The following is a 1,153,433-nucleotide window of genomic DNA, read 5'->3' as shown; positions in this document are numbered from 1 at the left end:
TAAAGGCTTACATTCAAGAAATATTTGCAAGTTATAATAAGCAGAACTAAATGATGGGATGTATAGAGAGGGAAGGGAGAATCTAAATTGACTTCCAGATACCTAAGTTGGATGCTCAAGTGTATTTAGGTTCATGATTTGTGATCAGAATGCAGAGAAGCAGCAAGTTTGTGAAGATATAGAGGGAGGATAGAGTCTTGATGCAAATAATGAATTCAGATTTGAATATACTAAGTTTGAAGAGTTAGTGAAACTTCAAAAGGAGAGTGCAAAAGACTCCAGGAGTCTTAAGTTCAAAGAGGCTATGTGAACTTAAGACAAAATTGTGGGGCTCACCAGCATTTAGATAGTCATGTTCAACAAAAACTTTAATGAAACTGACCAAATAGAGCCTGAAGAGAAAAAGATCAGCAAATCAAGGCCAGAGGTAGGTAGGGTGGGGTAAGAGGGGTGTTATGTGGTTCACAAAGAGGACTGTGAAGAATAGTTAGAGAGATAGAAGGGAACCAAAAACATCAAGAATCAGGGAAGCCAAGGCAAGAGAAGGAACTAAAGGGAATGAGGATTCAACAATGCCAATGCAGCAGAAAGTTTAAGATACCCACTTGTGTAGGTCTATGGTATTTAGCAACAAAGAGGCCAAAAGCAGCCTCAGTAATCACAACTGCAGGGAAGTGATGGGAAGAAAATCCAGATGGCTACGGGTTGAAGAGTTGAGCGGGAAGAGAGGAAATGGTGACATAGCAATCTCCAACCAAGTGCTTGGCTGAGAAAAGAAGGAGAAAGGAATACTTGATTAAAGGGAAGATTGTAATTTTTAGTATGTAGGAGACATGAGCATGTTTATAGACTGTTGGAAAAGAGCCAGATTCATGGATAGGTAAATGTTGTAGGATGGAGAGGAGATCATTGATGGAGCACAGTGGGTTCCAGATGATATGGGTATGAACCGGCCCTTAAATGCCATCTCCTTATCTGTGGTTTGAGGAAAGAGTGAGCTAGATTACAAAAATAAACACACATATACATGGAGAAGCCCAAAACTGAAAAACAGTATATTGGTAGCCCCCATTCTTCAAAGTAAGAGGAGCTGAGATCATCATCAGAATATGAGGGGGATAGAAATTGGTGTGGTTTGAGGCAACTGCTGAAGGTTTAGGATGACAAGTAAAGGGAATAGGAGAAGAAACTGTCAAAGGGATTGACTTTAAAGGGTTAAAGACCATGAATTTATAGGGCATCCATAGTTAACAATTGTGTGATATTTGGGGCTCATAGAGCTGAAAGGGAAGGGTAAATAGAATAAGAATGTTGGTAAAGAAGGGCTTTCAATGACCAGTCACTTTAATTCTTCAGTCCTCTTTTATTTTTTTTACTTTAGGATGGTGTTATAGACAAATCTCTGAAAATAGCCTGTGTCATATTTTCTAAAATGTCCACTATCTGAGACTTTTAATTTTATAGTATCCTTAATTATTTCAGCTTACTGTGAAAAGGAAGAATAATTAAAGTTTTCTAATAATAGGGAATTGTCCCCTCCAAATCCATAGGTCCCAAAATAGTGCATAAATAATAGAATCTTAGTGCATCTAAAGAGTGCATTTCTTTCCAGCAAACCTCCAAAAATCTGAATAGAGAATTTTGAAGATATGCATATGCATACTGTTGTATATATTTGACACAGTACAGACCTTTCATTGGAAAACTAAATAGTATTCATGCTGTGTAGTTTTCATAATTGTTTTCTTTTTGTATTATTGACAAGAGAAGCAAATCTACTTACTCTGTATTCATAGGAATGGAAATTAGTATTGGAAATAAGCAATTAAAATCCCCCCCAAACTACATTAAAGATGAATTACAATATTTTAAAAATACCATATGGAGAGGACAAAATCTGATATTGAGCCAGGAAGAAAATGATCATAAAGGTCCAGGATTCAAGGACAAGCTTTTCCTGCTCCTTCACTCTCTGCAAGGTACAGGATTTCCACACATATGGTGTTAGAATCTTTCACTCTTCTACAACCCCTGGTGCAGGACCATATGTGCTGCAATCCACAAGCACAACAGGATGAGATGGGAATTATCTGCCAGTTTTTCCTTGGAGTTCCATTGTGTTAAGGAGTTTTATAACTTGCCCTTATTATTATAATTCATTGAATTAATTACAGAAACTTTTAAATACTTGAAATCTTCCCACTGCCCTAGCCTCATATATGACTGATAGTTGTTCAAGCCTGTGCCCAAGATCACCACTGTAATCCATTTGGGCCTCTGACCTAATCTCATGGAAAATTCAATCAGCTAGTTGATTAAGCACTAAATTATACTTTTCTCTGGCTGGCTTTGCTCTTGTTTCCACTTCAAAAGTGCTGTAATTGCTGACTTCTCTCCCCAACCCTTCTCCATTTTGATTAGTTTTGAAACGTTGAGAGTAGCATCTTGATATGTCAAATTTCCAGTTCTGAATTTTTCTTTTTTATTTAGCATAGTTTTTTTTTTTTTTAACACAGCAAGAATAAATAAGAGGTTAGAGATAGCTCTCACAGCATTGCTTTAGTTTCACCAACTTTATGAGTTGTTGACATGTAGGGCAAGATTTCTCAACCCTGGTACTATTTATATTTGGGGTCACATAATTCTTTGTTGTGGGAGGTTTTCCTGTGCCTTGTAGAATGTTTTCCAGCATCCCTTGCTCTATTGCCTAGATGCCAGTGGTTACTCCCCTGTAGTTTGTGCAATCAAAACTGTCCCCAGATATTGCTAAATATTCCCTGGATGGCAAAATTGTCCTTGGTTTAAAACCACTGATCTAGGAATGGAGTATCTTTGGAAACCTCATAATATACACCCACACCAACAAACTCATTCCTCTTTGAAGAGCAAATAGCAATAGGGGGAGCAAAATATTAATCCTTATCACAGTATTTTATGAGTGAGTAGAAAAGACTTAGATTCTGAGAAAATGTGTGTGTGTGTGTATGTGTGTGTGTGTGTGTGTCCAAAGAAACTGAAGAATTCCAGAAGTTAGAAACTAAGGGAAAAATTGACACTGAGTAGGAACAAAGGATAGAAAGGATGACTTGGGGGCATTGAAAACAAATTTCTCTGTCCAGATTTTTCTCATTTCTGTCTTATTTGAACTAATCAGTAAAAATTGATCAACACTTATCTCTCTTCTCTTCCCAACACTTAGTCCATTACCAAATCCTATTGACTTTATCTCTCAGATATCTCTTAACCTCACCAACTAGTTTCCATCTCCATTACCAACTACCTAGTCCAAATTATCACCATCCCTTGTCTAGACCACTCCAATATCACCTTCTTGTCCTCTGGATTCCAATCTGGCCCTGCTCCAATTCCTTCTCTATGCTGCAGTCAACATGATATTTTCAAAAATCCCAATCCAACATGGTCCCACACTGTTTTACATCCCTCAATGTGTCCCATTTTTTATGTTATGTTAATCACCATACATCTTTTTTTTTCTTTTTTCTTTCTTTCCCTTTCTTTTCCCCCATTTCAAGTCTCTTCTGATTTGTTTCGTGTATATTTTTCTGGGGACGTTGTTACCCTGTTAGCATTTTGTTCTCTCATTCATCTATTTTCCTCTGGACAAAATGACAAGATGAAAAAATCCACCTCAGCAAAAAGAACAAGAGGCAGTACTGACTGCCAGGGACCTAATCAATACAGACATTAGTACGATGTCGGACCTAAGGTTCAGAATGATGATTTTAAAGATACTAGCTGGGCTTGAGAAAAGCATGGAAGATATTAGAGAAACCCTTTCTGGAGAAATAAAAGAACTAAAATCTAACCAAGTCGAAATAAAAAAGACTGTTAATGAGGTGCAATATAAAATGGAGGCTCTAACTGCTAGGATAAATGAGGCAGAAGAGAGAATTAGTGATATAGAAGAACAAATGGTGGAAAATAAAGAAGCTGAGAAAAAGAGAGATAAACAACTACTGGATCACGAGGACAGAATTTGAGAGATAAATGATACCATAATACGAAACAATATTAGAATAATTGGGATCCCAGAAGAAGATGCAAGCTGTCCCATTGTTTATAAGATTAAAAGCAAACTCCTCAATGTGGCCAACAAATTCCTAGATGAATTCTTCTTCAGCCTGATAGCCTAACATATTCCCATTTCATTCATCAAGCTCCCTCTTTACCTGCATATTTGAACATTCTATTCCCTCTGTTCTGAATGTACTTCCGTCTCCTTTTCTTACTCATTCTTCAAATCTTAGCTGTAACTGAGTATGAATTTCATTACTAATGGTCTCCTCTTATTAGATACTTGCTCCATGAGAGCAGGGAGAGATCTGTTCTGTTTTGGCCTACCTTGTACCTCCAAAGACCAGCAGCATAGTGCAACCTACAGTATCCAATAAATATTTGTTTCATCATCAAGTGAAGAAATAGATAAGCAAATTCTCTTGCAGAGAAATCTATTAAGAGCTTTGATGGGGCTACACCTTCAAATGTATCATCCTATTCCACTAAATAAACAAATGTTACTCATTCAGTCTGATTGCTACATGATCAGTTCATATGGCAACTGAGCTGTGAGCTCTTGGTGGGTAAGCACTCTATCTTAAATATTTTTGTTTTTTTCTCTAAGGGCCTCACTAAGTGCCAAGAGCTGAATAAATTCATATGAAAAATGAACAAATGAATGAATGAATGAATGAAAATTCTTTACAATTAAAAAAAAGAAAATTCTATATCATAAACTCCACAAATGCAGGAGAGTCAGGTCTAAACTTACACATATCATAGCACTAAAGAGTCCTGTTTTTTTTTTTATGTTATGTTAATCACCATACATTACATCATTAGTTTTTGGTGTAGTGTTCCATGATTCATTGTTTGCCAATAACACCCAGTGCTCCATTCAGTATGTGCCCTCTTTAATACCCATCACCAGTCTTACCCATCCCCCCAACACCTTCCCCTATAGAACCCTCAGATTGTTTCTCAGAGTTCATATTCTCTCATGGCTCATCTTCCCCTCCGATTTCCCCCACCTTCATTTTTCCCTTCTACTATCTTCTTCTTCTTTTTTTTTTTATATATATAATGTATTATTGGTTCAAGAGATACAGGTCTGTGATTCAACAGTCTTATACAATTCACAGTGCTCACCATAGCAGATACACTCGCCAATGTCTATCACCCGCAGCCACCTCATCCCTCCCAATCCCTCCAGCAACTTTCAGTTTGCTTCCTGAGATTAAGAATTCCTCATATCAGTGAGGTCATATGATACATGTCTTTCCCTGGTTGACTTATTTCGCTCAGCATGATAGCCTCCAGTTCCATCCATGTCATTGCAAATGGCAAGATGTCATTCCTTTTGATGGCTGCATAATATTCCATTGTATATATATACCATTTCTTTTTTTTTAAGATCTTATTTATTTAATTGACAGAGAGAATGAGAGAGGTAACATAAGCAGGGGGAGTGAGAGAGGGAAGAAGCAGGCTTCCCGCCGAGCAGGGAGCCTGATGTAGGGCTCGATCCCAGGACCCTGAGATCACTACCCGAGCTGAAGGCAGTTGCCCAACCAACTGAGCCACACAGACGCCCCAATACCACATCTTCTTTATCCATTCATCTGTCGAAGGACATCTTGGCTCCTACCATAGTTGGACACTGCTGATACAAACATCAGGATGCAAGTACCCTTTGGATCCCTGCATTTGTATCTTTGGGGTAAATACCCAGTAGTGCAATTGCTGGGTCATAGGGTAGCTATTTTCAATTTTTTGAGGAACCTCCTTACTGTTTTCCAGAATGGTTGCACCAGCTTGCATTCTCACCAAAAGTGTAGCAGAGTTCCCCTTTCAGTGCATCCCCATCAAGATCTGTAATTTCCTGACTTGTTAGGTTAAAGAGATACAGATCTGTGATTCATTCTGACTGTTGTGAGGGGGTATCTCATTGAGGATTTGATTTGGATTTCCCTGATGCTGAGTGATGTTGAGCACTTTTTCATGTGTCTGTTGGCCATTTGGATGTCTCCTTTGGAAAAATGTATGTTCATGTCTTCTGCCCATTTCTTCTTTGGATCATTTGTTCTTTGGGTGTTGAGTTTCATATGTTCTTTATAGATTTTGGATACTAGCCCTTTATCTGATATGTCATTTGCAAATATCTTCTCCCATTCTGTTGGTTGTCTTTTGGTTTTGTTGACTGTTTCCTTTGCTGTGCAAAAGCTTTTTATCTTGATCAAGTCCCAATAGTTCATCTTTGCCCTTCCTTCCCTTGACTTTGGCGATGTTTCTAGGAAGAAGTTGCTGCGGCTGAGGTTGAAGAGGTTGCTGTTTGTGTTCTCCTTTAGGATTTTGATGGACTCCTGTCTCATGTTTAGGTCTTTCAGCCATTTTGAGTCTATTTTTGTGTGTGGTGTAAGGAAATGGTCCAGTTTCATTCTTCTGCATCTGGCTGTCCAATTTTCCCAACACCATTTGTTGAGGAGACTGTCTTTTTTCCATGGGACATTATTTCCTGCTTTGTCTAAGATGAGTTGACCATAGAGTTGAGGGTCCATTTCTCAGGTCTGTAGTCCGTTCCATTGATCTATGTGTCTGTTTTTGTGCCAGTACCATACTGTCTTGATGATTAGAGCTTTGTAATAGAACTTGAAGATGGAATTGTGATGCCGCCAGCTTTGCTTTTCTTTTTCAACATTCCTGACTATTCAGGGTTTCTTCTGGTTCCATACAAATTTTAGGATTATTTGTTCCATTTCTATGAAAAAAGTGGATGGAATTTTGATAGGGATTGCATTAAATGTGTAGATAGTTCTAGGTAGCATTGACATCTTCACAATATTTGTTCTTCCAATCCATGAGCATGGAACATTTTTGAATTTCTTTGTACCTTCCTCAATTACTTTCTTGAGTATTTCATAGTTTTCTGAGTACAGATACTTTGCCTCTTTGGTTAGATTTATTCCTAGGTATCTTATGGTTTTGGGTTCAATTGGAAATGGGATCGACTTCTTAATTTCTCTTTCTTCTGTCTTGTTGTTGCTCTATAGGAATGCCACTGATATCTGTGCATTGATTTTATATCCTGCCACTTCACTGAATTCCTAAATGAGTTCTAGCAGTTCTGGGGTGGAGTCTTTTGGGTTTTCCACATAAAGTATCATATCATCTCCAACGAGTGAGAATTTGACTTCCTCTTTGCTGTTTTGGATGCCTTTTATTTCTTTTTGTTGTCTGATTGCTGTGGCTAGGACTTCTAATACTATGTTGAATAGCAGTGGCGATAGTGGACATCCCTGCCATGTTCCTGACCTTAGAGGGTAAGCTCTCAGTTTTTCCCCCTTGAGAATGATATTTGCTGTGGGTTTTTCATAGATGGCTTTATTGATATTGAAGTATGGACCCTCTATCCCTATACTCTGAATAGTTTTAATCAAGAAAGGATGCTGTACTTTGTCAAATGCTATTTTGGCATCCTTTGATAGGATCATATGGTTCTTGTTTTTTCTTTTATTAATGTATTGTATCACATTGATTGATTTGCAGATGTTGAACCAACCTTGCAGCCCAGGGATAAATCCCGCTTGGTCGTGGTGAATAATCCGTTTAATGCACTTCTGGATCCTACTGGCTAGTATTTTGGGCAGAATTTTTGCATCCATATTCATCAGGGATATTGGTCTGTAATTCTCCTTTTTGATGGGGTCTTTGTCTGGTTTTGGGATGAAGGTAATGGTGGGCTCATAAAACGAGTTTGGAAGTTTTCTTTCCATTTCTATTTTTTGGAACAGTTTCAGAAGAATAGGTAAAATTCTTCTTTAAATATTTGGTAGAATTCCCCTGGGAAGCCATCTGGCCCTGGGCTCTTGTTTGTTGGGAGATTTTTGATTTTTGATTATTCAATTTCCTTAGTGGTTATAGATCTTGTTCAGGTTTTCTCTTTCTTCCTGGTTCAGTTTGGTAGTTGATACATCTCTAAGAATGCATCCATTTCTTCCAGGTTATCTAATTTGCTGGCATAGAGTTGCTCATAATATGTTCTTATAATTGTTTGTATTTCTTTGGTATTGGTTGTGATCTCTCCTCTTTCATTCAGGATTTTGTTGATTTGGGTTATTTCGCTTTTCATTTTGAGAAGTCTGCCCAGGGGTTTATCAATCTTGTTAATTCTTTCAAAGAACCAGCTCCTAGTTTCGTTGATCTGTTCTACTGTTCTTTTGGTTTCTAGTTCATTGATTTCTGCTCTGATCTTTATTATTTCTCTTCTCCTGCTGGGTTTAGGCTTTATTTACTCTTTTTTCTCTAGCTCCTTTAGGTGTAGGGTTAGGTTGTGTATTTGAGACCTTTCTTCCTTCTTGAGAAATGCTTGTATTGCTATATACTTTCCTCTTAGACCTGCCTTTGCTGCATCCCAAAGATTTTGAACAGTTGTGTTTTCATTTTCATTGGTTTCCATGAATTTTTTAAATTCTTCTTTAATTTCCTGGTTGACTCATTCATTCTTTAGTAGGATGCTCTTTAGCCTCCATGTATTTGAGTTCTTTCTGACTTTCCTCTTGTGATTGAGTTCTAGGTTCAAAGCATTGTGGTCTGAAAATATGCAGGGGATGATCCCAAACTTTTGGTACCAGTTGAGACTTGATTTGTGACCTAGGATATCTATTCTGGAGAATGTTCCATGGGCACTAGAGAAGAATGTGTATTCTGTTGCTTTGGGATGGAATGTTCTGAATATATCTGTGAAATCCATTTGGTCCAGTGTTTCATTTAAAGTCTTTATTTCCTTTTTGATCTTTTGCTTAGATGATCTGTCCATTTCAGTCAGGGGAGTGTTGAAGTCCCCCACTATATTGTATTGTTGTCAATGTGTTTCTTTGTTTTTGTTATTAATTGGCTCATATAATTGGCTGCTCCCATGTTAGGGGCATAGATATTTACAACTGTTAGATCTTCTTGCTGGATAGACCCTTTAAGTAAGATATAGTGTCCTTCGTCATCTCTTATTACAGTCTTTGGTTTAAAATCTAATTTGTCTGATATAAGGACTGCCACCCCAACTTTCTTTTGGTGTCCTTTAACATGGTAAATTGTTTTCCACTCCTCACTTTCAATCTGGGGGTGTCTTTATGTCTAAAATGAGTCTCTTACAGACAGCATATTGATGGGTCTTGTTTTTTTTATCCAATCTGATAACCTGTGTCTTTTGATTGGGGCATTTAGCCCATTTACATTCAGAGTACCTATTAAAAGATAGGCATCTAGTGCCACTGTATTGCCTGTAAGGTGATTGTTACTGTATATTGTCTGTGTTCCTTTCTGGTCTATGTTACTTTTAGGTTCTCTCTTTGCTTAAAGGACCCCTTTCAAGATTTCTTGTTGGGCTGGTTTTGTGTTTGCAAATCCTTTAGTTTTTGTTTGTCCTGGAAGCTTTTTATCTCTCCTTCTATTTTCAATGACAGCCTAGCTGGATATAGTATTCTTGGCTGCATATTTTTCTCATTTAGTGTTCTGAAAATATCATGCCAGTCCTTTCTGGCCTGCCAGGTCTCTGTGGGTAGGTCTTTTGGCAATCTAATATTTCTGTTATTATAAGTCACAGATCTCTTGTCTCCAGCAGCCTTAAGATTTTCTCTTTGCCTCTGAGACTCATAAGTCTTACAATTAGATGTCTTTGTGTTGACATATTTTTATTGATTTTGAGAGTGGTTCTCTGTGCCTCCTGGATTTTGATGCCTGTTTCTTTCTCCAAATTAGGGAAATTCTCTGCTATAATTTATTCCAATATACCTTCTGCCTCTCTCTCTCTTTCTTCTTTTTCTGGGATCCCAATTATTCTAATATTGTTTCTTCTTATGGTATCACTTATCTCTCGAATTCTGCCCTCATGATCCAGTAGTTTTTTATCTCTCTTTTTCTCAGCTTCTTTATTTTCCATCATTTCGTCTTCTAATCACTAATTCTCTCTCCTGCCCCATTTATCCTAGCAGTTAGAACCTCCATTTTTTATTACAGCTCATTATAGCCTTTTTGATTTTGAGTTGGTTAGATTTAGTTCTCTTATTTCTCCAGAAAGGGTTTCTTAATATCTTCCATGGTTTTTTCAAGCCCAGCTAGTATCTTTACAATCATCATTCTGAACTCTAGTTCCGATATCTTACTAATGTCCATATTGATTAGGTCACTGGCAGTCAGTACTGCCTCTTGTTCTTTTTTTTTTTTTTTTGAGGTGATTTTTTTTCTGTCTTGTCATTTGTCCAAAGAGAACAGATGAATGAGAAAACAAAATTCTAACAGGGTAACAACGTCCCCAGAAAAATATACACTAAACAAGTCAGAAGAGACCTTCCAGAAGGTGGTTGTTTTCTGTTCAGAGAGTTGCTGCTATTCTTTTCTTCGATCTCCTATTGAGTTTGTAGGTGTTCAGAATGGTTTGCTCTCTAGCTAGCTGAATTCCTGGGACCAGATGAAATTTCAGTTTCCTACTCCTCAGCCATTGTGCTCCTCCCTCCTGTGTCCTAAGGTGTTTCAAAATTTATTTATTAAGCTTTTTTATTTCTTCATTTTCTCCTTTATTGTGCATATGTCAAACACTCATTCCTGAGCAAAAGTTAGCTTGAAGGTCAAAAGAACGTAGCTGAGACTTGAATGAACTGATAAATTAGAGGGAATTTGGGTGCCTGGGTGGCTCAGTCTTTGGATGTCTGCCTTTGGCTCAGGTCACGATCTCAGGATCCTGGGATTGAGCCCTGCATGGGGCTCCCTGCTCCGTGGGAAGCCTGCTTCTCCATCTCCCACTCCCCCTGCTTGTGTTCCTGCTCTCGCTATATCTCTCTGTCAAATAAATACATAAAATCTTTTAAAAAAATTAGACGGATTTTATTGAAAGCTCTTTCCCACAGGTAGAATTTTGAAGTGCTTGGTAGACCTTAACTTGTTGAGAACAATGCAAATTTCATCTCTGTTAGCCTAGTGTATAGGCTTAGATCCCTAGTAAAAAGTAAACAAAGGAAATCCCAAGATGGCCTGAAGCTGAGCGTGTCCTATGGCAAAGATTTGGAAATGCAATGGAATTTGGGCTCTAGTCCAGAGAACCTTTTTCTTTTATCCTTGATTTTCATGATACTAATGATGATGAAGATAATAATGATGACAACTGACATTTTAGAACACACTTAACTAAGTTCTGAGCTTGGCAGTTTGCCACTTTATATACATTATCTTACTTAGTCTTCATGGCTACTCTAGAAGGTATAATTATTAAGGGTTAGGAAATGAGGCTCAGAAAGATTAATTCATGGTCCAAATACATATTCTGTTTCTGTCTCCCTACATTGGAGCATGAGAGAAAAGAGGGTGATCATAGAGGCATAGTTGCCAATTTTATAAACTATGGTTTTAAGATTATACCAAAACTATAGTTCATTTGGATTATGTACAACCATTGCCAGTATCTGTTGGCAGTGTGTGTGTGTGTTTGTGTGTGTGTGTGTGAGTTAACACTAATGCTGCACAAAGATGAAACGTATTTCAATTTTATAAATTGCTTTCATATGTATTATCTCATTTGAAGCTTTATCTCTATCCTATATCTGTAAGTGTATCTTCATTTTCCAGTTGAGGATGCAAATACTCAATTCAAGTTTTATAGCCAGCCCTTCAACAAAAGTTTTGGGACTATGAGTTCAATGCTTTATTCATGATAGTGTTTGAGAAGTTTCTTTATCAAGATGAGGAGAGAGGAAAGCAAGTGCTACCCAGGCCAGGGGAGCGATCTGTTATGGAGAAAGCCTTTAGCATTATGTGGAATTTTTAGGGTTTGGGGATAAGCTATGTTGAGTGAAGAGGGCATTGGCTTCATGTAGAGCTGAAAACAAGCTAATGACTGAGATAGAGGAAGCAGCTTATTAGCATTAATGGTTTCCTGAGGAAGCTTTGGACCCAGGGAAGTTATTTCTAAATCAGCTGTGGCTTGGAGACTTGGATTAGAAGGTTAGGATTAAGGTGGAAAAGTCAGTTAAAATTGTATTAACATGTATGTGGAAAAGGAGTAAATGTTACATAATATAACACTATTTTTTTCTTTCCAAGTGTATCTATTCCACAGAATTTTAAAGTAGAATACTACCTATAAAAATAATAGCTAACATTTAAGTTTCTAGAATGTTCCAATCACAATTCTAAACACAACATAAATATTAATTCATTTAATCCTTGCAACACCTGCATAATGTTTGCTGTGATGGTTAGGGAGAAGTATTGCTTGGGTACAAGCTCTGCCTCTGCCTCTTATTATCTGTGTGACCTTGGACAAGTTATTGAACATCTCAGTTACTTGATTTTCACATCAGATAATAATAGAAACTATTGGGTTGCATGGGTGGCTCAGTTGGTTAAGCAACTGTCCTCGGCTCAGGTCATGATCCTGGAGTCCCAGGATCAAGTCCCACATTGTGCTCCCTTCTCAGCAGGGAGCCTGCTTCTTCCTCTGATGCTCCCCCCTCTCATGTGCTCTCTCTCTCTCTTTCTCTCAAATAAATAAATAAAATTTTTCAAAAATAATAGAAACTATCTTCGAATGTTGTTTTGAACAATAAAGACTAAATATATGGAAAAGGATTTTTGGGGAGGAGCAAGATGGCAGAGAAGTAGGAGACCTAAATTTCATCTGGTGTCAGGATTCAGCTGGATAGGGACCAAACCATTCTGAACACCTGCAAACTCAATAGGAGATCAAAGAAAAGAATAGCAGCAACTCTCTGAACAGAAAAGCAACCACTTTCTGGAAAGTAGGACGTGCGGAGAAGTGAATCTGAGGCGATATTCAGGAAGATAGACAGCAGGGGGAGGGTGCCTCTGTCAGCCACTACTGGCAAGTGATAGAGCAGTGGAGCACAAAATCAGAACTTTTAGAAGTCTGCTTGGTTGAGGGACGTCGCTCCAGTGGCTAAGCAGGGGTAGAAACCTCACTGGGACAGTGTGGTCTCAGGACCCTCAGGGTCACAGAAAGACCAGGGGTGCCTGAGTGTGGCAGAGCTCCCAGGGATCAGAGCAGGGAAGCTGGCTGCAGAGACGGAGCTGAGGAATGGGCTCTTAGCTCAGGGTTGCCATAAACTGTTATCTGTGGCACAGTCAGGCCACTGCTCTTCCACCAGGGACCCAGCAAGCCGTAAATCCAGGGAGACTCCCCTTCCTCCCCTGGGAGGAGCGGTGTGGGAGTGCAATGCAGGGATCTGCTGCGTTTGGAGACTCCCAACGGGGTCATGTGCCAGAGATAGAAATGATCAGTCACAGGCTGGGTGAGCACAGAATGCGGCTTGAGACCAGGGAGATGGGAGTGATTGATTTTCTCTGGGGCCGCACTGAGGAGTGGGGTCCCGAGTTCTCAGCTCCACTGGGGCCAAGAATGGGAAGCCGCCATTTTCACTATCATCCTCCAAACCTGTAGAGGAAGCTTGAAGGGAACAAAAGCTCCTGAGAGCAAACCCAAGCAAATTACTTACCTGGGTCCCCGGCAAGGGAGGGGCAATTCCACCTCAGGCAAAGACAACTGAGAACCATGGCAACAGGCCCCTCCTCCAGAAGATCAGCAAGAACAGCCAGCCAAGACCAAGTTTACCGATCAATGAGAACAGCAGAATGCCAGCACTAGGCGAATACAGCACATAGAATTCATGGCTTTCCCCCCTCTGATTCTTTAGTCTTTCAAAGTTATTTTTTTTTCTTTTCCTTTTTATTTTTTTTTGAATTTTTCTTTTTCCCTTTTCAACCAACATCTTATCAATCCTGTTCTTAAAAATCTTTTTTAATTTTCATTTTTAGAGTCATATTCTATCCCTTTGTAGTAGTTAACATTATTTTGGTATATATATAAGTTGTTCCATCTTTAAAATTTTGGGATACAGTTTCTCCTAACAGGCCAAAATATGCCCTAAATCTCTAGTGTATGACTTTGTTATAGTCTCCTGCCTGACCACATTCTCTCCTTTTTTTTTTTTTAATTTCTCTTCTTTCTTTTTTCAACCAACTTCTTATCTTAAATTCCTTTTATAAAGTATTTTATAATTTTCATCTTTATAGTCATATTACATCCCTTCATCATATTTACCCTATTTTTGTACATATATAAGCATTTCCTGCTTTAAAATTTGGGGAGGCAGTTTCTTCTAACAGACCAATATACAACCAAAATCTAGTGTGTGACAGTGATCTATTCACCAGACTGATCATATTTGATCATATTCTTTTCTTTTTATCTTTATCTTTTCCTTTGTTTTTTTTTTTTCTTTTTCCCTTATTTCCCTTTCTTTTCCCCTGGTTTCAGGTCTTCTCTGATTTGTTTAGCTTATATTTTTCTGAGGCCATTGTTATATTGTTAGCATTTTGTTCTCTCATTCGTATCCTTCCTCTGGACAAAATAAGAAGATGGAAAAAATCACCTCATAAAAAAGAACAAGAGGCAGTACCAACTACCAGGGACCAAATCAATATGGACAAGAGTAAGATGTCAGAACTAGAGTTCAGAATGATGATTTTAAAGATACTAGCTGGGCTTGAAAACAGCATGGAAGATATTAGAGAAACCCTTTCTAGAGAAATAAAAGAACTAAAATCTAACCAAGTCGAAATCAAAAAGGATATTAATGAGGTGTAATAAAAAACGGACGCTCTAACTGCTAGGATAAAAGAGGCAGAAGAGAGAATTAGTGACATAGAAGACCAAATGATGGGGAAAAAAAGAAGTTGAGAAAAAGAGAGCTAAACAACTACTGGATCACGCAGGCAGAATTCGAGAGATAAGTGATACCATTAGATGAAACAATATTAGAATAATTGGGATACCAGAAGAAGAAGAAAGAGAGAGAGAGGCAGAAAATTGGAGAAAATTATAGCAGAGAACTTCCCTAATTTGGAGAAAGAAACAGGCATCAAAATCCAGGAGGCACAGAGAACTGCTCTCAAAATCAATAAAAATAGGTCACCACCTGACATCTAATAGTAAAACTTACGAGTCTCAGAGACAAAGAGAAAATCCTGAAAGCAGTTTGGGAGAAGAGATCTGTAACCTACAATGGTAGAAACATTAGACTGACAACACACCTATCCACAGAGACCTGGCAGGCCAGAAAGGACTGGCATGATATTTTCAGAACACTAAATGAGAAAAATATGCAGCCAAGAATACTATATCCAGCTAGGCTGTCATTGAAAATAGAAGGAGAGATAAAAAGCTTCCAGGACAAACAAAAACTAAAGGATTTGCAAACACAAAACCAGCCCTACAAGAAAACTTGAAAGGGGTCATCTAAGCAAAGAGAGATCCTAAGCTAACATAGACCAGAAAGGAACACAGACAATATACATTAACAGTCACCTTACAGGCAACACAATAGCACTAAATTCATATCTTTCAGTAGTTACTCTGAATGTAAATGGGCTAAATGCCCCAATCAAAAGGCACAGAGTATCAGATTGGATAAAAAAAACAAGATCCATCGATATGCTCTCTGCACAGACTCATTTTAGACCAAAGACACCTCCAGATTGAAAGTGAGGGGGTGGAGAACAATTTACCATGCTAATGGACAACAAAAGAAAGCTGGGTGGCAGGCCTTATAACAGACAAATTAGATTTTAAACAAAGACTATAATAAGAGATGTAGAAGGACACTCTACCTTATTTAAAGGTTCTGTCCAACCATAAGATCTCACAGTTGTAAATATCTATGCCCCTAAGATGGGAGCAGCCAATTATATAAGCCAATTAATAACAAAAGCAAACAAACACATTGAAACAATACAATAATAGTAGGGGACATTAACAACCCCCTTGATGAAATGGACAGATCATCTAAGCAAAAGATCGACAAGGAAATATGCCACATTGGAAGAAATGGACTTCACAGATATATTCAGAACATTCCATCCCAAAGCAACAGAATACACATTCTTCTATAGTGCCCATGGAACATTCTCCAGAATAGATCACATCCTAGGTCACAAATCAAGTCTCACCAGTACCAAAAGATTGGGATCATTCCCTGCCTATTTTCAGACCATAATTCTTTGAAACTAGAACTCAATCACAAGAGGAAAGTCGGAAAGAACTCAAATACATGGAGGCTAAAGAGCATCCTACTAAAGAATGAATGGGTCAACAAGGAAATTAAAGAAGAATTAAAGAAAATTTCATGGAAACCAATGAAAATGAAAATACAACTGTTCAAAATCTTTGGGATGCAGCAAAGGCAGTCCTGAGAGGAAAACATATAGCAATACAAGCCTTTCTCAAGAAATAAAAAAAGGTCTCAAATAAACAACCTAACCCTACACGTAAAAGAGCTGGAGAAAAAACAGCAAATAAAGCCTAAATCCAGCAGGAGGAGAGACATAATAAAGATCAGAGCAGAAATCAATGAAATAGAAACCAAAAGAACAGAGAACAGATCAACGAAACTAGGAGCTTGTTCTTTGAAAGAATTAACAAGATTGATAAACCCCTGGCCAGACTTATCCAAAAGAAAGGAGAAACGACCCAAATAACTAAAATCATGAATGAAAGAGGAGAGATCACAACCAACACCAGAGAAACACAGACAATGATAAGAACATATGAGCAACTATAAACCAGAAAATTAGATATTCTGGAAGAAATGGATGCATTCCTAGAGATGTATCAACTACCAAAACTGAACCAGAAAGAAATAGAAAACCTGAACGGACCTATAACCACTAAGAAAATTGAAGCAGTGATCAAAAATCTCCCAACAAACAAAAGCCCAGGGCCAGATGGCTTCCCAGGGGAATTCTACCAAACATTTAAAGAAGAATTAATACCCATTCTTCCGAAACCTTTCCAAAAAATAGAAATGGAAGGAAAACTTCCAAACTCGTTTTATGATCCCACCATTACCTTCATCCCCAAACCAGACAAAGACCCCATGAAAAAGGAGAATTACAAACCAATATCCCTGATAAACATACATGCAAAAATTCTCACCAAAATACTAGCCAATAGGATCCAACAGTACATTAAAATAATTATTCACCCTGATCAAGTGGGATTTATCCCTGGGCTGCAAGGTTGTTTCAACATCCGCAAATCAATCAAAGTGATACAATATCTTAACAAAAGAAAGAACAAGAACCACATGATCCTCTCAATAGATGCAGAAAAAGCATTTGACAAAGTACAGCATCCTTTCTTGATCAAAACCCTTCAGACTATAGGGATAGAGGGTACATACCTCAATATCATAAAAGCCATCTATGAAAAACCCACAGCGAATATCATTCTCAATGGGGAAAACTGAGAGGTTTCCCCCTAAGGTCAGGAACACAGCAGGGATGTCCACTATCACCACTGCTAGTCAACATAGTACTAGAAGCCCTTGCCACAGCAATCATATAACAACAGAAACATAAAATGCACCCAAATTGGCAATGAAGAAGTGAAACTCTCACTGCTCACAGATGATATAATACTTTATGTGGAAAACCCAAAAGACTCCAACCCCAAACTGCTAGAACTCATACAGGAGTTCAGTAAAGTGGCAGGATATACAATCAATGCACAGAAATCAGTGGCATTCCTATACACCAACAACAAGACAGAAGAGAGACAAATCAAGGAGTCGATCCCATTTACAATTGCACCCAAAACCATAAGATACCTAGGAATAAATCTAACCAAAGAGGCAAAGAATCTGTACTCAGAAAACTATAAAATACTCATTAAAGAAATTGAGGAAGACACATAGAAATGGAAACACTTTCCATGATCATAGATTGGAAGAACAAATATTTCAAAGATGTCAATGCTACCTAGAACAATCTACACATTTAATGCAATCCCTATCAAAATTCCATCCACTTTTTTCATAGAAATGAAATAAATAATCCTAAAATTTCTATGGAACTAGAGAAGACCCCAAATAGCCAGAGGAATGCTGAAAAAGAAGAGCAAAGCTGTCGGCATCACAATCCTGGACTTCCAGCTCTATTACAATGCTGTCATCATCAAGACAGTATGGTACTGCCCCAAAAACAGACACATCGATCAATGGAACAGAAAAGAGAGCCCAGAATTGCACCCTCAACTCTATGGTCAATTAATCTTCGACAAAGCAGGCAAGAATGTCCAATGGAAAAAAGACAGTCTCTTCCACAAATGGTGTTGGGAAAATTGGACAGCCACATGCAGAAAAATGAAACTGGACCATTTTCTTACACCACACACAAAAATAGACTCCAAATGGTTGAAAAACCTAAATATGAGAAAGGAGTCCTTCAAAATCCTAAAGGAGAACACAGGCAGCAACCTCTTTGACCTCAGTCGCAGTAACTTCTTCCTAGAAACATCACCAAGGGAAGCAAGGGCAAAAATGAACTATTGGGACTTCACCAAGATAAAAAACTTTTGCACAGCAAAAGAAACAGTCAACAAAACAAGAAGACAACCGACACAATGGGAGAAGATATTTGCTAATGACATATCAGATAAAGGACTAGTATTCAAAATCTATATAGAACTTATCAAACTCAACACCTAAAGAACAAATGATCCAATCAAGAAATGAGCAGAAGACATGAACTGACATGTTTCCAAAGAAGACATCCAAATGGCCAACAGACACATGAAAAAGTGCTCAACATTGCTCGGCATCAGGGAAATCCAAATCAAAGCCTCAATGAGAAAGCACCTCACACCAGTCATAATGGCTAAAATTAGGAAGTAAGGAAATTACAGATTTTGGCGGGGATGCGGAGAATGGGGTACCCTCCTACACTGTTGGTGGGAATGCAAGCTAGTGAAGCCACTCTGGAAAACAGTATGCAGGTTCTTCAGTAATTTGAAAATCGAGCTACCATATGATCCAGCAATTGCACTACTGGGTATTTACTCCAAAGAGACAAATGTAGGGATCTGAAGGGGTATGTGTACCCCGATATTTTTATCAGTAATATTCACAATAGCCAAACTATGGAAAGAGCCAAGATATCCATCAACAGATGAATGGATAAAGAAGAGGTGGTATATGTATACACTGGAATATTATGCAAACATCAAAATGAATGAGATCCTGCCACTTGCAACGACGTGGATGGAACTGGAGGATATTTTGCTGAGCAAAATAAGTCAGTTACGGAAATACATGTATCATATGACCTCACTGATATGAGGAATTCTTAATCTCAGGAAACAAACTGGGGGTTGCTGGAGTGGTGGGGGGTGGGAGGGATTGGGTGGCTGGGTGATAGACATTGGGAGGGTATGTGCTATCGTGAGCACTGTGAATTGTGTAAGCCTGATTCATCACAGACCTGTACCTCTGAAACAAATAATACATTATATGTTAAAAAATTAAGAAGTAGATAGTAGGAAGGGAAAAATGAAGGGGGGGAATTGGAGGGGGAGGCAAACCATAAGAGTATAGACTCTGAGAAACAAACTGAGGGTTCTAGAGGGGAGGGCAGTGGGGGTTGGGTTAGCCTGGTGATGGGTATTAAAGAGGGCATGTATTGAATGGAGCACTGGGTGTTATACACAAACAATAACTCATGGAACCCTACATCAAAAACTAATGATGTAATGTATGGTGATTAACATAATATAATAAAATATAAAAAATAAAATCTTAAGAAAAATAAATATATGTAAAATATTTGAAACCGTTCCTGATACACATAAGGTGCTATATAATTATTTGCTCTTATTACTCTATTTTCCTCATTTACAGATGAGGAAATAGAGGCATAGAGAAGTAATTGTCTCAATGTCACACTATTAGAAAGTACCCAAGCTGGGACTTGAATCAGGCATGTCACTCCAGGGATTAAACTTTAACTAAAATTCTCTTTTGCAATGTTTTATGTTATTGCCATACCTAGTGATGTGGTTATATCTCTAGATTTTATCAAAGAATTCTAAGATCTAGGCTTTTCTTTTGGAGAGCAGTGATAAACAGAATAATGCCCCCCCCAAGAGTTTTGCTTCTTAATCCCTGAAATATATATGTTATATTGTATGACAAAGGGATCACCTAAACTTTCTTAAAGGGATATTGTTACCTTGCATTCACAATGCAACCAAGTCCTGACAATGACCCCAGTGGTCTGGCCTCCATTACATTTCTGCCCCCAATTTTTACAACTCTCCCCCTTCCTTCTTACTCTACTCCAGCCACCTTGCTGCTCCCATTCCCTAATGCTCTTTGCCCCAGTTAAACACACGACTTACTTCTTCACTTCAGTCCCTGTGGCAATCACTATTCTATGAGTTCAAAAACACCCATTTCCGGGTGGAGCAAGATGGCGGAGGAGTAGGAGACCTAGATTTCGTCTGGTCTCAGGAATTCAGCTGAATAGGGATCAAACCATTCTGAACACCTACGAACTCAACAGGAGATCGAACAGGAGAGTAGCAACAACACTCTGAATAGAGAAGCGACCACTTACTGGAAGGTAGGGCGTGCGAAGAAGTGAATCCGAGGCGATATTCGGGAGGATAGACGGCGGGGGAGGGGCCTCCGCCGGCTGCTTCTGGCAAGTGATAGAGCCGCGGAGCACAAAATCGGACCTTTTAGAAGTTGGCTCGGCGGAGGGACGTCGCTGCACTGGCTAAGCGGGGGGTGGAATACTCCCGGGACAGTGTGGACTCAGGACCCTTGGGGTCACAGAGAGACCGGGGGTGCCTGAGTGTGCCAGAGGTCCCAGGTATCAGAGCGGGGAAGCCAGCTGCAGAGACGGAGCAGAGTTGCGGGCTCTCAGCTCGGGGTTGCCATAAACTGTGATCTGCGGCCCAGTTGGGGCACGGCTCCCCCAGCAGGGACCCAACAAGCAGCAGATCTGGGGAGACTCCCCTTCCTTCCCGGGGAGGAGCGGTGCGGGAACGCACTGCAGGGATCTGCTGGGTTTGGAGACTCCGTGCGGGGTCGGGTGCCAGAGATAGCAATGCTCGATCACAGGCCGGGTGAACACGGAGTGCGGCCGGAGACCGGGGACACGGAAGTGACTGCTTTTCTCTGGGGGCACACTGAGGAGCGGGGCCCTGAGTTCTCAGCTCCTCCGGGCGGAGATTGGGAGGCCACCATTTCTGCCCAGGTCCTCCAAAGCTGTACCGAGAGCTTGCAGGGAACAAAAACTCCTGAGAGCAAACCAGAGCAGCTTCCTTAGCCCGGACCGACAAGGGCGGGGCAATTCCGCCTCCGGCAAAGACATTTGGAAACCACAGCAACAGGCCCCTCCCCCAGAAGATCAGCACAAACAGCCAGCAAGCCAAGACCAAGTTGATCGATCAAGGAGAATGGGAGAACTCCAGCGCCAGGGGAATACTGCACATAGATTCATGTTTTTTTTTTTTCTTTTACCATGATTCATTATTTCATCAAAGTTAATTTTTGTTGACTGTTTTTTTTTTATTTTTCTTTTTCCATTTTTCAACCAACATCTTATCAATCCCTTTAAAAAAAAAAACATTTTTTATTTTTCATTTTTAGAGTCATATTTTATCCCTTCATAGTAGTTACCCTTATTTTTGGCATATATATATATATAAGTTGTTCTCTCTTTAAAATTTTGAGCTACAGTTTCTTCTAACAGATCAAAATATACCCTAAATCACTAGTGTATAGCTTTGTTCTAGTCTCCTGCCTGATCACATTCTCTCCCTTTTTCCTTTTTTTTTCTTTTTTTTCTTAAATCTTCTTTCTTTTTTCAAACAACTTATCTTACCAAGTCCTTTTATAAAATCTTTTATAATTTTCATCTTTACAGTCATCTTCCATCCCTTCATTGTATCAACCCTTATTTTGTACATATATGTCTTTCTTCCTTTAAAATTTTAGGAGGCACTTTTTTCTAACAGACCAAAATACGCCCAAAATCTAGTGTGTGGCACTGATCTATGCACTAGCCTGATCATATTTGATCATATTCTGCTTTTTTTGTATTGTTTTGTTTTTGTTTTTACCTTTTTTTTCTTTTTTTTTCTTTTTCTCTTTCTTTTTTCTTTCTTTCCCTTTCTTTTCCCCTGGTTTCAGGTCTTTTCTGATTTGTATACAGTATATTTGCTGGGGACGTTGTAAACCTGTTAGCATTTTGTTCTCTCATTCATCTATTCTCCTCTGGACAAAATGACAAGACGAAAGAAATCACCACAGCAAAAAGAACAAGAAGTAGTACCGTCAGCCAGGGACCTACTCAATACGGACATTAGTACGATGTCGGACCTAGAGTGCAGAATCATGACTTTAAAGATACTAGCTGGGCTTGAAAAAAGTGTGGAAGTTATTAGAGAAACCCTTTCTGGAGAAATAAAAGAACTAAAATCTAACCAAATCGAAATCAAAAAGGCTATTAATGAGGTGCAATCAAAAATGGGGGCACTAAATGCTAGGATAAATGAGGCAGAAGAGAGAATCAGCGATATAGAAGACCAAATGATGGAAAATAAAGAGGCTGAGAAAAAGAGAGAGAAACAACTACAGGATCACGAGGGCAGAATTCGAGAGATAAGTGATACGATAAGATGAAACAACATTAGAATAATTGGGATCCCAGAAGAAGAAGAGAGAGAGAGAGGGGCAGAAGGTATATTGGAGCAAATTATAGCAGAGAACTTCCCTAATGTGAGGAAGGAAACAGGCATTAAAATCCAGGAGGCACAGAGAACCCCTCTCAAAATTAATAATAATAGGTCAACACCCCGACATCTAATAGTAAAACTTACGAGTCTCAGAGACAAAGAGAAAATCCTGAAAGCAGCTCGGGAGAAGAGATATGTAACCTACAATGGTAGAAACATTAGATTGGCAACAGACCTATCCACAGAGACCAGGCAGGCCAGAAAGGACTGGCAAGATATCTTCAGAGCACTAAACGAGAAAAATATGCAGCCAAGAATACTATATCCAGCTAGGCTATCACTGAAAATAGAAGGAGAGATAAAAAGCTTCCAGAACAAACAAAAACTAAAGGAATTTGCAAACACGAAACCAGCCCTCCAAGAAATATTGAAAGGGGTCCTCTAAGCAAAGAGAGAACCTAAAAGCAGCAAAGAGCAGAAACGAACACATACAACAGACAGTTAACAGTCACCTTACAGGTAATACAATGGCACTAAATTCATACCTTTCAATAGTTACCCTGAATGTAAATGGGCTAAATGCCCCAATCAAAAGACACAGGCTATCAGATTGGATTAAAAAACAAGACCCATCAATATGCTGTCTGCAAGAGACTCATTTTAGACCCAAAGACACCCCCAGATTGAAAGTGAGGGGGTGGAAAACCATTTTCCATGCTAATGGACACCAAAAGAAAGCTGGGGTGACAATCCTTATATCAGACAAACTAGATTTTAAAACAAAGACTGTAATAAGAGATGAGGAAGGACACTATATCCTACTTAAAGGGTCTATCCAACAAGAAGATCTAACAATTGTAAATATCTATGCCCCGAACATGGGAGCAGCCAATTATATAAGGCAATTAATAACAAAAGCAAAGAAACACATTGACAACAATACAATAATAGTGGGGGATTTTAAAACCCCCCTGACTGAAATGGACAGATCATCTAAGGAAAAGATCAACAAGGAAATAAAGACTTTAAATGACACACTGGACCAAATGGACTTCACAGACATATTGAGAACATTCCATCCCAAAGCAACGGAATACACATTCTTCTCTAGTGCCCATGGAACATTCTCCAGAATTGATCACATCTTAGGTCACAAATCAGGTCTCGATCGGTACCAAAAGATTGGGATCATTCCCTGCATATTTTCAGAACACAATGCTTTGAAACTAGAACTCAACCACAAGAGGAAAGTCGGAAAGAACTCAAATACATGGAGGCTAAAGAGCATCCTACTAAAGAATGAATGGGTCGTCAACCAAGAAATTAAAGAAGAATTAAAAAAATTCATGGAAACCAATGAAAATGAAAACACAACTGTTCAAAATCTTTGGGATACAGCAAAGGCAGTCCTGAGAGGAAAGTATATAGCAATACAAGCCTTTCTCAAGAAACAAGAAAGGTCTCAAATACACAACCTAACCCTACACCTAAAGGAGCTGGAGAAAGAACAGCAAAGAAAGCCTAAACCCAGCAGGAGAAGAGAAATCATAAAGATCAGAGCAGAAATCAATGAACTAGAAACCAAAAGAACAGTAGAACAGATCAACGAAACTAGGAGCTGGTTCTTTGAAAGAATTAACAAGATTGATAAACCCCTGGCCAGACTGATCAAAAAGAAAAGAGAAATGACCCAAATCAACAAAATCATGAATGAAAGAGGAGAGATCCCAACCAACCCCAAAGAAATACAAACAATTATAAGAACATATTATGAGCAACTCTATGCCAGCAAATTAGATAACCTGGAAGAAATGGGTGCATTCCTAGAGATGTATCAACTACCAAAATTGAACCAGGAAGAAATAGAAAACCTGAACAGACCTATAACCACTAAGGAAATTAAAGTAGTATTCAAAAATCTCCCAACAAACAAAAGCCCAGGGCCAGATGGCTTCCCAGGGGAATTCTATCAGACATTTCAAGAAGAATTAATACCTATTCTCCTGAAACTGTTCCAAAAAATAGAAATGGAAGGGAAACTTCCAAACTCATTTTATGAGGCCAGCATTACCTTGATCCCAAAACCAGACAAAGACCCCATCAAAAAGGAGAATTACAGACCAATATCCTTGATGAACATGGATGCAAAAATTCTCACCAAAATACTAGCCAATAGGATCCAACAGTACATTAAAAGGATTATTCACCATGACCAAGTGGGATTTATTCCTGGGCTGCAAGGCTGGTTCAACATCCGCAAATCAATCAACGTGATACAATACATTAACAAAAGAAAGAGCAAGAATCATATGATCCTCTCAATAGATGCAGAAAAAGCATTTGATAAAGTACAACAGCCTTTCTTGATCAAAACTCTTCAGAGTATAGGGATAGAGGGTACATACCTCAATATCATAAAAGCCATCTATGAAAAACCTACAGCAAACATTATTCTCAATGGGGAAAGGCTGAGAGCTTTTCCCCTAAGGTCAGGAACACGGCAGGGATGTCCACTCTCACCACTGCTATTCAACATAGTATTAGAAGTCCTAGCCACAGCAATCAGGCAACAAAAAGAAATCAAAGGCATCCAAATCGGCAAAGAGGAAGTCAAACTCTCACTCTTTGCAGATGATATGATACTGTATGTGGAAAACCCAAAAGACTCCACCGAAAACTGCTAGAACTCATACAGGAATTCAGTAAAGTAGCAGGATATAAAATCAATGCACAGAAATCAGTGGCATTCCTATACACCAACAAAAAGACAGAAGAGAGACAAATCAAGGAGTCTATACCATTTACAATTGCACCCAAAACCATTAGATACCTAGGAATAAATCTAAGCAAAGAGGCAAAGGATCTGTACTCAGAAAACTATAAAATACTCATGAGAGAAATTGAAGAAGACACAAAGAAATGGAAAAACGTTCCATGCTCATGGATTGGGAGAATCAACATTGTGAAGATGTCAATGCTACCTAGACCAATCTACACATTCAATGCAATCCCCATCAAAATACCATCCACTTTTTTCAAAGAAATGGAACAAATAATCCTAAAATTTGTATGGAACCAGAAGAGACCCAGAATAGCCAGAGGAATACTGAAAAAGAAAAGCAAAGCTGGCGGCATCACAATTCCGGACTTCCAGCTCTATTACAAAGCTGTCATCATCAAGACAGTATGGTACTGGCACAAAAACAGACACATAGATCAATGGAACAGAATCGAGAGCCCAGAAATGGACCCTCAACTCTATGGTCAACTTATTTTTGACAAAGCAGGAAAGAATGTCCAATGGCAGAAAGACAGTCTCTTCAACAAATGGTGTTGGGAAAATTGGACAGCCACATGCAGAAGAATGAAACTGGACCATTTCCTTACACCACACACAAAAATAGACTCCAAATGGTTGAAAGACCTAAACGTGAGACAGGAGTCCATCCAAATCCTAAAGGAGAACACAGGTAGCACCCTTTTCGTCCTTAGCCGCAGCAACTTCTTCCTAGAAACATCGCCAAAGGCACGGGAAGCCAGGGCAAAAATGAACTATTGGGATTTCATCAAGATAAAAAGTTTTTGCACAGCAAAAGAAACAGTCCACAAAACCAAAAGACAACCGACAGAATGGGAGAAAATATTTGCAAATGACATATCAGATAAAGGGCTAGTATCCAAAATCTATAAAGAACTTATCAAACTCAACACCCAAAGAACAAATAATCCAATCAAGAAATGGGCAGAAGACATGAACAGACATTTCTCCAAAGAAGACATCCAAATGGCCAACAGGCACATGAAAAAGTGCTCAACATCGCTCGGCATCAGGGAAATCCAAATCAAAACCTCAATGAGATACCTCCTCACACCCGTCAGAATGGCTAAAATTAACAAGTCAGGGAACGACAGATGTTGGCGGGGATGTGGAGAAAGGGGAACCCTCCTACACTGTTGGTGGGAATGCAAGCTGGTGCAACCCCTCTGGAAAACAGTATGGAGGTTCCTCAAACAGTTGAAATTAGAGCTACCGTTCGATCCAGCAATTGCACTACTGGGTATTTACCACAAAGATACAAATGTAGGGACCCGAAGGGGTACGTGTACCCCAATGTTTATAGCAGCAATGTCCACAATAGCCAAACTGTGGAAAGAGCCAAGATGCCCATCGACAGATGAATGGATAAAGAAGAAGTGGTATATATACACAATGGAATATTATGCAGCCATCAAAAGGAATGAGATCTTGCCATTTGCAACGACGTGGATGGAACTGGAGGGTGTTATGCTGAGTGAAATAAGTCAATCAGAGAAAGACATGTATCACATGACCTCACTGATATGAGGAATTCTTAATCTCAGGAAAGAAACTGAGTGTTACTGGAGTGGTTGGGGGTGGGAGGGATGGGGTTGCTGGGTGATAGACATTGGGGAGGGTATGTGCTATGGTGAGCGCTGTGAATTGTGCAAGACTGTTGAATCACAGATCTGTACTTCTGAAACAAATAACGCAACATTTTAAGAAAAAAGAAAAAGAAGAAGATAACAGGAGAGGAAGAAAAGGGGAGTATGTCAGAGGGGGAGACGAACCATGAGAGATGATGGACTCTGAAAAACAAACTGAGGGTTCTAGAGGGGAGGGGGTTAGGGGGATAGGTTAGCCTGGTGATGGGTATTGAGGAGGGCACGTTCTGCATGGAGCACTGGGTGTTATGAACAAACAATGAATCATGGAACACTGCACCAAAAACTAATGATGTAATATATGGTGATTAACATAACAATAAAAAATTAAAAAAAAAACAAAAAAACACCCGTTTCCTTTTTCATATGGACACATGGCTGGACTACATTTCCCAGCCTCCCTTGCAGTTAGGAGTGAACATGTGACTGAATTCTGATCAATGGGTAAATAGATGCATATTTCTTCCAGACTGGCCCATAAAAACTTCCCCAGAATACCCTTTCTCTTTTTACTCATCCTCCAGCTGAATGGAAAGTAATCTGAAGGCCTTGAAGAGGGCAAAGCCAGAAGATAGAAGAGTGTGGGCCCCTCGATAACCACAAGGAAGGAGTAGCCACACTGGAATTGTTTTGTTCAAGAAATAAAATCTTGGGTTGAAAGAAAAATAAAATGAGAATCTTACCCTTGCTACCTGGATGACATGATTGTAAACATAAGGGTCCTTAAATGTGGAAGAAGGAGGCAAAAGAATCAGTGTGAGAATGATAAGATGTGACCCAGGCTCAATCACCCATTGCAGGCTTTGAAGATGAAGGAAGGGGCCATCAGCCAAGCAATATGGACAGCCTCTAGAAGCTGGAAAGATTCTCCATTAAGACCTCCAGAAAGGAGCATGGCCCGCCAACACCTTGATTTTAGCCCAGTGAGACCTATTTTGGACTTCTGACCCCCAGAATTGTTAAGAAAAAATCTGTGTTATCTTAAGCAACTAGGTTGTAGCAATTTGTTATAGCAGCAATAGAAAACTGATATATAGAAGGCTGTATTGGAAAGAAAAGGATGCAGGGACTCTACCTTATGAAGAAGACTAACCACTACCATCTCATGGTATGGAAGACAAAAATATGAATGAAAGATAAGTGAGCAAATCTAAGATTTGTATTTTAGGATTGTTTTGTTTTCTTTTATTTTGCTTTGGTATTTGGTATTTTTTGGCCTAATAGGAATAAAACTGTAAGATCTCAGTTATAGTAACACTGTAGTCTATAAAGTATTTTCTCTTCTACTACCACATTTCATCTTTGTGGCTCTAGGTCTTCAAGGTTGATAGATACACTGTGGAAGAGTGAGAGATGATGATTTGGGGGTTAACAGACCCAAGTTAAAATCCTGTCTCCACCCCTTCATTGCTGCTGTCCAGCATGCAATGGGGCCTCTCTGAGCTGTAGTTTCTTCATCAGTAACAGAATAGTACCACTCCTTTGAAAGGGAAAATGGAGATCCCACCTCTGAGGGTACCTGTCATTCAGTAAGGTATAAGTAAATTTTTTTTTCTATCTGCATTTTACAAATGGGGATATTGAAATCAAAGAGAGGAATAACTTGAATGAATTAGTCAACTAGTTGATGACAAAGACTATCTAGTTGTTTCCCTTAAATGACTTTTTAAAGTATTCTGCTATAATCCATAACTTGATAAACTAATCTGATTGCATTAATCAATTTATTTATAATTTATACCCTGCCTTCTTCCAACAAGAATTAGAAATGACTTGATCAAATCTAATGCCTGCAGAAGGTATCTTGGTCAACCTCTTCAGCAATGCTGCCAATAGGCTCACCATCCCAGCAAAGGCACAACAGTCCTGTTATCTGATGGGTCATTCCTAAACCAAATAAATGTTGCTGATTGGTGTGGCCACTCAATCTGGGGGCAAATTCATGAATCTTCTGACTTCACCATCCAGTGTTTGTGCTATTTTCTGATGGAACGTATTTTGGAGAATATGCTAGCAGAAATCCAATAGGGAGAGCTAACTATTCTTACAACCCAAGATAAGTTCAAAACAGGGCCCTGAGTAGAGGTACAATTGAAATAATGGCAATGACTGGTAAATAGTTAAGCTGCCTACCTCACTCAGGAAATGTATTTTGAAAAATATTTTACAGAACATTCTTAATATCCTGTTAAGTTTAATAATACCAAAGTATTCATAAGGCTTGGAAAAATAAATATTCAAGTCAGTAGCTTAACAAGCTACTCCTCAGAGTGAGTTCAGATTTAGTAGGGCCTGTTTTGGGCCAAATTAAGGAATTAGGAATTGGGGAACTCATTCAGTTCTAATATTATAACTATAAACAAAGTTAGCTCAAATTGTAACCTGAAGTGGTCTGAAATGTATATAGAAACACATTCATTTGTTTAGTTTTTTTTTTTAATAATTATATTTTGAGTGATAGCCACTGTATTAGACACAAATCAGTACATAACCTCATAGGTCCATTATGGGATACATGCTATTTCCATGAATAATTGTATTGAAGGTGGGAAATCATAAGTATATTAAGAATGGCACAGAAAAAACACATGGAAGTTCAAGGATATAGCACATTTAGTTAGAAAAATGAGGAAAGGAATGTTGGAAGAGTTGTTCTAAGTTAAACTTTGAGGAATAAATAAGAATTACCTTTGAAGTGATAGGCTAGTGGAAGAATGAAGTGTGAATATATGTTGTGTATGTGTATGAGTGAAAGAATAGGGTGGTACTTTTCAAGTGAGAAAAGCATGGAAGATATCCTAGTTTGTTTATTCAATCAAAAATATTTATGATGTTGATCCTGTGTGTTCTGCTCATTATGGGGACAGAGAGATGAGTAGGACAGATGGAATCTCTACCTTCACAGTAGGTAGTAAAAGTTGCCCATGGATATGGTCCATTAAAAGAAAAAAGCCATAAAATATATCAGTACCAGAAAAAAGCCTAAATGGGCTCTTGAATGAAATAATCATTCTTTTAAGTTCACTTCACTATATGAAAAGGCTGTATTTATGGTTGACTGTTCCAAGTAAACACATCACTTCCAGACAGATTCCACTACAACAGGTGAGGTTTGTAGTTTATTTTACATTCTTGGGAAGAAACCAAGGGAGCATTTATTTCCCCACTTTTATTAAATAGAATAAAAAAAGAGACAATAAAAAGTCCCCAGTAATGGCTAGGATAAATGCCTTCATTCCATAAAAAAACAAGCATATATATTAGTCATATTGAGCTTATTGTGTGTTTTGAGTATATTAACTTACTTAATACATGCAAAATATACAGTGGCCACCATTGTTATTATGCCCATTTTGCAGATAAAAAAATTAAGGTATAGAAGAATTAGGTGATTCATCCAAGGCCAAGTAGTTTTATATCTAGTTAGCAGCTGAGCCAAGAGATAGACAAATCTGGAGTGGACTAGCTCCAGAATCCATGTTCTCAACTAGTCTAAACTGTTTCTGGTATCATGTTACTCATTTCTAGAAATTTCCTGAATAAGCTGAAAATTGAGATGGTATTAGAAGTTGCTTGTGCTTCTCTCTGCCTAACGTTTCTCCTAAAATTCTCTTAAGTGGTAGCATTCATTTTTGGATGTATTTCGGGGGCCTGCACATATGTGTCTGAGAATGGTACTCACATCTGAAGACAGAAGATGGGAGTCCTTACAATATTGCAAGGTTTCTGAATTTAGCACGCAGTGCTTGGCCATCTGGGGCTTTGTGATTTCTTTAGTGGGAGTTCAGCGGGTCAAATCTCTACCACCAAGCAAGGCCCATACACTCCAAAAGTATGTACTCAGCCCTCCCATGGCATGCAAATAGAAATCCCCTGCTGGGTTTAACACTCTTTCTTTGCTCTCTAATCAGCAAAAATTCCCTATTTCACAAGTCAGTATTTGTTCATGCATTTCCAGAGACCTAGGAGGAAGGATATTATGCAGAGAACACGCCCAAGCATACAACTGGATAGATTAAAAGATCCAAATGGATACCCAGTGTACTCACATAAATACATAAAAAGCCAAACTAGAGCACTAAGTGGTGGCACTTATTGTAAAATGGCACTGAATACTGCCATTTCTTCTATTTCTAAACCAATTTAGATTTCAGGGCTCATTTGCAGCACTGGTTCTATTGCCATCCATAACCCAGGAGACTCTTGCATTCTTTTCTTCACATATATTAGTCTTTTTCGTAGTCCTTTTACAGGCATAAAACTTTTTAACTAACTTATTCTCAAATCTGTCCTACACTGAGCCACTTTCTGAGTTTCTCATTGCAAAGGCAGAGGAAAGAGAAAAGCACCAAACTAATTCTAATCTATCCTGAAACATAACCTTGGGGAATGTGTTCGTGAACACCTGGAGATGTTTGGATGTTGTTAGCCTCACTCAAGGAAGCTGCCCCACAGGTAAAGACAAATACCAAAAGTAATGGAGGGAAGAAAAAAGATGGAGTGTTCACTGACCACCAGCTGGAAGCCAGATATCTCTACACAGGATGGTGACCATCTTGGGTGAGCCTTTGATGTGTGTTCTTTCCACAAAGTTAGAGCACTTGAAGAATGGCACAAATAATTATTTCAGCAATGAACAAAAGATTGTAACTAAATGCCAATTCTCATTATGAGCTAAGACAAAAGATTCTGAGATTCAATCCTGAAACTTCAGACCTCTGATCTCCATGCTTGCACAAAAGCTGGTGTGCAGCAGTTATTTGAATACATGGTCCAGAAGGGATAGGGAGATTTTATATAGAAATACATTTTAAAATATTTTTATGTTTTTTATACTTACAAATAGTTTTGAATGAAAAAGACAAATGTATTTTTATAAGAAATCACTAATTTCTGTGCTAAATTATTCCACATTATATTTTAAGATTGGATGGTGAGGAGGTTGAATGGAAGGGTAGAACACCATTGTTTTCATCATTGAATAGAAAAGTGAAAATTTGAAACTAACACACAGGGAAAGTTTAATAGTCGTGTTTGTATTTATAGATGCTTTGATATCCTTGTAGAGTATCTTGCAAACAGTAGGCACTGAATAAATGGTTTCTAAATGCTTATTGAGTTAAAGTCAAAGAACAAAGAAAAGATTGACAAAAATTTACACATTTCCAAGCACACTAAGAACCATTTGGATGTGCAAGCAGGCCACAAATATGGTACCAGTTGTGATGTAGCAGAGAGGAAGTCACTGGACTTGAGCCAGGAAGACTAGCTTTGAGTCTCTACCTACATTTGCTAGCTATGTCACCTTAGATGAGACAACTAGCTATGCCAATATCCTCATCTGTAATTGGGGTCACTTCTTTCAGACAACGACGGTTTAAAAAGTTGCTGAGGTTTTAAAATAATGTGTGCCATAATTCTTTATAAAGTTTTTTTGTCCTAAATGAATATAATAGATACATTACTGGTTAAACAAGTGTTTTTTGGAGCTTTTGTTTTTGTTTTAATTACTCCATGGAACCCTAGTCTTCTGAAGAATACTTTAAAGGAAACCAGATTGGCGGGAGGGAAAGATGGGGAAGGAGCTGGTAGAGAAGTCTGCCTTTCCAAGTCCCATCCTTTCATGTAGAATAGGTTTACTTTTATGTATTTTATATGCTTTGGACTTCCACATAATATTTTAAAAGAAAAAATAGTTTTACTGATTAAAAACAAAATTGAAGACCACTAAATTCATTCCATTTATTTGGTTTGGAACTGTGAAAACAGGAAATGTCCATGAATAGGAGAAAGGATAAAAAATTTGTAGTGGATGGCTCAGTCGGTTAAGTATTGACTCTTGATTTCAGCTCACATCATGATCTCAGGGTTGCGAGATTGAGCCTCATGTCAGGCCCTGCATTGGGCGTGGAGCCTGTTTAAGATTTTCTCTCTCCTTCCCCCCTCCCCCTCCCCGTATCCACGCTCTTGCTCTTTTCTCTCTCTAAAAAAAAAAAAAAAAAATGTAGTGTAGTCTTACAATGGATTACTACTCATCCTTAAAAAGAAATGAACTATATATACACACAACACATGGATAAATCTTAAAAACATTATGTTGAACTAAAAGAAGACAGACACAAAAGAGAACACTTTTTTAAAATTTAATTTATATAATGATAATTATATGTTTAGGCATCTTTCTACAAGATGCTGTCGACTGAAAGAAGCATAAAGGAACTTTCTGGGATGATAGAAATGTTATTTATCTTGATCTGGCAGCTGGTGACCCAGATATATATATGTAAATTTTTTTAATTTTTTTTAAAGATTTATTTATTTATTTTGAGAGAGTGAGAATGAGAGAGAGAGAGAGAGTACATGAGAGGGGGGAGGTTTGGAGGGAGAAGCGGGCTCCTCGCCGAGCAGGGAGTCCGATGTGGGACTCGATCCCGGGACTCCAGGATCATGACCTGAGCCAAAGGCAGTTGCTTAACCAACTGAGCCACCCAGGCACCCATATATGTAAATTTTTTTAAAGTGTGAGCTATACATTTAAGATTTGTGCAAGTCATTCTATGCAAATAATGGCATGATTTTAAAAAGTAGGCACAACCAATTGTTTCTCTGGTCATTGTCAAAAAGAAGGGAAATGGAATCAGATGAGTTCCAGAGATATAAAGAGGAAACAGTAAAAATGTATCCATTTCTCTATGATACAGTATGTCTTCTCACTCTCAACCCCTAAACTCATACACTCACACACACAATGTACATACCCATAAATACATTTCTCCATTAATCTTGTTTTTTTATCCCTTTTCTCATTTTTGTCTTTCCAGAATCTACTAAGTTGGTAACTGTTATAAAAGTCTTTCATTGAATAACGATCTTTATCTTTCAAGTAGTTTTATGTTCCTGACCCATCCCATAACAATCTCTGTTCTTAGATTCATTAGCATACCAAAAAAAAGATTTCTAGTTCCAGAAAAGAATCTTTTCCTAGAAAATTATTTTACTTATAACTCTGATACAGAAATCTATATCTAAGCTTAGATGCTTTAATATAAAATAATCATTAACACTTTATGAAGCCCTAATTATGGACAAGGTACTATTCTAAGAAATCTATATGGACTATTTAATATTTTCAACAAATCTATGAGGTAAATACAGATGAAAAAAGCCTGAGACACAAAGCGGTTATGTAACTTGCCTAAGTTTACAACAGTTAAGTTAGTCAGGAAGCTGGAAAAGGGACATTGGAACACTGGCTCCCACCTCTCAGTAGCCATGTGGGTCAAGACAAGCTCCAGAATGAAGCAGACAGAGTGTATTCACTTTAGCTATAAATTCCCTCTGAGACGCCCAGCGAACAGCTAGATGCCCTACTGTTGTGTCCTTTCTGGTGATTTTTTTTTTTTCAAAGACTTATCAAACCTATTATCTCAATTGGACAGGAGTTCCCGATAATGCTATCAGGCAAGAGACCAGTAAATTTTCCTGAAAAGCAATGTAGCGATCAACAAAGAAATAGAAAACATTCATGGGCCTGGGTAGGCCAATAGAAGTGACACCAGTGTGCTTTAACTTTTAGAGCAAAATGAAAACTTCATGATTCCTCAACCAGCTTTGCAGTATTGAACCCAATATCAGGCACAGACTGGCAAGTGCTTAATAAATGTGTGATATACAGGGATCTAAGTCACAGCAAATATCATTATGCCTTGATTAGTTTCCTAGGGCTGTCACACAAAGTACCATAAACTGGGTGACTTAAAACAACAGAAAGTTATTGTCTTGTTGTTCTAGAGGCTAGAAGTCTGAAGTTAAGGTGTCTGTGGGTCATGCTCTTTCAGAAACCTCTAGGAGAAGATCTTTCTTGACTCTTCAAGTTCCCTTGACTTGTAGCTACAGCACGTCAATCACTGCTTCTGCTGTCACATAGTGTTGGCCCTATGTATCTATGTCTTCACATCACCCTCCCCACACCCCCTTTTAAGAACTCTAGGTGTATTAAAGTATGGTCCTACCCTAATAATCTTACCCTAACTTGATTAGATCTGCAAAGTTTCTGTTTCTAAATAAGGTCACATTCACTGGTACCAGGGATCAGGATTTCAACATTTCTTTCTGGAGGACACAATTCAGCCCTTAAGATGCCTGAGCCACCCTGGTTCCACTGTTCTCCCAGACTCCATTTCTTGGTTATAGCCGACTTTTCCACATCTGTCTTCCTCTTCCCATCCCCTTTGCTCCAATTTGCAAAGGCTTTTGAGCCTGTGTTATTGTGATTTATAGGAAACACATATTTGGTCATTCAAATGTATATTTCTTTTTTTAAGATTATTATTTTAGAGAGAGAGAGAGCATGCTTACTCACATGAGCACTTGAATGGGGGGGGAGAGAGAGAGAATCTCTAGCAGACTCCCCACTGAGCATGGAGCCTGATGTGGGGCTTGATCTCACAACCCCAAGATCATTACCTGAGCAGAAACCAAGCGTCAGAGGGTCAATTGACTGAGCCACCCAGGCATACTTCAAATGTATATTTCTCATATTTGGTCTTCATCCACAGTTCCTGGCTCAGAGCTCCTAAAACCCTTGGAATTACCAAAGTGAAGAGAGTGACAAATGTGTCTTTTGCTATGTTAATGATGTGACTTTTAGAGCCCTTGGAAGGATGAGAGTAGGTTGCCAGGGGAGCAAACCATGTGATTAGAGGGTTGGAATCCCACCCCCTCACTTCTGGGGAGGGGAGAGAAGCTGGAGATTGAATCAATCACCAATGGCCACAGATTTAGACAATCATGCCTATGTAATGAAGCCTTCATAAAAATCCAAAGGACCGGGTTCAGAGAGCTTCCCAGTTGGTGAATGCCTGGAAATTTGGGGAGAGTGGTCTGCTTGGAGGGAGCACAGAAGCTCCTCGTCCTTTATCTACACCTTGCTCTATGCATTTCTTCTATCTGCATTCCTGAATTATAACCAGTGATCTAGTAAGTGTAATGTTTGTCTGAATTCTATGAATCATGCTAGCAAATTAACTGAACCCAAGGAAGGGGTCGTGGGAAACTCTGATTTATATAGCCAGTAGGTCAGAAGCACAGTTAACAATCTGGGCTTGCAACTAGCATCTGAAGTGTGTGTTGGGGGAGAGGGGTGGCAGTCTGGTAGGACTGACCCTTTAAACTATGGAATCTGACACTATTTCTGGGTAGATAGTGTCAGAATTGAGTTGAATGGTAGGACAAATTGCTGATGTCAGATAATTGCTTGTGGGTGTGGGGAACCCCCTTAAAAAATTGAAATTGATGTGGGATGCTCCAATGGGTGGGGCTGGTGGCCCAGGTAGTGAAAGAACTCACCCAAGGCAGAACAAAAGAGATAGAAGTTTATTGAATACACCAGAAGGGAGAGGCAGACAGGACAGCAAAGGAGAGACTGTTTGCAACCACGCAGTTGTAAGGGGCCACAATTAAAGAGCAGAGTGAGGAAGTATAGGAAATATAGAATTTTCCCTTTTTTGGTAATCTTAGGAACTGTGCCTAGTTGTAATTAGTTAGGGCCTATGGTTATTTCAAGGTGGATTGTTTAATGATCCTGTTTGCATTCAGCTTGGTGGTTGCTGTGGGTCCTTTTACCTTACTCAGGTTTCCATTGCTCAAGGTTGTTACCTAAAAAGCAGCCTTGACAACTGGGTCCAGAACCTCTTTTTAGAGCCATACCCCACAAACCCTGTCTGTTCATTGACAATACTATCATTGCTTCATCTCTCTCTTGAGTAATCATCTCTGGGAAAGGACTTTTGAAACAGTCTTTTCTCTTCCCTCTGCACTACATTCACATTCCTTGTAAAACTCCAGGCTATACAGAGTCTTTGATATCAATTTAGCATGAGTTTATCTTTACAAATGAATATTCCACAACACAATATTTAATGTCACTGGGCTGCCTTCTACCATGAAGTTGCCAGCCAATTCCCACCAAGTCAGTGTCAGAATGTGAAATTTGTGACTAATAAAATGAAATAGATGAAAGGAGAATGCTGAGTTATAGGAGGGATGGGCTTATATATGAATATCATTAGCTGATCCTTAAAGAGCATTTATGTGATTACATGAATACAGAAATGCAATGCAGTATTTTAGAATTTCACTCTTCACTGGGATGCTATGAAGCAGATGGACTGTGTGACTGATGATTCAATAATTGCTCTCATTAAAAATGTTCACACTTTTAATTTCTTCACAGCCCCCACCCCCATCTCATTCTGTGAAGAGTTGAGGAATGAAATGGTTTTGTCCTTGTCGGCAAATAGATAATAATTGAGTTACTTTGATTTCCTGGGGTGCCCCTACCCCATCTTTGGGATCCTGATTGACAGCTTAGAAGCCTGGTAAAATGTTGGAGCCAGCCTCCACTTTCTCAAAGACTAGAGATATCACAGGATGATCTTCCTTTAGTCTTCCTCATCTCCCACAACAGCCTCCCTCACACACAGTATGTGCTTGTGTCTTCCCAGGTGCTACACCGCAAATATCAGGCATGGGAAGATTAGCTGACAACTTTGAATTCAAGTTTTGGAAGTCTGTCCACTCCTAGATATAGCCAAGAATAAATCAGAGTGCATGGGATGTAGGAGGCAAATAGTAGGAGTCAACAGCTGCAGCAGTGATGGTGAGATGGACACCAGAGCTCAAACTCAATAACACAGTTATTACTGTGTGTCTGTAGAAACCACAGCATCTGCAGATTAGTAGAGTGGCTTCTGGCTGGAAAGGGTTTAGCACTGGAGGGACCAACTAAAAATGGATGAAATTTTTTTCTCTTCATATTCATTTATTTATTACTATTCATTCATCAGGAAAAAAGAGCATTATCCACTAGCAAGAGATCTAGGTTCTAGTCTGAATCATGCCACTAAGTAGCTGTGTATCCTTGGGTGGTTACTTTACCTCTCTGGACCTCCTTATCCTCAGGGCCCAGCTCTACAGCTTTATGATTATATGAACTATTGACTGTCTAATAAGTGAAAGGTGTAATGGAACAGGACTAGACCTTCTTAAGAAGTATATGGTCTCTGTGGGAGAGATAAAGCATAGATGCATGTAGAGAAAAATAACATCATAGAAACCATTTGGCTTCCCTCACCCCAAAGGCTAGGTGTGATGATGACTGCTTTGAGTTCAGGGAGAGAAGAGAAAGCCCTTGGGATTAATGAGGGCTCAGAGTGGTGCTCTTTGGGGCAGGGATTTGAGAAATAGAGAAGAGGTAAAAGGGCATACTGTGGGGAAAAATAGTATAGACAAATATTCAGGCATTAGAATGTGTCAGATATCTTAGGACAGATAATGAATGAGCACGTTGACTTTTACAAAAGTTTCTTGAGGTTAATTTGGCTTGTTATGGGGCATTGACAAGCTCCCAATGTTGGGGGCATGCTAAGCCTCTTCCCCAATTTCCCCAAGATCTCTATCCAGGATTGAATGGAGTTGGGTTCACAAGAAGGAAAGTCTTAAATGCTACATTAAAAAAAGAACAGAATGTGTAAGCATCACAGTGTTACTGAGAATTGGTGAGGGAAGAGTAACACATGATAAGTGGAGATATGAGATGTTTAACAAGGGAGTTCAAGATCAGAGGAAGCCAGACTAAAGGCAAAGAGGCTGCCCGAGGAAGCCAGATACAATAAAAGCTGTAACCAGGGCAGGGCAGAGAGGGGGAAAGGAGGGAGGGATTTGATTCTCCAGCAACATATTCCTATTTGAAACTTTTGCTTCCCCTTTTATATTGAGCATTATATTTTTTTAAAGATTTATTTATTTATTTGAGAGAGCGAGAATGAGAGAGAGAGAGAGAGAGAGAGTACATGGGGGGGGGGGGTTAGAGGGAGAAGCAGGCTTCTCGCTGAGCAGGGAGCCCGAAGCGGGACTCCAGGATCATGACCTGAGCCGAAGGCAATCACTTAGCCAACTGAGCCACCCAGGCGCCCTGAGCATTATGTTTGTAATCACATGCTCAGTGTCTGTTTTTCCTACTAGAATATAAGCTCCCCACAGGGCATGATTGTGTCTGCCTTTTTAGAACCATGTATCTCCTGTACCCAGCATGGTAGCTGACCCAGTGGAAATACTCAAAAAACACTTGGGAAACAAATGAATACACGAAGAAACACTGTGAAGGAAAGAACAACAAAATTTGGAGTCAAAACTTCTTTGTTTGGTAAAGGGAAACATGATGACAGAAATTGGGAGAAGTAGAAACAGCAATGTTGGAAGAAAAATGATGCTGCAGATGAATTTGAAGTGATATTGGAATATCCATGTAGAAATGTTCAGAAGGTCATTGGAAATATTGGGTTATATGCTGAGAAAACTGCCAGTGTGTCCTCCTTTAATATAGAAAATTGAGCTGGTTGTCTGAAATCCTTTGATTTCTAAATTCCATTTGGCAGAGACTACATTGAGGTCATGAATCCAAATTTTTAAAAAATGTACAAAAACTAGGAAGAACAGTTACATTTTTCCTCCCCATCCTAGTCCTATGTCAGAAATTTAATATCTACTTTCATGCCATTTTTACTTTTAAGAGAGACTTTTGGTAAATTAAAAACCTGTGGGTTTTTTTTTCTTTTTAATATACTTAATTGAATTGGAAAAATCCATTGTATAAATTAAAAGAAAATATATTATATTAGAGGATGCTTTTTATTTGTTAGAGATATTAATATCTCCTTTTAGTTGGGATGGATTTGTGCCCATCTCTGGATGCCAAAGGAAGATCAATGGTGAAAGATCTTAAGCTTTGATATCATACTGATCTAAACTTCAATTCTGTGTCCATCATTTTTTACTGAGTTGCTTAACTGTTCTGGACCTCACTTTTCTCATCCATAAATTGGAGTTTCTATTACCCACCTGACAGATTTTGTGAATGTGAAATATATACAGTTTTGGGTTGAGCAGTGACCTCCCAAAACATTTTTCCATGTCTCAGAACCTGTGACTGTGACCTGATTTGGAAAAAAGTTCTTGCAGATGTAAGGATCTCAAGATGAGATCATCCTGAATTTTTTGGAGAGCCCTAAATTCAATAACAAATGTTATAGTAATAGACACACAGACACAGTGAGAGGAAGCCATGTAGAGAGGGAGGCAGAGATCAGGGTGATGTTGTCAGCCACCAGAAGCCAGACAGGGCAAGGAAAGATTCTTCCATAGAACTTCCAGAGGGAGCAAGGCCCTGCCAACACCTTGATTTCAGACTTGGGCTCCAGAACTGTGAGAGAATAAAGACCAGTTGTTTTAAGCCACCAGTTTGTGGCAATTTGTTACAGCAGTCCTGGAAAACTAATATACACACACTAATATACACACTTACTCTGTCTACATATATGCTCCATAACTGCTAGTTCTTATCCCTCATTCTTATTGAAACCACCACACCCTGAGCCTTCTCGTATAAAAGTAAGATAAAATGACTGCTGGAAACATTTCAATGGAGGAATTAAGAAAATATCTGTGTGCCATACTGGTATCATAAGTGTGAAGGGGTAATTATGAGACACATAAGGAGAACAAAGAAGAGAATGATAGCAGAGGAAGGAAGAAAATTAAGATGAAGAAATGAGAGAAAACAAAGAGGGAAAAACAAAACTCCCTCTCCTCCCTCCACCAGCTCTTAGAGTCCTTCATGGTAGGTATTCAGTAGAAACCAGAAGGAAATAAGAGGAGACATATTAAAGTGAGGAGAACCACAGATATTTCAATTGTGCCCTCGCGGCATTTCAGAGCTGCTATGCCATCAATCTTGTCAGGTTAGAGGGACTGAGATATGGGGCTATTGTCAAGTGCAACTTTCATTAAAACCAAGGCCTGTTGGCTCCTAATTTTCAATCCACTAAATGTACAGTTTCTGCTTGATCTCCAACAAACATCACTCATTCTCCCCTGTTTTGCTCAGCTGTCAGATGGAAAGTTAAAAGAAATATTAGGTATAATATAAGAAACTACAATAATCACAGCAGTCATAATCCCTGCTGTAACACTATATTTTTCTGAGTACATTAGTGACTTGTCATTTCTAAAGAGCATTTATTTAAAAGTAAAGTCATTTTCTATGCATCAGTGGCCCACATTCAAAAATAAAAATAAAAAACTCAAGTTTCCAAGTATAAGCCATTTGAAAATATTATTATAAATAATCATATGGCATGGAGGGCATATTAGGAATAGAAAGAATAACCTCTTCTTGCAGTCCAAACAAATATGTAATACAACTGGAATAATGAAGTCTACCAAATACCAGGTGATTGTAGGCACTCCTAAAATTTCTCCAGAAAAAAAAAATTCTTGTGCCCTTGATAATCACAGACTCTCTCAGTCTCTCATCTGCTCAGTCCCAGCAGTGGTACAATAGCTCTAGGACAATTGTATTAAGTCCTGAAAGAAAGGCTATGGTCACTTGCCCCATAGTCAATAGTCATCCTGATAAGGTGACACAAAAACCTGCTACATATATCTGTGATTTATTGAAATGAATTGAATCAGGGTCTTGTTTGGGTTTGTTTGTTACTGTAGGCTGGGAATCCAGAAAAATACTTTCTTCCCTGTACACTCTGCCTCTGCCTCTAGATAAAGAGACCAACACTGTGTTTCTAAAGATACTGGAAAGTGATTAAACACTAAGACCCAGGACCTCAGAAGACCTGAGTACAGATCCAGTGACCATCTTGTATTTGAATGGAACATGTAAATTTCTGCAGTGGCCACAACAGCTGTAAGCCAGGAGTAGCTCCAATATCTTGGGACATCAAAGCTCCTGGGCTTTTCTACAACCTAATTCAATGGGACATGTCTTTGAACACAAGACTCTGATGATCTTGGCAAATGGGGAGTTGAAATGGAATTCTCTGGAATTAGAAAAATAAAGAACTGTGAAAGGTCTCACACTTGTAAAACAAAATTCGTAACTAAAAGTGGCCTCAAGGATGGAATTAAGTGAAAATTTGCCCAGTGCTGTTCAGTAGTTTGCTATTTAGTTATACCAGATTCTGTTTGTGAGAAATTTCCAATTACATTAACACACTGTTCTCCAGCAGAATAGATGACCTGGACAACTGTCATCCCATCCCACAGTACCTCAGGGAAAATTCCTGCCAGCTCCACCCTCTTCCTGACATTCAGATGACTAGAATTAATCAGCTCTGGTGTGGGACACGTGGAATAACACAGGTTAAAAGGTTATCAAACCTTGCCATGCATCTGAGCAGATTGCCAGCACTTTGGGGGAAGAGGACAGCCTTAACCCTCTGATAAGGGAGTTGGGCAAGGAAAGCCAGATGACCCTGAGGTAGTCAGAGATGAAAGGGGCCCAGGTCCTCCACCCTCACTGAAGTGTTTTTCCTGAAGAGAAAACCTTAAAACATTAAAAAAATAAAAGTATACATTTCCATCAGAGAGCAGAAGAGAGGAGTGACTTGTTTTTCACTAATGTCTTTCCCATGCAGGGGTCTGTAAGCTCCCTTTCAAGCCCTATGGAGGGTTTCTCAGAGTCCAGGGACACTAAACTGTGGGCAAAAGTTTGCACATTTTTGTCAGGAAAGGATCTATAAACTTATGACCCCAAAGAGTTTAAGAACCATTGGGGTAGTGAGGGGAGATCAATTATTTCCCCTCACTGGGCAGTATTTATTAACACAAGTCCTAAAAGGAATAGCTTTCAGTAATATAACTCCAGTTCTGTGCCTCTATGTAAAAGGAGGTGAAAGCAGGGGTCCTAGACTACCTGTTAAAGTTGTCATGTCTTGTGACTCTGTGCCTGCCAGGAGCTGTGCACTATGAAAACTTCCTCACTGTGGAAATGGCCTCACTATGAAAACTCACTTCACTGTATTTTCATGACCATCCTGTGAGGGAACTGTTTGTATTCCCTGGAAAAAGAAACTCAGAAACAGAGAGGTTTGGTAACTTACCTCAGATCATGCAGTTAGGGATAAGTAAGTCCAGCATTTGGATCCATGTTTGTGGGTTCTAAAGCCTGTAATAGTTCTTAGAACTCTTATATGTTGGTTTCATAGGCTCTTGCATTCCTGCTCAAATGGATTTCAGATTCCTCCCATGGGGGTGTTCATAGGTATACATTGAATATTTTTAATATATCCTCATGATTTCAAATCCAGAAAGGAAAAGGAAAGGTATTCTGGTTAGTGACAGTAAGAGTGACTGTGCCTATTCTAACATGTCATATTGTTCACTTTAGCTCAACTTCAAAGAGGGGATAAATGTAGCTAGAGGGCACAGAGTGTGGGTTCCTGCAACATCTCAGGGTGGCTGAATACCAGCTATAGCTCTGTCACTATCTTGTGCTATGTTTTGGGCCTGTCATCTTTCTTGGAACTATGTCATCATCTGCCAAATGGGGGCAATGACCCACCTCCCAAGACAGTGGAAAGGGTCAGATTAGATCATTAATTTAAGAAATACTCTTAAGGTTAAAACTAGAACTATCCTAAAACTTAGCAATTGCACTACTAGGTATTTACTCAAAGAATACAAAAATACCAATTCAAAGGGATACATACATCCCAATGTATAACAGCATTATCTGCAATAGCCAAATTATGTAAATAGCCCAAGCATCTATCATTGATGAATGAATAAATTAGATGTGATATATATATAATGGACTATTACTCAGCTATAAAAAGAACAAAATCTTGCCATTTGCAATGACACGGATGGAGCTAGAGAGTATAATGCTAAGTGAAATAAGTCAGTCAGGGAAAAACAAATACCATATGATTTCACTCCTATGTGGAATTTAAAAAACAAAACAAATGAGCAAAGGGGGGGAAACAGAGAGAGAGAGGCAAACCAAGAAACAGACGCTCAACTATAGAGAACAAATTAATAGTTACCAGAAGGGAGGTGGGTCAGGGAATGGATTAAATAGGTGATTAAAGAGTGCACTTGTGATGAGCACTGGGTGTGGTAGGGAAGTGTTGAATCACTGCACTGTACACCTAAAACTAATATTACACCCTGTTAGCTAACTAGAATTTTAATAAATTTTATTTACTTAAATTTATATTAAATAAATTTAATACAATACAAAAAAACTTAAGATATACTCTGGATGTAACACTGAAGGTAAGCTAAGATGTATAAACGTTTTACACAGGCACATTATAGAATATTTCTGTTACTTGATTTCAAAACAGTAAGCTCTTTAAGGGCAAAATTCCTATCTGATTTGCATTTGTCTCCACAGTGCCTTTAACCTCATAAGAGTTCAGTAAGTATGAACCAAGGAAACAGTTAATTCATTCAAATCTATCAGGAGGTCAAAATGCCATCAGATATGCAACGTGTGTATGTGTGGGGGTCAAAATTTTATATTTGTGTTGTGGAAGAATAATTAGCAAATAGAATGAGTTAATGAATCCTGTTTCTGTGTAACTATTTGCAGAACTCACAATTTAATTAAGGGCTCTGCCTTGATTAGGAATATTAGCATGCAATGTCCACAATAGCCAAACTATGGAAAGAGCCTAGATGTCCATCAACAGATGAATGGATAAAGATGATGTGGTATAGATACACACTGGAATATTATGCAGCCATCAAAAAATGAAATCTTGCCATTTGCAATGACATGGATAGAACCAGAGGGTATTATGTTAAGCGAAATACATCAATCAGAGAAAGACAATTATCATATGATCTTAGTGATAGGCAGAATTTAAGAAACAAGGCAGAGAATCATAGCGGAAGAGAGTAAAAAATGAAACAAGATGAAACCAGAGAGGGAGACAAATCATAAGAGACTCTTAATCTCAGGAAACAAACTGAGGGTTGCTGGAGTGGAGGGGGGTGGGAGGGATGGAGTGGCTGGGTGATAGACATTGGAGAGGGTATGTGCTATGGTGAACACTGTGAATTGTGTAAGACTGATGAATCACAGACCTGTACCCCTGAAACAAATAATACATTATATGTTAGTAAAAAATAAAAAATAATTGGAAACTATAAAAAATAAAATAAAATAGTTTTTAAAAAGGAATATTGGCATGAAAAGTATCTGTTGCTACTTGTGAAATTCAAGGCTTGTTGGAAAGCAGACAACTTAGTAGTCACAATCAAAGTTTTTTACTTAAAAAGACTACCTTCTGAACTCTTCAACAGAATACTAGTCTCAAAGGTGTATAGGCAGATAATTTTGAAACACGTATACAATGTTTCTTTCATAGAGATTTAGCACATTAAGACTTGGATAAGCTTTAAAGATGAATCCCATTTAATTTCGTTTAACCTAGGATTATTTGGTCCTAGAGTTCATCTTTTCCCCTATCCCCTCCCCTTTTTAAGAATCATATACACTTACATGCCACTGAATAAATTTGGGGAAATGCTGATTTGGAAATAGAAGAATAAACAGAACTAGTTCATGCTTAAGCTAATTGCTGTTACATAATTATGGATATTGATTCAAACTTACATTGTAGAGTTTCATTATAACCAAATACTTTGTGAGCAAAGAAGAATATTTAATCAAAATATGGTGAAGACACCTTATATAAAAATATACTTGCGGAGGGCGGAGCAAGATGGCAGAGGAGTAGGAGGTCTGGATTTTGTCTGGTCTCCAGAATTCAGCTGGATAGGTATCGAACCATTCTGAACACCTACAAACTCAACAGGAGATTGAAGAGAAGAATAGCAACAACTCTCTGAACAGAAAATCGACCACTTTCTGGAAGGTAGGACGTGCGGAGAAGTGAATCTGAGGGGATATTCAGGAGGATAGACGGTGGGGGAGGGGGCCTCTGTTGGCCACTTCTGGCAAGTGATAGAGCCATGGAGCACAAAATTGTAACTTTTAGAAATCGGCTCCGCTGAGGGACGTCGCTCCAGTGGCTAAGTGGGGGATGGAAGCTCACAGGACAATGTGGTCTCAGGACCCTCGGGGTCACAGGCAAAAGACTGGGGATGCCTAAGTGCGGCAGAGTTCCCAGGGATTGGAACAGGGAAGCCGGCTGCAGAGACGGAGCCGAGGGGTGGGTTCTCAGCTTGGGGTTGCCATAAACCGTGATCCGTGGCCCAGTTGGGCCACTGCTCCTTCAGCAGGAACCCAACAAGTGGCAGATTCGGGGAGACTCCTCTTCTTCCCCTGAGGGGGAGCGGCATGGGAGTGCACTGCAGGGATCTGTTGGGTTTGGAGACTCCACACCCAGTCAGGTGCCAGAGATAGAAACGCTCGGTCACAGGCTGGGTGAGCACAGAGTGCGGCCAGAGACTGGGGAGAAGGTAGTGATTGACTGTTTTCTCGGGGGGTGCACTGAGGAGCAGGGCCCTGAGTTCTTGGCTCCTCTGGGGCGGAGATTGGGAGGCCACCATTTTCACTCTCATCCTCCAAAGCTGTACCAAAAGCTTGTAGGGAACAAAAGCTCCCGAGAGCAAACCCGATTACTTAGCCCGGACCAGGCAAGGGTGGGGCAATTCTGCCTCCAGCAAAGACATTTGGGAACCATGGCAACAGGCCCCTCCCCAGATGATCAGCAAGAGCAGCCAGCCAAGAACAAGTTTACAGAACAATCAGAACGGCACAACTCCAGCGCTAGGGGAATACTGCACATAGAATTCATGGCTTTTTTACCATGATTCTTTAGACTTTCAAAGTTAATTTTTTTAACGGTCTTTTTTTTTTGAATTTTTCTTTTTCCGTTTTTTAACCAAAATCTTATCAATCCCTTTTTTAAAAAATACATTTTTATTTTTCATTTTTAGAGTCATATTCTATCCCTTCAGAGTAGTTATCCTTATCCTTATCCTATATATATATATATATTGTTCTCTCTTTAAATCAATAAAGATAGGTCAACACCCTGACATCTAATAGTAAAACTTATGAGTCTCAGACACAAAGAGAAAATCCTGAAAGCAGCTCGGGAAAAGAGATATGTAACCTACAATGGTAGAAACATTAGATTGGCAACAGACCTATCCACAGAGACCTGGCAGGCCAGAAAGGACTGGCATGATATCTTCAGAGCACTAAACGAGAAAAATATGTAGCCAAGAATACTATATCCAGCTAGGCTCATTGAAAATAGAGGAGAGATGAAAAGCTTCCAGGACAAACAAAACCTAAAGGAATTTGCAAACACGAAACCAGCCCAACAAGAAATCTTGAAAGGGGTCCTCTAAGCAAAGAGAGAGCCTAAAACCAGCATAGATCAGAAAGGAACACAGACAATAGACAGTCACAGTCACCTTAGAGGCAATACAATGGCACTAAATTCGTATCTTTCCATAGTTACCCTGAATGTAAATGGGCTAAATGCCCCAATCAAAAGACACAGGCTATCAGATTGGATTAAAAAACAAGACCCATCAATATGCTGTCTGCAAGAGACTCATTTTAGACCCAAAGACACCCCCAGATTGAAAGTGAGGGGGTGGAAAACCATTTACCATGCTAATGGACATCAAAAGAAAGCTGGGGTGGCAATCCTTACATCAGACAAATTAGATTTTAAACCAAAGAGTGTAATAAGAGATGAGGAAGGACACTATATCCTACTTAAAGGGTCTATCCAAAAAGAAGATCTAACAATTGTAAATATCTATGCCCCTAATATGGGAGCAGCCAATTATATAAGCCAATTAATAACAAAAGCAAAGAAACACATTGACAACAATACAATAATAGTGGGGGACTTTAACACCCCCCCTGACTGAAATGGACAGATCATCTAAGCAAGAGATCAACAAGGAAATAAAGACTTTAAATGAAACACTGGACCAAATGGACTTCACAGACATATTCAGAACATTCCATCCCAAAGGAACAGAATACACATTCTTTAGTGCCCATGGAACATTTTCCAGAATAGATCACATCCTAGGTCACAAATCAAGTCTCAACTGGTACCAAAAGATGGGGATTATTCCCTGCATATTTTCAGACCACAGTGCTTTGAAACTAGAACTCATTCACAAGAGGAAAGCTGGAAAGAACTCAAATACATGGAGGCTAAAGAGCATCCTACTCCCAAAGAATGAATAGGTCAACGAGGAAATTAAAGAAGAATTAAAAAATTCATGGAAACCAATGAAAATGAAAACACAACTGTTCAAAATCTTTGGGATGCAGCAAAGGCAGGTCTAAGAGGAAAGTATATAGCAATACAAGCCTTTCTCAAGACACAAGAAAGGTCTCAAATACACAACCTAACCCTACATCTAAAGGAGCTAGAGAAAAACAGCAAATAAAGCCTAAACCCAATAGGAGAAGAGAAATAATAAAATCAGAGCAGAAATCAATGAAATAGAAACCAAAAGAACAGTAGAACAGGTCAACGGAACTAGGAGCTAGTTCTTTGAAAGAATTAAGAAGATTGATAAACCCCTGGCCAGACTGATCAAAAAGAAAAGAGAAATGACCCAAATCAACAAAATCATGAATGAAAGAGGAGAGATCACAACCAATACCAAAGAAATACAAACAATTATAAGAACATATTATGAGCAACTCTATGCCAGCAAATTAGATAACCTGGAAGAAATGGATGCATTCCTAGAGATGTATCAACTACCAAAACTGAACCAGGAAGAAATAGAAAACCTGAACAGACCTATAACCACTAAGGAAATTGAAGCAGTGATCAAAAATCTCCCAACAAACAAAAGCCCAGGGCCAGATGGCTTCCCAGGGGAATTCTATCAGACATTTAAAGAAGAATAATACCTATTCTCCTGAAACTGTCCCAAAAAATAGAAATGGAAGGAAAACTTCCAAACTCATTTTATGAGGCCACCATTACCTTGATCCCCAAACCAAAGACCCCATCAAAAAGGAGAATTACAGACCAATATCCTTGATGAGCATGGATGCAAAAATTCTCACTGGAACACTAGCCAATAGGATCTAGGAGTGCATTAAACGGATTATTCACCACGACCAAGTGGGATTTATCCCTGGGCTGCAAGTTTGGTTCAACATCTGCAAATCAAGCAACGTGGTACATTAACAAAAGAAAGAACAGGAATCATATGATCTTATCAATAGATGCAGAAAAGCATTTGAAAAACACAGCATCCTTTCTTGATCAAAACTACTCAGAGTATAGGGATAGAGGTTACATACCTCAATATCATAAAAGCCATCTATGAAAAACCCACAGTGAGTATCATTTTCAATGGGGAAAAACTGATAGCTTTCCCCCTGAGGTCAGGAACACGGCAGGGATGTCCACTATCACCACTGCTTTTCAGCATAATATTAGAAGTCCTAGCCAGAGCAATCAGACAACAAAAAGAAAGCAAAGGCATCCAAATCGGCAAAGAAGAAGTCAAACTCTCACTGTTTGCAGATGATACGATACTTATGTGGAAATATCAAAAGAGTCCATCCCAAAACTCCTAGCACTCATACAGGAATTCAGTAAAGTTGCAGGATATAAAATCAATGCACAGAAATCAGTGGCATTCCTATATACCAACAGCAAGACAGAAGAGAGAGAAATTAAGGAGGTGATCCCATTTACAATTGCACCCAAAACCATAAGATACCTAGGAATAAATCTAACCAAAGAGGCAAAGGATCTGTACTCAGAAAACTATAAAATACTCATGAAAGAAATTGAGGAAGACACAAAGAAATGGAAAAACGTTCCATGCTCATGGATTGGAAGAACAAATATTGTGAAGATGTCAATGCTACCTAGAGCAATCTACACATTCAATGCAATCCCCATCAAAATATCATCCCCTTTTTTCAAAGAAATGGAACAAAGAATCCTAAAATTTGTATGGAACCAGAAAAGACCTCGAATAGCCAGAGGAATATTTAAAAAGAAAAGCAGAGTTGGTGGCATCATAATTCCAGACTTCCAGGTCTATTTCAAAGCTGTCATCATCAAGACAGTATGGTACTGGCACAAAAACAGACACATAGATCAATGGAACAGAATAGAGGGCCCAGAAATGGACCCCTAACTCTATGGTGTACTAATCTTTGACAAAGCAGGAAAGAATGTCCAATGGAAAAAGACAGTCTCTTCCACAAATGGTGTTGTGAAAATTGGACAGCCACATGCAGAAGAGTCAAACTGGACCATTTCCCTACACCACACACAAAAATCGACTCCAAATGGTTGAAAGACCTAAACGTGAGACAGGAGTCCACCAAAATCCTGAAGGAGAACACAGGCAGTAACCTCTTCGACTTCAGCCACAGCAACTTCTTCCCAGCAACATTGCCAAAGGCAAGGGAAGCAAGGGCAAAAATGAACTCTTGGGATTTCATCAAGATAAAAAGCTTTTGCACAGGATTAGAAACAGTCAACAAAACCAAAAGACAATTGACACAATGGGAGAAAATATTTGCAAATGACATATCAGATAAAGGCTAGTATCCAAAATCTATAAAGAACTTATCAAACTCAACACCGAAAGAACAAATAATCCAATCAAGAAATGGGCAGAAGACATGAACACACTTTTTTTCCAAAGAAGACATCTAAATGGCCAACAGACACATGAAATAGTGCTCAACATCTCTCGGCATCAGGAAAATCCAAAATCAAAACCTCAATGAGATACCACCTCACAGCAGTGAGAATGGGTAAAATTAACAAGTCAGGAAATGACAGATGTTGGCAGGGATGCAGAGAAAGGGGAACCCTCCTACACTGTTGGTGGGAACGCAAGCTGGTGCAGCCACTCTGGAAAACGGTATGGAGGTTCCTCAAAAAGTTGAAAATAGAGCTACTATACAATCCAGCAATTGCACTACTGGGTATTTACCCCAAGGATACAAACATAGGGATCTGAAGGGGTACATGCACCCCAATGTTTATAGCAGCAACGTCCACAATAGCCAAACTCTGGAAAGAGCTAAGATGTCCATCGACAGATGAATGGATAAAGAAGTTGTGGTATATATATACATTGGAATATTATGCAACTATCAAAGGGAATGAAATCTTTCCATTTGTAATGACGTGGATAGAACTGGAGGGTGTTATGCTGAGTGAAATAAGTGAATCAGAGAAAGACATGTATTATAGGATCTCACTGGTATGAGGAATTCTTAATCTCAGGAAACAAACTAAGGATTGCTGGAGTGGGGGTGGGGTGGGCAGAATGGGGTGGCTGGGTGATAGACATTGGGGGAGGGTATGTGCTATGGTGAATCTGTTGAATCACAGATTTGTACCTCTGAAACAAATAATGCAATATATGTTAAGAAAAAAAAAAGAAGAAGATAGCAGGAGGGGAAGAATGAAAGGGGGGGAAATCAGAGGGAGAGACGAACCATGAGAGACGATGGGACTCTGAAAAACAAACTGAAGTTTCTAAAGGGGAGGGGGTGGGGAGGTGGTTAGCCTGGTTTGTGTATTAAATAGGGCATGTTCTGCGTGGAGCACTGGGTGTTATGCACAAACAATGAATCATGGAACACTACATCAATAACTAATGATGTAATGTATGGTAATTTACATAATAAAAAAAATTTAAAGGAAAAAAAATAAAATTGTTCATTGTTAAAAAAAAAAACCTGAATTCTATTCCTTAAACCAATAGTACACTGTATGTTAACTAACTAGAATTTCAATCAAAATTTGAAAAAAAATATCCTTGGAGTACACAAGACATTGTACTCCTTTAATTAACATGTAAAGAGTAAATAAACATAAAATGTCAAAAACCTCAGAGTGAAAATTAACAATTGAAAGGAAACACAAATATGATTTAAACATGTCCCATAATAAAAGAAATGTAAATTAAGACTACAATGAGATAACATTTTTATTTACTAGATTGTCAAAATCAGAAACTACGATAATATATGTATTGGCAAGAATGTGGGATAATGATGGTTCCATTCATGTTTTAGGGGAATATAAATTAGCATAATTCCTATAAAGGACAATGGAGTAATAATTATAAAAATTAAAAATGTACGCCTCCCTTTGACAGAGCAATTACCCTTCTGGGACTTCAATCTATATTAGTCTAAGAACATGTGTATAAAGAAGTTTGTATAAAGAAATTCACTGCATTATTGTTCATAACAACAAAGGTTTGGGAAAAAACAAACAAAACTAAATGTCCACAAACTAGTTAAATAAATTATTGTAAAGCCATCCAATTGAATCCCATGAAGGGATGGAACAAGGCAGCTTTCTATACACAAATATGAAATGATATGCTAAGTGACAAAATGCAGAATGGTGGCTATGTATGTGCCATGTGCTTATTATTTAGGGACAGAATATCTTTGGAAGTTTGCATAGAACTCTGGTAGAAACAGTTGCTTCAGAAGACAAGGAAGTGGACAGAGGTAGGAGGAAGGCTTACTTTTCACTGTATATCAATTTGAACTTGTAAAATGACTTTTGATCATATATATTATTAAGTATTCAAATAAAATACATTAATTCAGCTTAAAAAGAAAAGGAAAATGAACACAAACATACAAATATGTGCCATTCATGGACATATGATTGACTTCAAAATCAACCAAAGGATAACTTCTTAATGAGGTTCCACTGTATACAATAGGTATAGGAAAAACAGCAACACCATTCTCCTGAGTATTTGCAAAATGAAAGAATTGGCCAGAAAATTCTTGCACACTTGTCCTGTGGAATGATGCCCTCAAATGTGATAATCCTTGTCAGTTTGTCTTCAAATGTCAGACACATACAACTCATCAACATCACTATCATTCTTTAATTGTATGTTAGTAACAAATCATTTAGGAGGTCTAAGAATAATGGTAAATCATCTTCACTCTGAAGAGTGAAATCTCTCAGAAGAGAAACTACCAAAATAACCAGGCCCCAAAACTGAAATCATGGAAAGCTCCATTTTTGTAGAGTTGAAAAGAATAAAGGGACCTTTTTCAAACGTGACACCTTTCACCTCTCTTTCCCACTTGTTCACTGGAAGTGAATTTACTATGAACTAGATATGGCAGTCATTGATATGAAAGAGATTATAGTACTATTAGCTCTAGACACCTGAGAGGAAAATGTTCTCCCTTTTTCTTTTTCTTCCTTTCTTCCTTCCTCTCTTTCTTTCTTTTCTTTTTCTTTCTCTCTTTCTTTCTCTCTTTCTTTCTTTCTTTCTTTCTTTCTTTCTTTCTTTCTTTCTTTCTTTCTTTCTTTCTTTCTTTCTTTCTTTCTTTCTCTTTCTTTCTTTCTTCTTTCTCTTTCTTTCTTTCTTTCTTTCTTTCTTTCTTTCTTTCTTTCTTTCTTTCTTTCTTTCTTTCTTCTTTCTTTTCTTTCTTTCTTTTCCTTTTTTCTGTTTCTTTTTCTTTCTTTTTTTTCTTTCTTTCTTTCTCTTCCTTTTCCCTCTTTTTTCCCTATAGAATTGTTCATTATAGAAGGGAGTCTAATGTAAATTCCTAGTAGTAAAATTATATGACTCAAAGAAGCAATTTTTTCTTTAGTTTTGTTGCAAACAGAGACAAATAAATTCAATAAGGAAAAACACCCAGTAGCTTTGGGGTATGCAATCTTTTAAGGCTGGCAGATTTGCCTGTATTTGAAGACCAACTTAATGGGCATAAAGGTCAATTTGCTCAGATAGCTATAATTAATGGAGAGCAAACAGTGATTTTGTTAGACCTCGTGGAAATGACTGGGCTCTGCAAGATTTCTTTTTATTACATGTAATTTCATCTCTCAAGGCAAAGGACAACAATATGTATATAAACATATGTGTACAGCAATACTTTTTTTTGTAACATTGATCTCATTTAGAGACAACTGAAAGCCTTACTGAAAATGGATCCATTTAGTCTAGTTCAGGTAAATTCCAACTATATCTTGACTGAAATAATACAACATTCAGTAGCTCTGCCTGTGAGGTTTTTCTCTCTTAGGGACAGTTACCTATATATTGCTATTTGAAGAAACTGACTAAAGCTTATATAGACAGAGAAAGAGTAAGAAAAGAAGATGAGTTTATAATTTAGCATTACAAACTCATTATTAGACTAAAGCAAATACTAATGTAATTCCTTTATAATAAAAGCCCAATGATATGACTTAATGAGTAATGAGTGAAAAAGTTGGATGCTTTTTTCTCTTCCATCTGAAATACGTAAAGTTTGGTAAGGGCCAGATAATGTGGTTCAGTGTAAATGGTGTTGGATTTGCACCCATGACACTGGATTATCATCTCAATTCTGCCATTTGGTAGCTAAATGACCTTAAACAATAATTGGAATTTGTTGGCGTCCATTTGTTCATGACCTAAAAGAATTTGACTAGATGATCCTTAAAGTTTGTTCAGCTATAAAATTCTAAGATTCTTATTAAAATTGGCCAGTGAGGTTTGCATGCCAGCAAATCACAGCAAGAAGATGGATACGCTATTACAGGCTCATTTGAAGGTTGCAGCATCAGAGAAGTTGTGCAGTAGTATATCAATCCTTTGATTCTGTGTATAAAGTTTGGAGTTCTTAGCACCAAGTTAGAGCTAAACTGAAGGTTTAGCAAAGTGGTATTTATAACATTTGTAGATTAAAGGAAAGAAAGCATCAAACTGTATATGTTGAATGATTTCATTTAAACCTGGTTTTTTAGAGAAAGTAATTCATCACTTCTTTCATTCTACAGCATTCCCCTCTTATGCATTACCTCTGAGAAGGGGTCACCTGTCTCCAAGCCTGTGTTAGATCAAATGAAGGCACGGATTCTTGCCAAGTGATTTATGGAGGGAAAACCTACAATGGAGTGAAGAAAGCAGGGTAAGGAAAGCAGGAAAAGCAGATCTGTTTCCTGGAGGACCGGTGTTAACACATATTCTAATCCAGATTTTTACAAAATAAAACTAAAGTGTCCTTATATTAATCCCATACTTTCCATCAGTTTCTGAACTATCCATTCCAGGTTGAATACTCAACCCCTTGATTTTACACAATACTCCAGAATACTTCCTAGTAGCTACTGGGTTAGACACAGGCCTGGAAGAAACAGAGAAACCTCATGCTTTCTCTGCTGCTAATCAAACCCCACTAAGAAATGTGAATTCCCTCAGGCTGAGTTTAAGACCCCACTCTGTAGATATGAGGGAATAGATAATAACCGGTGCTTTTAATTAAGCTAAGAATGATTTGAGGCTTAAAGTCAAAGCCTTTACATAATAATTCATAGAAAATGGGCTTTTGGGGAGAAGTATTCATATCAGAAACTCAATTTGTCCATCTGGAGAATGACGGTTGTAAAAATTAAAAATAAAGAATATGACACACAACCACTGAAATGTTGTTACAGGGTTGTAGGGCTGTAAGAAGGAGGTCAACTACCTTTCAGGAGGACTCAGAGGGTACTATACTATGTAACAGCATCTTGGCACCATCTGGAGGCCTGTCCCATAGTCTTACTGGCCCAGAAACATAAATTGTCAGCATGCCAAAAGTGAGTACTTATCTCAGGAGTAGGTACTTTGACTAAGCTCTCACTGCTGGTAGGAAAGTCCAGAATGTCTGTTGATTTCTATGTACTGAAAGCCATAAATGACAGGGCTGGGAAACTCAGGGTTGCACCACTCTCTCCTTGTAACATTTTAGAAGCCATTTGATAATTACATTGCTCTGTGAGCATGGAAGCAAAGTGAAGGAGCTACTAAAAAGAAACTCTGACTCTGTTGATGCCCTGTCCCATGTCCCCAAGGGTCACCTCTGAATGTCCCCTGTACCTGTGGTGGACAGTTTCAGCTATACCATGGACAGCTTCCCACTTTAAATGCCTGCTTCTCTATACTTTTCTGCTTGAAGGCATCCTTTATGCTTACAAGCTTGCTCAGCTATAAGCTAGAACAACACGAAGGGCCAAGGAGTTAATGCTGCCCTGGGTACAGGCTTCAGCAGAGACTAAATGGGAGTCCAGGGATTATGCCTCAGGCTACTTCTCCTGCTGCGGTTCAGTTCTGAGGGAGTATTCTATAAGATTTCTCAGAAAGTCCCCAGCATGGAACGCCAGTTATCCACATTGCTAGCTTGCTCATTATTTCACTCTGTTGGCTTTTCTCCCCTGTAGGCTTCCCAGAAAAGAAATGCAATCTGAATTTCAGATAAATAAATGAATGTGTATACATATATGTGTGTGTATATATGTGTATATTCACATATATATATGCGTAGAGAGATCTATATATCTAGCTATATATCTGTATATTTTTATCTCTATATCCATATAGTAGATATGTATATCTATCATCTACCTATCATTTGTCATCTATAATCTATCATCTATCTCTTTTTCGTCTATCTTTCATCCATCACCTACTTACTATTTATCATCTATCTCTCTGTCTCTCATCTATCATCTATCTATAATTTATCTATCTATTTATCATCTATCTATCTATCTATCATCTATCTATCTATCATCTATCTATCTATCTATCTATCTATCATCCATCTATCATCTACTTATCGAGATAGAGAAAGAGTGAGGGCAGCAATGACAAATAAGGTGGGACAAAATGTCAACCTAGCTGAATCTGGTGAGGAATAATGAGTGTCCTGGGGCACCTGGGTGGCTCAGTCATTTAAGTGTGCCTTTAGCTCAGGTCATGATCTCGGGATCCTGGGATTGAGCCCTGAGTTGGGTTCCCTGGTCAGAGGGGAGTCTGCTTCTCTCTCTCCGTCTGCCTCTCCCCCGGCTCATGCTCTTTCTCTCTCAAATAAATAAATAAAATCTTTAAAAAATAAAAAAAAGATGAATGTCCTTTATATTAGTCTTGCAACTTTAAGTTGCAAAATCCAAGTTAAAGTAGTGAGGGCTTGTCTAACAATTTAGGAACCTCCTGATCTAGTTCAGTCCTTCATTTACAGATGAGGAAACTGATGACCAAAGGACATGCTTGAGGACCAATTGCCACATATGAATGGCTCTTAAAATATTCAACTTCAGCACAAAGGTATTGCATTTCAAAATAAAATACCTTAAGTTTACATGATACATAAATCATAACATCAGTAATGCTGGTCCCCTCTGTGCAAATAACATAGTTAATTCTCTCTGTATATTTTTAAAACATCAAATTTTATTTTGTTCAGAAACTTTAGACCTGTTTAGAGCTTATGTTTTTCACCTCACAAATAAACTTCCCTACTAATGTTGTGCCCAGTTATTTATTTTGGATACACTAGAATTGTAATATAACTGCCTTAGGATATATTTAGGTTCCCCAGAGGGGATAGAGAGGGTGGGCATTCTCTACCTCCTACAGCCGTTTGAAGGAGTAGGTTCACAGGTGTGGAAGTAGGTAGGACGAGAGTTACCTTTCCGCTCTTCTTCAGGGCATCTCTCTATGCTAAAGAGATTTTCTTTCTTTCTTTCCTTTCTGATTTCTGTTTGCTTTCTTTTTTCTTTTTTTAATAGCTTTGAAGGAATGTAAAATTTCTGTGGTAGCTGAGAGCAAAAACAGAAAGATCCATTTGCATATAGATGTTTCAGCTTGCAACTGCATAATCCCGAGAGAGGCCTTGTTTAAATGGGCAGGCAGGCTGGCATGAGGCTGCCGGGTTCCTAATGAAAACTAAATTGAAACTTGGGAAATATTTGCCTTGGAGGTGGCCAAGCTTTTTAGAGTATCAATTTAAATCTGAAAGATGCAGGCTGTCCTGTGCCAAATTGCCCCTCACTCTTTAAAAGTCCTAAGACAGAGGGTCGAGGAGAAATGGAGAGAAAACAATGAATGACTAGGTATAACCTGAGTTAATCAATGTGCTTCTTTTACTTAGAAATTCTGCCTGAAGTTTCAAAACAGTGAGCAGGTGGGAAAGTGGGGAAGAACAGAGAGGAGAACACAGAGGCTCCATTTATTCTTGAAGGTACTATTCCCGGGTAACTGGGTGAGCCAAGCCTTTTGAGACAACAGGTAATCCATTTATAGGCTAAAGACTTCAGATTGAATGTTCCCTCTGAACTTGACCGTAGGCTAAGCAGATAAGAACAAGTCTGAAAACAAGATAATGTGGAAAGAAAAGAGATTACAAAAAGGTCAAAAGATTAGCTGGGGGATAAGTGGAAATCAGAGGAAAATAAGGGAAAGGTTAGAAACTGATACCAGGCAAAGAAGATAAATCAAGTTAGCAAGTGGAGAAAGTGAATATAGGAGGAGAATAAGAAATGAGATCAGGGCAATTGGCCACAGGATAAGAGAAGAATACATATTAAAACTGAAAGTGCAAGAAAACAAAAGAGCTGACAATGTGGATGAAGGAAATAAAATAAAAATATCAAACTGCATATCTCTAAGGCTTCCATGTCTGAATCTAAAGAGAATTGGTATGTCAAAGATTTTCTGTATATCTTTCCCAGAAAACAAAAACAAAAACAACCTAGTATCTCCTTGTTATTACCCAGAACATTGCTTTCCTTTGATTAACCTTTACTTCATAATCTTTCTGATTCACCTTCTGGAACTGGGTATGATATCCTCATTTATTAGCTAAAACATCACAGGACTGGATCAAGCTTTTGATAAATTAATATCTGAAAGAAGACTTTAGTGTAAGTATGAGAAAGATAATAAGACTTCTCCAACACATGTATGCACACAAACACACCCATGCACACATACTTGCAAGCTCGCTATATAGAGTATTTGTGATAGAGTATATGCTATCCTCAGGAAGGACAACAGATGTATCCTACAGGGACATACATTATAAATAACATTTACTGACTGCCTACTATGATATTTGAGGTTGATGCTGATGTGGTGGACTTGATTGGCAGTTTTTGTCCTCTCATTGCTTATACACTAGTGTGACAATAAATAATTATGTGATGAGATATAACTTTTAGAGGAAAACAAAAAAATAGAAGTGACAGGAAATAAAATTTGCTATCTATAGTATCTCCTCTAAGAAGGGTAAAACCTCAGACATGGAAGAACTTTTGTTTACTTAGCTTAAGGACTGTATTAAGTGATATGGATACCAGATTACAGAAGCTAAATTATTCTGTGTATGAAATGGGCAGAGATAGTGGTCCTGAGGGAAGATACTGGAATAGTGTGAGATGGGGGAACCTCACTGGAAACAGGAGTCTATAAGATTGAAAACCAAACAGGGTCCTAGAGGACTAAGAAGAAAATACATACTATGTAATATAAATCCCCTTTTGCTGCTCTTTAGCAGAATCTCTAGGAGAGCATCCATCCACTATTTTGCCAAGGTCTTGTGAAGATTTTCTTTCAGGAATGAAAAGAATTGCTGAATTCTGCCCAGGGTTGCCTACCCATAAGGCTGTATATGTTATGCAAAAAGAAAAAATAAAAATAAAGAAGATATGACAAGCTCGAGACTTATTTATTCTGTACCTACTCTGTCACAGGCCATAGGAATGTCAGGGCACTGGGGTTAAAATAAAAACTGAGCCTGCCCCTGTGCTCAAAAGGACATATGGGACCATAGGACCAATGAGACTTGAGTAGAAAATATTTGATCTCTTTCCATCCATCATTCATGGATCCAAGACCTCTTAAAGCAATCTAAAACAAACGAGCACAACTCAATGAAAACAAGTAGAGAATCTAAGTATCCACAGCTAAATACATTGTGTGCTAACCGCATGTCAGATGCTATGCTGAACACTTTACATGCAACATCTCATTTGAGCCTCACAACCAGTTTTGAGGTAGGTATTTCTAATATTTTAATTGTATAGATGAAGAAACTGAAACTTAAAAGTACTAAGTAAGTTTCCAAAATCATAACTATTAAGTGGCAAATCTGAGGCAAAGCCCACGTGCTTTAAAAAGATCGTAGCCATTCCTTAGAATTCAAGGTATTTTCTTACTCTTTTTAAAAAAGATTTTATTTATTTGACAGAGAGAGAAATAGCCAGAGAAGGAACACAAGCAGGGGGAGTGGGAGAGAGAGAAACAGGCTTCCCGCTGAGCAGGGAGCCCTATGCAGGGCTTGATCCCAGGACACTGGGATCATGACCCGAACCCAAGGCAGACAATTTGCGGGGCTCCATGCTGGGACCCTGGGATCATGACCGAAGCTGAAGGCAGACACTTATGACTGAGCCACCCAGGTACCCCAAGAATTCAAAGTATTATCTTAAAAATGAAAACTGCTTTAGTTAGTTTTTATCTACCAAGGTCCTCCTCCTTGGGAAAAGCACTCATTTTAATTTTTTTTTAAAGATTTCATTTATTTGACAGAGAGAGACACAGCGGGAGAGGGAACACAAGCAGGGGGAGTGGGAGAGGGAGAAGCAGGCTCCCTGCTGAGCAGAGAGCCCCATGCGGGACTCGATCCCAGGATCCTGAGATCATGACCTGAGCTGAAGGCAGACAATTAACGACTGAGCCACCCAGGTGCCCCAGAAAAGCACTCATTTTAACTGACAACTCCACTTGAAAATCATGAGGGCAATGTCTACGTTGTAATTATGAAGTATTTTTTTTAAATATGTTTAATCATGCAAGTGCATGACTGTTGGTTGGGATCCTACCAAGAGTGTCAATTAGATTTTCACTTAGGGGTTTTGGTGCAGAGTTGACACAGAAAATCATTGTAATCAACAATGCAAATTCAGTCCTAAACATCAAGGATTGTGTGTTTGTATGGCACATGACCTCAGGATATGATTAAATTTGGCTTTTTTGTTTGTAAAAATATCATTTCTGTATTTGTGACAAAATATTCACATATTGCTTGTACCTAAGAGGAAAAAGGAAGGAAAGAAAGAATGAAAGAAGGAAGGAAAGAAGGAAAGTAAATGGATTTATTTGTATTGGAGGCTCCTTGCCTTCTGTTTGACTAGTTTCCTTGGTGTACCTTCATCCTTGTCATTGACCCCAAGTGACTCTAAGCCCAGGCCAGATTTCTCATGTCAGAGATGTCAAGAATTTTCTAAAAAGTATTTATAGTCAAACTAGGCAATTAAAGGCAAGATGAAATTTATGTATAAAATGACATCCTCCTATAAAAAATAGAAACCAGCAGAACAGAAACCCTTTTTCTTAGGCATTTTATTTTATTTTATTTTTTTCTAAAGATTTTATTTATTTATTTGACAGAGAGAGACAGCGAGAGAGGGAATACAAGCAGGGGGAGTGGGAGAGGGAGAAGCAGGCTTCTCGCTGAGCAGAGAACCCGACATGGGGCTTGATCCCAGGACCCTGGGACCATGACCCGAGCCGAAGGCAGATGCTTAACCAACTGAGCCACCCAGGTGCCCCTTTCTTAGGCATTTTAATGACTATTGGACTAAAATCACTCATTACTCTCAGGCACACTGCATTTTGGTTGACCTTGTGGAATGTCTATTTGATGGTTTTCAAAATTACTTATCCATGCAGTTTTGGCATCTCTGTACTGTGTTAGCAATCCCAGTTTTGTATTAGACTTTACTTTAATCTTGTCTAGGTTCTGAATTTCCTCTCTTCTTTCTCATCAAAATATGTAAGCAAGTACAAAGGAGTAATTGAGGGCTGTCAAGTAATCGTAATATTTTAAAATGTTTATCCTAAATCATGCATATGCTTGTATAAGATGCAGAAGCTAGGTAGTGGTTATCTACCTGAAGTCCTGGCATCACTCAGAAATTCTTTAACGTAGTGATGAAAATCCTTATAAAAAGTTTGGGAAACAGTAAAACAATGGAATGTTTACCACCATTAGGTGAGTATAATTTGGATTTTGCTTTATCTTACCAATGATTAAAAAAAGGCATCAGTGTCTGTTCAGGGATGAAATTCATTTGTCTCTAAATTTTCTATCCTTTCTAGTAATATTAGTTTCTTTAAATATTTATTAAGTGGTTGATTACCATTTGTGCTTGGTACTGTACTTTCTGTTCATATATGATCTCATATAATACTCATAGAAAATCTATGAACTAGGAATGAATATTTCCATTTCATGGATACACCCAGAGAGATTAAGCAACTTGCCTGAAGCCCCACAGCTAGGAAGTGGCAGATCTGGGATATGGATATATAGGTCTGTTTGACTCTAAAGCCTGACGCCTAATCTGCACTGCCTGCTCAGAACAGCCCAGGAACTAGCCAGAGAGGCCTGATATCCTAACATCAATTCCTGCTACTTGTAATAAGAATGCTATTATCTTTGTTTGAGGACAAGACCCTGCTCCAGGTCATGTGGTCTGGGTGGGACCAAACTCCCCCCCCCCCACTGTTTCCTGGGGAAGGTACAAGACGCAGACAGGACCAGTTAGAATATTCCATGCCCCTGGCCATAATGATTGGATGTGGTGCTACCTGGGGTCACTATATGGGCAGAGTCTACCCATAAAGAAGCTAATATGCTGAGAGGAAAGAAATAGAAAGAATGATAGACCTAGGAATAATATTTGAGCCTCTACAACCAGTCATACCTTAGACCCTTCAACTTTTCAGTTTAAGGGCAAATAGATTCTGTGCTTATTTTTGTTTTCCTTAAGCCAATTTGAATTGGGGTTCACTTACAATTGAAAAAAAAAAGCCTGATGAAGAGAACACATATTTCTCACTTGGTAATGAAACAACATTGGCAAGAGACATCATGGAACAATCTGGAATCTTTTCCTCCAGTCTTTTACACTTCCCTAACTTCTGACCCTTTACCAAAGCTCTAGTGATGCACCTTTTTCAGCTTGGTGTTATAATCAAAGGTGACATTTTGAAGTTTGCTCCCTGTTCCTTTATTCCCTGTCAAAGTCCTTTAGTACATGCTATTTTCCTGCCTTTGACTATTTTGTTTTATTCTCCTTACTGACACTTGGATCAGCAACGAAGATGGGGTCCAGGTCAAGGATATTTGTAATAATCAGACCTAGAAGTTTGTCAATGAATAGCCAGGGAAGATTTTTTTAGAAGTATTTTGTCATAATAATTTCATGAAGCAATTAATAAATTTGTGACAATAAAAAAATCTTTGGATAATTAGCAAGTTATATTACATATACATATGACCTCTTAAAATAGTTTTATTCAAATGACCAGAAAATTCAGATTGTATTTTTGAAAGGCAAAGATTTGCTTTAGAGTCCACATATAGATGCCTCTGTCCTCTAATTTAGCTAAATGCTCAATAAATGTTTATTGAATTGGATGATAAAACTAAGTCTCATCTCCTTGTCCATAGCTAAGTTAAGGTATCAGAATCCCCAGACTAACAAGAATATGGCATTTGTCAAAGTACAGAATTTGTTCTGAACCTAGGTTCATTTTTTATATTGTGTTATTTACTTTTTTTTCCCCCTGGCTATTGAATTGTACGAGTTCCTTGTATATTTTTTATGTTAACCCTTTATCACATATGTAGTTTACAAATATTTTTCACAGGTTGCCTCTTCATTTTGTTGATGGTTTCCTTTGCCATGCAGAAGCTTTTTAGTTTGATGTGGCATCACTTGTTTATTTTCACTCTGTTGCCTTTGATTTTGGTGTCATATCCAAAAAATCACTGACAGGATGAATGCCAATGACCTTACCCCTCCTATGTTTTCTTCTGGGAGTTTTACAATTTCTGTTGTTACATACAAGTCTTTTGAGTTGATTCTCATGTATGGCATAAGATAGTGCTTCAGTTTCATTCTTTTGCATGTGAATGTCATTTATGGAAGATGTTATTCCTTCCATTGTATCATTTTGGTATCTCTGTTGAAATTAATTGGCCATATATGCTTATATTTATTTCTGGGCTCTGTATTCTCTTTCATTGATCTATGTGTCTGTTTTTATGCCAACACCGTACTGTTTTGATTATTATAGCTTTGTAATGTGGTTTTAAATCAGGAAGTATGATGCCTCCGTCTAACTTTTTTCTTTCTAAAAATTGCATTGGCTATTTTGAGTCTTCTTTGGTTCCATATGAATTTTAGGATTGTTTATTATATTTTTATGAAAAATACCACTGGGATTTTGTTAGAGATTGCATTGAATCTGTATATCACTTTAGATACTGTGGACATTTTAACAATTTTAATTCTTCTAAACAATGAACACAGGATATCTTTCCATTTATTGTGACTACTTCAATTTTTTCGTCAGCATTTTATAGTTTTCAGCATACAGATCTTTCACACCCTTCCCTTGATTAAATTTATTCCTAAAGATTTTATTCCTTTTGATGCTATTGCAAATGAATTGTTTTCTTATTTTCTTTTCCTGACAATTTGTTGTTAGTGTATAAAAATGCAACTGATTTTTGCATATTGATTCTGTATCTTGTAACTTTACTGAATTCCTTAATTAGTTCAAATGTTCTAACAGTTTGTTTGTTGTCGGAATTTTTAGGGTATTCTAGATATAACATGTCATCTGCAAATGGGGGATAATTTTACTTTTCCTTTCTGACTTGTATATGTTTTGTTCTTTGTATATTCTTTTTTTTTAGACTACTTAAAAATTTTTATTATAGCTGAATATACTTGAAATTTGCCGTTTTCCCCATTCAGGTGTATAGTTCAGTGGCATGTATATTCTTTTTCTTGCTTAATTGCTCTGGCTAGGACTCTCAGCACTAGGTTGAATAAAAGTTGTGAGAGTGGGTATCATTGTCTTGTTTCTGATCTTACAGGAAAAGCTTTCAGGTTTTCACTGTTGAGTATGATGTTGGCTGTGGGTTTGTCATATGTGGTCTTTATTAGTTTGAGGTACCTTCCAACAATACCTAATTGTTGTAAGTTTTTATCATGAAAGGATATTTAATTTTTTCAAATTCTTTTTCTGTATCTATTGGGACAGTCATACTATTTTTATCCTTCATTTTGTTAATGTGATCTAGCACTTTCTAGTTTCTGTAATGTAAATACTTCCACCATGGCTGATTTCAAGCTATTAGCAGTTTATTGACTGGCTTGCAAATTTCCTGAAAATTCAGTCTTTAGCTTTTGTAAATCAGTATGAGATTACTGATCAACTCCCACTCATCCTGGAATAGGGCGTCTCTTAAAAAAATCATAGGGAAGGCTCTGGCTTGATTTGAGGGATTTACTATAATTTTAGACCAATTATCATGGCTAGGCATGTGGGTAACTACAATTACTCATCTTGGATCTTGTGACTTCCCCTTACTGCCTACGAAGGTATCTTGGTTTACTTGGGCTGTTATAACAAAAACAACAAAAATATAGACTGGTGGCTTAAACAACAACTTATTTCTACAATTCTGGAGACTGGAAATTCTAGTTTAGGGTGCCAGCATGGTTGGATTCCACCAAGGGCCTGCCTCCTAGTTTGTAGACACCTGTCTTTTCACTGTATCCTCACATAATGGAGAGAGAGAGAGATCATCCTTCTTGTGTCTTTTCTTATAAGGGCATTAATCCCATTCATGAGGGTTCCATCCTCATGACCTAATACTTCCCAAGGGCCCCACCTTTGTATACCATTACATTGAGGATTAGGCTTTAAATATGGATTTTTATGGAACACAAACCTTCAGTCCATAGAAGTAAACACTCAGACTGGCAACTGCTCCAGGTTCACGTACCTGATATCAGTGAGCAACAAAAACATTTTGTCTGAATGTCCAAACAAAAAGAAATTAGATTGGACAGACAAAATCCAATGATGTGCTATATAATCCCAGAGAGAAAGACAAAATATACAAACAGTTATAAAGAATATATGAGCGTGACCATAAAAATTGCGAAGAAGAATTGAGGGAAGGTATTTTAAGAATCCATTTCTTAGTATAGAAAACAGAGGAGAAAATAGAAGGACATTACTTACCTGCATGAATTAGATTTTAAAAAAACCTTGAGCAGGTACTTATTCTTTACAATGAAATGTGGTTATAGACCCGGTGTTTTCTTCTCATGAAAATGATACTAGGGAAAACATGTAGAATAGAAGTACACATTAAATATATTGCTTGTTTAAGGACTGCCTAGGTTGTGAATATGAGTTTTTCAATTAGCACAAATACAGGTGTATTTTATTTTAATTTAATTTTTTAAAATTTAAATTCAATCAATTAACATATAATGTATTATTAGTTTCAGAGGTAGAGGTCAGTGAGTCATCAGTCTTTATTTATTTATTAAAGATTTTATTTATTTATTTATTTATTTATTTATTTATTTATCTATCTATTTATTTGACAGAGAGAGAGAGAGCACAAGCAGGGAGAGTGGCGGGCAGAGGGAGAAGCAGACCCCTCCAGCTGAGTAGGGAGGCCAGCTCAGGGCTCAATCCCAGGACTAAAGGATCATGATCTGAGCGGAAGGCAGATGCTTAACTGACTGAGCCATCCAAGCACCCCATCAGTCATTTAAAAAAAAAAAAAAGATTTTATTTACTTGACAGAGAGAGAGAGCACAAACAGGCAGAGCAGTAGGCAGAGAGGAAGGGAGAAGCAGGCTCCCCACTGAGCAGGGAGCCCAATACAGAGCTCGAGCCCAGGACTCAGGGATTACGACCTGAGCCTAAGGCAGATGCTTAACTGACTGAGCCACCCAGGTGCCCATTTTTTTCTATTTTTTTCCATCGGTCTTACATAAATCCCAGTCCTCAGTACATCATGTGCTCTCCTTAATGTCCATCACCAAGTTACTCCATCCCCCCACACCCTCCCCTCTGAAATCCTCATTTATTTCCTATGATTAAGAGTCTTTTATGGTTTGTCTCCCTCTCTGATTATGTCCTGTGTTATTTTTACCTCTCTTCCCCTATGATCCTCTGTTTTGTTTCTTAAATTCCACATATGAGTGAGATCATATGATAAGTGTCTTTCTCTGATTCACTTATTTCACTTAGCATTAAACCCTCTAGTTCCATTCACATCATTGAAAATGGCAAGATGTCATTTTTTTTTGATGGCTGAGTAATATTGCATTGTATATATATACCACATCTTCTTTATCCATTCACCTGTTGATGGACATCTGGGCTTTTTCCATAGTTTGGCTGTTGTGGACATTGCTGCTATAAACATTGGGGTGCAGGTGCCCCTTCAGAACACTATATTTGAATCTTTGGGGTAAATAACCAGTAGTGCAATTGCTGGGTCATAGGGCAGCTCTATTTTCAACTTTTTGAGAAACCTCCATACTGTTTTTCAGAGTGGCTGCACTAACTTGCATTCTCACTGACAGTGCAAGAGGGTTCCCCTTTCTCTGCATTCTTGCCAACATCTGTCATTTCCTGCTTGTTAATTTTAGCCATTCCAACTGGTGTGAGGTGGTACTTCATTGTGGTTTTGATTTGTATTTCCCTGATGACAAGTGATGCAGAACATTTTTTCATGTGTCTGTTGGCCATTTGGATGTCTTCTTTGAAGAAATGTCTGTTCTGTCTTCTGCCCCATTCTTGATTGGATTATTAGTTCTTTGGGTGTTGAGTTTGATAAGTTCCTTATAGATTTTGGATACTAGCCCTTCATCTGATAGGACATTTACAAATATCTTCTCCCATTCTGTTAGTTGTCTTTTAGTTTTATCGACTATTTCCTTTTCTATGCAAGAGCTTTTTATCTTGATGAAGTCCCCACAGTTCATTTTTGCATTTGTTTCCCTTTCCTTTGGAGATGTGTCCAGCAAGAAGTTGCTGCGACCAAGGTCACAGAGGTTACTGCCTCTGTTCTCCTCTAGGGTTTTGATGGATTCCTGTCTCATATTTCTGTCTTTCATCCATTTTGAGTCTATTTTGTATATGGTGTAAGGAAATGGTTCAGTTTCATTCTTCTGCATATGGCTGTCCAATTTTCCCAACACCATTTGTTGAAGAGACGGTCTTTTTTCCATTGGATTTTCTTTCCTGCTTTGTTGAAGATTAGTTGACAATAGAGTTGAGGGTCCATTCCCGGGCTCTCTGTTCTGTTCCATTGATCTACGTGTCTGTTTTCCTTTGGTTATTTGGGGTCTTTTCTGGTTCCATACAAATTTTAAGATTATGTATTCCATTTCTGTGAAAAAAGTTGATGGTATTTTGATGGGGATTGCATTGAATGTATAGATTGCTCTAGGTAGCTTAGACATTTTAACAATATTTGTTCTTCCAATCCATGAGCATGGAACGTCTTCCATTTTTTTTGTGTCTTCCTCAATTTCTTTCATGAGTATTCTATAGTTTTCCGAGTACAAATACTTTGCCTCTTTGGTTAGATTTATTCCTAGGTATTTTATAGTTTTGGATGCAATTGTAAATAGGATCAAGTCATTAATTTCTTTCTTCTGTCTCATTGTTGGTGTATAGAAATGCAACTGATTTCTGTGCATTGATTTTATATCCTGCTACTTTGCTGAATTCCCGTATGAGTTCCAGTAATTTAGGGGTCGAATCTTTTTGTTCTTCCACATAGAGTATCGTGTCATGTGCGAAGAGTGAGAGTTTGACTTCTTTGCTGATTTGGATGCCTTTTATTTCTTTTTGTTGTCTGATTGCTGAGGCTAGGAATTCTAGTACTATGTTGAACAACAGTGGTGAGAGTGGACATCCCTATCATGTTTCTGACCTTAGGGGAAAAGCTCTCAGTTTTTCCTCACTGAGAATGATATTCAATGTGGGCTTTTCATTTATGGCTTTTATGATATTGAGGTATGTATCCTCTATCTCTATGCTGTGAAGAATTTTAATCAAGAAAAGATGCCGTACTTAGGCAAATGCTTTTTCTACATCTACTGAGGGGATCATATGATTCTTGTCCTTTCGTTTATTAATGTAGTGTACCACATTGATTGATTTGCAAATGTTGAACCACCTTGCAGCCCAGGGATAAATCCAACTTAGTTGTGGTGAATAATCCTTTTGATGTATTGTTGGATCCTACTGGCTAGTATTTTGGTGAGTATTTTGGCATCCATGTTCATCAGGGATATTAGTCTCTAATTCACCTTTTTGGTGGGGTCTTTGCCTGGTTTGGGGATCAAGGTAATACTGCCTTCATAGAAAGGGTTCGGAAGTTTTGCTTCCATTTCTATTTTTTGAAACAGCTTCAGAAGAATAGGTGTTAATTCTTCTTTAAATGTTTGGTAGAATTACCCTGGGAAGCCATCTGGCCCTGGACCCTTATTGGGAGATTTTTGATTACTGCTTCAATTTCCTTGCTGGTTATGGGTCTGTTCAGGTTTTCTATTTCTTCTTGGTTCAGTTTTGGTAGTTGATACATCTCTAGGAATGCATCCATTTCTTCCAGATTGCCTAAGTTGTTGGCATATAGTTGCTCATAATATGTTCTTATAATTGTTTGTACTTCTTGGGTGTTGGGTGTGATCTCTCCTCTTTCATTCATGATTTTATTTATTTGAGCCCTTTCTTTTTTCTTTTTGATAAGTCTAGGTTTATCAATCTTATTAATTCTTTCAAAGAACCAACTCCTAGTTTCGTTGATCTGTTCTACTGTTCTTTTGGTTTCTATTTCATTGATTTCTGCTCTGATCTTTATTATTTCTCTTCTGCTGCTGGGTTTGGGTTTTATTTGCTGTTTTTCTCCAGCTTCTTTAGATGTAAAGTTAGGTTGTATATTTGAGACCTTTCTTATTTCTTGGGAAAGTCTTGTATTGCTGTAAACTCCCCTCTTAGGACTGACTTTGCTGCATCCCAAAGGTTTTAAACAGTTATGTTTTCATTTTCATTTGTTTCTGTGAACTTTTAAATTTCCTCTTTAATTTCCTGGTTGACCCATTCAATTCTTTAGTAGGATGCTCTTCAGTGGAATGCTCTGATATATCTGTGAAGTCTATCTGGTCCAGTGTGTCATTCAAAGCTCTTGTTTCCTTGTTGATCTTCTGCTTAGATGATCTGTCCATCGCAGTGAGTGGGGTGTTAAAGTCCCCTACTATTATTGTATTATTATCAATGTGTTTCCTCAATTTTTTTTAATTCATTTATATAATTGGCTGCTCCCATGTTAGGTCATAAATATTTACAAAAGTTAGTTCTTGTGGATAGACCCTTTAATGATGATATAGTGTCCTTCCTCTTCTCTTATTACAATCTTTGGTTTAAAATCTGTCTCACATAAGGATTGCCACCCCAGCATTTTTTTTTGACATCCATTAGCATGATAAAAGATTTTCAATCCCCTCGCTTTAAATCTGGACGTGTCTTTGGGTCTAAAATGAGTCTTGCAGACAACATATCTATGCTATGTGTCTTGCTTTTTTCTCCAATCTGACACCCCATTTCTTTTGATTGGGGCATTTAGCCCATTTACATTCAGAGTAACTATTGAAAGGTATAAATTTAGTGTCACTGTATTACCTGTAAAGTCACTGTTTCTGTATATTGTCCCTTTTCCTTTCTGGTCTGTTACTTTTGGACTCTCTCTTCACTTAAAAGATCCCTTTTAATATTTCTTACAGGATTGGTTTAGTGATCACAAAAAATTCTTTTAGTCTCTGCTTTCCTAGAAGCTTTTTATCTCTCCTTCTATTTTGAATGACATCCTAGCTGGATAAACTATTCTTGGCTGCATATTTTTCTCATTTAGCACTCTGAATATATCATGCCAGTCTTTTCTGGCCTGTCCGGTCTTTTTTTTTTTTTTTTTAAAGATTTTATTTATTTATTTGAGACAGAGAGAATGAGAGAGAGAGAGAGAGAGAGAGAGCGAGCACATGAGAGGGGGGAGGGTCAGAGGGAGAAGCAGAATCCCTGCCGAGCAGGGAGCCTGATGCGGGACTCGATCCAGGGACTCCAGGATCATGACCTGAGCCAAAGGCAGTTGCTTAACCAACTGAGCCACCCAGGCGCCCCTGCCCGGTCTTTATGGATAGGTCTGCTGCCAGTCTGTTTTTACCATTGTAGGTTATAGACCTCTTGTCCTGAGCTGCTTTCAGGATTTTCTCTTTGTCTCTGAGACTTGCAAAACCCACTATTATATATTGGGGTGTTGAACTATTTTTATTGATTTTGAGGGGGCTCTCTGTGCCTCCTGGACTTGGATGCCTGTTTCCTTCCTCAGATTAGGGAAGATCTCTGCTATAATTTGCCCCACAATACCTTCTGAACCCCACCCCTTTTCTTTCCTCTTCTGGGATTCCAATTATTCCAATATTGTTTCACTTTATGGTATCACTTATCTCTTGAATTCTCCCCTCATGATCCAGTAGTTATTTATCTCTTTTTCTCAGCTTCTTTATTCTCCATCACTTTGTCTTCTATATCACAAATTCTTTCTTCTGCCTCATTTATCCTAGCAGTCAGAGCCTCCATTTTTATTGCATCTCATTAACAACATTTTTGATTTCAACTTCATTAGATTTTAGTTCTCCATTTCTCCAGAGAGATTCTCTAGTGTCTTCTATGCTTTTTTAAGCCCAGTTAGTATCTTTATTATTATTATTATTATATTCAGTTAGCCCCTGTATCATTAGTTTTTGATGTGGTGTTCAGTGATTCATTAGTTGCATATAATACCCAGTGCTCATCACAACATGTGACCTCCTTGGCACCCATCACCCGGTTACCCCATCCCCCCACCCCTTCCCTCTGAAACCCTCAGTTTGTTTCCTGGGGTCCCCATAGTCTCTCATAGTTCATCTCCCTCTCTGATTTCTCCCCCTTCAGTTTTCCTACCTTTCCCTTATGGTCCTCTGTGCTATTGCTTATGTTCTACATATGAGTGAAACTGTATGATAATTGTCTTTCTCTGCTTGACTTATTTCACTAACATAACCCCCTCCAGTTTCATCCATGGTGATGCAAATTGTGGGTATTCATCATTTATGAAGGCTGAATAATATTCCATTGTATATATGTACCACATCCTCTTTATCCATTTATCTCTTGAAGGGTATCTTGGCTCCTTCCACAGCTTGGCTACTGTGAACATTGCTGCTATGAACATTGGGGTGCATGTGCCCCTTCTTTTCACTACATCTGTATCTTTGGGGTAATTACCTAGAAGTGCAATTGCTGGGTCACAGGGTAGCTCTATTTTTAACATCTTGAGCAACCTCCACATTGTTTTCCAGAGTGGCTGTACCAGCTTGCATTCCCACCAACAGTTTAAGAGGGTTCCCCTTTCTCCACATCCTTGCCAACATTTGTTGTTTCCTGTTTTGTTAATTTTTGCCATTCTAACTGGTGTAAGGTGGTATCTTATTGTGATTTTAATTTGAATTTACCTGATGGCTAGCGATGTTGAGCATTTTTTCATGTGTCTGTTAGCCACTTGTATGTCTCCTTTGGAGAAATGTCTGTTCATGTCTTCTGTCCATTTTTTGACTGGGCTATTTGTTTTTTTGAGTGTTGAGTTTGAGAAGTTCTTTATAGGTCTTGGATATCCAGCTAGTATCTTTATAATTGTTACTCTGAACTCTAGTTCCAACATCTTACTTATATCCATACTGATTAGGTCCCCGGCAGTAGGTACTTCCTCTTATTCTCTTTTTTGAGATGAGGTTTTCCAGAAAAGAATAGATGAATGAGAGAACACACAGAGCAATACACTATATCCTGTGTATATTTTGTTTGGTTTGTTAGAAGAAACTACATCTCAAAATTGTAAAGAAAGAAAAACTTATATATATATATATATATATATATATACACAAAAATAAAATTAAATACAATGAAAGGATAGAATGTAACTCTAAATCTTAAAATTTAAAAAGACTTCAACAAAACAAAAAAAAAAGAAGAAGATGAAAAACAGAATATGATCAGATAGGTGAACAGAACAGAGCCACACACTAGATTCTGGGTGTATTTTGATCTGTTTGTTAGAAATAACTTCACCCCAAAATTGTAAAGAAAGAAAAAGTTATATACGTACAAAAATAAAATTAAATAAATGAAAGGGTAGAATGTAACAGTAAAACTAAAAATTAAAAAAGATTTTTTAAAAAAAAGTTGATAAAATAAGAAATTGGTTGAAAAAAGAAAGAGAATATAAATTAAAATTGAAAGACTAAAGAATCATGGGAAAACCAAAACAAAACAAAACATGAATTCTATATACTATTTTCCCCTAGCACTGGAGTTTTGCAGTTCTGTGTGATCCATAAAGTTGGTCTTGGTGGGATGTTCTTGCTGATCTTCTGGGGGAGGGGCCTGTTGTGTTGATTCTCAAGTGTATTTGCCCCAGGCAGAATTGCACTGCCCTTGCCGAGGTCCAGGTTAAGTAATCCGCTCTGGATTGCTCTATGTGGTTTTGTTCCCTGAAGGCTTTCCGCTCCACTTTAGAGGATGAAAATGAAAATGGTGGCCTCTCAATCTCTAGTTGCAGAGCTGAAAGCTCAGGGCCCCACTCCTCAGTGAGCCTTCAGAGAAAAGCAGTCAATCAGTCTTGTAACCCTCCTCTCTGTCCTCACTTTGGGCTCACTCAGCCTATGACAGAGTGTTTCTATCTCAGGCACACAACCCCGTTTTGAATCTCCAAGCCCTGCAAACTCCTGCAGTGCATACCGCACCACTCCTGGGGTAGGGAGGGGGTCTCGTCAGGGCTCTGCGGCTCGCTGGGCCACATCTTGGAAAGCAGTACCCCAACTGTGCTGAGGTTCACAGTATATGGGAATCCTGAGCTGAGAACCCACTCCTGGGCTCCCCAATTGCAGTTGGCTTCCTTGCTGTGATGCCTGGGAACTCTGCCGCACTCAGGCACCCCAGTCTTCCTGTGACCCTGGGGATCCTGAGACCACACTGTTCCACCTGGGACTCTTCACCACCTGAGCGGCTTTCAGGCAGGGACATCCCTCACCAGAGCAGACTTCTAAAAGTTCTGATTCTGTGCTCCACTACTATTACCACTCTGGTAGCTGGCTTATATAGGCTCCCACCCCCCGAGGTTGATCTTCCCATATATTGCCTTGGATTCATTTCTCCACACCTCCTACCTTGAAGAAAATGGTTGCTTTTCTATTTGTAGAGTTGCAGCTACTCTTTTCTTGGATCTCCAGTTGAGTCCACAGGTATTCAGAATGATCTGATAGCTATCTTGCTGAATTCCTGGGACCAGACCAAACTAAGGTCTCCTACTCCTCCATCATCTTGGACTCCCACAGGTGTATTTTAAATGCTCCATCCCCTGCAGTTCTGTCACTATCATCTCTACCTTTGATGCTCTGTTTTGATCATTTTTTGGCTCCAGAAAGGATTTTCTTTTTTTTCTGTTGTTTTATATTTTGCTTCTTTGATATAGGGCTTGACTGCTATGTTGCAAAAGCACACGTCCCAAGTTTAAGGAAAAACAAACAATGCTCAACACCTACATATTTGGCCTCATTCAACAATTTCTTTCCTTACAATTAATCCAAAGAGAGTTGAGATGTCTTGCTTCCTCTATTCATCAAGGTGATTGTCAATTGAAAAGGAGGAAAATAACAAAAAAGCTAACTCTTCAGAAGATCAAAAAAAAAAAAAAAAGCCAGGGAGAGAGGGAACTCTTTAGAAAGCATTTGCAATTTAAAGTGCATTTTAAATTATCCTGGTAGAATGTCCAGTGTTTCATGTATTACAGGTCAAAGAATACAAAGAACATTATTGAGCATTTTCTTTATTTTTGTGTGTGTATCAGCTTGGGTTTAGACTGCTCTGAAAACCTTTGCTGGCACCCAAAGTAGAGAAAAAGCAAAGATGTTCATTGCATTGTTATGTATAAAAGGAAACAATTACAAACAATTTAAATATCCAAATATATAGGATGTTTTAAATAAATAAATTATGGTGTATCCACTGAATAAAAATTAGGCAGACACTTAAAGCAGTGTTTCTGAAAACTTAAAAAATAGTCAGTAAATACTGTTTTATATTAAGTAAAACAAATCACTCAATATACATGAATGTTCATAATAGTTTTATTATTAATACAAAAAAACCTGGAAATAATCCAAATGTTTCTTAGAATGTGAATGGATAAACAAGATTGTGGTAGATTCATATAATGGGAACACTATGCAATAATAAAAAGAGCAAACTACTAATACATGAACAAATCTCAAAAACGTTATGTTGAGTGAATAAAAGCCAGAAACAAAAAATTATATACTCTGTTTCCATATATTAATTTCTAGAATAGGCAAAACTAACCTACGTGAACAAAGAACAGATCAGTGCTAATCTGAAGCATTGGTTATGAGGGACTCACTGCAAAGGGACACAAGGAACTACGTTGGGTGGTATAAATGTTCTATATCTTGATACTAATGGTGTTACACTGGAGTATTATTTGTCAAAAATCATCAAGTTGTATACTTAAATTTTATGCACCTTATTATATAATTAACCCCAATGTTGATTTAAAACTGATATGTAGTACAATTCAATGATGTGAAATAAATAAGAAACTATGCATAGAAAAATACTATGAAGAATATTAATTAGTGTTAAAACATTTACATTCACTATGTCTAGGTATGGAATTAACAGCAATTTTTTCTCCTAGGTGACTGTTTTATTCAATCTTTACTAGATGCATATATTATATTTTCAATTTTATATATCTATATACTATATCTATCTATCTATCCACCTGTTTTTTTTGTCCCCTGTTTTTTTTTGTCCATCTGTTTCCCCATCCTCCCATCCACCTACCTTTTTTTACCTTCTTAAATTATTACTGTCATGTAGAACTGCAGTAATATATATATATGTGTGTGTGTGTGTGTGTGTGTATGCTTTAAGGCCCCTAGCATTATAACCATCTTGCTTTTGATGAGTTAACTTGAGGATGCCTTCTCAATTAGTTTTGTTCGTATACCTTCTTTTGCCCCTCCCTGATTTGGGCAGTCAGTCCAGAGAAAATAAAATTGTTGATGTCTTTAAAAAGAGTCAGGCTCAAGATGTCCATCAACAGATGAATGGATAAAGAAGATGTGGTGTATATATATACAATGGAATATTATGCAGCCATCAAAAAGAATGAGATCTTGCCATTTGCAACGACATGGATGGAACGGGAGAGTGTTATGCTGAGCGAAATAAGTCAGAGAAAGACATGTATCATATGACCTCACTGATACGAGGAATTCTTAATCTCAGGAAACAAACGGAGGGTTGCTGGAGTGGTGGGGGGGTGGGAGGGATGGGGTGACTGGGTGATAGACATTGGGGAGGGTATATGCTATGGTGAGTGCTGTGAAGTGTGCAAGACTGTTGAATCACAGATCTGTACCTCTGAAACAAATAATACATTATATGTTAAAAAAGAGAAGAAGAAGAAGATAGCAGGAGGGGAAGAATGAAGGGGGGGGGAAATCAGAAGGGGAGACGAACCATGAGACGATGGACTCTGAAAAACAAACTGAGGGTTCTAGAGGGGAGGGGGTGGGAGGATGGGTTAGCCTGGTGATGGGTATTAAAGAGGGCATGTACTGCATGGATCACTGGGTGTTATGCACAAACAATGAATCATGGAACACTACATCAAAAACTAATGATGTAATGTATGGGGATTAACATAACATAAAAAAAAAAGAGCCAGGTTCATTGACTGATTAGAATGCTTTGATCATTCATTTTGTCAGGATCAAAGAATAGGTACTATTGATTACCTAGTGTTCTATGTGGACCTGTGTGTGTGACACAAAAATTACTTGAATAGCATTGACTGTTGTCTCTGGAATCTCAAAGAAAATGGAGGTGATTCTCCTGGAAGGCTGCCTTTCTAAGCAAGAACAAAATAACATCAACTCCAATAACCAAAAAAGGGATCTAAAAGAATAATAATATTAATAATAAAATGTCTTGGTACTTACACATTTACAAAACACTTTTACCCATAATAATTTCTGTGAGGTAATAATCCTGTGAGGTAGAGAGGAGAAAATTGTATACCTGCTTTTCAGATGAAGACAGTGAAGCTTGAGAGAACGGTCACATATTTAGATGACAGGACCACCATGCAAGTCCAGGACTCCTCAAGTAGTATTGCCTCTATTTGCTTCAGTGAATTTTTAAATGTCCCCTTTCTTCTATCCCTAGATGGCCATTCATGGAAACTTTCCCTTCTTCTGGGTTGAATAAAAGGGAAAAGGTCCTTTTTAGTAAATCTGATTGTTGCTATTATTAAGACTTTCTCTGTTTTCCTCTTCATTTGAAGTTGGGGAGAATAAAATGTCTCTTATAGCTTACAAATATTTTTTGGGCCACATCCATAAAATTCACTAAAATCTGAAGACTTGAGTACATAAAGACAACAAAACTGGCTTGACCATGTTTTCCTTCTCTGGCCTAAGTGTCAATATTCTGGATCCAACAGAAACTTTACTGATTTGTGAGTGTGGGTTATTGGCAAATGAGTAGAAATAGTGGTAGTGCAGCTATACACACAATTTCAGTGAAGGCATTTAAACCAAAGCATTTCCTGATTTGGATAAAGAAATAAATTTTCATTCTTGGCTTTACAACTTACTCTGTAATCAATTAGTTTTAGGATACAGAAAGTTTCTTCCACAAAACCTTTTGTTCCCCAGGAAAATGCTTTTGGTTGCCAGGTAAATTAGTGCCAAAAAGACATATTTTACCAAAACATTTATTTTATAGATTTCATGTTTACATATCCAGAAACCTGATTACTTTTCTTATTGGCATGAACACTTCTTTCTCATTTAAAACAAAAGCAAAAACTTTTATCTGAGTTCCCCATAAGAAAGTAATTGAAAACATTTCAAAGAAGGTAGTTACTCTTTCACTATCATATAGGCTAAAATGCAATGAAATACCAATGCTATCTAGCAGAGTGGAATCCTAAACCAACTCATGTAGGTTTATGATTTTAATTAACTAACTTCACTTTTTCCAAAAATAATGAAATCAAAGGTGCCAAAATCATCTGATGAAGAGAAGGAAATAGTATTTCTGAATCATTAAAGAATGCCAAGAGAAACTGCCTATGGGCAATTGGCTTAATCTAAGAGTTAATCTTTTTCTGCCTGAAGTTTCACTGAGCAGATGTTCCATTTTTCTCATTTTTCTTATCTTTTTGATATATGGCTTAAAAACATCCAGGGGAAAATTTAAAATTTCATGAAGGATGATGGTTTAGGACCCTTTTATATCTACCAGAATTTTCTTCTTCAGGCAGATTATTCAATAGGAATTCATGTTTGAAAATAATTGTAAACCCTGAGAATCCATGTGCTTAAAAATAAAGAACTCGTTCGAGCAATGTGTAGAACACAATAGACTCTAGGGAGAAAGGTTGTTTGCAATGTAGTTGCTCCGAGTTTTGAAATAATTTTTTTGTCCCCTGCTTTTTTTTTTTTTTTTGTATGTTGGGGCAATTCCTATCAATCACATTAACTCCTTCTTTTATTTTAATTCCAAATTTAATTAATGAATCAAATATATTTTACTTGCTTAGGGTAGTCAAAGGGAAGTTCATCCAACATGCACTTTCTTCTGCCTACCTACATTGTTACTATAATGTAAAACTGGAGTAAAATGTAAAAATGCAGAAAGAACGAGAAAAGAACCTGGTTAGCAGCATGGTGACTAAGGCCCTAGCAGACCAGTTGGAAGTATGATAATGCAGAATTTACTCATTCATTCATTCATTCAACTATACCTGGCACTTAAAATTATTAAAGTCAGAATACTGTTGTTTTGCAAATGACAAGATCTGGCTCTTGTTTCAGTTGTTAAAATTATTAGTCAGAAAACTGCTGTTTGGATGTTGACAAGGTCTTGGTCTCTCTATTATTATTTTCAGGTCATTCTCTGGTATTTTTTAATGTATTGGACAAACATCCAATCAGTCAAGAAAATCGATCCCTTCTACCATCCCGACATGACCATCATCACAATCATACTTAATTTTGTTATGTAGGATACTGTTTTAAAACAAGTAGAGAGCTCTCTGCCACCCAACACCCTCTCCCCCAAGGTAAAAAAGCACCAAATCAATGTAAGAATGGACACCTTTCATACAAGTAGGCTGGGTAAGGTTCTCAAATCCAATTTGTGGGTGAGTAGACATTGGTGGGGGGTAGCGAATGAGAGGTCCTGTTCAAGATGTGCAAGTTCTGATTTCTGCCTGATATACCCTTATAGAACAGACCTGTCTCGGACTGCCCACACCTCTCATTCCAAGAGAGAAAGTGTAGCTCAATTATTAAGAACATGGGCTCTGGAGTCAGAAAAGCCTGGGTTTCATTAATTCCCAGGCTCTGCCACTTAATAATCGCATGAGCTTGGATATGTTACTTTAATTTTCTAAGTTAATGCCCTAATATGTAAACTGGGAAAAATAATAGTACCTGCCTTAGAGTGTTATTATAATCAAACAATTAATAAGACACCTAGCATAAACATGCTCAGAATGATTATTGTTATTAAAATATTTTCATAGACTGTTTAAAATAATAAAAAATGAATGGAAATATTTATCTTCTATATCCTAAAAAGTATATATTTAGCTATATTTCTATATAGATATAGATATTGATATCAGTATATCTCTCTATATATCTCCATATAGAGATATATCTCTTTATATTGATATCTATATCTATAGAGATACACCGATATCAATATATAGATATGCAAACTAAACATGTATGTATAATTTTTTAAAAATTTTTTATTGTTATGTTAATCACCATACATTACATCATTAGTTTTTGATGTAGTGTTCCATGATTCATTGTTTGTGCATAACGTCCAGTGTTCCACGCAGAATGTGCCCTCTTTAATACCCATCACCAGGCTAACCCATCCCCCCACCGTCCTCCCCTCCAGAACCCTCAATTTGTTTTTCAGAGTCCATCGTCTCTCATGGTTCATCTCCCTCTGACTTACTCCCCTTCATTCTTCCCCTCCTGCTATTTTCTTCTTCTTTTTTTTTCTTAACATATATTGCATTATTTGTTTCAGAAGTACAGATCTGTGATTGAATAGTCTTGCACAATTCACAGCACTCACCATAGCACATACCCTACCCAATGTCTATCACCCAGCCACCCCCTCCCTCCCAAGCCCCACCACTCCAGCAACCCTCCGTTTGTTTCCTGAGATTAAGAATTCCTCATATCATTGAGGTCATATGATACATGTCTTTCTCTGATTGACTTATTTCACTCAGCATAACACCCTCCAGTTCCATCCATGTCGTTGTAAATGGCAAGATCTCATTCCTTTTTAGGGCTGCACAATATTCCATTGTGTATATATACCACTTCTTCTTTATCCATTCATCTGTCAATGGACATCTTGGCTCCTTCCACAGTTTGGCTATTGTGGACATTGCTGCTATAAACATCGGAGTGCATGTACCCCTTTGGATCCCTACATTTGTATCTTTGTGGTAAATACCCAATAGTGCAATTGCTGGATCCTATGGTAGCTCTATTTTCAACTGTTTGAGGAATCTCCATACTGTTTTCCAGAGTGGTTGCACCAGCTTGCATTCCCACCAACACTGTAGAAGGCTTCCCCTTCTCTGCATCCCCGCCAACATCGGTCATTTCCTGACTTGTTAACTTTAACCATTCTGACAGGTGTGAGGTGGTATCTCATTGAGGTTTTGATTTTGGATTTCCCTGATGCCAAGCGATGTTGAGCACTTTTTCATGTGTCTGTTGGCCATTTGGATGTCTTCTTTGGAAAAATGACCGTTCGTGTCTTCTGACCATTTCTTGATTAGATTATTTGTTCTTTGGTTGTTGAGTTTGATAAGTTCTTTGTAGATTTTGGATACTAGCCCTTTATCTGATATGTCATTTGCAAATATCTTCTCCTATTCTGTCTGTTGTCTTTTGGTTTTGTGGACTGTTTCTTATGCTGTGCAAAAGCTTTTTATTGTGATGAAATCCCAATAGTTCAGTTTTGCCCTTCTTCCCTTGCCTTTGGTGATGTTTCTAGGAAGAAGTTCCTGTGGCTGAGGTCAAAGAGATTGCTACCTGTGTTCTCCTTTAGGATTTTGTTGGACTCCTGTCTCACGTTTAGGTCTTTCACCAATTTGGAGTCTATTTTTGTGTGTGGTGTAAGGAAATGGTCCAGTTTCATTCTTCTGCATGTGGCTGTCCAATTTTCCCAACACCATTTGTTGAAGAGACTGTCTTTTTTCCATTTGACAATCTTTGTCAAAGATGAGTTGACCATGGAGTTGAGGGTCCATTTCTGGGCTCTCTATTCTGTTCCATTGATCTATGTGTCGGTTTTTGTGCCAGTACCACACTGTCTTGATGATGACATCTTTGTAATAAAGCTGGAAGTCCGGAATTGTGATGCCACCAACTTTGCTTTTATTTTCAATATTCCTCTGGCATTTGGGGTGTCTTCTGATTCCATACAAATTTTAGGATTATTTGTTCTATTTCTTTAAAAAAAGTGGATGGTATTTTGATGGGGGTTGCATTGAATGTGTAGATTGCTCTAAGTAGCATTGACATCTTCACAATGTTTGTTCTTCTAATCCATGATCATGGAAAGTTTTTCCATTTCTTTGTGTCTTCCTCAATTTCTTTCATGAGTATTTTATAATTTTCTGAGTACAAATCCTTTGCCTCTTTGTTTAAATTTATTCCTAGGTATCTTATGGTTTTGGGTGCAACTGTAAACGGGATCGACTCCTTGATTTGTCTCTCTTCTCTCTTGTTGTTGGTGTATAGGAATGCCACTGATTTCCGTGCATTGATTTTATATCTTGCTACTTTACTGAATTCCTGTATGAGTTCTAGCAGTTTTGGGGTGGAGTCCTTTGGGTTTTCCACATATAGTATCATATCATCCACAAAGAGTGAGAGTTTGACTTCCTCTTTGCTAATTTGGATGCCTTTGAAATCTTTTTGTTGTCTGATTTCTGTGGCTAGGACTTCTAATACTATGTTGAATAGCAGTGGTGATAGTGTACATCCCTGCTGCGTTCCTGACCTTAGGGGGAAAGCTCTCAGCTTTTCCCCATTGAGAAGGATATTCACTGTAGGTTTTTCATAGATGGCTTTTATGATATTGAGATATGTACCCTGTATCTCTATACTCTGAAGAGTTTTGATAAAGAAAGGATGCTGTACATTGTCAAATGCTTTTTCTGCATCTATTGAGAGGATCATATGATTCTTGTTCTTTCTTTTGTTAATGTATTGTATCACGTTGATTGATTTGTGGATGTTGAACCAACCTTGCAGCCCAGGGATAAATCCCACTTGTTCATGGTGAATATCCTTTTAATGTACTGTTGCATCCTATTGGCTAGTATTTTGGTGAGAATTTTTGCATCCATGTTCATCAAGGACATTGGTCTGTAATTATCCTTTTTGATGGAGTCTTTGGTTTTGTGATCAAGGTAAAGTTGGCCTCATAAAATGAGTTTGGAAGTTTTCCTTCCATTTCTATTTTGTAGAACAGTGTCAGGAGAATAGGTTTTAATTCTTCTTTAAATGTTTGGTAGAATTCCCCTGAGAAGACATATCACCCTGGGCTTTTGTTTGTTGGGAGATTTTTAATCACTGCTTCAATTTCCTTAGTGGTTTATAGGTCTGTTCAGGTTTTCTATTTCTTCCTGGTTCAGTTTTGGTAGTTGATAGAGCTCTAGGAATGCACCCATTTCTTCCAGGTTATGTAATTTGCTGGCATAGAATTGCTCATAATGTGTTCTGATAATTGTTTGTATTTCTTTGGTGTTGGTTGTGATCTCTCCTCTTTCATTCATGATTTTGTTGATTTGGGTCCTTTCTCTTTTCTTTTTGATAAGTCTGGCCAGGGGTTTATCAATCTTGTTAATTCTCTCAAAGAAGCAGCTTCTAGTTCCGTTGACCTGTTCTACTGTTCTTTTGGTTTCTATTTCATCGATTTGTGCTCTGATCTTTATTATTTCTCTTCTCCTGGTGGGTTTAGGCTTTATTTGCTGTTTTTTCTCTAGCTCCTTTAGGTGTAGGGTTAGGTTGTGTATTTGAGACCTTTCTTGTGTCTTGAGAAAGGATTGTATTGCTGTATACTTTCCTCTTAGGACTGCCCTTGCTGCATCCCAAAGATTTTGAACAGTTCTGTTTTCATTTTCATTGGTTTCCATGAATTTTTAAATTCTTCTTTAATTTCTGGTTGACCCATTCATTCTTTGGTAGGATGCTCTTTAGCCTCCATGTATTTGAGTTCTTTCCGACTTTCCTCTGGTGATTGAGTTCTAGGTTCAAAGCATTGTTGTCTGAAAATATGCAGGGAATAATCCCAATCTTTTGGTATCAGTTGAGACTTGATTTGTGACCTAGGATGTGATCAATTCTGGAGAATGTTCCATGGGCACTAGAGAAGAATGTGTATTCTGTTGCTTTGGGATGGAATGTTCTCAATATGTCTGTGAAGTCCATTTGGTCCAGTGTTTCATTTAAAGTCTTTATTTCCTTGTTGATCTTTTGCTTGGGTGATCTGTCCATTTCAGTCAGGGGGGTTTTAAAATCCCCCACTATTATTGTATTGTTGTCAATGTGTTTCTTTGCTTTTGTTATTAATTGCCTTATATAATTGGCTGCTCCCATGGTCGGGGCATAGATATTTACAATTGTTAGATCTTCTTGTTGGATAGACCCTTTAAGTAGGATATAGTGTCCTTCCTCATCTCTTATTACAGTCTTTGTTTTAAAATCTAGTTTGTCTGATATAAGGATTGCCACCCCAGCTTTCTTTTGGTGTCCATTAGCATGGTAAATGATTTTCCACCACTCACTTTCAATCTGGGGGTGTCTTTGGGTCTAAAATGAATCTCTTGCAGACAGCATATCGATGGGTCTTGCCTTTTCATCCAATCTGATAACTTGTGTCTTTTGATTGGGGCCTTTAGTCCATTTACTTTCAGGGTAACTATTGAAAGATATGAATTTAGTGCCATTGTAATGCCTTTAAGGTGACTATTACTGTATATTGTCTGTGTTCCTTTCTGATCTATGCTGCTTTTAGGCTCTCTCTTTGTTTAGAGCACCCCTTTCAATATTTCTTGCAGGGCTGGTTCCGTGTTTGCAAATCCTTTAGTTTTTGTTTGTCCTGGAAGCTTTTTATCTCTCCTTCTATTTTCAATGACAGCCTAGCTGCATATAGTATTCTTGGCTGCATATTTTTTTCGTTTAGTTCTCTGGAGATATCATGCCAGTCCTTTCTGGCCTGCCAGGTCTCTGTGGATAGGTCTGTTGCCAATCTAATACTTTTACCATTGTAGTTTACATATCTCTTCTCCTGAGCTGCTTTCAGGATTTTCTCTTTGTCTCTGAGACTCGTAAGTTTTACTCTTAGATGTCGGGGTGTTGACCTATTTTATTGATTTTGAGAGGGGTTCTCTGTGCCTCCTAGATTTTGATGCCTGTTTCCTTCCCTACATTAGGGAAGTTCTCTGCTATAATTTGCTCCAATATACCTTCTGCCCCTCTCTCTCTTTCTTCTTCTTCTGGGATCCCAATTATTCTAATGTTGTTTCATCTTTCTGTATCAGTTATCTCTCGAATTCTGTCCTCGTGATCCTGTAGTTGTTTATCTCTCTTTTTCTCAGCTTCTTTATTTTCCATCATTTGGTCTTCTAAATCGCTGATTCTCTCTTCTGCCTCATTTATCCTAGCAGTTAGTGCCCCCATTTTTGATTGCACCTCATTAATAGTCTTTTTGATTTCAACTTGGTTAGATTTTAGTTCTTTTATTTTTCCAGAAAGGGTTTCTCTAATAACTTCCACGCTTTTTTCAAGCCCAGCTAGTATCTTTAAAGTCATGATTCTGAACTCTAGGTCTGACATTGTACTAATGTCCGTATTGAGTATGTCCCTGGCAGACGGTACTACCTCTTGTTCTTTTACTAAGATGATTTTTTTCGCCTTGTCATTTTGTCCAGAGGAGACTAGATGAATGAGAGTACAAAATGCTAACAGGTTAACAACGTCTCCAGCAAATATACTCTATACAAATCAGAAAAGACCTGAAACCAGGGGAAAAGAAAGGGAAAGAAAGAAAAAAGAAAGAGAGAAAAAAAGAAAAAGATGTCTATCACCCAGCCACCCCATCCCTCCCACCCCCACCACTCCAGCAATGCTGTTTGTTTCCTGAGATTAAGAATTCCTCATATCAGTGAGGTCATATGATACATGTCTTTCTCTGATTGACTTATTTTGCTCAGCATAATACCCTCCAGTTCCAACCACATCATTGCAAATGGCAAGATCACATTCGTTTTGATGGCTGCATAATATTCCATTGTGTATATATATATATATATATATACCACATCTTCTTTACCCATTCATTTGTCGATGGATATCTTGGCTCTTTCAACAGTGTGGCTATTGTGGACATTGCTGTTATAAACATCAGGGTGCATGTACCCCTTTGGATCCCTACCTTTGTATCTTTGGGGTAAATACCCAATAGTGCAATTGCTGGGTTGTATGATAGCTTTTTGAGGAACTGGCTTGCAGTCTGGCTGCTCTTGCTGATCTTCTGCGGGAGGGGCCTGTTGCCATGGTTCCCAGATGTCTTTGTGGAGGCGGAATTCCCCCACCATTGCCAGGTCCCAGCTAAGTAATCTGCTCGGGTTTGCGCTCCGGAACTTTTGTTCCCTGCAAGCTTTCCATACAGCTTGAGAGGATGAGTGTGAAAATGGAGGCCTCCCAATCTCTGCTCCAGAGGGGTCGAGAACTCGGGGCCCCACTCCTCAGTGCACCCCCAGAGAAAAGCAGTCAATCACTCCCGTCTCTGTGGTTTCTGGCCGCACTCCGTGCTTACCCGGCCTGTGACCGAGCATTTCTATCTCTGGTACTCGACGCTGTGTGGAGTCTCCAGACCCAGCAGATCCCTCTAATGCACTCCCGTGCTGCTCCTCCTGGGGGAGGAAGGAGAGTGTCCCCGGATCTGCCGCTTGTTGGGTCCCTGCTGGAGGCGCAGTGGCCCAACTGGGCCACGGATCACAGTTTAGAGCAACCCCGAGCTGAGAGCCCGCGCCTCAGCTCCCTCTCTGCAGCCGGCTTCCCCGCTCTGATCCCTGGGAGCTCTGCCGCACTCAGGCACCCCCGGTCTTTCTGTGACCCCCAGGGTCTTGAGACCACACTGTCCCGCGAGGTTTCCTCCCCAGCTTAGCCACTGGAATGACATCCCTCAGCGAAGCCGACTTCTAAAAGTTCTGATTTTTGTGCTCCGCGGTTCTATCACTTGTCAGAAGCGGCTGACAGAGGCCCCCCCCCACCGTCTATCCTCCCGAATATCACCTCGGATTCACTTCTCCACACGTCCTACCTTCCAGTAAGTGGTCGCTTCTCTCTTCAGGGAGTTGTTGCTACTCTCTTCTTCGATCTCCTGTTGAGTTCGTAGGTGTTCAGAATGGTTTGATCCCTATTCAGCTGAATTCCTGAGACCAGAGGAAATCCAGGTCTCCTACTCCTCCACCATCTTGCTCCGTCCCCCTGTATGTATAATTTTTAAATGGAAGTATCTTTATTGCTTTTAGTAAGTGATCATTGCAGTGACATTCAAATAATACAGAGAAAGTAATTCATATGCTGTCTGCACAGAGAGCAGAGACGGATGAGAAAATGCTCTAATCATCACCAGAGGAAACTGAATGAGGCCTCTGGACTCTCTGCTTCCAGTCACTTCACAAATAAGAGGGACCTCTGAGGACCTGCGGTGTGAGAACTGGACAAATACAACCAAAGACTACAGAAGCTAATTTATTATAATAAAGTGTAAGCACTGTTTGTACCGTACATGCTGCCAGGCCCCATTTTCTGATGACTACATAATTGTTCACAGCATTGTTTGAGGATTATTTGTTTTAAGGATCCATGGAATACTGCCGAGTCTGTGAAAAACTCTAGATTAAAGAACTGCCAGAGGGCCATTCCCTAAGATCCTAGACAATATTAGAGCTTTTGAAATATTGTCATCAAAGATATCACTAACTAAAACACAAGGAATTTTAGCCCTGAAATTTTTATGATGTATCATAATTTTCTCTCATGGACTTTTTTTGTTCCCTTCGCACTTAGGAGTTTGCCCCCATCCTTTGCTTATCAAAACATCCACAAACTGTGGAGTGTATTCACTGTTCAAAAGAAGGCTAGGGAAAGGACTCACTTCTCTAATCATGTCCCAGAAGTTGTCCCCTGTACACTGCGAAAGAAAAGGTTGACCTTACTGTACCTCGTCCCTGTCTACATGTAGAGCCTTGGTTTAATGGAGGGAGAGCTTGTGCCAAGACTGTTTCTTTGTTTGATATACTAAGAATTGTTACATAAGAATGGTGGCACTTACACTGAGGTGGGAAAATTTCTCAAATGAGAGCGAAACTGTTGTGGAAAAATAAAAATTCAGACCAGTGAGAGACCAAGTGACCCTTGGAGAAATAGGAGAACTCGATTTATTTTATGCCGGTGGACCCAGATGATCTCATGCTCGAAGTTCTGGGCCCTGGGCAACGGGGTTATAGGGCTTTTTATACGGGACTGCAGGCAGGTAGGATCCAAGGGCTGTGCTGACTGCTGGTAGGTGGGTTTAAACCTGGTGAGGGGGGCTTCTTTAGGCGGGGACAGTAGTGCAGGGAGCCTGTGGTGGGAAGCCTGTTTACAGAAGCAGAAACACCTGGTTATCTCTTGCTCCCAGTAGGGCTTCTGGTGGTCTCCAGCTTATTGTTAGTAACTTTCCATCTTCTGGGGCCTCCTGGCCTGGGCCTGCTCTGGGTAATTTTCCTCTTCAAAACCACGGCAGTGCATTTCGTATACATACTAGATACTCAATGAATATTTTTTGAATAGATAATGAGCAATTGATTATATACTATGGGGTTGAGGGGGAATAAGGAAAAATAAGGAGGTTTCAAAGGATTTTCATATGCTAAAGAGTACCTACAAGATACAGGTGGCCTTGCCATTGTCTAGTTAAGGTTGTTTTTCCCTGTAGTAAGGCATTATTAAACATTAAGATAGTTGGCTCTACTCAATCTTCATAATACATAGATACATAGTATCAATGTTCAGACAGCGCCTGCCCAGTTGTCGGGAAAGCAGTGATTATTAGCAATGAGGAAGGAAGAAGAAAAAAGAGCACATATTTTTCTCCCCAGGGGAAATGTCTTTGAGAAACCAAGCAATGTGTAGGGCCTTAGTCCAGAGTGTTGTGACTCGGCAAAGGGCTATCGTCACAGCAGGAAGTTGAGGCAGAAGTCCAGGCAGTGTGGACCAGGCCCAGAATACAGAGGGAAAGAAAGGACTACCATTTGGTCAGGCCCCAGGTACCCAGCACTCATACCAGGCATACCAGATTCTGAATTTATGGCTAAACAGCTATTTTCATGCCCCTCCTGCTAGCAAAACCAGGACTCCGCACATACTGCCTGCTTTGGTTCAGGAAGTAGGTGGGGTTTTCTGCAGGTGTAAAGGCACAGTCAAAAAGGAAGAGGGTAAATGGCTTTGACAGACACAAACCAACACCCTTACTATGGTACTGATTTGAAGTATCCTTTTATAAGGTCCATTTGAGGGCAGTTGCATGGCCAGAAATGGAAGTGATATGGAATGATGTTTTCTTCAGTCTAGATAACAAATTGGCTACCCTGAGACTTGCAAAATCACCTGCTTGGGATTTATGTCAATGTGTTCTCCTCCCATTAAAAAACAAAGGAAAAAAAAAGAGTATAGAGGGTTTTTAAAAAATATTTTATTTCTGACCTGAGACATGCCCACAGTATCTAGAAGGATGACCAAGTGATAGGCAGTTACAACAGATCATGTATTAGTTTAATAGTCTTAAATATAGCTGGATCTAGCTGGACAAGGTACAACAAATTAATAAACATGTAGAGATACAATGAGATTTTAAACCTGAACAATGACTTCTACCATTGTATATTAGTGTGACTTTAAATCTCAAAGTAAAGAGCCCACAACTGAGATGCACCTGGGGAAATTTTTCCATTGTGTAAGGGCAACTGAGATACAAGCTTAGCTCCAATCTTAGAAATCCAAATCCCAGAGACTTTGGTTGCATGTGGCAGATCAGGAGGTCCCTAGGAAGGCCGCTGGGGACATTTCTCATGCTGTGAAACTACTGTATAGGAGCCAATGAATACAGATGCAAGGATGTCCTTGAGGTTTATATTTTATTTGATTCCCTACTCTGGCTGGAAGTATGCCTAATGGTGACAACTTCAGATACTAAGACTGCCTTTGGGAGGGATGGGGTAAGGAGAGAGGGAGATGTGAGCCTATATAGACTTTTCCAGGGACCATTAGAGGCATCAGGGCAGACGAGGCCTGAGGCTAGGTGTGTGGCATGCTGAGTTCAGAGCAGTGTTAAAACGTTACTCCTATTTTCTTTCTCTTTCTATTAGTCAACTCAGGCTATCATAATAATATACCACCAGCTGTGTGGCTTAAATAACATACATTTATTTTCTCACAGTCTTGGATGTTGGGAGTCAAAGATTAAGAAGCTGGAAGACTCCATCCCTGTTGTGAGCTTGGTCAGTCTTTATGTTGCCTTTCCTCTCTGTGGATGTGGAGGCAGAGCTCTGGTGTCTCTTCCTCTCTTGTAAGGACACCAGTCCTATAGGATCAGGGCCCTATTCTTATGACTCTTTTAACTTTAATTACCTCCTTAAAGGCAATATCTTTTATTTTTCTTTAAATTTCTTATTGTTATGTTAATCACCATACATCACATCATTAGTTTTTGATGTAGTGTTTCATGATTCATTGTTGGTACATAACACCCAGTGCTCCATGCAGAACGTGCCCTCTTTAATACCCATCACCAGGCTAGCCCATCCCCCGAATCCCCTCCCCTCTAGAACCTTCAGTTTGTTTCACAGAGTCCATCGTACCTCATGGTTCGTCTCCCCCTCCAGTTTCCCACCCTTCATTCTTCCCCTCCTGCTATCTTCTTCTTCCTTTTTTTTCTTTTTAACATATAATGTATTCTTTGTTTCAGATGTACAGGTCTGTGATTCAACAGTCTTGCACAATTCACAGTGCTCACCATAGCACATACCCTCCCCAGTGTCTATCACCCAGCCATTCCATCCCTCCCACCCCACCCCCACTCCAGCAACCCTTAGTTTGTTTCCTGAGATTAAGAATTCCTCATACCAGTGAGGTCCTATGTTACATGTCTTTCTCTGATTCACTTATTTCACTCAGCATAACACCCTCCAGTTCCATCCATGTCGTTGCAAATGGCAAGATTTCATTCCTTTTAACAGCTGCATAATATTCCATTGTATATGGAATGGAATGGTCTTTCAACCATTTTGAGTCTATTTTGTGTGTGGTGTAAGGAAATGGTCCAGTTTCATTCTTCTGCATGTGGCTGTCCAATTTTCACAACACCATTTTTTGAAGAGACTGTCTTTTTGCCGTTGGATAGTCTTTCTTGGTTTATCGAAGATGAGTTGACCATAGAGTTGAGGGTGCATTTCTGGGCTCTTTATTCTGTTCCATTGATCTATGTGTCTGTTTTTGTGCCAGTACCATACTGTCTTGATGATGACAGCTTTGTAATAGAGCTGGAAGTCTGGAATTGTGATGTCGCCAGCTTTGCTTTTCTTTTTCAACATTCCTCTGGCTATTCAGGGTCTTTTCTGGTTCCATACAAATTTTAGGATTATTTGTTCCATTTCTTTGCAAAAAGTGGATGGTATATTGATGGCGATTGCATTGAATGTGTAGATTGCTCTAGGCAGCACTGACATCTTCACAATATTTGTTCTTCCAATCCATGAGCATGGAACGTTTTTCCATTTCTTTGTGTCTTCCTCAATTTCTTTCATGAGTATTTTATAGTTTTCTGAGTACAGATCCTTTGCCTCTTTGGTTAGATTTATTCCTAGGTATCTTATGGTTTTGGGTGCAATTGTAAATGGGATCAACCCCTTAATTTCTCTTTCTTCTGTCTTGTTGTTGGTATATAGGATTGCCACTGATTTCTGTGCATTGATTTTATATCCTGCTACTTCACAGAATTCCTGTATGAGTTATAGCAATTTTGGAATGGAGTCTTTTGGGTTTTCCACATACAGTATCATATCATCTGGAAACAGTGAGAGTTTGACTTCTTCTTTGCCAATTTGGATGCCTTTTATTTCTTTTTGTTGTCTGATTGCTGTGGCTAGGACTTCTAATGCTATGTTGAATAGCAGTGGTGATCGTGGACATTCCTGCTGCGTTCCTAACCTTAGGGGAAAGTTCTGTTTTTCCCCATTGAGAATGATATTCGCTGTGGGTTTTTCATAGATGGCTTTTATGATATTGAGGTATATACCCTCTATCCCTATACTTGGAAGAGTTTTGATTAAGAAAGGATGTTGTACTTTGTCAAATGCTTTTTCTGCATCTATTGAGAGGATCATATGGTTCTTGTTCTTTCTTTTGTTAATAATATTGTATAACGTTGATTGATTTGCAGATGTTGAACCAACCTTGCAGCCCAGGGATAAATCCCACTTGGTCGTGGTGAATAATCCTTTTAATGTACTGTTGGATCCTATTGCCTAGTATTTTGGGGAGAATTTTTGCATCCATGTTCATCAAGGATATTGGTCTGTAATTCTCCTTTTGGATGGGGTCTTTGGTTTGGGGGTCAAGGTAATGGTGGTCTCATAAAACGAGTTTGGAAGTTTTCCTTCCATTTTTATTTTTTGGAACAGTTTCAGAAGAATAGGTATTAATTCTTCTTTAAATGTTTGGTAGAATTCCCCTGAGAAGCCATGTCACCCTGGGCTTTTGTTTGTTGGGAGATTTTTGCTCACTGCTTCAATTTCCTTAGTGGTTATAGGTCTGTTGAGGTTTTCTATTTCTTCCTGGTTAAGTTTTGGTAGTTGATACATCTCTAGGAGTGCATCCATTTCTTCCAGGTTTTCTAATTTGCTGGCATAGAGTTGCTCATAGTATGTTCTTATAATTGTTTTTATTTCTTTGGTGTTGGTTGTGATCTCTCCTCTTTCATTCAAAATTTTGTTGATTTGGGTCATTTCTCTTTTCTTTTTGAGACGTCTGGCCAGGGGCTTATCAATCTTGTTAATTCTTTCAAAGAACTAACTCCTAGTTTTGTTGATCTGTTCTACTGATCTTTTGGTTTCTATTTCATTGATTTCTTCTCTGATCTTTATTATTTCTCTTCTTCTGCTGGGTTTAGGCTTTATTTGCTCTTCTTTCTCCAGCTCCTTTAGGTGTAGGGTTAGGTTGTGTATTTGAGACCTTTCCTGTGTCTTGAGAAAGGCTTGTATTGCTATATACTTTCCTCTTAGGACTGCCTTTGCTGCATCCCAAAGATTTTGAACAGTTCTGTTTTCATTTTCATTGGTTTCCATGAAGTTTTTTAATTCTTCTTTAATTTCCTGGTTAACCCATTCATTCTTTAGTAGGATGCTCTTTAGCTTCCATGTATTTGAATTCAAGGTACCTTCTGCCCCTCTCTCCATTTCTTCTTCTTCTGGGATCCTAATTCTAATGTTATTTCATCTTATGGTATTGCTTATCTCTCGAATTCTGCCATCATGATCCAGTAGTTTTTTATCTCTCCTTTTCTCAGCTTCTTTATTTTCCATCATTTGGTCTTCTATATCGTTGATTCTCTCTTCTTCTTCATTATCCTAGCAGTTAGTGCCCCCATTTTTTATTGCACCTCATTAATAGCCTTTTTGATTTTGACTTGGTTAGATTTTAGTTCTTTTATTTCTCCAGAAAGCATTTCTCTAATAACTTCCATGCTTTTGTCAAGCCCAGCTAGTATCTTTAAAATCATGATTCTGAACTCTAGGTCTGACATTGTACTAATTTCTGTATTGAGTATGTCCCTGGTAGACGGTAGTACCTCTTTTTCTTTTTGTTGAGGTGATTTTTTTCTTCTTGTCATTTTGTCCAGAGGAGAATAGATGAATGAGAGAACAAAATGTTAACAGGGTAATAACGTCTGCAGAAAGTATAAAGAAATCAGAAAAGACCTGAAACCAGGGGAAAAGAAAGGGAAAGAAAGAAAAAAAGAGAGAGAGAGAAAAAAAGAAAAAGATAAAAACAAACAAAAACAGAACAAAACAAAAAACACAGAATATGATCAAATATGATCAGGTTGGTGCATAGATTAGTGCCACACACTAGATTTTGGGTGTATTTTGGTCTGTTGGAAGAAAGTGCCTCCCAAAATTTTAAAGAAAGAAAGAGTTATATATGTACAAAATCAGGGTTGATACGATGAAGAGATGGAATATGACTGTAAAGATGAAAAGTATAAAAAATTTTATAAAAAGAATTGATAAGTTGTTTCAAAAAAGAAAGAAGAGGATTTAAAAAAAAGAAAGAAAAAGAAAAACAAAAGTAGTTGGGAGATGACTGCTGTGGGAAAAACTATAAATTAATTCTAAGAGGGTAATCCCAGATGGAACTTGAAGCAATAATAATAATAATAGTAATGGCTTACATGTACATTTTTCTCAAAACACCATCATATAGATTTTTTTATTTTATTTTTATGACAATTATGAGAGGTAAGTTGGAAAAAATATTATCCTGCTTGCCAGTCAAGAAACCTTAGTGGGTGATAAGGAGGGTGCAAAGTGACTTGCCTAAGTAAGTCTGAGAATTCAGAGGAGCTGGGATCTCCATACAAACCCTGCCATGTATGTTCCAGGCCTTCTCCATCACTTGTCCTTTCCTCTGCAAGCTGCCAGTAAAACACTTTTCAAGATGCCCTACAATACTCAACAGGACAAATATCTATAGCAATCCCAGGACACCAGCAGTTACTTAAAATAAGTGATATGAAGTCATGCCCCAAAAGGTTGAGGCTCTGTAAGTTATTTCATTCTTGGTATAATTTCATTCTCAAAATATTTTCTGGGCATGGTTCCTCAAGTAAATGGAGGAAAAATACCCTGGAGGAAGATAAAACCTTTAGTTTGAAATCTATTGTATTTTTCTTTAAAGTAAAAATGAGCAAAGTTCAGACAGAAACAGGAAAATTGAGCACCTGGCGTGAGGGTGAGAGCTCTCTTATAAGGAATCTTTAGATGATTGGTATCCCAACAGGCCCATTGCCAATAAGATATGGTTTGGAATATTCCCAAGAACAAGTTGCAGCCTTTCTGGGATTTTATGGGACATACATCTGTGAAAACAGCTGCTTTCAGTTTTTTCCTAATCTCTACTCAGCATGATTGGTCCATCCTTCTTCCTCCCCTCCCCTCTGCTTCATTGATCACTGAGCAGCACTAGGGGATAGACACACGTGGATTCTGGAAAAAAGAAAACGAGGAAGATAAACCAGTGGTTCTCTGGATGCTTGTGGCAGGGGCAACAGGAGGTTTCTTCTGGTTGCCAGCCCATATTCCTGTGATCTTATATCACAGACCTATAGATTCTGCTCTGTTACAATGGGCTAGACTTATATTCTATTGCAGTAGTTTCTCTTTCCTTTCCTTAAATTTTTGTTTTGTTTTGCTTTACTTTCATTCATTTGCTGTTAATAAGAACATTTGGCAAACTGCCAGTTTAAGAATGATCTACCAACCCAACCATTTGAGGCACTGAAATATTATCACTTGCGAGATTGCATTGGATCTGCATGCTGAGAACTGCATGTTGCTCAGCTCTTTGTTATGTGGATACATATCTATGGATTTGTCTTGGGTAGAGAAATCTGTGGAAAGGGGAGTTGGACTGTATTTTAAATCCATAGTTGTGGTTACTTTTCAAATAATAGCATTCACCAGACCTACAATATCCTTGGCAATTACATTTCACATTAAATTGCTGCTCTATGTATAGGCTTGCTCAGAAACAGTCCACTATATTACTTAATTAAATGCCGTCTAGAAATAGAGCTGAGGGAAGAGGAGCTGAGTGAAAAATAAAAGCTGCTATTTATTGAGCATCAGCCATGGGCCAGGTCCTTAGCTAGTCATTTTATATCCACTACCTCAAATCATGCTCGCGTCCATTCTGCTGGTGAACATTATCATCCTTGTTACACCAAAGAGAAAACTGAAGCTTAGATGGACCAAACATCATGCTCAAGATTACCCAGTGTCTGGAAGCAGGATTTGGGACTACCAAAGGCAGTCATTTGGACCAGACATTACACTTCTGCCCCCAGAAGTGCTTCTTAACTTTCCAGGCAGCATTTGCTGGTCTATGGTCATTCCATCAAGTGGGATCTTAACTATCCAGTAGCTTTGGGCAAGCAGTTTGTTCACACCAACTTCACTAACTGCCTCTGAAATACTTGTAAACTTTGTTCACCATTTCTACAATGCAAATGAAATAATTAATCAGTAAAAGTCTTTGAAAAGCAAGCTGTAATTAAAATTTCAGACAGCTGACTTTCACAGCAATGCTTTGTCATTCTTATCCCAGAGCATGTAACCAGTGGGGAATGGCTGTCCTGGAATTGCAGATAAACTGTGGTTCTGAGAATGGAATTGAAGTCCATTATCAACTCTTAGAATACTCTGTTCCTTATGAGAAAGATTACAGATTGATTCTATCTGCCCTATAACCTACTTTTTTAACATTTTAAAATAACTTGTTACACAAATACAACAATATTGATGGAATGCAAAAAAAGAGTTGGGGGGAGAAAATTACCCACAATCCTGACACATTTTTAAAAGATCTAGTTTCATTTCTCTCTATTCCCTTCCAGCGCTGGTCCATATCTATAATTTTTAGTGTAAAACTCTAGTAGTGGTATAATTTTGTATTCTACTTATGTTTTTCAATAAACATTAAATCAGAAGCTTTTTCCATGTTTCAAACTCTTCAACTGCCATAGCAATGGAATGGCAGTGCCCACTTCTAGCCGAGGCCAGGCCCTGGGCAGTGTCCAGGCCCCAGGAGGGCAATATGAATAGCTCTTCAGAAGGGCACTTGGTTCTTTTCTTCCCATTATGTTTTGATCTATTCATGTTGAGAAATATGACAATAGTTCATTCATTTTAACCTCTATGAAGTAGTTCATAGTATGACTATACCACAGTTTACCCATATCCAGGGAAGAATCTGGGCAGACAGGGAGGTCTGGGTCTGCCAAGGGAAATGATTCAGTACTCAGTGCTTGGATGAAGAATCAGCTGCTGGAGTCTGAAAGCTTTGTAAAAGGGTGTTGCTATAGAGTTGAAGAGGGAAACAAAGGAAGCACCCCATAAGCAAGCCAGCTTGGAAGTCCAACATGGTGCTGTGCCAATTAAAGGAGGTGTTTTAAGAAGAGGGTCCAGGTAGAGCTGGGATAAAGTTTTCTGGTTGCCAGCCCATATGTGATTGTGTAGTGATTCCTTAGCCTTGAGGTCCATGCAAATCATTACAAGCTAGGACAGTCATACATTATTGATTTATTTTATTGTATTGATTTATTTTTGCAATATCTGTCCTCCCCAAGGTTACTGTATCCTTGTTTCTTACTAAAACATCTTGATTATAAAATATTAAAAAACAGGGGCACATGGGTGACTCAGTAAGTTGGGCATCCAACTCTTGATTTCCACTTGGTTCGGGTAGTGATCTCTGATCTTGGGTTCATGGGATCAACCTGTGTTGGGCTCTGCACTCACTGGAAAGTCTGCTTCTCTCCTTCTGCCCCTCCCCCTGTTCACGCTTTCTCTCTAAAGTAAATAAATAAGTCTTTAAAAAATGTTTAAAAATATTCAAAGAATTAAAAGAATAGCATAGCAAACACCCATGTACTCAACCACTTAGCCTGATCAAATTTTAAAATGTATTTACTTGAGATATTTTTAAGCACTAAAACATCATAGATACACTTGAATCTACCTGTATGCTCATCCCTAATCCCATTCACTTCCATCCATTCCAAAAATAGTTAATATTCAGAAGTTACTATCTTTCTCATAGACAATTTTAGAATATAGCATGTATGTATCTAAATAATACATTATTTTGCAAATTTCATGCTATATACAAATAATATCATACCATTTGTGTCCTTCTGCAACTTTCTTCTTTTGCTCCATGTTATGTTTTGATATTTAACCTTGTGGCTCTGATTCATTCATTTTAACTGTTGTGTAACATTCTACTATATGAATATACTGTAGTCATTTTTTCCTTTTTTTTTTTTAGATGGACACTTAAGTTGTTTTGGGTTTTTGCTATTCACAACAATGTTATAATTAATTTTTTTTTGGTATGTCTCCTTGTGAACATATATGACCTCGCATTGCTGGGTTAAAGCAATTATTTGATAATGATAAATTGCTTTCCAAAATGTTTGTATTCCTCCACATCTTCATCAATTCCTGGCATTAGCAAACTTTCAAACCTTTGCTGGTACGATTGACGTGATATAGTATGCAGCTCATTTTGGTGTATCAACCAACATTTTCTTTTTCACTAGTAAGTTTGAGCATCTTTTCATGAGTTTATTTTAAATTCTGATGTCTTCTGTGAAGACCTTGTTTATATCTTCTTTTTCCTTCTTTTCCATCAGGTTGTTTGATGTTTATAGTTAATTAATAAGAGTTCCTAAATCTGAATACTTGTTTTTATCAATTATAATAATTGCAAGTATCTCCTTTTGGTCTGTTCCTTGTCTTTTAATATTATAGAGACTTAGAGGAGAAATTCTGAAGTCAACATTGGCAGTCTTTTTTATTTCTTTAATCATTATTGTGTTTTAATGACTTGTTTAAGAAATTTTCTCTCTACCTGAGATTAGAAAACAATGTTTTCTTCTATTTTCTTTTATTAAATGCTAGTTTTTTATTTAGATCTTTAATCCACCTGGAACTTAAATGTGTCTATGGTGTGAAATAAATATTTAGTTCTTATTTTTTCATGTAGACTGTCAATTTTACACCATCTAGTACCCTGTGATCAGAGCTTCTTACCCTGTTCCACTAGCCCATTCTCCATTCATGCTTCAAAACCATACTTTCTTCATTACTAGAGCTTTAAAATATGCCCTAACATATGGCACAAAGTCTCCCCAACCTTGTCTATCAAAAGTATCTTAGCTTTTTTTGATTGTTTTTGATCTTTTGTTCTTCTACGTTAGTTTATGGTCATGTGAATATAAACATCACTTGCCTCTTTCTTTCCAAATCTCATACCTCCTACTTCTTTTTATTTTTATTACGTTATGTTAATCATGACACATTACATCATTAATTTTTGATGTAGTGTTCCATGATTCATTGTTCGATATAACACCCAGTCCTCCATGCAGAATGTGCCCTCTTTAATACCTATCACCAGGCTAACCCATCCCTCCTACTTCTTTACTCTGTTTTACTGAATTTCCCAGGATCTCCTATACAATATTAAATAAAATCATCAGTAGTGAACATTCTCATGTTGGGACCATGCCTACAGTTTTGGTGTTAAATATATGGTATTTGATGTAAGATTTCAGTAAATATTTTTTATCTAAAGATATTCTCTTCTAGTTTTAGTTTCCTTAGAGTTTCTTTTAATTAAGTATGGATGTTGAATTGTATTGAATGTCATTTATTAATTTATTATAATTATATGAAAAATTTCTTTTAATTTCTATTAACTTATTTTTTGAAGTGGTATTATATTTTTATAATTAGGAAAAACCTATATCTGGAAATATAGTATTTAATATACTGCTATATTCTCTTTGCCAATTTTTTTTTAAGATTTTATTTATTCAGTTGTCAGAGAAAGAGAGCACAAGCAGGGGGAACACAGACAGAGGGAGAAGCAGGCTCCCTGCTGAGAAGAGGGAGACTGATGCAGGGCCAATCCCAGAGTCCTGGGATTATGACCTGAGCTGAAGGCAGATGCTTCACTGACTGAGCCACCCAGACGTCCCTCTTTGCTAATTTTTTCATTCGTTTTTTTAATTTATAGTTGAGATTGGTGTCTAGTTTTTTGTTTAATATTGTGTTTTAATTTAATTTTATTTTTCTTTTACCATATTTGTCTGGTTTTGTTATCAAAGTTATACAAGTCATATAGCTTTCTCTATTTTTCTATATCTAATACAATTTTGTAGAGTTGAGATTTTTCTGTTGAAGGAAGATTTAGTAGAACATTACCAAAAATTTTCAGAAGAAATTTTTAGGAGAAGAATGTGTAATCCACTGGTCCAAGAACAGTTTGGAGTAGAATTTTCAGTTACTGATTTCAATCTTAATAATGGTAATTGATTTGTAGAATTTTTTTCCTAAGTAATTTTTTATAGTATTTCTAGAAAGTAATTTCAGAAAAGTTTAGGAAGTTCTTATTAGCTTTCAAGTTTGTTGGAATAAATTTGTTTATAATGTTCTCTTTTTATCATCTTTGTTGTAACTATAGCTCTTTTTTTTTCAGTCCTGGGATTATTTATTTGTGACTATTTTTTATTTCTTGATGATTTGCTAAAACTTTCTTCTACTATATCATAAATGTTACAATGCTATGTATCACACTAAGTCGGTTTGCTTTTTTTTACTATGTGTCATTACTAGACAATACATTTTTAAAAAGGAACTATGGGGTCAAACTAATGACTTTTAAATATGTCAGTGTTTAATATGAATAACTGGAGGCAGAGTTTCATGTATATATTTCTTAAATATATTTAACTATGGAAAACATTACTTTTAGATCCATTTCATGTGGCTAGCATTCCATGGAAACTTTAGGAAAATCTTATACTGGCTAAATCCTTTTGTAAATGAGGAAACTCACCATAGACCCAAAGAAGTTACATGGCTTGACTAGAGCCATTTGATGTATGTCTTCATTGAAGCAATCAGCTCATAAAAGCAGAAATGAATCAATGCAACATTCATAGTTTAAGAAACTGATCACCAACTAGTATAGTTCTTATTTGTCATAAATCTTTTTATAAAATGTTGGGAACAATCATTGTAAAAGCTTTGGTTTTTCAAAATATTAAATTGCAATAATTTAGGACAAGAAGAAACTTTATTATTTAAAGTGGCTTAGCAATGGTGATATTAACTCCACTCATTACTTATAAGATGAGATTCTTTAATAATTGGAGTGGGGAAGGGCAGCCCCCCAATTATATTTACCCTATCACAACATATGGCCCCCAATCATCACCACAGTGAGTCACCATTTTTAATAGTAAGGTATTTTATCACTCAGGTGTGTTGAGGCCAAAAAACATTGCAGATCACAGTTTTTTAATGAAATAAGGATAATGGAGAAGGTAATAGCCAAAATAGAATTGCAATAATAATAAAGATTTCCAATACTGAGTGCAAAAACGCAGTGATACGTACATAAATGCATGTATTAAATTAATACTTAAAAACTCAAAATCAGGATGCCTGGGTGGCTCAGTTGGTTAAGTGTCTGCCTTTGGCTCAGGTCATGATCCCAGGGTCCTGGGATCGAGTCCCACATCGGGCTTCTTGTTCAGTGGGGAGTTTGCTTCTCCCTCTGCCTGCAGCTTCCCCTGCTTGTGTTCTCTCTCTCTCTGACAAGTAAATAAATAAAATCATAAAACAAACAAACAAAAAAACAACTCAAAATATTCATGTTGTTAATAAAATCTATATGAGGATACCCCAAAATAAATGACTTGCTAAAAGACTAGCATATCATTTGTTTGGAGACATAGTATAGAAAATTTTCCAATGAAAAAGTTTATCAAAGGGGCGCCTGGGTGGCTCAGTCAGTTAAGCATCTGCCTTTGGCTCAGGATGTGATCCCAGGGTCTTGGGATTAAACCCTGCATAGGGTTTGCTGCTCAGCTGGTGGCAGGGGTGGGTGTCTGGTTCTCCCTCACCCTCTGCCCCTCCTCCCTACTTGTGTTCTCTCTCTCTCTCTCAAATTAATAAATAAAATCTTTTAAAAAATCTTTAAAAAAAAGTTTATCATGAGGAGCAAGAACATGGGAATATTTTATGTAAAATATAATATTACCCTGCTATTTCTGTAAAAAATCTGTGTAGGAATAATGGTGGTCTTACAGTGTTGTTTTGTTTTGTTTTGTTTTGATTCTGTGTCATTATCTACCAGTCTTGCTATTTACTTCCAAGATTTTTATAAGAGTATCATTACCAGTGAACACCCATGATAGCCTTTCTACATTTTTATGTGAGAACTTTAAAAGAAGGTTAAAATGATTCTTCCATTTGAAACACAATTCTAGTGCTTCCAGTGTTGCCTTCATAGTATAGGTGACATAGCAAATGCCAGCAAAGCAGGAGACAGGCAGAAAAAGTTATTACCACCAGTAACGTGTTTCAACTCAGGCTTTGAGATGTCCTTGGAAAAGAGCCTTTACTCTTCTTACCTTTGGAACTAGTCCAACATCCAGAAGGCTACAGCCATAAGAACAAAACCACTCAGAAAAGAGCAGACATGCTCTATTTGATATTTAGATATCAAAGACCATCATTTCCAAACCAAACTTGGCATGCATAATCTGATAAATGTAAATGAACTGAGGGACCCATATAGGGAATATTTGAAGCTGAAACCTACCTGAGAAAGCAAATGACTTTAAATACTCAGGTCTGAGTAGAGCTTTCTTACAGAGTTCTGGTTCTTTTGTTCTTAGTTGTGAACTTTTAACCTATTCACTACCCTTGATTTAAATGGTGAGCACTTTAGTGAAATGTCTTACTTTTAACAGCCTATAAAGTACTATGCAAACTTACATAAGGAAATGTACACATGTATTGCTGAAGGTTAAACTGAGTACAGTTTTGCAATATGGTCTAAGTGCCCCCTCCCATCCTGTGGCTATTTAATGGAAATAGTCCTGTTCAGGGACATTTCCAAATAAATATTAAATGAACTAGTAAAAAAGCTAAACATAAATAGTTAGTGGACAACATTAACCTAACAACATGGATACTATAAAAATCCATCTGTTCCAGAATAATAGTTGAAAGTACCAAGATAAAAAAGTGGAGCAGTATACTGTCTGGAATTATTGTCTTTTTTCATCATTGCTTTTCCTTTTATTTTAAAACTGTTTTTTCAAAAAAATAAATTGTAAAGTAAGAAGAATAAGACCAAACTTTACCCATTACATAGAAGTTAGATTTTTATTTATATTTACTTGATTCTTTTTTTTCTTTAAGAAACAAAGCTTTACAAATACAATGAAACTCATTCTAATTCTCTCTTCAACCCCCCCCCCCTTCCCAGTCAACATTGCTTTTCTCTTGTCTTTCTTTTTGGTTTCTTCTAATAAAATCTGGGGGTTGGGTGATGTTGGAGAGGGCTTTCTGGTAGGTGAATAATGAAAGACATTCTGTAAGAGTTGAGAAGAGAAGGAATTTGTTAAGCGAAGAGGTGCAGGTGTAAAATTTGGAAGTACTGAAAGTGGAGGAAACCTTTTTACAAATGAAGCAGGTTTTCTTTTACTTCCTTTTATGCTTTCCTATTTTTATATGTTATCATTCCCTAAGGCTGTAAGCCATGCTTATGCTTCCTTAAATAAATCTCACAAGAGAAAAGCCAAGTGCATCAAAATCACCAGGCATTGATGCCTGTCTGTAAAATATAATCACACACTAATCATGGAGTATAGATTTTCTTTCTCTCCCAAGGCAAGATGCTCCCTGGCACCTGTGGAGGTTAGTGAGCCCCAGAATGAATGATCTGTTTTTGACAGTCCTTTCATACATAAAAGCTCATTGACAAGTCACCTAGGCACACAATTTAACAATAAATTGGCATTTATGTTGGCTGTGAAATTGTACATCCAGAAAGCCAAGAAGTGCTTCTTCTACCACACCCAAGTTTGTTCTTGCCCTAAAAAATCTAACTTTGTTGTCCAATATAGTATCATTGGCCACATATGGGTATTTAAGTTAAAATGAATTAAAATTAAAAATCCAGTTCCTAGTCATGAGTGTGATTAGTAACTAGTCATACCAGTTATAGTTCAAGCATTCAGTAGCATATATGTGACCAGTGGCTACCATATTGGACAACACAGATATAGAACATTTCCACCATTGCAGAAAATTCTACTGGACAGCACTGGTCCAGGATGCAGTAGCTGGTAACATTATTCTCTATATGATTGAGTAAGAGTCCTCTACATGCATAGTTCTTTTCGGAAATGGGTGGATTAAGGTAATGATTAACCTTCTAGTCTTGAGGGCCTTCTGTGGATGAGAATAATTCTTTGCTGCTAAACATATCTGAAACACAAAATTTCTCACGCACAATAGTTAACACATGGTAGGTACTCAATGAAAGTTAGTCCCTGTCTCTACAGGGCCCAGGTAGGAGACAAAATCCATGCTAGTCATAAGGACATGGAGAACTTAATATAAAGAATCATTAGCAAGGTATAAATTTGTTGACTAAGTAAGTAGGGTAGCATGGAGACAGCAACTCCAGGAACTAGTTTTTCTTGCTTGGATTGAGAGTGATGATAGAGGTTATAATTAGCAAATCTTAGAAACTTAGAGGGAGGGAATGTGATGGGAGATGGGTAGAAAGCAGATTGCAGAGGACCAGAAGGGGAAGAGAGCAAGCACTGAGAAACATGGAAGAAGGCTGAAAGCTAACATGACAAAAAGACTAGAAATATGGGTGTGTGATGTTTAATTTTAAATATTTACAGTTTGTTTGTTTTTATTCTTTTTTTAATTGATTCACAGTTCTTGATGAAAATCTTCACATCATTGGTAAGTTCACTTGCTGGTGTTTTGTGGATGGGAGTTGTATGTTTTGGTGAAAATTACAGAAAAAGGGCTGTTTGCTTATGTGGGTCAATAACAAGGATTTTTTTCTCCCCTCAATCTGTGACTTGTATTTAATTTTATATTTTGGTATTAGATGGGACATGAGGGAAGAAATATGGAAAACACTGGTAGAGTGCTGGGAAACCCTATGTGGTTTATTTATAGGATAGAAGTGAGAGTCCTCTAAAAGGAAGTCAACCCAAGGACAGGAGTCAAGCTAACCCAAATAATAGTCTCTCATTGTCAGGGCTATGTGGTGTGTGTGTGTGTGTGTGTGTGTGTGTGTGTGTGTGTGTAGAGTGCCATTTTGAATAAAAAGAAATATAACTTTCATTTACTAAGTACCTGATACTGCATTTAATCTTCACCACAACTCACTCATACATATGCATGTATAAAATAAAACAAGATATATATATCTCCAAGGCTACCCAGTTAAGAAATAGATTTGGACCAAACTAGGTAAGTGTGATTCTAAACAGACACTTGTATACAACACCTGCAGGATGGTGTCTGCCTCTTGGATTTGCACTTGCAGGTGAAAGCCAGAACTAGCAAACTTTGTGGAATTTTTTTTTTGAGATTTTATTTATTTATTTGAGAGAGAGAGAGAGAGGGACAGAGCAAGAAAGAGCAAAAGAGAGCATGAGTATAGGGAGGAGAAGCAAGGGGAGAGGGAGAGCAGACTACCCACTGAGCAAGGAGCCTGATGCGGGGCTTGATCCTGGGACTCTGGGATCATGACCTGAGCTGAAGGCAGATGCTTAACCAACTGAGCCACCCAGGTGCCCCTGAACCATGTATTATAGATGACAACATGGTCCTACTTTAAACCCCAGCTAATGTGGCCTCTAATATTTCATTAACTTTACAAACCCTTTCCATTGCAGAGCAAGATCTTTTTTAAAAGTAATAACAATATCAACCATTTTGCTTAAAAAATAACAGTAACCAAAAAAATGAATACATAAGTCTTTCCTCATGGTCTATTGACTACTGTAGTAGAGGCTTGGCCCTCATCATCTCCCTGCCCTAAGTATCCCGGGTCATTTTATGCCATGAACTTGGAAACTCTACTTCATTATGTCCTTGGAACAGTTCCGCCCTCCTACCTGGAGATTTTCTCCTCCTCCAGCTGACCATATGGTGGCGCTTTGGTGAGCCTGCTGCTGTCTGTCCTCTGCACATGGCTATTAAAACAGTGCTCTTGCAAAAGGAGAGTGAGGAGGTATTTTTATACTTTTCTTTCTATCTAGTGAGCATTTGGTTATACTATATGCTATATTATTTATGTGCATATATATAGTATGCATAGTTTTGGCCATACTATATATTGTATGGCCACACTAGCTGGGGTTTAAAGTAGGGTCATGTTATCATTGATACATAGGGAGAAGATATTAGCTCACTCATTTAAGAGGATTTTTAAATAAGGGTTTTCTTTGTACATCAAATGAACAAAACCCATCCTCTCCCAGTGTTCTATAATTCTGTATGGGGAAAAAGTAATTATGAAATGAAGAGAAAGAAATGATGCATGTTTTTTATTTATTTTTTTAAAAGATTTTATTTATTTAATTGACAGAGAGAGAGAGACAGAGAGAGAAGGAACACAAGCGGGGGGAGTGGGAGACGGAGAAGCAGGCCTCCCGCCGAGCAGGGAGCCCGATGCGGGGCTCGATCCCAGGATCCTGGGATCATGACCAGAGCCGAAGGCAGTTGCCTAACCAACTGAGCCACCCAGGCGCCCCGATGCATGTTTTTTAATAGGTATGGAGTTCTGAGGCTCATAATAAGTATTATCATAATAATTCATAATCTCTCTTATTCTACAAACATTGATTAGGCACCTGCTATAATAATAAAAATTATTTATTAAATTTCTACTACGTGATTGGCATTTTGCATTTGCCACTTCTAATTTGCAAAACAACTCTATAAGGAAGATAGCATTATTCCTATTTCACAAATTAAGAGACTGGGGTTCAAATGATTGACATAATTGATTTAACATAGTACAATTTGCAAGGAACCAGGCCCAGATTTGAACTGCTATCTGGATGACTTCAAATAAAATATTCTTGTTTCTGTACTCGGCCATCTTTCTTCATGCCACACACATTGCAAGGTGGGTCATAAATATGGAACACATCCGTGAACGCATGCAGACTGGTGGAGAAACTAAGCCATGGGAACTCTCATTGTTATATATTCTTCTTCGTTGTTAGTTTCTTTCTCCACAGTACTTCAGAAGGTCAGCTGGAAAAGACACACCATACACCTTCTCCATCTTTCCCTCTCCAAAGTGACCACCTAAACAAAGTAACAGAGTGCTATTGGAAATACTAAATGAAATAGATTTCTTTTCCGCTCTCATCCCTTAAATTTTTGTTTTTAAGTGTAATCATACCCTCTGCAGATTTGCCAACTGTAATCTGTAACATGGAAGATAAGCTAATGAGGATCTCAAAGAACATAATTCCCAGACCCATTCAGGATGGCATTTTAGAGCAAGGGCTATTTTCTTTTGTCCAGCGCTAGGACTGAGATCAGACCTAGGTTGCAAGTAGAAAAGCAAAAGCAAGCCTTCCCATGCACACAGTGTTTGATTCTAATAAGGGTCAGAACTTTGCAAACCAGATCCCATCCTTTGGTGGGTTGGAAGTAAACACATGGATTAAAACTATGAAACATGTCCTTTGTTTCATCAGAGTGGTCATGAGTCATCCCTACCCTGAGGATTTCAGTTGTTAAAAGCCATAATTCTGAGTTAAGGAAAACTGATGCTGGACCTCAGGGTGACTGATGCTAGCCATCTTTGGACATGGGTTTTCTTGAGAATATTTCTGATATTGACTTGCCAATGACTTGTTGTGTGACCCTGGATAAGTTATTTCCTTTTAAAATATCTCTCTGTATAATAGGAAATAATCATTCTTGCTCTTTGAATTATATATCTGATATATATTATAATAATATATTATGTTTAATTATATATGTATATAAAATATGTGTATTTTATATATAATTACATACATATACACACACTCAAGGTTTAAAATGTTTTAAAGATAACTTTTAAAATTAAGTATTCATTTACAATGTTCTGGACATTGAACTAGGCATAATGCTCACATAATTTCAGTGATTCTCCACAAGGTCTCTATAAGGGTATTATCACCACCGCCCTCATTCTATAGATGCAGAAATTAGGTAACTTGCCACAACCCACCCTGGTTATAAGTGGTCATGTCAGGACCACTTTATCTACATTCATAGCTCATGTTCACATTTTAAATTCACAGAATTCTGTGATTAATAAAATAAACTTACTAGATTGTAAACTATTCATATTTGTATCTCCTAGAGCATCTTGCAGAATATTGGCACCTGGAAGGAATTCAGCAAGTTTCCTTTTATAATTCATAAATATGAATGAAAGAATAGATAAGAAAGTAAGTTATTGTTATTGTTATCATTAATATATTTTTATTAATAATATAATAGAAAAAGCTAGATTCCCTAGCAGCTATGGTGAATTATATATCATTATATACATAGACCTAGAGAATATTGATTAACTACATTATGTATTTTTTCCCAAAATGAAGAGAAAAATCACAGTGAAATTCTACATGGAAAATAATAGCAGTGTCATAATCCAAGAAGATGTTTTTGGATTTGCAACTGAGCAGTCCTAATATATCTTAATATTTTATGTTTTATTGAGTTTTTAATTTTAATTCCAGTATAGTTCATATACAGTGTTATAATAGTTTCAGGTGTACAATACAGGTGATTCAACAATTCTTTTTTTTTTTTTAAGATTTATTTATTTATTTATTTGAGAGAGAGAGCATGAGCAGGGAGAGGGGCAGAGGAAGAGGGAAGTGGAAAAGCATCTCAACAAGACTCCTTGCCAAGTGTGGAACCTGACATGGGGCTAGATTCCAAGACCCTGAGATCATGACCTGAGCTGAAACCAAGATTTGGACACTCAACCTACTGAGCCACCTGTGTGACCCAGTGATTCAACAATTCTATATATTACTCAGTGCCCATCATGATAAGTTTACTCTTTAATCCCATTTACCTATTTCACCCATCCTCCCACCCACCTCCTCTCTGGTAACCATCAGTTTGTTCTCCAGAGTTAAGAGTCTTTCTCTCTCTCTCTCTTTTTTTCCTTTGTTTATTGTTTTGTTTCTTAAATTCCACATATGAGTGAAAACTTTCTTTCTTTCTCTGACTGACTTATTTCACTTAACATTATACTCTCTAGCTCTATGCACGTGATTGCAAATGACAAGATTTCACTCCTTTTAATACCTGAGAAATAGTCCATTGTATGTATATATACCACCTCTTCTTTATCCATTCATCAGGCAATGGACATTTGTGCTCTTTCTATAGTTTGGCTATTACTGATAATGCTGATATAAACATTGAGGTTCATGTACCCCTTTGAGTCTGCATTTTGTATCCTTGTGTAAATAACATAGTAGTGCAATTGCTGGATTGTAGGGTAGTTCTATTTTTAGCTTTTTGAGGAAACTGCATATTGTTTTCCACAGTGGCTGCACCAGTTTGCATTCCCACCAACAGTGCAAGAGTGTTCCTTTTTCTCCACATCCTCACCAACACCTGTTGTTTCTTGTGTTTCTGATTTTAGTCATTCTGACTAGGGTGAGGTAATATCTCATTGTAGTTTTGGTTTGTATTTCCCTGGTAATGAGTGATGTTGAATATCTTTTCATATATCTGTTGGCCATTTGTATATCTTCTTTGGGAGAAATGTCTATTCATTTCTTCTAATATTTTAAAACTTGGTCTCTTAGGATTCATTAGAATAATGAACCCTGTACTCACATTGCATAAATGATAATTTTGCAGTGTAATATCTTACTACATTTTATGGAATATGAGAGGCTTACATTTTGTTTTTATGCCTGTAATTATTTGTGAATCTTGTCCCATGACACTAAATTCTGGAACCTCTTTACAAACCAAATTTCAAATATATTTAAAAGAAAAGAAGTATCCAATATTTAGGGCAGTTAGTAGAAGTACACACACAGGCACATGAGTTAATGGAAGTGCATTTGTGTGTGTATGTGTGTGTATATGTGTCTACATATATATATGAATGAAATCATATTACCTGTTTTTTTTTAAATCATGTACCTGTTTCCTGAGTCTAATCTATGGAGTTCAAACATGGGGAGGGAGAAGAGAAGGAGTCCAAACTGCATACTTTCTATAATTGAGATATTGGTAAAAATATGCTTTGCATGAGCAAATAAGCCATCTGTATACCCAAGGATTCCTGAGTCCACATGTGCACTATACATGCATATATTTGTCTGTTAGTTACTATGTCATGAAAATAAAGGAATAGCCAGCATTTCTTTCAATTTAGAGGGGATATTTTGGATAACAAAAGTTAGAATAAAGATTATGTGACATATGTAAAATTCACTTTGGGAAATCTGAGGAGCACCTCCAAAACAGGGAGTCACCTCCTATGGGTGACTAAAACTAAGATGGCCCATAGTGATAAGACATCATGTAAAATCACAAGAGCATATTTCGACAAAAGTTAATCTCAAATGGGAAATCTGTATGGTGGGTTCCAGAACAGGTTAGCAGAATATATTTATTTACTGTCCATCAGGTAATTTTCTTCCTAAGCTCTGTTGTAGTTTTGAAGAAATTGAAGTCCATGATTTAACAGATTTTACTATTTTATAAATAAATAAACAAATAAATAAAATGATTCTTCAATAGGTACAGTTTTGAAGCTATTTGGTTAGATCAATTCTTTGTTCACTTTGGAATCATTTTGCTATTTATTTCCTCTCTTTGTTGCAGGAATAGAACTTTCTTATCCTAGGAAAATATAGAAAAAAAATTTTTTATCGCTCCCAGCACTGATATGAACCCCTGTCAAATGAGCATTTATACATCTGCACCAGAACCCTGCTACTGAAAGTCAACCAATCAGTGATAGCCCTGCTTCTGACAGGCAATCATCAAAAGTTACATGTACTCCAGAGATCCCAATTCTGGGCTAAAGGCCAACAAACCTCAACCAGACTCTTCTGAAAGATCACTCACCAGTTCTGAACACCACACTTCCCAACACACTCTATTTGATCAGCAGTTTGTTTTGATGCCCTATGTCCTGCAACCACAGACCTGCCTTCTCTAGCAAGCAACAAATTCAGCTTCTTGCTTCTGGTATTGTGGTGGGGGCTCACCTCTTCTTCATTCTTTGACAGCAGTGACTTTCCAAATGAGGGGATACAGGAAGGAAAGTTCATCCCTCTCCTCTTATCACTAAAAATTTGTTTCTGGTACAAGCTCTCCCTCAACATTAAACTAACCTTAATACACAGTTGTGTGCATCTTAATTTACTACTTACTGGTCTGCATTCCTTCTCTTTCCAAAAATGAGATACATGTACTACTTGTTGTTTGGGAGATTATTTTGCTGGTACACAGACCAAACCTAAAAATTTTTGTGTGTGTGCAATGTTTAATGTGTATTTGAAAGAAAATGTAAAACTAGCATATAAAACCAGTGATTTCAGGAATATTATCACTTAAGTCGAAGCAAACATAAGATGCAAATTTAAATCTGAAACCGTTTAAAGTATTGAATAAAAAAATAAAGATGACTGATATGGTAAAATAATGATGTTAGTATACAAATATTTGAAGTTTGAGTAACTTGCACTGCATATTATAAGCTCTTTGAGGAAAGACACTAGCCTCACTACTTTTGCCTAACACAATGTCTAGTACATAGAAAGTGTTTGGTAAATATTTATCAACTGAATGAGTAGAATTCCAGATAAGCCTAAGAGTAATCAAGAACAGCCACAACAAGAGCCACTGTAATATTAGATAGTGATGGCCACAGGAGGTAAGGGTAAATATAGTTCAATATCATGCTCTTCAAGAAGTCTTGAGGATTCATGCCTAGAATGACCTTCTCGAAATTCAGATTTCTCTGAAAACCCTTAGCATTTGTCTTCATTACCCATTTGACATTTAAGTATATTCTCTTTTATATTAACAGAAAGAACTTACAGTTGTTTGGCATTTTAGTTCACAAAACAATTTCACATATATTATTGATTAGATTGTTTTAGCAACTTGATGAGATAGGCAGGGCATGCTTTCCTATTCTATGAGAAAACTAGGGCTCATGGAGGTTAAATGACTTATTCACCTTGAACAAATACATATTAAGCACTTATCCTGTGCAAGGCTCAAGTGGCTGGAAATTCTGCAGGAAGCCATTGGGCTTTTGGCCTTTCATTTTGCAGAGTTGTGTAGGTGTTGACTATGTCTAAATTTTGGATTTGCTTTGTGATTGGTATGGCCATAATTTTTCCCAATAGTATATAAAAACTAAGGTTAAAATTTTTAACTCTATAGAACTCCTTCAAACATAGGGAAAAGACTCCGTGTTTCAAGAAACCAATTTAAATAATAACAGAACCAATATCTTAACTCTTTATGTAGCTAATACTTTTCCTTCTAGTCCTATTTCATTAGAGAGTTTTAGTTTAGGAATTGTTGAATTTTAGTAGATTTTTTTTGGATATCATTTGCATGTTTATACTTTTTTTTCTTTTATTTGTTGATACAGTGAATTATATTGATAGATTTCCTGATTTGGGGCCATGATTAAAATCCCAGAACAAATGTTTTTAGTCACTCTATCTTTCCACACATCTATGTACATTCTATTTGGTTGTATCTCATTTATTATTTTTATATCTATATTCATGAGTGAGATTGGTCTATAAATTCGTTATTTTATACTCTTTGTAGTAGGTTTTACAGTTTATGAGGTCATAAAATTAATTGAGCAGCCCACCATCTTTACCTACAAGCTGTAAAGTAAAAGGTAAGCTCTTCAAGAACAAAGACCTTATTTCATTTAATATTGTATCCTACAGCCTAAAACAGTAACTGATATACACTAAGCACTTGATAAATATTAGTATAAGGTACCAAGAAAGAAAGGAACAAGGAACAGGAGGGAGAATGAGAGACCCTGTGAATTAGCTATGAGGTTATCAGTTGCTATTTTTTATAGAAAATATTTACACTCCTTCAGCCTCTTCTGTATTTACCTGGTCTACTTAAGTTTTCTAATTCTTCTTTATTTATCTGGGTTATCTATATTGCCTATTTTCTTTATATTTTAAAGTTTGTTGCCATAGAGTTTCATGTAGTGTTCTCTTATATACTCAAATTTATTCTTTTTCTAGATGTGGTTATGTCTCCTTTCTCATCCATAATCTTGTGGCTTTTCAACTATTCTCTTTCTTCCCTTCCCCCTTGAATTTGGATTAGAAGATATTTACCTCTTTTCAGTTGTCAGAGAACTAGCTTTTGTATTTACTTATCTCTTCTACTACTTTCATTTTGTTTGTTTTCTAGTCCATTACTGTCATACTGCATAAGTTAATTCTCTTTTCCTGCTCTGTTTTGGTAGATTTTGTTGTTTTACATTTTTTAAGATGAATGTTAACTTTCCTTAATTTCATTCTTTCTTTTTAAATATGAAGTCATTTAAGGTTATAGCTTTTGCCATGAGTATTGCTTTTGCTTTTTCCCATAAGTTTTAGTGTTTAAGTTTAAGTGTACTGTTTTCCATAAGTATTAGTATAAAGTGCTTTCTTGGGACTTGGGAAAAGATGGTGGGGGAGTAGGGACCCTATTCCAACCGGTCCCCTGAATTGAGCTAGATATCCACCAGACTACTCTGAACACCCATGAAATCAGCCTGAGATGTAAGATATATCTGGATCTCTACAAACGGAATATCGCACATGGTTGGTTTTGAGCTATGAAGCAGGGAGCCGTGATTCCACAGGCAGATATTAGAAGATAAATGGAAGGGGAGGGAGCCATAAGGATACTGCACTGCTGGTTCTGAAAGCCTCCTGTTCTGGGGATGGGGCACAGACTCACAGACCATCAGCAGTGGGGAAAGGACTTTAGGGCAGCCCCCTGGACTGAAACCTGGAGTGGTGGGGCCATGCATGTGAACTGGGGACAGCTGGCAGTTTTAGAAGCACAAAGGGCAGAGATGTGCCCCTACCTGGAAGCCAGGACTGGGAGTATTGCTGAGGGGCTCACAACCCAGGACGCTGCAGTTTTTAGCAGCATAGACAGAAACAGAGATAGTGTGGGCAGGAGAGGTCACTGAAGAACAGACTGTGATCTCTCTGTTCTGAGGCAGAGGGTTGGAAATGATCTCTTCTGCTCTGACTCTCAGAAGAGACACAGAAAACCACTGGGGAAAGCCACCAGAGAACAAAAGCCCCCAAAACCCAGTTTTCACTGAGCCCATTCCTCCCCCACAGGAGGCAGGGTAACTCTGCCCAAACAGGGTTGCCTGAGTAATAGTGCAGCAGGCCCCTCCCCCAGACAACAGGATGGGAGAACAAGAGGCCGACAACCCTAAGGTCCCTATAAAACAGTTGCATCTTGCTTGGGTTGTGATCAATAATTTGGACTCTGTACATTCCCTTAACCACCTCTCAACAGAATGACTAGGAGGAGGAACCCCCAAAATAGGAAAGACTCAGAGACTGTGACTTCTGCCACAGATTTACAAATGGATACAGATATAAGCAAGAAGTCAGAAATGGACTTCAGGGTAACAGTTATGAAGATGATAGCTAGAATGGAGAAATCGATTAATGGCAACATGGAGTCTCTAAGAGCAGAAATGAAAGCTGAAATGGCAGAACTTAAAAATGATATCAGTGAGATCCAATCTAATCTAGATACTCTATCAGCTAGGGTAAATGAGACAGAAGAACGAATTAGTGATCTAGAAGACCAATTGATAGAAAAGAAGGAAAAAGGAAGATTGGGAGAAACAGCTCAAAATCCATGAAAACAGAATTAGAGAAATAAATGACACCATGAAACATTCCAATGTCAGAATTATTGGGATCCCTGAGGGGGTGGAGAGAGAGAGAGGGCTAGAAGATATATTTGAGCAAATCATAGCTGAGAACTTCCCTAATCTGGAGAATGAAACAAACATTCATGTCCTAGAGGCAGAGAGGACCCTTCCCAAGATCAAGGAAACAGAACAACACCCTGACATGTAATAGTAAAACTCACAAATCTTAGAACTAAGGAAACCATCTTAAGGGCAGTCAGGGGGAAGAAATTCCTTATATACAGAAGGAGGAACATCAAAATAACATCAGACCTATCCACAGAGACCTGGCAAGCCAGAAAGGGCTGGCAAGACATATTCAGGGTAGTAATGAGAAGAACACGCAACCAAGAATACTTTATCTGGCAAGGCTGTCATTTAGAATGGATGGAGAGATGCAGAGCTTTCACGACCGGCAGAAACTGAAAGAATATGTGACCACTAAGCCAGCTCTGCAAGAAATATTAAGGGGGGGTTCTATAAAAGATGAAAGATCCCAAGAGTGATATAGAACATAAATTTACAGAGACAATCTATAGAAACAAGGACTTCACAGGTAACATGATGACAATAAATTCATATCTTTCAATAATAATTCTCAAAGCGAACGGCCTAAATGCTCCCATAATACAGAACCCTCTTACACTGTTGGTGGGAATGCAAGTTAGTGGGAATGCAATCCAGTCACTGGAAAACAGTGTGGAGTTTCCTCAAAAAATTAAAAATAGAGCTACCTTATGACCCAGTAATTCCATTACTGGGTATTTACCCCAAAGACACATATGTAGTGAAAAGAAGGGCCATATGCACCCCAATGCTTATAGCAGCAATGTCTGCAATAGCCAAACTGTGGAAAGAGCTGAGATATCCTTCAATAGATGAATGGATAAAGAAGATGTGGTCCATATACACAGTGGAATATTACTCAGCCACCAGAAAGAATGAATACCCAACTTTTGCGTCAACATGGATGGGACTGTAGGAGATTATGCTAAGTGAAATAAGTCAAAGAGAGAAAGTCAATTATCATATGGTTTCACTTATTTGTGGAACATAAGGAATAGCATGGAGGACATTAGGAGAAGGAAGGGAAAAATGAAGGGGGGTAATCAGAGGGGGAGTTGAACCATGAGAGACTATGGGGACCCCAGGAAACAAACTGAGGGTTTTAGAGGGGAGAGGTGTGGGGGGATGGGTTGGCTCAGTGATGGGTATTAAGGAGTGCATGGAGCATTGGGTGGTATATGAAAACAATGAATCCTGGAACACTACATCAAAAACTAATAATGTGCTGTATGGTGATTAACATAACATAGTAAAAATAAATTAAAAAAATTAAAAAACATAAAGTGCTTTCTTTTTCATTCTTTCCAGATATAATAAAATTTTAGTTTTACTTCCTATTTAAGCCAAAGGTCATATAGGAAAATCATTAATTATTTCAAAGAGGATAATATTTTACCATTACATTTTTTTGTTTTTCTATCAGATGATTTTCAGAGTATGGCAATTATGATAAAAAATTTTATTGAATGCTCACTTTGGCAGGACATATACTAAAATTTGAATGATAAAGAAAAGATTAGCATGACCCCTGCACAAAGATGACAGTCAAAATTGTGCAGTGTTCTGTATTTTTTTAACAACATGAGAAACAAGTGATGGCGAGTTGCAGAGAAAGGGGAAATCTCTTGCATTTTTGGTGGGAATGCAAACTGGTGCAGCCACTATGGAAAACAGTATGGAGGTTCCTGGAAAAGTAAAAAATAGAACTACCTTACAATCCAGCAATTGTACTATTAGGTCTTTACCCAAAGGATACAAAAATGCAGATTCAAAGGGGTACATGAACCCCAATGTTTATAGCAGCATTATCAATAATAGCCAAACTATGGAAAAAGCACAAATGTACATTGACTGATGAATGGATAAAGAAGAGGTGGTATATATATACAATGGAATATACCCAGCCATCAAAAGGAGTGAAATCTTGCCATTTGCAATCATATAGAGCTAGAGTGTATTATGCTAAGCAAAATAAGTCAGTCAGAGAAAGATAAATACCTTAAGAAATAAAATAGATTACCATATGAGAAGGGGAAAAAAAAGGGAAACAAACCATAAGAGACTCTTAATGATAGAGAACAACCTGAGGCTTGATGGAGGAGAGGCGGTCAGGGGATAGGCTAAATGGGTGATGGGTATTAAGGATGGCACTTGCGTTGAGCACTGGTGTTAAATATAACTAATGAATCACTGAATTCTACTCCTGAAACCAATATTATACTATATGTTAACTAACTAGAATTTAAATAAAAATTTGAAAAGAAAAAAAATTTATTGAAGTCTTATTTGTATCCAAATATGTATTTGATTTTTATAAATTTCTATTGAATGTAACAAAATATTCTCTTTTCCCTAAATATGAGATTCAACACACCAATTAAATGAAGTTAATCAAATATATTATTAAATTTCTCTATGTCCTTCTTAATATTTTGTCTACTTGATCTGCCTGATTCTAAAAAATATGTGAAAATATGCCATCTTTTTTTATTTTTTACTGATTCTCTTGACTCACCATTAGTTTTTGCTTTATTTCTTTAACTTTTGTGTTGTTTGATATCTACAGAGTTATGATTGTTTTTCCTGCTTCATAAATCATACCTTTTATTATTATGTAATATCTCTTTTTGCTATATATATAGGGATTTTAATTTTAAAGCTAATTTTAGTCTGATATTGCCCTTCCTGCTTTGTTTTTATTTATATTTGGTTAGTCATATGTCTATCCCTTTATTTCCAAACTTAGCTATTCACTTTAACTGTGTTTCTTATTAAATAATTTCTTATTTAAATAATAAATGGCTTGAATTTGCTTTTTACTCCAGTCTAATATTCTCTGATCTTTATTGGGAGAATTCAGTCTTTTATGTTTGCATAATGGTATACTTGATTTTATTCAATACTCTGTACTTCATTATTTATTTAAATTTTTTATTTTTCTCATGTTTATTTGAATAACTTTATTAATTGCTTCTTCCTCCTTATTACCTAAGAATTTCCAGTATAATTTTATCTTTCATAAATGGTCACCTTCCTTTTCCTCATACCCATAATTATACCCACATTTATTTAATATTATATGAAAACAAGATCATAACTGTTTCCCTAATTAAGGCTCTTCCTCTAACCCCATCTGGACACCATATGAGAGTTCTGGAATGTTTTTGTTTTACTCCTCTTTCTCCCATCCAAACTTCTTCTCAAATAATTTAATACTTTTAGTTTCACATGATTATTAGAATTTTTCTATCAGTATCCCTTTTTTATTTTAAAAACTCTTTTTAATCCCTCAATGTACAAATTCCCAGAGTGCCTATCATTATTCAGTTATATTTAATTATAAATCTATTACCAAATTCTTTTCTCATCAACTTTACCTCTTCTTCCATTTCAACTATCATGAGGTTCAGATTTATTATCCTCTGGTTTGAGTCCTTGTTTCCTCAGATGGGGTATATGTTTGATGTTATCTCTGCAAATAACATTCTTATAGGCTTTTAAGGAATAATATCTTGTCACATATCCAGTCCTTTACTGTAAAGCATCTGTAGATATTATTCCACAATCTTGTAGCTTTGGAATTGCATGAATTCATGACCAATCTGATTCCTTTGTCTCTGTATATTACTTGTGTCTGTCTGGATGCATTAAATATTTATTTGTCTTCATCACTGGAGTCCAGTAACTTGATAAGGACACATCTTGGTTTAAGTACTATCTCAAATGTCTGATCTGGAACTTGATGAGCTGTTCAAATCTTCCGGCCCAGGTCTTCAACTCAGGGAAACTTTCTTCAATCATGTGTTCAATCATTGTCTTTTCCATTTGTCTCATCCATTTTTTCTCATAAATCTATTTTCCAAAATATACATATTTCCCCCCATATTTCTGTAGCATTTTTGTTTTCCTTTTCCCCTCTATAACTTAACATATTCTTCCACCTGATCTTCCAAGGCACCAATTTGGGCATCTATAATGCTGACTTTCTCTTTCACTTCATCTATTCAATTTTCAAATTAAAAAAGGCATGTAGTTTTAGTGCCAGGAATTACACTGAGTGCTATATTCAGATCTCTTTACATATTCTTCTCCTTTTAGATCTAACTTTAAAAGAAGCAGTTCTATTTCTTTAGCAGTTTTTTCTGATTTTTTTCTTTGTTTATTCTACTCTCTGACTTATATGCCCTTTTACCAAATGTCATTTCTGTATTTGCTTATTTGGCCACTTTATGTGGGAGTGCTCCTGAAAGTTCTGGAAGGTACAGTCATCCTGCCTGATGACTCATTGTACATACAGCTGACTGTGCATTTCTCCTGTCTCAGTGCTCAAAGGCAGAGCTTCTCTGCTCTTATTGTCAGAGGTAGAGATGAGTAAAACCCAAATGTTCACCTCTTCACATCCTTAGGGTCAGGGAAACCCTGAAGTTCAGAGAGCTGAAATGGACTTTCTTTCTAGGAAGGGCTGTTTTCTGATGCTTGCTTTGGGCGTTTGTACTGAGCCCTAGAATGCTGACCCAAAGGGGAGGGAGTATGAAAACAGGTTTTGGCTCACCCCTGCCTATTGGCCTGCAAGAAGTGCCTGAGCTGGAGTCAGAGCCCTGAATGGAAGGATGTGGGATGCCTCAAGCCACCATTCTCCCAGAGTTCTCTCTAATTTTCTCTTTTAGGGCAGTAATTTTGAAAGTTTGTCAACTTAAACATATTACTAGTCCTTCCTTCACTACTAATTGATAATGAAAGTTTGGACTAGTCACCTACATCTTTGGGCCTCTGAGTGCCCATTATTGAAATAATTAGTCTTCTTTGAGTCTAAGACAGCCTCCTCCTTCCAGTGTGTTAGTTGGCTCAATTGTGTAAGTGCCATATATTCAAGTGAGAATTGCCAGTCCCTGTATCAACTCTGAGTAAGAAAATTATTTTGGAGTAAAACTTGGCAAAACAAGATCTTGAGCTGCCAACAAATTATTCTGCAAGATTTCAAAACATTAAGTTTTTGCATTCATTCTCAAAGTCAAGCCAATTTTGCTTAAAGGAACACTATTGTTTGAGTTGAAAAAAAATCAAACCTAAATTGTGGTTATGCATCTGGCATTTCTAATATAAGTATGAAAGCAATATATTTGCCTGTTTTTTTGCTAAATCACACAGGCTGCAAAAAATATATACACATATGGGATTTCTTTCCACATTCAGAAAGTTAAATTCAAATTCCAACTGTGGAGACTTGTTCCTGAGAAGTATGAGGGACAAATGCCTAAGAATTTTTACAGTACTACTTTTGTAGAGATAGCTTGTCCCTTTTTCTTTTTCAGCTTTACCCTTTATTTTTTATTGCTCCTTTTAGGTTATATTTATTTAACAAAATTCAGTTATTGAAGAAGTTACAAACCTAAATACCAGGTGCACCCTCTAAATGCTCATATAGAGCATTTTAGTAATCTCTTTGACTCCTGTATGCTCTCTTTGCCTGAAGTGTTCTTCCTGTCTCCTTCCTGTTCCTATAATTCAAAGGTATAATGGCATTTCAGTTTCCAGTATTCTTTTGATTCCAGCAGCCATGGATGTGGGGCTAGGGGTTTGGAAACTTAGAAACCTCACATACAGAATTATAGATGAATCAATTCTACTAGCCACTTTAGAGCCCCTTGTATTTATTATAGTTATATGTGTAAACTTTTATTCTCCTCTCCTAGATTATAAGCAGCTTGAGGGTGGGATCTGTGTCTCTGTCATCTGTGATCTCCTAAAGGAATAGGATTAGTCCCCCATACAATAGATGTTTATTAGTTTGCATCAAAGTGATTTGAGTTACTAAATGTTTTTTCTACTTAATCTCTTGTTTATTTTTAATTATATACTTGAGCACACATGAACTAAGATTAAATTCCCCCAACCCAATTAAAGTTAGTTGAACAAAGCTCCATTTCCATGATTCCCACTTAGAAGATATAATGCCAGAATCCAAAGATAGTGGTAGGTAGAAGCCACTCTTCCACAAATGCACTTTAAAAATGCATACCATCACTTCCAGTATTACTTCATTACTGGGTGTTCACAAACAAGCATTAACCTTTCTCTGCTGAAAAGTGGGAAACTATACTAAAAGTCAAAGAATCAAGCCAAATTGTATGATGATTTTCCTTGATCTGGAATGTACAAGCATTTCTTGATTCAAAGTTTTGGGGATTCCTTTTCTTTCTTTCTCTCTTTTTCTCTTTCTTTCTTTCTTTCTTTCTCTTTCTTTCTTTCTTTTCTTTCTCTTTTTCTTTCTTTCTTTCTTTCTTTCTTTCTTTCTTCTTCTTTCTTTCTTTCTTTCTTTCTTTCTTTCTTTCTTCTTTCTTCTTTCTTTCTTTCCTTTCTTTCTTTCTTTTTTTTCTTCTTTCTTTTTTCTTCTTTCTCTCTTTTCTTTCTTTCTTTTTTTTTCCTTTCTTTCTTTTTTCTTTTTTCTTTCTTCTTTCTTTCTTTCTTTTTCTTTTTCTCTTTCTTTCTTTCTTCTTTCTTTCTTCTTCTTCTTTCTTTTCTTTCTCCTTTCTTTCTTCTTCTCTTTCTTTTTCCTCATTCCTTATCTCCTGATGTCCAGACTAGAATAGACAGATATTGGTAATTGTATGCACTTTATTCCTGCTCTTGCTTCTGAGCAATTGTGCTGGAGAGGCAAATAAAGGATTAGAGGGTAACTCTCTGGGGGCAGCGGAAATACACATCAATCTGCTGCCACTGCAGGGTAATATGGATGATGTAAAGCCTGGGCAGCCAAAGATCACAGCATATTGTTCTTCTGGAAGAAAGGGGCCATCTTGAGGAAAAGTAACAATAACAACAATTTTGTTCTCATCTGTGGCTGTCCCGCAGCCTCTCACTCCTGAACCCACTGCACACACACACAATATGCATGTGCACACACAGACACAGAAACAGAGCAAAATATGGGATCTTAAGAATTACAATAAGCTGTTGATTATCAGATTGCTGTAAAATGGCAACTTATACCATTTCATCATGGCCAGACTAGAATAGGTTTGGCAAGAAAGGCTTTGTTCTTAATTTCAGGAGGTTGGCTTTCTGCAAAATCCCCTGCCTCTTTTATTCTTGCTGTTTGCTGTTGCAGAAGAGATTTCCTCCTAGCTTTTTCCCTGTGTGGCTCACAGCAATTATGGAGGATTCACTGGGTCTGTTACCAGCAGGAATGTTAGCCAAATTAGTGAGTGAGAACTCTGGAAAAAGAATTTCCTGGGGATTTTCAGAAGTGGTCTTTGGATTTGTTTTGTTTTTATTGTTGTTCCTCTTGAGGAAAGAAAAAAGCAGCAGCCCCTGGAAAAGATGGGGAGGTGAAGGCCTGCCCCTCTTTTCTCTTCCCCTCACCTGACTTTGGAGCATATGAAAGATCAGTGCTGAGAGTGTGAAGAAGTGGGGAGAACACTGCTGGTGTCCCAGTAATTGTGGAAACAAAACACATGTGAATTTTCTGGAGAGGTCTGAAAACTGGAGCATGGGTCCCATTGAGCTAAGGTGGAAAAAGGAGAGGAAACCTACGGGACAAGACGTTTCCTTGTCTGTTTGGCATCATGAATTAAGCAGAGGACATTTAACTAATTTGTGTTTTGTTTATTTTGTTTCATTTTGTAGGTATATATATGTATTTGGTTTGGGGTTTCAGCTTCTACATATTCTCTTCAGACATAGCATTTTTTAGCTTGTTTTCTAAACACCAAAAGCTATAAAAGCTGCTTAAAAGCATAAACCTTAGAGGTGAAAGACCTGGGTTTAAATTACAAGCCTGCCATTTACTAGCTGTTTGACCACTGGTCCTGGAGTCACAAATAGCTGATTTCAGTCCTGACTCAGCCACTTACTAGTTGAGTGACCCTAGGCAAGTTGCTTAAACTTCCTAAGCATGAATTTCCTCATGTGTAAATTGGAGATAACAATAGTACCTAATAATAGGATTGTGTAAGGATTTAATTAAATAATGCATGTGCACTTATAGAACTTTCAGAACTGAGACATATAAAATAAATGTTCAGTAAACATTAACATTTTAAAACTTATTCTATGAGCTTAACTATGCATAAATGACTGGGGAGAAAATTTGCTGTCTATTATAGTATTTATTCTGAGTGACACTTGATTGTTGCTATGTCAAGTGAAGTGCGACACCTCACTTCTCCATGCCCTAAAGCACATGCATGTGCAAACACACACACACACACACACACACACACACACACACACACACACACACACACAAACATACCCCATAAATTTGAACCTTTATAGCAGAGATGCAAACACATGGATTACACCTGTAAGTAACAGGCAATGGTGGTAATTTCAGTTATTGAACCTAAGCTGAATCAAAACTATTTCCTAAAATTCTAATCTAGAATAATAAACATTGCCATAGATGCCTTCCTTCACCAAGCATTTGTACCTGAAGAAGTCAAATGTACTGTTCTCATCTTTTGTCAAATTTTGGCAGCCTCATACCAAACACTAATTAATAGATGACATTCGAACACCTTCATTGTGATTCTTGGAAGCCCAACTGTGTGATAATTTACCCATGTTTGAAAAAAGATAGAATAAAAGAAACACTTTTCTTTAAAGATTTTATTTATTTATTTGACAGAGAGAGAGATACAGTGAGAGAGGGAACACAAGCAGGGGGAGGGGGAAAGAGAGAAGCAGGCTTCCTGCGGAGCAAGGAGCCCAATGTGGGGCTCGATCTCAGGACCCTGGGATCATGACCTGAGCCGAAGGCAGATGCTTAACAACTGAGCCACACAGGTGCCCCTAAAAGGAACTCTTGAAGACCTCTCATTGCTCAGGTGTCCTGGCAAATGTTTTGTTTTTGTTTTTGTTTTTTTTTTAAGATTTATTTATTTATTATTTGAGAGAGGGAGTGGGGAGGGGCAGAGGGAGAGAGACAATCTTCAGTCAGGCTCCCTGCTGAGCTCAGAGCCCCATGCATGGCTTGATTTCACAGACCTGAGATCATGACCTGAGCCAAAAATCAAGAGTGGGTCGCTTAACTCACTGTGCCCCCCAGGCGCTCCCCTGGCAAACCATTTAAATTAGGTTTAAATCACTAATGGTGACATTTCTGTTCAAGCATAATGAAGTACGTCTGTACATACATGAAGCTCCAGGAGGCAAGAGCCCTCACACAACATGGAAACTTTGGTCAGGTTTTCCCAGGAAACCACACAATGCTCATGGGCCACAGGGAATACCTTTAGATTTTCACAGGTAAAACTGCTTCAGAATGGTGAACTTCTTTGCCATTCATATAATCGATTTTAGCCAATTCTTCTTGCCCTCTTTTACTCCCCAAAAGGGGCTATGGTTGTAAAAGTCAGAAGTGTCTAAACAAGAGGAGGAAGACATGGTAGTATGGAGAGGGGGCATAGGATCAGAGGAGAGAGAGAATGAAAGAGAACCGGAAACCATATTGCAATGGTTTAAAACTGCTTTCTCTTAAAATCTGTCAGTGATCAAAAAGTCTCTGATTAATTTTTACAGTTCCCATTCATTTCTTGCAAATACAGCTAACAGCAGATGCTCACTGATGCCTATTTCAGGCTGGCATATGACCCCTGCTTCTTTGTTAGTATCTGATATACAAGGACAATGGCACTGAGCATAGAATTTACATGGCTAGTAAGTTTATTACCCAAAATAATGTCAGCTTTTTCAACTGTGGTTGCAAGAGATCAATGAATTGCTGTGAACAATTGACAAAAGCAGAGTTTGAGTTTTAAGAGTTGTTTATAGCACACTCTATGGAAGGCATGGCTGAACTATGGACAGAGGAGGAAACATGAACTCTGAAAGAAATAACCACAAAGATGTTTTATAGTTTATTTTCATAGTAGACTCAATATTGTTCAATGGCGTGCCTTGTGGAACTAAACTCCTCAAGCTAACTTAGCACATATGCACTTTTTAATACATCCATACAAATATAATTCTGACAACTCAAGTGGTACATGAGGAGACGTGCCACACAGATTTCCTTTCAAGGAGAGACTGGTTGCTCAGCTGTGGGGAGTGTGGTCAGCCAGCAGCCTCCAGCTGTCAGCTCCTTCAGGGTGAATCTCAGCTACAAAAAGCCTCCCCACCCAAGGTCAGAGCCTACACTTGGTGACTGAAGGTGTGCGTGCATGAGCGTGTGCATGTGTGTGTGTGAGCGTGTGCATGTGTGTGTGTGTGTGTGTTAGGGAAAGGGAGAGTATAAAGATTTAGCTATTTTGGTCCAAAATGCATAGGGACATTTCTGACAAGCAGTATGTGTTCTAGATGAACCCCTTCCCCTCCCTGGCCTAGGTTGGCTCAGGCTTTTTGAAGCTGCATGACAGTTTGTCCTATCTCTCTGCCCAACTGTGCTTCCTCCTAACTTTCACAGGTGTTGATCCCTAATAAACACCTTGCACCCCAAACTCCATGTCAGCATCTGCTTTTAGAGATCCTAATTTGTGCCTAGACATGGCTGCAATTTCTCACTGGAACACTGGTTTTCATTTTCTCTTCTCCAGAATCTAAAGGGCCCTTAGGGCTCTATGATACATAGCTTGAAGCCACTGCACTAAGATCAGAAGTAGAAGTAATATGGATTCCACAACTGGTGGAATTTGATATTACTTTAGTGAGGGCAGCGTGAGTCCATACAGGATTAAGTGAGGGCTGGGAAATTCATCTTCCAACTTCTTGAGGATTTATAGTAGAATATGGAGCTGGGGATGAAAATAGGGTGTGAACAACATAACCCCTGACTTTAAGAGGAGCGTAGCCTAGGAGAGGTTAAGAGACTAAGCAGACCAAATTATCTTTAGCAAAAGAAAAAAAAAAGTATAGGATTGGGGGAAACAGTGAACAGAACATAGACAGGAGACATAGTGGAGGACAGATGGGGGACAAAGAGGAGAAAGATGAATTCACACTGGCTTAGCATACAATGACATCAGATAATTCATCAGAGGACAGAGTTTTCTCTTTAGCCAATTGTCATATTAGTGTTTTGAGACTAGGTTATATTTCTAAGAAAACTCATTAAACATTGCATATAAAATGGATAAAGTAAGGAAAAAAGGAAGAAAAAAGGAGACTCTCAGTCTCCTTAAAGAGTTTGTGGTGACTTTCCATCTAATTTTCTTGTGTTTCCTCAGTTACTACCTCTTTCTTAGGCTCCCCTTCACATTTTTAAACCTTAGCATGGATTGCTTACTTCCACCCAAATGTGTTAAGTGTTCATTCTGGTCAGGAGAACCAGCCCTTTGCATTTGATCCTTTCAGTCTGGGCAGATGGGAGCAGGGCTGCCCAACCAGTGCAGTCAGAGATTTGGATGAAATCCACTTGACTGCTGGGGTCCTTATATTGTATCAGAGTGCATGCTAGCCAATGTGACATAAGAATATATACAAATTAAATGCAGACATGAGGGCATATCAAAGAAAAGAATCAGCAAAACTGTAGTACTGAGGTTGTTAGGTAAGTGAATTGACTCAAAAGAATTTAATTTAGAAATAAGTCTGCTTGAGGGAAAGTAGCTTAAGTAGTAAATACAGAGAAAGGAGGCAGAAGAGCCAAGAAAGATTAAGAAGTTAGATGAGAATAAACAGATAGGGAAAATCTTAAGAATTATTAATGAATAAAAAGGTAGGAAAAATAAGAAAGGATAATAGACAACCACTTTTATTGCTAGAGGCTTTAATTTTTAGTGTACTTCAACCTATTTTCTCACTTTTTTCTTACAACATCCTATGAAAACTGGAGAAGTAATTTTTTCCTTCATTTTTAAATGAGGATACTGAGGTTTGGAGAGGATCAAAAGTCCATTTTTATAAATTGCACCACTAGTTAGTGAAAACGCTGGGATCTGTGTCCCATTCCCTTGTTTAGATCTCTTCTCATTAGACCTTGATTAATGTCTTCTGGGACTAAGGAAAGTGAATACCGAGGTGCCAGGACCTCAATTCTTTATACAACCCAAAGAAAACTTGAAAGAAAATAAAGAACTTTGTCCTTAGAAACAAGCCATCTGTTACAAAGCAGAGCAAAACAGCCAGGCATTCGTGAGCCTCACATCAGTCCTGCCAGGGTCTGGCTGGGCAGCCTCTGTTGCAAGCTGTTTAATCTCTAATTCCTGTAAATCAGGAACAGTATCAACTGGCTGATAAAGAGTTTGGAGAAGTTTAGGGCAAAGTAAATGCAACAACAACCACCAGCTTAGCTTTAGCCAAGACCAGCTCTGTAAATTCTTTCTCTTTCTGGTTTTTTTTTTTTAAGATTTTATTTATTTATTTGAGAGAAAGAATGAGAGAGAGAGCACATGAGAGGGGGAGGGTCAGAGGGAGAAGCAGACTCCCTGCCGAGCAGGGAGCCCGATGCGGGACTCGATCCCGGAACTCCAGGATCATGACCTGAGCCGAAGGCAGTCGCTTAACCAACTGAGCCTCCCAGGTGCCCAAATTCTTTCTCTTTCTGGGGCAGATAAGATCCTTTGAGGTTTATCATTAGCCCAATGCCTATACTAACAAGATGAGTATTCATGCTTTTCAGGCCGTGATGTTTAGATTTTTTCTTTTCCAATTAACAAAGATGATCATTTTCATTTCAAAAGAAATGCATATTAAAATCAGAGCTAGTTCTTACTTTGGTTTGCCTCACATTTTATTAATCCCTTATAATGCATCATCGACCATATCAAGGAATGATGACAATGCATCTCTTTTATTCCTTTCTCTTTTTAACTCTTGTTTCATCCATCCATTTCTTTTTATTTTTAACTGTGGAAGGCAAAGTTATAAAAATGCTCCTTTGAAATTATTAAGAAGACATCATGATAGATCATTTTTGAAAGCCTTGTATTTTACCACAACAATAGCAGAACTCAAAGATGGGTGCTTTGTGATAAACAGATATGATGTGTTTTATAAAGTGGCAAGCAAAATTGCACCCTTGAGTGCCAGGCATGGCCCTGCTGCAAGGACTTTGCAGTTCCTTCCCTCTGCCTGAACACCTTTACCATAAATATGTATCTCTCTTGATTCTTCAAGATCCTTCAAGATTTCACTCAAATCACACATCCTAGTTAAGCCTTCCTTAACAACCCTATTTAAGATTCAGATTTCCCCTAGTATGCTGTACTCCCTTTTTATACTTAATTTTTTTCCCAAACAAATCATTGACTTCTAACATCCTCTATATTCAATTATAAGCTAGAGTCAATCGACTGGAGTGATTGAGAACATGGACTCTGCAGCGAGTCTGCCTGGGTTCAACTTCTTACTTATTTTAGAGCCTCTTACTAGTTCTAAAATTGTGGACAAACTATTAAAAATTATCTGGAAAATGATAAATAACAGTAAATATCTCATCATGCTACTGTGGAGATTAGATTAATGCCTGGCACATAATAAGCCCTATATAGAGGTGAGCAATTAAACACTTATTTCCTGCCATTAGAACATATATTCCATGAAGGTGGCTGATTTTATCTCTTATTCACTAATATATCCCCAGTGACTAGTTTCTGGCACATAGTAAGTGCTCAACAAATATTTAGTGAACAAATGAATGAAGGAAAGAAAAATACATGGAAATGCAGCCAGTCCTTTTTGTACACAGGGATGAAAATCTACAGTTAAATCATATTTGGCTGCACCCAAAGACACAAGTTTGGTTAACTTTAATTTCTTGCTTATCCTCAAATTTTTACATTTAAAGATCTTCAGTGTGTGCCAGGTAGAGAATTGACATATTAAACTTTTCTTCTTCATCCAGATGTTCTTGTATTCAGGTTTGCAAGGGGAAAAAAGTTATATTGGGTGAAAGTTTCAGAATCTGTGATTCCCACAATTTCCTCAAGCATAGAAACTCTTTCTTGTTGTGTACCTAAGAAAATTACTCATCAGTGGGAGCACAGCTTCACCAGGAAAGGGAAGGTGTAAGGATTGTCTAACAAGAACAGGGTGAGGAAATCAGGACAGAAGGGCCATGGTTCCAGAAAAGTATTTAGGTGGAAGTTAAGCAAGGGGAATAAGGGCAGGTACCCCCTGGATATAACTGGTGTTGCAAGATAATGTTTTGATATATTAATCAATGTGTTTCCCCTTCCCAGGCTCCTTCTCTGAAATATTACCAAAGAAAATACCAAAAGAAAAAAAAAGAAGTCAAAGCTCAACTTTTGAGTATCAAAATAAACTTGTAAATATTGTGGCAGAGAGTGGTGTAAGAAAAAAAGAGGTATGAGTTTCAAAAGTTTTGGTTTTGGTTTCCAAAACTCATAGCCCTGAGGGACACAGGCCATAAAGTTTATGCACTAAGTAATAGATGGGAAAGAATACCAAGTTGGCAAGACCTAGTTTTCCTCATCCCATCTTGCCCCCACCCGAGCAAGGTTAATTTTCTCCAGGCTGCATGAGAGACTTAAACAAGGGGAAAGCAAGATTTTATACACCTGGGTGTCTATGAGAAGGAGTGTTGTGCCTCTGCTCTCTTCTCTCCAGCTGAGACCAGAGGCCAGGACTTTAGAAACCCAGTTATGTTAAGGAGGTCTGATGGTAGCATCAATGAGCATTTTGCTTGCTAATTGGAGTGGAAAAAGGCAGGTAACCTTGGCTGTCTCCTCTGTGCCATGCAGAACAGGTGAGATGAATATACAGACTCTTGTTCAGTATTAAATAAGCTTACAATGTTTCTGTGTCCTAGGCATGGTGTGAGGATCCTTGGAACTTTCACCACATGCCTGAAAGCAGTTTGAATTCAGCCGAAAGAGCAGTCTGAGGGCTTTGCCGTCTGAAGAGGAAAATGTATTATTTATGTCTTTTATTTTCTGTATTCTGATGTTTTGACATCAGAGGTCATGCTGACCCTGGAGGGACTTATCTCTCCCAGGGTTAGCCAATTTCTAGAGATAGTAAACAACTTGCTAGTCTAACTAGCCAGTTTTGTTTTGTTTTGTTTTGTTTTTTAAATGCAAACCAACCAATTCAGAGCCCACTCTCAAATACCTTCCTTATTGGATCCTCACACTCCAGGCCACTATCTACCTACCCTAATCACTCCAGAGGCAGGTACCGCCAACTTATATCCCAGAACCCACTGAAATTACTTAAACTAGCCAATCCTAAGTCTGTTTTACCTACCTTGACTAACACAGAAACCACAGTAGAGTCTCTTACCCATGTTTCCTACCTTCCCCTGCCTCCTGATGACCCTGGTGCTTTCCCATGTGGCACCCCATGGCACATGGCATGCCCTTTCCTCTTGGAATCTGTGAGTATAACAAACTATAATGGCAGTCACGTCTGGATCTGTTGGTCTTACCATAACTAAGTAATAATATAACCTAAGTTAAAAGAGGGAGTATATTGTAGATCAACAAACAGAAACCAGAATTATAAGGCCAGTGGACACATGAAGGCAGGGGACTACTCTCTCCCCTGATATATGCACCACCGAAGCCTTCTAAAACAGAGCCACAACCTGGGAAATGAAGAAAATATCTTGAGTTGATGAAGAAAGTCCCAAAATCAATGAAATAATCCTGTATTTATTATAAAAAAGCTGAGATAAATCTGAATTGGCTGAGATTTAGTTTTAACCACCCACCAGAACATACGTCTAAAACAGAAATTAGTTTAAGTTGTAGAAAAGTTAAAAAAAAATTATATTTCCTGTGACTACAAGCTTATAGACTATAATTTGGTTACCGGAATGGGTAGAAAAAAGATTTGGCATAGAAATGAAGAATGCAGTTTACTGAAGAAGTTGGCAAACTATGGCCCATGGGCCAAGTACAACCCTGTTTTTGTAAATAAAGTTTTGTTGGAACAGAGTTACATTCATTCATATATGTATTTTCTATGGTTGATTTCCAACTACAAAGGCAGAGTTGAATAGTTGTGAGAGAGACTATATGTCCCACTAAGTCTCAAATATTTACTATTTGGCCCTTTACAAAAAAAGTTTACCCTGAACTAGAGTACAACCTCAGCAAAGGCTAAATTAATCTTGTGAATGAACTCTTCTGACATAAGATTGTTCAAATTTCTCCTATTGAGAAGAGGCTTGGCCTCAAAACCTGGGGTAGGTGGCCCAGTTTCAGGGGTTATGAGAAATATGAGTAATAGGAACAGCAAATAGGTGGCACATCATTACAGTTGCCCTCAGATCTCCTCGTGTAATTTTGTTCATGTGTTGGGTGTCTATCTACACTTGATGATTTGATTTTATATCTGGAATGTATATGTTTTGAGTTACCTCTGGGCAGTCCTATCTGTGAATGAAAGTGGTTATAGTGATTGGGTAATCTCATTCCCAGAGTTCCAGTCCTCCAAGGATAAGAACACAGAATGGGGAATGGGGTGGTGTAGGTCTTAGTTTTAATTTGGTCACACTTTCTGTTCAAGCCATCTAAACTGGTGGGGTTCTCAATCGGAGGTGATAATTCATCTCTGTATCTCAGGGAGCATTTGGCTATATCTGGAGACATTTTTGGCTTTGACAACTGGTTGAGGGCTGGTACTATAAGCAGGGTATAGGCAGGGGGCACTATAGGTGGACAGAGGAAAAAGATGCTGCTAGACACCCTACAGGGCACAGAATAGCTCCACACAATGAAGTCTTACCCTGAATCAGGAGCTCATAGTGATATTAGCACTCCCATATTCATTGAAGCATTATTCACAATAGCCATGATATGGATACAATTTATATGTCCATTGACAGGTGAATGAATTTAAAAATATGGTATATACAGGGGCACCTGGGTGGCTCAGTCGTTAAGCATCTGCCTTCAGGATCAGATTGTGATCCCAGGGTCCTGGGATCAAGTCCTGCATCGGGCTCCCTGCTCGGCAGGAAGCCTGCTTCTCCCTCTCCCACTGCCCCTGCTTGTGTTCCCTCTCTCGCTGTGTCTCTCTCTGTCAAATAAATAATTAAAAATCTTTAAAAAAATAAATAAATAAAATATGATATATATATATATAAAATAGAATATTATTTAACTTTAAAAAATAAGGAAATCCCTTAGCCTGTAACAACATGGATGAACCTTGAGGGCATTATGATAAGTAAAATAAGTCAGCCAAAGAAGGATACATACAGCATGATTCCATTTATATGAGGTTTCAAAAATAGTCAAACTCACAGAAACAAAGAATAGAATGGTGGTTATCAGGTGCTGCAGGAGAGGAAATGGGGAGTTGCTAATCAACATGTATAGAATTTCAGTTATTCAAGATGAATAAGTTCTAGAGATCTGTTGTGCAAGAGAGCTATTGTGCCTATAGTTAACAACACTGTATTGTACATTTAAAAGTCTGTTAAAAAGGTAGATCTCATGTTAAGTGTGCTGGCCATAATAAAATCTTTTTAAAAATTGGCTAGTCTAAAATGTCAATAGTGCTGAGGTTGAGAAAAACTGATTTAGACTTTTTGGAGTTAAATTTCTATCAGCTACATATGTGTTCCACCTCACACCAGTTTTTCCAAGATAAAATGAGATTATTATGTAAAAGATCCCATATAATAGATGCTATTCTCAGTATTCATTAGAAATACTAATTTACTATAATAATATTTGCTGTAAAATGCTAAGTATTCCTGTCATCTTAATAGGTCACAACTGATCCTTTCCAGATTATTCCATTTTACTGAATCTAGTACTAATACTGAAATTAATCATGTTGTAAGCTGGTTCAGGGAACATTCCTTTGTTTTAACATTTACCGCATTACATTAGTTATGCATCTCCTTATGTACACTATCTTTCTCCTTGAGAGTCTGGATTATACCTCACTTCCATGGTGCCAGCCCAAATTCAACACTCAATATATGGTAGAAGTAGGTTATTTGAAATGTCCAGTTACAGATGGATGTGAATTGTTGAAAAGCATTGTATCACTTAAGAATGCTTTCAACTGCAAGTGCCCCAAAATTGATTGGACCCAAAGGAAGGGAGGGGTTAATATCATTCTTTAGCAAGAAGTCCAAGTCTGGAAGCAGGTGTCAGCACTAACATGTCTTGGTTCTTTGGTTTTCCCCTAATTCTGGTCTTTTCTCTTTAGTTCCAGGTACTTTGCTGAAGGTAGAAAGTAGAGGGAAGTGAGGACTGTTGCTTGGACTATATCCATACTTTAATTTCAGTAAACAGTAACTTTCCTAAAAGTGTCTTTGGTTCAATTCTGCATGTATATCTTAGTCTGGAAGTAGGTTACATACAAACTCTTCTCAAAAAAAAAAAAAAAAGGCTGTGAAAGGGAGCACGTGTGATTCCAGTCTCTATGCTAGAATGTGAAAGGGAGGAGGGTGCTGAGAGTGGCTTTAGGGAAACCATCCACACTGTATTTCTTGGGTATTCAGACCATAGTAGTCCATTTTGAAATAAACCTGATATTCATGGAGCTGGGAATTAAAAAGAGAAGGAAGACATTTAAAGTAGTTACAGAGCCAAGAAATGATATGGACTTTCTAGTTAAAGATGAGAACTTCTTTAATTTTTATCTTCTCTCTAAATATAAAATGAATCCCAAAAGATTTCCTGTAACATGTAACACGTTTGCCTACATGTTACATAGCAATATACCAAGAACAAAGAAATTTCGATTTCAGGTTTTAAAAATTATTGGTATATTTATAACCTATTATTTTAAATGAAATCAATTATAAAGAAGGAATAGCAGACCTTTGTTATTTGGGGGGACTCCAGTATATAATTCCTATTCCCATTTGGGAGATAACACCCAATGATACAGTAGTGGGAGACATGGTGTCTTTCCTTGCATCATAGAACATAAACAGAAAAGTTTCCTTCTTCCTGTGGTTTCATAGCAGGGCACAGCAGCCACAAGACCTGGTCTCTGCCAGCTGGTTCCTCCGTGGGACTTGAGTTCCTTTGCAAAAGGAGAGGTGGGATTTATTTGTAGTAGCTGTGAGAGTGACCAGCAGCAGTGGGTCTCTGCGAAAGCGCAGGGCTGTTCTTGCCAGACAGTTTCTATTAAAATATCCTTGATGCACATGTTGTGCTCTTTCTGAAAAATTTCTTTTTCCTTTTTAAAAAATATCTTAAGTCAGTTGTAGGTTTGCAAACAAGAATCCTGGCTGATAGCATAACTATTGGTAGCGATATATACTTCTGCTTGCAAAGTTGAAGATCAAATTGTTTGTGTAAGTGTACGACAAAAATAAGTTTGCATCTTATGTTTTTTTCTCCTTGCAAACTAAAGGTAAGATTGTTAATCTAAAGTAGACAAAAAGCGCTCGAAAGAAGAAAGGAAATATAAATAGTCTCCAATCTGGCATTTTGGAATTTGAGGCTTATATACTGTGAGCAAAACAAACTCCTCCTGCTTCTATGAATTCTTTGTACATTTTCCCCTTAATTCCTTATCAAGCAATGGGTTTGTCTATTAACCAAGACCATACACAAAATATATTTCCCCGGTTCCTTTATTAAATTTTTGCTTTGTGATTACCAGTTGAGAAGTTAACAAGAACAGAATCGCCTGCCCAAGCATAGCAAATACATAAAAACGAAAGAACAACATTGATAAAGCTAGTAGAGATGAAGCTGGAGTCTCATGAATCAAAACTAGCACACACGATGATAGTGGAAATATCCACATCTGATTTGCTCACATATAGTTATTTAGATAACAAATCACACACTCCTGGATAAGGAGCCTCCAATTTGATTTCAGTTGCGTAGTGCAAGTAAATATGAAATGACTGCCAGCACAACAGACATAAATCTTTACTATCTCATGTTCATCAGTCTCCGCATTGGCAAAAATGGGAGTGAAAAGGCATTTTGTCCCACCTTGTTTAGTACACAATTACGTGGTTTAAAGAAGATAAGAATTCCAAATTGTTAGAACGATAACATTACTCATGGTTCTCTGAGGACCTAAAGTATTCCCTCTCCCCCAAATGTAGGTATGCACAGCAAAATAGAACCAGTAGGAATGAAAAATGTTAATTGTTTCATGTTCTTTAATTTTGAGCTTAATGGCACAGGCTGTGTGCCACTGAGCAAAATACTCATTTGCAGAAAAAAGCTGTTGCGTGACACATTTCTGATTAAGGACAATTTAAACTAATTCTAAGAAAACTCATACATACTGCACATGCCATAAAATAAGCAATCCACTTAGAAACAAAATGAACACGTATGAGCAATGTGGGTGAATTACAATTGCCCTGGGAGTCTTGGTTTTACTTTTCCTTGCCCTTGTAGGTTTACATGATTGCGCTAGCAAAGATATTGACAAATGGATATAGTTGTGTGGTTAGGCCTCGTGGGTTTAAAGAAGTGGTATTGCTGTGAAAACACTCAGCTGTCTGAGTAACAGGAATTGTCCATGGGTGCATTTGCTAGCTAGTTCACAATTTCTGCATTGATCTCTGCTAACCGGAGTGCCTCTCACTAGCACCTATCTATGTCCTTGGCCCTAAGCAACAAGGCTTGCCACATAATCAGTTGTGCCATGACGATTTTCAGCCACTCAGAGTTTCTTCTCCCTTCTCTGTTGTAAACTCATCTGTTTTCTAAACCTTCCCAGAGCAAGTCCAATCCATTCACATTGTTCCTTTGGGCATATCTTTGCTTGAGATGGCAGTGGGCGGAGGGAAAGACTTGCTGCTATTTTATGAATGTGTCTTGATCCTGTCTTTTCCAGTTGATGAGAAATTCCTTGAGGACAGGGCCCATTTCTTCTTTCTTCCCTTGGTGACACAGCAGAAATACAGAGCACATAGACCATTAGGGAAGAAGCTCAGTAATGCCCTCCTCTTCATTCCATAAGATTCTCCTAATAGGAAGAAAGTTCTTGTCCTCTAGGAAAGTGCTTAACTCTAGGCAATCTAAATATCCACTCCAGGATGTAGATCGTTGCCTTCCTAATGTTGAAACTATTAGCATTCAGTCACATTCCAGAAACACATAGAAGACATATGATTAATACTTCTGCTTCTACTGGCTTCCAAAATAATATACTGAGGAGAATAGGAAATGTTTTAGTTGCATAAATGAGGTAAGAATATTACAAAGCAAGAGGAACTGGCATCCACTGGGTGGGGGTTAGGTTCAGGGATAGGATTGTGATATGATCATATTGACTTCTTTAGTGACATTCCTGTAGATGATGGCTGAACAAAAGTAACTGACTCATGCAAGGCAGACTTTTCTAAGTCCCCTCTGCCATATTGTTTAGAGTAGATAGCTGGTCATGGTTTTTGTTTTGTTTTGTTTTTGTTTTTTTCATTATTTAGTGTAGAGAAGTTTCACATTCCTTTTAGAAACAGAGAGAGGGACTGGAAGAGGTGAACTAGTGTTAGAGGAGGGAGCAGGCTAGAGAGCAGAGGTATGACGGTGTGCTGTTGTCACTGAGGCTTCACCAATCATCTCAGCAAGAATGAGAAGGCCAGGTTGGGCAAAAGGGACAATGGTGGGGTCTACCTGCTAAAAGATGCAGCGCTTAGTCAGCTTCAAGCATCCACACCTCATGATCCACATCCACATGACAAGAGCTGCATGGGGTCTCTGCCTTCAGTGTCATCCCCAAATCACTGAACATTTACTCAAAATTCTGATGATCCAAGCTTCATACTAGGGGCTAAGAATGCGGAGATTAACATAGGGTCAGTCCTCCAAAAGCAATAATGTGTATAGGTTCAGAGCTGAGATTCTGGGGCCACAATACTGGATTTGAAACCTGGCTGAGGTTTCAAACTTCAAACTTACTGGCTGAGAAATCTTGGGCAACTTATTTAACCAATCTATGCCTCAGTTTCCTCATCTGTAAGATCAGATAGTTATTATTATAAAGATTTCTCATAAGGATTAACTTGAGTTAATATAGAAAAGCAGTTAGAATAAAATGCTAGCAACATAGAAGCAATATATCAATATTTTTAGCCAGCTGTAATCTGGTAGGGAAGATAGATATGTTACTAGAGAGCTTCACCATGAGGAGGTTGAAGCCAAATCCCTGAAGTCTGGAGGGACACACCATTAACAACAAATTAAGTGACAAACAGGTTTAGCAGCAATGGTTGTGGATCACATAATTATGACACAAAATAGGTGCTTTAATAGACTTAATTTCCAGAAGCTCTTGAATCACACATGTGTGGTTTTGGAGGGGCTTGGCCCTGTATGCCTTCCAAGGACAACTCTGGTCAGAGAGAAGATAGTGAGGACTGAGGGAAAAGCGTGGGGAAGGTTGCCTCCAGTTCCTGATTTTGGGTCTACACAGGAGAAGAAGCAGTTATTATTTCCTCCCTTATGTGTGTACTTGACAGTAGGGAAGGATTTCTCATACTCGCTTATCACTTCGTGACTATTTCTATTGCAATAAATATCAACAGATATGAAATGTCTAAGAAAGAAAAAGGAAGGAATTGTCATTATTAAATTTCCTCAATGACTCCCTAATGCCTGGCAGCCTAGGTGGCTATAGTGTGACAAGAACTGAGCTGTAGAACCAGCTCAGATCTCCACACTGCTATGGCAAGAGGTCATGTAAGTTGGGCTGGTTTCCTCCAAAGGACGAGAAATGTGGCCAGCACACATGGTGCCATTGCCTGATCATGAAAATGTTTCTGTTGTTTATGAGCTAATCTGAACTGTTCACAAATGAAAACACTATTGGTCCTCTGAGTCTGGCTTTTCTTTCTCATGTCTTCTCTCCTTTTCAAGACAGCCAGCTTTCCAATGCATTTCACATCCTAGATAAGACCCTTGCTGCAGGGATAAGATAGCAGACATCAGGGCTCACTGATGGTGTCAGTTATGACCCAATCAAAACCACCGCTCTGTGTCCCGTCCAACAGAGATATGACATTTATATTAATATTTGACTAAGTTTCTCAATTAGTGATTGATGAACGAAACCTCATTTTCATAGTGAGGTGATGTAATTTTCCTCTTTGGATGATGTTTGCACTGTAAATCTTTTAAAGGGCAGGAATGCTACATTCTTAATGTGTAATAATATCTCAAAGTGGGACTGTACTGGAAAGAACACTTTTTTAATAGAGTCTGAGAAATAGTGCATTTCATATAAAAATAGTGCAGTCCACATACAATTTAAAAATACATTGGGCGGGAGCCTGTCAGATAACTAGTTACTGGAGGAGTGGGAAGTGATTACCTTTGCAAGGGTGTTTGGGCCCTTTCAAAGCCCTCATGCATGGTTCCTTGTGTTAAGGTGTGGCTGTCATCTGGTAAATAAGGTGTTAGGGAGTCCTGGACTTTTAGATTATAAATACCTTATAAATAATTAGATGTCCTTTCTCTCTAACACCTCATAATTCCCATAGCCTAGCTGTGGAAATAGATTTCATTTTATTTATTATTAAAAATAGTATTTTCATTTAATGGCAACTTTAAAAATCAAGTTTTCATTTTGGCCAACTAATTGTCATTTTAAACCAGTTTTAATGGGTCAGAATCCTAAGCAAGGGATCACTATTTGGAAAAACTTTCTTCAACAAGAAACGGACCCAATTTTTACTTAACTGAAAAAAAAAAATCATTTTCTATTTGCCTTGATTAAATTTTCCTTTAACTTGAGTCTTAAAAATAACATTTATACTGCTGGGCTTGCAAACATTTTCTAGATTTTCTTGGTAACATTTATATATATTATTCCACTACTTGTGCAGCCACAGAAGTGATCTGTTTTTCCTTTGGGCTTTCTCCCCACTTCAACTTCAGCCAAAAATGAAGTGCTAATCCCACATTTTGGGCAGACATCTTGCCTATTTCTAAAAACCTCAACCAGCAGCTAACATTATCAGAGAGCTTTTAAAATGCCTCTACAGGCATAGGCTATGTAGTCGGAAATGGATTGTGAAAAATCCAGAAATACCAAGGGCTGTTTTCCTCTCCATGTTGGAAAGTGCGTGTGCTTAGAGCACAGATGAGGAAGGTCTCTTTTCTCAGCTCTCTACCAGCATCATGACACATTAGGCCTTAATCTTGGTAAACATTTGTCTACTGTTACCTAAATGTAGAGACAAACGAGCAAACAAACAAACAAAACCCCTGAATATGTGTGCTCTTAGCAAAATGTAACTTCTCTATTCTATGTTGCCTTAGGTCAAGAACACTCTCTCTGTACCACATTCCACCCTTTCCTCATGGAGTTTACAAATTGTGTTTTCAAACATAAGAGAATTTCTACACAATGGAAAGTGAAGTTCAAGTCTTATAGAAATAACCTAAGGGCACCCAAATGATAACAGAGGCTATTAATTCAGAACTCTAAAGTAAGTAGTCAGCTTGTGTTTGGTAAGGAATCAAAGGCAGGCAGGGAACAGAGAAGGCTTGATAGTGAAAAAAAAAGGGGGGTGGGGAGAAGTCCTCAGGCATGCCCTGGTTGGAGTTTGTTGGCCTGTAAAACTGGAAGCAGCTAACTAGAAGCAGGCATCTTATGCGATTGGCTGGGGAGCATATTTGACTTTCTCTGGTTGGTCCTGCATTGGAAGGATGGAGTGGAGGAGGGATAGGGAAGTATACAGTCATTCATTGACCAAGTCCTGACCATTCCAAAACAATTGCTATAGATGTTATATGTTGACTTCCTGGGTATGTTATATGGATCAGAGTTTATTGTCATACATGGTCTGGCTATTGTCTATGTATTCAGTCTGTGGGTCTATGTAAAGGAAATACTCATCTACCAGTGAAGGTTGAGAACTGCGTCATCCTTTAAGGTAGCCAGTGGACTTCTGTGGCTATTGAACATTTGAAATGTAGCTAATCTGAAATGAGATGTGCTTTAAATGTACAAATACGCACTGAATTTCAAAGCCTCCATATAAAAAAAAAGAAAAAAAAAGAACTCAATAATGATGTTTTTAATATTGAGTGCAAGTTAAAATAATATTGGGGATATATTCAGTTAAATAGATTATATTATTAAGATTAATTTAACCTCTTTCATTTTGCTTTCTTTTTTAGTGTGGACAGGAAATAATTTTAAATTTCATATGTGGGTCATGTCTGTGGTTTGACTTGACATATTAAAGTCTCAGTGAGACTTGAGTGTGAGGGTGATGTTTTCCCTGGAAAATCCTTTACAAATCCTCACATATTATACGTATTCCATAACCAGAGCAGAGCAGCTCATAATGAGAAGGCACTTTTTTGGACTCAGGAGATGAGGAAAGAAGACTTATCTATTCAAAATAATGCTATTTAAAAATTTCATAGGTTTGACTCTATATATCTTTGAGAAGAGGCTGCACATTAGTTTAGGAAATCCTTTTAATGTACTCTTTGTGTTATATAAATACCAAATAATAGAAGAGAGGGATTGAATGGAGGAATTCTTAGCCGGCATTAAAAACTAAAAAGGTTGCTTACTGAATTGATAAGATTATTGTGGTATAAATTTTTTTTTCTCTTCTCTAGAGAAAGAAGCTAGCAGCCAAACATGAGAACAGGACCCTGGGATTCAGGAAGGACATAGCACAGTGTCCATATTTCTGTATGGCAGTCAACTGGGTGATAAGGAAGAAGCTATCCCTAGGGGAACCCTTATGATGGGACTTGAGAATTAAATCTAATAACCAGTTTTAAGCTCTTTTTCCCTTTTGCTTTGGAATTCCTTTTTTAATATGGTCAAGTCTATAGCAAATCGAAGCATTGGGGTTGGGATTGGCACATATTCAAGGAATGAAAGGAAAGACTTGTAGGGGAGGAAAAATTATTTTTCTTCTACCCTTTTGGTTCTTTGCTGAGACCCTCCTCCCTCTCTGTAATAAAAGACAGATTAATAGAAGAAAAACAGGCAGAAGTTTAATAATATGTATAACTCCTCCATTTACATGGGAGAGACCCATGGAAATTAACTCTGAAATAGCCCAAGCCACCACCTTGAATATCATTTTCAGCTAAAGACAAAAGAAGATGTTGGGGGTGGGAAAGCTAGTTATAGGAGGTTATCAGGCAAATCAAAGTAAACAAGGGTCTAGTTGTTATGCAGATTTAAGTTCTTGACTTCCCCATTGAGTTTCTAGAGTTCTTCCTGGTACAGAAAGAAAGACACCATTATTTCCCTTATAAATTCAAATAGCTCTTACAAAAGGGTTTTCTACTTGGTTTTCAGATCTTCTCCCTTGTCTGCTGAATTTTTTATTGTTGTTTTTGTCTTTTTTGTTTTTTTAATAACTATCTCAAAATAATCCTTATGCCAAAGAAGCATATTTTGGAGTGGTATATTCTACTCTCCTTCAGATTGCATACACATTTTGGATGGATAAAGCACATTCATCAAATCCTCTACTTTCATCCATGTGCTTTGTAGTATGTTTGTTCAAAAACAAGCATCTAAAAGAAGACACCCAATTTTAATACCATAAAACTATTATCCACTATTGTCTTCCATGAATCTTTTTTCTATTGGCTCAAGAAGGCAAAACTGCAGCAAGTCTCAAAGGGTTCATACTGTTGAATGGGTTGCTGTAGATTAAAAATAGCACAGCAGTTTATCTTTGGCTGCTGGGGTATTGGTTTACTTTTCTCACAGAAACAGACTTTAATTACAGAGCAAAGAATAAACTGGACTTGATTGCTCCTTGGAAAGACTGATATTTTGGTCTCTCCCACAAAATACTTATTGATGTTGATGTAAGGGAAAGAGAAGAGTCAGAATACAAAGGAGCTTTGTGTTGCCAGCAGTTGGGAAAGCATCTTTTGTCTTTCCAACTTAACAGTTTTGATATGGAAGTCAGCACGAGAGAATAAATATCAAACACAACATTGTCATTTTTCACAATCTCTTTTGTGACTGTACTTTAGAAGACACTCACAGTGAGACAATTGAAGTTTTTTGAGCTTCTGGAGGAAAAAGAAAAACTGACCACATCCCAAATTTATGCTTAGGAAAAAAATGTCATTTACAATTTTAGCTGCATTTTCCACATGTGTTGAAAGACAGATGATGATTTAACATCCAAAAAGAAGAGAAAAGCCCTCATTCAGAATAATTGGTGACATGTAAACCCCACTGTGAATGCAGTTTGTGTTTAATTAAAATGCATATGCAGTGCTATATTTCAAAAGAAGAGAAAGTGTTGGGTATTCAGGACTAAAAATGTCAGGAATTCTTTTCCCACCCCATGAAGGGTTTCATAACAATTCCTTAGAGTAATATTTATTTTAAGTAGGTAAACATATGCTATTAGCTAGATAAATAAGGTAGATGGCAAAGGATAACATATAAAAAGAAAGAGATCCATCTGAAAACAATTCTTAAGTGCACAGGTAAAGGGATAACATTAGGAGCAACCATCAAAGGGGCAGTGAAAATGGAAAGATTTTCATTAAGAAATATACCTAGCTAGAAATATTTTCAGATTTTGGTTACAAATGGCAGCTTCGTAGTTTCTTGGCTTCAGGTCTTACATTTTTCTGTATTGTCACAGCAAGTCCCAACAAGATGGAGTGGAGAGAGAGAGAGTGAGAGAGAGATAGAGAGAGAGGAAAAAAATATTTTATTGATTCCACAGAATACAAAAGCAGGACATTTTATTTGTACATTATTTTACAAAATGAGAGAAAAATGAAATCGAGCAATATTTAAGAAAATAAAAAGGCAATGTGAAAAATTTCTGAAGTCCTATTTCTTAGCATTCCTCAAAAGAGTGTGATATGAGTAGGGAGATATAAGGACTTCAAAACATGAATTCACTCCTAGTCAGTTTAAGCTAGTTCTTGGCACCCTCAAACCCTCATCATTCTCAAGTGTGCAGAAGGAATGCTTTAAATAACTCATGAAAATGGCAAAGTAGAATTTCAGATTTCAAAACATTTCAGTGCAGAGCAACCCAAAGGAACAGCAACAAAATCATCATTCTCTAATAGTATTCCCCACCCACCCCCTCACCCCGGGTCTGTGGCAGCATGGTAGGACACAATACAAAGCAAATGGAACGTACATATTCCTGCTTTTTAAAGACTGCACTGATAGTTACTTCCTTTTTAAATTGTGGTACTGAGTCAAGTGTCCTTTTATGGACTGACAAAATAAAACTCTGAAAATAAATGAAGTTACTTTTATAAATGGTAGGACAGTAGCAATATCCCATGGTAAAACCCATTTCAATGAAAAATTCCTAATAGGAAACTTGCTAGTGTTAGAATTATATTCAACTAGTTTTTAACCTACAAGTCATTATGATTATTCAGCATGAGCTCCAGAGATATTATTTATTTAAAAGTAGGTTAAAAAAATATTGAGATACTGGGTTCACTGCTTTAGAATAAATTGAGAAAATGGCATTCAACAAACATAGTATTGATTGTCTAACTTTCCTAGGTCAACTGATCTCAGAGTGTGATTCCCAGATTCTGTCCGTCATTCCCAAAGATTGGGTGGGAAATCTATAAGGAAAAGACAGGACTGTCATGCTGGGAAGGTAACTTGAATTCTCACTTTCTGGAATAGTGCCATGGGATTGAATTCACAGATGCTATGGTACTGTTATGATTAGTCAACTCCCTAGGTCACAGTGGCTCAAATTCTGCCACTGGCATTTTAACCTGTGCCCCAGCTGTTTTATATGTCATCTTGCCACCTGTGCACTCAGACCAAAACAGAGGGGATGGCTAGAAGCCATAACATTGATGGCCAAGGTCAAAAAAGTCATGAAATTTCACTGGGCTGCCAGTGGAAAGGGTTCCTATCTCTGAACTCATCTCAAAACAATAACTACATTCTCATTAAGGAGTTATAACTATACCCTTAAAATAAGCACCCTCTTACAATAGACTAGCTATGATGCCAGTCACTAGCTTAACAAATGTGATCTCTTTTAATCTGTAAGTAGTATTAACTACCTGAAAAGACTCATTTGCTATAATTCCTAGAATTTTGTATATTTAAATCTGTGACCTAAACAATAGATTGTAGAAGCTTAGATGAGATACCTGATCAGATCAGAGCAAATAATTTCTCTCTGATTCAACACTGTATAATTTATACAATCATTTCTTTATGATATGTGGTAAATGGGGAAAAATATAAAGGAAGATCAAATTGGGAGGTGCTTATTTTAACTTGTGCTATGGTCAAGAAGAGGTCTCTTTTATCTCAAATCTTATGTGTGAAACTGTGGAACATAATAATAAGAGAAAGGATCTTGGAATCTGATCAAAATATGAAAACATTTGTGTTTTCTCATATGAGACTAACTAGCAAAATTGGGTCAGTTGTAACACATTCAATAGGAATAAGGTAAGTAACTGAAATTCATCAGCTGCATTATCTTAGGGTCTATGCCAAAGTCCAAGAACAGAGAACTTGTCTTTAATGGCAATAAACATTATAACTACTAGAATTAAAGATTATTGAATTTCCAGAAAAAAATAGAAAAGTCTTTCTTAAAAGTGGCAAAGTTATGATGGAGGTCTCCTAGAACTTGATTGAGTCATTTGTCTCACTGGACCTCAACTTCCATATTTATAAAGCAAAGTAAATCATCCAGTTGGGCTCTAAGTTTCTTTTTAGCACAGAGAGCCCTTGATCCAAGATATTCCCAGTTGCCAACACAGTATCATATTACAAAGATAACAATAAGCACAGTTAAGATATTAAGATAATACTAATGCTTTATCTCCTTGTGACTTGGCCATTATCTCTGCTCTTACAGTGGAGACATAGCATTCTGTTTGTGTGTCATAAAAAACTACTAGTTGGTACTTCCTATGACATAAAATTGGAATCTTTAAAGGACATCTCCTAAGTATTTATCCTTGGTAAATAAAACAGATCTTGGCATAAACACCTATTTGTTGTCAAAGTAGGTATGAAATCTTTTAGTGAAAAGTCAATGGTCTAGGAACTGGTTTGGATTCCATAGGCTAAACTAGAAGATGGTTTTATTTCACTGGTACTTAATATCCTTAATTAAAATTTGGATTACTCTGTAGTTGGAATACTTATCAATATATTAAGTGCATGTGAAATCATGCTGAGAATGTGCAAAGATTTCAGCAGAGCCTAATTTCTATTTCACTCCATGAATTCCTCTTTTTGTTGAAATTCTATGAAACTTCTAAATTGTGCCTACCTCCTATAGCACAGTTAGCATGTCTTCATGGGAATAGAAGGGATACCAGACCTATCCCTGCCCTTCAAAGCTAAAAAATACCAAAGCCAAAATGAAGTTGGATAAGGTGTGAGCAGTAATGAGACTGAGATAAATATTGTGTGTTGCTGTCCAGTGTAACTGAATGGTATACTGGTAGATATAAGCAACTAGATTTCTTGAAGTTGCAAGCACAGTTGCATTTGCCAAGCTTATTGGGGGAAAGGAAATGAATGCATTTTTAAATGAGACTTTCAATGACCATTTCTGGTGAATTCCATAACCTCATATACCATGAATTTAAGCCAATGAGGACTAAAATTTCTACCTATGCAAACTCTACATTCTACATTCTTCTTGGACTCAGGGCAAGTCTTTTTGCCTTCTTCAAAAAAGAAAAGAAAAAAAGCAACCTATTAACTGGACTCGGAGAATAAATCAGGATCCGATTATGTAGTTTAACTGGCAAATTAATTCATGAATTTTCCAACATTTTTAAAAAGACATGTGTTGAACTGCTGAACTCCTGCCCCTGGCAGAGCTTTTAGGGTCCTTTTGAGATATGCAGATACAGAGAGAAAACATGTAAAATAATGACAAGCATTTTCAAGATATTTAATGATATTTGCTCTCAGAATTCTATTAATTTAAGAGAATGACTTGCAACTGTTACTGCATTAAGAAACTTGGCAAATGCTACAGCACTGACACAAAAAAAAGGAAGCCATTCATGGAATGTGTATATGTATTTGTGACTATTCTTATTTATTTTGTTGTGATTTACAGTTCCCAGAAATTTGCCTCCTTTCTTCCTCCATGTTGAAGAAGGAAGTATACACACATGGCATTGCATTTCTGACAATTGGTATTCCCCTGAAGAGCTAGCCCTGACTAAAAAGGAGATGCTAATTCCTAGGAAAGCTGTTAATGAATCCTTAGCAACTGCCTTATGGATATCCCAAAGATTAGTTTTTTTCTTGGCAGTATTCATCATTCTTTGCTTGAGGGCTAAGCAGGATAATTCTTAATTGTGAGAGAGAGACCTGAGCATTGTAAATGCTTCTCATGTCTTACTCCAGATGCACTAAATGCCAAGAGTCATTATGACTACCCAACATACACCAGATCTAAACTCTCCTTAGAAATCTGTTTGAAGACCACTGTAAATAGATGAAACTTCAGGAATGATCTTCAGGTTATCCTGGGAAGGCTGCTATGCTAAGCTTTCTCTTAAGATGCTTCTACTGATATTATAAAACGTGAGAAATTTTAAATGCCTCCTCTCCCTAGGGCCTTTTGCAATATGCTTCATATTGTTAAAAGTAATTGCTCTTTGTCTGGCTGTTTGTGACTAAGTTAAAAATAAAGCAATGGCACTTCCTTTACTGACCCACTGGCTGAACCATCTCACCCTTCCACCTAGGAAGGGTAACAGAAGAGTTATAACCAGACTATCTGTTCATCAAGACACAGATATGTGTTGTCCTGAGGTCCAGCAAAGACTCCTGTGATGACCATACATTTTTGGAAACTGAATCGGTAAGCCAGAAATTAATTAGGGAAGGGGGAACACATGAAGACAGGGATCAGTTTAAGTTCATCTGAGCTCAGTAAAATGAATTGACAGCTATCAAAAGATTAGGGTTTCAAATAAAATTCTGGTTTTTAGTTAATAATAATGTACCGATGTTAGTTTCTCACTAGTGCTAGTGGTATGTATGAATCAGTATAGTGTAATTTCTATGAGACACTGTGTTCTGTATGCTGTGCTATATGTCACACTTCTGGCAAATATACTATGGTTACATAAGATGTTAACAGTGGGGAAAACTGAGTGAGGGGTATAGAAGAAATCTATGTGCTATCTTTGCAACTTTTCTATAAATATAAATTTGTTCCAAAATTTAAAAAAAATATTTTTTAAAAAAATGCCGTCTAAACTCATTCTTTTTAACTCACGATGCCCTCTTTTTCTTCCCATTCTTTCTTTTCCCCACTTGACCCTGCTCCCCAGCTTCTTCTTCCCTCTCCAGACTTGTAGCTCAACCTATTTTCCATCTGGGATTGCTGCAGAGGCTCAAAACCCAACCCATTCCCTTCTGAGTGCCAGTTTCTCAAAAACACTACACTTCTAGCCCTGTGCTCTCTCTTGCTTGCTTTCTTTTATGTGTTTTCTCTCCTTGTTTATTTTTTAAATTGTGAAGGTCTTTATAGTTTACAGAGCAACTTCCCATGCATTTTGTCTTTTGATGCTCATAATATCCAAGTGAGTTGGTCTTAATTATGATTATTCCTTCATATTTTTAAAATTTTAATTCCAGTGTAGTTGACATACAGTGTTATATTGGCTTCAGGGATATAATCCAGTGATTCAACAGTTCCATACATTACTCAGTGCTCATCATGATAAGTGTACTCTTAATCTTTTCACCTATTTCACCCATCCTCCCACCCACCTCCCCTCTGGTAATCATCACTTTGTTCTCTATAGTAAAGAGTCTGATTTTTGGTTTCTCTCTCTCTTTTTTTTTTTTTGTTCCTTTGTTTTGTTACTTACATTTCACATAGAAGTGACATCATGTGGTATTTGCCTTTCTCTGACAGGCTTATTTTGTTTAGTATTATACTCTCTAGCTCCACCCATGTGGTTGCAAATGGCAAGAATTCATCCTGTTTTATGGTTGAATAATATTCCATTGTATATATATATATATATATATATATATAACATTTCTTCTTTATCCATTCATCTATTGAGGGACACTTGGGTTGCTTCCATAATTTGGCTATTGTAAATAATGTTGCAATAAACATAGGGATGCATACATCCCTTCAGTTTAGTGTTTCCACATTCTTTGGGTGAATACCCAGTAGTATGATTATTCGATTGTAGGCTAGGCTAGCTCTATTTTTAATTTTTTGAGGAATCTCCATATGGTCTCAACAGTTTGCTTTCCCACCAATAGTGCCCAAGGTTTCCTTTTTCTCTACATCTTTGCCAACACTTGTTGTTTCTTGAGGTTTTTGTTTTAGCCATTATGAAAGAGGTAAGGTGATATTTCATAGTGGTTATGATTTTCAGTTCCCTATAATGAGTGACATTGAGCATCTTTTCATGTGTCTCTTGACCATTTGCATGTCTTTGGGGAAATGTCTCTTCATGTCTTCTGTCCATTTTTTAATTGGGTTATTTGATTTTTGCTGTTGAGTTTATAAATTCTTTATGTATTTTGGATACTAGCCCTTTATCAGGTACGTCATTTGCAAACGTCTTCTCCCATTCTTCTCCCATTAGTTTTGTTGGTTGTTTCCTGTGTGGAAGCTTTTTAATTTGATATAGTCCAAATAGTTTATTTTTGCTTTGGTTTCCCTTGCTTCCAGAGACATAATCCAGAAGATGTTACCATCAGTACCAAAGAAATTACTGCCTATGCTCTCCTTTAGGATTTTTATGGTTTAGGTTTCATATTTAGGTTATGAACCCATTTTGATTTTATTTTTGTATATGATATAAGAAAGTGGTCCAGGTTTATTCTTTCTATGTAGCCGTCTAGTTTTCCTAACACCATTTGTAGAAGAGACTGATTTTTTCCATTACATATTCTTGTCAAAGAATAATTGTCGAAGATTAACTGTGGGTTTATTTCTGGACTTTCTATTCTGTTCTGTTGATCTATGTGTCTATTTTTGTGCCAGTATCATACTATTTTGATTACTATAACTTTGTAATATAACCTGAGGCCTAGGATTGTGATCCCTTCAATTTTGCTTTTCTTTTTCAATATTGATTTGGCTATATGGGTCTTTTGTGGTTCTGTACAAATTTTAGGATTGTTTGTTCTAGTTCTGTGAAAAAATGCTGTTAGTATTTTTTTTTGAATTTGTGATATTTTATTTATTTTTTTCCACTGGACTTTCTTTCCTGCTTTGTTGAAGATGAGTTGACCATAGACTTCAGGGTCTATTTCTGGGCTCTCTATTCTGTTCCATTGATCTATGTGTCTGTTTTTGTGCCAGTACCATATGTCTTGATGATGACAGCTTTGTAATACAGCTTGAAGTCTGGGAATTGTGATGCCGCCAGCTTTGCTTTTCTTTTTGAACATTCCTCTGGCTACTCAGGGTCTTTTCTGGTTCCATACAAATTTTAGGATTATTTGTTCCATTTCTTTGAAAAAAGTGGATGGTATTTTGATGGGGATTGCATTGAATGTGTAGATTGCTCTAGGTAGCATTGACATCTTCACAATGTTTGTTCTTCCAATCCATGAGCATGGAACATTTTTCCATTTCTTTGTGTCCTCCTCAATTTCTTTCATGACTGTTTTATAGTTTTCAAGTATAGATACTTTTCCTCTTTGGTTAGATTTATTCCTAGGTATCTTATGGTTTTGGGTGCAATTGTAAATGGGATCGACTCCTTAATTTCTCTGTCTTCTGTCTTGTTGTTGTTGATGTATAGGAATGCCACTGATTTCTGTGCATTGATTTTATATCCTGCCACTCTACTGAATTCCTGTATGAGTTCTAGCAGTTTTGGGGTGGAGTCTTTTGAGTTTTCCACATAAAGTATTATATCATTTGCAAAGAGTGAGAGTTTGACTTCGTCTTTGCTGATTTGGATGCCTTTAATTTCTTTTTGTTGTCTGATTGCTGTGGCTAGGACTTCTAGTACTATGTTGAATAGCAGTGGTAATAGTGGACATCCCTGCTACATTCCTGACCTTAGGGGGGAAGCTCTCAGCTTTTCCCCATTGAGAATGATATTCGCTGTGGGTTTTTCATAGATGGCTTTTATGATATTGAGGTATGTGCCAACTATCTCTGTACCCTGAAGAGTTTTGATAAAGAAAGGATGCTGTACTCTGTCAAATGCTTTTTCTGCATCTATTGAGAGGATCATATGGTTCTTGTTCTTTCTTTTATGAATGTATTGTATCACATTGATTGATTTGTGGGTGTTGAACCAACCTTGCAGCCCAGGGATAAATCCTACTTGGTCGTGGTGAATAATCCTTTTAATGTACTATTGGATCCTATTGGCTAGTGTTTCAGTGAGAATTTTTGCATCCATGCTCATCAAGGATATTGGTCTGTAATTCTCCTTTTTGATGGGGTCTTTGTCTGGTTTGGGGATCAAGGTAATGGTGGCCTCATAAAATGAGTTTGGAAGTTTTCCTTCCATTTCTATTTTTTGGAACAGTTTCAGAAGAATAGGTATTAATTCTTCATTAAATGTTTGGTAGGATTCCCCTGGAAGCCATCTAGCCCTGGGTTTTTGCTTGTTGGGAGATTTTTAATGACGGCTTCAATTTCCTTAGTGGTTATAGGCCTGTTCAGGTTTTCTATTTCTTCCTGGTTCAATGTTTGTAGTTGATACATCTCTAGGAATGCATCCATTTCTTCCAGGTTATCTAATTTGCTGGCATAGAGTTGCTCATACTATGTTCTTATAATTGTTTGTATTTCTTTGGTGTTGGTTGTGATCTCTCCTCTTTCATTCATGATTTTGTGGATTTGGGTCCTTTCTCTTTACATTTTGATAAGTCTGGCCAGGGGTTTATCAATCTTGTTAAATCTTTCAAAGAACCAGCTCCTAGTTCCGTTGGTCTGTTCTACTGTTCTTTTACTTTCTATTTCGTTGATTTCTGCTCTGATCTTTATTATTTCTCTTCTCCTCCTGGGTTTAGGCTTTATTTGCTGCTCTTTCTCCAGCTCCTTTAGATGTAGGGTTGGGTTGTGTATTTGAGACCTTTCTTGTGTCTTGAGAAAGGCTTGTATTGCTATATACTTTCCTCTTAGGACTGCCTTTGCTGCATCCCAAAGATTTTGAACAGTTCTGTTTTCATTTTCATTGATCTCCATGAATTTTTTAAATTCTTCTTTAATTTCCTGATTGACCCATTCATTCTTTAGTAAGATGCTCTTTAGCCTCCATGTATTTGAGTTCTTTCCAACTTTCCTCTTGTGACTGAGTTCTAGTTTCAAAGAACTGTGGTCTGAAAATATGCAGGGAATGATCCCAATCTTTTGGTACCGGCTGAGGCCTGATTTGTGACCTAGGATGTGATCTATTCTGGAGAATGTTCCATGGACACTAGAGAAGAATGTGTATTCTGGTGCATTGAGATGGATTGTTCTGAATATATCTGTGAAGTCCATTTGGTCCAGTGTTTCATTTAAAGTCTTTATTTCCTTGTTGATCTTTTGCTTAGATGATCTGTCCATTTCAGTCAGGGGGGTGTATTCAAGTCCCCCACTATTATTGTATTGTTGTTGATGTATTTCTTTGCTTTTTTATTAATTGGCTTATATAATTGGCTGCACCCACATTAGGGGCATAGATATTTACAATTGTTAGATCTTCTTGTTGGATAGACCCTCTAAGTAGGATATAGTGTCCTTCTTCATCTCTTATTACAGTCTTTGGTTTAAAATCTAATTTGTGTGATATAAGGATTGCCACCCCAGCTTTCTTTTGGTGTCCATTAGCATGGAAAATGGTTTTCCACCCCTTCACTTTCAATATGGGGGCATCTTTGGGTCTTAAATGAGTCTCTTGCAGACAGCATATCGATGGGTCTTGTTTTTTTTTTATCCAATCTGATAGACTGTGTCTTTTGATTGGGGCATTTAGCCCATTTACCTTCAGGGTAACTATTGAAAGATATGAATTTAGTGCCATTGTATTGCCTGGAAGGTGACTATTACTGTATATTGTCTGTGTTCCTTTCTGGTTTATGTTGCTTTTAGGCACTGTCTTTGCTTAGAGGACCCCTTTCAAGATTTCTTGTAGGGCTGGTTTTGTGTTTGCAAATTCCTTTAGTTTTTGTTTGTTCTGGAAGCTTTTTATCTCTCCTTCTATTTTCAACGACAGCCTAGCTGGATATAGTATTCTTGGCTGCATATTTTTCTAATTTACTGCTCTGAATATATCATGACAGTCCTTTCTGGCCTGCCATGTCTCTGTGGAGAGATCTGTTGCCAATCTAATGTTTCTACTATTGTAGGTTACATATCTCTTGTCCCAAGCTGCTCTCAGGATTTTCTCTTGTCTCTGAGACTCGTAAGTTTTACTATTAGATGTCGGGGTGTTGATATTTTTATTGATTTTGAGAGGGGTTCTCTGTCCCTCCTGGATATTGATGCATGTTTCCTTCCCCAAATTAGGGAAGTCTCTGCTATACTTTGCTCCAATATACTTTCTGCCCCTCTCTCTCTTCTTCTTCTGGGATCCTAATTATTCTAATCTTGTTTCATCTTCTGGTATCCCTTATCTCTCGAATTCTGCCCTCGTGATCCAGTAGTTGTTTATCTCTCTCTTTCTCAACGTCTTTATTTTCCATCATTTGGTCTTCTATATCACTAATTCTCTCTTCTGCCTCATTTATCTTAGCAGTTAGTGCTCCCATTTTTGATTGCACCTCATTAATAGCCTTTTTGATTTCGACTTGGTTAGATTTTAGTTCTTTTATTTCTCCAGAAAGGGTTTCTCTAATAACTTCCATGCTTGTTCCAAGCCCAGCTGGTATCTTTAACATCATTATTCTGAACTCTGGTTCTGACATTGTACTAATGTCCATATTGATTAGGTCCCTGGCAGTCCGTACTGCGTCTTGTTCTTTTTATTGAGGTGAGTTTTTCCATCTTGTCATTTTGTCCAGAGGAGACTAGATGAATGAGAGAACAAAATGCTAACAGGGTAACATCATCCCCAGAAAATATACACTAAAGAAAGTGGAAAAGACCTGAAACCAGGGGAAAAGAAAGGAAAAGAAATAAAAAAGAAAAAAAAAGAAAAAGATAAAAACAAAACAAAACAAAAAACCAGAATATGATCAAATATGATCAGGCTGGTCCATAGATCAGTGCCACACACTAGATTTGGGTGTATTTTGGTCTGTTAGAAGAAAGTGCCTCCCAAAATTTTAAAGAAAGAAAAACTTATATATGCGCAAAAATACAGGTTAATATGATGAAGGGGTGGAATATGACTGTAAAGATGAAAATTATAAAAGATTTTATAAAAGGAATTGATAAGGTAAAAAGTTGATTGAAAAAAGAAAGAAGAGGATTTTTTAATAAAAAAAAAGGAGAGGATGTGTTCAGGCAGGAGACTAGAACAAAGCCATACACTAGAGATGTAGGGTATATTTTGATCTGTTTAAAGAATCTGTATCTCAAAATTTTAAAGAGAGAACCATATATATATATATATATATATATATATATATATATATATATATATATATAGACCAATAATAAGGGTAACTACTATGAAGGGATAGAATATGACTCTAAAAATGAAAAATAAAAAATAATTTTAAAAAAGTGATTGATTAAGATGTTGATTGAAAAAGGGAAAAAGAAAAATTTAAAAAAAAAGACATTTAAAAAATTAACTTTGGAAGCCTAAAGAATCATGGTTAAAAAGCCATGAATTCTATGTGCAGTATTCCCCTAGCGCTGGAGTTCTGCCGTTTTCATTGATCAGTAAACTTGGTCTTGGCTGGCTGTTCTTGCTGATCTTCTGGGGGAGGGTCCTGTTGCTCTGATTCCCAAATGTCTTTGCTGGAGGCGGAATTGTCCCGCCCTTGCCAGGTCCAGGCTAAGTAATCTGCTCAGGTTTGCTCTCGGGAGCTTTTGTTCCCTGCAAGCTTTCCATACAGCTTGGGAGGATGAGGGTGAAATGGTGGCCTCCCAATGTCCTCCCCGGAGAAGGTGAGAACTTGGGGCCCCGCTCCTCAGTGAGCCCCCAGAGAAAAGCAGTCACTCACTCCCATCTCCCCGGTCTCCAGCCACACTCCTTGCTCACCTGGCCTGTGACCTAGTATTTCTATCCCTGGCAAACAGCACCGTGTGGAGTCTCCAAACCCAGCAGATCCCTGCAATGTGCTCCTGCACCGCTCCTCCCAGGGGAGGAAGGGGAGTCTCCCCCGATCTGCTGCTTGTTGGGTCCCTGCTGGAAGAGCTGTGGTCCGACTGTGCCACGGATCATGGTTTAATGCAATCCTGAGCTGATATCCTGCTCCTTGGCTCCGTCTCTGCAGCCAGCTTCCCTGCTCTGATACCTGGGAGCTCTGCCACACTCAGGCACCCCCAGTCTTTCTGTGACCCCGAGGGTCCTGAGACCACACTGTCCCAGTGAGGGTTCCACTCCTGGCTTAGCCAATGGAGCAATGTCTCTCAGGAGAGCTGACTTCTAAAAGTTCTGATTTTGTGCTCCGCGGCTCTATCACTTGCCAGAAGCGGCCGGCGGAGGCCCCCTCCCCTGCCATCTATCCTCCCAAATATCACCTCGGATTCACTTCTCTGCACGTCCTACCTTCCAGAAAGTGGTCACTTTTCTGTTCAGAGAGTTATTGCTATTCATTTCTTCGGTCTCCTCTTGAGTTAGTAGGTGTTCAAAATGGTTTGATCCCTATCAAGGTGAATTCCTGGAACCAGACAAAATCCAGTTGTCCTACTCCTCTGGCATCTTGCTCCACCCCCTACTGTTGGTATTTTGATAAGCATCAGAGTAAATCTGTAGATTGTTTTGGTTAGTATAGATATTTTAATAATATTTGTTCTTCCAATCCATGAGCATGAAATGTCTCTCCATTTTTTTGTGTTCTGTTCAATTTCTTTCATCAGTGTTTTATAGTTTTTAGAATACAGGTCTTTCACCTCTTTGGAAAGGTATTTTATTGTTTTGGGTGCAATTGTAAATAAGATTGTTTCTTAGTTTCTAGGTATTTTATTGTTTTGGGTGTAATTGTAAATGGGATTGTTTCTTAGTTTCTCTTTCTGCTGCTTCTTTATTAGTATATAGAAATGCAACAGATTTCTGTACATTAATTTTGTATTCTGTGACCTTACTGAATTCCTTTATCCATTCCAGTAGTGTCTTAGTGAAGTCTTTAGCATTTTCTATATATAACATCATGTCATCTGCAAATAAAGGAAGTTTCACTTCTTCCTTACCAATGTGGAAGGCTTTAATTTCTTTTTGTTGTCTGATTGCTCTGGCTAGGACTACCAGTACTACTCTACTACCGTGAGATTAGACATCTTTGTCTTGCTCTGGACCTGAGGGAAAAAGCTCTCAGTTTTTCCCCTTTAAGTATGATTAGCTGTGGGTTTTTCATAGAAGGCCTTTATTATGTTGAAGCACGTACCTCTTAAACATATTTGTTGAGGGTTTTATCATGAATGGATGTTATACTTTGTCAAATGCTTTTTCTGAAGCTATTGCAATAATCATATGGTTTTTATCCTTTCTCTTATTGATGCAATTTATCATGTTAATTGATTGGCAGTTATTGAACCACCATAGCATTCCAGGAATAAATCTCACTTGATTATGGTGAATGCTTTTTTAAATGTATCATTGGATTTGATTTGCTAATATTTTGTTGAGGATTTTTGCATGTATGTTCATCAGAGATATTGGTCTGTAATTCTATTTTGTTGTGCAGTCTTTATCTGGTTTTGGTATCAGGGTAATTCTGGCCTCATAGAATGAATTTGGAACTTTTTCTTCCTCTTCTATTTTTTTAGAATAATTTGAGAAGAATAGGTATTAACTCTTCTTTAAATGTTTGGTAGAATTCACCTGTAAAGCTGTCTGGTCCTGGAATTTTGTTTGTTGGGTGTTTTTTGATTACTGATTCAGTTTCTTTGCTGGTAATCAATGCTCAAATTTTCTCTTTCTTCCTACTTCAGTTTTGGTAGATTTTTTGTTTGTTTATTTGTTTGAGTTTTGTTTGTTTATTTTTTTGTTGGTTATGTGTTTTTGGGAACTTATCGATTTCTTCTAGGTTGTCCAATTTGTTGGCACATAGTTTTTCATAATATTCTCTTACATTTGTTTGTATTTTTGCAGTGCTGGTTATTATTTCTTCTCTATCACTTGTAATTTTGTTTATTTGAGTCCTTTTTTTTAATGAGTCTGGCTAGAGTTTTATCAATTTTGTTGATATTTTCAAAGCATGAGCTCCGGGTTTCATTGATCTGTTTTATTGTTTGTTTTTTAGTTTCTGCATCCCAAAGATTTTGGACTGTTGTGTTTTCATTTTCATTTCTGTCCATGTAATTCTTGATTTCTTGTTTGATTTTTTGATTGACTCATTCATCAGTTAGTAGCATGTTATTTTGCCCTCATGTATTTGTGCTTTTTCTGGATGTTTTCTTGTGGTTGATTTCTAGTTTCATAGCACTGTCATTAGAAAAGATGCATGGTGTTGACTTTGATTTTTAAAAATGTGTTGAGACTTGTTTTGTGGTTTAATATGTGATTGATTCTGGAGAGTGCTCCATATACACTTGAAAAATATGTGTATTCTGCTGTTTTAGGGTGGAATGTTCTGATCCATCTGGTCCAGCGTGTCATTCAAAGCCACTGTTTCCTTGTTGATTTTCTGTTCAGATGTTTTGTTCATTGATGTAAGTGGGGTGTTAAAGTCCGTTACTCTGATTGTGTTATGATTGATTAATTCCTTTATGTTTGTTATTAACTGTTTCATGTATTTGGGTGTTCCCATGTTGGGTGCATAAATATTTGCAATTGTTATATCTTCTTGTTGGATTTCCCTCTTATTTCAATATAGTGTCCTTCTTTGCCACTTGTTACAGTCTGTTTTAAAGTCTTTTTGTTCAGTATAAGTATTGCTACCTTGAGTTTCCTTTCACATCCGTTTGCATGGTAAATATTTCTTCATCTTCTCATTTTCAATCTGCAGGTGTATTTATATGTGAAGTGATTCCCTTGTAAGCAGCATACAGATGGGTCTTTTTTTTTTAATCAATTTTATCACCTTTTTGATTGTCTTTTGATTGGAGCATTTAGCCATTTACATTTAAAGTAGTTAATGATAGGTATGCATTTATTGCCATTTTGTTACTTGTTCTGTGGCTGTTTTTGTAGTTCTTCTCTGGTCTTTTCTTCTCTTGCTCTCTTCTCTCACGGTTTGCTGGCTTTCTTTAGTGGTATACTTGGATTCCTTTCTTCTTAATTCTCCTTATTACTGGTTTCTGATTTGTGGTTACCATTTGGTTTGTATGTAACATTTTCTGCATATAGAAGTCTATATAAAATTGATGGTCATTTACATTTGAACTCATTTTTTCTCTCTCCCCTCGTGTTTTAGATATATGGTGTCATATTTTACATTTTTTTTATTTTGTGAGTCCCTTGACTGATTTTTGCAAATATACTTAATTTTACTGCTTCTTTGCTTCCTACTTTTTGTACTCCTATTTATGGTGTTTATTTTCCATTCAAAGAGTCCCTTTTAACCTTTCTGTTAGGGTTGGTTTAGTGGTGGTGAACTCCTTTAGTTTTTGTTTGTCTGGGAAATCTTTATCTCTCCTTCTGTTTTGAAAAATACCCTTGCTGGATAGAATATTCTTGGCTGCAGATTTTTTCTTTTCAGCACTTTAAATATATCATGCCACTCCCTTCTTATCTGCTGAAAGTCATCTGATAACCTTATGGGGTTTCCCTTTTATGTAACTGTCTTCTTTACTCTTGTTGTTTCTAAATTTTGTCTTTATCCCTGCTTTTGTCATTTTAGTTACTATGTGTTTTGGTGTGGCCCTCCTTGGGTTGATTTTATTGGGAGATCCCTATGCCTCCTGGATCTGGCTATCTGTTTCCTTCTCCAGATTAGGGAAGTTTCCAGATATTATGTATTCAAATAAAATTTCTGTCTCTTCTTCTGGGATCCCTGTAATACAAATGTTATTATGCTTGAGAAGTCTCTGATTTCCCTTATTCTCATTTTGCATATATTTTTTTTCCTCTCAGTTGCTCAGCTTGATTCAATTCAACATAATTGATTGATTTGATATAATTTAATGAAGTTAAACTCAATTTCAAGTACTGTGTTCTTCATCTTTTGTTCTTTTTTTTTATCTCTTTTAGGGTCTCACTGATGTCTTCCACTATTTTTTCAAGTCCAGTCGTCTTTATGATTGTCACTTTAAATTCTCTATTAGGCATATTACTTATCTCTTTCACTTAGATCTTTTGCTGTGATTGTGTCCTGTTCTTTCATTTGGAACATATTCCTCTGTCTCCTCATTTTGTCTGACTCTTTGTGTTTGTCTTTCTGTGTTAGGGAAGTCAGCTATGTCCCTTGCTCTTAGAAGTAATGGCCTTATGAAGAAGAGGTCCTGTAGTGCCCTGCAGTGCAATGTTCCCTATTTGCCAGAACCTGGTGCTTCACAGGGTGTTTCCTATGTGTGTTTGCTGCACCCTGTTGTTGCATCTTGGACAATTTTTCCTTCAGTTCAGTCATCTACAGTGGCTCTTTTTGCTCATTTTGTGCTGTGTTTGGTTCTTGTGTGTTCATAGATCAATCCAGGTACACCTTGGGTTTGAGTTTAGTCAGACCATGTATTTGCCAGAGATACCATAGAAAAAAAAACCCCAAACAAACAAACCTGCAGGTGCTTTCCCTCTGTTGTCCCCTGAGAAGCTGTCGTTGGTGGGAACTCCTTTAGTTCAGACCAACTGTCTGCCCCCAGCCCACTACTGGGACCACCATCTGACTGGTGTGTGTGTGTGTGTGTGTGTGTGTGTGTTTCCGTTTCCCCAGGGCAGGAGCCATGTTGCAGTGGTGTTGGCCCCTATAAGGGCTGCTTGCACACTGCTAGTCTTGTGACTTAAGTTTGAATGGGCTCGGCCAAGAGTATATTGGAGTGGGGCAGGGCAGTGCTTGCAAGGTCTGTGTGCTACTGAGAAGTGTTGGGCAGCTGCTGCCAGGACTGGGCCAGCAGAAGTAGGGTGTGCAATTTTAACAAGATTCCCACTGGTCCGGTACCAAGGCACACAAAGTGTAAGGGTAGGGAGACAAGGTTTTGGCGAGGTTTGTGCTGGTCTTCCGGTGGAGGGGACTGCGGCAAACATGACTGGAAAGAGCATATCTGCCAAAGCGATGGTAGAATGGGGGAAGGGGACTTTGTGCAAGCAAGTTAGGTCGTGAGTGTTTGTACTAAGTTAGTCCCTGCAGGTGGCCCTGTGTTTATGCTAGGGGGCAGAGGAGGGAAATGACACCTGCAAGCTCCTTTGTTCCTGGAGGTGTCTCCCTGTGAATCTTGCCCCTCTGGAACATGCCCTGAGTTGAATGAATAACTGTCCCTCCCATATATCCCAGGCATTTTTCAAACTGCTGCTTCTAAACTTGTCTCCACAGGTTGTTTGTCATTCTGTCTCTTTAAGGATGAGGACTCTACTTCTTATTGCCCTCCAGGCTCTCCCAGGGCTGAGTCCACTGATTTTTAAAGTTCAGACTTTAAGTCCTGCTCGTTGTAAGAACTCACAAAATTCAGCCCCTCTAGTTTTCAAAGACAAATGTTATGGGGATTCATCTTCCCTATGGGAGCTTCCCTTTATGATGGTCTGTTTCTCTCCCTTCTCTGTGCCTATAGCTCTCTCCCCACCACAGACATTGAGGTCTGGTTAGTTTTCCACTGTGTCTCCACACTCCTACACTCTTTAATGTGGCTCCTTCTGTACACTTAGTTGTGGAATTTGTTCGCCAGTCTTTGGGCATTTTCTGGGATCTTTACACTGATGTGAGTGTTTTCTAACTGTATCTGTGGGATGAGGTGAACTTAGGGTCCTCCTACTCTGTTATCTTCCCAACTTTAAGTGTGGTCCTAATTATTAATAAATGAAAATGGAAATAATGGAGTTTCAGAGAAGCTAAATGATGTAAGTGACTTGTTCAACATCATCCATTATCAACAACAAGTCAGGACTTAAATTTAGAAATCTTAACTTTCAGTTGTAACACATTGCCTAGAAGTTAACTAATGATTTTATTTCTTCTATATATCCTGTTATTTTTTGAAATTTGGGAGGAATTTTACAAGAAAAAAAATCACTCAGAGTCGCAACTCTTTTTCCTTTTTTTAGAGCAGACTACCACATGCAACATCTCATTTGAATGTGTCTGGAGTCTTGGAAGCTTGACTACCTATATTCTACAAATGGACACTGAAAGCTTGTTTGGAGGTTCTACAGAGAAGTACTGCTACTCATGTAAGTTTCTCCTCTATCAGGGAAGGTCCTCCTATTCAACCAAACTAGCTCACATGTTCCAGAAGAACACACAGAGTGACAAGGGAGGAAGAGGACTCCGCTTAGCTAGCCAGGTCAGCCTAATCAACTTGCACTCAATGGAGTGACAGATATTGCAGCCAGATCACCCTCACATCCATTAATCTCTTATCTTGATATGGAACACAATATAATGACAAGTAGATAAAAAACAAGATTTAATGAAGTTAAAGATAAATTTAATTCATTTGAATGCTAAAGTGAAGTCAGATTATTTAATTGAATGTAATATTCATAAAAGGATTGAATTGGGAAGGCTGTAATCATCATCTAATTGACATACACCTCACCTCACAGTTGAGGAAACTTGAGGCAAAGAAAAATGATATGAATTCATTAACCTATTTTAAACTTTCCACACAAACTGAGGCACACAAGAAGACTAATTTTTTTTATTTTTTTATTGTTATGTTAATCACCATATATTACATAATTTGTTTTGGTGTAGTGTTCCATGATTCATTGTTTGTTCATAACACCCAGTGCTCCATGCAGAATGTGCCCTCTTTAATACCCATCACCAGGCTAACCCATCCCCCTACCTCCTCCCTTCTAGAAACCTCAGTTTGTTTTTCAGAGTCCATCATCTCTCCTGTTTCGTCTCCCCCTCTGACTTACTCCCCTTCATTCTTCCTCTCCTGCTATCTTCTTCTTTTTCTTTTTTCTTAAAATATGTTGCGTTATTTGTTTCAGAAGTACAGATCTGTGATTCAACAGTCTTACACAATTCACAGCGCTCACTGTAGCACATATCTTCCCCAATGTCTATCACCCAGCCACCCCATCCCTCCCACCCCCGACCACTCCAGCAACCCTCAGTTTGTTCCTGAGATTAAGAATTCCTCATATCAGTGAGGTCATATGATACATGTCTTTCTCTGATTGACTTATTTCACTCAGCATAACACCCTCCAGTTCCATCCATGTCGTTGTAAATGGCAAGATCTCATTCCTTTTGATGGCTGCATAATATTCCATTGTGTATATATACCACATCACAAGAAGACTAATTTGCAGGCCACCTTGAACCTACCTGCTACTGAATTCTGTCCAATGGAATATAGGCATAAATTCTGTACATTCCTAACTGTGGGATGTCTTATACAATCTTCTACTCTTTCTATGTCCCAAGGCTGTGCAGCTGGAAGGGAAGTTGTCCTCCACTTCAGGAAAGCTGGAAATGTGGATGAGAAATCAGTTCTTTTTACATTAAACCTTTGGAATCGCGGATAGCATAACCTAGCTTATCTTGACTAACAAATAAACCAACTGCTCTAGCTACTGAGTAGGTTTTATATACTTATTCAGATAGTAAATTATTTGCTGCTGGTGTTGATATTAGCCAGGTGCCTCCAGTTGAGTCATTGACCTTTACAAAACCCATCTGTGTCAACATAGACCTAACACTAGAAATATTCCTTTTTTATTGTTGTTCTTCATGTAACTGTGGATGAACTCACTCCATTCAAATTTTCAGAAATCCATATGAAAAGGCCTAGAAGTATTGGTGGGGAAAGAAATGGGATGGGGTCCAGGGAACAGAGATGCTTGAATGTGACCAACTGTATTATTTGAATAGCTTTACAGTGAAAATGTATTCATGCAAAACTTTACAAACAGAAAGAAATTTAGAAATTTCCAGGTCAGCATAACTACTCATGCAACTCAGTCTTTTAATACCTATTGAAATCCTATCAACCCTTTAAGGCTCATTCAAATGCCACCCCCTGCTTTGATGGTTTTCCTTATCCTTCCTAAAGGGAATGCTATTTCCTTCCTCTGAATACCTAAAGAACTAGGTCGTTGCTTATTTATACAGTGCCTTTGTATTTGTCTTGTATTTTAGTTATATGGGCACAAATTCTATTTCCTTTATTAAATGGAACTTTTCTGAAAAGTAGAAACTATCCTGTATTTCATGTAATTTATCAGAAAAATTATACCAAAATAAAAATCAGGAGATTTCTGGAATGGCAGAGTGAATAACTTGGTAAATCATCTCTCCAAAAAACATTGATGAAACTAGAAAGGACAATAGGGGCACCCGGGTGGCTTAGTCAGTTGAGCATCCATCTCTTGATTTCAGCTCAGGTTGTGAACTCAGGGTCCTGGGATTGAGCCCAGTGTCGGGAAGCTCCACACTTGGTGTGGAGTCTGCTTGCCCTTCTCCCTTCCCTTGTTTGCTCTCTCTTTTTCTCAAACAAACTAGAAAAGATTATTAAAAACAACCATTTCAGGACTTCAGGCATACAACAAACTAAGGAGCATTTATTTGAGTATAGCTACTAAATCCCAGGCAAGAACAATGGGAATCTGTGGTGTAAGGCTGCTCTCATTCCTCAGCTACCACCACCACTTCCAGCTCCACAGCCATCACAGTTCTATTATGACTAACAAATCCATGAGAATCAACAACTTTACTGCTAGAGGAAGTGGGCATCACTTGAAGCTAAGTGTGGCAAATGCCAAGCCCCAGAAACAACCCAAGTGCCTATTGATAGATAGACAAATACATGGTGGTATTTTCATATAGTGGAATATTACTTAGCAATTAAAAGGAATGATCCACTGACACATGTGGCAACATGGCTGGACCTCAAAATTATCGTATTAAGTAAAAGAAGACAGACAAAATTGTGCATACTGTGTGGTTATATTTATGTAAAATTCTGATATGCAAACAAATCTGTCATGACAAAAACAATTCAATGGGGATGGCAGTAGAGAAGGGGAAGGGAGGGATTACAAGAGACGTGAGAAAATTTTTGTTCACTATCTTATTATGGTGATGGTTCCACAGGTGAATACCTTTGCCAAAACTTAAGAAATTGTACACTTAAAATATGTGAAGTCAATTGTATGTCAATTATACATTAATATAGATCTTTTAAAATTTGTCTTACCCCATAATTGTTGAGTTACATCAACCTCCTAAAAACGTGTTACGTATATCATATGGCTCCGTTCATTATTGATACATAACTTTAAGTCCCAATGCATACAAAAAGCCTACAAGAAGCATGAATTTAGAGGAAACAGAATCATTGTACTTAAGAAATAGTGATTCCATGATTTATAAATGTAAAAATAGAGTGTTAGAACTAAAGCTTGACTACATAGTCTAACCTTTTATATTATACTTCAGAGTGCACTCAGAGACAAAGAGACCTGGTTGAGGTCAATATATAGCCAACTGAGGACTTGAAGACAGGTTTCTTTGCTGTAAGATAATGGAAAACATAGGAATTAAATATTGACTTTATCATTCATTTGGGACATTTCTGTTCAGAAGAACCACATGACAAGAACCACAATAAAAATATCAATTCTTCCTCAACTGTCATTGGCTTCCAAAAAATGGAAACAAAACCAAACCTGTATTTTAAGATGTTATCTTCCATTTAAACATTCTTTTGCCTTTTCATGTTATTGTTTTCATATAGTTTAAATCTTTGCAGAAGGTTTTTTAATCTCTGCCAGCCAAAACCAGCTGTATTTGCTAGTGAGGGTGGAGATAGAAACAATATTTACTAGCAAAACCAAGATCAGACTTGAGAAGGAAAAAATATCAATTGGCAACAATGGAAAGAAGAGGATTTGCTAATGTAGAATAGTTTTTGAACTCTGACACTTATTTTACCCTTGGCCAAGAAGGTCCAAATTCATACTTCAAGAAGGCAGGGGCCATCTTGTGTTCATTTCTAAAGGATGGCTAAAAAGAGGTACAGGGAGGAATGCTTCCCCTTGTTCTTAAATTGAGGCATCAATAATGATCTATTCTTTTCCATGCATAGTGGGAAATGCATAGGCACTGAAGTTAGGGGAAAAAAAAGCGGAACTCAACTCCTGTGTCCTCCACTTACAGATAATTTTCTAATTCATGATTTCCTCGCCCAGAAAATGGGTCTACTTTATATGGGAACTGTAAAGAAATTCAGAAATAACGTATGTAAATTCCATTTTACAAAGCCAGGCTGATATAAGTGACGTGTGGATACTCAATAAATGATTAACTGTTACTATTTATTATTTTGAAACTTAGCACACAACCATGAAATAAAGCTACTGCTGGGTGGAGGGATGTACCTACTGCACTTGGCAACCCTTTTTAATCACACAGGAGCTGCTGATATTTGCCCCTCAGTTTCCAGCTGTTTCCTTCTGCTATACCTGATGCAGTATAAGAAAACTTCTCTGCAGGTTTCTGCAGAGGCAGCCAGCACTTAGGTTGCGAATCTTTTCTTAAGTTGGGTGAGAAATTCTCCCTTTCATGCCTGGAAGGACATGTTGCTCTCTCAAACACAGGCAAGAATTTAGCTGACTTTGAGACCTTGATTAACTCATTTAATTAATTTTTCCTTCATAAATTAATAATAAATTTTACATAAGTATAGTTATTTCCTCCATTGCATTTCCTCAGCCTTACATTAATTTTTTTGTCATGGTAATTATCACAATGTGTTATGGTTATTAGCTTATGCTGCTACTAGTATATCCACCAACTGAATTTTGAGTTTCTCAAGAACAAGGAATATCTACTTCCTTTGTGTACTCTCAGCATATAACACGATGATTGCACATAGCTGAAACTCTATAAATGTTTGTGGAGTGAGACGTCAGAAATCTTAACTATACTAGTTCAAATCAGTTTTTTCTCCTTTAGAATATTAGAAGTGTCTAAAGTTTTTATGGACTACAATAACAAACACAGTGTTCCAGTGGCTTCCTTTAATAAAATGGAGCACATTTAAAAGTTGGAAAATGATTTCTTACTGGTTTGATTTTAGACCTGAAAAAGTATATCTACTTTTTTAAGGAAGGATACACAAAGATGTGCTAGGATCACAGTTTGAAATGATAGAATACTATACAGTTAAATAGCACGTTGGACTAGTATGTGTGTTTGTTGGAGTAAGGGGGGAGATCTCCCAATATTAGCTTGGGAAACAGAAGAACTGTCAAGAATGATTAATCTATCACATGTAAGCCACATCTTATTCCCAAATAGAACAAATATTATTCCCAGATAGGTTCTATTCAAGATACAAAGATACAACTTTGTGAAGTATGTACTTGGTTACATAGCAACCCATCTGAGGATCTCACAAAAATTAATTGTATTTATTTTAATGAGGTATGTCTTCTTAAGGGCTCTTTTCAGTTCAGAACTTTATAAAACAAAAGAGGTTTAGCTAAAAATGCTTGAATCTACCTACTGGGATCCTCTAATAAATAAACAGTTAACTTTAGTGTAACTAATTTAGTGAGGAGTCTGAATTCATTACTGCGTAGGAATAAAATGATTTCATTCTGTTAATAATGGCTACTAACTATCCTCAGTCACAGTCTCCTTTCAGCTGGTAGAAAATTCCCTTGACAACCTCTCACTCAATTCTATTTTTTTGCCTCTTTCAATTGGTAGAGGAAACTCCTTTGGGATTTTTAAGATTGTGTCTTGTTTGTTTTCATACTTTCTATACTTTATTATAACATACTATTCCATACTATATTTCATAGTTCATTATTTCATACTTTATTATATGCAGTTTAACTACCTTTATATTTTTCTCCCCCATCCCCATCTCCCCATCTGCACAGGACAAATACATGCTTTTGGGGTCTTGGTGGGTGTATAATGTGTTGGGTTCACCTTGAACTCCCACCTCTATCTACTCACTTTGACCTCTCCCTCCTCTGCAGGCCCTGCTTGGGGCAGGTGTGTAGAATGAGGGAGCTGGGAGGCAGGGCCTCCTTCAACATTACTACCAGTGTCAGAAACTATTGGAAAGCTACTCCTGCACTATAAAGCTTGAAGAATCTAAAAACTTCCCTGCCTCCCTTGTAGCTGGAGTACCAAAGTGATCCAATTCTCGTTGATGAGATATAAGTTTTTGATGAGACTTTTTAAAAAAGATTTTATGTATTTGGGAAAGAGAGTGAGTGAGAGAGCACAAGCAGGGGCAACTGAGGAGGGGAGGGAGAAGCAGGCTCCCCACTGAGCAGGGAGCCTGATGTGGAGCTAGATCCCAGGACCCTGAAATCATGACCTGAGTCAAGGCAGATGCTTAACCAACTGAGCCACCTAGGTGCCCCTGTGATGGGACTTCTGAGAACACTTTAATTTTCCTAATAAAAGTAACAAATTTGGCGGTCTTCTCTCCACCCTAGACTTCTTCCTTCCTTAAATGTGGACTGGATGCCTGAAGTTGTGACAGCCACCTTACACCCATGAGGGAAGCTGAGAGAATTTCAGAACCACTGAGATAAGGAACCAAGGCCAGCAGCAACTTCCCACTGGATACTTGTTAGACGAGAAACACAAATCTCTATTTGTTAAGGCCATTGAAATGTAGGCTTTGTATTGCAGCCAAACACATTTCTAACTGATATGCTGCCCATGGTTATGGTACAGTTTTTTGTTCATAACCCTGATCTGCCCATCCATGGCTTTGTATGGAAAGGAGACATCACCAATCATCCCTGCAGCTGCCTTACTTTTAGAAGTTCCCCCTGGGTTTTGGTAGCCCCTTAAGAACTTTGTCCATACCTGCCAGCTAATTTCCATCAAATGGCATTATGCTTCATTCCTCAATTGTCTGTGCCTCTGCCATTTTATGTGATATTTCCCTCATCATATGCGCCTTCAGTGACCTCCCCATCCTGGAGGCCGCAAGCACTGCAGAATCCCAGTTTCTGTACCTCTGGAGCATCTAGAACTAAAGACAGTTGATCCTGGCCCCCCTCTACACATAGCCACTTCACAGCCATACCATCTCTCTTGTGCTCTGATGGAAAGCAGGCTTATGATTAGCAAGCTCCAGAGGCTAAATGGATATGCAGGCTGCTGATTAAACATTAGTCTCCTTGCATTTGTGTGAGCGATTTTCCTGGGGCCTTTCTCATGTGGTTCCATCCCCCACACAAGGAAGTTAGGGAAAGAAATATCCTTTCTTCATTGATATTGCACGCCTTCTCTCTACTTGTAAGGGAGCTCCATAATTCTCTCTCAGCCCCCTTCTTATATCTACCAAAGTAGGAGAAACGGGGGTCAGGGGGTGGCAGGTCTGAACTGACATCTGTCAGCAAATTGTCAAGATAAGACTGGCCCCATGAAGGGGATGGTCTCTGAATTTATACTATATACAATTTAGTGGTTCCATTTTCAGCTGTGTGCCTTAGTCACCAGTTCTAACACTTGGTATTTGATACCATAATAAGTATTCAGAGTATATTATACATGTTTTCTGTATCCGGATCTCTGCTTTCATTGCCAACACTGCTCCACATCCTATTGCATTTTTCTTATATCAGAGATGATCTGCTAATTAAAATAAAAAATTCTCATTCTACTTGTCTTCAGTTGGCTAGATATTCAGTTTTAAGTGTGCATCACCTTCATGCTTTATAGAGAGAGGATTAACTAACTGTAAGCCCTGCTCCTGCCAGCTATATCATGAACCCATAATACACTACTTCATTGCAAACATGCCTTCTTAATGTCAGCTGTGAAAAGTCTTCTGTGATATGCCCACTGCAGCCTCAATAGAAAGGGTATTTGTAGACTTCCTCGTCTTTAGGTATCCTAAGGATATATTTCAGGATACATGCAACCTGGAAGCCTCTTTAACCTTAAGTTCTTTCTCATTTATTTATTTTTAGTTATTTATTTGCTTGGTTCCCTTAAAATTTTGTTTTTAGAAATCTGTTTTATTTATACCCAAGTCCAAATACAGTCATCTCAGATAAAAAGAAAAGCAGCAACTCTTGGTATTTTGTGCTTTGAGAGAGACTATGAAAGCTTATAACTGACTCACTATCTTTTTCCTACCGAACACCAAGAGGTCTAAAGTTCTACCACAATTTGTTCTTTTGTTCCTTTTTTTTGGCTAAATGTCCTTCAAGAATTTCCAATTAAAATGCAACTGCTCTTGGGAAAATTAGACATTAAGCTTTTATTATTAGACACCTTAACAAGGCCTTGAGAACTTGAGACCTAACACTGTTACATGAGGCTGAGGGTGAACAGCAGAGAAGTGATGGAAGCAGAAGTTTGAAGGTGCCACATTCAAGTGTTGAAGGTAACATGTTCAAGTTTTGACACCTCATGGATTACTGAGAGTCCAATCAACTTCTCAGTATCTTCACACAATCTAATGTATTTATGTGTTCAAAAATAATCCATATGTGAATTCTTTGATCAACTAATTTATTTCAATTTAATTTAATTCTTCAAATATTTGTTAGGAATATTTTATGTGCCAATGAGCATGACAAGTTCTGAGAAGATAAGGAAAATAGGTGTCCTGCCCTCAAGAAAATCACAAATAGAAGAGACAGACATTCAAAAAAGCCTAATATTAACATACAAGGCAGACCAAAGTAAATGCCAAATAAAGATAGTGACAGCAAGCTATGGGGAAGGGGAAAAAAGCTGTTTATTCTCTTTGACAGATCAGAAAGACACTCAGCAGAAGTGATGGCATTTGATTTCAGCTCTGATTGATTAGTAGATAGGGAATGGGGAAAGAATATTCTAGGCTGAGGCAACAACATGGAGGCAAGGATTGGAGGTTTAAAAGCCTATTCCTTTTCTAAGAATGAGCTGTTATCTGGTATGACTTCTGTTCTGAGTATACAGAAAGATGTGGTGAGAGAGATCATTCATTCAATCAATAATACTTGGGTGTTTTTATACATATGTTTATGGCATTTGGCTATGAAATGACACATATACATAATGAATATATATAAAATGTAAGTTATAGAGCAACAGATACACACATACACACACATACATCCATACACATACACCTCACCACAGCACTGTCTTCCTTTCTTACAACTTTCTGTAGCACAGTAGATATCTCTCTTCATCTTTTGAACTTCTATAAGAAAAAAAAAATAAGGAAAGTGAGCAGGTGGCTAGGAGTGACCTAGAGTGGGCTCACAACCAGGGCCACAATGTGTTCCAGAGAGATTAACATGAGAAATAGCTGAATCAATGGGCTGGAGAACTCTTTTTCCCTCTTTGAGGGGAGCTTTGCAAAAGTTCTGGAGAGACACACACCAAAGTAGATGCTACTAAGTCAACCCTGTAATACAGTCAGTTAATAAAAATCTAATGCTCTGCTGAGTACCACCCATTGGGCTCAATGATGGGGACAGATGGTAAATAGAGACTAGAGTCATGTTAGGGAAAAACATATGTGAATCAATAACAATAGTGAGTAAGAGCAATGGTTAAAAGGCAAGTTACTCTACAAGCCCAAAGAGTCTTTCATCCTGCTTGTGAAGGCCAGGAAAAACTTTATAGCAAGGTTGACAGGCCAACTGAGTTTTGAAGAACAAAAAAGGCCAAGAAGGAGGAGAGGTCATTGCGTATACTCCTGTCACAACCTTGCATACATGCAGAGGAAGAAATTGCATGGCTTATTTGAGGAAGTAGTTTAGGACAGCTGAAGTGATAGAAAAGAGATGTGTGAAGAGAGAAATAGGATAAGAAATGGGTGGGGGCCAAATCTTGAAGAACTGTATATGACATACAAATAATTAATTTTATTGTATAGAAAATGGACTTCATTAGGGGGCTTTAAATAAGGTATTTATGTGAGCAGAGTTAACTTTTAGAAAGCACTCACTGACAGTCTTGCGGATAATAGATTGAAGAAATCACATTGGGGAGAAACATGAGTTTACTTGAACCAATGGAGTATCAGAGGAAATAAATAAAGGATCAGATTCAAGAAACACTTGAGAGGTAGAATAGATAGAAGGTAAGGACCAATTATATGGTGGGGAAAGTTTGAAGAATAGAGAGAGGTTTAGAATGGCTCTTTTTATTTTTTAACTAAAAAAAAAAAAAACAAAAACACCCTAGAGAACCAACTTCTAGATGTATCTCTGAATCTATCTTTTTCTAAGAGGGTTTGTGTGGTTTTCTCCATTTCATCTTGAATCCTAGTTTAACATTTCTAGTTTAACATTTCTCCACTCTAACATTTCTCCACTTCCACACGAGAGGTAGAAAAGTGTATAATTCTTCATTCCCGCTAAATGCCAATTTTGTGAGGGCCAGGATAACTTTATAATAAATGTATACAAACTCCTCCATATGTATGTGTCAGGATCACTGAGGAAAACAGCCAGAAAATTCATTAAGTCAGTAGAGGGATTTTAAATTAAGGAACTAATTACAAAGGTGTCATATGATCAAAGAAAATGTTACCAATAGTAAGAAGTCATTGCTAGTTGTAAGAGTGAAGGAACAAGGGCAAAGGATCTAGACTGCCTACTTGGAGTTAGACTATGCTGGGGAGCTGCCCTACCAAGGAATAGACAGCCCATTTGGAGCTGGCATAGAGAGGACATTAAGCCACTGCTGATGGAGCCACCCAAAACAGAGACGAAGAAATATCCTGGATACTCCCTTTGTTTTTAGCTTCTCATTTTCTGCCAAGGCCTTTTTCTCTCTGTATCTGGGAGCTGGTTGTTTAGGGAAGGTAAGAAATGCAATTCACAGAGAACAGCTTCCTATATGAAGGTTAGAAAGAGAGGTCAAGGGATACATCTCAGAAGCAAATAGATAACTAAATGGCACATGTATGGATGTGAGTTTATTTACCTTTAGGTAAAATAATATACTACATACATAAAAAGACATATAGATTATATGATCTCAGATATAGATACTGCATGCAAGTATAAATATTTTATTAATATTTATTTTATTTATCTACTACATAAATTCAGAAGAGGATCAGATTTTCAAAATTTGAAATATTTTATACAATGATCTTTGTGAGTCAGTTAGAAATTATTTTCTTTATAATTTAATCCAGTTTTTATCCTCCTAGTTCTCTTAGTAGAAATTGTATGGACTCATTTCCTGTATTATGTAAGTGCTGAAGGACAAATATTCTCTCTTTCTTTACTTACACCCCTGAGCACCCAGCACAGGGCTCTGTGCATGAGGTTACTAAATAAATACTGTTTGCTAATGAATTCATAGAAGTCGAGCTTGCAAGGTGACAGTTTATTTTATTTCTTGTTTCCATTTGCTTTTCTTTCCCCAGCAGTTCTCAGTAACCTTAGAAATGTATTCAATGTGAAGAGTTGCAACACTAGGTTAATTTGTGGCAAAATGAATATGTTTTCCCTTCATCAAGCTACATTTACTTTAAAGTCCATAAAATAGTTTTATTCATTGCTGTTAATTGCAGAACTCCTGGTAATCTGCCAAGGATAATGACGTTTCCCTCTTTTGATCAATGCTCTGCTATAGAACAACTGGTTCAGACCCTCGCTGAGAAAAGAAAAAACTTATTAAACGGATTACAACACATTTGTTGTTTGTTGAGTACCAAACTGAGCTGAGATCAGAGAGTGTGATAATGTCATGATTCATTTTTTAACTCAGAAATAAAGAAACACTCAAATACATCATGACTGTGAAAGTTCTTCTTTACCCATGTATTTTTTCCTTAATGTTCTAGCATCTCATCTTAAACCAGCTTGGCTTAGTATTTCCTTTGACTTGTATTTCCATTTGAACTGAAGGGTGATAGTTAAATCCAGAGTCACAGATTCATTCTTCAGACAGAAGACTTGGAGGAGTGAAGGAGGCTTTGGTAAACAAGACGCATGGCCCAGCTAAAGAAAGCAACTGCTTCTCAGCATTATTGCGCCCTAGGCAACAAATTACACCAGCTGTATACCTGCTCTAAATGCTGGGAATACAACAGTGAACAGACAAAATTCCCTGCCTTATTTGAGTTTTATACTTCAGTAGTAAGAGATAGGTAACAAATAAGTGAATACATAATAAGTTGAATGAAGACAAGTGCTGAGGAATTAAGCAAAGTATAGTAAAGTTATACCCAGATGCTGGGGGAGAGGATTTTGCAATTAGGGTGGAAAGTGACATGGGATGAATTACCAGTGGGATGTGAGCCCTCAACCCATGTGGCTATTTGGAAGGAAAGAACAGATCATTCAGGTTAGGGAAAATAGCAAGTTCAAAATGCCCTCAGGTAGTGGTTCTCAGAGTTTGCTGGACATTGGACTTACCTGGGCATCGAAAAATTACTGATACTGGCTCCAACTCCCAAACATTCTGATTTAGTTAGGTTGGGCTCATCAAATAACCTGAAACTCAAGTGTCTCAAAACCTCCCCATGTAACTTTAATATGCAACAAACTGTGGGAACCCTTGCCCTAAGGCTTTAGCCAGTTAGTGTCATGCAGAATTGCAGGATAGTAGCCCACAGGCTTCTGACCTTTCCAAGAATGGTCAGAAAGCCTGTTTTGTTTTGTTTTGTTTTTTAATCTGAAAAGCTAGTTAAAACTACCCCCGAGACAAATCCAGCCTATTGGCTATGAGTTTGCAATTTCTGACTAAATGGAGTGAGTCCACAGATTGTCCCAAATAAGAGTGTCAAGGTGCAAAATGTATGGCAGCTTTAAGAGGGACAAATGTGGAGATGGAGGAAGGCCTAGCTTATGCTCTCCAAAAGCCTGACCCAACAGTGGAACATTGCCACTTGATCTTACCTTAGGAGTGTGTCTCTGCTCTCTGCTATCTCTCTATATCTCCTCAACTCATTTTGACTTGGGTCTCAAGCTAGGCATCTGGTTTTGGCTGCCCTTTTTGGCTTGGGTGGGTGTCATTGATAAAACTGCCCTCATTGGAATCAGTTACATATTTTAGTAGTATCTACCATTTACCCCTTACATGAAAAAATCAGATTACAAAAAAACAACATGCAATAGAATCTCATTTTAAATAATATGTCCATATAGATATCTTAATAGATAGATACAGCAGTCTGGAAGGATATACCAAATGTTATTGTATTTACCATTGAAAGGCAGAATCTATGCATGGTTGAACTCTCTATTTCTGTCAATACAGAATGTGATTTTTTAAATATGAACTTATTTATAGAATCCAGAATATTTTCACATATTGGGCACTCCTAGACAGAAAGGAGTTGTGTTCTTAGTCATTCATATGAAAGACAGAGGGGGAGAGAAGAAAGAGAGAACCTGACACCTGACACATTGTAAGTGCCAGATAAATATATATAAAATGAATGAATGGAATAAACAAAGCAGTTTTAAGCAAAAACTTCTTTATATTTAAGTGCATTATAAGCACAAGCCTGTGCCAGAGTTCAGTGAAAAATCTTTTTAAATATTTAAACTAACCAACTATCTAATACCAAAAATGGGAAGGGGGCACAAAGGAGGGATTGAGAGGTGAAGGTGGAGCAGGACATAGACATTCTTTTTTTTTTTTTTAAGGTTTTATATATGTATTTGTCAGAGAGAGAGAGCGAGAAAGAGCACAAGCAGGGGGGAGGAGCAGGCAGAGGGAAACGTAGGCTCTCTGCTGAGCCCAATGCAAGACTCCATCCCAGGATCCTGGGATCATGACCTAAGCCAAAGCCAGACGCTTAACTGACTGAGCCACCCAGGCATCCCAAGGACATAGACATTGTCAATGGTCTTTCTGCATTTTTTTCCAAAGTGCAAGTTTGCATTAATTTCCTAGAATATCCATTGCTCTCTGTCCAGGTGAACTACTCACTGCTGCTTACTTTATTCTAAATTATAACTCTGACAATGAGGTATCAGTGAAAAATATAAACATGGTCTATTTTTGCATAATTTAAAGATGGATTACATTTTAAAATGTTAATGTATTATTTGTATCCTATCTACTTGGGAAGTGGGAATTTAGGTAGCAGATTTATGTTTTTTGTGATGAACACTGGCTATAAAATACAGTATTGCCTCTCAGTGGGCTGAAAATATTTTCTTCCCCCTTAACCTTATCAGCATTTCCTGGACAGACAAGAAGCTATAGATAAGAGGTGTGATGCTTATTCAGCACAGAGTCCCAGATTGTTAGAGCTGGGAATGTCCTTCAGATTTGCCTTGCCCAGTGATTCACAAACTTTATTTTAGCAGTGGGACCATTTTTCCCCAGAAGATATTTGACTATAGTGTCTCTGCATAAAGCATATAAATGCAGCATGGCTTTAGTTCAAATAGAGACCTGGAGATTTCTTCTTGTTTCTTCGGATGACGTGAAGGACTAGATTAGAACCCTAGGGCTCCTCAGAGCAGTTTTAATAACCGCTGAGCTAGTCCAACTCCACATTCTACAGATATTGAAACTAAGCCCTGGAAAGACTCTGACTCATATTATCTGTCAAGTTAATGTGCAGAAAAACCACCTCTTGAATGTTTAATAGTGATGATGAGTGGATTCTTAATGGCCTTATCCAGTTTGTGGATTAGTCTTGCCATCTGTTTCATCTCTTCTTCTCTAAGGCTGCCTGCCCTGTGGCTATTTCACATTCATTAATAGTTCCAGCAGTGATCCAGTAAAAGGAAAAGAAGATTGAAAACTCAAATCCCTTATTAGATCTTATCTAGATGAGGAAAGATTGAAACTAATGAACATGGCAAGACTGTTTGTTCTGGCTGGGTCTTGAGTACTGTCAACTCTGTTCCTCAACTGTTTCAATACTTCTTCCTACAGGCATGTGTTTCTCCTCACCCCAACGTTAGCCAGACTTGCCTCCTGACCAAACATGAAATTTAGGACTAAGTTTCTTGCCCAAAGCAGCTAATTTCAATATCAAACTCAGTCTTGCTTAGATTGAGACTCTAGCTGTCACCAAGCTCCTTCTGGGTTCTCTCTCCTCTTGTTTAGAAATTTTGATGATTTCAGCATCCCTGCTATACAGCTTGTCTTTCTGAATTGTGATGCAAACAAACCTTTCTGTTGAAGTGTGTGGGACCGTGTTTTTGTTTTGTTTTGTTTTGATTTGGTTTGGTTTTCTTTTGCTTGGTTTTGGCTTTCTATCACAACTTGATCTCCATTACCAGTTTCTGGATTCAGCTCTCTGGGACTGACTTGTTTTACATTGAGGAAATGACCTCTGGGTCCTTGGCTAATCCTAGAGCATGACTACCCACTGCCTCTGCTATAAGCCTAATGAGAACTTCATGATGCCTCATTTTAGCAGAGTTCCTGACTTTGCTGCTACCAAATTAGAACTAGTGGCCATAGCTCATACCTGCAGGCTTAGAAACAAAACCAGCAGCTCCACACACCCAATATCATTTTTGTGAGTTGAAAATGGCAACCTCAAGAGAAACTTAATAAAAGTGTCAGCTGAAAAAAAAAGTATCAGCTGTGTGCAAAACTTATTGCTAGATATTTTTCTACATGCATATTCCTTTATCTAAGCCATTCATTCCTTTCTTTACTTAATTTCCTATGTTTACACACATATATATGAATATGAGATGAATATATTTATACATTCATATATATTTGAATAAGTTTGAATATAGCTTTAGCTACTCTAACAGAGACCAAATAACAGTGGCTTAAATAAAGGATTTTCCTCTTTTAAAAATTAGGCCTTAAAATTGTACACATTTCCTGTCTTTGCCAGTTATTAACTGGAACACTTGTAGGATCCTCTCTCCTGTAAGACCCTAAGACATAGTGTTGGTTTACTGACAAACAATGAACTTTTCAGAGTGTGCCATAGTCTACTCCTATATATAAAGTCACTTAAACTGCCTTACCCCAAATAGCTCTCTTTCACTCAAGCATAGCTAATACATTTGTTATTTTCCTTTGGTAGATTTTATGCTCCTTGGAAGTGGGAATTTTGTCTTCTATAATTTACCTCAAAAGGTCTTTGGATGTGTAGATGGTGATTATTAGCTATTTGCTATTACCATGAAGGACAGAACAAGGAGAAATAGCTTCAAGGGAAAGTAGATAATGAGATAAGTTGGTCAGACATTAGAGTCACTTATTGAGGGAGCATGCTGAATTGTCTTCCTAGAAATATTTTAAGTAGAGCATAAAGACTGGTTTTGAAGCAGTTCTCCCTCAATATAAGTGCCTAAATTTTGAAATAAATTGTTTTCTATAATTTGGATTAATTTAGCTGTACGGTTTACCCCTTCATTAGCAAAGAGCACATAATTCTGGTTATAAAATGTCATTGCCCTTGTCTCAGTTTGGATCTTTCCATCCTCTATTCTCTTGGGGTGAACTTCTAGGAATCCTCTACCATGATTCACAGACATTATACCATTTTTACTCACCCATTCATTCAGTTAATATATATTGAAGGCTCACTATGCCATAGGCACTAGATATTGACTGCATAACTGTGAAAAGAGGAGGATAATCTCTGATGGTGAGACTCTGGTTACTGGTGGACTCTAGTGACCCAAATAGTTCCCCAACCTGCCAAATCTTAATGAACCACACAACCTCTGAAGTTCAGGCAAATGAATCCCATGTACCTTCTAACATGGGAAAAATCTCAAATTCCTTATATTCCTACAACTAATGTAGCTATCAAAAACCCAACTCTAAATTCTGATCCTATATCCTTCCTATACTCATCTACATGTCTGAGTGCTCAGATCCTTCTCTCCACTGGAGATTGTCTGGATAGAGTCTGATCCCCAAGGTCATAGCGGATGCATGTTTTGTCATCTTCTTTCCTCTGTCTTACTAGCAGGAGAAGATTAGGAGTGGGACAGATACTCAGAGGTATGTGGGGCTTGGTCATTATGCACATTCTCAAAGATAAGTGCTGGCCCTCATGTCCCATCTCCCTGATTTAACATCCCTGAAAGTCAACATCACCTGAGAATCCTAAGGGATTTATGACTCTGCAGTTTTATGATTGCCTCCATCCTTTTAACACCTAGGTACCAGATGCCTCTTAAACCTACTGTTAATCTTTGTGACCACCATAGAAAGAATTATCTTTATACTACTGATGAGGAACTGAGACTCAGAGAATCTCAGAGGGGTTATCTGCTAACACTTAACCTCCAAATTTCAGTGTCTTGACATAGCATAATATTCTTTCTTTCTTTCTTTTCTTTTCTTTTTTTTTTAAACAGTAGCCCAACATGGTGTTCCTGGTCAGGTAATCCTTCAGACAGCAACTAGAGGGTTCAGGATAGAAGTAACTTTGAGAACTCTCCAGCTGGTTAATAGGGAAAGAGAATGCAGAATTATATGTGGTACACATCACTTTTTCCACATTCCATTGGCTAGAATATAGTCATATGACTATACCTAAATATAAGGAAGGGTGGGAAATATAGTCTAGTGAGAACAAGAGAAAATGAAAAGGTTTGGTGAACAACTAGCCAGTCTCTAGCACCGTACATTCTGTATACTGTATACATACTGTATACCCAAGGTATATAGTGAATATGTAGTGAGAGTAGGATTCATACCTTCTGACCTGGGACCTAATTATGTATTTGTGTGCTTGTGCAGCAGAATATCAGGAGTACCTTGCCAAAGGCAAGTAGTTTCTTGGAAAAAAGATGGCCAATCCTTTTATTGGGATCTAGGAAGTACACTGGAGTCAAGGACAGCTCTATCATTCTATCTGCACATGGAAGTGATGAAGACCTTCTTAGAGACTAAAGAAGGAATTAGGAGCTTGGAGGTATTCCTATTATTCTGCCAGGAAACATAGCAATTCTACTTAGAGTCAGCTTTTGTCATTCAAAGGCAGTTGAACTATGACTGGGTAGAACAACCTGCAGAAGGGAAACTCCTGACCGTGTGCTTTATTGAAAAATCTGTGAGGGGCGCCTGGGTGGCCCAGTTGGTTAAGCAACTGCCTTCGGCTCAGGTCATGATCCTGGAGTCCCAGGATCGAGTCCCACATCGGGCTCCCTGCTCGGCAAGGGGCCTGCTTCTCCCTCTAACCCTCCCCACTCTCATGTACTCTCTCTCTCTCATTCTCACTCTCTCAAAATAAATAAATAAATCTTAAAAAAAAAGAAAAATCTGTGAACTCTTCTGAAAGTCCTGTGGCCTCTAACCATATCACTTCTGAGTTCCTTAAGTGCCCACAAAGGCCTGAGGATGCTAATGAAGGAATACAACTCCAGCTAGGAGAAGACTCTAGCTCAGAAAACAGCCCATCAACAAAAAGAGGCTAAGTCAGTTGTGGCAATGGACCAAAAGCTATGAGCTGCAGGGTACAGAAAGCAGAAAACAAATGCATTTAGGATGATTATAAGGGCCTACTCTGAAAAGAATTTGCATCTAGAAACATTGAGAAATACTTGGGAGACATAGTGAGATTTCAAGGGAATAATATTTGGCTACTGTGGGATATCATTCTTGACTTCTCTTTTTCTTTCTACATAAATTTCACATTATTTCTGATTTGCTTATAAGTGGGTATCAGTCCAGTAGACCGTCTGGAGACCAGAGTTCTCCAGGTTTGGGGAAATAGCATAGACTCAAAGAAGTGAGTCATGCCTGTAAAACAACTTGGACTCCAGGTGTTGTGGGCCTCATGGATACAAGTGTTGCAAGAAAGTAAATACCACAGGAGCATCTGAAACCAATTTATGAGAGTTAATTTTGAAAAGTATATAGTCTGGGAGAGAAAGACCTCCACAATGCTCTTCTTATTTTATGTTCATGAATTCCAACTTGCCTCTTAAGGCAATACACTAAGTTTTGTTTAAAAGTAAAACTCTCAACTGGTATTTTTATGGTAAATTTTTTTCCCTTCTGAAGCTTTCATTTTTGTACTTGTCTGTATCTGTATGGAAAATATACCTGCACTTCTCTATGTTTTTTTTTCTATTCTTTGTCCATTCTATGCTATTAAATTTCTTTGAGGAGCAGAGTGACATCTCATTTTCTGATGCCTGGTAGTTGTATTGTCCTTAGCACCCCACTTTGCAGTTGGAGACGAGCCCATGATAACCCCAGCTACACAGAGTATATGGCTGTCTTCCCGGCCAGGAGTGCCTAAACTTTTCCCAAAAATGGTTCGGTTTGTCTTTAATTAAAACTTAAAGCATGAGCTTCGTGGCTCTGGCAAGGGCTCTCAGATGAGAACCTGCCTCACACAGATTTGTCTCACTGCAATCTGCCTCACAGCAGGCCCCTTAGAAGGCTGCCATCGGATTCTGGGATAAGAGAAAGCTTGCAAGCTCACAGAGCCACAAAAAAAGGCAGTTAACGGCCAGAGTACCTGCAGCTCCTTTCAGTTCATTAACTAAAGCTAACTTGGGGATCATTACCAGAGGGAGACTGATTTGGCAGCTGTCAGCACAGAGGACAGAGATACTGGGCTGAGTGCAGGCCACATGGACCCAAGGCCCTCCACCTATTCACTCACTCCCTCACCTCAAAGCTCAGCCACAGCTTGTGAATAAATTCTCTCTGTCTTTACCCACCACTCACCTTTATTCCAAAGTAGAACTACATTTTGATCTAAAGCTCTCATAGGACCTTTAACAACATTAAAAAGCCAACTAGCCTATTAACCAATAATTATTTATTATTCCCACTTTCTACCAAAGGTGCTAGGGACAGAAAGGAAGTAAAAGACATTGCCCACAAAGGGCTTTCAAGCTAGTTGTTGAAGTGAGCCCATAATGAATAAGATGTTATTATATACAAAAGTATAAAAAATATATGAATGTATATGTAAAATTATATGGAGCAAATCATAAAAATTTAGAATATTGACTAATATACAGAGTAAACAAAGAACAAGACCAGTTCAAGAGAGGAAAGCTACTCAAATGGTCTTATTACTATTTTGTCTTCCACCAGATTATCTAATAAAAGCTCCCCTGTTTAAAAAATTTCAAGCATGTACAAAGCATAGACATTTACAGTTAAAATACATCCTGATTTCTTCCACTATTTATTTAATGCATATTAGTGGTTCCCAATTAATCAGTAGAGGAGTCTAAGAAATTCTTAGATATTATAGAATCTGCAATTCCATATTGTAGAATCTCCAATTCCATATTGCTGGTAGACAGAATAAATACCTTATTATTTTTCAAATATTTGGTGATGCTGATATAATCAATTAGTTGCCAACCCTTAAGGGGAGTTGTTGAACCCATAGTAGTTCTTCATCATTTTATGATTCCTGTTTCGGTCAATGGAACTAATTCACAACTTCTATATATGAAATACTAAATTTAACCCAAATTCTGACTATTGGAGATTCATTTGTCATTTTCTTAAAGCTTTGCCTCTGAAGTGCAGAGTTATATTCTGAATATTTCCAACTTGTAAGTTTCAGGTGGTTAGTGCCTAATTGAGAAATATTTTCTTTTTTAAGTTATCTGTCTTATTAGGTGGCTGCATGGAGCAATTGTGATAAAAGAAAAAAATTTACTCATTCATGAAAATTTTTGTTTTCACTGGTAAGCTTTCTTTATTGTTCAGAAGGATATTATTATCAACTGTAGCCTCTTACTTCTTCACAAGCTGTTTAAGTTATTCATCTTGTTTAGAAACTATTAAGAAGTGCCTAATAATAAGAATTACCATGTATAGATCATTTATCACATATTACTTAACATATTATATGTTTCAATCTTTTATCAATCTCCTTATATAATTACTATTTATCTCTACATTATGGAAGAGAAAACAGAATCTCAGAGTTAATTAACTAATAATATCTGACCAAGGCAGAATCTGAACACAGATATAATCAACTCCAGAAATCACATTCTTTTCATTGTAATAAAATGTAATTTGAGACAGTTTGAGCCTACCTAAATCCAGTATGTTTCTGCCACTTATATAGTGATAGAAAATGCATATATTTATGCAAAAGAGGAGGAAATGCTTTATTGTGTTCAGGGCCTATATTAGGCATGATTCTTCCTCATATCTTTCTGCTGCCTTCCTTCATTCTTCCATGTTCATTTAGAGAGCTCCTCTATGTGCCAGAAATGGGAATTCAATACTGTGCAACAGGCAATTTCTGCCCTCACTCTCATGTGCCTCGGGCATGAATGGGAGCCAGTGTAAAGGCAATTTAATATAAGTGAAATAATGGATAAAGTGAGATAAGTTCAGGGCATCATAGGTTATTAGAAAGAAGAACCTAACAATCTTGGAAAGAAGAGGGAATCAGTCATTAAAAAAGAGTAGGTCCAAATGTGTAAGACTGTTGAATCACAGACCTGTACCTCTGAAACAAATAACACATTATATGTTTAAAAAAAAAAAAAGAAGATAGCAGGAAGGGAAGAATGAAGGGGGGGAAATCAGAGGGGGAGACGAACCATGAGGTACGATGGACTCTGAAAAACAAACTGAGGGTTCTAGAGGGGAGGGGGGTGGGAGGATGGGTTAGCCTGGTGATGGGTATTAAAGAGGGCACATTCTGCGTGGAGCACTGGGTGTTATACGCAAACAATGAATCATGGAACACCACATCAAAAAACTAATGATGTAATGTATGATGATTAACATAACATAATAAAAAAATACAAAAAAATATTTCTCTTTAAAAAAAAAGAAAATCAGAGTAGGTCCACATAATTTTACCTTTTACACTAGTCATGGGAGTGGCTGAGGGTTAGAGCATCTGATTTAGTCTTTTCATTGAAATGAAAAAGAAATATTCCACATAATCTAATCTTTTTAATTTTGCCACCATTAAAGCAGTCTTCAATTGAAGCAGCTAGTGAAAGTTTTGGGGACCTTTAATACTTTGGATATATTTGCAGAGGTATCCAATCTGGAGCATGGGCTGTGATCACTGTGATCTCGATGTTCCTTATTGCAATATCCAGTCCATACTCACAGCCAACACCATGGTCTGGGCCACCACATCTCCTGCCTGAGCCGTGACAAAAGCCCCTGAACTGGTTTCCCTGTCATCTGTCTTTTCCTTTTCTGGTATATTTTCTACCCAGAAGGGTCATCTTTAAAAAACAAAACAGGGCACCTGGGTGGCTCAGTTGGTTAAGCGACTGCCTTCGGCTCAGGTCATGATCCTGGAGTCCCGGGATCGAGTACCGCATCGGGCTCCCTGCTCAGCAGGGAGTCTGCTTCTCCCTCTGACCCTCTTCCCTCTCGTGCTTTCTATCTCTCATCCTCTCTCTCTCAAATAAATAAATAAAATCTTTAAAAAAATAAAAAAGTAAAAAAACAAAACAAAAAACATACAACAACAACAACAAAAATGAAAACATTTAATTGTGTTGCTCCTCTGTTTAATGGGCTTACTATTACCCAAAATAAAAGCCCAGACTCCTTATGTTAATAAGATCCTTCACAACCTGGCACTTCCTTCCATAAGTCCCATGCTTTGGCTCTTCATTGCTTCTTGACCATAACTCCCTTCTCTCTGTCTAACACATTCTCCTTTCAAGACTCTCCTGACTCCCCTAGAGCCAAGGTGGTCACATCTTTCTTAATGTCACCATGGGATCTGATACCACCTTTATCATAGGACTAATATCTCTTTGCTATAATCTCTTGACTCCATATATGTCTTCTCTGCTAGACTGTGAATCCCTCTAAGGCAGAAAATAAATACTGTGCACATTGTCCACAGTTGTGTCCTAAGTGGCTAGCCTAAAACCAGGTTTGTAGACAATACCTTACATGTATCTGTCATTTATTCATAAAAACAGCCAATATTTACTGAGAAATTACTATGAAAATTTCTGTTATCCTGTGTTTTCCATGCATTGTTTTTGTTTTTCCTTACAATCTCTCTCTTGATTAGGCAGTACAAATACTCCTACTTTTATAAGGTAGAAAATTGAGGTTTATATTTGATATATAATCTACCCAAAGTTAAATGGAGGGAAAGTGGGAGATCTGAACTTCTCCTAATCACTGCAGTATATTGTTGGATAAATGAATGAGTGCATGCATACATGAATGAATGAATGAGTGAATGAATGAATTGAAAAAAGTATGTTCCTCTTGATTAAATCTCTGGTTATACTAGAAATTGGGATAAAATTATTCTCAAGTTTTTTGTTAAGTCTCCTCTCATAAGTATTCTGAGCAAGTATTAAAAAACTCATTTCAGATAAACAATGGACAAGACATTTAAATAAATGGATATCTAAACAAAAAACATTTAATAATCATAGGTTTTAAAGGGAGGAATGTTTTCAGAGTTCAGGTATTATGATTGCAAGATACAAACCAGGAACCAGGAGCCAGAATCCTGTAGTCTTCTTGCTATGTGACTTTGGTCAAATTTTTCAGTTTCTCCAGGCTTCTGTTTTCTCAGAGACACAATTAATCCAATGAAATTCAACAGGTCTTTATTGATTGGCAATCAGGCCTGAGAAGTTTGTGCAGATGATCTCCAAGTTGGCTCTTACACCTCCTAACCAGTAACACCAAACTTCCCTCTTCAATTCTCAGATGAGGACCTGGGGTCCCAGGAGGCAGGTGCTTTGGCATAATTAACATGACTAATTAATAGCAGAAAACAGGTTATCATCATTTCATATCACTAATGTACTATGAGCTACCCCCTGCCCCACACACATACACTGAGGACTGTAAATTGTGGGAATTTATCACCTATTAACCTCAGCAATGTCCAGAATGATCTCTGCCTAATTTAAGAAATGTGGAATATTTGATAAAATTTCAAAAAGAACTCCAGGAAATGAGAAAATGGTGTCATAATATTACCCATTAAAACAAATGAAAGTTCCATTTTCTCAAGAGAAAAAAGCCAGCATAACACAAGTTGAATTCCCGTTTTGCTCCATACTAGCCATGTGGCCTGTTCTTCTGTATCAATTTCTTTACATCTAAAATAAGATGTTTTTACTCTCAAATGAGACAATGTATATAAAAGTCTTCTGTAAACATATAAAGCACTTAAACATATTTGCTGCTATTAACTGAAGGTTAACTAAGGGAGGTTGTGATGCTTCTCCATTTTCTAAGACAATGAAACTGTATTAAATAGTAGAACAATTTCATTTTGACAAAAAAGATCACCTTTCTTGATAATAAGAGCTTTTAGATGTTGGCAGAGTGTGGGGACAATAAGGTATGTTAAAGCAATATTTTGTTAGAGGAATTTGAAGAATTTAAATATATAGTTTGTTCCTTGAAGCAGCAAGAAGGAATAGATGATCTCTGATAAGGAATGCCCAAGAGTACCAAAGTGTATTTGTGAGATTCAATTTCTTTTGTTTTAAATGAGAAAGAGAAAAAAAAAATCATGGTAATACTAGTTTCAAATATTTCAGAACTGCCAAAAGTCCTTGTGTGGATGTGGTGATCACATGCATATATATATATTTTTTAAGATTTTCCATGTGGTCAGGAAAGTAGTTTGATCTTTTCTGCACAACTGGGTTCTTTGGGTGAGGGCAAAGACCCTCAAAGCAGTTTATTCTGTAATGGGAAGGAAAATAACCCAGAGAGCAGAGATGGTTCCACGTTGCGGTGCTCAGCTCCTGACAACACACTTAGGGGCTCAGAGACAATGTGTATTAACTGTATCGCCTTTCTTCTCTCCAAAGAGCAATTTGGGGAATGAAAGTTGGCATTTGCAAGACGTTAAAAGAAAAAGAAAATTGGTACCCTGCTGTGAATTTGTTTTTGTGCCTCTTTTATGTTTCCAAACAACAGCCTGTGGGTTTATTCAATATAATTGTGAACTGTATTTATAAGAGGTTAAATGAGAGAGAAGTTTCTTAAGTTAAAAAGTATGTGAGGGACCCAAGACATGGGCAGCATTTTTTAGTGCAAACTTTGCTCTTTCAGCACTTTAGATTGGTCCGTTATATATAAACTATTTTAGTAATCCATATACAATAGCTACATTATGTATATGTTAATGGCATTAAGATAAAATGAAAGAGAGAAGAGTTCTGTTTGGTCAACTCTTCATGTTACAAAAGGACTGTGAGACCACCCAGTATTATGGATTGTCATTTGCCAGAGAACAATTGGGGCTGTCTGTTTATTATCAGGAGAAATCAGTTCTCTTTGAGTGCTCTGTAGCACCAAGCACAACATCAACACCTGAAAGATAGGCAATGCATTGCTCTTGAATTGAAATAAATCAAATAAAATCCATCTGATTATGGCTTTGTTTACCCACATGGAAAGCCAACTGTGTCTCTCAAACAGCGTTTGGCTCCTATTTTTTTTTTTTAATTTTATTATGTTATATTAATCACCATACATTACATCATTAGTTTTTGATGTAGTGTTCCATGATTCATTGTTTGCGTATAATACCCAGTGCTCCATTCAGTACGTGCCCTCTTTAATGCCCACCACCAGGCTAACCCATCCCTCTACCCTCCTCCCCTCTAGAACCCTCAGTTTGTTTCTCAAGAGTCCAGAGTCTCTCACGGTTCGTCTTCCCCTCCGATTCCACCCCCTTCATTTTTCCCTTCCTACTAACTTTTTTTTAACATATAATGTATTATTTATTTCAGAGGTACAGGTCTGTGATTCAACAGTCTTACACAATTCACAGCACTCACCATAGCACATACCCTCCCCAATGTCTATCACCCAGCCACCCCATCCCTCCCACCCCCCACCCCTCCAGCAATGCTCAGTTTGTTACCTGAGATTAAGAATTCCTCATATCAGTGTACACACACACACACACACACACACACACACACACACACACACACACACACACAGAGGAATATTATGCAGCCATCAAAAGGAATGAAATCTTGCCATTTGCAATGACGTAGATGGAACTGGAGGGTATTATGCTGAGCGAAATAAGTCAATCAGAGAAAGACATGTATCATATGATCTCACTGATATGGCTCCTATTTAATAACAAAGAAGCTTGACCAGTCTTCCTGCGTCAGAGCACAGTCATTGCCTACAGGTACCCTGCCTATTCATGTACTAACTGCTTGACCTTGGTAACTTACTTCTCCCTCAATTTCTTTACCAGTAAAATAGAAATCTTTAGAGTGCTTACCTGAGTGAGTTGAAAGGATTAAATGAGATAATTCATGCAAAACTTTTGGGAGACTGTCTATCCTATAGCAATTGTGCAATGAATAAGTGTTAGTCCTAGAGAAAGTCTTAGCTAACTAATTTTAAGTGTGAATGTGAATAAATACAAAAGTGTATATATTCACTCTTACTACAAATGTTTATTGAGAGCTTATTATGGGGTAAGCATGGCTGTTTTCACAACAGAAACAGAGATGAACAAGACAAATGATAAATAGCATGTGTCACAAAGAAAATGAAAGAGAGATGTGGTAAAGAATGGCTGGAATGGGAGTTGGGGTGTGGAATCTGGTGTAGGGGTGCAGAAGGGACTCTGAGGGGTGATACTTGAGCACAGAAGAGAAGATGCTAGTTTATACCTCAGCACCACTGATATTTTGGGTGGGGCAATTAAATCTTTCTTCTGGGGACTCTCCCATGGATTACAGGATGTTCGGCATCCTCCCTGGCCTGTTTGACACCGGAAAGATATCTCCAGGCACTGTCTAGTGTCTCCCTGGAGGCTAAAATCCTCCTCCCCCACCCCTGTTGGGAATTACAGGACTAGTGAATGGACAAGGAAGACAGTAGTTTTATGTGAAATAAAAAATGTTAGGGGAGATTTTGATAGTTCTTCCTAAGCAATATTTCTAAGGCATTGCAGGCTAATCAGTTGACATTGCCACCCACCTCCTGACCAGAATATAATGTCTGGATATGTAAATAATGAGGTTGCAACTTCCTAGGCCACCCACCTCAAGTGTCACTTATGATTCCTCTTCTAAGCCCCAAGGCCTGTATCTTCATTTTTCTACTCAGAAAATGAAGCTATTTTTATGTAGTTTTTATTCCACCATGTAAGATGTGTAATACTGAACTGTATTCCTAATAGGATAAGTCTTTGAAATGAAAGTAAACCAGCATTTCTTTAAACTAATAAAAGTTAACACATGATGTATTTCATTAGGTAAGCATTATATTTATTGTATGTGAAAAGTGAACTGAAAATCGTCTCTTTTGAGTTCTCAATGATGAAAGGTTGTCATGCAGCTTTGACTTGGCAAATCTATCTAAAATTTACAGATATAAGTTAGGTTACAAGGGTGGGGGAGAGCTATGAACAAAGTATATCAATAGTAACCCTTCTGAAATGCTTCCCAATCTTTATACAATATTAGCAAATAATGTATCATTTAGAGTATACGTGATTTACAACTCCCGAGGCCTCATGATTAAGAGGTGTTTTATTTGTTGAGAAATGAATAACTCAACAAGACATTTCTAAATCATTTTTAAAAGAATAACCAAAAAGAGGACTAGCAGCTGAATGGATATAACCTTAATCAAGATCAACTCTAAAGTAACCCTGATGGCTTAAGTTCTCCCTTCATCTTAAACCATCATTTCTTCCTTAGACATAGCAACACATGCACTAAAAATGACTTTCTTGAAGTATTTATATTCTGAGCAGAAAATGCCTCAGAATATCTTCTAGATACATAATGAAGTAGAAAAAGACCTGGGTAGCTAATCTTAAGGAATACGTTTAGGAAATTTGATCAGTGTTCTGCTTTCTTTCCAGCTTTGTAGGATTTTGATTTTTTTTAATTTACCTGTGAATTTTTTCTAGATTAGAATTAGTGGCTGGCTTTAATCCCATTGTAAGATGGTGATGCTAGAGTATTCAGGCATCCACAATATGATAGAACTAAGTCAATACTCTGGAAATTTCTGTCTTTAAGTCATAGTTAGAAAATTGTCTACTTTACTCAGATTCATCCTGTTAGGACTTGCTAATGTTTCAGATGCTATGACTTATACTGGGTCACTTGGAAGTCCTTCAACAGATAATTTCTGCTTAGCACACATATCAGGTATTTGAATTTTTTACTCTTCATCATTCAACCCATATGCTTCAGAATAATAACTAAAAATAATACTTTACTAACAATGTCTTTTAGCTGTGGGAATTTATTTCTTCAGAAGCGGAAATTTCAAGAGAGGAAGGATAATTGAACCCAAGAATAGATTACCATGGGAATCTCTCCATTCCTGAGGAACATAAAGAAAAGAAAATGCAGCCATCTGCTAGATGAGCTAGACATAGTCCTGTCTGGACTGGGTGGTCTCTTGGGCTCCCTTTCAGCTCTAGGTATCTATGATTTTTTTGTAGAGGCAAAATGAATGCCATGGATTTTTTTTAATAGTGTGAATCTGTCTTTTCTCTTAAAAATCTTCATTGGTTTTATTAAATTACAAAGTTAACACATGCCTATTTCAAAAAGAATGTGAAAATTCACCCCCGACCCCAATCCAATTTCATTCCTCAGATAAAGGTTAGCAGCATGGAAGGTATCCTTCCAGGATTTTTTCCATGTATGTACGAAAGCATTTTATGAATACATCTATATATTCTAAAGAAACTACATATATTTCTATTAGTAGACATATCTTTAAATCTACATAAATAGATTCTTTTTTTTTGATAAAAATATAACTTCTTCAAAACTCCCCTCCGAAGGATTTCCTCTGTTCTAACTTACATGTTTCTTGTTCTTTTCATTCCTCTCAACCTCTATATTCTGTACCACTGAATATCAAAAAACCCTTCTGAGAAAGATGACTCCAATGGAGGGTGGGATGGGGAAGATGCAGAGAAGCCAAGATGATAGTCTTCTTCAGTAGGCATATACCAAGTATATATGTTGTGTGTGTGTCCATGTGTATCCATAAATCTATATCATCTATATTTGTAAAGTTTATACATCCTAATTTATACAAGATATAGAGTGGAATCACTCTAAAGATATACCTCTATTTTTATTTATTTTTTTTGATTTTTAATTTAAATTCAATTAGCCAACATATAGTACATCTTAGTTTCAGATGTTCAATAATTTATCAGTTGCGTATAACACTCATTGCTCATCACATCACATATCCTACTTAACGCCCATCACCCGATTACCCCATCCCCCAACCCCCCTCCCCTCTAGCAACCTTCAGTTTGTTCCCTATAGTTAAGGGTCTCTCATGTTTTTTCTCCCTCTCTGATGACTTCCCTTTCAGTTTTCCTTCCCTTATCCTGTGATCCTTTACACTCTTTATTATATTCCACATATGAGTAAAACCATATGACAATTGTCATTGTATACAGCCATGCCATCCTGAACGCACACAATCTTGTCTGTTATGCCTCTATTTTAAATGTAACTTTCTTCAAAGGAACCCAAGAAGCTCCTGTAATATATTTTGTTGTGATCTTCCCTTATAAGCATCACATAGCATCTTGCCATTCTCCAAGAAGTTTACTTATCTGGGAGGGGAGTAGGGTATGGGCGTTGCTCTGGAGTGAACTAGAAATTGATGTCTTAGTTCAGGGAGGAGTCAGAAAGAGAAGAGAAGTGTAAGGAAGCTATGAATGGAATCAATTTCAGCAAAGTGTAGAACCAGGAAACGAGACAGAGCAGAACAAAGTTACTTCTTAATCCTGCTTACTGATTACTTACTTCTCTGTCTCATCTCCCATTTTCTGTCCTTTGTTCAAACCTTTTTTTTTTCCCCAGAAACTCTTTCATTATTAACTCACCTCTCCCTCCACCCATCCTAATATCCAAATGTAATGCTTTTGGGTTCTTACAGCATGCTATGCTTTCCTCTATCACAACAATTATCACTTTATACCATTGTTTGAATTTTTTTTTTTAACTACAAACTAAAATTCTTCAAGGCAGTCTTTTATTTCTACATCCCCAGCACACCAAGCACAGCCTGGTATATAGTAGATGCTCACCATATGTCAAAGAGATGAATGAAAGATTGATGATTTATTACACTATTAGGTTACTGAGACTGTTATTAATAGATTATTAACATCATCTTAGCATCAATGAGTATCCTTACCCAAGACACTGATGTATTACATTAATCTCAATTATTTTCTAATATCTTTTTATTTAATTTTTTATTGTTATGTTAATCACCATATATTACATCATTTGTTTTGGTGTAGTGTTCCATGATTCATTGTTTGTTCATAACACCCAGTGCTCCATGCAGAATGTGCCCTCTTTAATACCCATCACCAGGCTAACCCATCCCCCTACCCTCCTCCTCTCTAGAAACCTCAGTTTGTTTTTCAGAGTCCATCATCTCTCCTGGTTCTTCTCCCCCTCTAACTTACTCCCCTTCATTCTTCCTCTCCTGCTAACTTCTTCTTTTTCTTTTTTCTTAAAATATGTTGCGTTATTTGTTTCAGAAGTACAGATCTGTGATTCAACAGTCTTGCACAATTCACAGAGCTCACCGTAGCACATACCCTCCCCAATGTCTATCACCCAGCCACCCCATCCCTCCCACCCCGACCACTCCAGCAACCCTCAGTTTGTTCCTGAGATTAAGAATTCCTCATATCAGTGAGGTCATATGATACATGTCTTTCTCTGATTGACTTATTTCACTAAGCATAACACCCTCCAGTTCCATCCACGTCGTTGCAAATGGCAAGATCTCATTCATTTGATGGCTGCATAATATTCCATTGTGTATATCTACCACTTCTTCTTTATCCATTCATCTGTCAATGGACATCTTGGCTCTTTCCACAGTTTGGCTATTGTGGACATTGCTGCTATAAACATTGGGGTGCACGTACCCCTTCGGGTCCCTACATTTGTATCTTTGGGGTAAATACCCAGTAGTGCAATTGCTGGATCGAATGGTAGCTCTAATTTCAACTGTTTGAGGAACCTCCATACTGTTTTCCAGAGTGGTTGCACCAGCTTGCATTCCCACCAACAGTGTAGGAGGGTTCCCCTTTCTCCACATCCCCACCAACATCTGTCGTTCCCTGACTTGTTAATTTTAGCCATTCTGACGGGTGTGCGGTGGTATCTCATTGAGGTTTTGATTTGGATTTCCCTGATGCCGAGCGATGTTGAGCACTTTTTCATGTGTCTGTTGGCCATTTGGATGTCTTCTTTGGAAAAATGTCTGTTCATGTCTTCTGCCCATTTCTTGATTGGATTATTTGTTCTTTGGGTGTTGAGTTTGATAAGTTCTTTATAGATTTTGGATACTAGCCCTTTATCTGATATGTCATTTGCAAATATTTTCTCCCATTCTGTCGGTTGTCTTTTGGTTTTGTGGACTGTTTCTTTTGCTGTGCAAAAGCTTTTTATCTTGATGCAATCCCAATAGTTCATTTTTGCCCTGGCTTCCCGTGCCTTTGGTGATGTTTCTAGGAAGAAGTTGCTGCGGCTGAGGTCGAAGAGGTTGATACCTGTGTTCTCCTTTAGGATTTTGATGGACTCCTGTCTCACATTGAGGTTTTTCAACCATTTGGAGTCTATTTTTGTGTGTGGTGTAAGGAAATGGTCCAGTTTCATTCTTCTGCATGTGGCTGTCCAATTTTCCCAACACCATTTGTTGAAGAGACTGTCTTTTTTCCATTGACATTCTTTCCTGCTTTGTCAAAGATAAGTTGACCATAGAGTTGAGGGTCCATTTCTGGGCTCTCGATTCTGTTCCATTGATCGATGTGTCTGTTTTTGTGCCAGTACCATACTGTCTTGATGATGACAGCTTTGTAATAGAGCTGGAAGTCCGGAATTGTGATTTCGCCAGCTTTGCTTTTCTTTTTCAACATTCCTCTGGCTATTCGGGGTCTCTTCTGGTTCCATACAAATTTTAGGATTATTTGTTCCATTTCTTTGAAAAAAGTGGATGGTATTTTGATGGGGATTGCATTGAATGTGTAGATTGCTCTAGGTAACATTGACATCTTCACAATGTTGGTTCTCCCAATCCATGAACATGGAATGTTTTTCCATTTCTTTGTGTCTTCTTCAATTTCTTTCCTGAGTATTTTATAGTTTTCTGAGTACAGATCCTTTGCCTCTTTGGTTAAATTTATTCCTAGGTATCTTATGGTTTTGGGTGCAATTGTGAATGGGATCGACTCCTTGATTTGTCTCTCTTCTGTCTTGTTGTTGGTGTATATGAATGCCACTGATTTCTGTGCATTGATTTTATAGCCTGCTACTTGACTGAATTCCTGTATGAGTTCTAGCAGTTTTGGGGTGGAGACTTTTGGGTTTTCCACATAAAGTATCATATCATCTGCAAAGAGTGAGAGTTTGACTTCCTCTCTGCCGATTTGGATGCCTTTGATTTCTTTTTGTTGTCTGATTGCTGTGGCTAGGACTTCTACTACGATGTTGAATAGCAGTGGTGAGAGTGGACATCCCTGCCGCGTTCCTGACCTTAGGGGAAAAGCTCTCAGCTTTTCCCCATTGAGAATGATATTCGCTGTAGGTTTTTCATAGATGGCTTTTATGATATTGATGTATGTACCCTCTATCCCTATACTCTGAAGAGTTTTGATCAAGAAAGGATGCTGTACTTTGTCAAATGCTTTTTCTGCATCTATTGAGAGGATCATATGATTCTTGTTCTTTCTTTTGTTAATGTACTTTATCATGTTGATTGATTTGTGGATGTTGAACCAGCCTTGCAACCCAGGGATAAATCCCACTTGGTCATGGTGAATAATCCTTTTAATGTACTGTTGGATCCTATTGGCTAGTATTTTGGTGAGAATTTTTGCATCCATGTTCATCAAGGATATTGGCCTGTAATTCTCCTTTTTGATGGGATCTTTATCTGGTTTTGGGATCAAGGTAATGGTGGCCTCATAAAATGAGTTTGGAAGTTTTCCTTCCATTTCTATTTTTTGGAACAGTTTCAGGAGAATAGGTATTAATTCTTCTTTAAATGTCTGGTAGAATTCCCCTGGGAAGCCATCTGGCCCTGGGCTTTTGTTTCTTGGCAGATTTTTGATGACTGCTTCAATTTCCTTAGTGGTTATAGGTCTGTTCAGGTTTTCTATTTCTTCCTGGTTCAGTTTTGGTAGTTGATACATCTCTAGGAATGCACCCATTTCTTCCAGGTTATCTAATTTGCTGGCATAGAGTTGCTTATAATATGTTCTTATAATTGTTTGTATTTCTTTGGTGTTGCTTGTGATCTCTCCTCTTTCATTCATGATTTTGTTGATTTGGGTCATTTCTCTTTTCTTTTTGATCAGTCTGGCCAAGGGTTTATCAATCTTGTTAATACTTTCAAAGAACCAGCTCCTAGTTTCGTTGATCTGTTCTACTGTTCTTTTGGTTTCTATTTCATTGATTTCTGCTCTGATCTTTATTATTTCTCTTCTCCTGCTGGGTTTAGGCTTTATTTGCTGTTCTTTCTCCAGCTCCTTTAGGTGTAGGGTTAGGTTGTGTATTTGAGACCTTTCTTGTTTCTTGAGAAAGGCTTGTATTGCTATATACTTTCCTCTCAGGACTGCCTTTGCTGTATCCCAAAGATTTTGGACAGTTGTGTTTTCATTTTCATTGGTTTCCATGAATTTTTTAAATTGTTCTTTAATTTCCTGGTTGACCCATTCATTCTTTAGTAGGATGCTCTTTAGCCTCCATGTATTTGAGTTCTTTCTGACCTTCCTCTTGTGACTGAGTTCTAGTTTCAAAGCATTGTGGTCTGAAAATATGCAGGGAATGATCCCAATCTTTTGGTACCGGTTGAGACCTGATTTGTGACCTAGGATGTGATCAATTCTGTAGAATGTTCCATGGGCACTAGAGAAGAATGTGTATTCCGTTGCTTTGGGATGGAATGTTCTGAATATATCTGTGAAGTCCATTTGGTCCAGTGTGTCATTTAAAGTCTTTATTTCCTTGTTGATCTTTTGCTTAGATGATCTGTCCATTTCAGTCAGGGGGGTGTTAAAGTCCCCCACTATTATTGTATTGTTGTCAATATGTTTCTTTGCTTTTGTATTAATTGCCTTATATAATTGGCTGCTCCCATGTTCGGGGCATAGATATTTACAATTGTTAGATCTTCTTGTTGGATAGACCCTTTAAGTAGGATATAGTGTCCTTCCTCATCTCTTATTACAGTCTTTGTTTTAAAATGTAGTTTGTCTGATATCAGGATTGCCACCCCAGCTTTCTTTTGGTGTCCATTAGCATGGTAAATGGTTTTCCACCCCCTCACTTTCAATCTGGGGGTGTCTTTGGGTCTAAAATGAGTCTCTTGCAGACAGCATATTGATGGGTCTTGTTTTTTAATCCAATCTAATAGCCTGTGTCTTTTGATTGGGGCATTTAGCCTATTTACATTCAGGGTAACTATTGAAAGGTGTGAATTTAGTGCCATTGTATGGCCTATAAGGTGACTGTGAATGTATGTTGTCTGTGTTCCTTTCTGATCTGTGCTCCTTTTAGTCTCTCTCTTTGCTTAGAGGAGCCCTTTCAATATTTCTTGGAGGGCTGGTTTCGTGTTTGCAAATTCCTTTAGTTTTTGTTTGTTCTGGAAGCTTTTTATCTCTCCTTCTATTTTCAATGACAGCCTAGCTGTATATAATATTCTTGGCTGCATATTTTTCTCGTTTAGTGCTCTGAAGATATCTTGCCAGTCCTTTCTGGCCTGCCAGGTCTCTGTGGATAGGTCTGTTGCCAATCTAATATTTTCACCATTGTAGGTTACATATCTCTTCTCCTGAGCTGCTTTCAGGATTTTCTCTTTGTCTCTGAGACTCGTAAGTTTTACTATTAGATGTCGGGTGTTGACCTATTATTATTGATTTTGAGAGGGGTTCTCTGTGCCTCCTGGATTTTAATGCCTGTTTCCTTCTTCACATTAGGGAAGTTCTCTGCTATTATTTGCTCCAGTATACCTTCTGCCCCTCTCTCTCTTTCGTCTTCTTCTGGGATCCCAATTATTCTAATGTTGTTTCGTCTTATCGTATCACTTATCTCTCGAATTCTGCCCTCGTGATCCTGTAGTTGTTTCTCCCTCTTTTTCTCAGCCTGTTTATTTTCCATCATGTGATCTTCTATATCACTGATTCTCTCTTCTGCCTCATTTATCCTAGCAGTTAGTGCCCCCATTTTTGATTGCACCTCATCAATAGCCTTTTTGATTTCGACTTGGTTAGATTTTAGTTCTTTTATTTCTCCAGAGAGGGTTTCTCTAATAACTTCCACGCTTTTTTCAAGCCCAGCTAGTATCTTTAAAGTCATGATTCTGAACTCTAGGTCCGACATCATACTAATGTCCGTACTGAGTAGGTCCCTGGCTGACGACACTACCTCTTGTTCTTTTTGCTGAGGTGATTTTTTTCGTCTTGTCATTTTGTCCAGAGGAGAATAGATGAATGAGAGAACAAAATGCTAACAGGGTTACAACGTCCCCAGCAAATATACTGTATACAAATCAGAAAAGACCTGAAACCAGGGGAAAAGAAAGGGAAAGAAAGGAAAAAGAAAGAGAAAAAAAAAGAATAAAAAAGATAAAAACAAAAACAGAACAATACAAAAAAAGCAGAATGTGATCAAATATGATCAGGCTAGTGCATAGATCAGTGCCACACACTAGATTTTGGGTTATTTTGGTCTGTTAGAACAATGTGCCTCCTAAAATTTTAAAGGAAGAAAGACATATATGTACAAAATAAGGGTTGATACAATGAAGGGATAGAAGATGAGTGTAAAGCTGAAAATTATAAAAGATTTTATAAAAGGACTTGATGATAAGTTGTTTGAAAAAAGAAAGAAGATTTAAAAAAAAAAAGAAAAAAGGGAGAGAATGTGATCAGGCAGGAGACTAGAACAGAGCCATACACTAGTGAATTAGGGTATATTTTTATCTGTTAGAAGAAACTGTATCTCAAAATTTTAAAGAGAGAACAACTTATGTACATATGCCAAAAATAAGGGTAACTAATATGAAGGGATAAAATATGACTCTAAAAATGAAAAATAAAAAATGTTTTTTTTTAAAAAAAGAGATTGATAAGATGTTGGTTGAAAAAGTGAAAAAGAAAAAAAAACATTAAACAAAAATTAACTTTGATGAACTAATGAATCATGGTAAATAAAAGCCGTGAATTCTATGTGCAGTATTCCCCTAGCGCTGGAGTTCTCCCGTTCTCCTTGATCGGTAAACTTGGTCTTGGCTTGCTGGCTCTTCGTGCTGATCTTCTGGGGGAGGGGCCTGTTGCTGTGGTTTCCAAATGTCTTTGCCGGAGGCTGAATTGCCCCACCCTTGTCGGTCCGGGCTAAGCAAGCTGCTCGGGTTTGATCTCAGGAGCTTTTGTTCCCTGCAAGCTCTCCGTACAGCCTTGGAGGACCAGGGCAAAAATGGTGGCCTCCCAATCTCCACCCGGAGGAGCCGAGAACTCGGGGTCCCGCTCCTCAGTGCGCCCCCAGAGAAAAGCAGTCACTCCCTTGTCCCCGGTCTCCGGCCGCTCTCCGTGCTCACCCGGCCTGTGACCGAGCGTTGCTATCTCTGGCACCCGACCCCGTGTGGAGTCTCCAAACCCAGCAGATCCCTGCGGTGCGCTCCCGCACCACTCCTCCCAGGGGCGAGAGGGGAGTCTCCCCCGCTTGTTGGGTCCCTGCTGCAGGAGCAGTGGCCCGACGGGGCCTCGGATCACAGTTTATGGCAACCCCGAGCTGAGAGCCCGCGCCTCAGCTCCGTCTCTGCAGCCGGCTTCCCCGCTCCAATACCTGGGAGCTCTGGCACACTCAGGCTCCCCCAGTCTTTCTGTGACCCCAAGGGTCCTGAGACCACACTGTCCCGGGAGGACTCCACCCCCTGTTTAGCCACTGCAGCGACGTCCCTCAGTGGAGCCGACTTCTAACAGTTCCGATTTTGTGCTCTGGGGCTCTATCACTTGCCAGAAGCGGCCCGCAGAGGCCCCTCCCCAGCCGTCTATCCTACCGAATATCGCCTCAGATTCACTTCTCCGCACGTCCTACCTTCCAGTAAGTGGTCGCTTCTCTGTTCAGATAGCTGTTGCTAATCTCCTCTTTGATCTCCTGTTGAGTTCGTAGGTGTTCAGAATGGTTTGATCCCTATTCAGCTGAATTCCTGAGACCAGATGAAATCTAGGTCTCCTACTCCTCCGCCATCTTGCTCCGCCCCTCCCTATTTTCTAATATCTTAAACCAGAAAACACTTAACAACTTTCTATTAAGCTTGGTCAAAATTATTGAAAAGAACAAAAATTGAGAGAGACCATGTCTTAGTCTATTTGGGCTGCTATAACAAAATGTCACAGACTGGGTATCATATGAACAACAGAAATTTATTTCTCACAGTTCTGGAGGCTGGAAATCTGAGATCAGAGTGCCAGCATGGTTGCATGAGTGTTCTCTTTTGGTTGTAGACTTTTTATATCTTCAGATGGCAGAAGGGGCTATGGAATTTTGTGAGATTTTTCTGATAAAAGCACTAATCTCATTAAATGAGGGCTCCATCCTCATGATCTAATCACCTCTCCAAAACTCCATCTTCTAAAACCATCATATTGGGATGTCACCATGTGAATTTTAAGGGGACATAAACATTTAGACCATAGCAGACCATCATGTGGAAAAATATGGCCATCATAAATCTGCAAACTTATTTAAATGTCTATTAAGTTATTTTTTCTTTCTCTTTCATTCACTATAGATATTTATATCAAAGCAAATATGACCTTCTTTTCTTTCTTTATAAATCAAATGGTTGGATAACTTTTTTTCCTTCCCTGTATATTCACTATTTGGAAAGACGGTTATATTTGCACATTAAGGTGCAAGTGATTTTCTCCAGAGTCCGAAATGTATCACTGGTGCAAGGACAAGAGCTATCACCATTACTATGCCTGTGGGGTGAATAGATTGAGGCCAATATTGACCTTCTAATAAGACAGCTTGGACTCTCACCCAGAAGTTCCTTAAAAACTATTTGGACAGCAATGAGTAGTGCACTAAGATTTGTATTTTCTGCTTCATATTTCTAATGTTCAAAATGCATTTTATTTAAATAATATTTCTTAGCATCTCAATGGCATCCATAGCAACACATATTTATTTCTCTTATTATTAGAGTTACTTTTTTCTCTTTTTCTCTTCTCAGCTATGAAGTAAAAACTCTTTTCTCTTTTCCTAAGTTGGATGCATTCTAAGTTTTACCTGGAAATTGTCAGAACACAAAGACAAAAACACAGGAGAAAGAAACCTTTATCAGTGAAACAAACCAACTAGCGATATATTAAAAAAAAAAAAATCTTTCTTCAACTTGGAAAGCCTACTTCAGCACAAGAATTGCCCTGAGGCACTCCTAGCTGTGCCATCAATTAGGCCCTGAAAATATGTCAAATGTCCTTGTAACCTCTTATCTGGGTGTGCAGTCTGCCTTACCTAGCATTTGTACTATCCTGCAGCAATGGCTAGCTCAATACTTTGGGCTTTTTCAAGGGAGACTGAACTGACACCCTGTCTTATACCAGCTCCTTCCCATAAACACACAGCTCTTTCTCTATATAGAGCAGAATGGAGCCACGTCTTCCTGACCAGTTCTCAGAAATGGAATAGTCATTGCTTCAGTCCTAATGTTTTCTGTGTGCATTTCTTTTACTATATGGCGCAGAACTGAAAACCTCATGTTTAATATGGTGCACAGAAAAAGACTATATGAAGTTAATTTCCCTTTATATCAAACATTCATCTAAGTGCACTGAATATAAAGCAATTGCTCCTGCTCACTGCAGTCTCATTTTTAAATAGTTGGAAAATGGGAACATCAGCTTTAAAATAGAGAATTTTTATGTGAGTGGTGATAGCTTGTATTTTTTTTTTCCATTTTCAACATTTGATCTCAACTGCTGACTGATTTTTAGTGGTGAGCTCATTAAAATCAAGATTACAATTGTTATTTCAGGTTGCTGGGAAAGCAGGTGCTGAGGTCAATGATATCTTGTTCTTTCATATGTCATAGCCCAAAGAGCAGAGGAGACTGGGACTCCATTCTCTTCCTTCTATGTTCTTCTATTTCTGCCAAACAGCCTCTTGTCTCGATCCAGGTAGGCCAGGAAATTTTTCATGTAACTGTAGCCTTTCATGTATGTAAAACATATTAGAAACTGAGTATCTCTAAGTAGACTTGCAGCTCTTCCTTTGTTTTTGGAGTAATCACATCTTATATTTCTGTGATGAATGTCTGAAGCAATAATGAAAGAATATAATACTCTAAGTTCATAGTTTACATTCTCTCCCTCCCTCCAGCCTTACTTAGATACGTTCATCATGGAAACCTTATATTGTTTCCTAGAGGCTGCTCACAGTGATTTACCGTGGAAATGTATTGTCATGCCTGGAATCTTAGCATGTTCTCCTAGACTCTATACCAGGAAATATCTGCTGGTTAACAGAAATTCTAAACTAGCCATGCTCAATACTGTTGGGTGAAAGATATTATCAACACATTTGACAAGCTTGGGCAAGAGCAAGTTCTGCAAACATTTTCCTTTCAGCAAAAATCTGAGGGCATTCATTGATTTTAGTCCCCAGACATAAGTGATCCTTAAGAGACTTAATCACAGAATACTTGTAATGGCTACTGATTGATTACATGATTGCCTTTTGAGGTGTCTTCCCAGTCCATGAGCCATTCCCTCTTCCCTAAGAACTAATTCACCACCAATACTGTCACTTATTTACTTAGAGTTTCCTAGAAGCCATGTTCATACTGCAGGAGCTTGACTGAAAAGGACTGGGCCAGGGTTGATTATCTGAACAGATCTGTGACAATTAAATTATCTTTTTGGGAACTGGAGTTGGAAGACAAAAGGATTAGAGATTGGAAGATCAATAAAGTTAAAGAGTTGCAAAAACAAAGTCTACAAAATGCTATTTCTTAGTCCAAATTTGCCCTAGTACTTCAACCTTCTGGAAGACCTGATTATTCTCCTTTTTCTTGGACAACATAAGATAACTTGTTGTGGTGTACGTGAAGATGTGCCTCTTATAACCCTCTTCAAGAAAGGACTTGGTGCCCTAACTTCTGGGAATGTTCTTGGTTCCCTCAGGATTTGCCTGGGCTGCAAAGAGCTGCCTTATTCCAAAGCTTGCCCCTATCCATTTCTGATCACTGTGCAAGAGATAAAATCTCAGACATTTAGGTCTACTATAGGAAAATCCAGATAGGCTATATAGGTTCCAAACTCCTTATGAGTTTGACCAAGGTTTTCCCAGGTCCACCTCACTCTGACCATTCCTGCTTCCACAGGCTTGGATCCCTAATCAATTTCCAAATGTCAAATTCCATCTCAAACTCCATCTGCTTCTGGGTAATCCAACATGCAGCACTCAGTAGATAACCTATAATCCCTTTTTATTCTTAAACTAAATTGAGTGGTCTGTTGCTCACAACCAAGAGTGTTAATTAAGACATTCAATATTCATATAGTGAGCAGCATAGATGATCAGCAGGGATATGTAAGAATTTAAGAACATCCCAAATATGTGGATGCTAAAAGATTTTAAAATTTTCCCTTAGAACAGGAGATGATTTTTAAATTTGATTGAATTTGTACAATCCAGTTGGAATTACGTTAGCTTTTCTTTATAATCCCTTACTCTTTGGAGAACATTTTCACAAAGAATAACTATGTTATCTTTATAAACCTTCCATCTAACACATTTACTAGATATAGAAAATGCTTAGTAAATGTTTCTTGAATAAATGAATAAAATCTGACTACTATTTCATTTAGTCAGACTGTTTTAACAGAAGAATGTCAACTACACTGATTTTTAGTGATAATATTTGTGCCAGCTAACTATTTCATACCTCACTTCCCTGTTGCCACCTCTTACCCCCATTCTTTTATCCTGCTCCTTTCCTCTGGTCCACATGTTCACTGTTCCTCTTCTCTCTTATTCTTCTGCCACTCCTAGAATCTTTGTTGCATGGCAAAGACACCCTTCATATCCTCAGTCTACTAGTCTTCTTCCTGAATATTCCCCTGCCTTCGCCCTCCCCTGGGGATGATGTCATACCTCTTACAGCTCTCTGCCCCTTACCTTGCCTGTCAAGATAGAGGCAACTCTGATACGAAGCAAAAATATTCATGTTTGTTGATATCATGTGATCTTTATAAATCATTATACATGTCATATCATGTTCAGTGTGACCAAGGCAAAATATTTAGAAAGATTCTAGTATTTGAAATTCTAGCTTTACATGCAAAAGGGTGTTCAGATCTGGATGAGTTATATATCAAAATTGGAAAAAATAATTCCAATGAGTCAAAGATAATTCTGACAACGAAAGGAATATATAGGCAACTTTATGTATTCCAAGTGTGAAAGATTTTAACAAAGGAAATTACACTATCAGTTGAGGGAACACAGAAGAGTAAGGTCAGGAAGTACCAGAGAGTATCTTAGTCCTGAAGCAGAAGATTCTCAGTAGCTCACCTAGAAGCCATTGCAGATATTAAGAATCTCTGAGATGGTGGAACCAGAAAAGACCCCAAATAGCCAAAGTAATGTTGAGAAAGAAAACCAAAGCTGGAGGCATCCCAATTCCAGACTTCAATCTGTATTAAAAAGCTGTGATCATCAAGACCGTATGTTACTGGCACAAAAACAAACACATAGATCAGTGGAACAGAATTGAGAGCCCAAAAATGGACCCTCAACTCTATGGTCAACTAACTTTTGACAAAGCAGGAAAGAATGTCCAATGGAAAAAAGACAGTCTCTTCAACAAACAGTGTTGGGAAAATTGGACAGCCACATACAAAAGAATGAAACTAGATCACTTTCTTACACCATATACAAAAATAAATTCAAAATGGATGAAAGACATGAGACAGGAATCTATCAAAATCCTAGAGGAGAACACAGACAGCAACCTCTTCCAATTTGGCTGCAGAAGCTTCTTTCTATACCTGTCTCCAGAGGCAAGGGAAACAAAAGAAAGAATGAACTATTGGGACTCCATCAGGATAAAAAGCTTTTGCACAGCAAAGGGAACAGTCAACAAAACTAAAAGGCAACCTATGGAATGGGAGAAGATATTTGCAAATGATGTAGTAGATAACGGGTTAGTATCCAAAATCTATAAAGAACTTATCAAACTGAACACCCCTCAAAAAGTCAAGAAATGGGCAGAAGACATGAAAAGACATTTCTCCAAAGAAGACATACAAAAGGCTATTGGGCACATCAACATCACTCAGCATCAGGGAAATAGAAATCAAAACCACAATGAGATACCATCTTACATTAGTCAGAATGGCTAAAATTAGCAACTCAAGAAACCACAGATGTTGGTGAGGATGTGGAGAAAGGGGAACCCTCTTATACTGTTGGTGGGAATGCAAACTGGTGCAGCCACCTGGAGGACAGTAGGGAGTTTCCTCAAAAAGTTAAAAATAAAACTACCCTACAACCCAGTAATTGCAACACTAGGTATTTATCCAAAAGATACAAAAACAGTGACTTGAAGGGGCACATGCACCCCAATGTTTATAACAGTAACATCCACAATAGCCAAAATATAGAAAGAGCCCGGATATCTATTGACAGATGAATGGATAAAAAAGAAGTGATATATATATATATATTCTTTTCTAACACCTTCCAATTCTTATATAAGCATTTCATATTGGCTAACTGGAACCTGTTACAATTAGGGGAAGGGGATTCCAGGAAATGTAGTTTATGACTCCTCTGCTGCAATGCAGTAGTGAATTAGAAGTAGCCAGTGATGATGCCAAGTTGCCCATTGGGCACATTTCCCACTGGGCCTCGGGAAAACTGAACACATTTCCAAGCTAAAAGAGGCATCAACTTAGCCATAATTAATCCAGGCCAAAAGTTAAAGTTTTATTCCTTCCTTTAGCCAAATTACATAGCAGAAATAGATTTGGGGCCCCAGAGAATAAAATCCACTCAAACAAACATCATATTACCAGAATCAAACAATTAATGTAGGCAATGTGAGGCGTGAGAAAGAAGCAATTTTTTTTATACTAAAATATCCCTGTTCTCTTTTTAGAACTTTATATAGCATGTGCCACTCCTCAATCTTTTTACTATTTCTGAATTGCACTAAAACATTAATTAAATGAATGCAGCAATCAATCCTGGCAGGTTTTCCCTTGGAGTAGAGTAGAACTTAATTTATTTCTACTTAATTACCTCATTTCAGCCTTGCCATGTTTATTAATAATGAATATCTGTTCCTTTTAAAATGGCATTGATCACCAATTTCCACTGCTGCCTAGGAGACCTGACATGACAAATGTCCAGGGCTGGGTTCAGAGTTATTGTTTAACTTGATATACTTACAGCATAATCAATATGTTAGGCAATCCATAGTGCATATGTATCAAACAAGTTAGCAGTACAGTACAAGAGCACATTGTTTCTGTTCTCCAGCGTATTTTGTTGAACCCTGAAGTTGAACTTAACTTTCATGAACTTGCAAAACTAATGCATTTACATTCATTGTGCCATTTCCTCTCTCCTTTTCTTTCTCTAGGTCTTTTTTCCATGCAGTGAATGCCAAGACTAATTGGCCCATTTTCAGTTTAAGAGAAATCACCCCAATTGATGTTTCTAGCCATCTTTTTAACCATGTTAAATGGTTAGAAACAGGTGAGGTAAAAGGCATTTACTGCTTCCTGCGAGTGAGTGGTGTAAACTGTATTGATCTGCTATGAAGGGCTTGCAGTAGCAAAACACTCAGCATGTTATTTAATTATTTAACGTGTGAATACCTATTTGATGTATTTTTTTTTACTTGTATCCAAACACTTGTAACATAATTTTACTCTTTTGTTTGGCTCCCCCAAATCCTTCTTTTTTATGTTTTGCCACAAGCAGTACCCAGATCTCGTCTATGATGTTGCTCAGGTTCCATATTTAAAAGCTAAAGTGATAAGGAGAAAAAAATAAAAGGAAAAGGAAAGGCTAATGAACATGCACCTAAATTTATAATTAAGTCATAAGAAGTAAAACAGACTCAGTGTTTCAAAGCTGATGCCGAAGAGCAAGGCCTAGGAAAACCACTTCTCCAGGGAGGACTGTTGCCCTCTGCCTCTTTCCCATTATAGAGTAGAAGTCTCTTTCTTTACAACAGTTTGTCTGGAAACCTTCAGAGACACAGCGCACAGGCCACATGGATGTAAATGATAATTATCTCTGCTTGCTAAAAGCTTTAATTGGTTGAGAGAGAAAATTGGGGTAGAGATGTCTCAGGATATGAGAATATAATTAAGGACAGATAGTATAGAAAAGAGGCTCAAGTTGGTTGACCTGAGAAGAAAAGACATGAAAGGTGATTTTCCTGCTATTCTGTTAAGTCAGGAGGAATTGAGGTTAGAATTCAAATGTCACATTCCTACTTAGATAAACAATTATAGACATTAATATTTTAAGAGAACACTCTGATAACAGCATCTAATGAATTTGGGAAACTAGGGCTGTTTTTCTAGGTAAACTATTTCTGAAATAATATAAAGGGTAATTTATCTTGTAAAACATAAAGAATGCAGAGGTAAATACCTCCTTCCAACTCCTACTCCTCATTTAGTGGAGGTAACCTCTGCTAATCATTTCATATATAAACTTTTAGTTCTGTTCTAAATTTCACATAAATGATACCATTTCATATTTCCCTGCGATTTGCTTTTCTTACTTAGGATGTCTTGGAGATTTTTTCCATGTTACACACATCGTTTCTCTAAGGAATTACCTAGTGTTTCATAGGGTGCACATGACAATTTCAAGTTTCCTCTCTGATTAATGTCTAGGCTATTTTCAACATATTTTTGCCATTAAAAATAATTAGTCAATTAATATTTTGGGATATGGATATCTGTGCTTACATAAAAGTGTTTCTATGTGAGATCCTCTTAGAAATAGAACATCTGAGTAAATGTTTTCATGTATTTAAATTTTTTTTAGTTTTTATTTTTTTATTTAAATTCAATTAGCCAAGGTATAGTACATCATTAGTTTTTCATATAATGTTCAATGATTCATTAATTGAATATAACACAGTGCTCATCATAGCACATGCTCTCTTTAATTCCCATCATCATTTTTTTAAAGATTTTATTTATTTATGTATTTAAGAGAGAGAGAGAAAGCATGAGAGAAGTGAGGGTCACAGGGAGAAGCAGACTTCCCGTGAAGCAGGGAGCCTGATGCAGGACTTGATCCAGGGACTCTGGGATCATGACCTGAGCTGAAGGCAGATGCTTAACCGACTGAGCCACCCAGGCATCCTCATGTATTTTAAATTTTAAAAGATGGTGCCAAATTCCTCCAAGTGGATGTTAAATTTCTGCACTACCACAAAAATATTGTGAGAGTGTTGTTCACACCATTCTCACCAACACAGGATAGTATCAGTTTAAAAAAACTTTTGCTCACCTGAATAACACAAAATTTTTTTAAAAGATTTTATTCATTTATTTGACACAGAGAGAGACAGGGAGAGAGGGAACACAAGCAGCGGAAGTGGGAGAAGGAGGAGCAGGCTTCCCGCTGAGCAGGGAGCCCGCCTGATATGTGGGGCTTGATCCCCAGACCGTAGGATCATGACCTGAGCTGAAGGCAGACGCTTAATGACTGAGCCACCCAGGTGCCCTGACACAAAATTTGATTGCTATTTTAATTTGTTTTTCCCAATGAAGGAAATTTAATTTTTTAATATGCTTTTTAAATATGCTTACTCACGTTTAATTTTTAAATATGCTTATTAGTCACTTATGCATCTTCTATCCAGAATTTCCTGGTCACATACTTAGCACATTTTTCTGTTTTGTTGGATGTGATTTTTCCTAAATTAAAAGACTATATTTTTCAGGTAATTTTATGAATATTCCACCATCTCTCTACTGATTTGAAGTGTTACTTTTATCATATTCTATTTCTAATTTTTCATTTGTTCATTAATCCGTTGCCTATTTTCTAGTTAATTATTATAAGTACATAAGAATTCTATTGAATTTTTTTCAGAGGTACAGGTCTGTGATTCAACAGTCTTACACAATTCACAGTGCTCACCTTAGCACTGTGTCTATCACATGTCTGTCACCCAGCCACCCCATCCCTCCCACCCCCGACCACTCCAGCAACTCCCTGAAACAAATAATACATTATATGTTAAAAAAAAGAAAAAGAAGAAGATAGCAGGAAGAGAAAAATGAAGGGGGATGGAATCAGAGGGGGAGACAAACCATGAGAGACTATGGACTCTGAGAAACAAACTGAGGGTTCTAGAGGGGAGGGGGTGGGGGAATGGGTTAGCCTGGTGATGGGTATTGAGGAGGGCACGTTCTGCATGGAGCACTGGGTGTTATGAACAAACAATGAATCATGGAACACTGCATCAAAAACTAATGATGTAATATATGGTGATTAACATAACAATAAAAAAATTAAAAAAAAAAGGGCATGTACTGAATGGAGCTCTGGGTGTTATACGCAAACAATGAATCATGGAATACTACATTAAAAACTAATGATGTAATGTATGGGCATTAACATAACATAATAAAAAAAAAGAATTCTATTGATTTTTTAAATGTTAATTTTATACACAGACACTTAAATTTTCATTATTTTTCAGATGATTCTCTTGGATTTTCTAAGTAGAAAATCAGAGACTGGTTGCTTTCATTGCATTATTTTTAACTCTATTATTTTTTCTTATTGCATTGAGGAAGGCTTACAAGACTATATCTGATAGGAGAGATGATAGTGACATCCTTGCCTTTTTCTTGCCTTTTATTGAAATGGTTCTAATATTAGCTCATTAAGTAAAACATTTACTAGTTTCTGGTAGGTAGCACTTAATCTGGCCAAGGACCTTTCTTATTGTTCCTAGAAGGATGTTGTTCGCTTATTATCTGAAATGCATATTAATTATTATTTGATGCTTTTCAGCATTTACTGAGATAGTCACCTAGATTTTCTTCTTTAAAAGGTTAATGTTGTGATTTGTGGTGAAAAAAATACTTTTCTAATCCTGAAATGTCTTTAGAAGATTCATAACTTGGTAATAATTCATTATCCTTTTATTATAATGTTACATTTAATTTGCTAATATTTATAGTTTTTGAATCTTTGTTTATAATTGAGAATGACTTATAGTTTTTGTGTGCCTGTGTGTGTGCAAATATTTATTTATTCTTGGTATGAAGGCAACGCTAACATTATTTGTGAAAATGTTCTTTTCACATATCTTGAAATGGTATTTTACAAAGTTGTCTGATTAGAGACATCCTTTTGTGCATTTGTTAACAATGCAAATTCCCTTGGGGTGCCTGGGTGGCTCAGTGGATTAAGCATCTGCCTTCATCTAGGGTCATGATCCTGGAGTCCTGGGATCACACCCCACGCCTCCTGCATTGAGCTCTCTGCTCAGTGGGGAGTCTCCTTCTCCCTCTCCCTCTGCCCCTCCACCACTTGTGTTCTCTGTCTCTCTCTCTCTCCCATAAATAAATAAATAAAATCTTAAAAAAAAAGGCAATACAAATTCCCTTGCATTTTCCCTGAGGATTGCAATTCAGTAAATCTGAGGTGAAACCCAGGAATATGCATTTTAACAAAATCTTTAAAGATTTTTGTTAGTTGGCTAATTTGGGAAATATTACTTTTAGAAATATTTAAACAGCATGGGTTATATATTTCTTGAAGTTTTGAGAATTTTCATCTATAATTTTAGCCAGATACTTTGGAAATTGATACTTAGATCTTTTTCTCTTCCCAAACTCCAGCAATATGGAACGACTGGAAAAAAATTAAGACATTAGCCCATAAAGACAAAGAAAGAAAAAGAAGACATAGAAACACAATTGTGTAGCTATAAAGGAAGATGATGTGTGAGTGATAATTAACTTATCAGTCCTAGAAAAACTAAGTCCTAAGGCAACAATAGGGAAAGCAGAGAAGCAAATTATGTCACAGAAATCACCCAAAGCTCAGGAATAAGCAATACATTAGTTAAATTAGTGAAAGTGTGAGACAGAGATGGCTTAACAAACAAAGACTGATCAAAAGTCTATTCAAGAAGTAATTAAACCTTCAGATCTCTTTGCCAATTTTGAATAAAGAGGTGACTATCTTCCCTATCCACACATAAGATGGGAAGTTTATTCCCTGGAGAGAGGAAAACAGAGATCTTTGGACAAAAAGACTCAGAAAAGTTGAGGTTAGGAGCCATGTACTAAAACTAGGAGATTATATAAATGTTTCTATAACGAATATTAGAAACGACCAAACATTTTGCCCACTTGGTGCTCAGTGACTGATACTGAAAATATCAGTTGCTGGGGAATCTGAATAGCAAAAGAGAAAAGACCTGCAATATAAACCTCAGAAGTTCTCTTATAAAACAATACAGCCAGGGACCCCCCCAGGTGGTGCATTTGGTCAAGGGGCAGGCTCTTGGTTTTGGCTCAGGTCCAATCTCGGGGTTCTGGGATTGAGCCACACACTCAGGGCTCTATGCTCAATGCAGAGTCTGCTTTCAGGATTCTCTCTCTCCCTCTACACCCCACCCCCACTCAGTGTGCTCTCTCTAAAGTAAATAAATAAATCTTTAAAATAAATAAATGTAACAGCATAGCCAGATCACCCCATGGTGAAGATTATAGTCACTCAAAGACTCTTACATGTAGAAATCTCCCCCCTTTTTTTAAGATTGATTTATTTATTTTGGGGGGGGAGAGGAGCAGACAGAGAGAAGCTCAAGCAGGCTCCCAACCAAACTCCCACACAGGCCTTGATCTCATGACCCTGAAATCATGACCTGAGCCAAAATCAAGAGTTGGCCACTTAATCGATTGAGCCACCCAAGCACATCCCAGAAATCTTTTTAATAGCAACTCTTAAATATGAACAGTAAGCCAGGGATCACCATATAGGTCAGAAGAACTTTTAGTAAGAGCAAAAGGAGCCAAAACAAGCAAAGAGAAAAAAAAAAGAATACCAAATAAAACAGAGACTATACAAGGAGAACAAAATATAAAAATGAAATAAAGCAAATAAACAATTGCTAATAGTTTTAAAAAGGTAAGGGAAGTGAATGTAAACCTTAAAAAAAAAGGCTGCAATGAAAATGCCATACACAAAAATATGAAAAGAAGTTCTTGGAAATTAAAAATAAAATAAAGAAATGGAAAAATCAATAGAAGAGTTAGAAGTTAAAGCTAAGAAAAACATCTCTCAGAAACTAGAATGAAAGGACAAGAGATGGACAGTTGGAAAAACTGTCTAGGAGATACAATTTGAATATTAAGAAATTATAAAAAGAAAGAACAGAGGTAAAAGAAGGGAAGAAATCAAAGAAATGATAAGAAAATTGAATTGAAGACATAAATAAATTTCCAGATTGAAGGCCACCACATCATGAACTTTGACAACACTGTAGATGAAGAAAACATCATACAAGTTGAGAGAGAAAGAGAAGGAAAAGGGGGAGGTCAGAGGTGGTGGAGGCAGAGGAGGGGAGGAGAGGAGAGGAGAGGAAGGAATGAGATTTCATAAAACAGGAATGAAAATGAGAATAGTGTTGGACTTCTCAACATCCACTCTAAAAGAAGCCAGGAGACAATGGAGAAATCCATTTAGGGTTCTGAAGGGAAATGACTTTTAAACTAGAATTCCAAACTCAGTCAAACATGATGGCTTGAGGGCTTGAATAAATTTGAGAAAGTATAAAAACAAACAGTGTAAAGATATAACCATTATCATTGTTTTAATGTGTTCCTTTCCCCTCTTTGTCTTTAATGCTTCCTGTGCGTTTTGGAGTGAGATATACCTGGTTTGCATACTAACCTAAATACTACTAGCTGTGGATCTTGGATGACTTTTTGAACTTCCCCAAGCCTCTCTTTTCTACTCTGTTAAATGGAAATACTACTCAGTAATCTAAATTTTATCACACATATTTATTTTTTTATTTTTTAAAAAGATTTTATTTATTCATTTGAGATGCAGAGAAACAGAGAGAGAGAGAGAGCATGAGCAGGGGGAGAGGGAGAAGCAGGCTTCCCGCTGAGCCAGAAGCCTGATGTGGGGCTCGATCCCAGGACCCTGGGATCATGACCCGAGCCGAAGGCAGTCGTTTAACCATCTGAGCCACCCAGGTGCCCCAGTCACACATATTTATAACAAGCCAATCACCAGTTAAATTAGCCCAACTCCTATTCATATTTAAAAACCCCACTTAAGTGTATCTTATTCCAGGAAGATATGCTGATGAAAACTCACTGACACACATATGATCAATGTGTGGACAGGCAACGAGGCAACCAGAGCCCCTGACACAGTGCCTGGCTCATGCCTGTGTTCCGTACATATAAACTACTACTATTACTGGTATTTTTAACATTGAATATACAGTTTTATGTCTTGCCTTACTTTTACTTAAAGGCTCAAAAATAAGTACTTCCCCATCTTAGTTTGAAGTAGAACAAATTTAAAGAATTTGAAGCAGGAAAATGAGGTATAAATGAAGACTTTTACCCATCTTTGAAACCTGGTTCCAGAATTTTAATATGGAATGACTTTCTCAGTGTTTGAAAGCTTAGGCTAGGAAAGCCTACAAATAAAGAACTTCTAATTGAAAGGCATCATAGATCTTCATTAGTCCATCTCATTCTCAATGAGAAATACCTTCTATAGCATTAATGACAAAAAATCACTTGGGCTAGGTGTGGCCACCTCCAGTGACAGGGACCTCAATACTAGCTATTTTTGCTAGAGGAGCTGTGCTCTTTTCTGTACCTTTCCAAAGGACCAGAGCTGTGTGTGGTTCCAATGTAAACTGACAATAAAAGAGACGAATTAGCATAACTGACTGTTTCAGTTATGAAGATTAAATAGCCTTTTATTGCAGATGTTTGCCAAGGAAAATGCTCCCCAGTGGAAGACTCTAAGCAGTTAAGATAGATTTGATGAGGGTTTTAATTGCTGTTATGCAACTGGTAATGGAAAGGTTTTATTAAATGTCATGCAAGAGTCAATCGATAGTTTAGAAGAAAAAAGCTTCTCTCTGATATAGACCTCAGGCTTTTCCAACAGTAGTTTATCAGCAGGGGCAGTTCCATCAGCAACCTCAAATATTTATCAAGTACCCAGTATGCATATGACAATATCATAAATGTTTCGGAGACTGTTGGGGATTAGAAAAAAATAAGCCCATGCTGCAGAGGATCTAATGATTTGAAGCAACCAAAAAGCTACTGTGGAAACCAAAATACATGTGTATGCATTTGTATATACATGTATATGCATTCTACTTAAAAGCAATTCAATATGTACCTCAAGAATCAGAATAAGAGATATAAGATCAAATACGTACAGAAATAACACTTTCTTTGCAAAATGACATACCATAAAGATTTTTGTTCATTTATTTGTTTTCTTAGTAGCATAATGGAAACAAAAAATCAAACATTTGGCTGGAATGCAGAACACTTGGGCCCTAATCTATTGTTAACTACCTATACCTGGAGAACTTTTTAACAGCGTCCTAGTGTTCATCTGTAAAATGGGGCTTCGGGTAAAGTTTTGAGGACTTCTGCTAGCTCTAAGATCCATCATTTCCATGAAGGCGTAAGCAACCCCAGTGTATGCATCTAATAATTCATGTTATAAAATTATTCTACACAAGTCTTAGAAGTCCATTCATTGCATAAAATACATGCATACTAACATAAAAACCACATTTTCCAGAAAATGCATATATTTAAAAACTAAAATAGATAAATCATAGTTGGTATTACCCAGATCCCCAAACTTCTGCAAGGTTTTCTAAAACAATTTTTATCAAATTCAACATACAGTCAAGCTTGTCTCTTCCTATTGGTGTCACACTCTCATAACTGCTCAATGAGCTATGTGGATAAATTAAAAAGTATGTTGCTTTTGTAAGAGTTGATCCTTCCTAGAACAGGTGGTAATCGAGCATGAATCATCTTGTGCCATTCTGTAGTTTTGTGATCTATCAAGACCAAATCAGCAACTTGACTTCTGAAAAGAAGTGACTGAAATTGGAGGAGATTATTGGATTTAGAGTGGGAAGACCTGTGTTCAAGGCCTAACTCCATCTTTCTTTAACTCTGTGACCTGGGGAAGTTGTCTACCTCTCTGTTTGCCCAATTTAAAGGGCATGAGTATCAGCATTATTGAAGATGAGATAATCTACAGATTTCTATACTGCAATTAATCATACATGTGTAGGCTATCACTTTTACAATTTTAAATAAACATTCAGGTTTTTTCCAGAATCAAAAGGATTTTTTTTGAACTCTTATTCCACGGTAAGCATTATGCTAGGCATTCTTACAAAGAACCTCTCATTTAATCCATAAAGGTTGCATTAAATTTTGCATCCAGGTTAAATATTGAATTGATGTAGAATAATTTATGAGAATTTAGTGACAATGAAGGCAATGGTGAGTGGGTTACTGCTTGCAGGAGGAACCTGCTGTAGCTTCCCACTTTAAGTATTTGCCATGAATAGCAGTTTTGGAAATGAAGGAGAAAATGTTGTGCGTGGATTGAGTCACGGTTTAGTTGGCAGGAATATGATAAGATGTCACTTCATTCTCAACCCATTCTCTAGCCCTCAAGGTCTAGCATATACCTAAAGGCCATCTACCAACAGCTATATTTATACATAGCTGTTAGAGGGCTGTGTTAGAGCCATCGTCTATGGAAAGGACATCAGAACGAAAGGAGATGCAAAAAGTAAGTAAAGGAAACCCTGCTGTGTGCTTTTGGATCAATTATTTAGCAAATGTAGTGTACTTTACCTTCAGAGTATAGTAAACATGGCATTTCTTTTCTGAAAGATGAAATATCAATGAAGGGAAAGGTTCAGGTATGCCTACTATGTGCCAGGCACTTCATTAGAAACAAAGCAATTTATATACAGTATTTTGTTTTGTCCCCTCTACACCTGTAAGAGGGAGTGATGACTAATTTCTCACCTTACAGGTAATGGTACTAAGGTTTAGGAATATTAAGTCATGCAGCTAACAATAGTAGGATTTAAACATAAGTCTCCTTTATAATACCAAATCCAAGATTATTTCTGGGGATACTTTCAGGTTGCCAGTGGAATGACTTTTCATCCATTAACGGACTATCATTTTGGTTCTACTTTACAAGTAGGTAAGGAGTTGCCTAATTTTCCCTTTAAAGGGACTCCTCTCAAGGGACTATTCTCCTCTCAACTGTGTTGCTTCCTATAACTGCACATTTAGAATTTCATTGAAATTTGGCTTAAAGCTGGTTCCCTCTGTTAAAAAAAATTCCCCAAGAAAAGCCAACAGTCTGTTAGCAGCCTCAGGATGTGTGGCAGATTAGATTATTGTTCTATTCTTCATGCCCTCCCTGTGTTAGTATTATACATTTATACACTTTGCCATGTGACCCTGCAGTTCTGCCTCCTTTTTACCCTATTGCCTTGATGTTAAATTGGGCCATAAAACTTTTTTTGGCCAATGAAATGTGGAAGAAGTGCTAGTGTGCCAGCTCCAGGCCAAGACCATCAAAGATATGGAATATTCCCACTTGTCCTGTCATGCTCCTGCCTTTCATCCTGAAAAGAACATGCCTGGGTATCCAAAGAAGAAGAGAGACATATGGAGCATACTTGAACCCAATGTGCTGCTTAAAGCAGAGCTGTGCCTAGCCCAGCATCGATCAATTGATCCACAGACTCAGAATAAATGTTTTTTAAGGAAGCTACTGAGTTTGGGGTATATTAGCATTATCATTGCAATAGTTAAACAGCACTGTGTATAAATTAATGGGGCCTCATTTAAAGGAAAGTTTTGGTAGGTAAGAGAGTAAAGAGAACAGGATGCTGGCCATCTTCTGGTGAAGGAGGTTTGGAAGAAGTCAAAGAATATAATTAGGTAGGAAAAAGAAACAAAAGAGAGCCCAAGAAATGACAATGTGCACATTAGGTCTTTAGAGAGTTGTGGGTAAGAGACCAGGTACCTATTGTGTGACTTGGTGCATGGATGTCTTCCTTGAGACCTTTACTGACAAAAAAAGATCCTCTTCTGGTATGAAAATAATGGAGAGGGACAGAGCCATTCAACTATTCAGGCAAACCTGTTCTTACACACTCTGGAACTGGTAACTTACACTCCAAGTTCAGGGGCAAAAAGAATGTAATAGATTAGAGAACCTCCTCATTCAATCCCCTGTCCTGTAGCTAAAATTATGGTGCCATTGAGTAAAGCATCATGTCTGAAAATTAGTTTTGTGTATAAAGAGAAGGTGCAAAAATCAGGGAAAGTAGGGGATTTTTTTTCCCTCTGAAATGACTTAATTTCTGTAGTGCTCTAATAAGCATGTTTTGCTTGATGGGCTGATGTCTGGCTGCCTTATGTGTGTTTGTTTCTCTGCGGCTCTTCAGACCCACATTAGCACTTCAGATAATGGCTGTGGAATAATTGCCATTACACAGATGTCATTTGGTCAGATGCCACTCTTCTTTCTGCTTCCCAAACATCTGATCTCCACAATATCACACATTGTCATTCAGGTGTGAAGAAGCAGGATTTCTGAAGCTCATCTTTTTTTCCAAAACACACTTCTTAAAACTCTATGGAGAAAAACTAGTAGTCTGTTTACAAAGTACTGGCTAAATTAATCATCTATTATCCTCATAAAGAACTACCAGATCACCATAAAATATGATAATGCAGATCTATATTTACTGATTTGAACATATATACATAATCCAATTGATTAGTGAAAGCTCATTGATAAACAAGCATATGTAGTATGATTCTATTTTAATTACACAAGTGTGTATGTGTGTATATGGGTAGGATAGAATACAAACTAATATCTATTCAAAGTCAACAGCCTTAAAGGTGCCAAGATTTTATTAGTAGTTACATCTGAGTGATGGGATTATATGGGATTTAAATTGTAAGTTTATACTTTTATTTATCTTCCTTTTATAATGAATACTACTTTCTATAACCAAAAGAATAAATATATTTTGTTTTCAAAAAGTAAACAAAGGGCATGTCTAACTTTTTATAAAATTTCTGATGTATTTTTCCAATATAATATTTCATTATTCAAAATAATGTAAACCTGCTATTTTTCTTCATTTTGACCAGAGGGGAGGTAAATTTTCATAAATGGACTAAGATGAATTGTGGAGCTTTGGAAAGGCCACTTAGACACCTGCTACTTATGCAGATAGACACTAAAATATGCTTTGTCAGGTTAAATTCAAATACCTTTTCCTAGAAGTACAAAACACAGTCAATCATTCATTCAATGAACATATTCAACATCTAGAGCAGGGCACTGTTCTTTGTGCTGGAGAAAAAGAGGAGGTCCACAGGAGTAGTAATAATAACACTCTATGGGAGGGGAAGAGCAAGGTGGTGGAGTAGTAGGAGACCTGGATTTTGTCTGGTCCCAGGAATTCAGCTGGATAGGGATCAAACCATTCTGAACACCTACAAACTCAACAGGAGATCGAAGAAAAGAATAGCAACAACTCTCTGAACAGAAAAGTGACCACTTTCTGGAAGGTAGGACGTGCAGAGAAGTGAATCTGAGGCAATATTCGGAAGGATAGACAGCGGGGGAGGGGGGCCTCTGTTGGCCGCTTCTGGCAAGTGATAGAGCAGCCGAACACAAAATCGGAACTTTTAGAAGTCGGTTCCGCTAAGGGACATCTCTCCAGTGGCTAAGCGGGGGGTGGAACCCTCATGGGACAGTGTGGTCACAGGACCCTCAGGGTCACAGAAAGACCTGGGGTGCCTGAGTGTGGCAGAGCTTCCAGGTATTGGAGCGGAGAAGCTGGCTGCAGAGATGGAGCCAAGGAGCGGGCTCTCAGCTTGGGGTTGCCATAAACTGTGATCCGTGGCACAGTCAGGCCACTGCTCCTCCAGCAGGGACCCAACAAGCAGCAGATCTGGGGAGACTCCCCTTTCTCCCCTGGGAGGAGTGCGCAGGAGTGCACCACAAGGATCTACTGGGTTTGGAGACTCCACACAGGGTTGGGTGCCAGAGATAGAAACGCTCAGTCGCAGGCCTGGTGAGCTTGGAGTGCGGCTGGAGACCAAGGAGACGGGAGTGATTGACTGCTTTTCTCTGGGGCTCACTGAGGAGCGGGGCCCCGAGTTCTCGGCTCATCTGGGGTGGAGATTGGGAGGCCGCCATTTTCACTCTTGTCCTCCAAAGCTGTACTGAAAGTTTGCAGGGAACAAAAGCTCCCAAGAGCAAATCTGAACAGATTACTTAGCCCGGACCCGGCAAGGGCAGGGCAATTCCGCCTCCACCAAAGACATTAGGGAACCACGGCAACAGGCCCCACCCCCAGAAGATCAGCAAGAGCAGCCAGCCAAGACCAAGTTTACCAATCAATGAGAATGGCAGAACTCCAGCGCTAGGGGAATACTGCACATAGAATTCATGGCTATTTTACCATGATTCTTTAGTCTTTCAAAGTTAATTTTTTTAACTGTCTTTTTTTTCTTTAATTTTTCTTTTTCCCTTTTTCAATCAACATCTTATCAATCCCTTTTTTAAAAATATTTTTTATTTTTCATTTTTAGAGTCATGTTCTATCCCTTCATAGTAGTTACCCTTATTTTTGGTATATATATATATATATATATATATATATAGTTCTCTCTTTAAAATTTCGAGATACGGTTTTTTCTAACAGATCAAATATACCTTAAATCTCTAGTGTATAGCTTTGTTCTAGTCTCCTGCTTGATCACATTCTCTCCCTTTTTTTTTTAATCCTCTTCTTTCTTTTTTCTTTTTTTTTAAAGATTTTATTTATTTATTTCACAGAGAGATAGACAGAAGAGCACAAGCAGAGGGAATGGCAGAGGGAGAGGGAGAAGCAGGCTCTGCATTGAGCAGGGAGCCTGATGAGGGACTCGATCCCAGAACTCTGGGATCATGACCTGAGCTGAAGGCAGACGCTTATCTATCTGAGCCACCCAGGCGCCCTCTCTTCTTTCGTTTTTCAACCAACTTCTTATCTTATCAATTCCTTTTATAAAATTTTTATAATTTTCATCTTTACAATCATCTTCCATCCCTTCATCGTATTAACCCTCATTTACATATATATATGTGTTTTTCTTTCTTTAAAATTTTGGGAGGCATTTTCTTCTAACAGACCAAAATATGCCCAAAATCTAGTGTGTGGCACTGATCTATGCACCAGCCTGATCATATTTGATCATATTCTGTTTTTTTTCCTTTTGTTTTGTATTTGTTTGTTTTTATCTTTTTCTTTTTCTTTTTTCTTTCTTTCCCTTTCTTTTCCCCTGGGTCAGGTCTTTTCTGATTTGTTTAGTGTATATTTTCTGGGGACATTGTTATCCTGTTAGGATTTTGTTCTCTCATTCATCTATTCTCTGGACAAAATGACAAGAAGAAAAAATATCACCTCAACAAAAAGAACAAGATGCTGTACTGACTGCCAGGGACCTAATCAATACGGACATTAGTAAGATGTTGGAACTAGAGTTCAGAATGATGATTTTAAAGATACCAGCTGGACTTGAGAAAAGCATGAAAGTTATTAGAGAAACCTTTTCTGGAGAAATAAAAGAACTAAAATCTAACCAGTTGAAATCAAAAGGGCTACTAATGAGGTGCAATAAAAAATGGAGGCTCTAACTGCTAGGATAAATGAGGCAGAAGAGAGAATTAGTGATATAGAAGACCAAATGATGGACAATAAAGAAGCTGAGGAAAAGAGAGATCGATAACTACTGGATCATGAGGGCAGAATTCGAGAGATAAGCGATACCATAAGATGAAACAACATTAGAATAATTGGGATCCCATAAGAAGAAGAAAGAGAGAGAGGGGCAGAAGGTATATTGGAGCAAATTATAGCAGAGAATTTCCCTAATTTGGGGAAGGAAGCAGGCATCAAAATCCAGGAGGCACAGAGAACCCCTCTCAAAATCAGTAAAAATAGGTCAACATCCCGACATCTAATAGTAAAACTTACGAGTCTCAGAGACAAAGAGAAAATCCTGAAAGCAGCTCAGAAGAGATCTGTAACTTACAATGGTGGAAATATTAGATTGGTAACAGACCTATCCACAGAGACCTGGCAGGCCAGAAAGGACTGGCATGATATATTTAGAGAAGTAAATGAGAAAAATATGCAGCCAAGAATATTATATCCAGCTAGGCTGTCATTGAAAATAGAAGGAGAGATAAAAAGTTTCCAAGACAAACAAAAACTAAAGGAATTTGCAAACATGAAACCAGCCCTACAGGAAATCTTGAAAGGGGTCCTCTAAGCCAAGAGAGAGCCTAAAAGCAACATAGACCAGAAAGGAACACAGACAATATACAGTGATAGTCACCTTCCAGGCAATACAATGGCACTAAATTCGTATCTTTCAATAGTTACCCTGAATGTAAATGGGCTAAATGCCCCAATCAAAAGACACAGGCTATCAGATTGGATAAAAAAAAAAAGACCCATCAATATGCTTTCTGCAAGAGACTCATTTTAGATGTCATCATTAAGATAATATGGTACTGGCACTAAAACAGACATATAGATCAATGGAACAGAATAAAGAGCCCAGAAATGGACCCACAACTCTATGGTCAACTAATCTTTGACAAAGCAGGAATGGATGTCCAATGGAAAAAAGACCATCTCTTCAACAAATGGTGTTGGGAAAATTGGACAGCCACATGCAGAAGAATGAACCTGGACCATTTCCTCCACCACACACAAAAATAGACTCAAAATGGTTGAAAGATCTAAATGCGAGACAGGACTCCATCAAAATCCTAATGGAGAACACAGGCAGCAACCTCTTTGACCTTAGCCACAGCAACTTCTTCCTAGAAACATCACCAAAGGCAAGGGAAGCAAGGGCAAAAATGAACTCTTAGGATTTCATCAAGATAAAAAGCTTTGCACAGCAAAAGAAACAGTCCACAAAACCAAAAGACAACCGACAAAATGAGAGAAGATATTTGCAAATGACATATCAGATAAAGGGCTAGTATCCAAAATCTATAAAGAACTTCTTAAAGTCAACACCCAAAGAACAAATGATCCAATCAAGAAATGGATAGAAGACGTGAACAGACATTTTTCCAAAGAAGACATCCAAATGGCCAATGGACACATGAAAAAGTGCTCAACATCGCTTGGCATCAGGGAAATCCAAATCAAAACCTCAATGTGATATCACCTCACACCAGTCAGAATGGCTAAAATTAACAAGTCAGGAAACGACAGATGTTGGTGGGGATGTGGAGAAAGGGGAATCCTCCTACACTGTTGGTGGGAATGCAAGCTGGTGCAGCCACTCTGGAAAACAGTATGGAGGTCCTTCAAAAAGTTGAAAATAGAGCTACTCTATGACCCAGCAATTGCACTACTGGGTATTTACCCCAAAGATGCAAGTGTAGGGATCTGAAGGGGTACATGCACCCCGATGTTTATAGCAGCAATGTGCACAATAGCCAAACTGTGGAAAGAGCCAATATGTCCATCGACAGAAGAATGGATAAAGAAGATGTGGTATATGTATATATACACACAATGGAATATTATGCAGCCCCACCAAAAGGAATGAGATCTTGCCATTTGCAATGACTTGGGTGGAACTGGAGGGTATTATGCTGAGTGAAATAAGTCAGTCAGAGAAAGATATGTATCATATGACCTCACTGACATGAGGAATTCTTAATATCAGGAAACAAACAGGGTTGCTGGAATGGTGGGGGGTGGGAGGGATGCGGTGGATGATAGACATTGGGGAGGGTATGTGCTATGGTGAGTGCTGTGAATTGTGCAAGACTGTTGAATCACAGATATGTGCCTCTGAAACAAATAATACATTCTATGTTAAAAGAAAAAAGAAGAAGAAGAATATAGCAAGAGGGGAAGAATGAAGTGGGCAAAATTGGAGGGAGAGATGAACCATGAGAGAGGATGGACTCTGAAAAACAAACAGGGTTCTGGAGGGGAGGGGGTTGGGGGATGGGTTAGCCTGATGATGGGTATTAAAGAGGACACATTCTGCATGGAGCACTGGGTATTATATGCAAACAATGAATCATGGAACACTACATAAAAAACTAATGATGTAATATATGGTGATTAACATAACATAATAATAATAATAATAATAATAATAAAATACTCTGTTTGCTTTCCAACATTCATTCCATGCATTATCACTTATGATCCTCATAGCATGAAGTGAAACAGACCTAAGAATGATGACTTTTCAGATGAATGAACTGAGGCTCGGATATGTAAAATGGCTTGTGCACATCTGCACAAAACCACCTTTCTCCAAATTTAGTAGTCCTGTCCCTAGTCCCTTAGTCTAGTGCTCTTGGCATTTCAAACTTCATAAAAAAATGGGAATCTTTTTTAATTTTAATTTTATTTTCTTTCTAGCTATAGTTGCCTTTCCTCTTAAGGGATATTGGTGTCTAATCAACTTGGATCGGTCACCTGGAATTGGATTACCCCTTCAGCTGGATGACACTGGCAAAAGCTGGCTGGTCATTAATATTTTATGAATTAAGAGTATCTCGACCACAGGCTGAGAGTGATTAGGGGAAGAGGGCAGAAACCAGGGTGGCAGAGCTGAGCAGTGATCCCCTGGAAACCAGTGGCAGCATGGATACCTTGGAAACAGTGACCATGTTTGCTGCTTCCCCAGGATCTAGTCCACCCCAGAGATTCATGTAAACTGGTCCAAGCAATCTCCTTCCCTTGGCCAGTAATCTGTTTAGGAAGTGACAATTCTTTTTATTTTTAATTAATTAATTTTTTTATTATGTTCAGTTAACCACTGTAGAGTACATCATTAGTTTTTGATATAGTGTTCAATGATTCATTAGTTGCATATAACACCCAGAGTTCATCACAGCACATGCCCCCCTTAATGCCCATCACCCTGTTACCCTATCCCCCCAACTCCCCTCCCCTCTGAAACCCAGGGTCCATAGTCTCTCATGGTTCCTCTCCCTCTCTGATTTCTCCCCCTTCAGTTTTCCCTCCCTTCCCCCATGGTCCTCTGTGCTATTGCTTATGTTTCACATATGAGTGAAACCATATGATAATTGTCTTTCTCTGCTTGACTTATTTCACTTAGGATAATCCCCTCTAGTTCCATCCATGTTGTTGCAAATGGTGGGTATTCATACTTTCTGATGACTGAATAATATTGCATTGTATATATGTGCCACATCTTCTTTATCCATTCATCTGTTGAAGGGCATCTCAGCTCCTTCCACAGTTTGGCTATTGTAAACATTGGTGATATGAACATTGGGGTGCATGTGTCCCTTCTTTTCACTACATCTGTATCTTTGGGGCAAATACCTAGTAGTGAAATTGCTGGGTCGTAGGGCAGCTCTATTTTTAACATCTTGAAGAACCTCCGTACTGTTTTCCAGAGTGGCTGTACCAGCTTGCATTCTCACCAGAAATGTAAGAGGGTTCTCCTTTCTCCACATCCTTGTCAACATTTGTTGTTTCCTGTTTTGTTAATTTTTGCCATTCTAACTGATGTAAGGTAGTGTCTCAATGTGGTTTTGATTTGTATTTCCCCAATGGCTGATGATGTTGAGCATTTTTTCATTTGTCTGTTAGCCATTTGTATGTCTTCTTTGGAGAAGTGTCTGTTCATGTCTTCTGTCCATTTTTTGATTGGGTTATTGTTTTTTGGGTGTGCAGTTTGAGAAGTTCTTTATAGATCTTGGATATCAGCCCTGTGTCTGTAGTATCATGTGCAAATATCTTCTCCCATTCTGTGGGTTTCCTCTTCATTTTGTTGACTGTTTCCTTTGCTGTACAGAAGATTTTTATCTTGATAAAGTCCTAAAAGTTCATTTTTGCTTTTGTTTCCCTTGCCTTGTGTCTTGAAAGAAGTTGCTGTGTCTTGAAAGAAGTTGCTGTGTCCGAAGTCAAAGAGGTTACTGCCTATGTTCTCCTCTAGGGTTTTGATGGATTCCTGTCTCACACTGAGGTCTTTCATCCATTTTGAGTTTATCTTTGTGTATGGTGTAAGAGAATGGTCTGGTTTCATTCTTCTGTATATAGCTGTCCAATTTTCCTAACACCATTTGTTGAAGAGACTGTCTTTTGTCCATTGGAAATTTTTTCTGATTTGTCAAAGATTAGTTGACCATAGAGTTGAGGGTCCATTTCTGGAGTCTCTATTCTCTTCCATTGATTAATGTGTCTGTTTTTGTGCCAGTACCATGCTATCTTGGTGATCACAGCTTTACAATATAGCTTGAAGTCAGGCAACGTGATTCCCCCAGCTCTGTTTTTCTTTTTCAAACATTTCCTTGGTGATTCAGGGACTTTTCTGGTTCCATACAAATTTTAGGATTGTTTGTTCCAGCTCCTTGAAAAATGCCAATGGCATTTTAATAGGGATGGCATTGAGAGTGTGGATTGATCCAGGAAGTAACAATTGTAAGGAGTAAGATTGAAGGGGAAATCTCCTGGGAGACTTCTAACACATGTTTCTTTTACCTAGAAAGCAGATACAAAGAATAAATTGTCCTTAATTGGGGGTTAGATTGGCATATTCCAACCCAATCTGGGACCACAGAGAGGAGGAGATTCAGATCCACCTAGTGCTGTGCATGACAATTCTGTGGACAGCAGGAAAAACTCTCTCCCTTGGACTTTCCCTATCATCTCTTCCCTTCCTCTGTTCCCATTGTTTTCTCATCATCTCTCCTCTTCACCAAGGTCTGTCCTTTTCTTGGCCTCATCTTCCTGACAGATGGAGAGAACAAACAAGTGAAGTTACTTCTGTCTGGCTGTGCTTTGAGATGGAGTTTGGCTGGATTGAGCATCTAATCAACAACCTTTCTTCTTCCCACTCAGTCCCTGCCACCATTTCTGACTACTACAACTTCCATGTTGATGAGAAAATTAAAGCCTTAACTTCTAAATTTCTCAGCTTTATGACTTTTAGTTTCTGAAATTTGCATTTCCATTCCATTTCAACTACACAAAGTTGAATAAACTTATCACTCCAAAGGCACTCCACTCTCACTCTTGGCATTCCAGAAGTCCATGATTCCAACCCGACTTCCTTATCAACTTCACACCTGAGGTTTTTCCTGATTCATTCATGCCTCAGCTTCCTTTTGCCTTTCTTGGATCCTTTAATGAACTTCAATTCAGCGATTTCAACATTATTGCATTGACTGCTTTAGAACTTCCTGTTCCTTTGCTCTTCATTTATGTCCTCTCTCTCTCAATCCCCCACCCTGGGAGACAATCATAATTGTTTCTCTACTCCTAGATTCTGAGCTTCACTGGAGAAACTTAAATAACAACCAAATGAATCAGTATGAAATGGACCCTACCACATCCCCACAGCAGCTGTTGCAAACATTTTCCCACGTTTTTCAGGACTCTGATCTTACTTCTTTTTTTTTTTTTAAGATCTTTATTTATTTATTTGATAGAGAGAGAGATAGCCACAGCAGGAACACAAGCAGGGAGAGTGGGAGAGGGAGAAGCAGGCTTCCCGTGGAGTGGAGAGCCCGATGCAGGACTTGATCCCAGGACCCTGGAATCATGACCTGAGCCGAAGGCAGACGCTTAACGACTGAGCCACCCAGGCACCCCGATCTTACTTCTTCTTAAAGCAAAGTTTCCTAAATGTTAATGGGCAAACACATTTCCTGGGAAACTTTGTTAAAATGAAATTTCAACATGTGTTGCTGAAATTATTGGTTTAAAAACCTTTCTTTTGAGTAGGAATTTCTTTCTTCTGCTTTCTCTGGAACTTTGGGGAAAAAAAGATTTTTCTTTTGTCTTAAATCTTCAGTCTTATCTCCACTATCTCCTTTCCCTCAGCCCACAAGCATATTCACATCTAGCAAATAGGAACTTTCACTAACTCCACTATTCCCTAAGGCAGCATTCCCCAAAATGTGCCCTATAGAACAAAGTCTTTCAAGGTATAGTATTTGATGCAAAAACTGTATTCTAGGTCAAATACATTTGGAAATGCTAGGTTAAACATAGTTCAAAAATTTTCTTGATGACAATATTTGCTAGATGTATTTGCCTAAGCACCATCTCTGGAATTAATTTAGTAAATACTCCTCTAGAACTACCAACCTAATTACCCCTTCCTTTCAAGGCATAACTTCTCCAAACCATAGTTTTCATGGATTGCCTCACATCCTTCAGCCCCTATTCAGTTCATAAGCCCTTTCATGTCAGCTTTTGCTCATTATTCAAATGAAACTAATCTTCGAATAAAATTAGCTATTGAACACATTCCCTTTTACTACAGATTTTTAAATTACATATGCCTGTATGTAACAAAAGCATCTGGGGGAGTAAGAAGATAAAATTACTCATAATCCCAAGACCCAGATATAATTATGGTTAACATTGTTTTACAAATCCTTCCAACCTTCTGTCCTTACATGTATATTTATGCATACACACACACCCCATATACTTATATACAGTATATATGTACAGATATACATATGTATGTTTGTGTGTGTATACATATAAATAAGCATGCATGTGTTTGTATCTGTATACATACACACATTATGTGTCTGAATAGTACATGTACAACAAAGTAAACATTTTTCTCTTAACAGGTGCTATCACAACTTCTTTAAGGGAGAGGATAATTTCTAGTTTTGAAAACGGCTATAGTAAGTACTTGGAGTAGAAAGTGAGTTCCTGTGGGGGGAGGAAGCTGCCTTCTATAATAGCGGGGGAGGTATTTACACTTCCCTTCAGACTTTGGGATGGGTCATGGTGATGAGAAGGGAGAGAGAAGAATTGTGGAGAGTGTAAAACTGTATGGTATGTGGTATTGTATTCTCTCTTGAACTTTTGAACATCTAAGAATGCTTTAAGCAGCTTTTTTTTCCCCTTAAGAATGGGTGGAGGAACTGAGTTTCTTGTCTAGATTCACACGGTACAGCACATGAGAGAGCAAGAGCCCAGACACAGAGAAGTATATAAAGACAAAATCCCCCATATAATGTATGTGTTCTTGGGAAAGATCTGAATATCCATAGATGGTAGAATTCGAGGTTTAAAGCTGAGGTTATTTGTATGCTTGAAAACAAAGGAACAGCCACCCCTGACAATGGGAAGATAAAACATATATTTGGGCATTATATACTGTATATTGCATATTATTTTGCAAAAAAAATGATATGAAACATTTCAATTTGTTTTGTATTCTGAAAACCAGGTTTTCAGTTTTATTGTATGGAACAGCCATTTATTTTTCAACAACACAGTCTTAATATGTGAGTGTGATTTTATGTGTTACTGTGTTTTCTTTTGGTAAATGGTTTTGATAAAACCATTAAAAATCTGACCACATTATATCAGCTTTGATAAACTTGAATTTAGGGCTTGAAAGCACTAACACATCAGTCTCAGGTCTTATAGTGATGCCTCAGCACTAGAGTACAGCTCCCTCCACCCCTTCCATCTTTTCAGCCTAATTTCTTCCCATCTGTCCCTTTCTTTCTCCCATTCTTTCCCTAAACTAAAGAGATCTCAAAACAGCATACACTATAAGCTCTAGGCACACTCAAGTTCTTGGCAACTCCAAAATGGCAAAGCTTTTCACTACCCCTTGCATTCTTGTTGTCTGGAATGCCTGTCTCCTTAAGATCAAATTCAACCACTATCTGCTTGAGGAAGCCTTTTCTCAATCCCTCCAGTCAGAATGAATTGTTCAATTTTCTCAGCTTCTCCAGCATATTATTTATATCTCTATTATAGCAGTAATCATGTTTCCTTTTAATTATTTGTTTACATGCTTTCTCATGGCCTAGAGGTAGGAGAGATGATTCAATATTATAAAATATGAACACATTCTGAATCTATTTATGATTACTAATAACTATAATTCCAAAGCTAAGTTGATGATTATGATATGCTAGTATATGGAGCAATAGTACTCTGCCCCAACTAGTGTACCTGCACATATGTGCATATGTTTTCTTTCTCTCTTTTGCTTTCTTCTTAGTTAATAAGGTAACACTTTAAGAGGGCCTGTTATGCCAGGCATTTTCCTTTCATGTGATGTCTAGCATAGGGAATCTCAAACATCAACATACATATAAACCACTGGGGTATTTTGTTAAAATGCAAATACTGATACGGTAGATCTGGAATGAGTCCTGAGAGTCTGCATTTCTAAGAAGCTCCCAAAAGATGCCAATGTGACTGATCTGTAGGCTCTGGAAAACATGTTTCCATTGCTGTTTATTGAATTAGTTCTAAGACCTGGCAGAAAATTTATACATGAAAAGTTTATATCTTGGATGAGGTTTGGGCTCTAAAACCAGCCAACACTGTATACAGTTAAAATTATCTTTGAAAGTATTGTAGGAAGTTGCCCTGGTGGAGAAAGGGACAGTTTTCTCAGTAAGTTCCATATAATATCAGCTTGATCCTTCAGTGTTTGACAACTGACAAAGGATCAGTAAAATGCACATAATTAACTGGTTCCATCAAGACTGTGCTCCCAGACCTGACAATCCAACCTTCTGTGTCTAGCTAATATTTAAAGCTAGAAAAATGATTCCTAATCAATATGGAATGAAGAGTTTACTGACTTATCTGCAGAAATTTGATAATCCTTTGGTTGAGCATCATGTGAAGGAGTTGGTTTACATATAGAGAACATGTTGTACAAAAATAAATTACTGATAAATAGGTAAACGAATAAATGAATACATATGTTTAAACACCAGAATCACAATGTTCACTCTCTGAGAGGCAAGTGGGAACCAAGATTGTTGTGGGAAAAATACCTTTAACTTCCCATTTCATACCCAATTTTGGGTATAGATTCACTGAGTAGAATGGCAAGCAGAACTCACTCTAGGTTAATTGTTGTATTCTTTCTCTTTCTATTTTGACTGAAAGGGTATAGTTAAATATGTATAAATTATATATGCATGTAGTTCCAAGGTTCTCAAAATATCAGTGCCAAACAGATGTAAACTTTTTATGTATTCCTGCCATCTATAGATTGAGATCAAAAGTTCAGGATTTCTTAGACAGCCTGTAAGTCAAGGCCTGCAAAGCAGTGGAGTGAATTTGGGAAGCCTGTCATAGAATATTGAATAACATAATAAACATATTTCTGCTGAAATCCATAAACCTGTCATTTTCAGTTCCCAGTGATAAGCCAATATGAGAAAGTCTACATGATTTTTTCATAATTCCTTATCCTTTTTATGGACTATTTCCTGATAAAAGAACTGGATAGCTTTTCAATCTTTACTGTCATTTGGCTCCTGTTCTCCCCTTAGGGTACAGTTGATCATGAGTATTCAGCAATTCTGGAATACTCATTTTGACTTTACAAACAGCAGTGAAATTGAAAGATTTTATTTCACTCTAATTGAGCCCAATGAACTTTTTCAGGCATGTGATTAAAGACTAGGCAATAATCAATTTTCCTATAATCTACTTTCACACTTATGTCTTGCTACTACCTGTATCACTCTACACAAATTAATAGAATTTTTTAAAAAGAAAATACTTCTAAAATAAAATGCAAGATTAGTCCCTCTTACTTCCCAGTCTCAGAATCAAACTGGACCAACAACCTGCTCTTCATGTCTCTGAGCATGTTAATCCTGCCTCCTACCTAAGGGTGCTCTGGGAGTTGATTGAAAATATTAAGATATGAAAACACACTGTAACTATAATAAACAACTCAGCAATATGCCTTCTAAGGTGGACAGATTCTTGGTCGGCAGCTCTAATTATTGCAATCACTTTTAGGTGTTCTAATGCACTCAGCTGAATTATGCACCACACTGCTTCTGAATGACACAGCCATTTCTGACTCCATTAATATGGAAGATTTCAGCCAAATGCTCTTAAACGATAGCTTCTCTTTATTTGTAATTTCAGACTCTATTGATTTCCTTCTGTTCCCTTCATTATGATTTCAATTGATTACCTTGGCAACTGCAATAACAATGATTGCACTTGACACTGTCTGAGACTCTTGAGATGGTATTTGAATAGGAATGGTATAATTTGGGGGAAAGTGCCTGCAAGAACCTGTCATTAACAGTACACTTACACTTTACTTTTATTGACTTTCCTCTCTTTTGAGTAGGCCCTTGTCACAGAGTTGGCTGTTAATAGGGCTACTGTAGTAGTTCAGATCTGCAGCTCTTCACAGGATAAAAAATTCTTATTATGAAAGAGAATGGGGGTGGACTTGTATGTGTGTATATACACACACACACACACACACACACACACACACACACACAAGAATACACACATGGATATATCGTGTGTGTGTATGTGTGTGTGTGTGTGTGTGTGTGTGTGTGTGTGTGTGTGTGTGTGTGTGTGTGTGTAGCTGTTGCCATTTTGCCAATGCTGCCAGCTCTGCGATTTGCCATTCAGGTCAACCTACCAGCTGGGATGGGCATTTGGTGGTGGTTGAACTTTTAGGACATCGGAGCTCAAATTAAAGACTCTAGCCAAGATTTGATAATGGATTCTGTACAATGTCTTTATTAGGCTCTTAAGAAAGAAGGAAACAAACAAATTTGTTTTATGTCATTGTCACACCACAGAATTTAAAATTCAAAGGCTCAGCTGTGGATTGCAAGCTGCAAATTTTATGCAAGCTTTTAGGTCTCCACTTTAGCTCAGCTGGCCCTTCCTTAAAGACTGTTTTATCCATGAGATTCCTGGAGAATATCTGCTATGCAACAAGAGGGCATCTATAGTCAGACTTTAAGTTTCTTTCTTCCAGTGTTGGTTTAATTAAGTAGCCACCCATTTATCCTGTTGATAATAGCACAAGGTTTCTGGGACAGGAGGAGATACTTGCCAAGTTGTAAGGCTACACATGAATGTGGAGGCTATGGTCCATTCATTCTTTGGAAAAGATATAATACTCTGAGTCCTACCAAAATGTTTGGCTTATTTATATGAGGTTTGCCTGGTAACCTTAACTATGGTGGGAAGAATTATGAATTAGAGCTCCATACTGTAATTTTTAGGCTCATCTCTATCATGGACCATGAGGCATTTTGCAGGTTAATTTATATCTCTAGACCTCATTTTACTCACTTGTCAAACAAAAGGATTGGATCTGATGATGCCTAAGGCCCTTCCTAACAATATATATTTTTTAAAGATTTTATTCATTTGAGAGAGAGAGAAAGCACAGAGTGAGAGTGAGAAGGAGAAGCAGACTCCCCACTGAGCAGGGAGCCTGATGTGGGGCTTGATCCCAGGACCCTGAGATCATGACCTGAGCTGAAGGCAGACACTTAACCAGCTGAGCTGGCCAGGCACCTCCTAACAATATTTTTATACAACATTTGACAAGTAACTTGGTGAGCCAGCTTATTACATATGTGTCAATGAATTTAAATAGGGGAGGAAGTGCCTGGCATAAAATATGCTTAGTGTTTGCAGAATCTGCAGATTTAGAAACAAACAAACAAACAAACAAATAGCAAAGAGATTTCCTGAGTTCAAGCTATTTTCTTTTCCTCTTCAAAATCATTCATCCTTGCCCATCTGTATAGCTCCATTGCCTCTGTTGGGGTGAAAGCTAATTAGATTTGATCAACTATTTCCTGTTTGGAAGACACAAGATTCTAGTTCCATCTTTATAATCAGTTCTTGGTTTGCTACAACTAAAGAACTGGGCAGGGAAAGACTGTGACATTGCCAATTCCACATTGGAGAGTGGTCAAATACACTTTTCAGGGTCATACAGCTAGATCAGCAGAGACTGTAATGACAAGTCCTAAGGAGACACTGTAAAAGTCAGTCCGTTCAGATGCTATGTGTCGACTGTATATATCTTTTGTTATGGAATGTGAGAAAAGAGAGGAAAATGGGTAAAGGGTAGTGTCTAAAGAAAAAGACAAAGGAAGAGGAAAAGGGGAGAAGGCAGACTCTGGGAGACTGATTACATCAGATTTAGCCACAGGTTCTCCTTTCTGTGAAGTCTGTTTTTTCACAGAACTGTAGATTCTCATTTGGTTTTGACATGGCCCATCCCTCATCACTGCCAGAAACAAAATCAGTGTCTTCTGGATGAAAAGTCTTCATGTTTACCATGTTTAAGGATGCCAATCATTATCAGCCTCAATATTCAGACTCACTTGTCAGTTGATAATCATAATGCCAGCAGTCCTAAAAAGGAATCTGGAGTAAACAGGGGATGGATGACAGTTTAACTCCTTGACAACACTGAAGAGTCAAGGGAAAGTATAATTTTAATCACAGAAGCCAGATGTGAAAGGAGCTTCCCCTTTTTCTTTAACAAGCCTGCTCATTTCTCATTGTCACCTAACACAACCCCAAATGTGAGGATCTTGGCTGTTAAGAAAGGGTTGGTGACAACCACTTTATATGGAAACACTGCAAGAAGATTGGGAGAAAAGAAAGAGATTCATGACCTTTGCAACTTTTGGTAATTGCTTCCTTTCTAAACTGAAAGGCCAACTTAAAATGAAGAAGACTCCAGAACAGAAGTAACTAGACTATACCAGGACAACCCTGGATAATGTTATTAGTTTACAGAGGTTTCATATACAATATCCCATTTGATTCTCATATTCTCTTATGTCAATGAGGAAACAGACTGTTTGGTGGAGTTTATGAAGATAGTGAGAGACAAAAGTTAGGAATTGAAAGCAAATATTACATCAAGTTAGAATATTTTTTCCATTATAAGAAAATTTCCTTCTTGAGAACCAAGTACTGTATTTAGAAGTACCCTATCTGGGAGATCATGCCAGTGTAAAATGGGATGTGCTTGTGAAGCAGCTGAGGTGGCTTTGGCTTTGGTTAATCACTGATTTTTGGATCTCAGAGGCTGTGGTTGCTAGAAGCGAGGGCTTTTCTTGGCACCACTTTCGAGACCCTACAATAAAGCCTGGGATCTTTCCCCTGCTGTCAGTGCCTCTGTGTTGGCGTGGCATAGCCCCCAACGGCTAACAGAACTGGGAGACTGGAACAGAACTCTGGAAAAAGCAGATTTTCCTTGTGATGGTGCCCCTTTGTAATGGTTGCTTGTTTCCTCATTCCACTGCCAGGCAATGTGTCCTTTCATGAGGGCATTTGAAGGAGATGCTTTTTTGTTTAGTGATTTTCTGCACCAGCAGTTTCCTCATTTAGAGAATGAAATGGATATACCTCACCTTGGGAAGGGATGTTCTAGAATCTGTTCCTTTTCTGTGAGTGGCCAGGTGGCAGGGACACTGCAGACATGGAATAAAAGAGGGTACTTCTTTGCAGAGGAGAAAAGGGTCTCGGTGAAGAGTGTCAAGTCCAGGGGATGGTTTTGGCCACCTTTTCCCAGAACTAGAATTAAAATAGCCAACTTGGTCTGCCAGGACTGTGGCAAAGAAACCTATAGAATGCATAGTCAACAATGTGGTTTGTACTAGGGATTTTTTTTTTTTAATGCTTGTCAATAGGCATCCTTGGTATTTATTAAAGTGCCACTTGAATAAAAATTTAGTAGAACAGCTTAAGCTAGGGACCATGATGAATATATTAGTGAAGATTTTGACAATCCAGGGACTAAACCAAAAAGGAAGAAACCACATGAGAGCAGCATAAACCTGATTTAAAGTTCACTGGAACATGGGGATGATTGCATTGGATGACAGTTGTTAGGCATGATTGTGCACATAAAACAATATACTCTTTTCAAGTGCATTGTATATTAAGAGACTGCAGGTTTTGCGGTCCAAATGTTGACTTGACACAAGATAATTCTGGATTCAAATGCCAGTTCTGCCGCTCCAAACTGTGTGTGTGGTCTTGGAAGAGTCATTTAACCTTTCTGAGTCCTAGTTTCTTCACATATAAAATGGGTATTATGGTACTGATTTGTAAGTATATAAAATACTTGGTAAGTGGAAGTTATCTTTGTCACTATTATTTAACTAAAAAAAATTCTGTATTGATTGTATTAGCATTACTTTTTTGTTTGGTCACTTATTTTCTCTGGTCACTTATTCTACATACAATTCTAAAGTTCATCAGTTTGCTTATAAATATGCACTTAATATAACTGATAGTAGAGAACAAGATCAGGACATGGCCTCCTTTCATTAGGAATACCAATATACAATGGCATAATGTACCAGAGTTTGTAGTTACTTGGTTGGAGATGTATGATTTGCAATTCGTCTGATTGCTATCAGTTCCCTGACACTGAGGTTAATCTCTAGATTCTCAACTGCCCTAGCATATATTACCTGTTCTATAGTATTGAGCCCTTGTTCATACAACATCTCCCATGTTTTTTGTTTTTGTTTTTGTTTTGTTTTGTTTTGTTTTTAGTTATTTTGAAAAGAAGATTTGGCTAAGAATCTATATAAAGTCCTTCCATCTTTTGTGATTTCTTTTCAAATTGGTGTTTCCTCCTAGATGCATCTCAGGTCAGTCATATTCTTCATTAGTTGTTTGCAAAAGCACAGATTTCAACAGTGAATCATGGAACACTACATCAAAAACTAATAATGGAATGTATGGTGATTAACATAACAATAAAAAATAAAAAACTAATGATGTAATGTATGGTGATTAACATAACAATAAAATTTTTTTAAAAAGCACAGATTTCTACTCACTAACAGTGGGGATAAAATTAATGGTAATAACAAACAGTTATATGTATAGTTCTTACCATTCATGCAGCATTGTTCTAAGCACTTTAAACATGCTAACTTATTAATTCTCACAGCAGTGGATGCTCCATTATTATCTTCAATAACTGATAAATAGTTCCATTCTTGGGCCAGAGCAAGAGAGGTCTCTGTCTTGGGCTCTGTGCTTTAGTGGGCCCTGCTCTGGCCCTTCTTTAGTTGTGCCCCTCCTCTTGGACAGAAATGGGGCCAAGAGGACATGCCTAACTGGATGGTTTAGGGATGGCCAAGAGATAGCTGCTTATGGCAGTCACAGAAAAAACTCGCACTCATGGAACAGTCATGTAAACATTTTACCCTCATCGTAAAGGAAGAGTGTGGTGGAAGAAAGAAGTGTGTGTTACAGGCTGTCTCAGTGTCATCATGTTCTGATATGATGTCCTGAGAATTCTAAACACTCATTTTATCTTCCTGGGTTAATAGAACATATAACAATGTGCTACCTTGATTTATGGCCTTAAATGAGCATATGGTATATAGGCTTCCATTTGTACTCTTTTCCCAGGCAGCACAAATGTTAGAGGTAAGTCTATACATGGGGAAATCAAAGCACATAAAAGTCAAATGATTTGTTCAATGTCACAGAGCAAGAAAGAGGCAGAGCTGTTATTTGAATATAGGCACTCTGGCTCCGGAATCTGAGTCTTCACACTATGCTATTATTGCATTGAGTTTAAGGAATCTACAGATAAAATATTGGCAAGCCCTCTTATCCTCACGTCTTATCACCCCCAAGCAATGGTCCTTCAAGAAGATCCAAGATTTTTGTGCTATTGAGGGAGACACAGCATGGCAGCCTGTACAGCCATTGTTAGTCTGCCTTCACAGAGACCCACCATCCCCTGGGACTGATTCAGGAGCTAGGTGAGGAGCAAGGGATAGGCAAAGACATAGGCTGAATTAAGCAGTGGAGGAAATATTTTCAGCCATCAAAGAAATTAGGATGCTGAGTGAAATTTGGTTGAGGGAAAATTAAGAATTCCATTATAAAAAGGAAAAAACACTGGTATGGTAGGATAGACTTGAATTTTGAAGTCAGACCTGTATTTAAATCTTTTTTTTTTTCTATTTATTTGTTGAATGACTTTGGCATGTTATTGAAGTTCATCAGACCTTTTTTCTCTCATAAAAATGGAGAGGACAGAAATCCCATATAAATTAGAGAAGTCCATGTAAAATTATAGCCCAGTACCTCACACAAAGAAGGCACTCCAATAATGGAGCTTTGAATAATAACAGAAATACCAGCAGTAGTAAAATTAAAAGTAGAAATGATAATAATGATAGTAGCTAATGTTCATACAGAGTTTACCACATGCCAGATACTCTGTGAAGCACTTTATATATTTTAGCTCCTTTGTCCTCATAAGAAAACAATGAGAGACTTTCCTTTACAAATGAAGAAACTGAGGCATCAGGAGGCTAAGTAACTTGCTCAAAGTCACTGGGATGATAAAGTGGTAGAGACAAGATTCTAAACCAGGGGGTCAGCAAACTTTCACTGTAAAGAATCAGATAGTAAGTATTTTAGGGTTTGTGGGCCAGAGCATCTCTACCAGAGCTATACCACTCTGCCCTTGTATGGTGAAAGAAGCCATGAACAATACAGAAACAAATGAACATGATTGTGTTCCAATAAAACTTTATTGATGAACACCAAAATTCGAATTTTATTTTCACATGTCATGAAATACTATTGTTCTGATATTTTTTCTCAACCATCAGATTGTAGGCCATACAAAAATTGTCAGTGGGTGCATTTGGCCCATAGGCCATCATTTGCTGTTTTCTGTTCTAATCAAACAGTCTCACGCAGTCCCTTGTCTAAGGGAGTTTAGCATGTTGACTGCCTAGCTACAGAATTTGCAATAATAGGAAGGTCTAGAAGGGACAGTGGGTTGTTTCCAGATAGCTGAAGTCTCATTTTAAGGATAAAGATGCTATCTGGCTTTGAGAGCTCTTTTAACAGACATGCTGGTTATGTAAAAGTAAGGTATAAATTCGATCGGAGAAGCATTCACTCCTTTGTGTAACAGTGCAGTGTTCTCCTTGGGTTGGTGTGATGTTTACTAAATTAAGATTTCTCCTGATCCCCACAGGGCCTCCTAGGTGCAGAAGTGGGCTTTGGGGGAAGCAAGAAGGAACAATATGCTGGGAGGGAAATGTCTTCTAAACCATATTGGAACACATGTTTCTAAAATTAAGACTGAGACTAGATGGAGAGGCTTGATTAGTTCTTAGGGCAGAATTATGCCTGTTCTGTGGAGTTAAGAGTAGTTGGAGATGCTGGTAGCACCCTGTCACCTCTCCCACCCACTTCCCTGACTCACTGACTGATCATTTCAACCATTGTTCTGTGTATGAAAGCAGTCACTCTTTTCTTTCTAAGGTGGAAGAAAATAAAAACAACAACAACAAAATAAAAATAAAATAAAATAATAAAATAAAATAAAAAAGGAAATAACTAGAGAGAAGGAAAGAACTTTAAGTCACTCTGTCCACTGAGTTTTCTTCAGACCTGGTGTCAGGGCTTATGTTTAGGGATACACTTCAGGACAGGATTTGAACATATTTAGGTATGCATCCAAAGTACACCTAAGATCATATTTAATATCCTTTTCTTTCTGAGTTTCTTAGAGAAAGCCCCATTCCTTCAATTCAGAAAGAGAACATTATATTTCACTTATTGCCCTAGAAGTTTTCCACAGGGAAAAGTTGGTGCTTCAGTGGAAAACAGTGCATTATCTAGATCACTCCTTTTAGGGCTCTGTGATTCTGACTCTAGGGTAGCTATGTTACAAATCTATGTTATAGAAAGCTAATAACAATGAAACATCATTGCTGTCTAGAGACAAGCAAATTCGATCCAGTGGTGATACAACCAACTTCTCTCCTCCACTGAGCAGGAGTTGGTTTTGCCCCCATTTGCACACTGCTTTCACTATGTCTGGTCTATAAATGCATGTGTCCTTTGGGTTCTCCTTTGAACTGGTTGTAACATCTGAACAATTCCCTTAGTAAAGAGTTAAAATCCTTAACACATGGACATTTTATATCTACATAACAGTTTTGATTTGATTTTTACTTTTTTTTTTTAAATTACCCTTTTATGCTTTCTAGTTTGCAGATTAGGAGTCACTCTTGGCAAGGACCTCTGTCACCAGAATCACCTACTAAGATGTCGATAAATAATGTGCTTTTCTTTCAAATTTCTACAGTCTAATCTCATCCCAAAGTTGTATTAAATTTTATGTTAACCCATTTCAGAACTCTGGGGAATGGAGAATAACAGTGTCTTTCTGGATTGGAGAAATATATTTGAATAGCCCAGAGGCATTGTGTTCTGCATAACAGCATAAAGGCAACAATTACAGCGTTCCAACACCTTTCCTTCTCTATTACCTCCAGCTAATAAGCTTTGCAGAATCAAGGTTCGTTCTTCCCTGAGAGCTTGAAATAAATGTTCTCCTTTTATGTTGTTCTACGCAATCCTCTTAGAAATCGGCAGGTAAATATCATACCTGTTGTGGGCTTTTGCAGACCAAAATAATTGACCAAAGAAACAAAGTTTTAAAAAAGTGAAAACTGTACACTTCTATGAGAACATTAATGCAAACTGTTCTTTCTGCTTGACTGGCTAGAATGGAGCCTGATGTAGAAAGAGCATAACTCTATTACTTGATGATGGTTGCTTGGTATAATGCACTCTCTCTTGAAATAGGTTTAAGAAGCTAATAGAATTAGTTGATTATAATTAGGGTTGAGGGGACAGCAGATGAAGTTGGCACAATAAATTATCTCATTTAGTGAGGCAGGCTTTGCCGGCTGCTTCTCTGGTCATGCATTGTGTCCCCCTGGGCCTTGAGCTAGGCATCCCAATCCACAGCATCACAGCTCTTCTAAAAGTCATCCACTACATGCAATTTTCTGGAATATTATGTGAGTTACCTTGTCCCACTTTATTAGGGAATGGATCCCTAATGGATGGATTATTTCTAATCAATTAGTAAGCATAATGTGACAGCAATGTGCTTAAAGTTGTTGGCAGAGACAGAGAGAGAAGTATATGCATGACAGCATCTGGCCTCATAGAGCCAGCTGGAGAGAGAAAGCTAACCAACCTATCACAATTATTGAGTAAAAAAAATGATTATTTACCTGAGATACTGATTTTAAGTATAACAGCCATGTATAGAAGAATGGTAATGAGGGGGGCAGAGCAAGATGGCGGAGGAGTAGGAGACCTAGATTTCGTCTGGTCTCAGGAATTCAGCTGAATAGGGATCAAACCATTCGGAACACCTATGAACTCAACAAGAGATCGAAGAAGAGAGTAGCAACAACTCTCTGAACAAAGAAGCGACCACTTACTGGAAGGTAGGACGTGTGGAGAAGTGAATCCGAGGCGATATTCGGGAAGATAGACGGCGGGGGAGGGGGCCTCCGTCGGCCACTTCTGGCAAGTGCTAGAGCTGCAGAGCACAAAATTGGAACTTTTAGAAGTCGGTTCCGTTGAGGGACGTCACTCCAGTGGCTAAGCGGGAGGTGGAAACCTCGCGGGACAGTGTGGACTCAGGATGCTCGGGATCACAGAAAGACCAGGGGTGCCTGAGTGCAGCAGAACTCCCAGGTATCGGAGTAGGGAAGCCGGCTGCAGAGACAGAGCCGAAGCGCGGGCTCTCAGCTCGGGGTGGCCATAAACTGTGATCCGCGGCCCAGTTGGGCCACTGCGCCTCCAGCAGTTACCCAAGAAGCAGCAGAGCCGGGGAGACTCCCCTCCCTCCCCCAGGAGGAGCGGCGCGGGAGTGCACCGCAAGGATCTGCTGGGTTTGGAGACTCCAAACAGGGTCGGGTGCCGGAGATAGAAATGCTCGGTAACATGCCGGGTGAGCATGGAGTGCGACCGGAGACTGGGGAGACGGGAGTGATTGACTGCTTTGCTCTGGGGGCGCACTGAGGAGCGGGGCCCCGAGTTCTCAGCTTCTCCGGGCAGAGAGTGGGAGGCCACCATTTTCACCCTGGTCCTCCAAAGCTGTACCGAGAGCTTGCAGGGAACAAAAGCTCCTGAGAGCAAACCCGAGCAGCTTGCTTAGCCCTTACCGACAAGGGCGGGTCAATGCTGCCTACGGCAAAGACATTTGGGAACCACGGCAAAAGGACCATCCCCCAGAAGATCAGCACGAATGGCCAGCAAGCCAGGACCAAGTTTACCGATCAAGGAGAACAGGAGAACTCCAGCGCTAGGGGAATACTGCACATAGAATTCATGGCTTTTTTACCATGATTCATTAGTTTTTCACAGTTAATTTTTTAACGGTTTTTTTTTTTGAATTTTTCTTTTTCCCTTTTTCAACCAACATCTTATCAATCCCCTTTAAAAAAAACATTTTTTATTTTTCATTTTTAGAGCCATATTTTATCCCTTCATAGTAGTTACCCTTATTTTTGGCATATATATATATATATATATATATACGTTCTTCTCTCTTTAAAATTTTGATATACAGTTTCTTCTAACAGATCAAAATATACCCTAAATCAATAGTGTATGGCTTTGTTCTAGTCTCCTGCCTGATCACAGTCTCTTCCATTTTTTTTCCTAAATCTTCTTCTTTCTTCTTTCAATTAATTTCTTATCTTATCAATTCCTTTTATAAAACCTTTTATAATTTTCATCTCTTTCAAACAACTTCTTATCTTATCAATTCCTTTTATAAAACCTTTTATAATTTTCATCTTTACAGTCATCTTCTATCCCTTCATTGTATCAACCCTTATTTTGTACATATATAAGTCTTTCTTCCTTTAAAACTTTAAGAGGCACTTTCTTCTAACAGACCAAAATACACCCAAAATATAGTGTGTGGCACTGATCTATGCACTAGCCTGATCATATTTGATCATATTCTGTTTTATTTGTTTTGTTCTGTTTTTGTTTGTTTTTATCTTTTTCTTTTTCTTTTTTTTTTTCTCTTTCTTTTTTCTTTCTTTCCCTTTCTTTTCCCCTGGTTTCAGGTCTTTTCTGATTTGTAGAGAGTATATTTGCTGGGGACGTTGTTAAGCAGTTAGCATTTTGTTCTCTCATTCATCTATTCTCCTCTGGACAAAATGACAAGGTGAAAAAAATCATCTCAGCAAAAAGAACAAGAGGTAGTACCGTCTGCCAGGGACCTACTCAATACGGACATTAGTAAAATGTCGGACCTAGACTTCAGAATCATGACAAAGATACTAGCTGGGCTTAAAAAAAAAAGCGTGGAAGTTATTAGAGAAACCCTTTCTGGAGAAATAAAAGAACTAAAATCTAACCCAGTTGAAATCAAAAAGACTATTAATGAGATGCAATCAAAAATGGGGGCACTAACTGCTAGGATAAATGAGGCAGAAGAGAGAATCAGTGATATAGAAGACCAAATGATGGAAAATAAAGAGGCTGAGAAAAAGAGAGAGAAAGAACTATAGGATCACAAGGGCAGAATTCAAGAGATAAGCGATACGATAAGACAAAACAACATTAGAATAATTGGGATCCCAGAAGAAGAAGAAAGAGAGAGAGGGGCAGAAGGTATATTGGAGCAAATTATAGCAGAGAACTTCCCTAATGTGGGGAAGGAAACAGGCATCAAAATCCAGGAGGCACAGAGAACCCCTCTCAAAATCCATAAAAATAGGTCAACAACCCGACATCTAATAGTAAAACTTACGAGTCTCAGAGACAAAGAGAAAATCTTGAAAGCAGCTCGGATGAAGAGATATGTAACCTACAATGGTAGAAACATTAGATTGGCAACAGACCTATCCACAGAGACCTGGCAGGCCAGAAAGGACTGGCATGATATCTTCAGAGCACTAAATGAAAAAAATATGCAGCCAAGAATACTATATCCAACTAGACTGTCATTGAAAATAGAAGAAGTAAAAAGCTTCCAGGACAAACAAAAACTAAAGGAATTTGCAAACACGAAACCAGCCCTCCAAGAAATATTGAAAGGGGTCCTCTAAGCAAAGAGAGAGCCTAAAAGAAGCATAGATCAGAAAGGAACACAGACAATCTACAGTCACAGTCACCTTACAGGCAATACAATGGCACTAAATTCCTATCTTTCAATAGTTACCCTGAATGTAAATGGGCTAAATGCCCCAATCAAAAGACACAGGATTAAAAAACAAGACCCATCAATATGCTGTCTGCAAGAGACTCATGTTAGACCCAAAGACACCCCCAGATTGAAAGTGAGGGGGTGGAAAACCATTTACCATGCTAATGGACACCAAAAGAAAGCTGGGGTGGCAATTCTTATATCAGACAAATTAGATTTTAAAACAAAGACTGTGATAAGAGATGAAGAAGGACACTATATTTCACTTAAAGTGTCTATCGAACAAGAAGATCTAACAATTGAAAATATCTATGCCCCTAACATGGGAGCAGACAATTATATAAGGCAATTAATAACAAAAGCAAAGAAACACATTGACAACAATACAATAATAGTGGGAGACTTTAACACCCCCCTGACTGAAATGGACAGATCATCTAAGCAAAAGATCAACAAAGAAATGAAGACTTTAAATGACACACTGGACCAAATGGACTTCACAGACATATTCAGAACATTCCATCCCAAAGCAACAGAATACACATTCTTCTCTAGTGCCCATGGAACATTCTACAGAATTGATCACATCCTAGGTCACAAATCAGGTCTCAACCGGTACCAAAAGATTGGGATTATTCCCTGCATATTTTCAGACCACAATGCATTAAAACTAGAACTCAATCATAAGAGGAAAGTTGGAAAGAACTCAAATACATGGAAGCTAAAGAGCATCCTACTAAAGAATGAATGGATCAACCAGGAAATTAAAGAAGAATTAAAAAAATTCATGGAAACCAAAGAAAATGAAAACAGAACTGTTCAAAATCTATGGGATACAGCAAAGGCAGTCCTGAGAGGAAAGTATATAGCAATACAAGCCTTTCTCAAGACACAAGAAAGGTCTCAAATACAAACCTCACCCTACACCTAAAGGAGCTGGAGAAAGAACAGCAAATAAAGCCTAAACCCAGCAGGAGAAGAGAAATAATAAAGATCAGAGCAGAAATCAATGAACTAGAAACCAAAAGAACAGTAGAACAGATCAACGAAACTAGGAGTTGGTTCTTTGAAAGAATTAACAAGATTGATAAACCCCTGGCCAGACTGATCAAAAAGAAAAGAGAAATGACCCAAATCAACAAAATCATGAATGAAAGAGGAGAGATCACAACCAACACCAAAGAAATACAAACAACTATCAGAACACATTATGAGCAACTCTATGCCAGCAAATTAGATAACCTGGAAGAAATGGGTGCATTCCTAGAGATGTATCAACTACCAAAATTGAACCAGGAAGAAATAGAAAACCTGAACAGACCTATAACCACTAAGGAAATTGAAGCAGTCATCAAAAATCTCCCAACAAACAAAAGCCCAGGGCCAGATGGTTTCCCAGGGGATTTCTATCAAACATTTCAAGAAGAATTAATACCTATTTTCCTGAAACTGTTCCAGAAAATAGAAATGGAAGGAAAACTTCCAAACTCATCTTATGAGGCCACCATTACCTTAAGCCCAAAACCAGGCAAAGACCCCATCAAAAAGGAGAATTACAGACCAATATCCTTGATGAACATGGATGCAAAAATTCTCACCAAAATACTAGCCAATAGGATCCAACAGTACATTAAAAGAATTATTCACCATGACCAGTTGGGATTTATCCCCGGGCTGCAAGGTTGGTTCAACATCCGCAAATCAATCAACGTGATACAATACATTAACAAAAGAAAGAACAATAGTCATATGATCCTCTCAATAGATGCAGAAAAAGCATTTGACAAAGTACAGCATCCTTTCTTGATCAAACCTCTTCAGAGTATAGGGATAGAGGGTACATACCTCAATATCATAAAAGCCATCTATGAAAAACCTACAGCGACTATCACTCTCAAAAGCTGAGAGCTTTTCCTCTAAAGTCAGGAATGTGGCAGGGATGTCCACTATCACCACTGCTGCTATTCAACATAGTATTAGAAGTCCTAGCCACAGCAATCAGACAACAAAAAGAAATCAAAGGCATCCAAATCGGCAAAGAAGAAGTCAAACTCTCACTCTTTGGAGATGATATGATACTGTATGTGGAAAACCCAAAAGTCTCCACCCCAAAACTGCTAGAACTTATACAGGAATTCAGTAAAGTAGCAGGATATAAAATCAATGCACAGAAATCAGTGGCATTCCTATACACCAACAAGACAGAAGAGAGAGAAATCAAGGAGTCGATCCCATTTACAATTGCATCCAAAACCATAAAATACCTAGGAATAAATTTAACCAAAGAGGCAAAGGATCTGTACTCAGAAAACTATAAAATACTCATGAAAGAAATTGAGGAAGACACACAGAAATGGAAAAACGTTCCATGCTCATGGATTGGAAGAACAAACATTGTGAAGATGTCAGTGCTACCTAGAGCAATCTACACATTCAATGCAATCCCCATCAAAATACCATCCACTTTTTTCAAAGAAATGGAACAAATAATCCTAAAATTTGTATGGAACCAAAAGAGACCCCGAATAGCCAGAGGAATATTGAAAAAGAAAAGCAAAGCTGGTGGCATCACAATTCTGGACTTCCAGCTCTATTACAAAGCTGTCATCATCAAGACAATATGGTAGTGGCACAAACAGACACATAGATCAATGGAACAGAATCGAGAGCCCAGAAATGGACCCTCAACTCTATGGTCAACTAATCTTTGACAAACCAGAAAAGAATGTCCAATGGAATAAAGACAGTCTCTTCAACAAATGGTATTGGGAAAATTGGACAGCCACATGCAGAAGAATGAAACTGGACCATTTCCTTACACCACACACAAAAGTAGACTCCAAATGGTTGAAAGACCTATACGCGAGACAGGAGTCCATCAAAGTCCTAAAAGAGAACACAGGTATCAACCTCTTCGACCTCAGCCGCAGCAACTTCTTCCTAGAAACATCGCCAAAGGCAAGAGAAGCAAAGGCAAAAATGAACTATTGGGACCTCATGAAGATAAAAAGCTTTTGCACAGCAAAAGAAACAGTCCACAAAACCAAAAGACAACCGACACAATGGGAGAAAATATTTGCAAATGACATATCAGATAAAGGGCTAGTATCCAAAATCTATAAAGAATTTATCAAACTCAACACCCAAAGAACAAATAATCCAATCAAGAAATGGGCAGAAGACACGAACAGACATTTTTCCAAAGAAGACATCCAAATGGCCAACAGACACGTGAAAAAGTGCTCAACATCGCTCGGCATCAGGGAAATCCAAATCAAAACCTCAATGAGATACCACCTCACACCCGTCAGAATGGCTAAAATTAACAAGTCAGGGAACGACAGATGTTGGTGGGGATGTGGAGAAAGGGGAACCCTCCTACACTGTTGGTGGGAATGCAAGCTGGTGCAACCCCTCTGGAAAACAGTATGGAGGTTCCTAAACATTTGAAAATATAGCTACCATATAATCCAACAATTGCATTACTGGGTATTTACCCCAAAGATACAAATGTAGGGATCCGAAGTGGTATGTGCACCCCAATGTTTATAGCAGCAATGTCCACAATAGCCAAACTGTGGAAAGAGCCAAGATGTCCATCGACAGATGAATGGATAAAGAAGTGGTATATATACACAATGGAATATTATGCAGCCATAAAAAGGAATGAGATCTTGCCATTTGCAACGACATGAATTGAACTGGAGGATGTTATGCTGTGAAATAAGTCAATCAGAGAAAGACTTGTATGATATGACCTCGCCGATATGAGGAATTTTTAACCTCAGGAAACAAACTGAGGGTTTCTGGAGTGGTGGGGGGTGTGAGGAATGGGGTGGCTGGGTGATAGACATTGGGGAGTGTATGTGCTATGGTGAGCGCTGTGAATTGTGCAAGACTGTTGAATCACAGATCTGTATTTCTGAAACAAATAATGCAATATATGTTAAGAAGAAAAAAGAAGAAGATAGCAGAAGGGGAAGAATGAAAGGGAGTAAGTCGAAGGGGGAGACGAAACTTGAGAGATGATGGACTCTGAAAAACAAACTGAGGTTTCTAGAGGGGAGGGGGGTCGGGGGATGGATTAGCCTGGTGATGGGTATTAAAGAGGGCACGTTCTGTGTGGAACACTGGGGGTTATGCACAAACAATGAATCATGGATCACTACATCAAAAACTAATGATGTAATGTATGGTGATTAACATAACAATAAAAAATAAAAAAATAACAATAAAAAATTTAAATAAAAGAATGGTAATGAAGAATTGCTTCAGAGAGAAATGAAATTTGAGCTAGACATTGCGTGCTATGAAAGTTGGATATTACAGGTAGAGTATACAGGGTGAACAAAAGCAGGAAGGTGACAATAGCATAGCACATACAGAATTTGGAGGGAAGTGGATCCAATAGCATAGCACATACAGAATTTGGAGGGAAGTCGATCTAATTACTAGGAAGAATGCAGTTTATGGAGTAGTAGGAGGTAAGTTTGAGTTAGAGACGGTGGGAATGGGGATCTCAGATGACAAGGAGAGATGGACAATGGAGTCTGGATTCAGTACAAAAGCCAATCAAGGTCATTTTGGGATTGGAAGTGGCAACAACATAAGGAAAGGGTGACTTACACAGGAAGGGTTGAAAGGTAAAGTCCATAAAGGGAGTAAAAAAGGTAAGCCGTGACTAGAGCCTTGTCTGGGGATAGCATCACTGGAATAAAAGAATAGAAAATCTATGCATCACTGAACATTACATCAAAAACTAATGATGTACTATACCTTGACTAATTGAATTTAAATAAAAAAAGAATAGAAAATCTAATACATATTTTAAGGAACTAAAAATAAGACTTTAATTCAATAGGATAAACATTTATTATATATATCTTGTAAAAGGCACTATGAAAAGCATTGCAGGAAACATTAAGAGGAACAAGGCTATGTTTTATGAATTTAAAATCTGGGATTTGAGTTACAGGTATATAGCAGTGAGTACTAAACGAGACAGTTCCATACATGCTTCTCAAAAAAATATTTAAGGTATTCAAAGAGGGTAAGTGTTTATTTTATCTAAGGAATTTTGGCAGGGTTTCATGAAGACTCACTAGGACTGTGAAAAATGGAGATCAAGAAAAGCTAGAAACATCATGGGCATGGCACACTTGAAAAATTGAGACAGATTTGGAATTTAGGGTGTTAAGACTGGTTCAGGGAGGAGGATTGGTGGGCATATAGATAAGAAATGTGAGAGGTACAAAATTATGAAAGATCTAAATTGTAGGAGAAAATTTAGACTTTATCAGGAAGACAATGGGGGAGTCATAAAAGTTTTTTGAACAGAGAATTTTTTTGGGGGGCAGAGAAATTAATTGATCAAATCTATCCATGATAAAAATAACTCTGAGCATGCATTGAAGATTGATTGTGGGAAAGAATTGGAGGAGAGATTTATGATGAAGAGGTCACTTGACATAAGATTCACTGGGGGTTGTAAACATGAGAGGCTATGGACCCTGAGAAACAAACTGAGGGTTCTAGAGGGGAGGGGTGGGGCATGGGTTAGCCTGGTGATGGGTATTAAAGAGGGCATGTATTGAATGGAGCACTGGGTGTTATATGCAAACAATGAATCATGGAACACTACATCAAAAACTAATGATGTAATGTATGGTGATCAACATAACATAATAAAATAAAATTTAAAAAAATAGTCACAATAAAATAAGCAATTTAAGAATCCCTGCAGAGGTAGACTTTTAAAAGCCTAAGTATTAATTGGACATAAAATTGAGTGGCAAGGAGGCATCCATCTAACTAAGATTTCTTGTTTGTGTAAGCAAGTGGGTGGTAACATCTGGAACTGAAATGGGGAATATGGAACTAAAGCAGCTTTGGGAAGTATGATAACAAATATTCTATTGTGGGCATACTGAGTTTGAGGTGCTGATAGGCCATTGTTATGGAAATGTCTAAAGGGAACATAAAATACTTGCTTGGAAAAGTCAAAGCTATAGATGTAGAATGAGTTTCATCCACAGAAGTGTCAGCATTGAATCTGGCATTTAATGAGTTTACTTCAGAATAAGAATGTAGAAGACATTGGTTAAGGATTGTACCTTAGCCTATGGAATAATAGCATTTAGTAGACAAAAAAGAAGGAGAGGCCATTGAAGGAGTTAAGAATTAAAGAGAGAACCAAGGGTAGTCATATTATTAAGACCAGATGTTGACAAGCTTTCTAGTTGAAGAGGTTGGTCATATATACTGAGAAATATCACTGGATTTAGTAATCAGGAAACCCATGATGATGTTAGTGGAGTAGAGTCCTAAGTAAACCTGTGAAGGTGAAAATCAAGTTGTGCCAAGTGACAAAATTGGAAAGCAAAGCAAGAAAGTCATTGAGGGATCAATTATTCTTTGAAGTGTTTAGCACTGAAAAGGAGAAAGGGGACCATGCTAACTTGTGGAGGCAATAGAGTTGGCAAGAAGAACTCAGAATAACTTCATACGAAGTTATGAAGGGGCAGAAAATGGAAAGGCGAGATTGAAGATAAAGAAGGGATGTGAGGATAATTGATGGAAAAATAGGTAAGAATACTATCAAAGCAATCTTGAGGGGTTATTTTTCTTCTTAGACATTGTTAGACTAAGCTCATTTATTTTTGTAACAAGGTTATTGGACTCTTGGATGAAGTTACGTAAATTGTGTACAGGGAGCAAGAGCTGTGTGCTGCCTGTGACTCACAGTTTGAACCCAATTAATTCAGTTTTATATTTTCTGAATTTACCTCATTGCCTCAGACTTGGCTTCTCTCCCTCAAATAACAGTCTACTGGGCAGTCTATTGGACTGTATGGTTGGCTTTCAATTTTATTTTAATACCCAAAACCGCCTCTGAGGTCACTTTGAACTCCATAGTCTTCAAGTTAGCTAATTCCCTCTCTAGCCCTTTTCCCAGCAAAGATCTCCATGAACATACTCAAAGCCAGGTTTGTCTTGGAGGTAATTGTAGAGCTTAAGAGTCGATGTTGAAATGACTGAGAATTAGAGATTCCATACCTAAGCTGGATGATCCTTGGGCAAGAATCCCTCCAACTCTGAAATACTGGAGTTCTTTTGGGAAAGAGATCTGATTAGAGGAAGAGTTGGTCTTCAGTTCTGCTGAGACTGATCTGATTGTGGAACATCCAAGTACAGATGTTTTGGAAATATGGTATCGGGGCCATAAGAAGCCTCTAATTTATTTTCTATTAATAAAAATTACTCTATTAGCCACCCCTAAAATTAATTCATAAATATATATACATACATACAAATATGACCTATGGGCAGACATCCTCCCTCCCTCTGTTCCTTTTCTCTTATATGTATATCCACACATATGAAATATGGAGGGAGATGTGAATGGAACTAAGGACAATATATAACTACCTAGGTATTTATGTATATATGTACATATATGTATGTATATAGGTTGGTATATATTATCTTCTTTAAGGACTTGTTTTCATATCTATTCATCCTTTTTATATGTGACCAAATTAGTTTAAGCTTCTAAAGTGTAGGCATTGTGTGTTTGCATAATTCCCTCTGAGCAAAAAGTATTGTGTTCAGTTAATTATTTCTGGTGATGGTGATGAGTTGCTTCCAAAACAATTTCATGTAAGCTCAGTCTTACTGTACTTGATTTAAATGTATAAGTTCTTCAATAGACGACAGCTTCCCACTGAGAGGTGTACGGCCTACATCATCTACAACAGGCAGGCTGAAGCAGAACCTCTTAGAAGGTGGTGGGAGGTGCTTAGATTACCATATAAGACATAACTTTTCATCACCAGGGGATTTCATTTTATTTATTTATTTTTATTGTTTCTTAAATTTTTATTTAAATTCCAGTTAATTAACATACAGTGTGTTTCAGGTGTACAATATAGTGATTCAGTACTTCCATACAGCATCCGGTGCTCATCACAAGAAATGCGCTCCCTAATCCCCATCACCTATTTTACCCACCCACCCCCCAATTCCTCATCTTCATTTAAAATGAAGGGGACTTCATTTTAAAATAACCCAAGCCTTAAAACATCTTTTGGCATTTTATTGCCTTCGTTGCCACTTATTGCCCTAAGTGTCAGCCATGAGGAATATTCACTCCAACAAAGGACTGTGGAGCGTTGACTGAAATGGAGCAAAATCATAGGGTAAACTAAAGGTTTTCTATTTGTACAAGTGTTGAATTAGTACATCTAAGAGGTTTCAAGGTAGGCAAAAAACATCAAATCCAGAAACAGAAAATCTCCCCAGACAGGTTTTGTTAGCAGAAAAATGTACCATTTACTCTAGTGAAAGGTCTTGTCTCTAAGGAGCAACTTGACCATCTTTCCCCAAAGACCATGTGGAATTTATAGACTAAGCAGACAAAATAAGAATTTAGAAATGGCATTCCCACCACATGCCTGCTGTTTATTGACTTGATTTTTAGCTTTGAGCAAGTTGTTTAACCTCATTGTGTGTTTGGTTCCTCATCTGGAAACAAAAAAGAACTAAAAATACTCTCCTCACTGGGGAGTTATATGGATTAACTAATTAATGATTGAAAATTTCTATATAAATGCTAAGTAGTTTTCCTATTCTTGCAGCAGGAGACTACTGTGTGTGCTGGGTGATGCTGCATGTGTCCTTTTGTTACTCAGTCCTCCCTGGGGGACTACCTGTTGATGCCCTCACCTGGGCCACTGGCTGGCCCTTAGACTATCAGGACAGGGCTCCACTACTTGTAGCCTTAGGAGCAATGTTGTGAAACTCAGCCCTCTTGCCAATGCTTCCAAACTTCTCCACTTTCAGAAAGCACAGCTATGCCTCTGACCAGGACTGCCACAGAGAAGAGCCCAGTAGAACATCATCAGCATTTGTATCCATCCCCAGATGCCTTCACTCCTCTGAGAAAATAACCACAAAATAGGTTGGTTTGTTACCTGTTTCCAAATACATGATTGTTGTGTATACAGTACACACACACACACACACACACACACACACACACACACACACACACACAGACTTCCCACACCTGGCAATACTTGTATGTGCAAGTTGGCACCTTATAACTCATAGAAACAGTCACAGGTACTTATGAGGGAAACCATAGAATAGTTAATCCAAAAGGTCAGAAACTCCTAACAATATTAACGTTTAGACTGGGGAGGTATTACATGATTCTTTTAGTAATTTATGTTTTGCTTGCACTACTGTTAAAGTTTGCTTGCTTTCCTTGAGTACATATTAGCCATCAGGTCCCCAGCCTTCCTTTTTCAAGTCTGTGCTCAATCTATTTTCCTTGCTTCAAACACTTTCCTCACTCTTTCCCCCTCCTCCCATTCACCTTATTCTTTCTTGGAGATCTAGCTCAAGTATTTCTTCTAGAATCCCATCCCTGACTCACAGACTTCAGTATTTCCCACCTTCATGTTGCTTTAACACTGAGTACTGTTCATTTGGTTTTTAATATCTTCCACCTTATATTGCTATTTGCCTTTTGAAAATGCATCCCAGATGTTAACAAGTCTCTTGGCAGTTTTAGAGCTAAATAGCATCAATTTTAAACTTCATTTAACACCTAGTGGAAATTCAGGATTTCCTCAAAGTCTTTTAGAGGTTACATTTTATATGGACTATGGGTTTGTTTCCCTTTTGAAATATTTCAGGTTATAGATCATCTTATTGCCCCAGAGTACTGTCTTTGTTCTGTCTTGGGTGCACCTAAATATAAGATTCAATTCCTTCTCAGTTTCCACAGAGTCTTCCTTACTCAATGAAAGCATTCATAAGTGGTAGCCATTACTGACAAACTGAGGATAATGGGGGGGGGGGACATTTCATGGCAAAGCAAAAAGCTTCAGATAGCACGTGGGAGATCCCAGTTCCTCAGCAGCATCCCTCCAAGCTAGGAACTTTTATTGACTGGGTTGTGCCCTTCACTCTCATACTCCCTTCCTGGGACCTCTTGTTCCCCTGCCACTCCTTTCTCCCCTTTCTTTTCACAGCAGAACAAACTTTCTCTCACTTTCTCAAGCAGAGTATCTAAGCCATCATTTTTGTCATTTGTCTCCTGAATATTTCTGCCACCAAAGTCTTACTTTCTCTCCCAAAATATCAAGACGTTTTCATCTAAAAGATAGTTCCTTTCCAAAGGAAATTTCATGCCAGCAGTTATTCCACATCGCTACCTGTGACCTCCTCACCCCACCTCTATCTAATTACATTATCAGCTCTTCTAGGCCAGACCACTTTTCTTCCTATTTTTATATTTGTAATTCTCAGTACAGCCTCGGGTCAGTTAAGGCTGATAGATGACAGTGATGTCTACTGGATGCAAAGTCCTTTGCTTAGTATTGTGGGGAATACAGAGGTGAATCTGATTCTGTGCTCCAGAAGCTCACAGTCTAATATAAGAGTTAAGAATTTAGGCATGATGATGATGATGATGATGATGATGATATTGGTGGCCATATCAAGAGAATCAAGGAAATGGGAAAGGAACTGTGTTCTGTCAAGCTGGGAAGTATTGAAAGTTGCCTTGGATAGACAACCCATTACATGAATATTTGCACATGGATAATTAGAAGTAAATTGTACTTGGTAGTAGATCTATAGAGTTGTCTTCACAGGCCAGGATTTCACAGGCAAATAGCAAGCACAGACTTGCAGATTTCACATAAGGAAAATCTGTTGGTCAAATGTTAGTTAAGCAATTGGTTATTTTTTTGTTAGAGTTTAACATTTTCTATCATTTAAAAATATTACATTTTATATCTATATTTTAAAAATTATTTTAAATTTAGACATACTATTCAATGTTAAGATTATAAGCTCCAAAGGCACCCAGGTGGTTCATTCGGTTAAGCATCTGCTTTCAGCTCAGGTCATGATCCCAGGGTCTTGGGATCAAGACTCACGTCAGACTCCCTGGTCAGCTGGGCATCTGCTTCACCCTCTCCCTCTGCTTGCTGCTCCTCCTGCTTGTACTTTCTCTCTCTCTCTGTCAAATAAATAAATAAATAAAATCTTAAAAGATTATAAACTCCTAAGTATCACTCTGTTTAAGAAATAAAACATTAGGGGTGCCTGGGTGGCTCAGTTGGTTGAGCGACTGCCTTCGGCTCAGGTCATGATCCTGGAGTCCCAGGATCGAGTCCCGCATCGGGCTCCCTGCTCAGCGGGGAGTCTGCTTCTCCCTCTGACCCTCCCCCCCTCATGTGCTCTCTCTCTCTCTCTCTCTCTCATTCTCGCTCTCTCAAATAAATAAATAAATAAAATCTTTAAAAAAAAAGAAATAAAACATTAATGATACAGTCGAAGTCCTCTGGGTGCCTGTCCTTCATCCTAATCTCATTCCTATCAGAGAGAACTAATCTGGGACACTTTAATTTCTTAATTGTGCTTTCCCAGGTCACACTATAGTAAAAACTTGTACCAGGCCTTCCTGGAGGCGACTTGTGGTCACAAATTCTCAGAGCTTTTATTTAGCCCCTATTACCCAGGCCAAGATGGATTCTTAGTTTGTTTTCCTCTACCAGTGGGCAGATTTTTTTACAAGTCAACCCTTTTATTGAGGGTGGGACCCTTCATGGGTTCTGGCTTTGTAATGAGTTGTCCATGCCAATTTTCTGCCATGTGTGGGCTGGAATCCTGCCTTATCTCCTGGGACTGATTGGGCCATTAGAACGTAAGCCTCCTGGTTACTTATCCTCTCCATTCCTGGCTCTCTTTCTCCCTCCATAGGGAGGCAGAAGCTTTGTTTTTTGTTCATTTCTGATTTCTAGCTCCTTGTTCATTTCTGGCCTCTGGTAATTTCCTTTTCTTTCTTATAGCTTAGCTCTGCATTTAAAAGGATGCTTGTATTTTTATTCAGGGTTTTTAAGTCTCCCATATTGTCAAAAATATAAGTGTCCATGTAGGTTTTTCCAATTCAGTGGTTTACTTTATGACTCCCAAGAGGAACAAGTTTGTTTGCCATTGTACTTCTATCATTTACCAAGTTGGAGCCACCAGCCTTCTATACATTTCTCAGCTACATCAAGCACTTTCCTACTTTGCTGTTTTCTCTATCTAGAACACTATTTCCCAGAAGCTGGCTTATGATATTTTAGGTTTCAGTTTAAATGGTTTTTCAACACAGGGGCTCTTGATGATCACTCTATCCAAAGTGGTCCATCAATGAGGTATCTTTATCCACTTATTTTACAATACATTCCCTTATTTCAAAGTATTTTCTCTTTGAATAGAATAAATTTTTCTATTTATTCATTTAATATCATTTCCACCTTCCATATTAAGGTCTTTGAAAGCAGGCACTTGAATGTCTGATTTACTATGGTATAACGTATATGCCTGGAACAGCAATTAGTACACAGAAGGCTTTCAGTAAATATTTATTATCTTGGTTGCTGCATGCATTCTTTCATTACGTATAGGTCACATAAGATTTAGCTATGGAAGACTTCATATTTTCTTCTGTGTTTTAAAAAATCTTTTTGGAAGGTAGAGTTTTGGAACAATTTGAGATTGTCAAGCAACCCAGCAACAAGACAAGCAAGTAGAATCATACTGAGTGAATGAATGAATGAATGAGTAAAAGAATTCTTATTTAAGTAAAGAATTCTGCCATATACTATTTTATGGTGGTTAATCTGCTTAACCCGGCATCTTCCTTGTAAAAGTAATTTGGCACCATTGTAGATGATCAAGCACTAATAGCTATAGGGCAGAAACATTTGGCATCCTCTCAGAAAGTGAAGTCCTGAAGGGCAATGAAGTAGAAAATCTATGAATGAAGGAGAAAACATTTCAGGTACATTAAACACGGAAGTCAAACATGAAAGAAAAAAAATCAAGGTCATGAGAAAAGGTTGAGAATCATTGACTTTCCAGTTTGTCAATTCATTCAACAGGTATTTTTGAGTACCTGTAATATGTGCTAGCACTGGGGGTCAGCATGATAAAGACAAGCATAGGCATTTATTTCATCATGGTCTTACCCTTGAACCACAGTGGTTCCACCTAGACTGCATATTAGAATTGTCTGGTGACTTTAGAAAATCTTCATGCCCAGGCTGAATTTCAGATTAACTAAATCAGAATCAGAATTGGGTGGGGCCTGAGCATCAGTATTTTTTATAGTTCTGCAGGGGAGTTCAAAGTGCAGCCAAAGTGAAGAGTTACTGCTCTACCACATTCCTACCAAATGATCATCTACCCTGAGCTTAGATGATTCTGCGCCTGAAGCTTCGAGAAGAGAGGGATTGTCAATTGCAACGACATGGACAGAACTAGACGGTATTATGCTAAGTAAAATAAGTCGGTCAGAGAAAGCCAAATAACATACAATTTCACTTATATGTGGAATTTAAGAAACAAAACAGATGAACATGGGGAAGGGAAGGAAAAATAAAATAAGATGAAAACAGAGAGGGTGACAAACCATAAGAGATGCTGAACTTTAGGATATAAAAAAGGTTGCTGGAGGAGAAGTGGGTGGGAGGATGGGGTAACTGGGTGATGGACATTAAGGAGGGTACCTGATGTAATGAACACTGGATGTTATATTCAACTGATGAATCACTAAATTCTACCCCAGTAACTAATAATACAGTATATGTTAACTAAATTGTTTAAATAGAAAAGAAAAATTAAGAAAAGAGGCATTTTACCTATTTCCTTGCATTATTATGTTCACAACATTGAGTATAGAGCCTGAGAACTGGTGAGCACTAAACAATTATTGATTGAATGAGTGGACATCTCAATGCACTCCAAAAGCAATATATGCAACATGGAGAGTACCGATCAATAAAAAAGACTTTCTGTATTATTAGAGAGGTATGTTGTCCTCAGTTCTGATTTCCATATAAAGGTAGTTTTCCCAAACATACCCCTGGACTCTCATCCCCATCTACTGAGGAGGCAGATGGTTTCTCTGATTGATACATTTGGGTAGAATAAATGGGCATGATTGATTCAGCCTTGACTTTCCTCCTCTTAGGGTGAGAGTTGGGAACACAGAAATATATGTTCCTCCTTTCTATGGGAGCACCGACCTTGTAAGGAGGCCTCCCTATCTAATGTTCTCTGGGACAAGAAATCTGCCTAATTCTGAGGTTAGCTTTCACACTAAGAGCATCCTTCCAGTTGAACTCCATCATTAATAAGGATAATACTTTGATCTTTATCTGCCAGTCCTTCATTGTTCTTCTCAAAAACCTCAGGACTCGGGTGCCTGGGTGGCTCAGTTGGTTAAGTGACTGCCTTCGGCTCAGGTCATGATCCTGGAGTCCCAGGTTCGAGTCCTGCATCGGGCTCCCTGCTGAGCAGGGAGTCTGCTTGTCCCTCTGACCCTCCCCCCCATGAACTCTTTCTATCTCATTCTCTCTCTCTCTAATAAATAAATAAATGAATAAAATATTTAAAAAAAACCCTCAGGACTCAAGTAGGAAAGGAGGGTGCTATTTATTATAGCCCTATCAAAATTTCAAATACTTACAATACTTACAATTCGATGATCTGCCGTCGAACACATTATAATCTCTGGTGTTCATGATACATTTTGGACATAAAAGAGAAAAATGCACTTCCACCTGACAACCTCTTGAATATATTTTTAAGTATTTTATTTATTTATCTGAGAGAGAGAGAATGAGAGAGAGAGAGCACATGAGAGGGGGGAGGGTCAGAGGGAGAAGCAGACTCCCCGCTGAGCAGGGAGCCCGATGTGGGACTTGATCCAGGGACTCCAGGATCATGACCTGAGCCGAAGGCAGTCACTTAACCAACTGAGCCATCCAGGCGCCCCCAACCTCTTGAATATTTAATGATATGGCTGTCATGCCCACCCCTCTTGAGCTTTTTATTTTTTTTCTTTATAAAGGTATATTATTCCAATTATTTCAGATCCTTCAATAACATTTTTTTGGGTGCCTCTCACAATCTGATCTCCTCATGAGGCATTTTGCTTTATGTCTATTCTTCAACTGTGATGCCCAGAAATTAATCTAAGTCTTCCTTCAATATGTTTTTATTTATTCTTGAGTAAGTTTGCCTTTTTAAAAAGCCAGATTGGAAAAACCAACTATGTACATCTCCATTTTTTTGTGTCTGTATGTTTGTATGCTTGCTTATTTTCCTAAATAAAATGTAAAAGATCAAGCTATTGTCCCGTATAACTGATGATTCAAAAATGTTTTTTTCCATTGTAAATTGAAGGCATTCATTCAACTCAACTTGAAGAAATAAAAACATGAGAAATTTTATCAGATCAACATTCACTTGAAATAGATTGAAACTAAAATGAAAAAAATATGTTTGCAGGCTCTAGGGGAGCCTGGGTGGCTCAGTCGGTTTAAGCAGCTGCCTTCTGCTCCGGTCATGATCCCAGAGTCCTGGGATCAAACCCCTCGTCGGGCTTCCTGCTCAGTGGAGAGCCTGCTTCTCCCTCTCCCTCTGCCTGCCTCTCTGCCTACTTGTGTTCTCTCTCGCTCTCTGTCAAATAAATAAATAAAATCTTTAAAAAAAATATGTTTGCAGGCTCTTAATACTTTTTAAAGTAGATAAATGATAGATGACAGATAGATGATAGGTAGATGACAGATATACTTAGCTATGTTACCTCCAATGCTATCCATACATATCTTTCCATAAAAAATAAAATATAAATTTATTCAAATAGAAATATAAGCAGGTCCAACTATATGAGATTAGTGAATAGAAGCAGAAGAATAAAATAACTCAAGATTTCTCTTAGAAAGAATACAAAAACCAAAAACATGGGCAAATGCTTGTACCCTGCAGCAAAAGATCACTTAAACAGGTGAGTCTGTCTACTTACTTCATGAACACTTATCAGTGTGAGCCCACAGTTTTGACAGCAGTGCCTGATCAGAATGAAAAAAGATTAGCAGAGATGAATAAATAAATAAATAAATAAGGAGCTGATACTATACTATTATTTCATGAGTCATGGGGAAGAACTCAAGGAGGAAATATAGTGAAGTTTTCATTATATGTTGGTGCAAACTAAATCTTCCTATTCATGCGTGTCCCTTTCTATACCTAAAGATGGCTGAGATTTGGCAAACAAAATTATCTTGCTGAAATATACAGCAATTTCCCAACACTGGAATTCAATATAGCCCAACAGAGTGACAAATTGTAGGCCCAGAGAGAAGTATTGCTGAGTCCAGCCATGAAATTTCACACAGGAAAGGAATTCACATCTGTTCTTAAATGACAATAAACCAGAAAGATAGAAGATTGAGTCAGGAGGCTCTGCAAATGTTATGGCTGTTAAAGTACATGGAGACTTAAAGGCATTCCCCTCTCTAAGTGTAGACATCAGTCTAGTAATCCATTCAGCAAGAAAACAAGCTAACAAGCAGTTTATGCTATCTGAATTGTGTTTTCTAAACATAAAGGGGTGAAGATTGTGGTGATGGTTCACTTTGAAAGATTCAGAATCTGTTTCCATAAACATCTTTGAGTGCTTTGTGCCAGGACCTGTGCAAGGTGTTTGATATCTCTTACCCTACTTGTTATTCACTGTGAGCAATTCTGAAAATATCTGCAAATAAGATGGTTCTTTTAAATGATGCAGTCAAAATAGAGAACACACATGTCATAGTAAGCACTAACATGAATAAAATATTATGGGTAATAATGAAATGAAACCCACATTAAACAAATATATGGTGAAACGTACTTTGGAATAATGATATAATTTTGAACCAGTTAAAGTAAAAATGAAAGTAATGAACTAAATTTCTTTTCCCCCCTGCTTCTACATTCTCTATTTCTTTTCCCACTTCTTTCTTGCCAATCTTTCTGATTTTTCAAGTCTTTTCCAAGGGTTTTTTTCCCCAGAAAGGACTTTGAAGGAGAAGATCCTAGCATCCGATAATAGATTAGTTATGAGAAGGAAAATACGCAATAATGTATCAAGTTCACTCTCTGATTCCATAAATTAAACTTCTCTACCTTTCAGAAAAGAGCAGGAATGATAGACCAAGAACTCATGAGGAAGCAGGGAGAAAACAGAAAGGCAGGAGGAAACAAATACCTCATGCTTGCTTTGTTCTTTTCCATAGTGCTGTGTGCCCGTCTCATTATTTCTTTCTTTTAAAACCTTACATTCTTCCCAATTCTCTTAATTTGTTAAAGTAGAAGGTCTTCATAGACTCAATTTACCTGATATGTAGAAATTGCAAAGACATACCTTTACAATTACATTTACAACACATAAGTATGCAAATATATCTTCTCTATCACTTATTCTGAAGTGTCTAAAATTAAAACCAATAAAAGAGGTCATCTATATAGTAAAATACTAGGTAGTTATTAATTAAAATAAAAACATATACTCCTGTCACATGACCACAATACATTGTCAAGGTAAAAATACAGATACAAAACAGTATGAAAATATGATCTTATTTTTATGCATATGTTTTTTATTTAAGTATATAATTTTTATAACAAAATAATTGGGAAGGATATACATGAAAATGCAGTGATTATATCTGAGTGATAGGTATCTGGACAATTTAAATTTTCTTCTTCATACTTTTCTGAATTATTCAGGTTTTTTTAAGGTTTATGACATATACGTTTTGAAACACACAAAAAAATTGGACAAAATCAGAAGTACATGGCTGAGCTGGGACTTGAACCCAGGCATGCTGTTCTGAAGCCCCTGATATATTCCATTATAATACAGGGGCCTCCAATCTAACCACACACGATAAGGAGGAAAAAAAGATGTAACAACAATAGAAGGCTGGAGAAAGAAGGGATAGAAATGAAGAAATGAGGAAAGAAGTCTGACAACAGAAACCAAAAATAAATTCTTTAGTCATTTGCAATTCTCTCTTTTGTTATTGTAGCTAGCCAAAAATAAGAGTAATGCCCAAACTAATTGAGATAATAGATTTATTATTTTTTTATCTATTTATCTATTTCCCTATCTATTATTTATTACAATTATCTAATAGGGACAGCTATTACTTATGCACTGTCTAAATTGTTACAAAACATGCCTCTGCAGTCTAATATGATGAGATGATGCAAACATAGGGGTGTGTGTGTGTGTGTGTGTGTGTGTGTGTGTGTGTGTGTGTTTAACATACAGGAAAGCATGTATAGCTAGAGTAGTTATCAGAAAAGAAATATCACAGATTATCCTGAAATAAATACTTTTTGCTCACATCTCTGAAAACAATCTTTAAATATATTTCATACACACATTTTCTTTCCTTCAGAATCAGAGAGAACAGGCTCACTCACACCTAGGGTATTACACCAGACTTCCTGAATATATATATTTTTCCCCTAAAATGATTTTTATACAGATTAAATTTTTTTGAAAGATTTTATTTATTTGTCAGAGGGAGAGAGTGAACAAGCAGGGGGAGTGGCAGGCAAAGGGAGAAGCAGGCTCCCTGCTGAACAAGGGACTCACTACCAGGGCCTTGGAATCATGACCTGAGCCAAAGACAGAGACACTTAACCAATTGAGCCATCCTAATTCTTATACAGACTAAAGTCAGAGATCAACAGAGCAAAATGTATCTGTATAGATTTTAAGATAGTCACAACTTGGAAAAGTTATTAAAATGTATTAAATATTTCTAGTGTGACTTTTAAAAATGGAGTTAAATTTACTTGTACACATACAATGGTATTAAAATGATCAAAAATCACTTCCATTTTCCTTCCTACACATGTATTTGTTCTATGATGTCTTCAGGTCTATTTCCTTTCCAGTCATCCTCAGATGCTCCTACATTGTACTTCCTAAGCTGTTTCAAGTCAGCCCATGGAACTGTTCAGTGGAGCTCTATTTCCCTGTTGGCAAAATGTGCTTGGGGTATGTGATGGTGAGTGCTGTGAATTGTGCAAGACTGTTGAATCATAGATCTGTACTTCTGAAACAAATAATGCAACATATGTTAAGAAAAAAGAAAAAGAAGAAGATAGCAGTAGGGGAAGAATGAAGGGGAGTAAGTCGGAGGGGAAGACGAACCATGAGAGATGATGGACTCTGAAAAACAAACTGAGGGTTCTAGAGGGGAGGAAGGTGGGGGGATGGGTTAGCCTGGTGATGGGTATTAAAGAGGGCACATTCTGCGTGGAGCACTGGGTGTTATGCACAAACAATGAATCATGGAACACTACATCAAAAACTAATGATGGAATGTATGGTGATTAACATAACAATAAAAAATGTGCTTGGCTTCACAATTTCAAAAAGTTGTCAACTAAAGGGAGGACAACTAATATCTTTGGTTAGAACATGAAATTCTCAGTGTTATTATAACAAAAATATGTTTCTTCCTTCTGATACAAGGAATTATAGATTACAATAGAATTCTATTCAGCAAGTAGCTTATTGAGTATCAATAACTATATGGTGAATAAAAACGCAGAAAGCCATTTTTAATGTAACTGGAATATAGCAAATCTAGAGTCTAAAGATAATTTTATTATTTTATTATTAGATAATTTCATTTTCCAAGTTTTTACCTATTGCTATGTCAATTTTGATCAGATAAATAACATGTAGACAGTGTAACATCTCCAAGCCAGGTGTTCAAAAGAAGCTATATGAGATATTCAGGAAGACTTTATTAGGAAAGTGGGTACTTTTTACATCTTCATTACTTAATTCTCATTTTTATAATATTTTATAAAGTTTAGAATGTATTCACATATATGTTAAATATACATTATATGTTTATATTTACAAGAATATCAATATATTTGGGTTGTGTGTTCAAGCGTGTTCAAGTATGTAAACAATTGCTCTAAGAAATAAGACCCATGCACAGAAGAAGAAAAGAAATAGTTTAGCCACACTGGTCCAATAGGCTTCAAGTAGTAGAGAAATTATTTGGGAAAAGAAACAAAAAAGTCACCTGAAAGAAAAGCTCTATCAATGCAGGACAGAAATTTTCCCAAAATAGCTGAATGAAGGAAATGGTAAATTACAATACTAATAAAACTTTTAAAATTCAGGCTAGGGAGTCAGCAAGCCTACTTTTCTATTTAGAGCAGTTCAAAATCCTTCACCTAATAGAACTGTAAGAAAACTGGTTACAGAATTTTTGAAAAGGAAGTTACAATATGTTTGGTTAATTGTTTTGCTTTGCTGCATTGACTGAGAAATCACTATAGACATTGCAACAAATTTAAAATTCCAGGAAGGTCCTTGTAGACATTAATACTACCTCACAGTTATGGCTGAGTTCAATGGTGTCCCCCCTCCACTTGCCTAAAAGAGTAACTATCTCTCCAAAAGGCAAATTTCATATGAGAAAAGTAGAGGATGCAGTGGGGAAAGGGGTTGTGGGGTTTGGGGTGGGGGAAGCAACATGCTGCAAGAACAACCAGATTAAGCAGGAATGTCACTTTGATCATATTAGGAGGCTAGAGAAGAAAGGAAGAGCACCAGGGACATTGTGAAATGGGCTTTGGGCATCAGGAAACTAAGGATGGGTTTTCACTTCCAAGTCAAATAATCCAGGAAATAGCAAAATCAGAAAAGGCAGAAAATTTGCTTATGAAGTATAAAGTCCTGCAGATGCAGAATGCTAAGGCAGACCAGCTAACTGGTCAAGGACCTAGCAAGATGGAAGGGCCAGTCACTCTATTAGAAATATAGATGTAAAATATTTCATTAGAAACCCAGGCATTAACAGTATTTGGAAACTCTCCAATATAGAAGGGATGCACCAAACTGACTGGCCTTGGTGAAGCTGAAAAGTCAAATTCTACACTCACATGCTGGCATGTATTTTCTCTTTAAGTCAATGTCTTAGGCTTTAACAGCTGAAACCAAGTCATTTTAAAAATACAATAAAAGCTGGAGCTATAAAGACTGTGGAAAGTTACTTAACAGCATGAGCTAAAGATAACCAGGAATTTGCCACTGGGAACTATTTAATGCTTTTGATGGAGCTGCAGCATATAGGGCCTAAGGTAATTGATGTACAGAAAGAACAAGCTAATAAATACTAGTTCTAGAATTTCTATGATTTAAGGGGGATGGGAGTGTTAAGTTGATGGATAAGTCCCACAATGCTTTTCTTTTATAAGGTCTGCTAAGCCTAGTTGGCAATCATATTTCAAATCCATTCATAAGGTCCCTTTAGAAGAATAAAAAGCAAGTGTCATGTGTCTGGATACTCACTAAAAAATAGAACAGAGGTTGTGTATATATGCTTAACATTAAGAAATGTGTTAAACTAAAATTCTGGTGAATCCATTTAGCATGGTTTTTCCTTCTCACAAAGGTAGACTGTTTCTAACCTGAAGCTTTAAAATGGCCTTTAATTCTAATTAATAGAAACTGAATAACAAAGGGGAGGTCCTTGGACAGGGAATAGGGAAATAAAGATGGAAGTTACTAATCTTTCTGGACCCTGTTTTTTCTTATTTTGTTTTTGTGTTAGTTTATTTTTTTATTTTTTTAATTTTATTATTATATTTTTTAACTAGGAAGGTAAGATAGTTTTGAACATGTTATAATCCTGAAATTGAGGGCATAAACTCACTAACAAAAAACTACCCCTAAATCAGATTAGCAGTGCACTGGTTAGCTATTTCTACATAACAAACTATGTTAAAACTCAGTGGCTTAAAGCAATGGCTTAAAGTAATAACCCTTTATTATTTCTGGTTCTAGAAGTCAGCAAGGATGTGCTGCTGATCTGAGCTGGGTGCAGTGAATCACGGCTGGGCTGCTTGTGTCTGCAGTAAAGTGGCAGGTCAGCTGGAGACTGGGGCCTCCAGAATGGTTTTTCACATTCCAGAGGCTGTCTCAGGCTTTATCTCAGCATGGTGGCAAGTTCAGTGAGAAAACTAGAGTGGGAGGCTCAATGTCTCTTGAAGCTTAGACTGGGAACTGGCTCATCATGACTTCTGCCACATTTTATGGATCAAAGAAAGTCAAGGCCTTGACTCAATCTGGACTTAAATCATAACTGAGATTCAGAGGTAGAAGAAAGGAGTCCCTGTGGGAGTGGCAGCAAAGTCTTTAACAGAAGATGTGGATATAGGGAGGGTGGAAAATGGAAGGATTTTTGCAATCAATCTACTAAAGAAACAATGAGGACCTGTAAACCTAGTCTATATATTATTATATTAGCATTTTATAACAAGAAAGAGTAGACATTCTCTTGTCTTAAACTTATCTAGGCCCAGTGGGCAGCTGATGATTAAAGACATAATTAATCATTATGGACCTATATTGCTTGGATTTGAGTCTTGGCTTTAAAATTTAATATCTGTATAATCTTGGGAAAATGTCTTATCTCCCAATGCCTAAATAGTCTCATCTATACAATAGGAATGATAACAGTACTTTCATCAAAATGTTGGTGGGAGGATTAACTAATGTCTAGAACCTGGCACACAGTTATTTAATAAATGTATGGTATTTTGTCATTAATGTTGATAGGAAAATATTAACAAAGATACAAACTACAAGAATGGGGAAGTCCAGTGGATTTGTAGCAGGGCTTGCAAGTGATCAGGCTAAGCATCAATATTTGTGAAGTAAAATATAGTATCAGGCACATACCTACTATGTAGCGTAGGTTTTAAGTATCTCTAAATTATTTTACTGGAATCTCATTGAATTCTTCTAACAATAAATCAGCAAAGTACACAAATGCTCTGTACTTACTTCACTTAAAAAAATGGGATTCTGAATTCATTTTAGTGCATTTTAAAGAAAGGCTTTATCAAAGAAATCTATAAGTATAGCAGCACTTTCCAGATAGGACCGGAGGGAAATATTCTAAATCAGGGCTTTCATGGAATCAGAGAGAAATGTTCCTATTCCTTCTTTCCCCAAATCTCACTTTCAGTTCTTTCACTCATTACCCAGTAAAGCCATAAAGGAAACAGGTCAAAATTCCTGCAATCTCAAGTTCATGTATCATAAAAAGAACATATTCTCCCCATCAGTAGAAAAAGGAGGCAAAGCCAGGCTTCTAACTACAGATCACAGCTAAGGAGTATCTATCAAGCACCTATCACTTGAAAGAAGGATGGCGGAGTTTCTTTGAGATGAGAATAAAGGAGAAATCTGGAAAAAGAAGAATGCCAACTCACCAGAGAAACCAATTATGCTTCCAAACAGCCAAAACATAAGCATATGCCTGTGTGCCCAGGGCTTAAAAGAAATCAGAGAGTCTTGAAAGAAAATCAGACTTTGGATCTAAAGGAAATCATCTTCTTTGTATATCCTGCACACAGTTTTTTTTTTTTTTTTTAAACTCAATAGAATTTGCATGAACCATTTCAATTCATTCTCCTTGCACAGAAACAGCATATTTAGCAGCATGCTGACATTTTAGTGGAAGAAGAGGAATTTGATATATGCCTTTTGGTCTCCTTTAGTAGAATGGACCACTCTCACAAACTTTGCTTTTGAGCTTCAGGGAGAAAGAAGTTAATACTTATTGAGCACTTGATATGCAGCAAGAAACTGCCAAATGCTTTCACATATGGTCTGTCACTCAACTCTCACTACTATCCTACAAAGTATTAACCCCATTTTACAGATGAGAAGACAAGCTCAAGAGAGCATATGACTTGGCCAGAGTCATGGAGCAAGCATCTGCTGGACCCAAACCATACTGAGTGCTTGCCAATTTTTATAAAGAGGTAAATAGCAAGCATGCAGGTCACCTCTTCCATCCCCATCTTTTATCCCTCTTTTGGGATACTTCCTGAAAACAGCTATATTTCACCTCTACTGCATCTATGTTCATTCATACTGCACAAATGCCCCAGGCAAAGAGATTTAGCAAAATTCTCAAATCAATTGCCAAAATGCTCCCACCCCCACACACAAAAGCTCACAAAAAAGCACATGCACACATGCATGCACATACTGAATGAAATTAAGAAGTTGGGAGGTAAAGGGAGGTAAAAATGAAGATCTATGCATGACAGAGATTTGAATATAAATAAAACTTAGCTTACATCTTTTGTGTTCATCACTGTTTGTCAGAGACCTATTTTCTTTTTTTTATTATTATTATGTTATGTTAATCACCATATATTACATCATTAGTTTTTGATGTAGTGTTCCATGATTCATTATTTGCATATAACACCCAGTGCCCCATGCAGAGCATGCCCTCTTTAATACCCATCACCAGGCTAACCCATCCTCCCACCCCACTCCCCTCCAGAACCCTCAGTTTGTTTTTCAGAGTCCATCGTGTCAGAGACCTATTTTCAGTGATTAGTTTACTGTCCTGTAGGGGGAGGGCCCATGAAAGGCATACATGAAAGACCAAAATGAGCCTTGTTGTTCCTTCAGTTGCAGGGATAGACAGTGAACCAATTAAAATGAAGTGCTAGCATATAAATCTCAAATGGAGATTAGCCCATGGATTTTAAATTTCCTTTAAGACACAGATATCTTATAAATGAGTTTTACGTACTTCTATCCTTTAAGGAAATTCAGGTGGTTAAATTCTGATTGCCAGATTTGCAACTCTGAAGTTGAAGCCTCTGTAGAAAAACAGTCCTTAGGTAACTAATAGATTATGAGATGGGCAAATGTGGGCAACAGGTGGATCCAAATGTAACCTTGTATTATTCACTATTGTATAGATGAGACTATTATTTCTCCAAAAATTTCTGGGAAGCCTCTAAGCCTCATGAGCAGGATCTGTGAATTAGGCATAGGGCTAAATGTCCAACATAGGTTATCTCATTTAATTTGGTTCTGTGTTTTATGCTCATGTTCACAAGGAGCTAAGAAGAGGGTGGTTTGGAAAAGCAAGTGTGCTGGTATTTGCCTGTTTGAACTCAAAAACTGAGTTGAGAGCAAAGCAGAGTGGTGCTTATGGTAGTTGAGAAGAGCTCTGTGACACTAATGTCATGGTTTGAGTCAATACAGACACTTGAGAGAATAGATGCTCTGTGGCCTTGTCTCTTGGTAACTCATTTTTATTCATAGAAAAAGAAAGAAGCCATAGGCTGCAGAAGTAGAGGTTACAGCTGAAGTCAAGTAACATACTTACAGTTCAAGTTTGATTTCTTATTTCCCTGAACAGGCAGTAAAGAATACCAACATTTGTTGGTCTAAAAACTAACTGAAACTACTTACTGAAGTGAAGATTGGAAATCATAGCAAATGTTTTTAAAGAAAGAATCAGGAAGAGAACCTGCCTGGTGAGGGAACCTTTGTTTCTTACAGGACAAAGGCCTAGGCCAGTGTAAGTCTCCAACTCTTGATTCTCTAGCCCCTTGGCCAGCTTTCTCTCCTGCTACCCAAAAGATCAGATATCTCTGGTAGAGTTTGTTTGGCAACAACCTGTTTTGGGAGGAAATTCAGATTTGCTGCCAAGGTATACCCAGGAAGACATGGCCACTGAGCTCATTCTGCCAAGCAAACAAAGCTGTAGCTCAAACACCACTGTGACTCTCTCAGACCTCCTCGGTGATGGATAAAAGCCTCATAACCAAAAATTAGGTTTTTCCCAATCAGTTAGCATTTGACTCACATTAGCAAAGACCTCTCACAGTGCAGTGATATGCTTGTTGATCAGGAAAGAAGTATCTGTATTTATTTAATGGCTGTTCAGTTGGTATTATTTCAAGAGGATTTCATTTTTATATTGCATAAACTGCAAGTAATGGCTATCTAACACATTTATTTTCAATCCTATTCAGTGTTAGTGGGACATATCAAATGGACAGGCTCGGGGAGCAAACAGGAGCTCTCACAGTAGAGTGAAGTTGCAGATATCCCCTCGGTTTATGGCCTCCAGGGCTGCCAGGTGCCCCTGGTGTTACTGTGGAGAGAAAAATGTGCAAGCCTGTCAGTTGTGCTACAAATTGAATGAGTGTACTTATTTTGGAAGAGGAAATTCTTAGGGCTTACCAGATTGCCAAGGAATCTTAGATTCATCTCCATCCTTTGTTTTACAAAGGATATTATAAAGATATTTTCTGTGCCAAACCCTTTTATTTTCTTTCCATTTTTCTAAATCCTGGCAATCCTTTAAGGCCTCGATTCTATTTTACCCCCTCTCAGTGAAAACTTTCCTCAGTGCTCCAATCCAGAGCAGTTGCTTCTTCTTCCAAACTCCTCTGGCTCTAAGAGGAAAAATATAATAGTGATTAAATCATGGTGTAGGCCTGAATTCAGCTGTGATTCATACTGGCCGTGTGGTGTTGGCGGTTACCTCTTACCTCTGATTCCTGATTTCCTCACCCATAATTCTAGTCCAATAATATTTTACCTCATTGAACAGTTACGAAGATTAAATTAAAAGTGTCATGGGTAAAGACCTGACTCATAAACTCTCAAGCAATTTATCATATCCTCTTTAACGTGGTTATTTACTATATATTTTGTATGTTCTTTATCTTAAGGAGATTCTTAGCTCTATCAAGATCACATGTCTTGGGGCGCCTGGGTGGCTCCATCCGTGAAACATCTGCCTTTGGCTCAGGTCATGATCCCAGGGTCCTGGGATCGAGCTCCGCATCGGGCTCCCTGCTCGGCGGGAGGCCTGCTTCTCCCTCTCCCACTCCCCCTACTTGTGTTCTCGCTCTCACTGTGTCTCTCTCTGTCAAATAAATAAATAAAATCTTAAAAAAAAATCATGTGTCTTATTGACTTGTGTTTATATCCTCTACCACCTATTTTAGTGTTTTTCAAATCTTAGCTGCCCAGGCAGTGTAGACTGACGGCTTGATGTTTCAATCGATGGAAATGGCTTTAGCAGAAAAAACAAAATAAAACAAAACAGAGCTATATCCTAGAGATAGATGTATCCTATAAACATATGCACTCTCATTTTGGTTAGTGTCTGTGGCTATGGTGTATACATAGAGTGGAAAAGGAAAAAAAAATTACTCAGCAGTTTAAATGGCTTTTGTCACAACTGTGGCAGAAGGGGGAAGGGAAGATTTCTAAAGTGAAGAAAAGGAAAATGTTGTAGATGAAAGGGTCTAGTATGTCTTGAGGAAGTAGTTTCAATACAGATTTTTCTGGTTCATTCAAACCAATGTAAGCTAGACAAATAAGCCCTCCCTTATATCCCAGGAGATTTCCTGGGATATAAGGGGGAGTGGAGACCAGCATGTTCCTTCATATTTGAGTAAACTAGTGTCAGGGACTAGAGGAGAGATGGTTCTGCTAGAGTGAAGCTATAAGAGTGTGTGGCAAGCAGTAGTAATTCATTACCATGTTGATTACAAAACCAACAAGTTGCAAGGAATGAGACACTTGACCTATGATAGTGGCTAAGCTAAGATCTTTTTGTTATATCTGGGAATGTGACTAGCAAAAACACAGTCATGTGACTGTTCAGTGAAACATCCTACATTGGACACAGGATATTTATTTAACTGGTACTGAAACATGGCCAACCTCATACTTGGACAACTTGGTCTTATGCTTGAGCTCCTTATGACTTTTTCATTTGTACTTTGTACATCTACAGCCACTGCCTCCCCCTGCTGTCTTCTAGAGTGCTCCCTCTCTTGTGGAATGGTTGTATCACATCCACTCCTTCCACAAGCAATGCTTTGTGCACCTAATAGGAGCCAAGTGTTATGTTAAGTAATAGAGTTGCACAGATAAAATACATAGTCCCTGCTCTCAGGAAACAGTTCAGTCTACCAGGCAAGGCAGACAAGAAGAATCAATTACAAGCAGTATGATAAAATGCAACAACAGCGCTATACATGACACTCTGTGGGAGTAGGAACACCTAACCCACACAGCTGCGGGAATGAGAGCTCAGAGAAGCCTCTTCAAACAAGTTCCTCTAAATGGAGTTGGATAAGATGAGACGGTGTTGGCCAAGGAAGGCAGAAAGAAAAGCATTCTACATAGGGACTGTACATACCAATCCAGGAAGGTGTGAGGGCACACTCCAGTCTGAAATTCACTGGATACATTTTTATGATTACTCCCATTAGAAAGACCTCAGGATTGGAAATTCTGAGGCTGTTTGTTTAAAGATATACATTACCAAATCCCTTTCTAGAAGAACACGCCTTTTTACACCCCCACCAACAATGTATGAGAGAGTCGGCCTCTATACCCTCAATTGTGGTACTTTAGATGTGGCATTATCTCTAGCTGGAACACATGAGAAATCTGGACTCTTTCATTTTCTCCTCTCTGTGAGAAAAGATTAAAGCTGAGCAGAAAAGCAGCCCTAGATGCTATCCAAAATGGTTGGGAAAATATGTGGTAGATAGAAGCAAACTGTCTACTGAAAATAGAAAAATACAATATTCACATTAAAAAAAATTAGTTGCCATCTGTCCTTTCAACAATAAACTAAAAGATACACAAAGTGATAGTTAAAATTGCTATTTTTATTTGGTGGCTGGTTTGATTTTCTTTATGATAATGTCCAAATAATGGGAAAACAGAAATGCCAAACATCAGCATTTCCACAGCAGCCAAAATGTCCAGTTAAGACCCTCTGCAAAGCAAAACAGCATAATAGGTGGATCTGACATTTACAGAGGGTTTTCGTTCCCATCATTAGATAGATGACTCCAACACAATGATAATAAGTCCTTATCTCCCAATCATATTTTAATAGAACAGATTTGCTAGACTCATGAACATGAATAGACTCTTGGCAGTGCAGGTTATTTTAATGGACACATCACTTTAAGCTAAACCTTCTCCATCTGCTCAGCTCTCTAATTACCAATGCATAAAGTACATAATTCACAATTACATCATAAAAATAAGATCTACATTATATCAACTCATGTCAAAGCTTTTCAATCCATGCTATTTGGCATCTGTTGCAGTATTAATATTTGCTCCCTTCCAACAAATCAGAGACAAACACAACACTTTCTCAATTAGGAAATTCTGAAAAAAATTACATGTTTGCAAGAGAAAAGGGAATTCTCTATCATACCATTTCCTTTTATAATTTTGCCATATTGTTTGATATTGCTTACTTGTACTATAATCAGGGAGTCCTGCAGAGTCTAATCCCTTTCTGAGTTGGGTCCTCACAACTTTCCTTAAAGACACTAGAAACCAATTTAAAGTCACAAAAAGCCAAACTTTGTACGTACTGTAATGATAAAATTATTTTTCAGTAATATTTCAGTAATATTAAAATATTAATATTTTCCAATAAGAAATACATTTATTATTATATTTCACTTTAGAAACATAAATGATATAATTAAGAATATAGAGAAACAATTAATTATAGTTATATATAAATGTATATAAATGTTTTCTTACCCCAGGGCTAACTGGGACTGCTTTGGGGATCTATTAGAAGGAAGGTTACTGAGGGAGAGGTGAGAGAATGGGAAAATGGTAGATGGGTCAGCCCATCCACGTGCCTCCCCTTCTCCTACCCAATGATGATCATTGTAAGACACAGAGAGTTTGAGAGTGTTAAGTGCTTCAGACTGCAGAAAAGAGAACTCCCAGTTCAAGGGATCCAGAAGCCTTTCTTTGGTATAAATTAGAGTGGTACCACTCAAGCAAATAAGGCTAGAGAATGTTGACCTAGAGGCTAGCTTTGGTACCAACAGTGAAAACACTGTTAAGATTGTTATATTAATTCTCTCAAATGAATCACTCAGGAGAGAATAGCACCTTGTAGATGTGGGGAATATCCCATCAACCAGATATGCGACAAGTTTTTGGTCCCTCGTCTGTCTTCCCATAATACTTTATACCTATCTCCTATAACACTTCCTGTTATAATCATTTGCTTACATTCTGTCTTTCCAATTAGACTGGGAGAACCACTAGTTCAGTATTATTGGCCAAATTGTGTCTATTCCATTAATGCTATTGTTAACTTTTTTATTAACCAGTACTTAGGATTGAATGAGAACTGAGTCAATTAACAGCATCTCATCACTTTTCTAGTATTATGTTTTACAAGGTAAGGAGATTCTAATATGCGTTGCGCTGGGTTCAGTTCTGCCGATTCCTATCATGTTTGTTCTGAACTCCTATAATGTTTGTTCTGAAGACTTTATTCTACTTTTCAGAAAGGAAAAACAAAAACAAAAGATTTCTAATCCTTTGCATGCATTTTTAAATTTAACACAGTGACTGGTAAAGCTATGATTAAAGACTAGGTTTCCCAAGTCCATTTTTGGGTCCACACTGATTCCCAAGGATTCAAGACAGGGTGACCTCAGACTTACTTCTGCCATGCTCTGAAAGAAGCTCCCAGAACCTTTTTTCTGAAATCTCAGTTGTAGATATACAATGTACTGTCAACAATAACTGGACATCATGCTGAAAGAAGTTATACTTTAATAAATTAAAATGTATTACTGATTATATATTTAATATAAACTGCAAAATGTCCTTTTATCTTTTATGGTAAATGGATGATTGACTCTCACTTTCCATAACTACTGGGCATTATTTTGATTAAAAAATAGCCTCAAATATTTAATAAAATACCATTCAAGATATGATGCCTGCCTATGAAAGAATTAATATAACCTTGTATCAAAAACTGTTTTGATAGATAATCTCTCTGTGGAAATTTAGCTCAGATTACTCCAGCTGGCATTTCAGCTTCAGCAACATGGCCAGAACCCAATTTCTGCTATCACCCGCTATATCCCCAAACATGTTCTCTATGTAAATAGCTACTTGCTGTTCTCTGACTACATTCTAGTTAGATTTATTTCTCTTTGCTCATGCTGTTCCCTCTGAACATCTCCTTAATCCTTTCCTCCCTGCTTGCATCCTTAATCTCCATCTCTCAGAATCCACCCGTCTTTTCAAGCCCTATTCCAATATCATCTGTTTTTCAAGACTTCCTCCCCATGGACATGATCTCTCACTTCATTGATCCTTTAGGGCTGTTTATAATGGAATAATTCTTTTATCCCCTCTACTAATTAGTAAGTCCCTGGACTATAGAGACAATACTATAACATTTAAAATTTTCTACAGTTCCCAACATAGCATCTGACACATACACAGTGCTAAAGAAATCTTTACCGAATAGACTGAACCCCTTGAAGGGGAAGACCACATATTGGAGGCCCTCCACAGCCTCAGCATCTAGCATAGTGTTAGCCTAAAGTTGGTGCTTAGGAAATGATGGTTGAATTAATTGAATCATAAAAAACCGATGCAGACATTCTACTTCCCTATTCACAAACACCAGAAGAAAAGATCTGAGGATCTATTTTTAAAAAATTGTGTGGTCTCTTTAAGAGGAATCCTTACCATCTCAGAAGGTTACAGTGTCACTCGGCTCAGAACACAGAGCGATCATATCAATATTAATAAGCTCAGTGAAGGGCCACTGGCTTCAGTGCAATTTTGACACCCTGCAACCTGACTAATAAAATAAAAACTAATTCTAAAAATAATTTACCTCCTGGAGACCTTAAAATGGATTTTACTAATGAAGGGGAAAAAAAAAACTAGCATGGATCTTTCCTTTTTGATAGGTAAATCAAATGTTATAACAGACTATAAGTCTAAAATGACATGTTCTAAACTGCTGAAATCTCTTTTTAGAAGACATTTTACACACTTTTCATCCAATGTCTACAAGTTGAGCCATTTTCTTTTTTTTCTTTTTTTTCTTTTTTTTATTAATTTTTTTATTGTTATGTTAATCACCATATATTACATCATTAGTTTTTGGTGCAGTGTTCCATGATTCATTGTTTGTTCATAACACCCAGTGCTCCATGCAGAACGTGCCCTCCTCAATACCCATCACCAGGCTAACCCATCCCCCTACCCCCTCCCCTCTAGAGCCCTCAGTTTGTTTTTCAGAGTCCATCATCTCTCATGGTTTGTAAGTTGAGCCATTTTAATAGCCAATTAAGGGATGGAAAGATGAAGTGGGGAAAATGAGGAAAGCCAAGAAATTAAGCTTGGTTTTGATTTAGTCCCTTTTAGCTTCATTCAGTAGAAGTTATCGTCCAATCAGCAGATTACCGTGTGAAAGATTATAGAATGGCACATATATAACCAAAATATGGGACTTTTAACTTATACAGATAGCACTTTTTTTAAATTTACAAATCATGGATTTCTTCATCTCATGAAGTTACTAAAAGTCTCATATCATGCTCTAAAAATATAACTTCTTTATGGAATCATAAAATGTTGTCTCTGAAAAGCACTTTGAACATAATAGCTCTTCTCCACTGCCCTTCCTACCTTTCATGCTGAGGAGGCTAAAATCTAGAGGGGTGAAATTCTCAAGGCCCCAAGAAGTTAGTGAAACTCCAGAAATAAGAATCTAAATCCCTGTCTAGCTTATTGTTTTCTGTTTTGTTTTGCTGTATTTTATTTTATTTCTGTACTACTTTGGCTCTAAATCAATTCATATACAAAAATATATTGGTTGTATACAAGAATGATTTAGTATAATCAAGGAAGGAGACCTAAATATTTAAGTAAAAATACGAATGTGCCCTATATTTCTGGAAAACATATAAGAACTTTATTCATTCATTCCGTCTATTCATTTAGTAAAAAATTATTGAGTATTTACTTGCTAGATACCAGGAATAGAAAAAAGGATAAAACAGACTCCATTTTCCCCATATTTGCATATACATATATGTAATATGTATAATCTGACTCATAGTGAGGAAAAGACTAAGGAACGTTTTTGCATGCTAAAAGCTTTTAAATGTCTTTGCTATCTATATAGGACTTTTGAATGTGCATACTATGTTCTGGGATCAGTCTCTTAGGTATGAAAAACCACCAACTCTCCGTGTCAACAAGAAATAACCAATGTAATCAAGGAGGCTAGCACAAACAATATATATGCTTCCTTCGTGCTGACACACCTTGTCACAGTATCTTCTGTCTCTTCCACCATAATTAAATCTACCAATGCAAACAGACTGCTTTCAGCTGCAGGTTGAGGTGCTCACTAATAGAGGCACAAACACCTGTACAGACTGTTTTTTGGAGCCATGAAAAGACTGCCTTCAAATCCATGATTAATTTCCTCTGCAAGGAAACATGTTAGTCTCAGAGAGTGCTCCTGCTGCTAAATTAACTTCTGACCCTTCCTACGTCCTTCTCAATGACTCTTGGAAAGTTTTGGGTTTCTTCAATGAAATAAATAGCTTGAGAATGAAATCACATCACCATGGGCCACCTTTGAAAACTATTGAGGGCAGTACATAGCTTGGGCCATCCAGCCCCTCATGCCTTTGTCATTGAAACCTTGATGCAGAGTGGGCCTGGGCAGCATTCCAAGTGAGCTTTTTATTGAATATACTTCTCTTTTATCTGCTTGTAACTTACCTTGTTCTTTGTACTGACTCCCACTCTCCTGGGGATCCATGGGTGTTTATTGTGCCACTGGTTGTATCACTAATTGTTTGACTATGGGCCTCTTAAATATGGCTGGTTTATGTTTCTTCTCCATGAAATGTCTTTTGCTTTGTCCATTTTGTATATTAATGTCTCCAGGACTCTCAGAACTGAGTGGAGAAGCTTAGGGACAGTTGGATACTTGGGGAAATTGAGCTACAGTAAACGTAAATATAGGTGACCAAATTCCCCACTGAAATGGCTTCTGAGAGAGGCATCTGAACGGTTCCTAGGAAAAAGAGGGAGGCTTTGGCTCAATCCTCCTGAAGACTGGGCAATTTGACACACTTTGATAGCCCTCTGCAAGGCATGCAGAAAATCTTGTCCTCTCTTTGCTGTCCTCTCTTCACCATCGACCTTTAATCACCTTTGACCCAGACTATTTTCAAAATTCCCAGAAGCCTCCTGAGACTAGTATTTATTTTGCAGCTCTCATGAGGTTTCTATGTACCCAGTGATCATCTCCATTAATAATGGGTGTCAGCCCATTCATGAATTAATCACATCAGACTGAGGAATATGCTCAGATAAAATCTGATGGCTTCCCCATTTCCCTGATGAAATATTCATGACATAAATGTTTCACCTTTATAAATCATGGTTACTCTATTGATTTTTTTTCTTTCACATTTTCCAAACAAGCTCATAAATTTTTTTTTAAATGTGGATCAGAGAAAACATGAATGAATAGTTGGATGTACTTCTCAATTACATGCATTTCTAGTTTTACCACTGCCTTCAGCTTATATTAGCAGAATGAGATACCATATTGAAAATGGATCTTCCAAACCTAATGGATATGGAGGTTGATTTCTTAGTAAAAAAAGTTATCTATCATAATGGTTTAATTTAAATTAAAAGATTAATTTAAAACTGAAAATTTGGTTACTTGGGGTCTTGACAATGAAATGTTACTTATGAATGTATATGCATTCATAATTGTTAGTATGCATATTTATTTGACTTTCTTCTTTGTAATCCTTGTTGGAGGTGACACATGGGAAATGAATGGGGAAGGAAAATGTTTCTGTATATAGTGCTGCACAAAACAAACCACTCTGAAACTTAGTGACTTAAAACCACAATTTATTACAGATTCTGTGATTTCAGTAGTTTTAGTTGGGTTGTTCTTTTGCTTCATGTGGGGTCAACTAGAATCACTCACTAGCATTCGTTTACATGTATGGTCCATGTGACCTTTCCATTGACTAGTTACTCACAGCATAGTCGTCTCATGCATGGGGACCTGCGTCTTTTCCATGGCCACTGGCTTGTAAGAGGAGAAAGTGGGAACTGTTCATCTATTTAATGTCTGACCTCAGAAGTCCCAAATATCACTTTTACCACACTATCTTGGTCACAACAAGTCAGAGGTCCTATATAGACTCAAGAGGAGAGGAAGGGTAAGATGGAATGCATGTATAAGAAAGGAAAAATTGCTATTGGCCATCTTTAGAGACTACAACAGAAAGTATACTATACTGTTCATATAGGTAGATGGCCCACAAATTATTTGTATTTCCTCAGAAAACTATAAAATATTTTTGTCAGGAAACTCTTCTTCCAAGAATAAAGGACCTTTTGGCACATGATTGAAATAAAATCTATGTGGTGACCAAGGCACATTATTATCTGTGTGTATTCCTCCTTTACTACCTACTAACAATCAACTCAAATGTCAGGCCATGCACAAGGTACAGATAGAGTGTGATTAAACTTTTCTCGACTTATAAAAGAGGCAAAAGAGTCTGTGCAGGCTGTGCCTGTTTGCGCGTGTGTGTATACTCTCCAGAAAGTCTCAGGTAAGGCTCTGTTGCATCAAATGTGACAATGTAACTATTGGACAACAGCACTCTGCTTCTGCAGCTAGGACTAGAAGGAATACTATCTAGTTATGCAAAAAAAAAAAAAAATTCAATATACAAGTAGCTTCCAAATACATGAAAAAAACAAGCCACTTAATGGTCCAAGGGTTAAAAAGGGTTGATAACTGTAAGAAAAGCTGGGTTGATAACTATAAGAAAAGCTGGGTTGATAACTAAGAAAAACAGTTCTGCATCATTAAAACCCTTAAGAGTTGTATTTTCCCTGCTCTCAACAGTTGCCCAAAGCTTTCATTTCTCCTCTTTCTCATTCTTACCCTCATCAACAAATCACCTTATAAATCTTACTAACTTGCTAACATGTAAATTTTCTTACTAACATGTAAATGACTAATAAGATTGAATATGTTATAGTTCTAGAATAATTTGTATCTAACATGAGACCAAAGATTATGATATGAATGCATTTCTTTTATGTTTGACCATCAATTTGCAGAAGTAAAAAACCGTAACACTGGTGCTCTTAACTTCCAAAAGCTGAGTCTAGTATATCTCTAGGCCATTTCATTTCCTTTCACCCCTACCTGTCCTTGTTGAGTTCTCTGAAAATGCAAAGTACGGACAATGACATAAGCAAAATATAATTAGAAAAGCAATCTGTTGGTAAAAGAAGTAAAATGCTTTCCAAAATGAAGCACTGTACCATGTAGAGAATTTGGGCATTATCCATTGTTTTAGAGGACCCATGCCATGGTTCCTCACCATTAGCCTTGATATTGGAAGAAAGTAATTTCCATTTTTTTTTGACCTCTAAACTAACTGAACTCTTTGCAGTACCAAATAATGCTGCTTAGAGGAGTTTTCAGGACCTAATAATGTAATGCTTTGAAATAAGGAGTTTCATATATTATTGTAAGCATTCCTTATTTTTGCTTATAAATGACTTTTTTTATATTTTGGATAAGGAAAAAATAGAAAAAAGTCAGTCATCATGAATAAATCAGCAGTGAGAGATGATTGAATTCTGTTTTGTCTTCTCTTTCTTTCTAGCCTTGACAAGCACAGTGTGTGGCTGCCATTAAAGAAAACATGTCATGGAACCAGCTATTCTAAGCACCAGAAAAGGGGATGGCGTGTGCTCTTGGTAGCCATACTGGTGCTGAGTGGCAAATGGGGAAGTTCAGGACATGAACTATGTTCCTAGGAGAATGTGTATGAATGTGAGGAAATACAGAAGGGCCCATGCGTCTAACAAAAGAGGTAGCAGTGGTTAAGTATGCTGCTGTTATTTACACAAACTTGTGGTTTTCTCTTTGCTGAAAGTAAATCCATGTCAAGTACTGTGCTAAGCAATTCACATAGGTTACTTCACTTAATCCTTATGACAACTTAATGAGGTCAATATTATTATGATACTTATATTAATAATGAGGACTCTTCAATAAGCAAATTAATTTGGCCAATGTATACAAATAACAAATAGCTGAGGTGGGATTTGATTGAAACCTAACAAATCAAACTCTGAACCCAGTATCATTTTTTAGATACTATTTATATACAGTAAAAGTCATCCTTTTTGGTGCGCAGATCTATGAGTTTTGGCATGTGTACACAATCATGTAACAGTCCACTTAAGATACATAACAGTCTCATCACCTCCCCAAATTCCCTCATGTCCCTTGTAGTCAACACCATTTTTTGCCTTGCCCAGCTCCTGGCAACGACTGATCTGTCTCCTTTCTTTCAGTTTTCACTTTTCCAGAATGTCATCAATGGAATCATAAAGCATGTAGCTTTTTGAGTGTGGCCTCTTTCATTTAGCGTAATGCACCAAGGGTTAACCATGTTGTTGCAGAAATCAGCAGTTTATCCATTTTTATTGCCAAGTATCTTCATTCAATGATGTACACCGATATGTTTATCTGTTCATCTATTGAACATTGGAGCTGTTTCTGGTTTTTCAGATCATAATATCTAAACCATGATGAAATCCTACCTCTTCACAACCAGAAATATTTCTTAATTATGATAGCCAATGTCACCATTGATATCCTTTTTAAGTATTCTCTCTTGGGTTCTCTGAGAACTTTTGCCTAGAGCTGGAAAGAAACACCAAATCTGCTGTGGTTCAAGCACAGTTCCACAATGTTAGGTTCTCTCTCATGCAGAAGTGCCATTATATTTTCATTATTACAATCGTGCTGTACCTGTCACCTAGAAAGTGCTTAAAACTGGATGGAATGAATAAAGAAGCAAATGAATACGAAATAAATTATCCAAATTAATTTTCCTAGCACAGGAGATAGAGGAGATGGTAGTAAAATTTGGATTGGCAATTCAACTTTGCTGTAGAAATATAGAGTTTAATAAATGATTCATAATGTAGTAAGAAACATTAATATGGGATTCTATAAGTCCATAGTATTTTTTTCCCTACACTGTGCCAACACCATTATTTGAAAAGTGGGAAAAATGCTGTGATTGTTGATTTGATTTCACAACATCAAATAATCACCTTGACTGCATTTTTTTCTCAGTTTTAAGCATGTTTTATATAATTAACTGGTAATTCACTTGAATTGACCAAATCAGCCATTGCTTTGACATTGATACTCTTCCAAACATTTGTTTTCCTATGATAACATAGCTTCAGGATATTCCTACCCAAACAAGTTGAATTCAGGTTTCAGAAACCCTATTCCTTTTAGTAAGGCAATTTACTTACTGCATTAAATCTATTGCAGTAAAAAATAACACTTTTTGACTAAATTCAACTTTGTGGTACCGTTTTCTTTGCTATCTCCTCTTTACAAATGATGTACTACAGTATCCACAGACCCAGTGCATTGACAAAGCACAGGTCTAAGAGTCAGAAAATTTTGGTTCCCTTCCATGTTCTGTCATTTATCAGCAATGTGACTCTTGGCTAGTTTTAAAACCTCTCTGAGGTTTATTGTTTTTTATCTATTAGATGAAGGTAACAACTCCTCTGCTTTTGACTTGGGAATATTGTGAGGCTCAAAGGAGATCATGTAGATGAATACCTCTTATAGTCTGTGTAATGAGCAAGTGTGTCACCAATATTTAGGGTCATCCTTGTTCTAGGGCCAAGATTTTTCTTGCATTCAACCTCTTTCCTGACCATCAAGTCTGCTTACACTCTATTAGAGGGCTTATGAGTATTCTGGGCTCTTTAAAATGGGCAAAGTTTTCTCAAAAGGCAGTAGACATGGAGCTTAGTAAAACCTTGTGGTTTTGATGAGTTTCTTTCTCAGAACCTGAGGAAGGCCCTGACTTCAGTGACCATACAAACTGCTACCCAGGTGATGAGCAGGACTCCCTGGAATGGTGATAGGCTCTGCAGACTTTATTATTTTGGCTCAGTTCCCAATGAGATTTCTGCATAGTCCATACTCAGTGCTGGACAAGGTTCATCTTACTTCTCTCCAAATGCCCCATTCACACCCCTGTCAGGCCAGATCCTCTCTGAGGTCACACCCCCACTACTGTGCTATAGTCTCTTTAAAGCCATGGATAGATAGCCTGTGTGTCTTTTTGTAATTAGTTCTTCACTTTTCATTTTCAAATATATGTTTTGAAACAATCTGGATATCTCTAACTGATTAAGATAAAAGTCCTATACAATGTAGCAGAAAAAAAGAAAATGTAATGATGAAGATTTCAAGACGATATCTTACCAAAAGTGTAAAGCTCTATACTAAATGATTCTTATTGAATATATCCACTCTAACTTTGACAGTTTTCTGACAACTCTGATGGTGAAATTACAGATGAAAAATATGAGAACTTATGAGAAAAATATGGTAAGGGGGACTGAGGTTGTGAGTGAACCACAGAAGTCTTTGAAAATATTTTTACTGCAGTAAATATATACTAAATAAAGAATAGTTCAGTAATATTTTACATATCTAAAATTAATACAAATTGAAAGTATAACTAATTTCCTACTCTGTTTTTGTCCACTGGTAACTTTGCAACATATTCGTGTCATAACAACTTTTATGAAATGCTTATAAATTTGTTTTGCTTAGTTGTAGATAATATGCATACTGCAGCATATAGTAGATATTTACCCATTCAACTCTGTTCTAATAACCCTGTGTTTTACCTTATTGCACAACTGCCTTATAGCTTACATTCTGCAAATACTTGTTTACCATCCAGTGGATGTACCCATGGAAGAACTGGCAGGCAAAAGTGAGATGGGAGACTTTTGCTAGAGGGCAAAACCTGGAAGCATTTGGCTTCTCAGCAACAGCAGAAATAAGGTTTTAAGTATCCAGTGCATAATTTTGTGAGTGTTGAGAATTTGGTGGGATATTGATTTCATTGGCATGATCTGTGGCTATGATGGTGTGGGGGTTCTGGAGCCAGTTGTTTTGGCAGCAGCTTCTTGATCCTCTGATGGACCTGAGCTCAGAAGGAGTGTGGGCTAGAGTCCATTGTTGAGGCAGTGGCTTCCCGGTTCTTCAACTTCCTGATCATTCCTGACCGTCTTTATTGTGGCAGTGGCAACAGCTCTTTTGGTGGGTCAGTTCTGCAGTGATGTTTTTCACATTTAATCTTGGAACCCTTGCTTGGAGCTTAATCCTTAGGCCCGTCCACCTTTTTTAAACTAATCAGTTTTGTGGATTAAATCATTTTGCATTTGAACCCTGATCTACACATAAATTAAAATGTATTGGTACAATTATTCTCCAATTGTTATACCTTTCTTATTTGTGATTTGAAATTATTGACTCTCTTCTCAGGAGTTCCATTGACCATCCCAAAGGCACATAGTAACTTGTATACTTAAGATGGAAAGAGACTGATGCAATCTTTCTCTAGTAAGTTCACTTTTATTTCTTAAATACTGTTCTGATAGTTGGGTTACTTATAATATCTGCTCTGTTTATTATAACTTCAAGACAGAGCACACTGAAACTTTGCAGAATTGAGCTCATTTTCCATCTGCCCCTTCTTCATTAGTTATGATCCCCACTATTTAAGCAGGCAACTGGAATGACTTCTAAAAGGAAAATCATTCTTCATGTTTTAATATCTTTCAAGTCTGTGCTGCAGAAACTTTGCCTACTTTTTCAGCCCATTTTCCTTCTAATCATCCCCAAATTAAATGGTTTGAGATTAGAGCATATACAAAACTAAATTGTTCTGAATCTGGAAAAGCTACTCAGAGGCAAATACACATATGCTAAAACATGGTATGAGTAACAATCTTGTATGAGGAAGAGTTGTCATTAACTTTATGGTTGGATTTTTGATCAAAGTGATCAAAATATATTGATTTTCCTCTTCTAGAGAAAATATCACAGAAACACTTGTGAGAGTATTTTTTAATTTAAATTTATCCCAAGTCCATGTATTGATTTAACTCCTAAAAAATCAAAACTAATACATTTTGTTGTATGTTTTCTTTTAATTTATTTCCAATTTTATTTGGACAAAACTTAAAGACAAATTTTTCTCTCATTTCTTCTACCAATGTTCTTGGATATTGTTGATAAAATGGTCATAATACATGTTTATACTTTTACCACATTCTTCTGCCTATTTTCCCTCATTTCAAAAAGATCTGCTATGAACAAAGACTTGGGAGAGAGCAAGAGAAAAAGAAGGAGGGGGAAAGGGAGAAGGAGAGAGAGAGAAGGAGAAAACCTTTCATTTTTTCCCCAAGATAATGGAATAATACAGGCATAGAACTCACAAATTGTTGGCTAAAGACTACTAAAAACATTCTACCTACCGCCATTGCCCTTGAGAATGCACTTTATGTCTGGTGTTCAACAGTCTGGCATTTTAAGTTGTACATTAAAGCTTATAAAACATATTTGGCAGTTTGCTTTGGATTAACTTTGACTGCTTTTTTCTATATCTGGATTTGGGAAAAGGAAAAGAGGGGAAGGAGTTGGCTGGGAAAAGAGTGGCAAGAAAAGTTGAAACATACAAAGCAAAGAACTTCCTCAGAGGGACATGGGTCTGGTTTCAGCCACTAGTTCCTCTACACTGAGCCCATCTAAGAGCATGGACCTAACTTGATTGTCCTAGTCAGGGAGTTGTCTTCACTGCTGAAGGGCTCATCTGGGATTCCCACCGAATGGGACATCAAATGAGGCCAGGATTTAGCCTTGCATGACTGAGGGAAGACAGTATCTTACCCTTGCCACCTTCATTCTTATCCTTAGAAATGCTGTGGGAATTTAAGGAGGTGATGTTTGCAAAGCATTTTAAGCCCTTAAAAGAAAGTTCAAATCTCTCTAGTAATAAAAATGTTGTTGCTATAAATCCTGAACTAGACACAGTTATAAAATTTCAACCTCAGCCAGATTTGGGATTTCAGTGTATTTTAGATACACCAGATAAAGAAAATACTAGCCCTTCTACAGAAAGAGAATGCTGATGTGTGATTTTTTTTTTTTTTCAGACAGGCCTAAGCCCAGGAGAAAGAGTGAGGGAAGCAAACTGAATGAAGAAAAACAGAAAATATAATGCAAAACATAATACCATTCAAAATAGAAACAAAACCCTTGAAGGTTTTAGGAATTAGCAAAGAGTACACATGATCTCTGATGAGAGGGGAATGCAAGTCTTTTAAATACATAGAAGTACTGATTAAGAGGGGACATTGCATACTCTTGAGTGGGACAACTTGATATATGTTAGATATTCTGATGAATCTGTCAGCTGCATGCAACTCCAAAGGAATTTCAGCTTGATATCTTTTGAGGAATCCAATAGAGTTATTTTTAATATGTATGAAAGGGGAAAAAGTCACCTTTGAAAATGTAAAACAAAGGGGGCACTTGTTTTATCAATTACTAAAACATATTATAAAACATTTGTAGTAAAAATCATGCATGCACTGGTGCAAGGACAAGCAAATAGATTTTTGGAAAAGAATAGAGAATTCAGTGAAAAAATCACATATATAGAGAAATACAATACATGAGTGAGTTGCAACACATACATAAAACTGGTAATCTTTCTCAATAGATGATAGATAATAAGTAGGTAGATAGATAGATAATTTGCAAACTAACACAGGAATCCAGGGCTCTAGGATTAAGGATTTAGAATTACATCTAATGTGAAAGATAAATATCCTAGAAGATAATGGAGGATGATTTCAAAAGCAAAACAAATGATTAATTTTAACACACTAAAATTAAAGATTTCAAGGATCAAATATGTAAGTTACAGATTTGGAGAAGTTATTTGCAATGTCAAAAGTTTATAAGGAACTTACATATATCATTTAAAAAAATCTGAAAATCATCAAGTAAAAGGTGAGAACCAGAAAGAATAATGTGCAAAAGATATAAACAGGTCAATAAATAAATAAAAATCTTTAAAAGGGGGTGGGGCACCTGGGTGGCTCAGTCAGTTGAGCATCTGCCTTTAGGTCAGGTCATGATCCCAGCATCCTGGGATCCAGTCCACATGGGCTCCTTGCTCAGCAGGGAGCCTTCTTCTCCCTCTGCCTGTCGCTACCCTTGCTTGTACTCTTTCTCTCTCTTTCTTTCTCTCTGACAAGTAAATAAATAATACTCTTAAAAAAAAAGATATAGAGTTGAGGGTCCATATCTGGACTCTCTATTCTGTTCCATTGGTCTGTATGTCTGTTTTTGTGCCAGTACCATGCTGTCTTGGTGATCACTGCTTTGTAAGATAGCTTGAAATCAGGCAATGGTGATGTTCCCACCTTTGTTTTTCTTTTTCAAAATTTCCTGGAGATTCGGGCTCTTTTCTGATTCCATACAAATTTTAGGATTGTTTGTTCCAGCACCTTGAAAAATGTCATTAGAATTGTGATTGGGATGGCGTTGAGGGATTGCTCTGGGCAGCATAGACATTTTAACAATGGTTATTCTTCCGATCCATGATCATGGACTGTTTTTCCATCTTTTTGTGTCTTCTTTAATTTCTTTCATGAGTGTTCTGTAGTTCCTAGAGTGTAGATCCTTTACCTCTTTGGTTAGGTTTATTCCAAGATATCTTATGGTTTTTGGTGCTATTGTAAATGGAATCAATTCTCTAATTTCTCTTTCTACAGTTACATTGTTAGTGTATAAGAAAGCAACTGACTTCTGTGCATTGATTTTGTATCCTGCCACATTACTGAATTGGTGTATGAGTTCTAGTAATTTGGGGGTGGAGTCTTTTGGATTTTCCACATAAAGTATTATGTTATCTGTGACGAGAGTTTGACTTCTTCTTTGCCAATTTGAATGCATTTTATTTCTTTTTGTTGTCTGATTGCTGTTGCTAGGACTTCTATGGTCAAATAATCTTCAACAAAGCAGGAAAAATATGCAATGGAAAAAGACAGTCTCTTCAATAAATGGTGCTGGGAAAATTGGACAGCTATATACAGAAAAATGAAACTCAACCATTCCCTAACACCATACACAAAGATAAACCCAAAATGGATGAAAGACCTCAATGTGAGACAGGAATCCATCAAAATCCTAGAGGAAAACATATGCAGTAACCTCTTCGACATCAGCCACAGCACCTCCTTTAAGACATGTCTCCAAAGGCAAGGGAAACAAAAGCAAAAATGAACTTTTGGGACTTCATCAAGATAAAAAGCTTTTGCACAGCAAAGGAAACAGTCAACAAAACAAAGAAACAACCCACAGAATGGGAGAAGATATTTGCAAATGACACTACAGACAAAGGGCTGATTTCCAAGATCTATAAAGAACTTCTCAAACTCAACACCCAAAAAACAAATAACCAGTCAAAAAATGGGCAGAAAACATGAACAGACAGTTTTCCAAAGAAGACATACAAATGGCCAACAGACACATGAAAAAATATTCATCATCATTAGCCATCAGGGAAATTCAAATCCAAACCACATTGAGATACCACCTTACACCAGTTAGAACGGCAAAAACTGACAAGGCTAGAACCAACAAATGTTGGAGAGGTTGTGGAGAGAGGGGAACCCTCTTACACTGTTGGTGGGAATGCAAGTTGGTACAGCCACTTTGGAAAACAGTGTGGAGGTTCCTCAAAAAATAAAAAAATAGAGCTACCCTATGACCCAGCAAATGCATTACTGGGTATTTACCCCAAAGACACAGATGTAATGAAAAGAAGGGCCATATGCACCCCAATGTTCATAGCAGCAATGTCCACAATAGCCAAACTGTGGAAGGATCTGAGATGCCCTTCAACAGATGAATGGATAAAGAAGATGTGGTCCATATATACAATGGAATATTAGCCATCAGAAAGGATGAATATCCAACTTTTTCATCAACATGGATGGGACTGGAGGAGATTATGTTAAGTGAAATAAGTCAATCAGAGAAAGTAAATTATCATATGGTTTCACTTATTTATTTGTGGAACATAAAGAATAGCATGGAGGACATTAGGAGAAGGAAGGGAAAAATGAAGGGGGCGAAATCGGAGGGGGAGATGAACCATGAGAGACTATGGACTCTGGGAAACAAACTGAGGGTTTTAAAGGGGAAGGGGCTGGGGGCATGGGTTAGCCTGGTGATCGGTATTAAGGAGGGCACATATTACATGGAACACTGGGTGTTATACACAAACAATGAATCATGGAAACTACATCAAAAACTAATGATGTATGGTATGGGGACTAACTTAACATAATAAAATAATAAAATAAAATAAAATAAAATAAAATAAAATAAAATAAAATAAAATAAACCAAAAAAAAATAAAATGAATCAAACTCCAGTTAGTATGCCTTATGATCCTGCAACACACCTCCATACATATATGGAAAAGCAGACAACGTATGTAAGGACATTTAAATGTGGCATGTTTTTAGAGAGTAGGGAGTTGGAAGCAATCAAGTTGTCTATATTTGGGGGACTAGATAAGTAAAACATGGTGAATTCACCCAGTGAAATGCTTTGGGGTACTTAGAAGCAACCAAAAAGTTGTATACATAGCACCAGACAGATCTTAAAACAAAACAAAACAAAACAAAACAAAAACAACAATGCTGAGTGAATCTAGAAAGCAACAATAAGAATTAGTGCATAATTCCATTTGTATCCATTAAAAATATACATATCTCATATTTTTAAGAATATATATAACTAAAAAAAGAATATATATAACTCGAAGAATACATACCAAACATGCTTGAATAGTTGCCTATTTATTGGTGACATGGGAAATAGGAGCAAGAATTGGAAACAGCAGGAAAGGAAAGAAGAAGGAAGGAAGGAAGGAAGGAAGGAAGGAAGGAAGGAAGGAAGGAAGGAAGGAAGGAAAAACAAACCAGTCCTTGCATGGACCTATGATGACAGTATGCCATGATTTCTTCAACTCTCTGTAGGAAAGGCTAAAACAAACAAAAAGCACATACAAAAACCAAGATCAAAACCAAAAACAAAACAACCCTCAAAAAATGCTAACACCTGGGTATTAGTCTTTGCTCCTTCCCCCAGGCAGCACCACTGAGCTATTTTTCCCTAAGGTTCTCCCATGCTCCAGAAGCTCCGTGGCTCATATAACCCCCAGAGGTGTTGATAGGGAGGAAGGGAAGTTACTCTCAGATGCTCTGCCTTAGATAAGGCCGTTTCCCTCCTGGCCATTTTCTATCCACCCACCTCCTTTAGTTAGGGGAGGGATGAGTCAGATGGAGAAGGAGTGTACAACAAACTGGATGTTTTAATTTATTTAACTATGTGTGTTTTCCCCTGGCCAAGTGGTTATAAAACTAACACTAGATGATCCCAGTGGGAGCATGGTTCTAAGGGAGGAAAGCAGTTGATGTCTCATATTCTGCCATAATAAACACTTCACATCACCCTCTTATGTTGCTTATTATAAAAACCAGCATACCCTTGTAGAAACAAAGGGAAATTTTGCCACTTGGAGGGTCATCCAAAATGCTGTTTGGAAAGTAAACCTCCCAGGCACATTCTCAGAATAAGTTTATTTACTGCTCTGTAGCTATCAATAACAAAGACAATTAAATTAGCTAGGTCAAAAGCCCATTTGAACTGAAGAACTCTATTATAAAATTAAAGTTTGTGGAAGGCGGCACTCACCAGCCCTTCCACATGAAATTGATGGAGATGCTCTTTGGGTTCGTTAAAATTCAGAAAGAATTCATAGCTTTCATGTTGGAAAATATTACTCTGAAAGAGTGCACAGACTCTAAAATACTTCACCCATGTAAATGAGGACTAGTTTCATTGTTTTATTTTAGATATTGTAGGGGCGGTTGTTTTTTGTTTTGTTTTGTTTTGTTTTTAAGAATCAATAGAGAGAGATGGGGCTCCTGGGTGGCCCAGTCATTAAGCATCTGCCTTTGGCTCAGGTCATGATCCCAGGATCCTGGGATTGAGCCCCACATTGGGCTCCTTGCTCAGCTGCTCAGCAGGAAGCCTGCTTCTCCCTCTCCCCCTTCTTCTGTTCCCTCTTTCGCTGTGTCTCTCTCTGTCAGATAAATAAATAAAATCTTAAAAAAAAAAAAGAATCAATAGAGGGAAACTTGGGAGGAGTGTAGATAACTTCTCAGAGAAGCATATTCTGACTGCTCACAGATGGTATGTAATTTGTTTCATCAAAGCCAAAACAGTCAATAAGTCAAGATGTGGCTTTAGTTGCATCTCAGAATAAACACTGGATTTCTTCATTAACTGATCAAATACAAAGTTCAAATGGGACTGCAATGTTCTTTTGTGTGGGGGAAAAATAATGGATTACAACAAATATCTCAGTTTTGGAGGCCACACCAAGCACAGAGGTTAGTAAGACATTTTCTTTGTCAACCTCCAATCACTCTGTCATACTCACAATGGAGCCTGCATTTCATTAGGCCTCTTTATGAGTCAAGAAAAGAAAACATGTCCTGGTATCTAGTAGCCCTCATTGCAGGTTGACAAGTGCATTCCAGCCTGGGTTTCTTTTTTCTCTGATGTTGGTGATCTGACACCCTTATTACAAATTCCTCCTTCCTTCCTTTCTTCCTTCCTTCCTTCCTTCCTTTCTTTCTCTTTCTTTCTTTCTTTCTTTCTTTCTTTCTTTTTCTTTCTTTCTTTCTTTCTTTCTTTCTTTCTTTCTTTCTTTCTTTCTTTCTTTCTTTCTTTCTTTCTTTCTTTCTTTCTTTCTTTCTTTCTTTCTTTCTTTCTTTCTTTCTTTCTTTCTTTCTTTTCTTTCTTTCTTTCTTTCTTTCTTTCTTCCTTCCTTCCTTCCTTCCTTCCTTCCTTCCTTCCTTCCTTCCTTCCTTCCTTCCTTTCTTTCTTTCTTTCTTTCTTTCTTTCTTTCTTTCTTTCTTTCTTTCTTTCTTTCTTTCTTTCTTTCTTTCTTTCTTTCTTTCTTTTTCTTCTTTCCTTTCTTCCTTTCTTCTTTCTTCTTTCCTTTCTCTCTCTCTCTCTCTTTCTTTCTTTCCTTCCTTCATTCATTTCTCTGTCATATTTTCCTCCCCCCTTTCTCTCCTTTCCTTCCTGTTTTTTTTTTCTTTCTCTCAATTAATACAACGAAATTTTTATGGCCTTTTTCTTTTAGTAACAGTTTAACTTCCAAAGAATTAATTAAACATTTATATCTAACCTAGATACTAAACCAGTTCTCCTTGGTTCTCCTTGATAAATACTAAACCAGCATTTCCAGTTGCTTCTTGGAGTCTCTACCTAGCTACTTCATATTCAACAATTCCAATACTGGTTATATTATCAGTCTTCTCAAATATGCCTCTCTTTTAAACTCCCTCTCCTTCATTTTCTGTCCACCCACTGTCCCAATCTGGAACCATGGGACTTTTCCTATTTTCTCACACTCACCATTTTCTCAAGCATACCAAACACTTAAAATTAGGCAACCTGGATCCATACCCTACCTCCAGCACTCTGTGTTTTTCTGACAAGTTACATAAAATCCCTAGCTTCATTTGCCGCATGTCCATCATAATGGTACCAACTTCCTAGCGTTTTAAGACTAAAATAAGATACCCCATGTAAAACATCACACAGTGCCTGACATGTAGTAATGATTGATAAATGTGAGCTAGTTCTATTTTCCTCCAATTGCCTTTTAAATATGTTTCATCCACTTGCTATTGCCTTTAGGCTTTTATCATCCCTTACCAAAATGTAGCTTCCTATCTGGTCTTTGCCCACCTGAAAAATCCCCATTTTGTCTGCTCACTGTCCTACTGCTTCTAAAATCCTAATTACTATGTAATTGTAATGCTCTAGAGCATTAGTTGTGTTACCATAGTCTCCAGATTGTAGTATAAACCTTTAATGACGGTATATAAGGGACTTCACACTGGCTCCACCTATTATCTGGCCTCATCTGCCACTTCTTTCCCAATTAGCTCCAGTCACAGAGAACCTCTGTAGTCCCAACAGCAGGTCATACTCTTTTGTGCTTCCCTGTCATTACACTTCTTCTTCCTGTAATGTCCCCCTGACCCCGTCCCCATATAACACACTGCATAATCCAGCTACATCCTTAATCACCTACTTTAGGAAGCCTTCTTTAACTTCTGTAAGCAGGGTGAGCCTCATCCTTCTCCACATTCCTATAACCCTTTGCACCTGCCACTATAGCACTAGGCATATTGCATGTGATGATTTGTTTTCAAAGTGATTATAAAGGCAGGTTTGTACAAGAGAGGAAAGAAGGTACTTTTTCTTTAATTTAATGATTCTCTTTCCCTGACCTCCTGTCTCATCTAGGCACACTCTACCCCCCGAGGATCTTCTATGTCTGTTTCTCTCAATAGCCTTAAAGTTCCTGCCATGATTCTACCAAGAATTCCAACGGGGATAATGAGTTCAGTGATGTTCCTTCAATAATTTATCACATGCACTCCTTTACCAATTTATCACCACTCCTATTAGAACTTGGTAAATTCTGGCCTTCATTTATTTCACTCAAAGATAAAACTATCCAGTAATGGTCAAGGGAATTTAGAAAAGTAAATAATAAGTTAAGAAACACATAAATATGAATTTCTTTATTATTCATAAAGAATGAAATAACTATTGCTCTTTAATAAGAATAAGGTATATGGTATGATACTTCAAATTTTCCAAAGCATTTCTGTACACATTCAATCTTCTCAACCACTCTCTGGTATACAGGGAAAATATTATTATCTCTACCCTATTGATGAAGAAATTGAGGCTCAGAGAGGGTAAATGCTTTTTCAAGATTATAGAGCTAGTGAATAACAAATCCAAGAAACCACATTATCTGCTTAATAGTGTACTGTTCTTTGCATATTTTTTATATTGCCATTTATATATTTCTTCTGTTGGATGCCATGCCATCATTTAGAAAATTCACAAGAATTATATGTGTTAGTAAATGTTTTGTTAAAAATTTCAGAGAACCTTTAAAAAACTATTCACATATTTTTAAATTGGGTTTTTATTTCATGATAATAAAAACATATGATCATGGTAAGAAATTTGAAAAACACAAAAATTTTTAAAAGAAATAAAAAATAAAGTATTAATTTTTACACATAGGAACAAACATTGTTAATTTTTTTAGTTAATTTCCTTCCAGTCTTTTTTCTGTGCTTGATTTATTTGCTTGTTTTACATTGCTATGGTCACATTTGTGTTTAATATTTTATTCTGCTCCTTTCATGTATTTTGTCATGAATATCCTCCCATATTTTGAGAAAGATGGGATTATGAACATTATAAATGTCTAAGAACATTCCATCTTATATCTTTGCCAGAATTTAGTGAAACAGTTTCTTATTTTTGGTCATTTTTCATTATTTTTTGTTATCCTTTGATTACTGTACTTTTTTTCTCATTTAGCCTGGATATCACATCCCCAGATGAAGATCAAATATTAAATAGACTTTATTTATAACCTATGTGCCAGGGTAACAAAATTTAATCTTGAAGTTACTAGAAATAGTTGGTGCTCTATAGAAATCAGAGCATTTGAGTATAACGATATCATGCCATTCCAGACAGGGTAAGTCAAGCTAGCATTAAAACTTAACTTTATTTGAACCTCTTTCAGAACCAGTAGATCACATCAATAAGCTACTCTTGGGATTTCCGGAGGACATGGAAGGCATAGCTCAGATTCAGATTAGATTTTCCAGACCCATCTTCCAAATGGCAATGTGTCCCATGAATCCATAGATGCTTCCTTTTGGCTTTCTGAATATTAATTAAAAGTTAACCATGAAAGGGAATAGACAGTCAAAGAATATCAGACTGGAAGGGACCTTAGAGAATATCTAGTTCAAGGAATTGAAACTATGTGGCAGTTAGAATGCCTGGGTTTGAGGGGCACTGTGGTGGCTCAGTCTGTTAAGTGTCTGACTCATGATTTCTGCTCAGGTCATGATCACATGGGTCTTGAGATCAAGCTCCACATCCAGCTCTGCATTCAGTGGGGAGTCTGCTTGAGATTCTCTCCCTCTGACCCCCACACATGCTCCCCCCGACAAGTCTCTCTCTTTCTCTCAAATAAATAAATACATCTTTTAGACGGACTCAGTTTGAATCCTAGGCTTTTTGATTAGCTGTTTAAACTGAGACAGATTCTTTAATTTCCCTGTGCCTCCATGGTCTAATCTACAAAATGGTGGTAATAAGGGTGTCTGCTTTATAGGACTACTGTGAGAATTAAATGTGGTAACTCATGTAAAGTTACTAGAACATTGTTTGACTAATACTAAAACCCTCAATAAATATTAGAAAAAAATATCATTTGTATCACTTCATTTATGGAATCAGTGATGGAGACCAGGATCAATAACCCAGGTCCAACTATTTTTACATTAAACCAAACTTAACAGAAATGTATTGACCATTTATTTTATAGACATCTCAGCTTGGATTGGGAGAAAATTATTGCAGTATGGTTTGACAAAGTTTTCTATTTTTTAAACTTGATCTCTTCAATTGAGCTCTTCCCAGAATTTGTAAACCCTTGTGTATTACAGAGGAAATTGAATCAATAAATTTCTGATTCACTTACCCTTAACTCATCAAACCATCATTAGAGTTGTTTGATGTCTGGGGAAGCCTTACGTGCCTCCATGTGTGGAGGTGTGCATGTCTTCTCCTTTTAAACCAATAAATCATTTCTGCCAACCATAAATAGCAATGAAATGTCAAAAGATAGAAGCAGCTCTAAACTCAAAATGTTTGAAAACCAAGTGAGCTTATTCTGGGCAATTCACATTCTCTCAGTCTGACTTAACAACCCTTGATTTTAATCGATAAGCATTTCTATTCCAGAATGTGTGCACTTTCTTCCAACTAATATTTATTGAGTGTTTGCTATGTGTCAGACACTACTCTGTCAAAAAGGAAGATATTAAGAACTTTTTTTTCAAGTTGTTTGTGGACATCCTCTGAGTTGACACTGGGACTCTTCTGGCTGGAAAAATTATTTTCAAATGGCATTTGAGATGGAGGGGTTTTTCAGTGACTCAGTTTTGACTTCATGTTCTTTGGTCTTGGTTCTTTCAACTAATTTCTTCATGGCTTTGGCCTCACCAGTCATACACCAATTTGAAATCTACCTTTCCATCTTCGACCAGACCCTCTTTTCATTTTGACCTTCTTTATACCACTGGTTGTGATATCCGTTCAAAATTGTCACTGCTCAGGGCGCTAATGTCTCAGTTCTTCAGTTTTAACATTAACTACTGCTAGCAGAATGGATACTTTTAGATTCAGTACTCATACATCTGGAATAGAGACTAGAAAGGAATAACAGAAAGCATGGTAGGCAGACATGCACCAGAAATAACAAGTGAGGAAGGACTAGAGGGACCATCTGGTTTCTCAAAGAAGAATGAGCAGAGGAGACCCTAAGGATATTCCTAGAACTGGTTGTTAGTGCTTTGCTCAAGTCTGAACTGGCCACAAGTCTAAGAATACAGTCAAAATGAGAGGTTTATGATTCTTCTAAGGCTATGAGCAGACTAGTTTACCCCCAGAGTTATGTGGCCTGAGAAATATCAGTGTTTTTCACAGATGTGACTTTGGAATCCTTTATATTTGTTTGAAGTCTTATTTAGCTTTTCTAAGCCTCAGTTTTAGCTATGGAATTAGGATTTAACTTATAGGACTTTTTTAAGTATTAAGTGTGGGGTTTTTTTTGTGTTTTTTGTGGGGTTTTTTTTGCATATGGCTCATTTAAAACAATTTTCAATTAATGTTAGCTATTAGTACTATATTTATACTAATACCATATTTTATTTTCCTTAGAGTAATAAAATGCCTAAATGAATCCTAAATAATGAAGGAGACTCTGAAGAAGGAAAAAAAACTATCTATTTTGTGTATAGAGGCCAGCATCATTTATTTGAATTTTTACTTACTAAGCCATGGAGATAGGTAGACACATCCATAGTTAACTTCTAAGCAGGGAGAAAACATAAACAAACATATAAATAAATAAATGAAATGAATTAAAATGCTGAACCAAACCAGAGAGTCTGATTAGTAGCAGCATTCAGACTGAGGTCAGCCTTTCAACCTGCATGCTGCTAAGAAACGCATCTCTGCTAGCAGTGAATTAAAACATCAAGGAAGAGGCAGAACTCAAATGGGCAGTGCCTGGTGGAACTGTGCTGAAAACCTGACATAAATAAATAACAACATTGCCTTTTAAAGACTTTGAAATAACTAACAGAATGTGCCAAGAAAGATAGAAATTTACTCTCTGCTCACTCTGGATGCAAATGTAACCTCACTGTGGTAAGAATGGTTTCTGTTTAGTTGGAGAGGTTTGGGAGGGGAACGGGGGATCCCATCTAGGGTTTTAGTTTCTTATATTACTTCTTTTTTGAAATGGTGGGAGTTTATAATAAACACTTTGATATTATGTTGGAGATAACAGGCCACCCACTGACTCAATGAAGTTAAGATTTAAAATAACCTGAGCTGTGGTATAGGGCTGTAGCAGAGATCCCAAAACAAGGTGCAATTTTGATGCAATACATGCTAAGAGAAACATAAGCATCTGATACATTTATGACTATGAAGATTTTTAAGTTCCTCTGCAGCCACATTTTTTTCTAAATATGGCTATGAACATATCATATATACCCATATATTTATGTGTATGTCTATAAATACTTATAAATAGTATATACAAATAAAATTCCTATGTACCAAAGTAATAAATATTGCTTATAGAAAGTGCAGAAAAGTTGGATAAAATTCAAACTGTGGAGAGTGTTTGGAAGCAAAACCTCTTTTAGCCAGTATTCAGTGTTAGATGACAGAAAATGCTCTAACAAGTTTAAATAGAAAGGCATTTAATATAAGAAAATAGGTACTCATAGAAACCTTGCAGAACCTAGAGGATCAGGCTTGAGGCTGTGTTTCTAGGAACAACTTCCAGAGCAATACCATGGAACTGGCTGATAAAAGAGCAAATAACTCTGTTGCCATTAATAATCTAGAGCAAGACCCAGAAGTTAGAACATTTGAAATCCCTCACTAAATCTCTTGTCCTTGGGAATAATCCATCTTTGCTATGATAAACCTGCCCAAAATGCCTGACTTCTACCCTGCATCTCAACTCCATGCTAGACCGTGAGCCATATGCTTCCTTAGAAGATCCAACTTTTCCATGACAGTGCTGGTACAGAAGGAGCAGAAGCAACAGAAGATCAGCTTCATAAGAGTCATTTTCTGACTTTGAAATCTCATGCACGTACTTCTGAGTGATGGGTCCTAACCCACATCCAGAACTACAGCAGCAAGGGAGTCTGCGAAGTGCCCTAGACTTACCACACAGAAGGCACGCTAGAAAGATGTGTTGGTTCACAATCTTGGAGGCTCCCTGAGTGAAATCTGAAACAGCCCCATACATGGAGAGCGAGGAGAGACTAAAGAGAGAGGCAGAGCACTTAGATTGGCAGATGGCAATTTTAATAAGCAACGAAACTTACATACAAGGCTTGTTTTGGATGGCCTTAAGATAAATGGATCTCCACACCCATCCACCAGAATCTTAAATGTTAGAAGTCTTAAAAGGGTTCAGTCACATACAGTGTCCAGATGGTCTCAACAACACATTGTTCTCTCAAGACTACGTCCTTGAAAAAGGTTTCCACTTGGGAAGAGTAGGCAGGGCATACAACCAAGGACAGGAGAGGAGCCTCCAATTGCTTGGGTCCAGCTTGCATGTCAACTGGCAATTACATTCTCTCAATTACCTCTTTCAGTAAGATGCTGAAATAGATATGGGGAGAAGTAATCCACTGGATCTGCCACAGTGCCGGTCCAGACAGAGGAAACAGCAATAACAAAAACAGGAAGGCATAAAACTACATATCACATTCAATAAGAAAGAAGTTCTTGCATGGCTTGGATAAAAAGTGGATATCAGGAAATTGTGGGAGAATTCACATTAGGGAGGGTGAATCGGATTATGAAAGCAAATTTGTGGCCTACAAAAAGACTTTGGATTTTATCTAGTAGGCTCTTAATTACCATTTTATCTAATAGATTCATACTTTAGACATTTATATACCACCTGTATAACTTTTGTCACCACCATATACTATTATTCATTTTTTTTCTTAAAGTGATTTTAAATAAAGTGTTTTTATTTACCCTTATTCTCATAATGTCCATGAAATCACAGATTTGATGTGCTAGCTATATATTTTTTCCTAATACAAATTGCAATAAGAGCAAAGCTTTTTTTTTTTTTAAGATTTTATTTATTTATTTGACAGAGAGAGACACAGTGAGAGAAGGAACACAAGCAGGAGGAGTGGGAGAGGGAGAAGCGAAGCAGGCTTCCCACAGAGCAGGGAGCCCGATGTGGGGCTCGATCCCAAGACCCTGGGATCATGACCTGAGCCGAAGGCAGACGCTTAACGACTGAGCCACCCAGGCGCCCCAAGAGCAAAGCTTTTTAATGAAAAAAATACACATCACCTAAAACTGTCTTCTGTGTCACAAAATTTATGAGTGCCACAGTTTGAAAAACACAAGTATAGACAGTGAGAAACACTGACAGCCTTATAAACAAGGATGTGGCAAAATCAGATATGTATTTAAAAGATGACAATGAATAGAATGAACTAGATGTAAGTTTAAAGGCATGAGTCTGTGTAAAAGTGGAATATTCTTGGAATCAGGGTAATTTTAGAGGAATGAAAGGAGAAAACTGAGTAAAGGAGTTTCAGAACTGGAATAGAAGGCATTTAGTGACTGACAGATTTAGGACTTCAGAATGATGGAGGAGTTTATATTGACTGTAAAATGGTAGCTTACCTAACAGCTAACCAGTGATGGTGTTATATTAAGGTGAGATAGTGAAAAGCAAAAAATCTGATTTTAGAATATGTATTTGAGAATTCCAGTTGGACATGTTAAATTTTGAAATGCTTTTGGGATATAACTACAAATAAACCCCTTGATAACCATCAATGTGTGTCTAGGGTTCATAAAAACAGTTCTGAGATACAGTTAAGTTTGTGGAGTCATTGACCTATGTGCACGTGGTTTAGTCAGAGTATAGGAGGGGACATAAGCTTTCAATGAGAAATGAACACTGTTGAATTTAAAAGTATTATAGAAGTAGGGGAACCATCAAGGGAGACTAAAGAAGAGCTCAGAGAGTGATCCATAAGCCATTGAAGAGGAGTTTTCAATAACTGTTGACAAGATCAAATGTCAAAAAGTGAAACTGGATGGTATTTTGATGGGGATTGCATTGAATGTGTAGATTGCTCTAGGTAGCATTGACATCTTCACAATGTTTGTTCTTCCAATCCATGAGCATGGAATGTTTTTCCATTTCTTTGTGTCTTCCTCAATTTCTTTCATGAGTATTTTATAGTTTTCTGAGTACAGATCCTTTGCCTCTTTGGTTAAATTTATTCCTAGGTATCTTATGGTTTTGGGTGCAATTGTAAATGCGATGAACTCCTTGATTTGTCTCTCTTCTGTCTTGCTGTTGGTGTATAGGAATGCCACTGATTTCTGTGCATTGATTTTATATCCTGCCACTTGATTGAATTCCTGTATGAGTTCTAGCAGTTTTGGGGTGGAGTCTTTTAGATTTTCCACATAAAGTATCATATCATCTGCAAAAAGTGAGAGTTTGACTTCCTCCTTGCCGATTTGGATGCCTTTGATTTCTTTTTGTGGTCATTAGGATTTTGATGTTCTATAATTGAGCAATTTGCATAGAGGTGTCAGAGCAGAAGTTATACTGTACTGAGCTATCAATTAGGATGTAAGCAAATGGAGATTGTAAATTTAGAACACTAATTCTCAACCAGGCATGATTTTGCCCTCCAGTAGACATTTGGCAATGTCTGGGGACATTTTTGGTTATCACAACTAGGGAAGTGTTACTGACATTTAGCAGGTGAAGGCTAGGAATGCTAAACATTCTATAATGCACAGGACAACTCCCACAGCAAAAAATTACTTGGCTTAAAATGTCAATAGTGCCAAAGTTGAGAAATCCTGCTTTAGACAGACTTCAAAGTCTGGTTGTGCAAAGAGAAGGATGGTGGCTTGTTAGGGAGGAAGAATCAAACATTTTCTTAGAAAGGAGATTTGAGCCTAAGAGAAAGGAGAAGGTGAGGGAGAGAGAAAGAAAATACAGTTTGTCAAGTAAAATTCGATAGAGATAGGAGAGAATATATTCCAAAGCACAATTGAGGGATAAAGCTTAGAGAGCAGAAGGGATTTCCACAACTCCCTCTTCCCTTCAAAGATAAGAAGGAAGACAAAGAATAGACAAAAATATGGATATAGATAAGTGGTACATGAGGGAGTATTAGGGCAGTTTATGGCTGGGAAATAGGAAGCTAAGTTATTTTCAGGAGAGAGGGGGAAGAATGTAGAAAATGATAAATAGAACAGACCTTAAAAAAGATAGTAAAATTTGGAGCAGTGAAAGGTGGGACTGCAAATAGAACAAAAGAGAGATGTATAAGTGATTCTTAGGCAGCACTAAAGAATAAGTTGAGTTTTGAAATTACAAATTTGTAAGGGAATTGACTTACATTTTCTCAGGCAACACTCAACAACCCAAGAACAGTATCAGAGAAAACAGATGTTTTGGGGTTGTGGGGATACAGGCTTTCCAGAAAAGTGAATTTACCAGAGGAAGATTCTGGTAGACATGTGGTTAAATATGTTTTTGAAATGATTGTCCCTGCCCCAAGTCATGTCTTAAATGTAGTTGTATGCTCCCAAATATCTAGGCTAGTAAATGACCATTGATTCATTTAAAATAATCCTTTGGGGGCTTCTGGGTAGCTTAGTCAGTTAAATGTTCAACTCTTGATTTCAGCTCAAGTGTCGATCTCAGGGTCATGAGTTCAAGCCCTGAGTTGGGCTCCACACTGGGCATGGAAACTACTTAAGAATAAAATTTTGGGGGGTCAGGAATAATATTTCTTGCTAATCACTCTTCAACAACAGTTTTAATTCCTTTTTCTTTTTTGTCACCTGCATAGATGCTAAATAAATCAGGGATAATTGGATGAGGAAGCTGATAATTTAAACAGAATTTAGTTAGAATGTCCTTTCATACAATATTCATCTTTGGTCCGTATTTATTTTATTATATTTTAATTTTGCAGAGATTCAGATTCCCTTCTTATTTCTAATTTCTTCAGTGTGTCTTAATTCTTTATGGCTGATTTGCTTATTTTATTCCCAGTGCTTCATTTGCTCTTTGTCCATATTCTCTAGGCTCTTTTGGGCTCTGGATTTTACATTGCATGACCTATTAATGATATAGCTCATTTTGTGGTGAATCCTATATCCTTAAGACATTTACAAAAACAGCCAACAAATCCTCAGTTGTAATTAGGTCAAATAATTCTAGAAAATTTCTTTTGTTGACTGATTCTATGGACTCATCATGGCCTTTTAGTGCTTTTTTTTTTCCTGGCACACAGATAATTACTTCTATTACCATCCTCAAATAACAATGCTTTTCTTCTCCACTCTTTGTCTGGAGCTGCCCATTAGCTCACTGACATCAGAGTTTCTAAAATGTTGTTTTTTGTCCACAATTTATTTACCCCAGAAATTTCAGCTGAGTTGCAAGCATCTGGTTTTCAGCTCAGGTCAGCTATTTTCTAATCCAGATCCCTTATCTTTTCAGATAAGCATTTTGGAAGTTCAAATGCATTCTAGATTGTGTGGAGAGGAGTCAATTTGGAGGTATAAGTTTATAAACTGATTGGGATACCATCTTTTTTTTTCTTAAGTGCTGATTTATGTTGATTTAGTATCAATGAATTTGCTTGGATATCTATCTTGCTCTATTCAGGCCATAAGATATTTAGGTCACTCAGCTCCAGAATTTGCTTCTAATAGATTTAAGCCAATCCTCTTGTCTCTACCACTGGCTGCAAGGAATGATTGGGATGAAAACTTAACGCAGTCAGCCCAGTGAGATGCAAAGCGATATTTGCTTGGGTCTCAGGAAAAGGGTTTCTACTTTATTCCTTTGGATCTAATAAAAGAGCAGCTTTCTTTCGGTTTCTGAATAAGGAATTATAGTGGTTGGGAACAGACACTCTGGAGACAAATTTCCTGGGTTTAAATCATGGCTACTGCAATTACATGACTTTGGGCAAGTTATTTAATTTCTCTGTTCCTCAGTGTTCTTACGTGTAAAATGGGAATATTAATCATTCCTAATTATAGAGTTGTTTCCGAAGACTACACAAGCTAATGCTTCTTAAGCACTGAAAACAGTGTCTGGTACATAGTAAGCACTATTACAAAAAATAAATGTAGTTCTAGAAATCTGCTTGCAGCTATCTTAGAAGCAGTCATTCTCAGAAAGAGGAATAAGGAAGGTAGAGACGAGAGAGAGAAAGTTAGGACTTCAGTGACAGCATTAACTCTTCTGGAGTCTAACCCTGGGCTTTTCAGTTATATGAGTCATAAAGTATGTCTTTAGTGATTAAACCTGTTTGAGTTGAGCTTTCTGTTACTTAAAATCTGAGTATTTCTTCCAAACCAGTGAAATGCCCCCAGCTTTAATTTAACAAACACTATTAAGTATCTATTAGTCTTGGGATATAAAGGTAAGTAAGGCAGATACACTGTCACACATTCAATAACTATTTATTGAGTTCCTATGGTGTATAAGGCAATCTGTAGTTATTCAGGGTATCTAACATGCATCTAAATAATTATAATGCAAGATAGTATGTTATAAACTCTTTAAGACAGATATAGATAAGTTGCCCTGGAATTCAGAGAACTCATGTGTAGATAGAATCTTCTTGAGGCAATACCATTTCTAGGACTCCTAAAACAGTAGCATACTTTCTAAATGTTGTTCATCTATTCATTCATCCAAGGAATATTCATTGAATACTGACTTTATGCCAGACTTGTGCTAGGAGCTAGAGATGAAATATTGAACAAAATTAGACATGATCCTTGTTCTCATGGAGCATCAGTGGAGTGGGGGGAAAGTAATTAATCAAAGAATCACACAATAATTTACAAATACAACTGGGATAGGTAATATAAAGTCTGCAGAGTTCCAACAGTATAAGATACAAGAAATGTGAAGATCATATAGAGATTATCTTTGTTTCATAGATGAGAGAACATCTCAAAAAGACTATATTGCTCAATCTAGTTGGTGTCAGCACCAGAACGGAATCCAGTACCCTTGAAACCTTACCTACTGCTTTCTCCATTACATCAAATATCATACTCTTAGATGACATTACACATTTTGATTTGAAATGATCCTATACCAGTCATGTTTCCTAGTAAGGATTTTGTTCTCAGAAGACATAGTATCTATCACTCATGACCAATTAAAATAAAAAAATTTAAGAAAATTATTTCATTAACCATGTCTTTGCAGTAAGATGGCAATGCCATTAGGCTAGAATAAGATATTTTGTAGCCGCATAAGAAGGTTTAAGCTCTGGGGGTGGGGGAAGAACATCTGTAATACATTTTCAGTACTAAATTAATGTCATTTCCAGTTGTGCTGGCCAGATTCATTGCCTTTTCTTGACAGACTGACAAAGAATGAAAACCAACCCAAATTATGCCTACTGGAGGTCATGCGTGGCTTAACCGGACTCTTTGGTTGAAGTGTTGACATGTGGCAATTTTGTAGAAACAAATGATCATTATAAGGGGCATGATAGTCAACACAAATAGGATGCAATTAGCATGTGTCACTACTGGCTTCTGGTGGAAACATCTTAATAGACAACAAATAATAAAGGTCAGTGTATTGAGACCAGCTCAGTTAATTAGTTTCTTGTTGTTTCTGGGAAAGAAAGTAAACTATTTCAATCTTGTTTTTCCTCTTCTTTCAACAGATATCACTACCTCCCATGGGAAGAATTGGGGTCCCTTGTTTCTCTTTGGCTCCTCACTTCTGTAAGGAGAGCTCTAAAATATGTTCTTACAGTTTTACCACTTTCTTTGCAAAATAGGTTTTGTTTTTTATTGCATTTTTCATGCTCAAGGTATCCCAAAGCAATTTACAGTAATGAGTTTCAAATCTGGATTGATGGTATCTCAGTAGGCAATCATGTTAGCCATTACATATTCAAGGCCTAGTTTACACCCAGCCCTGAAATTAAAATCTTTCTCGTCACAAGAGGCAATGTCTCCTGGGTGATTTGGGTAATTCTATACTCTCTATCCCTCCCTTCCTCTCTCTGTCTCTGTCTCTGACTCTGTCTGTTTCTCCTTTTTTTCTCAACCTACTTGCTCAGTATAGAACACCTGCATTGATAGTTATCAGGTGGAGGTAAAAGGATACAATGTGTATCACTCTCACAGGGATATTTGATGATTAAAGAAATTAATTTGGAAAATGCTTGGGATATCTTGGAAAAAAAGTTGATACAAAGAACCGTGTGAATGCAGCTTGCAGTTGTTCTGCAACTCAATGCTACCAGCAAGGATGAGCTTGCCTCCAAGAGACCTACAAATTCAATGTCACTTCCCTTGAACACTCTATGCCTGGATTAATAACTACTCTTAGTCCTCCCGGACAAACTCTGCAAACCTCCTATCATAATCTTTTGTGATATTTATTGTGTTTATTTGCCTGTTTATACCTCACAGTAGACTGAACTCTATAACAGCAGCAAGCTTGTCTAACTTGTTCTTTGTTTAAAGAGCAGTGCTTACTACATTGCCTGACCTATAGTAGTTGCTAATAAGTATTAGTGAGAAGGAAGAATAAAGAAAAGATGGAAGGGAGAAGAAAGGAGCAAAAGTGGAAGAGAAGGAAGGAAAAGATGTAGAGAGTCAGGAAAGAAAGAGCAGTTTTATGTACATACTAGAATAATTTATTATTGGTCTGATTCACTGTAACCAATCTAGAATAATCAGGTTGTAAAGGACAATAAAATGTAACTGGTTTACCTTCTTCTTAATGCAGGAATCTCATCTGTCACAACTCTGATGAAAAGTCATTCAGCCTTTGCTCAAACTCCACAACTTGACCAAAGTACCCTTTGATATTTTTGAAAAGCTTGATTATCAGACAGTTTTTCTCCATAATTGTACAATTTATCTTCTGCACTTTTGTGTATTTGTCCCAGTTTGTGCTTCTAGCATTCAGCAAAGTAATTCAACCCCTTTTTATTCATGAGATCCCTCAGATAATTTAAAGGTCTTCCTTTAAAGAATCCTAGATCTACCCTGATCACCAACCTGGTCATTGTCTTCTAGGCATCCTCTGGTTTCTCTTGAGTAATGATGGCACCTGTCATTGTGAAGAATGTTATAGATGTGCCTTCATCCTACAGAACATATAGTATTATTCTCTGCACTGATCAAGATCATCTAGTTCTATTTACACAGCACTTATTTGTTGGTTCCTTTGAAGCTTCTGGTTCTCTAAAACTTCAGATCATTTTTACATTAATTTTTTGTGAATCCATGAATTCTGTGATCCTTATTTTCAATACAAGGTGATTTTGCTTGTTTTTTATTTTTATTTTGTTTGTATTTATTTTTAAAAACCTTAGAATTTCCCCTTTGATACTATTTTTATTTCATCTTCGTTACTTGAACTTATCATTTGTGATTATCAGTGTTTAAAAATGTCCTGATTTGATCTTTCATTCATTTCCTGTTAGTGTTAGAACATGACAGGATATAAATAAAAAAGAGTGCCAGGCTTCATGCAAGACTTCAAAAATACAGAGTTAAATAAGAAAATGTCTACCACAAGAAAATTAGACATTTCTAGACAAAAAAAATAAGTAAATAAAATCAATGACTTAGAAGTCTATATGTAAGTGCAAAGCACTAAGAAAATATAAAGAAAAGCCATCTAAGTGAGCTATTGGTGAGAAGACAAAAGGCTTCCTGGAAGAAGTGATAGTTGAAATGAATCCTGAAAGATGTATATGAGTTAGCTAAAGGAAAAAGAAAGGACAAGAAAACTTTAGGCCCAGTGAATAACATAGGCAATAGCTTGAAAGCATGAGTGCAAAAGACATAGTCCCTCATCTACTCTATTAGCTTTCCCTTTCATCTTTGTCTCTATCACAAATTTAAAACACACACGCTTTTTAAAAATCATCATCCAAGTTATTGATGACATATTTAATATATGTTTGTGCTGGCACTTGCATACCATGGTATGGTAAGAAAACGATTCATGTGGGACAGATTGACATTCTCTTATAACCTCTATATTTCTAGAACTTACTTTCTCTAGGCCCTAGACTCTCCAAATCAGTGAAAAAGGTTATAGCCCAAGAGAAAATAGGAAAGGTTTTTATTCTAATATTCATGTAGCTAGGAAAAAGAAAAAAATTGGGGACAGTTGTCCTGGCAATCTTTACTTTTCAGAAACTGGGTTTGTGCATGGGAAAAAAAATTGCCAGCAACCAGAGTCTGTCACAAACAGACCACTAGTCTTGAATTCAAGAAGCTATCAGATTACACTACTGGGTATTTACCCCAAAGACACAGATGTAATGAAAAGAAGGGCCATATGCACCCCAATTTTCATAGCAGCAGTGTCCACAATAGCCAAACTGTGGAAAGAGCTGAGATGCCCTTCAACAGACTAATGGATAAAGAAGATGTGGTCCATATATACAATGGAATATTACTCAGCCATCAGAAAGGATGAATACCCAACTTTCACATCAACATGGATGAGACTGGAGGAGATTATGCTAAGTGAAATAAGTCAAGCATAGAAAGTCAATTATCATATGGTTTCACTTATTTGTGGAACATAAGGAATAGCATGGAGGACATTAGGAGAAGGAAGGGAAAAATGAAGGGGGGTAATCGGAGGGAGAGTTGAACCATGAGAGACTATGGGGACCCCAGGAAACAAACTGAGGGTTCTAGAGGGGAGGAGGTGGGGGATGGGTTAGCCCAGTGATGGGTATTAAGGAGGGCACGTACTTCATGGAGCACTGGGTGTTATAGGCAAACAATGAATCATGGAACACTACATCAAAAACTAATGATACACTGAGTGGTGACTAACAAAACATAATGAAATAAAATTTTTTAAAAAAGAAGCTACAGATTGACCCACTGTAATCGACTAAGCAATAACTTTCACAGAGTTTCAACCTGTATTAGAGTAACATCAACTCTGATGAAAGCAGAACATAACAAAATGAAATTTCAATGTTTGATCCAATAGAATTCAACACTCACAGTCTGATAACAGTTCCAGCTCAATGGGCAGTTCTTTACCTAATGATTTAGGGATGCAGGTCCCAAACATCTTCATGTTACACTCATTGTAATAATGTGGCTTTCAAGGTCTTCATGTTCATGTTCATCAGACTAGTGGAAGGGGAAAGAAAAGATGGAGAAAGAACATTCACTTTCTTAAATCCTTTGTCCTGAGAGTGAAACATATTTCTGCTCACATCCCATGGATAAAATCAGCCATGTGACCCTCTCACTGGTTGGCTGTTTTCTTGTTCTCTGGAAAGAAAAGCCCATGTTTTTGTGTCTTACTTCAGTTGCAAGCTTCACCAGAAGCGCCATAAACTATATAGGGATCTAATTATTTTTATATATTTTAAACACATTCTCTTGTGTTTCAACTACTTTAAAATATTTAAAAATCAACTGAGGAGAATATCAGCTATTTACCCAGCACCCAGAAATTATTTCATTAGCTCAATGAAACCCTCTCTTGTAATTATTAATTTATTAACATTAATTAGTCAATTCTCATCAACACAAAAATTTTTTAAAAAGATTTTATTTATTCATTTGGGAGAGAGAAAGCACATGTAGGGGGGAGGCACAGAGGGAGAGGGAGAAGCTGACTAAACATGGAGCCTGACTTGGGGCTCAATCCCAGGACCCCAGGATCATGACCTGAGCCAAAGGCAGATGCTTAACCAACTGAGCCACCCAGGTGTCCCTCACCAATATACAATTTAAAGTATTACTTCAAAATAATTTGTTGGGGGTGCCTCGGAGACTCAGTTAAGCATCTGCCTTCGGCTCAGGTCATGATCCTGGGGTCCTAGGTGTCAGGCTCCCTGCTCAGTCTGTCTGCTTTTCCCTCTCCTTTTAATCCTCCTCCCTGCATTCTCTCTCTCTTTCCCAAATGAATAAATAAATAAAATATTTTTAAAAATAATAATAATAATTGTTAATGATTATCAAGCTCACAAAAATGACTTTCTGAAAATCTAATCACCCTGGAGACATTTGTTATTGCCAGAAAGAAACTGGTTTAAAAAAAAACAGGAATATTATAACATTGCTGTGAGATATACAACATACACTAAGCTTTCGTTCAACACCATAATCAAAATATTTGGTAAAAGAATTTAACAGGTTATGCATATGTTAACTATATTATCACCAAGTGGATAATATTTTATATTGTTATAAAGATATCAAGAATATCCACTTTGTCAAATGTTTTGCTAAAGGGAAGCGACTCTATTTATAAGCTTACCTTGATCTGTTTCACTCCTAATCCTATTTTAATACAAACAAACAAACAGAAAAAAAAACAAAAAAAAATGTGTGCCATGCCTTTGTGGGAATAGATTTTTAACTTGTGCTGTCTCCTAGTGAGAATCAAGTTTTTGCCAAAGTGCTCAGAAATTATTTATTGCATTTCAAAAATTATTCTGGAAAGCAAGAAGCTATACCAGCCTGAGATAGCCTGGAATCTATCAGCTATAGAGTTGAAGACCTTTAGGGATCTCATGAAGCTGTCTTTAAAAAATCCTGTAAAATGGAATAGCCATGGCTTTCATATTTCCCATTTCTCAGAGTTATTAAGGCATAGGAAGAAAAAGAAAGAAAGTTATAGGGAAGGGAGGAAAAAGGACTTCATACTAGGTATCCTAGGGGCAGAGATATGGTAGCATGTCATCATAATTATTCAAATTTTTGTCTACCTAGAGGCATCCTCAAAGGTTCTATCCCTTGAGGAGAAAATAGCTTTGTTCACCTTTTGCACACTGGAAGAAATGCATGATTATCTCTCTGCAAAGGCATATTATAAACAGATATATCCTTAGTCTTTTCCTTCTGGGAAACTACCAATAGAACTAATCTGATAAGAATTGAACAAGCATATTTCTATGGCAGCAACAAAATGGAAAAAATATAGAGTTCTTGATATTCTGTCAAGGTACTTTTGTGGCAACTTGTGGGAAGGTAGAGATGGTTTCCATTTCTTGGGTTATTTTAAAATGCCAGAAATATAAGGCTGATATTAGGAAAATGGAAAATGAACAAAATGTCTTCTTTCCATTTCTTTACTTTGATTGCTACTCTTATCTAGAGCTCTTTGGGGATATTTGCAGTTTGGATTCTTGAATGATTTGATTCAGAATTTTTCTCTTAAGAATACTTTTCTGGAAATGCATGGAAGCAAAACACCTTGGTTTGAGTCCTCTTGACTCTTTCATTGATTCTCAGTAGGACACACCATGTGATTATTAACTTTAGTGAATTTCAGATGCCTCAACTGCAAAACAGAGATGATGATATTGATATACCTCACAGAGCTGTACAAAACTTAAATAAGATAAGCTATTAGAAAACACAAAGGTGTTACCTTTTAGGAATATCTCCAGAAATAGGGAAATCTTACTGTTTCCATGTAATGTTCAAGTAAGCAGAAGCCTTCCCTCTGAAACGAAGGCCAGTATACAGTTAGAATTAAGAAAATCACTCTAGTTACATACCTAGTTTCTTTAGGAAGGATACTTGTCTTTTATGTTCATAGTTATTACTGTTGGTCCTCCAAAAACAGAAGCAAATTAGATCAATGACTAGAGTTTGGAGCCTAGTGGTATGGAGAAGCATAAATGACACAATGGCTTGTGTCCAGCAGCTGTCATTTCCAAACTGATGCATTGTTATCAGTGCTGGAAAAAAACCACACGACATCTACTGACACTGATTAAAGCTGATTTTCCCCTGAAATGCTCTCTCACATCTATTGCACAGTAATGAGTCATACCCAATGTCAGCCTTTCACTTTCTGACAGTCTAAGTACACATCCTTGGATAGGCTCCAGCCAGGCTGACATCTGAAATATAACGAACAATGCCATTCTAAATTGCCAATGAATGTAAAAATAAATGTGTGAGGAGCCATATGGAACTTGCTATCCTACTGGATGCTACAGTACATTGTTGAGCATTACTTAGCAGTGGGAACTGTGTACAGTAACGGATGGATGACATAATTCTCAGTGTGATGGCAGTTTGAGCAAAAAAGGCAACTTCTGAAATAACAATCATATAAAAATGTCCACGTGTACTTCCAGACCATAGGAGTACCCTGCCAACTTCTGTGATATATAGCCTGTGCAGGATGAAAGAAGATCTCTAGGTAGCTGCCTTTTGAGTCAAATCACCTGCCACCCAGGCAGTTTCTTCTCTGGGCTAACCAGTAAGCTAAACACTCACCAGGCAGTTCATACCCTCAAGAATCCCATTCTGCTTAGAAGAAGCCAGACTTAAACATATTATCACAATAGGATACAAAAAGTACGTTATCTGAGAAGTGTCAGTGGTGCAATGGAAGTGAAACAGCTGAGTTTCATGAGGTCATATGAGAGGAAGAATAGGAAGAAGAAGAGATTGACAGAGGAAACAATAGTCAAAGGCTTTGGACATGGAATATTTTAGTGGGGAGACAAGGGAAAGGGGGATTTGTGGCAGAGAGTGCACCATATGTAGAGGCAAGGTGGGGGGAAGTATGGCCTCTGTGCATGGCAGCCAGGAGTCTGGATGGCTGCAGCTGGAGGGGCCCATGAGGAAGGAGTGAGAGCTGAGGCAGAGCAGGAGCTGATCACAAACAGGTTTCAAGAGCTACAAATAATAAAGCAAATATAATGGAATTTTGAGGTATTTCCAAAAATTACCAAGCATACAGAAATGCTGGTTAGCCCACAAAAATGTACCTTGGCTAACTCATATTGTCCAGTGAGACTTTTCACTTTTCTAAGTATTTCATGTGTCACCGGAGCCTCCTGGTTCCTGGGGACCCAAAGACGTTCCCTTGGCAGGGATAACACAGAAACCCATGGAATGAGTGATTTGGTAGAACTTCATCAAGAAGAGTAAGATAATGTCCATCAATTAGGAGACTGGTTAAGTATGTTAGGGTACATTTAAAAGGTAGTACTCATTGCAGTTAAAATGAATGAGGTAGTTCTTTACACACTGACTTGGAAAGATGATCAAAGCATGTTACTAAGTGAAAAAATAAATTTAAAAATGTGTACAAAGTATTGTAGGAAATGCACCACAATATTACTATTGCTCTGTCTAAGGAGTATGCTTGAGTAAGACGGAAATTTTATTTTATTTTATATTTTATTTTATTTTATTATTATGTTATGTTAATCACCATACATTACATCATTAGTTTTTGATGTAGTGTTCCATGATTCATTGTTTGAGTATAACACCCAGTGCTCCACGCAGAACGTGCCCTCTTTAATACCCATCACCAGGCTAACCCATCCCCCCACCCCCCTCCCCTCTAGAACCCTCAGTTTGTTTTTCAGAGTCCATAGTCTCTCATGGTTCATCTCCCCCAAGAGGGAACCCCTTCATTTTTCCCCTCCTGCTATCTTCTTTTTTTTTACATATACTTTATATATTTTTGTTTGTTTATTTGTTTTACAATGAGCTTATATTACTTTACAATTTTCAACTCCCAACCCCCCCAAACATAAGAGAACAAACAGTATAGAAAGAGAAGCCAAAAAGATAAAGATGAGATATTCACAAAAAAACCTCTGCTTGGAATTCTTTTGATGATATAACTCCAACCAATCACTCAACAAACTACTTGGCTAATGATTTTTTATCAACTTGATTTAATGGTTGGCTAAATTAATCCTACTGCCTGGTTGTTTTGGATCCAGAGAAATAAAGCACATCTTTCTTTTATCTCATAGCTTTATTTTCTTTAGGTGCAGCTAGGTTTCTCTTAGTCATTTTTCCTATAATAGAACTTTACTGATAGACTGCTCATTTTTCAAATTTACATTTTAAAAAAATTAAGGAAATTGAAGTAAGGATGGAGGATAGATTCTGATGCCTTATGAATTAAAGTGTTACAAGTCCGCTGGGGAAGATTTCCTGAGTGTTGACTATGAGTTAAATTGCTTCACAAATATTCCTCAAACTAAGCCTCCTAGCAAACTTTGGTATATGTATTTTAGTCTCTGTTTTAAAAATAAAGAGGGATTAAGTAATGAATTAAGATAACACCTAGCAGGGGCGCCTTGGTGGTTCTATCAGTTAAGCATCTGACTTCAGTTCAGGTTGTGATCTCAGGGTCCTGGGATAAAGCCCTGAGTCTAGTTCCCTGCTCTTTGGGGAGTCTGCTTTTTCCTCTCCTTCTGCCCCCACCCCCACATATTCCCTGTCTTTCTCTCAAATAATAAATAAATAAATAAATAAATAAATAAATAAATAAAATCTTGAAAAAAAAAGATAACACCAAGTTTTGGGGTTTTAAAATAGGTCTACTTAAAAACACGTAGGCATACATTTCATCAATATGAAAACTGGTTCTAAAGATATTCATAATATGTATTAACCCAAGATATCTCAATAGTCAAAATAATTTAGGAAGGAAAAAGATGCCCATGTAAATACAATAAACAGGCTACAAAGGATGTGTCCAATCCCATTCTCCACTGAAGTCTGTTCCTCCTTCATTCCTTGGCTTCTTTTCGGTACAACATAAAATGATGTCTTGAACTGCATTAGAATGGACCATTTATGCGCAGATATTAATATTTTGGTCATGGATTTTCAGGGCAACCCTCTACCTTCCAGAAGCTCTCAGGCATCTTCAGGCTGCATCCTTGGGGACCCACATTAGGTGACTCTAAGTCTTTGCTTCTTTGATTCTCTTGTTTCATTTGTCTCCTTTTAATAGTTAACAGCCAATTTGGGTTTGAAATGGTTCGGTTCACTGCAGAGATTAAAGAATAATTTTGTTTACTCTTAATTCAAATGAACTCTGGAGGCTTGTTAGTTATTTCAGGCCTAAGGCCCTGCTCCAGGAAAGAAACAGAAGATTGTTTTCAGACTCTGAAAACTATTAAAGCACAGAACCGGTGTCCTCCCATTCTTTCAATTCTCTTCCTTCTATCCAACCATCAGTAACTTAGTCAGGCTCAAAAGTATTGTTCGTGGTTAAAACAGTTCAATTGGAGTGAAGGAATTTCTTGGGAGGAAGGGATTTGAATTATATGGAAGAAAAGGAGGGTGGAAACCCTTAGGACCCCAAAAACAATAGCTATGGACTGTACAGAACAAATTTTCAAAAGTGACACTGTGGGACATCATGAGGCCAGACTAATATTAGAGATTAATGAGATGCTTCACCAAAAGGAATTTATGGTCTTGAATTTACTGAAATTCCCTTGAAAATCTCTTTGAAGAATGCCACCTTGAAACCTTCTCTCATTTATTACGACGAAGTTCCTTTTTCTTCCAGTGCTTAATGCGCAGCCATTATCTCTAGCACTGGAACAAACTGAAGTGTCTTTACTTGAGTGTCACATGAAGACATTAACTCTCATTTGGCATCCATGTTGTATGAGAAACACATCCCACGGAATCCTATACTTACTCTTTATATGGGAAGATGCTTTCACTCTGAAAGCAGACAGGAAATGAAACCCACTAAGGGAATAGATGATGCCTCTTCTGGAGAACAGCTCATCGAGTGTAATAACTGGCAGAACTGCCTCTGAGATTTAATGTTTAAAAAACATATTATGAAAAATGTAAAACATATACAAGAGTAGAAAAAGTATAAGAAACCCTCATCACCCTGTTAAAACAATTGCCAGCTGCCTGACAATGCTCTTTAAGTTGATATCTTCACATTTTTCTTTGAATAAGTATATGCAGGTGAATTTTTAAAATTTAAATTTGTGAGTGAAATACATTCATCAGCCTGCATTTTAATCATTGAAAAAAATAACTGTGTTGTGATCATATGTGAATCTCAAGCCTGTGAACCAGGTCATACCAATTTTAGTAACATCTATAGGTTTTCTACACATATAGTATCTTGAAGCTGGACATAGTGAGGAACCCAAGCTGAATTTCCCCAGATGCTAAGAACATAAAAGGAGCGTATGTAAAGGGATGTCCCAAGACAATTAACTTTAAATAAAGGGGAAAATCACTGTAGCAAGATGATTTATCCCCTCTCTCCTGACACTATTTACTCCATTCTCTATCATTAAAAGGAGTGCAAAGGAGAAGAGGGTTTTATTTTTTTTTCTTTTCTCTCTCTATGAGCATAATTTGAAAAGTGGATTTTGAGCTAGGGTAGAAATGCCCATGTCCTTGTGGTCTCAGTGTTCAGCTGGACACTTAATCTGTGGCCCAGATGAGTCTTTTCCATTTTTAAAGTTATCCTAACCCTCTCATCAACCTAAATCCACTGGAAAAATAATGTTGAAGTAGCTGTTAATATAGTTTGTAGAAAATATCTTATAAAACACTGGCAGCACAAGAATTTGAATTTGAGAACTCTCTCAATATTCCAATATGTTCTATTTTGAATAGTCAGTGAGCTTTCCTCTTGCTTTGTTGGGGTGCAACTCTGCCCTTTAGAAATTGGATTCCATTCATCTCTATGCTGTACTTTTATTATTCGATTCTGGGATTTTTCTAAAAATGGTTAAATATGTGTTTTTATAATACTGAAGTTCTGTTATGAATGGTTTTAACTATATTTCCTAGGCTGACTAAGACAGGGTAGGGATTCTTTACCAAGGGAAAGCCATCAAGCTTATGGCTTCAAGTGAGCAGAAAAGAAAATAATAATAATAAAGAGAAAATGCACAAAGCATTCATAGGTTAATACACCTACAAAACATAACCACTTCACCAGTTCTCAATGTGTAACTTGCAGAATGTCTATAGAGATCAATATTGCTGGATTGATAATTCATAAAGAATGGAGATATCTTAGTTCAATCAGCCATGTGTTCTTTCTATGCAAAAATGAAAACAACCCTCATAACCATGTGCCTAAGACCTTAAACACATTTACTGAAATGGAGCAGAAACAGCCAGGCCCAGAGCCTCCAGAGCAGCTGGATTAGAATGGGAAAGTCTTCTGCATTGAGATAATATAGCTAAGCCATCAAAATGGCAAGGTTTGAATGGAAAAATGCACATCATTATCAGGAAAATAAAACAAAAAAATCCCCCCAAAAAACATAGCACATGCAACCCTAATAAATGTAAATGTATGTGTTTATAAATCTTAAATGTACCCTAGTATACCAATAAATTATGTACTATGAAACAAATGTAAAAGAATAACATAAATAAAAATATAAATTAAAATGCTTATATTTTCTTCCCAATGGAGTACGTTGAGCAACACCCTGGAAGAATGTACCTTACCTTGCTCTTCCCTGTTGTAAGGAATTCTTTTCTGCTCAAATACAGCATGCCCTCTAGCTTTCTAGACAGTTCCCTTATTAACCATATCACTTGATTAAGGAGATATTGAAATCTGTGGCTCAAAATTTTGCAATAGGTAGAAGTTTAAGCTACTATATTATCTTCATGAATTTGTTTTGCTAGCTAAAAGTAGCCCTCTGAACAAAGTAGACACATCTCAGATGTGTGTATTCAAAACAGTATCATTCAAAAAGGACAGTTTTTAGGACTTGGGGACTCTGAGTAGCTTCTGCCCCTTTACTCAGACAAAAGGAAGAAGGATGGAAAGCCCACATGTTGAAGAACATCAAATATCTTTGTCTTACCTGAGCTCTGTTTTTTTCCCCCTCAGTGCAGCTACCATGATTTCCCTACATTCATTAGGCATCTTTTCTAGAAAATAGCCAATATTGCTTCAAGGAGTTCCTGATTACTCACATCAAAGCCCCTTTCCTTCACCTTCTTAAAACCACCACAGAACCCCTCTTAATGGTTCTATGTTCTGCCTCTATTCAGGCTTGAGTGGAGACTAACTGAAATGGAAGGATTAAAGTATCTCATGCCTTTCATTCTAGAGAGATGGTTGCATTTTTAGTTCCCTTCTTTCAAAAGGAACTGGAATGTTTGAAATTGAAATATTGTAATAGATGGTATAATTTTAGTTCACTGCTTTTTTTCCATCAGGTTAAAAATATCTTCCAAATAATTTTCCTCTCATTGGATTTTCTTAGTCTCAGATTCTCTCAAACCCAAATTTGGAGGCTTTTATTAGTTGATAGTGTCTTCTTACTATTAATCATGCTCTTTGATATATACTAAATTTGACTTCATTTACTGAGAGATTGATACCAATGACCTTAGAATGAATAAAAATCATAATCATATTTAATACTGAAGCCTGGTTATCGTGCTAGCTGCATAATAATAACCTGACCGATTTACTGATGCATTTTGAATGAATTATATTAGAGATTTTTTCTTTTTGTTTTTCTGATTCTTATTAAAAAACCCCATACAAATGCCTATGGCAGACTACTAAAACATGTTACCAAAACATTTTGGTTGATGTTCCTTGTGGGGTGGAAGAGGGCAGGTGAATAGGGCACTAAGGAAGAGCACTACCGACATTCCTGGGAAAATGAAGCCACCTCATTTTATTATTTTGGCAATCCCTGTTCAATGACATTAAATGTCATTTAGGCACTTAAAATGTGCTGGGCACTCTGTTAGGAGCTGGATACAGAGACTGGAAGAGCTAACATGCTGGTATGAAAGAGACACACAGATAATAGATAAATTCTGAACAAGGCCACACAAATACTGTTAAAGGTGCATGGAGAGTGTTATGAGAGCCCAGGAAAGCATCACCCATCCTAGCCTGGCAGGGAGTGAGGAGGTTTTCTGAGGAGAGATGGCAGGTGAAAAGAGTAGGGCTTCCTAGAGAATGTGGCAGAGAGAAGAATACCAAGGACACAGAACCTGAAACACTATCATATGTTTCCAGAACATAAATTCCTCTCCCCTCAGCTCTCCTATTGGCCAGTTGTGGAGGAACATAAAGCAAGAGCTTACCTGGTTGTAGCAGGGGTTCTAAGTTCCAGAACTGGCTTGTTAGAATAAGTACTGTGTATGATCTCCCACAGCCACCAGGAGACAAGGCCAAAGCCAGGTCTAATTGCTCAGACTCAGCATTACTAAAGAAGTCCAGAGAAGAGACACTACAACCTCCTTTCCAAAACTTTGCCCTTTATTCCCATGGCAGGCAACATAGGTTCTCTCACTTCAGCTACATGTACATCCATACCCCATCTTCAAACAAAGCCCTGAGACATGTTAATGCTACTTCACTGACTTTTCTGAAGGAAGTCTCCTCGGGGTGTGCACTATACTTCTTCATGTGTCCATTCCATTTCCTGTTTGTTTAAGACAGAGGTTTCTCTAATTTATTCCTAAAAACAAATTTCTTATATTTTTCTATAGAAGTTTGCAGATAACTATGCACAGTAAACCATATTTCTCATTCATTTTTAAATTTTGCTTTCTGAATAAAGAGGTTTGGAGTCCATGGTGGGTCAGAACTTCATAAAAACCCTGGCTTTTACTCACAAATTTAAAATTTCAAACGCTTTGAAGCTTACACCTCAGTTTTTGTCTATTATATTTGTATACTTTTTTTACTCCTTAATAGTGCTGAGATATTTATTATAATTACACAAAGTATATGAAAACTGGAAACACTCCATGGTGTTGGAAACTGGGAATTCTGACCCAGTACTGCATGATGAGTCTTAGATCTGACCTGGCCAGTTTGGGAAGCTCCTCTGTCAGCAAAATTTGTGTGCCAAGTGAGAACGAGAGGCTTGGTGCTGTTTTCAGAGGACTTTAGTCTGTTTTCAGAATGTGACATTCACCTTTAAAGCATATCTATGAGGTCACCAATGGGCTCATATTGTAAATCTCATCTAGAAGCTAGAGATTTTAATGACTAAGGCATTTGCCCAAAGATAAGTGAATTGAATGCAATGGGAAGGAATTGGATAAATATTTTAGATTTGCAACACCCTGCATTTGTGTGTTTAATTTTTCTTATTACTTGCCATCCGCATAAAAGTACTACATTATATTCATCTGAAATTACAATTTTAATTATTGTCCTTAGTCAAAAGAGATTGAGTGAGATGGGTACCTACTAGGTCTTAGAGGTTGAGTCTACAATATCCATTCTGCCTTCAAAAGCCTATCATGAGGATCAGAATCACCTTGTCAGTCATTGGTTTAGAAATAGAAATATGATCTATTCTTGGCCAATGAGACATGAAGGAAACCATTATGGGAGGGTCTCAGAAATATTTTCTTCCTTCTAAATAGTAAACATAGAGGAAGATCTTCCTTTTATACTTGCTCTGGACATTGTAGTATCTGCACACAAAGGCCCAGAATAACTGGAGCCCTCTTGCTGTCAGCCTGGGGTTGAAGCACACACAGAAAAGAGGGAAGAGCCCAGGGTGTTAGAGAAGCAGAGACAAAGATTTCACAGCTCCCTTCTAAATATATTCTATCCCAAGCTTGTAATGTGAGCTATTCATTTTTCTTTCTGTTCAAGCTGGGATTAATTTTCTGTTTCTTAGAAATGTGAGAACATCTTTTCTGATTAAAACAGACTTTAGATCTTGAAACTGATCCTCAATTAACTGTCTACCATCACTTGGAACTGTCAGAGGAAAGATACAAAGAGAGAACAAGCCCAGGTAGATGTATGCTAGATGATCTAAGGTGGAGTATGTGGCAGATTCCTTTTGTCCAGACAAGCAGCACACATAAATAGCCTCCTTTCCTATTCCTTATACATCAGTAGTTATTATGTATAGTTCTATGGGCCCCTGGGCAGTCTGGTAATATCAACAGACCACTTCCAGATAAATATTTTTACATTAATAAAAAACATGTAATTACAAATATTATATTGCAGTAGTTATCAAAATATGTTTAAAAAGCTAAATTTTAGTGTATATTACATATACTTCTTCATCAATGTTTTACATGAAAGATTTGCTGCCAAAAGTCACATTGCTGCTATAATTCCACAGTAGTAAATAAAAATATTTTGAGATATCTGCAAACATAAAATGATGTAAAAAAATTTGCATTTCCTATTTTATCATGGTCACAGAATTTGTTACTACTTCTGTGGATTATTACCTTCAACTCATAACTGAAGAAAATATTTCATTTCGGTTATAATTAGTGAAATAATATACTGATTTTATTATCTAATTTCATAAGCCCTTTAAATTCTATCCAAGGATCACTTGCTTAGGAACCTCTGTTCTTACCTTTAAAAAAATATTCTGATTCACCTTGAAAGCAGTCTTTTTCTGCTTTGCTGATTGGGCCTGCATATATAACATTAGAACCACAGCTTTGTATTCTAGAACTGTATCAAATAAAAATTAGGATTGTTACCACCTCGACTCTTGCACATTTATGTTTTAAAAAAATCCCCTTGTTACTTTTTCTTAGCTAATTATGACGTTGGCTGGGGGTTTTCTAGACATTTACAAAAAAAAAAGAGAGAGTTTTTTGCTGTTATTCAGGGAGAAAATTCCAATTTTTCAAAACTATTTTTTTTTCTGTATGATCTAATATTGGAAAGTTACATGAATCTTACTTGGAAATAAGCTCTTTGATTAGGTGTTATTGCTAATCTTGGCTAGAACAAAATAAAAAAGGTGAAATTTGTTATCTGCTAAAATGTCCATCCTGACAATCATGATTTCTATTTCACTGATCCAAACTTCAAATGTAATTCACTAAAAATCATTTATAGTTTTGCTCTGCATTTAATCAATAATCCAAAAAGTGAGAAAACATATTTTATGATTTAGTAGAGCTCTCTCACAAAGTTCTATATTTAACTTAAGTAGAAAAAAACAATTTGATACTAAAAAGATAGATATCCCCTGCCCTCAATCCAAACTCCCATTGCCAAAGCACTTCAGTTGGGGTCTCTCTTTCAGTGCATTCCAGTGAACTTTGCAAAATATTTGCATCTTCTTATTTCAAATAGAATTTGATGTACAAAAAATGGTGGCTTCTTTTTATTGGGGAGTAGGCCAGATAAATTGGAAATATGGAATTTGAGCTACAGGATTTAGAGGGCAAATATATGTATATACGTATACATATATGCATATATATGTATATATATAAATATACGTGGTAAATGTATGTATTTGGCAAATATATATATGTATTTGGAAAAATATATATGGCAAATATATATTCTATTATGTGTATGTGTGTGGATAGATAAACAGATAAGCCAATTAACCTTGAACAATCTTGTGATTCAGCAGCTCTCTAAGCTCCCACTCTTTATAAAAGTAGATGCATTTTTAACAATAAGATTCATTTAAAATGATCTGTCTGATGTTTAAATGTTGTCCATCAGTGTAACTTTTTTATTAATTGAACTTGCGTTGTTAGTAGGAGCTGCAAGAAACTACTGGAGGATAGTCTCCCTGGGGTTTTTATTTGATCAAGTCTTCATCATTTCCTGAAATGGCTAAGCCTCATTAGTAGGTACTACTCCTTCCAAAAGAAACTGCCCTGTTTCTTCACCTAGAGCTTATCAGACTTCGATAATGATTGATGTGGAGGAAAGTACTGGGCATTAGCATTAGAGATATCATTAGAGGCAAGATTGTATCATTAAAAATTATTACATCCAGAATGAAGATGAGGGTAAAAGAGGAATAAAAGAGGTAACAGGCTGGTTAAAAGGAAACAAAAAATTGGGTGGGGCGCCTGGGTGGCTCAGTTGGTTGGGCGACTGCCTTCGGCTCGGGTCATGATCCTGGAGTCTGGGGATCGAGTCCCACATCGGAGTCCTTGCTGAGCAGGGAGTCTGCTTCTCCCTCTGACCCTCCCCCCTCTCATGTACTCTCTCTCTCTCATTCTCGCTCTCTCAAATAAATAAATAAATCTTAAAAAAAAATTGGGTGAAGTGGAAGCCTTAAAATTTCAAACTTCTTTCTCAAAAGACTATGAATTCAATTGGTTCCTTTTTTTTTTTTAGGTCAAGATTGATATACTCAAGATTGGCTCTGAGAAAAAAGACATAAAATTTGATTCTCTTTATCAAGTATTTATTCATTTGTGTATTTCTTTTTAAAATAATTTTTATTATAAAAATATTATGTGGAGAACTTCCTCAGTCTAATAAAGGACATCTATGAAAAAAACCCACAGCTAACATCACATTTAATAGTAAGAAAATTAATATTTTCCCCTAAGATCATGAACAAGACACTTATTGCCACATCTGTTAAATATTGTACTACAAGTACAGGGCAATAAGACATGAAAAAGATATAAAAGGCATCCAGATTGGAAATGAAGCAAAACTATATTCACAGATAACATGATTTTGTATATAGAAAATCCTAAGAAATCCACTAAAAAACTATTAGAACTAACAAACAAGTTCAGCAAGTTTGCACGATACAAAAGCAATGTACAAAAATCAACTGTATTTCTATACAATAGCAATAAAACTCTGAAAGTAAATAACTAAGAAAATAATTTCATTTATAACGCATAAAAGCATAAAACATAAAAGCATAAAATCAGAACTCAGAAAATTACCAAACATTGCTGAATAAAATGAAAGAAGATGAAATAAATGGAAAGATATCTCATGTTCATGGATTAGAAGATTTAATATTGTTAAGAAGAAATACTCTCCAATTTTATCTACAGTTTCAGTGTGATCCCTATCAAAATCCCAGCTGGACTTTTTATAGAAATTAACAAGCTGATCCTAAATGTATATAAAAATTCAAGGGACCAAGAATGGCCAAGCAATATTAAGAAAGAACAGAGTAAGAGGAATCACACTTCTCAATTTTAAAATGTACTACAAAGCTACAGTAATCAAGACATAGTGGCATTAGCATAAGGATAAACGTATAGATCAGTTGACTACAACTGAGAATCCAAATATAAAAGTATTTGTGGTCAATTGATTTCAACAATGTTGCCATGATTATTAAGTGAAAAAAAAATAGTCTTTCCCACAAATAATGCTGAACAACTGATATCCACAGGCAAAAGAATGCAACTGGACCTCATCACACACAAAAATTAACTCAAAATGGATCATAGACCTATGTAAGACCTAAAATTATAAAACTCTTAGAAGAAAACAGAGTAAGTCTTCATAAATTTGGGGAAGGCAAAGGCTTCTAAGAACATGAAAAGCATAAAAGAAAGAAACAGATGAATCAGACTCCATAAAAATTAAAAATGTTTGAGCAAGATGGCAATGTAGAAATTTCTAATACTTATCCCCTCCCAGAAACAGCAATCTGAACCACTATCTGCATGGCAAAACAAAACAAAACAAAATCTCTGCAAGTGCTAAGGATTCCAGGTGAAGGATTACAGCACCAGGGAGGAGGATAGAAATAAGAAAAGACGGTAAAGAAGGTAGGAAAGAAAGATTCACATTATCTCCATCACCCCTCCCTCAAGCTGAGGCAGGCCAGTGAAGAGAAAGATCCCTTCTCCATGGGGAAAGGACCATAAAATAAGCACCCCACTTCACCACTGACCCCAGTACCACACCCACATCAGCTCCCACAGACCCAGTAGACTGCTGTGAACATGGAGTCATGATCCACCCAAATGGCAGTCCAGCAACTCTTGGACCTAGACTGTAGACTGGCTTACATGGATCCAGGCTCTTGGTCTATCCCAGTGCCAGGCCAGCCCCTGTAACCTCAGTCTCCAGGCCTCACAGACCCAACATCCATGCTGGCCCCCATGGGGTCAGGCTGCAGGCTGACTCCTGTAGCCTCAAACTCCAGGCTCACTCTAGTGTCAAGTTGGCCCCATTCATTCTCTAAGACCAAAAACAAAAACAAAACAAAGGAACTAGTATTATTTACTATTCTTTGTACATTCTCTCCATTTACTTCATTTTATGCCTTTGATCATGCTGTTAGCTTGAAGCACCCACGCTCAACTCCACATAGCCAAGTCTTATTTACACCTCAAAGTTTATCTTAAATGTTACCTATTTCAGGAAACTTCCAAGGCAAGAGTGGGGGCTTTTTCATCTCTGAACACCTCCAATACTTTATTGCTATCTTTTTATGGCATTTACCGCCTTGTATTATAGTTATTTTTCAGCCTGTTCTATTCATGTCTTCTCAGTTCCCAATAATTAATATAGTAGCTAAGGGGCTTTATTTTGCCTGAGATAATTCTGTCACTTCCAATGTTCTCCTATTGACAGTTCATTCTTTTTTTTAAAAAACTTTTATATAATTTATTGAACTTACAATTGCCTCAAGAAGAAAATTCACATGAAAATTAAAAATGACAAAACAATAAGATTTATTCACTGCAAAGTTATAACAGGGTAGGATCTGGACCAATTACATTTTGAATTCCTTTAAATAATTATTCTAAAATCTACATTTAAAATTTCTTTGATATGATCCTATATAGGCTTTTCTTTTGGAATGGTTTAGTTACTTCTGAATTTGACAGTTCATTCTTGTTTATTCTATGAAAGAATGTCTTTTGTTTTTTAATGTATTTATTCATATTTTCTGTCAGTTCGTCTACTGTGCCTTTTATTAATTATATAATAGCATGCAAACGAGTTTCATGTTTTGACCTATCAAAAGCAAATGTGGGATGAAACCAGTTGAATTTTCTTTGGGAAGCTTATTTTGTCCCAAAGAATCTTGTTGAGGTGAGTGATGAAATTCCAAAGAGGAATGTAGAACTAGGAGGGAAAAACAGTTCCCATTGTTCAATGCCTTAGACTAGAGTGAAGAATCACAGGGATGGTTTTCATCTGCTGCCTTCTGAACTGAGGAATGAGTTTTAAAGTATTTGCATATATTAGACAGAAGCAGAAGAGCTTCCAGCTTCTAGCAGTGCTTCTTCCAACTAAAATGAATTCATAGAAAAGCAGACTGGCAGCATTTGCATTTCAGATTGACTAGCAGTCTTCTAGAAATTTGTTCAGCTGGTCAGTTGTTACTGATGGCTTAAGACAACAATATATTGTCAAGGAGGACTTATTACAATTAAACTCAAGCATCCCACCCCCACCATGACACCTAGATCATGACCATAATCTGGATTTATAGTACAGCTTTCGAACTGGGAATAATCTAGCTTCAAATAAAATGTCTAGGTAACTTAAGAAAAATATTTCTTTCCATTTTGTAGTAATATAAACTTTTCATCCAAGTTCCATAAAACTCAAATCCTTCTACTTCTGTGCCAATCCATAGTTGAGAAAACTTGAGTTTTAAAGATTGGAAATGTACTGAGTTAATTTCCCTGACACTAACTGGCTGTTTGCATGTCCATTAGGTTTACTTCCCAAAGGTACTGTGAGTTCAAAATCACTTGTGCCCTGTAAATATAATCAGCAAGTGTCACTGGGGCATGAAAAAGTCCAGGACTACAAAAATGAATATGCTGTAGGCTAGGGAATTTTATTTTGCATTTTATTTGCATTATTCTCCCATTGGAGAATAAACTCCACTGGGAAGACTAGTATGAGAATTTTGTCCTATTTCATTTTCTTGGGATGCTTAAACCCATTAGATGCATTTAATCACAGCAGTTGTTGCTGACACATCTCAAGGTATAATCAAATGAACTGGTGTTTCAAAGTTAGTAGATACTGACTGAGGACAGACTTTACCAAAGGGGTCAGTTTTCTGTGATGGGAAAGAGGAAGGTGGGTTCCAGCTTTCCACAAATCACTATTTCACTAGTGTAGCAGGTTCAATCATGGGAAGCTGTTACTTTGTGTTTTTTTTTTTTAATTTTTTATTCTTATGTTAATCACCATACATTACGTCATTAGTTTTTGATGTAGTGTTCCATGATTCATTGTTTGTGTATAAAACCCAGTGCTCCATGCAGAACGCGCTCTCTTTAATACCCGTCACCAGGCTACCCCATCCTCCAACCCCCCTCCCCTCTAGAATGCTCAGTTTGTTTTTCAGAGTCCATCATCCTTAATGGTTCTTCTCCCCCTCTGATTTCCCCCTCTTCATTCTTCCCCTCCTACTATATTCATCATCTTCTTCTTTTTTTTTACATTGTATTTATTTGTTTCAGAGGTACAGATCTGTGATTCAACAGTCTTGCATAATTCACAGCACACTCCATAGTACATACCCTCCCCAATGTCTATCACCCAGCCACCCCATGCCTCCCACCCACCACCACTCCAGCAACCCTCAGTTTGGTTCCTGAGATTAAGAATTCCTCATATCAGTGAGGTCATATGATACATGTCTTTCTCTGATTGACTTATTTCATTCAGCATAACACCCTCCAGTTCCATCCACGTTGTTGCAAATGGCAAGATCTCATTCCTTTTGATGGCTGCATAATATTCCATTGTATATATACTACTTCTTTATCCATTCATTTGTCGATGCACATATTGGCTCTTTCCACAGTTTGGCTATTGTGGACATAGCTGCTATAAACATCGGGGTGCATGTACACCTTCGGAACCCTATATTTGTATCTTTAGGGTAAAACCCAGTAGTGCAATTGCTGGTAGATCTATTTTCAACTTTTTGAGGAACTTCCATACTGTGTTTCAGAGTGGCTGCACCAGCTTGCATTCCCACCAACAGTGTAGGAGGGTTCCATATTCTCTGCATCCCTGCCAACATCTGTCATGTCCTGACTTTTTAAATTTTAGCCATTCTGACTGGTGTGAGGTGATATCTCAGTGAGGTTTTGATTTGGATTTCCCTGATGCCGAGCAATGTGGAGCACTTTTTCAGGTGTCTGTTGGCCATTTGGATGTCTTCTTTGGAAAAATGTCTGTTCATGTCTTCTGCCCATTTCTTGATTGGATCATTTGTTCTTTGGGTGTTGACTTTAAGAAGTTCTTTTTAGATTTTGGATACTAGCCCTTTATCTGATATGTGATTTGTAAATATCTTCTCCTATTCTGTCGGTTGTCTTTTGGTTTTGTTGACTGTTTCTTTTGCTGTGCAAAAGCTTTTTATCTTGATGAGGTCCCAATAGTTCATTTTTGCCCTTGCTTCCCTTGCCTTTGACGATGTTTCTAGGAAGAAGTTGCTGTGGCTGAGGTCGAAGATGTTGCTGCCTGTGTTCACCTTTAGGATTTTGATGGACTCCTGTCTCACATTTAGGTCTTTCAACCATTTTGAGTCTATTTTTGTCTGTGGTGTAAGGAAATGGTTCAGTGTCATTCTTCTGCATGTGGCTGTCCAATTTTCCCAACACCATTTGTTGTAGAGACTGTCTTTTTTCCACTGGACATTCTTTCCTGGTTCGTCGAAGATTAGTTGGCCATAGACTTCAGGGTCCATTTCTGGGCTCTCTATTCTGTTCCATTGATCTATATGTCTGTTTTTCTGCCAGTACCATACTGTCTTGATGATGACAGCTTTGTAATAGACCTGGAAGCCCGGAGTTGTGATGCCATCAGTTTTGCTATTCTTTTTCAACATTCCTCTGGTTATTCGGGGTCTTTTCTGGTCCCATACAAATTTTAGGATTACCTGATCTATTTCTTGAAAAAAGTGGATGGTGTTTTCATGGGGATTGCATTAAATGTGTAGATTGCTCTAGGTAGCATTGACATCTTCACAATATTTGTTCTTCCAATCCATGAACATGGAACATTTTTCCATTTCTTTGTGTCTTCCTCAATTTCTTTCATGAGTATTTTATAGTTTTCTGAGTACAGATTCTTTGCCTCTTTGGTTAGATTTATTCCTAGGTATCTTATGGTTTTGGGTGCGATTGTAAATGGGATTGACTCCTTACTTTCTCTTTCTTCTGTCTTATTGTTGGTGTATAGGTATGCCACTGATTTCTGTGCATTGATTTTATATCCTGCCACTTGACTGAATTCCTGTATGAGTTCTAGCAGTTTTGGGGTGGAGTCTTTTGGGTTTTCCACATAAAGTATCATATTATCTGCAAAGAGTGAGAGTTTGACTTCTTTGCTGATTTGGATGCCTTTTATTTCTTTTTGTTGTCTGACTGCTGTGGCTAGGACTTCTAATACTATGATGAATAACAGCGGTGATAGTGGACATCCCTGCCGTGTTCCTGACCTTAGGGGGAAAGATCTCAATTTTTCCCCATTGAGAATAATATTCACTGTGGGTTTTTCATAGATGGCTTTTATGATATTGAGATGTGTACACTCTATGCCTATACTCTGAAGAGTTTTGATCAAGAAAGGATGTACTTTGTCAAATGCTTTTTCTGCATCTATTGAGAGGACCATATGATTCTTGTTCTTTCTTTTAATGTATCGTATCACGTTGATTGATTTGCAGATGTTCAACTAACCTTGCAAGCCAGGGATAAATCCCACTTGGTCGTGGTGAATAATCCTTTTAATGTACTGTTGGATCCTATTGGGTAGTATTTCAGTGAGAATTTTTGCATCCATGTTCATCAGGGATATTGGTCTGTAATTCTCCTTTTTGATGGGGTCTTTGTCTGGATTGGGATCAAGTTAATGCTGGCCTCATAATATGAGTTTGGAAGTTTTCCTTCCATTTCTATTTTTTGGAACAGTTTCAGGAGAATAGGTATTAATTCTTCTTGAAATGTTTGGTAGAATTCCCCTGAGAAGCCATGTCGCCCTGGGCTTTTGTTTGTTGGGAGATTTTTGATGACTGTTTCAATTTCCTTAGTGGTTATAGGTCTGTTCAGGTTTTCTATTTCTTCCTGGTTTAGTTTTGGTAGTTGATACATCTCTAGGAATGCATCCATTTCTTCCAGGTTATCTAATTTGCTGGCATAGAGTTGTTCATAATATGTTCTTATAATTGTTTGTATTTCTTTGGTGTTGGTTGTGATCTCTCTTTCATTCATGATTTTGTTGATTTGGGTCATTTCTCTTTTCTTTTTGAGAAGTCTGGCCAGGGTTTTATCAATCTTGTTAAATCTTTCAAAGAACCAGCTCTGAGTTTCATTGATCTGTTCTACTGTTCTTTTGGTTTCTATTTCTGCTCTGATCTTTATTATTTCTCTTCTCTTGCTGGGTTTAGGCTTTATTTGCTGTTCTTTCTCCAAGCCTTGAGGTGTAAGGTTAGGTTGTGTATTTGAGACCTTTCTTGTATCTTGAGAAAGCCTTGTATTGCTATATACTTTCCTCTTAGGGATACAGGCTTTGCTGTATCCCAAAGATTTTGAACAGTTGTTTTTTCATTTTCATTGGTCTCCATGAATTTTTTTAATTCTTCTTTAATTTCCCATTCATTCTTTAGTAGGATGCTCTTTAGCCTCAATGTATTTGAGTTCTTTCTGACTTTCCTCTTGTGATTGAGTTCTAGCATCAAAGCATTGTGGTCTGAAAATATGCAGGGAATAATCCCAATCTTTGGTACTGGTTGTGACATAATTTGTGACCTAGGTTGTTATCTATTCTGGAGAATGTTCCATGGACACTAGAGAAGAATGTGTATTCTGGTGCTTTGGGATCGAATGTTCTGAATATATCTGTGAAGTCCATTTGGTCCAGTGTGTCATTTAGTCTTTATTTCCTTGTTGATCTTTTGCTTAGATGATTTGTCCATTTCAGCGAAGGGGATGTTAAATTCGCCCACTATTATTGTATTGTTGTTGATGTGTTTCTCTGCTTTTGTTTTTAATTGCCTTATATAATTGTCTGCTCTCATGTTAGGGGAATAGATATTTACAATTGTTAGATCTTCTTGTTGGATAGACCCTTTAAGTAGGATATAGTGTCCTTCCTCATCTCTTATTATAGTCTTTGATTTAAAATCTTATTTGTCTGATATAAGGATTGCCACTCCAGCTTTCTTTTGGTGTCCATTAGCATGGTAAATGGTTTTGCACCTTCCCACTTCAAATCTGGGGGTGTCTTTGGGTCTAAAATGAGTCTCTTGCAGACAGTATACTGATGGGTCTTGCTTTTTAATCCAATCTGATAGGCTGTGTCTTTTGATTGGGGCATTTAGCCCATTTACATTCAGGGTAACTATTGAAAGATAGGAATTTAGTGCCATTGTATTGCCTGGAAGGTGACTGTGACTGTCTATTTTCTGTGTTCCTTTCTGTTCTATTTTACTTTTAGGCTCTCTCTTTACTTAGAGGACCCCTTTGAAGTTTTCTTGTAGGGCTGGTTTTGTGTTTGCAAATTCCTTTAATTTTTGTTTGTCCTGGAAGCTTTTATCTCTCTTTCTATATTTAATGACAGCCTAGCTGTATATAGTATTCTTGGCTGCATATTTTTCTCATTTAGTGCTCTGAATATATCATGCCAGTCCTTTCTGGCCTGCCAGGTCTCTGTGGACAGATCTGTTGCCAGTCTAATGTTTCTACCATTGTAGGTTACATATCTCTTCTCCCGAGCTGCTTTTGGGAATTTCTCTTTGTTTCTGAGACTCGTAAGTTTTACTATTAGATGTCGGGGTGTTGACCTATATTTATTGATTTTGAGAGGGGTTCTCTGTGCCTCCTGGATTTTGATGCCTGTTTCCTCCCCCAAATTAGGGAAGTTCTCTGCTATAATTTGCTCCAATATACCTTCTGCCTCTCTCTCTCTTTCTTCTTCTTCTGGGATCCCAATTATTCTAATGTTGTTTCATCTTATTGTATCATTTATCTCTCGAATTCTGCCCTCGTGATCCAGTAGTTGTTTATCTCTCTTTTTGTCAGCTTCTTTATTTTCCATCATTTGGTCTTCTATATCACTAATTCTCTCTTCTGCCTCATTTATCCTAGCAGTGAGAGCCTCCATCTTTGAATGCACCTCATTAATAGCCTTTTTGATTTCGACTTGGTTAGATTTTAGTTTTTTTTATTTCTCCAGAAAGGGTTTCTCTAAAATCTTCCATGCTTTTTTCAAGCCCAGCTAGTATCTTTCAAATAATCATTCTGAACTCTAGTTCTGACATCATACTAATGTCTGTATTGAGTATGTCCCCGACGGGCAGTACTACCTCTTGTTCTTTTTGTTGAGGTGATTTTTTCTGTCTTGTCATTTTGTCCAGAGGACAAGAGGTGAATGAGAGAACAAAATGCTTACAGGGTAAAAACATCCCCAGAAAATATACTCTAAAGAAATCAGAAAAGACCTGAAACTGGGGGAAAAGAAAGGGAAAGAAAGAAAAAAAGAAAAAGAAAAAGATAAAAACAAACAAAAACTGAACAAAGCAAAAAAACAGAATATGGTCAAATATATCAGGCTGGTGCATAGATCAGTGCCACACACTAGATTTTGGGTGTATTTTGGTCTGTTAGAAGAAAGTGCTTCCCAAAATTTTAAAGAAAGAAAAACTTATATATGTACAAAATAAGGGTTAATACAATGAAGGGATGGAATATGACTGTAAAGATGAAAATTATAAAAGATTTTTTAAAAGGAATTGATCAGATAAGAAGTTGGTTGAAAAAAGAAAGAAGAGGATTTTAAAAAAAAGAAAAAAGTAAAAAAAGGGGAGAGAATGTGATCAGGCAGGAGACTAGAACAAAGCCATACACTAGAGATTTAGGGTATATTTTGATCTGTTAGAAGAAACTGTATCTCAAAATTTTAAAGAGACAACTTATATATATATGCCAAAAATAACAGTAAATTCTATGAAGGGATAGAATATGACTCTAAAACCGAAAAATAAAAATGTTTTTTAAAAAAGGGATTGATGAAATGTTGGTTCAGAAAGGGAAAAAGAAAAATTAAAAAAAAAAGAAAAAGTTAAAAAAAATTAACTTTGAAAGACTAAACAGTCATGGTAAAGTAGCCATGAATTCTATGTGCAGTTTTCCCCCAGCGCTGGAGCTCTGCCATTCTCATTGATTGGTAAACTTGGCTGGCTGCTCTTGCTGATCTTCTGGGGGAGGGCCTGTTGCCATTGTTCCTAAATGTCTTTGCTGGAGGCGGAATTGCCCCGCCCTTGCTGGGTCCAGGCTAAGTAATCTGCTGGGGTTTACTCTCGGGAGCTTCTGTTTCCTGCAAGCTTTCCATACAGCTTTGGAGGAGGAGAGTGAAAATGGTGGCCTCCCAATCTCCGCCCTGGAGGAATCGAGAACTCGGGGCCCCGCTCCTCAGTGAGCCCCAGAGAAAAGCAGTCATTCTCTCCTGTCTCCCTGGTCCCCAGCTGCACTCCATGCTCACCCGGCCTGTGACTGAGCATTTCTATCTCTAGCACCTGACCACGCCTGGAGTCTCCAAACACAGCAGATTCTTGTGGTGCACTCCCGCACCACTCTTCCCGGGGAATGAAGGGGAGTCTCCTCGGATCTGCAGCTTGTTGTATCCCTGCTTCCAGAAAGTGGTCGCTTTTCTGTTCAGAGTTGTTGCTTTTCTTTTCTTTGATCTCCTGTTGAGTTTGTAGGTGTTCAGAATGGTTTGATCCCTATCCAGCTGAATTCCTGGGACCAGACATAATCCAAGGCCCCTACTCCTCCACCATCTTGCTCCTCCCACCTAGTTTGTGCTTTTTTTGTTCTTTATAAAATTATTCTGGAAAAAGACAAACTTTTCCAAGAGAAATAACCAAGGAGTTCACTTTTCCTCCATGGATTTAACATAACCTTGAGATTCTCTATAGTTCTGAATTCAAGCTTCTTTATATTGCTGTGGAAAAAAAATGAAGTTCAGATCAATATTGTCCAAGCTCAAACTCAAACCAACCCATTTGGCAAGTTTATTTAAACACTTGGTTAGTCTAGAAAAACATAGTACAGGTAAGTTACTTGTCCAAAAGTTTCCAAATGAGGCAGACCATCAGAATTCCTTGGAGAGGTTAGATAAAACATTCAGATTCCTAGGCTCCACCACAGCCTTAGAGATTCAAATTTCAAGGGGTGGGCTGATGAATCTGCATGTGTAAAAATCACCCTCAAAAGATTCTGATTTGCAGGTAGTTCCGAGGATTAATGAAGTAAACACTCTTTTTTAGCTACTGGTCCAAGGATGTTGTGGAATTACCTCAATGTTTTTATATTTCCTTAAATTTTGATTAGTTTATCACTTTTACTGCTCATGCAGGAAGTAAAATATGGTAAGTAATAAGTTTCCTAGTTCAGTAAATTGATTGCTGCCCCCTACTCCCTAATAGTCCACAACACTGCCATCATTTTCTGACATTCCAAAAATACACTTTTTATCTGATTATAGTGGCATACCTAAGCATAATTAAAATATTGAAATTCTTCTCTTACCCCCATGGTGAGTTGCTCAAAATTGGATTATTTTATGCTCCTAGAACATATTTTATAGTTGATAAAAGAAAGAATAAAAAAATGGGATATAATTTTATGTGGTAATAAATGCTATAGTAATAATAATAATAAAGCAAGATAAGGAGATACAAAATGATAGTGATGGCAAGATTCAGGGAAGGCTTTTCTGATGAGGAGACATTTCAGATAAGAAAACAGTATCTGCTATATATTTTACAACTGGAATAAACATTAGTTGAATGAGTGGGTGATGGGAAAGGTAAGAATGGTAAGGTCTCATGAAAATCTAAGGTATGAGCCTATACAGCAATACAATCTTGATATGTCCTGGGAATGTCAAGAAGACAAGTATGGCTGAAGATGCAACAGCAGAGTGAATTAGGTGGCCAGTGGTAGGACATAAGCTATGAGAGGTAGGCTGGGGCTCAACAAAGTGGGGCCTTGTAGGTCATGATAGAGTTGGGACTTTATTCTATGGACCAGTGGAAAATTACTGGAGAACTTTAGTCAGAGAGGTGATATGATTTGATTTATGTTGTATAGAGATCACTGAGGCTGCTGTGAAGAAAATGGATTGTGGTATCCAAAAGTAAAAGCAGAGAGATCAAACAAGAGGCCATTAGAGTGTTCCAGGACAGGGTGGAGGCTGCAAACTTGGTGAGAAGGATTCAAATTCTCAATATAATTAGAAGGCAGACCAATAGGCCGTGTTAATCAATTGCCTATGAAGTGGAGAGGAAAGAAGAGAGTCACTGACTAACATCTATATATTTGGCTTGAGAAACTGGGTAGATGGTACAACCTGGTGAAGTCAGGAAGACTAAGGAGAAGTAGGGTGAGGAGGGTGAGGAACCAAGGGTTCTGTCTTGGACTTACAAGACTAAGATGTCATCAGGCTTCAGGTTAGATTTTAAGCCAGGCAGTTGGATTCACCAGTCTGAAGCTCAGAACTCTGGCTGGATAGAGAGGTTGAAAGTCATCAGCATGGTACATATCTGAATTGGCCTTGCTGCCTCCTGCTTGCTTCTCTGCTTTCTTTCCTCTGATCTCCATAATTATTCCCATTTTTCTTTTTTACTATCATCCTCCACCCTCCTTTGCCCCCTTCTTTGTCCTAGGATAACTGGCCTCATTTTGTCTCTCTATATTTTTTCACCATGGTATTTGTTACTTCCAGCTTAGAAATACGTGTTTCCACCAGAAGATGTTAACTCTACTGTTTAACTTAAGTCACTACCCACTCTCTGGTCTTTAATGTTTTCATTGGTAAAACACAGGATTGGGCAAATGTCAGTGGATGAGGAAACAGTGGGATGCCCAGAACTGTATCCTGCTTTAACCGTTAGATCTGATTTCTGATTCCATCATTGTTGTAGATAATGATGTTTAGATAAGATCCCATTCAACAAAAGTGTCTATGAATAGAAATGGAAGTGTGGAATCCACTGGCTTAAAATGACAAATGATCTTTAAGTTACTTTTTGTCAGTTTTCTATGTAAATTTTGTGGGCCAAGGAAATACAAGCAGAAGTGATTATGGTTTAGGCCTAAAATTAAGCCTCAATATTATCTTCTGGTCTTGACATCTGGTAAGCTCAGCAGAACTCCAAATGGCCTTATCACAAGTTCCTTTCCCCCTCTGCTTCCTTGAATAGCCAAATCATCCTTCTTATCAAAGGGGCCAAGGGCAGTCCTTTTGTAGCAAATTTCAATTCCTTGCCAGGAATTATTCAAATAAGCCAATGACATCCTCCTGTGGGAACCAGGGGTACCTCATCCTCTTGACAGAACAAAGTCTACCTGCCATAGCCTTGCTTGCTCACTCTGTTCCTGAGTACAACCCTCATGTGACTCTGCATCATGTTCAGTGTCCTCCCCTGAGCAGTGGTTATATATGACTAATAAACTGCTGTTGATTTTATCTGTCCAGTGTCAGGGGTCACATACTCAGCCATTTCCATAACCCTGTGGTGGGAATCCCTCCCTCAACAATGGGTGAGTAGGAAGCATTTCAAACAGTGATGTAGGACACATCTGTGTGGAAATTGTAAAAGCCAGTGTGTGCTTTTTACTGCTTTCCGTTTTCACTAGACATCATAATGTCCAAGACAGGGGCTGCTCCTTCAGCGTGGGCCTAATTAAAGAGTTGGAGACAACCCTAACACACAGACAGAAGTGAGGAACTAAACTTACTTGGTATAAACCCCGAGAATTTGGAGTATTTGTTACTTCAGAGTAATTTAGAATAACTCAACATTACTTAGCCTAAGCTAAGTTGAAACAGGCTTGTGATGGGAGTAGAGGGTAATGACAAATAGGGAGCTTGTAGGTGCTAGGATACCAAAGAGAAGAGGAAATGAATTGTTTTAGTTCTGTATCCAATACAGCTAGTTTATATTCCTTGTTTCTTTTTTTTAATCTCTCTCACAACATTATAGGACCAATAATTTTTTTAAGGATTTTATTTATTTATTTGAGAGAAAGCGTGGCAGAGGGAGAGGGAGAAGCAATGTGGGGCTTGATCCCAGGACCCTGGGATCATGACCTGAGCCAAAGGCAGATGCTTAACTAGCTGAGCCACTCAGGTGTCCCTTTTAGGGCCAATAATTATCTCTCATCTTCGACAAGGTTAAGAACTTGCTCAGCATCAACCGTTTAGGGTGGGATTTCTCAACCTCAGCACTACTGACATTGGGAACTGGATAGTTCTTTTTTGCAGGGAGGTAAGGGAAGCACGCCCTCCTGTGCATTGTAGGATGATCTCTTCCCAGAGGCACTTCCCCAGTCATGACAATTACAAATGCCTCCAGACATTGCCAAATGTCTCCTGGGGGACTAACTTGAGCCTGATTGAGAACTTCTGCAGTAGAGTCATAGACTTGAATTTAAAAACAAGTCTATCTGGCTCAAATGTCTCTGCCCTTTCTCTTAGGCCCTGTAGACAACTCTGAGGATATGCAAAGGAATAAGACTTGGTCCCTTTTGACCTAGCCTGGCACCTACCTTGCCAGTTCAGTGGATCAGGAAAGGAGATGGATTCTTACTTCCCTCAGTGACTTACCAGAACAGTTATTCTGGCATTAAGCAGCACAGCTCACAGTGTGTAAAAGCTCCATATCCTATTACCAAAGAGCAGAGCCATTCATCCCCACAGAGGATGTTCCTAATAAATTATAGGTCTGAGCGAGAAAGTGATGAGCCTGAAGAAAGGTCATGATGAGTCTCTCTTTACTGCTATTAAGAAAAATAAAACTGTGGTTAACCACATGGACCATATGGGGAATAAATCAAGGAAACTTAAATATGTACTAGGAGAAATTTCTGAGGCCAGGAAATGCAGCACAAGCTTGCTCTTCTGCCAACCTGTTAAAAGACTTGTGCTTGACTCATGGTGAACTGTGTCCATGGCTGGCGGCCAGGAGACTTCTGGTGAGGTCGAGTGCATGAAAGGAACAAATGTACACTGGGCAGACTCCTGCCTGCTCATTAATGTGCAGAAATAACACTTTAACCAGTTGGGGCTTGGAGAGGCAGGCTGAGTCTCCAAACACTTTAGTCACTACAAAATCAAATGGTCACATCTTCCTCATGCTCTGAGGAGAAACCATAGGCAGCTCCTGTCTTTGGAACCCTAGGATGGTGTCCTGTTCTGTTCTATACAGAAAAGGAGAGATTCCACTTTCCTATAGCTATTAATCAAGCTGATGTGTCTCTTCTTCATGAAGATGGCTTCTTCAACTTTTGCCAAAACTCTGCTTTCCTTAGAACAAATGCTTATAGGAAAGGAAAACTCCACAGTCCATTATCATGTCCCCTCTTGGATACTTCTTTTTTCTGTCAATCCAAGTGCCAAAGCCCAATTTCCCTTTCCTCCTGCAACCAAAGAACAAATGTCCTCTGTAAAACACCCTAGGCACACAGACCACAAGGGGCCACCAGCACAGCAGTCATTTAAACTTAACTCTTCTTTAGATTTAGCTAGTACTACCCTGGTTACAATTAATCTGCAGATCAAGGAAATGGGTTAGAACTGTCCTCCTCCATTTTCAGACTCCTCCCTTCAAATTCCTGGATAGAATGATTTTCCCTTGTCCCTCAGTTACTCAGTTCACTGTAATTCATTTAGTTGACAAGTTGGTGAGAGGAACATTGCACAGAATATGACTTGCTCAGCTATTTACTTTGAAGAGTAATTCAAATTCATCATGACTTGTATCTGTTGAGGGGGAGGGGAAGTCTTAAAAATTTAAGACTAACATAGAATCATGTATCATGACTTTATTTTTCCTGAAGAAAACAGCTGACATTCTCCTGGGAAATTGTTCAGTGCTTGGTGAAGGACTTTGGATAAACAGAATCAAGACAGGGTGACATAATATTTGAGGTTCCCACTACAGCATCATAGCTGACAGCAAAATTCCTAGGTTGCTCAGCCATGTGTTTTTGATAGTTTGCATTTTGGTTAACTGTTATTGCTTAGATGTGTGCATATAAATGTACAGAATTTCAGCTGTCTCAAGTTCTCTGCTTTGAGGATATGCTTAATCCTCTTTAAGGAGAAGTGATTTTTATTATTTTAGAGTTGGTCTTCTATAGTATAATAGTTTCCATTCATGTGTGTGGCATTTGCTATGGGTGAGCAGTGTAGGCTCTGGGTTGGTAAGAAGGGGTTTCTGAAGAGGTTCTTATTGCTTGAGCAGCCTCCGTCCTGGGATAAAAGAAAAGAAACATTCTCAAACCTTGGAAATTCATCTTTGTTTAGAGCAATTGCACCAAACATATGGGTCTTTAAAGGATGCCTGAGGTTCTAATGTGCTTATCTGAGTGTTGAATATGGATGTAGTATTTTTCTCTGAGCCCTAGTTTTTAGAGGGTTCATAGAGTTTCTTTCACCAGTAGTTGAAAAACTTTCTTGAGGGCTTCTCCTTTTTTTGTTTGTTTGCTTGCTTTTTGTTCCATTTGGTTTTTTATTCTTTGTTTCAGAGTGACTTTCTCCTCTACCCTTGAGTGCATAACATCTCTTTGAATTTCCTGCCACAACAACTGTTTCAATAAAAGGAATGAAAAGCAGGAAGAGCCTTGGATTTATTTTCTTGGATTGAATTCGGTGAGATTGGACGGCAGTACCTAAATTTATTGATCTATTGCAACATATCTTCCCATGTCTACATGGCAAAAGTCATTTAGTAAAGAGAAGCCAATCCATTGTTTTTTGTTTTGTTTCTTTTTCTTTTTGTTATGTATTAACAAATTTACTGCCAATCTCAGATTGGCTATATATACAACAGAGCAATCATATTGAAATCAATCATTAAGATGGCCTATAAAGTGGGTGCCTGGTTAAGTGTCCAACTCTTGATCTCAGCTCAGGTCTTGATTTCAGGGTCATGAGTTCAAGCCCTGCATTGAAAAAAAACAAAAACAAAAACAAAAAACAAATGGCCTATAAAAACGTTTTGCATATATAATTTTTGACCTGATTTTTTAATGCATCAGAATTCATTTTTTTCAAGAATGTTTTGATTATATTAATGGTGGCAAAATATATTTACAGCAAAGATTTATCTTCAAATTCCTTTCTTTTTGCCTCCTAGTTTCTGGAGCAGGTAAGTGTGAGTTTAGGGAAGTCCCTTGCTAACTATGATTTTTTTTTTTATGACTATGATTTTTTTTTTAATCCAAATAGAGCAAACTCTTTTTTCTTGCTTCAAGCATGGTTCAGTCTCTCCATGAGACAAATCTTACCTCCAGAGATAGTTTTGAATGACATATAATGGCTCTACACTGAAACAGATGCAATAGCATTCACATATTCAGAATTTAGAGCAGTTTGGCACAAAATAGATGTTCAATAAATATTTGTTGAATGAGTAAAATGTTAATTGATAAAATGATGAGGCTCCTCTACATGAGAACAAAATTGAATTTTCTGAATATCCCTAGATAACCTTGAAAGTATAGAATTAACAGATTTGAGGAAGGATGAACAATTCAGAGGTCTTACTTTTAATAGTTAGTCACATTTCCCCTTTCACTTTCATCATCCTAATTTCAGTTTTATCATCATAATCATCCAGAAGTGATCTTAGGATCAAAGCAGGTAGGAATTCATTGTACATTGGCTATTACTTTTTATTTAAACAATATGAAATGTCACCACTAGTCTCTAAATGCACTATGTATTATTTTCATATGTTAATACAGGCAGAGAAAAAGAAAACCCTAGAATTGCTTTTCAGAAGTTTGCTGTAACCACATTCCCGTATCCCAAGATTTTAAGTTATTCTATGCTAGATTTTAATACCACAGGTAGGTTAAGGAGGCAAACAGTAATGAAACTGATACATGATTTGGTGTAGAACTGTTATAGATTACTGATTTGCTAATTGTCTAAATGCTTTAACAAATGAGAAATACCCCACCAAAAATATTGATGTATTATGATTTTGACTACCTGAAATACGTCACAAAATCACCACCAAGCTGAGAAGTTATTCTAATACATAAAAATAGACTAAATTACCAAGCGGAATTTTTTGTCTCTATTTCTAAATTCAGTCAACAACAATAGTCAGTCTTTTGGCATTAGCATGCCCTTGAATGATTCTTTGATTGATTGCAATAATGATTTTCCTAACAAGTTAAAATTGATTTCATAATACAAGTATTGCTACGCATGTTTTTCAGGAGCAGAACTTGGAACAAAAGTTTATAACATCATGTTATGTATTGAACACTTGCAGTATGAGTTAACTAAAGGGTAAATGTATCCACTGGAACCCATGAGTTGAATATTTTTTGCTTTAAGGGTCAGAGAGTACTTCTTAAATGACATAGCTTCTGGTTTGTGAGTGTACATAATCATCAACAAATATTTATCAAACATCTACCTTGTACCATTGACTCTTTGCATTACAGATATAGCAGAGAACATAACAGAACAAAATACCTATTATCATGGAGAAGGCTGTGTAGGGACACACAGACCTCCAAAGGGAATTTTACCATGAGTGAGATGGGAAAACATTTGAGGGTTTGAAAGAAGAGTAATAGGACTTGATTAATATTTCAAAAGGATCCTCCACTGTGTGAAAAATAAATATAGAGAAGCAAGGGTGCAAGAAGGGAGACCAGTTAAGAGGCCATTGAACTAATCCAGCTAGAGATGATAGTGGATTAGAGTAGGTTAGCAGTGGATATGGGCAATGGGGTTGAATTCTGGATAAACAGAATTTTGAAGGTAGAGCCAAATAACTGGTTTTGCTGATAAGTTTGATATGTGGTATGGCATGACACAAAGGATGTGCACCAGAGAAAAAGGAAAAACTGAGTGTCATTTGTCCAAATGAATAAAAGTACAGGAGAAGAGAGTAGGGGAGGGAAGATGGAGATCTCAGTTTTGGACTTGCTATGCTTGGCATACTTGTTAGACAGCAAATATTATACACAGCAAGGCTTTTCTGGTTTATTCATTTACCAAACAAATATTTCTTGAGCACCTACTATGTTCTAGGCATTGGGTATGTAGAGGAAAACAAAAATAGACAGGCACTTTGCACATACATTGAAGTTAGGGCTAATTCAGAAATCTGTCATTAAACAAGGAATCATGCAGATAAATGTAAAGTTACAATTATGAAAAAAATGATACGTATAAAAGGTACATAATATAGACAATAGGGCTTTGACTTAGGTTGGATTAAGAAGGCTTTTCTGAAGAAGTGAAGGTTGAAATGAGATCTTAAGAACAACTAAAACACATCATGTTCTAAATGAAAACCTGTTTGTGTGATGAACCACCAACAGTTAATTAAAGGCAGGGTCCAGGATGTGGTGGAAATTCAGGAATTTAGGACGACAGAAGTTCCAAGCAAAGAAAATGGAAACAAATGGGAAAAAGAATGGTATGAAAGAAGAACCCATAGAACAGGGAATATGAGGAAAAAAAGGGATTCAGAGTGAAACTTCAGACCTTTCTCCGCTTCCAGTTCACTGGAGGGAAAAGTCACTTAATATAGTGCAGCAAAAGAGCTAATTAATTAGATCATCCACCAGCAAGGGAATGCTCAGCATTTGTGTGAGTGGAATTATAACATCACTAAGTCTTAAATTTTACACACCATATTTATTGGCAGTTTGTCTTAAATTTCCTTCCCTGTCATCTTTTATTACAAAAGATAGCATTTACATTTTATTTGACATACTGCAAATATGACAACTATTCACAAGAATTTGTTTTTTTAAAAAATGCCAGAGTCAGCTTTTTAGTGATTATTATTTTATTGCAATCACATTTCACTGTCATTTATTGTCTTTACAAAATTGAATTCTGATAAAAATGAGAAAGGAAATGACTTGAAGAGGAACACCTGTCCTATCTACAAAGGTAAGTATCTAGTAATAAGGAGAGCAAAAGACCTTAAAGAACTCCAAGATGAGTTAGAAATTCTGTCAGCCTCTCTATCCTTTTTGGGTCCCAGTAAACACAAAAAAGAGATACAAACAATATTGATTGAGGGAAAGAATTATCATTCTCATGATTTCTTGCTAGCTGCCAACACTCATCCCAGATAACTATAGTGCATAAAGAAGAGGTAACAGATTCGGCAGTCCCTGATTATCTCTGTGAATTTTGAACTTCAAGACCCTATTTCTTCCCTGAAGCCATAGATTCTGTCCATAAGTAGTAGATCGAGTGGATTAGCTGAAGGAGAAATGGAATCCATGATGACAACTGGAAGCTTCAGACAGTCCTGACCTCTTTCCATATATGTCTATTTGCCTTTCATCAAACCTACTCTGTAACACTAGGAGACTCACCACTGCCTCCTACTGAGAAAGAATCTCAGACTTCTCTGGCCTGGCATTTTTTGTAGTGCAATCATCCTCCTGGTGTCCCTGCCAGCTTCCTTCCACCCATCCTAGAATCAAATTTAAGATAATAAGAAATACTAAAATGTATGCAAGAGATATCAATAGTGTAAGCTTTTGGCTAATGTAGTTGTTCTGTACTTTTTCTATTTTACTGTGTTGGTACAAAAATCTTTGAAATAAGTCATAGCCCATCTGATAGCCTTAACCTCAGGGCACCAAGGACAAAAAAGGCTCACAGTTTACATATCTAAATACCAGGACAAGTCCAGAGTCTGCTGATTTACCTGAGGCTCTTGAAAGGAATATCTTGGGGTTAATTCTGCTCAAATTGAGATTTAATTTGAGGATTTTCTTCTCTTATTCAACTTTGAAAATATGCAAAGAAAAAAAAATACTGTATTGATCATTTACTATTCCATCATTCCTGAGTTTGCTATTTTCAAAGCACAAATCCACAATATTTAAGCAGAGCTTAAAGTGCCTTCATACATTGTCAACAATCCCGAAATCAAAACTCTGATACAACTACAAAATGTCTTCCCTTAAGTTTTTTTTTAACTGATACGGTTTTTGTTGTTCTTACTTTTCTTAAAAAAAAACACACAGTTTTGTGGTGCATGGGTGGCTCAGTCAGTTGAGTGTCTGACTCTTGATTTCCGCTCAGGCCAGGCTCTCAGGGTGGTGAGACCAAGCCCTGTGTCAGGCTCTGAACTCAGTAGGGAGTCTGCTTGGGATTCTCTTTCTCCCTCTACCTCTCCCTCTGCCCCTTCCCCTGCTTGCATGCACTCTCTCCTTTTCTCTCTCTCTAAATAAAAAAAATCTTTTTTAAAGTAACACAATTCAGAAGAATTTATCATTATAATAATAATTGGAGCACCTTTATAGTCTTGTGTACCTGTTGCTAGACTATTGTATACATGGCAAGCTTTTTTATTCAAATTTCTTCCATCACTTATCTACTCCATTTGTACTGCTGGTAGAGTCTTACTCTTAAAGCCATATGCATGTTACTCTCAGAATTGCAGATAAATGCCATCAGAACAAAAAATGATGCAGTGAACGGGGTCTTGGTTGCACAAAAGACGTAGAAGACATTCAGAAAGACATCTTAAGGGAACAGCACTTTCAGAAGAAAGTTGGTGGTTTTCCCAAAGCACTAGATACTTAAGATAAATTTGAGTTCAGTCAGCTACTGCAATTTCAGTTCCTTGGCATTCCAAGGGCATTTTGGTATAGTCTTATCAGATTTTGTTATGGTGAAGGACTTATGTCTGCTCATTACCTAATTATCAGTGACTAAACAACTTTGAATAATCAATCTGCTACTCCATTTTATACAGATAATTTCAAAAATAAAACCAAGAATTTATGAGTTGAGACCAGAAGGAAGAGATCATGTATGGATTCGTTCCACATAGGAAAGCCTTACAACTTCAATAATAAGCTATAAGCTGATACTGGTAAAAGTGGAAATCATCCTCTGAAAGGCTCCTTTAATTAACCAAGCAGTCGGTTTCTATAAATAGAAATATTCACCATAGTCTGTGGCATGTGTGAGGAAGATCACCCCAATTCAAAAGAGAAGAGTCCAAAAGTTAGATTCTGAATGCCTGTGTTTTTATGGCATTTGTTACATGGCTGTTTATATATCCTCTTTGAGCTATTAAATTGCTATGAGTTCCCTTAATTCTCCTTCATGGTGATCACTGAAAAGAATATCTGAATTTATTTATTTATTTTTTTTTAAAGATTTTATTTATTTATTCATGAGAGACAGAGGGAGAGAGAGAGAGAGAGAGAAGCAGAGGGAGAAGCAGGCTCCCAAGGAGCAGGGAGCCCGATGCGGGACTCGATCCCAGGACCCTGGGATCATGACCTGAGCCGAAGGCAGACGCTTAACCATCTGAGCCACCCAGGCGCCCAAGAATATCTGAATTTAATTACTGGGAAACTTAAGGTTTATTTTAGATTACAGTATTTATACTGGTATCTGATTTGGAACGTTGAGCCTGTCCCTTTATTCTGCCCTTGGGCACAGACCATGCAGGAAGATCAGATGATGTCATCTAGGGGCTGACAGATATCAGAACCTAATATATCAGCTCTAAAAGCTCTCGAAGATATTATTTATTTCATGTCCACCTTGAAAAGGAACAAATAAATAGTCTTGAGCACCCCAATAAATGGTGGACATTTCTTTCTCTTACCTGCATGGTACTTTTCTTATGTTCAGCTCACTCAGCACATTTAACAACCTGCTGGATACTCTTTATCTGCATTCCTCATTTCCTCAGCTACAAAATAAATTCCCTCAGGGCCAGAACTGTATCCTACCCAACTCCATCCAAAGTTGGATTTTTATTAGCCTCAACTCTCATTCTCACAACTTATATATGTTACCCAAGTTAGATCTCTGAATTTGATTTCTGCCTAGGTAAAAAGACAGCTCACTGAGTAGCTTGTAGGGATTAAATAAAACCATGTAAAAGGAAAAGCACTTTATAAATTAATGTACAGATGATAGTTGTTAATATTACTGAGTGTTGATGGATAGTTCATTAATCGAAGGGCTGGAAGGAGATAAACAATCTCCCAAGGAGATATTTGTGACACAGGGAGCAAAGCTTTGGGCATGAGATTGGCAATTTGACATGTAGTGTCTGCACTAAATGCTGCCCCCTGCCCTTTGATTTGACCAGTATTTCAACTCTAAACTGTGATGGAGTTTTTTGTTGGCAGCAAAACCTACTCCTGCTGCTACAGCTGGAATGGAAAGAAGTCAATTTCCATTGCATTCATTATTGGCATGAAAGAGCTTACTCTGTGATTCCTTCTTATTCATTTTGCCAAAATGACGCCAGATCTCAGGGTGAGCAACCAAATCATTAAAGGTATTTCATGATTTCCAGAGACTTATTTGGCCTGGTTGGTTCTCTACTGGTAGATTTATTCTGTTTCTACTGGTTAAATCATATTATTGGCCAAAGTAGCTTGGGATATGCCCAACTATCCTGTTTTTCCATGAAGTCTCCCTGGGCTGGTCCATCCACCCCACAGAGCCTCTCAGAGTCTGAAAAGAGCCAGAGCATTTCTGCTTTTTGAGTATATGATGACATAATACCAATATATAATAATAAAAAAATGAAGAAATGCAAAACAGGATTACAAATATTTTGTAGTATATTTTAAAAGTTTATATTTACTAAATTAATCTTTTTATCACAAGATAATATGATGCCATATAATTGTTATTTATTAGATAGGTATGGCATTCTTTTTTTAACCCTTGTTGGTAATTTGTTTAAGAAAGATTATGTTACATTTTCTAGCCCATCACATGGATGAACAAGTCAGCTGGAAGTTCATCTCACTCTTTAAAAAAGAACACAAAAAAAGGACATTTCTTTTTTCTGCCTTAGAATATTATCTTCAGCATTCAAGGGTTTAAGGAATCTAGCCTAAGGGAAAAGCCATTTATCTCTGAGGATGGAGAGAGGAAAGACAAAAGGACATTTGACCTTCATGATGTTATGAACTACTGAATTATCCTACTCAACCAGATACTTTCTGTTGTTACTTAACCCCATTCCAATTTTTCTGAGCTGTTCTCTTTATAGCTGGAGGAAAAGCACCTGGAAACAGCATTTCCCAGACTCCCTTGCCAGCTGGGTTTTGGTAGCTTCTGTCAATGGCAAGACACCTGCAAAGACTAGATGGAGGGAAAAAAGAAGACAGAAGTCATTCTTTCTGTTTCTGGTTTTAGCATTAAAGCAATAAGAGACTACAGGCAAATATTGTTTTCTATACAAACAGCAAGCAAACAAAGGTGGCTGGAGATTCCAGCAACATCCAAGGGGGCCACAAACTCCTGACTCTGGACTTGTCAGTAGCAACAATGGTCCAACAGCAGTAGTGGTGCTCAGGCAGCGTCATCTGCAAGAACACCCAAGAGGTCACCCTTTTGCTTCTCTAGTCCTTCCCATACCTTAGTGATCAACTTCTTACATTAAAGTCTCTGCTTGAAAAATCTAGAGTGATTTATATTTTCCTCTCTAGATGCTGATACACCATATAAAGAATTGCTTTCCCTCCAGACCTCTTGGTATAAGAAATAGTGAATTTTTCTTATTGTAGAACTACTTAAGTAAGGTAAAAACATCTTAATTGAAGCTCTGGGACCCATAGTATGTAAAGGAAAGGGAACTTGTTGAGCCACTACTCTATGCCAAGCTTTGGAAAATATTTGGCCTACCCTGTCGCATTTTTTAATAGAATAATTTTATTTAACTTGACATATGTATTTTTCTCCTGTTGTATTGTAATCTTTTTGAGGACATAGATTCTGTATTTATCCACTTTTGTTATTCACCATTCCTTGATCAGTGACTTGCCCAGAGCAGGTTCAATTTATTCTTGGATATTTTGAAACCAAACCAAATGCATGATGCACAATTTTCATTTTCCTTTATTTTGAAGGACTTGATGTTTCTTTTCACATTTTCCAACTTCACCAATAGTCAAAGCAAATTAGCAGCTACAACTCTGCCTGAGCCCATGTGAAATAAATATCTGGGAAGCTTCTTATCTATAGGTTATTTATTTTAACATAAGCGGTATCTATTTTTGAGGCAAAAACTAAAAAGCTACTTAATCAAATTCTGAGTTGCTGAACCAGGCTTAGCAGAACTGATGGCTCTTTAAACAACGCAGCTTTCCCTTTAATGGGTCTTCATTAAGCACTCCCTATGCTTTCCAAGTGTTCCAAATGAATGAAGTAAAGCGGATGAGCAACTAGTATATTGGCCGATTTCCCTTTGGACAGTTTCTCTTTCCCCACCCTCTCCACACTTGCCAAATCTCACTAGGCAGCCTGCTGTGGCAGAAACCTGGTTACCAGAGAGGTGTGGATGATGGGTTTTCAACAGTTATAAGTCAGCAGAGGAGAAATGTGAATGCTTCAGAAAATCAGCCATCTGGCCTTGGAATGAGAATGTAGGGAAGATTCAGAAGGCAAATCAAGAAAGGAGAGAAGAAAGGCACTGCTGGGGCTCTGGGGAGGAGGGTGCAGGCTCAGGGACAGGGGTTTCTAATGTGATTTCCCTCGGCTCCTAGATGAAGGGGGATCAGGCACTACTGAGCAAGGAGGCTGGGGGTGGGAAGACACTGGGAGAGCTAACTTTCCATGCTAAGCTGCTTAAGGAGGATGTCAGTGAGGATTCGGAGGCTGGGAGGGAGCCTGTGCAGAGGGGCTGGAGCTTAAAATTGGCTTCCTTTGCTACCTGAGAACTGGAGAGAGTCAAATAAAAGACTAAATGGAATGCTTATATTTTCAACTTAATTGAAATGAATGTTATTATAGAAACTGTGGGAGATGCAGAAAATTAGAAGTCTCACCAGCCAATCCTCTGTCATCCCACCCCCCAAACGTGACCAGTGCCAACATCAAGGTGCACATCTCTCCATTGCTCTTCTCTGCCAGGGTTTGCATTTGGTAATGATACTATTTGTACAACTTTGCAATTCTATTGTTTTTACTGAGTGTTATTTTGTAATCATTTTCCCTATTTTTTCATATCATGATTTGTGTTATTATGATTATTCATATTACTACATCAAATATCTGAACTCCTAACCCATCCATTTACCTATAGTTATATATTTATGCTGTTTCCAGTGTTATTTTTTTATAAATAATGCTGCCATGAATATTAAATGTAAAGTTTATTTGGTGTTTCAGATTATTTCCTTAGGATAGAGTCATACATGTAGATTGAGTGAATAGACAAACATTTTTAAGTCTGTTGACATATTGAATGGATATTTAATTCTGAAAAACTTCTACATGCCTTTGCAAATGAAATACTTTCATCAATCATTATCATTTCAAGAATATATTGCCCCTCTTCTCCCTTATTCTTCTTCAGGTGGTGTAGAATATCATAAAAATTCTAGGTCTCTTTGCCCCCAGAAAAAAAATGAAATAAAGATATAGATTATAGCTATATCACTTGAGTATGCATCTAAGACTACTAGGCTTTTGTAGTGAATAATGACATTTCTGCCCCCACCAGTCAAATTATTCAATAAGACTAGTTCATTATTGTGGGGCTGAACAATTAATGTTGAATGTGACACAGAGGAAGCATGTAAGAGATCTTAATAAGATTAATGTTACATCTGCAAGTAGCTGCCACCAGATGAGCAATTAGGGCTTTGTAGGTTTCCATAGGTAAGCGTTCCATGAAAAACAAAGAAATAGTATTAACAGATGCTATGAATTAAATGCTTGTTCCTCCTACCCCAATTCATATGTGGCATCCCTAAGCCCATGTGATGGTATTGGGAGGTGGTGAGTAATTAGGTTTAGATGACCTTATTGAGGATGGAGCTCCCATGATGAGATTAATGCCCTTAACAAGAAGAGGAGCCCAGAGCCCTTGCTCTCCCTGCCATGTAATGACATAGCAAAAAGGCAGACATCTGCAAACCCGGAGAGGGTTCCCACCAGGCACCAAATTTGCTGGCACCTTAATCTCAGATGTCCAGGTTCCAGAACTGTGAGAAATATTTGTTGTTTAAACAACCCAGTCTATGGTATTTTGTTATAGCAGTCCAAACTGACTAAAATAACATCATATTGATCCAGTTATAACTCCTTGAACTTTATTAACTGCCCAAAGATTTCATTTGTTTCCAATTATAAATATAATTTCACAAGTCAAATCATAGTAAGAAATATTTTCAAGTGCACCTGGGTGGCTCAGTTGGTTAAACGTCTGCCTTCGGCTCAGGTCTTGATCCCAGGGTCCTGGGATGGAGCCCCACATTGGGCTCCCTGCTCGATGGGGAGCCTGCTTCTCCCTCTCCCTCTGCCTGCTGTCCTCCCTGCTTGTGCTCTCTGTCAAATAAATAAATAAAATCTTTAAAAAAAGGATATATTTTCAAAAGAAATACAGAATTCTTGCTCCTCTTTCTCTCAATTACCTCACATTACTTCTCACAATAAGCAGTTTAGTCATATCCATCAAAGTCAATAGCATGTAATGATTTTTCTTATATATTATGAGACAGTAATTAAAAATGAAAATTTCCTCTTTTCTCTGTCTCCCATTTCTGTACTTTTTCCATTCTGGTGATCTTACCACTTTTAAGAGTAGCATAGGGCTGGGGAGTTTTCATAGTAATAAGCCTTAATCACTTGTTTTACATATAGGGGGATTGTGGCATGGGTAAAGAAGGAACTTAATGAATCCAAGATTGGAAATGAAAAATTCACCTCTGATTCCACTGTCCACTCTTCTCCCAACCTGCTTTTCTATCTTTCAAGAAACAGATTACTTACACCAGCTATGTTTCTTGTTCCTTACTCTTTTCTTCTGCCTATTAAATGCTTATGAAAAAGAAAATCATATTTTTTAAATGAGGAAGTCACTACTTCCAAGAAAACTAACCTAAATAATGTATGTTCCCTAAAAAGCTACATATGAAATGAAATAGTTCTAATTTATTACCACTGTTAATACTTAGAGAGAAAATAATAGCCTGAAACCTATCAGTCTTTTTTATTTTTTTAAGATTTTTATTTACTTATTTGAAAGGGAGAGAGAGAGAGATAGCACAAGCTGGGGGGGTGGGAGAAGGCAGAGGGAGAAAGAGAAGCATATTCCCTGCTGAGCAGGGAGCTGGAGGACATGGGGTTTGATCCCAGGCCCCTGAGATCATGACCTGAGCCAAAGGCAGACACTTAACCAACTGAGCCATCCAGGCACACCTGAACTTTTCAGTCTTAAGTTGAATGTAGCTCTGAACTGTTGGACTCAAGTCTCACTGAAACCATGATTAGACATATATAAAACAACAAAATTTGCTTCCTATAAAGCAAGTGTTTTAATCAATAAATATATTTATTAATGATAAGATACTGTCGACCACCACAAAATTGTACAATAGGCTAATCTTATCTTTAGTAATAAAATAATTTTAATTATTGCATTGCATTTCTATAGAAAACTCCATGTCAGGAGGAGGAGAACATCCTTGTAAAGTCTCTTATTAACCCAGTTTTAACAAGAAATGCAAAATGGAAGGTAATCAGCCTTTGTGTGCAGCATTATGATGATGGTAATCGAAACCATGCAATCACATAGATATTTTGCTCTTTATAACTAGCTCTGAATAATCAGTGATTTTCAATGGCAGAAAAGTGGCTATTTCAAATTGCAAAACTAGAAAAGTATTGTGATGTTTACATTTAACCCAGATATATTCTCTTTGATGGTATTTATAAGGAACAAAATTTCAATGAGAGGGAAGAGAACAAGGGCTGTTTTTAATATTTCACATTAGTTGAGCATTTGGTTCAGACTTGTAAAAGTACATTACTACTCACATGGTTTTGCCAAATTACTTTTTAAAAGCATTACCTTAAGAATGATACCCCTCAAACATTGACTGGGCTGTTTCATATTCCCCACTATGGCTTAAAATATGTCAACTACCAGATACAGATGGGGAAAAGCACAAGATTTTCAGTCCTCTTTAGTATAAGGTAGCATATAGTTTGGCCTCACTTCACCATTTCAGGAAAACAATGTGCTCATGGTATTCACATTTATTTACAACACAATTTATATCATTCTTACCTCCTTTATCAGGCATTCTTTTTTTTAAATTTTATTTTATTATATTATGTTAGTCACCATACAATACATCATTAGTTTTTGATGCAGTGTTCCATGATTCATTGTTTTTGTATAACATCCAGTGCTCCATGCAGGCATTCTTCACCAAAGGGATAGGTGGCTGGACCTCAAATATCTGAGAAGAGCAACATATAATATGGATGGAGGTGAGAATAGTTTCATGAAGAAAAATTTGATAACATTCACCAAATTCTCACAGTGATATAAAAACTTGAATTGTCCTATAGATCCCTGACCTTGCTAAGGCTTTCTTTTTTATTCAGTCAGATTCCTTCTAGTTCTCTAAGTCCTACATCCAAGATGTTTAAAAGGTACATCTTCCTCGTGGACTATCCCAAAGCTCCTTGATGTAGCACTACAGATAAGATTGGTCTTTCTAAAGAATATTGACTTTCTAAAGATTAAACAAATCTTTACTCTTTCTTACTGGGAAAGTACTGAATGACCCCAGACTTTATATAATCCATTCCTAAAATTCCAACAGCCATTATCAGGTTTTTTAAATCACCTATAGCTCACAAAAATAAGGAAAACCATATTTAATTAAAGACTAACTGGCACACTTTAAAGAGTTTCAAATGGAATATGAAGAAGGAAGTGATTAAAACCTGCAAAGTTTGAATGATCTCAATGGAAAGAACACCAATGAGAGAAGTTTCTGGGAATACATAAAGGAAAATAATTGGAAAGAAGAGCAGGAAAAATTCTTATTGCATTATATATTTCTATATACCAGTGGGTGAAGCTGAATAATAAACAAAGGACCTAGAAATTGTGCAGCAGAAAGCCCTCCTTGAGAATTCTTAGTCCAAACAGGAGATTCCCATGTACAAGAAGCCAACAAAATGGAAAATCAAGTGGAATGCTGAGGTTCAAATCAACAGTGAGGGAATGGGTAGGATTACTACTCCTTATAGGGCTATAAACAGGTGTGTAGATGTGGAACAAGAAACCTGGGGACCGGAACATGAGAATGAAAACAAGTTCAAGCAGAGATTTTCAAGGATCAGGCAGATGTAAAAAATATCAAGGTCTGACATTTTAAAAATCTCCTTTATTTCATTTTACTCATTTAACAAACATATTTAAAACAAGATTTAAAACCATTTCTTAAGTAATGACAGTTAATATTCCATAAAACTAGTATTTATGTACACTATACTTTGGGGAATTAGCATTTTTGGCCTATGAACTAGCAGAAGCAATTTAATGGTTAAGAAGGCAAACTCTGAAATCAGAATGTCTGAATTTGAGTCTGCTCTCAAACTGAATTTTGATATAATCTTACACTTCTATTTTAAACATTTTGCATCTCAGTGTTCTTATCTATAAAATGAGGCTCATAATAGCATTTTCTCATAATGTTATAAAGGTTAAATGGCATAAAACCTGTAAAGCACCCAGCACAATGCTGGGACCATGGTATACTGTCAGTAAATGTTAGTTGTTTTCATCATCATCTTCATCCTCATTACTATGAGTGAATTGGTCTGGCTTAGAAAACTGGAAGAAGAATATAACATATTGGTCATGATAAGCCAGAATTTTCATAAGGTGACAACCTCCTAATTCCAGTGGCTTAAATATGTACCAATAAGAGAAATCTGTATATTCTAGTCACTCAGGGGCCCACACTGATGGAAGTTCCATTTTGTCATATATTTCCATGATTGTTGACCCAGGAAAAGAGGGGATGGGAAAATCACACATGGTAATTAAAGCCTCTAACCAAAAGTGACATCACTTCCTTCAGTTCACATGTTATTGGCCAAAGCAAGTCACATTCTTACATTCAACTTCGATCCTTGCCAGGCACACTATACCTTCCTTGTTTTCATAGTACCTATTGACAGCTTAGCACCTACATTGCTCTTCATTAGGCTGCCCATCATATTTATATCATGTGTACATATATATCACTTATTCTGACCAACTTTTTTTAAGAGAGAAGTTCTAACTCTAAAATTCTAACACTGTGTGATCTTTAAAAGCTTTTATGGTCCTAAAGTAGTATGATTATAAATCTTTCCATTGTGCACTTTAGGCCAAAACGTACCCTTTTGTTTATTTGCAAAGAGACCATTAGTGTCAACTCCCATTCTTTGGTAATGGTGGATGAGGAAGAAGGACTATGGAAGAAACAAAGCTGGGGTATAAAGCCAAAAGTTTTAAAAACTGAAGTATAAAATATGTTCTTATTTAGAACAAACAACTAAGCCAGAAGAACATAAATGTTGCAAAGACCCCACCAGTTCCTTGACTCCATCTATTTGAAAGAGGTGTTTCAGAGTTGGCCAACGTATATAGCAGTCCATCTAGATGAGTGATTTACACTGGGGTGCTTGCTAAAAATGCAGATTCCTAAGTCTCAACGTCAGATCTGCTGAATTGGTTTCTATGCTGTGTTAGCAAATTCTCTGGGACATGGTAGGTACTCAATAAATAGTAGATATCTTTATTATTAGCAGGTAAAAATATTAAACATTATATCTTTTTAAAAAGAAAAGAATAAAAAGAAAACACATGGCAGGACTTTTACTGTCTCCAAAGGCAATATCAAGGCAGCTGGAGCAGAAAATCAGGTGTGAAGCCTCTGATGAGGGTGGTGGTGAAGGTAATGAAGATAAAGGAGGGGTCTTGATAATATGAGTGAACAAGAGGAAGAATAAAGCAATGAAGTCAGGCACCTCCAAGTTCTTGAGCCTGGGTGATAAACAGGAGGTAATTCAATTTTCAGAAGAATAACGAAGGCATCAAATGTTACAAAAGGTCAGAAAGTTAGCAGAGCCACGTGGTCAACCCAGAACATTTGGGATATATGGGACCAATGTTTTGTATAAAAAAAATGATGGTAATTTGTGACAGACATGATATGGGACTGGGGGATAGTAAGGCATGCTAAAGGTAACATTGAGATTTCAAGGCAGTGTGGCAAGGATGGATGATGTTTAATTTGCCGGAGAAAAAAAATTAGTAGGAGTTGGATAAACTTTATTTTTCTGGTAGTGGAAACGATACTTCAAATCCACTTAAATTCTGGTGTCTCTGGCTTATTTTGTTATAAAAAGAGTTTATACTATAGTTTATTATTCAAAGCCAGAGTTTAATGTTGCACACAGGTGATAATTTGGTCAGGACACCCCTGCTGGCTCAAAGTACTTCTACATGTTCCGTGACACTTCCTTTTCATCCTCCTCTGCCTCTTCCTACTTAATATCCACCCCCACTCCATGATTCACTTGGGTTTTGCAACAAATCCCTCCTGACAAGCCCACAAATCTTCCCAGACTTAGTGCAAAGTCATGGAGCTGAACTAACCTCCCCCATTCTTGTTTAGAGTTTTGTGTTGTTCTTTCAGGTGTGCAGGAAGGAGGCATCCTGAGCAACAGGATTAAAAATCTTATAGAGAAAGACACCTAGAAGGGTACCTGGCTCTGCCACAGGACCCAGAGAGCTGTTCACACCCACAGGAATGACAATGACAGGTCTCTGAGAGGTCCTGGGGGCAGGCACTCAGCAGAAAGCACACAGCTTGATATGCAGATGCCGATTTGAGCCTGCAGCCTGGCTTGTGTTTTGATTTCAGGACTCAGCAATTTGGATGAGAAAGTCATAAATAGGAAATGAATATGGAACACAAAACAGCCTATTTGTAATAAACTGTCACCTATCTTTTGAGAGTCAAGTTTTTAAGAGGTGAAATGTGACAGTAGTTGCAAGTTAGAAATCTGCAAAAGTTTGCATGTAAGGCCTTGGGACATAACTGTTGGGGGAAATTGTCCTAAGAATGGTGGGATTCTACATCTGTCTTTTTCTAACTGATTCTTTTCTTAAGGATACCGCTATCTTTGCTGTAGATAGGATTTGGGGTTGTGTCAAGCAGCCAGGTGTATCCTCAAGGAAAAAAGGAATGGACAGCTGGAGAATCCTGCTTCAGAAATTCCCAGCAGCGTTAATGAGGAAGTCAGCCACACACCTCCTGCAAGGAGGCAAGCCTCCTCCCATCAGGTGCATTGTCCATAAAGGCTAGAGAAATGTCTTTGATAAAATTCAAAGAGCCTTAAGAATTATAATAAAAGAAGAGCACCAGTTCAAAAATTTTCATGAGTATGAGATCTACCATGGGAATGTATTACAGAAACATATTCCCAGCCCCTGAGATTTTGACACAGCTGGTTTGGGGTGGTCCTAGGAATCTGCATTTTTTAATAAGTACCCAGGTGATTCTGAAAAAGAGAATACAATACTTACACTTAGAAAAACACTAAATTAGGAAAAAATGTAGAGAAAGGGGAAGAATCACCCTATCTTCCTTCCTCCCACAGATAATTACTGGACCCTTGCTATGATCTAGGCACTTTGCTACGATAGGGATACGATGGTATATTCCTTTCCTAGGCCAGACATAACAAATTACCAGAAATAGGGTGGCTTAAAATAACAGAAGTTTATTCTCTCACAGTTCAGGAGGCTAGGAGTCCAAAATCAAAGTGTCAGCAGGTTGTTTCCTTCTGGACACTCTGGGGGAGAAAATGTTCTATGCCCCTCTCCTAGCTTCTGGTGGTTGGCTGGGAGTCCTTGGTGTTCCTTAGCTTGTGGATGCATCCTTCCAATCTCTGCTTGTATCTTCACATCTGCTTCTTTTCTGTGTCTCTATGTGTATTTTTCTCTGTCTCTTATAAAGATACTAGCCTTGGATTTGGAATCCACCCTAATCCAGTATGATCTCATCTTAATCCTTACTTTAAGACCTTATTTTATACAGAAGATCACATTCAGAGGTTCTGGGAGGAAATGAATTAGGAGGGAGCACTATTCAACCCACTACATATAGCAAAAATAAAATTGGTCTCTCCCTTCAAAGAACTTATAGGCCAGTTAGGGAGAGAGATGTTAAGCAAGTATTCACTCAAGGAAATCTAAAAGTTCAACTGTGAAAATGCTATAAAGCAGGGGTGCATAAGCCATGTGTAATTCATCAATAAAGAGCTACTTTATTTGTCTTTATATTAACTTTCTAAATAGTATTCTGTTACTAAGGATGCAAAATATAAGAACTATAAAGTATGATCACTGCCCTCAAGAGGTTGATAGTATATTTGGGGTGATGCAACAGCTATGCATAAAGTGTTCAAAGAAGCACCAGGTACTGAAAGATTGGTAAATAGTTTTAATTTGAGCAGGAGCGAAAGGATTTATGGTTGTAACAAGGCCTAATTTGGGCAGACTAGCTGTGACCGGGTGCTGGACAAACCTGTCTGTTATTCAATTTCACTGTGAGAACTCTATTGTTTCCTCCTATTTCTTCTTATTTCCTGCTTATAATTAGACAGATTCCTTTTACGGTTCTTAATTTTGACTCTAGGTCTTCTTTCCTTTCTCCTCAGGCCTGTCTTCCAGCATTTTCTACTATTCACTCCCCTCATTTAGAAGCCTTTTACGGGCCATTTATGTCAGTCCTGGAAAACTCTTGCTCAATTCTCTTCTGATCTTCAAGTGGGAACTTGTAATCCCCCGGTATCCCAAGATCCCTTGGTGATAAATAGTGGGTGGGTCTGAATCCAGGCACTGGGAAACCTATAAGAAAATTGTTTCTTGAGCAGATTTAGGGACATAAAATCAGACCACATATGTTGAAAGCACTAAATAACCAAAGGAAACAAAGGCCTCATTTTGATCACTGCTTTTAGAAATAACAGAATCTTGGTTACCCAAGAATTGCTTTACAGTGAGCCAGACTGACCAGTGCTTTGTCTGAATGTTCCACAGTGAACCTGCCTATCAAGACTTTTTATAGAGAAATTCCTGCCTCTGACTCTAAACTGGCAATTTCTTCCCTGGGCTGTTTAATGCAGCCTGGTATTGTTATGCTAATGCAGCCTCCCTTAATACTGAGGTGACTTAAAGAATCCCAAGATGTGTGGGGGTAGCATTCTAGAGACCAATTAATAATATTTTCTGGAGTGGAGAAATCATCAATCTATTTAGCAACTAACCAACTTTTAGTGCTTCATAGACTAAGGAAAGATAAATAGTAGGAGGTAGATCTTGGCGGGGGAAATGAGGCCCTCAAGCATCAGTAGTTACCCAGCAATAATATAAGGAAGGTAACTCTTCAAGAAAATTATGTAGTATGGAATATTATGCAGCCATCAAAAGGAATGAGATCTTGCCATTTGCAACGACGTGGATGGAACTGGAGGGTGTTATGCTGAGTGAAATAAGTCAATCAGAGAAAGACATGTATCACATGACCTCACTGATATGAGGAATTCTTAATCTCAGGAAAGAAACTGAGTGTTACTGGAGTGGTTGGGGGTGGGAGGGATGGGGTGGCTGGGTGATAGACATTGGGGAGGGTATGTGCTACGGTGAGCGCTGTGAATTGTGCAAGACTGTTGAATCACAGTTCTGTACTTCTGAAACAAATAACGCAACATATTTTAAGAAAAAAGAAAAAGAAGAAGATAACAGGAGAGGAAGAAAAGGGGAGTATGTCAGAGGGGGAGACGAACCATGAGAGATGATGGACTCTGAAAAACAAACTGAGGGTTCTAGAGGGGAGGGGGGTAGGGGGATGGGTTAGCCTGGTGATGGGTATTGAGGAGGGCACGTTCTGCATGGAGCACTGGGTGTTATGAACAAACAATGAATCATGGAACACTGTACCAAAAACTAATGATGTAATATATGGTGATTAACATAACAATAAAAAAATTTAAAAAAAAAGAAAAGAAAATTATGTAGTAACGCATGTCTCTTTAACTGTCCAAGGAAAAGGAATTCCTAGTCAACTCATTCCAGAATTCACCTCTATCATCAGCAAGAATATCCCTATGCAAATATATAGATGCAAAGCCATTTTCAGACTTTATAGGTCCTACTTCCCCACCATATGAAACATATTTAAATGTACCTACAGTCTCATTAAATATATACTTTTGGAGTAAAGATTTTAGAAAACAAATTTATTAATTTGCTTTCAAAAATATGTGACTATAAGTCACTCTTTTATCGTTTACTTTAATTTCTCAGAAGTTATCACACATGCTCTGAGATGCTTGTAAAATGTTTTCAAGCACAATAAAACATAATAATGAGTGAAGTTGACATATGTTTTATTTTGTAGACATGGAAGTAAACATCAAGAATTTAGATTTTGCTACTTTGCTTTTGTATTTAGAGTCAATTTTTTTGAAGGATTTAAGCATTTCAGTAAGACCTTGAGAAGATTAGTAATGAGGGTGCAAGTTAGTATTGGATGCAATAGTCAGAATAGACCTGGATGGGTGCCCTGGTTTCTCTTAGCTTGATATGACTCTAGCCATTATGATTTTCTACTATATGATCCTGTTCCTATTTAATGTTTTCCAAAGAACCTCTGATTGTAACTTGACCCCTCAATAACTTTCCTACATAGACAAAAATGTGCTGAGCAATTAAGTCCAATATTGTAAGTAATAAATGTGTGTGCATATAAATAATTGTAATCTGTAAAATGTATTGAATAGTTATTATATGTCAAGCACAACTATGCACTTTATTCATTTTATTTTTCTTCCTCTAATTTATGTCTTTGTACTTTATGAAAATAACTGTTTAGCAGGGAAAGAGAAGAAAGAGTAGAAGAGATAAAAATTAGAGAAATAGAAAAATAGAAGACAGTAGAGCAGAGTGGCTCAGCACTGGATTTTGAGAGAAAGGGAGTAGAGGTTTTACTCCTAGCTCCTCCTTCACTTAATTCAGTACAACCTTAGGCAAGTTATTTAACCCATCTGAACTTTGGTTTCATTATCCACAAAATGGAATTAAAAGTAGTACCTGTTTCAGCAAATTCTTGTGAAAACTAAAGGATTCAATATTCTAAGAAGAAGGAGCAACAAATAATGAATACTTGATATCACAATGAAACCTACCTGAAAATGTAAACTGATTTGGGATCTCCTTGAGCCATAGTACTGAACATTCCCAAGACCAGTGGAGGTTCAAATAAACAAATTCTCCTTGGGTATTATGATGCAATGCAACCTATGAAGAGGAAAAGTTTGACAGCGTTAGGACATGGGCAGAGTCTGAATTTTCCAATACTCTTAACACCTCATTTTATTTCTGTTGCTTTGAAGTTAAAACATTTTTCTTACTCGTTTGAGTATACAAAACATTAAATAAAGGAGGAAAAACACTCTCCATGACTTACACATTCTAGAGGTCACAGAATCTTCAAAGTTTCTACATTGTGGACCAGCTGCCCTTCCATCTCCCAATACAGAACAGATTTCAGTCCCAAATTCACAACAGTCCTTTCATGTCCTTCATTAAAGGATTTTTGCATGATAGCAACTCCAGCTTCATTTCTCTTCTTTCTCTTTTGGCCAATATCTTATCTGGCAGCATTATCAGTTAAATATTCATTGGTCAAATTAGAATTCAGCCAAATGCCTTCCTATTTAAAATGGCTGGGTGAATATAGTGATCATTTGTCAATGTCCCCTTCTGAATTGTTAGTGAGACAGACTTGCACACGTTATTTGAGGCAGAAAATGAACAGTTTCAGTTGCTATAGTTACAGCTAGGGGATGGGGTAGTTGTTTACAAGTTGTCTTTGTTTTTAGACTCCACGCATGTGCACATGGTGTACATCTACATATGCATGCACACACGTGCTTGTATATTTAAGGCTAGATATTCTGGAAAAGTACCCATTTCAATTCTGTCTGTTCCAATATCTCCATTAACCCCTTTATCTTTGTTAATTTAGCACAATTTTCTATTCAGCAGTTATGATTTCACATATATCACAAAATATCACAGATATATTATGGCTACTATCCTCAGATGGTCTGAGAATTAATAGATATTTGCCTACGTTGAAAATTCATTTCTCAATATCATGGTTTATTTTCTTATTCTTAAAGAATATCTGTTTAAACAACAAAATAACCCCAAAAAAAGGAGCCTGAGGAGAGTAGCGGTTTATCAATTTGCTAGATTCCTTAAACTCCTTCCTAGGCAGAGTTCCTTTTTTTAAAATTCAATTTAATGAACATATACTGTATTGTTAGTTTCAGAGGTAGAATTTAGTGATTCATCAGTTGCTTATAACACCCAGTGCTCATTATTCAAGCGTCCTCCTTAATGCCCGTCACCCACACACCTCCCCTCCAACAACCCTGTTTGTTTCCTAAAGTTAGGAGTCTCCATAGTTTGCTAGGCAGAGTTCTTAATTGCAGACAACAGAAACTGAGTCTGGAAGACTTAGGAGAAAAGAGACTTTATTAAAAATATGAGGAGCTCCCCGAGACTCAGGGAAGGGCTAGACAATCAGGGCCAATCCTAAATATTTAGAAACAATACCCTAAATCACTCCACAGATCAGTCTAATAAAAAACCTGCCACCATCAAGCTTTAGATACTCCAGTTTGTGTCTCTGCCTTTTGAGCACTCAACTTTACTGCAACCACAATTGTCTGCCATTCTGATGCCAAAATTTTGTAGGAGGCATTGCAGTCTTTTAATTATGGCAATCGCAGCTGATGCCAGCTTTACCATTATGTTGCTCACCTTCGTGTGTATCTGACTGGAGGAGCTAGATCATTTTACTGCACCCTAGCTGGGAGGAGAACGTGGAAAATGAGTTGTCTGGCTTTTACAAGGAAAAGGCAGTACTCAAAAGTCCTCAAAAAAGTGTAGGGCTTCAAAAGATGCTAGAAAGCAGGGAAACATAATAAATGACCACTATAAATACAATCTGATATCTATATAATGGTCTTTTAGTTAAAGCAAACTTGTAGTTAAAATAGTCATTTAAGTCAATGAGCTAATTAATTCAAACAGGGAAGAAACTCTCCACACTTCTATCCAAGACCAAGTCTTCTCAGCTACTATGTCCATCTTCTCTCACCTACTCAAGACCATTGCTCCAAAAGCATATTAGGAGCTTTATTTTTTCTACCAGATTATTTTCAATAGAATATAAATATGCTGTTATTTCTCTGATCTTAAAAACAGGAAACAAAACACCTTTCTATCTTGTCTCTCTAGTCACTGCCTCTGATAAGTTTTGGAGCAAACTCCCAGAAAAAGTCGTCCATCTGTGATTGTTCATTCATCTTGTTTATTCCTTCTTTAACTCCCTCCAGTTGTGTTTTGGTCTCCACCACTCTATAGAAATGGTTCTTGTTGAATTCATGAATGAATTCCCATTGCTAAACCCAGTTGCTGGCCAACCCCCATTCCTCTTTATACTTGAACTACTAGAGGCATACAACAGATCACTGTCTCTCCTTGAACAACATATTAATTTGCCTTCCAGTTCATATTTTTCTGGGATTTTTTCCTACTTCATCGGTCACTTTTTCTCAGTCTCCTTGTCCAGATCTTATCAAAACTCTAATGTCTAACCAGTGGAGTCCCTAGGGCTTCTTCTCTTCTCTGTTGACACACTCTCTTATCCAGTCCTATATGATGTATTTATGAAAATACCATCTGTACACTGAAGATCGCTATATTTATAGCTCTAGAATTTTCTTCTCTGTATGCTAGACTCATATATACAACAATGTTTTCTTAAAAGAATAGACTTTAAGGTATTCAAGTGTACCTGATCAAAAAGAGCTCTTGATTCCTAACTTCTATACTTCCTCTTTCTTATCTTAGAAAATACAACCAACTGCTTAGGTCAAAACTGCTTAGGTTGGTGGGTGGAGCAAGATGGCAGAGAGGTAGGAGACCTGGATTTCGTCTGGTCTCAGGAATTCAGCTGAATAGGGATCAAACCATTCTGAACACCTACAAACTCAACAGGAGATTGAAGAGAAGAATAGCAACAACTCTCTGAACAGAAAAGCGACCACTTACTGGAAGGTAGGACGTGCAGAGAAGTGAATCTGAGGTGGTATTTGGGAGGATAGATGGCGGGGTGGGGGACTCCGTCGGTGCTTCTGGCAAGTGATAGAGCAGCGGAGCACAAAATCGGAACTTTTAGAAGTCTGCTCTGCTGAGGAACGTCGCTCCAGTGGCTAAGCGGGGGGTGGAACCCTCTCTGGGACAGTGTGGTCTCAGGACCCTCGGGGTCACAGAAAGACCGGGGGTGCCTGACTGCGGCAGAGCTCCCAGGTATCAGAGCAGGGAAGCCGGCTGCAGAGATGGAGCCCAGGCGCGGGCTCTCAGCTCAGGGTTGCCATAAACTGTGATCTGCGGCCCAGTCGGGGCACTGCTCCTCCAGAAAGGACCCAACAGGTGGCAGATCCAGGGAGACTCCCTTTCCTCCCCCAGGAGGAGCAGCGTGGGAGCGCACCACAGGGATCTGCTGGGTTTGGAGACTCCACACTGAGTCAGGTGCCAGAGATAGAAATGCTCGGTCACAGGCCGGGTGAGCACGGAGTGCGGCCGGAGACCAGGGGGGACACGGGAGTGACTGACTGCTTTACTCTGGGGGTGCACTGAGGAGCAGGGCCCCAAGTTCTTGGCTCCTCCGGGGAGAGATTGGGAGGCCACCATTTTCACTCTTGTCCTCCAAACCTGCATGGAAAGCTTGCAGGGAACAAAATCTCCCGAAAGCAAACCGGAGCAGATTGCTTAGCCTGGACCGGCAGAGGCGGGCAATTCCACCTCCGGCAAAGACAGTTGGGAACCATGGCAACAGGCCCCTCCCCCAGAAGAACAGCACGAACAGCCAGCCAAGACCAAGTTTACCGATCAAGGAGAACGGGAGAACTCCAGCACTAGGGGTATACTGCTCATAGAATTCATGGCTTTTTTACCATGATTCATTAGTTTTTCAAAGTTAATTTTTTTAACTGTTTTTTTTGAAAATTTTTTTCCCTTTTTCAACCAACATCTTATCAATCCCTTTTTGAAAAAAGAAACATTTTTATTTTTCATTTTTAGAGTCATATTCTATCCCTTCATAGTAGATACCCTTATTTTGGGGCATATATATATATGAGTTCTTCTCTCGTTAAAATTTTAAGATAGTTTCTTCTAAAAGATCAAAACATACCCTAAATCACTAGTGTATGGCTTTGTTCTAGTCTCCTGCCTGATCACATTCTCTCCTTTTTTTTTCTTTTTTTTTTTAAATCTTCTTCTTTCTTTTTTCAAACAACTTCTTATCAATTCCTTTTATAAAATCTTTAATAATTTTCATCTTTACAGTCATCTTCCACCCCTTCATTGTATCAACCCTTATTTTCTACATAAGTCTTTCTTTCTTTAAAATTTTAGGAGGCATGTTCTTCTAACAGACCAAAAACACCCAAAATCTAGTGTGCGGCACTGATCTATGCAATACCCTGATCATATTTGATCATATTCTGTTTTTTTTTGTTTTGTTCTGTTTTTGTTTGTTTTTATCTTTATCTTTTTCTTTTTCTTCTCCCTTTCGTTTTTTTTCTTTCCCTTTCTTTTCCCCTGGTTTAAGGTCTTTTCTGATTTGTTTAGAGTATATTTCCTGGGGACATTGTTAACCTGTTAGCATTTTATGCTCTCATTCATCTATTCTCCTCTGGACAAAATGACAAGACGAAAAAATCACCTCAGCAAAAAGAACAAGAGGTAGTACTGTCTGCCAGGGACCTACTCAATACGGACATTAGTACGATGTCAGACTTAGAGTTCAGAATCATGATTTTAAAGATACTAGCTGGGCTTGAAAAAAGCAGGGAAGTCATTAGAGAAACACTTCCTGGAGAAATAAAAGAACTAAAATCTAACCAAATCGAAATCAAAAAGGCTGTTAATGAGGTGCAATCAAGGGGCGCCTGGGTGGCTCAGTTGGTTAAGCGACTGCCTTCGGCTCAGGTCATGATCCTGGAGTCCCGGGATCGGGTCCCGCATCAGGCTCCCTGCTCGGCAGGGAGTCTGCTTCTCCCTCAGACCCTCTCCCCTCTCATGCTCTCTCTCTACTCATTCTCTCTCTCAAATAAATAAATAAAGTCTTTAAAAAAAAATGAGGTGCAATCAAAAATGGGGGCACTAACTGCTAGGGTAAATGAGGCAGAGGAGAGAACCAATGATATAGAAGACCAAATGATGGAAAATAAAGAAGCTGAGAAAAAGAGAGATAAACAACTATTGAATCACGAGGGCAGAATTCGAGAGATAAGCGATACCATAAGACGAAACAACATTACAATAATTGGGATCCCAGATGAAGAAGAAAGAGAGAGAGGGGCAGAAGGTATATTGGAGCAAATTATAGCAGAGAACTTCCCTAATGTGGGTAAGGAAACAGGCATCAAAATCCAGGAGGCACAGAGAACCCCTCTCAAAATCCATAAAAATAGGTCAACACCCTGACATCTAATAGTAAAACTTATGAGTCTCAGAGACAAAGAGAAAATCTTGAAAGCAGCTCAGGAGAAGAGATATGTAACCTATAATGGTAGAAACATTAGATTGGCAACAGACCTATCCACAGAGACCTGGAAGGTCAGAAAGGACTGGCATGGTATATTCAGAGAACTAAACGAGAAAAATATGCAGCCAAGGATACTATATTCAGCTAGGTTGTCATTGAAAATTGAAGGAGAGATAAAAAGCTTCCAGGACAAACAAAAACTAAATGAATTTGCAAACACAAAACCAGCCCTCCAAGAAATATTGAAAGGGGTCCTCTAAGCAAATAGAGAGCCTAAAAGCAGCATAGACCAGAAAGGAACACAGACAATATACAGTAACAGTCACCTTACAGGCAATACAATGGCACTAAATTCCTATCTTTCAATAGTTACCCTAAATGTAAATGGGCTAAATACTGCAATCAAAAGACACAGGCTACCAGAATGGATTAAAAAACAAGACCCATCGATATGCTGTCTGCAAAGGACTCATTTTAGACCCAAAGACACCCCCAGATTGAAAGTGAGGGGGTGGAAAATGATTTACCATGCTAATGGACACCAAAAGAAAGCTGGGGTGGCAATCCTTATATCACACAAATTAGATTTTAAACAAAAGATGTGTAATAAGAGATGAGGAAGGACACTATATCCTACTTAAAGGGTCTATCCAACAAGAAGATCTAAGAATTGTAAATATCTATGCCCCTAACATGGGAGCAGCCAATTATATAAGTCAATTAATAACAAAAGCAAAGAAACACATTGACAACAATATAATAATAGTGGGGGACTTTAACATCCCCTGACTGAATTGGACAGATCATCTAAGCAAAAGATCAACAAGGAAATAAAGGCTTTAAATGACACACTGGACCAAATGGACTTCACAGACATATTCAGAACATTCCATCCCAAAGCAATGGAATACACATTCTTCTCGAGTGCCCATGGAACATTCTCCAGAATCGATCACATCCTAGGTCACAAATCAGGTCTCAACCGGTACCAAAAGATTAGGATTATTCCCTGCATATTTTCAGACCCCAGTGCTTTGAAACTAGAACTCAATCACAAGAGGAGTGTCAGAAAGAACTCAAATACATGGAGGCTAAAGAGCATCCTACTAAAGAATGAATGGGTCAACCAGAAAATTAAAGAACAATTAAAAAAATTCATGGAAACCAATTAAAATGAAAACACACTGTTCAAAATCTTTGGGATGCAGCAAAGGCAGTCCTAAGAGGAAAATATATAGCAATACAAGCCTTTCTCAAGAAACAAGAAAGGTCTCAAATACACAACCTAACCCTACACCTAAAGGAGCTAGAGAAAAACAGCAAATAAAGCCTAAACCCAGCAGGAGAAGCGAAATAATAAAGATGACAGTAGAAATCAATGATATAGAAACCAAAAGAACCATAGAACAGATCAATGAAACTAGGAGCTGGTTCTTTGAAAGAATTAACAAGATTGATAAACCCCTGGCCAGACTTCTCAAAAAGAAAAGAGAAAGGACCCAAATCAACAAAATCATGAATGAAAGAGGAGAGATCACAACCAACACCAAAGAAATACAAACAATTATAAGAACATATTATGAGCAACTCTATGCCAGCAAATTGGATAACCTGGAAGAAATGGAAGCATTCCTAGAGATGTATCAACTACCAAAACTGAGCCAGGAAGAAATAGAAAACCTGAACAGACCTATAGCCACTAAGGAAATTGAAGGAGTCATCAAAAATCTCCCAACAAACAAGAGCCCAGAGCCAGATGGCTTCCCAGGGGAATTCTACCAAACATTTAAAGAAGAATTAATACCTATTCTTCTGAAACTGTTCCAAAAAATAGAAATGGAAGGAAAACTTCCAAACTCATCTTATGAGACCACCATTACCTTGATCCCAAAACCAGACAAAGACCCCATCAAAAACGAAAATTACAGACCAATATCCTTGATGAACATGGATGCAGAAATTCTCCCCAAAATACTAGCCAATAGGATCCAACAGTACATTAAAAGGATTATTCACCACGACCACGTGGAATTTATCCCTGGGTTGCAAGGTTGGTTCACCATCTGCAAATCAAACACTGTGATACAATTCATTAATAAAAGAAAGAACAAGAACCACATGATCCTCTCAATAGATGCAGATAAAGCATTGGACAAAGTACAGCATCCTTTCTTGATCAAAGCTCTTCAGAATATAGGGATAGAGGGTACATACCTCAATATCATAAAAGCCATCTATGAAAAACCCACAGCGAATATCTTTCGCAATGGGGGAAAACTGAGAGCTTTCCCCCAAGGTCAGGAACACAGCAGGGATGTCCACTATCACCACTGCTATTCAACATAGTATTAGATGTCCTAGCCACAGCATTCAGACAAAAAGAAGTCAAAGGCATACAAATCAGTAAAGAAGCCAAACTCTCACTGTTTGCAGATGATATGATACTTTATGTGGAAAATCTAAAAGACTTCACCCCAAAACTGCTAGAACTCATACAGGAATTCAGTAATGTGGCAGGATATAAAATCAATGCACAGAAATCAGTGGCATTCCTATACACCAACAATAAGACAGAAGAAAGAAAAATTAAGGAGTCGATCTCATTTACAATTGCACTCAAAACCATAAGATACCTAGAAATAAATCTAACCAAAGAGACAATAATATGTACTCAGAAAAGTATAAAATACTCATGAAAGCAATTGAGGAAGACACAAAGAAACAGAAAAACATTCCATGCTCATGGATTGGAAGAACAAATATTGTGAAGATGTTAATGCTACCTAGAGCAATCTACACATTCAGTGCAATCCCTATCAAAATACCATCCACTTTTTTCAAAGAAATAGAAAAAATAATCCTAAAATTTGTATGGAACCAGAAAAGACTCCGAATAGCCAGAGGAATGCTGAAAAAGAAAAGCAAAGCTGGTGGCATCACAATTCCGGACTCTAGCTCTATTACAAAGCTGTCATCATCAAGACAGTATGGTACTGGCACAAAAACAGACACATCGATCAATGGAACAGAATAGAGAGCCCAGAAATGGACCCTCAACTTTATGGTCAGTTTATCTTCGACAAAGCAGGAAAGAATTTCCAATGGAAAAAAGACAGTCTCTTCAACAAATGGTGCTGGGAAAATTGGACAGCCACATGTAGAAGAATGAAACTGGACCATTTCCTTACACCACACACAAAAATGGACTCAAAATGGTTGAAAGACCTAAATGTGAGACAGGAATCCATCAAAGTCCTAAAGGAGAACACAGGCAGCAACCTTTTCGACCTAAGCCACAGCAACTTCTTCCTAGAAACATTGCCAAAGGCAAGGGAAACAAGGGCAAAAATGAATTCTTGGGACCTCATCAAGATAAAAGGCTTTTGCACAGCAAAAAGAAACAGTCAACAAAACCAAAAGACAACCAACAGAATGGGAGAAGATATTTGCAAATGACATATCAGATAAAGGGCTAGTCTCCAAAATCTATAAAGAACTTCTTAAAGTCAACAGCCAAAGAACAAATGATCCAATCAAAAATGGGCAGAAGACATGAACAGACATTTTTCCAAAGAAGACATCCAAATGTCCAACAGACACATGAAAAAGTGGTCAACATCACTCAGCATCAGGGAAATGCAAATCAAAACCTCAATGAGATATCACCTCACACCAGTCGGAATGCCTAAAATTAACAAGTCAGGAAACGACAGATGTTGTTGGGGAAGCAGAGAAATGGAAGCCCTCCTACACTGTTGGTGGGAATGCAAGCTGGTGCAGCCACTCTGGAAAACAGTATGGATGTTCTTCAAAAAGTTGAAAATAGAGCAACCCTGTGACCCAGCAATTGCACTACTGGGTATTTACCCCAAAGATACAAATGTAGGGATCTGAAGGGGTATGTGCACCCCGATGTTTATAGCAGCAATGACCACTATAGTCAAACTGTGGAAAGAGCCAAGATGTCCATTGACAGATGAATGCATAAAGAAGAAGTGGTATATATATATACTTGGAATATTATGCAGCCATCAAAAGGAATGAAATCTTGCCATTTGCAATGACATCGATGGAACTGGAGGGTATTATGCTAAGCGAAATAAGTCAATCAGAGAAAGACATGTATCATATGATCTGACTGATATGAGGATTTCTGAATCTCAGCTAACATACTGAAGGTTGCTAGAGTGGTGGTGGTTGGGAGGAATGGGATGGCCGGGTGATAGACATTGGGGTGTGTATGTGCTATGATGAGTGCTGTGATTTGTGTTTAATCATAGACCTGTACCTCTGAAACAAATAATACATTCTATGTTTAAAAAAAAAGAAGAAGAAGATAGCAGGAAGGGAAAAATGAAGGGGGTGAAATCAGAGTGGGAGACGAACCATGAGAGACTATAGACTCAGAAACAAACTGGGGGTTCTAGAGGGAATGGGGTTGGGGGGATGGGTTAGCCTGGTGATGGGTATTAAAGAGGGCACATTATGCATGGAGCACTGGGTGTTATACACAAACAGTGAATCATGGAACACTACATCAAAAACTAATGATGTAATGTATGGTGATTAACATAAAATAATAAAAAAATAATAAAAAAGAAGAAAAAAAAATGTGCTTTATCTAGTGCTTCATATAGAAGAGACTTGATTGGCCTCTTTGCCCTCCTTGGGAAATACCAAATTGACAAGAGATTGACTACCTAACTCTCCTGGATTTCAAAGAAGCTTTTTCATGCAAAGATATAGGAAATAAGGAAAAGTAACCCACACCATGTCAGTAAATATTTTTCTTAAATTACAGAGGTAGAATTCGTATAATCCCACTTTAAATTAAAATTCTAGTTTATACCCTCTCCATCCTTATTGTATCTTTGTAGCTTCATTTGCTTTTGGGTTAGGAAATTGTAGCAAATAGCAGATGGGAGAGAATCTGCCATTTTTCACTGTGCCCCTAGTGGAGAGTGATGACAGCTATGCTCTTGGTCCCCAGTGGAAACTCCCTTGATAAATGTCAATGAAGTTATCTTTTACTTCCCAGAGAGGAGGTGATATTGTGAACCTGCCACTGTGATCATTAATACTTAACAAGACCTCCTCTTCTTTTTCCAAGAACAGCCCTGGGGACAATTCACAAGGCTTTGTAATGGGGAAAGAAATTAACCTTTTGTAGAGAAGCTAGCTGGTCCACTAGGGAATTCATTATGCAGCGTCTGGCCAGAGAAAGAGTCTCTGTAATCTCTTCAGCAAACAAGTTCTTAATTCAATATTTGAGGTGATAACATATCTTCTTATATTTGTAGTTGTATTGAATCTGCCCCTGCCCTAAGGGACACTGGGACAGGAACACCAGAGAGTCTCCAAACTGGTCCATATTGACCTGTCAAATGTACCAGCCAAGCAGGGGGCACTGACTGAGTCCCTAGGTAAAGTGGTAGGTGCCGCAGGGAATGCACAAATGAGTGAAGCCTGGCAGGAGTGTCCTCTTTCTCCCATGACAGCCTTCATGACAAATAACAATGCTGTGAATGAATCGTCCCTACCCAGACACTGACGTATATGGACCATGCATTTCCATGAAAATATGCAATAATGTGGAAAGAAGTACAAACTTCCCTGAAGCTCTTTATAGACTTAAAGAAGTTTAAATCCTGTGACTGGCACAGCAATCAAATGATGCTGATGAGGATGATGAGGATGACGATAATGAGGATGATGATTTTGATTAGCTAATTCAGCCCTGGTCACAATCAGTCCTGGGAAGAAAAAAGGGGGGGAAGAAAACTAGCAGATATCAAATATCTATCTTACACTGGGATTTCACAGAGAAATCTTATTTGATAAATTCTGTAATCCAATGAAATGCATATTATCACCCTCACTTTATAAGTAAAGGAAATGAGAGGGCTTAGAGAGGTTAAATGACTTGTCAAAGCCCACACCTCAGAAAATTGGAGGTGTTAAGAGTCAGAGGTAAACAGTCTTATCTTCCCATTGTTCTTCAACTTGATTTTCAAAAAGAAATCTAACTAGGTATAAAGAACTTCCAAAGGTATTTAACATAAACAGATGTTTACATTTCTTTAGAAAGGGTTTCATAAGAAGTTGGCTGCTCGCAGTCAAGCTAGAAATTTGACTTGATATACCGAGAAATTAAGCCTACTCTGCCAAGAAAACCCCAAATCTCCTAGTAGCCTCTTCACTTAAAAAGAAATATAGATCTTATATAATGATATATATGAGATGAGAAAATTAAACTTTCCTTAGATTTTTTTTAATTTATGTTTTTATTGAAGTAATACATGTGCCAGATTTCAACATCAAATAATGCTGCAAGTTTTATAACAAAAGCTAGCAGTTTCTGTTCCAGTCCCTGCACTTTTGCTCTCCAAAAGAACCACTTCTAATTCTTATAGCTCTTCTGCTGTTCACCTTATCACTATGCAGCACCGTTTACTGTTACTTTTCATTGTTTTATTTTAGACATTATCTGTTGCACATGATGTGCATAATACCACACACACACACACACACACACACACACACACACACACACACACACTTCCACTCCTAAATTTATATTAATTTACTTAGGAGAAATTACTGAGATACACTGTACTCAGAAGTGTTCTAGGTAATGTGGGAATAAAATAGTTGCCAAAATAGACCAAGTCCTCACCCTCATTGGCGTTATATATCATTGAGAGAGACAGACAGAAACAAACAAATACAGATATGCACTATCAGGTAGACACCAGCTATGGGAGAAATAGCTGGCTGAGGGAATAAATAGACAATGGCAGGTGAGGTGTAATAGTTTCAATAAAATTATTTTTGTTTAAATCAAAGCTCAGCATTTACATTATTTTGACTATGTAGATTTATTTTACACTCTGCCATATGTATTATGATTACATTTCAATTCTCGTAAAATTTGTTTCTCCTGATATTCATCACTGCTTTGTCAAGAGAATTCATTCAATTCATTCATATCAATTCATTCAAAAACAAATATCTATCTATATCTCCAATCTGTTATATATGTGTACATACACATACACACACATACATACACACATAAACACATATATAATCATCTATCTAAATACACACACATAATACTATACACAAAAAGTGAGGAAAACAAAAGCAAAGTTTATTAAGAGATGAGATATATTCCCTTAAAAAGGTTTCCATGAAGAAGCTGAAGATCCTAAATATTCTGGACCTATGCAGTTTACAATCCTTGCTATGTCTGTTTTGTGGACTCAAACTTCGCTTCAAGTGAGCTGTCCTCGGAACATAACTGAGAGGCAGAGAATGATACAAAGGATAGTAAAAAGCTCTTTTGGTTGCAAATTTAGAACTATAGTATCAATACTAAAAACTGATATTTTCTTTTTTAAAATTTAATTTAATTTTATTATGTGATGTTAGTCACTGTACAATACATCATTAGTTTTTGATGTAGTGATCCCTGATTCATTGTTTTTGTATAACACCCAGTGCTCCATGCAGTATGGGCCCTACTTAATACCCATCACCGGGCTAACCTATCCCCCCAACACCTTCCCCTCTAAAACCTTCAGTTTGTTTCCCGGGGTCCCCATAGTCTCTCATGGTTCAACTCTCCCTCCGACTTCCCCCCCTTCATTTTTCCCTTCCTTCTCCTAATGTCCTCCATGCTATTACTTATGTCCCACAAATAAGTGAAACCATATGATATTTGAAATCCTCTGCTTGATTTATTTCACAGCATAATCTCCTACAGTCCCATCTGTGTTGACCCAAATTTGGGTATTCATTCTTTCTTATGGCTGAGTAATATTCCATTGTATATATGGATCACATCTTTATCCATTCATCTGTTGAAGGGGATCTCAGCTCTTTCCACAGTTTGTCTATTGTGGACATTGCTGCTATAAACATTGGGGTGCATATGGCCCTTCTTTTCACTACATCTGTGTCTTTGGGGTAAATACCTAATAATGCAATTGCTGGGTCATAGGGTAGTTCTATTTTTCATTTTTTGAGGAACCTCCACACTGTTTTCCAAAGTGGCTGTATCGACTTGCATTCCCATCAACAGCGTAAGAGGGTTCCCCTTTCTCCACAACCTCTCCAAAATTTGTTGGTTCTTGCCTTGTCAATTTTTGCCATTCTAACTGGTGTAAGGTGGTATCTCAATGTGGTTTGGATTTGAATTTCCCTGATGGCTAATGATGATGAATATTTTTTCATGTGTCTGTTAGCCATTTGTAAGTCTTCTTTGGAAAACTGTTCATGTCTTCTGCCCATATTTTGACTGGGTTATTTGTTTTTTGGGTGTTGAGTTTGAGAAGTTCTTTATAGATCTTGGATATCAGCCCTTTGTCTGTAGTATTATTTGCAAATATCTTCTCCCATTCTGTGAGTAGCCTCTTTGTTTTGTTGAGTGTTTCTTTTGCTGTGCAGAAGCTTTTTATCTTGATGAAGTCCCAAAAGTTCATTTTTGCTTTTGTTTCCCTTGCCTTTGGAGATGTGTCTTGAAAAAAGTTGCTGTGGCCGATGTCGAAGAGGTTACTGCATATGATTTCCTCTACGATTTTGATGGATTCCTGTCTCACATTGAGGTCTTTCATCCATTTTGGGTTTATCTTTGTGTATGGTGTTAGGGAATGGTTGAGTTTCATTTTTCTGTATATAGCTGTCCAATTTTCCCAGCACCATTTATTGAAGAGATTGTCTTTTTTCAATTGCATATTTTTTCCTGCTTTGTCAAAGATTATTTGACCATAGAGTTGAGGGTCCAGATCTGGGCACTCTATTCTGTTCCATTGGTCTATATGTTTGTTTTTGTGCCAGTACCATGTTGTCTTGGTGATCACTGCTTTGTAATATAGCTTGAAATCAGGCAACGTGATGCCCCCCAACTTTGTTTTTCTTTTTCAACATTTTCTTGTCTTTTCTGATTCCACACAACTTTTAGGATTGTTTGATCCAGCACTTTGAAAAATGTTATTAGAATTTTGATAGGGATGGCATTGAAGGTGTAGATTGCTCTCGGTAGCATAGACATTTTAACATGTTTATTCTTCCGATCCATGAGCATGGAATGTTTTTCCATCTTTTTGTGTCTTCTTCAATTTCTTTCATGAGTGTTCTGTAGTTCCTGAGTATAGATCCTTTACCTTTTTGGTTAGGTTTATTCCGAGGTATCTTATGGTTTTTGGTGCTATTGTAAATAGAATCATTTTTCTAATTTCTCTTTCTACAGTTGAAAGTTAGTGTATAAGAAAGCAACTGATTTCTGTGCATTGATTTTTGTATCCTGCCTCATTACTGAACTGCTCCATGAGTTCTACTAATTTGGGGGTGGAGTCTTTGGGTTTTCCACATAAAGTATCATGTCATCTGTGAAGAGAGAGAGTTTAACTTCTTCTTTGCCAAGTTGAATACATTTTATTTCTTTTTGTTGTCTGGGTCCTATTGCTAGGACTTCTAGTACTATGTTGAACAATAGTGGCGAGAGTGGGCATCCTGGATGTGTTCCTGATCTTAAGGGAAAGGCTCTCGAATCTTTTCCCCATTGAGGATGATATTCGCTGTGGGTTTTTCATAGATGGATTTTATGAACTTGAGGAATGTTCCTTCTATCCCTATACTCTGAAGAGTTTTACTCAGGAAAGGATGCTGTATTTTGTCAAATGCCTTTTCTGCATCAGTTGAGAGGACTATATGATTCTTCTCCCTTTTTCTTACTAATGTGTTCTATCACATTGATTGATTTGTAAATGTTGAACAATGCTTGCATCCTGGGGATAAATCCCACTTGGTCGTGGTGGATGATCCTTTTAATGTATTGTTGGATCCTATTAGCTAGGATTTTGTTGAGAATTTTGGAATCCATATTCATCAGGGATATCGGTCTGAAATTCTCCTTTTTGATGGGGTCTTTGCCTGGTTTGGGGATTAAGGTAATGCTAGCCTCATAGAATGAGTCTGGAAGCTTTCCTTCTGTTTCTATTTTTTTGATACAGCTTCAGGAGAATAGGTATTATTTCTTCTTTGAATGTTTGGTAGAATTCCCAAGGAATCCATCAGGCCCTGGACTCTTGTTTTTTGGGAGGTTTTTGATCACTGCTTCAATCTCGTTTCTGGTTATTGGCCTATTCATGCTGTCATTTTCTCCCTGTTTCAGTCTTGGTAGTTTGTAGGTTTCCAGGAAGGCTTCTATTTCTTCGAGGTTGCTTAATTTATTGGCATATAGTTGTTGATAATAATTTCTAATAATTGTTTCTTTTTCCTTGGTGTTAGTCGTGATCTCTCCCCTTTCATTTATAATTTTATTAATTTGGGTCCTTTTTCTTTCTTTTGCACATGTCTGGCCAGTGGTTTATCGATCTTATTAATTCTTTCAAAGAATGAGCATCTAGTTTTGTTGATCTGATCTACTGTGATTTTGGTTTCTAATTCATTGATCTCTGCTCTAATCTTAATTATTTCTCTTCTAATCCATGGCTTAGGCATCGTTTGTTGCTTTTTCTCTAGTTCTTTAAGGTGTAAAGTTAGTTGGTGAATTCAGGATTTTTCTATTTTTTTGAGTGAGGCCTGGATGGCTATGTATTTTCCCCTTAGGACCGCTTTTGCAGTATCCCATAGGTTTTGGACCAATGTGTTTTCATTCTCATTGATTTCCATAAATTGTTTAAGTTCTTCTTTGATTTCCTGGTTGACCCATTCTTGAGCTGAGTGGTCTTTAGCTTCCAAGTGTTTGAATTCCTTCCAAATTTTTTCTTGTGATTGAGTTAAAGCTTTAAAGCATTATGGTCTGAGAAGATGCAGGGAATAATCTCAATCTTTTGGTATTGGTTGAGACCTGATTTGTGACCCAGTATGTGGTCTATTCTGGAGTAAGTTCCATGTGCACTCAAGAAGAATGAGTATTCTGTTGTTTTAAGGTGGAATGTTCTGTATATATCTATGAGGTCCATCTGGTCCAGTGTGTCATTCAAAGCTCTTGTTTCTTTGTTGATTTTCTGCTTAGATGATCTGTCTTTTGCTGAGAGTGGAGTATTGAGGTCTCCTACAATTGACTATCAATATGACTCTTTATTTTGGTTAACATTTGGCTTATGTCGATGGCTGCTCCTATGTTGGGGCATAGATATTTACAATTGTTAGATCTTCTTGTGGGATAGACCCTTTAAGAATGATATAGCGTCCTTCTATGTCTCTAACTACAGTCTTTAGCTTAAAATCTAATTTGTCTGATATAAGAATTGCTACTCCAGCTTTCTTTTGAGGTCCGTTGGCATGGAAGATGGATCTCCATCCTTTCACTTTCAGTCTGGATGTATCTTTAGGTTCAAAATGAGTGTCTTGTAGACAGCATATGGATGGGTCCTGTCTTTTTATCCAATCTGCAACCCTGTGCCATTTTGTGGGAGCATTTAGGCCATTCACGTTGAGAGTGATTATTGAAAGATATGAATTTATGGTCATCATGTTGCCTGTGAACACCTTGTTTCTATAGATTGTCTCTGTAAATTTTGTTCTATATCCCTCTTGGGGTCTTTCTCCTTTTATAGAACCCCCTTTGATATTTCTTGCAGGGCCAGCTTAGTGGTCACATATTCTTTCAGTTTCTGCCAGTCTCGGTATCTCCGCATCTCTCCAACCATTCTAAATGACAGCCTTGCCAGAGAAAGTATTCTTGGCTGCATGTTCTTCTCACTTAGTGCCCTGAATATGTCTTGCCAGCCCTTTCTGGCTTGTCAGGTCTCTGTGGATAGGTCTGACATTATTCTGATGTTCCTCCCTCTGTATGTAAGGGATTTCTTCCCCCTAACTGACCTTAAGATGGTTTCCTTGGTTCTAAGATTTGTGAGTTTTCTATTACATGCTGGGGGGTTGGCCTGTTTTCCTTGATCTTGGGAGGGGTCCTCTCTGCCTCTAGGACATGAACGTTTTGTTCATTCCCCAGATCAGGGAAGTTCTCAGCTATGATTTGCTCAAATATAACTTCTAGTCCTCTCTCTCTCTCCACCTCCTCAGGAATCCCAATAATTCTGACATTGGAACATTTCATAGTGTCACTTATTACTCTGATTCTGTTTTCATGGATTTTGAGTTGTTTCTCCCTGGTCTCCTTTTTTTCCTTCTTTTCTATTAGTTGGTCTTCTAGATCACTAATTCGTTTTTCTGCTTTTCTTACCCTAGCTGTTAGATTATCTAGATTAGATTGGATCTCATTGATAGCATTTTTAAGTTCTGCCAGTTCAGCTTTCATTTCTGCTCTTAGAGACTCTATGTTGCCATTAATCAATTTCTCCATTCTAGCTATTGTCTTCACAACTGCTACCCTGAAGTCCATTTCTGACATCTTGGTTATGTCTGTATCCATTTGTAAATCTGTGGCAGAAGTCACTGTCTCTGAGTCTTTCCTATTTTGAGGGTTCCTCCTCCTAGTCATTCTGTTGAGGGGTGGTTGAAGGGAATGTACAGAGTCCAAATTATTGACCACAACCCAAGCAAGATGCACCTGTTTTATAGGGACCTTAGGGTTGTTGGCCTCTTGTTCTCACAGCCTGTTGTCTGGGGGAGGGGCCTGAAGCACTGTTACTCAGGCAACCTTGTTTGGGCAGAGTTGCCCTGCCTCCTGTCGGGGGGGGGGGGATGGGCTCAGTGAAAACTGGTTTTTTGGGGCTTTTGTTCTCTGGCTGCTTTCCCTGGTGGCTTTCTGTGTCTCTTTTGAGAGTCAGAGCAGAAGGCACTTTTTTCAACCTTCTGCCTCAGAACAGAGGGATCGCAGTCTGTTCTTCAGTGAGCTCTCCAGGCCACACTATCTCCATTTCTATCTGTGCTGCTATAAAGTACAGCATCCTGGGTTGTGTGCCCCTCAGCAATTCTCCCAGTCCTTGCCTCCAGGCAGGGCATGGGGGCACATCTCTGCCCTTTGTGCTTCTAAAACTGCCAGCCACCCCCAGTTCACACAGATGGACTTGCTTCTCCAGGTTTCAGTCTGAGGAACTGCCCTAAAGTCCTTTCCCACATTACCAGTCTGCGAATCTGTGCCCTGTCCCCAGCGCGGGAGGCTATCACTCACCAGAGGTGCAGGACCCCAAACAGCTCGCTCGCCCTTCCCTTTATCTTCTGATATGTGCCCGTAGAATCACGGCTCCCCACTTCATACCTCGAAACCAACTGCCTGCAATATTCTGTTTGTAGAAATCCAGATATATCTTCTTACATCTCAGGCTGATTTCGTGGATGTTCAGAGTGGTCTAGTAGATGTCCAGCTCAATTCTGGGGACCAGTTGGAATAGGGTCCCCTACTCTGCTGCCATCTTTACCCTCTCCCTAAAAACTGATATTTTCATCTCCATCTCTCACTTTCTTATGTCTTATTTATCCCTTAATCTGGACTCAGGAAGAGTTGCTATTATTGGGCCCTTCAAACACCAAAGTATCTGATTAGATAAGAAATAACACAATGTGTACTGTAGTAATACTGAAGGAATGCCACAGGGGGAATAGTCTTGTTCCTAAAGATATGAATAGGGTGGACTCTTGTTACATGGTATCATTGCTCTAGTCTGCATCCCCTTCAGTAGAATGAGATGCTGAGATTCTATTTGGCCCTCTTGCTCCCCTTGCATAAACAATTTAAATGATGTAGAGCAGAAGACTAGTAACATCATCCATCAATACCCTGAGACACATTGCCTATTCAAGTAGACTTTTCTATTCTAAAACAAAGGTGGGGGGTTAAGGAGACATGGATACTATGTACTATTCTTTGTTCACTTAACCCAAATATAAATGTGTATCTTTCATATCCATTGATTCCTGTATGTGGGTTTAGGAAGACTGGGATGCGGAAGAGAAGTATTTACTACTGGTTTCCCCAAAAGTCAGTCCTGGAATCAGTACTGTAAGAACAAGAAAAAGATCTTTGGAAAGAAGTCAATATTTATAGAAAAATGTATCAACATCATCTTTGTGGGAAACATAAGATATTATTTTTATCTTGAATTACTTATGGATGGAGTATCATACTGTTTTTAATGTTTATGACCTGCAAAGATTTTAATACAACTAGATTATGTTTTTCCTGTCTTTAATTCCTCTAGCCAAACCAGGGACCCACTTTAACAGCTTGACTGTTCTGTCTCTGATAATAAATGGGGGGAAAATGGCACCCTGATGTATATATTCCAGACCTAGGTCAAGAATCAGTTTTGGGGTGCCTTGGTGGCTCAGTCAGTTAAGCGTCTGCCTTCAGCTCAGGTCATGTTCCCAGGGTCCTGGGACTGAGCCCCGCATTGGGATCCCTGCTCAGTGGGAAGCCTGCTTCTCCCTCTCACACTCCCCTTGCTTGTGTTCCCTCTTTCACTGTTTCTCTCTCTGTCAAATAAATAAATAAAATCTTTAAAAAAAAAGAATCAGTTTCTGAGTGGGAGCCTGAGATCCAGACCCTAAATTATCGGTGATATCAATGAAGTAACAAACTCCTGAAAATCCTCCAATCTTGAGGCATAGATTTCATCCAACAGGACCTCTGCTCTGCACAACTCTAGAGAGAACCATTTTATTGTAGGCTGTGTAAAAGGGGCTCCAGATGCCAAACTCATAACTGGTGCCCCCTGATGTTATTAGGTGAGGGTATTAACAGTTACAATCTTTTTGTTTGAGGGATACAGAGGTGATAAAGTTCTGAAAACCCAAAACATGGCAACAAAAGTTAATAATACTATATTGCATATTTGAGACTTGCTAAAAGAGTAAATCTTATTATAAGAAAAAAATTCTGTAATTATGCATAGTGATGCATATTAACTAGACTTATTGTGGTGATCATTTTGCAATATATACAAGCATCAAATCATTGTGTTGTACACCTGAAACTAATACACTGTTTTATGTCAATTATACCTTGGTTTAAAAAACAAAAAGTTGTGAAAGATTTTGATCTTAGTTGAAATCAGCTGGACTGGGAAACAGAACTGATTTTAACAAGCTGTGGAACCCTGATTTAATAACTTCTCTGGGCTTCAGTGAGCTCCTCTATAGAATGAGGGAGTTCGTAGAGTAGATGACGAGGACCTCCAGGGTTCAGTTCTAAGCTTCATAGTCTTCAGTATATATCTTACAAATCATTGTTCATGAGCTCACTGTCATTTTATGAATTCAACAATATGTCAAAGGCAGGAAGAAGTCTCTTTCCAATTCCCACCCAGAGCTTCTACTTTGCCTCTTGTGATGTTATGATTTCTAGAAATATATATCTGGTCACTCAGATGATCAAAATATATTTCTCATGTGTATTTGGTCTTTGCCCACAGTTCCTGGCTCACAACCTCCAAAATACTTGGAATTTCTTTAATGATGAAAGCAATGGGAACATCTTTTGTCATCATATTTGGTTCTTGTTCTCGGTTCCTGAAATACCTTTGGAGCCATAAAGGTGAAATAGTGTCTCATTATTCATGACAAGGCCCTTTCTACCACAACTGGGTTTATGTTAATGAGGTAACTTTTGGAAAGTACCTAAGAATGGGGGCTGCTTGCTAGGGGGACCAACCCTGAAGAAAGGAGTGGAACTTTCAATCCCACCCCCTGATTTCCAGGGAGAGGGGCTGGAGGTTGAATCAATCACTAATGGCCAATGATTCGGTCCATCATGCTTCTGGAATGAAGCCTCCATAAAAACCCAAAAGGCGGGGTTTGGAGAGCTTCCAGGTTGGTGAACACTTGAGGATCTGTGTAGAGCTGCACGTTTAGCTTCCATGAGCTCTCCCTACACCTTGCCCTATGCATGTCTTCCATCAAGCTGTTCCTGAGTTATATCTTTTCATAATAAATGCCAATATAGTGAGAAAAATGTTTCTCTGAGTTCTGTGAGCCACTCTCGCAAATTAATTGAACCTGAGGAGTGGGTAGTTGTAACCTCCAATCTATAGCTGGTCAGTTGGAAACCCAGGTGACAACCTTGACTTGTGATTAGTGTCTGAAGTAGGGAAGTGTGGGGTGGGGCTGGTCAGCAGTCTTCTAGGACTGAGCTCTTCACCTGTGGGAGATGGTGTTTATCTCTAGCCTTAATCTGGTGTCAGAGCATTGTTCATTGGTGTAGAGAAATCTTCCCCCCACCATACCACAGTAAACTTGGGTGCTGGACACTTACCTCCCTTCACAGCTTTCACCTCCAGTATGATCCCACAGGAAAGTACAGGTCCAGAGTTGGCCAGACCCCAGGGCTGTGGACTGAAGGAAAGCCAATCTCAAAATAAGTTTGTAAATTTTTTATTCTTTGTTTTACTGAGGACTATAGCCTAGGAAATAACCTTTTAGATTGCTCTGAAGAACTTAGAAGCTTATTAACTACAGGGGATTACAAGAAAGCAGAAAGTGTATACATTCTTGGAAGCAGTTCTTCAAATACTTGTGAGTCACAGGTATAATTTATTATCATTGTAAAAATTAAGTTTTACTTACTGATTTCCACATAGATGTGAGAAACACCATTAAGTCATCTTAATACATTATTTTTTATTGTATCTGATTGTTTAAAAATATTGCTTGTATGCCTCCACTCAACTGGTTTTCCAGTTCTTCCTGATTTTGATTTCTCCTTGAGGTCACTTGAGACAGTCACAGAAGGCTGACATCAGTCAAATACTGCAGTTCTAGTGCACAGGGCTGAGGTGGGGATGGGATGGGGCAGGGAGGTGCTGGGAGTATTGATACTAGAGGACTAACACCAAACACTGTATTGGGAAGGAAAGGGCTGACTGGCTAATTCATCAATGCATTGCAGAAAAGGGTTGCGGAAGGACAGTGGACAGTGTACTCAGCAACAGAGCCAAATTTGGGGGAAAATGGAAACTATGAGAAAATAGAGAAAGAAGCAAGAAAATATAATACAAAATACAATGGGCACCAGTGGAGACATGCTGCCAAAGTCTGCAGTAGGTATTCAGCTTTTCCAGCATGCATTGTTAACAGCTGGGTTCACTTAAAGTAACAAGGATGGAAAGACTGTATTGCATAGGTCTGTTTCCTTAGGACACCTGAGAGGACTGGGAGAGACAGAAAATACCCCAGGGGCTGGTTACAGACAGATCACCCAGAGAAACAGGCCTGAATGGAAGCACTGGCCCACATTCCTCAACATCTCATTTGGATGCTCTGTTTTTTCACTGTCCCATTAATCACTGAGAGGAATGATTGACCATACTATAACACGGTGGAGGAAAAATGTCTATACCTTGATCAGTCCCTCCTTGATGCAGGCCTTTGAATGAAACAGGGTCTGGCAGAATGCCTATTCTCTCTAGCTTCTTGTCCTCAGTGCTTTTGGTTTAGTGGCCCGAACCTGGATTTTGCCCCTTTTCAGCTTCTTTGGATTATGTCTCAGTTAAACCACCTACCTTGCTCTCCCCAGGTATGATCTCTTGGATCAATTCATATCAGCTAAGATTGATGTGTTTAATTTTATGTTTTGTCTCTCCAACTAGTTTATAAATTCCTTTAGTAAGAGAAAACTTCTCATGGTCACCACTGAATCTCTAGCACCTAGCACAGTATAGAGGGCAATCATGTTTATTGCATATAGAAATGCACCAGGCTTTATGCTTTGCAATTCTGCCCTTCCTCTGATTATTCCAGAGTCTAAGAGTACCAATTTATTCCAGAACTTTTAATACCTTTTTGTCTGGGAAGTGAAATGACCAGAGCCTTTTCCATCCACTTTTCTAAAGGAAACCTAGTTAATAATAACAATTAAATAACAATTGTAGCATTTTAAAAGCTTCCATACCAGAAATACATCACATCATTACTTGGTTAACTTTTCATAGATAAACATACAGACTTTATCAGACTATGGGGTTCAGGTAACAAATCCTCATGACAAATCCCAAAGGATCAGGAAGGGGAGTTTTAAAAAACATATAGATGTTTGGGCTCCACTTTTAGAGATCCTGAATTAATTAGTTCAAGGAAGAGCCACAATATTCCTGTTAAGTCACCACATTCTGGGATGCCTGGGTAGCTAAGTTAGTTAAGCATCTGCCTTTGGCTCAGGTCATGATTCCAGGGTCCTGGGATTGAGTCCTGCTTTGGGCTCCTTGCTTATCAGGGAGTCTGCTTGTGCATGCTCTCTCTCTCTGACAAATAAAATCTTAAAAAAAGTCACCAGATTCTATGGGCGCCTGGGTGGCTCAGTTGGTTAAGCGACTGCCTTCGGCTCAGGTCATGATCCTGGAGCCCCGGGATCGAGTCCCACATCGGGCTCCCTGCTCAACAGGGAGTCTGCTTCTTCCTCTGACCCTCTTCCCTCTCGTGCTCTCTATCTCTCATTCTCTCTCTCTCTCAAATAAATAAATAAAATCTTTAAAAAAATTTTTTTAAAGTCACCAGATTTTAATTAGCAGCCATGATTAGGATCCTCATGACTCAGCAGAGATGGGTCTCAGCTTCCATGTCTGAGTCATTGGTAACCTCAGGAGTAAAGTGTGTCAAGTGAGTTTTATCAGCCTTCACCATAGCACAGACCCTATCAACACACACTAGAATAACTGGAGCCCAGCCAGGGTTAGGCATGAACTCTTTCTTAGACTCAAGATCTATAACATGAGGCATGACCATAACTGATAAAACATATTCTGATCCAACAATTTCTGTGACTTCATCACAACCCTGAGGGGTAGAAATGGAGGTTTTGAGTCACTTGTCCAAATTTGTCCCAGTAAGTGGTACAGCTGGAATCACCAACCAGGTGTGTCTGACTCCAATGCCAGTGCTTAGTTTTCTATAAGAGGGAACAGAAGCCCCATAGAAGTAAAGACTTCAGAAAACAAACTGGGTAGGCATCTGTATATTCTGAGTCACAGCCATGCCATCAGGCTCCCATGCCAGTGCCACTGCCCCTGACATTCATGGCCCAGTCAGATCTCCTATGAGAAAGTATCCTTATCCCAGGAATTTTCCCCTGGGTCAGTGATCTCTTCCAGCATGGCCCAGGAGAACCTGCCAAGGGATTAAGTTTGGAAGTTCTGGGCTTGAAGAGACTTGGCCACCATTTGTTTTTGTAATGCCCAGCTATAAGCAACAGAGTTTATAGTTACAGATGAATCTTTCCCCTTATTGCAAATGGTTTTGATTTAATGATAACATTTTCCAAGCAATTGATCCATAACGAGGATTACTGCCTGTGGGTATTTAATACAGGAAGAAGAAATGGGCCCACTTCACCATGCAAATGGCTGCCACAAACCCTACAGCAGGAGGGCTGAGTGACGCTACAGTAGCACTGTCTGTGTTGGTATAAAGGTGATGGCAGATAGAGCCTCACTCTGTTGTCTAGCCAGGGCTCAACCAAGTCTTGTTGGATAACTTTTTTCATAATTGACTCTTGTTAAAAAACAAAATTTAACTGAGTAAATTTGAAAATCTAATTGGCTTTGTTAAGTGATTCATGAATGGGGCAGCATCCCTTCTAGCAAGTAGAGGGGAGTACCAAGGAGTTATACAAATGAGAGGTTTTTGTAGAAAGGTAGGTGGGGCAAGGAGTTAATAGCAAAAGAAAGGCTTGTTTCAGGCAAGGTCACCTTCCCTTAGGGGGGTTGGAAAGGGATCTTACCAGTCATCTTTTGGGGGGGGGGGTGGAAAGGGTCCATGTGACAGATTACCTCATTGATATTGATCAGAAACTCCTGACTTTTAAGACTACATTTTGGGGAGAGGTTGAAACTCCAATTAAGTTTGGTATTAAGTTCTGGTTTGGTGACTTGGCCTAAGTGATGCAACCTGGGCCTGTGGTTTTCTTTTTAACACTCAAAAGCCAAAATCCATTAGGCAGGGCCTGAAAACAGTTGGCAAGTTTACAAATGGCATCAGAAGTGATAGCGTCAAGGCAAGGATGAGCAGTGAAGGGGGCCTGGATGGGTGGGGGATGCAGGAGGCATTTGAAGTTCAGATATGGACTAAATGGTAACTCTGGAACTGGGGATTTTTTTATGTGATCTCATTTAATCTTTATGTCAGCTCTCTGGGGTAGATGTTACTATTATGCCTATTTTTTGAGGAAACTGATACATCCAAGGTGCAGAGGAACACTTCTCAAGGAACAAATAAGAGGGAAAGCACAAATTCCAATGTAGGTTTGTCTGGTCTTGAAGCCCAGGTGGATCCTGTCTCTCTGCTTATGGGAAGGGTGGCCTCAGGTACTCACCTGAATCATTCTGCCTTCTATAGTAGTAGCACATCCCCTTTCTCACCTCTAAATTTCTTCTTGTCTTCCTATCTCTATGCCCAGGGTCAATTCCTCAAGTGTCCCATATAAAGTTCCTAGCTGGAGGGTTAGGATAGGTCATTTGCACCCTAGTGAGAGTTTGTCTGTGATTTCTATTTCCTGGAGGTACTGGCAGGCCGGCCATCTCTAATTCTATGTGGGGAGAAGCCACTCCTCCCTGCCAGAATGGAATAGCGGGGAGGAATTTGGAAGGCAAGATATATTTTCTGGAGTTTCTAAGTAAGAGCTCAAGGTGCTTAAACCTATCTCAGGTGATGAGCCTTTCAGGAATGGTGGTGTAGAATTGTGATCAGAGAGGGGTTAGGGAATGAGAAAGAGGATGATAAAATCTTGAGGTACTGGGGCACTTCCTGTTGCTCCCTCCAGCCACAACTACAGGTTCTCTGTTCCTGACCCCACCCTTTACCCCTTGCATCATTGATCTTCCTCACAAACACTGACATGGCACTTACCTGGTATCAAGTAATGTGCTGAACACTTTGCACACATCAGCTCACCTGATCCTCATCTCAACCCCATGAGGTAGCTCATGTTATTATCCCCATTTTGCAGATGAGAACACTGAGGTAGAGACTAAGGAACTTGCCAAAATTCAAGTAGCAGAATTGGGATGTGAACAGGAAGCCTATCTCTTGAGTCCAGCCCTCCCCTGGGTCACATTGCCTCTTGTAATCAGCAGGTTTTCTGAGGTCAAGGAATTCTGCTATTTTCCAATGTTTTTGAATTCTCAGTATTCCCCTGGTGTTCTGCACAAACTGCATCATCCACACCCACCCCTTGCTCTATCTTCTTCACACACAGGTTATTTGTCCCAGATTGTTCCTGTCACTGGCTCTCAGCAGTCTGTGGGATTCTAACCTATTTGATTGTTCCTGAACTGTTTTTTTTTTAAGTGGTATTTTCTATTTGGAAAGAGAAATTCAAAAGGTCCCAAGAGTTGCCTTAAAGAACATTACAAAAACATCTGAGCTTCGTCCCAAGTAGCTGATAGTAGAGTCTGCAATCTGTAGTTGACATGTTAGACATTACTTTTTGTCCCCCTTGTGTTGAGATGCAACTTTGTGAATGTTTTTGGATAGTGTCCTTTTTATTTATAGTGGTAATACCAACCTTCCAAGTACAAAATTTTGCAAAGTTTGTGCAGTCACCTAACATCCTCAGGGTGCTCTAACTTGGAGCCCTGGCAGCAGTGCTGCCCAGGTAGTCCAGGCTGAGGTTGATACTGGATACTTGTCTCGGTGGCCACAAGTGTGAAGAGCCAAAGGGAAATGACCAAATATGTCCTGGGTGTGTTGAGGACTCATACCTCAGGAGGCAAAGCCATCATCAAGTTCAGGAGAAGAAAGGTGTCCAGAATCAAGAAATGAAAGAAAAGAAACTGTTAGATGCTGGATTAGAATAATATGTGGAAAGCCTGGGCAGGGAAGATCCAGAACAATAAGCTTTCATGGAATACGGCACTCTTCATTGTGTCAGTCACAAGGGGTGTGTATGTGTGCATACACATGCATATGCTAGAATGGAGGCACAAGTTTATGATAAACACTAACCATATATTAAGTCCAGCTTCAAGTAAGATCACAGGGTCCTGGGATCTAGCCCCACGTGGGACTCCCTGCTCATCGGGGAGCCTGCTTCTTCCTCTTCTGCCCCTCCACCCTGCTCATGCTTACCCTCTCTCTCTCTGTCTCAAATAAATAAAGAAAATCTTAAAAAAAAAAAAAAGAAAGAAAATTGTGGCAAGGCCAGCTTTTCAGAATTATGTCAGCAGTTGGATAGGGAATGATATCTGCTGCCCAAAGTAAAGTCAGAAAAGGAAAGTCTGTAGGTCACAGGCACCACTTACCCAGCCTTGCTCAGAAATTTTGTAGTCAGTACACAGACACATGCACATAGAGGGTCCTTGCTCTCACTGGCCAGGGACAAATGGGAACCTAAAAACTACAGTTGCTGTTCAAAGCTCATCTTGCACATGTTTGATCAGAAGAAAGACTCCCTGCTGTCTTTGGAGGAAGGCTGAGTACAACCACCCAGGGGGCCTTGAGGATCTAAGGCTCACAAGAAAAAGAGAGGACAAGGCTCTGCTGTAGCAACAGCCAAATTGGGAAGGAGCTTAGCACACAATTACTCAAACGTCCCAGAGGCCAGAGAGGTCTGGAGAAACAAGGGATACATGTCAAAATCTTACCCTTGACCTTCAAATCCCTTCCCAAATCTTATTATCTTCTATCTCTGAAACTCCCCTTTATCTATCACTCTCTCACATTACATTAATTTGTCTATATCACTGGCTAATGATTGCAATTTGCCCCGTTTTCTCTTCTTTTGTCATGATTGCCTGTCCTTTATGTCTCCTTAATCTTCATGTAACCTAGATGTCAACTGGGACCCTTTCTCCTAAAGATATCTAGACTTGCTTGATTCAATTCCAGGATGTAAAGAATTCAAAGCCCTCCCAAAATGTCTGGTGAATCCTCCATGGCCTGCTGAAGATCACTCATGACAAAATAACAAGGGAGACTTGCTTCTTGCCAGGCCCTAAATTAATTAGTTGCCTCTTTTCTTACAGATGTGAACAAATATTGGGCACCTGGGTGGCTCAGATGGTTAAGCATCTGCCTTCGGCTCAGGTCATGATCCCAGGGTCCTGGGATCGAGTCCCACATCGGGCTCCTTGCTCAGCAGGGAGTCTGCTTCTCCCTCTCCCTCTGCCTCTCCCCCTGCTTGTTCTCTCTCTGTCTCTCTCGCAAATGAATAAATAAAATCTTAAAAAAAATTAAAAAAAAGATCTCTGAGGTAGACTCAAAGTGTTTTTGTTTTTTCAATTTTTCCAACAAAGTATCTTTTATTTTTGACTTGAGTATATCAAGTAATAAGATATATTCTATGCTGACTTGTTAGGTTTCTGCTAGGAAAGTTTCTTTGTTTCAAATATTCTAACAGCTGAGGCTTATTTCCCCTACATTAGGAGAAGCAGACAAAAAGATTGCAGTAACAGCAAAGCCATGAGCTTTTCTCCTTTCCTTCCAAGGAACAAGGTGAGAGAGTCCATTTTTAAGTCAAGATGACTGAAAGAAGAACGTCCAATCCCAGTTCTTCCTTGCTCTCTATGGACTTCTCATTTACTAAAAGAACTATTACAAAATGGTAAATATGAATAATATTTTGGGAAAGAAACAAGATTTTAAAAATAAACTTATAGAATCTCTCTCTCTTTCTTTTCCCTTATAAGGAATACAAATTATCACACTGTTTGGTGCTTCAAGGACAAGTAGCAATAATTTATCGAGTCCTGGGGCACCTGGGTGGCTCAGTTGGTTAAGCGACTGCCTTCGGCTCAGGTCATGTTCTCGGGGTCCTGGGATCAAGCCCCGCATCGGCCTGGCAGGGAGCCTGCTTCTCCCTCTCCCACTCCCCCTGCTTGTGTTCACTCTCTCGCTGTCTCTCTCTCTCTGTCAAATAAATAAATAAAATCTTTTTTAAAATTAATTTATCAAGTCCATCATTTTTTCAGATTAAACAGGGGTTTTCATATGGCTGAGTTTCAAGTTTCTTGACCTTTATGGCAAGATTTATCCAGGCCCTTGGCTTCTCTCTCTTTAGCACTGGTACCTGTAAATAGCAACTCGAATTCTTTTGTTTTCAACTTGAAGAGAGAAATTTAGAACACCCGTGAATTTCCACACAAGATTTTCTCACATGACAGAGAACATGGTCTTCTACCACATTCTAACACCCTTACCTTTCTTTCTCTCCCTTTTTTTCCTCTTTTCTTCCTATATGAATTGCTATCTGGGAACTCCTAGTTCTTTGCTTTCTATTATGAAAAGTATTCCCCAGTTCTTTCCCCAGACTCTAGTACCCAATACCTCATGATCCGTAGCAGAAGCAAGAGTCCTGTACTTAATGTTACCCAACCTCCTTAGGAGGTGATGAGGGTTTGAACTAGAAAAATTTGTCTATTGCAGTAATTTTGCTCCTGGATCTTTCAACTTTTTGCTCTTTTACTTCAGTTTTGAAGGTAAATCTTCTAGTTGATCTTCAGGGTCTAAAACTTGCTGTGGACCCTGTCCAGGGGATTTACTTGCTGCAGAAGTTTCCCTGGTTCAGGCTCAGGATTTCAGTAAACCCACATGAGTATTTGGTGCCAAGGCATAGCAATGGTGTCATTTTTTGTCATAATGTTACTACATCCTGGGTAGACCCAGAAGCCTCTCAGTTGTCTCTGGAGCTGCAGCTTTTCTTAATTGAGAAAAATTAAAGTCTTTCAGTACTTCTCTGACATAGCTGGATGCAAGAAAGTGCTACTGGACCAGGAAATGTATTAAAATATATTTTAATAGAACCACTTCCAAGAAGCTATGTACAACTGTAATAAGAATATGAAAGAAGTACAGAAGCTGGAAGTGAGAAAGGAGGTGAGAAAGACCACAGAAGAGGGTCTTTGTGTAGGTCTTGTAGGGAGTAATGAAAGATGGGCCTTGAAGGGCAGATGTCTTTCAAAAATTTCTACTGCCTTTGACCTTGGGCTTACCTCTCCCTTTCCATCTTACAGACTTTCTGTAAAAGTGGAGATTCCAACTCAGTTATGCAGGAAGTGGAGAATATCTCCCTGCTTTAGCATGAATCATTCATTTATTACAAGTCAGGATGCACTGAGCTGTTCTATGGACAAGGTATAGTACTGGACACTGTCGCTTGTACAAGTATGAACAAGCTCATCCCTAACCTGTAGGAGCTTACAGTCTAGCGGAAAGACAGAAAACCAAACAACTATAATATAAGATGTATTGCAGTAGATGGGAAAATAGATGGTACAGTAGTCCAGAGCAATTCTTACCAAGGAAAAATTCTTACCAAGGAAATCAGGGAAACATAGCAGAAGAAGTGATTTTTCATCTGGACCTTAAGGAGTATATACATTTCAAAATGCTTGCAAGGGTGAGAAGGGCATTCAGGAGAGAAAGAGCTATGAAAGCATAAAAAGGAACAGCATTTTTAGAAAGACTAAGATGTTGGATATGCAAGAATATAGGGTGTGCAGAAGGATCTTATTAGATAAATCTGAAAAGTTATTTTGGAACTTGATGAAGGTCTAAATAGTTTAGACTCTTTCCTTTGATCCAGGGGAGAGTCATCTAAGGTGTTTAGGCTGAACATGAAAAGAACTGTTACAAGAAATCATCCTGGCAGCAGTGTGAACTGGAGGGCATTATACCAGAGACAGAGACAGCAGAGACTATTTCATTCAGCAAGTAAGAACTATCAAGAGAATCCAAGAATTCATGAGGACCTGAGCTGAAACTGTGGTCGTGGAAAGGAAGAGAAAGGGGACAGGGGAAAGCACATTGTTGTAATAAGCTGATTGGGCTCAAGGACATGGTAGAATATAGAAGACAAAGGAGGATTCTTGTACTCTCTAGAAAAGCTCTCAGGATTGGGAAAATGGAGGCTGGCTTTTCCTATACTGAGGACGTTTTCCCTATGCTGATGTCCTAATACTGAAGACATTTGAATGCTCTGTTCCTAACATCTGAGTTTGATAATTATCTTAGAACTACTTTCACTTATTAGATCCGTGTATAACTCATCAATACCTTCTGTCCCCACTGTTCATCCAATGTGCCATTGTCTTTACCAAGGCAAAAAAGAAAAAAAAAAAAGAAGCATTACCAGTCCTTCCTTTCTGACACTCAGATTTTTCATATCAGTCAAGTGATTACATATGTGCAGTGTTTTACATGGTACAAAAATAATTTCATACAACTCAAAAGAAAGGGGAGGGGTGTAGAGTCAGGGAAAGGGGATATGGGAGGGCAGGGAGAGAGATACAAGGCACTCTTTCTTAATGGATAGTTCTGCTAAGCAGAGGAAAGATCCAATTTGGACCATCAGCCAAGCCTAAAATATCCTCCTGCCCAGCACCTGGCCTCCTTGGCTCTTTTCAACTGTTACTGGGAATTTTGGAAGCATAATTTGGCTGTTATGTTCTTTGGAGAGCTCTGCCTGGGGTCAGGTCCCAGCCGTCATCACTGGCTGAAATGGAATGTGGAAGGATAATACCCTCAGTGGAAAATACCAGCAGGGATTTGTGTAATAGTGTTCAAATTTTTTTAAAAGAATAAGTAAAGGCAAGAAATAATATCCTCATGGACTCAGCCAACATAGTACATAATCACCTGGAGAAAGATCATCCTTACAGGGGCTCACACATTATTTGAATTTTCAGTTTAATTTAGAGGGTTCTGAGGGAAACTAAGGTAGGCTGGAATATAGACTCACATATTGTCTTGATCTTTGAAAGAAAAACCATAGTGGGTGTGAGATTACCTCAAATAGGACTCTGCTGAGAATGATATATCATACCAGAGGGAGGATTGAAAATGCTCTTTATTGAGCAAAATATTCTTATCCCCTGTTTTCCATGTCCTTCTCTAGGTATTACATCTCTAGGTGAATATCATTCTCAAATTTACTGAGCCTGAGAATCATCTGGATTGGATATTCTGACTCAGTTGATCTGAAGAGGGGACCAAGAATCTGCATTTTCAACAAGGATTTTTGATTAGTCTGTACCCTCTTTGTAGCTCATTGTCCTCTATTTGTCAGCTGATGGTGGCTCTACCATAAGTTCCTCTTCTATGTCCTCCTGACTTTCCCTGAGATAGAGGACAGTGAGTTTGAGTAGGATACAATCTTTTCCAAGGCTAGAAAGCATACCTCCAAATAGGGGCACATTTTTGAGCTCCTTGAATTCCATATCTGCTTGCAGCAGGGAATGTAAAAAGAAGAGTTTAAGATTGCACGATTCAAATAAGGGTGATCATCATTTCTCCTGGGGTAATAGGCTCCCTTTGGAGAAAGAAATTACAAATTACTAATAGTTCATATGGCAGAAAATTGCAAATTCCAAGCAAAATAAATATGTTTTTCCATTTCTAGAGTTTGCAATTGACTATAATGTAGGAGGGTACAGTATTAATAGGCAGCTATCAAATAGAACAGTGATGTTAAATTACATAATCAATTCAATGTTCTGGGTCAGTTAACAAAAAAAAGTCTGTTCTCTCACTGCCACTAATTTAGAGCTTTCAGTATCCTATTCACAAGTCTTTTTTTTTTTTAACTTCTGGGAAAGATTTGGTATATCGTATTCTTCCATAAACATCTATAACAGCTGTGTAAGGGATCCCAGACTAGCTGACCTTTCTCCTTTTGCAGTCTGAGGGTGGAAATAAGAACATAATCACCCATGATGAGCTGGCTGAGCATAGTTGGACCAACCCATCGAACACAGCTTTGACTTTTCACAGGGCTGATCTCTCCTGCCTCCCAGTACACTTCAAGAGGTAGTGTACAGGATATTTGGCCACATGTTGTGTGTGTGTATGCATGTGTGCAAATGTACATGTTCATATACATATGCATCTGAGTGGCTGGCTAAGAGAAATAAAGACATTGAAACTAGTCATTACTTAGCTCTGGAATTAAAGGTTTCTATTGGAAAGCCTTCTCATTCTTTTGCTCCAGACAGTGGTAAAATGCCATGTTCTTTCTCAAGTAGCAATAGCACGTGGGCTTTCTCTCACATGCCAACTGATTGGTAAGTGGTTATCTGAAGCCTTGAGTTAAGAAGAATTATGAGAATGAAACAGGCTTAGCCAGAAAGATTGATCATTGGTCCATTCTATCACTCCAGAGGAGGCTGTGTAGTGTGCTTTATATCCTTGGGAAAGGGTTGTTTATATATATATATATCACAAAATGTCAGGATTTAAGGAGTGAGACGGGATAGGCAGAAGCCTTTGGGACATAATCTGAACTCTGGTTTCCATGTTCAAAATAGCTAGAAATTACTTGGACAGCCACAGCTGAGATCTGAGCCACAGCTGAAAGTAAACTGAGGTCACAGTGGGTTCATAATTGGTTTAGAGCAGTGAAATCCAACCCCCAAGTAAGCAGATGAAGGGAAAATAATTGATAGATTATTAAATACATCTTTTTGTAATGAGAGTTTGAATGTATATTCATTAATATTCACAAATTTGAACAAAAGTACTTGCAGTGGAATCAAAAGTGGGGGGCATGGCTGTGACATACTCAAACACCCTGTTCAGTTTGAGTTCAGGTTCAAAACTGTGGTAGACTTAAGAGAACTTAACCATCGCAATCCATCATTCTGGAAGGCATAGGGGCAGAAAAATCCATTTGGTGCTTTGACCACATTTTCAATTCTGAAAGTTTCCCAAGTGAAACAAGCCATGGTAGGATCAACAAGGAGAATGGTATAATAATATTGCCTTTAGCAGTTGGGGGGGGGGAAATAAGCGTTTTTGTAAGAGTAAAGACTTTTGGAAAGAATTTGCTCCTACGATATGCTTGTTTGTTTGGGACCTAATCCTTGGCAATCCTGTTGGTGGAGAGTCAAAGAACGACTCCTTGAACTCTGTTATAAAAGATAATAGTATCTACTATATTGCAAAGTAGATGCCATTTCTCTTTAATACAGACGAGGAAATTGAATTTCAGAATTAGATTAATGTGCCCATTCACACAAAGCTGCTGACTAGCATGGCCATATGCTCTTCTTCAGTGTATGAATGAAGAAAAGAAATTCTGGTGTTTTCCCCCCTTTTGCCCACTTAACAGCACATTTTCTTTTCTGCCTTTGAAGTTACCCCAATGAGACCATCTCTTCAACAGGTGAAAGCCTTCTTTGAAGAATTTTGTGTTTACATTTTACAAGAAGGCACAAGACTCTCCTTTGAACTATCCCTCTCCCATTCCATCTGTTTGCTGTCTCATCGACTACAGTGTAACCATTTTTGAAAAGTTTGCCCTCACTACCCAGGAGAAAAGAAAGATCTTTCTAGAATTCTTTGGCCTGTGAGGGGAATTTTAGGGGTAACTAATCAGGTGGCTGCTGGTCTCTGTACAGTATTAATTTTGGTCCATCAAGTTGTCACTCATGGCTTCTTGTAAACTTGATGTAGAGGGTCAGGGTGGGTAGGTGGTTACCTAGTGGACAAGGGAGGCCTCAGCTCAAGGCTGAGAGATGGACAAGCAGCTTACTGTTAAGCAGGGGTTGATTGGATGGTTCCACTGAGCTATGTTACCTCCTAGGCTGGTGGTTCTCCTAGGCTGGTGCACACTCTGCACTTCTGCCTGGGTTTGAATGATCTGTTTCCTTGCTGATAAAATTAAGGTCATAATAACTCTTCCTTTAAAAGATTGTTGGCAAGAATAAATGAGATAAAACCTCCAAAGCCCTTAGCCCGGTGCCGGGCATAAAGTAAATTATCAATAAATAGTGATTCCATGGCTTGTATTTGACCAAGACTATGGTGGTTTATGCCTACCATGGCACAATTTTTCAATGTCAGAAGCATCATGATTTAGACAATAAATTATATGGACATCCTACTATTGAATGCTAGCTATTATTATTACTAAAAGATATCATCCATTTCAAATGTAAGTGACCCAGAATTGGGTGAGGGGAGAGAAGATAGGAAAACTGAGGTCAGTTGGATGCTGGCAATTTCAGAAGAAGTTTCTATGGACAGCTGTTTGGAGCTACTGAGATAATAAAAATTCTAGATTCTAAGATTCTTTCTCCCTTCTTGCATTCTCATGCAGATCTGAAAAACTTCAGCCTGTGGAAGGAAGAAACACAGGTGTAGAGTGTAGTATCTGTCCACCTGCACTTGTGCCACATCGCCAAGAAGAACAGGGTCTGAAATAAGGGGGAAGTCAGAGGAGGACCTAAGCTTCCTTTCTGACTCTCACTTCCTGTCTGCTCAGTTATTTCCCTCACTTTCTTATTAAGTTTCATTTCTACAGTATAAAATAGCACAGTTTTAATCTTGGTTTTCATTTTCTGTGATCTAACCAGTTGACCTGTTGACTTTCTGCCTTTTAGCTCATCCTAAGCTTAATCACTGTTTAAGTCTGTCTTTATCTGTCTTCCCAGGAGAAAAAAAAAAAAAAAGGTCCCTTGCCCTGAAAAGTAACCACTTTTAAGAATTAGAACACCTAGATCTTCAAATATGAAGGACCCTTTATGATGGCCCTACCAAAGGGGACTCTTTGTTCTTAAGGGCTCAGCTGCAATGTTGAATAATTAATTTGACCACAGCATCATCCCACTCACTTCTAGAGCTAACTCCAGATGGAACTTGCCTTGCTGCCTTGCTCAACACCCCACCCCTTCATTGCTATTGCTCTTGCTTACACTGCCCTGCCCTTCCTAGGGCTGGAATACAAGACATATCCTTGCATTTCCTTTGTAGTAGCCCAAGTCCAACATAGACTTGGCTAGAAGGTTGGCAGCCTCTAAACCAGGAACTGATCAAGTGGCTGATCTGACTCACAAGATGTAAGGTATCCTAGTCCACAAGGGGCAGAAGGCTCAAAAGGACATTTCCCTTTCTTTCTTTTTCTTTCTTTCTTTCTTTCTTTCTTTCTTTCTTTCTTTCTTTCTTTCTTTCTTTCTTTCTTTCTTTCTTTCTTTCTTTCTTTCTTTCTTTCTTTCTTCTTTCTTTCTCTTTCTTCTTTCTTTTGCATAGGGGTTAAGAATTCAGATACTATAGTAAGATCACCTGGGTTCAAAGCCTAATTCTACTACCTACTACCTGTATACCTTGGGGCAAGGTATTTAAATTCCCTATGCCTTAATTTTTTCATCTATAAGCTGATGACAACAATCATATTTACTGATATTTTAAAGGGTTCTAGGTAATATATGTAAAGTACTTAGCATAGTACCTAGCACAGGGTGTTTAAGACCCTGTAGTTATTATCGCTATCATCATCTTGATTTTTAATTTAGAGTTAGACTCCTTTAAAGTACACTTACATGACTAATGTAGTATGTGTGTGTGTATATATATATATATATATATACTATATATATATATATATATCTAGGAATATAGATACCACAAATAGATAATTTTTAAGACATCTAAGTCAGCAGTATGCTGAGTAAGTACATATAAGGACAAAGGTCCTGTTTTGCCTGAGATTTTGAGTGAGTCATTAAATTTTACTGCCTTTGTTTTCCATCTGTAATCATGAATACACATGTTTAATCCTTAAAACAACTCTGTAATATAGATATTATTTACATTCTCTCTTTAAGAAAAAAAGTGGGGAAGGAGGTTTTAGGGAGGGTAAGTAACAGGTCTAAGGTTACATAGCCAATATGTAGTAGGATTTGAACTGCGGTGGTCTCTTTCCAGAGATAGTGGTGTTGACAAAGCTACTAGATTCTTCACAAGTGACTGCAAATGTATACCAATATGGATAAAACAATTGTAATTTCATATATCCTCATAAAACTTCTCTTTTTCACTTTTCTTCCTTAAAATTAAAATACTTCCATTGTGAATGTTAGGGAAGAAAATATTATTGGCTTCATCTTAGACATGGGAAGAATAAGGGAGCAGGGTTCAATGACCTGCTCAGGTCCTAAAATATGGGGTCCCTCCTATGGTCACAGACCATAGAAACTGACTCTTATTTGGACCTCAGTATATGTTTGTGGAATACATGAATGAATTAAAATTCTTTTACATCTTTTTCATCTTTTGATCTTCATAGCAGATATTAACATATCAATTTGAGAAATGAGGGACATGAATCTTAAAGAAGGTCAGGATCTTGCTCAAAGTCACAAAACTAATTAATAAAAGAAATAGGGCTAGACTCCAATCCCACTTGCTTGCAACACTGCACAGATAGCTTTTTCTGCTTATCTTCTTGGTCCTGCAACATACAAACCAGAACACAGACAAAGCTGGGCAGGAAGTAGTTCTTAGGACTGCTCTCTAAGACATTTTACTCTTCCCCTTGGAGTCTGTCACACCCTCTATTTTAGGTTATTCTCTCTTTTTTCTGGATGACTGTTCAAATCCATGGCAGGCAAGCAGATGCTCCCCAATAATGCCAGCAGAGGTCTGGTGCCTCCATTATGTTTTGTTAGGCAAGTGTCTTGTTCTGTGACAATCTGCAGAGAACACACACTATAAATCAGAAGTCTACAGAAAGTTCAGGAATGAGAGAAATCTCTGGCAGACCTGAGGGTCTGAGAGCCCATTTTTAATCCCTACAGGAAACAAAACAAAAATAAACAAAACTGTGGCCTTAAACACACATTTCTTTCTCTCTCTGAGGAACTTGTCTGTATTGTTTGTTTGTCACTTAATATATTATTCTTTGTACTGGCTGAATTCCAGGAGGATGGGTCCAGTCCCTATTAATTTTGTAGGATAAGGAAAAATACGAGATAGGAAGGAACAGGCTGACTTAGAGAATTCAGGAGATGAGGAAGCTAACTAAACTGGACAGTCAGCATAGGATAATGATTAAGCAGGTGAATTCCAGTGTCAGAGTACTTGAGTTCAAATCTTGATTCCACCACTTATCAACACATGGGAAGCTTCACTGTAGAAGGTGATAGATTTAGTTTGAAACATCTTGAATATTAATAGTTAGTAGAATCCTAGGTCCTGCGGTTCTATGGTGGTTAGAAAGGCAGGTTGTAGAGATGGCACCTGGCATTACATTAAGAAGAACTAATATTCATGGTGTACTTATCTTGTACTTAGCACTTGTTCAGTGTTCCATGTGTTACATCATAGTGTTTTATTCTTTCCATTTACTAGATTCTTAGGTGTCCTCCAAAGGGCCACATTTTCTCAGACTCAATGTTCCTCTTTCTCTTTGCCGTGATACTTATTTTGCCATAATCTTGCCCTAACTACCTAAATAGAACCTACTAGGCTTAAGGTTGAGCAGCAAAAGGAGTGTTTATTTTTGATGGGAAATAAGAACAGCTTAGAAAACAGAAACATTTTCACCTAAAAAAAAATTATGAAAGAAAGCAGAAAGAAAATTTTTCTTGCTAATTATATGCTCAATATGCTCAGATTTTACCAGTGTCTGGTAAGAGGTGTTAGATAAGTATTACACCTGCATTTTGCTAGCTTGAAGCCTGAAGATAGTGATACCTTATAAAGTGCCTTAGGGTGTTAAGTCCCCACAGAGGTACCAGACCTCCCACAGAAACTTCTATGTGGATACATGAAGATGTGTTTTACCACCACAATATCTTTGCCAGCTTCAGGTGCCATCCTTGAATATAGATTCTCACCAATTGCTCCATTCACTGGGCTCTAATATTTCAAAATGCAGGGGAAGACTGGGAGGGGGTCATCCAAGAAGGGTAAAATAAGGTCAATACTTATGAGTTATGTTCTATCAGGTAGAATTGCTCAGTCATATAGCATCTTAAAGTTCACTGAGTTACTGAGATTACACACACAGCCTGTCTTGCCTGAGCACACAAACACTATCTAAGTGATGCTACCAGTCTAAATTCAAGTTCTGGAACACCTGGGATAACAACTCAGGCCCTTCCTGGGTTCTGAGTCTGTCTCAGTGTACCACCCTTTTTTCTTGATGAGTGCTCTTTCTGGGGTTTTAGAAGACCCTAGTAAAAATTGTCTTTTAATATATCCCCCTATTCTTGCCCAGGGCTCTATATAAGCTTTTTTTTAAAAGTCTGAATTTGAATCATACAGATAATATATGAGTCCCCTTCCCATTCTCTCTGGAGGCTCTTTAGGTCCAATATTTGCATAAGAGATACTGAAAAGGTAGAGAAAAGAGGGCAATGCATAGCTCTACCTGCCAGCTGTGATCTACCCAAGACACTATCTCAAATCGGTGCAAAGAATAAAAGAATTAAAAAAGGAAGATTCAGAATCTAAACAACATAGCAAATCACTGTGTGAATAAAAATACAGGGTGTTGTCAGTCAGTATTCACTGCTAGCCTGTATAACTCTGGAATAGTGTTGATCTATCTGTCTCTCTGTTCAACTAAGATTCTCTTTAGCCACATCACTGCTTCCTTGAACACGAACAGCTTTCCTATAGACCATGCTAACTTGATAAAAGAACATGGACGAGTAATGACATCACGGTTATTTTCCCTGAGCCCCTACCCAGCATCTAGTACTGAGAATACTCCCTACTGGACAGCTTGGTTCCACAACATGCTCTTTAAGTGTGGGGAGGAGTTTCATTTGACAGAGAGCATCTGTTCACAGTAGATTTGCAATGCACAGATGGAATCTGATAGGGACACAGTTGGAGATAACCCCAGGGTGGTGACCCCCCAACAGCTGCTGCACTGCAAAACTAAAATTACACAAGGCACAGCTTTCACAGACCTAGTGCCCCCTTCCATAATTATTTCTATCAGACAAAGTTATAGGCCAAATTATGTCCTCCCAAAATTCATATGGGGAAATCCCAGTCCCCAGGACTTTAGAAAGTAACTGTGCTTGGAGACAGGGTCTTTAAAGAGGGGATTGAAATAAAATGAAGCCATTATGGTGGGGGTCTAATCCAATATGACTGCTACCTTTATAAGAAAAGGAAGACACACCAGGGGCACAGAGGGACAACCATGTGAGAACAAAGCAGTGAGAAAGTGATCATTTACAAGCCAAGGAGAAACAGATACTTCCATTATGGTCTTCAGGTGAAACTAACCTCAATCTTGGACTACCAGCCTCTAAAGCCATGGGAAGAAAAATTTCTGTTGTTTGAATCACTCATTCTGTGGTATTTTGCTAAGACAGCTCTAGAAAACTAATACCACTTCAAACCAAGCTATAAATGAAGCATAAACAGATTTTTGCAAATGTAGCTCCCCAGAAAATTCCTTAGATCTCAAGTCTTATCAGATTGCTTCCCAACCCTAGGTTACCTACTGTAATTCCTTCCTATAAATAACTACTCTAATCATCATAGTTACTATGAGTGGATTGCATAACTCCATGCAAACTGTCTCTCCCAATTTGAGACACTCTGCTTTTCCTCTGGGGCCATTCTTGTATTCTTCTTTTATTTTTTCTTTAAATTTTATTATTGTTATGTTAATCACCACACATTATATCATTAGTTTGTGATATAGTGTTCCATGATTCATTGTTTGTGCATAACACACACTGCTCCACGCAGAACGAGCCCTCTTTAATGCCCATCACCAGGCTAACCCATCCTCCCACCTCCCTCCCCTCTAGAACTCTCAGTTTGTTTTTCAGAGTCCATCATCCCTCATGGTTCCTCTCCCCCTCCGATTTACATCCCTTCATTCTTCCCCTCCTGCTATCTTCTTCTTCTTTTTTTTCCTAAACATATAGTGCATTATTTGTTTCAGAGGTACAGATCTGTGATTCAACAGTCTTGCACAATTCACAGCACTCATCATAGCACATACCCTACCCAATGTCTATCACCCAGCCACCCCATCACTTCCACCCATCACTCCAGCAACACTCAGTTTGTTTCCTGAGATTCAGAATTCCTCATATCAGTGAGGTCATATGATACATGTCTTTCTCTGACTGACATATTTCACTCAGCATAACACCATCCAGTTCCATCCATGTCGTTGCAAATGGCAAGGTCTCATTCCTTTTGATGGCTCCATAAAATTCCATTGTGTATATATACCACTTCTTCTTTATCCATTCATCTGTCGATGGACATCTTGGCTCTTACCACAGTTTGGTTATTGTGGACATTGCTACTATAAACATCGGGGTGCCCATAGCCTTTTGGATCTCTACATTTGTATCTTTGGGGTAAATACCCAGTAGTGCAATTGCTAGATTGTATGGTAGCTCTATTTTCAACTTTTTGAGGAACCTGCATACTGTTTTCCAGAGTGGTTGCACCAGCTTGCATTCCCACCAACAGTGTAGGAGGGTTACCCTTTCTCTGCATCCCCACCAACATCTGTCCTTTCCTGACTTGTTAATTTTAGCCATTCTGACTGGTGTGAGGTGGTATCTCATTGAGGTTTTGATTTGCATTTCCCTGATGCCGAGTGATGTTGAGCATTTTTTCATGTATCTGTTGCCATTTGGATGTCTTCTTTGGAAAAATGTTTGTTCGTGTAATCTGCCCATTTCTTGATTGGATTATTTGTTCTTTGGGAGTTGAGTTTCATAAGTTCTTTATAGATTTTGGATACTAGCCCTTTATCTGATATGTCATTTGCAAATATATTCTCCCATTCTGTCGGTTGTCTTATGGTTTTGTTGACTGTTTCTTTGGCTGTGCAAAAGTTTTTTATCTTGATGAGGTCCCAATAATTCATTTTTGCCCTTGCTTCCCTTGCCTTTGGCGATGTTTCTAGGAAGAAGTTGCTGTGGCTTAGGTCGAAGAGGTTGCTGCCTGTGTTCTCCTTTAGGATTTTGATGGATTCCTGTCTCACATTTAGGTCTTTCAACCATTTTGAGTCCATTTTTGTGTGTGGTGTAAGGAAATGGTCCAGTTTCATTCTTCTACATGTGGCTGTCCAATTTTGCCAACACCATTTGTTGAAGAGACTGTCTTTTTTCCATTGGACATTCTTTCTTGGTTTGTCAAAGATTAGTTGACCATAGAGTTGAGGGTCCATTTCTGGGCTCTCTATTCTGTTCCATTGATCTATGTGTCTGTTTTTGTGCCAGTACCATACTGTCTTGATGGTGAGAGCTTAGTAATAGAGCTGGAAGTCCGGAATTGTGATGCCACCAGCTTTGCATTTCTTTTTTAACATTCCTCTGGCTATTCGGGGTCTTTTTTGGTTCCATACAAATTTTAGGATTATTTGTTCCATTTCTTTGAAAAAAGTGGATGGCATTTTGATGGGCATTGCATTGAATGTGTAGATTGCTCTAGGTAGCATTGCCATTTGTTCTTCCAATCCATGAGCATGGAACGTTTTTCTGTTTCTTTGTGTCTTCCTCAATTTCTCTCATGAGTATTTCATAGTTTTCTGAGTACATATTATTGTCTCTTTGGTTAGATTTATTTCTAGGTATCTTATGGTTTTGGGTGCAATTGTAAATGGGATCCACTCCTTAATTTCTCTCTTTTCTGACTTGTTGTTGGTGTATAGGAATGCCACAGATTTCTGTACATTGATTTTATATCCTGCCACTTTACTGAATTCCTGTATGAGTTCTAGCAGTTTTGAGGTGGAGTCTTTTGGGTTTTCCACATAAAGTAACACGTCATCTGCAAACAGTGAGAGTTTGACATCTTCTTTGCTGATTTGGATGCCTTTGATTTCTTTTGGTTGTCTGATTGCTGTGGCTAGGACTTCTAATACTATGTTGAATAGCAGTGGTGATAGTGGACATCCCTGCCGCTTTCCTGGCCTTAGGGAGAAAGCTCTCAGTTTTTGTCAAATGCATTTTCTGCATCTATTGAGAGGATCATATGATTCTTGTTCTTTCTTTTGTTAATGTATTGTATCACGTTGATTGATTTGTGGATGTTGAACCAACCTTACAGCCCAGGGGTAAATCCCACTTAGTCGTGGTGAATAATCCTTTTAAGGTACTGTTGGATCCTATTGGCTAGTATTTTGGTGAGAATTTCTGCATCCATGTTCATCAAGGATATTGGTTTGTAATTCTCCTTTTTGATGGGGTCTTTGTCAGGCCATTAAGGTAATGGTGGCCTAATAAAATGAGTTTGGAAGTTTTCATTCCATTTCTATTTTTTGGAACAGTTTCAGGAGAATAGGTATTAATTCTTCTTTAAATGTTTGGTAGAATTCCCCTGGGAAACCATCTGGCCCTGGGCTTTTGTTTGTTGGGAGATTTTTGAATACTACTTTAATTTCCTTAGTGGCTATAGGTCTGTTCAGGTTTTCTATTTCTTCCTGGTTCAGTTTTGGTAGTTGATACATCTCTAGGAATGCATCCATTTCTTCCAGGTTATCTAATTTGCTGGCATAGAGTTGCTCATAATATTGTTTTTATTTCTTTGGTGTTGGTTGTGATCTCTCCTCTTTCATTCATGATTTTGTTGATTTGGGTCATTTCTCTTTTCTTTTTGAGAAGTCTGGCCAGGGGTTTATCAATCTCACTAATTCTTTCAAAGAACCAGCTCCTAGTTTCCTTGATCTGTTCTATTGTTCTTTTGGTTTCTATTTCATTGATATCTGCTCTGATCTTTATTATTTCTCTTCTCCTGCTGGGTTTAGGCTTTATTTGCTTTTTTTTCCCTCTAGCTCCTTTAGCTGTAGGGTTAGGTTGTGTATTTGAGACCTTTCTTGTTTCTTGAGAAAGGCTTGTATCGCTATATACTTTCCTCTTAGGACTGCCTTTGCTGTATCCCAAAGATTTTGAACAGTTCTGTTTTCATTTTAATTGGTTTCCATGAATTTTTTAATTGTTCTTTAATTTCCTGGTTGACCCATTCATTCTTTAGTAGGATGCTCTTTAGCCTCCATGTATTTGAGTTCTTTCCGACTTTCCTCTTGTGATTGAGTTCTAGTTTCAAAGCATTGTGGTCTGAAAATATGCAGGGAATGATCCCAATCTTTTGGTACTGGTTGAGAACTAATTTGTGACCTAGGATGTGATCTATTCTGGAGAATGTTCCATGGGCACTAGAGAAGAATGTGTATTCCGTTGCTTTGAGATGGAATGTTCTGAATATGTCTGTGAAGTCCATTTGGTCCAGTGTGTCATTTAAAGCCTTTATTTCCTTGTTGATCTTTGTTTAGATGACCTGTCCATTTTAGTGAAGGGGGTGTTAAACTCCCCCACTATTATTGTATTGTTGTCAATGTGTTTCTTTGCTTTTGTTATTAATTGCCTTATATAACTGGCTGCTCCCATGTTAGGGGCATAGTTATTTACAATTCTTAGATCTTCTTGTTGGATCGACCCTTTAAGTAGGATATAGTGTCCTTTCTCATCTCTCATTACAGTCTTTGGTTTAAAATCTAATTTGTCTGATATAAGGATTGCCACCCCCGCTTTCTTTTGGTGTCCATTAGCATGGTAAATTGTTCTCCACCACCTCACTTTCAATCTGGCTGTGTCTTTGTGTCTACAATGGATCTTGCAGACAGTATATCGATGGGTCTTGTTTTTTTTATCCATCCTGATAGCCTGTGTCTTTTGATTGGGGCATTTAGCCCGTTTACATTCAGGGTAACTATTGAAAGATATGAATTTAGTACCATTGTATTGCCTATAAGGTGACTGTTACTGTATATTGTCTCTGTTCCTTTCCAGTCTATGTTACTTTGAGGCTCTCTCTTTGCTTAGAGGACCCCTTTGAAGATTTCTTGTAGGGCTGGTTTCGTGTTTGCAAATGCCTTTAGTTTTTGTTTGTCTTGGAAGCTTTTTATCTCTCCTTCTATTTTCAATGACAGCCTAGCTGGATATAGTATTCTTGGCTGCATATTTTTCTCATTTAGTGCTCTGAAGATATCATGCCAGTCCTTTCTGGCCCCCAGGTCTCTGTGGATAGGTCTGTTGCCAATCTAATGTTTCTACCATTATAGGTTACATATCTGTTCTCCCGAGCTGCTTTCAGGATTTTCTCTTTGTCTCTGAGACTCGTAAGTTTCACTATTAGATGTTGACCTATTTTTATTGATTTTTGAGAGGGGTTCTCTTTGCCTCCTGGATTTTGATGCCTGTTTTCTTCCCCACATTACTGCAGTTCTCTGTTATAATTTGCTCCAATATACCTTCTGCCCCTCTGTCTCTTTCTTCTTCTTCTGGGATCCCAATTCTAAAGTTGTTTCGTCTTATGGTATCGCTTATCTCTCGAATTCTGCCCTTGTGATTCAGTAGTTTTTTATCTCTCTTTTTCTCAGCTTCTTTATTTTCCATCATTTGGTCTTCTATATCGCTGATTCTCTCTTCTGCCTCATTTGTCCTAGTAGTTAGTGCCCCCATTTTTGACTGCACCTCATTAATAGCCTTTTTGATTTCAACTTGGTTGATTTTAGTTCTTTTATTTCTCAGAAAGGTTTCTCTAATATCTTCCATGCTTTTTTCAATCCCAGCTAGTATCTTTAAAATCATCATTCTGAACTCTAGCTCCGACATCGTACTAATGTCCGTATTGAATAAGTCCATGGTAGACGGTACTACCTCTTTTTCTTTTTGTTGAGGTGATTTTTTCCATCTTGTCACTTTGTCCAGAGGAGAATAGGTGAATGAGAGAACAAAATGCTAACAGGGTAACAACGTCCCCAGAAAATATACTCTATACAAATCAGAAAAGACCTGAAACCAGGGGAAACGAAAGGGAAAGAAAGAAAAAAGTAAGAGAGAAAAAAAAGAAAAAGAAAAAGATAAAGATAAAAACAAACAAAAACAAAACAAACAAAACAACAGAGTATGATCAAATATGATCAGGCTGGTGCATAGATCAGTGCCACACACTAGATTTTGGGTGTTTTTCGTCTGTTAGAAGAAAGTGTCTCCCAAAATTTTAAAGAAAGAAAGACTTATATAGGTGCAAAATAAGGGTTGATACGATGAAGGGATGGAATATGACTGTAAAGATGAAAATTATAAAAAATTTTATAAAAGGAATTGATAAGAAGTTGTTTGAAAAAAGAAAGAAGAGGATTTAAAAAAAAGAAAGAAAGAAGAAAAAAGAAAAAAGGGGAGAGAATATGATCAGGCAGGAGACTAGAACAGAGCCATACACTAGAGGTATATTTTGGTCTATTAGAAGAAACTGTATCTCAAAATTTTAAAGAGATAACAACTTATATATATGCCAAAAATAAGGGTAACTATTGTGAAGGGATAGAATATGACTCTAAAAATGAAAAACAAAAATGTTTTTTTTAAAGGAATTGATAAGACGTTGGCTGAAAAAGGGAAAAAGGAAAATTCAAAAAAAAATTAACTTTGAAAGACTAAAGAATCATGGTAAAAAAGCCATGAATTCTATGTGCAGTATTCCCCTAGCGCTGGAGTTTTGCAGTTCTCATTGATCGGTAAACGTGGTCTTGGCTGGCTGTTCTTGCTGAATTTCTGGGGAAGGGGCCTGTTGCCGTGGTTCCCAAATGTCTTTGCCAGAGGCAGAATTGCCCCACCCTTGCCAGGTCCAGGCTAAGTAATCTGCTCGGGTTTGCTCTCAGGAGCTTTTGTTCCCTGCAAGCTTTCCCTACAGCTTTGGAGGACGAGAGTGAAATTGGCAGCCTCCCCTCTCTGCCCCAGCGGAGCCAAGAACTCGGGGCCCAGCTCCTCAGTGCACCCCCAGAGAAAACCAGTCAATCACTCCCATCTCCCCGGTCTCCAGCCGCACTCTGTGCTCACCCGGCCTGTGACCAAGCTTTTCTATCTCTGGCACGCGACCTGGTGTGGAGTCTCCAACCCCAGCAGATCCCTGTGGTGTGCTCCCATGCCACTCCTCCCAGGTGAGGAAGGGGAGTCTCCCCAGATCTGCCGCTTGTTGGGTCCCTGCTGGAGGAGCAGTGGCCGGACTGTGTTGCCAATCATAGTTTATGGCAACCCCTAGCTGATAGCCCATGCCTTGACTCCATCTCTGCAGCTGGCTTCCCTGCTCTGATACCCAGGAGCTCTGCCACACTCAGGCACCCCCAGTCTTTCTGTGACCCCGAGTGTCCTGAGACTACACTGTTTTCGCGAGGCTTGCACCCCCCTGCTTAGCCACTGCAGTGATGTCCCTCAGCGGAGCCGATTTCTAAAAGTTCCGATTTTGTGCTCTGCTGCTCTATCACTTGCCAGAAGCAGCGGATGGAGACCCCCTGCCCCGCCGTCTATCCTCCGGAATATCGCCTCAGATTCACTTCTCTGCATGTCCTACCTTCCAGAAAGTGGTCGCTTTTCTGTTCAGAGTTGCTCCTATTCTTTTCTTTTATCTTCTGTTTAGTTCATAGGTGTTCAGAATGGTTTGATCCCTATCCAGCTGAATTCATGAGACCAGACTGTCTCCTACTCCTCCCCCATCTTGCTCCACCCCCCCCTTAAATCCCCCCGTTCTTGTATCCTAACCTAGTGATACTTTTTAAGCATTCATGGTCTGTGCAGTTTTTCTACCCTACACTAGTTGTGGTATCTGTTCAGATTCCTGAACCAGACAAATCTGGCCCTATAGTTTAGTAGTTGCATTATCTTAAGTGTGTCGCTTTACCTTTCAAAAAAGTTCAGCTTTTTTCATCTGCAAAAAGGCATGATAGTAGACATTTCATTGTCTACTATCATGTAGTAGACATGTAAAACAATGGATGTAAAATGCTTGTCTTAGAGCACAGCACATTGTGACCACTCAACCAATGTTCAGGTTGTATGTTGATCCTTATTACCATTACTGTAGGAAGCTGCTGTTCCCTTCTGAAATTTTCTGATTTGCTTTTGTTGAATGCCTCAGCCCTTTTGCAGTATATAAAGCAATTTCTGTGATGTGGGGTATTTTCTCACCAGTCTCTATTTTATTGTTAGTCCCCATAGAGGTAAAATTGCTGTTTTCCACAGTATTTTAAATTGACGTTCCTTGGAAGGCCAATTTCATTCCCTTCCAAAAGCATAAAGAGGATGGGAGGAACATTTAAAAGGTGATGGTTATGTTTGTGTTTATGGCATAGATTGTGATGATGGTGTCATGGATATATACTTACCTCCAAACTCATCAGGTTGTATGCATTAAATATGTACAGTTTTTTGTATGTCAACCATACCTCAATAAATTGATTAAAAAATGAAAGAAAGCACAGGATGGGACAGAGCAGGTGTGGGACAAGTCTTTTTACCTTTTGGCAATTACCTCAAAAACATGTTCTTTATTTAGATAAAGCATTAGAATGTTCAACAATAACCCTCGGTCACAAATATCAAATGTTGGGAACAAAACATTCTTAAAAAACACCTCAGAAAAAGACTGTATTCAGCACTACAGTTTAAATATGTTATATGATGATCTTTATTATCAATTTAATGGCTGACATGCATAGACTTTTCTCTATGGAGGTGTGGGTTCTTCACAATCACAAAGACTCAGTTTTAAAAAAGAGGAAATTAAAACATTTTAAGAGCATGAACCATATGCTTTACCTTGTGCTATTTATTTTTCATGCCAGCCTTTTAAGATAATTTTATTTCCGTTTTACAGATGAGAAAATTGAGACTCAGGGAAGCTAAATAACTAATGTCATACAATGCTGCATTTAATGCTAATTAATTAACTCTGGAATTTTTATGAGCACCTTGAAATTTATTCTAACACAATTAAATGGTGAGTAGGTAGGTAGGAGGAAGGAGAGAACTTTCTTATAAGAGAAACCTCTCATTTAAAAAAAAATTGAAAAGATATGTAAACAAAATTGAAAAAATAAAGATTTTCTCTAATCCTACCACCTAGAGATCATCACTTCTAGCATTTTCATTGATTAAACAATAATTGTGATTTTTATAGGAAGCCCTCAGCCATTCATACTAATACAGAGGAGAGGAAAGGTGGAGAATATAAAAAGCATTTCTGTGTTAACCTTTTTGATCATGTTCTGCATGGGATAATTACTAAAATTACTTTTCCCTTCCTAACTGATCCCAATTCAAGGCAGAGTCCCAGAAGCATTTTGGTGACAGAGGATTAAACATGTGCTGTGGCTAATCCAAGAAGTGGAGACTCTACATGTGGATAATTAAGATCTGACAGCAGAACGAAAGCTCACACATTGTTGTGGTATGGGGGCTTTTCAGCATTTCAGATGCTTTCTCCTCAGAGCAATCTTGAAAGCAGATTCAACTCAATTTACTAGGTATTCACTGGGAGACTGATTTGCTCTGCAGTGTGCTAGAATGTCCAGGAAACAGTCCCTGATTGTAAGGGAAATATAATCTAGTGGAGACAAGTATGCATCCCACTAAATTTAATAATAGTGATAATGATAATTATAAGATAAAATTCTTGAACACTCACACACCCAAGGCCTAGCTCTGTTCTAAACTCCTTAAATGCATTAACTCATTTAATCTTCATATAAAGCATCAAGTCATAAGGAGAAATATTGTGCACTTAAAGGAGAAGGAATAGTTTATCTTGATTGGGAGCTTCAGGGACTATTGTCACAGGTGGAAGGTTATAGGCTAAAGGGACTATGTTTCCAAACCTGATCTCATAACACCTGTGGTTGTGGGCTGGAGTCCTCTGGCTACATCTATTTGTTCCTCTTCTTTCCAGCATGGGTGACTGTCGGGCTCACAATGTGTCCCCTCTAGGAAAGTTATCCCCCCCACATAGAGAGGAACTTTCCATGCCATGCCTCTGAGACCACATACACCACTGTCTTTCTGGAAAAAGCTTATTTATTTATTTATTTATTTATATTATGTTATATTAGTCACCATACAATACATCATTAGTTTTTGATGGAAAAATCTAATTTAGACCAGGTTTTGACACTAAACCCAGCTGGACCATTTAGATCCTTCCACTAGATTATTTGAACCAAAATTAAGGGGAAAGTATCAGTCTTTCTTTGGTGGTAGGAACTGAGAAATGTGAAGTTTGAGAACTCTTGGTACCTGCTTGTGGTGACCATGAAAATAGGCCACTCAGTTCTCCTGGTTTGGAGATTAACTGACCCAGAGCCCAAGCTCCTGGCTTTGTGTTCACTGCCCTGTTCACATGTAAGCCACACTTCTCATGGGTCAACAATTGAGCTTGGCAGCCATAGGGACACAGACTCACTTCTGAGGTAGGCAACTTTGCCTCCTGTCTCAGTACTGCTCACCAGCATATCTGAAACTTTTCTAGAACCACATGCAGCACATCCAACACTCCTTCCTAGCCCCTCTCCTTTATAGGGGTCAGATCTATATCATATCCCTGCCCTTCTGATTCCCCCCCCTTATTATCCTCTGGCTTTTTCACCAATGAATATCTTGCACATTTGATCTTGTCTTGGCATCTGCTTCTCTGAGGAAGTGAATTAACCTTGGGTTTTTCTTTTTATGTGGTCTTTAAGTATGGAAAGGGATTATACAAAGGGGCAGATTATCCTGGGTGGGATTACACAACCAAAGGTGTGATTCACTGGCCATCCTTACTGTAATGATCTAATACAGCTAGTAACAGAGAAGAGTTACCTGCATTTCCCATAAACTGCAATTTATAGGAAGGTGGTTTTACATACTGCCTTTTGGGGAAAAACTACCCCCAGGTACCAGATAGAAACAAAAATTGTTCTGCAAACAGTTATAAGTATAAAAAATTTTTAGAAAAAAACCTTATTTTTATCTAGTTGGCTCATTGAAATCATCCTTCACTGGCTAGGATTGGTATTTCTAAGTCTTACCTAACCTTTGAGTGCAAAATGGAGCAAGAAAGGCCAACTGAAGCTTTTGGTAATGTTGACTAAGTGGTACTTTTCAATGTGAATTACACCCTGTGGGGAGCTCTACATTTAGGAAGTCACTTGTAAGACTATCCCACAGAAAGAAGGTGGGAAGAAGTTTAGCAGGGTTCTAATATTAAAAGAAGTGGGGGGTGGGAGAGTTAGGGAAGGCCCTGTGTTACTGTTTGTTCAAAAATTAAGCACATAAAATTATGTTTCCCTTTCAGGAACTCTGCTATGGATTACACAGTCTTGGGTCATACTTCTTCCTCTTTATCTTCTTAAATTACTCTTAGAATGCATCATGTTGCTTGAGGAATTGAAAAGGCATCCTTATTTGGTATATTTGCACCTGCTACCTTTTCTTTAAGAATACTGCCTCTCTAATGGTAGGGAAAGGGACTGGAAATAAGTGGGCTTTTCTTTCAGAAGACTTAGATGGAGTCTTGATTCTTTCATCCAGTCTCTTGAACCCCATTTAAATATGTGGGATCTTTAGTTGAATTATGTACCTTACAAACATTGTGGTCATTGCACAGTGTATGTTGTAAATTGGCATGTACTCATCATTACATTTTTTTTTTTCTGTTGCCACCCAAAGCACATGGAGAAAGAGAGAGAAGGAGAGAAAAAGAGAGATTCCATGTTGGGTAGGAGCAGACTGACAATTCCTCTACTCCAAGAGGAGCAAATTGAGAAATGGTATTACAATCTTGAAGCATCTCAATGACTCAAACCCTTCAAACTCACTTAGAAGCTTATAAACAAGGTTCCTAGTCCATACTCTATCAGAACAAAGGGAGCAGTTTAGACAAGACTAACCGCCTTCCTTCCCTAGATATGCTGCTCCACATGTGCTTGGCCCCCAGGGTCAACTTCCTGAAGCTCACATTATTGGATATGCTCCATGGTGACACCTTAAGTGGGCAACATAAAACCTTACTTGTCATTAGCCTTGATTCTAACCTCCAGGCATTATTTCATCTCAGGAAAAGGCTTTAAATATTTGCTTGAGTTATATAACTACATATATCTGAGAAAATCATAATTAATTTCTATCTAAGCTACATCAGCACCAAGTCAGAAGGTGACTAAAGCCCCCATCCCCTCCTCTGTACCACTTTTAATTCAAGGGGAAAAGTCACTTTCCTTTCTACAAATTGAGTTGATTAGCTAAGGTTTCATAGTGAGTGGGCAAGTCAGGGTAACTCAAAAACTCAAGCTCATCTCCTGGGCAGTAACAAAGGTTACACCAGCCATAAAAATCCCAAGGCATTTGCACCTACAGTTAATGAGGCTGTGGATCAGGTGAAGCTGCAAATCCCAACAGATGACAAGCTACAAATTGGGTTAGCTCCCTCTGGCCTCCTGGAGAAAGAGAATGGGGCTCCTGTGAGAACATGCTAGCTGATACTAATGACTGATTATGTTAGTGAGGGAATGAAGTTCAGTCCAGAAAATCAGCCTTTGCCAGAGGGCTGCCTCTCTCCTCTTTGTCACATCAACCATCACCCCACACCTTCTAAAACCCTATAATTGGGAGCTTACAATCTATCTGTATCTTGGATTAAGTTTTGCTTTTTTGTTGTGACACCCACTAACTATGGCATGCATTCAAAGTCATTCTTAGTCTATTCCCAGTCCTTTTTCCCCACCTTCGCTATCTCCAGTTTGCTTGTTCCTCCTTTTGTTCAGATAAGCAAGCAACTGGACTCCATAGTATTCTACCCATGCCTTCACTCTTTTTTTCCTCTGCTCAGAATGTTTTCTTGACATTTATTCACCTGAAATCATGTATTCATCTTCAAGATATAGCATTCATCTTCATGAATTCCTTACCTTTCTTCTCTCTAATAGATGGAAATAATCTCTCCTTCTATGCCACTCAAAATTTGCATATATGTATCCATAGAGATTTATACTTACAATTAAAAAAAGCTATTTTATCTACATCAGAAGTTCCTTGAGGGTCAGGTGCAAATCTCTTTCATATATACATTGCACTTTTCTGATTCTCTCCCTACACACAAACCTGATGTAGGTGGTAGCCTAAAGATGTAGAATCAGTATGCAGGAACTGGGAGTCTCATACTACATTATAACCAAGAGAAAAATAGAACAAAATTCCAGATATCGAACTGTGCTGGTTAAAATTTTTTGTCAAATGGGCAAGCTTATGGTACCCACTTGTTTGGTCAAACACTAGTCATGTTGTTGCTGTGAAGGTGTTTTATAGTTGTAATTAACACCTACAATCAACTGGCTTTAAGTAAAGAAGATTGTCCTTGATTATGTCCATGGGCCTCATTCAATCAGTTGAAAGCCTTAATGCAGAAAACTTTTTTCTGGAGAAATAATTCTGCATTAAGACAGTAACAGAGAGAAATGCTATGGGGGGGGGAGCAAGATGGTGGAGGTGTAGGAGACCTGGATTTCCTCTGGTCCCAGGAATTCAGCTGGATAGGGATCAAACCATTCTGAACACCTACAAACTCAACAGGAGATCAAAGAAAAGAATAGCAACAACTCTCTGAACAGAAAAGCGAACACTTTCTGGAAGGTAGGACATGCAGAGAAGTGAATCCAAGGTGATATTTGGGAGGATAGACAGTGGGGGAGGGGGCCTCTGTCCGCTGCTTCTGGCAAGTGATAGAGCAGCGGAGCACAAATATGGAACTTTTAGAAGTTGGCTCTGATGAGGGTCGTCGCTCCAGTGCCTAAGTGGGGGGTGGAACGCTTGCTGGGGTAGTGTGGTCTCAGGACCCTCGGGGTCACAGAAAGAACGGGGGTGTCTAAGTGCAGCAGAGCTCCCGGGTATCAGAGTGGGGAAGCCGGATACAGAGACAGAGCCGAGAAGTGGGCTCTCAGCTCGGGGTTGCCATAAACCGTGATCTGCGGCACAGTCAGGCCACTGCTCTTCCAGCAAGGACCCAACAAGTGGCAGATCTGGGGAGATTCCTCTTCGTTCCCTGGGAGGAGTGGCACGGGAGTACACTGCAGGGATCTGCTGGGTTTGGAGATGCCACATGGGGTCGGGTGCCACATATAGAAACAGTCGGTCACAGGACGGGTGAGCACAGAGTACAGCTGGAGACTGGGGAGACGGGAGTGAGTGACTGCCTTTCTCTGGGGGTGCACTGAGGAGTGGGGCCCCCAGTTCTCGGCTCCACCGGGGTGGAGATTGGGAGGCCGCCATTTTCACTCTCATCCTCCAAAGCTGTACGGAAAGCTTGCAGGGAACAAAAGCTCCCGAGAGCAAAACCGAGTTGATTACTTAGCCCGGACCAGGCAAGGGCGGGGCAATTCCACCTCCGGCAAAGACACATGGGAACCACAGCAATGGGCCTCCCCCCCAGAAGTTCAGCAAGAACAGCCAGCCAAGACCAAGTTTACCAATCAATGAGAACAGCAGAACTCCAGCAATAGAGGAATACTGCACATTGAATTCATGGCCTTTTTACCATGATTCTTTAGTCTTTCAAAGTTAATTTTTTTAACTCTTTATTTTTTTGAATTTTTCTTTTTCCCTTTTTCAACCAACATCTTATCAATCCCTTTTTTAAAAATCTTTTTTATTTTTCATTTATAGAGTCATGTTCTCTCCCTTCATAGTAGTTACCCTTATTTTTGGCATATATATATATATATATATATATATATATATATATATATATATGTATGTATGTATATGTCGTTCTCTCTTTAAAATTTTGAGATACAGTTTCTTCTAACAGATCAAAATATATCCTAAATCTCTAGTGTATGGCTTTGTTCTAGTCACCTTCCTGATCACATTCTCTCCCTTTTTTTTCTTTTTTCTTTTTTAAATCCTCTTCTTTCTTTTTTCAAACAACTTCTTATCTTATCAATTCCGTTTATAAAATCTTTTGTAATTTTCATCATTACAGTAAGATTCCATCCCTTCATATTAACCCTTATTTTTGTACATATATAAGTTTTTCTTTCTTTAAAATTTTGGGAGCCACTTTCTTCTAACAGACCAAAATACACCCAAAATCTAGTGTGTGGCACTGATCTATCCACCAGCCTGATCATATTTGATCATATTCTGTTTCTGTTTTTTTTCTTTTGTTCTGTTTTTCTTTGCTTTTGTCTTTGTCTTTTTCTTTTTTTTCTCTCTCTCTTTTATCTTTCTTTCCCTTTCTTTTCCCCCAGTTTCAGGTCTTTTCTAATTTGTTTAGTGTATATTTTCTGGGAACGTTGTTACACTGTTAGCATTTTGTTCTCTCATTCATCTAGTCTCCTCTGGACAAAGTGATAAGATGGAAAAAACAACCTCAACAAAAAGTACAAGAGGCAGTACTGACTGCCAGGGACATACTCAATATGGACATTAGTACGATTTCGGAAATAGAGTTCAGAATGATGATTTGAAAGATACCAGCTGGGCTTGAAAAAAGCATGGAAGTTATTAGAGAAACGCTTTGTGGAGAAATAAAAGAACTAAAATCTAAACAAGTCGAAATCAAAAAGGCTATTAATGAGGTGCAATAAAAATGGAGGCTCTAAATGCTAGGATAAATGAGGCAAAAGAGAGAATTAGTGATATAGAAGACCAAATGATGAAAAATAAAAAAGCTGAGAAAAAGAGAGATAAACAACTACTGGATCACAAGGGCAGAATTCGAGAGATAAGCAATACCATAAGACAAAACAACATTAAAATAATTGGGATCCCAGAAGAAGAAGAAAGGGGGGGGGGCAGAAGGTATATTGGAGCAAATTATAGCAGAGAACTTCCCTAATGTGGGGAAGGAAACAGGCATCAAAATCCAGGAGGCACAGAGAATCCCTCTCAAAATCAATAAATATAGGTCAACACCCCAACATCTAATAGTAAAACTTACAAGTCTCAGAGACAAAGAGAAAATCCTGAAAGCAGCTTGGGAGAAGAGATATGTAACCTACAATGGTAGAAACATTAGACTGGCAACAGATCTGTCCACAGAGACCTGGGGGCCAGAAAGGACTGGCATCATATATTCAGAGCTCTAAATGAGAAAAATATGGAGCCAAGAACACTATATCCAGCTAGGCTGTCATTGAAAATAGAAGGAGAGATAAAAAGCTTCCAAGACAAACAAAAACTAAAGGCATTTGCAAACACAAAACCAGCCCTACAAGAAATCTTGAAAGGGATCCTCTAAGCAAAGAGAGAGCCTAAAAGCAGCATAGATCAGAAAGGAACACAGAAAATATAGAGTAACAGTCACCTTAGAGACAATACAATGGCACTAAATTCATATCTTTCAATAGTTACCCTGAATGTAAATGGGCTAAATGCCCCAATCAAAAGACACAGGCTATCAGATTGGATAAAAAAAACAAGACCCATCAATATGCTATCTGCAAGAGACTCACTTTACACCCAAAGACACCCCCAGATTTGAAGTGGGAAGGTGCAAAACCATTTACCATGCTAATGGACACCAAAGGAAAAAGCTCAAGGAAAGCTGGGGTGGCAATCCTTATATCAGACAAATTAGATTTTAAACAAAAGACTGTAATAAGAGTGAAGAAGGACACTATATCCTACTTAAAGAGTCTATCCAACAAGAAGATCTAACAGTTGTAAATATCCATGCCCCTAACATGGGAGCAGCCAATTATATAAGGCAATTAATAAGAAAAGCAAAGAAACACATCAACAACAATACAATAATAGTGGGGGACTTTAATAACTCTCTCACTGAAATGGACAGATCATCTAAACAAAAGATCAGCAAGGAAATAAAGGCTTTAAATGACACACTGGACCAAATGGACTTCAAAAATATATTCAGAATATTCCATCCCAAAGCAACAGAATACACATTCTTCTCTAGTGCCCATGGAACACTCTCTAGAACCAATCACATTCTAGGTCACAAATCAGTCTCAACCGGTACCAAGAGATTGGGATCATTCCCTGCATATTTTCAGACCACAATGCTTTGAAACTAGAACTCAATCACAAGAGGAAAGTCAGAAAGAACTCAAATACATGGAGGCTAAAGAGCATCCTACCTAAAGAATGAATGGGTCAACCAGGAAATTAAAGAACAATTAAAAAAATTCATGGAAACCAATTAAAATGAAAACACAACTGTTCAAAATCTTTGGGACGCAGCAAAGGGAATACTAAGAGGAAAGTATATAGCGATACAAGCCTTTCTCAAGAAACAAGAAAGGTCTCAAATACACAACCTAACCCTACACCTAAAGGAGCTAGAGAAAAAAAAGCAAATAAAGCCTATACCCAGCAGGAGAAGTGAAATAATAAAGATGAGAGTAGAAATCAATGATATAGAAACCAAAAGAACCATAGAACAGATCAATGAAACTAGGAGCTGGTTCTTTGAAAGAATTAACAAGATTGATAAACCCCTGGCCAGACTTCTCAAAAAGAAAAGAGAAATGACCCAAATCAACAAAATCATGAATGAAAGAGGAGAGATCACAACCAATACCAAAGAAATACAAACAATTATAAGAACATATTATGAGCAACTCTATGCCAGCAAATTGGATAACCTGGAAGAAATGGATGCATTCCTAGAGATGTATCAACTACCAAAACTGAACCAGGAAGAAATAGAAAACCTGAACAGACCTATAACCACTAAGGAAATTAAAGTAGTATTCAAAAATCTCCCAACAAACAAAAGCCCAGGGCCAGATGGCTTCCCAGGGGAATTCTACCAAACATTTAAAGAAGAATTAATACCTATTCTTCTGAAACTGTTCCAAAAAATAGAAATGGAAGGAAAACTTCCAAACTCATTTTATTAGACCACCATTACCTTAATGGCCTGACAAAGACCCCATCAAAAAGGAGAATTACAGACCAATATCCTTGATGAACATGGATGCAGAAATTCTCACCAAAATACTAGCCAATAGGATCCAACAGTACCTTAAAAGGATTATTCACCACGACCAAGTGGGATTTACCCCTGGGCTGTAAGGTTGGTTCAACATCCACAAATCAATCAACGTGATACAATACATTAACAAAAGAAAGAACAAGAATCATATGATCCTCTCAATAGATGCAGAAAATGCATTTGACAAAGTACAGCATCTTTTCTTGATTAAATTCTTCTGAGTATAGGCATAGAGGGTACATACCTCAATATCATAAAAGCCATCTGTGAAAAACCTACAGCAAATATCATTCTCAAATGGGAAAAATTGAGAGCTTTGCCCCAAGGTCAGGAAGAGGGCAGGGATGTCCACTATCATCACTGCTTTCAACATAGTATTAGAAGTCCCAGCCACAGCAATCAGACAACCAAAAGAAATCAAAGGCATCCAAATCAGCAAAGAAGAAGTCAAACTCTCACTCTTTGCAGATGATATGATACTTTATGTGGAAAATCCAAAAGACTCCCCCCAAAACTGCTAGAACTCATACAGGAATTCAGTAAAGTGGCAGGATATAAAATCAATGTACAGAAATCTGTGGCATTCCTATACACCAACAACAAGACAGAAGAGAGACAAATCAAGGAGTCTATCCCATTTACAATTGCACCCAAAACCATAAAATACCTAGGAATAAATCTAACCAAAGAGGCAAAGAATCCGTACTCAGAAAACTTTAAAATACTCATGAAAGCAATTGAGGAAGACACAAAGAAATGGGAAAATCTTCCATGCTCATGGATTGGAAGAACAAATATTGTGAAGATTTCAATGCTATCTAGACCAATCGACACATTCAATGCAATCCCCATCAAAATACCATCCACTTTTTTCAAAGAATGGAACAAATAATCCTAAAATTTGTATGGAACCAGAAAAGACCCTGAGTAGCCAGAGGAATGTTGAAAAAGAAAAGCAAAGCTGGCGGCATCACAATTCCAGACTTCAAGCTCTATTACAGAGCTGTCATCATTAAGACAGTATGGTACTGGCACAAAAACGGACACATAGATCAAAGGAACAGAATAAAGAGCCCAGAAATGGACCCTCAACTCTATGGTCAACTAATCTTCGACAAAGAAGGAAAGAATGTCCAACGGAAAAAAGACAATCTGCACTTTCACCAACAAATGGTGTTGGCAAAATTGGACAGCCACATGCAGAAGAATGACACTGGACCATTTCCTTACACCACAGACAAAAATAGATTCAAAATGTTTGAAAGACCTAAATGTGAGACAGGAATCCATCAACATCCTCAAGGAGAACACAGGCAGCAACCTCTTCGACTTCAGCCACAGCAACTTCTTCCTAGAAACATCGCCAAAGGCAAGGGAAGCAAGGGCAAAAATGAACTATTGGGACTTCATCATGATAAAAAGCTTTTGCACAATAAAAGAAACAGTCAACAAAACCAAAAGACAACCAACAGAATGGGAGAAGATATTTGCAAATGACATATCAGATAAAGGGCTAGTCTCCAAAATCTATAAAGAACTTCTTAAAGTCAACACCCAAAGAACAAATGATCCAATCAAAAATGGGCAGAAGTCATGAACAGACATTTTTCCAAAGAAGACATCCAAATGGCCAATAGACACATGAAAAGTGCTCAACATCACTCGGCATCAGGGAAATACAAATCAAAACCTCAATGCGATATCTCCTCACACCAGTCAGAATGGCTAAAATTAACAAGTCAGGAAATGACAGATGGTGGCAGGGATGCAGAGAAAGTGGAACCCTCCTACACTGTTGGTGGGAATGCAAGCTGGTGCAGCCACTCTGGAAAACAGTATGGAGGTTCACTCATTCCAGGATTGGGCAATTTTGAATACCTGGGTTTGAGATATCTGTCTTGTCTCCATTGCTTACTTTTGCATACCTTCACTCTAATCCCTATGTGCATGCCCACACATACACACCTCACTTATAATCTGACTTCAACCTAAGATGCTACAAAATTCCCTCTCTGTAGAAAAATTTATAAATATATCCCCCATTTGTTATCTAACTGAGCTCTTTGCCTTTAAGCAGGATATTTGGCCCTTGCATCACAAAGCCAGCATTCTAAAAGAAGTAGCCAATCCCCACTTCTGTTAATAGTAGAAAGTATTAAATCACTTTTTGCTTTTTTAAAAGCTGATTCAGTAATAAGTCAGTTATTTTTAGTTCATGATTTAGTCTAATCAGTTTCCTCCAACTTTCTTTCTCCCCCACAATCTCCTCTAACCTTGCCCAGATTTTTAAACAGCTTTGCCAACGGCCCAGTGATGATGCTGGAGAGGAACAGGTTTATTTCTTGGTTTTATCTCTTCTCAGTCATTGATGATGCCCTGGCTCAGCATGTGTTTTACCCCTGGGGATGCCCAAATATATCCTTCAGAAGTTAGTGACTGAGCAGGTTGTAGATGTTCATTCAATATTCACTCATTTCTCTGATGTTGGCAATCTTTTGTTAATTGCAGCTGTGTCCTCCTTCAGTCTCCAGCTTGGGTAGTGTACTCCTACATTCTGATGTGGAGTCTTCCCTGGCACAGCCAAAGGAATCCCCAAATATGATCACAGGCTGTCTCTCAACAAATTCTATGCTCCTGGGTACAATGAAACTCTCTGTGTTTCTTATTAACCTAAGGAAAATAAAAGATGCTAATCTTAGGCCTCTCTGATGCCAAAATTTGCCTGCCACCATCTCTGTTGATCTCTATCATGACTAGGGCAGTGTTGTGAGAAATATTTGCCAACTTCAGCTCTTAAAAAGTAAGAAAACAATCAAAAAACAAAACTCAAAACATTCCATAAGAGAAGCAGGACACCAATCTCCCTACTTCAGCAGTACCCAAACTTCTGGAATATCTTTTATCCTCAGTATCTTCAATTTGTACAGAAAAGTGGTATTAGGCAAGAAACATTCCTTGGTGGCTTCCTTTCTTCTTATACTCTTTGCACTTTCACCTCTGCAGCTCAGAGGATTTATTAGTAGAGGTGGGGACAAAATAATGTTACCCTGCTGGTATCTCTGAACAAATCACTTCTGATTCACATCATGATGTCTTTTAAACTTAGAAGCTTGGAATGTAACTTCTCTGTGGGGGCTCTCTCTACTGTGAAGATGCTCCTTTATCTGCCAAATGGGCAGGGGTTTGAATATGGTGAGTCAGGCTAAAGTAGCATGGCAGTGTATCACTTGAAATATTATTTTGCCCATGTGTACAACTATATAACTCAGAGATCCTAATTTCTCCAGGCTTCAAGGGCCTCTCTCCCTTTAATACACAAATCATAGGGAACTAAGTCATGTGGCTGCAGCTTTTATTATGTTTCTATCCCTGTGTATTTATGTGCATTTCCCAGGAAATTCATCCATTTGTCAGAAGCATTTTCCATCTTTGCAGACAATTCTTACTCCGAACTACTACCATTTCCCTGCAAGTCTCTTCTGCCATCTTCCCCAAATGCTGAAATATAATGGAAAGAGTTCCTTCCCTTATTTTCCAAAGACATATCTAAAACCAGGTAATAATACTTTACAACTCAGAATTACGAAGCAGAAAGACCATGTTCCTCTGAATACTACACATCAGTGTACCTACACTCCCCAGGCCATGCTCCTCCATATAGTTATTCCATTAACTATGTCTCTCCCCAGTCTATACCATACAATCTCTACATTGCGGACGCCAGTCTACTCTACAAGCTGAGCCAGAAATGTGTAATGACAGATGATATTTCTTTCCCACACACATAAATTCAAAGTGGCTCTTCTTTAGGTAGTAGTTCAGGGACCCAGACTCTTCTACTTGAGACTCTGCCATCTTCATCATATGCCTTCCAAGGATATTGTGCTCATCTGCACTGAGCCAAAGAAAGGGGTAAAAGTACAGAGGATCCGATTTGTGAGTTCTTTACACATCAAGCCTGAAACATAACTTTCTTTGATCTTCCTCTGGCTAGAACTCAGTCACATAGCCACACCTACCTACAAGGAAATCTGGCAGACTTAACCTAAGCATATGTTCAGGAAGAAAAGGAAGTAGACTTGGTGAGCAAGGAATCAGTTTCAAAGAAAAAAAAAATTAGCCCATCTTGTCTCCAGTAGGCAGTGACTATCAAGCAACACAGTTTAGAGACAACAACTCTCCTCACAGCTAAGAAAAGGTTTTACCTGATTATACTCTTCATGTATTCCAGAATAAGAGCTTGGCTTTACATTTGAAACCTGAAAAGCCCAATAGAGTAAACAAATAAACAAAAAAATAAACAAAACAAATAAAAAAAATCTGCTCCCCCAGGGGGAATTTTTTTCTTCTCTCTAGAATACTAGAAATATACACGTTTTCAGCAGTATTGGTATCCAGTTTCAAATAATACCATTACAATTATGTCTATGAATAGATATGTTTACCTTTTCACTATTTATAGCTAGAGGGCAATGACTTCTATTTTCTTCTGTGGCTGAAAGTAGCTTCTCCTTTCCTTTATAAATAGGTCTTTTAGAACTACAAGCTTAGTTTTCTGAAACTGGGATACAGGAATAAAACTGAGACAAGGGTCATAATGCTCTTTGACTAGGGAGTAACTTTAAGACATTTATATGTGCTTAGAACATAAAGTTAGCACAATCATTTATAATGAGAAAATCATCCCTGAACGGATATATACATTACAACTTAGATGACTACATTCAATTTTCTACAACAAACATATTCTAACAAATACATTTTCCTCTAACAACATAAAGAGAGTAAATACAATATCCAATAACAAATATAAAAAGCATTTTTGCAGTAATTGTAGCCTCAAGGTTAAGGATTATATTCTATAAGAAATAACAATAAAACATTTACTTAAAGAGCAGAATGTTACAGGAGAGTGTCTGGTCATACTTGGCAAACAAACTGGCTATAAACTCAATCTCATATTGTCAAGATATAGGTGATGCTTATATGTGCCTCCATCAGGATATTCATGCACTCAGTTCTTTGCATTCTCAAAGGTATGTGTGTCATCTATCTTCTTATCTCCTAAAAATTTCTAATTAAAATTGACTTGTGGTTAATGGTTTCAATACAAAATGTTTTTTTTTTAAATTGCTGAATGCAAAATTGAAAGCCTATAATTTTCTGCTAGTATACTTCCTTTTTAGAAAAGATCTCTAAGATATAGTCACTGCAATTATTGAACAATATGCTACAGACTTGCTGAAAAGTGAAAGTTAAGCTATTTCCTTGATCTATCTTTATGTTTATTCTATATGTGTATTATCTATGCTCAAAGTATGTGTATGTACAGATACATGTGAGTGCATGTGTGTATGCATGTGAGACTCATCAACTAGTCAGGATTCTTCACTGCAAATAACAGAAATTGACTTTGGGTAGCATAAGCAAAAATAATTTGTGGGGAGATTTTATCTGGCTCATAAACAGATGGAAAGTCTGGAGAACTAAACTTACAAATAGGAAAAAATCAAGGGAAGAAGATTGCCGGTCCTCATAATATGCAAAAATATACTATAAGAAAAGTTTGATTAGGACACCACACCCACTACTGCTGCTTGCCACTACTGGTATTTCTTCTCTTGCCAGCATGGAACATTAACCATGATCTCTGAATGAACCTTGTTTCCTGCTTGACTTAGTTTGGATTACCTACCTACACTCAAACTTCTAAGTTTCAGAGAGACCCACTGTCTAAGCTTTTTGGTTCCTGGGGGCTGAAAGGCAAATCCCTACTACTGTATAAGACAGCTGATGGTGGATTCTCCAAACCTAGGAAGAAGTTTAAAGGTGAGTTGTCGGGCACCTGGGTGGCTCAGTTGGTTAAGCGACTGCCTTCGGCTCAGGTCATGATCCTGGAGTCCCAGGATCGAGTCCCACATCGGGCTCCCTGCTCAGCAGGGAGTCTGCTTCTCCCTCTGACCCTCTTCCCTCTCGTGCTGTCTGTCTCTCATTCTCTGTTCCTCAAATAAATAAATAAAATCTTTAAAAAATATAAATAAATGTGAGTTGTCAAAGCAAAGGCAGTTTGTGTCCAATATAATGAATTGTAATGAGGAATGGACTCCATTTTTTTTTTTAATTTGGATATACTTGATGCTATTACATTAGTTTTAGGTGTACAACACAGTGATTCACCTTCTCTGTCTTATCCTATGCTCAGCACAAATGTAGCTACCATTTGTCACCATACGACACTATTACAATACCATTGACTATATTCCATATGCTGTGTCTTTTATTCCCATGACTTATTTGTTCTAGAACAAGAAGCCTCTATCTCCCATTCCTCTTCACCCATTTTGCCCATCTCCCTACCTTTTTCCTCTGACAACCATCAGTTTGTTCTCTATATTCATAAGTCTAATTCTGCTTTTTATTTTTTTGTGTGTTTATTTTTTGGTTATGCTTTTTAGATTCCACATATAAATAAAAACTATATGATATTTGTCTCTGTCTTATTTCACTTAGCATAATACTCTCTAGGTCCATTCATGTTGTTGCAAATGGCAAGATCTCATCTTTTTTAAGACTGAGTAATATTCCATTACATAAAAATATTATATTATGCTATATTATATTATATTATATTATATTATATTATATTATATTATATTATATATTATTTTATACACACACACCAGTTTTTTATCCATTCATCTATCAATGGACACTTGGGCTGATTCCATATCTTAGCTATTGTAAATAATGCTGCAATAAATACAGGGATGCATACATCTTTTCAAATTAGTGTTTTCATTTTCTTTGGGTAATACCCAGTAGTGGAATTACCGGATCGTATGGTATTTCTATTTTTAACTTTTTGATGAACTTCCATATTGTTTTCCATAGCAGCTGCACCAATTTCCATTCTCACCAACAGAGTGCAAGATTTCCTTTTTCTACATTTAAAATATATACTGTCACATTTTACATATTTTTATTAATAATTTTCTTTGTTTTGTTTTAAGGTGATTTTATTTTGTTTATTTTTTGGTAGATGTTAGAAGCTCTTTTTTTATTTTAATTGCAGTATAGTTAACATACAGGGTTATATTAGATTCAGGTGTACAATATAGTTATTCAACAATTCTATATATCACCTAGTGTTCAACACAAGTGCACTTCGTAATCCCCATCACCAATTCCCCCATCCCCCCACCCACCTTGCCTTTGGTAACCATCAGTTTGTTCTCAGTCATTAAGAGTCTGTTTCTTATTTTGTCTCTCTCTCTATCTCTTTTTCCTCACTTATTTGTTTTGTTTCTTAAATTCCACATATGAGTGAAATCATAGAATATTTGTCTTTCTCTGACATATTTCTACATAGCATTATAATCTACCTCCATCGATGTCATTGCAAATGGCAGGGTTTCATCCTTGCTACAGCAGAATAATATTCCATCATACCACTTTTTCTTTATCCATTAATCTATCAATGGACACTTGGGCTGCTTCCATAATTTGGCTATTGAAAATACTGTTGCTGTAAAGATAGGGGTGCATGTACCCCTATGAATTAGTGTTTTTGTATTTTCTGGGTAAATAAGCAGTAGCAATTACTGGACCAACTGGTTCAATTTTTAATTTTTTGAGGAAACTCCATACTGTTTTCCATAGTGGATGCGAGAGTTTGCATTCCCACCAATAGTGCAAGAGGGTTCCTTTTTCTCCACATCCTTAGCAACACTTGTTCATTCATGTATTCTTATGTGTAGTTATGGCCTTTTTTCCCGCTTAAAGATATCCTTTTATCAATTCTAATTAGGCCAGTTTCGTGGTGATAAATTCCTTTAACTTCTGTTTGGGAAATTCTTCATCTCTTCTTCAATTCCCAGTGATAATCTTACTCAGTAGAATATTCTTAGTTGTAGGTTTTTTCCTTTCAACAATATGAATGTATCATGCCACTTTGTTCTGACCTGCAAAGTTTCTCCTGAAAAATTAGCTGAAAACCTTATGGGGTTTCTCTTGTACTGCTTTTAAATTCTCTCTTTATCTTTAATCTTTGACATTTGAATTATTATGTTTCATGTCATGGACATTTTTTTGGGTCCATTGTATTTGAAACTCTCTGTTTCCTAAAACTAGATGTCTATTTCTTTTTTTTTAAGATTTTATTTATTTATTAATGAGAGATAGAGAGAGAGAGAGAGAGAGGCAGAGGGAGAAGCAGGCACCCAAGGAGCAGGGAGCCAGATGCGAGACTCGATCCCAGGACCCTGGGATCATGACCTGAGCTGAAGGCAGACACTTAACCATCTGAGCCACCCAGGCGCCCTAGATGTCTATTTCTTTTCCTAGGTTATGGAAGTTCTCAGCTATTATTTCTTCAAATAAGTTTTCTGCCCCTTTCTCTCTCTCTTCTCCATGTGGGAACCCTATAGTGTGTGAATGTTTGTTTGATGTTATCCAAGAGATCCCTTAGTCTATTCTAATTTTAAAAAATGTTTATTTTTTGCTGTTGAGCTTGGGTGCTTTCTATTACCCTGTCTTCTGGATAACTAATCCATTTTCTTCATTCACTAATCTGTTGATTTCCACTAGTGTATTTTTCATTTCAGTTATTGTATTCTTCAAATTATATTGGATTTTTTATATTTTCCATCTCTTAGTTAAAGGTCTCACTGAGTACATCCACTGTTCTTTCCAGCATATGAGCACTTTTACCATCATTACTTTAAACTCTTTATCAGGCATATTGCTTATCTCCATCTCAGTTCTTTTTCTGGGGTTTTGTCTTGTTCTTTCTTTTGGAGCATATTCCTCTGTCTCCCCATTTTTCTTAATGTGTTTGTTTCTATGAAATAACTGAAACAACTACTTCTCCTAGACTTAAAGGAATGATCTTGTGTAGTTGTCATTTGTGCAGGCTAAGTATCCTTGGTGCCTTTTGCTGGCAGACTGGAACTGTGGCTGGCATGGGCTGGGGGTCAGGGGCTATGAGGGGCTACCCTGGTGGGATGGCTGGAGCTTGGGTAGGCATGAGCCTGTGTGGTCTTAAGGTTCTCTCTGCAGAAAGTGCCCTGCTAGGACAACTAAATCTGAAGTGGGTGCAAGTGGGGGAGTTCCAGACTCTCTGCCAGAGGGTGTCGGGTATAGCAGCCGAGGCAGACAGGGTGTGAGCAGGGGCATTCTGGGGAGCTGTGAGCAGGGAGCACCCTGACAGGACATCTGTAGCTAAAGTGGGCATGGGCAGGAGTGGTTCCAGGGTTCTCCATACAGAGGGTACCCTGGAAGGACAGCTAAAGCTGTAGTGGGCATAGGCTGGTGCAATCTTTGGGCTCTCTGTGCAAAAGGTGCCCTGGCAAGACAGCTGAAGGTGTTGTGGGTGCAAGCTGAGGTGTCCCAAAGCTCTTCATACTAAGGGTACTCTGACAGGAAAACTGAAGCAGAAGTAAGTACAAGCCAGGGCATTCCAGGATGCTCAGCATCCTGGCAGGGGGTGCCCTGGCAGGACTGCTTGAGCTAAAGTGGGTGTCAGCCAGGAGGTCCCAGAGCACTCCTCATTGGGGGTCCCCTAGCAAGCTGTCAGAAGCTGAAGTGGTACGTGCCCGCAGTGTTCTGGGGTGCTTTGTGCCTGTATTGCCTTGGCACAAAGACTATAACTATAGTGTGCACTGGCAGGGGTGCCCTGGTTTGTATTGCACTGGGGCCTCCTTGGTGTTACAGCTTGGATAGTGTGGGTTATAGGCCCTGGGCTCACTGAAGCAGCAGGATGGTTAGGGTTCCAGGACCCTACTCCTGTCATATTATCATGGTGGACGGGGAGCATAAACTGAGGTTTTCACCAGTCCCTCTGACCCAGAGAGAGTTCCAGCAATACCCATTCCCCCCCACCCCACAACCTACCCCCCCCAACCCCCACCACCAACCCAGTCATTCAGCAGAGTTACAGGGCTGGCTTTTTTTTTTTTTTTTAATAAGGTTAGTTGCTTTTATAAATCACAGCTTTTTTTCCTATGACCCAGTGTTTCTGGGGCTGGTGTGGGCTAGGGACTTGGTGCTTGCTGAGGTGACAGCTGGCTATGGTGTCTGGACCTGATCCTATCTTCCCTTTCAAGGCAGAAGGGGAGTATAAACTGTGGTACTAGCTAGTCCCTTGAATCCAGGGAGAGTTCCAGCAGTTCCTCCACCATTTGGTGGAGTTCTAGGCCTGGATCTTTTATAAACTAGTTGCTCTATTAAATTGTGACTTTCCTTATGTCCTAGCATAGAGGAATCAGTTCATGGTCTCTCAGTACTATCCCTTCCTGCTGCAGTTCATAGTTTTGGGGTTGGGGTTCCCTTCATTACCATGTCTCTGCTTCTTTTGCCATTCTTTCTGTCTTTTGTTGTGCAGAAACTATTCAGTCAGTCTTCAGTTCTTCAGGAGGAACTGGTCTATGAATAGCTATAAAATTGGTGTGTCCATGGAAGTGAGTTCAGGGCCATCCTAGATCAGAACCTTGACTCCATTTTTGGATGTCTGATTTCTGACAGGTTTTAAGCCTCTCTTCACCTTCTCCCTTTTGTGCCTCACATCTGGACAAACAGATAAGAAATCTTGGATACTACTTCCTTTGGTGCCAGCAGGAGATTAGAACCACACAGCCCCTGCCATGTGGGAACTCTCACTCTGGACCATCTCCTAAACACAGTAAAAATCCAGGCCTATCTCCTTTCCTTGCCCTCTCAAGCCATTTCAGACCTACTTGAGAGGAATGCCCTCCTCTCCCAGTGACCTCAGTTATGTTAGTAATAAACCTTGTCATAACTTCTTGGTGTGTGGTTGTATCATGTCATGACATCTCAACTCAACCTAGGTGAGGGTCCATCTGCCTCTACAGGTGACCATAATATGGACTCAAAAAATGGTAAATAAAAAAAATGAATCCTTAAAATACTGGTTAATATTTTTACAAGATTTCTTTAGGTAATAAGCATCCCAAGTGCATTGGAAAGAGCAACTATAATTCAAACAGATTTCTCAAAATTAGCTCTTTTCATAATGCAAGGAGAGACAGCTCCAATATTACTTTAAAGATGAAAATATTCCAATATTCCTTTGCCTGGTGGCTAGATCTGAGCCTTTTTGGGACTATGGACAAAATAGACATGTTTTCCTGAATGAATAGGAATGAGCTCTTCCATGTGGATGGTGACTTAATTTGTATTCTTAGATAAGTTGATTTAATAGAGCATGTGAAGATGAAAGGAACCATGAGTGAACATCCAGGCTACCCATTCTTAACTTAGCTCCCCTTCCAGCATCCATGACTAATCTAACACCTTTTACCAAGTGGCGAATCACCTTCTGCTAGAATATTTCCAGTAAAGGTTAGTTCTTCTTTGGACAACTCTGATTTATACAAAATCCTTTCATCTATTGCTCCACCTTGACCTCCTAGCTCTATTCATTATGACTGCCTAGAGCCATCTGATACATCTTCCTTGTATTCAGAAGCCCCACTTTGATTTACCCAGTTTCTGATCTGTTCACCTATGCCCTCTCTTTCACCTAGACATATCAACTGAACACTGCAGAGTCACATCGACATCCATACTATCCATTAACCAAAGGCATCACAAGAAAATACAGAAGACCAAATGATGAATTTCTTTTTTGCAATGATGAGCTGTCCATGTGTGCTCTTTCATTTTAGTAATTGTGATGAGGGAAAGCCCTTTATGTGCTGCTCAGAACTGATGGTTGATTTATGCTCCAGCACCAGTAGGCATATTGAGTATATTACATCCTGCTTTTACTGGCAAGGAAAACCCATTTATTTGCTCATGCTATAATAACACAGCCTTCTTTCTTAGTTTATGCTGACAGAAGCAGGCTGAATGCACCTTGGGTTCTAAAGCACCCTATTTATAGCTTCACTGCCAAATAAGCTCTATTTATTACAATGCTGCATTCGCAGGTTATCATTCTGTGTCTGAGAAGGCAGGTACAGATGTATGCAAGGGGCCTTCCTGGCTGAGGCAGGAGAGGGAAATCTTGGGGCTGTCTAGTCCTTGGCTACCTTCTGAGGTTACGTTGGAAAATATTTTTGAGGTTAAACAAAAGTCCTATGTACTACAGAAATAATAGATCTGACACTGAATTGAAGCACAGAGACTAGGTAGTCTGTGGGTCCACCCAAAGGAGTTTTCACAGATCAAGGGCTCCTAGTTTTATTACAGACCCTATCTTAACATAAAAACTTGATTTTTATTACAGGTGCACTTCTGAATAAAATGTTTTATTTTTTGTTTGTTTTTGTTTTTGTTTTTGTTTTTTAAGAACAAACCATGATTTGCTGTTTCCTTGAATTTATTTGATTCTTTTAAGGAGACATCATTTTGAAAGCTTACAGAAAATTCATCTTGCAGAAACCTTTTATTTTTGCATATCTTCCAGTGATTTGGTTAGAGAGAGGGAGAGCTTGAATGAAAAGTCCTAAGAAATATTTACTGGGTTTCTAAAAACCCAGGAGAGGTTCAAAAACAAAGAAAACAATTTAAAAAGTATCATCCAGAAGCAAACTGGAAAAAAGCCTGTGTATATACTAGTCTGTTAGAGACATAGAGGACGATTGGCAGAGAGATTGAGAACCCTGTGCAATGGGAGGCAGCAGGGAGAAGAAATACCCTTTACCTGGGCTTCAGTGAAGTCCCATGACTCATCTGGCTATAAGGACTAATCCAACATTCTGGCCTTCAAAACTTTGTCTTCACTTACTTTATCTATTAAAATTCCCTCTTCCTAGATTTTATCTATTAAAATACTGTCCATTTTTCAAGTATCACAGCAATACTGGGAAAGAGAGTATTTGCACAAGACGGACATGTTCAATTAAGAGATTCGAATCTGAGTTGGATGTTCAGTATGACAAGGCAAACTTTTCTTTTTTATTATTATTTTTTATTTGAGTAAAAGTATATATATTTTTTATTTAAGCATATGGCACTCAGTGTTAAATTAGTTTTAGGTACACATAGTGATTCAACAACTCTATACATCATGCTTTCTTCACAAGTGTAGCTATCATCAGTCACCATACAATGCTATTACAATACCATTGACTATATTCTCTCTTTTGTACCTTTTATTTCCCTGACTTACCTAACTTATTTATTCTGTAACTGGAAGCCGGTATCTCCCACTATTCTTCACCCATTTTGCCCAACCCCTCAGGCTCCTCCCCTTTGGCAGCCTTCAGTTTGTTTTTCATATTTATAGGTCTAATTTTGCTGTTTATTTAGTCATTTATTTTGTTTTAATGGGATCCACATATAAATGAAATCATATGGTACTTGTCTTTCTCTGACTTATTTCATTTAGCATGAGACTATCTGGATTTATCCATGTTGCTGCAAATGGCAAGATCTCATCCTTTTTTATGACTGCATAAAGCTCCATTGTACTTATATACCACATCTTCTTGATCCATTTATCTATCCAGGGAAACTTGGGTTGTTTCCATATCTTAGCTTCTATAAATAATGCTACAAAAATATAGGGGTCCATATACTTTTCTGAATTAGAGTTTTCATTTTCTTTGTGTTAATACCCAGTATTGGAATTGTTGGGTCATATGGTATTCTTATTTTTAATTTTTTGACAAAACTCCATACCATTTTTCCACAGTGGTAGTATAAATTTGTATCCCACCAACAGTGCATGAGAGTTCCTTTTAGTCCATATCATCACCAACACTTGTTATTTCTTGTCTTTTTGATACTGACCATTCTGACTGGTGTAAAGTAATATTTCATTATGGTTTTTATTTGCATTTCTTTGATGATCAGTGATGTTGAGCATCTTTTCACATGACAGTTGACCATCTGTCTTCTCTGGAAAAATCTGTTCAGATCTTCTGCCCATTGTTTAATTGGATGGTGTATGTGTGTTTGTGTGTTTTGGTGTTGAGTAATAGACATTCTTTATATATTTACCAAACATATTATTTGCAAATGTTTTCTCCCATTTAGAAGGTTGCCTTTTTGCTTTGTTCATGGCTTCCTTTGCTTTGCAAAAGCTTTGTGTTTTGATTTGGTCCCAAAAGTTTATTTTTGCTTTTGTTTCCCTTGCTTCAGGAGACATATCTAGAAAAATGTTCTAAAGCTGATGTCAAAAGAAATTGCTTCCTATATTCTCTTTTAGGAATTTTAAGGACCTAGGTCTCACATTTAGGTTTTTAACTGATTTTGAGTTTACTTTTGTGTATGGTGTAAGAAAGTGGTCCAGTTTTATTCTTTTGCATGTAGCTATTCAGTTTTCCCAGCACCATTTATTGAAGAGCCTTCCTTTTCCTCATTGTATGTTCTTGCCTCCTTTGTTGTAGACTAATTGACTGTATAAATGTGGGTTTATTTCAGGGATACCTAGTCTGTTCCACTAATCTGTCTATTTTTGTGCCAGCACCATACTGTTTTGATTACTATACTTTGTAGTATATCTTGAAATTTAGAATTGTGATATCTTCAGTTTTGTTCTTTCTCAGGATTGCTTTGGCTTTTGGGGGTTTTGTGGTTCCATACAAATTTTTGTGTTATTTGTTCTACTTCTGAGAAACGCTGTTGGTATTTTGATGGGTATTGCATTAAATCTGTAGATTGCTTTGGGTAGTATGAACATTTTAACAATATAAATTTCTCCAATTCATGAACATGGAATGTTTCCATCTGTTTGCATCACCTTCAATTTCTTTCATCAATGTTTCATAGTTTTCAGAGTACAGGTCTTTAACTCCTTGATTGAATTTATTCTTAAATATTTTATTCTTTTTGGTGCAATTATAAATGGAATTGTTTTAATTTCTCTTTCTGCTACTTTGTTATTACTGTATAGAAACATGACCAATTTCTGGATATTAATTTTGTATCCTGCAACTTTATTTAATTCATTTATTACTTCTAATAGCTTTTTTGGTCGAGTTCTCAGCGTTTTCTATGTATAGTATCATGTCATATGCAAATAGTGACAGTTTAACTTCTTCCTTTAAAGTCCCCCGATATTATTATATTACCATTGATTTCTCTCTTATGTCCATTAATATTTACTTTATGTATTTAGATGCTCCCATATTGGCTGCATAGATATTTATAATGGTTATAGCCTCTTGTTAGATTGTTTTCTTTATCATTATGTAATTCCCTTCTTTTTCTCTTATTACAGTCCTCGTTTTAATGTATATTTTATCTGATATAAATATAGCTACCCTGTTTTATTTTTCACTTGCATTTACATGATAGATGTTTTTCCCCTCTCTTCATTTTTAGTCTCTGGATGTCTTTAAGTCTGAAGTGAGTCTCTTATAGGCAGTATATAGATGGGTTTTGATTTTTTTTATTAAGTTCAATTAGCCAACATCATTAGTTTTTGATGTAGTGTTCAATGATTCATTAGTTGCATATAACACACAGTGCTCATCACATCACATGGCCTCCTTAATACCCATCACCCAGTTACCCCATTTCCCCACTCCCCTCCCTTCTGCAACCCTCAGTCCAGAGTCTTTCATGGTTTGTCTCCCTCTCTGATTTCTTCCCGTTCAGTTTTCCCTCCCTTCCCATTTGATCCTCTGCGTTCTTCCTTATATTCCACATATGAGTGAAACCATATGGTAATTGTCTTTCTCTGCTTATTTCACTTAGCATAATACCCCCCAGTTCCAACCATGTCAGTGCAAATGGTAGGTATTCATCAAGTTTTTGTTTTTTTATGCATTTTGCCATCCTATGTCTTTTGATCATAACACTAAACCATTTACATTTAAAGTAATTATTTTTTAAAAGATTTTATTTACTTGACAGGGAGAGAAAGAGAGAGATAGCATAAGCAGGGGGAGCAGCAGACAGGGGGAGAGGGAGAAGCAGGCTCCCCACTGAGTAGAGAACCCAACATGGGGCTAGATCTCAGGACTCTGGGCCAAAGACAGATGCTTAACTGACTGAGCCCCCCAGGCGCCCCTAAAGTAATTATTGATAGGTATGTACTTATTGTAATTTTGTTAAATGTTTTCTGGTTGTTTTCATAGTTCTCCTCTCTTCCCTTCTGTGCTTACTCTCTTTCTTTGTGTTTGAGGAGTTTCTGTAGTGTTATGTTTGACTTTCTCTTTACCTTTTGTGTATCTCTTGTAGGGTTTGTTATTACAATGAAGTTCATATACACCATCGTAAGTATATAGCAATCTATATTAAGGTGACACTCATTTAAGTTTGAACACATTCTAAAAAATTCCTTTTTTACTTCCTCTTCTATGTTTTATGGGTATGTTGTCATATTTTACATCTCTTTATTCATAATATTCTTTTTTTAAGATTTTTATTTATTTATTCATGTGAGAGTAAGTGAGAGAGAGAGAGGCAGAGGGAGAAGTAAACTCCTTGCTGAGCAGGGAGCCCAACACGGGACTCGATCTCAGGACTCTGGGATCATGCCCTGAGCTGAGGGCAGACACTTAACCATCTGAGCCACCCAGGCGCCCATATTCATATTCTTATGTGTAATTTTCCACTTAATGAAGTTCCATTAACATTTCTTATGAGGCTGATTTAGTGGTGATAAACTCCTTTAATTTTTGTTTGTGTGGGAAATTCTGTATCTCCACTTTAATTCTGAATGATAATGTTGTTGGGTAGAATATTCTTGGTTGTAGGTTTTTAACCTTTCAGCACTTTAAACATATTATGCAACTTTCTTCTGGCTTGCAAAATTTCTGCTGAAAAATCAGCTGAAACCCTTATGGAGTTTTCCTTGTACATAACTTTTTGCTCTTCTCTTGTGGCTTTTAAATTCTCTCATCTTTAACCTTTGGTGTTTTAATTATTATGTTTCATAGTGTGGACTTCTTTTGGGGTCCATTGTGTTTGGAACTCTCTCCTCTTCCTGAAACTGGATGTCTATTTCCTTCTCTAGGTTAGAGAAGTTCTCAGCTATTATTTCTTCAAATAAGTTTTCTCCCCTTTCTCTCTCTCTTTTTGTGAGACCCCTATAATGTGAATGTTTTTTTGCTTGGTGTTGTCCAAGAGATCCCTTAATGTATCATTATTTTAAAAATTCTTTTTAGAAAAAAAATCTGTTTGCTGTTGAGCTTGGGTTGTTGAGCTTTCCATTAACCCTATCTTCTGGATTGCTCATCTGTTCTGCATTTTCTAATCTATTGATTCCCTGTAATGTGTTTTTCATTTCAATTATTGTATTCAATTATTGTATTCTTGAACTCTGGTTCTTTTTAATATTTTCTATCTCTTTGTTGAAGTTTTCAGTGAGTTCTCCCACTCTTCTATCAAGCCCATTGAACATTTTATAATTATTACTTTAAATTCCTTATCAGGAATATTGCTTATCTCCTTTTCATTTAGTTCTATATCTGAGGTTTTATCTTAATTTTTCTTTGGAGCTTATTCTTCTGTCTCTCCATTTTGTTTGACTTTCTGTTTTTGTTTCTATGGATTAGGCTGGACAGCTACTTCTCTAAACCTGAGAAGTAGTGTTGTGTATGGTCATCCCCTTTGTAAACTGGATGTGCTTTGTGACCTTTGTTAGCTGGCTGGAACCTTGACTTTTATGAGTTGTGAGTCATGGGGCACCCCATGGTGGAGTTGCCCTGGTAGGATGGCCAGAGTTTAAGTGGGTATGTGCTGGTACAGTCCTAAGACTCTCTATGCAGAGGCTGTCTGACAGGACAGCTGTAGCGAAAGTGTAACAAGTTGAGGGGTCTCATGATTCTCCACATAGTAGGTGCCCTGGCAGGACAATAAAGCTGACATTGATGCAGACTGTTGTACTCCCTGGGCTCTCCACATGGTGGTTACCTGGCAGGATGCCCTAAAGCTAAAGTGAGTGGGTGCAGACTTGGGTTGTTCCCTTTGTTCTACATGGAGAGAACACTCTGTAGGAGAGCATAAACTGAAGTGGGTGTAAGCTGAGATGTTCCAGGCCTCTCCATGCAGGGGATGCCCTGGCAGAGCAGCCTTAGCTGAAGTGGGTGGAAGCCAGTGTATTCTCTGGGTTTTCCATGCAGAGGTTTCCATGGCAGAACAGCTGCAGCTGAAATCAGTGAAGTGGAGGTGGGGGAAGTCCCAGTGGTAGATATACAGAGGACACCTTGGCAGGATTCCTAAGGCTGAAGTGGGTTTAAAACAAGGTGTTCCAAAACTTTCCCATAAAGGGTATCCTGACAGGGTGGATAGAGTCAAAGTTGGATTTGGACTGGAGGGTCCTGGGGAGCTTCATGCAGGGAGTGCTCTAGTGAGACAGCTAAAGCTAAAGTAGGCTTGGGCTAGTGTGGTCCCTCTGCTCTCAGTACAAATGGTGTCCTGGCAAGACAATGGATGCCAGCTAGGGTGTCTTGGGACTCTTTACACCCAGGGTGCCCTATAGGGCCACTGAAGCTGGAGTGGGTGTAAGCCAGGGTGTCCTGGGGTGCCCCATGCTGTGGATGCCCTGGTGGCTAGAACCAATGCAGACACAAGCCAGGGGTTCATGGACAAGATAAATATTTCTGACTTCATGTTCTGCATTCGCAGTTCCATACCATATTTTATTTAAAGCTCTCTGAAAGTTCTTGTCACCTTCAGCCCTATATTAGTTATCTTAGTTCTCTTATTACATAAAAAGTACCTTTAAGGGAATTACTGCATTTAACTCATCGTTGCAGCCTTAGCTGAGCTAAAAGTCTGATAAATAGGACTTGCCCAATTGATATCTATTGTCAAATTCAATGCAATTTAAAAAAAAAAAAACTTTTCCGGGGAAGTTAATAATGCTATCAATGAGATCCAATCTAATCTAGATAATCTAACAGCTAGGGTTAGTGAGGCAGAAGAATGAATTAGTGATCTAGAAGACCAATTGATAGAAAAAAGGAAAGAGAGGAGGACAGGGAGAAACAACTCAAAATCCATGAAAACAGAATCAGAGAAACAAGTGACACCATGAAACGTTCCAATGTCAGAATTACTGGGATCCCTGAGGGGGTGGAGAGAGAGAGAGAGGACTAGAAGATATATTTGAGCAAATCAAAGCTGAGAACTTCCCTGATCTGGGGGATGAATAAAACGTTCGTGTTCTAAAGGCCCAAGGGACCCCTCCCAACATCAAGGAAAACAGGCCAACCCCCTGGCATGTAATAGAAAACTCATAAATCATAGAACCAAGGAAACCATCTCAAGGGCAGTTAGGGTGAAGAGATTCCTTATGTACAGAGGGAGGAATATCAGAATAACATCAGACCTATCCACAGAGACCTGGCAAACCAGAAAGGGCTGGTAAGACATATTCAGGGCACTAAATGAGAAAAACATGCAGCCAAGAATACTTTCTCTGGCAAGGCTGTCATTTAGAATGGATGGAGAGATGCAGAGCTTCCAAGACCGGCAGAAAATGAAAGAATATGTGACCACTAAGCTGGCCCTGCAAGAAATATTAAAGGGGGTTCTATAAAAGGAGAAAGACCCCAAGAGGGATATAGAACAAAATTTACAGAGAAAATCTATAGAAACAAGGTGTTCACAGGCAACATGATGACCATAAATTCATATCTTTCAATAATCAGTCCCAATGTGAACGGCCTAAATGCTCCCATAAAAAGGCACAGGGTTGCAGATTGGATAAAAAGAAAGGACCCATCTGTATGCTATCTACAAGAGACTACAAGAGAGGGAGAGATATGGCTGGACTCCAAGAGAAGCCTTAAATTCACTTATCCAATAAGAAAGGGGGTGAAAATGGGGTTAGTTAAACCTGGGTTTCTGTCTCCTAAGGCACAGTGGTTGTGCTCACTAGTGCACCTAGTGAACCTAAAGATGCATCCAGACTGAAAATGAAGGGTTGGAGATCCATCTTCCATGCCAACGGACCTCAAAAGAAAGCTGATAGCAATTCTTATATCAGACAAATTAGATTTTAAGCTAAAGACTGTAGTTAGAGACACAGAAGGATGCTATATCATTCTTAAAGGGTCTATCCAACAAGAAGATCTAACAATTGTAAATATCTATGCCCCAACATGGGAGCAGCCATCTACATAAGCCAACTGTTAACCAAAATAAAAAGTCATATTGATAGTCAATTGTAGGAGACCTCAATACTCCACTCTCAGCAAAAGACCGATCATCTAAGCAGAAAATCACAAAGAAACAAGAGCTTTGAATGACACACTGGACCAGAGGGACCTCAGATATATACAGAACATTCCACAGAATACTCATTCTTCTCGAGTACACGTGGAACTTTCTCCACAATAAACCATATACTGGGTCACAAATCAGGTCTCAACCAATACCAAAAGATTGCTATTATTCCCTCCATCTTCTCAGACCATAATGCTTTAAAGCTGGAACTCAATCACAAGAAAATTTGGAAGGAATTCAAACACTTGGAAGCTAAAGACCACTCAGCTCAAGAATGTTTGGGTCAACCAGGAAATCAAAGAAGAACTTAGAAAGGGCGGAGCAAGATGGCGGAGGAGTAGGAGACCTAGATTTTGTCTGGTCTCAGGAATTCAGCTGAATAGGGATCAAACCATTCTGAACACCTACGAACTCAACAGGAGATCGAACAGGAGAGTAGCAACAACTCTCTGAACAGAGAAGCGACCACTTACTGGAAGGTAGGACGTGCGGAGAAGTGAATCCGAGGCGATATTCGGGAGGATAGACGGCGGGGGAGGGGCCTCCGCCGGCCGCTTCTGGCAAGTGCTAGAGCCGCGGAGCACAAAATCGGACCTTTTAAAAGTTGGCTCGGCAGAGGGACGCCGCTGCAGTGGCTAAGCGGGGGGTGGAATCCTCCCGGGACAGTGTGGTCTCAGGACCCTTGGGGTCACAGAGAGACCGGGGGTGCCTGAGTGCGGCAGAGCTGCCAGGTGTCGGGGCGGGGGAAGCCGGCTGCAGATACGGACCAGAGTCGCGGGCTCTCAGCTCGGGGTTGCCATAAACTGTGATCTGCGGCCCAGTCGGGGCACGGCTCCCCCAGCAAGGACCCAACAAGCAGCAGATCCGGGGAGACTCCCCTTCCTTCCCGGGGAGGAGCGGTGCGGGAACGCACTGCAGGGATCTGCTGGGTTTGGAGACTCCGAGCGGGGTCGGGTGCCAGAGATAGCAACGCTCGATCACAGGCCGGGTGAGCACGGAGTGCGGCCGGAGACCGGGGACACGGGAGTGACTGCTTTTCTCTGGGGGCGCACTGAGGAGTGGGGCCCCGAGTTCTCGGCTCCTCCGGGTGGAGACTGGGAGGCCGCCATTTTCGCCCTGGTCCTCCAAAGCTGTACCGAGAGCTTGCAGGGAACAAAAGCTCCTGAGAGCAAACTGGAGCAGCTTCCTTAGCCCGGACCGACAAGGGCGGGGCAATTCCGCCTCCGGCAAAGACATTTGGAAACCACAGCAACAGGCCCCTCCCCCAGAAGATCAACACAAAGAGTCAGCAAGCCAAGACCAAGTTGATCGATCAAGGAGAATAGGAGAACTCCAGCGCTAGGGGAATACTGCACATAGATTCATGGCTTCTTTTTTTTTTTTTTTTTTTTTTTTTTTTTACCATGATTCATTATTTCATCAAAGTTAATTTTTGTTGACTTTTTTTTATTTTTCTTTTTCCCTTTTTCAACCAACATCTTATAAATCCCTTTTTAAAAAAAAAAAAAAAATTTATTTTTTTTTTCATTTTTAGAGTCATATTTTATCCCTTCATAGTAGTTATCCTTGTTTTTGGCATATATATATAAGTTGTTCTCTCTTTAAAATTTTGAGGTACAGTTTCTTCTAACAGATCAAAATATACCCTAAACCACTAGTGTATGGCTTTGTTCTAGTCTCCTGCCTGATCACATTCTCTCCCTTTTTCCTTTTTTTTTTTTTCCTTAAATCTTCTTTCTTTTTTCAAACAACTTATCTTACCAAGTCCTTTTATAAAATCTTTTATAATTTTCATCTTTACAGTCATCTTCCATCCCTTCATTGTATCAACCCTTATTTTGTACATATATGCCTTTCTTCCTTTAAAATTTTAGGAGGCACTTTTTTCTAACAGACCAAAATACGCCCAAAATCTAGTGTGTGGCACTGATCTATGCACTAGCCTGATCATATTTGATCATAATCTGCCTTTTTTGAATTGTTTTGTTTTTGTTTTTATCTTTTTTTTTTTCTTTTTTTTTTCTTTTTCTCTTTCTTTTTTCTTTCTTTCCCTTTCTTTTCCCCTGGTTTCAGGTCTTTTCTGATTTGTATACAGTATATTTGCTGGGGACGTTGTAAACCTGTTAGCCTTTTGTTCTCTCATTCATCTATTCTCCTCTGGACAAAATGACAAGACGAAAGAAATCACCTCAGCAAAAAGAACAAGAGGTAGTACCGTCAGCCAGGGACCTACTCAATACGGACATTAGTACGATGTCGGACCTAGAGTTCAGAATCATGACTTTAAAGATACTAGCTGGGCTTGAAAAAAGCGTGGAAGTTATTAGAGAAACCCTTTCTGGAGAAATAAAAGAACTAAAATCTAACCAAATCGAAATCAAAAAGGCTATTGATGAGGTGCAATCAAAAATGGGGGCACTAAATGCTAGGATAAATGAGGCAGAAGAGAGAATCAGCGATATAGAAGACCAAATGATGGAAAATAAAGAGGCTGAGAAAAAGAGAGAGAAACAACTACAGGATCACGAGGGCAGAATTCGAGAGATAAGTGATACGATAAGACGAAACAACATTAGAATAATTGGGATCCCAGAAGAAGAAGAGAGAGAGAGAGGGGCAGAAGGTATATTGGAGCAAATTATAGCAGAGAACTTCCCTAATGTGAGGAAGGAAACAGGCATTAAAATCCAGGAGGCACAGAGAACCCCTCTCAAAATCAATAAAAATAGGTCAACACCCCGACATCTAATAGTAAAACTTACGAGTCTCAGAGACAAAGAGAAAATCCTGAAAGCAGCTCGGGAGAAGAGATATGTAACCTACAATGGTAGAAACATTAGATTGGCAACAGACCTATCCACAGAGACCTGGCAGGCCAGAAAGGACTGGCAAGATATCTTCAGAGCACTAAACGAGAAAAATATGCAGCCAAGAATACTATATCCAGCTAGGCTGTCATTGAAAATAGAAGGAGAGATAAAAAGCTTCCAGAACAAACAAAAACTAAAGGAATTTGCAAACACGAAACCAGCCCTCCAAGAAATATTGAGAGGGGTCCTCTAAGCAAAGAGAGAACCTAAAAACAGCAAAGAGCAGAAACGAACACAGACAACAGACAGTTAACAGTCACCTTACAGGTAATACAATGGCACTAAATTCATACCTTTCAATAGTTACCCTGAATGTAAATGGGCTAAATGCCCCAATCAAAAGACACAGGCTATCAGATTGGATTAAAAAAACAAGACCCATCAATATGCTGTCTGCAAGAGACTCATTTTACACCCAAAGACACCCCCAGATTGAAAGTGAGGGGGTGGAAAACCATTTACCATGCTAATGGACGCCAAAAGAAAGCTGGGGTGGCAATCCTTATATCAGACAAACTAGATTTTAAAACAAAGACTGTAATAAGAGATGAGGAAGGACACTATATCCTACTTAAAGGGTCTATCCAACAAGAAGATCTAACAATTGTAAATATCTATGCCCCGAACATGGGAGCAGCCAATTTTATAAGGCGATTAATAACAAAAGCAAAGAAACACATTGACAACAATACAATAATAGTGGGGGACTTTAACACCCCCCCTGACTGAAATGGACAGATCATCTAAGCAAAAGATCAACAAGGAAATAAAGACTTTAAATGACACACTGGACCAAATGGACTTCACAGACATATTCAGAACATTCCATCCCAAAGCAACGGAATACACATTCTTCTCTAGTGCCCATGGAACATTCTCCAGAATTGATCACATCTTAGGTCACAAATCAGGTCTCAATCGGTACCAAAAGATTGGGATCATTCCCTGCATATTTTCAGACCACAATGCTTTGAAACTAGAACTCAACCACAAGAGGAAAGTCGGAAAGAACTCAAATACATGGAGGCTAAAGAGCATCCTACTAAAGAATGAATGGGTCAACCAAGAAATTAAAGAAGAATTAAAAAAATTCATGGAAACCAATGAAAATGAAAACACAACTGTTCAAAATCTTTGGGATACAGCAAAGGCAGTCCTGAGAGGAAAGTATATAGCAATACAAGCCTTTCTCAAGAAACAAGAAAGGTCTCAAATACACAACCTAACCCTACACCTAAAGGAGCTGGAGAAAGAACAGCAAAGAAAGCCTAAACCCAGCAGGAGAAGAGAAATCATAAAGATCAGAGCAGAAATCAATGAACTAGAAAGCAAAAGAACAGTAGAACAGATCAACGAAACTAGGAGCTGGTTCTTTGAAAGAATTAACAAGATTGATAAACCCCTGGCCAGACTGATCAAAAAGAAAAGAGAAATGACCCAAATCAACAAAATCATGAATGAAAGAGGAGAGATCACAAGCAACACCAAAGAAATACAAACAATTATAAGAACATATTATGAGCAACTCTATGCCAGCAAATTAGATAACCTGGAAGAAATGGGTGCATTCCTAGAGATGTATCAACTACCAAAATTGAACCAGGAAGAAATAGAAAACCTGAACAGACCTATAACCACTAAGGAAATTGAAACAGTCATCAAAAATCTCCCAAGAAACAAAAGCCCAGGGCCAGATGGCTTCCCAGGGGAATTCTATCAGACCTTTCAAGAAGAATTAATACCTATTCTCCTGAAACTGTTCCAAAAAATAGAAATGGAAGGGAAACTTCCAAACTCATTTTATGAGGCCAGCATTACCTTGATCCCAAAACCAGACAAAGACCCCATCAAAAAAGAGAATTACAGACCAATATCCTTGATGAACATGGATGCAAAAATTCTCACCAAAATACTAGCCAATAGGATCCAAAAGTACATTAAAAGGATTATTCACCATGACCAAGTGGGATTTATCCCTGGGCTGCAAGGCTGGTTCAACATCCGCAAATCAATCAACGTGATACAATACATTAACAAAAGAAAGAACAAGAATCATATGATCCTCTCAATAGATGCAGAAAAAGCATTTGACAAAGTACAACATCCTTTCTTGATCAAAACTCTTCAGAGTATAGGGATAGAGGGTACATACCTCAATATCATAAAAGCCATCTATGAAAAACCTACAGCGAATATCATTCTCAATGGGGAAAGGCTGAGAGCTTTTCCCCTAAGGTCAGGAACGCGGCAGGGATGTCCACTCTCACCACTGCTATTCAACATAGTATTAGAAGTCCTAGCCACAGCAATCAGACAACAAAAAGAAATCAAAGGCATCCAAATCGGCAAAGAGGAAGTCAAACTCTCACTCTTTGCAGATGATATGATACTGTATGTGGAAAACCCAAAAGACTCCACCCCAAAACTGCTAGAACTCATACAGGAATTCAGTAAAGTAGCAGGCTATAAAATCAATGCACAGAAATCAGTGGCATTCCTATACACCAACAACAAGACAGAAGAGAGACAAATCAAGGAGTCTATCCCATTTACAATTGCACCCAAAACGATTAGATACCTAGGAATAAATCTAACCAAAGAGGCAAAGGATCTGTACTCAGAAAACTATAAAATACTCAGGAAAGAAATTGAAGAAGACACAAAGAAATGGAAAAAACGTTCCATGCTCATGGATTGGGAGAATCAACATTGTGAAGATGTCAATATAGAAGCACTTCTGAATTTATTGCAACACCGACTATAAAAAAAGCAAAAGCCATAAACACTTAGAATAGATGAAAATACATTTATGCTTTACTGTTTTAAAGAAAATAAATCTATTTCAAAACATGCAAAAAAAAAAAAAAAAAAAAAAAAAAAAAAAAAAGATGTCAATGCTACCTAGAGCAATCTACACATTCAATGCAATCCCCATCAAAATACCATCCACTTTTTTCAAAGAAATGGAACAAATAATCCTAAAATTTGTATGGAACCAGAAGAGACCCAGAATAGCCAGAGGAATACTGAAAAAGAAAAGCAAAGCTGGCGGCATCACAATTCCGGACTTCCAGCTCTATTACAAAGCTGTCATCATCAAGACAGTATGGTACTGGCACAAAAACAGACACATAGATCAATGGAACAGAATTGAGAGCCCAGAAATGGACCCTCAACTTTATGGTCAACTTATTTTTGACAAAGCAGGAAAGAATGTCCAATGGCAAAAAGACAGTCTCTTCAACAAATGGTGTTGGGAAAATTGGACAGCCACATGCAGAAGAATGAAACTGGACCATTTCCTTACACCACACACAAAAATAGACTCCAAATGGTTGAAAGACCTAAACGTGAGACAGGAGTCCATCCAAATCCTAAAGGAGAACACAGGTAGCAACCTTTTCGACCTTAGCCGCAGCAACTTCTTCCTAGAAACATCGCCAAAGGCAGGGGAAGCCAGGGCAAAAATGAACTATTGGGATTTCATCAAGATAAAAAGCTTCTGCACAGCAAAAGAAACAGTCCACAAAACCAAAAGACAACCGACAGAATGGGAGAAAATATTTGCAAATGACATATCAGATAAAGGGCTAGTATCCAAAATCTATAAAGAACTTATCAAACTCAACACCCAAAGAACAAATAATCCAATCAAGAAATGGGCAGAAGACATGAACAGACATTTCTCCAAAGAAGACATCCAAATGGCCAACAGGCACATGAAAAAGTGCTCAACATCGCTTGGCATCAGGGAAATCCAAATCAAAACCTCAATGAGATACCACCTCACACCCGTCAGAATGGCTAAAATTAACAAGTCAGGGAACGACAGATGTTGGCGGGGATGTGGAGAAAGGGGAACCCTCCTACACTGTTGGTGGGAATGCAAGCTGGTGCAACCCCTCTGGAAAACAGTATGGAGGTTCCTCAAACAGTTGAAATTAGAGCTACCGTTCGATCCAGCAATTGCACTACTGGGTATTTACCACAAAGATACAAATGTAGGGACCCGAAGGGGTACGTGTACCCCAATGTTTATAGCAGCAATGTCCACCATAGCCAAACTGTGGAAAGAGCCAAGATGCCCATCGACAGATGAATGGATAAAGAAGATGTGGTATATATACACAATGGAATATTATGCAGCCATCAAAAGGAATGAGATCTTGCCATTTGCAACGACGTGGATGGAACTGGAGGGTGTTATGCTGAGTGAAATAAGTCAATCAGAGAAAGACATGTATCACATGACCTCACTGATATGAGGAATTCTTAATCTCAGGAAACAACTGAGTGTTACTGGAGTGGTTGGGGGTGGGAGGGATGGGGTGGCTGGGTGATAGATATTGGGGAGGGTATGTGCTACGGTGAGCTCTGTGAATTGTGCAAGACTGTTGAATCACAGATCTGTACTTCTGAAACAAATAATGCAACATATTTTAAGAAAAAAGAAAAAGAAGAAGATAACAGGAGAGGAAGAAAAGGGGAGTATGTCAGAGGGGGAGACGAACCATGAGAGATGATGGACTCTGAAAAACAAACTGAGGGTTCTAGAGGGGAGGGGGGTAGGGGGATGGGTTAGCCTGGTGATGGGTATTGAGGAGGGCACGTTCTGCATGGAGCACTGGGTGTTATGAACAAACAATGAATCATGGAACACTGCACCAAAAACTAATGATGTAATATATGGTGATTAACATAACAATAAAAAATTAAAAAAAAAAAAAAAAAAAAAAGAAGAACTTAAACAATTCATGGAAACCAATGAGAATGAAGACACATCGGTCCAAAACCTATGGGATACTGCAAAGTTGGTCCTAAGGGGGAAATACATAGCCATCCAAGCCTCACTCAAAAAAAAAAAAAAAAAATCCACCAACTAACGCTATACCTTAAAGAACTAGAGAAAAAGCAACAAATGATGCCTAAGCCACGCATTAGAAGAGAAATACTCAAGATTAGAGCAGATATCAATAAATTAGAAACCAGAAACACAGTAGATCAGATCAACAAAACTAGAAGCTGGTGCTTTGAAAGTATTAATAAGATCGATAAACCACTGGCCAGACTTATCCAAAAGAAAAGAGAAAGAACCTAAATTAATAAAATTATGAATGAAAGGGGAGAGATCACGACTAACACTAAGGAAATAGAAACAATTTTTAGAAAATTATTATCAACAACTATACGCCAATAAACTAAACAACCTGGATGAAATAGATGCCTTCCTGGAAACCTATAAACTCCCAAGACTGAAACAAGAAGAAATTGACAACTTGAATAGGCCAATAACCAGTAACGAGATTGAAGCAGTGATCAAAAACCTCCCAAAAAACAAGAGCCCAGGGCCTGAGGATTCCCTGGGGAATTCTACCAAACATTCAAAGAAGAAATAATATCTATTCTCCTGAAGTTGTATCAAAAAAATAGAAACAGAAGGAAAGTTTCCAGACTCATTCTATGAGGTCAGCATTACCTTAATCCCCAAACCAGGCAAAGACCCCATCAAAAAGGAAAATTGCAGACTGATATCCCTGATGAATATGGATTCCAAAATCCTCAACAAGATCCTAGCTGACAGGCTCCAACAATACATGAAAAGGATCATCCACCATGACCAAGTGGGATTTATCCCTGGGATGGAAGGGTGGTTCACCATTTGCAAATCAATCAGTGTGATAGAACACATTAATAAGAGGGGAGAGAAGAACCATATGGTCCTCACAATTGATGCAGAAAAAGAATTTGACAAAATACAGCATCCTTTCCTGAGTAAAACTCTTCAGAGTATAGGGATAGAAGGGACATTCCTCAAGTTCATAAACTCTATCTATGAAAAACCCACAGTGAATATCATCCTCAATGGGGAAAAGCTGAGAGCCTTTCCCTTAAGATCAGGAACATGTCAAGGATGCCCACTTTCTCCACTATTGTTCAACATAGTACTAGAAGTTTTAACAACAGCAATCAGAGAACAGAAACAAAAAGATATTCAAATTGGCAAAGAAGTAGTCAAACTCTCTTTGCAGATGATATGATATTTTATGTGGAAAATCCAAAGACTCCACCCTCAAATTAGTAGAACTCATACCACAATTCAGTAATGTGGCAGGATACCAAATCCACGGAAATCAGTTGCTTTCTTATACACTAACAATGCAACTGTAGAAAGAGAAATTAGAGAAACAATGCCATTTACAATAACACCAAAACCCGTAAGATAACTCGGAATAAACCTAACCAAAGAGGTAAAGAATCTATACTTTAGGAACTACAGAACACTCATGAAAGAAATTGAAGAAGACACAAAAAATGGAAAAACATTCCATGCCCATGGATGGAGAGAATAAATGTTGTTAAAATGTCTATGCTACCCAGAGCAATCTATACCTTCAACGCCATCCCAATCAAAATTCCAATGACAATTTTCAAAGGGGTGGAACAAACAATCCTAAAATTTGTATGGAATCAGAAAAGACCCCAAATTGCCAAGGAAATGTTGAAAAAGAAAAACAAAGTCTGGGGGCATCACATTGCCTGATTTCACGCTATAATACAAAGCAGTGATCACCAAGACAACATGGTACTGGCACAAAAACAAACACATAGACCAGTGGAACAGATTAGAGAGTCCAGATCTGGACCCTCAACTCTATGGTCAAGTAATCTTTGACAAAGCAGGAAAAAATATGCAATGGAAAAAAGACAATCTGTTTAATAAATTGTGCTGGGAAAATTAGACAGCTATATACAGAAGAATGAAACTCGACCATTCTCTAACGCCATACACAAAGATAAACTCAAAATGGATGAAAGACCTCAATGTGAGACGGGAATCTATCAAATCCTAGAGGACAACATAGACAGTAACCTCTTTGACATTGGCCACAGCAACTTCTTTCAAGACATATCTCCAAAGGCAAGGGAAACAAAAGGGAAAATGAACTTTTGGGACTTCATCAATATAAAAATCTGCACAGCAAAGGGAACACTCAACAAAACAAAGAGGCAACCCACAGAATGGGAGAAGATATTTGCAAATGACACTACAAACAAGGGCTGATATCCAAGATCTATAAAAACTTCTCAAACTCAACACCCAAAAAACAAATAATCAAGTCAGTAAATGGGCAGAAGACATGAACAGACACTTTTCCAAAGAAGACATACAAATGGTTAAGGGACACATGAAAAAATGTTCATCATCATTAGCCATCAGGGAAATTCAAATCAAAACCACACTGAGATATGAACTTACACCAGTTAGAATGGCAAAAATTGGCAAGGCAAGAACAAACAAATGTTGGAGAGGTTGTGGAGAAAGGGGAACCCTCTTACACTGTTGGTGGGAATGGAAGTTGGTATAGCCACTTTGGAAAACAGCGTGGAGGTTCCTCAAAAAATAAAAAATAGAGCTACCCTATCACCCATCAAGTGCATTACTGGGTATTTACCCCAAAGACACAGATCTAGTGAAAAAAAGGGCCATATGCACCCCGAGTTTCATAGCAGCAATATCCACAATAGCCAAACTGAGGAAGGAGCCAAGATCCCCTTCAATAGATGAATGGATAAAGAAGATGTGGTCCATATATACAATGGAATATTACTCAGCCATCAGAAAGGATGAATATCCAACTTTTGCATCAACATGCATTGGACTGGAGGAGATTATGCTAAATGAAATAAGTCAAGCAGAGAAAGTCAATTATCATATGGTTTCACTTATTTGTGGAACATAAGGAATAGCATGGAGGACATTAGGAGAAGGAAGGGAAAAATGAAGGGGGTAGAATCAGAGGGGGAGACAAACTATGAGAGACTAAGGGCTCTGAGAAACAAACTGAGGATTTTAGAGGGGAGGGGGTGGGGGGATGGGTTAGCTTGTTGATGGGTATTAAGGAGGGCACATACTGCCTGGAGCACTGGGTGTTATATGAAAACAATGATTCATGGATCACTACATCAAAAACTAATGATGTATTGTATAGTGACTAACATAACATAATTAAATTAAATTAAATTAAAAAAACATCTTCAGGGTACTTTCTATAGCAGATAATCCGACTGATTTAAATGTGGCAATGTCTATCCCTTATGATGTGATTATCTAGTGATATTTTTAAATCTTCATTTTCCATTCTACTGGGATTAAATTAAAAATAAGTGGGGGATAGACCGTCAGTGTATCCTTGAGGTTTTTGGTGAGGATCTACAATATATGGGTAGAAGATAAGGAAGGTATCAGATGAATGTATAATCACAGTTACAAACCTGAATCATTCCATAACAATTACTTCAACTATCCATGGGTTTCACTATAGGGAATAATAGCAGAATGAGAATCTGGGCACCACTTTACTAAAAGCTACAGAGTTGAGAGCCCCAGTCAAAGGCTGGGTAAAAAGCCTAGTGCCTTTTACCTTCCTTTCCCCTCTACCTCCTGCCAGTTTACATCTACTTCTTTGGGACTGGCATATTCAGATGTGTTTAAAGAGGGAGAGGGAGAGATATGGCTGGACTCCAAGAGAAGCCTTAAATTCACTTATCCAATAAGAAAGGGGGTGAAAATGGGGTTAGTTAGACCTGGGTTTCTGTCTCCTAAGGCACAGTGGTTGTGCTCACTAGTGCTCATGGACCTGAAGAAACTTTTTATGTAATAAGAGAACTAAGACAACAAATACAAGGCTGAATATGACTAGAGCCTTAAGAGAGGTGAAAGTAGAGTATAATACAATGTAGGGTGAGGTCAGAAAGGTTTATTATGGAATAATTACTAGGGTGCACAGCCATTACCAAGTTAGCAACACTTTATCACCTATCATGGGCTGGAAATGATGGGCAGAGTTTAGGCTCATTGTGGGGAAGGGAATGAACTTTGTCCTCCTTTGCAGATGATAGTTTTGTGATTATGACAATTCTGAGCAAGAGGTTTTGGCCTTTCCATTTGTTCATCATGACATTTGTGTTTATGAATACATTCCATGGCACCTGATTACTTTCATGATGAGGGACAACTCCTCAACATATAGCCCTTCTATCATTGCTAGCACTGTCTTTCCCCATGCAACCCTTATGCCAAAGCCTTACCATTCCCTTAACCTGATGTGTTGATCTTTGCCCTTTGGCACACTATTCTTTTTGCCTAAAATGTCCTCCCTTCTCTTTGCCTAAAATTTGCTCCCCAAACTTGTCCAACTGATTGAATCCTACTCATCTTTCAAGATGCAATGCAACTTTGCAGAGGACAAGATGTCTTAAGCCGATATTCCTGGGTAGAATTGAGTTATTCCACTTATAGTTATTTCATATTGCTCTGTTTCAATCATGTGTTGTTAAAAGGCTTCCTTCTTAGTCTGGAAGCATCTTGAGGATAGGGACCCTATGTGATTTTCAAAGTCCATTAAATGAGAGTCACTTTCCTAGTGTTAGGGAAAGGAGATGAGAGTTTGCTAATCGTTAAGTGTTGAATAAATGAAAAAAATGGAAGAAGCAAATAGTCCAGAGGACCATGCACGTGACTTTATCAATAGTCACAGCCCCTTCTTAATAGCATCTTGAAGAGAATGCAGTTGGAATGTCAAGATAGTCTTTGTTAGGTTAGAACATATTTTTTAAGTTCAGAATATTTCAAAGAGGGAGTATAAGAATTATATGGTCTTACCCAATATATTCCAAGTGTTACAGATTCCAAATGTTACAGATTACCATGTTGGTATAGATGAGCAGAAATTCAGCCCTTTTATGTTTTATTTTCATTACTAGAAGCAACAAAAATATTCTTAGCTATTTACTTTGTCCTTATTCTACACCATCCCTTTTACTCCTCACAAAAACTTTGTAAGAGAGGTGCTGTCTCTATTTTATAGTGGAGGTAAGAGGCTTTGAAAAATTAGGTCAATTGCCCAAGTCATGTAGCTATTAAGTGGAGAAGCCTAGATTTACTCCTTGGTTGACCTGCTCTAAACTCCATGTTCCCTAGATGTAATGATTGTTTTTTTGAAAATGAAACACAGTTCCACAGTGTTCCCTCTAGGCTTGTTTCCCTCAAACTTGAATTTCATTCTTTCTTGGTGATTGAGTCCAACATATTCCAGGTGGTTACTGTCTTTTTTAATGACAAAGAGACATTTTTTAGTGATAAAAATGTCGATGTATGTTCCCATTCATGAAACTTTAGGCTACAATAATCCTAGAATCTGGATCTCAATAATATCTGAGTCCTCTGATTATTTTTCACATGAGAAAATGAGATTCAGAGATTATGTGACTTGTCCAGATTACAAAGTGGGTAGCAGAGCTGAGATTAGAATCTAAACCTCAGGATTTCCATTTTGTGATTCCTTACATTTCAGTATACTGGGTTCTTCTTGCAGTCTGCAATGCCTTCTTCAGTGAATGACCTTCAGCAAGATCTTATGTGATCTTTCTGTGCCAGAGCATAATTAGTGCTCCAAGAAGGTTGCAGTGGTCCACTTCTCAATATTGTGAGAACAATAATTAATAGCTATAAAACAGTCCACAATACATAGCATTATATAAACACAAATGTGGTGCAAGCAAGTCTATTTCACAGTAATTAACTTGGCATCCAATAAGTGAGAAATCAGTAGAGCAATTCCTGAATGACTTTGCATAAATGACCATTTCTTCTGTATCTTAAGAGTATCCCACAGTCAGGAAAAAAGATCAAACTTTGCATATGAGTGTATCACAAGATGTTTTGTAGGTGACTATTATTTTCTTCAATATTGTTCTCCAAGAGACATGTGCCTTCTTAATGGAAAAGTGGAAATGCTGAGTTTTATCAACAATGAGCATAAATCCTCCATGGATCATAACTTTTATGCATATTGTGTTAATTATTTCTAATTTATATAATAAACCTGGGGGACAGATAATTTCATCTTCATTTTATAGATGAGAAGTGCAAGGCTGAGAAGATTAAGTAACTTGATTAGGACCAGTTCAGCTAATAAATGATGAAGGTGGATTTTAACCTGTCTGTTTGGTTCTGGGTTTTGCTTTCCTTCTTGTTATATGACATTGTCATAATCAATAGGCTTTGCATCTTCAGTTGTTTTTCCAAGAATAATATAAATTGAGCACTGATCCATTCATACTCTCATGCTTGTCTGGCTTGGTAGCCAATGATCCACTCTTTCAACTTGCTGGATAGGCTAGCACCACAATCTAGGACCATGAGACACACTAAAATCCTTCTAACTTACATGCAGTTCAAAGCCAAGACTTTACTAACTTTAGTTGTCCAATTCAGAGTAAAAGTCATTATATCTCACCTACCTTTTATATTTCCAGTCCAAGTAGGAAAAAAAATATGTAATAAAGATCTGGAAAGACTAAAACAAATTTGGCTGCACCAAAATTAAAAATAATTATTTCTGCACCAAATATTTCTTTGATTTTATGTGCGTTATTTTATAACTCCTTTTAAAAATGTTTTCTAGTCATTTTTTTTAAATCATGATTCTTCCAAAAACAATTTAACTGTTTAATGGCTAAATGGTAATGGATTACACATGGTAGTATGGTGTGTGTGTGCATGTATATGTACATGTGTATAAAATTTTACATACATGTAATTTCGCATATATATGTATTTTTCTTTCATCTTTCTCTAGTTTTGGAAATTTAGGCTGTTTCCACTTTTATTTTGCTATTATAAATAATTATAAAATCTACAATTTCAGGGGTGCCCGAGTGACTCAGTTGGTTAAGGGTCTGCCTTTGCCTCGGGTCATGTTATTGGGGTTCTTGGATCAAACCCCATGTCTGGTTCCCTGCTCAGTAGAGAGTCTGCTCCTTCCGCTTCCTCTGCTCTTCTCCTCTGACTCATGCTCTCTCTCTCTCAAATAAATAAAATCTTTAAAAAAATCTACAATTTCAGATTTCATAGACCCTGCTTACTAATTCATTTCCTTAGAAATTGGAAAAGCCTTTTAAAAACAAAGTTAAATACTTCACAGATTAAAATTTTTATAATTATATTTTAATTTATTGAAATTCTCTTAGTTTACGAAGCTTAATCTAATGTCTAAGTAAAAGAGCCCTAAACTAATTATTAGGGAGTTATTATTTTCTTTTTCAAAATATACATTTAATTTTTGAGTAATTTATTTTATTTTATTTTATTTTATTTTATTTCATTTTATTTTATTATGTTATGTTAATCACCATACATTACATCATTAGTTTTTAATGCAGTGTTCCATGATTCATTGTTTGCGTATAATACCCAGTGCTCCATTCAATATGTGCCCTCTTTAATACCCATCACCAGGCTAAACCATCCATCCACACCTTCCCCTCTAGAACCCTCAGTTTGTTTCTCAGAGTCCGTAGTCTCTCATGGTTTGTCTCCTCTATTTTCCACCTTACATTTTTCCCTTCCTACGATCTTCTTCTTTTTTTTTTAACATATAATGTATTATTTGTTTCAGAGGTACAGGTCTGTGATTCAACAGTCTTACACAATTCATACCACTAACCATAGCACATTCCCTCCCAATTTCTATCACATAGCTACCCCATCCCTCCCACCACTCAAGCAACCCTGTTTGTTTCCTGAGATTAAGAATTCCTCATATCAGTGAGATCATATGATACATGTCTTACTCTGATTGACTTATTTTGCTCAGCATAATACCCTCCAGTTCCATCCATGTCATTGCAAATGGCAAGATTACATTCCTTTTGGTGGCTGCATAATATTCCATTGTGTGTGTGTGTGTGTGTGTGTGTGTGTGTGTGTGTGTGTGTGTGTGTACACCACTTCTTCTTTATCCACTCATCTGTCAATGGACATCTTGGCTCTTTCCATAGTTTGGCTATTGTGGACATTGCTGCTATAAACATCGGGCTGCACGTACCCCTTCAGATCCCTACATTTGTATCTTTGAGGTAAATACCCAGTCGTGCAATTGCTAGATTGTATGGTAGCTCTATTTTCAACTTTTTGAGGAACCTGCATACTGTTTTCCAGAGTGGCTGCACCAGCTTGCATTCCCACCAACAGTGTAGGAGGGTTCCCCTTTCTCTGCACCCCTGCCAACATCTATCGTTTCCTGACTTGTTAATTTTAGCCATTCTGACTGGTGTGAGGTGGTATCTCATTGAGGTTTTGATTTGGATTTCCCTGATGCTGAGCGATATTGAGCACTTTTTCATGAGTCTGTTGGCCATTTGGATATCTTCTTTGGGAAAATGTCTGTTTATGTCTTCTGCCCATTTCTTGATTGGATCATTTGTTCTTTGGTGTTGAGTTTGATAAGTTCTTATAGATTTTGGATACTAGCCCTTTATCTGATATGTCATTTGCAAATATCTTCTCCTATTCTGTCAGTTGTCTTTTGGTTTTGTTGACTATTTCTTTTGCTGTGCAAAAGCTTTTTATCTTGATGAAGTCCCAATAGTTCATTTTTGCCCTTGCTTCCCTTGCCTTTGGTGATGTTTCTAGGAAGAAGTTGCTACGGCTGAGGTCGAAGAGGTTACTGCCTGTGTTCTCCTTTAGGATTTTGATGGATTCCTGTCTCACATTTAGGTCTTTCACCCATTTTGAGTCTGTTTTTGTGTTTGGTGTAGGAAATGGCCCAGTTTCATTCTCATGTGCGTGGCTGTCCAATTTTTGCAACGCTACTTGTTGAAGAGACTGTCTTTTTTCCATTGGACATTCTTTCCTGGTTTGTCAAAGATAAGTTGACCATAGAGTTGAGGGTCCATTTCTGGTCTCTCTATTCTGTTCCATTGATCGATGTGTCTGTTTTTGTGCCAGTAACATACTGTCTTGATGATGACACCTTTGTATAGAGCTTGAAGTCTGGAATTGTGATGCCACCAGTTTTGCTTTTCAACATTCCTCTGGCTATTCGGGGTCTTTTCTGGTTCCATACATATTTTAGGATTATTTGTTCCATTTCTTTGAAAAAAGTGGATGGTATTTTGATAGGGATTGCATTAAATGTGTAGATTGCTCTAGGTAGCATTGACATCTTCACAATATTTGTTCTAGCAATCCATGAGCATGGAAAGTGTTTCCATTTCTATGTGTCTTCCTCAATTTCTTTCATGAGTATTTTATAGTTTTCTGAGTACAGATTCTTTGCCTCTTTGGTTAGATTTATTCCTAGGTATCTTATGGTTTTGGGTGCAGTTGTAAATGGGATCGACTCCTTAGTTTCTCTTCTGTCTTGTTGTTGGTGTACAGAAAAGCCACTGATTTCTGTGTATTTATTTTATATCCTGTCACTTTACTGAATTCCTGTATGAGTTCTAGCAGTTTTGGGGTGGACTCTTTTGGGTTTTCCACATGCAGTATCATATCATCTGCAAAGAGTGAGAGTTTGACTTCCTCCTTGCCAATTTGGATGCCTTTGATTTCTTTCTGTTGTCTGATTGCTGTGGCTAGGAATTCTAATACTATGTTGAATAGCAGTGGTGATAGTGGACATCACTGACGCATTCCTGACCTTAGGGGGAAAGCTCTCAGTTCTTCCCCATTGAGAATGATATTCGCTGTAGGTTTTTCATAGATGGCTTTTATGATATTGAGGTATGTACCCTCTATCCCTATACTCTGAAGAGTTTTGATCAAGAAAGGATGCTGTACACTGTCAAATGCTTTTTCTGCATCTATTGAGAATATCATATGGTTCTTGTTCTTTCTTTTATTAATGTATTGTATCACATTGATTGATTTGCGGATGTTGAACCAACCTTGCAAGCCAGGGATAAATCCCACTTGGTCATGGTGAATAATCCTTTTAATGTACTGTTGGATCCTATTGGCTAGTATTTTGGTGAGAATTTTTACATCCATGATCATCAAGGAGATTGGTCTGTAATTCTCCTTTTTGATGGGGTCTTTGTCTGTTTTGGGGATCAAGGTAATGGTGGCCTAATAAAACGAGTTTGGAAGTTTTCCTTCCATTTCTGTTTTTTGGAACAGTTTCAGAAGAATAGGTATTAATTCTTCCTTAAATGTTTGGTAGAATTCCCCTGGGAAGCCATCTGGCCCTGGGCTTTTTTTTTGTTGGGAGATTTTTGATGACTGCTTCAATTTCCTTTTTGGTTTATAGGTCTGTTCAGGTTTTCTATTTCTTCCTGGTTCAGTTTTGGTAGTTGATACATCTCTAGGAATATATCCATTTCTTCCAGGTTATCTAATTTGCTGGCATAGATTTGCTTATAATATGTTCTTATAATTGTTTATATTTCTTTGGTGTTGGTTGTGATCTCTCCTCTTTCATTCATGATTTTATTTATTTGGGTCATTTCTCTTTTCTTTTTGAGAAGTCTGGCTAGGGGTTTATCAATCTTGTTAATTCTTCAAAGAAGCAGCTCCTAGTTTCCTTGATCTGTTCTACTGTTCTTTTGGTTTCTATTTCATTGGTTTCTGCTCTGATCTTTATTATTTCTCTTCTCCTGCTGGGTTTAGGCTTTATTTGCTTTTTTTTGTCTAGCTCCTTTAGGCTAGGTTATGTATTTGAGACCTTTCTTGTTTCTTGAGAAAGCCTTGTATCGCTATATACTTTCCTCTTAGACCTGCCTTTGCTGCATCCCAAAGATTTTGAATAGTTGTGTTTTCATTTTCATTGGTTTCCATGAATTTTTTTAATTCTTCTTTAATTTCCTGGTTGACCCATTCATTCTTTAGTCAGATGCCATTTAGCCTCCATGTATTTGAGTTCTTTCTGACTTTCCTCTTGTGATTGAGTTCTAGTTTCAAAGCATTTTGGTCCAAAATTATGCAGGGAATGATCTCATCTTTTGGTACTAGTTGAGACCTGTTTTGTGACCTAGGATGTGATCTATTCTGGATATTGTTCCATGGGCACTATAGAAGAATGTATATTCTGGTGCTTTGGGATAGAATGTTCTGAATATATCCATCCAAAATGTCCATTTTGTCCAGTGTTTCATTTAAAGCCTTTATTTCCTTGTTGATCTTTTGTTTAGATGATCTGTCCATTTCAGTGAGGGTCTGTTAAAGTCCCCTATTATTATTGTATTGTTGTCAATGTTTTTCTTTGCCTTTGGTATTAATTGGCTTATATAATTGGCTGCTCCCATGTTATTGGCATAGATATTTACAATTGTTAGATCTTCTTGTTGGATAGACCCTTTACATAGGATATAGTGTCCTTCCTCATCTCTTATAGTCTTTGGTTTAAAATCTAATTTGTCTGATATAAGGATTGCCACCCCAGCTTTCTTTTGGTGTCCATTAGCATGGTAAATCATTTTCCACCCCCTGACTTTCAATCTGGAGGTGTCTTTGGGTCTAAAATGAGACTCTTGCAGACAGCATATCGATGGGTCTTGTTTTTTTTTTTTTTTTTTTTATCCAGTCTGATAGCCTGTGTCTTTTGATTGGGGCATTTAGCCCATTTACATTCAGGGTAAATATTGAAAGATATGAATTTAGTGCCATTGTATTGCCTGTAAGGTGACTGTTACTCTATATTTTCTGTGTTCCTTTCTAATCTATGCTGCTTTTAGGCTCTCTCTTTGCTTAGAGGATCCCTTTCAAGATTTCTTGTAGGGCTGGTTTCATGTTTGCAAATTCCTTTAGTTTTTGTTTGCCCTGGAAACTTTTTCTCTCTCCTTCTATTTTCAGTGACAGCCTAGCTGGATATAGTGTTCTTGGCTGCATATTTTTCTCATTTAGTGCTCTGAATATATCATGTCAGTCCTTTCTTGCCTGCCAGGTCTCTGTGGGTAGGTCTGTTGCCAATGTAATGTTTCTACCATTTGTAGGTTACAGATCTCTTCTCCCAAGCTCTTTTCAGGATTTTCTCTTTGTCTCTGAGATTTGTAAGGTTTACTATTAGATGTCAGCGTGTTTTCCTATTTTTATTGATTTTGATTTGTTTTTATTGATTTCTGTGCCTCCTGGATTTTCATGCCTGTTTCCTTCCCCAAATTAGGGAAGTTCCCTGCTATAATTGGCTCCAATATACCTTCTGCCCTTCTCTCTCTTTCTTCTTCTTCTGTGATCCCAATTATTCTAATATTGTTCCATCTTATGGTTTCACTTATCTCTCTTATTTTGCCCTCATGATCCAGCAGTTGTTTATCTCTCTTTTTTTCTCAGCTTCTTTATTTTCCATCATTTGGTCTTCTATATCATTAATTCTCTCTTCTGCCTCCTTTATCCTAGCAGTTACAGCCTACATTTTTTATTGCACCTCATTAATAACCTTTTTGATTTTGACTTGGTTAGATTTTAGTTCTTTTATTTTCAGAAAGGGTTTCTCTAATATCTTTTTCATGGTTTTCTCAAGCCTGGCTAGTATCTTTATAATCATCATTCTGAACTCTAGTTCCAACATCATACTAATGTCCGTATTGATTAGGTCCCTGGCAGTCGATATTGCCTCTTGTTTTTTTTGTTGATGTGATTTTTTCCATCATGTCATTTTGTCCAGAGGAGAATAGGTGAATGAGAGAACAAAATGCTAACAGGGTAACAATGACCCCAGAGAAATATATATTAAATAAATCAGAAGAGAACTGAAACCAGGGGAAAAGAAAGGGAAAGAAAAAGAAAAAAAAAGAAAAAAAGAAAAAGATTAAAAAAAAACAGAATATGATCAAATATGATCAGGCTGGTGCATAGATCAGTGCCACACACTAGATTTGGGCATATTTTGGTCTGTTAGAAGAAAGTGCCTCCCAAAATTTTCAAGAAAGAAAAAGTTATTTATGTACAAAAATAAGGGTAAATACGATGAAGGGATGGAATATGACTGTACAGATGAGAATTATAAAAGATTTTACAAAAGGAATTGATAAGATGTTGGTTGAAAAAAGAAAGAAGAGGAATTAAAAAAAAAAGGGAGAGAATGTGATCAGGCAGGAGACTAGAACAAAGCCATACACTAGATATTTAGGGTATATTTTGGTCTGTTAGATGAAACTGTATCCCAAAATTTTAAAGAGAGAACACTATATATATATATATATATATATATATACCAAAAATAAGGTTAACTACTATGAAGGGATAGAATATGACGTGAAAAATGAAAAATAAAAAATATTTTTATAAAAGCGATTGATAAGATGTTGGTTGAAAAAGGGAAAAAGAAAAATTGAAAAAAAAAGAAAAAGAAAATTAAAAAATTAACTTTGAAAGACTGAAGAATCAGGGGGGAAAAGCCATGAATTCTATGTGCTGTATTCCCCTAGTGCTGGATTTCTGCCATTGTCATTGATTGGTAAACTTGTTCTTGGCTGGCTGTTCTTGCTGATCTTCTGCGGGAGTGGCCTATTGCAGTGGTTCTCAAATGTCTTTGTCACAGGTGGAATTGCCCTGCCCTTGCCCAGGGCCAGGCTAAGTAATCTGCTGGGGCTTGCTCTCAGGAGCTTTTGTTCCCTGCAAGCTTTCTGTACAGCTTTGGAGGATGAGAGTGAAAATGGCGGCCTCCCAATCTCTGCCCTGGAGGAGCTTAGAACTCGGGGCCCACTCCTGAGTGAGTCCCCAGAGAAAAGCAATCACTCCTGTCTCCCCGGTCTCTGGCTGTACTCCGTGCTCACCCGGCCTGTGACTGAGAATTTCTATCTCTGGCACACAACCCCGTGTGGAGTCTCCAAACCCAGCAGGTTCCTGCAGTTTACTCCCACACCGCTCCTCCCAGGGGAAGAAGGGGAGTCTCCCTGGATCTGCCGCTTGTTGGGTCCCTACTGGAAGAGCAGTGGCCCGACTATATCATGGATCATGGTTTATGGCAACCCCAAGCTGAGAGCCCACTCCTCAGCTCTGTCTGTGTAGCCAGCATCCCAGCTTTTATACTTGGGAGCTCTGCTGCACTCAGGCACCCCTGGTCTTTCTGTGACCCCGAGGGTCCTGAGACCACACTGTCCCAGCAAGGGTCCACCCCTGCTTAGCCACTGGAGTGACGTCCCTCAGCGGAGCAGACTTCTAAAAGTTCCGATTTTGTGCTCCGCTGCTCTATCGCTTGTCAGTAATGGCTGATGGAGGCTCCCTCCCCCCACGGTCTGTCTTCCCGAATAGTGCCTCGGATTCACTTACCTGCATGTCCTACCTTCCAGAAAGTGTTCGCTTTTCTGTTTAGAGAGTTACTGCTATTCTTTTCTTCGATCTCCTGTTGAGCTCGTAGGTGTTCAGAATGGTTTGATCCCTATCTATCTGAATTCCTGGGACCAGATGAAATTTAGGTCTCCTACTCCTCCACCATCTTATTTCTTCCCCCCTAATTTTTGAGCAATTTTAGTTTGACAGCAAAATTGAACATAGTACAGAAAAGCTCCTGCCCCCCAAAAGCATAATTTCACTTACTATTAACATTTCACATCAGAGTGTTGCATAGTTTAAAATCTATGAACTCACATTAACACCGAAGTTACCCGAGGTCAGTAGTTTACAGTAGGGATCACTCTGCATTGTACATTCTGTGTGTTTTGACAAAAAGTATAATGACATATATCCACCAGTATAGCATGATACAGAATAATTTCAATGCCCTAAAAATCCCGTGAAATTTATTTATTCATTCCCCTGCCTCACAAAACCATTGATGTTTTTACTTAGAACTTTATAGTTTTGATTTTTCCAGAATGTCATTTAATTAAAGTCATACAGTATGTACTATGTGCAGATTTGATTCCATCACTTAGTAGTATGTATTTAAGGTTCCTCTTTGACTTTCCATGGCTTCACAGATCCTTTTTTTTTTTTTTTAACTGAGTAATAATTCATTGTCTGGTTGTATCAAAGTTTATTTTTACTTTCATCTGCTGAAATGTATCTTGATTACCTGTAAGATCTGGCAAATATGAATAAAGCTGCTGGTAACATCTCTGTACAGGTTTTGTGTGGACATAATCTTTAAGCTCCTTTGGGTAATTACCAAGGAGCATGATTGCTGGATTGTATGGTAAGAGTGGGTTTAGCTCTGTAAAAAACTGCCAAAATGTCCTCCAGTGCAGCTGTATCTCTTTGCATTCTCAGGAGCAATGAGCGACTGTTCATGTTTCTCCAATACTCACTAGCATTCAGAGTTTTCAGTGTTTTGAGTTTTTGCCCTTCTAAGAGGTGTGTGCTGGTATTTACAATTCATAATGACAAATGATATTGTGCATATTTTCATAGGCTTGTCTGCCATCTCTCTTGGATGAGATCCTTTTGGCCATTTTTTAATAGATTATTTCATTTTTTTAATTGTTTATTGTTTACTGTTTAGTTTTTAGGTTTTTTAAAAATCTTGGAGATCAACATACAGTGTTATATTAGTTTCAAGTGTATAACATAATGATTCAACAATTCTATACATTACTGAGTGCACATCACAATAAGTGTAGTCACCATTTGTCACCAAAACATATTATTACAATCACATTGACCATATTTCCTAAACTGTACTTTTCATCTCCATGACTTATTTACTTTGTAACTGGAGCTTTGTAGCTCAAAATCCACTTTAACTGTATCACCCATTCTCCTTATCTACCTCCCCTCTGACAACCACCAGTTTCTTTTCTGTATTTAAGAGTCTGTGTTTTGGTCTTTTTGTATTTGTTCATTTTTTTCTTAAATGCCACATATGAATGAAATAATATATTTGTTTTTGATTGACTTATCTCACTTAGCATTATACCTTCTAGGCCCATCCATGTTGTTGCAAATGGCAAGATCTCATTCTTTTCTATGGCTGAGTAGTATTCCATCACACACACACACACACACACACACACACACACACACACAGAGACACACACACACCCCATCTTTATCCATTCATCTATCAATGGATGGATTGGATTGGATTGCCTCTGTATCTTGGCTATTGTAAATAACCAATATTGTAAACTGTAAATAATGTTACAATAAACATAGTGCTGCATATAGTTTTTTTGAATTAGGGTTTTGGTTTTCTTTGGGTAAATACCCAGTAGTGGGATTACTGGATCATTTGGTATTTCTATTTTTAATTTTTTGAGAAAACTCCATACTGTTTTTCACAGTGGTTGTACCTGTTTGCATTCCCACCGACAGTGCACAAGGTTCCTTTTTCTTCACATCCTCACCAATACTTGTTATTTCTTGTGTTTTTGATTCTGGTTATTCTGACAGGTGTAAGGTGATATCTCATTGTGGTTTCGATTTGCATTTCCCTGATGATTAGTGATGTTGAGCATGTTTTCATATGGTCTGTGGACCATCTGTACATTTTCTTTGGGAAAATGTCTTTAAAAAAAAGGAAAATGTCTATTCAGGTCCTCTGTCCATTTTTTTTTTTTTATTTTATTTTTTGTGTTTGTTTTTATTATGTTAATCACCATTCAGTACATCATTAGTTCTTGATGTAGTTTTCCATGACTCATTGTGTATAACACCCAGTGCTCCATGCAGTACTTGCCCTCCTTAATACCCATCACTGGGCTCACCCATTCCCCACCCCTGTCCCCTCTAGAACCCTGTTTGTTTCTCAGAGTCCGTAGTCTCTCATGGTTCAACTCTCCCTCCGATTTCCCCCCCTTCATTTTTCCCTTCCTTCTCCTAATGTCCTCCATGCTATTCCTTATGTTCCACAAATAAGTGAAACCATATGATAATTGACTTTCTCTGCTTGACTTATTTCACTTAGCATAATCTCCTCCAGTCCCATCCATGTTAATGAAAACTTGGGTATTCATCCTTTCTGATCCTCTGCCCATTTTTAATCAGATTATTTGCTTTTTTGGCATTGAGTTGTAGAAGTTCTTTATATATTTTGGATATTACACTTTTATCAGATATATCACTTGCAAATATCTTCTCCCATTCAATAGGTGGCCTTTTTGTTTTGTCAGTGGTTTTCTTTACTGGGCAAAAGTTTTTTATTTTGGTGTAAGTAGTTACTTACTTACACCAAAAGTAGTTTGGTAGTTAAGTTTCAGTAGTTGCTTTTGCTTTTGTTTCCCTTGCCTGAGGAGATACATATAGAAAATGTTTCTATAGCTAATATCAAAGAAATTATTGCCTATGTGTTCCTCTAAAAGTTTTATGGTGTCAGGTCTCACATTGAGGTTTTTAATCCATTTTGAGTTTATTTTTGTGTATGGTATAAGAAACTGGCCCAGTTTCATTCTTTTGCATGTAGCTGTCCAATTTTCCCAGAACCATTTATTAAAGATATTGTCTTTTCCTCATTGTATATTCATTGAATCTGAAATTGCTTTGGGTGGTATGGACATATTAACAATATTGGTTCTTCCAATCCATTAGCATGGAATATCTTTACATTTGTTTGTGTCATCTTCAATTTCACAGTGTTTTATAGTTTTCAGAGTATAGGTCTTTCAATTCTTTGGTTAATTATATTTCTAGGTATTTTATTCTTTTTGGTGTAATTGTAAATGGGGTTGTTTCCTTAATTTCCCTTTATACTATATTGTTATTAGTGTATAGAAATGCAACAGCTTTCTGTATATTAATTTTGTATATTGCAACTTTACTAATCATTGATCAGTTCTAGTGTTTTGGGGAGTTTTTGGGGTTTTGTATACACAGTATCATGTCACTTACAGGTAGTTAACAGGTTTACTTCTTCCTTGCCAATACAGATGCATTTTATTTCTTTTTCTTGTCTGATTGCTGCATTTAGGACTTCCAGTACTATGTTAAGTCAAAGTGGTGAGAGTGGATATCTTTGTCTTGTTCCTGATCTTAAGGAAAAGCTTTCCGTTTTTCATTACTGAGTATGATATTAGCTGTGGGTTTTTCATGTATAGCATTTGTTATTTCAAGGTATGTTCCCTCTAAATCTACTTTGTAGAACTTTTTTTATCATAAATGAATATTGTACTTTGTCTAATGCTTTTTTCTCCATCTCTGAGATAATGATATGTATTTCATCCTTTCTCTTAAGGTAATGTATCACAGTGATTAATTTGCAAATATTGAAGCATCCTTGCATCTGTGGAATAAATCCCATTCAATATGGTGCATGAATTCAGTTTGCCAGTATCTTGTTGAGGATTTTTGCATCAATGTTCATCGGAGATATTGGCCTATAGTTTTGTTGTTATCATTGTTATTGTTGTTGTTTGTAGTGTACTTGCCTGGTTTTGGCATCAGGATAATGCTGGCCTCATAGAATCTTGGAAGCTTTCCTTATTCTTTTATCTTTTGGAATAGTTTGAGGAGAGTAGGTATTGTCTTTAAATGTTTGGTAGAATTTACCTGTGAAGCCATCTGGTCCTGGACTTTTGTTAGGATTTTTGTTTGTTTATTATTATTACTGATTCAATTTCATTGCTAGTAATTGTTCTGTTCAGATTTTTTATTTCTTCCTGATTCAGTTTTGGTAGCCTATATGCTTTTTAGGAATTTATTCATTTCTTCTAGTTTGTCCAATTTATCATACAATTTTTCATAATATTCTCTTATAATCCTCTGTATGTGGTGTTGTTATTTCTCCTCCCTCATTTCTGATTTTATTTGAGTCCTCTCTCTTTTTTTATTGATGAGTCTGGCTAAATGTTTATCAATTTTGTTTATTTTTTTGAAGAACAAGCTCCTGGTTCCATTGATCTGTTTCTCTCTCTCTCTTTCTGTCTTTATTTCTGCTCCTATCTTTATTTCCTTCCTTCCACTGCCTTTGGGCTTTGTTTGTTCTTCTTTTTCTAGGTCCTTTGGGTATAAGTTTAGGTTGTTTGAGATTTTTCTTACTTCTTGAGGTAGGCCTGTATTGCTATAAACTTCCCTCTTAGAACCGCTTTTGCTGCATCCCAAAGATTTTGGATCATTGTGTTTTCATTTTCATTTGTCTCCATGTATTTTTTTAGTAAGTTATTATTAACTAGCAATATCTACATGTGTGTTTATGTGTAAAATTAGCCATTTTGTCATCTTTGGCAAATCAGACATCTGATTAAAATAAGGCATTACAGTGATTAAAATTACAAACATGATTTGCCTTGAACTTTTTGTCCTGTTTTCTGGTTAAGGATTGTGTGCTTACACAAACAAATAATAGGGTGATCATATCTGCAAATTAAAGGTCAATTAGGTGGAGGAAAAATGAGGGAGAAAAAAATAGTCTAGTTGTCTATTCAAGGGTTTCCAAAATAATGTATGGATAATAAATTATTTCATTCCTTATTTCCATGACAACAAGTAGTTTTAATACTACCAAACATACCTGTGCTTTGCCTTACCTTAACTCAACAGGTTGACTTGCAGTCAGTTATTGTTCCCATCATATTCATTTGTATTTGGCAAGGTGGCAGCCACCTTAAACCCTCCTTGTTTTGACAACCCTCCTATGATTTCCTATCCATAACTGTGATCCTAGAATGATCACTTAACCCAAGTCGTATCACTAAGAGTCAAAAACCCTCCATTCCATTCAAAAACTTCTATTTGTGCTGTTGGGAAAGTAAACTCTTCTACGTGTTTTCCTTGTGGTGAAGCTTCCAGGGACCACAAAGGTTGCTTAAAACTGACACTAAGAAAGTCGAATCAGGCTGGGAGATATCACCTGAGCCCCAAACATCACTGTACTTAATAATTAGGAATGTATTCCTACTTTTCAAGTATGAGCCCACTCCTAATCTTTTAGTATGTGAGCCAATAAACACTTTCCTTTCATTGTAAGCCAAATTGAATCAGACTTCCTTCCCTCACAATTCAAAGTCCTAACTTCATAAATCCTTTACTTTCCTTCATAGCACTTTTCCGAGTACAATTTTATTATTTCTTTAATTCCAGTCTCTCTCCCTAGACTGTAGTCTCCTTGTGAGCAACAGCATCTCATGTACCAATAGCTGCATTCCCAAAGCCTAGAGCAGTTCTGACTCTTAATATCGACTAACTGAATAAACAACTCAAGCCAAGTATTTTCTTAGTTTCCAAAAAGCTTAAGAGTTAACATTATGGAGCTATTTTTATGTGCATGAGAGATAGCTGTTTTTCAATACTTATAGGCTGAAATCCACTCAAATTTACAAAGTATATGTAATCATTTTCTATAGAGTTAGAAATTGCCCATGAACTCTAGTTCGAATGATACCAAGGCCTCCTTTTTCCTGTGTGAATTGGGCAAACTAGTTTTCTAAATCTTACTTTGCTTACCAGTGAAAAGTGCTCACCTCAAGGCAGGCAATCATAAATGTCAGCCTCTTGGTAAGTTTAATTACTATTAGTACAAAGGAACTAACCAGATAACCAGAGAGAAAAGGGAACATATATAGTCAGTTCAAAACCAAACTGCTTGAGTGGACAAAAGCAAAGGCCAGGGCTGCATAACACTGACATTTTTATTAGAATTCATTTGTAACAAATGGAACTTGTGTCAGCAAAGAACTGATTTTCATACAGACTTCTTTCGCCACCAATGTAACGAAGTAAGAAAATAAAAAGCACGCCTTTCATTCTGTAAAACATTTACGCGTACTACTAATTAGAGGTAATTGTATTTTTTTAACAAGCCATTTTACAAGTTATTTTTTTAAAGTTTTCAGTCTATGCATCCAAAACGAGAGCAAAGAACACAACTGTTATTATCTTTGTAAAGACACTCCAAGCTTGAATGGCAAAGCCACATAGCAGATGGATAGAATGGATCTGTAGCCTTCTGATCTCTGCTGGAGTATCAGGGCACCCATAAACCCAAAGGAAACCAAAACCCAAAAAGAAAAAAATAAAAGGGAATTAAAAATAAAAAGGAGGGACTAAAACAAAGCAAACCCAAAAATAAACAGGAAAGAAAAAAATCTCTGTTACTGAAGAATTTTTTCTCTTCCTGTGTCTATGTTGTGTTATTTACATACACACAAATGAATTTCTGAAGCAGTTTCTTACAGATGGGTTCAAGTAATAACATTATTGGGTGTAGAATCAATAGGGCAGTGCATAGTACAAAGGTATAGAAAGTGCAAAGTTCCCTAGAGGCCCTTCCCTCCCCTGGCTGTCCTTGCCGTTGTCTAACCATGCAAATCATTTTTAAAAAAGAGCTAAAATAAAGTTCTGTACAAATCACTTTTTATATATTTTGATTTTTTTTTACCATTGTAACTAATTACAAAATTATACATAACTACACGTACATAGGTAAATAATAGCACCGTACTGGTTATGATGATGAAAATAATTAGAAACTTGAAAGTTTATGGTAATGGTAGATAAAGATGTTTACCTGGGAAAATCAAACTAGAATGGTTGTACAGAAAATCACAGAGTAGAATGCACATCAATGACAGGAAGGGAGTTAGTTCTCGGAACAGCGCCTAAACAATAAGCTCTCTGAATAGTCTCTGCCTCGTTTGTATGGTATGCATCCCATTAATTTTCTTCTTGTGATTATTCTCCTCTTTCCCTTTGCCAAATGGGCAGTTTTTATTTCAGGGAGAGAAACTGCTCATTGGTCAGTCATTCTGGTGTGTAATATACACCATCAGATTCTACATGTCTAACGTGGCATGTCTGCAAGTCTGTCTGACCCCCTTTGTTTCACTAAATGAAAATCACAGCACTCAGTAATCTGGCACTTGGATAAATCTCCAAAAGATACAAACTAAAAGATAATAACAACAGATCCACATAATGCACATTCTTCTCTGGTTCTGATGTAGGTTAGAGAGTCTCATTCTGAGGTAGCCTTCTAGATACTTTTTTTTTAAACATTATTTCTTTTTTCTTTTTTTTCTTACTTTTTTTTTTTTTTACAAAAGTGCTCAAATATGATGCTTGCAAGTGTTTGGTCTCTTGGATTTCATTCTGCTAGTGATGGTAAAATGTGGAAAACAAAATCGTTTTATGCTGAACATCAAAGAAGCTAAAATTAAACCAAAATGTTATATCTATACCAAAACTCTTTAAGAGTTCCTTGGATATTTTGAGGGTTCTTTAAAATCATATAAGATATGGCAAACTCATGCCGTTTTCCATGGCTTCCTATAGCAATTATGTTGGAAAATTTGGGATTATGTTGGAAAATAGATAATTGTTTAATTTCCCCTTTTAGAAAAATCCTAATGGATTAGTAAATATAGTCCAAGGTTGACAATGATATTTGTCACTACAACAAGTTTGGTGCAGTTACTGAATGTTCCAGAACAGATTTGGCAGGGATTCTAAATAAAACAAGTAGCTTTTCTTGATGTCGGCAACCATGAAAGGAAGGGCCCTGATTATCCAAGTGCTTTGGGCTGGTACAATCACTAACATCCCCGACTTAGTTGAAAACTAGGAATGCATATTATTCAAAGAGTTTTTGTACATGTGGTAAACAGATAATGCTTTAATTGGAAGAGTAACATATAAGAACAACTAATGAAAATATGAACCAAAAGCTAAAAAGAAATGCTATTAAAATAGGCATCAATTATAAGGCACTCTAAATGCATAACTAAAACCAAAAGAAAACAAAGTACAGCACTTCCCAGTTGTGCTGTATGCCACAAAATGTTTCTGACTGAACAGAGTAACATGAGTTTGGCTTTGCCCCTGTTACATATCATAAATGCAAATTTCATAGCACATACTATAGACAATATACGATTGAATACATTGTTTTCTTAAACAACTTGATAGCTGATATATTACAACATTCTCCCCTCCTAAAGGGATATGCACTGACCTTTCCCACATGCACACCTCTTAGATATTTAGTAATTTTTTTTATTGCACTAGAGTGTTAGAAATATTGAACTTTGTTGGAAGCCTGGCTAACAAAAGGATATTTGTGAATATGAGTAGGTGGGCGGGAGGAGACTGGATAGGAAATTAGGGGGTGAGGCCTGACAATCACTGATGTGCATTCCTCATTTCCCTTAAAATTAAAATTTTATGATATTAAGAAATACCCATATGTCATAAAATTAATAATAAATTGTAAAAGATGTTTATAATAGGTTCTCTACCTAAAAACAACAAAAAAACAACTAAAACCCCAAAACTAATTCATGGAAGAACTGAATGATAGCTATATCTATCTTTTTGTGTGGACACACTGTCTATATATACATAGACACCCCTGTAAAATATGGATATATATGTATATATGTTAGCAGCAACTTTATACTTTGCGCCTCCCTGTTGATTCCAAAAACAAAACAAAACAAAACAAAAAAGTTCTCTTTGACTATTTGAAGAGAATGGGTACTTTCTCACCAACCAAAACTGAACAGAAGTGTGAAAGTAATATCTGACAAGACGGATACTGTAGATTAAGAATATTGCACAAAAATGTGCAAATTTTCAAATTATTTGATATTTCTACAGCAAGATATTACAGATAACAGTTCTACAGCTTAAAAAAACCTACAATTTGGAAATAAAAAATGAAGAGTTATGTAACTTTTTTAAAATTCACTTTATCGAATGATACATTTGTTAAAAAAAAGTTTACACAGTTAAAAATGAAGCACAGGTCAGCAGTATCTTTACAATACTAAAAAACTAAATCAAAGACTTTCTTTTTAAACATTTCCCCCCAAACCCCCCCCTTAAAATGTTATTATGAGCAGTATGGTGGGAAGGGGTGATGTCGCAGCAGAGTCCATTTGTCACAAGAAGCCACGCCAGCAAACATCTTGCACTGAACTGCAGGACTCTGGCAATTTTTCCTCACACTTAACAAGCAATCCTGAACAAGATGGTGGTTCTTTGCTGTGATTCCTTCTTCCCTTTATTTTGAATCCTTGAGGTATCTGTAAAAATCCTTCAGATGCCTCACCAGTCAGGATTCTCTTTATTATTTTTTCAGGTTAGATTATTAAACTGTGAATTCTTGGTCCACCCAGAAGAGTTTGTTTTTATTTTGTTTTGTGTGTAATAGTCCCACTAAGTGGTAGTTAGCTAGAAGTTAAGAAGGACTTCTCAAGTGCCCTGTATGGCTCAGAAGAGACTCCGTGGATACTGAAGGGCCTGCAGTAAGAACCCAAAGTGGGTTAGGGGTTTCTACGTTGCATAGTGATCAAAGCTGCCCAAGTACTCCAGTGCGGCTCGGTAGCAGAACTGGTACTGGTCCTGCAGGAGACCAAGCATGGGAAGAAAGAGGAGAAGGGGCCATGAGTCCATTTTAATAGAAAGATGAAAATCAATATTCAAAAACAGATGTTACATCTGGATGGGGGCAAAATCACTACTCTCATCAATTAAGTCAATCCAATACCAATCCGTTTCAGTGAGCAAAGAATGATCAGCCATGCGGGGTGTTTGTTAACTTCACCAATCGATTTGACTAAAATCGTCTCCTAATTCCAAAGTAGTAACAGCTAGAGTGAACACTATCTTCCAGGCAAGTGTGAGTTGTTCTCCAAGTAGTACCAAACAATTACCACCACTGAACATGGGAATGTATCACTGTTGTCTTTTACAACTATCTATTTGTGATAACTTATTCTCAGTTTGCATATTAAGGAGAGACTGATCCAGACACACGCTGTTTTGAGGAAAGCCTGGATTCATTTATCTTCTGGGCTCTTGCCAAAAGAATTTGAATAAAAAGGATCTTATCAGATAGTAGACCTTACTACGTGCAATCAGAATTACCTACCACCATTTCTGATGTTGTTATTCAACTAAGTGTGAGGAACAGTAGGTACACAAAGCCACTTAAAAAGGGTTCTGGACTTTCAAGTTTTTCATCCTCTGGAAATGGCATCCCGAGACTGGATGTCTATATAAAAAAATAGCCATGTCGTTTGGCCTAATTCAGTGTGATTGCTAGTTATCTGTTATAGAAAGGCCCACATTAAAAAAATAACTTGAAACATGTCCTTTTTCAGATAGGGAAGAACACTGTCATATTGGAATAAGTTGGGGCATTGTTGGAGAGAGAGAAAAAAATAGAGTTTTTGCCGCAAAAGAAACTTATCTTTAGTAGCCAATGGGGCTGAAAGTAGATAGTTTCTATTTTGCTTAAATGTGCATTTTTTACAATAAAAATGGTAATGCAAAATAAATGGAGTTTGCTTTCCTATGTTGTCACAGTAAGCTGCTTGGCTAAGTGTTAAGGGTTTTTAAATGTCCAATTTCTCTCTTCCACCCCCAACACCCATTAAGTTTGTCAGGCCAACATCACGCTTTGAGTATTGCAAGCCAAATACTTGTGCTATTTTGAAATCACAGTTTGGAAGATATCGTGGGCAATGAATTTAGGAATACATATAGAATATATTTAGTGGCCTTTTGAGGAACAAAAACACTCACTCATCTTATCCTTAGAAATGAACAGTCAATAGGCCAGACTGTCTAAATCACAAAAGATGAGAATTTCATGATCAGTTATTGGAGTAAAAAATGGGGTATTAATCTCTCTAGGACTTATCCAGGATCCAAATATTTAAAATGACCATAGGAGAACAGAGAAGTAAAATGGGCTGAGGGTCTGTTATGTATCAGGCAATGTGCTTTATAAAGTGGTCAAATAGCGATAATTTATCATGGTTCAACCTAATATATAATCTAACATAACTTCCAAAGCAACTGTAAGACTTTGAAATTGTCACTCCCATATACAGAGGGGAAAAAAGGAGTTTCAAAATATTGAACAATTTGATGGTTTTCCTACAGTATTTTCCTGTATTTTGCTCTGGTGTTGAGAGTCTCTGGGCTCTAAGAGGTTCTGGTTAGTAAAATCTATATTTGGCTCTTGAGACATGATAAATTCATAGAGATTTTTCTCACCTCTGTCTGTACCATGGCTGGTCGTTGTGTTCTTAACATTTTGACAGTCTGGAAGATATCTACAACTCCTTCATATCTCATTCTTTCCAAAACAATGCTTAACGTTATGAAGACTCCAGTTCTTCCAACGCCCGCACTGCCATAATAACAAAGACAGCATTACAGGATGTGACACTCAGAGTCTTGACCACATTCGCTTGGAAGTAAACATATATGCACCCGCTTCCATATTACACCAGGTTCTTCAACAGCAATGTTCAGGAAAATGTGGTATTGGGCTCACGAAATGACTACTCTTGGGATAATGTGTCATGGTAAAATGTGAGCATGAATGTGGAATAATTAAGATTAAGTCCAATACAGTAGAATGCCTTTTCAACTGGGATTCTACTCCATTTTGGAAAGATGTAGGAAACATAAATATTGCAAAATAAATAGATTCAGAGAAGGATAAATAAAGTATAGGTTAATACTCTTCATGGAGATCCTGCAATTGTAGACCTTGCCTTCTAAGTATTTTTAAAGTATGGAATACCAGATAAGGTGAGATAAACTCGACCTCTTCAAGTTTTCTAGTGTATTATTTACTTCTTGTGGTCACAATCTATGCAGGATGATTCATCACTTAGAAAGGGTATAGACTATTCAGATTGAGACGTCAGTTTTGATATGAGAAAACAGATTCTGTGACAGGTTTTTTGATATGGGATCCTTATTCAGTAATTAGAAGGGTCGGTGAATATTTTATATTTACAAACTGTGTAAATGTATATACATTTGTTCTCTCTCCTGAAACTGAAAACTTTTAACAGATTCTCAAAAGGGTCTCTAACCTTTAAAAAAAAATGCATGAGCCTCACTGAGCTTATCTACTACTTTTAGATGTTCAGCAGCTAAAACACCAGGATTCTTTCTACCACATTAGCAAGGTTTTGAGTTTGTTTTCTTTATTGTTTTAAGATAATTCCAGAATGTTCACTGCAGCAAGAGGAGAAAATTAATTCATAGCTTTTGTGGTCTTAAAAAGTAGGAAAGCATCTGGAGGTTTAGGTAATGAGGAGAAGAGTGAATAATCTGAAGAATCCCTACATTTTTGGATCCTAATTAAATGACATGTGTAACGCTTGGGTACAGGCTGTAGAAAATGGATGGATTCATTTACTTAGGGAAATAGCTGACAGGCATATATAAATAGTGTGTCCCTTTACAAATTGGGTTTTCTAAAGAGCCCAAACAGAATTGTTAAGTGAGGCTTTAAAATCCATGGGCAGTCTTTACAAAGTGCCTGAGGATGTCCAGGGGCAGTGAAGGTTCTCTGTTAAGATGGAGTAGATGACCTTGAAGGTCCCTTTCAACCTTAAAAGTCTCTCTTACTCCTGAGAAGCTGTGATTTATGATATTTTTTCTTTTCTTTTTTTTTTCTGAATGGCCCAGGTATTCCCAACTCTATATTTAACCTTGATTTGATTGTTCAAATGTATTGAAATACAGGGTTTCTGGCTTTCTACTAGGTGTTTTCAAGAAAATAACAGACACTGGCCTTATCACTTCTGAATTTGTTGACTTTACGATGCTAGTTTAATAAGTTATAAATAAAGTTAATATTTTAAGGATATACCCAGATAAGAGAAACTATCTAGAAGTCATGTGTATATATGTGTGTGCATGAGATAATAGGACACAGTTAAAATCCATATACTAAAGGAGTATTTAAATCATTCTGTGACAGCAAAAGCAATGGGAAGTAACACACATTTATAAACTTATGGGGAAATGTCTAAAGTTAAATGTATATATTAAATATATTCTTTTTTATAGCTTATGCTAGAAAAGTTTGAATTAGCATTTGGGCAAATTATGTCGAAAGTGAAGGGGAATATCCAGGTAATTTCAGTCCAGTCTATACCATCTACTTTGTCTGAATATTTGAGTCCATATGTTGTTCCCTACATGATCTTTGGTTGTCTAGAGTAACCAAACTCAACACAAAGCAAATGTGAATAAAGAAGGTCTGCTACTCACAGAATATATCATCCCTGGGGAACATGATGCACTCAAAAGGATCTTAGAGAGATTCTAAGATTCTGTTATAGAGCTACATGATGACAGATGTGAGGCTAGAATTCAGCTACCTTAAAGCCGGAGTTGAATATTTCTCCTATTTTGAGAGCTTGTCTCCCCTTTCACTAAGAATCGTAGTTTGGAATCTTTCTGTCTTTCTCTTTTTCTTTTTCTTTCCTCCCTTCTTTCCTTCCTTTTTTCTTTTTTTTTTTTTGAAGCAAAGTAAAATTTTAAACTCTCAAGATTTTGACCACAAAGAGATTAGAAACTGAGACTTCAAATTGCTAGAATCTGAAAATATATTAGTGTAAATAAAATTATTTACAAAAGGAATAAAAAATTCCTTTTGCTGGAAGGTTTCTGCATAACAACTTCCCAAAGCACTAGATTTATGGTGAGTGTCCTTTCTGAATCTTTTATTTGCTATTTCTATTAACTTCAATGACTTGAATTATAAAATGCTGTGGAAACTATTGAAAATAATTAACTTGAAGGTGCTTCATTTTCTGATATAGCAACAATTTTCAGGTAAATTGCAATTTTAACCGAGGTACCATTCTAATCATTTACTGACTGGCAAGAATTAGTATTGTCATTAAGGCTGGATAACTATTTATGGTTTTCCTAAAAAGACAACCACAGGAGGTAGATACAGAAAGACAGTTATCATTGTAATGCCATGGAAGTAAAACAAGTAAGAGATGATTAACTGAACAAATTTTCCCTAGCAGATGTACCAACAATTCCTGTTAAGGTAAACTAGGAAAGAGGGATGCCTGGCTTTCTCAGTCAGTTAAGCGTTTGCGTTCGGCTCAGGTCATGATCCCAGGGTCCTGAGATCGAGTCCCATATCTGGCTCCCTGCTCAGGGAGGAGTCTGCTTCTCCCTCTCCATCCACCTCTCCCCCTGCTCATGCTTTCTCTCTCTCTCTCTCTCTTGCTCTTGCTCAAATAAATAAATAAAATCTTAAAAAAAAAAAAGGTAAACTAGGCAAGGAAAAACAGTTTTGTCTTTGTTACAAGAGGTAAAATTTGGGGATAAAAATTTTACCTCTGGTTATTTTCATTTTATGGAAAGAAAGAGAAATGAGTCCTTGCTTAAGATTTTACAATATATTTCTGAGAATAAAATATTAATTATGCAGATTCACTCCAATAAGCCTGTACTGACAATGAATAGACAACAATGCACATTTTCAAAGTTATTAGGACATTAATCACAAATGGAAACTCATCATTCTTGATTCTTCACTCACCTGCAATGGACTGAAATGGGCCCGTCTTGGCCAAACTGCTCTTTTGTTTTATGGACTTGGCCAATGAAGTCAATAAATCCTTCTCCAGACTTTGGCACTCCTTGCTCTGGCCAGTCGGTGAACTGGAACTGCCTCACTGTTCGGGACTGACCGTCCTTTAGAGAGAAAGCCACATACCCAGCCACAAAGAAGGATGCCAGGAGGATTCAGCCAGTGCACAGACCACAGCAGCAAGAATGATTTTTTTTTTCCAGAAAGAAAAAAGGCGGGGCGTAAGAAGAAATTAGAAACATGTTTAACTAGAAACTCAGTTCATGTATGTCTTATCTGTTATTAACACTGTCTACAGTCACATATATTTAAATTGCAAATTTATTCTGGAATGCCCAAGTAAAAACCTGGGTTCTTATAAAGAGCCATCTAGTTCCCATATTAGTAAATGCTTCCGAGAACCAAAATTTGCCTTCAAAACCAAAGTGGAACATATATACTCTATTTCAAAAATTTCAGAAGCCAATAATTTAATATTGAAAAGAGCATCCAGGCATGTCATCCAGACCAGAGATTTTGCTATTGTCGTGATAACTTCACATCCACCGTGCTGGCTTATTTCTAGCACTGTCAAGTGAAAAATAGTGACGCTGAGAGGATCTGACACAAACTGGGTAGCTGTTAACCCAGATGCCCTACATGTCTCAGGGGCATACAATTTCTAGCCATGGCAGCCTCCACAGCATGTGCTATGCAACTATGCTGTTGAGTAGGAAGTGAGGTGTCCCTCAAGGAGAGGAAAGAGATTATTAGCAAATAAACACCCTATTCTGAAAAGGACTCTTCTGGCTGACCACAGGAATTAAGGGACTCATGGTGGGGCTTAACAGACAGACCAAACAGTGGAAAGAAAACAAGCTGGATAGAGGAGGAGTCTTTTCTAAAGTGATTGGGCAAAACTGCTCTGACTCATGAAGTATAAATGGTTTGAGAAGGAGCTACTAATGTGCTTCTGACTCCTTCTAGAACAGTGTTTTCAGAAGCACAACAAAAGCAGAAGGGACCCTCTGTTTACAGAAATAGGAGTAACAATTATGCCCACCCACCAACTTTCTTTTTTTAATCCACTGAGAGGGAAAGAATCCAAATTCCAAGCTTAGAGAGACTGATCCTATTTGAAGAGGCCCTGCTCCTAGTTAAGGCTTCAACTTGTTCCTCCTTTCCATTTTTGTAACACCTCTTTCCCCTTTAAAGGCCTTTTGGATATGGGTGTGTATGTTCCCAAGATTCTGGTCAAGTAGACGAGACACAATCTTTTTCATTCAGTCATATTGAGAGGAAGGGATGGTTTAGCTCAACTAGTCTTGTTTCCACAGGAACAGGGCATATTCCTGACTGTCATCTTTTGATAAAGCAGGGAGATCACATTAACTTTGTGAGAACACTCAGGAATATGAAAATAACTGCTTGACCCCATTACTAACACGGATGGTTACCACGGAAGCATGATTTACTTCCCTTCGTTTCTGGAGAAGGCTTGGGAAGCACAGGAAGGAAGCCAAAGGCAGATATGTCCTCCTCTACATATGTCAGGGATTTCACTTCTGACCGCAGTTGCTTTTAGCAGCAAGAAGAGGTCATGTGCACAAACCCTTACTATTTGGAGGAGAGACCAGCTGACTCCATTTAAAGGTTACCTGTTTAACAAAACTGCATTCCAAGCGCCAGCTTGCTTTCTAAACTGAAAGTTAAGATTAGAAACACACTAGGAACACAAACAGCATATGCTATGGCAGCTAAGAAAATTATAAAATCTCAGGGAGCCTTTTTTAATAAAAAGAATGTGAACAAGTTCTTCAATATTTCTTTTGCTTTTTGCGATCAGATTTAATTTGGGCAAGTGAGGAGTAGTAAAGAAGGTGTCTCTGCTATTTGCAGAGACTGGCCCCTAGTCTTTATCATCAGAAATCATTGGTGAGTTTCCCTGGAATGTACTTAAGATTTTTCACTCACATATATATCTTCAAATTCTGAAAGGGCACTTTTTTTTTTTTTTAAACAATGGGATGTGTCACCAAGGCATGCTTACTTGGGCAACTCAAAAATGAGCCCGATAGACTTAACTGCTACCTTGAGTACGGTCACCTTCAGAGTAGTTAAGATTTCAGACTTTCTGGGATTAACAGGTCTGTCACCTGGGCCAACCAGCCTGCTAACCAATTTCTCCTTCACTTTAGGTCAACAGCCAGGGCACAGCTTTGGGGATTAGCAGACAATCTCTAAACATGAGTATTGGTCGGAAAAGCTCCTTCCCAGAAAAAACAATGGATCAAGTAAATAGCTCTATCCTGGAGTTTTATTCAACCCACCTACTGTGACAGTTCCAAAAACAAAGCAGGGCTTTGGACTGACCCCATTCTCTCCTAAGATGTGTTTGTAGTCATGGTTTGAAAGTGGCCAAAGGCAAGGATATTAAAGTTTATGCATAGAACATCTTACATCAGGGCTGAACCTTGGACTCAGCAATCTAGATAAGAAATGCGGAATGAAAATTAGCCAACAAGGGTCATGGGTGCACAGCTCTCATGGACAGACACATTAGCACACTGAGGAATAAACCATGCCAGGAATCAAATTATAATGTGCAAAGCTTGTCAGAGTCTTCTAAAGAATGCCATTTGCTCTGCAGTTTTAAAATCATACCAAATTAACCTCCAAGCCCACATGACCTAAAGGGCTTTGCAAAACAACAACATATTTACAGCCTCAAGTAATGAAGAAGTCAAAAAGCTCCAAAGAGAATGAGCTGAGAAAGTGAATGTAAGCACAGCCAACCAATCAGTAAATGCTTCCCAGGACACACACTTACCAAGTATATCCCAAGTTGGGCTGCCAGATGTTATGTTTGAATGGAAGCCAACCCTGGGTTTGTGAGAACACTTGCCAGACAGAGGAAAAGTTACTCTTATTTTAAAAAACAAAACAGTCCTCCAAGATCAGTTATTCTTTTCACTTTGGGAATATTGTCACTCGGCAAATGTTTCTCCCAGAGATGCATTTTAGACTGCTTTTCAGCTAATGTTTAAGAACATAAGATTGGTCAACTTACCCTAGCATCTGTGACCTTGAATTCTCTTAGGATATATTGTGGCATGTTGTACTCAGCCATTGGATCTACAACAAAGTACTGGTATCTTGCAGATCGTTCTGCTGGCCAGTATTGGTGACATTTCTCCTAAAACGAGAGAAGATTAATGGCAAACTATACAAAGTACAAATTAAATTTTATCTAGCATCTATCAATCTATATATTTAATTTCTTTCTCTCATTAATAAAAGTTCAAAATTCAAGGCCATTCCAATTGCATGTGATCCGTTTTCTTTTGGAAACCATAAGTTCCTTGAGAATAGGAAAATCAAATGGTTTAATATTTGCTCATGATATCAAGCACACTACTGGCATACAGTAGCTTATTAATAGACAACAATTGAATTGAATATTTTGAAAGGGTAAGTGTCTTCATACCTACAAGTTCTCCAAATAATAACATCGGTCCTTGGATGTAATGCTGGCCCTGTTAACCACGCATTGAACCACCAGAATAGACTTGCATCACTGTGTTATGGAATGGACAGAACCATCAAGTGTGAATGCAGAAAGAAAATTCTATATTGATATGGTCCAGTCTCCCTTGTCAGCTGAGGAAACTGGAGCCCAAGCAGTTTTAATGATTTGGCTAAATCTTGCAGAGAGTCAACTATGAATAGTCAGGATAGTCAAGTTACTTTCCTAGTTTGGCATTTTTTGCTCTCTACATTTATACAAGGAAGAGAGAAAGAAAATATCTTCAGCAAACATAGCAAAATGCTTACATCTATCGAATCTAAGTGGTAGGTCCTTAGGTATCTCTAATACTATTTTATGTATTTTTCAGAATAATCATTTTCAAAAAGTAGATCTAAGATGACCAGATTATATATATCCTTGGAAAAACTATGTAACTTTCTAACACCCTATTCAATATGGGGTGGAGGAAGGTCAGGTAAGAATTTGCCTCACACATAAAAGAAAGTCAAGTTTCTTCACACAGAGAAATGATGGCACATTTGCTCATGAAACTCCAGCTTGTCCAGCATGAAAGGAAAAAAGACTATGCCAAGAGTCGGGACCTAAGTCAAACAGGGACATCTACTTCTTTGCTCCTATGATCATGCTGCACTGGAAACAAAATACTAGATCTTTTTTCAAAGCACACAAATTAAAGAACTTGATGTGGCTTTGCAAGCTAAAAACCAACACAAGAGTAATGAATGGCCCATAATGTGTCTGGTAAACTCCACATCTCCAAGAAATGATGCTGGCCCTTGGGTTATTAAAATGAAATCGTCATTTCTTCATGGAGTGAATGTCTTATAAAAAAACACTCACTCTGCCCATCTCACGCAGCTTGGTGAGCATCACGACAATGGTGGAATTGTGTTCCCAGAGCATTCGCCAGAAGTCTTCAGTGGTCTCTGCCAAGGGCCCCTGGGTAGCAATGTAGGCTTTCTGTTGTCTGAATTACAGAGAATAAAAGTAGCATGTTAAAGTAATCAGAGAACATGCAAAGGTTCACATTTGATACGTAAACATCAAACCCACTAATGAAAACTGAAAACATAACATCAGGGCAATTGCAGTAAATCTCCATTAAGACTGTGTAATCAAATGAGAATATTTAATACATTTGGGGTCTTTGCAAAAGAAATTGTTTTGTTAATATTATGATGTATGTCTTTATCATTATTATTTAAATTTTAGTGCAACACTAATAACTCAGTTCCATGTATCATACAAATCACTTAAACAGTGGTGTCTTCATTTTGTAGATAGGACTCTTACACAATCTATGAAATTTATGAAATATGGTGTAAAACAGCTTCCTCATTAACTCCTTCCACAACCAAATGACTTCTGAGGAAGAATGCAGAAGGCCAGATTAAAGATTCCATGACTGCTTCTTCTTACTCCTACCAAAAATAATAAAAAACAAATACTGGGCGCCTGGGTGGCTCAGTTGGTTAAGCAACTGCCTTCGGCTCAGGTCATGATCCTGGAGTCCCTGGATCGAGTCCCACATCAGGCTTCCTGCTCGGCAGGGAGTCTGCTTCTCCCTCTGACCCTCCCCCCTCTCATGTGCTCTCTTTCTGTCTCAAATAAATAAATAAAATCTTAAAAAAAAAAATACCAAAGGACTGAATGCTGACCTATGCAGAAAGAAGATGCTTTGAATTGAGATGAAATTCATTCTGGCTGTGAAACTAGGGCACATGTAAATATCAAGGCTTTGGACTGTCATGGGAGTAAGAGTATATACCTGTATCCATCAATAAAACTGGCATTGATGTAATCAGATCCTTCTACTCCTCGGATAGGCTGCAGGCATACCCTTGTGGATTCATATGGCATAATATTAACAAGGCGATTTTTGAATTTATTACATGGAAGATTGGCACTGATGAATCTTGAGGTGTGAGCTTTAGAGCTGGCTAGACGCTGTTGAATAGAAAAAAAGAAAAAAATCTGACAAAGATAATTTTAGCCTACAGTTAGATGCAATGTACTCAAGATTTCCTCTTTAGATATAAAGCTTGTGTTTACTTCAAAGCAAAGGACTCTTCAAATTGCACTGCTTTTCACTTCTACCTAATGATTCCATATAGTGTACTGAATTTTTAAATATGTTTTGAGAGTATGATCTCTCAATTTAAATTAGGGTACAAAAGAGCTCGAGGTATTGTTAGGAAGCAAAGAACAGAAAAGGGAAAGAGGAAGAAAGTGTTTTATAGTCAGACACCTGAGAAGGTCAAGTGAATCTTGTTAACTTCAGAATTTGAAAGGTTAAGAAAGTGAGGGCACTACTCAAAGACAATCCCAGAATGACTTGCTCCTGAATTACCACATCACATCCAATATCATACCTTAAATTCGAGCTCCATTCCTGTGACATTCTCTCCTGTTTCTATTTGTGTCAGCTTTTGAATATAGGCATACAAGTTTCTAGCTGGCACTTCGGTATTTCCACAAGTCACTGCTTCTAACAGTGCATCATGGATAAAGATGTATTGGTCTTCTGTTTGAACCATGTAATTCCTCTGGGCTCTCATTAAAGTTACATGGCCATAAATATCTACAGTTTTTTCATGCTTTATTCTTTCTAACATGGCATCTATTACGATGAAACAACCAGTCCGGCCAACTCCCGCACTATAAGAAAAACAAAGAGAAAAGAAAAGTCCAAATAAATCTATCAGGAAACCAAAACATAAAAATTATTTTAATTCTTACTAAGTAGGTTTTAAACCCATTAATTCTTTTCAACTAGCTATTGGGATTATTTCAGAGCACTCTAAAATAAAAAGTATTATCAAGTCACTATAACCAGAGGATAAGGAATCAAATACCAAGTAAAATTAATTTGGTTTCAAAATGTAAAAACATTAAATCTATAATTACTGTGGTCATTGATCATGTAACACAAAGTAGACATTATTTTGAAACTGTTATAAAAAAACACAAACATTTAGGTTGTTTATATTAGAAGATATTTTTAAAAAATTGTTTAAGATCTAATTAGGCTATATCTTTTTGTAAAACTTCTCCATCTATTTCAGTTCAATTTGTGAAATAAAAATGAGAAAATCACTCAGTCTGAAACATTTCATATTCTAAAACCCAGCAAGGAAGTTTTAAAATCAACTTAGTGGGAAATAGATAATTAAAATATTAAAATGTTGCACACTGAAAAAGGTACAGGATATTTTCAATGAAAATAATTTCCTACTAAAAAAATAATCACTAGAGAGTAGGTGTATTTTTTGTTTTTACTCCCTTCTCTTCCAAAGTTGAATGTATTTTGAAATTCTAGGTGAAATTTAAGTTTTCTATGTGGAAAAATAAAAGCCTTAATCTTTGTTATTGAAGAAGCTCTGAGCTTTTTTTTAAACTCCATTACTTTGGGACTTACGGGACATTTTCCAGTTGGTGGAACCCAATTCAAACAAGAGAAGGTGAGAGAGTGAGCAAAACCCAAAGACAAGATCTGCTGTTCCAAGGAGACAATCTAATTTACTGAACTGGATTACAGTCATGTGGTTGAAACACTGGAATTTCCTCAAGTGTTGAAAAGAATACTAACAAAATAACACATCTGTGCTCTTAAATCTCTAGGTAAGCCTTTTTTGTCTCTTATCAAACTCTTAAGAGTGAGTCTGTTTATGTGTCAAGTATGGTTGAATCCAAAATATTTTTCTCCTCCTGATCGTCAATATTTACCTGGCTGGGAAACATGTAATCAACAGGAATAGGTATCCATCACCACCACAGACACTAAGCAACAGACAGTCTCCTTCATTAGCTACATGCCACTGTTTCCTGTCATTTGTGTATCTATGTGTTCATTTATTTATCCATCTGTCCATTGACATATCCTTCTCTTCATTCAATGAACAGCACTTTGTTAAGTAATATAGGGGGTACAACATTAAAGATGACTTACATCATACCTTTAAAGAGTTCAGCATCTATCAATGAGGTAAAAGTTTACTTAACTATTTATACTAAAATACAAGGAGAAGGAGAAGAAGAAGAAGAAGCAGAAGCAGCAGCAGCAGAAGAAGAAGAAGCAGAAGCAGCAGCAGCAGCAGCAGCAGCAGCAGAAGAAGAAGAAGAAGAAGAAGAAGAAGAAGAAGAAGAAGAAGAAGAAGAAGAAGAAGAAGAAGGAGGAGGAGGAGGAGGAGGAGGAGGAGGACGAGGAGGCAGAGGAGGAGGAGTGGGAGGAGGGGGAAGAGGAGGAGGAGGAGTGGGAGGAGGGGGAGGAGGAGGAGGAGGAAGAGATATGTCAGTTTTGTGGATGATGTGGCATTTGAACTAGGACTTGAAGGACAGGAAGGATGGGGGAATCATGGAGGCTAGAATAGCAAAACAGAAACAATGACTTTTGTAGTCATACTGTTGGCTCTGGGAGTTACATGTGAAACTTTTCATTGACCTAGTGAGGCACTTGTACAAGGAATGTACCAGAACTCCAAATAGATGAGTTTAGTGAGCACTAGGGTGTCTGACACAACTGAAATGACATTTCTCTCTAGTGCCAAGTGGCCACAAGGTATTAAGTAAGCATTTTGTAACAAATAATACCCTCATTTAACTACTGAGCAGTGCAGATCAAATCTAGCTTCCACAAAGTGACATGACATTGAGATGTAATGCAAAAACCCATTGAGACAAAGAGTCTTTGAAGTGACAGAACATTTTTTAGTACACAATTAGAAACCTGATGCACCAAGGTCCACATCTAGTTTGTTCTACTAGTAAACCTGTGAGATGGGGAGTTTTCCATGACATTCCCATCCCCCCAGTCTCTCACCCACCAGGCAGAATTAATCAACCTCTGTTCCAGATCACTTAAGTCGAGCATCAAATACCACCCCAGTACAGTCTCAGTTATATCGCATTATTAATTAGCCTTGTGGGTCTGTCATCCACAAATCATGGTGCATAACCTGAAAGCAGGAACTATATTTTCTATTATCTTTGTGTGTCCTGCACCAACCATGTAGCTGGTGTTCAATAATGTTTGTGAAATAAGAAAATAAATCAATGATTGGCATCAGAGACCTTATGTAATGAGCAGCCCATCCATGTTCAGTAAGCCTACTGATGAAGCAGGACTCTTCAGTTAATGAAACAGGACTGAGGAAGCAGGAATCTTCAGTTAATGAAAGAAATCCCACATTTGACAAAGGCTCAGAATTGTGCAGAGAATGCCTGAAGACTACTCCACGGTGGTGGGTAGGGACTGGAAAATGCTTTGCGTGGCCTCCATGTCTTCGTCTTCTGATCTGGGAAGTAGCCCCCCACATTGGGGAGGTTCTAAGACTACGAGTAATACCTTTTTCTCTTTTTCTGTGTTGTTTTCCTTAATTGTCTTCATCCCAATTTTGCATTGTTTTTAATTGGATACAACTTCATGCAGTTCTTTATAGTGGAAACCATGCCATAAGCCTCATAACTGAGCCCTAAATATCAAGTCAATTCTAGATAATGGCAGGGATATTTCCCCAAAATATGCATCAGGGACCATTCTCAAAAGTCTGGATGATGCATAGATCTATATTCAGACAGAAAGATATCAAAGAATCTTGGAAAATTGGTAGGAATGACTCTAGTTTCAAACAGTAGCAACCTCTTCAAGGTGGTAATGAAAGAAAAAATATGTGCCTGAGTCTAAATTACAAGCTGTGGAAGAAAAGAAAGAAGAGAGTCTGACTTGTGCCAAACGCATTTTTTTCTCCCCCAATTCAAAATACTGTTAAGTGCCCAATCTTGTGTATTCATATGTAAGATAGGGAAGGAGCTGACCCTTTTAACTTACATGTTACCGCTTCTTTAGGAGGAAGAGTTCTTGGGGGGTTTTAAATGTTAGAAGTGTCTCTTAGCTTGAAGTAAGATCATGAAGTTCAAGATACGTTTTCCAGATAGAAATGGCTGGGTGTCCTAGAGAAAGTCACTTAACCTCTTCCTTGCTCTCCTGTTTTTCTTAAATCGAGATAATGGTAATTAACTCTAGTTAATTACCTAGTAAGTCTGAAGGCTGAATTAAACATACCGAGTGTTTTGCAAACCCAAAGGAAGAGGCAGTTACTTTGTAGGTACAAACTGCATTTTAAAATTCTACCTCTGAAGCTGACAAAAGGAATAGTTAATGTTAATGCTGAGAAAATTATGAGAGAATCACTGCAGGATCATTTAAGATTAGGCTTTCAAAAATCTTGCTTTAATCTACCCCCTCAAGCTGTTCTCCCCTTTCTCCTCATATTTCCAATAAATAATACCTTACATTAAAAGAACTTTCTGCTTTCACATATATTGTCATGGCAAATGAGATGGCAATAAACCGCTTTCCCACCATAGTGCCTGGCTCCTGGGAGGTATTCAGCAAAGGTCTGTCAGTTCCCTTTTCCCTTCTATGATTTATAACATTTGGAAGCTGCCCTGAAGTCCTCCAGCTCATGGTAAATGGACAAAAAGGGACTCAAATGGAGGTTGCACGGTGCTAAACTTTAGCACCACATTCCATGGCACTATCTTTGCTTCATACTTCTTTCTGCCAGTTGGGTCAGTGAAAAAAAAAAAAGGCACCTTTCTTGTAGCCCAGCCCTTTAGAACACTCCTTTAGCAGTGTTCAACAATCCTGAATGCAAGTTCCTTGAAAAGCTTTTCTTCCTGTGCTACTGAGTATGGGAAACAACAGATACTCCCCTTGCGGTTGAAGGTAGGAAGGGAAGTGATTAAATAATGATCTCCAATACAAAATCACCTTAAACATGCAGCACATGGAATGAGCCAAGAGGAACTGTGACTCACATGTAATGGTTCCATTGAGTCTGTGACAGGGTAGAATTTCTAGCAAGTTGGAAACTAAGACAAAACTCTAAATGCCATCTTCAGAAATCCACCAGCATCCCTTTAGACTGTGCCTCAGTAAGTGATATGTTTTTCTGTTTAATGCTTATACTGATTATCCTCATGCTTCTCTGGATTTTTTCCATTTGTATCTCTTTCTCTAATTCACACACCTCAGCCAGCTGTCAAAATGTAGATAATGTCCCCAAAGTTCTGTCCTCCTTTGTCTCATTCCCCTTCATGATTCAGCAATAATTTTCAAAAAAAAAATGATTCCTAAAGCGATAGCCCTTTCTCTGAGCATAAGTGGAGACCTATATTTCAAGTTGCCCTCAAGTTTCTCTAGAAATAAATAGATTCCAAGATTAATCAGCATCTTCTCTGCTCAAATCTGCTCTTCCCTCTCCCTCATTCCTTACTATTTGGTTCTAAAATATAAGAATCGGTTTGGATTGTTTTTCCCTCCTTCCCTGCACAATAATAAATTATAAATTCTTGTGCTTTTGACCTCTATAAATTTTATTCATCTATCAATGGTGTGCTGGAGCTGGCGAAAGCCAATTGTTAAATTCTCAGAAATTTTGCTCAAATAAACATTAAAAATAAAGGCTATGCTCAAAACACAGTGCTCTTAATTATTTTACATTTATATTCTTGAGCCGAAACTATTATATAATGGTGTGCTACTGAGCATCTCTCCCGAGATTTGCATTCAGTGATGTCACATTTCTACCTTGAAATCAGATATGGTGGGGGGACGTACACCAAGGAAACTGGCAAATACTTGTATTTCCCCTACAGAGCTGGTTGTGACACATTACCAGCACACATTGACTGTCCTAATTCATCCCTGGCCACCAGCCAGGGACAGACAGGAAAGTGCTCATTACTTTGTTTTTCCATCTATATACTCTCGTAAGACTCTGCAGGCTATTATCCCACAAATATTTACTGAGTGCCTACCATGTGCTAAGACATCGATGAAGTGGTGAGCAAAACCAACAGAATCCTTTCCTCGTGGAGACTGCAGTTTAGCAGGAGAATTAGATAGTAAGTAATCATATGAATAAGTAGATAATTTTAAATCTCCAACCACTGTTACGAAGTAAATGTACAATGTGCTGGCTAAGCACTTTTGAGGAAACGTCATTTAAACTGATACCTGTTATGGACTGAATTGTGTCCTCTCAAAATCCATATGTTAAAACCTTAACCCCCAGCTCGACTGTATTTGGTGAGAGGCTTCAGGGAGGTAATTAAGGTTAAATAAGGTCATAATGGTGAGGCCCTTACCCAGTCAGACTGGTATCTTTATAAGAATAAGAAGAGACACAAGAGAACCATACACAAGTAAAACAGTTATTTTAAAGAATTGCTGTTGACACAGTTATACAATTAATAAAGATGTTATAAACAACCCTTAAAAAGGAAAATAAATATGCGGAATCCGCCCTTTTTCCCACACTGCCTTCCAGCCACACTGGCTTTCATTTAATTTCTCAAATAGGCTAAGCTATTTTCTATGCCAGGGCCTTTTCTTGAGATATTCTCTCCTAGAAAGCTTTTCCTTCTTTACTCAGCAAACCATTCCTTGTCCTTTAGATATTGTGTGCATCTGCTACGGCTGGGTGCCATAAAAAACAGAAATTTATTTTCTGTAAGTTTAGGAGACCAGAAGTCCAAGATTAAGGTGCCATCAGGGTTGGTTTCTGGTGAGACCTTTTTTCTTGGCTTAAGATAACAGCCTTTTAGTTGTGTCTTCATGTGGTGTTCCCCCTGTGCATGTGCAGAGAGAGAGACCTCTGTCTCCAAATACAGTTACATTGGGGGAGGGTTAAGCCTTTACGAATTTTGAGGGGATACAATTCAGTCCATAACAGATATCAATTTAAATCAATTGAAATTCTTCAGAAGTGCTTTGCCTGCATGCTAGACATGTACCTCACAGCAGTTGTTGGAATTTATAACTATATATTTACTCATCGGATTATTTGGTACCTAATTCTCTTGCTAAACTGTAATCTCCATGATGATGGAATCTCCTGTTGGTTTCACTCACCATTTCACTGATGTCTTAGCACATGGTAGGCACTCAGTAAATATTTGTGGGATAATAGCCTCACCAACTCTTGAGTTTTTTATTAGGATACATCTATTGGTTTGCTGGAATATGTCTTTGAATAATGTTTTATGTAAAATATGCATGATGCCTTGTATATCTGAGAATGTTTATTTGCCTTTACCTAGTTAAAACTGCGTGGTTCTCAGGCGATAATTTTTATTATAAGAGTCATAGCTTTCCCCAACTCTAGTCAAATTACACATATTTAAAGCTTTCCTAGCTCTGGGCCTTTGCTTATGCAGGCCCTCCCTCCTCCTTATCAGGTCTACGTGTTGATATCTACCTTCCTTTAAGACACCTTTCACATGCTGTATCCTCGGCCAAGACTCTCCCCCTGGTTTACTCCTCCTTGGATCCCTATGGAAATGTATACTTCTCTTTCAGCAACTGCCTTACCTCGTATTTGTTTTCTGGTTATTATCTTTATGCCAGTTGACAATCTCCTTGAGGGGAAGAACAACAGCTTCCTTGTCTCTACTGTGTTTGACAATTTCTCATGGCAATTTCCATGCCAGGGAAATAGGAAGTCTTCAACTTGAGTTGCAAAATTTTAAAAATATAAGTTTAAAAATATGAAGCTGTTTCTTTTGGATCAATGAAATATACAGGAACATTCTTCAAAGCCCTCTGGCATGGGAATATTACTTTGATACATGTTTACAGAGATAAAGGGAGTTCTTAAAATTTGATGAGATGGAAGCAACCTGTGTTTATGCTCTACTCCAGTTGCTCAGAAATAACAAACCTCAGGCACGACTTTTTTCTTAAGAAACTGCATGTTGAAAATTCAGAGCTTTTAGAAGTATGCCAGCCTACTTTTGTTTGAATTTCCAAGTTCCCACAACAGCACATATTTTACTTCCTTCTCCAATTTGCTCTATTTTTCACCCATCAGTATCTGAGTGCAGTGCACCTCTCAAAATGAAGGATTGTAGTTCTAAAAGCAAATGCATTTTTCTTTGATCCTGAAAAACTCAGCTTTCCATAGCAGCAATAATGACGGAACCCTATTTAGTGCTGTTTGTTTTTCATCATTTCAACAGCCTTCAACCTGAAACATGATAAGAACAGCAAAACTGATAAACCACCCTTATTTTTATCTGTTTTCTGTCGGAGTAGTTGCCAAGCATAGAGACAGATTTTTCTAAATATCTTAAAAAAAAAGTGCATAACCTCATGCTTCAGGCTGAGGCCAGCACAATTCAGTACATTTATTATGTTACAGAACATTCCAGCAAAAATGAAAGAGGGCAGAACTGTTAAATCAAGTCTAGCATTAGGTTGGTCCCTGTTTCCCCTGAACTAAATCCAACTTTCTAAGCTACCTTCCAATGAGGACAATGATGCCACCAAAGCAAACCAAATTACTGACACGATTTTGCCTTAAAAACAACAATAGCAAGAACAATAAGAAACGGTTTCAGTCAGTGATAAACATTTCAGTGTTCAAAAGCTGAAGGACCATGCAACCCATTGAGCAAGTACGTCTACTAGGAAATTGTTATTACTTCAATATTATCATTCATCCAGTTACAACATTTGTTTTCAATTTCTAAAAACATGATTGAGTTAGTCCCACGAGTTGAAATATGCTTAATGTCCCGTGATGCGATACGGTAGTAATGTGCAAAAGGAAAACATGAAGAGGCATAAGGGGGCTGTTTTGTACTAAAATCATTCTGGGGATGTGCTTAAAAGTTGGCTTTTCTGATTAATCTGGTGGAGTGTTAATGCTGACCCTTTACTGATACTTCAATGATCTGGCAAAAAAAAAAAGACAATAGAATTAGGAGATTTTACAGATCACTTAGTTGGATGCAAAGTCAGTAAAATATGAACCAAAAATCTTGGTGAGCATTTTGTACATATATCAGCTCATAATTAGATTGGATATTATAGTTCGGCTACAACAAAAATGGCATTTACAAACTGCAAAAACACAAAAAAGGACACCTATGAGAATGGATTGAATTTTATGATTAAGGTTTGCAAGATTAATCAGATAACTGTCCTGATAAAACTGTGATGTGATCATGATATGGCTGTCATTATAAAACTCTTCTTTCATTTTTTGTTAAAAATTAAATTTTAACTTAACATTCAACTATACTGGGCACCTCTAGAGTATTTAGCACTCTCTACAGAAAACTGGCCCAGAAGTATTTTAGTATCACATCCTCTGGCATCTCTTTTACCTAGAATGACCAGAGAAATTATGCAAATTTCTTTGATGTAAATATTCATCTGCTTGATTTACTTTTATATATTATAAAATAAAAATTAAATATTTTGAACAAATTGTCAATTAAATTTTTCCATGCTATTAAACACAGACTAAAAGCCTAGGTATTACAGCTGTTTGGGGGGACAATTTTGTAGTGTTCATTAAAATTTCAAGTGCACATATTCTTTAACACAGCACCTCTTGTTCTAGAACTCTGTCACTGAGGCATATGTACACATATGCACAGAGAGTCTTAGAGAAGCAGCAGCATTATTTGGAATAAGAAGTTAATTAGGTAAAACAATTACCATGACTAAGGAAATCGTTAAATAAACTATAATATATACATTCCAGGAATACCAGTTAAAAGAATGAGATAAATCCACATACTGGCAAAAAAAAAAAAATGTCTAAAACACTGTTGAACCCACCTATGTTGCAGACCAATAGATACATCATGATGACACTTACATTTAAAAAAAAAAAGACCATATAACAAGATTACCTATTTTTATATGCATACATGTTGATGAATAGGACTTGATCTGCAAAAATATACAGATTATTACAATAGTTGCCTCTTAGTGGAGAGTGGCATTGGTTCTGGTGTTGTAAGGGGATACTTTCACTTTAGTTGAAGTACTCAATTTTTAAAATTTAATTTAATTTTATTATTTTACTTTATTTTTAGAGAGAGAGAGAGAGAGAGAGAGAGAGAGAGAGCATGTGGGGGGAGGGGCAAAGGGAGGGGGAGAGAGAATCTTAAGCAGGTTTCATGCCCAATATGGAGTCCAACATGGGGCTCCATATCATGACCCTGAAATCATGACCTGAGCCGAAATCAAGAGTCGGTTGCTTAGCCAACTGAGCCACTCAATTTTTTTTTTAAACAAGGACAACATAATGGAATTTAGTAATATGGAATAATGAAAAAAAGTTGCCATTGTAAAAATATTAAAGATCAATATACAGTTGAGTTCCCAAAGAGATAAAGAAGGTGGAATCTTATACACTCTAGCTCAGGAATATGGCCCAGAGATGGATTCTCAGGAGAAGTCTGGGCAACGTTGGCAACTCCTTATAGCCAGGAATTGGTCCTGCCATCCAGCATAGGCTTTTAAGTTGCGGGTTTCAGAAAGAGGGGGATAGAGAAGACAGCATAGAGAAGAGAATACTTAGTAAGGAGTTAGAATAAGCAAAAGTTAGGATCCAATAACCCAGAACTTGATCACTCTAGAAAGAAAAAGTGCATTGCCTTCTTGGGTGGCATCCTCTGATGATCAAAAGTTCATACTTCATCAACAGAGAAGCAGCAGAAACTAAGCACAGGGAAACTGACATAAGGATCTTAGTCTAGAATGTTGAGAGGTTAAGGGTAACCTAGCCAGATCCTGTTGGGACATTTTCCATTTGGACATTTTCCATATTTTTCCATTATTGCCTGAGGGGGACTTTTTATTTTTTTTAATTTTTTTAAAGATTTTATTTATTTATTTGAAAGAGAGAGAATGAGAGAGAGCACATGAGAGGGGGGAGGGTCAGAGGGACAAGCAGACTCCCTGCCGAGCAGGGAGCCCGATGCGGGACTCGATCCCGGGACTCCAGGATCATGACCTGAGCCGGAGGCAGTCGCTTAACCAACTGAGCCACCCAGGCGCCCTGAGGGGGACTTTTTAAAAAAGTAAATATACAAAAAACAAAATCCACATAGGCCAAATCCTATTTTTTCTTTCAATTATGTTTACTCAAAAATCCTCCAAAGACTTCTGTATGATCTTGATTCTGTCCCAACATTATCTGCTAAACACATTCCCTATTATTCTTATAATGTGGTGCTCAAGATAAATTAGAAGGCTAATATGTTTATATAAAGAACCCTGAATATGCCATAGCAGGTCTTATTTTACAGATGGATAGAGGCCATTAGGCACAGGCAGAAACCTACTCAGCTGGCCCTGATAATTGGTAATTGACTTGAATCTGAATGAGGTCAATTGAATGAAGCTATGGAAGTATATGGAACTGTATCATTTTCACAGAGATTTTCTTTGTAAATTGCCTATCAGTTCAGTTCATATTCTCAATTCTTTTCATAATGACACAAAATTATCTACATTTTGAAAGTGGATACAACCATTAACCAGGCCTGCCAAGTAAAGCTGCACAGGTTGTGTACTGCTCAACCCAAAGAAGGTTACAATCATGTCAACTACAATATGTAAAACCTTATTCAGTGAACACAGAAGGTTTACCATAGCAACATAAATGCCATTATTCCTGACTCAGCTTAAGCAGAGTCAAAGAGAAGAGTTAGGGGAAGGAAATTGTAAGATATCAAACTTTAGCAATTGAACTTTATTTCAATCATTGGGGAAACATGTCAATGTTTTCCCATAAGGGCAAGCTTTCAGGTTTTTTGTTTTTGCTTTTCAAAGATGCTATTATGTTCATTTAAACATAAATGGTCTAACGGTTTTAAAGGCTCTAAATCAGAGGTTACAAACTGGTATCTCTGTGTTTCATTTGGTCCTTTTGTTTAGGACCTTTTGTTTGATTCCCACAAGCTTTTTTTTGTAAGGCAGTAAGAATCTCAATCTCACTACAATTAATCTACCTACTGCTTTATACAGGGTCTGTCTCACTTATTTATAACCTCCTGCAGGCCCCCAGCAGACCTTTGTGTTGTGTCCCTATGGGTCTGATCTGGCTTCCTAAACTCACAGGTTTCTGAATTACTGCATCAGTATTTCTCCTTACCTCTTCAAAATCATCTGCCTACTTGGATTTTTCAAAGGAGGAAACTGAGACCTAGAGAGGGTTAAGAATTTGACCAAGATCATGTGGCTATTAGAGCAGAGCTGAGAGTTGAGGCTTGTGTCTATGTCTTCTTTTTCCCAGACTCATGCTTCTTGCAGTGGGGGTTTACTGGAAACAGATGACAGTTTTCCTTAGAGCTCTCAGATGGACACTAGGTCCATGATTCTAACAATTTAGGCTATAAGAATATTGGTCTAAAAGAGATATGCTGTGCTTGTAACTGTCCTTTATTTATGAAACATTAGATTCCCCCACTCTATTCAACTGCCCCAAGAGAAATGCATTAAGTGGCTTTGAAGCACTGCAAAATAGATCTTTGTGTACCTGGCTATGTATTAACTAGTTATACTGACGTCAGCTCTATCTGTTCCAGACAGATGGATGACTTTCAGTAACCATAGTAGTCATAACTGATGACTACTTAATTAGTGCAAATGAGTATTAAGTGTATTTAGAATGACATACTGGTCACGTTTGGCGATGTGAGTGGGGAGGACAGGGTTTGCGTCTAATGCAGAGTAATACCAGAAGATGGAGAACACAGTCACAAGACTGGGACAACAAATAGATGAAAATATTCAATAATTCAATTCAATATATACAAAATGAGAACTTCCTCTTCTATGTATCAATCACCAGGCACTGTACCACTAGGCATTGATGCACACATTCCTACTCTGAAACAAATAATACATTATATTTAAAAAAAAAAAAGAAAATATTAGGAAGGGAAAAATGAAGGGGGGCAAATCGGAGGGGGAGACGAACCAGGAGAGACGATGGACACTGAGGGTTCTAGAGGGGAGGGGGTGGGGGGATGGGTTAGCCTGGTGACGGGTATTAAAGAGGGCACGTTCTGCGTGGAGCACTGGGTGTTATGCACAAACAATGAATCATGGAACACTACATCAAAAACTAATGATGTAATGTATGGTGATTAACATAACATAATAAAATTAAAAAAAAAAAATCCCTGGATTCTGCCCTAGAGATTCCAATTCAGTAGGTGTGGAGTAGAACTCAAGATTGTGCATTTCCAACAAGCTCCAAAGTGTTGCTGTTGCTGCCAGTCCATGGGCCATAGGATACAGAAATAATACTCTTCTCATATTTTTATAAGTAAATGGGGGCAAGAAATGTATCAAATACACTCCTAATTATCTATGCTCATGTATATAAGTGTGTTTATATACACACACACACATATATATATATATAAATTAAAAAAAATCTTGGGGCACCTGGGTGTCTCAGTCAGTTAAGTGTCTGCCCTCAGCTCAGGTCAGGATCCCAGGGTCCTGAGATTGAGCCCTGCATCAGGCTCCCTGCTCAGCGGGAAGCTTGCTTCTCCCTCTCCCTCTGCCTCTGCCTCTCCCCCCTGCTCGAGCTCTCTCTCTTTCCCTCTCTCACACTTTCTCTCAAATAAATAAAAATAAATACATAAAATCTTTTAAAAAATAAAGTGACCTTTAAAATAAAAATCATCACCTGGTCATTCAAGTAGGTTTTTTGACCTAACCACCTTAAAATTTCAATGCAAAAGGGAGACAGTGAAGTTTGTTCTCAAAAACATATGGTCCATTTTTTTAAGACCAAAAACTTTACTATGTCCAGATACCTGCACATATATGGAATTATATTGTAATAAAACTCAGATGTCAAAAGCCCACCTTGCAAGTTTTCTTTGTGAGAAACCACCCCAATATGAGCAAATCAGATACCATGTAATAAGACCCAAAAGTATTTTTCCAAAGACAGAAAGAAAAATATCCAAACAGCAGAACCTTGATTGGAAAGACACAATACAAAGATAACAGAACTATTTTTAAGCTACATTTTATGACTGGGGGCACAACAAAATAGTTTGAAACAGAAAGTTTTCATGCTGATTACATGAAATCAAAATACACACTGTTCAAAGGCAGCTAACATTAAAAAAAATGCAGCCTAGTTTATGCAATGAATTTCAGTGTTCTTTCAGTCTGGGAATATTTCAAAATACATCGCAGGTACAGCTGGGAAAACTCAGTGATACCCCTGTCCAGATCTCAGCTATTAGGTTATAAAAATATTTTCACATTTCCTACAGATGTCTAGATTCCTTTCTTTGCTAGTAATTTTAATTCAGAACTCATTATTGACAGCTGTATGTTCTGATAGAACCTAATTGCTCTTTTACCAGACTCAGCTGCAAGTGGGCTGATTTCCTTCCCCTTATAGAGTATATTACACATAAACACAGGCAGGAAAAAAAATAACCAATTAACTAAATACGTGTGTATAAAATGATTCATTGAGAGCACTGATCAAGTAATGTATCTAGTGGCAACATAGGTCAAAGGAAATTACAGCACTTACTGTTTATGGTATTAATTATATGGAAATATTCATAAGCATTAAAATATATAGATGATGAGTGGCAGCATCTGAGAATCTGCTCCTTTATTGATCAGTATGGGAGTTTTGACCTGCTCTGTTGTCAACCTGGGCCAGCTCAACCCTCCTTAAGCAACCTGGTGTTTCCTGCTCCCAGAAGGTCACCATATTGATGCCAAATTTAGTGCAGACACCTAATGGGCACAGCTCACTGCAGCTCAGAAATCCTGGGCTCAACCCATCCTCCTGCTGCAGCCTCCCCAGTAAATGAGACCACAGGCACACACTGCGGCAAGGGGCTGAAAATTTACCCCTTCATTAAAGAGACTTCTAACTTACTATATTTAAGTAATTGATAAGGCATTTAATCTACTGAAGAATTAATAACATCTGACATCCCATGTGCATAGAACCCGAGATGCCTGCCATACCCAACACCTGTCAGAAGGAATCTGACATGCTGTGGGATTATTTTTGCTGGGCACCAACTCTTCCTTGCTCTCCAATCATGGCCATGGATGAGCTGCTTTCCCTAACTTTGCAGGAAAAGGAGTACAAATTCATTGATGTCAAAGCTACTTCCTTTGGAAGAGTCTCCTCAAAGGCAATGCCTCATTTTAGCAGCTTCCCAAGAGATACAGGAACAGCTTGGCAATGCTCATTCCATCACATGCCTCAGCAACCTCACACACGGAGTTTAGGCCAATTTTGGGAACCCAAGCTGTCTTCCTTAGTGGACTGGAACCCTCTGTAGAGGGGCAAACCCTGGGCTGGATTCAGCAGAGACCATATGAGCAGCAAATAATACTGCATTTGAGAAGAGCAATAGCTTGTTTTATTTCCTGTCTGTGTTCTGGAAGTGGAGGGAATGTAGCGATCAGGGATGGGCAAATTGCTCCTTAGTAAGGAACCCATTCAAGGAAAATAAACTTTTTCTTAACATCAGGGACACTATATGGTGCTTCCCTTTCTGGGGGCACTAAGTGCTTCTCTTTGCAGACTTAATCTACCTCATATAGGGAGGAAGATATTGGGAATGGGATGCTTATTACCCTGATAATTCTCAGGGTTACAGCATACATTTCCATTAATACCAGACATAATGGTAATTAGAATGCAAGCCCCAGACTCAACATTTACACAGCCTCACATATAATGAATGTAAAGTATCCTACAGGGCTTGGTGCCCACAAAATCTGGTCCATAGCCTACCTCCAGCCTCTCTCCCAACCAACTAACAAGAGAAGCCATTTATTTGACATTTTAAGAATAATGTTACTGCCTTTTTATTATTATTTTTTTACCTATACAACACAGATTATGCCATTTAGAATTTTTGCATGGCTTCGCTCCTGGTATTGTTTTGGATAATGACACTTCCACTCATGTTCACTTATCCATAAAGTATTTATTGTCTTTTTCATGTGTAGTATATATCCAGGGGAGAAAGAGGCAATGCTGAACTCCTAGATACCATTTCTGACCTCATCTCTAATGGTCGGATGTTACAGTCCAGGGAAGAAATTCAGTTTTTGCCTGTGGAAGTTAATACTCACCACCCTTAAGAAGCCCATTTTTTTTTTTCTTAAAAGGTTACTTTTTACTGATTAAAATAATTTAAACATAATTGAAGTCTTGGCTGAGTTGGTGAAATGGACTATTTTGTTTTCACGTAAGTGTGACAGGGAAAGCAGTGATGTGATATGCTTGTTTTATGAGTCAGTTTGGTAAGTGGAAAGAACATGGACTTTAGAGATTCAACATCTGGCTCTTTCACTTGCTAGCTGTGTGATGTTGGGTCATGTATTTATCCACCCTGAGCCTCAGTTTTCTCATCTATAAAATTTAAACCCATTCCTAAAGGTTGCTACAAGGTTATTGTTGGCAAAAAAAAAATGCCTTTTAATTAATATATTCTTGATAAATGTTGATTTCCTTACTATTTTTTTCCTATGAATTAAGGACCTAGAGTTTAATATTTTAATTCATTGGCTAATGGCAGAGTAGATAATGCAACTTTTCTATCCTTGCATGGTTTGTTTTAAAGACTTATACTAATGAACTAATGAAACTAATATTCCATTTTATTTCCTTATTTCTATCTTTTATGGATAAAACAATGTCATATACAAGTGAATCAGATTTTAGACTTGAAAGGGATATTGGAGATGATCTAATCCAGTGGTTCTCAAAGTGCTACCCTTGACCAATAGCATCATTTTGTAATTTGTTAGAAATGCAGATTTGGGGGCCCGACCTTGACCTACAGAATCAGAAACTCTGGAGCCCAGAAACAACCTGAGTTTCAATGTGCCCCTCAGGTGATCCTGATGCATGCTAAAGTTTGAGAACCACCTCCAAGCCCATCCCTTAAGTTTAACAGATGGAGAGATTGATTCAAAAGGGTGCATGCACTCCAATGTTTATAGAAACAATGTCCACCACAACCAAAATATGGAAAGAACCCCGATGTCCATCAACAGATGAATGGATAAAGAAGAAGTGGTATATATATATATATATAATCAGCCATAAAAAAGAATGTAATCTTGTCATTTGCAATGACATGGATGGAGCTAGAGAGTATTATGTTAAGTGAAATAAGTCAGTCAGAGAAAGACAAATACCATATGATTTCACGCATATGTGGAATTTAAGAAACAGAACAAACAAATAAGCAAAAAAAAAAAAAAGGAAAGAAAGAGAGAGGCAAACCAAGAAACAAACTGATGGTTATCAGAGGGGAAATGAGCGGGGTGATGGTTAAAATAGGTGATGGGAATTAAGGAATCACTTGATGTGATGAGCACTGGGTGATGTATGGACGTGTTGAATCACTATATTGTACACTTGGACCTAATACTGCACTTTGTGTTAACTAACTGGAATTTGAATAAAAACTTAAAAAAAAAAAAACAACAGGAATGCCAAGGGGGGGAGGGATAGAGTTCCATATTTAAATAAGTTTCAGAAATTCCCTCTTGAAAGTTCACAATAGAAATGAGTACTTTATAAGATTGAGGAACTCTGTTGTAAAGTAATTTAACTTAGTTTAAGCCATACCCTACTTGACTATAGAAAAAACTCCCCACATAACATTTATTAACAACTCAGGACAGGTATGCACATACATTAATTAATGAGATAGTCTGAATTTTGTTTCTATACTTCTTATAGAGTACAGAATGGGTACGAAAATCATTCGTTGGATTATGTGTACCAAAAACTGTTTGGGAAATGCTCACCATTTGGATTTGCAAAATTGCTATTTTTATTTTTCTTTTGTTCTCTTTTTTTCTAAATCAGGTAGCTAATAATTTCGGAATTATTTCCTTTCACATATTAAAATAAGGAAGCTTTAAACAGGGGAGTGTGAAGCATTGGATGTTAAATATCAGTGATGGGCTTATGATTAATTGAGCCTTTAAAAAATAACATTTAATTTTAAAATAAATGCATTGAATAAAAAATAGTTGTCTGCAAGTCAAAATTTGCTAAGTACAGTTTTGGAAACAAGCTTTCCAAAGAGGGAGATGGTTTCAGTAGTCTGGAATCATTTCAAAACTTGGTACCTTTAATGGAAAGATATGCCACACTCAGATTGGAAGAACTAATATTGTTAAACGTCTATTCTACCTAAAGCAATCTACAGCTTCAATGTGATCTCTATCAAAATATCAACATTTTTTTCACAGAACTAGAACAAATAATACTACAATTTGTATGGAACCAGAAACATCCCAAATAGTCAAAGCAATCTTGAGAAAAAAGAACAAAGCCAGTAGTATCACAATTCTAGGTTTCAAGATATACAAAAAAGCTGTAGATCAAAACAGTATGATACTGGCACAAAATGAGACACACAGACCAGTGGAACAGAACAAGGAGCCCAGAAATAAATCCACATTTATATGGCCAATTAATCTATCACAAAAGAAGCAAGAATTACAATGAGAAAGACAGTCTCTTCAACAAATGGTGCTGGGAAAACTGGACAGCTATGTACAAAAGGAGAAAGGTGGGCCACTTTCTTACACCATACACATAAATGAACTCAGAATGGATTAAAGACCTAAATGTGAGACTTGAAACCACAAAAGTCCTGGAAGAAGAAAATAGGCAGTAATCTCCATGACATCAGCCATAGAAACATTTTTCAAGAAATGTCTCCTGAGGCAAGGGAAACAAAAACAAAAATAAACTGTTGAGACTACATCAAAATAAAAAGGTTTTGCACAGTGAAGGAAACCATCAACAAAACAAAAAAGCAACCTAATGAATGGGGAAAATATTTTCAAATGATATATCTGATAAAAGGTTAATATCCAAAATATGTAAAGAACTTTTACCACTCAACTCCCCCCAAAAAGCAATAATAATCCAATTAAAAATGAGCAGAGGAACTGAGTAGACATTTTTTCAAAGAAGACACCCAAATGGCCAACAGACATATGAAAAAATGTTCAATATCACTAATCATCAGGGACATGCAGATCAAAATAACAATGAGATATCACTTCACATCTGTCAGAATGACAAGAATCAAAAAGATAGGAAAGGACAAGTGTTGGTGAGGATGTGGAAAAAAAGGAACCCTTATGCAGGGTTGGTGGGAATGCAAACTGGTGCAACTATTGTGGAAAACAGTGTGGAACTTCCTCAAAAAATTAAAAATAGAAATGCCATATGATCCAGTAATTCCACTACTGGGTATTTACCCTAAGAAAACAAACAAACAAAAACTAATTTGAAAAGATATATGCAGCCCTATGTTTATTGCAGCATTATTTACAACAGCCATATGGAAGCAACCCAAATGTCCATTGATAGATGAATGGATGAAGAAGAGGTCACACACACACACACACACACACACACACACACACACACACACACACACACGAATATTACTCAGCCCTAAAAAAGAATGGAATTTTGCCATTTGCAACAATATGAATGGACCTTGAGGGTATAATAAGTCAAATAAGCCAGACAGTGAAAAATAAATACCCTAAGATTTCACTCATATATGGAATTAAAGAAACAAGACAAATGAACAAAGTAAAAAGAAACAAACAAAAAACCAAACCAAACCAAACCAAAACAAAACAAAAAAACCCAGACTCTTAAATAGAGGGAACAAACAGGTGGTAGACAAAAGGTAGGTGGGTGGAAACATGGGTTAAATAGATAAGGAAGAAAAGGTACAAATTTCCGGTTCCAAAGTAAGTAAGTCATGGAGATGAAAGGTACACCATGGAGAATATGGTCAATAAGACTGTAGAAATGATGTTTGGTTACAGATGATGACTAGACTCACTGTGGTGAGCACCAGGTAATGTCTAGAACTGTTACACTACTATGTTGTCCATCTGAAACTAAAATTACACTGTTAATCATACATCAGTAATTATAATATTAAAACAATGATGCTGTAAAGATGTTAGACTTAAAGAAGCAGTGCAAGATCATGGTGGCATGGGACACAGAGTCCAGGCGTCCTTCCCTAGGAGCTGAGCAAGTGGTAAGGAATACCCTTTACATTAAGTATGTTCATGGAAATTGAACATTTACCTGAGAAAAGGCTGCCCAGGTTATTAAATCTCAAATGTTGAGTGGCAGTTATGTAATGAGTTTCTTTTAAAAAATAGAAAATGAACTGCCATTTATATAAACACTGCTTGAAATGTTGATAACTGAAGGTGGGTGATGGGTGCTTAGGGGTTCATTATATATTCTCTCTGCACCCGGGTATGTTTGAAATGTTACACTAAAAAAATTTAGGAAAAACAGACTATTTTTCTCCCTACAATAAAGCTCTTTCCAAGTGCAGGTTCCCTCAGGGGGAAAAATAACAAAGAAGATGTAGTTTAGAACCATTACCCGAGTTCCAATAGCTAAGATTGGACCTAAGTTTCTTATGTCCTAGCCAAACTGTGATATGATGCAGCTTTAAAAAGAGACTGTGGACAGTAGTGATAATTCCAGAGGTGCTACTTGATGAGATTATCTATATGGAAATGTAGACAGTATTCAGCAAAAGGTGTGAAGTTCACCTTAGAAACTGCTGTACCTTTGCATGCTATGTATGCCATGAAGATTCATTCTAAAAATGACTTACATGCAGACTTATCATTTCAAATTTTTAAAATGTATTTATTCCTAAGCCTTTGGGAAATATAAACACAACAACAAAGGCATATATACACTGCTCTTCTAACTGATACATTCACAGAGTTTCTTACTGAATTCCAGGAAAGATATTGCTAAGCTTGTGGCTTTACTATTGTACCCTACAAATCAGTAAGTTTGAGTTTAATTGAACCAAGATAACAAGTGAATTTCAGGCTGTAGTACATCAGAGAAAATAATCTGAAGCCAAGTCAATCGTTTCCAGACACACAAAAGAGGGATGAAATGTTAGCCAATAGGTTATAAGGAATTTTGTGGTTTGTAACATGATTGGTTATGGTTTTTCAAATCAAAGTAGTGAGCAAGAGTCCAGACCAAGCAAGACTCTTCGCCCAAATGATTAGAATTCGAGCTGGTTTAAGGTTGACAATGTGAGACTTTTAATTGATTATTTATTATTATTATTTTTTAAACTTTTCAACCCCCTTTGTTCATTTCTCCCACTGCCCCCCCCTTGCTTCTGGCAACCACCAATCTATTTTCTGTATCTATGAGCTTGTTTTTTGGTGTGTGTGTGTGTGTGTGTGTGTGTGTGTGTGTGTGTGTGTGTGTGTGTGTGTTTTAGATTCCACATATGAGAGATCACACAGTACTTGTTTTTCTACAGTGACTGTTCACCTGTGAACCCAAGTTGGGACTGAATTTGAAGGTAGAGAAAACATCTTTCATAAAACCAAAATACCTAATCATCATCATCATCATCACCAAGAACTGTTTAATCTACCAAATTTTATGCAGTTTTTCCATGTAGAAAAGATGCCTTTGGCAAAGGACCAGATTGTTCTTTACCTTCCTAGAGGAATAGATAGGCAGGCAAGTGATTTGCACAAGATTTCATAATTTTAGGGCAGTCCAATATCTCTTATTTTTCTAGATGTGTAATTTTCATTTCTTAGCTTGAAAGACAAATATGGAGTGAAAGTCATGGAATTCTGAGTAGTTCTTATTAGCATATACTTACAGTAAAATCTTTAAGATCTAAGAGCTTCATTTGTTGCCTTGCATTTTTAAATTCCCTACTATGTATGAACTACTCTAAGAAGTTTGATTTTCACTAGGGTTCTAAGACATATGTGAAACATGCCTCATATTTTGCCTCAATCTATGGTCCTCTTTTGTCCACATTAAAATCTAACAACTTTGGCTCTTGATAAAATTTAAAGGCTTACTACTGTGACCTACTGAGGTTGCATCTTTCATATATTTATTTTCTATATTCACATATAGTATTCAAATTGAGCTTAGTTTCAAAGCATAGTGTAATAAAAAACCCAGCATTCTCAATCTGTATCAGGCAATGGGTAGGTCAAATTGTGTTAACAGCCTAGCCTCAGTGGCAAAAGGAGGTTCTGCTTGCTTAGCCCTGCTCTTTATGGCTAGAGACCATGGCAATGAGGTGAAAAAGTACAGATAGAAAAAGGCATTCCAACCCACATCTCTTCCATACAGATCTGGGGGCAGTTATGGATCCAAAAGGAAAAAACAAATCAGGAAATTTAAAAAAAAAAAGGTGATGATAGCCAAAATTTAGGTAGCAATTCTGGAAGATATTAAATGGCCTTTTTTTCTGCTTTCTTATTTCATAGATTGGCAAAGAACCTGTGTTTTGGGTTATACACAGGGTTTTGTTTTTCTTCTCCCGTCCTGTGAAGGAAATTCACAGTGCACCTAGCCAGGCTAGTAAGAGCAGAACAGCGGAAATCAACAGGACTCCGCAGGGTCATCGGTGTCCTATTCAGGCTGAAAAGGTTTGATAGGGTAACATTGTGGGGGGGGTGGTCTGGGGGCTTAGTAGAGTTTTAAGACCTCCTTCCACCCCCCCCCACCTCAGGTATGTTCTATGCCAAAAAGAGACTTCCTGTTTGCTTAATTTATCATCATTTAGTTTATCTTCAGCACAGAAACCATTTATACATGCAGGAATTTATTTCAAGATTCTCTTCTGATTTTGGTGTTACTTCATACATTTCTGCAAGAAATTATCTCAGCAGCTGTACTTTCTTTAGAAACACAAATGTACTTTATTAATGCTACTTATCAAAGCAAAGTATTTAAAAATACTTGCTAAACATTTGTTTATTTACATAAAAGATTTCAGAGTTTTGCACAGCTAGATTTAGGGCATATAACAAACACTGTGAGTGTGTGAAAGAAATATAAGTGATTCCAGCAGATGGCATGGTCAGAAGCAAGAAAAAGCACAAATTCAAATTGAGAAGCCTGAATGGCTATAATTATAACACATTTACAGTAGAATGGAGAAGGTCATTTACATTATGTTAAGAAATATAGGGGCAGATTCTTATCTTATGTAAGTGTGTTACACAAAATGGGGATTTGGCACATGGGTGACTATCAGACAATATACCACACACAGTTTTTATTTCGATTCCAGCAGAAAAACAATATTGACAAATTTCTTTCTCTCTGCTTCCTACTTTATTCAATAGAAGAGGTAACAATAGCATCTGCTGTACTTGGCTGGAGCCTGGGATGAGGAAATTGTGGATGATGAGCCTCCCAGGCATATGGCCACTAAAAAGCTCACACTACAGCCATGGCACAGCCAGGCTGGAGCTCCAGGGGAGCTGCAGACACATAAGGCTGCAGTCCGAACCAGGGCAGGGCTGCCAAACCAGCATGTAAAGTCATTTTTAGTGGCCTGAGTGGTTTTCACCATCATGGCTCCAGGCATTACTGCGAAGTAAGAGGAATTTATCTCTAACATTCTCTCCCTCTCCCTGTGGCATCCCTCTACCATTTTCTGCTGCGCTGGCCTTACGGACCACCTGGGTGCCGGGCACATCCAGGCTGCTGCCCAGCTACCCCCAACCTTCTTTCAATTAGTCATGGTCTTAAAGATCTGTGACACTTAATTGGCTCTAATGCATCAAAATTACCTATTCTGACCATCTTAGTTTCAAACATAATGGGTCCCTGCTGTTATATAGGTGCTTTCTGGCTATTTTCCTAATTCAGCCAGAAAATGTTAAGGGACTCCTTAATCAAATTAACCGGATCAAAATTAAAAGGACTATAATGCAGTGGGAAATATATTGGAAGAGTCAGAAGACTTGAGTCCAGAAAGAGTCTATGGGAAAATTGTCAACCTCCTTGGGCCTCATTTTATTTTCTTATCTCTGAAATTAAAGAGATGGAGTGGAAAAGGGAAGGGGAGGTGGGGAGGTAGAGAGGAAGAAGGCAAGAGAGAGAGAAAAGAGAGAGAAGGAAAGGGGAAGGAGGATTTATTTGGGAAGCTTGAGATGTCCCTTCCGGGTCTATGATTCACTGTGAATGAATCATATTCCTGGAATTTTTTATTTTAAAAAGAAGCCTATGAACTCTAATAATTCCTAAATTACAGAAAGATGTAAAGAAATTATTTTTGAAATAAGACGAAATGGGATTAAAGAATATAAATTTCTCCTACCACAGATGTTGATATTTCAGAAAAAGAATCAGGTAGCAGTTACGAAACAAATTGCATAGACTTTCCCTCTACTTTTTTTTTAAACCTATTTCATGTATCAACAACAACAACAACAAACCCTCTGTATTTTAGTGTGGGCCTGGGGATTTTACTCCTTAGGAGGAACATTTACTGTGAACTTAGCCAGGCTGGCAGGAATGGAGAGAAGAGCTCTATGTGTCCAGTAAATAAGGTTCATTGACATAGAACTCAGTGCCGGGATAAATGAAGTCACACATCATTTGTTGCTTCTCCTATCATGAAGTAGAATCTGTTTCATTACCCCCTGAATCCTGGATGGCCCCTGCCTTGCTTTGAGCAAAAGAGTGTGGTGAAAGTGATGATGTGTGACTTCCAAGTTTTGGCCTCAAAAGGCCTCAGAAGCTTCTCCTTTGATTCCCCAGAACTCTGAGACCACCAGACCAGGATGCAGTATCATGGGGAGGGGGACAAGCTAGCTTTCCCAGGCCTTCCAGCTGGCTGCAAAGGACAGCTCAGGAGAGGCCAGCAGAAGACCACTTCCTGGCCCCAAGTCAACCCACAGAACTGTGAGAAATAACAGATTGTGGTGGTTTTAAGCCAGTAAGTTTGGGTTGGTATTTATAAGCAGTGGTGGTTGACTGATAGCTATACCCTCCATCTCAGAAAGGTCACCAATTCCTAAGGCACACAGCTATAACAGAAACAGAAATATGGTCACAACTTTTTTTTTTTTAAGATCCAATGCTCAAAACCAACCCAATCTGAGACAAATGAAAAAACCAGATAAATGGAAAAGAAATATTTTCTCAAAAAGATCATAATTCTCAAAATCCTTTCTTTTCAGGTGTTAAAAGGAATTTGAGCAAGTAGATGTTCAGCTTTTCTTATCAGAATGGAAGAACTACAGGGGGCGCCTGAGTGGCTCAGCCGTTAAGCATCTGTGTTCGACTCAAGTCATAATCCCACGGTCCTGGGACTGAGCCCCTCATCGGGCTCCCTGCTCCGCGGGAAGCCTGCTTCTCCCTCTACCCCCTGCTTGTGTTCCCTCTCTCACTGTCTCTCTCTTTGTCAAATAAATCAATAAAATCTTAAGAAAAAAAAAAAAAAGAATGGAAGAGCTACAGTTAACCCTGCCCCATCTCATCTAGTCAATTTAGATATATCAATGAAAGTCTTAACCACTGTCCCTCTCTTGGGGGACTGAAAGGTGGAGAAGGATTCTTTTTGTGGGTGGGAAAAGTATGGAGGGAGGTGGGATGGAGAAAGAGAGAAAAAGAGAGAGACAGCTCAAGCTCTTTGGAAGAAGGACTACAAAAAATAAATAAATGAAAGTGTTTAATTATTTCACAAGAAACTTATCTTCAACAAACTCTTTGATTTAAAAATAGAATGTGCTGTCCCAGAATATATACCCCCCAAAAAATCAAAGAGCAAGGGATTTTTAGGGCCTTTATGTTTGGGCAGGGGGTCTTGCATTATGACTCACTTGTCTTCCATCCATCTAATCTTTTATCTTTGGCTTCCACTAGAGACTGAAAAAGGGGACAGCTACTAAGTCATATGCCACTTAAAGGCATTCCTAAGGCTTAATGTTTTGAACTTCCAGAATGCTAGACATCCATACCAAGCATGAATATGAAGCAATGTGACTAATACACTAGCAAAAACAAAACAAAACAAAACAAAAAAACAGCACTTGTCAGACCCAAAGACCATGGCCCTTAGAAGTAGCCACCTTGGGAGGCTGAAGATTTATTACTGCTGCATTAATTTGCCGCCATGGAGCAAAAGTACTTTTTGGAACTCCTTTTTGTCAGTAGAGTTAAGAGCCTGTCACCTGTTCTTTTGTATTCCCTAATGGTGGCATATATTCATCCTTGAGGTTGGATTATTTATTTATTTACTTTTTTAAGTGCCAAGAGATATGTAGCGTCAAGTCTTGAGTTTGTATGGTTTGGGTGGCCAAGGTAGAGGGTATTGTTGGCTGATTTTTCAAGCAATGAATCTAGCTCACTGTATGCTCTAAAAAGGGATTCTTAAGGGAAGTCTCATAAAGAAGTCTTCTCAATGTTTAAAATGAGGATGCCATTCAAAGAAGTGTTTTCAAGCTTTAAAGCTTTGAGGTGGGCTATCATTTGGATGCATACATTCTGCACCATCAAAGATCAGTTTAACTGCCATATAGCAATGGTTCAGCCAGGGGTGAATTTGCTCCCAAGGGGACATTTGGCAATGTCTGAGGGCATTTTTGATTGTCACAATCCTTGGGGCATGCTACTGGCATCTGGTGGGCAGAGGCCAAGGATGCTGAGAAGCATCCTTCAATGCACAGGGCAGTCTCCCACAACAAAAATTATATGACCCAAATATCAATGGTGTTGAGGTTGAAAAGCTTGTTTTATAGTAACAATGTATTTTAACAAGATTTTTAAAGTGCAATGAAATAATTACTACATGTAGTATTACGTGTTTTTAAAGTGTTAAATTTTATTTACTTATTTATTTATTTATTTTTTAAAGATTTTATTTATTTATTTATTTGAGAGAGAGAGAGAATGAGAGATAGAGAGCACGAGAGGGAAGAGGGTCAGAGGGAGAAGCAGACTCCCCGTCGAGCAGGGAGCCCGATGCGGGACTCGATCCCGGGACTCCAGGATCATGACCTGAGCCGAAGGCAGTCGCTTAACTGACTGAGCCACCAAATTTTAAAGCGTTAAATAGTTGCCACTCACCTAGGTTAACATATGTATATACACACACCCATACGTTTTCTACTCTTCTAAGTTACAAATTACATACAAAATCCACACTTCAGAAAAATGTGATAATGTGATAATGTTCTTTGCTGTTTGATAGTAAGAGAACCAATTTAAATAAGCCAACTTTTATGTAAGGTAAAACAATGACAACAAAAACATCTATTAGTATGAATATTTATTGACTTCTTTCTATGTGGCAGGTACCTGGCTAATTGTCACTTTACACATATCATCTTATTTAATCTTTATACACAATACTGTGAGGGACATACTATTATCCTTACCTTACTGATCAGGAAATTGAAGTTTAGAAAGGTTAAATAAATTGCAGTGAACAGTGCAGCTGGGATTTGAGCTCTAGTAAGCTGATTTCAAATGATTTTTAATCCTAACCACCATTTAATGCTGTCCCCAAAGGGGATTTTGGACCTGCTAAAAGCCATCTCTGTTGTGGGCAGGGGACAGTTCTGCTCTCATTTGTATAACATAAATTGGGCAAAATAGAAAACAGCAGTATGGTGTAGACAAAGAGGAGAGGACCTTGAATCATAAAACATGGGTTCTCAATCAGACTTTCTACTTACTAGTTGGGTATATGGTCTTCAGCAAGTCATTTAACTTCTCAGAGTCTCAATTTCCTTATCTGTAGTGTGGAGATGGTAATAATATACCCCTACTATTTTTGCTGTAAAGACTAAATAAAATAGATGATGGAAAGATGCTCTGTCAATGGCCACTTCCCTACACAAAAGTAACTTGGTTGTTATTCTTGGGCATGAGATGGAAATGGAGAGGTTACAGTTTCCCAGGTGCCCTTGCAGGGATTCTCAGGACCCACCCCTGATACCCGACACTGACTTTAGTTGTTTCTTACAATACTCTCCTCTAGGAAATTTTCCATTTCATCAGGTAGCCGGAATTCTCCCCCTAGTACCCCAAACACCTTCTGTGCAAGTTTTATATTTTATACCTACTGAAGCCATTATGAAATTCCTTTTGTTTTCTTTGGGTTCAATTACTCTTAAATTATTTCACTGCATCTAAGACAGCTTTCTCCTATAGGACTGTGTCATCAAACTATTGAAGATCTGACCTCCTGATTTATATCACCATGTTGTTTCATAAACTAAGAATTTGCTCTGTATGCCCAATTATTAGTATATAAGAACAGAACCTACACAATAGCTTCAATGTGGTATAATTACTTCTCCTCACCTTAAAATGTTTCCATAAATAAGGATACAATTTGTATATTCCACTCATTTTCTTATCGAGAGATGTTGGTATTTTTAACCATCCAGTCTTTCAACTACAGAAGGCTAGGTTCTCTTATTAATTTATACATGAAAATGAATCCCAGGTTTAAGGAAAATATGGGTCTATGGTTTGCACTTGTCAGCATCTCAAAAACTATCATATACTTTGGCAATACTTGTGGTCTCTGCTCTAAAGAGATATTTGAATGGAACATTGGGGAAAATAAAGGATGGAATTTAGAATAAGTGGTTAAAATGCATTAAACAATTTTCCATAGCACTTTAAGCTCCTTTGGATCACAAAGTCTTATATTTTTATGATCATATGCAACATTTTCCAAAATGTTTTTACCTGGTTTCCAAAACCTTTTTACCTTGAAAAGGCTATTTTTGTCAATATTAGTCTGATATTAGAAGTAAATGATTATGTTGTAAATATGATCTAAGTAGTTTCTTGGTTGTGCTTTCACCTATAAAGTCAAAAAGTATTAACAAAGTTGGATCTTATGAATCTTTCTAACCCCAAATTATCATTTGATTTTTATCAGACCACACTTAGTGGTCCATTGATGCTTCCAAAACATTATTAATCTACATCTAGCCCTCAGTTTCTATTCCTTGTGGTTTTATTTTTTAAGATTTTATTTATTTTTTTGTGGGGATGAGAGAGAGAGGGTGCAAGTGGGGGGGGCAGAGGGAGAGGGAAAAGCGGACTCCCCGCTCAGCAGGGAGCCTGATGCGGGGCTCAATCCCAGGACCCCAGATCATGACCTGAGCTGAAGGCAGACACTTAACTGACTGAGCCACCCAGGCACCCTTATTCTTTCTGGTTTTAAAGACTGGTTTGATTCTACGATGTACATGACTTTAATTATCCTTAAGGTCTATTTTACTCTTCTTGGAATCTTCTCATTTAGAAGGCAGATTTAGGGGGTCTTGATCTATCCCTTCCTTCATATTTATTCACAAATAAATTTCTCCTATAAAGATAATATATTCCCTTCATCCTAAAAAGGGTTAACCATGACTCAGAGTTAGTACCATGGGTAAAGGGTTTATAATTGACACATTGAAATTATGGCTTCACCCCAATTTATTCATTCTTAAAAAGCGAATTCAAATCAGTTGTCATATTGCTTTGGCACTAGTAAAATATAAACCACAAATTCTTCTATAGAACAACATAAAGAATGGGGCTTAATATGGAGAAAAGGGAAAAAGACTTCTTTGTTTTCTAAGAGGAAGAGTGAAACAATATAGGGAAATGTAACATATGACCTCTATGAAAATCAAAACTTAATAAATAGCTTGAAAGTTCTGTCCCTTAGTTTCTTTCAAAATCAAAATTTAGAAGTAAGGAGAAAAATACTGCATGTCTCTATTCATGTACTGCATAGATATATGTGAAGAGGTCATGGCAAATATCCATCTGACAACCATTCAGTTAACAAATACATATTAAGGAGGTAAGTGTAAGGAACTAAGGTAGTCTCTGCAACAAGAAAAGTCAGAACTAGATATGATGATGAGTAAACAGGTCGAGGACTTTGAAATGGGCCAAATTTACAAACTCCCTGTGCCTAATGCTCCTCACAAATAAAACATACTGTTTTGTGGATTAAACGAGTGATCCCTTAAGTGCTGAGTGATATTGGAAAACGGTGATGGCTCAGTAATGGGTAGCCACTGTGACTATTCTAAAATGATTAAGGGGTAGAAAAGACTCACATACTAACAGTTACCCTTGCTACAGAATGAGTAAAATAAAGGCTAGAAGATGGCCATGTGATGTGGGAGCAGAAAGAAAGGAGTGGCTCATTTTGACCAGGTCATCAGGATAGGCTTAAAAAGTGCAATGTCTTCCAAGTGGTGGCCAAAGATGGAGGTGAGGACCAGCAAGTGATCTTGAGGCTGGAAAACTCACTTGGTCGATGGGCACAGGCAGCCTAGGGCACACAGCGGCCATCACTACGGCACAGGCTCAGGCTCACTTGGTCGATGGGCACAGGCAGCCTAGGGCACACGGTGGCCATCACTAGTGACATGAGCTCAGGCGAGGAAGTTGGTCTTCCTTGGGCTCTGTTTCTTCTTGTGTAAAATGGGAAAATAAGGTTCCTACCTCTGAAGATGATTCATATATAAAAAACATTAACACATGTAAAACACTTAGAATAGGGCCTGTCCAGTTGAGAAGAAAGAGTATTTGCTGTCGATTAAGGGTACAGGATGTTTAACTATTATTATGGATAAAAAACAGGGAGCTGTGTCTATCTTTAATCATGGAATGGAGAGCATATGAAAAAGGACATAAAAGAGTTGTAGAAAAGGGGACTCAGAAATAGGTATAAGAAAGATGAAGGCAAAAAAAAAAAAAAAGAAAGAAAGACAAAGGCAATTTAAAACAATTAAATTCTCATAAGAAATACCAGAAAAATACAGTCTCATGTTAAACAAACAAACAAACAAAAAACAGTTCAGCCCTGAAATGATCTTACTGTTTCTATAAAAGCTTCTAAAACACCACATGGAATTCAATTAACTTCAGAAAGCAATTATTGAGCGCCTACTATGATGTAAGAGCTTGGATACAAATGTGCATAATCCCATTGGCCATGCCCTTTGGGATTTCAAGGCATATGTGATCTGTACACATTTAATATTCTAAGTGTGAACCTATTTTATGAGATCTCAAAGAATACAGTGTTTAATTCTTTCTGCAGGAAGAGGAATGGGAAATGAGTTTAAAAGAATTTTCCAGAATTTCAACTCAGATATTTACAATATGAAGCAATCCCTATAAATGGATGAGTTGAGCCGTGTGTAAAACAATAGGGATTGGGAAGGTTTGGAAAACTGGATACTGCATTCCAGCTTAAAGGCATTCAAGTTCAAATTAAAAAAAAAATTACCATGGATGTAAACAAAACCATCTGAGGTCAGTTTGCAACCTTTGCAATACACACGGCAAGTGTTACTTGTGTTACTTGAGGTGGATTAGGAAACAGGATTGAACATCAGCAGGTGGAGAGGGGAACACGTGAAATTCTAGAGTGTATAAATATCATTTACCAAGAGACAGAGATGAAAGTATTTGGAATGTGTAGCTAGCAGTAGGTGGCTAAGAGAGGGAACAATGAGGCATGAGGGAGACATCAGCCTAGATTATAAAGGGCCAGGAACACAATGCTAAGTTCAAACACCATCTTGATGGCATCAAGAACCACCTCATTAATTTCCTTAACGGTATCCTCTTAAGGATGCATCCTTAACAGTATCCTCTTAAGAGTTCAGTGGTTTCTCAGGTCTTCAAGAACACAGATTTGTTATTATAAATGATTCTATCTCAGAGGAAATGAGAAAATGTTCTCTGTCACTGGAGAAAATCTGACGGAACTACCATGATGGAAAACATCTAACTTTTTAAAAATCTGTTAGATTAAATACTGTATATTTAGAAACATCTGTTTATTCATAGGATACACAGCTCAGTCGCATAGATTATATCCAAGTTAATGTTGATTATTTTCTCTTGAGTGTAAATATATATATATATATATACAGCTTTTAAAACTTATTCAATAATTAATATGCTAATAATTATTTGACATTGTTCTAAGGGCTTTATCATTTCATATTATTTCACTTCATCTTCATGAAACTCTTACTGCTGTGGAGAGATCACCCCACTTACAGGTAAAGAAATACGGGATAGCAGATAGGAGGTAACTTGCCCAAAGTCACACAGCCCATAAGCAAACAATCCAGCATTTCACTCAGGCAGTCTCTCCCCAGCGTGTGTGCTCTTAATGTGGAGTTTATAGGCTCTGTATGAACTGGTTGATAGCTAGAGCTGGTCTTTCTTCCTAGGCCTGTAGAACCATTCTTCTAGAAATATGGTAGACCCTAGCCTTGTCTGTGATTACCACTAGGCTATCCTCCTAGCTCTTTCTTACTATTGACTGTTAGAATTTCTCTTATTCATAGTAGCTCTTTTTAGTCCTGGCACATTTATCACCAGACAGAACTACTGGAGGAACATGAATCTTCTCTTTTTCTGCCCCCTCCCCCCTCTGTTTGTACTACTACCAGACTTCATTTAAAACTTCCTTCATTCTCACAGGATCTGTTTGGCAGAAGGCTTGGGTTTGACTTCGTCACTACTTCTTCAGAACAGAGGGAAAAAAAGTCAAATCCATCATAGGAGAAATCACAACATGAAATACAGTATTTACTAAATTCCAGAGTATTTGTGTGATTATTTACAACAGGGTCATGATTACCGTCATTGATAACTCTGTTACTTGTCAATTGTGGGTTTCTGCAAAGTTTCTTCCTGCTTAGAGATGATTTCTAAACTAGCATTTCTTGGGTTCCACACAAGCAGTTTTTGTCTGCAGTGACTTTTCTCTGCCACTCCATCAGAAAAATTGTGCTCTGAGGTTTTAACATACACTGTATCCATGTCAGTGATTCATGCTGATTTGCATGGTAACAGTGTGGACATGGCCAGGATTTCTCACAGACACATGAGATAACTTATGGGTGAGCACAGATCATTTCTCAGAGCTCAGTTTATGCTGCATCTTTCCCTCATTGTTTCAAAGTCACTAATAAATTTCTTCTACTGATATACCTACTTTTCTGTTTAATACAAAGCTTCTCCAGAGCCTCAGGCACAGCACTTCCAAATGTCAACTGCTATTAGCTCTGCACATTCATCTTTGTTTCCTTATTTCTCCGAAGTTTTCTGTATCTCTCAGAGGTGAGTCCAGGTGGCTTGACATAAGATCGGGGTGCGGGGGTATAGGAGTGTATGTATATTCTCAAAATAATGCATATAGCTATTTATCTCATCTCTCCTTCTTGCCTGCAAACTTTTCTGGACCCAACTAAGTATCTAGCATAAAGTCTTACACCTTGCTTAAGATCAACAGAGCATAAATTGTGTTTTTAAATTATCAGTCAATCAATCACTCCATCGAGGATCCCAGGTCCTCCACTTTAATTTACAGGAACGGGAAGCATATTTTGAGACAGGGAACATGCTGTATTTCAAACTGTAATGCAAATACAATGTTTTGTGAAAACGTCCAAGTTAGGTTTACTTCATTTTTATCTGTATTTATATATATCTCAATGTGTGTGTGTGTGCTTGTGTATATATCACTGTATGTGTATTTCTGTGTGAACTGCATTTTCGCCTTTAGGAATATGAGGGCAACCTTTCTTCAGTGAGCCCAAACTTCCTGTTTCCCTATCCTGCAGCCAAAATTCATGTGAAAACATTTCATGTGTGATCTTCATAATCAAGTGGAGCTGGTGCCAAGCAGGGGTGGGGACATGTCACCAAGCACAGTGACTCTGACATATGCGAAGAAGGATATATGACAGAGTATACCGACTGGTCAAACTAGTGCCTGCCGAAACCAACAGGCAGGAGAACCAGAAATCTGCTGTCAAGATGCAAGAGCATTGGCTCAAATTAAGAAAAATAATTTCTAGTGTTTCAGAACCATGCAAAACACTGCAACATAGTGTCAGTTCCAGAGAAGTAAGTACTAGATTATAAAACATGAGCCAGACTATGTCTGGCTTCCTAGCTCTCAGTACTTGAACCAAACCCTGTAGCTTCTCTTCTGCTCTCTTCTCTTGATCCGACATACCTTTAAGAACATCAAACAGAGAAAAGCATGGGAGAGTGCTTTGGAATTTGTAAAATACTCTATAAATATAATGTGGTGTTATTAGTTTTTGTCGGGGAAAAATTGTTGGGAAAGAGAAATAAAACATCTCCTTGTTCAAAACCTGCTAGGCTGCTGTTTAACAATTACCACTGTAGCATGGGTTAGTCAGGTGAATTTTACTGCTTTTATTCTGCTCTATCTGTTGTCCCCATCTTTTTGTAAAAACAGAGGCATTTTTAGGATCCACTGTATTATGCTCAAGTATAATATAGGATATGAAAGAGTTATACTATTAAGTGATGATAGAAGTGGTTTATGATAGATGCTTTCTTTTTTTCATATATACTTACCCACAGCAATTTTACTTGTCTGTGGAAAAAAATCATATTCTCTCATATTTGAAGTACCCAATTTACAAAGAACTATTATGGATTATATGAATTATACGTTTGTATAGTAATATATAGAATCTGATTAGGTATCTTTAGTAATATGTTTGTAATGATACTTGAGAGGAACTAAGGAAGTGGTAAGAAATCAGTTAAATAGTAAAAATGTATAAACACATTTATAGTAGAATCTGAGTGGTGACATAAAGATTGTTACTCAGCATTAAGTAAAAAATAATCATAAATTATACAACATTTCAAAAGAAATACAGGCTTATTACCTCCAAGTACATAAAATAAATTCTTCCAAAATATAGGTCTTTATATTATATTAAATTTTTAAAACTCAGATTAGTATAGTTTCTATATGTGACTTGATAATACTAATATGTAGAAGGTATCTAAAAGCTGTTATAGTTAGGGGCACCTGGATAGCTCAATCAGTTAAGCGTTTGCCTTTGGCTCAGGTCATGATCCCAGGGTTCTGGGATCGAACCCCACGTCGGGCTCTCTACTCAGTGGCAGCCTGCTTCTCCCTCTCCCTGTCACTCCCCCGATTGTACTCTCTCTCTGTCAAATAAATAAATAAAATCTTAAAAAAAAAAAAGCTTTTATATTTATAGTATTATTTTGTTCGGCAATTTTCTTTCCTATATATAGTAAAAAGGTTGTATCAGCCCAAGCCACAAGAACTTGTCAAGCAATTCCTCTATCTTTCTATCTATCTATCTATCTATCTATCTATCTATCTATCTATCTATCTATCATCTATCTATCTCATTTCTAAAGAATATTCCTCACACAGATGAAACTTGAACCAAATCACAAGATTGATTCTTAACTCTTTTCTGTTTCATCTATTTATTGCCATGTGCACACTTAATTTTGTGTTTATATGTTTATTTATTTTTACTCCAAAGAGAAAATAGCATGAACCATACATAGTTGCTTATCGCCTCCAGAGAGGCATATTCATCTATATCAAATCCTTTCTACAAATGTTAGTATGGACCTCATTTGACTAAAAACCACCTGTATTATTTATAAAGAGATCTATTATCCCAGAGAATCAAAAAGTTGGAAGGAGAATATCCAATGAGGAACAATTTAGCTTTCTGTTTCCTCTTGGACCTTCTGACTATGAGAAAAACAAATGCTCTCAGTGGTTCTTACCTGCAGTGTACAACCATGGGACCTGCATCAGGAGGGTTACAGGTTTTGACTCTCCGTAAGAAAGCTAGAAAAGGTGTAGGGTGCTCTGGAACGCCGTGATCAGGCCAGGCAGTGAACTGGAATTGTCTTACTTCTCTCTTCTCGCTTGACCCATTCTGTGAAGCAGGAAGACTGGGTAAGATTCTGTGTTCTTAGCCTCAGATTGTAGTGATGAGTAGTAACATGGAAATATGCTATCTTAATTCCTTCCCCTACCCTATGACCTTTGGGAAGATGCACTCTTTGGAACTATCAACACTAAGCTATTTGTAAATGACAACTATTTGCTCAGGAAGATAAACATTCTTAGGTGAGAAGCATTATATTTTTTAGGTATAACTATCAGGAGTGCACCTGTTGTAATTTGCAGAAAGAACTAGCTCTTCTTCATCTATTCTTCATTTGCGGAAACTTCTGTTCAGAGTGAGAGTTCCGTATTTACTTATAAATCACTGGACAAGGAGAAAAATTGCTGAGTGATAATGGAAGAATTATTTCATTCTTCACCGTTGCCAGTGGAATCAAGATTAAAGTCTTAAGATATTTGATTTCTCAAAAGATGCTTTCTTTAAGTAATGGAAAGGGGAAACGGAGGGGGAAAAAATAAAAGGCAAACCTTGTAAAGTGCAAATGTCCGCACACAGTACGTGGCCAGTTCCACCGTATCGAGCAGCGTCACTTGCACCAACCCGTGGGTTTCTGTGCCTCTACTGGGCCAGTACTGGTCACACTTCACCTAGGAGAAACAAGTGACACATTCAGGGCAGATGCTCATCAATTTCTCTATTTGCCTCACTCGGAGTTGCTGTTGAAGGAAAACAGCTTTTTGGTGTTTCATTTTATGTTGATCTTTTTCTGGCATGTATTCTTGTTATCCCATATATGTAAATTACTGCTCTAATGCCAATATAAACCGCATTTTTCAAACTGGTAGGAATACTAAGCAGTAACAGATTCGATTTTCCTGGAGAAAAATAAATTGCAGATTGTTGCTGAGTAAAATAAAGAAAGCGGTATTTGAAACTTTAGAGTACTTGAAAAGAAAACACAAATTTGAAAGAGGGCACTTATTGAATGGAGCACTGGGTGTTATATGCAAACAATGAATCATGGAACACTACATCAAAAACTAATGATATAATGTATGGTGATTAACATAACATAATAAAAAATAAATAAAAAAGAAAACACAAGTTTGTTCTGGGATATATGTCATGAATCGCATCAGGAGGATTATGCTCAGCCATTTAAATGACATGGTGAGACAGTTAGTATTCACCCATCAAGGTTTAAAAGGCACAAACTAGTTCACCATCTTGAACTATCACAATTTCCAAATACACTTGTTTAAAGAAAACTAGAAATGATTTGTGAATCTATCAAAGTATAATAAACAACATGGCATTGTAAAAAATACAAGATAAATGGTATTTGCATCCAAAACAAATTAAATTGGTAATGTGTAGTGGAAAAAGAGCTGTGTGTTCTTTAAAACCGGTCTCAGAAGGTCATACAATAGTGCAAAGTTAAAATAATTTAAAATTCATTCATTTCAGATGAATAATCTACAATTTCTATGTGGAGTTGAACAAAAGCACATAAAAAGTATTCAAGTCAAGTAGTTTAACATGCAACAGAAAAATAATTCCAAGTCTGGAATACATTTCAAACTTACTAGGTACTGTGGGTATTAAAAAGCATAATAAAAAATGATAAACACAACACTATATTTTCTAGTAAGGTCATAGATAAGAATATATTTACCCTTTCTATCTCAGATTAAAAGAAAAGATGGGAATAATTCTTAACTGAAATGCATTTCTCTAGGTAAAGAAATCTAGTACCATTTTATATTAGGAATCACACCGTGTAGTTGAAAAAGAAAGATTCGAAAGTCATAATCTCTAGATTTAAACAAAAGCAATGAGGCATTATTATCATAGACACTAGAATTTTTTGGTCCAGTGAATAGAATTGCTAGATAATTATTTGCTTTTATGTTGAATATAAATATTAGTAGCATTCTGTGAATAATATTGTAATTTTCTCTTTCACAGACATAGCATCTGCTCTTCAAAGGACTCAGGCTCTTTCAATCTAGATAGTGGGCCTTCTGAAAAGGCAGAGGTTTTATTCTCTATCCAATTTCCTAGACAACAAAAAGGAGAAAACCACTGTAATGTACAGTTATACAGTAAAGTGGAGGTTGAATTTTTTTTTTTTTTAAAGATTTTATTTATTTATTTGAGAGAGACAGAATGAAAGATAGCACGAGAGGGAAGAGGGTCAGAGGGAGAAGCAGACTCCCTGCTGAGCAGGGAGCCCGATGCGGGACTCGATCCCGGGACTCTGGGATCATGACCTGAGCCGAAGGCAGTCGCCTAACCAACTGAGCCACCCAGGCGCCCAAGTGGAGGTTGAATTTACAAGGTTTGACTCTCATGCCTTTATTTCAATGGTGAAACCACACAAACACCTATTTTATAAAAAACAAACAAGAGTGGTTCAAGAAAGATGGGCAATTTGTGTCTTAATTGGATTTTTAAACATACTTACATGTTTTCTAGATGCATAATATATTCTTCTATGTTTATATTTCTATGATATGATCTACTTAAAGAACAATAACACAAGGGAAAGACAATTCTCTAAGGAGAATATTGATATAGCATGACCCTGACTGAGTACCTCTTATGTTCTCTGATCATCCATTAAAACCTAAGTTGTATGTGGGTGGAATTAGCAGAGGGTACCACCTGAATACAGCCAACACTACTTAAGTAGCCATGATTCAGATTGAAAGAAAATCACAAAAATTATGCCAAAGGCTCTGATTTAAACCATAAAATAGATGTCAAGTTGATGTCTCGCTGCAAAGGACAAAAGTAACTTTGGAGACCTCTTACTGCAACATTTGAGAGGATGTCAGCAATGTGTTTAGTTAAAAAATGAAGAGAGAAACTCAACTCATTATTTAACAGTTTCAGCTGGATGGCAACCCTTTCAAATAAAGATCAACAGTTCAAATCCCATAGGGACAAATATCACTATGATAGACACAAAAACAGCAGGTTGATGCAATGAAATGATCTATAAGGTCAGTACGATGCACTGAACCAAATTCAATGCAATTATATTTCAAAGCTGGGAATTGATTATCATCAGACCTTTTGGTGAGATAAGACAAAGGAAATGAAAGATAGGACCATAAGCCAGCTTTTATGTGACCTCTGGAAGAGTTGTTTCATTATTTAGTGACTTTCCATCAACAACTCCACTCCATCCCTAAGACATAGCAAAAACTGAAGTTACACTAATTATTCTCATACTTCAAGTATTAAGTTTAAAACTGCAACTCTTATTGACTTATACTCTGACTCCTTTAGGAAAAAAGAATACTGGAAAACATTACTTTAAGGAGTGAATGTTGTGAACATTTTTAGCTAAAAGAAGGGGGAAAGAAAGCTTTTGTACTCAGTTGAAATAATGTACTTGAATCTTACTCTTTATGAAAAAAACAAAAAACAGAAAAACAAAAAACACCAAAAAAACCAACTCAGACAAAAACCCTGCTCTAAAATGTTTCAAACTCAACAGCAAAAAACTGGAAGCAATTTTTTCAAGCAAGTATACTTAAACACTGTTGTTTTCCCTCAAGAAATATTTCACAAAGGGAGTTTATGAAAAAATAAGTATTTTACTGTATGTACACATGCACACATATGGTCTCAGCAGCAGAATTGGAAGCTTTCCACAGGCTTCTCGGAACAGCAATAGCAATCCACTCTTCCCTTCATTAGTAAGTACCTGGGCACTCTCTTCTCTCTCTCATTCTCTGAGTAGCCCACACGCTTTCATCTGCTTTCTAAGGGTTACATTTAAGGGCTCAGATTTACTGACATTCTTTTAAGTCCTTCATTTTTAGCCATACACTAAACAAACGATTTCTGATTTCAACATTAGAAAGCAATTGGGAAGTATAGTGAGTGAGTGAGAACAAGGGCACAGGAGAACAGTTAGAAATTATTTTTTTTCTAATTATCCAATGCAAATGAACTTGCTTCATCGTCTCTCTTGAAATGTTTTTTACTTGGACAATAGCCCCTCCCTCCACCTTTTCTTCTTTTCCCCTGGGAGAAAATCTCAGAAGATATTTCTAGAGAGAGTTACCACTTTTAGGCTTTGTGCACAGAGACTAGTGTAGGAGGCTCCCCTCTGAGCATCTAAGAACTAGAAGGCAGCAGCTCCTGAACACAAATACTGATGCTTGCCTTTTCCTCTTTGATTCTGAAGTGACTGACTACATCTTCAGGGCTGATGCATAGAAGGTTGGGCAGTCTAACTGGATGGCTGGTAAACTGCTTCTCTATTTTTAGGACCAAAGTCCAGCAGCCTCATTTGTTAAATGGGTACAATATCTCCAGCATGATATTGTAACATAATATCATGGCTATCATAAGGCTCAAAAACCATGCACCTGAATCTCTAAACCCAATAGGCATTCAATAGGCAACAGCTATTACTAGTTCTCAGTTAGACTATGTTCCCAATTTTTTATGATTGTTGTTCTAAATAATGTAATCATTCTAAATGTGAACAAAAGAAACATGTTATTAATCCCCATGGATATGTATTTAGGAGTTGCTAAGTCTTAGAAACTGTGAGGACACCAACGTGAAATGAGATGCAGTCCTGCCCCCAATCCATCAGCTTTACTGACTAAATATAGAGGTACGTTTTCATCTGCTGGTTCTTCAAATACATAGTTGTGAGATTTTCAAATAACTCCCTTACTCTACCTGGGTCCTAGTCAGATGTGAGAAGAGAATGATTTAGTGTCTGAGGGGGAAAAGGAGAGAAGCAGAACATGATACCCAGGCTGTGGTTTAGAAACCTTACCCGGTAACTCAATTTGAGGCCTAACCTAAATAAGACAGTTCAGATTTCTGGCCAAATTTGGAGGAGATACTTACTTTTATTATTACAAAGTGATTACCCTTATATGGTAGCTTAATTTCTTCATAATTATGGAAAAAACAAGCTGACCATCACTAAATGTATGCTATGGAATTAATTTATATCCCCTCTTTCATGGCAACCTATTAAAAGCAAATTGATGGAATGATAAAACTTGTCATTGGAAATATCATGTAGGATTTATCCAGTAGGTCTGCTGACTGTGCTTCGGAGAAATGCTTTCTATCTAGTTCGAGTTTGACTTCCATATGGCTTATCTTGGAAGTGCTTGGCACATCACAGATATTCAACAACTGGAGGCCAACTTTATAATCAACTATACTGTGGTCTGCATTGACTTATTTTTAAATTGCCCAAAACTTTCTTAAAGCAAAACCTTTTCATTTCAATTTAACAGAGACTCATTGAGCATGGCAGCAGCATGGCGAAGCAACAGAATTCCAAAGTATGGGGCGTCTGGGTGGCTCAGTCAGTTAAGTGTCTGCCTCCGGCTCAGGTCATGATATCAGGGTCCTGGGTTTGAGCCCTGCGTCAGGCTCTCTGCTCAGCGGGGAGTCTGCTTCTCCCGCTCCTCCCCACTTGTTCGTGATCTCTGTCGCAATCTCTGTCTCTCTCTCTCAAATAAATAAATAAAATCTTCAAAAAAAAAAAAAGAATTCCAAATGTAATAAACCAATACCTTCAAAGGGTCCCAGCGTCACTGATGCGAAATCCACTTGCTATATGGTACTTCGAAAAGTTTGCCTGGGGCCAGATAATTTATCCAAAGGACTTAGAATAAACAATAAATGATAGACAGGAAAGCATAACTGTTGCTGAAAGTAACTGGAAATTGGTATCTACTATGTTTGGTCAGAAGAACCTTTTATAAGGAGCGAATAGAAAGTACGCTAACATTAGATAATACAAGTCAAAGTTGGTATTGGGACTATGGGAATGTTAATATACGCTCATCAATGCACATTTAATAAGGGAGAACATAATAAAAGGAAGTTTCAGAAAATTATTAGGATATATTTTAGTGGGTGGATAAATTATATGCTGAACTGTTTGTATAGGTTGGCAGTTTTAAAGACCAGCTTAATACTTGATTATTCAAAAATAAGTATGGAGATCATCTCAATGATTCTATTGTCTTTCAGTGATAATGTCATTCTTTTCACTCAACTAACATTTGGCCATATCTATTTTCAAATGGCAAAAGGGTAGTCTGGTTTGTGTATTTCCCTTCTTCATTTTCTTTTTGTTGACCACTACATAGTGGAGATCAAGTACAATGGAATACCTGAAATGAGAGCAATATTAAAGCATTTGACTACCAGTGCAGTAATAGCTTTTCATAAATAAAACCAGAAAGTTGAAAAATATTATTCTCTAAATAAACCAAATTATTCATTATAAAAATGCTTATTAGTTCATTGAACCATTTGAACACTTCAAAAAATCGATATTTCCTTCTGTTTGATGTGTGCTATAGACTAAAATTTTGTGTCCCCCCCCCAAATTTATAGGTGGAAATTTAATCCCCAGTGTGATGGTATGAGGAGCTGGCCTTGGGGAATTGATTGGGTCTAGGGTGCAGTCCTCCTGAATAGGCTTCATGCCTTACAACAAACTCCAGAGAGCTCTCTCCCTCCTTCTACCATGTGGGGATACAAAAGGAAGACAGTTTTCTGTGAACCAGGAAGTGGATCCTCACCAGATACCAAATCTGTTGGCTTCTGGATCTTATACTTCCCAGTTTCCAGAATTGTGAGAAGTAGATTTCTGTTGTTTATAAGCCACCCAGGCTATGGCAACAGACTAGGACAATGTGCCCACCAGAAGTTCATATAGGGACGTGCACTACACTTTTCTAATGACATCCCCCATTAAATTGATAGTCATTACATCTCAGGTTTCTGGCACTTTGTTGTAACCCGAGGAAAACTCTATGAAGTACCTCTTTATCCTGGCGAGGCAGCACTTAAATATCAGCTCTTCCCACATAGCTGTGGTCCTTAGATTTTGCACCTCAGCGCCAATCACAGCTGGCAGCGGCTGGGTGCTCTAAATAGCCCTGTGGGCATCTCGGTGTCTGCCTGGATTTGCTCAGTGGTTGCCTATGTCCCAGCAACACTCCTGTGTCACTGTTACTGAGCGGTATATTAGATGATTTAAAGTTTCAATGAAAAGATAGTTTCTGTACACCAGTAGTTCAATACATTTTAGCATTTTAACAACTAGTACATTTATACTGGTGCAGAGCAGCTGAACCTCAGCTTTGCCTGAAACAGAGATTGATCCACACTTCTTAAAATTTTAGAAGTGACCTCACCAGCCTGGGAGTGCTACAAACATGAATGTGGACAATGAGAGGGGCTTTGCACAAAGTTGCCAAGAGCAAAATCGCATCTCTTCCTCCCAGACCAGCTCTTTCATAGGCCAGGATGCCTCTCATTCACTTTCCTGAGAATGTTTGTTTGGGGCCAGAATCGGTAGGCTGCCCTTCTAAATCGAGGAGATGAGGGTAGGGGAAAGAAGGTAGAAAATGTGAGAAACTAACAAACAGTAAGAAATTGGTGGGATTCTTTCTCTTTTATCTGACATTGTGTCTGTTGACAAGAGAAAACCAAGAGTGTGGAACTTGCTAGATAAGGACCCAAACATCTTTTAGGTTGCCAATATGAGCATCATTCTTTTTGTTGCCAGTGTCCTATTTACATTAAGTATCCACCACTTTTCAGAAACAATCCCATACATCATGCAGACTCCAAAGGCAATGTTTGTGCTGCCGTTTCTACAGTTGCTTAAGGAAAAAGCAGTTTCTGTTGCCGTAGATAGGCAGTGCTTTAGGCTGCAGTTTGAGAAATTAAATGTTTAAGGCCTTCGGCGCTTCCAGTTCTATTTGGAAAAGGACACAGACCTGGCATTTGGAAAGCATTTGCTCTCCATTAAACTTACCGAACCTTGACAAACCAGAGAGGCCAAGAATTAGTCTGCCGCTGGCCAAGGCTGGGCCTTCCAAAACCGATAACGACAATGAAAACAATAACACTACCATTTATAATCTTCAACAGGATTCTGCCAACTTCTAACCCAAAAGGACCTCACAATATGAAAAGAATCTCAAGATGTGTTTTACAGGAAAACAAGAAAACATTTGATCAGAATGTCCTTTGCCTAGAATTGTCCTCTTGGCCATAGAACCAAATGTGAACATGTCTCACCTTCCCTCTGTATTGGGGGAAATATACTAAGGAGACGTTCATGGACAGGGGAGGACATCGGAGGTGGAGGGAGTGATCATTAGGTCAGAAGTGCTCCACCCATCAAATATCAAGTCTCTGTATTCTTATTCCCTAAATTATTAATACAATGTTGTTAACACCAGCCGAGTCCCTTAGGCCTTGACAGCATCTATCTTCCATTCATCAGCACAAACAACAAAATTCAGTGGAGCAAGGAATTTCCCCTGCTATGACCTATGATAAACTAAAGTCATGATGTACAAAACATTTGACCTGCTCTAGCAATGTATACCATCAACTGAGTTGCATAATTTTCTATTTGGGAACAGAAAATGGGATTTAGATGGTCTGGAAACCAAGTGTAGAATTCCTCACTTCTAACCCTATGCTTATACCACTAATCAATGTGGCCCACACTGAATGGCAGTTCAAATCATGTCCCTTTTGTTGAGGGTCAAAATTTCACTCCTTATCCTCAACATTTATAGCACTAATCAAAGCACAATACCACAATAATAGCACCTTAAGTGATTCAACTCCCATTAGAAAGCTTGCAAGACAACAGAAACATCAGTGAGCCTCAACCATGGGCAGTGAGTAAGGGCAAGCTGGTGAGGACAAAAGAAAGTCAGCTATCCCTTAACCTTGGTTAAGCTGTTTCAGCTTGTAGCTCTAATCAAGGCTGTTGAAGAATTTGTTAAGCATGAGGATTACACATTCCCTCTGTCTTGTATTCCTTAGGATGGGAAACAAAGTAGAAGAGGAACAGCCAAAGGAAATAGATGAAGGGGGGGAAAGAAATAGACAATCGCTCACAAAATAATAGAGGTTCCTGGGCCAGGAGTCACCATGGCAAATCCTACCTTGGAAACTCCAATGGTTCAAACCAGGCTGCCAACCATGTGTCTTACTTGCCCACAAATAACACCCTTGGAGTGGAAATCCCAGCTGTATACATTTACTCTCCTACTAGTGCTTCATTTTTTCCGAAAATTTTCTTCCCTCCATGTGGTTGCCCAAACCAATTCATGTGCTTACTGGCATGTTATGAAACATGGAAACAATTAGAGACCACATTCTAGGGCACAAGAGAATGACTCGCTACAGAATCAATGAACTATGCAGAACTTGAGAGGATTTGGCAAAAAAGATGGAAATTGTAGAATAAGACCTACTAACAGTATCTCATGTCACACAGCACATTCTACAAGGCTTTAAACTGATCTGTGTGTTTTCAGGCAGCAATCGTACTTTACTTTCAAAGTCTAGTTTATAGCCTTATATTTTGTTTTGTTTCTTTATTTATCCAAATGAAACTCAGAAATATTCAATGTACACATTCTCTCTTCAGGGTTTGATAGCTGAAAGCACACACTATGCAAACAGTCTTCTCAGTTAAGTTTAGAATTCTTGTAAGGCCACATTTGAGGGGGAGTGTTTGAAATCAAAGAACTTAAGTTTCCAAAAGACCAATTTGAGTCCTAAGTCATCACACTTGGAAGGGCTTCTTTAGCAAAGGAAATGCTAAGAATGGTCAGTTCTTTAACAAAAGGCTAGTGAAACTTCTAATACATGTTAATGAACCCAAGAGCCTTTTGTGTGAGTGAGCTGTTCTAACTTGGCAAAGGTTTAAGCACTGCTGCTTTATCATCCAAAGGCCTGAGTGAGAGGCAAAGCACAAAGCTAGAAAACACAGGACATAGGTACTAAGGGGGCAATTCCCTAGCACCGTCAAGTAAGTAAGAGAATGGGGAGGGGTAATGCAAAACTGAATCAAAAGTAAACGTGCTATCAAGAATATATTATCTTTAGTGACAATTATTACTACATGTAATTCATGTTGATATTATTATTTTCATATTCTATTGCTTCAAGATATGGTTGCAGTGGAAGCTGCAGTCAGAATGTCCTTGTGGTCCATGTGCAGACTGATTAACAATTCCCTGCAACAGTGTCTCGATTCTGGAGATTCTGTCCTGGGGAAGGCAAGTGCAAAAGAAGCCCATGTTGTGAGCTCTGTTTGGTCACAGTACATGGGTGTTACACTGGGAACAGTGGGCAGAATTCATCATGAGCAATGACTCTATGAGGCTGGTCAGGATTCACTGTCAGCCACAGAGAAACAAACACATTGCATTTGGGAACAAAAACTGAATTATTTGAGAGCCACTTTAGGGGAAACTGAGATTGTACTGGTACATCTTCCCAGCTCTCTGTCTCAACCAAACCCTAACAGATGAGACTCCTTACCTTGGTTAATACCCACAATAATCCTATGTAATTTAAAAAGGACAAATGAGACTTTCAGTCTCATTTCAGGAATCCTAGTAACATGTTCACTGTCAAACACCTAGTAAGCACTATAGCTGGGATCTAAACCCACACATCTGACTGCAAGGCACCCCTATTTAGGACTGTGTCATATAATTCCCTTCTCTTTGATGGTGGTATCCCCAGGCAGTCTTGTGAAATATCATCTGTCCTCTCTTCCCTTTCCTCTTCGATCTCCCCCATCACCAAATCTCCAGTCAACATGTACTCCTGCATACAAGTATTCTGTAGTACACAGAAGTGTTTACACACACATGCACACAAACACACATACACACACTTTATTTTTCTATATACCAAGGGGTGTGTGTGTGAATATTATTTCAAGAATCTGAGCCTTCTTCCAAATAATGACACTTCAGGCTTCAGCCCTTGGAGAGGTGATTTGTTTCAACCACCTGGACCACCTCTCTTTATGGGGGAGACTACAAGCAGTCCCTAAATAAAGCCAGACTAGTTCAAACATCTGCTTTGAAATTGAAAATTCACTGAGTCCCCAGATCAGCCCACATAACCCACAGAGTTCTTAAAGTATAAAGCTATATATTTCAGTAACAATTAACCACTATTTAGATAAACTCAATCCAAGTTCTTAGTTGTGAATCCAGGAACGCCTGGCACCCTAGACTTTAGGTGAAAGAGCAACTGGATAGGGAAAAGTGAGGTGGGAGGATGTGAGGGAGAAGATGGAAGAGCAGGTGAGATAATTTGGGGGACCAGTGCTTTGCTAGATTTCTCCGTTGCATTTGGTCATTCATTCTCAAGCATTTTGGACTGGGGAATGAAGGGCTTTGGGGCCTTGTGGGCCAGGGCTCATTTGTATGTTCAGATTGATGACATTGAGACCCCTCAATATTGACTTATGCAGGTCATCACAAGTTTGGGTACAGACTGAACCACCACAGAATAAAAATCACAAGACAGCATTTTAATTGGCCTCCTTAGGCCATTTAACAACGGAGAAAGCTAACTTGCAAGAGCAAAAAGTAATTAATGAAGGGAGCAAACAGAGGTTCATTTAGTAACTTCAAAATAAGTTCCTCTGTCTGAGGTGGGGAAAAAAAGGTAGCCTGCAACATAAAGATAAACTGTAGGTATTTAAGTCACAATGCCTTCCGCCAAGAACTGCTCATTACCATCAGATGTTGTGGTGGCAGTGGGGCCAGTTAGAACTAACTTTATTATTAGAAGCAATTAGGGAGAAAAGGGGCAGAATTTCATTGGGTTATTTCAAAACAAGTTTCTGTGCACGGTTTAATGAAGGCCTGCAGTGTCAAGATAAAATGTGTGTTTTACTGAAAACAGCTTTTGCAAATGACTGCTTGTTACCAGCAGTATCTCCAGGCAGAGCAGTCTGGGTAGGTTGGATTTACATGCATGCTGTAATAGAATAGTTCAGCTGTCTCAGCTTCACAGAAGTGTTAACAGGCAATATGGCCTGATGGTTAAGCACGTGTGTTCTGGAGCCAGACTGCCTGTCTTCAAATCCTCACTCTGACCTTGAGAGCAGAATGACCTTGAGTGACCTCAGGAATGTTCTAGGCTTCGTTGATTCATATGTAAACTGGAGATCATAGTAGTGTTTATCTCACAGGATTGTTGTGAAATATCAGTGTGTCTAATATGTGTTAGATGTTGCATTATGAAGAGTTATATCCCAGAAACAATTGGGTGGGGGGTTATTTTTACAGGACTTGGTATATGGTGGTTACCCTGAGTACAGATCAATAATGGATCTATTTACATATTTTTAATGAGGTTTTCATGTAAAGAATGACAATGATATTTGTCTTCACAGTCATACAGTTTTCATCTAAATTCTTTTCAGATGGTATTTCAGTATTTCTATAAAATTCACATGTTATAAACAGGTTTGATTGCGCTTTGGGTTTGCTGAACCAGTTGTGTACCATATCCTTTACTTCCACCTTTAAAGTAATGGCTGGGACTTTTTATATTTCCCTGAGTCTGAGCTTTCCCCTTATGAATTCCCTGCACAGCCTTCAACTCTTCCCTCATCTACATACCTGGGCTAAAAGAAACTGCCATGTATCGAGCTTAGGAGACCATTTAAAAAAACTCAACCGTCCCACAAAAAATGGGGAGTTGGGCTTTGGCTTCCTTCTAAATATCTTTTTGAGACTACTGTGACCACAGTAAAAGAGACCTCTCACCAGTGGTCTCAAACTCTGCCCGAATGTCCTACTCTTCAGTGAGAGTGTGTGCTGCCTTCAGTGATTTTTCAGAGACTCCTTCATTAAATTCTCAAGGTTAAAGACTGATTTTCATCAGATGGCTACAATATTTGCATATTCAGTTGGGAATATGGCATACTGCTTACCCATTATGTTTTAGTTTTGCAAATCAATAACATTTAACTAATGTGCCATGCACCATAATATTGGACCCATATGATGAATAAAATCCCCTTCTTAGACCTTAACAAGCAATGACTCTGTTATTAAAATCTATTCACTTTGGAAAAGGCTAAAGTAGCAAAATGTCCTCTACACATTTATGTGTTTTCTCAGCTGTGTATTAACCCACATCATTTTTCTGGCTGCCCTAACTTAATTTATGGTAATTTGAATAATTTATATAAGAGCCTCTTTCACAGAATTTTAGATCTTACCCTGCAGATTATGAGAAAGAAAAAATTAAAAATACTGACAAGTATATATTGGTGGGATTCTCCCCCAAAGTCTGTATGTTCTTGTTCAATGTGAATTTTTGAAAGAGGTTCAAGCTAATATTTATTTTCTCTAACCAAACTGTCCACTTTTTTGAGTGTGTATATATATATATATATATATATATATATATATATATATTTGACAATCACATTGTAATGAGAGAATTTCCTTCTTGAAAGACTCAGTGTTAAAGAATGGTTTTATCAGAGTTGTTGATGCCCATTCACAATTTGTTCCTGTTGGAAAGTCAAAGCTTAAGGAAAGGGTAGATTCTGAAAAGAATAAAATATGCAGCATAGGGACTACCTGAGGAAAGGTCTGAAGAGGGAGAAGGTAGATATTCTTACCCTGGATCGTTCTTCTAGTTTTGTCATCATAACAACTGTTGCACTCCGTTGCTCCCATATCATTCTCCAAAAGTCCCCAAATGTTTCAGGGAGAGATCCCTGTGTTGCAATATAGGCGTTTTGTTTCCTATAGCCATCTATGTAGTTGGCATTCACATAGTCACTTCCTGGGATGCCTGTAAAACAAGAAGTGTTATTCCATGAGGTGAACCTATCACAAGAGGAAATAGCCTGGGATCTGGCCTGAGGGCAATGTTATATTATTGTTCCACAGTATGCTAGAGGAATCACAATATATTAAATTTTGGGTCTTAAGCAAGATAGTCTCATTGGGACTATCACATTAAAGAAATAGGTGTTCCAGGTGTTGGATCTCTGTAATATGACAAGGTAGATACCAAAGAAAGAAAAATATAACTGATTATCCATAGGGTGCTATTTTTCTCACATCCTGTCTATTTTCTCCACTGCATCAGTAAAATACAGCACGCAAAGGAGGACAGAAATTTATCTGGTCACATTCCTCACTCATGCTATTCCAATTGCCAGACAAAAATGAAATAAAATAATGCCTGAATCTGAAAACTCAGTGTAGGAGGGAGCATGTGTAACGGTGAGAAATTCTTCACAAATTTAGCTAACAGGGAACTCATTTGTAAACTCATTTAATCCTTACAACAACTCTATGAAATATATCCTGTCAGGATCTTCCTTTAACAAAGGAGAAAACTGAGGTGTATCGAGATGAAAGCACTTGCTCTAACTGGTGGAGTCTGGTTTAATGATAGTCAGTCTGTCTGCTACGTCTGTCTTAGACTCTGCAGAGATTGCTTCTTGTTTAAACCTCACAGTACTGTTGTACCACATGTTCCTTTCCTTGGATTATGACGATGGCCTCTTATTTGCTTATCCCACTCTACTTTTGTCCTTTGCAGTCTGCTTTTCATCTAGCATGAGAGCAATTTCTAAGAAAACATTTCAGACCCTGTAACTTCTTTCCTTCAAACCCAACAATGGGTTTCCCTTTTACTTCCAGAAAATCCAAACTCTCAACAATACTTACAAAGCTCCACACTTTTCCAAACACATCTCATTCCATTCACCTCCCTGCCTTCTAAACTCTAGACACTGGTCCAGCTTCCATTGGTAGAAAACACTGCTCTCCTACCTGAGTGCCATCCCACACCTTAGAACACACTCTGTGTCTCCATCCCATTGTAAAATGCTCAGCCTATATCTCAGAAAGCCTGCCATTGATACTCCTAGACCTCAGAATTCCCTTGACTTTATGTTACTTATTACACACTGTAATTATATACTTGCTTGTTAACACAGTTATCACCTGCTTTGACCTCTAGACCAGGTCTCTGTTATTAACCCTTGCTATCTCTAGGGACAAAAAGAAATTTGCCCCAGTTTTGACATCTAGTAAGTAGCAGAGCTTGAACTTGATGCTGATATTCTGATTGAAAGTCTCATTCAGCGTGACACCTTTAAGAGGAAAACAGATAAATTTGAGCTTCTTCCAAGGAGAGTGACCAGAGTGGTTAAGGAAATCAAAGCTGTTCTGTATGAGAAAGGAATACATAGTACAGCTTGGCAGAGGAAAATGTAGGGGTTGGGGATGAGAGCTGCCTGTGAGGATCTGAAGAGAGGTTTAGGTTTACTCTGTTGGGATCCAAGTTTTTCCATTCTGAATGATGTAACTACAGAGAGAAGAATTTCATCTCCAATAACATAAGCATTTTCAAATTGTCAGAATCAAAAAGAGAATAGATTTCCTTGGGATGTAATGAGTTGCCTACCCCTGGAGGGGAACAAGCACTTTACATGGATACTGGCAAGATATGAGAGGTAGCACTAGAACCTGTACATGGCCCCTTCTTGCCCTGGGAAAATATGAGTCCTGGAGCTATGAGGAAAAAAAAGAGAATACTTTCTTTATAATAGAACATATGTTCCCAAGCTAAAATTGTTATATTTCACTGATTGCCACTTGCAATTACTTTGACTGCTTTTCTGATCCCAGTTGTAAAACTGATCCTCTCAAAAAAATAATGAAAGTCAGATGGGAACTAGTGGGCTCCAAGATGAACACATGCATATGGAATACCACCAGCATCAGTGAAAAGCTTTTTGAGTAAAAACTGAAATGCACGGTTGGTTGTAACACTATTCATCTATTACAGCTACTCAAGAAGCAGTTGGGGTTCTGGCAGCTCTTTGTTGATAAAGATTCTATTCCTCCAGACACCAAATTACTGTAGATTCAAAAGAGAGTTTAAATAAAGTCCTCAGGTTACGGCCATTGGGAAGTACATACAACCTCATGTCCATAGGATTTGGTTCTGAGCCAACAATGAACCAATTTTATAATACAGGAAAAGCCCACTTTTGAAATTTTAATTTAACAGTTAACATTAAAGAATTGATAAAAAAAAGGGTTCTGGCTAAAGACATCCATCAGCTACCAATATACAGAAAAGCTTTTCCAAGCAAGTTTTTGGAACTTTGGATTAATGACTCAGAAAAGCATCAGCAAGGCATTGTGCCACCTCCCCCTTATCAAGAATAACAACTATATCGGAATAATGTGTGAGAGGACAGAGGAGATGGACAGGAGACTCACATCTAAAGGAAGGGAATCAACACAGCTCAACATTCTTATGTAAATTTTAATCATTGATTACATAATGAATTGTTTTTGATATACTGCTTAAGTTTGAATAATAAATTATGATTATTTTTTAGCGGGGGTATAAGGGTGGGATGCTACTTAATAATGCTTACACTTCCCAGGGATAAAAATACAAAACATCTGCCTGAAAAATACTAGGCACTTGGGATCTGTACTGTATCACCAAATGCTTTAAGAATTTAAGAATCTGTATCACCAAATGCTTTAAGAATTTGATATTTTGAAAAGAAAGTTAAAAGGAAAAATTCAATACCTAGTAGAGTTAATTATTAGGCTAATGTTTACATCTTGAAAATAATGCTGAGGATCCTTTTCTATTTTGACACTCATCTGTAAGGAGGTAGTGCCTGGAATGAACACCTCCTTCCAGGAAATCCCTTTATATACTCTGGCCAAAAGGCATTCCAAGTAAGTCTTCTCCCATACAACCTTTACAGGATGGGGATGTGAGAGATGACTATGTTCTACAGAAGCTCTAAGATCTAATGTATCTGTATTTCATACAACCCAAACAACAAGCTGTGTAGAAAGATGAATGAGAAAAGATTTTAGGAAGGGTGGTGTTTTGCCCTTTTAAAAACATTAGCCCCAGACTGGAAATTAAATTGAACAGAAGTGTGTTTCAAGTAGATGAGATCTCAGTTTTCTGTGTGACATATTTAGAAGGAGTTTACAACCAATCTTGTGAGAAAAACAACATGGTGGCTTTCCAAGTGTTTTGGTGCCATGAAAGTTTTCTTCCGTAGCTTGTGACTGCAATGTTTCTGCTGGGAGGCTGAATCTACAAAATCCTTTCACTTTTTTTGGGGTGACCTTCTTCAAGTAATGCATATTTGTTTATTTAATTTTCAATCCCCTGCCTTATCCAGAAGATGATTTGCATCTGCTAATGCAACACTAATCAGAGTGCACTACTAATCCAAGAAAAGTGTGTGAGAATTAATTGAACTCCTCTGGGGCTATGATGGATGGAAATCTAACTTAACACGCAGTACTGAAAGAATATAGAATTACTATAAATTAGCTGATGCTTTTAATTTTTGGAGTCAAGGAGACCTTTGTCCAATACTATGATGATAATGGTGCTTTTTGCTTTTTTTTGTGGGTGTTGCTTATTAAAACAATGAAAGCATAAGAAAGATATCTGCCTTTAGCTCATCATAAGCAAATACCTTAGGTCTGGGTCTGCTGTAGGAACTGTCTTTCTTGGAGTCAGTTGGTCTTAATGTCTTTGTTCAAGAACAGCTTACTACCTTTATAAAAGTAAGTTTCATGATTTCCCATGTATTATTTCATGTGTACTCTCCACTTACCAATAGTCATGTAAACAGTTCCAAGACCCATAATTATCATTCTAATATTATAAGTGAGAAAAATGAGGCTAGATCTTGAATTCATATTATACCTATATGCCCCTTTCCTGTGTTACAATGAACTATTCTTTCTTGTGGTGCATACAAATATTACTTACATGCTTTATACTGGATTTTGTGTTTGGGTCAAAGAAAACTTGGAGCTATAAGACACAAACCTTCAAGACCAACAGAGATTGTGATGAGGTGAATGGTTGGTAGAGCTGTGCTTCTGTGTCCTTCAGGCATAGCAAGACACAGCAACAGCTATTCAAACAGAATTAGGACAGTTTTAGGCTCTCATTTCATTTGCTGGGAATTGCTGGTTATAACTTTCAGTGGAAAGTAAGTCTATGCATGGATTTTGGGCTCGGCTGTTCTTTTAATTTTTTGCAAAGCTTTGGAAATGTATCATGAATTCAACATGCAAGGACAATGCCATTTTTCTTCACCTAAGCATAGGATTAATAGAACAGGGGCTTCATGACATTGGTCCCACATGTGTTTGAATATTAACAGAAGGAGAGAAATCCTTGGAAAGATGAAGCTACTCTGAAAGAATATTCGTGATGAATAAATAATTCATGCTGAAGAAGGCTTTAAAACCTTGAAAGCATGTTGAACTGCCAAAGAATATACTATCTGAGCTGTTTTGTCATGACTAGGTTAACATATTTTTTTTTCCCTGTTAACTTGAGGAGAACTAATTGGGTCATATGGGTCTATTAAAACAAAACAAAAAACAAGGGACGCCTCAGCGGTTCAGTTAGTTAAGCATCCAACTCTTGATTTCAACTCAGGCTGTGATTTCAGGGGTGTGAGACTGAGCCCTATGTCGGGCTCTGTGCTGGGCATGGAACCTGCTTAAGATTCTCTCTCTTCCTCTCTTTCTGCCCCCCTTAAAAAAACAAAACAAAATAAAACAAAACAAATAAAAAACCCAAACAAACAAACAAACAAACAAACAAAAAAAACAACTTGCCTTGATCTCAATTTTTCCGGTCAGGAGATAATTTGATTTGAAAAGATTTCTCTTGTTGAGGGGTATTCAGAATTATAAAAGAATTATTTTATTAATGTGAAATTAAGTAATTATAATGGGTATATGAGTACTTCTGTATCACTCTATTCTGTAGGAACAGTCACAATGTGCCTTTTAAAGTCTTGAAATAACACTAAGCACTTGCTAAAAATTGAGAGAAATTGGCCAGGAAGCTGGGACTCCTATCTAGGGCTGCTGGTAGTATGCTCTTTGACATTTGGGCAGTTGTTCAACTCGTCCAGACCTCTGATTGCTTATCTGCTAAACAAAGCGTGTTGGACAAATTGATTCCCTCAAGTCCTTTTGAGTTCTAAAATAAGATGTCTCTCTGTGGTATTCTTAACCTTCTTGGATTCAGAAATCTCTGTGAAGTTATTTTAAGATAGAGGCTTTTTGTCTCTCAGATTACGCAGGAACAGGCTCTGATGCTCCTTTAAGCTGATTCTTATTGCTTCTACCTCTTATGTGCAGAGATGAGATTTTTTTGGTGTGACTGATACTTCCAATCTTGATTAGAATGTGGTGGGGTAAAAAGCAACAAATTCTAAAACAAGGCATGGGACTAGACTGGTAGGTGGTCTATTCATGGAAAGAAGCTGGCCCTGGGTTGTGGAGGTGAGAATGAAGAAGAGGCAGCATTTCAGGGAAGGCAGAATCCCTTCCCTACTCTAGTGGACATATTGCTGCTGTACCACAGAGCTGGAGATGGATCTTCAGCTGAGTGGCTGACTCTGTCTTGACTCACAGCATGGTACCAAAACCCAGGTACTCTTATTTCTTTTCACTACTACAAATCCTTCGTGAAGTCTGTGTCCAAAAAAAAAAAAAAATGCTTTGTGGTCAACCAGTTTATTTATAGAAGTACTTAAGACCCAATGGAGCACAAAAGCTACCTTTTACTTAATAAACGATGTCTCCTCCAACACACACACACACACACACACACACACACACACACACATCCACACCCACACACCATCCCTAACAACAATGAATTGATTAAGACCCAGATTACAGTTTTTACAACCCACAATGAAGAAAAAAAATGTTAACTTTATTGCTGACACCGGCAAAACTAGAGAAGAGAAAATAGAAAAACGAAATCCAATAATAATTTATAGTAAATCTATTTAATTCCAAATGACACAGACCTTGTTTTGCCTTCACTTGTACCATGACAGCCACCCACAGCCACATCAGAACTAGCAAAATGAAGGATTCTGTTGGCAACACAGCAGAGAAAAGCAAATGCTTCTTGCAAAGGTACAGTGTATTATCTGACTTGGTGTCCCCAGAGGTACCACACATTAGCAAACTGCCTTCCCTGTTTCTATGGTACATAGGACAATTATTTTACAAGCATGCCTTATTCTGTGGGCTCATCATGACAATGAATTAATGGGGGAATGGGTAATTTTCAAAGAGTTTGTGAAGCCAGGCTCTGTCCTCTCAAGGTTCTGAGTCCTCTTCCCCTTGGTTTTCCATTTCTCGGCACTGCTGATGCTGAAGAGGCTGGGTTAAAAGAGTAGTTACAGAGGACGATGTGGGTGATTGAATTGTCATTGAATGCATTTCAAGGTTAGCTACACATGTTGGGAATTATCAGCACCTGTGATGGAGGGGACTCATTTCTGGTTAGGGAACACTCTGCTCTGAAATAAAGCAAAGCTTGGGCCATACAGCATCACAGAGTTTTGGTCTACCATGCTTATATTAATAAGGATGACATTATTATAGGGCTTTATTCAACAGTGAGGTAGTCTGAATCAAAGAATATGGTAAAAGGAATTCTGTCTGTAGGAAACTCGCAGAGCCCCAGTCTCCTCACAGATCCTAAAATATGAGCAGCATTTTCATAATGTTCTTAGCCAACACCCCTATGAGAATTTAATGAGTGAATGCATTTGAAACTTCTAAAATACCAGTGGGTATCAGTTATTGTTATGATCAGTGTAATAAACAGTAATGAAATAGACTACTCATTTCTAAATACTCTACTGATGAAAAGTTATTCCAAATCTGGAAGGCCCCTTTGCATTTTTTATTTGAAAAATGGAGAGGACAAAAATAATTATTTTATGACTTCCCAGTGATATACAACCTGTGATTATACTTTAACAACAGAACCACAACACAAATGATGTAGGTTTCTCTACAGCCTAAGCAATAAAGTGTAGATTCATTAGCATAATCTTTAGAGCTGTACCATAAAAATGAAAAAAAAATTCCCAGTAACTAAAGACAATGGAGATAAAAATAAACTCATGGACTTTTTGATTTAACTTTTTGATTGGCTTCCTGGGAACAGAGTAGAGAAAACCAACACAGCCAGCCATCCCTTAATTTTTTTTTCTCTTTTCTGGATAAGAAGCACCACAAGTACAGGCTGAGGTAGGAACCAGGGAATAACTTATCTCTACACCACTTGCTTGGCTACATGCAAGAGGAAGATGCCATTTAAATAGCTTTAATTAGTCTTTAGGCAGGCTGCGAGCACCTTGTGAATTTTCAAGTTTCCAAAGGCTAAGTCCTCTCTAGCTCTCTATTTAAGACAAATTAAGCTATAAAAATTTGACTGTGCCCTGCTCCTCAAAAAGAAATGCTTTTATTAAAAAAAGTAAAATAAAAAGACCACCTGAAATAAGAGGATTAAACTTTGTCATGCTTGTAAACAATTAACTTGAAAAGTGAAGAACTGGACATATTAAAAAAACAAAACTGCTAAATCAATGATTGATGTTCAGAGCAATGTGAAGAAAATAAACTCAACCATAGTTGGAAGAGATTTAGACAAGTTTTAGTTTTTTTCTTAGATGGGGCATACAGTCTAACAAAATTCCTTCACTAATTTAAATAGAATTTCAAGAGCAAAATAAAACAAACACCAGGTGCCCACAAATTAGTCATTAGAGTTTGAGGGAAGGGGAGACTGAGAAAGTACAAGAACCAAGAGGAAGGAAAAAGAATTATATTTATTGAACTGGTGTGAGAAATTGCACATGGCGGCTATTAAAGGGATTTGCTGCTGGGGAAAATGATTTAAATTCTTTGATGTTAGAGTTTCATATACAACATTTATATTTACAATAATATAATTCACATTTTATTAGAAAATGTTAGAGAGATTGTATTATTTCCCTGTGTTTTTGTTCATTTTGTTTTTACTTATTGAAAAAATATCAGGTGATTCTAGGGAAAAAAAAACAGTTAACTCACAGCACGGGAATGATGTGAATGGAAGACTACATTATCACGTGCTGACAGCTGTGTGAAACGAATCAGTAGTCACCGAAAAGTGCAGTAGAGAAGCTAAGGCGCCACTTAAATGGGAAGCACTGGTGTGGTGGTAAAAGCTGAATTAACAATAGAGGGGAATACCAGTAGTTTCTTCTCTTTACTTTAAACAAAAATATGAATTATCTTAGGGGCAGTGATTTCCTGTGAGTCACTTTCTCATTTGAAAGGTGCTAAATTGCCCATCTCATAAATAAACGAGCTGTTGTAACATCATCTGTATTATTTACTGTTGGATTTTTTTGAATTGCTCCTATTATGCAAATCAAACAGATGATATATTTTGTATTTCCATTTAAAAGAACATATTCTCCCCCTGTTGAAATTTGTAATGCTATTATGAGTCTGGTTTCCATTTATCAAGCACCAATATATTTTTTTTCTTCACAGAGTACTCCAACTACATGCAACTTTCTCATTTGGATATTATTAATTTTTCCATAGATCATATACAAAAGAAATCCCATCTGAGGACAAAAGGACATATTAATAGTAATAATAGAATTCATAATAACAGCACTGATAATTTTCATAGTTTCCAATATTTATTACGCATTTTCTTTATGCCACTCTCCCAAAAACTTTATATGTATTAATTCATTAAATTGTCCTAATCATTCTAGGAGGTAGGTACTATCATTAACCCTATGGCACAGATGAGGAAACTGAGGCATAAACTCTTCAGAAGCAAGAAGAGCCTAGGATGATTTAATAGAAAAGAAGTTCTTGAGAAGCATATGGGCCCTTGCAAGGACGTATCCATTAAAGAGAAAAAGTGAATACATATATTTTTGTTTTGAAACTTTAAGTATATTCCCCCAAAACCAGAAAAAAAACTGTATTTCACTAAGCTTCTCTCATTAGATTAACAAGCACTAGTGTTACAGAATGCATATGACATGATGTGGGTTATTCTTTGTCATTTCTTTTTTTTAAGATTTTTTTACTTATTAAGAGAGAAAGAGAGCACAAGTGCAGGATGGGGAGAGGGGCAGAGGTAGAGAGAGAATCTCAAACAGACTCCCTGCTGAGTGCAGAGCTGGACTCTAGGCTCAATCTCACAACCCTGAGATCATGACCTGCCAAAATCAAGAGTGGGATGCTTAACCAAGTGAGCCATCCAGGCATTCCTATTCTTTGTCATTTATAACTCTTTCATAGATAAAACCATTTAAATCTGGCTTGGTAGAAGACACACACACACAGGCTAATAGTTCTATTTGGTGTAAACCCTCTAGCTTAAATGTGGGGTTTTTTGTTTGTTTCTTTGTTTTAGAAGAACGAATCTTTTAATGTCCAAAATTTAATATTTATCTAATAAATATTGCTCAGTATCTACTGATTTCTAGAATTAGAATAAACTTTCAGGATTTTAGGAAGAGCAGGAAGGGTCTTATGCATTCTCATTCTGCTCTCAAACAGAACAAAACACACTAAGTCAGGGGTTTCTAAATTGATGAATAGGCTTACAAAAGGCTTCTGTGTCCTTAAACTCTTTGAAATTAGTGTACAAATAAATTGGGTAAGTGCCTTTTGTTTTCAAGTGGGGTTTAAAATGCTCATCAGGTTCTAAAAAGGATCTAGCTTCCCCAAAGTGTTAACTGTACTAAGTGACATGCGGAAGATCACAGAACAGTTTAACTTAGAATTTAGTTTTCAGTCTTCTGTCTTCTTATTCAGTGTTCTTCCTAATAGAACTTTAAAAATAATATTAAACAAACAAAAAAATCCACCTGAAAGCATTTATATGTCATTTATTCTTTGGAAAACTTCACTTTGACTAGAGTCTAAGAGCACAATTGAAGACTTCTAGTTCTCAGATTTCCAACATAAGTGTTCGAAAATGTATATTTCAAAATTCCTAGATAGTCTTCCCAGCCAAAAAGCTATCATTTTTGAATTAGGCATGACATATATAGGAGCAGTCATTATGTCTTCAACAGCTGCTATAGTTCTGAGTGGCCAGTTTGAGAGAATAACAGTCCTGAGTCCTACTGACTCATATGAGAATTTTGGCTCTGTCACCAACTACTAGCTACTAATTATAAACAAGTTACTTGACTTTTTTTTTAAAGATTCCATTTAGTTATTTATTAGAGAGAGGGAGAGTGGGCGAGAGAGAGTGAGAGAGAGAGAGTGAGCAAGGGTACAAGCAGGGGGAGCTGCAGGCAGAGGGAAAAACAGGTTCCCCGCTGAGCAAGGAGCCTGACGCGGGACCCGATCCCAGGGCACTGGGATCATGACCTGAGCTGAAGGCAGATGCTTAACCGACTGAGCCACCCAGTTGTCCCAAGTTACTTGATTTTTAAAAGTTTAACAATTTTGGGGCACCTGGGTGGCTCAGATGGTTAAGCGTCTGCCTTCAGCTTAGGTTGTGATGCCAGGGTCCTGGGATCAAGCCCCATGTTGGGCTCCCAGCTCAGCGGAGAGTCTGCTTCTTCTTCTGCCTCTGTCTCTCTCCCCTGCTCATGCTCTGTCTATCCGTCTCTCTCTCTCTCAAATGAATAAATGAATAAATAAAATCTTTAAAAAAAGTTTAACAGTCTCTTCATCTATAAAATTGACAATAACAACTAACTTTTGAGGTTGTTCTGAACATTACAGATATCTATTCATGATTTCATACATGATATAAAATCTATGACATGTTGCCCAACACACTATAGGTACCCAGATAATGATATCTATTCTAACTTTTTGTCTTTATTGTTGACATAAAAAGTAGGGTTTTAAATTTTGCTTTATATTTAGTCCTGGCCAAAGATTTTTTTAAAGATTTTATTTGTTTGAGAGACAAAGAGTGTGAGAGTGAGAGCACAAGCAGGAAGGATAGAGGGAGAGGGAGAAGCAGACTCCCCCACTGAGCAGGGAGCCTGACACGGGGCTCGATCCCAGGACCCTGGGATCATGACCTGAGCTAAAGGCAGACACTTAACTGACTGAGCCACACAGGTGCCCCATGGGCAATGTTTTTTTAAAATTCCATTTGAATATGCCTTTTAAAGTGAAATGAAATGTTAATTATGATCCTACTAATAGAAATAGAATACTGGCGGGGCGCCTGGGTGGCTCAGTTGGTTAAGCAACTGCCTTTGGCTCAGGTCATGATCTTGGAGTCCTGGGATCGAGTCCCACATCGGGCTCCCTGCTCAGCAGGGAGTCTGCTTCTCCCTCTGACCCTCCTCCCTCTCATGCTCTCTGTCTCTCATTCTCTCTCTCGCAAATAAATAAAATCTTAAAAAAAGAAAAGAAATAGAATACTGGCAGCAGTGAAGAGTAATTACATTTTGGGGGAAAAACACCTTTTTTTATCTAGGACTGAAATAATTAGATTAAAGCTATGCTAGTTATTAGACATTACAATAAATAATCTTCCATTTATTGATATTCCTGAGTTTATAAGAAGTTGAAGATACAGACAAAGATACTGAGGTAAGTAGACCACCTTTGGAATCAGTTAGAGATAGATGCACTTGACCTTACTTCTGCAACTAAAGCATTTGGAACACTGATAATTTCCCATATTGTGTCATTGCCTCAGATTAATTATGCCATAAAATAAGAAATGAAATACTAAAATGTAATGTTCACATTATCCGTAGGTTAGACCAATGATAAAATGGATTTTTAGGCAAAATGATAAGTCTGGGTATTTGGATTCAAGCTAGTGACTCAGTCACAGACACATTGCCCATCAGTAGGAAAGCAGTGTGAATGAGGTGGGCCCATGCAAGCATGAGCTGAGGAATCAGAAAAGCTCACTTCCAATTTGAGCTCTATTATATATGATGGGACTGTGTGTGTGTGTGTGTGTGTGTGTGTGTGTGTGTGTGTGTGTGTATTATATAGCAAAATAATATAGTGTACAGTAAATGATATAATTGATAAGAAAGCTACATAGAGCTAATTCATATAAGTCAGAAGTAAAAGAGATTTCACTCATACGTGGAATTTAAAAAAAATAAAACAAATGAATAAACAAATAAAAAGCAGAATCAGACCAATAAATACAGAGGAAAAAAATGGTCGTTGCCAGAGGGAAGGGGGGTGAGAGGATGGGCAAAATGGGTGAAGAGGAATGGACGATACAGGTTTCCAGTTATGGGATAAATAAGTCATGGGAATAAAGGGCACAGCATAAGGAATATGGTCAATGATATTTTAATAGCATTGTATGGGGACAGATGGAGGCTACACTTGTGGTGAGCTCAGCATAATTTACAGAGAAGTTGAATCAGCTGCATAACACTTATGTTGTATACTTGAAACTAATGTAACATTGTATGTCAACTATACTCAAATTAAAAAAAAGAAAGGTTTCAGCTAGGAATTGACACTCAGAGAAGATGAGATTACATGACTAGGAAGTGACAGAGCTGTGACCCAAACCCAGATTTCCTTGCTCTTCTCATCTTTTGGTTTATCCATTTGTTTTTTCTCACTTTAGTAAAAGTAATGAGCAACTTTGGATTCTATAAGATTAAACATATAATTATATATTATTTTATGTACATATAAGTATTAGTTTCCATTTAGTCTTTGACAATATTTAGCTTACACTATGAAAATAAATCCTATCACCTCTCTTCCTCAGGAATTACTGATGTCTCTTATGGACAGCTTAAACATGGAGGGGAGGCCAACAGTAACTGGATTGGTCAAAAATTTGTGTTTCCATAGTGCTTGCACTATAATTTAAAAAAATGTAAGCATTTCTGTAGTTTAAACTCTCTTGAATTAAACTCTCTTGAATTTATTCTACATTTTCCCCAACATAAAATGACTGTAATTTGGAAACATGTCATGAAGTATCACTATTTTCATAGAATTCAATAAGCACACTCGTGCTGACACACAATTCCCCATTCTTTAGTTTATTTCCCCTGCCATTGCTCAGCGGAAGTAGTGTAAAGGTTTTGCTATAGGAAACAAAGATAAACATAATACGAATCACTGTGGCAACTTCCAGTTTTCCTTTATTGTCTGTCAGACCACTCTGCAAAGTAAACATGAAGAGGGGCCAGCGCCATGGAGAACAGCAGCAAAAATGTCCAAACTAAAATCTTCAACCAAAGTCTTTTAAGTTATCACCACAGGTGGAACCCAAAACAAGCATGTTAAATTTTATAAATTGTGCATGAAGTGTCTTAACATTTAAATCCTCTTGAAAAATCTGGCTCTGTGTTATCAAAGCTCCCTTTATGTGAGAAGCCCCAGTTGGCGGTTCTGTGGTTCCTGTTGCCAGCATTCCTTTTCTGTGCTTAAGATATAGGATGATCGTTTACCCCCTTAAATATCTGCTGAGTAGGGCTTAGTCTAAGATAAAACTCTGTTCATGGTTGTAATCTAGATTAAAGCTCTCTATATAGCCTATAAACTTCAATTAAATGCTTCTAACCTTTTGCATAAGACTTAAAATCGAAAGACTTTTGGTTTCTAGGTCAGCTCTAGATTTAGGGTATATTTGTGAGCATAGAGCTATAAAAAGGCAGGTTTTCATCTGATTCAAGTGCTTTTGCTTTTGTACTGTAAAAATAGCATAGGAATGAAATGTACATAGTTTCCATCTATCATAATAAAGGGACAAGGAGGAATATTCCTTTCCTTCGACATACTTTACTGTTCAGATGGAGGAAAATAACAGGTTAAGGAAAATAATGATAAAGTGGGCAAAAGTACACGGACATGGTAATACTGAACGACCTAATTCCGAGTGGAAACAATGCTCCAATATAGCAAAAGCAGACTGACAAGTTCTCCAGCCAAGATCATGCCAAATAGGTTCTCAATTTACATTCATTTAATTTCTCTAACTTACCTGTTTCACTAATGGAAAAAAGATTTCTCTCCTCCACTTGTGACTTGGTTTAGTTTCTTATTAACTATGGAGTTGATTTAGGAGACTTGAGACAAGAAATTGCTATTTATTTATTTTTTTTACATTTTAAAGCGGGAAATACAAAGATAAAATGTAAATGTTATATTGTAATCCTCCACATATACCAATTACAGTTTTCAAACAAGACTTGAAGCAATTACCTGTTTGACACCATCTTGTTTGAAGAACTAGCATTGGTGAAACTTTGATAAACCTGATCAATTTTTTCCCATATGGAAAAAGGTTAACTCTTGAGCTCCTAGTACCTTCAATAGGTTCAAAAAGGAATTATAACATCTTCCAACATCAAAAGTAAAATTGATTGTGAGAATTGTACAAAATATATCTATGCCACATAACACCATTTTGAAGAAAGGGGGCTGCGGGTATGGGCTTGTTCAAATGCTGAAAGATAGTTCTTCCCATAAACTGGAAATAAATGTATCGGTTGCCTTGTGTGCTTACTGGGAAAGACTTTAAGTAGTGTCTCACTTTCAAATTAAATTTGGTACTAAATGAAGCATGTAGGACTTGTAGGACCTTATCAGAGTTATGAGATAAAGTGGTAGTCATCACAGATTTGAGAAGCAAGAAAAAAGTGAAAGATACTTGAACGATTGTAGATGAAAATGTTTGAACTGCTAGGTTCTAAAGAGGACCGGGTCTGAAGCTGGTATTATTTAATGTTTAATAAAATATCTGGAAGAGGGTAAGCAGTGAACTTTCAAGTATGAAAAGGCCACAGAGCTTTTCTAAAGGATGCCAATGAGGATGAAGTGGTATGTGGCAGTGGGTGGTCCAGGTTAGCTATTAGGACAGAAGGAAGGATTTAAGTGACATTGTAAACTCTTTTCTAAGGACAGAAATGTGCCACCATAGCCAAAAAACAAAAACTAACAAAATACTGAGTGTTGAACATGAGCTCCTAATTGATTTTAATATGCCATGTGAAGGGATTTATTACTGGAAGGGGATGAATGGAAAATACTCTCTTCATGAATCCTTACAAGAAGCTAGTTATAATAGAGGTGTAATCCCCATCTTTTAGGAGCAATCATTCCTTCTGGAATGCACTCCTTGCTACAATTGTGAGAGACAGATTACCAATGAGTCCACAAATTACCTGTACCAGACATTTCCAATATGCGTAATTTTAATTAATCACCACACCACCAACTCCTAACCTTTAGACTGTCCCTCGTGGCTATCCAGGTTTATTTACAAACAACCCACCCCGCCGCCATTTAAAAATAATAGTCGATGAGCATCTTCTGACAATCACTTGTTTATTTATAACCTTCAGCAACCATCATAAAATGGGCAACCTCGATTTGCTTCCCCTCTATAAACATCAATTACATTATGAAGTCTTCCACCTAGAGTCAAGGCAAGAAGCTAATGAGAGATGCTTCTGTGTTATATGGTGTTAGGGATTTTGTGTGCCCAAATATACATAGTATATTTGTATGAGAAAGAAAATGTGAGAATAAGTGATACTGGAATCTTAATTAACTATGTCCATAGATAGCGAAAAACCTAGCTAAAAATATATTTTCATGCACACTCTTAAATTCATGAAAATAAAAGTGTAAATAATGTCTGAATTTCCTTACCTTCTATTGCTGATAGGAGAACCCGGGAATGATCATATGCGATTACATTTGCATATCTATTCTTTGGTTTGTTTACTTCCAAGTTTGAATGTTCCCATGTGAACTGCTGGCCAGGGTCAATTGACTTTAAAAGAAAAACAGCACATAGACACACACAAAATCAATACTTGATAACACGGATTATAGGCATTTATCACAAGTAACAAACATGATTTAAAACGAAAAGTCTGAAGCCACACTTCACCAAAGATGACCCTAGCTATGAAGCTGAACAGTAATATAACTAGCATAACACGAAATGATTAATCATAGTAAAAAACAGCGATAGTCACCAACACTGATTCAAATGAGAAAAATCAATATAGATGTTCTGTGAATATTGGAAAGGCAGGGCTTTAAAAATTGTTTTACTTTTCCATTTCCTTCTCTGCAGCTGGAGTTTACAAATTATCTGGTTCAATATTCCTTCTGGTTCTATGAACATTATTTTATCTTGATTATTCTCCCTACTCTTTCCTGTCAGGACCTAGCCTCACCCTCACATTTACTGGTCATTCACCAGCTTCACTGGACACAGGCTTTGCTGTTCTTTCTTTGCCTATGGGCTTACAACCTGATGGCAACTTAAAATTGTGTCTGTTTCTCCACAACACACTATGACCAGTATCACAAGGCAATTTGTACAATTCAAATAGTTAAGAATAATGGTAAAGAAGGGAAGTTGGTTAAATCTAATAATCATCTTCAAATACCAATTCATGACCCAAAGCAAATAGGATCTACTTGCTTTTCTATTTATTTCCTATTTATTATTGCATTATATTTACAAAGTTTGTTCCTTTTTATTCTTTATTTTAAACTTATTTTTTTCTGATTTTTAGTGACTTTTCTTGATGCCTTCATTCAAACCATTATTCAATAATCTAAAGTAAATATTGTACAGATATAAAATAATATATACATTTTTTATAGTTAAAGCAGAACCATTATTTTGAGACTGAATTCTGGATTTGATTACAAATCTCCAAGGGACTTTTTAATTTCCTACAATGTTAAGGAAATCAAAACATCTTTTCTTTGATCATATGACACTGACACTTTTTTAAGACAATTTCATGGTATATGGAGACATCAGTTCAGTAATTACATAAACATGATTTCAAATGATTAAAGTCAAGATTTCAGAAATAATGATAAATTGGGTTTATATACAGGTAAAATTCTTTTTTTTTTAAAGATTTATTTATTTATTTGAGAGAGAGAGAATGAGAGAGAGAGAGTACATGAGAGGGGGGAGGGTCAGAGGGAGAAGCAGGCTCCCTTACTGAGCAGGGAGCCCGATGTGGGACTCGATCCCGGGACTCTGGGATCATGACCTGAGCCGAAGGCAGTCGCTTAACCAACTGAGCCACCCAGGCGCCCCAGGTAAAATTCTTTAAAAAAGTAAAGATACTATGTTATGTTAATAGAATTTTTAGCAGTTGTTTTTGATCCTGGGCATTTACCATGCTTCAATATGTATTTGTAGACCTGGAAAGTAAAACATATCAAACTGCTGTTACTTATTAAAGATGTGTATATTTTGTGTTTAATAGGAATGGTAAAGAGTCAACCCATTAACCATCATGAATAGCCTCCAAACATACTAAAATTCTCAGCAGGATAGATTGCAGTCTCTAATTTACTAAGGATTATAAAACCCTTTTTCTTTTCTTAGCCTCTGCTAACCTATATATAACTAGTCTGTCACTGAACAATATTCAGCAAAATAATTTTCCATGCTTTAGAGTCTAAAGGATAATATAATTAGGGGTCTTTCTAGTTTGTTCTTCCAGGGAAGCTCATCATCTCCCCTGTGGAATGTACTTCTCTCCAAGTATCCGGTGAGCTGAAACATGCAGATGCCTGGGTGGAAGACTTCAAGTTAACCTTGAACTTTCTCCACACAAAGCGGCTTTATTTGGTGAGCAAACCCTACCTTAACATATTTTTAAATCAGTCCCAAATCTACCAGCTCACTGCCACTCCCTAAATCCAATCCTTAAGTATCTGATGTTTGCTTTAACTCTTTGAACTCTCACTCTAATGCACTCTTCATACCAAAGTAGTATTTCTGAAGCTCTGCTCTGGACAGGTTAGGTTCCTGCTTAAGAACTTCCACTGGCTCTGAGTGACCTACAGCTTAGATTCTAAAGTCTTTAGCCACAGTCCTACTTATACATCTTTAATCATCTTTGCATCTACAAAGATGGTTCAATAAATCATGGTTCAATAGGTTTCCTTAAATGAATTCAATTGATGAATAGATGTTGTTGAGAAGAGTTCATAAAAAGAAATCGTGGAGTCATTCTTCCATGTAACATGGGAGTTAAAGAACAGACTATGGAAACTGCAGTGTACAGTGTGCTAAACTAATACTTTAGCACTCATTATCATATGGCTTAATAGTAAAGTATGTGATCCTGAAATTACAACTACCAGTGATATTCCACTTTATACTGAGGAGCATTGCTGAGTACGTAAGCTTCTTACACATTATTCTCTAAAATATCCCAAGAAGCTCCTAGGCTCACTGATGTACGGTGCTTTGGCAAAAGATATTATTTCTTCTGATGGCCCTGTTCTTCAGACTAAGATCACTCACAGATGTGTAAAGTGGCATGCATTTAATTAGACTAATGAAATTATATCTCTCAACACAGATACTGTTAACTCATGTCTATTTTCACTCTTGCCACATATTCCCAGCCTTCTATATGCTTGATATGATACCTACATTGAAGAGTTTAAAAACCAGTCATAGAAACATGAATTTTATGTCACATGTGTTAATATGTTTAAGCTTAAAGGATGACACATGAGAAGAAGACCTGTAGTAATAGGATAATTATAATAGCTGCCGGGTCATGCACTATCCTGTTTAATTTTCACAAGTGTTATGAAGTACATATTGTTATTTTCCAGACAAAGAACTGAAGTAAAGAAAGATTAATTCAATAAATCTTACTAAGGGCCTTCTCTGTGGCACTATGCGATTTGGTGGTTAAGTAATTTGCTCACACAGCTAGACTCATACATTCACCCTCAAACCCAGGTCTGTGTGATATCAAAGCCCAGCTGATGATTAACAGCTGGTAATTACCAAGCCATGATGCTACTTATCCTGAAGGCCACTGAAAAACGAGGAAGCCCAACACTTAAATGTAACTATTCTTTATCTTGCCAGTCCGAAATGTATTTCTTCCCAGCTGATCATCCTCTGTCATTCTGGGGCAATTACATAAGAAATCAAGTTTTAGAAATGAGGGTGGCTTCACATGGATGATAAAACAGATGGGATGCAGCTTACATTTATACTCGTTTTACACAGATCAAACAAACATTGATTAAATAATGCTAAACTGTCTTTGTGCAACACATACTCATCTATCTGTATCTATCTGTCTGACTGAACGTTTAACAATACACAACATAGGTCATTATTTTGGAGTTTGTCAGAAAGCTGAGAGCAGTAAACTCAGTAAGGAATAACAACTACTGAAAGTAGGTGAGGTATAAGATGACTTTTTTATTGAGAAACAATAAAACTGGTTGAGGAAAATCAAATTTCAATTCTCCATGTTAATGAAGCAAAGTTATCATGGATGAGTAAGACCCTAATTCTCAAAACACACCTTTTTTTTTAAATTTATTGATTCACTTATTTGAGACAGAGAGAGAGAGAGAGAGCACTAGTAGGAGGGGCAGGGAGAGAGAACCTCAAGCAAACGCCCCGCTGAGCATGGAGCCCCATGCGAGGCTCAATCTCACAGCCCTGATATTAGGACCTGAGCAGAAACCAAGACTCAGATACTTAACTGACTGTGTTTTTCTTAGTGCAGGTGATGGTACAGTTGCTTTCCCTCTTTGTGTTCTGGTATTTCTTGCTGAGATCCTCTTAAGGAAGAATAAAATGGCCAACATGGAGAAAGAACAACGCAGGTGTGGAGAAATTGATTTCCACTCTAATCTCATATTTTTGGCCAACCCACCATGACCATGTATCTTCCTACTATAAAGTTAAACTGACCCAACATTATTCAAAACAATTTGAAATAAGCACCCTTGTTCCTAGTGGATTCAATTTCTTCCTGCTGTTGGCATGTGGTTTTCTTCAGCCTGACTCTCTTCTCATCCTTTCAACTCTATTTATCCAAACAACTTTTGGTGAGATATCCCCTCCTTCCCAGAACTCAATCCCAAATTCTACCCTCACGAGCTGGAATCCTGGCCAGGTTTTCTGTAGCTGCCCTGGAGGAAAGTTTGCAAGTTGGAAATAAAGCAAGCTAGATGTATTCACTCCAAATTTGATTAGTAGACTTTTTAAAAAAATAAGCTATATGGCATTTGTACATTGCATTGTCACAGAATTTGTAAACAAGAATGCTACTTCCTGTTTCCTTTTGTTTCAACAAGGCCCTTGAATGTACTGGATGAAGAGTACGTAGCACCTAAACTTTCCCTACATGTCAAACTATATTACTTTGCTTCCCTACCTGCACACGGGACACATGACACACTCCCCCTCCATCCCCAATACCTATGACTGAATCATTCTAATACTAACAGATCTTCAGCTCAATGGTATTGCCTTACTGAGAACAGTGACCAAAGAAAAACCTCCCTGTAATTTAAAGAAGGGAAAATCTTGAGTAGACAGCAACTAATGTCAAATACTTTGCATTTATGTAGTCTTTAACTTGATGGTCTGAAAGTTCTAATTTTTTTTTAAACAAATAGAACTTTGTCTTAAAATAGGTAAGTGGGAAAAAATAGATAAGTGGAAAAATAAACTACCTATAACTGATGGATTTATAATTTTGCACTATATTCTTGATAAAGTCAGATTTAAAATATATTTTATATCCGATAGTTATAATAACACTTATATAACATTTACTGTGTTTTCTTTGTGCTTCGCATATATCAACTAATTTTATCTTCACAAAGAGCCTAGAAGTACCATTGTGATCACCATTCTCCAAATGAGGAAACTGAGATGCAGAGAAATTAAATAACTTTCTCAGGGTCAAACAGCTAGTAAACTCTGTTGGGGGCCCAGGTATTCTGGACCCCAGTCTGAATGCCTGGCTGCCATATTATGCTTCTTTTCTGGCCAAGTTTGAGATTTCTGGATTGTTTTACATAGGTCTTTCCATTATGCTTCTGAAATACAATGAGAGGTTTGGAAACAAAAATCTCTATGGTGCTTCTAATTTATATTTATAATTCTAAACTCAAAACAAGGGAGTGCTCATAAATTTGCACATCACATTACAGTCATTGATTAAAACTGCATCCAGAGAGTGACCTTTTTTGATAAAGCTGAAGTCATCAACTTAAAGCAAGTCCTTTCAATATGGTTCTGCAAAATTTCAACTTCTCTACCAAGAAGAAAAATATAATCCACATGTGCAAGCTCTCTACAATACTCGTTGTTGTGTGTCCCACTTCTCTTCACTCCACCAAGAGAAAAACTTCAAACCATTCCCTTTAGAAACTCATCAAAGAGAAACCACAAAAAAGCTATATCCTGTTTTTGTGTGTTTTAAAACAACAAAAATTTAATTATATGGAAGGAATAGACCAGCTACTTGACTAGGCAAACTATGGGTCAGACTAACCATCATTTTTACTGGGAATTGAACTTTCAATGACCTTAACCTCCAGAAAAACCCTATTGTTCCACAGAGTTCCTAATCAGTAGGCTCATTTAGTCCTTAGTGTGGTTTGAACCCAAATACTTTCAAGCCTTTTCTGAGGTTTAGAAGAGCAATCTGCCATTGACTATATTTCTGCAATGAAGCCTTTTTAAATTCTCATTCATTCATATTCTCTCTCTTCCAGATTGAAAATGGTAAATTAATATGTATCCATTTGAAAAAGACCCACGTTTGCATAGTTGAGAAGGGCTATATTTTGCACAATTAGCAAAGGCCTGCAATTGGTATAATGAGTACTTTCTTCAAAGAGAAGAACATGCTTTCAGTTGAATCCAATGATACTTTAAGAAGAGGAATGTGAAGAAGGAGTGGAAAGTATGATCATGAGCAAAGTCTGGAGGTCAGAGCCCCTGCATCCCAGGTGCTGGCTTCCTCTTTGCCCATGGTTAGCTTTGGCAGTCTGCTCTGTTCCCTTTTTCTATTAATGTCTTCCCAGATTGGTGCCCTCATCTCCTCTCTTCTCCTTTACCCAAATGGTTATCAAAACTTCCTAAGTCTTTTCCTATAAAAGCATCTCTGATCTAGGCCACAATTAGAATCTGAAGGACTGAAAAAGGGACTTTTCAAGACTCTCAATGTTAACTAATGAATGCATTTGGGAGTTCTCTATCTTTAAGTGGAAAGATGAACAATTTATAAATGTGTAACACTTGCAAAGTCATTAAAAATATTTCAACCAGGTATTTTTATATACAATTAATTTTTTTCTTCAAATAAGTCATAAAATTGTATTACCTTATCTGTTGTCTAGTGGTTTGATTTGCAATCCCAATTATAGTATATTACGTAACAAATACTTATAGAGAAGTACTTGAAGTAATAATTTATTTACATTAGAATTGATATGTAGAGAAGCAAAAAGGAGATACTATACTCATTGTAAACCATTCAGCCATATGAGATGAATAAATATTTGAGGCAACCAGTTGATGAATATTTTTTTTTCTAGATTATATCTTGGCACTAAGAATGAGTTAGCTTATTTTCTTTGAGAATTCCATTTACTCCTAGAAGTATATTTAACTTTGTAGTAATTTACCATAAATTCAAAATGACAATAAAACAGTAAGGCAACAACAACAACAACAAATACCAGATTCTTTTTCAATTCAGTAGACAATGCTATGTGATCTCTGGAATGCAGATAAGCTATTTTACTACTTTTAATGTGTGACTGGAAAAAAATGATTTTTGACAGAACTTTTCAAATGAGAGTTCAGAAGAGAACATACAACTTTAAGATCTGAAGATTTAAAAGGCCAGATTTTTTATTATGCTCTTTTTTTTAATGTGCCTCAACATTTTCCTAGATAGTACTGAATGCAGAAAAGAAAAATTCCTAGTTCCTAAAGGCAATGTTCTAGAAGAATGACGGCAGTGATACCTTTAATCCTAATGTTTTAGTTTTTCCCTATTTATCTCCTAGATCAAATTAAAGTGTGTAATAAGAAAGCGATAGAATTATAGTTGATGTTCTTAAAGACTAGAGCTTCATGGATAATCATTTTTACAAATAGAATTCACAGACTAGGATTTCTGATGTTACTTGGAAAAGCAACAATAATTAAAAGATTTCCAGACAGTTTGGGGCAAGAAAAGGTTATTAAAATTTTATTAAATTGCTCTGATTAAAGAGATAAAGTTGATTGAATTGATAGAAAGTAATTACAGTGTTTATAAAAAGAACTGTGTATAGGTAACAAATAAAATTATCTATTGATTACAATCTATGCACAGCATTAAACTGAATAAATTCACAGTGGCATCCTTTCTTTTCTGTGAACAGCACGGCACTAGATTCTGGCACCAAATTAACAAGATGAATGCATTAATTCCTCACCACTCTGTAAATGCTGCCACGTTTGTATTGACCCAAAAGTATTAAGTAAAATAATACAAGTAAAACACCTGATGCAAAGTTCTCGGTGAAAGAATGGTGGATGTTTTCCTTTTCCTGCCTCCATCCACTGACTTGTGTGAGAACATCCTGATTTAAGACAATCTCAGTGTCCAAGGAATGTCTGCTTTCTCCCTGATGCTAAGTGGATCAATCTCCTTTGACACTGAAGCATAAAACTAACGCAAGTGCCCAGTTAATCTAGGCAAAGAAATCACTTCTGTCCTCCCACTTGCTATTTAACATTATGTCCATCTATATCGTTTGGAAACTGATCTACTTTTCTGGGGCAGATAACAACAACTACCACCAAAAACAGAACACAAATAACCACATATATATCTCAGGTTTCCATTTCATTTGAGACCTGACCATTCAGAAATACAGTGTAAAAGTAGATTCAAAAACAAAACTAACTGGGGTGCCTGGGTGGCCCTTTCGGTTAAGCATCTGATTCTTGGTTTCGGCTCAGGTCCTGGCCTCAGAGTTGTGAGATCGAGCCCCATGTAGGACTCTGCCCTCAGCGTGGAGTCTGCTTGAGTTTTTCTCTCTCTCTGCCCTTCCCCCCATGCTCTCTCTCTCTCTAAAATGTATAAATCTTTTAAAAAATTTAAAAAATTGATGAATGAAGAGTGTTTTTGTAATTGTTTTGTGCCTTCTATTTTAACAGCATTTTATAAGTAATAATATAAGGAAGACGAATCATCATCTTGTTTTTTTAGCGTTTGATCAGTTGAGTTTTAAGTGATACAATAATTTTTCTTTATCAACTATGCTGATTTCTAACCTAATTTTAAAACACTATTCTTTCCCTCATTTTACTCTACCTAGCGTACGCAAATGTATTTTAGTCTTTCAGTGTTACCTTGTTGCTATTTAATTAAAAATTTGTTAAAACTTTGTTTCCTCTCCCATTTTTATTTTCGGATGGGAGAGGAAAATCAGGTGAGTTTCCAAACTGAAATATGAATAAACATTTGTTAATGTTCAATCAATGCCTTTCACATCTTATTTCCTTATCAAAGAATAAAAGTTTTAATGAAAAAACATGACACTTCCTCCAAATCTGTGACGGAATACAGAAAATCCCAAGTAATCACTTAAAAAAATTCCCCTACCTCATTCCATCCCCAAATGTATTTAGTGTAACTATCCAGTTGAAACACGCTGAGTTTCTACCTGTGTCTTTTGTTCAGTGTGTCTTTACATATATGTATGTATTTTTACACATATACATACTAAAAACCCCTTGCTGTTAATATTATTACTCCTTACAGGTAAGGACACAGTATACTGTACTAAATATAGGCTTCGAATTAAAGAAGACACACAGGTTGAACATTACTACTTATACCCATGGTGTTCAAGTAGCTTAGAAAGTATTACAACCTAAAGTGTCATGTTTATTTTCTTCCATGTTACATGTGGCAAGCAAACTAGAAAGGCTAGAACAAATTAACACAATCTAGAGTTTTAGAGTTTATTTCTAAAAGATTAATTTCAGAGATTAATTTGTTTTGTTAAAATGTATATTTGCTTTATAATGTAAAATTAGACTAATCCAGATAAAATATATTAGAAAAATGTCTGTACTTTGATAATTTTATATACTTTACCTTTGGGGAAAAAATGGAATCACTTGAGGATATCACTAAGGGGTTATAATTCATTTGGTGTTGTATACTCAGTGTTTGGCACATAGTTGATTTTAGTCTTTTTTTTTTAAATTTTTTATTGTTATGTTAATCACCATATATTACATCATTTGTTTTGGTGTAGTGTTCCATGATTCATTGTTTGTTCATTACACCCAGTGCTCCATGCAGAATGTGCCCTCTTTAATACCCATCACCAGGCTAACCCATCCCCCTACCCTCCTCCCCTCTAGAAACCTCAGTTTGTTTTTCAGAGTCCATCATCTCTCCTGGTTCGTCTCCCCCTCTGACTTACTCCCCTTCATTCTTCCTCTCCTGCTATCTTCTTCTTTTTCTTTTTTCTTAAAATATGTTGCGTTATTTGTTTCAGAAGTACAGATCTGTGATTCAACAGTCTTACACAATTCGGCATATAGTTGATTTTAAAATGTATTTATAGAATGAATGACTGAAATGCATTACAGGCGGGATATATAGCAACAGTGACTTTTACCCCAGAACCTCAAAAATAGTTAAATAAGTTTCCCTGCTGAACATGTGACTATTAAGTAAACATATATTTGAATAGATCAGAGATATATAAAATGTTTTTAAATAGTCCAAATGGCTCCTAGGCTCATACTTGTCTGTAACCTGATTCATGATAAGAGCCATCTTGGACTTTGGCACATTTGAAATTCTTTCTAAGTGAACAGGTATAATAGCCTTCCATGCTATGATTTCCAACTTTCATATATCCACTCACTACTCTGAAGTATCACATAGGGACTGTTTGCCAGGAAACAATCCTGTATACATCATATTACCAAATGTTCTGGATATACTACCTATGTGCGCATACTGTTAACCATTTTAATACAGTGGGTTTTTCCTTCATTTTAGGGGGATGTTTGTTTTAACAAACGTGCTCCTCAGTGGTCTCAGGGCCACTTGTTGGCCCTTGTGGGGAGAATTGGGAGGGTCTGATCAGATGGAAGGTTAAACAGCCCAGGATTCAGCTCTGGCATAGGGTTTAAGTCAGGATAGGGGGCTTATATCCCAGTTTACACTTTTGTCCCAATTTCATTATCAAAGTGCCATCTTTCAAAGTGTCCCAATTTGGGTGATAAATTAGAAGGTTAGAGTAGACTCTAACTTCCTTGTATACATAATCTATATCTTGGGGTCTGGGTGAGCTTCAAGATACAGTGACATAACCATCACAGCCAAGTGAGCATGTATACACAGAAAGAGAATAAGAGACAGACAGATACTAAGTTCATTTACAAACTCTATCACATGGACAGGTGGGTGGGGGAAAGTAAAGATAGCAATTTCTGCAGAGCAACACCTGTCTCCACTTATCTATTCTGCTGCTGTAAGAGTGGAATAAATCCTGAATGTGACAAGGTGGTTGGCCTGACACATTGATTCACCTTGTTCCACTTTTCTATGGAGCTGCACAGAAGAGAGAGAAAGGAAGAGAACAGAACATGTGACTCTTAACACACATTTACCCTGTTATGTATAAAACTAGCAATTTGGCTTCTTCAAATTATATTTTTTTTTCTTTTTTCTGGGGCAGGGTGGAGGCTGGAAGGAATGTGGTGGTGCAGAAGCTGGTTGGATGTGTGTTCAGTTATGGAGGAAAAGTGCAAAGTTAACTGATTTTATGCATTGATAATTCTATAGAAAAAATCTTTAATCTTTTGTCTAATTCACATTTTATATTTTAAAATTATTGCTGAAATATTAAGTAGAATTATCTCATAATTTCTTTCTTTTTTTTAACACTCTGGAAATGGAACCATGGACTTACTCTGTTGCTTGAGTATTACACAATTCAATCATCAAACATGTCTTCAAGTATAATATGTTCTAAAGTATTAGAACATATATTAAAATACGCCTGCATTAACATAGCTAAAGGAAAGCTAGGTCGGTCAAGAGGAGACAAAGTAACTCGTAGACACACAGAAAATGGAACATCAGAAAGGTTGATGAGCATGATTACCTGATCCTCTGAGAGAGACAATAGCACCCAGTCATTAGAGCTTGACAACATGGCCATGGACATCACAAACCTAATGAAAGTGAGGTCTTTGGGACCCAATTACCTCTCACATTTACAAAGGTAAGGATCAGGCCTTGGAGTAAAGTGACCACCATATCAAGGTACTTTCATGGTCTGGAGGCCTGGCCTGTGATCTCTTTGCCTCCCCATCTGACTCACCTTCATCCTACCATGCAACTTCTTCAAATTCATCATCTCCTAGGATTAGACTCTGGCCATTCTGTCAGGCACTAAACTCTGCCTAAAAGCCTTGAAAGTGAAAGATATGTCTTTCTCCTGGACAAATGTATAGAGTAGCCACTACAGAACCATGATAATAGTGGGGGGAAGAAAGGAAATAACCTTATTATTTTCAGAGACTGGTTAAATGACTTGGATAATGAAAAACCTATGAAGCTATTGAAACTATGTATCTACTGACATAAAGACATCCACTTTTATTGTTAAATTAAAATGGCATTATTAAAATATATACTTATATTTTAACATATTATATATACTATATTATATATATAGATATTTATAGATATATATATGAACATATATATATACACACACATATGTACATAAACCTAGAATATTATATATCAATGCTACTAACACTTATCTCTGAGATGCAGAGATTGATAATGTTTAATTAAACAAGGATGCCATTAGACTGAGGGGGGATTTAATGTTGTGGTAGCCTATGGAAGCAAATCAAAATCTAAGCCTGTAAATGCCTCAAGATTACAAAATCAAAACTAGTCATAGCCAACTAAGCTTTAAGCTACAGTCAATCAATAATTTCCCTTCTTTGCTTCCAGACTTCCCTTATATGAGTTTTTGCCCTGGCTCCTGTTGGTAGAGTGCTCCTAAACATTTCTGGTGTGGTGCTGCCCAATTTGAATCAATTTTTGCTAAGATAAACTCTTAAAAAGTTTAACATGGCTCAGTTTATCTTTTTTTTAAAGATTTTATTTTTTTAAGTAATCTCTACATGCAATGTGGGGCTCAGACCTACACCCCGAGACTAAGAGTCGCATGCTCTACCGACTGAGCCAGCTAGGTGCCCCTCAGTTTATCTTTTAACAATAATTATTTTAATATTTTACACTTGTTATCTGTGTTCTTTAATTTTTCAATTTGTGAACATTGTACTACTTTCCAAAAATGAGGGCAAACGGGAGCTGCAGGACACTTCCCAACTGCACATTTGACTTCTTGTCATGTTAGATGCAGAGGATGCAGATTATAGGATTCAACACTCTGGAGGATATTTTGTGAAATCCATGTCAAGGTTTGCAACTGTCTTTTCTGGCTAGAGACAAAGCTCAGTGTAGATTTATGACCAGGAAAAAATATTGAAAGAGCCAACGCTAAATTAGATTGTCTCCCTCTAACCTCATCAAAGAATGGGACTGTGAAGTAATCAGGTTACATTACTTCTGATTTTGATGATAATGATGATGATAATGATGAGTGCATCATCATTATGCACTGAGTCTCATGTACAGTGATCCTTAAAACAAATTTAGGTAGATACTCTTATCTCCACATTACAAATAAAGAAATTGAGGCCTAGAAGAGTTAAGACACTTTCCACAAATCATGCTGGTAGTTCATAAAGCTGTGGAACTGGGATGTGAGTCCAGAGTTCTCTGACTTTGGAGTCTGAGCTCTTAACTACTACACTCTAATGCATGTATATTAAATTACAACTTTAAATTTACTTTCATAAAGTTCAATTCCTTATTTCAAAACTGTGAACAAAAAGGAAAATAGATTAAAGACCAGATGTCTCTGTCAGTTTGGTTTAATGATACATTAATCCCACAGTACTTTCTACTTTCCACTTTCAATTTTTCTTTTTTGAAAATGAAAGCCAAGCTCTAACTTTCTATATGGCTAGATTTTAACATGCTTCTTATTAAAATAAAAAGAGTGGGATCTTAAGTATAATCTTTACCCTATGTAATTGGGACCAATTAGGACAGGGATTTCAATCTCTTTCATTTCCACCCTCCCAACCATACCCCCTCTCCTACCCCCATTCCCATACCCACAAATTTTGCAGGAAAAGAGAGAAAGCTGATATGCATTCATTTCTTGGAACTGAATAGTCACAATGGAGCAAAGGATAGAGTAGTATTGACAGAAACCACTGAGAATGGTGAGAGACCAATAACTCATGAATAACAAGTCTGCACTAACAGTTTTAATGACTATCCTAATGGTTTAATGGATGGCACTTTAATAGGATTTCTAGTACAATCCTTCTGAAAGCTTGTCTTCAATAAATCTGTCATTAACAAAGAGCTGAATTGCTTCACCACATAACTATAGTTTACTGAATCTGAACATAACAAGATTATGGCAGTTGTCATCCTGTATTACCAACCTGGTCTCAAATATTCTGTTCACTATTGTGAGAGAGACAGCTACATACTCAAAATGTAGGTTGCCAGTGAAAGAGGCATATTTATAGTAAGGGGATGCAGTAGGCATTTAACAAAATACAACAGAAAGCTCACAATCATCAGTTTATGTGCACAAAGACAAAAGTAGAAACAGTAACTGTAATCCAAACACATAGGTGTTTGTGACCACTGAAACTTGAAAGACTCATTGGAGTTCTTTTTGAAATAACTCATTGAATGTTTGGGATAATGAGGTTTGGAATGCCCATGGCACTTTCTACATTTGTCTCAGATTTGTTTATGTTGTCTCATTTCCTATACTGAATTAAAGTTCTTTAAAGTCAGGGATTGCCATATTGTGTTCTTCAGTGTACTTGCCATCTCAATATAAATGTTGAACTGGCTACAGTCAGTCCTAGTGAATATTCCTAAATTCCAACACTTGCCCCCCCCTTTTTAAAGATTATATTTACTTATTTATTTAGAGAGAGAGCACGAGTAGGGGGAGGGGCAGAGGGAGAGGAGAGAGAGAGAATTTCAAGCACTTTTTGTGCTGAGCACGGAGCCTAACGTGGGGCTCGATCTCACGACACTGAGATCATGACCTGAGCCAAAATCAAGAGTTGACACTTAACTGAGTGAGCCACCCAAGTGCCCCCCATTGGCTCCCTTTTGATCTGCCCAAGTCAGAGGTTCTCAATTTTGACTTTTTCCCACTGGAATACCTCTTGTCTGGAGAGAACTTTCTTATCCTTTCTGTTTTTCTAAATCCTACCCTTCTTTCAAGGTTCAGCTCAAATTACATTGTTCTAATGCACTCCTACCTAGAGACCTCTCCCACACTCTTCCAAATGTACCCACCACCATATGGCATAGTGTGGACCATCCATTTCACAGCTAGGTTTAGTCTTGTAACATTTCCTCCTTTAAGGTTATTTAAAATCATTTTAGCTTTTCTTTTCATTTGGTAATTCCTTAATTCCCCAACTTTATTGTAAATTCCTGAACAAAATACAGTCTACTATATATCTTTGTAGTCTATAAAACCATTAGCCCAGTCCAGATGCAAGTAACACATATAGATACTATTTTAACAATTTCAGATTTTTGTCTCATTTTCCATGAAAGTCTTTTGAAATTGGGAAACTCATTTCTTCTGTAATTATACTTTCACCCCCTGATTAATAATGCTGAGTCTTAAAATATATACAAAATTTTGAACCTGATGATAACCGACTGATGCATTTCAGATTATCTTCTCTAATAACGTTGTAAATTCATTGGCTTTACTGCAATTTATATTGATTATCAAGACTACTGAAAATAACCCAGTGGCTAAGCTATAATTCATTAAGCTTTCACAAATTGAATAAGGCCTAGAATATGTTAGAAGAAAAAAAATATCCCTTCTCAGAGCCAAGGTTGGAAAAATTTGAATTGACATACCCTTACTAAGGGAATCTGTGTATGTCTATTTACAAGTAATATTATATAAAAATTACTTTCTTTTTTCAAAATTGAAAATATTATCAATCAAGCTATCCAATAAATGTAAATGGAATTTTATTCTGGAAAATAAATATAATTATATTTGAGTTTATTTAAAATATCTTTTGTTTTTTAAGAATAATCATTAGATTATAGCTCTGCTTTTTTTACACAGCATAAATCTTATTTATTCCAATTTGAGGGTATACTTTGATAATTTAATGAGATAGCAAACAAAATACAAAGAAGCCAAACAATCTTATAAAGAGCAATATGGGTAAAGTAACAAATATAAAAATGTGTTCTAACAAACTTCTTTTATCAATATAAATATTAAAATACAAGTAGATTACCTTAACCAACAATTTATAATAAGGGAAGAACAGACAGAAAGCGATCTGTATGATATTTGAGGATCTCATATTTCTTTCTGGAGGTACATATTTCATCCAGATAGAAAATTTTGTTTGAAATTATTTTTTTAGTGTTCAATGATTCATTAGTTGAAATTATAACCCAAAATACTATGCTTGATACCTGCTATCACAGCCTAGCCAAAAATTCAGAAGTTCTGCCACAGAAACATAATAAAGAACAAATGTTCCCTTAATCTTAACACACATTCAAGTAACAGAATATGAGAAAGAAAAATATGAGTTTTCTCTAAAATGAGTCCAAAAACCTACAAGTTTTAAGGATTTCTTTTTCTGTCCAAGAAATTAGCAAATTTAGACTTTGAAGAACAGATTTTAGATAGCTGCTAGAACTCTAACTGGATTTCTAAATCACTGAATTTATTGAATATTAGAAAACCAAAAAAATCTCATCATGGTGAATATAACAAATACAAACTAAAATCCAAGTTGCATCACACTGGAGTAAAACTTATAGCTGCATGATATCGGAACCCTGACAAAGTCCAGTTTGGCAGATTTGGCCTAATGTTTAGAGCGAAAAACTGAAGGAAATTTTAGGCTCAGAATTCAAGAGCAAGGATTATTATGTATTATTCATCTTTGTACCCCCCAACGCCTAGCAAAGTACCCAGCACATAGTAAGAATTCAGTAAAGGTTTGTTGCATGAGATGAACAGAATACAAAGCTGGGAAAGAAAAGAGACCTCTAAAGAAACAGACATTCATGTTCTTGGAAAATTTTTTTAGACGTAGCCAATTTTTAGAATTGTGCTCAGGGATATTTGGAAGAAAAGAGCAGCTTTGTCTCACAGAGTTCATTTGTTTATTCTCTAATGAAAATTATAATCCTTGGTCTGTGGCTTCACAATTGGTTGCTGTGGAATGATTATAGATCAAAAACAAAAAGATTACATCCCTTTTCAAGAACAAATGAGTAGCAAGAGCAGATGAAGTCTGGAGGAAACAAAGATGTTTTTTCATGCAAATATTTTAATGATAAAACTGCAGAGAGATAAATACTGAAACTACTAGTCTTTGTAAAAATTGCTAAATTTTTAGCTTTGAGGAAAGGTGATTTTTCTTCCCTTTAAAGCTGACTCTGAGAAATGAATATTCCAGATCATTTTTCTTCATAGACTGAGTAGAGGAAAAGTGAGTTCTGCAACCAGCATTCTTCCACTCCTTCGTTTCAAGCGGGGTAGTGAATGGCTTCCTTATCTGTGCCCAGAATCCTTGTCAGGAAGCTTGATTTCCTGCACTGTTCTAATGATATACTTTCCAAGGGAGGCTCACCAAGGAAAGCCAAAGTTGGATTCCCTACCTAGATGGAGAACCATTGTCCATCAAGTTGTAGCTTCCCTGTGCCCATAGGACCTCTCTTCCCACAGGACCTCTCCTGCAGTACAGTAATATTATAACCTACTGAAGCACCTTTATTCATAGGTTGGTAAATGATGATACTTCGATATTTCGATATCATGTTACGCTTGGGAAGAGAGAGAAGCGAAGAGCAAATCAGATTCCTGCTTCATTTTTGAAACATTCCTACATTCATTTGAGAAAAGTTAGCATGCTAGTCACAAGGATACCCCAAAAAAAATGATGCATTCCTTGTCCTGAAGAAGATTTGATTATTATAGTGGAAGACTCACAAGTAAAACAATGAAGACTGCAATCCTTTGTATTATCAGGGACTCAAGTACAGCAAAAAGCAAATCAAACCTGCCCCATAGTGACAGACACCTGTCTTGTCTTAATTTTGGCCTTCCACACTCAAGCTACCCCCAACTCTGACACTTCTGTCTTCAAACAACTCCCCAGTGTCATTGGTTCCCTCCATCAGTTGTTTAAAAACAATGCAAACAAAAGAAATATAAATCTTCACCAAAAAGGAGGGGGGAAAAAGCCTAGTGGTCTCCTTGAGTCTTTATAAAATACCCATTTAATGTTCAAATACAAAGTAAATCTACTGAATTGTACACCTTAAAATGGTGAATTTTATAATACATGAATTGTATCTTGATAAAGTGATAAGAAAAACATACAGAAATATATCACATAAATTATTTTTTGCTAGGAAACATTGTTCTTTTCAATAAATAGAAATTGACTTCTATCACAATCATTGACAGCTACCTAAATTTCTAGTACTGTTTTTGATTTGGATTCTCATATAGGAAGCAAAACTTCTTTGATGTTTCTAAATAACCTAACTTTGACATGGATGACTACAGTTTTATTTTCAGAAAACTTTCCCCTTTATTCATCAGTTTGTTTTTGTCTAGGAAGTCTACCTAAAAAACATCAGCTTTTGCATGATGTTAGATGTGAAGCTAGCTGAATGACTTCAGCCACATCTCATTTAGCCGTATCACTTAACTTCCTAGAAAAAAATGTCTTCTCTTTAGCAAAACATCAGGGCGGACTACATTCAAAGATTTTAGGAATCCTCAAATATAACTCCACAGTGGAAACTTTATGACACTGATTCCAAACCTCTGAAACTTTAGGACAGTTTTTTTTTTTTTTTTCTTTTGTAGGATAATGGGAGAATCCTTGAGCTGTGACAGGGAGGATCAATATGGAAGGAATAGAAAAGGAACAAAAAAGGAAATCAATGCCCAGTTGCACAGCAACACCCAACAACTCCAATACTTAGGCTGAAAATTTTTATTTTTCTCATGTCTCAGCTGATGACAATGAGGTCAATTAATTACCATGGGGGGAAAACGAGACTGAGTTCTCCTACCTTTGCTAATGCAGCACCCTAACTGCTCTTAATACAAAGGGAGGCAGCATTTCACTGTTCATTAACCATCCTAATTACGGTTTCTCAATCACTTCAGCCATGTCTGCACTCCCGAGTTATAGAACACCAATAGAAGAGATTGGACTTAAGCTTAGGAGGAGGGGGTAGAGGCATTACCGCAGTGGGAAAACAAAAAGGGAAACCGGGCCTCAGAACCTCATCTTTATAACCTGTACTTTTAGTTGTGTTTTATAATAATCAGAGAATCAGAATTCCAGGCTTAGAGAAAGAATCTAAAAAGGTTACCTAGTGCAATCTGATGCTTAAAATTCTGCCTCGTCAATCCAGCTTATTATATGCCACTTGACATACTGTTCAATTTCACAGAAATCAAAGCTAGAGCTAAAACAAACAAAACAACAACAATGGACCCTGAAACTAATGGAAAGAAATATAAGTAGGCAAAGAGTTTGTATATTCCTGCCATCTTGAAATAGGGCAAACTTCTAATTGTGAAGTAACAGCTTCTATCTTTTCAAATCATTTAGCAGCTTTTATATGAAATTAAATTGCAGAAACTTGAAAGAGGATTTTGCATAGATGAAAGAATGTTTTAAAAATCCTAAGGCAAAATGACACTTTACATCAGTTTAATGTATTTATGAAGCTTAATTTATTGTAGTGAATAAGTTTTCCTTTCATCATGGGTCTTACCTAAATGAAGTCAGAATTTGGTGATATGCAGAGAGGAGGGCATTTTGCCAACATAGGTCTTCACTTCTTTTAATCTTTAGGTTTAAACAAGTACGTAGACTCTGGTCTATAGTTTAAAATGTCAAGACAAGAACAAGTCAATATTAACTACTCTCTCGGAGAGTTAAGACTGGGTCTTTATACCTTCCAATCCTTCCAACACCTGCTTCTGATTTCTCCCCACTTTATTTTCCGAAGGAATTGGTCAAGATCAGAAAACAAATGCCGTCACTATTATGTAGGAAAATTTATAGAGTCAACTTGGTGGATTGATGATTTCTAGTCCATTAGAGTGCAGTGTTAGTTTTTTGTTTTCAGGTATAAACTGTAACCTTTCATCATTTTTAAACTTGATAATTTAAAAAATAATAAAATAATAAAGAACATGAAGGGGGAGGCTGGTTAAAAAGGTTCTTACCCAGAGGAAACCAAGTCCTTTTTTGTTGTTCAAAAATGTCCATGATATTGAAAAACAAAAATAAAATTATATCAATCAGAAATTCGGGCCAATATGTCTTATTTGGGATCAGAAAATACTCATAAATATTATGTAACCACTTTAATAGATAATGGCATAAAATGTCTTTTATTTTAAGACCATAATGAAAATGGTTGTGGAAAGAACCATCAAAGAGAACTATTTATAGTGGTCAGAACATGACTCTGAAACAAAGCCATGTGGGTTCATATCCCAGTTCTGCCACCCACTTACCAGCTGTATGACCTTGGACAAGTTACTTAACTTCCCTGTGTTTCAGTTCAGTCCCTTCTGTTGTAACACAGGGATACTAATAGTACTTACTTGGCAGGACTGAATGAGTTAATGTATGTAACATGTTGTGAAGAATGCCTGGCACATGGTAAGTGCGATACACATTTGCTATCATTATTATCTCTGCAAAGCTCTTTCTTTAAACTGTGAAGCCCTACAGAAAAGCTAGGTAATATTATCACCATAATATTAAAAATGTTATGTAGTTTAATACCAAAGAAGAACATATGAAGGAATATTTTGCAGATAGGAGTAGAGGGGAGGGGTGAGGAAGGGGGAAAGTGGGGAGGTGGGGAAAAGAGAGAGAGGGGAGGCAATAAGGGAGACAGAGGGGTGGGGGAGAGGGGCTGAGGAGGGGAGGAGATGGGGGAGGGGATGAAGGGGGAGGAAGAAAGAGATGAGGGGGAGTGGATGAAGGGATTTAGAATGAATTAAATCAAGAATCTCCATAAGCCTCTAGCTAGAGTTTGGATGACAGATGAATGCCCACTATTAAGGAAACATACTAAGCAAGTGAGAAATAATGCAGTTCTGATTATGCCGCATGCTTGAACTTTTTAGTTAAAGCCAAATACACCAAATGCTGTGTCTGTGATGACTAAAAGACTAATGTTCGCAAGGCATTGCTAAATCCACAAATTCATGTAATGTATTAATGCTTACATCTTACTCTTATCCTCTCTGTACTCCCCAACATGGTGGCATGCCCAAGAATTATTTTTTTTATGTAGAACGACCAACAGTTTAGCCACAGTAGAAAAATCATGGCAAATAATACCACCACTACATTTTTTACATCTATAAATAAATAAATAAAGGCATTTTTATTATGTTGTGCAGCAATAGGCTCTCCTTGCCCCACTCCCTTTCTGCAGCATTGCTCAAATTCTCCCCAAAGCTGTGCTCACAAGTGCCATAGAAATAGCTGCATTCATCTGATCTCTGGGGGTACTTACAGCTTTAAGAGTAGAGGCAGGAAATCATCTCCATAACTTGAGAGGCCTTTTAAGATCACCTAGAACAGACTCCTTTGTGTTACAACTTTTCAAGAGTGTAATCACCTTTCCTGCCTCACCACTGAGCAGCAGGATCCCAATGTTGCAGTGACAGGCACAGAACACACTGGGGTCCTCTGAATAAGCCATGACCCTTCTCATCTCCATGCCTTTGCACGTGCATCTCCCCCAGCCTGGGATCTTACAATCCTAGCAAACTTCAGTGAGTCCAACTTGCATGCTCTCTGGGAAATCTCTCTTCAGTACTGTCCCTTCTTCAACTTTCCCCTCCCACCATCACCCACTATGTCCTATAATTACTGTTTTTTTTTCTTCTGTTTTTCCTAGGAGACTATGGACTTATTTAGGGCAGAACTTATTTCTTGACTTTTTTTTCTCTTACTTTCCAATAAGTGTTTATCAAACAGATGAAAGCATTCCAACTGCTTCTCTTATAAATAAGGAAACTGAGTTCAGGAGAGTTAAACAGCTTGTCTAGGGGCATTCAGATTCACAGCAGAGACCCGAGGCAGGTTCTACTCCTCAGGAAAAATGAGCTTTTCTGGGTACTTCATGCGGATTTAGTTTCCAGAAATTCTATTTCATACAAAATATGAAAAGAATATACAGGCATCATAACCATCTTCCATCTTTATCACTGCTCACCTTCTCCTAATTGCTTTCATAGAGCCTATTTTTGGAAAAAGAAGAAGGGACTATTATACAAATAAAACAACTTGTGAAAAAAATGCAATGTTATTAAATGACCGACGGGTAGGTCATGAGTTTAAAGTTCACAGTACTGAGGGCCACTTCTGTTTCCTATGTGCCTGCTTTGTACAGAAAGGCAAAGAAGCCAGGCGCCTGACATATAGTCATCGTCGTAACAAACTCAGGAGTAGATGCTAATATTCTCATCTTAAGTAAGCGAGAACCAAGGCCACAAGAGGTGAAGTCACTGGTTCAGGGTCAAGCAACACAGGAATTAATTGGCAGAGTCCGAATATGAGCTTTGTTTTCCTTGATTTCCAGTGCTCTCCCCAGCATCTGATACTATTTCCCTCTACATGCATATAGCACTCTGGCCCTAAAACTCCAACTCCATTTTAAAATCAAAATAAAACTCAAAAAATAGCCTCTTTTTTAGTTCTTGTTACAGTCTCTTTGAAGTTGAAAGCTTGTTTTGGAACTAGAAATACTTCAGGATTAATTGTTTCCTGAGAGCTTTGAGCTCCACATGGGAGTAGGTGGAAAGACGATTTGGACAATGTCCAGTGATGGTCAAGGCTCAATTAGTGATGGTGAACTTGTGTGAGAACAGGGATTGAGAAATAAAACTGGAGTTATAGGGACATTCCCTCAAGATGAGTATGACTCCCAGAAGAAAATAAATAAATAAATAAAAGTTTCAAGTATAAAAGATAGGGAATTTAACATTGGTAAGGAAAATATTTGAGATTTTAAAAAAAGCGGGCACAAGGATATTTTAAATGTTCAAATGAAAACAAGCTTTGAAACTTGAAAATTTGGTTTGGTTGCAATTTGAGTTCTAATAAGTACAGAAGTTCAAAAAGAATAAACGATTATAAACACACAGACACACCCTGGTTTGGGATGTGTTTCTTCTAAGGTGAGCTGCAGTTTCATTGTGTCCTACTAGGTTTGTTTACAAGATGCAGAATGGCAGCCAGCTGAGAAGGGACTCTGCACTTCTATATCTTACTTGGTGAGGCTGGTTCCTAGGTATGAACCAAAAAAACAAAAACTTCCCTCTCCCACTCCCCCTGCTTGTGTTCCCTCTCTTGCTATGTCTCTCTCTGTCAAATAAATAAATAAAATCTTTAAAAAACAAAAACAAAAACAAAACAAAGCAAAACAAACAAACAATCAAAAAAACCCACCTTCTCGGTTTCCCAACTGGCAGGCCCATCTTTACTATAAAAACTGTACCGGGAGTTTAATCAGTAGGTAGTTTTGCGTTAAATCTGAGGCATCTCTATTAAAATGTATTCACTTCTGTACTGTCTAAAGATAATAACAGTCTATTTTCTGAGAGAAAAGTTCTGAGAATAAGGCTTCACTGCTGATATATCAGGTGGGGTGTCAACTGAGAAAAGCAGCTCTTTTTACAGAAAGACATTCTTTGTTCTATTTGTTCTTCTTGTTGGTACTACCAATTGTGATCACAACAAAGAGCTTCTGTGAGCTGTAGATTTAGTGAGAAATCGATCCAGACACACACTTTGGTTAATCATCTGCTGCATGCCCAGCAGTGGGCTTGCTACCGTGTGGCCAACAGTACACTGAGAAGGCATAAACACCTGACCAGGAGAAGCTTATATTCTAACACAGGGAATGATCAGAAAAAAGAAAAAGCAACATAGTACATGCTAATTACAGTGCATTAAATTAGCAAGTTTTCATTTTTTTTCTTCTTTTAGTATTGCTTATTTTACTGAATTCAACCAAGTCCTGTGGATTTGACCAATGACAGGGATGGGAAGAGGCCGGGGATTCATTTAGTCTAAAACAGACTTTTTTTTCTTTCATATTTTAACTTCTCTGAAACTGATGTGCATCTTAAAAGTGATGGTATGTATTTGATGAAATAGCTACTAAGGTTACTAAGCATTTGTATCAGGGACTCTGCTAAGCATTTCATATGTATCAATTTATTTTTATTTACAGAGGAGGTAAGTACTATGATTACTTCCTTTGCAGAGATGAAAAAAGTAAAATAGAGAGGTTCAGTTATTCACGTACGGTCACGTAGCTTGATCCAGGGCCAACATTAAACAGCCTGACCCCAGCGCCTGTGCATGTGGCCACTGTGCCACACTATTCCCATTGTTAGCTCAATGAACAGAGGGCCCTGAATGGAAGTTGAGGGGTTTGGACCCAATCTGAAGCATGTACTTAAGGAAGTGGGTAATGCCTTTCTCACCCAAGCCCCCAATCCTAGAGTACCAGGAGATTCTACTTTGGAATAATAAACTTAGCCTTTCATTCCCATGAAGGAAGTTGGTTCATCGGGCCCAGAATAAAAAAAGTCATTACTACTTTTTATTTTATGAAGTCATTTTTTTCTCATTCCATTACACAAACTACTATAATTTGCTCAAAATTAAAAAAAATATTATCTCATGTGGCTCCTGTGTCAGCAATATTTAAAAATGAAAGCTTTTCCTTGGTCTATTCTACTCTTCAACTTTGCATAAAAAATGAAAACAGATCTTTGTCATCAATTACTTTCTTACTTCAGAAAGTTGCAGTGCATTCGAAGATGGGAAAAAAATTGTGTGTGTGTGTGTGTGTGTGTGTGGTTTCTTATTTGTATCTGTGTAATGCTGTAATGCATGTCCATCCTCATGAGTTTATGCATAAATTATAAACTAATTGAAAGCAGAAATGACAAGTGGTTTTGCATTATGAATGCTTGGAGGTTTATGAAACATTTAGTAATGAAGGCTTTAGGCCTACATTTAGGCCTCGCTCTGGCACACATGGTCAAATATACCAAGAGTCTATTCCTAGGGAAAATAGAAATATTCTTTTTTGTGGTTACTGGTTTGATGACAATTTGTCCTTTTATTTATTTTATTTTATTTTTTTTAAAGATTGTATTTATTTATTTGAGAGAGAGAGAATGAGAGATAGAGAGCATGAGAGGGAAGAGGGTCAGAGGGAGAAGCAGACTTCCCGCTGAGCAGGGAGCCCGATGTGGGACTCGATCCCGGGACTCCAGGATCATGACCTGAGCCGAAGGCAGTCGCTTAACCAACTGAGACACCCAGGCGCCCCGTCAATTTGTCCTTTTATAAAGAAATATAATACTTACCATTGGGAATGAAGAAACGGTCTATGGAGCAGAGAAATGTCACAGGAAGCATGTCAGGAAAACCACTGGGCTTTCTCAGGGATAGGCATGAAGTATAAATTGGTAACCATGACATTTTCATAGAAATTTTTAGTATAAATATTGATCTAGTGGAAGACTTAGGTTTCTGGACCCTGTAAATCAGGCCATCATAAGAAACAAACAGTAAAATATTTAGGTCTTTAGAGCAGGTGGATTAAGGTACAGTGTCCTTTTAACAATAAGAAGGAAATTTGTGGCCTGGCTCAGACATGTTCTAAGCACAGGTGTGAACTTGAGCAAGTCACTCCTTTCTCAACTCTTGTTCTTTACCTCTGAGAAGGAAAGGTTTAACCACATGCTCTCTGGGGTCTATTTCAGCTCTCAATACTTAAAAAGATGATGTAAGCAACATTTCTTAACATGTCTATATATATGTCTTGGCACTGTCTTGATATATTTCATTATTCATGAAAGAAATAATGTATCTTTTTCTGTTACCTGTCTCACTAGAGTCTTGTGAAGATTTTAGCCTTCTAGACAAAGGTGCCACATACATGCTGTTATTAAAACAGAAGGACAGCACACCGGTATCTGGAATGTTTCAGATAAGAGGTTCATTATCATCTGTACAGACAGGAGATGTGAAAGTGTTGCCATGAGCACAGGAAGAAAATCTCAGCCCATCTGGATGCTAACTGGTGGAGGACACTTGAGCGCTGAGATAAAAGATAATACACATCCACAGATGGCAGCAACAACGTTGGGACTGGGTTTTGTGGTGAGAACAAAATAGGTCAAAGGTAGGCCTTCTGAGAATCACAGTTTCTCACTCTGCTTTGATCCAACAGAAAGACTGCTCTTCAGACTAGTTTTAATGTATGTGTTTAAGATAACACTACTAAGAGAGATGTGATGATTAATTTGAAACTAGATGTTGGATAAATATTTATGTCTATTTGTAAGTCAGCTGTTAGGAACTTGGAAGAAAGTATGCAGTTGTGACTATATTTAAAAGGGTGCTATTTTTTTATTTTATTTTTTTAAAGATTTTATTTATTTATTTAAGACAGAGCAAGCACATAAATGAGAGAGCACAAGCAGGGGAAGCAGCAGAGGAAGAGGGAAAAGCAGATGTCCCACTGAGCAGGGAGTCTGATGCAGGGCTCGATCTCAGGACCCCAAGATCATAACCTGAGCTGAAAGCAGACGCTTAAATGTGACCCACCCAGGTGCCCATAGAAGGAGCTTATTATCTCAACTCAGGTATAAAATCTATGATGTACCTGAAGTACAGTATGGATATTGGGCATTATTTCTGTGGGGAATTGCAACTTGAAGACCAAATCGGGAGATGGTTTCACATCTTCTCTGACTTTGTAACTTTTCTTGCTAGTGACCACCGGGATGCCTCTGTGTTGAGGTCTTGACCAGTGCGGGTGGAGCGAATACAACCAGTCAACAGTGAACCAACTCTTTATAGAAAAGAACGGACTTACCTATGTAACTAAGAGAGCAGGCTGCTTCCATGCCATTCACTCTTCACAATACAAAGGATAGTGGAATCATTATGCAGAGGTGAGAGCATCTTCACTTCTAACAATGCTATTTGCATGCTTAAGTCATTTGAACATGGAAGAATTGATTTACCCTCCCCTAGTTGTTCTTCCTATTTCAGTTTCTCCTTTTTTCCCATTATATACATCGATGACAGATTAATTTTCCAAGAAACCACCATGCAAGTGTGCTCTGTATTCTCATCATACTGTGGAACACTTTTGGCATAGGACTGATTATATTTTATTATAATTTTCAATTGACATGTCTGTTCAGTGAGAGTATACTTAACACTATTAATTTATTAATAAATGCATAAAATCTTTCATTGGTTATGTAAAAATAGTGCAACTTTTCAACTGTCATTATTGAACCCCTTCTTTTACACACACACACACACACACACACACACACACAGTGTGTCCTGACATTCATACTCATATACACACATATTCCCTAATTCTCATAGCAACACATTTTACAGATGAGCAACTGTTATATTATTGTGCAAGGCCACAGCCATAACAAGTGTTCAAATCAGAATACATATTTGTCTGAGTCCAGAGCCCATATTCATATTTTTTCCACCATTCATCCACCCCATCCTTGCCAATGGTGAGTCTGACAATGAAAGTTCATTATAATTCTTGGCCCTCTTTGCTTGCCTGACTTCATCTCACTCAACTCTCCACAAGAAACAATTTGCTCCATCATAATAAGTGTCCTTAGTGCTTCCCCTGACTCTACATATACTTTATTATACAATCATATCACCAGGGTGTCTTGTTAAAATGCAGATTCTGATTCAGTAGGTTTGGGATAGTGCCTAAAATTCTGCATTTCTACAAGCTCCCAGTGATGCTAATGTTGCTGTTCTGTAGTCCACACTTTGGACATAAAAGTACAGAGCAGCCTTGAATGTGCCTTTGATCCTTCCCTCCACAAAATGCTCTTGCTCTTTTTCTTCCTAGTTCCAATACCAGTACCACCTTTTCTTCAATACCGTTCCCAGTTCCTCATCTTAATCTGACCTTTACTAAATCCCAACAGCATTCCATTAGTATTTGGGATTAGCAACTTGGTGTTCTTTTTACTATTTTTGCATGTATATATTTGATTTTGCATGGTAGATTTCCTAGAAGTAAAGGTTTTTTATAACTTTTATTCCTGCCAGAACTTAGCATAGTGCTTTTCTGTAGTGTTTTGGTAGATAATTGTTGGTTCTTCCTCCCAGCTCACAAGCTTCCTTCCATAATGACTTCCCTCTTTCCAACCCAAGGAAGGAGCAAGATCTATATGCATAGACTGTTAGCAGCTATGTCCTCATGTGTGTCTCCATAACAAAATGAGTCAACCAGAGTTCAGAGTTTGTTCTCTGGCATTTGGAATCTGAATGAAAAGAAAAATTTGGTCTCATTATTCAGGGGGATGCTCTGTTAATAGAAATATGATCAAAGGCCACATTTTCTATATGTGGGTGGAAGAAACAAAAGAAGTTGGCCTATACAAGGGGAAGAATGAGGTCAGTCCAGATAAAAACACAAAGATGAAAATTTCAAAGAGGATGTCAGGAAATCCAAACAACAGTTCTTGAAGCACACCTATATTGTTAGCCTTTGGATTTATAATAGATAATTTATAATAAATAAATTTATAATAAATAATTTATAGTAAATAAAGCGAACTCCTCCTTTTCCCCCCTTAAACAAACTGTAGGAGCTGCAGTTACTTACAATCAGTCTAATATAAATAGGATTTATGTATATGGTATTGATAATGATAATGCTGACTGTGATACGTGTCAAATGAATCTTATACTTTGGTTTATTTTCCATCTCAGGGGATGATAAAATGAAGACTGGAGGATGATGCTCTGTAAATATATTACCGTAAACCAATGATGTTTCTTAAATTAAAGTCTTCAGAGCACCTTCATCAAAGTCACCTGGACTGCTCTTTTAAAATGGACATTACCTGGGAGAAAATATTTGCAAATTATATATCTAATGAGTCACTACTCAAAATGTAGAAAAAACTCACACAACCCAATAGAAAAACAAAAACAAAATAAAAAAAAAATCCAAGCCAATTAAAAAATAGGCAGAGGATCTGAATGAACATTTTTCCATAGAAGACATACATATGGCCAACAGGTACATGAAAGGTGCTCAACATCACTAATTATCAGGGAAATGCAAATCAAAGTACAAAGAGGTATCACCTCATACCTCTTAGAATGTCATTAAAAAGACAAGAAATAAATATTGGCAAGAATGTAGAGAAAAGATAACCCTTGTGCACTGTTGGTGGGAATGTAAATTGAATAAGAGATATCTGCATCCCCATATCCATTGTGGCAGTACTTACAATAGCCAAAACATGGTAACAACTTAAGTGTCCATGGATGTCACATTTGTGACAACATGGATGCATCTTGAAGGCAATGTACTAAATGAAATAAGCCAGACAGAGAAAGATAAGTGCTGTATGATCTCACTTATATGTGGAATCTTAAAAAAAAAAAACAAACTCACAAAAATAGAGAACAGATTGGTGGCTGCCAGAGGTTGGGGTGGAGTAGGGGATAGGAGAAAAAGCGTAAAGGTGGTTAAAGGTACAAACTTCCAGTTATAAGATAAATAAGTCCTGGGGACATAACGTGCAACATGATGAAAATAGTTAACAATATTTTATTTTGAAAATTGCTAAGAAGGTAGATCTTAAAAGTTCCTATAAGAAAAATTTGTAATTATGTAAGGTGATAGATATTAACTAAACTAATTGTGGTAACCATTTTGTAATATATACACATATATCAAATAATTACATTGTATACCCCAAACTAGTATACAGTTATATGTCCGTTACATATCAATGAAACTGGGGAAAAATAAATAAAACAGACATTCCTGGTTGTCATGGCTGACCTACTGCATCAGCATTTCTGGTGTTGGGACCAGAAATCTGGATTTTAATTAGGCTTCCAAAAGATTCACAGTCATTAGCTAATTTGTTTGGTAAGACCTATACATACTATTCTGAATCTGTTCAAAGATTCACCAGCTCATGCGATGGCTTTGACAGATACCAAATGTCAAGAGAACTTTATTCCCTGCATTCTTGATGTCATCTTCAAATCCTGGCTCCTTAAATTCTAGTAAAACTTTACAGTCTCATATCAGAAAATGAAACCAGAATTATTTATAAATATTTTCAAGATGGAGTGCTCTTGCTACTAATTTCTCAGGTTCTTCTTCCAGCTGTCATTAAATCCAATGTCTGAGCCCAGTTTCCTTTACAATAAAGGAAGTTCTCACATGATCTAATAATGCTGGGCATATCTAAATCTGCTTCTTCCTATTCTGACCTCAGAATCAGTGTAAGCAGCCTCCATGTCTTTAACCTCTGTTTCAGTCTTAGAGTTAGAGTAACAAATTTAGGTTCATTCCTGTTGAGAGGTCTGAGTAATCATTAATTCACAGTGATTATGCCAAAATAATTAGATGTTTGAAGGTAATGTGCCTTGTCTTCTTCCATTTTCTTCACTAAAAACTAGTAAAAAAAATCTATTCAAATTTATATGGAAGATAACAAGTAAAATACAATTTTTTTTCAAAGTGTTGCTCTGTGGCCGAAAATATTATATAGAGGTCTTTATCTTATTATCACAGATGAATAAAACATTTAAATATCTCCTTCATGGCTGTTAAGGCACAGTAGAGTCAATTCATGCCCAGGGAGCTTTAATCACAGACCATCGTCATGATAAATGGTGAAAAGTCAGTGTGGGCTATCATGTCAACGGCTACTGGGGGAGTTTTTAATGGGAACATTGGCAGCATGCAGTTCATAACCGCTTTTAAGGAACACTTCTGATTTAAAGGCTACATGAGTATCATTACAGTATCTTTACATGTAGTATTCTAGAGAAATTCCATTTTAAAAGGAAGCTGGTTATTGTATTCAATGTATATAACAGATTTCTTGAGTGATGCAAATATTGTCAATGGTTTAAAGTTATATTGGTAGTGAGTGAATTACTGACTTTTAGGTTGAGCTATCAATTTTTAATTTTTTGTGACCCATTATATCATTCAAAATCAAGTATTAAAGTGGGGCCATAAAGAAAATATATCACATAACAAGAGAATAAGAAGAATCACGATAACAATAAAGAGCAGGTTGGAAAGGTAAAAGATTGCTAAGAGTTTTTTATGTTGCCCCAGGTAGCACATATCATCTGCCTTGTTTTCTTTTATTTAAAAACTCAATTTGCAGCCTCAAGCCCCAAACTAGAACCACAGAAACTGTTTTAAAAAATACTACATAATTTAAAAATAGCCATTATGACCAAGAAGAACAGGGAAGGAATAAGAAGCAGACCATTTGAGAAAATGACACAATTCATAATCCAATGTGAGTTTCCTAAAATTAAAAGTGTTCCTCTGAATGCTGGGAAGAGAATAAAAAAATATACAGTTTAGCCAATCAGAAAAATAAAGTCCCTTTGTGTCTTATTGAATATTTGACAAAGATGCTGGATATTCAAATTGAATAAAAAGGCTACCTGGATCTTAAGGGTGGAGGTCCATGGTGCTACAGATATGTTTTGCTTTACACACTAATTTAAAATAATGAAAAAGTGACAATTTGAAGACTTCAGAAAGTCCAATCAAATATCCAGATTGCCACAGGCCCCACTACTCCAGATTTTCTTACATGGATCTTCTTCACATACTTGAAACCCATAGAGCCACTTGAGGTTGGGGATCCTCTTAGCGGTTCTCACTGAAAGGGTAGAATGTTAGAACTGAGGGCGCCAGGATGCCTCAGTCAATTATGCGTCTGACTCTTGGTTTTGGCTCAGGCCATGATCTCATGGGTCCTCAGATGGAGTCCTGCAATGGACTCTATGCTCAGCAGGGAGTCTACTTAAAGATTCTCTCCCTCTGTCCCTCCCCCTATTTGTGCACTTCCTCGTGCATGTGCAATCTCTCTCTTTCTGAAATAAATAAATAATCTTTTAAAAAAAGAATCCTTTAAGCATGTTAGAACTGGTAGGGAACTGAGAGATCATCTAATCCAACAGCCTCATTTCAAGTTGATACAACAGGCACTTGTGGTGATGAGCATTACGTGTTGTATGTAAGTGATGAATCACTAAATTCTACACCTGAAACTAATAATACATTGTATGTTAACTAACCAGAATTTAAATAAAAACTTAAGAAAAAAAAAGTTGATACAACAGAAACCAAGAGGGGTAACAGGGATGTGTTTTAAGACTTTCCCATTAAGTAAATCAATAGAAACTCTTTATGGAATCAGGTACCCAACAATCTTTTGTTGTTTGGCACAATAAGACTTTAGTTGTACCTTTTAATCTTATGCTAAGTCAAATTTGACCTAAAAGAATAATGATGGTTTAGTTATCAATTCATGAGTTGGTTTTAGAATGAGTCCCTATTGCTGGGGAATATCAGAAATATCCAATTTTAAAACTTTCTACTTGATAAATACCACAATGTCCAAATGCACACAAATATACAAAAAGACTTTTCATTCACTTTCATCAAGAATTCACACAGAACTTATAGGGATTCTAGAATTTTAAGATACTATTCAGTTCACCATTGCTTCAAAAATAGGCAACTTTTCAGGAACATATTACTATCTTAATATTAATTCTGGCATTATTTTAAGACTGAAAGCTAAAATCATGCTCATATACGTTGTATACATAATTAAAGGGTTTTAAGGTCAAGGAAAACTAAGTATACAGAGAAATCGACTTATTCCCTGTCAACTCTCTTTTTCAGGGAGGCTTCTGGCCACGAATTAGTGTATTTAGCACCCATCTGGTATACAAGGAAGTTTATCAATTCAATATATTCTATGAACTAAAAACCAGAAAAGAAAAATCAACCTCATTAACACTGAATATCAGATATTCAACACATCTTAAAACTGCAACTACTATATTGATTTTACAGACACTTTTAAGTTGCCTATTTACTACCAAATTCTATATCTGATTCACAGTCATGTTTAAAAGAAAAAACACCAATGAAGTTAGTTTTTAAGAATAGAAGAGGAGGACAACTCTTGAAATTACTTGCAAGTATAAATGCACTGAAATACCTCATATTCCTGGGAAAACTTCAAGTTGTCATTTGCTTTCAACCTTTCAATGTGATCTGCAAGTTCCAAGATAGGAATTGGAGGATGGCTAGCCATACCTATTAAAAGGAAAGAAGAAACACATTTGAAAACAAATGCAAAACAATGGTGACTATTCCAAAATATAGAGAATACTATAGTTAGAAATGGCCTGAAAATATGTGAGTAGTAAAAATGTTTAATGTGAGGAAGCAGGCAGATAGTTTGGTTACTCAAAGCAGGACATGCTCGGGAAGGATGAATTTTGTAGCCAAATGAAAAGTCACCAAGCATAATCCCCAAACTAACACTCCTAGTGTAAAAGAAAGCGTTATTGTGCTATGAATCAATATGGTTAGAGTGGAGAAAACTGACAGTCAGACTTGATGTCAACTTCTGCTTTGAGTAATGACTGTTAGGTCATTTCAAACTCCTTCTCCTGCACTGTGTGAAATGGAAATTGTGTGGAATTAAATGGTGTAAAGTGAACTAAGAAAACAGACACTGAGAAAGACCTAAAAGGGAAAGAGTAGTAGCTTGATAGGAAACATAAAGTGACTTATGCATAATCAAGGGAAACTAACTTGAAGAATGAAGGTTACCAGGGTAACCGGAATCATCTGAACCTGCAAAGGAAATGATGATGTAAATAAAATAAAATAGAACGAATTTGTTAAAAAAATGAAATGGATAGTCTGATATACTTTTTTTAAAGGACTGATAAAAATGCTGCACGTTTTTACAGGATTCACTAGACATTGTGACTTGATTAAGATCGTTTAAATATTTCACAGACCTGGAGGTGACTGACATTCACATGCAAACATGGACACAAAGAATGACATGCACCACAGTTCATAGACGATAATCACTGATGACAAAATCAGACACCAAACTGAGTTTCAAAAATGTTTCCACTAGTAGCAGATTGTAGAGGTTGGGGTTGTGGCCTTCACCTGGACATTTATAAATGGCCACACTAACAGTTTTGTGGTATTTGCCCCAAGTCCCCATTTTTCAACCCCCAGCAAACCTACAATCTACTTCAGGTGTAAACATCTTTGTCCACAAATGGGAAATGAATGCAGAAGAGTGAGCAGATGGTGAAGGGACAAGGAGGGAAAGGGGATGGAAAAAGAAAGAAAGCAGTGACAGGGACAGCACATCTTAGTTCAGTCTGCCAGCTGAAGTGATATATTTCACAGATTCTGTTAAAAATAATCCACTACTAATTTTGGTGATTCCTGTGTCTTTCCAATGTTTTTGCACTTTTCATGTGATTTACATTTCATTTCTTTGTGATTAAATTTTTTAAAAGCACCATGAGAGAGCATCGCTGACTCATGTCTTATGGCTACAAATTCCAGCTGGCTAGAAAAACTTCAACTAGCATGCCCCCAGGGAAGCCTCTGAAGCTGAAAAAGAATGGGGGAGGAGCTCAAACTGGAGGTCAACTTGACATTCTGCTGTCCTGGGACTCTTTGGAAGGTACTAGGCTATGGAACGGTGACCATAAGTCAACAAGACGTGATTACTTTATGGGCATTTTAGAAATTGTGCCATTTATTGAAAGCCATCTAATAAGTTCCATTATCTCGAATGTCAAATTATCAATAGTTCTGGTAAGTTAAGTAAAAAACTATTTTGCTTCTTCCAAGCAATCCTTTTACTACAGTGTTATAATAGGTGGTGTTTTAGGGTTTATAGCTTCCAGTCAACTAAAATCTTAATGGAAGATCCCATAAAAATGAGTTGGCTTAGAAATAGAAACTCTTTGTTGCAGATATAATTATGTATTTGAATCAAAATGTTGGAGCCCATTTCTGGAACTTTTCCATAAAGATGGTAGAATTGAACTAATTTATATTCTGTGGAGGGAATAGGTGGGTGACAGTGGTCTAATAATTAAAGTGATCTTATCCAGATGAGGCACCCCCAATGACAAGAATGGAAATGCAAAGGCACAAGAGACTCTAGGCTTATCTGGAAATGGAAATGGACTGATGTAGACATCCATTACAGTGCTTTAACAGAGAAAATAAAGAGACAAAGATGTTTAGACCTTTCCGAGCGAATCGTGGGAGAGAGTTATTATCATATATGGACTGAGTGGTGGTTTGGCTAGAGAGGGAGGACACAGAGCCAATCAGGGAGGCGTAGGGGACTGAATTACTGCTCAAAGCTGCAAAAAGTAAAGCCAGTTGGAGATGGGAAAAGTATTAGTATAACAGCAGTAGAAGACCATAATAATCAACCAAAGATGTGATCAACATATTTACTTTGGAAGCTAATTATACAGAAATCCAAGTAAACCTATACTGACTTATTATCTTCTAAATCAGGATGTATATATCATATGCAAAAATAGCACAGCATTCAAGAATCATTGTTTAAGACACATCAATATGTATCATTTTCCATCACAATTCTAGGACAAGTAAAAATGGCAGAATGGATGTTTCATGGAAAGAGGAGGAGAATTTGTGGGATTCTGATGGTACAGGAGAAGGAATCCTAGACTAGAATATGGATAAGAGTTCTTCTGGTTTTGCCAACTACTAATAGGGACAAATCATCTTTTATCAAGAACCTCAATTTTTGGGGCGCCTGGGTGGCTCAGGTCATGATCCTGGAGTCCCGGGATCGAGCTTCCTGCTCAGCGGGGAGTCTGCTTCTCCCTCTGACCCTCTTCCCTCTCGTGCTTTCTATCTCTCATTCTCTCTCTCAAATAAATAAATAAAATCTTTAAAAAAAAAAGAACCTCAATTTTTTATCTGTAAAATAAAACTGCAGAGCCAGGTAACTTCTGGAGTCACTTCCTTCTTTATAACTTTCACTTCTACCTGCTGTACATAGGATGTCTAAGCATATGGAACAACAGAGAAGGGTCTCTTGGGCATGGTTCTCATGTAAGTGTTCTAAAAGTTACTGTACCTTTTCTTTGAGCTGTGGGGAGCATTTACTGTCTATAAACTAAAAAATCTATGCAGTGTAGTGATCACCTTTTTGAATTAAGTTCAACACCATTTTCTTTAGTAACCCAAAAACTATGATGTTATGTCATGTATTTGAAACAAACATCATCATAAAAATTATGCTACTTAATAAATTGGGGATGAAACTCTAACATGAAACTCTAGCTCATACCAGAAAATAATGACCAAGGAGATACGAAAAAATACTGTTATATAATTCCCCTCAAACTTCTCCATTGTCCAACATGGAAACAATTTTATATGATATAATCAAGCATGTTAGATTCTGAATAGAAAAGCAGACACTAAGAAAACTATGAAGTTGATGTCGCTGTAGTATTTTTTCAATCTTTTGTCTGGGCAACCTGGCTATTGCTCACAGTCTACAAACAATATTCTTATTAGACGAATGTTTTTACATTAGCATCACTTGAGATGTTTTAAAATTATTTTTTTCCAGACTGCACACCAGACCAATTAAGTCAGAATCTCTGAGGGTATGAACCAAGCATTGGTATTTTTTAAAGTTCCCCAGCAATGGCTCTCGGTCCAGTGGAAATTATGATGGGGGGACTGTAACTTGTGTATTTTTTCCACTCAAAAATTATATCAGGGTTTATGAGACCATAATCAGCTTTCTTTTGGTAATACTTTGAATCTGCTCTGATTCTCCATTTAGTGAGCTTTAGTACTTTAGGCATTATTAGTAGCAAAGTACTTCAAGTGCAGCTCACAGCTGATGAGGACTTGCCAGAGTCACGACCTTATCAGTTCAAAGCTACAAATGCACAACATAAGTGCATTTTAAAGGCACACGTTGAATCTGAACAGTGTTTTCATTTTGAAGCTATGATATCCACAATATACACTATCAACATGATAAATGGATGGATGTAGTCACTGAAATCTGCCTTAGGTTGGAGGAAAAACCATGATGACTACTTTTAATAGGGTACATATTTATGATAGTAATGTCATGAGGACTTCGTTATGAGAATGAAAACTTTAACATCATGGCATTTAAAGCTGAGAGGTGCCTTAGAGATCACTTAACCCAGCCTTTTCATTTTACACAAGAGGACTCTGAAGCCCAGAAAAGTTAAATGACTTTGTACATTAGTCCATCTAGTAAATAAAATCTTAAGTGGTTTTGGCATCTTTCCATTGTATTAATTCTGGAATGGCCGTTACAATCTTCTCAAGCAGGCGCAAAGTCTCCAGGGGCTGAAGGGGGCAGTTTGGTAAGGTAAATGACTGAAGATGACCAGATAGAGCATAGTGAACACTTTCACAAACAAAGTGCTCATACTCATTTCCTTGAAGCAAGCAATCTTCTATGGCCGGCTTTCATTTCCCTACTTTCAAAGGAGGCTCAAGAAAAAAAAAAGTATTATGTGAAAAATAAAAATAGGCATGAGATGAATGGCAATTCACATTCAGTCTCAAGGTTAGGGTCATGTTTAGGGCTGGTGTAGACTGTGGAGAACTTGCATAAGGGATAAACTCTTCAGCTCTAGTAGATATCTTCCAGGTAGAACTGCAGAGCCACGAGGTAAGAATTTTCAGGTTTTTAGTAGCAGCTGCAAACCCAGATTATGATGTGACATTTCCTCAGTTTTCACTGTTGCCTTAAAACTTTGTTGAAACTCAGTGGGAGTCAAAGAAAAGACCTCTGTAAGCCACACTTGGCTAACTAAATTGCTGCCTCTGTTTTAAAAGAGCAAAATGTTCTTTTGGTGTGTAGATTACAATCCAAGCAGGTGGAGAGTGACAGCATGCTTGTATCCACAAGACAGTGGGCTAGACATCAAGTGTTGTCTGGGGGAGGGTGACAATGTATACATCTCTCATGGGTCACCCTCTGCAAGTTCATTGATTTCCCCTCCCTTTCCACATTCTTTTTGTAAATTAGGAAAATGAAGCTCAGAGGGACTTGATCGAGGTCATCACTATTAGTAAAACTACTGGGGGATTTGATCCCAGACCCTGTCACTTCTTATTTAGGGCACTTTCATTATGCCATACTGTCTCTTACACCATTTAATGCCTGGGCAGAGGGGTGCCATGTACATAAATATGGGCCTGTGAAATGTTTGGACTATTTATGCCCTGACACAGGGATCATAAACCACCCTCAATTAGAGAAAATGTGTCAATAATAGCTTCATTTGGAGGTATGTCTGTTTCAGTGGTGGGGAATAGGGAAAACATGCTCCTACACACACCTGTATTTAACATTTTGTGAGTTTCCATGAAAACATGAACTAAAGGTATAATAAATTTAGGTATAAATTCAAAGCTATTTTAATTTAATTTAATCTAAAACCTATAGTATTATTTGGCAGATTTTTTAAAAACTCCAATTTATAATGTTTTTGCCTTCTAAATATTCTGTTTAATTTTACTAAGTAATCTAATCAACAGTATTTTCTAAGATCTATAGAGAAATATTTAGCAAATACTTGCTTCATTTTGGCAATTTTAAAATCTTGCATTTAATGCCAATAACCACTTTATAATTATTTTGCTAAGTAAAGCCTTTGAGGTAACTAATAGTGGTGGAACATCTTTATTTTGGGCGGTGTGTTGGAACATCTATTAGTTGATTTTTTCTATTAGGATATATGTGTGATAATTCAACAATACTCTCTTCACGGTTCTCCTTTCCAAAAAAACATGATAAAGTCTGGAGAACAATTTGTGGTCATGGAACAGGGAGAAAATAATTTGCTCATCAAATCAATGATGTAGCTCTGTCAAAAATGTTTTTAACTAAGTTAATAGTCACAGAGAGAAACTTAGTTTATAAAATATTGGTCAGATTTTAAAATAATTTATGTGCCATTTAGAATACTCTGAATGAAATACAAATACTCAATGTTTGCAATTTGTTTCAAAAATGAATAATGAATTAAAGACAAAAGAGAACATTGATTTACAAGATATAATTGCTACTTGGCAGAACAATAATGACAATTTGACTTAATCCATGACTAGGATCATCATTAAGGGAAAGATGTTCCAGAGCACATTTTCAGGTAAGCACTGGATAGCATAAATGAGACTCATTTTTATGGAGGATTTCTGAGAATGCAGAATTTGAAAAAAAAAAAAAGCATGTTTCTTTATGTCAGAAATTTACTATTTCTATTCAATGAACCAAGGTTTTTGAAATATACAAAGAACACATATGGTATTCTTAAGCAAGGTCATATATGTAAGTTTCTTATAGTACAAAATATGAAGGTAAGTATATATAAAAATGGATTTTGTTAGCATTGATCCCATTAATAGCACAAATGGATCAGAAAAGATGCCTCAAAAGCTTTTAAGGCCCATTCAGCTGCTGTGCAGACATTTCTGCTGCTGATACTGCTATTTCTGATATGATAACTTTTTACCAGTTTGTTACTGTTTTTCACAGCCCATCAATCACCTACCATCCATGTATGCTTTAGGGCAAAACATATTAAGGTCATCCTCAGAATGAAAATGAGGCTTTTATATTGTAACATCTGATCATCAATTTTTAAATTTCTTTTCTTAAAAGGTGGAAGCACAAAAACTGGAGTTTTTTGTTGTTTTTGTTTGAAGGTTTTTTTTGTGGGTTTTTTGGGGGGGTCGCAGAGAGAGGGGTGTGAGAAGGAGGTACAAATACTAGAAGAAACAATTTCACAGGAAAAAAAAATAAGAACTTTTCTGATGGAAACTGACAAGGCAACCAAAAGGCTGCAGAGAGGAAGAATTTCACAGGCACAGAGAAAGGTGGTGACTGGCTTACTACATGATGCTATTAGCTACATGTTCCCTTACACCTTTGTACTAGAAAGAAAGCTTATTTCTCTGAGATGCTGAAGTTCTAAATTTGCTTTGTTGGGAAAAAGTAGATATATGAACACATATCAGTAGCTTCTTTGGTTTTCTTATATATCATCATCTTTTGATGATGTTTTATTTATTTTAGTCTTCTGTCCAATGCTAGAGGCCAGGGCTCAGAGGGGCTGCCATACTGTAAGTAAAGGCTTTTTACAATATTTCAAAAAAAATCTGTAATTGGCAATCTCTATCAAAATGGTAAATGTGCCTACCCTAGGACCTTGTACTTGCATTTCCAGGAGTCTAATATTTCGAGGTAGCAACAAAGATGTGAAAAGATGTGTGCTCTCCGTACTGCTTACTGCAGTATTATTTGCAAGAGTGAAACATGGAAAATAGCTTCCATTAATAAGTAATGAGTCAATACATTTTGTGTCATCTGTAGAAGAGAATAGCATCAATACCACCGGCTGCTAAGAAGGAGATAAAACCTAATACACTAACTTGGAAAAAGGTCTATGTTTATGTAGTTAAATGTTAAAACAGGAAATTTTATGTATATCACCTGTCTGTCTATAGACCTGCTATACATTTTTATTAATTAAAGAATTGTATATACATGTGAAAAAGTCTGGAAGCATATCATGGAGCTGTATATGGTAACTATTCCTGAGGGGAAAATTTGGAGTAGTTATAGGGAATCTTTTACTTATATTTTAAATATGCCCCCCCAAAAAAGAAGAAAAATAAGAATTGGGGGGATAAAGAGTAATTTCTATTTTCTAAATGTGCTTTTTTCACCTTTTCCAATTTATGAAAATTTTCAAACATACAAAATATTTACTATAATGAACACCTGTGTAGCCACAACCTATGTACAACAATTCTTAACAAGATTATTTTCTATTTTACACAATTCCCCCAATAAATGTGTGTTGCTTTTGTAATTAAGAACAAGAATTATTTGAGGTACAGGTTATAAGAAGACTTGGAAACATTTTTTTACACACAAAAAGAACTTTCCTCCCAACCTAGGCTAATGGACACAGTTCACTTTGGTTTAACATGTAACTCATCTATCAACTCATCTTAGTGTACACCCAGCTACTGCTGTCCACAAAGATGTATGAGAATTAATAGAGGTTTATTTTAAAACCATCTTTTTTTAAAGATTTTATTTATTTTACTTAATAGAGAGAGAGAGAGAAACAGCGTGAGAGGAACACAAGCAGGGGAAGAGGGAGAGGGAGAAGCAGGCTTCTGGCCGAGCAGGGATCCCGATGCGGGGCTCGATCCCAGGATCCTGGGATCATGACCTGAGCTGAAGGCAGTCACTTAACGAACTGAGCCACCCAGGTGCCCCTAAAACCATCTTTTAATAAGTGAGTATTTTCCCTTCCTCTGTAGAGCTTACAGACTTGTAAAACTTGATTAGCAGTTAATAAATCTATCAAATTCTTCTACAACATCTCTCTCCTTTTCTCATTTTATTCAATTTTCCATTTGAAGTGATAAGTCTAACTTTAGCTAAATGATACCTTCTTATACACTTAGGACTCTAATTTTGTAGGTCATGGGTGATACAAACAATGGTACTTGAATTGCATATTTCATACTAGTTCTTACTGACCCGGTATACCAATAAATGATGACTAATTATTGCCAACTATCTATTTTTTAATTGTGTAGTTTAGGTTCTAAATATAAATTAGTTGAATACTGCCAACTCTAAGAGACAGTATTCTGGTTACTAAGCATATTCATGGGAAACACCTACAAGCAGAGTACTACCTGCTCTCCTGAGGGTGTTAGCCTTCCTCACCCTGTTCAGATGCTTGAATACAGCGTTTCACTAATACAGTGACTAGATTGTCATCCAAAATTTGGAAAGTGTGCTAAAGCAATGTTTTTCTTTTTCTCACAACCTTGCAAAGATCGTTCTACTGAAAACAACAGATTTCTCTGCCTTTACTTGGTGCCTTAGTGGAGAGACAGTGGACAGGAATCTGATGTTTCCTTTTCCTGACCCAGTGATAGGTATGTCTGTAGTACTGCAGTGAAGGGTATATTTCTTTGAAGTATTTAAACTTTCAGGATACTGTATTTATATGGAATTTGGAATATATTTTCAATACCTTTGGAGTATGGGGTAGAATTGAGGGAAAATCATCTGCCTCCTTATATTCTAGGCTCTTCAACAAGAAGAAATACTTAAAAAGTAAATAGTTTTTCCATTCCCAAGATATTTTTTTAAAACGAAAATAGAATTTATAGAATTAGTGAACTAAATGATGTGCTTTCTTTACCTTCTGAAATACCTTTCATTTCAAATGGAAGTCTTTGATATTTTATCTTTCTCAACAGATCCATCGGAAGTGGAAGTGAACTTGCTTTCATGAACAAGTTCAGGTGCTAGGGGCTGATACATGAATCACAGGTTTTTTATTTCATTGAAAGTCATTTGTTTGGAGTGAAGGTGTGGGTGGTTAATTCCCAACTTATGCATACCATTAATAAGAATTGTCAAAATTTATGTTTGTGGATAAACGATTTTACTTCCAAAGGTATGGTGTATATAAAAGCACATTTCAGACAGTAAGAGGGTTTAAAATCCAAAAATTAAGGAGCGTCATATCATTTGCTGTGCAACACCTAGTAAAGGGATCATTTTATTGCATCAGCCAGGAAAGCCATTGATTATTTGTGAACAAGAGGAGAGGAAAAAACACAAAAATGTTATTTGGTCAACAACCCTACCTATTATCCTACTGGCAAGTAATTAAGGCGATTTGTAGCCATTGCTTAGAATCTGTACTGGCTGAAGCAAATGGTCACATTATTATGAATTTCACATTAATAGCTGAGTCTATATTCTTTGTCAACTGGTGAAATTTTCAGGACAGCCGACCTGGGAGCTTGGGAGGTAAATAGACTGTTTCAACAAATCAAGCTCAAGTAGATTGCTTACCTGTGTTAAAAGGCACAACACAGTGCTTCCTCAGTGAGCAGATGTGCTAGGACCTTAGGACAATATCTCCTGTTCTATTTTCTTCCTCTATTAAACTCCTTTCTCCCTCTTTATTGATTTTGCCCACTTTATTTCATTACCCATTTGATGTAATAAGTCTAACCTTTGTTAAATGATACCTCCTATAAACTTAGGCCACTATTTCAGTTTTGTAAAGCTGTTGATGAGATAAGCAATGTCCCTTCAACTACAACATTCATTCTCCTTTCCATTTACTTCTGTGAAATTTAACAAGCTCTCTCCATAAATGGATCTCATATTCCCACATACACTGGGAAAATCTGATTCTTTATAAACTTTTTTTGATTTGACCATATTTGCAAAATTGCCCATAAAAGCAAGAAGTACTTAATAGATGGAGGTCTCTTGGTTGAAGTCATTTCTATTCCCTTCCTTGTTTGTAGTTGCCAGCACTCTGCTAATAATCCTTTCTACATAGTTCCCATTCATGCTTCCTATTTATTACTGGAAACATACTCTGTTGGTGCTGGAATAGATGAGGGAGAGCACTCTTACTGCTCTTTTTCTTCTGGGGCTATCTTTGACTTTCCATTCACCTTATTCTATGCTTCTGTCTCTACTAGAAGACCAAGGTTGTTTCCAATACAGATCACACTTCACATAAGAGCCAGAAGGGGCAGGGCAGAGCAGCAAAATAACAGTCGTTCTCTATTTCCACAATGTGCTGCTCTTGTAAAGAAATCCTGTAACACATCATCTATGTGTCTTTTAGGTCCTCTATACATTGGTTTGGCCAAATTGAAAAGTGCATGAATTCCTGGGTCCATTATTATGAAGTTGCCTATAGCCTAAAGAAGTAGTACGCTACTATTTCAGAAAGTGAACTGAGAAGGTTTATTACAGAAACTCAAATCATATCCAGTTGCCTTAATGGGATAGCTAGATAAAGACTCAATAAGGAACATCTACAAGACTACAACAATCCCAGAGGACTGCATAGGTTTGTTTAATCATCATCACACGTGCATAGTCCACATTTATCAGCCTCTTAAAAAAATACATATAGGAGATTTTTGGCTACATGAACATTTTCTTCTACCTTCATGCTGTTGGAGGTATATCTTTGCTTTTAAAAAAAACGATTTTTAAAAAGTCTAACCTCCTTTGAGATAGAACTTTAAAAATGACCCACATTTATGATGATGATTTGTATAGCCACTTTGAAAATGCCAGATGCTTCTTTCAACTGAATTGTTACTAGTTACTATGATACGTCTACATGTAAAAGAGAAAATATGCCAAACACAATACGTTGTATTCAAGTCAAAGTAATTCACTGCAAATGCGTAGTTTGACAAATTTGTAGTGTATCCTACTGTGAGTTAGGACGTCCATTTGACACATTTGCCAACAATTTGGTAACCAAATTTTAATCAGACTTTAGATCAGTTCTTTACTTTCTTAATTATCCTTAGGTATTATGACAGTGCCACTCAGTTTTATGTTTTTAGATCTCTTTACTACTTATGATTTTCCACTCATTTGGTATAAATAAAATTTACTTGAAAGAAAGCAAAATAGAGTTAGCCTCGAATGAATAATACTGTACAAAATGCCCCTCAGCAGGAATGACATGTTTGCTCTGTTGAAGCACTTAATGTCCTTGAAGAAACAAGTATATTTTTCTTATCCTCAATCACTTTATGTGCCTCCCCACAAGAAACCTAAATTGGCCACTTACATGCAGTATAGGTAATTTTTGAAAAGAAATTAATTTTTGCCTCACTTTGTTTCTTTCCCTCTTACTCCCCCCTTTCTTCAGTGAAACATAGACGCAAATTAATAGGAAAATACAAAATAAATCTATTCTTTCCCCATGGAATGAATGATGCAACACCCATCCATCCATTCATTCACTTTATGAGAAACTGAATTCTTGCCAGACAGATGTCATTAAAAATAATAAACTGTGTTAAAACCCCCAAATGGTAGGTATTCTTGCAAGACTATAGTTTTTCCAAAATTTGAAGATGAATTACACGTTTAGTCTTGTCTACTCCACCTCAGATTTGCAAAAAGAACTTTCCTTTCAAGACTTATGTATGGTGAATCTCAATAATATTACAATTAAAATCAAGATAAACAAAATTGTTCTAAATAAAGTGATGTATTTATCTCCCAAAACAATATCAGTTAGCCATAAAACTTTCAGTAAATACTGTATTATGGATAAGATGAGTCCTGCTTCTTACCTGGTGTTTGAAAATTAAGGCGCCTCAGTTCTACTGGGTCTGTTGGATGGTGTGAAGGGACCTCCTTACTGTTGGGTATGCTGCTCTTTCTAGAGTCAGACTCTGCCCTCTTCCTATAGGGAGAAAATAAAAATATAAGAATAAAATAAAAACACTTAAAAAGCAGAGAGTCATGCAGCCCCCTCTCCCTCCCAACTTTCTATTTTAAACCATTTGACAGACCAGCTTTGTGACCTTGTTCAGGTTACTTTTCTTCTCTTGGCCTAGACTGTTTCCTCAAGTCTAAAACTTTTATTTAAGTGAATGATCTCAAAGTCTGCTCTAGAATTAAATTCTTCATTGCCTCTGCCTTTAGGCTTTACGGGGGGTGTTGGAGAGATAAACTTGAGTCCTTGTTCAGCAAATCTCCTTTATCCACTGGTTCAATTTGTGAGGAACAGGACAGAGTACTACTAATAGCCAATACTAATAGAGTACCAATAGCCATGAATGTGGTTACCATAGAGAAAACCTCTGAAACTACTGAGCCTCAAGCTGAAGAGCTAAATCCATACCCCCTTTTTCCTTTTTCCAAGGTTTTATGACTAATGGCTACAAAGAGGACTGCATTGGATTTTCCCATAAGGCAGACAAATATAGTTTGTTCTAAGATTCCAAGTTAGCCTAACACCCAGAAGGAGAATTAGCACGATACAAGACCAACATCCCCTTTCTCTTTCAAATTAAAAAAAAAAAATAGTGTCGGCTGTTTGTAGTGTTAAGCTGTGATTAATATTTCATTAATGAAAGTCAATCACAGAAAGATCAGAGAAAAAGTAATTTCACCTACTGTGTATCACTTTTCCAATGATTATTCATGCCATAGGAACCATTAATAGTGCCTTGTTATAAGTAATTCTTCACACAATTCATTTCATCTTTGTTTTAATTACTATCTACCAGTTTTATTAAATACCTTTGTTTAGGGTGTGTAATATAATATTAAAAAGTGTCTATGCAAGAAAGGTCAGGGTTTTTTTTCATAAGATTTCTTTTTTTAAATTTTTTATTGTTATGTTAATCACCATACATTACATCATTAGTTCTTGATGTAGTGTTCCATGATTCATTGTTTGTGCATAACACCCAGTGCTACACGCAGAACGTGCCCTCCTTAATACCCATCACCAGGCTAACCCATCCCCCCACCCCCTCCCCTCTAGAAACCCTCAGTTTGTTTTTCAGAGTCCATGAGAGACAATGGACTTTCATAAGATTTCTTACTCATTTTTTTCAAACCCCTCAAACACAGAGTACTACCTATATTCTTTAAGGTTAAATTAGATCAAAAACTGAGGAAATGGAGGCCTTTTCAAGCAGTGCTTTATTCTGTATTTATTATTCAAATATGATTCCAACAATCTCTGGGCTGCAGTCATAATCCTAGCATCTCACCCTTTTTCAAAACAAAGACATTCTTCTTTGGGGAAAGGGGCACAGCGGTGTTGAGGAACACTCCCTTCTCCTTCTGATAGGACTGTCGCACAGCTCATTAGCGTTGCTGTGGCAATGGGATCTCATTCAGTGCCACCCAGGTCGTTCCATGGTTAGCCAGAGGGCTCCTGTTAAATAGCCTTTCTTTCCATCTCTGCTCATCTATATAAAATAAAACTAACCAGGGGATGAAGGGAAGATTGATGCAAAGGGAAAGCACACTTGATTTGCTCAAGTGCATGCCTTCGGCAAAACAGCGTTGATGGAATACATTTTCTTGGGTGAGTCCTGTTAGACAACTTCCTCTTTCAGAACCTTGGATTAACCTGTCTCAGGATTTCCCGTTTCTACCTAAGGTGTCAGGTATAGCCTGAGGACAGAATGTACTGCCAAGCTATACTACCAATCGGAGGTGAGCAGTGAATCTGAGGTGTGCCAAAAGTACTGGCACTTCCAGTTGTATGGAGTGGAAAATGGAAACAGAAAATCAGAGCTGAGGGCTGGCAAGAAAGATAGGAGAAGAAAGGGAAAGAGTGGCTTGGGAGGCCATGTATGTGAAAGAAGGACATGGTGACCAGTTTCAGAGTGGAAAATGTCCCTGTGTTTAGGCTGTGGGTATTTCCCTCACAGAGATTCATTTTACCACCAAAGATACAGAATCTAAATAGGCTAATGAAATGCCACCAACTGCTAGTCAGTCAGTCCCACGTGTAACAAACATATGCTTGGTTATTCTCACTTCAGGGAACCCTACGGGTCCTTCTAAGGTTTGTTTGTTTGTTTTTCCCCATACGAGTCAGCACAGATACATTTCTTTACTGATATACCAGACCTAATGATTCAAACCTGGATTTTATCCCTTCTCAAAATGTCTCCACTGTCATTCTTGCAGGATTATGGAACCAGATGGAGAAATTTCTGGGCAAGGAAACTAGGTCACTCCTGCAGGTATTGTGGGGCATACTCCTTATCTTCTTTTTCACTGAGGCCAGGCTGAGTGATGCTGAGACAAAGGGACAGAAAAGAATACTCTCTAAAGAAATTTAGTCTGTACTCTGGTGCTAGGAAAGGTGAACATCACATCTTCTTGCCCAGATGAATCTCAAAACCCAGAGCTTGGGGCTAAAATTGCAGTTTATAATTGTGATAAAGTAGGGGGGGTTCCCTGACATTTAATAACTAACTTCTTCCTCACTTTATCTATTCAAAGAAATGACCTCCAAAATCTCAGATTCTAAAAATCCTAACCATCTCAGAAAACCAGCTGTTTAAATTTTGTTTTGCTTAGTTTAGTTCTGGTGATCATAACATGGATAATTCTGGCTGCCCACACTTTTGTCACATTATTTTTAAACATAAATGTGCTAAAATGGTTGTTTTCCAACAGAAAGGATTCCTAAGAAATGTTTGCAGGATGAAGAGTTTGGTCATCATTGGCAATAATGATAAAGAGCTTCAAAAACAGAATTTACTGCCATACAGTATTAAGTGGCATATGATGGCTTAAATCGGGGCCAACATGAATTGACGCAGTCACATGTTTTTCCTAAGTTTTCAGAGGTCTCATTATTCTCATTTTCAATGAGAAAAAAGCAAAGAATAGTAACTTCAAAATGATTTGAATTTTGCCTTGCTGTTTTATTTTTTCTATTAAGATTATAAGGTCCTATTGTAAGTTTATTTCCTGCAGAGAGAGATATCTGCCACATGTAGGAGTTATATGGGTGAAAAGGAAATGCAAGGTTACATGACATTTCAGATATGGTGGAAACTGCTAGTAGTATAAAAACATGTGGTAGTTTGGAATGTGGATCACACACTGGGATCACAAAAATGCTACTCTGTGGTCTAAGGGGCTTTTTATTTTCATTTATTCTCACCTGCATCTCATCTAGGGAGAAAGTGGGAGGGAATCTACTTACTGAGAACAAAGATATTCAGACATATGGGCCAAGGCTTTTGGAAGACAGATATATTTATCTGAAACGCCTACTATTAATATTCAAAGAAGTCAGTTCAAACACTTTATGATTTTTTTTTAAGATTTTATTATTTATTTGACAGAGAGACAGTGAGAGAGGGAACACAAATAGGGGGAGTGTGAGAGGGAGAAGCAGACTTCCCACCGAGCAGGGAGCCCGATGTGGGGCTAGATCCCAGGACTCTGGGATCATGACCTGAATCGAAGGCAGACACTTAACAACTGAGCCACTCAGGTGCCCCAACACTATGATTCTAATGCCTTTAAGAATACAACCCCACTCTGCCACTACTGGTGTGTATCTTCTTGGGGAAGTCAACTATAATACTTATCAATCTCTTCATGTACAAAAGAGAAGAAGAAGGTTAGGACATGATGTCTAGGTTAAATGTTGTAATTCTTTAGAAGCTGAATTTGTTTTAATTTATATATTTTATAAAGAATAAAGTTATTGAAGGAAATTTCTAGTCCATTCATGTATACATTAGATGTATGCATTTGTAAAGTTACCCACATATGACTTAGATAATTCCAAAGCATACTACATAAAGTATCATTTAATTAAGAAAATTATAAACTCATTTTTAGTACCTTGAATATGCAATAAATGTTTAATTAGTGGTTCTGAAAAAAAAGAGAGCCAACTCTCTCATCTTAATGGAACCAGAGGCAGTGATAATATTATAAAATGTGGACAGTATTAAATGGGAAGGTAGATCTCTGAGTATATTAAGTGGGTTTAAAGTGTTTTATCTTTCAACTAAAAAACAAAACAAAAAATAAACCTACTTTGCATGTGTTTTTAGCTGGATTAATGACAACTAGTGATATTAAAAAAAAAAAAAAAAGACACCCTACCCAAGTGCTAAGTTTTCTATCAATGAAAGTAGCTTGCTGACCATTGTTTAGCTGATTTTAGGGAAAAAATACAGCCATGGTTCTCTAACTTCAGCATGTAGCCAAATCACGTGGGAGGGCTTACTAAACTGCAGACTGTTGCACCCACACCCAGAGTTTCTGATTCATTAGGTCTGGGGTAGGGAGTCCAAGAATTTCTACTTCTCTCAAGTTCCCAGGTGATGCTGATGTTTCTGCTGCTGGTCCAGGGAACAAGCATTGGAAACTACTGGAATACGGTTTTGGGGGGAAGGCAGTTGAGATGAGCACTGAGACCCTTTTCTTAGTTTAAGTTTTATCAGAAATTTGTATCTATTGATATAAATAGATAGATAGATAGAGAGAGAGAGAGAGAGAGAGATGATAGATATAAGTTAGAAAGATAGAAGGTCAGATTGGACGAGTCATTCAATAATCACAGAGATAGTGAGTCTTACCATTATTATTATTATTATTATTATCGCTATTACTACTACTATTGCTGCTTCTGCTATTATTAGTTGAGTCTGGAAGACATGGAAAGTAATTTGAAACTATGTAAGAGTTTTCACAAAGGCACAGCCACCAATATTTGCAGGATATGACAATGCCAGTAGTGTTCCCGTATCAGGAGGTGACCTCAGATCAAACTTAAAAATCAGTCTTAAGTAAAAACAAACAAAACAAAAAACGTTTTATGGGACACCTCACATTTCTGTTCTGTAGACACATTAACACATACAAAGGCTCATTAAAACAAAGTTCAGACTGGTTTCATTACCTTCTAAATTTGGATAATTTGTTATTTCTTTTTATATAGACAAACTAATTTATTTCCCCCAGAATCATTTTAATCATTTAAATATTTTATAAACTAAGCTTTGTCCATCTTCCACCTGCCAGGTAATACCTTTTATACCCAACCTCCACCCTCACCCCCTCTTCCAAAGGCTACTGGTATCTATTACTGAGCATTAAAGGGGTTTGTTCTCTATTCCTCACCTGTCAGGTTTACTGCTCCATTTTAATGCAGCAAAAAAAGAAAAAGAAAGGCTAAATGTTAGTTGGGCAGTGGTAACAAGAGTAACTATGACAACCAAGATTTAAGAAATACTGCTCACAAGCAGGGACACATTAAATGACACACATTAGGAAATGACAGTGTATCAAAACTTTAAAGGCTTCTAATAATGAATTAAATGGAGGACATGAGGGTACATAACTAACTAAAGCATTTTTTCTGTGTATATTAATGTCACATTCACTTTTATCCATCAACCTACATAATATTGCCACAATTATTTCCCAGAAAGTGTTTGATGGTAGAGATATACTATGTTTTTTACAATACATACAAGAAATTTGTTCATCTAAAACAAAATCTTCAGTTAAGAGGTATATTATTCCTCTAATGATATAAAATATCTGCAAATTGCATTGACCTGCACAAAAATGGGCACAATGGTATAATACACTATGAGGTAATAAAGTGGCAAAAATGATTTCTTCAAACTCCTTTTGACAAGTAAGATTATCATAATCTTTTTTGCCAATAAAAGATCAAACACATTTTCAGTTTTGGAAAAAGTAATACTCATCATTATAAGTCTACAGAGCATGACCCACCTATATTGCTGGGCTAATCCTGAAAGTCTTTTGTTACCAGCCACTGACATGACAGATATTTTCATAGTCAGAGAGATGCTGCTGTCTGTGAACACATCTAGCTCATGCTCATGTGATAATGTGGATTGTTTAGATAACTATGTTCTTTATGCAGAGAATATAACTTATACCTTAAAAAAATTAATCTAAATAATCTCCATGGTGAGGTGAATTGAGAAGTATTTGGTGAGTTCTCAAATCCAAAATAGAGATACTAAGTCTGGCTTAATGCCAATGAAATACATACCTGAGGTGCTAAAGAATCTGGCTTTAAGATAATCTGGTCTATCTCCTTTCAAAAATACAAAACCCACATTTAAATTGTACACACACACACACATACAAAGTGAATAATGAAAGTGATATCAAATACACTGGTTAATTCTTTGTATTCTTAAATTTAAAATAATTTACCTAGTGCCCCAGGTTTTAAAAATCCTAAATATATGTTTCTTACTTGTTCATTTAAAAAATATATTTATTTTTTGACAGAGAGAGAGACAGCGAGAGAGGGAACACAAGCAGGGGGAGTGGGAGAGGGAGAAGCAGGCTTCCCACGGAGCAGGGACCCCAATGTGGGGCTCGATCCCAGGACCCTGAGATCATGACCCGAGCGAAGGCAGACACTTAGTGACTGAGCCACCCAGGAGCCCATTTTTTTTTTTTTTAAGTAGGCTTCATGCCCAGCATAGAGCCCAACACGGAGCTTGAACTCATGACCATGAGATCGAAATGAGCTCAGATTAAGTTGGATGTTTAACCGACTGAGCCACCTAAGCACCACTAGCTTGCTCATTTCTAATCAAGGAGATCTTTAGGGGGTCAGTTGTAGGAGAATCTATTTCTTTGGATGGAAGAGAACTACTTAGTGAATTATCAGTTTTGTGTATTAAAAGGTTGAGTATTCTTACTGAACAAATGCATAGTTAGTGTGTGATTCACTCCTTCCACTGAAATGTCAGACCGACCACACACATGGGTATATATTTGGGGCAAGTATCTAATTTTGAAGGCTATGGGACTTGTAAATTTAAATTATAGGCTAAAGGTTTTATTACAGCTCTTGCCAGTCAACACGAAGGTGATATTGTATGATGGAGTAAACAAATGGAGGGGATTGAGTTTGGAGTTTGTTAATACTATTCAATTGGTATAAATTTGATTACTCAATATCCCTCTGTGCCATGCAGTCTACTAGGCATAAGGGATAACAGTGAAGAAATGACAGAGTCCTTGATATACAGTTTAGTGGGGGCAAGAAAGACAAGGATATGAGCAAGTCCAGTAATGTGGTGGTTCTGTGACATCGATAAACAGAAAGTGCTTTGAAGCGTATAGACGAGGGAACACCCTTAGGGCAGTCTGAACTGGTAGAGAGAACAGGGCAAGAGGAAGGCACCCAGAAAGGCTTTTTGTTTAGTAGGTGGCATCATAGATTACTTCTAAGGGATGTTTCAGAGTTAGCCAGGCCAAGAGAAGAGGCTGGGGAGTCAGAAGAAAGGCATTTCAGGTATATGGAAGGACCTACTCAGAGGCCAGAAGGCAGACTCAATCAGCATTGTCTAGTGTGGTTGGGCATGGCAACATACTTCTCCGTAGCATCTCAAAATATTCTGATCTGTGTTACTTTCTTTGATGACATCTTGGAAATATATGTAAAGTTGATACAAAAAGAGAAGACTAATGGGGCACAGTCCACAGAGAGTGGCTAATGTTTGAATAAGGGGAAAGCTTAAAAAGCTGAAGTTTGTGTTTTAGTCCCATCTGTCCCATGGCTTTCATACATGAACATCTGCAGGTGGGGATGGGAATTATTTACTCTGTCCACAACACCTATTTAGGTTAGACTATTACTGGTTAAGGATGTTAATTTTGTTTAGATAGTGTTTAGATCCTTCCAACCTCCTAATCCTTATTTCCTTTTCTTCCATAGCACATAATAAATATTTCTCATCCATCTTGAAATGCTTTTCCATTTAGTCAGGCTAACATTTTATTTTCAAATATCTTTTATATAAATAATTCCCAGACCATTCTAGAACTAATGACTAAAAAGCCTTACACATAGAACAAGTGTACAATGTAGATGGGTATCTAAGTGTTCATTTGCTTTATGGATTATTTTATTTTATTTTTTTGTGGGTTGGATGGATGAAGAACAACCTGGAGTCATATTTAAAAAACATACACACACTGGAGACAGAAATGTTATAGCAATAATTCTATTACTTGGGTTTTTATGTTGTCAGATTATAGAACATTATTATTAAAAAGGTTCAATTATCTCATCTACCTACTTACTTTATAAATGAGGAAACTGAGGCCCAGAGTGTTAGCATGACTTTCTACCCCAATTAGCTACCTAGTCACAGAGCTAGGACTCAGTTTCCCTGATTCCTGATTTTCTGATTAGTGTTTTTCTAATCCTTGCTACCATCCAATCTCTGTAATTTACATTTTGAACTTGTATATATCACATAAAGAGAACAAAATTAAAAAAATCATAGGGCAAGAGAATTCATCACACTAAAAACCTACCAATTATATTTTAATTTTCTTATGGTTCAGCAGTTATTTTAGGGGCCTTACAAAGCCTCAGTTGATGCTGTTTTGTCACTGATTATCAATATACATATTATAGGTTTACAAATTACTAGATTAAAACTAAAGTCAAATAAATATAATGCCAGATAAAAGAGTGCACTAGTTCCACATCAATATACTTAATAGGAATAAGTCTCAGTCTCTTCACACAGATCTATAAAATATGCTTCTTTATATGAACAAACCATCCATAGCTCTAGACCTACTCCTGAGGCAAGTAGTTTTGTAAGCAGGTATGTGTGATAAGTGGGATTATCAAGATAATGTGAGTTAATAATATTTAATAATAATGATAATAATGATATATTCAATTCCGAGTCATACCGATTACTTATGTATAACCTGAAAGGCACCTAAAAAGAGGGATGAAGTATTTATTATATAATTAACTTTGCTCAGAATCTAAGCTATAAAAGCCACTATTCATTGCCTACAGAAGATTTCCTCTTGAACTGCCTCATGATAATCAAGAAGGACATTGTTGGGTCTACTTGAATTTCAAGTCAGGAATGTTCTTTACTGCTGAAGCAAGCATTTCTATTTCAGAAATGCTTCATGGGCCTTCAGATGGTTGGCTAAATATACTTAGCATTCGAGGATGTCTGCATTTCCCAACAATTGCATTAGACGATGCTTACATATGCACACACTAAAATGCAACTCTATTTTAACAGAGGCATAAAATCTTTAAATGTGATGCCTCTTTTTGCAGGATTAGAAAAGAATATATAACCAAGTTGATTTGTCCTCAAGCACATGCACATGAGGCAAGGAACACTTAATTATAAATCTTTAAAAAATTATCAAGGTCATAATCCTATTTCCTCACATTTACATAACTCACAAATGCCATGCACATCTCTGTTAAGTGACATGACTTAATGATAACCAGATATGACTTAATGGTAGCCAGATATAGCCGAACGAAATACAACTTAAAAAAATACAGCAAGCATTTTGTTCATTTTGAATAATCACAAAATGTCATGTGCCATGGTCTAGAAATGCAACCATCAGCAAGCACTTTCTGATCTGACTTCCACAGTAGGATTTGGCCACCTAAATAAGTATCACAGAAAACAATGATAATTCTACTTTCAGTCTTTAATTATTATATTCCCTTCTGGTCATAAGTGTAGCACATGAACAGCACAGGGTACCAGTTCCTGCTTGGACCGACTCAGGATTTGTTATTGTTCTGGGGCATATGTGGGCACATTGTGCTTCCTGTCCTTACTCCTTACACAAGAGAGAGGCAACAAAATAAACACTGATAAACTATGGATTAGGATGGGGAGATTGAAACCATCATCTAAGAGAGAGTTTGGCCTTCAATTACTTGCTTTTTCAGCCATCTTATAGTATGGATATCTGAGTGATGGCAGTGATCAGGAAAAAAAAAATGATGGTATTTCTTTCCTTCTTCTTAAGTCTAAAATAGGATAGGCAATTTAATGGGTTATGGTTATGAACTTCTTTCTTTAATTTGTCTTTTCTTTTCAACCCTCTCTTTACACTGAAATAAAATGGAATACAGCCTGTTAAGAGAAAGTTTTGCAAAGGACAAGTGTCTTAAAGGATATTTTTTTAAGTTGAGAAGCGGTTATAAAAATAAATAAATAGGGCGCCTGGGTGGCTCAGTTGGTTAAGCGACTGCCTTCGGCTCAGGTCATGATCCTGGAGTCCCGGGATCGAGTCCCACATCGGGCTCCCTGCTCAGCAGGGAGTCTGCTTCTCCCTCTGACTCTCCTCCCTCTCATGCTGTCTCTCATTCTCTCTCTCTCAAATAAATAAATAAAATCCTTAAAAAATAAATAAATAAATAAATAAATAAATAAATAAATAAATAAAAAGACTATTCCAGGAATATAAGAAGAACATGCTTAACAAAAGAATACAGGTAGAAATAATTAATATAAGCCCAGTGAAGAGAGCTAGATAAATAGGAAAAAGAGCTAATGGAAATAAGATTATCAGATTAAGCATGTCAGCAAGAATCAAAATGAAGACATTCTCATCTGATTTTGAAAGTCAAAGTTATGGGGGGAGGCTATTTCATAGTAGTGGGAAGATATCATCTTCACAGTAGCATTCTGAAAGATGACATACTACAAAGAAAAATGGGAACATAGATTCAAGTTTCATAAAAAGAAAATTTGGATTGGAAGAAAAGAAAAAGTGATACAAAAGGAGATAATTCAGAATTTAGTCATTCTACATGTTTAAGAGAATGTATTATATATGTTAATTTTTATAATTTTACATATTTTAATATTATATATATTTTTAAGTCAGAAAGGAGTTATGGAAAGAATTACTAATGTACTCTTTCCAACTGACTGGGACTAGGGGAAAAATCTAGCTTACTATAAATGAGGCAGAAATGTAATTGAAAAAGGGTGGAAGATCAGAAAACATGGGGTAGATGTGGATTATCTGCATCCTAATTGTAGTCAAAGACACCAAATCGGATCAAAACCTGGGAGTATAAAGGCCAAGGTTGTGGTTTTAGTTTTTTAAAGGAAAATGGTACCTTATATCCCCTTCTTAGACACAAATAGAATTCACTATAGAATAAAGGTTATAGAAAGAAAAAATATCATTCTCTTCCACATTTTTCCTTCTTTTATCTTCAAATTTTAGCCACTTTCACTGTTTTGAGAAATAGCTACAGGAAAAAAATCTTAGCTCATGCACTCATTAGACATATGGAATGGGTATAAATGTGCAAATTTGTAACAGTATTTCTAAAACCATGTTGAAACTGAGCAATTAATCATCTAAAGCAATCAGATGCAAGCTTGGAATTATCTGCTTGTGAATGTACTCATGTCTTGCAAAGTGCCATGCAAAGTGCTCCTAATGCTTAAAGTAGCTCATAAGACCAAGGCTAGGATCCGTGAATGCTGGGCAAGAAAGTCCATACCACACTTGAATGGGATTTGAAACAGCACAATCTTTACATTTCATTCTAATCTAATGGAAACATCTTCCAATGATTATGGGGGCTACACTGAAGTATTTCATTAATAGCAACCACATAATGACCATAGAAGGATTACCAAGATTGCAACAGAGATACAAGGCAAACCTACCTTTTATAAAGAAGAATAGCTATGACAATGCAGATGATAAAGACCACTGCAAGGACAGGACCTACAACCCAGATCAAGCCTTCTTCTTCATCTGTGATGGGCTGTGGATCCAGATCCATTGATACAACGGGGTCGGAGTAGGGACTGGTTGCATACATCTTCTGAGGAAAAACAGAGTCTGTGTTACTTATAAACTAATGACTTTCTAGTGTGTGTCCATAGCATTAGAAGGAGCAAAACTTCCGAACTTAGTGGATGTGATGTTAAGTGTATGAAACAATGTCAGTGAAAAAGGAGATGAGGGAAAGGGATGAGAGAAGAGGTGGGAGAAAAGGGAGGAAGGAGGAAAAAGTAAAGAGATCTTGCAATGGAAATTTCCTTGTAGAGTGAAATATTTTCTAATCAAATCATTTTTGATGGTGTAAATTACTCTGTAGACACATTTTCATTGGGATCTATATATGACATATTAAATGATCTTATGAAGTATAAAGTAAAACAGTTAACCATTTACAAAATATTCAAAGAGCATTTACACTGTGCCAAGGTGTTATGTGTTGTGTGAAAATCAACAGAAATATGATAGCTCCAGCCCTAAAGACATTATCAGCCAGTTAAGGAGATCAAATTTAAAAAGTAAACATTTATAGGGAAAAATGTCAGTATTCAGGGAGGGGGAAATGGAGACATATAGGTCAAAGGGTACAAATTTTCAGTTATAAGAAGTTCTGAGGATCTAATGTACTGCATGGTGACTATGGTCAATAATACAGTATTATATACTTGGAAGTTGCTGAGAGTAGATCTTAAGTATTTTTCAGCACACACGCATACACACACACAAAGAGTTAACTATGTGAGCAGACGGATATGCTGCTTATCTTGATCTTGGCAACCATTCCACGATGTATATTGTACATCAAATCATCATGTTGTACACTTTAAATATATAATTATATTTGTTAACTTTCCCTAAATGAAGTTGGGAAAAATATATAGTTACTTGATGAAGGAATGGACTGAATACTATAAATTTTATTTTTATAACATCCTATGTCTCATTTCAGACTCTCTTAGAACAGTATTGTCTTGACTTTGCCCTCCCCGCTCCCCAGTGTAAGGTCCTAGCTTTTCTTTTTCCAATAGAGACAAATCCACAACTATGGGCTGCCCCATCTGTCCTGCCACTATCTTCTCATCTCTTCTCACTCCAGCTCTACCACTGATTCTGTTTTCTCATTTGTTTAATAGAATTGTCATTATTCAGTGCCTTCCAGACATCTTTTCCAGATTTGCCATAGTTGATTGAGCCTTATTTAAAACTCCTCCACTGGTTCTCCTACTTCTGTACTCAACTGGTCCCATTCTAATCTTGCCAACTGATCATGACCACCTCTGAATCCATCTTGTGCCAGCATTCTTAAGTTTTATTTTCTGCTAGTCATTTTCTCCCTTCTCTGGCAAGGGCATCCTTACCTTTAACTACCAACTTCTATGCAGATTACTTCCTGATTAATGTTTCTAAAGTCAGAAACTCTGCTAACTCCCAGACTTTCATTTCCAGTTATTGCTAGAGAGTCCTACATCTACCTGCAAGTTAAGAATTGCATGTGTTATTTCCCTGCTTGCTAGATATACCCTCCTTCCAACTTGCTAATTTTTCTCATCTTCTCAATACCTAGGAATGAAAAACTACTGATTTTATTTTGCCAATGACCCTCAGGTTGATCTACCCTCTTTCCAGTTTCATGGGTACCACTTTTCTTCAGGACCTCATTCATGCCCACCCAAAGCATACCTAGAATTTCTTTCTTCCTCTAACAGTCTCTAGGGCTGCTAGAGTTATTATCCTAAACTATAGCTGTAAAACCTTCAGGAGGCTCTCTGGTGATTCCTAAATAAACCCTAGACATCCTAGCAGGGATCTTAAGGGCCTCCATGATTTTGTTTTAAACTTCTGTATCACACACAACATTTTCCATCATACTGAGCTTCTGGCTACTATTCCCTAAATGTCCTATTCTCTCTCTTTAACCCTCTCACAAGTTCCACAACATTTGGCTCCTGTAATCTAACTGATCTCCAAGGCCCCACTTATACTGCCTCCAGTGAAGCTACCACTCCTTAACTGGAAATAATCAATCATTTCACAAAGTATAGGTAAAAACAACTTTTAAAATTTCAGGTAGTCCTTTATTCCTTATTTAATGGTATTCGCCCGGCTCTATTTGCCTTTTTTTATTTGTGCATATACCTTATTTTCTTTAACGAAACTATAAACTCCAGGAAGGTAAGGATTTATATACCGCTTGTGTCTGTACACTTAAAGTAGCTAGCACAGAGCTTTGCACTTAATGAGTTCCCAGCAAATCTTCGTCAAATAAAATAAAATGTTCATCTTTTCAAATGGCTGATCTTATCAAGACATGAGAGTGTATTCTCATCTCTCCATGATTAGGAAGTATATCTATTTTTTTCATCTGCATTTAAAGAATTAATTTAGGGCATATGTTCTGAATTTAAGTGCAGCAAGCTTAGTGGTCAATGTGGAGGGCCTATGCCCCACTAAATATTTGTATTCTATTCTTCTTTCCCACTTTCCCCACAGTACTTAGGAAGGAGACTGACTACATTTCCAGATTTTCGAATGTGTCAAAAGATAAAAAGTCAGTACATTTCCAACCTTCTCAGAAGCATCTAAAAAAAAAAGATATGTACAGTGTAAGGACTTGGCAAAGACACTAAATATCCAAGAAACATGATTCTTTATATAAGTGTAATTGTTTGTTTTGGTTTATACTTTCCCCTTTCTATCTTGTAGGTTACACTCAACTGTTTGGCAGACAAAAATAAACAAAACTCTGTGATTTGAAATTCTCTACCAAGGGCCTTAGAGATAATCATCTTGGTCAGCCGAGATACAAATCTAAGCAGTGGTTTTCCCAAAGCACACAGATTTCCAACCCAAATCAGGAAATAGAGACATAAGAAAGTGAAAAGAAAAGAAAACAAAACCATAAAGTGATACCAGCCTCATGAAAATAAAACTTGTTCAATGTGTGGGGGTAATAGCCTTTGGTCATTCTAAACCAGCCCTCTGATACTCTTAACATGAAGCAATAATGGACTAGGGAAAGCTCATGTTTTGAGGGGTGGGTCTTTTCTCTATGAAAATTATTAGCCTACCCTGGGAGTGGTTAGGTGCTTAACAACAATTATTCACAAAAATTTGAGGCTTACAAAATGACAGTATCACTGCCAACATTATATTCATTGGATACAAGTCTTTTTTATAAAGTAGATGCTAGCCTGAAAACATATACAACACATAAAGAGCATTGTTGAGAAAGATGATGGAGAAAAGGGACAATTCAGATAATTTATTTGGAAAAAGTCCTAATTACATAATTAATGAAACAGTGAAATGGCATACTAAGGGACGATGTAGACTCTTCATCATTGGTAATGCATTTAAACACTAGAAACATCTGGGAGAATTCAAACCAGAGTTTCTGACAGTGGTCATCAGCCTGCATGGTCTGCAGAGGCTGCTCTTCTTTGCTGAATTCTCTGATCTACCTCAGTGGTCTGAATGTGCTTTCTGAAACATCTTAAAGCTATGTAAGGAAAATTACTTCAAATATCTAAAAGTCATTAAAAATAAGAGAGAAAAAGATGATTTCTAACATTCTATTCCCTTGATGTTCTGCCTTAAAACCTTCAACTAAAAAGAGAAAGCATATCCATGCATTAAAATTCCAGGGAGCCCATCACTTTGTTTTCAAATGACATTCTGTGCACAAAGGTAAACCAGGCAGAAAGGCTGCCTTTGTGTTTTGATTTTCCATGGAGGAATTCCTTCAGTCATTTGAAGAGAAGCCCCACTATATGTGCTAACACCGGAGGTGAAGAAATCTTTGATACATCTCGGGTTTCCTCTATAAGGGAAGTGACTGGCTCAACTGAGCTGCCACGCCTGTCAGTTTTAGGTCCCTATTAGAAAGATACAGTTAGAATATGTATATTAAATGTTAATGTGAACTGCCACTTCAAAATCCACCCCCCCTTCACAGCTACAATTTCTCTTCCTCTCTCTCTTTTTTTAACATTCACAGCAACTGAAGCATAAAATGACATAAGAGCAAGATGAATTACATAAAAGAAGACAACTCATTATTTAGAGTACCTTAGGAATTCTCTGTTTTATTGAATTATTTTCTAACATTCTTGGCTTTTCACTGATAAAGTCATTGGTAAATTGCTATAATTAAAGAAGCTGGCTGTGCTTGCCTTGTTCCTAGACAGACCTTCCCTACGAATCTAGGTAGAGATTGTGGGCTCACCGGCAGTTGCAGGAGAATAAAACATAATCACCCTCAATCAGTATTTTTGAATACCTGGAAATACCCTATGTTTAATTGCAGAACTTGATAGTTTCTATTGTAATCAAATAAACTTCTCTGAGAACAGTCATTTTTAAAGGTTGACGAAGGTGCTTTTGAGCAGTGATGGGTACCACCCTCCTTTCCAGATGTGTCACATTGATGGTTCCAAGAACCATGTCCTATCAGTTCGGCACTTCATAAGCCAAAATGTCCACCTGAATTCCATATCATTAGAGACACAGCCTTGTTTATAATGAAATCTCAAGCAGATTACTCAGCAGTGTTTAAAGAGTAGGCAGCCTGTTGCTCCACTTAAGTTAATGATAGCTCATGAGAAATAATTAGGATGGATATATCTACATAGACCTATTCTGGTGAAAATATGTAAGAATACCAAAGGAAAGAGATGCCAGCACAATTAACTTACAGACTCTGCATGTTCCATCACTGCTAACACAAAGAAGACATATTCTTGACCACTTTGGAGTTGCTTGTTTGTAAATCCACCATAATGTTTGTCATCCCCCAGGGTGAACTCAGTGGGAAGGACATCAAAGTGAGCAGCAATATATGGCTTTAATTCAACTTCTCTCCCATATCGGATGCTTCTGCGTTTCCTAGATATCTCTTTAAGCAGCTTAAGGAAAAAAGTGGGAAACAGAAAAAGAAAAGAAATGTAAACAACAATAACCCAACTTAATGACTATTTAACGGGAGAAATTAATTCAGGACTGGGAACAACTCAACTACAGTTTGTCCACATTTCATGTACCATGTCAGCATCACTAAATCTCAGTTCTCTCTTTCAAATGCTTGTCTTGCTATTAAAGTAAGGTGTTAGACTGCTCTTGCAAGGCCCAGGCGATAAACACAGGACAATTAGACCCTTCCTTCGCTGATAGCTCATATCACTGTCTACCCCAATGAAATTTTCTCAAAGGGCAAGAGTACATTATAACCGAAGTAAAAAAAAGTCAGCTTGATTCACAAAAGCCTGTCATGCAGGCTTTATTATTGTTATTTATTAAATAAATAGTAACCTCAGATAAAGCCATCAATTATGATCAACTTTCAGAGAGGTTAGTACCATTTTAGATGGTTTTTAGTAGTGAGATCATTTATACAATACAAATATCCTCAAATCAGCAGAAATAGAATCCAATGACCAAGTTTTAATTGAAACATATTATATAGACATTGTCACTCATTTAACAATTTGTGGCTTGACTTGGTTTCTTGGCTCCTTAAATAATCTTTTGGTTATTCCTCACATTTATCATGACATCAACTTTTCTGGAGCTGAGAGTTCCCTGGAGAGGTTGAATTATCTTCTCAGGTGAAATAGAAAGGGTAGATAAGCATTAAATTTAATATTACCCTGAAGAAAACAAACACACACATGTACACAAAAATCCTTCACATATCTCTAAAAGAAAAAGGTAGAACTTATGTTTCAATATTCCTGTTTTGCCTTCACCTTTTTCATTAGAAAGTCACATTAATGATATTTTATGACAAATGATTTCAAAATAATGTTGAAGTTAGCTTTGTCTTCTCCCCTTAAATATATTGGTATTTCATAGGGCGTAACCAGGGGAAAAAGTTTACAGCAGACTGTGATGCCTTTTTTTTTCTTTTGGAATGAAACTTGTCTTCAATTCAATAAATAAAATTAAGGTACTAATGGAAACATTATGGTGAAATTATTTGCTACTCTTGTTATATAAGTGGAAATGATAAATCAAAAACCAAAGTAGTGGTATCTGCTTAGCTCCCAAGGCCAGGCTTCTGTGATAATGGTTGCAGATTCTATATACAGCAAACGTCAAATCCTTGTGTTAGGAACCTGACGGTATACTACCCAAGGTTGTAAATGAGCTCAGCTGGTCAGATGTAAATCAATAGGTAAACACTCTTTGGGTTATATAGATAATTTGTGCCCACATTGTTTTGAATCTAATTTCTAATGTTCTAGTATTTTCTTTAACTTTGAGTTTATTGATGCAAGAAAATTACATGAACTATAAGCTCTTTTATGGGAATCCCAGTAGACTGGGATTTGCTAAACAAACAAATTTGTTTAGCAAATTTGGGCTATCTGATGATACATTCAGGTAGGCTGATCAAATACGCACCAGTGAAGATGAAATAAAACAAGGCCAAAGACTTAGCACTATCTTTGAGTCCTGCTGTCAAGTTTAGGTTTACTTATAATAATGCTAATCACAATGATAGCTAATATTTATTAAGCATTTAGTTGAAGCACTGTTCTCAGAAGCCTAAATATTTATTAGTTCACTTACTCCTTATAATAAACCCTATAAGGTAGGCTATTATTATATCCCCATTTTATAAATGAGGACATGAATGTATAACAGAAGTGGCGATATATAATTGATATATATTACATGTAAGAGATTTTTCAAATTATATTTTTGTTTGCTTAATCATTATACAATATCAAGAAAACAAAATGCAACATTTAAGCTAAATTGATAATCTAAATTGTTTTAACTCAATCTATACTTAGACATATATAATTTTTGTGCATCTGTTCTCATTAATGTAGCTGAATGAGTACTTAGATTTCCTTTTCCAGGATACTTTTAACATGCTATTTTAAAAATTCTGATGCCAAATATTTAATAGTGTACTGGAAATTCATTATGAAGGTTATTATTGATATGTAGTAAACAATGAGCCATTACTTTAAGGACAAACGTACTGCAGATGAACTGAACAGCTTTTTGAAGTTGGTTAATCAGAAACATTTACCATCAGTTGTTTATGTGACTGTGTCCCCTCTTCCACTTCACTGATCAAACCCTACCTTGATTTTATCCATATTTCACATGTATGAAACTATCATAATTCATCCATATCACTGTCATCCCCATGAACACTTTTTGCTAGCGTTTCTTTAGAAGACTTGGAGGAAGTACCTTAGAATAAAATATTTGGGTTTTTTGGTGTTCCTTAGGTGCAGTGCAGCCATTCCTTAAGGTCAAACGTGGAATATCAACTCTGCCCCTGTGGGTTGCTCTAATCTCTGCAGGATGCTTCCTGTGTTATACTTTAATTGGTCAAGTATACTCAGATGTTACCAGAGTTACCCAGTATGTTGAAGTTACAACTACAAATGACCACATTATTTAGGAGCAAGCCTTTGAAGTAAATGCAATGAAAAGCTTATATTATAAAACCTACACTGAATTAAATATAACTAATATTTTATGAGTCATTCTGTCCAAAATTCAGTTTGACTATCAACGTCTACTCTGCCCAGTCTGACCTTGACAACAGAAGTTCCAGTGCATGAATTTATTATGTGGAGATTATCCCCAGACAAAGGATAAATGAGCTCAGAAGATAATATTGAGAGTGACTCTGTTTAGGAAGCCTCTTTCCATTTTTTATGGGCCTAGATGTGAGGCATACATGTGGAAATCCCCTTAGGCCACCATTATATTCAGTGATGCGGTTTCAACCATTTGAATTATAGGCCTTTCTAAAAAAATCACTTGGTCAAATACATTTAAGAGAGGAACACTGCTTTGTCAAAGCTGGCAGTACCAAGCTATAGATAAAATTACAACAATGCTTTTATTATCCATGATAGGGGGAAAAATGTCTGTAGGGATCAGAAACTGGATGAGTAAGCATAAAGTGAGGCCATAGACTAATTTCATTTGTTCCCCTACACAATAGTTACAAAATGTATGGGAGGTAATTCCAGAAGATATATCAAGGGCTTTAGTTTTTTATCAGAAATAATTTTCATTTTCCAGTCAATGCATATCTTATTTCTTCCACCATTAATTCTACAATGTGGTCTCAATTATATCAGTAAGAAAAGTTGGAAACAACCCATCCTGACCCCAAAATTTTGAATTAATAAATGTTCTTTATCAAACTATTATACAGATTAATGCACCACAACTTGTGGGATGATTAAAATGACCCGTTGTTATGGGAATCAGCAGCACAGACCCATAGAATTTAATTGCAGGAAAGTTCAATGTCATATAGCTCTATACTTTAATCCATTAGCATTGCTGTGCATTTTGGAGGTTAAAACCTGGCTATAAAAGAGAATCAGCTTCCTATTGCTAGTAAATGGTTCTACTTCTAGGAAAAGGTTATTATTTAAAAGTATTTGACATAATTTTTGGATTGGATTTTAATTCTTTGATAACTTGATTTTTGCTTTTTGTTTCTTGTTTTTAACAGGAGGAAAGTTTCATAGATTCTACAAGTTACCTTTGCATTTTAAAACCAATTCCAATGGAATTCAGTAATTTATTTGAGAGCTGATTAATTAATAAGTAAATATGACAATCTCAAGATTAACTGATTAGTCAGTTGTAAGTAAAAGCATGCCTTGCTTCAAAATGTTTAAAAAAGGGGCACCTAAAAAGAGAGAACATGATAAGATGAGCACTGGGTGATATACTCAACTAATGAATCATTGAACATTATATCAAAAACTAATGATGCACTATACTTTGGCTAATTGAATTTATTTTTTTTAAGATTTTATTTATTTATTCATGAAAGACAGAGAGAGAGAGAGAGAGAGAGAGGCAGAGGGAGAAGCAGGCTCCCAAGGAGCAGGGAGCCCGACACGGGACTTGATCCCAGGACCCCGGGATCATGACCTGAGCCGAAGGCAGATGCTCAACCATCTGAGAGCCACCCAGGCGCCCAAATTGAATTTAAATTTAAAAAAGGGGGGGCACCGGGTTGGCTCAGTCGGTTAAGTGTCTGCCTTCAGCTCAGGTCATGATCCCGGAGTGCCGGGATCAAGCCCCATGTTGGGCTCCCTGCTCAGCGGGGAGTCTGCTTCTCCCTCTCCCCTTCCTCCTGCTCTTTCTCTCTCTTTCTCTTTCAGATAAATAGATAAAATCTTTAAGAAAAAATGTTTACAAAAGACCAGCTGACATTTTGCATATTCAGATGGAAGATTACTATTCCTCTAACATAGAAAAATGATTTTATTCCTTCTTTATTAACAGAAAAAAATTATAACATAAATTACTTGACATTATTGAAATGATATACCATTTTACACCCCTCCAATGCTTATCTAATCATTAAAGAGTGACATAAAAGCACAATCCTAACCTTGAACTCATCTCCTCTTCTGAACTTGATCAAGTTTAACTCAGATAACTGAAGTGGGTGAAGATGAACCATATGTCTAGAGAGGATATATGTCTGCCAAAAGAAGCTAACAGCCCTTATCTGTCAGATCACAGTCTCCTTAGTGCAGACATGTATGAAATAAACATCTCTTCCCTGTAATGCAGCTAAGGAATTTCTTCTTTCTCCTGCTCTGTTTGCACTAATTTAAAGTAGAGGAAATACCTGGAAACAACAGGTTGGGCTATAACATGTGGCCTATGTTGTAAATAAACTCAACAAATTAAAATCTCATATGTCCCCAAATGGGGACCTTTTAATTTGCTTTCTGAAGTGATTCAAACCAGCATCATGTTTAAATAGCACAATCTTTCCTGTATTTGACTGAACCACAGCCATTAACTTGCTTGGCCCTTTGAGGATATGGCTTAACATTTCTGATCACAGTTTTCCCATCTAAATAGAATGTATAATATTTAGGTCTTTTTCTTCATACTATGTATTAGCTTCCAAAAAAAACCCCCCAAAACCAAAACAAATGTTCTTTTTGCAAAAAGAGTATTAATTAAAATGTACCTACTATTGTTGTAAGATTTCAGAAATTAAAATCATACGATTTGGTGTTTGCTGTGGATTTTGTTCTATGTTTATTTCTTGGCTCAAAATTTGGGGATATGTTTTGTTTGCCCCTGCAGTTAAATGCATTTTTGATTCTGAAATCCTACAAAATATAGAATATGGCAAATGTGCTAATCAGCATAATTCTCTGAGAAACTGGTCAAGAACGCATAGTAGGTCAGATGTTAAACTCTGGTGCAAATTGCAATTTAGCATTTGTAACAGCTTCGGCTACCTCTACACTAATGAAGCAGACCTTGGAGTTCATAGCAATGATGATTATTAAGTCTTTGCTGACAATTCACTTCACCTTCCACACCTTGCATCATGTTTTACAAGGGACAAGGGGCAAAATATTAAAGCCAACAAAGATTAGACAGGTTGCAAGTTTTACTGCAGCTAAATGTCTTTTAATTAAAGCAAAGAGTTCTCTGTTGGGGTCCCTAGAGGTTATCAGGCCCATAGTACTGAACCATCCAACCAGCTGACTAGCCAACCATATAGAAGTCAGCACCTTCCTCCCATACAGATGAAGAGTATGTTTAATAAATTAAATAACCAATGAAAGACACAGCCAAAAAACACATAGTTACCTCATCTAATTCCATTTCATCTGGACTCTCCCATGGCTTGATAAATTTCCCACGAGATTTCTTCAAAGGCACAATTATTATGTAGTAACCTCTGCACAAGAATGGACAAAAATAAGATTAGATCAAAGGGAAAAGAAAACGGATATGTCCTTAAATCTTCCACAGACCAGTGATTGAGAATGAAAGCAAATTATGGACTTGGAGTGACTTGTCCATCAATGAGAAATAACCACCTGTTTGCTCAGTTTTAAAAACAACATGGGTAGACATTTATGTGTGACTTCAATGATCTCGTATGGTAATACCACCATGGTTGACTGCTCTTTATTAGGTATTGTAAACAGAGCAGAAACAGTTTGTTAGGACCCTGGTGCTGGGCACATACAAGTTTAGTATACTGAAATCCAGCATCACAAGCTGCTGAACTAAGTATTTTCTATGACATCAATTTATAAGGGGATTTTATTTAAAGAAAATGTATAATAAAAATTACTCTTAGCTCGTAAAAATGCCTAGATGATGACGACAATGATTTCATTTATACTAAAATACTTTTTATTTGGACAAGAAATTAAACACATAAAAATTACCCACAACTTCACAACAGTTATATAATGATGTAATTGTTTTCTACCCATCAAATTGCAAACCTTAAGATAAATATTGCAGAAATTTGGAGACAATCACTATCTGAGAGCCTTCAAAATAGATCTCAAAAAATAAATGTATAAGAAGGGCAAAAGAAATTGACCACTCACATTAAGAATAGTCAACTAAAATTTAAGTAACTATAAAGGTATCTGTTCACAGGTAGATATGGGTTATTTGAAAAATCGTTTTGCAATTTCCACAAAATGTATATACCCTGCTCTTGTATTCATGGTTTATGACTCTGCTTGATTTTTGGTAGTAACTATAAAGAACTTTAAATGTATGTGTATAATAGCTAACACATCAATCACTTTCTACCTCTCAGGTATTGTATTAAATGTATACAGTCTCAAAAACTATATAAGGACAGGTAACAGACAAAAAGGTAAATCCAGAGAGATTAAATTATGACCCAAGTTAAAACATATAGTAAGGGGATACAAACTTATATATATCTTAACCTTGGCAAGAGTCCGGCTCTTTTTCTGTTTCATTTACTCTGTATTATAAAGTACTTTAAAAACTCCATTATTTTGTGGAGACTTGTGAAAATCAACACACACACACACACATTTTTAAAAGAGAAGGTTGCCACACAGGGAAAAGAGACCGCAGGATGGGCACTACCAACCTTGCATCACATTATATCACAGAGACCAACAGCACACACAGGAAGGCCTCTTTCTACTTATATCAAAACAAAACCTGCAATAAACTCAGTAAAACCTTGTGATAAAGATCTCTGTTTCCATAAACGGAGTCTAGAGCTGCACTGTCCAATATGGTAGCCACTAGTGAGACACATGGCTAGTCTGAACTGAAATGTGTTCGCAATGTTAAAGACATTAGATTTTTAAGACTTAGTATGAAAAGTAAATGTAAGATATCTTGGCAATACATTTTTAATAGTGACCATATGTTAAATGATAATATTCTGGCTATGTTAGGTAAAATAAAATATGCTATTAAAATTAACTTTACCCATTTTCTTGTACTTTTTACTGTAGTTGCTAGAAAATTGAAAATTTCTTTCACATGTGGCTTTCATGGTATTGAACAGTGCTATTTTAGAGTGTTTTGGTGAAGAATGTGGCATCTGGAGATACATCTGGCCCACAATTAAAGCTCTGTGACTAATTTGCTGTGTGATCTTGGGCTGATCATTTAACATCCCTTAATCTCAGTTGTATGCTCTGAAAAATGTGAGCACAGTGTGTGGCAGGTAGCACCAAACTGATGGAAGCCGCTATTGTTAGTACTGACCATAATCGTGGGAGAAATCCATCTGAACTGCGTTATTCAAGTAGGACTTAGTGACATTCCCTGAGATGCAAGTTCAGGAACTTGTCAAACATTTTTTCTCCCTAATCAAGAATTCAGGTCAAACCAGACAACTATACTGGAACCTTCTCTCCATGGTACTCTGAGCAACTAATCAACAGACTCCCAGAATCACATCACTGATCCAATCATTTTCTTTCCTACCAATAATCATGACGATCGAAGAGGATGAGAAGGAAGAGTTGGAGTGTGTGAAAGAGGCCAGTATCTTGTACTTTATGATCCAGAGTAAGCTTCCTCCTCTTCCTATCTTCCTACCACCTGAAGGATTTGCCAAACAAGTCCATCATGTTAAATGAGCCTGGAGAAGAATGACAGGGGCTGCAACTGAGCGTACAAAATAACACTGCAGATGTACTTGATAAACACACTCATTAGGGAACCTCTTGCTTTTCACTACCAATTGCACCAAGTCAGTACTGCTTCTCTTTGCCTAAAGTAATGATATTACACATTATTGAGAGCTCCCATTGTCCTCTTTCCGAATCTTGGAAATCAAGGTTAAGATGATGAATTCTATTAATTTTTCCTCTGCTTTCATACTTGAGTTACTATTCCTGTACATGAAAAAAGAATCCATTCTTTTCTTCTGCAGTACTCCCCAACTGTTCATTTAACTTGTGGCTGGGATAAGAATTGAACAGCCTCCCCCACAGCAAGTAATTAACAGTGTGTCTGGATATGCATGGCCTTTTCTGTCTCCTGATGTCCAAAGCATTCATTTAGCGCAGTCAAAGTGGAGCCACATCAAAGTAGCTCTCATTCATTGAAAGAAATCTGTCATAGGGCATTTGGAACTCCGTATTATAAGAAAGTCTGGCCTGGGACTAAATCCACACATTTTCACCCATGTTCTCTGCAACCATGGCTTTACAAACACCCATATCTTTGCCTTTCCTGAAACCTGGTTTTTCCCTGAAAATCCTGCTTCCCTCACAGGCTTCTCATGTGGTGGCTGTTTATTCATGCCCCTCCCCACCCACTCACCTCAGATGGAGGGCCTAGGGTTTCCCTCCTGGCTCACTGTTGCTTCTTCCAGGTATTTTTTCCTCCCCCCTTAAGCTAAAAACAAAAAGCAGGCCAAAAAACAAGCGCCTGTTTTTTTGAAGCTCATATATTTCAGCTACATTTTTATTATTTTATTATACTCTTCTCTCACTGATTTTTGTCATCTACAAACCTCTTCAGAAACCCCCTTCTCCCTCCCTCCCTCCCTCCCTCCCTCCCTTCCCTCCTTCTTTCCTTCTCTCTCTCTCTTTCTTTCTCTACCCCCTCTTTTTTTTCCCCCAGGGCCAATGGTCTTCCTTTTCTCCCAAACTCTGCCATCATCCTGGGTGATTTCAAGCTCCAGAGGGCACCATGCATCACCCAGGGCTCTCAGATCTTTGATTCTTCTTTTCTGGAGACTGCATCTTCCACTGTATATTAGCTAAAATCTGTAATTGCCCTTCTCTGTGCCTGAAGCCAAGAAGCTGCATATGGTTTGAGAAATAATGCACAGGGGAGAATGATTTTGTAAATTCATATTTGGCAACTTCAGGCCTTTGATGCTGCCTGGCCATCCCACCACAATTTCTCCAGGTACCTTATCCTTCCATTTTGTAAAACAAGTTTTTCATACTCTCTCCCCTGGCCTTGAAACTTAGACATCCTTACCTCCTCACTAGAAGATAGTTTTATGTTTATGTAAAGAGAAAATAAAAACATTCAGACTAAAACTCTCATCTTGCACCTACCAAACTATAAGGCTACTTGCATCTATATGTAACCACAATCTGTCCTTTGGGCACAGTAGAGGGACTGGTTCTATTTGTGAAGGCCAATCACTTTCTTGAATTGGTTCCCATCATCCACTCTCTTAGGAAGTTGACTATACGTCATACCCCCTCTCTCTCATATGTCTCAACTTCTCCCTCCCCTTTGGCTTCTATTAGCTCACAACCCTGTATAAATACCTGACATTTAAAAAACAAACAAACCACATCCCACTCCAGTCATCTTTCTTGCTCTATCCTACCCCTTACTACCTGATTTCTGAGGAGACCTGTGTTTCTTGCTGTTCTCCATTACCTCATCTTCTGCTCACTTTCCACCCAATTATATTCTAGGTTCTGCCTCATTAGCCCACCTCATTGCCCATGACAGGGTCCTCAGTGACTCTGGGAGGACTGCATCAAAAGGAGAGTTTTTGACTTTTGTCTTATGTGATCTCTTAGCAGAATTTGAAAATGTTAATGAGAGCTTTCATGAAACATTCTCAGCCATTTCTCTATACCCAACTCTTCTGGTTTTCCATTTACATCTCTCAACACATTAATCTTACTTCTTTAACAGGATTTATTACCCACTACCTTGCTATTAAATGGTAGAATCCCTCAAGTTCTGGCCAAAGACTCCCTCTTCTTCTTACATGGTCTCATTCTAGCTCAGGGCATCAGTTATCACCTAGATGCAAATTATCTGCTGATTCATATCTGCATCTCAGAATGCCCCCTTTGTATTCTTCAGGTTTATCCAATTCCAACTCCATTTCTTCATGTCTATGTCACAAAACTACCTCAAATTTACTGTGGTTAAAACAAAACAAAGGATATGCTTCCAAAATAAATCTCCCACCATTGCCCCATGATCCATTTGCTATAAATTTAGATATTATCACTGACAATTTGTTTTAACTCTTTCCCTCTCTCATATCTAGTGCACCACCAAGTCCTATTACTTCCAGACTCTATCTATAGTCCACTCGCTTCTTCATCCCAGCAGCCACCACTCCGGCCTCTTTCCATGTCTCAAGCTACCTTTGTCTCCCGACTTTCTCTCTTCTTTGAACGTAACCGCCTCTATTCCAGTCTCTGAAATTTTCATTTTGCAATAGACAATTGCAATAGACTGTACCACTTCCAGTTTTAAAACATTCCAATGGACTCTCATTGCTCTTAGTATAAAGGCCCCAAACCTCATAAGACTCAGCAACATCTTGCCTGAATCCATCTCTCTGTGCCCTTTGAGCTACACCCTGATGGGCTTTCAGTTTCTTTTTTTTTTTAATTTTATTTTATTATGTTAATCACCATACATTACAACATTAGTTTTTGATGTAGTTTTCCATGATTCTTGAATTTACTTTGGACTATTCTGTCATCAAACCCTTGATCATTCTGTTCTATCTGCCTAGACCCTTCTGTCACTTTCACAAGTCCAAAGTCCTCTCTTTCTTCAAAGAACAACTCACTTCTTACTTTCTAATTGAAATCTTTCCTGACCTCTCTGATTAGATCAATTTCCCCTATTATATGGTCTTAATGGACATTTTTACTCCATAATTTTCTTATACTATTTAAGACATGTATATTTAAAATGTACTGCTAACGCAAATGTACATATAACCTCACTGGAATTTTTTTTTTTTTTTATCTCTGCCACGTTATCACTGAGTTCTTTTTCCATTGAAAAGTGGAAGTGGGTGGGATAGGTGGCTTTTGGGAACTTATATGTCCCTTAAATCAGGCAGTCAAAACACTCGGAGCCCTTCTCTCCAAGAACTTTCAACTCTCAACCTCAATTCAGTGTTTGCTCCTTTCTCCAAACCAGGAATGACATGGCCAAATACTGTTTAGAGAAAACATACTTCTTTTTGCAGAAGTTCTTTTCTTTACAAGTGTAGTAATGATTCTTATTCTAATCTCATGGGATAATAAGAAAAAAAAAAGATGACTCAGATAGGAAAAGTGAAACGGGGAGCTAAGATGTACTCTACAAATTGAAATCAACCAAATTATATGAACTGAAAGAACTTGTTTAAAATGGAAAAAAAATGTTTTTGGGTATAGATCAGCTTCATATATGGATAAAATTAAAGTTTACACTATGCTTAGCTTATCTGACTCAAGCTTGAAGTTTAAGCTCAAAATACATTTTTTGACATAGACTTTAGCTATTAAACTAATAGAAAAATAAATAACTTCAGAATCAATATATCTGCAAATATTCTGACTACTTATAAAGTAAGCTGTGTTTTCCCAGTATATTAAATTTAATTAGATAGTTTAAATCTAACCTTCAGAATTTTAATTATATTAAGTAGAGTTTTACTAATTTTATTTAATATGTTATCACCAAGGGGCCCAGCTCCATATAATTATTTGGGAAGGCAAGCTCTGGTCTTTGTGGCAGTCCCTCTTCAAATTCAGCCAGTCTTTTTGTATTAGCAGAATGTATTAGCATTCTTAAACTCATTGTTTAACAAGGAGGTCAAAATCTGACTTAGAATTTAATGATGAATATCATTCCTTGCATAATTTCATATATATATATATGTATATATATATATATATATTCCATGGTTATTTGGGTATATTTTGTTTAAATCAAATTAATTTACCATAGAAAACCCAAAGCAGGTTAAATGATCTTTTCAGTCTCTGTGTTTAAATTAAGGTTTTCAATCGTTTTAGCTATGTGTTGTCAGACAAGTTAAAGTTACTTAATTGCTTAAAGCCTCATTTTCCTTTTTTATAAAATGGTGGCTGATAATGCTGGCCTCTTCCTTTATCTCTCATCTAAATTCTCATGACAATGTACTGATCTTATTGCTCCATAACACTTAACACATTTCCATGATCTATGACTGCACATGTACCTAATGACTCCTTGTTCTAAGGTTTGTTTGGGGCAGTTCTGTCCATTCTTACTTGTCCTTGAGTTCTTAATGGTTTATCAATTGTCCTAGAAAAAAAATGTCCTGGTCTGACCAACAAATTATGGTTCATATAAGTCATGGTTCAACATGTGGGCTTAGAGCCAGACTGCCTGGGTTCAAATCTTTCCTCTCTGGCTCTGCTCTCATGTGGCCAGGCCATGTTTACTCACCTTGAAACTTCCTCAGCCATAAAATGAGAAGCATCCTTCTTGTGAAGATTCCATTAGTTATTGTGTGCAGTGCCCTTGAGCAGCAACTAGTAAGCCCTCTGTCACTATCACAACTATTTAGTATCAACTTTATGATTGTGGCCCGGCTGCTTAGTATCTCTGAGCCTCACTTTATTCACCCATAAATGGCATGAATACCTACCCCAAAGGATTATTTTTTTTAAAGATTTTATTTATTTATTTGAGAGAGAGAGAATGAGAGATAGAGAGCACGAGAGGGAAGAGGGTCAGAGGGAGAAGCAGACTCCCTGCTGAGCAGGGAGCCCGATGCAGGACTCAATCCCGGGACTCCAGGATCATGACCTGAGCGGAAGGCAGTCGCTTAACCAACTGAGCCACCCAGGCGCCCAAGGCTTATTTTGAAACTTAAATAAAACATTCAAATGTCCAGCAAACTATAAAGCACTATACAATTTTACACCTTTACCACTGCAGTTGACAACCATGTGATGAGTGAATTATTTCTCATTAAACATTAAATAGATGATACATTAATACATTAAACTAGTAATAGTGTACACATTTTATGAAGCACCTTTGTAAGCTATGCTTCCAAGAATATCTTCTTTAAAAGAAGAAAAAGTAGGCCAACCTGAAAGCCAAATTAGTAAGACCAAAGACATTTAAAATTCATAAAATGCTCTTATTCATTTTTATTTTTCATAAATACAAAATGATTACTATGAAATTAACTTATATTGGGTAACTTCTGACAGCTTATCTCTTAGTGCAATCTGTGTGGTACATTTTTCCTTACCACTCAGAGTAAAATCCTGCTCTATAAAGTCAGGGAAGTTCCCTTCATCACAACTTGCTTCTGAAGAATGGTGAAGTTGCCAGATTTTCCCACTCGCATTCTGCCCCCTATATCTATCTATCCAAGTAGAAGCCTGAAGCACCACAAATTCCTGGTGGCAGAAATGTAGCCTTTCCCTGAGGGAGGTTCCCCACTTCTCCACACAAAAACCACTTATGAAAGAATACAGAAGCAATGAGCCTTGACTATGTCACATTTACAAGAGACAGATTTGTTTCCGGGTGGTGGGAGGTTGGGGGTAGGGATCAAGACTTCCCAATTACCTTGGCCAGAAATGAGAAAGCATGGTTTTTGTTGATAAAAACAGCCTTTAATCACCAAAATTTCATTTTACTAGAAAACAAATTAGAAAAATGTTTCTAAAGAACTTTCACCTAAATGCAAGTTAGCAACCCAGCCCACAGATCTGGTATCAATCCTGTTTTCTCTCATTTTTCCCCTGGCATACTGAACAAAAAGCTACATTCCTTTCTAATTTCTTAACTTGCCAACTGCTGCAAGTGGCACAGCATGGCACACAGCTGCCTGTAATAATGGACTGTGCCCAACGAAGACAGGATGGGTAGCTTTATGTTATTATCCCTTTAAAAAGTCCAATGTATATAGATTATTTAGCATTTTTATTTGTTTATTTTTTTCTAACAGGAGATTTGCTTTTCATTTCCTATGGTTCTGATACTCTTCCCACTCAAATACTTTCCTTGTTTTGTCTTTTGCTCTTTTCCACAGAGTGACTCGAATATATTTCTGGGAATCTTGAATTCATTTCTAGAACACATTTTTTCCCCACAGTCATTTGCTTTCTTTTTATGTTACAAAATGGTCTCTTCTCCTTGTCACCAAAGTTTTACCTCTTTTCCCTGACTCCCATTTCAAATATAGGAGGAGGAAGTACATAAATAAAACAAAGAGGAAAACTGAACAAGCTAAAGAAAAGCACTAAAAGATAGACTATATTCTACAATATTCTCGACTCATTCAGAAGTTGGAAAATGAACCAAAAATCTACCACCAAAGGGCTAAAATGCCTTTCTCAGTAATGTCTAACACATTCCACCAAGCCAGTTGGGTAAAGAGTCACTCAGTAAAGACATTTTTTCTTAAATCTTGAAAACTAGTAACAAATACTACAAATTATACTATATTATTTTCATCTTTCAATTGCTCTTTCCGTGAATAGACAGTTCATGTCTTTGTATGGTTTAAATTTATACTCCATATCTTTACCTGTTCTTTTTTTATTTGCAACTATTTTGCCTTTTCTAAATCTTTCCCACCCTCAAGACTCAGATTACATATTAGCTCCTTCTAGATGTCTCCCGGACACCCAAGCTGGGCTGGAACTCTGGCAGGACTTACTTACTCCATTATATTCACATGATCTATTTTTTACATCTGTTCTGCCACCATCACATAGGGCTTCATCTCAGTCATCTTTCTAGTCCCAGACCCAGCACTGGCAAGGTAGAGAACACCTGTTTGTCAGATGCCAGCTGAAATGTCTTCCTGGATGGCTTCCCCATCCAGGTGGGCAGATAACAAGTAATAGTCTTTCTCTTGCACCTGCAGTATCACATAGGCTGTCTTCTGCCTGAAACGGAATCTCTCCAACCCCACTCCCAGGAACCAGCTAGGCTCCTGTCATTCTTTAAGCCTCTGTTTTATTGTCACTTTCTCCGGAACCTTCCCCAAGCTACTAAACTGGGGTTGGGAGCTCCTCCTTTGGCCTCCCTTATCCAGCTAAGCTTTGGTATCCTAAAACTCCATTTCAACGGACTCTACTTGTCCACGTTCCCCAATTAACTATGTTGAGTAAGAGCAGTAAGAAAGTCAGCATTGTCTCTACTAAATCCCTAAAACATTGTCTGGCACTAGGATGGGAGATTAATACATATATCTATCTCCACAGATGATTTAAATACAAATGGATAAATATAATCTCACTTTCATATTAAATTCTGTTAGAATAAAAATTATACTAATATTCCATTCTCATTTTCCAGTTTTCTGAATGATACAAGAAGAAGAGGAGGCAAAAAAGGAGATCTGATTTCTCACTGAATTTATTTTAGTCATAATCTTTTGGAAATTCCACCATCTGGTAAAAATCCTCCAATTATTTCATCCAATAAATAAGAACAGAAGGTTTTCTCTGGAAGAATGGATTTTAGTTAAGTCAAAGTCACCAATTATTAGACTTTTCTAAATTTCAACCATGGCACTATATTAAAAACTTCTTGTTTATAGTTTTACTTTTTAATAATTGATTTTTTTTCTATCATCTTTTTAAAATTTTCTGGAGCTTTGGAAATTTCTGACTGTATACACCTTCTTGAAAAATCTTTTGCCATGAACTTGCCCTGGCTTGGTTCTCCACTTAACTTTGTAACAAATCCTACTGTGTGCTCTACCAGCTCTTTTCTTCCTGAGACATTTACTTTAACCTTTGCTTCATATCTTCACCCCACTGTCTCAGTGATTCTGTCTCTTTCCATAAATGCATTGCTGCTGTGTTAATGATTCTCAAATTTCTATCCATAATCCTAGTAATTTCTTTAAACCCACATCTCTAAGTAGGTATTTCACTGATACCTCATGTAAAACATACACAAAATTGAATTCAGTCATTTCCTCCTGACTTTTCATCCTCTAGGATGAATGGCAGTATCATTCTCTTTTGTCATCCAAACTCAACTCTCAGAGTCATCTACGACAATTTTCCTCTGCCTTGATCCCCCATTAAAGTGGTTACCAATTCCTACTACACTACTGCTCTCATCTGCCTCTGCATCCTATTTCCCTCATCACCATCTGATTTCAGAATCTTGTTATTTACCTAGAATCAACCAAATACGCAATGACATCCCAACACTTTTCTCTATGTTGCTCCAATATCCTTCCAACATATGCCTTCAGGAGCCATTTTCCCTAAGAACTGCCCTAATTATGTCACCAGATTGCTGATAAATGTGAAGGTCCCAACAATCCATAAAATATGTATAAACGTCTCATAGTTTATTCTGCACCTTCAAATCTTTCATAGCAAGTTTCATTTAAACATGATCATGTGGGATACAAGAAATGAGAAAGCAAGCAGATAACACAATCTCCAGCATGCAGCAGATACCCAATAAATATTTCCTAAAATGGAAAAAAAGAAAACTTAGGTATTATATAAATGATACATGCCACTCTCCTGCATAAACACATTTACTGAATTTCCACCGTCTACCGGATATAGTTCCAAGTTCTGAGTGCAACTTGGCTCTTTATACCTCTCTTACTTCTCTTGTTCAGGCCTTACAAGATAACTCGCTTCCTTTACTAATGAGCCCTTGCATATAATCTTTTCACTCTGTTTTTTTGTATGTGTCCTACTTGTCCTTTAACATTACATGAGAAACCTCCTTGACCCATTTCATTACCAGTTAGCTGCTCTTAAAATAGAGTCTAACTCCATCATTAGCATGTATTATATCTGTTTCTCTGTATCCCCCACTCTATGGTAGCTCTTTGGGGACAGAGTCAACATCTTCTTTTGTTCTCCATGGTCAACCACAATACTCATACTTAGCATACTGCAGTGAAAATATTTTTTTCTTTTACTGGCTAAAACCACCTAGCTATACTGATTATAAAATGTATTGGCTATAATCAACTATATATATACAACCAGTAAACTACTTAATTGACTGGATTTATTTTTCACTTCAGGCCCACTGGCCTCTACACTGTGCTCCATCCAAAACAGAAAATTTGCATTTTCCAACTTGTTTTTTCCAACATCATCCAGAACCTTAACTTTTGAAATGTCTCCTTTCAGCATACATATACAACAACAGTGTCAAGTACCATTTTTGCTTATCTTATTTCCCCAAGTTTCCTTTGGCTTCATAACACTTTGCAAGAATTCCTCTCCATTTATAATAAGACTTGCAAAGTATTAGAATTATTCAACTAGTTACCTTATTCTGTATACTATGACATAAACTCCTTTAGAGTAAGGATCGCATTCTATTTGTCTATTTCTACTAAGTTACATCATTCCTGGGACATAAAAAACACTCAATGTTAAATCAATGAGAATCTGTGTTATAATGAACATGACAACTGGGTGTAATAAGGCTTAAATAAAACTGAGAGCCTATGCAGAAGAAGCTTTTACTCCACATACAGCAATAGAATCTTTTATAACTTCTGTAATATTGAGGTTGAATTCTATTTTCTTGCTTACTTGCATTTGCATCCTTCAGCCCTAACCCTTCAATTGACTTACTTTATATTCTCATTTGCGGGTACTTCAGGAAGTTGCACAGTAATCATGCCATCCAGGTTGGTCTTCCCAATGAAGGCAGGCTTGGTACGTAGTACGTCTGGTGCAGTCTTTGCTGTTACCCTGTGTTGCAGCCCACCAGCACTGTTCCCACGATTGGTCAGCACAAATGAATATGACTTCTCAGGCTTCAAGTTGACAATTAACTTCTGGGTAGCCCGGCCATCGACTTCTTCTACCATTTTCCCATCATCATAAAGAATCTAGAAGATACAACCAATCGAAGAGATTTGGTTATCAGAGAGGCAATGTATGCTTTCTAAACTAATGTGCACTTGGTTATAGAATATGCATGTCAAATCAATTCTAATTTTGGGCCATTCCTAAGTGCTTAAGTGTTCATAAATTCTAGAGATTGAATGAATTCTTTTGTTCTTAGTGCATAATTATGTAATGTTTCTAAGTCTATAAAAAATACAGAAAGAAATGTACAATATTTTCAATATTTGATCTGTTGCTTGCATACAATCTCAATGGAAATTGTGCAGAAATGCCCTAGGTTTTCACTGTATTATCCACATCACCTTTTTTTCTAAATGCTTCTATTCCTGTTCCTAAGTACACTCTTGCCTTCAAATGTTTCTCTATTCTTTATTTTATAGACTTGCACTTCTTGGTAACATCTCTCAATATTTCTCAATTGCAAATTAAAGTTTAAAACATACAAAGAATTCAGGCCAATAAACAAATTTTTTAAATCCCAGGATACTGCATTTTCAAGATGTAGAAACCACATGAATTTCATTTTCTGGTGGAAAAACACAAGCACTAGCTTAGATGTAAAAAGTCTTGGAACTACAAGGTGACTGACAAGTAATACCACCCCTAGGTTTCAGCTCCCACCTCATCTTTCAAGTGGAAACCAAAAAGGAGAAAAGCAAGTGTGTGTGGCTGAAACAAAGTGGTGTGTATGCTTTCTGAATAACTTACTCAGGTAAACTGAATGTCTCCCCCCCGCCCCGTTTTACCCATGATATCTTAAAAATTAGAAAACAACTTACTTTGAAAGGCATGGCAGAATTATAATTTTCTGGAATTTCCCAAGACAACAGCACTGAAGTCTTCATTACTGCTTTGACATGAAAATTTTTTGCAAACACTGCTGGAAAAGGAAAAACAGTGTATTTACACTACTCCTAAAAACGTATGACCTGTCCTTTTCCACCATGGACCATCGGGCTTAAGCTAGAAGCCATCTACTTTGGTCAGAGAGAGAGAAGTGTGATTTGCCTACCTGTTTAGACCATTCATGTTACTACCTCATTCTCATAAAGATCTCTCTTTTCTCTTCAATTCAGTCACCTATATTGTATTTTCCTTACCTGAGAACATTGGGTTGCTGTCAGCCAGACTTGCTTGGCATTCTATAACCAAAATCTAAGGCATCCAAAACATATTAAGTTTTACATACTTTACCTTTTGGCTTTTGCTGAACCTATTAATATGAATGGTCCGATCAGTTATTTATAGCTTCAAAATACTGATTTCCAAAGACCGACATTCCTTTAAAGGAGGAAGGCCATAAGCAGACAAATCCTACCTTGATCCACAGGCAGTGTCCTGAACTGGACACTGGGACTATATGGCCCGGGCCCTTTGCTCGTGTGAGCACGTACTTTTACATCATATGTGGTATCTGGTTTTAAGCCACTGAGTGTCATAGTGGTATCAGCTGGAACAATAAGCTGCTCCATTGGAAGAAGAGGGATGTTGATATCCCTATACAGAAGAGTATACTTGGTGATGATGCCATTTCTCTCTGCCAGGACAGGTGGCTGCCAGGATAACTGGACAGAGGTTGAAGAGGTGCCTTCTGAGTGGAGGTTTTGAGGGAATCCAGTTGGGACTTCTTCTGGAACAGAAATCTCTTTCATTATCTCTTCCCCAAAGCCCACTTTGTTTCTGGCTGAGAGCCTGAAGATATATGATGCTCCTTTATGGATGTCTGTAGCTGTAAAGTGATCTTCTTTCTCAGAGAACTCAAGAGTAGTGAGTGGTTCCGTATCTTTCCGGCCAAATTTTAGACGATAACCCTGAAGAGGTCCGAATGTGTCCACAGGGGGGTGCCATTGAATGAGAGCAGTATTCATTTGAGTGTGGTTAATCACAAGACGGGGTTTCCCTGGAACTGGAGTACAGGGGAAGGAGTGGTAAGACCAACCTAGATAGACATTCATTCACATTTTAATCACTGCTGAGTGGGAACACCACTTCACAGGAATTCCCATTACATTATTTATTTTAAAAAAGACTTGGTCTATATACCTTTGTGGAAATATGCTTCTTCTCATCCTTAAATATTAAGGTAGGCTGAGAAACCAGAATTTGATAACAGATACAAGTAGGCTTACAAAATAATTTAAGGGAATTAAAAAAAATCTTGTATCAAACCTTCACACATATAAAGGTTCATGCCACAGAGAAATGAATCCAAGTAAAGATTAGCTAATTAGCTACAGCTAATAAGAATAATAATTATAGCATATTTAATTATTGGGTATATGCAATGTACTAGGCACTGTACTAAGAGCGTTAGATGTAGTATTTCATTTGATTTACATTTTTCACTCTTGACTACACACTCTGATTAGTTATTATCTTCATTTTCTATAATAAGAAAATGACACCCAGGGAGATAGAAAACTGCATAGTCAGGGGTATAATAAGTGAGAAAGCTGTGAGACAATTTGAATCCATAGCCCAAACACTTAACTATACTCTTATATTGCTTGTAAGGTTTTTTTTTTTCCTTAAGTAGTGCAAAAAAAATGTTGTTTTAAGTTATTATGGTTATAATTGTACTTTTTGTCTACACTTTTTACCTGGGGATAAACCATGACTAAGGAATGATTTTGACTAGTTGGTTGGCAGACAATAAACAAGCTTTTCTCTGAAAGAGATTATAAATCTGGATTCTCACACCTCCACCTTAGGCCCAGTATGAAGACAATATATGTGCAGACATCTAAAATATAAGCATTGTCTTCCTCAATACCCAAATCACCATTGATTAAGAAAGTTCTGAAATGGAAACACCAAAATAATCCTCTATGCGAATAACATCCACAACTCTAAATAATTTTTTGAATATTCACTAAAAAGCGATGAGCCAGTGTTCGTGCTAAGGAAATCGACAATGCCATTTCTTTCTCTGGGATTCACACCCCTTGGCTATAAATTCTCTCCTCCTTATTATAGCACCCCTATCTTAAGGGCAATAGGAGCTTGATGCTTTATGTAATATATCTCAGACTAATTAAGACACAATTATAAATACAGGTGTAGGAAATATATTTTCTTCATTTTGGGATTTAATTTCAGGGGTTTACACTTAGTTGTCTACATTTCAATAGAAGCTGGTTCCATAGCCAGTCAGCATGCCCCCACTGAACATATATCTCCTAAGGAGGGCATTAAATTAGATTGATACAATGCTATTCTTAAATTTAAAGAAAAAAAAAAGAAGGAAAAAAAAGCCCAGAAGACTTTGCCTTAAAGGAGTTTTGCCATCTGTAATCCTGCTGCTTGAGGCAGTTCCAGGTGGCAGGATGTAAGTGAGGCAAATCTTATGACATTTAGACAAATTTGGCAGTGAGCATGGCACCCAGGAGGGTACTCAACATCACAGCTGTTCTTTGCTTTATGCCTTTACATAGAGGTGTGTTCCTAAAAAGTTGTGGGAGAAGCGATTCGGGAGAAGTAAATCAAATCATAGTTTAAATGTTCCATGGGAGATTGTGATATAAAGGGATTGGAGGAGAATCCTTTTGTAATTATGTCTTAACTTATTGGTTTTACAATGTCAGGTCTTCCTTCATGCTGGCTTTTCCTAATGTGAGACGATCAAAGTAACTCTAAAGAGCATTAAGAAACTTTGTTCTTCAGAGGAGCAATCTGATATTTTGTAGCCATGCTGCTTTTCTTTTCTTTTCTGTTCCCCATCTTTTATGTGATTTGGCCTCTTCAGAATCCCCACAGCAAGGAGTGAGCAGGAGAAAATGGCAGAATAAAACAAAACAAAACAAAACAAAACAAAACCCAGAACTGTAAGTCATCAACTCAGTTCAAGATGGCAGCTCTTCTAAAAAGGTTTGTTGCTGAGAGAGGTTGAAGCTAATGAGTGACATCCCTGCCCATATGATCATCCCTCTGGACATTCATGGGACTTGCTCTTTAACGTCATTCATGTCTCAGCTCAAATAACTTTTTTCTAAAAGACCCTCTCCGATCACTCTTTCCAAACAGTCCCTAGGGGCTATCCTATCCTTAATGTCTACACACCTTTATTTTTCAACTTCTCACTTACTGATGCTTTATTATATACTCATTTGTCTACTTGTTAATTATCTATTTCTACTCAGAAAATAAGTTTCAGAAGGGAAGAATATTTCTGTTTTGTTAATTGTTGTATCCCCAGTACGTGAGTAGGTGCTCACGTACCTGTTGAATGACTGACTGAATAATTTGGGCAAAGTATGTCTTGATGTTTTTCTTCTGAACTGTATATCAAAAAACACAAAAGCTGACCACAGTCCACTTTTTTTTTCTGATAGAATTCACCATACCATTTGGAAAATTCGTATTATTGTCACCTGGAACATGTTCAAGGCACGTATATGCACAAATATGGTTACCTGCCCCAGTGGTGGACACCAGTTTGGGCTTGCTGCGAGCACCATCTCCTTTGGTGGTGTAGGCTGTGACAGTGAGGGAGTAGGAAGTTTCAGGCTGTAGCCCAGAAATAATCATGTCCTAAAATGACACAATAAAATGACACTGATTCAAAACACCACAAACACCCTGGGGGAAATTCAAAGCATCCATCCACAATCTATGCATGCTTAAATACTTCCTGTAGCCATGCCAAGCACTGGAAGTTTCATGCCTTGTTGTTCATGCTATGCTATGAATGATGTGTTTTCATGCTGACATTAAAGTGGGGTCTTCAGCCATCGTAAGAGGTAATCCTAAGAAGTAGTAGTTAAAAACATGAAACCAGAGGCCAGAACTCCTGAATTCTTGAATTTAAAACCTGCATCTTCTTATTTCCTAGTTTGGTGATCCAGGGCAGGTGCGTTAACCCCCTCTGTACCTCAGTTTCCCATGTGAAAGTTGGAATAATAGAAGGATTAAACGAGTTATATCACATAAACACTTACAACTATGCCTGGCTCATAGTGAGCAAACCATAAACCTGCAGTTATATTATGCCAGGACCTCTCAATATGCATCCTCTATAGCCTGGCCAACAGACCAGTGATGGGGCTAATGCCAATGCAGTCTGTTTTATCACCATGCTAGTATTTTGCCAAATGGCTGATCTGTTGAACCTAGATATCCTGACAGCCAGAGAAGTTTCTTAGGACTAGAGTAACATATTATTGGTTAATTATACAGACTATGAACTAAAATCATTACACACTAAGGAGAATTTTCTGGCGATTTGGAATAGGTCATAAACCAAAGAACAATATTTTTTTTTTTTTTACCACATCATCATGGAGTTGTGCTCAATTAATCCTATTTGGAAAATGTTAAATGTCACAAACTATTTATCAAAACTCTAGATTTCTCTTAATTAGGGCCCCCAAACTGTGACGGTTACAAAACTTAGATCTGTTCTTCCAAACTGGAGATTATAGGATTCTTTACATAGAGTAGTTATTAACTTCTGTTATTTTCTTTAGAGCTGCTACACACATGCCCACATCCTCCCACACAAACACATAGCTATAAAGATCCCTTTCAGATATTTGGCACAGCTATGTTTTCAAATTGAATATGGTTAGATTTAAGAAATAATACAATGTCATTGTCTTCCACATTTGAAGACAAAGCAAATGAGAGTTCATGGAATGGACTGGATTGTGTGGAGGACAGAAGGATTTTTCTGTGCAAGGCTGTAAGGGGCACCACTGAACTCAGTTGTTGAATCCAATCCCAAATATGACAGCTTTTGACAGTGTGCTTTTCTCAAAATAGTAGGAATATCATTAGAGTGGAAATTTAAGAATTTCAGATATCCTGAACAGCCATTGGAAATATTATTCTGCCAGATGAATGGGCTAAATTTGGGAGAGGGATTTTATTTTCAGGACCTTGGAATGGTTTCATTAATATTACAGAGGCTATAAAAACCATCCGAATCACCCAAGAGTAGCATTCTAAATTATAGCAGATATACTGGGTATTCCAGAAATTATGATGGGAAAATGATAACATTATTGTTTCCAAGGTCCCTCTCACATGCTACTGGATTTTTGCTGAAAGTAGGCAAGGCTGGGGGGCAGGGAAGCAGGGCTTGGTTCTACCACCAAATAGTGTGGCAAGAAATTTATATACTCTGAGCCTTATATAAGTCTTTTTCATTTATCAAATTGGGATTAACCACACATGCCCTTCCTCTTGCATAGGCTGTTCCAGGATAACACATGTAATGTAATTTGAAACTGGTCACCCTCTGCAGTGGTATAATCGCAGCTGGACACACCTCTATCTGCCTGGATCACATCATCTCTTGTGTTATATTTTCTTTCTTTAAACTGTGGCCATACTTCCTGGTGGTTTCGGTATCCTCTGTGAGGTAGTGAGGTAGTGTGGTATTGTGTCTACCATTCCTCAATCTCATTGCCTTCTAGCATATCTCCATTCAACTTCCTACCTGTTAAAAATCGGCATTCTTGGATGTTCTGAAACAGTTACTGGCCTGCTGTGTTTCTCTCTAGTCTTAAAAAAAAAAAAAAAAACACATTTCCAACCTTAAAGAATTTTTTTCTGTCTGAAACTCATTTCTAGCCCTGATTTCCCATCAGGGCTCCAGTTGCATGTACATTGAAAATATGTGCTGGACATTTTCCTTTGACTATCGATTGTTCCCTCAAGTTCAGCTTGACTAAAGCTCCAGTGTCATTTCCAGGAGTAAATTCCCCTCCTTGCTTCTATACTTTAATGAATGGTATAGCATATTCCAAACTTATGAGTGATCTTGATCTCTTTTTCTTCCTCAAATTCTTAGCGAGTTTTTGCCAGTTTTTCCTTTACCTAAAACTGTCCCTTTTTCATTTTTGCTGCCTCAACTTCATTGAATTTTTATTATTTTATGACATTAGCAAAAGAATTGTTTTTATTTGTTTCCCTGTTTACTATCTTCTTTCTCTCTAATCTATCCACTATGTCATTGGCTTTAAGCTGCAGGTAATGACCCATTTAAGTAGGTCATGAAATCAATTTACTTAGTCATGACCAGCATTTTAAAAAAGAAATAGGATATATTTTCATACAAAATATTAAATTTTATATGTGTGTAAGTAAGGTATTATTTTGTAAGACCTTTATTTTAAACATACGAACGCATTGGTCGTGACATATAATGCATTTCTTACTATGGATTACAGTAAAAGAAGTTTATAAAACAGTGTCAGTTCCATTAAAACTGATACCTTGCCCATCATATTTACCAATATTCTTAGTAAAAGCCCTGCATTTTAGCAAAAAGAAAAATATTTACTAAATGAAAGAATACCCTTACCAGCCTTTATCTTATTTCTATTTTTAATAATTTTCTATATCTCTCCAGTACTGAAGAGTTAAAAGGCAGTTCTTTAGTTTGACACTTTAGGTTTTCCCAACATTATATTAAATTTATGTCTTAGTCATACTTAGCACTAACTTACTAACCTGAACCCCTTCATTCATGTTGAATTGGCAAGCTCATGTCACTTGACTATATCATATTCTTGACCTGCCTCAATGATTATGTCCCACATACTCATCTTTAAAAAAAATTCCTACCTCCAACTTTCCAACACACACACACACACACACACACACACACACACACACACACACACACTTTTCCACTTCTTCAACCCTTACTTATTTTTTAAGTTCTCAACAAGGTTTCAAGACCTCTTCTACCTTCTTGGTCCGTGGCCTCTGAACTCACAGTTCTTACTGACAATGCCACCCATTTATTAATTAATTACACATTGCTTGAGGTCATAGCTTTTGTTGTATTTCATGGAACTTTTCCGAATTTTACATCTTCCTAGCCACCTATTGTAAGTGCTTCGAAGGCAGGTGTCACATCCTATATCCCCCAAGGAAACCTATACATAGTAATGAGGTCTCAATAAATAACATAATCCAGCCATTGAAATATTTTTAAAAATTCTTCCCTCAGTGACATATTTTCTGCCTCTTGGCATGACTCATTGAATTTATCTCAAATTTCTATGGCTACAACAGAATTGCCATTTCTTGATATAATTAGTACCGGAACTGCATGGTGTTATCCACTGAAGATGTAACCCTGGGATAGGATTTATGAGTGGCCTATATCACACAGCTTGATATCTCTTGTCTATGATGCCTCCACTTAAAGCATTCCTCCTTTAACTGTGTCACAGGGCAAAGTTAGTAGCAGCCATCAAAACAACATGAGCTCATGATATTTCTTATGCAATCAGTAACACCATGCCAATTTCACAAAACAAAAACCTAAATTAAAAGTATACCACATAGCGAAGATAATTTAAAAATAATTTGTTAGTTCATGCAGCCGAGCAAACTGTGATGACATTTCACAAATAAGTGAAAGAGGGGTAACAGAAAAAACAAGCATTTATAATCTCTTTTTGACAAAGCAGCCCAAAATTACTCACATGTTCAGTAGTATCATCAAATTCCCACTGATTGAGATTAAGAAGGTTGGGGAAGAGGAAAACAAAATAAAAAGAAATGAAGAGAAATCTGTAGCCTTATAATGGCAATGTTGCCTTCCTTAGATTAAACAAACAAACAAACAAAAAAACAGAACAAAAAAATAAGCAAGTGTGTACAATAAAATTCCAAAGAGTAGGTGTGTTATGCTTCCATCCTCACCCCGAACTGAGAGGTCAAAAGTAAATATGCTTTGTATTGTTATAATTAAAATCAGCTAATGCAATTTTTAACATGTGGTTCATTGGAATGAATCAATAAGGCATGACGTACAGCTAGTGTTTCTAATCATACAAAATTTATGACATTTATTTTGGCTTTTTCTCTATGTTATGCAATTAATTTATGTCACTAATTAGATTAACACCTTTCATAAAATATTGGAATCTTATAGCCCCAAGGAAGTCTTGCAAAATGCAGTGGAATTTCAATGAATATTAAGAGAACACACGAGGTGGGCAAAAGAACAACAATCAAAAACATACACATAATGAGGGGGAGATGAACCATGAGAGACTATGGACTCTGAGAAACAAACTGAGGGTTCTAGAGTGGGGGGGGTGGGGAGATGGGTTAGCCTAGTGATGGGTATTGAAGAGGGTACATACTGAATGGAGCACTGGATGTTATACACAAACAATGAATCATGGAACACTACATTAAAAACTAATGATGTAATGTATGGTGATGAACATAATAAAATAAAATAAAATAAAATAAACATACACATAAGGAAAATCGGCAAATTAATAAAGAAAAGCCAAAGTAGAAGAGAGGGGGAAAATTGTGTTGACATTTAAGGCATTTTGTATTATGTAATTCCATTAACCACCATCTTCCACAAAACACTGACAGAACTACAAGTTTATAATGTAAAATTATCTAGGACCTGACGGAGTACATCAAAACATCATGGCCATATCATTTTCTTTTTCATAATTTCAGACTTACAAAAGAAAACATAGGCTTTGATGGTTTTATTAATTTCATATTGTGAGTACTGTTTCACAGACAGTAGAGAATATTTAGAAAAAGCAAAGGACTATGAATCTAAAGACATAAGTTTAAGAAGTAGACTTTAAAACCATGGAACTGGATTTGGAGCTGACTAAGTGAACTCATCCAGGTCCCTTTAGTTAAAATGTTTCAAAACCAAAGGAAAAATAGCATTTTTGTGAGTTGATTATATTAAAACATTAGGGTCAATGTTTTCCTTACAGCCACAGGGACGTGGATTGCTCTTTTATTTGCACAGAGACAAGAATGCAAAATCTGGCAACCTGACATAATAGTTCTCACTTGGCTCACAGTCCTCCTCACTTTGACAACAAGAGAAGGAACTTTTTACTGAAATAAATTTCGGATTTTCCAAACCCCCTCCTTTTCCATGCCCAGCTACCGATTTGCTAGATAAGCATAGTACTCCCCTATTCATAACATCCCATCACTACTGGACCCAGTATAGTGAAGCTGTCCACAGGTTATATGTAACTCCCAGTAGAAGCTATTAATTGAAATCTTCCTCTTCTTTTCAGGTAACTACGTAGAATACAGGTGAATTTATTATGGTATTATCTTTGAAACCCTTTATACACACAAAAAAACCTGAAACATATAATGCTCTGCTTTAAACAACGGATTACAAAGCCAAGTGACTGCATGGTTGAAAATTACCACCCGAGGATCAATAGAATTTCTCACACACTCAACTGCTCTTCATACTTTTCTTAATGTGCCTTAACAGAGGGGATCCCATTTATTTCCTGGAAAACTCTAACTTTTCATTGTCATTACCTTCATTTTTCTGGGAAATGAAATAATTACTTCTGAATACATGGTTTGTTAAATAAGTACTAAATAAAATACTATCTGGGTAACTTTCCTCACATAAGAATGTCTATTCTTCAACAGAATAAGTCATATATTTAGAAGTTAGATCAATTTAATTTCAAGTAGTTCTAGCACAGCTGCTTAGAATTCTTGTTACTTTGATTAAAATCAATTCAATTTTTTTGAGGTCAGAAAGGCAAACTCAGATATAAATGTAGAGTTGAGTACCTGTATTTTAAGGAAACAATTACATGTTTTTAATTAGGTTTGAGTGTCATTTCATTACAACTCACTTCCTCACATGCTGTCAACTCTGACTGAGAAGGTAAATACACATCATGTGTTTTAAAAACTAGAATTTTGTACAGGATTTTTTAAATGTCAAAAAAATTAAAAAATGGGGGTCCATTTCAAGGTATAGACTAAAATAAATGCAATAAATAAATAAAAACATAGATATGTAATTTCAGAGGCTTACCTGTGCATCAGCCAGCATGACATCCTTCAGCATGGGCTGGCCCTTGGGCTCACCATTTTCCATCCTCACATAATGCACCTGGTATCCTCTTATCTGGCCATGCTGCTTATTGGGCACAGGTGAGCGCCATGAGACTTTAACAGATGTTGAGTTGACAGCCTCTACCTCGACTTTTCGAGGAGGACCACTAGGAACTGGAACAACATCATTGGATAAAAGAAAATTATAGGCACTTGACCCACCCAGTCAGAGTATTTTCTTTACTTAGGTTTAAAAAAAAAAATGGGCAGACCCACTATTGTTTCCTTTGTGGAGTACAAACATTTTCAAGCAATGAAAATGCTCAACCAATCTGCTCTACCTTTTAAGAAAAGATCAAAAAACATGACCAATGCCAAAAAAAAAAAAAAAATGGAAGAAAAAAAGAGTATCAGAGAAATAGAAAAACATGTAAAAAATGTACAAAAGCCAAGGAAGATGCTTTGAGGCTCAAAGCATTAAAGCACAAAGAGGAGTAGCATTGAAATAATAATAAAAACTGTTTGTTGATTGTTGTGTGTTTTTATAAAGATTTCTTTTTAGCAGAATAAAAAGATTCTTGATTATATCGGTTTTCTTCTTTTTTTCTCATATCAAAGGTTTTCCAAACAACAGATGCCAAAAATTGAATGTTGAGCATCAGTGTCTCTGAAATATGCAAGACAAAAAGGCAACAAGAAGATAAGAAGGCAGATTTGAAAAGTTAACTTCAAAATGTAAAAGAAGTGTCTAAAAAAGGCCAAGAAAAACGCAGAAGACTTTAGACGGAAGTACAGAGAACGGCCTGGATTACAAGGTCATAGGAGCAAACTGTTCTTTTAAAGGGAAGCAAATTATTGTGTTGAGATTGAAAAAAAAAAAAAGCCCAGGCTGCAGCAAAGATAGGTCTTTTGCAAAAATTACTGAAGTTACAGCGATGCTAGGTAAAAAAAAAAAAAAAAAAAAAAAATGAGCAGAGAAAAACTGATTACTGTTAGCCTATCAAAAGACAGCAGACCAAGATTGTGTCAGAAGGGTGCAAACTGACGTAGCAGAGGCAACATACCATCTTCATCAGTTCGAATCAACACGGAGAAGCTCTCGGGGCCAGGGCCGATGTCTGTGTGGGCTGTCACAGTGATGCGGTACTCAGTCCATTTTTCCAGCTGTTCCAAAAGGTATTTAGTAGTGTCCGAAGGAATGCCCAAAATTTCATGAGGTTTATCATCTTCCCCATCCACTGAGGTGTACTTGATGGAGTATTCAGTAATAATGCCATTCTGTTTTTCCACTGGTGGAGGTTGCCAACTTACCAAAATACTAGTGGAACTTGGGCTGGTACAACTAATGTCTTGAGGAGGAGCTGACGGCTCTTATTTTGGTAGTGAGTTAAAGGAGGGTTTGAGTGAAAGGACAGGAGTGGTTGGAAAAAAAAAAATGATAAAACAAAAGAAAAGGCAAAAATAAATAAACGAACAATAAGGGCAACAAAATGAAAACAAGGCTTTGAAACTTAAAATAAAATTTTAAATTTAGGTACCTTGGCTTAGTAACATGAATAAACCAAAAAATGAATAAATGACCAAAAATAATTGTTAAATAATGGGTGGGGGGAATATGTGAACATGAAACCTTGAGATAATAGAGCCTCAAATAAAATTACCTACCTGCAATTTAAATTCTTCTTCTAAACCAATCCCTCAGTATTCCCCAGCCCTACTGTACAGACTACCCAACTTTAAAAACACCTGTAAATATTGCAAGATTTATTACATGAGAGTCTGATGATGCTTCACAGATGCTGTTTCAAGCTTTCACTTCTACATTCTAGAATGAGGGTGATTCATAGACAGTATTCATTTGTGAAAAGGTTTTCAGATATAAAAAGTTGCAATAACTGTCAGATCCCTTTCACCAATTCCAATTAAAAAAAAGAAAAGAAAAGAAATAAAAGCCCATATAAAAGATCGTTCCCTCTGACTATGCGAAAAACTGAGTCAGCCTGACCAGTTTTAAGGAAAGGTGTTAATCTAGCATGGATTGTAGCCTGTATACAGTAAGCATGCAGAATCAATAAAGGATGAAAATGCATAGTCCAAGATTTACCTACCCGAGGGTAATGTCAGGCTTGTTGATTCTGACTGTAACTTGTACTTACCCTACGTCAGCTTTCAGCTTTTTAAAAAATTTATTATAACTCTTCTTGAGACACCATTGCTAGTAAAGAATTAGATTCCACCAACAAATTTTGGTAAAATCAATAATAATCATCTATCCCTTACAAAATGTCAGTAACACAGCCATTAAAAAGAACTGTTTAAAAAAAAATCCTGAGAACCACCTGTAAAATATATGACTTATGTGCAAAATTTCTTTCATTTTGTATGTAATTATTCATATAAAGTAGAATTTACATAAGAGTTAAGAGAGAAACTTTCTTATTGTCCATTCTAAAATAAAATGGTCACTTTCTGAGCAATTATTTTCCATCAAATTACCCAAACGTATCATTATTTGAGAAAATTAAAAAAGCAGTAAGAGCAATGAAACCATTATCGTAAATTATTTTTAAAGTTAATAATATATAATTCCTACGGGACAAATAAGAGGGATAAGATATATATACGTATATATATTTATTTATATTTATTTATTTTAAGGCAATTGATGTGGTAGAATGAGTAACTCATTTCTAATTTTGTGTTGTGAATATGTAGCTTGGGTATTTCCTTAGACCTTGTGGGTCTTAATATTATGTAGTGTCAGATGTATTCAATTGTTTACAGGATTATCAGTCTTTTTTAATTTACGTGTCTTGGGTTCTTCATGATTGTCAATCAAAATGAAAGCTCCCTGTACTGACGAAAAGGAAATTCTCATACAACAATCTTGAAAATTTGGAGTAAGATTTGCAAAATCACGAGAATATCTATCATCTTTATTGATTCTGACTACATGTTCTTATGTTTCAAATTATAAAACTATTTCATATGCATTATCATTATTCATAATAAATTGAGTTGTTCATGTAACAGTAAGGACTCATTTGTAATTCTTTTTAAAAAGCTGATTTGGTTTTTACTACATTGCTACTTTCAGACCTCCTATTCTGTGAGAATATATTCAACATCTCTTGAATGTCTTACTTTAATAAAATAAAAAGTAGGAAAGCTTTTGATGTGGTTATAAAATGTCCATTCTGTCTCTATGTATGTAAATAGGTAGGTATGTAGCATGCATGCAAAAAAGTCAGTATTGTAAACCATGCAAAACAGATATTGAAGCATGTCACATTTCTTTTAATTAAATGTCTGAGTTTAAGAGTTATCTTCTACAATATTACTTACTAGTCTGCCTGGAATTCAAAGGCAAATACAAAACTGCATTAATTTACATGCTTCATTTTTTAAAAGAAAGGGAATTTTATGGGAATAGACCATAATCACTAATGGATTAAGTAATAGGATCCTAATACTTTTTGTACCAACAGGCATGTTTTGAGAAAGAGAAAGAATATAACTTTTATTTTCAAAAAACCCTGAAAGATTTTAAATTTCTATAGAATATAGACTTGCTTATATGAAAGAAAATTCATTTTTTAGAAAATATAAATTTCATGTTTGCTGCTAGGTCTAATATTTAGGTCAGTGAGCATCCTCTTTACAAAATTCAATGTATTGAGATTACACATATGTACTGCATATATAACTATTAAAAATCACATATAAAATATAAAGTATCAAAAAAAAACCTAGGGAAATAACTCCATAAAACTGTTCAATTCAAAGTCAATGGTTGTTTAATAGACTAATTATAGAAACTTACTATTAAAGAGGAAACCATAGTATTATTATAAGTCACCAAACTTTCCATCAAAAATAAACTTCCATATAATACTTTACACAAAGCAATCTTCCCTGGACACAATGAACCCCCATTGTGATAAACACAACTATGCTCTAGGGCAACAGTTCCAAAAAGAAATTGAACCTGAGGAAACAAAATACAATTTAGGATTGCAAATGTACTTGTGATTATTCCATTGTTCCTAAATTTGCCCAAACACAGATTTTCTACGAATGTTCCAAATTTCCACATGTACTACTTGAGGAGTTAATAACAAAGTAGTCACAAGAGCTGAGTTCTTCTCTGAGTAGAAATAAATACATGAAATAAAAACCTGTTTGTTAGCAAAGTTAAAACCTGTGTGCTTAGGAGGCGCCTGGGCGGCTCAGTTGGCTAAACATCCGACTCTTGATTTTAGCTCAGGTCATGATCTCAGGTTCGTGAGATCCAGCCGCACATCCAGCTCTGTGTGGCTGTAGAGCTTGCTTAAGACTCTTTCTCTCCATTTGTCCCTTTCCCACCCCCCCGCTAAAATAAACAAACAAACAAATAAATAAATAAAAATAAACTTAAAAAAAAAACACCTGTGTGCCTAAAAAGCTTACAAGTTTGGTCTTTTTTACCTCTTTAGTTTGTTAAGCCCTCTTGTGATTATTTGGCAGTGTTTTCAACCAGAATATTGCTGGTTATAAATCATTACACAGGGCCTGATGGAACTTTCATTCATTTCCCTGACGGAAGTCTTCTAACTCCTCCGACTTCTTTCAGTTTAGGAAGGGAGAGAATGGGATCTGTTATTTGGACCAAGTTGGAAACCAACATAGGTCATGGTTGTAATCCCCAAAGTTGGATGCTTACTAGCATAGAAACTACTGACTGTCTAACTTACTAATTAGCCGATTTGTTTGTTGGCTGGGGAGTGGGGAAGGCTGCAACACCCCCTAACGAAAAAGGGCAGAAAGTAAGCAAAGAGAGACACCTACTTGACTGCATGGTTCTGGCTGATATTTCAGCTGTGGAAGCACCCAGGCCTTGAGGAGAGCGTGCGGCCAGACGGAAGTAGTACAAACTGTTGGGTTTCAGCCCTTGCAGTCTATAAGATGTCCCAGGCTCAATGGTAATCCGTTGCTGTGGATAAGTATCAAAAGAACTGGGTCATTTTCATTAAGATTCATGCAAATATTTTTAGCACACTGCCTGCAACCTCAGATGTCTGTCATTGGAGTTGTAAAGTCATCAAAATATCACAAACAGAATCAACAGTGAGTATCTAGGACTCTACCAGGGGAACTATACAAAGAAAATATCAGTGTTTAAAGGAAAATTCCTATAACGAAGGCAACCAGAACAATGGAAGCCAGAGATCTTTCTAATGATAATGCAGTGGACAAATGCATCAAGTAAGAGGGAGATTGAGGAATATTATGCAGCCATCAAAAGGAATGAGATCTTGCCATTGGCAACGACGTGGATGGATCTGGAGGGTGTTATGCTGAGTGAAATAAGTCAATCAGAGAAAGACATGTATCATATGACCTCACTGTATGAGGAATTCTTAATCTCAGGAACAAACTGAGGGTTGTTGGAGTGGTCGGGGGTGGGAGGGATGGGGTGGCTGCGTGATGGACATTGGGGAAGATATGTGCTACGGTGAGCGCTGTGAATTGTGCAAGACTGTTGAATCACAGATCTGTACTTCTGAAACAAATAACGCAACATATTTTAAGAAAAAAGAAAAAGAAGAAGATAGCAGGAGAGGAAGAATGAAGGGGAGTAAGTCAGAGGGGGAGACGAACCAGGAGAGATGATGGACTCTGAAAAACAAACTGAAGTTTCTGGAGGGGAGGAGGGTGGGGGGATGGGTTAGCCTGGTGATGGGTATTGAGGAGGGCACAGTCTGCATGGAGCACTGGGTGTTATGAACAAACAATGAATCATGGAACACTACACCAAAACAAATTATGTAATATACGGTGATTAACATAACAATAAAAAATTAAAAAAAAAAAAGAGGGAGATTGAGAGGCCACCACCCATAAGCATGTTGTACATTAAGGTGCATGTGTTGCTGAGACAAAGCCCACAACAGACACTGACACCTGCCCCTGATGGTGGAGTATGGCCAATGTGTGCCAATTTCAAGTGAAGAGATTGTCTTGCTCATCTCCCATGACCTTCTGCAATTTAAATTAGGGCAAAGAAGATGTGGCCAGAAGTAGCAACAGAAACCGGTGTACAGTTTCTATGACATTGCTACAAGAGATCTGATATTGCAAAGTTCTGATGGGATAAAAATCAGATGTTTGTTAGCTGGAAAATTTTTATGAAACCATACCATCACTCTAGACTGATTTAAAATCATTTTAAAACTTTCTTTCTTTGTGACTACAGAGCACGCAGCTAGAAAAAAAGTCACAAACTTTTCTGCAAATTTTAACATCATAAAAGGCTTTTGAAATAAGGTTTCTTTAATTGAATGTTGTAACTCGTACTCTTCATGCTTAAAATTTGACTTGCATTTTAGCAAAAATAGAGCTATGGGTAATCAATCTCAGATTGAACATTAGCCTGTAGTAAGCCTTAAAATACACACTATTATGTAATCTAGTAATGGCATAAATAATCTTAAGGCTTTTCAACGAATAGGGTTTGCTGTTCACACAAACAGAAATCATTCAAGGGGAATTCAAATATAAAACTAGAGAAAACATCCTGAGGGTATTCTGGCTCACAAATACAAAAGCTTTTAGAAATTTTAGATTTCCCAAATGGTATGTAAAAACGGAATCCCCAAAGAAACAACTGTAAAACAGAGTAGGTGCACCAACATTCAAGCACCTACATCTACAGCATTCTCAAAGGAGTGCCACTCTCTTGCAATGTTTTAATTTTATTTGTTTTTCAGCTGGGTAATGGCAAAGATTTAAAATAAATTAATGTTGAATTACGTCTTAATAAAAACATCAATAGTGGTAACATGAGTACTTTAAGTTATAGCAGAATTTCAATTATATACTTTTTGAGTGCTTTAATTCATATTGGCTTTGTTAGCTAACTCTAAAAGCATTGCATTTAGAACCTGGTCTTCGGAGATTCTGCTCAATTCAAACAGCTGTAAAGACAGAAGTTTATAGGAACATATTAATTTATTACAGTATTCAGAATGATATACCATAAGTTAACTGATAATATTTCATTTAGTATGTGAGTATAAAAAAAAAAGGTATTTCTGTTAGAAGTTAGGGGCTACCTAGCTTTGTAAAGATCTTTTTTAAGATAAAGAATACTAAGAGGTACAATAAAATGACTTGTGTGGATTGAGTTTTCACATGTAGTTTCACCAACATTTTGTCCTAATGTTCCAGCCTGGATGTCACAGTAACAAAAGAAATACATTCATTACTATCATATATTCCCATCCTGAAATTGTTAGATGCATCTTAGTACCGATTTCTATAGTTTATACAAAGTACACCACCCAAGAGGCAGTATATACCCTATTGGTTAAAAAGATAGATTCTGGAACCTGACTGCCTAGAGTTTCAAATCCCAGTTCTGCCATTCAGTAGTGTGAGATTTGGGGGAATCTCTTTTACCTTTTCTGTGCCTTCATTTTTTATATGTGAAATCGATTAAAAGTAAGAACTTACTCATGACACCACTGTAAGAACTGAATGAGTTAATATATGTGAAATCCTTACTATACCTCTTAATATATGCATTAGTTATATTGATTTGGTTTCTCTTTTCAGTAACTATCAATAATTGCCAGACTTTTTCATTTTACAATTATTTTATTTGCATAGCATACTCAAACATTATATATACTCTCATTCATATCAAATAACTCTTGGCATACAAATAAACATTTGCTGCAGGGCCTCTTTCTCTGAAACCAGTTTGGAAAAATTCATCCATCCAAAGCCTTGGAAGTCATTTAACTTAAGTACTATATGGCTTAATTACACTAGTGCAGAAGAGAAAGAAAGGAAGTCCCTAAGTCTCATGGGGTATATTCTTTTAGATACTTTCAGAAGAAGCTTGGAAGCCTGGAAATAGGGATAACAGCTGCTTTGTTGTTGGTGTTTGCCTCATTCTACCCCCAAAGGCTTGAAATCAATATTCTGTTTTTTTGGTCAAGTTCCTTTTTTGAGGAATAAATCTTTCCCACCAAAGTGCTCTATAGATATTTGACCTTTTGGCAGAACCTGGGCGAATACACAAAAGTAGAGTAGTGCCCCAGGATAGTGAATGATCAGAAGGTGAGAATCAGTCTTACCTCCTCGCCATGCTCCCCATCTTTGTAGACCAGTTCATAGTTGGCAATGGTGTCTGAACGTGGAGGTGTCCAAGACAGCAAAATACTTGTTTCAGACTCAGGTTCTGCTTTGAAGTTTAGTGGTTGCCCTGGTACTAAAAACAGGAAGGCAAAGGACTGAGTTCATCAACACCATGAGTATTCAAAACCCTTCCATTAGTGCATCTGTTTAAACCTCTCAAAACGTGTCCACATGTGTAGCTTAATGAAGAGCTAGGTCCTTAACATTGTTTATAGTCCATTTTTCCTCCTTCAAGGTATAAGAATATTTTTAACACTGCACTTGTTCTTCACTTGATCTTGGCCAAAAGGCCGAGAAGCGATGACACTGCACTTGTTCTTGATCAGTTTAAAATCTATACAAGATGGAGAATTATCAAACACAGAATAGAACATAAATCTGATAATAAATCTGATCTCATGAATAATGAGGTTATTTCATAATATTGTTGTACATAATAAGTGAGATGATTTATATAATACACTTGGAATCAATATTGTCTAAATCATAACAAGTGCTATATACATAAAATCCATTGTTATTTTACAACCGAGAACTTGTTCTCTAGCATTGCATTTAACTTTCAAAATTATTTCCGATTAGGTTTATAAAATCCCACCTTTATTCCATTAACAAAACCTACTGGTAAACCGGAATCACGTGGTATTTTTCTCACCAACCCCACATTTTGAAAAAGAGGTTAAAAAAAAAAAACTATCCCTTATAAATAATTACTTCTACTCCCTAATTGACTTTCTTTTTAAAAAGATTTTATTTATTTGTCAGAGAGCGAGTGACAGAGAGAGCACAAGCAGGGGGAATGGTAAGCAGAGGGAGAAGCAGGCTCCCCACTGAGCAAGGAGCCTGAAGTAGGACTGGATCACAGGACCCTCACTTGTCCCTAGTGAGATGGAGCTAAGTTACTACACAAATTAAAAAGTTTAGAGAATATGTTTATTATCAGACATACAGTAATTTAGCAGATGTCATGTATAATTCTCATATTAGTCATTAAAACCCATGCAATAGACAATTTGAAAGAGCTATGTGTCAGATGTATTAAAGAATGGGACATATATCCAGTTTAAAACACTTTACTCAAATTCTGTATTAGAAGAGGTTTTACTAACCCCAACCTCCTGGTTAACATCAAATCCCATTAGGTCCTCTATCCCTTATACATAAGGGTAATGTAGTTCAGGGCATCACTGACCCAGCTAACCTTACTTTGTCCTTGGCCAGTGTCTGTTCTGATCGGTTGGTGCCCAGGCCATGCTGGCCATTAACTATTCTGATCATTACCCCTGATACTGTGGCGCATCTTAAAGTGCTATAGCTGACCATATGCCCATATTCTCACAAGTATATTCTGTGTATATTTAATAAAAAACAAGAACAATAATACTTTATACTAGAGGGAAAAAAAAAACATGTGAAGTGTTTTTGGTGAATGGGCATAAACACTGAAAAACTTAGGAAAAATAATATACTTTGTAACTGATGTATGACTTCAATTTCTTTTTTTTAAGATTTTATTTATTTGAGAGAGAGAGAATGAGAGATAGAGAGCACGAGAAGGAAGAGGGTCAGAGGGAGAAGCAGACTCCCTGCTGAGCAGGTAGTCCAATGTGGGACTCGATCCCGGGACTCCAGGATCATGACCTGAGCAGAAGGCAGTCGCTTAACCAACTGAGCCACCCAGGCGCCCTCAATTTCTTAAACAATACTTGAAGCATCATTTTCCTTAGTAAGAAGATTTTGGAAATAAAAAATGTTTTTTTTTCTTTTTCTATAAAAGTCATCTCTCTGTAATATGACTAAAATAGTCTTTTATTTAAAAGGACATCAAAGTCTAAACAGATCTACCAGAACGGTTTCCAGTATTCCTATTTTATTCTTCTGTCTGGTGTGTTAACCTGTGTGTGTGTGTGTGTGTGTGTGTGTGTGTGTGTGTGGGCATGTGCGTGTATGTACCTTATGTGCAGGCATATAATTTCATGTTTGGACTGATGCATAAGGCAACCGATAGTCAGTTCTTCTTATTTTTAATTGCATTCATCATCTTTTTTCCTTTTTTATCACAGGCCTTGAGATACTCATTAATTTGATGGCTCTGTGAACATACTTTCTAAACAAGGTATCTTTTTTTTTTCTCTGTAAGTACTCGCCCAGTGAGAGACCTAACACAATCATCCAGATTGAGAAATGGAGACAAAAAAAGATCAAAGATCAAGAGCAAGGGTTGGTGGGGGGCGGGGGGAAGAGGGGAAAAATAAACAGGAAAATAGCAAAGCAAATAGAGAACGCATTAGTTCTAAACAGGAAATACCAAAAGCCTGGCAGGAGCAACAATGGAAGCCAAGAACAATCAGACAGATGGGGAAGTTATGATTGGATTTTAATATTCAGATGATTACAGGGGTTCTCAGCCTAAAAATACACACACATATGCATATGTGTGTGGTCACTTCTCTCTCTCTACTTTTGTTTCCTTTTTTTCTTTCTCCCAACTTCCACAAATCTGAGAAAGAAGAAATCCTTATGATAACTCCTGACTTAGACCAAACTGGAACACAGTATTGTCAAGAATTAAAAACATGGACAGAACTGAAGGGCTACTCTCAGGATTATAATTGCCTGTTATGTATTTCCTCCCTGCCTAATGCTAATAATAAATTGACATTGATTGAAAACATCTTGGGAATCTAATTAACTTTTTCTTATTTAACCTGTTTACTTTTTTTGCTTTTAATTTGTCTTGAACAAATTCCCAGTGGGTCTCAATGTTTCATCCTTGTTTAGTGAGATAAACTTCATCTGACCCTCCAATTCTATTAAGACACCTCTTCCTCTAAATAATGAATTAAACAAGTTCAAAGCTTCAGGGGGTGTACATTTCATTTTATTCTTGGACAAAATAAGTAGTGGTCAGATGACTTCAAATAATATATACAAGGTTCTCCTCCTTGGCTTCTATCTTGCCCTTCTTTTGAAGTGGTCTGGAGGGTAATTTAATTTACTAGATGTTAAACTTGTGATAGAAGTACAAATGCCCAGGGCACCTGGGTAGCTCAGTCAGTTAAGAGTCTACCCTCAGCTCAGGTCATGATCCCAGGGTCCTGAGATCCAATCCCACATCAGGCTCCCTGCTCAGCCTGCTTCTCCCTCTGCCCCTCCCCTCTGCTCCTGAGCTCTCTCACTCTCTCTCTCAAATAAATAAATAAAATCTTAAAAAAAAAAGAAATAAGAAATAAAAATGTCCAGAGGTATCAGGCAGATCACTTAGAGACCAGGTGGGGTATGGGGCCAATGGGAGAGTGCCTGGCCCACCTGAAGGAGTTGGTAGTATTCGGCACCAGCAGATTGCAGCTTTGTGGAATGTTGGTCAAAGCTTGCCTAAACTTCTGATTTTTCAACAGAAGTTGATAGTGAATCTTCTAGGTGAAATATTTCCATTTTTAACCATTGGAAATAATTGAATTAATTTAAATTAATTGAAAAACACGATAGGGGGCAAATTATGTCTACAGGCGAAATCCAGCAAATGGACCAGTGCTTTAAAAGACCTTTTTATTATATCAGGCTCTATGTTCATAAACACCTTAAGGTGCCACTACTTAGATCTCCCTGGGAATTGAAGATTCACTTAGAGATGCTTCCTCAGAGTCATTTAGCCATAGTTGAAACAACCACAATAAAACTGTGGCATCAAAGTAAAAGAAAAAAGCTGTGAAATTAATGGATTTATTTTTACATTCCTCAAACATAGTAGTCCTAATGATCATAATATATGTATATGAAGAAGCACTTTAGGGGGCTCCAAATGGTCTTATTTGTCTGTACTATTTGGAAACACAGGGAGTACTTCATGTTCTGTTAGACTTGTATATCAATTATGGTGGCTTCAGATTTTATTAACATTTATGTTTGTATTATCTACCCCCTCCTTCCCTCCTCTTTCTCTCTCTCTCTTCAAATGTTCTCACAGTCTTTACACCCCAACCTTACTGGCATTCTTTTATCTTCACTTCTTCTTTGCCTGTGTCTATTTTACTTTTATTTAAGAGCTTTTCTGTGTTATAGCATTTCCCTCACCAATTAACTGAACATAAATTTTATAGGAAACTCTGAGATTCTGGAAACTCATGGGAAAAATTTAAAAAGCCCATCCAGAAACTTCAGTGCAATCATTCTTCATTAGCAAGAGAGATGTGATATTATTGACCATAAACCAAATTTAGAATTTAGATGTGGGCAGAGGAAATGGAGGTAGAACTTATAATTTTTCCTTAAAACTATATTTAAGAAATGTTTGTATTCTGTAAAGTGGTGTCAACATTATGCTTTTCTTCTTGATAACTTAATGTCCACAAGGAAATACAAATATTAGCTATCAATTCTCTAAAATAAGATTATAAACCCATTGATGAATGTAAAGTATTTGAGTAGTACTACTATTATACTCCATATAAATACCTGAAGGCAACTCAAAGATAGAGAATAGAGAATGAATGAGAGCTGAAGGGAGTATCTGTATGTCATCTGAAATGCTGATAATATTAGAAGATATCAATACTTAAGTAAAATTAAGCAAATATCTCTAAAGAGATAGGGGTTAACATGTAGTAAATGGCTAGCCAACAATTTCGCTTAGCCATATTATAAATACGAAATATTATCAGAGAAAGTAGGAAACCTATTATTGTGAAAATACTTAGTTCTTTAATAAGGCACACTTTTGAAAATATATCTAGCATTTTAATAAATGATAACAATAATAAAAGCAACACCAGAATTAGTAAAACAAAACAACACCAGAGGAAGTAAAACAAAACAAAATTCAAAACAAGGAGTCTGATTTGTAAGTGCCAAAAATATATCATTGATAAAATAAGTATTTAATACACAAGCACCTGCACACATCTTACTCTCAATTGTCATTAAATATCGTGTGAAAAGTTAAATTTTATTAGAGTTGTATTTACATCCAGAGCTTCTTTACTAAGATTCCTTTTAGCTCCTTTGCCAAAATTATTTTAAGAATGAATTTAAATTGGACTCATAACTTGGGAAATTGGAAATCAGTCTTTTTCTAGTTTGCTTATTCAGGCCTGTTGACATATACTAATGAAATGCTTTAGTAAGTTCTGGAAACCTAAACCGTCATGTCTCTAAATGTCATAGTTTTTTTTTGTTGTTGTTGTTTTTACTTTTTATTTTTTTTTAAATAACAATTCTGCAATGCCCAGAATTTGGAGTAGAATTAGCTTCTTCAAGATAGCAGGAGAGGAAGAATGAAGGGGAGTAAGTCAGAGGGGGAGACGAACCAGGAGAGATGATGGACTCTGAAAAACAAACTGAGGGTTCTAGAGGGGAGGGGCTGGGGGGATGGGTTAGCCTGGTGATGGGTATTGAGGAGGGCACATTCTGCATGGAGCACTGGGTGTTATGAACAAACAATGAATCATGGAACAGTACACCAAAACAAATTATGTAATATATGGTGATTAACATAACAATAAAAAATTAAAAAAAAAGAATTAGCTTCTTCAAAAAGTTTAAAGTTGGTACTCAGTATTTATTTAGTAGATATACATAATTCTTTTCCTTCCAGAGGCCTATACTATTAATGTATACACATAGAAATCAAGAATCTTTTTCCAAGAATCTGTTAAATGCACAGAAAAATTAGAGGTCAGATATGTTTTCTAAAGAAAGAAAAAAAAAACAGACATTAGGATTTAATAGATTTAGAATGGCTCCAATTAGCATGAACATCAGGCAACATTTTAGGGCATTAGGTTTTAGATGTAATTCACTACATTCTTTATCAGTTTTATTTGTACTTCTTTTATACAATATAGTTACTGTATATTCTTATTATAATTATCTATACAAGAAAACTATATAAAAAGGCATCCTTTCAAAATGTGTATTCTAATAGCAGAAATCTTTTTCTAGCACAATATAAATTCTTCCCTTAACAATGGCATATATACTGCATTCTCCACATTTTTAAGGTAAATTAGTGGCAAGTGACTGTAATGCCAAGAGTTAAAGCTGTGGAAAAACTGGAAGATTAACCTGTGTTTCTAGAACATAATTATTTTAACCAAGATATTTTCATATCGAAAACCACTTAAAAATTACTTAATATTATCAACTGTATGAATAGTCATGATTAAGGGGAAATATTATTGACTATAAATAGATCATATATCGATTTTCTACATTATCAGAAATACATAATTGCTATCAATCCTCCATTTACATCTATATGTTAACAGTAATCTTAGATGAGATCAAAAGTTACAACTTCCCTCTTAAAGTCAATTTTTTACTACATACTCTTTTTTCAGAGTCCAATTTTAAACAAAAACAGGACTATTAGTGCCAGCGAATTAAAGATAAAAAATGAAATGAACTGCTTTCAGATATAGAAGACATAGAAATTTATATCTTTGTATATATGAAATTAAAATATACTTGAGAAATTTATATATCTTAGTAAATTTTCATAGGTTTGGGAAAGATAAAATTGCAGTGAAAATAATTATATCCTCAAATTTTCTATAGCCTCTCTAAGAGAATATCTCATAATGATTTTATGTTTTTCCCTAGCTATGATTCTAAGAAATAGTTAGCAAGAAAAAAAAGGAGCAGCTCAGCATTAATTATATTAGAACTAACATCACTGTATTTGGCAGGTGTCCACTAACATCAAATGGCCTTTGTTAATTAAGCCTAGGGAACAGATCAAATCATTGTGCTATTTTGGAAGGTTTTCTTAGCCTATTGATTTGGCAGGCACAAGTCATTATGTCATTATATATCTTCTCAGTCAATGGATATAGAAGTACAACTATTATACAAGGTTCTTGGAAATAATGTAAAAATATCACAGATTGGGCATTACTCTTCTAATGCATCTGTGACCCATTCATTCAGATTCTTCTAAGTTCAGAGTCCTTGGATCACATTAACTCAATATTCCCTGTTGTAGCACTGCCTTAACTGAGTTATGGCTTATGTCATATTATGTCCCTTGGTGATACAGAAAACCAAAATATGGTCTATTTGTAGGTCTATTTAAACATCAGTTCTATATCTATCAATAAACTGTGACCAAGATCATTATTGTCTGTCTTCTCTGTTCTGAATATAAAGATTCTCATTATTCCCAAGGATTCTTACAATTTGGTTGAATTTAGTTCCAGGAAGTATTTGGTGTCTAAGATACCTAAATCTTCCTGGTATCAGACAAAAAAAAGTTATAAAACATTATGGATTCTTATGTTTAAATATGTGGTTTGAAAACTTAACACCAAATTTGGCGATCAAGTATAATAACCTGTGAAAAGTGGTATACCTTTCACTACTTTCAGATAAGCTTATTTTTTTTTACATCTAAATGTTTTAATGCACTTTTGTACTAGGATAATATAATAGCTACCTCAAGTATTTCAAAGGTTAAATTACATATAATTCTTAAATAAAGATATGAATAAATGAATGACTGTGTTTACTGCCTCTATTTATTGAGCACCTGGTGGGCACAAAAATCTAGCAGGCACTGAAACTATCACAAAAGCAAATTATTAATTTGAAAATAATGATGCTTTAAAGTAGCTAGGGTACCTGGATTTAAATTCTGCTTTCCCACTTACCAACCTTATGACCGAAAAACAAGTTCCTGAATCTTCTTCAATCCTCAATTTACTCATTGGAAAATGGGGTAATTCCACATCTACCTAACTGGGTAGTTATATTGATACATGCAAAGTTCACAGCAGAGTATCCAGCATATGTAGCTGTTTTTATTATGATGATGATTATATATTACTTATTAAATTATAAAATGTTTCTATCCATTACCTAATTTATAGCACTGTTATGGGTTGAAGTGTAACCCACAAAATTTCATATATTGAATTCCTAACCCTTAGAATGTGACCTTATTTGGAAATAAGATTTTTGCAGATGTAATTATTTAAGATGAGGTCACTTGGTTGGGCCCTTATCCATTATGATGGAAATCCTTATGAAAAGGGGGAATTTGGACAGAGAGCCACACACACGGGAAGAACACAATGTGACAATGAAGGCAGAGATCAGGGTGATGCCTCTCCAAAGCAAGGAACAGCCAAGATTACTAGCAAAACAACAGAAACTAGGAGAGAGGCCTGGAAGACGCCCTGAGAAAGAACCAATTCCATGCACCTTGATCTCAGACTTCTAGCCACCAGAATGGAGAGACGGTAAATTCCTGTTCAAGCCACCAGTCTGTGGTATTTTGTTACAGCAGCTGTAGAAACCAAATACCACCTCTAAATTCTATAAGGTGGTTATTATTTTTGATGATGAGAAAACTGAAGTTCAGAGAAATGAAGTAACTTGTCCAAGGTTATAGAGCTAAAAATGCTAGACCAGGATTCAAACTCTGGTTATATTACTCCAAGACTAGGGATTTTTAAAATATCACCACTGAGGGGCACCTGGGTGGCTCAGTCAGTTAAGCATCTGACTAGTGATTTCAGCTCAGGTCCTGATCTCACGTGTGGTATGATTGAGCCCTGTGTCTGGGCTCCATGCTCAGCAGGGAGTCTGTTTGAGTTTCTCTCCCTCTGCCCCTCCCCACCTCTCTCTCTCCCTCTCTCTTCTCTCTTTCTCTCTCAAATAAATGAATCTTTAAAAAATATATCACCATTGAAAAATCAGAAAAACTAAAAGTGGATCACAGGTATATGTTCTTAATATATATTTTCTGTTATCTTTAAATAGTTAGAGAGCTGCTAAAATAGTGTAATAAAAAATAATCTCATAACAATTGACCAGTTTTAGTCAAGAAAAAGAACAAGATACACAGATTTCTACATTTTCCAATATGAGATATATAGAAAAATTAATCTACAGTGTTTTTCTGTATATTAATATAGCAAATAAGTACAGAAGAACTGCAAAAGCCAAGTAGGGAAAATATATGAATGTTTTTTAGTATAATTGTGATAAGGTATATTTTTTATAGCTATACTTCATATTATTAGACAAAATAATAAATCCACGAGCAAACAGCAAGAACACAACAACAGTATAAAAAATAAAACAAAGTCAGGCAGGCTGTAAATATGTTCTGAGATCTCCAGTAGCCAGGGAAAATAGGTAAACACCCTCAGTGACATGATTCATAAGACATGAAACATGAAAACAAGTTAGGGTTAAACATAGGTTTATCTAGTTCTGACACCTCAGAAAATTCATTCCCAAGGTTACCAATGAGTTATACCTACAGATTATAACTACTCTGTCTAATAATATGTTTCTTAATAATATGGTTTTTATGTAGATTCTCAGAACAAACCAATAGCATACTGCCAAAACACTGAGACTAACGCAAGTTATGAGGCACCAACACCTCATAGGAGTCAAATTAATAGCTCTCAGATGTTCAAGAATAAACTTTAGAAGAAAGTTGCTATGTCATATTCTCAACCTAAGGCAAAATTGATCACTCTGAATCAAAGACCAGAGGTCTTATATCCGCTTATGAAAATAAAACCACTGGAAAGGCCAAGTGTTTCTCCATAAAATAGTGTGATGTTCGCCCGAATGCCCAGTAAAATGAGTCACTGAGGCCCCAAAGTTTGATCTAGGATCTTGATAACTGTCTTTCTCCACCCATGAAGCCATACAAAGAAAAAAAAAGTCAAAAATCCATTAGGAGAGTATTTTTAGTGGGTAGTTGCTTGGAAAATAGAAGACATTTAAATGTGTAAGGCCCCCTGACAAATGGTTTTATTTTTAAGTTTATCTTGAACCACCCAATCTTTCATAAGTTAAATAATTTTGTAAGAGTATTCTATCAGAGTCACTAGTATAAAGCAAGATAGTTCTATTCTCAAAATGCTGCATGGAGGATGCACTCATCCATCTCATTCAGAAAAATCTTCAAGTCATTTGGGTACAAATTTTTTAAAAAAGATGCTAAATGCATCCCTCTACTTAAAAGTATTACTTAGTCTTTCAGTACCCATGCCTGTTCTGCTCCAGATGTCTTATCTCAACCTCTTATTTAGAAACTCTAAGTCTCAAAAATTAAAATTCATACTTATCTTTGTACTTTCTTTGTTTTCACCATTCACACCTCTTAGCACCTACTCCTTCCCTCCTTCCTTACTCTCCATCAGAACCAGACTTACCTCCTGTCTGAGTGATGACTTGTATGTCACTTGAAAGAGGACCATCTCCAATTGAGGTAAAAGCCAGAACTTTGACAGAATATGTTTTCTGGGGCACTAAGTTGCCAATAGTAGTGATTTGGCTGTCAGCTACATTATGCTTCATCCAGTTGTTGACGTGCTGAGTGGGATCCATTGTATAATAAACTCTGTATCCTTGGATCTGTCCATTTGGTTCTTCAGGTTCCTTCCACTGTACCAAAATGGTGGTTGAACTTAACATCCGCGCCTGCACATCCCGTGGGGCACTGGATGGTGCTTGTTCTGAGGTTTGCGTTAGCACAGGCTCACTGGGAGGTCCCCGCCCAATGTTATTGACAGCAACAACCCTGAATTCATAATCTGAGTAGGGACTTAGTCCAGCGACACTGTAGCGTGTCGTTGCCACCCCATCAATTTCTTTGTAAGGTTCCTCAGAATTTTTAGGTTTATGTTGAATGATGTAGTAAGAGACAGGCTCAGGATTCCCAGAGTCCCACGTCAATGTGATGCTTGTGGCTGTGCTCTCAGTCACTACAGGAGTTCCTGGAGGTTTGGGTAAGGCTTAGGGGGAGAAAAAAAGGACAATGAATACGCATCAGTTCTAAGATATTACAAAGATCCATAAACTCTACTAATAGAATAACAGAATTATGTTATCTACTGAAGATTTGACTAGATTAAATAACAAAAGATTGTTTTCTAAGTGGGTAGGATGTATAGTAAGATGCATAGGGGACAAATCTCCTTTTCTAGAAGCACATTTGGTCACTGTAATTTGAGGCTTGTATTCAAATCCACCAGTTATTAGTTATGTGATCCTGGATGCATTGCATAACCTTGCTTTAGTTTTCACATGTGGAAAATGGGAAGAGCTACCACTGGATTGTATTGTACAGCTGGGTAACCGTATTTCATGAGTTCGCTGTGAAGATTAATGAGCTATTCCAGTAATGCTCTCAGAATGTATCCAGCACCCTCAAAAAACATTAATTGCAATTATTACTATTATTTTAACCAAGAGTTTGGCCAATTAGCTTCTTGCTTCAGGAAATACATGATATAACTAAATACCAACATTGAAAATAACACAATTTGTTATATATTCAAATGGCATTAAATCACTATGGAAGAATAATTTCCATATTGTTTTCCAGTTATAAGACATAGATAATATTACTATAATTAAAAAAAAATATCTAGGAACACCTGAGTGGCTCAGATGGTTAAGCATTGATGCCTTTGGCTCAGGTCATGATCCTCAGGTCCTGGGATGGAGTCTGGCTCCCAGCTCAGCAAGGAGCCTGCTTCTCCCTCTCCCTCTCCCTCTTCCCCTCTCCCCACTCATGCTCTCTGTCTGACTGTCTCTGTCTCAAATGAATAAATAAAATCTTAAAAAAAATAATCTAACCAAGAATTTTAAGGTAAGAAAGAATAGTAAATTTCAAATTGACTAATTTTAAATTCATGTTTTTAGTTAATATTCAAAAATGTTGAACTAAATTAAAGCATATTCACAAATAACTTTTTAAAGCAGTTTACTATCATAATGTGCAGTCTATATTCAATATCAATAATACCTGAAATTATAGCTACCACCTAACTTTTGGGAGAAAACCCAGAATGTAACACTCATATGATCAGCCCTTTCATACTCTTTTTCCTTGTCAACATAAAGGCAAAAAGTATAATACTCTCTAGAATGGCAGCTTTTCAAGAGTTGCAAATTTGTACTTGATTACATGTGTATCTCTAATACCTAGAATACTGCCTAGCAGTGTTAACTGAATGAACACCTAACTCAATGAATGAGTTGTGATACATCCTCACTCTCTTCCACTTGCTCTTTTTGTTTTGATTTACTTTTCTGCCTACAGGATTCACCCTTATATTTATTTATTTTTGAGGTGGAGAGGGTAGGGAATGGCAAGAGCCTGGAAAACAAAGATAAGAAGTTGAACAAGATATTATTAGTTAATGGGATTCCTGATTTTGAATTCTTGAAGGTCTTCAGTAAACCTTCAAATATTTGAAACTGAAATAGTTATTATAAGAAAGGTGATTCAATATTTGCATATTACTCTAAGAACTATAGAATGATAATATTTAGCCAAGGGATTTTCTGAAAATAATAATAAAAAGACATTTGAACAAATGTTCAAATATACTGGACTGACATTTTTCAAAAAGTAGATGATCCAAATTTTCCCTAGAAGTATTTCTGAATTATTAAGGTAAGTAAAAATATTGCTAATTAAAGGTGTGCTTACTGATACTTAACAGACGTTAGCTTTGCTATCACATTTATTGTACAGTATAGGTTTTGTGCCTATACTGTATGGATAAGTGTAAGTATGCTTAATATAGTTATGGATATCCAATACAACATTACTATTTTAAATGACTAAAATGTTGACAATGGCATGTACTTTTGTTCTCATGTCACATTATTGCTTTTTATATTGCATATATTTGATATATATGCTTGGTGGGGGATATGACACCAATTACAACATGTGTGTTACATTTTTTAGGATCATACTTCCTGGAAAGCAAAGATAATTTGTGTTCATTTTTGCAATAGTTCCAGACATTTGCAAGAACCTAAAGTCATCTTCAGTCTGACCCTTTTTACAAAAGTGTTCAAGAATTCTATAAACACTTATAAAAACAATTGGTACCCCACACACTTACTTTTGTTTTCTTTGTTTTAAAAATATTTGTGATATTTGTAACTTTGGTTACATTTAGTGCACTTAAATAAAATAATATTTTTTGAGCACTTCATGTATAGAAGATAAGAGATAAAGTTAAAATAGAACATAATGCCACTTACATTTTGATTTTTAATGACAAGACCCATCAAAATTTTAAAACATCTATTAGTAGATCATGTTGATTTAATTCTCTCTTTCTTTTTCTTTTGCCTTCATGGATTTGAGCATTTATTAATACTTACTTGCATTTTTCTATCATGTACTCTCACCAGAGTTCTGGATTAATATGAAACCTGTTTGCATCAGTTCTATCATATTGGTTGATAGTGTCTAACGTTTCTCATTCTGCCTGGTTAGTGCTCCTGCCCAGCGTATTGTTAAATATACTGATGATTATCATTACTTAGGCTATCAGTCCTTTTAAGAATCTCCTTACCTAGATACGTGTATTTTAAACGATACCATAGATATGATTAGACTTTGACAACTGAACTCAGATGAATTGATTCATTTTAGAATTCCAAGGGTAGACTTTGTAGGGACATTAGTCAGGAGACTTGAATGTACCCAGACCCTCAAAGCAAAAACCATTAAGCGTACCTTTGACAGTGATCTGTGCTATTGCTTCAATGACACCCAGTGTTGACATAGCAACACAGGTGTAATTTGCTGACTGTCTCACATCATTCAGTTCTAGTACATTTCTTCCTATCGGCATATCATCTTCCGGTGTCAGATCTTCTGCCCCCAACATCCATTTCACATAAGGCATTGGTGACCCCACGGCCACACAGGTGATATTAACACTTCCACCTGGCATGATTTCATGGTTAGTAGGTGGGATAGAGAATCTTGGTGGGACACGGCGAACTGGAACAAAACACAAGGGAAAATGATAAAATAAAAGGCAAGATAAAGTGGCTTGTTAAACATATGACATGCACTGTACAAACACGATTAAACAATTGGAACATATTGTGGATTTTCCAAAAACAAAACAAAGAAAAACTATGGATAATACAGACCATACAAGTATGGTATGTGTATACACAGAAAAAAGTATTTAGTTTAGTCATTGGTATCTTAGACACATTCATACAAAAGTTGATTCAGACCTACAAGGGCCCCACAAAACAAAACAAACAAAACAAAAAAAACTATCCACAAACTAACAATACACAAAAATCATGCATAAGATAAACACAAAAACACATACATGCATGTATATAGCAAAGATCTTATGCATGCATGTATGTGCAGAAAAGGGGGCTGGAAGGTCACCAGCAGGTTTAAGTATCAAAACCAACTTCAGTGCTGTGCACTTCCAGTTGATGTGAATGTATGTGTGGGACCACATTGTCACATCCCAACCCTGGAAAACATCATCTAGAGGACACGAAAGTGCAATTTATTTGCTTTCAGACTCAGAGTGGATGCAGCCTCAAGACCTCCACTAACACTGGAACACACACGGAAATATATACACATATCAATTTATGCTCACAGAAGAAGAAACAAAGCCAATGCCAGTAGAGATACTGGATTGGGTCATGCAAGGCATGCACAAGATGAAGTCTCGAGGCCCGTGCTTAGGACAATGGGGAAATGGCTGGAATCCAAGACAACAATGACAAAAGAAGAAATAACAAGGTAACGGCACTAAACATAAAAGGAGGAGGTAAAATACAGTGACTGAAACAGGGATTTAAGTGATGATAAGGCTCAAAGAAGGAATACATTAGATTAAGCTAGGTTGTCAAAGATAAGAATTGCAAATTCAGGAAGGGAGCTGGGTATTTCACATTTAAGATTCCACTCAGTTCATATCTAAGGTAAAATGACATAGATGATGGTAACAAAATCGGGTAAGAGGCTTTTTATGCTTATATTCAATTGGAAGGACACTGGGTCTAAAACATACAATGAAACATGATATTGAGAGAAGAGGTCATATTAAAGCAATGCAACACAGAAAAAATTACCAAGCAATTATAGTTCAGTGTTCCTGCTTCAGATAATCTGCATGTTTATGTATGCTTAAGTACATGTGTCTTGGACAAGGAGAGGACAAGAGACAAATAGGCTTCATCTTGGGCTCTTATTGGCAAAACATTACACGAAGAGTATTTTAGATCAAGAGGTAATCATTAGGAGCATACCTTAAATATGGATAATAAAGTGATTTTTTAAATTATAAATAAGTCAATAAACAAACAACCTCATAACCCCAAGAAAATGATAAGTAAATAATTCTGTCTGTAAACTTTTTGGCTGTCATTAAGGTTGAGATAAACCTCCACTGATTCGAGAGGGCTTGCTGTGATGGCCTCACGGGTGAATGACAGGCAGAGGAGAAGAGAGAGCTAGGCATGCCTCCTGCAGCCAATTCACAGGTTACACAAAGCAAGCAGGAGCCACGGGAGGCTCTACGGTGTCAAAGAACATATCAAGAAAATAGAGGATAGTTTAGTCTTCATGCTTGGGATTAGGGGAACAACTACAAAAAGTCATTCTATGGGCAGCAGGCATCCTTGTAAGACAAAAATTAAGGTGAGGCAGGAGACGGGAAGAGTGGAGCAGGAAGGAAAGCAGGAACACTGACCGAGTTCATGGGACCTGAGAGAGTTAAGTGTTACCAGTTACCATGCACCCAGGTACATTCTCGCCCATCATGCACCACGGTTAGATACCACCAGCAAGCACTGGAAGCCATGGCCAGGGCATTCTCTGCTAAAACATACCATTAACCAAAAGAAGACCACAATGCAGCTACATTCATTTCATTTGTATTCTTTGTTATTGGTTTAATTAAGAGTTTTGTAAGGTGGGTAAAAAGTAAAAAACACACCAACCTTCTCGCAGCTCTGAGGGATGTAGGGGGTTTGATGCAGAACACAATGAAATGAGGAAAGGAGAAAAACAAGGGAAACACAGAGAGAGTAAAAAGGCCATATCAAGGCTTTCAACTGCTACTTGAATATCTTTATTTGCTCTAGTTAATCCTTCCTACCTCAGCTGAAAACGTTAGCAACGCCTCATGGACTAATACGGTATTAGAAACAATAGCTAGCATCATTTTGAAATTTTTCCATTGAAGAAGGTTCACATGCCTCATGCAGCAAAGGAGGTCACCGTTGTAAGAAAAAGGATCAAGGGGCTTTCAAGGAATTTGGAGAAGAAATGGTTTCTTCATATTCTCCCACCCCAGACTCCAGAGAAAGATAGGAGAGGAAAACAGCCCCACAGAAACAAAATTATCTCAAACAAAAATTTCAAAATCAAGCTAGGTATTTTCCTGAGGAAACCCATCTTATTGTAACTTAAAGCCCTTGCAGTCTTTAATCTATTCCCACCCCCACCCATGCCTTTTGTAGTTATTCACAGACACGTAGACCAGGAATAAGAGCATTTCCATTGAACAAAAAGCTATAGGAACGAGCTTTGGAAAACTCTGGGGAAGAAGAAATACTTCTTTCTAAATGAAATGAAAGGCAGAGCCATTCATAAGCTCAAAATGTAACCATTTATACTAGTTTATGAGAAAATATGAATGTATCCTTATAAGTCAATTCTTGTCCCAAGGACAACTAAGATTATTTGTTAAAAATACAATCAGGGTTCCAGGGCAATTGAAAATTAAACTTTTCAGAATATTAATAACTTTTTAAAATGTGTGCAAATATATGCATAGACATATGCACATACATAAAACCACCTGTTCATAAATTTTAAAAAGTATAAAAAGAAAGGAAATATAATTGTGTTATTTGCATGGGAGCACCTTTTCTTTTTGTTTGTTTTTTTGTTTTTAAGTTAGCAGCTTTATCCTTACAGCTCTGCAGCAGAGGTCTTGAAGACATAAACACTTTTATGCTTGGAGTTGCACAGAAAACTGATTAGTAGCACACCAAGCAATTATTTCAGGGTTTGATAAGGAAACAGAAGAGAAACAGCAACAGAAAAAAAAGAAGGAAAAGAAGAGAACTTCAAACAAATGCCAAGCATAGTTCAATCAATGCAGTAAAAGTAGAAATCGAGATGTAAAAATGCAAATATACTTACAAACTTCAAGCCTCAGGATAGGTTTTACTCAAAAGTCGTCATTTTTTTTTTTAACAATAGGGTTAAGATCTTTAATTCTCTATGTACTAAAATGCTTCAGCTACTGTAATTACTAGCATATCAGCTTGGTACCTACTGACATAACAACATAGATCTTGTGGGTCTCTCAACTCCCCCTGAGTCTTAATGAGGAAGCGATGCCAGGGTGACGTCATTCCTACCTCTGACATATAAATTGGCAGGGGCAGAATAGCGAGTGCCCGCGCTGTTGGTGGCAACACACTCATATTTTCCTTGGTCAGATTCTTCGCTCTGTTCGATCTGAAGGGCGCCTGTATGGATATAAAATATAGTGCCAAAGAGATGGTCAGAGAAAGCTTTCTCAGAGCAAAAAGCTAAACCTCTTAACAATATGAAAAGCCCTGCAAAGCGAAGGTCCGCTCAACGTCGATTCAATCTCTCGCTAAGGTGCACAGACAGAAAATGATGCGATGAGAAAAACATATAGAGATTATTTTTTTTTACATCATCAATGCTAGCATAAGAAAACAATTATCTCTTTTCCCAAGCAAGACTTCTAGTCATAATTAATATTCTCATTTCCTAGACTAATAAAATGAAGATGGGTGAGACTGCTTCAAGGAAGTATGGCTTTTAAATCAAACAAAAGATTAATTTTTGGTTTTGTTTTGTTTTGTTCCATTTTGTGGTACCAAAAGTGGCGCAAAATATAGGTATGCTCAAAAAAAACCAGGCCGGGTTTTCAAGAAAGTCTTCTGCTGAAGAAAGGCAAAAATACGCAGCAAGTACAAAAAGGCTGCACAAAGCAAAAAATTAAAATTAGTCATTATATATTATGAAAATATTACTTAAAGAAACAAAACTCCCTTAAGACATGCAGATTTTGAAGAAAAGAAAGACAGTTTGCCACGACTTACAATCATTTATTACATTTGCTGAAAAACAAAGAGCAGTTGAATTAGAAGGTTTTTAAAAAAGTTAAAAAGCACGGCCTATGCCAGTGAGAAAGAGCCAACCAACCACTGCTTGAGGACCTCGAGGCGGATCCCTTAAGACACCCATCAAAATCCACCAGTGGGATTAGCAGTGTGGTGTCACAAAGCCCCAAGAAAAATACAAAACAAGAATTCTAAAAGAAATGAACACTGAGTCAAAGTATGAAAAACCAGCAATATCACATACCACCAAGAATACTGAGCACCTTTTGTTTCCATAGCCTGAAGGACAGAAGATCCAAAAATCCAGAGGCGAGTAATCCAAGAAAAAAAGAAGTGGGGGGAAAAAACATTGCTGTCAGGTTGTAGGCGAGTGGGATCAGGTGGAAAGGGGAGTCATTCTTTGACTTTTAAGACAGTAAGAGAAAAAAGAATTGAAGAACAAAAGCAAAAACCTTTTGAAAGATAAAGACAAAAAGCAGATGTTCCAGGCTGTCTTCTGCATGTCTGCCACTGTTCTCCAGACCATCTTGGCTTTGGTCCAGAACAAGAACAGCTAAGGAAGAAAAAAATGATCTTTTTTTTTCTCCGATTGGACAAAAAAAAAAAAAAAGGAAAAAGAAGAAAAAAAAGAAAAAAAGGAAAAAGGAAGAAGAAGAAAAGGAAAAAAAGAGGGACAGATGGTACGCTGTGACTGGTCTGTGGTCTAGAGACCTGGATATGCTTTCTTTGAAGCATATCACAACTTAAATAATCATTTCCATAAAGAAAGAAATGAACAAAACAAAGAGAAAAGGAAAAGAAAAGGAAAACTCACAATATGAGAGTCACTGATCATAACCAAACAGTACAAAGGGAAAAAATAAAGTTGATGGACATATTATTGGAATGATGTTGAAAACAGGACAAAGATGGGAGTAATGAGAGGACAGAAAGAATGAGCAAGATCATTCTGTGAACGTTAGTTCAGCACTCTTACCTCTTATTGGTGTACCACCTGGGTGGATAATATGAATGCAAATAAGATTAGAAAGAAGAAGCATTAGTACGAGAAGGAGGAGGCTAGGGCTGGGGAGAAGAATTAAATTAGATTTACAGAATTAAATAAGGTCTTAAAAGAAACTTGAATTACTATACTGGTAAAACAGGAATATATTAGATAGTATTATTAGATTACAAAAGCAAGTTGCATTATACCACAGAGGGCAAAGACCACAATAGGCATCGCTGCCTCTCAGAGAAGCAACTGAGTTCTTAGGTCTGGGGTCATATCAGGTTAGAATCATATCTTATATGCCTCATATTCTTAAAAAAAATAAATAAAAACTAAACAATACTTTTTAAAGACATAGTTTAGGAAAAATACTGGCTAATCTATTTAAGTATATATATAGATATGCATATATATATATACTGTTGTAGGAAATACTAATGACTAACTAGAAACAAACACTGTTGATTGAATATCTTATGCTTCTCACTATGCTACATTTGTGTGATACAACTTGTGTACTATTTTATTTTTCTAGACAGTGTTCTTACAATAACAGTTCTGTGGATGTGTGCATGTGTGCGCCACTACCAAGATCTGGTGTCTACACTGACAGTTAGTAAAATGCATGCCATGCATTTTATTAATAATAATAAAAATAATAATAATATTCTGGATATGGAAATTAGTGGGGTGAAGTGCGCTTCAGAACTAAGCACTTACCAATAGATTCTGGAGATTTAAATACGGAGAGAAGAAAGACAGCATAAAAATATTATTATATTCCTTATAATTTGGTACAAATTTTTCAGAGTTAAAGCTTTATATACTAAATCATCTATGTTACATGTGAATAATTAATTCTTTATTTACAATAACAGAATGCTAATCTACACAATTCTGCTGACAACAAGCAAAAGAGGCAGTTAACAAGACGCTTTAACATCACAGGACAGGTCAAAAGCTGAGAATTCTGGGAAGACAGGCAGTTAAGTTAAACAACTTAGAATTCTATATCAATATTACTCCCAACGTCAAAGTAAACCGCTTATTACTACATGTCCCAGGGAAATCACCCAGGGACAGGCTCTAAAATTTAAGAAATTTAGAATTATCTCTATTTTTAATCTAAAGAGAGCAAAGGAATGAACCTGGGATGGGGATGGGAAAGGGACAAAAGGGCAGCAGGGAGAGAGAGGAGAAAGCAGCAAAAGCTGGAGTCTACACCAAAAGCAGACTTCTGTAGATCCAGTCACTGGAGGGTTCAAAACTCTTTAGTGTGGGCGCACACTACTGTGGCTTATGTGTAGAAAATGCTCACTCACAATAATATAATAATAAAATTAATCAAAATCCCCTCCTTTCATTGGTACTTGGTAAAGGGCTTTTGCAAAATACATCTCGTTACTCAGGAGATAACATTTCTGTGGTTTATGTATTAGTGAAAAGGAAGCAGATGTGACCAAACTTACTAAACTTTGGTACTTTGATGAGTTCAAATGCAGAAAAGACAGATAAAACACACTTTAATAAAACTGAATCATTTTAGTGTTTAATATGAATCTTTTGGTTTTTAATGGATACAATCATTGGAGCTCCTTGCAAGTTCTGAATGAAGTCCAATGTTGAAATAAATTTGTTCCAAAAGAAAACAGAGAAAGAAGAAAGAAAGAGGAGAAAATGGATCCATCAAATACTGCAAAAAGCAGTAAATTAAAGAATTATCAAAAATACAGTCACAGCAGTGAGCAATGAGGATTAAACAGAAGCTGCAAAACACAGAGAGAGAAAGACTCTGAAACAGGCTATGACATCACAAACATGGACAACACATTAAATAACAGAGAAAGAGAAGAGGGAGAAAAATCAATACCAAAAAATTAAAATAAAATAAAAATAAAAATAAAAATAAAGAAAGAGAAAGCTAAAAAAAAAAAATATCTTAAGAGTTAGTGGAAACAGTAACAAGACCCTACCTGATCGTAACTGCTTAATACGGCCATTGTTGTTGCTTGTGTCCACAGGTAAGAAATCTTTAAACCAAGTTATTTCTGGATCTGGATTCCCACTGGCTGCACAAAGCATGGTGGCAGTGCGTGTACGCTCGACCACCTTCAACTGTGGGCCCATGTCAATGGTAGGGAAGCCCCTGGGAATTTGATCCTCTGCAAGACAAAAGGTGATACAAACATTATGTTAACAAGTCAGACACTCAAGATTCAAGAGCTTTTGCCCACTAATCTTTCCCCTTACTTTACTCAGCATTTGTTGAGAAGCTAATACAAACCTGGCAACATTGCATTATCAGATTAGGATGTCACAATGTTGTTCCTGGCCAGAAGAATGCACCTTCTGTATAAGAGACCAATAACCTAACAAAGAGCTAAGGCACATGTGATAAAGACCATGATGAAAAAATGCATCTGGTTCTCTGGCATGATGGAGGGAAAAGAAATTACAGAATGTGTGCCTGAGAAGGTCAGTGAGTACCAAAGGAGGCTCTGAAATGGGCCTTTAAGAACAAGTGGAAGTATATTCCTCAGAGTAAGAGAGTATTTTCCTCTATTCCAAAGGCCTACACCATTTTCAGTCACTAAGAGCTGAAATTCCTAAATTTTGAATCCTCAGCTCATCCAAAGTTCACTTCTCCCTAACCTATATCAAAATTGTCCCAGATCAGGGTGCCTGGGTGGCTCTGTTGGTTAAGTGTCTGCCTTTGGCTCAGGTCACGGTCCCAAGGTGCCTGGGATTGAGCTCCGTGTCGGGCTCCCTGCTCGGCGGGAAGCCTGCTTCTCCCTCTCCCGCTCCCTCTGCTTGCGTTCTCTGTCTCTCTGTCAAATAAATAAATCTTTAAAAAAAAATGTCCTAGATCTTAGATCTTGCAAAATTAAAGTCCTCTTAAATCCCCTAAACATGATGATCCACATGACTAACTTGCATTACCAGATCTTCCAGCCAACATTAGAAAGGCATATCCTGTCTTGAAGAAATTTCAAATTTGAAGGAGTTTGAGTTACATGGGTGATGATGATTATCCAAATTAGAACTTGGCTGTTTGTTTGAAAACCATTAGGAAACATTTCAAATTCTCATTGGGTCTGGCATTAATTTAATCAACCCTCCTTCATTACCTCTGATTAATTTTCATGAGCCTCCAATTCCAAAATTACTCAAAAGCACAAACACCAGTGAGAAAAAAAATTAGGACTCACCAGATATGGCACCTCACTTTTCCTTGGCTGTAGCCTGCAATTTCTGGTATGATCCTATGAGTTTTGCTGAAGTCTGGGTTATAATTTCTAGGGAAAAGCCTCCATTTTGATGCTTCCACTGTGTTGTCAGTCAGATCTATGTGTTCTCTACTGTCTCCCTTCTATCATTATACGATAAACTCAAGCTCCTAAATCTAGCTAGCAAAATCCTTTTAAATCAGGCCCCATTTTTCTCTGCCTCTCATTAATGATATCCCCCACAGGCAAGTTTCTTCTCACACTGTAATTCTTAACCGTTTCCCAGACAAATCATGTTCACTAAGTACTCTGTGTCTCTGAAAAGCCATGCAGCCAAAATCACCTTCTTTGTAATAAAAAGCCTCTCAAATATATTTAATATTTTCCTCCTCAGAGCTATTGTATAGTAACTAAAATCCATTTTCTTGTACTTATTATCATCAGTTTATCTCCCTACACCATGTGTTCCTCCATGTCTCATTTGTATCCAAATCCCTTGCCATGATACTAGTCTGGATTACTTGACTTTTTTTTTTTTTTTTGAGAAAGAGAGACAGAGAGAGAGAATCTTAAGCATGTTCTACACCCAGCACATGAGCCTGATGCAGGGCTCGATCTCACAACCCTGAGATCATGACCTGAGCCAAAATCAAGAGTCGGACCCTTAACCAACTGAGCCACCCTGGAGTCCCTGGATTACTCAACTTTGAATAGAACCTCCAATGATTCCCAAGGTTAAATATAAATATATCCTAGTGATTAAAAACTGGAAAAAAAAGTTTTTCTACTACATATAGTAGAAAACTACTTCTGGTAAAGAGTTGATCAGAGAAATAGCTCAGGACTATAGAGAGAGATTTTGAATAAATGAAAGTTAAAATATTACCAAAGAATAAACCTCCCAATAAAGGGAAGGTTTCCCTCAACAACAGCTCCAGATTATTGTAAGAGAAATTGTGGGGCTAAGAGAACAGGGAAAAGTGTGGACCCTGGCTCTCCCGCAGGGAGATTTATGAAAGAACAATGGAAGCTACTAAGGCAAGTTGAGTTTGACATCTCAATTCACTAGAGAATATTTTCCTGTCCCACCAGCTAGTTACAGCTGGAGACTAAAAAAGTTATAAAAATAGTTCACTTCAATGAGCAACATTTTAATTAATTTGAAAGATATGACTGTTTTGAGGAAGCAGGAATACAATCTGTTTATTTGAATGCTTACACATCATCAGCCAAGCAGAAGTCTATGGTAGACAAGTGTCAGAAACAATAGTTAAGAATGAAATTTCAAGATGATATTTCAGGGCTCCAAGTTGGAAAGTTAAAAATTGCAAATGGAATAGAGCATTTTGTAAATTAGACTAATTTTGATTACCTACTCCATTTGAATTTCATCAGGCTGTTCTTTATGACTTTAAAGGTTTCATCAGTATGATGTATTTACATCTATAGCATTGTTCTACCGTTACTTAAAAAACAAAAGCATAAAGATCAATAGCCATTGTACCATACACATCACATTAAACATCTCACTTGGCAGCTATTGACAGAAAATGCTTCAAAGGAAAAAAATAATTCAAGTGCTCCAAAGTCAACTACACTGGCTTAGTTACCTAGAAATGAGTTTTTTTAAAAGCTCTTAGATTTTGTTATTTTCCATATTTAAAACCACCAATTTAGGTTAATAAAAAATCACCTTGAGATCCTTGAACTGATTCTGCATTTCCCAGGGCGTTGTATCTACCCCCAGGCCTTTGAATACTAGTTACATTAGCATACATTAACAATGACCTACTAGTCATTACTTTTCTTCTACAGGTTCATCTCTCTGAAGAACCAAGCCAATATTCAGTACCAAGTGGCAAGTGTCAAAGACTTAAGATTGTTGCCACTTACTAAAGGCTCTTACTAAAGAAATCTAGAATTAATAACCATTTATAAGAAATGAAGTCCTCACCTTGGGGAGAGCTGACAAAATTGACTTGTGCCCTACCCAAAGCAGTCTAATACATTTGCATGACCTTTCTTTTTCCTTCTTGGCTCATAAAGAACACTCCAGAGCTCCCTTTTCATATACACAAGTGCACAACAAAGATAATCTTTCTTGCATACTAATCGGACAGTGGATGTAAAGAGTGTTCCTTTCTTATTTTTAATAAGGGTAATTAAATTCTATCCATCCCCCCTTTGCACAGAATCTCTTTGAATGTACTTTCTTCATTAAATTTTCATGAGAAACATCACAATGTAACAGATTCAAATAGCCAGAACTCTTACACGTTGACAGTTGTGGCTTGTTTCCAGTTTGACTGTCAGGTATTTGGCAATAAAACTCAGTATTCAACATAAAACGAACTGTAGAAATAATGAAATTTCTAATTGGGCTGCTTATCTCAGTGGGTGTAGTTTAGAAGATGTTAATTGCTTTTTTTTCACCTTCTACATTTATTATTGATTTATATAAAACTGCCTTGGCCATTTGATAACATCAATTTTGACAGCTATCAATGTATACTACCAGGAACTTGGGGAAAAAAAAATCAATACCTTTTATATCTTAACCACATAAACTTTTACAGAAAAAAAAGCAGCTATCAAAAACTAACAAATTGTCAATATGTTAGCAGCTTTAAACTTTTACATGAGGTGAAAAGAAAAACATTTTGTCCTATTCATTAATGTGCTCATTAAGCTTTAAAGTGCCTTACTTATCACTGTTCCATATTAATATTCAATCATGCAGAATTAGCTATTAATTCATCAACAATTTAAATCAGACTTGACCTTCACAAAGCCATTTGGTTTGTCATTTTGAGAGGCCATTAAAGGGCAGATTACTACATACTTGTGCTTAGTGAATCATGGAAGTCGTACATATTTTGTTTGGAATGGCAGCTATAATAGACCTGGAAATATAGCACATTCTTTGAATCTGTTTGGTGTCTTAATGAAATATGCTGAAATGAAACATACAGTTCCATTAAGGAAAGGGAAACATGAATGTCAGCATTTTCCAGAGTTAACTCCCCACTTCTGCAGAACTTGTGTTAATAACCCCTGACCTACCCAGGACCTGAATGGAAGGTATGGGGAAATAGTCAGATACTGTTTTGTAGGGAGTCATGCTTTAGATATCTGTGAATGATCAAATAAAAGCTTTTGCATAATTTGCTCTGTTAAACTACTTTCATTGTTCATCCATAAACAATTTTTGATGTTTTTACTTGTGCTTCAATTCCGCAAACACTGAACCTTTCTTACTTGATAGGAAACCACAAAACTAAATTGCCTGCTAAAGCCACAGCCTCCTTCCAAGGTGGCCCAAGCAGTTCATCTTGCCAAATCTTGCTGAGACTCTGAATGAATTCAAATAGACAGGTGCTTTGACTCTGGTCCCAAATGATTTAAAGAAGTTTTCAATGAAGGATTATTTGCCATGGTGCTATGTTTCTAATTTATCATGTCAATTACATCAAAAGTATGCTTTTAAAAAAGCAGCATTAAAAGATTTGGCAAATACACCTGATAATTTAGTTATTATGGACAATGTAGAGGTTCTGATGAGAATGGTAGTGCAATCGAAATCAGAATCTGGAGGAACAGATAAGTAGTTTTTTTCTTAGAGAATTCAGCCCCCTGAATCACTTTTCTGAATACCAAACAATTCTCAGTGGCTCCTTGTTTGAAGCCCTCAACTGGTGTTATCAATCAACCCCTTAATAAGTCAATGAGTATACTTGAACTCATAAGCTCATGGAGGACTGGGCTCTGTGTTATTTCCTTTGTAACCATGACAGTGTACAATAAACATTTGCAAATACACACGTTTAGGGAGTTGTGGCAAACATTTCAGCACTCACTCATGTGGCATCTCTGAATTCCTACTGGGTTTATTTAATGCCATTCATTTAAACAGTTATTCATTCTTTTTTAACATTTTTTATTTAAATTCAATTAATTAACATATGATGAATTATTAGTTTCATAGATAGAGTTTAGCGATTCATCAGTCTTATATAACACCCAGTGCTCATTACATCACATGCCCTCCTTAATGTCCATCACCCAGTTACCCCATCACTCCACTCCCTCCCCTCCAGCAACCCTCAGTTGGTTTCCTATGATTGGGAGTCTTCTACGGTTTGTCTCCCTCTCTGGTTTTGTCTTATTTTATTTCTTCTTCTCTTCCACTATGATCCTCTATTCTGATTCTTAAATTCCATGTATCAAAGAGATCATATGATAATTGTCTTTCTCTGATTGAGTTATTTTGCTTAGCATAATACCCTCTAGTTCCATCCACATCATTGTGAACGGCAAACAGTTAATCATTCTTTAATGGTTTTGTGGCTAAATATGTGGCCTCCCCAATTTGGTTATAAGTCTAAGAGACATAAGACTATCTTATAACTTCTATTATTTATAGTGTCTTAAGTAGTATGAGACTTACAGACTCACCAAAATAGTCATTAATGGCTATTTATTTTTATAGACATAAGTTTTATTCAATTAGTAAACAATTTTCATTGGTTGAGATGTGCAATTCATGCCTGATTCCTTTTATAATTTAGTGCAGTTATTGCACTGGAAAAACACAATTCAGTGACTGCTTTATCTAATTCTATAGAAAGGCTCCCTCTATATACTGGTTGTAAATTCCTACAAGTCAAAACTGAAACCACATAACAAAAACATTACATGTAAACACAATGAAATTCAAAAGAATACAGAAAATATGTATTTATGCTGTTATGTCATCTTTAGAAAAATGAAATTATTGATGTTCAAACTAATGATAAAACCCAAATAAATCACTCAGTTGTCTGTTGAGGCAAATACTCAGGGTCATCTTTCACTGACAGGAGCAAAAATTTCTCAATGGCTAGATATCCTAAACTTTAGGCATTCACACTGTAATGAGAAGCTCCAAAGTTTAGTTTTTGTTTTGAAGGATGAAGGGATAAGGAGAGTTTTCATTAAATTAGAAAAGTCAAATGTTAGATGGATCATATAATGAATATTTTCTTAATTAAAGTGGTAGGCCCTTAAACATATTGAAAGGCATCTGATCTCTACCTGTTAAAGAAACAGTACTAATCTATGCCACACAAGGCCAGTATGTTTTTATACTTATGAAAAAATAAAAGTTCTCTTGAAAAGTTTAAATATGTTGGTGTTCAGGTTGTCATATAATAAAATATTTTCATATTTATGAAAATTGCATTAAATTAAAAGAAAAAGAGCTTTTGAACTATTAGTTTTAAGAATCTACTGGTTAGTCAATAGATGGCATCCTTCATTCTATAGATATACATGGAATGTCTCTGTTGTGCCAATTGTGGGCCAGGTACTGGGTACGAAATAATCCAGGGAATCTCAACACTGTTGTGATTTATTTGTATCTGCAGAATAATTAGATTCCTTGGGAGTGAGAATAGGACCCATCTCATAGATGGGAGGACTGAATGAGATAACGCATTAAATGTGGCTAGCACTGCCTGGGACTAGTGTCTGTCATTTCATAAAATATTAGCATATATACACTTACTCAATCCCAAGCTCCCACAATAGACAGAACAGAGTCATGTGACTCCAAGTACTGATATAACAAAAGCTGTAGCAATAAACTGTAAATGGGAAATATTCTATGCAAATCATTAAAAAAAACCCACAAGGATTATCTAGACATGCAAGTGAATTTAGAAAGCAGTATCTGTGTCAAGTAACATTTCAAAGCTCATAAAAGCCGTCATTTCTCCCTTTGAACGAGATTTTACATTCTTTGATTAATCAACAGTGGAAATAAAACAAATCCATATTGTCATATGATTTGTTCCCAAAAACGAACTAAAAAAAATAGCTCTAAATATTTGGGACAGAAAAGCTTTACTGTGAATGCCTGAAAACAATGAAACCATTTGAGCCTTTACTGGGGTTCCCTGAGATAAGCAAAGGTGTATCATAATTACCATCTTCTGCAAACACAAAACAAAGACTCAGCAAAATTAAATTACTTGTTCCAGATCATACCTACAGCAAAAATAAAAAAAAAATCTTTTAACTCTAGATTTGGTGTATTTTTACTTCATCATGATCCTCTATGCCAATAGCTGTCCTTTAAATAAATATTCATCATGAACAATGAGAGAACTCTTAATCAAAGTCAACCTATAATGGAAGGCACAACGAAAATAATTTGAATAGCTGGTCGTATTTTTTTTTTTTTTTGTCAGAAAGAGAGAGAGATCACAAGCAGGGGGTAGGGGCAGAGGGAGAAGCAGGCTCCCTGCTGAGCAAGGAGGCTGATGCAGGGCTCCATCCCAGGACCATGGGATCACGACCTGAGCCGAAGGCAGATGCTTAACCAACTGAGCCACCCAGCCATCCCTTTTTTAAAATTTTTTAAGCAGAAAAGACTAAAGTTCCATGGAATGTAATAATAATAATTTTAAAAACAGTCCTACATTTTTAAGAAAATCCACCTTTTGATGTATATCAATTGGCTTCTCATTTGTTTAGCATTGGTTCCAGGTAGAGAAATAAATCTGAGATGTAACATACATAGCCAATAAAATGTGCATGAGAAATGGAAGAGTGTGAAAAGTATGGTAAATATCAAATAATTTCCCTAGGGAGATCAAGTTCAGCACTGTGCCTATGTCATTAACCCTTCTATAATTTCTGTTTAATTAGCTAGGAAGGGCTATAAGTGGCAGGACTTTGGTTCTGAGCAGACACCAAAGGACAGTACACAGAGCAGAGAACTAGACATCAGTAGACTCAGCATATCAACCCTATGACCTTAGGCCACACAGAGGTCTCCACTGTAATAAGGGGCCAATAATGACCATCCCAAACAGCTTTGTCTGGGAGAGGAGACAGATCAGTGTCTCAGTGGTTAGAAGGCCGAGAGGTTACAAATACCGAGAGTATTTGCTACTTTGCTGATCAGGAAATGAGTTTTCAAATTATTATCTTTCAGAATAAACCAAAGTATCAGGCTACAAACAAGGACCATTTCTTTCCAGAATATAGTCCCTGAAGAGGGGAAAAGCATTTATTATTCCTTTTTTTTAAAGAAAACAATGTAAATAAAGCTTTTATTTTCACCATTCCAGATGGAAGCAGGGTATAATTTGTACTGTTTTGACATCATGACTGTATTCAAAATCAATCTTCCTGCAAGTGTATTGAATAAAGGACTGAAAACAGAAAAATAAAAAGAAAAGAAATAAAAGCTAAATCAACGTTTTCCAGCAAAGTTGGGCTCCTAAGCCATTATCAAAGTGATATTCATATGAATGAAATTGAAAAATTACGTATATAAATAAAGTGGTTTCTAATTATAAGTCAAAGGCTACTCTAAGTCAGAAAGAAATTATCTAAAGCAGGAGAAAACTGTCAGTTAATAAATAATATCCCAAATGGAATATTTAATAAATATAAGATCTGGCCCCCCAAAAGTAATTATGAACAAGATATGATGAATACTTAGTCCAAGTTCCTCTTTGCAAGTTATTATGTACAGATGGTATGCTTGTCTTAATATGGCTGTAAATCAATCAGAGAAGCTTTTATTTCACAGAGGATTTACGTATCTCTTAAGAGCAGTTACTGGGCACTAGCGTCTCCAATGATTTCTCATAGAATTATGCCATGCAAGAATAGAAAATTGAACACTGATAAGCTGATAGGAGCTTCATTAGCAGCTACTAAATATTCAGCATACTAACCAACTACTCACAGAGCATTCCAGAGCAAAGTCCATTTTCTGAACTATTCTTCACATGTTGAGGAGGTTGTAAGGCACTCTTGGCACAGAATAAAACAAACTTATGTAGAAGTAATGTATGCAATTATCCTATAAATCACAAAGCAATGTCTACATAGCAGAGCACAAACCCAGTTAGATTACAAATGTGGTAGCTGCAATGCCACATGCTTTAAGTCAGTTATTATTTATCTGTGTTTGGGTTCAGCAAGTGATCACACTCTTTGTGATCCAAAATTAGATGAATTCATGGGAATACGAAAATATCCTCTCCTACCTAACAGTATTAATTCTTGGATTTTAAAGCAAGTATTTAGGAGTCAGGGTGATGCTTTTATTCCCTTCCCTGTAATGCAAATATGATTAAGATAACAAAATCCAATGCCCACCCACTTTCACAAACCTCACTGCTTTCTATTAGTTTTATTAACAAGCTGGTATCATGATACCCTGTACATTATCAAAGTTTTTGCCATGTTTTGAATGATAAAATTAAAAAAAAAACTTTTTAACACAAATTTATATTTAAATCATACTATCAGTTGTTTTTGTTTCTGTTTTTAAGAAAAGAAAGGCAAAAATGAATGATGGTGCCGAAGTACAAAAATTTAGTTCCTGTTTCTTTAGAAAGAGAGATGCAAAGACAGAAATTGTAAACACAGAAAAAGAACTTTCTATGGGTTTGGCTCCTGTTTCCATTACTTGCCAGCCCTGTAAAAGTCAAAAATTCTAATGAGCTCAAATCAAACAAGGCCAAGAAAAACATTCATCCTGGCTGCTCCACTGTATTGTGGCGAATAGAAATGAAAATAAGATTTTTAAGCCATCAATTATTATATAAAAAAGAAAACTAGAATAAGTGTGTGTGGACTGGAATTGAAGGCATTGGTGTGAACTCGTGGTTTTAAAAATATACACACTGATACAGAAATGAATATAATTATAAATATAAGTTATATAAACTTACCAAACACACCTGTCCTATCTGTGTGAGTCCAGAGAAGCTAGAAGCAGCAATACCTGATAGCTACGGCCACACCAGATCTTAAATATGACTCTTTAAATACGACCCTTTAGTAAAAGGAAGGAGAGCTGCTTGGGGAAAGGACTGATTCCATTCAGTACCAGGACAAGAAAAAAGTACAGGATGTACCTGAAATATCCGTTACAGGGGAAAGTGCTCAAAGTGACAAGGACATGTTAAAAAAGCAAAGATGCCTGCTTGACGGGGCTCTCATCAGCCAAACGTAGGGCATTTTGAACCTCGAAATTTATATATGTATATATAAACAAATTATAATATATTAAAATAAAAAGACACGACTTCATACTGGTACAAATGAATAAATAGAAAAGTTTCAGGAGGAATGGTGTCTTTACGTATTCCCAAAGTAACCCCTCATAGGCATTTATTACAAAGAAAGGAAAAGAGTAACTTTACAATTGAGAAGACTCACAAAAACAACCTTAGGATAACAAAGTTGACATCAATAATGGACAAATCAAAATCATGTGTTGAGAGAAACATAAATCTCTTCCATGGTATTTGCTATAGGCTAAATATTTGTATCCCTCTAAAATTCATGTTTAATCCTAACACCCAACATGATGGTATTTGGAGGTGGGACCTTTGGGAAGTAATTAGCTTATGATGGGAGAGCCCATATGAATGGGATTAGTGCCCTCATGAAAGAGATACCAGTGAGTCTTGCCACTTCCATGTGAGGACACACATTCAAAAGAGGGCCCTCTATGAACAAGAAAGCAGGTCCCAACAGACACCAAATGTGCTAGCAACTTGATCTTGGACTTCCCAACTTCAATAACAATGAGAAATACATTTCTGCTTGTATGCCACCCAGTTTATGGCATTTGGTTATAGCAACCTGAACAGACTAAGAAAGTATTATTGCCAAAGATTCATAATCTAAAAATGATGAAAGTAAGCATCAGCAAAACCCAAAATGAAAACATTTTATGAGATAACAAACCTGTTATCTTCAAAGCTATCAAGATCAAGGATTGTCAAAGGAAACCTTGAGCGGCTTTTTCAGATTGACAGTTAAAGTCAAAGTATATTCTGAACTGGAGCTTCAAAGGACAATCAGAGCAACCTGAACAGGACACGTGGTAAAACCCAAATGGGAAAACTGCTGAAATGTAATCTGAGGATTACATGGTTATGCTGCATCAATATTTACTTCCTGATTTTGATGATTATATTGTAGTCAAGTAGGAGAATGCCCTTGTTTGGAGAAATAGAGGTATTTGAGGGTGATGGGTGTCATGTCATCAATTTAAACTCAAACAGTACAGGAAAAGTTCTTTGTATTTGTAATTTCCAGTTTCTTATAAGACTGGGATTGTTTCAAAATTCTAAAATTATATAAAAATAAATTGCTATAATTATATTATCATAAATAAATGAGATTTTACAAATCTTTAGGTTATTTTATTAATATCTCAGTTGTACAAGAGTTATCTCCGAGGCTTCCAAATAGCTGGATGTACTCAAGCAGTTTGTTCCAATTCTGAAGAATATTCCTAAATACATACTTCATTCGAGGCCCTCTTAAACATGAAGACTAGTTAACAGATATTTCTGCTGTTACGGATTTTATACCAATGATGATAATATCTTCTAGTATTATCTTTAAGTCTGGAAATATGTAAATGCCTTTAAAATTAAAACTTAACAAATATTTCACTATCGATGCTAAACAATGAACAAAATGGAGTGGTGATTCAAGAGCAAGGCAAGCTCATGAAAAGAAAATGCAGAGAAATCAATACTCTAAAAAATAATTTCAGATTTACAATTTTTGTTTAGAGAAGTGAAAATGTGAAGTGGATAGACTATTACTTTTCTCTGAAAGCATCTGACAAAGTTTAAGATAGAAGATGAACTTTGTTTCCTTCCAACTACAAGATCGTCCACTTGACTCAACACCCAGGAGTCTCAGAAATCCATGTGTTGTTTCTCAAGCCAGGCTTTTGAAATTTTTCAGGAGAAATCTGCCTCCCCCTCCAGGTCTTCACAGTTGTCCTCCTAGACCTACAACACTGTAAAGCAAAATGCTTGCCATTCTGTGCTCTTTGATCATTTAGGGAAGTGGGGCAACAGCAACAAGCACAAAAATAAAGTTATTCTGATATGTCTAAATTTTAGCTTTTCTCATAATTTTAAAGGCAAACTGGTAGGTATTTGTTCTATCTGAGGGAGAAGAGAGATTCTGAAAACAGGTGATGGCAGTTTTCTTCAAGGGCTATCTTGGAAAGTAAAAAGATCAAATCTTAAAACAAATATATAAAATGTTTTACTGTACAGAATGAAAACTATATGAGCATGTGAATAAACCTTTAAATATAACTTATGTTTCAAGAATGTGTTGTATATCTACAGAGGATAATTTCCCCTAAATGCAAATAATGTTCTGTTTTTATGCCAAAAGTGTGCTTCAATTTAACACCAAAGAATTACCAAATTAAACTACTTTATATTTGTCAGCACATGAGACTTTTTCTTAAGCCTCTAGAATCACAAGCTGTCAATGTATAGATTCTACCCAAAGAAATTTATAACTATGTTTTTTTTAATTTTTTGAATTTTCCTCCCTCTTTACATAAACTTACTAAAACAATACCATATTTATTTTTTAAGGTTTATTTATTTATTTAAGTTTTATTTATTTATTTATTTATTTATTTTAGTGAAAGGGAGAGAGAGAGAGAGAGAAAGAGAGAGCACATGCACACATGCATGGGGGGTGGAGGGGCAAAGGGAGAGGGAGAGAGAGAATCTCAAGCAGACTCCCTGCTGAGCCCAGAGCCTGAAGTGGGGCTGGATCCCACAACCCTGAGATCCTGATCTGAGCTGGAATCCAGTCAGATGCTTAACCAACTGAGCCACCCAGGTGCCCAAAAACAATATCATATGTAAATGCAAACATGAGGGGGCTCTCTCTCTCCCTCTCTCTCAAATAAATAAATAAAATCTTTTGTTTAAAGATTTATTTCAGAGAGAGAGAGAGAGAGCGTGCTCAAGTGCAAAGGGGGGCAGGGGCAGAGGTAAAGAAAGAGAAACAGACTCCCTCCTAGTGCAGAGCCTGATATGGGACTCAGTCCCAGGACCCTGAGATCATGACCTGACCCGAAATCAAGAGTCTGTGGCTTAATCGACTGAGCCCCCCAAGGCACCCCTAAATAAATAAAATCTTTAAAAAATAAATGCAAAATCTCTAAAAAAATGTAGAAATGTATTCAGTACATTTTGATATGTCAAAAATATTAACATGCTACCTAACAGGAAGTCAGACATTTAGAAAATAACCAGAGAGAAGAAAACCTACCAAAAATGACCAAAATCTCCACCAAAAATCCCATAACCTTTGCTGCTAGGAGAGGTATCAGGCCTCCATATACAAAATTCTAAAGGCTAGATTTTCTTCAATAGTAGGTTAAGCTCAGCAAATGACAAAAAGCGTTTTAGGCAAAGCCTGAGGGGATTACATAAAGGATTGTGGTCTTTTTCCTAAAAACAAATAGAAGGTAAAAAAAAGTTTTAGAGCTAGAGATAAGTGTGTGGGCACTTAAGTGCCTCCAGACTTATGTGTTAGGAGGGTATGTTACTTACCAAATTTCCATTTTGAAAAACATCCTTTTAACTACAGTGTGAAAAATGCATTGCATGGTGGGGGGTGGGGGGTACAGAAATGATGTAGGAAGGCCAATTTGATGAGATAAGGGCAAACCTATACCAGGTAAGTGGTGGAGCTTTATTGAAATACATAACTGACAAGTTTATTTATCATATAATTGGCAAATAAAACTGTAAGGTATTTAAAGTTACATTGTGGTGACTTGATATGTGCATATGTTGTGAGAGCTAAGAATAATTTGAGGGTTAATTTTACATGACTTGTTGATATTTTGAGGATGGAGAATCAGGGACAATTATCAGGGATGGTTTTCTAAAAATATGTGATGGATTCAAGAATACATTTCCAGTCCTGTCTCCCCTTTGGGAAAAATGTCACACATTTGAGGCACCTATGTAATAGATGACATGCACCCCTGAAGGCTGGACTCCGTCTATTCCTTACCAGGGTAGCTCTCCCAGGGTAGAGCACAGCACCGAGCACAAGTTATCTGCCAAATACTGACCCACAATTACTTTCAGGACCTGGCAGAGGGGGCTGGGAAATATACCATTTGCTTCCTTATATGCTTATCTCAGGGTGAAGGCAAGAAAGGACTGGCTCTGCCTGTACAAAAGTGAGCTCAACATTCTTGCTGTGGATGTGCCAGGGATTCCTTAAGCACCGGTCTAGAATGGTATCGAGATACCCAGAGATTTGTGTCCATTTTCCACCCCCACAGTTAATTCCCTCAATCTTAAGAGAGCTGAGTGTGTCAGGGTATTTTTCTCTCTAGCCAGAGAAGAATCTCACTAAACATCAGGTATCACAGTCAATGGCCTCCTGAATAAAAGGGAAAATAATCTGAGTTGTACTCCTATGAAGACATGCCGGGCACCTGGGTGGCTCTGTCGGTTAGGCGTCTGCCTTCGGCTCGGGTCGTGATCCCAGGGTCCTGGGATTGAGTCCCACATTGGGCTCCCTGCTCTGCGGGGAGCCTGCTTCTCCCTCTCCCTCTGCCTGCTTCTCTGCCTGCTTGTGTTCTCTATCTCTCTGTCAAATAAATAAATAAAATCTTAAAAAAAAAAAAAAGAATCTCCTTAAAGATAACTCATGGCTTTACATTTTAATATACTACATGCCAATTAAATAGGTACAAGTGTCCAATGACAAGATATTCAGTAGTGATACAATAAACCTTTTCCTTAACATCCTGAAAACAATCCAGAGTTGTTCATTTTCATTTAGTTACAATAGACTGACATATTGTTATAAATTTAGAAAACATACAATCTCACAATCTCTAATTCTTAACAAAGTGACAGCAGCTTGACAAGCGAAAAAGTTATCTGAGCCTTGAATTCACTGGCACAGGAAGCCCACATATACCACTGTTCTTTCCACAGCACAAGTGGATGGTTTTTATGTTTTACTGCAAGATTAATGCTGCTTCAACTGCTCAGTGATGATGGTGATGAGGCTGCTGAGTAAATAATCTGCATTCACTAAAGGAAGTAAAAACTTGTATTTCAGCTACTGATCCCTAAAATAACTAATGCCATTTTAAGTGCTTATTGTTATAAAGATAAAATAATATACCATATAGCTTTGTAAAATATACATGACAGGTTTCATGGGAAAATTATAATCAAATGGGCACATTTTATAGTTTCTCAGGAACTGACTCAGAAGAACATAAAATATAATCAAGAATGTTTACCCAGTGGGAAAAAGATATTTTCAATTTAGTTTTTTCTAATGACTATCATATCTGCCCCCCACCCTCTCTTCCCCTCCTCAGTGCTGATGACTTAGACATGAAAGCCTATAGACTTCCATTTGCTGAAAAGCTGTTGGGCACATCATATGAACTCCATTGTTTCTTTGGTAATAGCAGCAAAGTCACACAATAAAGCCAATCTCTCCAGCCCTACTACCAACCCTGACCTTGCTTCGCACCTCACAGCTCCCCAACCCTCCGCTGGTAATTTTCAGGTGACTCTTAGATATACGCCCTCCTCTCAAGACCTAATCTGCTTTCCTGAAACAGAGTTAAGTAGGGTTCTAGTAAAGACAAAAAATAAAACACAACAAAAACCCTTCCTGGGATGTTAGTTTTCCTGGTATGTTTTAATATGATAGAGATTTAAGAACGATCATAGTTTTGAAATGTTTATCTCTTCAGTTGTAAGAAAAAAAATTGCTGCGGAACATGTAAGGCTAAGTAAGTTGGCACACCCTTTCTTCCTTCACTGCCAAATATAATTTCTCTCTTCATATTTTGAAACATTTCCTGGCAGGGAGGATAATATTTATCTTAATACTTATATTCCACCCCCGTCAAGGAGCCTACTCTTTGTTCAGACATACAGTGACAGATTTCTGATCATTTCACTTTTAGTTATTCTATTCAACCCACAGCAGAGATCATCAGGGGGACTGGGTACTCCAGGATCCCTACTGTGTTAATGAGAAGAACTGTTTCCTTCTGGGTTAGTCTTCAAAAGGCAGATATTAAATGGAAAATTTCTCACTAAAATTATTTATAAATTACAGAACATGAGATAATTCTGAGAGGAACTGGGCCATTCTGATAAAATATGTAATACTAGACTAGACCCTAGAACAGAGTCAACTATCACAGATTTTATCACTGATTTTAAGAAAATAACCCTGCAGATCAACTAAAGTCAAATTCACACTTTTTGGTAGGTTTTCTGAAGTGCTTAACTGTTTTCAGTGACATTACCTCATTCAGTTACCAAAGTTCAGATATTGCAACTGATTGATCACAGTTAAGTGTTCACATGGTGTTTTATAGAGGCCTATGGTTTTAAATGTAACGAATGAGATAGATTCTTACTTTTAATCTCTTAATAGTTTTTCAGGTTCTAATTATTATATCTGTACTTTATGGCATAGATTGATAGTTCCTTAACTTCCTAGTAATCCTGTTTGAGAAGAGATCTGACATTTTTCATGCAAACTCAAGCTGAAATTATGGGTGCTCACTTGGTCCATCTCAATGTTGAGGGTGCTGGTCTATCCCAGCACATATTACTATGCTCCTTAGTTTTCTTACAGAGATGTACAAACTTGGCCTTAACACAGATTATTGTCAAAATATAAAACTCTCCTTAATCAGCCACCCAGTTTTGTTTTACTCTCTCCTTAGGGCTCTCAACCTCAAACTGATGGATAAAAATCTATCACAACTTGGCTAGACAAGCAGTAAGTATGGATAATTTGCTGAAATAATGCAATTTCATCCATTCCTTCACATAACATAAAAATAATCCTGTGATTATCTAGAGGATCACAAACTGGGATACCAGAACTATTTTCTATTGTTTGCTAGTAAACAAGCCTTACTGAATTGTCTTTATGTATAATTCCCCAGGTTACACTGAGGGACTTTAATAAGCGGCAGTCCTATGAAGCTGGAGAGAGTTAAACACGCATATGATGCAGAGGGTATTCTTTACAACATGACAGTGTCTTTATTTCTGAAGAACTATGGGAGAAATATTTTCCCCCTGGTTTCAGTCTCAGGAATAGTTATGATTTTTTGGAAGAAATGACTTCTTTCTTTTTTTTTTTTTTTAAAGATTTTATTTATTTATTTGAGAGAGAGAGAATGGGAGATAGAGAGCTTGAGAGGGAAGAGGGTCAGAGGGAGAAGCAGACTCCCCGCCGAGCAGGGAGCCCGATGCGGGACTCGATCCCGGGACTCCAGGATCACGACCTGAGCCGAAGGCAGTCGCTCAACCAACTGAGCCACCCAGGCGCCCAGAAATGACTTATTTCTATATTATAGACATTGTGGGTTGCTCTTTCTTACTTCCAGAGCTGTTAGGAGATTTAGAGCTAAAACTGTGGTCTACCTGAAGCACAGGCTTAGAAGCTCATGACCTGGGCTCTATGTTCCAAACTCTCTCTTTCACCATCACAGTGTTTTATCTCATCGTAGAGAAAATTTCTCTGTAAATTAATTTTATGTCCCTTTAAAGCAAGGTTATAATAGATGGACATGAATAAATATTGTAAATCCAATCTTTCAAAAACTACACAGTGAACAAAAGAGATGATGATCTCCAACATGTCAAGAGACATCCAAACAAATCAGTCTACATTGCCCACCACAGTCTGTGAGAAATGTTAAAGTTGCCTGCAGTTACGATAAACCAAAAACAAACTCATTAAAGTGAGCTTCTGAGGGAGTTATGGCATAAAACCTTTGATTTGGTGAATGCTAACTTGAAGAAAGGAATTAAGAAAGAAGAGATGGAGAGGGGTATGAAAGGACAGAATGACTTTAGTATTTTATTTGTCTTTCAGGTAAATCACTTTAATTAAAATATTCATTCCATGACAAAGCTGAATGAATATATCTCCTGAAGACATAGAATACACTCACATGTGTTTATATAAAGCACATTTTTATATTATCTGCAGAAAATCATATTCACATTTAGCAAATTTTAAGTGGCAGTACTATTTTTTCAATTTAGCAAACATCTTGAACACCTCTCAGATTCTCCACGTGAAACATTGTTTAACACTTGAGGGCTCCAAGACCAGTTCCTCAAAAGTCTTATAATATAATGGTGGGAACATGCATGTGAACAGAAGGAAATATATGAAAGAATAAATTGCTAAGGGAGCGGTGAATAATGAATTTTGCTAGAGATCAGAGGAGCCAGGCCTAACAGCATGAATAGAATTTTGACAAACATGAACGTACTAAGAGCCTTCAAGGTACAGGGAAATGATCGAGGTACAGGGAAATGATCGATGTACAGAGATTAAATAAGTGATATATTCAGGATGAGTGTGGCTACTGCTTGGGCACATTTGTTTGGGGATGGAGTCAGGAAGGCAGTGTAGCAAAGCATGTTGAAACAGGATGCAGAGATGGTCAGCTGGTCCCAATGGTGGGAACCCAGAAGGTAGTAGAGTTCATTTAGCAGGGACCATTGAGCTGAGTATTTTTTTAACAAAGGAAATAAGAGGAAACAGTTCACATCCTAAAACACAATCTTTGTCAAGAGAGTTTAGTGGTGGGGGACAAAGAGCAAGAATAGTTAGAAAGTTGCCATATTCATTTTAAGGCAAGATGATAGTCTTCGTTTGGATACAATTCCTGGGAAGAAAATGGAACAGATGAGTTAGCTACACAATGGAAGAATGTTCCACAGATTTAGGAAATATTCATTTTATTTAAGGGGAAAATGTGGTAAAAGTATGTCTCAAGTTTCTAGTTTCTCCTTGGTGAACAGTGGCGGTTGGGCATGGATGGATGTTACCAAATATAAGAGGTACAGGAAGACATAGGGAAAGCTCAATATTTGAAATATGGTTTTGGGTGTCAATCATTTGCAAGTAACATTGGAATCAGGTGAACAGATGAGATGACCCAGGGAAGAATTTACTGTGAGAGGAGTATAGGAAATAACCATATTTAAGGGGGTTTTCATGATGAAATAATTTCCTTTAGAAACTCTAATTTGTTGTATATGTATTTTACTCATTATATCATATGGAATATTTTTCCATACTGTGTCTATATATCAAGTACTCTGTTGGCAAATTTTTCAAGTATTTTTTTCATAGAGTAGTATCTTTGCTTATCCTATTACATAATCAAACAAATGTGATGCGTAATTACATTTTTTAAAGAATTTTAGACTTTAGATCATTGTAGATGTAGGTAAAAATATATATGAATATTTACCTTGTGGGGAGGGGCAAATGAGAAAAGAACACAAACTTGGAGAGAAAAGATGAAGTAAAACAAAATAAGTGAGAAATAGCTCCAAAGAAAAAAACTTAAAATAGGCAGTATAAAATTACTCAAATTGTAAATTAGCCAGGGAAAAAGAAAAAAAAAAAAACACCCTAATGTTAACTTATCAAGTCACTGTTTTTTTTTTAATCATTCCAAAAGAAAGAAGATCCTATTATTAGCTCTTGCTTTAACCCATGCAATCATCTAAAGAAGATGCCAATGTTTTAAACACTTCCATTTATCTATATTCAGAGCTCTATTCACGTACTAATTCCATATGAAGCATATGAAAGGAGATTAAAAAGGGCCAGTCAAGTCAGTATAGGAGTACAAGACTAATCAAACATCACTGGCAAATGTGAACAGAACAAAGCACAAAGCAAAAACTGTATTAGGGAATCATTCAGAGTTTAGGAAACAAACAGAAGGCCTCTTCACTTTTTATTGTGTTTCTAGGAATTTGAAAATTGAAGGTCCAATCTATGTTATTAAAAAAAATAATAGTTTTCTATACATAAGAATGTGTTCTTCATTTCCATGGACTTGTAGACTAGTCCAGTATTTAAAATAAGAGGCCTACATTCCAATATACACATAGTCAAGTCTCTAGTATTACTACATGTAATTTACATGCATATGGTATCTCCCATATCTGGGGTTTTGAGTATTGAATGATTTAACGTGCATATGATGCTTAAAGTAGATTTATCATATAGGGGATACTTAATATTTACCACGACTACTACAACATTGCATCAGGTAAAGAGCAAATCAAAAATATATTCTGTATTCTTTATTATAAGTAATGGCTCTGAAATATTTTAAGTCCACCTAACATGTCAATTGTTTAAATAACCTAATTGACAATGCATCTAGTAGACACACACAAACATACCTGCACTTACATGCATGCACATCCTCCAATATAATTTGTGGTAAGAATGGCACCACATTTAAGAAGAAATCATATTTTTCAATCACTTAACTACAACTAAATCCTTATAAAAGAGAAAATCAGAAATAAAGTATTATATAACTGATAATATAAAAGCCCATCATTATGATTTCTTGAAGGATATGCTGGCTACCATGGTCTACAGAGATGACTCTAAGAGTTACTGACAAAAATACCTAAGACATTCAGATTCAGTGTTCAACTGTTGTGTTAATTCAGACATGGATCAAGTCATTTCAGCTAGAGAACTGAGAACACAGGATCACAACAGCGGGGTGTGACAAGAATATTCCTTCCACATCCTGCCTTTGACAGTAAGCTTATCTATAGATGTCAAAACACTTAGTTCACCACTACAAATAGCACATATCAATTCTGCCTGGAAAGTAAGGTTGAATAAACTTGGTTCCTGGCATGTCCTTGACACCTAGATGGCGAAGTTCCTATAAAAACATAATCAGTAAGACTGTAACTTGGGGGTGATTTTGCTCAACAGATACCTTACTCCCTTTGAGCATTTCTTTTTTCTTTCTGAATTATTCAAAAGGTACTTTTCCAATAAGTCATAATCTCTTTCTTAAGTGATCCTAACTTCCATAAATCTTGGGTGTTAGGACTCCTAGAACATATTTTGTCATTATAATTTGTTTCAAATTCCAGAAGCCATGTAAGAAATTTTCTGCTCTATATGATTGTTCTACATCAAGGGACATTCAATATGGGAGTTGTGAGCATCTAAACCTATTTAATTATGCTCCATATCGCATCAATTTTTTTCAATAAGAAAAACTCTCATTACTAAGGCAAGAAAGGTAAGAAAGTATATTGCAGATCTTTTTTATCCCCCATTCCTTTCCTTCGGGCAGGAATGGGGATGGAGAATAATCTTCCTAAAAGATTTATAAGGATGCAAGCCTGACAGAACTGTCTAACAGCCTGAAAAACCAGTCATTATAAAAATGGCTTCAGATCCCAACCTGTGTGGGAGATGATATGATCATTTTCAATTACTTCATTATGAAAAAAAATCATTAACTGGATTTAACTGAAATTGCTAACATTTCTGCAAAATTCATAAATACGATAATTCAATTTTCAAAACATAGATGAAGATGATCCATAAAAAGTTGACTATGAATGCCACTCAAAGCAATCTCTCTTTGCTTGGAATGAACATGCACAGACTTCATTGATACATAATCAGCAGACTCAAACTCTGGAATAGATCAAACCAGAAATGGGATCCAGTCAGCCTGCTCCAAATTAAAAGAAGAGCATGTATTGAACTAAGCAAAGAAGTGTAGATAAAACAGTGTGCACTGGGATTTGGGTAGAACTTTCCTGATTATATTTCAGTTGTAGGTAAGACCTAAGTTGAAAACAACTGGTGGTTATACCCTATCCCTACCATTCATGTTAAGGAAAGTAATCCTTGAATTTGACTGTCAGATGATGGCACCAGATGCCTCCCTGCAGGACTTCTGAGAGTAACAGCACTGACCTACTAATTCCCAATAACCACAACCCCTGTAATACCCCAAATCTAATCCCTAATCTCTAGAAGAATGGGAGAAAAGGGAAAGTCGATAGGTATTTGGAAAGCACAAGGTTCTTTCTCTCTTGGCAAATCATGATATAGTCTGGGATATCAGCCAAAGGCAATGGTAGCAGATTTCTCTTCTCGCTGTGTCTGAGTTGACCAGGGTGAGATGGTTCTTTTTTAAATTTTTTATTATATATAGACATATATATATAAAATATATAAAATATATATATATATATATATATATATATTTGGAGAGGGAGAGAGTGGGGGAGGGGCAGAGTGAGAGGGAGAGAGAGAATCTTAAGCAGGCTCCACACCCAGCATGGAGTGTGATGCAGGGCTAATTCACTGCATAATGTCAGTAAGTAAATACATAGAATTGTCCTTCTCTAAGGAGAATGAACAATATTGGAGGCAAGAGAAAGCCAAACATGACCACAAGAATACTTACCCCAGCCTCTGCCCTTTATGGGAGGCTGAAAATGGCCATAAACTCTTAATTCTGAGTTGGTCAATCACTTGCTTTAGACAGTGGAACATTAGTAAACTGACACAAGCAATTATTTGGTATATGACTGAGCACGGGGGCTGCTCTTTTGAACCCTACGAACCATGTGAAAAAGACTTCGAGAGACATGTGACCCAATTGCCTCTGTTGTGAAAGCCAATAGCCTGCCAAACCCCAGACACATAAATGAGCATATTCTACATTACCTAGCCATAAGCTACCCTGCCACATAACTAGAGATTCATGACAGTCAGTGTAAATCAGTTAAGCTAGCCTAGACTACCACTAAAACACAGAATTTAGAGGATCATTAGAATGGCTTCCACGCTAATGTTCATGCAACCAAAAATGGGAGAAGAGGACTGAGGTGTACCTATATGACAGGCACATGGCTGGCACTGTAAAATATATGATCTCTTTTAATAGCCACAAAACCCTGTAAGAACTCTTATTCTTATAGATGTATTAATAAGCTCAGAGGAGCTGCATGACTGTTTTAGTAAGATATGACCTTGCCATTAGCCTGAAAATTCTACCCTCACTTAAGGAGACAGGGCATGCATACTATAAGAAAGGAGGAGGCAGGGCTCCTAAAGAATTCAGAAAGAAAAAAAAGATACCAAATTAGTCAAGATAGGGAGGATAACAAAAACAAAACCTGAATTAACAGGAAAGATTTTGAATTATGCTTTGAAAAACAGAAAGAAATCTAATGGTGGAAATGGGGGGAAAATCACTTTGTGTTTTCATATCATATAAATATATTTTAATATACAGAATTTTCAGATATAGAAAATAGAAAGTAGGGAAAAGTAAACTTCTTGGTCACCTAAATACAGTTATGAATAACCTTTGGTCAACATACAGAGTGTACTATGTGCAGAGTATTCAGAGAGGTATGTGAACAATCTACAAAAAGAGTAGCAGGTAGTTTTGTTTGACAAAGAAGCCACCCAAAGAGCAGTAGTGACACCTAATCTTTAATAGGTTAAAATATGGACATTAAGTGCCAGGCTACTGAATGGTGCACAGATTGAGATGGATTTAGATGGCTAGATACTGAGATATAATTTTATAATGACTCTGAGAAATAAAGTTAATCCTGGGATAGAAATTTATTCATTGTCCAGCAATCATACTTACTTTGACCTGTTGGAACAAGTACTGAAGAGGTCTCAAAGAAATATATGAAGGGCACTTAAGGGACTTTAAGTGAAATATAACACACCAACATTGGTATTTTTTTGCCTTTTCTATCATTTCTACAGGCTTGGTGTGGGGAGAGTAAGCTGACTCAGAATCAGTCTACCATCTTAAAACTGAAGTCTTTTTATACCTATGAGTACATGACTTATCAACTGAAAAATCCATTTGCTTGGAGATTACATACATACACACACACACACACACACACACACACACACACACACACACACACACATACACACTGTTGTTCCTTTAAAATAGTAGCTTTCAAGGCTCATTGTGAGCACCCCAGCACTACTTAGTATCCCTGATGGCCAACCTAATAGGACTGCACCTATGTGCATATATCACATGGGCAGGAACATCCTTCCGGCCACACCAAGCCATTGTGCCTCCTTGCAGTGCTCTAGGGACAATTATAAGACCAAAGAGTATTCTAAGAGAGGGGTTATGAGGCAAGGTAAGGTTAAAGGGGAAAGCTTCAACCCCCACACTGTAGTCAACAATCTTTTCTGCCAAGTGCATTCTCAGTTACATAGAGTATTAATACAGATTAGGTGTTTATGACACATACTTTTTAACAAGACTGCTCATTTAAATAATCCTTTGAGATACAAATGTAGTGATCTGAAGGGGTACATGCACCCGATGTTTACAGCAGCAATGTCCACAATAGCCAAACTATGGAAAGAGCCAAGATGTCCATCGACAGATGAATGGAGAAAGAAGATGTGGTATACACACACACACACACACACACACACACACACACACACACAAAATAGAATATTATGCAGCCATCAAAAGGAATGAAATCTTGCCATTTGCAACGACGTGGATGAAACTGGAAGGTATTATGCTGAGCGAAATAAGTCAATCAGAGAAAGATATGTATCATATGATCTCACTGATATGAGGACTTTTAATCTCAGGAAACAAACTGAGGGTTGCTGGATTGGGGGGGGGGAGGGATGGGGTGGCTGGGTGATAGACATTGGGGAGGGTATGTGCTATGGTGAGTGCCATGAATTGTGTAAGACTATTGAATCATAGACCTGTACCTCTGAAAGAAATAATACATTATATGTTAAAAAAATAAAAAAGAAGATAGTAGGAAGACAAAAATGAAGGGGGGGAAATTGGATGGGGAGGCGAACCAGGAGAGACTATGGACTCTGAGAAACAAACTGAGGGTTCTAGAGGGGAGGGGTGGGAGGATGGGTTAGCCTGGTGATGGCTATTAAAGAGGGCACGGACTGAAAGGAGCACTGGGTGTTATACGCAAACAATGAATCATGGAACACTACATCAACAACAAATGATGTAATGTATGGTGATTAACATAACATGATAAAATTTAAAAAATAAATAAAAAATCCTTTGAAAGAGGATTTTATTTTAGAAAAAATTTTGATTATGATTTACAGTTGAGTCTGATACTTGAGGTAGGATGAAGAATAAATAAAATATTTTATGGGGGAATCCTTAAAAACATAGCTTTCAATTTGCTAAATACTATTTTATCAAGAGAATACCATTTTCTCCTATTATAACATATTAAACTCCCAGAATAAAGACAGAAGTTCTCTTAAATTTAAGACTCAAAGAGGAAAATAGCAAACAAAAATCTTACTCCATACTTTAGTTTTGGTTAGCTGGGGGTTAAATGTAGATGTTACTCTGCTTATCTTCAGGAAGATTTTTATTTCCCCCTGGAGATTTTGATGTGAAATCCTAAATCCAAATTTCTCAGAGAAAGCACTGGTTTTGAATGGCAAGAGTATCATAAGCCTTACAGCCATCTGGTTTTGCATCATCTTCCTTTGGACACATCCCCCAAATGGGATTTTATTTATATTCCAGACACAACTTAGCATGTGGTTTCCTAGGCTCAGGCAGGGATAGTGAGGTAGCCAATGACAGCTGAAGTTAAGGGAAAGAATAATCCACTCGCTTCCCAGAGAGATAGTCTACACTGGCAGGGGAAACACGTGAGCAGAGTATTATAGATGGATGAAAAGTGGAGAACAAATACAAACATGGGGAAAAAAGCTCCACTTGACACAAGTCTAGGTCCATTCTAGACTTTTTATTGCCACATTTGGGACAGCATTGGAATACAGAAATGGGACAGGAAGATGCAGATCTGTGAAGACATCTTCATTTCTCATGTGGAACAGGGACAGATGGATGTAAAGAATGTGTCTTGGCTGATCTGGAAAGAGCATGCTACCCTTTGGGAAAACATCTGGGCTGTTACATTGTTTTGGAGAATAGAAGGCAAGAATTCCAAGCTCTCTCACCCTGCTTAAGACTTCTGTCATTCTTATACTACTCTGTCACTGAGAAAGCTAAAAATGTATTTGAAAGTCTCAACGAAATTAAAGGAATTTGAGTGTATATGTCTAGTTTCTTATGCTGCATTCAACTTTACTACGTGTAAAACATATGTCACAACTAAGTTGGGCCATGTTTGGTTACTCACTATGGGTCAAAATTGAAATTCTGTTGCAAAACATCCAAAATAAACATAAGCATAAATGTTTTTCTAACAGTCTGTGGCTGAATGTGTGATATATGCTACCAAAAAATAAAATAAAATAAAACAAAAAACAAAACACACACACAAAAACCAAAAAATTATGGGTGGCCAACCAACAGCTTCTAATCCATAGAAATAAGTTAGACAACATAAAAAGATATTTCAAGGCCACCAAAATAAACTGTATTAAAGTCAGAGATGAGCCAGAAAATACTAATTATGTCTGTGTATATACATATGTATTTTATATTTCCATAAGGTAAATATGCATTTAATTATTAACATAATCATGCATTTCCTTCCTGTATAAGAAATCACACTTTCATATATACAATGGTCTTCTATATTGGAGACTGTTTTCATTATGCACTCTCTTACATGTTCCACTTCTGGTTTAGAAGGTAGGAATTCAGTTTTGATAGGTATAAATAGGTAAGGGTCCAAGCTTGAGAAATCTGAAATTAAACCATTTAGATTAGTAAATAGTTGAAGGAGACAGTGTAGGTCACAGAGCTAAGCCTGCATCTGTCACTGACCATACAAAGGTAATCAGCCAAATGAGTTAGGAAGACAGGCCAACCAAATGTGTCAAGTTGACCTTTACCATCTCTCAATGCTCATACACTTTTAAGTTCTTACAATAAAGGAAATAATATATTGGTTGTTTCATATCTGCAAAGCCTACAGCAGAAGTTGATGATGATCAGGAAGTGGTTAGTGGTGTAGGAAAGGAGGAGCAGCAAAAGGAAGGGGCACCCACAATGGAGAGAGGCAATGGTGGACAAGAAGTGGACAGAGCAAGGCAGTTTGGTGTGTCAACAACTAAGGTATAAGGGAATGAACTGAAGATTTCTACCTTGATATTACTGAGGGGCTCTACGTAAGAAGGGTCATTACTCATGAGAGAGAACTTACTATATTGAAGAGTGTGCCCAAGACTAGCACAGTGCCTGATATGTTCTTGCAAACTCAGTACACACCATGGTTTATTATGAGAAGCCAAATGTTACCTACTAGTCCATTTTATTAAAAAAAATATTTCAGAAAAAATACACTGGGGTGCCTGGGTGGCTCAGTTAGTTAAGCAACTGCCTTCAGCTCAGGTCATGATCTCAGGGTCCTGGGATCGAGCTCCATGTCAGGCTCCCTGCTCAGCGGGGAGCCTGCTTCTCCGTCTCCCTCTGCCCCTCCCCCTGCTTGTGCTCTCTCTCTCTCTCTTTCTGTCAAATAAATAAAATCTTTAAAATAAACTATATACTCCATCTGTTTTCAACTTTTTGAGGAACCTCCATACTGTTTTCCAGAATGGCTGCACCAGCTTGCATTCTCACCAACAGTGTAGGAGGGTTCCCCTTTCTCTGCATCCTCACCAACATCTGTGGTTTACAACGATGTGGATGGAACTAAAGGGTATTATGTTAGGCGAAATCAGTCAATCAGAGAAAGACATGTATCATATGACGTCACTGATATGAGGAATTCTTAATCTCAGGAAACAAACTGAGGGTTGCTGGAGTGGTGGGTGGGAGGGATGGGGTGGCTGGGTGATAGACATTGGGGACGGTATGTGCTATGGTGAGCGCTGTGAATTGTGGAAGACTGTTGAATCACAGGCCTGCACCTCTGAAACAAATAATACATTATATGTTTAAAAAAAAGAAAAAAAGAAGATAGTAGGAAGGGAAAAATGAAGGGGGGAAATTGGAAGGAGAGATGAACCATGAGAGACTATGGACTCTGAGAAACAAACGGAGGGTTCTAGAGGGGAGGGGGTGAGAGGATGGGTTAGGCCTGGTGATGGGTATTAAAGAGGGCACGTTCTGCATGAAGCACTGGGTGTTATACGCAAACAATGAATCATGGAACGCTATATCAAAAACTCATGATGTAATGTAAGGTGATTAACATAATAAAATAAAATTAAAAAAATAAACCATATACTTATTTTTCCTTTAGTTATAAAGTTAAGCTTTAAATTCATAAATTTGTAAATAGGTAAATATATATTGGTAATATAATTGTGTGTATATACATATATATTTAGACAAGAAAGCCAGAAAAAGAAAGTAAACGTCACTGTCCCCTTACTTATGTTTACTATCATTTCTTTTATGCCGCCATATTAAATTTAGGAAACACTACAGTTTAAGTGTAGTTCCTGGAAAAGAAGAAAAAAAAGGTCAATTTAACTAATTTATTATTTTTGCCACAATAAATAAGTGAGACTGTGTCTCTTTTCCCAATTTTGAAATAATGGAATTTGTTTAAGATAATGTTAAAAATGACAGCAAACAGGTCACTCTTTCTTACTGAAGTTTGACTGATTTGAACTTTAACCACTGAATACTTATCATTTTCCCAAGATCAGTAATTAGCTATTCCTTTTGCAAATGGAGACAACATAAGGATGCCTCCCCTTCCTCCCTTGTATCTTCTCTCCTGTTTTTCATTCAGCCTTGCCATGAAGAATAAACGTGAGCTGAATCACATGTACTGTTTCCCTACAAGGGATTCATTGCAAAGTAGCAGTGACATATCTCTTTTGCTTTTCCTGCCTGTCGGGCTGTGTACAGGCACATGAGAGTCTGACAGAGCCAAGCCACAGTCTTGTGTCAGGTTCTCCATCAGGCACCTTCCAGAGAGGTTGAAGAGCCTGTATGTCTTCAGGCATGTTCTGATGGAGAACCCAAAAATGGTCTCTTAAATTGTGTCAGATTTTCATCTCTCTGAAGGGCACAGTAAAACAGTTTTCATGACAGGCCAAAAGCAGCTTTGAATCTAGCAAATCAGGTAGTTTGGGTTTTTGCATGAACCTTTCATCTAATCAAAAACATGTATTATTTTTGCTCTGGAGTGAGAGTTCAAAATAATTTTGTTATCAAAATAGGGTGAACTTCATTTATAACACTTTTTTATCTTACATATAATCATTACTTTGCTTACATGTGGTGATGAACTGAAATAAAATGGCAGATGGCCACAAGGTATGCTTGGAAGTTAAAAAAAAAATAATAAGTAAGAAAAGGTTCACGACATGGTATTTAATGATTTAGTAATAATATTCACAAAAGGTACAGCTGCTTTCAAAATCAGAAAGATAGGCCTGGGGTTATAAACAATCCAATAATTAACTCAAGCTTTTCCTTTTTCTATTAGTTTTAAGCCAAATTGCTTTTATTATCATTCAAGTGATATAATTAATCCCCAATTAATTTTCTTAAAATAAGAAAAAAATGACGAAAACATGTAATAATTCAAATGTTCATATTCTATCACTTACAATCAAATTATATTTAACACTTGGTTTGTCTCTTTAAGACTTGTTTAGGGGCAAAAACAACAACAAAAACAACAACAACAAAGATTTATTTAGGGGCTAGATTTATGCTTACTTTATTTGAATAGGGAAAAGAGAATTTATCATCCTTAAGTACCATATTTTGTGGATATCTATGATAAGGGCAATGTAAGACTCTCCAGTTATGAAGGACAAGAAGCCTAATGGATTTACTCTTCCATTTCCATACATAAAACCAGGTTTGAGATGGTCCCCGTGCCTGTTTCAGGCACAGTTGTAAGAAATGTGCTATGAAGTTGGCCTGCAAAGAAATCCCTCCACAACATTTCAAACTAATGCCTCTTCTGTCCATCAGTTCAGCTCTCACAGCTTTAATTTACAAGCCCTATGAGAAGTCAGCTTTAAAAAAATACCATTTTGACTTTCAAAGTACATTTCCAATGTAAATGGAAAGCTTCATAAGGTGTTTATCTATCCAGAGCAATTAACATGAATTTGTAGAATAGTATTTATTGACAACCTTTCTTTATCTCCAACAAAGTAACAGTGCGTTGATTGCATCTCTTTACTATCATTAACAAGAAATTCTTAGGAAAAGCCTATGTGCAGTAAGCAAGCAACAGAGCTGAATGTCAAGGGAGTAAACTCAAACCTGATGTTGCTTCTCTCTTCAGTGGTGGAAGGATTAGGTTTTAAGCATGCGTCAATTTGCATAACCCTAAAAAGAGTTATCCTTCTGCTTTCTGAGGATTTAATATAGGTTGTGCTGATTTTATAATCTCTCAATTCAACAAGTTATCATCTGTACATGTAGATAAACCAAGTTTAAAAGATGAGATGGATTTTTAAACTCCAAATAAATCATGTATTTGTATGTAACAGAGTTTAAAAACTTTGTTGATAAAACCAAATGCAAAATGGGGTAGGAGCAATTTAGGTGGATAGTGGTAAACTTAAATATATACACACACATACACACACATATAGATATATACGCAAACACACACTCAGTGCCACAGAGGCGCTTTCATACTGAGAGTAATCAACATATAATAATTAAATTGAACAAAATATACATATGTATTGAAGAGTATCTAAGACCAGAAAAGGGCTGAATAAAGTTATTCAATCAGTTGTTGTCAGATGATGAGGTGATTCTAAGCATGAATAAACTTTTGAGTTACTCCTCCTCTCAAACCATCAAAGAGCAATACCCTTCAAAGACTTTAAGCAGTGGTTTCTCAAAGTGATGCACTTTTTATGCTATGTCTGTAAAAAAGAGCTTAAAATATTGTTTAAAACAGGGTTATCCAATGCTTAAGAAGGAGATCTCTACTGGTAAATGGATCTGTATTTTCTGTTTACCATTGATAGGCTGAATTGAGAAGATAAATTTTTCAAGGCCCCTCGGCCGAAGTGCAAATAAAGATGCAAAAGTTCTTACACTCTATAGTCATGGTGATAGATACATGGATTCAAATTTTAAGAGTTTATTACTTTCATGAAGTCTTTAGGAGAGAATTCTTAGTCTTTTTCAGCCCAGGATTAGAAAGCAGAGTTGGCAGTGCTGTAAAAGGGAAGGGTGATAGTTGAAATGTCTAAGCATATATATTTTAATAATCAAATGCTTCCAATGTCTAACCTGGATGCTTGGCCAAAATACAACTGCTTTAAAAGCTGTGCATTCTGAAAAACTGCATATGTCAGGGCACTGAAATGCTGATACACCCAGTCGAGTTTGAAGTTAGCACATTTTCCTGAAGGACGTACCATTGAACTATAAAATCATGAATAACCTACACTAGAGAAAACTGCTGTCAGATGGAAAGAAAGTTAATTTACACATTTGAAGCAAGAAGATATTCAAGATGGAGTTAGATACCTGTGCTGGTGACAGTGGCAGAGAGCTCTGGATTTGCCCATTTTAGTTAAGTAGTAATAGAATTTCCTATAGCCATCAACCAAGTACAGGTTCTTAAAACTGAGTGAAATTACAGGTTGATAAAATAAAAGAGAAAAAGAAAAGAAAAGCAAAGCACTGAGGGCTCATTATCTGGGCTATCAATTCTCATTCCTCAATTTATTTAGTCTATCCAAACTTCAAGCTAAATCTGTACTCTAAAGGTTTTACATAATGGTATTACCTATATTATTCCTTGTACCTTTTTTCTGTAAGTTTTACATTTTAAATGTTCTCTGAAACCTTATCCCAAGGCTGTGTCTTGATTTTTCTTTTTTCATTCTGTTAATAATGTCTTTCGAAGTTTTTAATTTTGATGATATCCAAGTTACCAATGTTTTCTTGGACAAATTGTGGTTCTATGGTTGTATTTAAGCAGTATTTCCTAACCCAAATCAGATCCTTTCTTCCTGTTTTCCTTCAGAAGTTGTATTGTTTTATGCTTTTTAACATTTGGGGCTATAAGTTAATTTTTCTATCTGATGTAAGGTATGAGTTAAAGTTCATGTTTTTGTTGTTTTGTTTTTTAAGATTTATTTATTTTAGAGACAGAAAGAGAACAAGTGTGCAGCAGGGAGGAGCAGGGAGAAAGGGAGAGAGAATCTATGCTGACTGTGGAGCCAGATGCAAGCTCAATCCCACAACCTTGAGATCACAACCTGAGCAGAAACAAAGAGTGGGATGCTTAATTGACTGAGCCACTCTGGTGCCCCTGTTTTGTTGTTTTTAAATACGGATACTCACCTTTTTCTAGCACCATTTGTTGAAAAGATAGATGCATGGATGAACTAATGTATCCATGCCATGGAACACTATTCAGCAATAAAAGGAATGAACTATTTATACACATTACAACATGGATAAGTCTTGGAATAATTATGCTTAATGTATACCAGGCAAAAAGTGCACATATAATATGATCCCATCTCTATAAAATTCTAGACTAAAAACTGATCTATGGTGACAGAAAGATCAGTGTTTGCCTGGGGAGTGCTATGGGCCAAGCTAGGGGAGCAAGGGCCAAAATGGAGGGATTACAAATGTGGCAAATTACAAATGTGTTACAGGTGAACACATGTCAAAACATCACAAACTACATGTTTTAAATACTTGTAGCTTATATCAATTTTACCTCAAAGATACATGGGCACACATACAGTTATAAACACACACATATATGAAACATAAGTGTTTCAACAGATTCTTCTTTAACAGTTAACATTCAAAATCAAGTCCTGTCACATTGTTCTTGACAAGGTAAAAATCTCTGGAAAATTTTCTTTATGCAAATGCGTGGTTAGATGTGATTAGTTGTTTTGTGTGTTTGCTGATTTGGTAAAGAAACTGAAGGAATATTTTAAAAAATCTGAACAATCTAAGCAACATAAGTATTTATTATCCAGTTATATATACATACTTATTTTCCCCATATTCTAGTTAGACTATAAGTGTTTAAGGTTCGGAAAAATCATGAGATTAGCAAAATATAACAACTGGGTAAGTGAAAACCTTGGACAAAATTGGTCTCTAAAAGTATAATAGGTTCTTCACTGAGAAATGCCCTCCAACAAAGATAATTATGAAGCTAGTTGTAAAGACAGAAATAAAAAAAAAAGTCATCTAAGGGGGAAAGATCAGAATGTGGCCGGGAGGTCTGCTCCCCACTGGAGGAGCTTTGAGCTAAGCACAGTGGCTTGCAGCACAAGAAACCATGGTGACATGAACATGGAGGAATCTGGAGGAGAGTAGAGGCCAGGAGGATGTGAGAGCTTGCATGGCGAGATAGGACAGCTCCTCATACACGCATATTTATCCTGAGGTAACAGGGCTTTCTGTGATCACTCAACTGCTATTTTAACATATGACTGTTTCCTAGAGAAGAAATTTCATATACCACAGTTTTTGTGTGAGAACCACATTCGGTTGCCTAAGTAATAAGCTATTAATTCACTACCCATAAAAAGAATGAGATTCATTTTCTCATCAAATATTAAGCGCAGCACATTGCTTTAGACTTGAATTTGAAATGTAATTCCTAAGCATGGGTACTGTTCCAGGAAGCACTTTTCTCTCATATTTTTCTCCCCTTGAAATGTTATATTTTAAATCTACATTGCCACCACATAGGAAATACAAATGCTGTTTTAAACACACTGAGGAGACTATGATTGACCTAAGAAAAATTCTTTAAAAAAGGGTACATCAAACTATTTAGTCATCAAGAGTAAGGAAAAAAAAAACATATAGAGTATCCAGTTTCTATATTCTATGTTTTGTTTTCTTTTTCTTGTTCCTTTGAAACCATCCTAAAATATTTCACCTTTCTGGCTAATTGTTGTGCTTGGTTTCTAAAATGTTTATCATAAAAGATTGTGGAAGGTTAAAAACTGCAGTTTTATCATAATAGTATTAGTAGCAAAAGTATATCTCTTGAAACCATAGTACATCACAGAATAGAAAGTCTGTTCAAGTGTTGTTTGTATATAAAGAAAAAAACAAGAATACAAACTCTATGAGATTTCGAGTACCTTAGGACTAGTTTTGAAGGATTATAGATCATATATGTGAAGGTTATAAACCAGGGCTCCCGGAAAAGCTGGATACAGAATAAAATCACCAGTGTAACAGAAACTGAAAATACCTCCTCTGAAAAGAAATACACTGAATGTAAAACATATATCAAGTTCCATTTATAGACTGATGCATTCTCTTTGGCAGAGGCAGTTTTTAAAACTACTGTTACAAGCATATGAAATGGGGTATATGTAGGAGAATTGCTTGCTCTAGGGTTTAGGTGTATTTCTACTTCAAGAAGGAAGTCAGCCAAAAAAATCACTGTTTTGTTTTTTGGATTTTTTTTAAGATTTTATTTATTTATTTGAGAGAGAGAACGAGAGTGAGTGAGAGAGCATGAGCAGGGTCAGAGCCGCAGAGGGAGGAGAAGCAGGCTTCCCACTGAGCAGGGAGCCCCATGTGATGTGGGGCTGGATCCCAGGACTGAAATCATGACCTGAGTTGAAGGCAGACACTTAACTGACTGAGCCACTCAGGCGCCGCCCAAAGAATCACTGTTTAGACATCTGTAGCAATATTGGAGCCTCCCTGTTTTCTTCAGTCATGTTCCTAAAGAACAGAGACTCACCTGTTTGAGTCACAGTCCTTATCTTGCTGTTTGATTCTAGGAATAACAGCACATCAAATCTGATCAGTAAATCCTATAATTCTGATAATATCCTCACTGCAAAAAAGCTCAGTGAAGGACAGAAGTTGGCCCTAAGGTGAGCTCATTACAGCCACACTTTCATGTCTGACTGAGTCAGACAAGATTTGAAAGTACAGATGTGAGTAGATCACCAGCACCTCTCTACCTCCACACTAATTGGGCAGGTGCTGTCCAGTTAATCTTTGGATCCCCAGTGCCTAGCACAGAGCCCGAAATATGGTAGGTACTCAGCATATACTTACCAAATTAAAGGGGAATTTTAAAAAGTAAGCAATGTGGACTGCTACAAACTATACTTTTAAGTGGGAAAGTTAGGAAACATAGTTCCCGGCCCGCCTCTTGAAAATCCCAAAGAAAAGACACGGATGGTTAAATGTTGAGGTTGGAGTTCTCCAAAAGCCTCCAGCCTCAACACTGCCTTGGGTAGATGGTTCCAGTTATCTTAGTTCTGACTGCGGCTCCTGGTAAAATAACTTCATTCCTGCCCGGGGGACTTCTCCTCACCCCAAATGCTCTTTCTCAAAGTGTGTGTCCAAGTTTCTCCTCATATAAACTCTAGATAACCACCTCTTTCAAATACTACCTTCTTCATTAAGTCCTTCTTGTTTATCCTAGATGGAAGTAATTTCTCCCTCTTCCAAAGGAAATCAGTAGTTTTCCAGTAGTTTTTAAAGAGTGTTTTACATTGATGCAATAAAAAACTATGAGGAAAAAAAAATCACAAAACAATGCAGATATTTTTCATGATAAATTCATGATGAATTTCTTTGGCTTCTATACTGCTTTTATGTTTCATTCACTTCTATTCCTTCTGCCCTGAATATCGTCACTAGCCTGTAATCCTGTCCCCTCTCTTCATACAAGTATTCTTTAGGACCCAAATAAGGAGTCACATTCTCAAAGAAAAAAAAAAATATATATATATATATTTGCAAACGCACACACACAAACTTGTATTTCTTCCTTATCTCCAGTCCCAACTGAGTGAGGACCTCATGCTTCCATAATACTATGTTTGCATCTCCTTCTTCACTAAGGATGGTACAATTATCTGGGAAAATTACGTCTTCCCACTGCAATGGGATGGTGCCATCACAGAATTTTTCTAGCACTTTGCCAGGTATTTATATCTTAGTGGTTGTTCAACATTTTATGAATAAATGACCTCATTGTATTTATGTGGCATCTCCTGTATTGGACTGTGAGCTCTTTGAAGTCAAGAAACCCCTATTCAAGAGGTTTGGTACATGACAGGTATCCAAATGCCTGACCAATGAATGAATGAAATATATAACTTTAGGCTGGAAGTAACCACCAATATTTTTAATCCAATTCTCCTCTTTTACAAATGGGCTATAATGACCAAGGTAAGTTACAGGGCTTGGCCTCCTCTCTCAGACCAAAGTACCTCTCTTCAACCTCGAGGGTTCATTTTAACCCACCTAAATGATACTGTGAGTATCCTCCAACAAGGACTTGACATTTCCTTCCACCACAAGGGCTGCTATCCTTCAACACTTAAAACTCTAGAAGAAAGAGCTAAGATAGTGGAATTTACTATTCATGCAATCAGGATTTAGGCATGATCACGTCTTCAGATTCTAAGCACAGAATTCTTTGTTGTTTACTATGACATTTTTGAAAGAATGACTGAATTAATGAATAAATGATTAGATTAATCACATCTAAAGACTAAGACATTAAGCAGTTATCAATGTGACTAGATATTTAGAAATGAGACCTTTGTCTCATGGAAATTTGACAAAACTGGCTGCCGACCTTTTTCGTAAATTCTCCTAGGATATATAAGGGGCTGATAGTTACAGGCTATCCATTAAATTAGAAACAGGAGGATGCTATTTTCAAAACAGTGCCAACTGAACCATTAATAATAATTTTAAAATCCAATCAGCAAAATTTTTGATATACAAGTGTTCCAGTATATTGTAGGAATTCTAAATGACAATACAGAGCATTTATCCACATAATGCGGAGTTAGTATTGGGGTTTGAAAATCTCAAAGGCATTAAACTAGGGCCAGGAATTTCAGGAATAAAATGGAAGATCCCTCCCTTTCTCTCTGATAACTGTGACTTTAAGGCAATGTGACAGCATCTTGCACATTACCTGTCAATAGCAAAGATGGTGCCTTCATCTTCTCTGAAACCTTTCATTCCTATCACTCCTAAATCACCTATGAAGAAACTGGTAATTAGGCTGCTAGAGACATCTGGGCTAAACGGATTTCGAACCAAGTCGTTTTGAAAGTATGATTATTAACCTTTGGTAAAACACAAATAAGAGAACACAGCAGACTGATTCTCAGCTTGAGTAGAGAGGGAGAAAGGTCAGGGCTATATGTGTCAGGTAGATTTGATTTTTCTATACTGCTATTAGACACCATAGATTATTTTAACCTGATCGTAATCACTAATTCTAATGAGTTTTAAATTAAAAGCCAAATGAAAACGTCCATTATAAACCTGAGTTTTCCCCAAGTATTTTATTTTCAAGGCATATAAGGGCTTCTATTTTTTAATTAATTCAGAAGAAATACTGGTATATTAGGAAACTTCCATAAATGTTACTATATTATATTCCAAGTGCTACATACAGTAAATATGGTAATAGTTGCCTCCTGTTGAGCTTTTATGTTTCTTTAGCACAAATCTAATACTGTGAATGCAGCCGTACCAACACTGACAGTATTTCCATTGTATGGAAATATGCTTCCCAAGATTAAATCCGAAAACCTATCTAACTGTGGGCAAAATATGATCTTCGTTGGCAATATTTGACCTTCTCTATCAGAAACCGCCCCATCCTACTCCCAGAGGCCTCCTCTCCTAGACCAAAGCACCTCTTGTCAACCTCGAGGGTTCATTTTTACCCACCTAAATGATCCTGTGAGTATCCTCCCACAAGGACTTTTCCTTCTCTCACCCCAAGGATTGCTATCGCTTCAAGCCTTAAAAGTTCCAGAAGAAAGAGCTCTAATAGTGGAATTACAGGCAGCATGATAAATAAGTGGCAGAAGAAAGCCCACCCCACCCAGTGTTCCCCAAATTCGACCAGGCAGTCAGGTACTCTCCAATCTATTTGAAATTATGAACCTACAGAAATTAATGGTAAAATGAAAACGCCTCTGGTTCTCTGCTACAGACAGCAAAGAGAAGATCTTTAGTAACCTCTCCTTCAGAAAAGCTCTTTCTCTTTAAGGAACTGATATAACTTCCTATAAAACCTGAAGAAAAAAAAAGGGAGTTCCAATTATCACACGTTTCCCATCCCCGCCACCATTGGTGTATCTATTCCCTTCATGTGGTGGCGATTTACTTTCAAAGGATAAAAATTAAAGAATCACACTTCACAGTTTGACTTGTTCATCCTTTTTGATTCATCGAAAACTGAGCAGTCACATCATATCCTTAAGAAGAGATTTTAAAGTTCTCGGTGCTTAAAAAAATTCCCTAAAGAGATCTTGTGAATCTCCTCTATCAAAGAAAGTTTATGCATTATTTTTACTTAAGAATGATACTGGTTTTAAAACAAAAAGAGAAAAAAAAACACTAAATGCTACTAATTGGACATATAAAATTCCTACTTGAACTATAAATTCAAGTTGAAAATTGACAAGACAGAATATTAGGACATTTTCGTATATACAATCAGAGTTCCACATTTGGGAAACTTCCCGATATAGAGCAGATATTGCTAATTTGATCATGATTTATAGTTTTGTTTTTCTTTTTTTAAAGATTGTATCAAATATGCTTTCCAGAAAACACAAAAACAAAACTAAGCAATTGACACTTACGTTCTTCCTTTATCTTCCTTTCTCTGCCCAAATTGCTAATTTTCTTCCTGTTTATGTCTTAATATGAAACAGTTTAAAAATGAAAGGAGGGCTATTTGCCATCCCAAGCAAACAGTTTTATGATAAATGCTACATGCTATGGTTAAACCAGTGAATAAAAACAAAGACATTGCTCTCAACGACTAAAACACAACACCTTGTTTTCTCACACCCACATCATGCCACTCTCATTAATTTGTGAGGTCAGTAAGTTTGCCTATGTGATCACATAAAAATAGTCTCATCTTTAAAATCAGAATTAGAAACAATTCCCCACTGGTAACTAACAATGTTTCAACCTAAAGATACTGCTTTAAATAAATCGGTGGGGAGCCTGCTTCTCCCTCTCCCACTCCCCCTGCTTGTGTTCCCTCTCTCGCTGTGTCTCTCTCCGTCAAATAAATAAAGTCTTTAAATAAATAAATAAATAAATAAATCGAAGTTGTTTTAAAAAATCACCCCAGAAACAAGTATAAGAAAATAAAATGGGGCGCCTGGGTGGCTCAGTTGGTTAAGCGACTGCCTTCGGCTCAGGTCATGATCCTGGAGTCCCGGGATCGAGTCCCGCATCGGGCTCCCTGCTCAGCAGGGAGTCTGCTTCTCCCTCTGACCCTCTTCCTTCTCGTGCTCTCTATCTCTCATTCTCTCTCTCTCAAATAAATAAATAAAATCTTTAAAAAAAATAAAATAAGATGGGTTTAATGACAGAGGCTCTAGAAGCAAGTGTTTATTCCTCATGATTAGTTACAATCGTTTGTACATGTGCTTAAGGATATTTTAAAGCTTCATCCAGCATAGATCTTATATAGCTTTAGAAGAAGAACAACAGCACAAAGCAAGGGTTTTCAGGACGTGGCTCTAGGGAGCTCTGGAGGAAGGAGCCACACCTAAGAGCTGCCACTGTGGAGTAGGTAAGCTCAGCTGGGAGAACCCCCAGCCCTCCTGCCTTCCTTCAATCAGAGCATCCTTATTTTCTCCCTTTTTACATACTGGGCTTTTTATAGCTGACTCGCTTCACCAATCACTGACTTGTATTATAGTCAGCTTTTCCCTGACACAATATCAACTTTTATGCACACACCTTTATTTTGTACTGCAAAGGGCTTCCTTCCGTGTAAGGATAAACAGTAACTGTAACATTGCTTGCAGGCCAGCTCTTCTTTTTACAGTACTGTAGGTGAAATTATCTGTGTCTTCTTATACATTTTGCCATTATTTTATAAAAATAAGCAAAAAAAACAGTGAAATCAAAATATAGGTATCAATAATAAAAAACATAGGTCAATACAGTTCATAAAATTAAGATGGAAATGGAAAAAAGCAGGCCTGCTATAAAAGTGAATCACGATCTCTAATTGAATGATCAGTAAATATAATTAAAGAATACATAAAATATGGTAGAAATGCATTTTAGAGATTTTATAAAATTTTTTCCACACCCAAAAGGGTTCAATATTCACACATACAATCTGAGATAAGAGACAGGGACATTGTTCCCATCTTGTTTTTTTGCTTTCTGTTTTTATATTTTGCGATAAAATTATAAAGCCATGACTTAAAAAAGATGGTCTGCCATGTAAACTTTTAATAAAATATCATCCCTGTGTCTGCAAATAGTTATTTCTGAAAGGGATCCCCTATGATGAGAGAAGCAACTGTGAGATTGAAGCCCTGCGCTAGAGGGGCACGCCTACCGCAGTGCTGAATGTTCACACCCAGGAAAGAAAAGGAACAGAACAGGAGGCCCGCCTGTCTCTGCTCAAGGATCTGGAACTCCTTCTTGTGGGCCACGGTTCAGGAATTTTAAACGTGCCCCAGAACAAGTCGCTCATTTCCTAGACTCTCAATATCTTAAGTACTTACTTGATTGTGGGGCTTTGATGGTGGCGCTGTCCTGGTAGACTTATTCACATCTCAACAATAGTTACCTGTAGCTCACTTTTGTGACCTCCCATGACTGTGGCTTAGACACCTGCCATCCCACATTAAAATCAAGCCCACTATATTTAAAATTTTTGTTACTAGCATATATTTTTATTTTTAAAATCTTTACTATTTTTATTATAAAACATACAACAAAAAAATGTTATTTAAGACAAGAACTTGATTTGAAAATGTATTTGAAAAAAAAAACAAGAAAATGTATTTGGAATTTTTTTATTTTTGTCTATCCATATTAAATGTTTGAAAATAAATGTTAACACCACCATCATAGAAGAAACTTGCTGCCTATTAATATGAACTAATTAAAGATTTGTTTAAACCATCTTTGGAATTGACCTTAATTTTAAGATGAATGAGATTTAAGCAAACAACCAACTGAAATGAGTTCATTTTGTTAACATTGAGTCCTATGAACAAAATTTAAGTCTACAGACAAAATTTACCAGTATTACAGAAAATTATTTATGATTAACTTCTGGACCTACAATAATATAGTCTAATTACAAGAAAATTAACCTCAAAGAGTTAATCTGTATATTTTTTTTCCTTTACTAGAATATGAATATTTTAAGGACAAGTTCTACAAATGTTTCATAGTATACGTGACCCTGTGCTTTGCACATAACAGCCCTACAAGCATGGGAGTGTTGGTAGGCACATATGTAGCCAAGTAAGAGAGAGAAAAAGAAGAAAGAAGGGATAGTGCTTACCATTTATTGAGCATGTATTCCCAGTATGGCAGTAGGCCCTTTTCATACATTATTGCTTAAATCTCAAAAAATCCAGGGTGTTATTTATCATTTTATATACAAAGAAAGAGGGAGAAAGCAAGAAGAGAGAGAAAGGAAAAAAAGAATGAAGGAGGAAGTGATTTGAATCAACTCTTTGTTTTAGGAGGAAACTAAAATCAGAAGCAAGGACTTGTCCGTGGCTGATGACAGATGCAATCCCAGAAGTAAATTCTCTGACTTGTGATCCAGTGTTCTTCATTACTGATCCAATTTTCATTATGGATCTGGATGGTGGGAAATGTATTAAAAGAAACCTGGAGAAGCCTAAAAGGCAACTTAGTGCTTGGAACTTTTATAACAATCCAGTACTGAAGACGGGGACCACAGTGTGGGATTCTGAAAGGTGTCCAGAGTCCAGAGAATCATTATCATAATGAGACTCAGATTCAATATCGCACTGAAAAGTGGCTACTAGATAAAAATATAATTGCACACTTTAAGTCACATTACACATACAAATGAAACAAAGTCTGGTATGCACATTTTTGCCACCATAATTCTGACAAGAATGAGTATGAATATTAGGTTAAAATTATTAAAATATACTGTCATTTTTTATGCAACAATCCATTTAATTAAGTGACAAAAATATTCCATAAGGCCGTATTTCAGTGTCAGGAAAATAAACTTTACATTTTGGACTTTTCCACCTCTCAGAAAATAGATTTTCTTATCCATCTGGAATTTGCAAAAATCTACATGATGCCGATATGGTTTTTTCTTTCAGTATATATTCTCAATCTATCTACTGTCATTTCAGATATAAATTTGGATATGAAATATAGTGAATTGTTAGGGAGAAAACACAGTTTGTCTAATGAAGTTGGAGCTGAAGTACAATCATGATAACATGCACGGATGTTAACCTCAAGTGCATGGTCTCTGGTAAGAACCAGGATGAGTGTCCCCAGCAGAGACCTGGTCCATTAGAATCTCAGGAACTAGGGAAGTAGAGGACTACCTAACTTGGTAATATATGTGACTATTACATGAAATGGTGGGGCTCTTTTCTGTGTGATTTGAGATTATTAACAGTAATGGTGAAAATAAATATACTAATCATAATTTATTATGCTTCAGGAACATGCTATTTGCCATAATATAAGCACTTGCAAAATCTTAAAAAGGTGTGCTCAAAACCAAATTGCAAAACCAATAAGCCACCACCTACTGTTAAGGGGTAGTTTAAATATTTCAAAAGCAACAAGTTAATAAAGATTAAGGAATCTAATAAGCATGCATATTTCTTTTAACAAAAAAGCTTTCAAGAGTCAATCAGAGACATGGAAAAAGAGAAAAGTGTCGCGCTCGAACATGCTGTGTAATGTATGGTAATAAATACATTTAAGGGAGGTGGATTTTAATAATAATAACAAATTTTGTTTTCTTACCAACGACTGCCCATGAGGCACATTCTCAAGTCATCTCGCATGGCTGTGGCTATTTGTCAAAACTTGCTTCATCATTTATAGTCTCAGAGTTCTTTTCCTTTTAGCTCAATGTTGTGATGGAATCAATACAAATCTGCTCTTAAAATATCTGTCTCTGACCTGTGTTTGTTTTAAGCTGTATCATTCATAATGGTGATGGATAGGTAATGCTATTCCTCTTCGTCTGCACAAAGCACCACGGCATAAAAAGCGCATATATTTTATGCCCAAGGTCAGGAGAAAATTAATGGATAAAGAGCTAGATAAAATGGAGTTCAAGCTGAATGGGCTGAGTGCGCTCTACAGGGTAGAGACCAGGCAGGCAGTACAAAGCCCATTATACTTAAACACTCTTGAAGCATTTCAGAAGTGGGATCGTTTCCACAGGCTAACACATAAAAGCACCAAGCTGCCACACAGCACTCCTGCTCACAGTTCCCATGGCATATTCCACCTATCAATGTTTACTTGGAGCGATAAGCCCACTTGGTGTTTATCACTAGCACTGAACAAGTTACGTTTTCTTGTTCTTACTAAAATTCTCTTCTGAGGCTTTCACACTAATGTTCTCTACCACTTACTTTCCAACTTTGCCCGGTAAGTACCCAAGAGTTTCAAGGCTCAGTCAAGAGGGAGGGTTAGCAGGTTCCAACAAAAATAAAGATTTATAGTGAACAATTCCCCTCTACTTTCTGGAAAATTCAAGTTCAGACAGCTCAATGGCAGCAAACTAAGCAGAAATTAAGAAAAAAAGAAAACTGAGAATTTTAAAATCTGGAATGCACCATACCATAAAATCATCCATGAGGTCTTTACTACCAATATCTATACATACACATATGCAAGATAAACATTTTACAGTTAAAGCAACTCAAAACCAGTGGTTTTCTTCATATACTTGGCTGAGGAGAAGGGTAATTCCTTTTAGTGGACAAATAACAATTAAGCAATTGGAATGTATCCTTAAAAACATCCTTTTTTTTTAGATTAGAAAACGAGTATTTGATGGATAGTGCAGTTTTTCTTTAATTGCTTTGTTCTGTTTTAAGGAAACTCATAGTAACAGCTGTGACTTGTTGCTATAGTAAAGCCTTCAACCCCGTGAAACTGTATAAACAAACAGCTCTGGAAGCTGAGGAAATTGCCCATTATTTCCGGGAACATGCTCTGATAAGAGTCTATAAACATGAAGTCAAAACTCGTCCAGAGTATCAAGAGAGGAAAGTTTCTGATGATAGTTTTTGGTCATAATCTCTTTCAGGCTGATTCCGAGGCATAGGAAATTATGTGAAAAAAGTAAAGTTGGTAGAAACAAAACGAAGTGTACAGAAGTGATCAGAAATTAAACCCCAAAGTGGACAAGTCAATAGCTTGGCTGCAATGCAAAATGCTTTCTTCAAATAATGTATAAACAGATGCGGGTACGATTTAATGAAACTCTCTTCTTCAATAGGCAAGTTCTGGATGTCAGCAAAATTGGACTGATATCTTCAGTTAGTCACAAAATGAGTATGGCTTCGACCAAGAACTTAATTTTACAGATAAAGAAAGCAAAACAGAATGATTAAGAGTCAGGAGAGAATCCCAAAGGGCCCTTCCACCTAACAAAGAGCAAAAAAAACCCTCCTAAAAACCTTCTATAATATTCTTTGAACATAAGAAGTCCTAGGCTTATGCTCTGAGGCTATACTCTTTACTTTTTAATGGCATTGCAGAACCTAAGACTTTATGCCCTGCATCTGCAGGACAGTTATTTACAAGAAATCATTTCAAGGAAACAACCAATTTATGAGGGAAAAAGCAATGATGAAGAATTTGTAAGGACTGTACAAATATGTTTTTAAACGGTAATAAAAGACCAAAACAAAGAATGATAGTCCAAAACTAAAAAAGGGGAAACATTAAGACTAAACATAACAAAAAATTCTACAAGGGGAATTAGGTAATCAAATAACTGCTCAGAGAGGTACTTGAGACATCTTCATCAGAAGCATTCAAAAACAGATTAGATCAAAACCTAGTAGGAAGTCTCAAGAAGAACCTTCTGAATTGCACGTGTACTGCCTATCTTAAAAAATATATATATTTAAAAAACAATGTAGCCACATTCCCACCATCTAACGTTAAGTTTTTATCTTTTGCATATTTTTCCACATTTTTACAGCTATCTTCCATTACATAGTTATTAAACTCAGTACTACGCCCATAATGGCTTGTATGATGCTATTTTTATATATGCCATACACATTTCTAAAACTTCAACATATTGTAAGGTTAACACTTTGAAAGATGGTTAATATTCAAAGTTGTTGATATAATTTATTATTCTGGCTGAATACATTTAGATTCATTATAATTTCTTACCATTCCTGCAATTCCTGTGTTAAATATTTTTTGTTCATGGTTCTTTTGGTTTTTATTGAATTATCTCTGTAATTTAAATTCCTAGGGCTTGAAATACCAAGTCACAGGATAGGAATATTTTATGCCTCTTGCTATGTATTGCTACTTCTAAGGCCATCAGTAGGTACAAATAGATAGCAAGTGGAGGTTGCCCTTTTAACATGCTTATATTGAATGTTAAAATTAAATATTAAAAAGCAATCCAATGCTAACTTAATGGTAACACTCCTTTGCAAATACATAGCAATGCTTCAATAATTTGCATTTCTTTGGCCACTAGTAAGGATACAATTTTCCCATGAGTTGGTTTATTCAGGACTGCTTCATGGGTGTACAATGTGTGCAGTTACACAGAGCCCCGTACTTGGTTTAATGTTCTAATGTTTCCATCTCTAATTGTTTAAGAAATTTTGAACAAGGGGCTCCACATTTTCATTTGAACTGCGCCTCGAAATTATATAGCTTTTCCTAGGTTTATTATTTGTTTTGTTGTTGTTGCTGCTGCTGCAGTTAAGACCTTAGGATTTTCTTATTAGGTGAAATACGTTTCAAAATTCTACAGTCATGTGTAAATGTTTTTCATTTTCATGCAACTTAAGAAAACTATTGATGCTACTAAAGATATTCTTATTTATTCTATTATATATTTAATCTACTTAAGGAAGAAATGAAGCAAGCAAACAGTCTCGAAATAATCCAGAAATAGCCGACTATTACGACAGGAAGAAGTTCAGTTTCTGGAGTATTAGGAGGCTGGGGAGACCCTGCATCATCTCATACAGAGCTGCCAGCACTCTTCAAAAGTCAGTTCAATTCACCGTGGGCCTACGGCAATCAGCCAGATAAGTCTTGGTAATATTAAAACTGACTTAACACATTTTTTTCTCTATTCAAAATAGATGGAACCCATCTTTCTTTGACTATTAACCATATTTCGAACCTAAAATCTCTTTGTTTCACTTCCTCCCTCTGTAACAAAGTTCTATCTCCCCTAAAAAATACTGCAATAATTTGCACCACCTAAGTAAAAAGCACTAGGAGTATTTATAGAACATTATTATTAATTCTACATTTTTCATCTGTGCAGAATATTTTGTAACTACTGTTTAATATTATGATTAAAATATGAATGAGGGTAATATTTACATTTTGTTTATATTTTAATTCTTCTCGTAGAATAATTTTAGAATTCATCTGTGCATGAACTTGACAGAAAATAATTTCTCTAATGAATATTTCAACTTTCATTTAGGAGCAAGTATGGTAATACTAATCATTCATTCTTATCATTGCCAATACCTGGCAGAAGTGGCAACTCCAGAGTCCTTTTTCAATCTTCCTCAGTACAAAACTATTTATTACATACTAATAATGCTTCAGATTCCATCTCAAGTCCTGTGAAAACTTATCAATACCTATGGATACTGCCAAGGATATGCTATATCATGCACCTTTTCAACTTTCTGATTGAAACCTGCCTCAATTGATCTCAAGAGAAGACTAAATGAAAATGGTAGTTGCTTCTGAAAACTTCTAAAAATAATCATCAAAATATTAATAACTGAGAGTAAACTATAATAAATATTCTATTGTTATTATCAAACAGACATACTTCCCAAAAAGTGTCACTATAAAGTATTCAATTTGGACATTATCTACTACTATAACTGTTTCAATATTGTTTCCTCTCTCTTAATAGATTTATTTGACCATCCTAATTCATGATGACAGTATTTAAGAGACCCTAAAAATGGCTGAACATAATTCAATAATGAATAATGAATTAAATAATTCCAAATGGCATTAAATAATAAAATGTCCATTAAAGCATCATAATCTCAGCAGTTTGAAAGCACCCAGGGAACATTCAATTTATTAGGTGTTTTTACATGGTAAAAGGAAAATTTCTGAGAGAAGTATTTTCCTTAAACTTGCAGATATTTTATTACCTTTAGAGCTCAAGGCACAGAGTCCTGTGGGTGCTTTACATTTTTTCTCCATTCAGTGAAATAAGTATCTATTTTCACTAGAATTTCATTCTTCCCCCAGAGCTATTAAAACTCAATTAATTGCTCAATTAATTGCCAATCTCATTTAAATGACTCACTGCTGAACTCCAAACAAACTCATAAAATAAAGTGATATGCTGACTTTCATAAATAGTCACAAATTTAAAAATACATTTAAAATAGAAGAATGGTCATGTCCAAAACAGGAAGTACTTTCATTAATTAGAAAATCAATGTTCTATAAAGACAAAGAAAAGCACATTAATCCAAATTTGGCAATAAAGTCACGGGTATAATCTCGTCATTTATTTTATTACAGCGATGCAATTAGATCACACCTCACCAGAGGACTTTTAGAACAGTTGCTATACTCTGAGAATTCTTGCTCCATAGTTTAGATCACAAACAGATAGATCTCTTACTTTGAATTTAACAGTCTAATGAGACTGACAGTACACATACTGACTTTAAAAATTTGATGAGTGAGCTAGATTTTTTCCAGAAGGTGACTCAGATTTCATGTGTGCCTAAGAAAGTGAAAAAGAAGAGGATTATATATTTGTATATGTCAAGCAAGGCCTGACTGAATTTAGGTCTCAGAACCAACACATTAAGTTTTGTTTTGTTTTATTTTGAGATTTTATTTATTTATTTGACACACACACACAGAGAGAGAGAGAGCTCAAGCAGGGGGAGTGGCAGGCAGAGGGAGAGGGAGAAGCAGACTCTCTGTGGAGCAGAGAGCCCAACGTGGGCCTCTGTCCCAGGCCCCCAGAATCATGACCTGAGCCGAAGGCAGATGCTTAACCATCTGAGCCACCCAGGTGCCCCTGAACACACTCAAGTTTTGAGATGCTCCTACACTGTCTTCTCATTCCCTAACTCTTCACCTCGAGTTTTGATAGACAAAGCCGTAACTCAGATCTAAGAGTAGAGCAAATTCATTAAATAACTCTATATGGACTAGCCAACATGTACATGGGCATAGATTGTTGAGCTTCTTTTGTCTGGTCTCAGTGAATTCTTCAAAATAAATTATCGATTAGTAAGCATACTTTGCCACTCCGTCCTCAACCTATCTGTCTCTACCAGATGATAAGCTCCATCTACAGTTGTGGTTGCAGAGGAGACTTAAGCATTTAGGTTGTGAGCAGTAATGAAGTGGTCAGGTCCACACGATTTCCATTAAAATGTAAGGAAAACAAGTAAGGGTACCTTTTGCTCAAGAATAATTCAGAAAGGGAAAAAATGCCTTTTCAGTTTTTCTAAATGAATCTAAGTTTCAAAAACAAGTAGAAAATGATTGCAACAAATGTAGTGATTCTGAGAAATAAGTACAATAACTAAAATTTATTTAACTAAACTGTCTATTAAGCTAACATGCTAGTATGTGCTAAATATTTTGCCAAGTACTAAGGATGCGAAGCCCAGCTAGGGATGGTTGCTCACAGAGCTGAGCTCTGGGCACAGTGCTGCTAGACAGAAAAGGAGCTGCCGAGAATTCAGCAAAGAAATCACTTGGGTCAGTTTATGTTCACAAATGAGACATCCCTAACTGCCTTAGAATCCCCAAATGTTGTAATGGGTAATATTTAGCATGCACACAGCTTGGAGAAGGATAATGTTTGCACAAATTATTTATCCTTCTAACACCAAATCCTGAAATGTTGGAAGATTACTTAAGGCTTTTTTTTTCCTTCCTCTTAAATTTTAATGTGCACACTTTTCAACCAATTGTGGGCACATAACACCGTACAGCAATTCCTGATTCTATCATGTTTGTGAAAAGTAATGTCAATATCTATAATAACTATAAACACATGACATTAAGTTTTGTTATAGGGCCATTTCCAACTTACCAGAATAATTCTGCATTTCAGGCAGGTTTCCAAGATAGATTGATATTTGTAGGGGGAAATGATGATTGCTTCAGGCTCATGATTTGAATTTTTAATGATTACCTATTATGCTTTACATCCTTTCCGATGTTTTCTAAAATTTCACATTTTAGTTGTTTCTTAAGTAATACTGTAAAGTAAAAATAAACGGAATTTCTGTATATTGAAGTGATAATACTTAAATTAAGGTTATATGTGGTTCTGTTTGTGTCTAGGCAGATAGATGCAAGTATATAGATATTTTTCTGTTACATAAATATATGTAGCAAGGCTAATATAGCAACAAAATAATCTATACATTCATATCCATGCCCTTTTCTTGAACATGTCTAATTATAAGTTTCACAGAGTGAAACTCAAATTATTCATCATCACCAAACCTGCACAAATAGATGTTCTTTTCTGCAGGCCTCAGTACATGCCATGTCCATCAAACCAGCAGGTCAACCCAGAAAATATCTTTGGTGACTTTTCTTCCTTACAGACCTTATTCAATTACTAGAGATGCTATTTTTTTGACTCACCACCTCTCTTTCCTGTTCATCCCTACTGTCATTAGAGTACTCTGGATTCTCATCACTGATTGTCTATCTTAACTTCAGTACTGAACTCACCAATCCATTCTCCCTCCACACTGCAGCCAGAGCCTTCTATCAAAATTGGAAATACTTAACTACGATTTTCCTGATTCAAGTCTTTTTCCTTCAGAGGCTACCCCAACCTCTCAGTTTCCCATTTCTACATGCCCCCGGGTGACTTACTTTCCAAAATATGAGATACTTGAGAGTTCTGTGAATATAGCACATTGCTTTAGCATATACCCATTCTCTCTGCCTGGAATACCTTGAACTCTTATTTGCTTACAGAACTCCAAGGAATACTTAAGTCTTAGGTGTTAGCTGCTTTTAAAAGTCTCCCTAACTTCTCAAATAGATGGAGGATATCCTGGCTCCATTCTGGAAGCACCATCAGTACATCTTTAACATTCTATTTACACTCAACTGCAATGGTTATAAAAGATGGTCCCACAGCAGCAGCCTCAGCATTACAGGGAACTTATCAGAGATACAAATTATTGGGCCCCATCCCAGACCTACTGATTAAAAAATGATGGGATAGAGCTGGGCAATCTTTGTTGTATAGACCTTCCAGGGGATTTTCATGTACACTGATGTTTGAGAACTGTTCTATTAAAACCCTATGTTTCCATATCACTCTCTGCACCTAACTGAGATTAACTTCATGGTTTCATCTTCCTTTCCCCTGAATATGCAATACACATTTGATGAATACAGGAGCAAATATAATGATTAAGATTGGGATTTGGGGGGTGGAGCAAGACGGCGGAGGAGTAGGAGACCTGGATTTTGTCTGGTCCCAGGAATTCAGCTGGATGGGATCAAACATTCTGAACACCTACGAACTCAATAGGAGATCAAAGAAAAGAATAGCAACAATTCTCTGAACAGAAAAGAGACCACTTTCTGCAAGGTAGGACATGCGGAGAAGTAAATCCTAGGCGATATTCGGGAGGATAGACGGCAGGAGAGGGGCCTCCGTCCGCCACTTCTGGCAAGTGATAGAGCAGTGGAGCACAGTCAGAACTTTTAAAGTTGGCTCCGCTGAGGGACGTCGCTCCAGTGGCTGAGCGGGGGGTGAGGTGGGGGGGGGATGTAACCCTCGCGGGACAGTGTGTTCTCAGGACCATCGGGATCACAGAAAGACCAGGGGTGCCTGAGTGTGGCAGAACTCCCAGGTATCAGAGTGGGGAAACCCGCTGCAGAGACAGAGCCCAGGAGTGGGCTCTCAGCTCCGGGTTGCCATAAACTGTGATCTGCGGCACAGTCGGGCCACTGCTTCTCCAGCAGGGACCCAACAAGCAGCAGATCCGGGGAGACTCCCCTTCCTCTCCTGAGAGGAGTGGTGTGGGAGCACACCGCAGGGATCTGCTGGGTTTGGAGACTCCACACGGGGTCATGTGACAGAGATAGAAATGCTTGGTCACAGGCCGGGTGAGCATGGAGTGTGGCCAGAGACCGGGGAGATGGGAGTGATTGACTGCTTTTCTCTAGGGGCACACTGAGGAGTGGGGCCCCGAGTTCTTGGCTCCTCCGGGGCAGAGATTGGGAGGCCACCATTTTCACTCTTGTCCTCCAAAGCCAAACAGAAAGCTTGCAGGGAACAAAAACTCCCCAGAGCAAAACCAAGCAGATTATGTAGCCCAGACCCAGCAAGAATGGGGCACTTCCACCTCCAGCAAAGACCTTTGGGAACCATGGCAACAGGCCCCTCCCCCAGAAGAACAAAAAGAACAGTCGGCCAGGACCAAGTTTACCGATCAATGAGAAAGGCAGAACTCCAGCGCTAGGGGAATACTGCACATAGAATTCATAGCTTTTTTACCATGATTCTTTAGTATTTCAAAGTTAATCTTTTTTTAACTTTTTTTTTCAATATTTCTTTTTCTCTTTTTCAACCAATGTCTTATCAATCCCTTTTCAAAAAAAAGAAATATTTTTATTTTTCATTTTTAGAGTCATATTCTATCCCTTCATAGTAGTTACCCCTATTTTTGGCATATATATGTGTATATATGTATACACATATATATATAAAGTTGTTCTCTCTTTAAAATTTTGGGATACAGTTTCTTCTAACAGATCAAAATATACCTTAAATCTCTAGTGTATGGCTTTGTTCTAGTCTCCTGCCTGATCACATTCTCTCTCTCTTTTTTTAAATCTTCTTCTTTCTTTGTTTAAAGAATTTCTTATCAATTCCTTTTATAAAATCTTTTATAATTTTCATCTTTACAAGTCATATCCCATCCCTTCATTGTATTAACCCTTATTTTGTACATATATAAGTTTTTCTTTCTTTAAAATTGTGGGAGGCATTTTCTTCTAACAGACCAAAATACACCCAAAATCTAGTGTGTGGCACTGATCTATGCACCAGCCTGATCATATTTGATCATATTCTGTTTTTTTTCTTTTGTTCTGTTTTTGTTTGTTTTTAATCATTTTCTTTTTCTTTTTTTCTCTTTTTCCTTTTTCTTTCTTTCCTGTTCTTTTCCCCAGGTTTCAGGTCTTTTTGATTTGTGTAGAGTATATTTCCTGGAGACGTTGTTACTCTGTTGGCATTTTGTCCTCTCATTCATCTATTTACCTCTGGACAAAATGACAAGATGGAAAAAATCACCTAAACAAAAAGGACAAGAGGCAGTACCATCAGCCAGGGACCTACTCAATATGGACATTAGTATGATGTTGAAACTAGAGTTCAGAATGATGATTTTAAAGATACTAGCTGGGCTTGAAAAAAGCATGGAAGTTATTAGAGAAACCCTTTCTGGAGAAATAAAAGAACTAAAATTTAACCAAGTTGAAATCAAAAAGGCTATTAATGAGGTGCAATAAAAAATGGGGGCTCTAACTGCTAGGATAAATGAGGCAGAAGGGAAAATTAGTGATATAGAAGACCAAATGATGGAAAATAAAAAAGCTGAGAAAAAGAGAGATAAACAACTACCAGATCACGAGGGCAGAATTCGAGAGATAAGTGATACCAGGAGACAAAACAACATTAGAATAATTGGGATCCCAGAAGAAGAAGAAAGAGAGAGAGGGCTAGAAGGTATACTGGAGCAATTATAGCAGAGAACGTCCCTAATTTGGGGAAGGAAACAGGCATCAAAATCCAGGAGGCAGAGAGAACGCCTCTCAAAATCCATAAAAATACGTCAACACCACGACACCTAATAGTAAAACCTACAAGTCTCAGAGACAAAGAGAAAATCTTGAAAGCAGCTCGGGACAAGAGATCTGTAAACTACAATGGTAGAAACATTAGACTGGCAACCGACCTATCCACAGAGACCGGGCAGGCCAGAAAGGACCTGCATGGTACATTCAGAGCACTAAATGAGAAAAATATGCAGCCAAGAATACTATATCTAGCTAGGCTGTCACTGAAAATAGAAGTAGAGCTAAAAAGCTTCCAGGACAAACAAAAACTAAAGGAATTTGCAAACATGAAACCAGCCCTACAAAAAATCTTGAAAGGGCTCCTCTAAGGAAAGAGAGAGCCTAAAAGCAACATAGACCAGAAAGGAACACAGACAATAGACAGTAACAGTCACCTTACAAGCAATATAATTGCACTAAATTCATATCTTTCAATAGTTACCCTGAATATAAATGGGCTCAATGCCCCAATCAAAAGACACAGGCTACCAGATTGGATAAAAAACAAGACCTATCAATATGCTGTCTGCAAGAGATTCATTTTAGACCCAGAGACACCCCCAGATTGAATGTGAGGGGGTGGAAAACCATTTACCATGCTAATGGACACCAAAAGAAAGCTGGGGTGGCAATCCTTATATCAGACAAATTAGATTTTAAACCAAAGACTGTAATAAGAGATGAGGAAGGACACTATATCCTACTTAAAGGGTCTATCCAACAAGAAGATCTAACAATTGTAAATATCTATGCCCCTAACATGGGAGCAGCCAAATATATAAGCCAATTAATAACAAAAGCAAAGAAACACATCAAAAACAATACAATAATAGTGGGGGACTTTAACACCCCCCTCACTGAAATGGACAGATCATATAAGCAAAAGATCAACAAGGAAACAAAGGCTTTAAATGACACACTATACCAAATGGACTTCACAGATATATTCAGAACATTCCATCCCAAAGCAAAAGAATATGCATTCTTCTCTAGTGACCATGGAACATTCTCCAGAATAGATCACATCCTAGGTCACAAATCACGTCTCAACCGGTAGCAAAAGACTGGGATCATTCCCTGCATATTTTCAGACCACAATGCTTTGAAACTAGAACTCAATCACAAGAGGAAAGTCGAAAGAACTCAAATACATGGAGGCTAAAGAGCATCTTACTAAAGAATGAATGAGTTAACCAGGAAATTAAAGAAGAATTAAAAAAAGTCATGGAAACAAATGAAAATGAAAACACAACTGTTCAAAATCTTTGCGATATAGCAAAGGCAGTCCTAAGAGGAAAGTATATAGCAATACAAGCCTTTCTCATGAAACAAGAAAGGTCTCACATACACAACCTCACCCACACCTAAAGGAGCTGGAGAGAGATCAGGAAATAAAGCCTAAAGCCAGCATGAGAAGAGAAATAAGAAAGATCAGAGCAGAAATCAATGAACTAGAAACCAAAAGAACAGTAGAACAGATCAACGAAACAAGGAGCTGGTTCTTTGAAAGAATTAACAAGATTGATAAATCCCTAGCCAGACTTATCAAAAAGAAAAGAGAAATGACCCAAATCAACAAAATCATGAATGAAAGAGGAGAGATCACAACCAACACCAAATAAATACAAAGAATTATAAGAACATATTATAAGCAACTATATGCCAGCAAATTAGATAATCTGGAAGAAATGGACGCATTCCTAGAGATGTATCAACTACAAAAACTGAACCAGGAAGAAATAGAAAACCTGAACAGACCTATAACCACTAAGGAAATTGAAGCAGTCATCAAAAATCTCCCATCAAACAAAAGCCCGGGGCCAGATGGCTTCCCAGGGGAATTCTACCAAACATTTAAGAAGAATTAATACCTATTATTCTGAAAATGTTCAAAAAAATAGAAATGGAAGGAAAACCTCCAAAGTCGTTTTATGAGGCCACCATTACCTTGATCCCCTAACCAGACAAAGACTCCATTAAAAAGGAGAATTACAGACCAATATTCTTGATGAACACGGATGGAAAAATTTTCACCAAAATACTAGCCAGTAGGATCCAACAGTACATTAAAAGGATTATTCACCACGACCAGGTGGGATTTATCCCTGGCCTGCAAGGTTGGTTCAACATCCACAAATCAAACAATGTGATACAATACAGTAATAAAGGAAAGAACAAGAACCATATGATCCTCTCAATGGATGCAGAAAAAGCATTTGACGAAGTACAGCATCCTTTCTTGATCAAAACTCTTCAGACTATAGGCAAGGAGTGTCCATACTTCAATATCATAAAAGCCATCTATGAAAAACCCACAGCAAATATCATTCTCAATGGGGAAAAACTGAGAGCTTTCCCCCTAAGGTCAGGAATGTGGCACAGATGTCCACTATTACCACTGCTATTCAACATAGTATTAGAAGTCCTAGCCACAGGAATCAGACAACAAAAAGAAATAAAAGGCATCCAAATCAGCAAAGAAGAAGTCAAACTCTCACCCTTTGCAGATGATATGATACTTTATGTGGAAAACCCAAAAGACTCCACCCCAAAACTATTAGAACTCACACAGGAATTCAGTAAAGTGGCAGGATATAAAATCAATGCACAGAAATTAGTGGCATTCCTATACACCAACAACAAGACAGAAGAAAGATCAATTAAGGAGTCGATCCCATTTACAGTTGCACCCAAAAGCATAAGATACCTAGGAATAAATCTATCCAAAGAGGCAAAGGATCTGTACTCAGAAAACTATAAAATACTCATGAAAGAAATTGAGGAAGACACAAAGAAATGGAAAATTGTCCTATGCTCACGGATTGGAAGAACAAATATTGTGAAGATGTCAATGCTATCTAGAGCAATCTACACATTCAATGCAATCCCCATCAAAATACCATCCACTTTTTTCAAAGAAATGGAAGAAATAATCCTAAAATTTGTATTGAAGAAGGGAAGACCTCGAATAGCCAGGGGAATGTTGAAAAATAAAAGCAAAGCTGGCAGCATCACAATTCTGGACTTCAAGCTGTATTACAAAGCTGTCATCATCAAGACAGTATGGTACTGGCACAAAAACAGACACGTAGATCAATGGAACAGAATCGAGAGCCCAGAAATGGACCCTCAACTCTATGGTCAACTCATCTTTGACAAAGCAGGAAAGACTGTCCAATGGAAAAAAGACAGTCTCTTCAACAAATGGTGTTGGGAAAATTGGACAACCACATGCAGAAGAATGAAACTGGACTGTTTCCTTACACCACACACAAAAATAGACTCAAAATGTTTGAAAGACCTAAATGTGAGACAGGAGTCCATCAACATCCTAAAGGAGAACACAGGCAGCAACCTCTTCGACCTCAGCAGCAGCAACTTCTTCCTATAAACATCACCAAAGGCAAGGGAAGGAAGGGCAAAAATGAACTATTGGGACCTCATCAAGATAAAAAGCTTTTGCACAGCAAAAGAAACAGTCAACAAAACCAAAAGACAACTGACACAATGGGAGAAGATATTTGCAAATGACATATCAGATAAAGGGCTAGTATCCAAAATCTATAAAGAACTTCTTAAACTCAACACCCGAAGAACAAATAATCCAGTCAATAAATGGGCAGAAGACATGAACAGACATTTTTCCAAAGAAGACATCCAAATGGCCAACAGACACATGAAAAAGTGCTCAACATCGCTCGGCATCAGGGAAATCCAAATCCAAACTTCAATGAGATATCACCTCACACCAGTCAGAATGGCTAAAATTAACAAGTCAGGAAATGACAGATGTTGGCGGGTATGCAGAGAAAGGGGAACCCTCTTACGCTGTTGGTGGGAATGCAAGTTGGTGCAACCACTCTGGAAAACAGTATGGAGGTTCTTCAAAAAGTTGAAAATAGAGCTACCATGTGATCCAGCAATTGCACCACTAGGTATTTACCCCAAAGATACAAATGTAGGGATCCGAAGGTGTACATGCACACGATGTTTATAGCAGCAATGTGCACAATAGCCAAACTGTGGAAAGAGCGAAGATGTCTACCGACAGATGAATGGATAAAGAAGAAGTGGTATATATATATACAATGGAATATCAGGCAGCCATCAAAAGGGATGAAATCTTGCCATTTGCAATGATGTGGATGGAACTGGAGGGTATTATGCTGAGTGAAATAAGTCAATCAGAGAAAGACATGTATCAGATGACCTCACTGATATGAGGAATTCTTAATCTCAGGAAACAAATGGAGGGTTGCTGGAGTGGTGGGGAGTGGGAGGGTTGGGGTGACTGGGTGATAGACATTGGGGAGGGTATGTGCTATGGTGAGCGCTGTGAAGTGTGCATGACTGTTGAATCACAGATCTGTACCTCTGAAACAAATAATACATTATAAGTTAAAAAAAATAGAAGAAGAAGAAGATAGCAGGAGGGCAAGAATGAAGGGGGGGAATCAGAAGGGGAGACGAACCATGAGAGACTATGGACTCTGAAAAACAAACTGAGGGTTCTAGACGGGAGGGGGTGGGAGGATGGGTTAGTCTGGTGATGGGTATTAAATAGGGCACATTCTGCATGGAGCACTGGGTGTTATACGCAAACAAGGTATCATGGAACACTACATCAAAAACATATGATGTATGGGGATTAACAACATAAAAAAAAGATTGGGATTTTATAATTAATTTAGTTGTACTTTATATATAAAGTCTTAACTCATTGAGGTTTGTACATAGGGTATCAAATGATCACATCAAAACAATGGCATATATAAAGCATTGCCAGAAGTTATCCCATGACACACATTTACCCTGAAAAATGCATTATGTCATACGTAGTTCCATGCAAAACTGCAGTGTCATTTATGAGAAGTTGCTATGAATTAAAGGACATTTATAAGTTATTTCCTTAAATAATCAACTGAAGGTGCTGTTGCTTAGAGGCCCCTGATTTCCTATATAAAATGTCTATTGAATATAGCTAATATTTGAGTTTCATAGAACTTTATTGTGTATATGTCTTAAATGAAAACCTGTAATTATAATTTGATTAATAATTCAAGGCAAATTTTGCAAGCACTCCAAACAAAAACATTCTCAGAAAAATCTAGTCTGTCAACACAACAAATATTCTAATTATTGATTAAGATATTGTAGAGACCTTGGTTATCAGAAGCTATAGTGCAGATATGGGCTAATGAGTAGAAAGGCAGCAACAAAGGCTAAAATATTTCAACACATATTAATAAATGTTGAAATGTCTGAAATCAAGACTGGATGTTACACTTTTGCTCTACTCTCCATCCCCAACTGCCACTTACAGTATCTTTGCATATGGCAATTTTTCAATAAAATACTGACTTAAACAGAATTACCATGTAATTCTCTACTAAATATTTTTTTATTTAGTCAAAGAATAAGTCAAAGAATAAGAATAGCTATCAAATTACATAGAATTTGTCCTTTAGAGGTCAGTATATCTCAGGCATGATCTCTGCTCCTACTATTTTATAGTATTCTTGCTGTGGATTTTGACCAATGAATTTATTAAACTGGTCTATAAATATTTGAGAAAGCTTTAGGATATAGATAATTTATCACCTCTACATATCCGGCACTGATGCAGTTTTTAGAAGATGCACACACACAAAAAAAAAAATGTGAAGGAAGGCAATTAATAATTATCAATGAATTGGAAACTTAATTGTAAAGAGTATTTCATACAGTGCTTGTATGATTTCTAAGGGACAATGCCATGCCATGTGCACCAAAGATCCACTTTACTCACTAGCTGAGGTTGATTAGATGACCATTTTTTCTTTTAAATTCCAGTGTAGTTAACATATAGTGTTCTATTAGTTTTAGGTGTACAATATAGTGGTTCAACAATTCTATACATTACTCAGTGCTCAACACAACAAATGTACCCTTAATTCCCTTCACCCATTTCACCGATCCCCCCACCAACCTCCCCTTTGGTAACATCAGCCTGTTCTCTGTAGTTAAGAGTCTGCTTTTTGGGCTTTTTTCTTTGTGTATTCATTTGTTCCTTTTCTTAAATTCCATATATGAGTGAAATTATATGGTATTTGTCTTTCTCTGACTGACTTATTTCACTTACTCTCTAGACCCATCCATGTTGTTACAAATGACAAGATTTCATTCTTTTTTATGGCTGAGTAATAGTCCAGTGTGCACATGTGTGCGTGTGTGTGTGTGTGTGTGTGTGTGTGTGTGTGTGTGTATCACCTCTTCTTTATCCATTAATCTATCAATGGATACTTGGGCTGCTTCCATAACCTGGCTATTTTAATAATAATGCAGTAAACATAGAGGTGCATATATCTTTTCAAATTATTGTTTTCATAGTACTTGGGAAAATGCCCAGTAATGGAATTACTGGATTATATGTTAACTCTATTTTAAAATTTTTGAGGAACCTCCATACTGTTTTTTACAGTGACTGCACTAGTTTGTATTCCCACCAACAGTGCACAAAGGTTTTTTTTTTTTTTTCTCCACATCCTTGCCAACACTTGTTTCTTGCATTTTGGATTTCAGTCATTCTAATAGGTGGGAAATGGTATCTCTTTGTACTTTTGATTTGCATTTCCCTGCTGATGAGTGATGTTGAGCATCTTTTCGTGTCTGTTTGCCATCTGGATATCATCTTTGGAGAAATGTCTGTTCATGTATTCTGCCCATTTTTTAACTGGATTCCTTTTTTTGTGTTCAGTTGTATAAATTCTTTATAAATTTTGCATTCTAACCCTTTATTGAATATGATATTTGCAATTATCTTCTTACATTCATTAGGTGGTCTTTTAGTTTTGTTGATTGTTAACTTTGCTGTGCAGTAGCTTTTTATTTTGATGTAATCCCAAGAGTTTATGTTTGCTTGTGTGTCCCTTGTCTCAGGGAGCATATCTAAAAAAATGTTGCTATGGAAGATATCAGAGAAATTACTATCTGTGCTCTCTTCTTCTAAGATTTTTATGGTTTCACATCTCACAATTAACTGCTTAATCCATTTTGAGATTATTTCTATGTGTGGTTTAAGAAAATGGTCCAGTTTTATTCTTTTGCATGTAGCTGTCCAATTATCTAAACATCAATTGTAAAAGAGACATCTTCCCATTGCATATTCTTGCCTCCTTTGTCTAAGATTAATTGACCATATAATTGTGGGTTTATTCCTGGATTCTTTATTCTATTCTATTAATCTATGTATTTATTTTTGTGCCCATACCATATTGTTTTAATTACTTTGCAGCATATCTTTGCAGCATATCTCTAAATCTGGGATTGCTATACCACCAATTTTGTTCTCTTTCAAGATTGCTTTGGCTATTAGGGATCTTTTGTGGTTCCATAGAAATTTTAGGATTATTTGCTCTAGTTCTGTGAAAAATGCTGTTGATATTTTTGCTATGTCAGTTGTTAACTCTCCTCTCTCATTTCTGATTTTGCTTACTGAGTCCTTTTTTTTTTAATGAGTCTGGTTAATAGTTTATTAATTTTGTTGATCTTTTCAAAGAACCACCTCCTGATTGCATTGATAGTTTTTTTTATTGTTTTGTTTTGCTTCTCTTTCACTCATTCCAGCTGATCTTTATTATTTCCTTCCTTCTACGCATTTTGGGATTTGTTATTCTTTTTCAAGCACCTGTAGATATAAGGTTAGGATGTTTGAGTTTTTTTTTTTTTACACCTCTTGAGGTAAACCTGTATTGCTATAAACTTCCTTCTTAGAATCATTTTTGCTGCACCCCAAAGATTTTGGGCCATTGTGTTTTCATTTTTATTTGTCTCCATGAATTTTTTTTATTTCTTTGATTCCTTGGTTGACCCATTCATTGTTTAGTAGCATGTTATTTAACCTCCATATATTTGTGTTCTAAATTTTTTCATGTGGCTGATTTCTAGTTCTATAGCATTGTGGTTGGAGAAGATGCATGGTATGATTTGATATTTTTTAATTTGTTGAGATTTTTTTGTGGTCTAATATGTGATCTGTTATGAAGAATGTTCCACAAGCACTTGAAAACAGTATTCTGCTGGTTTAGGATGGAATGTTCTGAATATATCTGTTAGATCCATCTGGCCCAGTATGCCACTGCTTCATTGCTGATTTTCTGTTTGAATGATTTGTCCATTGATGTAAGAGGGGTGTTAAAGTCCTCTATTATTATTCTATTACTGTTGATTACTTCCTTTATGTTTGTTATTATCTGCTTTATGTGTTTGGGTGCTTCCATGTTGAGTGCATAAATATTTATAACCATTATATTTTCTTGTTGTATTGTTCCCTTTATGATTATATAGTCCTTCTTTATATACTGTTACAGTCTTTGTTTTAAAGTCTATTTTGTCCAATATAATATTACTACCTCAGCTTTCTTTTTACCTCCATATGTGTGATAAATGCTTTTTAATCCCTTCACTTTCAGTTTGCCTGTGTCTAATCAGAAATGAGTTTCCTGTAGCTAACATATAGATGGATCTTCCTGCTTTATCCATTACATCACCCAATGTCTTTCAGTTGGGGTATTTAGTCCACTTACATCCAAAGTAATTATTGATTGGTATGTACTTATTGTCTTTCTGTTACTTGTTTTGTGGTTGCTTTTGTAGTTCTCTGTTGCTTTCTTCTTTTTCTCTATTCTCACACAGTTTGTTGGCTTTCTTTAGTGATATACTTGGATTCCTTTTTATTTTTTGCATATCTATTACCGATTTTTGATCCGGCGCCCAGATTGTTCATTTATTAGGTTACCATTAGGTTTGTATATAACATCTTCTGCATATAGCACTCTATATTAAGTTGATGGTCGTCTAAGTTTGAACCCATTCTTTATTCCTCTCTTGCCCACGTTTTATGTATATGGTGTCATATATCACATCATTTATTTTGTAAGTTCCTGGACTAATTTTTTAATAGATATACTTAATTTTACTGCTTTTGTGTCTCCCAATTTTGTTACTCCTGCTAACAGTCTACTTTTCACTCAAAGCGTCCCCTTAACATTTCTTGTAAGGCTGGTTTAGTGATTATGAATCCCTTCAACTTCTGTTTGGGAAATTCTTTATCTCTCCTTCTATTCTAAATGATAGCCTTGCTGGATAGCATATTCTTGGCTTCACTATTTTTTGGTTTCTTTTCTTTCATCATTTTGAAAATATCATGCTACTCCCTTCTGGCCTGGAAAGTTTCATAGAGAGTCTGTTCTGCCAGTTTTCATGTCATTTTCTGGGTTATGACACTAATATAGGAGTTATCTAGTTGAATCTGTGAGACAAGGTGAACTTTGGGTCCTCCTATTCAGCCATCTCTCCCAAAAGTCTAGATGACATTTTTAAAAGGGATTAATGAATGGATAAAGAAGATGTGAGGGGCACCTGGGTGGCTCAGTAGTTAGGTCTTCAACACTCAGTTTCAGCTTGGGTCTTGATCTCAGGGTCCTGGGATTGAACCCCACATTGGGCTCTGCATTCAGCAGGGAGTCTCCTTACCTGTCTCTCTCTCTCCCTCTCCTTCTGACCCTCCCCCTGCTTGCACTCTCTAAAATAAAAAAATCTTTTAAAAATGCGAAAATTATATATGCATGTGTGTGTGTGTGTGTGTGTGTGTGTGTGTAGAATTTCACTTAGCCACAAAAAAGAATGAAATCTTGCTATTTGCAACAACATGGATAGAACTAGGCAGTATTATGCTAAGTGAAATAAGTCAGAGAAAGACAAATACCATATGATTTAACTCATATGTAGAATTTAAGAAGCAAAACAGATGAACATTGCGGGGGGTTAAAAAAGAGAGGCAAACTGGAAAACGGGCTCTTAACTATAGAGAATAAACAGGGTTATTGGTAGGGAGGTGGGCAGAAGGTGGGCTAAATACATGATGGGTATTAAGGAGGGTACTTGTTGTGATGAGCACCAGGTGTTATATATAAGTGATGAATTACTGTAATGTACAGCTGAAACTAATATTACACTGTATGTTAACTGAAATTTAAATAGAAACTTGAAAAAAATAAAGGGATTAAGCTAAAGGGAGAAATTATAAGGGCAGTATCACTTTTTCTGCTTTATTTGTGACCTATAATATTAAAAATGAAGTCAATTTGCCAGAAAATGTCTAGTCATAGTAGATGCTCAATAAATAATTGTTTAGTGAATTCATTTATGTAAACAATCAGTAACATTTTTAACAGCATACAAAATACCATCTCTGTTGAGTTTGATATTGACATACTTATATATTCTCTCATAACAAAGAGATAAAGTATATCACATTTTTAGATAAAATGTAATTTATTCTTAAAATATTATTGTATTTAAAATTAAAGGTTTACATTGAGAAATCTGAAAATTGCTGAAAAAAAATTTTACTTAGAGCTGCAGAAGTAGATTTCCCATATCTCCTTGTTAATTGACAGAATTCAGTTCATAGATGATTTTAGCAAACATGATAGTACAAGTGTCATTCAAGAGTTAATTTACTTTAAAAATGGTCAGTTTAGCTCTTCTCAAGAGCTTCTGAAATTGTCCTCATTAAATACTTTAGACATAATTGTGGAACTGCAGTTTATCATTTTTATGCAATTAAAAATTAAGAGATCATGCACCTATGTTATTTGCACTAGGGAAAACAAAATCAAATCTTTTCAAAATGTAATAATTTGCCACTTACTTTTGTCCTTTGAAAATATACACTAGTCCTGTGTTGCAAGAGAGTTTTAAACAATTAAAGAAATGAACTAGTATTCATGACAGGAAAGTGCATCTGTACGACATAACATGGGATATTAGAAAGAAAAATTGTTCTATAGAACCTGTGTTTTCATCCCAGAGAGGTCACTTTGTACATGTAGATCAGGGTTTATGCATCCTATATCTCTTACAATCTGTGAGGGAATGGATTCCAAAATTTAATAGTAATTTGATTAATAAACCATGGCAAAGAAAAGAGGAAATGGAATATTGCTACAATATCTTATAAAACTGTTTGATAGAAAAAGAACAGCATCTCTTTTTAAAATGTAGAAGTGTTGCATAACTAAAGCTTCTGAACATTTCGGACAGGTACATTTTACCTGTCCGAAGGATTATATTTTATAACACACCAAGTTTTCATCTTAGGTCTGTGCTAAAACTATGATTAGGAGACAATGGAGACTCAAAAGAATGTACTTTTTTAAAAAGAAAAATAATATAGATGAAATTTCAAAGCTGGAAATTTCCTAAATTATGTCCCATATCAGTCATAGATTCATTGTGGCAAGATATGACTAACAAAAAGGGTCACTAAGGATTGTTTATTTATTTATTTATTTATTTATTTATTTTAAGATTTTATTTATTTATTTGAGAGAGAGAATGAGAGAGAGAGCACATGAGAGGGGGAGGGTCAGAGGGAGAAGCAGATTCCCTGCTGAGCAGGGAGACCGATGCGGGACTCGATCCCGGGACTCCAGGATCATGACCTGAGCCAAAGGCAGTTGCTTAACCAACTGAGCCACCCAGGCACCCGGATTGTTCATTTATTGATCAACCGTTCATGCAAACCATTTTAATAAGTCCTGGGCAACAAAAGAACAAGAAGCCCACAGTCCCTGTCCTAAAATAACTCATTCTAGAGAACAAGGGAAAATATGTATAGCTGCAAACCAAAGTACTAATGGACTGTATGGTATTTTTTATAAAGGTATTATCAAATCAGAATAAGATATTGACCAGATCTGCTAAAGGAGTTGGGAACAGTTTCCAAAAGGGGCCTCAAAGAGTTGGATGGTATAGATAAGAACAATTTACCAGATTGTGAAAAGAAGACCAGAAAATTAAGCAGAAGGGATACCATGTAGACATGCATGTCAGGAGGAATATAGGATATTTAGTGGGACTGGACAGTGTTCATGATGGGAAAATCTGTTGGTGAGCTGAGTGGGAGTCCAGAGGCTATGCGAAACAGTTTGCTCTTTCACCCACTGGTACATCATCAGAGGTGTGAAAACAAGACAGTGGTATGCTCAGTTTCACTCCTGTGTAGCAGTCATAAACATTTATCAGTGTTTGGGGGAACTATAACAGAGCTCCTGAGCCATTCCACAAACTTGCAGCAAGAAAGTCACCACAAAGGAGGAAATGCATTTCTATTAAAAAATGTGTCTTGATAATGTCAGGTATTAAGACAGAAGAAATAAAATTTACCAAATGTTTAAGGTAGAAGTGTTATCAGTAGAAGTAGACATGAGAAAAGAGAACACAGGCTTGCTTTTGGAAAAATAAAGAAATAATATGCTAAGAAAGCCATAAGCATTGGAGTTGAGATAACTGACAAATGAAGACAGATTCCAAAGGATACATGACTCTAAAACACTGAAGCAATAAGAAAATAGCTTATAACATAGCAGCACAATCACCTGAAGTAACAGACCTAAAAAGGGGGATGATTATAGCAATTAAATTTCTCTTGTGCAATACTGACCCCAGATGTCTTTGTTCTTTGGCTTTAAGTATATGTTGTAGTTTGTAGTTCCTGGTGTACTCCTTACACTTATAAATGACAATAAGCAACTAACTGTAAAAGTAACATGGTACATTATGGCTTAAACCACACAATCAGGGATGTCTTCGACAAGTTAACTAAAAAAAAAAATCTTAAACTTAAGTTGTCCATTATAACACCATCTTCAGCCTTACTCTAAGTAGTGAGCTATGATTTAGAAAATGACCTAATTATAGAAAATAGCTATCTGGTCATGGAGCCACTTGTGGATACAACAAAATGGGTATTATACAGTCAGCTGGATGACCAAAAAAAGATTCATATATATGTGTATATGTATTATATATACATATATACAAGTATATATACATACATGAGATGTTTTTATGAATAGTAAACTGAGGTAAAATCTTGTTTAGCAATAAAAGAAGAGACAACTGTTTTTGAAGTAATTCTGTAGAAGTAAGAAGCTAAACAAGATGAATCATATAGTTCCTGATATCTTGTTTCCCTATAGGTTTGGTGAATGAATGATGAAAGGAAATCTGTGGTTGGTAATTGCTAATACCCTAATTTTAAGTGATTTGAAAATAAATTATATTGCACATATTCATTTATCACAGCACACACTCTGCCGAAAAAGTGTGTGTATATGTATATGTGTGTGTGAGTGTTATACATATATAGTGTAGCTTATCTAGCTATCTATCTACTTAGCTCAATCAACTGGTTGGTACTAGGAATGGTGCTAACAATCAGCTCTGAGAGGGGCACCTGGGTGGCTCAGTCGGTTAGGCATTCAATTATCGGTTTCGGCTCAGGTTATGATCTCAGGTTCATAAGATAAAGCCCCATGCTGTACATAAAAAGGATTATTCACCACGACCAAGTGGGATTTATTCCTGGGCTGCAGGTTTAGTTCAACATCCATAAATCAATCAATGTGATACAATACATTAATAAAAGAAAGAACAAGAACCATATGATCCTCTCAATAGATGCAGATAAAGCATTTGACAAAGTACAGCATCCTTTCTTCATTAAAACTCTTCACAGTGTGGGGATAGAGGGTACATATCTCAATATCATGAGAGCCATCTATGAATAACCCACAGTGAATATCATATTCAAGGGGGAAAAACAGAGTTTTCACCTAAGGTCAGGAACACGGCAGGGATGTCCCTATCACCACTGTTGTTCAACATAAGTCCTATCCTCAGCAATCAGACAACAAAAGGAAATAAAAGACATCCAAATCAGCAAAGAAGAAGTGCAACTCTTACTTTTTGCAGATGATATGATACTTTATGTGGAAAACCCAAAAGATTCCACCCTAAAACTGCTAGAACTCATACAGGAATTCAGTAAAGTGGCAAGATATAAAATCAATGCACAGAAATCAGTTGCATTTCTATACACCAACAACAAGACAGAAGAAAGAGAAATTAAGGGGTCGATCCCATATACAATTGCACCCAAAACCGTAAGATACCTAGGAATAAATCTAACCAAAGAGGCAGAGGATCTGTACTCAGAAAACTATAAAATACTCATGAAAGAATTTGAGGAAGACACAAAGAAATGGAAAAACGTTCCACGCTCACGGATAGGAAGAACAAATATTGTGAAAATGTCTATGCTACCTAGAGCAATCTAAACATTTAATGCAGTCCCTATCAAAATACCATCCACTTTTTTCAAAGAAATGGAACAAATAATCCTAAAATTTGTATGGAACCAGAAAAGACCCTGAATAGCCAGAGGAATGTTGAAAAAGAAAAGCAAAGTCAGTGGCATCACAATTCCGGACTTCCAGCTCTATTACAAAGCTGTCATCATCAAGACAGTATGGTACTGGCACAAAAACAGACACGTAGATCAATGGAACAGAATAGAAAGCCCAGAAATGGACCCTCAACTCTATGGTCAACTCGTCTTCGACAAAGCAGGAAAGACTGTCCAGTGGAAAAAAGACAGTTTCTTCAACAAATGGTGTTGGGAAAATTGGACAGCCACATGCAGAAGAATGATACTGGACCATATCCCTACATCACACACAAAAATAGACTCAAAATGGAAGAAAGACCTAAATGGAGAAAGGAATCCATGAAAATCCTATCACAGACCTGTACTTCTGAAACAAATAATACATTAAATGTAAAAAAAAAAAAAAAAAAAAAGAAGATAGTAGGAAGGGAAAAATGAAGGGGGGAATTGGAGGGGGAGACGAATCATGAGAAACTATGGACTCTGATAAACAAACTGAGGGTTCTAGAGGGGAGGGGGTTGGGGGGATGGGCTAGCCTGGTGATGGGTATTAAAGAGGGCACGTATTGAATGGAGCACTGGGTGTTATACGCAAACAATGAGTCATGGAACACTACATCAAAAACTAATGATGTAATGTATGGTGATTAACATAATAAAAAATTGGCAAAAAAAAAAATCCTTGAGGAGAACACAGGCAGCAACCTCTTTGACCTCAACCACAGCAATTTCTTCCTAGAAACAGAATTGAAGGCAAGGGAAGCAAGGGCAAAAATGAACTATTGGGACTTTATCAAGATAAAAAGCTTTTGCACAGCAAAGGAAAGAGTCAACGAAACCAAAAGACAGCCGACAGAATGGGAGAAGATATTTGCAAATGACATATCAGATAAAGGTTAGTATCCAAAATCTATAAAGAACTTATCAAACTCAACACCCAAAGAACAAATAATCCAATCAAGGAATGGGCAAAAGATATGAACAGATATTTCTGCAAAGAAGACATCCAAATGGCCAACAGACACATGAAAAAGTGCTCAACATCGCTCGGCATCCGGGAAATCCAAAGCAAAACCTCAATGAGATATCACCTCACACCAGACAGAATGGCTAAAATTAACAAGTCAGGAAATGACAGATGTTGGCGAGGATGCGGAGAAAGGGGAACCCTCCTACACTGTTCGTGGGAATGCAAGCTGGTGCAGCCCCTCTGGAAAACAGTATGGAGGTTCCTCAGAAAGTTGAAAATAGGACTACCATACGACCCAGCAACTGCACTACAAGGTATTTACCCTAAAGATACAAATGCAGTGATCCGAAGGGGCACATGCACCCCAATGTTTATAGCAGCAATGTCCACAGTAGCCAAACTATGGAAAGAGTCAAGACGTCCATCAACAGATGAATGGATAAAGAAGATGTGATATATATATACAATGGAATATTATGTAGCTATCAAAAAATGAAATCTTGCCATTTGCAACAACGTGGATGGAACTAGAGAGTATTACTGACAATCAAAGAAAGACAAGTATCATATGATCTCACTGATATGAGGAATTTGAGAAACAAGATAAAGGATCATAGGGGAAGGGAGGGAAAAATGAAACAAGATGAAACCAGAGAGGGAGACAAACGATAAGAGACTTTTAATCTTAGGAAACAAACTGAGGGTTGCTGGGGGGGGGTGGGAGGGATGGGGTGGCTGGGTGATGCACATTGGGGAGGGTAAGTACTATGGTGAGCACTGTGAATTGTGTAAGACTGATGAATCAAAGACCTGTAGCCCTGAAACAATAATACATTATATGTTAAAAAAAAAATAAAATCTAGCCCCACACTGGACTCTGCACTCATCACAGAGTCTACTAGTCTACTTGAGACTCTCTCCCTTTCCCTCTGCCCCTCCCCCACTGCATACTTCCTCTCTCTCTAAAATAAATAAACCTTATTAAAAAAACAAAAAACAACCCAGCCCTAGGAAAGGTACTACCTGGAAGTTATATACAGATGAAGTTAGATAAAGATCATCAAGTTAAAATGATTGGAAGTTAAGATGCTCTAGGTGCCATAGAAATATATTTAAAAAAGAAAGATAAATCAGTATCTTTCAAATCAATAAACTCAAAAAAGAGACTTAGTAAATCCAAAGGAAGCAGAAAGTAGTAAAAGATTAGACATGAGTGAAACACAAAAAGAAATACAGTAGAAAGAACCAACAGAACAAAATTCTTGCTTGAATGTAGTAATTGAAAAACTAAACTTTCAATGAGTTTGATTAAGATAAAAAGAATTGGCACAAATAAATCTTATGAAGGATAAAAAAGGGGACAGAGCTACAGATTTTTAAGTGTTAAAATACAAAGAAAAAATGTGTGTCCATTAACTTCAACAATTAAATGAAATCAAATTTCTAGAGAAGAAAACTATTGAAAGTGACAAGGATTTTAAAAATGGTCAGGATAAAGAAACCAGAAAACATTTCACATACAAAAGTGGAAACTGTCTGTAAGACATAGGCATCATTCCAAATCAGAGGAGAAAGAATGAACTAGCCAATAAATAGTATTGGGACAACTAAGTATCCATGTGGAAAAACATAATTAGATCACCACTTCACACCAAAGAGAAAAAATCAACTTCAGATGAGTTAAAGATATAAATGTGAAATTGGAAGTCTTGTTGAATATATTTACAATCTTGGGACATAGAAGAATGTCCCAAACATGACTCAAAAAGCAATAATCATAAAGAAAGCTTGTTAATATTTGACTACACTAAAATTAAAAATTCTTGTTCAGTTAAAAAAAATAACAAGGCAATAAGTTAGTTGCAGACTGAGAAAATATATTTGCAATGCATTTAGATGACAAAGAATTAGTAAAAGAACTTTTACATTAATGAGAACAGTGATATGATAGGGAAAAAATAGAAAAGGATGTAAACTAGCAATTTATAGAAGATGGAATACAAATTGAGGATGAGCATATGAAGAATGTTCAGCTTTATTAAACCAGGAAAAAAACCCAACAACCATGAGGTACCATTTCATGCCCGTCTGATTAACAAAATTTTAAATTCTGGAAAACCAAATTTTGGTAGGGATATATAGAGAAGATAAATCTTATTTATTGCAGGTGGAAATAAATCAAGATAGCCTTTAGAGACAAATTTGGCAATATCTAGTAAAATTGAAGATTTTTGTTTAGTTTTTCATTTTTTTATTTTTGTTTTCTTGCTATTTAATTCTGCAAATTGAATAGACAAATCTTTGTAAGATTTCTCCTTTATGAAAGTAAAGAGACATATAGAAGCATATCAACTACAGCACTGTATGGAGTTGGAAACAATTAGAAACCACCCACATGCTTATTAACTTAAAAATGATTTAATAAACTCTGGTTTATAATTCAATGGAATATTTAAGCAAAAAAAAAAATCAATGATCTGACTATATGTTTCAACATGTACTGTTTTTTAAAAAATAGATTTGATATTTATCTTTCCATATAACAGAGTTCTTTAAATTCTGTGCATATATTATGGACTTAATAAAAACCATAATCTGAACAAACAAATCAAGCTGAAGAAGGATACCATTTATGTACATTATGATACCAACTTATATAGAGTTTGCAAACATGCAAGACCATGCTATCTATATACTCTAATATATATGCATATGACACAGGCAGATGTTTTAGGTATACAAACTTTCACTGATACTGTATACCAATGTTAGGATAGTTCTGTTCTCTGGTGAAAAAAATGGAAGAAGGAAAAAAAATGAGGAGTATAGCCTGACTATAATGTTTTGTTTTCTTTATTTTTTTATTAACATATAATGTATTATTTGTTTCAGGGGTACAGGTCTGTGATTCATCAGTCTTACACAATTCACAGAGCTCACCGTAGCACATACCCTCCCCAATGTCCATCACCCAGCTACCCCATCCCTCCTACCCCCCTCCCCTCCAGAAACCCTGTTTCTTTCCTGGGATTAAGAGTCTCTTATCGTTTGTCTCCCTCTCTGGTTTCGTCTTGTTTCATTTTTCCCTCCTTCCCCTATGATCGTCTGTCTTGTTTCTCAAAATCCTCAATTCTCAAAATATCAGTGAAATCATATAATACTTGTCTTTCTCTGATGCACTTATTATGCTTAGCATAATACCCTCTAGTTCCTAGATGTCCACCGACAGATGAATGGATAAAGAAATGTGGCATATATATACACAATGGAATATTATGCAGCCATCAAAAAAATGAAATCTTGCCATTTGCAACAATGTGGATGTTTTGTTTTCTTTAAATCTGAAATCTGACACAACACTAGGATTTAATAGTCATTTTCCATTATGTTACTTTCTGTACTTTCTTAATTTCGTATTTTGAAAGCAGGGTTCATGTTTACCAGTATCTCCATGGCAAATATATTTTCTATACCTCATCGTAGGAATCATTTAATTTTTTTCTGTAGTCATAACATTGAGATCGGTTACATCCTGCAGTCAAGCCTGGGACCACTGTTGAATAAGAACATGTCCCAGATTCTGGCCTCTTTTGATTACTGCTGTGTATTTAGCATTTATTGGTGTTGGTTCTCTTTGACTCTTTTCTTTTTGGGAAAAAAAAAACTTAGATTTATCAGTTATTTTGAAACTAATTATGCCTTTCTTTCAAAATGTGGGCATTCTGGAATGCAATAAAAATAGCACTTTTTATTATTGCTATGAAGGAAAATGTTTCTATCATTCATGCACTTGGGCTTTCTCATATATTTAACTGATTTTGTTTTTTTTTCCCAATATTTAAAATCAAGACTGTGTTTTAAGGATCTACTCTTAGGATTTACTAGTAAGTTGTATTCAAATATAATAAACATTATACTCATAAAAGTAACAGGAAATAATTCATTGCTTTGGCGCTCAAATGAATGTTTGTCATGTGAAATTTTCAACACTGATCTTAAAATGAGAAATTGAGTTCATCAACTCAGGAGTACTTTTTTTTTTTTTTTAAGTTTAACAGCTGAGTTGCAAAAGAGAGGAAATAGAGGGAAAAGCGTAAAGTCGCTTGACGACTCTATAAAAAGAAAAAAAACAAAAGCAAAAAGAATTCTGGAGCTCCATGGTTGAGTCAGCTTTTTGTTGCTTTGGCACTCTGGCAAGGTTTATCACTGAACTGACCTAAACAATAGTTACTTTATCATTAGTCTTCTTTTAAGCCACTTAGAGAAGTTTTTCTCCAGAGACTAGAAAGTCTCAGGCATGATCACAGAGGTTGGATGCCATTAGGATGTTTAAGGTTTGGTGAGATTAATTTCACTTTTGAGTTAGGTTAATGGCCATGTGCATGATTACTCTGACCCATACCAAACATCCTACATTGAAGATAGTCCTTTTGTATATAGGTCAATTTTCATAGTAGTCTCTACTTGCTTGAATAAAATCCATATAATCTGGTAAAACATTATTTTTTGACATTTTAAAAGTTATTTTAATAAGTAAAAATTATAACTCCATTAATTAAATTCTTTTTTTTTTTTAAGATTTTATTTATTTATTTGAGAGAGAGAATGAGAGATAGAGAGCACAAGAGGGAAGAGGGTCAGAGGGAGAAGCAGACTCCCCGCTGAGCAGGGAGCCCGACGTGGGACTCGATCCCGGGACTCCAGGATCATGACCTGAGCCGAAGGCAGTCGCTTAACCAACTGAGCCACCCAGGTGCCCCTCCATTAATTAAATTCTTGAAACGTGCCAGACACTTGAGTCCTTTGTCTGCATTATTTTGTTATTCATTTCAATAGCCCCAATGGGATAGGCCATATCTTCATTTTATACATCAAAAACTGTTATGAATCCAGTCATCTCATGAATCCACTCGTCCTCTCTATGTCACTCCTATTCTCCATCAAACAGAAACTAAAATTTTATTGTAACCAATTATACTCAATTTGTAGGTATCCTATTAATAAACATTAATTATTTTTAAAAATAATCATGTTGTGTGGGTTACAAAGAAATAAATTATAAAAACAGCACTGACTGTTTATTCACTGTCCTCTAGCTGCGTTTACGCCCCTCTTCACTCATGTTCCACAGCACTGTTAGTCTGTACTACCCATTTCATCCCAAAGTCTTATGTTGTCCTCTGCAGGTCCTTGCTTTATCTACCTCTCCTAAACAGAAATCAAAGACAGGTGGTCCAAAAAAGCAAGGAAATTTAGCAGGCTGACTTGGTTAAAGCATTTCACTTTAAGTATTCAGAAAGTGAGATCTCAAGGCATTGTATGATTTTATAAGCTAGTTAAGTGCCTAAATCACAAGGAAGATCCACCTCTTTATCCCCTAATCACTACACAAAACACTGTCCATCTCTTTGGTTTCTATAGCCCCCATGTATTTCCTCATGGTAGTGCTAGACCCAATATGTACTTCAATATATTAATCCAGGATTTTAAAATATGAAGTCTTAAATACGAAGTTAAAGAGATCCTGTTGTCCAAACTCTTCACTGTACCCATAAAGAAATTCAGACTAAGAGATATTAAGAAACCAGCATCATACTTTATTTTTATTTTAGGTTATTCAACCCATAACAAATAATACTAGTCAGTACAGGCACCAGCTACAGATTAGGAGACTTTTGATGGTTAGATTTTAGCTTTCTTAGGTTTCTAGTAATTCTGTTCACCTCTAAACTTTTTTTTAATCAGATTTTATAGTAATGCCAGGGTTTCTCTAATTACACCACCTTTCCCAATATTCCAGGAAAATAATTGATTTATATTGGTTTTTGCCACTGTTGTAATTAAATATACTTGTAAAATTTGAAAACATGTAACTAAAAAATAATTTGAGTAAAACTAGTTAAAATACAGCCAATCTATTATCATACTCCTTAAAGTTCCCTAATTATATAAAGTCTAATGGAAAAATTGAACAAGGGGGAGAAATCAAGTTAAATTCAACAGACTAAAAGTTCTCTTATATCCCAAAAGGAAAATAAAGACATAGTTAGTTTTGCAATACCTTGACCTCAATGGCTCTGAAAAGCTGTATGTGGTCTTTATAGCCAGATAGCCAAGACATCTGAAACATGTTACAAGAAAGTAACAAACTACTTAGTAGAAAAGGACAAACTTAAACAAAAATCCACAAATATAAATCTCCACTGTGGCAACTTATTTTTTTCAGTATAGGTTTCCATTGATTAGATGAAAACCATAAATCCTCAAAGATGTCGACAGACACTTGAAATAATCAAGTCATTAAAATTAAGCAGCAAATAGCTTTTTGTATGCCAGGCAGGGTCAAGTTCCAACAATCTGCCAGTGATTCTCCCCAGAATGCAAGCAGCTCCCCAGTGACAATTTTAGGTAAACCTGATCTTTGACTATGTGGTGTAATTGGCTTTAATTTAAGAGTTTTCTTTTACTATGTTTTCTACCCATGAGTATGAAAGCCAGCAAAGCCAGGCTAATTTGCATTCTGAAATTTCATTCCGTGTTTTTATTTTCCTTTAGAGGGTTCTTATTACAGAAGAGCTTCATTAACTCAATTAAGCATGATGCAGTGGGCCCGTACAAATTAGGCTAGCCACAGTATGTTTAGAATGGTCAAAAATAAGAAGCCAGCCGTAGTCTTTATATTTTGAAGGAAATTGTACCAGCTACCATTTCCATCACAGTCATATTAAGCTCATGGCAACTGCAATAACCAAAATGTGTTTTGGAAGACTTATTCTCCAGTACTACAAGATACATAAAAGATACACCAGTAGAAAGGGGGATAAGCTTTTTTTTTTTCTACCACCATGAATTTTTCATATCACTTAAGTTTTTTGCTTTATTATAAGAATAATAAATAGACTTTGGCAAATGTACATATATAAATCTATAACTAATGCTAGGACTTTGATTCCATACTATATTTGAAAGAACCAGGTTTAATTAGGAGGAAAGATATATTTATCTTATCTCTCTCTCTCTCTTTCTCTCACACACACATGCACACACACAACAAATAATATCAACCAATGAAAAGAACATAGGGAAACAGATTCTACCTGCCCTGTTACCAGAAAAGTTGATTTTGTCTCAGTTTATTCATCAACCAGTAGAAATAATAACCAATCTTTTGAAGAAGAATCTTTAGGCAAATTACTTGTTCACAAAAATCACGTGGGTAATCGTTACAGTGAATTTTGCCCCATATTTCAGACCTACTGAATCAGAATTTGCATTGAGGAGCTTAGGAATTTGTATTTTTTTATTATGTTATGTTAATCACCATACATTACATCATTAGCTTTTGATGTAGTGTTCCACGATTCATTGTTTGCGTATAACACCCAGCGCTCCATGCAGTACATGCCCTCTTTAATACCCATCACCAGGCTAACCCATCCCCCCAACCCCCTCCCCTCTAGAACCCTCAGTTTGTTTCTGAGTCCATAGTCCCTCATTTTCCCCTTCCTACTATCTTCTTTTTTTTTAACATATAATGTATTATTTGTTTCAGAGGTACAGGTCTGTGATTCAACAGTCTTACACATTTGTATTTTTATACAAGCAATTCTTACTGAGTTGCTATACAATAAAATAAAAAAAATGTGAAACTTTATAGAAAATTCAGAATGATACAGAAGTGTATAAAATCAACATCCAGAATAAGAATTTCTACTGCAAAGTAATATTTTGAGAAAAATCATACTGACAGAAATTTATTTCAGTTGATCTTTACATTTTGAGGGCCAGCTGTGCTAAATGAACTAACCAACTAACCAACCAAACAAGCGCTTTCAAGAAGCTAAACTCTATACTCTTCTGCCTTTGCATAAGTATAACTTTTAACTAATAAACATTGGACGTCCACACCTTGTATGGTAATATTTAAAGAAATAAACTACTCTAGAGAGTATTCTCCTAAATCCTGGGATAGAGTAATAAACAGTAAAGCACAACTATAGTTACCTCTTCTGACTTGTCTCCTGATTCTTTATGAATGTATTCTCAAGAAACACAGGGGAAACCTAGATGAAAGATATTATGAAAACCCTCCAACCTAATTCTAAGTATCTGAATTAACAATGTTGAAAATAAGATGGTACTTCAAGTAGGAATTTACTGTCACCATAAGCTATTTGTGACTTGAAAACTAGAACACGGAGTTCAGAACACAATCCATTTTTTTTTTTTTTAGATCACAGTGAGTTCCCAGCAGAGGTTGTTCCTCTCCAGAAACTGCCTTGGATAGCATCCTGGTACTTGGATGCCTTGGCATGTCTGCCACCTCAGAAATCAGTAAAGTCATGCTTCCGTCTGAATGAGAAACTTGACACATTCCTCTGATTCCTGAACTGTGCCCACACAACCTGTTACAACATTTTGTAGACTGCAATGAACATTGTTGGAAGTCTCTTGGTGGCTAGTTGCAATTTTAAATGTGCATTTTCCAATTTGGGAAATGTAAATTGAGAAATTTCTTGGAAGGGAATCATGTTGGAAACAACAGAAATGGCTTGCTTTTACATAGTCAACTAATAATGACTGGTCATTGGTAACAAAGGATTACCCAAGTTATGAGCATTGATTTTTGCAAACGGAATAGGGCCATACTTAAGGGTATAAAGATATCATGCAGTCATAGTGAGCTGGAATTGATTTTATTAAGGCTGATAATAGAAACCAGATGGTCAAAGTATCTGAAATAGATATAGCTTTCCCTTAAGCTATGCTAGAAAATAGCTCAAGAAAAAAAAGGAGTAGTGTTCTTAATATGACATAAAAGGCCTGCAGGGCTGATTCAAGAATAATTTAAGAATAAGGGCCTTGTTCTGGAGTAGGTAGATTATGCTTTCCAGGATATTTTATCTGAAAAACACTCTCATGGTTGTGTGTTATATCCCAAAATATAGGTGTGCAGACTTCAGAAAGCAGGTAGTAGGTAGTTTCACACATTTTAGTCTTTTCCATTTATGGCTATATTTACCAATTATTCCTATCCTCTTTCTAGAGATTTTATTTCTACACTTAAAGTCTATTTTCTGCTTTTGTCCTACCACAACCCACACCCAAACCCAACAAAGATTCTCTGTTAACTATGATTGGCACTAGGTATATAAATTCAACGGAAATTTTCAAATAAATGAAGGACTCAAGGGAACTCTGCAAATGTTTCTTCAGGGTGAAAATGGGGGTCACGAAGGCATACAAATGGTAAATAAAGAAATACTACTAAAGATGTGCATCAGAACTTAGTAAACTGTAGACCAAACAGAATAACTTGAATAAAATTAATATAAGCAATTAGTCTCCTTTTGAGGCTGTAGTTGCCACAGTCAGTGACTTAAAACAACAATAATTTATTGCCTTACTGCCTGGGCATCACAAGTCCAATATGGGTCACACTATGTTAAATCAAAGTGTTAACAGGGTTGTATTAGTTTCTGGAGGCCCTAAGGGAAAAACTGTTTTCTTGCCTTTTCCAGCTTCTAGAAAATGCTCACATTCTCAGTTTGTGTCACTGCTGCTAACTTTAAAGTCAGCAGAGGCCTGTTGAGTCTTCCTCGGATTACATCAGTCTCACACCAAATCTCCTGCCTCCCACTTAAAAAGGCTTATATTGGATTTACCTGGATGATATATACAATAATCTCCCTATCTTAGGGTCAGTTGATTAGTAACATAAATTCCATCTTAACCTTAATTTCCCTTAGCCTTGCAAGGTAAAACTCACAGGTTCCAAGGATTAACTAAGATCTTGTCATCTTTGCAGGGAGGGGCTATTATTCTGCCTACCACAATCATTATAATGAAAGTCATATTTTTTACTGCTCTGTGAATGGGAAAACTTTTTCAAAGGAAGAGACACCTTCCACTCTTCAGCTGGGAGAGTTCATTAGGCCTCATTTTGACTTCAGTGTCTTCTACACATTGAACCAAGGTGGTTCTTGGCAGACCTGCTTTAATTTTCAAAAGATAATTGCTTGATTGCAATCAAAATCAAACAGAATAATTTATGGAAAACAGAATAGAAGAAAGAATGTGGGAGGGGGTAGACTTTTTCCAAGTGACTTAATTGGAGATTATTTTAAGAATTTCTAAAGATCAAATTCATAAGGATAGGTTTAGTTGACTAACGCACCAAGTCAGAGAGTAATGAAAAAGTTGCCATTTCATAAGCCTTGAGGGCAAACAAATTGTAATAACAACATCATTTATATCACATATCACAAAATTTCACTGTAGGCATAGGATACAACTTTAAACCAAGCTTTGAATTTGAACTCTGTATTTAGTATATAAATATTCTAACTCTGTAGATGTCTAAAAAGCTACTTGGCCGTTAATAAGTTCAATTTTCTTCAGGTTTGGATTTAGCTCGAATAGCACAAATTTCTGGGCAGAGGAGAAACAAAATTTGGGCAGCTGGTTATTGGTTTTACAGAATTAATGGAAGTCTATCCTCATAATAGCATATATTTATCAAAACAAATTTGAGATGAAACACATAGGGTCAAATTATAGTGACTTTAACCTGAAAACTCAAATTTCAAAGAACTCATTGTGATAAATAAAAATAAGAATTGAACATACAGAGTTTTAACCACATACACTTTTATAAATGTTAAATTCTTCCAGCTAAATTTAATTCCCTCCTTCTAGGTTCTTCTTGAAGTTAATTCCTTAAACAATGTCTCAAACTCAAAAGTTTGAAAATCCCCCAAATACAATCTCTAACACTAAACCTGACTTGGTCACAAACAATAACCTTCTTCCTTTGTCTGAATTAACTTTAAAACCACTAAGGACATTGTGTGTCAGTGATAATAAGCAACAGTGCATATTACTTCCAAGAAAGTAGAACTGACTCTTAGATGAGTAGCTGTTTGTCTTCACATTCAAGCACTTGAAGAAAAGCACTCTGGGAATGTGCATAGCTCTTTAGTTGTACAGTAGATCTATCAAGGATTGCATGTCATTCACCTTGATTAGAGTCAACACCAACAGCATGCGCACTAGAGACATAGACTCTCCTGAATTCACAGTTTCTTAATGTATCCTAGCTACATAATGAACAATTTTTCTGAAGTCTTTCCTTTATTCACCCAACAAAGATTGCATTGCCTGGATACTGAGCAGTGGATCCTAAGATAAATGGTAAAGACAAAGAGATTGCTGTGCTTGAAGATGTTGGCTTGGCGAATGTCTAAGTGATAACAAATAATTATGACATAATATGCTAATGGAGCTATTATACAGTAGTATACATTCAAGGAGAAAGCGCCAATAAATCCAACCCAAAGAAAGTCAAAGCCAGGTGGTGATTCTTGAGTTGAGTTTTAAAGGATGATCAGGAATTGAACAGAGACAATAATGAAGGATAATAAAGAAAAATAGAAAAGTTATTACAGAAAAGTGTGAAAGGAAGAAATGGAGGAATAACAGAAGACAAGGCTGAAAAGGAAGGCCAAGGCCAAAGAAGGGGCCTATTTACTCTCACTGATGAGGACCTCTTCAGAAAATTATATGTCCAGAGGTATCGGAAAATTACATAAGAAACTTAATTCTCAATTAAAAGCATTTGATTCAAAAAGAGCCTTTCATGAGTGATGATTTTCTTCTGCAATGTCAAATTTTGCTAAAAAAAGTAAGATGATAAACTTATCTGATATGGAAGATGCTTAATGATTTATTTAAAAGATACTGTGGTCTCCCAGGACCACTGGGGTTTAATGTCTAGAGAACCAGTGTGGACATTCATGGCTGGTGAACATTCACAGTCTCTATATTGTAAACTCGACTTTGCTGTTGCTATTTTTATTTTTAAGAAGCAAGTTTCCAGACTTCAAGTGAGTAGATATTACTACTGTATTTTCTCCAAATGATATCAAGTCCTCTTTACAAACTCTGAATTCCTCAGAGAATTGAAGGGGAAACATTGTAATGTTGCATAGAAGGCAGTGTTATTTCAGTGGTATAAATGCCTAGTTATACTCTGACTCTTATTGGTGTGAAACATTCTCTTAAAAGGTTTGGGGATCATATCCTTAAGAGAAATAGCACATTTTCAATAGGGAAAGAACCATCTAACTTTAGGAGATGCAACTTTTAGAAACAGTAATTACACACTGTGCGTGCTCAACATGGCCACAACAGGTTTGACAAAATGCTTTCTGAGAAATATCATAGCTGGTGAAATGGCATAATGTGATTGCAAGAGAACTCTTATCTTTCCTTTCTGCCCATCTCATTGAGACACTGATTCTGAAGGAGCTGGCTTTAGAGAGCATACTCTGTTGGATATACATATATATGTACCTCATGTGTATATATATGAACATAGTGGAAATGCACATCCCAGTGATAGGGACCTCTCTAGATCCTATGTTACCTTTCAATACTAGGAAAGTCACAATATTGTTATAAACTCTGCTACCCAGAGTTCTGGGTGGGTTTGACATGAGAATCATATAGAATAAATCTAATCTTTATTCTACATTCCCCACTGCCCTACCTGCATCAGTTACTGTAAATGTTTTATCCTCTATTCCAGAGATTCCTATTTTTAAGACAAAATCAAAACAGAAACTCCAATTACCTCGAATACTTTTTTCAAATTACAAAACTTATAAAGAAAGTTCAGTCATTCTGGAAATGGCAACATTTACTTCAACAAACACATCATGGCTGATCATACAGTGACCATTTCTTAACTACAAAAATGTTTGCCAAATATCTTCCGGGAGCTCAAATATACAATATAAAGCCTTGTAAACAATTTCATGGTATATTAAAAAATCTGCTTAAGAGTTTTAAGGCATTTCTTTTATATTGTAAATTATAGGGAATAAACTTTAAGTTCAATGTGTGATAAGATTATGGACACTGGGCATTGTTAGAACAAAAAAGATTACATGATATACATTCCCTTAAAAAATTAAATGCAACATAAGAATAGAAGGCTCAATAAGATGTGGAAATGTGGAACTATAAAGTCATTACTGATTTAACGACTATAAATCTATGGTTCAGAAAAGATAACTTAGTTTTTAAGTGTCACAGAGGAGTATTCTGTGCTTAGAGAGTAAAAAAAATAAGGAAAAAGAAACAGTATTGATGTGGCATTTAAATAATTTACTATGATTTCCACCTGGATATAAGCCAGGAATAGAGACAGACAATACATGCATGTTCATGTTCAGCAATATAGCCTAATTAATAAGTAAAATATAAAGGTACAAATTCATGTGTACTGTTTAAAAAAAAAAAATTCCAGCCTTTTGTATCTCTAAAGACACACGTTAGTCTGTATTCAGTAGGATAGTCACCTATTTAGTTATTTCACAATAGATTAATTCTATCTTGTGCCTATGTCATTGTATATCATTAATAATCACTAGGCGAAGTTCCTGTGAGGAAATAAGAAGCTGATCAAGGATTTTCTTAAATGCTTCAAAATAATCTAAAAGGTACAAGCATCAGAGACTCTAAACATATTTAATATTTTCTTAAAGTGATCTATCCTATTTGATAAAACTGTAGAATTTGTTGTAATTTATGATAATGCACGAGTCACTAATCATTATAAAATAGAAGAAATACATAATACATTATCCTATATATGATGAATTACCTTAATCAATATGAATCTAATATCCAATTACAAAAAATAATATGGACTGATTATATACTAGTAGTACTGCTTCAAAAATAAATTAACAAATATCAAACACAATATTACTTTTCAGTTAGTCTGGAAGATTCATAATATGTTATTCAACCACACATGTAGTAGAGTCCATGGTTCAGTAGAAACTTAGAAAAAGTATAAGGCGAGAAAATATATGACAGAGGATTCTAGAGAGGTAAAAGCCATGTGGAAATGAGAAACATAAAAATTAAGTTATTTTGAAGAATAAAGTTGTTTCAGAAATGTCAGTTTTCCATATTAAGAACTGGGGTTTAATCAAGACATTTATAATCAATTAAAATAAAGTACCTACAATATATACTTATATTTTATTAAAGCTTTATGACAAGTATAACAATATATAAAACATATATATGTACATGAATACCAGAAAATTTACACACATAAACTACACTTAATAAAATCTAGATTTAAAGACCTAAGTAATGCTGTAATACCTTGATTCCCATTTAAGGTAAGAAATGCAAGTAAAATTATAAGTATTATTGTAGAAAATTTAGCTTCACCGCATAAATTATTGGGAAACCAACTAAACTTTTGATAGGTTTAGTTTTAAATGTGCTGTGGATGGACTCTATTTGGCACATTTATTAAATGGTGCAAGCAATTTTTGGCTAAATATCTAACAGGATGTCATATTAAACTTCATGTTCCTATATTACTGTGCTGTTAACAGAAACAGCTTGCAAAGATTTATGGCTTCTATTAATTACACTAAAAAATATGGTAGATTTGCTCTAAGAAATCAATTGTAACAGGGACAAGCAAGTGATTTTTTAATTACAATCATAAATTACAAATGACTGTCATTATCAATTCTTCCTTTTCATTTATTTCTAAAGTAAAGAATTAAGTGGGATTTTTTTGTTGTTTTCCTAGATTTAATCCTAGGAGAACAGATTTTGAGTTAATACTCAATAACATGGCTCACAGGGATCCAAGTTTAGTCTTAAAAATTGTAAAGAAAGGAGATGAAATATTAAGACAAGAATAAGACACAAATATCTATTTTTTTTCTCTTTTTATAAAGTAAGCTTTCTCACTAATTATCTTTTAGTTAAAGGAAATTTACTATATCCCCATTCTGCACTACTATAGGTTTTGTTAATTTATTTACATATTTGTTAATGCACATGTCTCATTCCAGGAAGAATTCAGCATACCTTGCAATTCATACAAACAATAAGGAAAGAGATCATTTTTTTAAGTTGGGGGAAGAAACCATAACAAAGAGAAATAAGGAAAGGTGAAAAAAGAAAAGAACACATTCAAGTTTACATTTAGAACTACACTTCAGATTTTGAACACTTTTTTGGGGCATTAAATCAATATCAATTTCATGCTCACTGATGTTCCCAAGGAGCTCTGTTGCTTTATCCAATATGGCCCTGGACCCTGTGAACCTTGCCATAGTTTTGCCTATAGTCCCAAAGACTTAGGTGACTCATCACAGCTACAGAATCTGTCTGAGTTGGTAACAACACTTGGATAATTCTTTTCACTCTCCATTAAACTCTTGTGACAAGTATAATCCATTATCCCAGATGATTTTTATTATTTAAAATAAAAATATACCCATCTTTCTCGGGCCAAGTTGTTTAAAGACATAAAGGACACATAATGAACAAAACTGTAAAAAATTAACTTTTTATGTCATCTTTTAGCATCTCTTGTCTTGGAACTAAGGAAGAGAGAGAGGCTGTTTTAGCTCCTTAATAGTTAGAGAAGAGTTAAAACATAAACACACAGAGAAAAAGCCTGGAAGACTATCCGCCAAAATATTTACAGTGTTTATCCCAGTCACAGGATTATGATTATTTTCATTTTCCTTTTCAGACTTTCCTACATTCTCAAAATTTTCCTTTTTTTAAGATTTTATTTATTTATTTATTTATTTATTTATTTATTTATTTATTTATTTATTTATTTTGATAGAGAGAGAGGGAGAGAGAGCACAAGCAGGGGGAGAATGAGAGGGAGAAGCAAGCTGCCCACTGGGCAGGGAGCCCAATGCAGCGCTTGAATCCCAGGACCCTGGGATCATGACCTGAGCCGAAGGCAGACATTCAACCGACTGAGCCATGCAGCTGCCCCCACTCTCAAAATTTTCTACAATGATATTATCATGAAAAAATAACCAATATCTGAAAAATGTCAAAGTACTAAAAAAATACTACAAGATGGAATATATGATCAGTCAACATGTAAGAGCAGTATGTTTTATTTGACCACTAGGAAAATGGCTAGAAACAAGGTCCTTTTATCAGATCACACATTTTACCTCCAGCAATTCTTCCCCAAAATCAATCATATATACAACCCAGCTCAGTTTTCAGAGTACCGTAAGATACTCTCCATGGTAAAAGGGAGAGGATCTTTCATTGGAAGAGCCATTATAAAGGGAACCAAATTCTCTGACCATCCCAGAGAAATGCTGCCTCTGAGGAGTTAATACTCTTGGTTGTCGATCTATGAGCAGAGTTGGAATTATTAATTTCAGGTGTAGACATTTCAAGACCTGAAGGTCAAGACAGCAAAACACAGTTGAGTGTAGGATTTTGCTTCTTTATGGAAAAAAGAGAAAAAGTTTAAATTTTAATTGAAAGTAAAAACCAAGTGTCCTAAGAGTGTTGAGATGTGAAGACCAAAAACTGCTTATGTATAAGGTAGCTATGAAACACTTTCTGTATCTGTGAAACTAATGCAAGTAGTGAGACTGAAAAACTGAAAAATTTCCTCTGGATTATCATTTTTTTTCAATTCTTAACTCATAAATTCACAAAATACAAAATTCACAGAACACAAAAATGTTGAATTGTTTATATTGCTTTGAAAATATTTATAACAAAAGCTATAACATTTAAATTTAATTCAATCAGTGAGTTTGTAATTAGTGTTTGAATAAACCACTACAGTCTTAAACTTAACATACCAAATGTGGTCATTTGAGAATAAACCACAATATCTATAGTATCTTTTAATATTGCTAAATTAAAAAGGATACCTGAGATGGGTAAGAAAAGAAATACTACTACTTTATTTACATTTTCCTGAATGTTCATATTCAATTATTCCTCCAAATTAATGGGTCCATCTTAACTCCATGCAAATTTCATTTCACTATTTATCCAATGGAGACGTTATTAGACCATCATAATTTGGATTGGTTTCACCTTACTGATGGTGTTGTTCTCCCTATTGATTGATGGTGTTGTAACAGAGTACATTCTTAAACTAATGGCACAGACCATCAGGGTTGAAAAATGAAACTCAGAAAATCATTCACTTATTAATTAAGGTCAGTCAAGAAACACGTATCAAGTCCCTATTATGTGCCAGGCATTGTGCTAGGTCTAGAAATCTATATATAAAAGGCACAAGACCCACCTTTAAGGGGTCTTAGTCTAGAGAGGAAAATAATTTGAGGTATTCACAATGTTGATACAATGCAGTATACAGAAAGATAGAGAAGGGTAGGAGGTGTCAGACCTCCAGCTCTATACCCAGTCACTGACACTTAGTGATGTGCCTTAAACAGAAGATGCAGAGCAAGGAGAAACTGAACAATGGAGGGAACCCTCTACACATATCTGGAGGCACAAAATCCAATAAACCATTGAAAAGAAAGTAAAGAAGTCAAATGCCTTTTGTAAATGATCTATGCATTCTACCCTTCAACTCACCAAGAGTTCTAATATGAAAGTATTACCATGTTTTCACAGTTAAAAGATTTCGAGTTATGTCTATTTGCAGAGGCAAAAAGACCCCTAGACAACACCGGCATGCACCTTCCTTTTTGTCCAAGACTCCTGGGACTTTACCCCACCATGTCTGCAAAAGCCTGTGGCAGTGCCTCGTCCCTCCAATTATACAGAAAATTAGAAAAGCAGATGAGTTAGGAGGTGGAGGAAGTAGGGAAGTGATTCTTAAATTCAAAATATTTGATGATGAAATAACAAATTAAGAAATGCTAATTAAACTACATGTGATGTAGGTGGCTGTCAACTGTTTTTGTTTATTGCTCTTTGCTTATGACTCTTGCCATATAAGCTTTACTATGAAACTTACCAGGAATGAGGACACCAGAGACCATTCTTTTATGAGTTGATAAATTCTTTGAATTTGTGTAAGAGTTCACAATTTTTTAAGTGTGTTTTTAAAAAATTCAGAAGTACAATAGGAACCAGCATGCTTTATCTGACATAAAGACAAAAATGCTCTCCCTTCAACCTCCTATTATGCTGTTCCCATATGATCAAACACCACAGACAACTTTAAATAGAAAAGACTATCAACATGAATGAACTCATTTGCATTAATATTCTTCTGGAGTTAGCCCCATGTTCAAACTAAGAAAAATATATAATGCATGTGCATATATATATATGTGTGTGTATATATATATATGCATAAAATATAACATATCTGTCTATATTGGTATCATAGTTTTAATTACATCTTTGTCTCCAAGCATCTGCATTTATACTCATTCAAAACATTCCCTTTTAGTCAGACCCACCATTAAATTACTTAATCTTCCTCAGACTGCTGCCATTGGAAGATGAAGAGATTCCAACAACACTTGAACAAAATATAGCCACTGAACTTGCCTTAATAAATTTTAGCTTTCAAAGAGCATTTTAAATCATAAAAAGCATTCTAGTACCTGCAAGCTGATTTGTATTCCATGGAAAACATATTATAATCCTTACCAGAAACTAATAATGATTTTAATGAAATTGCATTGACTTTGGAGGTTTCACCATTTACAAGTTGCTTAATTCAGTCTTAGTAAAATCATTCATTACTCCTTGCAAACATCAGCAGGGGAACTACACAGACAATTATTAGATTAAACCAGATTTAAAGGTTGCTTTTATTGTAATTGCGATAGAAAAAATTCAAAGAAAAAAGTCTACCTTTTCTTAAATATTGCACTGTACTTAGATTGCAGTTTAAACTCTTGGTGTGGATAGAAAGACTGGTGTGTGCCACTACAGATAGCTTTCTCCAGTCATTTAGTTTCAAGATTATTTACTTTGTAACACAGGAGCTGCCTCCTTTTAATGTGTTTGCTTCCTCAATAATTTGAGAACATTTTTCCATGACCTGAATAAAAAGAGAGAAGAACCTTAGCACCCTGAACCCCATTTCCTAAATTAAATACTTCATTTATTTGAGGAGGAGCTGCTCTTAATTATAGTCACTAAAGTTCGCAAGCAATTAGATGATTAATTCCATTTACAATATAAATCTGACAATCACTGTTACTTATAAAGAAAATGGACATAAAGTACATGTCCTAACTCTCCTATCCACTGACATAATCAATCAATCGATAAATATATATTGATTAGAAATACTTTGGAAGAAGCAAAAGATCATATATGGTTTCCCAATGCAAATATTTTATAGTTTAGTCACACTGAAATCATATTGAAATTCATTAATGGAAAAGCCTAGCAAATTAAAAGACTGACTACTGGTATGCGTGAAGGATGCTTTCATGGTTTTCTGGCTGTTTATAATAATAACATATGCTTTGGATTAAAAAGTATCAGCACTAGAAGATACTTTCCATCAATTATGCATCAAAGTCTCTACTATTTGTCCTGGAAATAATACAGCATCCTCACCACTGAAATACATTCCATGAAACCACAGTAGCCAGAGATGAGGCCAGCGAGGGACTCTGGCCATTCTAAGAAGCTTAGGTTTTAAACTATAGGCCCTGGGGAATGAAACCAAAGTTGGCAAGAGAGGAACAGATGCCAAGAGTAGGCAAAATGGATGAAGAGGGGAGAGGGATACACGCCTTCATTTACAGAATGGGTAAGCCATGGGAATAAAAAGCAGAGCATAAGGAATACAATCAATGTTATAATAGTAATGTAATAGGACAGATGGCAGCTCTATTTGCGGTGAGCATAGCAAAGTGTATAAAACTGTCAAATCACTAAGTTGTACACCTGAAAATAATGTAACATTATGTGTCGACTATACTCAAAAGAAAATGAAAGGAAAAAAAAAAAGACACGACACCTTGCAGAGGTTCCAAAAGCAATAATGAGTGCCGGAGTTATGTCAGCCAAAGGTAAGATGAAGAGATCAAATTTAAGACATATTTCTGAGGTAAAATGGACAGAAGCTATTGCTTACTTAGTTCTGTAAAGGAAAAAAAAGGAATCAAGTAATCCTATGAGTTTTCAGGCTTATATAACCAAGAATATGGTGGTGCCATTAACTGAGATGAAAAGTTCAGGAAATGTAAGAGAAAATGAGTTCTTTTTCTTATGTTCTAGTTCTTAACTGTTTAATTTGAGATTACTGCAATATATTTAGGGAGCAATACTCAGTGACCTATTGGAAATATTGGCCACAGCTTAGGGAAACAAGAATAAGGATCAAGATTTCAGTCCCTGAAGCCATACAGGAGTGAGTGATATCATACATGAAATAGGGAGAAAAACCATAACATGGATCTCAAGGGCTAGACCTTTTAGCACCAGTCAGAGGAGAAGGAGGCATGGCGAGATAAGCAATTTATCTAGGAGCAATGGCAACTAGTTTCAGTATTCCGACATTATTTAAAAACTAAAAGAGAACTTATATTTTGAAATCTATTATTTGAATCACAGTAGGTAACTGCTGGCCTGTCAAAAGGTGCAACTGCCCATATTCATCAACTCAAGTGCCACAAATGAACTCTTCTATCAGCCTCTTCAGCAAAAAAGCTTTTTACCAATATAATGTACTTCAACAAGGCTTAAAACAATAAGTTGGAAGAATGTGAGGTGAGCAAATTTTGAAGTTTATTAATCCTGACAATTTAGTATTTATGTAAGCTGCAAGCGCTAAGTATAATTGGACTTAACTATTGGCTTAGGTTTAATGAGTTGTGAATTTAACTTGATTATCATAGTTTTGCCTGCTCTTTGAGCACACTTGACCAAATTAAGGAACATTTTTGAGAGCTATCTTCTACCTCAGCAAACAACTATTGACATGACCTGAAACCACCGGGTTAAAAAATATGGGTTCTTTCATTTCACAAAAGGGATGAGCTTTTGTGAAAGTCACTGAAACACAGAGGTTGGAGTCAGAAAACCTGGGTTTCAATTCCAGATCTCCTAGTTATTGTGGACTTTTGGGCAAGTTACTAAACCCCCAAAAACCTGTTTTATCCCTTGAAAATAAGAATGTCAACCACTAGAGATTGTTGTATGGATGAGAGAGAATGTACCTAAAACATCTAGCAGAGTGCCTCTGTGCAAGCTATGCAATTGATGTGTGTCAGCTGCTTTTAGCCTTGGTGCCCTTTCTGCCTCAACAGACACAAACCAGTTGGAGGCCTTTCTTCTCATCACCATGAACTTCAGAAACATAAGCATATTCTATTTACTAGTTGTTGATCATTCTGTTACTTGCTACCTCTCTGATAAAATTGGTGGCACACAATTAAGAAGCATAAGGAGAGTGAGCTATAGCATGGGTGAGTCCTTCCTTGGAGAAGGAGGATGTGCAGATTGTACTATGTCATCCTCAAGAATCTAGAAGGATCCTTCTTTCCACTTCCATCATATGCCTCTACAAGTCTGAGATAAATGAAAAAAAAAAAAAATAGTGGCAGGATACCTGGCTGGCTCAGCTGGTAGAGCATGTGACTCTTGATCTTGGGGTTGTGAGTTAGAGCCCCACGTTGGGTAGAGAGATTAGTTAAAAATAAAACCTTAAAAAAATGAAGGGGTCCATACATATGGACCAAATTTCTATGAAGGAATGTCTCCAAGAATTCCTTTTGGGATGTAGTGCTGAGAAGGCTGAAGGGTATTCGTAAAGGAGGAAAAGAAAAGAGGGGGGAAGTGGCTTAGATAAGAGATTTTACATGCAACACACACACATACACATTAAAACAAAAACAAAACTCATACTAGCCAATCAGCATGAGTCTGTAATTAGAGAATGCTAAAGTCAGCGGGGATTTGAGAGAGACCAACTCAGTCTAGCCCTCTCGTTATTCATTTATTTATTTATTAGCCCTCTCCTTTTTAAAGAGGGGAACAGAGGCCAAGAGAAGGAAAACTGTTTACCTGAGGATAATATCTTACAGGGGTCTCTGAACCTAACAAGTGAAGAGATGTGAAGCATTTATAAACACATATGTTCCTTCTGTGAAGGCATGAGGAATCCAGGTTATATGATATATAAGAGAGCTGAAATGAGTTCTCAATTTATTTCTAAGGAGTAAAACTGTAATTCTAAGAGGAGGGAAACCAACCCCAGATGCCATTTAGTGTACCAAGCATGACTGTGCTATGTGGTGCTTGATAATCCTGAAATCTATCCTGCCCTTGTCCTCTTCTCTACTCCCGATCCTCTGCTCCGCAAGATCACACTAAATATTATTTTTATTTTATTTCCTTCTAGAAAGGTTATTTTTATGTCTATACAATAACTTTCTCTTTCTTATTTCTTTCATTGTAACAATTTAAGTTTCAGGAACTTTATCAAAATATTCACAAAACCCATCATTCAGACTATGATTGAATCCAGGTTAATAAAATGAGCACAATAATAAAATCTATACAATTACAAAGTAAAGTGACGATCTTACTATTTCTCTATTCACTTGGATAATATAAAGAGTTGAATTAAATTATTGAAGCTTGAAAGTGAAATTTGGAGATTTGAATTATCCATTTTACCTATCTGTTTAAGATATGGAAATGGAAAATGGCATAGTATGAAATTTTAGCAAAGTATTCTGCTTGTGGTAGGACAGAAGTAGCATAATGTATCTCCAATAAGGAATTTGGGTAAGAAGAGCTTGATATGTTTCCAAACCTTAGAATGTCACTTAGCAAAGCATCACTGCAGGGCATTTCAGGGCCACCTGGTCACCCAGGAAAGGACTCCTCCTTAAGCGTATTCTCAGAGTCATTCAGTATCACTCAGAGACCTTCAGAGTCCCTCCCACATCTTCAACTGGCTTATTCCTCCCTGCTGCATGGCATCTGGGATCTGAACTAGCTGTCCACATTTATCAAATTAGCCAAATGCAGGAAAATTTCCAGTGGGTTTAGTGAATGACCAGCAATCACCATTAGATTAGTGATGGCAAATGGATGACGTAAATAAAATTTTAAAATGTGCCTAAGGATAAAAATAAGGAAAGAAAAATACTCTCTTGATTATCTTAATTCTGGAGGCTCTAATGGGCATTTTTCTTTAGGGGGTCTTCATGACTTGGGCCATATGTTCTTTATCTCTACAACTGGGAAAGGATAAGTGACCCAAAGAGAAAAATCAGCAGGAGTCGATATGGCTGAGGCATTTTACATACTGGTGAGATTCCGACATGGCTTCTCAATGAAAGAACTAGATGAAGAACAGGCTTCTCAATGTTTTCCACATGGCACCCCTAAAGCAGAGGACCAAGGTCATCTGTGGGCAAAGCCCAAAGTAACCTTTGTCAGTTATTCCTATGTCAGTTTGTCTCATTTTATGATAATTTCATATTTAACCTCCTTAATAAATGCAATGTGATTTTAATGTTAAAATAATGCTTGTTTCCCCTGAATCTCTGAGTAAAGCCTATGTTCCAGGAAGAGGAGCTGTGTTAATTTCACAACTGCACACATGTTTAGCTGAGTCAAGGACCTGAGCACGTTAAGGTGGATGGTAAATCATTTCAGAAGGGGCAGCAGCATAGTGTGGAAAAGGATATGGACTTTGAATCCAGAGTTCATTCAAGGTCATTGTGGTTTGGGGAATTTCAGCTTACCTGAATTTCTGCATCTATAAATTGCAGAAAATATACACCATCTGGTAGGGTTATCATGGGAATAAAATGAACTAATATATGATGAGCAGGTAACATGATGCTTGAAAATAGAGTGAATGTTCAATGCATGCATGGAAGCTCTCATTACTACTTACAGGTCTCTCTCATCATCCACATATATAATCTACAGAACATGAGCAATGAGCATGAGCATCCTTCATAAAACAGGGCACTTAAAAAAGTAAAATGAAATAAAAACTAAATCAACAAAAGTCTAACTTTGACTATCATTATTTAACTCTATTTTATTTTACTAAGAAACTTTTAAGGTTCTGGGTACTACATTACCATACAGTAAATGGTTCGCCATGAATTCATAGAAATAGAAGGGACCATGAATGTCATATTTTTTCTCTTAACGACTTGACATCTTCCTTCCTTTTTAACCATACTTATTCCTTCCTTATACAAATTATGCAGATAAAAACATTTCAAGCCATCTCCTTCAAAAATTCCCACACACATGTTGAATGAGAAATGCTTAGCTTTATATTAAGCCCTGATTGTGAATTGAGCTACTAAGGTTCACCCTACTGCAGGCTCTTTAGTAGTCAACTGGGAGAAAAATTCCCTACAAACCCCTCAGGCCTTGTATGAAATTAAATGGGGTAATATGCAGAATAAAGTGGCTTGTAGGTATAAAAAGACTATGTATTTCAAGTAGAGATAAAACTTCACAGGATTGCTTTGAAAAGTAAGGAGATATTTTTCTAAAGCACTTATACAGTTCTTGGTACATAGTAAGGGCTCAATAAAATGGTGGCTATTATTATCAACTCCAGTCTTCAGAATTAAAAAAAAAAAAGACCTGAAGCATTAAAAAGTTTAAGGGTTTTGGTTAACATCATTTTGCCATTTACTGTTGATTCCAGGATGAGATCCTAGGCTTCCTGATGCCCATTCCAGTGTCCTGTCCATACCACATGGTTTCCTGTACATGTCTGAATCCAGGTTAAGACAAGAGCTGAAGGCTCTTTCCCCTCTTCACTTTTGTTTAAAAGAATGAAAATTTAGCCATTCTATATACACAGGAAAACAGCATTTTGTTATATAAGAAGTGGATATGATGAGCACCACAGAATGACATTGAAAGTATTTACTCATAAATATTCAGTTTAATAGTCCTGTGGCAAGTCACTGCTTTGGTATACCACTGTGGCTTCATTCACTATTTTAAGTCACATGGACATTATTCATTAGTCTAGTTTTACTGTATTATTCTATCTAGTTTTTAGAAGTGTTTTATTTCTTGACATTTAAAAAAAATTACATATGCCCATTTAATTAAATTATATAACAGGAAGTGATCTTGTCTAGATGAGAGGGGAAAAATAAAAACAAAGCCCAGAAAAAAATAACTCTATTAGCCAACTATTACCATACTGGAAGTAATTTTTTTTAAGATTCATTTATTTATTTGAGAGAGAGAGAGCCCAAGTGTCTGGGGGGCGGGGAGGGAGGGCAGAGGGAGAGAGAAAGAGAGAATCCTCAAGCAGACTCTCCACTGAGCACGGAGCCTGACAAAAAGCTTGATCCCAGGACGCTGAGATCATGAGCTGAGCTGAAATCAAGAGTAGGTCACCTAACCTACTGAGCCATCCAGGCACCCCTGGAAGTAAATTTTTATAAGCCTAGGTAATTACATTAAGACTTTCCACATCAACATTCATGATGGTTTTATATTGTAAGTCGAAATATGATTCTTTCAATCACAATTCACGGGTTACTTATTTTTAGATAATGAGATCTTCAAATGTCTATCAGACATCGGTTTACCCGAACAAGTAAAATAGTTGAAAGATTAAACTTCTTATAATAAGTAAAATCAATCTATTCCCTTAACTTCTTTCCAACAAAAACTCCTTTTCTTTATAACATAGCCCCTATAGAGTGAGGGGGTAAAAATCATTATCCAAAGTCAAAAAAAAAAAAGAAAAGAAAGCTAGCCTGACTCTAAGTCAGTGAAATTTTCTTTCTTTTTTTAATCACAAATATTGGCAAGACTTGCCACTATTTTTCAAAGACATCACTAGAAGGTGAATGGATATTGATGACGAGAACATGAAAGAGGGTAAAGGATGGAAAGAAAGAGAGAAAGAAAGAAAGCAGAAAGAGCATTATGCTACAATTTTCAAAAAGGCTATTTTTTAACAATGTTATCTAGTCTTTTTGTATCTAAATATCCTACAAAACATATTTCCTTTACATAATTCACCAAGAAAATACATTTATATTCCATGTTTCTCTTGTTTTCATTTTGCATGTTTGGCCACATGAAGTCAACACTAAAGAACAGGCATTTGTTTTTATTCCAAGATTGTGTATGAATTCCAGTCTAGGAGAAAAGGGTACATCTGGCGGTAGTCCGTGGGATGAGCGAGGGGCATGAGAGACTGTGGAAAGCCCATTTGAAAGCTATTGCAGTGGGAAAAAGGACAGTTTTCAATTAAGGCATCGGTAGCACAATGGAAAGACATGGAAGAAAAGAAGGATCACTGTGTAAGTTATGATGTGGTTTTGCCTAGGTCAGAAAAGGCAAGACTATGAAATAAGTCAAGAGAAATGCAGAAGCTTCCAACTTGGAGAGCAGAGTAGAAGCCCGGTGAGGCTGCGGACTGCAAAGAGGACATGGTACCTGGGAGGGGAGTTTGTTGCGATGGGGAGAAGATGAATCCTCTTCTGGGACACACTGACACTGGTGGAACCACCTAAGCACAAGAGGTACTATTCTCAACCCTTGCCTAGTAGGAAACCAGGTGCACTTTCCTTCTACTTTCCCGCATGCTGCAGAGCACAATATGGCACATAAGAAGGGAGGTGGTTCCCATGTAAACTCTCTCACCATGACAATCAAGTGCCACTCCACACCTCCAGGCCAGCAGGTCAGGAGTTTCACCTTTGAAGGGAAACAAGGTAACTTCTGTGTCCACAAGAAAATCCTCTAATCGGTTTTAGGCAGGTTACCATAGACAATGGCTAACCCAGGCGAGCTTGCCCCGGCAGGAAGCAAGAAAGTCTACAAGAATCAGTGCTACAGTCACTCCCATTTGGTAAAAACACTAAAATCAGGTCCTTAAGCTATAGTTCTTCCAAATGATACCAACCTGGAGCAATGTAGAAATTACTAAGAGGCATACAGCCAGGCTGTGCCAACTAGATGTCTGTCCCAAAGACCATGGCTGGGTCCCAAATCAATCAACAGTAAGAAATGTGTTTCTGTTAGGAAATCAAAGCCTGGTGCATTTATGCTGCATCAGTTGGTATAATTTTCTGAAAGCCTCATCTTCACTGGGCTAGTATCCAAAGTGCTACTGGATGGGACAAGTGGCCCCATTCATTCAAGTCAACTTGACAAGTAGACAATAGGCCTCAATCCCAAATCAAGTGTTACTTAGTTGTCTTTGCTTTCATGTTGTCCAAACGGAATGCCATAGCCCTGATACTATATATCTTCATGAGCACAAACCATGGAATTTAAACTCTACCAAATGATGTATTAATTTTTAAAAGATTTGCATTTGCTGTGGCACTATCATCTACTTTCTTAAGTATGTGTGTGAGTTTCTATGTCCATTACACAGCTTTTGTAGGAGTGATTGATATTAGGGAAAACAGTTCTCTACAGGTGGGCACAGGTGCTTAAAACAATAGTATTTAATAATAACTCGACAAGTTTTTTCCATCTTTAAAGTCTCTTTTGCATTAAAAGTTAGTATAGAAGTCAATTTTAGCTGCTTGTGTGTGTCTTTTCTCTCTTTCACTGGAAGTGTCTACATAATGTCTATAAAAATAACTCTTATGAAAATTATGTTTAAAAAGATACCAAACACCAAGAAAAAGTAAGTTCTGGTTAAAAGTTAGAATGGCCAACAAGTCTAAAGTAAATCTTGACTAAATGTGAAAAATTTTCATTAAAATAACTTTTCAAGAATATATAAATTTATGACTATGTAATTCATACTATGAAATAGTTGTTTTCAAAATATTATACTTCCTATTACTTTGGCAACATTGATCCTTGCATAGCAGTTTTCATTTTATAAATCATTATGTATCATCCACCTATGGCTCCATACTGTTACTAGTTCAAATGAGACTAAATCTACTTCTAAGTGATAATCCTACAGCAACCCTGTCATGTGCAGCAAAGGCATCTTTGAGGGTGTTTGTGGCATGTGCTGTAAGAGCCTGGTATGAAGAAGTCATTAACAATGGAATAAATTACAGTGGTTATACAAGAGATTGTAGTGTAGCCTCATAGAGGTGGATCTATATGTTTCGACACTGAAACAGGCGAAATAATGTTTTGTGAAAATAAAATCAAACTGCAGAACAATCTATGAAATATTGGTTAAGGCAAAACAAGATAAAAATTATAAACCCATATGTATGCCGTCTACTGAAAAAGATCTGGAAAGATGGACAGCACACTGCCACCTCTGGGGAATGAGGTGATGAAGAGCACCTTTCATTATTTCACTTCTGTATGGTTTGAAATAGGTGAAATGGTTTGAAAGAAAATGCATTTATGTATCATTCACATATGTTTTAAAATTAAAAGGGATCATATTAAAATGAAAATAAACACAAGAAATTTCACATTATCTTCTATGAAAGACTATTAACATGGCTTACCAATTATCTCAGATGTGATTACTTAAAATACAGACTGAGCATTCTAGAGGGAGGGAGGTGGGGGATGGGTTAGCCTGGTGATGGGTATTAAAGAGGGCACGTATTTCATGGAGCACTGGGTGTTATATGCAATCAAGGAATCATGGAACACTACATCAATAACTAATGATGTCATGTATGGTGATTAACATAATTAAGTTAAATTAAATTTAAAAAAATTACAATAAATGATGTTGAATGAAGACAGTTCTATTATTAGCTATGATAGCACTGATAAGATTTACTACAGAGTATTAGGTATTATTAGATATTAAGTTCACAGCAGGGTTATTAATATCACATCAAAAACTAAACTTTCATATGTTTATACTCTCTATTCTATCAGTCAATAACAGAATCCTAAGATTTATTTGATTAATAAAGGGATTATATTTTACTTATTTCCTGTGTGTATGAGGGGGTATTTTAGTTTCCTATTACATCCAACACATAATAGGTATTTAACACACACGGCTTTTGAAAAACAAATGTAAAAATTATGGACACATCAAGACAAAGTTAAGTAGCAGATGTTTTAAAGGACAAGTTGCGTTCTTTTGTCTCAATGATCTCACCCATTTTTGGAGGAAGAGAGGACCATGGGAACAGAAGGACTGGCTCTATCGCTGACACTGCGGCTGAGGATGTGGACATTTTAACAGACTGATGCCTTCATCCCAGGGGGCTGGGAGACTATTCCTCTAGCGATTCTTTTTTTTTTTCTTTCTTTCTTTAGCTAAAAATAAATCTAAGCGGGAATAAAGGCGGATTATTATATTATAGCATCACAGAATCTCTGACATCATCATGCCATGTTTTCTACCGAAAGCCTGAGTCCTCTGTCTCTCCAGCACTCCCAGAAAGTGATAACTCACCTTTACCTCCTAAAATTGCCCTGGTAATTTCAGGAAGCTGAGATCATTCCAGAGTTCTTTCTGGGACCAATCCAGAAATCTGCCACTTTCTGATCCTCATTGGGCTGTCTGAGCTAACATAAAATGAGTCTAATCCCTCTTCTACATGACAGTCAACAGGGACAACCACCAGCTTCAGAACTGGTTTAGTTATTTTTCTTAGGCCCCTGAGGACCAGAAAAATTACATTTCCACATCTCAGCCCAACTGTCTTCTCTGCAAGAACTTTCTTAAATGTATAGTCTGTCTTCTTAGAGACAGTTCTTATTCCAAAGAAGAATATAGTTATCCCCGCACTATTTTTTCTTTTTATTATTATTATTATTATTACTACATTATGTTAATCACCATACATTACATCATTAGTTTTTGATGTAGTGTTCCATGATTCATTGTTTGCATATAACACCCAGTGCTCCATTCAGTATGTGCCCTCTTTAATACCCATCACCAGGCTACCCCATCCCCCCACGTCCCTCCCCTCTAGAACCCTCAGTTTGTTTCTCAGAGTCCATCGTCTCTCATGGTTTGTTTCCCCCTCCAATTTCCCCGCACTATTTTTTTCTCTAAAACATAGTAAAATTGAAGCTCTACATAGTTTGGTAAATCTGGAAGGCAATTAACCAGAATACGAGTTTCTCTTATTTAGTTTTTGATACTGTATTATTATCTTTATTATACTGCCCTTTAAACACAAATATGACATAACAAATATTATAAGGAAACATGATTTATGTTTCTAGAAGTGGCAATGGTATTATACTGTGCTAGCCACAGAGTTTGTCCTGGACTTCTTTACAGTATCCACTATTAATCTGTGTGGTGCCTTATCAGACTGAATACAGGCAAAAATATACCTGTCATAAGACAATCACATCTCTGAACTCATTACTCTTGTATTAATTACACCAACTGCATGAACTGGTCACCTTGTTTGACCTGAGATGGGAACATTCATGGTGGGTGACACAAATTTTTTGCAGTTCTGTGAAATGACCATCAAAGTGCCATGAGTATTGATTTGAGGGTGACAAATGAATGAACAAGTAGGGGAATTCATAAAAATGGAATCCATGAATGATAAGGATCAACTCTAGTAGAGAAGATAATCACACTTTTTTTTTTCCCTTTAGGAGTGAGTCAATTCCATTTTCCTGTTTTTAAAGAATGCTACAATGGAGAATTGTACAGTAGTCACACTTATCTCTGGTTTTGCCTTCTGCAGTTTCAGTTACCCACAGTCAACTGAGGTTGAGAAACGGACAATCCTTCTGACATTTCATCACAAGGTCAGTAGTAGCCTAAAGCTACGTCACAATGCCTACGTCATTCATTTCACTTTATCTCATCATGTAGGCATTTTATCATCTTACATTATCCCAAGAAGAAGGATGAGTACAATATAATAAGTCATTTTGAGAGAGACCACACTCACATAACTTTTATTATAGTATATTGCTGCATTCTTAGTTATTATCATTAATCTCTTACTGTGCCTAATTAATAAATTAAACTTTATTGTAAGTATGTGTGTATAGGAAAAAAGAACATGGTTTATGTAGGGTTTGGGACTATCTGCGGTTTCAGGAATCTGCTGAGGGTCTTGGAACATATCCCCTGCAGATAGGCGGGGACTACTGTACAATGTTTTCATATCCTTGCAAAGACTACTGCTGAAAGGAGTTTTTGCAAGGAAAAGGAGGGCGAATAGGGAACCTGGAAACTTGGGATCATGGACATCTAGGATGGCACTACATGATCAAATCATGTACAAGGGCAGGTATTTCCTCTCTTTGTCTGTTGGCCAAAGTGCAAGACAGAGGTGCACATCATTCAGTTCTGAGTAGCCCCAAACTCCACAAAGAATCCACACAGGACAGGCAGCTCTCCCAAAAGAAAGGGCCTCTGACTTTCCCACTTTCCAATTAAACCAGCTCAAGCCACTTTAGAGGAAAGGAGTGTCCATTCTTGAGACTTCTTTGCTCCTTCTTTTGTTTGGCTTGAAAATTCTTTCTCCATTTGAGGGAGAAAAGGCTTTTTTTTTTTTCCCCCCTGCTTCTTTCACTGCCAGTCTGCTGTCTGCATTGGTAATGTTCTGAGGGCTTTACAGGGACTGACATCTTAGACATTGCAGACCATTCTAACTCAGCTTAGCCACTGAAGCTGAGCACAGCTGGGGAAAACACTCAATTAGTAACTCTAACTTCAAAGGCTTTATTATTCTTCCCTCAATACACATGTGTAACTCCCATTAGCATTAATGGGAGCCGTGGGAGCCCACCACTCAGAGAATATACCTCCAAGTCTATTTGCTTGATGAGCATGCAATTAAACCTTATGGCCCAAATTTTTCAAGGAGGGCATAGTAAGTACACCAAGTATTCACGCAAAATCGAGCGCGCTCACTTTGGTAAAGTAAGCTATCACTTCTATTTAAACATGAAAAAAGAGTGGTCCAAATTAGGCCTATTGTCATTTCATTTATCCTCTTAGATATAGACAATGGCCTTTCATGGTGCTTTCGGGAAAAAAGTCACTCCTCTATTATAAAAGGTTTAGTTATATGTTTTCATAACCATCACTTAACAGACTGGCCTCAGGGATAACAATGTTCAGTAAGAACAAGATCATTTTAAGTGAATTTCCTATACACAAAATCCAGCATGGTACCTACATACATTCAGTGCCTTTTTGTGTCTTCTACTTAATAGCTTTATTATAACTCAAAGTTAGGAAAAACCTGATTTGGCAATTAAAACAAAATCAATTAGAGAGGAAAATGCTTGCCTCAAATAATAAATGTGTTCTTATTAGGAAATAATGATTTTCATTCCTTTACCTCATTCCAAAGAGACTTGCTCAAAATTTTCAACATGGAATCAATACATATTATAACTTCAATAAAATATCAGTGTATGTTAGTTGATCTGTGCTTCATCCATAGTCTTGATCATACCTCCATGGAGAAAATACTTTTGACTAATTTAGTATCATTTAAGTCATTCATTTTCTCCTGCCCACACACTTTCTCCAAACTTTTTTTTTAAAGATTTTATTTATTTATTTGAGAGAGAGAGAGAGAGAGAGAATGAGAGAGAGAATACGAGAGGGGGAGGGTCAGAGGGAGAAGGAGACTCCCTGCTGAGCAGGGAGCCTGATGTGGGACTCAATACTGGGACTCCAGGATCATGACCTGAGCTGAAGGCAGTTGTCGCTTAACCAGCTGAGCTACCCAGGCACCCCACTTTCCCCAAACTTTAAAGAGAAGGTTATAAAAAAGAATTTTGCTATTTTATAAAGAAGAGTTAATTAAGCAACTTCAAACATATAGAAGTGAATTACTGATCTAGTATTGGCATGTATTATTATCCCCTTTAGGATGAAATATCGTATTCAGACTTCGTAATTATTTAAGAAATTAAGGTTATCTTAGGTACTGGATCATAAGTACTAATCAAACAAAGTGCAATAGGCCAATGAACTTGTCAAAAAGACAACAGAGTCCCCACCAAGTTTACCAGAGTGCTGAGATGTTAGGAAACTTTACAAATTTAACCTGGTAGAGGAGCTAGGTGAATATCCCCCCTTTTAAAATTTCATCAAATATGTGGTCTTCATAACATTTTGTTTTTAATATTTACTTAATACTTTGCCTTACAAGGATGACAGCAACCATCTTTTCATGGAATTTCGTAAGCCAATATGTTAAAGAACGGAGCATCTCGAAATTGAACACAGTGATGCCTTACTTCAGATCCTATGGAAGATTGAATAAAGAATGATAAACATAGGGTGCCAGCGTGGCTCAGTCGGTTAAGCGTCTGCCTTCAGCTCAAGTCATGATCTGGGGTCCTGGCATCGGGCTCCCTGCTGAGCAGGGAGTCTGCTTCTCTTTCTCCCTCTACCTCCTTCCCCTGCTCATGTTCTGTCCCTGTCTCTGTATCTCTCAAATAAATAAATAGAATCTTTAAAAAAAAGAATGATAAACATAGATGAGATTCTCAATCAGGGTCTATTGTTAACAGAATTATTAGTGATGACAAATGTGAAAAGAAATTTACCATTTCTCATCAAAAAAGTTGTGGATTGTTTCTATCATACCTGTAACCTGACTTAAATTGAGATATCCTATCAGTTTATCTCCTACACAGAGCCATTTTTCAAGGGAGAGAAATAACTGGTGGTTTTATTACAAAAGTCTATGCAGTTTCCTTCTTAGTTTTTTTGTTTTGTTTTGTTTTGTTTGTAGTTCCCCTCTGAATTACTCTGGTTAAACCTGCCAACAATTTAGGTGTGTTATTAATCTTCCTGGAGTGATTATGTCCTCTGTGTTACTGAAACTACCTTCACCAGCTGATCCAGAACTTATCCAGAGCTTCAGCTGGCACATACACAGCCACTTCTTATTTAGAAATAATTTAGTTGGTAATGGTTTAACTGGAAACTAATATTGTACAAGATGACATTTAGTCAAACACCCTTATAAGCACAACCACCCTCTACTTTCTGTAGCTTTTGTCCAAAATAGTCATCTTTAAAAATATTTTTTAAAACATGGTCCCTCTTTATAAAAGAACTAAATGTATTTCCATCTGAGAATTCATGAAATTTAGGTGCTTCATGAGATGTAAAGCAAATTGATGGCTACTAATTACAATTATCTAAAATATTTGTGGAAAGAAGGGAGAGAGGGAAGAAAGAAGGAAAAAAGGAAAAAGAGAAGGGAAATGTCTACTCAGTGCTGCTGATAAGGGCTGGTCTATGAAGTACCTTCTTATAACCTGAGGCAGCTGAGAGAGTCTCTCTCAGGAGAAGGAACTGCAGTATCATTTTGGAGACATATCTGATGACTGCTCACCAAGTGAATGTGCAAAACCTGTTATATGGAGGTTATTTATTTCTATTTCTAATTACTAGGCTACAGTCAACCTCAGATATGTCACTCAAGCAATTCCAACTTGTAAAGTTTACCTGACATATTATTTCAACAACTATTTGAGTGTACGCTCTGTAGCACCCATTGTATAGGTGCTGGGCATACAAGCATGGATAAGTCAAACACAACCTCTCCCTCATGAGATAAGCAACATCAATTTCATTCCTATTTAAAAGTACCCAAAACATCCAAATTGTAGTCACTGAAGAACCAAAATAATAATAAACTGAGTGAATAAATGTTCATAAAAAGAAGCATTTCTATATGTGTCTGTGTGCATGCACAAAAAGGTGAATTCAATTTCTTCTGCTCTTCATCTTCAAACTCTTTTGCAAAAGTTGCCATTAAAAGGCAAATGATGGGGCAATGTCAGCACAGAACATACTCAATAGGGAATAACTAACTAGAGAACTAAAGATGTTCCTTCTTTGAGTCTTGTTGATTTTTTTTTTTAAATACTAACTCTGAAACTGGTGGGTTGTTCCACTTAAAGACCTTGATTTTAAATTGCCATTTCTTTTTACACCCAATTAAACTGTCAGTGTAATGAAGAATTGTCCAACTGAGTAGAACTGGGAGGATCTTCTTACTGCTGCTTTCTGTAGTCTTAATTTGCAGATGCTTCTGCCTAAAATAAGAATTTAAAGTCACCTCCTCAACAATAAGACATGTAAAGTTTCCACCAACTGCTGTTCAAGACAGACAGTGAAAGAACACTTACTTCACAAAATAACCCTCTGTGGGGTATAGCAAAGAGAATATTCTCCTATAACAGTAAGATATTTGAGCTCTGAAAAAGAGATTACCATGCCCCTGACTCTCTGATAAAGACTGAATAAAGACTATTAAATACAACGGGCTTGGTATTTTCCAATTAGCTCAGAAATTCTAATAACTGATAATATTCAAGAAGAACAAACAAAACTGACTCTGGACTGTTGATTTTTCATGAAAACATATTGTTTACAAAGGCATGAATGGTGCTCAAAGATTCTCCGAACAATTTTCTTAGTGAAGGAGGAGTATTTTCTTGTTAGGTTATCAGACTAATAGTAAGGGATCTTGGTAATCTCCATCAACCAGAGATTTTAAAGGGAAAGTCAACTCGGTTCCAACAACTGACATGACCAGTGCCGATCTTCTATCTTCCCATGGTTGCCTCAGACAGACATTTAGGAAGCACTCCTGTAATCAGCCTTTTGGGGTCCTTAAATCTTCCTTAAAGTGAACACTTTTTAATGCATTATTTTTGCATCCATCCCTTATATTCCACACTACCCCACCTTTTCATGTTCTCACAGCTCTCTTTCTACCCTTGTTAAGAAGAAACTCAAGGATAATGAGAAATGGCCCTAAACAACCAACCCAGTGGCCCTTCTCATGACCATTAAAATATTTGTCCCATGTTCTCATTCCTGTACTAGGAATCCAAAAAAATCAATCCCTCTTACTCATCCATATAACTTTATATTCAACTGTACTCTTTGCAATACAGCACCAGAGGGCAACATGAAGCAGTGAACAGAAAAAAGGATTTGGAGTCAGAAAACCTGGTAAGAGCTACATTTAATATCTATGAGATGTTGGTCAAGCAAATTTTGAACTTTGGTCCCTGTGAATTGGGACCATCCCTTGGTAGTCCATCATGTACTTAGTAGTCTTCTCTTTCAGGGTTAAAGATCTTTCTGGATCTAATAGAGGGAATGTCTACATACTAAAATTCAGACATCCCCAAACTGACTTGCATGCTTGGTGATTATTAATTCTGTAGGAATATTCTTTTTCTTTTTTCTCTTTATTTTTCTCTCTTTTCTCTCTATCCTTCCTCCTGCCCTCCCTCCCTCCTTTCTTTCCTTCCTTCCTTCCTTCTTTCCTTCTTTCCTTCCTTCCTTCCTTCCTTCCTTCCTTCCTTCCTTCCTTCCTTCCTTCCTTCCTTCCTTCCTTCCTTCCTCCCTTCCACTCTTTCTTTCTCTCTTTCTCTCTTTCTTTCTCCATCCAATATTGAGAAAGGGAATCTGAAGATCTTTTAAATATTCATTTTAGAGACGAACCCTTGAAGGAAGCAACCCCCACCACACTGCTGCACTTCTCTGAATTTTAGTAAGTAATGACACCAAACGTTAGAACTAGATTATATTAAAATAAGGAATACATAGTGTCTTGCAGAAAAGATTATTTTTACCTCAGTGATGGTGGCAGTGGTGATATTCATATGGAAGAAGCAATGGAAGACCGGCCTTTTAGGATGGAGGAATAAGAGTGACCAGATTAAGTCTGGTTAGTATATGGAAACCCTGTGTAAATTGCACAGCCAGCAGTCTGTACTCATCGCATGAGGACAACTGTATGTTCAACAGAAGAGGAAGAAAATAAAGCTAAGATAGTCTTCATAAATTTAGGAACTCAGGATTATAAACACTGGCCAAATCCTTTTAATTCCATGCTAATCAATGGAGAGTGAGTCAGGAAAGACATTAGCTCTTCCATGTTAGACTTAACATCCATGCATTCATATGGACAACTATCTTTTTTTTTAAACATTTATATGTAAAACAGATGCAGATCTTCTTTCCCTTGGTTTCATCTCTGGCAGAGCCAGATTTTATAATGTCTGAAGAAAATTTTAGAGACCTACTATATGAAAATGAAAGCAAAAATATTACTTTCACAAATTTTAGAAAAAAATAACATAACATATAGTCAACTGCACATACTCCTGAGCCCTCCCAGGGCTTTGATAGGCACTATGCAAGCAATGGCCTTGACACTGAGGCTTCCTTAGCTACAGGGATAAATCTGTCTCTACCTCAACTCCACACCAGATTACTTCCCCTCTACCATTCCCAATAGATTTTCTGGCACCAGAAAACAGTGATGGTTTGGTGAGGGTCTTTGACCAAGGATTTATCACTGAAGGATACAAGAAGAATGGTCCCTGAGCCTGATCAATGCCGTTTGCATGTAGATAGTCAGGCTTGCTTGAAACATACTATGTCAACATTGTTTGTTTCTTTTTAAATTATCAGAGCCATATTTTAAACATGTTGATAGGGCACTAGGACAAGACTAGCCCAAACTCCAGTCTTTCTGGGCAAAACCCGAGTCCTTCAGGCTAGCATTAAACATCTTCCTTGGTTCTTTGTCGTGGGTTTATTGTAAAGTATTGTGAAAAATAATTTAAGTCAGAGTGGACTCTTTCTCCTAGGTGATGATTTATCTGTTTGTAAGCTGAGATGAGGGAATTCCATTAGCTGTTGAGCCAGTGAGTGCTAACTTTATTAATGCATCTTTGCCACAAAGATTAATGGGACCCCTCAGTAAGTCAACTGTAGCACTTGATGTCAGTTTACAATAGGCTTGGCAATACCTGTAAATTCAGATCTGTCATCATAAGATATAATGACATACATAAAATCAGAGTGTAAACAGAAGATACTGTAGGGTACAGGGCTCCAACCCAAGTTGTTAGCCCTTACAAAGCAACATATCGAAGAATGTTCCTATTTTGGAGTATATGCTAATGACTTTTCCTCAGAGGTAAAAACACCTAACCTCTCATTTTTTTAATAAATAAATATTTTATTATGAAAATAAATTTTGTTTAATGAAGTCTTCTGAAGGGAAAAATGTTTTAAGATATTTTATTAAAATCATTTCATATTTAGGTATGCTTTGTCATCTCCACCTAGAGCAAAAAGGAGTCATAAAAAATGGTAAGTGCAGCCACAGTAAAAAATCCCTTTTACTATTAGTTGGGAGAGAAACAAATGAGAATATTACTTTGAAGGTAATGACTTAAGTTTTTTTTATTTCATCATATTTTCTCAAAACCTAAGCAAAGTATACCCCAAATCACGCTACAAATAAAATATAATTTTCCCTCAGAACATTTTTACTCATCAGAAAAAAAGGTGAGTTTAATTTTTCTGTCAGTTGAGGGTTCATATGTCAAACACATCTTACATTTCAACAAACCTTACTGTCATATTGATGGAATACTCAAAGAGACATTAGTTTTTACACAGGTACTAGCTTAGAAAAGTGTAAGCTGAATTCCTGTGAACACACTTCTAAAAACAGACTTCATTATTCCCAACCACAATATTACGTTTATAACTGCTTTGTCATTTTAGCCAAAATTATGGTTTCTAGTCAAGATACTGTAGCTTCCTTGAAGGCAGGTGGTAGTAAAGTCTTTTCCATCTTTTTATTCCCAGCCCTTAACACAATCCCTGGGATAAGGGAGAACCATATCATCAAATGAATAAATTCATGAATGATACAAATTGCTTCTCATGCACTCTGTGCCTTTTCTAAATGCAATTTTTCTTATTCTCTCCACTTGACAAATAAAGAAGCTAAAGCTCAGAGAGGTTGAGAAAAGAGTATAGCAACAGAGCAAATAGTGGAGTCAGGATATGAACTCAGATCTGTCTGCTGGCAGAACCTGAACTCATACCCAAACCTTCTATCACCTGCTACACCAAAGATGGTAGCATAGATAATTGAAAAGACAAAAACAAAAGCCAAGCAAACAAAAATCTTTTCTATTACAATTTTAAATATTGATATGATATGAGATTTTCTTTTTTTAGATATTATTTTTTTTTTAATATTTTATTTATTTATTTGACAGAGAGAGAGAAAGCACAAGCAGGGGGAGCTGCAGGCTGAGGGAGAAGTAGGCTCCCTGCTGAGCAGAGAGCCTGATGCGGGGCTCAATCTCAGGACCCCGGGATCATGACCTGAGCCGAAGGCAGACGCTTAACCGACTGAGCCACCCAGGCATCCCTTTATTTTTTATTTTATTTGACTGAGAGAAAAGAGAGCAAGCAGGGAGAGGGGCAGCGGGAGGGGGGGATAATCTCAAGCAGTCTCTGCACTGAGCACAGAGCCCAATGTGAGGCTTAATCTCACATCTCTGAGCTGAAACCAAGAGTTGGATGCTTAACCAACTGTGCCACCCAGGCACTGTGATGTATGAATTTTCTTACTTCTTCTAAAATATATAACTAATGATGTTGCATTTTCATGGACATTAAAAACAATTATAGGTTTTTATCTATTCTGTGACCTAGGACAGCCCAGTGTAATAGAACTGAGGTCATATTTTAAGTATGACCCTAGTCTAACAGAGGCAGTCCAAGCAGTTGTATACTAGGTACCAATGTGCGATCATTCTGAAGACTATGGAAATATGTGTTAATACAACATTAAGCACAAATGTAAGAGGGAAAAAATGAAGGTAAAATTCTTGGTATTGCATATTAGAGATCATTGCACTAATACTTGATCTTCAGTGATTCCAAATAACTTGGTGACACATGCATGGTTTCAGACTCTCACATCACCTTATTTCCACGTGCAAAGCCAATTTTCAGTGATTTATGCTAAGCAGTGTTTTATAAGCCACAGCAAACTTCTTTTCCAGGATAGCTGATCTTCCCTTTCCATAATCACAGCCATGCATTCACTTCATGAATATTTATTGAATTACTATGTGCCAGGCACTGTCCTAGATGCTGGAGATTCAAAAGCGTGCAAGAGGGCTAAACCAAACAGCTCGGCTTCAAATGAACAATGAAGGGAGAAGGAAGGAAATTACGATTTTTCAGCAACTTTTGTATTTGAATCACTGTGCCACATGCTTTACACATATATGTCATTAATTTCTAAAAACAACTCTAAAACACAGCTAGAATTATCCTCCACTCTAAAGCTGAGGAGCTTCAAGTTTAGACTCATGTAATGTGTCTAACCCCATAGAGTCAGAAACAGTAGATTCTTGATATGAACCCTTGTCTATCTCGCTACAAAGAATATTCCCTTTTTCCATGGTTGTTCCCTCTGTTTCAACTATCCCTCTTTGTAGTTCCCATTCCATCCTACAATGGCCATTGGAATAATGATCAATTTCTTCCTCTGTAAGTAAAATGAAATTACTTACAATGGTCTTTTACTACATCATATGCCCAAATGGTCTTTTACTACATCATATGTGTTTACACAACCATATCTATATAACCCTTCTTTATATGTATACACTCATTCCACAAATATTTGTTGGGTGCCCAGTAAATCCTAGGAATATTTCTAGGTCAGAGAAAAATGCAATGGAACTTATACACAAAGGGGGGAGCGCATAAAATAAAAATTTCAAGAAATGGAGTATAATTTGACATTGTGGAAAGTGCTATGAAGCAAATTAAACAGGGTATACATACACTATATGTAAACAATGCATGTACAAAACACACATGCACATATTTATGTACACAAATATACCTCCCCAACAGAACTTTTGGTTTAACTATACAATGTATAAGTACTGATAATTAATAATTAACTTTATTAAGGGCCCTAAAATTGTATATTATGTAGTAGTTTTCTACCACAGTTGATTTTCTAGTTATCTGATAAATGATAGATCTGTGGATATCCAAGGATTTAAACACACACACACACACACACACACACACACACACACACACAAAGGTGCGCATGTCCATTGAAAACTGTTAATACTGATTTGCCAGTCTCATTCATGATACACAGCTTCATTCTTTAAACAGCCCTTTCAGTGTTATACTTTAAAAAATGCAGGATCTCTTCTGGGAAACCCCAAACTGGTATCAAATTTATCATCCGAACATACATATCATAAAGCCTGAGAAAAAATTTAACAGGGCTATACTTGTGGTCTACAGCTATTAGTTAGGAAAAAACCCACTGTGCGAAAATATGTATTTAATGCAAGGGTGAAGTTTAAAAAATACAAACAAAAAAAAAGGAAAGTTTTGGACATGTAAATTAAAACACAGTTTCATTTGGAAAGACCATAGATAAGATAGTTTTTAAATCTTCCTGTTATTTAATAAAATATATTAAGGAAATTAGGATGCATGTCATCACACTTGCGTTTAATGTGGCATTAATTCACAAGTCATTGTTTGTTTGGTTTTAATAAGATAAAATAAGTTACATGCTCTTTTAAGGCGATATGTAATTAGGATTTTGATAATTAAACCCTAGATGGGGCATTTGGTATATGTATGCCCTAAATCCCAATAAAGTATGCATGCACAACTTTTAAAACTACATCTTAATTAGTAGCTTAAAATAAAACTAATTTTGAAAGCCAGGAAATTTATTTTTTTTAATTGTTCAAATTTTATCAATGAAAGTCAACCAAATATTCAGTGTTCAATTACAAACATCAGTTATGCACAAAGGACTGTGAATTGCATGCTAAATTACTTTAAGTATTTTAGCAAACCCCTTTGTGAATTTCAACTCATATAGAGACAGTTTATGTTAACTTAGTCACATGATTTCTTGCTTGTGTAGTTTGCTCTCTTTAGCCAATGACATATGTCCCAACCTCATTTTCTTCTATTACTCCTTTTTACTTCTACTCTATTCTGAGGTACTATTGTCTATACCCACCTGTGATGGTTAATTTCATGTGTCAACTTGAATGGGCCATAAGATGGTCAGATAGTTGGCCAAAGCTTATTCTGAGTGTTACTGTAAGGGGTTCGGATGAGGTTAACATTTAAATCAATAAAGCCAGTAAAGCAGATTGCCTCTCCTAATGTGAGTGGATCTCATGCAATCAGTTGAAGGTCTGAAAAGAATAAAAAGGATGACTCTCCTCCCAGTAAGAGAATTCCTCCTGCTTAATTGCTTTTGAAATGGGACATTAGCTTATTCCTGTCTTCAGACTCATCCTGAAACCTTGGCTCTTCCTGAGTCTCAAGCCTGCTAACCTTCACACAATATCATCAGCTGTCCTGGGTCTCCAGCTTACCAACTCACCCTGTAGATCTTGGGAGTGGTAACCCTTCTTAATAGCATGAGCTATCTCCTTATAATAAATCATATTTATATTTTATAATAAATCATATATATATATATATATATCCATTTCTGTGGAGAACCCACTTGTATCTACCACCAAATATTTAGCAATTTCTTACCTACGCAACTATGTTCATGAAGCTTTTCTCTATCCCTAACACTTTCTCACACTCGTTCTGCCTGATAAAATCCTACATTCTTGAAGCCTCAATTCAGAGGTCTCTTCCCTTCCATTATGTATCATCAAGGTAGGACTTTTCCACACTTTGCACACCCATGGCACATTAGCACTGTTGTATTTCATGTCATACTTGTCTGTGGCTGATCAGCTGAAAGAACATTGTTCTTCCAGGAAAATATCTTTTATAAGTACATCAAAAGTAAATAACCTAAGAGCTAGAATACATTGTCACAGTGTAATACAGCAGTGATTATTTCTGACTGGGTGAAACCCAAAGAAAATCTTAGTAGTATGACCAAGAAAAAAAATCATTTCAAACTCTCTAGACCTTGGTTTCTTACATCAAAAATAAGAGATTTGACTTGGCAAATACCAAATTCCCTCCCAGATCAACATTTCCACAGTGCCATTAATAACCAATCGATAGTAAATACTCACAGGACTTAATATTCATTTTAAAATTGTTAAAAATAATAGGAAACCAAAAGAAAAAAATTGTTCTTACTTAAATGCAATGATTTACAAGTGCACTCATTCTCTCTGAACCCTTTAAGACATAATCCCAGTGTGGAAAAACTAGTGATAAGGATTCAAAGAAAGCAGCATGCATCACCAACAGAAGGGTCCTTAAATGTCTGATCACAAGGAAACATGAAAAAGCCTCAGCTCACAAGTGCATGCTTTCCCAAATGTTATCAGTTTTCATGTCTCTCCTTACAGTGGTCTCCCATGGACCTGTGCACATGGGCTCCTGCCTCGATGAACACTAACACGTAAAGAATAGTTATTTTTAAGTACTCAAGATCACACTACTGGAAGTCCAAAGGTTCTGTGTACTTACATGGCTCTGTCCACCACCACTTTTCAGCAAGGAAGTGGAGTAAACAGGAAGTCTTTATCGTGTTGTTATCAATTTATTCCAACTACTCAACTATTTTATAAGCCACTCAGTACCATAATTGTCAGCAAGTTTGTTCTGTGTTGGCCACCCTTCCTTTTGTTTCAGTCTTTCATAAAAATCCTTTTGTGTGACAGTCAAGCAGCTGTGCTTTGTTCTTTAATGTTCCTAGCCTGGATCCCCAGCCGCGACCACTTTATAACATAAACAGCAAAGTACCATTTTCACAGCGGGGACAACTGTGTTCATCTTCAAAAAGAGGCATTAATAAAATGAGACTGTAATGAACATGCTAATTCTGATCACAGGGTACTGCACAATGGTGGAGAGCATTGACTGCCTTCTCCCTGAAAGATTGTAAAAGTTGTTTTTTTTTTAACAACTGCTATAATGGCTTACATTTTTTGAAACCGACATATTATGCAAACATTTCTCTCCATTTCCCAACGAAATGCCTTCTCTGTCTCATCCAACTGCTCACTGTGTGTTTTACTATCTCAGTTACAGTCACCTTCAGGGAGCATATTTTTTCCATCTTGCAAAAACTGGCTTCTGAAATAGGCATGTCACTGAATCATAGGAAGCTAGAGAGAAATCTCAGTGATCCCAGTCCAGTGTCTTTGCTTTCTCTGTGCATGTGAAAATAAAAATAAATAAATAAATAAATAAATAATGAAGAAGAAGAACAGGGAAGAAGGGAAGTTAACACATTTGCTCAAGATGCCACAGCTATTTTGGGGCAGAGCCAGAGTTAGAACTCAAATTACCTGACCGAGACTTGGGAACTTTGTATATTGTCTTATGTCTTGATGGTGACCATTCATAAATTAGGATGCATTTGTGTGGAGTAAACATAAATATCATTTCATAAAATACATCTGCAAAACTAGGTAATTAAATTGTCTCATATTTGCTTATCTTTTTAGGCAATAATTTTACTTTATACGTTCTATGAAAAAGTTAGTTTCCTGTAAGTAGGTAAGAGCAACAGTGTTTTTATACATCATACCCTGTTTTGTTGTGGTAGTGCTGGTGGTGTTTTGGGGGCAATGCTATTCGGGAATGGGCAAATCTCCAAAAATAATCCGCTAAGCTTAAAAAAATCATATATTACATGCTGTTTGGGATGACATGACAATAATACGTGTATTTTCTGAATACTGTTTGAAAAATATCTAAATTCAAGAAACATGACATATAGTCAGACAAGTAGATGCAAAATTAAGTAATATCTCACTTTCCCTTCCCAGTGACTGGTAGCATGTAACTGAGAGAACATTTTCATCCCCAGTTATCATTATATAAATTTATACTACAAGACTTCCCCCTGACAAACTTTGGTCAGTAAGAAATTATGATCAGTGGGGTGCCTGGGTGGCTCAGTCATTAAGTGTCTGCCTTTGACTCAGGTCATGATCCCAGGAATCTGAGATCAAGCCCCTCACTGGGCTCCCTGCCCCTCAGGGAGTCTGCTTCTCCCTCTCCCACTCCCCCTGCTTGTATTCCCTCTCTCACTGTCTCTCTCTCTGTCAAATAAATAAATAAAATCTTAAAAAAAAAAAAAAAGAAATGATGACCAGTGAACCAAAGATTCGGAAAGCACTAAATCCATCTGGATAATGATTCTCTTCTTAGAGCACCCTCTCCGGTCGTACTTGTGCCCTTGAAAGCCTCATTTGTAATCTAAAAACCTCCCAATTCTACAATTAGGCAAAGCTCATGTCGTATCTTGAAAGCTCATTGTAATCTAAAAACCTCCCAATTCTACAATTAGGCAAGTCTCAACCCTTAATAACCTCTCAGTGACATCTGAAGCCTTGACTTAAAGTTCTGCTCAAGAGCGAAAACATGTGTATGACCGATACACACATCAGCATCCTCAAGTACTACAGAACAAGGGAGCCGGTTTTTATTTGTGTTTCCACAGGCAGGGCAGCCAAAAAAATTAAAATATGACCTAGGGGCCATACTGCATTCAACTCCCCATTCTCTTACTACTTCTTCTATGAACTATGGTGCACAGTGTATAAGTGGTAATTGCCTAAATATCTCATTCCAGGGCATGTTCAGCCTGGGCTTGTAGTTATCCTTCCTTATGAAAACAGTTTTTCAGAGCGAGGGTAATTTGAAGCTAGCTACGGAGGGAAGGTTTCCCTGAAATACTCCTTTTAATGCACATGGGTGGTCAGAGTATTATTTCACTGTCTTCTGCATTAGCCACACAGTTCAGATGTTTAAATCTCCAATTTTTAGGTTCTCTAGTAGCCTGTATGAAATAAATTAGTGATCTCCATCCAGTCCACTTAGACAAAACCCATCATGACGGTTGGCACATTTTTGGCATTGTCAGCAAAGTAGGGAAAAAGTAAATGAGCCATGTGGACGAAATGGGCATCTGATGAGGGCTACTGACTGAAAGTGTACAGCAGCTTCAGCCAATGGCAGAACACAGAGCTTGAGTATCTGCCAAGGTGATCTGCAAGAGCAAGTGAACTTAAATGGGCACATAGCTCATCAAGTGTAGTATGAAACTCTTCACATTCATTTTAATTAACTGTGCACCATGTTCGTATTTTATGAATGTGATTCTACTATTGGAATATGTTGTTAAGACTATTATTAATAGAATTATAAATAGTTATTTAGAAATTTTAAACCAGGAGGTAACCCTAGGGAACAAAGATAATTCCCAACCCGTTTATTTCATCCCACAGGGATATATGAAAACCTTCTAAGTTATGTTTAGACTACTTTTCCATTATCCAAAATACCTTTGAGTTTTTCTCATGAAACATTTCCAAAATTGCTAAACATAGTCTTTAAAAAAGGTTTAACTATCTTTACTAGAATCATAAATTTTCATACAAATGTACTTACATATGACAGCTATTCACACAGAAAGCCAAGATATTAAAATTCTCACATGTATTTGTTTTATAGAGGAGCTTGTTGAATAAAAGTAGATAAAATGGGGGGCCCTAATCAACTGGGAGGCAGGAAAACATAAATCCATGTGAAAGTCTAAGTAAAATGATATTTTCCTCCCAAGTTTTTGCTAATCTCTTCATCAATGCATAAAGATTAAATCAAGCCAAACGACTTGTCACTGTTTCCTTTTAAGGGGTGAATTCAAGGAAGTCAGAAGGTAAAGAAAAAAAAAACAAAAGTTTTTGGTAAATTTTACTTTATTGCACCTTTGTATTATACTTTCTACATAATAGCATTAGTTCTAAACTAGAAGAAGAAATAAAGATTAAAATTTTAAAAGATCAACAAATGAGTCTGAGTTTGTTTCAGATGTGAACACCTGAAGAAATTATTCTACAATTTCAGATCTACTAAGTTTATGTGAACACATATATGTATGTATATATATGTACATATATTTTGAAGTACATGTTAGAGTCTTTATAAACATAGTTACTAAGACTCCTTCCAGTTCTAAAATCTGACTTCTAACGCCCATTTGCTCTTTTTTGCCCTATCTTATTCTTGCCTGAGAGATTTTAGTCTTTCCGTTACCTTTATAAATCTTCATTTTTTAAAGATTTTATTCATTTATTTGACAGAGAGAGAGTGAAAGAACACAAGCAGGGGGAGCAGCAGAGGGAGAGGGAGAAGCAGGCCCCCTGCTGAGCATGGCTGCCTCTTCCACATTCTGTGAGGGTCATTGTATCTGACCAGTTTTTATGTTTGCTTCTAGGTCCTGAGTATTGCACTATAGTAGTGCTAGAATTCTCACCTTTATGCAGAAAGCTTATCTAGCTCTTCTTACTTTCATTTTGTTTTATATAGGCCTATGTGCTGCTGTAGAGCTAAAACTCCAGCCCTAAAGCATATAGCCCTTTTGGTTATTATCTTGGGTTATGAGATTTTAAATTGTCCTTTCTCTGGAGAGTCTCTCTTTGTTTTTCACACCTGGAAACTTCTTTCTTGTTTGCAAGCCTAATCATGCATTCAGTTTTATTTTCAGATACTTTATCAACATCTCAATGTGTTTATAGGAGGATGAGAACTTTGTGTATAAACGTAACTTCTCATAATGGACAGAAATGTAGTTCAAATCTGACTTACTTGTTTTTAAGCATCATTCTGTTTCATGCATTTAAAAGATCTATAACCAGTTGGTCAGTATTTCTCCTGAGACTTAGTAAGATATTTACAATATTTGAAACACATTTTAAGATGTGTAAGTAAATAATCTCATTTTCTAGGCTTCTTGGATTAACTAATTGATTTTGGTAATCAAAGATTACCAAAGATCTAGAAGGAAATATTTTTGATTTTATAAAACATACAAAGTAAATACATGCCACAATGGGAAAAAATGGAGTGGAGAACAAATGTTCTTAATCCATGTTATATTCCTCTGTGGTAATGCAATTTTGATCCATTTTTTCCACTTCCCTTAATCTTAAGAAAGTCTATTCTGGTAAGTGGTGGAATCAAGCAAAATGAAGTTCAAAGCAAAACACAATGAACAAACAAAAGTGTGTGTGACAAAGACATAAAGGCACAGAAGTGTTACTGTGGAGTGCCAAGTACTAGGTAAGCCAATTCGGACAATATCCTTATCTCTTCACAAAATGTTGATGCAGAGATACAAAACAGAGTATTATTAACCACTAGCCTTTATTCTCTAGTACTGCCATTCTAAAGAAAGTCTAGAAAGCAGACCCACTGTACTGGAGATCTGGCAAGTCATCTCATACTTTGGTGAAACTGTATAAGCCACGTAGCAGGACACACAGCAGGGGGCTGTTTCCACTCACTTTGCATTAACAGATGTTAGTTCAAGAAATATAAAAGAATGAAATAAAAACATATTTTTTGACATAAAGATGTAAGGTACCTTTGTTTTTCTCAATTCCTCCATTTATGAGGAACTCATCTTTAGGTAGAAGATGTTCCTTTAATTTTGCAAACATCAGTATCAACTGTGGTAATCTATAAAAAGTAGTGGCCAACTTTGGTACAAACAACCTTGTGTATGCAAGCAATGTTAACAAGAAAAGACTAGCATGTCCTGTTTCCTTTCTAAGTACTTTATCAAAAATCATAATGGTATTTGGCATTGGAAATTAGTACTTCTCTGAGATTTTCTTTTCTCTCCCTGGATAGCATTCTTCAAGACCCATAAGAAAAGGCACCCAATCTTTGTTTAAAAGTTTCACCCTTATAAACATTGTATTTAAATTCATTTCCCATTTAAGTGTCATGACAACTCTAATCTTTTTAGTGGTCCTACAAAAGAACACCAGGGATAGAGAATTTCAACAATGATACAAGCAACAACCTTGTACTTGAGTACTTACCACGCAAAACTGTGAGTCTGGTGGATACACTTATTTCTCCCACATTATTCGAGGCCACACATTCATAAATGGCCTCATCCCGCGGAGTCCGTAAGGGTTGTATTCTGAGAACTGATCCAGATCCATCGTCAAACTCTATTACCTATTAGAGGAAACAATAGCTGTCACAGGTGTTGTTACAATTGTCTACCTCTCAGCTAAACCTTAATACAGTGGTGAACCAGTCTTTTGGCTCAAAATAAACACAGCAGCATTTTAAGACTGAATTTTGATACATAGTAGTAAAACAGAATAACTGGTTTAATTTAATGAATCTTCTCCTGAACAAAAGGAAAGACATGTAACTACAAATGCAAAGTCTACTAGAAACCATCCATGATCTACTCATGAAAATATTCTAGTATGTGTATCTAGACAATTTGACCCTGTTAATTTTGCAAGAGACTTGTTGCTATGATGGATAACCTTCTCAAATTATTCTCTCACAGCATGTATGCATATGTGGATCTACTCAATAATTGGACTATAAAGTGAAGACCTAATGCATACCACCACAGACAACTCTTCTGGCTTAAAGTGTTTCATCCTGAACAGTATAGATGAGCAAACCATGAAGAGAAACTGCATAAATTTAATACTTAGGCAGCCAACGAGATGGCTTTCACAAACCAAGAGACTGATGGCATACATTCATTTTGCTATAAATCATTCCAGTATTTGTTCTAGCTTAGCATTTTCTGCATTTTTAGGGCATTTTTGCTGTAAAACAGAGGCTTGCTTCACAGGGCAGAAAATTAAAGTCCTAAAGAGTAAGCCTGAATTCACTATCATTATGGACTCTACTCTGAAGCAGTTTAGCAATCCTAGATATTTGTCAGCTAATTCAAGTACTACTTCAAAAAATGATAATGATGATGATGATGATGAAATTGATAAATATGGGTACGAAACTGTGGAGTCCTCAACTTGTCTTTTCTATAACTATACTGTGTTCTTTCAGCTGCTCACTGAGGTGCTGTGCTTTCTGGTTTTGGTGAGGTATTTTTTTGCATTTTCCTGTGACTAATAGTTCCACGTGCCTAAATTATGAATTGAGAATGCTTTGTAAACACATTTATTGGGATGCTAAATATCCTGTTTTGTGTGTAAACATGCTTATATCAACATATGGAAGAAAGATCCAATGTTTTTTTTAAATATATCCACTTCAGGTCCTTTCTGCATTCTGTTTATGTTTTAAATTCACAGAGACAGCCAAAATGCCCCACTTCCCAATGCACCACAATTTATTTTCAACTCTATTAAGCATATATTTTAGAGTGAATCCACTATGCATCATGGGAGAAAAAGTTTCATAGTTACTAGAATCTTTGACAAGTACGCCATAATTGAATATATATAAATATATTTATAAACATCTCTATATATTTTAAACATTTAATTTATAAACATTAAACATTTATATATTTATAAGCATAAATATATATATTTATAAACATATTTATAAATATATATATTTATAAACATCTCATGGCTTAATGTAGAGAAAGGTTTAAATATCCTTAATGCTTAAATTTTGATTTTTTCCAATTTTATTGAGAAATAATTGGCAAACAACACTGTATAAAGTTTAAGGCATATAACGTGATGGTTTGATTTACCTGTATTCTGCAATGACTACTACAATAGGTTTAATTAACATCCATCATCTCATATAGGTACAATAAAAAGAAAAGAAAACAATTTTTCTTCCTGTGATGAGAAGGCTTATAACCTATCTCTTAACAACTAACTGTTATGTGTCACTGTATGTTTACATTTCTGAACTATTTCCTAGAGTTAGACCTATCATCTTTCAACAAACACTATACTACACATTACATGCTAGTGTTGCAATTTCCAATTTGAAAACCTTATTTAATACCCAGTATTGATTGTGCCCTACTTACTCTAAGCCAGACATTGTATTTGCCACTGGAGATAGAAGAAGCAAAATCAGTCTCACTTAGAGCTCTCATAGGCTTTATAAACCAGCAAAACAAAAAAAAATACATATATACTATTACAGATTTTAAAGATTCTCAACCCAAGACTCAACACTATTTGATATATATGCTTCATGTAAAAATAATTTTCCTTGGCTGTGTTTATATGATTCTCATTAAGAATTATATAATGAGCAGAGCTCATGCTTTGAAATGTTTACTATTACAATTTAATCTTTGTTACAAGATTTTGTCAAGAACCTACTGTCACCAGCAAGTATGATGTCAAACTTTTCTTTGATAAAAAAATTCAATTTCATTTAAACTAAAAAAAAAAAAAATGTGTACTAAAGATCACACACACATCATTTTTTACATGATATAGGAAATATTTCTCAATGATTAAGATTTTTTTTATGTTTAATCACTGTAGGTATTTCATTTTAAAAACATAATTTTAAATTTATCATTTGTAAAACTGCAGTCTACATTTAAATTTCTACCAGTGTAATTAATTATACCCTTTATAAGGCATCTGGACCATTTATTGCTCTGTGAAACCTGGTAAAAAATGAGTAAAATCAGGCGCCTGGGTGGCTCAGATGGTTAAGCGTCTGCCTTTAGCTCAGGTCATGATCCCAGGGTCCTGGGATCGAGTCCTGAATCGGGCTCCCTGCTCCTTGGGAGCCTGCTTCTCCCTCTGCTCTCTCTCTCTCTCTCTCTCCCTCTGTCTCTCATGAATGAATACATAAAATCTTTTAAAAAAATGAGTAAAATCAAAAATGTTCTGAATTTTGTACTTGCTATATTTCTTTTAACTAGAAATTGCCTTGATTTTGCCAAGCTATGAATTAGGCTATGATGTATGTCAGAAACTCAGGTAAGAGAAAGTGAGTTTTACACTTTGGGGCAGTTTGGAGGTCTTTGTATCCTCTAAGAATCAAGCTATTCTTTTCATGTCTTAGATTTCAGGCATGTTATTGTGTGCTTCTTCCGATTTTTCTCTGCATATCTTATTACTTATTTTTCACCTCCAAAATGAGCAAATTTCTGAGCCATTAGTCTCCTTAAAAATATTCAAAATAATATCTGAATTATGCTTTATCATCTTCAAGTCACTGAGCTTTCTGGAGTAATTTGTTCAAAGGTTTAACTGCAATATCAACCTGGTTGGGTATATTCTTCCAGAGTAGTGCTTAGCCCAACAACTGGAGCTAATTTCTCATTTATTTCATGGTACTTGTAAAACACAGCTGTGAGGTGCAATGGACAGCTTCATTTGCTGCCCGGTACCCATTCCCCTTCTTCCTTGTAATAGGCACCTGAATCTCCTATAGGAAAACATTGCTTCCGCACTCCAGGCCATAGGGTTGGATGGAACCTACTTCATTCCCAGCAACAGAGGTAGATTCTGATTAACTTAAATTAATTGGCCTGTACCAATCAGTTGTCCATATACACTAGTCCAGGGACAAGCAAGTAACTCAGTAAGCGCTGGGAGCATAGGAAGCTTTCACTCATCTTCTAGCCTTGGTTGTGGGAGGATGTGAGACTCCCGCAATCTTAAGGGGAAACAGTTTGAGGATGATGCTAACAGATGGACGCCAAGAACACTGAGGCTGATACAATAAAATACAAAAGTTAGTCACCTGAACCCACAAATTCCTTTTCAAAAAGCCATTTAGAACTAAGTTTTCCAACACAAGCAACAAAAAGAAGGCCATATCTCAGTGATTAGCACACTTCATATCACAGTAAAACAAGCAATATACAAACCAAAGATAGAGCAGATACATTTTTCCCCCAGAGAAACAGAACAATGGACCTAATACCTCAAATCTCTGATTGCTGACTTTCTTTCCTTTTTTGTTCCAGACAATTTTAGGTCTTGGGTCTCCTGTAGCTTGGCAAATGAAAGAGGCAACTCCGCCAGAGACCCCTGTCTGGTCAACGGGAGTTCTTGTAAACCTTGGAGGTGCTGAAATAAACAGAGATAAACATCACAATTAGATGGAAAATTGAAATACAGCGTATTACCCCACTGCCACCACTTTCCCCACAGCCCTCAACCTCATTGAGGCCAATACATACATATAGATATGCACACACCAGGATTACAAAATTAGAAAAGCACCTTTTACTTTTAAGAGTAGTTTAAAGGGGAGGGAGGTAACTTCCTGGTCAAGATACCTGCTAGTGCTTTTATTGCTGAAATCTGTATTAAGGCAGAGATCTAATAACATCCGAAAAGCAACATCACACATTAATTTTTATTACCAGTATAAAAAAAGATCCAATTTGTCCTCTGTAACAAAATGAGCTCATCAATCAAAGTGAGTAAAATTTTAGCTCTTTGCTTTGATGCCATTATCAGGGCACTGCCAGAAAGCAGCTCTGCCACTGCTGAGCCATTAAAATTAGTGACATTTAAGAGAAATTCTAGGAAATTTTAAAGAGACAAGAAATATAGCCCTGAATTAGAAGGTTTGGCAAGAAACAGAAATACGGAAAAATGGTAAAGTGACTCCTTAACCTAAATATTGTGCTCTGCCTTACTTGAAACTTAACTTCATAATTTGCATAAAAGATGAGTCAAGAAGACTCCAAAGTCATGGGGGGGGGAAGGAATTCCTGTTAAAAAAAAAGATGTAAACTTTAAGATTCCTAAAGATGAAAGGCTAGAAGTTAGAGGGTTTTTAAATGTTCTCTACTTCCTTAAAATGTTCCTAACATTCATCCTTTCTCTTCAAAACCTACTTATTATCCATCTTGCATTTCCAGATCTAGAAATCTATTTATGAGAATTAAATAAAATGAAGATGGGTATTTATGCACAAAGATATCTATTATGCCATTTATTTAGCAAAGATTATGTATACCCTAAATATGAAATAAAATTGGAATTGACAGTGAAATGAACTATGGCATGATGATAGAACATCAAACAGTCAAAGTTATATTGATAAAGTTTTTATAATATGACATGAGAAATACTTGTGATTCAATGATAAGCCACAAAAACATCATACAATTCGATATGGGGTATCAGATAATAAAGAAAAATGCACCCCCAAAAAGATGAGACAAAACATGCCAAAATACCAGTGGTGGTTTGGGGGAGAAGGTATATTCATTATTTTTCCTACTTCTTTACATTTTTCTCACATCCTTGAGTTTTTGCAGTTATGTTGCAATTAAATTTTTTTAATTCAAAAGCATCTTACTTTTCCATTTCATTTTCTTATTTCTATTACAAATTTCCTCTCCTACTGTTTTTCAGTTAAATGCTATTGAAAAATGGTTTTAAGCAACTGTAGCTAACATTTATTTTGAAAATAATCCTTAGATTTTAAGAAAGAAGAAAATAACAAAGTTCATCACTGTTTGCTCATCACCATATTTTCTCTGCCGTGTTTTCATGTTTCCCACGTGATGCTCTTGCTGGCTTGATGGTGTGTTCTGACTCTGATCTTGGTTTTCCTGGAGTGAAGGAGGCCAGACTCACATCTCAGCTCTCCCATAATGTATATGTATCATCTTGGAGAAAAAATGTCTCACTTTCCTGTTTCTGTTTTTTTTTTTAAGATTTAATTTATTTATTTGAGAGAGTAAGCATGCCTGCGAGAGAGAGCACAAGGGTGGGGAGAAGTAGAGGGAGAAGAAGAGAGAGAATCTCAAGCAGTCTCCATGCTGAGTACAAAGCCTGACATGGAGCTCAATCTCACAACTCCGAGACCATGACCTGAGGTGAAATCAAGAATTGGATCCTTAACTGATTGAGCCAGCTAGGTGCTCCCTAACTTCCCTATTTCTTAACTGTAAAAATATGAAATGTAAAATAAATTATTTTTCAGAGATCCCTTCCAGTCTTAAGGTTTCTAGCTTAGTGTATCATCTCCACGATGAGAGAAAGAAAGAAGAGTGGGGAGAGGCATTTTTGCAATGTTAGTGCTGGAAAATGAGTCTCCACCTCATCAGCAAATTCAACTTAGTGATAGTAGAACTAGTGGGAATACAGGTCCCTCTTTGTTCAGGAATACTAGGAAAGAGAGCAGGCTCCCACAGCCCTGCTCTCTATCACATCCTACAACATCTCTTGGTAGCAGTACAAACTAGATGATTACCAGAACTGCTGGAAGTACTTAAAATGATTTGAAATGACTAACAGTGAGAAGAATAAAAAACACTGTACACTGATGTCACTTTTCTGGAAACAAACAAACAAAAATGATATTAGAAGTGTTTATGTTTTTCATTCTGCTATTGCAAACAATATAAATTGATAATAACCACACACTTGTCAGCAACTAATATGAAAACTATAATCATGCAATTAAAATTCTTAGGGAATTTCCCTGGAAAAATAAAATGTATTGCATTGCTATGTTAAATGGTACAATACTGTCATTTTTGGAACCTTCCTCTTCAAAGTACATAGTTTAAAAATTGTTGACCCTGAATGAAAATGAATTTTAACATGTTTTCTCCTTTAACTTCCATTTTGAAATTTCTTGCAAGAATGTGTGAATGAGGTAAAGGCTATGGTATAAAATGACTATGTACTAACCAGAAATTAAGTAAATCTAGAATATAGGATGCTATTCTTCTTGCACCTGGTTTTGTTTTGTTTGTTTTTTTAAGGGATAGCATCCTATTTCTCATCACACACACACACAAAAAGGAGGAAATATGGAGATTCTGACACTCTACAAATAGGCAATGACTACTAGAACAAGTGCTTCCTTAAATCTTGGTAAGTGGGGGCACTAAGGAGTCAAATTACTATTAAACATAGAAATCTGACTTCTAAAGAATTAAAAAAATTCATGGAAACAAATGAAAATGAAAACACAACTGTTCAAAATCTTTGGGATACAGCAAAGGCAGTCCTGAGAGGAAAGTATATAGCAATACAAGCCTTTCTCAAGAAACAAGAAAGGTCTCAAATACACAACCTAACCCTACACCTAAAGGAGCTGGAGAAAGAACAGCAAATAAAGCCTAAACCCAGCAGGAGAAGAGAAATCATAAAGATCAGAGCAGATATCAATGAACTAGAAACCAAAAGAACAGTAGAACAGATCAACAAAACTAGGAGCTGGTTCTTTGAAAGAATTAACAAGATTGATAAACCCCTGGCCAGACTGATCAAAAAGAAAAGAGAAATGACCCAAACCAACAAAATCATGAATGAAAGAGGAGAGATCACAAACAACACCAAAGAAATAAAAACAATTATAAGAACATATTATGAGCAACTCTCTGCCAGCAAATTAGATAACCTGGAAGAAATGGGTGCATTCCTAGAGATGTATCAACTACCAAAATTGAACCAGGAAGAAATAGAAAACCTGAACAGTCCTATAACCACGAAGGCAATGGAAGTAGTCATCAAAAACCTCCCAAGAAACCAAAGCCCAGGGCCAGATGGTTTCCCAGGGGAATTCTATCAGACATTTAAAGAAGAATTAATACCTATTCTCCTGAAACTGTTCCAAACAATAGAAATGGAAGGAAAACTTCCAAACTCATTTTATGAGGCCAGCATTACCTTGATCCCAAAACCAGACAAAGACCCCATCAAAAAGGAGAATTACAGACCAATATCCCTGATGAACATGGATGCAAAAATTCTCACCAAAATACTAGCCAATAGGACCCAACAGTACATTAAAAGGATTATTCACCACGACCAAGTGGGATTTATCCCTGGGCTGCAAGGCTGGTTCAACATCCGCAAATCAATCAACGTGATACAATACATTAACAAAAGAAAGAACAAGAATCATATGATCCTCTCAATAGATGCAGAAAAAGCATTTGACAAAGTACAGCATCCTTTCTTGATCAAAACTCTTCAGAGTATAGGGTTAGAGGGTACATACCTCAATATCATAAAAGCCATCTATGAAAAACCTACAGCGAATATCACTCTCAATGGGGAAAGGCTGAGAGCTTTTCCCCTAAGGTCAGGAACGCGGCAGGGATGTCCACTCTCACCACTGCTATTCAACATAGTATTAGAAGTCCTAGCCACAGCAATCAGACAACAAAAAGAAATCAAAGGCATCCAAATTGACAAAGAGGAAGTCAAACTCTCACTCTTTGCAGATGATATGATACTCTATGTGGAAAACCCAAAAGACTCCACCCCAAAACTGCTAGAACTCATACAGGAATTCAGTAAAGTAGCAGGATATAAAATCAATGCACAGAAATCAGTGGCATTCCTATACACCAACAACAAGACAGAAGAGAGACAAATCAAGGAGTTGATCCCATTCACAATTGCACCCAAAACCATTAGATACCTAGGAATAAATTTAATCAAAGAGGCAAAGGATGTGTACTCAGAAAACTATAAAATACTCATGAAAGAAATTGAAGAAGACACAAAGAAATGGAAAAATGTTCCATGCTCATGGATTGGGAGAACCAACATTGTGAAGATGTCAATGCTACCTAGAGCAATCTACACATTCAATGCAATCCCCATCAAAATACCATCCACTTTTTTCAAAGAAATGGAACAAATAATCCTAAAATTTGTATGGAACCAGAAGAGACCCCGAATAGCCAGAGGAATATTGAAAAAGAAAAGCAAAGCTGGCGGCATCACAATTCCGGACTTCCAGCTCTATTACAAAGCTGTCATCATCAAGACAGTATGGTACTGGCACAAAAACAGACACATCGATCAATGGAACAGAATCGAGAGCCCAGAAATGGACCCTCAACTCTATGGTCAACTTATCTTTGACAAAGCAGGAAAGAATGTCCAATGGAAAAAAGACAGTCTCTTCAACAAATGGTGTTGGGAAAACTGGACAGCCACATGCAGAAGAATGAAACTGGACCATTTCCTTACACCACACACAAAAATAGACTCCAAATGGTTGAAAGACCTAAACGTGAGACAGGAGTCCATCAAAATCCTAAAGGAGAACACAGGTAGCCACTTTTTCGACCTCAGCTGCAGCAACTTCTTCCTAGATACATCGCCAAAGGCACGGGAAGCCAGGGCAAAAATGAACTATTGGGATTTCATCAAGATAAAAAGCTTTTGCATGCAAAAGAAACAGTCCACAAAACCAAAAGACAACCGACAGAATGGGAGAAAATATTTGAAAATGACATATCAGATAAAGGGCTAGTATCCAAAATCTATAAAGAACTTATCAAACTCAACACCCAAAGAACAAATAATCCAATCAAGAAATGGGCAGAAGACATGAACAGACATTTTTCCAAAGAAGACAACCAAATGGCCAACAGGCACATGAAAAAGTGCTCAACATTGCTCGGCATCAGGGAAATCCAAATCAAAACCTCGATGAGATACCACCTCACACCCCTCAGAATGGCTAAAATTAACAAGTCAGGGAATGACAGATGTTGGCGGGGATGTGAAGAAAGGGGAACCCTCCTATACTGTTGGTGGGAATGCAAGCTGGTGCAACCACTCTGGAAAACAGTATGGAGGTTCCTCACACAGTTGAAATTAGAGCTACCATTCGATCCAGCAATTGCACTACTGGGTATTTACCACAAAGATACAAATGTAGGGACCCGAAGGGGTACGTGCACCCCAATGTTTATAGCAGCAATGTCCACCATAGCCAAACTGTGGAAAGAGCCAAGATGTCCATCGACAGACGAATGGATAAAGAAGATGTGGTATATATACACAATGGAATATTATGCAGCCATCAAAAGGAAAGAGATCTTGCCATTTGCAACGACGTGGATGGAACTGGAGGGTGTTATGCTGAGTGAAATAAGTCAATCAGAGAAAGACATGTATCATATGACCTCACTCATATGAGCAATTCTTAGTCTCAGGAAACAAACTGAGTGTTACTGGAGTGGTTGGGGGTGGGAGGGTGATAGACATTGGGGAGGGTATGTGCTACGGTGAGTGCTGTGAATTGTGCAAGACTGTTGAATCACAGATCTGTACTTCTGAAACAAATAACGCAACATATTTTAAGAAAAACGAAAAAGAAGAAGATAGCAGGAGAGGAAGAATGAAGGGGAGTAAGTCAGAGGGGGAGACGAACCATGAGAGATGATGGACTCCGAAAAACAAACTGAGGGTTCTAGAGGGGAGGAGGGTGGGGGATGGGTTAGCCTCGTGATGGGTATTAAAGAGGGCACATTCTGCATGGAGCACTGGGTGTTATGAAGAAACAATGAATCATGGAACACTACATCAAAAACTAATGATGTAATATATGGTGATTAACATAACAATAAAAAATTTAAAAAAAACATACAAATCTGACTTCTAAATGGAAAGCACAGAAGGCAAATCCCCCCATATTCTCAGGGAGGTGATGTGACTACCATTCCAATGTTCAGATGTGTTTCTCGCTTACCTTCCTTTTCTGTTCATACCTGAAGTCTTCATGCTAATATTCACAAATAATCAAATCTGCAGTATTATGACCACTGGATGCTGCTATAAAGATTTTATTTTTGGAGATGAGGTCAAGTAATGAAATTAACCTATTGAACTGTGGAAATTTTATTAAAATAACCAGTTAGAATCTGCTTCAGATCTGGGACTATTTTCTTAAATCCTACTAAATACAACTATAGTGACTCAGTATTCTTCAAAAAAAAGTACTGAAAATGGTCCTTAAATGTATTATTTGTAAACAAGAAATGAAATTGATCACACTACCTTAAAAAAAAGGTATATCAAGTGTATGTACACAGAGCTTTTTATTTTTTTAATATGAAAGACATTAGTCTTCACAGACAAGAAAATCATGACTTTCTCATGGGATCTGATGTCAGTTTTTCTACATGTGCTCACAAAATCTAAACTGCAAAAGGATAAATGCCATCATTCTATGATACAAAGTTTAGTTTCTAGATATGTAGTAAAATGCCTTCAGTGAGCATGACTGTTGCAAAAATAATCATCTTGGCTAGTCAAGCTCTAAGACTGATGCTGTCAATGCAAGGCAGCCAGCCAAAGGAAAGAAATGAGAAAGAGAGAAAACCAAACTTAATAACTCCAACAAATGCTTGAGGCAAGTAAAAGTGTTTATTCTCAGAGGCGTATAATAAAACATAGCACCACTTTCTCCTCTCTAATATCTCAGCTTACTAAAAGAAACGAAATGAATCTTCTGCCTTCTTTTGTCATGGATATTACCCAAATTTAGGTCAGACTCTGAAGATAGGAAGAGAAGAGAATCCACATAAAAGCATAAAACAAAGACTGCTACTAAAAAAACACACAATATGACAGCCTCAGGTCTGAATAATCAAAATCCCCATGTTTATCCCATGAGATACACTTGGAGATACACCAAATATTACACTTGGTCTAACAAAAAGAGAGAGAGAGAGAGAGAGAAATATCAAGAGCTTAAAGATGGAAAGACATTAAAACTTTACAGGCACCAGTACTTAGGCACCGTTCTGTTATTACAGCTGACCGCCATTGCTATCCACCTAAAGCTGCCAGCCTTGCACTTTGCAAATACATTTCTAATCAAGCTGGTTTTGACAAGTGAGGAGTATGACCTTTCATTAAACTAATGCTGGGCACTACAGAGGTCAAATTAGTGTTAGACCCAGAAAGTCTGTTTTCTAAATGGAAAACAGAAAAGCTAAACATGCATATGAGTCAGAACAGAGGCATGACTGATATTCTAGAACATGCCTGCCATGCTCAATTGCTGTTTTCAAAGACTATGCATTCTCAGGATACAGACACTTAGCTCTGGGAATCTGGTAGATTATTCTTCCCTACACATCTCAAACCGCAGATGGATTTTTGCTTCTAAGAGGTTAGTTTGTTTCTTTAAATATAACCAATGCACAGTACCTTTGCATCTAATGATCGTAATATTTTGAAACCATATCAGGTTTCAAGTTGTTAGGCTCTCTGAAAACAAGGAGATAAGCTTAATGAACAGTTATTGTTATTAAATTAAGGGGACAGATCCTACCAAGACCAGCAAGCTGCCTTTGACCATCCTTAACAAAGTGCTCTGTCAAGGACAAAATTCTCCCCTTAGTACACTATATTAGATAGAGCTAGACATTAATGGGGGAGAACCATTGAAATCTACTAGTAACATCCATGCAAGAAAGGAATTTATGAGAAATTCTTAAAGGTTAAGAAGACAACTCAGATTTGCAGTAACTTGATTGGCCAACTGAGAATCACTTAAAAACCGATTCACAGAAAGGACTACACACTACAAAACGGAAAGGAAGAAATGAGAGTGCCATTTGTCTAATTTAATTCTAATGAATAAGCCGCTTCTGCAGACATCAAGGAAATATGACAAATGAGGAACAAAACTAACAGCATGTAACTAATTGGCTTTGTTTCTTTCAGCTGATTAACATTTCCTTAAATAGAGAGTTCTGATTTTAAAGGGGTATTTGTCATAATAATGTACTTAAAATCTTGAAAGGGGAAGGTTAATGATGCTATTTAATGATACTAAGGGAGAGGATGAGGGAATGTTCAGTAGGAATATGTAGGTAGTTCTGTCCTTAGGAATCTGCCTCCTCCCAAAAAGGTGTCTGTAGAATTTATGAGACTGTCAACTGAACTCAATCCCATTTTTTCTTTCTCTGGAAGTACCAGGAAGGGAAGCTCAGGAAATGCAGAGCATACCAGGAGTCAGGGGTGGTTCTAAGGATGATGGCCAGGTCTGAGGGTATACGAGCTATTGGGGTTTTACAGTCCCTTCCTGCCACAACACACTCATTATCACTGCCCCAAGCACAAAGAGTGGCTAGAGTTTAGTGGATGATGAATTCTGTTATGATTCATTTGATCTCTACTGGGCAGGAATGGAGAGTGGAAAGAGTGCCTGAGATACCAGCAAAACCCCAGGGGCACATGAAAAGAAAAGAGGGAGGTCCCAAAGTTGATGCATGACTGTAAGGGAGGCAGAAGTGTGGCACACACATCAGGCTGAACTGGTTTCTATGGCAGATGGTCTACATAAACTGGGGCCGGTGGGGACATCTATCCTATCACACAGGATCTGAACAGGGTCATGTCTGATATCCATGGCCAACATAGACCTTCAATGTCAGAGACTTTTTCTGAGTCATCAATGATGCTGTCTTTCAATCTTATAGCCTTAAAATTTGACTTAAGAAGCATTATACTTCAAAATGGGATAAAGAAATAACAAATCTTTAGTGAATACCATGCAGTGGACTAATGTTCTATATATCTCTTGTGCAATGTTTTCCATAGTCCTGAAAGATAACAGCATTACTGCTATTTTAGAGAATTATAGAAAGCTTTACAGTACTATAAAGATTTGGAAGGAAAGAGGGGGAAAAAAGGAAAAAGAAAGGAAGGAAGGCTCCCTGAGGTTATGAGTGAGTCATGGACTTTGGAACTAATTGCGAAGCCTCAATATTCTTACTGTGCCAAACTAGAAAATGGGAAGTTACAATGATAATGCATAGACAATATGGTATAATTCAATTTATTGTATATGTTCAAATCTGTTTTTTTATTATTATTATGTTATGTTAATCACCATACATTACATCATTAGTTTTTGATGTAGTGTTCCATGATTCATTGTTTGCATATAACACCCAGTGCTCCATGCAGAACGTGCCCTCCTTAATACCCATCACCGGGCTAACCCATCCCCCCACACCCCTCCCCTTTAGAACTCTCAGTTTGTTTTTCAGAGTCCATAGTCTTTCATGGTTCGTCTCCCCCTCAGATTTACCCCCTTCATTCTTCCCCTCCTGCTATCTTCTTTTTTTTTTTAACATATAATGCATTATTTGTTTCAGAGGTACAGGTCTGTGATTCAACAGTCTTACACAATTCACAGCGCTCACCATAGCACATACCCTCCCCAATGTCTATCACCCAGTACCCATCCCTCCCACCCCCCCACCACTCCAACAACCCTCAGTTTGTTTCCTGAGATTAAGAATTCCTCATATCAGTGAGGTCATATATTTTAGTTGAATATATACTGACTGTTTTCTCAAGGGTTTGGCAAATACTTTGTGCTGTATTACAGCAATTATTTTCCACTTGTTAAGTGAAAAAGGTCACTCAGAAGGCTTATTGAAATTACTCTTCTAATTTCCAGGAGCCAATTTAAATCAGGGATAAATGAACTATGATGCCTAGTCAACAGACAAAAATCAATGACACAAAATTCATAAACAGATCATGTAAGTTCCAAGGTTAGTATGGTAGAATACTTCTGTATTATTCAGTATATACATTAAGTTTGTTCATGGTGGATAAAGACAAATACCCCACTGATGTTCTTGACATCAATTTCCCCTTTTCCTTTCCAAAGCATTTCAATGACATATTGTAGGTATATCTACACCATTAACTGTATTCAGCCTTAACCTTCAATTCTTTGAAAATGACTCTAAAGCAGTCCTCTATTGGGCAGACTGATGTCTGTGCCTCTGTATAACTCTCAATATTCAAGTTGACAAAGGATGGATACATACACTGACAGAAAGGAGAGGGTAAAGGAGGAGAAGGAAAAAGGGAAGGAGGATAGGAAGAAATGTGACTTACTGGAAACATTAACTTGAACTTTCCCTCAATGTCAAGTCCTCATTTCTAACTGCTTGAAAGATTGCCTTGCAGCATTCCAAAATTATTATCGTGGAAACACATCATGCCCTCCGCCTTCCCAATCCTCCTTCTCTTACTGTTTCCATTTCTCTTTGGGGCACTTCCATCCTTCCAAACACCCAGCCTTGCAGCCCTGAGCTCTTTGTCTTCTCCTCCTCCACCCCACTACCATTCAATTACTAAGTCCTATAGATTCTGCTTCTACAACATCTCACTCCTCTTTTTTCATATCCAATAACAACGACTATGATTCTCCTGTAAGATGGACATTAGAATCACTTGGGGGCCTTAAAAAAATAAAAACAAACAAACAAACAAAAAACACAAAACTATCGTGCTTAGACTCCATTTCAGACCAATTCAAATAGAAGATCAGTGGGTAGGGATGGGTAATTAATTTCCAGAGGACTCCAATGTCCAGCCAAGTTTGAGAATCACTTAACGATACCATAGTATCTAAACTTTCCCATCTGGTCACCCTCACTTCAGATATTTATTGCTACAATCAAAATTACACATTATCGATGACCCTTCTTTGCCCTTCCCACCGTATTCTTTGACGTTTGTAAAAATGCATCTATGATTAAATCTCTTTTCCAGTCAAAAGAAACATAAAAATAAATGAGTTTTAATAGCTTGCTACTGTCAAATAAACCCAGAAATTTTGTTTGGCTCTTAAGATCTTTCAAAGCTGCTGCCAACCTATTTTTCCCAAATATGTTTTACCTTTGCTCATCAAGAACCTAGAATTCCCTGCCTCAGTGTCCTAGTATATGCTATTCCCTTGTGCAAAATGTTTTCTGTCCCATTTCTGAATTTATAGAAATTTTCCATTTTCAATCCCAAGAAATATCTTGAAGCTTTCTTTGAGCCTCCCATGTGGATGAAATCTGTTCTTATTTTATCTCTTATTGTATCTCTTTTATGAGTTAGAACAGTCTATATTTTATTATAGCTATTTTATGCTCATGTATTTCTCTCCCTTCACATTAATTGAACCTTGAGAGAAGCATTTGTGACCTGGTCATCTCTGAAGTCCCATAGCTCCTATTCTTTCCTGGCACATAGTAGGTGTTCACTGCATACACAGACTTGATAAAAAGCTCTCCAAGGTTCTATACCCCCCAATCCTTGGCTATACATTTTTGAGTATTTTGTATGGATAATAATATTGTAAAAATGATTACTGTGCCTCTATTTGAATTATGTTTGCTTATAGAATCAATTAGCTGCAGAGTGCAAACTTTATGTAATACACATTGACACTGTAAAACACTGATGTGACACGGTGGGAGACTGATGGAACCAACCAGGTCCTAAGTTGTCAAAATGTAGCATAACCAAATCACACATTCATGTGCCTGCCTTAGGACTGACTTCAGATGAAGTATAACAACTCAATGGACCTCAAGCTCTTTTATGAATTCACTCCACCTCATTGTTATCACATTGTTATCCTCCTCTCTGACTCTTATTGTGCTTTTCATTTTTAAGTAAGATGACCTTATCTATTATACATAATAATATACTCATTATACATAAATTAGAAAACATAAATTAAAAGAAATTTTAAAACCTCCTAACGGTTATCACCTTGATGAATATGTTTTAAAATTGCTCTATGCCCATTTAATATTTAATAATTTTTACATAAAAGAGTTTATATTATACTATTATTTTATAGCCCACATTTTACTTAAAATATATTTTGTATATTCTTTTGTCAATAAATATTTAAATTGAATATCATTTTATATTACAAAGCAAATAGATATTTTAATTTACTATTAAACATTTAGATTGTTCCTACATTTTCAGTATTATAAAAAATGCTTCAATGATTATTCTTATAATTACATCCTTGCACATATATGTAATCCCTATATGTGATTCATTTCTACATGTAAAATTTCATTACATATGATGCATTCTTATATGCAAACCTATTGGATCAAAAATTGTATGTTTTTAAGACTTTTTATACATTTTAAAATAACTCATATATTCACAGGAAAAATATATATCAGAGTATCCAATTACCTAGACTACTGATAAAGCTGAAAATTATCACTTTATCATTGGCCAAATTTTTATCCCTTTGAGCTAAATAGGAGAGATAAAAGGTAGAGTTCAGAGAGTGACTGGTTTTGAGGAGAAAGCTGGAAAATCTACCCCTTCAAAAAAGAATCATCTAAAATACTTCTCAATTCCATTTCTCCTTAGCACAACAGAGTGTAAGGTAAATAAATGCTCAGGGGTGAACATTTATAGACCAATGAAGAAAGAGGAAAAGGATGAAGAAAAAATATCTACAAAACATTATTATTGAGAATAGTATCTAAACGCAATAGAAAATAATTTTTAATTTAAAAACACTGAAGTTCATTTTCGTCTTTGCAATTGTCTTTTTAAAAAATCTTGTAGCGATGTGTGATTAACATAACCTAATAAAATAAAATTTAAAAAATAAAAAAAATCTTGTAGAGTGAGATTACATATGAACTCGTCCGTTTACAGCAGTTAAATAAATTTCTAGTTCGCCTTATGTCAAGATATATTAATACCTGGTCATAAACACTTGTCTGACAGCAGTAAAAGTTGTATGGCCTCACCACTGTAACTTTTTTTTTTTAACATATAGCCATGGGATATTATGACCAAAACAAACAATTCCCTACATTCACTGTGTCTGGGCCGTAAAACTTCTCTGAACTATTGACATGCTTAGTAAGACTGGCCATCTGTTCTGGTGTAAGACGCTCACAGTAACCACTGGTTTAGTGACATAAATTTCAGAAAGGCTGCCAGTGGTCTTGAATCTCTTAGATACAATCTGTAAAGCCATTCTTACCATTCCCTATGCCAGACTCATGCATTCTTAATGAAAACATGTTATCAGCAGCACCATTTAGATATTTACTCAACATTTTCCACTTTAAGCCCCCGGGTTTGCTTACTACCTACTTATGCATTCAAAATACACAGACCGCGCATCCGTTTTCGTTCAATAAAGTGATAAAGGCCTTTATGCTGAAACAGATGAAAAGTCATGCAATCTCCCAGGCTCATTCAGTAAAGATGTAGGCAAATGACACAATATTTATTGGCTTTCTTCATATTCCCTCTAAATGGCAATATACTCACAAGGCTATTTAACACAGACACTGTATTTGACAAAAAAAGAAACTACACCAACCCTTCAGCATATTTTTATAGAATTAGTTTTCAAAGCAGATTCATTTACATCATTCACTGCTAATTTACTCATTAATCATAATTTATCACATCAGATGTGCTGATCATCATTAAAAGTAATCATTTGTTCTTCATTCTAACCTGCTGCTTATCATGTACCTGCAAATTGGATCACACAGGAAAGGTAATTGGCTTATTTGAAAAGGAACATGAGCGCAGATATAATTGAAGTTGTGAAGAAAGAAAAACTGGACGATAAAACAATACCATCTTTGGCATTTCCCCCCTGATTTTCCCCCAATTTTATGTTCCCAAACTCTAGAATATGGATGCTATTACTTCCCTTCTAAGAAATTTACAATATATCAATTACATAAATTATGTTTTGTTATTGCTTCAGAGGAACTAGAATAGCATGCTGTGCTGGCTTCCCTTTAGACACCAGTAGCAAGCCAATGCCACAATGAGAAGATCTACTGATATCACTGTAAGTGCTTTGAGCCAATAGGAAGTACTGTTTGTAACTCCTGCCTCCCAACCCCAGTGAGGTGTTACCACAACTGGCAAAAGCCTGGGTTATTTCTTCTAGGATAGATCCATCTTCCAGGAATAAAGGGACTGCAAGTTTTCATATATCACTTTCAAACTGGTAAATTAGCAAGGTACTTTGGAAAATAAAAGTAACTAAAATATTCCCAGGTAGCTCCAACATGGAAAGGGTATATATGCACGCACATGCGCACACCTTGAGGAAGTAGTAAAACAGATCACAAAATGATGTTCAAATGTCTTTACTGGAGAAATTTAGAATCAGTATCATAAGAAAACTTTGTTATTAGACAAAAGAGCATCTCTTTACATATACTGTTTTGATATGTTACAAAAATGATCTGTCTAAAAGAGAATATTGTAAAAATAAACTGCTGAGTTTTTATAACACAAGAAATATTAATTATAAAAATATAGGTTTATAATAAATAGGATAGCATTTCCTAAAGAAAGTCCATAATTAATATTATCTTCAAAATGAATAATATTATGATTTTAAAATCCTTCCAATAATGAAATGTTTAAAAATTTCATTATTTAAAAATATTTCCTTGGTACTCAATGTTTTATTTTAGGGTATATTACCATTTGTTAACAGGTACATATATAACGAATAAGCAATGGAAAAAATAAAATGCAAAATTGAAAAAAATTGACTGGCCTATACAACAATGTCATTTTACAGTGAAATGATGATTTTAAAAATACATTTGAAAAATGCCCAGCATTATTCACATTTAGACCAATATTTTGCTAGAGATCACAATACTCTAAGTTTCTAAGGCTTATGTCATAGCTTCATTCTGTGCAATACCTAACATATTGTAGGCATTCAAAACCTTTTTTAAAAAGGCACAATTACTTTGGTCATATGGATATTTTATGTATGAGTCTATGTCCTTCCAGATATTTTCGACTAAATTTAGATTTTTTTTTAATCCACTTCTCTGCAGACCCAAAGCCAAAAAGGTACTTGGCAGCAATTTGCAAGATTCCAAATATTCTCATTCAATATTAGGTAACTCTTAGAACCAATAACATTTTGTAGGATATTAAAAATACTCATTTTCTGGTATCCTTCCAAATGAACACATGTAGCAAGCAAAAGAATGGCATTCATTTTACATATTAAATCCATCCTTTCTAAAATAAAATCAAATTCTTTTTTAGAGTCAAGAGAAAGAATCTGCATTCATTCAACACAAATTGGGGAGAGTGTTACACTGAATTTAATCTTGCTAACAATGATTGATCTCTGAATTCCCAAAGAGCAGCCCGTTACCCACCCATTCTCAAATTCTACTCAGTGAGCTATTTGGGGGTACAAAAGATGGAAAGCATGACAACTGGTTTATGCTAAGGCTGTGAAGTCATGTACAAGCAAGCTATGATAATAATAGATGATCACCCAGGGCCATGGATTGGCCCTGTCTACACAGAAAACTCAAGTTGACATTAACTGGATCCTGGCACAGAGAGAATGGGGTACAATTTCTTGGTTTGTAGATGAAAATAAACCTTTAAAGAACTTTAATAAAATGAGCCCTAGATGGAGCAAAGTATAATGCTATAATCTAATTCTTGCTCTTTTTTTTTTAAGCTATGTCTCCGTAAAATAACCCTATCAGCATTTCCATGACAGCGTGTTAAATCTGAGGAGGAAATGGCTCATTCTTGCTGCCTGTGAATTGAAACACATACAGACTTAGAAAGCCAACGAGAGGAGGGGGAAGGGGCTTTGGGGTTTTTTGGGGTTCTTTTTTTTCTTTCTCTTTTCCTGTCCTCATTGAAATCTGTTACGCTCTGGCCAGTCCTTTGTTCCCATTTTCTCTAACACCATCCGATTTATCTACACAAATACCCATCTCACCTCTCTTGGTAAGAGAATTTCGGTAACACTTGAACCTAGAGACATGAGGTAACACTAAAACTTTTCAGTCAGATTAGTTTTCAAATATCAAGTCCCTAATTTGTATCCCTGGGCAGTGCAGACCCTGGTACCAGCTCATTTCGGTGCAGATTATGCATGCTTTTCTAGAGAAACACATTATCTGAGCCCCAGGAATATGGGAGGCATTCCAAAACAGCACAGACAGTAAGGACCTTTATTTGCCAACTAACTTTTCCCCCCCATTCTCTAATTTACAGCTCAGGGTATTAAGTAAGAAAACAAAGGGTTTTCCCACATAAAAATAACCTTTTTGAAAAACCTGCAAACGAGGTTTTAATTACACTATTTACCAATATAGACTGCGTGCAGAAATAAACTAAAGCATTATTGCTATGGCTTGCTTTTTTTTTCCCCCTAATTTAACTGTTGCAAGTAAATCACAGCAATTTAAGTTAGTTTTGTGACAAATTATTAAGACACTTATTTTAGAAGGAAAATCAGCCAATAATTACTGCCCTGGCAACATGGCTATTGTTCAGAGCAAAACAGAAGCTGTGGCTGACAGCTGATGGGCCCAGCCCCCTGCTATCCTCAGAACACATTTGCAAATAGGCAAAGCCTCTTGCCAGACCTAAGCATGCGGTAGCCACCCTTTCATCCAGCAGGGCTACACTGATCATCTTATGTTGACTACAATAAAATGACACTATTTTAAGACCTCCTGCAAGGTTGGACCTAGCTTTAGATGCAAAAAAATATTGTATTATTAATGATTCCAATTATGCAATAATACTGGCCTTTTTGCACCATTCTAAAATATCAATGTATAACCCAAGCATTTTTTTAGATACGTGCCCCAAAGAGTTTTTGTTAATGATCCCAAATCGTTATTGAAAGGAAGAAAATGCTTCCCTTGTATTTGTGTAATAGGAGCACTTGTGAATATTTGCCAGGAACATATATGTGAGAATTTCGATGAACTTAATCTTCCAGAATTAGAAAAACAGCCTCTAGATTATCCTGGGATAAAACTTGATTCAGTACCAAATGAAAAGATAAAGCCTCTGGGATACTAAAAGTTGAGCGATCCATGCTACTTCTTTCTCTGAATCATTATATAATCTAATCATTCACTAATTTAATCAAAGGGAATGGCGTTTTAAAGTTCTTTGCAACACCTTTGTCAAATTTTACTACCTGAAGTCTTTGGAAACCTAGTGAGAGTCAAAGCTGCTTTTTGAGGTAGATCTAAAAACGCCATGAAATAGATCTTTTTTCAGGCCTGGTGTTTCAAAGGGAAAAAGACAAAAGAGGATGCTAAAGGGATGGGCTTCAATTAATATTTAAATATGCATCATTACTCCAATTCACTAAATAAATGTCCTTTGGGGTTATCAGTGTTTTTCTGAGGCAAAATAAACAGAGGAAAATAAAACCAGTGTTCAGAATATGCAAAGCAAAGCAGTCACAACATGTATACTTAAGAGACTGAACTAAATGAAAAGCATTTGGGAAAATGGTCATTATTTTACAAAGGGTCATTATGGTGGCTCTGCTGTCTTCTACCATCCAGCTGAGGGTTCTAACAGTCAAATTGCTCCCATCAGTTCCCTGAAGTCTCTCCCACGCTATACCTTTGCTTTAAGGTCCCCAATCAGTTCTAGAATACAGCTTTCTCCCTTCCCATGCTGAAGGGTTGAGCCTTGCCTGAGAAAATCGCAGCACTGCATGGGCTCATGCCATTGCAAATTCATGCTCTAAGGCTCACCAGGACCCTGTATCATCTATCAATCATCTGCCCGCCCTGCACCACTCTCCAGCAGTCTGTCCTGCACAGACCTCTCACCTCCAAGAGATTGATGCTCTTGCTCCCATGTCAATGGGGAAAATAATGCCATCCAGCATGAACTTGATGGCAGCCACATCCTATCCGCTGTTTTTAAAAAATTCCCTTCAACTGTAGAAAGAGAAATTAGAGAAACGATTCCATTTACAATAGCACCAAAAACCATAAGATTCCTTGGAATTAACCTAACCAAAGAGGTAAAGGATCTATATTCTAGGAACGACAGAACACTCATGAAAGAAACTGAAGAAGACACAAAAAGATGGAAAAAACATTCCATGCTCATGGATTGGAAGAATAAACATTGTTAAAATGTCTATGCTACCCAGAGCAATCTATACCTTCAAAGCCATCCCCAACAAAATTCCAATGATATTTTCATGCTCATGGATTGGAAGAATAAACATTGTTAAAATGTCTATGCTACCCAGAGCAATCTATACCTTCAAAGCCATCCCCAACAAAATTCCAATGATATTTTTAAAAGTGCTGGAACAAACAGTCCTAAAATTTGTATGGAATCAGAAAAGACCCCGAATCACCAAGGAAATGTTGAAAAAGAAAAACAAAGCTTAGGGCATCACGTTGCCCAATTTCAAGCTATATTACAAAGCAGTGATCACCAAGACAGCATGGTACTGGCACAAAAACAGACATACAGACCAATGGAACAGAATAGAGAGCCCAGATATGGACTCTCAACTTCATGGTCAAATAATCTTCGACAAAGCAGGAAAAAATATGCAATGGGCAAAAGACAGTCTCCTCAATAAATGGTGCTCGGAAAATTGGACAGCCACATGCAGAAGAATGAAACTCGAACATTCTCTAACACCATACACAAAGATAAACTCAAAAGGGATGAAAGACAATGTGAGACAGGAATCCATCAAAATCCTAGAGGAGAACATAGGCAATAACCTCTTTGACATTGGCCACAGCAACTTCTTTCAAGATACATCTCCAAAAGCTAGTGAAACAAAAGCAAAAATGAACTTTTGGGACTTCATCAAGATAAAAAAGCTTCTGCACAGCAAAGGAAACAGTCAACAAAACAAAGAGGCAACCCATAGAATGGGAGAAGCCTAGATGCCCTCCAACAGATGAATGGATAAAGAAGATGTGGTCCATATATACAATGGAATATTACTCAGCCATCAGAAAGGATGAATACCCAACTTTTACATCAACATGGATGGGACTGGAGGAGATTATGCTAAGGGAAATAAGTCAAGCAGAGAAAGTCAATTATCATATGGTTTCACTTATTTGTGGAACATAAAGAATAGCATGGAGGACACTAGGAGAAGGAAGGGAAAAATGAGTGGGTGGGAATCGGAGGGAGAGAAGAACCATGAGAGACCATGGACTCTGAGAAACAAACTGAGGGTTTTAGAGGGGACGTGGTGGGGGATGGGTGAGCCCAGTGATGGGTATTAAGGAGGGCACGTACTGCGTGGAGCACTTGGTGTTTTACGAAAAAAAATTAATCGTGGATCACCACATGAAAAACTAATGATGTACTGTATGGTGACTAACATAACATAATAAAATAAAGTTAAAAAAAAAAACAAAACAAAATTTCGCTTCAGTTTATCCTGTTCCACACCAATTGCTTTTTTTTTTTTTTATTCCCTCTCACCATCTTGGGCGTCCATTACCCCCTCTCCAACACAATCAACATCTTTACTCTCTCTCTCTCTCTCTAATAGCTCCTTCCCTTTTGACAAGGGTCTCTCACAACTGATAATCTGAGTCAGATTCTTTTTTTGTGGAAATGGCCTGTGCATTATAGAAGGTTTAGCAGGGTCTCTGGTCTCTTTCATTAGATGCCAGGAACACCCCTTGCCCCAGTTGTGAAAAGGACACAAGGTGGGAGGACATTCTAAGGTTTAGCGCCAGAAAAGTATATCATGTCCCAGTTAACCCCACGGTCCCTGGCAAAACAGAATGGTTGGTCATCCTAGCTTATGCCTTGCCGATTACTTGCTCAGTTACTCCCTATTCTGTATTTCTCAGTTCCTTTTAAGTATTTCCATTTCACATCTCACATTGCTTATAAATGCTTCTTCATCTTCTCTCTCCCCTGCAAGACTGTGAGACAACAAGAGGAATGACCTGTAGCAGGCACTCCTCTAATATTAAAACTCGAACCAAGAATTATGCCTCCACTGAAGTTTATTGAATTATCAGTGATTGCATGAGATTCAAGTCTATAACCTTTGTATATGGACATATTTTGGTTAAGGCCACGATGTAGGAATAAAGAAATAAATATGAACTATGCACCAATTTATAATTTTACTGAGGAATTATTTATTATAATCTATGAATGTAAGCCACTGGAAGAAATATATATACAAAGACTTTATTCCTTCGATCAAACAACGCTGGTAAAAATAAATTTAATACATGAACATGGTAATTGGTCTATGTATGTAAAACATCTCCTTGGATTTTAGCTGTGATGAAGGGAATGTTATTCAAGATCATTAACCTGCCTGGTCTGCACTGGCTTCTCAAGTTGATCCTAATATGTGATATTATTAGCTCTTTCTCTCCCTCTCTTGCTTTTTTTTTTTTTTTTTTTTTTGGTTCCCTGTTAGATTTTCTTACCCTAGTATCTTAGTCTTTCTGGCCAATTTGTGTGGTTTTTCTGTTTTATTTGTTTGTTTTTAAGCAAAACAACTTCATATATTAACACATAGACAATATGAATTTATGTAAGATTGCTAACCATAACTAAGATATATAACTGGAATTAGATTAACAGCAAACAATGCAGATAAAAATAAATGATTAATAGTAAAAAAAAAGGAAAGATGAGAACACATATTTATCACTAAGTGATAAATCCAAACTAGTTTAGAAAATGCTCAACTCTGTTTGTCCAAAAATACATGGAGTAGGAGCAAGATGGCTGAGGAGTAGGAGACCTAAATTTCATCTGGTTCCAGGAACTCATCTAGATACGTACGGATCAAGCCATTCTGAACACCTACGAACTCAACAGGAGATAAAGAAAAGAATAGCAGCAACTCTCTGAACAGAAAAGCGACCACTTTCTGGAAGGTAGGACATGAGGAGAAGTGAATCCGAGGCGATATTGGGGAGGAGGGACGGCAGGGGAGGGGGCCTCCATCAGCCGCTTCTGGCAAGAGATCGAGCAGTGGAGCACAAAATCGGAACTTTTAGAACTCTGCTCCACTAAGGGAAGTCGCTCCAGTGGCTAAGCGGGGGGGTGAAACCCTCGCTGGGACAGCGTGCAATCAGGACCCTCAGGGTCACAGAAAGACCAGGGGGTGCATGAGTGTGACAGAGCTCCCAGGTATCGAAGCAGGGAAGCTGGCTGCAGAGATGGAGCCGAGGAGTGGGCTCACAGCTCGGAGTTGCCATAAACTGTGATCCGCAGCACAGTTGGGCCACTGCTCTTCCAGCAGGGACCCAACAAGTGGCAGATCTCGGAGACTCCCCTTCCTCCCCCAGGAGGAGCAGTGCGGGAGCGCAACGCAGGAATCTGCTGGGTTTGGAGACTCCACACAGGGTCCTGTGCCAGAGATAGAAACACTCAGTCACGGGCCAGATGAGCACGGAGTGCAGCCAGAGACCGGGGAGATGGGAGTGACCAACTGCTTTTCTCTGGGGGCTCACTGAGGAGCAGGACCCCAAGTTCTCGGCTCCTTCGGGGTGGAGATTGGGAGGCTGCCATTTTCACTCTCGTCCTCCAAAGCTGTACGGAAAGCTTGCAGGAAACAAAAGCTCCCGAGAGCAAACGCGAGCAGATTACTTAGCCCAGACCCGGCAAGAGTGGGGCAATTCCGCCTCTGGCAAAGACCTTTGGGAACCAAGGTAACAGGCCCCTCCCCCAGAAGATCAGCAAGAACAGCCAGCCAAGACCAAGTTTACCAATCAATTAGAACGGCAAAACTCCAGCGCTAGGGGAATACTGCACATAGAATTCATGGCTTTTTTCCCCAGGAATCTTTAGTTTTTCAAAGTTAATTTTTTTAATTTTCTTTTTTTTTTAATTTTTTTCATTCCCTTTTTCAACCAACATCTTATCAATCCCTTTTTTAAAATCTTTTATGATTTTCATCATTATAGTCATATTCCATCCCTTGATTGTATTTACCCTTATTTTTGTAAATATGTATGTTTTCTTTCCTTAAAATTATGGGAGGCAGTCTCTTCTAACAGACCAAAATACACCCAAAATCTAGTGTGTGGCACTGATCTATGCACCAGCCTGATCATATTTGATCATATATTTTTTTATCTTTTTCCTTTTTTTTTCTTTCTTTCCCTTTCTTTTCCCCTGGTTTCAGGTCTCTTCTGATTTGTTTAGTGTAGATTTATCAGGGATCGTTGTTACCCTATTAGCATTTTGTTCTCTCATTCATCTATTCTCCTCTGGACAAAATGACAAGATGGAAAAAATCACCTCAGAAAAAAGAACAAGAGGCAGCACCGACTGCCAGTGACCTAATCAATACGGACATTAGTAAGATGTCGGAACTAGAGTTCAGAATGATGATTTTAAAGATACTAGCTGGGCTTGAAAAAAGCATGGAAGATATTAGAGAAACCCTTTCTGAAGAAATAAAAGAACTAAAATCTAAACAAGTTGAAATCAAAAAGGCTATTTAATGAGGTGCAATCAAAAATGGAGGCTCTGTTATATAAATGAGGAAGAAAAGAGAATTAGTGATATATAAGACAATATGGTGGATAAAAAAGAAGCAGAGAAAAAGAGAGATAAAAAACTACTGGATCACGAGGGCAGATTCGAGAGAGAAGTGATACCATAAAATGTAACAATATTAGAATAATTGGGATCACAGAAGAAGAAGAAAGAGAGGGGCAGAAGGTATATTGGAGCAAATTACAGCAGAGAACTTCCCTAATTTGGGGAAGGAAACAGGCATCAAAATCCAGGGGGCACAGAGAACCCCCCTCAAAATCAATAAAAATAGGTCAACATCCTGACATCTAATAGTAAAACGTATGAGTATCAGAGACAAAGAGAAAATCCTGAAAGCAGTTTGGGACAAGAGATCTGTAACCTACAATGGTAGAAACATTAGATTGGCAACGGATCTATCCACAGAAACCGGGCAGGACAGAAAGGACTGACATGATACATTCAGAGTACTAAATGAGAAAAATATGCAGCCAAGAATACTATATCCAGGTAGACTGTCATTGAAAATAGAAGGAGAGATAAAAAGCTTCCAGGACAAACAAAAACTAAAGGAATTTGCAAACACAAAACCAGCCCTACAGGAAATCTTGAAAGGGGTCCTCTAAGCAAAGAGAGAGCCTAAAAGTAACATAAACCAGAAAGGAACACAGACAATATACAGTAACAGTCACCTTACAGGCAATACAATGGCACTAAATTCATATCTTTCAATAGTTACCCTGAATGTAAATGGGCTAAAGGCCCCAATAAAAAGACACAGCCTATTAGATTGGATAAAAAAGCAAGACCCATTGGTATGCTGTCTGCAAGAGACTCATTTTAGACCCAAGGACACCCCCAGATTGAAACTGAGGGGGTGGAAGACGATTTACCAAGCTAATGGACACCACAAGAAAGCTGGGGTGGAAATCCTTATATCAGACAAATTAGATTTTAAACCGAAGACTGTAATAAGAGATGAGGAAGGACACTATATTCTACTAAAAGGGTCTATCCAACAAGAAGATCTAACAATTGTAAATATCTATGCCCCCAACAAGGGAGCAGCCAATTATATAAGGCAATTAATAACAAAAGCAAAGAAACACATCGACAACAATACAATAATAGTGGGGGACTTTAACACCCCCCTGACTGAAATGGACAGATCATCTAAGCAAAAGATCAACAAGGAAATAAAGACTTTAAATGACATACTGGACCAAATGGACTTCACAGATATATTCAGAACATTCCATCCCAATGCACCAGAAAACACAGTCCTCTCTAGTGTTCACGGAACATTCTCCAGAATAGATCACATCCTGGGTCACAAATCAGGTCTCAACCGGTACCAAAAGATTGGGATCATTCCCTGCATATTTTCAGACCACAATGCTTTGAAACTGGAAATCAATCACAAGATGAAAGTCGGAAAGAACTCAAATATATGGAGGCTAAAGAGCATCCTACTAAAGAATGAATGGGTCAACCAGGAAATTAAAGAAGAATTAAAAAAAATCATGAAAACAAATGAAAATGAAAACACAACTGTTCAAGATCTTTGGGAGGCAGGAAAGGCAATCCTAAGAGGAAAGTATATAGCAATACAAGCCTTTCTCAAGAAACAAGAAAGGTCTCAAATACACAACCTAACCTAACACCTAAAGGAGCTGGAGAAAGTACAGCAAATAAAGCCTAAGCCCAGCAGGAGAATAGAAATAATAAAGATCAGAGCAGAAATCAATGAAATAGAAACCAAAAGAACAGTAAAAGAGATCAACGAAACTAGGAGCTTGTTCTTTGAAAGAATAAGATTGATAAACCACTGGCCAGACTTATGAAAAAGAAAAGGGAAATGACCCAAATAAATAAAATCATGAATGAAAGAGGAGAAATCACAACCAACACCAAAGAAATACAAACAATTATAAGAACATATTATAAGCAACTATTCCTAGAGATGTATCATTTACCAAAACTGAACCAGGAAGTAATAGAAAACCTGAATGGACATATAACCACTAACAAAATTGAAGCAGTCATCAAAAATCTCCAAAAATCAAAAGCCCAGGGCCAGATGGCTTCCCAGAGGAATTCTACCAAACATTTAAAGAATGAATACCTACTCTTCTGAAAATGTTCCAAAAAAGAGAAATGGAAGGAAAACTTCCAAATTTGTTTTATGAGGCCACCATTACCTTGATCCCAAAACCATACAAAGACCCATCAAAAAGGAGAAATATAGACCAATATCCTTAATGAACATGGATGCAAAAAATCTCACCAAAATACTAGCCAATAGATTCCAACAGTATATTAAAAGGATTATTCTCCACAACCAAGTGGAATTTATCCCTGGGCTGCAAGGTTGGTTCAACATCCACAAATCAATCAATGTGATACAATACCTTAATAAAAGAAAGAACAAGAACCATATGATCCTCTCAATAGTTCCAGAAAAAGCATTTGACAAAGTACAGCATCCTTTCTTGATCAAAACTCTTTAGAGTATAGGGATAGACGGTAAATACCTCAATATCATAAAAGCCATCTATTAAAACCCACAGCAAATATCATTCTCAATGGGGAAGAACTGGGAGGTTTCCCCTTAAGGTCAGGAACACGGCAGGGATGTCCATTATCCCCACTGCTATTCAACATAGTATTAGGAGTCCTAGCCACAGCAATCAGACAACAAAAAGAAATCAAAGGCATCTAAATCAGCAAAGAAGAAGTCAAACTCTCACTCTTTGCAGATGATCTGATACTTTATGTGGAAAACCCAAAAGACTCCACCCCAAAACTATTAGAACTCATACAGGAATTCAGTAAAGTGGCAGGATATAAAATCAATGCACAGAAATCAGTGGCATTCCTATACACCAACAACAAGACAGAAGAAAGATCAATTAAGGAGTCGATCTCAATTACAGTTGCATCCAAAAGCATAAGATATCTAGGAATAAATCTATCCAAAGAGGCAAAGAATCTGTACCCAGAAAACTATAAAATAGTCATGAAAGTAATTGAGGAAGACACAAAGAAGTGGAAAAATGTTCCATGCTCATGGATTGGAAGAACAAATATTGTGAAGATGTCAATTCTACCTAGAGCAATCTACACATCTAATGCAATCCCCATCAAAATACCATCCACTTTTTTCAAAGAAATGGAACAAATAATCCTAAAATTTGTATGGAACCAGAAGAGACCCCGAATAGCCAGAGGAATGTTGAAAAATAAAAGCAAATCTGGCGGCATCACAATTCCGGACTTCCAGCTCTATTGCAAAACTGTCATCATCAAGACAGTATGGTACTGGCACAGAAACAGACACACAGATCAACAGAACAGAATAGAGAACCCTGAAATGGACCCTCAACTCTATGGTCAACTAGTCTACAACAAAGCAGGAAAGACTGTCCAATGGAAAAAAGACAGTCTCTTCAACAAATGATGTTGGGAAAATTGGACAGCCACATGCAGAAGAATGAAACTGGACCATTTCCTTACACCACACAAAAAAATAGACTCAAAATAGTTGAAAGATCTAAATGTGAGACAGGAGTCCATCAACATCCTAAAGGAGAACATAGGCAGCAACCTCTTCGACCTCAGCCGCAGCAACTTCTTCCTAGAAACATTGCCAAAGGCAAGGGAAGCAAGGGCAAAAATGAACTATTGGGACTTCATCAAGATAAAAAGCTTTTGCATGCAAAAGAAACAGTCCACAAAACCAAAAGACAACTGACAGAATGGGAGAAGGTATTTTCTAATGACACATCAGATAAAAGGCTAGTATCTAAAATCTATAAAGAACTTCTTAAACTCAACACCCAAAGAACAAATGATCCAATCAAGGAATAGGCAGAAGAAATGAGCTGACATTTTTCCAAAGAAGACATCCAAATGGCCAACAGACACATGAAAAAGTGCTCTACATCGCTTGGCATCATGGAAATCCAAATCAAAACCTCAATGAGATACTACCTTACACCAGTCAGAATGGCTAAAATTAACAAGTCAGGAAACGACAAATGTTGGTGGGGATGCGGAGAAAGGGGAACCCTCTCACACTGTTGGTGGGAATGCAAGCTGGTGCAGCCACTCTGGAAAATAGTAGGGAGGTTCCTCAAAAAGTTGAATATAGAGCTGCCCTATGACCCAGCAATTGCACTACTGGGTATTTACCTCAAAGATACAAATGTAGGGATCCGAAGGGGTACGTGCACCCTGATGTTTATAGCAGCAATATCCACAATAGCCAAACTATGGAAAGAGCCAAGATGTCCATCGACAGACGAATGGATAAGGAAGATGTGGTATATATATATACAATGTAATATTATGCAGCCATCAAAAGGTATGAAATCTTGCCTTTGCAACAGCATGGATGGAACTGGAGGGTATTATGGTGAGCGAAATAAGTCAATCAGAGAAAGACATGTATCATATGATCTCACTGATATGAAGAATTCTTAATCTCAGGAAACAAACTGAGGGTTGCTGGAATGGTGGAGGGTGGGAGGGATGGGGTGGCTGGGTGATAGACATTGGGGAGGGTATGTGCTATGGTGAGTGCTGTGAATTGTGTAAGATTGTTGAATCACAGACCTGTATCTCTGAAACTAATAATACATTATATGTTAAAAAAAAAAAAAAGAAGATAGCAGGAAGTGGAAAATGAAGGGGGGTTGCAATCGGAGGGGTAGACAAACCATGAGAGACTATGGACTCTGAGAAACAAACTGAGGTTCTAGAGGGGAGGGAGTTGGGGAGATGGGTTAGCCTTGTGATGGTTATTAAAGAGGGCACGTACTGAATGGAGCAAACAATGAATCATGGAACACTTCATCAAAAACTAATGATGTAATGTATGGTGATTAACATAACATAAAAAAATACATGGAACATTTTATATATAAGGTAATTTCACACATCCTATTTTTCCTAAAGGACCAAAATAATCCACAAAAGCAATCTCTGTTTTCCCACTCTGCCTCTGTGGGAAAATGTATTTTATATTTGTGAATAGAATATATATTTTAATGGCCGAAAGGCTAATGTGCCTCATTTAGCCAGAATTTAGGGTTGAAATCACAAAGCACTTAATAACATAATTTGCTTCTTTGTATACAGTGACCATTCACACCCCTCAAATTATATAATTTGAAAATTATATTTTCCAGAAATAGTGTCCTTTATTTTATCTACTTTAGATACTGAACTTCTAAAGTTAAAATTTTAAGCAACAATAATATAAATATGAAAGTTCACACATTAAAACAGAAAGGGGATCAAAAAGCTTTGAATAAGTCATTTATGAATGAGCAAATTTGTTTCAGCCACTACCAAATGACCCTAGAAATGCCATATACATGAACTTTTTCACAATTTTCACATTTCTTTTGTTCCCAGAGCATGGCACTCTTACATTGCATGATACACTCACAATTCTTTTTTTCTTTTTTTTCTTTTTGTAATATCTCTTTCACCCATTGCTTTTATATTACCACATCTTTGACAGGACTTGTTCATCTCTTGACTAGCTTATTCAAATAGACTCCTTACTTCTGATCTTCCCAAACTCACCAGATCCATTTAAATGAAAGTGCTGTTCAACGAAAAGGCAGTTGCAATCAGGCTACAATCCTGCTCAAGAATCTTCAGTGGTTCACTACGACTGCCTACTTAATACAGGGCAGGAAGCTCTGCTGAAAGAATTAATTAAATGTAGCAGGTAAGACCCTGGAGGTTAGGTCTCTGATTTATCTAATAGGACCTTAACTTTCACTACTTACAAATATGTCAGACTCATAGACTTTTCTGAAAACATAATTTCATCACATTTTACTTGAAAATACCATGCAGAGCCACCACCTTTTGTTGCTTGTTAAAAATCCATATTCCATGTCCCAGTCCAGATCTGAATCAGAATGTCAAAGTAAGGGCTGGTAATCTGTGTCGCTATTATATCCAACAGATATCTTTAAGCATACTAAGATTTTAGAACTTTATGTGGATTTGTTAAGACTATTCCATTCCTCTTGGGGCGCTGGGTGGCTTAGTCAGTTAAGCGTCTACCTTCAGCTCAGGTCATGATCCTGGGGTTCTGGGATCGAGCCCCACATATGGCTCCCTACTCTGCGGGGAGCCAGCTTCTTCCTCTTCCTCTCTTCTGCCTGCCATTCCCCCTGCTTGTGCTAGCTCTCTCTGTGTCAAATAAATAAAATCTTAAAAAAAAAAAAAGACTTCCATTCCTCTGAAATGATTTCACCAAATACCTGTGTCTTGAAAGGTATTCCTCTTCAAGACCATCCCAAATGCCCTCTCCTGGGTGAGGTCTTTTCTAATGCCTATGAAGTATGGTGTCTAAGAACTTTGCACACCTCCTTTGAGGGCTAAAAGCAGAATTGCCTTGACCTTAAGGAAGCTTTAGCTTCAGGGCCTTTCAAATGCATAGGCCCCATGTGTCACCACCTCATACTGGCATGGTCAAATGCTTTGTAAAATCTGCAATGGTAAGAGATTTCACTCCAAGTCACTTAACATTATGCATATTTTCCTTCCTGCAGAGTGTGTTTAAGGGTTACAGGCAGTTTTGGGAAGCCAGTTAGGGAAGTTAAATCAAGATATATTTAGTCTGGATTTAGTAGAATACATTAATGTGGTTTATAGTTCAATTACTACTGTTGATCTGCTTTAGGAATGATTTCTAGCTCTACTTCTATTGCTCACTTTACCAACTCATCCAGCCTCTTCTATGAGGACACCAGTGACAAACTGGTTGGTGCTTGCCATAAATTCAAGGAATATTATGACCTGTGCAAGAAAACTGGGATGCCCATCTTCTTATAGCTAGATGTCACAGAATTATCACATTACCAGTAAAAAGTCATAAAGCTGATGAGTAGTTTCTGAATTGTCAATAGGAAAATAAACGTCCATCAACATGGCTATAAGGAAGAAATTTTTCTATTTTTGAACTATTTTTCTATTTTTCATATGGAAAATATTATAAAATTGCCATATGAAAAATTACAACTGAAAAAAAATTAAGGGTTGGCAGGGAGCTAATAAATGTATATATTTCTAGAGTTTTGTGGTGTTTCAATTTTCCACAAAAATTACAAATTATAAAAAATAAAAATATAAAAAAAGAATTACAAATTATGATTTTTTTATTCTAAATAACTACTAACTGTTGACTCTAATAGTGTATTTATAATTTTAAATTCTTTTTCTGCAAAAGAGTCCACCAACTTATATAATTTTAGGGCATCCAGACTCCAGATCACCCTTGATCTTGTTCTTGAAAATGACTTACATAATATCAAATTCTGTGCTCTTATATCCTCTATCCTCCAAAACTATATACTACAGAAGCAAGGGCACACTTATTACTAAGCTTTACATATGCTGTAGAAATTAGCACATGGAATTAAAAAAAAAAAGCACAGAGTAGTTTCTCATTCATGGTCTATTACAGTGAAGTGATTTATTTCCACGATCATATCAATTTACAGATTCTACTTCAAATTATTTCTTATAATAGTGTTTGACACTCTCTCATAACACTTTATAATAAATTGTCAGAATCTTTCTAAATTTAACAGATTCATTTCCCCTTGGCCAAATTCTTAGCTGCAAACTATTATTTGTCTTTTTAATTAATTATGTATAGAGAACATATTTTGTTCTTTTATCTCTCCCCTAAATATCTAAATCACGAGAATAATGCATAAAATATAAATATTGAGCTGATTCTTTTTTCAACTTATTTTGGACCCTGGCATGTTGCCTAATTACCACATAAGTGAACACCTACAAATAATATGTGTAGTAGTAGAGATTATAGAAATTAAATCTCTGTAAGGACTGATGTTTTTCTTATGCCTACTATTAGGGCAGTTTATATACATAAGGGAATCTAATTTAGGTGTTTTTTTTTTTTAATCCTTGTTATTAGTTGCAATAAATGTCCAATATTTGGTGGTAAATCCTCTGGTGCTCTGTGAGAACTATATGGGTCTTCTCAATAGCACTCATATTGTGTCTTATTAAATTGCTCTGACTTTTCCCATTAAGATGATTTTTCCCAGCAACAATGTACCAAAAGCCTCCATGAGTAATTCTTAATAAGTTCACTACCATGAAAGACATTTTTCTATTAGTATCAGTAGCCAATACAGGTCTATTTTAAAAAAATGATTTCAACATTTTCTGTGTGGTCTAGATTCTCTCATATATATCTTCCAAGTTCCATAAAATGATGTGAATTTGGCCCTGCAATTACTTTTGCAATTTTCTTTAGAATCAGGATAAAAGCACATGTGAAGAAGAGAAGGGATGACCAGTCAGAAATTCACCTTTCTTTTATCTGGATGGAAACACAGCCCTGGTAACAAAGGATGAGGTGGTCTCGATTGCTACCACTGGAGAATATACCCTTCAAGGAGCTTTGAATGTCCAAGCCCTCCTTGCTACTGTATAACTGACACCAAAATGGCCAAAAGAAATAAATAAAATTGCAGTGGATCCAGACAATTAACTAAAATGCTAAATATGCTCCAAAATCCAGTTTTATTGCCAATTTTTACATACTGTCAGCTCTAATCATTCATGAACTGATTATTTTCTCAGCAGGCCTTTTGCTTCCTTCATCCTTAAGAAGCCTTGTATTTATTCTCATCCTTTAGCAATTTCAAGAGGCAACTGAAATAAGGGAGAAAAGACAAAAACTAAGATGAGGTGATTCTGTATTGTATTAGCTACATTTTACAAAAGATTAATTAAAGAAGATGGTCAACCAAAAAGCTGGTGTGATTTTCAGGGAATATCTGGGGATTTTATTATGGCTGCTGACCAGGACAGGTCTTGGGGCTGAGCTCTACCTGAACCAGGGTTTACCTGCTGCTCAAAGACTCTGGATCCAATGGCCCTGTGCTCAGCTCTCAGTCTACCACCAGGCACCAGGAACTATACTTATTTTGTAAATATGTAGCAAAATGAACCTCAAAGCCAGTGAAATTCATGAGGAGGTACACTGATGTGGCCAGATATTTTTCAGATGCAAATGACGCTGAATCCTTAGAAGCTTTCTGTCAAAACTCCAGGTCTTATTTAATCCTGCAAAGATTTTAATTTAGCTTTTTTTTCTTTTTAATTTATAGCCATATAATACTGGTTTTTACCACTGTTCTTATATACTCTTTTTTTTTCTTTAAAGCTGGTTCTAGGGTTTTTATAAAAATGTATTCTCTTTTGCCCTAGGCATACTGCAAATTATGCATATTTTGCTGTCTGATTATTTCTAAATCTCAAGTTTCATTGTTTTGGTGATTTAAAATCATTTGAGAGAGCTAGAAAAAAATTCTTCCAGATTATTTGCATACTTTTGAATTTCACTATTTTAAACATACTCAGTTCTTGTAATTTGTATTCAGTTCTGGAGATATGTTCAAGATACCATACAAAAAGACTCCACCTAAGAGTTATCAAAATTACTATACCAACATGTACATTAAACTTTTAATAATGAATCACAAAAAAAGGAAGGAGGGGAAAAAGGAAATATAGATATTACATTTATTAAGCCACTACTATGCCCATGAATAAAACCAGAACTTCATGTACATTTCACATTCACTACAGTCATATGAAATGAGAGATGAAACTATAAATAAAATATCCATCAGATTAAATCCTACTTTATTCTTTGAAACAACCAGATAGTCGTCATCACAATTAGTTTTCATCCAAAAACTAAAAGTTTACCTTACTATTGTACAAGAGATTTGACCAACTTTATGTAGGAAGACAAATCTCAGGAAGGAGACCTCTGATCCTGCGACTTTACTGACCTAAGGACAAAGTAAATCGAACCTGAAATACTGAGTGATTCTACAAAAGGATTGCATTCTATTAAAATAATATGTTGAGTCTGTTTGTCAGTCTCCTACACCTCCTTTGTTTAATCAATAATGCAAAGGGTACATTTTTTTTAATGCATTTAAATCTAATGAAAGCAAGATGGTTCATATAAAAAGAAGAGATCAATGCCCAGGGTTGGAGTCTCTCAATTGCCTGAGAAATAAAGGCTCTTTAATAAATGCCAACAACATGTCTGCCAGTTCAGCTAGGCTAAGTCATGGGAAACCATATGAAATTCCCAGTGGTACCCACAACCGGGCTTCCCTTGTGCCTTCACAAGTGATTCACACATAGTAGGTTCCAACTTTATATGCCTTCATAAGACTGTCCTATCACGACAAATCATCCAAGTATTATATTTACTAATATCCACTCTTCCACAAATTTCCACTTGAGAAATGTTGCCATAATGAGAATAATCAGTGACCTGCTTTTTTGAGGAAATAACTGATGACAACTTAAAAAAAATTAAGATTTTTCTTGAACTAAAATGGTGTCTCTTTAAGCTAGAGCCTCATAAGTAAAAATATACTATAGTGTCTATAGTTTTAAAACTAATTCAGCATGACAAATAATAAATAAATAAATTAGTCTAGAAATGAGTGTTAATACTATCTGATGAATTCCAAAGAAAGAAATATTCAATTTAAACATGCCATGTTTTCACTCCTGCTGCCTCCTATACTTTATATATATTGTCCATCTCTATTTGTTGAGATCTAAATTCTTACATTTGATGTAATTAATAAGTTAAAATAGATTTAAATAGGATAAAATGGGAAGGAAAATGGGAGGGCAATTTCATTCAAAGGAAAGATAATTAAGAGTCGAAGTGCATGATTTTTAAGGAAAATGGCACAGTCTACATAAATCGTTGGAGCATGACAGAAGAAGGGCTAAGAAGGACAATGGAGAGCTGCATTCTTGTGGTTCATCTGCCCACAAAGTTTGCAAGGGATGTAATTAGATATGACATGATCCAGTCATTTCCAAGTAATGGCTTTTTGTCCAGAAAATAGCCACCTTATTCAAAGTAATTGATCAGATATTCTTTCTCAATCCTCTAAATATAAGTTACTAAGAAAGCCAATCACTCTGATTGTGGATGTAGGGTTGTTGCAAACAGTAAAGCTCCTAAGGGAGAATAAGCAGAGGGATGTCAAGAAAGGCAGAGATGAAGGAAACTGTACCATCCTTTGAAGCAGATTACTTTTGAATAAGGAGGGACAGGACAGTCATAACTCAATCTCCCATTTTTGGTATCCATGGCCCTCTGAGGTTCTAGAGAGACTCAAAAAATGAATTTCTTCCAGAGACTGATTGAGACATTTTGCCTGTAAGAATCTTAATTTATTGTGTTGGCCAGATGGTGGATACCATGCCAGAGAACTCATGAAATGTTCTAACTCAAAACTGATTTAAGACAGGAAAACTTCCACATATATTTTATGAGCCAACATATTACAGTATCCCATCAAGACTTTCCTAAATTCCATCCTTTTGCTATCACCATGACAATCAGCATTTTAAAATAATAATACTAAACAAAAACCAGTCAAGAGGAAAGGTTTCTAATATTCTCCATCAAAGGATATGTTTCCCAAGATTTCTATCACTTCTAACATATTGTACACCATGTTCTGAAGAAGCAAGTTACTTAAATTTTAAACATCGAAGATTCCTATCCAGGGGGTCTTGGACCAAGAAGAATACAGAGAATAATTGGTTGAAGCAAACAGTGAAGGAAGGAACCCATAAAGCAAATATAGGGCGTTCACTATCATTTCATTTTAAGGAGAGTTGACTAAGAGCAAAGAACTTCAAATTTGAAAATTTTCTACCTAAGTTATTATATGACATAATTTATATTGGTCTTTTCAGGGATTATTAAGATTATTTCCCTGCGATTATCACATTTGAGTTTTAGGAAGAATATTTTGGTAGCAGAGCAAAGGAAGCATGCACCCGAGGAGAATGAATATAGAGGGAGACCAGATAGAAGGATAATATAATACACGACCTAGTATAAGAACAAAAATGTTCAAAATAGTAATGCCATCCAAATTGCTGAAGACATCCCATGCTCTTCATGTACTCAAATGTGTAACACAGTCACCATTCCCTAATGAATGCAGTATTTGTTTTTCAGAAATGATTTTCTGAAAAAAAGCAAGCACACCCATCTCCATTTCCTCAAATATTAACAATATTTGATTAAAATCTTTGAAAATGCAATCTATAACATGCTCTTCCTTAGACAGGAAATGCCAAGATGAACTGAATGCATCTTCATAGTTTAAGATCATCAGTTTGAACTTTCACTGCAATAATGCAGGTCTATGCCTACTTTTCAGTTTTTTATCACATGTTTAATGACAACTGTTCACTCCTCTGGTGTTTGCCAATCTATGGCTCAGTTCAAAGCAGTGTTCTTGAGGAGAAAGAGCACTGGTAATGAAGGGCTGGGGGTGATACATTAAAAAAGATAACACCCATCTGAGTTAGAGGGACTCCATAAAAAGCTATTTCTCACATTCCTGTCTCCTGTTACAGGTCTGGTTTCTTGGTCCTTGATCCCTGGCCCCCATTTTCAGCAACATCTCTGGCATTCTTTCCCAGCTGGCTTCCAGCCTCTCAGGGAACTTCTGGTTTAACCTTGGCTATCAGCCACGATTCCACCTCTGAGACCACAAACTTAACTGGGCTTGTTCCTTCTTCAGCAATGACCTCACACACACTGTATTTGGTCCTGCTAAGCCCTACACTGTGTCAGGGTCATCAGTTAAAAAAACAAACCCATGAGGGGAAGGATCTTATATGTAAGCACTCTTGGCTTCCAACTTATTCCTCACCTTCTTAAATCTCACTCTTTGCATCATCTTAGAGGATCTTCCCCAACTCTCACAGCTGCCCTGACCAGTAGGTGCAGTGAGCAATATGACTTAGAAAATTAAACCTCATGTAGCATCTTTGAGGTCACAGAATCCCACCATATCCATCAATTAACTGATACACACTAACACAAGCACTCACTCTGGCTATGAAGGATGTTACATTATTTCCTTTTTACAGATGATGTTACAGGTTTGTTCTTCAAGTCCCCCACTTTTGTAATTGTAGAGCAGTCTCAAGTTCAGATTCTGTCTATGAATTCCTGCTTTTTATACTAAACCAGGCCCTTACAAGCTGACAAGACAAAAATGCCCTGGATGTAAAGAACTACCTAGCTATTTTGGGTTCCTGGACTTGATTCCAATGTATGTGGAACAGGGCTTCCCCACATACTACCAAGCCATTCTTGGGATATCAGCAAGACGCCAAAGACTTCAACTCAATTCTAACACATCTACCCAGAGACAATGTCAGATTCTACAGGGTAAGGGCTCAGTCTCACAAGACTAATCCCTCACCCCCCAACTCAGATGCCAGTCCTAAGCCCAGCCTGTCACCTGTGTATCTAATCAATAGGCTTTAAACAAGAGGTTCCCAAGACTAACTCCTTGAGTTGGATTAATTTGCAAAAGTGGTTCACAGAACTTAGGAGACCCACTTACTCATTAGATTACAGGGTTTTATTATTATTATTATTATTATTATTATTATTAAATGATATGGCTTATGAACAGCCAGATGGAAGAGATGGAGAGTTCAGGGTATGGCAAAAGGGCACAGAATACCCATGTTCTCTCTGAGCCCCCCACCGTCCCAAGACCTTTATATGTTCACCAACCTGGAAGCTTTCTGAACCCTGTCCTTTTGGGATTCTACGGAGGCTTCATCACAGGAGCATGAGTGATTAAATCACTGGTCACTGTCATTGGCAAATGATTCAACCTCCAGCCCCTCTCTCCTCCAGCAAGTCAAGGAGGTGGGACTGAAAGTTCCAAGCCTCTAATCACATGGTTGGCTCTCCAGGCACCCAGAATCTATCTTTAGGTGGTGTCCAAAAGTTGCCTCGTTAACATAACAAAATAAACCTTTGTTGCTCTCAACTTTTAAGAAATTCCAAGGATTTCAGGTGCTCTGTTCCAGAAAGGGGGACAAAGACCAAATATTTTCTTATTATGAGTCACAATATCACACTAGTTATAAAGCATTTGAGGACACTAAGGAGAATCACACTGCAATACAATCCTTAGAGAAATTTCTAAAGGAAAAATCTTTTCACCATGGTCAGTTCTCGGATCAGTCCAAGAATTTGATTCACTGCTCTAAATTACATTGAAAGGAACACAGATATTCAAAATCAGTCTTTTATTTCTCATTACCCATTACCACAGGAGATCTTTTTAAATTATAGGCATTCCCACATCTAGGATAAAGGTTGTATCATTCCTAACCTATTGAATTACTGGAACATAACTTTGTATATTTAAGGGAAAATTTTAAGTTTAGGAACAATAGAAGTGTTAGGATAGAAAATGTTTACAAACAAAAAAAAATCACTTGAAAGTTTAACAAAAGCAAGAGAAAATGTACTATCACATGTTAAATAAAGAAAAAAATAAGAATGGTAGTATTTTTATCCCACTAACTCTTTGCCTTTAACTTTGAAATATTTTGAGTATGATATAAAAAAGTAAGACAGAGGCAGAGAACAAAAAATGGCAATACCAGTAGTAATTATATCCTATTATTATTACTCTGCCATATGTTGAGAAAAGCATGATAGAAATGTTGATTCATACTCTCACAGTTATTTCAGTGTTTATGTTTTGCCTCTCCAACCACAAGAACTTAACAAGTACTTATGACCCAGGCGGTTGTAGAAAAGTAACAATGAACAATTTCCCCTAGTTAATTCTAAAATGTCATAGCATTTTGTACGTTAAACTGAATATGTGACAATTAGTTATGAACTCAGTCTACAATATGGGTCTATTAAAGTAGAACCATAATTTACAAGGATTATATGTATTTTATACAAATAATAGAACCACTCACGATTATGTAAATGTATATCAACTGCACTGATGAAGTTGAAAACTCTCAATCCAAGAGGAAAACCAAAATCAGCTCTGTATTTGTTATTTGGATGTGGGGAGGAGGGGTCTACTACTGTGCTAAAAATAAAATAACAGAGTCAGACTCCAAGATTGAGGAGACTAGAGAAGCCCTGCAGGAGAACATCAGCCTTGTGATCACAAGACCTGGAACTGAGCTGCACAGGAGACCATTTGTAGCCTGAGTCTAGAAGGAAATAGGTAAGAGAAGGTAACAAGTCAGGGAGCCTCAGTGTGGGCTCCAAGTGATTCTATAGCATCCGGAGGCTGGGACATGCCCCATATGTATCGCACAGTACACGATTCTTGTACGGTCAGATCTACTTTGGAGTATTTCTCTACTCGTTCATATATAAATACAAATATTTATATTTTTTCACAAGTTTTCACCTAATTTTAAATTAAATCTCTTGCACCCCATGGTTATATCACAAAAAGGTGCATTTCAGCTTAATGAGGGGGAAATTAACTGCACAACTTCTAACAATCATGCAACACTGAAGGCATAATTCAATAGGCACAGTCTGGGAGATTTTTGCCAAATGCACACATTGAATGATTAGGTAGAATACAAAATACTTCATGCTTTCTTACCAGAACACTGAAATCTATCAGAATGGGCCTAAATAGAGCAGTTAAAATAAAGCAGAAATATATATATGTATAGTTTGCTTACCCTCAAAAAAACAGAGTTTGGATTTATCTTTCCCTCTTTTCCTTTTTCTTTTCCCCCCCAAGGGCCAGTTATTTGGTAAGCAATTTTAAACTGAAGGTAGATTTTTTGTTTGTTTGAAATGTCTCATATTACAATCAAGAACAGAAACAAATATTAAGCTAGCTATTATGTCCCCACCAAAACAGAGCAAAGTTGAATACTCTCCCTGCGTTCCGACAACTACTTTGGGCTGCCCTTCCTTTCCACTGACCTGGCTGCATTTCATCAGTGTGTTACAAGATGTCCAAACGGAACTGTATAATCTGGAGTTTGCTTTTAATAAAACTACTTCAAATGAGAAAAGACAAGTAAAACATAGCTTTTGTTTTTCATGAATTGATTCTCTGAGAGCTACTGAAGGGAAACAGCTTACCTGAATTAGAAAGAAAAGGTGAACTGCTAAGTCACTTCTCCTAATTAAAGAGCAATACAGATACTATTAGATGTTCATTTCACCCATCTAATACAGAGTTGTGATGTTACCTTCCATGACGGCTGTACAGGCTTATTTCTAAATCTGTTCGCATGCTTTTCCTATTGTCTATTTTTGTATTCTTCCTCCCCTCCTTTTATTTCTTTTCACAGAAATGTCTGTCTACATTACACATTGTGACAAAAGTGACAGCCCCTTTGCAAGAAGGAAGCTACTTAAATTTAAGTAGTTGCTCTCCTTTTAAGATTTCAACATCCAAAGAAATACTTTATTATAACAGTGTCATTGCTGCTCCATAGACTTGTTATTATGTTTGTGGAAGTTAATTATCTGATAAGATACACTGTGGTTATTACTGTCACACAGACAAAAAGTATGGCTATGTTTGTTAATTCAAAGTGTTCCATTAAAATAAAGTACGTTAACTAAAGAACTGAACAATTATTTCCCCCTAATTATTACTGCACAGTCACTTGGGCATTTAAAACTGCTTTTTTTTGTTCCTAAATGAATTACACTTTATATTTAAAACTACTAGCATTTGCAGTGTTTTACTGTAATAGAATATGCCATTTTTGTCCATATTTTTATACTAAAGCCCTAGTTGAAAATCTGATGTTTTAAATTGAAGTATTCCGCCTTCCCCCCTTGTAGAACACTGTCAGCATTTGAGCAAATCATTAAACACACCAGAACACGAACCCACAGCTCAAAGGCTGATTACGGTTCACTTCAAATTTTTAAGTGTTAGGTCAACATTCAATGCAGGATGAAATTTAATGGTTTGTTCAGAGGAAGAGGGAAAAATTTCCTCATTACTCTTTCCATTTCTGTTGTTTTCCAGGGATAAACCATACAGATGTTATGTGAGAGGGGGGAAAAAGTTTAAAAAATGAAGGCCATAATCTTAATGGAGTTAATGTGGCTTCCTATTGCAAAACCTACAGTTGTCACTGTCTCATAAAATTTTAGCAATAAAATTGAAGACAAATGTTCTCCTTTCACAGAAACTGCCTCCTGCAAAAATACTTATAAATTTGTGTTCTAAGACAGGTGGAAGGAAAAACACATGCATCCCTTTAGCCAATAGATCTGCAAATTTCTAGATGACTCATCTATGAAAAAAGACAAAATTGTACAGCACATTAAATTCTATCATTTCTAAATCTCAGCAGTTTCCAGTATACTGAATATATACTGAATGCATTGTTCTCTGAAGACATCGAGCAGGCCAAAGGGTCCTCCCTGGGAATGAATGCTATACCCACTGGATTCAACAAAGCAAGTTGTCCTGGTCTCCCAGGACCTCTGCCTTCTGAAACTGCTACGATTTGAAGAATTTGGATTCTTGCTGTCTACCCAAACCACAAACGTTTTGCTTTGTACACACACATTACCTGCAACAATCTTATTTTAACATTATTATATGCAAAAGTAAAAAGTTTGGGGGATTGGTTTTATACAAAACTAGAATATTCATTTTTTTCCATATTGAGTCCAACCTTTTATTCACCACACCCTCATTTATCATTAATGTAGTTTCAAGATACAAATTAAGAGAATATTTAGGCTACTAATTAGAAAAGAACTTATAAATCTTGCGGTCAAGTTGTTAACATTTAATTAAATTTTCGCAAATGACAAGATGCCCATTGGCTACTGTGTTGCTAATGCAAACATGTAACACAGCATTTGAGAAAGAAATGTTGGTGATAACTGGCCCTTCTCCCCACAATTTCACTCAGAGTAATCACTACAAAGAGCAGTGAGCAGTGTCTTAACTAATGGAGAACTAGGTCTTAAGAAAGCTAAGTGCTAGGGGCTGGGTGGCTCAATCTGTTAAGCATCTGCCTTAGGCTCAGGTCATGATCTCCCGGTCCTGGGATTGAACCCCACATCCATCTGGGTTTCCTGCTCAGCAGAGAGTCTGCTTCTCTCTCTCTCTCTCTCTCTCTCTCTCTCTCTCTCTCTCTCTCCCCCACCCCTCCCCACTGCTCACACACTCTCTCAAATAAATAAAATCTTCAAGAAAAAAAGAAAGCTAAGTGTAGTTTGTTGTTTGTAGTGAAATCTGTTCTTTAAGATCACACCTATTCTTCTAACTTAAAAGGGGCTTCATTGGATCCTAAAAATACATCAGATTAGGTTGCAATTTGCAAACTTGGCTAAACTAGACAGGTTTCATTCTGATTATATGCAGATAAATATATGGAGACACATATGTTCACCACGGTTTTCCATGTGCTTTCTTTTTTAGGCAGCTGCAGAATTAAGCTAAGTTTTGTGTAGCATTCCAGAAAATATCATTTTATACAGAATTTATATGATGAAATATAAATTTCATGACTTTACATGATGAAAAAGAGTCAGTTACATAAAGAAATAGTGAAATTATTACAAGCAATTATACAAGTAATCATACAAATAATATAACAATAATGGGAAATATTTAATAACTTGCAATATGCCTGCATTGTGTTAAGTGATTCATATCAACTATTTCAGTTAAAGCCTACAACTTTAACCATATTAGAATCCAAGTGGGATTTTCTTAGTCTTGGAATTATGTCTATAATCTGAACCTGAGAACAAAAAAATATAAAATATCCCAGATGTTAGAGATAGGTTGCAGTGAGCAAGCCAGCAACATGTGAGAACAACCACATACCTGCAGTGTAGGCTGAAAAATGCAAAAGCAGGTCTTGCTACCAGTATCTGCCTTGTACTGTTCCAATTTTAGTATATGTGCTGCTGAAGTGAGCACAGTATCTGCCTTGTACTAACAACCCCGTCCTTAGTGGCCACAAGAAGAGTGTCCAAGAGGAACCATGATCAGCTTTGTGGGGAGCTCAGTGTTGACAGTGAGAGTGCATTCTCTCTCCTCTCTATAGAAAAGGAGAGGAAGGTGCTTTCTCCTCCCCAAAGTAATGAGATTTCAAAATCAGCACTCAGAACATTAGGAGTGCCTGCAGGCAGGGAAACTTGGCTGCTCATTTCTTGGTTGGATGCCCACAGGCCCACTCTAGTGCTGCAACCAAAAGAGTGGGGTAAATTTCAGGGATAGCTTATGGGAAGCTCAGAACTATGGCACGTTGTCCATTTTATCTCCCATCTACCACCAAGAAGAAATGTTACCTAGCATGCATTTCCTGAAGGTTGGGTCAACCTGAGCACAGAGATTGATTCTCACTTCTGCCATAGAGATTTCTGAGAAAGCAAGACATGCTGGGTTGGCTATACCAGCAAGACATAAATGTACTGCAGTGATGGTGCCTGAAAGACAGATGTGGGAAACCCCATCCCTGGAGTTAAAGGCTGTGGAAAATGTCTCTAGTATTTTCCATTCTCCCACATGAAGACACATGAGGGTTGGTGGAAGAGAATGAGCTGCTGGGCTGTTCAATCATATCAAGGACAGGTGGTAGGAAACCCAACTCAGGGAGCACATAAGTGCTTAAAGAGAAGACTCTTTAAGTATGCAGTAAATTAGAAGAGTGCGTACAGAAACAGGCTTATTGAAGGGATAAGTAAATGATAAACCAGGAAAAGTAGTCTGGAGTCAGAATGTGAGTCATCTAGAATGCCAGGTTAAAGAAGCATATGAATAATGGATAGCTCAGGCAGGTATAGGGCCAAGGAGACAGCAGTCCTGCAGGGCGGAGAAGGAGAGGGAAGGCAGTCAAATAGGAGTTTTGCTAGTCCCTATGAAATGGTTTCCTTCTTTCTCTTTCCTCCCTTTCTCATTTATTCCAAATACGTTCTGAATGCTTAAGAATCACACGGGTAGATATTTCTTGATTTTTTTTTCAATTTATCAGATATGAGCTTTGAATAAATTATCTAAAATCACTCAGCTAGTTAGCAAAAGGAGGGGATCACTCTTTGAACCCATGATATTCTTCCCTATTCCACTGATTTGGGCAGAAAGAGAAGGCATCAGAAAAGGGGAGAGATCCAGTGCCATGATGCTGGGAAAACAATAAGTCGTCGGTCAAAGGGCACTGCAGAACCCACATTAGGGTTGAGATAAGCAGTCAGTGCGTGAAATGCAGGGGTATAGCGGGGTTATGAAGAATGAGGCCTAAGAAAGAGCCACACTTTTAGTAGTTAGAAGATTACTGCTAGAATTAAGAGCACAACACCAGCTAAGTTTCTCTGGAGAAAGACAGATTGAAGGGAAGGGGGTGGCGAGAAACTGAGGCAAAAATTTCTTGGAAGTGTGAAGACAAACACGGCGTGTGTGGGTGTGTGCGTGCACACACATTGTGTATGCACTGGAGGGGAGTCCCCTTTGTTTAATACTGTGGCAATGCAGACATTCTTACATACTTCAGGTCTGCTTATACAAAACTGTTCGAAGAGTATCATATTGAAAGGAATCAAAAATAAGGACAAATGGAAAATAAATACATTCTAAATGAATAGTCTCAAATTGAAACTACCTAATTTTATAGAAGAATGATACGGTACTTCTAATTTTATTTAAAAATACACAGGGTAACATCACTTAACTGATATTCACAAAATGAATTAGAAGTGCTACTAAAGTCAAAAGAAGAAGGCATGTAAATGAGCAAGCCTCGAAAAGGTGTTTCTGAGAAGATGAAGGGTAATAGTGGTAACAAATGCACATCAGTTAAATTAAAAGCAGCAGTAACTGGAAGAATCATTTCCCTAAGATATAGAACATGTTAACCATCAAAACAGTTTAGAAAATGGATCCAGGAAAATTATAGCAATATGTTCTGAAGTCTAATTTTTAAAACAGTACATAGCCAAATATTTTGTGTATAGGAGTTAGAGAAATATCTAAATTGAATTTGGAATTTGCTCATTTGCAGTCATCTAAAATGGTACATTTAATTTAAAGGGGCATATACCTAAAGAATAATCTCCAAAAATTATTTTTCTATACATCAACTGCTTGAAGAGACTGTTTCATTCAAAACCTGGCAGCTTACAACTTTTATTAAATACTCCACACATCATTTTTTGTGGTTCCATGTGAAAGAATTTATCTACCAAGCACTCAATTTTATACTGTTAGTCAAACAAGGAGGCCATTAGACCGAGGGGGCTTTAATGCTGTGGTGGGCTACACAGGTAAACCAAAATCTAATCCTATAAATTCTTCAAAATGCTAAGCACAACCAATCACAAAAACCATCCAAGGCTTAAGCTACAGCCAATCACTTGATTTCTTCTCTGCTTCCACACTTTCTCCCGCATCAGTCTTTCCCCTGGCTCCTATTGATGGAACACACTCCCAACCATTTCCACTTTGGTGCTCACCATTTCAAATTGATTTTTGCTCAAATATGCTCTTAATTTTTTTAATGTGCCCTAGTGTATTTTTTAACAGTTCCTAGCACTATCTGTCCTAAAACCCTTTGAAAACATTCTTGGACAACTTCGGATATGCTGGAGTGACACAGGTGAATATGCATTACTCAAACCAATATTCAAAGAATTATGTACAGAAGGCAAACATCTAACAAGTTCATAAGCATTCATGGGGACAAAATGTCACAAATTTTCATCTAAACTAAATTATTTAATGTTATTCTCCTCAAACTTGTCTTAAATAATCTATGTATATTGTACCATCTCCTTGCCTAGTTGCCATAATTTTTTTTAATTTTTTAAAAATATTTTATTTATTCATCTGAGAGAGAGAGAGCACCGAGAGGCAGAGGAAGAGGGACAGGCAGGCTCCACGCTGAGCTGGGAGCCCAATGTAGGGCTCTGACTTGAGCCGAAGGCAGATGCTTAACAGACTGAGCCATCCAGGTGCCCCACCATCATTTTTTTAAATTAAAGTTTAACTGAAAGGTAAGTAAAAATCACATGAAATAGAGTTTAGAGCAATTGTGACATCTTTTTTGCATTGTCACCTATTTTCCCCATCCTGAGCTTGAGTCTGCTCCATCTGCCTAATTATAAGCTCCAAACCCTCTGGGTGGTGACCGACTCTATATTCTGCACTGCACTTAACACATTTTTCATGCTCTATAAATTATTAATAACTGCAGTAACAACATATACTTTTCTTAATATAAAGGAATATGTGGACATCACAACTGTCACTTATTCACACTCCCTCTAGTCTTCTAGATGATGCACGATGGAGGAACAGTTACTAAGACCACTTTGCCTCTTTCTTCTATCCCATTTTTAATTCTCCTTCACGAATCTCATTTATTTTTTTCCCTGTGTTTTAATTCATCCCTCCATTTTCTGTAACTACTGCACTTATTATTTCCTCCTGAATGTCAAGCAGCATCAGTATTTTTTACTTATCTGCTAAGGAAAATATTTCCACTCGTCTATGCTTAATTAGTGTAACTACTGCACTAAAGTTGGTCTGATCAACATCGGCACTATTGACATTTTGGGGTACATAATTTCTTTTATACTAGAGGGCTGTCCTATGCATTGTGGGATATTTAGCAGCAGTCCCTCAGTACCCACAAGATGCCAGTAACACACTCCAGTGAACTCTCACTTATGATAACCAAATTGACCCTAAACTTTGCCAAATATTCCCTGGGAAGCAGCCCCCATCCCCATTTGGTAGACCCACCATAATAAGATAAAACTATTCCTTTCAGTATGTCACGTTGCTGGAATAACACAAAATAATAATGTGATAAATATGAAATGAGAATCACATTATACCCCACATATATGGGGTGCCTGCACGACTCAGTGGGTTAAGCATCTGCCAGGGTTCTGGGATCAAGCCCTGCTTTGGGCTCCCTGTTCCGCAGGAGTCTGCTTCTCCCTCCCCCCACCCCAGCTTGTGCTCTCTCTCTATCTCAGATAAATAAAGAAAACCTTAAAAAAATAAATAAACCCCACATACATACCCACAACCCCTAAAATATTTTGAATGTGCTGTTTAATCATTTAAGAAACCTGAGGTTAATACAAGCAAAAACAAAACTCCAATACTGAGGATTATTTTGATGAAAAAAAATTAGTTCTGCTTCTCTACTTACGAAAGCTAACCTGGAATAGAGCTCTAAGCAAAGAACTAGCTATGATTTAAGACTAGTATGTCTTAAAGTTCAGTTAAAATAAATCTTCTAACAGCACTTTTATAAAATCACTTAGCTTGTTAAAACATATAAAATGTTTGGCTCCCCTGGGCTACAATATGATTAAGGTACATTCAGAGATGAAAAAACGCTTCTCATTTCACAAGGTCACAGTACATTTCAAAATGAGCTATACTTCACTATTTTCCAAGATTTCTTTGCTTCCTTCACTAAACTAGCCAAGGTCCCCCTACTTCTGAAAATTACGATAAATTTGGATACTGTCAAGAAGCATTTAATTGTTAATGCAGTCGAAAAGCCTTGTAAATTACAACCAAAATAACAAAGGTACAATCTTTTTTTAAGTTTTCTCTCCTATGGTCAGTAAACACATACCAACATGAGTTTTCTTCATTTTAAGCACTAGCACAAATAGCACTAAATTAATATCCTGGACACCTGAGTCTCATTGGAAGCCTTATGAGGTGGTGCTCAAGTGCCTGGGCTCTTCAGGTGATTCAAAGTGGCCTCAAATTCCAGGGCCCAATCCCTCATTATCTCTGTGAACTTGAGCATGTTACCATCTCTAAGCCTCAGTTTCTTGATGTGCAAAGGGTGATGATACGGGTACCTAGTTCATGGAATTGTGGTAAAGTTTAAATATAAAGATTTTAGCACACACCTGGCAGATAGTAGGTGCTGAATAGATGTTAACTAGTGTTATAGATTCATTAATCAATGGATGTGCTTCAAAGTCAGGGTTTCCTCACACAAAAACTCCAACTATACCCCTCCAAATCCGTGTGTCCCTGAATTTCTTTATGTCATCCCCCTTTTCCAGCTATTTGGCCAAAAACCCTAGTAAGCCTAGTTCCCTCCATTGTGCTCACCACCTCCACTTTCCCACCAAGAAGCGATGAAGCCCTGTAACTCCCCTGACATCCTCTCTGCATTCCAGGCACTACATCATCTCAAGTCACCTTTGGCATCTCAGACAGACCTTTCATCCATCACCACCTCTCCATCCCTACCATCCCCATCCAGGGTCAGCCCCTCTTCTCTGATGCTCTGGACAATCACAGAAGCTTTCTAACACATCTGTTTATAGCACTCCTACCATGATCCATCCCACACTGTGAAGCCAGAGTATTTTTTCTAAAACACATATCTGATCATTACTTCTATGTGTGATATAGGGTAATGTGCCCCCCTGTCTCCTCCCAATGCCCGACCTTCAGGATCAACTCCAGCCCTGAGAGCATAACAGACAGGGCTTTAGGACTTGAGCCCTGGCTGTCTACCCAATTTTGCCCACAGTTCTCCCCACATGAACCCATTCTATCCCCAGGTCTCTGACAAGTAGCACTCTTCCTGCTACTTGTGCATGGGTTAGCCTGGCATGTCAATCTCCATGCAGCAGTCCTTCAAGCTCACTTTTGAGGTCTTTCCATCATCACCTCCCCTCTCAAGCAGTTTCAGAAGCCCTTCTGGCTGAGAGATTTTTCTTCATGTATATTGTCTTCCCACAACTCCCTGAATCTAACCGTAAGAAGCCGATCACTGCATTGTTATTTGTTGGCTTCTTTATCTATCACTTCCATTAAAATTTATTGCCAGGTATTAACATAATTTTTATCTGTTTTTTGTTCAAAAAGATTATTGAGTGCTTGGCACACAAGTAGGCACCCCAAATATGTTTGTATAAAAGAATATTTGAATGAATGAAAAAATGAACAAAATGTATATTGGGAAAATCAGAAGTTCCATTTTATCTTGAAGGGCCATGATGGACAGAGACATAATTTAATGGCGTTTTTAAATGGCTTGTGTATCCAACATAGCCATAAAGAATATTGGCTTTTAATACAAAATTAAAGATTTACAGCACAGAAATGACGTTCAAAGCTCCATCTCAGAATTTCCAAACTGGAAGTCCCAACAATCAAAATGTGGTCGCCAGACTGTTCTCTGAAGACAGCGAGACATAAAGTGGGATGTCAATTACAAATTCTATTCCAAAATGTCTGACTTCCCTGTGACACATTGTAACACTCCCTAAATTATTAACAGACCCTGGAACCAGAAGCTGTGGGGACAGCATTTGGGAAGTGAACAACACATTTATTTAGTTTGAGGACTGATGATACAGAGGGAAGGGAAAGAGAAGCCAGCTATTTTGATCAGCTGGGGGTCTTAGTGCCTTTTGTATCTGAGCCTCTGCTGGGCTCCACACTCCTTGTGCATGCAGGCCTGCAGGCCACTTGGGTTTCCCCCTCGCTGTCTCTGCGGACAGCCTCTCTGTGTGACAACTTAGAATCCCAGCAGTGAAGTGTGAAAATAAAACACAGGCGACAATTTAAATGGGAATTTCAAATTATAGTGATATTTTTGTAAAGTTTTGAAAGCATTAAACTTCCAGAAAATAGCTTCTTTGTAGGGCTCGTAGACAGGGAAGAAAGCGTCGAGGAGGACATATCACACTCGGTCATCATCTCACACCCAGGCTCGACACCACCCTCACTGTCCTTATGACCCAGAGTCCTTGGTTAACTGTGCTGACTCAAGGTAATGCCACATATTTGACTTTTCAAAACCAAAGTTCCCTAGAAGTTAACATCCACTCCATCAGACTTACGTGTTTCTATGTTATGTGGTTTGTTCTTTTAACAGAAGTGAAAATTAAAAAAAAAAAAAAAACCAAACACTTTTTTGGCATAATATGAAAGAAGCCATACGCCCTTATTTCCTCATAAGTCAGTTCATGTCTTCCCTCTCTCTTCCTCTGCCCACCACCTCTTTCTTTCCCCCTTGCACCTCCCTGCAACCACCTCTTTTTCCATGTTTCTCTCGGAAGGTTCCAGAGTTCAAGTTCAAGGAGGATGAAAGAAAACCTTGCCAAGGTCTCCAATCAGTATTTTCCAATCATGAAGCTGATGCAGTATTTTGATCCATGTTTGCTTTCAACAGGATAAGCTTCCAGAGGACAGAAGGAGTGTTATTATCAACTGCAATCTCAAAAAGTCCTTTCTAGTACACACCGTTCTGAAAGGCATTAAGTATTTTCTAGTGGCTTGGCAGAACAGATTCCTGTATGTGTAAAACTATACATATGTGGGCATCAATACATAAAAATACACAGCATATTTATACTTACTCTAATAAATAAAATTGATGGCATGATTTGGAACCAGTTCTTTAAGGTATGTGTTAAAGTGGGAGCTAGCAGTAGCAAAGGTAATTTAAACAAGCTGTAATAAAACGCTTTGATAAAGAATAAAATGATAAAGTACAGAAATATGCACTGACCAGGCTGTCCCTATAATACACACAGTGACTCTGGGATATCAGAGATACCGCCTCAGGGATTTCTGAGTTAAACTCATGACCTTGCTAGAGGGACATATGGGGTTAAAATGGAAACTGGTATGTAAAAACTAGAAGACAGTAGCACAGGAACATCAATCCTTAGCATCAACAACCTGCAAAAAAGGATTCCATCTTTAGCAGCAGAAACTATGGTTGATTCCTGCTGAACTCTGGGAGTCCCAAAGCAATGAATTCTCATTCTACTTCTAGCAACATCCCACAACCACAAAGCAGTTTGTTCGTTACCATACAATTTCAACAATTCGCTGTTTCTTGACTTGATTTCTGACCTGGAAATTTAGATGCTTAAATTTGTTCTCCAAATTTCTATTTCTAAAACTTTCAAAATCCCTGTACTTTCCACAGTTATGAGAAAAAATAAGTGAGCCATGATGGCACCCTCTTGGCCTTCATGATCAACTTTGCTATCTTGAGAGAATGACTTCAAGAGAGGCTTTCTACTATCATTGCAGGGTATATGTGAAGCTATAATTCTGCATACAGAGTCCTGTCAGAGAGCATAGCATGCCTTCAAATCCTGGGTCAGTGTTGCTTTAAAACTGCTAAATATGTTTTCTTTTAGAAGACTCACCAGTTATGTTGCTGAAAAAACACGTGGCTTAGGAAATAAATATTTACAACCAATACTGAGATTCAGAGATGAAAATCTAAATAGTGGTATGAAATTCTCTCCAATGAGATATTTGCCATGACCGAGATCATTGCCAAAGAAGGCTTTGTTCTCCTCCTGCTCTTCCTGCCTGCTGACTTTTTGTCCACTATAGTTACTATAGCTTCATCTTTGGATAGGCTACGAGAGCTGAATAAATACAGCATAATATGTGCATTTTAGAGGATTCAATGTAATAAACAGTTGGCAAAGTTATAAATTATTAACTCTAATTGCCAATATCTTATATTTTATGCTGCCTATCTATTAGAGAAAAAAAAATCAATTAGCCAGAAAGTAAATTAATCTCCTTCAAATACTTAATGTAACCCAGTACAAGGAAATTAAATGTATTATTGAACTATTTCTTATAAATCTTATTTTACATATTAAATAATATGGCTCTGTTATTTTTTTATTACCCAATTGGAAATATATCAGTTAGAATAATAACTTATATGTTATAAAATCAATTTAATTAATCAAAGAAGAAATAAAGGAAAAATGAGAAAGAAATTGCTGTAAAAACTATAAGAAGCCTAAAGAACTAACATTGGAAAACCCATGTTGAAAAAAATCCACAGTTTTCAATTATACCACCTGTTTCTCCTCAAAAGCTAATTAAAATACACCTTAGGAAACATAATCTTCTATAACTTTAATTACATCTCTCCCCATCTTTTATTCCTCAAAGCAGAAAGAAGTACAACTCCTAGGATATCCTTTCTCACTCAGCTGTTGGTGTGTCTTCTCCCCTATTGATCCTTTCTTCCTAATAGCATAAATGGATGCCCACCTTTCCATCTGTGCAGAATCTTGAGATTCAGAGTCTAGCAAAGGTATAATTTCAGAATTATTAAATTCAATTACAATTTTGTATTTCTTATATTTATATACCTATCTATACCTATAATTAATTATATTTATATACCTATCTATGAATATTCTCTACATTGACTATATCCATATATATACACACACATACAAATATATATGACATGTGCATGATCTATGCATTGTATACAGTGATATTATGTTCACATACATACAGATATTTACATTTTTGCTATCTAGCTAAATATAGATATTATATATACACATATATATTTCTGTATTGATATCTTTCCATTCTCAGAATAAATTGTAATAGGCATCTATTTGCAAATACATTGTTGGACATTCAGAACTAATTTTTCATAGAAGCAATATTACATGTTCCCAGGTTAGCTCATCAAAATCTTATAAAACCCTCATGCAGTTGGGTTATAGGCTCCACAATACTAACCTGAGTTTCAGAGCCCTGGAAGAGGAAGCCATGTTCTGAAAGGAGAAATAGGACCATAGAGGATGGAAAAGGGAAGGGGGAGAAAAGTATGTCCTCCATTTCTAAGGTTTAAAACTCTGAAAGAGTCACTATTTGGCATCTCTCTTTTCCCTTTTTCAACCCATCTCCTAACTTTGCTGGTGCCCTCAAGTGCCCTCCATGTTCACTCTATAGATCTCTATCAATGCTACATTATTCCCACTCACTCCTCATGCCAACATTTCCTCAGTTTCCCTGCCCCATCACCCAAAGACCCACATACTCAGTGTAGATGAACTTTCATAGATGTTAGGAATTAATTTTCAGTTAATCAAAACACCTATAACCACACCAAACACATTTACATATTTCTTTCTCAAAGAATATGATTGTAAATGTAAATTAAAAAAAAAAGAATTTGAAAGAATCGTAACTAAGGAACAAAAAGAGAGAATAGATGCAGTGGGTTATATATATTTTGGGACAGGATAGTTTTGATCAATAGCCTAACAAAAAACCTGCTAACTTAAGATCGTGTTATTTCCATGGGCACCTGGGTGGCTCAGTTGGTTAAGCGACTGCCTTCGGCTCAGGTCATGATCCTGGAGTCCCGGGATCGAGTCCCACATCGGGCTTCCTGCTCAGTGGGGAGTCTGCTTCTCCCTCTGACCCTCTTCCCTCTCGTGCTTTCTATCTCTCAAATAAATAAATAAAATCTTAAAAAAAAAAAAAATCCTGTTATTTCCAGTTAACTTCTCCACTGAGAAAAGCACTGTATCTTTAAAAGCTTTATTCCTCAACCCACACCCCACCACACACACACACACACACACACACACACACACACACACAAACACACACACAGCCTGCCCAGGGAAAGTTTCTCCAACAAAGACCAGGTGAGCAGCAGAAAGAAATGATGGCACAAGGCTCCTAGCCTGCAAGGATGTGTGTGAGCCATAACTAAGATAGTTTTATTAAAACTCCCTATTAAAGAAAGACCCCAGCCAAGATGTCCATCGACAGATGAATGGATAAAGAAGATGTGGTATATATACACAATGGAATATTATGCAGCCATAAAAAGGAATGAGATCTTGCCATTTGCAATGACGTGGATGGAACTGGAGGGTGTTATGCTGAGTGAAATAAGTCAATCAGAGATGTATTATATGACCTCACTGATATGAGGAATTCTTAATCTCAGGAAACAAACTGAGTGTTGCTGGAGTGGTGGGGGGTGGGAGGGATGGGGTGGCTGGGTGATAGACATTGGGGAGGGTATGTGCTATGGTGAGCGCTGTGAATTGTGCAAGACTGTTGAATCACAGATCTGTACTTCTGAAACAAATAATGCAACACATGTTAAGAAAAAAGAAAAAGAAGAAGATAGCAGGAGGGGAAGAAGGAAGGGGAGTAAGTAGGACGGGGAGACGAACCATGAGAGACGATGGACTTTGAAAAACAAACTGAGGGTTCTAGAGGGAAGGAGGGTGAGGAGATGGGTTAGCCTGGTGATGGGTATTAAAGAGGGCACATTCTGCATGGAGCACTGGGTGTTATGCACAAACAATGAATCATGGAACACTACATCAAAAACTAATGATGTAATGTATGGTGATTAACATAACAATAAAAAATTAAAAAAAAAAAAGAAAGACCCCATGGTAAACAGTCTTTTAAAGATGACTTTAAAATCCCCATCCTGGCATATAAGTTCATTTTTCCATTGTCATTGTTGCCTTCAGCAAAATATTGAGTATAAAAAGCAACCACAGGAATATTCAGCGATCACCTTGTACTCTCCCCTTAAAACACATACTACTATTTGTTTTAATTATTACATTCTTGGAACCCCATACAGTGTTTGGGTTATTGAATGTGCTGACCAAATGGTCAACGTAGAACCAGATAATGCACAATGACCTCCAAAATGCTCTGAGAACATTTCCCACAAAGCCCACAAGGATCTTAAAAAAAAATCCCCTAAAATATAAAAATACCACCACTTCATATCCTGCATTTATGAGCATAACATGTATGTATAATATTCAATGGGGCAGCAAAACAGCAATAAGGCCACATTTGTCATTTAGTACAAGCTGGTCCACAACAATGTGTAGAGTGCATGTGGTTCCTCTAAACACTATAAAAATGCATTATGTATTGGGCAAACAACAAATAGTGTTTTAACACTAGAGAAGCCTAAGCAAGAATGTACATTTATTTATTAAGAAGCCCCTTCAATGGGACTCTGACTCTTGTTAGCATAACAAACAAAACCTAACAGGGGCTCCCACCAAGGAAGTTAGGACTTGAGCTTTAAATAATTAACACTTTTCTCTCCCTTTCACTTACACCTATGGAGATTTCTTTGTCAATAGTCAAACCAAGATGTTATCCTAGTCACACCAGCTGATTTGTAGAGCTCTCCCCTTATTAAAACATGGGGCAGAACATTGTATTGAGGAAACTCAAGAACAGTAAAATGGGATACATCCACATGAGTATTTTCTCATTAGATATCAGAGATTTGGTAATACTAAATCAGGAGGTATAAGTGCAGGGAACAGATATTCTTTATTTTAGCTCTTCTTGGGCCTACTATGATGATTTTGAGGTTTGCTAAGTTGTTGTTTATTTGTTTTTGTTTTGTTTTGTTTTATTTATTTTTTATTTTTTTTGGTAAGGAGGGAGTTTGTGGTGTTGCTGTTTTGGTTTTAGTATTTGTTTTCAGCATTCTAGACTATGACTCCCAGGGTTTTAAAAAAATGTGTAAAGGCTTTAAACCTGGATTCCACAAATATGAGTTTTCACTATAATTCCAACAGTAACATTTCATATCATTGCTTTACTAAGTCCCTATGGTTTTCACATTTTAACTTTTTATGAGAGGGCTATGAAAATAGAGTGGCAAACTTGGAAGAATGGGGGGGCGCGTTCAAGAAGTCACACTACCTTTGGGTGCCAAACATAAAGTTATATTTTATGTATATATTACAATGTCTCTCCCATAGGACTCTCTTCAATTCTATTCAAATCTGACCTTACTTTCAGGATTTGACTCTCAATTCTGAACACCTATTAATTCTGAACACTCAGTTTTAAGAAACTGGAAATCTGAGACCCTATAAGGTCAGCTTGTTTGAGAAATGGTACTTCATAATTTGGATAATCATTTCTTTCATGGACTCACTCCTGTCTCAAAGAAAAAAAGGAAGACAAATAGAGATATACATATAAATAAGGATACAGATGCATTCGCATATGTATGTATAAACACACACATATACACAGAAAAGAAAAGAAAATTGTAGTAGCCTGCAAAACAGCTCATTTTTTTAAACCTAGAATTAAGGAGTCTTCATATCTGACTCCAACATGTCTCTCAGACCATATCTCCACATGTCATTCAGAAAAAAAAGAAGAAGAGGAGAAGAAGGAGGAAGGAGAAGAAATAAAACAAAAAATAATAAAACTCTTCTTGATCCAAACATTATCTTCTTGTGGCAGATTGTATTTTCCAAGGATATCCATACCCTACCCATAAGCTTTCTTGCCATGGATCTGGGTAGGAGGCTGGGGTTCCACTGGCCAACACTTTTGAATCTAGGTTATAAAAGAATACAGCTTCTACCAGGAATCCTCCTGACTCTCTCCCTCCCTCCACCCACCCCATCCCCAGTCCTCTCTCTCAAAACATGTGCTTTAGGAGTCCTGAGACAAGATGTGAGAGTTCCAACTACTCTGAAGCTGCCATGCTAGAAGGCACTCATGGAGAGACCACACACAGATAGAGCAAGAAATGTTTGAGGAGACCTAAATGGACCAGCCCCTAGATGTCTGAGGCTTCCCAACGTCAACCAGCAGATATGTGATTAAGTAAGCCTTCAGATTATTCCATCTATCTCCCTTAGAGTTTTCCTGCTAGAGCCCGAGACATGTGGAGCCGAGAAAAGTCATTTCCACTGTGCCCTGCTTTGAATTCCTGACCTGCAGAATCTGTGAACGTAACAGATGCCTTTATTTAAGCCACCAAGTTTTGTATAATTTGTCAAACACCTATAGTAACAGAAACATTCTCCCCTGCTGTGCTAATTGTCAGCAAACACAATTCTTTGGACAAACACATTTACTACATGGCAAGAACTGTACTTGGTATATTACTATTTCTCCTCACAACCATTTTGCAAATCATTCTTATTTTATAGATGAGGACCACAGGGCTCCGAGAAGCTAATACCTTGTTTGTTGTCACACAGATGAAAGGTGGAACCAATACAAATATTGGAACCCAGGTTCTTCTGGCTATAAAGAACAGGATCCTCTTTCCTTCTTTGCCTCACCCTAGAAATCCACACTGTGGGAGAAATCATGAGGAAGGTCCCAGCTATTGTACTGCACTCAGAAAACAAGCCTCATTCATTCCTCCCTTTTCAACTAACCTCAGTCAAAGATACTGAATCATTTCATTTACAGATGAATGCTAAATTATAGTTATTTCTAGATATGGTAAAGCAAAATAATATAAGAATTAGGGTGTTAAGTTAAAGTTGATTAATAGAAAACTATTTCCGATAAGAGACTTATTTTGAACACTATTAAGGGTGCCTGCTGTGTTTTGATTTTAAGGGTTACAAATTGCACTTCAACAAAAGTGCTCCTACGAATTATAATTGCATTCATTTATTTCACAATGAATGTTTTCATTCAAAGAATTTACTGCTCTCTGTGGGCATATGATTAATACGCATGTACTGAGACAATGCTCACAAACTTCATGATCCCAGGGACAGAAAAAAGTGATCAGCTTCCCCCAGGCTGAGGTTGTTTTGAATAAATTTCTGCACCTATAAAGATGCTCTTCTGGGACTGGGCTGTGTTTGTATCAGGAGCTCGATGTCAGAATGCCCTCTGTCCTGATACTTTCAAGGGCAAAAGCATTACATTTATATTCCAATGGATTGAGTTTATAAAAAGCCATCCTTATATTCTGGAGCCTTCAAGAGAAAGCTTTTCTTTGGCAGTGAATGAAAACAAAGGCAAAAGATGAAAGGAATCATCCTTTAAAGAAAACAAAAAGGCCTCTACAAAGAAGTGTATAAATGTAGAAAGTGGAAAAAAAGGTGCATTATATTTGGAGTTAGAATGGAGAAGATGGAAGGCCCAATGGGCCAATAGTCTTCCATTACTAATATCGAAGTTCGGGGGAAAATCATTTTTGAAGGTTCCATGAACAAAGCTGACAGCCAGGAGTTTAAAATACAGCCACAATGTTTCCATTTTTTGGGGTTCCAGAAGAATCCCTGTGGGCAAATTCTACATGTATAACAGACTGAGTGTGATGTGTCTATTCCAAGGCAAAAAACACATCAGGAATAATTTGGAAACCAGCCACTATTTTGGTTTTATATGATGTCAATCAACTGATTGGGTTGATTTTTACCATAAATGACCCATGTTTAAACTTACAGGATGGTGAATTTGTATAAATCCTATACAAGGCTGATGACATAAAGAACTATCGGTATCTATACCCCTTTTCTAATGTACCTGTTTTCACTAATTGAAAGAAATTTAAAGAAAAAATTCACTTCTACAAAAGGAAAGGCAAAAATATTGCTCAGCATTTGTTTGGCAATCTTTATAAAGGCAGAAGGCAACCCAAGAGTGGTCCCACCAAGCTCCTTCCCCAGGAACTACACTCAGGATCTCAGCATCAAACCACCGTAAGCTTTGAACTGTGTCTGGGAGCATCTGTGCCTTATCTCGATTTATTTTGTGCATCCGTTAGCAAGATGTGTCCTAAGGTATCAAAAAACCTTAAGACAGGTTATTTTTGTGGTCTGGGAATGCTAAAATTTGTTTTCATATAAATTAATGATAATTGTTCACTTTACACCATTTTGTCTTCTGATAGTTCTCACAGAACTCTACCTTCAGAAAGCAGAGCAAACCTGGATATAGAATTGGAGGTACTCAAAATATCAAGCAATAATACAGCCATACAAGAGGAATAGGCCAATATAAATGAAACAATTCCAGTCACATCTTCATTTTCAGACTGAAATCTTCCCCCAAACAGTACCTTAACGTAAGGTGTTTTTTGTTAATAAAAAATGTGAAGTGAACACCACGTTCTCCTTTATTATGCCACAGTTTTGGTCTCTGACTTTAAAAATAAAAGACTTGAGTTAGATTAGACTGTTTTCTTTTAAATTCTAGTTTCACTTGTTTTCAGCACCTCATTTTAAGAAACATCTGTCCAGTCCGGCTCTTGGGAAGATGTTCAAAAACAAGTGTCCTCATTTGAATGTTAAGGGACTCTCCTAAGGGAGACAATGGTCCTTTGAAAGCATTCAAACACTATCAAAACATCTACAATTCTTGAACTTCTTAATCGAGTTCAATGTACAGGCACAATATGAACTAATTTTATCCTTAATCAAAAAAATTTTTTTTCTGCTTCCCTGATATCCTAAAGATATCATGTTGTTTTTTCATATTAGGAAGATGATTATTCAGTGGCCCATTAGTTTTGAGACAATCTTGGTTGAGCCTAAGATTATACAGAGAAGAATTCAAGATTGAACACAGCTAACCTGGACTCTGAGTTTGTGTATAATACATATACACAAATACACACGTTACATTTGTATACGTAGGTAGAGGATGAAAATTCTCCAAGTTCAGGTCCAAGGCACAGAACGATCTCATGAAGAATTACTACACATTCTAATTCTCACCAAAAGAAATTCACATGTTAGTAAACACCTACTCTATACTTCAGACATGATAACATATATTTTATATATATTGTATATATTGATTTTCAATACAACAATTACATAAGATAGGTAATAGCCCCATTTCAGAGATAAGTGAAAGGAGATCCAAGGAAGCTAAAACATTGCCCACATTCACAGAGTGGTAACTGGCAAAACTGGGATCTGGATCAGAGCTATTTTGACTAAGAGGCCCAGGAACTCAGTCTTAGTGAGCAGCTATCCTAATGGAAGTAATAACTACCACCAAAATGAGAAAAAGATAAAATATCATCTGTGATTTATTGAAACCACACAGTAAAAAGAAAACCAAGATTAAGTTTGATGCATTAAAAAATAGCTGCCTAAGGCATAGGTTAAATGTTGAAAGCTAGCTATCAGGATATGCTCTCAAGGCAGAAAAGCAAATACAAGTAGATCCGACAGACCAAACTTTAAAAAATTTTAAATCTTTCTATGAAGCTAATATATAAGACATAGTTTTTCCTCTGGGAAAGAAGAGCTTGTATAAGCTTTATTTATCACTGTCTTAATTGAAAGAAAAGTCAAATAACGTTCTCCTGGAAGACCTTCAATGCCATCCCAAAGAACAAGAAACACGTTGGACATATTACTGAGGGCATCAAGGGCTAGACTCTACACAAAAATATTCCATATATACTGCTTGTTAAATCAAATTTAGTACTTAGATTTTACAGGTTTACAGGAATATCTGGAATGCCTGGCAGAAAGCAACAAATAAAATAAATAAAATAAAATAAAATAAAATTAAATTAAATTAAATTAAATTAAATTAAATTAAAATAAAATAAAATAAAATAAAATAAAATAAAATAAATAAAATAAAATACTGTAATCTGCATTTGGTTTTAAAGGGTTTTCTTTCAAGTTTTCCCAATTTCTTATATTAAAATTTGTCATGGCCTATCTCAAAACTCTGCCAGAAATTTAGAAGGGATGAAAAAATGTCTTCTAATTGATTCAAAAGTAAAACTATGGCATTTTCAAAAGAAAACCAAAATGAATGTCCTTTAAAGAAAGTTCAGTGAGGACAACACAAACCATATGTTCCAGGTATGTGATGGGAACCACATGGTCCATGAGGCTCCTTGCACTTGATATGGTCCACCTGAAGTGCCAACATCAACAAACAACAATGTTTACTGTGACTGCGGTTACAGCCAAGGTCAACGGAAGTGTGGGCTCTACGAGCCTCAGTCTAATTTTTTAATGTCAAGCAAGAAAACTGACATTTTAGGGTACAATATTGCTATCCAAAGCAAATATGTGCGATGGGGAAAAGGCAAATATTAAATTCTGAAGTAAATAAAACAAGAGGTCTTGGGTAAAATAGGAGAGCCTAATCTCTTCCAGCTACTCTCCTCTTATATTAAGTTTTACATTTTATACACTGGATGTATCCCTTGAGAACTTTATCCATATCAGCAGCTTCTCCACTTTGTAGATGGTGAAGTTGTTCATAAATAATGGAAAGGGCTGGGTTCAAATCTTTGCTGTTTGATTGTTCATATGTGCAACCTCTCAAAAGATCAGAAAAATAAGCACTTGAGCTATATCACTTTCACAGCCTTCTAAAATTCCAGATGGCAGCAAAATTATTCCTTTTTACAATAAAATGTTCACTAGATGATGAGAATGGGAGAATTCTTTGTATTGAAAACAAGGACTTCATTTGCATAAACAGACATCCTATTCCATTTACTTGGCCCTGACCAGTAAATGTATAATGGAGTACAATGTATATAAAGTCTTCATAAGCCAAGGGTAAATGTATTTTTATCTTTCCGTATCTCCTTCTTATCTCTTGTATTCATCATAATCCTACTCATTATTCTCTCATTAAATAGTAAGATCATATGATAAATACACTGAATTATTTAGATACGTGCCAAAAAGGAAAAAAAAAAAGTAAGATATCTAGATAAAAACACATTATGAAAAAGATAGTCACTTTACTATATAAAAAGGAAGGTCTCCTTATCCAAGGAGAGATACTTAGGACTGGATATAGTTATTTTATTTTTTTCTTAAATGAGCAGAAACTTCTCATTGACAGGCATCAAAAATGAAGTATCTAGCAGTCTGTGTGCACAGGCATTGTAAATACTGTCAGATAGAGATGACAAATGTCCTGGATCCAGGTCTGTGTCTAGTCCTTCGTGCAGGCTATGTAATTCTGTGATCACTAAGAGAATCCAGTCCTAACAAAGGGGGTAAAGAGCACAGCCTCTGAATTTCACAGTTCACATTCTGGCTCGGCCACTTACTTTCTAAGCCGAGGTTGTATTTTCTCACTCGGAAGGGAGGCTCAATGGATACCAAAATTTATGTCATAAATTCATTATAGGATTTCAATTAGACATGTGTCCATAGCTTTGAGAATAGCATCCAATATCCTTGGATTTATCCTTGGAAAACTTATCCTTGGATAAACCTATTTAGCCTTGGATAAATCTATGCTGTTATCATTGGTAGGGATGGTGCTGTTACTATTAAGACACCGTAACATATATTTTTCAGGTTTCTTATTCACATCACATGGGCTACAATGACTTTTGCAATTGATACATTCTTCCTACAGAATACCAAGCTACCCATTTATGGTTAAATGAGGTTAAGAAAGATGCACAAAACAAATCTCCATTGAACTGCATTCAATTACAATTTTTTCATCCGTAAAATGAAGGTCTGTCCAAATAATTTCTAAAGTCCCATTACATATATCTTTATTATTCTAAACATATGTCCTCATATTTATATCATCAATGCATGTGTGAATGTACTTGAAGGATCTTCCCAATTTGATGTCAGGGCATGAGGAAATAAAACATGGGCCAAAGAAGAGATTCTTCAAAATTACTGCTTAGAACCATGATGGATTCATTAATGTTTTTAATTACATTCCTCTTAAACAATGGAGATGTCTAAGTCAGGTGAAAGTGACTCTGGGAATCATCCTCACAAGTTGTGTGTGTGTGTGTGTGTGTGTGTGTGTGTGTGTGTGTGCATGTGTGTGTGAAAGTATAGCACTATGATTCCAGTTCTAATTGGGCAGCCATGTGATACCCAAAATCTGAGTTTGTAGGAAGATACACATAAAACCAGGGTATGAATAAGTAAATTCTGAGAAGGGAATTTCTCACTCCTTGTGACCCAAAGACCTACTGGAGTGATCTGTGGAATCAGAGGATGTGATATCCTGTTTGGTCCCCTGTGTTTTACAGTATTACTGTTTCTATACACATTGAGTGAAAAGGGAATACATATGTGCATAGGATTTTTAAAATTCCTCTCCTAGGAATCCTAAGTCCTCCTGCAACAAAATAATATCACTGAGTTGTTATCTCACATACATGACTTAGCAGAAATTTCTTCTTTGAAATATTTACAGCTAAAAATAAATTCAACAACTTATCAATGGGGCTAATTTATTCAAGAGAACGCACTGCATATTTCTCATCAAATGGAACAACATGCCGAAGAGTGATGTTAAAATTAAAAAGAAGATAGTAAGGAAGTGATGGAGATTGGAGAAAAAAAGCAAAAGCTGGAGGAAAAAAGAAGAAAAATATCAATTTCACAGTAGTACTGAGAAAATGTCTGGTACATGGGCACATTCTAGAAACGTGTGAGCAATTAACAGGCAAAATTTTGATTTGGGTAAAATTTCTTTTTATGTAAGTTTGAAGATTGGAGAATCTGTTATTTACTTTCAATATTCAAAATAGCCAAAGTAATTTGAATATTCAAGTACTGAGGCTTCCTTTGTAGCCCACAATTTTAATCCTCTCTTCCAATATTTAGCAGACTTGACAATAAGTAGGGCAATAAATTTGACTGCAGTGTGTCCTCCTTTCTCTTCCCACATGAAGGGAGGCACTAACGATTCTTAAAAAGGTACATCTTTAGGAACTGAAGGAAAATTACTAACCCTCTCTTAATTAAGAGTCTAGAGTGCAAAACCATTTAGAAATGAAGTGGGGAAAAAAAGATTTTAAGAGAACCATTAAATGGCATTTGATATGATTATTTCTCATAGCCTCAACCCCAAATATTCCCCATGGCCATAGCTCTAAAGTATGTATTGTTTCATTTGATTTGAGAAGGACCCAGGGTAGAAAAGAAGGAAATGAAATAATACTTAGATTAAAGAAGTAGTTTGTACAAGAGTATCCTCCTAGTTTCCCTCTCCTTACCCTACTCTCCTGCCCCCCAGAAAAAACTCCTTAGGGGAGCATCTGGAGTACCATGTTCAGAAGGGGTGGTTCCTCTAGAAATAATAGGAGAAAGTGCTATGATCTATTACTAATGTCTGTCTTAAACAACAGAAGGAGAGAATAGCAGCAAAAACATGCAAAGAAGAAAGGAACGAAACAACTTCTCCTAGTTGGTCAGAATGTCTATCAATTTTGGAATTTCATAAGTCTTTTGGCATCTTCATTACATAAGAATTCTACCAAAATTGAAGGTGTTTCGTCTCACTATACTTTTGGTACAAACAACATTCTAAACCATCTTTGAAGTTGTAAAATAGTAACCAGACTCTACTCAGCCAATTTTTACTTCAGTATTCACCAGCTTACTTAAAATAACTTGGTTATGACTCCCTTTCACATTTTTATAGTGATGTGATCAAACAGCCTGTAATTTAATACTAACTTTCTACCAAAAGCAACTTCATGCAACTTTATTCCTTCCTATTAGCCCTATTTCATGCCAAGAACATATTGCTTTATGTTTCAAAAATGAAAGATTTGAAATAGTGCCACTCAATTCATAATCATGTTGTTTTTTTCCTTCATACCTCCTACTTCTTTCATTCTTTTGCATGTCCCCTGGGCCCAGAACTGAGGCATCTACCTCTTAGATTATTTGACTGTTTTTCCTTTGGAAGACCCAGACTCCACCTTAATGGCATCCAAGTAGTCCTGTCATTTGTTTGATCATACCACACACCTTCTTAAGATTCTCAAACAGCTTTGCACTATTTTATAAATAGGACACAAGATCTTCACTTACGTAAACGGGCAATACAAAGTAATGGCAATCATGGGACTAAGGAGTCAAAGGCAGATCAATTGCCACAATAGACAACCCATAATCTTAATAGCTTGACACAACAAAACCTTGTAGAAGTCATCACTCTTAAACTAGCTTAGAGGCAACACAACTCACTTTTGCATCATTCCCAATCATATTCCATTCATCATGGCCCCATCTAACTGCTGGAGAAACTGGCAAATTTGGTTTAGTGGTGTGCTTATAAATATGAGAAGACAGTGTACACTAACAATCTCCATCAAAAAAGCTAATTTTAGCCATAAGCTTTGACTTTCAAAAAGGCAGCATATTGATATTTGCCCTATCTCAAAAAGCTGTTGTGAGGGTCAAGTAAATAAGGGATGTAAAATACTTTATAAATTGTAAGGTGCTATGTAAATATAAGGCTCATTGGCCTCCAGACATCCACAAAGATTCTTTGTCAGACTTTTGAGAATTCCCAAATTCATAAATATGTAAACATTTTTATAGATTTCAGGTCTTCCCCTAAACCATATTTCCATCAAAGACACTTCTTTCCTAGTCACAGTTATATACCACAAATTAACTTGCTTCTTCAACTCAAAGGTATTTCTCTTGTTGATAACATTAGGCTTTCAAAATAGAAACAGTTTTTAATAGGTCTCAAGTGTTTATGTAAACTTACTCAAAAAGACAAAAGAATAAAGCAAGATCAACATGCAAATGTTTGAGAGTCAAATGTTTGCTGCTCAGCTGCAGATCCTGTTCACTCACCCACACCAGCTTTAGCAATAGTGTGATTCAAATCGAGAGTCTAAAGATCAACAAAATAAGTATTGCCCGTCATGGAATTCTGAGGTAACTTAAAACTAGTCAAAACTGTCCATGGTAAGTCTATCATTATTTGGCCAATGTGTTACTATAATTTTGGAGTTTTTGAGAAGATTGCTCATGTTTTGCATTGTCTCCCAGTTCACCATATCTCCCATTCATCCCTTTCAAGCAGTTCAGAAAATCCTATTTCTCAAAACCTTACTCCGTTGAATAGCGTGTCTTCGGTGTCTTCACAGAGCTGACCGAAATCCTTCCACAGGATCATTCACTCTCCTCTCATAACAAACATATCCTTTTTCTCCATGATCATCCTCCTCAATCAGAACAGACTGGGATATCAGAGAGAACACAGACAGAACCTGTGTCGAGTAGTGCATGGCAGGATACAGGCATGAAGGTACTTAAATGAAACATTTACTATGTTATTTTATTCCCCCAAATTCTTATTCTTCATAGGCACGTTGCCAGGACCAAGGAGATAAAGGTAGTTAATCTTCCTCAAGGAGCTCATATTCCATAAGGGGCACACATCAATCAATGGTCCAAATTCGACGTAAGGGATAGAAGTCAGAGGAAATGCTCTGTAGTTATGAGGAAATGTAGCATGTTAATTGAGTTAAGTGAGCTCTTTCTATAGAGCAGTTATGAGACTGCTTTGCATACATTTGTATGTTGGTTGCTCTGAGAAGTCCCATAGTAAAGCGAAACAAAACAGAAAAAAAAAAAAAAAACTCCATACAACAAAACAAGCAAACAACTTGTGTTTCTTCAAAGTATGTGTGTGGGGTTTTCTCCAAATACAGCACCTTTTAATAACACCCAATCTAAACACAAGATTGAGAAGTACTACTTTAGACATAGAGGTAGAAAGATCAGAAAGCAAGCAGATGTTTTCATAATGTAAAAATAAATAATTTATATTTTTCAAAAGCATGTAGGATCACATCTTTCTAGGCACAATTCTCAGTGCACTATTCTAAAGAGAAGTCTTTCATTAATATTCTAGTGCTTGCACTTATTTTAAATCTTACTTTAAATAATTATGCAAATCTCTGGATATTTTACATAGACATGAAAAGATAATCTAACAATGACAGTAATGGAATTTATTTAAAATAAGAGAATACACTTGCAACACATAGCAAATGGATGTTTAAATCTAGATGAAATAAATAATTTTCTGGAAAAGATATAAATTACAGAGATTGACTCAAGAAGAAATGGGAAACCTGAATAGAAAATAGCCATGGGAGAGACATGAAAAAGTTGTGTTTTTTTTTTTCCCTTTAGCAAAAGGAAGCAAAACCTACAGAGCTACCCAATTTAGAGAAGCCTCTAGCCCCAAAGCAAACTCATACTGATAACATTCACACTGACAGCAACTTCTAGAGCAAAAGGCTGATGGAAAATTTGATTTGAAGTCAGTCCCACTGAAATATAAATGTTCAGGGAGTCAGTATTTTTCCTGGAAAACTTGAATTAACGAGAAAAATATTTTTAGGTAGGATCTTAATATACCCACTGGCAAAAGATAAAAACGGCAAAGAACAATACTTTTTTTTCAGGATTAAAAAACACTTGTTTTCTGCATGAGCCAAAGAAAACTAACCATTTGCTTTTGCTTAAACATTTGTACATAAATTCAGAAAATAAAGCAAAAGTACACAAACTTAAATCCCGATTTCTTTTTAAGTTGTGTATATTAAATATCCATTACTTGTTGATACTGGCAGTCTACAGACTAGTTCATGTTTCTATGTTTAGCTTTCATAGCTGCTTAAATCTTAAGATACGTAGCTTTTTTTGTGGTTGTTGATGTCTTTCCCACTCCAGAGCCTAGTGGTTTAGGATTGTAATCTCTGCTATGTCATTTTAGTTGACCCAAAGAACTTGTAGCTGTTAAAATATTAAGCTGTAGGTAGCAGAAACCCCTAATAAAAATGGTTTAAATAATAAGGATATTTTTCTCTCATATTAAGAGTGGAGGCGGGGTGGTTTACCCCACGTTCAGGGACGGCACCGAGTGCTCAGTATCCTCCCCCCCACCCCTGCCCCCCACCCTTCTCACTGTGCCGGCCTGTACTGATAGATCGGCTCCTCTCGTGGTCCCAAGACACCTGCAGCAATCCCTAACACCATGTACAGAGGAAACACTCAGGGAACAGCCCTGTCGCTTAGTTCTCTCTTGTAATGACTAAATGCTTCACAAAAATTCCCCAACAGACTTTCTCTCAATTTCTATTGGCCAGAAGTCATTCATAGGCCTCTATTCAAGTGCATCACTTAACAGGGAATGTGAGACTACTATATTTTTTGGACCAATAATATTCACTGCTTAGGACTCGGGCACCACAGGCACACACAGCCACTCAGAATGAAGATCAATAAAATCTGGGTTCTGTTATTAGCAAGCGAGAAGGAAGCATCTACTAGTTAGGCAACCAACAATGTCTGCCATACCCAGTTTGTTTATGTGCATAAGTGCTATCAAATATCCATTTGTAATACCAAGAATCATTCTGGTTTGTAAGTCATTTGTGTAAATGATCATAGGTAACTTTGCATAAGTGATACCCATCTTACTCTATTTTCTCACCTATAAATCCGATATACTCTAACTGAATCTTATAAAATCATAAAATTCTAAGGTAGAAGATCCTTGATATCTGATAAACTGATCGCTGATAAATCAAATTATATTTGAAATTTGCTAGGGATGCTTGCTACTTATGAGAACCTTCATTTGAAGATTTTTGTTTTTGAATATTCAGTTTTCTTAAGTTGGAAATGCTCATTTACTATCTCTCTATTCTCACATTATCCTTTGGATTTTTTACTCAGCCACCTGCTCCAAACCAAAATCTAGATTATATCAAATGTCCACCTGGCTCCTTATTCTATATGGGGTTTCTTTTCAGTACCACATCTGACCTAAGAAAGTAAAAATATGTCCAAGAGACATTCAAGGAATCAGGTCAGCAGAGACATCTTCAGAGTCAGCAGACCTCAGCCGGATTGTGGACCAGAGCTGACCCTCACATTAGATTTCTCAAGGGAGCCTCAAAAACCTGTGGAGAGAGAGACACTGGTCTCTCCTGTCCTTGCTCTGCTACAGACGGACTGTGGCAAGATTCTTTTCCCTCATCTTACAGAGAGGGGGTATGTTATTTTAAATTCAATTTAGCTCCTTCCACTAATTTATTGATTCATTCATTTAATTAACGAATGCTCAATGAGCACTTACTTGCATCAAGCATTACATTAGATTCTAGGTGTGTGGGAAAAAGACAATTATGGAGTGGGGGAGAGAAGCAAAAACCGACTAATCAAAATGTGGAGTGTTATGAATAAGATAAACATGGTGATGAGGTAGAAAATAGACCTATTTAAGATGGTCAAAGAAGGCTTGCAGAAGAGGAACATGTGAGAAAGGGTGAATTAGGTTAAACAGAGAAAGAATTCCAAGAAAAGGGAAGACTATGCATGCAGGTGTCAAAACAATCCAAAGACAGTGAGCAAATGAGGGTCTGAGACAAGATGGATACAGAAAGGAACACAGGAGCTAGATCACCAAGGGCCTTGCAAACCAAGTGCAGAATTTTTACTTTATTCCAAGTTAAATGATTTAATGATTCTATGAATCCAGACAAATTGCTTCTGCTACAGAAGGTTCTGAGAACTGTAAAAAATGCTCTCAGAGCATCAAAAAACAATAACACTTTCTGGTCTAGCAGAATTATATTTTGCTCCACTAAATAAACACAGCCCTGTTTTCTAATATTTGTTTGGTTTTCTGACAAAATTTGAAGATAGTGCCCAAGAAAATCATGGAATTAGGGTCAAAATTAAATGAAAGAGTTGGTTTAAACTGAATGAACAAGTCTCATTTCTGAGTACTGATAATACTTTGCAAAAAGAAACTGGAGAGGGAGATGTTAAAGATCCTTCATGTACCATCATCAGCGCATTAAGCAGAGAAATGTTGCAACCCTATGAAATGGATCATGGGGCTCTTTAAATATAAATTAAATAATCCTTTACTTAGTAGCGTTTCCAGATTGTGAATCTATTATTGCTTTTGGATTTTTCTGTGTGTGTGTGTGTGTGTGTGTGTGTGTGTGTGTGTGTTGGGGGGACGCACAATTTTATGGATACAACATTACTGATGGGAAGAGTAAATAACTGGAACAACATCTTTCTATCAGAACTTATTAGTAAATGAGGGTTATTATTATCCCTTAATTTTTCATCGATTATTATAAAGCACATAAACTATTCAATTATCAAGTGAACATGACTGGCTATAAACCTCTGAGGTCATGGAGAGTATCAGTCATAATCTGCTGTGGTTTGCTATGAGTGAATTATTACAAAGTATATAGTAAATACTCAATAAAACTTGTGAGATTTTATTATCTAAAATTGTATACAAATATAAAACTTCTACATAATTTTCCATTTAAGGCAAGTAGTTTCAAATATATTTCACACCGAAGAAATGAAGGCCAAAGCTGACCGTTTCACTATTGTAAAATTAGTAGTAGTAGAATTTGTAAGAGCTACTATATATCAAACACCTACTCTGTGTCAGATGTGTCATTCAGTGCTTCACTCAAATCTCTGTGTGAGTAACTGCTATGGCTTTAGTGCGAATTTTTGGAAATGTAGGTAAAAGTCAGGGACCAAGGAGTGGGAGGAAGAACGGTGGGGAAGAGTTGTAAATTGTAGTTGTAGGCATAGTTTAAATTTTTGAGAAAGGATCGCTGGGCGCCTGGGTGGCTCAGTTGGTTAAGCGACTGTCTTCGACTCAGGTCATGATCCTGGAGTCCCGGGATCGAGTCCCACATCGGGCTCCCTGCTTGGCAGGGAGTCTGCTTTTCCCTCTGACCCTCTTCCCTCTCGTGTTCTCTCTCATTCGCTCTCTCAAATAAATAAATAAAATCTTTAAAAAAAAAAAAAGAAAGGATCGCTGTAATTGTTTAAATACAAGAAGTACATCTTGGGGTGCATGGGGGGGTGCAGTCAGTTAAGTGTCCGACTCTTGGTTTTGGCCCAGTTTGTGGTCTGAGCATCCGTGCTCAGCACAGAGTCTGCTTGAGAGTCTCTCTCCCTCTCTCTCTCTGCCCCTCCCACTCATGTTCTCTCTAAATAAATAAATATTTTTTAAAAAAAGTACACCTCATATGTTCACAGAACTAGTGTAAAGGTGATCTACACTTATCAATGCCTAGCTGGGTCTCAGTACACCCCCTACATTCACAGAACTAGTGTAAAGGTGATCTACACTTATCAATGCCTAGCTGGGTCTCGGTACACCTCATATGTTCACAGAACTAGTGTAAAGGTGATCTACACTTATCAATGCATAGCTGGGTCTCAATATCCCTCAGCTGTTTTTTGTTGAAGGTTTTATCTATGCCTGTACTCTCTCAAGCTTTATTTAGTGTCCAGAAAAACCACAAAAGTGTTATTTCTGTTACTGAGCATAGGAATGCCACCATGAGCTTATGTTCAATTGCATCCTGAGGGGATTCTACACTTGTGACCTCATGTTGAAACAGCCTGAAAACTGTCCCCAGGGAGAGCATGCAGAAATATTCAGGAAAATAAAAGAACCAGCCTTTCTGCAAGAAACTAGGTATCTTGGTACCGATCTGTTTGGGTTGGAGAGCACCAAGCAATCCTACCCTTTATTTTCACTGCTTTATCCTGTTTTTAATGTGGTCAGCAAATACGTTCTCAGTGCTTAATAATTACAGCAATCTTGCTTATAGTCACAAAGGTGGTAACCTATGAAATCCCTGCAGGAAACTAAAGCAGACTCTGGAAGTCTGAGTGCCCAGGATAGAGAAAGAGAAACCACAATTCATAAGTACCAAAAACAGAGTTACAAAGATTGTTATCAAATTGATTATGCATCCATGGGGAATTATTTCCAAATTTTGCTCTCTTCCCTATGAGAAGATCATATGTCCCTGCTCATGAGCATGTGACTCATGTTGCCTCCTTGGAGGCAGAGCATCCCTCCTTGTCAGAGGTTTGGCCACGTGACTTGCACTGACCAACAGAATATGACGTGATGCCCACTGTGTCTAAGCAGAGATCTGAGTGTGACAGAGTGGCTCAACCCAGTCTCACGTTTTCATTTGTTACTGTAAGAATGGCACATGCCAAGTAGGGGTAACTCCTTGAGTTTGAGTCCCAAAATGAGAAGACAAACGTAGATTCAAGATAGCTGACCCACCACTGCCACCTGCAATGTACAGATGAAGTAAATGTTTGTGATTGCAGGATACAGTGTAGAGGCTAATTGTCACTACAGTGCACATGCTGTCACCAAGACACCAAAATATTCAGTTCATGAATGTTAGTTCTACATTGAGGAATCATGGCTCTCACACTTGGGTTGGATGTGATGAGAGGGGTAAGAGCAGCAGAGAAATCACCTCATGATTTGGCCTTTATGCTGTAATCATGGGTAAAAGGATTCAATCATGGGATGACTTGTAAATATACGTATCTCTCAAAACTACTGAGTCTACCCTTTAACTTACAGGTCACTAACCTTAATAGTGTGTTTAGGACTTCATGACATTATTGGTTTCTTTTTTATCTGACATAGTGAAAGTTATTTAGTCATACATTAAGAATCCAACAAAAGCTAAATTTAGTAAAACATGGCATTGATGTGAGGAGAATTTATGCCTAAGTGGAAAGTATACCTTAACTCTCAAGTGATCTTCAAATGGGAGATTACAAACTCAAAATTCTAACAAAAACAAAAATCCTGTAGTGTTGATAAGCCCAAAACCCAAAACCAGCATTAGCACCTGTAATATTGAGAGCACACTCCAGCCACTGGGCATGAGGAAACAGCACCCATTTGAGGTGGTGAACCCTTTTTTCTTTGATTAAAGTATGAATTTCTAATACCTTATCAGAATTTTTGTTATCACACACACACACAAAAACACCCTTTCTTCCTAACTCCTAAATAATGAAAAAAAAGGGGGGGGGGGCGCCTGGGTGGCTCAGTCGTTAAGCGTCTGCCTTCGGCTCAGGTCATGATCCCAGGGTCCTGGGATCGAGCCCCACGTTGGGCTCCCTGCTCAGTGGGAAGCCTGCTTCTCCCTCTCCCACTCCCCCTGCTTGTATTCCCTCTCGCTGCGTCTCTCTCTGTCAAATAAATACACAAAATCTTTAAAAAAAGAAACAGAATTTATGATCCTTTAAGTGAATTTCTAACAAGTAATGAAACTCAGATGAACTATATAATGATTCCTCATTTTCTTTTAGGAAACCTATCAGTTCAACTCTTTGCCTTGAGGACAGATGCTAAACAGTTGCTCTGGCAAGTTATTAAATCAAGTTTCTGGTTTTTGCAGGGTCTTTCAACATATCCCTGACAGGAAAATGAGGCAGACAAAGAAACTCTATCCATACATTGCATAAAATTAAAAGTAAAAACAACAACAAAAAAAGATTAATTCCTGAAAGAATCTAAATAGATGGTCAGTGTTCTTCACAATTAAACAATTTTTTCCTTTTTCTTCCCCACTATAAGCACTTAGGGACGTTGCTTTTTCCATATCCTTTAACTCCAGAATCAAATACCACCACAATGGGTCATTTAGAGCACACTTAGTAGCATTATTTTAAAAGGAAATGGGAAAATAAATTGATTCCATTGGGCAATATTTGAAAATAATCTTATGAAAACTTATGGAAATTAAAACCAAGTGTTTCTGATTTGTGATTCTACTTGGTTGAGCCAGTGAGTCTCACAAATACAATTTCATATACCGGTGTGAATATTTAATATACTAGATAACGAAGCTGCAAGAAATTATTCTTCTCTGAAATGTTATCCATCACACTGCTTCCGTACAACCTTGAATGAAAAGGAAGCCCAGTACAACAGCAGCAACACCTCTGCACTCTGTGGTAATATTCTGCACAAAAGAAGAAGCAATTTTATATTAATCTCTACAGAAAGCACAGCAAGAATTATCTGTTGTGATGAGCGCAAAAACTAAAAATGGCCATTTAGTAAACCCTAATTAATGTGACCATTTAAAAAAGTCTACCAATGAGGTGCTTCCTGTTCTTTATGTTATGGACGGTGCACCTTTCTCAAATATCAAAGATGTTAGGAACCGATTCAAACATTTATAATAGATGAATTCTTTAAATGTGGGGTATGCAAAAAATAAATCAGTAATGTCTGAATAGCAAAATAATACCCAGTAACCAATTTCAAAAAATCCTTATTATCTAAAGTGCCATTTCAAATAGTTTCTGTTTTCCAGATTTCAATCACTGTTTTTTTGACTCCACGTGACATTCTGTGGGTATATATCTTAAACTATAATTTTACCTTCATACCATAATATTTTTTTCATTACTGCTGCCATCAGTAAAAATGCATCTAAATTATTATTTACTGTATTGTAGTAAACTTTCAAATTCCACTTAGAAAAGCTGTCAGCCAAGAAAAACCAAAGGCAGTTTCTCCATTTCAGAACTTAATCATCAAGCAACTGCTTTATCATCATGCACTTAAATTCATTTCTTCTATTGAACGTCTCCCTCTACAAATAGTGTTATTCAATTACATGGCTCCACAGCACACTGGCAGTCAGCTGTTAATAGCAAAGATGTATTATGGTGTGCTTTGATTACTTCTAAAGAGTGAGAAAAATAATACATTGCATTACAGAGATTCTGTCATAGGCCAGTGTTTTCATTCATTTGTAAAAAGAACAGGCGATTGAATCTAGAAGTACACAAAAGGGGGGAGAACCCCATTTCACTAGGAGTAATTAGAAAAATCACTAAACAGTAAACAAACCCCAAAAAAGAAAAAAAACAAAAACTGAGATTGCATTAAATCTGACATATCACTTTCAAACAACCTTCGGCCAGTGTTTGAGTTGCTAGAACACTAACTGTGTTTATTTGAGATGTGTCTGTCCTTTAAATACCATTGCCTTTTTGCCCACCAACAATTAATTTAAGTTAAAAAGAAGAAACATGAAAGTTGGGGATTTTTAAAAAGGTAAAATTTTTTTTAGTGTTGTAATTTAGGAAAAAGAAGGAGTAAGAATCTTCTTAGTTGCCCTAAGACAAAAAAAAGAAATATCCAATCCTGGAAAGATGAAATAACACATGTAAAATTTTAACTCAATTATTACAATGACAGAAAATAAATTTATCAGTGTTAATGCATGATGATTTCCCAACTGTTTGCTACATCTAGTTTTTCTTTTTCACAAGGAATGCCTAATTTTCATACAATGCATTTCCCACCTCCAAATTATTTTAAGCTAGTGCTCTCATGGGTTTACCACATTACTGTCTCAATTACTGCCACCCTTAGGAATAGGCTATTCCATATAGAAAAAAAACTGCTATTTTCAATAAAGTATACATATTTGAATACTTCATTTTAAGCTAAACTAATGAATTTCTTCCTAAATGTATTAATGCCTTTCTCCCTTTTGGAAAAGGATAAAATATGGTCAAAACATTTACTGATGGGGTTTATTTACATCCTGTTTTATTTTATTATATATTTTTAAAGATTTTATTTATTTATTTGACAGAGAGAGAGAGCACAAGCAGGGGGAATGGCAAGCAGAGGGAGAAGCAGGCTCCCCACTGAGAAAGGAGCCCAACCCAATGCGAGCTCAACCATCCCAGGCTCCTGGGATCATGACCTGAGCTGAAGGCAGGGGCTTAAGCAACTGAGCCACCCCGGCGCCCCTACACACCCTCTTTTAGTAAATTCATTCATTTGGCTTTAAATCTGATGAAAGGTCCTGGAAGCCATATTTTGGGGGAAGAGAGAGGTATGAGTTCTCTCCCTTATTTTGCCTAGTTTTAGTTCATTCTGCTACTTTTCATAGTTTTTGTTCTTATCTACTAGGCTTCAATTTCCCTATTAGTCACTTTTTTTCCCCCTGGGATCTGTCAATGGGTCAGGGTTTGTCTGAGTTTCTACAAGACACAACGGTTGCCAGATAAATGAGCATTTTAAATTTGTAAATGGGTACCTGGGTGGCTCTGTTGGTTATGTCTGCCTTCGGGCAGGTCAGTATCTCAGAGGCCTGGGATCCAGTCTGCTTCTCCCTCTCCTTCCCCCTCTGCGTTTCCCCGCTGCCCTTCCCACTCTGCCCCACACCCACTTGTGCTCTCTCATGCTCTGTCTCAAATAAATAAAATCGTAAAAAAGATTAAAAAGAAAACAAACTGTGCAAAAAGTCAAAGAAAATAGGCTCTAAGTAAATCTTACGGGTCTTTACTTTGAATAAAGAACTATACCTATTTGTTGTACCATCTCCTCTGCCTTTTCAGAGGTCTTTTTGCTACTTCTTATGTCTCAGTTGGTCCACCTAGTTGAGATTCATCAATTCATTAAATAAACATTTACTGATTACCTACTACATTGGGCCAGTGAAATATTTGCCCCTTATGGACAGTAGGCCATGAGAACAAACACATAGTATCTCTGTCTTCAGGAAGTTTCAGTTTGGGATGGATGGATAGACAGATGATAAATAAATAGAAAGAAAAACAAATATGGACAGTTGGAAGCTTTATTACAGAAATCTATACATTAAAGTCATGTAAGAGATTCTCCCTCAGTCTTTAAGGGAAGGCATAATGAGAACAGAAATCTAGTTCAGCCTAAAAGCAAGAGGGAGAAGGACATTTCAGGCAGATTCAGCAGCACTGAATCAACCCAAATGATCAGAGAACTTTTTAGTATTTATAAGTATAATTTCCAATTACTTAGAGAACTTTAAGGATTCAGCATAATTGGAATGACAGTACCAGAGGGTTTCTTCAGACAAAATTCAGGAGAGCTGGTCAGAGACCAGGCCATGAAGAAATATTTGGGGGCATATACCAATTGTGACTCCAAAAATCTATTTAGACCTCCTCCCAAGACCAAATGTGCAGGATGGTGATATATGAACTGTTCTGTGAACAGATCAGCTAAAAAGGGAAGAAGAATGATAAAGTCTAGGGGCCTGGAAACTTAAAGGTTTCTTTTTTGTTACATGAGTACTTATGATACGACATCAAAAAGATCCTGCTTTCAGTTGTGGGAACTGAGGAGGAATGGTATAAGCACTTCCAGATTCTGGATTCTCTATATTGTACAATGAATGTACCTCACTACTTCATTTCCACCATTCCCAGGCTCCCTAAAGTGTCCCCTGTGGTACCAAATTCCACAGACACTTGTCAGAACCCTCAATAACATCTGAGAGCATTTTTCCTCCAAACATCTATGCATTTGGTTTCTGGAACAACCCTCCCAGATTTTCCTCTTACTTTACAGTTTTCTTTCTCTTTCCCCTCCCAACTTCTCATTTACTTATCCTCTATAAATAGGGGATTGGCTCCTGAACCCACAATCTTTATTCTCTCCACAGATGATTTCATCTTTCCCCATGTTTTTTTTTTTTTTTTTTTTTTACCCTTTATACACATGTGAAGAAATTATCTTTAGCCCACAGCTCTCTTCTCATCCCTGGATCCACATATCCAGTTGTTCATTTAGCATTTCCAGTACATTATTTATCAGGCAAGTCAATCCAGTATGTCCCACACCAAGCTCATGATTCTCCATTCAACTCAAACAACTCTACCATCCCCCCCTAGGGTTTCCTATCTCAATAACTGCAATGATCACCCAAGTAAGTGCTCATAACAGAAATCAGAGTGTCTTCCTTGACATTTCTCTCTCGCCCTCTATGTCTGATGAAATAATTTACTTACTCTTGTTTATTTCACCCTTCTGAGTATTTCTGGAAGCCACCCACCACTTCTCTCCAGCTACCACCACAGTAAAAGCTATCATCCTCTCTCACCCTGATCACTTCCCTTGATAAATAGTTCACAGAGTAGCCAAGGCCAACCGGGCTTTTACAGGGTTGGCTGCCCTCCTCCTTCCTGCCCCAGGCAGTTCTCCCTACATAGGAGGAAGGAATATGTTAGGCTTGTAGTAAATTAAAAAGAAAATCTGCTTTGGGATTGGAAAAACAGGGTTTGAGTCCTAGCTCATAATGGGCTCTAAAAGGCATAACATTTCCCTCTCAGGGGACGTATTAAGGGCTAAGCAAGGCAATGTGTGTGAACGGCCTCTGTACACTGTAAAGCATAATACAAAGAGAATATGGAAGTCAAGGAGACATAAAATACCCCAGGAGCCTCTCATACATATAAGGTAATTTAAATAATAAAACTAAATGTGTGTTAATGGCTCTCAATCTTTCTTCTTCCCCACCTCTCTCTACTGTTCTCGAGTCAGAACAATACAAAATTCATCATAACCATGTAAAATTGGTTACAACATACTCCTATCAATGCATCTCATTCCATGTTTCAGTTTTCAATGATAAGTCTCTGCCTTGACCTCTCCTTCATCCCAAGATTGTCAAATTTGTGTCCTCCCTGCAAGTAAAAATTATATTAATTCTCCTAATAGGTATAATCACTATCCTAAAAATTATTTTAAAACGAATGTGCTTTTTAAACTTTAAAACAGATATAAACTGAAGAATACCTGCAAGAAACAAATTCCCAGAGGTTAACATACCAACTAATAATAGTTTTAAGTTTTAAATTATTTATGATTACTTAGGGAATATCATTTTCCATTTCTGAAGCACCATTTCCTTGTCTCTTTATTACATAAAATAAGAAGCAACAGCAGCGAGGGATATACAAGATATATCTGCCTCCTAGGTTAGAAAGCAAAGAAGCACATATTAAACCAACAATATAGAATCGTAATTTATCACATTCATGTAAAATAGTTTTAAAGGAAGGATATGTATTTCTAGAAAGAAAATATCTTTATAATTAAATAGCCCATGTTTATTGTTTATCGGATAAAATTGCAGCCATAATAAACTACTGATGATAGAGTAACCACAATTCTCTAGAAATCTGTTTCAGTAATGGCACCTAAGGTTTATATTTGTTTGCTCTATTTTTCCATGAGCAGAGTTGTCTGAAAGCTATGTCAATAATAATAAAAAATAACCGACTGATTAGGAGTATTCAGGCAGAATTATACCCATATGGGTAAATTCCAAGCCCGGCATTCATTTCAACCTACTTTTTCTGTCTTACTAACACTATCATATCAACCAGAGAGCACAGAACTCCAATTCTTCCAAGGAACTGCCAGACTCGGTTAGTCCAAGCAGAGAAAAGAAGCCAATTATGAATTGCATTACTTCCACAATTCTCCTCAAGAGGAACATAATAGGAAAGAACATCGAATTAGGAAAAGGAAACTTCACAGTATTCAAGGGATCTTGATAAAACCAAGCTTATCATAGATGTTCTTCTGAAATTAGATAGGATAGGATTGACAGGGAGGTTTGGAATGTATTCCAAGGTAAAACAACTTCTTACTGCCTTACATTTTCCTTTGTTTAGTCTGATTCTAGTGTTATTGTAATTATTGGATTAGTGATTCATTTTAAAAGCCAACTTTTCAAACTTGAAATAGCTTTGTGAAAACATCTATTTCAGCACCTGAAGACAAGGGTTCACGGTTTTGTCAATTCACTACAGGCTCTCTAAAGAGGCATCTTTCCTCTCTCTCCCTCTCCCCCTGTGGAGGCTTTGAAGTTTTAAAAGAACTTCACATATTTAGGAAATACAGTGATTATCCTGAGGCTCTGAACTTGAGTAAGAAGAAAAAGTGTTCACCTCAGGAACATTATTGCAAAAGACTAAAGATGTGTGGGCGTATGCCAGGCAGGGATCGGTGGCAGAACCCTTTGATGGAAATCCACAGTTTCAGAAAGATAACCAAGCAAAACACAACAAACAGTGAAAGTTAATTGCCAGAAGCAGGACTGTCTTCATAATGGATTGCTTCTGCACGATTTAACATCCAGCGTTAATTAACCACGGCTAGGTTGGGACTGCTTCCTGATTTCACTGAGGTGCAACTCACAAGCAGCAACTCTGTGCACAGGTGAGGTTACCCTCCTGTGACACTATCCCCACCGGAAGATCAGAGTAAAGCCCATGTCTCTCCACAGCAGGAAGAGGTGCAGGAGGGACTGAAACGACAGTTCTTAAGGGATCAAGCAGAAAAGCACTGAGTTTTACTGTTTGTTAGCAAGGGATCAGCTTCAATCAATTAATGATTTAATTACCTAGACTAATTAAGATAATGAACAACAGCAAGCCTACAATCAATTAGCTTTATCCAAATTGTCTATTTTGCGGATGGGGCCTAAAGGACAACACCCTTTTCCTTAGTTGCTGCAGTAAAATGCGTGGGTATATTACTGAACAAATTAAGGGGATACAATCCTACACTATTTTAAGCAAAAATACAAGGTCACTTGAATGATTCTTTGGCAACAGAAGGTTGTGAAAAAGTGTTACCTAGATAGTTAACATTCCATCATACTATCATGTTTAATCATGATCCCTTACTAGAGCATGATCAATTATTATCATCTAAAATGAATCATTTTAAATAACTTTTTCCCTGAGCAAAAAATTAAAACAAAAAGTAAACAACAACAACAACAAACAACAAAACATGCAATGCAAACCATAGTGTTGTAATCTGCCCCATCCACCACATCCCTCATTTACCTACACTAGTTGTGTGTTTTCTCTCAGAACAAAATTGAGTCCTAGTGTGGGTTTCCTTGTAAGGTGCCAGCATTAATGCTTTATGCTCTCAGAGGAAGTTCAAACTTACTCATGGATGAAAGGTGCTTAAATTTTATACCTTACAGGCTAAGCCAGCTCTGCACCAAACAAGAGAACTGATGCAGTTTCCAAAGCCTTCCGAGGCACCTCTGGAATGAAGAGGGGATCTCAACCCAACATAATGGATGCCCTATAAGAAATTCACATCTGTGATTTAATCAGCCAAGCAGTCATGGAGAGCCTACCAAATGTCAGGCAATATGCAAATACACCCAGAACACAGAAGAAAGCATCTAGACACTAATGGGAGGGTATGTCTATATAAACAAATATTGGAATCGAAAAGAAAAAAAAATAACGTAACTAAAGTAATAACATAAGTAAAAATGTCTAAGGGAACACAAGATAGGGTTCCTTTAAATTCAGTAAAGACAGAGGCAAATGATGATAATAGATTGTGGCACAGGGATTAACATGTGGTCTCCGAGGTCTACCTACCTAGTCATGAATCGTAGCTTCACCACTTAATATGCACACCAACTAAGGGCAAGTTACTTAACCTCTCTAAGCTACAATGTACCCTATTTTACAGGCAGGATAGTAAGGGTTTCTAAAGCACAGAAGTGCCGCAGTGATTAAATGAGATAGTCCTCATGCAGCACGGTGCATGCACACTCAAAGCATCCATACCTGTTAGCGCTTTCATTTTTTTTTTAAAGATTTTATTTATTTATTCATGAGAGACAGAGAGAGTGAGAGGCAGAGGGAGAGAGAGGCAGAGGGAGAAGCAGGCTCCCCGCAGAGCAGGGAGCCCGATGCAGGACTCGATCCCAGGACCCTGGGATCATGACCTGAGCCGAAGGCAGACGCTTAACCATATGAGCCACCCAGGCACCTTACCTGTTAGCACTTTCTATTACTAATACTAGAAAGTCTTTTTCTTTGTAATAGTGGAAAATATGCGCTCCTGGTAATGAGTTTCCTTACAGCCCTTTGCAAGAAAGCAAATCTTTGAAAGTCTTGGCTCCCCCCAATGTCCTGGGGCAAATATGTAAAAAGCTCATGTTCATTAGCAATTTAAAATACAAAGCTAAATCAAGATGATACCAACATTATGTCCCATTTATCATCATAAATGTGTTATTAAATCAGAATAAACAATTATCCATGGAAATATAGTCTACTAAAAATATGGAGAAGTCTTATTAAAAGGACTTTACTTCTTGGAACTTTACTTGTGAAGGGCCTTCTAGCACTTGGTGAACACACAAGTATTTCAGGATCTCCATCACTGACTAAAACTAGGCTTAGGGTTAAGACAAAAATAAAAATTCCTCTTGGTAATCATTTTAATCATCAAAGCACATAGCTCTCAAATAATATCTCTGGTTCAGGGAAATTTTAAAAATCTTATGTGTTCTTATGTAATTCATGCATAATGTGAAAATCTTTATTTTAATGTAAAATATCTAACTTGCCTAATTCATAATGACATTAATGTTGTTTCACTCTTTAACTCAACATAATTGATTAAATAGTTGTTAAATACCATTACAAAACATCGTTAAGGACTCACTACCAATATATATAAGATAATAATATATTTCACCAGCAATATAAAATAATTGTCATGGTAATTAAGAAAGCTCATTTAGTTCTAGTGCTCGTTTATTCAAACATATAATTACAATGTATAACTAACAAGTACTCCCTTTAATCAAATATATAATTATTAAAATATTCCTGAGGGATATAATTGGCATGTTATAAATATATTTCTATCATGACTACTTAAACCTTTAAAAAGGCCTTGGTTTAATTAGCATACAGTAACTCTCGTCTTGAAATGAAATTAAATCCTTAAGAGAAACAACTAATTTGAAGCATAATCTTATGTTACCTAAATATAATTACCAAACCTCGCCAAGTAAAAATAATAAAGAAAACCCTAGAGAGCTGATTTACCAAAAATACAATGATCACATGTCTCTAAGCATTAATTCTCAATCCAGATTGCACAAGAGGACCACCTGGGGAGCTTTTATAAAAACCATTAGCCCAGGCCCCATCCACAGAGATTCTGTTTCAATTGGTTGGGAGCAGGGCCCAGACATCTGTGTTTTTTGTTATTTTTGAAAGTCCCCAGAACCACTGCACCAGAGACTGATTAAAATTTATTTTTTCCCAGTCTGTAAATGTTTATAGCAGCTTTATTCATAATCACTAAATATTTGAAACAACCCAGATGTCCTTCAACCAGTAAATGGATAAACAAACTGTGTATATATACAATGCAATACTACTCAAGCAACAATCTATTGATTCATGCAACAACATGGATGAAACTTAAGTGCATTTTCCTAAATAAAAAAAGCCAAAATGAAAAAAAAATACAAAGGCTACACCCTGGGGCAGTGTGAGGGAATTTCTAGGATGTAGGAACTTCCATGTAATTGTAGTGGAGGATATATAATTCTGCATCTGTCAAAAGCCATACAACTGTACACCACAAATAATGGATTTTACTGTTTATAAATTTCTAAAAATCAATCAGGAAGTGGGGGGTGGAAAGCGAGGGAATGCAGACTGTGACAAATCCATCCAACTGCCTTACAAATGTATCATATAACTAGACAGAAGGAGAGGGGGAAAGAACTATCCTAAGTAAGTTTGGAAAACAGTGTTTTGACTGGATACTGTAAGGCTAAACATAGCCCATGGGAACAGCATTTTCTTGTTCTGAAAAAAAAAGCATTACCCCCCAAAAATGTTTATACTTTTGTAATTTCTGTAATACTTATTTTGATTTCCTCTTCCTCAACTGTGTGGTTGTATTTAATAATAAACAATATAGGTGTCTTAAAATATGAAAGGTTTTGTAAATGAAAGGCCTTCTGAAAGTGTTGAAGGGGACGGGGATTTCCTCTGGGTCCAGAACACAGACATTAACAAAGCCAAGGGCAGAGTGAGCCGAAAATGCACCCAGGTCAGAGGTGGTTGCTATAGCAGGAGTAGTCAACTTATTTCATCAGAGGGTTAATCTGTGTACTTTATTCTACTGTTTCAGGTCTTTTCATGTTAATAAAATTTGAATATGCAAAAACAATACTGATTCTTTAAAAACCTACATGTAGTGTGTTTTTATTTCTAAAACAGGATTTGAAAGGATTAAAGACTTAATAGAAACTAGACTCTCCTAGTTGCCCCTAGGAGAGGGCTTTTGTGCCTGAATTATCACTGCCATCAAGAGCAAAGATAGAGGGTCACCTGGGTGGCTCAGGCGGTTAAGTGTCTGCCTTCAGCTCAGGTCATGGTCCAGGGGTCCTGGGAGGAGCCCCATGTTGGGCTTTCTCCATCCCCCAATCCCCACTCATGCTTTCTCTCTCATGCTATCTCAAATAAATAAAAATAAAATCTTTTCAAAAAATTTTTTAAAAAGAGCAATGATAGATTTTCCATATTGTAATCAGAGTAACCCTGAAAAAAAAAACCAAATATAGTCATCTTCACCTTCTCCCTCTAATAGTTTACCTTTGTTGTTGTTACAGTCCCCTTTATTCTGCCCTCCTTGGTACAAGCTGGGTTTTTTTTTCTTCTGTAGGCTCTAACACCCCAGAATCATCAGTAAACTCCTAAATATTCCTTAGGATCTCAACTCACTATTGCTTCCAGGGAACCTGACCTCCCAACCAGCTGGATTCTCCTCACGTTACAGGTGCTCTGCACCACCTTCCTCTCCTAACCCCCTGTTCCATTTATTCCTTTGCTATTCCTAGAACATGCAGGTGAGCTCCTATCCCAGGGCCTTTGAACTGCCTATCCTCTCTGCCGGGAATACTTTTCCCCTGTGATTAACTGCCCCACGTCTTTCAAATCCGCTTAAATGTCCCCTCCTTAATGAGGCCTACCGTGACCTGACCACTCAAGTTGAAACTGCATGGGATTCCCTCCTCAGTCCCGATTCTCCTACTCTGGTCTTTTAACCCATACACTCATTACCTTTGAGCACGTAATATGCCTTATTCTTTATAGTTTGTATTGTTTACTGTATTGTATTTAGTATTCTATTTCATGATTTTAAGCCCCCTAGAATGTGATCTTTATGGTGCAATATTGTTTTTGTTGGTCTGTTTGGTTGCTGATATATCTCAAAGCCTAGAATGATGAGAATAATCTCTGGAATGAATTGCTTAAGGACCATGTGTGCAAAACATTTAGAAAGGAGAAAGGGAGGATACTCAGACATCCAGGACCTGAACACCATCTGGGAATTAGAATGTGTGAGCAAACATATCTCTTGAAGAAAATAGTTTTGTGTAAATTTAAGGTAACAAATTAGAAAGCACTGGCAATGAAAGCACTGGAAGGGAAGTACATCCTGCAGCTACGTCTACAGTTACGAGATGAGCCCATAATCATGGCTAGGCACCTCGCACACATTAATCACCACAATTAATCCCTAGGAAACAACTGCAGGATGAGGTTCTTATCCCCATTTTACAGAAGAGAAATGCAAGCTCAGACTGGCAGCTACAGCAGGGCACTGGCCCTGCCCGTCTCCATCAGGTTCACGATCATATTCCCAGCAACCAGCAAAATGCTGGTAGGTAGTAGGTGCAGAATATACATTTACTGAATTAAAACAATATGCTCAGAGGGGTTAATAAACTCACCCACGTCCACCCCTCAAATAACTAGCAAAAGACAGAATTTGAACCCAGATCTTTTTACTTGAAAGCCAATGTTCTTTCCAACACACCATATTCCTTCTGACTAAAATGACAAAACATACATGACCCACAACAATGCAACAGTCCCACCAACTATATACCACAGCACTTCTTCAGGGCTTCTCAGTATAACAGAGGGATATATATAAGTCGATATACCTGATTAGTATCACCCAAATGATCATGCACCAATCATGCCTCATTTGATCTGTTTACTACTGAAAAGTGCAAGGTACCATTCCAGAGAGAATGCCATCCGATAAAGCAAAAAGTTTTAGCACCAAATCTTTAGCCTTCATGCAATTAGAAAGTCATTTTCACAGAAATATCTTATTACTCAGACATGACTGTATGTTTCTATCCAGCTGCTCACTTGGGCAGTGCCCTTCTGAGCACTGGCTTTTGAAATGCTAATTCACTGGCTGAACAACTGTTCAACTGCTCTTTAGCCTTAACGTTCTGAGGCTTCACATTGGGTAGCCAGAGCAGCCCCTGCTAGAAAAAGGAGCTCCTGCATGCAAGCTGCCTTGACTCCAGGGGATGGACTAAACAGGGAGGCGGGGACAGAGCCTCTCCCCAGCCTCAGGCTATGAGGGGCCACCTGAGGTTCTGAAACCTGGCATTGTTAGAACCTACAAAACTGGGAAGGAAAGGAATTAAATGAATAATTCATCATCCCAAATTCACATTCACCAGAAGTATCTATATAATGGCAGTTAAAGGACTTTAAATGTGTCCTTCTGCTTTATATTTTAGTGTGAGATACCAGGTAATGGAATCCATTCTCTAATTCACTTTCCACAAACAGAATCAGCCCAAATGTTTGCTGCAGCTGCTTTGTGAAATTCTCTGCTATTGTTAAACCACAGAAAGGGCTGGAAACTGCTGGGATTGGGAAATTTTATTCATTTCAATTCTATGAATTCTACTGAGACCCTACACAGAGAGTGAAAACTTGTGGTCCCAGACAAGATCCATCCCAAACATATTTTTCTTTGGCCTCAGTATTATTGTTGCTTAATGATTTTTAATTCAAGTCAATATGTAAAAATTAGGGATGTTTCACATGTAAAATCTGGATTTCAAGCTTCTCTAGGAAAATCAGAAGATCCCGGGCATGTCTTCCCAAACGGCAAAAATAGGCTGGGTGCTTGCTTCCCTCATGAGCTCCAGCACAAACTTTCCAAAGAGTTGAACTGGCCTGCTTCAATAATGAATTTTATTTGACTAGTCACTGTGCGCATTGAATTTGCTGGCCCTGGCTATACGCAAGGCCCAGTATTGGGGCAGGGGTAAGGAGGCAGTATCTAAAATGAGTAAATATACTCTCCTTACACATGAGAAATGAGGATTTTAGACAACTACTACAAGTAATACATGGCAACTGTGATAACTGTCAGGAGAGACAGAAAAGCTATAATAAATAATAAAGTGCATTAGGTGTATTGGCAGAGGAGGAACGGAGAGAGAAATACATAAAGAAGTGTGCATGACTCTGGCCACTTCTCCTCTCTAGCTGTTCCCTCTGTGACTTACCCAGTATTTTCCAAGTTCAATCCATCACAAAATCCTTCAAGTTTTTAATCCTCTTCAATAAATTCTGTATCTGGCACCTCCTAATCCTATACCTGCAACCACAGTTCAGATCAGATACTCTTGACCCTGATTGTGTTTGATTTTACAGCAATCTCTTAACTGGTCTCTCACCCTCAGATCCATCTCCAGCACAACTGTCAGTGATCTACTAAAAATGCAAGTTGGTCCACATCAGCTTCCCAGTTTAAGAGATTTCACTGGCTTCCCTTATTAGTTGGTAATGCTGGGCTTTGCTTGAGAATGAACTGAGGGACATTTAAACAATTTCCTTCAGTATGTGCACTCCCATGTTTATAGCAGCAATGTCCACAATAGCCAAACTGTGGAAAGAGCTAAGACGTCCATCGACAGATGAATGGATAAAGAAGATGTGGTATATATACACAATGGAATATTATGCAGCCATCAAAAGGAATGAAATCTTGCCATTTGCAACGACATGGATGGAACTGGAGAGTATTATGCTGAGCGAATAAGTCAATCAGAGAAAGACATGTATCATATGACCTCACTGATATGAGGAATTCTTAATCTCAGGAAACAAACTGAGGGTTGCTGGAGTGGTGTGGGGTGGGAGGGATGGGGTGGCTGCGGGTGATAGACATTGGGGAGGGTATGTGCTATGGTGAGCGCTGTGAATTGTGTAAGACTGTTGAATCACAGACCTGTACCTCTGAAAAAAATAATACATTATACGTTAAAAAAAAAAAAAAGCAGGAAGGGGAAAATGAAGGGGGAGAAATCGGAGGGGGAGATGAACCATGAGCGACTATGGACTCTGAGGAAACAACGTGAGGGTTCTAGAGGGGAGGGAAGTGGGGGGACAGGTTAGCCTGGTGATGGGTATTAAAGAGGGCACGATCTGCATAGAGCACTGGGTGTTATATGCAAACAATGAATCATGGAACACTACATCAAAAACTAATGATGTAATGTATGGTGATTAACATAACATAATAATAAAAAAAAAAAAGAACAAAAAAAACCATATGGGAAAAGAATTCTAAATGACCTACTTTATCAATGAGATCAAATCTTAATGCTCATATTCAATGTTGTTGCCTATGGTGTCTCATCTTCCATTGAGTGTAAGAATGTTGAGCAGCAGATACTCTGTTCTGGTATGTATTGAGTTCTTTGATATATATCCATAAATACCAAACATATATAAAAAAACAAAAAAATTAATAAACAATTTCCTTCATATATTTTGGTTTAATCCATCAGTGTGTGGCCTAGACAGCTACAGTGTCAGCCCCAAGTGATTCCCAACTATCATCAAGTTGAGAATCACTGATCTACCAGGCAAGCTCCAAGCTCCTGGGCACTGCCTTAATGCTTCCTGGCATGTTTCCTGTCTCCACCACACCTGTTCATATTGCCTTCAAATTCCAGCAATGACCTGCTGGTGGCAACAGCATGTGTATATGTCCACTACTGCATGCGCTGTCCCGCTTTGTCATTATCTCTGTATTACCTCCCTGGCAATTCTGAGAGCACCGACTTAGCTCTGGCCTCTCGTTTTCTCCAGGTGCTTGGGACACAGTGGGCACTAAATAAGAGTGGAAGAAGGGGCGCCTGGGTGGCTCAGGTGGTTAAGCATCTGCCTTAGGCTCAGGTCATGATCCCAGGGTCCTGGGATCAAGCCCTGCATCGGGCTCCCTTCTTCGTGGGGAGTCTGCTTCTCCCTCTCTCTCTCTGCCCTTCTTCCCCTCCCCTGGGCTCATGCTTGCATGCACACTCTCTCTCTCAAATAAATAAATAAATAATATCTTCAAGAAAAAAAAGAGTGGAAGAAGACAGCAGCAAAGATGGCACTGGAAGAGTAGGTAAGATGTGGAATGGCTAAGATGTGCAGGCGGAAACGGAGGAGGGGAGAACACTAGCAAAACTGGACAAACGCAAAGCACTCGGTGAGCTAAACAGAATGCTGGTGATCGTGAGCAATTGTGAAAGCTTCTTTTAGGCTACAAAGAAGAGTCTAGTGGCCCCCCCAAAGGGAAGGGAGCCAGTTTATTTCCTGCTCAATAGTGGCATCAGATCCATTTATTAAACTGCAAAACTCTCGAGGGAAAATAGACCCCATAATACAAGCAATTGTTTTATTATAATTATCATAATACCCTTCCTGTTTCCATCTCTCACTCCAAATCAGAACAATTAAAATTCAAAAAGAATTATGTGTTTTGCAATTGCTAAATGATCTTTTTATATCCCTTTGCTGATGTAGTTCTGATTACTTCAGAAACAGTTCTCCACAGTGGTTTCTGCCGCTTACTTCAAATGATTCACGCAGTGGGGCTCTCATTCTTTCCCGTGAGATTTTACTCCACAGTCGAATAGACTTAATCATTAGTCAGCTTCCTTCATATTCAGCCAAGATTTTTGTTTAATATAATTAGTCCTACCTCTTCATACAACTCTATACAGCCTCTGTCCTTACAAGAATAGAGTTATGCTTTCATACATTTTCAGAAATTTGTGCCTTCTACTAGTTGCCAGGACAAACTGGCAACAGTTGGTGCTTTATATTTTCCCATGTGAGTCAGGAATTCCGATTGCAATCAATTGCAAACTGCCCCCTCACCACACTCCATGGAGGCTTTTCAATTTGCTGACATACTGGATCGTAAGTGTTATTTCTGAACATTGCTGCTGGATCAATGGTGCTTTCTTGTTAGTTTTATTTTGCTTTTGATTTATAAGCACTGAGATGGTACAGAGTACATCTATACCAGAAAGACCTATGATGTGACCAAATTCACCACGACGTTTCTGCTTCTGCTTGCCTCTATGAAACCAATATCAGGCTTAATACCCATGATTATAAATCTGTTTCTTTACAGACCCAGTTACAACATTCCCGTCAAATGTAACACTTCCCAGCACCTTTTTCTCTGTATTTAAGGTGTTCATAGCTCCAAATGTCAGGCTCACGGTACAATGAAAATATCCCAAAGCTGATAAATTATTCATTTTTCAGGAGTTTGCAATTTGAAGTGGCACGAACAGCCAAGTACCTGAAGCACCCCCAAAAGACATAAAGTGCAGTAATATGCAAAGGTTTTGCCGCATAAATTCTAAAGGTTAAGCACTATTAAACATCTCTGTTTATCAAGAGATGTGCTCCTTGAACTAATTTATTCTAATTAATCTGCTCCCAATAAACATTACTAACAAAGCAAAGTGCTAAAAGAGGCTAATCAAATGTGTCTCCTTTCCTTATTTAATCTCACCAGGTTAATACAAGGTCCTCTGCTGTTAAGTATTCTCCATTTCCCACTGTCTGGTGAGAACTTGTTGATGAGTGAGGTCAAAAGCAGGGCTGTCAAGCCATGAACTCGGAGCAAATCCCATTTATTTATTCATTGTCTGTGGCTGTTTTCTTCCTATAATGGCAGAGTTGAATATTGTAACAGACTCTACTATGGCCCACAAAAAAACAGAAAACATTTGCCAACCTCTGGTCCAAAAGCATACAAAATGTGTCCGGGGCACCTGCTTGGCTCAGTCAGCTGAGCGTCCAACTCTTGATTTTGCTTTAGGTCATGATCTCATGGTCTTGGGATCCAGCCCTGCGCTGGGCTCCCCGCTCAGTGGGGAGTCTGTTTGAGTTTCTCTCTCTCTCTCTCTCTCTCTCTCTCCTCTCCCTCCCCCTCTGCCCCTCCTCCCACTTACCTGTGTTCTCTCTCTAAAATAAATAAACCTTTCAAGAAAAAAAGCATGCAAGATGTGTAAAGGTTTCAGAATTGTAGCACTAGGTAGAGTTTTAACTGATGTATACCAGTGTGTTCGTCTACCCAGAAAAGGGCTCCTTTAAGTGCTTGTTACCTAGAACATCATCTGAAGAATAAAGCAACCACAGGTCCAAGGTTGCTCCTCAAGCTGAAAAGTTCATTTTGATGACAATAATCACCATGTGTTTCAGTTATTTATTGGTGTGTTTTAAACCACCTCAAAATTTGCTTTAATGCAGAGATTTCTTTGCACTGGATTCTGCCCTGTAGGCTTCAGTAGGGTGGTCCTTTTCTTTCTTTTACCTGACCTCACTCACATGGCCTGCAGTCACCAGGAGGAGGCTGGACTCTGGCCGGCAAGCAAAGATGGTTTTGCTTATGTATCTGGCTCTTCACCTGGGATGGCTCCGATTTGTATTGGATTGTCCTGGATGGCTCCAATTGTATAGGCATTTCTTCCTCTCCATGGGGTCCAGAATACAGGTAACTGGGTATCTTTCTATGATGACTCAAGGTGCCACAGAGCAGAAGTGGAAGTGCCCAGATTCTAAGGGTTAGGCCCAGCACTGGAGTAGCATCACTTTGCAACATTTTATCGGTTAAAGCGCATCAAAGTACCAATTCACATTCAAGGGGAGGGTAATCTGACCACACCTTGAAAGGAGCTGTAAAATACCTTGGCTCTGATTTCCAATCTATCACATTCTAGGAGGATGATGACATCATGATTACAGTGAAAAAATCTTGAAGGCAGACCTTACCGCTGATAATTTGGAATCAAATGGACAAATAAGAGCAACAAGGAAGCCTAATGAAAACTAAAAATCATTTTATAATAAAACACAGGCTGCACAGAATGCAGTATTTTCCAAACTGATAGTATTTTCTTTTCTAAATTGAAATGGGACAAGAGTTTTTTAAAAGCATTTGATGCTTCTCTAATTTTTATATAGTGCATAAACTGTGGATATGATCTAATCTTTCCTCCATGACTCTGAATCCTCACTGAATCAGTGAGGTTCCTGGACAGCTACAGCGGAGCTGGGCCCCCCGGGGCTGCTGAACTGGGGGCAACTCGTGGGCCAGCTGCATGTGGTTCTGACCGCCGAGCCTTTCTAGTTCTTGTACCTGCCCCTTTTAATTGACCTGCCTCCTGCCTGGACAAGAAGTCAAGAGAGTTGAGTTCTAGGCCCTTTGCCATCACCTACTCACCTTTTTGCTCCAGGCAGGTCATCTGTTCTGACACTTGGTTTCTTTTATCTGAGAAGTGGTGATAATAAAAGGTATACTGGGACACCTGGGTGGCTCAGTTAGTTAAGCATCTGCCTTCGGCTCAGGTCATGATCCCGGGGTTCCTGGATCCAGCCCCTGCTCAGCGGGGAGTCTGCTTCTTCCTTTCCCTCTGCCCCTCCCCTCTGCTCATGCGTGCATTTGCAGAACTTACTCTCTCTCTTTCTCAAATAAATAAAATCTGTAAAAAATTAAAATAAAATAAAAGGTATACTGACTACTAGAATTTTCAGGAACAAATTAGATTAAAAATAAAAAGTGCTTAAATAATTATATAAGGGGAAGGTATCATCACAATATTGCTAGGAGATAAAATTGCATTTTATTGCTAAAATAAAATAAAAATAATATAGTAACAGGATCAAATTCATATAGTATAAAACACATAGTTAATATAATAACATTGGCTAACATTTATTGAGTGCTTACTGTGTTTGAAGCATAGTTCTAAACACCTTACATTCCTCAGTATTTAGTGCTTGCAGCAACCCTACCATTACCATCTGATATTCGAGACTACAAAACTGAGACATGTAGAAATCAGACAATCTGTCTTTGGTTATTAACAGATACTAAACAGAACTATGATCAATCCTTCCCAGTTAGCACACCTGATTCCAAGAACTTGTGAAAGGTCTATCATATGTCTGATAAAATTTCCTCCTTCCAAACCCCACAGAGATTAGAAGAGTTTACATCTCCCAACCTCTGCCCCACATTCTGTTCCAGAGCTTATGCACTATTAGTGGTTCTAAACCAGAGGTGCTTTTGCCTCCCAGGGCACATTTAGCAATATCAGAAGACATTGTGGTTGTCAAAACTGGAGGCCAGGGTGCTGATAGTAGAAAACAGGGATGTTGCTACACATCCCACAGTACTCAGGGTAGTCCCCAACCGCAAAGAGTTATTTAGCCCAAAATTTCAATAGTGCCAAGCTTGGGCTGCACTGATAGCACAAACACAGCATGAGGAAACTTCACTTAAGAGCTCAGCACCCAGGTAACATACAAATCTATGATGTGGATGCTTCTGTTTATTCATTTGTTTTGTTTGTTGCTGATCTAAGATATATGCTGCTTAATTCCTTGATCTGAAAATCATCGCAATAGGTGAAAATGCTAGATAGCTGATTTCTGCGTACATCAGGCATTACAGTATCTACGACGGGATGAAAACAAACCTTTACTGAATATGGCTGTACATCAGGTAATGCATGTCAGCATTCCCAAAGGGTCAGGAGAAATAAGAAAATCTCTCCAGGTAAACAGAAAGATTAGAATTTAAGACAAATCTGGTTGTTTACAATATGTACTATTTTGGAGTAAATACACTGAAGTTATGGTTTAATAATCCTCATTTTATTTATTACCTTATATCCCCTTTGGACTTAAAACTAAGTCCAAATATGTTAAATCACGTAAGCCATAAAGATTTTTTTTTCCCAAATGGAAGAGGTTAACCAGGAAAACTTTTATTTAAATGCTTTCATCTGTATATGAAATACAAGCTAAGAATCACTTAGGAGTTGACTGCTATCACCCTGACTAAATGGAAGCATGCAGAGAAAAGAACTATTAAAGTTCCCTTCTTCCCTGCAAGTCAATGTTGATCACCCTCCAATTAGAGATCTGCTTTTCATACGTGCCTTCCTAAGTCCTCTCCAGCTATGGATATCGATGAAGGGACATGCAGACTTAATTACATGTTTCCAATGTAAAACTATCATCTGCTTTAAAAGAAAAGCAAAACTGGCCAGAGATAAAGAGCAAAAAGCAGAGATTTGTGCTTTTGTTAGCCAAAGGCTTTAGTGCTCAAAATCTATACTGGCTGGTACAAAGGAAATTTCAGTTAAGCCATTTAGACAATGATTTATAACTTGATAAAGAAATTGTACCAACCCTGCAACGCATTATTTGCAGAAAATATATTCATTTTGTTCTGGTAAGGGATCATAGTAACCAACTCAAGTTTCACAGATAGATACCCCAAGAACATATTTATTTCCCTACACCTCTGCCTAGCAATCCAAACTTCTTACAAGGCCTCCAGGGCCACAGAATCTAACCCCTCCCTGCCTTGCCTACCTATCTCTTCCCACTGACTGTGCTTCCATTTTCTGGGCCTTATTTTGTCCTTTAAACACACTGGGCTCCTTCCTTGCAAATCATTGCTCTTTTTTTTCTGGATGCCCTGAATGCCACATTTTCAGGGCTGATCTCTTCCCATCACTCAGCTCAGCAACACCTTCCTTGATATAAAATGGAGTGCCCTGCCTCCTCCATCACCCCCCATCTTGCTTTATTATCTTTGAAGCATGTATCACCATCCAAAGTCATACTGTTCATTTATTTTTTGTCTATAACCTTGTCTTGCTGCCCCTCTCCTCTGCACATCGTGGGCATTTACTCAATGAAATATTTTTATATGCAAACAATGAATCATGGAACACTACATCAAAAACTAATGATGTAATGTATGGTGATTAACATAACATAATAAAAAAATTAACTGTTGTGATTTAAATGTACTTTTAAAGGACAATATAGAGGATTTTCTTTGTATCTACCTGAAGTCACTATAGCTTAAAGCTGTAGATGACCTTTTTAGTGATAAACAAAAAATCCTTTGTAAAAATTAACAGTAAACAACTAAGAAAGAAAAGAAAAACTGCTGGAATATATTTAGTTTAATAGGCTTGCTATATGTTCTGTATTTTTAGCTTAAAAGTGAAATCTTGTGTGTTTTTTAAAATGAAGATATAAGTACTTACTATATTTTAATGTCACATTTAATAGCTGTACTATAAAATGACTCATAACACTATGCTATGATTTTGCAAAACTCATCAAAAACTGTAGATGGAATTTAAAACTTTTGTCAGAAAACAAAACTAACTTGAAATATTTTTGTAGTAAGTTTTTGAACCTCATTCACAATTTTAAACTGAGTCTGACTCCACTTTTCTTCAGAGATATTACCATAAAGATAAGCTTAAATAAAAGTACCTGAAATAGATAACCAAAAAGGGAAATTATAAAATGAGCAGTGATATATTTTTGGGAAAAATATATAATGTCATGTTAAAAATAAAGGATTACTTATCCTTTACTAGCCTGGTCTTCTCTTTCACTCCAAATTATAATAATCTGTTCAAGTTCTAGGAGAGTGTCACTTCACAATAGTCAATTAAGATTCTTTTTCAGTGTCAAGGCTGTCCTGCCTCCCTAACCTCCACCACTCTGGTCCCAGGTACCCACACCCCTCCAGCCCCCCACCATCATTTCCATAGCTTCCAAACAGCCTCCCAACAGATCTCAAGGCCATTCTGGCTGGCCTGGCTCCAAAGCATCTCTCCACCCAGCAGCCACAGGGATGCTTTTTAAATGCAAATCTCTTCCCAACACTCTCCCAGCTGTCCTTAGAATAAAAACCAAGATCTTGAACAAGTTCTATGAGGCCTTGCATTAGAGAGTCTTTGCCCATTGTCGAGCCTTATTTGAATTCTCTCTTCTCACTGTCTGGGATCCAGGCACATCCATCCTTTCACTTCTTGGAAAACACTAAGTTATCCCTGTCTCAGGGCCCATGAGCACGTCCTTTCTTGAACCATAACAGCTCATTCAGATAGAGATTACTTAGCTTCTATTCACCCATCAGATACTAGCTCAAAAATCATTTCCTTGGAGCGATGCGTGTGATCAAATTTAACAGAACTATATACCTTTAAAAATAAGTCGATAAAAAACAAGTAAACTCTGTACTTTATAGTATTATGCCAATGCTGATTTCCTGATTTTGATAAAGTACTGTCATTATATAACATATTACTTTGGGGAAAACTGGATGAAAGGTGCATGGGAAATTCTTGTACAGTTTATCAACTTCGTTTAAGTCTAAAATTATTTCAAAATTTAAAAAAAAAGTTACTCCTTCAGGAGATCTTTCTATTACTCTTCTGACCATATAAGGGACTAAGCTCCCTATTTTCCTCCTTCATAATATTTAATACATTCAGAAAGTGTAAACTTTTGAGATTAATGTTAAATATTTGTCTACTCCTGTGGGAGGAGCAAGATGGCGGAAGAGTAGGAGACCTAAATTTCGTCTGGTCCCAGGAATTCAGCTAGATAGGGATCAAACCATTCAGAACACCTACAAACTCAACAGGAGATCAAAGAAAAGAATAGCAACAACTCTCTGAAAAGAAAAGCGACCACTTTCTCGAAGGTAAGACGTGAGGAGAAGTGAGTCAGAGGCGATATTTGGGAAGACAGACCTTGAGGGGAGGGAGCCTCCTCAGCCAATATCAGTAACTGATAGACCCGGGGAGCACAAAGTCAGAACTTTTAGAAGTCTGCTCTGCTGAGGGACATCACTCCAGTGTCTAAGAGGGGGGATTGGGGGGCTGGAACCCTTGCTGGGACAGTATGGTCTCAGGACCCTCGAGGTCACAGAAAGATCAGCGGCAGAGCTCCCAGGTATCGGACGGGGGAAGCCAGCTGCAAACACAGAGCTGAGGAGTGGGCTCTCAGCTTGGGATTGCCATAGACCATGATCACAGCACAGTCGGCCCACTGCTTCTCCAGCAGAGACCCAACAAGCGGCAGAGCCAGGGATACTCCCCTTCCTCCCCGGGGAGGAGTGGCGTGGAAGTGCACCACAGGGATCTGATGGGTTTGGAGACTCCAAACAGGGTCCTGTGCCAGAGACAGAAACGCTCGGTCACAGGCCGGATGAGCACGGAGTGCAGACAGAGACAGGGGAGAGAGGAGTGATTGACTGCTTTTCTCTGGGGGATCACTGAGGAGTGGGGACCCAAGTTCTCGGCTCCTCCGGGATGGAGATTGGGATGCCGTCATTTTCAATCTCATCCTCCAAAGCTATACAGAAAGCTTTCAGGGAACAAAAGCTATAAGAGCAAACCCGGGCAGATTACATAGACTGGCCCCTGACAAAGGCGGTGCAATTCAGCCTCAGGCAAAGACATTTGAGAGTCACTGCAACAGGCCCCTCCCCCAGAAGATCAGCAAGAACAGCCTGGCAAGACCAAGTTTACCAATCAATGAGAATGGCAAAACCCCAGCACTAGGGGAATACAGCACATAAAATTCATGGCATTTTCCAATGATGCTTTAGTCTTTCAAAGTTAATTTTTTAAATTTTCTTAATTTTTCTTTTTCTATTTCTTTAGTTAAATTTTTCTTCTTTCCTTTTTCAACCAACATCTTAGCAATTCCTTTTTAAAATCTTTTTTAATTTTTCATTTTTACAGTCATTTTCTTTCTTTTTTAAAAGATTTTATTTATTTATTTGACAGAGAGAGAGAGCAAGAGCAGGAATACAAGCAGAGGAAGTGGGAGAGGGAGAAGCAGGCTTCCCGCTGAGCAGGGAGCCCGATGCGGGGCTCGATCCCAGGACCCTGGGATCATGACCTGAGCCAAAGGCAGACGTTTAACGACTGAGCCACCCAGGCGCCCCTTTACAGTCATTTTCTATCTTTTCATCATATTTAACCTTATTTTGTGTGTATATGTATAAGTTTTTCTACCTTTGAAATTTTGGGATACAGTTTCTTCTAACAGACCAAAATTTACCCTAAATATAGTCTATGATGTTGTTCTAGTCTCCCGCTTGATCACATTCTCTTTTTTTTTAATTTTTTTCATTCTTTTTTCAACCAAATTCTTATCATGTCAATTCCTTTTTTAAAATCTTTTTTAATTTTCATCTTTACAGTAATATTCCATCCCTTCATCGTATTTACCCTTTTTTATATATATAAGTTTTTCTTTCTTTAAAATTTTGGGAGGCACTTTCTTCTAACAAACAAAAATACACCCAAAATCTACTGGGTGGCTCTGTTATATTAACCGGCCTGATCATATTCTTCCTATTCCCCCCACCCTTTCTTTTCCCCCAGTTTAGGGTCTCTTCTGATTTGTTTACTGTATATTTTTCTAGGGTCATTGTTACCCCTTTAACATTTTTTTAACATTTTGATCTGCCATTCATCTTTCTCCAATGGAAAAAATGACAAGATGGGAAAACTCACCTCAAAAAAAAGAACAAGAGGCAGTACGAACTGCCAGGGACCAGATCAATACAGACATTAGTAAGATGTTGGAACTAGCGTTCAAAATGACGATTATAAAGATACTAGCTGGGCTTGAAAGAAGTATAGAATATACTAGAGAATCCCTTTCTGGAGAAAGAAAAGAACTAAAATCTAACCAAGTCGAAATCAAAAAGGCTATTAATGAGGTGCAATCAAAAATGGAGGATCTAACTGCTAAGACAAATGAGGCAGAAAAGAGAATTAGTGATATAGAAGACCAAATGAAGGAGAATAAAGAAGCTGAGAAAAAGAGAGATAAACAACTACTAGATCACGAGGGGAGAATTCGAGAGATAAATGATGCCATAAAATGAAACAACATTAGAATTGGGATCCCAGAAGAAGAAAGAGAGAAGGGGGCAAAAGGTATATTGGAGCAAATTACAGTGGAGAACTTCTCTAATTTGAGGGAAAAAACAGGCATCAAAATACAGGAGGCACAGAGAACCCACCTCAAAATCAATAAAAATAGATCAACACCCTTACATTTAATAGTAAAACTCACAAGTCTCAGAGACAAAGAGAAAACCCTGAAAGCATCTTGAGACAAGAGGTCTGTAACCTACAAGGGTAGAAACATTAGATTGACAGCAGACCTATCCACAGAGACCTGTCAAGCCAGGAAGGACTGGCATGATATATTCATAGCACTAAGTGAGAAAAATAAATGCAGCCAAGAACACTATATCCAGCTAGGCTGTTATTGAAAATAGAAGGAGAAATAAAAAGCTTCCACAACAAACAGAAACTAAAAGAATTTGTGAACACCAAACCAACGCTAAAAGAAATATTGAAAGGGGTCCTCTAAGCAAAGAGAGAGCCTAAAAGTAACATAGACCAGAAAGGAACACAGACAATATATAGTAACAGTCACCTTATAGGCAATACAATGGCACCAAATTCATACCTTTCAATAGTTACCCTGAATGTAAACGGGCTAAATGCCCCAATCAAAAGACACAGGCTATCAGATTGGATAAAAAAAACAAGACCCATTGATATACTGTCTTCAAGAGACTCATTTTAGACCCAAAGACACCTCCAGATTGAAAGTGAGGGGTAGAAAACAATTTACCATGCTAATGGACATCAGAGCAAAGCTGGGGTGGCAATCCTTATATCAGACAAATTAGATTTTAAACCAAAGACTATAATAAGAGATGAGGAAGGACACTACATCATAATTAAATGGTCTATCCAACAAGAAAATCTAACAATTGTAAATATCAATGCCCCTAACATGGGAGCAGCCAATTATATAAGCCAATTAATAACAAAATCAAAGAAACACACTGACAATAATACAGTAATAGTAGAGGATTTTAACACACCCCTCACTCAAATGGACAGATCATCTAAGCAAAAGATCAACAAGGAAATAAAGGATTTAAAAGACACTGAACCAGATGGACTTCACAGATATATTCAGAACACTCCATCCCAAAGCACCAGAATACACATTCTTCCCTAGTGCCCATGGAACATTCTCCAGAATAGATCACATCCTGGGTCACAAATCAGGTCTCAACCAGTACCAAAAGACTGGGATCATTCCCTGCATATATTCAGACCACAGTGCGTTGAAATCTGAACTCAATCACAAGAAGAAAGTTGGAAAGAACTCAAATACATGGAGGCTAAAGGGCATCCTACGAAAGAATGAATGGGTCAACCAAGAAATTAAAGAGGAATTAAAAAAAGTCATAGAAAGAAATGAAAATGAAAACACAACTGTTCAAAATCTTCGGGATGCAGCAAAGGCAGTCCTGAGAGGAAAGTATATAGCAATACAAGCCTTTCTCAAGAAACAAGAAAGGTCTCAAATACACAATCTAACCCTACACCTAGAGGAGCTGGAGAGAGAACAGCAAATAAATCCTAAACCCAGCAGGAGGAGAGAGATAATAAAGATCAAGGCAGAAATCAATGAAATAGAAACCAAAAGAACAGTAGAACAGATTAACGAAACTAGGATCTGGTTCTTTGAAAGAATTAACAAGATTGATAAAACCCTGGCCAGATTTATGAAAAAGAAAAGAAAAAGGACCCAAATAAATAAAATCATGAATGAAAGAGGAGAAATCACAACCAACACCAAAGAAATATAATTATAAGAACATATTATGAGCAACTATATGCCAGCAATTTAGATAATCTGGAAGAAATGGATGCATTCCTAGAGATCTATACACTACCAAAACTGAACCAGGAGGAAATAGAAAACCTGAGCAGACTCATAACCAGTAAGGAAATTGAAGCAGTCATCAAAAATCTCCCAACAAAAAGAGCCCAGGGCCAGAATGCTTCCCAGGGGAATTCTACGAAACATTTAAAGAAGAATTAATACCTATACTTCTGAAGCTGTTTCAAAGAATAGAAATGGAAGGAAAACTTCCAAACTCACTGTATAAGGCCAGAATTATCTTGATCCCAAAACGAGACCAAGACCCCATCAAAAAGGAGAACTACAGACCCATATCCCTGATGAACATGGATGCAAAAATTCTCACCAAAATACTAGCCAATAGGATCCAACAGTACATTAAAGGATTATTCACCAGGACCAAGTAGGATTTATCCCTGGGCTGCAAGGTTGGTTCAACTTCCACAAATCAGTCAATCATCATAATGATACAATACATTAATAAAAGAAAGAACAAGAACCATATGATCCTCTCAATAGATGCAGATAAAGCATTTGACAAAGTACAGCATCCTTTCTTGATGAAAACTCTTCAGAATGTAGGGATGGAGGGTACATACCTCAATATCATAAAAGCCATCTATGAATAACCCACAGCGAATATTATACTCAATGTGGAAAAAAACCTTAGCTTTTCCCCTAAGATCAGGATCCTGGAAGGGATGTCCCTATCACCACTGTTGTTCAACATAGTACTAGAAGTCCTATCCTCAGCAATCAGACAACAAAAGGAAATAAAGGCATCCGAATAGGAAAAGAAGAAGTGAAACTCTCACTTCTTGCACATGATATGATACCTTATGTGGAAAACCCAAAAGACTCCACCCCAAAACTGTTAGAACTCATACAGCAATTCAGTAAAGTGGCAGGATATAAATTCAATGCACAGAAATCAGTGGCATTCCTATACCCCAACAACAAGACAGAAGAAAGAGAAATTAAAGAGTAGATCGCATTTACAATTGTACCCAAAACCATAAGATACCTAGGAAAAAATCTAATCAAAGAGGCAAAGGATCTGTACTCAGAAAACTATAAAATACTCATGAAAGAAATTGAGGAACACACGAAGAAATGGAAAACTGTCTCATGCTCATGGATTGGAAGAACAAATATTGTGAAGATGTCAATGCTACCTACAGCAATCTACACATCTAATGCAATCCCTATCAAAATAACATCAACTTTTTTCAATGAAATGGAACAAATAATCCTAAAGTTTGTATGGAACCAGAAAAGACCCCGAATAGCCAGAGGAATGCTTAAAAAGACAAGCAAATCTGGTGGCATCACAATTCTGGACTTCAAGCTCTATTACAAAGCTGTCATCATCAAGACAGTATGGTACTGGCACAAAAACAGGCACATAGATCAATGGAACAGAATCGAGAGCCCTGAAATGGACCCTCAACTCTATGGTCAACTTATCTTTGACAAAGCGGGAAAGAATGTCCAATGGAGAAAAGACAGTCTCTTCAACAAATGGTGTTGGGAAAATTGGACAGCCACATGCAGAAGAATGAAACTGAACCATTTCCTTACACCACACAAAAAATAGACTCAAAATGGTTGAAAGACCTAAATGTGAGACAGGAATCCATCAAAATCCTAAAGGAGAACACAGGCAGCAACCTCTTCGACCTCTGCCACAGCAACTTCTTCCTAGAAACATCGCCAAAGGCAAGGGAAGCAAAGGCAAAATGAACTATTGGGGCTTCATCAAGATAAGAAGCTTTTGCACAACAAAAGAAACAGTCAACAAAACCAAGACAACCAAGAGAATGGGAGAAGATATTTGCAAATAACATATCAGATAAAGGGCTAGTATCCAAAATCTATAAAGAACTTATCAAACTATTGTGGACATTGCTGCTATAAACATTGGGGTGCACGTACCCCTTCGGATCCCTACATTTGTATCTTTGTGGTAAATACCCAGTAGTGCAATTGCTGGATCGTATGGTAACTCTATTTTCAACTTTTTGAGGAACCTCCATACTGTTTTCCAGAGTGGTTGCACCAGCTTGCACTCCCACCAACAGTGTAGGAGGATTTCCCTTTCTCCGCATCCCCGCCAACATCTGTCATTTCCTGACTTGTTAATTTTAGTCCACAATAGCCAAACAGTGGAAAGAGCCAAGATGTCCATCGACAGATGGATGAATGGATAAAGAAGATGTGGATAAAGAAGAATGGATAAAGAAGATGTGGTATATAAACACAATGGAATATTATGCAGCCATCAAAAGGAATGAGATCTTGCCATTTGCAACGACGTGGATGGAACTGGAAGGTGTTATGCTGAGTGAAATAAGTCAATCAGAGAAAGATATGTATCATATGACTTCACTGATATGAGGAATTCTTAATCTCAGGAAACAAACTGAGGTTTGCTGGAGTGGTGGTGGGGATGGGAGGGAGGGGGTGGCTGGGTGATAGACACTGGGGAGGGTATGTGCTATGGTGAGCGCTGTGAATTGTGCAAGACTTTTGGATCACAGATCTGTACCTCTGAAACAAATAATGCAATATATGTTAAGAAAAAAAAAGAAGATAGCGAGGGGAAGAATGAAGGGGAGTAAATCGGAGGGGGAGATAAACCATGAGAAACGATGGACTCTGAAAAAGAAACAGGGTTCTAGACGGGTGGGGGTGGGGGGATGGGTTAGCCTGGTGATGGGTATTGAAGTGGGCATGTTCTGCATGGAGCACTGGGTGTTATGCACAAACAATGAATCATGGAACACTACATCAAAAACTAATGATGTAATGTATGGTGATTAACATAACAATAAAAAATTTTAAAGAAAAAAAAAGAACTTATCAAACTCGACACCCAAAGAACAAATAATCCAATGAAGAAATGGGCAGAAGACATGAACAGACATTTCTGGAAAGAAGACTTCCGACAGACACATGAAACATGAAAAAGTGCTCAACATCACTCAGCATCCGGGAAATCCAAATCCAAACCTCAATGAGATACCACCTCACACTGGTCAGAATGGCTAAAATTAACAGGTCAGGAAACGAGAGATGTTGGCGAGGATGCAGAGAAAGGGGAACCCTCCTACACTGTTGATGGGAACGCAAGCTGCTACATCCAGTCTGGAAAACCGTGTGGAGGTTCCTCAAGTAGTAGGTAATAGAGGTACCCTATGACATAGCCATTCCACTACTGGGTATTTACCCGAAAGATACAAATGTAGTGATCAGAAGGGGCGCATGCATCCCAATGTTTATAGCAGCCATGTCCACAATAGCCAAACTATGGAAAGAACCAAGATGTCCATCAACAGATGAATAGATATAGAAGATGTGGTATATATATATAATGGAATATTATGCAGCCATCAAAAAATGAAATCTTGTCGTTTGCAATGACGTGGATGGAACTAGAGGGTATTATTCTAAGCTATATAAGTCAATAAGAGAAAGACAAGTATCATATGATTTCACTGATACAAGGAATTTGAGAAACAAGACAGAGGATCGTAGGGGAAAGGAGGGAAAAATGAAATAGGACGAAACCAGAGAGGGAGACAAAGCATAAGAGACTCTTAATCTCAGGAAACAAACTGAAGGTTGCTGGAGTGGTGGGGGTGGGAGGGATGGGGTGGCTGGGTGATGGACATTGGGGAGGGTAAGGAGTATGGTGAGCGCTGTGAATTATGTAAGACTGATGAATCACAGACCTCTACCCCTGAAGCAAATAATATATTATATGTTAATAAAAAAATTAAAAGAAAATATTTCTCTACCCCTCTAGAGTGTAAGCCCTTTGGGGCAGGGATTGTATCTCTTTATTTCACTATTTTATCTCCAGTAGTTAAGTCAATGCTTGGCGCAGGAAATGTGTCTAATAAACATTTATTAGAGAGACTATTAAATACATGAATGAGCCAATGAGTCAATGTCCTTTGGAAGCATAAATATATATAAAGACACATATTTACATATTTTAAAGATATTGCTCAATTTATGAAGTTAATGGGATAATAAATATCAACAGAGATCTAAACATAGATGCTTCTAACTTGGAAATGATGAAGCTAATGAGAAAAAAGTATAACAGCAACTAACATTTAGTGAATATTTAATCCTATTATTCAAGATGCTTTGCAAGCAGTTCTCTACTTAATCTTTATCATAACCATATCAAGTGTGCTATTTTCAATCTTCATTTTACAGATGAGAGACTCATAGATATTTGTAACTTGCCCATGCTCAGAATAATTATATAGCAGAGGCAGCATTTGAACATGCACTTCAGCTCTTGAGTCCATAGTCTTAAGTTCTACTTCTCTCCCTGGAGATAAATTCTGAAAATATTGCTCGAGAAAGTTCTAAAAAGTGAGCTATGAATTCTGAAGGTAGATTACAAACTGCTATGAAACCACATTCTTTAAATTTTTATATTTCCACCATTTTGTACAAAGCCTTCCATGTAGCATACATACAAGCATTCGTACACATACACACATGACTTTGGTGAATAAATAAATGAAGCTAAAGCAAACTGAGGAAAAGAGAAAAGACAAAACTCTAGGTAAGAGAATTGGTTTCCAACCAATCACCAGTCTTTGATTCTTAATTTCAAAATGGATGCTGGTTGGGACTTTTCCTTTTTCTTTTTTTTGCGGGGGGGAGGTGGTTTCTAAAATTTAGTGAAGCAGAGCAAAATGGGCAGCAGAGTGAGTGGGGGCTCCCAAACAAGTCAAGGTTATTTGAAATACTAGCTAAGTGAGGAAAATTAAAGAAATTAAGAATGTAAAAAGAAAGAAATGAGGAAATCACAGAGCAGATTTATCAACTACCACCAGGCTATTAGCAATAACAAGAAGTAATTCACCCATACTTCAGATATTGTTCCATCTTTTGAGCAAAGGGCCTCATCACAGAGATGAGAGATAAGAAACATGTCATACTTAGGATTTTTTTTTTAAATCAAGTCCCTCTATTATCAAGAAAATGCTTTTAAGTGTACACGTTGGTTGATTTTGTGACATATTCTTAACCTTACAAGGTAGGTACAGCTCTGCTGAGCACGATTAACTCAGAAAGCCACAAATACTCTGCAATGGGGCTTTAAGGATCAGTAAAATAGCTGGAATATTTTCCTTGCTGCAGACAGCTGGATGTTACCAATTTAGCTATTTTAAATTGGGGGGGGAGGACGAGGGAAAGGCAAGGTTTTTATTTTGCCACACATCTGTAAATTCAGAGAAAGGGAAAACAGGGAAGCCATCGAAAAGCTTGGGAAATGAACTGGATTTCTCCCTGCTCTCCTCAGTGAGCCGGTCTCTCATAACCGGCCTGAAGAAATCAGCACACCTTCTTTTCGGGTTACCTACACCGAACAGAATCTGACCAAATTGCTGGGTTAAGCAGCAGTTTTCCTTTTCTGTTTTCGATAGTTTCACTGAAATATAATCTACACAACACACAGATCACCCACTTAAAGTGTACGTTTCAATGGCATTTGGTATGTTTTTACTCAATTAGTGCCATCACTCCAATCTAATTTTAGAACATTTTCATCACCCAAGCAATTTACCTTTTAAAGGATGGTTTAAATGGTTTGTGATATACATACATACCCAAATAGTCACAATCTAAAGTAAAAACAAAAAAATATTTTTAAATGAATATTAACATTCTCAGTGAATGTTAATGGCCTATCTGCTGAGAGGTGTGCATTTTGTGACATAAGAAAGACATCGTCTCCATTTAAAACCTCATCTTGGAAGGTGCAACTATATGACTTAGGCTACTTCTCAGAAGTGATTGTGCAAAATGCAAAAGGAATAATTTGCCCTGCCCTTTAATCTAATTATTTTCCTTATTTTTTTCCTTACAGAATAATTTATGACCATATCAAAAGCCATTTACTCTCTTCTGTACCAAGCTCACCTCCACCTCCAGCTTTCTGTCCAGTGGCCCGTATATTCGAGTATTTGCCTGTAGTAAATATCTATAATTACTGTCTCTGAGCAGCTCAAAAAAAAAAAAAATGCATTACAAGAAGCAATAAAAGGATGGAACACTTTCCATTAATTAGGCCCCATCCAAATTAACTTTAAATCAGTAATTCTGAGAGAAGAGCTGTTTTTTTAAGCTTAACTAGCTTGACTAAATATGCTTCATAATTTTTCCTCTTGATCTTCAGTTTAATTCACAGGACAAGAGTTTCAAGAATCTCTTATGTATGAGACTTTACAGAGAAGCAAGCGAGGTCACATACATGGTATGAGGAAACCTGGTTTATCAACCACCAAAACTTTGATAATCTGTAGGTAAAATAAAAAAGCATTTTAGCACACCACCTCATAGAACTGCTCAATAACAATGTTGGCTATGTTTTTGAAATAATGATATAATAACAGCTAACATTTATTAAAAACCTATTATGTGCCATCTGCTGATTTGTGTTTTACATTAACTCATTCAATGCTCACAAAACCCAAGAGTAGGTCGTCTCCTACACGATGTCATGATTATCATCATCACCATCACTCACATTTTAAAGACAGAGAAACTGAGGTAAAGAGCATGGTGTATCATGCTCCAGATTACAGATGACAGCCAGAACTTAAAACCAGACTCTGGCTTTAGAGCTCACTTTCTTAACCATTACCCCACAATGCCCATCAGGAAATACATAAGGTAAGAATTGTTACCCTAGTGCCGAGATGCCAGCCTATTCTCTAATGCCAATGGATATAGTGATACAATACCAAAGAGGGGGGAAAACTAATTGCTTTCCTATAGGATAGGAATACAGTGAGTAGACAGGGACTAAGGAATGTTCCTTACAATAAGGGAGGAAAATGAGGGAGCGTTCACCATCTGAGATGGAAAAATGCAAAAAGCAACAGAAAATGGATGAGTTAAGCCATTTGAGGAATTAAACTATCAAAAGTTGTGTTTCTAATGCAGATCCAATAAGCATTCAGGTCAAATTACAGTTGTCAAAGTGTAAACTCAAGTCCAGAATGCAACAGTAAGCCATAAGTGATTTCATTAGAGTGAAACCAGTTTGATGAAAGAAGGTGTAAAAGCAGGTTTGTAGCCCGCACCTAGGTTAAAATATTAAAAAATTTTAAAAAGACTAGTGAATAGAAAACTAAAGCGACACGTGAAATAAAACTACCAAAACTCTTACAAAAATTCAGCCAAAAAAATACCTCAGAAAAACACTAATATAAATTTACTTTTAATTTGCATGCATGTTATCACAGAATTGACCTCAAACAGACCACTGCCTAAGCCAAAATTTGACCTCAGTCGGACTACAGCTTAAACCAGAATGAACCTCAATCAGACCACCACCTAAGCCAGAAAACTGGTTGGCCTGACATGAGGAAGAACTACTGTTTGTGCTCAAACAGAAGTCACACTGAGACCACGGCTCTACCAGATGTACACACATTCAAGAAACAACAAGCAAAATCATTTCAAGCACTCAAGACACAGGGATGAAAAGAAATAAGATCCATGCATATATTCAGCCTTTTAAAATAATGGTGGGGCTCTGTGGGGCATTTTAAATTGGCAATGGCAAAGACTACAATTTTCTGCTAAAGGGATATTATCACAATTTTTTAACCTGGGTTTGAACCAAGGCTCATAAGAGCTCTCCTACTTAATGCAACATCACACCCAGCACTTTACTATGACTTCCACACAGCAGATGATAATCCTGACTCCTTGGCTCTTTGGAGTTAATCATTTCAAAAGGCAATGAGCAGAACACATTAAATTAGCACTGTAAACTAGAGTGGCTTCTTTCATTTCCCCACCTCCACACAGTCCTCTTTCTCAAATGGGCAAACACATTTTTAAAAATTATTTCATAGTTCTCAAACGGCTCTGACAAGCTACTGTTAAGTTTTGAAATAGAACTCCTGATTCCTTGTATAAATGCAAAATAGAGTTAGGTAAAAGGAAAACAAATATGGCTACATGGGCTAATCAAAGCATAGAGTAACAAACCAGTGACCCTGGTAGTGGAAGCTTCAACAATACTATATTTATATGATGATGAAAAAATCTAATTCTTCTTCAGGGCTACTTAGGGGGGTCTGGGTTTTTTTCAGTGTTTGATGAAAAGGTAGCAGCATAATTTAGCAGGTTATAATCTAGATCCTATTTACCCAGTTGTTCCTTAAACATCCTTAAGGGACTAAAATCACATCCCCAACTACACCATGTGTTTTCATGTACCATGAATATCCTCCAATAGATTGATAAGGGATGTTCTTTCTTCTTTCAAAATGTACCTTAAAAAATATGGCCAATTTTTCCTCTCACCAAAAACTCTCAGGTTACACATCCTATTCAACAATGCCAAATGAATCTGCTGAAGGGAGAACATACTAAAGCAAGGCTGAGTAGACCTGGACAAAACTAAACAAATTAATCTGGCAAAGTCTGTCCCCTTTCTTCAGTTGCCATGGGAAGAGTGAGAGAGAATGGATTCTGTTTCAGCTTACATCTTGAGGTTGAAAGCTGATATATAAATATATAACCCGGTAAACTTCTTAAGGAAAAGTTGCTAATGTGGCCTCTGTTTTCCCTTTTGGAAGGCTGCTATAGAGGAAGTGTGGTGAAGGGGGATGGAGAGGGAGAAGGGGAGGAGCAGGAGGGAAAGGAGTAGGTAATGATCATCTGTAGTGTAGATTGTTTTTTAAAACAATTTTAAGAGTACTTGACATCTGTCTGCCACATTCCACCAGATATTTAAACAAAAGTAAAGCTGCTCAGTAGAACATTTCTACTTATCCGGAAGGATAACTTCATGGATGTATGACAATTATATCTGGTAACTTTAAGGAAATCTCTAACTGCGATCTGAAATTAAAGTGGATTCCCAGGGTGCTGAAAGGCTTTTGCCAAAAATTAACAACTGTAAAACAACATACTTCTTTCATTCTAGCCAAAACAGAAAAATAAAGCCATATGCCTGATTTCTTTAAAAAACTAAATTTAGATCACAACTTTAAAATAGATTTTGACATAAATGGCTTTAAAATAACAAGAGCATCTTTCACTTGGGTCTTTTCCCAGTTAATTATTTGCTGGCATCGTCCTAGACATTCCTTGGCGTCACCTTAAACCAACACTCTCAAGTGCTAATTAGGAGACTATATACATTATTAACAAGAGAATGTGCTTAATACATGCATGTCCCATATGTATCCTGTTATTAACATGATTCCTTTCACTCCTAGAAAACTCTCTTTAGAAAACAGAGCCCCTGTTTAAACAAAGAAATTGACGGCTATTGAAGAAATTTTTGTCAGAATTCAATTAATAGGTAGGGGCCAACATGACACAGGATTCTTGTCTTTGAAACATCCTCAGCATGAATCAAATTTAATCTTACTGAAATAGTCAGCAGAGGGAGAAGTTAATGACTGCAGATGTTATACATTTTCATAGTACCAGGGGACTCCCAAAGAGAATGGCCAACTCGCTCAGGAGCTACACCCTTGCGAAGAAACCAGCCATGTCAGAGAGCCCAAGCCAGAGACAAGCGTTTCTCCAGTCCTATCTCTTCCAAAAGGCCATGGGCCAGATGGGAAAAGAAACATATGTAAACAAGGTAGACCTAATGATTTCCTAATTATGAAGGAGATACGATCTTCTCATTAATTGGCAAGCTAATCGACCCCAATCTCAGTTTCATAAATTGAGTCCAATAAACCAAACTTTGGTGTCTGTATTCCACAGAATTCTCCTCACACTTCCACGCCCTTCACCCTGCCACAAAGTTGTCAGTTCTGCTTGATTTGTTTGAATACTGTACTCGACGACAGCTGTCGGAAACAGTACATTAGAACAGCTGGTATGACAGCTACAAGGGGCTTGGAAGTTTAATTGGGCTCAGTGTGACATTGTGCATTTTTCTAGACATAGAAATATCCGCAAAACGAAAGACATTTCTAATGGATGGTGTTTACTTATTGGCACCACCAACTGGTTAACCCCAGTTTGAGTTATGTCATCGGTCTCATAGTATCTTTGCCACTGGGCTGGTAAGACTATCAAAAAAAAAAAAAAAAAGACAAAACAGTAGAGGCAGTGAGATGCACAAGAAAAGGGGCATTAAGAGCGAGAGGAAATGGTAAGGAAGTCACGTCAATAATCTCTTTCAAAGGCTGGCCGGTAGCCAAGGAGGATCCCACAGTGTCTCAGGATTTACTTCCAAAGGAAACGTATTCAGAGGCCCTGAGCCTGGTGCCACTGCAAACAAAACCACTCATTCTGGTCTCAGCCTCGCAGAGAAGGGAGAACGGCTTACTGTCGGCATCCGCGCGTAGGAAGAGAGCGAGGAGCAGCAACAGCGGCCTGGCGACGTGCACGTGCACCATCCTGCAGCTCAGCAGCAGCGAGCACTGGCAGTTTGGGGTCACCGCCTCTGAAGCGGCAGCGAGTCCGTCCGGTCTGGAATTTCAGTTGGAACTCTTTCAGAGCCTGCAAGGGCAGAGGAAGGGAAACAAAGGAAAGAAAACACAAAAACACTTAGGTTTCTTACTCTTTTCCCCTTGTTCCATCACCACCACCACCATCACGAGAGACATAATCCATTGTAGAGACACAAGGAACTGTAACCGGGATGCCTTTGTATGAGAAGGGCAGTAACTTGGTTTGTGAAATGGGGCGGCCCTAGCACATCTTGTTCCCATTGTCGGGCTCTCCTAAAGCCAACCACCTTGAATTCCACTCTCTGCTCATGCCACCTTTTGGGCAGCGCACTGTGAGAAGCAACTGTCACTTCTCATGAAACACTACGTGAATACATTGGTGGAAGAAAGCAGAGCAACGCTATAAGAAAGATTTAAGAGAACCTTAAATCTTGCCGGATAAAAGTCTATTATTGACAGAATAATGGAAGCTGCTTTCTTGGCACGAGGGGAAGTGACAGGGCTAATTCAACTTCTCCAGCTAAATAGGAGAGGTTAGCATTTTTTACACTAGCACATTTGGCTTCTTCCCTGAAGACACATCAACGTTCAAGTCTAGTTTGGCTTCAATAAGTCAAAACAATAGTTACCATGAGCCTATTTGACTTAACAGGATTTTTATATGTCTCCTGGGCAATAGCTTAGTTTTCTCAATCTCCTATGTAAAATCAAAAAGCCACAAACTATTTTTAGAGAGCCTACTGCGTGCAAATGCACTTAGTATAAAGTGCCATGAAGGACAAAAATGAGTCAGATTCTATCCTCTGTGACTTTCCAGTTTAGTAAGGAAAATAAAACAGACACATCAGGTGACTAGTGTAAATTAGTAAGTGATAAGTGCCAGGAAGGAAAACCAAATAATGCCATAAAAGATAGGATCAGGAATGGTATCCTAGATAAAGCGGTATCTCAAAGTGAGCCTGGGAGTACAGGCAGGATTTAACCAAGAAGAGGGAAAAGCATTCCAGGAATTCTGTACAAAGGCAGGGTGGTGGGAAAGGAACTTGGAAAAGATGAGTGTCCAGGTTTGGCTGGAGTAGGGCTTCCCAAACTTCCATATGCATCAGAATCACCCGGAAGGCTTGTTAAAACAGATAGCTGGGTGAAAAAAAAAAAATTAAAAGACCAAAAAAAAAAAAAAAAAAACAGATAGCTGGGCACCGCCCGCCCCCCCATATGTGGTCCACTAGGTCTGTGATGGGAGTCTAACAAGTTCCTGAGTGATGCTGATGCACCTGGTGCAGGGACCACATTGAGACTGCTGGGTTGGAGTGATGACTTCATTAGGAAAGCAGAAGAAAACAAGGCAAAACAAAATGGTTCAGGCTAGAAAAGAAAACAAAACAAAAGAAAAGACAAGGAAAGAAAAGAAGAGAGAAAAGAAAAGGTCATGGTGAGCTCTGAATGCCAATCTAAGTCAAGCAGGCCTTCCACAGCAAACCACAAATAAAGCTACTTAGCGTTTCTGAGCAGAAGCAAGGAAATGGGCTTTGAGAAGATGAGCTGACACGTAAATGCAGCACTATTAGGCCAGAGCAAGAGTCCCAGGTGAAAAGTAACACCCACCACAGGGTGATGGTGGGAGCTGAAAAGAAGGGAAGCCATGACTGACGCTCCAAGCACTAATTTGAAGTATGACTCTTCGGGTGATAAATAGTTGTTCCTATAGGAAGCTTCAACAAATCTAGCACAGCATCTTACACAGAGTAGGCTCTGAATATATATAGACTGTGCTGAATTCTATTGCTTCCTCTATCATGGTGAAAACTTGAGCATGACAATCAGAATTCCTGTGCCAAATGAAAGAGTACACCTTTAAGATTTGTATATTGGAATATTTGAAACACGTACAAAATTCTTGACAGGAAATACTAGAGATATCCAGAAATAACCTAATCCGCTAAAATAACTTGTACTTGAAAAAGTATTGTAGAGCAGATACTACAGTCTGTCTTTTCTGAAACTGAGCTTGAGCCTGGGAATAAAATTTTTTTAAAGATCTTGTCTTTTTCATTACTATGCATGTGTCCTTTGAATGCAGGAAAAATAAGACTAAATGCAAAGGTGGCGGATCATTGTAATTACCCATCCACTCCTTAGCCCTTTTTATTTTTAACCGATTGGCGGGTGGCATGAAGCAGCAAGTTAGACATTGGAACACATCCACTTGAAACCAAAAGCTAGCCAGCTGCCCCAAATTTGCTATTGTTCTCAATCTCACTAGGAAAATAACTTATCAGGCAGTTCACAGCTATCAAAAGCCAAAATTCTCAAAACTTCATAGGAAAAGTGCTAAAGGAATCAGCTCTGCTCCCCTCCCCCTTTCACTGTTCCTGTCCTCATGCCAGCATTTCAAATGACAGCAAAGTCCAGGAGATATCAGTCCTGTCGGACTCAATTTGTGTCTGTGCAAGCGTATCAGAGCCAACTGCTTCATGATGACTCGGTGCGATCACGGAGATGGAGACGCATGAAATGCTCTCTCAGGGAAGAAGTGAATTGGCTTTTTCTTCTACCCGCCTAAAGTGGCATAAGAAGACCAAATTCTTCCAAATGAACCTACAGATGTTACCTCTGGACTTAAAACCGTCATACGATCTAGGAATGAATGCAGCTAGAGAACATACATATTTATCCTGAAATGGGCTATATATGTCCTTGGCCCGGATATGACAAAAGGAGATCAGAGGTGTGAAGATAAGACATCTAGAACATCTATTCTAGATGTTCATTCCAGCTAATCTCCACTCCATATCTTGTTTATTACTTGGCAACATTGCCAAAAGGGAAATGCTGGCTTGCATATCAGTAATGTGGAGTTTAAATTTTAGAACAAAAATGGGAAATGGATTTTTAAGGAAACACTGACAGCGAAAATAATGAGGATGAGCAAATATTACAAGCAGTTTCTATTAGCCTAGAGAAAGGGTTGCCAAGCACTTTGCAGTGAAAAGAGCAGGAAAGGGGGTTCAGAGATATTAAAAGTACCATGGTTTAGCTTATATCACAAATGATTCTGCATGTGTCCAATAGCCCCCTACTGGATTTTGATATGCCTTGCCCTCTGTGTCTTTCTTTAACTGGGACATGCATATAAAACTGAACCACGTAGCTAAGTTTAAAATGAAACGGAAAAAAAATATATTTATTATTGCTCAGGGGACAAAGATCTTAAGGAACAATAATTTTGTTGTGATTTTCAATTAGCCGAATATCTACTTTTGGATTTCTGTACGTGCATGGCTACAGAAGCTGACAGTTCAGAGGGCCAGGGTGCACACCGTGATTGGAAATGGGATAACAAAGAGTGCACTTGCCTAAAAGTCTTCACAGGTCACTGTTTCAAGGGATTACATAAGCTGCATGGACTCAACTCTTTATCTTCAATTTAACATTGTAACCCTTTCCTGTAACAAGTATCTTCATATTCAAACTAATACGAATCTGAAGGATTTTTTTTTCAGCTTTCTGTATTGTGGTATGTGTTCCTACAGATTGTGTTAACATAACAGAAAAAGAGGCAAAATGGAACTTTTCTTTCTTTAAAAATAGGACCCTCGGTCCCTCAGCAAAGTGAATGATTGTAGGTTTTATGCAGGAAATATGCAAAATGAGTGTGCAACATCTTGTGATATGAGGAAGTGGCAAGACTTTCAGGAACTACTAGGTTATATCCAAAAACAAGGAGCCAAGGTGATGAGGCCCCATCAACTAAATGTAGGAAAATCTGGCAACAAGGGCAACAGTAGCTACCATTCACTGAAACACATCCTACTAAAATCCATGGGTTCATAAGTTTAAAAATAATTTTCAAAAATTACATCGTTCACTCTAGAGGGAGTTAAAGAATCAAATCATTATTCCGAAAAGAGGGAGAGAAAGGGAAAGAGATTAAACAAAATCTACATAGAACTTAAAACAAAACAAAACAAAAACCTGCTGTCACTAGAAAACTAGATATCATTGTTTATCTCATTGTTTATCAGGTTGCTTCTTTCGGGCTTATCTAACAACACCCTGCTCTCAATTCTAGACATCTTAGATGTCTATGATACTTAACTGACCATTTACACATAAAGATAGCCATTAAGTTGGGGGGATGGTGTGCTAAAGGAGGAAGTCCCCAAATGTTGTGACTTCTTTTTATCCACCTCCTAAACCGGTCCGGTCTCTCTCAGTCGACTAGGGCAGGTTTCCAATCATTTAACAGAAACAACCATTTGTGCACAAGATGTGCTACCAGTAAACTCCAATTTGTAAAACAGACATTAGCAGTGCTGCTGTGGCTGAAGCAAGGGGTGGAGAGGCCTGGAGTTTAGAGCAAGCTGGCGGAGGCTTCTGAGGGCCATCTGTGAACTCCCTGCCCTCAGTGCACAGTGACAACACAAGGACATGAAAGGAAAAAACAAAAATAAATTTTCAACATTTCACTTATTCATGAGAATTTTCCACCAGGAGATAGCCGCCTAAATATTTTATCATGAGCTAAGACAAGAATCCTCCAGCACTATCCAATAAAACTTTCTGCAGAATAGAAGTGTTCTTTATCTGCACTAATACTTGGAAAATTTAAACATACCTAGTGAAACAGAAGAAGTAAATATTTTATTGTATTTAAATTTAATTTCAGTTTAAATAACCACATGTGGCCAGTGGCTGCCCTTTTGAACAGCACAGACTATGGTTACATATTTCAACAGCATTGAATGCAATAGCTATAAACAAGGCATAGGTTTTCAGGGTTGGAGACGGAATCAGTGAGTTGGGAACCCTTAGTCCTTGCAGTCCTGGCTTCCTCATAATCAGATTCTAAAGATGCATTGTGTTATATGAGGAAATCCACTTAACCTCTACGACACTCACTTCTCCATCCCCATCCCATACCCTGCCAAAAAACAAGTGTCTCTCTCTTTAAAAAAAAAAAACAAAAAACACTCCACAGAATGTAAAGGAAGGATCAGTAAGTGGTCAACTGTACAACTGGGAAGTGTCCAAACAGAAATGTTTTTATTAAAAAGAAACAGTTTTGATTCATATCATAGGTAGAAAAGTTTTATTTCTCACTGGTGAAAGTCCTTCTGTGGGATGCTTATAGAAATGGAAACTTTTTTTTTTTTAAGATTTTATCTATTTATTTGACAGAGACACAGCAAGAGAGGGAACACAAGCAGGGGGAGTGGGAGAGGGAGAAGCAGGCTTCCCGTGGAACAGGGAGCCCGATGCGGGGCTCGATCCCAGGACCCTGGGATCATGACCTGAGCCGAAGGCAGACATGTAATGACTGAGCCACCCAGGCGCCCCGAAATGGAAACTTCTGACAGCAAACGTGTGCCATGTCCCATAGACAGGAAAGATGAGCAGATCTGTACACATCCATAGGAAATGATCTGTATAGTTCTTATGAAATGGCCACATTCAACTGATCAACATGAGTGAGGATTATGCCAAACATTCTTAAATACATGCAGCGCTGAAAGCCTCAAAGCCCATCATGGAAAACACACTGAGACAAAGGACAATGGATAAAGGCTATTAAGTTAAATAAAACACTTATAAAATAACTGTTTATCCAATCCATGCCTGGATAAAACACTCAAATCAAAAGGATATTAAGAATTATTCTTATGAGTGAAACTCAAATCTTCTCAAAATTATACTCTTTCCCATAATAGCACATCATATCAAAAACTCTATATTTTTCAGTATTTTGCCCTAGACATGATTACATGGCAATAAGTTGGGGGAAAAAAGAGACTTTATGAGCTGCCATATATAAATACAAAGTAATAACCCAATCATCTCATTTTTGGCGTAGGCTATGACTTAATATGAAGACAGGTGACTCTGAGGAGGCACACAGTAATTCTTTGAAGAAATCGACAGAATTATTAAGAATATCTGAAGAGTAAAATGATAACTATCAATATGGACACTATAAAAAGCTCTTTACATGTTTAGTTTTAATACATACAGAGAAAAGCCAATTATCTGAGCTTAATATAGTATGACTCACTTTCCAAATTACTATTGATAACATCTCTACAAGATGTCAAAACTTTGCATTTGAGGCAGACATAAATATTAGTTACTTTCATTAATGACAAAATGACATGATTAACTTTGATCATTCTTTTCCCTTTCAAGAAGTAAAAGTGAAGTAGCCATGAGAAATAAATAGATAAAGAGGAAAAAGTTAACACCTTATGTCCCTGCCTATCTATTTTCTCTCTACAAACAGACTATAATTCTGATTTGAAAAAGAGGATAGTTTTAAAGCATCTAACTTCTTAAAATGATTATTGCATGTGATTACTTCCATCTAGTTTTATATGATGCTGATGGAAATTGGCATTGGAAAAGTTCAAAGACGAGTCTATTCAGCATGCTATTGGGACTCTGCTATGTGTTCCATTCTTCCAAAAACACACATTAAAAGTGAGTAACTGATCAATCTCACAAAGTAGAGATAGATATTCAATCCAGCCACTTCTTACCCAAACAACAGAACAGATTATTATTTTAATCTTCGGGCATTTTTAAATGGATGTGAAACCATCATTCTTAACTTACTATACCTGATTTTCTTTTTCATTCTTTTAAAATCAAAAAGGGTGTTCCTTCTTTCACACATGCAAAATATGTTTTGTTTAAAATGTATTTAGCTTTGGGGTGCCTGGGTGGCTCAGTCAGTTAAACATCTGCCTTCAGCTCAGATCATGATCCTGGGATGGAGCCCCCACCATCCGGCTCCCTGTGGGGAGTCTGCTTCTCCCTCTCCCTCTGACCCTCCCCTCCACTCATGCTCTCTCTTGCTGTCTTGCTCTCTCTCTATCAAATAAATAAAATCTTTAAAAAAATAAAATGCATTTAGTTTTTAAAATATATTATGGGTAATAATGTGTTAATTTTTATTATGTCCATTTTGTTTTATTTCCATCAACACACAGTGGAAAAGAAATCTAGCAATGCATGATATATTTTACTTACTATGAAAAGTAAATTTTTAAATTTGTGGGGAAATTACTATTCCCTTTGGCATTGATTACTTTTTTTTTCTTTGAAATGATTTTTAAAACAAAATGAAGGCCTTTAAATTGTTTTTAAATCCTTCCTTACTAGAGTTTAATGAAAACCGATTTTGCCTACTCACAGTTGCTATATCTGTAACTCCATCCTCAGAGTGATCAAAGCTCTAGAACAGTAGCTCTCAATTGAGAATGATTTTGCCGCCTCCCCAGGGACATCTGACAATGTCTGGAGAGATTGTTTTTGTTGTCACAACATAAGGAGAGTGCTAATGACATCTAAGGGGTTGAGGACAGGGATGCTGGATGCCGCTAAGTATCTCACAAGGCACAGTATAGCCCCCCCACCCCACAACAAAGAATGACCTGGTCCAAAATGTCAACAGTGCCAAGGCTGGGAAACACCGTGCTAGAAAGTTTCACTTATGTTAAGGAAAATTTTTAAATAAAAATTTAAAAAAAAAAGGAATTTTCAAGGCTTGTTTCTAGTACAGTGTTTTCTAAACCCAGCAATTTTAGGTGTTTTCAGGGCAGTTTTAGTATATAAACTCAAAACAGATTTGAATTTCTGGGCATGGCAGTCAAACACTACCAATGACTCCCAAATTTCCCTTTTCATCCTAAGCTAGAATTGAAATTAGCTTCTTTATGGGAAGTTAAGTTCACAGGCTTAGGCGACATAAATACTGTCACCAATTAAAAGATTGAATCTGTTAAATGGGGCAGACATTGTTGCACTGATGTCTGTCACTGAATAGATGTGGTTCCCATCTCTCATGCTGGGAGCTTAGCTCTTCTCTGAGGGGACAGTCCCCAAATGGAAACATTCAGTTCCAAGGAATGTTCTTTCAAATCATTGCCAGCAACAGATAGAAACTACAATGATGAGAGGTCATCCTGAATGGCTGGGGAATGTGGAATTAAGGAATATTCTCTTCATTTTCCCAATATTGACCTCATGACTTAAGCTGGTGTCTCTCTGAAAATCTGTGAATTAGATTCTGTGTGGAGAAACCAGATAAATGGCTATTAGGGCAAATAGAAACATAACCTAAAGGAAGGTAGAAGGGACAAATATTAAACATAGATATCCAATATACACTCTCCTCCTCTCTCACCTTGCACATTTATTGTATCCAGTTATATTGCATTCTTCTTTATTGTTAGTACCTTCCTCACCTCTATGCGTCTCCTTGAATGGAATCATAATTTGATAAAAATCAGAAAAAAAATTACAAGTCATCTTGGGCAACGCCCTCCTTTAGCAGGCAATGAATGAAGCAAAAGAACATAGTGGAATAATTAATCTCAGAAGACACATCTGGTCAGTCTCAGAGAAGGGTTTACAACCCAGACCAATTTTGTATCTCATATTTGTTTCTCATTCTGCTTCTATCATCTCTGACTTACTAGGTTAGGTGAAGCCATGGTTAATTCTAAAATTAGCAACATAAAGAAAAAGTCTCTGCCTTAATTGGCAGAGAGACAATATAAGGGTTCCCTCAAATGAAGAAGGAAGAAAACCTCAAAAGTGGGGTATAGGAAGGAACGGTGAAAGAATCTCACTTGATAAAAGTATTTGAGAGTTACTGTCCGAGATGGATAAATAATTCACAAATCAAAGTTTATACCATGAGTCAAAAATTCTCCAGAAGGCCAATCTTTAACCCAGTAACCCATTATTGTGTAACTGAGTATCTTAGAGTCAAAAAGTTTATAGGTGTGTTTAGAAGTAGAAATGATTAACCCGATTCTCACAAGTTAGTAACTGAATTAATAACACAGAGACATATGTTTATATCACCATAAGGCATATTTATTTTGTATATTATCATCAAGTTCTTCTTTATGGGGTTTTTCTTTTTAATTTAAATTCTAGCAAGGATATGTGTAGACTAATTGGAAATAAATAAGGATACGCTAGATGGTGAATTCACAGAGTTATACAGAACAGTTATCCAGGTGGAAAGATACCAGCCTGAGTGCTCTTTACTATAAAGTTGTTGAGGGCAACACAGTCATGTTGAAAGAAGAAATGAAGACATACAATGGCTATTTTTCAAAAGCAGTTGGCATTATGAAGTGATTTGATAATAAAGTACAAAAATTTCCTGCAGCAATAAAAGCACTATGCATTTCCCATACCAAGATGTGTCAGCAGTGAAAAAAATATTTTTCCCATAGTCACTCTTTTAGAAAATCTATTCAAGACCTCCAGAAAAAGGCTTTTGTAAAATACTGTCCTTTTTATTATACTTCTACAAAATCCTCAAACAAAATACACAGTACCTATATCAGAAAGAGTGTTTAAAGTCATTCAAAGCCTACTTGAAAACTAGATGTACTAACTTCCTCACTCCCAAACTTTCTGGATACTGACTGTAATCTTAAATGAGTTGCTCACGTGACTGAAAGGAAAGAAAATGTCCAATAACATCAACCGAACTTCTCTGCTGCATTTAAGCATCATCACAGAAACCTTTGAAACACAGATTTTCATCATCCAAAGTAAGAAGGCAGCCATGACTAACAGGGAGTGAACAGGGAATGGTGCTGGCAGGCTAACGTGGGACAACGGCGGATGTATGCTTGGGGGATCAAGCCCCAAATTAAAATGCCACCTTTTTAGGAATTTCTTTACCTTTTGTGCTATGTCCAGTGATGTCTCCTTCACAAACTTAAGAGACTGGCCCTTGTCTTTATTATATTTCCTCTAATATTTTTTTAAATCATAAATTTAACCATGATGTGTTATCATATCCTCTTGTAAAAATCTTTTGCAAAGCTAAGCTTTTAGAAAACGTGCTCACTTTCTCCCCCAGCATTGTCACTTGGGTCAAAACTATTCATAGCATAACTCTTCATCATCTGCAAGCTTATCACGTTATATGGTGCACACAGGCCAACACAAATGCAGTGCCTGTTTAAAAATGCACGTGAAAAATATGTATTTATATATTATACATGCCTCCTATATTTCTAATGAACTACATATATTGTCAAACAGACAAAATGAGACCTTTTCTAAATGAGATAAAAAATAAACAGAAGTATAAGTTCTATAATTATTTCCCAGGCCACACAAACCACTGGAGTTCCACTGTCCTAGATGTTCCACAACTTGGATCTTTCTTCACTTACATTTCAGGTGGCAATGGATAAAACAAAGAGAGCTTTTGTGCATTTGTCCACCAACCCCCTTGTGGAGTCACACACTTGCTGTAATAACCAAATGTTAAAGGCTCTATGTGATAGCTGAGGTCAACATGATGTAACACCCAGAGGAGAAGAGACAGTATTTTTTGAGATGTTCATACAATGTCCTCATTTTATAATCATAAACCATCTATCCTGAGCTAGAACTTTTACACATCCATGGTGTTTTTGTTTTTTAAAAAAGCGAATTCCTTCCTTCTTTCTCTCCATGAATACTGCTGAACACCAGGCACGGTGATTGGTGCAAGAGACATAAGAACACACAAGATACGTTCTGGTGCCAGGAGACAGAAAACATGAGAGCTTTCCAGGTTAAGGGACAGACTGTCCAGGGCAGAGGCTGGGGCCCAGTGAGCCAGTCAGAGAGCTGGGAAAGCAAGCGGGGTCCATACTGCACAGGACCTGCAGGTCACATTGCAGAGACTGGATTTCATTTGAAAGGCAATGGGAAGACACCGGCGGGCTTTATGCTATGGAGTGAGATGGTCTGATTTATATTTTAGACGACTTCTCTAGTGGTTGTGTGCCAAGGGTTTTAAAAATGCAATTCTCCCACCGCCACCCACCCTGCTCCAAGTTTCTGCAGAGGATTCCATTCTATTTATTTGGACACTGCCATTGTACTCTATTGTGAAGTCTTTTGATCCTTTATGAAAGTCTCCCAGTTTCACTTTTCAAGGATCTTATGGCACTCTCCCTTTCCCAATTCTGTTTAAAACAACCAGAAATAATGTGTTGCTTTTAAATGTTTTGGATCACTCTTCTCTGTTCCTAGATAGCAATAGGCCCTGGAAACCTGAATGAATTTTCTTCATAGGGGGGCTCTCCCATAGAGAAGTTTAACACACTTTAGATTTTTTACTTGAAAAGTAAAGTATCTGATGTTAGTTCTCATTTTCATTTCTGAAATCTAGAAAAAAAAAAATCTGCTTTCATGTACAAAGAAATGGTAGGCACACTGGGTCTCCGTAGTCACACTTTTAAATCTAGGATTTGGGAAAGGCTTTCTTGCACACACTTAAAAAAAAAAAAAAGTTTCTCAAGTTTGGTACATCAAAGTCTTGTTTTGACCCTTTTAATCCTTGTAATATTAGCAGTGATACTAATACCCAATAGTACACTGCATTCAGACTATTAGAAAACACAGCCATCCCAATAATACAAAACTTCTTTATTTCAGGATTTAGAAGCTAGGTCCTGCTGTGAGTCAATTGCTGGCTAGCTTCCCAAATTAGCTTTTCTGTCTCAGCTATCTTTTACATTTCATCCCTCAGTCTTCACTCCAGGATTTCGTCCATTATTAAATCAAGGCTTTTAACACTCCAACACGCGGTCATTTAATTCCTTACTTTTTCTTATTAGTTACCTAAACTTGAAACTACCTGTATTTAACCTCTGTCTTAAAAATACATTATAGAGCACTACAGTTTCTTGTACAGAGGGTGTAGCTGGTGACCACAAAATGCCACCTTACTCTGCCTCCCAAAAGGAGTCCATTCCTCCTCCGGTTATCTGTGCCACTTGCCTTGACCAACAGAATAGAGCAGAAGTGACGCTGTGTGCATTCTGACCCTGGGCCTCCAGAAGCCCCAAAAACCTCAGGAAGCAGCCCTGTGTACTCTCTCCCACTTGCTGATATGGAGTCCCCTGTCACCACACTGTTTGATCAAGCCCAAGTGAGCCGGGTGGAGGATGAGAGACCAGGTGGGAGGAGAAGGTTACCACCTGAGCCATCTGAGACCAGTCATTCCCCACAGGACCCGGTGGCTGACCACAGACTGACAAAGATAAGCCAAGTGTGGCCCATACCAGCAGAGCCACCTAGCCGAGCTCAGCTCAAACTGCTGACCCCGAGCACTGTGAGACGAATAAAAGCATGCTGGGTTGAATCCACTAAGTTTGGGGATGGACTGGTATACAGCAAAAACTAATGACACTAAGGGAATAAATACTTATTTCATCCAATATAAAATAAAGATTATTTTAAAATGTTTATTTTCTTCAGTACTTTATCACATTTTTAATACAGCTAGGCAACTTGGCTTCTTATGGCTGCCTCTGAATTGATTTTGTCCTCTTTTAATAGCAACTAGTAAAATCATTGTCATTAGATTTCAGATATTTTAAGTAGTGTATTGTTCCATGATTTAGGAAAATCAGTACCTTGAAACTATTTGTGCCTCTTTGCCCCTCTTCCAATTATAAATATTTTCTGCCACAGAGCTCAGAGAGAACAAAATTGTTCTAAAACGTCTTTAACCATTGGCTAAAACCACCTAACATGATGTTCCTTCCTGGTGATATAATTGAAGTGACGTATGTGTCTGAGATCTCAATTGATCTCACCAAGTGTACTGACAGATAGTAGTTAGCATAATTTTATCTCCATGGATGCTGTTTTCCTTAAGAAGTTTCTCCCCAGGGATAAAGCCCACAATTCAAGTTAGGTTAATAATCTAAAAGCAGGGAAATTTCATAAACTCTTAAAAGGAATGACATTTGGAACAACTAGTGAACACTCCTCAGGCCAGTTTCTGACACTCCTCAGGCTAGTTTCTGACATCCAACATGTTGGATGTGTCTGTTCTTGGATAGGAACTAGTCAACTTGACTAGTTACTAGAATGGGCAAAAAAGTAAGGAAACGTAATAAATATTAAAGTCAGTAAATGACGGGGCACCTGGGTGGCTCAGTTGGTTAAACGTCTGCCTTCGGCTCAGGTCATGATCTCAGGGTCCTGGGATCGAGCCCCACATTTGGGCTCCCTGCTCAGCAGGGAACCTGCTTCTCCCCCTCCCTCTGTCTGCTGCTTGCTTCTCTCTCTGTCAAATAAATACATAAAATCTTTAAAAATAAATAAATAAAATCAGTAAGTGAATTTAGCAAGGCTGCTGAATATACGGTCAATACAAAAAGCCAGCTGCTGTATTACATACAAAAAACAATTAGAAAATACACATTTAAAAAATGTGCCATTTGCAACAGCATCAAAAAATATCTTAAAACTAGAAATAAATGTAACAAAATTCAATGAGATTTCTATGCAGAAAATCATGTAGCATTAATAATAAATTAAAGATGATGTGAATAAATGGGTGATCATGATATGCTCATGGCTTAAAAGACTCAGTATTGCAAAGATATTAATGTTTACCAAATTGATCTACAAGTTCAATGCAATCCCAATATAAATTCCAACATGTTTTTTCTTGAGAAACAGAAAACTGATTTTAAAATTTATAAGGAAGTGCAAAGAACCAAGAACAGCCAAAACAATCTTACAGAGCAAATACTGAAGGACTACCTATTGAAGGTAACACTACCAGTTACCAAGACTTACTATAAAGCCACAACATTTAAGATAGTGAAGTATTGGCTCAAGGGCAAACAGACCAGTGGAGCAGAATAATAACTCTAGGAACATACCCACCCCTAATCAGGCAGTTGCTTTATAAGCAACTGTGTCCCTGTAGTGCAATGGGAAAGAATAATCTTTTCAATTAGTAGTACTGGATCAAGTGGATCTCTTTATGAATAAAAATATATGTTGACCCCCTACCTCACACCATACACAAAATCAATTCCACATAGATTAGAAACCTAAACATGAAAATAAACAATAAATCTTACAAAAAATAGAACAGAAAAAATATCTTTGTAACCTTGGGATAGGCAAAGATTGCTGAAACAAGGCAAAAGTAACAACAATAAAGACTGATAAGTTGGAATTCATTAGAATTTAAAATATCTGCTCGTCTAAAGACATTATGAAGAAAGGGCAATCCACAGAGTGGAAGATATCTGCAAAACACATATCCGCCACAGGCCCAATACTGTTTATCAATTTTTGATTGCATTGTCTGTCTTATGTAGGGAGGCAGTGAAGATAAAAGTCTTGAAAAAGCAATTCCCAAAAAGAATATCCAAATGGCCACCAAACATCCAAAAAATGCTCATCAACATTAGTCTTTGAAGAAATGCAAATTAATATCACAAGAAACCACTCTATATTCATCAGAATATTTAAAATCAGAATTTGAACAGCACCACATTTTGGCAAGGTTGTGGGACAAAGGAACACTCATATTCTGCTGATGGGAGTGAAAGTTGGTAAAACCCCTTGGAAATAGTATTTTTTTTGTATTTAAAATAAAGGTAAATATACACCTACCCTACCTTCCAGCAGTTTCATTGCTAGTGATATACCCAGCATTAACATAAATGTTACTATAGAAAAGAATTAACCTAAATGCTCATCATATACCACAGGGAAAAACTAAATTGTGGTATATTCATAAAATTGAATACTTGCTCATAGCAATGAAAATAAATACATTCTGCTGAGAAAACTTAAGACAGAAACTTAGTTTTGTTTAGCTTAGCTTAGTTTTTCCAGAAACTTTTTCAGGGCATACTTTAGTTACCCACCCCACTCCCCCCCCACCCCCCAATCACTTTGAAGAAAACAAATTTGTCATTAAGAATATCGTAAGTCAAAGTTAAACACAAATTAGAGTGGAGCTCCAATTCTCTTGGAAACTTATATAGAAGGTAGAAATAATAAGTGATCAGACTTAAGCACTGGGAATCTAAAGACATGACTTTCGGTGTGTGGGATCAGGTATAGCCTTTCAGTTCCAAGCAGCAGGAAGAAGAACTAAAACATGAAGATGCAATCCATGTCGAGAAAGAAGAATGGCCCCTGGCTCCAGGAGTAGCAGTGTAGAAAGGGCAGAGACAAACAGGGGACCAGACTTCTAGACCAGCTTTAGTACTCACTTTCATATTCACTTTGGTCAAATCACTCTCCTTCTGTGCCTCATCTTCCCTGAGCTTCTCTATTTTATAGCACATATGACTTTTACTATGTCACATATTTGTTATGTTAATTGTTTATTGTCCTCATCCCCTATACTATCCACAAGGACAAGGATTTGTTAAAACCTTATTAAAGGGGCACCTGGGTGGCTCAGTTGGTTAAGCGTCTGCCTTCAGCTCAGGTCATGGTCTCAGGGTCTTGGGATCGAGCCCTGCTTCTGGCTCCTTGTTGAGTGGGGAGTCTGCTTCTCCCTCTCCCTCTGCCCACCCCCACTTGTACTTCTCTCTCTGTCTCAAATAAATAAATAAAACCTTAAAACAAAAGCAAAAGACCTTATTAAATACTCATGACTTGTGTGAAAGTGCATATACAAAATATGTACAGGATAAGCTCATTTTGCAAGAGACAACAAAAAAATGCAGCAAACCCATCTGCAGCCTTTCCAGCTCAGGGGGAGATGATGATGATAGAGGCAATGGTCGAGATACTGGCTCTACCAGTCAGCTACACGGACTGTTTATTCTTTGAAGTATTGGGCTATTAAAGGGTAGGTTTTGTAAAGCTCTAGACTTGTAGGCTTGAGAAATTACTGTCCAATCTTCTAGCTTACTCCATGTCTAGGATCTTCACAAGTATGTCTAACAACAGGTAAAGGAAGGAAAAATCCTCAAAACAACAATCTGGTTTCAGCAACACATGTTTTCTTTCCTTACATGTAATAGTTGGAAGAAACTTGTTTAATGATAAAGTCACAGAATTAAGATATGGCTCCAAAGAATCTATAAACCAGTATATATTGGATGTCAACTTTCTGAATCCCACATCCTGCTAATCTTTGTCAGACATAAAGAGGATAAGACGAAGCAATGCCTCTAAGGAATTTGTTGTTTGTTTGGAACCATAGGAATGTGAAAATTAGAGAAGCATGATAATATGTGTCAGGAACTAAACAGATGGTTTGAGTAATAAATACCCATATACGTTTAGAGGAGGAAAATTTTGATCTCAGTGGTCAGGAAAGATTTTGTGAAATTGTGAAATTGAAGAATATGTAAAATCCTGATTTGAGAGGAATAAAAGGCATTTCAACAATAAGCATAAGATTTAGAGGTTGGTATGTTCAAAACATTTTCAGGAACCAATAAATTGGCCATTGTATATACATCACAGCTTTGGTATGACCAGGAATTAAGATATGTAAAGCCAGTTTGTGGTAGTCCTTCAAGGCAAGCTGAGTTTATACTCCAAGTCAGTATAAACCATCAACCTTCCAGTCATCAAACCATCAACAGAAAAAGTAGAGATAAAGTTGGTGTTAGTTCTCCCAAAGGGTGCATATAGGTCTTAAATGTCTTAAAGGAAAAAAAAAAAAAGTTTAGAACTATGATGATAGCAATGTCTGTCTCTTGGATATTAGTGAACCAGGTAATAATAACTCATAATACTGCATTCCAAAAATGTTTATTCAAAGTACACCACTGCCATGATAATATAATCCCAATTTCGTCCTAAATGGCATTAGACATTTCTGATTCACTTGGAATCAATATCTACATAAAACACATGACATCCATTTTACAATTTGAAATCTTGATCCCATAGAAGTAGTCTAGTAGCTGGGCTGAGTGGGCACTGCATTCCCTACTTACTTAGTCATTATCTTATTTCAAGAAGGCTCTGGAGACAATTCCTGACATCTCCATGCTTCGACTTCCATCTGTGTGGAATGAAATAATAGCTTCCTCCCCACTACCTCATCAGAATCAGTGAGCAACAAAAGCACATTAAAATCAGGGATGCAGGAAGGATTTTAAGGAAAGAAGCTTTTGTCCATTGTCATTAAAAACAAAAGAAATTTAGCCAGCCTTCTCAGCTGGGGTTCCATGAGATAATTATGCCCTACAGAATATAATTTGACTGATTCTTTTTTTCAATTCTCCCAAGGATAGTACAAGGCTAGTACTATTCTAGATGCATGGGCCAGAAATTAAGTCATTACATACAATAGATGCCTTAGGGCATTAGGGCTGACTTTTCTTGTGAACTCAGGATGGGAAGAGCTGACATTGTATTGTTATACATAAAGTAGGCTTTGGTATTTGATGTCATTTTATTTTAGAAAAAAAATTCTATGTTTACAGCCCTGTAGATCCAAAGTCTCACCATATTCTAAAGAAAAATAAAATAATTTAGAGTAATGTGAGAATGAATAGCCCATAAATTTTAGGATGTTACATAGAAGTAAAAAAGAAGGAAGAAAAGAGTAAATGTTATCATACTTTACCATTTACAAAATGTTTGAAAAAAAATTCTGACTTAATACCTAATATTTGTGGAGCTCACTTAAATTCTACACAATGTGCTTCTGCGAGGCAAACATCCTTCTTCCTGTTTTAGAGACGAGGAGAATGAGACCCAGGAAAAATAACCTTCCTAACACCTACAGCTGGTATGAAGCCGAGGCTCAATTTCAAGTTAGTTTAATTAGACATGAAGGCTGCTCCTTTTGTAGCTCTCTAATCTCCCAAAAGCTTCTCAAAGCAGGATTTATCTTCTTGTGCAGATGAAAAAAACTGAGGTTCAGAGGAGGTTCAGTGTCTGGCCCAAAAGTTCAGTGCTAGCAAGTTGTTTCTGTCTGCAAAGCTTATATAACCTCCCAAGCCATTGTTGAGAAAAGAAAACAAAGCAAACCAAGATGGCCATTAACAGGTTGAATTGTATTCCTGCGAAAGTTTACACAGTTAAGTCTTAGCCCCCCAAAATTTCGGAATGTGACACATTTTGTAGATGTGGTCTTCACAGAGACAATCAAGTTAAAATGAGATCATTAGACTGGGCTCTAATCCAATATGATTAGTATCCTAAGAAGAAGAAGAAATTTGGACATAGACACACACAGAGGGAAGACAACATGAAGACAGAGGCAGAAAATGGCCATCCATAAGCCCGTGAGAGAGGCCTGGAGAGCATCTTTCCCTCATCCGCCTCATAGGAACCAAATCTGCTGATAGTTTCTAGTCTCCAGATCTGTGAGACAATACGTCTCTCTTTGCACAAGGCACTCAATTTGTGGTATTATGGCAGCCCTAGAAAATTAATACAATGGCAAACACGGACAGACAGACAGACATAAAAAATTTAATGGTTCAAAATTCACAAACTAGGTAAGTGTAAAATGACTTTTTCTGTAACATTTATGGTTCTGAGGATATTAAAGATTGAAACTGCACTAAGACTTTTAGAAAATCTTGTCGATTGCAATAAACTAAAATCCTCTTGCTGTTTTTCATTAAAAAAAATGGACCTATATCATCTACTGTAGGATAAGATATTTTGAAGTACTCACTCTATTGAAAGCTAACCAACAGGTTTGATGGTGATATTTTGATTTTTTGAAAATCATCATAATTACAAATCCTACATATAACTATGTATATGTAATATTATAAGATGCTTACATAGTAACATTTTCAAGTTTTCATTAGTTTATTAATCAATGCATAGTCAAGATGTATATTTGGGGGTATATATTAAAGAGGTTGTATTTGTTTGTTTGTTTGTATTTAAGTAAGCTCTATGCCCAACGTTGAGTTTGAATTCCTGAGATCAAGAGTCACATGCTCTACTGACTGAGCCAGCCAGGTGCTGCAAGAGTTCTATTTTTAAATTGTCTACTTATTGCCACAAAGATAATTCTAGATAATGCAGCAAGACTTCATATTAGTGATTATTTATAATTTTAACAGTTAATAAAACTGAACATTCTCTTTTTCCAAGTAACTATATACTCTTTGCAAAAAGATACCATCTTCTAACCTCATCATATTCTGAGTCCCGTGGTACCTTTTAATTGGTAAGAGTACAATACTGCTATTTTTGAAGGAGAGGAGAATGATAAAATGATAATGAGCAAGGTCTATTTCATTTGAAGTTCTTTGGAATGGTTTTTCCACGGGATGGTTAAAGAAAGGGACATATGGAAAAATGACCAACAGAAGTTAACTAATGCAATTATCATTATTGTTATTAAATCAATTTGTTAAATATTATTAATTATATTCTTTTTTATATGTTTATAAGAAAATTACTTATAATACATATTTAAGGATATGTCCTAGGTATGAGTCTCTTTTTAATTAATTTTTCCAAGGAGGTGATTGCCCTTTTGATCCATATCATCAAGTAGTTTTTAAGCTTATAATGTGTTCTTTAATTAAAGTTTTTTTTTTATTTTTCATTTATATTATTTCCTTGCAGGAGGCAACTAATAATGTGTAAGTTATATTTCTCTCCTCTCCTCTCCCTCATTTTCAACTCCTTCATCGCCTTCTGCATCCTAGAAGATCCAACAATGCACGGACTTTACATAACAGTTTTTCAGGTTTTCTATGGTGTCATTTTTGCTATGTTGCATATCCAATGAGCATTTCCATTTGGTGCTGTCATTTTCTAGTCTCTCCAGCTTTCCTTTTGTCCTCGTCAGGCTCCTGTTTCATTTTAGAGTCTATTTCCTCTCATCTCATCTTGACGCTCCTTATGACTTTCTCCTCTTTGTCATGGAGGCCATATGTTCTTTCTACTGTGAAAGTAAAACATCTGTTCAAAATTCTTTCCTGGTCACTATAATAAATCTTTTTCAGAAAACTGGTTCTTTTCTTCTGAGGTCTCAGGATGAGATTCCTTTACCCTGCCTGCGCTGATGCATCATTTCCTAGACTCATGGTTGTTCAATTCTTACTATTTACCGTGCTTAAATTCTTACAGACCTATCCAGACACGGTGTTGGTGAGCAGATTCTCTGGCAAAGTTTATCCATGTTCCTTCTCTGCACTGCCCATGAGGAAGCTATCATAGTATCCTCCTTATCTGGGTAGTGGGGGCACTTGCAATTGTAGCTGCAATTAATCCAAAATGGCTTTGCTAGACCAAGGTAATAATTCACTATAATCCCAATGCACGGTTCTCTTAAAAGAGAAAACAAGGAGTGTAGTAAAGACTAGAATAGCCAAGATATACTACAATCATATAAAAAATGGAAGATAGATACTGATCATTTCAAAAAACTGGTGCAGTAGAAAGTTGGCCAACTACTTTTCTGAATGGCACAGAGTCAGGACCTCTGGGTAAATGACACCTAGTCATGGTGTGATCAAGCAGTTCCCTGTCTTTTTAGGGAGCTGCTTTCAAACAGTAGAAAACACAGTGTTTTTTTTTTTTTATTCCATCCTATTCTATTAGCATTGTGTCGATGGACGCATTCTTTGGATTGCAACTGTCTTTCAGTCTTAGTTCCCAGCATTCTTCAATTTCTATTCTGGGTCTACAGAAAATTTTCACGGTAAAATGGAAGACACCATAGCAAGGGCTGCCAGCTTAACACCTTTTTAAAGGGAATGGCTTAGTTAGAGAATATATGTACACATATATAATTTATTATTATTATTATTTTATTTAAATCATATCAACTTTTCTCTCCTTAACCATATTAAATGTATCTAAATAACACATACAAAGCAAGTAAGATTAATCTTGGTTGTACTTGGGATTTTGTTTGGTTTCCTATTTTATTTTATTTTTATTTACTTATTACTTTTGCTGCTGACCTCTGTTTTAAATAACCTATGAATTGACTATTCTAGTTTTTTTTTTTAAGATTTTATTTATTTATTTGACAGAGAGAGACACAGCAAGAGAGGGAATACAAGCAGGGGGAGTGGGAGAGGGAGAAGCAGGCTTCCCACAGAGCAGGGAGCCCAATACGGGGCTCGATCCCAGGACCCTGGGACCATGACCCAAGCTGAAGGCAGACGCTTAACGACTGAGCCACCCAGGCACCCCTGACTATTCTAGTTAAAAACAAATATGCCATCTAATTTCTAATCAATTAATATCCCTACTTACTTAAATACTTTCTATCTCCTCCCATGATCCTTTCGTATGGTACTCTTTCAGAATGTTGAGATTGAGAGCCCTTCCATGGTCTGCCTGTGGGTCACAGCCTGCCGAGTGGAGCTACCACCATGATACACAATGGCAACACATAGCCCTTCGATGTCTGTGTGAGTTTGCAGAGTGCAGGGGCCTTTCAGGAAGATTGTCCTTGGTGGTCTTGCTTTCCATTTAAAAAAAAATGATTTTATTTGGTTCAAGTAAAGTAGAAAAAAAATGTAGGAAATGGTGCTATACTTTCTCGCTAACTGAATTCGAGGATTATGAATTTTGAAGATGTGGTTACTTCCACTTCTATTTCTAGTGCCTACCACATAATATGCAGACATTTTTTTTAAATGTTTTACTTCATGATGAATCATTTAATATTTAGTCCTTTTTCACTGAAAGGTTTATGATTTGGGGAAGCAAAGACATCAAGCTTTTATATCTCCTATGTCAACAACTAACTGTGGGGTGAAGCTTCAGGTAAGAAAAAAAAAGAAAAGAAAAGAAAAGATAAAAGCTGATTTCATTTCTTTACCTAAGAAGCAAATGATCTTAGATCTAAGAGATCTAAGCTAAAAACTCATTATAATGGAGGCAAATGCGGTTGCCCTTTGTATCCCAATAAGGCAAACATGCAATTATCAAGTGATATATGGATAAGAAATGGTAACTTTAGCATGCTAGTGTGGGTCACAAAAGTGAACAGAGTACTTTAGCAGAACAAGACAACAGCAACAACAACTAGTGGTTAAATAAAACTCTAGTGAAAGATATGATAATTGACAAACTTAAATTGACAAACTTAAAGTTGAAAGACTTCCCTCTTTTTCACAATCAATCACAACATTTCTTTCTATAGCTCTTTCCACAAAGCTATGTGCCACAGGATAATGTTACTATTTGTAATGACTATGGCTGGAGAGGGCAATTAAACTAAATAAGAATTATCGAGAAACAGCAGGTACAAGGATAGCTGAAAAGAACTAAAATACATCTAAGGACTTGACAATCCTAAGAACATACAGCTAATCACTGACTGCAAAGCTCATTTACATAGGACTTAGACAAATAATAATACTATTAACAGTAATCATGGTGAAAGGAAGATAAATGAAAAGATACAGGGTTTAACAAATAAAATGGAAAGAAAAATCCTAAGGAGAAAATAATTTTAAAGGTCACTAAATTCTACCAGTGTAGTGGAAGAAGAAAGACATGATTACAAAGTCTGAGTTTAAAATATACTTGCAAAGCAGCCTAAGAGTGAAAACATGGTCCATTATCTCTCCCTTCTCCAGTGAGCTATAAACCACGGTCTCCAAGGCACCATTAACACATGAATCACAGAGGGTCAAATAAACTCAGATGCACAATTTCAAAATATCTATTGTGGGGGTAGTCAGAGGGAAAATCAGATGGAGACTAAATCTATGTATATAAATTTATATATATGTTATCTATTTATCTATCTCCTAAACTATATTTAAAACATACTTATGTATCTCTTTACAATAAAACCTCTATAGGAAAACTTTCCCCATTGAATTAAAGATATCAGTGTAATTCTCAATTACACGTTCTTTGGTATTCCCGAGAACTGTATAGTAACAAATCTTCACTGAGACAAGAGAAATTCAAATTTGAACACTGAAAATGAGATTGAATTTGTGGATTTTTTTTTCCTGCTGAGAGTATAAAATAAAACCATTCTTATTGGGACTATATCAGTAAAATTTAAATACCGCCTTCATGGAAATTCTTAAATCCGCAGAGAAATCCCCTATGTTGAAAGGACACAGATTTACAACCAAAACAATAACAACTGCGCCTTAGCATAAATCCTTTACTATTTTTTTAACTTAATCCAATGCCTAGCGTTTTCCATAAAGATATTATTAAATAAATAATTTGCTCCTCAACAGCATTTCTCTGGCAGAGAGGAGAGAAAGCAATACAGACTAACCCGTCATGTCACCAGATGAACGGGCTCCTTCAATAGAAAACCTCTTTCAAAATTAATGGCCTGCTACAGCATGATGAGTGCTCAGGAAAGGAAATATTTATGGTTTTTCTCCTAACTTCTGACCCTTGAAATTAAAAGCACTTTCTCCACCTCCTCTGTTCCAGTTAACCCGTAGGAAAAATGTCTCTCTTTATGGCAGGGAGAAATTTTTATGATACCCAGAGATACAGCTATATAGGAGTGATCTAATACAAAGCTTCCCTCATGCAGCTTGCTTCCCAGTGGTGAGAAAAAACACAGAATGCCTTGGGACAAAGGATCACTGGACTTCACACAGTAACTCATCCCAAGCACGAGATGAGGGTACTTTTTCCAGCATGGCATTAAAATGCCCAGATAGTTACGCAGGCCTTCTAGCTGGCCTCTGTGGTTGATAACGGACTTGAGGGTCCAAAGTGCTCAGGATTCTGGCCCAAACAGAAACCCAGATTCCAGCACCAAACAATCAGGCTTCCTAGATATCCTGCCAAACAAAGATGTCTAGGTAAGATCTAGAGGACAAAAGATTTTCTCTGTTCTCACTTGTTAACTTTAAGACAGTAGAGCAGACTGTACCACAATCATAAGAAGATTCCAGTCATAAATAATGATGGCAATAATTATGCACTGACATACTACATATTACATATAGCATACATGTAATATAATAGATAATATAACACACTGCTGTAAATAACGTTTCTATTAAGAAAAATAGGAAATGGATAGCACACTTAAGAAAAAGAGGTGTTAAAAAAGAAAATGGCAGGCCAGTGAAATTGATATCAGACTTCTGGCCTCTAGAACTGTGAGAGAATAATTTTCTATTGTTTTAAATCAACAAGTTTAGAGTAATTTGTTATAAGAGTCACAGGTAATTAATATGCCATACTTAAGTCCTCAGTGCTTTGGCTATATATTGTTTCCAAGTTGCAAACTAGAAAATTGCTTGCATTAACTGTGCAAATAATACTGAAAAACCAACCAAAATAAATTCCTTTTTATTTTATTTTTTAAAAGATTTTATGTATTTATTTAACAGAGAGAATGAGAGGGCACAAGCAGGGGGAGTGGCAGAGGGAGAGGGAGAAGCAGGCTCCCCGCTGAGCAAGGAGCCCAGGGCTGGCTCCATCCCAGGACCCTGGTATCATGACCTGAGCCGAAGGCAGTCGCTTAACTGACTGAGCCACCCAGGCTCCCCTAAACTCCATTTTAAAGCAAAAAAATTAGGCACACTCTTTTTTTTTTTTTAGAATTTTTGAGGACAGATTTTTCTTCCTTTAATAGGGGAGAATCCTAAGTTACCACTCTCTTATATCACCTGAAAAAGACCATTAAGTACAAAGATAAGTGAAAATACACATTTCATAAAATGCCACAAAACATTTTCTTTTTTAAAATTCCTTCTTTTAAGCTCACTAAATATAATACATTCAAGGTTGAACTATTTTCTCTTGATAATTTATTTTGGGAAAGCCAATGCTTTCTAAATGTCACAGTTTTGAAGGTTCATTAAAAGTTATTGGAGGATTGTTTTTTAATAATGAAATGCAAATATTAAAAGTGAAGGGAGTGTTAATTACTTGAAAATGGGAAACCGTTTGCAGTATTTAAAACATATTATAAACACTCTATTACTCTATTTCAGGACTGAAGCCACCTCTTACTCTTCTAAGTTTGCTGGGCATATGGCATTACATTAGACATGGCACATATGTGGAACATGTTTTTTCTTCTTCCTCCTATACATATTTTACTATGATGTAAGCCATATGTTTCATTACAAAGGGTGGTATGAAAAGGCTATTGCAAGAGAGGCAAACTCTTGATTCAGAGATCAGCAATATAGAAAGGTCTCTTCATTAAAAACACATTATTGTTTTGCTTCAAGGCATTTACCTTATGTTCCCAGTAACACCCTGACAGTTTAGAGATTAAAAACATCTGGATTTTAGGCATTAAGATTTTAGGGATCATGGGTCTGACACTAAAAATACAGACCATTATGGAATACTCACAATAATGGGCTGTTTGGTGGAGATAGAAATCATGTCATAAATAAGTTGATATATAATCATTTAATGATTGAACGTATCTCATGACTGTGTATGAGAATACATAGCTAAAAAATGTGGTGCCTATATTCCTTATTTATAAACTAGGCAATCTTGAAGATATTGTTAAGTTACCATATTAATTTTAGAAGTTTATTCTAGTTTTGTGGTGATGATAAAATGATTATCTAGTTTCCTTTTAGGGCTGGAAGGTAAAATAAAATGCCCCTTGATCTAAAATCATGAATCTTGTCATTACTAAATGCTAAGTAAAGTTTAAACACATGTGTGTGGGTTTCCTCCCCTCAAGTGATGGGGCATAATTCCTCTCCCTTGGAGTGTGGGCTGAACTTAGTGACTTGCTTCTAGCAAAGGGATTGTAACAGAGGTGATGGGATGACTCTTCCAAGATAAAGTTATATAAAGATTCTGACTTGTGTATGTGCTCTCTCTCTCTCCCTCAATCTCTCAGTCTCTGTTAATCACTCTCTCCAGGGAAATCCAGTTGTCATGTTCTGAGGGCACTGGGACAGGCCTTGGAGAGACCCATGTGATAAGAAACCAAGGGGTGTTGGCAACACTGTGAGTCAGCTTAAAAGCAGGTATTCTGAATCCTGCCAACAGCCATGTGAGTGAACCTAGAAGCAGAAATTCTTCCAGTGAAGCCTTCAGGAGACTGCAACTCTGGCCAACACCTTGACAGCAACCTCATGACAGATCCTAGGTCAGAAATATTCAATTAAGCCATTCCGTATTCCTGATTCACTGGAACCGTGAAATAATAAATGTTGTTTTAAGCTGTTAAATGTGGGCTAATTTGTTACACAGTTGTAGCTAACTACTACACATGTAATAAGAATAAGCTGTGGCAGGACAGGGGAAGGGCCAGAGAACGAATCTGTGTCTCCAAACCCAGGACTGTATCTTCTCAGTTGTAGGATATTGGGCAGAGTCGCATAGTTCCTTGAGATCTCACTTTCTCATGTACACAAGAAAGATGTTAACCAAAATGATTTCCAAGGTTTCTTCTGGTAGTGAAAATGCATGACTGAGGTAGAGCTGAAAAAGCAGCTCTACCCTTGATATAAGGAAAGATGGCCATTGGAACTACCCAGCAATGGGATCTGCCTTCCAGGCCCCTGGTAGAGGAGACTAGATCATCATTGGTGTTGGCCATACCAAAAGTTTTCTTGCACTGGATAAGAAATAGGCAGATAACACATATGATGACTTTCAACTCTAGTATGCTATTTTTCTGACACTAGTTGTGAGAACAAAAGAAAGAGATAATGCCCCAAATCACACTAAACCAAAACAAACAAACAAACAAATAAACAAACACTGTCTGTTTAGTCATAGAAGGTTGGTCATGATCCATCATAAATGAAAAAAACAAGCTGCAGAAGCTACATTAGGGATCTCAAACCCAGCCATACATTAGAAGCATGCAGGATTTTAAACTTATTTTTTAATTTTTTAAAGAATTCATTCATTTATTTTAGAAAGAGAGAGAGAGCAAGAGTGCACAAGTGGAGTAAGGGGCAGAGGAGGGAGGGAGAAGGAAAGAATCTCAAGGAGACTCCAGGCTGAACACGAGCTTTATTCAGGGCTCGATCTCAAGACCTGGAGATCATGACCCGAGCCAAAACCAAGAGTCAGATGCTTCACTGACTGAGCCACCCAGGCGCCCCTTTTTAATTTTTTTTTTTTTTAATTGTGATGCTCAGGCCATTCTAGGCTAATTTAGAATCTCTAAGGTGAGAACCAGGTGTCAGTATTTTTTTAAAGCTTACCAGGTGACTCTAACATACAGCCCAAGTTGATAACCACTTGAGAATGGTCTCATTTGAGTGACTAAGGAAAGAAGAAAAATACACTGTTGTGTGTATATTTTTCCAGGTACAGAAAAATATAAACACACACACACACACCTAAAAATAGTAAAGAATAGAGTGAAAAGGAAATTTTACCGCTTAAATTTTTTTACAAAGAATATATGTTACTACTATAATTTAAAAGGCTAGGAGACAGGCACGTGGGTGGCTCAGTCGGTTAAGCATCTGAATCTTGATTTCAGCTCAAGTCATAGTCTAATGGGTCGTGGGATTGAGCCCACATTGGGCTCCAGGCTCAGGGGGGAGTCTGCTGGAGATTCTCTCTCTCCCTCTGCCCCTCCCCCTACTTGCACTCTGTCTCTCAAATAAATAAATACATCTTTTTAAAAAGTAAAAATAAAAGGTTAGGAGAAAATAAAATATTCACAAATTTCTCAAATAGCTATAGAGTCTGGAGGAAAAATATAGTTATTAATTTCTGACCTCAATTTTCATATTTAAAAGTCACTGAAACAGTAAGCTACAAAATGATAAAATGGGTTGAAAGAGTAAAAAAATAGACACTTGTTTAATCAACACTGCAGAAGACTGCTGCCTGTCTGATTTTTTTCCTTAATAAATTATTTTTTCCTTAGTCCCAATGACATGAAGTTAAAATCTAAAATTCTTTACTGGAACAGAAAAAATAAAATAAAAATAAAGAAATATAATCGAATACTGTTCCCACTGTATAATAATGTTGTGTAAGAATGACACATGTGAATGATGTAATGCCCATGTTTCAAGGATGTTTGTATCCATGGAGGCACAGGGGAGGTGTTTGTCCAAAAGAAACCAACCTAATCCTTTGTGTTAGTGTAATACCAAATTTTATTAATGATTTATGAATCATCCAAGGGCAATATATCATGAAATATTTATGTATATTTAAGTGTCCAACATCAAGGGAAATTCACAAAGAGGACAAAGTAGGTTTATGTTTATAATGTTTACTAGGAATTGTATTAAGAAACATTTCTGTGTCTAATATCTGTCTGAGTTCATTCAAAATGTCTTTATTTACTCATCCACTCTGTATGTACCTTGTTTAGCTTCCTCACAATGCTACAGATTTGTAAACAGTGGTACTGTGAGCTAAATGGAAATTGCAGAAGCATAATTACAGCTGGATGAGAATGTTAAGTACTCACTTTGAGTTTTAACCTGAGAGTGTTTTGGATGAATAGCATCATCAATCAATATTTATTGAACATTCAAAGGGTACATGATTTGGCCTAGGTAGTCGACAATAAAGGCATCTGTACTTGTGTGGATTTCCCTTCTTCTTAAATATAGTGGAAAACTGCCAAAAATCTAATGTGATAGGTTAAAAAATGTGTCCCCCACCACTCATTTGAATACCAACTGTAATGAAATGGATTTTCTTCTAAAAATTAGCTTTCAGTGTGAAAATGAAATGGCTCTACTGTGAGAATACTGATGTCAGAAGGAAAGGAACAGTTTTCTTCAATTGATATTACATCTTAGAATGGTTTATGGTTTTCAAAAAAAAAAAGAAAGGTTTATGGTTTTCTTTTTCTAAAAAAAAAAGAAAGAGAACAATTTTTGAAAGAAATCTGAAAATACATGAAAATCCAACCCTAATCTCCCACCCCTAGTCCACTGATGCCAGTAATGATAAGCTGGTCAATATCCAAAGGATTAAAAAAATGGACATTCAGATAAATAGAAAACAAGAAGTGGTCTGTAAAATATTAATGTGCAAAGGTATCTGTGATTATAAACAGTTTGCTTCAAAGCATCATCTCAATTTGGTATGATAGGGCAAGAGGAGAAAGATCAACTTTTATTCTAACTCAACAAAATAATGAGAAGCAAATGAGATGATTTCTTCAAAAAATGAAGAAATACATGCTATGAGTTTTGTCTATTTTCTGTTCAAGGGCAATTCATTTTCCTATCATAAAAAAGGAAATGATCTCTCTGAACTGTATAATATGGAAGATTTAATGATTATTAGACACTAGTGCAGTCAATGACTCACTCTAGAAAACTAATTGAGAAGCTTTTACTGAATGCAAAATCTTTCACTTTAAACTCAGAGAAAACCCAAATGGAGATCTACTTGAGTATTGGGTTGATCTTTCTTTTTAAGTTTAATACTGTCATGGAAATATATATTATACTTTTACATAGTATACCTTCCACCAATTCTTTCGATGTGGCTTTTCTTAAAAATATTGATGTTAATGAGAAAAAAAACCCTTTAAATATACAAACTCAAATGAAAGGTGAAACAACATTTTCCTAGGTTTTTGGAAAACATTCCCCATTATAGAGAAACACCAAGAATGTGTGTGTGTGTGTGTGTGTGTGTGTGCACACGCGTGTATATGCAATATTAAAGACCATCACTGTACTTTTTGAGATTTTCAGAATTTAGAATCAAGAAAAGTGCTTATTCTTTTAATATATCAACTAGCAGTGCTTTTCCTGCCATGGTAAAAAATTTTCTCATTCATGACAGGTGACCAGTTTAAGTCACAGTAGTAAAGTTATACACACAGACTTAAGTATTCAGTAAGAGTTAGAGACCCCTATGAGTATCCAGTGTAAATCTTGTCTTTGATTTGTCACTGGGGAATCTGTGGGATGGGTCCAGGGATAGGATATTTGTTTTATATGTGAAAAATTACTCAAAATTCTAAAGCCCACACGGAAAAAAAGAATATCTAGAGGACAGTTATGATAGAACACTCTCCTCAAATTGCACATACATATACATATGTTCAATGAGAAGCATGAGACTTTGTTTCAGATGATAAAACAACAGCCACAACTGTGAGCTGTGTGTGGTTTAAAAATTCCAATTTAACATCAGTCATTTCCTTTTATCAGCTCAGGACCCAACCAAGCCCCAGAGTACCTCCATCAGAGCACCAGGGTCTCAGTTTACCAAAACAAGCAAAGCTGGATCAAAAACCAAATTTAGAGGGGTTGTGCCTCACAGTGCTTCATCAATTAATCACCATTAGGAAATGTCAGATTGTAAGAATTACTAACCTGTGAAAAAATACTAGTTAGTCCTTCTTGGAAAAAAAAAAAAAAACACAATACAATTTGATGCAAGAATTATCTTCCTATTCTTATTGTTGTTTCTTTTTGGATAGTTTATGTTGCTATGGTTTCAGGTCCACTTATACTTACTTCTATTATGTCTTGTCAGCTATTTATCCCATCTAATGTATTTTTCAACTCAGACATTGTACTGTAGTTTTCATCTCAAGAAGCCCCATCCTGGTCTTTTTAATGTTTCATATTTCTACTTACCTTTGAACATAGAATACAGTTTGTTTGTTTATTTTTTAGAGTGAGAGCAAAGGGGGCTGCAGAGGGAGAGGGAGAGAGAGAATTTTAAGCAGGCTTCATACCAGTGCTGAGCCTGACACAGGGCTTAATCTCACGACCCTGAGATAATGACCTGAGCCAGAATCAAGAGTTAATCAAGAATGAGCCAACCAGGCACATAAACATAGAATACAGTTCATAAACTGTTTTAATGTTCTCGTCTACTAACCCTAATATCTGGGACAATTCTGGGACAGTTTCAATTGATTGATATTTTTTTTCTTCTCATCATTATGGGTATTAGTTTTCTGCTTCTCTTTATGCCTAGTAATTTTTTCCAAGTTTTTATTTAAAAATTCCAGCTAATTAACATATAGTACAATATTGGTTTCAGGGAGACAATATAGTGATTCATCACTTTTATACATCACCCAGTGCCCTCCTTAATCCCCATCACCTGTTTAATCCAACCCCCAACCCACCTTCCCTCCAAGTAACCATCAGCTTCTTCTCTAGAGTTAAGAGTCTGTTTCTTGGTTTGCCTCTTTCTCTTTTTCCCACCTTTTGTTTTGTTTCTTAAATTCCACATATGAGTGAAATCATATGGTATCTGTCTTTCTCTGATGTATTTCTATGTCTGGTAATATTTACTGGATATCAGATATTATTATTTTATTTTAGGGATGTTGGATATTTTTGTATTCTTATAAAGATTCTTGCTTTTTGTTCTGGGATATAGTTAATCTTCTTGCAAACACTTTCATCCTTTTGGATCTTGTTTTTATGATTCATTTGGTGGGACCAGATTAAGGTTTAGTGTAAAGATAATTTTTCCCCATTTCTGAAGCCGATTCTTTCTGAGTACTCTTCCAGTTGTGCTAAGAATTATGGTTGGTAGGAACAGGCAAGATTCCCTGCCTTGGGCAAGCTACAGAGATTGTTTCCATAAATCCTTTTTTTGTGGGCTTCTCTCCAACCTTGAGTAGTTTCCTCACGTGCATTTGCTGATCAGTACTCTGCTGCATACTCTGGGGGGCACAGGTGCAGGGGGTGCTCTGCACATCTCCAGAGTTCTCTCTGTGCAGCAGTCTCATCTCTAGTACCATGTCCTACAAATTCTTGCTGACCTAGTGTCTTCAGACTCCCTCTCCTAATTCTTTAATTCAAGAAGCCCACCAGGTTTTGACTGGGTTTTCTCTCCCTATGCCACTTTCTAGAAACTCTCTCAAGGCAGCAAGCTGGCGCAATAATGGGATTCACTTGAAGGTTTCTACTGTTCAGGGATCACTGCCCTTCATTACCTGATATCCACTGTCATGAAAACCATTGTTTTATACACTTTGTGTGTTTTTTGGTTTGTTTCAAGTGGAAGAATAAATTGGTCCCTCACCCCACTTTCCCAAAGCTGAAGTCAGAATTATGTTTTCACAACACCATGTAACTCCTTTACCTAAAACATTTCATTGCATTTCCATCATTGAAATAAATTCCAAGCTCCTTACTGACTTCATAATTTAAACCTTGTCTACTTTTGTCACTTCTGTCACTTGCTACCAATAACCATGCTTCACAAATACAATAACTGCCATTTCACACATACAAGACATTCTTTCAGTACATTTGCACATGCTGTTTCCTCTGCCTACAACTCATTTCCCTGCCTTGGCTGCTGAGAAAGTCCTATTCATCCAGGAATAACCAACACAAATGCACAAATGTAACCTCTGTGTGAAGCCCTTCCTCCCTGACACACTTCCAGCCACCTTCTCCCCCTCACCTTTGCTCCCACACAAAGAGGAGTTAGTCAGCTCACCTCAATGCTCAGAGAAACCTATTATTCCTGGTGCTATGATACTATCCATTACTTTGTATATTAACTATATTTTAAACATCTATTTACCCAACTATAGTCTTGGACAAGCAAGCTCCTCAGACACTCAAGTTTCCTCAACTGTAAAGTGGTATGGTAGTAGGTATGTGGTAGTAGGTATCAAAAGGTTGGGCCACATAGATTCAATTTATTTTAACAAGTATGTTAGTTACATTTTCAACTCTCTGTAATATGTTCAATCTCTTTTTCTTCATTTTACAGATACTTTTTCAGTTAATATAGCTTAAAGTGATTGTGTCCCATCACTAATCTGAAAAACATGCAATAAAAATACTGCAGGGAAAGTCCTAAATCAAGAAAAAACTCAGTGCCTTTAGAATGATGAGGACTTAGAGGCCACAGTGGTGAATTGACAATATAAGCTGCAGGGAGCCTTAGGACCAGTCAATCTACAGATTTAATGCAATCCCTATCAAAATACCAACAGCATTTTTCATAGAACTGTAACAAACTATCCCAAAATTGTATGGAACCAGAAAAGACCCTGAATAAGAAAAACAATCTTGAAAAAGAAAAATAAAACTGGAAGTGTCACAATTCCAGACTTCAAGTTATATTACAAAGATGTTGAAATCAAAACAGTCTGATGATGGCATAAAAATAGACAAGAAGATCAATGGAACAGAATAGAAAACCCAGAAATAAACCCACATTTATAGGGACAATTGATCTTCATCAAAGGAAGAATGAATATACAATGGGAAAAAGACAGTCACTTCAACAAATGGTATTAGGAAAACTGGACAGCTACATGCAAAAGAATGAAACCAGACCACTTTCTTACACCACACACAAAAATAAATTCACAATGGATTAAAGACCTACATGTGAGACCTGCAGCCATAAAAATTCTAGAAAAGAAGACAGGCAGTAATTTTTCTGACATCAGCTGTAGCAACATTTTCCTAGATATGTCTCCTGAAGCAAGGGAAATAAAAGCAAAAATAAATAAAAGCAAAAGTAGTCCCTGTTGGGACTCCATCAAAATAAAGAGCTTCTGCACAGCAAAGGAAACAATCAACAAAACTAAAAGGCAACCTAGTGAATGGGAGAAGATATTTACAAATGACATATTCAATAGAGCGTTAGTATCCAAAATGTATAAAAAACTTACATAACTCAACACACACACAAAAAAGTAATCCAATTTAAAAATGGGCAAAAAACATGAACAGACATTTCTCCAAAGAAGACATATAGATGGCCAACAGGCACATGAAAAAGTGCTCAACATCACTCATCATCAGGAAAATGCAAGTCAAAACTACAATGAGATATCACCTCACAGCTGTCAGATTGGCTGAAATCCACAACACAAGAAACAACAAGTGTTGGCAAGAATGTAGAAAAAAGGAAGCCTCATGTACTATTGGTGGTAATGCAAACTGGTTCAGCAACTGTGGAAAACAGTATGGAAATTCCTCAAAAGTTAAAAATAGAACTACCCTATGATCCAGTAATTGCACTACTGGTATTTATCTAAAAAATACAAAAACACTGATTCAAAGGGATACATGCACCTCTATGTTTATTGCAGCATTATTTACAATAGCCAAACTATGGAAGCAACCCAAGTGTCCATCAACTGATGAATGGATAAAGAAGAGGTGGTATGTACATACAATGGAATATTACTCAGCTGGAAAAAAAATGGAATCTTGCAGTTTGCAACATAGATGGAGTTAGAGAATACAATAGTAAGTGAAATAAAGCAGTCAGAGAGAGACAAATACCAAATGATTTCACTTACATGTCGAATTTAAGAAACAAAACAAACAAGGAAAGAAAAAAAAAGAGACACACACACACAAACCCAAAAAACAGGCAGTTAACTATAGAGAACAAACTGATGGTAACCAGAGGGGAGGCAGGATGGTGGTTATAGGTGAACTAGGTGACGGGATTAAGGAGGGCACTTGTGATGAGCACCAGGTTTTGTATGGAAGTGCTGCATCACTATATTGTACACCTGAAACTAATATTACATTGTATGTTAACTATACTAGAATCAAAATTAAAAACTTAATTAAAATGCCATCATTTAACATAAATGCAACAAGATTTCATAAAAGTAATCAATTTACATGTAAAAAATAACATGAAAGGGAGAAAATATATTAGAGGTGGGCAAGAATTGGGCTATTATTACAGAGATATTTCTTTAAAAGTTGGTATATTTTCAACTGGAAACAGTGAATCTAGAGGAATTAGCGACCCCCCCCACCCTGTATTGAGTGACAGGGAATGGAAGGGACCAATCTGGTAGAGTAACAGCCAAATATAATCAGCAAATCTCCACTAGCTGTTATGTCCACTGATGCCATAAATGAAACGAACACTCTTAACGTCCTTTTAAAAGGAACTTCTAATCAATTGACTATATTAGTATTTAAAACACATAGCTGGAAAAAAAATGTCCCTAATACTTCAGAATGAACAGCAGAAGGTGAAGCACAATTACAAAATAAAACACACAAACATTTAAGGGAAGAGGCTTTTTTTTTTTTTTTTTCTGATAGGGCCTGTTTAAGCTGTGTTTACTTTCTCAGCAAGAATAAAGGCCTTGGGCGACATTTAATTAAAATGCTCCCTAAGCTTTCATGCTTCCTGAGGCAGTAAGATTGGGAACACTGAGATAGTCTTCTTGCTGTGGACTGTGAAGGGAACAAGCATAGATATGAACTTCCCACACAATATGTAGAGGAAAGCCATACCCCTGGAAAGGTCAATTAGTAAGATGCCATACATCATAGGTGCAGAATATATGAACTCTTTGGATGAGGAACAAAAAATAGGAAAGGCTTGAGCTACATACACTTTCTGTTATCTCAAGTACAAACCACTAATTCCTAAAATGCAATAATCTGTAGGAGTGAAGGACTGTACCAGTGACATTAGGTTATACACACAAATAGCATGGTGTGTCATTTAGGCTGGATAATTCCCAAATCTCAACAGTCGCTATAATTCATGGAGATTGAATTAGAAAATGACTGAAATGTTGAAAATTATGAGAGTTTCATCAAAAATGAAGTTTTGATTTTCTGAGATTTTTGTCTTTTTTCCTTTTGTTTGATTTTTAAAGGTAGACAATAGCAAATGTTTATAAAGACCATCATAGGGTTTTCTTAGTTCAATAACTACACAGAATTAAAGAACCACTGATGGAAGACCAGAAGGACAAAATCCTGATTTGGGGACAGTGACCTACTGAGATCAGACCTTGGGTGAACCACGAAACTATACTGACGCTCAGTTTGTTGTGGGTCAAATGGATGCTACTGGAATTAAATGAGATACTACAGAGAAAAGGCATGCAACAAAATAGTAGCAATGATGGTGATGATTCAAGGTGTTCTGTAACATTACGAGGAGCAGTATTTGTGATATCCACAAAACAGGAGAGATGAAAAGTAGAAATTCCATTTAGAGAAAGATGTGTTTCAATTGTTAAAATAGGTTTTATTTCTTTTAAAATAAATCCCACCCTTTAAATTATCATTTAAAACTTCTTGTTAAATTACTATGTTTAAGAATAAAATTAAAACAGAGGTATTGCCCAACAGGCTAACAAATTAACACATTTGTCCTTTAGAGTTCCTTCTGGGAAGAAAACGTGCATTAAAGGGAAAATGACTTCAGTACAGAAGAGTAGTAATTAATTAACATCAAGACATTTTTACATAACCTTGCAAATAGTTGACATGCCTCCTTCCCCAAATGTGTAAAGGAAGATAATTTTGTTGATTTTGTTTTCTGTCAAAAGAAATTCTACAACTCAGTAAAGATGTTAGAGCTAGTGCTTTTGTTTTTTTATACACTTCATACTGTCCTGAGAATGTGTTTCCTATTTTGAGCAAGTCATACCTTAATTTTTGTAAGTCATTTCAGCACTTAACAATCTTATATGAATGATATATCTGTGATCACCAGATTACAGTGAAATGGTGAAAGCAAGATAGTCATAAATTAAACTTTATTGAAATCCTACTTACTATACTTCCTGATTTATACAGTCCTACATCCATTTAACCTAGGATACAGCCAGATGGACTTAGTCTTAATGACTGGATTCAAGCACAACGAATAACTCTTATAGTTTATCCACTTGTCATCTTGCATGAAATAGTTCCCACAAACTACCATGAAACCTCCTTAATACAAAGTACAACAGAAGGAAGAACTCTTTGAAGCCATCCTGAAGTACTGAGCAGTCCACAGACAGTCTTATAGAGTAAAGCTTTCAAAATAGAAGTCAATGTCAGATTTGGTTACTTGCTTTCTCAGAAGAAATAATGGAGATAGATTTGAAACTTCTGTGTCCTCTGTGATCATACACTGTTCCCCCCCGAAAGTTTCATTCCATTTTTTGGTATTTGGGTGTATTCATGCCTATTTTTTGTCTGTCTATCTACACACACACACACACACACACAAACACACACACACACACACGCACACACTTTAGGCTAGCTGGATAGCCACAGGCTAGATCACTCAAGCTAATGTATAATCTGTACAATTTTGGCTATAATAAGCCAAAACTAGTAATAAAAATTATCCCTTGTTTAAAGTCTGAGATAGTTTGCCCTTTTAGGGACGCCTAGGTGGCTCAGTCAGGTAAGCGTCTGCCTCCGGCTCAGGTCATGATCCCAGGGTCCTGGGATCGAGTCCCACGTTAAGGCTCCCTGCTCAGCGGGTAGTCTGCTTCTCCCTCTGCCTCTGCCCACCACTCCCCCTGCTTGTGCTCTCTCTCTCTCTTTCTGATAAATAAATAAATAAAATCTTAAAAAAAATAATTTACCCTTTTATTATGTTTTTAAGACACCAAGTTCCTTTCTTTGATTGATCCTTATGCCTCAAGTCCCCTTTTTCAACCTGGCCACTATCTGTTACCCTCCAGGCAGCTCAAACTCTTCTGACTACTGAGATGTTCTCCTCCCTGGATCCTGGCCATGACTTCCCAGCCCCGTAGGGCAAAGTCTGCTTTGGTAATGAAAGCACAATCTCACACCTAGAAGATATTTATTCCATTGTTTACTGGAGATTATACTTCAGCTTTTTCTACTGGAAACAGAAAGAAAAGCTGTGCTTAGAAAGAAGATCAATAATAACACAGCTGAGAGGCCGTGAAGACAAGTGGCTGCCTGCGGATACTGCCAGTCTAGGCTTTCCCCACCTACTTGCTCTGGGACCTTTGGTACAATGCTCCTCTTGTCTGAGGCTCAGTTGGATCACATAGAAGTGGACATAACACAACACAGAGCTTAGAAGGTTGCTCAGTCAGTCAGATGGATAAGTGTAAAGAATTTACCACAGTGCTGGGCACATGGTAAAAGCTACATTTTATTACCACCACCAAAAACAAAAATACAATTTTTCAAGAGCAAGGTAAAAAGCAACAAATGTGATTCTTTATTATACCTTCACTCCAAATTATTTTAAAAATATATATTTTAAGAAAAAAAAAGAAGAAGATAACAGGAGAGGAAGAAAAGGGGAGTATGTCAGAGGGGGAGACGAACCATGAGAGATGATGGACTCTGAAAAACAAACTGAGGGTTCTAGAGGGGAGGGGGGTAGGGGGATGGGTTAGCCTGGTGATGGGTATTGAGGAGGGCACGTTCTGCATGGAGCACTGGGTGTTATGAACAAACAATGAATCATGGAACACTGCACCAAAAACTAATGATGTAATATATGGTGATTAACATAACAATAAAAAATTTAAAAAAAATATATCTTTGATCCACTCTGCAAAGGAAAAAGAAAGCAGAAAGGGATCAGGAAGGGGAAGTCAGAGGCAAGGCCTGGGATAAAGGTCCTTATCTACAGATAAAGGGAGATCTAGCCCCTTCATACCAGAAGAAAAGGCCATATACCCACACTCCAGAGTAGATAGAGGATGGATGGATGGATGGATGGATGGATAAGATAGATAGATGATAGATAGATAGATAGATAGATAGATAGATAGATAGATAGATAGATAGATGATAGATGATAGATAGATGATAGATAGATAGATGATAGATGATAGATAGATGATAGATAGATAGATAGATAGATAGATAGATAGATAGATAGATAGATGATAGATGATAGATAGATGATAGATAGATAGATAGATAGATAGATAGATAGATAGATAGATAGATAGATAGATAGATGATAGATAGATATAGAGTAGGTAAATAGGATCCATTAGGTAAAGAGACGAGGTAGAGAGAAAGATGGATAGGTAGATAGATAGATGGATATCCATTCTGAGGAACTACTTAAGGATCTGTTAATCAGAACACAAAGTGCAACAGGTTTAATTCATCTGCCTTTTCTGTATACACAACTTCCAGTTCTCTTGTTTGGGGAGCCCCTTCTACCATCCACCAAGGCAACCTCCCATAAGAAGGAGCATCTCTCTCAGTCATCTCAGCCCCTCCAGCCTCAGGTTTCAGGGCAGATGAGCACGCTGACAAGGGAGACAGACGACAGGTCAAAAAGAGCCCCCCCACCCCAAAATGTGCATTCCCAAGGTAGAGATTCCCCTATACCTCCTTTATACCTAAATTAGGTATAATTTAAAGCTAATACCACCGAAAAGTGTCAAACGTACCGGTACAACGACAGATAACATAACAAAGGTGAGCTTGCAGAGTCTCTCTCTCTGTCTTCCTGTCACACACACACACACACACACACACACACACACCTTGCGATGTCACCATCTCCTCAGTCATTTTAAGCTTTCCATTTAATCAGCACAGTAAACAAGCTTCTGTGCCTCAGGCTGGCGTTCCACAAGCTCAGCCAGATCATGGGGTTTTGTGAATACTGCAGTCAGCAGGGTCTGAGAAGGCATATTTGCTCACACATTATGTTGATTTTTTTTTTTTTTTGTCCTAGGGGTACATCTTGGACAGTGTGTAGGAGCAATAACAGGTGCCATTTATTTTACAGACTTTTATTATTTCATTGGATTTTTGATTAGGTGTGGTAATTGGTGAATTGAATAATTACTATTATTAACTGTAGCATTCTTTACATCTTACCACACAATGTAACATCATAAACCTAGTTGGGGGAAGTTAAGGTGTCAAATATTCAAAGTCATAAGCCTCCAGTGCTCCAGTTCCAGGAATATCTGTAAAATGTCTTTCTTCTGAGGGAAAAACTAAAAATAGCATCTTCCAAATAAATGGAAATAAAACCACTCTAAAGTCACCAGATAAATCATAATTATTGACATAAAATGATAAAGCATAATATTTGGTGTTCAGTAAAAATTCTAGACAAATTTTCTACCACACAAGAGTAGACCATCTCTCAAGAGAATCTCATTCGATGACTTGAGGGACTATTTCAAATCTGTCCATTTTCCATTGAGAGGAGGTGCAAACATGTACAAATATCTCTTAAGCATCAATAGCAAAGATTTAGAACCTGTTGCTAAACTGGTTTACAATCCAGTCAGGAGCCTTTTGACATGGTTTAAGACAAGGTTATGTCCCATAGAAGTTCAAGGATTAACTTTACAACATGAGAGAAGAAAGTCTTGGAGGTGTCCCAAGAAAAAGTCCTGATGCCATTTGCTACTAATCCACGGTGCTTTGATTCTTTTTTTTTTTTAAGACATTTCTTATTTATTTGAGAGAGAGAATGAGAGAGAGATCATGGGCAGAGGGGAAGGGTAGAGGGAGAAGTAAGCTCCCACTGAGCAGAGAGCCCAATGAGGGACTCGATCCCAGGACCCTAGGATCATGACCCAAGCGGAAGGCAGCCACTTAACCGACTGAGCCACCCAGGTGCCCTACAGGGCTTTGATTCTTTACATGAAAGACCTGAAGTAACCCTGGAGTCAGGTGGGCATCTCAGGCTCTCTGCAGACATCGATCCCTAGAAAGAAATACTAGAATCTTGAGCAAAGCCTGGAGATCTACCCTAAATGAACATGAATACTCATGTGTGACATTTTAGGCCAAGAAATGCTGTATTCTTAAGAAGCCTAAGATAAATAAACAGAAACAAGTAATGTGTCCTCCAACCCTAGTTTCTAGAAGCCAAAAAAGAAAGAAGATCATGCCAAAAATAAGTGCAGAAGCAGTTGGACATGTATCAGCTGCTGAGGTGTGTTTGCTTACAGTGTCTCCAGGGCTTGCTTCTGCATATCACATACTTGGTATTGATCAGATGTGGTCAGATATTGTAAGTATAAATTAACCTGCTCCAGTGAAAAATGCCCACGGGAGCCATTACACTCTGAAGACCTCTTCTCCCTAGGTTTAACTGTAATTACTAGTAGAATTCAGTTGGAGGGGGGATGGTTAGCTCTGATTTCCCCAATCACTTCTTACAGTCCCTGATTAGAAGATCCTGAAGTTTCTGACCAGCCAAATGCTTTGCCTTGGCCCACCTTGAGACCAAAGGAATGACACAGGGAGTACGTCTTACTGTCGGGAGCTGACAATCAGCTGTCAAGAGGCGCACTGTTCATCTAAAGAATCTTAGGGGTGACGGGGCTGCTTCTTAGTTGACTTTGGTGACTCCTCTAAAAGGTTTAGAGGTTGTGGCTGAGCCCACCGTGTGGTGTCTGTTTTTAAATTTATCAGTTCCAAGGAAAATACCCTTAGGAGATAAAAGTATTAAGTGAAAGAAGAAAGACACAGTCAGGAGATCTGCATCCCAACTGAGGAAAAGATATGTCAAAATACTGACCATAAATGGAAGGCAGTTTTTTACAGTGAGAGTACAACTAATTAATAAAGGAAAATAGGGAAAAGCATTACACAAAGCACGAAAGTGAAGGAATAAATAGTCAACCTCTGTATTTTGCTACCAATTTCTAAACTTTTAAAGGTCACACAGAGCACTATGCTAATATTTTGCAATAATGGACTCCAGGGCAGTGCTTTAATTAAATGAATTCCAGAGCTCTCTGAATCTTAATCAGACTGTGCAGGGGATGTGAGAAGGTCAGGCTGTTGAGCAAATGATGCCAACAAGCACATTACGCTGAGCACCCCTTTCCAAAAGAGTTTCACTGCACACCCTATCTTAAATGTCCTAATAATTTCTGACAAACTGTAAGTTCCTTCCATTTCACTCTGTATGCCTAACAGGCCCAGCAAGTGGGTCAGATGAACAATCAGTCCAGGAGACTTTCCAAGAAGTCATTTTATAAGCATGGTATTTGCAGCTAACACTCTCCATTTCTTTTGATAATATGGCTAAAACATACTTAATAGACTCTTTTAAAGGATAAATATGAAAAGAACCCTTGAACTCTCTAAAGCTAAGACAAGGATCCGTGAAGACAGAAAGACTTTATAGTTCCTCTTCGTATGAAATTCAGCAATCTAACTAGCAGGTAACATCTAACTACTGTCCTTCCAAAGAGGTAAGCAGTAGCATTTTACCTGAAAGTAGGTTTCCTCTCTAACCCTTGCACATTTTTCTCTAGCCAGATGAATCTCACCAATCCCTAAAGACTCAATTTCAATCTTAAACTGGACTATCCACCACTCAAAGAGCAAGCAAATTACTGCATATCAACAAGACCATAATATTAACACAACTAATAAAAATAACGTAAATGAATCACAGTAATAAATGGAAATGTCCATAAAAGAATCAACTTTAAAAAGTACCTACAAAATAATTATAGTTATGTAAGAAAAAAAGCACATGTGTATACCGACAGTCAGAAGTGAATGCAGAATGACATAAGCAGAGCACAATGTTTATTAAGTTATGTACGTCCTACAAAGTTAAAGACTTTTCCTAGTGTCAGTAATTCTCTGGATATCTTAAGGTCACTAGTATTTCCTCCTAAGATCCAATGGAGAAATAATAACTGGATGCTGTTTATTTTGCTAGGGGCTAGGTTCTTTGCTAAAACTCTATATGTAACCTTTCATTTTATTTCCCAGTTACTACTCTATGAAGACAGTACTACTATTTAGTCCCAGTTTACAGATTAGGAAACGAGGGACTGCTGAAGTTATATAATTTGCCAAAGATGACACAGCGGCAGTGGCCAGAGTTTAGGCTCACCACACCAGAGTCATTTCAACACCCTGCCTCAAGGTGAAGTCCATTGTTGCTTGAGAGTGGCCACTGGTCTGGTTTCTTAGGCTGTTAAAATGACAAATGGCTCACTTCCATTTTAATATCACAGTACTGATCTGATGACTGTATTATATTGTCACAGGCTTTTCACCTATATTTTATTCCTCTGGAAATTCTCAGACAGTGCTGGAGAGCAGGTAAGGAAGACATATCACTCTCCAAAAAAGAAAAATCAGAAACCTGAGAATCAAGACACTTTAATATTTCTGTTACACCATCAATGCTATACATCCTAATACACCTTAAGGTTTTTATTTTTTTTCACATGTCCTGCTACCTTGGTATTTCACAAAAGGCTTGTGTGCCTGACCTCTAATGATGATTCGTCATATATCCTAATGCTTTCTCACTGGACCCGTAAAACAATGAATTAGCGGCAAATTCCCCACTCTTTGCCCCTTCGGCCCTTGGAGTTTAACTCCTCTCACATTACAGTATTTATTGAATTTCCCAGCCAAACAGTGTTGTGCTCCATAAAATTCTGACAAGTGGACTCTGCCAAGCTAATAATGGCTTCATTCTGCTGAAATAAACTTATTTCACTGCAGCAAACAAAACGACATGACCTGGAAAGGTTATTTTTAACTGGGTAATGACTCAGTTCCAACCAAGCATTTCTCTCATTTCTCTCTCTGTGTTTTAAATAAGTTACATTTCTTAAATATAAATGTATGCTATTATGAGTGTTCTTGTCTGTCAATCTTTCACCACGAAGTGAAAGCAGACATTGTCATTGCTGAAGGTATTTGATTTCATTATTCAATACTTTGGTCAGCTTATTAAACTATCCCCAAGGATCCTGCCATAGAGAAATCCCACAAAGAACCTGAAAGACAAGATTGCTTAAAGAAGCAAAGTCCCTCTAAAGCAGAATCTACTTTTATTGCCTTTGTTCTTTTAATTAAACAGCATTGAAACCTTTCAATAGCGTGAAAGTTTTCAGAGTGTGCCTCTGAGAATTAGCTTTCTTACCTGCCTGTTTTTAACATGTGAATAAATTTTGCCAAGATTGCTTATTAGCCCGTTTACCAAATAAAGGTATGCCAAGATAAATTTATCTATATGCACATTGGTCAACAGTTCCCTCCAATATCTTAAACTCTCCATACCAAAAATGTCTACTTCTAGGAAGTTGGAAGAGCAAAACAGACTGAATTCTTTCAAACTGCCTCATGTTTTCTAGTCATCATCTGCCTCTCTTTATCTTATACTTGCAAATCCCTCAAAAACAAACAAATGAACACACAGAAACAACTGCTATGTTGGGGTCAAATCTTTTTTCAAGTTTCCAAAGATCAGGGACTCCAAGAGCACCACGACAGCAGCTGGGATCTTGTACCAACATGCTGCACCCTGCCAGTCGTGCCTTCTGAGACTAATAAAAGGGAAAACCCTTGACAGTGAACAGCTGGGCTCAGTAGAAACAACGAGGCTTCCCACAGCCCACCAAAAATAAGGGCTTGGTGTACAGACACATAAATGCACAAGAAAAGAAATTTGGTAATTTCTTATGAGGAGGTGACAATAAATAACAGGGGTGGGAAAGGGCCAATCAGTGAAAGGGAAACCCCATCAGATTTAAAGCTGGCATAGCTACCAAAGGTCTAAGAGTTTCCGGGCTGACTGGATTGTAGCTGTGATTAGTGCAAAAGGAATCACACAAGGGTCTTAATCTGGACGGGATCGCTGACTTACGTTACAAATTATTAGCTACAAATGGAGGCGAACAACAACCTTTTCAGTAAATTCATGTGGTCACAGTTCTGTCCAAATCACAAGAAGAATTCTGAATACCCTTATGATGACCTATACTTTGTATCCACATTTGGAATGAAAGGAACTCATCTGCATCAGCTTACCACTGCTTCCTGCCAACCCCTCTGCCTCCATATCAAAGTCCTTCACCAGCTGGGCTTTGACTCTCGCCTCAACTCCCCCGGTCACAGCCATGTCACAGAACTATCCTCAACTGGCTTAATGAACGAAGTGGCATAAAATAAAACCACAATGACGTGCTATACGGTTATGAAGGACAGACAGGGGGTGGTCATGCTGGGCTTTGATTAAATTATCTACAAGCCCTTCAAGTTCAGCGAGTTAAGGTAAATCTTCCAACTACGTTAGTTGAGTTACAATCAGTATGGGGACGATACAAACAGAAGCTAGCAAACCAAAAGGGACACAAAAACTCTCCTGTAATGTATTACAAAGTTTAAAAAAATAATTTCTATAGCTTCTAGTAAGGAAACAAAAGCTATTAAATCTCTTTCCTGAATAACGTGCACTTTTGATTGTAAAACAGAGTCGATTCTAGTTGCTACACATGCATAACAAACACCAGACAGAAAAGAGTCTGAGAAACCTCCTAATTTGCTGTAAGTATATGTGTGTGTGTGTGTGTGTGTGTGTGTTCATGTTCGTATGCATGTTCGTCACTTTGTATGTATGTTCATCACTGGTGGCAACTTAGATATTAACACAGAATATGAATACACACACACACACACACACACACACACACATATATAAAAGGGTTTTAGCATTACTATGAAAAATGACCAAGGCATAATTCATAAGTTAAGGACTCAGAGACAATTGCACTAGATCCTGTTTTAAGTATGAGTTTAGTCTTCTTAGTCAACTTGAAAGCTTTTAAGATTTATTTATTAGAGACAGAGAGAGAGCAGAGGGAGGGGCAGAAGGAGAGGGAGAGAGAGAATCTCAAGCAGAATCCCCACTGAGCACAGAGCCTATTGGGGCTCTCAATCCCACAACCCTGAGATCATGACCTGAGCTGAAATCAAGAGTCAGACACTTAACTAACTGAGCCACCCAGGCACCCCCAACTTGAAAATTTTCAAAAAAATTCCTACAAATTCATCTAAAACAATTATTGAGTTTGGTCAGTACTGTGGTCATTTCTATTTCTGCAGGTGTTGGACACTATCTACATTTGGGATTTGTCCCAGACATATCAAAAAAAAAGTAGTTTGGAGTTCTGCACATGAATCCCGAGGGAAGGAAAAAAGTGATGTATTTTAATTTTCACTAGCAACTAGAAAATGATCCCCAGTGTCTGAACCCAATACCTACCTGAAAAATACCCATGAAATAAAATATTTATTTCCGTTGTGATACTAAGGTTTGTGCTGAGACGGTATAAGGCACGGTGAAGAGACCATGTGAAACAGCCCAGAACTTCACATTCTTACAGCTGTTGCACTCTTTACCATACTTATCTCAGAAAGCTGGACATCCATGCTACTTTCTCAGGATTATTCTAACAATTCAACACTGCCATTTGAGAACAACCAACTTCTAGCTCTTCTTAGCTTCTAGGTTCTCCATTTGAGCAACAATAATAGGGTCTGCTTTGATTAATATTGCTTCATCAATATTAAAAATGGCTACCAACCCCCAAAACACCCTGCCTTTCCTTATTTATTAAAGATGATGCCAACATGCTGCCTCTTGCATCTTAAAAAGTTTTACCTTCATGTTTCTCCACTTGACATTCATAATGTGTATAATTTGTGCATTTTTCTAGCCTATTAGTGCCTAGAACAGGGGTGTACACAGTAATGCATATTGGTAAAACAGGTGTGGAATGAAGCATTGATCCCTCTGGAAATCTTTCAATCCTCATGAGAAGACATGGAAAATGCCTAAAGCTGAGGCTGGTAAGGAAGAGGAGCAGAAAAAGAAAAGTAGAGAGGATTGCAGTGGAGAGAAGAGGGGAGTGGCATGCACAGGACAGGACAGGACCACCCACCAGGTACTCCTCAGGAAAGAAAGACGTCTTTCCTTCAATCTCTGCAAGTATTTCTACTGAGTTTGCACCCTTTATGAACACAACTCCCCAAACAACTTGCCACAAGCTGACCTGAACCCTGTCATCTCCCCACCAAATGGTGGATAATTTGGGGTGTAAGTTCATCCTATACGAAGGATGCATCTTGCTCCGTGGCTGTAGCATTTTTCTTTTTGCTCTTTTCTTTTACCCCATCTACAAATGTCATTCCCATTTAAAAGTTTCATTTTGCTAACTTTAAGAAGTAAATGGATGCAGTTTAGTTACTGTCATGAAAATATTTCATTATGCCAAAATAAGGCAGAATTTTTTTTTCTCAATAACAGGACAGATTGAAACATTCTGTGCTTGATCACATCTGTTATTCTTCATTCAAAATCTATTTAGGACAATTAAATTAACAAGCAAAAAGGGTTATGAGTAGCCTCAGTTATAATGGAAAAAAGTAGTCACATACCTTTTGATTCACATAAATAATATTTTTGAACTTAGCCTAAAAATATTTTACTTAAAAATCAACAAAGGAAATGTTACGATGGAGAAAAGAACAAATACCTACACTGATGACATTCTTTTTATTCAAGTTAGCTGTAATTATTTTTGAATGCAAAATCAAATTTAAAATATTGGAAGAAATAGCCTGAGTCAAACCTATAGCTTTAGCAGATTAAACCCATCTTTGAAGAACAGAATTTCTATAATGACCAGTGATTTACTCAGGAATTGATGCGACACGCACTACAACTTTGGAAGTTTATGGGAATTCTAATCAAGTGCAGGTGAAATGCCTCCCATATTCTGATGTGCTTTATATCAACAACTTAATATTTATTGAACCTTATCAATGTCACATTATTTTTTGTAAAAATAACTCTATCTAGCCATAAATGCGTCATAGTTCACAGCTGAAACAGACACAGACTGAGTCATTTAAATTTCTGTAAGTGGCTCTAAGAGGCCTCTGTAGCAGAGGAAGTCAACAGACTGCCTGAAGAACCTAAGAAAGCAACACCAAAGATGCCGTTGTGGGGCAGAGTCTCAGTCACAGGCTCTTTGGGTGAAAGCACACAGAGGCATGGATGGACATCCTCAATACCTTGCCTGATGGACTGTTCACCAGCATTTGGCCTAGAAGCTGTTCTCTTCTCATCGGTCACATATGCAGCAGAAACTTTCACACTTGATTGGCACAAGAGTGGCCACCTGACCCAAAATGTGCCAGTAGAAATTTGGGACCTATATGGAAATAGACTCCTTATAGTAGTGGGGTATGTGACATGCAAAACTTGGCACTATTAGTAGGCTTAACACCCAATAACCTGCTCTGTAAAGAAACATACATGACTTAGATGTGCAGATAGCAGAATTCTAATCTATTCTGAAGGCTGCATCCTTGCCCTAAAAATCTGAGATACACAGACACACACACACAGACACACACACACACACACACACACACACACACTCCTGTCATGTTTTTTGTTGGTTGTTTTCTTTCTAGGTAGTTCAAGTTGAGATTCTGTTACTTCTAACCAATTCCAGTGGGCACTTAAGAGGTGGTTAGGTAACACTAGAGCAGGTTTTTAAACTGCCAGGTAGGTTATTATTAGTAGGGTTTGAAATAGATTTAATGGGTCACAATCAGAAACAATTTTAAAGAAGTAGAATAGCACAGATTTGGCAATCCATACTGGGGGGGCGGGTGGGAAGAAATTAAACTCCTTCCTCACACCATACAGAAAAATCAATTCCAGGTGGACTGAAGACCTACATGTGAAAATTAACACTATACAACATTTAGAGAAGAATATAGAATATCTTTGGAACTGGGGAGTAGAAAAAGTTCTCTTAAACAAGATACAAACAAACAAAACTAACCATAAAGAAAAGACTGATAAATTCTACTACATAAAATTTAAAATACCCTTCATCCAAAGGCATTATTAACAGATCAAAACAACAAGCTATCTATTGTGAGAATACATATACAATATGCATAACTGACAAAGGATAATAAACAGAAAGTATAAAGAATGGTTACAAATTAGTGAGAAACGGTGACAACCAAATAGAAAAAAGGACAAAAGATTTAAATAGGCACTTCCCCAAAAGATGAAGCCCAATGGTTTTTAAACATATGAAAATGTTCTCAATTCCATTAACAGAGGTATATGAAGGAAAACCTCAGGGGATTGCTACCACAAACTGACAAAAACTTAGAATTGTGACAATATGAAGTATTGGCAAGGGTATAGGACAACAGGTATTCTTACACATATAAACATGTAAAACCATTTTGGAAAATAGTATGACATTACTAAGTATATGCACAACTCCTCACTCAAACTTAGCAACTTGGTGCATATCGCAGAGATATATGTGCTTATGTGCACCAGATTAAGAATATATACACAAATGTTCAGAGCAGCACTATTTATAAATATCCAAAACTAAACACAACATAAATGTCTATCAGTAAAATAGATAAAATGTGGGATATTCATACAATGGAATAGTACATACCAGTGAGAATAAGAAACTCTAGATTAACACAAAAACATCAATAAATTTCACAAGCATAATGTGAAGCAAGAAAGTCACAAAAAGGAATTCACGCACTATCATTCCATGTATATAAAAATGAAAAAGGAGGAAAATTATATTATTTCGGGATGCAACTATAGCACCAAGATGATGACAAAAAACAAGAATGAGATTACTCTAAGAACAAGGAAAACAGTTACTTCTGGGAGACAAGAAAGGATTATGATGGATAAGACAAAATCAGTTTCTAGAGTACCTATGATGGCAGACACATGAGTGCTCAGGCATTATTTCTAGGGGTCCCATTCTGGTCCACTCCCAACTGGGCGAGTGCTCCCTACTCAACCCCCACTGCCACCACCACCATCTAGCCTTCCTTGCTAATCCCTGCACAGGCCAGGGGCATTCCTAACTAGGGCCTTTGCTCTGGCCCCTCCTCCATGGATTGAATATGTCCTCTCCAGACACCTACTAGCTAACACCACTCCCTTTAAGTCTTTGTTTCTCTTCCAGGAGGCCTACCCTGGCCACCTTCTCTAATCCTCCAGCCTGCTCCCCACCCTCACTGGCAGCCTTGATCCTCTCCTTCCTGCTCTGTTTTTTCCTTTTTCCATCACCTTCCAATACACTATACAATTTACTTTCATTACACTTACTACTTATTTTACATTGCACTTCTCGTCAACAGAGTGTTAGCCACAAGGGGGTAGAGAATCTTGCCTGTTTTGTTCGTAGGTGTATCGCAAGGCTTTACATATAGCAGGTGCTTAATAAATATTTGTTGAGGATTTATGGCTATACTTGTCATAGTCACAACAGAAAATGCATTTCTTAGTGTGGATTAAAGTAAAAAGGTTTCAAACTTGGGAAAGGGGAAAATAGTTATGATAAAAATAGGAAGGCTCTACTTTATCCTGTAGACTCACACTGTCTAGTATGGTAGCCACTGGCCACATGTAGCCATATAAATTTAATTAAAATAGTAAAAATTTAGTTCCTCAGTCTCACTAGACAAATTTTAAGTGCTTGATGCCCACATGCATTTCACTGCTACTACATTGGCAGCGCAGATATAGAACATTTCCATCATCACAGAAGTTTCTAGTGGGCAGGGCAATAAAAGCTATTGCTGTATTTTAAGCTGGGGAATTATAAGATCACATCAGTGTTTTCTGAAGGCAACTGGCAGCTCTGGAGTGAATGAACTAAAGAGAGAAGAGAGTGGAAGCTTCTAAAAGGCCAATTAGAAGTCTTTTAAAGTGGCAAAAAAAGTAAGAGAGAAGGACAAAGTAGTAGGATGTAGAGGAGGGGGCAAATTTAAAGGAATTTCGGAGTTAGCATCATTAGGAGCTGTAGACTTGAGAGTTGAGAGGGAAGGCAGGAATTCGAGTGCGAAGGAGGATGTGGACTAGCCACGTAGGCTCTGGGGGAAGAAAAACTGACCATCCATTAACTTGGTTCTGTTAACTCAGGTGTTTTGACTTCGGAGACATTTCAAAAAGGTCAAATCAAAATGCAAAGATGTGTTTTAAGGCCAAGGAATGCCTGCATCAGATGGCCAAATCTTCATCACTTTCCTAGTACATATCTCAGATATGAAGTAGAGCGAAGGTCAGGGACTGAGGAAGCAACAAAGCAAGAAATGGGCAAGGTCAGGGAATGTGTGAAATTATCTGTTGCAATAATTTCTTAAGGAGAAAAAAGAAAGCTGAAATAGTCCATTTTTAGGCAATGTCAAAATGACTTCTTCAAATAACTTTGTTGATATAGCAAGTATATGGAGGGGGTAGATTGAGAGGACAATACATTCAACTTTGGACATGTGAATTTGAAGTCTTTATGACTCCTCTTGGTAAATGGTCTCCAGTCACCTATAGCACTGAGGGAAACAGGGTTTGTTACCTTGATTCTAAAAGTAAAATGATGTCTCCACAATTAGATGCCAAAATGAAGTTGAAAGTCATCCATAGGGGAAACGAGTTCCAGAGCACACACATTAAAAATGATAATAAATACAGTCACTTTCTAGACTCTAGTTTATACTGAGCCAAGGTCAGTGGTTTATGGAAATACTAATGGCTCTTACCTGTCCTTTTTAATGGGCGGCAGAAGCATTTATAATAGAGGTTAGCATTTAATTCTGGTTTTGAAGACGGCAATGAGGGGGTTCTGGCACTGGTGATTTAAATCTAGCCATTCTGACTACTGATTTAAATTCAATTGATTTTAATCAGATCTGTCCCAGCTGAAAAGAGGAGCTCGTAATAGCTTGTCTTTGTTTAATCCTAAAAAAGATGGGATTGTGTATTTTGAGGACAGAAGCACTCATTTTGTGTGCAGTTAAATTTGACTACTGAAGGAAGAACAAAAACAGGGTAAAGATCGCTGGTCCCTGTTTATGGACAGGATGCTTTCTTGTTCCCTCTTCTTTTTTTTCCTTCCCTCCGTCTCTCCATTCCTCACTCTGTCATGCTTTTAGTTTTTTCTTTCCTTTTACTACTCTGAAAACAAAATACAGTTCCTTAATTGCCCCTCATATGTAGATGCTACTTCGTATTTACAGAGTGCTTTTGCATCCATTGTCTCATAAGATCTTCATATTTCGAGTGATCAGTAGGAGAAGCAATGAGCAAACTGAAGCTCAAGCAGTTAGTGACTTATGTAAGGCCATGGGGTAATTTAGCAGCCAATAGATAATTCATGCCTGTGATAGCCAGCCTCCAAGGTTGCCCTAAATTATCTCTGCCTCCTCATATTCACAAACTTTGTGTAGTCCCCTATCATAACAGGGTTGCTCCAATAGCACACAATACAATGATGATACGTCACTTCCACGATTCAGCTATAAAAGAAATGGCAGCTTCCTTCTTGGTCTCTCTCTCGGTCTTCCTCTCTCCCTCAACCCCCATACATGTCTCTCCTTCTCTTCTCCTTTCTCCTCTCTCTTGTCTCTCTCTTCTCTCCCCCACTTTCCCTATCTCTCTTTCTCTGATCATTCACTTTGGAGGAAGCCAGTGACTTAAACCACTCACTTGTGGAGAGCCCAATGGAGGACTCCTTGAGCCAACAAGGAGCTAGCAACTCTTGTCAAGACACACGTGGTTAAGCCATCCTGGGATCGGATTCTTCAGTCCCAGTCAAGTCTTCAGCTGACTACAGCCCCACGTAATATTCTTACTACAGATTTATGAGAGACTCTGGGCCAGAACCACCTAGCTGAATGGGTCCCAAATTCCTGAGCCTCAGAAACTCAGTGAGCTGATAAATATGCACTCTTTTACGCTGCTAATTTTGGGGTAATTGTTATACATCAATGGATAACTATTACTGTGTCCACATTTTCTCTTCCTACTCTACCTAAGTTACCCGGCATTCAAAACACAATATTGGTTGCAAGGGTTTGCCAAATATTCTGTTAGGCACCATGTTCTAGGCAGATGAAATTGACATCTGCATATGGAATTTTAAATAATGCAGGTGTTTTATTTAAGTCCTAGAGCAGAAAAAAAAACATACCAAAAGTGTTTGTGCTAAAAATATACCATATGCATGTATGTTTGTATTTTTGAGTTCATTTGGAAAGTTATAACTTCTCTAAACTCAGTCTTGAAACAGGAGACTAGCCGAAAGAGAGAAGTTTGGTTGGATTCAGTCTTTTGCACAAGGATCCTAGGGGGAATTACCAAGAACTAAAGAAGTTCTTCAAACCCCAGCAGCACAGCTGGGCTCTTGATATTGAATACCAGGAAACTAAGGAAACGTCTTGCTTGACTTCGGTCATCACATTATCATGCATTACAGGGCAGCAACCCAAATCAAAGAGATATGCAAAATCCACCAAGGACAGCAGCGATGCATTTTCCCCTGTACATGCGGAAAGACATCAGGAAAAGGAAGGCAGGTACAAATGCAAAAACATCTGCTCCCTAAACCCAATTTGAAAAATATTTCTGCAAAAATAAATGTGAATCATCGATAGTGTATAGCAGATGGAAGTGCAATATGTTTAATTTAAGGAGGGGAAAGGATGCAATTGAGGAACCAGAGAGTATAGAAATAAAATAATACTTAAGCCCATTTTACATACTGCTGCGCATTACGTTACACTCTGCTTGGCAAGAAGATATGAAGAAAATCGCCTTTCATCTGCATCAAAGTCCTCTGAAAGAATGCCAAATAGTTACAGCAGACTCCCTAGTGGTATTTACACTCCATAGATTATTTGAGAGAAGCCAAATTTCGGGACAGCAACATAATTTCCCCCTAAAATGAAAAATAAATTATAAAGTTGTTTTATGGTTTCAAAAATATTTTAACTTTACTGACCTGCCTCACAGGGACTTAACAAGACAGACAAAATAAGGGAATAAATTATTTCAGATAATAGGCAGTAACAATGCCCTGGCTCAGGATTTGGGGGAAATGCCATGTAAATGTATGATTATGGAAAAAAAATCAAATATTCCAAATGCCTTTGAAAAATGGCCAGTGACTGAAAATATAAAAAGGAACACAGGTCAACTTTTTGTATTGTAGGTGAATTATTTTGGGCCAAACATTAAAACAAAGTTGCTTACCTTCTCAGCTTGTACTGAAGAGTTGCTTGAATTCATAACATCAATTAGCCTGAAGGGTGAAAACTTTTTATATTTTCAGATACCACTTGAAGATTTTGTTAGAATTTCTCGGGCACAAACTAAATGGGAAAATGTCACTATTGAATAGAACTGTGTTTATTTATTTTATCTGATAAAATAAAAGAGCCTACTTAGGAATTACAGTGAATACAGTACAGTAGTGAATTAATTTCACACTCTAGATTATACAACCAATATATGGCCACTGGACAGAGCCGATAAAAACTTTAAGGTTGTGGGAACTGAATAATATCATTCAATATACTGTCTATCAATATGTTGGCAATATTTTAGTCAGAGTCCACATAAGAATAAATTGTAAGGTTCTACCATGAGAGATGATGGACTCTGAGGAACTGAGGGTTCTAGAGGGGAGGGGGGTAGGGGGATGGGTTAGCCTGGTGATGGGCATTGAGGAGGGCACGTTCTGCATGGAGCACTGGGTGTTATGAACAAACAATGAATCATGGAACACTGCACCAAAAACTAATGATGTAATATATGGTGATTAACATAACAATAAAAAAATTAAAAAAAGAAGAAGAAAAAAAAAAAAAGAATAAATTGTAAGGTTCTTTAAGAACAGTCCAAACATTTTAGAGTTAGAAAGTTTTTATAAAAGCTGTTTATGGGGCGCCTGGGTGGCTCAGTCAGTTAAGTGTCTGCCTTCAGCTTAGGTCATGGTCTCAGGGTCCTGGGATCAAGGCCTGCGTAGGGCTCCTTGCTCAGCGGGGAGCCTGCTTCTCTCGCTCTTACCCACTCATGCTCTCATTCTCACTATGTCTGTGTCTCTCTCTCTCAAATAAATAAATAAAATATTTAAAAAAATAAAAATAAATTTAAAAAAAAGCTGTTTCTTGAAGCGCAAATCCCAAAGTCAAAGTATCTACAGCAATCTCTGCTACTGTTGATTATGTTATATGTAAGATCTAAAGGAGAGGGATATCTCTTCTTAATGCATGCTATTTTGAAAAGTAAACTCAAACAGAATGTACAGAGAGAATTCATCAAATTTCATGTAAAAAAATATCAAAAGGCACTTTTTATCTCTTATAGTTACAGGAGGTAGCAAAGACCTTTTTAACTCTAATTAGGAAACATACCTGAAGAAATTAAGTGCCATATGATGAAACATGGTAACAACTAGGTCGCCTTTAGGTTTCTGATAAAAACAAATCACGTTAAGTCATTTAAAATCATCTATGCACACTACTGGTAGCCATAGCAGAGAGTGTTATAGGTCAGTGGATGGTTTATGAATTTATATCAGTAGGGGTGTATAAGGATGAACAGCCTTAATTCTTAATAGCCAAGATATAAATAAATTTTTATAATATTGGAATGTAATATTTTAAGCTTGGGGGGTTATTTAAGTATATAAGAATGAACAATATTCTATAATAGGTACTAGTGAAGGCCAGTAGAACATTTGACCTTTAATATTAATATAAAATGTTCTTCAGCAGACTGACATTCTGATATGAGAATGGTCCCACTAAATTACAATGATCCTCATTTATCAATACCTTAGGGTAAGTGAATACTGTACTGCCTAGAGACTTATTAGTCAGCAGAGTACTTGTAACTATGAAGTGTGGATTTAAATGCTTCCTCCCAATATTTAATTTTTCAAAAACCCTGTAAATGTCTACGGGTTCCTGATATTGACACATTAACTTAATTTAAAAACCATAATTAATCACATCAAATCATCATGTGCTTGATCATTCAAGGCTTTACAAATGAGTGGAATCTATGTATTAGATTTATATAGGGCTTTAAAAACAGAAGTTCTGAGTTTATGGTTGAAAAATTCAAATTTCATTAATCCAGAACTGAAATGACCATAAATAACCAGAAAGGCAAAATGGCCATAATTTATTTCCTAGAAAACAACAGATACTTTTATTGGTAAACTAGAACACCTCTAGAACCTGAGAGATCTCTCTGAATAATCATATAAGAAATTCAATTCAAATTATGTTCAGAATATTTTAAATGTTAAACATTTTCTTTTATTCTAATTTAGGGAATTGAATAACCTATGTGAAATATTTCTGTAATCTCCTAGCTACCATGTTAGATGAATTGCAACATCCCATTTCCCAATCATTTGTGATAAACAGAATTTTGACATGTTACCCCTTAATATCAGTCCATATTCAAGGGACCTAAAGCATGCAAAATTTGACTGTAGTAAAACAAATTCCAGTTGCAGATAAAGACAAACCCGATATGACTGTGTTACGGCTAAGAGGTTTGCTCCCATCTCTCTGAATGTTAAATAAAATAACTGAACAACAAACTGTAATGTGCCATCATGCACGTGTAGGCATGGATTCAAACTCTTCCATCATTAATTCTTTTTCCAAAACCATCAAATAAATAGATTGCTTGGTTTGGAGTTAAGTTTGTTCTGTGCCAACACAGGGATCAACAGTAGTGAAATCATCTATAAGGGATCTTGATAATATGCAAAAAGGATACCTAAGCTCTATGTGATGCAGTTTCAAAGAGTCCTTTCTGCACCAGCACACATTATGAAGGGCACATCCTGATACATGGGATTCTATCTTGCTTGTCAAATGTCTCATTATCCTGCAGACTCCATGAGACTACCCCAAACACCACTATATTCGCGAAACTCTGTCTTACCCACCAACTGTATGTGATTTCTCTCTTGCTGATCTTACATGGATCAAAAGCTGAGTCATTCATCCCACTGTGCTTTGTATTAAAGATATTTGTATATTTGTCTTCTGCTCTCTATTAGACAGTGAGGTCCTTGCAAATGGATCAGACGACTTCCTGTATTTGCATTTCTTCTCTTTGGTGTCTGGAACAGTGCAGACTCTTAGAAAATAAATTTAACAGAATCTTTCTTTCAATAGGGATGGCAACTAGGCTCAGAGCTCTCAAATCAAAGTTGCATAAAATATTCCATGCTGGACTTGCATGGAATACTACACTTTATGCTTTGCAGAATGACTCTTTCCTTTTTGGATTCATTAATATGGTAATTACAACATCTTATATATCTGACTAAGTATTCATCTGTGCATCAAATTTTCCTTTTTATTTTTTGGCATTTCTTTTTTTCAGGTCCGGTCTTAATACACTAAGCCCTTAAATAAAATAACTGAACAACCTGATGATGTAGAGTAAATCCTAGGATCATTAAGTTCAGTTCTCCATAAATTCTTTAAGAAGCATTAGGATAATAATAGTAACTTTCTAAACTTTTTAAAGTTCAAATCGTACCAAAGTGCCATCCTATCATTCTCTGTGCCAAGAACGTGGATAATACTGCTTTCAAATAGGGATTATTTAGAGAATGCAAAACCAAACAATTCTGGGTTTGCTGGTCTAAGCATAATGCATCAGCAGAGAACTGATATTTACTAACAGGAAACAGATTATAAATGGAAGATGTTTAAATCTACCAAAATCATTCTGAATCATCTCTAATAAAGAGGAACTTCCTGTTGCATTCTAAAACTAGCCTCGCAAGTCATCTAAAAGCATCTTTTTTTTTTACACTCACCCATTCATTTAACAAACATTTATTAAGCACCTACTGTATGTTCTGCATTGCTTATGTGGCTCAGCAGTTAATACAACAGGTTGTGCCCTCTTGAAGTTTACTGGTAGTTAAATATAATTAATCTACAGAACTGGCTCCCACGAGTGGTTCACTGGTCATATATCAACACAGTTATTTTACTCACAGACCTCTCATTGATCTAAATTTACACTTTAGGTCATGGCAACCAGGTTTTAGTCTCCTTTCTGCAGATCGAGTGGCTCTGACAAGTCACATGACAGCTCATAGCCTCAGTTTCACATGTGAGGCTGGGTGAGTAAGTTCCACTCTGCTTTTCTTACAGGGTTATTATGAGGTTTAATAAAAAGATCTTAATGAAGTGATAACACACTGAACATATATATACAAGATACAGTACTAATTTTATATGCATTGCTTTATCTAATACTAATTACAGTCCTATGGTATAATAAAATACCATTGTTATCTAAATGTCAGAGTACATATAGGTATCTGTAAGAAATGTATCTTTCAAGGTTTTTTTCCTAAATGAATGCATTCATTTATTGCACATACTATTACCAATAATAGTTTGGTAGCAAGCACTGCATAGGTTCATCTTCCTTAAAGGCTTTCCTCAACAAACCCTAGTGTACATGATGGTGGAATGCATTTCAGTTTTGTTGTGGTTGGTATAAGAAAAAAATCCTGGAGCTGTCTAAGAATTTATTAGGCAGAACTGACTCAGGGTGACCCCTGAGGTGCTTTAAAGTCTCCCAGCTGGAGAAGACCAAAAACTGTCCAGTTTGGAAGATATAAGCACTAAACATGTCACCCCAATGACAAAGAAAAGAAAAGGAAGACATTTGATTGAAAGGTAGCAGGGGAGATGCAGGAAGTGTTACCTTATAAACTCTGGATATCTTTAATATTAACCAAGATGAAACTTGGCTTATATCTCTTGCCAGAAATGAAATTCAACAATTGTTCAAGCTCAAAGACACAGCAACCAACTGAAAACTCCAGCTGCCTTCCCAACCTCTGCCTTCCTAAACAAAGAAGGTATAGCAGACACAATCAGCTTCAATTAACATTTCACCTTTACTCTTTTATGTTTAGATGCACTTTGTAATGAATATCTGTCAGTCTCATTACCAGTTCTCCACAGAGAAATCCTCCTTCCTAAATTACACTTTAATGTTTGTTCCCCCCAACTCCACCCCTAGACGCACATAGTGGGATTTCTTGTGTGTGCTGCTCTTTTTCAATCTGGTATGTGATTCCAGTCAATTCCGGGTTGATTTTCCCAGACTCAAACATATTTTTTCAGGTAAAGAATCCCCCCTTTTCCCAGGAAAATAAAATTAAGATTCTGTTGGAAAATTAAAAATATAGTACTGCACCATAATTTTTATTGAGGATGGTAAATAAACATTCATATCCATGAGTTTACAAGAACAAAGTATATAAGCACAGGGTGATAATTTCCATTACTTTTCAAGGACATGGACATATAATCAAATAACAATGATCACTTCCTCCTCTTTTCCCATCTATATATATATGTATATATATAAATGTTTGTGTGCATGCATGGATTGCTAATGACTGCCCCACATCAAATGTTTTAATGACTTTAATTATTTAATGACTTAATATACTAAATAATAACTTAATTATTTCTTGGTTCATATTTTAGAAACATGTATGCTTTAGTATTTTTTTCTTTTTATCTTTATTTTTAGATTGTTTTCTAACTTTATTGAGATGTAACTGACATATAATTTTGTATAAGTTTAAGGTGTATGACAATATGATTTGATACGTGTATATATTGCAAAATGATTACCACAATCCATTACTACCTCCATCACCTCACCTAATTACCTTTTTTTGTGTATGATATGGCATGTGTACCATTGGTATGGTATGGCATGATATACCATTTAAGGTCTACTCTCTTAGCTACTTTCAAGTATATATTATATTGCTCTTAACTATAGTCACCATGCTGTACATCAGATCCCTAGAACTGACTTGTCTTATACCTGGAAGTTTCTACCCTTTAACCAACATCTCCCCATTCCTTCCACTCCCCTCAGTCCTTGGCAACCACCATTCTACTCTCTGTTTCTGTGAATTCAGCTTTTTAAAATTCCACGTGTAAGTGAGAACATACAGTATTTTTCTTCTGTGTTAGACTTATTTTACTAAACATAATGCCCTCAAGTTTCGCTCATGTTGTTGCAAAAGGCAGGATTTTCTTCTTTTTTATGGCTGAATAATGTTCCATTGTATATACCATAGGCATATTCTTAAAAAAAATTGATTCCTGTTATATATCCTACAAAGCATTCAAATCTTCCTCTGAAATGATCAAAGATATTTGGTAGGAAATATCTTTATGAAAGATATTATAAATAAATAAGCCAGAAATTCTAAGTTAGGCAGACCTGGATTTGAATGTCAATGCTATGGGACCATGATACAAATATTTAATCTCTCTGAGATGAGTTCCCTCATCTGTGAAGTATGAGCAGCAACAACTAGACTTATCCTACAAGGAATAAGCATAATATATGTAAAGCATATATTTGTTCCCTCACCAATTTCTCTCTTGCTGTGATCACAAAATCATAATGGTGGTTTCAGTCACTGCCTTCCAATGGGTCACAAAGAAATGGTGTCTGGGTGTTTATTTCATGGACGTTTAGGAAATGTTTGAGGCATTATAAATATATTTCACTAATTTTGATGGTGTGAAGTAAAAGTCACCTATTCTATTATATATACCTAGCTGCTAGTATCGTCGCTTCTACTGTGTGCCACGTTGCTTGAGTTCTCCTGAGTCTCAATTTCCAGCCTTAATGATATTAACCACAGATCTCCACACACCACACACACTGAAAAACATAAAGAAAAGGGAGAAGGGAGGGGAGGAGGGAAATCTGAACTGAGATAATTTTCCCTTTACTTTACTTCTCAAATGAGAAAAGGGAAAGGGTTATGAAAATTCTAAAATATTATTTATTGTCACCAGTCTGAAACTTTTTGTCAATCCCATGACTGGCACAAGATTGCATTAGTTGTTAGATTGCAATCTTACTCTACTCTTATTATGACTTTCCTTTATCTGAACCGCAGCCCTGCCAGTGATCCCTCCTCCAGACTCACAGTGCCTTACTGTAGAAAGAGATATAGGGATTATCTGAGTCAACATTTCCCCACACCCTGTTATAGATGAGTCCACTGAGGTTAACTAATGAAGGGCTTGTCAGTCCAAGTCTGAGCGTAGAAAACAGGATGGAAACCTGTGCTTCAGACACAAGGTGGTCACACTGGTCCTATGGTTGATTCCGAGATTCTCATCCCATTAACAACAGACTTCAGGAACTGTCCAGCCAACTCTAAACGCTCAAATAGAAGAACATTTACAATCCTCTCCTTTAATGGCACTTCCTGTCCCAAAGGCAAAGGAAAGAAATGCGAAAGATAATAAGAGGAGTCCTCCAGGGAATGCACAGCTAAATGGCATACAGAACTCCACCCCTATCCAGGGATCCAGTTATACATGGTCAACTGCAGCTACACGTGGTCCAGAAGCAGAGGATCCCCCTTTTGACAGATAGTCAGGTCTATAGGTGCCTAACGTTACATCATGTCCTTCCCCTCCCATTTCATCCCAGAACGTCGGACTTTTATCATTTTGCATCCTCACCAGAAGAAGAGTGAGTACAATAAGATATTTTGAGGGAGAGAAACAGCATTCAGGTAACTTTTGTTACAGTATATTGTTATAATTGTTGTACTATATTATTAGTTACTATTGTTAATCTCTTACTGTGCCTAATTCATGAATTAAATTTCCTCATAAGTATGTACATATAGGAGAAAAGGTAGTATATATACCGTTTGGTACTATTGATGGTTTCAGACATCCCCTGAAATTAACCCCACCCCACTCCAGACGGGGGGCATTACTGGACTTGCAAGGAGCGTGGGTGCCCGAGGGAAACTGGGATTTGCCTGAAAAATGACCACCCCCTGACAGCAGGATGCTCTTAAAAGTGGGGATTTCTTTTCCAGTTGCAAATTCTAGTTTCTTCCTTCTAGGTAAATTTGCAAGTCCTCAGGACATTTGCTTTGATTCAGGAAAGGTCCTAGCAACCCAGAGTTGGCAGTTCGGAGTTATTTGGTCTTGAGAAAATTACTTAATTTCTTTCAGCTTCCATTTCATCATCCTTAAACTGGAGACAATAATCACACTTCACCACAGAACAGGCAAGAGGATTAAACAACAGAACAGGCATATAGTGGACATTCGGCCAACGGCAGCCATTATCTTCACTCACGAACAGTTGTCCTGCAAAAGTGTATGTGGAAAAAGCCCTTCTTTTCTCTGGTCTGAACAAATGCACACCTTAGATAACATGAATAAAACATACATTACAGTTATTAGGCTTACCCTATAATTTAATTACATGCAGGAATAAGCAGCTTATAATGATTTCTAAAATCAAATGGAATTAGTTTTGCAAATGAGGAAATCAAATTCACCTGGAAGATTTTTGACATTCTCTTCAATAACCTACTCTTTCCAAATCCTGTTAACAATTACATCTTATAACATCTTACTTTCAACCTCTGACTTCTTTACAACTCTATTTATATTATCAAAATTATGAAATCACTTTTAGTAGGCCTGTTCATATTAGCTTTTTTGGCAGAAAAAAGGAGAAAAAGCCTCCTACCAGAAAGCCATGTCAAAAACTCACTTATTGCTAAAAAATATTCTAAAGCATACTTTAAATATTTGTTCTTTTAGTATTTTTTTTCCCTTGTTTGAAATCCAGGCATTTTAAAACCAACTATCCTGACCAGAGACTAACGTGTAGCATAAACTTTCTCTGGATCAAAATATACTCTACTACTTCTACTTCTTTCTAATGTCATAGAGCCAGGGCCGTGGCTATGTGGCAGTGAACTGGGGAAATAAGAGTGACTGCGACATGACCCTTGGCCACAGGAAGCTCAAAGGCTGGTAAAGGAGACAGGTAAGCCTGTAAAAATAGGCTGTGTTGGCCAACAAGATGTTTGAACACCTCCCAATATTCTAACATCCTGAGCCTTCTAAATTTGAAAGGGAATCCTGATGACTATTATCCAATTAGAGATGCATTTTCTGGTTTTGTATAACATAAGGAAAAGAAAGGGAGACTCCGAAGGAACTATACTACCCTACTGGTTGAAAGTTCCATTGGACTTCTGTTCACTTAATGAGACCTGTTATCAGATCAACGTCATGGCATCCTGCAGATATTGCACACTACAGACATTATCTGGAAAAATAAGAGTGAGAGAAAATGAATTAAGATCACCTTCCTTCTGGGCCTAGCCCCATTTTGCAATATTTGCATGATGCTGGTATAATCCAAACCATGGTAAGGAAACTACAGCTCAGAAAAATTGACCAGCTCAAGTTCACCTAGCAAGATGGAGCTGGGATTAAAATTCACAAAAGTTCAGGCCTGTTGGTCTCTCTAAAACTACATATTTTTGAAGGCAGCATAAACATCAGAGTAATCCAACCCCAATATCAGAAATGAAAAACTTATGCAAGTCACCTTCATACTCTAATCATGGTGAGAAAGCCAGTGGCTTGTCAGTTTTGGAAAATGACTGTAAACTCAGTTGTAATATAAAACAACAGAAATACAAATAGACAGAGACAGAGAAGGAAAATCTTTTGGACATCAATGCTATGACAGCATGTACTTTTTTTTTTTTTTTTGTTACCTAAGGAACTAACTGGACCATTTTAATGTGCACAAAAATATCACATTTTCATTTTCAAAGATTCATAAAATGCTGACAATACCACCAGCAAGATGGTTTTAAAATTCTAACTACAAACATGTAATTTTTGTAAAACACAGAACCTATGTTCATGTGTAATGAACAGACTCAAACTTACCTCTCATTTGAGAATTTCTAGAGACTTAAACAGTACCCGCCACACTTAAACAAAATCACTTTATCTTTTGGTATTGTAACTGTTATGAGTGATGGAGTTTAAAGAGTGCATGCTCTGAGATTACCTGCAAATATCAGACAAGTAATGACAAAGCCTTCCTGAAATTAATTCTATATGTTTAATGCAATCAGTACTTTAATTTAGCCTTTGGGTTGGCTTAAGAGATGGTATGATCACTCTTCTCTAACTAATGCATTGAGATTCTATTCAGACATTTATGCATTCCATTCCATCCGATTAAAAGCATTTTGATATAAGAGATATGTGGATTACTCTTAAAAACATATTTTAAAAACCACTTTGCTCAAGTTAAGTATTCAAACATGCTCCCTCCTTTTGGCTGCTGAACTGAGATTTACTATAATATTGCCAGAAATATATTTGCACTGATATAACTTAGTCGTTGGAAATAAAAACCTAATTCTGTCACAGGAGTAACTAGGACAACTAAAATGCAGGAGCACCCATGAATTGCCTTTGTTCCATCACAATTACAGTGACAAAAATATTTATGTTAAGGAAAGAGCTGCTGACACTGAAATAAGTGGGAAGTGAGGTTTTAAAGATGAAAATAGAAGCTGTGAGCACTCACAGACTACAGTTTATTTGAAGATATGAACCATCGCACCTACCTAGTCAGTACTAATGAACACTGTAATCACTATAATCACACAAACAAAGCAACTACACATTAGGAGAGAACTGAACTATTATTTAGAATGTTTCGCTAGATTTTTGTGTGGGTAATTTTATTTCAAAATGGTTAATGAATTTCGAATGGCTTCTTTAAAAGGATTTCTGGCTTTTAATATGGATTTGGTTGGGGCTTACCTCATCTTTATTTCTCCCCTTTTAAATAGGTTTATGAAAAGATAACACAAAAAGTCCCTCACAGTGAACCTTCAGAACCGGATTCTTCTATAATGCCAAGAAGTGTGAATTTTGTTTTGTATCCACAGTCCTTCTATTTTACCTTAGAGGCGCACCTCCCTTAATAAAATACACGACGGAAGTGGGCAAGAATGGTATGGGCGTGTAAGCAGGCATTTGGATCTAAATGGAAGCTCCATGCTAGTAAACACTCTACCACACTCTAGTACACAATTTTCTATATAACTTTGAAAACTAAATTTCAAACAGCGCTTGGGGACACATTTGCTCTACAAAATGAAAATTGGCCTATTTCTGCAAAACACGCATTCTGCAGGAAGTGGCGAAACCTCCCTGTTGCTTTCTCTCTGCTCTTCACCTTGGATATGACTTTAAACCCAACAGCATCATCTGGTTTTGCCTTTTTTCCTCACCAACCTCCTACCCACATCTCTAACTGATTCGGGATCTGGAAGTACAAAAGGGTCCAGTAAAGGATGCCCTCGCACAGCTGGAAAAAGGGTTTCTTGAATGAAAGGGAAATGTTCTGCAAACTAACCCAAAGCCACCATAGTCCTGTTCCTGCTTCCTCCCTTCACCAGAATCCTCTTTGCCTACAGCATATCACCATCTCTTTCATGTTGGGCACTTCGGGGAACACGCCCAACCAATTTTACATTCACTCACTCTAAAATGACAGTAATGAAACACCAAATACACACAAAATTTACATGCCAGTAGAACTTTAAAACCATGTAATGCTCTTGCATTTTACTTGTTTGCTCATTTGTTTCTTGCTTTCATGGAGAAAACATAAAGAATATTAGTAAGGATACAAAGACTTAGTAGGCTATAGTAAACCCCAGAGACACTCAATAATTGTAACAGCTGGCTCAATGTGTTTAAGTAAAGTCAACTTAGTGATACAAGTAAACCAGGAGATTTAATTCAAAATAGAAAACAATCAAAATTATATCCTTTTTGACTTTATAAATCATTACTGACTTTTCATAAAATCTGAAATATATGTACGATCTAGACCAATGATTTTCAAAGGGCCACCTGCATCAAATTCAAATAGGATGCTTATGAAAATTTAAATTCCTGAGACCCAGACTGGATGTGGTGTCTTAGAATACGCATTTTTGAAGAGCTCCCCAGATGCTTCATATGCAAGTAAGTACCACTGACTTGGACATTAACAGGATGTGTGCATTTCACAATTACTGAGAGATGAGGCAACACCAAGAGATGGAACACAAGTGTTCAAGTGACCAGGTTAGTAAAAGGAGACACTGGCCAGAGAACTAAAGGATGGAAGGAAAGTCAGAGACCACAGTCCAGTGAGGTTAACAAAGACCAAAACTGACATGTCCAAGGTCACCAAACTAGTTGTTATGTTATTTGGACTTGAAACCAGATCTCATGCCTGGCTAATGCCCATTCCAGCTTCCTACACTTCATCTGTCCTTACAAAATAAAAGTTTGAAAACACTAGTTGTTTAAACTTCACACTTGAACTTTTTAAAATATCTGTACTATTCAAATTAATGAAATAATGTCACTATTTTATGTTTATTTAGTTCTTTACCAAACAAAAAGAAGTGTTTCCATGGCGCCTGGGTGGCTCAGTCGGTTAAGTGTCTGCCTTCTGCTCAGGCCATGATCCCAGTCCCACATCAGGCTCCCTGCCCAGCGGGGAGTCTGCTTCTCCCTCTAATCATCCCCCTTCCCTTACTCTCTCTCTTTCTCTCTCTCACACTCTCTTTCTCCCAAATAAATAAATAAAATCTTAAAAAAAAAAAAAAGAAATGTTTCCAGATGTCCTACAATCCTTGACGTACCGTGTGAGGTAGCCAGGTATTAGCATCTCCACCTTACAGGTAAGGATACTGCAGATCCCAGAGATCTAGTGACTTTCCGAGTCCTTTATCCCTAAAAGTGAAGTCAGTAACCCAATTCTGACCATCTCTCTCAAAGCTCGGTCTTCCTTCCACTTATACTTCCTTGAAGGTCATACAAACTCTCAGTTCAACCACTGATATTTTCCTGCTTTTTAGATTTAAAGATTTAGTTTTCAAGGATCTCCTCCTAAAACAGACGTTACTCTCTGCAGCCAGAGGCCCTGTGCACATATTTGAAACTCTGGGTGGTGACTACACATTATCTCAATGGATTTCTATAAGATAGCTGGAGGAAGGTTTAATGTGTGTACAAATCCAACAGATAAAACCCTGTTGAGAACCAGTATTCATTGTATTATCAGTTTCAGCCTGATAATTTGATATGACAGGTGTGAGGCACAAGCTACACGTCTCTCCTTCTTAAAACAATAATTGTGAGCCTTTATTCTACACCAGGAATATCAAGGTCATTGTCTGGATCAAACCTAAAAGGGAGTTTCCATCAACAGATGTCATAACAGATAAGCACCAATTTAACATGCTCTTGCAGAACTATCACCTGCTATCAGAGTGCTATGACAGCTGTGGAGCAGTAAGACAATGTGGGCCAATTCATCAGTCCTCCGGGCCCCAGTGCTCCCCTAATGGGTATGACAAACATATGCCTTACTGCCACACAATGGGTGTTTATTACTGTAGGGTTGTTTGTATAACGATCCAATTAATCAGTGTTGATAGTCACGTATTTTTTGTAATTGATGGAAAGCCAGAATTGCATAACTCTACTGAATGACTATTGCCATCATATGAAAAGGCTGTCCTTTTCAAAAGACTTTGAAAAGGAAAAGGGAAACTATTTTGTATGCATGTGTACAAGAGCACACACGCACACACCCCACAGCCCTGACAAGATATAAATAACATACCCATTTCCTGGGCTTTGATGTGAAGTTATCTTTGCCATTCAGATGCACTTCTTCTTGTCTGGCCAAGTCCTGCCTAGTTTTGAAAGACTCAGTGTAAGTGCTGTCCTGAGTCTCAAACTCCCCATGCTTCCAGGGCCTTGGCAGGTATTTTAAAGAGGGACTCAGACTGGATGGGGATTAGGGTAGCTTGAGGAGCTCAGATTATCTCATTGTAATCAACAGTCCCTCCTCAGGTCTAGCTGACTGCTGCCAAAGGTAACCTGCTCAAAGGGTTACCAGGTCTTCAGTGTTTCAAGAGAAGTGGAAGCCTGAATTTTTATTTGCCATCCTTAAATTCTTAAATTTTGGCAACTGTTTTTATTTACGATTCCCCTATAATTAGAGCTTGAGATAAAGACTTGCAAGTACTTTATGATTCCAAGAGACAGGAGCAAGGAAAATAAGGTACAGAAGGCATCAAGGGGGTACTAGTGATGTCCCATTGGCCTCAGGGACATGCCACAGAATAGGCTCCAAGAATCTTCCTTGTGGATGATGGAAAGTGGCGCATGAATCCTCCAGCCCCTCTCCTTTACTGGTTAAGTGTTGCTACACTTCCCAATTGCACCTGCCAAAGTGCTGAGTGGCTCCCTTAGTTTGAGAGAAAGCCCTGACAAAGACAACAACTGTGCCTGAGGTGGGTTGCATTCAGCATTCATGGAATCACAGCTGTGACTGAAATTAGAGGTAACTGAGGGGATGTGACTTAGAGCACCAAAAGCAACTACTACAGCAACTAATAACTTTGTAGGCATAGTGCAGGTCAAACGATTAATGGGCACAGGCTTGATTTGGCTTATAGACTCCATGTGCTTTTCATCTTGAGGAATGCCTTCCCTAACTACCTCCCAGAGCAAACCCCTCAGAGTGAAGCTCCTTCACCCACCACAATGTCAGCATTTACACCACTGAACTACATCATTCATGGTGGTGTCTATCAGTCCCTTCCACTATGAGGAGAGACTCTGTCCCCTGTTCATTATTCCCTGAATCTAGTTTAAGATAGGTGTTCAGTAAAAATCTACTAACTGAATTAGTTCACAAAAAAAAAGGCCCATTACTCTTTGTGGGACTGAATAAATAAATATAATTTAATATTTAATAGAGCTCTATTAGCTACAAGTATAACCCCAACCCAATCAGGAGAAACAGTCCTAAGTCACTAAGGAACAAAGCAATCATTTCTCAACTCCTGCCCCAAAGGAGTTAATCACTGATGTTAATCAAAAAGGTTAATCACTGACAAAGATGAACTTTGTTTCCTCCACTGTCTCCACTCTTAAAATTATATGATCTCAACATATATACTTTTTCATATTAATAAAAAAAAGTTTAGAAAAAATTATCTTTGCCCCCAGAAAAAAAGAATTATAACTCAGTTTTATCATCTCCTACTACTGAAACTGAATTTTCTTTATATGTGACCTAGAAATTCACTGTCTTTCCCATACAAAGTCTATCTTGATATTTGTACCTTTCTCTGAGACTCTCACAGACTTTCCTTTGAAAGACATCTGGTCTGACTGGGACCTGAAGAAGGAGGCCTGAGTGACGGGTCTCCATAGGGAAGCTTCAGAGAGATCAATATAGGTGGGAGGATTCTGGAACACCCCATAAAAATAAAGGATCTCTTTATACCAACGGAGTGGGTACTTCAACATAAATGGCATAACTGGTTGAATATTTCTCTCCTACTTTCTACATATGGTATAAACAAAACAGAAAAACTAAGTACTCATCAGAGAAAGCCTAATACAGAATGAAAGTATGCCCAACACACTTTCATATTTACAAAAGCACAAGAATGTACAAAGTACAAAAAGGTGTCCTGTGTTACTAACTTGGTATTCTATTTCTGGAAATAATATATATAATGTATACACATTATATATATATATACACACACACACACACACACATATACATATATATATTTCTTAAAAATACAAATAGAATGTATATAAATGGATTATTAGAGAAAACTAAGTCATCATTCTTGGGTAAAATGGTCATTCATAGAACTAGTAATAGTTGGGTAAAATTTCTATGTAATTATTTTGAAAACATTTTTTTAAACCCTGCTTTGGTAACTTATGTCCACTAGTTCCTACATATTATTTTTACTTTTGTATCATCTTTTGATGATAAAATGCCCTAATATATTCTGAAAGCTACATGTGTAACTCCCTAAGAAAGATCAACCAAGAGAGGCAGAGGGTGGAAAAAATTTGATGAGAGTCTTTTAAACGAACTTCATTCTAATCTTCCAATCTTTAGTCCATGTTGACCTTCAACCTACAGTTAGAGGAACTAGCCATGTCATGGCAAGGTGATACATATTACAAACTTTTGGGAAGACTGTGTGGAGCATGGAGGCTAATAAGATATACAAAACTTAACAAAAGAAGTTACGATCTTGAAATTACCTCAAACACATGGTTAAAAAAAATCTAGTTGTGCACATCTTCAAGAAATCAGAGTATTGAGCAATAACTAAGAGAGCATGGTACAGACCCAGTCCTGTCAAAATAATCTAATCTCCTCTGATGAAGTGACTAGCCCAGTAGATCAAGGGGAAGAAGCAAGAGACAATTTATATTTGGATTTTAGTAAAGCTTTTGATTCTGTTCCTCATGACATAATCATCAATAAACTGAGAAAATAGGATCCACACTGCAGCTATGAAACGGCAGGAAGTTCATGCCTGGCAAGGAGCTATCGATGGAAAAGTGTCAGCCTCAGAGAGAACATAACAAATGGGGTTCCCCTTTGGTCAATTCTGGACAATGTTCTGGTGGACATTTTTCATTAATGACATGGGATGTGGCATAATTAGCACCACTATTAAGTCCCCATATAAGACCAGACTAGAAGGAAAGGGTTGAGGGAAGGGAGAGGAGGAGGCAGTAGGGAGTCACCAGCTGCTGAGGAATACAAAATCAGAATTCAAAATTACATTGAATATTTGAAAGGGAAGCTGCAAATAGAATACCTTTCAGGGAACAGCTACAACGTACGCTACTCCTTCGCCCATCCTTTTCTGTACACGGGTTGTGAGGCAGTGCTGAGTTCCAGGGACACTTGGTTAAGCAAGACAGGTTCTGGTTTCTAATATTACAGGAAAGATCCACTTATTGAGGAAGGTCATTTAAAAGGCAATGACAACAGAGAGTGTTGACTATTACAGTAAGCGTAACACTTTTGTCTGAAAGACTTCCTTGATCCTGGTCTATCTTTTTCCCTCCCTTTCTCAGGCTGAGTTAGTTACTTCTCTTAGATGCATTTACATTTCTCTCAGCCTTCTTTTGTATCAGAATACTACAGTGTAATCAGATTTATTTATTTGTTTACCCTCTAAATTGCTCATCTTTGAAAGGGCATGGGCCACAGATGATGCACCTTTGGGTCCCTTGAACATATCACCTGACACATAATGGATATTCAATAAAAGTTTACTGATTTGGAACTGAAAATAAACAACACACATACAAAATGGGCTTCATGTAGGTCAAAAAAAAAAAAAAAAAAATCCCAGAGTGCTGTCCTAAAACTCAAGTGTTAATGCCTCCAATTCAGCCAGAGTTAAAGTTAAAAATAAGGAGCAGGGCATCTTCTGCACATGTGGTAACTTTATATGCAGTAAATGGAGCAGCACTGTAGAGGATGAGTGAGTGCAGAGGGCCAAGACTGCATGGGGATGTCTTGCGGGAGAACTGCTCGGAGTGGAGAAAAGAGGCAAAGGTGGGAAGACAAGGATGAATCCAAAGAAGGAATGTTCAGGGAACCAGAAAAACCACCTAGAGCTGAGGGCAGTAAGAATGTCCCAGAAAGAGTGAGATTAGCAGTGCCAAAGGCAGCAAAGAAAGAAAGAAGAAATACCTGGGGAGGAAACCCTGCAGGGCACAACTTAGTCAAAACAAACTGTGAGTGAAAACAGAAGGCAGACATCCAAGCACAGGGACGTTCAAGGGTATGGGTTTGGAGAACACAAAACCTAAGTGTGGCACAGAGTATACAATGGTCCAAGTAAGCAAAACACGAAAGATTAAGAAGAGAAGTTCTTAATGGGAGGAATGGTGTTCATATAGGCATATATACACACAGACATAGAGCAGATTATACAACCAGGAAGGGAATATACTGAGTCTATAAAAATAATAAAGACACATTAGAAGGTAAATTCTAACCTTAATAGGAGGAGAAGGCTTCCATCATTGAACTTAAAGTTCTACTTCCTTGCGCATCTATACAGTCTTCCGGGGACAGTGCTCCTTTCAGTAGATGATAACTTAGAGTAAATGTGTCAATTCTGTCCAAAAACTCATCTTCCTATTCAATAAATTCTGTTCTTAAATACGGCCTCATGTGTCTCAGCTTTCTCCTGGCTCCAGTTCTGTGGTGTAGAGGAATTGCCACTCCCACATTTAAAGGAGCTATCACTTTATAGAATTTGACTTTTCTTTCAATTTTCTTTTCATTTCTATTGAGGGAAGGGGCAATGAGGGAACAACGTGGAAAGAAGAGAGAGTGAACCACTCATCTGAAAAATCCACATCTGATAAAATTTGTTTCTCAGTCTTAAACCTTGTTTCTGCCACTTCTACAATCATAAACTTAACTGGCTTACCTTTAAACACAGACAATGACGTGCTACTAAAACATCTATTTTCCAAGATAATCCACACAATCCAAGATACACATTAATAAATATTTGAGGTGAGTTAAGACTCAAAATGTGATCTGATCTTTTCCAATAGCTTAATTGTCAGGGGCACTCCAGATAACTGAGATAAAAGGATTGGTTTAAAAACTGAAAATGAGCAACCAGAAGTCAATACAAAAACTGAATTTTAACATTTACTCATAAAAGTTAAATAATAACTCTAATTGAATCATCTCAGAGCACTGTATATGAATTTTGTTATAGATCATGCAATAAAAAAGTTAGAAGCTATGTGTTGTGGTCTTTAAAATAATTCATATCAATATGAGGTTATGTTTTTTCCCCCTCACTCCCTGCACAAAATTATTCCTAAACAACTTTCGAGTCACTGTATTACTGGCATCAACAATGTTGACACAATTTTCCAGTTAAAGCTATTAAGTCTATTTTGGAGTATCTGATTCCAAGGACCTAAACCAAGGGGTCAAAATGAAAAATTACAAATATGTGGCTGATTAGAAAAATAGTTATAATAGGCTTTACTGCTGTTATTATTGAATGTACAAGTGAAATAACCATTAGCCTGTTTTAACTACTGGAAAACACCCTATGGTGGTACTTGACTGATTCGATGCATTTTTGTACACAATTGCTGTGCTAATGGAGCAGACATTTACCCCATAACAAAGGAAATCTCAGATGTAAGCCTTAGGGTTTATAGTAATTCCAGAATACCAAACCACCACTAAAGATTTTAAATGAAACCCCTGCTGATCTATTTGTTGGTTAAACCCTTTTGTCTCCTCAAAACAGTAACATCAATCACAGGACAAATTATTGATAAATTGCAGAATTTCAAACAAAGAGAAGCAGGAAATTAAAAATCCATGACAGACGTTAGCTTTAGGAAATGCACTTAACAGAATATGACCGTTGGTCTACAACCAGTTTTCCCTTGTGTTTTTCAAGACATAAAGGTCTGTGCAAGTCTCCTATTATCACAGCATACTGAAGAGCAGAATTGGTTCAGCTATGGAAAGAGTGAGTTGGACCAAACAGTCTTTTGATTGCTGAGGATAATCTATAAACGCAGGACACCACATTGACCCTCGAAATGATCTCTTCCCATCTTCTCACAAGGGATGGCAAGCCAGTGATTTCGTTATAGGGTACAAAACAGCATTTAGGAAAGGTTCCTAAAGGAAATCATTCTTCCATTCAACAGTGTTGCCAGGGTAACCAAACCAATCAAGCTTCTTCACAAAGGCTTTTATGTCAAGTTCTGTTAGCAAACTCATAGAGAAAGTATAACTCAACTAAATTAACACTACATCTGTTACCTTATTAGAGATAGGTGAAAGGCGCAAGTCCTTTTCAAAATTAGAGAATATGTACTCTTTCCATATCAACATTTTAAATTAGTCAATTTCAGTCTTTTTAAATAAATACAACTCTCTTGAAGGCTCTTCTGGAAGAGGGGAAAAGGAATTTACCTAGCAGTACTTACCCTTTCCAAAAATGTATTTTTCCCCTACCTTCCAAGGAACACAAGAGAATTCTTACATCTTGCTAATTCTTTTATTACCATTTCTTTGTAAACCGGTCTTCAGATACACTTGTACTATAGGCATAACTTACATAGAAAAAATCCTAGCATTTGCCACTATCAATTTTTAAGGCAAGCAGAAGAGATGGAGAAACAATAGAGATCCATTTTATTAATGGGCATTTTCCTTTAGCATGGCGTGATGAAACTATAATATGGATTACAGGCTTAAATTTGAAGGCTATTTTATGTTAGTGACATGGTTTCACACTAGGATAACTCCATTTTTATGGGACACTCCTCATGTTAGTTTAATTTACTTACTAAAAATAACTCTGGGATGCCTGGCTGGCTCAGGTGGTTCAGCGTCTGCCTTTGGCTCAGGTCATGATCCTGGGGTCTTGGGATGGAGATCTGCTTCTGGGCTCCCTGCTCAGCAGGGAGCCTGCTTCTCCCTCTCCCTCTGCCCCTTCCGCCTCATGTTCGCCCCCCCAAATAAATAAATTAACTCTTTAAAAAATAAAAATAAGGGTGGCTGAGCTAGCCCAACTGGGTGGCTCAGTCAGCTAAGCAACTGCCTTCGGCTCAGGTCATGATCCCAAGGGTCCTGGGATTGAGCCCCATGTCGGGCTCCCTGCTCAGCAGGAGCCTGCTTCTCCCTCTCCTCCAGACTTGTGCTCTCTCTCGCTATCTCTGTCACTATCTCTCTCTCTCAAATAAATAAAATCTTTAAAAAAATAAAATAAAAATAAAAATAAAAATAACTCTGACCAACAAGGTTTAGTAAACTTAATAATAGGACACTCAGCTCCAAAGCCAATGGATTTTCAAGAAAATATCAGTAAATCACTCATATTCCTATCTTTGATTTTATTCAGAAATACTAAAAGAAGGCTGATGCCTTCATCCTGTATTTTGTTATAGAAAATACACACAATATAATTTTCATAGAATATGAATGATGGAATTCTTAAAATACTCAATAAGCAAACTGATTATGGAAGTGGAGAGTTAATATGTTAAGCCTCTGTCCTAATATCAAGCTTTGATTTTAAATAATCATTGGTTTCTTCCTAGGCTCAATGGTAGAATTTCAAGATTCTGATAACGAGACTTTGCTCCAAAACACTTGACAACCGTGACCAGGTGGGAAATAATTACCAGGATGAGGGCTTGGACTGAATAGAACCCAAATGAGTTGCTCAGAGGTTTTTTGAAGACTAAACATTATCAATACCATTAAATATAAGTTTTAGTACACATCGCTCTTCCAAACTAAGTGCCTGGCTATGATCTGAGGCATGGATAGTTTAGTACAAATATTTTCAGGGTATATTAGCCTGAGTAAAATTGTAAATTAAAACCTGAAACACTATAAATTAAGACTGTCCATTTTAATTTTTAGGCTTTTGATATCAATTAGCTAAAACATCAATCTAAAACTTTGGAAACTATCATTTTAATTGGTTTTATTTTTAAATATAAACTTATACACCTAATACTAAATCATGATAGCACTTTGCATTTGTATGGTCACTCCAAAATTTATTATGTATAGTCTATGTCTCATTTTATTCTACTCTCTACAATTCTGGGACATAGGCAGAGAGATAATAGGGGAAGAAAATGAGGCTTAATTAGATTTAATAACATTTATTTATAATGCTGTTGTTTATAATAATGATTGTAAGAACAACAATTTAGTAAGCACCTATTATAGGCCAGGTATTGTCTGTCCCAAGATCTCTCTCTCTCTCTCTCTCTGATTCTCATAATAATTCTGAGATGTGGTTATTCTCATTTTACAGATTAAAAAAAAAAAAAGATTTGGAGACATTAGTCTGTAAAAGCCACACAGCCAATAAACCCACCTGCCAGAATTCAAAGACCAGGTCCACTGAGTTGGCATTATTACTCATTTGCTCTAATAACAGACTAAATACTCAGATGTGCTCCCTACTAAACCACTCCCTCTTATAAATATGATATTTAATTGTTGCTAGTGAAACCATTTGTAAAATTTCACACAAATTGTTAATTTGGCTCTAATCATTGAAAATTTCCCTCTCAGGGATACATTCTGGTATTTTTATAGTAATAAAATATAGACATCCTAAACACAGAACAACAGATTTAAACAGTTACTCGTGATAGGTTCCCTGTTTTCATTTAGAACAGTGTATCCTGTAATAAAGGAGGAAAAAGACATAGCCTACTAATTGTAACATTTGTTGTATTAAATAGCAAATATCACTATACCAGTGATATTCCTATACTAGGAAGTGAGAGTTTAACAAAAGCTGAAATTTCAAGTGAAGGGACACATGATCTTATTATCCTTAACCTTGTTAGGAATAAAATAAATCACTAACTTTGATGACATATAAAATCCAAAGTTTTCTGAGTCCTGGCCATTCCTTTGCTAAGTAAAAATAGTTATTATTTAACCAAATTTGCCACTTATTTGACTATTTGAATAAATGGAATATATAAAATACATAAAACCTCTTTCTGATAAAATATATTTTATATATTTTACTTTATATTGATATATTTTAATATTAATATGTTAATTTATATTTTACATTAACATATCTGTCTAATATAAAAGTTCTTTGGGAAACTTGGGACACATATTAACCTTCTATATGACATTTTCATTGTTTTCAATAAAACTACCTGGGGAATTTTTAGTTAAGGCCAGATTCCTTTGTGACACAATATCGTGAAGTTCTTTTTTTAAAATATTTTATTTATTTATTTGAGAGAGAGAATGAGATAGAGCATGAGAGGGGGGAGGGTCAGAGGGAGAAGCAGACTCCCTGCTCAGCAGGGAGCCCGATGCGGGACTCAATCCTGGGACTCCAGGATCATAACCTGAGCTGAAGGCAGTCGCCCAACCAAGTGAGCCACCCAGGCGCCCTCATGAAGTTCTTGATAGCTAAAATTACCAGATAATTCTTTTACCTGACATATAACCAGAGAACGCAAGAAAGATCATATGTGGGCTCTTCTGTGTCTTGTTCTCCTCGTCCACACAATGATATATTCTGAAAACCAACTTATTATAAAAATAGAACAATGACAATTGTCAATCCCATGACAATTGAGTGTCCTTGTGTCAAGTTTCCTAAAGTAGCCTTTTCACAACAGACAACATTGCTTTTGAGGCAGGATTCTAGATATTCTGAAATTTTATTCTTTTTCTCTGTAATAATAGAGATAAAAGTAAAAAAAACAATATATTTAATAACAGGATATTACTAAGATTTGCTAATACTTTATATATATAATTCAAAATGTATTTTGACATATATGTATACTTAACACAACTACCTATCATGCAGGTGCAGTTATTATGCCCATTGTACAGATGTGTAAACTGAGGCACAAATAAATTAAGTAACTTGACCATAGGTCACTCAGCTAGTAAGGGGCAGAGCTAAGTTTCTATCCTAGGCAGTCTAGCTCCATAAACCACTCTTTAAACCTCAGCATTTAAGATGATAGGGTCCCTGCCCTCAATCCAGCTTTGTATTTGGACAGGGAACAAAGAATGTACTCATCGCTGGTCACAGAATATGGCCATATTTATTGGCTAATTATAAAATGTCAGTATTTAAATGAGGAAATCTATCTCTTGGTGAATTTCTTGAAGTAAAAATACATAAACACTACATAGCACGCACACACACAGTAATGTATGTATTTATGTCTCTGGATCCAGGTAAGACTCACACAGCTTAGTCACAAAATGCCTTTATTTCACCTTCCATCATACCTTTATTTAAAATTTAAAATTCATTAAGAGCAAAGTTATCTGCCCTTATGTGACAACTCAAGCAGTCCAACTACTTTCCTATTGAATAACATGATGACTTATAGTCACTTTAAGTCACCAAACAGTCTCAATTCAGAAATTAGAGTGCTCAGTTAAATATATTAGTCATAGTTGAAATGTTCCAGTTACAGATACCTCACTCTTCCAGCCAGGATTGGCTGCAGACCAGTATCCAACAGGAAAGAAGATAGTCTGTCCCTTCCTTCCCTTTTTACCTCTTTTGATTCCTCAGTTCCTCAATTTTCCAAACCACCAGGTTGGAGTGGTGAGGAAAATGGGAGTAAGAAAATGTACAGTTGATAGCTGACTACATGTTGTCCAGGTCTGGCTATTGTTTACAGATGGCTCTCTCTTTCTCTCTCTCTCTTTCTCTTTCTCTGAGCCTGTCACCTGCTGTACTTTATGGGGAATCACTTCTCCTTCCACAGCACCTAAGAATCCAGGAGAACTTCTGGTGAGGTTTGTTCCTTTCTTCTGGCAGCAAATTGAATAGAGCCCAAGAGGGTCTAAGTTCTCGCTTACAAATGGCCCATATTTTGTCCCAGGAACCACAAATGGAGGGGAAGTCAATGTCCATGCAGTTACCTCGTCTTTCCTCCACTTCATGATAAACAGCAAGCAGGCCTATTCTTATCTCTTTTAGATTTTCTAAGCAGGAATAAAGACAACTTTCCACCAGATTCCTTCAACTTCTGAAAACATGTAAAGTTCTAAAGGTGCTCCCTTGAAAGTTTCTTCCCTGGGGCGCCTGGGTGGATCAGTCGTTAAGCGTCTGCTTCAGCTCTGTTCATGATCCCAGGGTCCTGGAATCGAGCCCCGCATCGGGTTCCTTGCTCAGCGGGAAGGCTGCTTCTCCCTCTCCCACTCCCCCTGCTTGTGTTCCCTCTCTCGCTGTGTCAAATAAAGAAATAAAATCTTTAAAAAAAAAGAAAAAGAAAGTTTCTTCCTTAATTGGCTTAGTCAAGGTGGTGGGAAAGGCACCTGCAGAATAGCACTCATCAAAAAATTTGTCTTCATGGGGATACCTGGGTGGCTCAGTTGGTTAAGGATCTACCTTCAGCTCAGGTCATGATCCCAGGGTCCTGGGATCGAGTCCCGCATCAGAGGACAGGGAGAGCAGGGAGCCTGCTTCTCCCTCTCCCTGTGCTGCTCCCCCTGCTTGTGCTCTCTCTCTCTCTCTCTCTCTGACAAATAAATAATTAAAAACTTAGAAAATAATTTGTCTTCATGAATCCTCTCCTTAATGCCCAACCCCTAAAACAACTTTCCACTGTTTCTCTTGAAAATGTGATATCTGGTATCTATCATCTTTGGGTCACAGCCAAAGCTATTATTTTAATACCTTTACTTATATACTTGTAATGAATCCTATGGGCACTTGAGATGTTATCTGTATTGTTTGAAATCATTTTCAAATGACGAGTTAATCTTGAGTAAGGTATTTTAAACACTAGTACTGTGATTTTAAGAACTTAAAATACCAAATACGAATATGTCATTATAAAGGAAATTTCTATGACTACTTCTATTTTGATAGTTATACTTATTACTATTTGTTCATTAATAACATTGTGTTTCCTTATGGATGTGCCAGATACTCAATAATCAGTACACTGGGCTATTTTAGAGCATTAGAGAATAAATAGTCTCATTAATAGTCTTGGAACTAGGTGTATTTCTTTTGCAAAATAATGACTCATTATTGAAAAATTATTAACAAATTTATGGCAAAATACTGCACAGATACGTATAATCCTCAAACATGTCCATATTTCCCTCCCTTGATCTCTCAGGAAAGCTAACTCTGAAACAAGGCAAGAGTCTTTACATATTCTGTGATCACATACAGTTACAGGATTTGTTGCCACCATTTAGGCAAACATGAAAGTCATGGTAAAAGTGGAAAACATGAGGGCACCTGGGTGGCTCAGTTGGTTAAGCGTCTGTCTTTGGTTCAGGTCATGATCACAGGGTCCTGAGATTGAGCCCACTCAGCAGCGGAGTCTACTTCTCCCTCTCCCTCTCCCCTGCTGCTCTCCTTCTCCCCTGTTCCTCTCCCTCCACCCCTTCCCTTTCCCCAGCTCTTGCTCTTTCTCTCTCTCTCTCAAATAAATAAAATCTTTTTTAAAAAGTGGGAAAGATGTTTTTTAGTTGTTTTTGTTTTGTTTTGTTTTTGTTTTGCTTAGTAAGCATTTTCCAGCTTCCATTATTCCTTAAATACCCAAGGGACTACACCCCTCTTATGTTTTTTATTCTGTACCAGGTGGAGTCACTGCCAGTTTCCTCGATGACTTAGGACATCTGTTCTCTTTGACTTTTGTCTTGCAAACATTTACCCACACCCTGGTAATGTCTGCATCAGCCAGGGTTCTAATACCCTCACTGCTATAAAAGCACACAGACTGAGAAATAAAAGACTATAAGAACTGGGGATAAAATGTTAAAGTGTGAACCAATATAAACATGCGTTCTGTCAGAGAAAGTGCACTTTAAATTGTGCACAGCCAGGTGCTCACTACAATTTGGAAATTCTCCCAGAGAGATTAGAATTACTGCCTTTATACATGGATAGAAGGTTAAAAACATGGTTGTTGAAGGATAATGTTAAAATACTACGGCAAGGGAAGGGCAAAGGGCGATGCTTTACAGAGATGAAATCTTTATAAAAGGTATACACATGCTTACAAATACAGTATCAATGATAATGATAATAAGTGATACTATCAGGGGCTTATCTGTATAATGCATTCATCCTCATAACCCTCTGTGGGGGGGTATTATATTTTATCACCAAATTACACATAAGGAAACCAATGTTGACAGAAGTTAAGCAACTGTCTCAGGTCCTGGGGCTGACGATAGACAAGAACTTGGATCCAGTTCTGTTAAAACCCAAAGTCCCTCATCTCCCAAAACCACTACATGTCCTGCTGTCATTTACTTTAAGAGAAGGCAATTTAACAGGTTAGAAAGCAGAAAGGATGAACAGATTTCTGTTTCTCTACACTAAATTCAGTGTTCACACAGCCCACGTTATGATCTTTCTAAAATACACTTCTGGCCAGGTCAGTCCTCTGCATGAAACCCTCTGATGCTTCCCCATTCACAGCTGAAGAAAAAACAAATAAATGCTCCAGCAAAACATATAATACTCTGTGTTCTGTCTTCCTCTTGTTAAACATAACCGCCCACTTCCCCAGCCTCCTCTTGAAACTCTCTTCTCTCTTGGTATTCTATTGTGCCATACAATCCTGGTTTACTTTCTACCACTTGGGTTGCTCTTACTTGGGCTCCTTAAAACTTCTAGCTCCTCTGCCTGACCTCTAAGTACTCTGTGCCCCACTGACTCTCTCTTCATTACATCCCTGGGTGATTTCATCTCTGCCTACATGGCTTAATGTTTTCAAACTTTTATCTCCATGGCAACCACACCTTTGACCTACAGACTCATATTGTACGTAGTACCCCTCTCTCTTTGGATGTTTCACGGGGACCTCAAACCAAAGGTTTCCAAAAGGATTTCCCCATCTCCCAAAGTGCTCATTCACCAACTTTCCCCCATCTCAGTAAATGGCAGCATTTCAAGATAACAGCCTGTATCTATTCTCCATTTGTATCTGTCCCTCCTCCTCTTCCTCCACCTGCCTTTAATCCATCAGAAATCCTATCTCCATTGCCCCTGCCATCTCTCCTCTTACTACATATAACAGCTTCCTAAATGGCCTTCCTATGTCTACTCTTGTACCTCCCAATCTATCCTTTATAATCTTCTTAAAACAAAAATCGAGCACTCCTCTACCTACAGCCCCTCCCACAATCCCCACTGGGCCTTACATGAAATCCAACTTCTCTACCAAGGCCATCAAGCCCCCTTGACCAGCTCTCTCCAATCTTAACTACTTTCATTCTCCACGAATCCACCACCTTCCAGCTTGGCTGGAAAGCTCATCAAACAGCTGTTTCCACTGCTTGTCCTTCAAACATTCTGATAATCACTACCCATATCCAACTGATTACTTCTCATCCTTCAGACTTCAATTCAAATTTTGTTTCCAAAGGGAGATTTACAAGGCCAAGATCTATAAGGGCAGGCACCACTTTTTTTTCTTCATAATCCTTAACCAGTTTGTTATTGCATATTCATGTATTATTTCAGGCTCCTTCTGATGGCAAGCTCCCCACTCTCAAGCTGCACTGATCACCAGTAAAAGTAAATATCCAGTGCCTTGTGTAGTGCCTGGCAATACAGACCTTCCACAAGTACTAGAGTTAAAGCCCTGTGTGATCTGATCCCTGGTTGTCTCTCCCAGCTGTCCAACTCCACACTCTTGTTATCACCATGTCTTTAAAAGGCCTATATTCCAAGGAATACGCTGCTTGGAATATGCTGCTCATTCAGCCTGGAAAATTCCTTCCCCGCTTGTTTAAACTGGTAGATCTCTGCTCACTGCCTGGATCCAACTCTAGGATCTTCTATTTTCTGTCCCCTCAAACAAAAACACAACACATGAAGAGAGAGACACCAGGTGGAGTTGATTACTTCCTCTTCTATAGGTTCAGAGTATTTCTATTAAAATGTTATCACACTAACTTGCTATAATCGTTCTCCTATCTCCTAGACTAAGCTTATTGAGGATAAGGATGATTTCTAAGTCATATTTCAACTCCCAAAGCCTAGCAAAACTTATGGTGAAAGAATAAATGACTTAACCCATCAATCTGTCTGGAATTCAAGGAATTTTAGTTTTCTGCCACAAAAAGTAACCAAATTCCTTTTACCCCCAGACCTTGCAAAGTAATTCAACTCATCATTTACATTTCAAAACAGAGCATGCCTTTAGCCTATAGGCTATTTATCATGTCCTTTCACCCAAAGATTTATTCTTGTTCTCTAGAGGTTATCAAAATTTTTGAATTAAACTAAACATGGATCTAAGCCAATTAAGCCATAGCTAAATGAACGTGAATAGGTTCCATTTAAAATAACAGGCCTGAAATTATGTGGAAGAGTATCTTTCTCAGGAAAATCTACATTTTTGTAATTATTAGTATAATATCCTGAAGCACATCTAATTAGCACTTATCACCATCCTCAAAATAATAAGATAATAATAATATATTCAAAAATGTGTTGGGCACAGTTTGATCTATTTTGCTAATAAGTCCACTATTAAAAAAGGAAGTAAATCCCATGAAAGTCTATTGGTTACATAAAAAACAGATGAAGAACTTGAAGTAATGATTATGAAACACACAGGCCTGACAGAAAGAGAATCATTTCCATTTTCAAAAGATTTATGCTTTAAAACTGAAGGTGTTTAAAGAATTGTGTTTAAACATGAGTATACTAGAAGTACCATAGGATAATCAAGGACCCAAAGCTATTGTGGAATATACACAGTTGCTATAGAACTGATACCAGGTTCTGCGGAAATCGCAGAACTAATTGTCAAAATTGAGAAAGTAACAAGTTATTATTGTGTATATAGCTCTAAAAAACATAAAAAATAAAATGTCAAGGCCATGCTTGGTGGCTTCATTGTAAAACTTCTAATCTTTGCAATGGGATAAAATAAAATGTGCCATATAAAATTTGTGAAATGCTCCCCCTAAGTAAACTCAAATAAGACATGGTAGGTTTGTTATTATTTTAAGTAACTCATAGTGCTTTCATCTTCAGAGCATATATGGGTAAGGGTGGTCTATATAATGTGGTACTTGCAAGAGAAATATTCTTCAAAATACTCTATCCAGCTACCCTACAACCCAGCATTTGTGCTACTAGATATTTATCCAAAGGACACAAACATAGCGATCCGAAGGGCAACATGCACCCCAATGTTTATAGCAGCAATGTCCACAATAACCAAAATATACAAAGAGCCCAGGTGTCCCTTGACAGATGAATGGATAACAAAGCATCTATCTATCTATACACACACACACACAATGGAATATCACTCAGCCATCAAAAAGAATGAAATCTTGTCATTTGCAATGACATGGACAGAACTAGAGGGTGTTTTGCTAAGCAAAATAAGTCAGAGAAAGACAAATACCAGATGATTTCACTCATATATGGAATTTAAGAAACAAAACAGATGAACATAGGGGAAGGGAAGGAAAATAAAGTAAGATGAAATCAGAGAGGGAGACAAACCATAAGACACTCCTAACTATAGGAAACAAACTGAGAGTTGCTGCAGGGAAGGTGAGTAGGGGGATGGGGTAAGTGGGTGATGGGCATGTAATGAACACTGGGTGTTATATGCAACTGATGAATCACTAATTCTACCTCTGAAACTAATAATACACTATATGTTAATTAAATTGGGTTTAAACTAAAAAAAATGAAATACTCATACTATACTGGCAATGCCATATGTAGTATACATCTGTTTTACATCTACTGTACTGTACATTTACTGTATTATTTGAAAAAATAATTATCACTAAAGCTTTCTTAATTATTCATGTAAATTATTTTGTCATATTAAAAAAATTGAAATATGATTCATATAGCGAAATGCACAGATCTTAAGTGTAAACTAGATGAATTGTCACAACTGGCATGGGTATATGACCATATAACCCACATCTTCATCCAGATATACAAATTTCCATTATTCTGGAAACCTCCCTCCTGTCCTTATCCAGCCACACACCTTTTCCATTCCCTGTCAAGACAACCACTGTCATGATTTCTGTCACTGTAGATTAGTTTTACTTGTTTTAAATTTCACATAAAGGGAATCATATAGCATGTACTTTTTTAAAAAATTTTTTATTGTTATGTTAATCACCATACATTACATCATTAGCTTTTGATGTAGTGTTCCATGATTCATTGTTTGTGCATAACACCCAGTGCTCCACGCAGAATGTGCCCTCTTTAATACCCATCACCAGGCTAACCCATCCCCCCACTCCCCTCCCCTCTAGAACCCTCAGTTTGTTTTTCAGAGTCCCTCGTCTCTCATGGTTCGTCTCCCCCTCCAACTTACTCCCCTTCATTCTTCCCCTCCTGCTATCTTCTTCTTTTTTTTTCTTAACATATATTGTATTATTTGTTTCAGAGGTACAGATCTGTGATTCAACAGTCTTGCACAATTCACAGCGCTCACCATAGCACATACCCTCCCCAATGTCTATCACCCAGCCACCCCATCCCTCCCACCCCCCACCACTCCAGCAACCCTCAGTTTGTTTCCTGAGATTAAGAATTCCTCATATCAGTGAGGTCATATGATACATGTCTTTCTCTGATTGACTTATTTCACTCAGCATAACACCCTCCAGTTCCATCCACGTCATTGCAAATGGCAAGATCTCATTCCTTTTGATGGCTGCATAATATTCCATTGTGTATATATACATCTTCTTTATCCATTCAACTGTCGATGGACATCTTGATTTTTTCCACAGTTTGGCTATTGTGGACATTGCTGCTATAAACATTGGGATGCACGTACCCCTTCGGATCCCTACATTTTTATCTTTGTGGTAAATACCCAGTAGTGCAATTGCTGGATCGTATGGTAGCTCTATTTTCAACTGTTTGAGGAACCTCCATACTGTTTTCCAGAGTGGCTGCACCAGCTTGCATTCCCACCAACAGTGTAGGAGGGTTCCCCTTTCTCGGCATCCCCACCAACATCTGTCGTTTCCTGACTTGTTAATTTTAGCCATTCTGAGTGGTGTGAGGTGGTATCTCATGGAGGTTTTGATTTGGATTTCCCTGATGTCGAGCGATGTTGAGCACTTTTTCATGTGTCTGTTGGCCATTCGGATGTCTTCTTTGGGAAAATGTCTGTTCATGTCTTCTGCCCATTGCTTGATTGGATTATTTGTTCTTTGGGTGTTGAGTTTGATAAGTTCTTTATAGATTTTGGATACTAGCCCTTTATCTGTTATGTCATTTGCAAATATTTTCTCCCATTCTGTCGGTTGTCTTTTGGTTTTGTGGACTGTTTCTTTTGCTGTGCAAAAGCTTTTTATCTTGATGAAATCCCAATAGTTCATTTTTGCCCTTCCTTCCCTTGCCTTTGGCGATGTTTCTAGGAAGAAGTTGCTGCGGCTGAGGTGGAAGAGTTTGATGCCTGTGTTCTCCTTTAGGATTTTGATGAACTCCCTTCTCACGTTTAGGTCTTTCAACCATTTGGAGTCTATTTTTGTGTGTGGTGTAAGGAAATGGTCCAGTTTCATTCTTCTGCATGTGGCTGTCCAATTTTCCCAACACCATTTGTTGAAGAGACTGTCTTTTTGCCATTGGACATTCTTTCCTGCTTTGTCGAAGATGAGTTGACCATAGAGTTGAGGGTCCATTTCTGGGCTCTCTATTCTGTTCCATTGATCTATGTGTCTGTTTTTGTGCCAGTACCATACTGTCTTGATGATGACAGCTTTGTAATAGAGCTGGAAGTCTAGCATGTATTCTTTTGGGTCTTTCAAGATCAATGTGTTTTGTACATTTATAAATAGTTCATTCTGTTTATATTGCTGAGTAGCTTTCCATTATGGGTTGAAAAACTTGGTCAGAGGGACACTTTTTGAAGACTATTATAAACCCTACAGGACTTTTATCATAACAAGTATCACACTGGGTTAGAGTTTCCTGGGGAACTGTACGTTTCCCACTGTGAGTATGGGATTGTGCCTGACTTGCTCACTGGCAGATGTCCAGCACTTAACAGAGCATCCACCACATCCTGGAAACCCAATTATTGGGAAGAGGATGAGCACAACTCTGAATAGATTTTGTCCCAGAAATATATATATTTAAAATGCATTTTGACAACATGGAGTAATATAACAATTGTAGAGTCAAATGATCAGGGACAAAGAGCCCAGTTTATCACTAACTAGCCAAAATATGCATCAAGTCATTGACCTTCCATGACCTTCACTTTTCTTATCTGTAAAATGGGAATAACAGCAATGCTTTAGAAAATTACTAAGGAGGTCAAATGATATTTCAAGTATGAAATTTCTTCATAAACTGTACAATTCTATACAAAGTTATTATAATGTAACTGAGATAAGTACTCTTCCTGAGTAATACTAGTAAACAAAATTTAAAAATTAAATACAAGAGTTTGAACTTATTTAGTCCTCACTATGTTTGAATCAGGCACTGTTCTTAGTCACATTGCATATATTAATTTTCTTAAATTTTTAAACAATCCCATGGAATAGGTACTAATATTAGCCTCATTTTATGGATGAGAAAATGAGGTAAACCAGACTAAGTGACCTGGACTTATAGCTCACGAGAGACAAAGCAGAAGTATAAACTTAGTTACTTTGGTCACAGAGCCCAAACTCTTAACCACTTTGTTCTGCTCCCTTTCAATAATTTTGTTTAATGTAAATTTATAGAAATTATGCTTAACTATAGCACTAAAAAAAACAAGTATGAAAAGATACAAGGAAAATTTTATGGACATTTTGAAGGAGACCTCCAGACATTTTCAAGGGAATCTTGGAAGGGGTGCCGATATTAAGAAATAAGAGTTAAGGAGCGCCTGGGTGGCACAGTCAGTTGAGCGTCTGATTCTTGGTTTCGGCTCGGGTCTTATTTCAGGGTCATGAGATCGACCCCCCCCGCGGGCTCTGCACTCAGCACAGAGTCTGCTTGTGTTTCTCTTTCCCTTTCCCTCTGCCCCTCCCTCCATGCTCTCTCTCTCTCAAATAAATAAAATAAATCTTAAAAAAAAGGAAGTAAGAGTTAAAAAAGAATGTAAGGTAGGAAATGAGCTAAAGTGGCTGAATACTGGATATATGATAGGACATATATCCAGTATCCAGGACAATCCAGAGCTCTGTGATCAAGTAGAAAAGTGAAGGACGAAGGTCAACTCAGCACTTCTCCATCTCCTCTAGAGAGAGGAAAGAAAGGAGATCATGGTGAAGCAACAGAGTGTCCATCTTGATCATGAAGTGTCAATGTTCTTTCCAAATGATGGCTGCTAGAGTACACGGCAAAGGGGAAGTGGACAATTTTTGGCTGAGAGGAAAACAGAGTACAGTGCATTTGGCTATTCACATGTGAAGACATTCCCAATTCTGCCCATAATTCAGAGAAAGAGCTCCCATGGTGTTGAAATCATTGCTTAAAAAATCTCTAAACCCCTCCAAGGTACAAACTGTTGTTCTCTTTTTCCAAAAAGTTCTTTAATTAATTATTAAGATGCCTTAATAAAGATTAATCAACAATGGTATTAGCATTTGTTATAGCATCTATATGTTTAATAACAAATATGCTTCAGAATTTGAAGGAATAGTTTTCTGAAGAATGCTGATGATCCAGCTCCGAAGTACTCAAAATTTTATGGATTTAGAAGGGACTATTGATATCATCAAATCCAACCCCGCACCTGGCAGATCAGGAAACTGAGGCTAAAACTGTGCTGAGTTTCAACTTCCTGTTTCAACAGAAAATGTAACAGTAGCACAGGAGGACAAAATAACATTAAATTGTAAATAAAATGTCCCCACTATGTTTCAGTACAGAAGGATTCCTTCTCACCCTAAAAATCATTTTACTAGAGATTAGTTGTAACTAAGGAACTACATACTCATGAGCCCACATATGAGTGGATATATAGGGTTCGGACAATGGAGGAAAGTGGGCTTTTTCTATAATAACTTCCTAAATATTAAAAGACAACCACTTAATCAATATTAATCTATGGATAACACTTAAGCATATTTTCTGCTTACCTCCCACAAACAAAGTATAAGGCGGTCCAGAACAACTTGTCTTGCTCTTTGAAATTAGATTTTAGAAAGAAATATGACCCTGAAATAAGACCCGAGCCGAAACCAAGAATCAGACGCTCAACTGACTGTGCCACCCAGGCGCTCCTTAACTCTTTCTTTTTCATTCCATTTTCTTTCATTCCATTTTGATATGGATTTGACCTGCTTTGTGTACAGAGTACACATCCATATGTCCGATTACTATCACATTTTAGAAATGCATTTGTGTCCTGTACCGCATTGCTACATGATTGTTAGGAAAATGGATCTGTTACAAAGTCCATAGTTTTCCCAACTGTATTACCCGGCCCTTCAGGCCCATCCACAGTGCACACAGTGTGTTCCCAACAAAGCTGGGGAAGGACAACTTAAAGCCAAAGTACAGAGGCTCCACCTATCCTAAGTCCCCTGAGGGAAGCAGCATTTTGAGAAGGGGCCTGTGTGCTCAATCAACTTCATAGTCACACAGACACGTGCACTCAGCTTCATTACATCTGCTGAACCCCATCCTCTCTCACAGTAGCTCTCGATAGGATCATCATAGCTGCAGGTGTCCACAGAACACCAGACCATTTTTTTGTAAGGAAAGAAAGCAGGGAGCATGAAAAGGAAAGGAAGGAGGGAAAAGGGGGGGTGGGAATCTACAGAACCTGCCTATATTAAACTCCGTGAATATATTCCAAACCAGGTAGGCCCAGAAGTCTTACGCTGTTAAACACTCAAAAGAAAATGGTTTTGTTTTTGTTTTTCTGAAATTTAAGAACGAGAAGCAGAGGCAGAGAATGGTTGCTGTTAGAGATTCTCCTCCAAAATTTTTATGAATTGAATCCTGCACTTGTAACAGTTCTTACTTCTGGTCATTGTCTTTGTTGGATCTACCTACTGAATCCTAGGAGACTGTCAGGAAATGTTTAATCCTAACTGAGTTGGTTAAAAAAAATAAAACGATCTTGCTTACTCTGTATCAAAGTACACTTGGCTTGCCTCCATTATACCATTATGAAATTGCATTAGGAGTATGTTATATAAAGAGGTTCAGAGACCAGACTAGAGATTACAAAGTCCACATACAATTAAAAAGAAAACCTCAATTTAATTCAGTAAAGTCAGTCATTTTGGATGGGAAGAGAAATGACAAGGTGAGCAATATTAAATTTTGCTAAACTTTTTTTTTTTACAAACACACACTAAATCCCTTTAAATGTAAACTCAAAGCCCTTCTGAATCAGACACATCATCTCTGATACTAACAAAAAAGAATTCATACAAGATACGTCTCTTTCAGCCACAGCTAGAATGAATGTGATCATTCTGAAAACACTTGGCTATTCATCTCAACGCTGTATTACTTTTATGAGTTGACTGTATTATAAACACTGCAAAACCTCAGAGAAAGTTTCACAGAAGCAAAGACCATTTACATATACTAATTTGGCAAAAATTGTTTTCGAAATCACAATGTTTTGCAAAAGCCATATTCTACTTTTCCTTTAGTGCTTTTCTGACAGATGGAAATGGGTACAAGTTGTAATTTACTTGTATCCATTTCCTACTTTAGTAGTGTCCAGTAAAATCATTCAAACAGCATGACAGATAAAAAGCAATAATGAAAAGTGTTTGCAATCTTCTGAGAGCTGTAATGTGCACTGAATGCAAACAGTAATTGGTGATTAAAAAATACACACACATGTATGTATGTGTATGGTGTTCACGCATGTCTAAGACTACTAAGATAGTCCCTAGGTGTATTTAAGGACCCTGAAATGAAAATGTAATGTAAGATGATGTGAATTGATCTAGTAATCTCTCAAATTCCTAGTCCATCTTTAATTTACTTGAATGCTTTGAGAAAAATCCTGCAAGACAGTGAATTCTGATGGTGAGGAACAGTATTTTTGTAGGCATGAAAGCAGAACAACAACCAAAAGATGTCACATGTGAGACCAACAGCAACTAGAGCCATCATGTTTTTCATCAAATCACACTCCACAATTTGACAATTACAGGGAAAATGCATGATGAATCACAAGGAAGAGAGTAAGTCAATTATGGCGATTACCAAAACAGCCACACATTTCAGAAATGCCTCACTGAACAGGGCCAAAATACACTTCAAGTTATGTGAAACAGAAAATTAACCAGTGTTTGCACCCACTAAGTGTGTTTTGTTAACAAAGTGATTTTGATTAAGTTTATGGTCACATTGCAGGATCACAAGACTTCACAAAGAGGATTACTTTTAAATATGAAACCTTTCAACTGTAAAAGTAATCTCTGAAGGAGCCTAGATATTTAATATTTCTCTAAATTGGAGGGTTTTTTTTTCCAGATTGTCTGAGGCTTCATTTTTCCATGAAATGAATAACTACATGTACCCCCCCAAAGAACAGACAATAATATCCTAAATTAAAAGAAATGCAACCCTTCACTTCCTATTAGTACTCTCATAAATTTAATACCCACTGTCCGTTATCCAGAGCTGTATAACATCAAACACATTTTCTTTCCTATTCTTATTTTGCCTGAGTTAAAAACAAATCAGTCATACAATTGACTTGGTATTTTCTCTGTGGGGCCCAGAAATCTGAACAAGAGTGGTAATCCATCTAGTTCATCTGGAGGCCACAGCCATACAACTAACAGAGAAAAAGGAAAAAATGGGGTTTTCAGGTTGAGATGGGAAGTTTATAGCTTTTCTCTTCTGACTTACCATAAAGGAAGACCGTGCTAAAGACTGAATATTATTGGACAGTATTCTACTACCCCTTAATCCCAAGAGGTTATTAAGATTGATTTGAACATGTAACCTTTGAAGCTTCTGCAGGAGGTCTGGGCACAGCTATTTTTGATGATCTATAAGCCTGATACACAGTCAGTGACAGGCAGAAAGATGGGGAAGGAATTGAGTCCAGTAGGTGCAGATATGTATTATAAATGATAACCTGTAATTATTTCAATTTATTCATTTGTCACTTCAGTGGATGTCATCTAAAAATTCTATTATTCTCTAGACCTCAACAAAATTTTAGGATGTAAGCACAGTGATTAAAGCTAATAAGCACTGTATCACATACTTGAATATGGCTAAGAGAGTAGATCTTAAATGTCCTCACAACAAAAAAGAAATACTGGGGTGCTGGGTGGCTCAGACGTTAAGCGTCTTCCTTCCGCTCAGGTCATGATCCCAGGTAATGTGCACTGAATGCAAACAGTAATTGGTGGGATCCCTGCTCAGCAGGAAGCCGCTTCTCCCTCTCACACTCCCCCTGCTTGTGTTCCCTCTCTCTATGTGTCTCTCTTTGTCAAATAAATACATAAAATCTTAAAAAAAATAGTAAGTATGTGATGGGCCAGCAGGATTAGTTAACCCTGCAGTGGTAGTCATGCTACAATACAGAAATGTGTCAAAACTACACACCGTACATCTTAAACTTCTACAATGTTTATGTCAATTATATCTCAATAAAGCTAAGGAAAAAATTTAAAAAAAAACAAAAAGTTTCAGGATGTAACATGATTGCTACTCACTGGATGAATGATGCCATCTTAATAACAGACACAATTCATACTACTACATAGTTGTTAATAATATTATAAGGGTGAATGGGAAAATAACTCAGTGTACATGCTTTATTGTATAAAAAGTGAATATTCAGTAATTCACAAGATAGGCTTTAATTTTTATAGATAAAAATGTATAAGAAATTCAGCAATTATGCAAAATGCTTTTGTTAAACATCTGACCATCTTCTATAATTTGTTCTAATTTACTTCAAAATCATGTTATTAATAACTACTCTGTTCATAAGTCTATTTTTTTAGATTTTTTTAAATTTGTTTGAGAGAGAGAGAGTGAGCAAGAGAGAGAGAGAAGGGGGAGGGGCAGAGGGAGAAGGAGACTCCCCACTGAGCAGGGAGCCCTATGCTGGCTCAATCCCAGAACTCCAGGATCATGACCTGAACCTAAGCCAGACGCATAACTGAGCCACCCAGGTGCCCCATACAACTATTTTTAAAGATTTATACAGAAAAGAAGAAGAATGGCAAAAGTAGTAATAGTAGTAACATAAATACTAATAAAAATTGCTTTATGTGTGGAATATCCCACGTGTCAGGCACACTAGTCTTTAAATGCATTATCTCATTTAATGTTCACAGCAATAGTAGTAGGCAGGTGCTGCTATCATACCTATGTCAGAGAGAAGGAAACTGAGGATGAAAAGAAGTTACACAGTCGGAATTTAAATCCCAGTGCGTCCAAAGATCACCACAATAAGCTAGGGCATGCAAAGATAATGATTTCTAACAAACATCCCACTGGGTCCTGCCTCTATGGCTTTGGACAAGACACTGAAACTTTTTGTTTCTCAGATATTTTTTTCTTCCTCTCTAAAATGAGGGCAGAAAAGAAAGTAAATACAGAAGTGCTCTATAGAGGTGGCTTAGTTTGTAACTTGAATTTATGTAGGGTTATTAATAGTAAATAACAACCCATAGCACGACCAACACTTTTGCCTTAAAGGAATGGGCATGACTAAACTAAGGAATCCACCAGCATGGAAAATGTCTAACAGATATGATCTAGGTCATGTAAGGGCCCTGGGGTTAAAGTCAGTAATCAGGAAATGCAGTGGTCCTGGCAGATACTTAAGTGGGGCCTGGAGCATCAGATTCAGAGAGTCAGCAGAGCAGAACTAGAGCATGGGATGGGCAGAGGAACTGGATAACCCTGGCCCTTCTGCCCAGTGAGACGTCATCTGGGCTCCCAAGCACCAGCTGTAGCCAGGATGAGATCAGAGAGCATGGGTGGATGTGGTCTTGCATTTGAGGCATGTGGGCACAGTGAACAGGATATGTCTAGAATTGTAGCCTCTACAAATAGATCTAAGAAGAAAATGTGCTTTCAAAAGAGTTGAGAAATGCAATCCAAGCACACTCCTGCCTCTGGTTATTGCATTCACTGGTCTCTGTTAAATTCTTCTTCCCCGGAAAGACACTGTCTTAGATGCCCACCTTTCAGGATGCAACTCTGAGTCCACCATAGCACTAGTCACTTTAAATCTCTCCACTTCCCCTGACATGTATTTTCTTCATATTTATCACTATCTCATTTATTTTTCACACCATCATGTATCTGTTTATTGACTATCTCTCCACAAAAATAAACATTCCCTAAGAAAATAACCTTGCCTTTGTTGTTGCCTGCTGCACATTCAGTGCCTAGATCCATGTCTGGGATACAGTAGGAACTCAGTAAATATTTGTTTAATTAACATATAATAAATTTCAAAGCAACACTGTCCAAAGATGCCATTTTTTCACTTCCTGGAGTTTTAAGTTTTGTGTGCTCCTACATGCTCTATTATATAAATTAAGATTTGGCTAAATTTGTAAATAATAATAAATATAATCAAAGTTAGTGGCCCTGAAACTTGGGAATTAATTCAAGCATAAATACTGCTCAAAATGCAGAACTTGAATGTTTTGATAGTTTAATAGAACACTGACAAAGCAAACTACAAGATATGCTCTATTTCACAAAGAAAGAGAGCCTTTGGCACATCTCAAAAAGACCAGAGTTATTGGTTAATCACTGAAACCCATAATCTTCTTGGACTGTTTTGTTTTGTTTTGTTTTGCTTTGTTTTGTTTCTGGTTAAAAATAAAAAGGTTTTAACATTAGGACATCTACAGAACAACCGATATGTACTAAATATATAATCAAAATTCATCCTTACAAAAAAATATAGGAATTAATTTTTAAAATCTTATCTTCAATATATAATTCTTAATTTTAGGTCTTCAGTTCAAAACTTGAATAAAAACACTTTATTATCATGTTTTAAGATTTTATTTATTTATTTGTCAGAGAGAGAGAGAGAGAGCACAGCAGGGGGAGCGGCAGGCGAAGGGAGAAGCAGACTCCCCGCTGAGCAGGGAGCTTCATGCAGGGCTCCTCCTTCCCAGATTCCTGGGATGCTGACCTGAGCCAAAGGCAGATGCTTAACCAACTGAGCCACTCAGGCATCCCAATAAAAACATTTTAAAAACAAGATATGGAATGAAAAGATGAGAAATTGATGCATATACAAATTAAATGATGTTTTCTTCCAACTATAAAACTAACTGACACAAGATTCTGGAATCATGAAAACTGGATTTTAAGTCATAATAGGCATTCCCTAGTTAGAAAATTATCTAGTATCTAACTTTGAAAATGAAAAACAGTACCATTTAAAACAAAAGTAGTTCTGTTTGTTTGCTTGTTTTATGTGATATCATAAAGAGAAAGGAGAGAATTCCCACTATAATTAAGCATTTGACTATAATTAAATTATATATAATGTGCCCACTTCTCAGAACATGAGTAAGTCCTATGATATTTTGTGAACATCTGAATTAAGCTTCTTGGTTTCTAACTCAAAATTTTAGGGTCAACTATAATACATTTCAAAAAAATAAACTGGAGAAATTACCGAAGAAAAATCTGTAAGGAAAACATGAGAAAGGGTTCAGCCCAACAAGCTCTAACAGTGAGGATATAAAAAAATGGACAGTAATTGAAAGAGTATTATAACTAACTCACTTATGGACTTATAGAAAAATAAAACTGAATATAAAACTTAAAATGATTTCAGGGGCTCAGTCAGTTAAGCATCCAGCTTTTGGTTCAGATCAGGTGGTGATCTCAGGATGGTGAGATTGAGCCCCTGGACCGGGACCGGATATGCACTCAATTGGGGTCTGCTTGGGTTTCTCTCTCTCCCTCTCCCTCTGCACCACCTTTGCTCTCTCTCTCTACCTCTCTCTCAAATGAATAAATGTATCTTTAAAAAAACATAATGATTTCAAATAAAATTATTTGTAAAGGAGCATTACAAATAACTGGGGAAGAAAGAACTATACAGTTTGGGGATAAGTAACAGGCAGGGTAGGGGAAAAATCTAGAATCTTTTTTGTACTACAACTACATATGACCTATAGATGATTTGAAGGTGACACTATCAAACTACATTCCTCTTCATGGAAACATCTGGGTTCTATGAGCTGCTTGGAAACATTTCATTTCCAAAAGCAACTAAGAGCACCCTTTGCTAATTTAACTAAAAATTAACAATGTATCTATTTCACTAAATGTTATTCCATTTTCAAATAACTACTTTAAACAAACAAAAATACTAATTTATGAATAGTAACATAAAATTGATTGATTAAAGAACAGACCATCTAGTTTGGCAACTTAAAAAAAATCTATGTACATATAACTCTTGGTTGTGGATTTATAATATGCTTTCTTCTAACAAAGCTGTACCAGGTTTCTATGCTGGATACAAATATAATGATATTTCATATCAATACTTCCAAATACTTCACTATCTTATACAGAATCACTTGCCTGAAGAACCAATATAAAGTAGTAACAAGGGCAATAAAACACCAGAAAAACTAGATGAGAATCTTCGGAAAGGAAAAGACCTCTAATTCTTTTTTTTTTTTTTATGTTATGTTAATCACCATACATTACATCATTAGTTTTTGATGTAGTGTTCCATGATTCATTGTTTGTGTATAACACCCAGTGCTCCATTCAATACGTGCCCTCTTTAATACCCATCACCTGGCTAACCCATCCCCCCACCCCACCCCCCCTCTGAACCCTCATTTGTTTCTCAAGTCCATAGTCTCATGGTTTTGTCTCCCAATTCTAAATGTAATAGGGATAATAATAGAGACAAAGATCATCAATGCTTTTGACTATAAAATATTGCAAATAATTCTGCATGTAAAATGAATTACTAAAGTAAGACCGATACAGAGACTTAAGGTACATTTTTTACAAACATGGCAAAGAGTTAATATGCCCAATAATATAAAGAACATGAACAAATGAATGAGGCAAAGGACATGTAAAGACAATTCACATAACAGGAATAATAACTTGCAAAAAAACATTAGGGAGAAATTATATTTTAGTAATTAAACAAATTCATATTAAAATAATAAGGAGGCAGTGTTTTGCCTATTACATCAAGAAAACCTAGATGATTATTTTCAAACTGACAAAGGGAAAAAAAGAAACTAATATCCTCCATCATTAATAGCGGCATTATCAACACATACATCCTTTCTGGAATGCAATTTGGCAATATGTTTCAAAAGTCATAAAAACATTCATATCCTTTGACCTAGTGATGCCACTTCCATGTATTGATCCTAGGAGACATAATGCAAAATACAGCAAAAAATATCTCCATTAAAATGTTCTTCTAAGCTTTGTATTTGAAATAGTGAGAGAAATGGGGAAAAAACAAAAATGGCTAAGATAGGAAAATAGACACAACTAGTCATGAAATACTGGGCAGCCATTAAAGACAATGAACATAACGAGGAACGATGGGAAAAATGTATTTATGCTAAAATGTTAAATGACAAGGTACTGAGCAGCAAACTCACCAGAGAGTATAAAGGACCAAAAATTTACTCAAGTCAAACAGTGGGTTGTTTTCAGTAACAGGATTATTAGTGACTTTTTTTTTCCAATTTAAATTTTCTATAATGAGATTATACTACTTTTTCACTTTAAAATAGAAGAATAAAAAGGGTAGAGAAAAGTGAAAAGAGTATCACTTGACCACTGTACTAGAGCAGTGCATAGAAAAAACTACTTTGGATTCATGTTTTCCTTCAAATCACCCTGTTGTAACCCAAGCTACCTTTTTCTTACTCTGCCACTTGTCAGACGCACCCAAGTGGATGTTCCATGTTTCTGTATCTTTCTGGGCTCTACCTGGGCTACCCTGGGGCTCAGTATTTAATTTGGCAGGACTATAACTATATAAATTTAAAATACTAACACATAAACTGCATATTTCTGAACACTAGTCATGCCCACCCTTAATTTTTTTCAGATAATTAAATGATAGAAAATGATTAATTGCCCCTTTAAAGGACTTAGCAACGCTTTGGCACCAATTACATCAATTAACTGCCGTACCATTCCGGATCTAATATTGCATATTCTCTAGCGTCTGTAACAATATGTACAAGAGCCTTTTATCAACAAGGATCAGTGTCATGTATGGATCACCATGTTACCTTATCTGAGAGTTCTCAGTTATCCTTTCTATAATGACAAATTCAAGTTCAATGTTCTTATCTAGAGCACTATAAGCCACAACTGCAGTGTGGTGAGCTTGAGGGATGGACTATTGAATCTTTCTGGGGTGAAAATGTGTGGGTGTTTTACATAGCTCCTGCCCTATCATAATATTCCTATAGCCATCAAGACTTAGATCTTTAATTACAAAGGAACCTGATTTTCACCTTGGTTACTGATAGAGACGGTACCTATAATCACAATGAAAAAACCAAGACTTGAAAAATGAGACTTTGCAAGAGGTGAGTGTCCGCAGGCTCTAGTGGATTAATTGGCCCAAAGTAGACCTTCTACTTTTCCACTTTGTTACAGGGGGCTGAAAATGTCATGAAGCAAAAACACTCCCATCCCTGCCATGAATCCTCTTGGTAAGGAGATAAATAAATCTGTTTTAACAGAAATGGAAAAAAAAACTTTATTATTTTTTTAATTGAGAAATTTTCTGAGAAGGGGGTGGGAGACACAGTTCATGGTCTTAAACAAACACCACTTCATCATATAGCAAACACCCTAGCATCAGGTATATACTATCCCTTACCCCTAACTGAGTGCTTTGCATCTTTTTTAAAGCTACAAGTACTGCTTAATATACCAACTGATTGTATTTCTAAACAACTACCTTTAAAAACACTTATCCCGGGCGCCTGGGTGGCTCAGTTGGTTAAGCGACTGCCTTCGGCTCAGGTCATGATCCTGGAGTCCCGGGATCCAGTCCCACATCAGGCTCCCTGCTCAGCAGGGAGCTTCTCCCTGCCTCTCCCTCTGACCTTCTTCCCTCTCATGCTCTCTATCTCTCATTCGCTCTCTCTCAAATAAATAAATAAAATCTTTAAAAATAAATAAATAATTAATTAATTAAATAAAAATATCCCTCAGAAACCTGTTTTTGCTGATTTTGATTTTGTAACATATTGACAAGAGGTTCAGAACTGATTAAAACAAGCAAAAAACTACCTTAACTGTTGCTACCTACTTCTAAAGCATATTAAAACAAAGCAACTTCTTTCTATAACTATAGTAATAATGCAAAAAAAAAAAAATTCTACCCGCAAAATGCAAAGCCTGCAACTAAAATATCAGAACCTGTGGTGCTCCCTGTGGGAGGTGATAGAGACTTAAGATGTGAAAGGAAAAGAGAAAGGCATTTGGGAACAATTATCTCAGGTTCTGTGACCAAAAGTGAGGCTGGTTGAGAGAAAGTGAGGCTAAGTTTCCAAGAACTGTCATAAAGTAGTTCAGCTATTATCCCTCCCCCTTCCCCTGACTAGTCTATTATGGCTCTATAAAAACATTAAGCTGAACCTTTAACCCTTGCCTGGATCTGGGAGCGGGTGGGAGGGGGTGGGGGTGGGGGCTAAGGTGTAGGTTTGGAATTGTCTGGACTACTCTGCCTCTCATACCCACTGAATTGTCAGACGTGAATCTGGAGACTTCATCGCCCCACATTTCTTTCAATGACTTCTAACAGGTTTTCTGATACATGCTTGTCAGCATTAATTACAGGTGACACTGGCTTGGCTTGATCGCTGACAAAATTCAAGAGCACTATAATAAAACAAAAGGACATAAGAAAGATGCTAAGAGGAGGCTAGGGAAGTAAAGCTTTTTGCATCCCCAGGATTTCCTTCGGGCCTCCCTTCTGCCCATTCAGCCAACCCAACAAAGACACATTGCTCTCCTCCGCATATGGAGCTTTAAGACATCAGAACTATCCAGTCCGGCTTAGAAAGGCCTCATCTATACCTGCTGTCCCATTAAGAGCATCCCCATTCACTGTCACAGCATCCTATTTGGATGTTAAAGTATATAATCACACTACTGAGCCCCTTCTTTCAGCCACACTGCTACTCCTTAATCCTTCTCTGGGATCTTTGCAGTGGAAATGGCTGAAATACAAACAAAAACCCTTTGGAAAATAACAGAAAAGACTGCTGACAAAATGAGAGGAGATGTGGTGGAACCAACAGTCCTCTATTTGCTTCCTTCCTTGACTTCAATACAAGTGTCCCCCCTCTACATTAGGCAGGGACAAAGTAAAGAGTATGCATATTTGTCATGAGACAAAAAGCAGAGATTCGGCTATCAGTTCACTTTCCTTGAGGATGTATTTCTGAGGACACAATATCTTTCACTTCATCTGGCAGTACATTCTTTCCTACTAAGATCAATGGGTGTTGTCAGTACGTAAATGGTCTAGCTTTATTTTATTACATCTGAAACCTTAAAAATACCAAATGACGTTACAGACTGATTAGGTAGGCTAGTGTTGTCCAATGCAGCTTCGTGCAGCAATGGAAATGTCTGTGCTGTTCTGACTCACACCGACTACATGGGGATACTGACCACTTGAAATACAGCTAGTACAACTAAGTTTATAATTATATTTAATTTTAATTAAGTAATAAGGAGACTTGGAATCTTATGGAGATATATATATATATATATATATATATATATATATATATATATACATACACACACACATACACACACACACACGATAAAGATCTATGTCCTTTACTTTCCCTTGGATTTTTTTTAAAGACTTATTTACTTTAGAGAGAGAAAGAGAGAGAGCATGTGAGCAGGGGGAGGGACAGAGGAAGAGAGAAAATCTCAAGCAGACTCCCTGATGAATGCAGAATCCCTCTGCAGGGCTCAATCCCCGACCCTGAGATCATGACCTGAGCCAAAATCAAGAGTTGGATGCTCAACAGACTGAGCTCCCCCGGTGCCTCTCCCTTGAATTTTGATAAGAAAAGGCAGTAGATTCCTCATCAAAGCATATACTGTCTGATGTAGAACCTTCCTCCAACTCAGAACCAGCAAAGCATTGGCAAGGACCCCATTTCTGGCAATATAAGAGGGACAGTGTTAACTACAGAAAACAATGGCCTAAAGTTCAGGAGACCAAGGTTGAAGGGCAAGCTGGGACAGTAAAGTCTCTTCAGTTCTCGGGGTCTTAGTTTCCTCAGCAAAACAACATGAGATTCAGTCTAATGAACTTTCTAGCACCTTTGGAAAATTTCCCATTCACTCTCTGAGAAATGGCTATCCCTATGACAAAGAGGCTGACGTGGTTTATTATATAGACAGAAATCTGGAGACACAAAAACATAGTGGAGTTTGTCACTCTGGTATCTAAATAATCAAAAAAGAGAAAGAGTCTTATGCTCAAAATATCTTAAAGATAATTTGTTTTTCCTTTACCTGTAAGTAGTACTATGTTCATACAGGCTTGTAGATGCAAGCTTGTATCTATTTCATTACTTTTCTCAATTCTAATTGCAAAAAAACATTACTATTAAAATACCCTCCTACATCAATGTGCATCTTTTCTTCTAAATCATGAAGACCATTTTGAAGAATTTACACAATCAGAAATGGTAACAGCCCTTTTATATATATTTGTTAAACACTGTTAATCACATTCATGTTACTTTTACATATATATATGTGTATATATATATATATTTTTTAGTATGAACAACACTCACTAAGTGACTAGTTTAGCATACCCCATTAAGGGCTCTATCATTTTAAAAATGCTTTGAAATAAAATATCAGTCAGAATGAGGCTAAGAAGATGCATATTTTTAAAAATTTCTCAGAAACTAACCATCTGTACAATAATCCATTGTCTGCTCTACCAAGGTGATTTATTAAGGATAATGAAGCATATGATTTAATAGCTGCTGCAAATCCTTTTTCAAGTAGGATGGGTATAAATAATACAAAAAGATGGTCCAATAATAGCCAAATCCTAACCTAAGAACCATTCTATATGCTAGGTCACAGGAAATTAGATGAGCTCAATTAACTGTGGAGCTAAGTGACGTGTGGCTAGGTACCTAAGACTCTAGCCACTCTCTCTTTGTCTAGTAGTGGTTATTATTACTATTTAGTGAGTCTGTAAGTTCCACTATGATGATGGAATTTGAGTAGCTTTTTTCCACATGACAACACAACGCTCTCCAATAGGAAACGGACTTTATGTAGCACACATTTCTCAAAATCTTAATAATCTTGATCTCTGTCAGTGCAAATTGTACTTGGCGGTGTTTCGCTCATCTGTATATACCCACAGTACCTTGCATTTAGCGGAATTTCATGTGTGGCACTTTAAAGAATGAATACAGAAATGGGAGAGGGGGTGGGTAGTAAAATGAGGTCTCTAAAATCCTTGCAGAAAAAAAAAATTCAATTCCATGTCCTTGTGAGAAGTGGTTCTAACATTTGCCAACACTTATGCTTTTAACTTTTGATGGCCAATTGACAAAAGGTTATTTCCTTTGGTGGCAAAGGTTTCTATAGGCCAGCTTCCAATAAAACATGAGAAAACTCCAAGAAATCATACATACTGTCTGAATGAAAATGGCCAAACATGAGCTCCTATTTTCAAACTGACACATTCCTCTCCTGGTTAACTCTGTTAATAGTCAAGTCTTGTAAAGAATTTATGAAATCAGTGAGGCAAACTTCTGATGACAGGAAGTAAAAGGCCTCATACCTGCCAACTGTTTGGCATGAAGAGATTGCCAGAGTGTGCCTTACAGATATGGGATAGCCATTCATCAATAAGCTGACACAGCCAGTCCTGTCCACATGCCACCCAGCAAGTCCATCTAAAATAAGATTCCATGTTACAGATCCTCGTGTTTAAAGGACACTGGTCTGTGGAGAATTTCCACAGCTCCACATAATCAAGGGCCCTATGTGTGAGACATATGTCATCTTCTAAAAACTGTATGCTTCACCAGGCACATTCACCACCAGCATATTTCCACACTGCACTTCCTACCACTCTTGCTCTCGTGAGCCTGGCTTGCCAGAACTGAGATCAATTTTATTAGATACCATTAGTCTCTGTTAGGGCGGTCATTTGAATAACAACAGATTGGCAAGTATAAAACTAAGGCACCTGTTGTACATTTGGCAGCCTGGATGAGGCCCTTTAAAATGAAAACAAATACAAGCTATAATCATGCCAGGCAATGGCTTTTGGTTCAATAATGACCATGTGTCAGAATTAAGTGCATCTGGGAATTCCTACCCCAGCCAGATGTAAAGGCAGATTTGTCTTGTCTAGTGACATATGAGTAGATACACACAGTATACTCAGATCTGGCTTTGTCATGGTTTGGTAGAGAACTAGGTAAGTGAAACTTAGCTCAAGTAAAATAAAAATTAATTACTAAAGAGCAACTGATATTATCATAAATTGTAGAGTTAAATATTAAACATATGCGTTATAAGATTTGAGCCATGAATTAATCTATCTCTGATTTTTCTGCGCACACTGGATTCGTTCATGGAATACTTAACAACAATGTGCCAATATTAGGACTCTACTGAGCAAGGCCATGGGCTAGGTACTAGAGATCCCACTGGGAACAAGACATGGGTTTCAGCTTCAAAGAATTTGTAATCCATCAGACCATAAATAAGCAATTGCAATGCACTATGATACATGTTACGTGTCAAATTTATTCAGTGCTTGTTTAGTGCATAAAGGGTATCCAGTCTTGGGAGAATGGGAGGTCTTCTTGGAGGAGTTGTCAGCCAAAATAAGACCTGAAGGAAGAGGTGACTCTGGCAAAAATGGAAGGGGAAGGGACTTTACACATGGAAGAGAGAAGACATGCTCAAAATTACAGAGAGAAGAGTCAGAGTAGTGCATCTAGGAAACAGCAAATACTTTCATGTTGCTGGAATGCACATGCATTGAGGGCAGGACAAAGGGAACAGAGAAAATGAATGTAAGAATGACAAGGCGGTAAGAGACAAGGCAGAGGGAAAGATGCAGAGGCCAGGTGACTTCTGCTGCATATTTCAAGCCATATTTCAAGGAAATGTGGAACCATCGGAGTATTTGGAGGAGAAACAGAGATTTGAGTTTCTTAAAGATCACACTGGCTACAGAGCAGAGAAGCAACTATAGCGTGATCCCAACTAAACACAGAGAGGCGGCAAACCAGGCAAAAGATGATGGGGACTTACCGACAGATGTCAACTAAAATATCAGAAGATAGTGAATAATTCGGTTGAAAGGAAGTTAATACTAATTTTGGTATACTTGGGACAACAAGTTATTTAGAGAAAACAGATTTTAAGTGACAAATTTTAAATCAAAATTTAAATTATGGACTTCCTAATTTTTTCAGTAAAACTAAATCAGATCAAGTTGAGTCTGGATAACAGTAAAATCAGACTCAAATGCATTTAGGCAATCATTTCTTTGGTAGTGCCTGAATATGCATAACAACAATTATTTAACTTGCCATTCTTAATTTATAACTGTTATCATCAAAACACATTTATTTAAGATTATAACTGGGGGAGAGCCCTGACTACACATTACCCAAAGAAGATAGGATACCCCTCTCCAGGCTTCTTGGAGGCTGTGTTTATAGATAAACTCATAGGAAAATATGGCTAGACAAGACAGTGTATGATTGTGAGAAGCATTTTAGAAGCCTGGGCAAAGAAGACTTAACTGTTGATATTCTGTAAGAGCCATAAAAGACCAGAGCATTTTCCATGTAACTTTATTTTATGTACCATGTCTGATTTAAAACTTCAGGGTGCCTTGTTGCCAGAGAAAAAATAATTTTCCAAATCATCAAACAAATGTAAATCCTGTACTGTATTATTTATAAAATCATAATTAATCAGAAATAGGCCTTGGAAGCCTCACAAAAAAAGAAAAAAGCTAAACCTTCACAAAATAGATTAAATGGAGAAAAACTTATCAAATCATCCGTTATTGATAATGAAATTAACAGGTAATCAGTAGAAATAGAGTATTTTAGAAGAGACATTATAATTGACTACATTTCCCAGATACAACTGTGTAGGGCAGGCTGCCAATAAATAGAATGCATATATATCAGTCACTTGGCATAATTTCATTTCTTTGATGTGAGGCTGCTCCTCAGATAATCCTTCTGGATCCATATTTCTCTTTATAAAGATGCTTTGATTCCTTACCTGTTGGGCAGTTTTGAAAATGCCAGCCTTTGTGATTTTTAAAAACTAATCTTGGTGGAAATATTTTGTTTAACCACTTCTGCTCCAGAGCTCAAGCCATTGTGTCACTGGCCTGAAAAGCATACAGTTTTGGAGTTGAAAGGCAACTGCCACAAAAAAGCCATCTAATCCAAACACCTTAAGTATAAAAAAAAAAATCAATGCCTCCAGTCCAAATCAGAGAAAGGAGCAGAAGAGACTCATCGGAAATAATGGAGGGACAACCTATATTAACACCTAAGATTCTTCCTGAATTTGGGTCAAGAAAGTGCCATATTGGTTTTATTTGCCTGGTATATGTGAAATAAATTTTTTAAAAATCCTGTCAGACACGAGCATATATTGAGGGTTAAGACTGGAGTGGGTGAGAGTTGGGACTGTAATATCACTTGACTTAAACCCTTGGCTTTAAGCTCCTTTACTATTTCTAGCTGTGCAACCTTGAGCAAGTCACTTAACCTTTCAATGAATCAGTTTCCTCTTAAATAAACTGGTGATAATGAAACATCAAACTTATACACAGTTACTTTAGAGATTAAATATGGTACTGAAGAAAAAGTGCTATGCTGAATGCCTGGCACATAGTAAGTACTCAGCAAATTCTAGCAACTATCACTCGTATGAATGGACACACATCAACCACTGCTACTGTACGTCCAAAATCACAAAAATTAACAGAAATTTGGTTTTTACCTATCTTGACGTCGTGAGCATCATAAGAGGTTTCAAATGAACAATTATTCTTTACATTCGTGGTTTCAATTAAATTCAACTCAAACTAAATTCAAAGAAAAGGGCACAGTACTTCAGCTGAGAATTAGAAAATGAGAGAATAATTAGAAGGATTTCAAAGGATGCAAGTTAGGACAGCTGGTAGAGAAAGGGGATTCCAGAGACAGTACTGCCAAAACCCGACGGGGCTTTGAACGCTGTAGGTGGATGAGCATCTGGAGTTGTGTGAAGGAGGCTGCGGGCCAAGCAGGTTAGGGTTCAACTGCAAAGTGCTTGGACTGCTGTATTGAGGATTTGGCACTTGAGCATGCAGACTTGAGAAGGTTGGCATTTCAGAAATGAAAGTTTCTAGGAAGAATGGAGAGAAGTGTGAGCACACAGAGATTGCCTAGGCAGCTATGAATTGTGTGTTGAGCATGTCAACAACATGGGAAAGGGAGCAGTGGAAAGGGAGTGATAAGGTTAAAAGAGATTACAGGAATCAAACCTGCAAAATTGAATGGGGACAAGAATGAAAGGAAGGGAGGAGATAAAGGTGACGCCCAAATTTCTAGTGCAGCGATAAATCAGATGATGAGGCACCAAGAAAAAAAAAAAGTCTATTTGAGTAGGATGGAAGATAATGTTTTAGGTTTATGAAATGCAGAGTGTGGGATACAGGAGAGCCTTCTATTTCTCAACCATCTAACAAGCAGATAAAAAATCAGGTCTGGAACTCCATTAAGATGTTAGGAAATTTATTTTGAAGGTCATCCATGCAGAAATTATTGCTTCTGTGAGAGGTGGATAGGAATATAACAGAAGACAGGATAAAAGACGACCTGAAGAGGGCCACAGAGAAAATGACAATAAAAGTGTTTAGGAAGAAGATGGAAAGACAGAGGCCAAAACATCAGATAAAGAGGAAACAATGTTGATGGAAAAAGGGCCAAAGAAAGAACTCAGAGAGAATGACTACCATTCATAGGATGTTTCCAATGGAAGATGTTTCACAAAATTTATTCCTCTAAAAATACTAAAATTCCCTCCCTTTCTTTTCCCCCAGGAAAAACGTGAGTATCATTCCTTGGTCATTAAGTGGATTCAGAATACTTAAGTCATTTCCAATAGACTACCATCATTCCTAACTAGCCAAACAATCTTGATAGATCCATTTAAAGTAAGATGTAAAACCATGTACTTAAAATCATACTGAACTGTTTCAAACAGAAACATGAAAACTGGTAGATACATTATTTTGTTTCTCTCTTAAAATCCTTTAATAATATTTCAATTAAGTTACTATAGCAAGTAGTTTGAATTGTTTTTACAGAAAGGCCAAGGTCTACTTGCTCAGTAAACCATTAGTGCACACAATCAAGAAGTCCTTTCAGTTGGGATAGAACATGAGGAAGGGGGAATGGAAGAAAAAATTATTTTAAACTTTGAAAACAAATATCTTTTTGACCTATAATGGGACACTGGATCAGCATTTGATGTGTCTAGTCTAATTTTTCTCTGTGAAATTGTACTGGCAGATCTTAAGGAGAGACAGAAGGCAGTAAATTCCTATCCTCCATCAATACATTTGACCTCAGAACAAACCCCACAACTGGCTACAGGCACCCACCATCCATCATTGCTCTTGAAACCTGATCTTTCAGGGAAAGACAGCTGCACTGGGCAAAGAGCTAAGGAGCTTTCTAAGATGCACTACCATTAAAAGAAAAAAAAGGCAATTCTTTTGGTTCACTATTTTAATTAAGTGCTTTTCTAAACATTTCTTCCCCCAGACCGCAGCTCCACATCAAATATCAACAAGAATCTATTAATACATTTTTGACTTTTAAGCAAAATGCTCTCTTTGTATATTTTAGGTAAAATCATTTCTAGCTTTTGCTTTAAAAGCTTTCTGAGATAGTGTCCCATGACATACTGATGGATACAGACTTCAATACACATGCTGGAAAAAAACTGTACTTCCAGCATCTGTAGTAATGGTAGGAAGTACACAACAGTGCAAATTGAACAAACATACACAAAACATCCATAACCAACAAGTCCTAATTTTTAAGTCAGGTAGCAATAATTTATAGCAGATAGCCAAAGACGGCAGAATTCTATCCGAGAAACTAGCATTAATGAATATAACATGTTCCTTACATAACTCTTACATCCACGATTATTTTTATGAAAAATAAGACAAATTCTTATTATCTAATTGGATCTTCATTATATCTATGGTTATTTTCTCCACTTTATAAATGATGAAACTGAGACACTGAAATGTTATGTAACTTCCCCCAAGATTCCACCAATAAGTGATAAAACTAATGTATAAATTCAGTTCTGCTTGCATCAAATTTATGTTCTTTTCACTGCAGCAAAAGGAGAGGAAAGAAAAGGAGAAGAGAAGGGAGGGAGGGAGGGAAAGGGGAAGGGAGGAAGGAAGGAAGGAAGGAAGGAAGGAAGGAAGGAAGGAAGGAATGAAGGAAGGAAGGAAGTCGAGATTTTACAATCTTTAGCATTACCTTTATATACATTATGTACTAACAGGATTAAATAAGATTAAAAAAACTAATTTTCAATTATTTATAAAATCAGTACTAACACGAAATTTTTTGTTAATAAAAGGAGTTGATTTACTGAAGCTTAAAACAGAAGTCTCTTATTACTTGTGACGCAATGATTATGATGATCATTTTATGTATTTGAAAGTACAATATCTCCTAATCCCAAAACAATACTAAGTGCTGTTTTCTCTTTGTAATTCATAATCTCAATTTAGTTAGCTACTGCTGCATTGAGAAATATAGCCCAAAGGCTGTTAAAAAGACAATGAAGAATTTATAAATTCAATCAATTTCATGAAACTGACAAGAGTTACAGAGCTTAAATCCAGTAAATAACAATGTGGTGAAGGTCACAAGGCTCCTGACATTGTTTTCTGAACGTCAAAGTTAAACAGGGTTTCTGGTCAGTGAAAATCCAAAGACTTTGGAAAAAGCCTAGCCTCAGATGGTTGCTTTCGCTTTTGTATATTGTAATATATGCTGAAGGAGCTAAAGAAGAGCCTGCCACCTAAGAGCAGTAATTTGCAAAGGAAAGCGAGGCTTGCTTGCTGCAGGTGGGGAGTAAGGATCATCTAAGTTGTCTCAATATTACTTCTCTACTGGTACACCAGATCTGCTGGCTTACAGACAAAATTAGTTGTCTTAGCTTTCCAAATTGTCAATTCTTTCATTTAATTTACTGATCTATGACACATAGGAATTTGATTTGAGGGACAGTAGATTGAGAAGTGAATAAAAAGTTCAGTTTTGCTCTATTTTTTTGTAATTTTTAAAAAAGCTATAGACAAACTGACAAGTATTGACATGATCCAATTAAATATATATCAGCATCAAATAGAAAATAATGAACAGAAAGATACTGAATGGATTATCTGGAGAGGAAGAAGGCAGGACATTACAGGCATGATTTTAATCATTTTTTTCCCCCGACATGTTGTTTTGAGAATATGGCAATATATGTGGTCATAATACTTAAATTACTTTAATGCCTAAGTCTTAAAAATATTGGATGACTAAAATGTTAAAAAAAAAAAATGCAAACTGACTGTTGATTACATGAAAGCAACTGGGTAATTTATTCAAGGGGAAGCGAGGAGCAGAGGACCCAAATGTAATTTTGTGAAATACTTCTTATAAGAATTCTATTTCATTAATGCTTCAGTCTAGCACCACTGTCATGACTTTATTATTTAGGTTGCATTAGGTCAGAGACTGCTGTAACGTATAAGTATTTGCTCTTTGACCTCCCCAAGACTTATGACGCAAAGAAAATGCTGAACTTTTCCATCTAAGGCTATAATTTCATATAATGAACAATCAGGAAGCACAAGCCATATATTCTTTCAGCTATCTTTTTTAAGGGCTTAATTGTGAAGAGCTGAAATATATTTTTATTTAAAAAATGGTGTGGGGGGGGAGTTGGACTCTTCAATTGTCAAAACAAATGCAAGCCAAACATGAAATTTTTAAAAAGTGTTATCAACTACTAATTAGAAGCAAATGAGATTATCCATATAGAAAACATATTCCCAAACAATTCCTTTGGTGGAAATGTCACTGTGTTATGAAATTACAGAAGCTTAAACAAGTGATGTTTGTTGGAATAAAATTCACTGACAAATCCCTTCTAAGCAATCTTCTTCCACATTATCAGATTTCTTAGATGATGTGTTATACGGGAATCCTCAATCTTGTGGTGCACAGAGAGAATAACTCCTCTCTTTGCTCTTTCTTGGAAAATCATTAGTAATATAAAAAGAAATGTTTTTAAACACTGACTTTGCTTCAGGCTGCACATTGCCTTTGTGCCATCACAAGTAAGTAGCTTTCCAAAATGAATTTTTCAAAGAAACCAAACAGTACAAAGAAAAGGTAAATAAATAACTCCATTAAGGCAATAAGGTACCCAGAGTAGGCCTGGTTTAAAATATAACTTATTTTTTCACATTAAACTTTTCAACCAAAAACTACTGTCCTTTTAAGGAAATAGGGGAAAAAAAACAATATATTCTTTGAGTACTCTGGAAAACTGAATATTTACATTTGTATATTTAGCACTTCATATATCTTGTAATGCCAACCCTAAAGGTATAGTCTGTGGCCACTAAGTTGAGCACTCTATGTCAAAGGTAAAGTTCTTTTGTGAGATAACCGGGAACTTCGGGGGAACTAAAAGGGTACCTATGAGCAAAGGTTAAGTGCATAGATTTAAAGATGTGAGTCTAAAAGTTTGAGGCTCTCAGGGACACAAGTTAGAGCCCACACGTTTTCACCTCTCAGACTACCCACAAACACGCAGCTGAAATTGAAGAAGGGTAGTTTTAAAGCAAAATCACCTTGAGAAATCCATCTTTCCTGAAATGGCACTTTTCATATGGGATTATGTTAATGAATTCTTATTTATCCATAGCATCTTTTTAAAAATAGAATTATTTAATGGCTTGATAAATCAGGCTGGGTCTGAAGGAAATCCAATATGCAAATGCCAGTAGTGTGCTCTTTTACCAACAGTCACCCTTGTCAGTTTGAAAAACTGAAAATCAACAAAAGAACACTGTAAGTATACTTGACCTTATTGCCTAATGTCTATCAAGATAGCCACGGCTGGTCGATTTCAAATTTGTGAAACTGACACTTAAAAATGTATAGTGCATCTTCAATCCAGGTCCCTCAAATGCTGACTAAACTGGAGTCAGAGCCTCAGATTCCCCTTCCATACTAACTTGCACAGCACCTTACAAAGCGAGTTTAATCGCACCATCAATCTACGACTACACTTTCCTTAAAGTAATTCTGCTTCATTTATCTTTTAACCCTATATTATGCAAATAACATCCTTATCAGTCCAATAAAAAAAGTTATTAATGTTCCTATTTGTTTATCCTTGACATACACTGAGAATCTGCGATCACATATGAATTTACACAAATACCTCTTTTGTTTCACATTTTATATGAAAAAATCACCTTATACCATCATAGTTTCAGAGAAGCTCTGTAAATAATGTTCTTGAAAAACTCTTCAATCAATGTCCATGGCTAACACTACAGCATGAGTCAATAGGTTAAAAACAAACAAAAACTTAGGGGACTGCCTACTTTTTTCTTTTTAATGTCTCTCTAGGAAGGGTTTGCATCTGCCGTACAAGGGTATCTCTTGGATATAAGAACAGTAATACAGGCCCCTAGTGGCTCAGCGGACAGCAGCAGATGAGGGGATTCCAATTCTCAGTTTTCCACTTGGAGATATTCTGGCTTTACATGAATGTCATTCTCAAAAGGCAAATCAAGTCATTGTATTTAATACTTTAATCAGTTTTACTTTCATGGTTATCTACCAAAATACATATATATTAAAGTAGATCACCACATTTCATTACTTTAATAACCACCACTGCACTGGTCCAGGAAGAATTTGTGTTACATAACCTCCACAATAAAATATTTAACATCCACCTCTTTACATGTCATTACAAAAAAGTGATATATAACTCAAATATATTAAGATATATTTGAGAGACAATTTTCCTCTTTGAATTTCATTCTTATTATACTTAGGATACTGAGGGCTTTAAGAACAGATAATTTCTAAGTAAAGTGCCAACTGTTTTAAATGAAATACTGATACAAACTGAAGGCCACTTTTAAAATAGTAGAAATCGGCATGTATTTCCCAACAACAGCCAGTGATAAAACTTACATTGGAGTGCACTTATTTTTAAAAGATGTACAATTAATAACACCCCTTAACCCTCATCCTCTCGTTGTCTTTCCTTTACAAAAGAAAATTCCAGGCAGGCACATTTACAGCTTTTAGCAATTTTTAACTGGACACAATCTGACAGCTGAATTCATGAAACTGACCAGCTTGTCAATTTCACACTTTGAAAGTACAATAATAGCTGATAGCATGAGGGTGAATTTTAAAAATCTGTCACAGAATTGCTAGCTCCATTGAAAAGCAAAGTACAGTACATAATTATGGGAGGTGGGAGGTAGGGAAATTTTCTTTCTATATCCATTTAGGATGTCTATTTCAAGAATTCGGACATCTAGCATTAAAAATTTATTCTCTTTGCTAAGTCAATAAAATAATATCTATCTGTGGCATATAACAGAATTTGCTTTCAAAATAAGTATAATATCTACTAAGCATTGTCCTGGATATCATCATATTACCAACATAACACAATCTTTAGGTAGGTATCATCTAAATCTTCTTTTAAATCAGTATATTTCAAGTCCTGGTACATCACCTTGGTTTTACTCAAGTTGAGTAGTGGGTGTGTACACTTTCATACAGACAGAATAGCCAAAATAGTCAAAAGTATGAACGGTTGGACTAACTCTGTGTTATTCGTGTTATATTCGTGTTATTACAGGATGGTTGGAAAGTACACATCAAAGGGAAATGTCCATGTCTGTAGCTCTGAAGTCCAACAGCAAATCTATCTCAAGTCATAAGCAGTTACTAGTCTCTAAGAGGCTCAAAATGAGTGTGCTAAGCTCTGTTAAGTCACTGCCACTGTGTCTATAGGCATCTATAAGAAAACAAACAAACAAACAAAAAAACTTTAAGAGAAAATACAGGAAGAGTGATCCCTCCGGAATCTTCTTGGGTGCTTAAGACACAAACTGTAGCTTGGTCTTGGGGGATCACTCTAAGAATTTTAGAAAACAGAGACATTAGGCAAGTCGTGTACTGGGAGGCGATCTGGAAACAATACAAGTAGATGTGATAGTCCCGGTTTTGGAGAATTGAACTACTATTCAGAACCCTAGAACACCCAATTAATGAAAGCCAAGCTCACACTTTAGTGTTCAAGAATTTTTTTAAGCATAAGAAAACTGACTTCATTTGTTAATGCTTCTAAATGAAAATCAACCTCATAAACAATCCAAGTTTTCTACATGCCTACATAAAAGCTACAATAAATCGACGGAAAAGCCAAGAAGCTTTGGTTTGTTGTGGCTTTCTTTTTAAATTGTTTCCTACAACTTGGAGTTTTCATTATAAATTCTGCGTTCCCTTCCCTACGGAAGGAGTAAGAATAGCAGATTCCCGTAGCAGAACTAGGATCTTTGATTCTGCCATGGAAAGGTCTCCAAAACAATCCCCCTCCTCTATGGCAGCCGTGTAGACTTTGATTCCTGCTATTTCTCCTTCCCCCCACTAGTTCGGAGGAAAGAAAAAGAATTCGCCCCCTCACCATAACCAGCCCTCCTTAAAACAGTAATCACTGCCTCTTAAAAAAAAAAAAAAAAGAAAGAAAAGAAAAAAAGAAAAAGATAGACACAGATACATGCAGAGGCAGAATCCCTCCTGGGTAGGGTCGGATTGCCCCACAGCTCCTCCATAGCCCCAATACTCTACCCACCCTAAGAGGAGAGAGCGGGGGTCGCACAAATACACATACACAAACACCCTCATTCTCTAGATTTGCCACTCTCCCTTGGTCTGAGGTTTTAAACGACAAGCGACCGTGCAGGGAAGACCTCTGCCCAAGGAGGTTCAGAAGAGCAAACTGTGTGCGCTCCGGAGCCGGGGCGCTGGGCTCGCGGACGCGGGAGTGGGAAGCCCCGGCCCGGTAGGAGCGGGCTGCCGGAGCCAGGCTCAGGGCAAGCCCCTGGCGCAGAGAGGGGAGGGCACAGGGGGGCGGACCGGGTCACTCGGGGACTTACCTGGTCATGTTGGCTCCGGGCAGCCGCCGCCACCGCCTCCCGCGCCGCCACCAGCACTTTTCCCCAGCGCCTTCGCGCCCCGCCACGGCCGCGCAGCCCGCTCCTGCCCAAGCCTCCGCCTTTGGGCGGCCAATTTAATCCCGCCGAGCTGCGGCCGCCGCCGCGGGAGTCCCCCCAGTCGCTGCCGCCGCCCGGCCCTCGAATGGCCAGCCCAGTCCAGAGCGAGGAAGTGGAGGAGAGTCAGCGAGTGAGTCCAAAAACCCGAAATCCAGCATCCAGAGGAGCGCGTCCCCCCGCCCTCCCTCCACCCCTACCCCCTTCTCCTCCTCCTCCGCCTCCTCCTCCTCCTCCTCCCGGGCCGTCCTCCTGGCCCTTCTGAGCCGGAGGCTTCCGCGGCGGTTTCTCCTCCTCCCGCTCCTCCTGCTCGCCCTGCGCTCGCTCCGCAGGCTGCTGCCGCCGCCGCTATGTCTGCTCTCCCTCCTCCTCCTCCTGCTCTTCCTCCTCCTCCCGCTCCTCGACGCTCCGCTGCTCGCGGCTAGGGGGTCCGGGGCCGGGTCTCCTCTCCTCCCTCCTCTTCTCTCGTTTCCTTCTTCCTGCCGCTGCTTCTTTTAAAGAGGATTCTTTGGCCACAAATAGCAACTCGGCTGCCCCCCTCAGCGCCTCCCTTCCCTTCGTCGCTTCTTCCCCCCAAAAGTGAAGCGCACGCGAGAGGTAACCAGAAACTGAGGCCGGCGGGGAAAGAAGGGAGGCAGGGGAGAGGAGGCGAGGCGAAGCCTGGAGACCGGCCCGAGCGGAGTCAAGAGCCAGGAGGTGGGATGGCCAGTCCAGCCCAGTCCTTGGACTTGGCGTGAACCTGGTGGTTATGGTTGGAGGCGAGGTGATTTGGTGGGGAAATTAAATGAAAAAGCTCGGGAAAGTGATTGGAAAGCTTCTTTCTTTGTTTCCTTGTCTGGGTGATTTCTAAAATCCTCGTAACCGTGCTGGGGATCCCACGGAATCGCGGTGCCCCCGCGCTGGGAGATTGTGTGTGCGCGTTGCCAGCGTGAGAGTGTGAGTGTGGGTGCGCCCAGGCGCAGGGAGAGCCAGGCCCGCTGCGCCCGCTGGCGAATCCCTGAATCTGGACCACTGACCCACTGAAAGGGCCAGAGAGCCGGACGAAGGAGAGACAGGCAAGAGAGCTGGGTGAAGGAGACGCACACCACACACACACACACACACACACGCGCGCGCACACACACACACACACACACACACACACACACACACGCAGAGGAGGGGGCGGGGTGACGTCACTCCCCAGCATCCATCCACCAGGCCAGAAAAGACCCCCTCCAACAAATTCACTCATCTCCTAAGAGATGCACACCCGGGTGCCTCCTGCTCTCCTGCTCTGCATCCCGGCACACTGGAGGAAAAAAATGCTGATCGCGCCCCCATTCAAAGCAGTTATAATAATATAAGGAGCGCGTTGATGAGACCGTTTGTGTCCGCCCCAGTTCACCTTGGCAGTCTTATTCGGGGATGCTCGTAGGATCTACTTTGGAGTCAAAGAGGAAGAAAGGGAAGTATCGAATCATCCTTAGTGGGATAACTCTTGTCTTGCTTCCATGCTACTTGCTTTTTAGGATGTTGGAAATTCACTGCTCCCCACTTCTCTGAAGAACACCATAAATCCCCCTCCCTAGACATGCACTCAGTCGTTCCCCTACACAAGCTTCATCTGTGAACCCTTCATCCACAGAACACACTGGATGGATTGTTAGCTCACAGGCACATTTTAACCTTCTTCACTCCTCCTCACAGGATCTCCAGCATGTGGAAAAAGTCAGCAGCTGGAAGCCACCACTGGCAACTGGCCTACCACAATTTTAATAGAAACTTGGTCAGAAAGGTTAAATAAAGTAAAGGCAGGGCCTCCAGCCACCTCCCTTGCTCATTCTGCACTCAGGCCAGCACATACACACAATACTTATCCCTGCAGGCTGGAGGCTGTTTTTGAAAGGGCAAAGGTAAGCAGACCTCTTAGGTTCGGACTAAAGATTTGGCATCCTGACTGTTGTCTCAAGCTGCCCATTTGTTCCCACCATCTGCACGCTGTACTCCTGAAACACACTGAAGGGTTGGTCAGTAATCCTCTGCCCCTTTTGTGCTCCAAAAAGAAGCCACATATTTTTGCAAGGAGTCTTGCTAAATTAAGTTTAGTTTTCCAGCAATTTGGGGAGGAGGGATCATTCTGGCATGACTCTTCCTTGTACTTTTTTTTTTTTAATGGATAGCCTTATAGTAAAAAGAAGAACTTTCTATCTGTTCAAGGCACCCCAGAGCCAGGTTTACCCTCCAGTCTTTCTGATGACATGAGGAACTGAAAGGCTGAACAGGTTATGATGGGTCCCTGCCCCTGTGCCCTAAGGATGGATTCCGAAATCCGAGCCTCCACACAGGTGATTCTCACTCAAGGTGTAAACTGATTTGTCTTTCTCATTGTCACATCCTCCTCCATAAACTGGCAAGCCCCATTTTCCTCCTGCAAAGTTGGATGTCCGAGGGGGGAAAAAAAAACAAAGTTTTAAAAACCCTAATAATCCTTTTATGTTGCATTTGGTGGAGAGACACTCATCCCTCTGCCACTTTTAAGGAAGTCTGACCAGATCTGACCTGATTTTAAAAGATGGCGGCTGGGAAGTCTGACTACCATCTGGGAGTGTAGTTAAGGAAATAACCTACCCCACTGGTAGCCAGTTAGACTACCTACAGAATGTAGCAATGATCATTACCAACATGAGCAACAAACAGGTAGCAAAATGATCCAGAAAGGAGACAAAGAACAGTATTAGTAAGTGAGATTAGCCCAAGGACTCTACTTTCCTGACACCAGAAGGTCCTAGATGCTCCTGTCCGACAGTAAAAAAAACATCTCGGAGAAAGAAGTAGCAATGGGAGAAGGTGACTATCGAGTCTGAGCTATTATTGTACAAGATCCAGCATTATTCAGGGCAATGCTGCTGAGGATGAAGGGATCAAGGAAACAGAGGAGCCAGACTCTGTGCACATCTGAGCAGCAGTGGGCTAAGGCAGCCACCCCATATACAAATATTAATTCATTCACAGTAGATTTGTAACAAAGCAACACTGTGGCCTCTCATATAATCTCTGGGAGTGTTTATTGTTCGGAGATTTGAAGTTGAAGAACATCAGAGGTGAGATAATCATCTGTTGATATCACCTAATTTTACAGGTAAGGAAACTGAATCCTTGAGAGTTTAAGGTTACCCAACTATTTGGTGGCAGAAGCAGACCCCAAACCCAGATATCATGACCCAGTGTCACCCTGCCCCCAACTCTTCCTAGTGACCTCCCAGTTCTAGATCAGTTTTTTCCCACTTATCAATGAGCAATAAATATAGAATATTTTAAAACTATACTAAAGTGAAGAAAAATGAAGAAATGGAACTAGACATTTTCTTAGTTCTTTTGCTCTTACGTTCTGTCATGAATAGTACACAGGAACTTTGCTATAGCACAACCCCCTCTAGTGCATAATTCAGCATACAATGAGTATGAGTCTATTTTGGACCCCATCCAAGGGAGTTAGTTCCTAGAAGGACTTGAAAGATTTTATTCTCACCTATAATGAAACATCCTAAAAAGACTAAAAATAATCATAACGACAATGATAGTAATCGTTTGTTACTCTTGTATTACATACTAAACATTATTCTATTCCAGTGTTTTCAAAAGGCGCATCATGACCTTTTGTGGGTCACAAACCTAGTAGGTCGTGAACAATTTTTTAAACAAAAGAAATGAAAGTAGAAAAGAAAAGAACGAAGAGTGCATTATATACACTAAATATTGTTCTGTAAAACTTTTGTTTCGATCATGTGGCTAGAGATTAAAAGTTTCAAGGCTGATGCCTTGCCTCCAGTCTTAACAATTGCCTTGGTAGTTAAGTATAATTAGCCCCATTGTACAAGTGAGAAAACAGGATTCGAGACGATAATTTGGCCAGACTGACATAGCTAACAAGTGGCCAAGGTAGAATTTTAAACCTATATTGGCTTGACTTCAAATTGTGTGTTTTTACTTCTATTCTGATTACACATTGTTAACCAAGGAATCAAATACTTGTTGTCGATAATATTTTCTTTGTAAGAGCCGTTTTTTTTTTTTAATTCAGTTAGAATGGAGAAACAGGACATAAGTTCAAGTGACATGTTCTGAAGATAGTTTCATAGGGTAGTGAAAAGAATATCTGAGATCTCTTCCTATAGTTGATAGTTATGTCCAATATACACAATTCATTTGTGGCTAAATGCACAAATGGAATAATAATTAATGGTTGGGCGCCTGGGTGGCTCAGTCAGTTAAGTGTCTGCCTTTGGCTCAGGACATGATCCCAGGGTTCTGGGATTGAGCCCTGCATTGGGCTCCCTGCTCCTCCATAGGGAGTGTGCTTCTCCTTCTGCCCCTCCCCCCAACTCATGCTCTCGCCCTCTCTCTCTCTCCCTCTCTCTCTCTCTCTCTCTCACGTGTTCTCTCTCTCAAATAAATAAAATCTTTTAAAAAATAAAAAATAATAATAATTAATGGTTTTAATCTTCAAATAACTATTCATCTCTACAAGGGTTAAAATGTTTGAGAGAGTTTTTCAGTTTAATTCATACAACAGTTTTCAGTAGCTTACTTCTTGTTCCAGACACAGAACTGTTACATGAGAGAGATGAAACAAAGAGATATTAAATATAGTCACTAAACAATAGTTTGATTCATTTGGGAACACAGGATCTACACATGTGAAATAATCAGAATACACCATAGTTCCATCTAAATTGTGAAGAAGAAAGGAAGACAGTAATTCAGATGCCATGCTGATTTTTGGATTCATATGGTCCTATGCATTCTAACAGTAACATAGCACGTTTAGATGCTGTTAGTCCCATTCTTCAGATTTGGAAGCTCCTATGCAGAACTAGTTGGTGATTGAAATGAGAGTCTAACCCTGGTCTTTCTGATTCCACTAATGAACGTCTCTTTACAAACAAGGGGGTTTCCAGTAGACAAAGCAGTGGTTAGATATTTTGAGACATGCTATGCAAATATTCACATTTTTCTCCATATGAAAGAAAGGCACTTTCTTTTTCTCCAGGGCAGCATTTCTTGTTGCTGTCAGGCAGCAGTGTTCTCTTAAAGAAAAGAAATCCAGGGCGCCTGGGTGGCTCAGATGGTTAAGCGTCTGCCTTCGGCTCAGGTCATGATCCCAGGGTCCTGGGATGGAGTCCTGCATCGGGCTCCCTGCTCCTTGGGAGCCTGCTTCTCCCTCTGCTTCTCCCCCTCCCCCGCCCCGTCTCTCATGAATAAATAAATAAAATATTTAAAAAAAAAGAAAAGAAATCCATATTTTTCTCTAAAGAAGGCCTAGAAAAGCCAGGCCCTCTACCCTGACTCTGTTCAGTTTGGCTGCTGCATTTCACCCTCACCTGCAGTGTGTAGAGGACGTTATGGTACAATGCTATTTTCCATTGGCTCTGCTACTGGAGATTACGGCATGCGACTGTGACAAATGGATATTCCCATTAAATTCTTTAGTAGAGTGGGGCATTCCATTAACCATTGGCACTATCCCAACCCAAGTGAAACATTGGGTCATTTTTTTCTTGTGAGCAAGAAATGGAGGGGGAAAACAAAGGATATACTCTAATTACCTTTCTTCCTTTTTTTTTTTGTTGCATGCATTATGATAGCCGTATATTACAATTATTTATAATTAATATATGACAAGCTGTCAGCTAAAATTTAACAGGTGATTTGTCAAGAAGTCCCATTAACTCATACATTAAGCAGTGGGTTTCAGTATTCCCTAACAAAAATGTGTTTTGGTTTTGTTGTCTTAAATCTATTGTGTTTAAGTATTCAGAGGCCACCAATCTTTATATATTTGCAGCATCTTTTAAAAATACAACTATTGCTAATATAAATGGGCACTCTGTTAGTAATGTAAGGAATAAGCACATTTTTTGTCACTTTAACCTTTAAATGCTAATGTTTTCATTGACAAAACTAACTGCCTAGTGTTTATTTTTAAGTTTTAAACTTTTATGATTCTTTAATACATTTTCCAAATGATGTCTTTGGTAGTAAAGGCAAAGCTGAAGAAAGAGGAAGTAATTGCTGTTACTTATGTTCCATTTAGAGTTTGTATCATACACTAGAGAATTTCGAAATGAAGGAATATTTTAAAATACAGAAAAAGATTAAGAAGTCACCAGAAAGCTAGTAATTAATCACTCAATAAAGGGGAAATCTACAGAGACCAGAAACTGATGAAGCAGGCTCCATTTTGCTGAATAGCAAGAGACTGTAGAAATGAATCACAGATATTTTTTGGGAGGGATAACAAGATTCTTTAAAAGAGGAAAAGCTTGGGTTCACTATCTACAGAATGTCAATGTCATGGGATATCGTCTGGAAATGAAGTTAAATTTTAAACTACAATGTTATTATTGGTTCTATGGCCAACCACAGTTTGTATTGTTTGTGAGAATGATAGGGAAAATTGTTTGGAGAATGATAGGGAAAAAAAGAGAATGATGGAAAAGTAAAGCAGCATTTGTTTAAAATTTTTATTGCATGAGGCTGACTCTTATCTTTCAAGACTAGGACTTGCTGCAGGATGTTAATGACTTACAATCAACTACCATAGAGGGTGCTGAATCTCCTTAATGAAAGAATGTGCTTCAAGATTCAATGGTTAGGAAGAAATAGAGGGGGAAAAAAAAGCGAGGGTAAAACCTACAGCATAGCAGTTTTTCAAAACTTGTAAGACTTCTGCGTCCACCAATCAAGTTCAGTTTTCCCATTTTTAGCAAGAAAGCCATACAAAGTCGCGACTTTATTTCCAAAGGATCTTTCAAATAGGGTTTCAGAAAATGATTTTCAGAAACTCAGAAGCGAAACAGCACAAGTTGATTTCCGTGTAAGAGTGAGTCTACTTCTTCACAGGTTGGGGATTATAAATGACCAGTGCAAAAATGGTCCCGGCATCCTGGACAGGGATCAGTCACAAGACCTCACCTTGCTTCCCAGATATGACAAGAACCCCACGTGTAGCTGTGGATGCTTCCACACACATTGAGGAGCAGTTTTCAAAGCAGTGAATGGAACAGAAACATCAAGACTACGATTTTTTTTCAGTCACTTTTGAACCTTTTATCTTTGTCTTGTACATCTTCCCTTATCTTACACTTCAATTATGTCACTTAACAATTTCTACGGGTGTGCATATTTAGCAAATGTTCCTTCTCAGCCGTTTGAGAGCAGATTAGTGTCTGATTAGAGCCAAAAACTCTCATCATGGTGCTTTAAGCACTATAGAAACTCCTTAAGTATCTGAGGAAGTGAAGGAAATGAGGGATGGAGATAGGAAGAGAAGATGAGGAAATGAATTGGTTGTCAATTGCCCTTTTTATGTGAAATATCACTTGCTTTACAAAGCCTATTGCAGTCCACTAAGTAGAATGAATTTGCTCTGCCTCTGTTCGCCCATTCTTTCTTTTTCTTATTTGGTATCTGCCTGTATTTTTATTTTTATTGTGTATATTTGTACCCTATTAAGCTCTGAGCATGTCCCCACTGTTTATCTCACCATCAGTGAGCACAGAACCTGGACTATAAGCAGATCTCAAAAGATGTCTGCTGAATGAATCAATGGATGATAACATGGGGCTATTAACAATCTCTGACCTCGAGAAGCACAAAAGCAAATCAAGTCAAGCAGGTGCTTTTCTCTGCCTTCCCCTTGACAAAAAAAACAGTTGTCAGACATCTAGAAGCAGTCCTGAGAAGAACACTTGGCATCCATGCTTTTTACTTTTTTCCATCTATCAGTGGGACCTCCAACCTAGTGAGTTGCAGTCTCCAGGAAATATCCTATCCTGTACCAAGTGTAAGTAAGAAGGAATAGGGTATGGGCTTTGCTTTTCTTTCTTATAGTCATGCTGTTCTAAGAGTTCGGATGTCAAAAGTGCTCAGTTTGGTCTGTTCTATGCTGGGGAAAGAAGAGATGAGAACTTAGAACAAATGCTGAAAGTTCAAATATTTTTTCTGTGGTTCAGTCCTTGTGTCATCCATAGCACACTTGCCTTTTATTAAAGTTATATCTATCCTTAATTTGCTCCTTCCTTCCCTATGCCTCTGCCATAGGCCAAACCCATATATCTTTCCAGATTGCAAGACTGTAAAATCTTTAAGAGAAAGACTGGGTCTTAATCTTCTGTTGGTACTTTGTACATCTGCAGAATGTCCTATATAAGGAATACATGTTTAATTGAATTTTCCAAAGTCTAGTGTTTTCTTTAAAATTAATGGGAACTCTGTGGGGCACGAGCACATCCCACATTTCCCCATTTAATACGTTCTATTATATTGACCCCAGGGAGTATACTTGCATTTATTGACCACAAGCCCAAATGTTTGGACTGCCAAATCCCTGGAATGGAGGTTCACAACCTTCGCTGTATGTTAGAATCATCTGGAAAACTTTTAAAACATATGCCCAGGGACCATGTGTATGAGCTGAATTGGATTCTTTGGGAGTGAGGCTCTAGCATAATTTTTTTAAGAAGCTTCCGAAGTGATTCAAGTGTTTAGCCAAGGTGGAGTAACCTTGCTTTACAGCTCTAGGAAGCATGATTTGAAAATCTCTAGACTAGATTATTTCTAAAGTATTTTCCAACTTAAGATTCTTTGTGAAATCACTTTTGTTTTATAAGTGAAAAAGAAATGACCCTTTGACTGGATTCCATTTTAAGTAGTCACTACAAATAACACACAGCCCAAATTTCATATACTAGGGGGGTATTTTTAGCATTTCTTTTTACTCGGTTTTTATGTATGCCCATTCATCCCACTGCTCACTCATTCAGGCCTCCAGTATGTGTGAGGTATGTCAACTATGCACTATTAAGGGATTCGAAGAATGTGTGCTGTGACCAAGGCGCACATATTAAGGAAAATCCTTTCATCCAAACACAATACAAGCATCCCCTAATGATTTTCATCCCCTGCAGTTCAATTAAAAGAGGAAGAAATGCCATCAACTAACTGAAATTCCAACCACACCACCCCCTAATGAATCTGTGAATAAAACAAAGAAAGAAAGGGTCAGAAAGATTGAAACCTCTCCTTGGAAAACATTTAGAGTTGAGTCTTGATGTTCACGTGTTATTTTCAGAGTTACCTTAGAAATAACAAAACTACTACTTTGAGAGAGAAAAATGGTACTCACACATTTTTGCTTAAGGAATTCATTTTCTTGAGAGGGAAGTTTTCTGGGTGCATTCTAATGCTAGAAAACTATCAACTATGCAAACTCACAACGATAGCAGTCTTATTTCTCTGAGAGTTCCTAGCCCAGTGCCTGACAAATATAAGGAACACTCTCCACACCACATTATTCAATATCACCATTTATGTGGCACTTTGCAGTTCACACAGAACTTTGAGGCACCTGTCTCTTTTAAGGCTCTTAATAATCCTGTGGATGGTAAAACACCCATTTTACACATGACCCAGACCCATGAATGGAGCTCGACATTCTGAATCAGAACCTCTGGACTAATTCTGGGGAGTCAGAATTTTTGGCAAGCTTTTCAGGTAATTCTGAAAACCACGGTGATAACTCCATTCAAATTCATTCATTTGTATTGTTCCTAGGAAAATAACCCAGTACAGCTGGGCAGATTCTGGCAGTTCTGAGAAGGCTAGCTCGCTTTTTTCTAGGATTTGCCTTTCTTTCTTCCATACTTTTCAAAAGGGGGAGAAAATCACAGGTGGCACTATTTTAACTAAATCTACAAGCTTTTGAATTCTGCTTCGCACAGCTGCCTTATTCTAATAGTTGCCCTTGCTGTGAAGGAAGCTCCTAGCTTCTGGCATTGGTGGTGGGACTTGAATCCTACCTACTCCCCTTCTGGCCACAACTAAGGTTTTAACAGCCTAGGGAGACCACAGGCCTCCTTCAGCAGGCAGCTGTAATTACATGAAATGTGCTGGACATTGGAGTGCAAACGCAGCAGCCTGCTGGGGCATTTCAGTCAGCTTCAGCCTTGTACTTGGGAACCCACTAGTTCTAGCTGTTATACTCAGGAAGAGAATTGCCATGAGCTGTTTGTGTTGGTGTGTGTCTTTCTCCATCAGTTTTTCTTTTTTAAACTTTAAAAGATATATTCTTAGCTAGCCACCCCCTGCCTGCCTTACATTATATGAGATCCGCATAATACTACCTTGCAAATACCATCTCATATAGAACTCGGAAAAAAAAAGTCAAATAGACCGTTCAGTAAAACTTTAGAATAAAGGTATGCATTTCAAGAGAGGAAACAATGTTATTTTTACCTTATAATTACTCCTAATCCACACAGAGGCTGCAGAGAAGAGGATTTTGATTTTTAGGTCTGGAATGAAATACATTTGATTGGAAATGAAGAAGCAAGAGGGGGAAAAATCGTCAAAAATTAAAGGAAAAGAAAGTGTGTGTCAACCACCCCAATCTTCTCGATTCTCAAACTTTCCAAATTCCTTTGGTTCACCACTCCAACCTTAGTTATACTCTCTTGTTTAACAACCCTCCAGCTATTATGTTTACAGTTTCTAGGAAATTTGTCTGTCAAAAGAAGAAAGATTCCAAAGAGTTTGGCTCTTTTCTCTTGGGCAATAGAAAGCCATAAGCGTCATAAGACGTAACCGTGAACACACACACACATTCGGTCTTTCACTTTCTCTCTGGGATTCAGCAGCCAATGACATGCTGGTCCTTCTGGCTTTGAAGAAAACACTATGATCGGAGACAGCAGGGATATACCCACATCATACTCTCTGACTCAGATATACTCTAATATAAATGACTACGTTAGCTGGTTGAGAACTTTACCCTCTGGTCAGATAGCTTCGCAAAGTGAAAAGGATATTGGGAAAGAAGGACACAAGGCAGTTTGCCCTATCTTTGGTTATCCAAAAGGGTAGAAGAGCTTTACGCTTTCTATTCCCTGCTTGCTAAGAAGAAAAGTTGCTATCCCATTGGAAACCATTTGTTTCCTTCGAGTTTGTCTTCTACCTTTGAAACTCTCAAATAAGTTCACATGTTGCTAATTAAAGCGTTGGCAATACCTGTTCTCTCGCTTTCAATTCCATGTATACAAATGTTCCCATCGCTCTTTTTAAAAGCCCTGGGCACATGTTCAAAATATATAACCCAAACAAATAAACAGCATAACCTAAGCCAAACCCACCAACAACTGTACACTCTCCCCACTTTGGAAGGCCACCCTAAGATGTTACTTAATTGCAGAATATTCTGTGAATCAAAGTTCACAGAGCTGAAAATGGAAGTTTTCTGTTGGCACCTTATCCCCCTCCCCCAAAAAAGTGGGACATGCAAATAAGCCACAGAATCAGTTATTTAAGATTCAATGGAGTAAATTTCACCTTGAGTGATATCCTCAGAAAACAATATTTAGAGAAAAGCGGAGTTCCTATGGGGAATTTAGGGTTAAACTTTGGTGGTATTATTTGCAAGTGCTGAGAAAGAGGTTATATTTAGAACTAAGCTCTTGATCTTATCTAATGATTGACTTTTCATGGCCTTTGGAAGTATTTTGATAGCAAAATTCCTGTCTTTTATTTACTCCTAAAGCTGACATGATCACATCGTTGGAAGCTGCTAGAAATGAGGCCATGATAAGACTGAACACTTTACCAATGGGAAGGACTCCAACATGTAGGAAAAAGAATGAATTTACTACAGACTGATTTTTACCTCGGTGCAGCCAAAAAAGAAATAGCTCAACAAAATTCCAAATTTTGGTGTGAAATTTCTCCAACACAGAATAGACAGAACTGCCCAAAAGCACTGTTTGGAGTACTAAGGAAATAAGGATCTTTGGCAGTGATTCAGGCTGGCACCGTGGTCCTGAGGTGCCACTGAGAAAAAATGCATCCTCTATAAGATGGCAACCTGTGGAAATCAGCAGCAGCACAATCGATCAACAGCCAGGGCCAAAAGCTCTTGCTTCCGTTTCTCTGACAGAAAAAACCACTATAAAGTCAGCTCACAGCCCCAACAGAAACTGAAAAGTTTATAACAAGTGGTACCACCTGTGCTTATGTCGCAGCCTAGCCAAAATAATTTCCTCTCCTGGGTCTTCTAACTGTGGCTCAGGGTGAGGAATGTGACAGAGTCCGTGAAGAGGAAGAAGGTTCCAACATGGAGCCCGCAGAGTGAGTGGATTAGCCTCATTTGTGCTAGCAGAGAGATCAGCGAGTCTTTCTCCTTTACTCTGGGAACAACTGTGTGTGATATGATCTCTCATCCCCTATCAAAAAAGGCTCTGTCTTCAGGAAAACAAAGACTTTTCTGCTCAGTGTTGTTCTCTCACATGACTGAGCTTTCTTTTTAACAATGTTACATTATTATAACCTTTGCAAAGCTTGGGATAGGGAGGCTGTATTAATAACACACAAAAAAGAAAAGCAGTTTGTTTATACAAGCTAGTATTTTGACCATAATTACACTTTTCTCTGTCTTCCTGATGAATCAGGAACTTCTGAGCCAGGTATCTGAACAAAGCATGATAAAACTAGGATCATCTAGAATGTGACCTACATTTTTGTAAATCTTGTGGAAACAAAGTTCTGTTCTTCATCCCTTACTTTAAAAAAAAAAATCTGTAATTCTTTCTTTTTTATCTCTGATTTTCATGAAAACCATCCAGGGACAGTCCACATTTTTCAGAAATAACAAATTTTTCAGTACAGGAGGAAGCATTTGCCAGTACAGCAGCAAGAAACCAGCCAAGATGCTTTGGAGGACTTAAGCAAGTACATTTCAATAAGGACCCAAACAATCCTTGGCAACCAATCAGAAAAACAAGTCATCAGTGCATTAAGGAAGCCCTCAAATATGAGTGCTGTCAGTGGAAAATAGAGTTACTCACCAACCGAAAATGTTTACTTGAAGTGAGAATTATTTTATGGAAACCACTGTGAGTTTTGGAATACTTACAATCTGTTCAGATTGGTCACTGTGTACAATGTTCCTGCTGCAATATGCCCTGAGACTTCTAATCTGTCTGCCTAATGGAGCAGGTGGTGAGATTCTCTACTGAGCTGTTGGCTCCTGGAGGGCAGGGACCATGTCTTATTCATCTTGTCTCTTGCACAGTACCCAACTCTTCAAAGGCAGTCAATACGTATTGACTGAAAGAATCTTTATATACATGGCCACACTCCCTGATCACTGGCATAAAATATCAATACACCATCATCTCAGGCCTATTGCCCTGATTTATTTTTCTTTTGAGCAATTATTACTAGCTGTCATGTTATGTCGTTGCTTTTATTATTTATTATTTCTCTTTTTCCCTGCCAGAATCTAAGTTCCCAGAGGGTGGATTGAACAGGTTTGATTTCCTGGATATCCCTAGTACCTAGGATGGTGCCTGGCACATAACAGGCAATTATAAATATGTGTTGACTTCTGAATGAATGAATGAATGAATGAATGATAAATGAATGGTATCCTATTCCATTGTCTATTCTATTCCATTGTCCAATTCTCTATTTTTCTCTCCTCTTCATTCTCATCTATTTCATCTTAATAAAGTCTGAAAATTCTACTATGAACTTTAATAAATAGTAACAAAAAAGTGTTTCTTCATTACATAATGGTTTATTCTAAAGAATGGAAGGATCAGGAGACCAGGTTTTGTGGGTGTCTGGCACAAGGGTCCACAAACCTGCAGATAAATATGAGTGACAAGAAATGAGGAAGAGAGGGAGGTAAGAAACAAAATATTTCTCCTGGAGGCCATCAGTGGTGGATGCTTTCTGAACTGACAGGCTACATCATCAGAATAGCACCGTCTTCTAGATTTTAGTCATTAAAACATATGACCACCTCCTTTATCATACTGGGCAAGGCCTTCATGTCCTTCCAGTCTTTTAGGGTAAAACTACATCTTATCTAGATTTTGAGTTCTCTTAACGCATCACTTTTAAACTTAGGGTAACATTTTAATAATACAATATAATATTTATTTCCTTCAGGCATTTCTGCATTGTCCTCTTGTGAGAATGAATAGTAATTCTCAACCCATTAATAACATCCTCTTTTACTACCCAATTGAGTGGCTGATAAAACCACTGAGTGGGTGGTTCAGTGACTTGCCTGTGACTTACACGTGGTTGGTCATCCTGCCAAATATAAAAAACTTTCAACTGCAAACTCCAGATATTATTTCTTTTCAAACCAATATAGAACAGGAAGTTCTTTGTTCCTTGGAGATGCCCATAATATGTGATGACAGTTGAACATACTTATTTTTGCAATTTCCCAATTTGGGTATCACCAAATGAAACTGGAATAAATAGGAAAGTGGCCTAGCTACAGAGTCTAAGTCTGGAAAAAAAAGCACTGAGTAGGAAATGTGTGTCATTGGCCTTCTATTGCCCCTTTCCTCCACTCTAGGCCTCCTCTGAGCATCTCATTCTCTCTACCTTGACCCCAATCCCCTCCATACTCTAGGCTGGCCAACCACTCTGTTGCCTTGCTCTCTTAACAAATCTTATCTCTCCCCTAATTTATTATAGTGGAAATTGCATTGGAGATGAGAGAACATAATCCTTAACTCTGTTAATAGCTGTGTGTCATGGGGTGAGCTGTAGAAATCCCCAGAGTCCTAATTTTTTTATCTGTAAAAACAAAGATAGTAATATTTATTTCACAGAGCTATTGCACAGACTACATTAAATCATGGACTTGAAATTTCCACGCAGAGTGTACCTCCTAGGAAATGTTGGGATGCAAATGTCTGGATATTTGTTCTGACCTACATTGGTAATTCTAACGAAATTTTCAAAACAGAAATGTGGAGGACATTTTTCTAATGGAGGTGAGGAGACTCCTTCAGGTGGAGCAAGGGTGGTATGGGGAGGAAGTGGAAGATTTAAGGCCATGATGTACAGTCCCCAACCTATACAACCATACATGGACACACTGAAGGTAGACATCCATTTGTGAAATGGGAAAAAAATGAAGATGAAAATGGAGAAAAAAAAACCCTCTTAATGTTTTGGGGATGATGGGATGAGACAGTAGAATGCCAATCACTAAATGTATTAAATAAAGTTAATTATGATAACAAAATTGCTCATCTGCCTGGCTCTTTCTAGTGTTGAGACTGGAAGTTCTAGTATAATCACAATAAATGTAACTGAAAACTTTAGAATGACTTTAGGAACTCTTTACTTGATTCCTTTGTGCCACAGTTCATATTATTTCTAACATGTTATGATCATGGACAACCCTATTTCAAGCATAAGGTGAGCATCTCGGAGTATATTTTCTTTTCTTTTTATTTTATTATGTTATGTTAATCACCATACATTACATCATTAGTTTTTGATGTAGTGTTCCATGATTTATTGTTTGTGTATAACACCCAGTGCTCCATTCAATACGTGCCTTCTTTAATACCCATCACCAGGCTAACCCATCCCCCCACCCCTTCTCCTCTAGAACCCTCAGTTTATTTCTCAGAGTCCATAGTCTCTCATGGTTCATCTCCACCTCTGATTTCCCCCCTTCTTTTTTCCCTTCCTACTATCTTCTTTTTTTTTTAACATATAATGTATTATTTGTTTCAGAGGTACAGGTCTGTGATTCAACAGTTTTACACAATTCACAGCGCTCACCATAGCACATACCCTCCCCAATGTCTATCACCTAGCCACCCCATCCCTCCCATTACCCACCACTCAAAGTATATTTTCTAAAGTGTGTAGCGGGAACAGGGAGTTTATAGTTGTGAAATAGACAAATTTAGTTGTATGGATGCTCATGTATATCATTGTGTTTAATAATAAGCATTATCTCATTTCCTTCCTGATGTTTAAAATCTGTAATGTATATCATGACTTTACTGCGATTTGAAAAATAGGCTCTAGACTCAGAGTGGGCTGAACTCCTGGCTCAGCCGTAAACAGAGTGACTTTGAGCTTAACCTTGAGCTCTCTGAGCATCACTGTCCTTGAGAAGGGTGGAAAAATATACACACTTTTCACAGTTGGTGTGAGACATGTAGAAAGATCACAGGTTTTTTTATGATGCTGAGCCATGAATTAATAAATACTTAAGCCCATTTCTTATGAGATAATAAGTGTCCTTACTGTTTAAGTAACATTTTTGTTGGATTCTCTCTTACTTGGAGCTCAAAGGATCTTACTTGGTACATCTCTTCTTTTCAGTACTTTAGAATGTGAGCATATATGTAAGAGAACCAAGCACAGAACTGGCCTGATCTTGTGGCTTCTACCACTAATGCTCTGATGTTCTTTGCCAGGTTAACCCAAACCAAGAGAGCCTATGTGAGTGTGAGTGTGTGTGTGTGTGTGTGCATGCATGTATGTGTTGCTATTCAAACAACTCACAAGACATAGCTGAAAAAATTCACTGAGATTTTAGTTTTATTAATAATACACTTGGGGTATATATTGGGGAATAGTCATCAAACCAAATGAGTCGATGAAAATTTCATATTCTAAACATCAGTTTATCTTTTCCTTTAACCTCTGGAAATAGACCAGGAACCTGCTTCTCTCTGGGGAAAAAAAGAGTCCTGAAAACTCCTTCTGCCCCTAAACCTCCTTTGTAATGTTCATGCACTCTAATATTACAGGATAATCATTTTACTGCAATATCCTCAGAAGAATTTGGAGGTTTGTCATTTCCTGGTTAAAGTTTTCATTATTTGCTTCTGGCAGAAACCTAGTCAGGAAGAATTCATGGGTTTATAATTCTAAGTTAATATACTCCTATCATTTATTTAAATCTGTGAAATTTACTTGCAAAAATAACTCAGCACATTTGTTGTTCTTTAAGGACTGCAGTAAAACTTCACTGAGTGACCTGGTACCCTTTGCAAACAAGAACTAGTTTTAAATATTTGAAAGAAAAATGCAAGTATGTTTGCATACATCTTTAAAAGTTACAAAGTTCAAGATCATGGCCTGATGGATGACCAGAGTAGATGATGTTTTAAATGTGTCCTTTTTAAAAATGTCCTTCTTGTCTTTTTCTTTTACCACTTGGCTTCACATTTTAAATAATTTGTACTAGCCAAATTAGAAGAAGAAAGATAATCTGGGCCTTGTTCTATGAAGTCAAACACAAAGAATTCAGGGCAACTTCTATGTCAAATTAATGCTTCATTAGAACACTGCATAATCTACCTGAGTAGATAAATGTCATATTTTTAGCTGTTTTGGGAATTTTATGAGACATTGACATGTGAGGACTTTTACAGTGGTTGTTTATTTCTCTGTTGTAAAGGATTTCAGAGCAAAAATAAATTAGCAAATTAAATTAATATCTAAATAGATTAACATATTTTAATGATCAAGCTATCTTTTATTATGTTGGTATTTTTTATGATATTTTTTGACAATAGGTCAAATTATAAAAATTTGCATTTGCATCTACTTATAAAATGATAGAAGTTTATCAGGAACAAAAATGCAAAGGAACTTTCAGATCTCCGTTAAACTTGACATTATTTTCTAGTAACATTTGCTAAGAATGATAACCCTCAGTGACATTTTATATTCACAGAGGAGACAGGCCAATAAACAAAGTTTCCAGGGGTCATTCTTTTGTTCTTTGACCCTTTAACATTTAAACACTGCAAACAAGTTTTATTCCAACTCCTCTCAGATAATCCAATTTTCACTTTCTTAAACATGAAGCCTATGAAGGATGATGGATGGAAGTAAAAGTATCTACGGACAGAACTCCATGAAAGTATCACCTGTGATCCACCTTGAAATGGCCTAAAGAGGGTCAAATCTTTCCTTGGCTGTTAGTACTCTTCATCTTAAGGAAACTTGACAGTTTATATGATTGACTTTGAAGATTAGCTAGAGATCCTGGAATGATGAGCATTTGTTTAGTGCTTTGTGGTATACATCTGGGAGTGGTGTATACTAATTCATTCTTAGAGAGAGTAGTTAGCTTACATTGTTAGTTATTCCTTATTTTCAGAAAGTCATCTGAAGTCATTTTATGAAACATTGTGTCTCAGGGATCCCAATAGCTGGAATCATTTATGAGCTCGGAAAGCAGTGGAAATTGCTCCACACTATGTCCTTCTGTGCTGTTCTTCATTCCAGGCACAGACAATACTTGGAAGGAAATACAATGACTCCTGTATCTTTTGTGTTCTCAGCTGCCTCTGTAACCAGCCAGACTAAAAGATATAGGGTCAGTGTGTGGGGCCAGGGCAGGGGACACTGGAGACAAAGATGGAAGAAGAAAACTAAATAAGGAAGAGTTGTAAATGTTTAAGAAGAAAAGAGGAATTATTTGATTTACTTCTAATTGAATTCTTTGCACCTTATAATCCCTTTTAGGTACACAACACAAAAAAGAATGACCATAGTTCTGCCCTTGGTGACTCTAGGTAGATGCCAATTCTATACCATCTCCAGGCCATTGTTTGCTGTACTTCTGTGTTTACCAGACTCCTCTGGTACGTCACATAAACACTCTGTCTGTTTTAGGTGCAGAACAGTTTCCTTTACCATGGGCAAGGATGGAATAGGAGGCCTAAGATACATGCATTTAGAACCTCCTTAAAACAACGCACCTTTCTGTATTCCAATGAGAGGCCAGTATCCCCTCATGTCTGGGAATTTGCTGTCCTTTCTTGGACTCATTATGGGCTCAGAGAAGGAGGATCGGTTATCTATGAGATGAGTGAAGGGTACGGAGGGATAATGCCCTTCAAATCTGTCCTGGATGTTCCTGTTTTCCTGTTTTTACAATAAATAAAAGCACTGGGTATGGCTGGGGTATGAAGAGTGAACAATGTGATTAGGTTTGGTAGGCTTGGCTCTGCATTCACTCATTTGCTCATTCATACCTTTTTATTCATTCATTTACTCAAATACCTACTGAGAGCCCACTATGTGCCTGGCACTCCACAAAACACTGAGGGTACAATGATGAGTGAAAACAGACACAATCGGGTCACTGGTATATTAGCATGGAGCTCACTGGTCAGTAAGAGTCAGTCCTGATTATTATCTTACTTTTGGAAGTCCCTTTATAATAAATGTCCACCTTCCTAACCAAATTGTGAGTTATAGACTTATTATGATTCTGAACATTTTAGGGGGGAATATTATTTAATTTCAGTGATTTAAAATATAATCATGCATCTTGGAATTGATGTTAACTTCTTTTAATTTTTCATGACAACCTTCCAGCATTAAAGTTTATTAGTCTTTGCTTCAACTTTACTGAGAGAGACAGAGATGGAGAGAGGCAGGACCAAAGCCAGAAGCCGGGGCTCTGGCCATCTATTTTCTGAGACTGCTCCAAACACCCTCCTGTGTTTCCAGGTATTATAAAACGTGTAATGAGAGAAGAGTGATCCTTCCAAATCACAGGAGATCAGAAACCTATTGACAGAGAGTGAACCTTTTTGGTCTCACTGCTTAAGTAAGAATTTTCAAAGCAAACATTTCAACCCTCCACTTGTAACACTGTTTACAGAGAAAATACACCCTGTGTTTACTGTGGGGACTGGAATGTAGTCTTAAAAATAAGGGCAGGGGGGATTCCTGGGTGAAAAGAGGTCAAACTGTAGGGAAACTAAGACATTTTTCTCAGTCCTGACTCTGAGCAACACAGTATCTCCTGCCAGTAATCTACCTGGTTACATCTGGTATAAACTGGGATGGTAGCCACATCGATAATCACTAAATAAATAGCATATTAATGGCAACTGTTTGAAAGATAAGGAGGGATTTCAGATCCTCAAGTTGTTTTTTCTGAGGGAGGCTTCAATTCAAGGCCTGGCTCATCCCCATTCAGTGTTATCCCTGGAAAGGGCTGGCCACCTGCTTCTGCCTTCTCTCTTCCATAAAGATGATGATGGGGCACATCACACAATAATCTCCTACTCACTGCTTTTAATAGTATTATTTCTATTGAGCAAAATTCTAACTGCTTAGAGATAACTATTACTGTTTAATCTGAGGGCACATATTAGGAATAATGTTATTACTGCAAAGACAGAAACAAGCAAATGGTCCTGGTACCCTGCACTTTTCTCTCCATCCATCCACGCCTGCTGTTTCTCATCCTAAAGCATTAACAAGAAGTGATTATTCATGTGTATAACAACAAAGTTATGCAACCTCCCCTGAAAAGATAATTAAAATATTTTAATACATTTTGTTTCTTTAGCCTAAAATAATATTTCTAAGGTCATTTCTGATATGCTGTAAGAATTGGCAATACACTATGCTTCCTCATTTAAAAATCATAGTTGTAATGGTTCATCCCTTCTCTCATTTACTCATTCCTTCAAAAATACCTATTAAGCATTAAGTGTATGCCAGGTACTGGGGGTGCAGTGGAAAAGAAACATGTTCCTTGTTCTCATGGAGCTAAAAGTCTAGTGAGAGAGATTATTCTTTAAAAAGTTGTGTATTAATCAAGTCTTTATAAATTCATAGTAAAACTCAACAGCGTAATGTGGTCTTAAAACAAAGTTCCCCATTAATACATTTGTAAGGTAAAACACTGACTTTTAATATATCTATTTAGCTAGGCCAGATATATCAGGCTTTATTAAAGCTGGGCATCTTTTTCCTCTCGAACATGAGAATGCTCTCCTTCTAAAGGTCTCTGCGGAAGATAGTGATGTAGACGTACAGTCTTTCAGTACAGGACAATGAAGGAGCCCTGGTATACATCACTGTGTATTGGTATAATTACAATAATATAAATTTAAATAAAGAACAGGTGCATGGACAACTAAGCACAATTCAATGTGTGTGCTTTACTAAAACTGTGAGACCATAGCAGAGTGAAAGGTATGAAGGGTGGAGCCACTGGGGACAGAGTTAAAAAAACAAACAAACAAACAACGCTCCAGGACCAGGTTCTTAAGGACTAATAGAATAAACCAGAGAAAGGAAGAAATGGTGAAGAAAAGGAATAAATTCACAGAGAATTCAAGACACCCAGCCATTGTCTTCTTTATGGGTATTTGGTCAGTCCTCTCATGGAAAGAATGCCTCTATTCCCTTTCCAGACATTCTCCTGGACTCTTAATGGGTTCCTTCCTGTCTTCTTACTCAAAAGAACAAGGGAAGGAGCAGGGAGGCATCATTCAACTTTCTCATCATAAACAAAGTTCTATCCTTCTGGATGGGACTGGGCTGACTATTGTTTAAAAGGCTGGTAGAAAAATAGGGAAAAGAGAAGAGCCCCAGTATGCTGAGGATCATGCCTCAAAGTCAAACCAGGGTGCAAATAAAAATGGTCTGAAAAAAGCACATTAGGGCAAGGACCAACAAGGTCTTTATTTTCCTTCTTCTCTTTATGATATTAGGAAGGGTGAACACTTAGAGAAATATTGTTGACTCATGGACTAAAAACAGAATGATGGTCCCTTTACTTTATTTTGTCTTGATGAGATTTATTTTTAGATTTATTTTAGAGTACCTCATCTTGAACTTGTAGTTCTGGAAAGGATCTTTAAAATGGTCTAGACCAATCCCCTTGTTTTATGGATTAAAAAATTACAGATCAGAGTGCTGAGATAATTTGTTCAAGAACAATTACTTAGGGGGCAAAGTTGAGACCAGAAATCAGACCTTCCAGTCTCCCCAAAAGCAGAAAGTAATTCAGAATCATTCAGACCTCATTTGAATCTGTGATCTTATTTATATCTGTATCTGTTTCCTCAGTATAATGGCAATTATAATAGTTTGCAGGGAAGTTGTGAGTAATAGATGAGAAAAATATATGAAAAGCACCTAACAGAGTACCAGAATCCTCGTAGGTGCTCGCCTTTACAGCCTCTTTAACTGTGATTAAGATATTTTAGAGCATGACTTCTGAAGCCAGTTGAAATAATGGACATTATTAATGGAAGATAAATGTGAGAATTGAAGTCGCGCACACACACACACACACACACACACACACACTTATATATACCGGCACACACACATGGTTTCCTCCCACAGTGAATAATGACCATATGTTTAAAGTTCTTGGCAATGCCTTAATAATACCAATTATATCAATAATGAATACCATTAATTGAGCACCTACTGTGTGTCCGGTATTGTGCCACTTCAATTACATACATTAATTCTAATTCTGGCAGTGATCTTATGTATCACTTCACAGGTGTGATATGTATGCACTAGAGGCATAGTTGCTAAGTAATGTTGCCCATGGTCCAACAACTAAGCATAAGGATTAGATGAAAGTTATGGAAAATTTTCAACTCTCAGATTTGTTCCACGCAGAATGAAGAGAAGTGATTTCTTAAAATTTCTGTCCAGCACAGATGCCTAGACACTTAAACTAGCAGCTGTTTTCCTTGGGTTTCAGTGGGCAACATTGTTAGGCTTGACTGGTCAGGACCATAAACTTGGGTAATTTAAAGATGGAACAAAGGGCGTAGTTGGTGATTTCTTCCAAGCAAACACCTGCTGGGAGCTATGAGTAACTATCCCTGAGGTCAGACTTAATTGGATTTAGATCTAAATGAACTCTGACATGTTGATTATTCACTGCTTGAAAGCAGAAGGAAGAAAAATGCTAAGGTGAGAGGTCAGGAGTGTAAGCTTTCCTCTTTCTCTCCTGTGGTTCTCAAAAGTCCCCACTGAGGACTTTCTTTTATTCAGGTCTTGTATTTTCACTTTTAAAGTCACTTGGGGAACCTAAATATTCTGGTCCTATATCCATCCCAAATACATATCTTTCCTCACAGACTCATGTTCTACGGCTTCTAGAATCAGTCTGGTGATGGGTATTAGGAGCCTACCAAAGGCAGCACAAAGTATTTGTGGATACACATTCAAGAATTCTCACAATTAATCTCTTCCACAGAATTTTAAGAAAGGGAAGTCGGCAATCTTAGAGACAATAGGAGCATTAGGGTGAATTAGAGTAAGTGAATTGTCTACTCTATCCCAAGCTTTGTATATCGTACCTCAGTTAATTTTCATAACTATTATTCTCATTTTATCACAAGTACAATTCTTATCCTCATTTTATCAAGGGAGCAACTGAGGCTCAGAGATTTAATGGCATGCAACAGTAAATGACGTAGTTGTTATTCAAGATGCAGCTCTGTCTCATTCTGGCAGCCAGAGTTCTGAGAGGGTGATTGTCCTGAGGTGGTCATTGTAGACTAGGTACTGGGTTAAACTCATCAGAAAAATGTTCCTGGAAAAGGAGGGTCCTGAGTTGGAAGACAAAGAAGGAAAAACAGGTGGCTTGATTGCCTCCTACGTACGTCTGGCTCCTGAGACAGCAGGCTTTGGGAGGGCTGGCAGCAGGAGTGTGGCCTACTAGGGGGACTTTTAGCGCTACAGCTGGGGGAGTTCCAGACAAACTGGAATGGTTGGTTACCTTAGAGGAAACCAAGGATCACCAAGTCACAAGTCAAAAAAGAAAATATGAACTCATGCCCAAGATTTCCAGGTGTCTTTCCATTATACCACACTGCTCAGTCTTTAGAAATCCTAAACTTAACAATATCAGATCACATATTTTCTAACTACATAAGCATGACAAAGTTTTTCTTTCTTAAATCGAATGACTTCCACACCATCTCTTCTGTTAACTTGTTCATTTCTGTTGTCTTGACCACTAATCCCTATGTATGATCTAGCAGATCTTTGACTAACAGCCTCTTTCAACACAGGAGAATCATATTTATATATTAAACCTTTTCATTTTTCAGCTTCTCAGTTAGAATCTCAAAGGTCAGTGGTACAAAAGAACTCCAGAAGAGGTTGTGTCTACAAGAGACTAACATCTGGAAGAAAATGAAATGAAAAATGAAAGTCCAGCTGTTTTGTCCATAAACCAAACACGATGCTATTTGGGGACATCTGGAGAGTTGATCGAACTTTTTTGATTTTCATACAGATGTTCGGTGTCATATAGACACAGCCATAACTGCACATGGAAAGATATGCATAATGGTATTTCACGACATAATTGCCGTAGGGAAACCTTTCATAACGCTAATGTCTGTGGACAGAATGAAGACTCACCCTGTTGACTTAGACTGGTATATCAATTATATTTTATAGCATGTGGTTATTATGTTCCAGGCCATTATTTTGACCCAGATAGTCATGCCATGAGGTAGACATTGTGGATTTTGGAACTAGTTACTTTATAACCCTTTTCTTTTTAAGTTCAATTTGGTTGGATTCAAGCAGGAAAAGTGGATTTCCTGGGCTTTCTTAAATAACTAAACAAACATATTTAAAACTTGTTTAAAAATGATTCAAATAGGGCACCTGGGTGGCTCAGATGGTTAAACGTCTGCCTTCGGCTCAGGTCATGATTCCAGCGTCCTGGCATCGAGTCCCGCATCGGGCTCCCTGCTCAGCGGGGAGCATTATTCTCCCTCTGCTTCTCTTTCTCTCTCTCTCTGTCTCTCATGAATAAATAAATAAAATCTTAAAAAAATAAAAATAAATAAAAATGATTCAAATAATCCAAACTTGAAAATGATGTCACACCCTAACTAAAGATTGCCCTAGGGCTCAGTGTACTCCGCAATCAGCTCGACCCCTGTTTGACTGTTGTGTGAAGCAGCGGCATTATCTGCATATTGCGAAGTAAACAAACTCTGCGCTGTGTCACAGTGTTTGTTGTTTGCTAATGTGCTAGTGGTTGCAAACTGCTTAAAAACTCTAATTATACATTTTTATATAATGCAGAGGTGGTGTGGGGCAGGCTTCATTACTAGAAGACATACACATACAAACTACACTTATATACTTTGTTTGGTGCATAAATGCTTTGTAAGTGCCTGAAAAATAATATCAAGCCTTAACTGATTACTCACAATGCACTGAACACTGAGTTAAACATACAAAATGTATAATATTACTTAATGCACAAAATAATCCTCTGAGGTGGCCGTATCACCTCCATTTCACCTACGAGTTAACTGAGGTGCAGAAATGTTAAGCAAGTGACTCACTCAGGTTACATAAGTCTAACATATGGCAGAAGCGACTTTTGAACCCAGGTTGTCTGGCCCACAGAACCTATGCACTAACTCTTATGCTCTGCTGCCTCTTCCTTTTTTTCTTTTTTTAAAGATTCATTTGAGAGAGAGAAAGAGAGAGAGAGCACATGCAAGTATGTGTGCTCATGCATGTGGGTGTGGGGGAGGGGCAGAGGGACAGAATCTCAAGCCAACTCCTCACTAAGTGCATGAGGCTCCATCCCAAGACCCTGAGATCAGGACCTGAGCCGAAGTCAAGAGTCAGCTGCTTAACTGAGCCATCAGGCGCCTCCCTCTGCTTCCTGTTCTTGAAGTGAGTATATGATGGCAGAGACCTAGATTTGCTAAGAACCCCAAGACTGGTTTAAGACCACCATCAAACACAAACATGCACAGATCATTTTGACTATTTCATTAAAAAGAAAAAGTTTTGGCAGAGAGGTCCTGCCTCTGCTCATAGAGGGAAGAATGAAGTGGACAGAATAGGGGGGAAAAGTACACCTTTGGTATACAAACACCACTTGCACACATTCAAAATGATTCAGTCAGTGGGTTAGCAAAGGTTGTTTTAAGCCAAATGACACCTGTAAAGGAAAGTTATGTTGCTGCACCTTCCTTTTAAATCTGAACTTCTTACTTACTGACCTGGTCTGTTGCAAACATCGATGTGTCATAAAAAATACGTTGCTTTATAAATCACATCTCTCCTGGAGGAGATTACAACATTTTTTATAGCCCATCTGAACCTCTTGAAGCTTTCTTTCTTCAGAATCTACTCCAGTTACAAAGAGATGAGGTTTTTACTTCAAAGGAAGCAGTTATGAAATCTACACTTGTAGAACACAAAACTACCTCCTTAAGGATTTTTAATGATTGTTACATCACTCACTTCTTGCAATTGCCACTTAAAAGTACACATAATAAAGGGCGCACCTTTTATGATTATCCCACTGATAATTTCAACAATGTATGCAAACAAGTTGGAAAAATAGTGTGTCAGCTCTTTGCTCTTAAGTCTTATCTCCTCTCAGTGGAACTTACTGGAAGAGCCATCTCATTTCCTGGAAAACCACAGGTTTTGGTGTATTGAACATGTAGCACATTAAGAAATTTCATTATACATCTCCACACAGTCAGGGATTTTAAGTCAAATGGCTGCATTTTTCTGTGTGAAAATTTAAAAGGAAGATAATTATGCCACTCACTGTTTAATAGAATAATCAAGTGATATTAGTTAGGTTGTTTTTGCTTTCTTTGAAAAGAATGCTCATCAAATACTATGTGAAAGACTATGTTTACCTACCAACATAATAACACCTTTCATTTATGTGGCCATTTGTTGTTTCCAAAGTGTTTTTACATTTATTACATAATTGGGTGATATCATTTGAACACTTGAAATTATACTCCAGATACAGTCCAATAACTGTTTTCTGAACACAAAATTCAAGGTAGATATGCTTTCCAGGCACTGCCTTGACTAAAAAAAGGTAACAGAAAATAATACTGTTCTAGTCCCAAAGGGATTTCAGACAAAGAAACAAAAAGATAAAACAAAACAAAAAACAAAAACACCACCACAACAGTATCTCACCCACTGTTAAATCACAGTGAAATTTACAAGAGGGGTTTTTGTTAAAGGATTTTTCCCAACTGGGCCAGACTACAATTTAACAGTCAGTTCTTGTTAAGATTAGGAGCTTCACCTTTTTTATGGCTGCTTCTAACTGTGGTGCCTCACCTTAGATATAAAATACACCTCAGAGAGATGAGCTAATGGTGTGTCTGAAGGAACCTCTACTGGGAACCTCCATGAGTGAGAAGCACAATCAGGGAATACCATGGTGGATGCAAAGCAGGGCGGGAGAATGGAGAGAACAAAGGCTTTGCAGTCAAAATGCCTTTGATTAAAATCTAAGCTATTCTGTTTACTAACTTGAAGGCCTTGGTCAGCTCATGTAACCTATCTGAGCCTGAGTTTCCTTATCTCTTCAATGAAGGTGATACTATCCTTTATGTTTCATAGGGTTTTGTATCAATTGTAATATTGCATGTAAACATTTAGTTGGTGCACAAGATATTAAATAATAAGTAGATTCATTTCCCATTTATTATTAGACCTGTTTCCTTGTTACTGCCTATGTTATAGGCAGATATCCAAGAGGGTATAGACCAAGAAACATTTTCAGTGGAATAAAGAGGAGGAAAGAGCTTTAGTGAGGACAGTGTCCTGGATTGTGTCTTGGGAAGCTAGAGGATGATGATGATGATGATGATATTCAATAAAACTAGAAATAGAAGGAGATGAAGGAGGAGAGTGAGAAAACTAGTGGGAGAGAGTAAGATTATATGGCCTAGCATATTTGTCTTTCTCACTTCTGAATCCCCAGCTCCTAACAAATTCCTGGAATAGAGTAGACAATGATTATGTATATATAAATTAATGAATGAGAAAATCACATACTTAGCAAATGACAAATACTTATGAGCAAATGACATTATTAGGTAACTCAGACTAATTCAATGACCATATTTGAATTGGATGCATGATCAAAAAATATATGCATCAGAGAATATTCTTATCAGAAATATATAAACATGTAACCTGGCATTTATGCTCTTTTTCAAGGGCCACAACAAAAAACTTGCATCGTATTTCAAATAAAATGGATTGAGAATGAAATATACAGAAGAACAACATTACCTAGAAAAATCAGGATACTGTTCCTTTCCTAGATCCAATATGTTAGGGATTGGAGGCCTTACTTTTTTTTTTTTTTTTTTTTTTTTTACCATTTCACATTCCTGTTTGGGTGTACACAAGTCTAAGTGACAAGTCTAAGAAATCACTGGTCTCTGGCAAGAATATGCAATGGGAAAAAGACAGTCTCTTCAACAAGTGGTGTTGGGAAAACTGGACAGCTACATGCAAAAGAATGAAACTGGACCACTTTCTTACACCACACACAAAAATAAACTCAAAGTGAATTAGGGACCTAAATGTGAGATCTGAAACCATAAAAATCCTAGAAGAGTAATTTCTCTGACATTGGCTGTAGCAACATTTTTCTATATATGTCTCCTGAGGCAAGGGAAATAAAAGCAAAAATAAAGTATTGGGACTATATCAAAATAAAAAGCTTCTGTGCAGGGAAGGAAACAGTCAACAAAACTAAAAGACAACCTACTGAATGGGAGAAGATATTTGCAAATGGCATAGTTGACAAAGGGTTAGTATCCAAAATATATGAAGAATTTATATAACTGAATAAAAAAAAACCCAAATAATCCAATTAAACAATAGGCAGAAGACATGAAAAGACATTTCTCTGAAGAAGGCATACAGATGGCCAACAGACACATGAAAAGATGCTCAAAATCACTCATCATCAGGGAAATGCAAATCAACACTACAATGAGGTAACACCTCACACCCGTCAGAATGGCTAAACAAAAAAACAAAACAAAAAAAACACAAAAAACAGAAGTGTTTGTGAGGATGTGGAGAAAAAGGAATCCTCTTGCACTGTTGGTGGGAATGCAAACTGGTTCAGCCACTGTGGAAAACAGTAGGGAGAGTCAAGTCCTCAAAAAGTTAAAAATAGAACTAACATATAATCCAGTAATCACACTGCTAGGTATTTACCTAAACAATACAAAACACTAATTTGAAAGGATATATGCACCCCTATGTTTTTTGTAGTAGTATTTAGAATAGTCAAATTATGGAATTGTTCATCGATAGATAAATGGATAAAGAAGAGGTGGTATATATGTATATGTGTGTGCATATATATGTGTGTATATATAATATGGGATATAGATAGATGGATGGATAGATAGATATTATTCATCCATGAAAAAGAATGAAATCTTGCCATTTGCAACAACATCGATGGAACTAGAGAGCATATTGCTAAGTGAAATAAATTAGCCAAAGAAAGACAAAGACCACAATGATTTCATTCATACATGGAATTTAAGAAACAAAACAAATGAACAAGAGAAATAAAGAGAAAGTGAAAGTAAGAGAGACAAACCAAGAAACAGACTCTTAACTCTAGAGAACAAACTGATGGTGACCAGAGGGGAAGTGGGTGGAGGGATGGATGAAGTAGGTGATGGGGATTAAAGAGCACACTTTCATGATGAGCACCGAGTAATGTACGGAATTGTTGAATCACTATATTGTACACCCGAAACTAATACAAGACTGTGTGTTAACTATAACGGAATTAAAATTAAAAATCTGATTATTTAAAAAAAATAAAAATAAAAGATGTCATTAGTCTCTGGCAGAGATCTTGTCAACTTCCATAAACTCCTAGTGCTTCCTTTCACCTCTGCCTGAAGACTCATAAGCGACACAGAGCCCTTCGCTATGTAGAATCCATCTCTTGGGTCAGGACCAAGTCAGCATGGCAGTGTGGTTTGAAAAAAAATGTGTGTTAACTAAAGGATGATTTGGATCTTCACATGGAAAGGTCTTTATTTTATTTTTCTTTTCTTTTGAAAGGTCTTTATTTTCATGTACTTATTAGGTAGTTATTTTCAGATGCCGTTAAACATCTCTATTCCTAGAGCAATCTCCATTCCCATTTTGTGCTCCATTTGACTTTTCTTTTCTTTAAGAGAATCCTGTCTTCAATGCCACTGTAGGTAAGCAGATAATCTATCTGCTATTTATAAAGCATAGCAGTTTTTCCAGGACCTTTGGGCTCTGAGAGGCAAAGTGCTATTATAATCCTTATTTACATTTGTTATTTTATTGTGAAATAGGGTAAAATGTGGGAGTGTGGAGACCACATTTGACAGCTGCCTGTCTCCATGAGAAAATGGGCAAAAGAGGCCTTTCAGGCATAGACCGGGTTCAACAGCCTGTTAGAATTACTGATGGGGTGAAGTTTATCATTTTAAAGTATAAATAAATCACAGGTTTTTAATTTTTTTAAAGTGAAATGTATTACTTTAAAGATAAGGATCAACATCTTTGGGAAGTCAATTAGCCCTTGTGTTTGGACAGATATGGTGTGGTACACTTCTTTTAGAACTTCTGGGCTTTGAATCAGTCTAATATATTTTTTTAGGTAAGCATCTAATATGCATGGAATAGTATGATCTTAAAAACCATAATGCTAATACATAAAAGGGTCATTTGCTAAATGCACAAATTAGAAGCATACGATTTAATTTAGGATTGGCAAGAGATGATTCTGGACAACAGCAATGTCTTCTCAGTACGAAAGCCACACAATGGCCTGCCTTTTGCCCTCTGCTGCTCACATGCAGTGGTGGAAGCAGGATACATTCACACATCTTACAGGACAAGACTGGGTGAGCCAAGTAATGTGTAATGGTGCCTTTTTCCAGGAGGGAGGCCCTGAAAACATTTATTAGCAATAGCACAGAGTTCTAGGAACTGCTTGAAAAAGGAAGAAGGTAGCTCTCTGTGACAGCTTAAAATTACCTTGGGATCCAGCAGTCTTGGAGCTGCGTAGACTTCTGTGATCTAAATAAAAGCCTATGACTCTTGTAGATGCATTTATTTTATCCTGAGCAGGCTAAAAAACCCTTATGATCATCTTCATTTCTTAACATGCCCTTGTGAGCTCGTTTGCTGCTCCTTCTTCTTCATTCTCTTACTCCCTTTTCTTCTTCATTTCCTACTATCTTTATTTTCAGTATACGAGGTTTAAAGAATGGAGGAGAGGGAATGAAATTCCACAGTGGGTTTTATCTGCTCCTCTGCTGCATGCGGGATTCAGGAGGACCAGTTCTTTCACCCAGCCTGCTGTTTCTCAGCTTTGACAGGAACACGCCTGGTACCCCTTGGGTTCTGGCACAACACTTCTCCAGCAGGGAGAGGGCTAACTGTGCAAATGGATAGTGTGGGAAGAAGGAGACCGGCTGTTGTCATCACGGACTCTGAACCAGTGTCTTAGAACTGGAAGAAACCCCAAGGAAATGCTGGCCCGATTTACTGACTTACTTCCCAAACATTTGCCAAGACTCTTTGTTAGGCACTGGGGATGCAGAAATGCCCGTCTTTTAGAACCTCTCATATCTTAGTTAACTGTAAGTATAATACAAAGCCTGAATTTGTGTGTTGTATATGGATATGTGATATATATGTATATGTATGCACACACACACACACATCTGCTAAGGTTTCGCAGGAGCTCAAAAAAGGGAACCACTAAAAAAAGGGGAATCATTAGTTCTGAGGTTGGGAGGAAGGAGAAATCTTAGCAAGTAGTAACATGCAAAGACCAAGAGATAATGAGGAAAGGGTGGAGGTACAGGCATGAGGTCCCTAGAAATGAAATGAGATGAGGACAATAAAGTGAGTCATGGAACTCAAGATGTCGTTGATAATCTTGACATTCATTTCAGTGGAATGCAAGAGGCCAACTACAGTGAGACAGGGGGAGGATGATAAAGAGAAGAGGTGGACAGATTGGCGTTGGATGGATTAACATTGTACTGGATTACAGTCGCCTTTCGTTAATTAACAGCAGAGAGAGGGAGATACATATCTGTATTGCCACCCGCAAAATCTGTAGGGAGAGTGGAGAAGGGGAGTGTGGGGGAAAAAAAGAAAAGCCTTGTGGAGAAACTGGAGTTGAAATGACCATAACATTCAACATGATCAAGGACACACCATTCCACCCCCAACAAGTTTGCAAAAACCAACAAGCCACAAGCAAACAAATAGAAATCTGGTACTTCCAAGTGCTGACATGCGTAGAACGATGGGAGCTCATGCAGCTTTCTGCCATACCTGCTTTGAGAGCAATTTGGTACAACTCAGTAAAGGTGAAAGGTGCATACTCTTGGACCAGATTACACTCCCAGGTATGTACCATTCCTGTATACAAGGAGGTTTTATCTAAGTGGCCATCAACCCAATAGACATTTTTAAATGTGGCGTATTCAGTGGGCCACGATCCAGAAGTTAAAATGAACTCAGTATGCATGTATCAAAGTGGAAACACATCTGTAGCACAATACTGAGGGAAGAAAGCAAATGGTGATTGGTGTGTATAAATGGATACATCTTCATATGTGGAATAAATAAAAAATAATGGACAGAATACATGGTTCACTCTTACTGAATCATATATCTTTAACATTCAGTTTTGCAAATAATTTGGGAAATATGCACGCAACAGAATACCATGTAGCAATGACAGTAAACCATCTATAACTACATGCAACTGTACAGATGAATCTCACAAACAGGACGCTGAACAAATGCAACCAGGAAACAAAGAGTACATACTGTACAATTTATACAAAAGCAAAAACAAAACAAAAAAATCAAAGCCAGTGTATTTTTGTCGGAATCAGGATAATATATTTTCGTGGAAGGCTATGAAAGGGCACAGAGTGGGTCTTCTACAGTGCTGGTAACATCTTCTCTCTTGATCTGGGTCCTGTTAATAGAGGTGTTTTCCAGTTTATGAAAAGTCACTTACCTGCACACTTATTAAATGTTTACTTTTCTGAATGTATGCTATACTGCAATAAAATGTGTAAAAACGTTATTTGATAAAGGAAAAAAAAATATTTACTCTGAGGTGATGGGTTCATAGGTGATTTTACATTTCCTGTGCCTTGCTGTTTATTTGTAATATTTCGTTATGAAAAAAAAAAAGACACCAGGAGCCCACTTAAGAATTACAGATAGAGGAAGGCACCAATTAGTTGGCAGTGATAGAAAATGAGGAATCTGAGGCTCGGAGATGACAGAAGATGGGATGAAGCAAAACCAAAACAGGAATCCGATCTCCTCATGTGTCATCCTTAGTGCGGTGCTGTCCTCTTGCATGGATGTGTGTTCACTTTTTATTTTGGAAACACATCTGGCTTCTGCCTTTAAGTCTCGTGCAATGCCCTTACTCTGTGTCACTAACTATATTTATCAACAATGAAAGAACTTTGCCACCCTCCTAGTAGCTGTTGATATTTTAAAACACTGCTTTTGAGATAGATGAAAGAATGACAATGCTTCCTTCTCCATTTTTCAGATTTTCCCAGAAAAGGGGAATGGACCACACCAAGTCTTTATAAGGTATTATTTTTTAAGACACCCTGGGATGATCTGAAAACCTGTGAAAGAGGTTCTGGCATTCACCCTTTGGTCTTCAAACTAAAAGTGTAAGTCAAGCTCAACCCTATCGATGGGTAATGGGTACTCACTTTCTCTGAACTTATGAAAAACACTGTGAATTTTGGGGCGGGGTGGGGGATGATGTGGGGAATTCAGTGACAGTGTGTTTGATTTTAAATACACCAAGTATTTGGAAACTGTGTCTTAGATAGTGAAACCCTCAAACAGTGTGGGAGATGTTTCAGGAAGTTCCAAAAGTAATCAACTCACGTCTAGTAAATAAAATAGAGAGAGGATACAATGCCCCGTATAGCACACCGCCTCCCCTCTCTGTGCAGTTTGTGGGCTGCTGCCCTCACTTTAATGCTCAGATGACCCCAGGGCATTTAATTCATGTCACTTCAGAGCATCACACTTGATGGCAGAATTTAAAGAAAACAAACAGCACTGTTGAAATAGGAGGGATGCCTTGGGACTCAGCTTACTGTATAAGGATGGATGGGAAAAAGTCTTGCAGATTTAATTCTTATGTATCTTGAAACTAAAGAAATGAGAAAAAATGACACATTTCAAGTTACAGCTGGGCATTTCCATCAGAGAGAGGTTGAGCAGCCCAGCACTCGTTCATGTTAAGGTTCAGCATGATCTTGAGAGCCTGTTAATATCTGCTGCCCCCTGTAGTTTGCTCTTGTAAAAATTCTTAACAAAACCCGGAGAGCTATTTAAAACTCCAGTTGCTCTTCTAAATCCTAAGCACTTGTGGAATTTCATTCTGTCTCTTTTCAGCCCAACTCCACACATCGGAGCGAGGACATGCGGCAAGGCAGAATACATCTACTTGCAGTTGTGATTTCACTGGAGAGAATAAACTGGGGGAAATGATTGCCTTTTAAACATGCAGATTGTATTATATGGAGAAAGCTGCTCAAATAAATATGATTTTCTTTAAAAAAGCAAAGGAAGCGTCTGTTTATTAAACTACTTGCTCAATTTCCTAGTGCCTTCTGAATTGGTTGTGGGACATGATTGCCTTTGTCTCCAAGCTCAATAGCTTCTAATAACATTAAGCTTAAAATAATATAGTAGAAAAGTACAGACTCGTGGTTTGTTCATTTGCTGAAACTAATATCAATGGCAGAAATTTGATTCAAGCCTAAAATAGCACATAGAACGCTAGAAATTTAACAATGGCTCAGTGATGAATGAAATTTCATTATAAAGAATCACAATCTAACATCTAACTTTAGTAAAAATTTTGGAACTAGTTTTCACCATGAACAAATGCTGGGGCAAAAGGTAATAAAACTGTTTACTCTGCAATAGATTTATAAAAAGGAAGGAGCAGGTGATCCTAAGATAATTTCACCCCATAGTCTGTGTAACTTGAATAATTTTAGGTTTAATTTCATAATTCAAGTGGCCTATGTATATGTAACTCCCAGAAAGACTATGAAAGGGTACAATTAATTTGTACAGTGCTAAAGCTTCCCTCAGGCACACAAAACATCTCCTTTAGTTTCTTTAGAATCTATATTATAGATTCAGATTTTTTCCCAAAAAAGGAAACTGATAATTCTAATCAAATTGGTAAAAACAAAGAGATGGCTATGGTTATTTTGAGATCAAAACAGATTAGCTCCAATGTTGTATGGTCAACTAAAGTGAATTAAACAAGGCCACTTTCCAAAAAAGGTAAAAACAAAAAACAAAGAAAGGAAGAACCTTTTATATATATATATATATATATATATATATATATAATCTTATTAAATGCATGAGAATAAATCATGTTTGCTGATAATCATGTTTATTTAATTTTATTACAAAACTCTCACAGTATAACCGTACGATTTTGTTTTGTTGAGGTAGAAACAGAGACCCCAATCCACCAATTAAGAAATATTGGTTAAATATTCTTGGCTTCCTGCTGTGGAGAATATAACAGAAGCCTAAGATGCAGATGCTCTTCTCAAGGTACTTGAAGACTAACAGGTAAATGAGTGAAAAGATAGTAAGCATTTGAGAAGTTTTCAAAAGAGAGATAAGTTTTTCTTAGAATTTCTCGAAGGTCTGGTTTGAGTGGGCTGACTGAAAGGACCGGGAAGGAAGGACTTCTGAGGTTTGAAACACGAAGGGAAGCTCTGAGGGGAGCTGCCAAGCACCAGTGGGGTCTGCTGTAAAAGCAGACACAAAAGCCCCACCAAAGATGTTGGACTGGTCCTAGAGATTTCTGGCATCTCCAAAGGGGCCCTTGCTCACAAGATACTCTAACCAGTAACACAACACAGAAGGGATTGGTTTTTTTTTTAGTGAGGCACCCCTCATGGTGGACCCAGAACTCAACATCTAGCTGAACACTACTTCCGTGGGACCCTGATGAGAGACCTGGCCAAGGAGGAAAGAGCCTCCTCTGAGAACCTGGGAGAGAGGCTGGCACCCTGAGAAAGTGGGTAGGAACACCGTTGGAAAGAATGCCCAGCTGGATGGCCAAATATTCGATTCAAGCCCCTGCCCCTTTTGTAGTGTGTAAGGTTCAAGCATGGGCCAAACTTCTCTGGTCCTCAGTCCTTTAAACGCCATGTGAAGATAAGAAACACCCCTTCCAACAACATATGTTGTACAATTCTGGTGAAAAACAAATGAGATAATGTAGGCAAAGGTATTTTGTAAATTGTGAAATGCTATGTACATTAAGGCTGACCGTGTTCAAGCTTGCGGTCAACATACATGACACCTCATCCCTGATTCATTGGCTGAGTTATGGCCATCAAAACTCTCTTCCTCTCTTCTGCATTCATCCACATCCATTTCTCACTTCCCCAAACTAGATCCACTATTTTCGGGAAGCTCTCTCCACTTATCTATTGTCAGGCTTACTTCTCATGCCTTCAACTCTTAGGCATGATTTATATCACATTATTCATTTTAACTCGTGTTCTCTCTTATATAAGGATGCGTTGCCTCTCAGTTGAATTATAAACTCCTGAGGAAAGGGAGTTTGTTTTTTTATTTTTAAAATGACACCAGAACTGGGGTGCCTGAGTGGCTGAGTCGGTCAAGCATCCTAGTCGTGATTTCAGCTCAGGTCATGATCTCAGGGTCTTGAGATCAAGCCCTAGGTTGACTCTGCACTCAGCAGGGAGTCTGCTTGAGATTCTCTCCCCCCTCTGCCCCTCCCTGCCCTGCTCTCTCTCAAATAAAAAAAAAAATAATAATAAATAAATAAATAAATAAATATTTAAAAAATAAAAATAAAATGACACCAGAACTATACTTGGAAGCAAAGAAATGGGAAAAGAGTAAGTTGAAAGACTGAGGATTCAGGGAGGGTGGCAGAGGAAACCCTAACATAGACAGACCCCATCACAGGTAGCCTGGCAATTCTGGTTCTTTTCTTGACAGTTATTTATAAAATGAAGATAGTCCATATCTCCAGTGCATATGAACTGAGTTGAATAATTACAAAATAATAAACACAGTGAATAAACATGTTGCATTACATTGTAAACATACAAAATGGCATTCAAAAAACTAAGTTAAAAAAACAGAGATTGGGTGAGATTTGTATTTTCTGCATCAAATGCTTTAAACTAATTGAATATCTAATCCATAAGACTTGGGCAAGGATAAGATCTTGATGCTTTTTTTTTTTAATTCTGAGAAACAACCAGCTTACTTTTTCCCCCACTGATAACATATATTGTTCAATTACTGCTAACCCTGGTATGATGATACAGAATGCAGAAACCATGCATATCAGATAGACAAGAAATCTGTGCAAGGTCATATTAATAGGGGAAATAAAGTGTTGGATTTTACTATTTAACAAGATGCATTTGTTTTATGTGGAAGAAGACTACTTTCATGTTTCAATCAACTCACTGAAAAAAGGAAAATATAATATCTAAAAGGAAAATTGGCAATAATGTAATACAAACAGAACATTTAATTTCACTTTGTGAAAATTCATTGTTTTGGATTATCTGCATCAGTGACCAACCTGTCAATTGTCTCCTTCCAAAAACTCCTGTGTCAAATCATTTCTCTCTCTCTTTAAAGCTGTTGTCTTCCAGTACAAAGTTAATAGAGAACTAGGTAAGATGGAAAGATTGTTTACCCGCTGAGTGAGGCTTATAAAGTCATCTGGCATATGCTTCAAAGCACTCTAACCCACGAGCACCATAATTACCAATTTGGGTCCCTCAAGTGGTGCTTCTCTCTTTTAACTTACAACACTTTAAAACTAAAGGTAACAGGCCTTCTTGAAGATAAGTGAGTTGAACATAATGGACTCCGTGTTTCTGTAATTTAAAAATTGACTGTGCTCTCAAACCTTAATTCAAGCAGTGGTACATTTCCAAGGATGGGATTGGGTTTCTGCAGTATTGTTGCTGTTGTTCAAATATAGATCAGTGCATCCTCCACCTCTGAGTGTGGACAGACAGCAACTGTAGCTGATAAGGGGATGGTGGCATGAAGGTCTCAAAGCAGAAATTTGCTGGAATAGTGCAAAACAGATTGTTTCCATTTTTGCTCTCTCCATCCTGCAGGAGATGGTTATTTCATGGCCAGAAGCAGTTGTGGGAAGGTTGTTGAGGGTGGTTTAAAGGAAACAGCCTGTGTTTAGACTGGAGTAGATGCTTGGAACCCACAAAAGTGAGCGTTTCTCCTTTTACTAGCATTTGTGATGTGTCACAATGGGGACTGCTAACTCTCGCCCAGATGCTAGTGTGTGCATGCTTTAGGTGCCCTTGTGGGTGAGGGCTTGGCAGTCAGCATGGTGCCTTAGACTATAAAACAGGAAAAGTTCATCGTGTTAAAACCTAGACACTTAAAGAGCAGTAAATGTTTGTTCAAGTTTTTAGAATGGAAGCAAACAAAAGATTTGGAAACATGGAACTTCATGATAAACAAATCCAAATTATTCCAAACAGGCTTGAGCACTTTTTTTCAGTACATTTTTATTTCTTTTTGAAATGCTTTATGAAGTTCTTTGGTAAATGTAGATGTGTATCAAACCATTGCTAAGCACAGAACAGGCCTATTCGGTTCACCAGTTGTTATCTCTAATGCAATGAGTGGGCTTATGTGACAATGCTATGTAAGTAATTTGTTAAGAATGCCATTTGAGCAAAATAATTAAGCTCAAGGGTATTATTGTGGAGGACACCCATTATTAAAAGATAATAAAATACCTCTCTTAATACATCAAAAATATATTCTTACAGGAGGTAACAGGTTATCATCATATCATTAAAATGTGCACAGTAAAAGAGATGTTGACTTTTAAAGACTAAGCAGCCAAAGAACATTTTGGATTTTGCTTAGAATTTTTTAGATTCCTAACTGCCTATCTGAAAACAGTGTAATAATAATTTTAAAGTGCACTCTTTATCCTAATAAAGGGCAAATGTAAATTTTATGTTATAAACTGAGTTGTTCAGACTCTTTATTTTGAGAGTCATACTATTACTACTTTTAGAATAATCAGCCCCGGGGTCAGGTCATTGTTTGGTCAGAGTCTGACCCTGAGTGGTGGTGCTCTGCCAATTTCCAGTTGTGATGTTACTGATAGAATTAAGTAGGCTGGGATGGTAATAATGTTGTTGTAACAACAGCATCTTATGAGGCTACAAGGCCTTCTTGTAGAATTTTCAAAATGCTAAGAAAAGACGGTCATGTTTGTAGATAATAAACCAAATCAGCACTGAATGAAAATTAAACATGGGGAGATAGAGTCTCAAAGAATCCATCACTGAATAGTTTTTTTTTTTTTTTTAAGATTTATTTATTTACTTTTGGGGGAGGAACAGAGGCAGAAGGAGAGAGAGAATCCCAAGCAGACTCCATGCTGAGCGGGAGCCTGCCCTGGGACTCTATCTCAGGACCCTGAGATCTTGACCTGAACCAAAATCAAGCTTAGCCAACTGAGCCACCCAAGAGACCCCTGAGTGGGGTTTTAGTTGTAAAACAAGTGCTCAGTTTAGCATATGATGCTTTTGGTAACCGTATTGACTGAACATTAATTTTTGACCATAAAAGCTCAAACTGGCACTTTATGCAGTTCATTCCAACTTTGATTTTTATTTATTTATTTATTTATTTTTAAAGATTTTATTTATCTATTATTTATTTGAGAGAGAGAGAGAATGAGAGATAGAAAGCATGAGAAGGGGTAGGGTCAGAGGGAGAAGCAGACTCCCCACCAAGCAGGGAGCCCGATGTAGGACTCGATCCCGGGACTCCAGGATCATGACCTGAGCCGAAGGCAGTTGCCCAACCAACTGAACCACCCAGGCGCCCGATTTTTATTTTCTTAAATAAAAAAATATGCTGCTGACATAAATACAGGTAAGTAACAATTAAAGGTGTTGATATCAGCAAGCATTATCAGATTGGAAAAGGTTGTAGAGAAAAACCAAAGGAAAAGGACAACCTGGGGCGCCTGGGTGGCTCAGTTGGTTAAGCGACTGCCTTCAGCTCGGGTCATGATCCTGGAGTCCCGGGATCGAGTCCCACATCGGGCTCCCTGCTCAGCAGGGAGTCTGCTTCTCCCTCTGACCCTCTTCCCTCTCGTGCTCTCTATCTCTCATTCTCTCTCTCTCAAATAAATAAATAAAATCTTTTTAAAAAAAAAAAGAAAAGGACAACCTGGGGAGGCACGTAAGTGGGAGAATTAGAGCAGAAGCTGAGAAGGGCAACAAGACTGGGGGAACAGGAAGAGAGGCCAAGGAGAAGTATTCAGTGATCTTGATGGCTTCATTGGAACTCGACACTTCTGTACATGGCCCAGTGAGGGACCAATGTACACCGTGAGACCGAACCAACATTTGTATTTTCTGAATCCATCTGATTGTCTCTGGTGGATAAGAACTGGAGCTCAGATAGCCACCTAAACTGGCTGGGGTAATTTCAGAAAGAGAAACATGGAGCTTCAGAAAAGAGGGAAATAAGTTTAAGGCAAAATTCCCTTTCCTTAATGGTGATAGTGAAAAGGTCAGTATTCATAAATATTAATACTAATGGTTTAAATAATGATATACTTGTAGAGCACTGTGAATTGCACATATCCATTCTACATCTATTCCTTCATAACAGCAGCATGGGGAAAGTAGAGCAATGATTCTTCAATTTACAGATGAAAAACAAAGAAAATTTCATAAATAAGTCAATCAGAGAAAAACAAGTATCATATGATCTCACTGATATGTGGAATTTAAGAAACATGGCAGAGGAACATAGGGGAAGGGAGGGAAACAAGAAACAATATGAAACTAGAGAGGGAGACAAACCATAAGAGATTCTTAATCATAGGAAATGAACTGAGGGTTGCTGGAGGGGTGATGAGTAGGGGATGGGGTAACTGGGTGATGGACACTGGGGAGGGCATGTGATGTAATGAGCACTGGGTATTATATAAGACTGATGAATCACAGACCTGTACCTCTGAAACAAATAACACATTATATGTTAATTAAATGAATTAAAATAAAAATTTTAAAAGGAAATAAAAGGAAAACAAAGACAAAATCCTTCAAGAAATTTAAGTAACTTGTCCAAGCTTCTGGCAGAAACAGTGGCAGAATTGATGCTAGAACTTAAGTATCCTGATTCCCAGAACCAAGTTCTTTTCTTAACTTCTTGGGCCACCCCTAATCAATGGACACACTTGTAGTTTAAACCAGAAAATAAAATACTTGGAACTACTTTGTAACTACATCATATTATTCATTGTTGCAAATCTGCAGGTACCTTCTCATTCTAGATCTTATTGCTCTCACTGCCCTGACTTTATCATTGTCTTTATTTTTCTCAAAAAATGCCATACTGCTGGTTTTCATATGTGTGAAAGATTAGAAAATCCTTCCCAAAATGAGAATTGGAGGCATGGGCACAAGTATCAGCTCTATGGCTTCATATCAACAATTTTGAATAAGTCCATGAAATTCTCTGAATCTCACTTTTCCTTCTTGAAAAATGACAGACTCAGGTTTAGTGCTTCTCTACAAAATCAGATACACACTCTCCATTCAGTTGTTAATTAACAAATATATTATTACATACTACCCACATATTTATTCATATGTCATTTATTAATTTTCACATGATTTAGCCTTCCACCCAAGTTTCTAGGTGTGTGTTTGTTTGCAGCACTGTCATGTGCTGGACTCCCTTGCTTTTCAGACTATGGCTGTAGACCAGTAACATCACTGACTTGGGAGATTGTTAGAAATTCAGAGTCTCATGTTCCAACCCAGATATTAAACCTTAACCTGCATTTTTAACAAGATGCTTGGTGATTTACATGTACTTTAAATTTTGAGAAATAATACCATAGGTCATAAACTTCTAGGAAGGAGAAACTAGACTTCATAACTGTGTATATAACACATAGTAGAGGATGATTTAAAAACTTATTTAAAGGCAAGTCTAATTTCTATCTCTATTAAGATTTTTCAGAAGGTAATAATAGTGAAAATGTTAGATATTTTATTATTTTTTCAATTGCTTCACTTTTTTTTGGAAGTAATAGAAAATGTATGAAATTAGAATGATGATCAAAAGCTCATCTTGTCCTAATTGTCTTGAATAATAGGAAGTCAAATAGTGAACCAGTCTCACCAAATTCAGGAAACCAGATCCATTACAGAATTTGCCTAAGGTCACACAGTTAATATGTGGTTGAGGAGTCTGATTCTAAAACCTAATCACGTTCTATTATAATGAGCAACTGACTTGTAGTTAACACCAGAAACATGTCCAAGGAAAAGGTCCATTATTGCTAGAAGTATGGAGCCAACTTTTACTACAATGAGCACTCATGTTCTCTTTACCAATTGCAGATATTTTACCACGTGTTTTATTACTTCTCTCTTTTCTTCCTGAATCATTTGTGAGTTACTTGCAGTCATCACAACACTTTATCCTTTTATAATTCAGTTTCTCATAAGAACTAGGACATTTTTTCAGATAACCAGAATAAAATTATAAAACTCAGGAAATTTAACATGGACATGATGCTATTATGTGATATATAATTTACATTAAAATTTCCAGTTTTGTCATTGTTTATTTTCCAAACTTGGATGCAATGGAAAATTGAACATTACACTGAGATGGTCATGTTAATTTGTAAAAAATACAAGTAATCATGTATTACTGTGATTTTTTGACATTTTTCTATAAGAATAAATGCAACTTTATATCTGATCGTGTGCTTATAATTCATATTTTCATAAAATTGAGGTAAAATCAAATTCAACTGAATTTTTTTTAATTTTTTTGAAATTTTTTTTGGTATATAAACACACATTTTTCCCACTGAAATGAGCATGTTTGGACATTTTTGGTGTGTATACACATTAAAATTGGCTGAGGATAAATTGCACTACTGGGTATTTACCACAAAGATACAAATGTAGGGATCCGAAGGGGTACGTGCACCCCAATGTTTATAGCAGCAATGTCCACAATAGCCAAACTGTGGAAAGAGCCAAGATGTCCATCGACAGATGAATGGATAAAGAAGATGTGGTATATATACACAATGGAATATTATGCAGCCATCAAAAGGAATGAGATCTTGCCTTTTGCAACAACATGGATGGAACTGGAGGGCGTTATGCTGAGTGAAATAAGTCAATCAGAGAAAGACATGTATCATATGACCTCACTGATATGAGGAATTCTTAATCTCAGGAAACAAACTGAGTGTTGCTGGAGTGGTGGGGGGGTGGGAGGGATGGGGTGGCTGGGTGATAGACATTGGGGAGGGTAGGTGCTATGGTGAGCGCTGTGAATTGTGCAAGACTGTTGAGTCGCAGATCTGTACTTCTGTGACAAATAATGCAACATATGTTAAGAAAAAAGAAAAAGAAGAAAATAGCAGGAGGGGAAGAATGAGGGGGAGTAAGTCAGAGGTGGAGATGAACCATGAGAGACGATGGACTCTGAAAAACAAACTGAGGGTTCTAGAGGGGAGGAGGGTGGGGGGATGGGTTAGCCTGGTGATGGGTATTCAAGGAGGCACGTCTGCATGGAGCACTGGGTGTTATGCACAAACAATGAATCATGGAACACTTCATCAAAAACTAATGATGTAATATATGGTGATTAACATAACAATAAAAAATAAAAATTAAAATGTAAAATTGGCTGAGGATACAAACTTGAAACTTGGAAAGATGGTAGGAAAATAAAACTAGGGTTAGGAGAAAAATTCTTAAAGATTTAAATGACATGAAAGATTTGAATTATGAGTATGGAGAAATGAAACAAAACACTCCCTGATTCCAAGGTCATTCTTTACCAGTCATCTCTTCTGATTGGGTGGCCCAAAGTCAAGATGAAGTTAAAGAACTTAATGTAACATGCAAATCAATCCAGTGTTTAGGACTGAAACAAATCAAGCAGTTCCAAAGTAAAGAATTTTGTGGTGATTTTAATTTGGCCACAGTTTGCATTTCTGCTCCTGTTTTCATAGATATGTATGAACTTGGCCTTTCCCTTGGTCTTTCTCCCATGGGTATTCTCTGGTTGCCCTCAGAAGTATTATTCTTTTGGTGTATATGATGGCCCTCCAGATGCACTGTGTTTCCTTTGAATGTTCCAAAAAGATATGGAACTATGAGTGTACTTCAGAGAATAAAGAATAAGCTTACTTTTCTTCCTCCCTGGGTTGGCTTGGAATAATTTGACTTGACACAAGATATTGCCCATACCCTGCAGATGGGTTGCCCTATGGGTTTATTCAAAATGACCCTGAGGAAACAAATCAAGTCTATATTGCTAATGTATGCCATGCATTATCAAGCAGAAAAATAAATATTATTGTGGTCCAGCTTCTTTGGAACACCAAAATTTAAGTTTTCCAAGTTTAGTCTTTAAATGTGCATTGTTTAGGCTTACATTTTATTTTCATATGTGTAGATAAATGTGGATAAATGTGTATGTCTGAAGTTTAGAGAGCCACATGGCATACATTTTCTAAATGCAATGAATACAATGTGAGCATGATAAATTCTTTATTTTTAAGAACTTATGCCGTGAGTTTGGACATTTCTCTGCTCAAATGATTTTTTTAACCTTTAAAATGTTGCTAAAATCAGCATCTTTTGGGGTGCCTGGGTGGCTCAGTCTGTTAAGTGGCTGCCTTTGGCTTGGGTTGTGATCTCAAGGTACTGGGATCGAGCGCTGTGATGGACTCCCCTCTCTCTCTCTCCCTGCTGCTCCCCCTGCTCCTGCTCACTCTCCCTCTGTCAAATAAATAAATAAAATCTTTAAAAAAATCAGCACCTTTTATTTTTTCCTCAAAAATAAAAGTTTACTTTTAACTTATGAAAGTTCAAAAATTTGAATTGTAAGAAACTCAGCCTTCTTTTTATTTTTTTATCTTTTGGCACTTGATGGAGCAAAATAACTACTCTACCTTGTCCCACAATTCTTTTGCAATTCATTTTAGTGAACTAAGAAGAGAACACAAGGAAGACAGATAATTGGCAATATCATTTTCTAACAGTATAACTTTGGGGAAGTTACTTTGTCTTGATATGCCTCAGTTCCCTCATCTGTAAAATGGGAATAAATTATCTACCTTACTAAGTGATCACAGAAGTGAATAAGATAATGCTATGACACACCAACAGAAAATAAGTGACCAATAAGTGGTAGGAAGTCATATTGTTACTATTCTTATCATTACTATATTGTTTTTTCCCCCACTAATATACTACAGTAAAGGAAATATTTAAAAAATCATCAAGACACCATCACCATTCTAACTTGGTAACAGGAACCATCTTCTTTAAAATAAAATGGGTCTTCTAGGCAAAAAAGTGTAAAGGAGTTAACAAATAATCTCCATAAAAAACAACTATAAAGCACATTTTTGGACAGAAATATAAAAAACAACCCATTGAGTAGCAATTATTAATAAAAAGTACTGAACTTCAGGAAAGAACAATGGGAGTTGGTGGTCTTAATGCCTGGAGTCCCTTCCATTCTGCCCACTTCCTCCCCCTCCCCTCACACCTTGATCAGCATGATAGTTCTGTTAAGGCATGACTGTCTGTTAAAATCAGCAGCTTTACTTAATTTAGAAATCCTAAATCCATGCCTAAAGAATTGTTAGTGGAAGTAGTAGCAAACTTGATGGTAAATGAATGAGAAAAACTTGCAGCTCTCCTCTCTTAGATTGAAGTTTTCCTGGGGCAAGTGGGAGACTTTATGACTATCCAGAAATTTAACAAAGAGATCCTAATGAAAGAGGTGCAGATGAGCTTAATAAACTCTCTACATATTCCTGGTTGGTTGGAAAGTTGTACATGGGCAGGGGAGACCTGAGAGGACGCAAATTCTCCACATGTCTCTGTATGTCTAGAAGCCAGTGCACATGCAAGGGAGACTTGGAAGGTTGCAGTGGAGAGTAAAAGTTGGGACAGAATTGAAAATTGCCTGAAGTTTGCGCGCGCACGCGTGCACACACACACACACACACACATTTATAAGCAGAGTGTGGAAGCCTTACTGTTTTGAAGTATTTGAGCACACATTTGAGCCAAGTAGACACTTGAGCTAAGTGGACAAAGTGGCAATCCTTAGGAAACTAGGCTAAAAACTAAAAATATGGATGAAATACCTGAGCAGAGATAGGAGTAGCTGCACACTACAAGAGACAGAGTTTGCAGATTAAGCTCAGGAAAATTACTTACAAACCAACATATAAACAAGTAAACAAACAAACAGAAAGAAAGAATAGCTCCTAGAGGAAAAAAAAAATCAAAATCCAGAGTTACTGCAATATATTATCTAAAATATTCAGTTGTCAACAAAAAATTCTGGGATATGCAAATAACCAGAAAAAATGTGTATTATACCTGGAAAAAATGCAGTCAAAACAAATTATTTCTGAATGCGCCTAGATAATGAACTTACAGGCAAAGGCTTCAGTGAAGCTATTACAAATGTGGTCAAAGAATAAAAATATGTTTTCAAGAATCATAGAAAAATATAACACTGAATCATTAAACTGGGATTATAAATAAAAGAAAAAATAACTATTACAAACAGAAATTTTTGTGTTGAAAGATAGAATAACAAAGATCAGAATTCACAATACAGACTCAATAAAGATGCAGAATAGAATAAGAAAGAATCAGTGATCCTTAAGAAATAGCAATAGAAAAATTTCAATCTGAAGAACAGAAAATAAAAAGATTGAAGGGAAATCAACAACTTTGGAGACCTGTGAGATAATATCACGTCAGCCAACATATATGAAATATGAATCCCAGAAGGAAAAGAATAAAGGAAGGGAACAGAAATAATCGTTGAAAAAAATTTTTTTTGAGATTTATTTATTTATTTGACACAGAGAGCGAGAGAGCACACGCAGGGGAAGCAGCAGAGGGAGAGGGAGAAGTAGGCTCCCCACTGAGCAGTGAGCCCGATGAGGGGCTCAATCCCAGGACCCTGGGATCATGGCCTGAGCCAAAGGCAGACACTTATCTGACTGAGCCACACAGGCACCCCAACTTTCTGCTTTTGGTGAAAAAGAATCCATAGATCCAAGAAGCTAAAGGAATCATAGTAGGACAAACACAAAAAGATTCCGACTTAGAAACATCATAATCACACTGTTGAAATCTATAGGAAAATAGTCTTGAAAGCAGGAAGAGAAAAATGACTCTGCATGCAGGGAAACAATAGAACAATTAATGGATGACTTCTCATCAGAAACAATAGAGTCCAGAAGGCAGTGGAATGGGGTATTCAAAGTGCTGAAAAAAATTGTCTACCAAGAATTCAATATTCAGCAAAGCTATCTTTGAAAAATGAAGGTTAAATAAAGGTATTCCAAAGTAGACAAGAGTAAGATGCTTGTTGCTAGCAGACTTGTACTACTTTCATTAGGGTGAAAGGAAATGACATTAAGGGATAATTGGAATGCTCAGGAAGAAATGAAGACACTAAACATAAACCTGAAACCATTGAAAGAATGTTTTTTGATCACAATGAAGTCAAATTAGAAATCAACAACAATAAAGAAATTTAGAAAATACATAAATATGTGGAAATTAAACAAACAATTTAAAACAACCCATGTAGCAAAGAAAAATAAGAGCTAAATAAATAAATTAGAAAATATTTTGAACTGAATGAAAATGACAGCACAACATACTGAAAACTTATGGGAGGCAGATGAAGTAGTGTTTGGAGGATAGTTTATGGCAATAAATACCTATATTAGGTAAAAAGAAAGGTCTCAAATCAACAATCTAAGCTTCTATCTTAAGAAACTAGAAAAAGAACAGGGCACCTGGGTGGCTCAGTCAGTTAAGCGTCTGCCTTTGTCTCAGGTCATGATCTCAGGGTCCTGGGGTCAAGACCCTCATTGGACTCCCTAATCAGCAGGGAGTCTGCTTCTCCCTTTCCCTCTGATCATCCCCCTGTGCTTGTGCTCTCTTTCTCTCTCTGTTCTCTGAAATAAATAAATAAAATCTTAAAAAAAAAAGAGACTAGGAAGAGAAGAGCAATTAAACTCAAAACAAGCAGAAGAAAGAAAATAATACTGAATAGAGGGAAATCAGTGATATATAAAATGGAAAAACAATAGAGAAAATTTTTGAAGCATAAAACTGCTTCTTTGGAAATATTAACAAAACTGAAAAACCTTCAGATTGACCAAAAAAAAAAAAAAGAGGAGACATTAATTTCTAAAGTCAGGACTAAAACACAAAGGCTATTACTACTAACCTTACAGAAATTAAAGGGCTTATATTTTGATATAATTATATAAACCATGAATTACACACAATTACATATAAGAAAATACGTATAATTACATATAATACAAAGATAGGTAATTATGAACATTTTGAAAACCAATTATACAACTTAGATAAAAAAGACAAACTCCTAGAAAGACCCAATTATGAAACTGACTCAAAAAGAAATAAAACATCTCAATAGATGTAAAAATTAATCTGGTAATTAAAAATCTTCACACAAAGAGAAGCCAAGACTAGACTGCTTTCCTGGTTCATTTTATCAATTTGTCATTTTAAAATAAACTCTTCCAGAAAATGGAGGAAGAGAAAATAACCTCCAATTCATGCTATGACACTGGTATTATCCTGGAACCAAAACCAAACCAAGACAACACAAGAAAATAGATCTATAAACCAACATCCCTTGTGGACACAGACACAAAAATTCCTGACAAAATATTAGCAAACTAAAATTGCTTACATAAAAAAATGGATTATATACCTTGACCACGTGGAATTTAACCAAAGAATACAAGGTTGGTTTAATTTTTCAGAATTCAATTAATGTAATAAACCACAGTAATAGGAAAAAGGGCAAAAACATATGATCTTCTCAATAAGTTCAGAAGAAGTTTTGAAACATCAAACATCCCTTCCAGATAAGACCTCAACAAACTTAACAAAAAAGGATTCCATCAACCTGAAACAGGGCATCTACAAAAAGTGCCACAGTTAATATAATACTTAATGATGAAAAATGAATGCTTTTTCCCTAAGATTAGGAAAAAGACAAAGATCTCTGATCGCTCCACTTTCATTCAACATTATTCTGGAGGCCCTAGACAATGTAGTGAGAAGAGAAAATGGAAAAGGAGGGCAGTATTGAGGAGGAGTGGGGAGAGGAAAGATCTTTAATACCTCAAACCATATGCAAAAATTAAAACATATCATAGATATATAAATGCAAGAGCTAAAAGTATAAAAAGTATATAAAGTATATACTTCTAGACAAAAACATAGGAGAAATTCTTTGTGACCACAGGTTAGATAAAGATATCTTACATATGAGAACAAAAGCATGATCCATAAAAGAAAAAAGGAGTAAGTTGAAAGTTATCAAAATTGAAAACTTCTTACCTTCAAAGTGCAATTAAGAAAATGAAAGAAAATGAACCACAATCTGGGTTTATGGGAGCACCCAGAGCATGAGCAAGGGAGAAAATGTTTGCAAATTATATTTCTGATAAAGAACTGCTATAACTCAATAAGGAACAGAAAACTCAAATAAAAACTGGGCAGAAGACTTGGGGAGACATTTCACAAAAATGATATAAGAATGGCCAATAAAAAATGATGTTCAATTTCATTAGTCATTAAGGGTTGCAAATTAAAACTACAGTGTGATGCTAAGACAGCCCCATTAGAAGGGCTATCATAAACAAAACAATACCAACTGTTGATGATGTGGAGATGGAGAAAGTGGAACTCTTTACATTCTAGTGGGAATGAAAAATGGCACAGTAACTCTAAAACATTTTGACAGTTTTGTAAAAAGTTAAATATGGAATTGCCAGATGACCTAGGAATCCATTCCTAGGTGTCTACTTTAGAAAAATGAAAACATATGTTCCTACAAAAATATGTATGCAAATGTTCATAACAACATTATTTTTAATAGGCCAAACTGGAAACAATCCAAATGGCCATCAAATGGTGAGCAGAAAAACAATATGTGGTATATTCATAGAATAGAACTTTATCCAGCAATAAAAAGGAACAGACTATTGATAAACCCTACAACATGGATGAATCTCAGAAACATTACACTAAGTGAAAAAAGCCATGTATAAACACAAAAGACCGCATATTTTATAATTCAATTTATTTGAACTTTCCAGAAAGGACAAGTCTGTAGAGATAGAAAGCAGATCAGTGGTTGTCTGAGGCCGGGATAGAAATGGGAATTGACTAAAAACAGGAACTTGTAAATTATAACCTGATAAGCCTGTTAAAAATTAAAGGAAAAGTTCTACTAAAATCAAGAAATTGAATTAATTCAGAAAATGTATAATTTTTTAAAAATTATATTATTTATTAAACAAAATAAGAATTAAATGTGGAGCTAAATTTAAATCTTGGCTCAATACATTTTTGTAAAAATCTGGTCAAATTATCATGGTTAAAGCTCAGTTTCCTAATTGGTAAAATCAGGGATGTTAATGTCTATATTGCCATTTGAAATCATTGTTATGCAACTCAAATGAGATATGAAAGTGCCTTGTAAGCCATAAAACTACACAATTATTAATTATAATGATGATGATGACCTTCCCTGATAAAGAATCGATTTTGAACAGTCCGTTTTGTTCTTTAGCTTAAAGACTTCATGGTCATACACCTTGCCATTCTGAGAAGCTCAATAACATCACCTTTGTAATTCACTTCCCCTCCTTCAAAATAAATACTACAGAATTTTCATAAAACAAAACAAAACAAAAAACTTTATGAACATCATTTGATCATTGTACAGTACAACATGTAGTATAACTTTACTAGGTATGTCGTTGTAAGTAATTAACAAAGAGATAAGGAAATACCATGTATTTCATAAAAATCTATAAGGTAAAATGTGAATGTTCCTCTTTCTTTGCCTTTGTAGTGATTACTAGTCCTAGAATCCACCCTTGCAAGACATATTGCTGAAAGCATCCCTCTGGTGGATGTTTACAAACACATCAAAGGTAGAAAGAAAGAAAGAAAGAAAGAAAGAAAGAAAGAAAGAAAGAAAGAAAGAAAGAAAGAAAGAAAGAAAGAAAGAAAGAAAGAAAGAAAGAAAGAAAGAAAGAAAGAAAGAAAGAAAGAAGGAAAGAAGGAAAGAAAGAAAGAAGGAAAAGGAAAGGAAAGAAAGAGAAAGGAAAGGAAGAAAGAAAAGAAAGCAAGCAAGGAAGAAAGAAAATAAAAAGTATTTTGCAACATCAATCTGTTTTTATCAAGCCTTGAAAATCAAGCAAAGTATATTATTTACACATGAGAGGTTCTATTCTGAGTCTACATACATCTGGCATAGCTCATATTTTTCCTTAATTTAAATGAATAAGTGTTATAATGACTGCTTTTACTTAATTGCTCTATATTGGTAAGCTTCTGCCCCAAATTTAGGAATGTGTTCAGCAAGAATAAGAGTCTCATTAAGGCGTACTCTCCCTTCCCCATTCTCCATCCTTTTCCTTTCCTCCTATTTCCCAAATGAAGAATGGCTAGAAATAGTGAAAAAAAAAAAAACCCTCAATGTTACCAATGTTATGCAGCTAAAGATACACATGTTGGTGGGCAATGAAGAGGGGAAGACAAAAATTAGTCAGGCATACTGGTTATCATCACTTGGAGTTAGAGAAACTTGGATTAAACCCTGGTTCTTCTAAGTATTACCTGTTCAGGTAGTCATTCTTCAATAGGCTTTTATTAAGTATTTGCTCCATGTCAACATTGTGCTAAGTTCTGCCAATGCGGTGGTAAGCAAAAATGTATATATATGGTGCTATGCTTAAGTAGGGGTCAGTTATTGCTATTTTAGTCATTCTTTAATTTGGATATGAATGTGAAAGAATACACCCTAATTTTGAGGATATGACTCAAATGAAGCAAAATATTTCGTATACATATTAAAATTGTTCTTTCTAAACAAAAATATTATGCTTTGCCATTTGTCCTCTGTTTTGCCATTTCAACTTGTGAACAGAAATAAAAGTTCCAAGGAGTCATACAAAATTGCAGAACTGAGGTAACTCAAATTGTTTCTTTTACCTATAATTACTGTGCTATCATTGTTTATTTAGAATTTACTGTTTAAACTCTGAAGTATATAGTATGATAGAAGTTGAGACAAACCTGTACTTGAGGTGAGCTGTAATGGTTGTGAACATTTACGAACTTACTCTTAAGAAACGTGTGTCTCTGAGTCCATGTTTAGGGCTGGGAATGCAGCTGGGAGTTCTCCAAATTAACTTCCACATAGAATATAATGCTTCTGGAAGGCTGATTTTTTAAAAAGAATACTAACTTAATGTGTATATAAATATTAAATATTTTAATATAAATATTAAAACTCAATAGCAATCACCTCTATCATTAAGAACTTAGACCAGCAAAAGATTTATTCAGGAAAGACATTGTTTAGAATTGCTGACAGAAGGTGCTAATAAAGAACAGACTAACATTTAGTGTGTTTTATTGCTGCTTTTAAGTTCTCCACAGACTGTACACCCCTTTAGTGTTTCCATCCTGGAAGACTCCTTCTACCATCCTGCCCTTGGTACATCACAGGTACAATGAGAGCATATACATAACAAGAGAAACTAAATCACAAAGCGTGTTCCAGACATCTGAGAACATATGTTCAAGCAAGTGCAAAATATTCAATGAGTCAGTGTTAGAAGAACAAGGGAGTAATATGAAAACAGTTTGGAGAAATATGTATACAAGACTATGTGGAGCCACATATATCATATTCAGGATTTTGATCTTTATCCTAAAAACAACAGAAAGCCTTTGAAGGGTTTTTTGGTGGAAAAATGAGATTGGGTAGTGAAGAGATACCATAATCAGGTCAATATTTTGAAAAATTCACTCCAGCCGTAGAGAACAGATTGAGTGGAAATCAATGTCATTGTAGGTCAGATGCTACAACATTGGTTTAAGTAAAAGATAGGACCCTGGTGGTGACAACTGAATTAGAACCAGGTGGCTCATGACAAGAGGAACTTAGAAAAAGTAAGATTAACATCAATTAGTGACATATCTAATGTATATGGAGAGAGAGAGAGAGATTGATTTATTCCAAGGAATTGGCTCACACAATTATGGAAGTTAACAAATCCCGAGATCCTCAGTCAGCAAGCTGGAGATCCAGCAGAGCCAATGATGTAGTTTCAGTCGAAAGGCTGGCAAGATCAAGACCCAGGAAGAGCTAATGTTTCAGTTCAAGTCCAAAGTCAGGGGGAAAAACTTCGATGTCTCAGCTCAATGCAGTCAGGCAGGCAGAAATTCCCCTTTACTCATGGGAGGGTTTGTCTTTTTGTCCTGTTGAGGCCTTCAAATTATTGAATGACCCATCTTCATTAAGGAGGGTAATCTGCTTTAGTCAGACTATAGACTCAAATGTTAAACTCATCTAAAAACACACTCATTGCTACATCAGAATAATGTTTAACCAAGCATGTAAGCATTCTGTGGCCCAGTCAAGGTGACACATTAAAGCCAACCATCACACTGAACATAGGGCTGAGATAGAGGGAGGTGTTTAGCAAGATGCCTATATTTCTATTTTGGATAATCTGGTGGCTAGTGGTTGTTTTCACTAAGCTAAGAACACCAGAAATGCACGAGATTTTAGGTCAAAGATCAGACACTTTATTCTGAACTTGCTGAGTTTGAAGTGACTTAGCAACATCCAAGTGGGTATACCAATGGGTAATGGATATATGGTCTGAGCTCAGAAGAGATATTTGGTTTAGAAAGAATTACATGTGAATCAACAGCATGTGGATGTCACTGGAAGCTGTCAGCATGGGTAGGAAGGAAAGAAGAACAAGTTCAAGAACAGGTCCAGAGAGAAAGAAAAAGGCCAAAATCAATCCTTGGGGAATTATGACATTGAATGACTAAATCAGGAGGATGATTCTGAGAACAGGACAGAATCACAGTCAGAGAAGTAGTGGGCATACCACGGAGAGTTTTGTGTAATTGAGCCTATGGTAGGGTGAAGCAGGGCAGGTGCTGAGGTGATGTGGTTGTCATACAATATGGAGAAGGCTGAAGCATAAATGAGCAATGACGAGCTAGAGGTAGTGCGTACAGTGAGCTTTTAGAAAAGTGTGAGAGCAGAGAAATAGGGGAATAGATGACAAGGTTCTCAGTGATACAGTTGTAAAACTTTCCTTCCTTACTAAATGCAGTGCAATGAGCCACCTAGTATAATCAGAGAGTAGCAAGATGGCTCACATAGTGCTCAATAAATATCTGTTGAATGAATACATCCTTGATTGTCTGACATCACTCCCTCTGGAAAACCATTCACAACTCATGGCTTTATTTTCTTTCTTAGAAATGTTGGGCTATAAAATGCAATCTATTATACATAATGAATTATAATAAATATTTATATATATCAATGCATGTACCATATGATTAAAACTTCCATCTAAAACCTCCTGTGGTATCAAATATCCAAGGCAAACTGTACATACAAACCACCGGGTTCCGGCAGATTCTGCCTATAATAGTATTCTCTTTATGAGGCCTCATGGGATAAATGTCTCTCTTTTCTCTACACAAAGAATAGACTTGTTTTATTGTTTAGTCGACAGGAATCGAGCAACCAACTGTGTTTTCCTCTTTGGGGCAAGGAAGCTCAGGGCTGAGCTGTGGTGCATTTGTAACAAACAGAGACAGGAAACTGAAGAGCATGATTTTGTCTACATAGCTCATCCCTGGTTTCTTTTTTCCTTATCCTTATTTTCTCATCACTCCAATTTTCTTAGTCTGTCTGGGTATACATAATAAACAAATAACCCTGGCAGCCCATACAGTTCAGAAGGGTGCACCTGTAAGTGTGCCACACTGTTTTGTTCCAGAACACAGAGCTGGTTTTATTTCACTTCTGTAAATGGAACATTTGGCAAAATGGTATGATTCAGACCTCAGGGTTTAGGTTTATTGCTAGAGATCATTGGATGGAAAGGCAAAAAGGGATTTACAGTTTTACTTTAAAGGGAGATTTTGCATGTGAGTGCATGTGCAGGCCCACTCTCCCACCACATGCTTGTAATTGTTAAATAAGCCTCCCTTTTTGAGGATGGGAAGTGTATTTTTAACAAGCAAGAGACATTAAAGGGAATTTGGGGCCTCTCAGAATCAACAGCATCACAACAAGCTTTCAATTAGGGGGGCATCTGTTGGGAATACGGGGGAATCTCCACCCAAAGTCAGTTGCTAATCACATTCACCTGCCAGAGCAGCCAGACAGCCCCATGAGCTGGGAAAGGTTGCTTATTTCCTCCAAGCTCAATCACACTGCATTAAGTGGCCACCTGGGTAATGTGTGAGTACACACCTGCTAACCTACCCAGACTAACAGAATGTACTGAAATCAAGCTCCTAAAATAGACAGAAAGCAGATCCTCCCTTGGCCCAGAAGGGGAGGCAGAACAAGCAAAGAAGAAGAAAAGATCCGAAACTGGGAGTACATAATGAATTGTCAGGAAATCGGCATTAACTTTGGGACCTGTAGTTACCATGTTCCACCGTTCTTTAAACAGTGCATTTTAGAGATCCTTATCCCTCCCCCCAAAATTCAGCTTTTTTCAATTTCAGAACAATAGTATGTAATTTGAATCAGACAAATAACAGCCTGATCTGTAGAGGGTGAGATTAAGCAGCATTGAATACATATGTACATATATATTTTAAATTTTTGAATGATTTATCTTAGCCTATTTTGCAAATGTATTGTACATCTTCCTTTTCTCAATGCATAAAAAGTTCCGAAAACATACAATGCTGCTTAATTACAGTCCATCTGTTGGGAGGGAATATTCTATATTTCACAAGTTGTAAAGGAATCAAGCAAAGGGTAGTCTATAACACAATACTGCAGATCAAACTTTCTTTAACTTGACAGATTGCACTACTGCAGCCTCTTGCACTGTTATTTTTCTGTCTAGTACACATTGTATTTTTTTTTTTCAGGACTGGTCTGTTGACAAACTTCAGAAAACCTAAGAAGTTTTAACAAACAAACAAACAAACAAACAAAAAACCAGAATCAAACCAAACCAAAACAAAACAAAGAACCCAACACATCCTAAGGAACAAAAGCTTTATTTCTGATGTTTTCTAAACACAGATGCATGTAGATACTTTCTGCTGCTTTATTGTGCTCTTCTCCATAATACCGTAGTTAAGAAAGGATGAGAGCAGTTATTTAGGTACAGTAGATCAAGGAGAAATTTTGGCCTGAATTGTGAAATTACTAAATTTCTTTGGTAAAGCTCCATCTAAGATTTATGCATTTTTCCAGTTCACTCTGCCTATTTAGACATACACTTGCTGTTTTCAAGTTTTATTCTGGCAAATTGGCTTAATTAAACATCCTGACTAATGAGGGCACTGTGTGCATTGAAGATGTTTTATGTCATATGGAACCATTTTGCTTTTTCTAGCTTTTTCATATATAGATTCACCTTATGTATAACCACACTTATAGTATTTTTTAAATCACGTGCGTGTATGTGTGTTTATCATATTAATAAGACAATATTTCTCTTAAATATTAAGGAAGTGATGTATTTGAAATAAGGAAAACTATTGAAAACATTAAAAATATCTGTCTTGGTCAAATTCTTATCGTTGAATCAAAATGATTAATAACCAAGCTTAGCCTTCCCCTAAGCACTTATATGCAATTGATATGTTGGAATAAGAAAGAATACTAAAGCATGCTACAACAGAGCCTATAATTCCCAGGAAGCTTCCCCGTTTTCTGATGGAGATAATCAGTAAGTAGATCTCCAAGGCATCTATTAATCACTGTCAGTTTTGACTAAATGGAGGTTCTGATTGGCTGCTCAGGAACCACCAGCTGCTAAAGGAAACTGGAGAACCTGTGAAAACAAAATCTTTTTTTTAATTTTCCTTCACTGAAATAACTACTAGTTAAAGGTACAAAACCTCTTTAAATGGAAAGAGAAGGGAGAGAGATCTGAAGAAATAACATTTGTGGATTCACCAGACAAGATACTAGTTTGTGAGCATTAGTAACACTTATTGCTGCATTTTAGAATAATGCAAAGGTAAACCAAAGTAAGAAAAGTAGTATGTGTAATAAAACATTATCTCACATTGTAATAAATAGACTTCTAGGGTGCACAGGATCATGGACTATATTTACGTATGTATGTTGCTGTGCAGATCCCGTGATATGGGTCTTAGCAAGACTTTGAAAATGTCAGTATTTGTGTTAAAAGCTAGGGCAGCTAATAGTCACATAATTTTGATTGTCGCTTTAATGTTTCTACTATAGCTAGCTTATAATGTGAATATCTTTCCATCCTTAGGTATCTAGGTGTTAAGTCTCAAGTTCCGCATACAAAGCAAGTGGTTATTTTTTGCTAAATTTATTTAGTATCAGAGACTAAGGGGCTTTGAATCTAGGGATGAAAGTTGGCTACAGAAATATTTGATCTTGATATTCAAGTGATGCCACTAGGTACCTCTGTCATTCATTCCATTCCTTGCTGTGTCTCTCCTAAAAACAAAACAACAATAACAATATCCACAAAACAAAACAAACAAAACACAATGGTGTCCCCTTCCTAGAGAATATACTGAGACAGCTTGTCTGAATGCACTTTTGGACTTCACTTCTCTGGCCTCAGTTGATGCATACAAGGTGGGACAACCTAATTGTTTCTCCCAGATATTTGGGATTTGGGCACAACAATCCTAATCTCTTGTCCATACTTGAATAGAGGAGCTATTTGGGGCTATCCTGTGTATAGAGAAAGGGAAGACTGCTGGGAGGTATAGAGAGGTTGGGATGAGTAATCCATGTAACCCCAGAATGAGAAAGAGATGGAGAGAGAAAGAATTTGACCCAAAGAAATTTCCAGACCTTTCATGGCCTCTTGTACAGCTAGACAGTACTTCCTGTATTTTTCTGTCATAAGATGCTATTGGGAGTTTTTAAGAAATTCCTTTTTGTTTCTCCTAAAACTAATCAAGCATATTTGTGTCACCTGTATCCAAATGATCCATCCTAAGACTCTTGAGATGTCTGAAATTAAAACCAAGTTGTTTGCTCACTCTTTCCTACTTTTTATTCAATTGTTTATTTATTTATTTATTATTTATTTACATACTTACTTACTTGATATTGGCTGTAGCCATATCTCTGTGAATAAAAATTACATTGCTACTCTTTTTTAGTTAATGCTTATTACACAAGTGAAGTTATAACTTGCAGTTTTGAAAACCAACAGCTAGTCTTCCTTTTATTGTGATAGAAGAGACTAACCTGAGTACTGCAGTGTGTGTGTTGGGGGGGAGGAAGCTAGCAGGTTCATTGAGCAAATAATTAGTAAGAGAAATAAGGAAAGTGTAAATTATAAAAGTATAATAGAAATATATTCTAGGCAGTGATTCCATGTTAAAGTCTGAACTTGCTCATACAAACATACAGAGAAGACTTTCCCATGACTGCTGTGCATATCTGCCCATCAAATTCCCTTGAGGAGCTATTTCATTTTGTTTTATTTTATTTTGAGAATTTTATTTATTTATTTTAGAGAGAGACAGAGAGAGCACAAGCAGGCTCCCTGCTGAGCAGAGAGCCCGAGATTGGGCTTAATCCCAAAATCATGACCTGAGCTGGAGGGAAGCAGATGCTTAACAAACTGAGCTACCCAGGCACCCCCTGAGGAGCTATTTTAAAATAGTGATTCCCAGTAGTTTTTGCTGTATCTTTTGAATAATAGTATGGGTGTGAGCCTCATGAATCTGTTTATTTATTTATTTGTTTATATGCATTTTATTTATTCATTTGTATTTATTTTTATATATTTTTTAAGTAGGCTCCTTTCTGTGCAGGTTTGGACTTGCCACCCTGAGATAGAGACATGAGGCGAGATCAAGAGATGGACACTTAACTGCTGAGCCACCCAGGTGCCCCATGAATCTGTATTTTTAAAAGGTTGTCCTTTGACATTCTGATATAGTAAATCCAGCCTGGTCTTGGAGAGCCACTGTTTTATGCAATTGATGTGTGAACTTGGTAAAATTAAATAGTCTGAAGTGAATTAGAATGGACTAGAGTGAGATGTGGATCTAAAGCTGAACAAAGAAGAAGATGAGGCATAATTAGAACAATAAAACAAAAAGTTGGCCAAAAATCAAGACAGATTAAAAAGCCCAGTCTTTCTTTGCTATGGGGCACTTATTACTAATAAGAAGGAATTAGTAGTTAACACCAGATGCATACTGTAAACTGGCAGATAATTCATGGATAGTATACTGATTTCAATCCTCATGTTAATATTTACCTAAAAGCATGTATTTGGGCATTGTTTTTCTCAACTAGTTCTACTTTTCTCTATAAAGTCCATTGTGTGTGTATATATAAAATTTATATGCACATATACAAATATGTCAATGATATATATTTTTTCTGAAGTCTTGGTATTGATAAAAATTAGCAATTGGGTCTCCCCTCTTCAGAAAGATTTCTATAACAATTTTATATTTGTATATGTGCATATAAAGTAAGTGAAGTAAGCTCTTTTTGTATATGTGCATATAAAGTAAGTGAAGTAAGCTCTTTCCTTACACGATGGTCCGTGAACCAGCCATATTCCTTTTTTATACTTTTACCTTACACACATACAAAAATATATCATATGAAACAAATCACTACTCCTTACTCATATCACTGACTTTCTATGAATAGAATAGAAAGATCATCAGGAAAGTGCTTACTTCTTTAGCAAGAGTCAAAATAACATTCAAAGTTCTAGATAATTCTCATTTATTATCTCCGCCACCCAACTTGTGTGAACCGATTCAGAGGCCTAATACATAGGGATGTGAGTTGGGTTTAGAGTCACTACTCCTGCATAGCTCTGCAACTCTTAGATTTTTTTTTTTTTATTTAGAAATTGCTTATAGCCATTTAAAATGATAACATGTAAAGCCTTTTTGACATAATAACAAAACATAGGTGAGATCGCCAAATGTTGTCAATCTCTTTGGTAGTCTGTTCACAAACACATGGTACTTACATGAGTAAGTACACATGAGTATTGAGTGCCAACACATGTGGTTCTGCATGCCAGATGGAAGGAACACATCACCAATTAGTCACTGAGTCCATTAAGACAACTCAGTGGGTCATATGTGATTTTAAGTCCTGCATTTTCGAGCAAGGCATTGTAAAATTTGGAAGATGCAGTCTATATTTGAATCCTCCAATCGTTTTAATTAAAATCCTTTAAACGACATTATACCATTTACATAGCTAAAAGACTGAACTGTTTACAAGTCATTATCATTTATAAAAAGAAGAGAGTCATTTTCTAAATTTGGAACAGTAGAAATATTTTAATTTTATTATTATATCTACTATTTGTCTTAATAAAGGCACAGTTCCAGGGGCCTAAGACACTATTAAATCCAGCACTCTCTCCTCACTCCTATGATTCAGTACCTTCTCAGAAAGGGAGTTCCTTAAGTGAGTCTATAGTACTGAAAAGAATTAACATTGGCAAACTACCAACCAAACACATTTAATTATTTCGCTAATGCAAAAAATGTTCTTGAGGTTTTGTTTTTTTGTTTTGTTTTGTTTTGTTTTCCTGACAAGCAATGTTTCAATCACGTATTCATTGAACTCCTAATAGTTGTTCAGCTTTCTGCTTGGTACAAAGGGAGGTAGTAAACGACAATAACAACAAAAATCTAGTCCTCAATGGGATAGAAGGAAGGATCAGTTATTAGGTACTTTCTAGGTGCTTTCAGCACACTGCATCATTTTGTGGAATTTAGACTTTATTTGGGGAGGCAAATACACCCTTCTAACAATCAGGGAATCAAAAGTGGTATTTGAATCTCACAGAACTGTCAGTCCTTTTCTCTCGTCTTAGCTTCTCATCGCCTTAGCTCCCTAGACAGATGGGTCCATGGAGGACTGTCCATCAATAGCAAGCTCACCAACTCCTCACTTGTAATTGCAGAACGGATTTTCCTGGGGGAAGAAATTCTAAATGATTCCTTGCTCCATTCCACTTCATTGACCCCAACTCCACCATTTAGTAAGGCATAGCATGAGTCAGCCAGCAGATGTTAAATAGGATAGGACATATATTTTTTGAAATGTCTCTCTAATTTTTTTGAAATGTGACAATACTTAGTATTCATGAAATTTAGAAAAGCTGGATCACCTGAATGGGCCCAGGAAGCTCTCTTTTATGACATAGATGACATTTGTTGACGTTGTTGAGGATGGTGCTGGACATGAACACTGTAACTTGCTGGGTTACATGTTTATATTCCCTAAATACTTTAAGATGTCTTGAGAGTTCATAAAATAAACAAAACGGCCCTGCTTGTGCTGTCTTCTTATGACCATTTAAATATTGGTACTGTCCCATGTTTCTGTCCATGTCTAATTCTATATTACACTACTGCGAGTAATCTCATGTTCTCCCTAGCTCTGATTACTTCCTATGTGATGATGCTGCTGAAGTCTTCAACTCTAGTTTGAGTTTTTTTCCGGAGAATCACACCCAAATACACAGCTAATTGTTGGTCATCTCTCTCCATAAAAGGGTTCTCTTGTAGCAGGGTGGTGTAGGAAGACAATGAGGAGTTTGGGAAAGGTACATTTTCTTCCCCACAATCTTCCACATTAAAAAAATGCAAATGTCAGAAAGACGAAAATGTTACAAGTGCATAAATTCACCTATGTAATTTCTGAAGCATAAGACACAGCTGTATTTGTCCTGATAGGGTAAAAAAGAAATCAACAAGATAAAAAAGGCAAAATAAAGAAAAACAAAACAAAGAACCTAACCACTACCATGTTTAGGCAATCCGTGTTCTTCAAGATATTTTTCATCCAATGAGGATGGTACCTCTACATGGACATCCACAAAGACCACAAGTCAGCATGTAATATGTCGTGTCATGTCCAAACTGAGAGCTTGGACGTCATCTTTCATTTTCCCTTTCCTTAACCCCATGCATCTAGGCACAACCACCCCTCCCACCTGTAAAGCTCTCTCATATCTCTTTCTTCCCCAACACCCTTACTATTAGAGAAGTACTGCCTTAGTGCAAGTCCTCTTCAATGTGCCAAATGGCCTCAAAACTAACTAACCTGCTTACAAGTTTGCCATCATTGAATCCATTTTTATATGATAGAGTAATAATCCTGTTTAAGTCATTTCAAAGGCTCTCTCCTTTTTAAGACATAACCCAAACTACCTAGAATGACATAAAATCAACATTAGATCTGGCCCTGGTATGGACTGATAGCTCTACCTCGTGCCATTTCTCTCCTCACACATTCTGGTTATTCCTGAGCTTCCTCTAGGCTCCTGAACAGAACGTGCCCCCTTTCACCATAGGGCCTTTGCCCTGACTGCAAACCAGAACGCATTTCCTTTTCCCTGCTATCCAAGTTTCACCTAATCAACTTCTTCGTGTCCTTCAAACTTATTTCAAATATTACCTCTTCTGGGAAGCCTTCCTTGAACTGCACAACCTGTTAGGGAATCTTATGCTTACCTCAATACAAATAGCACTAATAGTAATAATAGTGAAAATGAATAGCTACTGAGTGAATTCTAGGTTCTAGGCACTGTGATAAGCATTTTCATAAATTTTTGCCTTGTACAGTTTCTAATACTCTACAGAGAATGTCTGCCAACTTGATGATTTCTCCCATGAGATTCTGAACTCTAAAAAGAAAGGTTCTATATCTTAATGTTTCTTTTTCTTAACATTTTTTTATTTTGTTATGTTAATCATCATACATTACATCATTAGTTTTTGATGTTGTGTTCCATGATTCATTGTTTGCATGTAACACCCTGTGCTCCATTCAGTCAGTATGTGCCCTCTTTAATACCCATCACCAGGCTAACCCATCCTCCCACCCTCCTCCCCTCTAGAACCTTCAGTTTGTTTCTCAGAGTCCATAGTCTCTCCTGGTTTGTCTCCTGCTCTGATTTCCCCCGCTTCATTTTTCCTTTCTTATTATCTTCTTTTTTTTTTTTAACATATAATGTATTATTTGTTTCAGAGGTACAGGTCTGTGATTCAACAGTCTTACACAATTCATAGTGCTCAATATCTTAATGTTTCTTATTCTCTGAGCCTAAATCAGTGCCTTGTTCATTGAATGACGGAATATTCTAAAAGATTGTGACCCTGTTCTTCATGGAAAATTCCCTGATTCTCTCTGCTGGAAACAATCACTTTCAAGTCTGAATTTCACTTTGATAGAATTTGCATTCCTTCCCCACTTATATTAAATATTTTCATATATCTATATAACCTGGCTGCCCTTCATTTAGTCTACAGTTACTGAGGGACCCCATCTTTATCATCCTTTTTGACAATATCTCTCAGCCACTTCCAAAATCTTTGGAATTCAAGTTTTAATGTCCATTTAAATCCTCTCTTTCTGGTATTTAAAAATTTTAAGTATTAACATTATTTGAGGTAGTAAACATTATTTGGACCCAGAAATGAATAACAAATCAGTTTAGATTTCTTTCTTTCAGAACATGGAATTTTAGTGCTCAAAGAGAGTTATGCAAACATGTCATCCAATTTCTCTTTCTCTCCCCCCACCCATTTTTTAAAAAGAGGACTAGACTGTGGTCCAGAGAGGTTGAATGATTTGTTCAGGGTTACAGAGTGATTTAATAGCTATATTTGGACCTGCTCTTAAGAACACAGTAACAAGACAAAACTGCAGTTTAACAATTTTAAGCAAGATACCTACCCTACACTCCCTTCTCTGCTCTAACACATACTTCGGTATTGACTGTTTATTTTTTTTCTATAAAAGGGCTCTAGAGTAACATACAAATAATCACTTATTCCTTTGTTATAGCAAGTTTACGATTTTGTTCTGAATGACTACAAAAGCATCAGCTGTAGTGTACATACATATATTCTATCATTGACACCAAAAACATGCCTCTCCCACTCACAACAAAAGAATGAGTTGAGTCAGTTCTCTAATGCATGTGACTGATTTCCAGTGAGCTAATGGATACCTGATACAGTTATTCTATCCTAATATATTTTTTTAAAATGAATACAAAGTATTTAATGCTTTTAACTGCAGGAGTATTTGGCTCAGAGCCATCGCCTGATGTGCTACCTCTGGGTCTTTCAGCCAAGTCTATTTTTGTGCTTGATACACTCACATCAGAAAATTCCAGGGGGTTATAAGGAGATAAGAACTCAATACTTGGTAGCAGTTTGACCATCTGTAAGTAAAAAAAAAAAAAAAAAGATGCAACCTAACATCTTAAACTTTTCTACCATTAACGGTCAAAAGTTGTAAAGACTTGAAAAATAGTAAATCACAAAGGTAGGATTCCTGTGGCAAGTTCTCTACCTCAGTGTTATAGGCATACATATTTGGGTTTTGCATTTCATTTTGCATTTCAGGAGGAGAATGTTTCTTTAGCAGGTGAGGCGGGATTAAATTTTTATTATGTTAATAAAGGGCTGGGAAAGGAGATGAAAGTTTGGAGCCTAGAGCTTCAGATGAAAAGTGTAAGAAAGGTCAATGATTTTATTTCTCAAGTCTCCTTCCTCAAGGGAGGAAGAGAGAATTGGTTACAAAAAAATATTTTTTGACTGAGGTGATAGGATAACACAGAAGAAAGAATGGAGAGACAAAGCTTTCGGTGCCTAGCCATTTAAATAAAAATAATGTATAATTAAGAGAAGGCTCAACCCTCTAAATTGAGTTCCATCTCAGGCCCTACAGACACGGAGTTTAGCTGGTCCCTATCTCCAAAATAAAATACTTTGAGAATTTAAAGTATTGGCAAATAATAGATGTTTAAAATATCATCAAAAGAGAAAGTCTGTCTATTCTTCTTCATGCCCTTACAATCATACTAAGAGACTCCGGGGAGGCCTAGATAATGAACACTTCTTTCACATAACCAGCTCTCTCTTTATAGGAAGCCCTGGAGGAGAAGGCATCCGAGTCCACTGTTTGCTTCACTGGGGAAAACCCTAGCCCTGGGAAATTACATGAGGCTTAATGCTGTATGAAATGAGAAGCCGGAAAAAGATATTTTTCAAAAGCTGTCCCAAAGAACAGAATAATCAGTCTTGCTTGGAGTGATTTAGTCCTCTTCTCATAATCATATGGGTTCTCTTTCTTTCCAAAAGTGGGTAAACAATCTGCCTTTGGGGTTCCACTACCAATCTGAATAATGATACACAATCCCTGTGTCTCCAAATATTGCTGGAAGTCTACTACATGATGTGAATCTTGAACCTTTTTTTTTCCTCTCAGAGTTGTGATAGAGCTTCAGTGGGGGCCAGGCTCTTGGCTACATGGTTTGACATCCACTCCATCAACTCCCAGAAAGATGTTTGTTGTTCCCTCTGCTTCTGACATATTATCTTGAATGACAGAAGACTTCATCAAATTATTTGAGAGAAAGAGAACTTTCATACAATGAGCTATCCAATCTGTATTGTGTAAGAAGCAATTTAGTGTTTGGGATATGTGGCAATTATAATTGGCTTAGTTTTCAGTAGCTCATCTCTAAAACATTCTTGCTTTGAGGAACTAGAAAGCTAGTCTTGCTTTGAGGGACTAGAAAGCATGAGAACTATTCACATGCAATAGAAACAATCAGTGAGAGACAGAAATGAAAATGTTAAGCTTAACTTGCCTGTAGTAAAATATTGATAATCATATGATAACGGGGGCTTAATTTCATGGGTCAGTTCTAGCACTGACTAATCCAATTTTCTTCTAAGACCTTAGCTATAATCAATTTATTGCTAGCTATTCAAAGGATAAAGGTTATATGTTAAACATGAAACGGTTAAAAATGGTTTTTTGAACAGAGTGCCCTTTGGGATCCACATTAATCTAAGAGAATGAAAAATACATAATAATAATAGTATTGAGCAATTCAAATTTTATTTACTAATCTATTTTTATCAACTTATCTAGTGAAAGTGGCACTTTTTGGTTTGTTTTTGCTAATAGGTAAGAACTAAAATACTTGGATAGGTGTTACATACATAAACACTTTCCAATGATATATATTTCTCCTCATATCAGAGAATAGGTATGATGGTCTTTCTACTTTATCATAACTTATGGGCTACCTGAGAAGAACATCAATTAGCTATATTGTGTTGAGTAACATCTTAAAAAGTCTCCACAAAATTTGGGACAGCCACTGTAACTTTAATTACCTGTAACATCACAGTAGTCATGCAAATATAGGATAAAATAGTCAAGAATATGTGTGGAATTTACATTTAGTCACAGACACAGAAATGTCTCATTTCATGTAAGTTCATATCAGATTCTCTTTCCTATAGAACCACATTTTCAGAATCACACTGAGTATGATGAAAATGAGCAGAGATTAAGTTTTGAAATTACCTATAGTCTGCATTTATGAAAACCCTTGCTCATTTAGAAAGAAAATACTTGGGTGATGACTACAGATCAGTTCCAGTGTTGTTCTTTTCCATCCTCTTTTCTATGTACCTAATAGTCTAGTATTTTTAGCAATATTCATCTCTCAACAAGACCCTGTGTCCTTTCAGCTCTATAGTTTTACATGTGTTGCATGAAATGTCTTTTTCTAAACTTGACTCCTCATCCTTGCTAATCAAACAAGACTCAGAGTAGCAATATATAAATGTTTGAACTTTGGCACTTTTCTCTACTTTTCTTCAAAAGATCACAGTTAAATAACTATTTTTGTTTGGTATGGTTTGGTTTGGTTTCTTTCTATTGTCTTAGAACACTGGGAGATGAAAATGGAAAGACTCTATTATGTTAACCTATTCTCTGATTCAAATGATAAGTATGAACCTACATATATACCTTTATACTTAGTATAAAAAAGAAAAAAAAGGGGTGCCTGGGTGGCTCAGTTGGCTAAGCATCTGCCTTTGGCTCAGGTCATGATCCCAGGGTCCTGGGATTGAACTCTGCATCAGGCCCTCTGCTCAGCAGGGGAGTCTGCTTCTCCCTCTGCCTCTGCCCCCTGCCCCCTGCCCTCTCTCTCCCTCTCTTAAAAAAAAAAAAAAAAAAAGAATTTGCCCTGTTGATTCATAAGTATCCCTGACTTGTGAGGATATATGTCTTGATTTATAGTTTGGAAATGTATTTGCCATAATATTTAATATAGCACATACAGTATTTAGGTACATACCGCCTCATAACTGCAAGTTGATAAAATGCTACTGATTAATCTGACAGCATTTAAGTGAAGGACAAAAATGATGTTTCTTAGGGGACAGCATGTCTCAGTATAGAGTCCACTACGAATAAAAACTGAGTGCCATTACTCTGAAGATTCTAATCTCTTCCCAAGACACTGTCTTTGTGGACAAATTTTCTACAAAGCAAATTTGTAGCTAAGCTTGCCTAAGCTTTCAGTAAAGACATTAGCTTAGTTAGCATATTAATTAAGACAAGTTCAAATGCCCTCCTCCCTTCATTGCTATATAATTATTACACACTCAACATTTGTCCAACACAATTCCATCATATAGAAACTGTCCGTCTAAGGTTGCTGGCTCTCACAGTTCTGCCCTAAAATTACTGAAGTATGTTAAGGATTCCTGGCCATTGGGTGCTTTATTTATTTTTTGAGTATGTAATTGAATTTTGAGTGTACCTTATGTGATTAAGGATTTAGAATACTGCAAGGTCTTTCTGAATCTCTTAATAGGTATAATAATACTGCTAACTGTACATGGTGATGATTTAAGTCTATCTTTTATTGTCACTGGAACTCTTTCTCATCCTCTTAGAATGGAGATACTTCCCTTACTGCCACTGATATTTATTTGAACAGCTCATTTAAGTTCCTCCATTGCTTGCAAGTAAGAAAATACCTATAATATTTTTAAAGGCTCTGGAGACACTCCAAAGCCTTTTTGGACTAAGGTGGGGAATAACTACGTCAAGAAGATAGGCAGTTAAGTGAACAGACAGATAGATGAATACTCTTAACTTCATTTTGAAAGATTAAAATTTCTGTAATTTAAAATGGTTCTATCATTTACTGGGACCAAGAAATATTTTTCCTTTCATCAAGAACTATGGGCAAAAATACACAGAATTGTTGAAGAGAATATATTGTATTACCCCACTTCATCTATATATTTATCTATGCATGCACTATGTTATATACATAATAAAACACATACACACACACACACCCACAGACACACACACACACACACACCTGTTTATTCCCAAATGTGTCTGCACTGCAAATCTTTCCAAGTCTAATTAAAAGGCAATCTGGAAAAGAAATGATATTTCTATTTCTTTTCTACTGCAAAGGATTGTGGAAGATACTTAAGAATATTTCCATCTTGCATTCTAAAATGCTCAACCATTTGATTAGGTTAAATAGAAACCAAAGCAAATCAGTGTGATAAATACTGATAATATGGAGATTGAGAGTTGCTTCATGGTGTACCTGGTGATAATCTTCCTAAACTCTTCATTCGTTATTATTTTTTTTAATTTTTCTTAAGAAAATAATTAACTCAATATGCATGTCTTTGGGCCTCTTTTAAACACAGTAGCAAAATATAAGATCAGAATAGGCTAAAGTATCAGGGTTTTAAACTTAGATCAATTCTGTATTTAGGTAATTACAAATAAACTTGTAAAAAAAAAGTATTGGATTTTTGTGAAGAAAAGTTTTGAGACTGTAGAATGTCCTATATCCCAGTCCCAGTCTGAGGCTCTGAACTCAACATCAGGCTATCTGGTTTAGTCTCTAATACCTTGCTTTGTTTCTTTCCAACAAGATAAATTTTACTCCTCATATGTTCAGCAGCTGACTAAAGCTCTTTGCAGATCTCTTATTGAACAGGTTATACCCAATACTTCAGTAGCTGACTCTGAGTTAGGAATGCCACCAACACTCCCAACTGGGATCTTTTTGATGCTGTGACAGACCTGCTGGTTGGAGACCCAGTCTACTTTTCACTTATCCATATTTCTCTGAATAAACTTGACCTCAATACCCCTTTTGGCACTGTGCTTTGGACAGACCCTTGTCTCTTCACAGAACTGCTACTGCAAAATTGTGACAATAGCAATAACCCAGTGATGATGATGTCGCCAGGCCAGCCCTTTCTTAGTGACCAATACTACTGGCTAGATTCTACAGTCCTCATGCTCAGTTTATGAAGTTCCAAGCAAAAAAGACAAAATGAATGCTTATAGACTGAAGGTATGGCTTCCAGCTTGAAGATTTAGACATTATCTTAGCACAGCAGTGGTCACTCATCAGGAATTCCTGATAAATCTGTCTCAAGAGGGGCACCTGGATGGCTCAGTCATTAAGTGTCTGCCTTCGGGTCGGGTCATGATCCCAGGGTCCTGGGATCGAGCCCCGCATCGGGCTCCCTGTTCCGCGGGAAGCCTACTTTTCCCTCTCCCACTCCCCCTGCTGTGTTCCCTCTCTCGCTGTGTCTCTCTCTGCCAAATAAATAAATAAAATCTTTGAAGAAAAAAAAAATCTGTCTCAAGAGTATCATTTGTGGAACTTGACCTAACCCTCTTATGTTCTCTTTGTTCATAAGCACCTCCGTTAAGCTAAACTAATATTTAAAAACACTGGTTATATTTATTTATTTAAACTTGTTATATTAATGAAGAAGCATTTATTAAAAGCTTTAACACCCAACAAAAGCAGTATATGTGCAATTTCTTCTAGAGTGTGAACAAAAATCTATATCTAGATATAGAATTTTAAACATATTTGTTAGAAAACAAGAGCTGTATTTGAATCTTGGCTCTGCTAATTCTAGCTGTGAGATCTTGGGTGAGTAGCTTAACCTCACTTGTTTCCTTTTTTATAAAATGCAGGAAATAATTCTTTACAGTATTGTTATAAGGACTGAGCTTAAATTTGGAAGTGTAAATTCTAAGTAACATACTAGTGAGAAATAATAATATTACATTTGGCAAAATAAATAAAGTTAAAACAATTTTGAGAGAAAGCTACCTGTCAGTGAGATAAGGTGGATGAAAGAAATTGGACAAAGACCACAGCAGAAATAGGACTTGCCTAATTAACTGTTCAATATGAAACAGAATGAAGGTCCTAATTCAACCTGTTGGCATCACATTGATCAATTGCTGAAATTAGAAACTGTTGTCCACTTTCCCCATTGCTAATAATATATTTTAACAATATATTTCCTTCTACAATTGTATAGTTGAAGCTCTTTTATAAAGCTGGTCTAAAATAAGTACAAGTTATCAATCCTGGCCTCTACCCCCGCCTCCCGTTTATGGGACATAGCATCACTGTGTCACCTGCTTGGTGACATGGACATTAAAATTTGATCTGTCACACAAAGGGGTGGACACTGACCAGCCTCCATCAGAGGCCTGCACTTTCTGGTAGTGACAGAATCAAACACATTATTGAATGTGGCGAGGGACAAATCCTTCACACAGAGAAATGAAATTAGCAGTTGTTACCAATTAACACTGAGGGAAAGCAAGGTGAAGCAAGACAATTCCTTTGGGAATATTAGAAGACAGTCAATTTGATTGTACACAACAACATACAACTATCGAAACAATTTTTCTTCTTAAAAAAAGAAAAAAAAATGGAAGTCAATGGGTCCAGGTAACCCTGATTTCCTTCTTTCTTTTCTCTCTTTCCTTCTTTTCTCTCTCCTTTCTCCCTCCCTTTCTCCCTCCCTTCCTTTCTTTCTTTCTTTCTTTCTTTCTTTCTTTCTTTCTTTCTTTCTTTCTTTCTTTCTTTCTTTCTTTCTTCTTTTTCTTTCTTTCTTTCTTCTTTCTTTCTTTCTTTCTTTCTTTCTCTCTCTCTCCTTCCTTCCTTCTAATTTTAACTTTAATAAGGTATAATTGACAACCAAAATTGTAAGCTATTTAATGTAGAACATGGTAACCTTATATATGCACACACTATTGAAAGCATTTCTCCATCTAGGTAATAACACATCTATTACCTCACATATCCACCCCTTCTCTTTTTTTCCCCAACCTTTGGGGAGAACATCTGCACTTCACTTCCCATCAAACCTCAGTCATACAACCCCCCCACAGTGTTATCAACCATGGTCACCTTGCTTGACTTCAGATCCTCAGACCTTATTCATCTTATAGCTGAAAACTTGTACATTTTTACCAACCTCACTCTATTTCCCCCCACTCCCAGCCTGTAGCCTAACACTTTTCTATTGTTTCTGTGAATTTGACTTTTTTTTTTTTAGTTTCTACATATAAGTGATCTCCTTCTTATGCTTGTCCTTGATCAACCTGCATATTTGGATTCTGAGCTTCAACTTCATTATGAATAACTTTTGTCAGAGACAGTTTAAAAGAAGTAAATCTTTTTTCCTTCCCTCTTACTTCCTGCCCATATCAGAACAGTCTCCATTTTGCTCTTCCTCTTTTACTTTCCTTCTGTTCCATTTTATCCTATATATTTTTTAAAGATTTTATTTATTTGTCTGAGAGAAAGAGAGAGAGAAAGCAAACACAGGGAGAGGAGCAGAGGGAGAGGGGACAAGCAGACACTGTGCTGAGCACAGAGCCTGACGTGGGGCTTCATCTCACGACCCTGAGATCATGACCTGAGCTAAAACTGAGAACCAGATGCTTAACTGACTGAGCCACTCAGGTACCCCCATTTTTTCTATATTTCAAGTTCTTTCCTTCCTTTTCATGTTCACTGTTGTCATATCACTTCAGTACCTAGCCATCCGTAGCAATCCACTGTGTGCAGTAGAATCTTCTACAACATGGTTTTCATCATGATACTCTCTTGCAAAGATATAATAAAACCTTTGTTAGTAACTGATTCAGATCCATGCTCCATCCACTGCCATTCAAATTCTGTGCCAGTTTACCTCACTCTATATTTCCAATTTGATCATGATTACTTAGCAACATGATTCTACAATCTTATCTGCCTCTGTACCTCTGGATGTACTGTTCCATTCACCTGGAATGCACCCTCTTTTCTTTAGCTAAACTAAGATCCTATACATTCTTAAAGGTCCAGTTAAACCTAGTCCCTTCAAGAAACATTCCCTAAATAAGCCAGTGAATAATTACAGGTTTACATTAAAATTCTTAATTCCTGTAATATTTTCTTCTCCTTGCCTAGAGATATTTCAGAGTTTCTCAAACTCGTTCCTTCAGAAAGGTACTCCTAAGTCATGTTTCTCTTGTGGAAAGAGAATGAGATATTGATTTAAATTTCCATACAAAGCTAAGAACATCCTTTCTAGCAAAATGTAACTAAATACTTGTCTATTACACAATATAAAATAGTAACTAAGTGCATTTGTGTTGAAGAAAAAGATAACCAGTTGTTAAATCAATACCATCAGCTAGCTATTCTTAAATTTTGCACCAATACTTGCTTGCTTTTTGGTCCCTTATTTTGGTGTTAATTTGTACTGTCAGAAAACTGAAAGAAATCAACAGGGATTAAGATAAATTAATTTATTTTTTATTTTTTAAAAGATTTTATTTATTTCTTTTACAGAGAGAGAGTGAGGATGTGCACACAGGCAAGGCGATCAGCAGGCAGAGGGAGAGGGAGAAGCAGGCTCCCCACTGAGCAGAGAGCCCAACTTGGGTCTCAATCCTAGGACCCTGAGATCATGACCTGAGCTGAAGGCAGACACCTAACCAACTGAGCCACCCAGGCACCGTAAGATAAATTAATTAAAAAAACAACTTACAAAGGAGAAATTTTCTTCTAAGGAGGAAGTGGAGTATAGGTTTAAAGGGTTTTGTCAAGGTGCTGGCCCCTCTTTGCGTCTTTAGGTAAATCACTCAACCTATATGCACTATAGTTCCCTTATGGGGGTATGAAAACTGGATATGAGGAAGGATTAAATGATGTAGCACATGGAAGGCCTTTGTCATATAACATGAACTTGGTAACTGGAACTGATTGGCCTTCAACAGAAGTGCAAAGCTCACCACTGACCGCTCTTGTCTTCTTCTGTTTTTAAGAAAGTGGAGTGCTACTGAAGGCTGATGTTACCATGCCTGGTTTAAGGGCAAAGGACTAGCGAATGTGTTCTTAACAAATCCCCAGCCTGCTCCTTTCCAGGAGCCCAGAGAAGGCAAACCAGGTCAGGGCCTACTCACACCTGTCTCTTGCTCAGTCCCTCTGACTCTTTGTCTCTTCCTTTCTGTATCTTTATCATTCTCTTTTTGCCTCAATCTTATCTATCAGTCTCTCTCTATTGGTTTCTGTCTTTTCATCCTGTTAATATTCAAGGGCATTCACATTGCCCTGGCATAGGAAATTTCTTCCAGATGAACTCCTTAGAGTTCTCTGCTTTTTGTTGTTTTATTTGCATTGGATGAGTAGGTGGGATAATATCTCATCTCATAATCAACTTTAAGTTTGCTTTATGAACACATTCTATAGTCTTTTCATGGATCTCAAGAGGAGACAGGGCACAGGAGATGTGTCTTTGGTAAAACAACAACAATAATAATAGTTCATATTTATGAAACAGTTATAATGTGCCAGACACTATTTTAAGTGTTTTGCTTCTATTGACCTACCTATTCCTCACAACTACCTAAGAGTTGAAATTACTATTATTATTACTAGGAGCAAGAACATGCACCAGGGAGTTCTGTCCAGACAGTACACCCAGGCTGGGATCTTAACTACCATGCCCAGGAAGCTTCAAAGTTATCATTGGTTACTACTGGTATCCGTTGGGATTTTTTTTTTCTTTTTTCCAGATAAAATGAAATAACATAGCTCTTACTTGATTTTAGCAGTGGAGCATTTTTGGACTTACCTTATACAATATTTTGTAGTAGCACAAAAACAATTAATAACATATAAATGATCTTATTAATGGGACCTGTAATTTTGTATCTTTCTGCTAGATTACATGCTCCCTGATTATGGAATGAGTGACTCAAGGAACAGAAAAGGGCAGGTAAAGCCACAATCCTGAGGTACTTTTTGAAAGATAACAGATGACATGATGAAAGTAATCTGAGTCACAGAAAGAGATGGCTGGACAAGGGCTTCCAGTGTGTGGATCAGTTGTTTCTGTTTTTGTTTTTCCCCCAGTGTGAGCACTCTTTGTAAAAATAGTGTAATAAAGACTTGTTTCCACCATGGAGAGCGATTAATTGATAGGTAAAACATGTTAAGAGTGGTAAAAGTAACTTATGGTATTAAATGTTGTATTATTATTTTTAAAACTAGACTTCACCTAGAAATTATTTTCTTTTATTTATATGAAGACATCAACTCTACTCCTTGGGTCATAGCCTAATCTATATGAAAAGCCTTTGTTGAAAAAATGGTAAAAATACAGCTGGACTAGTCACAAATACTAATCACTTCCATTTATATAACACCTTTGAAAAGGTCCCTAGAAGCTTGCTAACTTTTAAAATCATGCACAGATTTCATATGCAAAACATCCTGCTAATGTAATGTTGAGGTTACAAATCTAAATGCATCGAGGTCAGCAAATGAGAGAGGTATGGCTCTCATTATAACATTATCTCACCCACATAAGCATGCTTTATTGTTTTTATCTTAAAATTCTGCATTTAAGAATTCATCTGCTACAAAAAATATTACACCTATTTAAGTATTTAGTGTGACAAAATGTAAACATTGTAGGATTATTTTCTTCCATGAGTTGATATTTTGAAATATGGTATAAAATTGGTACGATTTAAATTTTGATTTTGTTTAGAATCATAAACTAAATGACAATGCTGATCCAGGAGGTGAATAAAAATTTTATCTGTTCACCTTGATTACTTTGATTTACCCATTTCTTGAGTTTAAGAAATGGATGGAGGCACAGAAGGGAGGGTAGTGCAGGAACTAACATTTATTGATTGCTTATCGTCTTTGTGACACTGTTAGGGCCTTTGCCAATGTTAACTCACCATCCCTTTCAACAACTCTAAAAACTGGATATTGGTATATCTATTTTACAAATGAGAAAATGGAGGCTCAGAAAGATTAAGTGACTTGGCCAAGCTGAAACTATTAATGAAATTCAAACTTAAATTTGTTCATTTCTAAAGTTGTCTCTACTTTTCTCATTGAGTGGGAAGGAGGAAGGAGCCTACTAAGTAGCTCTACCAACTGCCTTCCACTTCCTCCAATTAGGGTCTCAATAGGTTATAAAAAAAAACTCTAGGAAAAGATTTAAGCACAAAGTTAAAAGTTCTGTAACATATTGCTCACAATTGACATCCAACATTTTAATTTAGGAACATATGGAGAAGGGTATGTGAGTCCAGTTGAGGAGAAAGCTGTGGGGCAACACCATCTGCTTATATGTGCTAGTTCAGTCACCTTCCCAAAAAAATAAATAAATAAGAGCACAATGCAGTTTATCAAACAAGTTGTTACTGTTCTGGGGAAGGAAGGTTTTATGATATATTAGATAGAAACTCTCATTGTAATGGAAACATATTTTCAGATGTCATAACATCATATACCATGATGTCACACTACACTTATAAAACTGTATGACAGAAAAAAGATGTGATTTTTCCAAAAAGTAGAATTCCCAAGGATACTACACACTCATTTGAAGTCATTAAAATTTAGAACCGTGTTCTTTTAGAGCTAGAAATACTCTAAAAGCTCTTCTTCTATCACTCTGAACCTTCAGAAATCTGAAAACTGAGGCCAGAGAAGTTAGTTGAATTAAGGTAGTAAGTGTCAGAGCCTAGACCAGGACCCAAGTTTGCCTACCCTCCTTAGTCAGATTTTATTGCTAGTCGCTGACCACAGCAAATATACTTTGGAAGGCAGTTTCAGAATTCCAGCTTGCTTTTCAATGAAGTTATTTCAGACAAATTTTGATAGTTGAATCCTATTTGGGATAGACTAGAAGTACTCATAGTTTAAAGGATACATTTTAGAGTGATTGCAGTAAGCCATTCATTTAGGATAAGGGTGAGTGAATGGGGGGGGAGAGAGAGAGAGAGAGAGACAGAATGAAAGAGAGACAGAAAAAGGAGACAGAGAGACATTGTTGGTATATACCAATTATCTGAAACATTTTCTCCACTGTCCTCCTGGTTTAACACATTTCCTTCATTTTCTTATTACAGTTTGGGCCATTTTTGTTTCATTCCCTTTGCTGGATCCTCCTCTTTTTCCAGGCCTCTAAACATAGGAATATGTCAATGCTGAATTTTCAATCTTTTCTATTCTTTTTCCCCCTTAACTAGGTAACCTAATCAAATCCCAATATCACCTTTGGCTTAATTTAACTTCATATTTATAACTTCAATCACTTAACTTTCTACTAAGATCTAAATTCACATAGTTAACAATATTGTATTGCTACTTTATCTAGTAGTGATCTCAAATTTAGCATGGCCCCAATTGAAAGATTGATCTCCCACCTCTCATCTATCTCTGTGTCCTTTATTGACCTGAGTTGCTCAGACCAGAAACCTTGAAATTATCCTTGACTATACCGTTTTTTCCCACTTCATATCCAGCCAATTAGGAAATCCTATGAGATCTATTTTCACATTACACCCAGGGTCAACTTCTCAGCACATTTACCACCATCATCTAAGCCACCATCATCTCTTGTGTGAACCACAGCAAGAGTTACCTAAATGGTCCTCTGCCCCCCACCATATCCTATGGTTTACACATCAGCAAAAATGTTTTCCTGCTCCAATCCTCTAATAGGTTTCTATCACACTTGAAATAAATTCCAAAGTCCTTATCATAATGTATAGCATTGCTTCCTTGCTTCATTCAAGTCTTCTGAAAAGCTGTTCATGAATAGATAGATGATGGATAGATAGAGTACTCTTCCTTGCTTGACCATCACTAATTACCTTATTTCTCTGGAATGCTTAATATTACTATATATATATACACATGCATATATATATATATGCATGTGTATATATATATATGTGTATATGTATACGTGTGTCTAAATTTTCTGCTTCCCCACTTTGTTTTGTTCATTTCTACACACTAAGTACCAACCATTAATAAACGTTGAAGAAATGGACTGATCATTTATATTTGTTCTTATGTATCAAATTGCATGGAACTTAGAAAACACAACACATTGGGGTGTCTTGGGGGCTCAGTCAGTTAAGGGTCTGCCTTCAGCTCAGGTCATGATCCCAGGGTCCTGGGATCGAGCCCTGAACCCCTGCTTCATCCTCCCCTTTGCCCCCTCCCCACCCCCCACCCCACCTGTGCTCTCTCTCACACTAAAATAAATAAATAAAAATAAAAATTCAACACATTAATATAAACAAAGCATATAGCATATTAGTGTAAACAAAATATTCCATTTTATTACCACTGTTCTAGAGAATGGTGCTCAAAACTACTTTTTCTTGAATTAACCATACAATAACTATTTTCTACCTTCATTCTTAAATCATATCAACTAAACATAAATATTGGATTGATATTTAACACATAAGTGTCTCAAACCAAAAAGCATGAGTAACTGAAGCTTTCTTTGTTCCAAAGAATAGCTAAGTGGTGATGATAGGACTCTATATTCCAGGAAGCTGCAAGTAAAATAATTCAAAAGGTCGTAAGTAAGTAATCAAGCTATTTGAGGACAGATGGTATCTTCAAAGAAAGGAAAAATAACCTCCATTTCTTTCTTAAAGGTGTTGAAAATGTGAGATTTTCATAGAAGATTAAAATCTACATAGAAGTGATCATATGGTGAAAAAAATAAAGCTTGGTGGAGGAAGAAACAGAATTAAAAGAATTTTTAAAAATTACATTTACCCACCCTGAATATGGTATAGCCTGAGGTCCCCAAATGTATATAAGCAATAAGGGTGTAAGCAAAGAGGAACCAGCTTAGTTTGTACTCCAGAGCAGCGTTTAGTCAATGTGAGGGGGTCGCTACTGTACCAGCATGTCCTCAGCCTCCGAAGCCTGTGGCTGCCACTAGCTCCACGTTACTGACTTACAATATAGAGCAGCAAGTGATACTGTTGGAATCAATATTTTTTCCTATCAAAACATATGTTTTTGCTTAGTGTAGGAGATATGCAAGATTCTATGGGAGCTCATAATAGTGGTGACTAAGCAGTCTCCTGTGGTATATTGTGTGCAAATGGTGGGGAGGGGGGTAGATGTGCGGGTTTCAGAAATGTCCTTCCCTGAGGAAGGGCCATTTGAGCTGAGAAGTGAAAACCGCCTATTCCAATGAGAGGAAACAGAGTGAACTTTAAAACTAACATGCTACTAGTTAGTATGCAAAGAAGTCATTTGGTTTCAGTCTTGCTTTACTTTCTGTTTTCTTGGGCGTTTGGTTAACTGGTCAAGGTTTCTTCGTTGGCTGTACGATGTGGCTAAAAACAATGGCCTCTCGAAACCATGTTTAAGATTAATTAAAGAAAAATAAACAATATAAATAAATAACATAATCTATGTGAGAAATACAACTTATGTTAAAGAACTGTACGAATGTTGATTATTACCATGATGCAAACTACAGACCACCACATTCTTTCTCAGCTTCATTTTATAGTCTTGTGAAAAGCTTATGTTCACCCTGGTCTGTGGTACTTTAAAGACGTTGACACCTAGGCAGCATCTAAGAAAAGAGCGAGAAATTGAGGAAGAAAGCTCTTGTTAAAAGGCGAAGGAGTTTGCATGACTTTGTCTGGAAATGAGATGGCTGAAGAAGGATATTGTAACTCTTCAAACTATGAAGAGCTGTTATTAAGAAAATGTAGACCAGCTGCTCTTTGGCTCCACTGAAGTCAGAGTAAAAAAAGAGTTGGCTGAGTTTGTTTAAACATTTGTGAGAAAGCCTTGAAAGTAAAGGTTACTTCTAGATTCTTGGAGACAGGAGCTAGGTTGTCTTCTTAACAGGCGATCTTGAGATATTGCCTGATCGGATGAATAGATACTCTTCAAGCTCTTGGACCCCATGATTCTGGTATCGCGCTTCAGAATAGTTGGTAAAGGACAGCAGTAGGTTCATTTGGAAGACAATCATCAGCATAAATGTTCAGCCCCTAGGGACATGGAAGTACCCTTTTCTGAATTCCCTCAAGGGATTCTCTTGATTGTCACCTTCCCCTGAGCCTTTCACAGAATGATGCTTTTCTCTGAGAGGCTATTTCTGCTTTTTATTGTCTTCCATAGAAGCTTATTTTCAAAACACAAGGCAAAAAGACAAATCTTTTAAATTCTTTATCACTTATTTATTTATTTATTTATCTATTTATTTATTTATTTATTTAAGATTTTATTTATTTGACAGAGAGAGACACAGCAAGAGAGGGAACACAAGCAGGGGGAGTGGGAGAGGAAGAAGCAGGCTTCCCGCTGAGCGGGGAGCCTGATGTGGGGCTCGAACCCAGGACCCCAGTATCATGACCTGAGCTGAAGGCAGACACTTAACGACTGAGCCACCCAGGCGCCCCTCTTTATCACATTTTTAAACATCAGAACTTGAAATCTAAATTACATGCCTTTTAATTAAAAAAAAAGAAAGTTTTCACACACATCTAACTCCTGTAACATATTTAGTGCTAACTTGTTAAACCGTCTCAAATGTAACTGTCCTTTGCTGAAGAAAAAAAAAAAGAAAGAAACTCAAGCCTTAGACCTACATATAGCATTCATTTGCATATCTATGCATATATACACACACCTTATTTTACATTAAATCTGTCTCTTATACTATTTATATTTATATCCATTTGCTATGTCCAAATATATTTGGTTATTTTTGAAATCTACAGAGTATTCTTCTGAAAGTATTCTTAAGAAGTTATACTTGGTAAGACTTTGCAACAAAGCTGAATTATGGTGGAAATCTTATACAAATACCCAGTCTTTCCAACAGCAATAAATTACAATGTCAGAAACATAAGGTGCTGACCTCCCAGTGTGAACAGTGTGGGGGGTGAGTGATAGGGATAAAGCTCTTGATTAGAAATGTTTTTCTTGAAGAATAAAGCATTTATGCAGGGAAACAGTCATGAATAAAGTCTATCACCTCCTGATGTTTATCCATATAAAGCACAAGACGATTTCTCTTCAAGGAAGAAAAAAAGAATAAGAAAAACCTCACATTTTGCACTGATACTCAAAGTTATAAATGTTTAATGCATTTGATTACTACAATTTTATAGGGTTTTTCTTCCTCTGAACAAATAAAGAAATCTTTTATTTTTTTAACAAAAAAGAAGCAAATGAACAATCTTGAAAGTGAAAAAGCATTTTGTAATTTTAGAATACAGAAGTGACTAGTGGGTTATGTGCAAATTTCTTTGAAAAATAACAGCACACTGCATGAGTTGGATTGTATTTTTAAAAGTCAGGATCAAGGACTGGAGCTGTGTAACGTGCTTCACAATAGGAGATGAGCTATCAAGCTCCTGAACTCCACCAACCATGACAGAAGCAGAACATTTCTTTCATTCTGTCCCTGCCTCCCTTCCTCTAAAAATTCCTGATAAAATACTGTACACCCTGCAATAAGGAGAGAGCATTTTCACAGAAACTAAACCCACTATCATGTTTCCCAGAGTTCTTAACCTTTTATTTTTTTTAAAGATTTTATTTATTTATTTGAGAGAAAGAATGAAAGAGAGAGAGAGAGAGCACATGAGAGGGGGGAGGGTCAGAGGGAGAAGCAGACTCCCTGCCGAGCAAGGAGCCCGATGCAGGACTCGATCCCGGGACTCCAGGATCATGACCTGAGCTGAAGGCAGTCGCTTAACCAACTGAGCCACCCAGGCGCCCTCCTAACCTTTTAGATGGTCTGCTTTAAAAAAAAAAAAAAATGCCTGGGCCCCACTCAAGACACACTATTTGGATGGGAGCCAAATATTAGTATTTTTAAAACCCTGCAAGTAATTCTAATGTGAAGCCAAGACTGGGTACTACTGATCAGTCCATTGGTACCCACTTGTGTGTCCTACTGTCTTAACAGTGGCAAGAATAAGTCAGTTATATGGGCTAACAATTTAAGCCCTGGCCATCCATTCCTTCTTGGTAGTCTCCAGTCCTCTGCTTCCTCAATAATCTTTTGGCCATCTCCATAGTCAAATCTTTCCCTTGACATAAGAGCACTATGATAATATTTTCTAATCTTGATACTCTTCTGGCTGGATCTTTTCACACACAGGGATCTTCTAGAGATGTAACATTCATCATTTTATTCCCTAAACATAGCCCTCAAATTTTCTGTGGCTCTTTACTTTTTCATGAAAATATTCAAATTCATTAAACAGAACATTCCAGGACCTCTGCAATCTAGTCCAGACTTTCTTTCCAAGTTGAGAGTGCATCATTTCATGGCAGAGATCCTTAGTATTTCCTGAGCACCTTAGTCAATCTTGATTTTTTTCCTTTTGCTCTTGTCTTAAACTACTGACTCCCTCTGTTCAGCCCAAATCAAACCCTGTCCACTCTGTACTCTAACTCAAGTATTTCTTCCTAAACCACTTCTCAACCACACAAGCAACTTTCATTAATTCACTGTCGTTAACACTTATTTTTAGCACCATTCAATTTGTCCAACTGTGCCCCCAGTGCTATTGCAAGCTTTTCGAAGACAAGACAGGTATCTCATCTACAGCTTTGAGCACCTGGTGCAGTGTCTCACACATAGTAGGTGCTCAAAACTCATTTGTTAAAAGAATGTAAAATGATTAAATGGCACAGAGCTACCATGATCTCATATCTTAGTGGCTTAATGCTGAGTATGCAAGTGCTGGGAAGTGCTGTCTGGATTCCAGTGCCAGAATTATATTTATGAGGACATATGGAGGACAAAACAGAAAGGAATGCTAAGGTCCAAAAAAGAAAAAAAAAATCATTCTCAGAAAAAGAATACCATTTTTAACCTTAGAGTGCATTTAGATTTCCAGAAGATCACACACAAAAAAAGTGATGGAAAGTATAACTTCAGCATGGAAGAACCATCAGTTTTAAGGTCCTTCAAATGTAATCCTAACCAAAAGTTCCTTAAATGAAGCTTTAATCTTTACTCTAATTCAACACTCTTAGTGACCAATCAAGACCGCTCTATCCTGTTGATATTAAATGTGTCCTTTTAATATGAGAGGGGTGTTAGAATTTGCTATCACACAAAAGAAACTGATTTATTTGTGTACCCATGATGCCTCATTTCCTTTCCTGTCCTGCTTAGCACTTCTATCTCTGACTAAGCATGGAAGATATGGAGTCACAATGTTTCCTGTTCTTTTCTCTTATAAAAGAATAATTTCTACCTCTTTCCTAGAATGAATCTTTGTTTTGATATAACATTTGATTAAACTTTGATTTTTTTAAGCTTTCTTTTTTTTTAAAGATTTTATTTATTTATTTTAGACAGAGAGAATGAGAGAGAGAGAGAAAGAGAGAGCATACAAGAGGGGTAGGGTCAGAGGGAGAAGCAGACTCCCTGTGGAGCAGGGAGTCTGATGTGGGACTCAATCCCAGGACTCCAGGATCATGACCTGAGCCGAAGCAGTTGCTTAACCAACTGAGCTACACAGATGCCCCTTTCTAAGCTTTCTTTAAAAAAAAAATCAAAGATTGTGAGAGTAATATAGGTGCAATTTTCAGTACATGGTAGTAGTAGACCTTTCCCCCTCATATCTGGCTAGTTAGAATCAGCAATATGATGCTCTAGGAGCAGGGCCAGAAACCCATCATGGTAAACTCACTCTTCACGTAGAAGAGACAGGAGTGGTTGACCCAGGAACCAGGGCATAAGCCAATGAGCTTTTCCTAGTGATAGAAGTATTTCAGAAACAGGCACAGGCTGAGTGAGAGCCAATAAAATACAAAGATAAATAAACCTAGTTATTTCAAGAAAAAGAATTTCTTACTTCTATGTAAGATTCATAGAAGAGAAACTCTCTCACTATCATCCACTAGACATGACTGAGAAAACATGCATCCTTAACTGCTTCTAAGACCATCCCACAACACCAAGGGAACAGGGTGGGGTATGAAGTTAGTATCATGGTTAGTGCTGAGAGGTGAGGTGGATCAGATTCTTCAAAAGCCCATTCTTCCTTCTGGTCTCTTATTATGTGAGCCCATAAATTCTGTTTTAAGTTAGAGCTGGGTTTCCTATTATTTAAGTCCCAGTTACCGCAAGTGATATGATGACCATGACAACTCAGATACTAAAGGAAGGGAATAGCTGATTCCAAATGTCAAATGAGCTTGTGGAGCCAAAATGTATCTGCTTTAAAATGTGTCTTGTTTTGATAATTGTTATTAACACAACAGTGGTTTTAGTATAGAAAAGCCTTCATTTGTTAGTTTATCAAAAATTCATTGAGCAGGGACGCCTGGGTGGCTCAGTCAGTTGGGTGTCTGCCTTCGGCTCAGGTCATCCTTGATCAGGATCCCGGGATCAAGTCCTGTATCAGGCTCCCTGCACAGCGGGGAGTCTGCTTCTCCCTCTGCCTGCCGCTCCCCGTTTGTGTGCTCTCTCTCTAACAAATAAATAAATAAAGTCTTTAAAAAATAAAAAAAAAATCATTAAGCACCCATTATACACAAAACACAATGAAAGATTCCAGAAGATGAACATTGAACATAGGTGCTCATAGGTGCTTATAGGTGCTATGAGTGTTAGGAAGAAGAGCAGGATGCTAAGGGAAGACATAGTAAGGAAGGCAACCTATGGTTAGAACTCAGAGAAGAGATCCTTGATAAATCCACTCGTACTCCAAGGTTTGGTAAGAGTGAGAATGGAGAAACAATACATACCAAGTGTGGTATTTTTGAGAACTTGAAGAGCTCGAATGTAGCAAAAGTGAGAGAAGAGTAGAACCAGGAAATCAAGACCTTGAGAATCATGATAGGCATTTGGGCTTCATCTAAAGTCTTGAAACATCACAAGTGCAAATATAAGATGTAAATGTCAGACTAACACTATTCCCTCCATTTGCATTTTGTAGTTTTTTAAAAGAAAGTCTGCATTTATGTATGAAGTTGGGAATTCATGTTAATAAAAGAATCATATGAGTATATCCATGGGAAGGCAACTATATTTCTTTTCAAATCCTCCACTAAGCCAGATGGATAAAGTTTCATGATCTTGAAGACTTTTGAATGCTTTAAAATATTCAAAACAAATACTTGCCCCTAAGGCATGTAGATGAAGCCACTAAAGCATTCTCAGTTTTATAAAGTTAACCAAATTCAAGTCCGGAGGTGAAAACTTTGTTTTCCAACAGTATTTATTGAGCACCTCATCTATCATGTGGTAAGTGTGCTCCACAACCTATTTTTTCCCGGTTGTGTCATGCATGTGTTCATTTGGCTACTGTACATAATAGCTGATTTTGAAGAATTCTGCAAATATTGTAGGGTTTAAGACATCCCTCAGGGATTAGATTCCTTTCATTTAAAAATCCCCTTGAAATTTACTAGCTGTGGCACAGGGGGCATGTTAAATAACTTCTCTAAACTTCAATTTCCTTCTTTGTAAAGTGGAGATAATATTAGTTCTATGTCAAGTCTTTGTTCCCAGGATCAAACAAAATTAGATTTATTGAACAATATGCCTAGAATAGAGCAAGCACTCAGAAATATTAGTAATTATTAGTAGTAGTCATTATTTTTAATCCATAATGCATTTAGAGATATCAATCCATATTGAGCAGCAGTGAAATGGAAAGGTCATTGGGCTGCCCTCCCTTGGAACATCAGGTGCACTCAGAAAGAGCAGTGGAATTAGTGACAAGAATGCATACTAGAACATTAGGCTTTGGACAGGCAGCAGCATCCGTACATCAATCCAGGAAAATTCTGTCATGTGGACTCAGAAATCTGATATCTAAGATTCAAAATGCAGTTGGAAGACAGAGGAAGATTGAAAACAAGAGCAGAAGATCTGATATTGAAGTATTAGAGAAAATATTCCAGCTGGACTAGCTACATTTTAAGGATCTGGTAGCCTTGAGGCAGTAACTCAGTCTAGAGGAGAATTAGGCTTGACATAGATGCTGGCTAAAGCCAGAAGATTGCTTTCTCATTTAATCTTGACACTCCTAAGCTATTGATTCTGAACAAATTATTTATCATTTTTTGTGATTCAGTTTCCTCATCAGTAAAATGGGGATAATTATATCTGGTTTGCCTACCACACAGCATTGTCGTGATGTCTAAACTATGTAATAGGTAAGAAAGTACTTGAAAATTCTAAAGCACTATGTCAAATTAAAAATAAATCCATTCAGCAACATTTATTGAATCTTTATCCTGTTCCTGGTGTTGCAATACAAAATGAAAATAAATATTCTATTGTTTTAAGACACTGTCCAGTAAGGAGTCAGCTATGAACTATGTCATAAGTCATAACTATGTCAACTAAGTCAACTATGAATATATAATATATATATATTATATATGCTATATAATACAATGACACACCAGCTTTCACAAAGACACGCATAAGGTTCTGTAGAACCCAATGTGGAAGGAACACCCAAGCCTGCCCAGGAGAATTTAGGGGAGATTTCATAGAGGAGATAATATGTGAGCTGATATTTGGTAGACAACTGGGAGCTTTCCAGGTGGTTGGGGGAGGGAAAGATGTTCCTGGGCGAAAGGGCAGAATGTACACAAAGCCCAGTTGTATCTTTCCTGCATTAAATAGAAACAAAACTTGCAAGTATACCAAGCCAAAGGCTCTGGGGCCTGCATTCTTTTCCAATGTCATCATGGTCATTTCAGTTGCAGAACATGTTGGAGAATGACTGACCTTGATCCTGGAATATTCCTCTCATTGGGCCAGGTTCTGTAATTCTTCCAACTAGGTCAGAGTTAGCCTTGCACTTGCAAATATCATTGTCTCTAGTAGCCAACAGTGAGCACACTCTGCGCTGACTTCCGCCTAGCCAAATTCTACATTCATTAAGACAGCCTTTCTGCGATGAAGGTGGAGGATATTAACAGAATATCCAGTGTGGCTGATTGCATTATTTCTGCCCCATGGCTGAACAGAAGGTTTCAGTTTCCACTGCCTGCTAGGCTACTTAACCCTTCTAAGCAGAAATATTCAGATGAAGAAACCCAACTGTTACTATAATTTTGTAGATGTGAGACATCTGTATATGACTTCATGGCATCTGGCATTGTTTGAAACATACAGAATCCAAGGCTGAAGTTTCAGTGTCTCTAAGTACACCATGTGACAGTTTAGCACCAAAACTCTGCTTCCAAACAAGGTAATACAAGGAAAAGTATATATTCTGCCAAAATAACTATATAAGACTATATATAAAATGTGCTGTGAGAGGAAAAGTCCAGTCAAATTTACATAATTTTAGATCATTTCCCCATTATATCAAGATGAGTTCTCATAAAGTATCTTTAACATCAGAATGTATAAAATAGACATTTCTTGTTTCTTATCCATTTAACAAACTTTTATTGAAAACCAGTTAGGTTCTAATCACCCTGATGGACAATGTGAATAGAGAGATGCATGACTATTCAAGGGAGGCGAGATGTAAGTGAACAGTTAACTACTTGGTGAGAACAAGTCATTGTATCTGCACAGGTGACATTTTCACATTCTTTGGAGAACCATTTCATGGGGTTTTGATGAAGTGGTCAGTCTGGGTGCTCTGTCCCTCAAAACCCCTCACATTCAGGGACAGTGCATGATTCAGAGAGGCTAATATGTGTTACATTGGGACTTTACCCCCAAAACATGCAGGAAAATTTGTCTCTTTCCACCTGGGTTACTATGGTGAAAGGGTGGTACTCTGAATGTCATTTCAGTAGTCATCTTTCCCAACATAATGACCAGAGCCAAGAGATGGGGAAAAGTCTGAAGAAGAATGAAGGAGGGAGGGAGGGAACTAAAGAGAAACCTTATGCTATCATTTGAGCTTTGTATTAAGTGTGCTTACAACCCTTTAAAAAATTTCTAATTTAATTAGTAATTAATAAGAAATTTCATTCTTTAATTGATATCTGAATGTGGTATATTGCAAGTGTCACATCTTAAAATACCAAATTATCTTCGTTGAGGAGAGGCAGACTCAAGAATTCATTTCTCCTTTATGAGGAATTTGGCTATGGCATAGTAAAGAGACTAATCTACACCTATTACATTTTAGCACTCAGGCTATCAAAGACAGCTTTGAAAAATTGGTACAAGCACTATTCAAAAGCGTGTGGCATCATCCAGCAAAGCTAAGATATGTGTATTTTGTGAACAAGCAATTCAATTCTTAGGAAATCATGTATATGCACAAAGCTCCGGATAAATACACAAAAGGTTTTCTAACAGCATTGTTTACAATAGCTCCAAAGTAGAAAAAACAGCTATCTACCGAGAGTAAAAGACGTAAGTAAATATACGGTGGAATACTATACATCAATAAAAACAAATGAACTATAACCAAACAGCATAGTGTAACCATAATATTTAGTGACAGAAGGCAGACACAATAAAGCATAAAATATCATTCCATTCCTTTACAATTAAAAAAAAAGGCAAAATCAAATATGTTATTTGGTGGTAATTGGTAAGACAATAAAGAAAAACAAGAAAATGGAAAAGATAGGAAAGTAGTTACCTCTAATAGGACTTGAGTAGCTTGAGATCAGGTAGTAATACATGGAAGGCTTTGAGGTACTATTAATGCTTTTATTTTAAATGGGGTATTTACTTCATAATTTTTCATAGAATTGTGTTTACTCACATTTTATGGACTTTTTTGTATGTGTGTTACATTTCACAGTAAAAAATTGCATAAAACAAAGCAACGCATTACGACCAAATGGATTTAGCTAAAGGTTGCAAGAAAAATCCAGTCTAAAAAATCTATCACATTTCTTTATTACAAAAATTGATTATGAAGAAAAAATCATGTATTATCTCAAGAGATATGTCAATAGGATTCTCTAAATTTCAGCAGCCATATACAAGTAAAACACCCCCCAAAATCTAGCAAAGTGTGAAACTTAATAAAAATTATATACCAAAACCCATAATAAACATTATATTCTGTAGGGAAACCTTAGATACTTTCTCTTTCCAAACAGCAGCAAGACAATGATACCTATATTATCACAACTGCTTAATACAGAACTGAAGGTCTTGGCTAATTCTATAAGGAAAGCAAAATAACTACAGGATTGAAAAAAAATGGAAGAAAGATAAAATTGTCACTATTGGTGGATGATATGAATATCTATGTAGAAAACCCAGCACAATTAAATTCAGAGTATTGTTTTTGTTTTCTTGTTGGATACAAGATCAGCCTTCAAAAACCAATAGCATTTTTTTTTCCATATCAACATTATCCCAAGTGAAAAGGTAAGGTCAAGAGCAATAAAATTATAAGGTATCCATAGATTTTAACTTAACAAATAGTGCCCGGATTTCAATGGAGAAAAAATTATTTGCTTAAGAGATTGGGGAGAAACATTTTGTGCTCTTATTTGGGATTATAAATAATAAAACTTTTAATCCCCTGCCAATTAATAAATAAGCTCAATGTAATCAAAAGCAAAATTTCAGGGGAGCCTGGGTGGCTCAGTCATATAAGCATCTGCCTTTGGCTCAGGTCATGATCCCAAAGTCCTAGGATCCAGCCCTGTGTCTTCGGGTTCCCTGCTCAGCGGGGAGTCTGCTTCTCCCTCTGCCTCTGCCCATTCCCCCTGTTCATGTTCTCTCTCTCTTGCTCACTCTCTCTCTCAAATAAATAAAATATTTTTTTAAAAAAAAACAAAATTTCATCTGGATAATTTTTAGAACTCAATGCAATCATTCTAAAATTTATATGGAAGAATAAAGACAACAAATAGACAATTCTTCCTTGAAAAAGAAGAGCAAAGAGTAGATATTTTGTCTCTCAGATAATAAGATAAAAGCCAGTAATAAAAGTAGTGTGGTTTTGGTTCAGGAACATCCTGAAATGAAACAGTGAAACAAAAGAGTTTATTAACAGATCTTTGAATATCTGGAAAGTCAATACTTGATAATCTGGCATCAAAAAATCAATAGGACATAAATGAGTTTTTTAGTATATGGGATTAAGAAAATAGATTTACAATATGTAGAAAAATAAAGCTGGATCCCTATTTAAACATATATACTGGCATTGTTGTCATAATAGTAACATATATACAGTGTTTAATGTTGTAGGGATAGGTACTTTTTAAAGTGCTTTTTAATATATTAGCTCATTCAGTTCTCACAATCCTATGAGTCCATTAGTATTATTGCCACCATTTTGTATACAAAAACAGGTGTATAGAGATTAAGTTGTCCAAATTTACCCAGTTAGTTTGTGAAGGAGCCACAACTGAAAATTCAAACTGTGTGGGTTGTAGCAAATGTCTGTGATCTAGATATGAGGAAGGACTTCTTAAACAATATCACAAAAGCACAAGTACTAAGGCAAGGAAATAATGCCTTTTACAAAATAAGAATTTAATATTTTTATTCACTGAAGATTGAAAGGAAAAACTCCCAATTAGACGGGAAACTGGGCCAGGAAATTCAATTTGCAATGTCTAAACCTGACAAGATTTATAGTAAGATTATTGAGCAATTCCTGCTCATCAAGAAGAAGACAGCAACTCATTGAAAAAACAAGTGAAGGATAAAGGATATTCAATAAATGAAAGGGAACTCTCCCCCCAAAAAACTTGTAATCAACAAAGTGATGCCCATATTCATATAATTAGACAAATGGAAATTTAAACACTGACATCACTTTTTACTTACTGTATTGACAAAAACTGGAAAACTGAATCGTGCCAGGTGTTGGCAGTGATGTAAGAGCCCTCACTAAATTCCTGTAGATATTATAGATGGAGACAGACATTCTGTAGAACAATCTGGCAGTACTTTGAATTCAGAATATACCTGACCCAGCGATGCCACTCAAATACCAAAGGATTGGTATACATGGATGTTTATCAGGAGGTCGTTTGTGTTAGTGAGGAGTTAGAGGTTTTCTATGTGCATATGCTAGTTTCATACCATAGAATACTATGAGAGAAAAGCAATAGACAATGACTACTATACAACAATATGGATGAACTTTTAAATTAATGCTGGGCAAAAATAGTGAGAAACACAGTTAATTCTTGCATATTTTACAAGAATATGTACAAATGAAACACATCAGAAGGACCGTCTGTGGGTGGTGGGAGAGGAATGCCAATTGGAAATGGGGATACAAGATAATAAATAAATGGATGAATGGATAAATAAAATCAACCAATGATGACAGGATGCCATTCGATAAGGGGGCTGATGAAGTCATATCTCTGTTCCTGAAGTCCATGATAAAGAGAAAAAAAAAAGTAATAAGAAAAGCAAGACCAACATGCATCCAGACTTTATGGACACTATATTCTGAGGCAGGAAATAGATATTAAACTACTAATTACAACATTGCTTTTTAAATTACTATTTTGAGAAGTGCTATAACAGATGATAGAATAGGGTGTTATAAAAGGATAGTAAAGTATAGGAGAAAAATAGTATGTATCAACCAAGAAGTCATTAGATGAATGTCTACGTGATATGAGAAATTGGACTAAGAGTCACAGTTTTAAAACTGAGGGGTATATAAAGTTGCCATGTGCTCAGTGTTTAACAAGAAATTCTTGACTCATTACTATTTCTAATAACTTTATATGTTATGAAGTAATTTGAGCATGAATACTCTTGCTCATTCCCTAGGATGGTGTTATGGACTTACTGGCATGATTTTCATGTTAAATAAAAGAGTGTAAAGCTTATCATCTGTACATCCAAAGAACACTATTGCAGCCCTACACAGTGGAGTTGAAAATAGCATCTTTTCAAAACAGTGAGTCCTAGATAAGCTTTCTATGTTTGAAGATGCATTCAGACTTGTGAAAAAATTCTGCAAAACCAAGGAAGGTGTCCATCTTCCAAAAGATTATAAAAGGTCAATTATCTAAAAAATATTTATTTTAGGAAATAAGAAAGTTATTTAAAAACCGACTATAAAATACAGGAATTCATGAATTCTATGAAACAGAAAAAAATAACAAGAAAGTAGCCATAGGCTATGAAAAAGAATATAGAAATGGGATTAAAGGGGCACCTGGGTGGCTCAGTCAGTTGAGTGTCAGACTCTTGATTACTGCTCAGGTCATGATCTCAGGGTTGTGAGATGGATCCTGTGTTGGGCTCCGTGCTCAGCGGGGAGTCTGCTTGGGATCCTCTCTCTCCCTCTCCCTCTGCTTCCCCCACCCCCACTCCTGAACTCTCTCTCTCTCTCTCTCTCAAATAAATAAATAAATATTTTTAAAAAAAAGAAATGGGGAGTGGGGCGCCTGGGTAGCTCAGTCGTTAAGTGTCTGCCTTTGGCTCAGGTCATGATCTTGGGGTCCTGGGATCAAGACCCACATCGGGCTCCCTGCTCGGCGGGAAGCCTGCTTCTCCCTCTCCCACTCCCCCTGCTTGTGTTCCCTCTCTTGCTGTGTCTCTCTCTCTCTGTCAAATAAATAAATAAAATCTTTAAAAAAAAAGAAATGGAGATTAAAAATTAATATAAGAAGATACCATTACAGTAGCTAACTTAAATCAATTGTGGAAGTAATAAAATTGACATTACAAAAATTCAAATCAGTGAAAGTAAAGAAAAAAACCTTAGACACTCTTGCAAAGTAAACCTGCTAAATAGAAAACCAGGTTGAATCTAAATTTTCAGTTGTTTTTGAAAAAGAAAGTAGAAGAGGAAACTAAAGCACACAGAAGAAAACAAAAAGATGCAGTAATGAAAATAGCTTATCTGAAAACATATCCCTAAGAAAGCCTTGTGTGTGCATTCTACAAAAAAAAAATATGTTGTATGCTTTTACAACATTTTTAGATTACCCAGGTTTTTAAAAAGCTTAAAAGCATCTTCGTAGAAATTCAGGTTATCAGCAACAAAAAAATATTGTTGCCACCCTTCTTTTCTTCTACAACTTTAATATGTTAAAAGATTATGCTTAAAATTTGTAGAATTTTTTCTATGTAATCTTTCAAAAGTATTTTAACTCAAGTATTTTATCTAGAGCCAAATTATTTTCATGCATAAGTACAAAAGAAAACTTTACTAGATGTAAGGCCGCTCAGAAAGTATGTCTTTACCGAAAATCACTAGTCACAGACACACTTCAGGGGGCCAAGACATAAATAAATAGAAATTCACAATTGAGAAAAATTTTAAAAATTGAAAGAAAAATACCCCAAACCAAAATCCCACCTCTGTCTGTTAAAAGTCAGTATATTAGAATACAGTGCTTGAGCACGCTGGCTTTGGAACCAGGTGGCTAGGGTTCAGAACCTGGCTCCTGTAATTACTTAATTTCTTTGTGTCTTATTTTCTTTATCTGTAAGATGGTAAGGACAATAATGCCAACTACACAAAGTTATTGTGAATTTTAAATGATATTTGTAACTGTTTCAGATAGGGTCTGGTACACAGTAAAAAGCAAATGAGTAGGATTTGTAATTATTAAAAATCTTGAGAATATACTTTTAGATTATAGCAGCAACAACAGCAAAGTTTTCTTCTTTGACCTGTTTTCGTGGGGCAACCATCCTAACTAATCACACTAATGCGATGACAGATGTTGAAGCCAAACCATAATAGCATTAAAAAAGGCTATACCTATATTGAGCATTTACTGAATGGCAAGTATATTATCTCATTTAATCCTCATAAAAATCTGAGAAGCATATACTATTCTTATCCCCATTTTGTAGATGACAAAATGAGGCCTAAGAAATAAGCAACTTTCAAAGTCCCAGAGCTTGCAAGTGGTAGAGCTGGGATTTGAACATTGACCCCTGCCAGCTTCATACTATCTTGTTAAAGTTAATTCTTCATTTTATCCTCTACCAGAATTGAGTCAGACAAGCTGTTGCGCTGTATACTTTTTTTCTCATTTCAATATAATGTAATTATATTAAACAGCATATAACTCTGTGGCAAGTAAAACAAACAAAAAAAGGATATTTAAATGACCTAACATGAAACAACCCAATCCAGGAATCAGTTCTGATGGCACTATTTCACTGCATGACACATTGGAACTACATGTACTTCTACAGTAGCATCTATTATACATTATCTCTTGCATTCTTTTTTTTTTGTTGTTGAGCTCTCAAAGTGGTTTTATTTTATTTTTAAAATGAAAGTAGTATACATTTAAGGTATACAACATGATGCTTTGATTACATGTACATAGTGAAATGATTAATACAGTCAAGCTGATTAGCTTATCTACCTATACATTCTTGACATGTCTGTCTCTGTAACACAGTGCCTAGTACTCAATAAATGTGTGTTGAATGGATGTTAGACTTTTAGCTGATGACCGCTGACAACATTTCCTAAAACCTTTAGTCAATAGCTCTATTAGGCATGAATAACACACACAAAAAATGGCAAAAATATAATGATGGAAAAGTAAAACATTCTCATTTAAAGGTTCCCCCCAAAATAATGAAAACCTTTAAATAAAGTCATATATGCACCCTTCTTATAATATATCCACAATTAGGAAGAATTAATGTTGGAGGAGTAAAGTAAGGAAAGAAGGAAGGAAGAAAGGAAAGAGGAAAGAGGGAGAGAGGAAGGGAAGAATAAAACAAAACAAAACAAAACAAAAAAGGACCTAAAATTAACATCTGTTGAGGACTAAGAGCTAATCAGTGATCTTGATAATAGCATGCATTATCTCACTTAATTCTTAGAACAAGACTTCATGGGTGCAAATGATTTTTTTTTTTTTATGACTAAGGACATTGATACCAAGACAAATATAAAACGTCTAGTGATTCTTCACAATCAAGTTCAGACTTCTGTTCTATTCTGTAAATTTCCCAAGAACGTTCCCAAGTGGAGTGAAAATTTACCAAGGTTTGTATGCTCTCTTGAGAAATAAATATGTACTATGGATAAAATGGTGACAACATCCAAGTAGGAAACACGATTCTATTCTAGTTAACTTGTTTTTGAGTAGATCAATGTCTTAGAGATCTTTAATGGACTACTAGATGAAATTTAATTTTCTTTCTGCTTTGATTTACACCCATATTATTCTTCATTGACTACTCATAGAGAAAAAGATATCCTTCTCATAGCTAAAATTTGTTGCTGGAAAGTATGTGCATCATGATTCATATTAAGGAAATTGCCTTTTTTATTAGAGTCCTATTACTACAAAGACTTCTGGGTATATTGGTTTACAATCTCCACTTTCCTATTTTTGGGATGGCACCTGTTGCCATCAGTTGGAGAGCAGCCGTTTCCCTTCATTGGATTATCTGGATTGATCACATATACTGCTTTCATGATCACATATACTCCTTTTTAACCCTTTGCTTACTTTATGCCATGTATAATATAACCAGCTATAGAATCACATCAAAAGAATAAAGATGCAGACAGGAATAGTGCCTCTATAATGATATACCCAATGCACCATGAAAGATTCTTGGAAGCCATTCATCAAATCAAATCCATGGAAAAGGTGATGAAAGGAATGGTCATACACTGCATATATTCTTTGTGTATAAATAATTACCTACTTTGCCTATATAAACTATTTTAGTTTATATAGGTTCACTGAATGTCATTACATCTCATTTAAGTTCAAGTCTCTTTCTACACCCTGACTTCCTTTTGCCCTATTTGGATTACTCTTACTGAATTGTTGGGTTTAAGTTCATTGAGATCCAGGGTAATCACACAGCTATTAGTTTTGAATCCTTCCCTGGTAATTACTATAGCATTTTGCACATAGTTAAGTGCTTGGGAAATGTTTATGGGATCTAATTCATATTTCCAAATATGACTAAGTAATCACCATCAAACACTAAGTTCCATATGCTGTTTTGCAGTGCCAAATTAATATGCAAAAGGACTATCTGAGTGATAATAATTTGAAGTGCATTTTAGCTAGTCTTTGAATAAATAAAAGGCAAAGGCATGCGTATTAAGATCATGTTCCTACAACCAAAACAATTTGTTTAATCTGGGCTATACCAAGTAGCTCCCTGACTTAAAACAATTGTATAAGATTGTCAATGTAATTAAATTGTTTAATTTAATTTTGAGCTTGTGCTCTTCCTTCTCCTGTACTGGGGAAGTCTAACCTTTGATGACATTTGATCTGTATTTTGCTTACATCCTATCCACAGACTGATTTTAAATAACCAAATATATTTTTTCCCAGAGTAGTGAGATTGAAGAGTATTCCCATCCTTCTGCTTGAAGCGGAAATAGATATTGTTGATTTTGTGGAGTGGTTAAAGCTGGACACTTTACTTGCCTCTAAAGATGAAAGCCAAGATGTTGTCTTCACTATGGGGTTGCTGTTCCCATTTTTATCTCAAACTAACTTTTCTTTAAAGCTTCAGTCCTACATTTCCAATGGCCTGGTGAGCATCTCTACCTAGATGACCACTGGCTCCACAAAAAAAGGACATCCAAAATGAGCTCTTTTCCTCACTTCCCAAATATGCTTCTCCCAAGATATTTTCTATTACTTGTCCTCACCATCCATAAACAATCAGTTACCAAGTCTTGTTGATTCTACACTGGAAATATCTCTGGTATCTATCTGCCTACTCCATTCCTCTAGCACCTTCAAAAAGTCAGGCCTCCTTTACTCCCCACTGGTTTACGTGACTAGTGTACCCTCCTCAAATTGTAACTTGTTGGCAAAATTTATCCCAGTCACTCTTGCCAGATTCATGGTTTTAAAGTACAACTTGGATCATATCACTCACTAATTAAGATACTTTAAAAGCTCCCAGGCCCTTGTAAAAACTTGATTTGGAATATCCCACCCTCAATGATCTACTACTACCTTGCATTTCTAATGTCTCCCACTCTAGCTCTCTCCATACATGACCTGAGCCGAAGGCAGTCGCTTAACCAACTGAGCCACCCAGGCGCCCTCGGCTCTCTTCATACATTAGTTAACCTGCAGTCCACTTAAGCTAAACAATTGCAGGATTCCTATAAGGTTCTCAGTGTCCTTGTTTGAGCTATCACAATACTCTGCCATTCTATCTTAAACACTGAAGGTCCTATTTAAATGCCATCCTAAAGAAATTTTTCTCTGTTTTCAAAAATCATAAAACATTTTTATCTATACTACTCCATAACAGGGTGAAAAACTTGTTATCTTATCTGCTAACCCTCAATTGTCTCCTAGTGTCTTTGTTTAGGAGAATACACTTGTGGGCTACCTAGAGATAGAAAACGAGGCTCCAAGACCAGGTCTTAGAGGGAGACATGAAGACAGATTTGAACCAACCTATCAAAGAAATGAAGGAACATTCAAGGTAGGGAAAGACTACTGGGAAGGAGAAAATGAAAATGAGGATGTAACATAGCAGAGATCCTATAGAGAAAGGTGGCCAGCAAAATATCCTTAGTTACAGATATCTAATATTATCTAATATTAAATTTTAAGTTGTTTACATTGTACTCTTTTACACACGTAAATCCCTTGGAATGTTTCACTTTATTTGCTTTCCCCTAAATCAAGGAAAGGGATGGCATAGAGCAGAGAGAAGGGAGCAGTTCTAGAAGATGAGACAAATGTGAGGCGAAATGCAGAGAAAGCAGAAACCAGGAGCCAGGAGTGAATTTAAATCCACAATTCCTTGGTAATTACCTTAAATTTGGGAGAGAGGGAATGTCCTTGAAATTCCTACATTGTATGGAAGAGGAGCTTGAGTTGCATTTGTCTGAATCTCAGAAGGCAGGGTGGTGTTAGCTGATGCATGGGCAGCATCTTTCATAGCCAATTCACTTCCTGCTTGCATGTGGTTATTACTGTGTAAGTCTGTTACGGTTCTAGACTGAAAATGCTCACCTTTGCAGAACCCAGCTTTGTACCTTCCATAGCGCCTAGCCAGGCAGCTTTCACATGTAGGCTCTCAATAAATACCCACTGAATGAATTAATGGAAAACTACAGAGTGAAATTTAAGTACATGGAGACAAGGTCATAGAGTTGCCTGCATGCAAAATTGAGAAAGGTGCCCTCTTGAGGCAGACCCAGCCCCCCTGGCATTAACGGGTGAACCATCCAGCTGTACATAGCCCCGATTCAAGGTGGGTGCTTTGTGGGTGCAACATGGGTTGGAATTTAGCCATGCTTCTCTATACCCCCTGCCTTGGCTTGTGCCAGACACAGGTATAACCCGTACAGCCTTAGGTGGCCACCCTGCTTAGAGAGAGAGAGAGAAAGACAAGGAACAATGGAGGAAAGAACAGTTGTCACATGGAGTCTTAAGTGATCTGGCAAATGAGGCTCAGAAAGTGAAAAGTTGCTGATCTGAGAGAAGCAAATGCTAATATGTCCTACCTGTTCAACTTTACTGCTAAAGATTCCAGACAATATCTATTACTTTGCAAGGCAATGCACATGTAGTTATTTAAAGTTGGCTTTGAATGACATTAATTTCAATCCACTGGGGCTGTCATCTTTTTCTCTTTCTTTTTCCTTATGTTTTTAGTTGTGGTTACTTCAGATTACAGATTCTTATGAAGCTGAAAATCTGAACTTTGGCAACAAACCTAGATTTATAATTCATTTCTTGTTTGTTTCTTTTTAAAGGTTAAAAGCAGTTCAGTTGCTCACATATAGGCACACACTAGGATAAGCTGTAAGTCCTTTAAATTCAAAAAATCATTTTTCAAAATTGATTTTATATGACTTTTGAAAGCCTTTACAACTAATGAAATTATTCCAAAATATTCAGACATATTCTGAAGTATTCCTAAAGGACTGCAGGATAAATCTAACAGATAATAATATCATGATATAAAAGTCTATTGGATAGCAACACTAGGTTTCTAGAAATTTTGTAAACATTCTTAAGAATATTAAAATTATCTGAAGAAATTCCCTGTGGACAAATTGAGAGTTACGTTTTCCTAAACAAAAGGAATTTTTCCATTAGGGAAAATGACTCTGGCATTCCATTAAGGATAGAGTGAACAACATCATCTTACATGTATGTAACCCCAAATCCTGACTGTGAGTAACACAAAATAACAAAGGCTAAACCTTCTGGAGGTGAATTCTGTGCTTATAGCTATTTCTCAGAGCAGATCTCTGGGGACTCACGGTATAGATTTATGAAGCATACAGGGCAAAGGGTGGATCCAACAGGAAATAAAAGAGGCCGTGAACTGTTAACATATGTGTTTCTGCAGGCCAAAATTCCATCGTGTAGATTTCTATAGAGATAATGAGTATAAAACTGACATTGGCATCAACCTCAGTATTATGGGCCTCCTAGATGTCAAAGCTGAAAACTCCCATAATCTTCGAGCAGCATGCTGAATTACTTGTCCCCATCAACTTGCTAACAGAATTTCCTGTTCCTTTATTTTCAAGAGCCAAGTGCTTTCAGGATCCTGATCTAGTATGTGGTTGTCACCTAAATCAGCTTATAAAATATAAAATATATTTTGTTTTTCAATGAGCATATACTTCTCTGCTAGATAAACAGCTGAGCATAATAAAAATATTATTTTTTTATTACAACTGATCTCACAGCTTGTCATTAATAGGATTATAATTTTTTCAAGAAAAAATTTTAATGGAGGGGGCATGTCTATACCCTAAATACTTGGAACTCATTAGTATGCTCAAAATCATTCCAAAGCATATGTTGTCATGTGATTCATTTCTTTAGTTCAAGTTTTTTGAACAGGTATCATTTAGTAAAGTGTTTACATTCTTCATGGTAGTTCAATGGAAACAATGGATTTGCGGTTTAAATGTTTTGGAAAATAAGTTATGGAAATGCTTGTAAGATATCTACTCTGCTGGGCACCTTTGTGGAGGTCCCAAGTGACACAACTGTATATGGCAATCCAGGGCTTATATTCTCTATTAATGAACAAATAATAGCTAATTTAGAAAAAAATCACCAGAAAAAGGAGGGCTGGGCACACATAATTATGTTTCTGAACATCAAGTTCTTCTTCCCCTGCTTACTTAAAGGATTTTTTTAAGGCTAAATGAGATAATGTATGTGACTGTATCTAATACAAAATATTGTGTAAGTAAACTAAATAAATCTTAAAAAAAAATTAAAAATAAATAAAATAGTGTGTAAGAAGGTAATGTGATTATTAACTTTCTAACTTTCTACATATTTGGAAAATAGAACCATCTCGCTATAAGGACTAATCTAAACCAAAAAACAATGTTAAAGTTATTTGTCTTTTTAATGTTCAAAAATTTTCTTTTCATTAGTTTTCCACAGGCTCTCCTTCATCCTATAATCTCATCAGAGCAAAGGTAGACTACTTTTTAAAAGTCTTAATCTGAATGAAAACTCAAATCTGAGTAAGAAAGTTTGCAATCCATCAGGGACAGAGTAAGAAACAAAAATAGCTCAACAAGCGAAAATAGTGAAACCCACAAATAACAGGGAAAATGGGTATTTCATAATCAAATTAACACATTGAATATAATATTTTCACATTGTAAAAGGGAAAAGAGGTTAAAAGGAGAAAATATTGTCATGCACTTGTCAAATTGCACATATGATCTGGCTGACTTAGTATTGGGTGCTGTTTATATGAAATGCATATATCCCACTGACTCATTATAGAAATTATATGACCTTTCTTTCCATTTTATGTTCTGGGTTTGCTCCAAATTCCATGTATTAGCTTTTTCTAGGGTATAAACCATACAGGTTTTAAAGCTTCGTTTGTTTTTTTCTATTGGCCTCATAAGTGAAGTCCTTCTCTCTGTTCTCTTGCCAAAAATAACCTTTTATCTTAAGCAAATTGCTTCCCCAGCAATTCAATCCTGAAATCATTTTAATCACTATAATGGGTTCTCCCACATTCGTAGGATGGTTTTCAATATATGACTCTTATTCTATTTTTAAGAGAATTAAAATACTACCTAATGGGAAAGAACAGAAAAACAAACATAAAAGCAAAACACTCCAGAATCATCATCTTTATCATCAATCTATAGCCCCTAAGATAAAATGTTTCTAAAATTATATCCATCCCACCAGTCTAGTTCATTCCTATCTGCAAATTCACCATTTTCTTCTCAATTATCACTCATATGCAGCAATTACCATGCCTTTAGACTATAACTATAGCCAAATATTATTTATTTTCCTCATAATTTTTACAATGTTCAGCACCACTTTTATTCAGGAGGTCTTTTTTTAAATTTTTTATTGTTATGTTAATCACCATACATTACATCATTAGTTTTTCAGGAGGTCTTTTTTTGGGACTATTCACATGCACATCACCAGCCAGTAAACATTATGTTTTTGGCTCTCTTCTAAAAGAGAGTATAATATCTCTAGATAGAGATACACACCAGGACTGACATTTCAGATTGTTGAAGTGGATCATCAATTAACCTCACTTGGAATGAGTCGAATCATACCATGTTCTATTACTCTGTAACATACTGTGGAAAAAATCTATTTGATGTGATACAATTTTTCTTTTATTCATAAATCATTTTTTATTTTCTCTAGTCTGTTTTCATCATGAGTTATTTAATACTTTGGTATTAAATACTTTTGGCTTCCCATCACACATATAACATTGTAACTAGTAATAATTAGATGGGCAAAATTAACCTAATAATGTATGGATGAAATCTACCTTCTTCACATCATGAAAATTTCATTGAGATATATTTGCCTTAAAAGAGAGTTTGGTGAAAATTAAAATGCTTCATTAAGAATTGTAACTGATGATAATTTCAAACACACAGAAGAAAAACTTCTGATGCTGGTGGCAAATTTCCTCAATTCATAATATTTTGCTCTTATCTCATAGAGAATAATAATATTTTTCTGCAGTAATATCAAAAGTCTCAACTCACATTGTTACCATTCAGTACATCTGTTTCTTTAAGGGGAGATGCTGTTTATGTACCTTTTTCACATTTGAGAAACATGTTATTTATTTTATAAACTTTCTTCATCTCATCTTACCACAAAGTTATAAACTAGTTATTATTATTATTGCTTTTTTACATGTAAAAAAATAGAGGTTTGAAAAAATCAACTTCATATCCTTAATAAGTGATATACTTGAGTCTCAAACTAAGGTCTGTCTGAATTCAAAACCCAGCATTTATAATTTCAAGCAAACCTCTTTCAACTGTAATAATATTTTACAACAATAGCAGGCATTCTCTTACTGTAACATAGGTTAGTATATTTATGTTCTGTTTAGTATAGAATCAGTTAAAAAGTGTGTATGTTTGAAGAGTCCATTTTGTAAGCACTAATGGAAACAATACAATAAAAACAAAACAATGAAAATAATAATTTTTTAAAGATTTATTTGAGAGAGAGAGAGAGAGAGAGAGCACGAGCTGGGGTGGGGGAGGGGCACATGGAGAGGGAGAGAGAGAATCCCAAGCAGATACCCTGCTGAGTATAGAGCCCTAAGCAGGACTTGATCCCAGGACCTTGAGATCATGACCTGAGCTGAAGTCAGGAGTCGGCCACTTAACCAACTGAGCCAGAAACCCAGGCACCCCAACAATTTCTACTAAAATGAAATGAGTAATTTAACTTTCTAACATCAAAAGTAGCATAGATTTTATACTTCAGTTAGTAATATTTAATGAGTTCTGGGTTATAAAATGTGTCCTAAGAGGAGAGGTGAAGAGCAGAAATAAATCATTTTCTTAAACATAAATGAATGCAATAAATATTTTAGTAAAAACCTCCAGTTCTGATGGCTATTATTCCTCTCCAGATGTATCAGCCTAAAAAATCATTTAGGTTATTTTAAATTTAGCACAAAACAATAAAACTCTATACTATGGAAACTGAAACCTAAATTTATGAACTGTTCTGAAACATACAATAAATTCCTTTGGCTGTGAAGACTTCTAGAAGCACAAGCAAGTAAGCAATAGTAAAAATCCATCTTCCTTCTGACTTCTCAGGCACATTAGGCTAATTTCAGGAATAAAATCCAGTGAGTTGGCAACTTAACCTCTTACTCTCATCACAGAAGTCATCTGCAGCCTTGGGTTGAACTGTTTTCTTTCCCTTTGGTCTCAGTCCTTCCTTTACTGGTTCTGTATTTATGGTGTCACTTGGAGAATTTATCTATGATAAGAATGCACCTCCTCTGAAAAATCATTTGTTTTATAAAAGCTTGGACACAGGGATCATATATTAAATAAAATCTCCTTAATTCTTTTAACATAGTTTCTTTTTTCCACTGTGGGGTACATAAGTCACTCATTTGATTGTGTTCTATTTTTAGCACTACTGACTCAGGACTTATTTTATTTGGGCTTTGGAAATAACTGAAATGTGTTGGATAAAATTTGGTTTTGATCCATTTCATTCTAACCTTTCCTGCAGGCTCACTTTTTAGAACCCAGTTCAATGGGCTAAAAGACAAAAATCCCTCAGTAGAGAGTTGTTTTTCCTTTCTCCCTTGTGTAATCAGAAACACAAAATTGTAAACAAGGGCATATTTACTTTAAAAAGTTTAGATCTGCAACATATTTCATTTATATCTTCAAAAGTAGATAGTAGAAAAACTATCTTACATACTAAGAATATACTAAACATATGTATACATATGTAAATTATGGCTGATAAATATTATTCTGTGGCAGAAATGGATGATTGGATGTTTTATTCAATGTAAGAAATCTGTAGCTCTTATAATCTGTAAAATAACAACTTATTTTGAAATAGATTCCCATACTTAATCAATCTTTAATAAATCATTGAGTAACTATGACCAGCATAGATAGATTAATATATATTGTTTGTAATAGCAAATAGCAGTGACAAGTAACATTCCTGTAAAACTTACTGTGGGCCTGGCTCTGTTCTGAGCATTTGGCTTATTTAAATCATTTAATCTTCCAACCATTCTAAATGCAGCACGGTTGAACAACTTGCTCAAAATTATACAGGTGTTTGGTGATGAAACTGGGATGGATCTGTTGCCAGAATGTTTCCAGAGCCTGTACTCTTTTTTTTTTTTTTTTTTTAAAGATTTTATTTTTATTTATTCGAGAGAGAGAGAGAATGAAAGATAGAGAGTATGAGAGGGAAGAGGGTCAGAGGGAGAAGCAGACACCCTGCCGAGCAGGGAGCCCGATGTGGGCCTCGATCCCAGGACTCCAGGATCATGACCTGAGCCGAAGGCAGTCGCTTAACCAACTGAGCCACCCAGGCGCCCAGAGCCTGTACTCTTTAACTATTGTGTTTAAAAAATCATTTAAAAATAGCTATTAGAGGTTATGTGTGCTGTGATTAAATTTCCTATTTTTTAACAATATATAGTGTACCTATAACCTGAGGTTAATTAAGTTATTGAATACCTAGTTAAAATAAAATACTGGCTATTACATTATGTTCACATGCATCTAGTTAAAGCAAACTCTCATGAAAATATCAGCTGGGAAACAAAATTATTTTCTTCCATTAACAAAAGGCTTACTTTGTTCTATTGTTCTCATTATTTCTTTTTTCTTCTGTTTCCACAAATATTAGCTATAAACATTTTTGTGGTGGTTGATTTAAAATATAAAACTTTTTAAAAATGTTTTGAGTATGTTTGTAAGGGCTTGGGAGAATCTTTACAATTCAGTTATACAAGGATCAGTCTATAAGAATAGCAACTTTTGAAGTGAGCTCTGCAATTAAACTAAATTTTCAGCATGGGCTAAGGACAGGACTGTTTTTCATTTTGCTACAGTTATCTTTCAGCTTTCTATGAACTCTCCAAAATGATCCAAACATTATTGTTTTTTGGAAATCCATATCCAGACTGATTTCATTTTTAATTTAAAAAATGTTATTTTTTAATTTATGAAAGTGACATAGAATCACTGCAAAGAGTCAATAAAAGAGAAAACAAAACTACTATAACCCAAATCAAGAGATAATAGCTGGTTTGATTTTGTATTTTCTTCCTGTATTTAAAATAGATATGTATATATATTTTGTAAGTATGTATACCTATATACTTTTTTCTTAGTTGTATAATATCTTATAAACCATTTAGTATCCTCATTTTTCATTAAATATTACATAATAAAAATCTACCCAAGCTGTTGATTTTTTAAAATTTTTTATTGTTATGTTAATCACCATACATTACATCATTAGTTTTTGATGTAGTGTTCCATGATTCATTGTTTGTGCATAACACCCAGTGCTCGACGCAGAATGTGCCCTCTTTAATACCCAACACCAGGCTAACCCATCCCCCCACCCTCCTCCCCTTGAGAACCCTCAGTTTGTTTTTCAGAGTCCATCCTCTCTCATGTTCCGTCCTCCCCTCTGACTTTCTCCCCTTCACTCTTCCCCTCCTGCTATCCAAGCTGTTGATTTAAAAGCAATATGTAGCTATATGTTATTCCTTCATATGATTTGATAATTTTTAACATTTTGTTTTTGTTTTTTTTAATTTTTTTTTTAGTTTTTAACATTTTGAACCATGCTGACATTTAGCTTTTATAAATAATTATGGTGAAGAGCATAAATTTTGTAAAATCTTCTTAAAATCATAGGCTTACTAATTAGACTAGATGACTAGCCTGGGCGGTACCAGATGCACATGTACTAGAGTTTTTGAGGTTCTTGTACTCGAACACTAAATCATTTCCTTCCCACCAGCAGTGTGAATGCCCATCTCAAGGAACTCTTGCACTCACTGAAATTTGTTCTTTTTCAGTCATCACAACTTGTTACTTGAAAATGACATATTAGGGGCGCTTGGGTGGCTTAGTTGGTTAAGGTCTGCCTTCGGGTCAGGTCATGATCCCAGGGTCCTGGGATCGAGTCCCACACGGGACTCCTTGCTCAGAGGGAGCTTGCCTCTCTCTCTGCCTGCAGCTCCCCCCTGCTTGTGCTCTCTCCCTCTCTGACCTCTCCCCCAAAATCTTTTTTTAAAAGATTTATTTATTTATTTTGAGAGAGTGAGAATGAGAGAGAACATGAGGGGGGGAGGGCCAGAGGGAGAAGCAGGTTCCTCGCTGAGCAGGGAGCCCGAGGAGGGTCTCGATCCCGGGACTCTAGGATCATGACCTGAGCCAAAGGCAGTCGTGCAACCAACTGAGCCACCCAGGCGCCCCCCCCCAAAAAAAATCTTAAAAGAAAATGACATATTACTTTAAAACTTGCCTGTCTCTGAGGACTAGAGAGGCAAATATTTGTGTATGTGTATTAGGTATTAACATTTAGTATTAGGTATTAACATTTACTTTCCTCTAAGTTGTGTGCTTTCTGGCTTATGTTTGTTTTTGGCAATCCAAAAAATAGTCACTAATAAATAAACCATGAGCCCATTTCTCTTAAAAAAAGAAGACCCTACTGGAATTCATCCACCTTTAGAACCTTTCTAAAAATTACTCAAGCTTAAAGCATATTCCCCATTTACATAGGACAGCCAAGAGAAAGATCTTTGTTATCAGTTTCTCTGGCATTCGTGGTATTAGGTTTCTGCTCACATTTCACCAGGTGTGACATAACTGGCTCTAGTTGAAGGTGGAAATGACTGTGTGTGTGCGGGTACATGTGGCGGGCAGGGGAGGACAGTGCACCTCGATAAACTGTCTTCTCCTAAGTAGAAGTTGGTATTTTGGCTCTATTAACAGCACCCTCGAACAGGAATATTTCTAGTAGGAATGCACATTTTAGTTAATTTGCACAATGATTCCTACTCTGGTGCAGTTATACCCTAGCTTTTCTCTCTCCTTTTAGTAGTTTTAGAATAGGGTACAAAGGTATGAAATGTGGCGGTAATCATTTGTAGAGAAGAGAAAGGAAGGGTGTTGTGTTTCTGTATGTGTTACTCAATCACCAAAATGTTTGATCACCTAACGTGTGCCAGATGCAATTATAAATGCTAGTGTGTCAGTGTGTATGTGGGTCTTTGTCTATGCCTGTGTCTAGTGGTTTAGACTTGAGATGACACACACAACAAGGTGATGATTATAGTTTCATAAGTGGGGTGTTATTAAAAATACATAGTGTTTAGGTAAAAATAAGTAAAATTGTATAAGATAGATGGATGCAGGTAATGATTCTATGAGGACAACTATTTAGGAGATATGACAGACAGGATTCTGATGTATGGAAATGTTTGGCTAACATGCTGGCAGTGGGAAAGGTTAGAAAAGGGGGCATTTTTAAGGAAGACATGACAATGTTGAGAAAAAATAAATAGTAGAGAGGCAGGAGGATGAACCAAAAGAATCACCAAATCAGCTTTTAAGAATGATGTTGATATTACTTAAGAGAGAGCAGATGAGAGGAAGAAGTGATTTGTAGAAGGCAAGAAATTTTATATTGCTGTGGCAAATATTAAGTGAAAATGCTTAATAGGAAGCAGATATATCTCAGGTGACTCAGGATTAGAAGCTTATGTTGGGAATCCTCAGCCTGGAGACAGTAGTTAGAGCTATATGACTGAACAGCCCTTGAATAGAGTGATGGGGAAAAAGACAGGTAGTAAAACCATACTGGTAGAACATGAGGTAAGGCAAGCAAGAATGAATGAAGCCAACATGCAGTGGTGGTGGGACTGGGTGGTGGGGAGAGAAATTGAAAATGCAGTTGCTTTCCCCAGGGTAGTGTAGATATATGAGAGCTGAGACAGGAAACCATTTCAAGGAGGTAGCTGTAGTCAGTCTTATAAAAAACAAAGACGCAACAACAAACAAACATACCACCCACACTCTCCTCCTGGGCCAAAGGAAAGGTGGCCTTTGGCGGCTGGGCAAAAGAATAAAAAATGAGACTGTAGTAGTTTAATATTTAAATAAAGTGATTAACCTATCATTGGCCCTGCATAGTTATATTTAAGATATTAAAACAAAGAGATATGGAGGCCGATTAGTATGTTTCTCTAACTCCTATTGATTGTTGCAGTGACATCTATCAGAACTATTTTTCTTTAGAAAAACTAAGAAATCCTGGCTTTTATAATCAAAGCTACGGGTGGTATCTTTGAGTAGTGTTCATTTTTTAGGGTCAGATAATAAAGTGTTTTATTTAATGACTGTATTTGTCATTGTGACCTGGAATTTTATGTTAGTGGAGATAAAAACAGGTTTTAGCAGCCCTTCTCATGATGAGTTTTATTTCCAAAAAGAAATCTCTTCTTTTAATTTACATAGACGTGGTTTAACAGTGTAATCCCTTCATTTTCATTAACATTACAAAAATTGTTTTTTAGTCTTTCCCCCAACCTATTGTTTTATGAGAAGAGTTAAATTTTGCTCTTTGTGTCTCCTTCATTGCATGGGGTTTGTTTTCATTTGTTTGTCTTTGTAGCCCTAATTGGAAATTTAATGTGTCTTTCTCCTGAAGACAAGAAGACACCAACCTTTTCTTCTACATAGAATTGTTCCAAAAAGTGCAGTCAGTTCTTAGGGGTATCAATTCAGAAAAAAATTGGCATGAATTAATGGAAATAGCTGCATTTGGAATTGGGAAAGCAGAGTTCAATATTTTCTTTAGTACAAGAATATTTATACAAGTTCTTTCAATAATATTCTCATGAATTTCAAAATTAATTTCAGTGAATGTTATGAATCAGACTCTAGATTTTAACCATTCGCATCTCAGTTTCTTAATCAGTATATTATGTGAATAAATCATACTCCATGATTCTAAAGAGTTGTAAGTTGTATGACCAACAGTTAGGGTGATGAAAGCAAGCTCACTATTAAAAAAAAAAATTAGAAGTGACTCATTTATTATATGTTTTGGTTTGTTTGTTTTACACTTAAAAAGTAGATGAGGTTCTCTGGAGAATTAAGACCCATAATGCCAAATACCATGGAACCTTGAAAAAAGAAACATTAAAAAAAGTTTTAAAAGCACTACTTACTGTTAAAGTGAAATCAAATTGCAATATGAATTTACTTCTACATTTTTTTTTAAGATTTTATTTTATTTTTATTTGAGAGAGCGAGAATGAGAGAGAGAGAGCACATGAGAGGGGGGAGGGTCAGAGGGAGAAGCAGACTCCCCGCTGAGCAGGGAGCCCGATGCGGAACTCGATCCCGGGACTCCAGGATCATGACCTGAGCCGAAGGCAGTCGCTTAACCAACTGAGCCACCCAGGCGCCCTACTTCTACATTTTTAATTAAAATATTTACTCAGACTTTTTTGTATAAAGGCTAAAAATAAAATAAACTTTTTTTTTAGAGAGAGAGACTGAGTACCCATGTGTGAGGGGTCTAGGGGTATGAGGAGGGTATGGGGAGAGGACCAGAGGGAGAGAGAGAATATTAAGCAGTCTCCATGCCCAGCACCTGATGCAAGGGCTTGATCTCATGACCCTGAGATCATGACCTGAGCCAAAATCAAGAGTTGGATGCTTAAGGGTGCCTGGGTGGCTCAGTTGTTAAGCATCTGCCTGCCTTGCATCAGCCTCTCTGTTCCACAAGGAAGCCTGCTTCTCCCTCTTCCACTCCCCCTGCTGTGTTCCCTCTTGCTATGTCTCTCTCTGTCAGATGAATAAATAAAATCTTAAAAAAAAAAAGTTGGATGCTTAACAGACTGAGCCACCCAGGTGCCCCTAAAAGAAACATTTGGAAATTAACTACAATAAAACCATATTAATTTGGACCTCACTCAAAATTTGAGATAACAGGGACAGTTTTAGACTTGTCTTTTTCCCATTGTCTATGAAGCAAGCATTTGTTAAGCAAGTTTAACAGTGCAAAAATATTCAAGAGAAATATCCTCAAGTACTTCTATTCAGACTGAGTATAAATATACATAGAAAATCTTGGCCAAATTCAGTTGACTTATGAACCTGAAGATCCATTGAGAAAGGAAAGATAGTGAAACAATACAGCAGCAATAGGACAGCTTAGAAACAGCCCATGCTGAGTGGTCCTGTGTCAGTTAAGTGGAATATGTTGGAATACTACCCATCTAAGGAAAAAGGTCATAGGTTTCAGATGTGTGTTTCCACTTAACCCCTAAAATGTAATTCACAGAGAGCAGGGATCTTGAACTTATTATCCATAGGGACCATAACATTGCCTGGCACATAGTAGGTACTCAGTAAATATTTGAATGAGTGAGTACTGGGTATGGTTTAATTTTTCCTCATTTTAATCTATAGTTCTCAAGCACTTTCTTTGCACAAGGTACCTTCAGTCTTGTGTGAAGGATTGATGGGCCTACACATTTCTGGTTCATATATGTGGGAGTAAGATGGAAAACACAGGCAAATGGAGGCTTAGATTATTCTGTAAAGTAGACTGGGGAAACTATTTTCTTTCTGAGAAGCTTTGAGTACACATTAGCTGTGTGCAATATGCTTGTTAGAGTAATTTTAATTAAGGTAATTTTGCCCTGTCCATCAGATCAACAGTATTTTAAAATAGCTAATTACTTATTTGCTAGTTCACAATAAAGATTTTGGAAACCTGCCTATATGCCTTAATTCAGAGAAATATTTAATTATATATGTCCCTCAATGTCTAATTTATTAGACTACTTGTAAAGAAACAGTTGTTAGCTAGGACTGAACACTAAATTTTAAGGTTATTTTCATAAAAAATTTTTTTTTTTACAATAGTAATTAAGGCTTATGATGCTCAGAATGGTAGGATAAAGCCAAAAATAATGTTCTGGAAAGGGTTTAGAAGAGAGTGGGGATGGTGAGTTTATAGCTCAAATATTCCTACAATTCCCCATTTACCTTCCTTTAATGAATAGTCTTCTCTTTGGGGGCTTAAACAAGGAATCTGAGTCTGATGATACTGTTATGACTTATAAATTTGCTGGTGGAAATAACTCTAACTCAGAATGGAAATAGAAAGAAATATTCTGAAATGCCAGGTGTCAGCATATCAAACTGTAATAATGGCAACTAAAATTGACAAAGCACCCTCCTTTCTAAAAAGAGACTTTTTCACACTGGTTTTCCACACTTTTACTTGCTAACTTGTCTATAATTTATATTATAGTAGTGAAATATGGGGTGTGATAAACATTTGTTAAGAGTTCATTTTAGACTCTCCTCGGGAGGCTGGAGATGATGGGGGTTGGGGAAGGTTAATTAGCATTTGAAGGACACTAATGGGGAATATTCCCAGAAGGGTGGTTGCCCAGAAGCCCTTACTCTAGAAAGGATGCTACTATTAGACTTTCAGCTATTTTTACCTGATCAACAGCAGAAGTTTGGTGATTTAACACACAGGATACTAGATAAGATTTTTCTGTAGTGACAAGGATGGTTTTCAATATATCTGAATTGCCAGAAATACTATGTAGCCACTCTTAGCTTAAGAGCCTTTGCCTTTCAGAATATGGCCCTGGGTTTAGAATTCTCATCAGTTCTTTTGTTTAAATATTTATTGGAAGATTTTGTTACCCGTTCCTGACTAGAAGTTAGCAAAATTATGCCATGCCTCAAAGGAAACTTTAACACAAGATTCTGTGAGGGGGCTGAAAAGGACATTTGGGACTTTTCCAAGACTACAGGTTGACCAATCTTTTTGATGCTTGCATTCTTGTGGATGTGTGTTGATAGGGCTGGTTGTGGTCTTCAATGTTCTTTCACTTAACACCCTCTCTGGTATTGAAATTATGGCGGGGGGGAGAGATTATAGAGGAAAAGACATATATTCTGATTTTCCCACAACTGTAGGAAGTTATTGACTGGCTACGGAAGATGAGTATGAGTGACTAAATGGTCTTACATAACCTTGTCCCAGTAATCACTCAGAGGAAGAGAATTATGTTTCATGACCTACATGAAAGCACAGAAAGGGATGTATTCAGTTTCACAGGTGTGGAACCGGAGCCACATGCTGGATCTGGGGAACCTGGATGCTGAGTTAGAATCTCTATCAACTGCTTAGAAGCTGTGTAACTCAGGACAGGTTGGTTAACTTTTCCATGTTTCCATTTCCTCATCTGTAAAATGGGTTTAAAGTAATATCTACCTCATAGTGTTGTTTTGGAGAGTAAACACAGTAATATATATGAAGAATTTGTAGCATCTTGGTAAAAGGAACTATAGAACAAATTTTAGCTATTATTGTCACAAAATGCAAGCATGAAGACTGAGTCAGTGGTGTGCTCTCCTTAAGGTATTTTCCCCATTAACTATTCTGTTGAAAACTTGTTAGTTTTTACTTCCTTATCTGTCTATAATGTATGCATAGTCTAAGCCATATTGACCAAATAATCAAATGACTAATATAATGCAATGATTATTTTAATCAAAATTTCCCTAAAAACCCCAGGGAAAAACCAATTGAGATGGTTTTATTTTCCTACTTCTATAGAAGAAAATTTCATATTGCTTGGAATTTATTTCAGTTCTGTTCACCAAATCTAAAAGTTTTATTGCTCTACTTTATTTCATACAAGCCCTGATGAAGGAAGAGTTTCTTTTTCAGCAAAGAAAATTTTCTTTATTTATCAAATGTTTAAGTGCTTACTATGTCTGTAACATTCTAGCAGACCCAAGGGGTTGTACAACAGTTTATTTACAATAACCAGCAGGAGAGACACAAATAAGACCATGAAAAAATGACTATTTTAATTGATGTAATGAGTGATGATACCTGCTAAAGGCATGCCATTATGGCATTCCAATAATTTTGTAGATTATATCCTAGACATTTTAAGATTTTACTTATAAATATATCTTCATGTATCTCTAATCGATGATGATTTTTAACACAAAATAATGCTCTTGTCACATCTCGTAAAGTAGCAGAATGATGTAATATTATCTAATACCCAGTACCATGTTCAAATTTTCCTAAGATATTGGCTTTGGTTGTTATGTCTGTTAAGTCTCTTAAGTTTCCTCTCCCTCTTTTAAAATGCCACACACTTATTGAAGAATATTGTATATCTCCATATAAAATTTCTTTCATATATCCTTGTGGTATAGTTAAAGATGTTTCTGTACCCTCAAGTTTCCTATATCTGGTAGTTAGATTTAGAGGTTCTTTCAATTGCTTAACTAATTATAGTAGGGACAGTAGGAGGGCAGATTTGGAGATTCAAAAATTACACCACCACCACCATCTTCCCCCAACACTGTAGAATGATTGCAGGATGTTCCCTTTAGCTTAATTGCATGCTGTGGGATACAAGTAGAGCAACCAAGGGCATTTTCTGTTGTGCATAAGATGAAAACCACATTCTTTACCTTGATGCTACACATTCTGACACAGACCAGTGCTATCTTTCTTAATATATCTCTCTATATTACCCAACATGAATCCCTCACTCTTTCCTGTTCATCCTTTCACTTTGCCTTTTCTCATGATCTCTCAGTACCAAAAAAAAAGTGCTAATGATATTTGTCTTCAATATTTGTCCTGATCTCTCATTATTGCCAAAATCCTTTTCCCGGTTTTTTGGCGAACAATGATGTAGGAAATACGACATTAGGGTTCAAAGACGACGGCCAAGAAAGAATTCTTGAGACATCTTTGTTGCAAAAAGGGATAATGTTCTCCCCTACACCCATTTGGGGATAAGAAAAAAAGTTGGAATTTCCTATTAGGATGCTGATTTCCATTATTTTTTCTTCTTATGGAGATATTTGGAAATTTCTGTAGTGGGTCAAGCTATTCTTCAACTTAACACAGGACATATGAGGCTTTTATAGACCTCAGTGATTTGGCATCTTGGTTTACCATCTTGGGTGAGCATTATTCAAGATAGTGTTACCATATCATTTAATAACCAGAATATTCACACTCACAGAGAGTTAAATATGATTTCTCTAACATAGAAGGTGCCCTCAACTTCTGTTTTCTTACCAAAGAACCAGAACAGAGCTAATTCACAGAGTTTCAGGTTTTGCAGTGATACATACTGGTTCCTAAAAATTCTCTTTAGGATGCATAACACTAGCTTATATTTTACAATGCTGTGAAGTATAAAAGGCTATTTTCATGAGCTGAGAGTGCAAACTGAGACAACGTGACATTATAGAGTGGCCTTGAAAAGGAAAATCTATTTCTTCTATTAAACATGTATTTCTAAACCTAGATTCAGTATCTTAGTCCTGGTTAATAAATGATTGCAATAAGATACCACGACATATCTCTCAGAATGGCTAAAATTAATTACAACAACAATGACAAAACAACAGACAATACCAACTGTTGGTGAAGATATGGAGAAACTGTCAAGCTTTGCTGAAAGAATTTAAGAATGCAGCCACCTTGGAAAACAGTGGGCAACTTCTTAACATCCAACATACAGTTAATATGGCACTTCTCAGTTTTTACCCAAGAGAAAATAAAACTCAGGGGCGCCTGGGTGGCTCAGTTGGTTAGACATCTGCCTTCAGCTCAGGTCATGGTCCCAGGGTCCTGGGATCAAGCCCCACAGCAGGGAGCCCGCTTCTCTGTCTCCCTCTGCCTGTCACTCCTCCTGCTTGTGCTTGCTCTCTCTCTGTGTCAAATAAATAAATAAAAATCTTAAAAGAAAAGAAGATAAAACTCATGTTCCCCCCAAAGTATTCAAATAGTATAGCAGCTTTAATTCATAATCACCCAAGCTGAAAATAACCCAAAAGACTTTCAAGTAGCTCATGGATAAATGAACTGGATACATCCATACCTGGAAAACTACTTAGTTAAAACACAGAAACAAACTACTGATACACAGAACAGCAGGGTTGGATCTCAAATGTATCATGCTAAGTGAAAGAAGCCAGATGCAAAGGCTACTTATTATATGGTTGCATTGATATGACATTTTGAAAAAGGGAAACCATAGGGACAGAAAACCAAAGCAGGTGTTGCCAAGGGATAGAAGTGGGGGGAGGCCAAAGTACAAAGAGCCATGAGGGAATTTGGAGCAGGGATGGAATTGTTTTATATGTTGGTGGAGGTAGTAGTTACATGACTGTGTATGCCAATGTTCAAAATGTACAGTGAAAAGGGTGGATTTTACACATGTAATTTATAGTTCTATAAACCTGACCAAAAATTAAAAAGAAATCCTCTCAGAGTCTTTTCCCAGTTTTCTGCACCAATTCTCATTTCTTTCCTTATTTCCTTATTTGTGAAAAGTCTGAAAGGCCATAATATTCTATCATTTGGATGAACTGTCACTGGCATAACAATTCTTCTATTTGAGGATAATGTTTTAGAATAACAGTCCTGCTAACATCCAAGTCTCTTTGGGGTTTACTCTTTAATTAGGTAAACCCCAAATAACAGTAGCACCATTGTTTGACTTCGTTAACATAAATTATTTCTTTTGCAAAGTCATTTTAATGTACATTATGGGGAATTCCTGGATGAAGACGAGCAAGTAGGAGTTGATAGAGGAGACACAGAAATGGAAAAATAGAAGCACATAAATGCAGAGTCCTATCATAGTTCATCTCAAGGTGCTTGTTTCAACTTCCCTTTATGAAGCTTCGACTTATTAACCTTTAAAAAATCTGCCTTTGCTAGGGACCTGTAAAACTAGCAGGAACATTTCTTTATGAAGACTTCTGTGTATCCAAGCATTTTTAATGACCCCCATTGCCATGGCACCATCTGGACACCTGACATTTTAAAAACAAACATTTCAGCATAATTGATGAATTCTACCTTAGATGGCTCTTATGCAGGTCTGACTGCTAAACATACAGGCAGCCCTCATTTCACCAAATTACAACTTGCTAAGCAGAAATATCACATTAGGCATATTAACATGGGTGTATTGTACAGAAAGCTTAACCTGAGGGGACCCTTTATAATATTATGAGTGATGGTCTCACCAAAATCAAACCATGCAAAATAACCTGCTGGATTTTGGCCAGCAGCATAATCACAATGGAGAGGTCACTGGGAGATTGCAGATGAGCCCTAACTTACCTTAACAAATAGCCGCAGCAAAGAATGCTCAGCTAACAAACGGCCTATCTGAGGAACAGTCAGTTATCTGCTTTCCAGACCAGAAGGTATACCTTTGCCAGTAACCCCTCAAATTACTGTAGGTGGTGGAAAAGGTGGGAGAATTAAAATTAAAGGGCATCTGTTATTTATGAAGCACTGTTGATGTATGCATCCATTCATTCAACCTAATGTATCATGTATATGTAATACTTTCAACAGAAACGTTTTATATAGAACTTTATGCAAAGTACTATTCTAGGTCCTGCTGATGCAACAATAAATGAAAGAGACAATATCCCTACATCTTTGGAACTGAAGTTCCACCGGGAGCCTTTAGACCGTCTCTCAATTTATGAGTTAAATCCCTCTTTTACACATCAGGGAACAGACTGAGAAAAAGTGACTTATACAAAGTTACTAGTAGGTCATAGAAATGTCATTAGAATCTAGGACTCCAACATAATGCTTTCATTGCACAATCAGGAAACTTGCTCCAGTCGAGAACCTCCTGCCTTGTTTACTCCAGGCACCCTGAGAAAACTGGAACAGAAAACCTTCTCTGAATTCAATACTTAAAACTCTGGATCAGGTTTTAAACAGTAGAGATTTAGGAGAAGTTAGGGGAACCCAGGGCTCACAGCTTGCATCTGCTTACTTTCAGCTAGTTTAGGATTTTGATAGGATTTTTGGAAGTACACTGCTGTGGTGGAAAAAACACATTCAGAGTTCTAAAAGAATGAATCGCAAATCAACTTTTGGAGTCTATCAATCTGCTACCTCTGATTTCTAACGCTCTAGTTTCTAAAATCCATGCTAGCTTCCGGCTCACATCATCCTGAGTAAAAATAGAAACTCAGCACATTTCTTCTTCTTCTTCTTCTATTCTATTATTCTCCTCCAATGATTACTGTCTAGTTTCTGCCCACTTGACTTCCACATGCAGTAATTGTTTTCTATCACTAACATCTGTGTGTGTGTTGGGAAAAGGGGGCAGGTAAAAGTTTTTATATCACAATGTTCTGGAATTTTAATCAGATTACTCTATCACAGCTTAGGTTTTTCCTTTGTTAGCAAAGATTATTAACAAAGTCAGAGTCATAAAATCTCATAATATATTATATAGAAGGATAGGATATGTATCCTCTTCAAATGAACAAGGAAATAGTAAGGTAAAGAAACAAAACGTTCAATATAAAAATGTACCACAAGATTTTTCAGAAAAATCATATTTGTGGATTTTAATATTAATGAGATGCTAAAGTATATTAAAACTACCATGTACAAATTAACATATCAAAAATAATTAAATGAAAGCCAAGTAATGATCAAGTTGTTAATTAGTCAGCTAATACTATAGACCGATTTGCAGAAGCAAAATTCAAAGGGTGGCTACATCAATAACAGTGAAAAATAAAATCAATTATCCTATTATATAAACTTATTTTTGCCATCTTTGGAAGTTATGGCTGGTGTTTATAATTAATTATATGCCTGTAGAAGCAGAGAATTTATAGTACAGAGGTATACCTTCACAGATAGAATCTTCTACATCAGCAGCAAGGTCCTTTATGATGTCTACTTTATATTGATTGATATTTTACATATAACAAGAATTCTTTTTTCTAATCTCAACAGTTTACTGTTGGCCTGGAAATATGATTACTTCTGCTTACTTCTTTGGGCCCAAATCCGTGTCTTTGCAATTGCTTAATATCCTCCTCCCGCCAGGCCTTGAGGAAGCTGCCCTTGCTCAACAGGCTCTTTTCAAGACATTGGGTCCTTGCCTGCCTGCACCCCATTTTTTTTAAAAGATTTTATTTATTTATTTGACATAGACACAGCGAGAGAGGGAACACAAGCAGGGGGAGTGGGGGAGGGAGAAGCAGGCTCCCCGCGGAGCAGGGAGCTGGATGCGGGACTCGATCCCAGGACCCTGGGACCATGACCTGAGCCCAAGGCAGACGCTTAACGACTGAGCCACCCAGGCGCCCTGCCTGCGCCCCATTAAGAAAGAGTCACCCTGATGCACTATCTGCCCGTATGGTTTCCTACTGCCTACCTCCCTCTGTAGAGTTTCAATGTTACTTTCAGTTATATGTTGGATCCTAATCTCACTGGCTTGCAAAAGCCTGTTGTTAAATGTTCAGGTATTTTGTGAGTGGAACCATAGCTGGAAATAAGCCGCAGTAAAACTATTTAAACCAAAGAGATCATCAGATGCTTTTTACATCTGGAGAACTGGTTTACCAACACACCACTGGATAATGTGGCTTTCAGAATACATTAGATAACTGTGTTTGGACCTCTTGACAATAAACTATTATTGAAATATTTATTTCATATCATATTCTACTGGATCTTGCCCCAGTACTTTGAACTTCCGTCACCTTAAAGTGACTACCTGACCTCAGTAAGCCAGTGTGGTTACAGATTCTAGTTCCTTCTGTTCTCTCCTTATTCTTTTATGAGCAACTGAAACATGAAACAGTGACCTTCTGAACAGTCTGAACAGTCTGTGTCTTGCACCTGGGCCTGTCCTTCTGTAACCCAAAGCCTCCCTCTGCTGGCTCCAACTATTAAAATACATCTATTTGTATTTTTGGCCTCTAAAGTGCCAGAGTGTGGTAAAAGACTTAAAAAGAACTGTACTCTTCTTTAATATAAATACAGTTTGACTATGGTTTGGGGAAATACACCCTTCAAGGCATGTAAGCTAAGACAGGACTGGTCCTATGGCAGCAATTGTCAACAGCATCCAAGTCGTCTTTGGTGCTCTTATGCAATACCAGGTAAACAGTCACCCACTTACCACTATTGTAGGGGTATTTTTAGCAATAGATAGTAAAATGTGGATGACATGCTGAGCTTTGATATTACCATTAGCAAGAGGGTTGATTAAATACTTGTTCCTTCAAACTGAATTTCCTTATCCAGGTCTCCGTAACTAAATGTGTTTTTTAACTAGCCTGTGATAGCGGGTAAAAGGCTTTTCCTTTCTTGCCATGAGTATTAAAGATTTATCTCTATAAGTAAAATAAAAAACATCATAATCTCTGAATGCCTGATCACAGAACAACATGTAGAGACACGGCAATGCATCAATAAAATCTTCAGGTGATTTTGTTCCTTTCAAGCAAGCTATCCACTTACTGGCCTTATAGTCACTGAACCCTTAAACAGACCCAATCCCTGAAATGGTCCCATCTAGCCAAAAAGCTTTTGTTGTACTGCAGAGACCAATACTGAAAATAAAAGCACTTTATATTTCTCCTTTAGAGAAATCTTTGTGTGTCCTTATGGAGTTTTACCTCTTTAACTCCACAGTTCTGTTCCTTAAAAGAATTTAAGGTAAAATGCTGATGTCAACCCAAACCCCAAATTATTAAATGGCTTGACATCCAATATTATTCTTATCTACATGATCTATAATTTAGGAAGCACAGCATTATCTTACTCCATTTTAAAGTCTAATAATATGCCACAAAAAACTTAAAAATTTTATCTCTAGGCTGTACATGAAATACTTTTAAAAATATCATATAAAATAAAAACTATATCCTTATCTTCCTCTTATCTTTCAAGCATCTCAACATGTTTCTTGCTGGGGCTATTTAACCATAGCAGTTTTAAATCACCTATCTGTGTTCTAAACACCCTGGAATTCTAAACTTTTGGCACATAACCCTTTGTGGCTGTTCTCTTACTTGGCTCTGGTGGATAGGATGATCAAGATCCGGGATGACTGCATCCCATATAATTCTTCCCAAATGTTTCCCTTCCTGACATTCTTTAGCCATATGGATCATTCCCATATTTGAAAGGTGAAAAAGTGCCAAGGAGAAAAGAAATTTATGTTTGGATGATATAAACACAATGCAAATTAGAGGACAGAAGGCAAAACTGCCCGTGTACAAGAGGTAGGATTGAAAACTAAACCTCCCCTAGAACCCATAAAACTCATCTCTTGATGGAGCAAGAAAGGAGGAACAAGTTAATGAAATTACTCTTTCTGAGTAAGTGCACTGTACTGAGCCATAGCTCAGATTCAAAACACGTGTGTATACAAAAAAAATTTTTGGCTTATTTCAATGCACGTTTTATTCAATTGAACAGGGCATGGGGAAGCCAAAAATGAGCTAATTTTCAGTGCCATTTGCATTATCTGCCAGGTGTTAAACCCATTAGAGACCATAGCATCATTTGCTGGAATCACTCATTCCTTCATTAGCTACATCTTTTAGTGCATATATTTTGAGTAGACCTTTAGGAGAAAAGATCCAAATAGTCTTGTTATGGCTATAGTTTGTTTCCATTGGTTGAAATGGCAGTAAGTTCAACCAACTAGGGAACCTGAATAATAAGCCAGCCAACATTATGTATTGACCATTTTCAATCTGCTTAGTTCTTTACTAGACATTTTAAATGATAGAGAAGAAACAGAAAACTTGGTGTAAGTCCCAATTCCTTCCCCTATAAAATAGGGATAAAATGGCAACTACTCTACCTGGCTGTTGTGAAAACAAGAAATAACATGTGTAACTGAAAGTAGCACGTCTAATGGCACAGACTAGGCACTTAATGAATAATATCCTTATTGATGATAGTGAATGCATAATTTTCATATGGGAGAGAGGGACATCATGTCTGAAATAATTGATGAATAAAACAAGGAGGTATGAAATTAATCTGTAACTATGAGTGAGCCACTCAACACTAATAGATTATTTAAAGAGGTAACTGCAATTATACTTCCCAGATCCTTTTGGCAAAAAGGCATTCCATAAAAAGCTAAGTATGAGAAAGAGCAGTAGACAATTTCTGCTGCTCTCAGCTGTAAAGGATGGGATTGCTCCCAAGGGTACCTTTTAATAAAGTTCACTTTATTATTCTCTAATACATTTTAGCAAGCTTCAGTGGCTATAACCATGACTATCTTAAATGGGAGATACTCTTCTCAAAAGAAAAAGTCAAGATTTCTTATCATAATTGGGTAATATCTGGAAGACAAATTAATACTTCTCATCACCCAGTGACTGGTTTACTATTCTGGACCAATTAACTAGCTTCACTAAACTGCAGTCCTTGCTTTAGAAAAATAAAACCATGCATTAAATGATTATCTGGGTAAAATAGAGCTTGGGAATTTCTTTTACTAGTAAACTTTTGGGGCTCCTATCTGAATAACCTGGATTTTTTTGCTTCCTCAGAGATTAAATAACTTTTTATCTTTGTAGAGCGAAATGAATCAATGAACCATAAGATGGCTGCTGTCTGGTTTAGAATGAAGCACAGTATCACTGATCAGTGAGGACTTCTTTCATTCTCATGTCTGAAGCACATGAATTTAGCTGTCAAAAGAAAGATTGGAAGTGTATCCAGCTGATGCTATAATATGATTTTCAGTATTAAAGTCTGAATCTATCATTCTAGATCCTCTTACAATAGAAAGGCTATGAGAGCAAATATATTGATGCATAATTTATAAATTTAGATTCTCCTCTCTTCTTCTTGTTCTTCTTCTTTTTCTTCTCCTCAAGAATGAACAAAATATATAACTTCTAAAAGGAACTCTCTTTTTGTTGGGTAATAGACATAGCAAGAGTCATCCATTCCCTTGGTATTTATGAATTCAATCTTAAAGGCTAATGCTATTCTGAAGAGTCACTGATCCCCAGAGTTCTATCTCCATAAGTGGCTTCTTCTTGTTAAAATGGAGATTGAATTATTAATTTGCAATTCCCATTGGGCTTCAATTACCATATTTATTCACATAATCTGTTATTTTTACCTTGAAATTAGGAAGAGATATTATGTAAGCATCTGCCTGCTGGTCTAATCATTAGTTTTAGGGAGTATTATTGAGATTTTAAATCCATTTGCCTGATATTTAAAGAAAAAAGTTTTACACTTCATCATAAGTAATCAATAGTACAATTAATTGTAATTTAAATGATCTTACAGACTTTTTTCAATATGTCTTTTCTTTTTAGAGTAGGAGAAAAAACATATTTAATGAGGCAGTAGCTGTCTATAAGAAAAAAAAGGAGAGAAATGATTTTTTGAAAGATTGGTGGGTGATATTTACATTTAGTACAACAAGGTAAAAATTGATAAGTAGGTCTAAGGACTTTCTCTTCCTCTACCTGGGCCTATACCAAGTGGAGGTATAGGAAGCTGACTGACTACTTGGAACCTTTAATGATTTGTCTATTCATAGCAAGAAAAAAGGTAAGTTCACATCTCTTCTGACTTTATGATTGTTTTAAAATTAAGACAGTGTGTGCTCTGTTCCACATACATTAAAGAAAGAAATGAAATGATAGGTTGTGAGTAAGGTATACATTGAAATATATGGTCATGTGTCTTGGTAAAAATGTAAAAATTTAATCCCAATAGACTTTTTAAGCTGTACCCTTCCACCCTCAACCACATGATTTTGTTTTCCACATCAAGTTAATTTGTGTTAACTGGCAGCTCCAAAGATATCTCAGGGTGAAAGATGAACAGGAAGAATGTAATCCCCATCACTCTCCAAGCCTCTGCAAATAACAGAATATAAGAGAAAATAGTGTGTGTTATACAAAAATGTATTTCTTTGAGTAAGTACCTGACTAATATGTAAAATTTACTTAGCTGTGTGTGTGTGTGTGTGTGTGTGTGTGTGTGTGTGTACTTGGCCCCATTTTTTTTTCTAAAATGGTCTAATAGAATTACACAAACTTATCAATATTTATTTCTAAACATTCAGGAATGGCTGCAAACTTTCCATAAATTCCATAACTTTCTCAGAGACCTCCCTGCTTTTACCCTGCAACTCTAATCTGAACCTGTTGCTCTAGATGACAGTGTATAACTGTTTCCTTGGGACTTCTTTTCACCTTTCCTTTCTGTGTCTGCTCTCTTGTTTCTTCAATCTTTGTTTTGTTTTATGTGGTTTACTCCCAAGTGTTGCTTAAGCATATCCTCCAGTTGTTTCTTCTGAAAGAGTAGATAGGAAGTGATTCTTAAAATATTTTGCCTATCTGAATTTGCCTTTACTTCACCTTTGCACTCTATTGATAGTGTGGATGGATACAGACTTCTAAATTGGAAGTTATTTTCCCTGTATAAGTTTTTGAAGTTGTCCTGTCTTTTAACATCCAAGTATTCAATATTATTTTGAAAACTTCATTGCCATTTTTATTTCCACTCCTTAGTATGGGACTATGATCATCAATGACCTCTCTGCTGCCTACAAGCCTTGGGCTTAAACTCCTTGGCTTGGGTATTCCATACTTTCCCCATGATTGCTTCACAGTAGCTCTTTTAAAAAATCCATATGTTGAGCAGTCATTGGATTCTTTCAATTTGGAGAATTATGTCCTTTAGTACTAGGGGAATTTTCTTTTGTTATATCTTTGCTATTTTCATTCTTTTAGATTTTCTATGATCTCTCTTTCTGGAAGTCATTTTAGTCACATGTTGGATATCTTGAATTAATTCTCTCATTAAAATAATATTTTCTCGGGCGCCTGGGTGGCTCAGTTGGTTAAGCGACTGCCTTCGGCTCAGGTCATGATCCTGGAGTCCCGGGATCGAGTCCCACATCAGGCTTCCTGCTCGACAGGGAGTCTGCTTCTCAGTCTGACCCTATCCCCTCTGATGTGCTCTCTCTTTCTCATTCTCTCTCTCAAATAAATAAATAAAATCTTTAAAAAAAATATTTTCTCACTGACCATCACTTTTCTTTTTGGTTATTTTTCTGAAATGTTATTTTTCAGCTCTTTTGGTTTGTATTTTTGCCTATCTACTATAATACTTTAAATATGCAGGATTCTTTAGTTTTTCTTTTTTTAGGATTCATATCTTTATTTGTATATTTATTTGTTTTGTTTTCTTTTAAGTTAAAACTGTTCTTTATATAACTGATTTTTGACTACCTAAGTGGCACCGTAAAAAGTTTTTATAGGAAGTTCTGTGTTGGTGTGTGTGTGTGTGTGTGTGTGTGTGTGTGTGTGTGCACGTGCATGTGTGGTCAGAGGCTTTATGATAGGGTGATGTGTAATGAGATAGTTTTACTTTGGAATAACAACTCCTACATACTATTTTATGTGGCTGTTTTCTCAGGGACATTATGTTTTTCCAAAGAATACTCTAATTTTTCCTGGTTCTGATACCCTGGGAGAAGGGAGTTGGTATCTAGAAAAGATATTTGAGTTTCTTTTTTCATGATTTCTGACAAGTGCTTTGTCCTCAGGCTTTTTTGTTTTGATAGCTTTGATTTTTTTTCTATAGTTTATACATACTTCTGATATCCTGTGGGAAAGGGGGAAATGTGGTCCTATAGCCATATATGAACATGGAAGGGATTTGGTGATCTAACTAGATCCTAAAAACTTCAAATAATCCTCTTGTTTTTCAGGGTTAAGCACTTTCTTTTACTCCTATGTACAAGATAAGCCCAAGTGGTGAGAGTGGTACACATCACAATTATCTAAGCTACTGGCACATAGTATTCAGATTTTTTTACTTTGCTATTCATCCACCTTCCAACTTCCAAAACTTTGTAGACATCTCTTAATCATTTTTATCCCTCTCTTTTTCAAATTGTTTTTGCATTATTGTTTTTAAAAATTTTAACTGATATTTTAGAGGTGCTTTGGAAGGCAGCAGAGGACTTTGAATTCCATATGCCAAGTTTTGCCTGAAGACTGTAGGTTATATGAGATTTGTATTAATACGAGATTTAGTATTCTAATTAACTCCTTATAGCATAGTACCACTCAGACAGAAATGTTTCTTGATATTACATAATGTAAGATAGGATTCAATTTGAATGAGAAACTCAAGAATAAGAGATGGTGTGGTTTTATTAGCCTTATGATATTAAGATATGAGCTGGAAATTACTTAACATGAAAGTTGAATTTCTAGGAAATCATGACTTCATTTCTACCCATTGAGAGAAATTTCTTCAGCAACTTATGCCACTTAATATTCCTTCTTTTTAAAAAGTACTTCAAATAGTAATTATACTGTGAATGACCACAGAATTTATAAGAAATTAAAAAAGAAACTCTTCTGATTTAATCTTCTTTTATTCAACTAAGGTTTTTTTTAAGATTTTATTTATTTGAGAGAAAGAGAGAGTGAGCGAGAGAGAGAGAGCATAAGCTGGGGGGAGAGGCAGAGGGAGAGGGAGAAGTAGACTCCCCACTGAGCAGGATGCTGGATGTGGGGTTCGATCTCAGGACCCTGATCCCATGATCCTGGGATCATGACCTGAGCCAAAGGCAGACATTTAACCAACTGATCTACCCAGGCACCTCTCAACTAAGTTTTATTAATTTTCTTTTAAATATTTTTTAACTTTCTCAGTATTTTTAAATGTGTTTTTTTTTCACATATATTAAACTCTGTAGTCTTCTGATGGGAGGAAAAGATGTGCATATATGTGTATAGGCATGTGTATTGCATGTAATATATGTATAATATATATGTTTTTCCTCTGCTTTCATTTAATATTTTGTTGAATAAATAAGAAACTAGTGAAGAAAGAAAGAAAGAAATCTAAAGAAACTAGATTTACTTTACAATCATATTTATAAGAATATCCCTTTCAAAGTGCAGCATTATCATTTAGATATGGAAAACATAACAAATATGCAATGAGTATGTAGCATGCTTATGGATTCCTGTGACTGGATAAAATAATGACATTAAATCAATATGACTTTGTATTGTTTTTACTACTTGTATTTCCAACAATTTTAAAATACAAGTTAATTATGACTAAAGTGACAAAAATTAATTTTTGTCTCTCTTACAACAATGATGTATAATGTTGCATTCTGGGCCTCTTTCCCTCTTGTGACTAGAAGCATTATTAGCTGAAACCTAGCAAACTAAGTTAGAGATAAGATCAGACATTGATATAAACTTTCTGATTCAAACAATAAACAAAAAGATACAAGGTCTTATCAATTGTCCCAAATGCTCACCCACTTTCCTATATACAACACTGTGACTGTGGTAAGAATTAGGTTGATTCCTTCTGCTTGATAAAGTGTCAGTAAATTCTTGCAGCACAGGGTGTATGGAAGTGGGAATAGGGTCGATAAATAAGGCTGGATATGGAGGAAGGAATCAGTTCATGAAAAGTCTCAAATTCTTTTAAAAAGGCCTATGCCAAAGCAGGGATGAGACACACAATAATCTGCATTTTAGAATCATTGCTCTAGCAGTATAAAAAAAGTATAAAATTATTTAGATATGGAAAACATAACAAATATGCAATGAGTATGTAGCATGCTTATGGATTCCTGTGACTGGCTAAAATAATGACATTAAATCAATAGAATTCAAGTCTTTGTTCCAAAGAGAGAAATCTCTCTAGTCAAACAAAGGTACCCAATGATACAAAGAGAGGTGAGCTTTCTTATAAAAGAGCTAAAGAGTCAGCCAGGTAAGCTATTGCATTCTTATTGACCTCTGGTTTAGGTTTCTTACCCATAGTTCTGGAAGAGAAGGCTAATTAAAATCAGTTAAAAATGGAAAACAAGTATCACTTAAAAATCAGAAATTAAAAAAATGTGCTTGAGGAAAACATATAAAAATTGATAAAAAGACAAAGTTATAAGGTGGTATCTTTTAATATTTTTAACTATTTTGAATGCCTACTTATCTTATATTCTAGCTAAGAAAGCTACAGTCCAGTATGGGCTGTCAATTACCCATGCATTTTCTCTCCCATCACTTAATAAGAATGCATTCTAGAGTCCCCAATCTGTCAACTCTATGGAAGAAGTGAGGGTATGAATTTTGTAGCTGTTACATAAGTAACAGGTGGTTTTGATGAGAAAAAAAAAGCATAAAAAAATCAAAATGTGAAATTATGGGTTAAAATATTCCAACCACTATTTAACATTGTCTTTGGAGTTTTACAAATAACTTCATAAATAATATACTGGGAATTGTTGGTTATATAATTTCAAACCACATTATATTACTGTAACTATTTTTTCTTAAAGTATATACAATCTTTTACCATAATACTAATGGAGTAAGTATCATGTCAGGTAAAAAACAATTTTGCTTAAGATAAATTTAATGACATTATGCTTAAAAGGAAAAAAAATCTTGTTATATAATTAGAGAAGGAAATAAAAGTATTCCTAAACACACTGCTTTAAAAGAAATCCATCTATTTGAAAGATAAACAAACAATAAAAACCCATAGTATCAAGCTAATGTGTGTATAAATATGGTAAGATTCTGTAGAAAAGTACAAAAAAATTCTCTCATTCACCTAATATTCATTTTGGGATTTTTTTCCCATTATGCCCAATAGAAATAAAAAGCATCCAAACTGGCAAAGAAAAAGTAAAACTTTAACTATTTTCAGATGACATGATATTATATATAGAAAACCTGAAAGTTCAACACCACCAAAAAACTACTAGAACTGAAAAAATGAATTCAGCAAAGTTGCAGATGTGAAATCAACATACAGAAATCTGTTGCATTTCTGTACACCAATAATGAAGCAGCAGAAAGAGAAATTAAGGAGTCAATTCCTTTTACAATTGCATCTAAAACAATAAGATAACTACTAATAAAAACAAAAGAGGAGAAAGAGCTGTATTCTGAAAACTATAAAACAGTCATGAAAGAAATTGAAGCTGACACAAAGAAATGGAAAGATATTCCATGCTCATGGATTGGAAGAACAAAATTGTTAAAAGGTTATAATACCCAAAGAAATCTACACATAATACAGTCCCTATTAGTATACCAACAACATTTCTCACAGAGCTAGAATAAACCATCCTAAAATTTGTATGGAACCACAAAAGACCCCAGATAGCTAAAGCAATCTTGAAAAAGAAAAGCAAAGCTGGAGGCATCACAATTCCAGATTTCAGGTTATATTACAAAGCTGTAATAATCAAAATAGTATAGTACTGGCACAAAAATAGATACACAGATCAATAGAACACAACAGAAAATCCCAGAAATAAACCCACAACTATATGGGCAGTTAATCTTCAACCAAGCAGGAAAGACTATCCAATGGGAAAAGGACAGTCTCTTCAACAAATGTATTTGGGAATGCTGGACAGCAACATGCAAAGAATGAAACTGGACCACTTTCTTATACCACACACACAAAAATAAATTCATAATGGATTAAAAACCTAAATGTGAGACCTGAAACCATCAAAATCCTAGAAGAGAACACAGGTATCAACTTCTTTGACATTAGCTGTAACAGCTTCCTTCTAGATAGGTCTCCTGAGGCAAGGGAAACAAAAGCAAAAATAAACTTTTGGGATTTCATCAAAATAAAAAAACAACTTCTGCACAATGAAAGAAAAAATCAACAAAACTCAGCACCCAAAAAACAAATAATCCAATTAAAAAATGGGCAGAATACATGAACAGATATTTCTCCAAAGAAGACATAGAGATGGTCAGAAGACACACAGATGGTCAGAAGACACATGAAAAGATGCTCAACATCACTCATCATCAGGGAAATGCAAATCAAAACAGCAATGAGATATCACTTCACACCTGTCAGAATGCCTAAAATCAACAACACAAGAAAAAATGGGTATTGGCAAGGATGTGGAGAAAGGGATGCAGCCAGTCTGGAAAACAATATGGAGGTTTCTCGAAAAAATTAAAAATAAAACTACCATATGATCCAGCAGTTGTACTACTGGTATTTATCCAAAGAATACAAAAATACTAATTTGAAGGGATACATGCACCCTGGTGTTTAATAGTAGCATTATCTACAACAGCCAAATTATAGAAACAGCCCAAGTGTCCATTGACTAATGAATGGATAAATAACAGGTGGTATATTTATACAATGGAATATTACTGAGCCATAAAAGAGAATGAAATCTTGCTATTTGCAAGGACATGGATGGAGCTAGACCATATTATGCTAAGCGAAAGAAGTCAGTAATATTCACTCATATGTGGAATTTAAGAAGCAAAACAAATGAGCAAAGGGAGAAAAAGAGTGAAAGAGAGAGACAGAGAGAGAGAGAGGCAAACCAAGAAAGAGCCTCTTAACTATAGAGAACAAACTAATAGTTACCAGAGGGGAGGTGAGTTGTAGAGATGTGTGAAATAGGTGATAGGGATTAAGGAGGGCACTTGTGATGAGCACTGGCTATTATAAGGAAGAATTGAATCACTATATTGTTCACTGGGTACTGTACGGAAGTATTGAATCACTACTATTGCACTGTATGTTAACTAACTGGAATTTAAATGAAAACTTAAAAAACACAACAAAAGATTGTCAGGAATATCATCTACTTAAGAAATGATAAAATTGAAAATTAATAAAAATTGACTTGTTTAAAGTCATACAAAGGCTAAACTTAGAACCCAATAGAAGTGAAACATTGGTTTGCATGCTTTCACAGTCCTAACATTAATGGCTAAGTGATCCATAAATTTTAGTTGTAACTTTTAATTCAAAAGTGGAAGTGAGAAAGATTTCATGAAGAAAAGTCAGTTGGCATGAAGAAAAAAAATGGGAATGATTTATCCAAATGTGTATGAGTGATTAGAAATTTAAAAATATGTTGAATGATGATTTGGATTAGAGTTAATATAATTTAGGTATAGTAGATATTAGTCTCTCCATTGATAAAACTGGAGGATTTCATTCTGTGATTTATGTGCCAATTTTGAAGTACTCCATCTCAAAACGCTTTTTTAAAATATCTCAAATCTAGGCATAAGGCTTTTTTTTTAATTTCCTTGCATAAAATGTACAAGGGCAGATTGTAAAAACATTGGGTAAAAAACTAATTTATGTCAACCTTCAGAAATTCTCTCTAGATTTTGAGTAGCTTTCTTTTAAGGAGTTCTGAATTTTTTCTTTTTTTTGTGGACTTGGAGCCTATGTGGAGAAATCTTGAGTGATTTTTTTTTCTTTATAGTCCTTGGGACTTCCTCTATAGAATATTTGGAATTATAGAAGTATCTTAAAGCTAGGCAACCTATATGAAGATGGAAACCATTAGAAACTGCCTTGGGGGCATCTTTAGTTATGAATGGTTAAAAGAAGATTGAAGATTTCAACAACCTCTGTTAGAAGACCCATGATTTCTAAAAAGAGGTCAGAATATTAATAAATGAAATAGATGATTGATGCAGTTCCTAAGGTGATGTTAAAAAAATAACAGATTCAATATATCTTCGACCAACATTCCCCAGGTGTAAAAGGAAGAAACTGATAGAATTCTGACCATGGACAAAAGTTTGAGTTTTAATAACAGTAAGACAAAATTCTCCACAACTATCTCTGAGTTTTGATACACACTGATACGTGATAGGCTAATCCCTGCTTGTCCCTCCTGATCCATTCTTCAGTGTACCTCTGCCAATACATAACATGCACACCTTTGCTCTGTGCTTTATGAACCCAATGTTTATGCCCTGTATCAACCAGGTTCTCTTTCCTTGCTTCTTGTTGGTTCAGGCAATGTGAAGCCTCAGCAGAATATTAAAAGGTAAAAGAAATGAAGAGCTATGATATTTATTCCCCTTGTTTTTACCTGCCAGGACACATGTTGTCATGCTGCTTTTCTTTACTTAAGGTCAGGTTCTTATTGGGTGGCCCTCTTAAACAGGAGAGGTCTTTCTGTGCTCTGATAACTAACTGTATGTTCCATCAAGCCTGGACATGGAAGTAGCTTCCAGTTGTAGTTAGCACAGGATGCTTCACTAGCCTTTAATCCTGTCTATGCCTCTGTAAACAGCCACTTTATTAAACTCTCTTCAACCCCTTTCAATTGTGTCATCAATTTTCTGAGAGGGTTCTGACGGAAACACATGCAGTAAGTTGTCATATGATCATTGTTACATGTGAGTAGGGTTAGCGGTGGGCTGAAAATTTCACATTTATTACATGACAGACACAAAAGGTGTTTCCCAACAAGAGTTAATGCGGATAAATACAAATATTTGTAAAATTCAATTGTTTATTTTTTTGGTATAGAAAAAAATCTCCTTTACACTAGTAAAGGTAGTATGCTCATATCTTAGATTGCCCTAGTTATAAATTGCTATGGAGTATATATCCTGGTTACCTTAGAGATTGCTTTTCCTAAGTAGAAAGTGGCACTTAGGGTCTGCAGGGACACTCAGAAATAGTACCTGTTTTTGAACTACAGGAAGATAGGAAGTCGTGGAATTTTTCAGGGAGCACCAGATGTAGCTGCTCCAGTATTACATGGTCCCACAGGTCCCAATTCACTGTTCCTTGGGGGAACAGCTTATAATTCATCCATTGTTGTCACATCCTGGAAGACTAGTAAGCCTGGAGCTTTTGATTTAAATATTATAGATTAAGTGCTTATGTGAGAAAACAGACCTATGGATAAATAGATGGTAAAATGTGTATTAACTACAGCATATAATTACTTAGTATATAATCACCTCTGTGGTTGTTACAAGCCAAACAATAGTAGACAAGTGAGGTGTACATTAAACACAAACTGTGTTATTCAGAGTCCTGAAACTCAGAATGCACTCACCAAGGAAAGAGGTTCACATGTTATTCATTGTCAAAGTAGCTAAGAATACATTCCTATTTCCTGAAGATCCAGCCTCTTACAATGGGAAATGCTGTTGGGTATGGTGCTTTTATAAATCTAGTGTCGTGACATCTCTATACCCTACAGCTATATAACAACTATTTTACATTTTCTTCAGTAAGACCAAACTAACATTTTTTTCCTGTAACATTACTTTAAATTCCAATTCAAAATTGGGATTTCAGGGTTGATACTGGTTCTTATGATGATAGCTGCTGTCAGAGTCTAAGGTGGTCCCCAGGGTCCCTTCCTTTTGGTATGGAGAGGACCTATGATATGCTTCCAACCAATATAATTTGGCAAAGGTGATAGGAGTCCACTTCCCAATTATGATGCATTGTATAATATTCCATCTTGCTATCAGAGTGGTGCTAGAGTTTTAAAGAAGCAAAGTGCCATGCTGTGAGGGGTCCTGTGGAGAGACACATGAGGCAAGGAACTTGAAGCAGGCTCTGGGAGCTCAGAGGAGCCTCTAACCAACAGGCAGCAAGAAGTTGGAGCCCTTGCTCTCACGATCACAAGGAAATGAATTCTACCAACAACTTAAGTGTACTAACTGGAAAGTGGATCCATCACTGGTAGAGCCTTCAGATGAGAATTAGGCCTGTCTGATGTATTGACTACATCCTTTCAAGGATCCAGATAAGCAGTGCCTGTCCCTACCCATAGAAACTGTGAGAGAATGGATATACACTGTATTAAGCCACTGAGTTTGTGGTAATTTGTTACACAGCAGAGGAAACTAATATACTCGCCCAAAACATACTTGGTTAATAAGCATTGGCGAAATACTATGAGCCAAGAATTATTTACTCTATTTGAGAAGATTACAAAAGAGATAAATCCATGCACTCAAGGAAGTTATGGTGATGATTTTAATATATGTGGCTAAAAAAAACAACAAACGGGTAAGATGATTTTCTTTCATGCATAGATAGAGGGCAACTATTTACATTATTAAATGACAACTCTCCTTTAAGTGGATATAAGAACAAAGTAGATTTACCCAACAGTACTGGAATTTTTATTCAGCTCCTTCAGTTAAAGTCTGATTCCATATGCATGTATTTTTGCCATTCTGACATCTAGGATAAGGTATCACCATTATCTACTATGTAAGGATGTGTATCCTTGCCATTTCATCCTGTAACATCAGGTAGAAAAGTAAACTTTACACAATTTCACAAAACTCAGCAATGCTAATAGAAAATCAGTGACTTGCCTTTGCTCAGGGGCCTTACTAAGCTTCTCTGAACAGTCCCAATTTTAGTATCTATGTTGCTGGAGTCAGCACTTGCTTTGTTTTTGCATTCACTAGCCACTAGCCTACATTGCCAAACATTTATGTCAAATTCCATCAGAGAGTTGCTGATTGTCTTAGATGAAGTTTTCAGCAAAGTTTTTTGAGTGTCTGAATTTCTTGAATGAAATATGTGAACAAAACAAATCATACTAACAGGGGGGAAAATAAAGGCAATTAAAGAGAGGGATGCAGATAATACAGATATTCATTTTCAAAAGATGTACACAATGGTGTTTGAAAACTCTTGCCAGTTCTTTTGTTTGTTTGCTTACATGTTTTCAATTTCTGAGGATTTAGGGACTTCACATCAAAGTAACAAAAGAGTGGCTAACCCCTGATATATGATAAAGAGCTTCTGCAGCAATAATTAATATAAAGGGGCACTGCCACGAGAATTAATCTTGGAAACCACTCTCAAGGTGATGGGGAAAATAAATGTGCCATGGGAGTAACCCATAGTGCTGCACCATCATTGCTGTGTTCTATCATTGATCACTGATGATAGCAAAGAAGTGATCACTCACAAGACAGAACTAACAATAGTCTTCAAATATGGAAGGATCTTTACTCAGTTCTATGTGTGGTCACCATCCATGTCAAATGAATAATGAGTTTTTTACTGCCCCAAAGGTCACAAGCAACAAGCCTCCTTTTCTTCCTTTCCCTGCTGCATTGTAGAGGGTACGGGAGGCCAGTTAATTTGCTATCCTAAAATTGCTCCTTTGGATACTGATTTTTTTCCCAGATGTAAATATGTGGTTCTAAGAGATTATCCAAGTATTAGTAGTATTGTATGTATGGGTCCTGTAGGCAGGACCCATTCTACCCTGAGACAGATACTCAGAGTGACATCACCATTCAGGGAGTCATTGGCTGGGAGGTGTCCATTGTGTTTTCTCATCGTGGTGGTGAAGGTGCCATCGTCAGCATTAGTTCCATTACTGGGATCCCACTAAATCAACCCTTCCTTCCAACACAAAAAGACTCTCAAGACACTTTAGTTATCTGAAAGTGTCAAGGTGCAATCCACAGCTCCTAGGTAACATGATCCTTGTCAGGTGCATCTTACAGTTTAACTGGCCTCACAGAGACTGCACACTCTGAGTGCTTGCTCACCCCTGAACTCTGTTGCTGCACTTTTGCCCTCTTGATGCCTGCTGATCCTCATAATCAGTAGTTTTGTTGCAGATAATGAACATTTTTCTATAGCAAGTAAATTGTAAGCTTTATATAAGATTCACAGGGGAACAATACCTTTCTTTCGAAATAAAGAGGTAGCCATGCAAAATAAACAACTGTTTGGTCCATTACTATTACCTCATTTCTTCCTGGAAGCATTTATTTGAGTTTCATAAGCAAAGTTGATATTGTAAATAAAACTCCCTCATGATCCCAAGATAACACTTAGGTCTCACAATCTAGATGGAAATGCGCTTATGTTGTGCAATTTTAATTCCTCCTTTTGTATAAGACTACAATAATAACATTCCTGTTTCTAATCATGTCCTGAAAAACACCATTTAATAGCTCACCCTTTCCCTCTGAACTTTTCTCTGCATTAAATCCAGTCTTACAAAAGCATACAGGATACCTATGTGATTACCTAAAATAAATAAGATCATAATCAACCCCCCCAAAAAAAACATTATACTCGTCCAGAAATTCCTTACCAGGAATACTCCAAAGAGGAAATAAATGTGTTTATCTATGGTAATAACAAAACAGCTGCCTAGCAATCCAGTTAGCTTTATGGTCATCTTTATCAAGCAGCATGTTTACACTGGAGACAATCTGAGGAAAGAGAAATCTGTATTGTGATATCAGTACAATGAAAGTGTATTTCTAAACACAGTCAGCCTCTTGTTTATGACGCACAACAATGATAACTTAAAACACAGTATTTAGATAGGCTTGGATTATTAAAGTTTTAAAAATGGTATACTATATTGAAGGCTCAATCATTTAACTTTTCTCCAAGATCACTTTTTTCAAAGTATTCTAAAAAATATATATAATATTATATATTTCATTGAAAGGAGGGAATGATCTTGCTATAGTCTCCGTGTGCTTGCATTTTATAGTCTCTGTGCACATGTAATTGTGTCTATCAGTATGTCTGTGAATGTGAGTGCACGTGTGTATATGAAGGAATAGAAAGAGAATAATTTCTTGATTTTGCTCAATAGTATAATTATTTAGGACAATTTATCTTAAAAAAGATAAAACAGGTTTATTTTAGTGAAGTCAGTTAGAAACAAATATTTTTTTTTCAATTAAACTATTAACAAATCACATAAGCGCCTCATTTTTATTTTTTCCCCTAAAGAGGTTCAAGAGGCTGGTGTCTCAAAGGCACTATTCAGAATGCATTTGTATATAAAAATTATCCTCTTCTCTGACTTCAGTAAGTATACTTAGACCAACTCAAATGAACCACAAATTTCATACCATCAGCAGGAAAGCAGGGGCATACATAAAAGGGGATCTTTGAGTTTTGTTAATGAGGAGAGGAATGCCAATAAGAAGAAAGAAATATAGGACCTGGGACTTCTCTCTGCTAAACTATCATAAGAATACTGATGAATTGGATCTTACAGGCACATGCAGGAGGACTTGTGGAATTTGCTGTCAACTGGCCAAGTAGGAAAGAATTGAAGATTTTTTTTTTAATTATCACTAATGCTTTCCCACAGAACTTATTCAAGACACAGCACTGAGTTGGTGAGACTAACTACTTACTCTTCCAGCAGTCCTCCCCATCCTTGGGACATAGCAATCACTTTTGCTCTCCCTCCTCTTTTCCAGTAAGCATTTTCTCTACACCAGTGTTGATAAAATCACTGTGATAATGCTTCCACCAATATTTGTATTGAGACTGAAAAACTTTTCATGTACTCCAGATGTAAAGCCATGAAGATGATGACTATAGCTTAATTTTTTAAAAAAGATTTATTAATTTATTTATTTGACAGAGAGAGACACAGCGAGAGAGGGAACACAAGCAGGGGGAGTGGGAGAGGGAGAAGCAGGCTTCCCGTGGAGCAGGGAGCCCGAAGTGGGGCTCGATCCCAGGACCCTGGGATCATGACTTGAGCCGAAGGCAGATGTTTAACGACTGAGCCACCCAGGCGCCCCTGACTACAGTTTTTTAAATGATAGATTGATTTACCCCTCCATCCCCCAAATAACCTTTGTAATGATAAAGTTGAATTACAAGTACAAACATTTGTAACAACATTGCAAAGTTATTTGTGTGGCTCATGTGTTTTTGGACAGGAATTTCTAGGGTGCTCAAACCCATGCCTTACCTACTAATGTTGACTACATTCCAAATACTTTCAGATTGATGATCTGTTCAAATGTGATAGTAATCCCTGAGTAGGTGTATTATCCTTGTTTGAACATGAAAACATTGAGGCCCAGATTGATTAAGTGGATCTTCATGGTGATGTTGGGATTTTGCCCAGTATTTTGGATTCAGAATCAATGGGAACTTTCTACTGTACCATCACTGAACTCTGCTTGTGATAACTTTATACATAATGGATCATAAATAACCAAAATCTTTTCCCCAAGATACTTCAACTGTTAAGAAGAAAGCCTGTATTGTGTTGATCATGATTAACACATTATAGCCACTGAAAAACCAACGAACAACAACAACCATAAACTAAAGGCATACTTCCCAAGTACTGCTAAAAAGGAATTTTTACTTATTTATATCATTATGCCAATACAAAGGACATTATCTTGCTGAATCTTTATGATTTTTGCATTGGGACAAAAAATTGTCAATTCTACAAGGTTCTTTGGTAAATCTGTACATTATGATCGAGATCAGTACCACTATTAACCTTTCTGTTGCCTGCAAATAGCAATTACAGGGTAACTATAGGGTAAATCTAGGACTTTGTTTTCCTGAATGCAGGACTAATTTGAACTGTTCTGACTGTAAATTTGAATTGTTTAACATATATTTTCTGTAAATTAGAAATACATTTTAATAACTTATTTCACCTCTCCAAATGTATGATTTTCCTTTTTTCAGAAGTCAAGTGATTTCAAGAGTAGAGCAAGTTTAGAATACTCATAAGAAAAATTGAAACAAATCAAGAAACATTTTCATTTAAGCATGGCTAAAATTGAGCATAAAGCAGAAATCTTAGAAGCATCCCATAATTATACAATATCTAGAAATTTTTTCTTCAATAAGACAGATAAAAATATTCAATGCTTATATTTTTAAAACCATTTAAGTTCTAGCTTCAAGAAACTAAATTGTCAAATAAGTAGGGAACATTTAAAATGAAACTTTCTTCTCCTTTTACCATTTACTCTTTTCTGTTTCCCTTTTTCTCAAGCACAACCTATGGCATATCTTGTCTCTCCAGTATCTACTCTCTATTCTTAATGTGTCCCAATATCTGCTCCCTATTCTTAAGTTGTTCTATCTCAAATTCCGTTCTTCCAAATAGAGACAAATGAAGCATGGAATGTATGTCATCTGTTTTTTTTTTTTACTCTTTATTCTTTTGGTGATCTACTTTCTTCCTTCTTATTATGTGTAATTCTCCCTTTACTCATTTGCTTTCCTTTTGACCATCATTCCACCTCTTCTCCTTCTTATTCCATTATTAACATTGTTAAATGAAACCTCTTCCCCTCAACATCCCAACACATCTTATTCCAATGTTGGGGGTGGATCTCACATTACCCAAACTATCTGGTACCGAGTCATGGTTCTACATGAGGTGGTTTGGGAAATCAAATCAACCACTCATTGACCTATTCTACTGACAAGCAAGTGGTAAGAATAAGACTAGTATAGCAATATATATTTTGTAAAAAAAAATTACCTTGGAAAAATTCACTGCGTGGATTCATATTTACTCATAAAGACATGCCCATGTTTGGGCTTGAAATTGTGCCCCATCTGTAATGTCTTTAGGCCTGCCTACCATATACAGAAAATTCAGGTGGGATTTTTAAGTTTCCAAGTAATCTCCAGGTGTTAAAAGTTTACTTTTATTCCTCATACTCCATAATAAAATTGATCAAACTTTTCTAAAAAGCTACAACCCCAAGTAATAAAGAAATAGTATTAAGTAATAAAACAAACAAACAATTTGAAAGTCAGGCAAAACAAAAACAAACAAAAACAAAAACAAAAAAACAGCATGCTTTAAGTCTTACTTGTTTAGATCCCACAGCTATTTACCAGACGTCTCCCTAAACAAAGAAGAAATGTAACAATAATTAAAATGTTGTGAAAATGATGCTATTAAAAACTGCTCACCTAGGTGATGCATGTTTATATTATGTAGGTAGTAAAAAATATCAAATTCCAAAAAAAACCTGAGATTAGTCATATTTTGGCATTACTTTCATATTCATTGTTGTAAAGAGCAATTGAAAATATTCCTTTTTAAGAAAGAAGCAAAACATGCTATGATTGTTCTGGAAAGATAAGTGATAACCTTAGAATATTAATTCAATATGCTTTGTAGTCACAATTTTATATGAATAATATTCATAAGCATCAAATATTATTAAATAAAAAAACAAATTTCTGTTGGAATAATCTGTGAAGAATTCTTTTTTTTATTATGTTATGTTAATCACCATACATTACATCATTAGTTTTTGATGTAGTGTTCCATGATTCATTGTTTGCGTATAACACCCAGAGCTCCATGCAGTACGTGCCCTCTTTAATACCCATCACCAGGCTAACCCACCCCTCCACCCCCGTCCCCTCTAGAACCCTCAGTTTATTTCTCAGAGTCCATAGTTTCTCATGGTTCGTCTCTCCCTCCGATTTCCCCTCCTTCATTCGTAAATCTGTGAAAAATTCTTACAAAATGAAATACTCCTTGCACTGTAAACTTTTGTTAAGATTTAGTTATTTGGCAAATATACACAGAGCCCATTCAGTTGCTTTAACTAACATCACAGGGTCTCTAGAATACAGAATCTTCCAAAGTATGATCATAATGTGAAAAAAGAAAGAGAAAAATCTGTATCTTACAACTGGACTGAGGAAAAGGCTAATTAAAATTTTAATTAAAATGTGGACAATTATTAGTAGTATATATACATTTTAAATTGGGGTTGAAAAAGATACAAGTCCATAAAAGTTTGATAGGGTTTCAGAAGTTTCATAAGGCATTCTCAAAACTAGACAACCATGTTGGCATTTTTCCAATGATTTTCATCAAACCTGTAAACCTATTTTTTTTTGTTTTTTTTTTGTTTGTTTTTCATTTTGCAAGAGTAAAATTGGAGCAATCAATTAGGACTCCATATGAGAAGCTTAGGCAAGTGGAAATATTAATTCATTTCTGTAAATTACTAGAAAATGCAAACTGATCTTGAATAATATAAGATCAGTGATTATCTGTATATGTGGGGAAGGAAGGGGGGAGGAAGGCATAAATAAGAGCCATAAATAAACCTTTGGAGTTGATGGATATATTTGTTATCTTGATTGTTGTGATGGCTTTTTAGGCATATACATATGTCAAAACTCATCAAATTGTATGCCTTAACATGTACAGTATATTATGTGTTAACTCTACCTTACTAAAGCTCTAAAGAAAGAAATGGAAGCATGTAAAATATATATTTAATTTAGGACATGAGATGTATAGTTAACCCTTTGGAAAAATTAATGGAGGTTGTTATTGTTGCAATTTTGCTTTAAAAGATTATATGACTGCTGTGTGATGACCAGGTTGGGGAGAGGATGGTTGGAAATGGAAATGAAATTCTCTAAGGAATTTTGGACTATCATACTGGCAGGAGAGGAAAAAGATGGCTGGATGATTGACGATGGAGTTAGTAGGTGCAAAGGAAAATCTTACTGATGTGAGGTAGGGCAGAGTAAGTAATGAAGGATGATGGCCAGGTTTGTGGCTTTAGCTACTAGATGTATGGTGCTGCCATTTCCTGAGATAGTGAAGATTGGAAATACATTTAATTTGATAGAAGAGGTCCATTTTAGACATATTATTTGTGAAATGTCTATGAGACAACTAAATGAGAATTTTAAGTTGGGTAAAGGTTTCTAGAACTCAGAGGAGAAGTTTGAGCTACACAAATAATTTTGAGCATTGCAAGCCTGTAAATAAGTAGATGATTGCCATGGAATGGAGGCAAATGCCACTAAATAGGAATAGATAAAGGAACCCAGAGTCTGCGAGCTAGGTGGTTTATCTACTTGATTCTTATTTACTTCCTCCCTCCTCCAAATAGCCAGAAAAAGGGTAAAAAGGAGCTCAATAAGTCAGGGGATAAATTTTATGTTTTTCATGTTTATTCGAGGCTTCTGATTTTATATTTAAAAATACAAAAAAATGTAAAAAATATGTTTTGTTATATAGAAAACAAAAATTAAATATTTTAGGGCACCTGGATGGCTCAGTCATTAATCATCTGCCTTCGGCTCAGGTCATGATCCCAGGGTCCTGGGATTGAGTCCCACATCGGTCTCCCTGCGCAGTCGGAAGCCTGCTTCTCCCTCTCCCACTCCCCCTGCTTGTGTTCCTGCTCTCACTGTCTCTCTCTGTCAAATAAATAAATAAAATCTTAAAAAAAATTAAATTTTTAGTAAATTAATCTAATCTACCTCCAGTTTAATCTGTGTGTGTGTCTTTATTTTTATTATATTCAGTTAGCCAACATATAGTACATCATTAGTTTCTGATGTAGTGTTCAACAATTCATTAGTTGCATATAACACCCAGTGCTCATCACAACATGTGCCCTCTTTAATATCCATCACCTGATTACCCCATCTCCTCACCCCCCTCCCTTCTATAACCCTCATAAATTAACCTCAAAGGCTCTTGGATGTTATAGATGTTTATAATCATCTCACTTAAAGTACATCTTTTAAACAATCTTGATACATCTTTTGTTACATATATACTTTCTAAATCAAATTGGAAGTGAAGAATAGTGCTTTGCTAAATTTCTTGAAAAGAAATTAAAATAATTTGCAGAACTTGAACATTTATTCTTTGCAACATGTGCTTGGAATGTGGAAAAAACTGTGAAATAATTTGCAGAAAGTAGCTGGAAATTTCGTACTGTGATGTTCTGTAATCAGCAGCTCTTACATACTCTTAAAGATCAATCGTAGAAATAGAGTGAATAACTTTGGAATCATAGTTTATTATTATAAAAGGAAAATAAAACATAGAAATTTCATGGATTGGTATGGAATGGTATTCTTCAAAGTCATGTTCAGTTTAAGAATGATTCATCATAGACCTGGTTTTGTTAGTTTCCATTTGTTTTGAGCATTGCTGGGATGTTGGGGAGTCATATAAACTTGCTAGATTTTTGTTTCTTCAACTGTAAAATGAAAATAATACAATACTTTCAAGGGTTTTGGTGAGAATAAGTGCTACAAAGTACAGAAAAATGCCTTCCATGGTGCATGGTATTATAGACTGCAGAAACAAAAACACTACAATAATAATAATGGGACATTATGGCTAATGGTGGCACCTGATACTACACATAAGAAATATTCATGGATTTGATTTGTATACTATATTTAATTTAATTTAGAATTATCCAAGTCATTAATAAGGCCTATAAAGAAATAACACCAACTCTTGAGATATTAATGAAAGTAAATGAAAGAAACACACATTTAAAAAATATCTTGTACACTGCTGACCGAATTTTTGACCTACATAGTAAAAATGAAAATTCTACTACTTGCTCACAGTGCATTGCTTGGACTGAAATATATTTCTGAAATATGGTCCTCCCATCTCTCCCAGCCCTCTCTTTATACTTACTTTTCTAATTTTCCAATTTATTTTTTATTCTTTTCTTGATGATGTGTGATACTGCCTAATTTTTCATTATCTCACCTTTGTTCAAGATTAAATCATTAATCATAATTTAATAACTACTTAGTCTTTATTTTTATAAAAATAATACTTTAGTATTTAAAAATAATTCAATATTCACTGTTGAGACTTGGTTAAGAAACAGAAAAAAAGCATTCATAATTCTATCACCAAGAGACAACTGCTATTGACTTTTTGGTATATAACCACTAGTTTGTTTTTTATGTACAAATATATATTTTATAAGTTCAGTAAAGGCATCTTGTTGCTCCTATTTTTGACTTGCTTTCCCATGAATATTTTTAATAATATGAGTTGTTTCTCTGCAACATTTTTAAGTACTGCATAGCTATTTTAAATTTTAATTTTATAGATGAAACATAATTTGATAAACCCATCGAAAAGGCTGTTGTCAGTTCTTTTTTCTTGTATAAGCAGCCCTGTGATAAACATCCTCAAGGCTATATATTTGCATTAATCATGATTATTTCCTTAGGATGAATGCTGGACTCAGTCAAGACTGCATATCAAATTATAAATTTTATAATACCTATTGCCAAATGGCACTCCAAAAAGGTTATAACATATAATACTCCTACCAGCAAGATATAATACCTCCTTCTTCATAGTGAAGCTAGTAATACTGTCATATTTGAATTTTATGTTTTTGCCAATTTGATATATAAAATTGCATCATTTATTGTTTTAATATATTTCTTTGGTTACCAGATGAGTTGAAAAAAATTTCACGTCTTTTATTTGTATTTATTAGTTTCTGAAATGCTGATTATAATTCATTGTTATCTATTAGAGCACATGCCTCTGGTATAATCACTTAAATTAACTTCTTATATATTAAAGTATTAACTAAAAACATAGAAATTTGTTTAAGAAGACCAATGATGACTTTAATGTTTCCGGGATTAACATATGCAAGATTCATCCTAAAACCCAAGAGAAAGTTACAGATTTCTTCATTTACTGAGATACAAAAGCAATTATAAGTAGATGAATGAATTTAAGTAAGCTCAGTTTTATGCTTCATTTTTTATTACTCCATTTTCATTCAAATTTGAATCAAAGTTGAATTTATTTTATTGTTATTTAGTTCCTTGCATAAATATTTAGATTGTTTACATCAATATATTTTTATTTGTTATTATGTTGGTTATGTTTTACTTTCTCTTCTCTTGAAACTGAACTAAAACGAAATTTTTTTTGGCATGTTACCCAAGTGGGAGGACTTACTGGTGTAGTGAAGGTTAAGACAAAAGCCAGCCTTCAATATCATCTTTGTGTAATGTTTTCTTTGCTCACCCAGGGAGTCTGATGCTTTGTCCTGGTTTTGATGTCATTACATAGAATGTGACTTCTTTGAGGTAGGTGTTGACATCATTATAAGGAAGGCGACACCTTTGAGGTCAGCAGTTAATCTCAATGTAATCTCAAGGGAATTCAGGTGTGTACTCCTAGGTATACTTCCCTAGACTCTGACGAGGCATTTTTATTTCATGATTAAAAACAAGAAAATTAGGAATTTATGCAGCTGTAAGCTTATAAATCACCTGATGTTCATTAGTGATTAGCAAATAAGTATCTCATATCTATGAGAGCTGAAGTAAAATATTTCCCATTACTATAGTGTTTTAAAATCTGTTCACTATCCTATGTGACCCTCATAAGGGGTAGGTAAGGAGGATATTGTAGGGGGCAAAAAATAGTTTTGTAGACATAGTTACTAGCGACATGATCTTGGCAAGTCAATTAAGTCACAGAGTAGTCAGTCTCCTTTTCAGTAAAATAGATATAAAAAAGGAAATGATACTTATCTTTCATGGCTGTTCTGAGTTTCAAAAATACAATGGATTTCATCACTTAATACTTAACTCGTTAATTGATTTATTTAACACATATGTTTGAACATCTACCTTGAGTTCTAGACACTAGGAATTACAGTTTGGAAAAGAAAAAGTCAAGGTTTCTGCTCTGATACAGATTATATGCTAATAGGTAACAGGTAATAAACAACCATTGTAGATAGATAGAGGGACAGACAAGCAGATGAGCTGACTTCAAATAGAATTAAATGCCATGAAGAAAATAAAACAAAATACTGTATAGGAAGTGTTGGGTAATGCTGAATAGTCAGGAAAATCTTGTTGAAAGATGATAATTTGTGCTGAGATGTGAATAACGGAAGGAACAGCCATGGAAAGACAAGGGGGTGAGGACCTCTAGAAAGGACATATATATGCAAAGACTCTGACATAGGAACAAACTTTAGTGTTTGAAGAACACAAATGTGCTCAGTGTGGTTACAGCATAGTGAGCCAGAAAAAGCCTGGTATTACAGTGGTGGGAGGGGAGGCGCAGGCCAGATCATAGATTATAGAAGACTTTGTAGTCATGACAAGGGGTTGGCTGTATGTAGTGAGGTAAGAGGGAGCTATGATGATGATGATGATGATGATGACGACAATGAAGAAGAAGGAGGAGGAAGAGGAGAATGAGAAGGAGGAAGAGGAAGCAATAAAGGTCAAGTTCATTTTAATTCAATAGTTTAGGAAACTGTGTCTTTTGTTTTTGTTTTTGGCCTAAATATTATCTTGCAAACCAGCTACTGAGTCTGGTTTCCTGTTCAGACTGTGTTCAGTTTTATTTTCTCTATGTTTTGTGGCTGCCTGTAGTAATGATGATTTTTCACCTCCTAAACTGAAAGTTGATTATTGCTCTTGATTTTTGTTTGTTTGTATTTCTTTTCTTAAGGCGTGTGCCAGTTTTCTGCATTGATTTCAGTGCTGAAGAAGCATTTATAAGACTCAATAGATTTATTTAGAAATTAGATTTCTAAAATTCTCAACTGCTTTATTTTAATAATAGCTATAAACAGACATCTTTATAGCTTTCCCACTTTCTACTTATCTCATGCCCCACATCCCTTTTCTTTAAAGGCGTCTCTCTTACTACTCATATATGTTAGCCCTATCTGCTAAAAAACAAAACAAAACAAACAAACAAACAAAAGCTTCAATTGACATTCTTGGAAAGACTGTCCCTCTCTAGTACCTATCTCCTAAACTATGTCTTTTGCTGGTTTGATCCTTGTCTGCTTGAGCATACATTTCTTTTTCTCATTTATGGCTTTTCCCTTGACTGGATAATTCACTCTCTATCGTTGGCTTTGGCACCTGCTGTGTTCTTCCCAACGCTGTTTCAGGTTGTACCTCAGCTTTCCTGCATAGCTTCTGGCATATATCATGAATCTTGTCCAACCCATTTACTACTCACACCCTCCACTATTCCAGACGGATTGACCAAATGTAACTGTCAACCAGGATATAATTTGTTTTGCCTTGCCCCCCATATAGCACTTTTTGCCTGCATTTAAATAAACAATAACCCCTCAGATCACTAATAATACATGGTATGTTAATTCATTGAATTTAAATAAAATAAAATTTATAAATAAACAACCTTAGTTATAAGGAAAATAAATATATATACAACTCATGCCTTTGCAACTTAGGTTTTATCTATTTGACAATAGTTATTATATGAACAAATCCTTACAGATTCATATGCATGGTACAAATACTGTAATTTTATTTGTAGTCATCTAGGAGTTTCAAAAAATATTGATTGAGTTTAGGAAGCAATTTTTGTTCTAAACTATTCTTGTAAATATTATGAGTTTTGGACTTTAGCATCAGTTTTATTTTGCAGGAAGATTATAGTATAATATTAAGAGTTGATGTGGGACTTTCAACCAGATTAGTTTCCTTAATGACAATCTTTATACCATGTATTTGTATCTTAAAATTTTAAGATTCAAAGTCTCTCAGTAAAATCAGAGTACATCTGAAAAATCCTATCACACAAAATGGAGGTGGTGTGGGTAATAACTGGGAGTAAATAGGCCTGAAGGGAGAATATAGTATTTGGCAGTGGTAGAGTTTGAGTGCCTTCTAAGTAGATTTCACTTATTTTACACTTTTTTTAAGATTTGCACTGTCAAATTTACCCTTACGATTTAAAAAAAAAATTTATTGTTATATTAATCACCATACATTAATTACATCATTAGTTTTTGATGTAGTGTTCCATGATTCATTTTTTTGTGTATAACACGAAGTGCTCAGTGCAGTACATGCCCTCTTTAATACCCATCACCAGGCTAACCCATCCCCCACCCCCCTCCCCTCTAGAACCCTCAGTTTGTTTCTCAGAGTCCATCGTCTCTCATGGTTCGTCTCCCCCTCCGATTTCCCCCCCTTCATTTTTTTTGTTATATGTTAATGAGTCATGCCCTTCAAACTAAACACCATTTGGCCTACTGGCAGTTTCTATCTTACATGAAATGATAGTAATATAAGCAAATCCCCCATGATAAAGAAAATATTACCCACATTCAGCTTCTTTACTCTCTACACCAGGATTCATTACTTTAATCAGTAATTCTTTGTGTGAAATCTCATCAAGCTCTCCTTGTATATATAAACACACAGCCCACCATTGGATCTACAATTCCCTGATAAAGCATTTGCTACAGTCTTTAAACCTGTCCATGGAGTAATTGTACAAAACCTCCCTATAAAAATTGATGTTGGAGATCCCTTATCAAATCACTTTTTCCAACACATTCTTTTATTAAATCTTCTAAATTTGCTTCCAAGAATTCCTTCATACCGATAAGATAATCAGACAATATTTGTTGGAGCTCACTAAATTATGTCTTCCATAATACTATTATGCTCACCATTTTTCCACTATCAATATTCTCATCACTCTATATACAAATAAATCACGGAGCTAAAATTATACTAGTTTTACTTGACTTTCCATTTACTGTAGGTTATGCTATTCCTGATATTTCATTTATAATGAAACAAGAGTAAATGTTACAGTTTAGAAAATAAATCTTCACTGAAACCTGTGAAGTTAACCTTATGATGAAATCAGTGACAGGACAGTGTGGTATCGCAGCCACTTGGTAAATAATACAAGACTGGTGATTAACAAAGTCTATTTACATACTAAAATTACTGTAACACTTTACTATCATCACGGCATCGACAAATATTTACTGTGTCTTCTCTACGAAAGGCACTCTGCTAAGTGATATGAGGGACGGAGAGAAGTATCAGCACTCAGGATACTGACAATCTGGCCATGATGCAGTTCTCCTGCATTAATTACAAGAGGCAGATGTAGGACATGCCAGCTGCATGGTATAGCTATTACATCTCAGGAGATGAGATCATAGTCTTGTGGTGGTTAGGGAAATCTACCCAGGAGAGTTAGAACTTAAGCTGGGAGAGCCTTGAGATCTCATTATGTTGAAAAAAGGAGGGATATAAGGGTGAGAGCATAGGCAAAGAATGTAAATGAGAGGCACAAGGTATACTGCAGAGCTGAATCGTCCTATATGGTAGCCAACTAGCCACATATAACTTTTGAGCACCTCAAATGTGGTTAGTCTGAATTGAGACGTGATTTCAGACTCAGTATGAAACAAATAAAATATCTTATTATTAGCAATTATTACATATTGAAATGATCATATTTGGGATATATTGGGTATTCTCATAATACCATTATGAAAATTAATTTCACCTGCTTGTTTTTACATTTTATGATGTGGCTAATAGAAAATTTAAATTACACACATAGCTACCATTTATGACTTGATTTGTATTTCTGTTGGACAGCGTCAAGTTGCTGAGTAATTGTAGAGGCTGGGTGTATTAAATATGTATTTTTAAGGAAAATAATCAGGCCAAAAAGTGCTGACTGGTTAGGAGAAGCCAGAGATTAGAGATACAGGGAATGATAACTACACAAAAGCCCATGTATGAGGAGATAGGGCTGAATGAAGCTGGTGGCAATGAGGGAGAGATGGCGTGGCAATAATAGTTTTTTGTGTCTGATTACTTTTGCTCAGAAAATAGTTTTTTAGATTGTTCCTAGTGCCAGAGACATTATAAAAGAAGACTTTCATAATAATCAACTCCAGTGAGTAGGCATGAAGATAGAAAGAGGGAGAAATCAAATATGCCTGATATTGTAAACTGGGGAGACAGGGAGAATGATGATACAATCAGTAGAAGTGAGGAATTTGACGGGGGAACCCATTTTGTGGAGAGAAGATTTTAAGCCCTGGAAGATAGAGTAGCAGTGGAGTTCTGATGATGATTACTGTCTGGGTGAAAGGAAGAATGTGAAGAACAGGTGGATCACTAAGTCTGATAAAAGAGTGTGAATCAAGGAATAAATGTACTTAAGACTTTGGTAAAATGGAAGTGGAATTCAAGGAGGAAATGGTCATGTTGATAATAAAAATTAGATAACCATCTTAATAGAACTGAATGTTGAATTCAAGGGTGACAGTGTGATCTCAGGTGATAATTTTTTTTTTTTTGATAGTTCAAATGCAAACCCAAGAACTGAACTGTGGAGAATACTGACATTTAGAGGTTAGAGGAGGACATTTTACAAAGATAAATTGATCAGTTGTGGAAATAGGAAGAAAACAAAGGTGGTATGGGATCATGTAGCCTAAGGAATTAAATAATATCAAGGAGGAAGAACCAGCCAACAGGAGAAAATATTATAAGAAATGTATAAACCAATGTAGATAGCATTTTACTATTTAGCATCAAAATATTACCGGGCAAGAATATTACCAGGCAGGAATCTTCAACCGTGAAACTAAGAAATGCCAGATTTTCCATGATCTTTCTTTCTGCCTTTGGATAACATGGCCCATGCCTGGGCTTTTCTCCATATGCATTTGACTTTTTCTCATTTTCTCGTAAGTATGCCTATAAAAGTTTCTCCTAAATAATGTCAGCTTTATTGTTTCTTGTAGCATTTAGTACCTGCATCCTCAATTGCCACTGGTCACAGACTGTCTAATATTATCTTTTTTGTATATACTATTTCTTTTGACTCCAAAGCTATGTTTTTGTACCCCACTTGGCTGCATCCCTAAGATTACCCTTATTGCTTAAAATTTGTCATGCATAGAGGAAACAGAGCCAATAAAGAAAGGTTCAGGGCTTAGGCTCACAGGAATACTTAATTTGGACTGCTTAGAGTCACAGTGCTCCCAAGAACCCATATGACATTGGTTTTTCATTTCTCTACCAGTTCGAATCCTTTGTTTCTCTATAAGGCCTTTACTACTGTTTAAGAGTGGAACTGTCATTCACTTACTCATTCAACAAGGTACTAAAATATTTAGAAGGTTATAAAATGAATTCAATATGCATCCTGCTTATCCTTGATTATAATTTACATACATGTTTATATGTTTCTCTTCCATACTTGAATGTCAGATCCTTGAGAAAAGAGACTGGTTATTATATACCTTACCAATATTTGTATTCTTAAAGCCTAGATGTTCTTGGCACCTGACTGTCAAACCACATTTGCTTAATGAATATATAAATCAATGAAAGTGTGAATTCCTTCCTGAAGGAACTTACAGACTGAGCAGGGGAGACAAAATTTGTGCACAAATAACCAGGGTACAAATAGGAAGAAAATGCCTGACCAAAGAAGTACTCAGGTAAAAAACATATTAGAAGTTCAGTGGGAAAAATGTCTCCCAGAAGCAATGTGAGAAGGCTCCTAAAGAAGCTGGTATTTGAGCAAGACCAGGAGGATAGAACTGGAAGGGTGAGAATAGGTCATGTCACCAAAGGGAACAGTGCCTATTGGTCCTATATAAGAATTTTTATTCCCTTTTATTTATTAAGGAAAAACACCTACTTTCCATGTCAGGTTAGTTTTTACTTGAAATCCTGTGATCATTTTTCCTTTACAAAAAACTTTTTTTTTTTATTTTCCGTAAAAACTCCCTTACAATATGTAGCTGCACAGCCGACTTTTATTTTAAGAACAATGGCATTTTTACCTCCTGTTTTGTGTGAGGGTCTGTGGGTTGTAGGAGATGAGAAAAGAGCTCCCAGCTGCCACAGCCCAACAAAACCCCTGAAAATGATGACTGCATCCACTTCCACCCAATGCCACATTCTGAAAGTGATCTTTTCGAGATGAGGATTGCAAAAAATTCCTGCTTCTCAAAAATGCAATGGCTTTTCATGATGCGGCCGTTGCTGTCTCTGTGCTGATGCAGCTACCAGCATCGACACCTGCGTGCCTCTGAACTATTAAAGATATTTCTTTCCCAACAATAGAAAGAGTATTCTACAAACACAGTGAGGCCTTGTGTTGAATAAGCTGCAATGGACACAATGGGCAGTCATGAAGTAAAGATGATTTTGAGAGAGAGAAACGGAGACCTCGTGCATGCCCCCAGGGACTAGGCCATGCTCTCCACCTCTGGCTGATGCTCTGAAAAGATGTGCATAAATAGGGAGGCGGAATGGGTATTAGAAAAAAAAAATAAATGCGATTGAAATGAGGTGGCCTTTCCTGCATATATAATCTGCTATTGGGAAGAGCTCGGTGTTTGGCCAAGGGTTGCATCCCAGCTCCGCTTCTTACCAAGTTTTGTTGTTTTTATTTAACTTGCTAAGTTGCTTAACCTTTCTAAATTCAGTTTCCTGCAAATGATGTGTGCATTAATTAATCCTCAGTGTTGCTGTGAGGGGATTGAGATAAAATCTGTAAACCTAGCTGGTTCATAACAAATGTCAACATCTTGTCTTCCAGCGTGCCTTCCTTTAACCCTCTCCATCAACCACATGAGGGAAACCTCTCTGTAAGGGACTTCTCAGACCAGTAGATTCACTTCATATTATTCAAATGTAGGCTGCATTATCTTTCACAGAGAAGACGGTGCTAACCACCCACCATCTGTAGTGACTGTGCATGTACTTACCTGTTCCTAATGGAGATGCACTTGTATGCTAGGATGGGCTAACCATCCACCATCTGTAGTGACTGTGCATGTACTATCTGTTCCTAATGGAGATGCACTTGTATGCTAGGATGGGAAACTGTACTCTCTCCTTCTGTTCTTCCTTGATATTCATTTCTCTCTTGACTCAGTGGGTATGGTCCATAGACGTGCCATATAATTGTGCCGTAATCAACTCAGTGTTTTCAGATAAAAGCTTTCCTTTCCAAGGATATGAAAAGTTTGGAAATATCATATATTATTGCTGGAAAAGCCGTGGAAGACATCTGATCCATACTCTTCATACAGACCAGGAAACAGGGGCCTAAGAACTAGCTAACTCACCCAAGACTTCAGGAAAGTTAATGGTTAGGTTTGGATGAAAAACCCAGATTTCTGCTCTTCAGCTCAGGGATTTTTCCTGAGCGTTCCCATACCTCTTAGAGAAAGGCACCTTTCCAACTTTTTCGGAAGAACATAAACTCACAGGAAGTCCAAATGTCACATTCAAGGCTAGCCCAATGAGAATCTGTAAAAGGATTGTTCTGATTGTGATTATCTTCCAGAAACTACAGAAAACCATTCAGAAGATCACTTTTTCCTTCTTTGACTGGCAAGAATTCTGAATGCACTCTTGTTTAAACACATGTGGGCATGTGCACAAGCACATTTGTAAACACACACACACACACACACACACACACACACACACACACACGTCTGTTCTCTCTGGGGATTAGTTGCCCAGAGAGACTGCACTATCTCTGGCATAAAATGCCATGACTTTTTGCTGTTGGGACTGCAGCATGCAAATTCACTGGAGTCAATTGTACCTGATTTTCTAAATCGCCTCTACTGTAACAATTCTCCCACTCGGTAATAAGCCATTGAAATCAAACAATAGAATTGATTACACATTCCTCACTCTGGGGAAATGACATTAGTTTTACCTGAATAAAAACTGCAGAACAGGGCCCAATTTGGGGTAAGTAGTGTACAACAATCTCCAGAAAGCACAGTAAAAATAAATTTGAAAAAACTTAAACATTTTAGCCACAGGGACTATCAAGCAAAAATAATTTTATTTACAAGTCACATGAAGGAAAACAAAACGGAATGCTTAAGTGAGTATTACTTGGTACAGTCCAGAACTGCCAGAGCTCATACTTATTCAAGTTCAACTCTTAGGATAGAGATCAGGCTTCAGGTGAATCCTGGAACCTTTATAGCTCTGCTAGAAATCCATGTATAGAATAAGTCGTCAGCTTGAGATTTTCCAATTTCAAGCCACCAATAACTAGTGGTTGAGAGATCTAGAGAGGAGTCCTAGCTCTTCCTTAAGTTACTTGACCTTTCTGAATCTCAGGTTTCAGTTACCTAAACTGGTTTTAAAAAACCTGCCTTATGGTTTCCCAAGATTGTTGTGAGGATCAAATGAAACCATGTACAGAAGTGACTTGGAACCATTAAGCACATTGCAGATGTGAGGCATTCTTCTTCCTCTGGATGGTCTTAGTTGCTGTACTTGTGCACAGTTTTGCATAAAGACAAATAGGAATAAAAAATAGGAGGCTTAATTCCTCCTGTTGAAACTAAGATTTCCCTCTCCTCTCTTTTTATCAAAATATTTACCTTAGAAACCTGTAATATAAGTTCCTTCCTCTGTCTCTTTGAAATCTGTCTTTTTAGGAACTAAATAAGCCTTTTTGTGAACATTGTGATCTAGGCATTTCTTTCTCAAGAACTAGCCATGTCTTGGAAATATAAGTACCAAGGGAGGTAGTGTCTCCATCCCCCAGTTTCTATGGGAAGGTAGGTGCTGAAATTTGGTGGGACCCTTGCTCCAAGTTCTCAAACTCCTTGTTGTAAAGATACGAGTTTTTTTCCTTCACCCCACAGCCCCATTTGGATAAAGTCAATTAGCTAACATAGACAGTCGCCTCAAGTACCAAGGTAAATTTAAAACATAATGATGTATGACCAGTGATGCTGCCAAGTCCTCTTACTTGAGGACAAGTTATTTTTTTAATCTTGGAAACATATATGTAATAGGATACATCTGCCTGGCCATACCAAAGGTTGAGATTTCTTTCTGTCTTTGCAATCTCAGTGGATTGATTATGATGCATACTGCATTCTGGTTTAATGGCTGTTTAATAATAAGTGTGTTTTCTTTATTACATTTTTGAAGAGGATTTCTGGGTTGGGATAAGATTTTTTTTTTATTTTTAATTTTATTTTATTATGTTATGTTAATCACCATACATTACATCATTAGTTTTTGATGTAGTGTTCCACGATTAATTGTTTGCCTAGAACACCCAGTGCTCCATGCAGTACATGCCCTCTTTAATACCCATCACCAGGCTAACCCATCCCCCCACCCCCTCCCCTCTAGAACACTCAGTTTGTTTCTCAGAGTCCCCAACTTGTTTAGCAGCCACAGCTTTTATTACTGCACTGGGGATAGACAACATTGGAGTTCCTGGCCCTTCTATCTGAAATAGATACAAGCCCCGTTTCATACCTAGTTTAGTGACTGTTGAACAGATTAAATGAGAAAAATTGAGAAGGTATGAACCATTCTTACCCTTCCTGAAGAGGTGAGATGAAGACTAATGAAGGCAGTTTAATTAATGTTCTTTTTTTTTAAGATTTTATTTATTTGAGAGAGAGAATGAGATAGAGAGATAGCACGAGAGAGGAGAGGGTCAGAGGGAGAAGCAAACTCCCTGCTGAGCAGGGAGCCAGACGTGGGACTCGATCCCAGGACTCCAGGACCATGACCTGAGCCGAAGGCAGTCGCTTAACCAACTGAGCCACCCAGGTGCCCTAATTGTTAATGTTCTTAACTAATTCTTTGTATAATTATAAACATTCAACAAATATGTCTACCTCTTTTGAAATTTAACTAGATTATTCCTCAACTAAATAAGTTTTAAGAGTTTCAACTCATTTATTCACAGATTATTTCTCTTTTGCCAACCAAAGAAAACCTTGATTCACTAATCACACATTCTTATTGGTCTCTGGGTAGGGTTGTCCTCATTACCTACAAGTTTTCCAGAAATTAAAAAAAAAAATGCGTGGCAGTTAGCATGGAAAGTGGGGACTTCCAGAGCCATTTCTAAGCAATAGAATAACTAATTAATGCTCTGATATATAGAGGAAGGATTCAAGACAGCTTACCCAAATAAAATAAGTGAAGATAATTGAGGTAAAAGGAAAATAATTGTTAAAAAGAAATAAGTGGTTAGTTTATAGCCAAGAAGAACCAAAGAGAAATGATTTTTAAATGTAATATGGAATCCTGGATGATGTTATGGAATAGAGAAAAATTAGGTAAAAACTAAGGAAAGCTGAATAAAGTATACATTTTAGTTAATAATAATGTATCAACAGTAGTTCATTAATTGTAATGTAATTAAATGTAGCATTCTGGGAGCCTGGGTAGCTCAGTTGGTTAAACATCTGCCTTCTGCTCAGGTTGATCCCAGAGTCCTGGGTTCAAACCGCGTATCCCCGTATCAGGCTCCCTGTTCAGCAGGGATTCTGCTTCGCCCTCTCCTTCTGCCACTTTTCATGTGCTCTCTTTCTCGAATGAATAAATAAAATCTTAAAAAAAATAAGTGTGCCATTCTAACCTTAATAATAAAGGAAACTGAGGGTGAGGTATAAGGAACTCTCTTGGGGGTGGGTGGGTGGGTAGAGCTTAGACAAAGACCCCACGTGAAAATCTTAAAATGTCTTATTTGGTTTTTTGTTTGTTTTTGTTTGTTTTATCCCTAGGCCCAGCACAGTGTATACTGAATGAAAATTCTGTTTAATATTTTCCCTTACACCTCTCCTGTTAGTCCCCATTTCCTACCCCTTTCCCATCCTCCCCTCCCATACACATCCCATTCTGTTGAGAGAGTCCCATGCCTCTTGGTTGAGCTTGGCCAAGGTTTGAGAAGAATAAAACATAGAGCCTATGCCAAGAGTTTAGCCTTTAGGTATTTTCTCATACTTCAAAAACTGGGATGCTTCCAACTGTCCTTAAAAATGAAAGTTAAATTGGTTTGAACACGAATGCACAAACGCTTCTGCTCCCACAAGGCAAACTGCAAGACTGTGTACTGGGTTAAAAATAAAATTTCATCTACACAACTGTAAGTCCTTTCAATAAACATTAATATCAGGAAGTAATTCATCCTGTGCTTTGTACTTGGCATTCAATCTTGGCCAAGTCCAAACTGGAGATCATAAGAATGTGTATCTCAGGATAAAATGAACCCAGACTGTTGGAGTTGGAAAGGATCTTGGAGACTATTTAGTCAAATACTTTGATTTTATGAATGAGTAAGCTGAAGCCCAGGAAGGTTACCTGGTTTGTCAAAACTCCTCCAGCTTGTATGTTTAGATGTCACTTTTCCCCATAAAGACTACGAGGAAGAACGACAGTAGAATGAAAAATATACATATATATATAGCCTGTGTTAGTGAATTGGACCTTAATGACTCAACCATTATGATTAACTCTTCCAGGAAGAACTTTTCAGAAGTACTAAGCTTTATAAATATGCTAGATGGCAAGGCTCGTTTACTCAAGGATGTAACATGTTTACATGTTATAACTTCAGGGCTCAGAAGAGGCCTGCTCCCAACTGAACTCTGAGATTTCTTTATCAGGCAACTTCAATTTTATTCCATAATTAAGGGCTTATGATAAAAATATCCCTGGAATGATTCCTTTTGTCTTTCCCTTCTTTAAAAGAGTTGTCAGGTGGTAGACTGAAGCTTATTAACAAAACCAGCCAGAGAGAAATCCAAAGATGATTGGAAGATTAAGCATTTAAAACTTAGGAGGAGTGGAACAAGTTTCCTTTTTACCAGGACCAATCTCTTAGGAGGTCTGATTTCAGGGCACCTTAGGGACACAGTGAGAGCCAGCACTGATGACTGGCTGACAACTCAAGCCAAGAACATCAGCAGCAGGTGTGTGTGTGGTGATGCAGCTGGTTTAAGCTACGTAACCTTGGAAAAATCAATTAATTTTTCTAAGCCTCAGTTTTATCATCTTTAAAATGTGAATAACAACAGCATTAGGTAGAGGATTCAAGCTAATAAAATGCATAACATGAGGGAAAACCCTATTAAATGCTAAATACATTCCTCTTTTCCCATCTTCTATCCCCACTTCCTATGTCATGTCTGGATAAAAAATCCTCAAGGACACATAATATTTCCAAATGGACACAGGATGTAGGGTGAATAAGAAATAAAAAAAACAGCATGGCTGAGAAGATGGGAAGAAGGTGACAAGGCTCTAT

At 37.2% G+C, this 1,153,433-nt stretch overlaps 1 protein-coding gene and 1 non-coding gene across 40 annotated transcripts; one reads left to right on the top strand and one right to left on the bottom strand.

Moving 5' to 3' along the window:
- Nucleotides 1–115,048: 115,048 nt before the first annotated feature.
- On the top strand, nucleotides 115,049–115,153 carry LOC113935253. The gene has a single exon (XR_003523992.1). It is a non-coding gene; the product is annotated as a U6 spliceosomal RNA (small nuclear RNA).
- A 343,706-nt stretch (nucleotides 115,154–458,859) lies between these two features.
- On the bottom strand, nucleotides 458,860–999,029 carry PTPRD (protein tyrosine phosphatase receptor type D). Of its 39 annotated transcripts, none has more exons than XM_027615436.2 (38): nucleotides 998,752–999,029; nucleotides 886,066–886,238; nucleotides 777,309–777,454; nucleotides 773,492–773,633; nucleotides 657,116–657,304; nucleotides 655,863–655,871; nucleotides 655,128–655,145; nucleotides 653,414–653,524; nucleotides 651,983–651,994; nucleotides 649,731–650,000; nucleotides 646,396–646,977; nucleotides 636,160–636,293; nucleotides 632,864–633,008; nucleotides 629,101–629,406; nucleotides 628,017–628,210; nucleotides 625,651–625,677; nucleotides 621,622–621,739; nucleotides 618,528–619,115; nucleotides 617,989–618,089; nucleotides 616,931–617,190; nucleotides 604,917–605,007; nucleotides 598,991–599,200; nucleotides 594,179–594,339; nucleotides 587,817–587,828; nucleotides 582,485–582,597; nucleotides 571,037–571,078; nucleotides 570,435–570,532; nucleotides 537,942–538,065; nucleotides 522,065–522,240; nucleotides 509,103–509,222; nucleotides 508,448–508,602; nucleotides 473,519–473,804; nucleotides 472,915–473,093; nucleotides 471,987–472,113; nucleotides 470,667–470,792; nucleotides 467,567–467,721; nucleotides 464,251–464,386; nucleotides 458,860–462,588 (listed from the first exon to the last, which is right to left on the bottom strand). In XM_027615436.2, the coding sequence occupies exons 2-38, from the start codon at nucleotides 886,133–886,135 to the stop codon at nucleotides 462,520–462,522; spliced, it is 5,802 nt and encodes a 1,933-aa protein (XP_027471237.1). In that variant the 5' UTR covers nucleotides 886,136–886,238; nucleotides 998,752–999,029; the 3' UTR covers nucleotides 458,860–462,519. The 39 variants fall into 39 exon arrangements, with proteins under 39 accessions (XP_027471237.1, XP_027471239.1, XP_027471272.1 ...); XM_027615438.2 differs by having other exon boundaries at nucleotides 594,179–594,336; XM_027615471.2 differs by having other exon boundaries at nucleotides 594,179–594,336; nucleotides 617,989–618,086.
- Between the last annotated feature and the right edge of the window lie 154,404 nt (nucleotides 999,030–1,153,433).

Source organism: Zalophus californianus, chromosome 13, assembly GCF_009762305.2.
Source record: "Zalophus californianus isolate mZalCal1 chromosome 13, mZalCal1.pri.v2, whole genome shotgun sequence".
Taxonomy (NCBI): Eukaryota; Metazoa; Chordata; class Mammalia; order Carnivora; family Otariidae; genus Zalophus; species Zalophus californianus.
Note: the sequence above shows the minus strand (reverse complement) of the source record. Positions and strands in the feature narration are given on the sequence as shown.

What these genes read in the sequence shown, in the direction of transcription:
- PTPRD (XM_027615436.2), bottom strand. Translation starts at nt 886,135, where the DNA reads ATGGTGCACGTGCACGTCGCCAGGCCGCTGTTGCTGCTCCTCGCTCTC. An exon ending in TGGTAACCTTCATTCTTCAA is followed by an intron (nt 570,533 to 571,036) that starts GTTAGTTTCCCT and finishes TCCTTTTAATAG; the next exon opens with GTATGGCTAGCCATCCTCCA. An exon ending in CAGCCATGGTACAGACAGAG is followed by an intron (nt 462,589 to 464,250) that starts GTGAGAAAAATC and finishes GGTCTCCTGCAG; the next exon opens with GACCAGTACCAGTTCTGCTA.